Source organism: Budorcas taxicolor, chromosome 17 (assembly GCF_023091745.1).
Source record: "Budorcas taxicolor isolate Tak-1 chromosome 17, Takin1.1, whole genome shotgun sequence".
Lineage (NCBI taxonomy): Eukaryota > Metazoa > Chordata > Mammalia > Artiodactyla > Bovidae > Budorcas > Budorcas taxicolor.
In genome coordinates this window covers 10,029,604-11,183,036 of record NC_068926.1, presented here as the reverse complement: position 1 = coordinate 11,183,036, position 1,153,433 = coordinate 10,029,604, and the positions used below count along the sequence as shown (strand labels likewise).

At 41.6% G+C, this 1,153,433-nt stretch overlaps 4 protein-coding genes and 1 non-coding gene across 6 annotated transcripts; 2 read left to right on the top strand and 3 right to left on the bottom strand.

Annotated features, from left to right (window-relative positions):
• The first annotated feature begins 65,133 nt into the window (after positions 1-65,133).
• TMEM184C (transmembrane protein 184C) lies at positions 65,134-95,421 on the top strand. Its single transcript, XM_052654764.1, has 10 exons — positions 65,134-65,805; positions 73,603-73,733; positions 73,863-73,899; positions 74,597-74,802; positions 88,130-88,204; positions 89,689-89,782; positions 92,368-92,480; positions 93,716-93,815; positions 94,338-94,509; positions 94,732-95,421. The coding sequence occupies exons 1-10, from the start codon at positions 65,587-65,589 to the stop codon at positions 94,995-94,997; spliced, it is 1,413 nt and encodes a 470-aa protein (XP_052510724.1). The 5' UTR covers positions 65,134-65,586; the 3' UTR covers positions 94,998-95,421.
• Positions 95,422-96,709: 1,288 nt separating this feature from the next.
• PRMT9 (protein arginine methyltransferase 9) lies at positions 96,710-133,141 on the bottom strand. 2 transcript variants are annotated; one of them, XM_052654739.1, is made up of 12 exons: positions 132,783-133,141; positions 130,382-130,530; positions 127,980-128,216; positions 127,304-127,471; positions 124,494-124,596; positions 123,381-123,487; positions 117,760-117,952; positions 115,134-115,317; positions 111,438-112,155; positions 104,309-104,462; positions 97,505-97,627; positions 96,710-97,216 (listed from the first exon to the last, which is right to left on the bottom strand). In XM_052654739.1, the coding sequence occupies exons 1-12, from the start codon at positions 133,011-133,013 to the stop codon at positions 97,001-97,003; spliced, it is 2,583 nt and encodes an 860-aa protein (XP_052510699.1). In that variant the 5' UTR covers positions 133,014-133,141; the 3' UTR covers positions 96,710-97,000. The 2 variants fall into 2 exon arrangements, with proteins under 2 accessions (XP_052510699.1, XP_052510700.1); XM_052654740.1 differs by having other exon boundaries at positions 132,825-133,141.
• A 55,178-nt stretch (positions 133,142-188,319) lies between these two features.
• ARHGAP10 (Rho GTPase activating protein 10) lies at positions 188,320-562,216 on the top strand. Its single transcript, XM_052654355.1, has 23 exons — positions 188,320-188,593; positions 282,053-282,148; positions 282,222-282,283; positions 312,240-312,311; positions 327,398-327,499; positions 335,864-335,974; positions 338,593-338,697; positions 347,195-347,324; positions 352,382-352,488; positions 355,214-355,308; positions 388,532-388,613; positions 390,542-390,587; positions 392,663-392,728; positions 417,752-417,826; positions 424,171-424,258; positions 431,159-431,217; positions 442,996-443,101; positions 444,471-444,630; positions 504,457-504,604; positions 536,831-536,990; positions 554,857-555,009; positions 556,296-556,387; positions 561,588-562,216. Exons 1-23 carry the CDS (start codon positions 188,440-188,442, stop codon positions 561,674-561,676), a joined length of 2,358 nt encoding a protein of 785 aa, XP_052510315.1. The 5' UTR covers positions 188,320-188,439; the 3' UTR covers positions 561,677-562,216.
• TRNAC-ACA (transfer RNA cysteine (anticodon ACA)) lies at positions 551,599-551,670 on the bottom strand. Its single transcript has one exon. It is a non-coding gene; the product is annotated as a tRNA-Cys (tRNA).
• Positions 562,217-570,881: 8,665 nt separating the features above from the next.
• Positions 570,882-989,939, bottom strand: NR3C2 (nuclear receptor subfamily 3 group C member 2). Its single transcript, XM_052654629.1, has 8 exons — positions 988,177-989,939; positions 788,154-788,293; positions 707,566-707,682; positions 662,913-663,257; positions 660,484-660,628; positions 616,367-616,497; positions 609,460-609,617; positions 570,882-571,622 (listed from the first exon to the last, which is right to left on the bottom strand). Exons 1-8 carry the CDS (start codon positions 989,937-989,939, stop codon positions 571,467-571,469), a joined length of 2,955 nt encoding a protein of 984 aa, XP_052510589.1. The 3' UTR covers positions 570,882-571,466.
• Positions 989,940-1,153,433: the final 163,494 nt, after the last annotated feature.

The following is a 1,153,433-nucleotide window of genomic DNA, read 5'->3' as shown; positions in this document are numbered from 1 at the left end:
GATTTGAAATATCTCAGCTGGAATGCCATCACCTCCACTAGCTTTGTTCATAGTGATGCTTCCGAAGGCCCACTTGACTTCACATTACAGGATGTCTGGCTCTAAGTGGGTGACCACACCATCATGATTATCTGGGTTGTGAAGATCTTTTTTGTATAGTGCTTCTATGTATTCTTGCCACCTCTTCTTAATATCTTCTGCTTCTGTTAGATCCATACCATTTCTGCCCTTTATTGTGCCCATCTTTGCATGAAATGTTCCCTTGGTATCTTTAATTTTATTGTAGAGATCTCTAGTCTTTCCCATTCTATTGTTTTCCTCTATTTCTTTGCATTGATCACTGAGGAAGGCTTTCTTATCTCTCCTTGCTATTCTTTGGAACTCTGCATTCAGGTGCTTCTATCTTTCCTTTTCTCTTTTGCCTTTAGCTTCTCTTCTTTTCTCAGCTATTAGTAAGGCCTCCTCACACAACCATTTGATCTTTTTGCATTTGTTTTTCTTGGGAATGCTCTTGATCACTACCTCCTGTACAGTGTCACGAACCTCTGTTTCTTTAGGCATATGATTTCCTATTTCTACTCATGAATGTCCTCTGTCTATATTAACAGTAAGAGGCCTGTTTGTACTGTAGGTATAAGAGTGCCCTTTCAAAATCATACCCTCAGGAATTTCCTGGAAAGATACCCATGCAAATGTAATGTGAATGAACTCTTCAGCTCCTCACTGGAGGGACTCAGGGAAGATAGACACACAGGTAGAGTCGGAGGTTCCCATCCACACTCAAGGCTGTCCAGAGATGCCAGGGAAACATAACTGTATGACTTTCTTATAATGAATGTGTATTAATCTGTAAACAGCATACATAAAAAAAGAAAGTTTATCTAATTTTTGGAGATGATAGTGTTAAAGTTTCTTTAGTTTGCCAATTGTGTTAGTCAAGCTTCTTCAGAGAAAGAGAACCAACCGAATATACATATATAGCTACATATAAGAGATTTGGGCTTCCCAGATGGCTCAGTGATAAAGGATCCACCTGTAAAGCAGGAGAGACACAGGTTCGACCCCCTGGGTCAGGAAGATCTCCTGGAGGAGAAAAAGGCAACTCACTCCAGTATTCTTGCCTGGGAAATCCCATGGACAGAGGAGCCTGGTAGGCTACAGTCCACTGGGTCACAAAGAGTCAGACATGACTTAGTAGACATGACTAAACATAAGACATAAGAGATTTATTACAGGAATTAGCTTGCATGGTTGGATGATGCTCTCCTGCATTGGTGAGGGCAATCTTTATTCAGTCTATCAAATGCCAGTCCCCTCTCCCAGAGACATTCTCACAGACACACCCACAAATAACATTTTAGGAATGTCCCTGGTGGTTCAGTGGCTAAGACTTCATGCTCCCAATGCAGGGGACTAGATTCAATCCCTGGTCAGAGAACGAGATCCCACACGCCACAACTGAAGATCTCGCATGCTGCAACAAAGACCAGGCAAAGCCAGATAAAGAAAATAAACATTTTTTTAAACCAGAAATAACATCTTACCAACTATCTGGACTATCCTTAGTCTAAATCAAGTAAAAATAAAAATAGCTCATAAAGTTAATCATCACGGTGATGTAACCAATACTCAAATCAAAACCTTTTCGTGATATGCTTCCTTGGAGAATCTATCAGGGAAAAAAATTTTTCATAAATAATACTGCCCACATAACTATGCCTTAAAGCCTTTATTTTCCAAACATCTCCTACTCCCATAGCCATTCCGTGCTAAAGAGTCTTTCTCAGTCTTCCAAATCTATCAGTCGGGGTGGCTGGTGGAGATAAAGCCCTGAAGTGGTCCAACATGTTTCCCTCCCCTCCCCCTGTGTATCCGTAGAGAATCTATAACATGCTAGACCATTTTCTAACTCCTCCCTCTTCACTGAGGGCTCCATTTCAAAATTTAATCAGGCAGAAGGAGCCTGAGTTGTACTTCCTCCACTGTGGACCCTCCATTTCCCACATTCCACATCATTTTCAGGTATTCAGCAGTTGCATTATGCTGTAAATTGCACAATTCTTTGGGCTTGGTTGCTTGGTGCAGCCACGCACTTGCCATCAGTCCAACATCCCAGGGTCTCTTTCAATCAGAAAGCAGCAAGGTCGTGGGAAATTTGTATTCTACTGAACCATGAATTAATTCAGGCAAAATAATGGCGTAACTTCTGACTATGCTGGGGATCACTCATCATTCCACCAGGTTGTCCCAATACTCCAGGGAATGCTGTGTGGTCACAGCTGAATACTCTCATCTGAAATTTACACTGTATGACTTATGATCTTACAAGCTCTTGACTCTGTGGATTAGACAGTGTGCAACACGTAAAAGGTTGTCATCCTGATTTCAGCTTAAAGGTCACTTCCTCTGAGGGCCCTTTCCTGACCACATAATGTAAATGACTCACCCATTCACTCTACCATTTCACTCTGTTTTAATTTTCTACATAGCACACATGGCTACATGACATTTTTCATGCTCATTTAAGTTGGTCTACCGTTGGCTCCCTTCCACTAGATAAAGGACCTGTTCTATCGTGTTTCAGTTCAGTTCAGTTCAGTTGCTCAGTCGTGTCCAACTCTTTGTGACCCATGAACACCAGCACCCCAGGCCTCCCTGTCCATCACCAACTCCCAGAGTCCACCCAAACCCATATCCATCGAGTCAGGGGTGCCATCCAGCCATCTCATCCTCTGTCCTCCCCTTCTCCTCCTGCCTCCAATCCCTCCCAGCATCAGAGTCTTTTCCAATGAGTCAACTCTTCGTATGAGGTGGCCAAAGTACTGGAGTTTCAGTTTCAGCATCATTCCCTCCAAAGAAATCCCAGGGCTGATCTCCTTTAGGATGGACTGGTTGGATCTCCTTGCAGTCCAAGGGACTCTCAAGAGTCTTCTCCAACACCACAGTTCAAAAGCATCAGTTCTTTGGTGCTCAGCTTTCTTTATAGTTCAACTCTCACATCCATACATGACCACTGGAAAAACCATAGCCTTGACTAGACGGATATTTGTTGGCAAAGTAATGTCTCTGCTTTTAATATGCTATCTAGGTTGGTCATAACTTTTCTTCCAAGGAATAAGCGTCTTTTAATGTCATGGCTGCAATCACCATCTGCAGTGATTTTGGATCCCCCAAAAATAAAGTCTGACACTGTTTCAACTGTTTCCCATCTATTTGCCATGAGTGATGGGACTGGATGCCATAATCTTACTTTCTGAGTGTTGAGCTTTAAGCCAACTTTTTCTCTCTCCTCTTTCACTTTCATCAAGAGGCTCTTCTTCTTTGCTTTCTGCCATAAGGGTGGTGTCATATGCATATCTGAGGTTATTGATATTTCTCCCAGCAATCTTGATTCCAGCTTGTGCTTCTTCCAGCCCAGCGTTTCTCATGATGTACTCTGCATATAAGTTAAATAAGCAGGGTCTATCTTGTTTATTGTAATATTATTCCCAGTGCCTGAGAAATAATTCTGGGCTTCCCAGGTGGCTCAGAGGTAAAGAATCTGCCTGCCAATCCAGGAGACAGGGGTTCAATCCCTGGGTTGGGAAGATTTCCCTGGAGGAGGAAATGACAACCCACTCCAGTATTCTTGCCTGGAGAATCTCGTGGACAGAGGAGCCTGGCAGGTTACAGTCCATGGGGTCGCAAAGAGTCAGACACGACTTCCTGACTGAGCACACAGGCACACTAGAATAATTCTGAATGCACAGAGGAACCCCCAGTATGTATATGTTAAATGAGTTAAACCAAGGTAACAATAAAAATGGCTAGGAGGCTACCTGGAGGATACTTTTAATATAGGATGGTCGGAGAAGGTCTTTCTGGGACAACAACTCTTTAGTTGAAATGTATATAATGACAATTAAATAAGAGTACAGGATTTTGATTATTACATCAGCCTGCATGTTTTTACATTGATATGAGATTGCTCTTGTGAACAAAACCTTTATAACTATTGAAGAGTGACCCAAAAAATTATGAACTTGGCCCAAGAATTCAACAGAACAGGTATAAGACTGAACCTACAGAGTGGGTTTAAAGGAGGTAATGAAAGGGACTTCCCTGGTGGTCCAATGCGTTAAGACTTCATGCTTCCACTGCAAAAGGTACAGGTTCCCTGGTCAGGGAACCAGGATCCCACATACTGGTGACACAGCCAAAAACTTTTAAATAAAAGAGGTAATAAGAGAAATCAGTTCATGGGGTCACAAAGAGTCAGACACAACTTAGTGACTGAACAACAAGAAAAATCATTGTCAGGGCTTCCCAGAACATTTTCCTTTTCAATATTGCAGATTTTTTTTTTCTCTGAAGGTTCATCCATCACTTGATCACCTGAGGGAATGGGATGGCAGAATACCACCTAGAACAAAAATCCACAGTGGAAGACATGATGAGAGAAGTATCCGCCAGAATCCACCGGAATGGAGAGAACACACACTCTTCTGATGCACAGTGGGACAGCCTCGTGGGAACACCATGCACATTCCACCTGGATTCTTTAGGGTTTCACGACTCCGACCTACACTCCTAAGATTTGGCCAGTTGAGGTGCTGGTTGACTGTGGAGACAGAAATCAGACAAAGAAAGGCAAGATGGAAGCCTCGGGATGGCGAATTGCGCCCTTTGTAGCAAAAGGCCCTGTGCACTACAGTTCCTATTTAGAACACATGAGCAGACCACCTCAGCTGACCTAAACCAATGTGGTTGTCTTCAGCTAAAGACAAATAAGTATGAGTGACTAGAGAGAGAGGATTGTGCTAACTATTCTCAAGTCTCCCATGTAGTACAGAAAGGATATGGAAGTTCCAATCGCTCCCAGAGAAGGTCACGGAAGCTCCTTTGGGTACTAGAGAGAGAGCTGTGATGACACTGAAGTCCACAGGGGAGACAGGGGAGGTCAGAGAGCCCAGAGAGGACAAGGCTGGACATTTCAGCAGTGGATACAGCAAGAACAGGTTACTCCCCACAGAGGGGAGGGTGTATCTTGACCGGTGAGCAACAGATATTACATAAGCTCCCTTTTGCACCCAGACACCAACTTGGGCATAAGGAGGAGGAAAGGAAACTCTTCAGAAGAAAAACAACTCTGGTGCATGCGTGCTAGGTCAATTCAGTCATGTCCAACTCTTTGCGATGCTATGGACAGTAGTCTGCCAGGCTCTGCTGTCCAGGGGATTCTCCAGGCAAGACTACGAGTAGGTTGCCATGCCCTCCTCCAGGGGATCTTCCAGACCCAGAGATCAAACCCGAGTCTCCTACATCTCCTGCATTGGCAGGCAGGTACTTTACCACTAGTGCCACCTGGGAAGCCCCAACAACCCTGGTAGGAAGTTGGAATTTTTAATTGTTTGAATATGAGTATATAGACACCCACACAAATGAACCTATTAAACTGGAATAAGCTAAATTACCTGTTAATCGTGAGCTTTAAAAAATGACTTTCTACAATCACCAGAAATTTAACTAGGTGCAGAGGAAGAAGTCAAGTATAGAAACAGAGAAGTTAAACTTATCTTATAGTCACTTTAGATTGATTCCAGCTTTATCGTACTCTGTACACTACAGCACAAGTGTCTGCTTCTAATGTTCCAAACTGAGATACTCAAGAATGCCGAGTTCAACTCACAAATCTCATCAGGTGTCCAAGGATCTCCTTAATCTTTAGTCGTCCTGGAGGCAGAGGTAGGGTACCAATAAGAGAGTAGCTTCCTCTACGTGCTGTAGAGTCAAGGAGAGCAGAGACATGTAGGCATTGCTTCCACACCCACAGTGGCTGTATCATTTATGGGCAGGACACGTGAGGCTGGCAAAATGAAATTCCCGGTAAAGATCGGCAACATTGCTGGTGTAACCTTGAACTGCCCTGGCAGTGACGCCTCCCTCCAAGCCCTGTGTTCATCTCCACACCCCAGTATACACCACTTCTCCCTTCCTCAGCCTCTTCAAATTAAACCTATGTCCTTCTTCTTCTGTTGCCTATTTACTCTTTTCCTAACATAGTAGCTATTAATGACTGGTAGGTAGAGCTGCGACTTTCCTGGTGGTCCAGTGGTTAAGAATCCACCTGATAATTCAGGGGACACAGGTTCGATCTCCGGTCTGGGAAGATTCCACACGCCTAGGGGCAACCAAGCCTGTGCACCATGACTGCTGAAGCCCACAGTAAGAGAGCTCCAGAAGAGCAGCCACTGCGATGAGAAGCGTGTGCATCGCAAGGAAGAGCAGCCCCCACTCGCGGAAACTACAGGAAGCCCAGGCACAGCCACGGAGACCCAGCACAGCCAAAAGCAAACAAATAAATAAAATGTTAAGGTTAGTTTGCTCTGAATAGGGTCAATATGCTGCATTGATGTCAGTGTCATGGTTTCAACATTGTGCTGTAGTTACACAACCTGTTAGCATTGGGGGAGACAGGAGGAAGGATGTAGGAGGTCTCTATTTTTTACAACTGCAAGAGACTCTACAGTTATCTAAAAATAAAAAGTTTAAAAAATAACAAGTTTGAATGTTTATATCTCCTGACATTTATATATTTTTAACAAAAATCATGTCATACTTTACATATCATCTACATTTTTCCATTTAATACATTTTATACCTATTTCCAATCCAGCACTTACAGATATAGCTTACTAATTTAAGTGACTACATAATATTCCACTGTGTGGATTTACTAAAAGTTGGTTAGCTAGCAATTTACTGATGGATATTTAAGTTATTTCTCTTTCTAGAGACTACATATTCTAACGAATCAGAATTTTACATTCCCTTTGAGTTACAAAATCAGAGGCTGGGAAATATGACAATATTCACCCTACTCTAAACTGAAGGCACTTACTTCTATCCTTCTTATGATAATTCCTCTCTTGTCTAGACATCTTCCACAATTATAGAATCATTAATCCTTTTATATCCACATAGTGTCCACATATATATGTATAACTAGCTCAGCTTCTGGCTAGCAGATTGCAACTCAAACTGCTAGATGTCTGGAAAAAAGCACAATAATTAAAACTCAGAACCTGAGCCCTGAGTCACCCTGCATTTGAAGGGGTTTCAGAAAAAAATGAAACCAGGAAAGAACTGATCTTGAAAACTAGGTCTCAAATCTCAGTGTTTCCAACACCCATCCTCCCCAAATAATTATTTAATCTGATTAGCAAGTTTTATATTAACGACATCGTTAAGATCTAAAGAAAAGTAAAAAGGATGTTCTAGGTGGATACACCCATGGATTTCTGGGCAAGAAGAACTCTTGCATTAAAAGGTTAAAGACTCTCTGTGCTTTTAAGAAAGTGTATCTGAGGTGCACTATTCACTCATTCATTCAACAAGTATTTAAGAGCCTAATAGTGTGTCAGGAGAAGACAAAGTCAACTATTGCCCTGGAGGACCTCATCCGCTAGTGGAGGGACAAAAAATTAGACAGACAAGTATAAACAATGTGGCAGAGAGGAATAAGAATAATAAGCACTTTGTACTTGTGTGGCAGCCTGGATGGGAGGGGAGTCGGGGAGAATAGATACATGTATGTGTACGCTGTTCACCTGAAACTGAATCTATCACAACATTGTTAAGTGACTGCCAAAACAAAATAAAAAGTTTAAAAAAATAAGTGCAGTGTAGCATGGGGTTACACAGGAGGGCACCCAAGGCCTCTATGAAGGAAATTAACAATGTTTTTTTTTTTTTTTTTTTAAGGCTAGGCCCTATGGCATGTGAGATCTTAGTTCCCTGAAGAGAAAACAAAGCTGTGATCCCTGCATTAGGAGCATGGAGTCTTTACACTGGACCACCAGAGAAGTCTCAACACAATCTCAAAGTAGGAAAAGGCATCGTTGTTGGGTAGAAAGAGGTCATTCCAGGAAGGGAGGTGCAGGGGCAGCCCCAAAGCAAGCACTGGGTTGAGTATAGCTTGCAAGTGGGGCTGGAACATGGTCAGGGATGGCTCTATGAGCAGTTGCATGATGCCCAAGTAGGCTCCGGAAGCGTGGAGTGACACAACAGGGCGCCCTGCCTGGGGCTGTCACACTGGGCTGTGTGCCTTTCTGAAGAGTCTGACCTTTATTCCTCAACTAAGCCCAATTTAGCCAAGAAGAGCTTTGCTTAGAATGAACGGATGTCCCCGTTCAATCAAACCTATTCCAGTTTATGCCTGTTGTCCCAGGATAATTATTAATTAATAGTGCTCATTTTCACACTCAAATAAATGCGTCCTGCTTAAGATGACAACCCTAGTTACCAGTGTAGTTATGCTAGATCTACTTCCAATGGTACTCAGGTCCCTGAAAATCTGCTTAAGGGGAAAACAGCAGAGAATTTAGAGAAGGAAGGAAGGATAGAGGGAGGAGAGAGAGAGGGAAAGAGAGAAAGGAAAGAAGGGACTAGTTCCCACTCTGAGAGACTGATCAATGCTTAATAGCATCAAAAATCAGATGCAAAGTTTTCCTCAAAGACACACAGTAGCAAGTTTTATGAAGTCTTTTGCATTGAGAGACCCCAAAATATGGATTCTACAAACCTTTTCTTTGTTTTCTTTTTTTTTCATTTGCAAGATTATCTTTTCCTTAAAATGATACTTATTAATTTAGAAAGGAATACATGAACATGATAATAATTATAAAAGTATAAAAGGAAAAATTAAAGTCTATCTTTCCTCTGCAACTCAGGCCCATTACTCAAGTGACACCATATGAATGCATCAGCAGGATAAACCCAATTAGATAAAATAAAAGAAATATTTTTTTATTTTTCTCCTACTGCCTCTTTTGTTGTTGTTTAATCACTAAGTCATGTCCAACCCTTTCATGACCCCATGGACTGTACCCCTCCAGGCTCCTCTGTCCATAGAATTCTCCAGGCAAGAATACTGGAGTGGGTAGCCATTTCCTCCTCCAAGAGATCTTTCTGACCTGGGGACTGAACTCACGTCTCTTGCATTGCAGCTAGATTCTTTACCACTTATCCACCAATGAAGCCCCAGCTGCCCCTTTTTAGGATTAGCTAATTCCTAAGATCGGAGAAGGCAATGGCACCCCACTCCAGTACTCTTGCCTGGAAAATCCCGTGAATGGAGGAGACTGGTGGGCTAAGATAGAAAACAACTGACCTGCAAAGCTCACCTTTCATATGTAAACCAACTAACCTAGAGCCCACACCATCTTTACCTGGCTCTCACACTCAGGGATACTAATCCTTTGCTCTAACACCTGAGAACCAAGTACCAAACAACTTGGAACAGCCCCTAAGTTTCAGAGCTCTCCAAAATGATTCATACTAGGAGTGACATCAGCAAGATGGCCAAATAAGACATCCCCCACTCATACTGCCTCCCTCAAAGACAATGTGGCATTCACCCACAGACAAAAGTGCCTTTGTTGGAACCGTGGGGTTCCACATCACATGCCAAGAGACCCAGGAAAACTCTTGGCCCACCTCCCACTCTGTGCATTGGGTAATAGGCTTGCAGATCTTGGACCTGAAGTGGCCCGTGAACCAGCTCCAACTACTCTCAGCCAAGGACTGGGAGCCCCTGGGGAACACTGTCTTAGATAGTGATGATCCCATGCCATCCACAGATGGCTGGCAGAGTGCTCATGAAAGTCCAAGTTTTCAGCAGAGAAGTTCTAGCACAGCCCCTGAAGGAAAAAAAAAAAAAAAAGACAAATCTATGTCTGGACGCGTGGGAGAGGGTAAGTGGAACAGCCTGGCTTTACCTACACAACTCCTTCCTGAGACAGCAGAGCCTAGGGCCAGCAGAGCCCTTCTCAGCTGTGACTCCTCCCATGGGGGGAGGTGATGGATGGTGCAGGGAAAGGGAACATGTGAGGGAGCACCTGGCTTCTCCAGCTATGCAGGATGCTACCAAAGAGGCCCACTTCCCTCTCACACCAACAGAGTACTGAATCCTCAGAGGCAAGACTGGAGGCAGTAGAGAATGATGGAGAGAGAGGCAGATAAGACTCTCAGAGGGCATGAAAGGGAAGCAGATCCTACTGCACATGTCACAGATTTCCTTCAAACAGCCCGTTCACAAGGCCCAGGGGACAACTTGCCTCAGATGTCCCCAAGTGGCCCTCAGACACCCCCAGCATGCCCCATGCCACACGCTTCACCCACACACACTCCACCCCATGGCCAGCTGCCTTGCATGCTCATAACATGCTGAGCACGTTGTGAGAGTGAGCTTTGGCAGATTCAAATAGATAAAATCAAAATGGAAAAGGAGACATCACAACCAATATAACAGTAATGTGAAGGATCATTACCGATGAATATGAAGAGTTATATACCAAGAACCTGGATAACCTAGAAGAAATGAATGAATTCCCAGAAACATACAACTTACCAAGAATGAAACATGAAGAAATAGAAAATTTGATCAAATCAATTCTGTGTAAGGAGCTTCAATCAATAATCAAAAACCTATTAACAAAGGAAAACTCAGGATCAGATTGTTTCACTGGTGAAATTCTACTAAACATTTAAGGAATCAACACTATTTCTTCTCAAACTCTTCCAAAAAATTTGAAGAGTGGGGAAAACTTCCAAACTGACTTTATGAGGCCAGCAAAACATTGATATCAAAGCCAGACAAGGACACTACAAGAAAAGAAAGGTACAGGTCAATATTCCTGATGACTATAGACACAAAACTTTTCAACAAATAGTAGCAAAATCAATTCACTTAGGCCATGAATCAATGAGCATTCTCCACTCATCATCAATGAGTATCCAGTTGCAATAATGCTCATCAACCTTTGGAGACTTTAACACTTTGTGGAATGACAGTAACATAATGAGAAAGCCTCATCTTCCAGCCAAGATGGGACCAGGCAGAACTACCTAGAAATTGCTCTACAAACCAAAAGAGAAGTAAAATTTGCTTTGGTATATATTTGGACTATGTATGGGATAAAGCATTTTACTTTCTGTCTTCCATTTATTTTTTTGACAACTGAAGAGAAATATGCTTTCATGATATGAAGATGCTCTGTGTTCTTAATCACACCAGTTGTGATTGGAAATAGCTTGCTTCTTAAAGACACTCTTTACAGAGCTTCTGTCTTCCTGTTCTGTTATGGGTATTGCTTTCTGAGCCTCTATAGAACTGCCATCCTGCAGTCACTTTTTTTTAAAAATATAAATTTACTTATTTTAATTGGAGGCTAATTACTTTACAATATTGTATTGGTTTTGCCATACATCAACATGAATCCACCACGGGTGTACACATGTTCCCCATCCTGAACCCCCTCCCACCTCCCTCCCCATCCCATCCTTCTGGGTCATCCCAGTGCACCAGCCCCGAGCATCCTGTGTCATGCATAAAACCTGGACTGGTGATTCGTTTCACATGTGATATTATACATGTTTCAATGACATTCTCCCAAATCATCCCACCCTCTCCCTCTCCCACAGAGTCCATAAGACTGTTTTATACATCTATGTCTCTTTTGCTGTCTCACATACAGGGTTATCATTACCATCTTTCTAAATTCCATATATATGTGTTAGTATACTGTATTGGTGTTTTTCTTTCTGGTTTACTTCACTCTGCACTATAGGCTCCAGTTTCATCCATCTCATTAGAACAGATTCAAATGTATTCTTTTTAATGGCTGAGTAATATTCCATTGTGCATATGTACCACAGCTTTCTTATATTTGTCTGCTGATGGACATCTAAGTTGCTTCCATGTCCTGGCTATTATAAACAGTGCTGCGATGAACATTGGGGTACATGTGTCTCTTTCAATTCTGGTTTCCTTGGTGTGTATGCCCAACAGTGGGATTGTTGGGTGATATGGCAGTTCTATTTCCAGTTTTTTAAGAAATCTCCACACTGTTCTCCATAATGGCTGAACTAGTTTGCATTCCCACCAACAGTGTAAGAGGGTTCCCTTTTCTCCACACCCTCTCCAGCATTTATTGCTTGTAGACTTTTGGATAGCAGCCGTTCTGACTGGCATGAAATGGTACCTCATTGTGGTTTTGATTTGCACTTCTCTGATAATGAGTGATGTTGAGCATCTTTTCATGTGTTTGTTAGTCATCTGTATGTCTTCTTTGGAGAAATGTCTGTTTCGTTCTTTGGCCCATTTTTTGATTGGGTCGTTTATTTTTCTGGAATTGAGCTAGAGGTGTTGCTTGTATATTTTTCAGGTTAGTTGTTTGTCAGTTGCTTCATTTGCATTTCTCCCATTCTGAAGGCTGTCTTTTCGCCTTGCTTATAGTTTCCTTTGTTGTGCAGAAGCTTGTAATTTTAATTAGGTCCCATTTGTTTATTTTTGCTTTTATTCCCAATATTCTGGGAGGTGGGTCATAGAGGATTTTGCTGTGGTTTATGTTGGAGAGTGTTTTGCCTATGTTCTCCTCTAGGAGTTTTATAGTTTCTGGCCTTTAATCCATTTTGAGTTTATTTTTGTATATGGTGTTAGAAAGTGTTCTAGTTTCATTCTTTTACAAGTGGTTGACCAGTTTTCCCAGCACCACTTGTTAAAGAGATTGTCTTTTCTTCATTGTATATTCTTGCCCCCTTTGTCAAATATAAGGTGTCCATAGGTGCATGGATTTATCTCTGGGCTTTCTATTTTGTTCCATTGATCTATATTTCTGTCTTTGTGCCAGTACCATACTGTCTTGATGATTGTGGCTTTGTAGTAGAGCCTGAAATCAGGCTGGTTGATTCCTCCAGTTCCATTCTTCTTTCTCAAGATGCTTTGGCTATTCGAGTTTTTTTTGCGTTTCCATACAACTTGTGAAATTATTTGTTCTAGCTCTATGAAAAATACTGTTGGTAGCTTGATAGGGATTGCATTGAATCTATAGATTGCTTTAAATAGTATACTCATTTTCACTATATCAATTCTTCTAATCCATGAACACAGTGTATTTCTCCATTTATTAGTGTCCTCTTTGATTTCTTTCGCCAGTGTTTTATAGTTTTCTATATATAGGTCTTTTGTTTCTTTAGGTAGATATATTCCTAAGTATTTTATTCTTGTTGCAATGGTCAGTGGAATTGTTTCCTTAATTTCTCTTTCTATTTTCTCATTATTAGAGTATAGGAATGCAAGGGATTTCTGTGTGTTGATTTTATATCCTGCAAATTTACTATATTCATTGATTAGCTCTAGTAATTTTCTGGTGGAGTCTTTAGGGTTTTCTACGTAGAGGATCATGTCATCCTGCAGTCACTTTGCATTGAACTTCTGGCTGGTACTGCCTCTGGATTCAGTGTCATCCTCTTAAGCTTTTTTGTGGGTTTTTTGTTTTGTATTTTTTTCCCCCTGGTGAATATCCTTAGGTAATTTTTTCAGATGGGAGAAAATGTCTTCCTTTTGAAAGTGTTGAAAATGCTTTTTTTTTTTCCTTTAAATGGAAATTATAATTTTGCTGCATAATGAACAAGGTACAAAATCATTTTCTCTTAAAATTTTGAAAGTATTGCTTGTGTCATCAGGATCCACAGATGTTGAAGAGACATTTCAATTTCTATCAATATAATCACTTAGTCGTGTCTGACTCTTTGCAACCCCAAGGACTGTAGCTCACCAGGATCCTCTGTCCACAGGATTCTCCAGGCAGGAATACTGAAGTGGGTAGTCATATCCTTCTCCAGAGGATTTTCCTGTCCCAGGGATTGAACCCAGGTCTCCTGCACTGCGGGCAGATCTTTACTGTCTGAGCCAATAGAGAAGAGACATTTTCTAAAAATCAAATGCTTATTCTTTTGAAGTGTGCTATTCTTTTATTCTCTCTGGTTACATTTGAGATTTTTCTCTTTTTCTTTGGTTTTGAGGCTTCATGGGAATATTTTCATCTGTTCATTTGTTCATTCAGCAAGTTTTTACTGAACAATTGATATAAGTGCAAGTGACATTTGTGAACAAAACAAATTAATGCTCTTTTCTCTTTTGTTTTAGTTTTTATTGTTATTTGCTTAGACCTCTGTGAGCCCTTTCCATTTTAAGATTCTGGGAACTGTATTAATTATTATCATATTTTTATTTTACTCAAGGAAGCAAGGTATAAGGAAAAGATTTCTCATGTTTTTTCATCTTTTTTTCTTTTCAGCTCTAAATTCTAAGAGATTACCTCATTTTATCCTTAAATTATCAAAATTTATCTTTTCCCCCATTAATTTTATAACTCAGCTCATCTGCACAAATTTTTAAAATTTTACCATTCCTTCTTAAATTTCTGTCTATTCTTTCTTGAAATCCACTTTCTCCCTTTATATAGCAGCCTGGTTTTTGATGGACATAATAGTTTCTTAAATATCTCTGAGGATAGTCTTCAGAGTTTTAGAAATTATCTTCTGTTCTCTGAATTATCTCTTTTGTCCAGGATCGATTATTGATTCCACTTTAGTCTTCCATTTCTGTCTGCTTTCCTCCTGTGTCTACTAAGCTGCTATCTGTTCATATCCATCAATGATGGACAATACTAGTTAACACACTATAACTGAGACAGTTTTTCTCTCTAGTTGTGTGGGTTCCTTTCTCCAGTGGGCTCTCCCTTGAAATCTGACAGTGGGTAAGTGGACAGCAGTGTGTTTCCAGGCAGCCGAGAACTCTTTCAAATATTAAATTATGAAGGACTTCTTAGTGCATTCTACCCCCTGGAAAACTTCTTCCTTCTTCCTCTTCCTTCCATTCCCTCTCTTCCTCCTCCTCCTCCTCCTCCTTCCTCCCATCCTCCCTCTCCTTCCTCTCCTTCTTTTTCTTCTTCTTCTCCTCCTCCTATTCTTCATTTTGTTTTGTTTTAGAAGTCGACAATTATCTTAAATCCTGTGCTACTTTTTTGTTCAGAGTAATCTCTCCAGGATCCTCATGCAAGCCCGTTGTTGACTAAAAACAGTTACTGTGGGCCTAAGAGTAAAATGACTGTTCCTCACCACCCCCAATTAGGGGTAGAAGAAGAATACTGGTAGGACCCAGTATATAATTTGCAGGTCTTGGTGCAAAATAAAAATGCAAGATTCTTCATTTTAAAATTAAGAATTTCAAGACGACAACAGAGCATTAACCCAAGTTGAGGCTGCTTCTAAGCACAGGGACTTCGGCACTATACAGATCACATACCCATGGAAATAGCCCTGGCTTCCCATTGGGCATTTCAGCACGTTTTTCTACCAATGAAAGTGAAAGTGAAAGTCACTCAGTCATGTCTGATTCTTTGGAACCCCATGGACTATACAGTCCATAGAATTCTCCAGGCCAGAATACTGGAGTGGGTAGCCTTTTCCTTCTCTGGAGGATCTTCCCAACCCAGGGATCAAACCCAGGTCTCCCGCATTGCAGGCGGATTCTTTACCAGCTGAGTCACAAAGGAAGCCTTTTTCTACTAATGCTGCTGTTAAGTCACTTCAGTTATGTCCAATTCTGTGTGACCCCATAGATGGCAGCCCACCAGGCTCCCCCGTCCCTGGGATTCTCCAGGCAAGAACACTGGAGTAGGTTGCCATTTCCTTCTCCAATGCATGAAAGTGAAAGTGAAGTCGGTCAGTCGTGTCCAACCTTCAGTGACCCCATGGACTGCAGCCTTCCAGGCTCCTCCATCCATGGGATTTTCCAGGGAAGAGTACTGGAGTGGGGTGCCAGTAAATATCCTTAAATTCCTTGCCATACATTCTTATGTTTTTCTACTGCTGTGCTTTTTCCATCAATACTATGCCTTCTGCTTTCTATCAATCTGAAACTCTCCAGATCTTCTGGTTTGCTGCTGATAGTCCTCTTCACCTTCCAGTGATTTTTTTTTTCTTTTGATCCTATTCTTTTATGAGATATATTGTTATTATTTTGAGACTTCGAGAAGAAGAGGAAATAGATGTCTATCTGAGCCAAAATCTGGTTTCTTTTAATCACAAATGTTTAAATAAAATATGTGAGCTGTATGAAAGTGAAAGTGTTAGTGGCTCCGTTCTTCCAACTCTTTGTGACCCCATGGACTGTAGCTCACCAGGCTCCTCTCTCCATGGGATCTTCCAGGTAAGAATACTGGAGCATGTTGCCATTTCCTTCTCCAGGGGGTGTTCTTGACCCAGGGATCAAACCCAGGTCTCCTGCATTGCAGGCAGATTCTTTATCATCTGAGCCACCAGGGAAACCCTGTGAGTAGTATACTGACTTCAAAACAACCCAGTCCACTATAATTTGTTTACCTTCTAGCCCCCAGAGCCTAAGCTAAACACTAAAATAATACATTTCTGGGGCACTTGTGAACTTCTCCTTTAATATTCCACTATATTTCTTATGTGAACTTATTTTAAAAACAAACTTTGGTATCAATTACGTTCTCAGTCTTCAAAGTTAGTGAAGTTTCCCATTGCACAAATGAACATCACTTACCAGGAAAGTCAACTATTTTTAAGGTCTATTTTTCTTGAGCCAAAGGATGTGGTTTATATAGTGAAAGATAAATGAACACTAAATCTGAGGGGGGAGAAAGTAATTTTCTGGTTTAGCTTATTATTTTTTGCTTTCTATCTGTACATCTTCATAAACTCCACCCCCATCAAAAAGACAAAAATTTAGGTGATACTTTATTACCTGGTAGAATTGATGCTTTTGAACTGTGGCATTGGAGAAGACTCCTGAGAGTCCCTTGGACTGCAAGGAGATCCACCCAGTCCGTTCTGAAGGAGATCAGCCCTGGGATTTCTTTGGAAGAAATGATGCTAAAGCTGAAACTCCAGTACTTTGGCCACCTCATGTGAAGAGTTGACTCATTGGAAAAGACTCTGATGCTGGGAGGGATTGGGGGCAGGAGGAGAAGGGGACGACAGAGGATGAGATGGCTGGATGGCATCACTGACTCAATGGACGTGAGTCTGAGTGAACTCTGGGAGTTGGTGATGGACACGGAGGCCTGGCGTGCTGCGATTTATGGGGTGGCAAATAGTCGGACAAGACTGAGCGACTGAACTGAACTGAAAGCCCTTAAGGGAAAAACTTCCCTTATGGCTCAGTAGTAAAGAAGCCATCTGTCAATGCAGGAGATTTAGGTTCGATCCCTGGGTCAGGAAGATCCCCTGGAGAAGGAAATGGCAACCTACTCCAGTATTCTTATCTAGGAGATCCCATGGACAGAGGAGCCTGGTGGGCTACAGTCCATGGGGTAGCAAGAGTCAGATACAACTGAAGCTACTAAAGAACAACAAAGCCCTTAAGGGAGAAGAGACTTTCATTTGTTTCTCTAACATATGCAGCAGTTTTATTGAAATGACTTATTAGAAGGTATTCAGAGTCCTAGGACTTTCTTGTACATGAACATATTTTTTTTCTGAGAATTTTCTTTTGTGAAGGACAACTATATTTAGTCCTCTCTTGCTATACTGTGTCAATTAGTAAGAAGTGGATTTGACTAATGACACATAACATGAGAACCATTATTTAAAGTCACTCCTACTTCGTGACTTTTCAAACAAGCCACTGATTTCCTAAGCTTTTTTCTGGCAAATTCAGAAATGATAATTGACAAGGAAAGCAAGACATAACAGTATTCAGTTTTTTCTAGAAATAACACTGTGTTCAATGGACAGAGCAAGAACGTTCTCTAGTTCAACAGTTTTTAAACTCCTTTACCCACAGAACCCTTTGTTCAAGTGAAGTTATACTAGAAGTGTTCAGATAAATATGTAATGGATAAAAGTTTCTCTTGTATAAATGGAGCCAGAAGGACCAGGATCTCCACTTCTTATATCAGATTATAAGGATAGGAGCTTCACAGAATATTACTAGAAATCTCCTTATCTTCTTTTCTGTTTAATTCAGGAAGTAATTGATAAGTACCAGGAACACAGAGAAAATAGGTACATAAGGGCTAAGAGGTAAAGGAAGACAAAAGTGAATTTTTGAAGGGCTGGAGAGGAGATGGTTATGGCCATCTTCAGTATTTAGAAGATGGAACGTCACAAAATAACCAATCTGTGGCCTCCTGGAAATACCAGGAGAGAGAGTAAAAAGATGAAGAGAAAAGGAAGGATGGCCCTTTTTATACAATGATTTAGAGTAGCAGTTAGTGTTTTTATGGCCCTAACATGGACTCATAGATGAAGCTCTAGAATTTCCTGGGTCAAGTTTGAGGCAATTAGCTACATAGTGCAGGCAAGTTTATACTAAATGACTTAGAGATCTTCAGTTTCCCAAATAAGTAGATAAACAGAAGACTTCAGTCTCCAGTCTCATTAATCTAATACCTTCTGTGAGCACTCAGCATGCATACAAGGCCAAATAAAAGCATTCAAGATAAATAAATCAATAACAATTTATATCTTTTGATCTCTCCAAGGAGAAATGTTTATATGTGGAGAAAAAATAAATAAAATGACATTTAAAGGAAGAAACATCCCTCCACACAAACCCACAGGACATTAAAAAAAAAAAAAAAAGTGAGACACTAAGCCATTCGATGCGTCTTTAGAGTCTTTACCAAAGGGGGGAATTATCTGTCGAAACGCCAAGGCCTATGAGGCAACAGGTCAGCTAAGTTTTTCTGCAGTCCTGCTCCCAAGAAAGCACTTCAGTTTGTTGTCCTAGATAGTTTAATAGTTTAATGTATTAATTCTCATATCTTAGAACTTGCTGAGTCTGATATTGGACAAATAGCCAGTTGGGAACAACTTTAATATCAAAATGTTGCTAAGTGGTATTACAAACATTTTTGTGAGAACTGAATACGGGATATTTCACCCAACAGACACTGTGCCAACCGCTCCAACTTGACTAACTCTTGGTACGAGGGGCTGTCTCTCTCTCAGCTCCTACAGGATACCATAGGCTCAATGGCTTAAAAAAAATAATAATAATAACTATTTCTCATGGTTCTAGAGCTGAGAAGGCTAAGATCAAGGTACTTGCAGACTGGGTGTCTAGTAAGAGTCACTTCCCGGCTTGCTGATGGCCATCTATCTGCTTGCTGTTTCCTCACCTGGTGGAGAGAGAGAGAGAGCCATCCTCCTTTTCTTGTAAATGCATTAATTCCATCACGGGGGCTGGACTCTCCATGCCTCCTCTAAACCTAGTTACCTCCCAATGGTTGTACCTCCAAAGGCCATCACATTGGAGTTTAGGACTTCAACACAGGAATTTGGAGGGCCACACAAACTTTTAGACTTCAGCAGGGGCTCTTAATATTTTAGGGGTCATGCACCCTTTTGGAAGGCCAGTGAAGAGAATTCTTAAATGCATTTTTGAAAACATATGGAATGTATTTCTAGGGAAAATATAAAAGCTCCAACAGACATGCCTGTGTATGTGTATGCACACGTATATCCTCACCTACATATATGACAGTAAACATTACTTGGGGGTAGAATTCTGCTTTAGGGATCAACTCTGCACCCTCTAAAAAGGAAAACAATAGTATAATACATAGAACTATAAGAATACTAATTACATTAAAATACATTTATCAGAATATTTTAAAATAATTTTATTTATGTATTTTTGTCTGTGCCACATGTGGGCTTTCTCTAGTTGCAGCGCTGTGGGCTCCTTGTGGTGGCTTCTCTTGTTGCTGAGCTATGTGGGCTCAGCAGTTGCGGTTCCTGGGCTCTAGAACACACTCTCAATAGTTGTGGTGCACGGGCTTAGCTACTCCAGGGCATGTGGGATCTTCCTGGACCAGGGATTGAATCTCTTTACCCCTGAGCCACCAGGGAAGCCCCAGAATATTTAATTGATTTACAATGTTGTGTTCATTTCAGCTGTACAGCCAAGTGAATGTTATACATATATTTTATATATATATCCACTGTTTTTAAGATTCTTCTCCCATATAGGCCATTGCAGGGTACTGAGTATGATTCTCTGTGCTATGCTGTAGATAACTACTAGTAAGTGGTTAACTATTTTATATATAGTAGTGTATTAGTTATGTATTTTATATATAGTAATGTGTATATGCCAATCCCAGTCTCCGATACTCCAATTAAAATTTTTTAATAATTTTTTTAAAATAAAGATACTCAGAAGAAAAGAATATTTTTTAAAAATGAATTTGTGATATGGCAATATATGTCTTCTGTATTAGCACATTAAATAATAAGATCTAGTGGCAGGTCAAGTAACTATCATTGTTTCAAAGTAGTGATGAGTATAGGTGATAGTTTGAGAGACCTTCCAATAACTGTAATATGACATGAAAATACTCGTGATTTTTACTGATCACAAAACCATAGGTTCTGCTAACCACTGAGGTATGTTGCCTATGTTCATAATTGAAGGAAATGCTAATTGTCCAGTTGGAAGTGAGTGACTATAAAATTGCAGTTTTTTCCCATTCACACACTTAGCCCCCTGGATTCAGAAGTCCACAAGGTTCTCTTTGATTTCAAAAGTTCTACCAGTTTTCTTTAGTTTTACTTGGGGCAGAAAGACCAGGAGGGTGACCATCTCAAAACAGTATAGATGAAACATCAGGAATACACAAATACTACATGAGACATGATATATAATCCTGGTTCTAGAAGCAAAATACCTCAACTCAAATTAAAGCTCTACCGCAGAACAGTGGAGTGAGCTTGGGTAATACCTGATCCTCTCTGAAACTCAGATTATTCACCTAAGATGTAAAGATTCTGTAACACTTGCTTTACCTGAACATAAGGTTGCTGTGAAAAAATAAACAAGATACTGTATCTGAAAATACACTATAAATTATATTGTGTTCTATAAACCTGTTATCATGATAGATATTTAAATACAAAAGCTGGAAAAGTGGTTCCAAAAGTCACAATAATGAGACTTCCCTGGTGGTCCAGTGGCTAAGACTCCAAGCTCCCAATTGATGGGGCCCTGGTTCCATCCCTGGTCAGGGAACTAGATCCCACATGCCGCAACCAAGAGTTTGCTTGTAGCAACTAAAGATCCTGCATGCCACAGTTAAGACCCAGAACAGTCACGTAAATCAATAAAATCAATTTTTTTTAAAGGGCCAGTTAATTTTTTTAAATAGAGATGCAAGACTCAAGACTCAACGGAAGGATCTTGCAGCAAATGATATAAGGCCTGTCTTCCTTAGTGGTTGGTCTCAGGCTGTCCCTGTCATGACTTCATCAATATTTGAGCTAATTCCTTTTGCCCTGTGCTGAAAGCAGACTCAGTTCAATTAGAAGTCTCGAAACTGATGAAAATGGTCCAGAAGTGGAAAATGGGAAGCAATTACTGGCAAATGAATTAAAAAAAAATTTTTTTAATGAATGAACTGGAAAAAAATAACAAAGCGTTCTCCTTTCCTCAGGGCTCACAAGGGGCAACAAGCCTGAATGAAGAATCATGCCCTCAGAAACCCCTCCTCTTTCAGATCCTGCTCATGGCTGTTCAAATGGAGGACGTTCATATCTATCCCACCTCTGCCACCATGTCAAGGGGCTACCACTCCTGGGGTATGGGAAAGAGGGCTGTTGTCACCAGCATCAGATATTCAATTAATAGAAAGGGAAATCTGATCTCTACTGGAAAAGCAGAAAGCAGGCAGAAAGGAAGTAGGGGTGCTTCACGGGCCATTGTGCAACTAATCAACCGAAGCAAACTCCTACATGGGTCAGGCACCCTAGGATGTTCCAAGTGCTGTGCCCAGGAATCAAATGTGCTTTGGCTCAATAATTCACATAACAAATGTGTATCGAGGACCTATGGGCTAGGCACTGTGCAAGGTTCCAACAGTGAGCACCCTGGTTCTCCTGGGGTCCTGGTCTACCAGACTGTGAAGGTGCCCGAGAGTTCATCAGTATGATTAGCAAGAAAGCACAGAGAGGCCACACAGGCCATGACCAAGAGCTCCATTTCCCAAATGATGCTTGGAAACCAGGATACAGTTGGTAGAAGGAGAGAAGAAGGAGAACTAAGATTTATTGAGAAACCGCTCTGTACCTGGCAATCTACTGCAGGCACTTAACATTCATTATCTCAAGACATCCTTAGGAAAGGGGAAGAAAACGGGTCTCTAAGTGCAGAAATGGTTGTTTGCCAGTTAGTACATACCTGGCCTTGGTTTTGAATCCAAGTCTGTCTAATTCTAATGTGTAGGATCTTTTTTGAGTCCATAATGTGTTGCTCACTCTGGGCTGACCTCTTGATCATTCAGAATCAGTTTCCTTATCTGGATATAAAGCTCTTGTGGATCATTTGAGAATACGTACACAAGTGCTCTGTAAACTGTAAAACACTAACCACGTGCTACTGCTGTTGTAATCACATGTCACTGTTAGCATTATCATTATCATCTTCATAAATTTGGTATACAGTAAAACTGAGCTTGCCAGAAATCCTGGGCTCCTAGACAATTCTACAATAGATGGGCCAAGGCAAGAAAGATTATGTCACAATAATGAGGGAAATAATATATGCTGCTTTTTCCTGATAATCACTTTATTATTCAAGGAAATTGGGTCCTTTCTAATAAGGAAAATAATTTGCAAACCAAGTCTCACTTAATACAATATTTAACTTCTAAGAAGTTATGGAAAGCAAAACAAAGTAATAAAATTAATAACATTCTAACTGCAATAAGGAAATCTCTTATTCAACAGTGAAGTGAGGTGTAAGCTTTACCTAAGGAGGCAGAATTTTCTGCAATTCTTGGGCTGAAGTTCTGTGAAAACAGACACTCAATATCTTCTCAACTGAAACTTGCTTTGATTTTGTTTCCCAGAAGATTTCACTGTGCTGGTGTTCACTGATGTGCATTTGCTTGAAATAAAATGGCTTGTTTTGTAAACGTTTTAATAGTTTTTTCCTGTTTACAAAAATAACACTTGCTCATTATTGGGGGGGGCAGGTAAATGTAGATGAAAATTAAAATACCAAAGACAACCATTACTAATACACTGTGTAAACTTTTCAATAAATTCAATATTGTTTTCTGAACTCTGACTGCTTTTGGCAATCAGGCTTCCTTTAGCAAATTTAGCAGCACTGACTTTCTATATATGGGCATAAACATCTCTCCTAATAAAGGGAATTCGTTCCAGTGACCCAACCATTCAGCAGTGTTTAATAATATAGGAGAGCCATGGATCTATTTTTTTAAGTTAATTTTGCATCTAAAATTCAAACTAAAGGAATGTTGTATCAGAAAACACAAAGCATATCTGAGGACCTTGGGGAGAGGCAGGGGAGGATAGAGTCGGTTAAAAGAGGAGGTTCACTTGTCCCGTGGCTACCCCCCCCGGGGTGTGGCTCCCCCCCCGGGGTGTGGCTCCCCCCCCGGGGTGTGGCTCCCCCCCCGGGGTGTGGCTCCCCCCCCGGGGTGTGGCTCCCCCCCAGGGGTGTGGCTCCCCCCCCCGGGATGTGGCTCCCCCCCCCGGGGTGTGGCTCCCCCCCCCGGGGTGTGGCTCCCCCCCCCCGGGGCGTGGCTCCCCCCCCCCGGGGCGTGGCTCCCCCCCCCGGGGCGTGGCTCCCCCCCGGGGCGTGGCTCCCCCCCCCGGGGCGTGGCTCCCCCCCGGGGCGTGGCTCCCACCTTGGGGCGTGGCTCCCCCCCCGGGGCGTGGCTCCCACCTTGGGGCGTGGCTCCACCCCCGGGGAGGTGGCTCCCCCCCCGGGGCGTGGCTCCCACCTTGGGGCGTGGCTCCCCCCCCCGGGGCGTGGCTCCCACCTTGGGGCGTGGCTCCCCCCCCGGGGCGTGGCTCCCACCTTGGGGCGTGGCTCCCCCCCCGGGGCGTGGCTCCCACCTTGGGGCGTGGCTCCCACCTTGGGGCGTGGCTCCCACCTTGGGGCGTGGCTCCCCCCCCGGGGAGGTGGCTCCCCCCCCGGGGCGTGGCTCCCACCTTGGGGCGTGGCTCCCCCCCCGGGGCGTGGCTCCCACCTTGGGGCGTGGCTCCCCCCCCGGGGCGTGGCTCCCACCTTGGGGCGTGGCTCCCCCCCCGGGGCGTGGCTCCCACCTTGGGGCGTGGCTCCCCCCCCGGGGGCGTGGCTCCCCCCCCGGGGCGTGGCTCCCACCTTGGGGCGTGGCTCCCACCCCGGGGCGTGGCTCCCACCTTGGGGCGTGGCTCCCCCCCCGGGGCGTGGCTCCCCCCCCGGGGCGTGGCTCCCCCCCCGGGGCGTGGCTCCCCCCCCGGGGCGTGGCTCCCCCCTCGGGGCGTGGCTCCCCCCCGGGGCGTGGCTCCCACCTTGGGGCCTGGCTCCCCCCCCCGGGGCGTGGCTCCCCCCCGGGGCGTGGCTCCCCCCCCGGGGCGTGGCTCCCCCCCCGGGGCGTGGCTCCCCCCGGGGCGTGGCTCCCACCTTGGGGCGTGGCTCCCCCCGGGGCGTGGCTCCCCCCCCCGGGGCGTGGCTCCCCCCGGGGCGTGGCTCCCACCTTGGGGCGTGGCTCCCCCCCGGGGCGTGGCTCCCACCTTGGGGCGTGGCTCCCCCCCGGGGCGTGGCTCCCCCCCGGGGCGTGGCTCCCACCTTGGGGCGTGGCTCCCACCTTGGGGCGTGGCTCCCACCTTGGGGCGTGGCTCCCCCCCGGGGCGTGGCTCCCCCCCGGGGCGTGGCTCCCACCTTGGGGCGTGGCTCCCCCCACCGGGGCGTGGCCCCCTGGGGACAGCAGGTGGTGCTCTGGACCTGGCTCCTCACCCACCCGACCCCAGCCTCACTGTGGGGCTGCGGAAAGCAGGGGGAAAGCTCTGCCCCTGTCCTTCTGACCTTGCTTATTCTCATTCTGCAACGTAAAACTGGTATTCGGGTCTTCTTGATCCATTGATTTAAATAAAATGTGATTTCTGGAGACTCCAGTGTCCCATTTTTTCTCACCAGTTTACTAATACTGGCATTTCTTTTAAAGACCAGGGCTGAGTCTTCAATAAAGGAAATGACAAGATTGAATTCGCACAGTCTAGCTGAGGTAATGCTGTGACATAATTCACTTTAATCAAATCTAATCAGGTGAGGTGTGAAGCCATTTCAGATGAGGGCAAATTAATCTGGGCAGGAAGAAAGTTGGCGTGAGGACATTCATGAAGAAGACATGATATTTCCTAGAATAAACTGTTTACTTTCCATTGGCTGGGAGCAAATAAAGGTCAGGAGGAACTATTTTTGTCATTGGGTTGCAAACATGGGCAATACCACACACACAGCTTTGAGGGTGTGTATGTGACATTGTCGGCTGGCACACAGGACTTCCCTTGCAGTTTATTCATTCATCAAGAACCCAAGATCCTGGAGCTGCCAGTGATTTTTTAAAATTATAGAGGGTCTTGGGTTATTGTGGTTTAGTCGCCAAGTAGTGTCCTACTCTTTTGTAACATCATGGGCTGTAGCCAGCCAGGCTTCTCTGTCTATGGGATTTCCCAGGCAAGAGAACTAGAGAAGGTTGCCATTTCCTTCTCCAAGGGATCTTCCCAATCCAGGGATCCAGTCCACATTTCCTGAATCTCCTGCATTGGCAGGTGGATTCTTTACCACTGTACCACCACGGAAGCCCATGGGCTTGAAGGGAGGGATAAATTAGGAGGATGGGATTAACCAATACTCACTACTATGTGTGGACCAACTGTATAGCACAAGGACCTCTACTCAATATTATGTAATAATTATAAAGGAAAAAGAATATATATGAATATATATACATATATATAAGTGAATCGTACCTGAAACTTACACAATATTGTAAATCAACCATACTTCAATAAAAAATTTTTAAAAAACAAAATAATTTTAAATAAAAAATAAATTGATAAAATGGGGATAAAAAAAATTAAAAGTCATCTAGCTTTCAAAAGAAAACAGCCAGTTCTCAAAAGATAAATTGCTAAAGACCAAATCTCTAATTAGTAACTAGAATGCAGTTTCACAGTCTTGATTTTATTTTGCTTATAGTCTCTCTTGCTAATTTCAGTGCTGAGCCTTCACACATACTCTAAATAGAATTTACCTACATAAAATGGGCTTCTCTAGTGGCTCAGTTGGTAAAGAATCTGCCTGCAGTACAGGAGACATGGGTTTGATTCCTAGGTTAGGAAGATCCCTTGGAGAAGGGAATGGCTACCCACTCCAGTATTCTTGCCTGGAGAATTCCATGAACAGGGGAGCCTGGTAGGTTACAGTCCATGGGGCTGCAGAGAGTTGGACAAGACTCAGTGACTATTTTTCTTTTTTCTAAAGTAGCTGACCTACATCTGTTTTTACTCAAGATTTTGTTGCCCATTATTTTCTTTACAACAGAAAGTAATTAATGGTGGATATAAAAGAGTGACTTTGATGGCTAATTTTATGTCAACCTGATTGGGCTATAGGGTACCCTGATATTTGGTCAAACAATATTCTGGGGGTTTCTGTGGGAGGGCTGTGGATGAGATGAACATTTAGACCAGTAGGCTGAATAGAATACATGGTCCCCCCTCGTGTGGGTGTCCCTAGTGTGGGTGGGCCTTACCCAATCAGTTGAAGGCCTGAATAGACCGAAAAGACCGACCATACCCCAAGTAAGAAAAGAATCCCTGTCTGGAGCCTTTTAGCGGGGACATTGCCTTTTTTGCTGCCTGTAGACTTCAACTTAAACATCAGCCTGTCTGGTTCTCCAGCCTGTCAGCCCTCAGACTAGAAAACTATGCCATTGGCTCTCCTGGGCCTCCCCATTGTCAACTCACCCTGAAGATCTGGGGATTCATCAGCCTCCATAAACATGTGAACTGATTCCTTATAATAAACACATAAATAATCTGTTTCTCTGGGAAATCCTAAAAAGGAAGCTTTCCTAATATCTAGATGTTGTGTTTCTCTGGTGCCTCAAAACATGCTTTCTAGGTAATTCTGCAAGCTTTTGCCCAGCTTCCATAGAAACCATCTGGTACCACCACACCATAGTTGAGATACATTAATGGACAAAGAAGCGGAATAAATATGAACTTCCAAACGTCACTCCTAACTTGAGTACTACAATATTTTGGCTGTCTTCTGTTGATTAGCTGGGAAATTTGGAGGTTAAGTTTCTGGACTGGTAAAAAATGCTAATATTAGATCAAAAGTCCTCTGGGAAAGCAGGTCAGCTTGTGGGGAGCTGGCCAGGGAAAGACAAAAGAAAAGCCTGACTAAAAATTAGCAATAACTAGCATTTATTTGGTGCCTACTATATGTCACGTGCTTTGCAATCATTCATACATCCAACAGATATTACTGAGCACTTTTTAAATAACTTTTTAAAGTTTTTCTAACTTCTTAATTTTTGGCTGCTCTGGGTCTTCTTTGTTGCATGAGCTTTCTCTAGTTGAGGCAAGGTGGGAGCAGCCGTTCAGTTTGGTGCTCGGGCTTCTCACTGTGGTGGCTTCTTTTTTTGTAGAGCACAAGCTCTAGGTGCATGGGCTCAGTAGTTTTGGCTGGCAGGTTTACTTGCTCTGCAGCATGTGGAATCGTCCAGCAGGGATTGAACCCGTGTGCCCTACACTGACAGGTGGACTCTTAACCACTGGACCTCCAGGGAAGTGCACTGAGCACTTTTTATATGCCAGACGTTGCTCCAGGTGCTGGGGATAGGGCTGTGTAAACACAGACTTGTCTTCCTGCTCTTGCAGATCTTAGAGTTTAGAGAAGGCAGACAGACAAGTAACACATGTTATGGAGAAAAAGGAAGCAGGAAGAAGGGAGAGGTAGTACTAGGTGGAAGGAATTATAATTTTCAATAGTGTCGTCAGAGAAGGCATGACCAAAGCCAAGGTGACATTTGAGAACAGTGCTGAATGAAGAGGTGAGGAAAGAAATGATGCGGGTCTGTAGTAGGCAATAAGTGTCTCTGATAAGACATATTAAGTCAGCATGTGCAAAGGACCTGAGGCAAGGCAGTGTTTGTGTACTCAAAAAACAAGGAAGCCAGGAGGGCTGGAACAGGGTAAACAAGGGAAGAGCAGTAGCAGATAAGGTCACAGAGACAATGGACCAGAGGCTGCAGAGTCTTGAATATCTGTGAGATAGATAGTAACAGTAATGTAAATGGAATAACTGGAATTCAGAGTGGTTTGTAACTTTTTCACAATAACTTAGCTAGTAAACGGTGGAGCTCAGCATAGACTGAAGGTGCATCTGGGTCTAACGCCCTTACTCTTGCCACTTCGTTGTGTTAGCTTTCTCCAGAAAAAGCTTAGAGCCTCTTTAATTGTTTTGTGTATCCCTAGTAAAGTAACTGCAGTAAATGTTTGCCTTTTTTTTTAACTACTCAACATACCACATATCCTTCCTATTTGGAGCCCCAAAGTGTGAGTCTTGGCTTGTCAGAGTAAAACCAAATGACCAGATAGTCCTTTTTCTTAGGCCAAGACAGCTGGACTGAGAGTATGGGACTTGGGCCAACTTGATGCCCCTGCCCTAGACTTTGAATAGTGAAGGAGAAACCCAATATGGGACACAGAGCAATGCAGCGGACACATGTCTGTCAGAGGTGGTGGCAGCAGCAGCACCCTGGCCACAGGTGCCTGCAGGCAGGCCCTTTACTACGCCACTGACTCCTCCCATTTCATCAGCTGCGTTTCATCCCTTTCGTGAACCCAGAGAGATGAAGGAGCACCTTTTTCAGCTCCAATTATGCACTTCCATTGGGAGAAATTATGCAAGACTTTTTGGACTAGAAAATAAATAAGATTATTGTGTATCTTCTTCAGCATACCCTTCCTGATCGTATCTGCCTTTTATTGTTTCTGAGCTATTTTACAATGCTATAATTTGTAGACAGCTGAAAACAATGCAAATGATTCTTGTCCATACAAATGCAAATTAGTTGTGTCAGATAGAAGCAATTGATTATTGCCTGTGGATAGATTCATATTGCATATGCTTTTAATGTTAAAATTCATTTCAGCATTCCTTATGTACCTGTGTAAGTGTATGGTTCTTTGAATTCTCGTTTCAACCAGTTGTAACTTCTTATCAAGTTCCCTTAATAATTAATGAGTTCAATAAAATCTATGTCTTGTTGCATTTATTTAATTCATTTCAGGATTCCTTGTCTGTGTATGTATGTTATACATATATATGTGTGTGTTACTTTGAATTCTTTCAACCTATAACATTCTGCTGGTTCCCTCAACAATTAATGAGTTAAAATCAGTGATGCATATTCATGTTACATTTGTATCAGAGGCATGATTTTGCCACTTAAAAATACTATTCTCTAACAACAGTGAACAGGAAAATCATATCACTGTTCTGTCTTAGCTCAGAACTCTCCCCCACCCCCTGACCTCCACTCATTGCACATAGCTATGTACTTCATAGGACAGGAGACAAAGGTACTGGTTTTAGCTCTGACCTTAACAATTCACTAATTCACATAGCCTCCCTGGACTTAAGTTCCCTCATCTTTGAAATAAAGAGGACAGATTCTGGTTTTAGCTCTGACCTTAACAATTCACTAATTCACATAGCCTCCCTGGACTTAAGTTCCCTCCTCTTTGAAATAAAGAGGACGGATTCGATGTTTTTGAACATCCAGCTCTGCTCTAACTCCTTCTGATTGACTGTGTTACATACCTGTATGCTTTCTTCCCACTGTCCTTTGTGAGTTTCTCGTCCCTTTGCCCGGTTCTGCTGTATTTATTTCTCTTTATTTCACTTTCCACCGCAGCATGCCTTGTTTTCCTTCTTGCACTTTCTCAAGGCTCAGTTCCCCTGTCTTCGCTTCCTGTCTCCCCACTCCCAACACACACACACACACACACACACACACAGAATACAGACCTCTTTGTGGGAACCAAAAGACTACAACAAACTTGTAGTTATTACAGGATTACGTGGAAGAAACGAGTCATCTCCACTCTGCTTTGCCCTAAATCCCCCCAAAGAAACTACCCCAAAACAAAACAAACAAGTACTTCACTAAAAAACAAATTGAACAAACAAACCATTTTGATCTCACTGTTCAGTTAAACCCAGAGGTAGATGAGTAATAGCACCCATAATTAATTTTTTTCTTCTCCACCATTTCCCTTTCCCAGCTGGGTCAGGAGAAAGCTCACCCCCGAGGATCTCTTTGTAGGTGACTCAGGCCCCATATGGCAAAGACTCGGGAGTTCTCGATTCTTTTCCTGCATTTCACACAACAGACCAAGAGTCCTCAAGGTCAACCACCCTCAGGGAATCTGCTCTTACAAAATGCTTTCAGTAGATTTTTCTACCAAGTTCAGTTAAGAATTCAGATGGTATCTTTTATATCTAAAAGAAAAGACACAAGAGGAAAGTCAAAGTGGATTCTCCCACGAGTTGTTTCTAACATTTAATTGCAGGCCAATGTGATGTGATATCTAAGGTTTCTCATAGCTCATAAAATATCACGGAGTGTTTGGAGGTTGGAGGATTTGCACCAAACAAAGAAGGCAAGAGGAACGTCTAGGCCAAGGATATGCATTTGCAAAGCATGGACTCTTCAAGGTTCCCAGTGCTCTGGGCATGCAAGTAAGCAGTTCAGTGTGGCTGCAGCAAGGAGCAGTATGGGGTAGGGGAGAAAGAAAGGGAGATTTGTTGTTATTGTTTAGTCGCTCAATCATGTCTGATTCTTTACTATCCCATGGACTGTAGCCCGCCAGGCTCTTCTGTCCATGGGATTTCCCAGGCAAGAATTCTAGAATGGGTTGCCATTCCCTTCTCCAGACAATCTTCCTGACCCAGGGATTGAACCCACATCTCCTGCATTGGCAGGCAGATTCTTTACCACTGAGCCTTATGAGAAGGTAAGTCTTCAAAGATAAGTGAGAACCAGACTGCAAGGGCCAAACTGCCTCTGCACTGCCAGGGAGCTCACCAAAGGAGACCTCCCTCAGATCAGCTTCTTTATAATCCAACAAAACATGGAGATGTGACTTTGGAAGCTTTCCCTTTCAGGTAATAAAAGTGTTTCCCCATACACAATACCAAGAAGTCATTGGACCCTCATGTTTGCTGAAAAGTACAACTATGAAAAATGATGTGTAGTCGAGAGCTTTGTTTTTCTCCATCAGACACATGGGGGTGATGATCTTTCCCTCCCTAGGCCCCACCCTCCCTCCAGCATCAAGAAGTCATTGAGCAATCATCAGTCGAAGTAAACATGCATAGTTGCAGTAACTCCAAATATTTTATGGAGTGTTCATGACTTGGGAATTTGGGTCAAAGAACATGACCATTCTCCATCAAAGAATTTCAAGTACATGTTCACTTTGATTTTGGCCTCCTGAGGGACACAGGAACAGGTAGTGCTTCAGGCACCTTGTTTAACAGCCTGCACTGGGCTCTCTGCTGTGGCCTGCCTCCCCAGGCCTGGTGAACTTATGATGAGAACAAGGCTGGTAAGAAGAACTGCTGTTTTGAAAAACTCACCCGGTTGCCTGAATCTAAGATCTCCTGCTCCAAGGTGCGACCAGCCTGGAACAAACAATCAAGCAGATCTGCCTTCAGCATGAAGTGAAGTGAAGTCGTTCAGTCGTGTCTGACTCTTTGCAACCGCATGGAGAGTAGCCCACCAGGCTCTGCCATCCATGGGATTTTCCAGGCAAGAATGCTGGAGTGGGCTGCCATTTCCTTCTCCAGGGGATTTTCCCAACCCAGGGACTGAACCCGGGTCTCCTACATTGCATACAGACGCTTTACCATCTGAGCCACCAGGGAAGACTGCTCCCACCTTATTTTTGGCCTTTTTCTTTTCCACTGAGACTCATTGAGTGTCTTAGGCAGGCCAGGCTGCTGTAACCAAATAAGACTGGATGGCTTAACTTTCTCACAGTTCTGGAGGCTGGAAAGCCAGGATCAAGGTGCCAGCAGGGTCACTGTCTGGGGATAGTTCTCTCTCCATGGGCTGCAGACAGCTGCCTCCACTGCATCTTCATATGACCTTTCCTCTGTGCTTGTACAAAGAGCGATTCACTGTTGTTCTCTCTCTCTCCTCTCCCTTTCTCTTTATAAGGACACTAATCCCATCATGAAGGCCTCACCCTCATGACTTTTTCTAATCTTAACTGTCTCCCAACCACCCCATCTCCAAATACCATCACTCTGGAGGTTAAGGCTTTAACATATGAATGGGAAGGACAAACATTTAGACTATAACATTCTGCCCCTGGCCACTCCCCACTAATTCATGACCTTTTCACATGCAAAATGCTTTCATTCTATCCAAAAAATCTTGTCAGTCCTAACTCATTCCAGTATTAACTCTAAAAGTCAAAGGCTCATTTAAACATCATCTAAATCAGATACAGGTGAAGCTTGAGAGATGATTTGTCCTGAGGCCAATTCCTCTTCAGCTATGAACCTACAAAAACAGAAAAATCATGTGCTACCAAGATACAGTGGTAGGACAAACAGAAAACAGAAATCCCATTCTGGGAGGGTGTGCTTAATTGCTCAGTCGTATCCAATTCTTGCATCCCCATAGACTATAGCCTGCCATGCTCCTCTGTCTATGGGATACTCCAGGCGAGAATACTGGAGTGGTTTGTCATTTCCTTCCTCAGGGGATCTTCCCACCCCAGGGATCAAACCCAGGTCTCCTGCATTGCGGTCAGACTCTTTAACGACTGAGCTATGAGGGAAGCCCTCTGGGAGGGAGAGACAGGAAAAAAGGAAAAGGCAGCAGGTCCTAAGCAAGTCCAAAACCCAACAAGGCAGACTCCGTCAGATATTAAAGCTTGAGAAACATCTTCTGTGTTTTGATGCCCTGCCTTCGAGACCTGCTGGGGTTCCAGCTCCAATGCCTTGACAGACAGGAGTTAGTTACACCATCAAGGCTCTAGGAAACTTGGCCCTTAAGTTTCTTCCAGGCAACTCTACTTCTAAGGCACTGTGTGAGACCTTCCTGACCCACAGAAACAGGAGAGGTGGTCCTACCCTTGGTAACTGAGGAAGAAACAGCCTTGCCCCCAGGAGTGGGAGCGCAGTCCTCAAGAACTCAGAATCCCGTTTGGTATCATTCTTCCCTTTCCTTTAGGAACACCACAAGCTCACAGTCATGTAGGTCCATGGTCCTGTCCTGTGGAATCCAAGAAGCCCAAGAGCCTTCCTTCATTTTGTCCCATCCCTGTCCCCTTCCGTTCAACTGCCACTGTCCCTGCTCCTGTAATCCCATAGACTTTCCTCTACTGAGTGATAGGGCAACCACACCCTTGGTGTTCTCTTCAGGACAAGCTTTCTCCCTTTTCAATATGGGCGGGATGAGAATTTTCCAAGTCTTCAAGTTCAGGTCCCTTTTCACTTAACAATTTCTTCCTCGGTTCCTCTCTCTCTTCTCTCTTCCTCTGTCAGAAGGAATCAAGACACTCCTTCAACACTTCGCTTAGACATCTCCTCAGCTAAACGTCCAGTTTCATCAGTCACAAATTCTACCTTCTGCAGAACACCAGAACACTGCTCAGTCAAGTTCTTTGTCACTTTATAACCAAGATCACCTTCCCTCCAGTTTCTAATAATATGTTCCTCATTTCCATCCGAGGTGTCACCAGAATTGCCCTTAATGTCCACATTTCTAGTGTGCACTCCAGCCTACAGCCTTACAGCCTCTGCCCATCACCCAGTTCCACAGTTTTAGGTTTTTCTTACAACAGCACCCCACTTCTCACTACTGGTACCAAAATCTCACTTGGTCTGAGTTCTCCAGAGAAACAGAATAGGATATATATATATACACACACCCTATGTACATATATGCATATATACATATAATAAGGCATTGACTCACAAAATTATGGAGGCTGAGAAGTCTCAAGATCTATAGTCAGCAAACTGTAGGCCCAGGAAAGCCACTAGAGTCCAAGTTCAAAGGCAGGAGAAGACCCATGTCCCAGCTAAAGATAGTCAGGCAGAGAGAATTCTATTTTACTCAGCCTTCTTATTCTATTCAGGCCTTCAGTGGGTTGATGAGGCCATTCACAGGGCGGGTGGGCAGGGGAGAGCAATCTGCCTTACTCAGCCTACTGATTCAAATGTTAATCTGCTTCAGAAACATCCTCACAGACGCACCCCAAAATAATATTTAACCAAATATCTGGGTACGTCACAGTCTGGTCACTTTGACACATCAAACTGACCATTACACCAGGTGGAATCTCCCTTGACCCACTTTCTTGTTTTTTGCTCCAAGTTTAACCCTCAGCTCAGCTTAGCTGTTGATCACAATTTTCTGATTTTGTCCAATAATCAGAATCTTTCTAAGACACTGTTTGATTGCTTTAAAAATTACTACAAAGATATTGGTGAGTGCAAATGACTTAGCAATTGTCCTCACTAGTGCCTTTGACCTGACCTTTAATTAAGGAAGAAAAAAATTTTTATCGTGATAAGATACACAGAGCACAAAATTTGCCATTTTAACCATTTTAAAATGTAGAGTTTAGTGGTATTCAGTACCTCCACAATGTTGCACAACCATTACCACTATCTAGTACCACAACTTTTTCAACACCGGAAAGGAAACCCCATACCTCTTGAGCAGTCAGCCCCCACTCCCCTTCCTCCTCCCCCTCCCCAGTCCCTGGCAACCTCCAAACTGCTTTCTGTGGAGTTGCCTTTTCTGATAGTTCATATAAATGGATGCATACACTATGTGGCCTTTTGTGTCTGGCTTCCCTCCCTTGCTAAGGGAAGGTGAAAAAAAAAAGGAAAGTAGAATATCTTTTGTGATGTTAACACTTTGAAGTATCTTTAAAATCACTTTAACTCCCTATTTAGTTGTTTTACTAAGATTTGGGAAACCCGTCTGTGATGCCTGTGTCCTAGACATTCTGCTTCATGTTATTCATTCTTTCTGGGAGTCGGAGGCATCGGGACAGGGTGGCAAATGTGAAGACACTTCAGGGGGCCCACTCCCCAACCCCAACCCCACCCCATCAGCTTCTTCCGTGCCTGAAAGTGACCAGCAGGACTATGGGGTCAGAAGGTCATTCATCCCTGAGAGCCACAAAAATGTTGTCTCCCGGCACTGTAGTTCCTGAGGAAAATAAAAGCAAGCATGTGTCTGGCAGAAAGGTATACCGTTTATGGGCTTTCTCCACCCCCGGAGCGCACAGCACAACTACGGAGCTGTGGAAGGACCCCAGGTTTGCCGAGATGCTGGTTTCTACCGTGTGGGGGACTGTCTTGCTCAGACAGCCAGTCCAGGCTGCGAGCCTGCTTGTGGGAAAGGAGCAACTCGGCAGGCTTCAGTCAGAAGGGTCAGAAAATGACAGCCAGAAGGGCACAAGGGACCACTGCAAAACAGCTGTGTCCCCTGGTGCTTTTCTTTGTTTTGGCCAAACAGGGCAGCATGCGACCAAGGGTTGAACTCATGTGCCCTGCAGCAGAAGCTCAGTCTTGACCACCGGGCCACTAGGGAAGTCGGTCCAAAATGTCTAAACCTGAGAATTCCCTGACTGTCCAGTGGTTAGAACTCCGCGCTTCCACTCCTAGGGGCCCAGGTTCAATCCCTGATAGGGCTGCAAGGTGCTGGCAAAATTTTAACATAAATAAATATATTTTTTTTTAATGAAAACTTCTAAACTCTGGAGGTCCCCCTTAAGTACTTCAGCCGAGGTACATATTTCATGTGCTGTAGACTCTCCAGGTTTATATGACCTGACGTTCCTAAGTATGTACGTTGAAGCTTCACTTTTCCTTTTCAGCTCTTCCTTTTTTTTTTTTAACCAATCCGCATTTTTATTAATAAACAAACACAAAGAGATTGTAAATATTTTTAGTCTTTCTATCCTGTTACAATTAATATTTTTGCTAAGACTAAAATCTAGAGTCATCCTAAAATGAGTTCGAGTTGTTTTTAGCCTTCTCTTTCAAAATATGGACCACACATCTTCATCATTTTATTCCCTAGTGACCAGCTTAGATTTAATCATATACACAGAGCTTCAGCAACTCGATACACAAATCCACATGAGGGTAAAAGGAAGACTGTATGCTGGACTGGGCACAAAAGCCGTTATATTACTCCCCTTTTCAGAAGCCTCTGAAGTCTACAGCTGAACATGGACTCCGGTTAAAAATCCACAGTGCTTCCTTTTTACATAATAGCATTTGTCTATGCAAGGTCCATTAACCCAAAGTGATCCCTGTTTGAGTCCATATATATTTACATTCAAAAGACTTGACTACAGACAAGGCCACTGGATTTTAACAAACACTCCTGAATTTATCCATACAAATAAATGCTTTCCCCTCAAATAGGTAGCAATATTCCAAGGACTTTGCTATCGCTTGAAGTAGCTTTGGGACTCCAGTTAGGACCTGCCTTTCTCCTCACACTGAGGCTGCCAGCCTCCTGAACAAAGCAAACTTTCCATTCCTACCAGCATTTATCACTCTAGTACTGGCTTTTGACCAGTGAGCAGACAAACCTAAGTTCAGTAACATGAATACTATGCACAACAGATAAACACATGCTATATGTACATATAAATATTAACAAAATGTTAAAATACTAAATCTACCTACTAGAATTTATACTTTTGGTCTCAAAGTCCTGTTTCCAAAGCTAATTTTACACATGTCCATGACTGGATTGCAGAACAGCACATCCTGGAATGTCAGGTACTGTGCAAATTAGTTTAAACAAGTTTTGTATTTGACCCCCTTAGAGATGTTCAATATGTGGATGAATGTGTTCTGCTCTTTGTGTTCCTGTTGATGATGAAAGGCAAGGGGAAGTCATCACACCCTGGGCTCCCACTGTGCACGAAAAACTGAACATGGTACTGATTTAATTCTCTCAACATCTCTGAGCTAAACAGCTCATCCCCATTTATGGATGAAGAAACAGATATGGGAAATTTAAACAACTGGCACACCACTGGCAGGTGGGGGCAATGCATTCAGAATTACCTAATCACTGAGAAAAAAGTCAAAGACTCTTGGAGAATGAAATGCAATTATCTTCCCACAGAGAACCATTTTTTTCCCCAAAAAAACCTGATGTTAGCATATCCCCTAATGATTTTTTTCATTAATCTCAATATTCTTTTGGCCATAATTTTCCCCAAAATGAAAGTGCAATTATCTCCCAATCTGGGAAAATAAAACGTACTATGAATTTTTATCTTGTTATTTATACAGGAGTCTTTGGATACCAGTTAAGTGCTTGAACCAGTTAAGTGTTTGGGTGGGACATAGAAAAATAAAGCAAGCTAAATAAAGAATTGTTTAAATAAATAGATAAAGGGGGAAAAAAAAAACCCTGAACCCTAGTTAAAAGATATTAAGAGACTTAACCACCTATGAGTGTAACGGGTTAAAGATTTAAATTAGAAAATAAATAAATAAAGAGATGACCCTTCAAATAAAACAAAGAGGAAGTTGGGAATCAATGTCAGGGCATTTCAACTGACCTTAGAGACATATTTTACTGGTGACTTTTTTGTTTTTAAAATGTTTCTGATTTTTTTTTTTCATTTGTTAATGACCCCAATTTTCCAGCTTATTCCCCAGTTTATTGTGCCTAGTAAAGCTTGTTCATTTTCAGCTTTATTTTCTTGTTCGGCCCCTAATGACTGACAATTTGAAAGGAAGCAAACTAAAAGAAGGCATTGGACTAAATAACGAAGTGTTTTCGTCATCTTGATGGATGGCAACTCAACTTTAAAATAAATATAAGCTCCAGTTTCCTAATGTTTTCTGAGATTACTTCTGTGAAGATTTCATTGTCATTGCCTTCTGTCTAAAACTAACGCCACCCAAATCCTAAAAGGAGTTAAACCTAAAGTGACTGATGTTTTGACAGTGACATGGCAAAAAAAGTCTTATCCAGAAAAAAAAAAAACTTTTAACTGAATAAATTTGACAAGCAATATTCAGAAATTTAGACTTGTAAATATGTTATCTGAGGAGTTTGCAAAAATCTCAAAATTGCTTGCATAATCCTGGGTTTTTTGTTTTCAGTAAGTCTGCATCTGTTTTATACCACAAGGCTATAACAAAAACCTGTATGCCTTGCTCAGCTTGAGCTGACATCTTACGAAGCACAGCTGAGTACAGAATTTTCCGTCACTTCAAAGGACATACCACAGGGCGCAAAGAAAGAAAAGATTGGGTCCTTCCAGCCAAACGTTGCCCTCTGGCACTCATACTCAACTCCTCGGGGAAATAAGAGGGCAAACTCTGGCCCCTTGCAGCTCTAGGTAGCGTTCCCATAACCCCTGACTCATAAATATTGACATTTGGGAAAAACAAGAGCAGAAAAGAAAAAAGGAGGAGGAGGAGGTGCTTTTTTTTTTTTCTAAGTTGTTTCAAGTTGGAATGTTCATATATTTTCCAAAGCCTGATTTATATCAAAGATATCACTATGATTTTAAATTAGATATACCTTATCTTGGTATCTTAAAAAATAGTCTTATCCATCACCAACTAGAGAAAATAGAAAACAAAACTTTCGACAGAGTTTTGTTTTGTTTTGCTTTGCTTTGTTTGCCATCAGGAAAATAGTTTTAACTAATAAAACTGAGTTGAATGCAATCTTTTCTAAAAAGGGTTATAACAATGTCTCCAGAATTCTTGTTGTTGTTGAATACCACAGTTTTCAATCAGAGTGAATTTGGAATTCTTTATTTTCAGCAAAATCTTTTCTTTTTCATTTTAAGTATTTATCTCTACCCTTCTTTGCTTCAAAAAAACAGAAATAATACGGTTTAAAGAAGAACTCGAGAAATCCTCAGATCACAGACTGCTTCCATTGTGGAACTACAGCGCAACCTGGTGGTGATTAGAGTTATTACCATGGTTTACGCCAGTGAATGGCCAAAATTACGAACAGAAATTTAAAAATACCTTATATCTAGGCTTTTAGAAAATAAACTACCAAGAAAAAGAACAGTGGAATGGCTCTCTTAAATCATAATTATGAGTAGAACTTTTTATTTTTTTAATATAATATACCTTTTAAGTAGTTTATAAGGTTGCAGATGAGTGACCCCAAATTTACCACGCTTTTATGTTTACAATAATACTCATCATTTTTGAAATTATATGACCAACACTTCAGAAGCATTTAAGAGGCTAAATATCTTCAATGAGTGATAAAGGAAAGTAAATTAAATAGTTTATCAGCCTTTTGAGGATTCTTTTCCCCTTTGTGCCTTGGATACAATAAGCGCGTTTAGAAGAAAAAAAAGATGCATTTGTCATAAGACTTTTTCCCCAGCCTTGAAATTTCAGCTAACAAAAATTTGGTTAATTAAGTTCATCTCCATTCTTAAAAAGAACATGTATTTTTGATATTTTTTCCCTAAAAGAGAAGACAGTGTTCCTCACTCCACTTTCACTTCTAGCGACACCACTGAGGCGGGGCCTCATACGCAAAATGGTGACTCAGCATCTGTCCTCTTTTTTGTGTTTAGGGTACTTTATACTCATTCTCTTACCTAATCATGTCAACAACCCTATAAATTAAGGATTGGTGTGCCCATTTTACAGATTAGAAAACTGAGGTGTAGGGATACGAAACAACTTATTCAAAGTCACTCAGCTGGTGAGTGACAGAGGGGCTGGACCCTTCTCCAAAACCCATGCTGAGTCTGGTGGACCGTCAGCCCTCAGTAAATCACTGTTGACAGTGGAAAATGCACTTGTTGCAGGGATAGTACAGGTAAGTTTGGACTGGATCTGAAGTCCTTCGACTCTACGCCCAGTAATTTTTCCATCAAGGTTTAGACATGCTTTGACTTTCTCTTGCTTCTGCATGCAATTATACTCTTCTGAGCCTGCTAAGTGTCCCTTAGTTTCCATAAAAGAACAAAGAAGTAAAATCAGGCAGGAGTCACCTGCACCTCAACCCGAGGCTATGCCACTCATGAGGCACTCTCAGGGCATCTTTACAACTTTTATGCCATAGATCCCTTTGGACATCTGGTGAAGTTTCTAGAACCCATTACAAAAAAAATCTTTTTAAATATATTACAAGGGAGTCAACTTTTTAAAAATAAAGTTTTCAAAATTTTTTTTAAATCTAATTTGCAAATTATGTGCTAATTTATTAATGCATTAAATGAGATGTAGCAGTAGATTTAATAACTATTCTTAAAGCAACAATGAGTATGAATGATATTTTGAGATACCTATAACCCTTATAATGTGACTCCAATATATCTTTGATTTCTATTGTTAACAGAGATACGGTTAATGTTAATATCTGACTTATATCCATAAGTAGTGAAAATACCAAATTTCGGTCACTATGAAATTAATGAAAATAAAAATTTCTTCTCATCAAAGTTCATGGCCCCCTCACCCCCTTAAATTAAAAAATCAATTGAAGTGAATTACTACTAGATAAATCTTTTCAAAACCTAAATTATAAAACAGAATTTAATTCAAAAATGCCCACAGCAAATATATATATCATATACATAAAATCCACTGATTCACACATGAAATATTCACTTCAATATGAATGATCCAATGTGAGGCAAGGCTCTGGTTAGATAGCATCACTGACTCAGCAGACATGAAGCTGAGCAAATTCTGGAGATAGTGGAGAACCGGGAAGCCTGCCATGCTGCAGTCCATGAGGTCACAGAGAGTCAGACATGACTTAGCAACTGAACAACAGCAAAACTCAAAAAATAAGCCTGTGTAACACCTGGTTCCAAATTGGGAAAGGAGTATGTCAAAGCTGTATATCGTCACCCCACTTATTTAACTTCTATGCAGAGGACATCATGTGAAATGCCATGCGGGGGACTGCCCGTGAAGGGTTAAGTCTTGGGAGCTGCTCGGCAGGTATGCAGAGCCTTAGGCATGTTCCTAAGCTCCCTGTCCCGCCACCCTCAAGAATTTTTATAACCCTTAAGGCCCCAAGATGTCTTGTTTCTGCAACATGTAAGATAGATAATCTTATAGTGCTCTGTACACAATGGTAAGGGTCTGGTGATTGTATCCTGAGGTTAAAAAATAATCCTGTGCATGTCTTAAGTCACGTATTTTAGCCTATAAATATTGTAGCCTAATAAAGAAAGGCATCAGCCATTTGTGGTCTGATCCTCTCAACCCCATCTTTTGTCTCTATCTCTTATTTTTCTTAGCGGGGACACTCTGTTCTCTCCCTGTGCAGGTGCAACTCTTGCTTGTGCTGGCCGCGGCAATGCCAGGCTGGATGAAGCACAAGCTGGAATCAAGATTGCCAGGAAGAATATCAATAACCTCAGATATGCAGGTGACACTGCCCTTATGGCAGAAAGTGAAGAAGAGCTAAAGAGTCTCTTGATGAAAGTGAAAGAGGAGAGTGAAAAAGCTGCCTTAAAACTCAACATTCAGAAAACTAAGACCATGGCATCCAGTCTCATCACTTCGTGGCAAATAGGTGGGGAAACAATGGAAACACTGACAGACTTTATTTTCTTGGGCTCCAAAATCACTGCAGATGGTGACTGCAGCCATGAAATTAAAAGACACTTACTCCTTGGAAACAAAGCTATGACCAACCTAGACAGCATATTAAAAAGCAGACATTACTTTGCCAACAAAGGTCTGTATAGTCAAAGCTATGGTTTTTTTCAGTAGTCATGAATGCACGTGAGAGTTGGACTATAAAGAAAGTTGAGCACCAAAGAATTGATGTTTTTGAACTGTGGTGCTGGAAAAGACTCTTGAGAGTCCCTTGGACTGCAAGGAGATCCAACCAGTCCATCCGAAAGGAAATCAGTCCTGAATAGCCATTGGAAGGACTGATGCTGAAACTGAAACTCCAATACTTTGGGCACCTGATGCAAAGAACAGACTCATTGGAAAAGACCCTGATGATGGGAAAGATTGAAGGCAGGAGGAGAAGGGGACGACAGAGGATGAGATGGTTGGATGGACATGAGTTTGAGCGAGCTCTGGGAATTGGTGAAGGACAGGGAAGCCTGGCGTGCTGCAGTCCATGGGGAGGCAGAGTCGGACACGACTGAGTGACTGAACTGGACTGAATTTTATTAGCTTTTTAAATGCGTCCTGTCTGCACCAACAGCCCACACAATGTTAAAAATCATTTTACCTTCCTTGTGTTCGGTAGTTAGAATAAGAAAAAAAGGAGTCCAAAACGGCGGTAGTTAAAAGACAAAGAAAGGGAAAAGCCTGAAAAAATGGAACAAAAGAAAATCGACAGACTAGTGTGAGAACCTCAGGTGAAACAAACATGCCCCCTTCTTGGATAGCCCAATTTGTACAGGGCAGGATCAGTGGGGAGGAGACAAAACGTATAAAAAGAGGAAGCCAAGACTCTCCTTTGGGGTCAGTCCACCCTCATTCCTCGAGGGTGTGCTATCCTTTGTCTGCCAAATAAAACTGAGCTGTAACTGAACTGTAACACTGGTCTGCCATTCCAAATCTTTGCTGCCACGAGACAGAACCAAGGAAATTACACTCTCCTGGCACTTGGCCACCCAGTCCTCCCCTCTCTCTGCCTCCCACATCCAGTTTATTTGATTTACTTAAAAAAAAAATCTAAAATTGGCCCTAGGAGCACACCCTCCCTTATGTGGCCACTAACAAAGGAGGACCTCCAAAAAGAGGAGAGCAGCAAATAACCAGGTCCAGATGACAAGTGAACTCTGAGCCAGACCTTGATTTCAGCCCAGTGAATGCTCAGCAGAGAAACTGACCTACGGAAACCATGAAACCCAGCAGGACCCTGTGGGGTTCCTGTGCACTGAAGTTTTCTATGTCTCCACCACCCCTCTCCCACCCCTGGCCATTTCCTGTGTGTAGGGAATAAATAGGCTTTAGCCTCCCAGACCTTCCCTGAGTGCCAAAGGGCAAGTTCAAACAGCTGCTGATCAGGGAAGAGAGGAGATGCAGAGACAAAGGAGGAGCAGCCAAGAAACATTAGAGCAGCCTCGGGGCAAGGCCCTGGTTCCCTGGCAAGGGATACACAGAACAGTATCTCTGAGCTCTTCTGGAGAACTAAGTGAAAATGAGAGTGAAGTCGCTCAGTCGGGTTAGACTCTCTGTGACCCCATGGACTGTAGCCCACCAGGCTCCTCCACCCACGGGATTCTCCAGGCAAGAATACTGGAGTGGCTTGCCATTTCCTTCTCCAGGGAATCTTCCCAACCCAGAGATCAAACCCAGGTCTCCCGCATTGCAGGCAGACGCTTTAACCTCTGAGACACCAGGGAAGCCCTCTGAAGAACTAAAACCCTCAACAAATGGGAAACGTTAACATGATGACGCATTCTTCATTCCAGACACAAGGTCACAGTTTGATAACCCTGAGAATCACAGAAGCTCATCGGGAGACCATCTGAGCCCACATTAAAGGAGGGCTGCCCCTGCACACACCCTGATCCTTCTCAGCAACCTCCCCTCCTTTTGAACCATATCTATAAAACTCCTCACCAAGCCCCCCCACCCACCTCCATGGTGGGACACATGTATTTATTTGAGGGCGTTAGCCCACTGTGCTCCCCTTTGTCTGGCAAAGCAGTACACCCGTTCTTCTCTACTTCACCCAAAACTCTGGCTCCCAGATCCAATTCAGTGTTGGTGCACAGTGGCTGAGTTTTGACATCAATCATGAGATAATCAGTCTGGATTGTTGTAAGCCACTAAGTTTCCGGTAATTTGTTACCCAGCAACAGAAAACAGATGCAACCACTTGCCCTTCACCTTAAGAGGGATGCCTTGGCATGTCCTAAATGACTAGACCTTAGGAAATACACAAAATGATGACCCAGTCCACATTGGAGGCAGAGTTCTCCTCCCTGCTCAGTACTGGCCCTTGATCATCCCCGGCAGTAAATATGGTCAAAGGTTCTTCTAATTTCTTACATGTAGCAAGAGAATAGTCTGTGTTCCCTCTCAAGTACATTTAGTTTAAAAATAAATATTAGTCACTCAGTCGTGTCTGACATTTTGCGACCCCATAGACTGTAGCCCGCCAGGTTCCTCTGTCCATGGGATTCTCTAGGCAAAAATACTGGAGTGGGCTGCCATTTCCTCCTCCAGGGGACCTTCCCAACTGTACATAAAGGAGACTTCATTAGTGTGCATTAGAGGATACCCCAGGTTAACTGTCATAGAAAACTGTCTCTTGAGCCTTTAAATTCTATACCAATTCTATACCATTTCTACACCTCTGGTTGGCTGACTGTTTGTTTCTTTACTTAGGTTTTAAGGTGGATGACCTGGGGCTATTTGTTTCCATCAACCTAATTGCGAATCTAAAGGCGCAGTTGAAATGTCTATTTTTCTTGCCATCCTCAGAAGAAGACTGCTGCAGATCTACTCTGATTCTCATTCTTTTCAGCTTACAATACGAATAGCTTATTATTTTTTGCAACCTATGTCTTATAATAAAGCAAGTGATAAAGAATTTGCCTGCAGTGCAGGAGATGTGGGTTCAATCCCCGGATCGGGAAGATCCACCGGAGAAGGAAATGGCAACCCACTCCAGTATTTTCGCCTGGGAAATCCCATGGGCAGAGGAGCCTGACAGGCGGCCATCCACTGGGTCACCAAGAGAGCTGAACATGACTTAGCGACTAAACAACAACAACAAATCGAAACGAACACCCACACTCGATAAAAGCATGCCAAGTGCTACTGACGCTCTTTCAGACTTAAGAACCTTCAACTAGAGAGAAAGGTCAAAGCAAAGTGGAACAATGGCTGGGACGTTTATTGTTTCTTTTCCTTCCAGAATCTCAACAACAACTAATATCTATTGAGCATGCTATTATAAGGCACTGTACCAGGCATAATATAAAAAGTCGGTGTATAATACACAGTCCTAGCCTTTTAAAATTTGATTGAGTGTTTAGAATACAAACACAGAATATAACCAACTCTTTATGACAGCATATTCTAACTACTAAATGAAAGATACAGAATAAAGAATAATCAGGAGGCCCAAACCGTCAGGAAAGATACGATAGGGATTTCCCTGGTGGTCCGGGGGTTAGGACTCCACACTTCCAATGCAGTGAGTACAGGTTCAGTCCCTGGCCAGGGAACTAGATGCTATGTGCCAAAAAACATAACGGTGCTCTATACATCTGAATCCCTTTGCTGTGTACTTCAAACTAACAGAACACTCTAAATCAACCACACTCCAACAAGGGTAAAGAGCAGCAGTGTACAGACTGGATAGGAGGTATCAGAGAATCATAAAAGATATTATTCCACTTGTCAGCCAAAGTTAGTCAGTTGATCAAAGAAAGAGATGGAAAATTTTGTTTGAACCAATTTGAGGACTATAACCCAGGAACAGCCTCTGTCCATCAGAGGTCAAAGCAGTTATACAAGTTTTTGAGACAGAGGGCTGTACATTAAAAGATACACTCATCTTTTAAAAAGTTTTTAAAGTTTCCTCAGGAAACTCAAACAAGGGCTCTCTATCAACCTAGAAAGGGTGGGATGGGGAGGGAGATGAGAGGGAGGTTCAAAAAGGAGGGAATATACATATGCCTATGGCTAATTCATGTGATGCTTGACAAAAAACAACAAAATTCTGTAAAGCAATTATCCTTCAATTAATAAATAAATATTCTAAAAAAATGTATTATTCACAGTTTATACAATCTAGTGAACAGTAGGTTATGGGTCATCATGGTCTCTTACAAGATTTAGAAGGAGGTTGTAAGCTAAGGATACATGAATATTCATGAGGGGTGTGGGTGATATATGCATATTCATCAAGGGGCTTAAGCAGAGGAGAATTCGGTATAGAACTAGAGTAACAGGTTGACAGAGTCCAGACGTGGGTTCACTGGAGTCACAAGGGTCAGAAAGGTCAGCAGCATCATTCCTTAGGTCCCAGTTAATCTGGTGGTTGAGTGGTTTGAATTCTGCAAAACAGCTGAAGAAAGTGCTTCTTGCCAATCTCCGCTTTTGGAACAGAATTGAGAGTCTTTTTTTTTTTTTTAATTTTAAAATCTTTAATTCTTACATGTGTTCCCAAACATGAACCCCCCCTCCCACCTCCCTCCCCATAACATCTCTGTGGAGTCTTTACTACTGATATATTGTCTCCTGGGACAGTTGTCTCCCTAGCCTGCTATTAACTGTTTTTATTTTCTTTGGTTCCCTTAAAATCTTTCAATTCCTAAGGTCTATTCTTCTACAATGGCAAGAATTGTCTTAGATCACAAAATGACTTTGGCCTAAAATAGCTTCTCTTATGTTAAGAAAACTATGTCTGGTCCTCCTCCCCCTGACCCCATCCCAGGGACTCCTTGCTCTATCTGCTTACAAGTTCCCCTTGAGCAAAAGTTAAAAAAAAAAAAAAAAAAGTAAGGAGAAAAGCAGCTGAGAGGTAGTAAGTTGTAACACTGATAACTCTTCTTGAAAGTGTTGCCAGTTAAGACTAGAGAAATCCTTTTCTTTCAGTCAGCGCTGAACTGGATGATGTGGCCTCCTCAATAAATATTATTCTACATTACTTACATGTAATACATAATATGAGAATTTCTCAGGTGGCTCAGTGGTAAAGAATTGCCTGCCAATGCAAGAGATGCAGGTTTGATTGCTGGGTCAGGAACACCCCCTGGAGAAGGAAATGGCAACCCACTCCAGGGTTCTTGTCCGAAGAGCTCCATGGACAAAAGCGGGCAATAGTCCATGGGGGTCTCAAAAGAGTTGGACATGACTTCGAAACTAAACAACAATATATAACATATTTGCAATAAATAAATAATATAAATATTAGAAATATGAGTTCATATTAGTAGGCTTCCATAAGACAGTATCTAGCTTTACAATCCGTCTATGGGGAGAAAACAAAAATAAAATCCTGCTCTATCTAACAATTTATAACTGTACACACACACACAAATCTCCTAAAATCAAAATAATCTGATTAAGAAACTATAGCTCCCCCCTTAAAGCTGAAATTTTTTATAAGGCCATTAGTGATGATGACAAAGATATAGCTATTGTAATATACCATGATAGTTCTTTATTAGAGATTTTAAGGGTTAAATATAATTGAAAAAAAAACTAAACCATCACTCCTCATTTTGGTATCATATATTTTTGCATAAAATTTTAACTAGTCTTCAGTTGCAAATTTTGCTCTCACTCTGCTTGATTTCAACCTCTTTTCAGAAAATATATGTCATGTAGTTCTGGGCTCCCTGAGGAAAACCAGTATGGTCAGTTCAGTGTTGCTGTAAACTTCAGATCTAGATATTGTCACCCATTTGCTCTTTTCAAAGACAGGGCACTTATTTCAGGACACCTGTCCTACTGTATTAGCTATTTAAAAAATGCTGGTGACAGTGTAGCTGAAAACTCAAATGGAAAAGAATTGGAGAGGGTCAGCATCTTTCCTTCTGCTGATTTTTAAAAACTGATTCTTGAGAAGACTGTTTCCACGCAGCATGACCAGGCTATAGCACTGCTGATCCTATCATTTGCATGCAGGTCCCTTCGTTATCAATATAGATGGCCACACAGTTCATTCAACCTGTAGTGATGAGAATCAGACATGAAGATGGCTGAAATAATTGGCTCAGATCTGCAGCAGGCCAATTCAGTGGTCACATAAAATTGAGGGCATACTAAAAAATTATAACAAATCACTCTCTGCAGGTAAAAGAGGAGTGATGCTAGTGAAGTATCAGCCCGTTTCCGAAGGACACTAACAGGTAAAATGATGTAAATGGTGCACTTACATAGGAGCAGAATGAAAATAAACAACACTGTTTATTATCAAAGAAATGTAGGCAGACTCATGTCCCAAACATCTGATTTCCAGTTCATTCCCTCTCATAATAAAAAAGTTAGCCAAGCAATGGAAACATTGAGGAGTCAGGAGATATTAAGCTATTATTTCACATCCCTTCCCTGCTGCGGTCCCCAACATTTTTGGCACCAGTGACTGATTTCGTGGAAGACAACTTTTCAGCAGACCAGGGAGGAGGGGCAATGGTTTCAGGATGATTCAAGGGTGTTACCCTTATTGTGCATTCTACTTCTATTATTATTACTTCAGCTCCACCTCAGATCATCAGGCATTAGATCCTAGAAGTTGGAGACTGCAAGTTATGTTACACTGGGTTGGCTGTGTCACTCCAAATCCATCCTCTAACCTTCTTTGCTGCACTCTGTGCCCTGGGAGGCTCATGTGCTTGGATTACATCAACAGGCTCCTTTGTCCTCTGGTTCTCAGTTGGGTTGGGTCAATAAGGGACATGAATGCAAGATCAGGGAAGGCAGGAGGGTGGGGTCCAGCACTAATGGTTTCTGCTCTCCTTTAAGGGACCATCCCTCCACAGACAATCATAACTTTTTTTTTTTTTTAATTCTTAGCAAGATTCTGACATTTTTACTTGAATAAGCACTCCTAGGATTGTTGCAAGCCTTTAGTTAACATCCAGAATTCTGAAAAGGTAATTTTGGCAAGTGTTGGCCAGTGTTTTTATCGCTTTTATGGAGGAGCAGGTTTGGGACAGCCATAACTCTTGTCGTTCAGATGTTAACCTCCTTCTGATGTTGCAGGAAAAAGAGTGAGATGCAAGAGGATGGTCAGATCCCAGGTAATGTCCAAGTCTCTGGGACAGCCCCCAAGTATGGATTTTTGGCTTCGCACAGGGAAGAATTCAACAGCAACCCATAGTAAAGAGAAAGAAGGTTAATTCAGGAAAGAAACACACTCCATAGACAGAGAGTGGGCCATCTTGGAAGGAAAGAGGCCCCAGGGTATGCGGTTGTCAGATTTTATGGACGTGGGTAATTAATTAGGCTAATGAGCGGAAGGAGTATTCTAGCTATTTTGGGGATGGGGTGGGGATTTCCAGGAATTGGGCCACCTACCATGGGATCACTTTATGACCCTTTGTGGTCACTGTCCGTATGGTCAAAGCTATGGTTTTCCCAGTAGTCATATACAGATGTGAGAGTTGGTTCATAAAGAAAGCTGAGCACCAAAGAATTGATGCTTTCAAATTGTGGTGCTATAGAAGACTCTTGAGCATCCCTTAGACTGTAAGAAGATCAAACCAGTCAATCCTAAAGGAAATCAACCCTGAATACTCATTGGAAGGGCTGATGCTGGAGCTCCGATACTCTGGCCACCTGATGTGAAGAGCTGACTCATCGGAAAAGACTCTGATGCTGGGAAAGATTGAAGGCAAAAGGAGAAGAGGGTGACAGAGGATGAGATGGTTAGAGAGCCTTGCTGACTCAAAGGACATGAATTTGAGCAAACTCTAGGAAATAGTAGAGGACAGAGGAGCCTGGCGTGAAACAGTGCGCCGGGTTGCATATGACTTAGCAACTGAACAACTAGAATCATGGCACCTGGGGTGTGTTACAGTGAGTGCATACTGAGGCTCAAGGTCAAGTGGAAGTTGAGCTCACCATCGTGGACCTAATTGGTTCTAATCAGTTTATGTCATGTCCTGGGGCTATGTCATTCTCTTAAAGGTTGTGCCCTGCTCCCTTCCAGTCTCACTAGGACAGCATTTTCGAGATTCATTTAAGGTGGATTCAGAATTTGCTCTTTTTTTTATTCTAAGTAGTATTCCTAGCATATCACAATCATTTATCTATGTATCTGCCAACATGTGTTTCTTTGTGAATATGTCTTCTTTGTTCTTGAATAAAATCCTAATACTTGCTGGGTTATAGTTTTATAAGGAAGTAAAACATAGTAAGTAATTTTAGAAGGAACAACTAGTTTTTCAAAATAATTGAATTATTTTATACTCCAAGTGATATTATGAAAGCCACAGTGATTCACTTCATTATTATCATGTCTTTTTTGGTCAATCTTTTTTTAAGTGATTTATAGTTGATTTACAATGTTGTGTTAGTTTCAGATGTACAGCAAAGTCATAGAGTTAGATACATATATGTATCATATACATATGGCAATACATATCAAACATCTCTCAGAGCTCTTTTTAGACGACCCATTCCTTCCACACAGCCTCCCCGCCTTTGTGTTCCAGTAACTGCATCCTCCTTTTTGCTATTACTGCACCATCTCAAGGGGTTTCTATGCTCCTTGAACAAATCTTTGTAAATAGTCCCTGGAGTGGGAATGGATAAAAAAAAAGATGTGGAACATGTATACAATGGAATAATCCTCAGCTGTAAAAAAAGAAGGGCTTCCCTAGTAGCTCATATGGTAAAGAATCTGCCTGCAATGCAGGAGATCCTGGTTTGATTCCTGGGTCAGGAAGATCTGCTGGAGAAGGGATAGGCTACCTACTCTAGTATTCTTGAGCTTCCCTGGTGTCTCAGCTGGTAAAGAATCCACCTCCAATATGGGAGACCTGGGTTCGATTCCTGGGTTGGAAAGATCCCCTGGAGAAGGGAATGGCAACTAACTCAAGGATTTTGGCCTGGCTTCCCCAGGGGCTCAAGCGGCAAAGAATCTGTCTGCAACACAGGAGACACAGGAGATGTGAGTTTGATCCCCGGGTCAGGAAGATCCCCTGGAGGAGGAAATGGCAACCCACTCCAGTATTCTTGCCTGGAAAATCCCATAGACAGAGGAGCCTGAACGGGTACAGTCCATGGGGTTGCAAAGAGTCAGACATGAGTGAGCACACACTGCTGCTGCTGTTGCTAAGTCACTTCAAGTCGAGTCCGACTCTGTGAGACCCCATAGGCAGCAGCCCACCAGGCTCCCCGTCCCTGAGATTCTCCAGGCAAGAACACTGGAGCGGGTTGCCATTTCCTTCTCCAATGCATGAAAGTGAAAAGTGAAAGGGAAGTTGCTCAGTCGTGTCTGACCCTCATGACCCCATGGACTGCAGCCCACCAGGCTCCTCCATCCATGAAATTTTCCAGGCAAGAGTACTGGAGTGGGGTGCCATCATGCACTAGAGCTATAAAAAAAGAACGAAATAATGCCATTTGCAGCAACATGGACCTAGTGATTGTCACACTGAGTGAAGTAAGTGAGACACAGAAAGACCTTATCATATGATATCGCTTAGATGTGGAATCTACAAAACAGGCTCAAATGACCTTACCTACAAAACAGGAATGGAGTAACAAATGTAGAAAACAAACTTATGGTTACTAAAGGATAAGAGAAGGGGAGGGATACAACAGGAGATTGGGACTGTCATATACACAGTACTATATATGTAACAGATAATATGGACCCCCTGTGTAGCACAAGGAACTCAATACTCTGTAACAGCTTCCATGGGAAAAGAATCTAAAAAAGGGTGAATATATAATATGCATAACTGATTCGCTTTGCTATACACCTGAAACTAACACAACATTGTAAATCAACTATAAAGTGAAAGTGAAGTCGCTCAGTTGTGCCAAACTCTGCGATCCCAGACTGTAACCTACCACGCTCCTCAGTCCATAGGATTTTCCAGGCAAGAGTACTCAAGTGGGTTGCCATTTCCTTCTCCAGAGGATCTTCCCAACCCAGGAATCGAACCCAGGTCTCCCACATAGTCAGACACTTTACCATCTGAGCCACCAGGGACATCCATAAAAATCAACTATACACCAATAAAAAATTTTTTTTAAGTCCCTCCATTGAACACTCGTCAGATTATCTAGTTTGACCAACCATGACTGAATTGCACAATGGTAATCATTATTTAGAATTATTTTGTTATGCCCAAGTCACGAAATCTCCCAATGACCACCAGGGAGCCAATATCTGATCCAAAAGCAAGAGAGTTTTTATTACCAAGCTCAAGCTGGGGCTCCCACCGTTACCGACACAGCGGCTATAGGGAAGAGCTCCGGGTTTTGGATTACATTGCTTATATAGGGAGTATTCACGAAAAAAAAGAATTTCTAGGTAGGGGGACGTCTGATTGGTCACTTTCTTTTGAAGGGTTGTGTGTTGGTTTTTGATTGGCCCCTATTACCTAGGTAGACCACAAGTTCCTGAATGCTAAGTCAGGAGATCCTGGTCTGGGGTCAGATCGGCTCCTGGGTGGTGGGGTGAGGTCAGGGGATTTCCGAAGTCTCTTTTCCCGGAACCTTACAAAATGGAGTTTTTCTGTTAATGAAATGGATAGCTTAGATTCTTCATTTGCCAACTAGTGTTAATTCAAAACAATTGTTTGATGATAATAAAAGGTATGGCTATTTCCCTTTACCTTGTGTATATTTCCTTTGATAAATCTGAGACAAGATTCACGGAATCTATCTTCAATATTATCTCAGACCTTCCTCAGGGGTATGTGGCCTCACTTTTATTAAATGGTTCTAGGTCTAAAAACTGCCTTGGGGAGGGAAAGCAAGTAATTCCATCAGGTCTCCTCAAGTCAGGCTTCCATTCACCAAATGTGTAATTTTGGTGATACAAATCACCTGGTCATCCAGTTTAATCTTTGCTGCTGCTGCTAAGTCCCTACAGTCGTGTCCGACTCTCTGAGCGACCCCATAGATGGCAGCCCACCAGGCTCCCCCATCCCTGAGATTCTCCAGGCAAGAATACTGGAGTGGGTTGCCATTTCCTTCTCCAATGCATGAAAGTGAAAGGTGAAAGTGAAGTCGCTCAGTCATGTCCAATTCTTTGAGACCCCATGGACTGCAGCCTACCAGGCTCCTCCGCCCATGGGATTTTCCAGGCAAGAGTACTGGAGTGGGGTGCCATTGCCTTCTTCAAGTTTCATCTTTCAATTCAGTTCAGTTCAGTCACTCAGTTGTGTCCGACTCTTTGCAACCCCATGAATCGCAGCACGCCAGGCCTCCCTGTCCATCATCAACTCCCAGAGTTCACTCAGACTCACGTCCATCAAGTCTGTGCTGCCATCCAGCCATCTCATCCTCTGTTGTTGCTTTCTCCTCCTGCCCCCAATCCCTCCCAGCATCAGAGTCTTTTCCAATGATTCCACTCTTCACATGAGGTGGCCAAAGTACTGGAGTTTCAGCTTTAGCATCATTCCTTCCAAAGTAATCCCAGGACTGATCTCCTTCAGAATGGACTGGTTGGATCTCCTTGCAGTCCAAGGGACTCTCAAGAGTCTTCTCCAACACCACAGTTCAAAAGCATCAATTCTTCGGCGCTCAGCCTTCTTCACAGTCCAACTCTCACATCCATACATGACCACAGGAAAAACCATAGCCTTGACTAGATGGACCTTAGTCAGCAAAGTAATGTCTCTTCTTTTTAATATGCTATCCAGGTTGGTCATAACTTTTCTTCCAAGGAGTAAGTGTCTTTTAATTTCATGGCTGCAGTCACCATCTGCAGTGATTTTGGAGCCCCAAAAAATAAAGTCTGACACTGTTTCCACTGTTTCTCCATCTATTTCCCATGAAGTGATGGGACCGGATGCCATGATCTTCGTTTTCTGAATGTTGAGCTTTAAGCCAACTTCTTCACTCTCCTCTTTCACTTTCATCAAGAGGCTTTTTAGCTCCTCTTCACTTTCTGCCATAAGGGTGATGTCATCTGCATATCTGAGGTTATTGATATTTCTCCCGGCAATCTTGATTCCAGCTTGTGTTTCTTCCAGCCCAGTGTTTCTCATGATGTACTCTGCATATAAGTTAAATAAGCAGGGTGACAATATACAGCCTGACGTATTCCTTTTCCTATTTGGAACCAGTCTGTTGTTCCATGTCCAGTTCGAACTGTTGCTTCCTGACCTGCATACAGATTTCTCAAGAGGCAGGTCAGGTGGTCTGGTGTTCCCATCTCTCTTAGAATTTTCCACAGTTTATTGTGATCCACATAGTCAAAGGCTTTGACATAGTCAATAAAGCAGAAATAGATGTTTTTTTGGAACTCTCTTGCTCTTTCCATGATCCAGCGGATGTTGGCAATTTGATCTCTGGTTCCTCTGCCTTTTCTAAAACCAGCTTGAAAATCAGGGAGTTCACGGTTCACGTATTGCTGAAGCCTGGCTTGGAGAATTTTGAGCATTACTTTGCTAGCATGTGAGATGAGTGCAATTGTGCAGTAGTTTGAGCATTCTTTGGCATTGCCTTTCTTTGGACTTGGAATGAAAACACCTTTTCCAGTCCTGTGGCCATTACTGAGTTTTCCAAATTTGCTGGCATATTGAGTGCAGCACTCTCACAGCATCATCTTTCAGGGTTTGAAACAGCTCAACTGGAATTCCATCACCTCCACTAGCTTTGTTTGTAGCGATGCTTTCCAAGGCCCACTTGACTTCACATTCCAGGATGTCTGGCTCTAGATGAGTGATCACACCATCGTAATTATCCGGGTCATGAAGACCTTTTTTGTACAGTTCTTCTGTGTATTCTTGTCACCTTTTCTTAATATCTTCTGCTTCTGTTAGGTCCATACCATTTCTGTCCTTTATCGAGCCCATCTTTGCATGAAATGTTCCCTTGGTATCTCTAATTTTCTTGAAGAGATCTCTAGTCTGTCCCATTCTGTAGTTTTCCTCTATTTCTTTGCATTGATCGCTGAAGAAGGCTTTCTTATCTCTTCTTGCTATTCTTTGGAACTCTGCATTCAGATGCTTATATCTTTCCTTTTCTCCTTTGCTTTTTGCCTCTCTTCTTTTCACAGCTATTTGTAAGGCCTCCCCAGACAGCCATTTTGCTTTTTTGCATTTCTTTTCCATGGGAATGGTCTTGATCCCTGTCTCTTGTACAATGTCACGAACTTCATTCCATAGTTCATCAGGCACTCTATCTATCAGATCTAGGCCCTTAAATCTATTTCTCACTTCCACTGTATAATCATAAGGGATTTGATTTAGGTCATACCTGAATGGTCTAGCAGTTTTCCCTACTTTCTTCAGTTTCAGTCTGAATTTGGTAATAAGGAGTTCATGATCTGAGCCACAGTCAGCTCCTGGTCTTGTTTTTGTTGACTGTATAGAGCTTCTCCATCTTTGGCTGCAAAGAATATAATCAATCTGATTTCGGTGTTAACCATCTGGTGATGTCCATGTGTAGAGTCTTCTCTTGTGTTGTTGGAAGAGGGTGTTTGCTATGACCAGTGCATTTTCTTGGCAAAATTCTATTAGTCTTTGCCCTGCTTCATTCTGCATTCCAAGGCCAAATTTGCCTGTTACTCCAGGTGTTTCTCGACTTCCTACTTTTGCATTCCAGTCCCCTAGAATGAAAAGGACATCTTTTTTGGGTGTGAGTTCTAAAAGGTCTTGTAGGTCTTCATAGAACCATTCAGCTTCAGCTTCTTCAGCGTTACTGGTTGCGGCATAGACTTGGATTACCGTGATATTGAATGGTTTGCCTTGGAGACGAACAGAGATCATTCTGTCGTTTTTGAGATTGCATCCAAGTACTGCATTTCGGACTCTTTTGTTGACCATGATGGCTACTCCATTTCTTTTGAGGGATTCCTGCCCACAGTAGTAGATATAATGGTCATCTGAGTTAAATTCACCCATTCCAGTCCATTTTAGTTCACTGGTTCCTAGAATGTCAACGTTCACCCTTGCCATCTCTTGTTTGACCACTTCCAATTTGCCTTGATTCATGGACCTGACATTCCAGGTTCCTATGCAATATTGCTCTTTACAGCATTGGACCTTGCTTCCATCACCAGTCACATCCACAGCTGGGTATTGTTTTTGTTTCATCTTTACTGGGGGACAATTCTCCATGACATTTCTGTATGCTTTTGTTCTGGAATATCTTTTCAAGGATATTCATATAGCAAAGAGGCTTGCACATTAGAAATACTATGGACCTCCACCAGAGTTTCCTCTGGCTTCTCCTTGCCAAAGGATAGTTCACCATATTTCAGGTCCCAATGAAATCTAGCTATATATATATATATATATATATATATATATTTTTTTTTTTTTTTTTTCTTCCCTGGTGGCTCAAACAGTTCAGAATCTAACTGTAATGCCAGAGACCCAGGTTTGGTCCCTGGGATGGGAAGATCCCCCGGAAAAGGGAATGACAACCCACTCCAGTATTCTTGCCTGGAAAATCTCATGGACAGTGGAGACTGGTGGGCTACAGTCTCCTATAAGTCCATGGGGTTGCAAAGAGTCAGACATGACTGAGCGATTAACACTTCTACTTTGGAACAGCCTTGTGAAAGTGAAAGTGAAGTCGCTCAGTCGTATCCGACTCTTTGGGACCCCATGGACTGTAGCCTACCAGGCTCCTCCATCCATGGGATTTTCCAGGCAAGAATACTGGAGTGGGTTGCCATTTCCTTCTCCAGGGGGCCTTTCCCACCCAGGGATTGAAACCGGGTCTCCCACATTGTAGGCAGACGCTTTACTGTCTGAGCCACCAGGGTAGAGATATCTTTCCCTGTTAGGGCAAAGAACACATGTGTTTCCCGACTAGGAGGATAAAGACAATGTCTCTCTCCAGGGCAAAGTTTGACGGGTTTACTTTCAGGTCATTATAAAAGATGAGGGTTTACTAAGCTCCGAGTTCCTCAGCTGCAAACTCTTTCCAGAACAGCATACGTCTGGGTGACTTGGGAGGCAAGAGGAACCAATGAAACACGAAGCTCTGACTGCCTGCTGCGCTGTTCATGGAAAAGTCCTTTGTCTCTGTTCCAGATGTCTCAGGTTTTGTCTGTATCTATGAAACTGTAGCAGGCAGACCTGTTCACTTGCAAATGGGTAGAAATCTCAGACCCTTCACAGTTATTAACAGCCCAAGGACTCCTAACCCGATGACCCAGCATCCTGAAGCCTCGTGTTGCTACATCAGTCACTAATTTTGTGGTCATTTGTTATGGCAGCAACAGAAAATACATCATGGAAGGTATTTTTGTACTAAGTCTTCCTTCCTGGGGGCACTGACCACACACCCAGGGTTCCTGAGAATAAGGAAAATTGAAAAGTTTAGTTCTGGGACGCTTGCTTGATTCTTATACCCTGACTTAGCAAGGATCCTAGGAAGAGTGTTAAGGAAGAAGGGAGAAAACAGACACTGCGCCCCTGTTTTCCTCTCCTCTTCAAGTGAGAAAATTGAAAAGTACAAATCATAAGGTTTACACTCTAGGAATAAAACCAAAAAAAGTCTAGTACTACATCCACAAAGTAAAGAGGATACAAAAATATCAATAGAAGCACCGATTACACAGGCCCTAGCCTGGTGAACTCCACACAGAGCTATGCGTGGAAGAATAAGGGCTTCCCTGGTGGCTCAGACGGTAAAGAATTGACCTGCACGATGGGACACCCAGGTGCAATTCCTGGGTTGGGAAGATCCTCTGGAGAAGGGAATGACTACCCACTCCAGTAAGTCTGGCGGGCTACAGTCCACGGGGTCTCCAAGAGTCGGACACGACTGGGTGACTAATATGCACAGAGTATCACTCTACAGGGCAGGAGAGGAATCAATTCTTACCCCACCCCTATGTTCGACCCACATAAAATCATGCAGAACATGTGCTCACGAGTTTACACAGGGAACCTGAAATACACGAAAAATGTAAGAGGTAAAACTAAAGCTCCACAGAGAGCTCTGCTCACATGTGAAAAAGGAAACTTCTCCCATCCTAGGGCAAAATCCTCCCATGAATACTCCTTACCTCACGAAGAAAGCCTTCTTTCCGTGGGGATCAGCACAGTCGAGCATCTAAAGTACACTAAATGACACAGGGATTTTTGCTTAAATCCTAAAAGAATCTGTCTCCATAAAAAATGTGTTTCTCTAATACACAGAATCTTCTTCCTAACCAAACACACCTTTTCTCCTCCCAAATCTCCTAAATTATCTAGCTGTGAATCTCAAATTATTAAAACTTTTCACACTGCTTTTAGCCTGTGACTTGATATTCAAGTGTCACTTAAACCAGTCTGAAAATAAAAAATCAATTAAAAAAGAAAACTTCCCCATCAGATAGAGCTACTGGAAAGTTCATCTCATGAGTAATAATTTATAGACAAGGTAATGTATTATTTACCAACCAAGTCATTTGCACCATTTACAGCGTCTTCTTTGCTTGAGCAAAAAACAACAACATATACCACACTAAGGATTATCAGGTGGCTTAAATGGCAACGCACTCCAGTATTCTTGCCTGGAGAATCCCATGGACAGAGAAGCCTGGTGGGCTACAGTCCACGGGGTGGCAAAGAGTCGGACACAACTGAGCAACTTCACTTTCACTTTCACTTTAAGACACTTCATCACCTTTCTTGTGAGGTAATTGGAGATCCTGACAGTCATTAATCCTGTAATTCCAGTAACATGCTTTTGAAGAAGACAGCAAATGTGCTATTTAAATATTTCAGTAGTTTAAATAAAGAGCCTTTATAAAGAAAAGCCAACATAAAAGTTAATGTACTGATGGAATAAACCTGGATCAAGAATATGACAATTAGGGACTTCCCTGGCAGTGTAGTAGTTAAGACTCCACACCTGCTATGCAGGGGGCACAGGTTCGATCCCTGATCAGGGAAGTTAGATGCCAAATGCTGGGTGACCATAAAGCAAAACAAAAACAACAACAAATACAAAAATAGAAAGTCAGGAGAGTGATGGGAGAGTTTAAATTTTTGAGAGACATCTGGTCAAACACTATATGAATGTCTACAATTAGGTTGTTTGGACTTTAATTCCTTAATAAATGGAGCTATTAGAAATTTCATTGGCCGTAAGAACACCATGGAAAAAATTACTAAATTCTAAGAGTGCAATGAAACAAGAAGATATAGGGACAAACTGAGGTTTAAAGGACATTTAAACCTGCTCCGTCTAGTCTCAGGCTTCGGGTCAGGGTTAGTTTCTACACAATTACACAAGGTGGGGCCTTTTCATTCATCTGACCTGACTTAGTTTCTACATAATTACACAAGGTGGGGCCTTTTCATTCATCTGACCTGACTCTAAAGAAAAGGACTGTTGGGACTTCCTGGCAGTCCAGGCTTAGAACTTCTACTTTCACTGCAGGGGCCCAGATTCTACCCCTGATTGGGGAACTCACAGCCGCAACTACTTGTGAGATCTTGTGGCTTAAGATCTCACAAGCCACATAGTGTGGCAGAAAAAAAACAACAACCCAAAACCTTGTGTCCTGGATTTACTTAAACACAAAAACAAATCCTAATAACAACAACAACAACAAAAACATGATTTTCAATGTTGATTTGGAGACAGAACTACACAGTTCCCTAAATATTAAGTGTGAGAAAGTCTGCTGAAATTTAAATACACTCCTCGTGAAGATATGGCAGAACTTTATGTTGAGATTCATTCAGCAACTTCATAACAGCCCACTATAAACTTTTTGAAATTTATTCTAAATTAGGAGCTGGAAGACTATTACTATAAAAGGCCAGATAGTAAATATTTCTAAATATTTTCTTTACAACTTTAAAAATGTAAAAGCCAAAAAGAAGTGAGTATATTCACATTATCCAGCCAATCTCCAGATCACTTTACATCTTGCAAAACTGAAATTCTGTCCCCACTGAACTGACAATCCCCCATTTCCCCTGTACACCAATGTATTGGACACTGTTAGTGGATAGGAAGGAGGATTCTCTGATCAAGGTCAAAAGCAGCAGAGAAGGGTCATATCCATACCTCCTCCTCCAGGTATATACACCAGTGTTCACAGCAGCATTACTCAAAATGGGCCAAAAATGGAAAGAACCCCATTGTCCTTTGACAAACGAATGGATATACAAAATGTGGTTTATACATACAGTGCAACACTGCAATAGTGCTCAGCTGCTCAGCCGTGTTCAACTCTTTGAGAACAAAACCAATATTCCATTGTATGTGTAAACCACACTTCATCCATTCATCTGCTAACGGACAATTGGATTCTTTCCACTTTTTGCCGATTTTGAATAATGCGGCTGTGAACATTGGTTTCCACTTCTTGCTTGTTGTGAATAATGCTTCTGTGAACACTGGGGAATCTCATTCAGCCTTAAAAAAGATGGAAATTCTGATAGGTGCTACAACACAGATGAACCCTGAAAACATTATGCTAAGTGAAGTGAGACATAAAAGGACAAATATTCTCTGCCTCCACTTCTATACAGTATTAATACCTAGAGGAGCCAAATTCAAAGAGGGAGGAAGTAGAATAGTGGTCACTTTTAGTAGCATAGGGTCTGGGGCAATGGGGAATGGAGACTTAGTGTTTAATGAGCACAGAACTTCAGCTGCATGATGAAAAAATCCCAGAGGTGGGCAGCAGTGACGGTTGCGCAACAATGTGAATGTACTGATCACCACTGAATTGCAGCCTCTTAAAAAGAGTCAAAATGGTAAATTTTATGTTATGTGTATTTTACCACAATAATAAAAAAAAAAAGAAACGAAATAACTGTTCTAGGTCAGAGTCATACAGAAGCAGACTGCTGGCCACAACTGGGTCGCATGCTATAGTTTGCCCTAAGTCATTGAATGAAATGAAGCCACTCAATGAAATGAACAAAATGACAGAAAATAATTTTTTTAATTATACTTCATTTTTATTTCAACGTGAACATGTTACTATTTCATATTTAATATATTTGTTGTACTTGCCAAAACTTATAAATGCAACTACAATATTTATGGATCAAAAAATACTTGAGTCTCTTTAAGATGAAGTAGAATGTATGTAAAGACAGGGTGTAAAGACAGGGTGATACGCACAAGTATCCACAGCTTTACCTGTTAAGAGATGTAGGGAGGTACAGGAGAGGTAGAGATGAATTAATTATGGTGTCTGCAACAAAGCGTAAAACTTAGCCTGAAAGATGAGGTGGGTAAAGCTGAAACAATGGGTGAAAATACCCAGTCTCAAAGTTCAGATTTCAAAGTCTGGTATTACAGCCTATACCACTTTTACCTTCTTCCCCACTCACCTGGTTGCAGAATAAACCATTTTCCTTCCATCTGGCTGGGGCAGAGGCGTGGGGTTGGGGGAGTGACACATTACAAAATTAAGCATACTGCCGGAGATCTCCCCTGAGCTCCCCCCTGCATTCTTGCAACATTTAAACCTAAAACTCACTCAATTCTTTGACTGGTTGGCACAATCTCAGACTGTGAAGGCAACATATTCCTGAAGGAGAAAAGCCTGAGGCAATCTTTCTAGTCTTCAAGTCAGCTCAAAGCGGGGGGGGGGGGGGGGGGAATCAATAATCACTTTCAGACTAGGTAGAGAGTATATACATACATCGACAAAAGATATTGTTTCAGTTATTGATTCACTGGAACAAATCCAACAAAGAATCCTAAACTCAGTGAGGGAAAACTATTTCATTTTACTCGTGGACTTTTTTTAATTTCATTTTTCTAGAGCAGTTTTAGGTTTACAATAAAATGGAAAGAAACGTACAGAGAGAATTCCCACATCCCCTCCACTCCCACACATGCATGGCCTCCCCCCATCATCAGCATCATTCACCTGAATGGTACATTTTTCATCAAGGACGAATCTAAACTGATACATCATAATCACCCAAAGACCATAGTTAACCATCCAGAGTCCACAGTTTAACTTAGGGTTCACTCTTGGTTTTTGTACATTCTGGGTTTGGACAAAATTATAATGACATATATTCATCATTACCATATCATATAGAATATTTTCACTGCTCTAAAAACCCTCTGGGCTCTGCCTATTCATCTGGCAATTACTGATCCCACCTGACAATTATTCATCTTTTTATTGTTTCCATAGTTTCGCCTTCTCCAAAAAGTCATACACTTGGAATCCTACGGTATGTAGGCTTTTCAGATTGGCTTCTTTTACTTGGAAATATGAATTTAAGATTCCTCCATGTCTTTTCATTGCTTGATAGCTCAATTTTTTTTAGTGCTGAATAATATTCCATTGTCTGAATGTATCACTGTTTATTAACCTGTTTATCTACTGAAAGACATCTTGGTTGCTTCCAAATTTGGGCAATTATGAACAAAGGTGCTATAAACATCCATGTGCAGATTTTTTTTTGTGGACATAAGGTTTCAACTATCTCTGGATAACCAATAAGGAATGTGATTGGTGGATCGTATAGTAAGAGTGTATTTCATTTTGTAAGAAACCACCAAACTGTCTTCCAAAGTAGCTGTACCATTTCTCACTCCTACTAGCAGTGTGTGAGAATTCACAAATTGGTGAAAACCTCAGCAGCGTTCGGTGTTGTCAGTTCCAGATTCCGGCCACTTTAATAGGGATGTGGTGGTATGTCATTGTTGTTTTAACTTGCATTTCTCAGATAACATATGATGTGGAGCATCTTCCCACTATGCTTATTTGACATCTGGATATCTTCTTGGGTGAGTTCTGTTAAGGCGGTTGTCCCATGTTTTAATTAAGCTTTTGTTTCCTTACTGCTGCATTTTAAGAGTTCTTCGTACATTTTTGGATCACAGTCCTTAACAGCTGTGCCTTTTCCAGATTTTTCTCCCAGTCTGTGCCTTTCTCCTAGTTCTCTCGAGCTCATGGGTTCTTCAGGCCAGGAATCAGGGTAAGGTGGAGCTGGAATGGCTTCCTCTGGTCCACAGGTTTAGCACCTCAGCTTGCAAGACGCAAAACGCTGATGGGTGACTCCAGTTCTGGGAGCCAGAATCAGCTTCTCCACTCGTGTGGCAGGCACCTGGGCTGGCTACCTGGAGGGCTGGGCTCAGCTGTGACTGTCACTCAGCATACCTTCAGGGGACCTTCTGATGTGTATTTGGCTCTTCAGAGCACATCAGCCTCTGGCAGTCAGACTTCTGCATGATGGCTGAGAGTTTGGAAAGCAAGTGTTCCAACAGACAAGGTGGAGTGACCTAGCCCCTGAAGTCAAATGGTAACTATGGTCACCTTTCACTATACTCTAGTGGTTCAATCAGCCATGCCCCACCTATATATAAGGGAGGGGATAGAGAGCCTATATCTTTATGGGACAAGTAAAGAAATTGCAGCTACATTTTAAAACCATCACAGACATATTTACATAGAGAAATGGGAGGATACAGGCCAAGGGCTTAACAAGGTACACCTCTCAGAATTCCTCAAAGCGAATTTTGTTAACCTATTATTTTAAGTCAGACTAATCCAAACATACCCTCCCTGGATGGCAAAATTTCACCTGCTTATTCTCATATGACACTGTAACATATCAGCAGAAATTCATTTTCTCTAGGTACACTGCATCAAGAATGACTAACAGCTTGCTTTTGACCCTAGAACCACCTGCTAGTCATAACCATTTACTTTTCAAACACAATCAAGTTCAGATCCACCCTCAAATTTAGGCTAAATCATATCCAGAAAGAATACAGAGAATACCTATACCAAGTCAGGAGAAGAAACTGCCAGCCCACTCCAGTATTCTTGCCTGGAGAATCCCATGGACAGAGGAGCCTGGCGGGCTACAGTGCATGGGGTTGCAAAGAATCGGACATGACTGAGCAACTAAACATAGCAAGTAAAGGAAGGAGAAGAGGATCAGGCCAACACTATGGTTGCTGAAATCAGAGGCCATTCCCTGTCTCACTGATTTCATGGGCCAAGAATAATTTCAGAAGTAAACTAAATGGGAGCAAATAAAGTTACTAACTTCTTATTTTCCAAAGTAAAAATATTTAGAAAGCAACTATTCTATTACTATCCTCACAGGAAAGAAAAATAGAACGAACAATTTCAAAATAAAGCATAATCACTTAGAAAGAATAGATTAAAAACTACATTTTTTTTTTCTCATTTCTCTGCTGACCTGCAGAAACTTCACTGTGGATGAACCTCAGTTCACATACTGGGGTGGGAAACCACTTGTGCATCTGACATTCTGGTCCCTTCCCTCACTCCCTTGCTTTATTCTAATAGTTCTAGAACTTCTGCTTGCTCCTAGAAATTCAATCTAAAAGACAAATAAGGAAATGATTTATAACACACAACAAGTGCTATAAGCATATGGGGAGCAAGGGGGAATCAAGGAAAGTTCCACAAATTATGTGAAAAAGATTTGTCCAAGAGAAAGAATGGGGAAGATTACTATGGATGCCAGTGACTGTAGCTGAAAGGCACAGGGATAATCTATGTATCCAAGGCAACCATACTGTGTACCAAAAAAGTAAGTAGTGATTATACTTGGTTGTAGAGTAAAGGTTACTTTTTTAAATTTTTCTATTTTCTAAAATTTAACAATGGAGCATGCATTAATTTAATGATCAGAAAATTTAAAAATAATGATTTCAATTTTATGTGTTAGCTTAGGAAGAACAAACAAAAGGCCCATTTCCCCTTAAAAAAGCAGTCTGTATTAAAAGAGGCCAGGTTGTAAAAAGGACAGACGACACTAGGGAAGACGACATTCTGTCAGTGCCTGCGTCAGAATCCTAGGCTGGGTATATTCAATACTGTAGGCCTTCTTGTTCATAGATGGTCATTATCAGAAATTCTCAGGTGGTAGGTATGGACAGATCCAATGCTTGAGTCAGATACCAAGGTTAGAATCCTGCCTCTACCACTAACAAGTTCAACGAGTTCCTCAAACTTTATCCTTAAATACTTGAATCTGTTTTCTCGTCTGTGACATGGAAAACTGCCTACCTTTTAGGAATTTTGCACAGATCAACTGATATAATGTAAGAAAAGCGCTTAGTACAGTGCCTGACCCTCACAAAATAACAGCTACAAGACATATTTGTGTATCAATTGAGAAGTAGCTAATTTGTTTGCTCTATTGGCTTACAAAGGCTTTAAGATCCCACCATTGTTTGCCTCAAAGCTTTGAGCACGTAAAACGTCAGTAGTAACGTAAACCTTTCGAAACTTAAATATATGCCAGTTTTTACCAAGTTCCAAATGCGAAAAGATATTCAGTACTGCTTCCAAAGTTAAGCTATCCCTAGAATGTTCTTTCGGAGGATCCCGAAATAACTAAGTGGCTCCACCCCCAGATTTTATCAATTGACACAAAACTAGGCGGACGTTTCCCATTTCCTCTTATTCCAGCGGACTCCCCTATCCACTCCCTGGGAGAATCGCAGATCTTTGGGTCAGAGAAAGGTTCAGCTCTAAGGTAATGGTTTCTTACACAGCCTTTTTTTTTTTTTTTTTTTACACAGCCTTTCTTAAAGCTGGAATACAGTCAGCAGAACAGTGTAGTAGGAGTTCCTCAAATGTTTTCAAAAGACTTGTACAGCTTGCAGAATCGTCCTGGGCCACTGAGCCAGCCGGGGCCAGCTGCACAACTTCCGAATATTTCGACTTCTTCCACCCTGGTACCTAGGTACGTGCCTAGAAGCCCCGCCCCCGAAAAGTGACCAATCACAGAACTAGAAGTGAGCCGGATGGGGCGGGCCTATCTTGCGCAGTGCTCGAATCACCAACCTCAGACAGCGAGGGCGGAAGCGGAAGCCCTGGTTTGGCCTTGGGTTCCGCCTTGGGGGAATGTCCCGAAAGAACAAGTGAAGAAATCCTGAGGCTGGTGGGTTGGCGTTCTCGTCTGTTATCTATCCGCGGAATCATCACTGACGCCTGCAGCCGCCGCAGGGAAGGGACACCACCACCCAAGAAAAGAGCGAGCAGGCCGGCAGCCGCGGGGCAGAAAAGAACTGAGTGCAGGGTCTTTACGGGCTGGTCCCTTTCGGCGCCGCTCCCCTTGAGGCCATGGTGCCGGCGGAGCTCTGGGCAATCCCCAGGTGAGGGCAGCGGCTCTGCCGGGGATTCCACCGCGGAAGAACTGGGTCGATGCTTTGTGGGGAAGAAAGAATGTTGCCCGCACTGCTCCCCGGTAGCCCCGTGAGCGGCCGCGTTTGTGGCAGCAGCAACACTAAGCACAGCGTGGGCCGAGGAGGCGGTTCAAGCTGCTGGTAGAGTCGCTTGTCGGCTCTTTTTCCGTAATATGCGAGACGAAAAAACAGCCCAAGAACAGGGCTCCGCGTTACCATCTACTTCGAGCTTCTTTTCCTTCCTACTCGGAGCTGATTTATGCGGAAACATGCCTTGCACTTGTACCTGGAGGAACTGGAGACAGTGGATTCGACCTTTAGCGGTGGTTCTCTACCTGTTGTCCATAGTGGTTGCGGTTCCCCTCTGCGTGTGGGAACTGCAGAAACTGGAGGTAAGAGGGTCCCGCACCATCAGCCTCCTACCCTTTTTTCTACCATCCTATCCATCTAAGGTAGCCTGTTTTTACCCGGATGCTCCATGCTTGATAGCCTGAAAAAGGTCATATAAGGAACCTATAGCAGAACCGATGTCTGGCTTCTGGTTGTTCATGGTTTTTCAGAGCGTGCTACTGGTGGAGGTAGGACTGAGAAAATAAAATATATTACTATAGCAGCTTCGGAGAGCGCTGTTTTGCAGGCAGTCATCCATTTCCGGAAAGTAGTAACTTTATTACTGAAATCTGATCTGTTCAAATACTGAACTTAATTATATCTACCTTAAGGACCAGGTGTAGAATTTTATTAGCATTTAACTAGCTTCTTGAATTGGAGAAGGCAATGGCAACCCACTCCGGTACTCTTGCCTGGAAAATCCCATGGACGGAGGAGCCTGGTAGGCTGCAGTCCATGGGGTCGCTAAGAGTCGGACACGACTGAGCGACTTCACTTTCACTTTTCACTTTCATGCATTGGAGAAGGAAATGGCATCCCACTCCAGTATTCATGCCTCGAGAATCCCAGGGACGGGGGAGCCTGGTGGGCTGCCATCTATGGGGTCGCGCAGAGTCGGACACGACTGAAGCGACTTAGCAGCAGCTTCCTGAATTAAAGGATTGAGTTGGTTCGACTTTGTTCTTACTTTAAAGTTGAACTCTTAGCCCACAAAGTTTTCAGGGAAAATGCCTTGTATGTTTTTTGATGTCATATTCTTATTATGACATCAGGAAAGTATTATAAGCTGAAAGACCCCAAAGTAAATGCTTAACTAAGCACTTTGTAAAAAAGTTGAACTTTCAAGTTTGACGTTAATAAAACCCAAGGGACTATTATTACTTAGAAACAACTGTTTCACAAGAGTTATGACAAGACTATGGCAATTTGGGGCCTTTTGTGTGGAAATATTTTTATATAATTAAACAAATTGTATTCAATATATGTTTGTTTTCTGTATGTTCACTCAGTTTTTTTGTTCACTTGCCCATACTAGCATAGTCCATATAGTTATTTTTAATGTTACTAGAATATTACACTACATTAAGTATTCTCATCCGTTAGAAATTTAGATTATTTCCATAATTTGTCTACCAAACTTCACATATAGACATCTTAATACTAGTAGAGATTCCTTACTTTAAAGTATTTCTCTAGAGTATTTCTTACTCTGAAATATAGGAACTATTTTAAAGATTAATTCTGTGTATCATAACCTAAGTTAAGACTTCTCTTAGTTGTTGGTGTCAGTGACAAATAGTAGTCAATCTAAGAAAGAGATGGAAAATTTTATTCAAGACAAACTGAGAATTAGAGCCTGGGAGACAGCCTGTCAGAGAGCTCTGAAGCACTGTCCTGAAGAGATACAGGGGAAGCCGGTGTATATGTGATTCTGGCTAAGGAGGCAGATGCAGGCAAGTACTCGGTAAAAGATCGCTAGTCACAAGGAACAGGTGTGAATTTAGTGAGTTTCTAAGTATGAAAAGATGCAAGAATCCAGGTTCATAAAAAATTTCTCCTGAAAACAGCCGACTGTCTGAAGGCCAGTTTTGCCAGTTTTCACAGAGTCTGCCCCGCCCCCCTCACCCCAAATTCCTTCCAGGGTGTATTGTAGGTCAGCGCCCACAGTGGCTAGTGACTGAATTCTCAAACAACTGGATGGGCAGTATTTGTTATTTTACAGTCCTTTCCCTTTCGCTCTTAATTTAGACCAAAGTTTGGGAGGCATTTTGCGACCAATTTGTCCCACGGGACTGGGAATGCTTGTTCTCAGGTCAAATGAGGATTTTCAAGTTAAGCCATTCAATGTACTGTTACTGAACTAAATCCTGTCAATAGTAACCAAAAGCCTCTGGGCCTCTGTCTTGTGTCCAGGAAATGGTTCCCTCTTGTTGCTTCTTCCCACAAGAAAAAGTTACACTGTCACAGTCATGGATCTTATATAACTATATATTGGGTCAATCATTTCAAGTGGCTTAATCATTAGTTTTATCGGAGATTCGGACACATTTGGTAGTGCCAGAACCAATAACCATAAACAGGCATAAATGCAAGTAATATAGTTAGTAACATTACTAAGGTTATAAGTTAAGTATTTAAGTTTGAACTTCGTTACAGCCCAACATCTCCCCATGTCTGACCACTCTTCAGCTCCAGTCACCATCTTTAAGGGGAGTGATAACGTTGGCATTGTACATAAAGCTCAGCAATGGACATGAACTTGGGCAAACTTCAGAAGATGGTGAGAGACAGGGAAGCTTGGTGTGCTGCAGTCCACGGGGTCGCGAAGAGTCAGACACGACTTGGCGACTGAACGAGTACAATAAAGCTCACCAGAGATGTCTGCACTTACAAGTCAGGTGCTGGGTCACCATGACCCCTTTCAGAATTGAGAAAGGAATGCTGTCTTCTAAGTAGAGGCCGGAAGGAGGGAAAGTGATCTTTATGTTTGAGCAAGTACTGCTGCCGCTGGAGAGGTCAGGCTAACACAGTGCAGACCCACATTGCACCCCAGAGGGGCGGGACGCCAGAAGGCAGAGAGAAAGTTCTGTGTGAAAGTGTTTCTTGTTTTGCCTTAAAATGCAAATTTTTATTTCATCATTGATGTCACCTCTACTTTTTCTGTACCAGCTTTGAAGGAATATTTTAATCTACAGTCTCCACTGCTAACACCCTGAGCCAGATTCTCATCCTGTATTGCCTGGACTATCCTGAGCGCACCAGCCAAACTACCTAGTGAAAACATAAGTCACGCTGTGTGTGTCCTCGTGAAGTTTTCCAGTCACTGCTAGTCCCGGATTAAAACCCATTATGTCCTTGACTGTGGCGCCAAGCCCCAGCATGATCTGAACCCACCCCCACCCCATCTCATCTGACTTTCTCTCCTTAGTTCCTGAGCCTCCTCCATCTTGCTTTGCTCAAACGTGTAGGGCATGCTCCCTCCTTAGGGCCTTGGCGTGTCATAATATGCCTTTCCCTAGATAGTATTTTTGTTCCTTTGTGTCCTTGAGGTTTTTACTTCAGTGTCACCCAGCTCCCCTGTTTAAAAATAACAAGCTTCTTTTCCTCAACTCTTCGTATCCTCTTCCCTTCTTTATATTTCTTAGGACTCTCCAGCATCTAACACGATTTATGGTTTACTTGTTTTCTCCTTTTGCCCAGATGTCTGATACTTAATAACTGATTGTTTGAGCCCCAGTGCTGCTGTATTCTGTATGGTTAGAGAGAGAAACATGGCTCCTGCTTTCCTGGAACTTAGTGATAGAGATCAATAAATCAGATCAAACAGATCAATAAATGATGTGAAGTGCTATGAGGAAATTTTAAAAGATCTAAAAAGTGAACAAGTGGGGCAGCATTGTTGCACACCTTCCAAAAACAACTCTACCGGCCTGTGGAAAATTAAGTGGAAGTGGAAAAAAGTTAGAAAGCTCTGCAAGGTGGTTCAGAGGTAGTGGGTGCCCAGGCTATGATGACTTACGGCCCAAGTCAGGATAGCAGAAATAGAGATGGAAAAGTGAATTTTAAGCATCATGGAAATTTAAGAAACAGAGCTTGACAGGGGATGTGATTGGGGAAGAGAGGCAGTGAGAGAAAGGGGGACGTCAAGAACCACTCTGAGGTTTCAGTCTTGAACAACAAGGTAAATGGTGATGCCAGTTCCCAAGGTGGAAACTCAGACTTGAGAGCACTTGAGTTCTGCTTGGGACACACAGTTCAAGGTATGTGAGAGACATTCACATGGGCTCGTCAGATCTGCATGTGCGAAGCTGTTTCAGTCGTGTCTGACTCTGTGCGACCCCATGGGCTGCAGCCTGCCAGGCTCCTCTGTCTGTGGGGGTTCTCCAGGCAAGAATACTGGAGTGGGTTGCCGTGCCCTCCTCCAGAAGGACAAAACAGTGAGAAGTCTGGTGCTGCTGCGCTGTCCATTGGTCTTCACAAGTAAGGGGGTCCTTTGTGAGCCTCGTCCTGGTTTCGACGGAAGCGTCGGTGGTGGTGGTGGTTTAGCTGCTAAGTTGTGTCCAACTCTTGCGATCCCCATGGACTGTAGCCTGCCAGCCTCCTCTGTCCATGGGTTTCTCCAGGCAAGAATACTGGAGTGCATTGACACCTCCTTCTCAGGGGATCTTCCCGACCCAGAGATTGAACCTGGTCTCTTGCATTGCAGGCAGACTCTTTACCGACTGAGCTATGAGGGAAACCCTGGAGGCATCCGGGCAAAAGCTAGAAATAAGTGTGGAGTGAAGAAGTGGTATCAGTATATGAAGACAGGTTTTTGTTCATTTTGTTTGTTTTGAGTATTTTTTTTACTCAGGGGAATGAATGGCACAGTAGATAGAAAGGAGTGTGGATTAAGGGGCAGGCTACTACTGTCCATGGGGTCGAAAAGAGTCGGACACGACTGAGCGACTTCACTCTCACTTTCCCCTGCCATTGTGTTTTGTTGTTAAAATGTTAGAAACACTAACTACAGCATGTCCCTAAGATAAGGTGTAATTTTCTTTAATCTTCTTTAAAGCCCTGAAACAGGAATTATCCCCATTTTACAGATGGGAAAACTGAGACTCATAAGTGGATAAAGTGATACCGTGCTAAGTACTTACTCATCACTCATTCTCATTTACTGGATGAGTTTATGTCTTTAAAATGCTTCACACTGTCCCCAGCACATAGTAGGTACTCAGTAAGCCCCGAATTACCACTGTTGTTTTAAAAATAGCACTGTTGTTATTGCTGTTTATTTGATATTTATTTGCTGTTGTTATTGTTATTGTTATTGTTATAGTGGGGCAGCAGTGTGATAGCGTTTTTGGATAGCATTTTCATTGGGATTAGGTTCACAACTGAGCACATAAAGCAAAGTTATTTGCATCTGATTAAGCACTGGAAAAAGTGGTTGACATGTTTAGAGCCAGTATTGTATGAAAAAAAAATACTTACCTTTTAAACACTACAGTCAGAATGCTCACGCTGTGAGAAGTCAGTGGGGACTGAGGTTGTAGAAAACTGGGGGTTCGGCTAGCCTGTCCCATGCCCATGAGGAATACTCTCAGGACTGGAGCGGCCAGGCCACCCTCTGCCGCCATCTGTGGCACTCTTGCTGGGCTGAGCGTGTATTAACATATATAAAGGTCATGCAAGGAACATGCCCCCGGGACACCGCACTGCCCTGCTAGTCTTGTGTCGCGAGTAGCCACTCTCTGGCAGTGCTCCCTGCTTCTCCCTGAGAAGTGAGCCCAGAAAACACCCTCCTGTGTCCCTCTTCTCTCTGCTCCGAAGGCCGCTGGCTGAGGGACAGCTGACTCACTGCTGGATGCTGGTCTTTAGTGGTTTTTTCTTTCCTCTCTGCTTTCTTCAAATTACCTTAGGAAAAAAATCTACACTACTTGTCTCCTTTTTTCTGAGCCCCAAAGTGGCTGATAAGTTTAATATTATTAATCACATCCTTCTATCAGTGTCTCAAGTGTGAATAATTTATTTAGAGAGAAATGTAAATTAAATGTAATAATCATTAATAATTTGTGCAGATACCTAGAGTAAGATCTTATTTTATAATATTATTTTAGTAGAACATATATCATTTTATTACATTTTATTATAACATTACATAAACATGTATACACATACGATAGGTTCAGTTTCTTAGGCATACAGCTTTTTAAATAGCTCTAAAACCAAAACAGTTATAAGACCAGTGATTCAAATTAGTAGCATTAATGTGGATGGATGATGCTTTTCTAAACCGAAATTACCACTTGCAGTGTAAAACTAGTACTAACTCTCCCATGCAAGATTTCTAAAGTTTGGAATCACCATACTGAAGTGAGTCAGTTCTCCAGTTACTTGTTTTATGATCATTTGAAGAAGAACTTTCTTCTTTACAGCACACTGAGGATGCTTGGCTTTCTTTAGTCATGAGCACATCAGTTTTCTCTCAAGTCTGCCACCAAGTCCTACCTTTTAGCACTAAAGCAGTCATGAAAACAAATGTAGGCGTTAAAAGTACTTGGCAATACTGTTCTCAATGATCACCTTATAATAAAGAAAATCTAGGGTATATTACTATTATTGCCATCATTAAAATGAGTGGTTGTTTAATTGCTAAGTCATATCCAACTCTTTTGTGACCCCATGGACTGTGTAGCTCTCCAGTCCCCTCTGTCCTTGGGATTTCCCAGGCAAGAATACTGGAGTGAGTTGCCATTTCCTTCTCCAGGGTGTCTCCTTGACTCAGGGATCGAACACGAGTCTCCTGCATTGGCAGGCAGATTCTTTACCACTGAGCCACAGGGAAGCCCAGTACTGAATTTTAAATGAAATTGAGCCAAGCAAAAATCTCTGGAAAATTATTGCTCAGACATTCTTTTTAGAATCTGCACCTCTGCATATTCACTTTTGACTTACTGTTTTATTAATTTCCAGCATTCAGCAAGACTTTTTAATCTCCTTTTCAAGTTTTCCATACAGTTGAATGTAGAAATTCATTGTTATAAAAATACATTTGTTCTCTATACTTTTCTACCTCTGTAATCTTTGGCTCTTGATGAAAAAAAAATCTTGTTCAAAACAGCAAAAGATAGAAGTTGTGGACTTCAGTTCTATTTCCATTAACTGTTCAAACTCCTCAAATACTAAAAATAAATTTCCAGCTTTTTTGCTTTAAAAAGCTAGCATTTGCTTTTTTTTTTTTTTTTTAATTAAAAGGATTCACATTCAGGAGTACAAGGAATAAAATTTATTCTGGGGGGCTCCTCAGATAGAACAGGGGTTCAAATAAAATTTTTTTTTACCAGAAAATGAGGGGATTACTTTAGCTCTGCCTTAGGATGAAGCAGTTCAAATGATACTTTTAGACATTGAGCTTTTAAAGGAAAAAAGTATTGATCAGATATTGACCTTAAAAAGAAATTAGATCTTTTGAAAATGTCTTGTCCTGAGTTGATAATATTGTGTATAAGAGACATGCACGTGTGCTTGGTCGTGTCCAGCTCTGCGACCCCATGGACTGTAGCCTGCCAGGCTCCTCTGTCCATGGAATTTTCCAAGCAAGAATACTGGAGTGGGTTGCCATTTCCTCCTCCAGGGGATTCTCCCTATTCAGGCATCAAACCTGCATATCATGCACCTCCTGTATTGGCAGGCAGATTCTTTACCACTGCGCCATGTGGGAAGCCCTGTGTGCTCTTACAGGGGCAATCTGTATTAGCATGGGTCCTCTGGACAGGTCCCTTGGACACTGGCAGTGCTTTAGCCAATGGGAGGATTAAAAGACATGATGCATGTAAAGAACTTAGCAAGGTTATCAGGCAAACAGCACTCAATAAGTGTTCTGTTCATATTTTGAGTAACAGTAAAATTTGCAGAAAACTTTGGTAAATTTTATCCCAACATAAAAGCAGAGGAATAAACCAGAAGAGTTTTAGATTTGACTTCTAGAATATTCTAAAATTTCTGTACATCCTTAATCAGAAAAATATAAAAGACCAGTAACAATCTGAGGGAAATGACGTGGGATTAATATGCTTAATCTATGCAGTGCTATATAACTAAAGACCATATGAGGAAAAATCCACCCCCTCTTTCCATAAAAGCACAAATAGGCTGTTATTGAAGAAGAAATAAAAATACCCACTAGTTATTTGGAAAATACTGAGTCTCAGTAATACATAAATTAAAATTTTAAAAAACACAGAAATCATATTTACCTGTTTAGCTTTAATATCAGAGAATTATACTAATATGTTCTTTGCTTCCTAAAGGTTGGAATACACACCAAGGCTTGGTTTATTGCTGGGATCTTTTTGCTGTTAACTATACCTATCTCGCTTTGGGTGATACTGCAACACTTAGTGCATTATACACAACCTGAACTACAGAAACCCATAATAAGGTAAGTCCTTACATGTTGGTTCTACTAGTGCTGTGTTGGCTAATCTCATAAAATGTAAGTTATATAAAATGTAAAATTTTTTTAATCATGTAAAATGTTTTAAATTTATGTTTTTTGCTTTCTAAATAGGATTCTTTGGATGGTACCCATATACAGTTTGGATAGTGTAAGTATGCTTCATTTTAACTCATTAACTAAAAACTTGTTTTATGATACTAACTATAATTAATGTAATAAAAGTAATGTTATTTGGCAGTAAGGAGTTAGGTTAATAAGTGTTTTTAATGTTAATAAAGAAGATAAAGTATAACCATAGAAAAGGCAGATGTTTTAAAATTTAAAATGAGTTGTTCTTATTCCTCTAAAGATTATAATACTTAAAATTACCTTATCATCCTTTTTATTTATTATAATATTTATTTGGACCAAAACAGAAATCTTCCCCAGTGGATCCTGGTATATGTAATTGTTACAAATAACTGCTTTAATATGGTTAAATATAAAGAAAATGTCTTTAACATCATTTTTCTATGGTCATGTCAAGAAGTTTTGGATTATATTCATATTGAAGAACTCAAGTACATAATATAACTTTTCTCTTCATATTCATTGTTTACCCCCCAACACAAATGTTTTTGTTTACCAATATGCAAGATGTTTATTGCTTTTAAAATTTCATTTCACTGATTGCCTGGTAGCCCTCATAACGATAAAATTTAGTAAGTTTGATATAAGTATGTGACAAGACAACTCAAGTTTTAAAATAGGCCTATTGCGAGTACCATGAATTGCAGTAGTAATTCCTTTTATTGTTTTTAACATCTGTTAAAACAACTGTTTTTAACATCTGTGCTTCTTCATAGTGGATAGCTTTGAAATATCCCAGCATTGCAATATATGTGGATACCTGCAGAGAATGTTATGAAGCTTATGTCATTTACAACTTCATGGGATTCCTTACCAATTATCTAACTAACCGCTATCCGAATCTGGTATTAATCATTGAAGCCAAAGATCAGCAGAAACATTTCCCTCCTTTGTGTTGCTGTCCACCATGGACTATGGGAGAGTAAGTATGTTTGGTTTTAATTCTTTAAGTTTGGTTTTACTTAAACAGATGTAAGTGTCATTTCTCTGCAGTGTGTTAAGTGCTATATGCAGGACAAAAAGTATAACACAGAGTCCCTGCCCTCATGTAGTTCATAGTCAAGTTTGAATACTTAAAAAACACATTTTTATAATCCACACATAAGAGTTAGTTTCTTTTACATTATTTACCGTAAATAGGAAACTGGTAAAGTTGTGGGGGTAAAAAACCTTAGGAATCATTTTATCAACATTCTTTTACGATTGGAAACCAGAGTCTGCAGAGATTAACTTCCTCAAATCACATAGCAAGTTAAAGGCAAAATTGGATCTAAGACTTGAGAAGATAGTGTAGGTGGGGAAACAGCATTGGACATGAAATAAGAGCAACAAATAGCAGTGTTTATTCTAGTTATATGTAAGTTAGTTGGCCTTGTTATTCATTCATGTAGGACAGAAAGGAAATAAAGCCTGCAAAGTTATGTTGAACCTAAGATTTCATTTACTCTATGAATGAACCACTGGATGTTTTTCAGCAGGAAACATTTGAAGACTGGCATTTTAGAAAGATTAATTTTAAAATACTATGCAGGATTCATTAGGAGAAGAGTCCAGAAGGGGAAATAAATTATGTTATTAGAATAGTTTATTTGTGAGATAAGCTGAAAAAGAGGGGTGTGGAATTGAAATTGAAAGGAAAGATAATAAGAGAATCCAATGGAGAATCAACAAGACTTGATTGCTGATAGATGGGGATGTAGATGGGTGGAATGACTTGGAGGATCAGTGTAGATATACGCCCTAGGGTTAGCTACGTTGCCTTTCATGCAATACAGAACCACTTGGAGGACATTGGCACCAAACGTGTCTCTCCTTAACACCCTTGCAGTAACAGGGAGCTGCCTGGCTATTTGAAATAATAAATTCGTGAGATTGTTTATTTGACAAATACATATTGAACACCTAGTATGTGCTAGTAGATAGGTATATCATAATACATGTAACAGATGTAGAACTCATGGAACTTACAGCTTGGTTAGGAATTAAGTGAAGACACAAATATATAGTTAGTTACTTCAGGAAACACTATGAAGGAGAAACAACTGGAGCCTATGAAAGAGGATAGTGAGAATAACGGTTGGGGGGGTGGAAGGATGTTGTACTCAACTCCAAGTACAATAAGAACAAACAGGGGTTTATAACCAAAGAGATTGGGGTGGTCACTGGGTGGAAAATTACTAAGAGGAGACATCAGGTTAGGGGAATTCTCTCTAAATTGCCCTAAAAAGAATGTTACTTAAGGCAGACCAAGAAGACATCAAGAGTGACGGAAGAGGAGCTGGATTTGATACCAAGGGTAATCAGATATTGGGGGGTAGGATGAGATGATGGAGGGGTGGTGGTAATAGGTGTCTTAGCAGGATTTTTGGCTTAGACTGGTTTCCCAGGTCAAGGACAGGGCCTTGCTGATGCCTAGTTGAAAAGAAGGCTAAGAGGAACCCCGTCTAAAGTTTGGTCCAGGAGAGAGATTGTCAAGTGAGAAGCCAATATAGGACGTTAAGCAAAGGGCTGATACCCAAGATTCTTTTTCAGAGATTACTGTACTCTTTGTATGCTGAACTGGAAGTGAGCATAGATGCAAGAGATTGCAGTGGTCTAGTAAATATGATGGTGGTGGTGGAGGTGGCAGTGGCAGCTTGGCTTTGATCAGGGCTCCTCTGTCAATACAGAGCCTGAGATGCTGCCCCAGCTGCTGCTTCAGGCTGGCTCATCCCAGTTAGCAGGTGGCCAGCTAAAACCCAGAGCCTTTTTGAAGGTTTCAAGGCAGTAGACCAAAATTTCCCTTTTCTGTGCTTGTGCAATTTATTTGTTCCTAACTATACAAGTAGTTACATTTATTCTTGTTTACATTTTTCTAAGCATCACTTTTATTCAGGGATAATTTTACATCAAATTTTTAATTTTTATATTTAATCACATTTTCTCTTTTTAAAAAACTATGTTAAAAGTTCCTGAGACTCTTGAGTTCTGACAGCTACTACCTGAATGATATCAGCAGTGTATCCATAACTATAAACCAGGTTTTCTTTCCTTTGAAGACTTTAAACATTACCAAAGCAGTTTGGGGATATGGTTTTAGTAATATGAACCTTCTCATTCTCTGTATATAAATACAGTTTAGGTTACCAGTCTCCTGTTGGATAACTGGTGTTATATGTCTGATCATTAATCAGCCTGTTGCTGTTGAGGATAATTCAGTATGATGCTTTGGTTTTAAGCATCATACTGAATTTAAGATGCAAGTTTCCAGTGTTTAGATGTAAAACTGCATCTGCTTTTTAGACTGTGATTTATGTGACATATGCAGTGAGCACAGTGAGTTTTCTTTTAATGAATGTTAGATTTTATGTATGTGAGTTTATGAGAGGAGGGGAACATTTCACCTAGTGAGTTAATGCTGTTAGGAAACAAATGTTTTCATGAAACAGTACTAACTCTTGCTGTGTATTCCCTTCCACCCTCTTGTTTTTAAAACTGAGTCATAGCCCACCGTGTTGGATTTACCACACTGTGAGAAAATCCGCTGTAGGGTGTATACCTTGGAGTGGGTATGCTGCATCTTTGGCCTTTGTGTGATTTTGTGATAAATTATTTGCTGAAGTGACAGTACCAAGTTACTCTCCCATTACCAGTAGAAAAGATTTTATAGTTACCAGCACTTGATGTTTGCCTGTCAAGAGGTCATCAAGGTTTTTACTGATTAGTAGTGCGATTAAACAAGTTTTCATATGTTTATCAGCCATTTCTGTTTTGCTTCTGAGAAGTGATTATTTCTGTTCCTCATGTTTTAATGGGTTGTCTATCCATAAGGGATCTTTATAGATTAAGATACTAATTATTTAATGCATGTTAAAAATACCGTTTTCTAGTTTTTGGCATGTTTTGGCACTTTTTTGAGGATGTTTATATTGTTGAATATATCAGTCTTATTTCAGGCACTTTTCGTCTGGTTCAAAAAATTCTTCCTGACCCCAGCATTATAAAAACAACTCTCCTGTGCTTTTCTTCTAAACATTTTACTTTTCCATTAAGACTTATAAACGTATATTGATTTCTTTTTCATATGTTATATGAAGTAGGAATGCGGTTTCACTTTATTCGATTGACTTGCCATCCTAGCACCATTCTCTCTCCTGCCTCACTGGTCTATGTTGCCATCTCTGTCATATAAAGGTTCCATATATGTGGGTCTATTTGTGATCTTCCCTTTTTCTGTTTTATTGATTAACTTTTCTATCCCTGGACCATTTCTATACATTGAGTACTATATGTTATTAATAAGTCTTAAATGGGCTATTCTTAACTTGGTGCTTTTATGTATAAATTTCTGATTCAGCTTGTCGGGTTACTTGAAAAACCCTATTGGGACTTCTTGATTGGAATTGAATTCAGTCTTCAATTTATTGAATTCAGTCTTCAATTTATTGACATCTTTATGATTATTTGAATCTTCTTATCTATGAATATGGTCTACTTTCTGCTTACCTAGCTCTTCATTTATCTTTCAGTAAAGTATAATTTTCTCATAAAAGTCTTGTACATCTTTTCTGACTTTTTAAATGTCTTATATTTTATTTCTATTGTAAATGACATTTTTAAAAAATTAGTTTAATTACTACCAGTGTATAGAAAGGCTATTGGTTTTTGCATATGGAGCCTATATCCAAAAACCTTGTTAATTTTTCTTATTCTATAGATCTTAAATTCTCTGTGTAACCAGTCACCTTCAAAAGGATTTGTTTCTAGTTTTTATACGTTTCTCTTCTCACTGTGTTGAGTACCTATAGACTTTCTTGTATCATTCCTGGTTTTAAAGGGAATTCTTATAAAATCTCACATTTGAATATAATGTTTCTAAAGATGTTTTGTAGGTATCCTTTATTAGCTTAAATAAACTCTTTTTTTATCCCTAGTTAAGAGTTTTTAATCATACCTAAGTACTGAATATCATCAAATACTTTTTCTATCCCTGTTGAGATGATCATAATTTTTTGCTTTTGACCTGTTAATATAGTGAATTAGACTAATGACTTTTCTAACATTATAATCCACTTGCATTTGAAAGACAAATTTTAAGTGGTTATGGTATATCATCAACTTTTCTACATTATAAGTTTTGGATTGCTAATATTTTGCTTAGAATATTTACATCTTTGTTCATGAACAAAATGAAGTTATGATTTCCCTTTCTTATACTGTCACTGTCTTCATGTCCAAGTTTTACTGCCTACACAAGAGTTACTGCCTTTACTTACATATTACAGGATGAGATGGGGTATTATATACCTTGAAAGATTTGCCCTGGACTTTTCTTTCTGGGAGGACAAGTATAGAACTATTTAGGCTTCCTGTTGTTTCTAGAACAAAAATTTTCTCAACTACACCATTTAGGAATTAGGCAGACTAAATGAAGTTTTTAAATGTATGGACATATGTTTGAACATAGACTTCATTTTCAAGCAAATGAACATGATCTTGGTTCACGTCCAAGGCAAACCATTCAATATAATAATAATTCAAGTCTATGCCCCTACCACCAATTCCAAAGAAGGTGATCAGTTGATCAGTTGAGAAGTTGATCAGTTCTATGAAGACCTAAAAGACCTCCTAGAACTCACACCAAAAACAGATGTTCTGCTCATCGTTGGGGATTGAAATGCAAAAGTAGGAAGTCAAGAGATACCTGGAGTAATAGGCAAGTTTGGCCTTGGAGAACAAAATGAAGCAGGGCAAAGGCTAACTGAATTCTGCCAAGAGAATGTACTGGCCATAGCAAACACTCTTTTTCAACAACACAAGAGACGATTTACAAAGACATCACCAGATGGTCAATACTGCAATCAAATTGATTACATTCCTTGTGGCCGAAGATGGAGAGGCTGTATACAGTCAGCAAACTGGAGCTGACTGTAGTTCAGATCATCCGCTTCTCATAGCAAACTTCAGGCTTAAACTAAAGAAAGTGGGGAAAACCACTAGGCCAACCAGGTACAACTTAAATCCCCTATGAATATGTAGTAGAGGTTATGAATAGATTCAAGAGATTAGATCTAGTAAACAGTGTGCCTGAAGAACTGGTCAGAGGTCTGTAATATTGTACAAGAGGCAGTGAACAAAACCATCCCAAAGAAAAAGCAAGGCAAAGTGCTTATCTGAGGAGACCTTACAAATAGCTGAAGAAAAAAGCGAATAGCAAGGGAGAAAGGGAAAGGTACATCCAACTAAATACAGAGTGTCAAGGAACAGCATAGAGAGGCAAGAAGGCCTTCTTCAATGAACAGTGCATAAAACTGGAAAAATACAACAGAAAGGAAAGACTAGAGATCTCTTCAGGAAAACTGGAAAATCAAGGGAACATTTTGCCCAAAGATGAGCACAATAAGGGACAAAAATGGTAGAGACCTAGTAGATGCTGAAGAGATCAAGAACTGGAAGGAATACACTTAAGAAATGTACAAAAAAATCTTAATATACTGGATTAATAGGATGGTGTGGTCAGTCACCCAGAGCCAGACATTCTGGAAAGTGAAATCAAGTGTGCAAAAGGAAGCACTGCTTTTATTTTATTTTAATATAAATTTATTTATTTTAACTGGAGGCTAATTACTTTACAATATTGTATTGGTTTTGCCATGCATTGACATGAATCCACCATGGGTGTACATGTGTTCCCCATCCTGAACCTCCCTCCCACTTCCCTCCCCGTATCATCCCTCTGGGTCATCCCAGTGCACCAGATCATGCATGGAACCTGGACTGGCAATTCGTTTCACATATGATAATATACATGTTTCAATGCCATTCTCCCAAATCATCCCACCCTCTTCCTCTCCCACAGAGTCCAAAAGACTGTTCTATACATCTGTGTCTCTTTTGCTGTCTCACATACAGGGCTATCATTACCATCTTTCTAAATTCCATATATATGCATTAATATACTGTATTGGTGTTTTTCTTTCTGGCTTACTTCACTCTGTATAATAGGCTCCAGTTTCATCCATCTCATCAGAACTGATTCAAATGTATTCTTTTTAATGGCTGAGTAATATTTCATTGTGCATATGTACCACAGCTTTCTTATCCATTCATCTGCTGATGGCCATCTAGGTTGCTTCCATGTCCTGGCTATTATAAACAGTGCTGCGATGAACATTGGGGTACACGTGTCTCTTTCAATTCTGGTTTCCTTGGTGTGTATGCCCAGCAGTGGGATTGCTGGGTCATATGGCAGTTCTATTTCCAGTTTTTTAAGGAATCTCCACACTGTTCTCCATAGTGGCTATACTAGTTTGCATTCCCACCAACAGTGTAAGAGGGTTCCCTTTTCTCCACACCCTCTCCAGCATTTATTGCTTGTAGACTTTTGGATAGCAGCCATTCTGACTGGCATGAAATGGTACCTCATTGTGGTTTAGATTTGCGTTTCTCTGATAATGAGTGATGTTGAGCATCTTTTCATATGTTAGTCATCTGTATGTCTTCTTTGGAGAACTGTCTGTTTAGTTCTTTGGCCCACTTTATTTTTCTGGAATTGAGCTGCAGGAGTTGCTTGTATATTTTTGATATTAGTTGTTTGTCAGTTGCTTCATTTGCTGTTATTTTCTCCCATTCTGAAGGCTGTCTTTTCACCTTGCTTATAGTTTCCTTTGTTGTGCAGAAGCTTTTAATTTTAATCAGGTCCCATTTGTTTATTTTTGCTTTTATTTCCAATATTCTGGGAGGTGGGTCATAGAGGATCCTGCTGTGATTTATGTCAGAGAGTGTTCTGCCTACGTTCTCCTCTAGGAGTTTTATAGTTTCTCATCTTATGTTTAGATCTTTAATCCATTTTGAGTTTATTTTTGTGTATGGTGTTAGAAAGTGTTCTAGTTTCATTCTTTAACAAGTGGTTGACCAGTTTTCCCAGTACCACTTGTTAAAGAGATTGTCTTTTCTTCATTGTATATTCTTGCTTCCTTTGTCAAAGATAAAGTGTCCATAGGTGCGTGGGTTTATCTCTGGGCTTTCTATTTTGTTCCATTGATCTATATTTCTGTCTTTGTGCCAGTACCATACTGTCTTGATGTCTGTGGCTTTGTAGTAGAGCCTGAAGTCAGGCAGGTTGATTCCTCCAGTTCCATTCTTCTTTCTCAAGATTGCTTTGGCTATACGAGGTTTTTTGTATTTCCATACAACTTGTGAAATTATTTGTTCTAGCTCTGTGAAAAATACCATTGATAGCTTGATGCTGCTACTAAGTTGCTTCAGTCGTGTCCGACTCTCTGCAACCCCATAGATGGCAGCCCACCAGGCTCCACCGTCCCTGGGATTCTCCAGGCAAGAACACTGGAGTGGATTGCCATTTCCTTCTCCAGTGCATCAAAGTGAAAAGTGAAAGTGAAGTTGCTCTGTCGTGTCCGACTCTTAGCGACCCCGTGGACCGCAGCCTTCCAGGCTCCTCCATCCATGGGATTTTCCAGGCAAGAGTACTGGAGTGGGGTGCCATTGCCTTCTCTGGTAACTTGATAGGGATTGCATTGAATCTATAGATTGCTTTGAGTAGTATACCCATTTTCACTATATTGATTCTTCTGATCCAAGGATTGCAAGCACTGCTTTTAATAAAGCAAATGGATGCTGTGGAATTTTGATAGAACTATTCAAACCCCTAAAGGATGATGCCATCAAGGTGTTGCATTCAATATGTCAGCAAATCTGGACAACCCAGCAGTGGTCACAGGACTAGAAAAGGTCAATCCTCATCCCAGCTCCTAGGAAGAGTAGAACTAAAGAATGTTCTAAACATCAGACAGCTTCGCTCATTTCCCATGCTAGTCGGGGCTTCCCTGGTGGCTCAGCAGTAAAGAACTTGTCTCCAGTGCGGGAGACTTGGGTTTGATCCCTGGATAGGGAAGAGCCCCTGGAGGAGGGCATGGCAACCTACACTAGTACTCCTGCTTAGAGAATCCCATGAACAGAGGAGCCTGGCAGGCTGTAGTCTATAGAGTTGCACAGAGTCAGACATGACTGAAGCGACTAAGCAGCAGCAGCCCATGTTAGTAAGGTCCTGCTTAAAATCTTGCATGCTAGGCATTATGCAAACCAAGAACTTCCAGATGTCCAAGCTGGGTTAGAAAAGGAAAAGAAACCAGAGGTCAAATTGCCATCATTCGCTGGATCATAGAGAAAGCTAGGGAATTTCAGAAGAACATCTACCTCTGTTTCATTGACTGCGCTAAAGCCTTTGACTGTGTGGATTAAAATAAACTGTGGAAAGCCCTTAAGAGAGATGGGAATAGCAGAACATCTTATTTGTCTCCTGAGAAACCTGTATGCAGGTCAAGAAGCAACAGTTAGAACCCTGTATGGAACAACACATAGGTTCAAGATTGAAAAGAGAGTACGAGAGGGCTGTCTGCTGTCACCCTGTTTGTTTAACCTGTACGCTGAGCACATCATGAGAAATGCTGGGCTGGATGAGTTACAAGCTGGTATCCAGATAGGCGGGAGCAACATCAACAACCTCAGATATGTGGATACCACCACTCTAAAGGCTGAAAGAAAAAGGAACTAAAGAGCCTCTTGATGAGGATGAGGGAGGAGAGTGACAGAGCCAGTTTAAAACTAAATATTAAAAAAACTAAGATCATGGCATCCGGTCCCATCACTTCATGGCAAATAGAAGGGGAAAAGGTCGAAGTAGTGACAGGTTTCCTCTTCTTGGGCTCTGGAATCACTGCAGATGGTGACTGCAGCCGTGAAATCAGAAGACAATTGCTTGTTGGCAGGAAAACTGTAACAAACCTACACAGTGTGTTGAAAAGCAGAGATATTACTCTGCTAACCAAGGTCTGTATAGTCTTGGCTATGGCCTTCCCAGTGGTCATGTACAATTGTGAAAGCTGGACTGTGAAGAAGGCAGAATGCCAAAGAATTCATGCCTTGGAACTGTGGTTCTGGAGAAGACTCCTGAAAGTCCCTTGGACAGCAAGGAGATCAATCAATCTTAAAAGAAATCAGCCCTGAATACTCGTTGGAAGGACTGATCCAGAAGCTGAAACTCCGGTGTTTTGGTCATCTGATGCAAACAGCTGACTCATTGGAAAAGATCCTGATGCTGGGAATGATTGAGGGCAGAAGGAGAAGAGGGAGTCAGAGGATGAGATGGCTGGATGGCATCACCAGTGTAATGGACATGAACTTGGGCAAACTTCGGGAGATGGTGAGGGACAGGGAGGCCTGACGTGCTGCAGTCCATGACGTCACAAAGAGTTGTACATGACTGGGCGACTGAACAACAACATATACCATAAATGAAATGACAACCACAAGAAGTCTATTTAAAATCTTATTGCCCCATGAATCGGTTTTCATATTTAACATTTATTTCATCCAGTTTAAGGTTTTTAAACTTCCATTTGGATTTCTGAAGTATATTTTAAAAATTTCCAAATATAAAGATTAAATTTCCTTTTTCATTTTATACATTTGCATTGTAGTCAGAGAATGTACTATGAGACAGTCTTCAAACGTGGTTAAGGTTTATTTCATGCCCACTAGTACATGATCAGTTTTTGTAATGGGTCTCTGTACGCTTGAAGAGAATGTGTATGCTGTGCTAATGAGTGGCTCTGTTATATTTATGTGCATGAGGTCAATCTTATTGTATTATTCAGTTTGTCTACATTTGTGTTGATTTTAGCTACTTGTTCTGTCAGCGAAAGAGATGTTGAAATTCTGTCACGGATAATTTGTCAGTTTTTTGTGTACTTTTGTCAGTTTTTGCTTTATATTTAGATGCTGTTTCTGTTCAGGAGGGCTCACACAATGGCTCAGTGGTAAAGAATACACCTACAATTAGGAGACACAGGAGATTGGGTTCAGTCCCTGCGCTGGGAAGATCCCCTGGGGGAGGAAATGGCTTATCACTCCAGTATTCTTGCCTGGAGAGAGAATCCCATGGACAGAGGAGCCTGGCAGGCTATAGTCCATGGGGTTGCAAAGAGTAGGACATGACTGAGCATGCATGCAAGTTATCTGTTCTGGACCTGTTTTTTGGTGGGGTTTTTTTTTTGGTCTTAAAGTTGCTTTGATATTAACAGATATCTTATCTTTCCTTTGTTTAGTTATTTGCCTGGCTTAACTTTCTCTGCCTTTTATTTTCAGGAGAAGATAGAGAAAATTAGGTGTACAACTTTGAGCGTTTTTAGGTGTATTACTTTTTTGGGGGTGAGCCTACACGGCATAACTCATAGTTTCACTGAGTTAGAGGTTAAAGCATCTGCCTCCAATGCGGGAGACCCAGGTTCGATCCCTGGGTCGGGAAGATCCCCTAGAGAAGGAAATGGCATCCCACTCCAGTATTCTTGCCTGGAGAATCCCATGGACTGAGGAGCCTGGTGGGTTGTAGTCCACAGGGTCTCAAAGAGTCGGACAGTCGGACACGACTGAGTGACTTTACTTACTTACACGGCATGACTCATAGTTTCACTGAGTTAGAGGAGGCTGTGTGGTCCATGTGATCAGTTTGATTAGTTTTCTGTGATTGTGGTTTTCATTCTATCTGCCCTCTGAAGGAAGTGACAAGAGGCTTATGGAAGCTGCCTGATGGTAGAGACTGACTGTGGGGGAAACTGGGTCTTGTTCTGACGGGTGGGGCCATACTCAGTAAATCTTTGATCCAATTTTCTGTTGATGGGCAAGGCTGTGTTCCCTCCCTGTCCTTTGACCTGAGACCAAACTATGGTGGAGGTGATGAAGATAATGGTGACCTCCTTCCAAAGGTCCCCTGCACGCACGGCCGCACTGAGTGCCCCCAACCCTGCAGCCGGCCACCACCCATCCATGCCCACCGGAGACTCCTGGACACTCACTGGCAAGTCTGGGTTAGTATCTCGTGGGGCCGCTGCTCCTTTCTCCTGGGTTCTGCGGCACACAAGGTTTTGTTTGTGGCTCATATCATGAACTCCTTATTGCAAAATTCAGACTTAAATTGAAGAGAGTAGGGAAAACCACTAGGCCATTCAGGTATGACCTAAATCAGATCCCTTACAATTATACAGTGGAAGTGACAAATAGATTCAAGGGATCAGATCTGATAGAGTGCCTGAAGAACTATGGATAGAGGTTCCTGACTTTGTCCAGGAGGCAGTGATCAAGACCATCCCCAAGAAAAAGAAATGAAAAAAGGCAAAGTGGTTGTCTGATGAGGCCTTACAAATAGCTGAGAAAAGAAGAGATGCAGAAGGCAAAGGAGAAAAGGAAAGATATAAACATCTGAATGCAGAGTTCCAAAGAACAGCAAGGAGAGATAAGAAAGCCTTCCTCAGTGATCAGTGCAAAGAAATAGAGGAAAACAATAGAATGGGAAAGACTAGAGATCTCTTCAAGAAAATTAGAGATACCAAGGGAACGTTTCATGCAAAGATGGGCTCAATAAAGGACAGAAATGGTATGGACCTAACGGAAGCAGAAGATACTAAGAAGAGGTGGCAGGAATACATAGAAGAGCTATACAAAAAAGATCTTCATGATCCAGATAACCAGGATGATGTGATCACTCACCTAGAGCCAGACATCCTGGAATGTGAAGTCAAGTGGGCCTTAGGAAGCATCACTACAGACAAAGCTAGTGGAGGTGATGGAATTCCAGTTAAGCTGTTTAAGGCAGAGGAAGTGAAGTCGCTCAGTCGTGTCCGACTCTTTGCTATCCCATGGACTGTAGCCTACCACGCTCCTCCATCTACCGGATTTTCCAGGCAAGAGTACCGGAGTGGGTTGCCATTTCCTTCTCTAGAGGATCTTCCCAACCCAGGGATCGAACCTGGTCTCCCGCATTGTAGGCAGATGCTTTACCATCTGAGCCACCAGGGAAGTCAGGAAATAGAGACCAAATTGCCAGCATCTGTTGGATCATCAAAAAAGCAAGAGTTCCAGAAAAACATCTACTTCTGCTTTATTGACTGCGCCAAAGCCTTTGACTGTGTGGATGACAACAAACTGGAGAATTCTTCAAGAGATGGGAATGCCAAACCACCTTATCTGCCTCCTGAGAAATCTGTATGCAGGTCAAGAAGCAACAGAACCAGACGTGGAACAACAGACTGGTTCCAAATTGGGAAAGGAGTACATCAAGGCTGTATATTGTCACCCTGCTTATTTAATTTACATGCAGAGTACATTATGCGAAATGCCAGGCTGGATAAAACACAAGCTGAAATCAAGATTGCCAGGAGAAATATCAATAACCTCAGATATGCAGATGACACCACCGTTAGTGCAGCTCCTGGACCACCTCCACAGGGGCACTCAGTTGTCAGTGGGAGTGAACTCCCTCGGCACAGAGAAGGCTCTCAGCATGTGGAACCCCCCTCAGTTTTTAATTCAATCCTGGTAACCCCGGGCCTCAAGGTGTGTGTGTCAGACTCATTCTTCTCAGTCTAGATGTCATTCTTAAACTAGGGGACTTATAATACATAGACTTGATAAAGGAGTGTTAAACATTTGCCCTTAGAGCATCTTGGTCTTTTTAAGAAAGTTCCACAAGGCTCTCAGGTAGCTGGCCTTTTTTTTTCTTTGGTAGTAGCTGTTTGGGGACTTTTTTGTTTTGTTTTTCTTAGTGAATTTTCCCCTACATTAAGTGAGCTCAGTGATTAAAAACTGTTTTATGCAGGATCTTTGTTTTGTTTTTTCAGAGTATCTAGTCAGTGATACTGTCTGGAATGATACATATATATAAAGGCCAAGCTTGAAAGGAGACTGAATCCTAAATGTGAATATTATTTTCTCAGTACACTTCCATATATGCAAACCTACATGTAATTTATCTGTTACTTGGTTTTTCTTCCAGAAACACACAGGGACCCACTTCCATTCTTTTTGTTCCTGTTCTGTGCTGCACTACTTGGGAATTTGAAATTAGACATAGAAAGGGAAATCTTTCAGATGTCATTGTTAAATAATTTAAAAAACAGTATTTAAATAATGTGTTTGCTTCCATCCACATTCTTCCCCAGTAGCCATTTAGAATAACTAAATTAAAAGAATTATTCTAAAAAGGAGATGTATGTATATGTATAATTGAATCACTTTGCTGTACAACTGAAACTAACACGACATTGTAAATCAACTATACTACAATAAAAATAATTTTAAAAAATTAAATATAGATATGGCATCATTTGTCAGAATGATTTTAATTTGGGGGCTTTGGAGAAAACCTGATAGTATGAAATGAGTAATTCAAATGCTAAATTATTTTTCTTTGACAGAGTATTGCTGTTTAGATGCAAACTGGGTGTGTTACAATATACAGTTGTCAGACCATTCACCACCATCATTGCTTTGTAAGTACACAGAACTTACATTATTTTGTTTTTTTTAATTCTCATGCTCTTACCTAAGTGAGACAACTGAGTAGAAGGCACATAAAACTTGTTACTTGTTTATAACACATCTAGTCTTAAGTATGTATAAACCCTACTATGTTAGAATAAATAAGGTGACCATAGGAATGGTCCAAGGAATCACCACGTAATTTTTCTAAGTAATATTCCCTGTAGAGATTTCTCGAAAGCGTTTTCAAAATAGTCTTTTTCAAGTATTAATATTCACACAGCTTTACAGAAACATCTAGTATATGAAGTATGCCACTTCAGATTCATTACATGGCTTTATTTTCTTATGAATACTGTATTTTAAAGAAGAAAACATATCTTTCCTTTTTAAAACTTCTGTCAGGTCTTAGCATTTGAGGTAAAATGGGGCGTCATTAAGCTGCCTGGTAACAACTATTCCCTAAGAAGCTAAGAGCCTCAGATAGATTGTGCGTCTCACCTGCTTGTCTTGCTAGCATGCTGTCTGCTCACAAGAATGGGGAGAAAGCTGAGAGAAGCATCCAGCTCTTTATTCTGCTTTTGTGCCAGCAGTTCTTTAGCAGCATTTGCCTTGGAATTAAGATTAATTTAATTTACCTTTTTTTAAGGCTACTTTATTTCTCTGCTGTTTAGAAATTGGATAACCATACAAGTAAATACTTAGATCTGGGTTATCATAAAAGTTGCCTGCAAAACAGTTCGGCAGAAAAAATTATAGTTTAGTTATAAACCTGCATTACATGTTTTTAAAATTAGGCAGCATCATTTTTTTTAATCTAATAATTACCCTTTCTAATTCAATGTTTTTGTCTTTTGGATTTATTTCAGATTGGAGGGATAATCATATGGTAACATCTCTAGAAAAATGTTTTTAATTTTTGAACCACCTCTGTGGCCAAAATCAAGTGATTATCTACAGAAACTTTGAAATAATCATACTTCTAAATTTAAGTATTGGGGCTTCTCTAAGCGGGCCAGTGGTTAAGACTCTGCACTCCTAACTGCAAGAGACATGGGCTCAGTCCCTGGTCAGGAAACTAAGATCCCGCATGCCATGTGGTAGGAGAAGGCAATGGCACCCCACTCCAGGACTCTTGCCTGGAAAATCCCATGGGCGGAGGAGCCTGGTGGGCTGCAGTCCATGGGGTCGCTGAGGGTCGGACACGACTGAGCGACTGCACTTTCACTTTTCCCTTTCATGCACTGGAGAAGGAAATGGCATCCCACTCCAGTGTTCTTTCCTGGAGAATCCCAGGGACAGGGGAGCCTGGTGGGCTGCCATCTGTGGGGTCACACAGGGTTGGACACCACTGAAGCGACTTAGCAGCAGCAGCAGCAGCCATGTGGTACAGCCAAATTAATTAATTAATTAAAGTATTGCTGTCAGTGTTGTATTTTAAAATATATTTTTGACTTAGTTATTCATAAAGTCTCATTTTTACCATCTTTTTTAGAGTCTGTGAGTTACTTGGTATATATGATGAAGGGAACTTTAGCTTTTCAAATGCTTGGACTTACTTGGTTATCATAAACAATATGTCTCAGTTGGTAAGTAAATATTCATCTTAATTGTACTTCATTTACATCTATGACTAAAATTTTCCAGGGAAAGTTTCTTATGGAGTAAAGTTTAATTGTAACTTTAATATTGAATTTGATTTGTAGGAAGAACTTGAAGAAACTTTCATATAAATCTTTATACATATGTAAAGATATAATATGTTAATTATCTTGTGACTTATACATTGAATTGTTTATGTAATGTGGCTCAAGGGCACAGTGTTTTTTCTTTTAAACACCAAAACGTTTTGTATTGGGGTATATATAGTCAGTTAACAATCTTGTGATAGCTTCAGGTGAATAGTGAAGGGACTCAGCCATACATATGCATGTATACATTCTCCCCCAAACTGCACTGAATTGTTGATTGTATTTTTTCGTTGATTCTGGTATTCATTGCATAGTTCTGTGGATATGCCATTAATAAAAGCATAATGCCTCTCCTTAAAAATCCTAGGTATATCCAATAAAAAAATGTCTTACTGGTATATGACAGCATAGGGTTTTAATAAAAGTGGGAGAGTAAAATTCTCTCCTTTATTTGGAATTGAAAATTGAGAATGCCAAGTGTTTTAAAATGTTATAGAAACTGAAATGAAATGAATCCTTTCAACTTAAGAATGTGTACTTTATTGAAAATCTATTAATATAAATATTGAGATTTTTTAAACTGGAGGATAATTGCTTTACAATGTTGTGTTGGTTTCTGCCATACAACAACACGAATCAGCCATAAGTTTTAGATACATACACACACATCTTCCCTCTCTCTAGAGCCTCCCTCCCTCTCCTATCCCACCCCTCTAGGTCATCACAGGACACCATACTGTGCTCCCTGTTACACAGCAGCTTCCCACTGCCTAATTATTTTACACATGATTATGTATACATGTCAGTGCTACTTTCTCAGTTCGTCCTAGCCTCTCCTTCCCCTGCTGTGTCCACAAGTCAGTTCTCGACATCTGAGTCTCCATTCCTTCCCTACAAATAGGTTCATCAGTACTTTTTCTAGATTCCATATATATGCATTAATATACGATATTCATTTTTCTCTGACTTACTTCACTCTGTATAACCGACTCTGGGTTCATTCAGCTCACTACAACTGACTTAAATCCTTTTTTATCGCTGAGTTATGTTCCATTGTATATATGTATCACATCTTTATCCATTTATCTGTCGATGGACGTCTAAGTCGCTTCCATGTCCTGGCTATTGTAACTAGTGCTGCAGTGACCATTGGGATACATGTGTCTTTTTGAATTGTGGTTTTTCTCAGGGTATGCCCAGGAGTGGGATTTGCTGGGTCATGTGGTGGTTTTATTCCTAGTTTGTTAAGCATTCTCTGTACTGTTCTCCATAGTGGCTGTATCAATTTACATTCCCATCAACAGTGCAGTAGGATTCCCATTTCTCCACGTCCTCTCCAGCATATATTGCCTGTAGTTTTTTTGATGATGGCCATTCTGATTGGTGAGAGGTGTGCTGAAAATCTTTAGTGCTTTCTCCAAAATAATAGTTTAGGTACAGTGGCACGCATGTGAGTTATTAGAGATTTATAATAAAAATTAAATGTTTGTGTATTCTAAGCTTTTCCACGTTTGTATTTTCTGGAACCAATAATTCCATTTTGGGGAATGCCTCAAGAAATGGCCAGAAGTACTTTTGCTTTCAGTATGTTTGTATAGAAGGCCTGTTGTTTGCAAAAGCCTGGAAACAGACTTTGGACTGTGATGAGAACTGGTTAAATATTCTGTGTCCTTCCATTGGTCAAAACAGTAGGCAGTTATTTAATCAAATATATGGAAGGGGGTACTTTAAGTGGAAAACCATAAGGCAACAAAATTTTATATTTATGATACCTGTTAAAAACCACATTATGTGTAGAAAGGAATGGTTGGATGATGGGACTGTGAACAACTTTATACTTTGCTGCTTTCATATTCTAAAATATTTTAAATGAGCATTTTATGGTGGGGAAAAGTAAACTTTTAGAAAAATGTTTATGCTGTGCAATGCTAATTACAACTGATTTTTTAAAATAATTGAGCACTTACCTTTAAAAAGTAAATTCAGCAGGATTAACATCCCGCCCTCAAGAAAAATGGTCTCCCTGATTCCTTACTTTCTGATTTCATGGGCATAGTTTTACTGAAATAGTACTTATTTAATGTATTCACTTACAAATAATATATGTACAGTTAGTAGTAAGCTCAACCCTTATAAAATGAATGGTAACTTGTATATAAAAGCTGTTAATAAGCAGACAGATGTTTTTATTTTGCTTAAATGAGAGCCTTTTCTTCCATTCACAGCAGTCACTTCTTACTGTTTTTTGTGGGCCCTGTCAATGAACAATTAAAATCATTTTCAGAGATGATGTTTCACGTCTCTTCTGAGAAGTTTCATATTGGATATTTTCATCCGTAGTAAACTATTTAAAGCCTCTTGTCTATCTAAAAGGAGCATAATAAAGCCTAGAAGATTTTGCCTGAAAACCACTCTTTGCCTTCGGCATCCCTGATGCCGTATTTATCCTTACTGAATATGCTTGGTCGGTTGATTGTTTCCAGTTCGCCATGTACTGTCTCCTGCTCTTTTATAAAGTGCTGAAGGAAGAGCTGAGTCCAATCCAACCTGTTGGCAAATTTCTTTGTGTAAAGCTGGTGGTGTTTGTTTCTTTTTGGTAAGTGTTGCTTTCTCTTGCATGTTGCCATTTTCTAAAGGGCAGTTTAATGAAAATTTGTAAGTCTTAATATGGAAGAGGAATTAAATTGTCTGCTTCCCTTTTAAAAAGTTCATTATTTTAGCCATCCTTGGTTTTTCATAAAGAAATAATCAAATGGCCCCATAACATTTATAAGAAGAAAATAATTTGAGACACTAAATGTCAACACTAAGGGAATCATTAAAATAAATCATGGTTTTTTCATAGTAGTTTGGAAGATAACACATGATATAGAATACTTAATAATGTGAGAAAATGTTCACTAGTATAAATTTTTAAACAGACGACAAAACTGTACATGGTCCCAGTTTAGTAAAGGGGGGGTGGGTGATAGGGGCCTGGAAACAAATATACCAAATATAACAATATACAAATAATACAAAGGGGGGGGAAATCCTTGCAATCCCACCACCCAAAATGAACGACATTGTGGTCCACATCATTTATAAAACCACAGAAAGAGCGTCATACTGTAAAAACTTGTAGAACTCAATGTTTAGTAGACTGTAGTTATAGTTCTTTGTAAATACAGTGAGAATGTAATTTTGTTGTTATTGGGTTTTCTGCTTTTGCCACACACAGTATTCTAATGTATGGATACAATTTTTTAATCAGTTTCTTATTGACATGTAGGTTGTTCCTAATTTATTTTTTTACGATTACAAGTAATATGGAAGTGAATATTCTTGCATATAGATATATGAAAACTTATCTCATTTTAGCTGTTTAACAAGACTGGTTCCAAAAAAAAAAAAAAAAAGATTGGTTCCAAAATGTTCTTTAAAATAATCTAAATAACCAATTAATATGTATATAAATTAACATTTAAGTATCTTTTATTTCATTTTAAATTCCTATTGTGTAAGGTGTTAGGCATGGTCTGTGTATGGGACCAACTTAAAATATAATGACTTGTGCACACTTTCAAAACAAAAAAAGACTATAAACCAAGTACCGAAGTTCTAGGAATACATAATCAAAATTCACATGATGAAACTGTACTGGACGAGTCAGTGTGTAAAGCAAACGTATCTAATACAGTTATACAGTCTCTTCGGGAATATGCTGTAAAGGCAGGGTGGTTGTGGTCCACAGGTTGTGCTGGGGTTTCACTTTTTAAATGGCATATTTTTAAACAACTGCTGGTTTTATGCTTGATATAGATTTGGCGTTTACCTTTTCCTAACATATAGGCAAGCAGTAGTTATTGCTTTGTTGGTAAAAGTTGGCGTTATTTCTGAAAAGCATACATGGGAATGGCAAACGGTAGAAGCTGTGGCCACAGGACTCCAGGTAAGCAGTGCTCTCTGACTCCCAATAGAACTTTGCTGTTTGTTCAGCGTTTTTACGTATTATCTCCTGAGCCTGACAGCATGTGCATATGCAGGCTGAGGGGCTACTGTTCCCTCACTTTACACGTGAGGAAATGGGAACCCCACAGAAATTGGCCATACTTCCTGGTTCTTCTACAAACTAGTAACAGAACCTAGATTTTGTTATTCCTACTCAGTTTCTCTTTTCTGCATTTCTCCTCTAAGTCCTTGGATAGTGGAAGAGAATACATTGTACTTGGCCAAGAAATACTTGTGGTGACTCAAGTAGTACAAAATTGAGTTAAACTTCTGGCATTTTGTGTTTTTATGAAGAGGTCAAAAATCATTATTTTGGAAAATGAAAATATGAGGACAGTCTTGTGAGGGAACAAACAGCTGTTGATACTCAAGTATTTTTGAAGAGAGACATAGTGCTTTTTGCCTGCAAAACTAGATGTAAAATCCAATATGGCTGATGATGATGTTGATGTTGTTGTTGTAGGACTTTATTATCTGTATTGAGATGTTCCTTGCTGCTATCGCTCATCACTACACTTTCTCATATAAACCGTATGTCCAAGAAGCAGAAGAGGGCTCATGCTTTGATTCCTTTCTTGCTATGTGGGACGTTTCAGACATTAGGGATGATATCTCTGAACAAGTAAGGCATGTTGGTAAGTACCAGCCATTTTGTTTATTCGAATAGCCTATTGTAGTTCTCCTGTCCAGTCTGTAGAAGAAGTTTTTGAAAAGATTTTGTGTAAAACAGTACCACAGTAAGGCTCTCCAAATTGGGAGGGGGGAAAAGAGCTTAACGTTTAGCATGGCAACATCATAGTAAATTTAAAAATAACCTAACTTTTGGCTAACTCGGACACTTTTATTCTACTTTAAAGGAAGGACAGTCATGGGACATCCTCGGAAAAAGTTTTTTCCTGAGGATCAAGATCAAAATGAACACACAAGCTTGTTATCCTCATCATCACAAGATGCACTCTCGGTTGCCTCTTCAGTGCCGCCCTCACCTGTGGGCCACTATCAAGGGTTTGGACACACTGTGACCCCCCAGACTACACCGACCACAGCTAACGCACCTGACGACACAGGGAACGATGCTGCAGGAGCGAGAGAAGAGCCGTCAGAGAAGTCCGTGGCCTCCTGAGCAGTGTGCAGAAGCAGACTCTGCTGCTGCCGTGTTACTTCATTACCTGGTGTCCCGTTGCTCAGGATTTTGTGCTTAGGACAAGCCATTAATGATGGAAAATTTGAACACAACGGCGCAAACCAGGTACAACCACCGGATTTATACAACTAGGTTTTGTATATCACAAATAATCAGTCTAAATATCCTAGACTTAGACTTGACTTCTTAACACTACAGAGTATCACATCCTCAAATGGTAGACAATGACTACTAACCATTCCTGACATTACAGTACTTTATCAAGAGGAGGACATTTTAAAAAATCAGTGCTTCCTACCACTGCTGCATGAATACAATGCTCTGGAACTAGCAGAAAGTATAATTCAGAAATGCGAATTAGTGGACCTCAATCATAATCATGTGCCATATATGCTTACCTAACAATTATTTCTCTATTTCTCAAAGAATGTCTTTCAATAAATGAGAATTTATCATTTATTTTCTGCAACCTTTTATGTCTCTTGTGATTAGAGGCACAGCAGAAAAACTTAAGCCCCCAAAATTAAAGGGTTGAAAATCGTATACCTACAGTGAGAGATGCCTGTGTCTGAACATTCCTACTAGGAGAAATGTCTAGGACCTAATCTATTAATCTTAAAATAACTACTGTCTAAAAAATCATTATCTGCACCAAGGCGAACAGATTAATAGGTGATCTAGGACTTGGAGATGAAAAGAATAAACTGGACAAAAGAGTGGAAGAATAAGAAACTTGTGATAGAAACAGAGTCGGCTTTTCTTTAAGGCTACTAAAGGTGTCAGCAAATGTAAATCTGGGCTGAGTAGTCCTAACTGTTTATCAAACCACAGTCACAAGACTTGCAGATACTTTCTGGGAGAAATTTACTACTTAGGTTAGATAGAGTTCCTCTCATTGTTAATCACAACCCCTTGCACCTAACATTTTACACTGAAAATAAATATAGAAAGTGCCAGAGCAGTATGTGGCAAATAGCAAGGGTAAGTATTTATTTCTCAAAATCTATGCTTTATATATTTAAGCGCGTGCGCGCGCGCGCGCGCACACACACACACACACACACACACACACACACAGAGGTACACAGTAATTAGGTACAAAGTTTTTATTGTCTTATAAATGAAATGTTTCTACTGAAAGTAAAGTTGGGCAGTATAATCCTAAAGGCAAGGAGAACAGGCAGTGTGGAGAGAAGTTACATCTTATTTTCTGCATGGCTTACCTACAGAGCACACAGTATATATAAGGCATGATAATCTGTATTAATCTCCCTATTTCAGGTCTGGATTTTTTTCTTTTCTTACTATGTATTCACATCAAAACTTTGAAAAATACTGGTTTAGGTTTAACTTTCTGAATTTATCAGCTTTAAAATTTTTCTTTGCCAAAGGGAGACCAGGAAAATTTTTGTCCTCCTTTTATTCTTTAATTACATTTAGTCTGTAGCTTAAACATCTTATTCAGATTTGCATTCCCAAAACACAAAACTGAGAAGGTGGTTCAGAAGTATTTCAACGTTTACAAGAAGCAAGCTTAGAATTTACAGGTAAACATAAACCCTCAATCTTCAGTGGAAACCAACTTTTTGAGGTATCCTCACCAAAAGTTCAGATTTAAGGAAAATAGCCAAGATGTCTAAAAACTGAATAGGAGACTCAAAATTCCTTATCTTTACAGTTTTAGGGTACAGACTATCAAGTTTGGCGAATTTTAATAAGTAAAAACAAGCAATAAAAAGTTTCTAATTTGAAAAATTAATGACAGCCTTTGCCAGAAAGGAAGTCTACGGCAAGATTTCTATAATAATGCTACTCTTTAGTTAGGGTCTTTAAATACACTTTATTAATGTCAGTGTTTTAAAACTGACCATTTCAAGGACCTAAATACGCCTCCATCTTACGGCTGCGACCCCACTACTAGCTCAGCCTAGAACTGGAAGCCCACTGCTCCACTCCCACATTTCCCATTAGCAACCTGCTCTTCATTGCTTCACGGTGATGCTGACGTTGCTTTTGTGGTGCTGGATGTTGAGTGCAAGTTCGTCTCCCATTTCCACTTGGATGGGATTATCTAAAACAACTGCAGCCTGTTTCCAGTGAGAGGCTTCATTCGAAGTATCTAACCTAATCTCATCGTCGAGGTACATATGATACCAAAATGGAATGGCGGTCACTTGTCCAGATTTACAAATGCGTACCTGTGAAAATTAAGAAATCGCAAGAATTTCATCAGATGGAGTAGACTTGGATAAGTCTTTGTCTTTTTAGTAAGTTTTAGATCCAAATTTTATAAAGAAATACATTTAACCACCCAATTCAGATTAATACCAACCTATTCTAGAAACTGATATTTACGCAAACTCAGGTCTCGATACTGTTTAGAAAGTAACATTTAAATTCAAAGAAAGTGGCTAAAGCTATTTTAAGTATGTAAAGTATTACATAATTTAAGATAGTTCTGAATATGACAAGAATAATCATTTTACCTTTACTTCTCTGTTAGAGGTGTTCAGATAGGGCGTCATTAAGTCTAGTCTTAAGAGTTCCACTGGTTTGCTTAAAGGTACACAAGGCAATGACGACAGGTCCAAAAATACACGTATAGGTACCTAAAGAAAGTATAAAATTTTTGCTTTTAATTCAGTCCTTTTTGTGACCCAAGTTTCTTGCTTTGTACTTAGCTCAATGATATGGTGCTTTTTATATCAATTACCTTACTTAATTGCCACATCAACCTTAAAGCAAAAAAAGACTTCCACAATTCCAGTTTTACAGGAAGAATGAACAAACCAAGTTTTATACTTGTTAAATAATTTTCTATGATTTCAATTACCTGTAGGTTCTTTGCTTGGATAAAAGCAGATTAAACAGCTCCCAAAATTGTTAAACAAGGATGTGCTTATGTGTGAAGATGAACTAATAAGCAAACAGCACAACATTAATTATCGTACTATTTAAGAAAATATGCCAAATTCTACTGAACAATTAATAAATTTCATTTTGAAAATTGTTTATTATCTAGAAGACAGTGGTTCTCAACTTTTCAAATTATGATTAAAAAAAAAAAATCAATCACTTAGTGGCTCAGACAGTAAAGAATCTGCCCACAACGCAGGAGTTCTATCCCTGAGTCAAGATTCCCTAGAGGAGGGAATGGCAACCCACTCCAGTATTCTTGCCTAGAAAATTCTACGGACAGAGAAGTCTGGCAGGCTACAGTCCATGGGGTCACAAATAGTCGGACATGACTGAGCAACTAACACTACGATAAAATCTTGCATCAGTTTTAGTAACAACTGAGAAAGTGCAAGTTGCTCAGTCGTGTCCAACTCTTTGTGACCCTGTGGACTATACAATCCATGGAATTCTCTAGGCCAGAATACTGAGTGGGTTCAGTTCAGTCGCTCAGTCGTGTCCGACTCTGCGACCCCATGAATCGCAGCACGCCAGGCCTCCGTGTCCATCACCATCTCCTGGAGTTCACTCAGGCTCAGGTCCATCGAGTACGTGATGCCATCCAGACATCTCATCCTGGGTCATCCCCTTCTCCTCCTGCCCCCAATCCCTCCCAGCATCAGAGTCTTTTCCAATGAGTCAACTCTTTGCATGAGGTGTCCGAAGTACTGGAGCTTCAGCTTTAGCATCATTCCTTCCAAAGAAATCCCAGGGTTGATCTCCTTCAGAATGGACTGGTTGGATCTCCTTGCAGTCCAAGGGACTCTCAAGAGTCTTCTCCAACACCACAGTTCAAATGCATCAATTCTTCAGCATTCTGCCTTCTTCACAGTCCAGCTCACATCCATACATGACCACAGGAAAAACCATAGCCTTGACTAGACGGACCTTAGTCAGCAAAGTAATGTCTCTGCTTTTGAATATGCTATCTAGGTTGGTCATAACTTTCCTTCCAAGGAGTAAGTGTCTTTTAATTTCATGGCTGCAGTCACCATCTGCAGTGATTTTGGAGCCCAGAAAAATAAAGTCTGACACTGTTTCCATTGTTTCCCCATCTATTTGCCATGAAGTGATGGGACCGGATGCCATGATCTTCGTTTTCTGAATGTTGAGCTTTAAGCCAACTTCTTCACTCTCCTCTTTCACTTTCATCAAGAGGCTTTTTAGCTCCTCTTCACTTTCTGCCATAAGGGTGATGTCATCTGCATATCTGAGGTTATTGATATTTCTCCCGGCAGTCTTGATTCCAGCTTGTGTTTCTTCCAGTCCAGCGCTTCTCATGATGCATATAAGTTAAATAAGCAGGGTGACAATATACAGCCTTGACGTACTCCTTTTCCTATTTGGAACCAGTCTGTTGTTCCATGTCCAGTTCTAACTGTTGCTTCCTGACCTGCATACAGATTTCTCAAGAGGCAGGTCAGGTGGTCCGGTGTTCCCATCTCTCTCAGAATTTTCCACAGTTTATTGTGATCCACACGGTCAAAGGCTCTGACATAGTCAATAAAGCAGAAATAGACGTTTTTCTGGAACTCTTGCTTTTTCCATGATCCAGCAGATGTTGGCAATTTGATCTCTGGTTCCCCTGCCTTTTCTAAAACCAGCTTGAACATCAGGGAATTCACAGTTCACGTATTGCTGAAGCCTGGCTTGGAGAATTTTGAGCATTACTTTGCTAGCAGGTGAGATGAGTGCAATTGTGCAGTAGTTTGAGCATTTTTTGGCATTGCCTTTCTTTGGAATTGGAATGAGAATTGACCTTTTCCAGTCCTGTGGCCACTGCTGAGTTTTCCAAATTTGCTGGCATACTGAGTGCAGCACTTTCACAGCATCATCTTTTAGGATTTGAAATAGTTCAACTGAAATTCCATCATCTCCACTAGCTTTGTTCGTAGTGATGCTAAGGCCCACTTGACTTCACATTCCAAGATGTCTGGCTCTAGATTAATGATCACATCATCATGATTATCTGGGTCGTGAAGATCTTTTTTGTACAGTTCTTCCGTGTATTCTTGCCACCTCTTCTTAATATCTTCTGCTTCTGTTAGGTCCATACCATTTCTGCCCTTTATTGAGCCCATCTTTGCATGAAATGTTCCCTTGGTATCTCTAATTTTCTTGAAGAGATCTCTAGTCTTTCCCATTCTGTTGTTTTCCTCTATTTCTTTGCATTGATCGCTGAAGGGTTTCTTATCTCTTCTTGCTGTTCTTTGGAACTCTGCATTCAGATGCCGGCGGCCGGGAGGAGCAACCTGAGGAGTGGTGGCTGCTCAGCACAGGAGGGCCTAGAGGAGCTATCCCACTGAGTGGGTAGCCTTTCCCTCCTCCAGGGGATCTTCCCAACCCAGGAATCGAACCCAGGTCTCCTGCACTGTAGTTGGATTCTTTACCAGCTGAGCCACAAGGGAAGCCCAAGAATACTGGAGTGGGTAGTCTACCCCTTCTCCAGTGGATCTTCCTGACCCAGGAATCGAACCAGGGTCTCCTGCATTGCAGGCAGATTCTTTACCAACTGAGCTATCAGGGAAGCCCTTAGTAACAATGAAACCTTCCTATTAACTTTTAGCCTTCTCATTTGAAATGGAGAAGGTGATGGCACCCCACTCCAGTCCTCTTGCCTGGAAAATCCCATGGACAGAGGAGCCTGGTAGGCTGCAGTCCATGGGGTCACGAAGAGTCGGGCCTGACTGAGCAACTTCACTTTCATTTTTCACTTTCATGCACTGGAGAAGGAAATGGCAACCCACTCCAGTGTTCTTGCCTGGAGAATCCCAGGGCGGGAGAGCCTGGTGGGCTGCCATCTATGGGGTTGCACAGAGTCGGGCACGACTGAAGCAACTTAGCAGCAGCAGCAGCACTTGAAATAGAAAGGAAACTTGTTTTAAAAGTGCCCTCTTAGGGGTTCCCTGGTGGCTTGGGGTAAGGAATCCACCTGCCAATATAGGGAACACGGGTTCAATCCCTGAGCCGGGAAGACCGCACATGCTGTGGAGCAACTAAGCCTGCGTGCCCCGACCACTGAGCCTCTGCTCTAGAGCCTGTGTGCCACAGCTATTAAGCCTACATGCAGCAGCTGTTGAAATCCAGGCACCCTGGAGCGCATGCTCTGCAACCAGAGAAGCCACCGCAGTGAGAACCCCACACCCTGCAACTACAGAGTAGCCCCCACTCTCTCGCACAGCAGTGAAGACCCAGTGCAGCCAAATAAATAAGAGGGCCCTGTGTGCCTTGAGTAATGTATTAGAGAACAGCTGTTTGCAGGGAAACAGGACACAGATCCACCGACCATCCCTACCCGTGAACACGCACAGCAATCCCAGGCCCTGCCAGGACTGCTGCCCTGTGTCACTCCCATAAGCTGCACGCTAACCCTCACAAGCGGCATCCATCCCTCCTCTGTCCTCACTGCTGCTTCTCCAGCAGCCTACTGGCTTCTCCTGTCCTCATTCCTTCCTAGGTTTCCAATCCAGAGCTCATCACTTTGGGAGTTCTCTAGAACTTCGTTCTCGACTCTATATTCTCTTTCTACACATCCCCAAAGTGATTTCATCCCAGTCTTACGGCTTTAAACATCATCTCTAGGCTAGCTATTTCTCTGAATTCTTATCCCGACTGTCTAATGACCCCATAAAAACACAAGCACAGGCTGACCCTCCTGCTGTTTTCCCCTTATCAGTATACAGTAACTGTCCTTCCAGGCGCTTTCTCATTCCCCAGGTCCAATCTGTGACAAAGCCTACCTTCAGAGTACGCCAGCGGTCTCAACTGTGCACCACGTCCATCGCTACCACTCGCCTCTCTCACGTCTCCCCTGGATTACGGCAGTAACCTCGTGCCTTTGCCTGGTGGCTACCGCAGTCTCCAACACAGCAACCACAGCAAGCCTTTCAAAACAAGTCACACCTTATCCCTCCTCTGGCCAATACCCTCCAGTTTTTCCCCACCCCTTTCACAGTAGAAGCCAAAACCCCACGATCCCTATAGGAGGCTCCACAGGATCTGGCTCCTGACACTCTTCTTAGCACATCCTTCACCTGACTCTTCCCCATGGTTTCTGCCATTTCTGAGAATTCCAATCATGCTCTGGCCTCAGATCTTTGCACTTGCTGATCTTTGGACTTTTATAATGTTTGTTTCCTGATTTCTCTCTGATCTCTGCTGCTGCTAAGTCACTTCAGTCGTGTCCGACTCTGTGCGACCCCATAGACGGCAGCCCTCCAGGCTCCCCCGTCCCTGGGATTCTCCAGGCAAGGACGCTGGAGTGGGTTGCCATTTCCTTCTCCAATGCATCAAAGTGAAAGTGAAGTCGCTCAGTCGTGTCCGACCCTCAGCTACCCCATGGACTGCAGCCTTCCAGGCTCCTTCATCCGTGGGACTTTCCAGGCAAGAGTACTGGAGTGGGGTGCCATTGCTTGAATATCACTAATTATCCATGAGTCCTTTCCTTAGGCATTACATAAATAGAACATCCCATGCTTCCAACTCCATTATCCCCTAACCTCACGTCTCATTACCTATCATACTAATCTTTTCACTCCTTTGTTTATTGTCTCTCTCTCGTTTATTTACAGTCAATTTGAATACTAGCTCCATGAGGGCAGAAACTTCTCTCTTTAATTTCATGACTATATTCCCCAAACCTAAAAGAGCACATGGAGAAGACATTTGTTGAATGAATAGATTTCTGCTGTTTGCTGTATAACTTTTTTACAGCCTCTCATTGTGTATCATTGGTTCACTCGGTTGTCAGTGTAGTAGTCAGCTAATCATCACATCAGACTGGAGAAGGGCATGGCAACCCACTCCAGTTCTTGCCTGGAGAATTCCGTGGACAGAGGAGCTCGGCGGACTACTGTCCATGGGGTCATGGAGTCAGACACGACTGAGTGACTAACACATTCATAGAGTAAGTGGGGCTTTCCAGGTGGCTCAGTGGAAGAGAGTCCACCCGCCAATGCAAGAGATGTGGATTTGATCCTTGGGTCAGGAAGATCCCCTGGTGGCGGAAGTGGCAACCCACTCCAGAACTCTTGGCGGGAAAATCCCATGGACAGAGGAGTCTGATGGGCTCTAGTCCACGGGGTTGCAAAGAATGGGAAAAGCCTGAGTGACTGAGCACACCACAGAGGAGAAGACGAGACAACAGCTCAGAAAATGAGCAAGCGGACTAGGAAAGGCAAAACTGCCCAGCGAGTTCATGGAGCCTCTTGAGATGCCTGGTCATACGCTGAAGTGAGGCCACAGTCAACATGCTCAGCTGCAGGGGTACCGGTGTAGAGAAGGCAGAAAGCTGGGTTTAACCAAGGTGGGACTGCCCCCAGGCCAGCAGAAAAAGGGCAGGGAAAGATACATGAAAAACGTATCGACCGTGGAATATAAGCTGTTCAGGAAAGGAGGATATGAGGTGGGGGGGGCAGGGGGAAAAGACGGCAGGATTAAAATATTGTAGATTGTGATGGAATCAAAGAACTGTTGACGTCAGGATCAAAGAAAAGCTAGACAGACAGTAGAAGGTGGTATTTCTGGACTACAAGCATGTCTTCTGGTAAGTACATTTTCTTTATTAAACTCTCCAAAAAACTGAGACCATTAAATAAACTCGAAAACTTTAGCCTGCTCTGAAAAAAATCATTTCCTCAAAAAAATTATATTTGTTGAGCAAATACTGTTCATGGAAGATCTAATAATGCATATTCAAGAGCTTACTACCACCTACAGGCTCTAGATATCACTCCTTTAATTCAGTACTCAACACCCCACTTCCCAAAGTGCTGTTCTGGCTTACTCAGCAGATTCCACCTCTTTCCAACCCCAAGCCTCTTCCCTAGACATTCCATCTGTTCCACAGTTACAACTGACAAATTCTACTTGCTGCTGGTACTTTTGCCAGCACTATATCCTTGTTTTCCAAACAGTAACTCCCTTTCCTTGCGCTCCTACACTCACTCCTGCTCCCTGCGGTCTGAATGCCCGGAGAGAGCTGCTCCGCCTTCCCCTGCCAGCCTCCAGCCTCAGTGTGATTAAGGGCTCCTGTTAAGAACAGAGGTCTCCTGGTGGCTGCTTTTTTAGACAAGGATCATAATTTTTCCTAAGACTAAACCCGGTACCCTATTTTTCATTTACAACAGTGGTTCAGAACAAGAGTCATAGACTTCTGTCAGGAACAACAGAAATCTTGGCTATACTAACCCCAAGGTTTGATTTTTACCACTAGTAAGTTCCTTGGCTCTAGAAAACTGAGTACCAGAGCAATCCAGTTAAACACAGTGACTATAAACCTAGAGAGAGACTGTGGGTGACAGCCACCGGGCTGAACTTCTGTTCTAAACGCTCACCTGAAACTGGTTAATGAAAGGCGCTATGTTGAAGCCAAGAGTTCGTTCTGTGCCCTGCACGGCACTCTCCTCCAACAGAGTCTGCGATTCCACGAGCAACCCAAACATCAGCACATACTGGGGAAAAATCTTGCCTCCAGACTGTAGCAAACACCTGGAGGAAGGACAAATGCTTTAAAAAGTATCTTGATGCCCTACATTTTATAAATACCAGTAACTAAATCACTGGGGATCTAAGACAGTATACAGTGTAACGGTCTTTAGACTGGTAGTTGGCTGGTAGTTCACAATGGCAGACTGGTAGACCCCCTGAAAAGTAACCAGTGAGCTGGATGAGTACAAGTTTTCAGGTTCAGGAAGAGTCATCAGTGGCTATTAAAACTAGAGGCTGAAAGTTTAATTAGGACAAGGATATTTAAGAGTCTCAAAGTTTCACCCCCATAAAGGACTTATTACAAAGGAAAAATAGCAACTTAAAGAGTGGAAAAAACCTGATGGATACAACTTAAACCAACTGATCTAAATTCATATCCACAGATCTAGGGTAAAGCAACATACATGCCTCCTAACGTGACCAAACTTCTGTGGTCTCTCAGATGAATAGTCCGACTCCAGCAAGAAACACGAGGAACATTCTACAAAATAAAAGGCCTCCACTTTTCGAAACTGTAAATGTCATGAAAGGCTGAGCAACTGTTGCAGAATAAAGGAGACCAAATGCAATATGTGACCCTGGACTGAATTCTGGACCTATGAAGGGCATTCCTGCCACAAATGGTGGAATATCTGAGAAAGACTGTTTCCCCTAGATATCAGTACTATGTCCATAGAGATTTCCTCGTTTTGGTAAGTGTGATGATTACAAAATACACATGGAAGTATTGAGGGGTACAGGAATACGGTATCTGAAGCTTAAAGTGTTCAGAGAGAATACTAAAGCGTATGTGGCAATATAGTAACAATCTGTGACCCTGGATGTAAGGTTCATGTGTGGTTTTTTGTACTATTCTCTAACTTCTCTGTAAGCTTGAAATTATTTCAGAATAAAAAGTTAAAACACTCTGAAAGGAAAAAAAAAAAGGTGATTAAAAATCCAAATACTGTAGAGTAACGTGTATGAATAAAGGGCTAACAAAACACCTCTTCCTATACTTACCTTGGATTCACTTTGTTTCCCTGGAAATTCTATAAAGGTGGAATGTCAGTTGAGTTATCAACAACACTGCTTATGATTTAAAAAAAGAAGTTTTTACATGTTTCTTAATGGGTAGATGCATGTGGACTAAGAAAACTGTGAACTACAGATGCCTGATGGGAAGGACATCACCTCTGGGCTTCCCTGAGTCGGGGGTAACTTGTAACCACGTGTTCCTATGGCTAGAGCTTGGAAGCTATGCCTATGGGAGAAGTTCCCATGTGAAATATGAGGCTCTTAGGCCAAGGCAGTTCCCACATCCACATATACAGTCTTGTTTCCACAGCCCTGAGCTCTGTGGGAGGTGTGAGAGCAGTGCGGGGTGGGGTCCGGGGCAGGTGGTCGGGGGCAGTGGGGGGGGGGGTGGGGAGGGGGTGGTCACCTCCTGCCCTCAAATGAAACAGACATGGAGGATAGTTTAAGGCACTTTAATCATTTGCCACATTTGAAATCAAACATTAAATCCCTCATTCTTACTGAACAATCCAAACTGGTTTCCATTTGAACTTCTAGACAGGCTGCTACTATAGACAGCTGGACTTCATACTATCATATATACCTTTCGTAGTAAGCTTTTACTCTTAAATATTTCTAGTCAGTAAGGATCTATTTAGAAAAATACAAGACAAAGTTTTTGACCAATATATTTCTGCATACCTAAAAAATCAGTTCCTGTAAGTTTCTAAAATTGTTTGCTATGCAGTTTTCCTGAATAGATCATTAAAATCTTGACAAACTATAAAACATCACATTCCTCAAAACCACTTTGGCACTTCGGCTCTTAGTTTAAAATTATTTTAATATGAATTCTATTTTTACTAAACTGATTTATCTCAACCATTTAAAATGATCTAAAACCAGAATATCAACTGAATAACAGTCAAAAGACATGGCAACTAAATGTAATACAGACCCCTTGATTAGAACTTGACTGGGGAGGAAAAAAAAGCAATGGAGTATTACTGGCATAAGCAGGGGAAATTTTAATACAGACTATCTGTTAAATAATAGTATTTGATCCGTGTTAAGCTTCCTGAGTGTGATCATCTTACTATGATATGTAGGGGAAAGCCCGTGTTCTAAGGAGACATGTGCTGAGCTGTTAAAGTTAAGGGGGAAGGTTAGGAGGCCAACAACCATCATATGGTTCAACAGAGAAAACAGTCTTGTGTTTGCTGTTCCTTTTCTTGCAATTTTTCTTATGTTTGAAATTTTTCAAAGTAAAAAACTGACAGAGAAGTTTACAAAAGTTAAACAGGCTGCTCTCATAATAACTTTCCCTAAAGACTAGCTGATAGGAAGTCAAATCATAACTAGGTCATTTCATGAGCAAAGAATCAGCAAAGAGAGAGAGGAATCCTGAGTGTAATGGCATCAGACTGACTGAGACAAGTCTTCATCAGAAATCAGGAAGATCTGTCTTCACTAAATATAAATACATGATCATTTAAGTTGTGATAAGTGTTATGCTCCGAGCCCGCATCTCCGAACCGACCGAGAGAGAAAGCAAGTCCACCACAGTAATGCAAGGGCAAGAAGGGAGTTTATCTCTAGCGCGCTAGGGCCCAAGTCTCATCCCACACAAGGGAATCCGACAAGAGCCCCGAACAAAGGAGTATGGCGGCTTATATACAGGCAGTTCTTTGTCTCAGTTACAGGAGTAGCTGGCGTTACATGATTGGCCAGGCAGGATGAGCGCATATCCTGTCTCTTTCTGGTAAACACGACTCAGGTCCTAGAGCCCAACAGGACCAGGACAGCTCAGCTGGGCCGTCTTGTCGATGACCCAGCTACTCTGCTCCGGAGCTGCCAGTGTGAACCCGCATGAACCCGTCAAAATCACCTGAAAGCTGCAAAATAGACTAACACGTGAGATGCTTAACTCCACCACCGCAATACATCCACCAAATACTTGGTGGCCAGACTTATACTTTGACCTTAAGCCGGTGGTAAATGTACCCTGGAAGAGGGGCAAGCTCCGAAATCATGCATTCTGGGCATGTCCAGGTGCGCCAGGCATAACTTAAAGATCTGTGGTGAGATACAGGGGGGACTCTGTGCTGCCCTAAAAAAAAGAGTGTTGTTTTTATGCTGATCACACAAAAATAGTTTAAAAATCTATGGCCAAAGTAAGAGAGGGACTAGCCCAACGTAAACTAAAACTTGAGGCTCAACAAGGATGGTGTGAGTCTTTGTTTCAACAATCCCCTTGGTTGACCACCCTAATCTCCACCTTGCTGTGACCCCTGCTAATACTTCTACTGATGCTTACCTTGGGCCCAGGTATTATCAATAGACTTATAGCCTTTGTAAAAAAAACGCATAAATACAGTACAGCTGTTTGTGCTTCGACAATATCAAACCGTGTCTCAGGACCGAGAGGAAGATTCCTCTATATGATCTAAGGACAGGGGGGAATGTTAGGAACCAAACAACGGGCTCTAAGACCTGAGTCATGTTTACCAGAAAGAGACAGGATATGTGCTCATCCTGCCTGGCCAATCATGTAACGCCAGCTACTCCTGTAACTGAGACAAAGAACTGCCTGTATATAAGCCGCCATACTCCTTTGTTCGGGGCTCTTGTCGGATTCCCTTGTGTGGGATGAGACTTGGGCCCTAGCGCGCTAGAGATAAACTCCCTTCTTGCCCTTGCATTACCGTGGTGGACTTGCTCTCTCTCTTGGTCGGTTCGGAGATACGGGCTCGGAGCATAACAATAAGTTCTTACATAAATTAGCCTAAAAGTGGTCCCCACTGACCCCAATGCTTTACTCATTTTCATTATTCCTGTCCTACCAACTTTTTTTAGCATTTTAGGTAAAGTCTAGTAGAAACTGAATCTCACACAATTAGTAAAATTACATACATACCTCAAAATCACACAGCTCTTAACAAAATTCCAATCTATGCCTTTACCAAATCATATACAATTTTAACATCTCCCTGAAGAACTGAAAAAACTTACCCATTTCCCTCAAATGGATCAAGTTTAATCCTGACAACTCACGGTACTAAATTTTCTGAACTGAAGTTATCTGCTAATTGTGATCCATTTAAAGGAAACCAGATCTAATTTTTCTTAAGATCACCAAGTCTTAAATGAGATACTAAGCCACAGCGCTGCCCGATGCTTGACTAATTCCCTCCACCCCTATACAGCCACAAGAGGGTAGTGTTCGATGAAATCGGTAAACAAAAAGCACACAGGTTAATAACAGCCAGCCTTCTAGCCATAAAATCTATAGGAGAGAGAAGAGGAGGGAGGGTAATACAGTTAAATCACTTAGGGAGTAACCAGAAGATCAGGCTAAACAAAGTGAAAAATATATCAGTTTTGATACCTAAAAAGAAAGGTTTGCTCATGTACTAAAGCCATGCCAGAGATAAAGACTCCACAAAAGCAAGCATGCAAATTATTCTAAAAGGCCATGTTCACACTATTTTAATCTAAAATCTTGCACAAATCCTTCTTAACTCAGTGTTGCCATTACTAACTGGAATGCGTCTTAGTTATGTGTAGATAAACAGTAACTCCCTGAAGCTCTGCTTGGCTTTACTGACACTGTTTTGTCATCACACCAAGGCAGCTGCCAGACTCCTCAATGGAATCCTCTGCAAAGCCAGTAATATTTCTGAACCATCTGTGCCTTCAAAGAAAAAAATAAAAATTGTTCTAACTCAAAAGTCTAACCATAAATGGCAAAAATTCTGAAGAAACTCTTCACTGTTTCCTTGTGATCCAACACAAAAGTGTTTTAGAACGGGTTTAAATTTAAAAAAAGTTCACCAAGCTTTTAAACTGTCTCCGGTATTTTAATCTAGTGGGACTGAAAAAATAAATAAATAAACATTTTAAAACAGTAACAACAAAGGAACTTAATAGTTTGTGAAATGGCTTGTTTTCTCCTTGACCTTTCTTCGGGAGGGTTGGTATCCAGTGATGGGACAGACGCCTTTTATCCTTATCCTAAAAACAATCTCTCCTCCCAACCCTGAACTTCATTCTCTTTGACCGGTCCTGAGGCCTCTCTGCTGTCAGTAACTAAAGATGATAATGAAAAGCCTGGGGCAGAGTGTGCACACCACTGGCCCCAGGACCAAGGGAAGCCATGTCCACCTCCAGAGGAGCTGGTAAGGAACCTGTGCACAAGCTTAGGCTGAAGGGGCGGAGTGCTGGTTCTCTCCCCTGCTACTCAGGAGGTGTCCCGAGGGAAGAGCGGGAACACTGGCTAACACGCTGATCAAAGGGCTGCGAGCCTTTTTTTAACTGATGTATTCATTCTCAGCTGTGCTGGGTCTGCGGCACAGGCCTCTCTCTAGTTGCAGACAGCGGGGGCTTCTCTTTTTGCCGAGGATGGGCTCTCGGGCTCGCAGGCTCTCGAGTACAGGCTCGGCAGATGTGGTGCGTGGGCCCAGATGCTCTGCTGCATGTGGGGTCTTCCCTGACCAGGGGCTGAACCCGTGTCTCCTGCACTGGCAGGCGGAGTCCTGGCCACTGAGCCACCGGGGAAGCTCGCTCCTAGCACTCAGTTCCCAGAGGTGCCAACCTTCCTGCAACACACTGTCCCCATCCCACGTCTCCCAAAAAGCCGTCCCACCCAAACCACTAGTAGGACCCCTCCCTCTACTGAGAGACACACCGAAGAGGAATTGTAAGCAGCATGTAAGTTGTTTCCCACTAAAATAACTCATCAGTCCATCTATGCGTGGATAAGCAAAATGCAACAACATAATACATACAAAGGAATATTATTCCACCTTAACAAGGACGGAAATTCTTACATCTACTACAATATGGATGAACCTGGAGGATATTATGCTAAGTGAAATAAGACAATCACACACCAAAAACTGCATGATTCCAGTCATATGAGGTAGAGTAGTCGAACTCACAGAAGCAGAGAGTAGAATGGTGGTTGTAAGCAGCTGGGGGGAGGGTGGAATGAAGAATTATTGTTTAATGGGTATAAAGTTTCAGTTTTACAAGATGGAAAGAGTTACGAGAATGACTGCAGCTAATGACTGCACAATATTACTAAAATATTTATAATAATACCATTGAACTTAGAGATGGCTAAGATGAAAAAGTTCATGTTATGTTCATTTTACCACAACTTAAAAAAATCAGAAAAAGAATTAAATCAAAACTAAAAATAAACCATTAGGTAAACAGTACAGTGATTCCACAGTGATTCTGCCAATAAGTCAGACCTCATTTGTGTGACAAATTCAGAGAGCTAAAATGCCTTCAACGGCATCTAGTCCAGCACTCCTCGTTTTATAACTGAAGACAAGAGGTATTAAATGGCGTACAGAAAATTTCACTACTTTAGGAATTCAGGGACAAATTCCAGACTACTAACCCGTTCAGCTCCTTGTTGTACCGTCTGTCTAAAGCACACCTGTTTAACATTTTGAGAGAGAGAGTGTGAGTGGGTATTTCTATGTCTGCATGCATGTCAGACCTCTATATCCCCATAATCTAGGGAATGTACAAGTTTGTTTTAAAGAATAGAAAATGGTAGTGATTTTTACTGGTTACCTCACATGAAAAGGTAAGTGTGGTCAACGAAAGAAAATGTATATGAAACCTAAAATATAGTTCACTATATACGCAAATGCTTTTTTCCTAACAATCTGCCTTCTGCTGCCACAACGTGGTCTGTATTCTCACCAGTGCTCCTATACTGTTTGTATAACACAGAAGTTAAAACCTGTAAATTCAGGGGGGATTCCTTTAGGGGGAAAAAACACAACTCAATAGTAACATGCACAGAAAAAGAAAGACATGAAGTCACAGGTCGTGAAAAGCAAAGCTTCAGGAACACACAGTGATCGTGACTCATTCACGCAGCTACGCCATTAAGGAACTGAAAGAGTTCACATGAAGTCTGAGCTCACACAATCCATAGGTTGTAGTTTGGTGTTTTACCTGGATATTGCAGCCTTTTCCATTATTTCCTGCTGAATGAGTCCAGATGGCTCAATGACATCCAATATAATTATACTCCACAACTTGTCTGATTTTGGCCTTTGCAACACAGCAGATTCGTCTTCCACATGTCTCAACCAAAACTCAAGTGTGTCTTTAGGAAAGTGACTGGCTTCACATATGAGGTCCAGGGTCGCACGATGCTGGTCCTTCTCCACAGAACTGTAAGGTTTGACCCGCCCGAGGGTGCCAGCAATTACAGGGAGAAGAGAGAAGCCCTCAGACACATCTAACACATACAAAGGCTCAGGGGTGCTCTGGTGAGAATTACTCGGTCCATTTTCACAGCTCATCTCGTTATTCTGACACTGAGTGTCCATGGCCTGACCCAGCTTCTCCGGAGTCAGTGAAGACAACACTTTCTCCATTGCCATTTTAAAGCCTTCGTGGTATGGGATGTTATTAAGCAAAGCAATTTCTGTGGATTCCAATACACATATCTGCTCCACAACATCTGGCTTACTGGTCTGAAGGTTGGCCAGAGCACTACAGAGTTCAGCCTCGTTTCCGAAAGACAGCAAGTCTTTATTCCTGGTAAAACTTTTCCCGACCTCCATCTCATGTTCTGAATGATAGACACTGATACTCTGGATTCTTAAGTAACAATCTTGACAAGACACTTCCATCATCACCTGGTCCCCAGGCTTTATCCAGTAGTCTTTGTAAAACAGGAAGAAAGAAAAAGAAAAAAATGTAATCAATGACTATGAGTGTTAAGCCCGAGGATCACACAAACACGTTGGTTCTCCCCCCATTTTTTAACAACTACAGGAAAGACTACATTTATGGACTTAATTACAATTAAGTGAATTAATCTATGTTTTAAAAAAAAACCTAGGGAAACACCTTCAGCTTTACGTAAGGAAAAAGTGAGGTTTGAAGAGCCAATTAACTTACAGCAAAACAGATTCCACAGCTCATTATTTGACCCTAACTAACGAAGAATTGATGCTTTTGAACTGTGGTGTTGGAGAAGACTCTTGAGAGTCCCTTGGACTGCAAGGAGATCCAACCAGTCCATTCTGAAGGAGATCGGCCCTGGGATTTCTTTGGAAGGAATGATGCTGAAGCTGAAACTCCAGTACTTTGGCCACCTCATGCGAAGAGTTGACTCATCTGAAAAGACCCTGATGCTGGGAGGGATTGGGGGCAGCAGGAGAAGGGGACGACAGAGGATGAGATGGCTGGATGGCATCACCAACTCAATGGACTTCAGTTTGGGTGAACTCCAGGAGTTGGTGAGGGACAGCGAGGCCTGGCGTGCTGCAGTTCATGGGGTCGCAAAGAGTCGGACATGACTGAGTGACTGAACTGAACTGAACAGCATTACTGTGCTTTTACTGTAATCACCACATATCATCAATGACCCCAAAATAGAGGGTGGGGGAAGGACTACAAGACACTCCCAATCTTCTTTGTTAATGAAGCCAGAAATAACAAAGATAAATGAAATTCAGAAATCAATACCAAACCTCACTTTAGCTTAAAGGGACATTCTTTTCTCTAGAGAAATTTCTGAAAGAACAAGGCAGCCTTCAATAGCACCTTATCAGTAATATTTCTTAACTGTAAGTATTTAGATACCCTTGAATGTTTAGAAATTTGAAAATGTAAGGAAGGACTAAGTCCTACAATAAAAACTACATCGTGGACTTCCCTGGTGGTACAGTAGTTAGGAATCTGCCTGCCCATGCAGGGGACACAGGTTCGATCCCTGAACCGGGAAGATTGCACATGCCGCCGGCTCTAAAGTCCACCACTACTGAGCCCACACTCTAGAGCCTGTGAACTGCAGCAACTAAGCCCACAGGATGCAACTCCTGAAGCCCGTGCGTCTGGGGCCTGTGCTCCATAACAAAAGCAGCCACTTAAACGAGAAGCCTGGGTGCTGCCAAAAAAGAGTAGCCCCCTCTCACCACAACTAGCAGCGAGGACCCAGTGCCACCAAAAATAAATAAATAGAAGTAATAATAATAGAAAGACTGTATTGTCCATCAGCTTTCACACGTGGCAAAGCTTCAAAGTGTAAACATAGAATTGCTTTTCCTTCTCAGCCATAGAGCCAGCTGAAAATACAAGTTACCTTTCCTGTGTTTACATACTTAAAATATCCTTTCCCTAAGGATTTTTTTAATGCCATCTAAGTTACTGAGAGTTAGAATAAACAAACAAAATGTTTAAATGTTACTTACTCAGTGCTGGTCACCATGGTAGGTATTTTACATGCAGTATGTCCATGAAGTTTCCTAGCACTACAGACTAGGCATCTTACACGTGGTGTGTCTAATAACTCCTACTACAATCCTGCAAAGCAGACAGAACTGGCATCCCCCTCACTTTTCTTTTTCTTTTTTAGCACGACTGCAACACAGCTTACAGGATCCTAGTTCCCTGACCAGGGATTGGAACTGGCGCCCCCACAATGAAAGCTGGGAGTCCTAACCCCTGGACCACCAGGCAATTCCCAGCACCCTTCCGTTTTTATAAATCGCATAACGAAAGTTCTCAGAAATAACCGGCAAGACCAGCGAAGGAGTCAGTATTAGCAAAGATTCGATTTCAAATTTACCCGATTGACTCCAGAACCATACGATAATATACTATACTGATTCCATGACTTAATGGCCTTGCCAAATTAGATCCTTGGTTGAGAGACTATACAGAAGTAAATATTACCTTCCAGTTATAAAACAGTAGAATTTTTCTATGTAACACAGCTGCTGTAAACTATACTGAACCACATCAAATTACTAGTAAAACCTTTCTTTATAGAAAAGTTATCTTTGGGACGTCCCCTGGTGGTCCCGTGGCTAAGACTCCACGCTCCCAATGCAGGGGCCCAGGTTCGATCCCTGTTCAGAGAACCAGATCCCATATGCCACACCTAGGAGATCCCACATGATAAAAAAAAATTTTTTTTTAAATAAGTAAATAAAAAGTATCTTTAACGTAAGACTTCCCTAGGTAAGTCCATGGATTCATGAACTCTAAACTGCAAGATTTTGTATTTATATGAGTGTGCATATTTTTAGGGCCTGGGGCTCCTCAGATGCCATCAGATTCTGTGAGCGATAAGAACTTCTGCTCTGTAAGCAATATTTCTCCACTGTGTTCCAAAAAAGTGGACTAGCATTTCTCTCATCTACTCATAACAAGAATAATCAGAGCTGAAGAAATGATTTAATGATAGATATTTTTGAGTGGTATGCAGCAGATTTGTGTTTTCACCTTTTTTTTTTTAATATTGGAGTATAGTTGATTAACAATGTGTTAGTTTCAAGTGCACAGCAGTTATACATACACACCTATCTGTTCTTTTTCACGTTCTTTCCCCATTTAGGTTATTCCAGAGCATGCAGCAGAGCCCTCTGTGCACTACAGTGGGTCCCTGTCGGTTATCTAGTTTAGAGCAGTCTGTACGTGTCGATTTTAGTCTCTCTTCTTAACCACACATATTACTTAAAACTACTTTTAAAAAACAAACAGAAAATTCTGAAAGATTTAACCAATCTCCCTTGACTGGAAACTTCATATTCAAAGTGAATTTTTGACACTGACTCAAATCCTTAGAGGATTAAGACAACGTTTTTTTTTTTTTTTTTAAAGAAAAACAACAAAAAATTAGACAAGATATACCTGCAAGATCATGAACAGGGTATACAGCCTGTTCCCAGCACGTTTCCTCACTAGGACTTGTGGATAAACTGTGTTCGTCATCAAGCTGGAGTACAAACCAAACCACGATGGCATCAAGCATGCCTTCTTTAATAACGGGGACACCAACCTTCTCAGGTTTTTTAGTTGCAAGGCTTTTTAATTCCTGACCAAAACGTAGAAGGAATAAGAGGATTTTAGACATTTAATACATGCATGCCCCAGTGTCATACCACTTGCCATCAGCCCTGCCCCGAACCCTCAGGGGATCAATATCACAGCATAACTACAACCAAATAAACACACTGAATGGGAAAACGTGATATGCAATATATGGTGGTGAATACCGTGAGTTACTACAATGAGGCAGATACATATTACTGATGTAGAAAAAGTCCATGACATACTGTTGAATGAAGGCAAGTGGTGAAGCAATCAGGATTATTCTATTCTAAAAAATGTGTGTGTGCATTCGTCTGTGTGTGTGTGTGTGTGTGTGTGTGTGTGCACGTGCAGATTAGAAAAGCAAGTCTGAAAAAATATATTTCAAGCTGGTGACCTGGGGAAAGAAGGAGCTAGATTTTAAAAAGCAAGATATATACTTTTTTCTTCTTCCTTTTTAATGTATTACTTGAAAATATTAAACAGGCAGATATTACTTTCAAATTTCGGGTCTTAATAAGGTGGTTTTTTTTGGGCGGGGGGCTGTTGCGGAGAGGAAACATTAAAATATTGGAACACTTGGTGAACACCTGGAGATTCGAGGAGCACGATGCTCTTGGGGACAGCACGGGAGCACTGCTCGCCTTTGCTCACCCCTATGCCTATGCATCTCCTCCATGTGACTGTTCCCAAGATACATCCTTGTCTAATAAGCCTAATAAGTAAAATGTGTAATAAGTAACGCTTAAGAGCCTAATAAGGAAAATGCTTCCCCGATTCTGTGAGCCACTCTAGTAAATCAATAGAACGCAGATCATTGGAACTTAACAATTTATGGACTATCACTTTGTAAAGAATCCACCTGCAATGCAGGAGACCCCGGCTGGGGAGAGGTCAATTCCTGGGTTGGGGAGATCCACCGGAGAAGGGATAAGCTACTCACTCCAGTATTCTTGGGCTTCCCTTGTGGCTCAGCTGGTAAAGAATCCACCTGCTATGTGGGAGACCTGGGTTCGATCCCTGGGTTGGGAAGATCCCCTGGAAAAGGGAAGGACTACCCACTCCGGTATTCTGGCTTAGAGAATTCCATGGACAACAAAGTCCAAGGGGTCACAAAGAGTCAGACCTGACTGACTTTCACTCACTCTGAAGCACAGATGTTAACCTGGGTTTGTGTCTGGAGACTGAGGTGGGATGGGGGGAGGGGTAAGGACTGAGGAAGGGAGGTGTGTAGTCATGCAGGGATGAGGACTTAAAAAGAACAAAAAAAAGTTGTAACACTGTTATATCAGAAAAGAAATACTGGCAAAGCTCAGCCTCAGCAATGCCAAAGTATTAATTTAGTTCCAAATCACCTCAAAACAAAACAAAACAAAAAACCTATTAACAACTAATAGGGGAAAGCTTTTACTAAATTATAAAGATCTTAGGTGAAAACGACACTCACAAAGTCTTCTGTCCCCTGGCAAGTTTCACCTCAAAATCTTAATGTACTTAAGGTTAATATACTTAAACATCTCTGGTGATCCTTACTTAGATCACCAGAGATGATGATCAGAGATTATCACCAGAGAAGGACTCGATGCAACTTTCTCCAGCTCCCTGGGCTCTTTCTTTGCTCAGCACAGGGCCCTCACACACACACAGATACATCAGGATGATACCAGCTTGTCCTGTTTTGCCCAAGACCATTTCTCAGGAGCCGCTCAGTCCTGCGCAAGTCAAGGTGGCTGGTCACCCTAACACACAGACAACCTAGAGATCTGAGTTGTTTCATTTCAAGGAATATTACTAATCTGAGATGAAAAACACAGAGAAAGGCTGGAAGACCTAGGTTATAATCCCTGCCCTTGCATTCGTATCTGGGGAGGGGGGCGGGAATTAACGTAACAGCACAAGGATAATTATAACTGTATTGCAATGCTGTTCTAAGGGCAACCTCAGGACTTCCTTGATGTTACAGTGGATAAGAATCTGCCTGCCAACGCAGGGGAAACGGGTTTGATCCCTGGTCTGGGAAGATCCCACATGCCGCGGGACAGCTAAGCTCTCACGCGGCAACTACTGAGGCCTCCAAGTCCTAGGGCCTGTGTGCTGCAACGAAAGACACGGCAATGAGAAGCCCATGCTCTGCAACAGAGAGCAGCCTCCACTCGCCACAACTAGAAAACGTCCACGCACAGCAACGAAGGCCCAGCACAACCAAAAAATAAACAAAGAAGCGAGCCACCTAAGAATACATGTGAAAGCACCAGGTACGCTGTACAGTCCCAAAAACCTTAGGGATTTTTTTCCTGTGTATTTAAAAGTAAAGCAAATAATCATTTTCCTTACATACAGGAAGTGGAATTCCACGCCTACTCATAAGACTGTCCTATGTATTAACTATTTTAAACAATGCGTGAAATTTAACACTTAAAACCAGTAACTAAATTTTTATTTTTACCTGAAGATTGTTGAAATCTACTGTCATAATTTCAAAGCACTCTGTCAAAGCCAAATATCCTCCAGGAACTCGACTCATCTTTTCGGTTGTATAAGGTTCAATTGTTTCTTCTCCATCTACAGAAGAATATGCTGGGCTCTGAAATTTCACATTGGTTGGCAAACAGATTCCAGCAACGTCCTTAACACCCACCCTGGTGAGGAGAATGAGAGAGGAAAGGGAAAAGGGAAAGGGAAAAAGATGGGTTGGTTTCTGTTTTTTCTTTTTCTTTTTAAAAAATCAAGTAACACCGTCTAATACTGAATCCAGCAAAAATAAGCATAAAAATACAATAAAACATCATAGACAAAGGTTTCTTAAACACACTGACAGACAGAATCACTAACTATAAACAAAAACAAACAGGTGTACATTAAAATTAAGAACTCCACTCATCAAAAGATACCCAGGAAGAATGTTAAAGGCAAGCCACTGAGTAAAAGAGATTTGTAATACATCTACTCAACAAAGGACAAATATCCAAAATATATTTTTTAGTCCCCACAATAAAAGAAATCCAAAAATGGGCCAAAGTTTCGGACACTTCACAAAAGAACAAATAGCCAATATGAAGAGTCAGTCAAGAGGGAAATGAAGTTAAAGCCATGCTACCCGACGAACAAAACGGGGAAAATAAACAGTCCATACCAAGTACTGATAAGAATACAGTCTTATATACTACTGGTAGGAATATAAAATTAAAAAGACCACTTTGGAAGAGTTTCATAGTTCCTATTCAAGCGGAACATGACTATTATTTTAGATTCAGTCTTAATATGGGAACCTCAAGGTGTCTAGCATTTGCAGTTCCAGAAATATGGCTGAGGGACATTCATATATACAACCACCAAAAGAATGTTTAAGAATGTTTACAGCTGTGCTATAAACACAATACTCCCCAAACTGGATATGACCTAAACATCCATCAGCAGCAGAATGGAGGAATGCACTGTGGAGTATTCATACAACAGGCATACTCCACAGCAATGAGAACCAACAAGCTACACACAAGAGCACAGACGTGTGGAAAGAAGGAGGCAAGCATGAGCATTCATACTGTATGATACCATTTGCATGAAATTCAAAACAGGCAAAATAATCTATGGCGTCAGAAGTCAAGACAGTAGATACTCTTGGGGGTGTGGGGCACTGGTAACTGGAAGGGGCTTCTTCCTAAGGACCTGTTGGGGTGGGGGCAGTGTTCTGGACCTTGATCTGAGCACTGGGACACACTGCATCAACTTCATGAATCCATCATAAATGTATGATTTATGTGCTTGCTCTAACAATGTTTGATGTCAGTAAAAATTTACACTGGAAAAAAACACTTCATGAACATTTAAAAAACACCATCTTGTAACAGGAAACACTTCGACCTCCTCTCATACACACTCATTTATTAGCCTATCTGTCTTTACAGGGCTTTAAACAGTCTACTAATAGAAATTATTTTGTTATATTCTAAAAAGATGGATTATCAAATGGAAGTATTAACGAGTTTAACAATAACTAAATGAGAAATCACAAGTTACAGAAACAAAAAGAATGTGACAAGTTCCCTTTCAATTTCTTACCAAACACATGAATATAAACTTACTGTCAAAACTTCAAACAATGTAGTAAAAAGTGAAAGTCCACCTTCACAGCATCCATTTCCGCCCTGTCAGAAGTCTGGTGTCTATTCCCCTCCCACCGTTTTCTTTACGTGTGCACTATCTGTGTATACTGCCTCAGACCCACTGTTCTTATTTTCCTCTGCTCTTAACTCTTTATTTTGAAAATGATTTCAAGTTTATAGAAAGGCTTCCAGTGTCGTCTAAAGAACTCTCACATTCTTTAACCACATTCATCAAGCTTTTAATAGTCTACCACACTATTTTTATCATATTCTCTCTCTCTCCACATATATTCTTTCTTCTGAACCATTTGAGAGAAAACTGCATTCATCATACCCATTTATCCTTTCATAGATATACTTCAGTGTATCTTTATTATAAACGAGGATATTTTCTTAATTATAACAGTTATCAAATGCAGTGTTATTTCATCTTCATATTAGAATATAGTTCATATTCTATATTAACTGAATCAATAAATCAAAACTAACTTCCGCCCACGAGTCCCAATACAGGATCATGATTTCAATTTAGCTGTCCTATCCTTTAATTATCTTCAATCTTTGTCTCTCATGATGCTGACAATTTTATTTTGTTTTGGCCATACCATGTTGCTTGCAGGATCTTAGTTCCATTTATTAATCTATTTGTTATAAATAGGGATTTATGGATTCTTACTTTATTCAATGCAACTGCCGTTATATATCTTGGTGCTGAAACTGTCCAAGATTTGGCCAGCGGGAGACACTTCCAAACATGCTTCTGTGACCTTTAACCACCCACATCATTTTCTTCGGCAGCTCCTTAAATTTCTGCCCCAAGTTATTTCACAGTCATCTTCAGTCTGTTCTGCCCCAGTCTGGGAAGCAGCCATTTCTCCAGAGTTATAGTTCCCCGTGGTGAGGAATGGTATTTAAGAGCCAAGATTTGAGGGCTAGGTATGCTCACTGCTCCTAGAATTATGGCTTGTCTTTTTCACTAACCATCATTAACTCCCTTCCCTCTCTACATGTGCACCTTGACTGTTTCCTTTTGCCACCTGCAAAGTACTGCACCGGGTGAATGTTTTATCAGACTGCAGTAAGTATGCAATTGGTTTTTTGTTTTGGTTTTTCCAATTACAGTGTTATAGTAAGCATCCCTGTACACATGTTTATTATTAGGACAAATTATCAGAAGAAGAAACATCACACGAAAGACTATGCACACCTTTAGTTTTGTTAGATAACGCCAAGCTGAGCTACTAAGATGATGCACCAACAGGGTATGCAGTCTCCCATATCTAAGAGAAAACAGGCTTCCCTGGTGGCTTGGTGGTAAAGAATCCATCTGCCAATGCAGGAGACCCAGGTTCAATGCCTGGGCCAGGAAGATCCCCTGGAGAAGGGAATGGCAACCCACTTCAGTATTCTTGCTGGGAAATCCCACCAACAAGGAACCTGGTGGGCTACAGTTCATGGGGTCTCAAAACAGTCGGACACAACTCAGCAACTAAACAACAACATGAGAAAGTAGGATCTTATCTCTTTTCTGGGCCACACTGTGGGGCTTGCAGGATCTCACTTTCCCGACCAGGGATCAAACCTGGGGCCTTGGCAGTGAAAGTGTGGAGTCCCAACCACTGGGCCACCAGGGAATTCCCCTTATCAATCATTTTTAATGTTTCAGAATGTAAACAGTTAAAAATGTTATCCTATTGATTTAATTTCCATTTCTCTCATTAATAGACAATTGCAAATATGTTTCAGTTCAGTTCAGTCGCTCAGTCATGTCCGACTCTTTGCAAACCCACGGACTGCAGCACGCCAGGCCTCCCTGTCCATCACTGACTCCCGGAGTTCACCCAAACTCATGTCCATTGAGTCTGTGATGCCAGCCAACCATCTCATCCTCTGTCGTCCCCTTCTCCTCCTGCCCTCAATCTTTCCCAGCATCAGGGTCTTTTCCAATGAGTCAGCTCTTCGCATCAGGTGGCCAAAGTATCGGAGTTTCAGCTTCAACATCAGTCCTTCCAATGAACACCCAGGACTCATCTCCTTTAGGATGGACTGGTTGGATCTCCTTGCAGCCCAAAGGACTCTCAAGAGTCTTCTCCAACTTAGCTTTATTCTAAAAGCTGGAAATTTTACCTCAGATTGTCATCTGCCTTTTAACTTTTTACTTTCATCAGATATTCAGTTTTTTTTAATGTGTTAAATTTGTCAATCTTTCGTGGCTTCTGGATCCTCCCTCTGTTTTGCTTGGAAAGCCTTCGCCACTTAATGGATTTTTTTACACTTAGATACTTAATTCATCTTGGAATTGAAAGTAAAGATCTAACTTTAACTATCTGAAGGACCGGGAGGCTGGCGTGCTACAGTCCACAGGGTTGCAAAGAGTCAGACACAACTGAGCAACTAAAGAACAACAGCGGTACCCCAGGGAAGCGCTTCATCTCCGCTTCCTGAATAGTTTATCTTTTCTCCACTCATCTGAAATACCTCACCTGTATCACATACTAAATCCCTATACAGTCAAAGGGTATCTAGAGTCTTTATTGTGTTATACTGATCTATGTTTTCTATTTCTGCATCAATAAATTACTGTTTTTTATTTCTAGTTTTTATAGCTAATAAACCAAGTTTCTTAAACCTTAAAACCTCTAAACTCTGGGAACTGTAACACTAGGAAAGTGACTTTTAAGAAATCATGGAGCGCATCTATTAACATGAAGAGGCTCACTAAAGCTAATATATTTACTGATATTTTAATATATTTACTGCTACTGATCATTTTTACTGAAGCAAAATTAAATTTATACACACACACATTTGCTTACACAGAGCTGCCAACCAACTAGCTCACTCTAATTCAGCCAATCTGCTGGCAAAGGCCACTTTTTCGTTAATGCCTGTGCTCTGCTGCTGCTAAGTCGCTTCAGTCGTGGCCGACTCTGTGCAGCCCCATAGACGGCAGCCCACCAGGCTCCTCCGTCCCTGGGATTATCCAGGCAAGAACACTGGAGTGGGTTGCCATTTCCTTCCCCAATGCATGAAAGTGAAAAGTGAACGTGAAGTCGCTCAGTCACATCGGACTCTTAGCGACCCCATGGACTGCAGCCGACCAGGCTCCTCCGTCCATGGGATTTTCCAGGCAAGAGTGCTGGAGTGGGGTGCCATCGCCTTCTCCGTCCTGTGCCCTACCAATCACTAACTACTTTTATTTATCACCCTGTAGCATGCATTGAGGTGTGTAAGAAGATAAACTATAAAGATGAGCATTAGTTATCTACCAGGGAGGCGTTCAGGATGATTATTTTCTTCTTTCCATCACCAGTATTTCCTGAAATATTTATGTGTTACATTTACTACTACTGAGTTATCAGATGGAGGGCCTCCTTAAGAAGTCCTGAAACAATATGGATCAATACTTTAGCAAAATAAAAAATTCATTAATGTTCAAGAAAAAGAAGTAACCAATAAGTTTTTCTAACTGAAAAAAATTTTCACCTGTATCACACTGCATAAATCCCAGAATCTCAAGGGTACAAAGATTATGAAATTTCATCCCACCTACCAACAAAACATTACAATGTCAAGTTATTAAGAACAGAAAACTGGGAGAAGTAAAATTATTTTCACAAGGAAATTTTTATTTCACTCTAAAATTAGTCTGAATTTAGTATTTTTCTCAGGAATCTATCACACATCAAAAGGATACTATGTTGTATCAAAATTAAATTTTCCACTAGGAAATTGAAAGCTGATTGTTAATCCAAGAGTCTTATTTTTGAAGAAAGTTTTAAAGACACAAAACCAAAAAAAAAAGGCAAAAATTAAATTAAGACTGGATTAAATATCATGAATTTAAAGGTCAGAAGATGATACATTCTCATCCGAATGTCCACTAAATAACCTTTTAAGTACAGGCAACTCCTCAAAATTACTGAAATATTTTTTAATATTTACTATTTAAATAATCACTTACCTATGATGTCTTCTTATCTCTGCACATTCTACTGCCATCCCAAATATAACAGCACTTGCTGGTATAACTTTCCCATATTTTTCACAATTACCGTTTTCACCTTTGGTCTAAAAATATAACAGTGAAAATTATATTCTGCTACACTGATGTCAAAATATTTTTGTCAAAATATGTGTGTATGACGGCAAGCTATGAAAATTTATCAGAAAGCTTAGAAAAACAATAGTTAATGATAAGCAGATTAAGGTTTTTTTTCCTTTAAAAAGTTTATTTCCATTTATATATATGAATGTATATGTATAAGTATACATATATCATATATACGTGCATGTGTGTGTATATATACGTATTAATTTTTTTCTTTTTTTAAGTACTAGTAGGAAGAAAGGGAGGGAGGGAGGTGGGAGCTAGAAGCCTCTAAGTTTGCACACAAGAAAAGATCTTTGAGTATGACTTTAATCAAGAGGCCAAAATCACCATTACCTACTTGAAAAACAAACTGCTCTTCTTTCAACCTTTCATTAGCTATTTTAAGTCCAAATAATTTTCTGTAAGTAGTCGATTCTTATTACATGTTAAAATCCTTTCTTTCATAATACATATATCAATAGATACATGAAAGCTACAGTTTACAGGCCACAAGTAAAGGATTTCAATGTAAAATACAACTTGGCAATTATAAGAGTCAATTATGTCCAGCCTAGGTCCAAGTGGTACCTTAAAATCATAACATACCAGTTAACCCACTACATTCCCTTTTGGTAAACTTGCCAAATATACAATATGAGCAGTGAAGCTGTAAAGCTCAAAATATTTCCATTTCTCAACCTCACTCAAGAATTCCAGTGTCAATCCCTTCATCACATAATCTCAATTCCTAAGAACTCCTTCCTGGAGTATTTTTTGCCTGTATACCCCATTTGGGCACACAAGAATACACTGCACTATGTAATTAAATGTTTTTTGTTCGCACAGATTTCTTGCCAGCTAAATAGTATGTACCTCAATAGTGAGACGCATCTCCTATTGCTTTGCAACTATGCTAGCGGCTCAACGAGCCATCTACTGAAAAATGAATTCTTAATCAAATTTAAGTGTTTTCATGCTGCTTACCTTTGGCTGCAAAAGTAAATGCTCCCATGCATGAATCAAACTCTCCACAATTCCTTCTCCAAATAAACCTGCATCGACAGTTTCTGTTACAACTAGGGACACTCTATAGAATGATTTTTTAAAGATATATGTAAGTAAAATATCATGCTATTTATGTAAAAGATGTCAAAGCTGAGAGAAGGAAGAATATATTATAGACACAGCACAAATATAAAATTTTCTCATACATTTCATGTTTAACATCTACCCTTGAATCCTAAGGAACTCTAATGTTTCTCTAAAGCTCCTCTGTTCTCCACTGGCAGCTTCCTGGCGGGGACAGCAGGGGTCACAGACAACCTTCACTTTACCTGCTGCCTCCTGGGTTATTCTTTCACTGCCTAAACCCTAAGGATTTGTTCATATCCATTACTTTTACCAGTCCCCCTCCTTAACCCTGAGTAACTGAACATCTATCCCCAATATTCTACGAAAATACTTTCTACTATCAGTGACTCCCTACAGACAACAGGTAGTGCAGTGAGAAAGCCTACCCCTCCAAGCCCTCCCTCCACTTCCATTATCCGTGTTTATCTCTTATATGTTCATTGTCCCTCTCCTGTCACCTCTCGTGCTTTACCCACACCTGGAGTTTTCACCAAAGCCTAACCCACAGGGTTCTGGTCTCTGTCCATTCTTTCTAGAAAATCCACTCAAAAATACACCAAAAAAAAATCTCTCCCTTTGTCGAACTTCTTTAGTATTCACTGCCAGTATCATTCATTTCTGTAGTTACAAGAAAAAGATATTCTCAAGAACAATCCTTATTTTCCTATCTTGACTACAGCTGCCTTGATAACAGAAAGCAACTTTAGTATCCTCTACGGTGCCCATGGGCTTCCCAGGTGGCACTAGCGGTTAAGAACCACTTGCCAATGCAGGTTAAAAGTAAGACACGTAGGTTCAATCCCTGGGTTGGGAAGATCCACTGGAGAAGGGAATGGCAACCCACTCCAGTATTCTTGCCTAGAGAATCCCATGGACAGAGGAGTCTGGCAGGCTGTGGTCCATGGGGCCACTTCAGCTGGACACGACTGAAGCACAATATGGCACTGTGCCTAAACCCAGTATTGTATATACATACACAAGTTTTCAGTATTTATGATTGCATGTATTTAGAATGCAAAAAGCATCTCAAATCATCTGATATCTTCAAGTCTCTAGATTTGCCCAAGGTAAAAATAAATCATTATTAATTATTATTATTGGGCTTCACTGGTGGCTCAGCAGTAAAGAATCCGCCTGCAATGCGGGAGACATGATTTCGATCACTGGGTCGGCAGACCCTCTGGAAAAGGAAATGGCAACCCGCTCCAGTATTCTTGCCTTAGAAACCCCAAGGAGAAAGGACCCTAGCAGGCTACAGTCCACAGGGTCGCAAAGAGTTGGACACAACTCAGTGACTTAACAACAACAAATTATTATTATTATAACCATATCTCTTCATCCAAATCCAATACATCCTTTCTATAATACTATGTGTGAGAAAAAAGTGGATTACGGTAATGAAACTTTGATTCACACTATGTACTGAATTGGGTACCGACCAAAAATCACACTGAAGCTCTAACCCCCAGTATGACTGTATTTGGAGATAGATCTTTACGAGGTTAATTAAGGTTCAATGAGGTCATGTCCTAATCCGATGGGACCTGTTTCCTAATAAAAGTGGAAGTGATCACAGCAGTGATCTCTCTCTCCTCGCAGCTACGGAGGAAAGGCCACGTAAGGACACAGCAGGACGGCCATCTGTAAAGCCAGTAAGAGAGCTCCTGCCGGAAACCAAATCTGCCAGCACCCACAATCATGGACTTCCAGCCTCCAGAGCTGTAAGAAGATAAACGTCTGTAGTTCCAGCCACCTAGTCTGTGGTATTTTGTTAACGGCAGCCTGATCAGTCTAAGACAATTGAGGATACTAATTCTATACAATGTATTTAATACCTGCCTAAAGAATCCAACAGGACTTCAGGAAAACAAAGCCAGAGACAACTGAAAAGTGTAACCATCATGCCAATCTAAATATTCTTATACATACACGGAAGAAGACTTTTCAAAATCATAGTCCCATGTATGACAGAGTGTAAACAGGCCCCGTTTCAACGTGAACTGAATCTCAGTGAGATGGAAAGAGAGACGACCCAGGGGAAGTAGTAACACGAGTGCTACACAGAGAAAACTGTGCCTAAGAATGATAGTTTGTTGGACCAGACAATGTTTAAATCCCCTCTAGCTCTAAAATTCCATCCCCTTGTGATATGGATCAAAACGAGTAACACTAAAAAGCTGAGACTTACGACATAATATTCAAAGCAATTGAAGAGGGGAAGTCAAAATACATTGACAGCTGATGCTTCCAAAGCTTTCATTTTAGCCAAGAATATTAACACCGAATGTGATTAAGTCCATCAAGCTTAATCTACTCACGCATTACGTTTACAATTTTTAAACAGCTATGGACCACATAGGAGGTATGATCCATTTTCACAACTAAATACTAGAATGAACAAAGATAAAGTAACCTGCTAAAGCTGAAGTTTATTGATTAAATCCCTTGCTGCATATTTTATTTCTCAAGATCTTTAAATCTTGTCAAGAATATGACCTTATTATGAAAATCCATCTTATGCTGAACTATCCTATATCTGTACCTTTACAATATAAAGGTTTCAGCATTTCTATTTGGACTAGAAGCTAGAAATGTGAATATCTTAATTCTTAAGAAATAAAATAGTGGAGTATAAACAGCAAAATTAGTTCATGGCGTAATACCTTTCAGGAATGTGTTTTGGAATTTTTATGTCAAGCGACTTCATGTGTAAGAGTTTGACCCCTTCTTCCATCTTGTTTGCTGCCACTACATCACAGGCCAGTTCATACATGGTCTTGGATAACTCACAGGCATACACAGAATGTGCTCCAGCTTTCCTAGCAAACATGCTGCAAGGGGAAAAAGTGCTCCATCAAAAAAATAATCTGCTGTTTTCAAATTTCAGTGAAATTATGAAACGTGGGGTTTTCCTTTTATTCTTTACCACCACCATTATTCACTCTGCATTTGGAAAAAAAAATGAGCTAATATTCTCTCCAAGAAACAAATAAGACAATAAATCATAACATCCACCTTATTAAGACAACTGTCATGCAGAATGCTAACAGACTTTTAAAAACTAGACTCAATCAGAATGTTAATGTAAAACCTACTCGTAAAAGCATTATGCAAAATTTCAATAACTCTGAATGTTTCTTGGTGGCTATGTCAAATTCTTAATAAAGTAAAAGTTATAGTGAAAATGACAATAATAATAGTTGCATGAATAATCATAACAAGATTCTGAGAAATAATCTCTATTTTTAAATTTCACTGTCAAAATTTTCCACATTTGATAAAATCTTTAATTTACATTAGTATACATCTATATGTAATTAAAACACAGTTCCAACAAACCTTAGTATTCCAGTTCCTGCTCCAATATCCAAAACACTTTTGGAGCCCGAACACACTGCCTTTTGGATCGCTGCGTTATAAATCGTATTCCTTTTGGTGTCATTAAGCATGATAAAGTGCCAGCGTTCCACCAACCAGTTTGCAACACGATAAAAATTCTCCTTTGCATCACTGAAATCAGGGTTTAGCTTCACTGCTTTATGAAAATACCCAGCTGCTTCATCTCTAAAGCCCATTCTAGAATGAAAAATGACAAATGAAACATTCAACTCTACACCATCAATGCCCTGGTTCATGTCACTCATCTAGCCTGAGAACCCCTCTCCAGCACCCCAAATCCTACCCAACGCGAGTGTCGTCTCCTTGGGAAGCCTTCAGTGAGGACTGTGAGTCTCATTTACTTCTCTCCTTTCTGAATCCCTATTATATTTATGCATTCCAGGACACTAACAAGGAACCTGACTATGAAATACTACTTTACTATCGTGTAGTAGAAGCTCTCCTAGTCATCTTCCATTTAAACAACTTTCTAGAACACCAGGATTCTAAAAACCACTTCCACTGTAAAAGATACTAATGCCTATGGCTAGCAGGTGCCTCTCTACTGTGCTTTCAACTGAGCAGAATGGTCATCAAGAGTTAGCCATATTTGCAGCCAGACCAATTTACACTTGTTACTAAAATTATATATTTTGTTGTACTTGTTACTAAAATTATATATTTTAATTAAAAATAACTGAAACCAAGTGAATATGACTGCAAAAAGAGAGTCATTGTGTCCGAAGGAAAAAACATCAAAGGTGAGTCACCAAAAAATTACTACTGAATTATATGTGAGCAAATCAACAATAAAAGACAGAAGGAAAAACCTATCAAACCACCCTGCTTCTTACACCATCCAAAAACTCCCTGTCTTTGTAAAATAGCTCCCCATCTGTAGACCAATACACTTGTACTGCACAGAGTTAGCTGCTGTGTAGCTCCCAGACCAGATTTCACAATGGCCCATACTCTTCTCAACGAGTGAGTTACCCGACCACGTGCTTGGATTTACCGCAAACTGCTATTCAAACTTCTAAATGTTTACTCACAATTTCTATTTTTATACCTCACTGTTCAGTTCAGTTCAGACGCTCAGTCGTGTCTGACTCTTTGCAACCCCATGAACCGCAGCACGCCAGGCCTCCCTGTCCATCACCAACTCCCAAGTCCACCCAAACCCATGTCCATTGAGTTGGTGATGCCAGCCAACCATCTCATCCTCTGTTGTCCCCTTCTCCTCCTGCCCTCAATCTTTCCCAGCATCAGGGTCTTTTCCAATGAGTCAGCTCTCCGCATCAGGTGGCCAAAGTATTGGAGTTTCTGCTTCAAAATCAGTCCTTCCAATGAACATCCAGGACTCATCTCCTTTAGGATGGACTGGTTGGATCTCCTTGAAGTCCAAGGGACTCTCAAGAGTCTTCTCCAATACCACAGTTCAAAAGCATCAATTCTTCAGCGCTCAGCTTTCTTTATGGTCCAACTCTCACATCCATACGTGACTACTGGAAAAACAGCCTTGACTAGACGGACCTTCGTTGAAAGTAACGTCTCTGCTTTTTAATATGCTATCTAGGTTGGTCATAACTTTCCTTCCAAGGAGTAAGTGTCTTTTAATTTCATCGCTGAAATCACCATCTGCAGTGATTTTGGAGTCCAGAAAAATAAAGTTAGCCACTGTTTCCCCATCTATTTGCCATGAAGTGATGGGACTGGATGCCATGATCTTAGTTTTCTGAATGTTGAGCTGACTGGTAGTTTACACACCACACTAGTGTATGGTCCACATGATGAAGAGAACTGAGTTAGTAGAACCCTTTCATACTCATACTTCCTTGCAAGCACCTCTAAGCATTCCACCAATTTTAAAGAAACGGAATCAGACTATTCATTTATGGCATAAGCAAAAAAACATTCTAGAACCCAAACAGTGAATGGCACTCTTACGAAAGGAAATGGCAAGTTTCCAGGAAGCTCTGGAGAACAGGTTTACAAGAAGTTTCCCCAGCAAGGGACCACAGTGACTTCTCTGCCACCCTGGGAATCAGGCTATGTCCTCTCCAAAAAAGTCTGTATATCTCAGCCCAGGGAAAGGAACTCTTTCATGGATACCTGATCTCAGCCCCAAGGGCAGCAGCTATTACACAGTATATGATGTAAAATTATTATATAATGTATCTACTACTCCTATATGCTTTTGAGTTCTCTTTACTTCTCACTAACCAACTCTCTAGTCTGATCCCTTTAAAGTTAATAATTCTTTGGAGTAAACTTTCCCTGCTCAAATTACTGTACTATACATTTATCTAATCCAGACAGATCCCGAGTAGTTCTGAACTTGTAATACTGAAACCACTGCATACCTGAAGAGATGCTCCCCCATACTGTTGCAAATCACTTCATCATCAGGAAACAGTTCCAAGGCTTGCTCATAGCAGCCAAGTAGGTCTTGTGTTCGACTGAGAGCATCGAGTTCTTCAGCCCATCTGAAGAGCGTATACTGAAAAGTTTCCTTCACAAAAGAGAACATAAATCAGTCAACAACATAAATGATGAAAGAATATTCAACACGGGTTGAAGAGTCCACAGAAAATAAAACTTAATGACAATTGAAAATCGCCTTAAGTCTTATTTGGCTTTAATAGACCCTGTTTGCGGCATAAATGAGTAAATTTTATCACCTACATGGTAGTAAAAGGCAAAATTAAGACAATCTGACCACTCTCCAAACTCTCTCCATACTTGGCCTCCTCATCACATTCTCCACTGACCCCTTTTTTTGAGGATTCCTATGTTTAGGAGTAAGGCCTTGACCCTCTTTTCTTCTCATTCATCCCCAAGGCATCACCTACATGTTGATGGATGCCACATCTACATCTCAAATCAAGACCCTCTCTTTTGAACCTCCGGCCCACAGATACCACTCCCCGGTAGTCATCTCAACCAGGGGCTGCACCCCTACCCAACCTCAAACTCAGCTCAACCCAAACATTTCCTGACCAGTGCTCAGAGAAGAGCACTGAACATCAGTCCTGTTCCTATCCCGACAGAGGCCTCCCAGAGAGAAATTCAACATACAATTTTGAAAAAAATTAAAAATGTTCTAAACTGAACCCATAACATTCTTCTCACAAAGGTTAAGGCACCACCCAACCTCAGGCCATGAAGTCACCTTATAATGCTACCTTAACTCCAAAACAATTAATTTCAAACCCAGCCAATTCTCTCTCATTATCTTTAAATCTATCACCACCTCTCCCCGCACTGTGGCGGCCTTTCACTCATACTTCATGCACCTCTGCACCCAATACAATGTGGGCCTTATGACCACTTGTGCAACAACAGCAATCGCCTTCCCACAGACACCCTCACTCCAGTCGCATCTCCCTCCCAACATTCTCCACACTGCAACCCAGTGCAGACAGAGAAGCCTGCAGTCATTCCAGCTTTATTACTGACAACATTTATATCATCTTCACCTATTTTCCACAAGAGTTAAACCTGAAACAGAATTTTAATAGAATTCACTAGAGAGACGAGGATAGCATGAAGACTCTAGGGTCTGGGAGAAAAAAAAAACACAGATTATACTAAATGGACTGGGGAATTTATAGGTAAGGAGCTTGGTGTGGCTGAAGAGTGAGGATGGGAAGTAGAAGGAAATAAGACTAAAGAAACAGATCTTTCACAGAGGCCCATGAAAAGAAATATGGGGCTTTGTTTTGCAGGAAATAGAGCTAGTTACTTAGGCCTACTAAACATCAGGAATTGAAATACAAACTTTATATGTATTTGTAATACACACTGTCCCTGTTTTACCAGAGGAAACTAAGGAACAAAGCACTGAGGAAAAAAGCACTTGGACGGATCCATTATTTTACATCTGCCTACCTAGAAGAGCAAACTCAATCTCAAGGTAACACTTTCTCCTCCTTGAGGCTAGCTGGTCCTGAAATTTACACTAAGTTTTTGTGAACTACAAATGTCTATATAAAATTGACATCTATTGGGAAGAAGTTGGGGATTCTAGGATCCTATCCAAAATATCAACAGTCTTGAGGTTGAGAAACCTTGCATGAAATAAAGCGAAGTAGCTTCAGGTTGAAAACTGAATGCAAAATTAAGCTAAATCATTTTTCGAAATTTTTCTAAAATAATCTGGGGGGGTGGGGGGGAGGAACGTACAGAACTTCAACAGAGTAACTCTCACAAATAATCTAATTATTGAAACTTAAAAGAATGCATCACCAAATGATTACTTCAGGCTAATTCCAAATTTAATTCAGCATTCTCTCCACCCAAGAGTAGAAAGGAGAGACAAGTGCAAACGTCCTGGGGCAGGAACTTGCTAGAATTAGATACAGGAGATGACTGAAGATCACTGAAGGCCTCGTGCGCAATATAACCTTTGGAATTTGATTGAAGTGAAAGTTTTGAAATAGAGGAATGACACCATCCGGCTTTTGCTATGAAGTGCTCACGTTGGCTGTGTTGCAGAAGACAGTCTAGTCTCCCGAGCCAAAGCGTACTGCAAAAGTCAACAGGAGATGGTTGAGGCTTGAATCAGGGTAGTAAAAAAGAAAGTGGTGAAAAGAAATACGATTCTGGATGTAAATTTCGAGGGTCACCAAACAATATTTTTTAATAGGCTGGTTGTGGTTGCGAATAGAAGAATCAACGGTAAACAGTAAACAATAATAACAACCACCAGGCACTTAGAGACCACACTCCCTCCTCCAACTACCTACGTATTCATTTACTTACACAGAACAGAGGATCGACCTGCGAGAGAAGGGCCCTCCTCACCTTTACATCGTCTTTCAGCTCCGGCGCCAGGCTGAGCACGAGGAGGTAGTGGGCATAGGCGGTGCCGAAGTCCTGGGAACCCAGGCAATGCTCTGCGCTCTGCAAGGACCGCGACACCAGCTCGTCCCGCCCAGGTGCCCCGGCGCCACTCCCGGCGCCCCGGCGGGGCCTGGGCCGCGAGTTCGGCATGACAGAGTCACCGACCGAAACCTGCGCCACTATCACCAAAGGGAAGATGCTCTGGTAAACGGAAGGAGCAAAGAGTCTCGGGGACACCACTTCCACGTAACTAACCGGAGCGCCAGAATCTGCGCAGGTAACCTATTCCCGGGCCACCACAAGCTCGCCCACCTTCGCCAGGCAGAAGCCCCGGAGGGGCGGGTCCCATTGGCTGGCGGCGCACGCTGCGCAAACGTCAGCACGCCCGACGTGAGCACGTCGCCCCCCTCCCCGTTTAGGCGATAAGGCGCGAGGCGTCCATCGCGCGTGCGCTTAGGGGACTTTCGTTAATAACTTCTTTCTTGTTCGGGCGTCTGACGAGAAACAATAATAGCTTTCTCCCTCTTTTCTGACTTCAGGAGTGTGTGACTTCAGCTGGGACACCCAAACTCGGCCGACCCAACCAAGCCGAAGCTGCACCTTCCCGCGAGGGAGGTGATAACGTACGAGGAGAGCGGTCAGGCGTTTATGGTGATGTGTAAGGCATTTGAGTTGTAATCACCAGATCGCGAAGTGGCGAAAGTGAAAAGAACTCGGAAATAGCAAAAGCACCCCAAATGGGGTAGAGGAAATGCTTTCACCGACGTTTTAAAAATCATCCTCACAGAACCTTGTGAAGTGTACCTCTGGATTATTCTCATTTTACAGACTGGGAGGGATATCCTGAGACGGCACTTGCCCAAGAAAATCACACACAGGCAGGGCTCAAATTCGAGTCCCTGGCTTCCTGTTCAGTTTTCTCTAAAACGAACTTAGGATTTATCTCAACTCTTCGGGGTTATCACTGCTGTATACTGAGTACGTTATTACATTTTAAAAGTTTTTCTGCATTCAAGTATGGACCCTAAGGGGTAAATTCAGAACTTTTAAACCGGAGGGCATCAGTTCACTTCAGTTCATTAGCTCAGTCGTGTCCGACTCTGCGACCCTATGGACTGCAGCACGCCAGGCCTCCCTGTCCATCACCAACTCCCGGAGCCTACCCAAACTCAGGTCCATTGAGTTGGTGATGCCATCCAACCATCTCATTCTATGTCGTCCCCTTCTCCTCCTGCCCTCAATCTTTCCCAGCATCAGGGTATTTTCAAATGAGTCAGCTCTCCGCATCAGGTGGCCAAAGTATTAGAATTTCAGCTTCAACATCAGTCCTTCCAATGAACATCCAGGACTGATTTCCTTTAGGATGGACTGTTTGGATCTCCTTGCAGTCCAAGGGACTCTCAAGAGTCTTCTCCAACACCACAGTTCAAAAGCATCAATTCTTTGGCGCTCAGCTTTCTTTATAGTCCAACTTTCACATCCATCCTAAACGGAGGGGGTGATGCATAGGAATTACAGCTGAAAAAAGTCATTCTTTTCCCTAGTTTCATACATGCAGATGGTGAATGATTACTTAAGGAACAAAAAAAGGAAACATTTTGCATGTCAAACTGACAGACTTTGGGGACTCCAGTTCTCAGAAACACATCATTTACTTGCCTTTATGCCTTCTCTTTTGACCTGGTTGTCTGAACCACCCTTCCTCACAGCACACAGGTAAATTCTAATTAATTCTTCAAAATCCGGGTCACTAGATTGTGGCTTGCTGTGGTAGTCAGAAAATTCCTCAAGGACAGGATTATTTTTAATAATTTTTTAACTGTGTACCTGCCAGAGTCTGGCTCAAAGTAAGGAATTAGATTTTTTTTTAATTTTGGTGGAAACTACATCACCCCACTCCTTGGTTTTGCACTTTAAGACTTAACCATTTAAAGTCCTATTTCTCTCTCAATCTCAATTGCTACTTTCTGTACTATATTTAAGATTGAACTGTATTTATTTCAGTATATGGGGGGAATCATCAGTAACTGATCTACAATAAGAATAGACGAGATTTTCTTTTGAACCAAACAGAATTAACTGCCTGGGAAACAGGCTGTTGGATAGCTCTGAGGAACTGTTTCATGGAAACATGGTTTCAGCACAGTTTTATATATTGTCAGAACAAAGAGTATCAAACATGACAGAGCTGCATTCTCTCAGGTTTCAAAAGAGACAGAGCCGCACATACACAGTGAATCAGTACGGCCTTGTGTTCGGGGAAGGGAGCCTTATCATCGATAGAGTACAAATACTGACCATTGACGTTCCAGGAAGAGAGAGGCATTTCTATCTTCAAAATGGACATTTTTCCTCTGGACAATGGCCCCTTTTCTTTAAAGGTTACAGCAAATGTACAATGTATGTTTAAATAGGCCAGAAAGCAGGCTGTTCTGGTTAGCACAAAGTTCTAGTTAAATCATGTATAGGCAAGAAGGACTTCCCCATACCTCAGTATGTGAAAATTTTTTTCCTTCATCACTTCATGCAACTGAAATGCTAAGGGCTCTTTTGTCCCAGTAGGATGTAGTAGAAGATGAAGACTACTAAACTGAAAAAAAAAGTACATTCTAGTCCAAGCTTGGTCCTTCCTGGCCCATTCAAGAACCATTCCTTAAGAGTATTTGAAAAAAGACCTAACAAAGCTGCTTCTACTTTGCACACAAGGTGGACTGGACCATCAAATGAGATGGTATATGTATCAGCATTATGTATATAACATATATGTAATGCTATGCATTATTATTCTTATGTAGACTCATTTAAAACATAGCTGGGTTATTAAAAATTAGATCACTAATACCTTTGAGCATTTGATCAGAAGTCTAGACAACTCATATCTTTTAAGAGACCATTGTAATAGACTACTGGGACCATGCTCTAGAGCCCGTGCTCTGCAACAGGAGAAGCCATCATGATGAGAAGCCCTTGCACCACCACTACAGAGTAACCCCCACTCACCACAGCTAGAGAAAGCCCACTTGCAGCAACAAAGACCCAGCACGGCCAAAAAATTAATTTTTAAAAAGAGTACTTGAAATGATTGCTAAAACTAAGAAAAGTGTCACAGGTAAAAAAAAAAAAGTCAAATGTAATTGGCTGGACTCTCTCTCCAGAAAGCAGAGGGAGACCTCCTAACCATTCTCTTCAGAGATTTTGGTTTGGGGGAATCACTTTAGACTTTATCATTCTGTCAGCTCCATGAGTCCCTGCTTCTGCTGAATTAGGCAGGACTTCATTTCACAGATGATTTTGTACCCCAGGGTACGCTTTCCCATTCCACAGGGCAAGATTTCTTTTCTCTTGTTTTGCCTTGTTTTCGTTTTTTTTTTTTGGTCTGTTTGGCTTGTTAAGATAACCAAACTACTTAAAACATTTAGACCACATGAAACTCAAAGTGGACATATTATTACCAAGTCAATATAGGCTGAGATGGAGGGAAAACTTGACAGAAAGTGAGAAAGGGCAGAAAAGAAAAAAGCCAACTTCAGTTGTTTCGTCATCTCCTATAGTATCAACCTGTGGGCAGTGACTACTGCTAAAAAAAACAAAAAGCTAAGGATGCTTCCTGTCCCTTCTGAAAAACTTCAGATAATTTTCTGAGCTACTAAGACGCTTACTCCTTGGAAGGAAAGTTATGACCAACCTAGATAGCATATTGAAAAGCAGAGACATTACTTTACCAACAAAGGTCCGTCTAGTCAAAGCTATGGTTTTTCCAGTGGTCACGTATGAATGTGAGAGTTGGGCTGTGAAGAAAGCTGAGCACTGAAGAATTGATGCTTTTGAACTGTGGTGTTGGAGAAGACTCTTGAGAGTCCCTTGGACTGCAAGGAGAGCCAACCAGTCCATCCTAAAGGAGATCAGTCCCAGGTGTTCATAGGAAGGACTGATGTTGAAGCTGAAACTCCAATACTTTGGCCACCTCATGCGAAGAGTTGACTCATTGGAAAAGACTCTGATTCTGGCAGAGATTGGAGGCAGGAGGAGAAGGGGACGACAGAGGATGAGATGGCTGGATGGCATCACTGACTCGATGGACATGAGTTTGAGTGAATTCTGGGAGTTGGTGATGGACCGGGAGGCCTGGCGTGCTGCGGACTGATCGACTGAACTAAACTGAACTGAAGTCTAACTTACACTGAATGTTCTAGATAGAGAAATCACAGGTTATTTGCATTTCTTTGTGGTTTATCTTTAACTCAGACACTCTCTTAGACACTAGGGAAAGTCAGTTGAAAGAAATGGAACTGACACAAATAGCATGGGGCATTTGCGCACCACAAGAAACTGAGATAGAAAACATATTTCAAGTACTATTTTTTCTTCCTTTATTACCTCATTCATGAGACTTAAAATTCCTCAAGGCTATATATGTTTATTGAAGGCTAACTATATTTATTGAAATTACTTTTCAGTTGTTTTGAAAGAACTGAAAGAACTATGAAACATAGTTTGAAAGAACTATCTATGTTTGATCACAAAGAACCCTGAAGTATGATGTGAATCATATGCACAATGTACATTTTACTTCTTGGTCCTTAGTCAAAGGTTTCTTTGAAAATATTGAAAGCATCATTCCTTTGTTCACAATAGCCTTCCTCCTCTCCAACCAAAACTGTAATCTTTAACGACTCTTAAGAGTCTGATTCCTTCATTTATATGTTCTTTTTTGCACCCTCTTTTAAGGTTCTAAGAAAAACCTCACTGATGGGGAAAACCACTGCTGACTCAGAAGCAGGTTTAATTGTGGTTATCTTTCACCATGTTCTAGGCAGCTTGTCAACAAACCACATATGCCAAACAAGGAAGCAAAACCAACTGAAGGGCTCTCAGCTTTCCAGTGTGCAGGAGTTGAAGGTTAACAGGGGGAAGAAAGCTCACAGGAACTTCATTAACAAGGGGTTAAACAGTTTACTGGACACAAGGTATCTTGGGTTTATATCTTCAGAGAAGACTCGTATGTTTTTCGCACTATCTTGTATGTTCTATGATTTGGAGTCTTGTTCTCAGCTCTGTGCATTAGGGTCATTTTGGCAGCTTTTAAACAATACCCACACCTGGGCCTCATTTCCAAAGATGCTGATTTAATTGGCCCGGAGTGGAGTCTGGGAATGAGTCTTTTTAAGAGCTCCCTGGAGAGGCTAATGTGCATACCAGGAATGCAGGGTATGGGGCAGGTTGTCTTCTTTTTTTTAAACTGGAGTATAATTGCTTTACAATGTTGTGTTAATTTCTGCTGTAAACTGAAGTGAATCAACTATATATATATATACATATATCTGCTCCCCCTTGAACCTCCCTCCCAACCACCCCCATCCCACACCTCCGAGACAGGGCACCAAACTGAGCTCCTTGTACTGTGCACTGGCTTCCCGAAAGCTATCTGTTTTACATATGGTAGTGTATAGATCGGAGAAGGCAATGAATGGCACCCTGCTCCAGTACTCTTGCCTGGAGAATCCCATGGACGGAGGAGCCTGGTAGGCTGCAATCCACAGGGTTGCGAAGAGTCAGACACAACTGAGTGACTTCGCTTTCACTTTTCACTTTCATGCACTGGAGAAGGAAATGGCAACCCACTCCAGTGTTCTTGCCTGGAGAATCCCAGGGATGGCAGAGCCTGGTGGGCTGCTATCTATGGGATCGCACAGAGTCGGACATGACTGAGGCGACTTAGTGGCAGCAGCAGCAGCAGTGCATAGATGTCAATCTTACTCTCCCAGTTCATCTCAGTCTCCCGTTCCTTGGGGAAGGCTTCTATAGGGTTGCTGGTGTGTTTGAAGTACGTGGTGTAGGCAGTATAGGCATAAAGGCAGTTTGGGGAGTGGGAAATAATTTGTTTATGGCTTAACAAGAATTGTGAAGAGCCAACTAAATTCTTTGGAGTTCAAGTGGTTGTTGTATGATGAAAAACAAAATGTTCATCATATTGAATTATTTGTTGGAGAGAAAATTTTATAATTGAATCAACAAAACACTGCAGCCATAGTACAACTGCTTGGCTATTAAAATATGCATTAATGGATTCTCACTAAATATTCCCAGTTTCTTCCATTTTTTAAAAAGCTTTTACTGTAATTAGGATTCTTATTGCTGTTGTTTACATAACCCTTTCTAATTGCTCCCTGTACATTTCAAAATCTAGAACTCAAAGTTAGATGTAAAACTAACAATGGCAAAACCAATGCTGAGTTGAAAATCTGAGTGTACAGGGGCCTTTAGTAGTGTGACAACAGTGTTCAGAGGCAGTGAAAGAGAAAATCCATGTATCAACCATGCTTGGTTCTAGAGAATCTGCCTGAGTCTCCTGCTGGAAATACCAACCAAAATGTTGGTGCCAAAGATGGATTCCAAGTAATCTGAATAGAGTATGTCCTGACAAAGCATTCAGAAAAATGCTAAAAATCCACTTAGAGGAAAAAATCTAAATGTGGGAGTCACCTCAACTCTTTGCACTCCTCTCCCTCTTCCCCATCAATCATGACTAGTCCAGGTCCCAGCAGGATCAAACTCAGAGGGCTTATCAATTAAACAGAGTTTTATCAAATGACTGTTGACAGAGGTCAGGGAGGTTCAGGGAATCAGCAAAGCTTGTGAGGTGTCCAGAGACCAGCAACGCCTGGAAGCTACTGCTATCCTTTGTCCTGAAGAAGCAGAAGGAGAGGACTACATTACCCAGACCCAGAAAGAGTTGTAAGTATGGAAGAGAGGCCACCTAACCGGAAGTATCGCCGTCAGCAGAGGAGAGAATTCCCTGACCTTTTTCTCCCCCTACCTACCAACCTCTTATTGATGCCTCCTACTAGCAGAACCCAATCCAAAGGGAGCTAGTAAGGAATCTTAGATGACACAGTCCAGAGAGTCAGTCACCCTCCAGGGCACAGAGAAGGACAAAGAAAGGTAGAAAATGGTTCTGTAGCAAATGGAGGATAATCAGTGAAATTACCAAGTTTTACCTCTTGGACTTCCTAAATCAAAAAAAACCTTCCCCCTCCTCTGATTGCTTGCTGCCCTTGCCTGCATTCATCATTTTAACCTTTCCCCTTGTCTGTTATAATGGCCTTTCATCCCCCAGGCTTCGGTCATGCACCTCTTAAATTCATCTTTCATCTTCATTGCTGTAGCTGAAATGATCTAAAAAGCAAATTTCACAATTCATTGGCTCCCCAACACCTAGAGCTGTGTTTAAACTTTTTAAGCAAATAAGTTGTGTAGAGAATCATTCTAAATCCTAATCAAAGGTTTCCCTCAGGAGAGGAAAGGCAAGAGTCATGTTGAGCATGTAACTTTCCACACTGAGATTGTACTAGATTGTACTAAGTGTGGATTGTACATTCCACACTCAGAATGTACTATTTGAGAATACATTAAAGATCTGGGGTTCCTTAGTAGCTAAAAGCCCCAAGAATGTCTACTTATAGTGTCCTCCCTGAGCAAAATAAAATAGTTGACCCAATTAGAGTTTAGACCTGTGGAAGTAAATGAGTTGATAAGGGCACAGTTTCGACTTCTTTTTGTAGCAACCTTGGAGAAGAAAATGGCAACCCAGTCCAGTATTCTCGCCTGGAGAATCCCATGGACGGAAGAGCCTGGGAGGCTACAGTCCACGGGGTCGCAAAGAGTTGAACACGACTGAGCGACTTCACTTCTTCTAGAGCCTGGGAGCTGCAACCACTGACTGAAAGAGAGAAGGCGCCACAGTGAAAAGCCCATGCCCTGCGACTAGAGAGTAGCCTCCGCTTGCCACAACTAGAGAAAAGCCCATGCCGCAAGAAGGCCCAGAGCAGCCCCAAAAAGAGGCCAACCCCAGGTCCCAGGCTAGGCTTTCTGATAGTGGCTTTTTATACCCTTTACATCAGAAGGCTCTCTGTAAGGAGGTGTTTTAGCTCAGTCATTGTCAGGGCACGTAACAGGAGGCTATTGTCTGAATCTGAATCCTAGCCCTGCCATTTACCACTGAGGCATCTTGAACAAGTTAAGTTACTTAACTTCTAGACCTGAATTTCCTTATACATGAAATAAGGATCATCCTGTACCTATCTCTTGGCTTTGTTGTAACGATTAAATAAGTTAATAGTAGTACTAGTAATGTTAGTCTCTAAGTCAGGCCTGACTCTTTGTGACCCCACGGATTGTAGCCCACCAGGCTCCTCTGTCCATGGAATTCTCCAGGCAAGAATACTGGAGTGGATAGCCATTCCCTTGTCCAGGGAAATCTTCCCGACTCAGGGATTGAACCCGAGTCTCCCCATCATGGACAGATTATTTACTCTCCGAGCCACCAGAGAAGCCCATAGTTATAGTACCCAGATCACGTTAAGCCCTCAGTAAGAGTTACGGAGAAGGCAGTGGCAACCCACTCCAGTACTGTTGCCTGGAAAATCCCATGGACAGAGGAGCCTGGTAGGCTGCTGTCCACGGGGTCGCACAGTGTCGGACACGACTGAAGCGACTTAGCAGTTTAGCAGCAAGAGTTACTTGTTCTTACTCCAGCTTCCTCTGAAGGGGAACTCATGGTTCTCAGAAGAGTGAGGCTTCCATCCAAAAGGAGCTGTAGCGCCTGCCAGTTACCTGAGTCTTACTTGGACCTGGAGACCTATAATGGGGGTGGGGGGAGGGGGGAGAAGGGAAAGGAGACAAGAAGTCTTTCCTCCTCTTCCTACTGCCCCCCAAATAAACTGACATCTGCCTTAAGAGCTGTAAGTGCTTAATTCAGTTTTCTCCCACGATTGAGTTTAAGAAAGGAAGCAAATACAGTGTTTTTCTTGGTGCAATATAAAGGATAGATCTTAAATTGTGGTGACAAACCCACAGGTTTTTTAAACTTGGTGGAAAGTAATGATCACAGAAGATTCTGTCTTCTGTGATGGAAAACCTAGTCTTTGTGCAAGGTACTCATTGGATGTGAACCAGATTATTACAGGCTCTGGGGAAATAGTAACTCATCTTGTGATCTGTCTTCAGAGCAGTTGGCTTAAACTATTCAGGACTCATGCTTTCCAAGCCAAAGATACCCTCTCCATCCCCCTTACATGTAAGATTTTGATCAATACCCAACACCTTTAGGTCCGGGAACTATTTTGCCTATGATAGGATAATGGTTAGGAGGCTTCCTATGTGGTGCTAGTGGTAAAGACTCTGCCTGCCAATGCAGGAGACTCAAGAGACTCGAGTTCCATCCCTGGGTCAGGAATATTCCCTGGAGAAGGGAATGGCAATCCAGTCCAGTATTCTTGCCTGTAAAATCCCATGGACAGAGGAGTCATAAAGAGTAGAACACGACTAAGCAACTGAGAAGAGCAGCAGAGGGATAAAGCTTAACTGAGCTGGCCCCATTGAAATAGACGTCAGAACCGAAGCTGTGACACCCAGTTGGCCTCCCACGCCCTCTTCCAAAGCCTAAGGGGCTTTGTTGAGCCCAGTTTGAAGCCACTCCCCTGTAAGGTTAAGTCTAAGCTCCTTAAGTAAGCCCAGGCTACATGAGTTGGCTCCCACTTAACCCCTCTCGCCTCAGTCTCCAACATTTCCTGCTTCACTGTCCTCATTCACGTTTTTGCTAAGGTAGCTCTCCCCCCTTCATATAATGTGTTCCGTCCTAGTATGCTCTGCTCATGCCATATCATCTTTACTTAGTTCAAAATTCTCCACTTCTCCAAATTGCTAATTCAGGCAAAGTATTCTTTCTCTGATTTCTCATAGTCACCTACCCATAACTCAATTTTAGCATATTTGGTTTTGGTTTTAGTCACTAGGTTGTGTCCAGTTCTTCTGCAACCCCATGGACTGTAGCCTTCCAGGCTCCTCTGTCCATGGGATTTTCCAGGCAAGAATACCGTTGCCATTCCCTTCGCCAGGGGCTCTCCCTAGTCTCCTGCGTCTCCTGCATTGGCAGCTGGATTCTTTACCACTGAGCCACCAGGGGAGCCCTAGTTGTATAAATGAAGTGATGTGTTTATCCTCTTGACTAGAAAGTGAGTTCCTGGGACTCGGGAAGTATGCCTTATTCATTCTTTATCTGAAGCATTCTGAATAACAACTAGAATTAATGAAGTCATTAAATGTCTGATGAGGGCTATCCTGGTGGCCCAGTGGCTAAGACTGCACTTCCAATGAGTTGCCAGGACCAGCTGCTACTGCTAAGTTGCTTCAGTCGTGTCCAACTCTGTGCAACCCCATAGATGGCAGCCCACCAGGCTCCCCCGTCCCTGGGATTCTCCAGGCAAGAACACTGGAGTGGGTTGCCATTGACAAAACTGGAATGGCTTCAATGCAGAAACCAAGGGGTTTCCAATGCCCATGGATAAAGATTTGCCCAAGCAGATTCTAGAGGACATGTACATAATTTCAAGAAGTGAGCTGCAAATGCAAGAGAGTTTGGGTCCCGTTAATGTGTACCTTAAAAAGAGAAGTTTCATAAACATTCTTGAAAAACATCTGCTTCTCTTTTCCAGGTACTTGCAACCTCAAATAAAGCAGCACAGAAACACAGCGCAGGAAGAGTTTTCTCTGAAAAGATACCTGGACCAGAAAGTCTTGGTTCTACGCTATCTGCCAGAGACTCACCTAAATCCAATTAGGGTAGCAGCATACAGAATAAATAGAATCCGAGGAATATGAATAAATTATGTTTTCTCAGTATATTGTAATTTACCTTTAAAATGAGAAATTTTTTTGACTCACTGAAAGTGGGAGTTGGACAGTTAGATTTTTTTTTTCCTCATCGCACTGGGTCTTTATTGCTATGTGGACTTTATCTAGTTTCAGTGAACGGGAGCTGCTCTTCCTTGTGGTGTGAGGGCTTCTCATTGTGATGACTTCTCTTGTTGCAGAGCACAGGTTCTAGACCTTGCGCTCAAGAGTCATGGCCCATGGGCTTTTGACTGTGATGTGTGGGATCTTCCCAGACCAGGGATTAAACCCGTGTCCCCTGCATTAGCAGGTGGATTCTTAACCACTGGACCACCAGGGTAGTCCAGAAAGTTAGGATTTATTGATACAGATACAGGGGTGTCTGTATTGAATGCATTCTATATTGTAGGGACTGTTTTAAATAATTTAATGTCTCATCAATCAGCATCTTCCCTCTCTTTTTCTGGGACCTGTGTTAGCTTTCACCAGGTTATTGGGTTTCCCAGGTGGCTCAGTGGTAAAGAATCCGCCTGCCAATCCTGGAGATGCAAGAGTCAGGTTCAGTTCCTCAGTAGAGAAGATCCCCTGGAGGAGGGCATGGCACTCCACTCCAGTATTCTTGCCTGGGGAATTCCATGGACAGAGGAGCCTGGCGGGCTACAGTCCATGGGGTTTCAAAAGACTTGGACACAACTTAGTGACTAAACGACAAGAACAATACAATTCACCACACTTTTCTTCTATTGTCTTGCTTCCCTGGTAGTTCAGCTGGTAAAGAATCCACCTGCAATGTGGGAGACCTGGGTTTAATCCCTGGGTTGGGAAGATCCCCTAGAGAAGGGAAAGGGAATCTTTCCAGTATTATGGCCTGGAGAATTCATGTCACAATGAGTTGGACACAACTGAGCGGCTTTCACTTTCACTTTCTTCTATTGTCTTAAGCCCCGTAGATCCTGTGGGAAAATTGCATGTTCTTTCAAGTTCCCAATCCTTTGGCCACAATTGATTTCTTCAGGCTTGAGGGTATAACCCAAACATTTTCTAATAGGAAGTAAGAATGAAAGGGGAAAAAAGTAGACTCTGATAACCAACTTCTAAGATGTAAAACCTGGGAGTTATCAATGACCATGTTCCTCATTGTATGGAGGAAACTAGGCTACAGTTGCAGGGGACGGAGCTAATAGAATAAAGCTGAATAGGGACAAAGAGGAAGGCATTATGGGTTGGTTGTTCAGTCATTCCTTGGATCCTGTGAATCATGAAGTTTTGCTTTGTGTCTAAGCTAAAGCTGAATTTGTTTCTGTTATTTGTAATGAAATCATGATTCACGCACCTGTGTAATTCCACTTAATCCTAATACCAATACTTTTAAGCAGTGACCATAATTGACATTTTACAAATGAGTCCCAGAGTTAGAGATGGACGTTCTCCCTGGTACCCTATCTTGAAGAAATATTTTACAATAACACCCAACTACATTATTCTCAGACCGTCAGCTCCTTATTGCAAAATTCATGCTTAAGTTGAAGAAAGTAGGGGAAACCACTAGGCTATTCAACAACAACAACATGCATGCTCAATCATGTCCAACTCTTTGCAGCCCCATGGACTATAGCCTGTCAGTCTCCTCTTTCCATGGGATTTTTCCAGCAAGAGTACTGGAATGGGTTGCCATTCAGGTATGACCTAAATCAAATCCCATATGTGATTATACAGTAGAGGTGACAAATAGATTCAAGGGATTAGATCTGGTAGACAGAGTGCCTAAAGAACTATTAGCAGAGGTTCATAACAGTGTACAGGAAGCAGTGACCAAAACCATCCCAAAGAAAAAGTAACGCAAGAAGGTAAAGTGGTTGTCTGAGGAGCCTTTATGAATAGCTGAGAAAATAAGAGAAAGACAAAGGAAAAAGGGAAAGATATACTCCACTGAATAAAGAGTTCCAGAGAATAGCAAGCAGAGATAAGAAGGGCTTCTTAAATAAATGGTGAAAGGAATAGAGGAAAACAATAGCATAGGAATAACTAGAGATCTCTTCAAGAAAATTGGAGATATCAAGGGAATATTTCATGCAAGAATGGGCATGGTAAAGGACAGAAATGGTAAGGACCTAACAGAAGAAGAGATTAAGAAGAGGTGGCAAGAATGTGCAGAGAACTGTACAAAAGAGGTCTTGTCGACTTGAATAACCACGATGGTGTGGTCACTCACCTAGAGCCAGACATTCTGGGATGTGATGTCAAATGGGCCTCAGAAAGCATTACTATAAATAAAGTTAGGGGAGGTGATGGAATTCCAGCTGAGCATTTAAAATCCTAAAAGACAATCCTGTTAAAGTGTTTCACTCAGTATGTCCACAAATATGGAAAACTCAGCAGTGGCCACAGGACTGGAAAAGGTCAGTTTTCATTCCAGTTCCAAAGAGGGGCAATACCAAAGATTGTTCAGACTGCCATACAGTTACACCTATTTCACATGCTAGTAAGATTATGCTCAAAATCCTTCAAGTTAGGCCTCAATAGTACACGAACCAACAACTTCCAGATGTGTAATCTGGGTTTAGAAAAAGGCAGAAGAACAAGAGATTAAATGGCCAATATTTGTTGGATCATGGAGAAAGCAAGGGAATTCCAGAAAAATATCTACTTCTGCTTCATTGGCTATGCTAAAGCCTTTTGACTGTGTGGATCATAGCAAACTGTGGAAAATTCCCAAAGAGATAGGAATACCAGAACACCTAACCTGTCTCCTGAGAAATCTGTATGCAAGTCAAGAAGCAATAATTAGAACCAGACATGGAACTACTGACTGGTTCCAAATTGGGAAAGGAGTATGACAAGGGTATATATTGTCACCCTACTTATTTAACTTCTATGCAGAGCACATCGTGTGAATTGCTGGACTGGATGAATGACAAGCTGGAATCAAGATTGCTGGGAGAAATATCAGTAACCTCAGATTTGCAGATGATACTACTCTAATGGCGAAAAGTGAAGAGGAACTAAAGAGACTTTTGATGAGGGTGAAAGAGGAGAGTGAAACTGCTGATTTGAAACTCAACATTCAATAAACTAAGATCATGGCATGCAGTCCCATAACTTTAAGCAATTAGAAGAGGAAAAAGTAGAAGCAGTGACAGACATTTTTCTTGGGCTCCAAAATCACTGTGGGCAGTGATTATAGCCATGAAACTAAAAGACGCTTGCTCCTTAGAAGGAAAGCTATGACAAACTCAGATAGCATATTATAAATAAAAAGCAGAAACATCACTTTGCTGACAAATGTGCATATAGTCAAAGCTATGGTTTTTCCAGTAGTCATGTATGGATATGAGAGTTGGACCATAAAGAAGGCTGAAAAAAAAAATGTAGTCACTCAGTCATGTCCAACTCTTTGCAGCCCCCTGGACTGTAGCCCACGAGGATCCTCTGTCCATAGAATTCTTTAGGCAAGGATACTGGAATGGACTGCCATTCCCTTCTCCAGGGGATCTTCCTGACCCAGGGATCAACCCCGGGTCTCCTGCATTGCAGGCAGAGTCTCTACTGTCTGAGCCACCAATGAAGGCTGAGTGCCAAAAAATTGATGCTTTCAAATTGTGGTGCTGGAGAAGATGCTTGAGAGCCCCTTGGACTGCAAAGAAATCAAACCAATCAATCCTAAAGGGAATCAATCCTGAATGTTCATTGGAAGGACTAATGATTAAACTGAAGCTGAAGTTCCAATACTTTGGCCACCTGATGTGGAGCCAACACTTTGGAAAAGACCCTGTTGCTGGGAAAGATTGAAGGCAAAAAGAGAAGGGGCAGCAGAGGATGAGATGGTTGGATGGCATAGCCAACTTGATGGACATGAGTTTGAGCAAACTCCAGGAGATGGTGAAGGACAGGGAAGCCTGGCATGCGTCAGTCCCTGGGGTTGAAAAGAGTCAGACACAACTTAGCAACTAAACAACAACAACATTATTCTACCCACCCTGCTTGCCAAGCAATTTTTCAGCTTGCTCTCTTCCAAAGGTACAAACACACTGGGAAACAGTGACTCCAAAATGATCAGATGTTGATTGTCTTGTCAGTAACAGTTCACATTATGAAATAATTTGTTGATATTATTATTTATAAATTAGGTTATTATGAGTTTGGTTAGTATGAATCATTTCTGAGAATTGGACATAATGCTTTAGAGTTTAAGAATCTGAAAAGTTGAGGGTCATATTAGACTAAACCTTCTTAGGGACTGGTTTTGCCTAGAACACTTGTACAAACTCTTTCTAGACATCTTAGCTGCACAGCTGCCATAAACTAAGATTCTTTAAGATGCCAAAGATAGAGGTTCCATCAGCAATTGAGTCCTAGCCACAAAATTGAACTCTCTAGTCAGCTGTATCACAACAAAGATTTTTTTTTAATTATTAGTTTCCTACAGTGCTTTTTGTCTCTAGATTAGCTATTATCAAGGTTTAAAATGGGCTGAGGTGACATCAGTGAAAATAGTAAAATGAGGAACTCCAAATTCCACCCCTCCATAAGAACAAAGAAAACTAGACAAAAGACTGTCAGAATCAACTTTCTTTGAACTCTGGAAATTAGCCAAAGGCCTGCAACAACCTGGCAACAGTATTTTTTCAAGGAAAATAGCTAGTTCTTAGTAAGTACTAATGGGATTCCAGTCCCATCACCCACTCCTTATATCAGTGGTAGCTGGGAAAATAACAGCCTGCATTTCTGGTACCAGAGTGAATAAAGAGTTGTTATTAGTTATTTGTTCTGATCTGCCTGGTGGCTCCCTAGAATGGTGACTCAAAGGCATATATCTATTTTGCCTAACTCCAACTTCCCTGGTGGCTCAGTGGTAAAGAATCCACCTGCCAATGCAGCAGACACAGGCTCGATCCCTGGGCCAGAAAGATCCCTTGGAAAAGAAAATAGCAACCCATTCTAGTATTCTTGCCTGGGAAATCCCACAGACAGAGGAGCCTGGTGGGATACAGTCCATGGGGTCACAAAAGATTCAGACACAACTTAGTGACTAAACAAGAACAACAGCAACTAGCCTAGTAATAAAGCTCCTTCCCAAGGGTATTTGTTGAAAATCCTTGTAGTCTACTGTCTTAGGTTGCTGCTACCAAGGTGATCATTAACAACTGGGGCAAACAGTAGACCAAACAAAAAGCTTGTGAGGAAAATGAGTGTCCTGTAAGGACAAAATCTTGAGAAGGTCAAAGGCCAAATGCATGCATAAGATTGTATGCATGCTCAGGAAGACCTAAAAAAAACTCTGAAACTCTCACCTCCTACTGATTTTACAGCTCTAAGGCTAGTGTTGAAAGTAGGCCACAATAAACACCTATGGGTCCTCTGCAAAGGCTGGAAGATTGTTTGGTTCCAGGTACAGGCATACCTTATTATGTTTCACTTCACTGCACTTTGCAGACATTACATTCTTTGCAAATGGAAGGTTTGTGGCAACCCTCCATCAAGCAAGTCTACCAGCACCATTTTTCCAGTAGCGTTTGCTCATTTCATGTCTCTGTGTGTCAGGAAGATCCCCTGGGGAAGGGAATGGCAACCCACTCCAGTACTCTTCCCTGAGAAATCCCATGGACAGAGGAGCCTGACAGGTTACAGTTCATGGGGTCACAAAGAGTCGGACATGACTGAGCACAAGGCACCCTGATGTCACATTTTAGTAATCTCACCATTTTTCAAACCATCTCATTATTATTATGCTTCTTATAGTGAGCTGTGACCAGTGATCTTTGATGTTACTATTTTAATTGTTTTGGGGCTCCATGAACCAGGCCCATATAAGGCAGAGAACATAATCAATAAATGCTGTGTGTGTTTTGACTGTCCCATCAGCCAGCTGTTCCCTATCTTCCTCCCTTTCCTAGGGCCTCCCTTTTCCCTGAAACACAACAATTTTAAAATTAGGATAGTTAATGATCCTACGATGGCATCTAAGTTTTCAAGTGAAAGGAAGGCTTTGTCACTAAGTCATGTCTGACTTTTTGCAACCCTGTGGACTGTAGCCCGCTAGGCTCCTCTGACCATGGGATTTCCCAGATAAGAATAAGGGATCGGGTTGCCATTCCCTTCTTCAAGGGATCGTCCCAACCCAGGATTGAACACGTGTCTTCTGCAGCTCCTGCCTTGGTAGGCATATTCCGTAGCACTGCACCACCTAGGAAGCTTCACATGTCTCTCAATTTAAATAAAAAATTAGAAATGATTAAGCTTAGTGAGGAAATCATGCCAAGGTGACAGCTAGGCCTCTTGAACCAGTTGCCCAAGTTGTGAATACAAAGGAAAAGTTCTTATAAGGAAATTGAAAGTGCTACTCCGGTGAATACATGAATGATAAGAAAGCAAGACAGCCTTATTGCTGATATGGAGAAAGTTTTAGTGAATCAAACCATCCACAACGTCCCCTTAACCCAAAGCCTAATGCAGAGCACAGCCCTAACTCTTCAGCTCTATGAAGGTTAAGAGAGGCACGGAAGCTGCAGAAGAAAAGTCTGAAGCTAGCCAAGGTTGGTTCATAAGGTTTTAAAAAAGAAGCCATCTCTATAACATAAAAGTGGAAGGTGAAGTAGCAAGGACTGTTCTAGAAGCTATAGCAAGTCATCAAGATCTAAGATAATTAATGAAGGTAGTTACACTAAGTAACAGGCTTTCAATGTAGATGCTGCTGCTAAGTCGCTTCAGTCGTGTCCGACTCTGTGCAACCCCGTAGACAGCAGCCCACCAGGCTTCCCCGTCCCTGGGATTCTCCAGGCAAGAACACCAGAGTGGGTGGCCATTTCCTTCTCCAGTGCATGAAAGTGAAAAGTGAAAGTGAAGTCGCTCAGTCGTGTCTGACTCTAGTGACCCCACAGACTGCAGCCCACCAGGCTCCTCCATCCATGGGATTTTCCAGGCAAAAGTACTGGAGTGGGGTGCCATTGCCGTCTCCCAATGTAGAAGAAAAAACCTTAAATTGGAGGAAGATGCCATCGAGGACTATCACAGCTAGAGAGAAGTCAATGTCTGCCTTCAAAACTTCAAAGGACAGGCTGACTCTTTTGCTGGGGCCAGCACTGCTGGTGACTTTAAGTTGAAGCCAATGCTCACTTACTATTCTGGAACTCCTAGAACCTTTAAGAATAATGTTAAATCTACTCTGCCTGTACTCTGTAAATGGAACAACGAAGCCTGGATGACAGCCTATCTGTTTACAACATGCTTTAATGAATATTTTAAGCCCAATGTTAACAGCTACTGCTCAGAAAAGAGTTTCCTTTGAAAATATTCCATTCATTGACAATGAACCTGGTCATCCAAGAGTCTCTGGTATGGATTTACAATGAGATTAATGTTATTTTCTTTCTTTTTCAACAAATTCCTAAAATTATTTATTTATTCTTATAATTTATTTAAATTTATTTTTATGAGCTTCCCAGGTGGTGCAGTGGTAAAGAATCTGCTTGCCAATGCAGGAGATACAAGAGACTCATGTACGATCCCTGGGTAGGGGAAGTCCCCTAGAGAAGGAAATGGCAACCCACCCCAGTATTTTTGCCTGGGAAATCCCATGGACAGAAGAGCTTTCAGGCTACAGTTCACGGGGTCACTAAGAGTTGGACATGACTGAGCACCACCACCCATTATTTATTTGGCTGTGATGGTTCTTAGTTGGCACTTAGAATCTTTAGTTGTGCCACGTGGGATCTAGTTCCCTGACCAGGGATCAAACCCAGCCTCCCTGCATAAGGAGCAAAACGTCTTAACCACTGGGCCACCAGGGAAGATTAATGTTGATTTCAACAATGTGCTTACTAACACATTTATTCTCCTGTCCACGAATCAAGGATTAATTTTGACTTTTAAGTCTTATTTTAGAAATACATTTTGTAAGGCTATAGCTGTCATAGATACTGATTCTTCTGATTGATCTGGGCAAAGTAAATTGGAAAACTTTAGGAAGGATTCACAGTTCTAGATGCCATTAAGAACATTTGTGATTCATGGGAAGAGGTCTTAATGCCAACATTAACAGGAAGATAAAAGAAGTTGATTCCAATCCTCATGGGTAACTCTGAGGGAATCAGGACTTCAGTGGAGGAAGTAACTGCAAATGTGGTAGAAATAGCAAGAGAACTAGAATTAGAAGTGGAGCCTGAAGATGTGACTGAATACTGCAAACTCACAATAAAACTTTAATGAATGAGGAGTTGCTTCCTAAAGATGTACAAAGAAAGTTTTCTTGAGATGGAGTCTACTCCAAGTGAAAATGTTGTTTGAACAACAAACTATGAGGTTTGTTGAACAACAGGATTTAGAATAGTATATAAACTTCACTGATAAGGCAATAGCAGGGTTTGAGAAGCTCGATTCATTTTTTAAGTTCTGTGGGTAAAATCCTATCAAACAGCGTTACATGCTACAGAGCAATTGTCCATGAAAGGAAGAGTCAATCAATGTAGCAAACTTCATTGTTGCCCCATTTTAAGACTTTGCCACAGCCACCTCAGCCTTCAGCAACCACCTCTCCGAAAGGTCAGCAGCCACCAACAATGAGGTAAGCATATATACCTGCACCAGCGAAACTATTACAGCTTCCTGAAGGCTCAGATGATGGTTAGCATTTTTTAGCAATAAAGGTTTTTAATTAAGGTGTGTACATTTTTGTTTTTTTTAGACGTAATGCTATTGCATAATTAATAAACTACAGGGTAGTGTAAACGTGACTTTTATATGTACTGGAAATCAAAAAGTCTGTGACTAGTTCTTTTGAGATATCTGCTTTATTGCAGTGATCTGGAACCAAAGCTGCAATATCTCTAAGTTGTGTATATATTGAAGGAAGCTCTGCCCAATCATTAGCTGACCACTAAGATAATATAACGGAGACTCCAGGGGCCACATAAAGCAAAGAACAGACTATAGAATTAGTCTGTTTAGAAAAGTCACTAACCAATAGCAACTACAATAAGCAGCAACAGCAAAAAATCCTAGGGAATGGAGAATTAACACAATTATTATCATCCAAAGTCTATAATTTACAGTAAGATTCATTCCTGGTGCTGCACATTCTATAAGTTTTGACTAATGTATAATGACATGTATCTAAAATTACAGTATTGTGCAGAATGGCCCTAAAATTCCTCTGTGCTCTGCCTATTCCAAACTTTCCTCCCTCTAACCCCAGGCAGTTGCTCATCTCTTTATTGTCCCTATAGTTTTGCCTTTTCTAGAAGGCCATATAGTTGAAATCATATAAGATATAGCTATTCCAGATTAGCTTTTCTCACTTAGTAATATGTGATAAAGTTTCCTCTCTGTCTTATCCTGGTTTGATAACTCCTTTTCAGTGCTAAATAATATTCCATTTTCTGGATGTACCAGTTTATTTATTTGTTTACCAACTAAAGGGCATATTGGATGCTCCCAAGTTTTGGCAGTTATGAATAAAGTTGATATAAACATCCATGTGCAGGTTTTGTGTTAACATAAGTGTTTAACTTCTTTGGCTAAATATCAAAAGCATGATTGCTAGATTTTGTGGTAAAATTATGTTTAGTTTTTAAGACACCACCAAATGTTTCCAGAGTGCCTGTACTATTTTTCATTCATGAGAGTAATGTATGGGGCTTTCCAGGTGGCACTCGTGGTAAAGAACCCACCTGCCAATGCAGGAGGCATAAGAGACGTGGGTCAGGAAGATCCCCTGGAGGAAGAAATGGCGACCCACTCCAGTATGCTTGTCAGGATAATCCCATGGATAGAGCATCCTGATGGGCCCATGGGCTTGCGAAGAGCTGGACATGACTGAAGTGACTTAGCACACAGGCAAACAATATATGAGAGTTCTTGTTGCTCCATATCCTGGATAAGTTTTGTTGTTCTCAGTATTTTGAATTTTAATTATTCTAATAGATGTATAGTGATATCTTGTTTTAATTTTCAAGTTCCCAATGAAATATGATGTTGAGCATCTTTTCATATGATTGTTTGGTAACTGTACATCTTCTTTAGTAAGGTATCTCTTCATATCTTTGGCCCATTTATAATCAAGTTTTGTATTGTTGTTGGGTTGTAAGAGTACTTCGTATATTTTGGATAAAAGACCTTTAACAGAGTTGCCTTTTACAAATATTTTCTCCCACTCTATGGCTTGTCTCCTCCTTCTCTTCACAGTATCTTTTGCAGAGGAGAAACTTTCAATTTTAATGAAGGCCAGCTTATCAGTTCTTTCATGGATTTTGCCTTAGGTGTTATATCTAAAAAGTCCTCACCATACCTAAGGTAACACAGATTTTTTCCAGTGTTATCTTCTAGGAGTTTTGCAGTTTTGTGTTTTACTGTTAGGTCTGTGATGTATATACTTAAGTTAATTTCCATAAAATATATAATGTCTGTGTCTAGATTCATATTTTTATATATCGATGTCCAGTTGTTTCAGCACCATCTGTGGAAAAGTTCATCTTTACTCCATTGTGCTGTCTTTGCTTCTTTGTCAAAGACCAGTTGCTTATATTTATATGGATCTAATTCTGAACTCTCTCGGCTCTTCCATCAATCTACACGTCTTTCCTTTTGCCGACACCACACTATCTTGATTACTGTAGTTTATAGTAAGTTTTAAGTTCAGGTTGTGTCAGCCCTCTGATTTTTTTTTCTTTTCCTTCAATATTGTGTTGGCTATTCTGGGTCTTTTATCTGTGTACGTTTATTTACTTAAGTTTCTTAAATTTTATTTCATTTATTTGTTTTGGCTGCACTGGGTCTTTGTTGCTGCAAGCAGGCTTTCTCTAGCTCTGGGGAGCAGGTACCACTCTCTCGCTGTGGTACACGGGCTTCTCATTGTGGTGGCTTCTCTTGTTGCTGAGCACAAGCTCTAGGCACATAGGCGGCCGTGCAGCACACAGGGCTTAGCAGCCCTGCAGCATGTGGAATCTTCCTGCCGCAGAGATCCCCTGCACTGGCAGGAGGATTCTTATCCACCGGACCACCATGGATGGCCTCTGTGTACATTTATAATCAATTGTTGATATCCACAAAGGAACTTCCTAAGGTCTTATTAGGATTGCATTGATTCTATAGATCAATATTGAGTCTTCCTGTCCATGTGTATAGAATATCTCTCCATGTATTTAGGTCTTTGAGTTCTTTCAGCAAAGATTTGTAGTTTTTTTAACTAGATGTTGCACATATTTTGTTAGATTTATACCCAAGTATTTCATTTTAGAGGTATGCTAATGTATGTGCTATTTTTATAAATGTTAAATTCCACTTGTTCATTATTGGTACATATATACTTCTGTATGTTAACCTTATATCCTGCAGCTTTACTACAATTGCTTATTAGTCCCAGAAAGATGTTTTTTGCAATTATTTCAGATCTTCTGTATAAACAATCATGTCATCAGTGAACAAAGAATGTTCTATTTCTTCTTTAAACTCTATAACTCCCAACTCCACTCTCTCCTCAGCTGCTGGCAACCACTGTTCTCTCTCTGCTTCTGAGTTCGGCTGCTCTAAGTACCTCATGGAAGTAGAATCATACAATATTTGTTTTTGCGTGTGTGTCTTTAGCATAATGTCGTCCAGATTAATCCACGTTGTAGGATATGTCAGAATTTTCTTCCCTGTTAGGGCTGAATAATACTCTATTGTATGTATATTTCACATAGAATGTATTCATCCATTACTGGACACTTGGGTTTCTTTCATGTTTTAGCTGTTTTGAATAATGCTGCTATGAAAATGGGTACAAAACATCTCTTTGAGACCCTGCTTGCGGTTCTTCTGCGTACATAACCAGAAATGGAATTGCTGGATCATATGGTAATTCTATTTTTAATTTTGCGGGGAACTACCATATGTTTTCCACAGCAGCTGTACCACTTTACTTTGTCACCAACAGCACCCAAGAGTTCCAATCTCTCCAAATCCTTCCTAGCACTTTTTATTTTCTAGTTTTTTGATAGTAACTGTTCTATCGGAAGGGAAATGGTATCTCATTTTAGTTTTAATTTGCACTTCCCTAATGATTAATGTTGTTGATCTTTTTTTCATGTGCTTATTGGCCATTTATTTATCTTCTTTGGAGAAATATCTATTCAAGTCCTTTGCTGATAATTGTATCAGATTGTTTGGGGGGATTTTTTAATGACTTTTAGGAGTTCTTTATATATTCTGAATATTAATCCCTTACCTGATATATGAGTCCTGGGCTTGAATTCCACATCTACCACTTATTAGTAATCTGAACTCAAGCAGAATTTTGAAACTTGGTTTCCAGATTCCCTGAAGAAGGGAATGGCGACCCACTCCAGTATTCTTGCCTGGAGAATTTCATGGACAAAGAAGCCTGGTGGGCTGTAGTCCATAGGGTCTCAAAGAGTTGGACATGACTGAGCAACTAACACTTTCCTCATCTGACAAATGGATAATATAATAAACCCCACTTTGTGTGTTCTTGTGAGATTAACAATACTATATATAAAGCACCTGGCACACAGAAAGTGATTATTACTTCATATTATTTTAGTGTGCTCTTTTCCCTTTTGAGCTGTTTTAGTTGCATAATTTAGTGGTGTAGGGTGAGATAATTCTAGAGTGGTTTTTATCCCAGTGAAAAATAACGAGACCACTTAGTGCTGTCCCAAGGGATAGAGAGAAGGAATAGGGGATGGGATACAACTTCATGGGATGCTTTATCTAGCTTTTTGATAAAAGAAGAAGAGAAAAAAAAGGACAGAAGAATCAATTATGTTTAATTTTGGTTTAAAAGTTTCCTTCTTGGTCCAACATGTATGGTTTCAAGCCATATGTTTGAGGACACTGACAGAAGGAAGGAGTAGAGATTCCAGACTGTTCTTCACAGCAAATGGAAATATAGTAAGAAGAATAACTTAATAGCAAGTCTTTGTCTTTCTCTATGGCATATTTGTTTTTTGTTGTTTAGTCCCTGAGCCGTGTCTGACTTTTGTGACCGTCATGGACTGCTGCTCTCCAGGCTCCTCAGTCCATGGGATTTCCCAGGCAAGAACACTAGAGTGGGTTGACATTTCCTTCTCCAATGGCATATAATAAATATATTAATATATATGAATCTGAAATTTTATTGGATGTTCAAATGTATAAAACTATCAAATTACCTTTGAGTGTGAATGTGGTACACAAATAAAATTTTAGAAAAATATTAAAAACTATAAATATATATAAACAGAGCTATAACAATTGTCCCTCTGAAAGAGATGATTAAAAAAACAACCTATGGGGTGGGGTGAGGTAGAAAGTGGGAAGGAGTTTCAAGAGGGAGGGGACATACATATACCTTTGGCTGATTCATGTTGATATGTGGCAGAAACCAACACAATATTGTAAAGCAATTATCTGCTATTTTAAAAAAATAATTTTTTTAAGTAAAAATAAAAAAGAAAGTATAGAGCTTTGTTTGATAACCCATCATGTCCATTTTGCTCCTAAAAATAGTAAATATTTTAAAGTATAAAAAGTAATATTTATATTCCATAATGAAATTTTTAGTAAAAATGGATGAAACCAAAGAAATCAGATTATATATACATATATATATATGTATACAGGATATACATGTATACAGGATTAAATGCTGTTACTTAATAATGCATTTAAGTTAACAGTGATAAATTCATTAAATATCACCATGTATAACATATTTTTATGGAAAATAATTGTATTTTCAAAAAAATTGCAAAAACAGTGGCATTGTTTTACTTTTTTTCCCCCTAACTTTTGGCCTTGCTGTGAAGCATGCAGGATCTCAGTTCCCCGACCAAAGATCAAACCCGCACCCCCTACAGTGTAATGGCAAGCGTTTAACCACTGGACTGCCAAGGAAGTCCCTGTTTCACACTTTCAAATCTCATTAATATCTAATATAATCAAACATTCTCATATCTTCCTATTTTATGAATGCAATATGTTGCTTTAGTAGAGTTTTATAAAGAAAACCCAGTCTGACATAAATATGTTGCTATAAAAGTGAAGAGTAATAACATTTTTGTATATTTGAGGATATTTTTCTTTGAAACAGTATTCAACAAGGAATCGTTTCTTAAGGCTAGTTACAGCATGAAGTCTGAAAATAGATCAATGACCTTAAAAAAAAAGTCATCTGGCTAGAACCATTATCATTTCAGAAATAAGCATACTATGTAATTTGAGGTGACTAGCATAGTTATATCTGGATTACTATAATAAATATCTGTCAGAAGCAACAGTCATCATCTCAATAATCATACACATTTACTTTATTCATCAAGAACTTGCACGAATAATTCTTCTGCATCAAAAAACTTACAAATGTCACAAGAGAGGTAAGTAATGGTCTACACAGGAGAAAAGGAAAATTCTGTCAAGGAAAACTGTGAAGAAATTTTTTTCCCCATTACATTTTTTATTGGTATAGTTGATGAAGAAAGCCTGTTTTGCCTTCCTTTTTAGGCTTCCCTGGTTGCTCACATGGTAAAGAATCTGCCAGCAATGCAGGAGACCTGGGTTCAATACCTGGGTCGGGAACCGCTAGAGAAGGGAATGGCAACCCACTCTGGTATTCTTGCCTGTAGAATCCCATGGACAGAGGAGCCTGATGGACTAGAGTCCACGGGGTCACAAAGAGCTGGATGTGTGTGTACTTGAGTGCGTCCGTGTAAAGTGGCTTCCATAGTGTCCGACTCTGTGCGACTTAGGAGCCTGCCAGGCTCCTCTGTCCATGGGATTCTCCAGGCAGGAATACTGGAGTAGGTTGCCATGATGAGCAACTAACAGTTTGGTGCTTAGTCTGAGAAGGAACACAAGAAACTAATTCTTAGGATTAAAAGCTGCTTTCAAAATCTCAAATGTAAGCCACAAACAAGCCTTTTTATATTTATTTTTATTTATTTACTTATTTGGCTGTGCCAGATCTTAGTTACTAACATGAGGGATCTAGTTTCCTGACCAGGATTGAACCTGGGCCCCTTGCACTGGGAACACAGAGTCTTCACCCATGGACCACCAAGGAGGTCCCACAGACAGGCTCTCTGATAGAAGCGTCAAAGCTTAAAGAGAGGAGAAAGACAAGTGTGTATTCTATAAAGTATTTCCAAAAATTCAGCAATGATAAACACACCATTTGTATACTTGAAAATACAGTATTCATGTTTTGAATATTTATCCTGAGAAAAGTATTGACTATTTTGTTCTAAGATTCAGAAATAAAATTTACACATATATATTATGTATCCAGGACTATGGATATATTATGTACATCAGGAATTCTCCATCTGATTAACCTTCTGGACTGTATAAACAATGTCAAACAATGAGAAACCAAACATGACCACAGTTCAGTTCAGTTCAGTTGCTCAGTTGTGTCCGACTCTTTGTGACCCCATGAATCACAGCACACCGGGCTCCCTGTCCATCACCAACTCCCGGAGTTCACTCAGACTCACGTCCATCGAGTTAGTGATTCCATCCAACCATCTCATCCTCTGTCATCCCCTTCTCCTGCCCCCAATCCCTCCCAGCATCAGAGTCTTTTCCAATGAGTCAACTCTTTGCATGAGGTGGGCAAAGTACTGGAGTTTCAGCTTTAGCATCATTCCTTCCAGAGAAATCCCAGGGTTGATCTCCTTCAGAATGGACTGGTTGGATCTCCTCACAGTCCAAGGGACTCTCAAGAGTCTTCTCCAACACCACAGTTCAAAAGCATCAATTCTTCGGCGCTCAGCCTTCTTCACAGTCCAACTCTCACAGCCATACATGACCACTGGAAAAACCATAGCCTTGACTAGATGGACCTTAGTCGGCAAAGCAATGTCTCTGCTTTTCAATATGCTATCCAGGTTGGTCATAACTTCTCTTCCAAGGAGTAAGTGTCTTTTAATTTCATGGCTGCAGTCACCATCTGCAGTGATTTTGGAGCCCCCCAAAATAAAGTCTGACACTGTTTCCACTGTTTCCCCATCTATTTCCCATGAAGTGATGGGACCAGATGCCATGATCTTCGTTTTCTGAATGTTGAGCTTTAAGCCAACTTTTTCACTCTCCTCTTTCACTTTCATCAAGAGGCTTTTTAGTTCCTCTTCACTTTCTGCCATAAGGGTGGTGTCATCTGCATATCTGAGGTTATTGATATTTCTCCCAGCATTCTCAATTCCAGCTTGTGTTTCTTCTAGTCCAGCATTTCTCATGATGTACTCTGCATAGAAGTTAAATGAGCAGGGTGACAATATACAGCCTTGACGTACTCCTTTTCCTATTTGGAACCAGTCTGTTGTTCCATGTCCAGTTCTAACTGTTGCTTCCTGACCTGCATGCAGATTTCTCAAGAGGCAGGTCAGGTGGTCTGGTATGCCCATCTCTCTCAAAATTTTCCACAGTTTATTGTGATACACACAGTCAAAAGCTTTGGCATAGTCAATAAAGCAGAAATAGATGTTTTTCTGGAACTCTCTTGCTTTTTCCATGATCCAGCGGATGTTGGCAATTTGATCTCTGGTTCCTCTGCCTTTTCTAAAACCAACTTGAACATCAGGAAGTTCATGGTTCACATATTGCTGAAGCCTGGCTTGGAGAATTTTGAGCATTACTTTACTAGCAGGTGAGATGAGTGCAATTGTGCAGTAGTTTGAGCATTTTTTGGCATTGCCTTTCTTTGGAATTGGAATGAAAACTGACCTTTTCCAGTCCTGTGGCCACTGCTGAGTTTTCCAAATTTGCTGGCATATTGAGTGCAGCACTTTCACAGCATCATCTTTCAGGGTTTGAAACAGCTCAACTGGAATTCCATCAACTCCATTAGCTTTGTTCATAGTGATGCTCTCTAAGGCCCACTTGACTTTACATTCCAGGATGTCTGCCTAGGTGAGTGATCACACCATCATGATCATCTGGGTCATGAAGATCTTTTTTGTACAGTTCTGTGTATTCTTGCCACCTCTTCTTAATATCTTCTGCTTCTGTTAGGTCCAGACTATTTCTGTCCTTTATCGAGCCCATCTTTGCATGAAATGTTCCCTTGGTATCTCTAATTTTCTTGAAGAGATCTCTATTCTTTCCCATTCTGTTCTTTTCCTCTATTTCTTTGCATTGATCGCTGAAGAAGGCTTTCTTATCTCTTCTTGCTATTCTTTGGAACTCTGCATTCAGATACTTTTATCTTTCCTTTTCTCCTTTGCTTTTCGCTTTTCTTTGCACAGCTATTTGTAAGGCCTCCCCAGACAGCCATTTTGCTTTTTTGCATTTCTTTTCCATGGGGATGGTCTTGATCCCTGTCTCCTGTACAATGTCATGAACCTCATTCCATAGTTCATCAGGCACTCTATCTATCAGATCTAGACCCTTAAATCTATTTCTCACTTCCACTGTATAATCATAAGGGATTTGATTTAGGTCATACCTGAATGGTCTAGCAGTTTTCCCTACTTTCTTCAGTTTCAGTCTGAATTTGGTAATAAGGAGTTCATGGTCTGAGCCACAGTCAGCTCCTGGTCTTGTTTTTGTTGACTGTATAGAGCTTCTCCATCTTTGGCTGCAAAGAATATAATCAATCTGATTTCGGTGTTGACCATCTGGTGATGTCCATGTGTAGAGTCTTCTCTTGTGTTGTTGGAAGAGGGTGTTTGCTATGACCAGTGCATTTTCTTGGCAAAACTCTATTAGTCTTTGCCCTGCTTCATTCTGCATTCCAAGGCCAGATTTGCCTGTTACTCCAGGTGTTTCTTGACTTCCTACTTTTGCATTCCAGTCCCCTATAATGAAAAGGACATCTTTTTGGGGTGTGAGTTCTAAAAGGTCTTGTAGGTCTTTATAGAACTGTTCAGCTTCAGCTTCTTCAGTGTTACTGGTTGGGGCATAGACTTGGATAACCGTGATATTGAATGGTTTGCCTTGGAAACGAACAGAGATCATTTTGTCGTTTTTGAGATTGCATCCAAGTACTGCATTTCAGACTCTTTTGTTGACCATGATGGCTACTCCATTTCTTCTGAGGGATTCCTGCCTGCAGTAGTAGATATAATGGTCATCTGAGTTAAATTCACCCATCCAGTCCATTTCAGTTCGCTGATTCCTAGAATGTCGACGTTCACTCTTGCCCTGTTTGACCACTTCCAATTTGCCTTGATTCATGGACCTGACATTTCAGCTTCCTATGCAATATTGCTCTTTACAGCATTGGACCTTGCTTCTATCACCAGTCACATCCACAGCTGGGTATTGTTTTTGCTTTGGCTAAAAAGAGCACTGAGAAGGAACACTGGAAGAATGAATCACCTATGTCTGTGTTTTCTGCTCAATGCTTTTGATAAGTTCAGTGGACAAATGTATCCAGACAGCCAGGCCCCTCTCACTGGCTCACCACAGTTATACAAGTTGTTGTTGTTCAGTCACTAAGCTGTGTCTGACTCTGGAGTGAAGCATGCCAGGCTTCCCTGTCCTTCGCTATCTCCAGGAGTTTGCTTAGGTTCATTCCTGTTGAGTTGGTGATGCTGTCCAGCCATCTCATCCTCTGTTGCACCCTTCTCCCCCTGCCCTCAATCAGCCTCAGGGTCTTTTCGAACGAGTTGGCACTTTGCATCATGTAGCCAGTGTACTGGAGCTTCAGCATGAGTCCTTCCAATGAATATTCAGGGTTGATTTTCTTTAGGATTGACTGGTTTGATCTCCTTACAGTCCAAGAGACTCTCAAGAGTCTTCTCCAGCACCACAATTCAGAAGCATCTAATTCTTCAGTGCTCAGCCTTCTTTATGGTCCACACTCACATCTGTACATGACTACTGGAAAATACATGACAGTGAAAGTGTCAGTCGCTCAGTCGTGTCCGACTCTTTGCTATCCCAGGGACTGTAGCCCACCAGGCTCCTCTGTCCAGGGCATTCTCCAGGAGTGGGTAGCCATTCCCTTCTTTGGGGGATCCTCCCAACCCAGGGATCAACCCCGGGTCTCCTGTACTGCAGGTGGATTCTTTACCATCTAAGTCACCAGGGAAGCCCAGAAAAGTCATAGCTTTGACTATACAGACCTTTGTTGGCAAGATGATGTCTGCTTTTTAATACGCTATCTAGGTTTGTCATAGCTTTCCTTCCAAGGAGCAAATGTCTTATAATTTCACGGCTGTAGTCACAATCTACAGTGATTTTGGAGTCCAAGAAAATAAAATCTGCCTCCGTTTCCATTTTTTCCCCTTCTATTTGCCATGAAGTGATGGGACTGGATGCCATGATCTTAGTTTTTGAATGTTGAGTTTTAAGCCAGCTTTTTCACCCTCCTCTTTCACCCTCATCAAGAGGCTCTTTAGTTCCTCTTTACTTTCTGCCATTAGAGTGGTATCATCTGCATATTTGAGGTTGTTGATATTTCTGCCAGTAATCTTGATTCCAGCTTGTGCTTCATCCAGTACTACATTCTAAATATTTGAAGAAAGTCTGCAGTTGATGCTTTACTCCTCTCCAGTCTCTATGTCACTCAGGATTGTTTCTTAATATTCTATGTTCCAAAAAAAAGTTCAGGTAAGCGCAAGCTTACTAAATTTCACTTAACCAAATACATTTTAAAATAGAGGAAACACTTCACTTCTCACAACACAAACCTTAGTATTTATATTCACTAAAAATTTTATAATTACCAAACATGAGAACTGGGGATGTGTTTGTTTATTTGGCTGAGAACTACTAAGTTTATTTTCTGAAAGAAAACCAGGCCTGAAGTATCAAGTTACTGGAACATTTGAAACATGTTGAAAAGTTCTTTTCATACTGTTACATTAAAATTTCATGTCTGTCTCACAACTTTAATGGATCTTTAACATATGCATGATTTTGTAGCATCATGCATTGGTCATTTGGAAGACAGTTCACTGAGCTATATAGATCTTCCAAATGTTGGCACACTTCATTACACAACATGGAAAAATCACATTTGCTAATATTGCCACCAATCTCATCAGAATTTTTGTGTTTTGGGAAGCTATCAAACTAACAGATTTTTTCAAAATTCTATTTTTTGCTTGAAAGTTTGAATTTTATCATTGGCAACAAATACTGCCAGTTATTTTCCTGGAAGTATCAGAATTACTGGGCTCATTTCCAAAAAAAATCTGCCCGTTTTCAAGTCTAGGAAACCATAGTTCATCTTTCAGATATTCTTTCAAGGAAAGATGAGATTTCATTTAAAAAATTGACTAGTTTAGCATACAATTTCAAATAATCACATATGATTTCCTCAAGACAACCATTGTATATAAAAGTTAATAATTTGTGAAGTGAAGTGAAGTTGCTCAGTTGTGTCCAACTCTTTGCAGCCCCATGGACTGTAGCCCACTAGGCTCCTAGGCCCATGGGATTTTCTAGGCAAGAGTACTGGAGTGGGTTGCCATTTTCTTCTCCAGGGGATCTTCCCGACCCAGGGATTGAACCCACATCTCCCGCATTGTAGGTAGACGCTTTACCATCTGAGCTACCAGGGAAGCTCAATAATATAATATTATATATTATTAATAATAGAAATAATAAATTGTATCGCTCTGTAAATGACTGCTTAAAGGAAACTGGCTTTTCTTTTTTCTTTCAAGTGTGCAGTGTGGAGAATACAGTAACTTCTAGCAATTGGCACCACAACCTTGATTCATGCTAAGGCACTTAATTTAACCCACCAGTTTTTTGGTACCATCAGTGCAAATGTGAACACACCGAAAAAGTCAAATAATGCTTTAGTATTATTAATAAAATGTTTTGACCTTTTGGATACTCTGAGATATTTTTCAGGGGCCACACATTGAGAACTGATAATCTAGAATGTGAGCTCTGTGAAAACATTGAGTTTATTTTGTTTACTGTTATGTTTTCAACACTGTTGTATCTAGAATAACGCCTGACACACAATAGATGATTAAAAATATTTCCTGAATGTATTAATAAAGCAAGGAAAAATGAGAGATTGATCCTTTGTGAAAAACAGAATAACAAAATATATGTGTATATATTTTACTATATATAGCTCAATAATTAACCAGCACTTGCCACAAAATGACATGGTAATCTAGTTTCATTACTGCCATCTCCTCTGAAGAGTCCACTTACTTCTAAATTATGAACAAAAGAGGCTAAAGCACTTTTGTCAAGAAAGAAATGTAAAGTGTGTCCGAAATGCAGAACAAATGCTATTTTTTTTCTGTAGAAACACAGAGCTGACATGCTGTTAGAGATCATTTAGCCTCATGCTTTCATTTTTACAAATGAGAAAACTAAGCTGTTGGGGTTTAAAGACTGGCCCAAAATCATGCTTAGCGATGAGACTAAAATATAGGCTGTTTCACATTTTCTCTTGCACATAGCAATAATAGGAGTGGGGATGAGAAGCAAGAGAAGAACTTTGGTAAATTTTACGCGTAGGAGACTGGTCAAGCAAGCTCAGAGACAAAAACTCAAAGCACTACACTGGTGAAAGAGGAATGGGAAATTAAAGGGTGAGATAGCTAAATGTACCTCCCATCCAGCATCTTGCTCCTCCCCCAAACAGCTCAGGTCCGAGAGATGCAAGTCCTCACTACCTGAGGACTGTGGGCAAGAAAGGAGTCAGGCTCTCAGAGGTGAGCAAAGAGGGCCCTGGAGCCTTCCTGTAGGGTAAGAGAGACGGGGCCAGAGGCTGGAAAAGCCCCCAAAGAATGTCTTTGGCATTTTTCAGCAGGGAACTATTGGTATTTTGCATGGCATTGTCCTGCGATTGCAGGATATTTACCGTCCTTACCCTCACCCACCAAATCCCTAAGTCCCTGTGACCACTAAAAATGTCCTGCACGTTTCCAAATGCCCACTAGGGGGTTCCTATCACTCCTGATTACCGTTTCCCCCTTTACTTAATAGCAGTCATCACTCTAGAATGAGTGCTCATAGCCCAGGATGAAGAGAACAACTAAGTTTCCAAATAAGATTTTAACATCAAAGCTGAAATAGTAGGCTTTTCTTATACGGCAGGTTTCTTGAAAGAGGAAACGTGTTTTTGAGTTCTACATGAATAAACATTTGAGAGGACTCAGGACGTTTACATCATAAACCAAAGAGGAAGTATGAAGTTGGCTATGGAAAGGAAACAAAAAGAAGAAAATCTGAGGGCAGGTGACTAGAATTTAGAATCTGAGAGGGGCTTCCCTGGTGGCTCAGATGGTAAAGAATCTGCCTGCAAGGCAGGAGTCCCAGGTACAATCCCTGGGTCAGGAAGATCCCCTGGAGAAGGAAATGTCAACCCAGCATTCTTGCCTGAAGAATCCCCATGGACAGAGGAGCCTGATGGGCTACAGTCCATGGGGGTACAACTGAAGCGACTAACACTTACACTTTGGTGCCTAAGAAAAGACTGTTCCCTCTGTCCACTCTCCGCAGTCAACTGAGAAGATGAGAAATCCCCTGCAGGAATACCGAGGGTAGAGAGGATCCTCAGCTTGCTTCTAGCAGACCTCCGTGGGTGACTAAGACACTTCCCAGCACCCTGCAGGACAGTGAGCATCCAGCAGTTTTCTGAGCTCCCCAAAGCACCCAGGAGTGGCTGAGAGAGGGATGGTAGAACAGGAGGGGCCCTGTACTCAGGGCAAACTTGGCAGAGGTGGATGGAGACATGGGGCAGCAAAGCACAGGAGCTGGCGACCAGACCAGGGAATCACCCAGCTCAGCAGATCCTGGACCAGGGGCCTCTGAGGTCAGAACAACATGTAAATCTCTGGAAAAGAGAAGGAAAATGGAGAGGGGGAGAAGCCCTGGATTGACTGAGTTTAATCTGTAAATTGCAAAGTTCACACAAAAGGTTAAGTTTAGGCTTTTAAGTGGAAAGGGGACTCAGCAACTAAGTGCAGTAATAAGGTCACAGTCCAAGAAATTCTCTCTCTCTATTTTCTTTGCCAGTGTGGCATGCGGGGTCTTAATTCCCTAGTCAGGAATGGAACCCATACCCCCTGCAGTTGAAGAGCAGAGCCCTAACCGCTGACATGCCAGTGAAGCGCCCCTCGCCCCCAAGAAATTTATTTTCAATACATTAGTGAATATTCCAGAGACTAGCAAGGAGAGATAAGAAGGCCTTCTTAAATGAACAATGCAAAGATATTGAGGAAAACAATAGAATGAGAATAGTTATCTCTTCAAGAAAACTGGAGATATCAAGGGAACATTTCATGCAAAGATGGGCACAATAAAGGACAGAAACGGCAAGGGCCTAACAGAAGCAAAAGAGATTAAGAAGAGGTGGCAAGAATACACCAAAGAACTGTACAAAAATGTCTTAATGACCTGGATAACCACAATGATGTGGTCACTCACCTAGAGCCGGACATCCTGGGGTGTGAAGTCAAGTTGGCCTTAGGAATCATTCAGTTCAGTTCAGTTCAGTCGCTCAGTCGTGTCCGACTCTTTGCAACCCCATGAATCGCAGCACGCCAGGCCTCCCTGTCCATCACCAACTCCCGGAGTTCACCCAGATTCACATCCATTGAGTCAGTGATGCCATCCAGCCATCTCATCCTCAGTCGTCCCCTTCTTCTCCTGCCCCCAATCCCTCTCAGCATCAAAGTCTTTTCCAATGAGTCAACTCTTTGCATGAGGTGGCTAAAATACTGGAGTTTCAGCTTTAGCATGATTCCTTCCAAAGAAATCCCAGGGCTGATCTCCTTCAGAATGGACTGGTTGGATCTCCTTGCAGTCCAAGGGACTCTCAAGAGTCTTCTCCAACACCACAGTTCAAAAGCATCAATTCTTCGGTGCTCAGCCTTCTACTATGATCAAAGCTAGTGAAGGTGATGGAATTCCAGCTGAGTTATTTAAAATCCTAAAAGATGCTGCTGCTATAGTGCTCCTTGGAAGGAAAGTTATGACAAACCTAGACACTGTATTAAAAGTAGAAACATCACTTTGCTGACAAAGGTCCATATAGTCAAAGCTATGGTTTTTCCAGTAGTCCTGTACAGATGTGAGAGTTGGATCATAAAAAAGGCTGAGCACTGCAGAATTGATGCTTTAGAATTGTGGTGCTGGAGAAGACTCTTGAGAGTCCCTTGGACTGTACAGAGCACAAACAAGTCAATCCTAAAGGAAATCAGTCCTGGGTTTTCACTGAAAGGACTGATGCTGAAGGTGAAGCTCCAATATTTTGGCCACCTGATTCGAAGAGCGTACTTATTGGAAAAGGGGATGCTGGGAAAGATTGAAGGCAAAAGGAGAAGGGAGTGGCAGAGGATGAGATGGTTAGATAGCATCACTGATTCTATCCATTCATGTCCATGCATCAGTGAACATGAATTTGAGCAAAGTCCAGGAGATAGTGGAGGACAGAGGAGCCTAGGGTACTGCAGTCCATGGGATGGCAAAGCATCAGACACAACTTAGCAACTTGACAACAGTAAGCCTTTTTAATTTCAGGATGTATCTAGGGGCCAAATAAGAGTTATTGTTTGTTTAGGGTTGGTTATTTGTGTGGCTTTGATGACTGTATATTGGCAGATGGGTCCTCCTTTTACTCCTCTGTGACTGTAAATATCACTGAAGTAGCCCCTACCTACACAGAGGGTGCAGATCTGTTAATTTTGCCATTATCGATGGATGAGAGACTTGAGCTGGCATTTGTTCATTTTTTAATCAGTGAAATATTTATTCTCTATTTTGTGCAAAGCTTAATTTTAAAATTAAGTGTTGGGACTTCCCTGGCAGTCCAGCGGCTAAGACTCTGAGCTTCCAGTGTCTAGGTTCAGTCCCTGGGCAGGGAATTAGATCCCACACGCCACAGCTAAGAGTTCAAATGTCAGAACAAAATACTTGGCACAGGTAAATTAAACAAGTAAATACCCTTCACATTTTAAAAGCAAATAAAATTAACTGTCATGAAGAAAACAAGCAACTTAGACTTTAGGATAGTTTTCTTGTAACACCCTCCAAAGCATTATAATTCTTAATTGAGAACCATAGTAAATTCAGGGAGAGAAATTCCACCTTAGATCTGACTAAATATCTAGGAGCAAATTGGAGAAAGCAATGGCACCCCACTCCAGTACTCTTGCCTGGAGAATCCCATGGATGGAGGAGCCTGGTGGGCTGCAGTCCGTGGGGTCGCTAAGAGTCAGACACGACTGAGCGACTTCACTTTCACTTTCCACTTTCATGCATTGGAGAAGGAAATGGCAGCCCACTCCACTACTCTCGCCTGGAGAATCCCAGGGACGGGGGAGCCTGGTGGGCTGCCATCTGTGGGGTTGCACAGAGTCGGACACGACTGAAGTGACTTAGCAGCAGCAGCAGCAGCAGCAGCAGCAGCTAGGAGCAAATGATTTTCTCTTTGTTCACACTCTTAGAGAGGTTTTTTTATTGATGTCATTACCATTTTTATTTTTTTATTTGCTAGATACACCCAGGTGGCTCAGCATTAAGGAATCTGCCTGCAATGCAGCAAACGTGGGTTCAGTCCCAGGGTCGGGAAGATCCCCTGGAGAAGGCAATAGCAACCCACTCCAGCATTCTTGCCTGGGAAATCCCATGCACAGAGGACCCTGGTGGGCGACAGTCCATGGCGTTGTGAAGAGTCGGCCATGACTGAGTGACTAAACAACAGCAAAAGCAACGAATGTGCTATACAGACTCAACCCGCCCATGCAGATGAGCAAAACGGGCACCCCTAGCCTACTGCACACATTCACTCCAGCTAAGCCTGGAGCGGATTTCCTTGTTTTGATATAGGTAGAAGCTCATATTCTACATTAGGTAATTTCTACCTCTCTCTCTTTCTCTCCAGAGAACAAGAGAATTTTAGTTTGTTCTCAAAGAATCCCAGATGAAAAAAAAATAAAAAGAAGAAGAAAGCCTTAAGCTTATAAGCACATAATCAGATCTTCCTGCCTTTCATGCAGATGGTTGTTTGGTAAATTTCTGCTTTATGTTCCAAAAGAACAAAGTGGCAATGTTCTCACACAATTCTAGTTTTGCAACAAAGTCTGGTGAAATGTCATGTTCTCAGTATTCAATATGTGGGTTTTTAAGGGCAGTCTCCTTGCCTTAATGTTGAAACCAAGTGTTAAAACAAAGGAATGTGCTGAAGCCAGCCTATTTTTTTGCATACCTGACACCTTTTGTGGTTGACCTTATTACTTAATTCACGAAAAAAATTGCAAGCTTGGCTTTCGGGTCATTTCTGATCGCCTTGTGGTTTCTTCTGCTACTTAGGAACTTCGTAGTCTGCTTTTCACTTGTTTGTTTTCCTTTTCAGTGAAAATGCGTTGGTAATTTGAATAGTACCTATGCTTCAGTTATGTAAAGAAGCAAGAGAGATGACTTCTTAAGCTTCTGAATGGTATCAATGTGTTCTTGGGTGAAGATCTCTGAGGCTGAATAGAATAAAAAAGAAATGCAGTGTTGAATGTAGAATTTCTTTTCCTTTGATTACTTCATTCCATAACTAACAAGACATATGAAACATAAAATTCTAAGAACTAACTTTTAAGCTCAACGTTTAAAAGTCAAACTGTAGATTAGAAACTGGATATTAGTCACCGAGCTTGCCAAGCATCTTACTTCCTGCACTTGTAACTAGTTTTTTCAAACAGGTTAAAAACTGATAAGAAGCTTAGGAAACTCTTATCAGTCATTGCAAAAAAAAAAAAAAAAGTTTAACCTGTTCTAATCTGGCAAGACTTAAAAGGCCTAAATTCCTTAAAGTATTAGGGGATTTATTTATTTATTTTTCTACTTGCTAAGTATGCAGTATAAGAATCATTTTTGTTACCATAAATTCAGATTTAAATATCTTCTTATGTGATATACTGTATGAATGCATCTAGAGGCTATAAACGGAGAAGGCAATGGCACCCCACTCCAGTACTCTTGCCTGGAAAATCCCATGGACGGAGGAGCCTGGTAGACTGCAGACCATGGGGTCGCTAAGAGTCGGAAATGACTGAGCGACTTCACTTTCACTTTTCCCTTTCATGCACTGGAGAAGGCAATGGCAACCCACTCCAGTGTTCTTGCCTGGAGAATCCCAGGGCCGGGGGAGCCTGGTGGGCTGCCGTCTATGGGGTCGCACAGAGTTGGACACGACTGAAGCGACTTAGCAGCAGCAGAGGCTATAAAAGAGATGGTTGCTTAAGCTGATACAGTAGAATGTGCAGGAAGTGCTGATTAGAATTTGCACGTTTGCTCTGAGTTTGTGAATTCCAAGCAGGTTTGCTAACAGGAAGTAGCAGCCCTTCCACGGCTGTGTAGCTCTAGATCACGGCCACCGCCTGTGTCTGTTTCCCATGGATGACGCCCTTTGATATTTTGGTGCATATCCTTAGTGTCTTTTTCTCTCTTCTCATGGACATTTTTTAATTTGCAAAGTTAATCTCAGACTGTACTGTTAGTTCATAATCTTTTTTCATTAATAGTGTGTTACTAATTTAAAAAATACATATATATGGTCAGGGATTTCCTGGTGGTCCTGAGGTTAAGAGTCCACCTTGAAATGTAAGCGACAGAGGTTCGATCCCTAGTCCCACCTGCTGTGGAGCAGCTAACTGAGATCACACCTTGACTACTGAGCTCGGGTGCCACGACGAAAGACCCTGCAGTGGAAGATCCCACATGACGCAGCGGAGACCCCACGTGCCTCAACTACAACCCGGCACAGCCAGATACATAATAGGCAGATAAATTTAAAATTTAAAAGACAAGGTTAGCCATGCCAGCTAACCCATCATTTGCTATAATAAATCTGTATGCAGGTCAGGAAGCAACAGTTGCAACAGTTAGAACTGGACATGGAACAACAGACTGGTTCCAAATAGGAAAAGGAGTCCGTCAAGGCTGTAGGTTGTCACCCTGCTTATTTAACTTCTATGCAGAGTACATCATGAGAAATGCTGGACTGGAAGAAACACAAGCTGGAATCAAGATTGTCGGGAGAAATATCAATAACCTCAAATATGCAGATGACACCACCCTTATGGCAGAAAGTGAAGAGGAACTAAAAAGCCTCTTGATGAAAGTGAAAGAGGAGAGTGAAAAAGTTGGCCTAAAGCTCAACATTTAGAAAATGAAGATCATGGCATCCGGTCCTATCACTTCATGGGAAATAGATGGGGAAACAGTGGAAACAGTGTCAGACTTTACTTTTTTGGGATCCAAAATCACTGCGGATGGTGATTGTAGCAATGATATTAAAAGACGCTTACTCCTTGGAAGAAAAGTTATGACCAACCTAGATAGCATATTGAAAAGCCAAGACATTACTTTGCCGACTAAGGTCCATCTAGTCAAGGCTATGGTTTTTCCAGTGGTCATGTATGGATGTGAGAGTTGGACTGTGAAGAAGGCTGAGCGCCAAAGAATTGATGCTTTTGAACTGTGGTGTTGGAGAAGACTCTTGAGAGTCCCTTGGACTGCAAGGAGATCCAACCAGTCCATTCTGAAGGAGATCAGCCCTGGGATTTCTTTGGAGGGACTGATGCTAAAGCTGAAACTCCAGTACTTTGGCCACCTCATGCGAAGAGTTGACTCATTGGAGAAGACTCTGATGCTGGGAGGGATTGGGGGCAGGAGAAGAAGGGGACGACTGAGGATGAGATGGCTGGATGGCATCACAGACTCGATGGACGTGAGTCTGAGTGAACTCTGGGAGTTGGTGATGGACAGGGAGGCCTGGCGTGCTGCGATTCATGGGGTTGCAAAGAGTCGGACACGACTGAGCGACTGAACTGAACTGAACTGAAATGATTAGGCTACACTTGACCCTTGACTAACACAGATTTGAATGGTGCAGGTTCACTTATATGCAGAATTTTTCAAACAGGAAGGACCACAGTACTACCTGATCCACTGTTGGTTGACTCTGAGAATACCGAACTATGGATATAGAGGAGCCGTGGATGTGGAGGAACCATGTGAGAGGGGGGTCAACAGTAAGTTTTATTCGGATTTTCTACTGCAAGGAGGGTCAGCAACCCTAACCCCATAATTAGTCAAGGTCAACTGTACTTCCCTATTGTTAGCCACTTAAACTATTTCCAATTTTTACCTAGTGTAAATATTGTTGTGACTAGCATTCTTGAACATATATCTTTGGGCATATCCTATTATTTCCTGTAGACAAATTACTAACAGTAATATTGTTGGGTCAAAAGGCAAATAGTTTTAAATAATCACATGTAATATTACCACCCTAAGATAAACCCTGGCAACAGTTTGATGCATATTTATACAGTCTTTTAAAAAATGAATATGTATGTGCAGGAATACATATGTAGTTTCTGAAAAGTTGTTATTGTGTTCTGTATGGGAGGGGACCTACTGAAGAATTTTAAGCAGGGGAAAGATACAACTTGATTTTCTTTTTTTTTTTTTCTTTTGGCCACTCCATGTGGCTTGCAGAATCTTAATTCTCCGACCCTGGATTGAACCCCAGCCCTGGCAGTGAAAGCGCTGAGACCTAACCACTGGACCACCAGGGAATTCCTGGTTTTCTCTTCAGAAGGAGCAATCTGGCTGACCTGTTGAAGACCGACCATCAGCAAGCCAAAGCAGAGGCAGAACACAGGTGGAGTCTGTGGCAGTGACCCCGGAGAGAGGCCGCAGTGGCTTGCAGCAGGGGGCAGCGCTGGGGGAGTGAACGGTGGTCAGATTCTGGATCTCTCTGCAGGAACACAGACGGTACGTGGAGGGCGAGAGAAAGAAAGCAGTGCAGGTTAAACTCCACGTTCTGGTGGTCTGAACACCTGGAAGGATGGTGCAGATGTCGAGTGACAGGGGAAAGGCGTGGGGAGTCCATCTGGAGAGAGTGAGTTTGAGATGCCTAGTACATAGCCAGGTGGAGAGGTCCAGTAGGCTGTTGAGTATGAATCTGCAGTTCCAGGGTGAGCAGGTGCTGAAAATGTATGTTGGGAATCATTGGCACATAAATGATATTAAAAGCCAGGAGAGTGGGTGAGATGACCAAGGGAGGGAGTACAGACCAAGAGAAGAGGAAGTACAGACTGGTGAAGGGGAGCGGGGCAGCATGGGAGCCCTTCTTCTGCACCGGGCACTTCTCTCCATGTTTTGCAGAGATTACAGGGTGACTCGTTTAATCTCAAAAAAATCCTCAGCGAAGGGATATGATTATTATCCCCATTTTACAGAAGAGGAATCTTGAGGTCCAGAAAGATTGAGTCAGTAAATCAATAACTATTTCCTGTTATGAACTGATGAAATAAGTTTTACCTACCTCTTTAAATAATGCAAACATTTTGAAATAAATCATGTGAACTTTTTCTGCACAGGCTGTGTTCATCATGTCTCAAAAATCTTAGCAATTATACATTCCAGTTATACTTTAAAGAATCAGCATGACTAATCTGTTCAAAGGTGCTTTTCTTTCCATTTCTTTCCAGCTGACAACACATTCTAGAGTGGAATATTGAGAGATCGAAAGGAGAGGAAAAAAAAGCTTCTCTTCAAAGAGGAGAATCATTTTTTAGTGTCCAACATTTCTTTCTCTTTTTGTTTTGTTATTAGTTTTTGGCTGCACCTTCTGGCATACAGGATCCTAGTTCTCCCACCAGGCATCAAAGCCACGCCTCCTGCAGTGGAGGAGAGTCCCAACCACTGGACCACCAGCGAAGTCCCAGTGTTCAGTATTTCTTAAGGATATTTTCTTTGTGTTCATGTGTTTCTCCCTCAAGGATCATGCATTCCCTAATTATATTTGAAGATGGGAGAGGCAAGTTGATAAAGGAAAATTGTCATCATTCCTACCACCTCACCTCAACATATTCAGAATATCTCAATGGGACAGTTTCTAAGGCCATTGTTACTTTTAACAGAAATGTGCAAAAGACAGGGAAAAACAAAAGCACTATGGTGGGTTTAATCATTACAGAAGGCTTCCAGAAAATATATTTGAAAATTTCCCCAGCTATCCTGGAGAATCTTACATCTTAAAACAAGGATGCAGATGAACGAACCTGCAGTATGATTTTATACCTTCTCTTCTTCTTTGGGAAAAGGATTATTGTGAATGGGGAGGTGGGCAGAAGAACTTGTAAGATAGCTTTTCAAACAGATCAATTTTAGGCAAAAGACCAAATGGAAATTGTGGACCTGGAAATAAAATTTTCCCTGCCAAAAGTAATTTTTGGGAAAATTTTACATACTTTTGGGGTTCCTGTAAGTCAAGTTGAAGGTGATTGCCTTGAATAATTCCAGTAGGGGGATTTCCCTGGTGGACCCATGGGTAAGACTCTGCACTCCCAGTGCAGGGGGCCTGGGGCCCACCCCTCGTCAGGGAACCAGTCCCCATATGACAGAGCTTAGAGTTCCCGTGCCACAGTTAAGACTGGGCACAGCCAAATAAATGAATACTTACAAACATAACAACTGCAACAAGAAAGAAAGAGCAATATCTTCAAAAAACCAGGAGTGTGAGCAGACGCATTCCTCTACTGTGCCAAAAATATGAGATAATGGATAGATGTGTACATTTATCTAAATACCAGTGAGCAGTATGTTATTTAAGCACGACCCTTAACTAGCAATATCTGAAAAAGCAGATCCAGAATGAGCCTAAGCTCATTTCATCTCTAAAGATGTGAAAAATAGCAGAAAAACAAAAAGGGTCCTTTTAAGGTCATGTTCATAGCAAGAACAAAAACATGAAGACTCTGGGGAAAGATGATGTAATGTGAAAAAGATAACAGAGAAGGAGAACTAACGAAACACTCTTTTCCTCCATTCTTCTCTAATAATTACCTTCAGATGGAAAGAGGAAAACAAGTTATGGCAGGACAGAACCAAAATGCAAGAAAGGTAAGAAATAGGAGATCTTCTTAAAATGTATTTTAATGAGTTTGTTTTTATTCCCAGATAAATTGTATCCTGAGATATTTAGAGAACTTTTAATTGTAATCATGCAACCATGGTTAACAATCTTGGAAAATAATTTCATGAACAGAAAGTCAGCATACGTTCATTAAAAATAAATACTAGGACTTCCCTGATGGTCCACTGGGTAAGAATTGCCGTGCAATGGAGGGAACTCAGGTTCAATCCCTCGCTGGGGAACTACGATTCCACATGCCACAACTAAGAGTTTGCATGTAATTATGGAAGCCCACATGCCACAACTGAGACTCAGGACAACCACATACATAAATAAAATTAAAACAAACAAACAAAAATCAATACTGTCAAACTAAACGTATATTTAGGAACTCACTGCTCAAGAACAAAGATTTGTATTTTTTTCACTTAATATTATATTGGAGCAGTTCTCCAGTATTCCTCATTAAACATTCGTCTGTACTACAGTTCTAAATAGGTACATCAGTTCAGTTCAGTTCAGTTCAGTCGCTCTCTCATGTCCGACTCTTTGTGACTCCATGAATTGCAGCACGCCAGGCCTCCCTGTCCATCACCAACTCCCGGAGTTCACTCAAACTCATGTCCATCGAGCCAGTGATGCCATCTAGCCATCTCATCCTCTGTCATCCCCTTTTCCTCCTGCCCCTAATCCCTCCCAGCATCAGGGTGTTTTCCAATGAGTCAACTCTTCGCATGAGATGGCCAAAGTATTGGAGTTTCAGCTTTAGCATCAGTCTTTCCAATGAACACCCAGGACTGATCTCCTTTAGAATAGCCTAGATGGATCTCTTGTCAGTCCAAGGGACTCTCAAGAGTCTTCTCCAACACCACAGTTCAAAAGCATCAATTCTTTAGTGCTCAGCTTTCTTCACAGTCCAACTCTCACATCCATACATAACTACTGGAAAAACCATAGCCTTGACTAGATGGACCTTTGTTAGCAAAGTAACATCTCTGCTTTTTAATATGCTATGAAGGTTGGTCATAACTTTTCTTCCAAGGAGTAAGAGTCTTTTAATTTCATGGCTGCAATCACCATCTGCAGTGATTTTGGAGCCCCACAAAAATAAAATCAGCCACTGTTTCTACTGTTTCCCCATCTATTTCCCATGAAGTGATGGGACCAGATGCCATGATCTTCATTTTCTGAATGTTGAGCTTTAGGCCAATTTTTTCACTCTCCTCTTTTACTTTCATCAAGAGGCTCTTTAGTTCCTCTTCACATTCTGCCATAAGGGTGGTGTCATCTGCATATCTGAGGTTATTGATATTTCTCTTGGCAGTCTTGATTCCAGCTTGTGCTTCTTCCAGCCCAGCATTTCTCACGATGTACTCTGTATATAAGTTAAATAAGCAGGGTGACAATATACAGCCTTGATGTCCTCCTTTTCCTATTTGAAACCAGTCTGTTGTTCCATGTCCAGTTCTAACTGTTGCTTCCTGACCTGTATATAGGTTTCTCAAGAGGTAGGTCAGGTGGTCTGGTATTCTCATCTCTTTCAGAATTTTCCACAGTTTATTGTGATCCACACAGTCAAAGGCTTTGGCATAGTCAATAAAGCAGAAATAGATGTTCAATTATATGAATATACCTTAAATTATATGACCAATTCCCTGTGGCCCACTGTTTCACATTTTTAGCTTTTAAAAACTGTGCTAGGGCCATGATAATTTTATATAAAACTTTGTAAGTTATTTTTTTAATTTTAGGTCAAATTTCCAGAAGAGGAATAAATGAATCAAAGGGCTTCCTATCAAAGGCCTTGTTTTTATCACCAAAATTTCATCCAGAAAGAAGTACCTATTTATTCTTTCAACAACAATATATGAATGCCTATATTTCCAACCCATAGCATTACTGGAAGATTTTGATAGAAAAAATTTGGGGTTTTTTTCTAATTGTGGCAAAATATACAAACATAAAATTTATCACTGAAACCATTTTTAAGTGTACAACTCAGTAGCATTGAGAGCATTCACAATGTTGCTCAACCATCACCACTATTGCCAGAATTCTGTCATCATCCCAAACACATCTCTGTACCCATTAAATAAAGAAAACTAAATTTTTTGAAAATTGGCCTTCTCTTGCATATATTATTCAATGCTATTAGCGACATTCTTCCCCCTACCTAGGATCTTGGAATTCTTCTGTGTTAGGATAGGACAGGCTATACCATGGTAACAGTCAACTCCCAAATCTTGCTGCTTACCACACAAGAGTTTATTTCTTACTCAAGTTACTTAATCTATGCAAGTCAATGAGTGTATCTGCTTCTCCTGGTCTTTCAGAGGTTCAGGCTAGTGGAGGCCCAGTCATCTCATTTCTTCACATTTTGGAATATGAGGGCTTCGTGGTTAACAAGGCAGAGCAAGAAAGCCTTGCGCCAGGAATTAAATGCTCCAATAGATAACTGGGCTTTCCTGGTGGCCAGTCCTTAAAGGATTTGCCTGCAATGCAGGAGACCAGAATTCTGTCCCCGTGCTGGGAAGATCCCCTGGCAGAGGAAATGGGAACCCACTCCAGTATTCTTGCTGGAAATATCCCATGGACAGAGGAGCCTGGGAGGCTACAGTCCATGGAGTTGCAAAAAGAGTAGGACACAACTGAGCAAGTAAACAACAAACAGTTTTCTATTCTAGCTCAGCCAGATAACCAATTCCAAGTGCCCTACAATTTCCCTGAAGGCCCATTGTCTCCCACTGCCAATGTAGGTAAATACCGTTCTTCCTGGGTTGCAAAAAACAAAACAAAACAAAAAAACCCTGATTTTGGCAACTTAAGCAAAGTACGTGGGGTGCTAAAGGAAGACTGAAGAACCATCCTGGGAGTAAGAAGCTGGGTAGCCTGCCAGGCAGCAGGTCTCTTTCGACACTCTTGCCTGGACAGACAGTAAAGCCGGTCTGTGTTTTACTAGGCTCAAGAGTCAAAGTCCTGGGAAAGAGAGTGTGGTTGGCTGAGGGCAGTCACGTGCCCAGCCTTTGGCAGTGGCAGGCCTGAGAGGAGGGATTAGCAGGAGCCTCCACAGCTCTCTTTGGGTTTCCTGGTATGAAGTAGGCACACGCATTCTACCGAGACACCATGTTTTGTGGGAAAATGATCACCCAGGTGGAAATCAGAGTGCTTTGGGGGAAGTGGGAGTGAAGACAGCCTTCCAGTGTCCACTACCAAGAGCAAAAACGTGATCATATCAGTGGCATCAAAGCCCACAAACACATGAGTCTGCTAAGCTGATATCTGCTGATTTAATATTTTCTATTATTAGATTGATTCCTTCTTTTCCTCTGCAACAAATAGCCCTAAGTGTATATATCTAAAAAAGTTATTTTGAGACTTCTCTGGCAGTCCAGTAGGTTGACTCTTTGCTTCCACTGCAGGGGGCACAGGTTTAATCTCTGGTCAGGGAACCAAGATCCTGCACGCCACATGGCAGAGCCAAAATAAATCTTTTTTCCCCTTGGGACAAGTTGCCAGGTCTGGAATCATTGCATCTGAAGACATGAGTATTTATATGTTCTCATTTTTTATTTCACTGAAGTGCCCATGGACTCTGAGAATATGCCCCTATTCATGGCAGATCAGCTTTCTAGCGACAGAGTAACTGCCTGGTTGAAGGTCACCCTGCAGAAAGCTCTCTCTGGGTCATGCCAGGATCACTTGGGCTAGTGGGGAGAAACATACTCTTTAGAGCTCTTCTTCTTCCTTCCACATTTTTTTTTTATAACCATTATTCTCTGGATAAAAGATACTGCAAGGCCACTGGCTTGGGTCATTTAACCCACATGTTATAGGAAATAGGGCAGCATTTGCCTGAGGGGCCCAAGGGCAGTGGGAGTGCCTCCAGATATTGCATCAGCAAATGCAAGATGGTGTACTCAGCTCCCTTTTCTCCACAGCAGGCCTCTCCAGAAGCTGGGGCAGGGGAAACAATGATTACAAAAGGGCAGGGCTTGCCACCTGGGGAGGGTACTGCCTGTGTGTCTTGACCCGGGTCTCTGAGCCAGCCCAGTTCTTCTAACTCCAATCTTGAAAAGATAATTGTCCCAGATTTCTTCAGAGGATTGTAACTCCCATGTGACAGAATTGGAAAATCTCTCTCCCTTCCCTGCCAGCACACTAATTTCCAATTCCCCCATCCCAGCTTCACTGGGAACATCCATTTCTCAGCCAGACCACCATGCTGCCTGGGCCAAGCAGTGGGGTGCTTTTTTTTGTAATTACTCACGGGTCGGCTTGAGCACGTTAGAGTGTAAGCATCTTGAGACTGGAGGCTGTCTGGCTTTAGTGTTCCTTGCAGGACTCTCCACAGTGCATTGCCCATTCCAGGTGGTTGTTCAGTTTCTCAGTTGTGTCCGACTCTCTGAAACTCCATAGACTGCAGCACCCCAGGCTTCCCTGTCCTTCACTAGCTCCCAGAGTTTGGCTCAAACTCATGCCCACTGAGTCGGCGATGCCATCCATCTCATTCTCTGCCGCCCCCTTCTCCTCCTGCCCTCAGTCTTCCCAAGGAGGAAAGATGCTTTTTCCAAATGCATCGGGGTCTTTTTCCAATGAGTTGGCTCTTCACATCAGGTGGCCAAGGTATTGGTGCTTCAGCTTCAGCATCAGTCCTTGCAATGAATCTTCAGTGTTGATTTCTGTTAGGACTGACTGGTTTGATCTCCTTGCAGTCCAAGGGACTCTCAAGAGTCTTCTCCAGCACCACAGTTCAAATCAATATTTGCTGACTGAATATCCTTAGTTAACTAGAGTCATTCTAGAACTTCCTTGGGATTCCAAACTCTTCCAAGTTATGATGTCTAGGAGTGTTGGGAAAAGTGAGCTCTTCCTAGAAGCAATCAGGGAACCCTGGAGGGGTTCTGAAACCCAAGCTTAATGTTGTTGAGTGAAGAAGAGAGCCTGGTGCAGGAGCTGAGGGGAAGGGCCTTCGCGCCACCTTGGGGCGACTGTAGCTTAGCCCATGGTGCTTCAGCCCCAGGGCCTTTCCTGTGGCCAAAGTATTGGAGCTTCAGCTTCAGCATCAGTCCTTGCAATGAATATTCTGGGTTGATTTCCTTTAGGACTGATTGGTTTGATCTCCTTGCAGTCCACGGGACTCTCAAGGGTCTTCTCCAGCACCACAGTTCAAATCAATATTTGCTGACTGAATATCTTTCCCTGGGGACGCTTCTTCCCTCTGCAGGTCTCATCCATTTCATGTCTATCCATTAACTTCTCACCCCGCAGTTGTCAGCTCAATCGTTAGTTCCTCAGTACCGTCTCAGAATAGGCCAAGTTACCCTGTTTAACACCTGTGCATCTCTTCCTCAGCACTTATCACGATTTTCATGAAGTATTTATATTTGTGTTTGTAATTATTTGATCCATGCTTTCTCTCTGACTGGAGACTGCTGCTCCATGAGGGCATGAATTGTACTTCTTGTGTTCACTGTTGTCTTCCTGGTTCTAGCATATTTCCCAGCATAAAATGGAAGGACAGTTACTACTAGAGGCAGGAGTAACAAGTTTTCTATACCACGTGGGTTTACTAGCTGCAATCCTGGAAGATACAGAGTGTATTAGTCAAGGTTCTCTAGAGAAGCACAATCAACTAATAGAAGATAAAATATATCTATGTCTATATACAGGCTTCCCTGGTGGCTCAGCAGTAAAGAATCTGCCTGCCAGTGCCGGAGTCACCAGTTCCATCCCTGGGTCAGAAAGAGCCCCTGGAGGACAAAATGGCTACGCAGCCCAGTACGCTTGCCTGGAAAATCTCCATGCACAGAGGAGCCTGGAGGGTTACAGTCCATGGGGTTGCAGAGTCAAACAAGACTTAGCCACTAAACAACAACAAATACCTATGTACCAGTAGATATCACTATACTAATATCAGTGTATTCGTATAGATGGGCTTCCCCAGGGGTTCAGTGGTAAAGAATATGCCCTTGTAATGCAGGAGACACAGAAGACATGGGCTTGATTTCTGGGTTGGGAAGATACCCTGGAGGAGGGCATGGCAACCCAGTCCAGTATTCTTGCCTGGAGAATCCCATGGACAGAGGAGCCTGATGGGCCACAGTCCATAAAGTTGCAAAGAGTCAGACACAACTGAAGTGACGGAGCACTGCTCGGTATAGACATAGATGTATATGGAGAAAAGGAGAAGGAGAGGAAGGCACATTGACTGATTGTGATTTACTACAGGAATTGGCTCATGCAGTAATTACGGAGGTCAAGAAATCTCACAATCTGCCATTTGCAGGCTGAAGATCCAGGAAAGCCTCGGTGTGAGCCCCAGTCCAAGTGTGAAGCCAGAGAACAAGGAGCATCAGTGTCCGAGGGCAGTGGGGGATGGAGGTCTCAGCTCGAGAAGGAAGAGAGGGTATTTAGCCTTCCTCTGCCTTTTGTGTTCAGCCCCTCAGTGGGTTGGATGATGCCCACCTGTACTGGTGAGAGCCATCTTTCTCACTCAGTCCACGGATTCAAATGTAATGACACACCCAGAAGTAATGTTTGCCAGCTCTCTGGGAAGCCCTCAGCCCAGTCAAATTGACACACAGGGTAACATCACACAGAGAGCCTGGCTGGACTCTCAGTGGAGCTTGTGCAACGCGCTGCTCTCAGAATAGAATTTCTCAAATTGCATTACCCACATTGCTGGTTCACGAGCTTTCAACAGGGTTCTGTGAAGAAAACAGTTCTTTAAAAAATACAGATGTAATGAAAATACCAAGCACATTTAGACAGCTATTATTCTGTGATAACTTGTCTTTAAGGAAACATACACTCCAAACTGCTAACATTGGTTACGTATGGGAAGGGGTCTTTCACTTTTCCTTCATTATGCTTTATTTATTTATTTTTTTATTGTGGGGAATGCACATTACAAAATTTACCATCTTAGCCATTTTTAAGTGTACATTTCAGGGTACATGTCAATAGATTAAGCATTTCCATATTATTGGGCAACCATTGCCATTATATTTTGTAGATTACTAGTTCACAAAATTTATTGTGTGCTATCCTGATATCCTGGTGAATTAACCCACCCCCAACTCAAAGGGTGGCCTCTGGGTTGTCTGAAGCTACTTGGAATTACTCCCACATTTGCCCCAGTGGTTAGTTGAAGGACAAGCCTCCAGGTTTGCTTTTTTAAAACATTCATTTATCTTTTCCGCTTTGTCAGGTCTGAGCTGTTGGCACACAGGCTCAATAGCTGTGGCGCATGCGCCTAGTTCCGCCTCGCCACCCCCCACCCCCACCCCCGAACCCTTGTGCCCCTGCACGCAAGGCAGACGCTTAACCACTGGACCACCAGCAAGCCTCTTGGCCTACAGGCTTAAGTGAGTGAGGCTTGGCAGGCTCCTAAATTCGTTCGATGTCCAGACTGAAGTAGTTACGATAGGCAGCATCTTTCTAGCACTGGAAGGAATACTATTTTATAGGTAAACCTGGAAACTTTGAGGCGTTTTGGTTCTCATGAAGGAAGCTTTCTGGAGACTGAAGGTAACACCAACAAGGGGGAAGAGCTGAGAGAATCATACAAAAATAAAGTTGGAGTGGTGACAACTTCAGAAGCCTATACCTTACTTCTCCAGGGAGGTTTTCTATGTTATGATCCAATAATTTCTTGTTTATTTTTGCATTTTCCCTCATTAATACCTGTGAGAGAAACCAGCTTGGAATATATAGCTTGGAAGATACTCAGAAGATTAATATTCTGTTTCTTCTCATCCTATCATTTATGTTTTGCCATAGCTATAATCTATGTACCTCACTGACAAAGTGTCAGCCTGAGCCAGAGGCTCCCAGGTTCCTGCTCAAAATTGGTTGTCTCTTTGTAAGAAAATTCAGATTTCATTTAGAGTGGCGGTGTACCTGGACAAAAGACCACACTTTCCATTTTCCCTTGTAGGGAAGTGTGGTCATGTGATTAAGTTCTGGCCTGTGAGATAAAAGCAAAATGTTGTCTAAGACGTGCAGAAAGGCTGAGAAAAGATGCTGATTCAGCTGGGGGAGGTGGGAGGGGTACTTTATCTTTTCCCTTCCTCCTTCACAACAGGAACTCTAGGAGACTGGGGACTATGAAATCAGGTTAGATTATTTACTCATGGATGCAAGAAAGACGTAAATTTCTTATTATTTAAATCACTGTTACTTTGGATTTTCTGTTATAATGTATCTGAACCTAACTGACTCACTGCCTGAAACATATTCAAAGATTCAGGAGAAGCCATATTTGACTTTACAGGTAGCAACTTTGTGACTCATCAGGGGACACTATTGTATGTAGCGGAACCTAGGGAACCTACATAAAAGGAAGGTTTCAAGGAACCTGCATAAAGGGAAGGTTTCATCTGAGTGAACCTCTGTTTTATCTAGACAGAGGAACCTGACCAACTTCCATTGATTCAAATCCTTTACTCAGGACTTCCTGGTGGTCCAGTGGTTAGTCTCCACATTCCCAATGCAGAGGCTAGGTCCCACATGCCTCAACTGAGTTCAGATGCCGCAACGAAAGATCCCGCATGTGGCAACTAAGATGCAGTGCAGTTAAATAAATAAATAAGAAGTGAATAAGACTTCCCTGGTGGCCCAGTGGCTAAGACTCTTTGCTCCCATTGTAGGGGGCCTCGGTTCGATATCTGGTAAGGGAACTAGATCCACACACCACAACTAAAGATCCCACATGTTACAACTTAGACCTAGCATCGTCAAACTAAATAATTTTTTTTTTAAATTAAAAAAAGATAAAAGTCTTAATTCTTCCAAGCACTGAGTGAAGCATAAAAACGCCCAGCTGACATATGTACTTGAGTCTCTCTCGGGCACCTAATGAGTCTGAATTTGAAACTGGTTTTGCCCATCCCAGTCACCACCACCACATGAACTTCTGTCTCTGGTTTTCTTTGCAGTCGATGTTCAGTAGCGTTCATAGCCATCCACCTCACTTATCATGCCAGGAGCCTGGGGCCATCTTTGTCACTTTCTTCCTCATTTCTATATCCAGGCTGCAATCAGGTCCCAGTGTGCTGTGCGCTAAGTCGCTTCAGTTGCGTCCAACTCTTTGCAAGGACTGTAGCCTGCCAGGCTCCTCTGATCCATGGGCTTCTCCGGGCAAGAACACTGGAGTGGGTTGTCATGCCCTGCCCCAGGGGATCTGCCTGACCCTGAGTCTCTAAGGTCTGGTGCATTGGGAGGCGAGTCCTTACCACAAGCGCCACCTGGGAAGCCCTATGAAGTCTCAGAATCTCCCTCTAAAATACATCTTGACCTACTCCTCTCTGTCTCCACTGTCACTTGGGTGACAGCTCTACCATTTCTTGCCCAGACAACTCCAAAAGCCTTCCCTCTGGATTCCCATTCCCCACATAGCACCCGGAGAGGAAACCCAAACCAGATCACTTTACCACCATGCTGAAAACTCTTCATAGGCTCCCATAGCATTAGGATATAATCCCAAATCCTATTGGTGATGAACATAATCAACACACGATCTACAGTAGGAAAAGAAAAGAGTTTTATTTGAGCCAAACTGAAGAGTATAGCCCAGAAGACAGCCTCTCAGATAGCCCTGAAGAACTGCTCCAAAGAAGCATGATGTTCAGCACAGTTTTATGTCTTGTCAGAACAAAGAACATCAAATAAGTCAGGGATACATTCTTTCAAGGTCTCAAGAAAAATGAAACAAACCAGATCAGCACGAACTCAGTGAGTCAGTACAGCCTTGGCCTGGGAAGGGCGTCTTATCATCAAAGGAGTACCAGCACAGGCGTCCCAGAAAGGGAGGTGTTGAATCTCGATTGTTTTTTTTTTTGGCTGTGCCACCCAGGCATGTTGGATCTTAGTTTCTCTGCATCTTTCAGTTGGAAGCACAGTCTTAACCACTGGACCTCCAGGGGAGTCTCCTGAATCTTTAACATGGACATTCTTCACTTCTGGTCAATTCACCCTTTTCTTTAAAAATTCAAGCAGATGTACAATGTACATTTGATAGGCCACAGACAGGCTGTTTTAGCATAAAATTTGAGTCAATTCATGAAAAAGCCAGTATGACTCCCCCATACCTCAGTATGTGGAAATTTCATCACTGTATATGGCCTCTGAGACTTTGCCAGGTCTGATCCCTGCTCACCCTCCAGCACCCAGCATCGTCGTCAGCTAGTTTCTCTCACTTACTGGGCTTGATGCCTGATTTTCTCTTTCAGTCTCCAGAATGTACCAGACTCCCAACCCAGGGGCTTGCACAGGCTGCTTTCCTGCCTGGATTCCTCTGCTCCCATCTGCTATTTTGCAGCCAACCCCTACTGATCCTTCTCTTCACTGTTTAATGACTCCTTCAATAAGACCTTGACCCCACTCCCGACTTATATCCGGACACTTCATATTGAATAATATTACATGTGGTGTTTTGTGGCTGGCTTCTCTCACTTAGCATGGTGTTTTCAAGGCTCATCCTGTTGTAGCATGCCTCAGTACAACACTCCTTTTTATTGTAGATGAATTATTCCATTGTAAACACATGCCTGCTAAGTCGCTTCAGCCATGTCTGACCCTTTACGACCCCATGGGCCATAGCCTGCCAGGCTCCTCTGTTCATGGGCTTCTCCATCAACAATACTGGAGTGGATCTTCCCAACCTAGGTATCGAATCTGTGTCTCTTAGCCTCCTGCATTGGCAAGAGAGTTCTTTACCACTAGCGCCACCTGGAAAGCCCATTTCATTGTATGTCAAAGTGTTTGTGAAAGTGTTAATCGTTCAGTCCATCTCTTTGTGACCCGATGGACTGTGGCCCACCAGGCTCCTCTGTCCATGGAATTTTCCAGGCAAGAATACTAGAGTGGGTAGCCATTCCCTTCTCCAGGGGATCTTCCCCACCCAGGGATGGAACCCAGGTCTCCTGCCTTGCAGGCAGATTCTTTACCATCTGAGCCACCAGGGAAGTCCATTCCATTGTATAGATACAGATTTATCCACTCGTCAGCTGGTGGACATTTGGGTTGAGCCTACTTTTTGCCTATTATGAACACTGTTACCAAGAACAAGCATTTGCGAGGACATATGTTTTCATTTCTCTTGGTTATATGCCGAGGGAGTGGAGTTGCTGACTCAGATGTTTACTGGAGGTGTCAGCAGCCCCTTTTTATGAGGAAAGGTTTAGGATTTTGTCCAGAGGATCCGGTGCCTGTCAGTGTTTGGCTGTTTGGTTAACAGCCAACTGTTTACATCCCTCCTATTCTTGTCTTTCCCTTTTTTATTTGCCTCTTTTCTTTTCTGTAGATTCCAGCTCCCCTGCAGATTGTAGCCAGCACCAGGATTTTCAAGGGGTAAAAGTTGTTTGTAAAACATTTTGAACTCTCTGTAGGATGGACATTAAAGTAATAATGTTTATCTGTTTAATCTGTGGGCTAGCCATTTGCAGGCTGTTTTGTAACAAAAAGAGCTTATTGAGTAGGAGGCTTTTAAAACTAGTTCCTGAGGGTAACACTCCTACAACAAACTGCTCAGAGTCTCAACTACCCAGCTAGCAATCTGCACCTTTTAAAGAACCACTTTGAAGTCCCTTGGTGATATTAACATCACAAGTGAACCTATATATGTAAACATATGTTGTTCCCAAGCTTGTAAAAATGTATACAGAGTTCCTGGTGTGTGCCTGGCAGATAATAATTGTTTAATAAACTGTTGTTGCTGTTGTTTAGTCGCTAAATTGTGTCCAACTCTTGGCGACCCCATGGACTGTAGCCTGTCAGGCTCCTCTGTCTATGGGATTTTCCAGGCAAGAATACTGGAGCGGGTTGCCATTTCTTTCTTCAGGGGCTCTCCCCCACCCAGGGATCTAACCTGGGTCTCCTGCATTGCAGGTGGATTCTGTACCAACTGAGCTACCACGGGCCCCTAATAAACTGTTAGCTGCTATTATGAACAGCTACTCTAATGAACAATCGGTTTGAGGTAAGGATTTCAGTCATTCAGAATGTCTATTAACATTGTGAGGACACAATGAATTGTTTGAAGACACATTGAAAAGTACCCCTTTTCAGGGTGCACTGACAGATTCTCATTTGATCGTCACGCCCATCTGGTGAAAACCACAGAGAACCTGGCAATTGTTCTCAGGTGCTCATTTTTGGTATAATAAAGATCGACTCAATCTACCCTGGCAAATTTAATCTGCTGACTACAGCAGAAACGACTCTACCGTGATCTGACACCCTCTCCCCTACACCAAGTCATTCGGTGTGATTACACAGAAGAGTGTAAGAGCAGCTGCCCGCCCCGCAAGAAAATGCTCCTTGCCCTTAAAAAGCTTTCAGTCTAAGGTGTAGATTTACAGGCATTTTACTTTAGACGAGGGCCGAGAATGGGGGAAAAAAGGAGCCCTGCGTGTGCGTCCATTCACAGTTCAGGGTCCGTCCCGGGAGGATGAAACCTAGAAGTCAAACCTTTTACCCCAGCAAGCCAGACCTCAGAGTCGAGCCGTCCGGCTGCGGAGTATTACAGATGCTCTGAAGACACCCCTTCCTGGTCCCGGTCAAGTTCCCCCGCATCAGGGAGCCGACGGTGAGTCACTCCGAAGAGGGCAGCCAAGAAAAGGGGAGGCGCTCGCGCCTGGGGCTGGAGGTGAGCCGCAGGGCGAAATTATACACCAAGGAAGCCTCGGAAGGAAGAGGAGGGGCCACTGCGCGTGGGGAAGAGAAGGAAAAGAAGGAAGAGCCGTTCGGGGAAGGCACGGAGAGGAGGAAGGAGGAAGGCGGAGGAACAAGACAGGGGCGCGCGCGGGGTGCGGCGGGGCGGGCCTCCGGGAGGGCGTGCGGCGCGGGGCCGGGCGGGGCGGGGCCGCGGCGCCCGAGCTTCGGCGGGGGCTGCCGGGATCCCGGCGCCGCGCTCTCGCTCGCCGCTGCCGTGCTGCCGCGTGCGGCCCGGCTCCCCTCCGCGGGGCATGTGCGCGCTGCTCTCGCCGCACGCCCGGGGCTCCTAGCTTCTCCGGCGCTTGCTACGCTTGCGGCCCCTCACCTCGGCCGGGCGCCCGGCTCGGGCTGTGCGCGCGGACCGCCGCCGTCATGGGGCTGCAGCCCCTGGAGTTCAGCGACTGCTACCTCGACAGCCCGTGGTTCCGGGAGAGGATCCGTGCCCACGAAGCGGAGCTGGAGAGGACCAACAAGTTCATCAAAGAGCTCATCAAGGACGGCAAGAACCTCATCGCCGCGACCAAAAGTAAGCGGGGCCCCGGGGCGAGGCCAGCAGGAGCCTCTGCCAGAGGGACACCGACCCTCCCGTGCCTGGGGCCGGCAGCCGGAGGATCAGGGGATTCATCCGGCTCCGCGAGGCCCCGGGGTCGTTCTTCCTCGGCTCCTCGGGCAGCCGGGGCGAGTCCCTTTCCCGCCCCTGCCCCCGCGCGGCGGCCCGAGCCGGGAGCCATGCGCGTAAGCTTGCCGCCGGCCAGACCCGCAGCTCCGGCCGGGCGCCCTCGGTGCCTGCGTTCTCCGCCGGACCCGTCGGCAGGCAGGTTCTCTTGCCCCCTAGAGCTGCTCTGTCTCGTCTGAAACACATCAATTTCACGGGTCTTGTCTCGTGATCCTTCAGAAGAACTTGCCTGAGGATTCTTTGCAAACCTGCTGAGTTGGTCAGAAGTCCCTTAAGCCGTACCCTTTCTGTGTCTTTTTCGGATCCGCTGCGACAGTCTCGTCCCAGGCGCCTTACTATGCTAAACCCGCAAGTCCACCTGGCGTTGTGCAAATTCCTTCCCTCCTGCTGCGCCGAGGAGGGCTCACAGATTGGAGCTTGTGAGGCTGAGCAGACAGCCTGCCCTCTAGCCCCAGCGAGCCCTGCCTGCAAATAGGGAATTCCACCCCGGCCAAGCTTGCTGCCTTCCAACCCTGTTCGTCTCTATCTTTTGAGCAACTCAGAAGTGGCCACAGGAAAATAAGAGATGTATCCGCATATAGCGTCTGAAGAGAGTCTAGGAGGGAGGTGGCCTGAAATGCATGCTGAAACACTGAGTTGGTGATGCAGCTGGAAATAGGAAAAAATTAGCTTGAGTGAGGAGCCGGGCCTCCTGAGCACACATGTAACCTATACCCCATCCTGAGGATGCCGGTTGAGTGTTGGCTTTTCCCTCTTAAAAAGACCTATCTATGCAGCAGACTGGGAAAAATACCCCATGTCACCGCGTGCCCCCCACCCCAGTTCCCCATTTTGCATTAAGGAAGATGGAAACGTACTGACTGAATTATCTCAGGTACCCAGCCCAGAGCCTGGAACAGTGCAAATTCAGTGAATGAATGAATTGAAAGAAATATGATTTCATGAAAAGAACTCAGTGAGTGAGCCATCTCTAATTTTGGAAGCAAGTCACTCAACTTCTCTAGGTGATGATCAGGGTTCGTTTTGATTCTGTGACCCCTGGTGTTGCAAAATGAGGATTGGGAATCACTTTGGGACATGTGGCTGGTGGGCTATTGCGTTGGTGGCTCTCCAGTGTCTTGGCGTTGTGTGTGTGTTGGGATGGGGATGGGGAGGGGTTGTAAATATGTAGGTGTAAACGGAGAGAGGAGGAGGCGAAAAGGACGTGGGATGTGTGTGTGTGTGTGCGCGTGTGCGCACGCACGCGCGTGCAGTGGACATGAGAAAGACTTTCCTTTTGTAGCTTGGTCCTCACTAGTGTCGCTGGCTGGGGGAGTGTCCTTTCTCACTGACTCTAGCAGCTCCCTCTGGCTCGAGGGGTATGAGGAGGGAGGCTTTGGTGTGGAGAGAGGCAGATGGCAAAGCCAGTTTGGCCACTGGTGGAAAGCTATTTATGTGACTGCATATTCGCTCTTCTGCCAACAGGACACACGCCTGTGTTCCAGCAGCAGCCAGTGCATCTGGGGGCCCAGCTGTCAGCCCTCCTCTTCAGAATGTAGACTTTCTGGCTTTTGCGAATTGACTCCTTACTCCTTTTGATTCTTATCCTTTACTGTAAGAACCATAACTTATGCTTATGCTCTAGAGATCAACCAAAGTTTCTTTTTTCTCCTTTTCCAGAGAAGGACAGGAACACAGCTTTAGCTCACATGCCTTTGGCAAGTTAGGAAGGACCTGGCCTTTGCCCAACTTGCCCCAAAAAGTTCACATGGAGTTCATATCAAGGCTAAGATCGAAAGATGTAAGTTGGGACACCTGAGTGTAATTCGCTTCACTGTTAGGGCCTGGCTGCAGGAAAATTAGGCAGGTCACTTTTGAGTTCTGTTTCTCTTGTTCTTTTTTTAAAAAAATTTAATTTATTTATTATTTATTGTTATTTTTTAACAACTGATTATTGACTTATTAAAAAGGTTGATTTACATGAGTTCCCTTCTAAGAGGCATCAGTAAGATTCTGCAGTGTTCAGCAGTGACTTGATTAGGTAATTAGAAATTACAGTCGAGGTCAATCATTGGCATAATCAGTTGAGCTTTTCTAGAACATCTGAATCAAGAGGTGGAGGAGAGACCTGAGACAGAGGGAGTAGCTACGGAACGGGGAACAGTCAACTAGCTCAGACTGTGTTTTCTGACACTTTAGGGTTTGTTTTGCAAAAATGGCATTTTCAGAATTGTGCCTTCAAGGGGTTTCCGCTTTTAATTGCCCTGTGTGATGCCTCCTGCGTTCACTGCATACTTGTCAGGTTTATGTAACTTTGTTTTTGCTTTTTTTTTTTTTTTAAATGTCTTGGTCGTTTGTGAAGGCGTAATCTCTGAAAATTATGAAAACACCCCTATTACCAATACGTTTCTAAATACAGAGCTGACAACCAAATTGTTACTTCTGTGAAGAATGTATTGAGGCTTTGAATAATCCACAGATTATTAAAGAAGTTGGAGATGAGTTCTGTAGGGCCTGAATGTTTACTCCTGAGTTCAGTTAAGTAGCCAGTCAACAAGTGCTTCGCATCTACAGCTTGAGGATCAGGCTGGAGACACAGAGAGGAAACCAAGCGGAGGCCCTTGTCCCTGAGGTTACTGTCCTGTGGTTAAAGTTCAGCTCAATCTAGGAAATGCATTTGAACTCCTGTACACATTGTGCTTAGTTCTTGAAGAAACAAAGGATACACAGACACACAGGTTAAAAGATTCAGAGGATTCAGTGACAGGTTTTCTAACTTGATCAGAAACAAGAGCACGTTTGCAAGTTAGAGTGGAAGTTTGGGGACTCTGGTGTTTCAAGGAAGGAATAGAACCTGGTCAGATTGGAAACAGCTGGGAAGAAACCAGACCCCTGTGTTTGAGTAGGATGAGGAGACCAGTTCGGCCGGAATGGCAATTTCATTTGAGGGAGTAGATGAGATTGGTGGAAAGGTCAGTTTCAGATGATTGAAGCCGTAAAAGTGGGCTTGGAATGTGGGCTTCATCCTGTGGCGAATCACTGAGGGTTTTGCAGCAGAAGCCTGACATAATGGGAAAGAGCTGCTTTAGAGGGATGGTTTGGTGTCTGTCTACGTATGGGGAGTAATTTTGGAGATAGCAGTGGGGGTGGGGAGGAGCAGAAGAGAGGAGAGTCTGGGATCATTGATTTATGTGATGGATTTGGAGATCTTTCATTGAGTTCAATGGACTCTTTGTTTAGATGGCTTTTTTAGCACTTTTCCTTTTTTTCACTCCTTTCTAGAATAATCAGTGTCTTCTTTCAATACAGTTTAAACTTTCGTAAGCCATTCCTGTGATGTCTGTGTAGTTTCAGATGCTTATGTTTCCTAGTGATGTGTATTTATCAGAAATGGCAATAAACCTTATATGCTTTTGCTGTAAAGTTTATAGTTAGTCATTCTTGAGAGAATATGTTCTGTGCTAGAGGAAAACATGTATGTTTTAAACAGATAGTCCTTACAGTCCTTAAGCACTTACATAGCTGAGTAGCAGGCTCCTTAGTAAACTCAGATTGTCTGGGGGTGTGTGTCTGTGTGTGTGAGCTGGAGGGGCCCTCATTAGCCTTCTCTCATCACAGACCTGGGGAATCGTGTTACTGGTGGCCAGAACTAGAACTCGAGTCTTTCAAGTCTTTGTTTTGGTACTTCTTTTAGTCCTTGATATTTTAATGATTTTTACTTTGATTTTCTTAGGAGCATAAAAGTTCCCCTTTGCTGTCTTTGTGTTTCTTGTTCCAGAGACACGGTTCACGTGGTAATTCCTTTCGGGGAAGTTTGTCAAGTTGCTATTGCATGGAAGCATAGGGAGATTTGGAGGACTTAAAAGAATTTCATTTAGTAAACTTGAGCCTTAGTCTCATTTGTTAAACGGGGTTGTTGCCTATAGCCTTGAGCTTGAACCACACGTGCAAGTGTTTTGAAAACACAAGTGTAAAGCGGTTGTGTAGGTGTTATTGTTTGCCCAGCTAATGTTTTTTCCCTCTGACAATCCAAATTTTGTCCAGATGTCTATGCTGTTTCCCAGATGACTTACAGAAAGGTGTTTAGGGATGATTCTGGTTAGCCTGACTCAGTGGTTCTCAATCCTAATCCTGGTTGACCATTAGGATCACCTAGGGAGCTGTAAACACGCGCGGTCAGGGTTGAGAAGTGCTGAACTCTTAACAACTCAGCATAGTACACCTGTTTTCTGGGCTGGTAATTAGATGAATGAGTGATTGGTATCTCACTTCTGACCAGGGAGACCTGTTAGGAAGTCTGCTGCAGACACTGGGAAAGGTTTTCTTTTTTGAGAGGGGAGACTCGTATGAAGGGTTCTTGCCTTCTGCGATGTGTGTCTGTGTTGCCTGGAGCTGTTCCCGCCATCTCGGGAGGGTGAGTAGAACCAAGATAAGGAGTGGCAACTGAATCTGGAGTTTTGATGCTGTAATGAGAGCCACAGGTGGTCCTGTGCCTGCCTCTCTGGCTCTTCAGTCGCTCGCTCGTGTCAGACCCGTGCGATCACATGGACTGTAGCCCACCAGGCTCCTCTGTCCCTGGGAGTCTCCAGGCAAGAATACTGAAGTGGGTTGCCATTTCCTTCTCCAGGGGATCTTCCCAACCCAGGGATCTAACCTGGGTCTCTTGCACTGCAGGCAGATTCTTTACCGACTAAGCTACAAGGGAAGTCCAACAAAATGGCAAGCCAGTTTCAGTTGGGTTTTCTGCTACGTAACACTCTAACTTTTTTGTGTTTTGGTTTTTTGGGGCTGCTCCTCATGGCTTATGGGCTTCCCTGGTAGCTCAGCTGGTAAAGAATCTGCCTGTAATGCAGGAGATCCCAGTTCAGTTCCTGGGTTGGAAAGAACCCCTGGAGGAGGGCATGGCAACCCAGTCCAGTATTCTTGCCTGGAGACTCCCCATGGACCGAGGAGCCTGGCGGGCTACAGTCCTTGGGGTCGCAGAGTCATATATGACTGAGTGGCTAAGCACAGCAGAGTACATGTCTTGCAGAATTTTAGTTCCCCAACCAGCGATTGGAACTGGATCCTAACTAAGCTTTGAAAGCATGGACTCCTAACCGCTGGACCACCAGGGAATTTCCAACATCCTGATTTTGATGAAGTGGGATAACTGTAAATTGTGGGCTGATGCTCTGATTAAGTGGAATTTAGTGAGGCCCGGAAGTAAAATGCTATTTAAGAAGTTAATAAATATAATTTTACCCTGAACGGAGGATACTCATCTATATTCTTTGCCCCAGAGGAATTACTGTGGCTCCCCTACAGTTCAGGGCATCACTTGGGGGTAAGTCTTAAACTCTCACTTGGGGTTTTACTAGTAACCTGGTCTCTAGTGCTAGGGTAGACTTGCCATGAAAAGAATTCCTATCAGTCTTGACCTGGAATGTGGACCCAGACAGGCTTTAAAGGCTTTCAATAGTTTACTCACTGCAAAGGTGGTTCTTGTCTCCATTTAGAGCAGTTCCTATCAATATTTAGTGCTCTCCACCAGCCGGCCCTGTTTGTGTAGGATGTCCGCCAGGTCAGTGCTCGGGGTCTTCTGCTGGGTCATCTGCTGCTCTGGGTCTTCCTGCCGAACTGCTTTTTCCCTGCCCTCCCATTTGCTGCCTCCTACTGAGCTTTCTTTGACCACCTCCTCTTCACTCTGTTTTTTTGGGGGGCGGGGGGGCGGGGCACCGGAGAGCATCGTTGACTTCCGGAAGAGGGAGAAGGCAGAGGAGGACGTTTTTGTGTTTTAAGTTTTAATATAGCTGGTGAGAGAGTGTGGTATAGGAGATGAAGAGCATGGCCAAGGCGCTGCCACTCATTCACCCTGGGACCTTAGTCATGCCGGTTAGCTTTTCTGTATCTGTGTTGTCATCCATAAAATGGAGATGATGAAACTTTCCCGGGAGTTGGGTGGTTAAGACTCCGTGCTTACACTGCAGGGGGCGCAGGTTCAACCCCTGGTCAGTACACTAAGATCCCACACGCTGCAAGGTATGGCCAGAAAGTGAAAAGAAAAAAGAAAATGGAGAGTGTTTCAAACAAGCACTCGAACGTGAACAATTATGATGTATTGTCTAATTTGCGGGTATACATTTTTTAGTATAAATTGAATTGGAGGCCAATTACTGTACAATATTGTATTGGTTTTGCTATACATCAACATGAATCTGCCACAGGTGTACACATGTTCCCCATCCTGAGCCCCCTTCCAACCTCCCTCCCCATCCCGAGCCCCCTTCCAGCCTCCCTCCCCATCCCATCCTTCTGGGTCATCCCAGTGAACCAGCCCTGAGCATCCTGTGTCATGCATGGAAACTGGACTGGTGATTCGTTTCACATATGATATTATACATGTTTCAATACCATTCTCCCAAATCAACCCACCCTCTCCCACAGAGTCCAAAAGACTGTTCTGTACATCTGTGTCTCTTTTGCTGTCTCGCATACAGGGTTATTGTTAACATCTTTCTAAATTCCATATATATGTGTTAGTATACTGTATTGGTGTTTTTCTTTCTGGCTTACTTCACTCTGTATAATAGGCTCCAGTTTCATCTACCTCATTAGAACTGATTCAAATGGATTCTTTTTAATGGCTGAGTAATACTCCATTGTGTATATGTACCACAGCTTTCTTATCCATTCGTCTGCTGATGGACATCTAGGTTGCTTCCATGTCCTGGCTGTTATAAACAGTGCTGCAATGAACATTGGGGTACACGTGTCTCTTTCACTTCTGGTTTCCTTGGTGTGTATGCCCAGCAGTGGGATTGTTGGGTCATAAGGCAGTTCTATTTCCAGATTTTAAAGGAATCTCCACACTGTTCTCCATAGTGGCTGTACTGGTTTGGATTCCCACCAACAGTGTAAGAGGGTTCCCTTTTCTCCACACCCTCTCCAGCATTTATTGCTTGTAGACTTTTGGATTGCAGCCATTCTGACTGGCGTGAAATGGTACTTCATTGTGGTTTTGATTTGCATTTCTCTGATAATAAGTGATGTTGAGCATCTTTTCATGTGTTTGTTAGCCATCTGTATATCTTCTTTGAAGAAATGTCTATTTAGTTCTTTCGCCCATTTTTTAATTGGGTTGTTTATTTTTCTGGAATTGAGCTGCAGGAGTTGCTTGTATATTTTTGAGATTGATTCTTTGTCAGTTGCTTCATTTGCTATTATTTTCTCCCATTCAGAAGGCTGTCTTTTCACCTTGCTCATAGTTTCCTTTGTTGTGCAGAAGCTTTTAATTTTAATCATGTCCCATTTGTTTATTTTTGCTTTTATTCCCAATATTCTGGGAGGTGGGTCATAGAGGATCCTGCTGTGATTTATGTCTGAGAGTGTTTTGCCTATGTTCTCCTCTAGGAGTTTTATAGTTTCTGGTCTTACATTTAGATCTTTAATCCATTTTGAGTTTATTTTTGTGTATGGTATTAGAAAGTGTTCTAGTTTCATTCTTTTACAAGTGGTTGACCAGTTTTCCCAGCACCACTTGTTAAAAAGATGCCTTTTCTCCACTGGATATTCTTGCCTCCTTTATCAAAGATCAGGTGTCCATAGGAGCGTGGGTGCAGGCACACATTTTAGCATGCAGGCTGTTTTCTTGCCCCACAGAATGGCTGCTCTGGCCCAGAGATGAGTGTCTAATCTTTAGTGCCCGTTCTCCCTAAGAATGTGTTCGTCCAAATCATTGTGACCAGTGGCCAAGAAGAAAGACTTAGTGGTCTAAGGTTGGTAAGGCTTCCAAAGCTTGAATGGAGCTCAGGATGCTAAGAAATCTGGCAGGTTGTGAGTGGATGAATCAAAGCTAAGCGGTGTCTTGGGAGAGTATGTCCCAGAATCTGTTTCTGATTTAGAAAGGCCTGAGGGTGATGTGGAAGGTGTCACTAAGAATGTTGGCGATCTAGCCCAGTTGTCTGCAACTCTCAGGCAGGCAGCCCCAGGCTTGCCATCCAGGGGATTGATAAGACAGAGCCCAAGAGGGCAGGAAGAGCTCTGCTTGAGAAGATAGGATAACATCGTCAGAGGATGGAGCCCGCAGATTCTTGAAAAAATCACAACGGTGTTTTTAGAGGATATTCATCTTAGTGTCTAACATGCAGGAGACCCTAACAATTTAGTGGCTAGTGTTTGTGTTTGCTGTGGGAAATCCACCAGGATTATACAGGGCAGCCAGAGACAGTCTGGAGGAGTTGTTACATAACCTCTTTTCCGCCAAACGATACTCCAAGTCCCCTGGACAGATTGCCAAAGAAGCTGTTTTGAATTCTGACTCCCAATAGCTATTTATCACCTTTTGATTTCATTTTTTGGGGGAGAGGTTGAGAGGCAAGAATTACGAAGGAGATAGAAGTACTGTCTAGTCCTCTAGGTACTGTAAGTTGTGCTTCAATGATTGCTGACTGTGTGTGGTCGTGGCTAGGTCCAAGTGTTTACCTCTGACCGTGGGGCTTCCCTGGTGGCTCAGAGTATAAAGAATCTGCCTGCAATGCAGGAGACCCGGGTTCAATCCCTGGGTCAGGAAGATTCCCCTGGAGAAGGGAATGGCTACCCACTCCAGTATTCTTGCCTAGAGAATTCCACGGATAGAGGAGCCTGGTGGGCTACACCGTCCATAGGGTCACAGAGAGTCAGACATGACTAAGTGACTCACACTGTCACTTAACGTCTGACCGTAGTTAATATCATGTGGTGTCTGTTGTCACTTTTTAAAAGTTTAATGTGAGAAGCGTAGCTGTGAACGCACTGCTCTATGGGGTTCAGTATTATTTTGTACTGCCTTTGATTTTTCTACAACTTGTTTAGAGAACACTTGTCAAGGTGGCTTTCTTCAGGAGTTGTAGGAGAGTGTTTAGATATTTGTAGATTATGATTCTGATTGACTGTCTCGGATGTTTTTTGCTTGGTTCCTTTTTTTTTTTTTTTTTAAGATTGCTTATTTTTGACTGCGCTGGGTCTTTGTTCCTGTAGTTTCTCTATTTCGACGCATGGGGGTTGTGGCGCTGGCTTCTCTTATTGTGGGGCTTAGACTCCAGGCCCGCCAGCTTCCGTAGTTGTGGTTACTAGGTTACTTTAACAGAATTACATATCAGAGACTAACAGGCAGTTTGCAACTTCAATTGAAAACTGTTATTTGAAATGAACGTCATTTAAATTATTTTAACAATGGTAGCTAACCTTTATTAAGCATTTACAGTTTGGTTTCAGTTCAGTCTCTCAGTCGTGTCCGACTCTTTGCGACCCCATGAATCGCAGCATGCCAGGCCTCCCTGTCCATCACCAATCCCGGAGTTCACTCAGACTCATGTCCATCGAGTTGGTGATACCATCCAGCCATCTCATCCTCTGTCTTCCCCTTCTCCTCCTGCCCCCAGTCCCTCCCAGCATCAAAGTCTTTTCCAATGAGTCAACTCTTCGCATGAGGTGGCCAAAATACTGGAGTTTTAGCTTCAGCATCATTCCCTCCAAAGAAATCCCAGGGTTGATCTCCTTCAGAATGGACTGGTTGGATCTCCTTGCAGTCCAAGGGACTCTCAAGAGTCTTCAATACCACAGTTCCAGAGCATCAATGCTTTGGCGCTCAGCTTTCTTCACAGTTCAACTCTCACATCCGTACATGACTATTGGAAAAACCATAGATAGCCTTGACTAGACGGACCTTCGTTGGCAAAGTAATGTCTCTGCTTTTGAATATGCTCTCTAGATTGGTCATCACTTTCCTTCCAAGGAGTAAGCGTCTTTTAATTTCATGGCTACAATCACCATCTGCAGTGATTTTGGAGCCCCCTAAACATGAAGTCTGACACTTTTCCCACTGTTTCCCCATCTATTTCCCATGAAGTGCTGGGACCAGATGCCATGATCTTCATTTTCTGAATGTTGAGCTTTAAGCCAACTTTTTCACTTTCCTCTTTCATTTTATTCAAGAGGCTTTTTAGTTCCTCTTCACTTTCTGCCATAAGGGTAGTGTCATCTGCATATCTGAGGTTATTGATATTTCTCCCGGCAGTCTTGATTCCAGCTTGTGTTTCTTCCAGCCCAGCGTTTCTCATGATGTACTCTGCATATAAGTTAAATAACCAGGGTGACAATATACAGCCTTGACGGACTCCTTTTCCTATTTGGAACCAGTCTGTTGTTCCATGTCCAGTTCTAACTCTTGCTTCCTGACCTGCAAATAGGTTTCTCAAGAGGCAGGTCAGGTGGTCTGGTATTCCCATCTCTCCCAGAATTTTCCACAGTTTATTGTGATCTACACAGTCAAAGGTTTGGCATAGTCAATAAAGCAGAAATAGATGTTTTTCTGGAACTCTCTTGCTGTTTTGATGATCCAGCGGATGTTGGCAATTTGATCTCTGGTTCCTCTGCCTTTTCTAAAACCAGCTTGAACATCTGGAAGTTCACAGTTCACGTATTGCTGAAGCCTGGGTTGGAGAATTTTGAGCATTACTTTACTAGCGTGTAAGATGAGTGCAATTGTGCGGTAGTTTGAGCATTCTTTGGCATTGCCTTTTTTGGGGATTGGAATGAAAACTGACCTTTTCCAGTCCTGTGGCCACTGCTGAGTTTTCCAAATTTGCTGGCATATTGAGTGTGGCACTTTCACAGCATCATCTTTCAGGATTTGAAATAGCTTAACTGAAATTCCATCACCTCCAGTAGCTTTGTTCGTAGTGATGCTTTCTGAGGCCCACTTGACTTCACATTCTAGGATGTCTGGCTCTAGGTGAGTGATCACACCATCGTGATTATCTTGGTTGTGAAGATCTTTTTTGTACAATTGCTCTGTGTATTCTTGCCACCTCTTCTTAATGTCTTCTGCTTCTGTTAGATCCATACCATTTCTGTCCTTTATCGAGCCCATCTTTGCATGAAATGTTCCCTTGGTATCTCTAATTTTCTTGAAGAGATCTCTAGTCTTTCCCATTCTGTTGTTTTCCTCTATTTCTTTGCACTGATCGCTGAGGAAGGCTTTCTTAAACAGTTTGGTTTACTTTGTGGTAAATCCTCTTATTTATTGTGAAAACTTCCTCAATGAGGTATGTTATTTACCCCGTTACAGATTTGGAAACTGAATTTAGCGAGGTTAACAGCTTGTTCCAGTCACACAGTTCGTCAGTGGTGGAGCTGGAATGTGAACCCACATTTGTCGGACTCCAAAACCCTTAACCACAATAGTAAGCTGTCTCTCTAAAGGGGTGTAACTGCGGTCTTCCGTTAGGAGAAGTTACTACAGTAAGATCTGCTTATCTGGCAAGCGTTATACATTTCACGATATAGTTAGGAGACTATGCTTATTAGCTCAGCTCAAGGACCATGATTTAAAATTTAAGGCCACCTGGGATGGCTACTGTAAGTAAAACTGATTGTTAATTTGTGTAGTAAGTGTGGATATTCAGAGATTGGGATGATTTAGGATCAGTTGCTACTTGTAGATGTCTCTCTCCCTGCCTCTTAATCTCATCTCTTCCTTTCTCGTAGTGTCTCTTTTCCTCTCCATTTCTCACCCCAGCTTTTAGGAGAGTAAATTTCAATTTTGTTATGTATATATATACACACATATATATACACGTATATATATGTATGTATATACATATATGGGTTTCCCTGGTAGCTCAGATGGTAAAGAATCCACCTGCAATGTGAGAGACCTGGGTTCAATCGATCCCTGGGTTGGGAAGATCCCCTGGAGGAGGGGATGGCAACCCACTCTAGTATTCTTGCCTGGAGAATCCTCATGGACAGAGGAGCCTGGTGGGCTGCAGACCATGGTGTTGAAAAGAGTCAGACACGACTGAGCAACTAAGCACAGCACACATATATGTATATACATATATGTATTTACGTGTGTGTATATATATTGTTTGGCCACACCACTGGGCTTTGCAGGATCTCAGTTCCCTGACCAGGGATTGCACCCTCAGCAGTGGAAGTGTGGAGTCCTAATCACTGGACTGTCAGGGAAGTCCTTTGTTCTCATATTTTAGTATTAGGCTTTTTCCTAATGTCGAGTCAGTTTAGAACTGTAAAATGATACAGAGAGTCTCATCCTAAACCTCTCTGTGTTTGCCGTTCAGCTTTGAAATAAAAGCTTCCTGTCTGCCTCTTCCCAATGGCACCCTTTCCCTGAAGAGGTGCAACTATCTCAAATCTGGCATACATTATTCCCAGGTATTTTAACTCATTATTGACTGGAGGATTTTTGTGGAAACTAATGCCTGTGGCCATTGATTTGTTACATAAGTGATATTGGTATGTTTCCAATCAATAATGTTCTGGTAACAAAAGATGTATTGATACGTTTCCAGTTAATAATGTGTTAATACATTTGCACACATTCCTAAATAAAAGATAGTATGTTTTGTGTGTTTTTAGCACTGGGTGTTCTTTGGAAGGAATGATGCTAAAGCTGAAACTCCAGTACTTTGGCCACCTCATGTGAAGAGTTGACTCATTGGAAAAGACTCTGATGCTGGGAGGGATTGGGGGCAGGAGGAGAAGGGGACGACAGAGGATGAGATGGCTGGATGGCATCACTGACTCGATGGACATGAGTCTGAGTGAACTCTGGGAGTTGGTGATGGACAGGGAGGCCTGGCGTGCTGCGATTCATGGGGTCGCAGAGTCGGACACGACTGAGCGACTGAACTGAGTTATCATATAATGGATTCATACTACATGTGTTCACGTGTGCTCAGTTGTGACTGCCTCTTTGCAACCCTATGGACTGTAGCCTGTCAGGCTCCTCTGTCCATGGAATTCTCCCAGCAAGAATACTGAAATGAGTTGCTGTTGCCTTCTCCAGGGATCTTCCTGACCCAGGAATTGAACCTGGGTCTTTTTCATCTCCTACATCGGCCGGTGCATTCTCTATCACTGCACCACCCGGGAAGCCCATATAGGTTCTTCTGCAACTTTTTCCCCTTGACATCCTATTTGTGAGATTTATCCACGTGGATACATGTAGCTCCATTTCATTGAGTTTGACCTTTTTCCTACAAGTGGCATTTAAAAAGACTTGGTTAATTGATGTTAATATAGATACTCTAAGGTGTTTTATGATGTACCTTATTTACATGCAGTTTTTGGATTGTGAGACAATATATTTGGAGAATTTATTCAGTATGAAAGCCCTGGTGTTATTTTTATAAACTTTGAAACACTATGTCTGGGGACTTCCTTGGTGGTCTAGTGGTGGGACTCTGTGCTCCTAATGCAGGGGGCCTGGGTTCAATCCCTGGTCAGGGAACTAAGATCCCACATGCCGCAACTAAAGATCTGCATGCTGTGACTAAGACCCAGTGCAGCCAAATACATTAAAACAATCCAAACACTAACTCTAATAACCAGCAGATAACAAATTCATGAATTTTAAAGATATTTAATAAAATGTCTGTTTGATATTTAATGTTACCAGCTTGGCATGGGCAATCAGAACAAATCAGTTTAAATTTCAAGACTGGAAAAAATAACTGGCCTGAGTCACACAAAATCTTCAAGGCCTTTCTGCCTTACTGAAATTAGATTTTCAGTATTAGCATGTTAAAAAAAAAATGGTGATCTTCATAAACACAGTGCTCTTTAAGCACTCTGGAAACTGTCAGTCTGGTTAGGTCAGATGAGCATGATTTTTAAGGCAGGGATTGGTTGGTATTTTGATAGGCCTCTGTGCAAACAGCCTGTTTATTTAATTACCCTAATGTAGGAAATGTAGGGACATAATTTATAGACTTGCTAGGGGGATGTTTTTCTAATTAGAAAGCTTTGACATCCTTCTCTTTAAATAAACAGGCACACTGAAAAAAAAAACCCTGACACTTGACATTTTAAGCACAGACATCTCTTTAAGCCCCGAGATCTGCTGGGATTGCTGCTGCAATGCTGCTGCTAGGCCTGCCTCCCTGGTCAGACTAGAATTTCCTCCCTGCGCTTCCTGAGGAAGATGTTAATCTTGTGCCACTTAATATTTCAACAGGGAGTGTGAGTTTTCTTTCCTTGTTGCCTGGTTCACCCGCAGGCACTGTCTGCCCTTTGCTCCGAGGTTCCATCACCTTCTGGTAGCGGACGAGTCATGATTGGGTATGTGACTGGAGGAAAAATCAGTTTGGCCAGAGTGATGTCACCTCTGGCCTGAATACTGGATATATTTAGGATTCTCATTAAGAATGTGCTTTAAAAAAAATTCTGACTATAAAGTTAGCTCCACCACTGATTAGGTGACCTTGGGCAAGTTAGTGAAACCCTCAGTGGCTAATTTTCTGTTTGTTAGTAAAATGGAGATACCAAGAACTCTACCTCAAGGGATGGTGATATTTAATCCTCATGTTACTTATGAAAGATCTTAGAGCTCTCTCTGGCCTGTGGTAGGTACTGTCATCATCACCATTATCCCCCTGCTCCCCACCATCATTATCATTATTGGAAGATGACTTCCTTTGGCTGAACTTGAATATGGTTGTGGCTTTACCCGTAGTAACAGTGGAGATCGTCTGCGAACACGTGTTCTTTTCTGTCTTTGGGGCTCACGATATTTTGAAATTCAGGGCTGATACAGGCCTCTCATTTATTAAGCAGGAGAAACCTTCTGTAACAGGTTGTTGAAATCCAGCATATTACTGAAGATCTTGGCTTGAAAGTTTTGGAAACAAAGCCAACAAAGTACAAGGGAGCGGAGTGTCATTGACACGTCATTTCTTATATTTGAGAACCTGGCAGATAGTACTTCTATCGCTCTGACAGATAGTTTTGTTTTTCTTTTGTGAAATGCAGGTCAAAGGCAGCCCAGCCAAATGTTAAGGATCATGATGTTTGAAGTCAGATCCATTTACTGTGTGACCTTGGGTGACTTTGCTTGACTTTTTTGTGCCTTAATTTCCTCATCTGTCAAATGTGGATATTAATTTTATCTCCCTAAATGTTGCTAAGATTAAATTAATTATTTGTAAAGTGCTTAAAAAGATGGCCTGGTCTATAGTGAGCCCTATATGTGTTTTCTAAGTCTAGGAAAAAAATTTAAAAATCTCTTTACTATTTAGTTATCACTATAATAATCTCATTTGTCACAGTGGAAGACAGGTGTCATCTGAAGCCACTGAACCCAACCTGTTGTGGGGTTAGTTGCTAGAGGGTTAGGGGCTTCCCTGGTGGTGCAGAGGTTAAAGCGTCTGCCTGCAATGTGGGAGGCCTGAGTTCGATCCCTGGGTCGGGAAGGTCCCCTGGAGAAGGAAATGGCAATCCACTCCAGTATTCTTGCCTGGAGAATCCCATGGATGGAGGAGCCTGGTAGGTTACAGTCCACCGGTTGCAAAGAGTTGGACACGACTGAGCGACTTCACTTTCACTTTCACAGCAATAAGGAGAGCTGGTATATCTATGCAGAAGTTAGCCTTCTCATAGGGGAGATAGATTAATTAAGCAGTGTCATTCACACTGTTGAGTGACAATGGAGAATGGGGGTGCTGTAGCCATAGTTAATAGGACTAACTGGTTGAGGGGGTCAAGGAGGACTTCAAGAAATTAGAAACTTCTCAGAGACTTCCCTAGTGGTCCAGTGGTTAAGACTCTGGTCTTCCACTGCAGGGGGATATGACCTTGGTCCCTGCTTGGAGAGCTAAGATCCTACATATGCAAGGTGCAGCCTATAAAAAAACAAAGAAGTTGGTAACTTCTACGCTGAGACCAGAAGGAGGTCTATGCTGCGGGTAGGGAAGAAGGATGTTCCCCATAGTGAAATGCAGGCGGGTGGCCTGGAGGCAACAGCGAGCACGTAGGTGTGGCTACGGGACCAGCAGGGATGGGGTGGGGCCTGGAGGTGGCGGCGGGGGAGCAGGAAGAGGGGGCTACGGTGCAGGGGCAAGGGCGGGGAGGGTCTGGTGAAGCAGGTTGGGGACTTCAGACCCCTTATCCAAAGGACGGTAGAAAGCTATGGTATGTCACCCCTGTCTTTGAGCAGGGGATCGGCCACATCCGAGTTGTGTCTTAGAAAGGTTTAGGAAGCCTGCAGCCGGGAGAATGGATTTGAGGACCACAGGCCTGGAGGGTGGGCGCTCACTCATTCAGGCCGGAGACTTTGGTGGACGAGCGAGGCTGTTAAGGAGCCAGGATTCTGGGGCTTTGGTGGCCGCTTGGGTCGGGATGCTGAGGAAGGATGCATTAGAGATGACTCCTGGGTGCCTGGCCTGGGCAATGAGGGCCGTGTGCTGAAGTGGGCCAGCCAGAGGAACGGGTTTGGTGGGAACGCGGAGGTGTTCGTGGTTCCGGCTGCGTAGGCGGCGGTGCTTCCGGGTTCTCCTCTGGCTGTGCTTGAGAGGTATTTATTTCTTTTATGAGTGCGTATTGCAGAACATCTACTTCTGCTTTATTGACTACGCCAAAGCCTTGGACTGTGTGGATCACAACGAACCCTGGAAAATTCTTGAAGAGATAGGAATACCAGACCACCTGACCTGCCTCTTGAGAAACCTGTATGCAGGTCAGGAAGCAACAGTTAGAACTGGACATGGCACAACAGACTGGTTTTAAATTGGGAAAGGAGACCAACAAGGCTGTATATTGTCACCCTGCTTAATTAACTTATATGCAGAGCACATCATGAGAAACACTGGGCTGGAGGAAGCACAAGCTGGAATCAAGATTGCTGGGAGAAATATCAATAACCTCAGATATGCAGATAACACCACCCTTATGGCAGAAAGTGAAGAAGAACTAAAGAGCCTCTTGATGAAAGTGAAAGAGGAGAGTGAAAAAATTGGCTTAAAACTCAACATTCAGAAAACGAAGATCATGGCATCTGGTCCCATCACTTCATGGCAGATAGATGGTGAAACAGTGGAAACAGTGTCAGACTTTATTTTTGGGGGTTCCAAAATCACTGCAGATGGTGACTGCAGCCTTGAAGTTAAAAGAGCTTACTCCTTGGAAGAAAGGTTATGACCAACCTAGACAGCATATTAAAAAGCACAGACGTTACTTTGCCAACAAAGGTCCATTTAGTCAAAGCTATGGTTTTTCCAGTAGTCATGTTACAGTTGGGCTATAAGGAAAGCTGAATGCCGAAGAATTGATGCTTTTGAACTGTGGTGTTGGAGAAGACTCTTGAGAGTCCCTTGGACTGCAAGGCGATCCAACCAGTCCATCCTAAAGGAAATCAGTTACGAATATTCATTGGAAGGACTGATATTGAAGCTAAAACTCCAATACTTTGGTCACCTGATGTGAGGAACTGACTCATTGGAGAAGATCCTGATTCTGGGAAACGTTGAAGGCAGGAGAAGGAGGAGATGACAGAGGATGAGATGGCTGGATGGCATCACTGACTCGATGGACATAAGTTTGAGTGAACTCCGGGAGTTGGTGATGGACAGGGAGGCCTGGCGTGCTGCAGCCTGTAGGGTCACAAAGAGTCGGACATGACTGAGCGACTGAACTGATTGCAGAACAGGGGTCACAGCTGAAGAGACTGAAGACGTAGCATCAAAATAGGAAATGACGCTGGCAACTGGATCACCAACCTGCTGGAGCGAAACTGTGGAGGAAGAGGCAGGGTGGCTCAGGGCAGGTCCTGGAGAATGGAACTGAAAAAATTTTTTTGTTTGGCTGTGTTAGGTCTTAGTTGAGGCATGTGGGGTCTAGTTCTCCGACCAGGGATTGAACCCAGGCTCTTTGCATTGGGAGCTTGGAGTCTTAGCCACTGGACCACCAGGGAAGTCCTGAGAATGGAATTTCTAAGGAGTGGGGGGTAGAAGAGGCTGAGAAAGACATTTGAATAGTAGCTATTGAGAGGGAGGCAGCGGGTGGAAAAGGCCAGACAGGATTGCACGAGCAGAAAGATAGTTTCAGAAAGTAGGGACTAGACAGGGCCATGCTGTGGAGATGTCAGGTCCCAGGGCCCCAGGTGACACTGCGTTAGCAAGACAGCGGTCATTGACACTCCTATGTATGAGATGGCTAAGTAACAGTGACTTCAGGATAGCGTGGGGAACTCTGTAATCGCCTGTATGGAAATAGAATCTGAAAAAGAGGAGATACGTGTATAGCTGATTTACTTTTCCGAAACCAGCACAACACTGTAAATCAACTATACTCCAATAAAAACTTTTAAGAAAACAACAGCAATTTTGTTTTAAGTTTACTTTTATTTTTGCTGTGCTGCGTCTTAGTTGCAGCATGCAGGATCTTTTTATTAGTGGCATGTGGGATCTAGTTCCCTGACCAGGGACCGAACCTAGGCCCTCTGAATTTGGAGCGTGGAGTCTTAGCCACTGGACTACCAAGGAAGTTTCAGTGGATGGGATTTGAACATGCCAGCTTAAGTGTCCAACAGAGAAGAGGAGATGGAAGGTTCAGGGGATAATCCAGCCAATACAGTGCTTCTGAACAGTATAGAAGTTGGGATTCAGATTCCGGGTGAAGGGGAGGCGCATCTATTTCAGTAACAGAAGGGGCAGAAATGATGGGTGCAGACCCAGCTCCATTTGTAGCTTTGTGTCAGGACATTGAGGAAATGACGAACTGATGGATTTATGCTCTCTATGAGGTTGACAGCAAGATGGTTTCGGTAATGAACTGTGTTTTAATTTTTCCCCACCACATTCTTTTTCTGCTTAATAGATAATAGACAACTTGTAAAAGTTTTGTCTCTTTCAACTGGATATGATGGAATAAAGTTGTTAAACTGAGGGGAAATGATGAGAGGAGAAAAAAATAGGAATAAAATGTCTGGAAAAACAGTCCTCAAGACACGTGTCTGTTTCAGAGTTCTGCTGGCACCTCAGGTTGAGTACTTCATTCAGACACTGTTTAATTTTTTTAAACACGCTATTGACCTGGGAATTGTTGCAGAAACTAATGCCTGTGGCTGGTGATTTGTTATGTAAGTGACTATTGATATATCTCTGGTCAGTAACGTTCAAGTAACAAAAGATGTATTAATATGTCTCTGGTTAATGAGTTGTTAAGCAGTCAGTGGAGATGCCTTTTTTCTTTTTCACTGAGGACCACTGCTGATGTTTCGATGTGATCGCAGTGGAGTCATGCTGGTTCTCTTTGAATGTCTGCAGAGAAGAAATTTCTCTTGACAACACTGGAGAAGCGATTCTAGGACTTCAGGTTCAGAAGAGAACCTGTAAGAATTAAAGGTTGTAGTCAGTATCAGTGATCGGAACATTTCTTTTCCAGTTAACTGCTTAGTTAGGTTCTAACTAGTTTAAGAAACAATTTATGGCCATCCCCTTCCCTCAGGCCCCTGATGAATAGGCTCTGGGCATCTGGTACCATCAAGGTTGGGAGATGTGGAGACTTTCAGGTTCTTCAGTGTGAGGGCTTCTAGGACTTGGTGAAGTTCATTGCCTGTGTCCCTAGAGCTAGAGTTGGTGGCCTGTTCTTGTGGAAAGCAGTAGGATAGGGTTCTGATTCTTTTTTTTTTCCCCTCTTCTTGACAGTTCAGAATTTTGGCATAAAACATGCTGTGTATCCTCATGTGTTGCCTTCAGTAGCAAGTGAGAGAAATCCAACTAAAACTAGTTGAGGCAAAAAAAGACTTTCTGGGTCATGTGAGCCAAGTCTCGGGAGTGGGGCTGCTTTAGATACATAGGCAGCCAAGGCTTCAAGCAATGTCATCTGGTCTCTCTTTTTGCATCCTAGCACTTGCTGCAGTTGGCTTGATCCCAGTGGGCGCTCTTTCCCTAAAGTGGTGATAGCTTAGGGTTACTTGCTCCTTAAGGTTACTTTTTAAAAGAGCTTTCTTTCTTTGTTGGCTGTGATGAGTCTTCATGGTCGCACGCAGGGTTTCCCTGGGTGAGGCAAGTGCAGGCCACTCTTACTGGAGTGCGCAGGCTTCTTGTGGTGGCTTCTCCTGTTGTGGAGCACAGGCTGTAAGTTCACGGCTTCAGTAGTTGGAGCACGTGGGTTCAGTAGCTATGTTGCATGGGGTTAGCTGCCCTGTGGCATGTGGAATCTTCTGGGACCAGGGACAGAACCAGTGTCCCTTGCATTGCAAGGCGGGGCGAATTCTGAATCACTGGGCCACTAGGGAAGCCCCTGCTTGTCTTTCTCATTGCTCCGGGGGTTCCAGAGAACAATGCCTCCTTTTCCTTAGGGCGGATGTTCTCAAACAGATGATTTTGTGATGCCCTGGAGACGTTTTTGTTATCATAATTGGCATAGATGGCTGCTGGCATCTAATATGTAGAGGCCAACGATGCCCTGAGGCTGGAATAGCCTTTGATGCACAGGGGCTACTGCCCCTGCTCTCCCTGCCCCCGCCCCAAGAGCTTTCTAGCTCAGAACTACTTGCACTGAGGTTGAGAGAGAGACTATGTCTTGTGTCTATCAGGATGCTTTTGGGCATAAAGTTCTGCCAGTCCAACAGGCATAAACTGATCTTGTCCTAGGTGAACCTGAACATGTGGTTGCCCTCCCTGAAGGCCCTGTCTCTCCTGGGTCACTTGTCCAGCCTGGAGCCGTCACTCAGTGTGGGGGGTGGGACACCTTGGCCAGCTTGAATCCCATGCCTACCAGTGGGGAGAAGAAGCAGGCGACCAGTGATGATCTGCTTCATCAGAACGCCATGGGTCCTAACGAGAGATGTGCAGACCGTAGAAAAAAGCTCTGTTCAGTGTGCAAGAGTATATGCATTTTCTAGAAGCTTTCTAAGTTCTTTAAAAAAATTTTATTTTTGTTGTAGTTGATTTACAACGTTGTGTTTCAGGTGTATAGCAAAGTGTTTCAGTTATACGTATATATGTGTGTATATATATATTAGATTCTTTTCTCTTATAGGTTATTACAGAATATGCTATTATAGTAGGTTCTTGTTGGGAACGTGCATCTTGGAAAGTATCTTTACTAAACCTGGTTTTTCTGGGCCTAAGGGTATGTATGGTGATTGCAGCCATGAAATTAAAAGACGCTTACTCCTTGGAAGGAAACTTATGACCAACCTAGATAACATATTAAAAAGCAGAGGTATTACTTTACCAACAAAGGTCCGTCTAATCAAGGCGATGGTTTTTCTAGTGGTCATATATGGACGTGAGAGTTGGACTGTGAAGAAAGCTGAGTGCCTAAGAATTGATGCTTTTGAACTGTGGTGCTGGAGAAGACTCTTGAAAGTCCCTTGGACTGCAAGGAGATCCAGCCAGTCCATCCTAAAGGAGATCAGTCCTGGGTGTTTTTTGGAAGGACTGATGCTGAGGCTGAAACTCCAATACTTTGGCCACCTCGTGCAAAGAGTTGACTCATTGGAAAAGACCCTGATGCTGGGAGGGATTGGGGGCAGGAGGAGAAGGGGATGACAAAGGATGAGATAGCTGTATGGTATCACCAACTTGATGCACATGAGTTTGGGTGAACTCCGGGAGTTGGTGATGGACAGGGAGGCCCGGCGTGATGCGATTCATGGGGTCGCAGAGTCGGACACGACTGAGCAACTGAACTGAATGGAATCGAAGGGTATGTGGCAAACGGCTCTGTGAGATTAGCGAGTCAAGATAAGAGTGGCTTCTCTTTTTTTCCCTATTGCTTGGTTGATTCATTTTAACCAAAATAGAGAAGGATGGGAGAGATGAGAGGGTGGAAACAAAGACTCTGGTCTGTGCAGCTCCTCTGGATACAAAATCAAGGTTGTTGATTCTCTGCTGTGCTGAGTGTCTGTACTGAGCAGCATTTAATCTCTGAGCTCTGGAGTAGCTCAGACACTTGCGGTCATTGTGGGAAAGCTGAAAGTAGTTAACGTTTACAACATCTTGTTAGAGTCCAAGGAAACATTTTCAAGTTAAATAGTGATTTTTCTGGGATTGTTTAGATTTCTGACACTCATAGTGTTCTTGTTTAGTTTTGGAGAAGGTATTGTTAAAAAAAACAACAACAACTGATCTTTGTGCGTGTAATTCATCTGGCAAAAGGATTGAGTAATTTTATGTCCTTTTTTTCCTTTTTAAACAAAATTCTTGAAGAGAAACGAGGGCAGATTTTAAAAACTTCTGATTTTCTGTATTGCTAGCTTAATTTTAATTTTGAAACCATTTGAGAAATCCTGTAAACACCTAGAAAAGTTGTCCAAATCAATTTATTTTCTTTTGAAATTGTGTGATAGTCTCTGGAAATACTTTCCTTGTCTCTGTTTTATTGTGTGTGTTGCTTAGCATCTAAAACAAGACTTTGGAAGTAGGTAAGTGACCTATTTGGACTGTTTTCTTAGTAGTCTGGGGAGTTGAGATGGTTAAATGTTTATGATGTGCACTCTGAAATCTTTTAGAATTGACTGCCGTGTCTTGATGGCTGAAAGGCTTGCAAATTAACCTGGTAAGGAGCAGTCCCGCATCCACACACTGGAAGTATCACTTAACCACAGTTAACAGGTTTTTGTTGCTCTGGGATGGTCCAGTGCCTTTTGACAGTGTCTCCGGGACTGATTTATCTCGACACTCATCAAACAAAACGGTTTTTAAAAGTGCTCCTCTGTCCCTAGACAAAGAGGCAACTTTGTAAAGACCTTCACATTTTGTGACTTGGAAGCTTTCACTTCCAAAAGCTTTAAAGCTGTAAGTAGTTTCGAGTTAAAGGCACTTCCTCAGTGTAATCTCTGGTGAGAGCGTAGCTGGCGGGGGTGGTGGTGGGGAGTGGAGATGACTGGGTTTCATGGTGGGAGCTAGTGCACTGGTGAGCATTTGACCTTTGGAAGGTGTGGGAGGGCACGGTGGAGCAAAGCCTGCTAGACTGTGGCATGGTTAATGCCTGTGAACCCAAACCCAGAGTTTATATTAGGAAGAAAAGATGGAATGGAGTGGAATGAGTGCACATCCAGCTCTGTGGGTTTACATGGTGTGTGTGTGTAATCTAATCACTCTTTAGATGTAACTAAACAAGAGGGATCAGAGATGGTTCCTTTATTCACTCCCAGCCTACTTTTTGTGTGTCGGTGAGTATCCATTAAATTTTTAAAATTGAAATACAGTTGATTTACAGTGTGTTTCAGGTACACAGCAAAGTGATTCAATTATATCAGGTTCTTTTCCATGATGGTTAATTACAGGATGTTGAATACTGTGCAGTAAACCTTTGTTGGTTTTCTATTTTATGTATAGTAGTATGTATCTGTTAACCTCATACTGCTAATTTACGCCATCCCCTTCTTTGGTAACCATAACTTTGGTTTCTGTGTCTGTAAGTCTGTTTCTGTTTTGTAAATAAATTTGTGTCTTTTTGGCTCCATGTTTCTCAGTTTGGCTTTATCTTTTCTCGGTCCGTCCATGTTGCTGCAGATGGCATTCTTTCTTTATTTTTTTTTGCTTCTGAGTGATACTCTGGAGTGTAAATGTGCTGCGTCTTTATCTGTCTGTGTCTGTCGATGGACATTTAGCTTGTTTCCATGTCTTGGCTCCTGTGAATCACGTGTGATAATCCACTTTTATCCACTGCTGCTGCTGTTCAGGTGCTCAGTCGTGTCCCACTCCTCGCTACCCCATCAACTGTATCCTAACAGGCTCCTGTGTCCATGGGAGTTTCCAGGGAAGAATACTGGAGGGGGTTGCTATTTCCTTCTCCAGAGGATCTTCCTGACCCAGGGATTGAATTTGTGTCTCTTGCTTGGGAGACGGATTTTTTTTTACCACTGAGCCACCTGGGAAGCCCTTTGTATATCTTAGTTGGTTAAATGAAGGTGCATATAACGTATCTAACGTTTGAAACAGCAATGGGTAGATTACTACAGTCTCTCAAATTAGAAATATTAGATTTTATTTTCATTTGCCTTATAATCTATTTATAAGTTTAGCTCTTGGTAAACATCTGAGATGTACTAACACAAAGTTTAAGTTTGCTAGAAGTCATGATAATAAGTGGTGGTGGTTGTAGTCTTGGCAGCAGTCAGTAAGGTTTTAAAATTTATTTTTTAACCCCAGTGTAAGGGGACAAACCTTTACGTTAATTAGCATTTGCTTCTCACAACAGTCCTGTTTGGTGGTTTCTCTTACAGTAGATATTATTTTGCAGTACAGGAACCTGGGTTTGGATGTATTAACAAGTTTCTCTCCCCAGGGCCCTAGCCTGGGAAGCCAGGTGACCTCCTCCAGTTTCACACTGTCTCTAAGACCTTTAGTTTTCTAGAAGAGTAAACATTATTGCCGTTGGTATAGTATGTATTTCACATGCCTTATTTGTGGTGTTGTATAAAGACTTGAGGGGGCGTTATATCTGCAAAGCACACTTTAGGAAATTTAAAAATTTCCCATGAAGGTGATAAAAGCTTCCTTTAAGCTATTTAAAGTCACAGGAAAGGAAGTCATTTTCAGATGGTCTGAAATAGTGGCTGTGCGATTCAGTTTGTATTGCATAAAATGAAAAGGATTTTGCCATTGTTTGCTCTTTAGCCAAAGCAGAATCTAGAGAGTAATGCCATTGTTCATGATCCAAAGGGCACGCTGGGTCTGAAAGGTGCTGACAGACGGATGCTGCCATTTCAGCTTCCATGTCTTACCGATGATCAACAGAGCATTTCTCTCCTTAAAGGAAAACACCTTGCTTGTTTTGTGAAATGCATGCTTTGCTGTCAATGCCAGTTTGGACCCTTGTTAATATTTGCTGCTTATCTTACGCTCCCAAACTGTACTGCTATTTAATTTTCTTCACAAATAGCTGTTTCCTTTCTTTCTAGATGCATTTTCTTTTTGGTGATGGTGTTCTGCCCGTGTTTACCCTGAAATAAATTTTCTCCTGGTTCACTGGGGAGGAACTTGCTGCCCAGAAGAGTAAGAATTTTGCCCAAAGCCAGATGGCAAAGCCGGAGACAATGTTGATGAAGACAGCGTAATTGATTTTAAGAGTTTCAGGGTTTGTCTGATCTTCGGTTTAGTAAATCTCAGTTTCCCCGTAGGATGCTGGAGTGCGAGTTCTGCTCTCCTGACTCTTGTGGAGCGGGAAGGACTGCTCAGTCCTCTTCCTCTAAGACTAGGAGACATGACCCACGTGCCCACTCAGATAGTCTGTTGGTTTCATGAAGCTCATTTGTAGTGTTGAGTCTCCATTGAGCTCATTTTTCTACTCTGTGTATTTGCAATATTAGTGAACAAATAGGGAAGAAATCCTATTTAAAGGGTGTTTCCTGCCCCCTTTGGAAACAGATTATTTCCATGATGCTCATGTTGTATTCATGTTCATCAAAAATTTAGATACGGGGACCTCCGTGGTGGTCCAATGGCTAAGACTCCGTGCTCCCATGCGGGGGTCCGGGTTTGATCGCTGTGTGGGGAGCTAGACCCTACATGCTGCAGCTAAGACCCGGTGCCCCCGAAGAAATAAAACAAAAATTAAATCTGGAGGAGAGAAAATACAAGGTCAAGAGGATGGTTACGGCATGCCAGTAAGGTTCCTACTTCGAAGGAGGTTTGGAGTAAAGCCTCTCATCTCTCTTTGTGACCCCATCAACTGCAGCCTACCAGGCTCCCCTGTCCATGGAATTTCCCCTGTCCAAGAATACTGGAGTGGGTTGCCATCTCATCTCTCAGGGTCTCATAAAAGCTCCTGACCTGACTACCACTATCAGGTATTTTGCAAATATTAATTATACTTCGTCTCCTTCTATTGAGATAAGAGATACTGATCCCGATTCTCTGATCTATAGGAGTGCATAAACTACCTTAGTCCCAAGTATTAAGCCTAGTTCAATAATATATGCTGTTTTTAATCTGAGGTTCATAAAGACCTTCAAAAGGAATCCTCAACCTTCCACCATTGAATTATTCCTATGAGTGAGAGCCCTTCCTCTTGACACCTCCTTTGAAGTTGAAGTAGAGAAATTAATGAGTTGGACAGAGATGTAACATTGCATTGTTTTGTGCTTGAGGCTTCCATTCACCTGCTGTGACTGGCTGTAATAAAGCCTAGACATTCCTGAAGATGTCCTGTCACTCACCTTGCTCCTGTTCCAGGCCCTAGTAGATGGTGAGCCCCTTGAGGGCAGTATCTGATTTTGGTCCCCCACTACTGTTGAGAGCTATATCTGGCTCTGAGGTTTTGGATTCATACTTGCTGAGTAGATTTCTGTCTGGCTCCTTGGATATTGGAAGCCTTTGAGGTTCAGAGGTTGGATGATATCAGGAAAGACGCAGAGGAGAAGATGAGAATCCAGGGCCTCTGATGGCAGGCCTGTTCTTGAGCCACAGATGAAAGTAGAAACAGCCTTCTGTAACTTTGGACCAAATGTCACTGTCTCCCATCTCAGCTCCTCCACAGATTCCTGCCAGGATACTTTACCTCTGATGAACACAGTCAAAATCAGAACTCTTCAGGTGGCGAGAGTTAGAAAGTTGTTTTGACCTGAGTTGAACTGATAAATCTTCAGAGTATGAAGACAGGTCTAGGAGGAGTTAGGGCACAGTTTGGGACAGCATTCAAGGTTCCAAACTGCCTCCAGATGGAAAGAAAAGCTCAGAGTGTGGTTAGTGCTTTCTTTCTTTTGGCTGACTTTCTATTGTCATTCCTTAATAGCTGTTTATATTTAAAATGCTGCAAGTTGTATATTGTATACAAGTTATTCTTTAGCCTGTCTCCGTATAGAGATAAGTAGCATTGGTAAATTTTCACTGTTGCACACGAGTGAAGTAGGGTGTTAATGTTTCATTTGTTTCACATCAAGTTAAAAGAGAACACAAATAAAAATAGTGATTTTCCTACACAGTCCAGTTGTACATTCTTTTGTTAGATTTAGCAGAACAAGGTCCCTGAAGGAATGTTAAAATCCGTTCAAAGTGATAGCTTTAAATTCGCAAGCAGTCATGATAAAATACAAGCAGTTATACTATTGAACTGTGATATGAGAAGTCCTTGTTATTTTCAGTAGAGCACAATGTCATATTTTTCCTTACTAATTTTTTTTTTCTTACATAGCGAACTCTTGTGATAAACTTGGTCTGGATGTTCTGTGTTCATGGCATCACTTTCCATTTGATTTCTTCTAGAAAATTAGGGTGCATTCCATTCCTCTAGCTGCTCTGTACTTGGTGATGGCTTAGCGTCGAGACTGGTGTCGAACAGGGGCAGGGCCTCTGGTCTCAGCAGGCAGGAACTCTGGCTGTAGGAAGGGACCCCAGGACAGTGTTATCCAAAAGAGAGAGGGCTCTTTTTGGGAACAGTGACATCACTGGCCTTTTCCTTGGTAAGCTGCTAGTAAAATATTGTAGGGAGTGGCTCTCCTTTTGATCATACAGACAGAGCAGAAAGAGACCGCCCTCTTGTGTGGGTCTCCTGGCCTTATTAAAGAACGGGATATTTTTCTCTGTCTCCGTTAGAAACTAGACTGTCACTGAAGACGGTAGGGCTGTGTGGGGGTGTATATGTAGTATATGGTGAGTTAGCCTCTGTGACTGTTTGCTGTGTATTTTGCCCTTGGTTTATAGTATGTCTTTTTAAAACAATCTCTTTTTTAAATGCATATACAGTGAGTCCAGAAGGGTGGTACTGATGAACCCATTTGCAGGGCAGCAGTGGAGATAGAGAGAACAGACTTGTGGTCACAGTTGGTTAAGGAGATGTTGGGACGAATTGGGAGAATGGCATTGAAACATACACGTTACCGTATGTCAGATGGATGCCCGGATGGTGCAGGGAGCTCAGTGGTGCTCTGTGACAACCTAGATGGGTGGGAGGCTCAAGAGGGAGAGAACGTGTGTATACTTACGGCTGATTCATGTTGATGCATGTCAGAAACCAACACCATATTGGAAAGCAGTTATCTTCCAATTAAAACTTTTCTTTCTTTCTTTTTAAAATTGAAGTATAATTGATAAACAGTGTTCTGTTAGTTTCAGGTATACAGCAAAGTGATTCAGTTACACGTATATAAAATGCTTTTAAAAAAATGCTGTTTTCCAGTATGGTTTACCATAGGATATTGAATACAGTTCTATGTGCTATACAGTAGGACCTTGTTGTGTATCCATCCTGTATGCTGTTGTTGCTGTTCCGTTGCCCAGTTGTGTCTGACTCTCTGCGACCCCGTGGCCTGCAGCACGCCAGGCTTCTGTCCCTCACCATCTCCCGAAGTTTGCCCAGGTTCGTGTCTGTTGCATCAGTGATGCCGTCCAGCCATCTCATCCTCTGACGCCCTCTTCTCCTTCTGCCCTCACTCTTTCCCAGCATCAGGGACTTTTCCAATGAGTCAGCTGTTCTCATCAGATGACCAAAATACTGGAGCTTCATCCTCAGCATCAGTCCTTCCAGCGAGTATTCCGGGTTGATTTCCCTTAAGACTGACTGGTTTGATCTCCTTGCTGTCCAAGGGACTTTCAGGAGTCTCTTCCAGCCCCACTTCGAAGGCAAAGATCCTTTGGCACTTTGCCTTTCACAGCTGTACATGACCACTGGGAAGACCATAGCCTTGACTATACTGACCTCGGTTAGCAGAGTAATGGTCTCTGCTTTTCAACACGCTGTCTAGGTTTGTCATAGCTTTCCTGCCAAGAAGCAGTCATCTTCTGATTTCATGCCTGCAGTCACCATCCTTGGTTATTTTAAAGCCCAAGAAGTGGAAATCTGTCACTATTTCCACTTTTTTTTAAAAATATTTAAAAAAATTTTTATTTTTACTTTATTTTACTTTACAATACTGTATTGGTTTTGCCATAACTATTTCCACTTTTCCCTTCTATTTGCCATGCAGTAGTGGGGCTGGATGCATCGATCTTAGTGTTTTAACATTAAGTTTTAAGCTGGCTCTTTCACCATTCTTCTTCACCCTCATCAAGAGGCTCTTTAGTTCCTCTTCACTTTCTGCCATTTAAGTGGTATCATCAGCATATCTGAAGCTGTTGATGTTTCTCCCACCTGTCTTGATTCTAGCTTGTAACTCATCCAGCCCAGCATTTCTCATGATGTGCTTAGCGTACAGGTTAAACAGACAGGGTGACAGCAGACAGCCATGGCATAGGCCTTTCTTAATCTTGAACCAATCAGTTGTTCCATGCAGGGTTCTAACTGTTGCCTCTTGACAGGCATACAGGTTTCACAGGAGACAGGTAAGATGGTCTGACATTCCCATCTCTTTAAGAGCTTTCCACAGTTTGTTATGATCCATACAAAGGCTTTAAAGTAGTCGATGAAATAGAGGTAGGTGTTTTCCTGGAATTTCCTTGCTTTCTTTACGATCCCACAAATGTTGGCAATTTGATCTTTGGTTCCTCTGCCTTTTCTAAACCCAGCTTGGACATCTGGAAGTTCTTGGTTCGCATAACTCTGAAGCCTCCCATGCAAGATTTTAAGCATGACCTTACTAGCATGGGAGATTAGTGCAATTGTCTGATGGTGAGCAAATTCTTCAGTACTACTGTTTTTGGGAATTGGTATGAGGATTGACTTTTCCAGTCCTTTGACCACTGCTGGGTCTTCCAGATTTGGTGACATATGGAATGTAACACCTTGCTGGCATCATCTTTTGGGGGTTTTAAATAGCTCTACGGGAATTCCATGGCATCCATTAACTTTATTAATAGCAGTGCTACCTTAGACCCACTAGACTTCACGCTCCAGAAGGTCTGGCTCTGGGTGACTGGCCACACCATTGTAATCCAGTTCATTAAGATCTTTTTGGTACAGTTCTTTGTGTCTTCTTTCCATCTCTTCTTGATCTCTTCAGTGTCGACTAGATATCTGCCGTTTCTATACTTTATTGTGCTCGTCTCTGAGTGAAATGTTCCTTGATTTTCCAATTTTCCTGAAGAGATCTCTAGTCTTTCTGCTTCTGTTGATTTCTTCTAGTTTGATGCACTGTTCATTGGAGAAGGCCTTCTCGTCTCTCTGTCCTGTTGTTTGGAAATCTGCGTTTAGGTGAACGTGCCTTTCCCTTTCTCCCTTTCTTTTTGATTCTCTTCTTTTCTTCAGCAATTTGTAAAGCCTCCTCAGATGACCACTTTATCTTCTTCCTTTTCTTTTTCACTTGGGGTGATTTTGTTCTCTGCCTCCTGTTCAGTATTACAGACTTACACCCATAGTTCTTCAGGCACCCGCTGCTAGATACAATTCTTTGAATCTATTCGTTACCTCTTTGTGTGTTCATAGGGGATTTGATTTAAGTCATACGTGATTGACCTAGTGGTTTTCCCCACTGTCTATAGTTTAAGCCTGAATTTTGCTATGAGGAGCTGATGATCTGAGCCATAGTCAACTCCAGGTCTTGTTTTTGCTGACTGTATACAGCTTCTCCGTCTTCGGCCAAAAAGAATGTCATCAGTTTGATTTCGGTATTGACTGTTTGGTGGAGTCCGTGTGTAAAGTCGTCTCTTGTGTTGTTGGAAAAGGGTGTTTGCTATGAGCAGTGCATTCTCTTGGCAGAATTCAGTTAGCCTTTACCGTGCTTCATTTTGTTTTCCAAGGCCAGACTTGCCTGTTAACTCCAGGTATCTCTTGACTTCCTGGTTGTTGCATTCCAATCCCCAGCGATGAATAGAACATCTGTTTTGGTGTTATTTCTAACAGGTCTTCTAGGTCTTCACAGAACAGATCAACGTTAGCTTCTTAAAATGCATGGTAGGGGCAGAAACTTGAATTACTGTGATGTTGGATGGCTTGCCTTGGAAACACACCGAGATCATTCTGTCATTTTTGAGGTTGCACCCAAATACTACATTTCAGACTCTTTTGTTGATTATGAGGACTATTCCGTTTCTTCTATGAGATTCTTGCCCACAGTAGTAGATATAATGGTCATCTGAATTAAATTCACCCTGTCCTGTCCATTTTAGTTCACTGGTTCCTAAGATGTCAATGTTTCTTCTTACTGTCTCCTGCTTGACCGTGTCAAGTTTACCTTGATTCATGGACCTAGCATTCCAGGTTCCTATGTAGTACTCTTCCTTGCATCAGATTTTACTTTCGTCACTAGACACTTCTGTAACCGAACATCGTTTCTGCTTTGATCCAGCCGCTTCTTTCTTTTCTGGGGCTATTGGTAGTCATCCTCCGTTCTTCCCCAGTAGCATATGGGACACCCTCTGACCTGGGGAACTCATCTTTTGATGTCATATCTTTTTGTCCTTTTATACAGTTCATGAGGTTCTCACGGAAGGCATACTGCGGTGGTTTGCTTTTCCCTTCTCCAATGGATCACGTTTTGTCGGAAATCTCCGCTATGACCCGTCTGTCTGGGGTGGCCTTACACGGCATGGCTCATGGCTTCATTGAGTTAAGCAAGCCCCTTTGCTACAACAGGGCAGTGATCTGTGAAGAGGGGATCCATTGTGTATAGAACAGCTTAAATCTGCCAACCGCGAGCTCCCAGTCCATCCTGCCCCCTTTGCAAAAGGAGGGCCCTTGTGCAATGACAGGTCTGTTCTCTGTAATTTCGGTTCATAGGTAGGGTCATCTGTGTCATTCTAGATCCCACATATAAGTGATATTACGGTATTTGTTTCTCTCTTTCTGACTCACTTCACTTAGGATGGTGCTGTCTGGTTCATGCATCATGCTGCAAATGACGCTATTTCGTTCTTGTTCTGAGTGTTCCCTTGTGCGCGCCGCATCTTCTTTACCTGTTCCTCTGTTGATGGACATTTAGGTAGCGTTCAGGTCTTGGCTCTTGAGGACAGGGCTGTTACGAACATAGGGATGCATGTATCTTTTTGAATTAAGAGTTTTGTCTGGATATATGCCCAGGAGTGGGAGTGCCTGATCACACCATCATTCTATTTTTAGTTTTCTGGAAACTTCCATCCTATTTCCCATAGCGGCTGTACCAATTTACTTCCTTCTAACAGTGTAGAAGTGTTCCCTTTTCTACACACCCTCTCCAGCATTTGTTATTTGTAGAGTTTTTAATGGTGGCCATTCTGACCAGTGGAAGGTGGTACCTCGTTGTAGTTTTGAGTTGATTTCGCTGATAATTAGTGATGTTGAGCATCTTTTCCTGTGTCTGTCTGGCCAGACAGACTGCTTGGCTGCTCTTGGATCTGGTGCCAATCCCTGTCTGGCCAGTTGTTAGCTGTCATAGAGAACAGGTTTGCTCAAGACTGCCCGCCTCACCCAGGCCTGGGAGAGGAGGACTGGGCTGGCTAGGGGCTTGCACTGCGCAAGTACAAACCTGGTCCTTGTGCCAGAGCTGGCTTGGTGTTTTGTAATTATTTCTTTATCAGAGGGAGCTGTTTTCCTTCTCACACTATACAGAGTGTGGTGCAGTTACATATGAATAAACTTTGACTAATCTTTTTTTTTTTTTTTGGTATTTTTTTTAACAGCTTTACTGGGACATAAATTCATACACCATATGATTCACTCACTTAAAGTATACACTTCAGGGACTTCCCTGGTGGTCCAGTGATTTGGACTCTGCCCTTCCATTGCAGGGTCACAGGTTCAATCCCTGACTGGGGAACTAAGATCCCACATGCTGTGCAGCTCGGCCAATAAGTAAATAAATGAATACTAAAAGAAAGTGTACAATTCAGTGTTCAGTTTCTATGCTCCCAGATTTGTGTAGCCATCCCACGCCAGTTTTAGAAAACATTCATCGCCCTGAAAAGAAGCCCTGTATCCCTTGGCATAATATTTTTTGATGCTGATAATGGGTATCATGCTTGTTTACTAGCATGCTGTTCTAATGAGGCTGCTGACTTTCCGTATTCTCCCTTCCTCATTCTTCCTCCCTCTTGCTGACTGTTATGTACCATAGTACGTAGCCCTTTCTGTGTGTTTTTACATTTCTTTTCTTTTCTTTTCTTTTTTTTTTTAATATAACCTGGAAAGTCTTTTTTTAAAAACCACTGTTAATTCTGTTATTTTTAATTTTTTGTCTTTGGTGGTGCTGGATCTCCGTTGCTGTGTGCAGGTTTCCTCTAGTTGCAGTGAGCAGAGCTGCTCTTCCTCACGGTACACGGGCTTCTCATCTCGGTAGCTTCTCTTGTGGAGCGCAGGCTCTAGGGCGCGTGTGTCTCAGTAGTTCCGGCACATGGGATCTTCATGGACCAGGGTTTGAACCCATGTCTTCTGCAGTGGGAAGCGGATTCTTTACCACTGAGCCACCAGGGAAGCCCTTTACATTTCTATTTTAATGTTTGTTTTTCTCAGAATGTAAGCTTTATGGAGGCAGGGATTTCTGTCTTGGTTCAGTTCAGTCGCTCAGTCCTGTCCAACTCTCTGCTGCTCCGTGGACTGCAGCACGCTAGGCTTCCCTGTCCGTCATCAACTCCTGGAGCTTGCTCAAACTCATGTTCATTGAGTCGGTGATGCCATCCAACCATCTCATCCTCCTTTGTCCCCTTCTCCTCCCGCCTTCAATCTTTCCCAGCATCAGGGTCTTTTCCAAGGAGTCAGATCTTCGCATCAGGTGGCCACAGTATTGGAGTTTCAGCTTCAGCATCTGTCCTTCCAATGAATATTCAGGACTGGTTTCCTTTAGGATGGACTGGTTGGATCTCCTTGCTGTCCGAGGGACTCTCAAGAGTCTTCTCCAACACCACAGTTCAAAAGCATCAATTCTTCAGCGCTTAGCTTTCTTTATAGTTCAACTCTCACATCCATACATGACTACTGGAAAAACTATAGCCTTGACTAGATGGACCTTTGTTGGCAAAGTAATGTCTCTGCTTTTTAATATGCTTTCTAGATTGGTCATAGCTTTTCTTCCAGCGAGCAAGTGTCTTTTAATTTCTTGGCTGCAATCACTAATCTGCAGTGATTTTGGAGCCCCCCCCAAATAAAGTCTGACACTGTTTCCACTGTTTCCTCATCTATTTGCCATGAAGTGATGGGACCAGATTCTATGATCTTAGTTTTCTGAATGTTGAGTTTTAAGCCATCTTTTTCACTCTCCTCTTTCACTTTCATCAAGAGGCTCTTTAGTTCTTTGCTTACTGTTCTTGCCCACAGGAGTAGATATAATGGTCATCTGAGTTAAATTCACCCATCCCAGTTCATTTCAGTTCACTGTCTCTTAAAATGTTGATGTTTACTCTTGCCATCTCCTGTTTGATCACTTCCAATTTGCCTTGATTCATGGACCTAACATTCCAGATTCCTATGCAATATTGCTATTTACAGCTTTGGGCTTTACTTCCATCATCAGTCACATCCACAGCTGGGTGGTGTTTTTGCTTTGACTCCATCTCTTCATTCTTTCTGGAGTTATTTCTCCACTGATCTCTAGTAGCATATTGGGCATATACTGACCTGGGGAGTTCATCTTTCAGTGTCCTATCTTTTTGCCTTTTCATACTCTTCATGGGGTTTTCAAGGCAAGAATACTAAAGTGGTTTGCCATTTCCCTCTCCAGTGGACCACATTTTGTCAGAACTCTCCACCATGACCCATATGTCTTGGGTGGCCCTACATAGCATGGCTCATAGTTTCATTGAGTTAGACAAGGCTGTGGTCCATGTGATCAGTTTGATTAGTTTTCTGTGATTGTGATTTTCAGTCTGTCTGCCCTCTGATGGATAAGGATAAAAGGCTTACGGAAGCTTCCTGATGGGAGAGACTGACTGAGGGGGGAAACTGGGTCTTGTTCTGGTGGGCGGGGCCATGCTCAGTAAATCTTTAATCCAATTTCCTGTTGATGGGCGGGGCTGTGTTCCCTCCCTGTTTGACTAGGCCAAACTATGTTGGAGGTAACGAAGATAATTGCGACCTCCTTCAAAAGGTCCCATGTCTAGGTCCCATTTTAGATAGTTTTTTGTCTTAAAATATCTAGAATACCATAAGGATTCAGATATTTGCTGAATGAATGATGAGTGATCAGTTTGTTAATTTGTGCTAAGAACTTGCTTGAGAGCTACTGTCTTTATTTTATTCCCATAAGAATTTCAGCTCAGAGGTGAAATAACTTGCCCCAAGTAGGTAACTGGCAGAGCAGATTGGTGAATCAAAGTTTAGCTTATTGCTGTCTAGTGACGATGTAATGTCAGCCACCCTTGGGGCTTCCCAGGTGGCTCAGTGGTAAAGAATATGCCTGCCAGTGCGGGAGATGAAAGAGACAAAGAGACACAGGTTCGATCCCTGGGTCAGGAAGATCCCCTGGAGGAGGGCGTGGCAACCCACTTCAGTATTCTGGCCTGGAGAATTCCATGCACAGAGGAGCCTGGCAGGCTACAGTCCCTGGGGTTGGAAAGAGTCGATCACAGCTGATCACTGCTCATGGACTCCACACACATGCAAGCCAGGCGTATAATTTACATTTTGTTAGTAACATAATTAAACAGTTAAAAGAAACAGGTGAAATGTATAGATTTCATTAATCTAGGACATTCAAAGTATTATCATCTCAACATAAACCTTGTAATCAGTATACAAATTGTCTTCTGCTTTTTTTTCAAAGCAAATCTTTGTAAACCATTGTGTATTTTATGCTAATGGTAACTATCCATGGAGACACATTTCTGGGACTGTTGCACTTGAGTAATAACTTTTCTGTTGGGACCCCAGCTCTAACTGACATGAAATCTCATGGTCCTGCCTCTGTCCCTTGCTGCTTCCCAGTGTTCAAGCTGACAGTCTTTTCCAGTTTGGGAAGATGACAGCAGGACCCACACCTGGCGTTTCTCGAGGCTGACCACATGCAGAAGGTTTGGGTCACATGCTTATTAACTCCTGTGATTTTCAGAAGAACTCAAGGAGGTCAGTGTGTCAGGTTCCAGATTTTGTCCAGTCAGCAGAGATCTTTTACAGATAGTGGTATGGAGACCTAGAGGCTTAACAGCTTGTCTGAATTTACAAGGTTTCCACTTGGCAGGGTCAGGTGTAGAATCCAGCTGACGTGCTGCTTGGGATAGTGCTTCAACATAAAGTCTGTCCCCCAAGTCTATAATTGGCCCAAGGGACTCTCTCTGTCTGAGAAACCCAGAGGTTCTGTGTTGCTGGTTTCAGTCTATGTACATTTGGACCCCTCCCATTTTTTCTCTTAAAAAAAAAAAAATCCTTATTTATTTGACTGTGCCAGGTCTTAGTTGCGGCATGTGGGATCTAGTGCTGTGCATGAGCGCTCAGTCGTATCTGACTTTGCAACCCCGTAGACTGTAGCCCAGGCCAGAATACTGATCAGGGATTGAACCCAGGGTCCCCTGCATTAGGAGCGCAGAGCCTTAACCAGTGGACCTCCAGGGAAGTCTTCTCTTGTTTAAACAGTCCCTCCTTCTCTACTGTAATCCGCTTGTTGGATTTCCTTTTTCAGACTGGGTTCCTGGTAAGGCTTTCTTATTTCCCCAAATTCTCCCCTGGAAGTTCCCTGCCCTGTCCCTTTCATGACAAATAACTTCAAACAGTCTTTTGAGAAAAAGATATGTTAATTGCGGCCTTGACTCTCTGAGGGCCCGTTCATTAGTTGGCAGCACAGAACTAGGTGGAAGAAGGATTGCTCCTTTGTGGCTGGTTCCCTGCCCTCGCTGCTGGAGGGGGCTCTGTGGATGTCTTCTGGGCGGGAGGGGCGAGCCTGCAGCTGTGTGGGCGCTGGGTGGAGTTTTAGGGGTTGAGAGCTGGCAATTCTTGCCAGGCTTGTGGAAACTATGTGGATTGGAACAAAAGGCTGGGTGTGAAGTTAAGAAGCCTGAGCTGCGAGCTGGCCAAGAGCTGCCTGTGGGTGATTGTGTCTGAGAGACAGAGTATCTGACACATTGAGGTTTCCTCTTCCCAGTATCCTGGAGTTAAATTTGTTGAGCACAGTTGAAGTCTTCTCTTGGGTTTTCCCTTTTAATAAGTAGTTTCTTCACTGACCTCAGATGAGTTTTGTGTATGTGGCTGGGGTGGGTGGGGCAATAGCATTTAATTCAAACCACATGAATCTGCAGCCTGACTCAGTAGTTCCTCTCTGATTGAAAACTTGGTGTTTGGATTTATTCCACCTGCTCTTCATCGGAGAAGCAGCAGTCTTTCATGAATGGAAGGAACACTCTGGGGAGGGGGTTAGTCATTGCATCAGACTTTGGAACGAATCCACTATAAAATGGAATTGCATGGATTTCTGGAGCATATAAAAGCAAGCAGCATGAATTGGGAAATTGGTCCATTTAGGATGTGTGGATTAGTTTGTCTTATTGGGCTCTTACTAAGATTTTGTGCTGATTAGTGCTGATTTTAAGCAGTTTCCTAGGACAGAAGGAACAAAGCTGAGTGGGTTCATTTGTAAGTTGCATTTGCTTCAGTCATTTGAGCAGCGGCATCTTTTCTTGGGTCCATTCTCTTGACTCTGAATTTCATGCTGATGCTTAGATTGGAAACTGCCAGATTCTCCCCTTTGAGAAATTCATTCCTTTTGAAATAGAAAATGATACCAATTAATGCAATTATCTTGTAACAAATTACACTTTTTAGCAATGGTGTTTTTTCATTTTCAACTTCATTGAGGTGGACAATATTGAGCAACCAGTCTGACTACATGAATCCACTTATACACAGATTTTTTTCTAATATTTACTACAGTACTGAATGGTCTGTGATTGGTTCTGAATCTAGGGATGCAGAGTCACCTGTGTGGAGACCTGACTAAAGTCACATGAAGGTTTTACCTGCATAGGGGTTGGCATCCCAAATTCCCCATACTGTTCAAGGGTCAACTGTAATTGACAAATAAAATTGTAAGATAGTGAAAGTGTGCAACACAATGATTGATATATGTGCACATTATGAAGGATCCCCCCTGAATTGATACATTTTATTATGTAAAATACAATATTTTAATATATATAACATAATATTTTATATAATATAGTATATCTTATATAATATTTTATATTATATGTATCTGCTTCAAGTGAAGCAGAATGGTAACCTGATAAGTGTGTCAGTTCAGTCTCTCAATCGTGTCTGACTGTGACCCCATGGACTGCAGCACGCCAGGCTTCCTGTCCATCACCAACTCCTGGAGCTTGCTCAAACTCATGTCCATTGAGTCGGTGATGCCATCCAACCATCTCATCCTCTGTCGCCCCCTTCTCCTCCTGCCTTCAGTCTTTTCCAGCATCAGGGTCTTTTCAGACGAGTCAGTTCTTTGCAGCAGGCGGCCAAAGTATTGGAGTTTCAGCTTCAGCATCGGTCCTTCCAATGAAAATGGAAAGGGAATGTCAGTGGGGTTGGTGAGACCGCGCCAAAGATGAATGATTTTTTCACTTCTTCAGTAAGTGAGCTAGGGTGGGGAATAGAGGGTATTGTTACTAATCAAAGAACCGGTCTGTGCTACTCATCTCTTCTCTGTTGGATTCCCTGGGGATGCTAAAGAGTGACAATAGCTTTTAGCAGTGAACCTTGACAGGACACAAGCACAAAGAGAGCAAAATTAGGGTTAAGCTGGTAATGATATTATATAAAAAAGATCCATATGTAAAAGAAGATGCATATAAGGATGTATAAGATTTATTGCAAGATAAGTATTACAGAACAGTGGCTTTCAACCTTCACTGCATTAGAATCAAATGGAAAACTTAAAAAAAAAAAAGCCTGATACCTTAAAACAAACAAACAAACATTGAGCGATTGTATTCAGCTTGTTTTGGGATGAAGGCTGGGCATTTTTGAGAGCCTCCGAGGTGACTGAGCATAGGGTTGAGAATAACTGGCCTGGGGCACGAATGGAAGCCTTATATCGAAAGTGGTTCTTGACATTTAGGGAATCGGAAACACTGAGAATGCAGTTTCCTGGTCTTTGTTCAAGTTCTGTCCTAGGTCTTCTCTGTTTGAGAAACCCTCTGGTAGGTGTAGACTGTTGGGTTATGAGATCACTGGGCACTGAATGGGGCTGGACAGGTTTCACGACAAGTGGGGCATGAACAAGTGTCTGAGTAATGTGTAGAATCCAGCAGAGTGGGTGGGAGAGCGGGAGGTGTGTTTGGGGCATTGAGGGAGTTGGTTTCGGTGGAGGAGTCATGTGAGATGAGGTTGGGAAGGTAGAGGGCCTTCAGCGCTGTTTTCGGCAGCTTAGGTTTTACATTGTTAGGCTTGGGGAGACTTGAGTTTGGAGGGCCTGGCCTGAGCAAGCCAGGTCAGTAAACATGCCCAGAGGGTAGGTGTCCTTGACACAGGAAGTAGTGGTTATATGGTAGGTGACTTGGAAAGGACAGTCTTATTTCACATTAGCTCCCAGGATGCCATAAAATGGTGACACGTGAGCTAAAACTCTCTAAATTTGAAATAAATTAATTCAGCAAGCATTAAAAAAATTTTTTTTTAATGGGAGTATTTTTTAAGTTTTAAAAAAAGTTTTGGCCATGCCACGTGGCATGTAGGATCTTGGTTCTCTGACCAGGAGTCAAATCCGCACCCCCAGCGCTGGAAGTATGGAGTCTTAACCACTGCCCCACCAAGGAAGTCCTTCAACAAGCATTTATTAAGTGCCTGTTGTACAGCAGATATGCTGAAGCACTCTAAGTTGTTTTCTGAAAGCATGCTGGAATGCTCTGTTGGTAGCATATTTATGAATTAATTCCTGCAGACTCATCAGACCCTAGTCCATCAGACCAGGGAGAAAAATAGCAACTGTGACTTTTATTTGTGCAACAGTTCTAATGTCACGGTCATGGCTCATTGGAAATGCTTTACTCAGGACATTTCACAGTGGTTTGAAGATCTTGACACTTACAATTGTGTCAATACAATACAATATAACTAGAAGAAAGCCAGAAGACCGCTGGCCTATTGGGACTGTTTTAAAACTATATTTAGGGCCATGAATCCTTTGAATAGCCAATAAGAGCAAGAGCTGCCTTTCTATAAAAACGCATGGAGACATGTCATCTTGCTTATAATTTTAGGACTTTTAAATGTTCTGAAATTAGTGCATAACCCCTGAAGGTCTCATAGACTCCAAGGTAAGGCTTGGAATAGACTGTGGAGTAACTGATGTCACTTACATCTTAGGGCAGTGGAGAAGTACAACTGTCCCAGTCATTTTCTTTGATTATTTAGCCATAATTCATCACGATCTATGAGTAATTCAATAACTGTTTAAGAAATAGTTTTTTGATGAAGCTGGCATAAGCTACAACTAAGTGTTTCCATAATGGCAACCCACTCCAGTACTCTTGCCTGGAGAATCCCATGGAGGGAGGAGCCTGGTAGGCTACTAGTCCATGGGGTCCCAAAGAGCCGGACACGACTCAGCGACTTCACTTTCACTTTCAGTACTATGATTAAGTGTATGTCAGAACATCGAGGGGGTGTGTGTGTGACTTACGCCACAACCGTTTTCACTGACAGGCTGCCCAGGAACGGGCATGTCTTTTGTTAGGCCTTTCGAAGTAACACACGAGATAAGAGCTAGTCCAGCAATTCCCAGCGTGTTTTCGGGGGTGGGACGGGGGAATGCTAGTGCTGATAGAAAGAAGCTGCTTGAAATCAGCATCTGAAGTAAACAGCGTCCTGTAACTCATGACACGTGGTGTCCTGTCTTGGGGATACGTAGTACATGCGATTATATTAGAAGAAGTCTGGCAGTCAAGAAGCCTGTTTAGTGTGGTTTAAGCTTATTGATTCTTAACTTTATTTTTAGGACCTCTCTTCTCAAACCTGTCTAACTTCTCAAAGATAAATATCGCAGAATATTATTTTAACTTATTATAATTAAAGTTGACTGCATGAAATACACATGAAGCCTTAACGTTGTGTGAGCTGTTTTTTAACCCTACAGGGAAGGAATTATGTAGACACTCTGGATGATAACTTTGTGTCTCTGCAAATCTAGTGTCAGAATTTTGAGTAATGTGAGATGACTGAGACCTGCCTGTCACTACTTTAAAAAAAGCTGTATTTGTTCCTGTAAAGACAGAATATTTCAAGAAATTATCAAGAGTCATGTTAAAGATAAAATGAAAAACTTGACAGTTTTCTCCTTCTAACCTGTGGCTTCTGCTCACCTGGAGTCTTTTCTTTGCCCAGCATGAGTTGCAAATTTGAAAGCAGTCATAATGGGGGTAGGGGAACTGGAGAATAATGTATTTGAATGCTCAAGAGAACTGGTCTTAAATAATTAAGACCAATAAATTAGAGTATTTTATTTATGAAGGAGCCCAGATAAACGATGATAGAATCATGAAGTATATTATTTATGAATATACTGGGGTATGACTCCTCCCCCCAAAATGGTGTAAGTCTTAAGGCACGGAAATTACAGTGTAATTAATGGATAATTCCTTTTTTATTATGGTTTTTCTTAAATGTTTGGCTGTGCAGGGTCTTAGCTGTGTCCTGTGGGATTTTTCCTCGTGGTGCGTGGACTCCATGCCTGTGGCTCTCAGACTTAGTTGCTCCCTGGCACGTGGAATCTTAGTTTCCTGACCAGAGGTTGAACCTGTGCGACCCCTGCATTGGGAGGCGGATTATTGACCACTGGATCAACAGGGAAGTCCCTGGTTATTTCTTCTTAATAGTTTATTTATCAACTATTTCAGGATGATTTTCAAACATCTAATGGATTAGATCACGTATCAAACACTGGATAAACATCTGTAATTGAGCTGCTGAATATTCAGGGAAGGGTAGGATATGGCTCCTACCCCCGAGAGGCTCATAATTTTGGTGGAAGTTGCTTTCTCCATGCAGTTTTCCTCAGGGTGGTGTCTTTTTCCTCTCCAGGCACTCTCTCCTTCAAACCCAACCGACTGTTGCTCCCAACTGTTGCCAGCCTGATTTCAGGCTGAGCAGGTTATATAGAGAGGAGCGTGGCAGTAAGTATTTTGCCTTCTTGTATTGTCCAGCACGTCTTGATGGTTTTCGGTGTCTGGAAACTTTGTGAGCCTATGGCCAAATAATCCTAAAGGTCCTCTATTTTAACATCAGTGCACAGACGTGTCAGTGACCTACCGTGGATTCCTATCACAGCAGTCTCCCTATTTAAGAAAAAGTCTTTCCAGTTTTGGATTTAATGAATTTTGCTTACTAAGTTTTCTCAGGAAGAAGAAACTTGAGCATATTCTCATTATGAAAGTGTTCATTCCAGGAATCTTCTCTGCCAAGTTTTCTGTTTTTTTTCCAAACATACGTTTGCTGTTTTTGAGTTGAAATGGGTGATGGAAACTGTGGAAAATAAAAGAATGAGATGTCAACTTCTATGTGTTGTGAACACTTTGATTTAAATATTGTATCAGTACTTAAGTACTTAAAAATAGGGGAAAGTAAATTATGCAGTGGTGATACCATCATTGCTTTCAGAAACTGCAGAGCAGCTTAAGGTACCACCGATCTGTTTCAATGATGAGGCATTTTTCTCACCAGGATAGTAGTTCTGGTCTCCAGGGGAATTACTCAGTAAATGTGCTTGAGGAAGAAAGGGAAAATGAAAGTTACCCATCATGGCTTGTAATTTTAAAGTTAAGGTAAATCCCTAATTAGAAGTTAAGTATACATTTTATATGGATCTGAGTCTTTATATATGTCCGTATTCTGTATTGTTTTAATCATAAAAGTGAAAATGAAAGCTGCTCAGTCATGTCCGACTCTTTGCGGCCCCATGGAATACAGTCCATGAGACAAACATTAAAAACAAACCATGCATCAAGTCTTTTCTTTTAAATGCAAACCACAGAGCTTTTCTTTATATAGTAAAGTCCCTGTTGGCTGGCACTCTGTTACCCTGGAATTTCCCTGAGTTGAGGTTCTTTCTGTAGTGATGATTAATACTTATAATAATTACCCCGAGGATCCGTGAAAACCTCTTTGAGTCATCAAAGATTAAATTGTATCCAGTCCTAGCTGTCATGTCACACATTTAATGCCTTCTAATGGTTTGAAAATTGAAAATCTGTTTGTGATATTGTTTTCTCCTGTTTGAAATGCCCCATTTGCTCACATAAGAAACCATAGGATGGATGCCTCTGGTGGAACCTGTTTTCCTTCGTTATTCTGGTGAAAAAAAAAAGCAGTGGCTGGAATTAAGAACTGTTCTGAGGTAAGAAAATATGAGGAAATGAGGAACCTGAAGTGCCTCCCACCTTTCCCTGACCGTGGTTTGTGGAGTACAGCTTTGGACTAAGAATGATTGAAATGAAGGGTAGTGAAAAGTCATCCTGTCTTTTGTGCCCACATTCCAGATCACACGGTCCCTAAGAAAGCAGGGAAAAATATTGTGCAGCTTTGATCGTGCGGAGATGGAGGTGCGCAGCAGCAGATACTCTGCCCTCTGCTCACCTCATGCACTGGGCCTCACCCGTGCCACCTCATCAGTCGTGTGATTGGGGCATCTCCCTCAGTTTTGAACTTAACATCAAGCAATAGAATCACGGATGCAGTTGTTGTTGTTGTTTAGTTGCTAAGTTGTATGTGACTCTCTTGTGACCCCATGGACTGTAGCCCGCCAGGCTCGTTTGTCCCAGGCAAGAGACAGAGGTTCTCCAGGCAGGAATACTGGAGTGGGTTGCCATGCCCTCCTCCAAGAGATCTTCCTGACCCAGGGATTGAACCTGTATCTGTTGCATCAAACCTGGGTCTTCCTGCATTGCAGGCAGATTCTTTTCAAGATACTGTACTGCAATATTAAAAATGTTTTCTTTCTTTTTTTTTATGTATTATTTCTGTAAAAAGTATTATACAGCTATTACAGTACCTTACTAAATAGCCTGTTGTGTTAGTTGGGTACGTAGGCTAACTTCAGACTTAAGAACACATTGGACTAATGAACACGCTCTAAGATCAGACCCCATTCATATGTAGGGGACTTACTGTACATGTGAATAATGAAATCATTTTGCTGTATACCTGAAACTAATACAACATTGTTAAAAAAAAAAAAAAAAAGTGGCCAGTATTTATGCAGCACTTTGTGCCAGGCAAAGTGCTCAACTTGAAAAGAGTGGTCTGAGTTTTGACCTGTATTCAGATTCCAACTTTGCTCTGTGACCTTATCCAGGGACTCAGCCTCCCTGAGCCCTGCTGGAGAGCAGTTGCGTTGGCTTACTTGGGCTGCCATAGCGAAGCACCACGGACTGCCTGGCTAAAGAAGCACAGGTTTGTTTTCTCCCAGGTCTGGAGGCTGAAAGTTCAGGATCAAAGTGCCTGCGCAGTTGTCTCTTCTTGGCTCTTGCGTGGCCGCCTTCTCCCCATGTCTTCAAGTCTCTTCTTTTCTGTGTGTCTTAGGGACAGTTGTCTAAAGACCCCAGTCATACTGTTGGGTTAGGGCTCAGCCTGATGATCCTATTTTAACTTAATGTCCTTTAAAAAGCCCCTATCTGCAAATAGACAGTAGTCGCTTTCTGGGGTACCGGGATTTAAGTCATTGGCGTGCATTTTGGGGGACACAATTCAATGGACCACAGCAGCAGTGAAAGTATTTATGTGCGAGTATCGAGGTATTGTTGTGAGGATTAAATGAAACAATATATTCAAAGGCCTGGCCCAGCAGCTTAGCGCCCACTCACTATAAACTTTTTCGCTCGAGGTGGGGGTGCAATCCTGCGTTCTTTAAATTCCATCCAAGTGTGAACCGTACACATTGCTGAGGTTGTGTTTTGAATGCCTCCTGGCTTTTTTTCACTGGATTCTTTTTCTTTTCCCTCCATTCCTGAAGTCAAATTGGTGTTGTGCTCCACAGCTGCTTGCCGTCTCTCCTGTGTTTGTGCGTGTGTTCTGATTCGCTTCAGTCACGTCTGACTTTTTGCAACTCCACGGACTGTAGCCTGCTGGACTCCTCTGTCCATGGAGTTCTCCAGGCAAGGATACTGGAGTGCGTTGCCATGCCCTTCTTCAGGGGATCTTCCCGACCTAGGGGTTGCACCAGCATCTCTCTCAACTCCTGAATTGGCAGACGGGTTCTTCTCCACTAGCACCACCTGGGAAGCCCCTCTGGTCTCTCCTAGGACGTTAGTTCTCTCTACCTAGTTAGTTCTGCTCCCTGTCCACCCGGGCAGCATTGCTTCCACTTTCGCACCAGGCTGGGCTCTTCTTTCCTTGCAAGTTGGCAGGCGTGTCTGAGACTTTTGTGGTACTCAGCACTGGACTTTAGTTCCTTCTCTCCCTGGATTCTTTCACCATTTCCTCCTGGCAATAGTGTGTATCTGCCAGTGGACACTTTTCAGATCTCGTAGTTTGTGTTTTTTGGACCCTAGTCTGATTCCCTCTACCTCACTCGGCTGTATTTTTCACCCCCTCACCTTATTTCTGCACACAGATTGGAAGTTTAAGGCGAGGTGTGGGGTGGAAAGGAAAATGAGCCCCGGGCTCCGGATAACTTACTGGTTTAGTTCAGACCTGTATCCGGTGGCCCGGGCCTCATGGTGAGTGAGCTGTAATCCCTCTGGGAATGTTCCCTTGGAGGATAATGTTTGACCAGGCATTAGCAAACCATCATCATCCCAGGAATTCCAGATAAACACACATGAGTTTAAAATCCCAGGGTATAAATGGTCCCCAAATTTTACAAACCATTTACTTCTAGGAGAGAAAATGTGTTTTATAAATGTCACTTAAAAAGCTTTTGCGGGCATTTTCACTGTTACCTAAAGGGCATTTCCCATGCTGTGCCCCTCTCAAGTTGAGAAGGGTTAGTACTCAGTGTAGTTTTCCAACTGGAGCTTGGTTTCCTGAAAGCTATTCTTGGTGTGGTGTCCAAGTGCAGCTGTTCACATCTCTTAATATTTCACTTTGAGTCTTTGGGTGGGCGGAACTGATTAGAATTCCAAAAGCAATAGACGCAGGCAGTTAGTGGAACTCTCTGGGAATATACTTGGAGAGATTTTTGAGGGAACCCCTACGTTCTGAAATTAGTTACGTGGTCAAAAGAAGACTTTCTGTACAAATTATCTAAGGAAGTGTCTTTTGCATTTTGCCTTGGTTTTCTTCTTAGATTGGTGGGACACTTTTCTTTGTATATTAAGGAACTGTTCATACGTTGTCAAGAAGGTATTCTCTGGGACTTTCCAGTGGTCCACTGGTTAGGATTCTTGTGCACTCACTGCAGGAGGGCACAGGTATTATCCCTGGCCAGGGATCTTAGGTCCCACAAACTGCACAATGTGGCCTCCTGCGCCCAAATAATAAAAAATAAAAGAGTTTGTATTATTAAATAAAAGAAAACATTCCTTGAAATTACTGAGAATAATGTTTCCCTTTCTAAAATAGGCTTATTTATTGTGGGTTGTTGGTGGTGGTTTAGTTGCTAAGTTGTGTCCGACTCTTGCAATTCCATGGACTGTAGCCCACCAGGCTCCTCTGTCCACGGAGTTTCCCCAGCAAGAGAACTGCAATGGATTGCCGTTTCCTTCTCCAGGGGATCTTCCCGACCCGTGAATTGAACCCGAGTCTCCTGCATTGTAGGCAGATTCTTTATCAAGTGAACCACCAGGAAGGAGGGTTATTGTGGGTTAGTATGACCTTGTTTTCATGAATGATCCTGTGTACATACGAAGCATTCTCATTTTTTCTTTTAAATACTTAACAGAGCTTTTATAGTTATTCCATCCCGTTTATCCCAGGTTTGAATTTTGCTCTTTCCCAAGTACTACTTGAGAAGTTATATTTATCGGATGGAAAGTAACTGTGGAGCTGGCTAGTATAAACATCCTTCTGGACCATTATCCAGAATAATAGAGACAGGGCCGCAGAAGGCTTCAGAATGGAGGGCTCCAGCTGGCCAGGGACAGCTTGGGAGGCGGTGTTATTTTTTAAAGTTTGCCTTCGGAATCAACTCAAAACCATATGTGGGCTGGAAGATTACTTTCTGAGTTACAACATAAACTGACATTGTAGTGTTTTCTAGTGTGTGGTTTCCAGGGTTGCTCTGATGTCATCAGTAAGGCTTTAAAAACAGATCTGTTTTTCACAGGCAAAGTTTAGAACAGTGTATTCAGAAGCGTGTGCTCTGTGCAATACAAGCCATCCGTCAAAAGTATTGCATTGGCCAAAAGCTCGTTCAGGTTTTTGGTCCCATCTTACAGAGAAACCTAGATGAACTTTTGGGCCAACCCGGTAGAATGTTGGCGAATCCCTGGGGGCTCATGAGGGGAGAGGGTTCTTGCTTCCCCACCCCAAGTCTTCAGGATCTGAGCACGTTAAGAACCTGGGCAACAATGAAACAGGCACGTTTTAGAGACTGTTGGTAGGATTGAAAGCCCCTTTGTGGGACTGGTTCCTTTTCTCAGTCCTCCAGTCTTTGCTCACTTCTAGAGCGTGGCACGAGATAGGTCTTGAAGCTGTTCATGAAGCAGCCCTTCTGATTAGGAGCACAGGCTGGAGAACCTGCTGGCCGGGTGAGTGCACACCTGCCTCTGCTCTGCGGCCTGGGGCGAGTTGCATACATATCTCCCATAGTTGACTCTCATCACATCTGGTCGATTCTCCATTCCTGACCTAATTTGTCTTGGGTTCTCCACTGAAATCTAAGATCCCCAGGCTAGGCAAGTATTGTCTTCTTCTCAGTGGAATCTCTGTGGCATCATTCGTTTCTGCAGATATCTGAGGTCGTTTGACAAGTTTGGTTTGTGTGGATGGGTCTTCAGTGGAGAACCAGCCCTGGGTCTGTGCTGTAGGGTGTAAAGTATGTCTTTAGGATGAGGGATATTAGGGCGATTTTGAGATTAAAGTTTTCTGGTTTTTTTTTTTTTAAAGCTTTTTCCTTCCAGTGTTCTCTCTTCTATGACATACTTAATTTGTCTTTTTTTTTTTTTTTAAACCTTTAAGGCTCAGCCTCTTTTTTTCCTATGACTTTATTTTGTGGCACAGTGACCATCTGGGACTTTGAGAGCTTGGGGTTTGTGTATATCAGATTGTGTAACATTCGGATAATGCTTTTAGCTAGCTAGCCACTCGTGTGTGTTTTATTTCTTCACTTGGCCTTGTGTGAAGAGGCAGAGGTAAGGTAAACATTTTGGCATTGCCTGAGCCCCAGCAGGACTCGGAGCTGGTGTCAGCTGCAGTCCATGGGATCTTCTCCATGGTGATACTGTGGTTCTTTCCTCCTCGATGGTCCTTAACTGCCCTCTGAGTCCTCATTTCTTCATGGAGGTCAGGTGCAAATCTTCCTTACATCCTCCCAGCCAGTCCTGAGCCCTACAGAAATAGATGGGCCTGCTTTGGGCTGCTCCAACTCCATCTCGGGCCGACAGAGATGGCCTTTCTGCAGAGACTGAACTGGCAGGTGGGAGCTTTCTGGAAGAAAGCACCGCCTGTTGTCTCGGCCTGTGTGAGGGCCAGTGATGGTTAAGACCTTTTCTCAGAGCTGTATCAGGGTTCTGGTCTAAACCTTGTTTTCATGTGAACTGAATCAGCATATTATAATATGGCCTGGCCTAATGGAGAAGAATGATGATTAGCATTGATTTCAGCGATCCCCAGCCTTTTTGGCACCAGGGACCGGTTTGAAGGAAGGCTGTTTTTCCACGGATGGCAGCGGGCTGTCGTTTCAGGGTGATTAAAGTGCATCGCCTTTATTATGCTCGTGTGAAAATCTAATGCCGCTGCTGATCTGATGGGAGGCAGAGCTTAGGTGGTGATGGGAGTGATGGAGAGCAGCTGTAAATACAGGTGAAGCTTTGCTTTCTTCCCTGCTATTCACCTACTGCTTCCTAACAGGCCATAGACTGGTTAACAGTCCACGACCAGGGGACTGAGGACCCCCGGTCAGTTCCCATGGCTTCTGGCTCCTTTCTGTTTGCCCGGGAGGCAGACTGGGAGTATGGGAAGATGACAGGCAGACGTGGGTTTCAATTAAATAGAGGCAAATAATAACTCGTACTGAGCCTGTTTTCTCCCCTGGAGCAGAAGGCTGGTTTCTTATTTTTCTCACGTATACCGTGTAGAAACACCTGGAACATGCAGCCCACCTGGGTAGTGGCAGACAGCGATGCTGGTGGTACTGTGGATGTTGATGGAGGGCTTGCTTTGTACCAGGTATTGTCCTCAGATGTAACATGTTTTATCACTTGAGCGCCACCAAAACCGCACCTCCACTTTGCACATCGAAGCCCTAGGGCACAGAAGATGAATACAGCACATTGGCACTGAGACTCGGATTTATTTCCAGGCCCTCAAAAGTTTGCTCCTGCCGTTGTCCAGGTGAATAACGTCTTTTTTAAGTTTACTTTTGGCTGTCTTTGTTGCAGCAAGTGGGCGTTTTAGTTGTGCCACGTGGGTTTGATTGTCCCACGGCATGTAGGATCTTAGTTCCCCAACCAGGGATCAAACCCGCGTCCCCTGCATTGGAAGGGGAATTCTGGACCACAGAGAAAGTCCCCAGATGTATAACATTTTGATTATTCAGAAGGTTTTTTTTAAAAGTATTTGTCTGCGTTGGGGCTTAGTTCCTGTGTGAGGGATCTATAGCTGTGGCATGCAAACTCCTAGTTGAGGCGTGTGGGATCTAGTTCCCCGACCAGGGATCAAACCTGGGCCCCCTGCTTTGGGAGCGCAGAGTCTTAGCCACTGGACCCCCCAGGGAAGTCCTCGAAGACTTTTGATATTAGAAACTAGAGTGACTTCTCAATTCTCGGTCACCAGATAGCACTTCCTTCGCTGCCACATTCACCTCCTGGAGACCCCCCTGAGGGCCACAGACAGCCCACTGATGAGAAAACAGCCCTGTTGCAGAGCTGACGGATGCAGTTGAAAGGGCTGTCCCTGTTCAACGGGAAGCATTCTCCTCCCCTCAGAGACCGGGGGGTGTGCCCCCTGCCCCGCCATGGATGGCACACAGGCTGGGAACCATTGTCCTTGAACTTTTGATGAGTCTCCAGAGCCTTCTGGCTTCCCTAGGCATCTGTGCTTCATCCAGGATGTCTTGGGGCTCCGCCGCTGCTTGGAGGTGCGGCTTGACAGGGAGCAGCTGGTCCGGGGATGTGCCCGGGGCCTGGACGGTTTCTTATCTCCTGTGAGGCTTGGATGACATGTGGTTCGTTCTGCTCCTGCTCAGCTATGGGGGGACTTTGGCCAGGGCCTGGTGACAGCTCTAGGGTGCCTCCTCTGTGTGTGAGAGCCAGCGTCCTCTCTCTCTTCCAGTGCCTTCCCCAGGCTTTAGGGGAAGATGTTTGGCTGTCTTCATCCCCGGCCAGTCTGGGAAAACGCTGGCTGGGCTTGAATCTGGCAGTGCAAAGCCCTGCAGTGCTCTTGTAAGCTGTCCTAGTCGGTTCTCTTCTTCCAGGCCCAAGTGTGTGTTTATGTCAAACTGTTGGATGGCCTGAGTCTCAACTCCGTATCCGTGTCTGTTCCCACACCATTAGGAAATTGGATTTTCTTGCCTTTGGCCAATTGAATGAAGGGTTGTGTGGCTGGAAAGAGTTGTCTGGCTAGGGTGTGTTGTTCAAACTTGGCCTTGTGCTGAACCTACAGCTTAGAGATGGAACCTTCCTGTCAGACAGGCAGATCTGTGAATCACACTGGCTGGGCTGCAGGGGTGATTCATGAGCCTGTCATCCCCAACTGTGTCTTTACTACACCCCAGGTAGGGACATTTTGCTTCTGTAAACAGTGAATGGGGAGCAACTGGGAGAGTGTTCTCTGCTTTTGATTATCTGAGTGACATACATGAAGTTATACAGTGGAATTCTTGTTCCATAAACAGTACAATAATAGTAATATGATGACCTAAGTTTCTTTCTCTTTTTTTGGCTGTGCTGGGTCTTTGTTGCTGCTCAGGCTTTTCTCTGGTGGTGGTGAGCTGGGGCTGCTCTCGACTTGCGGTGCACAGGCTTCTCATTGTGGTGGGTTCTCTTGTTACAGGGCATAAACTCTACCTATACGGGCTTCCGGAGTTGTGGCGCACGGGCTTAGCTGCTCTGAGGCGTGTGGGGTCTTCCCGACCCAGGGATGTAACCCGCGTCTCCTGTGTCTCCTGCATGGGCAGGCAGATTCTTTACTGCTGAGCCACCGGGGAAGCCCCCTCCGAGGACATGTAAGTGAGGTTAAAAACAACATAGATTTGTAACAGGGAAGACTTGGTTAGAAATGTTTGCTAACATTGGCACCAAGAGGAACACATGGTTTGAAATAGATGGAACTGTTACCTGAGCCTGACTTAGACATGGTATTTTTGTGTGGCTTTCTTTAAACAAAAAAAGATTTATTTGGCTGTTCCAGATCTTAGTTGTGGCATGCAGGATCTCTGGTTTTGGTATATGGGATCCGATTCCCAGACCAGGGATATAACCCTGGCCCCCTGCATTAAGAGTGTGGATTCTTAGCCACCAGACCTCCAGGGAAGTCCGTGTGTGGGTTTGTTAAGCAGAGGGAAGGTGGTGTCATCTGCCAATGACAGATGTTACTGTTATTGATAGGAAATTTCTTTTTTGTTTTTGGTTCCTCGTGTCACTCAGGGTAGCACACCTGTGGAATTCTGGAGAACATTTAGATATGCGTGGCGTTTACGGTGTGCTTTATCCTGGGGCATCACATGCTAGGTCCGCAGGCCCTGGGCTGCTCTCTCGCAGACGTATTAGAGTCAGGCCTGTCTGTTACGAGCTCAGGCAGGGGACTGTGCCCCCTGAGTGATGCTTACTGCAGTCTGTTTTGTCTCTTGAGTCTTTGACAGCCCTTTCCCCCATCTCAGCTTGGGTTCAGATCCTAGAGCAGGGAAGAGAGCTAGTAAATAACGCTATTGCTCTCCTCCAGCCCTCCCAAAGAAACTGGCATGTTGCTCATCGAAATAGCGTTTTCCTACCTGGGTAGAGCATCAGAGTCTTTCAGCACACGTGGTTCCTGGCTGCAGCTTCCAACTTGACTTATTGGCACGTTTTATGACGCCTGTAATCCCTACCCTAGAGGCTGGAGGTGGCGTCATCTTTTGGCTGTGTTGAGCGAGATGACAGAGTCACATGTTAGGATCGCATGTTAGGGTGATCAGGAAAGAGCTGCTGGTGGACGAAGGGCTGGATCTGTGCCTTGAAGGGCAGAGCGGGTTGAGATGTATGGATAGTGGGGAGGAAGTTGTCCTGTGAACATCGGGACAAGAGCCGGAAGGAAGAACAACTGCCAACCTGGAGATGGTGGATAAGTCAGTTTGAGACTTTGAGAGGGTTTCTGTGGGGCAGTGGTTCTTGGTTTCAGTGCATCAGTCCCCTCTGGGCCCCATCCCCAGAGTCTCTGGTTTAGTAGGGTCTGCAGGAGGGCCCGTGAGTTTGCATTTCTACCATCTTTCCAGGTGATGGTGATGCTGTGGCTCCTCCCCAGCATCCGGGGAGATCAGATGCTGCTGGAGGAGTCACCTTCCAGTGGTGGTGATGACTGGGGCTGCATCGCTCCCAACTCCAGGGAGCACCATTCCCATGCTCTGTTCCAGGGTGGCCCTGGGCAGCAACCTTGTTGCGGTCTGGAGCGCCAGCCTAAGTGTAGGTTATGAGAAGCCAGGGGAGGATTATATCAGGATCTTGTTATTGGCATTAGCTTTCTGTTAATTTGGTGGCAGACGGGGAAGTGGCCAGAGATGTGTAGACAAGCTGAAGGGCAGTGCCATGTCCAGTGGGTGGGCCATTTCAGCAGTGGACTTGGGAGGAAGCTCTGGAAGGAAAGAAAGAGGAAGAATGCAAAGGTGACCCAATGTTTCCTTCAGCTTGGGAGCCTGGCAAATGGTGCTCACATTGGCATAAAGGGGGAAACAGAGCCTGGGCTGCTGTGGAGGAAACCTCTCAGCTATTTTAAAACGGAGTTGAAATTGCTCATCTTTTCTTCCAGGAAGATTGTTGTCTATTCAGTTTTCAAAATGAAGGATCTTTGTCATGTTCTGTGACTTCCAATTGTTTTTATCTTTATTGTCTAAGCATTCCATGAGCTAAATATGCAGTCACTTGTCTCCTGGAACAATTTGCTCTTATACCAAGGTTTAAATGGAAAATTGTTTAAAAATGTCTTTGCCATTCCAGTATAATTTTTTTTGATTTTTATACCCTTATAGTCTTGCCTCTGGGGTTCTCTGGTGGCTCAGCTGGTAAAGAATCCTCCCACCAGTGCAGGAGATGCCAGAGACATGGGTTTGATCCCTGGGTTGGGAAGATCCCCTGTAGGAGGGCAGGGCAACCTACTGCAGTGTTCTTGCCTGAGAAATCCCGTGGACAGCAGAGCTTGGCGGGCTATAGTCCATGGGGTTGCAGAGTTGGATACAACTGAGCACGCATGCACACACATAGTCTTGTCTCAAATATAAGTAAAACAGTTGTTAAAAGTCACTTGTGTTATTAGCAATAGAGCCCTGATTACGTTGGGTTGCATTGTATCTGTTTTATTTTTCTGTAAGTTATCAATTTCTTGTGATCCTTGTGATCTTATGATCTTCTGTGATCCTTGTGAACACACAGACATGACGTTACTTTTGGATCTTTCCTTTTTTCAGTCATGTTCCAAATTGGATAATTTTTGGAACATAGTTCAGTTCAGTTGCTCAGTCGTGTCTGGCTCTTTGTGACCCCATGAACTGCAGCACACTAGGCCTCCCTGTCCATCACCAACTCCTGGAGTTCACCCAAACACATGTCCATTGAGTCAGTGATGCCATCCAACCATCTCATCCTCTGTTGTCCCCTTCTCCTCCTGCCTTCAATCCCTTCCAGCATCAGGGTCTTTTCCGAGGAGTCAGTTCTTCGCATCAGGTGGCCAGAGTATTAGGGTTTCAGCATCAGTCCTTCCAGTGAGTATTCAGGATTGATTTCCTTTAGGATGGACTGGTTGGATCTCCTTGCAATTCCAATGGGATTCTCAAAAGTCTCCTCCAACAACACAGTTCAAAAGCATCGATTCTTCGGCACTCAGCTTTCTTTATAGTCCATTTCTCACATCCATATTAGTAAGAGTTTAATTAAAGAAGAATCAGCTGTGAATTCTTAAGTCATGCCTTTGCGCTTGTCCATCCCAGTCTCTCCATGGCTGTGTGTGCGTGGCGGCCATTGTGACCTGCATTCTCCTGCCCCTCCTCTACCCCATGACCTGGTGACCCTGACATTTTGCCTGGAGCCACATGACAGGGAGCGACAGTAGGAAGCCAGATGCTGACCTTGACAAGAAAGGGGTCTGGGGAGCAGGCCTGGAAGTAAAGAGGGCCGTGCTTGGGGCTCTGATGGGGCTGGGGAAAATCAGACTGAAGAGACTGTTGCAGCAGGATTCCCCCCACCTTGTCCACAGAGAGGGATCCAAGAAGGGGAAGTCCCTTACTGGTCATGCGGAGAGAGAAGGCAACATTAGGGTTTGGTGACCAGCCAGCCTTGGCTTCCCTGCTGGTTCAGACAGGAAAGAATTCGACTGCAGTGCAGGAAACATGGGTTCAGTCCCTGGGTTGGGAAGATCCCCCGGAGGAGGGCATGGCAACCCACTCCATATTCTTGCCTGGAGAATCTCCCATGGACAGAGGAGCCTGGTGGGCTATAGTCCATGGGGTCACAAAGAGTCGGACACGACTGAGGCGACTTAGCAAGCATGCATGACAGGCCAGCCCCAGCCCGGAGTGGCTCTGGTGGGACAGCGGCCGCATGTGGACCAGCACAGGTGACAGTCAAGTCAGGCGGTGACAGAGCTGAAGGCGTAGCTGGGTGAACAGATGCCCAGGTGGCATGCTGAAGGCGCAGCTGGGTGAACAGATGCCCAGGGGGCATGCCTGAAGTGCTCCGAGAGGGGGTCCAGGGCTGAGTCAGCAGCCTGGCTTCACCAGGGTGAGTCCCGTCCTCTCCACCTCCGCCTTTGGGAGCTCCGGAGAAAAAGAAAGAGGAAGGGCTCAAGTCTTTGTGTGGTCGTAGGAGCCATTGACCCTGTGGACTGAAGAAATTCCTGAGAGTGACCTGACTTAGGACCCAGCAGCTGCTGGGGCTTGGGTGTGGTGACCGTTTAATCTGCTGACCAAACTGGGACACTGTTAATATTTTCACTGGGACTGGACCTGGTAGGCTGGGATCACTCTAGATGTCAGGGCTATTCAGGTCACACTGACACAGTCAGAGACATGTAGGAACTGCTTCTATAGCTTAAGTACTTCCTTCCCAGGGCCCTGAACTATTTTCATATGTTGGCTTTTTTGTTCTGTCTTAAATAAGGATAGCAGTACTTTATTAGAACTATTTTGCTGTACTAAATATTTTACCAAAAATATTGTAATGACTAGTTGGGTTTTGTTTCCTAAATGTATCACCATTTTATTAATTTTATCATGCTGTTAATCCATTTCAGTTGTTTGCTACTCTGAATGATAGCAAAATAAACAACTCTTTGTATATGTCTGAATATTTCCGTAGAAGTCAAATTCTTAGAACAGCTGGGTCAGATTGTACAGTTCTTGATATGTGTTGCCACTTCTAGGCATTTATGTTAAACCTGGATTTTTCAGTTGAAAAGTTCAGATGGTTGAGCCACCAGGACTTGGAAATACTATGAAATACATGATTTTTTAAAAAAGTCATTAAGTAATTTTTGCCACTTTGTAGTCCAGGGTCACAAGAGAGCTACTAAGGGGTAATTCAGTGAAGAAACAGCTTAAATAAAGAAAATATTTTTGGGAAATTCCCTGTTGGTCCAGTGGTTAGGACCCAGCACTTTCACTACCAGTGCTCAGGTTCAATCTCTGGTTGGTGCTGACTTAAAAAAACAAAAAAGCACAGTGTGAGAGTTGTGTGTGAGTTGTTTTATTTGGGGCAAACATGAGGACTATGGTCCAGGAAACAGCATTTAAGATAGCTCTGAGAAATTGCTCCAGAAAGCTAAGGTCAGTGTAGACGTGATTTTGGTGATGGGGAAGTACATGTATTCAAGCAGGTAATTTTTTTTTTTTGCAGAAGGTTGCTGCTAGTCACGAGGAGCGGTTGTCACCAAGAAGGATTTTAGTGCTTTTCTAGATATGAGGAAATGCAAGAATTGGACTCATAAACTTGTCTCTTGAAGATATCTAGCTCTGCGAAGACCTCTTCTGCCTGTTTTTCCCGGAGCAGAGTGCCTCATTGCTACTCTCTACTCTGAACTCCTCTCAGGTGGTGTTTAAAATCAGCAGCTGCAGGGACTCCTAGTGGTCCAGTGGTTAAGAATCTGCTTTCCAGCGCAAGGGACATACGTTTGATCCCTGGCTGGGGAGCTGAGATTCCACACGCCACAGGGCAGCTAAGCTCCCATGCTACAATGACACCATAGCGAAGGCACAGTGCAAGCTGCCTGCCACTCCCCGCCCTCTCCCCCCACTCAGCCAGCAGTGGCAAGCAGCACATGGTTGCATCCTGACAGAGGTTGACGTGTGTGTATTCAGTCACTCAGTCGTGTCCCTTGGGAATGTAGCCTGCCAGGCTCCTCTGTCCATGGGATTTCCCAGGCAGGCGTACTGGAGTGGGTTGCCATTTCCTTCTCCAGGGGATCTTCTGACACAGCGATCAAAACTGCATCTTCTGCGTCCCCTGCGCCGGCAGGAGGATTCTTGACCGCTGAGTTACCGGGGAAACCCTATAGCAGTAGATGGCAAGTGCCAATTTGTAGTTAACATTGGGGAAATAAGATCCTGCAAACCTAGTGGTGTGGCTGAAGAAAAAGGTGAAAAACACATTCGTGGGGAGGGGCCTGGATAAATTAGGAGTTTGCGATTAACAGATACACATTACTACATATAAAATAAATAAAGAACAAGGGTCTATTATATGGCACAGGGAACTATATTCAGTATCTTAGAATAACCTATAATGGAAAAGAATCTATATATATATAAAGTGAAACTCTTTTACATACACCGAAGCTAACATAGCATTGTAAATCAGCTATGCTTCAAAAATGTTGTTTTGGGGGAAGACATTTCTGTGGACAAACGTTAACATTTGTTTCACGTTGTGAAACAAAATGCCTCCCACTCCCACTTTGATTGCTAACGCAACCTCTTTTCATGGAATGCAACTTGCCGTGGAACAGAAGTCTTAGAGGGACTGGATTATACTGAATTAAACTGTGATGTGTGTGTGTGGGGGTGTGGGCAGAAACATATTATCCGGTGGAAAATCCCTCCTTGCTTTATTGACAGTTGGCACACCGTGGTTGAAAGATCAGGTACTGGCTGTGTTGAGCTCTGTGTCGTTTTCAGGAGGAACGTGATTGTCTGTATCTGCTCAGTGGGTAAACACTCTGCTTGCAATGCAGAAGACAAGGGATGGAGGTGTGATCCCTGGGTCAGAAAGATCCCGTTGGAGGAGGAAATGGCAACTGACTGCAGTATTCTTGCCTGGGAAATCCCATGGACAGAGGACCCTGGCGGGCTGCAGTCCAAAGGGTCAGAAAGAGTTGGATAGACGGAGCACGCACGCGCACACACACGTGATGACAATTTCAGAACATCATGGGGATGCCAGTGACGTTCCCTGTGTGGCACGTGGATCATACCAGCATGAAAGTAGCGCATTTTCAGCAACGGGTTCTTCCATTGTGAATCAGCCACACAGCTGACAAGTCAGCTACTAGTTATAGAATAATGGTGGTCAGCAAAAAAAAACAACAACAACAAACAACCGAGTCTGCCTGACCTCAGCGAGAACTAAAGCTGGAAAGTTGGGTTTGAGAGAACCATGCATGCCAGTCATGGGGTTGGATGAAGTGAAGGCGCTTTGTGGAGGCTGCCTGGTAGCTGGTTCAGTCACTGCTTCTGTCTCTGTGCAGCCCGCCAGCCTGTGTCTGGGGTGCACATTACCGACTATGTTATAGCTTGCTCAGAGGAGTCAGATCAGTTTGCAAACAGGAAAGAAGCAGCGTCTGCAGAGTTCAAATGTGAAGACATCCTGGTTAGTTTGAAAGCATTCCTGAGTTGTTCCCAGCTCAACTAGTCTGTAAAGAGTCAAAAGGCCCAGGAAAGATGTCCTTCAGTTTTAAATATGAGAGACTGTAGTCCATTCCAGAATGATGAAGTGTGCAGGTGATTATGTGCTAACAGTCCGGAAAATAAAATGTTACTGTGTGTGTGACACTCAGATAATACCGCCTAAGTTAAAGGGGTCAAATAACTGAATTTTATTAAAATGACACCACCATTATGGCAGAAAGTAAAGAGGAACTGAAGAACCTCTTGATGAAAGTGAAAGAGGAGAGTGGAAAAGCTGGCTTAAAACTCAACGTTCAAAAGACTAAGATCATGGTATCCGGTCCCATCACTTCATGGCAAATAGATGGGGAAACAATGGAAACAGGGAGAGACTTTATTTTCTTGGGCTCCAAAATCACTGCAGATGGTGACTGCAGCCATGAAAGTGAAAGACGCTTGTTCCTTGAAAGAAAAGCTATGACCAACCTAGATAGCATATTCAAAAGCAGAGGCATTACTTTGCTAACGAAGGTCCGTCTAGTCAGAGCTATGGTTTTTCCAGTAGTCGTGCATATATGTAAGATTTGGACTAGAAAGAAAGCCAAGTGCCGAAGGATTGATGCTTTTGACTTGTGTTGGAGAAGACTCTTGAGAGTCTCTTGGACTGCAAGGAGATCCATCCAGTCCATCCTAAAGGAAATCAGTCCTGAATATTCATTGGAAGGACTGATGCTGAAGCTGTAATACTCTGGCCACCTGATGCAAAGAACCGACTCATTGGAAGAGACCCTGATGCTGGGAAAGATCAAAGACAAGAGAAGGGGGTGACAGAGGATGAGATGGTTATATAGCATCACTGACTCAATGGCCATGAGTTTGGGCAAACTCTGGCAGATAGTGGCCGATAGGGAAGCCTGGCGTGCTGCAGTCTGTGGGGTCACAAAGAGTCAGACACAGTATAACAACAGAACTGCCATTGATGGGCCTTCCCGGTGGCTCAGTGGCAAAGAATCTGCCGGCTACTGCAGGAGATTCGGGTTTGATCCCTGGGTTGGGAAGAACAGCTGGAGAAGGAAGTGGCAACCCACTCCTGTATCCTTGCCTGGGAAATTGCATAGACAGAGGATCCTGGCAGAGTACAGTCCATAGTGTTGCAGAGAGTCAGACACGACTGAGTGGCTGAGCCTGCATGCACTATCATTGCTAACTGTGACTTTGGTCAAGTACTGTGGGCTTTTAGCAGTCACTTCATATAAGGAAGATTGGACTCTGAAATTTTGTTACACTAGGCTTAAAAATATCTATAAAGGCTTGGCTCATAGATGACTGTTAGCTGACACTCATTTACTTAATCCTTTAGGTATGCAAACCACTCCCTATTTTCATAATCTAATCACGGAATACATTTTTTATTTTCAAGGTCCCAAGTTAGTAGTGAGAAACTGAACCTTTGAATTCCCTTTATAGGATAAACTTATTTCTGATCTTCAGAAAATTGAGGTTGGTCTCTTGATGTTTATTGATAAGAATTTTATGGGGGCTGGGTTATTTAAAAATTGTTGGTTTCCAAATTTTCCGTGTGCGAGGTTGATTTTGTTTTTGATGAAAGATAAGGCAGAGGGAGACCCTAGGCAAAGGAGCTGTGACAGTTTAAACTACCTGAGAGTTGGATGTTAGTGAAACTAGGGCTTCTCAAGTGGCGCTAGTGGTAAAGAACCCACCTACCAGTGCAGGAGGCATAAGAGACATTGGTTTGATCTCTGGGTGGGGAAGGTCCCCTGGAGAAGGAAATGGCAACCAACTCCAGTATCTTGCCTGGAGAAACCTGCGGACAGGGAAGCCTGGTGGGGCTGCAGTCCGTGGGGTTGCAAAGAGTTAGACCCGACTGAAGCAGCTGAGCACAGCCTTAAGGTGACTGGAGAGCCTCGAAGCCTTTCTTAAATAGCTGATTTGGATTGATGTTCCTACGAAAAGCAGACCGAGTAGGGTGTTTCAATGTATTTGTTTTATGAATCTGGCAATATCAATGTTAAAGTTGTGTGACCCCCGAATAATTGCGCTGTAGACGTGGGAAATCCAGCACCCCACTGAGGGATCCAGAAAGTGAAACTCTGTCCCTACCTGTGACAGGGAAAAGGGCATCTCAAAATACATAGGAAAGATTTTTTTTCCCTCTTTTTTTCCCATCAGTGCATTTTCCTTAACCTAGATGCTGTCCCATCTGCAGGAACAGAAAGGAGAAAATATTCCATGAAAACGTTTTGGTTTGTGGGATGATAGGAAAAACATTGTAATATTTCAAAAGACAGCTGAGGATAAAGTGGAAACTCTGCTGCAGGTCTGATGAACTGGGTGGCACAAGTTAGTTTTTGTGTTTGAATTCGTTTATAGCAATAATTACTGTCCTTTGATTGTGACTGCGCTGGGTCTTCATTGTGTGCCCCGGCTCAGTAGCTGGGGCAAGTGGGCTCCAGCTGGGACTCACTGCATGTGGGATCTCAGCTCCCCTACCAGGGACTGAACCTGCGTCCCCTGCATTGGAAGGTGGGTTGTTAACCCCTGGATCACCAGGGAAGTCCCGATAACCACTGTCTCTTTACACTTAAGACCGCTTGGAGCTCTTTGGGGGTGCGGATGGCAGAAAGCTGGGATGATAATGGATCTACATTCAGCCCCCATTTCCTTCTCTGCCTACTCTCTTTGCTCAGCTCATTGTGTGTGCTTTGCTCTCCCCACTCTAGTGATGGTTGTCCTCCCCAAGGTCATGCCTCTGATCTCCTTGGACTTGGCGTAAAACGGATACTTTTTACTTCTTATCTTCACCCCTTGGCAGCATGTGCTGTGTTGAAAGTCACTTCTTTGTTCTTGAAGTACTTCCTGCCCTCTTCGGAAGGACCACTTGGTCCTTCTGCAGAGAAGTTTATCTCTTGTTTACTAGTCTTATCGCCCCAACACATACTCCAGGTGGAAGCTAGGAGATTGGCATATACACATATAAGGTGCTGCCAGGCTTTATAAGACAGGAGGCAAACGGGGGGACTAGGTATGAATTCCTGGTAGAAGCAGCATTGACTTTTTTTCCCTCTTGTTTAAGTGGGCTTTGAGAGGCACTCGGCACTGTGGGGGCTCATATTTGAATGAATGAAGGCAGGGTTTAAACAAACAGGTTGGACCTGGGAAGAGTAGTTTCAGTGTAGGAAACAGCATGAGCGAAACAGTCAGGTGAGGGAGACGATGGAGTCTGTGAAGGTGAAAATGAATCACTCTTGGCTGGAGGCGAGGCGCTGGGAGGGGACGGGACAGGGGAAGGGCAAGGCTTCGGTATGCCAGGTAGGGAGTTCTGGGCTGTGCTTGCAAGGCAGTGGGTGGAGTGGAAGGACTCTGAGCCGGAGCGGCTGGAGGCATTGGGCAGATTAATTCTGTAGCAGTGCATTGGAGGGGTTAGGATGAGGAAAACCGCGTTTTGGTTTCTCACCTCTGGGCTCTTCACAGGCGTGTTGCTTCGGAGGGGCAGTCCCAGCCACTGCCTTCCTGCTGCCCCGGCTCAGCCCTCTTGTCCTTTGGCCACTGCACCTGAGCCACCTGGTCCCATGACCACTGACTTCCTGTCACCTTGTGCCAAGCATATCAAGTAATAATGGCCTTCACTCTGATTTGAACACTAATGCAGTAACCTTAGGAGCAGTCTTGGTGCCTGGTGGGAAATACAGCAGGGTGTCGGTGAAAGAGGCTCTGTGATGTAGGAAAGAGCGTGTGAAGGGCGTGGGCCGTGTGAGCTGGGTGCCTTGGATGGGAGTAGGGATAAGGGGCAGAGGGTGAGATCAGGCTTCAGTGTTGGTCTTAACACCCTAATTGGTAAATAAATGGGATTCCCAGGTGGCTCAGGGATGAGGACTCCACCTGCCAATGTAGGAGACACAGGTTCGATCCCTGGGTTGGGAAAATTCCCTGGAGAAAGAAATGGCAACCTACTCCCATATTCTTGCCTGGAGAATCCTATGGACAGAGGAGCCTGGCAGGCTCCTGTCCATGTGGTTGCAAAGAGTTGGACATGTCTGAACACAGATGCATAGACAGGGAACTGATTTTCTTCTCTTCTTCTGCAGGACTCCTTTCCCCACAAACCAAACACACCTTCCCCCAAATGTCATGTTGACATCATAGTAGCTTGGTTTTCCTTTCCTTTAAAAGAGTAAGTACTTCTGAGGGTAAATGGAAGTGTGAAGAAAACATGTAGAAAGCCCTTCATTTTGTCCAAACCTTGGGGTACATGGGGGCCGTTACCAAAGGTGGAGTGGCCTGTGCCTTGGGCTGGGAAGGACAGGTTTTCCCCTCTTCTTCGCCTCCACCAGCCTCTCTCTCCCTGTGTGCCTGGGAGTGTTCTGTGCGCATGACTTGAGCAGTGAGTGGCCAGCAGCCTGCCTACCTTATCTCAGTAAGTGTAATCTATGTTAGGTTTTTCTGCTGGGTAAATATGAGAAAAAAACAAAACAAAATAGTGTCATTCAGAGATATTGGTGAACTGTGATTATAAGGGTTTTGGTGGATTCCTGTGACACCAGGAACGTGAGATACTTAATCTTACGCTCAAGAGAATATTCATGTGTCATTGATATTTATTTCATGCATTGTTGGTATTTATAAGCTATGAAACAACATCTGGAAAATCCCTCAGATGGAATAAAGCTGAAATAGGTTAGAATTTCAGTTACTGTTGTGATCATCAATATGATCCCAATGTCATAAATTGATTTGATTCTTGGAGCAGCAGGTTTGTTCCGCTGCCTGAAATTTTCTCTGATCTGCTGATCTGAGTGCAAAGGGGTGGCTATGCTGGTGAGAGCAGATTTCCCTCTTAGCAGTCCCAGCTGTCTCTGAGGTTGAGCCCTGGAAAAAGAGGCTCCTGGGATAAACATTACCTGTGTTCTATTTGTGGAAGTCAGTTTAACAATAATCTTAATTCAGCTTGGTAAATCTAAGCAGTGTTTTGTTCAGGTATATGTCTGTGTGTGGATTGAATGCCACTCGGTTGCCACATTTTAAGCAAGAGAGTCAGAAATTCCTAATTAGCATAACATCCTAACTCTGAACCTGAGGAGACTCTGGTCCTTTGGACCACTCTGGTGCTTTAGATGAGTGTGTCCGGTACAAAGAGATGAACTGAGTTGCCCAGTGTCATGCAGGTAGGTGGTGTCAGATCTCAGACCTCACATATTTTCACTTCCTAGTTAGGGCTTTCTCCAATAACCTGCTGTTTTCCTTTGTAAAACGGTGATGGGAATCATTTAAAGTCAGAGCATTCCTGTTGGTTCAGGGAGACAGGACCCACATGAAATGTGGGCATCTTATCAGCTCCCCTTGGTAGGGATTTATGAGCTCTTGGATTTGATGCTTTTCTATTAGCAGTTCAGAAGGTGTGTTCTTCATGAGCAGAGAGGGTTTCTTTTTTGTTTGTTTTTAATCCTACTGTCTTAGCTTGGGTTGCTGGAACAAAATGCCATAGGCTGATTGGCTTAAACAACAGACATTTATTTCTCAGTGCTGGAGGCTGGGGAGTCCAAAATTGCAATGCTGGCAGACTTATTCATGGTGAGAACTCTCTTCCTGAGCACTTAAGCTCTGGTGTCTTCCTCTTATAAGGGCACTAATCCCATCAAGGGCCCCACCCTCATGACCTCATCTTAACCTAATGACCTCCTGAAGGCCCTTTCTCCAAATACCATCACTTGGGAGGTTAGGGCTTGACCATATGGATTTAGGATAGACAGAAACATTGGGTCAGTAACATGCAGTAATAAATACTGTTTTTGAAATAAGCTATCTGGTAGAAGATATGTGTTCTAGAGGAGATGCAGTGTACCAGTAATTATCATTCAGACTCATAAGTGTTCAGCAATTAGATACACTATATTTGAAAGTCTTCAGAGATGACTTGATTAATAGTTTGACCTTTTTCTACCTGCTGGTCTAGTTATTGAGCAAATATTTATTTGCACACATTTTGTGATTCAGGGCCTGGGCTGGTTTCTAGGCTGAAGGGATAAGAAAGCTGTAGATAGCTGAGCCCACATTTGGTAGCTGGTATTAAAGGTGTTTACAGAGTTGTTTTCATCCAATCTTCTTTCAAGTAGATTTTATTAAATTGCAATCTTGTCTTGTTTTTTCTGTGTAAAATTGTGAACATACGTATTAATAATATATGAAAGTGAAAATGTTAGTCGCTCAGTTGTGTCTGACCCACCAGGCTCCTGTGTCCATGGAATTCTCCAGGTGAGAATACTGGAATGGTAGCCATCTCCTTCTCCAGGGGGATCATCCCTACATGGGAATCGAACCCAGGTCGCCTGTATTGCAGGCAGATTGTTGACTGAGCCACCAGGGAAGCCCATTATAAGATGTTGATAATATAACAAATACCTAAGTACTCACACTTGGCTTTGCCAGATCTTAATATTTGAAGGAAACATGTCAAAATATTTTTTAATATGAGAAATGAATATCACTTGGAACTCAAGACCCCTGTGTGCCCCTCCCTGTCCTGTGTGTCAGTGTCCTCTTTTAGAAGCAACCACTCTGCTGCATTTGGGGTATATCATTGCTGTGCCTGAATTTATGCTTTTATTATACATATATGAATTTAGGAGCAATATAAAATGCCATTTTAAAAACTTTATGAAAAAGATAGCGAACGTGTAGAAATTTTTCTGTGCTTTGAGAGAGAAATAACCGTAACGTTATTTTTGAGTTTTATTTGTATGAAATATGGCTCTAGTTCTTTTCAGTACGCCTTTGTATGGTTAGTCTGAGTTATAGCAGTCTGTTCTCCTGTTGTCAGATATGTCTGGAATGTTTCCGGATTTTCTGGATTTTAAGCACCGTTGCTGTGGACATTCTTGTTGACGTGCCCTGCTGTTTGCGTGTGCATATTCCTGGGGACGCATGCGAGTGTGGAGTTGCTGAGTGAAGCTTGACTCCAGCTTCGCCAGAGAACATCACCTTGCCGTCCTCAGGAGCCAGTTTACCGTTCCCCTCAGTGCATCTGTGATCCTGTTGAACAGCATCTTCTCCAGGACTTGACATCATCAGATCTGGAACTTTTGCTCATCGGTGGGGTGTAAAGTGATACCGTACTGTTTCTAGCTTTCACACTGCCTTTCCCTGATGGCGGTGAGGCTGATTATCCCCTGTGACGCATCTGTTGACTTTGCAGGCTGCCGCTTCTCTTAATTGTCTGTTCATAAGGCACCCCCTTCCTTTACTGGTGATGGGACTTGGCTGCAGAGAAGCAGATAGACCACAGTCTTTATCGTGACACACGATGATCGTTGGGCTTTCTGTGACTTTGTTGTTCATTCATATTTTTAATGGAATGGATACCTGTGAATGCATCAGTGTGTGAAACATTACCTACAGTTTCCGTCTGCCTGCGTTTCTTCCTGCTCTATTCCTCTGCCTCTCCTTTCCCCCCATTTTTTTTTTTAATATATTATCCTGAGCTTTGTGATTGCTTTTTATCTAATTCTGGGAATGCTGTTTGCTCTGGGCCTTGCTTTTCTCATTCCTTGTTATTAGGATAGTTTATCCTGGCTGTTGCCTTGACTTTGTTTTGGTCCATTCATTTTCACTGTCCTATAACACTCCCCAATGTGACTGTTTTTCTGTCATTTCACCTTTGAGTAGCATTTGAGTTATTTCCAGTTTTGTTGTTATGAACCGTTCTTTTATGATTTTTCATTTATATGAGTCTTGCTGGCTGTGATCAGGAAGGCCTCTTGAATACTATCTGGGATAGAAATGCTGGATTAGATAGTCTAATTCTAACTTGGTTAGCAAATTCCAATTCTCCCCCCTCTAAATTGTACCATTCTTGTTCTCACAAGCAGTGAATAAGGTTGTTCTAGAGCTTCTTCTCAACTTGCAGTTCTTTTGGTGTGTGTAATTCTCTTGAACAGACATCTGTTGGTTTGGTAGAATTGGTAGTAAGATTTGATTTCCTTGTAACACACCAGCTGCTGTGAAGCAGGCAGAGGAGGAACCCATCGACCTCCGTGGCTCACTGCTGGGGTCTCCCATTATTTGTGAAAAGAACCTGAGGTTGGGCGGCCAAGTGGACTTCGGTCATTTGCAGCATTTCTCTTCCTGTCTCATAGGTCTGTTATTTAAAGTGGAAGCAGATTGAATCCCTGCAGTTATTTATTTATGGTTGTGCTGCGCAGTGGCTTTCTCTCCTTGTGGTGCCCGGGCTTCTCGTTGTGGTGGCTTCTCTTGTTGCGGAGCACAGGCTCTAGGGCACAGGCTCAGTGGCTGTGGTGCTTGGACTTCCTTGACCCAAGACATGTGGGATCTTCCCAGACCAGGGATCGAACCTGTGTCCCCTGCATTGGCAGGCGGATGCCTAACCACCGGACCACGAGAGAAGCCCGAGTCCCTGCTGTTTTGTGGTATCTGCTCTGTTTTGTTCATGGTGGATTTTTTCCCTTGTGTGTGTTTTAGTTTTGGATTGTGAGGTCCTTTTTGGTTGAGTTTTCTCTGTGAGAGTCCTAGGAGAGCTAGGACTAAGGTGTATTACAAATATAGAGGAGGGATTTGATTGACAAAATACTTTGCAGTGTTGGGCAAGCTATAATAAACATCCTTTAATGCATAGCTGTGATTGTTTGAAAAGTATGGGAAAATCCCTTGAGTCTGACATTGAGGAAAAGATGATTCCGGACAGTATATTAGGTATATACTGAACTTTCAGCAGAGTCAGAAGCAGGATGCTTGATAGCTTCACACCAGCACAAGAAGAGAGCAGGACCCTTTGGGCCAGGAGTGGGAGCTGTGGTCTTCCTCCCGGTCTGGTTTGTCAGGACTGTCCTGTGGCTGCAGCCTTGGTGAAGGAATGGACCGAAAACTCCTGCCTGCCAGCGTAGAAGTTCAAAGTTTATCCATCTCAGCCCAGACTCTGGGTAGGAGTTCCATGTACTCTGGTCGCTACCTAAAATTAGAAAGCATAGGTGGTTCCCTCACCTCTTAGAGTTCACAGGTATGCTACCCAGGTTTTCTAGGAGTCACCAATTCAGAGAATTAGCATAAAATCCAAGGAATCACCAACTCAGGGATTTAGTCTAAAATCCCTCTGCAGAGGTACCTCCCAGAAACAAACTATGCCTGTTTACACATCTTCTTCCTGAGCAGTAAGCTTCTTGGAATGTAGACACAGGATCCTGTGTACCTGTGTACATCAGTGTGTTTGTGGAATGAATGAATGAGTGAACAAGTGGAAACGTGGACATTATTAAACCTACTTAAGGTTTACCTAGGAGGTAGGTTTTCAGTGTGTTAAAAAATAAAGCTTAGCTACTGTGTGACCCTACAGTCCCACTCCTGGACATGTATCTGGAGAACAACATCTGAAAGGAGGCATGCACCCCATTGTTATTGCAATACTGTTTACAATAGCCAAGACAGGGAAGCAACCTCAAAGTCCATCGAAAGAGGAATGGATTAAGAAGATGTGGTACGTATATACAATGGAATATTACTCAGCCGTTAAAAACACCGAAGTAATGACATTTGCAACTACATGGATGGACCTTGAGACTGTCATACTGAATGAAGTAAGTCAGACAGAGGGGAAATATTGTATGACATGTGGCATCTGAAAAGAAATGATACAAATGAACTTACTTGAAAAATGGAAACAGATTCACAAAGAGATTCACAGACTTAGAGAAGGGATTTATGGTTGCTGGGGGGAAGGGATGGTTAGGGAGTTTGGGATGGACATGTACACACTGCTCTATTTAAAATGGAGAACCAACAAGGAGCTACTGTGTGGCATATGGAGCTCTAGGCTCAGTGTTATGTGGCAGCCTGGACAGGAGGGGAGCATGGTGGAGGATGGATACATGTATATGTATGACTGAGTCCCTTCATTATTCACCTGAAACTGTTTCAACATTGTTAATCAGCTATACTCCAAGAGAAAATAATTTTTATTTTAAATAAAACTTAGAAGGGATGGTATTTTGAGTTTTTTTTTTTTAAACAATTTTAAAATAATTCTTCCATTCTTAGAACTGTCTTCAGATCCCAGAATCAGCAGACATTTATTGAGCATCTGTGCTGCTCTGGGCGTTGTGAAGGATACAAAGATGACAGTGTGCTCTGCCCTTAGGGAGTTATAAGTGTAGGGAGTGACAAGCTTGAACGTAAATTGTTATGTGCCAAGTGCAGAGTAAGTGCTGTAGTAAATTTTTACTGTAGTTTTGGGATGGCAGAGGTTGGCAGTGTTTCATTTCACCTTAGGGATTTGTTCATTCAGTGAACACTTACCGGAGCTTCTCATGTGGTCAGCACTGGGAAGATTACAGGAGTACCTAAGATTTAATGTACTCTCACCCATGTATTAGGTCACAAGCACTTTATAGACAGTTAATGTTTACAGCATAGTTAAATTCTCACAACATCCTCTTGAAGAGGAGCCCATAATTATCCTCATTTTAAAAACTTTTAATTGAAGTTTAGCATATATGGAGATAAATACACCTTTTTTTTTTGGCAGCATGGTACGGCATGCAAGATCTTTGTTTCTGCACCAGGGATTGAACCTGCATCCCCTGCAGTGAAAGCCAGGAGTCTTAACCACTGGACCACTGGGGAAGTCCTGAGAGAAGTATACTTTCATCTGTATACACCTGGATGGGTGTTCATGAATTGTATACATCTGGGTAACCAGCACCTAGAGCGAGAACAAATCACACGTTACAGACACTTCAGAAGCCCCTCTGTGCCTGCTTGCCTTCCAGCAGCAATTTTTCCCTCTTGTATTTTTAAGAAATGAAATCACGTAGTATGTATTCTTTTGTTGTGCTGTTCTAGCGTATGTAATTTTAGATTATATTTTTCCATTTTTGCTGAATATTCCATTAGCCCCACATTCCAGATGGAGGAGACAAGGCTGAGAGGTCAGAGTACCCCCAAGATCATGCGAGTAGCAACCAACGTGTTCCAGTATCATTGTTTTTTGAGACATGAATTTTCGTTTTCCCACTGTTGCATTTCTGTCATGTAAGTTTACCCTGGTAAATTCAGCCCCCGTGAACCGATGCTCCTGATGACTGTGTGGGTTCTTTCCAGCATGTCATCTTTGTGTGTCATGCCTGCTCGGTCGTCTCCAACTCTTTGCGACCCCATGGACTGTAGCCCGCCAGTCCTCTCTGTCCATGGGATTTTCCAGGCAAGAATACTGGAGTGGGTTGCCATTTCCTTCTCCGGGGGATCTTCCTGACCTGGGGATCGAACCCGTGTCTCCTTCATTGCAGGTGGATTCTTTACCACTGAGCCGTTCTTTGGGGAAACCATCATCACTGATACTTAACCATGAAAGGAAGTATGCATTTCAGTGTTTTAAGTATTCAGCCACTTTGCCATTGACAGTCAGGTCCATGTAAGTGCAGAGCTAATAAAGTGCTGATTTCCCCCATGGCCTTCTTTGTGAGGTAGCAGCTGCCAGTCTGGTGGTGTTTGCCGTTTTTGTGGTCTACTTGCCTTCCGAAAGTGCCGTTTAAGAGGATGTAGTGTCCTTGCCTTTTTCCTTTTATCCTAGCTATGTTGTTTTCTTCCTACTCCCATTATTTTCCCTTTAAAACTTATTAGATCATCTCAGTTCTGTTGCAGCCCCTAATTACATTCCTTTGCCTGAGGGCCGGCTCTCCCTTTGGCCTGCTCATGAGACCTTCAGGGGGCTTTCCAGGGGTTATGGGTCTTCAAAGGACATAGAATTTTCTTTCTTTTTCTTTTTTATTGAAGTATAGTACTCATATATATACAGGTATACATACATATATAATATGTACACTGTATTTTGTAGTTTTTCCACTTTAGTACAAGATATTGAGTATAATTCCTTTTCCATACAGTTGGACCTTGTTTATCTGTTTCATATGTATTAGTTTGTATCTTGTTTATCTGTTTTATACATAGTAGTTTGTATCTGCTAATCCTTAACTCCTAATTTATCTCCGCCAACCCTTCCCTCTTCGGTAACTACAAGTTTGTTTTCTGTCTGTGAGTCTGTCTGTTTTGTCAGTAAGTTCATTTGTATCATATTTTAAAATTCCATCTATAATGTCATATGACTTCCTGACTTCACTTCGTATAATAATCTCTGGGTTCCTCAATGTTGCTGCAGATGGCATGATTTCATTCTTCTTTATGGCTGAGTAATATTCCATTGTATTATATATTCATTCATTTGTTGATGGATGTTTAGGTGGCTTCCATGTCCTGGCTGTTGTAAATAGTGGTGCAGTGAACACTGGGGTCAGTATCTTTTCAAATTAAGAGTTTTGTCGGGGTTATATGCCTAGGAGTGGGATTGCCGGATCATGTGGTAACTCTTATTTTTATTTTTTAGGACACCTCCATACTGTTCTCCTTCCTTAGTGGCTGTACCAATTTACATGTCTACCAGCAGTGTAAGAGGGTCCTCCTTTTCTCACCCTTCTCCAGGATTTACTGTGTGTAGATACTTGATGATGGCCATTCTTCCTGGTGTGAGGTGATACTTCTTGTAGTTCTGACTTTCGTTTCTCTTCTAATTAGCGGTGTTGTTTCCTTTCATGTGCTTTTTATAGATATTTCTCTGTGAAGCATTGTTTACTACTACGACCGACAGAGGGAACTTCCGGAGTGTGAGCTCCTGGAAGGTGGGAGCTGGGTGGTAGTCACCGTGGCACCTTGCATGTAGTTGATGCTTGATAAATGACTCGTGGAGGACCTGCTGGAACCCCAGGCTTGTATTCTTTTGGTTGAATGTTATAATGCTGTCCTTTATGTTTTGAGGGAACATGAATAATTTTCTCAGACTTTTCAGTCACAGATAGAATATCAAGAGCTGTTTATTTAAATATTTTTTCTCTATTCTCATAGTAGAGGAGGAGTGATTTAAGAATGCACTAGAAAGCAAATCTACAGTGGTTTTGCTACAATATGGATTTTCCTATATTTTCTCCACTTTTGATGTTTACTGAAGCCCTACCTACTGACTGGCATTCAGTAGACGTACAAAGGTACATATAAATTATTCCATGCCTTTGGGGAACCTACTAGGAGAGACTGACACATATATTAACATAATACATTATGGTAAAATCAATCAGTATAGCTATGAGTAGATTTTGGTGTCTGAACACGGTGGAAGGGGAGACCTCAGCCTAGTGAGTGGCGAGGCTGTCTCAAGGGTCCTCTCGGAAGAGATGCTGCCAGAACAGATTCTTAGGCAATCTGTTTTTACTTAACCTTCCACCCAAACCCTACTCCACCTCTTTCCCCCTCTATTTCAGCAGTGGAGATACTGCCCACGTTTTACCCTCCTTAATGTAAAAACCTCATTCTTGTCTTTTCCTTCACATCATCTGGCTCTTCTCTCACAGGGTTATGCTGATTCTCGCTTTGAAATGAGTTTAGAATGTGGTTTCTGCCTTCTTGTCCTTTCTGTCCTACCATGGATGCTCTGGGTTTGGAAGAGAAGAGAGAGAAATCAGTTGTCATTGTGTTTTAAGCCTCTGACCTGGAGCCTTGCACATCGTGCATCCAAACTTCCGTTGGATCAGAATGAACTGCGTGATCTCTAACTGATCTTGCTTCCTCTTATCTCTTTTCCTTCCCTTTGATTCCATATAGGGCCCTCAAAATTAACATACCCCCCTCCCCAGTATTATTCCTCTGCTTAAAAGTCTTCTGTGACTCCTTCTCACCTTCAAGATGGAAACCCAGTTTCTTGGCCCAGGTCCCTGCCGCTGACCCTGGCTGCATGAGGCGTGCCTCATCCTTCCACTGCCCCATCATGCGGCATAGCAGAGCACACCTCAAGATCTTAGTCATTTCCTGGCCCCATGCATTTACTCTCTTTTTTTTTCTTTTCTGATGTGTCATTTCTGTGTCAGGTATTAAGATCCAGCTCAGCCGTTACCACCCCTGCAAAACCTTCCCTACCTTTCCCAGGAAGAATTAGTCGAACCTCTGCTGGGTTTCCTGATGGCTGTCCAGGCAGTACTCTTGCAGCACTTTCTGCTACCCTCTGTTTCCCTCTGCATTGCCCCCGTTACACTGAGGACCAGGAATTGTGCCTAATTCTTCGGTCCCCTGGTCAGGCTCTTGTTACATGTCAGACAAATAGATCCTCCCTGTAAACACACTTGCCACTTCCCACCTCTTTAGTTTTGCTTGGTGATTTTTTAATGAGGGACACACCCTTTCATCAGCTCTATTTAAATGTAGTGCATTGTTCAAGGGCCATCTTCTCATCCCTTGGCTGTGAAATTTTTCTGTCATTATGGAAGCTCAGAATATTGTCAACTACCTCTGAACTGTGTTTGTTAGCCATCGGCTGTGGCATTTATGAAACATCTTCAATTATTATTGACACTTCTGTTGTGTATGGGTCATCTCTCCCGAGTTAGATCATAAACTCTGAAGGTAAGAGGTGCTCTTATAAATAATTTTGAATCATCTCTGTTGAAAAATAGAATTCCTTAATCAACCCTCATTTGCTGTTTAAAAGTAGGTCTGTTAGTGACACATTCTTTTAGTTACCTTTGAGAATGTCTATTTGCCATTCGTCCCTGAAGGGTACTTTTGTTGGGTATAGCATTTTCAGTTGAAAATTCTTTTGTTTCAGCACTTAAAAAGTGTGCTACTTCCTGTAACTTCCATGGTTTCAGATGGAAAGTTCATTGTCATGTGAATTAGGGTTCCCTTCCTGATAGCGTGTCATTTCTCTCTGGCTGCCTTCCAGACTTTTTGTCCTTAGTTTTCAAATGTTTATGTAGGATGTTACAATATTTTACCATTGACCCCAGCTTCTGCGTAGGTTTCTTTGGGTTTATCCTGATTAAAGAATTTGCCCAGCTTTCTTAAATCTGTATGTCTGTGACTTTCACCAGATTTGGGAGGCTTTCAGTCATCATTTCTTTGAATCCTCTTTCAGCCTCACCCCATTTCTCCTCTCCTCTCTGGGACTCTGATGATACAGGTGGTGGTTAGCTCTTTTGTTGTTCCCTGAGACCGTGTCGGTCCCTGAGACTGTGTTCATCTTTTCAGCATATTTTTGCTGTTTTGCAGATTGTGTTAATCCTATTTGTTTTTTCCTCAAGTTCATAGATTCTATTCGCTTTCATCTCCACTCTACTATTGAGCCTATCCTGTGAGCTTTTACTTCTATTACTATATTTCCCAGTTATATAATCTCTATTTGGTTATGTTTCTTTTTTTTTTTTTGAGGCATTACATTTTTATTGTGGTAAAATACATACAACATTCAATTTACAATTTTAATCTTTTAAAGTTTACAATTTAATCCCATTAATTATATTTACAGTGTAAACATCGTGACCATCTAGTTTTTCATCATCCCAAACAAAAATCTCATCCCCTTTAAGCAGTAATTTCCTGGTCCCTTCTTCCCTCAGCTCCTGGCAACCACTAAGCTGCTTCCTAACTCTATTGTGCCATACAGACTGTTATATCTCAGTATTCAGATTTGCCTGTTCTAGATATTTCATATAAATAGAAATATTTGGCCCTTTGTGCTTAGCTTCCTTCATTTAGCATTACATTCTTAAGCTTATCTATTTGTAATATATATTATTACTTAATCCTTTTATATGACTGAATATTATTCCTTTCTAAGTCACTTCAGTCCAGTCTGACTCTTTGCAACCTATGAACTGTAGCCCTCCAGGCTCCTCTGTCCATAGGATTTTCCAGGCAAGAATACTGGAGTGGGTTGCCATTTCCTTCTCCATTGGTTATGTTTCTATCTCCTGTTTATTTGCCAAGAATTTCTATTATTAAATTTGTTGTAACAGAAGTTGTAACAGACTCCTGAAGCACTTTTATGACTTTTTGGCCTTAAATCCTTATTAGGAGCTTCCAACAGCTCATTTATCTCTGGATTGGCACCAGTGGATTGGCTTTTGTCCTTCAGCTTGTGGTTTTCCTGGTTCTTGGTCTGACGGGTGATTTTCTGTTGTGTCCATCCATTTTGCTTGGACGTAGTCGAATATTCCGGGTCCCACTTTTTACTTTAGCCAGCAGTCACCCTGTTTAGTCTTAGCACATTTGTGGGCTGTGGTTCCAATGATCGGTTAATTTTCAGAGCCTTTTCAGTGTTGATTTAATCTCCTTGGTTGACCAGGTATCACTGGAGCTCCTTGCTCTTACTGGTTGAGGGGGCAGACGGGGTTTTCCTAAATGGGGCCACTGATCATCTGTTGATGGAGGAAGGTAGACTCAGGGGTCTGGGGACTAGAAGCTTCCTTGAAGGTGGTGGATCGCCCCTGCCTGTGGGTGAAGGGGGATAGATAGCTTTTTTTGATCTGGTGACTTGTTGAGGTGAGACATCTGCAGTGCTGCGTGGCCCCTCTGAGGTCTCTGGGGAGGGGAAGTGGGGTGTCTGTGGAGCCAAAGAGGCTTCCTGGGCTGGGCCGTGTGTGGCTGGGTTCGTTGTGTGTCTGCTGTTTTTGTTTCTCTGTCTTGGCTCCCTGAGTTGCTTATTGCTGGTGGGGCTTCAGATGGACCCCCTTTTGGATGGTGTGGGACTTGCCTGATATTGCTGTAGGGACTCCTTCCTTTGGGGTAGGACTGAGCCTCCGTGTGTGGCCTGCTCTTGTTAGAGTCGGGGTTGGGACATGGTGGGTCCGAGTGGCCACCTTCTTCAGTCCTTTGTTGTGTGGCTCCGTGAGTCTTGCAGTCACAAACTGATTTGCTTTCTTCCTGCCACCTTTCAGAGTTCTCCTCTGGCTTTTCTTCTGTTATTTCCAGGGTTTTTATTTTTGTTTATTTATTGGTTGCCCAGGGTCTTCATCGCTGCTTAGGTTTTCTCTCTTCGTGGAGAGTGGGGGGTTACTCACTAGTTGTGGTGTGTGGGCCTCTCTTCAAGGTGGTTGTCTTGTTGTGGACCACAGGCTCTAGGATGTGCATGCTTCAGCAGTTGCAGCTCGTGGGCTCAGCAGTGGTGCGCAGGCTCCGTTTCTCCATGGCTTGTGGGATCTTCAGGACCAGGGATCAAACCCGTGTCTCCTGCATTGGCAGGCAGATTCTAATCCACTGGACCACGAGGGAAGTCCTCTAGGGTTTTCAGGATTTAGCTGGGAGGATCAGGGGAAATAAGTCTATGCTATTTTAATCCCTAAGCATCCATCGTTAAGTGTTGGGTTTTTTCAAAGGAATTAAAAAATATCAGGAAAATTAGCATTGCTTTTCCTGCATTGGCCACAACGTATCATTGAGCGCTCTCATTTTATATTAATAACAGATCAGGAAACTTGAGACCCAGTCAGGTCAGGTGACTGATTTCAGGGGTGCTGTTGCGAGGTAATTGCATAATCCAGATTTGACTCAGGTTCTTAATGAGAAAGCCAGTATGTGTTTCCTTGTAGCAAATCAGAGGGTTGTCTGGAAGAGAAGTGGGCCTTGCGGTGCTACAGGGTTCTGGGCGTCAGAACATTAACCCACCAAAGAATTTATTGCCCAAATGAAAAACCTGCCTGAATACAAGAGGAAAATAATCTAGTCTTACATCACACTGATTGAGGTTGAATGCCGTGCCACATGCTTGTCCCCATTCTAATAGTAATCATTTCTTACAAAGTCTAAGATAAGCATGGGCTTCCCTGGTAGCTCAGCTGGGAAAGAATCCACCTGCAGTGCAGAAGACCCCGGTTTGATTCCTGGGTATACCTTCTGTTTTTACTATAAAACATCTGAGTAACCTTGTAAAATGTTCCTTCTTGCAAAAGAAAAGGCTTTTGCTAGTTATCACCCTTCATAGTCTACTTCAAAGAAAGTGGAGAATGTAACAAAGATCGAAGGTGCTGCCCAAACAAATTAATATAGTTTAGCATTCTGTGTGGCTTGTTAACATGTAATCGCCGTATCCTCCATCGACATTAGATGCTTCTCCTAGTGTTTCCCTGGGAAGCTTTTTCCTGTATGGCAGAGTTGGAGAAATGGGTAAATTCAGACGTTAACTCTTTGGTGGTTTGCAGGTTTTTTTTTTTGAAGTTTTTGAAGTTCTCCAAGGTTTTGCAGATTATAATCTGTATAATACAGGGTCAGAGATGAACTGATGCCGAAACTCTTTGGAGCTCTGAGAAGGGAAGCATTTACTAAGCATTCCCCTAAGACTTTCCCCGAGGGTCCACAAGAATGAGGTACGATAAACAGGATTAAGTGCTGGCTCTGTTTAGTGCTGCTTGGGTAGTAATGACTGTGGAAGCCTGAAGAAAGGGTGACACTCTCTTGGACCCGTGTACTTGTTTCTCTTTTTCTGCTTTTTCCCTCTTTCCTACTCACGGATTTTTGCTGAAAAGGTGAAACCTATGATCCCTACTGAAGAAAGAATTAAACATATTGTGCTTTGTAGAATTTTTCCAATCACTTATCACACTTGCCTCGGCAAGCCATGTGCTAAGATCATTTGCTGGGAATTTGGAGTAAAATTTCATTAAAAATTCCATATACCGTAATCATTAAAAAAAAAAGCCTGTGCAGTATAATGGTTAGGTTTTCAAACCTGCGTCTCTGATCCATGATGCGTGCACTGTATTAATAGTTGAGCTCTGATGCCACTGGTGAGACAGTAGTATGAATGCTACTAGTCCATTGATTGACTTAGAATCAGAAAACGTTAGCCTTGGACAGGGACCCTTTTGGACCACTGTTCTGACCTCCCACCCTCAGCAGTATCTCCATGATACAAAAAAGTGAAGAGATCTCGTAATTGTTTTCAGTGAGGAAGCCCATTGCATTACAGTTGGCAAGTTCTGCTTTATCCTAAACCAGATCTGACTTCCTTTAGCTTCTTCCTATATTGGGTTTTTTAGATCATGTAGGGTGAATCAAAGAATTCTTAATTAACATCCCCCACAATTCAGGAGGGGCCCCCCAGGTGGCTCAATGGTAGAGAATCTACCTGCCAATGCAGGAGACGTGGGTTAAATTCCTGGATTGGGAAGATCCCTGGAGAAGGAAATGGCAACCCCCTCTAATATTCTCGCCTGGGAAATTCCATGGGCAGAGAAGCCTGGCAGGCTGCAGTCCATGGGGTCGCAGAGAGCTGGACGCCACCTAGCACTGAGCACACCTTCACAGTTGCGAAACAGAAGTTGTGATTCTGCCTTTCTAACAGCGAGTCTTAATCAGTGGCGTTTTTGGACTCATCATCCTCTTAACTTTTTTTGGATGTTCAGTTTTGCCAGTGTCCCCTTCAAATATGGTCCAAACAAAGCACAGTGCCCCAAAGTTTTCTTACTGAGGCAGGGGATATGACTTCCTAAAACCTCCCACTCCTGGGCATATGTCCAGAGAAAACTCTTAATTCAGAAAGACACATGCACCCTGGTGTTTATAGCAGTGCTATTTACAATAGCCAAACTAAGTGTCCATTGACAGATACGTGGATAAAGATGTGGTTCATATATACAATGGAGTATTATTCAGCCAAAAAAGAATCAAATCATGCTATTGGCAGCAGTGTGAATGGACCTAGAGATTGTTATACTGAGTGAAGTAAGTCAGAGAAGGAGAAATCTTGCATGGCATGTGGAATCTAAAAAGAAATGATACAAGTGAAGTTACTTCCTGAATCACTTTGCCACGCACCAGAGACTGACATGGCATTATTATAAATCAACCATGCTTCAATTAAAAAAAACAAATCTACTTCCTCTCTCAACTTCCCTTTTTGTTGTGTCACCCAGACAGGATAACTTAGTAATCTTTGATTCATTAACTTTGCTGCAATTTGTTATAGAAAATCCAGCATTATTCCCAAGTTGTCAGTATTGACACTGAAGGTTGAATGGGTGGTCGCTTGCCCAGGGTCACCCAGCTGGTCACCATTGATGTTAGTGCGTGAGCCCCGGTCTGTCTGACAGCAGAAGTCATGCTCCCGGTCACTGTGCTTTCCTGTCACCAAGGAGCTTTGCGACTAGACTTTTTCAAGGAACAACTACCTGTACTTCGTAGACTGTGTCAAATGTTGGGAGGTGGGCATATCTGCTGTCAGTAGTACTTACACAGGCTATCTGAGTGTTTGCGCTGGAAATGCTGCTCATATGATATCTCTTTTGTGGATGCAAAAGAAATGTGTCATTTTGCCGTGCCAGGTTGTCTGCATTCTCCCCTTTCGGGGGGGATAAGGGAGATGTGGCCGTAGGGGGGTGTAGGTTCTCCATTTCTGTATTTCTGCCAATATACGAAAGGGCTCATCCATATACTTACAGAGCTTGACTTTTATGGTTTAAAATAGTGTTGGCCATCAAGTGTAAAAGCTGTGATTTAAAATTTCCTTTCGTCACTGGTGACATTGAACTTGTGTCTGTGTGTTTATTTGTGGATGGGTAATGTCCACCCACACGGGGGAAAGCCATCTGCTCTGCTCAGGCTGCCAACTGGAATGTAAGTCCTTCTGGAAACACTTCACAACGAAACCTAGAAATGAGACTTAATGGGCTAACTAGGCATCCCCAGGCCCGGTCCAGGTCACACGTAAAATAAACTGTCATAGACAGGCACATTGAGATCTCTGCCCATCCTGATGATCAGCTGTCAACCGTTCTTTGGTTTTGTTTGACTTCAGTGTGCTTTTTTTCTGATCATAAAATTAAGTATTGCTAAATGAAGACTATTTTGAAACTAATGAAAATCACTGGTTACGATTTTGGTGGGGGGCTTACCTTCCAAACTGTTTTGTGGGCACGTGGGTACCTTTCTCAGGCTTTAAGCAGCTTCACGGGTGCATGTGTCTTATTCCCTCCTGTAGCCTCCCTCTGTGAGCAGGGCATTTGTGGGAGGTCCCTGTGCGTGGCAGGATGGCCCTAGAGACCTGGCTTGTGTGGGGTCTGCTGCCCGGGGTCCTGGCATGTCTGCTGCCCTCCGTGAGGAAGCCTGAGCCGAGAGGCAGCCTCGCAGGCCTGGCCACCCAGCCTGCACACTGGTGTCCTCACAGCTTTTCCACTGTTTGCTGTTTCCGCCTTCCTGTTGGCTGGGGCTTCCTCCGCAGAGCCCGTTCTCATCCTGGGAAGCTTTCCTCTCCTGGGGGCTGGCCCCAAAACCTTTGCTGAAAATTCCTGACCTCTCCTCAACATTTCAGCACCATCTAGACTCTTTGATCATCTGTGTGTGTGTTGTAAGGGCATTGTGAGGAAAGCATCTCGTGGCCATGCTGTGGTGGCCTCTATAGTTTGTGTTTCCTGCGGTGAGGTAGCACATGGTGTGTGTGTGTTTTCTTTTCCCAGTTTTTTAAAAAGTTTTTGGCTGTACCTGCTGCCGTGCCAACCAGGGATTGAACTCGTGCCCCCTGCATTGGAAGCACAGAGTCTTAACCACTGGACCATCAAGGAAGTCCCAAGGCAGCAGACTGGGATGGCTTAAAACGAAAGCTGGCTCCTGGGTTCAAATCCTGGCTCCATGACTTAACATTCTGTTTTCTTGTGCTTGTCCACAAAATGCCATGGGAAGTGCTTACCAACCTGGATGTAGGGAGGACTGAAGGAGCAAATAACTTGCAAAGTCTTTCCTTGGAGCAGTGACCAGCACATCTGAAGTGCTCAAGAAACACTTGATGGTGAGGCACACACCTAGACCATTTGGGCATGCTGAATTGCAAATGGTTTTCTAGTCAGTGATGGGTGTTGACATTTCTGTATGCTGAGCAGAGTCCCTTACATGAAAATTGCCCATCTTATGGACTGAGGCCCTGCCTGTTACAGTTTTTTCAGTGGGCTGGTTTCTGCCTTAAGGGTCTTTTTTGTGTGTGTGGAATTTTATATGATAACATAGAATAACCTTCAGAATTAATTTTGGCCTTTAAAGATGTGGTGTTTTTTCTGTTTTTTGTCTGTTTGTTTTGTTGATGGTTGTACCATGTGACATTTCAGGGTCTTCTTTCCCCAACCCAAAGATTGAACGCCTACCCCTTGCAGTGTGAGCATGAGTTTTAACTGCTGGACTGCCAGGGAAGTCCCAAAGTGGTGGTTTTTTTAAAAAAATTATTTTTTAAAAAAAAATTGAACTATTCATTTACAGTATTGTATTAGTTTCTGGTATACTGCAAAATAATTCAGTTATATATACATATACATACATTCTTTTTCATAATATTTTATTATAAGATATTGAATATAGTTTCCTGTGCTATCCTGTAGGACCTTGTTGTTTATCAGTTTCATATATAATAGTGTGTATCTCCTAATTCCAAACTCCTGGAGGTTCGTGACATTGTACAGGAGACAGGAATCAAGACCATTCCCAAGAAAAAGAAATGCAAAAAAGCAAAATGGCTCTCTGAGGAGGCCTTACAAATAGCTGTGAAAAGATGGAAAGCAAAGAGCAGAGGACAAAAGGAAAGATAAACCCATTTGAATGCAGAGTTCCAAAGAATAGCAAGGAGAGATAAGAAAGCTTTCCTCAGCAATCAGTGCAAAGAAATAGAGGAAAACAATAGAATGGGAAAGACTAGAGATCTCTTCAAGAAAATTAGAGATACCAAGGGAACATTTCATGCAAAGATGGGCTCAATAAAGGACAGAAATGGTCTGGACCTAACAGAAGCAGAAGATATTAAGAAGAGGTGGCAAGAATACACAGAAGAACTGTACAAAAAAGATCTTCGCAACCAAGATATTCACGATGGTGTGATCGCTGACCTAGAGCCAGACATCCTGGAATGTGAAGTCAAGTGGGCCTTAGGAAGCATCATTACTAACAAAGCTAGTGGAGGTGATGGCATTCCAGTGGAGCTATTTCAAATCCTGAAAGATGATGCTGTGAAAGTGCTGCACTCAATATGTCAGCAAATTTGGAAAACTCAGCAGTGACCACAGGACTAGAAAAGGTCAGTTTTCATTCCAGTCCCAAAGAAAGGCAGTGCCAAAGAATGTTCAAACTACTGCACAATTGCACTCATCTTACACACTAATAAAGTGATGCTTAAAATTCTTCAAGCCAGGCTTCAGCAATACGTGAACCATGAACTTCCAGATGTTCAAACTGATTTTAGAAAAGGCAGAGGAACAAGAGATCAAATTGCCAACATCCGCTGGATTAGCCAAAAAACAAGAGTTCCAGAAAAACATCTATTTCTGCTTTATTGGCTATGCCAAAGCCTTTGACTGTGTGGATCACAATAAACTATGGAAAATTCTGAAAGAGATGGGAATACCAGACCACCTGACCTGCCTCTTGAGAAACCTGTATGCACATCAGGAAGCAACAGTTAGAACTGGACATGGAACAACAGATGGGTCCAAATAGGAAAAGGAGTACGTCAAGGCTGTATATTGTCACCCTGGTTATTTAACTTATATGCAGAGTACATCATGAGAAACGCTGGGCTGGAAGAAACACAAGCTGGAATCAAGATTGGCAGGAGAAATATCAATAACCTCAGATATGCAGATGACACCACCCTTATGGCAGAAAGTGAAGAATTAAAGAGCCTCTTGATGAAAGTGAAAGAGAAGAGTGAAGAAGTTGGCTTAAAGCTCAACATTCAGAAAACTAAGATCATAGCATCTGGTCCCATCACTTCATGGGAAATAGATGGGGAAACAGTGGAAAAAGTGTCAGATTTGATTTTGAGGGGCTCCAAAATCACTTCAGATGGTGACTGCAGCCATGAAATTAAAAGATGCTTACTCCTTGGAAGGAAAGTTATGATCAATCTAGACAGCACATTAAAAAGCAGAGACATTACTTTGCCAACAAAGGTCCATCTAGTCAAAGCTATGGTTTTTTCCAGTGGTCATGTATGGATGTGAGAGTTGGACTGAGAAGAAAGCTGAGTGCCTAAGAATTGATGCTTTTGAACTGTGGTGTTGGAGAAGACTCTTGAGAGTCCCTTGGACTGCAAGGAGATCCAACCAGTCCATCCTAAAGGAGATCAGCCCTGAGTGTTATTGGAAGGACTGACGCTAAAGCTTAAACTCCAATACTTTGGCCACCTGATGCAAAGAGCTGACTCATTGGAAAAGACCCTGATGCTGGAAAAGATTGAGGGCAGGGGGAGAAGGGGACAACAGAGGATGAGATGATTGGATGGCATCATCAACTCGATGGACATGGGTTTGGATGAATTCCAGGAGTTGGTGACGGACAGGGAGGCCTGGTGTGCTGCGGTTCATGGGGTCGCAAAGAGTCAGACACGACTCAGCGACTGAACTGAACTGAATCCTCCCCCATCCCCTTTCCTCTTTGGTAACCATAAGTTTGTTTTCTGTTAGTCTATTTCTGTTTTGTAAATAAGCTCGTTTGCGTAATTTTTTCCAGTTTCCACGTATAAGTGGTCGATGATATTTGTCTGTCTCTGACTTTACTTAGTATGATAATCTCTAGTTGTATCCCTGTTGCTGCAAATGGCGTTATTTCATCGTTTTTTTAATGATTGAGTAATATTCCAGTGTGTGTGTACCACATCTTATTTATCCATTCACTTACTGATGGACATTTAGATGGCTACTTCCGTGTCTTAACTATCATAAATAGTGCTGCTATGAACATGGGGGTGTATGTTTTTCTCTGAATGAAGAGTTTTTTTCCCTGGGTCTGTGTCCAGGAGTGGGTTTGAAGGATCATATGGCACCTCTAGTTTTTAGTTTTTTAAGGAACCTCCGTTCTGTTCTCCGTAGTACCTGCACCAGTTAACATTTCCCCCAGCCGTATAGGAGGATTTCTAAAGCAAATGTTTTGCACTCACTGGCCTTGCATGTGAGTTGTCACTCATGTCCTCTGCCAACTACCGCATAGCGCTTAGTAGGGAGAGAGGCTCCGCCTCTTGAGGAGGTGTCTCCCTGAGGACCTCGGGCTCTCCCTCCTCTCCTGTCCCTGGGCTGGCTAATGTCGCTGGGGAGGGGCCCTAGACAGCTACGTGTGTCAAGTCCTTCCGTGGGAAAGAAATGAGCAGGGCCATTTGGAGTCTCCTGAGAATTTCACTTTGGGAACGAAGATGGGAAAATCAGTGGGAGCAAAGTTGAAAGAACGCATCTGAGCTGATGTGAGGTTGCTGGAAGGGCCCCGGCCTTCCAGGAACGGCCAGGCCTCGGACCCTCTGAGGCAGCAGCAATTCCGACGAGAGGAGTTGTCATGAAATAGAAGAAAACACCCGATTTCAAGTGGGGGGAAAGTAAACACTCCGAGAAGCTGCGTGGTATTAACGGCAGACAGAGGGTCGCAGGGCAGACTGTACTGCAAGTTCTGAGGACAAGTTGTTCACTGTTTTCCCCCTGGCTCTTTGCAGCTATGTTCTCGTGACTTTACTGCTTACATTCAAAGGCCCTAACTTACATAGAGCACAGAACAGATGGAGCCCTCTTTCGAAACACTGCGAGGACTCACCTCATTTTGTTCATGGTACCTCACTGTCTCCCCTGTGGTTTATGATATGAATTTAACTCATTTTTGGGGAACCCTGTTCACCCCCCACACCCCATTCTATGCTGTGTTTTTCTGATGACTTTAATTTTTTTTTTTAAGTTTGTCTTCTGCTGACCTCCACTGAAGTGTGTCTTTTTGACTCTTTGCAGAGTGGATGGTGATCGCCCATCCAGTGGGGGCCGTGGACTCCCTTGGGTGGCGGTCATGCCCTCTTCTTCTTTTATCCCGTCCCCTGGGCCATGCCGAGTGAACAGGCAGTGCAAGTCATTGGGCATTTCTTGTGAAATGCTTAATTTGGGGTACAAATGGGGAGGTTTTAGCCCTTCCTTAGAGTGAGTCATGTTTGATTCAAATAATTTTATTTTAAAGGAAATGAGAAACTTCACTGATGGTCCAGTGGTTCAGGCTCTGGCTTCCAGTTCAGGGCTGTGGGTTCAGTTCCTGGTTGGGGAAATAAGATTTGACATGCTGTATGGCATGGCCAAAAGTTAAAAAAAAAAAAAAACAAAAACATGAACGATATTAAAGGAAATGAGTATTTGTTTGTGAGAAATGAGAGACCTAAACTGCAACTGTTGGCTTTGTTCAGCAGCTGAGTTTCTAGTCCGCGCAATGAAATGGTGACACAGTGGCTGAAGGGTGGGAAAGCTTATATTCTTTCCGTCAGGTGAACACTTTGACATCTAAATCCTGGCTGATATTTATTTTGGACCTTAAGCCTATGCTGTGGTTAACAAGGCAGCTTGTCTTGACATTATCCCCTGTATGTGGTTTTATTTTTCTTTTCTGTCTCCCCTTCCTTAAGATATTTTGGAAACTACTTTGTTTGCCAAGTTACTATATTCAGTTCTGAAATGTTTGAATAATATCATGTTTTGTCATTGAGCTTAAATCCTCGATCTGAGAAAACAGTACTTGCAAAGAGTGTTCTTGTCTTCTGTATATTACCTTGAACCTCAAGGTTACCTGTTTTTCTTAAGAAAAAAATATCATGGTGTATTTGTTTCCTAGGGCTGCTGTAGCAGAAATCCCACAGATGGGGTGGCTGAAGCAATGGCAATATACTGTCGCATAGTCTTGGAGGTCAGAAGTCCAAGATCAAGGTGTCAGCAGAGGTGGCTCATTCCCGGGGCTGAGAGGGAAGAGCCTGGCCCAGGCCTTGCTCCTTGGCGGTAGATGGACCTCGTCTCCCAGCATCTCTTCACCGTGTCTTCTCTCTTTGTATGTTTCTGTGTCTTTTTTTTTTTTTAAAGGACACCCGTCACTGAACCAGGACCCACCATAATGACCTGGGGACCCCCCACATGGTACTATTGGTAAAGGACCTGCCTGCCAGTGAGGAGACTTAAGAAACTCGGGTTCAATCCCTGGGTCAGGAAGATCCCCTGGAGGGGGCATGGCAACCCACTCCAGTGTTCTTGCCTGGAGAATCCCCATGGACAGAGGAGCCTGGTGGGCTACAGTCCATGCGGTCACAAAGAGTTGGACACAACTCAGCGACTAAGCACAGCACAGGCTTAGTTGCCCCGCAGTATGTGGGATCTTTCCAGATCAGGGATCGAACCCATGTCTCCTGCATTGGTGGGCAGATTGTTTACTGCTGAGCCACCAGGGAAGCCCCTCCATACTGGGTCTCGAGTCCTGGTTTATGCATTTGTTCTGAGGCATCTGCGTCTTTGTGGACTCCGCTTGTGTTCCTTTACCCCCAGCATTTGTCAGGTCAGGCCATTCTATTACTAGTGACTTGAGATGGGGTTTACTCCGTGATTAAGAAGAGCTCTACACAGGCTCTCCAGTTGGGTTGGAATTGGAGAGTTAGGGCTAGGAGGGCTTTAACGTAAGTTGCACAGATGGTACTGGCCCTTGAGCTACTCGAAGTATAGCCTGTGATGTGGCCTTCAGGCCATGACTAGCCCCGTAAGGCATTTTGGGCTCGAGAGACATTTGCACCACTTAAAAAATCTATCAGGTGAGTTGTTTTCTTTCTATTTTGACTAATATAGAGAGGCCAGACTGCTATTCTTGTACACGGTGCAGCAGTCAGTTATGTAAATCTGGAAAAACACGAAGGAGAATGAGAAGCCAGTCCACAGTCCTGGAGGAATTTTGTTTCAGTTCCAAGTTCCTTGGATTAACATCAGCATTATTTCCTTGGCATGAATCTGACGTGAAAGAAATGAAGTTCTTAGAGCCTGCACCCTGTTCTTCTCTAAATAAAACGCAGAAGAATTTGGGGACGTGTTTTGATGTGCAAAATGGGTGGTGGCACTTCCCTTGGCAGAGCTGGTGCATATTTGATAATCTGGTGATTTCAGTCTCTACATGCTGAGGAATGTGAGCTTCTAGGTGCAGTTTGTCCATTTGGAAAAAGAGTTTAGAATTTGATATGGCTGGTGAAGCATCCTGAGTTTCAAATTTTGTGAGTGAGAAGGGTACATGTATTGGCTGCTTCATTTTGCATCTTAAACCCAGAATTAGAGAGCAGGCCACGGTTCCTCAAGTGTGCCAGCTAGTGGTTTGGTTGATGGGACGGGAAGTTGTGGAGATAGTCCTGTAGTTACAACTCTATTTCCAGGGCCAGGCTTGTCGCTTCCGGGGCTCTCATGTACCCAGAGGGCTGCCTGGCAGTGGCGTAGAACAATATGAATAGAGAGGTTTCCCTTCCTTCCAAGTGTCTGCATGTGTCTAATAGTTCAGAACTGTTAGGTTCATAGGTGGCTATACGGTAAGAAACAATCTTCTCGTTTGTCAAACCATCAAGGATGAGTGGGGCAGTTCCAGCCAGCATCTGGAGGCTCTCCAGATCTGGATTTAAACTGTGGTTGGGGACTTCTCTGGTGGTCCAGTGGCTAAGGCATTGCACTGCCATTGCAGGGGACCCAGGTTCGATCCCGGGTCCGGGAACTGGATCCTACATGCTACAACTAAAGTGTGGTTGGATCTCTCCATGTGGAGGTCTGCATCTCAGACTGAGTGGGTCTCAAATACAACTCCTCATCTCTCAAACGTCTTCCAACCCCAGGGAGAGTTTTAGTGCCTGTATTTTTCTCTTCCATTTGTCTGCAGATTGAAGACCTAAAAGTTCCACTCTGGGAGACTCTGGAAGTGGCAAGTTCAGTTGAAAGAGTGCAGATCCCTTTGCTTTTTGTACACACACAGGCATCTTATTGGGCTTCCCAGGTGGCTCAGTGGTAAAGAATCCACCTGCCAAGGCAGGGAGACACAAGAGATGTGAGTTCGATCCCTGGGTCGGGAAGATCCCCCTGGAGAAGGAAATGGCAACCCACTGCAGTTTTCTTGCCTGGGAAATGCCATGGGCAGAGGAACCTGGTGGGCTGTAGTCCATGAGGTTGCAAGAGTCAGACATAACTCAGCGACTAAATAAGGCTTTGTCTTATCCAGTAGTATGTGCCAGCCTTGAAGGTGTTGCTGAAGAGTAGTGCTAATTTACTTTCCTTGGGAATTAGCATGCAGGAGAGGATGAGGGACATGGAAGCACACGGTATATGAATTTTCCATTTAGTTCAGCTCAGTTCAGTCACTCAGTCATGTCCGACTCTTTGTGACCCCATAAACCACAGCACGCCAGGCCTCCCTGTCCATTACCAACTCCCGGAGTTTACCCAAACCCATGTCCATTGTGTCGATGATGCCATCCAACCATCTCATCCTCTGTTGTCCCCTTCTCTTCCTGCCCTCAATCTTTCCCAGCATCAGGGTCTTTTTTCAAATGAGTCAGCTCTCCACATCAGGTGGCCAGAGTATTGGAGTTTCAGCTTCAACATCAGTCCCTCCAGTGAACACCCAGGACTAATCTCTATTAGGATGGACTGGTTGGATCTCCTTGCAGTCCAAGGGACTCTCAAGAGTCCTCTCCAACACCACAGTTCAAAAGCATCAGTTCTTCGGTGCTCAGCTTTCTTCACAGTCCAACTCTCACATCCATACATGATCACTGGAAAAACCATAGCCTTGACTAGATGGACCTTTGTTGGCAAAGTAATGTCTCTGCTTTTTAATGTGCTGTCAGGTTGGTCATAACTTTGCTTCCAAGGAGCAAGCGCCTTGTAATTTCATGGCTGCAATCACCATCTGCAGTGATTTTGGAGCCCAGAGAAATAAAGTCAGTCACTGTTTCCACTGTTTCTCCATCTATTTTCCGTGAAGTGATGGGACTGGATGCCATGATCTTAGTCTTCTGAATGTTGAGCTTTCAGTCATCAAGAGGCTCTTTAGTTCTTCTTCACTTTCTGCCATAAAGGTGGTGTCATCTGCATATCTGAGGTTATTGATATTTCTCCTGGCAATTTTGATTCCAGCTTGTGCTTCCTCCAGCCCCGCGTTTCTCATGATGTACTCTGCATATAAGTTAAATAAGCAGGGTGACAATATACAGCCTTGATGTCCTCCTTTTCCTATTTGGAACCAGTCTGTTGTTCCATGTCCAGTTTTAACTGTTGCTTCCTGACCTGCATACAGGTTTCTCAAGAGGCAGGTCAGGTGCTCTGGTATTCCCATCTCTCTCAGAATTTTCCACAGTTTATTTTCCATTTAGTTAGAGGCATCCGAGAGAACTAGTTGAGATCTGTGCAAAGGCCCTGGGAATCGTGTCAAATCTCCCAAAAAGTCAGAACAATGTGATGGAGAAGACATTAGCAGAAGCTTGAGAGACCAAGCTTGATCCTTTGCCTCCAGGACGTAATATGAGCAGTCTAAAGAGGTCTGTGCCCTTGATCAGGTCACTAAGCTATCTCTGAATCTACTTAACCCATTTGTAACATAAGGTAACATCAACACTCACCCTACAGGCTGGTTATAAGAAATAAGTGAAATATTACTTGTAAGTCCATTAGCACCAAGTAGGCACTCAACAAAGGTAGTCGCATCTAGTGGGCCCTTCATTGCCTTCCCCTAGCAGAGGAGTGCTGCCAGCCGTTGTAACAGACTGGTTGAGTTTCATGGGCTATGATAAACCTGTATCTTTGGCACAGAGCATCTTTGCACTTTTGTAATGGACTGTGTAAATGTAGAAAAGTGTCTTACGATTTTGTTATGTCTGAAAAGGCAGCAGAGATCTCTCAGAGTACGAACTACATGGGAGAGTGTGCTGTGCTTAGTCACTCAGTTGTGTCCACTCTTGGCAACGTCATGGACTCTAGCGCACCAGGCTCCTCTGTCCATGGGGATTCTCCAGGCAAGAATACTGGAGTGGGTTGCCATGCCCTCCTCCAGGGGATCTTTGCAAGCAAAGGTTCAAACCCAGGTCTTCCGCATTGCAGGTGGATTTTTTACTGTCTGAGCCACCAGGGATTTAAAATGTACTAAAGAGACTTCCCTCGTGGTCCAGTGGTTAAGAATCCATCTTCCAATGCAGGGGACATGGTCGGGGAGCTAAGACCCCACATGCCTCAGGCAGCAGTGCCTGGGAGCCACGAGGAAGACCTCATGTAGCCAAAAACAAATATTTTAAAGAATGTACTATTTAACAGAAAAGATGATAAATTTGTGATGATTAAATGGAACTGGAGTTTGGTGTGGTAAAATTTTTAAGCAATAAGAAGTTTTTGTAAAGAACTCTATAATAGTGGAAAGAAGTCAGTGGAGGGGAAAAATAATTATATTCTAAAATAAAAATAGATGTAACTATAATACCTAGCTAAGAGAGAAAAGTATGGTATTTACATAGGAAGAAATGTATCATGTTAGCTGTGCAAATATGATTCAGTTCAATTCTGCTGTTATAAATATTTTCAACTAATGAGATTAGGAATTATGAAATAAATGTTGAGAAATGGATGCATTTAAATTATAGCTTTCTGGAAAGTATCTTGCCCTGACATTATGAAAGCATGATTCTTGAAGTATTTTTTGACATGGCAGTTTTGGATAAAATACTCAAAGGAAGAGACTCCAGAGGGGAAAAATAGATTTTATACCAGCATTTACGGTTCTGTGCGCTTCTGTGGTGGCTCAGATGGTCAAGAACCTGCCTGCAGTGCAGGAGACCCGGGTTCAATCCCTGGGTGGGGAAGATCCCCTGGAGAAGGGAATGGCAACCAACTCAACTGTTCTTGCCCGGAGAATTCTTTGGACAGAGGAGCCTGGCAGGCTAGAGTCCATGGGGTCATAAAGAGCCTCTGACACGACTGAGTGACTAACACATGGTTCTATAGGTATAATATAAGCATTTATATGTTGTTTATATATGGAATATATAAATAAGTACATAGATAAACACACAAATGGAACCAATTACATGCCCCTGTTGAGAACTGGCAAACATTAGCAAAATGGAATACGATAAAGTTATTAAAAATGATAAGCCCACACACTCACTATTTGGAAACAGCTGCATGAACTAAAAAGCAAGAACTGTGTGGTCCCTGTTTCAAAGATAGAGGGAAGCACAAGGGTGCCCGCTGCTGCCTCTGGGCCCAGGTAAGCTGAGGCAGGGGGAGAGAGAACCCCGAGAAAATGCTGACTAAATGAGGCAGATTCAGGTAAGCAGTGCTGGGAAGGTCGTGCACTGTGGGACAGAGCGGAGTGTAGGGCACAGGGGCGATGATTTTGGGGAGGGTGGTGCGAGGGGTAGGTTTCTGTGAAGGAGCCAGCCAGACGGGGGTGAGGGCAGGGAAGGAGCCCTTCCAGAATGGGACAGCACTTTGAAGCCTGGTAGTCTGGAGTGAGTTTGGCTTGTGTAAACCAAGGACAGGCTGGCATGGCTGGTCCTAGGGAATAATCATATGTTTGCCTGGATTAACTCTGGAGTGGTCTCGATAGCCAGGGTTTATATTTTTTTTTAGAAGATATATACCTTTATTATTTTATTTATCATGCCCCTTGGCATGTGGCGTATTAGTTCCCTGACCAGGGATCAAACCCGTGTGCTCCCCTGCCGTTGAAACGCATAGCTTAACCACTGGAATACCAGAGAAATCCCCAGGCTTTACATTTTTATGATTTAAACATTTTTATTGTTTAGTTGTGAAATTTTGGTGGAAATACAGAAATATGGGAGCCAGATGTATGCTTTAAAGAAGAATGAGGAAGCAAATATCCGCAGACTCCCCACTAGGTTATGAACTAAAATAACCTTTGAATCCCCTCGCAGCGGTCTGTTACATCCTCTGCCCTTGTCCCAGGTGGTGAACATCGTGTGACTTTTGCGAGAATGATTCACTTACCGTTCTTAATTGTTCTGTAATTTTGTGACCTGTGTGTGCAACCAAAACATAGGGTTTAGTGGAGCTTGCTTTGAACTTTTTGTGAAACAGCCATACTGTGGATTCTTTTGGGACTTCCTTCTTTCTCTCCACGTTGTGAGATTAGTCTGTGTTGATGTGTGAATGTATGTTATAGAAAGTACACATCTGTAAGTGCATGTGTGCTAAAGTTTATCTTAGGGATTTACCTGGAAGGACAGCTTTAGGTTGTAGGTTCTCATCAAACTTGTTAGATAATGCCAGAGTACTTGAAAGGTGATTATATCAATTTTTGGGCCTCCCAGGTGGCTCAGTGATAAAGAATCTGCCTGCCAAGCAGGAGATGTGTATTCTATCCCTGGGTCAGGAAGATCCCCTGGAGAAGGAAATGGCAACCCACTCCAGTATCCTTGCCTGGGAAATCCCATGGACAGAGGAGCCTGGAGGGCTGCAGTCCATGGGGTTACAAAGAGCTGGACACGACTTAGCTACTAAATCACCGCCACCACATACCCATTCTTACCCTTACTGGCAGTAAGTGAAAATTTTTGTTGCTCCGCATACACCAACTCTTGAGGTTGCCAGACTTACTGATTTTTGCCAATCTGATGAGTGTACTGAGCTACGTTGAGGTTTTCTTTTCACTTTTATAATCACTAATGAGTTTGAGCACCTTTTCATGTGGTTTTGGGCCATTTGGATTTCCTTCATTTCATTTTGCAAAGGGCCTATTCAACTGTTTTGCCCAACTTGTTATGGGACTTGCCTTCCTCAGTGATTCATAGCTGCTGTTTATACCTTTGTGGTGTGTGCTTTTTCTTTACTCTTTAATGTCTTTAAAATTTTAATACAGTCAAATTTCATTAACCTTTCTATATTAGTCTGTTTATTACTTACTAACTAATCACCGCCCTGTCTAGTGGCCTAAGCAGCAGTCTTTATTTCAGTTTGGACTCTGCCCATTGGGCAGTGTGATCTCGTCTGGGCTGCCTCCTTTAAGGCGGGAAGCTCTGCTTCTATGGGTGGGATGTCTGACCGATGGGGCAATAAGTGGGGGGGCTGGGCCACACATCTTTTACCATTCAGGAGGCTAGCTGGGGCTTGATCACATGGAGGCCAGAGGCTTTCCATGGACTGGAGCAGGGATGTGCGAAGTTCTGAAGCCGGAGGTTCCGGATTAGCAGTGCCACTTCCATCACATTCTTCTGGGCACAAGACCAGCCCAGATTCAGGGGGCGGGATAGAACTCTCCCTGTTGCCAAAGGAGCTGAAGAGTCCCATTGACAAGAGAAGCCTCCTACAAAGGAGGGCTGGAGAAGGGGACCATGCTTGCAGCCCATCATGTTTTACATGACGGTTGTGCTTTTGTGCTGTACTCCAAGGGTAAGAACTTACGATCCTGTGTCACCTTCTGAAAGGTTTCTGGTTTAGCTTTGCAAGAATGAGGTTTCCGAATCTGTGACAGTGGAGGCTGTTGACAATGAGGGAAGCTATGCATGTCAGGGCAGGGGTTCTAGGGAAAACCTTCTACCTTCTCCACAATTTGCTGTCAACCTGAAACTGCCTTAAAATAGAATCTGTTAAGAAAAAATTAAGAGGCCTTCTCTGGTCGTCTGGTGGTTAAGGATCCACCTGCCAACACAGGGGACACGGGTTCCGTCCCTGGTCTTAGAAGATTCCACATGCCACGGGGCAGCTAAGCCCATGAACCACTGCTAGAGAAAGCCCACATGCCACAGTGAGGACTCAGCGCCGCCAGAAAAAAAATGAGCAACCAGATCATGAGAGCGGCTGGAAGAACTGGTGAGGGTTCTTAGGAAGTTTAAGAAGTGAGCAGCAACAGCTTGTCAAGGAGGGCATTGGGGAACCATTGTGCTTAATGAGTGGAGCTAAAGAGTTGGTTAGAAAGGTTTTCTTCCAATGTAAAAATAAGAAATTTTTTCTTTCACTCCTTGCTTGTTAGCTATAATACGATGACTAAAAAAGAGAAGCTTTTTGCTGCTACCATCTTACACCGTCTTATTAAAAACAGCCCTCAGCGTTCATGCCCAGTGCTTCGATTTCTTGTCCGTATTCATTTTTTGTGTAAGTGCTCTGATCAACAGTTATGGACTGGTGTTTTGCGTTTTCAGCTTTTCTGTTTGCTGGACAGGAAGGTTTACTTTAACCCAGTCTGTCAGTATTCATTGCAGTGAGCCAGGAGCCGTACAGGGTGCAGGCGTCAGGGAGGAACAGCTGTTAAAGTGCTTTAGAAACAGGATTGCACCCTGGCAGGGGCGTGGGTTTTATACAAATGACTTTGGAAGCAATCAGACCTTTGCTGTTGTAGTAGCTGTGTGACCTTAGTGCTAACATCTCCATGGTAAAATGGGAATAACCTTTATTTTGAGTATTGAGTGAGGTTAAAGAAATACGTATCCTGTAGCATGGTGTGTGGCCTGTAACATAACTGTTAGCCTGCTACAGAAGTAGAATTTTCCACTATTTTCTATGAATCATCAATTTAAAAAGAAAAAATAGATGAGGCCCTATAGGTCTTTTGGAGAATGAATTCTTTCTGCCATTTAAGCTTGGTCTTTGGCTTACCTCACCGCTGCTGTTTGCTTTGAAAGCTCTTTGAATCCTCTGGGTTTCTCCAGCCAGAGCTGGAGCATCAGTTCAGGGCGTCTGGTGGGCTGACTGGGCTTTGGGAAGTTTATACTGGAAATCTCGGCACCTATGTGGATATCCCAAGCCTCGGGAGACGCTGTCACGTGTAGTGTGCCCCTCATGATAGCTGGAACTTGAATTGGCCCACCTTCTGACCTGAGTGAGCAGAGATTGGGAGAGTGCTTTTGGGAGCAATATAGGTATTTCTCCAGCAACTGCTCCATCCTAGAACATAGCAGACAAGCTCCCAGGGAGTGCCCAGGTGGGATGCCGGGCCCCTTGGCTGAGGAGCTGGGTTGTGTCTCATCACAGCTCATGTGGAGGAGAGCTCCACAGCTCTGGCATCTGGGGAGGAATCAGTTCATGCTAAACCTCGACTGGAAGCAAGGATGCCCGTGGTCATTCCATCTGTCTTTCCAGGTCTCTCGGCAGCCCAGCGGAAGTTTGCGCACTCCCTCAGAGACTTCAAATTTGAGTTTATTGGAGATGCAGAGACTGACGATGAACGCTGCATAGGTACGTAAAGACGAGGTTTTCGTTGGCTTTCCTTTGCTTTGGCCACAAAATAATGATGCCTTTCTCCTTACAGATGCTTCCTTGCGTGAATTTTCTAATTTTTTGAAGAATCTGGAAGAGCAGAGGGAGATCATGGTGAGTGGTGGGGTGTTCATGAGCACATCCGTCTTTAAATGGGGGGAAATCTGAGTGTAGAAGCTGGTTCTGGAGGAGGTTTTGGTGCATTTATCTGTGGATGGGTAGAACCTGGTAATGCAAACAAGCCTAGGTGAGGTTTGGGGAGCCTGGACTTCTAGTTCCCCAGTGGTGCTGCTCATGGTGAGATCTTGGACAAGTTTCTGAACCTCTCGACCAAGGCCCTGTGTCTTCATCTGTAAAGAGGTGTTTTGAACTGTATCAACACTTCCTAGATTTTTGTTAGCCCTGGAGCAGTTGCATTGAAATCAAGTCTCATGAAGAATCATCTTAACATATCACGAAGACAAAAGCAGGAAACTGACAGAAGGACTTCCCTGCTGGTTTGGTGGTTAAAAATCCATCTGCTAATGCAGGGCACTTGGCTTTGGTCCCTGGTCTGGGAACTAAGATCCCACGTGTCTCGGGGCATCTAAGCCTTTGAGCTGCAGCTGCTGAGCCCACACCACAGCTACTGAGCTTGTGTACCCTAGACCCTGTGTGCTGCAACAAGGGAAACGCCTGCAACGAGAAACCCACATGCTGCAACTAGAGAGTGGCCCCTACTCACCCCAGCTAGAGAAGACTCATGGGCAGCAACAAAGAGCCAGTGCAGTAAAAAAAAAAAACCAACAAAAAGGACAACTTATGGAACGGCAGAGGGATAGCAAGGCAGTGTTGGAACTTGCCTCATTCTGGGGGTTTCTAGGCTGTGTGCAGAGGAAGAGAACTTGAGCTTGCAAGACTTTAAAATCCCACTTTGCCTTGAAATACACTCTCCCAACAGGAGTAGTAATAGCCCCCCTCCGTGGAGTGCCCTCCTTGTGCCCAGGGCTCTGCTGAGTGAACTGTGTGCATGATCTCATTTCACATGAATTCTGAGCGCGTTGAATAGTATTTACCAACATTTCTTAAAAACTTGTATTTGTCTCCTGACATTCATTCACTCAACAGAGATTTACAGCAGAATCCCCATTGGATTATGATACACTGGACCGTCCCTAGGTTTTTCAGGCCTTAAAAAAAAAGACAGTCTATTTTTTCTGTGTTCTCGAGAATGAGTACTTCCTAGAATTGTGTTAAAGTGTAAGTGTATAAGCTGGAGGAGGAAATGGCAACCCACTCCAGTATTCTTGCCTGGAGAATCCCATGGACAGAGGAGCCTGGTGGGCTCCAGTCCTGGGGGTTCCAAAGAGTCAGATGTGACTGGGCGACTGAGTGTGCACACGTAAGTGTTTGAGAGAGTTCAGGTGTGGTGGTCATACTCCTGAACGTGACAGTTGAGAGAATTGACCCTCACCCTGTGCCTGGTGCTGGTCTAGGCTGTGTACCTGCTACTCAGCCCTTTAATTCTCATATCAGCCTTGTGATATAGACCCTGTGATTGCCCCCTGATTCACAGATGAGGAAACAGGTGCAGTGCCTTGCCCAGGATCACATGGCAGCTGAGGGCCAGAGTCAGGTCGGGCTAGAACCAGACGCTCTGATCCGCCTGCCTGCTTCCTAGATGTTGCTGTCACAAGGCCAGCTGCTGGTCGGGATTTCTAGCTGGTAGGATTGTAGTCGGAGAAGGAGGAGCAAGGCACTGATTGTTTTTACCCCAAGTTGCACAACCAAATGTTGTTTATTTTTAAAACCTATTTTTAATTAAAATTTTTTTATTGGTGTATAGTTAATTTACAATATGGTATTAATTTCAAGTGTACATCAAAGTCAATCAGTTATACATACACAAATACATCTACTCTTTTTAAGATTCTTCTCCCATATAGGCCATTACAGAGTGTTGAGTAGAGTTTTCGGTGCTTGCTATACAGGGGGTCCTTATTAGTCTATTTTATATACAGTAGAAAGCACTGATTTTTTTTACTTAAAATAACCAATACCCATGGCCTCTAAAGGGTGTAACGTAATTCACACTGCACCCTAAATTCTGAGATGAGTTGTGTTTGTTTTAAATACTGAAGCAGGCACGTGAAGGTACTGTGCTTGCACTGGGTTCTTTTCTGTCACAAACTGACATATTCAGCTATTATTAATATGCCCCTGTAGTCACTGATTCTTCAGCTCTTTAGAATAGTCTAAATGTCAGAGTGGATAAAAGTAGTGCCGTGAAATCACCCTGTTAGGGCATGAAGTGGGTGTGGGCGTGTGGGTGGGGAAAGCGCATGTTCTTAGTTAATGTTAATAGTATCAGTGTTTTGTTCTCAACCCTCTTTGACCTTTAGTCCTATTTTCCTGAGCATTCTGCATATGTGTTTGATCTGCTTTTATGCTTCAGTTACTCTTGAGAATCTGAGGACACAGAGGCAAACCAGGCAAAGTCCCTGCCCTCAGGGAGGTTATAGTTTGGAAAGGAGAGGTGATAGACAAACTTACTGTCAAGTAGCAGTAAGTGCTACAAAATAAAATTGAGGGAATTACCTGGCAGTCCAGTGTTTAGGACTCTGCTCTCACTGCTGAGAGCCTGGGTTCAATTCCTGGTCTGGGAACTAAGAGCCCACAAGCCACCTGAGGAGGCCAAAGAAAAAAAAGAAAAGAAAAGAAAAACACAATTGAGAAGGGCAAGGAGCCAGGGAGCGGGTCGGGGCACCATTACCTCTAGAGTGGCGTGGGAAGGAAATCTTTGCAGTGGAGAACTATGATGGCATCTTGGTACCTGGGGGAGGAGAAGTTTAGGCAGAATGGTGCTGGAGTTTAACTCTACAGAAACACAGGGTGATATTCTGTAGTTGGTGCTCTGTATTCGTGGAGTTTGCCTTGGCAGATCAAAAGTATTTGAAAAAAAATTCCGGCAAGTTCCAAAAAGTAAAACTTGCATTTTATACATGCTGAAACTCTTTGTCTATCATATACATTGTAGTCACAACTATTTACATAGTATGTTCGTTAGGCCTTATTGTGCTTTCCAGATATTGTGTTTTTATTGCGGGTTTGTGGCGACCTTAAGTTAAGCAAGTCTTTAGGTGCCATCTTCCCAATGACATTGCTCTCTTTTTGACTCGGTCATATTTTGATAGTTCTTGTTAAAGTTCAAACTTTTTCACTGTTAATACATTTGTTGTGGCCGTCTGTGATCAGTGATCTTTGATGGCACTGCGGCAAAGAGATCATGACTCACTGACAGCTCAGATGATGGTTAGCATTTTATAGCAGTAAAATATTTCTAAATTAAGGTATGTATGTTGCTTTTTAAAGATATAATGCTATTGCACACTCAGTGAACTGGTGGCTCAGATGGTAAAGAATCTGCCTATAATGTGGATGACCCAGGTTTGATCCCTGGGTTGGGAAGATTCCTGGAGAAGGAAATGGCAACCTGCCCAAGTATTCTTGCCTGGAGAATCCCATGGATGGAGGAGCCTGGTGGGCTACAGTCCATGGGGTACATGACTGAGCAACTAACACTTTCCCTTCGTATTAAAAACATAGCTGCTTTTATTATGTATTGCAAGTCATCTAGAGATGATTTAAAGTATATAGGAGGATACGTATAGGTTATATGCAAGTATTATGCCATTTTTATGTAAGGGACTTTAGCATCCTTGGATTTTGGTGTCCGTGGCAATCCTTGAACAGTCCCCACTGGATTCTGAGGGACAACCGTATCTCTGGTTTCTGTGCCTTGAGACGAATTGGCTGGAATGTGGTCGTAGCTCCAGGCTGTCTGATAAAGAAAAGTGTGGGTCTCGGAGCTGTTGGGGAGCTGACCTGTTGATTGAATCTTCAGCGGCGCCAGGGGTTGATTGGGCCTCTGTCTCAGGCAGAATGAAGGTGACAGGGCTGGGTTTCCAGTGCAGGGTAGAAGTAAGAACGAGATGGTGTCTGTATAAGGCCATGAACCTCAGAAAAGAATGGGACAGCATGTCACAGCCCCTGTGTGGGGATGGCAGCTCCCAGACGGCAGGAGACAAACCACAGCCAGAAAGCAGTGGAGGGCGGCCGCCACCGACCAGGGAGTGCAGCGGACACCTAGTGCTTCCTTAAAGTTAGTATCTAAACTGTTTAGTTTGGAAAATTGTGAGCATGTGTAGACGGAGAAATAGAATTAAACTACGCATCCTCAGTGCTCGCCTTCAATGGGCATTGCCGCACAGGCAGTCCTGTTTCTCCTGAACTCCTCACCACCCCACCCCATTATTTTGACAGAGAGTCCAGTATTATATTGTTTTATCATAACTCTCAAGGAGAATGCTCTTTTGAACTACAATATCCTTGTCAAAGATGGGCTCAATAAAGGATAGAAATGGTATGGACCTGACAGAAGCAGAAGATATTAAGAAGAGGTGGCAAGAATACACAGAAGAACTGTACAAAAAAGATCTTCACGACCCAGATAATCACGATGGTATGATCACTCACCTAGAGCCAGACGTCCTGGAATGTGAAGTCAAGTGGGCCTTAGGAAGCATCACTATGAACAAAGCTAGTGGAGGTGATGGAATTCCAGTTAAGCTATTTCAAATCCTGAAAGATGATGGTGTGAAAGTGCTGCACTCAATATGTCAGCAAATTTGGAAAAGTCAGCAGTGGCCACAGGACTGGAAAAGGTCAGTTTTCATTCCAGTCCCAAAGAAAGGCAATGCCGAAGAATGTTCAAACTACTGCACAATTGCACTCATCTCACACACTAGTAAAGTGATGCTTAAAATTCTCCAAGCCAGGCTTCAGCAATACATGAACTGTGAACTTCCATATGTTCAAACTGGTTTTAGAAAAGGCAGAGGAACAAGAGATCAAATTGCCAACATCCGCTGGATCATCAAAACAGCAAGAGAGTTCCAGAAAAACATCTATTTCTGCTTTACTGACTATGCCAAAGCCTTTGACTGTGTGGATCACAATAAACTGTGGAAACTTCTGAAAGAGATGGGAATACCAGACCACCTGACCTGCCTCTTGAGAAACCTATTTGCAGGTCAGGAAGCAAGAGTTAGAACTGGACATGGAACAACAGACTGGTTCCAAATAGGAAAAGGAGTATGTCACGGCTGTATATTGTCACCCTGGTTATTTAACTTATATGCAGAGTACATCATGAGAAACGCTGGGCTGGAGGAAGCACAAGCTGGAATCAAGATTGCTGGGAGAAATATCAATAACCTCAGCTATGCAGATGACACCACCCTTATGGCAGAAAGTGAAGAAGAACTAAAGAGCCTCTTGATGAAAGTGAAAGAGGAGTGAAAAAGTTGGCTTAAAGCTCAACATTCAGAAAACGAAGATCATGGCATCCAGTCCCATCACTTCATGGTAAATAGATGGGGAAACAGTGTCCGACTTTATTTTTGGGGGCTACAAAATCACTGCAGATGGTGATTGCAGCCATGAAATTAAAAGATGCTTACTCCTTGGAAGGAAAGTTATGATCAATCTAGATAGCACATTAAAAAGCAGAGACATTACTTTGCCAACAAAGGTCCATCTAGTCAAGGCTATGGTTTTTCCAGTGGTCATGTATGGATGTGAGAGTTGGACTGTGAAGAAGGCTGAGCCCCGAAGAATTGATGCTTTTGAATTGTGGTGTTGGAGAAGACTCTTGAGAGTCCCTTGGACTGCAAGGAGATCCAACCAGTCCATCCTAAAGATCAGTCCTGGGTGTTCATTGGAGGGACTGATGTTGAAGCTGAAACTCCAGTACTTTGGCCACCTGATGTGAAGAACTGCCTCATTTGAAAAGACCCTGATGCTGGGAAAGATTGAGGGCAGGAGGAGAAGTGGTTGACAGAGGAGGAGATGGTTGGATGGCATCACCGACTCAATGGACATGGGTTTGGGTGAACTCCGGGAGTTGGTGATGGACAGGGAGGCCTGGTGTGCTGCGGTTTGTGGAGTCCCAAAGAGTTGGACACGACTCAGCGACTGAACTGAACTGAATCCTTGTCACACCTAAAAATAAACAGTAGTTCTTTGAGATTACAAAAAATTAGGCCATATTCATTTTTACCCATGAGTATCAGGGGAAAATGTAAATACGCCCCTGAGTATTTGCATTTTGTCTCTCCTGTTACCTCCTTCCCGTAACAGTTGGATTTGTTGGAATCTGGATCCAAAGACACTGGATTTGATTGATAAGTTTCTAAGTCCATTTAATATATAGATTTTTCTTCCTCTCTTTCCCTCTTGACTTGAATTCCTGATATTGTTCCATTTGTTAATAGCACTACTACCTGAGTTATCAGTGAGTTATAATAATAAAATGAATAGTGATGAGTGTTAAAAAAATGGCATTTAGCCCATGTTGACATTATTTGGTGTTTCTTTCTAACTTTATAGTCGGTGATTGCTTGTTTCTAAACCATGAACATCGCATGGCATTATTATGGCTACTTTTGTTACATAACCTTTGATCACTTAGTCAACAAACAATCTCTGATGCTTTACCAGAATCCAGCCTGAAACTTTTGAGTAAGAAAAGAGAGGTGCCTCAACAAGTGTCCAATGTGGTCTTGAGTAACTGGTAAAAAGTGAATTAAAATTTATTATAGTAAGTGCTAAACAGAAGTACAGGGTGTGGTTGCCTGGAGAGGCGAATAGTGGAGCCTGTGCTTCCTGGGAAGGGCTTTATGAAAGAAGCTGTGTTTGAACCGGAGTTTGTGGGGTAGAGACTTGGGGGTGGGGTTCTTTGTATAGTTTAACAAACTCATACCCGCAAGCACAGTGACAAGGAAGTTTTTTCAGGAGCTAAAATGGATGCTAGTACTTTCTGAGAATTTTGGAAAACCCTTGTTTTTCTTAAAATTGTTACAAAACAGCAGCATGTTAAAAGTCACATATTTTAAAAAAAGAGCATGGAAAATGACAGCTGTGAAATAGAGGTAGAGATACTCTGAAATTGGTTCCAAGAGTTTAGCAAAATCTTCATGTCACTTAATCTTTAAAAGTGATTAGTCAGTAGATATGTGAAAAGATGCTCCACATCACTAATTATTAGAGAAAGGCAAATCAAAACTGCAGTGAGGCAACATCTCATTCTGAGCAGAATGGCCATCATCAGAATATCTACAAATGAATGTTGGAGAGGGTGTGGAGAAAAAGGAACCATCCTGCATGGTTGGTGAGGATGTAAAATGGTGCAGCCAGTATGGAGAGCAATATGATGGTTCCTCAAAAGAATAAAAATAGAGTTACCATATGATCCGGAGATCCTACTCCTGAGCACATATCTGGACAAAACTATGATTCAGAAAGATATATGAACCTGTATATTCACACAGCACTGTTTGCAGTGGGCAGGACATAGAAGCAACCTAAATGTCCACTGATGGATGAATGGATAAAGAAGATGTGGTGTGTAGACCCCCCCCCCCATACACTGGAATATTACTCAGCCATAAAGAAGAACAAAATAATGCCGTTTGTGGCAACATGGATGGAAATAGAGGGTATCATGCTAAATGAAGTAAGTCAGAAAGAGACAAATACCGTATGATATCACTGATGTGTGAAATCTAAAACAGGGCACAAATGAACCTGTGTGTGACACAGAAGCAGACTCGTGGACATCAGGCTTGTGGTTGCTGAGGGGAGTGGGGGGAGGGATAGGCTGGGAGTTTGGGATTAGCAGATGCAAACTCTTACATATAGACTGCTTAAACAACAAGATCCTACTCTGTAGCACAGGAACTATATTCAATATCCTGAGATAGACCATAATGGAAAAGAATATAAAAAAGAATATGTATGTATAACTGAATTACTTTTCTGTTCAGCAGAAATTAACAGCGTAAACCAATTGTCCTTCAACTTTTAAAACAGTGATGAGTATTTCCTGAAGTCCTAAATTAAATGATGGTACAGCATAATACTAATATATTTACAATTAAGTCATTAATATAATCTGTGTTTTAGAAGGCAAAGACTGGTGCCACATATTTTTAAAAAGCTTTCCATCTCCTAAATAAATGTTAAAATATGTTTCGGGGCTTTAAGGGATAAAGACATGAGCCTGGACACTCAGCAGTCAGGAACACATGCTTCTCTGTTTTGAGGCGCCGGGTGTGTGTGATCACACGCCTCATGTATGCCTCAGTGGGCTGGACACATGTATGTAGTTCGGCAAACACTCTGTGTCAAGGGCCATCAAGACAAAGGCGTAGTTCTGAGCCTTGAGTGGTTAGTGCTGCACTGGGGAGATTGCCTAATGTGTGCATTGTGGAAAGTTATTGGGGAATTCGGGGAAGGCACTTTAGAGACGTTGTTTCTGATCTGAGTTGATATATTGGAGTTAGCCTGGGAATGAAAGATGGAAATGAAGCCCCAGTTTCGTTTCATTTCTTTTTTTTTTTTTTTTTTTAAACATTTACTGATTTGGCTACACTGCGTCTCAGTTGTGGCATACGGGATCTTTAGTTGCTGCATGTGGGATCTAGTTCCCTGACCAAGGATTGAACCTGGTGCGCTGCATTGGGAGCGCAGAGTATTAGCCATTGGACCACCAGGAAAATCCTCAGTTTCTTCCTTAAGGGAAAATGGATTGAATGTGGGGAAGAGGGAAGCTGTGTTTGTATATCCTCCCCCCACCTATGGTGTCCAGCTCTGTAGCTGTTAAAATGAAGTGTTAGAAAGTGTAGAGAATGCCAGTCTAGGAAGTCAGTGGTTCCCTCCATGCGTGAAAGTCAAATTTCTATGAACGGATGTGCCATGTCCTTGAAAAGGCCAATATTGCCCTTTTTCAGGACAGTGTTTCCAAGTGAGTAGTTTTTTCCTGATCACGTTGCCAACTGTTGAGGTGGAGAGCCAAGTCCACGGGATGCCTGTGTCACTTCCGTACATATCCCCTGAGAGAAGTCCTGTGTGGTGTTCCCTTGCCAGAATTCCGGACATGCTCTCCCTGGCGGGGCAGGACATGCCGTACTTATCTGCAGTGGGCAGCTGGCCAGGAATTTAGGGACATTTAAAATAGTGCTGTTGTGTTGATGATGATCTTTTGAAAGCCCTTCATGTTGTATTTACTTCTCCGTGTGAGTCCTGTCATCCTGCCTTTTTAATTTTTGTCCGTTGCTGTAAATCGGGGATTTTTCAGTGATGCTGAGTATCTGGGAGTTCTGGTACATCAGGGCAGTTGCACGAGGCCCAGAGGTGCAGGGAAGCTTGGGGGAGGCGGGTGTGTCTGGAGAGAGAAGCGAGAGCTTGCCCAGTGGTGTCCAGACGTAGGCGGGCATCTTGTCCCTCAGTTGCATCCTTCTCCCTCTTGAGCTGTCTGTGTGTGCACAGAATCTTCAGGCTTTTGAGACCTCTTCCTTTCTGTTTTTTCTTCGGCATGTTTTTCCCCACCAGGGATTTTACTTTTGTGAACACACTGGGCCAGGAAACACTTGCTGGGTGATGGACCCTGAGCTTATGTCCTGATAAAGAAAGCACTAGGTTGAATCCTGAAGACTTTAGTTAATATTGGGTTGGCCAAAAAGTTAGTTTGGGTTTTTCTGTACACTCTTACAGACCCAGTGGACTTTTTGTCTAACCCGGCAGTTTGGATGCTTCCAGGCAAGGCACGCTGGGTGTTTCCTCAACTCATTCTGATATGCCTCACTCCTTTCTCATCATTCTTATATTGTCTCAAGGATCTTCTGGAAGCATTTGCTTATGTGATTTCTGTATCTTTTGGGGGTTTTGACCCTGATTTTTGTTTCAAACTTTCTATGGCAATTTTAAAGTTTCAAAAATGCTTCATGGTGTTATTAAAACAATATATGTGGGTTGTGTGTGTGTCGGTCACTCAGTCGTGTCTGACTCTCTGTGACCCCACGGGCTGCAGCCTGTCAGGCTCCTCTGTCCATGGAATTTTCCAGGCAAGAATACTAGAGTGGGTTGCCATTTCCTTCTCCAGGAGATCATCCTGAGCCAGGAATCAAACCTGGGTCTTCCGTGTTGCAGGCAGACTCTTTACTGATTGAACCACTAGTGAAGCCCATGCGTGCTAACGTGAACTAAGTATCGTTTACCACTGGGGAGAAATTTCCGTGACATTCGGTCTTTACTACACCACTTTAGGTGGTGCTTCTCCAGGCGGGGTCCCTGGACCAGTGGTGGAACTGGGAACTTGCTGGAAACGCAGACTTCTCGGCGCCTCTCCAGACCTATTGAATCAGGAACTCTGGGGTGGGGCACAGCAGGCTGTGTTTTACTAACCCCTTCAGGTTGTTGTGCGGCATTTCTACCTCTGCACCACTGGCCTGGGGTGCTCAGAAATCTCCACTGGCCTTCTTAGTCTGGGAGCTGGATCTGTCTGAAAGTTTCTGCTGTTGTTGAGTCTCTCAGTTGTGTCCCACTCTTTGTGACCCTGTGAACTGCAGCAAGCCAGGCTTCCCTGCCCTTCACTATCTCCTGCAGCTTGCTCAAACTTATGTCCACTGAGTCGGTGGTGCCATCCAACCATCTCATCCTCTGTCACCCCCTTCTCCTCTTGTCTTTGATCTTTCCCCGCATCAGGGTCTTTTCCAGTGAGTCGGCTCTTCACATCAGGTGGCCAAAGTATTGGAGTTTCAGCATCAGCCCTTCCGATGAATATTTAGGGCTGATTTCCTTTATGATTAACTGGTTTGATCTCCTTGCTGTCCATGGGACTCTCCAGAGTCTTCTCCAGCACCACAGTCTGAAAGCTGGAGCCACTGTGAATTGCTTTTTGGTGACTTTGTGCCTCTCAGGAGGTTACAGTAGTGTTTATGACCCTAAGTTTTAACTTGTCATTTCCAAAGTGTTTTGGACTATATCTAGTTTGCTTTAATGGAACGAATTTCTGCTGTTAGAAATTTTATGTTTATTTATTTGCATCAGGTCTTAGTTGCAGCACGCGAGATCTCTGTTGCATCTTGTGGAATCTCCTGTTGAGGCACGTGGGCCTCTTAGTTGTGGTGCAGGGGCTTGGTTGCCCCTCGGCATGTGGGATCTAGCTCCCTGAGCAGGGATCTAACTCAAGTCTCCTGTAGTGCAAGGTGGATTCTTAACCACTGGACCACCAGGAAAGTCCCTTTGCTGCTAGGAATTACAGTGTTCTTTAGTTTGTGTTTAGTAATTGCTTCCGAATTCCTATAAAGACATTACATGCCATTAGAAATACTGCCTTTCATGTCATCTATTTATATTTTATACAGTATATCAAACCTAATTTAATTAGTTCTGTTACAGATAAATGAATCCCTTGGCAGGCACAATTCAGGTGGGAAGGAATCCACCTTCAACTTATTTATGAAAACTTTTCTCAGTTCAGTGTAAAAACTGTCAGTGATCTATATTTATGAAGAAATTTTTCTCATAACTGACCTTTACAACTTGACAACACTGTTTTTCTGGGAAATCTGCTATAATTCAGCCACACGCAGATGTCATGGTGAACCTTGTTCTTCAGGAATGCACCTTTTGAGAGTTGGATTTTTTTCTGACCTAGAATCCTATAGAGCCGGGGTCCCCAACTTCCGGATCTAATGCTGCTGATCTGAGGTGGAGCTGATGTCATAATCAAAACAGGAACAAAGTGTACAATAAATGTAATGCGCTTGAACCATTCTGATACCACCACTGTGACTTGTGTGTGGACATCCCCGGTGGGTGGCCTGGGCTTCTCCCTGGCCCTCTCGCGTGAGGCCTGGCCTCCTGACTCAGTGTTCTCAGTGCTGGTGACTCAGGGTCATCCGTGGCCTTGCAGCCCTGTCATCGTCAGATGCTACTTCCCTTGAAACTTGCAGTTCCTGAATTTCAGCTGTTTGGGCTTCTCCTCTGCTTCTGAGGAATCAGCCAGCTCTTGGGATGAACCAGTTAGTACTGATGTGAAGGAGTAAAAAGCAGGCCTGGACCCTTCCACCTGCCCCCGCCTCCCACAGACACACACAGACACACGCACTCACTACACACATTCTCCCCCAGCAGGACCAGAATGTAACCGGCCTGCTCAGTCAGCCGTCTCATCCACATTAGTGGGAATCCGTTCAGCTGCGGCCACAGTTTCCTGAGGCAAAGACTTCCATTCAGGTCCTGTCATGTAGCACTTCAGCAGTATGGCTTTGGCTCCTAAAACAGAGACGAGGGAGAGCTTAGGGGAAACTTGGGTGTAATCCCATCATTCCAAAAAAGGAAAGGAACAGGAACTGGAAGAAGTGGAATGATTTGACTTGGGCTTCCTGGTGGCTCTGACGGTTAAGAATCCGCCTGTAATGCCGCAGACTCAGGTTCGATCCCTGAGTCAGAAAGGTTCCATTGGAGAAGGGAATGGCAACCCACTCCAGTATTCTTGCCTGGAGAATTCCATGGAATGATTTGACTTATATCACAAAGTAAGTTGGTGACAGAGATACAAAGAGAATCTTTATCCTATCTTCTGGTAGTCCAGTGACAGTATTCCTTGCCTTTAGCTCCTCATGAGATTGAATACCCCCACCTCCACCTTTGAATATGGGTCAGATGTATGTGCATTCTTACAGCTGCTGCCCCTCCCCAGGCAGCAGTCAGGAAGAAACATGAATTTGTTACCTGGCCTGGACAATAGTAACCTCTCACTAGTTTAGTCAACAGACCACTTAAGGACCACTGAAGGAAGAAATATAAATTCTGCGGGTGGTTGGAACACCATTGAGGCCTTCTGGGTGGGTCAGGGAAGTGCCAGTATTATTACCTAAAGATCGGGTGCCATCATTTTGAAAGTAAATCCGAGTACCACAATGGAGCATTCCTTAAAGAAATGATTCAGCTGTGGGACTCTTGATGGCACAGAAGGAAAACAAATACGTGGGGAAAACCAGATATTGGTGACTGAGCTGAAACTGACTGAGAAGAGTTGGACTCTGAAGAATCTTTAGAAATATCTGTGATATATTCTGCCTATTGTTGTTTTAAAAATGTACGCCCAAGAAGGAAACATGAGGGTCTTCCCTGTGGTTCAGTGCTTAAGACTTCCATGTAGAATGTGCAGTTTCGACCCCTGGTTGGGGAACTAAGATCCCATATGCCTCACAGCCAAAAAAACCAAAAACATAAAACAGAAGCAATATTACAACAAACTGAATAGAGACTTCAAAAATGGGCCACATCGAAAAAAATAAAAAAAAAAAAAAAAGATGTATGATAAAAATATATTTGACTCCCAAAGATCATTTTCAGTAAATATGAAAGTTCTTAGCGTTGATAGTCAATGATGTTACTAGCAGCATTTCTTTTAATAGTATAGGAAAATATGGAGTGTCTTAGTTTTAGTGGCTTGTTAGATTCAATGAAACACAGTAGTACGGTTGTGGTGGGGACTGTTAGAGGCCCAGGGGGAGAAGTGGAAGGAATATGGAATTGGGAGCAGAGGCAGACTTGATCTCCCGTTGCAGGAAGTGGAATCACCACTGGGCCTCATTGCTGTGAGGTTCCATTGCTGCATTAGTGTGGAGACCACGGTTCCCACATCTGCCCCAGCCTGTGAATGAGCAGAGCAGAGGTACGAAAGCAGGCTCGTTCCTGGGGACTGGAGTCCTCCGGCAGGCAGCCAGGCCTCGAGGAGTCCTGATGGCCTAGTCGAACTTTCTCTAGAACTGCACTGCAGTCTAACCCCAAGGGCACCCACCCCACGTTCCTTCCTTCCTTGTCTCCTTTCCCTGGGGCCAGACGTTCATGGATATCTAATTACTTCCAGCCTCCCCTGGCTCCTTCCCCCTTTTCTCTCATAGACATTTCTCAAAGACCTTGCCTTTCTAATCCAGTCTTGGTGTCTGCTTTTTAGAGGACCTGGCCTAACACAGACACAGACTGTTCTGAAGGAGAGAGAATGTGTCCATATGTTGCAAGAAGGGGGGCCCCCCTCCAGGACCTGAGAATGGGTTCTTGTTTAACACTCAGAAGTGAATTATTCAAGACACCCATACTGGCAAAGCAAGAGACTTTATTGGCAAGGGGCGCCTGGGTGGAGAGCAGCAGGGTCAAGGAACCCAGAAGGATGGCTCTGCCACGTGGCTCCCAGTCTTGGGGTTTTTAGTGATGGGGTTAGTTTCCAAGTTGTCTCCGGTCGATCATTCTGACTCATCACTCAGGCAAGATGGGTGCCAAAGAGGAGGATTCTGGGAGGACGTGTGGACTGGCATCTCCTGTGTCTTTTTACCTTTCCTGAACTCTTCCAGTTGGTGGGGGCTTGTTAGTTCCACGTTCCTTACCAGGAACTCCTGTTGCAAATGGTCACTATGGTGACTGTGGTGCTTGGCCAGGCTGAGCAGTTTCAGTCAGTGTTTCCCTTAACACACATGGGAAACTCAACTTGGGCATTCATGGTGACTTTATCACCAGCAGCAGGCAATTGATCCAGAAATGCTGTTCTTTATATTATATAATTTTGTGAGAGACTCCTGCTTCATAAGACAAACACATTTGAATGCCATTATGAGCTGGGCAGAGTTCTAGCACCTGAGGATACAGAGAGAACCTAGGCCCTATTCCAGGCTGAGGCGCTTAGTTCGTGGCTACGCAGCAGAGAACGAGTTATCAAGGGCCCTGCTGCTCCAGGCCTCACAGAGGGGGTGGACAGCTCATCTCTTTGTCATTGGTCAAAAGTGTAGGTGTTCTTTTCTGAATAGTTCTCCTTTCTACCTCTGTCTCTCATATTTTCTTTATTCAGCAATTTATTGTCTCATTGTTCATGACGTCCCATTTCTAGCTATGCCACTGAGTTATACTGTTTATCTCAGAAATTAACATTTTCTTATTTACAGTTAAAAAAATCCCCCTACTTTTCTCAAGATACTTTTACAGCTTTGTGACAGGTTTAACTTTCACTCCTGTGGCATTTTATTCCTCCTCATGATGTTCTGCCCAAGTATTTATTTTGTCTAAAAAATAGAAGCCAGGTTTTCGTGGTCCCTCAGGCACAGAGGGAATGAGGCTCAAGGTTAAACATCCACACATCCCTATTAGGTTGTGCTGAGTCATGTCCTGCCCTTTGAGACCCCAGGGGCTACAGCCCGCCAGGCTCCTCTATCCATGGAATTTTCCAGGCAGGGATACTGGAGCGGGTTGCCATTTCCTCCTCCAGGGGCTCTTCCAGACCCAGGGATCGAACACGCATCTCCTGTGTATCCTGCTTTGCAGGCGAATTTTTTACTGCTGCGCGACCGGGGTAGCCCCTTATTAGGTAAAACCCAATAGGAGAAGGCAATGGCACCCCACTCCAGTACTCTTGCCTGGAAAATCCCATGTATGGAGGAGCCTTGGTGGGCTGAAGTCCATGGGGTCACTAAGAGTCGGACACGACTGAGCGACTTCACTTTTCACTTTGATGCATTGGAGAAGGAAATGGCAACCCACTCCAGTGTTCTTGCCTGGAGAATCCCAGGGACGGAGGAGCCTGGTGGGCTGCTGTCTATGGGGTCGCGCAGAGTCAGAGACTGAAGCGACTTAGCGGCAATAGCTAAGCTAAGCTTTTGTTAGAAGATTCTTGATTTTTCCTAAGTATAAAAAGGAAACAAAAAAATAAACACTGAAAAACCTTTCCTGGTGGGCTCTGTTTGACTTAAATAATCTGAATAAAATTGGTACTTTTATTTTGATTAATGCCCTTCAAAATTGATGCTTCCCTCCCCCAACCCCCATGCAGTCCCCAAACAAACCCTAAGATATTTGTTTTTAGAAAATAGGCATTAAGTGCATCTTAAAATTTTGTCAAAGTTGCTCAATTGTGTCCAACTCTTTGCGACCCCATGGACTATGCAGTCCAAGGTATTCTCTAGGCAAGAATACTGGAGTGAGTAGCCTTTCCCTTCTCCAGGGAATCTTCCCAACCCAGGGATTGAAACCAGGTCTCCCCCATTGCAGGCGTATTCTGTACTAACTGAGCTATCAGGGAAGCCCTTTTCGAGGGTGAGGTGGCCAAACATCAGGGGCACTAACTCAGAGCAGAAGTGGTCAGACCTTGAGCTCAAACCCTCTAGCTTTGTTAGGTTTCAAGCTGTTTAGAATTAGGACTGAAAGTTGAAGAACTTTTATTCTTGAATTGTCTGAATAAAAGCACAAGCGTGGTAACTAAAGTCATGCATTTGGAACATATATCAATATTTTACAAATTATGGTTCCTAGGTTTTTAAGTGAAATTGCCATGGCCTGAAAGAATCAGACATTGAAGGACCCATCTCATATTAATTGGCTTCTCATTTTCAGGTGCAAACCCTGCAGAATTAATGTGCAGACCCTCTGCACCGATGTCCCAATTAGAGCTTATTTCACAGGTCCATTAAAATGCTCTCCAATTCTTAGCTGGTGAGTTTGAGCTATTACCACTAGAAAATTTAATTTCATATTTTTCCATTAATTCTTTTTTCTGACCAGGAGGGATTAACTTAGCTTGTACTGTGCTTAGAAATAAAATAACATCCAAGGATTTATTTATTTTGAAGTTAAAATTGCTTCTAGCATGATATACTCTTCCTCTTTTTACGTAATGGTATTAAGTAGGCAGAGAGCAAGTAATGTCCTGTATAGTTGAGAATACACAGGCAACAGAAGAAAATTGTTTTTCCTGTGGTCTAAAAACAGAACTAGATAGCATATAAAAAAGCAGAGATATTACTTTGCCAACAAAGATCCATCTAGTCAAGGCTATGGTTTTCCCAGTGGTCATGTATGAATGTGAGAGTTGGACTGTGAAGAAAGCTGAGCACCGAAGAATTGATGCTTTTGAACTGTGGTGCTGGAGAAGACTCTTGAGAGTCCCTTGGACTGCAAGGCGATCCAACCAGTCCATCCTAAAGGAGATCAGTCCTGGGTGTTCATTGGAGGGACTGATGTTGAAGCTGAAACTCCAAGACTTTGGCCACCTGATGCGAAGAGCTGCCTCATTTGAAAAGACCCTGATGCTGGGAGGGATTGGGGGCAAGAGGAGAAGGGGACGACAGAGGATGAGATGGTTGGATGGCATCACCGACTCAATGCACATGAGTTTGGGTGAACTCCGGGAGTTGGTGATGGACAGGGAGGCCTGGCGTGCTGTGATTCATGGGGTCACAAAGAGTCAGACGTGACTGAGCGACTGAACTGAACTGAACTGAAAAACAGAGCCTAAGTGAGGAAATGCTGGCCTAGTATTTGTCTCTGTGGCAGGACTCTTTCAGCAAAACCAGCTGTGAAACTTTGTCATTTTTTGCCAACATTATAGCCTTAAAAAAAAAAAAAAGGGAAGGAGGACTTTAGTGTTCATTTAAAATTTCCCTTTAAGATTTGAGCCTTGATTGATAGGGGGAAGGTATAGTTCAGAGGGAGAAAGAGCTAGCAAAGGAGCATGTGGATGGGGAGTAATCTAATTAAAAGAGAATTGGTTTAATCAGGAGAAAAATCTTGTTTCGGAATATGGAGAAGGATAGCACTGAAGGCAGTTAGACAAGACGGTTTCAGGTTCTGAACTTTAAAAAAAATATTAGTCTAGATGCTCACTTTCGTGGTCTAGCTTTTCTGAACAGAAAAGAGGTTCGCTGTTTGTTTCTTTGGCTGCCTTGGGTCTTAGCAATGGCACACGGGGTCTTCATTGCATCACGAGCGATCTTCCGGTGCAGCACTTGGACTCTATAGTTGTGGTGTTCGGGCTGAGTAGTTGCGCTGTGCAGCCCTTAGTTGCTCCATGACCTGTGGGGTCTTGGTTCTCTTAGTTCCCTGACCAGGGATTGAACCCGCATCCCCTGCATTGCAAGGTGACTTCTTATCCAGTAGACCACCAGAAAGGGAGTTTATTAAAGAATAGTGCTAGCTTGCAGTATCTTTTTGGGAACTGGGAATGATGCCGAGGGTTGTACCACAGAGCTGGGCTTGAAGAGTGCCGCTGTTTCCACCACGTGTGCACCAGCAAATCCACTGCCCCTGGTGGCTGTTGGTGGAACTGCTGTGCCTGGGAGGGAGGAGTTGCTCCCACCACCGGGACTTGGTTTCTGAAGTACTGTTGCTCAGATGCTCAGTCGTGCCTGACTCTTTGCAACCCCCTGGACTGTAGCCCGCCAGGCTCCTCTGTCCATGGGATTCTCCAGGCAAGAGTACGGGAGTGGGTTGCCATTTCCTCCTTCAGGGGATCTTCCCAACCCAGGGATCGTACTAGTTTCCAAATCAAATTCTTGAGTGGGGGTCACTGACTAGTGGAACTCTGGACAGGTGCCAGGACCTCGCGCAAGATAGCAGGGAAAGCAAGTGTCTGTCATTTTGAGTTTTGTCCTATTTGGGAGGAGAATTTCTCAAATGTAGAAAGGAGGTTTCAAGTATCCAGAAGCCAAAAAGACAGATATCCACGACCTATATGTTTATGCCTGATGGTAATGCAGTACCATTTTCCCATGGAAAGATTATACGAGAAATTTTTGGATAGCTTGAACTTACTTACTTTTAAGTATGCATGTATGTGTCTGCCAGATAATCAGATATGTATTATCATGATTTAGTTGATTAAATGTGTGTCTGTATTTAAAAATTAAATTACCAGTGTATACTTTAGGAATATTTCCCATATTTCATGAAGAAGTTATTCCAGCTCTTGACACCTTTGCCATTAATGTGATTATGGCATTCTAAATGCCATAATGATGCATTCTAAATTTTTCAGCACAGCTTTCCTTGTGGCCACATCAGTCTGAGTTCTTTGAGATACAGACTTCTTTAAAATGTCTTTCTGATGCTTTCACTGGAAATTTTATCTCAAGCTACAAGTCCCCCCTTACAGCACGTTTGGACAGTCTCACTTAAAAAAAATTATTCCTGAGATGTATTTTCATGGCTTTCTGTTTTTAAAAATTTACTTTATTGAGGTGTAGGTGATTTACAATGTTGTGTTCATTTCTGCTTTACAGCAGAGTCATTCAGTTATACATATATGTACATTCATGACTTTCTAAATGTAATCACTTAGCTTGTTCTTCTAGAGTGGTTTTTATGAAATTACTGAGCATCTCCTGAATGATAAATAAATCTCTCCAATTTCTTAGCTTCCCCTTGTGTTTGTAAGTCAAACCTCTTTGTGATCTCTATGCAGCTGAAACTAGGGGTGTTCAGGGCTGTTTTAGGCTAAGAGTCTTGAAACAATTCTTTGTTCATCAAAACGTTGGAAAGTGCACTCCTTCAGGAGGCTAAGAATTCTTATATAGGGCTAAGTCTCTTTTTTCCTGAGGGGAAGTTTGAGAAACATAGTCCTTATGTTCAGATATATATGAGAGTTCCTTGACACCTTTTCTCAAAGGTTCTGTTCAAGGAAAAATAATATGTCTTTGCCAAAAGATTTCTCTGCCGCTGTTCTTGACACTGGAGTTGGAAAATTGAGTTTTTGCTTCAGTCTAATGAAATGGAAGTCTCTGGAAGGTCATGGGAGAAAAATAGTGGAAATTCTCCCTTGCTCTCAGATTATGCATTCCTCTGGGGTCAAGAACACTTGGAATCCAGGCTTAAAATAACGAGAGCCATGGGGAATGGTCATAATTCCTTCTGTTTCATTAGAATCAGTCTGTCCTTGTTAGAGTTGAGTGATTAGGAAGGCAGGGCGTGGTGAGTCTACTGGCTGATTCATTATTTGAGCTGGACTGAGACTTAAAAAAAAAAAAAATTACCAAAGATATCCTGGGATGTAGTTCTGCCTTTGTTGCCTTTTTACTGAATATGGGTTTCTGGTCGTAAACCCTCTTCTCTTTAGAATGTACATCAGAACTTCGCCTTGAGAAGGGATAGTTAGGGAGTTTGGGATAGATATGTACACGCTGCTCTATGTGAAATGGATAACCAACAAGGACTTACTGTTTAGCACATGAAGCTCTGCTCAGTGTTATGTGGTAGCCCAGATGGGAAGGGAGTTTGGGGGAGAATGGATTCATGTATATATATGGCTGGGTCCCTTTGCTGTTTGCCTGAGGCTGTCACAACATTGTTAATTGGCGATACTCCAATAGAAAATAAAAAGTTAAAAAAAAAAATAAACTTCACCTTTGGTGTCATATGTGAGGGAAATTTAAAGAGTGGCAGTGGATCTTCCCCCATAGAGCCTGATCTCTCCAGGTCAGCTACTATTGGCAAGAGAGTCTCAGCTCTGGCTTAAACTGCAGAGGCAGATAAAGATACCACCCTCTCATTCCTTTTTAAAAAATGCTGATTTATTTGGCTGGGCTGGGTCTTAGTTGCAGCACGGGGGCTGTTTAGTCGTGGCATGTGCACTGTTAGCTGTGGCATATAGGATCTCCTTCTCTGACCAGAGATGGAGCCCCGGCTCCCACCCTGCACCGGGAGCCCAGACTCTCAGCTCGGACCACCAGCAAAGTCCCATCTTGCCTTTCCTTTTTAGACGTTTAAGCTCTCAGATCCAAATGGCTTACAAAAAGGGATTTCAGGCTTAACTAGTGAGAAAAAATTTAGCCCTCCGCACTGTTACCTAGTAATCTGGCTCTCCTACTTTGGATTGTGGGGTTCTGATGGAGTCTGTGGTTTGTCATCATAACACAACATTGAGATGTGGTGTGCGGTGCTGCCTCCAGCATCTCATGCTGAATCCCAGGTGATAGAGATGGGGAGGACCTCAGTGGTCTCTTGGCAGAATCTGTGGTAGTGTCTTAGGTCACGGGCCAGCTTGCTTCAGTGAGCACTTGTTGATGGGGAAGGAACCTGGGTGTCACACTACCTTGTTGGGTCCATCGTAGTTCGTATTGAGTTCTTCTTGGGGGCGAACCCAGATCTGCTCTATAGCTTTTCCTTGTTAGACCTGGTTTTGTCCTCTTCAAGCATATCGAAATGATTTTTCCTTCTCTCGTATTGTACCCTTTTAAATATTTGAAACAGCCTACATCTTGTTCCCTCGAAATGTTCTTTTTCTCCCTAATCGCATTAAACACTGTTTCTTTTTTTTTTGTTTTGTTTTGTTTTTGTTTTTTTTGAGTTTCTTTCTTTCTTTTTTTTTTTAATTTTAAAATCTTTAATTCTTACATGTGTTCCCAAACATGAACCCCCCTCCCACCTCCCTCCCCATAACATCTCTGTGGGTCATCCCCATGCACCAGCCCCAAGCATGCTGTATCCTGCGTCAGACATAGACTAGCGATTCAATTCTTACATGATAGTATACATGATAGAATGCCATTCTCCCATATCATCCCACCCTCTCCCTCTCCCTCTGAGACCAAAAGTCCGTTATAGACAGCTGCATCTTTTTTCCTGTCTTGCATACAGGGTCGTCATTGCCATCTTTCTAAATTCCATATATATGTGTTAGTATACTGTATTGGTGTTTTTCTTTCTGGCTTACTTCACTCTGTATAATCGGCTCCAGTTTCGTCCATCTCATCAGAACTGATCCAAATGAATTCTTTTTAACGGCTGAGTAATACTCCATTGTGTATATGTACCACAGCTTTCTTATCCATTCATCTGCTGATGGACATCTAGGTTGTTTCCATGTCCTGGCTATTATAATCAGTGCTGCGATGAACATTGGGGTACATGTGTCTCTTTCAATTCTGGTTTCCTCGGTGTGTATGCCCAGCAGTGGGATTGCTTAGAAATGAAAATGGAGAGATCACAACAGACAACACAGAAATACAAAGGATCATAAGAGACTACTATCAGCAGTTGTATGCCAATAAAATGGACAACGTGGAAGAAATGGACAAATTCTTAGAAAAGTACAATTTTCCAAAACTGAACCAGGAAGAAATAGAAAATCTTAACAGACCCATCACAAGCACGGAAATTGAAACTGTAATCAGAAATCTTCCAGCAAACAAAAGCCCAGGTCCAGACGGCTTCACAGCTGAATTCTACCAAAAATTTCGAGAAGAGCTAACACCTATCCTACTCAAACTCTTCCAGAAAATTGCAGAGGAAGGTAAACTTCCAAACTCATTCTATGAGGCCACCATCACTCTAATACCAAAACCTGACAAAGATGTCACAAAAAAAGAAAACTACAGGCCAATATCACTGATGAACATAGATGCAAAAATCCTCAACAAAATTCTAGCAATCAGAATCCAACAACACATTAAAAAGATCATACACCATGACCAAGTGGGCTTTATCCCAGGGATGCAAGGATTCTTCAATATCCGCAAATCAATCAATGTAATTCACCACATTAACAAATTGAAAAATAAAAACCATATGATTATCTCAATAGATGCAGAGAAGGCCTTTGACAAAATTCAACATCCATTTATGATAAAAACTCTCCAGAAAGCAGGAATAGAAGGAACATACCTCAACATAATAAAAGCTATATATGACAAACCCACAGCAAACATTATCCTCAATGGTGAAAAATTGAAAGCATTTCCCCTAAAGTCAGGAACAAGACAAGGGTGTCCACTTTCACCGCTACTATTCAACATAGTTCTGGAAGTTTTGGCGACAGCAATCAGAGCAGAAAAAGAAATAAAAGGAATCCAAATTGGAAAAGAAGAAGTAAAACTCTCACTGTTTCTTTTTTAACCTGTTTTTCTAAACATTTTTAGCCTGCCCATCTCAGATTCCTACTATGCGCCCATTAGAGAATGTCTCTCTCTCCTTTTTTTAAATTTATTTTTTAATTGAAGGATAATTGCTTTACAGAATTTTGTTGTTTTCTGTCAAATCTCAACATGAATCAGCCAGGTATACATATATCCCCTCCCTTTTGAACCTCCCTCCTACCTCCCTCCCCATCCCACCCCTTTTGGTTGATACAGAGCCCCTGTTTGAATTTCCTGAGACATACAGCAAATCTATTTTACGAGAATGTCTCTCTTCAAATGTGCACCTGCTGTTGAGATAGCTTCTGATCTTACAAGACACAATTGAATGATTATCTTATTTGGATTTGACCAATATATGTAGCCTACATATGTGTTCATTATTCTCTAGGGCATGCTGAACTTTTAGTTCACTCAAACTTTTAGGAGCCACAGCCCCTGTTAAAGTCCACTATTAAATTTACATGAGCTGTTGTTAAGACACCTTTTACACTTGAGCATTTGGCTTTCAAGATTGCCTGCTTGATTGCTTATCTCAGGCAAATACTGCCGCAGCACTTTTGAATCCTTTTCAACTTGAGAGCTTCTTGAGCTGTGATTTCCTTATCCAGCATTCAACCGTCCCTCCCAACTTTGGTGCCCTGCAAGTATGACAAATGGATATTTTAAAAAATGTATAATCAGTTAAGAGTAAGAAGAACAGCTTACGCTCAGGGTGATTCTCTGAGGCAGGGTTGAGTCAACCGGGGTCCATAGGCCCAACACAACTTGCCTCTTGTTTTGTAAATGAAATTTTGTCTGATCACAGCTACACTCGTTCATTCATACACTATGTATGGCCGCGTTTGTACTGCATGGGGCAGAGTTGAATAGTTGCATGGATTATTTACTACCTGACCTTCTATAGAAAGAGTTGTCTGATCCCTGCTCTAAGATGAGACCAGCTGATTTATTAACATACTTTATGTTCTTGTAGATACATTCTGTTTCTAAGCAAGACTATCTCAAACTCTTTCCATGGCTCATTAGCAAGGCTTCTTAGGACATTTTTTTGTGTGTCTGCTTCAAGTATTTTATGTGAAAAATACAGTTTTATATACATGATTATAAAATCACATTCTAAATTTGCTTTCTCTCTTTTTAAATTATCTGATTGATTTTTAATATTTTAGGATTTGAAAACTCTTCTCCATACTGTTACTTCAGCTGTTTCTTTCAAAATTTGGTAATTTCCCCATCAGGAATTGCCTTAGAGTTTTAGGCGCAGTCCCTGGAATTGGTATATGTTTATCTCTAGGGAAGAAGACTCGCTTTGGCATTAGAAAACTTCCATAACATTTCTTACTCACAAATATTATATAGTATTTTTGTGAAATTTTAGAAGGAACAGAGAGATTTCATGGAGTCTCTATCTTTAGAAAAAGAAGAAAACCATCTTTGTTGTTCAACCCACATTGCCTTACTCCGAAGCATTTAGCAGCTACTTTAGGATTTTGTCTTTGAATAGAATTGTTCAGTTCAGAAGTTACATAATCAGGCTTTTTTTTTTTTTTAAGTTTGTTTATTTTTGGCTTTGCTGGATCTTCGTTGCTCCTTGTGGGCTTTCTCTGGCTGTGGTGAGCAGAGGCTCCCCTTCGTTGTGGTGCGTGCACTTCTCTTCTTGCAGAGCATAGGTTCTTGGCTCGTGGGTGTCAGTAGTTGCATCTCGAAGGCTCTAGAGCACAGGCTTAGTTGCTCCATGGTGTGTGGAATCTTCCTGGACCAGGGATCACACCTTTGTCCCTGGCATCGGCAGGTGGATTCTTAACCACTGCACCACCAGGGAAGTTCAGACTTTATTAAAGAAGAAAAATGATAGTGGAGTTTAAGTTAAAAAATTTTAATCAAAACACTTTTATCAAAGAATTGGGTTGTAGTGATGCCTGCCGTAACTACTATTTCTGTTATTTTGGAAATATGCTTGTTGACCTGCCAACATTAAGGTGGAAGCCTCTTATAATTTTTGTCTACACTGGTGCTAGCCCTTGGAAGTTAGATATTGCATCAAATTCTCTTGGTGAGGGATGGATATAAAATTGCTCACGTTGAATCTTTGTGGCATGGTCCTTTTGTGAAGGACTGTGCTTACTCCACAGAGTATGGGGTTTCGGGGTTCTGATTTTAAAGGGTCTTCATGTAGCTATGTTGTCATTGCCATATTTACTATTGACTCCAGTGGTCATGCATGGATGTGAGAGCTGGACTGTGAAGAAGGCTGAGCGCCGAAGAATTGATGCTTTTGAACTGTGGTGTTGGAGAAGACTCTTGAGAGTCCCTTGGCCTGCAAGGAGATCCAGCCAGTCCATTCTGATGGAGATCAGCCCTGGGATTTCTTTGGAGGGAATGATGCTAAAGCTGAAACTCCAGTACTTTGGCCACCTCATGCGAAGAGCAGATTCATTGGAAAAAACTGATGCTGGGAGGGATTGGGGGCAGGAGGAGAAGGAGATGACAGAGGATGAGATGGCTGGATGGCATCACAGACTCGATGGACGTGAGTCTGAGTGAACTCCGGGAGTTGGTGATGGACAGGGAGGCCTGGCGTGCTGTGATTCTTGGGGTCGCAAAGAGTCAGACATGACTGAGCGACTGAACTGAACTGAACAGCATCTCTAGGTCCTGTCCTGGTGACTCCTGGAGCCCGTCAGACCTCTCCAGCCTCCTCCCCTGATTTCTGATTTCTTCAGGGGCTTTAGTGACGCTGAATTGCTGGTGGTTGCATGCTTAGAATCACTGGTTTCCCCTCTTTCTTTTACTCTTATCCTTTGACTGGAGAACTCCCATGCCTGTTTCAGGCTGAGTTCTGTATTATCCCTTCAGGAAGTCCTCTCTCTCTTAAGCATCTGTTCTGGGGCTCACCCACACTGCACACACTGCATTGTATCATCTTATGCTGATGGGCTCTTGGAAATAGTCTTACTAGGATGAACCCAACTGCTCACCTTCTTCATGCCTCACTAGAGACAGTCTCACAAGGCCCAGTGGAGGTCCCATAAACTCCTGCTTGCTTCTCAGCCAGGAAGCCCTGTCCCCACTGTTTGGGGATGATTCCTTCTTTCATGCTCCTCTTTATTCACACTTTTTTCCGCACCCCAAATCTTGATAACTGACCTTGCCTTGTATGGAAAAAATAACTCTCTGGTAGCAAATCCCTCCGCTTCTGTTCATGAAATCTACACACCCATTTGTTTGAGCCATTGCTTGCTCCTTGTATCCTGTCTCCGCCCCCCATTAGAGACTTTGGACCATCTTTTCTGTATTCCTAACAGGGGAACAGAGATGTGCTTTAATCTTTTTAATTTATTTCTTTGGCCGTGCCAGGTCTTAGTTGTAGTGCATGGGACCTTCGCTCTTCGTTGTGACATGCAGTATCTAGTTCCCTGACCAGGGACTGAACCCAGGCCTTCTGCTTTGGGAGTTCAGCGTCTTAACCTCTGCACCACCAGAGAAGCCCCTGCTTTCACCTTTAAAATGTTGATCTTACTAAGAAAACAAACAAACACGCCTTTGCTTTATGTGGTGTTCCCTTTCGGCCATCCTCCTCTCTCATCTCTGTCCTTCTTGGCCATCCTTGTGAAGAAGGGCTGTTCCCACAGATGTCCTTGCTTTTTAATCATAAGCCAGCTCCAGTCTGGGCTTTTCTCTCTCCTTGCTTTGGGTATTGCTAAGGCCTTGTTCCTTATTTAATTTCTCTGCGGCTCACGCAGTTAAAACCCCGTCTTCATCATCAGTGCCCCAGTAGCTTCTTTCCAGCATCCCTTGTCATCTCCTCCTCCTGTTTGTCCCTTCCTAAGCATCCTAAGTGCCTAGCCTGAGACCTCTTGTTTCAACCCTCTACCACATCCTACTTCAGTTCTGTGGCTCCCAATACCGCCTACTTGTAAACGACTCTTGCCAGATGTATGTTTTTGATCTAGATGTCTTTCCTGCACTTTGGACCAATGTCTCTGGCAGCCTCTTTTACTCATCTTTTGATTGTCTCTCAGCATCTCCCATGTAACATCACCCTGTAGTGCTTGCTCCCAATTGCCTTTCCTGAAAAGTTTCCTATTTCAATAAATAAATGAATAATATTGTTTTCCATTCAGTTGCACATGGCAGAAATCTGAGAGTCATCCTGGAAACCCCTACCTTTTCCACATTCAGTCCACCACCAGTTACTTTAATTCTGCCTGTAAATATCTCTGCAGTCTATCTACTTCTCTCTAGTTTGGTTGTCACTGCCTTCAAGCCATCATCTTCTCTTGCCTGTGTTGTTCTGGAAACTTCCTAACAAATCTTTCTCCTTCCAGTTTTCCTCACCTCTAATCCCTCTTTGTCAGAGAGCCGGAAAGAGCCAGAATCTCGTGATTAAGACTTCACCTTCCAATGCTGGTGCTGTGAGTCAATCACTTGCTGGGGAGCTAAGATCTCACAAGCCTCGTGGCCAAAAAACCTAAACATGAAACAGAAGCAATATTGTAGAGAATTCAATAAAGACTTTAAAAGTGGCCCATATTAAAAAAAAAACAAACAGCAACTTAAATCGGAGTCATCTTTGAAAGATCATTGTAGTAATTCTGAGCTTAAGGCCCTTTAGTGAGTTTCTGTTACTCCCAGAATAAAATGACCCTTTCCCTGGACCCGCGGGCACAGCTTGTTCTGGTCCCCTGCCTTCTCTCATCTCTCTCTTCGCTTGGTTGTTCTCTGTGCTTCAGCCTCACTGGTCCTTGCTGTTGCCTGTGATCCTCCGTCCTTTGCCTCTGCTGGCTTCAGGCTGCAGTTCCAGCCTTGTTCTTTGCACCAACTCTGTCTCATCGTTCAGACCTCAAGCTTAAATACCACTTCTTTGAGGAAGCCCTCCCAGAGCTCTTTCTCCCTCTATCTCCTCTGATAGACGTGTCAGCCATTGCCCTACATTTCTCTGTTGAAAGGAATTACTGGAGCTCCTTCTGCACGTTTGCTCATGTGTTCATGTGTCCACTGTCTATCATCTCCCCACCTAGACAGGAAGCTCCACAAGGGCAGGGGCTGCACTTGGGCGGTGTTGTTCATAGTTGTGTCTTTAATACATGGTACTTGGCACTGAGTGCTCAGCACGTATGTGTCTCCTGAGATAGTTTATTGATATGGCAGCTTGGAATGCGGAGGTGCCCATTTGGTACTTGTGTTGCAGTATTGTGTGGTAGTTAAGGCTAGGCTCTGCTCATGCTTGCTTGATTTCGAATCCTTGTTCCTCTGTGAACTCAAGCAGTTATGAGCCCCTGTGATCCCAGCATGGAATTCTGGGCTGACTTCTTTCTTGAGTTGACCAAGCCTCCAAGGATGATGTATCATATTTGGGTTTACTTAGGACCACCAGGAGGCTAGGTCCAGATGTGAAAGCCTAGGAGATGGTATTTGTGCTAAGAGAAGTGAGCCTTAAATTATTTTGAGATGGGACTTCCCTCGTGGTCCAGTGGCTAAGATTCCATGCTCCCATGCGGGGTCTGGGGTTTGATCCCTGGTGAGGGAACTAGATCCCAACTAAGAGTTCATGTGGTACAACTAAGAGCCAGCTCAGCCAGAATAACTCAGTGAATGAGTGAATGGTTTTTGAGCTGCTGTATGTCAGTTGAATCACCTTGAAAATGAATGGCAGAGCCTCTGATCCGCTTTCCCAGTGGACTTGGGGCCTTCCATGTTGTTTAGAGTCATCAGGGTTTCTGGCATGACCTGCTGTTTCCCTGTTCTGTTCTTCGGTTTGGTCTTGTTGTGGATCACGTGGCCTACTAAGTGGACAGGATGAGATCATCATGTTTTAAAGGTGATCCCTTTCCCTTGACTTGCGATTGCTCTTAATTCTGACTGTTGCCTAAACTCTTCAACACCTAAGTAACAAATTGTCAGGGTGGGAGTGAGTGGAGCCCAGTAGCTGGCCTGGGGAAGAAAGTTCAAGCAAGCTCTAGGCATCTCGAGTGTGGACAGGGTCATTTTTTTGAGGATTCTCCAGGGGCTTCCCTAGTGGCTCCGACGGTAAAGAATCTACCTGCAATGCAGGAGATCTGGGTTCGAACTCTGGGTCAGGAAGATCCCCTGGAGAAGGGAATGGCAACCCACTCCAGTATTCTTGTCTTTTTTGATTCCATATATAAGTGATGTGTAGATTCTGTATTAAAATGACTTTCCACTTACACCTCACTGGATGAATGGTCTCTGGGAGAAATCCTTACATAATGAATGCAAAGGAGCCTAGGGGGTTAAATGAAGATTGCTTTCCTATTCTAAGTCACTTTTTTTTTTTCTTTCTGTAATCTTAAGTTTGAATTTCTGGAGACCTTTATTGTAATAGGAGGGGGTGATACATTGTTGTAAAGTGTCTTGAGGTTTTACTGAGATTCTATTCTGGACCTTTCTGGAAATGGTGAGAACACTACTCAGTAGTATATTGTGGTTAAGTACATTCTCCTTAGGTAAATATTCCCTTGTGCATTTTCAGCATTGTTGTAAATTTTTTAAAATTTTTATTGAAATTTAAAAAATTGAAATATTGTTGATATACAGTGATATTATATGTTACAGGTATATAGTATCATAATTACAATTTTAAGGTTATGTTTCATTTATAGTTATTAAACATACTGACTGTATTCCCCCATATTGTATAATATGTCCTTATAGCTTATTTTAAACCTAACAGTTTGTACCTCTTAATCCTCTAAGCCCTTTGTGGCCCTACTCCTTTCCCTCGCCCCACTGGTAACCTCTGGTTTGTTCTTTGTATCTGTGAGTCTGCTTTTTTGTTTATTCACTAGTTTATTGTCATTTTTGATTCCACATATAAGTGTTGTGTAGATTCTGTATTAAAGTGACAAGCCCCAAATCAGCCAATATAAGAATGAGTGCGGTTGTGGGTAGTATTTATGTGTGGTTCCTGTCACCGTGACCTTGCCAACTCCCCTAATATTTGGACGACTGACTGTCCTGAGCTCCAAGTGACTCTGTCTTGCTGGCACAGCCTAAAGAGACATTTTCAGTGATGAAGGGCAGTCTGAGTACATTTAAACTTGCAGCCACAAACCTAGCCCTCTGTGTAATGTAGTCTGTTCACTAATAAAGGAACGTCATTGACTTTGAAATTTCTGAGCAGAGGGATTAAAAAAAAACAAACCCTAAAACAGAAGTGTTCTGTTAATGAATGTGATAGACCCCTTTGTTGTTTGAAGCCAACCCTCTTGCTGTGTCTCTGAAGAAAGGGCTGTGTTGGGGCTGGGTTGCACATTTCCCTGGCGCTTTGCCCCACCTCCTCTTCCCTGAAAATATTTATGGAGATCTGGTGTGTTAATAAATTCAGAAGTGATTTAATGGCCGCATTGGCAGGGTGAGATAAAGCTGTTCAGTATGTTGTTCGTTTTGTTTCTGGGCGGGGTGGAAGAGGGGAATGGAAAGCTCACTTTTTCCCATTTGGAAGCCTAATCCTCTGCTCTTTTGTTATCGCTCTTGTTCTCTAGGCATTAAGTGTCACCGAAACCCTGATCAAACCCTTGGAAAAATTCAGAAAAGAGCAACTCGGAGCTGTCAAGGTCGGTGTCCAATCTGAGCACACTTGTAAACAGCCAGCGTAGACACTTCTGCCGCTGGAGCACGCACTCACTTCATACTCGACAGCCGGGAAGGGGCTGTTGGAGACTAATGTCTGTTGTTGAATGTTTCAAATGTGTTGTATCCCCTTTGGGGGAATCTGAAAGCGAAAACAAAGCAAAAACACCTGGACTAATGGTAAAACCTCTCGTACTCGTCTTTGGCTACACCTTTTCGTATAGAGTTTTTTTTTTTTTTTTTGAAGCAAAAAGCAAAGAAGCTTTTACTTAGTTTTTAAGTAAGGGGCTTAACAACAACAACAAAATGTCACAAGAATATCCTAGTGTTACCCTACTATCTTAAGGAGTCTGTTTTGTCTTTCTCATACACATTAGTCGTGTGTGTGTATGTGTGTGTTGCTCAGTCGTGTCTGACTCTTTGTGACCCCCATGGACTATAGTCCCCCAGGCTCCTCTGTCCATGGAATTCTCCAGGCAAGGATACTGGAGTGGGTTGCCATTTCCTTCTCCATCGTATAGAGTTTTAAAAATACCTTTCACCAAACAGCACATTTACGCTGTGCCAAGCGTCTTATCTCTGTCAAGAGGGCACTGATTTCCGTGCCCGCCTCAGTTGGGTGTCAGAGTGTAGCATCATACGAGGTTTAAGGTTAGAGGTGCTGCTATACCAGCATGCCACTGAAACTAGAAAGAGACTACTCGGTTATTCTGATATACTTCCTGCCGTTTAATACAAATTTCTAGTGCTTCTGTTACGTGCTAATGTTGTTATGGGTGCTGGGGATTTAAAAGTGAGTGAATCACAGACTCAGCTTTCAGAAGCTCTGAGATGTAGCCAGGATTTCTGGGAGTACTGCAGCAACTTTGCCACCGGGAGCCTGGGATGTATTTAGCAACTTGTAAGGTTTGCAAACTGATCTTTGAAATTAGTTCAGAGAAATAATATCCACCAGCCTCTCCTGAAGGTTGTGCATGTACTTGAGGGAGGAAAAAGTAGCATCTCTGTGTTGTTGACCGTTTTTGGCTTGGCCCAAAGAGAAGGGAATAAATAACATCAGTTTAAAGTAGAAAAGAGAGTTTTAATGTTTGTATTGTTTTTTTCCCTCATACCTTGGGGATGTGAGGTTTCTTTTTTTCCCCTTCGTGAACAAACTATTAAAATTCTTTTCTGTAAATAAACATTGTGGTCTCCATGGCCATAGCTATACAAATGGGCCCAGAAAGGGCCAGGTTTTTATGGACTCAGTTCTTCAAGTGACCTGTTAACATACTAGACACTGCTTTTCAGCATAGTTTTCAATGAAGGGCTTTGTGTGTTGAGTGGAGGTCAGTGGGGATACCCCCCAAATCCTCAACCTAGGATTGTTTGCTAAGCTGTGCAAAGCTGCTAACTTGCAGCAGGACTTTGGGGGTCTGGCTTCACATTTCTGTCCTTGGGCAAGTAATTGGCTTTAGTTTCTTACTTGTAAAATGACAGATGAGGGATCTGACTGCTCTGCTTTGCAGTTTAATGATTCTTTTTTCTCCAGTCTTCTTAGACTGTTTTAAGACTTGAATATCTTGGTACTTTCTCTTTGAACATTTCATGGGCAGGCACTGAGTGTAAACGGTGGGTGGTGGAGGACAGATATTATATTATGGAAATGAAAAATGGATGTGACTTTATTAATAAGTGTATTTCCTTTCTATTTATTTACCAATCAGATTTTTAGAAATTTCTAGCCTCAAATTTTCTCTTGATTTCTTCTCCACCACAAACCTGCCCAGCTTCTCATGCTGTGGTCATTCAAGGTGTGGTTGACCCTTGAACAGCTCAGGTGTGGACTGTGTGGTTCTACTTGGATATTTTTCACTAGTAAATACTACAGTATTACAGGATTTGCAGTTGGTTGAATCTGCGAATGTAGAACCTTGTATACTGAGGACCAACTGTAAGTTACATTTGGAATTTTGGCTGCTCCCATGTTGATGTCCTTGACCTCCGAGTTGTTCAAGTCTCAGTTGTATAGTCTGCAAAGCAATTTGCAAAAATAAATTGCCATATTAAATGATTTAATTATTTTAATGCTTTTAGTCTATGTTTTGAGCTATTTAGTGGCCAAAGTCTATCCTGAAGTCCTATTTCTTTCTTTCTTTGTGTTCCTGGCTTCAAGTTTGTGAAGGGTGTACCCTACACTCTTGTTCAGTACAGTGTGTGTGTTGACTGTCAGTGATGGAGGCCCCATCATTGTGAGTCACAGGGAGTAGCCTTTTTTTTTTACTGGCAGTTTTGCTTATTATAGTAAAAAGGGAAGGATAACTTTTTAGGTTATATAGTGACATACACACATCTGTCTTGTTCATCATGTTGTTAAACTTTAAGAGAAAAGACTATGCTTATTTATTTTCTGTTTCCACTTCCCCCCATCTATTTTCCATGAAGTGATGGGGCCAGATGCTGTGATCTTAGTTTTCTGAATGTGGAGTTTTAAGCCAGCTTTTTCACTCTCCTCATTCACTCTCATCAAGAGATTCTTTAGTTTCTTTTCACTTTCTGCCATTAGAGTGCTATCATCTGCATAGCAGAGGTTGTTGATATTTCTCCCCGCAATCTTGATTCCAGCTTGGGATTGATTCATCCAGCCCAGCATTTCACACAATGTGCTCTGCATATAAGTTAAATTAGCAGTGTGACAATATTACGGTTTTAATGTGTTCCTTTCCCAGTTTTGAACCAGGTCGTTGTTCCATGACTGGTTTTAAAGGTTGCTTCTTAACCTGCAAGGTTTCTCAGGAGGCAAGTAAGGTGATGTGATATTCCTATCTCTTCAAGCATTTTCCTCAGTTTGTTTGATCCACACAGTCAAAGGCTTTCACCTAGTCAATGAAGCAGAAGTAGATTGTTTTTTTTTTGAAATTCCCTTGCATTTTCTATGATCTGGCAGATGCTGGCAATTTGATCTCTGGTTCCTCTGCCTTTTCTAAATCCAGCTTTTACATCTGGAAGTTTCCAGTTCATGTTCTATTGAAGCCTAGCTTGAAGGATTTTGAGCATTACCTTGCTAGCATGTGAAATGAACTAAGATTGTGGCATCTGGTCCCATCAGTTCATGGCAAATAGACGGGGAAAAAGTGGAAAAAATGGCAGATTTTATTTTCTTGAACTCCAAAATCACTGTAGATGGTGACTGCAGCCATGAAATTAAAAGATGCTTGCTCCATGGAAGGAAAGCTATGACAAACCTAGACACCCATTTTAAAAAGCTGAGACATCGCTTTGCCGACCATAGTCAAAGCTATGGTTTTTCCAGTAGTCATGTATGAATGTGAGAGTTGGACCCTAAAGAAGGCTGGGTGCTAAAGAATGGATGCTTTTGAATTGTGGTGCTTGAGGAGACTTTTGAGAGTCCCTTGGACAGTAAGGAGCTCAAACCAGTTAATCCTAAAGGAAATCAACCTTGAATATTCATTTGAAGGACTAATGTTGAAGCTCCAATACTTTGGCCACCTGATCCGAAGAGCTGACTCAGTGGAAAAGACCTTAATGCTGAGAAGGAAAGAGGACAAGAGGAGAAGGAGAGGATGAGATGGTTGGATGGCATTACCAACTCAACGAACATGAATCTGAGCAAGCTCGGGGAGATGGTGAAGAACAGGGGAGCCTGGTGTGCTGCAGTTCATGGAGTCGCAGAGTGGGGCACAACTTAGCGACTGAACAACGATTCCTTTGTTTTCTACCAACCTCCACTCTGACTGACTTTAAGTTATCTAATAAATAAACCAATTCTACCCATAATTCTTGGCTTCTCAGGTGGCTTAGTGGTAAAGAATCCGCCGAGCAATACAGGAGATGCAGGAGACGTGGGTTCAATCCCTGGGTCGGGTAGATCCTCTGCAGAAGGAAATGGCAGCCCACTCCAGTATTCTTGCCTGTGAAATCCCATGGACAGTGGAGCCTGGCAAGCTGTAGTTCATGGGGGTCACAAAAGTTTGGACACAAATGAGCGACTAACACTTTGACTTTCACCCTTTATTCTAGAAGAACCAGGCAAGGGTTATATAATCTGGATATTTGATTTTCTCCATCTGTGCTTCCTAAACACCAATCAAGAACAATCACATGTTCTTGTTCCATTGGTTTGTTTACTTAATTGGGATGCTTAAAAAATAACTTTATTCTCTTATCATGAAGATCTTTTAGAAAACTGCTTCAAGGTACTTTCATGTGGGGGAGAAAAAACAAAAGTCTTTAAAAGCTGACTGCAGCAGAAATTTTTGGATATCCTTGTCAAAATGTTCATCTTCTCCTCCCTATCTGGAAAGGCTGCTACCCTTTGACTTTATATGGAAGCTCTTTCAGTTCCCTGTGCTTCCATCTCCAGTTTCCAAAATCCCAATGACATGGGAACTTGTGGTTTTAATGTAATCGAAACTGCCAGGTGGCTTTTATACATAGGATTTTTTAGGAGTCACTGGATCTTTCTTTTTTGCTGTTTTCTCTTCTGTTTGGATATGTTCTCCATCAATTGTGTCTGTTTGGTTTGAGCTTCAGCTTCCATCCTGTAGGTTCTGCCACTTTTTCTCATGTGCTTGCCAGGTTCTTACCTCTGTGTTTCAGTTCAGTTCAGTCGCTCAGTCATGTCTGACTCTTTGCGACTCCATGAATCACAGCAGGCCAGGCCTCGCTGTCCATCACCAACTCCCAGAGTTCACTCAAACTCATGTCCATTGAGTCGATGATGCCATCCAGCCATCTCATCCTCTGTCGTCCCCTTCTCCTCCTGCCCCCAATCCCTCCCAGCATCAGGGTCTTTTCCAATGAGTCAACTCTTCTCATGAGGTGGCCAAAGTACTGGAGTTTCAGCTTCAGCATCAGTCCTTCCAATGAACACCCAGTGCTGATCTCCTTTAGGATGGACTGATTGGATCTCCTCGCAGTCCAAGGGAGACCTCTGTGTAAAGAGACCCAATGCCCACTGCAGGATGCAGGTGGTTCTGTGCTGTGTCCCATCAGTTCGGAGTTTTCCTGTTGGCTTCTCTCAGCTTTACGTCCTCTGAAACTCTTCTCCCTTCCCTAGAAGCTTGTCACTTATTCCCAACTGTCTGCATACACTTTGTTGATAACCGTTGCTCATTAACTGTCGGTTTATCCACAGGAAACTAATACAGGCACCCAGACAGCATCAGAGCCAAGTGCATTGTGTACAAACTCCAAGAAATACTAGAACTTGCTAAGGGTTATGTGGGACAGTATCAGTTGGGAGAACTTAAAGTTGCTCTTTTTCTGAAAGTGGTAGCCTGAAAGTATCAGATGGATACAAGAAAATGCTACGGATAATTTATAGAGCCTGTTCAAACTCTGGGGCTTCCTGGTGGCTCAGTTGGTAAAGAACCTGCCTGCCAATGCAGGAGACCCGTGTTTGATCCCTGGGTCGGGAAGACCCCCTGGAGTAGGAAATGGCGATTCACTCCAATATTCTTTCCTGGAGAATCCCAAGGACAGACGAGCCTGGTGGGCTACAGTCCATGGGGTCGCAAAGAGACAGACTTGACTGAAATGACTTAGCATGAAAAATTTCCTGTTTTATTCGATAGAATAAAAGAATTAACCTCAAGAGTTAAAAAATGTTTATATCATAAATTAAAACTTAGCAGCCCAGCCGTTAGCAGACTCTCACCTCTTTTCAAGGCTGCGTTTAGCGAATAAACGTTGAATAGAAATCGACCTCCTGAGATTCTGTAAATGACTGCAAAATATAGGTAAGAAAGCAAATCTGAATAATTTCTCAATTATATTTGCTAGAGCAGAAAAAGTGTGACTTAATCACATTTCTTCATTTTAGTATTACAATAATAAAACCACTTATTAGGCCTCTTGTATGGCACAGTATGAGATAGGCTGTAAGTATACCTAGGATATACATTAGGTCCCCTACTTATGAACCTTTAAGTTGGAAACTTTCTGAGATGTGAACGTGCGTTCCGTCAGCACGAGGCGTGAGTGCACTTGCAGCGTGCCCTCCATCTCGCATTGCTGACGATCCTTCAGCACTACCATCTCCCACCTCCTCTGTCTGCTCTGGTCTGTAACACTTTTTGCCTGCTCACTCCATGCCAGCCCCCGTATACCAGCCAGGGTCCTATATTTCTGTGCTTTTCAAGATACTGTACTGTAAGATTAAAAATGTTTTCTTTATTTCTGTGTTTGTTTTCTACATATTTTTTGTGTGACAAGTATTACAAACTTAGTACAGTACTGTTTAGCTGATTGTGTTAGTTGGGTATCTAGGCTAACTTTGTTGGACTTAGGGACAAATTGGACTTAGGAGCATGTTCTTGGATAACAGCTCATTTGTTTGTAGGGGACTTACTGTACAACTGTGAATTAAAACACTGTCCAGTCTTCAAGAAATCGGCGAGTCTGTGGGGAAGATGTTAAAAAAATAAATAAAAATGCACTGTGAAAAGTGCCTAGGGCTTCCCTGGTGGCTCAGTGATGGGGAGTCTGCCTGCCAGTGTAGGAGACGTGGGTTTCGATTCCTGGAAGGATCCCATGAGCCACGGAGCAGCCAAGCCCATGGGCCACATGGTTCCACGGAGCAGCCAAGCCCATGGGCCACATGGTTCCACGGAGCAACCAAGCCCATGGGCCACAACTAATGAGCCTGTGCTCTCCAGCCCGGGAGCCAGAACTGCCAAAGCCTGAATGCTCTAGAGCCCACGCTCCACAGCAAGAGAAGCCGCCACAGTCAGAAGCCTGTGCGCCGCAGCTGGACAGTTGCCCCCACTCTTGACAACTAGAGAAAAACCCGTGTAGCGGTGAAGACCCAGAACAACCGAATATAAATCGATGTTAATAAATAAAATGAAAAAAGAAAAAGTGCTCTAACGAGAGAAAGCATCAGTGCTCTGTATGGGTGTCCTGTCATCTCAGTTTTGGGCCTGATTGTCCCTTGTTTTGAGTTGGATTTCTGCCCCTTGAGTATCTCTGTGATTTGGGGCAAGTTACTTAAGGCCTCCAAGCCTCAGTTTCCTGATCTTTAAAATGGGACCCATTACACCTGTCCCCGAAGGTGATTGCAAAGCTTCGGTGCATTTGATGGCATATTTCTGGGGTCTAGGACAGGGCCTGGCATACACACGGTTGCAGTTCTTTTATGATCCCCTTTGTGACTTGCTCTGTATCGGCTTGCTAACGACAACTTCTTAGGTTTTACTCCACTCTTGGCCCACCAGGTTCAAGCACTGTGGCTTGTGACTCCTGCTCAGACAGTGCTCAGGTGATGGGTTGGTGACTGGGGAGCAAGTGCTGAGGAGCCAGCAGGGGCAGCTTTTCAGTGTTGGAGCCCCTGCAACCCTAGGCTTCTGCCTTCCTATGTTCTCTGACCAATGTCCCCTGGGCATCTACCAGGTGCGGGGATAAAGGCTGACTTCCCAGCGCTTTGGAGAGGCTGAAAGAGCTTAAAGGCAGGAGAGGGCGTGCGTTGGATAGGGCGAATGAACGTCAAGGAGGATGGTTGACACTGGTGCAGGAGTTGAGGGAAGGGGCCGTTTCCCCACTGGCGAAGTCAAGGAGTGTTTCATGGAAGAGGTGGCATTTCACCTGGGTTGTAAGGTGTTGGTGGACCAGTGGAGAAGAGTGGGGATTTCAGAACTATGATTGGCCTGGATATGCAGGAGGAAGTGCTCCTGCCAAGTGTGTTGCTTGTGCTAGGAGTTTCATTTCTTGTGAGTGTGGGCACTGCCGTTGTGCTAAGTTGCTTCAGTCGTGTCTGACTCTTTGCGATCCCATGGAGTGTAACCTGCCAGGTTCCTCTGTTCATGGGATTTTCCAGACAAGACTCCTGGAGTGGGTAGTCATTCTCTTGTCCAGAGGATCTTCTGAACCCAGGGATTGAACCCAGCTCTCCTGCTCTGCAGGCGGATTCTTTACCATCTGAACCACCAGGGAAACCCACGTGTGGGCATTATTACCCCCACCTTTTTATTTAAACAAAAAGAGAGTTGGAATCTCTAAGACGGTATTTAAGCTCTTGTCTAGACTAGTTGGGCCTTACTATTTGCTGCTCATAGTCTGAAAATAAATCTTTTCATTTCCTCATCCTAGAAAGTTTGTAAAATACCAAAAATACGTAAAAAGGAAAGTTACCTGGTAATTTAAAAATTTCCCCTTTTTCTAAGACGAAACAAAATATTCTAGTAAATGTGGATAGTTTACAAGTATTTTCAAACTTTTGTGAATTTTCCGTATTCTTTACTAATTTTTCTGTGGAAGTGTAATGTATGCTTTGAGCAAAAAATTGCTTCATAAAGAATATTTTATATGTTAGGAATGTTAACTCCCTTTCTTCCATATTAATTGTATCTTTTCCCTGCCAGTTGTTGGCCTTTTGCCTTATTTATTGTATAGTTTTGATATCTAGAAGTTCTTATGGCTTCTTCCGTTTCTCTTTTCCTCATAAATTCCTTCTCTGTTCTGAGATCTGATGAAAATGCTCTGTTTTGGTTTCATTTTTCACTTGTGACTCTTTCGGTCCATCTGGAATTAATTTTGATTTGAGACATGGTTCTCTTTTTATTTCCAACTACTTAACCAGTTATACCACGCCATTAGTTGAATAATAGTTTTTTATTCCATGATTTGTTTTGACACCTTTAAATATATATACTATATATATGTTTTTGGCTTCCCTGGTGGCTCAAGTTTTGAGGTAAAGAATCTGCCTGCAGTGTGGGAGATCCAGATTTGATCCCTGGGTCAGGAAGATCTCCTGGAGGAGGTCATGACAACCCACTCCAGGATTCTTGCCTGGAGAATCCCATGAACAGAGGAGCCTGGTGGGCTACAGTCCATGGGGTCACAAAGAGTCAGACACGACTGAGTGATTAATGCTTTGACTTTTCTTTTCTTTCATATATATGTTTATTTCTAATAAAACCTGAGTGTTTAAGTTCTGTTTCTTAGCTTTAAAAATTTCTCTTCTATTTACATAGTGTACATCTTATTTGACTGGCTATGCTGTTTCAAGTAACAGCTGTTCTTCACTGTTTTTTATTTTTTGCATGTGTGATTTTGTAACAGATTACAAACTGACTTCCCATGAGCCATCTTTAACTTGTAAACATTTTGTTTGGCTTACTGAAGTTGAATGCTTTTATGAAGACGTATAAAACCTTCCAGAACTAACACCCCCAAAAAGATGTCCTTTTCATCATAGGGGACTGGAATGCAAAAGTAGGAAGTTAAGTAATATCTGGAGTAATAGGCAAATCTGGTCTTGGAGTAGAAAATGAAGCAGGGCAAAGGCTAACAGAGTTTTCCCAAGAGAAGCACTGGTCATAGCAAGCACCCTCTTCCAACAACACAAGAGAAGACTCTACACATGGACATCACTGAAATCAGATTGATTATATTCTTTGTAGCCAAAGATGGAGAAGCTCTATGTAGTTAATGAAAACAAGACTGGGAGCTGACAGTAGCTCAGATCATGAGCTCCTTATTGCCAAATTCAGACTGAAATTGAAGAAAGTGGGGAAAACCACTAGACCATTTAGGTATGACCTAAATCAAATCCCTTATGATTATACAGTGGAAGTGACAAATAGATTCAAGGGATTATATCTGATAGAGTACCTGAAGAACTATGGATGGAGGTTTGTGACAGTGTACGGGAGGCAGTGATCAGGACCATCTCCAAGAAAAAGAAATGCAAAAGGCAAAATGATTGTCTGAGAAGGCCTTACAAATAGCTGAGAAAAGAAGAAAAGTGAAAGGCAAAGGAGAGAAGGAAACACATAAACATCTGAATGCAGAGTTCCAAAGAATAGCAAGGAGAGATAAGAAAGCCTTCCTCAGTGGTCAGTGCAAAGAAATAGAAGAAAACAATAGAATGGAAAAGACTAGAGATCTCTTCAAGAAAATTAGAGAAAAGGGAACATTTCAAGCAAAGATGGGCTCAATAAAGGACAGAAATGGTATGGACCTAACAGAAGCAGACGATATTAAGAGGCGGCAAGAATACATAGAAGAACTATACAAAAAAGATGTTCATGACCCAGATAACCATGATGGTGTGACCACTCACCTAGAGCCAGATGTCCTGGAATGTGAAGTCAAGTGGGCCTTAGGAAACATCACTATGAACAAAGCTAGTGGAGGTGATGGAATTCCAGTTGAGCAATTTCAAATCCTGAAAGATAATGCTGTGAAAATGCTGCACTCAATATGCCAGCAAATTTGGAAAACTCAGCAGTGGCCACAGGACTGGAAAAGGTCAGTTTTCATTCCAGTCCCAAAGAAGGGCAATGCCAAAGGATGTTCAAACTACCACACAATTGCACTCATCTCACACACTAGTAAAGTGATGCTCAAAATTCTCCAAGCCAGGCTTCAATTGTACATGAACTGTGAGCTTCCAGATGTTCAAGCTGGATTTAGAAAAGGCAGAGGAACCAGAGATCAAATTGCCAACATCCCCTGGATCATAGAAAAAGCAAGAGAGTTCCAGAAAAACATCTACGTCTGCTATTTGATTATACCAAAGGCTTTGACTGTGTAGATCACAACAAACTGGAAAATTCTTAAGGAGATGGGAATATCAGACCACCTTACCTGCCTCCTGAGACATCTGTATGCAGGTCAAGAAAAAACAGTTAGAACTGGACATGGAACAACAGACTGGTTCCAAATCAGGAAAGGAGTATGTCAAGGTTGTATATTTTCACCTGCTTATTTAAGTTATGTGCAGAGTACATCATGTGAAATGCCAGGCTGGATGAAGCACAAGCTGGAATCAAGATTGCCGGGAGAAATATCAATAACCTCAGATATGCAGATGATGCCACCCTTATGGCAGAAAGTGAAGAGGAACAGAAGACTCACTTGATGAAAGTGAAAGAGGAGAGTGAAAAAGTTGGCTTAAAACTCAACATGAAAAATACTAGGATCATGCCATCCAGTTCCCATCACTTTGTGGCAAATAGATGGGAAACAGTGGAAACAGTGACAGACTTTATTTTCTTGAGCTCCAAAATCTCTGCAGATGGTGACTGCCGCCATGAAATTAAAAGATGCTTGCTCATTTGAAGAAAAGGTATAACCAACCTAGACAGCTATTAAAAAGCAGAGATGTTACTTTGCTGACAAAAACCTGTCTAGTCAAAGCTATGATTTTTCCAGTAGTCATGTGTGAATCTGAGAGCTGGACCGTAAAGAAAGCTGAGCACCAAAGAATTGATGCTTTTGAACTGTGGTGTTGGAGAAGACTCTTGAGAGTCCCTTGTGCTGCGGGGAGATAAACCAGTCAATCCTAAAGGAAATCAGTCCTGAATAATCATTGGAAGGACTGATATGATTCTCCAGTACTTTGGCCACCTGATGCAAAGAACTGGCTCATTGGAAAAGATCCTGATTTTGGGAAAGATTAAAGGCAGGAGGAGAAGGGGATGACAGAGGATGAGCTGGTTGGATGGCGTCACCGACTTGATGGACATGAGTTTGAACAATCTCTGGGAGTTGGTGAAGGACTGGGAAGCTTGGTATGCTGCAGTCCATGGGGTCGCAAAGAGTTGGACAGGACTGAGCGACTTAACTGACTCATGTTAAACCTAAAACATAGTTTTTTTTTTTTTTTTTGTCACCGTTTAAAAATCTTTGAGTCTTTCAGCTATTCCAGAAAAATCAGTGGAGCGGCCTAAATACTGGGCTTGTAGTTCCACATGGCAGAAGTCTGCTGGGGCTCTGTAACGGATGCCTGCCTCTCTCTGAAATGTAGATGTGGGCTGGCTGGCGAGCCCTTGCCTCCACTTTTCCTTACTGACTTTACTTCCAGCTTGACCCAGACTCACTTGAGTAATGCTGTTTCATAGAACAGTTTTCGTTGTAATAATTTGATCCTTGATAGAGCCTTTTGTCTCATATTACTCTGTTTTAGTTTTTTATTGGCATATGATTCCTTTACAGTGCTTGTTTCTGCTGTACAGCATCATGAATCAGCTGTATGTATACACATATCCCCTCTCTGGTGCCCCTCCCTCCCCTCTCTAGGTCTTCACAGAGCGCCGGGCTGGGCCCCCTGAGTTATACAGCAGCTCCCACAAGCTGTCTGTTTTACATATGGTGGTGTATCTATTTCAGTGCTACTTTCTTACTTTGTACCATCCTCTCCTTCCTTATCTGACTCCATAGGTCTTTTCTCTGTCTGCACCTCTATTCCTGCCTTGCAAATGGGTTCATCAATATTTATTTTTCTAGATTCTATATATATGTGTTAATATGCAATATTTGTTTTCCTGACTTACTTCACTCTGTATCACTTCAACCGACTCAATTTTGTTCCCTTTGATGGCTCATTTATTTTATATTTGGGTGTGTGTATATATACATGTACATATATATATGTATAAATCCGTATGTGTATATGTATCCTATATTGCAATGTTGAAGAAAAGACTCTGTTCTTTATTGAATGCTACTTGAACACAGCCCCTTTTAAAATTCAAAATTAAGTGCCCAAAGTCATATGAGTACAAAGAAACAGAAGATTCTATAGACACTGAGAAAAAAATGCAAGGAGAGAGAATTATCTGAGTCTTCAGATTCAAAAGCAAAACACAGCAGCATTTGTATAGTATCATACCAGAGATGAACAAATGTATTTTCACTCAAATTGGTGGGCGTGATGTTGTTTCTTGGCTAGATTATTTCTTCACAGAGGCTTGATAGCACCATTTTCTTTCATTCCAGACTTAACCCACATTCTCATTTACATACCCCACTATTTCCACATGTACTGGGTGTTTTGACTGCTGACTGTAGCGTCGTTGCTTCCTTTGTCCCCTTCTGTGATTCAGATGAAATCAAAGGAGTAAACACGCTTTCAGTATTCTCTGAATACTAATCTGCAAAGATAGTAGGCATTTTTAACCACATGATGTGTGTTGCCGTGTGCTTGTGGTAAATGCAGCTGTGTTACCTCCATTCCTGTCTGGTTTTAAACCTGAGAAACTGATGCTCAGGAAGGCTGTGACCCCGGGGCAGAGCCACAGGGTCATCGCGGCCACTGGAACCTGCGTCTTCTGACACCTAAGCCAGTGCACACTCTACCGTATGAACTTTTAAAAATAGTGGAGATTTTAAAGCAATGGCCATATGTTCCATTTAGTTTATTTTCTGTTAGTCATTAAAATCGTTCAGGAAGTGCGTCATAATAAAAAGCAGAAAAGAGAGAGTAACCATGTAATATTAATGCCTTAAGTATAAAAAAATAGTTGTAAATTAAACCTAGGGCATAAAGAAAAAAAATGCCTCCCTTTCAGTGAAAGTTTGACCATTTTTATGTGTAGGTGACTTGGAGAAGGAAATGGCAACCCATTCCAGTGTTTTTGCCTGGAGCATCTCAGGAATGGGGGAGCCTGGTGGGCTGCTGTCTGTGGGGTCGGACAGAGTTGGACCCGACTGAAGTGGCTTAGCGTGTATAGGTGAACGGTAGCATTACAGAATCTTAGCATTGGTTCTAAGAATGAGCTAGGACAAAACTGAATTCCTGATTTGTTTTTCTAATATTTTAGGTTTTATGACAGTATTTTTTTTTTTGGCCACACCACACAAGGGCATGTGGGGGCCAGGTGGGGGCCACGTGGGGTGTTCGTTCCCAGACCAGGGATGGAAGCTGCACCCCTGCTGTGGAAGTGTGGAGTCCTACCTAACCACTGGGCCACCAAGGGAGTCCCCTGATCTTTTAAACAGAAAAACTAAGGTTTTATTCTGTTAAGTGTTCTGTTTCTTTTTGGCCCTTGAAGATGTGCGGCTAGTTGGTAATTAAACTTGAAGTAGAAATGGGAAGAAGCATTGATTCTGAGTCTTGTGCCTTCGTTAACGTGGGGGTTAACTTAGCCTTTGGTGGGCGTGATGTTGTTTCTTGCCTAGATTCTTTCTTCACAGAGGCTTGAGAGCACCATTTTGAAGCGGGCAGAGCTTTGTTCCCAGTGTCTCACATGGTTTGTAGTCCCGTGGAGTGAAAAAAATGATGATAAATGCAGAGAAATACAAGTTTTGTGCTTCATTTACCCCTTTTGCTTAATAGGAAGGTCATGCCAGAAAAAGCTGGGACAGTTCCTTATTTTTGACTTTATAAAATAGAAGCTGGGAAATAGGGAAGGGAACGTTCTTTTCTAGGAGGCCTTGGAGAGTCGGGGCGAGTCTGAAGTTAATAGAAACATTTTGACAGGAGGAGAACATCACGTGAGCTCATCAGTGCTCAGAAATGTTTATGAAAAATATACTTACGTGGGCAGGCGGTTTTAGGGGAGCTTGTCTCCGCTGTATTAAGAAAAAAATTGGCTCCTTGTTTTCTCTAAAAGCTACTCTAGCGAAAGGAAAACAAATACTATTTCTTGGCAGTGCCTGAGAAATGTTTGTAATGTTAACCAAAGGATCTCAGTAGAAGTATGTCGGCATTATTTTAGGCCCTGTGGACCTATTGATAAATATTCTAGACAGTGTTACAGAAATCACTGCTGAAATTTGGGTAAGTAGTTGACATTTCTGGTCAGAGGATTTTATTGTTATATTTACACTAGACAATTAGGGAAGCTTTTTTTTTTTCCCCAAGATGTAGTTTTTACCCCCCCCCCCTCCTAATGGCGATTGTAAATAATTTTTAAACGTAGGTCAAAACTTACTCAGTTTTATGTGAATTCCATTTCTATGCCAAAATCTGTAGCAAGTTTGCTTTTTTAAGCTTTAGGGTCGTCTTATGTTTTCATCCTAAATTTTTTTTTTTTAATGGACAAGTGAATGGCATTAATTCCAAACACTGATAGGTAGAAGGGGTTGAAAATAACAGGCTAGAAATAAAGTTCATTAAAGGAAAAAGCGAAAAGGTAAGTGACTCTTCAGTCCTAATGCGGTCTTGATGATTAATAGTGGCCTGGCTGCAGATAGATTTTCCAGGTAACTTTTTCACACGTCATGGTACTTTCTTTTCTTTTTGGATATTTTTCATATTTTGATCTTCCCAGTCGATTGACTATATATGCCTTCCCCCCCCCCGTTTAATCATACTTGTCTATGTTTTTCTTATTTGTAGGAAGAAAAAAAGAAATTTGACAAAGAGACTGAAAGGAACTACAGCCTAATTGATAAACATTTGAATTTGTCAGCAAAAAAGAAAGACTCACATTTACAAGAGGTATTGTTTTTATTTTTCTTTTAATTTGTTTGTAAAATTTAATAATCAGTGCATATCTTTTTTTAAATGAGCTTTTCTTTTGAAAACGTTTCATCTAGGTTTATTAGAGATGGAAAAAATGACTAGGTAGCTCCATGAATTTAAAAAAAAAAGCTCTTTTGGAATAAGACAAAATAAGACCTCATAGAATGATTAATGCAGTGTGGGTTCAAAGTATTAGAAGTTTTGGTTCTGAGTATATTTTCCCAGGAACAACCATTTTAACTAGCATAACTGAGAAAAGATATATTATTTTCAGGAATAGATTATTAACTTTCAAGATGTGTTTTTAACTTTCAAGATGTGTTGAAAAAGTGAATTGAATAAGCTCCTATATCATTTGGCTTTTATGTGAAGGCAGAATTACTCTTACCTAATGCTGAAGATTCAGGAGGTTTTCAGCTTCTTTGGAAAGAGAGCATCTGTTTTACTTGTGTTAATAGACTTGTTTCTTTTGGAGGGAGCCCTATGTAAGGAGAAAGGAATTTATATCTTCTGTCTCGTTTTCGCTTTCTTTTTTTTTTTTTTTCTAAATTCCCTGCCGCTTGTTTTTCCTCACTCACACCCTTGAATGGAAACTCAGTTGTTTACAGTTTGGAACATATGCTTTCCTTAAACATAATGCTGTTTTCAGTTGTAAAGATCTTGATTCATCCCACAGAAGTGTGACTTCTTCCCCGGGCATTTGTTTATTTTTAAACACATAAGGGATCCAGGCGTAAGGTACCACTATAATATACACTTGGTGAAGTATCATCAAAATGACCATGTTGCAGAGTAAACCTGGGTTGTGTTTACATGTTACAGATTTAGTTGCAAACTCTGTGTGTATGTGTGTGGTTATTTTGACATTAACCACAGGGTCACATCTTCTTTCGTCTCTGCAGTGGGATTGGCTGATGTTTACATGGTGTTTGATGGTCTGTGAAAGAGAAAGGCCCTTTTGTACCCTCTAATCCTGACTACAATACTAGCTGAAGGCGGGGCTGCATTCTCTCGTTTTCCGTATCGTATCGAAAGCCATGCAATTGTTACCCGTGCTCCCTCACCTCCTAACCTCTGTCAGTTTTGAAGTGACAGCTGTTGCTCGCAGAGGCTCTCTTTATGCCAGCAGTTTTCCACTTCCTGTTGTACTTGATCTCTGCTTCCAGGTATCCTGATGGGATTTCCATGCCCCAAGTCAATTTCCATCTCTACCTCACTCTCTAATTAGGTATCATTCTACCTGTTGCTAGGGCAAAATCTGCAGCGTCGTCCTTGGCCTTTTCTCTCTCAGCCCGTCTAGACCCTCAGCCTAGGTCTTCTTCAACTTCAGGGTATTCTCAGAACGAGGCCAGTTCTCCTAGCCTGCAAACCTGTCACCCTGGCCCAAGTGGTGGCAGCGGAGTCAGCCTTTGTGCTGCTCTTCTCCAAATGCTCCTTCCTAGAAGCTGCCGTCAGAGGCCCCCAGTGCACCCCGCCTTCTCGCACCCCACATGGCGGCCTCGTTCTGGCTTGGCTCCGTGGCTGAGGGCCTTGGTGCTCATCCTTCTGCGAGATCTGCATGACCCACTCCTACAGACAGTCTTCCAGATAGCCCTCTCTCAGACTTCCCCCGAGTGGAGATGTTTTATCTTGTTTAGGGTGCCTTCCTTACTCTGCCTCTTTTGTTGTTTTTTTCCCTTGCTCTTACAACTATTTGACTCATCACATATTCAGATGTGGTCTTTCCAGGTGGTTCAGTGGGAAAGAATCCACCTGTAAATGCAGAAGGCACGAGAGACTCAGGTTCAGTCCCTGGGTCAGGAAGATCCCCTGGAGTAGGAAGTGGCAACCAGCTCCGATGTTCTTGCCTAGAACATTCCATGGACAGAGGAGCCTGGGGGGCTGCAGTCCACGTGGTTGCAAAGGGTTGGACCCGACTGAGCACACACAGTGTACAGTGTACGTTCGGTTGTTTCACAGCTTCTTTCCATGGGATGGCAGCTCCTTGCAGGCAACAGCCTAGTTCTCTTCAGCACTCTGTCCACAGTGCCTAGAATAAGACCTGTCAGGGAGCAGGCCGTAATAAATATTCGTTGAATGAGCATGTGTGAAGATTATGAGCTAGACCTTCAACAATATCCTCATTCCCAAAGATAATTAAACATTAGATTGGAAATTTGAAGAGACCCTCAAGATGAATCATTTTAGTTTTCACTTAAATTATATATTCTTGGGTCTTCTGTAGTGGTCCATGGTTAAAAGACTCTATGCTTTCCATGCAGGGGGCATGGGTTCGATCCCTGGTTGGGCATCTAAGATTCCCACATCCCCAGTGGCATGATCAAAAGATTAAAAAAAATTACATTTTCTTTCCTGTCTTGATCTGTGTGCTCCTTACAAATATACAGAATCCCACTTGACCGAGCTTTCTGTTGCAAGAGCGAATGCCTTAAGGATGGGGATGCTCCGTAAAGGAAAGGTTAGATGTGGCTTTGGCCACTTCTGGCAGTGGCTAATACATTGCTGATCTTCAGAAAATTGAGTTGAGGTGCTTGAGAGATTAATAAAGGTTGCTGACAGTGGTACTGAACAAAGGCGTATGTCCTTGTTATCAGCTGTTCTTTCCTCTGGTTTCCAGTGAAAATCACAGGAGAAAATTGGGGCAGACAGCAGGCTGGCAATTTTTGTTTATGCGGACCTTTGCCTCTCACTCTGCATTGAACGGACACACTAGCTTCTGCCTCTATCACACCCCCAGATTCTCAATATTACTATTTCTACTAGAACAGTAGTTGGATATTTGAGAAAATTCTTTGACTGCTCATATTTGAAGTATATTTTTGTTTCCAGCTAAAAATTAGCACTTGCCATCTGCCTCTTTAGATTAAATTCACTAGGCAACCTCTGAGGACCTGCTCCCAGGTTATATTCCACATTGTGCCCCCAGTAAAACTTGACTCACAACTCTCACCTTGTGCATTTTTTTTTCAGTTGACACTGAGTAGTCATGTAATTGTATTTCCGTAAGTATGACCAGAGAAATAGATCCCTTGAAGATCTTTGTGTGAGTGATCTATTCCTGTTATGCGTGTTTACAGCAGGCATGGTCAGAAGTGAAATTGATTATCGATTTGAAGTTATCTGTTTAAAAAAAATGACTTTTGCTTGGTATAGTAAAAAGTATAGTCCAGTTGTGTGTTTTTCAGTTGCCACCAAGCAATGAATTCAGTTCTGGCACTCCCTGGAAATAGCGTCAGATCCTGCAGGTTAAGGGCTAGTCCTACAAGACTGCCCTACTAATGACTGGCAGAGGCAAGCTATGCTATGTAGAATGGATAAACGACAAGGCCCTATTCAGTGTCCAGTAATAGACCATAATGGGAAAGAATTTATGTCTGTAACCAAATCACTTTGTTGTACGGCAGAAGCTAACACATTGTAAATCAACTGTACTTCAATTAAAAAGAGAGACTGCCCCACTTCTAACACCAAATCCTGGTGTGCTTCTGATGAACTGACTGCAAAGAAAAGGTTCCTGTGACCCCCCCCCCCCCCCCCCCGCAACTTCCTTGGGTTTGATTGATTTGCTAGGGCAACTCACAGAACTAGGCAACAGTTACTTAAGTTTACCAGCTCATTATAAAAGGTAATTCAGGGGATTCAGATGAGCAGCCAAGAGGAAGAGGCGCACAGGACTGCGTCCAGAAGGGTCCCAAGTGCAGAAACTTCTGACCCTGTGGAGCTGGGCTGTGTCGCTCTGTGGGCCAGTGGATGGATTCACTCATGACCTGAAATGAGTAGTCTGCCAGATATTTCTCCAGTAAAGACGGGTTTATTCAGGATCAGAAGAGAGTTGCTGTTTGGGGCCTTGCAGCCATGGTGAGGCAAGGGCACGTTCCCACCTGAAACATGAAGGAGACCCCCTTGATTGTGAGGGACAGGGAGTCTCTAGTCAACAGGGGCCATGGCTTTTCTTGGGCTGAGTCCTGGCCAGGCGAGAAGAGTCATCTTCCTTCTTTCTCGGGCTCTGTGTCGTCGGAAGCCACGAGCGCTCCCACTCTGGTGACCCAGCTCTGTTTAATTGAGTTTTCTGTTTACTGATTTTTTACATTGCCAGCCTGGAAGCTTATGAACCCCTGTTCAGGAGTTGCTACAGAACTTAATCTGTAGCGCTTCCCACTTCCTGAGGGCCAGTGGGTGGGGCCAAGGTTCTGACCTTCTGATCAGTGCAGCCTTGGGCCCCCCCACAACGCCACCTTATTAGCACAAACAGGAGTGTTCTAACTCGGGGCTCCTTACAAATGACAGCAGACACTTCCCTCAGTCAGGAAATTCCAAGGGTTTTAGGAGATTTGTGCCAGGAACCTGGGACAAAGACCAAATACATTTCTTCTTATACCAATTATATAGTGATTGCCTTTCAGACGGAGTCAAGCCAAAGGACTGTGCTGCTGGGTGTAATTTGGACGTCTGTGGTGGTGGCGTAAATGATGGGTTATCTACAATCCCAGGGATTCTGGTGATAAGGTCTCTCCGTGCCTGGCACAGCAGTTCTGAACACTCAGAACATTAGGAGGCTGTGAATAGAAGCTGAGCAGCAATACAGGAGCACAACCAGGAGAGAGAATCCACTCAAAAAAAAAAAAGAAAAGAAAACGACCTTGTTAAATCTGATCCTGGTGAAATTTTCGTGAAAGGCATTTCCCATTAACAATAACATGAAAGATTCACCCTTAAATCCCCCATAGCTCCATTTTAGTAAATACTCAACACCCTTGCACTGATTTTCCTGGGAGTTGTGCCTGTTAACTGCTTCTGGCTGAGCTCAATCTCTGGTCATTAGAGGCATAAAAAAGTCATGATTTCTATGAGTAGTAGGTAGAAAATTTGGCTTAATAAGAAACATTTTGACTTAGTCACATTGGCTGAACAAGTAGTCACAATCTGAAAGTAGAGTTCTTTTTTCAGTGGGAATTACAAGGATTTCCAGCAAGGAGAGACCATCTCAAAAGTGATCCCAAGAGACTGCTCCGAGGAGGCGGGGAAAGGAGTCAGGATATATAGAAGTTTGTAGCAAGGTGGGGGTGGCGGGAGGCAGTCTGTTAATTAAGGAAAGCCAGATATCTCAAGGAGTTTAGCATTCTTATGTGTATGTTGTTGTTCAGTTGCTAAGTTGTGTCTGACTCTGTGCAACCCCATGGGATGCAGCAAGCCAGGCTTCCCTGTCCTTCACCATCTCCCAGAGCTTGTTCAAACTCTGTCCATTGAGTTGGTGATGCTATCCAACCGGCTTGTTGTCTGACTCCCTACTCCTCCCGCCTTCCATCTTTCCTAGCTTCAGGGTCTTTTCTAATGAATCGACTTTTCACATCAGGTGGCCAAAGTACTGGAGTTTCGGCTTCAGCAGCAGCCCTTCCAATGAATATTCAGGGTTGATTTCCTTTAGGATTGACTGGTTTGATCTCCTTGCAGTCCAAGGGACTCTCAAGAGCCTTCTCCAGCACCACGGATCACATGGACCACAGTCTGGTCTTCTATGTATGGGAAGATGCAAGTGTCTGCACTCATTGAATTAATTCCTTTCCTGTACATCTCAGCTGTCTGGGGCTGAATCCTGCTTCGTGACTGTTCATATCCTTAGTGTTTGCCATGTGTGTGTGTGTTAGTCACTCAGTTGTGTCCAACTCTTTGCGACCCCACGAACTGTGGCCCACCAGGTTCCTCTATCCATGGAATTCTCCAGGCAGGAATACTGGAGTGGGATGCCATTGCCTTCTCCAGGGAATGTTTACCATAACAGGTGGAGAATGTGACAGTGGCTGCCTCCTGGCATCCCCCCAAGCCCCTCAGCACACTTACCTGATGCATAGCTGGTATTGCTTTCCTGGGCTCAGAAATTTACATTTGAAAGGCTGATGTTAACACATACAGCAGAAAGTATTTCATTTCACAGTAAGATGCATTTATTATATTTAAACATTAATTAAAAAATGATATGATGCCAAAAAATTATTACCTGTTACCTTTTTTTCCCAAAACTTAAAATTTTGTTGTGGTAAAATGTAGCAGGTGAAGTGAAAGTCGTTCAGTCATGTCTGACTCTTTGTGACCCCATGGAGTCCATGGAATACTCCAGGCCAGAGGGTGGCCTTTCCCTTGTTCAGGGGATCTTTCCAACCCAGGGATCGAACCTGGGTCTCCTGCATTGCAGGCGGATTCTTTATTAGCTGAGCCACAAGGGAAGCCCAAAATATAGCAAGATACGATTTTAACTATGTTCAAGGAGATAGTTTGTTCAGTGTCATTAAATACAGTCACCCCCACGTTCAAACTCCTAAAGGCTTAGGTACAGAAACTCTATGCTTCCCACTAAACTGTAACTCCCCAGCCCTCTTCCCTCCAGCTCCTAACCACCATTCTACTTCTGTCTCTGTGAATTTCACTCTTCCGGGTACCTCATGGAAGAGCAATCATATGGCACCTGTCCCTTTGTGATTGATTCATTTCATTTAGCATTGTTGACGAGAATAATTGTACAACGTTGTCAGTTGACAGTTGTGAGGAAGTTTTATTTGGGGGATAATGAGGACTATAGCCTGGGAGACAGCATTTCAGATAGCTCTAAGAAACTGCTCCAAAGTGGTGGAGCGAAGGTCAGTATATATGTGATTTTCTTGAAGGGGGTGTGCATGCATTGAAGCATGTGTTTTTTTGTGTGGAAGGTTTCTGGTAGTTTTGTGAGGGTGACTGCTAGTCGCGAGGAGCAGACATCTCCATGAAGGATTTTAGTGCTTTCCTAGATAGGAAGAGATAGAAGAATTGGGCTCATAAAATCAGCTCCTGAAAATATGCAGCTGTCTGAAGACCTGTCCTGCCAGTTTTTCCCAGAGCACAGAGTGCTTCATTTCTGCTCTCCACCCTGAACTCCTTTTCAAGGTGTTTTGAGGGTCAGTGGCTATAGCAGCTCATGATTTAATCCTTGCAGAGGTACAAGGCAAGTGCCAACATGCACTTGACATCTTAATGTCCTCAGGCTTCATCCGTGTTGAGCCAGGTGCCAGAATTCTCTTCCAGTCTGAGGCTGAATAATATTCCATTATCTACGTAGACCAGATTTCGATTAGCCCTCCATCTGTCAGTGGGCACTTTGGTTATTTCTACCGTTTCGCTGCTGTCAATGTGGGTGAGCAAGTGTCTGTGTGCAGCCCTGCTTGCAGTTCTTGTGAGTGTGTACCCCGAAATGGAACTCTTAAGGGCATACGGTCATTCTGTCTTTAATTTTTTTGTAGAGAGTGGCCATACTGTTTTCCATAGCAGCTGCATCATTTTGCGTTCACGTCGGCAGTGTACAAAGCTCGCTTCTCTGCGTCTTCACCAGTATTTTTTGTTTTCTGTTTTGTTCTGGGGATAGGTCTGTTTTGCTATTTTCTGGTTTTTGTTTTGTTTTTGATAAGCGTGAGGTGAGTGTGTACACCACAGTGTAACCGGTGGTTTTGATTTGTAGTTCCCTGATGGTGAGTGATGCTGAGCATCTTTCCATGTGTTTAGATATGGCCTCTTTGGAGAAATGTCCAGGTAAAAACTACAGGGTGCCGTATAGGAACTGTTCTGAGGGCCGGAGTTTTCCCCACTGTTCCTGTGTGGAGCCGTCGCCTCTCCCAGCGCCTTTCTAGTTAGACAAGAGAACCTGGGCCCTCTTTCTGGAGTAGTCTGCCGGCGATCTGGTGCCTGCTCGCCTCCAAGGGCTGGGCGTGCTGTGGGTATAGGAGCGCGGCTCCCTGCAGCTGGGCGTCGAGCCCGGCCTCGCCTGGGAGCTGAGTTCTTGCAGTGGGGCTGTTGCCACTTCTTCACCTGCTGTTTTCACTCAGGAGTGCTGTGGCGACTGGAATTTGTTCAGTCCTCCTTCCCAGGCCACTTCATGCTTAGGCGACTTGTCAGTGGAAACACTGTGTAGTTCAGCGTCTGTGTATGCTTCCAACTTGCGTGTCAGTTGTGGTTGGTGGGAGGGTTTCTTGTGAAGAGCAGGACTGCGTGATGTTCGGTCCTTAGGAGTCAACCTCATCACAGAGATGAGCAGGGGTTGGCAAACTACTTCTGCAGACAGTCAGATACTAATAAGTATTTTAACATTTTTGAAGACCATGAGGTCCCTCTTGGGACAGCTCAGTTCAGCTGTCGTAGCCGGGAAGTCTACATAGAAGATACGGCACAGAGTGGTCATGGCTGTGTCCAGCACAACCTCGTTTAGGAGGACAGGCAGCTGACCATATTCGGCCCATAGATGGGAGCTTTGCAGACCTCGGATAAAGAGTTTCACGTCACACCATCTCCAATCTGACCGCCTCCTTTGTTTTAACACAGGCGGATATCCAAGTGGAACAGAATCGGCAACACTTTTATGAACTGTCTCTTGAATATGTGTGTAAGCTTCAGGAAATCCAAGAAAGGAAGAAGTTTGAATTTGTGGAACCCGTAAGTATAAACAGCAGGTTTCTGTGTGAGTCGAATGTCGTGATCGAGAACAGGAATCTGTTTCTTTCAAGGTCTCATTTACGGTTGCTACAGGCCATGATGCATAAACACGACACAAGATGTCGTAAACTGTACACAGTGCGCCCAGGTCCCCGTGGAGTCAGAATCCCCCCACTGGGTCGCGGTTCTCGGCCCTGTTTGCGCAGCAGTGGAATGAGTATTACCCCTTTTGCTGCATGGCCGCAAGGACACTGTAGTCAGGTGCAACTTCTCCCATCCTAGTTGTGACTCCACCCTTAACAAGAATTCCCATGAAGTTACTGGAATGTGAGTGAGCATGGGGGTGTTTATGGGATAATCTTTATTCTACTTAAGTTTGTTTCTAAGGCAAGTACGTCCATCCAAGCCTTCGTACTTTCAACAATGACAAGTTATTTCTAATACAGTTCACAATACTTATGCAATAGCTCAGTTGGTAAAGAATCTGCCTGCAATGCAGAAGACCCCAGTTCAATTCCTGGGTCAGGAAGAGCCCCTGGAGAAGGGATAGGCTACCCGCTCAGTGTTCCTGGGTTTCCCGTGTGGCTCAGCTGGTAAAGAATCCACCTGCAGTGCGGGAGACCTGGGTTCTGTCCCTGGGTTGGGAAGATCCCCTGGAGAAGGGAAAGGCTACCCACTCCAGTATTCTGGCCTGGAGAATTCGTCCATGGAGTTGCCAAGAATCAGACACTACTGAGTGACTTTCACTTTCATGCAACCTAAATTAAGAACCAGTATGCCGAACATTTGAAACTACTTTGTGAGTTACCCTGACATTCTTTACACTTATTTTAGAAATACGTGATTTTCATTGGGGCTTATGTAGGTGTACTCTGAGAGCTTCACTTATTTTTATGTTAGTATATCTATGAATATATATCTTCTGAATCAGAACAAAGGATATTTCATAGTGTGGGTTTTAGCAAAAAACAAAAACAAAAACAAAAAACAGATATACACTGAGATCCATGATTCTCAAGAGTCACTTTAATATAGGCTATATTGCATGTGGTTAAAAAAAAAAGCTTTACTGAGGTTTAATTCACATGCCATACAGTTTACCTATTGTATGTATGATGTTGAAAAACAAACTGAAGAACCAAGTAAGTGTTAATGAAAATTAGCATTGGTGGAAGCTGTGGTCCAGTGGAGTAATGGAATTACCCTAGGTTAAACAGAGAAAACCTCCTTCGAGCTTTCTTCTTAAGAGCAACCATAATAATGGCCTACTCTTTTTGTGTGTGGACATTTGCAGTGCTCTGTCATTGTTTAGGTCATTCTAAGCACTTTTCTGTGATCATGCATGGATTCCACACAGTACTCTATTAAGGAGATATTTTAATTATGCCACTTAGCAAATGTAGACATCGAAGTGGAGAAATGTCAGTAATTGGCCCCAGTGGGGAATTGACCTCTGCTGGCCACTGGATGTCAGAGTCCCAAATCCCTCAGCACTACCCAATGTGACATTCTGCAGGTGGTGGATCCCTGAACTCTCACCTCCGATCATTCTCATTGTAGATTTGCACAGAGGCGGCTGCCCTCTGGTCAAGAGGGTCGGGGGTTTGTAGGAAGCTCGGGGTTTGATTATGGCTCTGCCTCAGTCACGGAGCATCTTTGTCAACAACAGAGAGGGTGCCCTACACTGGGTGCCCTTTGAAAGAGGTTTTGACTCTGATCTGTGTATTTCACTTTCCTTATAGGTTCTATCGGCCTGTAGGGATGAAGTTTCATTTTAAATGAATATAGGGATTCCCTTGATTAAAAAGGACAAATGGGGGCTTTCCTGGTGGCTCAGTGCTCAGGAATCCACCTGCCAGCGCAGGAGACATGAGTTCGATCCCTGGTCTGGGAAATGCTCCGTGCCACGGAGCAGTGAAGCCCGGGGGCCGCAGCCGTGGAGCCTGTGCTCCAGAGCCCGGGATCCGCAGCTGCTGAGCCCACGTGCTGCCGGTACTGGAGCCCGTGTACTCTAGAGCCTGTGCCCTGCGAGGAGAGGAGCCTGCACCCCACAGCCAGAGAGAGGTCCCCACTCAGTGCGACCAGAGAAAAGCCCCACAGCAGCAAAGAACCGGAAATAAATCAATAAAGATGTTTTTCTTTTTTAAAGAAAAAGGACAAGGGGTGATGTAGAATTCCATTTCTTCTCTACAGCTGTCTAATGGCTCTGCTATTGAGGGGAAAATCGCAGATCCTTCATTCCTTTTTTATAGGGAGCAATTAATGAATAAAATGCAGTTAGATTTAGTTGAATTCTAGTGACTTACTTTGAATTATTTTACATTAGTAGAATCATAATGAGATGTGGGGACATGTGGCTGTTTTATTTTTCCCCTGGGGGGGGCGGTGTGTGTGTAGTCTGTGTGTCTGTCTGTGTGTGCGCGCGTGTGTGTGTACGTGTGTCTGTGTGTGTGTGTGTCTGTGTGCATGTGTGTGTGTCTGTGTGTGTCTGTGTCTGTGTGTGTGTCTGTGTGTGTGTCTGTGTGCATGTGTCTGTGTGTGTGTGTCTCTGTGTGTGTGTATGTGTGTGTATGTGTGTGCATGCACGCGCTAATATTGCCTTTTCTCCTTTCTTTTAGATGCTGTCGTTTTTTCAGGGAATGTTTACTTTCTATCATCAGGGCCATGAACTTGCCAAAGACTTCAATCACTACAAAATGGAACTACAGATCAACATTCAGAATGTAAGGAAATGAAAGCTCTGTCTTTAAAAAAAAAAAAAAGACGTTTGAGAGATGTAGTTTTCTTTGGTGTATGGAAAGCCTTAAGGCTGAGCTGTTGGTACTGGGAAACTGAGGCTATGCTGCCACCTTCTGGTCAGTTCTCAGTATAACAGCTGCTCTCCAGCTAACGGAGGCTCAGGACACTGCCACCTGGCGGCTGCTATTTTTAAAAGACGAATTCATTTTCTATAATTAATTTTCCTCTCTTATTTTCAGTCATGAGCTATGTTGTTATAATAAAATTTCACATATTTTGCCTAATCGCCCCCATTTTCTTGTGATATAATTGACACACAGCACTGTATAAGCGGTACAGCTTAACAACTTACTAATTGCAAGATTATTTCCACTTTAGTTAACATCAGTCCCCTCCTGTAGTTAAATTTTTTTTTCTTGTGACGATAACATTGAATGCCTCCTCTCTTAGCAGCTTTGAAACATGCCGTATGGTGATGTGACCTAGTCATTCCACATTTTGTAAGATGGTTCTAAGGATAACTTTTGTTGTGTAATTCTAAGTTTGATCTGTATAAAAGACAAAACAGTTTTCCAGTTTTGATTTAAGACATTTCAATTGAAATCTAAAATTCTTCTGTTTCCTGTATAACTTATTTGATGTTTATTCCCACATAGGCTCACGGTTCCAGTGGAATTTCTTTCCCGTGTTTTGTGCATGTTCACTAATATACTGGTGTTCATAGTTGCTGTTGGTCCTTTATTGTTTTCCTGGAAGAGGTATACTTTCTGTGAGGTCTTGAATAGAGATTTTTAAAGAACCTAATCTGTTAAATGGGTTTCCCAGGTGGCACCAGTGGTAAGGAGCCTGCCTGCCAGTGCAGGAGACTTAAGAGACTTGAACTTGATCCCTGGGTCAGGAAGATCCCCTGGAGGAGGGCATGGCAACCCACTCCAGGATTCTTGCTTGGAGAATCCCATGGACAGAGGAGCCTGGCGGGCTACAGTTCACGGGGCTGCAGAGAGTTGGACACGATTGAAGCGACTTAGCACAGCACAGCATAATCTTTTGAACAGTATAATATGTGATTTGATGAGAAGGTAGTAGATGTTTACCATTTCAAAACTTTATAGTTGATTTTGGAAGTTGGAAGTCTTTTCCCTGAAAAGCTATTCAAGTTATGTTTAGTATAATTTCAAATGTTGTTGAGAGTATAGTGAGTGAGTCTTGGGACAAACTCCTAGCTCATCCTGAAAGACATACCAGGAGAAAGATGGGAATCTCTGTACTGCTTGCTACCTGACCTTCAGCTTCTTACAATCTTAGAAGTTGAGAGTGAGGGGTTTTTGTGTAGATCTTGTTTCTAGGTTATTTTGGTATAGTTCCCTACACTTGGAAATACAGATAATGAAATCTCTCATGCTTTGTAATTGATGTGTCAGTTTTTGAAGATTGTACATTCTGCTGAGTCATACGACTAATAAGAGTTGAGTCCTCCCTTCACCCCCACCCCCTGCCCCAATATCAGTGACATAACGTGACACAGTTTAAAAATATGTCATGGTGTCTCTGTGTGGGTTAGTCCTAACTTCAAAGCTTCCTCTGTCGGTAGAGCACTTAGTCTAAGGATGCTGTGATGTATCAGAAGACTTCTGCAGACGGCGGAACACAGTGTTGTCAAAAGCACGTTCCATAGTTAGTTTAGAAAATGAGGTGATTATCTTGATTTTTTTGCTTGTTTTTTCTCCACTACCTGACTGTGTAACTGTGTCTGTAGCTCACCTGTCAAGGGCAGGGCTGGCTGGTCTGGATGAGAACCTTTAGGCAGAATTGACCTGTAATTTGTGTAAAAAGAGGAGGCAGGCCCCCTTATTCAAGAATGAAGAATTTCAAGGCGGCCACGGCAGAGCATTAAATCCAGCGCCCAGCCATCTGCGTGTGGGCCTGGGTGACAGCTGAGGCGCCTGCCTGAGGAACCGCGGGCCCTCCGGGTCTGGGGCGAGGTGTGGGGACTCGTCAGCCTCTCCTGGGGGCTCCGGAGGAGCCGTCCCTGTGTTGCTCACTTGTGTGGCCCTCTGGGGTCCGGGGGCTCTAGTTACCTTGTTGCTGTGTAGGTGCTAAGCAGTGTCTGACTCTTTCGCGACCCCATGGCCTACCTTACATACCCCAGAATAGCTGGAGAGAGAGAGGCAGGATTTCAGTGGGCATGAACAGTACTCAGACGTGAACTACTGTGAGCAAAACTTGAAGCCAGGCTACTGGTTGAGATGGTTTGCCTGGCCTGTAGCCTTAGTCTGTTTAGAACTGAGCACACACGCTTGGTCACCTTAGTTTCCCACAAAGAAAGGGGCAGAGAGTAAGTTACTGAGAAGAAGCCCTCGCCCGTGTCCCCGGAGCGTCAGGATCGCCCTCAGTGAGCTGCCCGAGTGCCCCACCGTCCCTGTGAGTCCTCCCCTGCCTTCTGCTCGGGCTCACCTGGGAGCCGCCGTGCTCTGCGCTGGTGCTTCCAGCTCATTCTCTTCCTTCAGCAAGACCAGCGCCCTGGAAACGCATGCCACACGCCGCCTCGCCTGCGGCGCCTCAGTAGGGTACTGGTCTCGGCCGTTTGCTCCATCCTCCGATGATGCCAGCTCGCGGTGTACTGAAGCCTGCACGATACAGAAGTCCCAGCTGGGCGAGGGCACAGGAGGGTGGGGCGGCGCCGGAGAGTGGCACTGGCTGTGCCGCCGCCACGTGGGAAACAGCAGGCTGGTGGGAAGCACTTATGTCACACGAGAGCCCAGCCTGGCGCCCTGTGACTGGAGAGTGGGTGGGGGCACAGGGCAGGGGGGCTCCAGAGGGAGGGCATTTATACGTGGTCATGAGTGATTCGCTTTGGACGACGGAAACCAACGCAAGATCGTAAAGCAGTTATCCTCCAATTAAAAAATAATCCAGCTGTGTGTGCCTCTTTCTGTTGGTTTAAGAATCTGGTTTTGGCTGCTCTGGGACTTCGCGGCTGCACACACACTTTCTCTGCTTGCCGTTCGTGGCCTTCCCGTTGCCGTGATTCGTCTCGTTGTGGGTCCCGGGCTCTGGAACTCGGGCTCAGGAGTTTGGGCGCACAGGCTTGGTTGCCCCATGACGGGTGGGATCTTCGCGGACCAGGAATTGAACCCGTGTCCCCCGCACTGGTAGGCGGATTCTTATCCGCCGGCACCACCAGGGAAGTCCCTGTTTGGTTTTACCTGACCTATGAGCTGTGTTCAGTCTGACTTTCCGCGACCCTGTGAACTGCAGCCCGCCAGGCTCTTCTGTCCGTGGGATTTTCCAGGCAAGGACACTGGAGTGGGTTGCCATTTTCCTTCTCTTGATGTGTAGCGGATTTAAAATGCAGTGTTAGTTTCCGGTGTACAGCAAAGTGATTCATACATAGATACAGGTGCATTCTTGCTCAGATTGTTTTTCTTTATACATTATTACACGACATTGAATATAGTTCCTCACGCTGCACAGTAGGTCCCTGGTGTTCGCCCGTTTCATGTGTGCACGCTAAGACGTTTCAGCCGTGTCATACGCAGCCCATGGATGGTAGCCCACGAGGCTCCTCTGTCCCTGGAACTCCCCGGGCAAGAATACTGCAGTGGGTTGCCATGCCCTCCTCAGTGGACCTTTCTGACCCAGGGACCGAACCCACATCTCTTACGCCTCCTGCTTTGGCTCTTTACCGCGACAGCCGCCTGGGAAGCCCTTTATGCACAGTGATGTGTATAAATTAGGATAAATTCCTAATTTATCCCTCCCCACTTCCTCTTTGGTAAGCATTAGTTTCTTTTCTATGTCTGAGAGTCAGTTTTATAAATAAGTTCATTTGTATTATTTTTCAAGGTTCCATATTTAGGTGATAAGATGACAGTTGTCTTTCTCTGACTGACTTTGTGATACTTTTTATACTGTGTGTGTTTATATATTGAAGGAAGTATACCTAGGTGTTGACACCAAATCTTAAGAGTTAATTGTCTCTGTTCCATAGTGTTAGAGACAGTTTTGGTCAACTTTTAGGTATTTCCCTGTAGTAAAAAGTGGAAAAACAGTTTTATAATCAGAAAAAAAGGAAAAGTTCCTTAAAAGTAGAGCAACCTGTTTTCCCCCTCCTGGTTTCACCTTTTCTGTTGTGAAATGGTTAGGCCTTTTTTTGAGAGAGAGACTCAGTCTTTTTTCCAGGTCCCATAATCTAGAGTAATTGATGGGCAGCAAAAAAGAGCAAGATGGCTTTTAAAAATTACATTTTTTCCAGAAGAATGTAACTTGTGTCAAAATTAAAGGATATTAAAAAAATTAATTAAAAACATTTTCTGATCTCTATCCCCAGAGAGACTAGAATAGAATTCTTCTGGAATAAGTAGAACCCGAGAAATTTTAGGGTTCTGGAGTCCCTAGAAGATACTAAGAACAGTTAATAAGGATTTATGGATATACACACACACACACACGTGTTTGTTACAGTTTTGTGAGAAGAGCAGAACACCAAAACAAACTCTGTGACAAAAAGAGAGAGATTGGAAGTGACTGTGAAACATGGACGAGATGGTTTCTGAGGGGTGAGCCTGTCTGTGGCCGCTTTGTAATCCTGTTTGCTCTTCTCGCCTCCAGACAGCACTGTTTCTGCTCACCTCTCTGTTTATAGGGCCATGATTAGTCTTTATAATCCGCCCCCCCCTCGCAAAAATTGAAAATGTACTTTCTCTTTCGCTCAGATGTAAAATAATACAATTTTAGTTTTATACTGAAGATTCTCTTCTTACCTTTGTTAGAGACTAATTGTCACTATTGAGAGGCTTAATTGCAATTAAAAAATAATAATTATTTTGTTACCACATGCCACGTGTTACCTATGTGCAATTTGTTTACTATACAAATGTGTCGTAACATGTAGTCTTCAGAAATGACCTGTGATGTAGATTTTCAAATTCCCACTTGCACAGGTGAGGAAAAGGGGGAAAAATAACTTTCTCAAGTCATACCGCTTTAAGGCCGGGTGGCATTGGAACTTGGGCAGGCTTATTCCAGGGCCCAAGGTCACTGATTTCAGATTAGAAATAGGTTCACTCCTGGAACATCTGGGGTCAGTGAATACAGGAGTTGGGTAACATCTTGCCGTGGCCATTTGGCTTCCTTGGACCTTAACAGTTCCTGGGTGACCTGGGCGTCCCTTTAGTGGTAAGACCTCAGACTTGAGTATGGGTGGGAAGCCTCAGCTCATGCCTGCCTCTCAGCATTTCTAACCTGCATTCCCCTCTTCCCCGTGGAAGCTGTCCTTCAGGTCTTTAAACCTGATCACCTGTCGGTCTGACGTCCATCCCATGCCCCTCCTTACCTGGCCCTCTTCCCCTTCATAAGGCTCTGGAGGGGGTGAGTTGGGGCTGCGGGGAGGGGTGTGTGTGGAGAGCCCTGCCCCTTCTTTTCTGTTTTATTGTTTGGGGAGGTTACTAAAGCAGGCTGCGGGGGACCTACCCTTGATGTTTTACAGCTCCTTCATGAAGCCCTCCTCACATTTTTAATTATCCTCTGTCTTCTTTTGCTCCCTGGATGAGGTCATAGGGCCAGGATGAGAAAGCTTGAATGAAAAATGGCAATCTGAACTTGAAATCGGTCTTTGCTATCTGCCTGTGTGTGCTATGTGTGTGGTCAGTCGTGTCTGATTTTTTTGCGACCCCAAGGGCTGTATCCCCCCAGGCTCATCTGTCCATAGGATTTCCCAGGCGAGAATACTGGAGTGGGTTACCATTCCCTCCTCTGGGGGATCTTCCCAACCCAGGGACTGAACCCGAGTCTCCTGTGTCTCCTGCATTGGCAGGCGGATTCTTTACCTCTGCTGCCGTCTGGGAAGCCTTGCTGTTTGCCTGTTAAGCTGTATTTCTGGGTCAGACTTGCTGTGAGCAGTGCCTTCTCTCCCCTCCCTGCCAGTTTTGTAAATACGCCGAAGTATTTGAATTCCTGCTTAGTCCCGACTTTGAATCCTCCTCCCCCCAACAGGTAATGTAATAATATATTTATTATGAGACTTAAGACTCACCGGTTTTGAAATGTGCTTTTTTTTTTTTTTTTTTTTAACCAAAGCATGCAAGGAAAGGAAATACAGCAGTGGTGTTTTATAAGCATTAGAGATGCTAGACTCTATCTAGGTTATTGTGAGGATTAAAGCACTGTAAACTGATTTCACAGCCTGGTGTGCTGTAGTCCACGGGGCCACAAAGCATCGGAAACGACTTAGAACTGAACGACCAAAATCTCAGTGTAAACCCTCTCATGTGACCTAGTAACATTTATAGTCTAACATTATTATTATTTGATGATCTCTTCCTGTACACCTGGAATTTAGAACCAGAAATTGCTAGATTCCAGTCACTGCTCGGTTGTTGTTGCTAAGTTGTGTCCAGCTCTTTTGCAACCCCATGGACTAGAGCCCACCAGGCTCCTCTGTCCATGGGATTTCCTAGGCTAGAGCACTGGAGTGGGTTGCCACTTCCTTCTCCAGGGGATCTTCCTGACCCAGGAATCGAACCCACATCTCCTGCATTGCCAGGTGGGTTCTTTCCCATTGAACCTCCAGGGAAGCCCAGCCATTCTGTTATTTGTGCTCTGATTTTTTAAAATGTAAATTTTGCCCTCATACATAATTTACCTAAAGTGATACATTAAAAATACAGCTAACCTTTTCCCTTCCGGGTGCAGAGTCACCAGCCTCGGAGGCAGGAGGGCAGTGAGCGGGGAGGCACAGAGGCAGAATGCAGAGGAGGGGCTGGAAGCTTGAGAAGGTTGGCGACATCAGGTGGATGTGTTTGTTGGGCAAATAAGTAAATGTATCGGGAATCATGAGAGCCAGGTTTCTTACTGTCTGAAAAGAAATGCGCAGAGTTGGAAAGGGGGCTTCCCAGTGGTAAAGAACCTGCATACCAGTGCAGGAGATGCCAGAGACCTGAATTCAGTTCCTGGGTCAGGAAGATGCCCTGGAATAGGAATTGGCAACCCACCCCAATATTCTTGCCTGGAGCATCGCCATGGACATCCCCATGGACAGAGGAGCCTGGCGGGCTGCAGTCCACGGGGTCGCGAAGAGCTGGACACGACTGAGCAAGTGAACACACACACAGGAGAGTGAAACAGGAGGTGGCCAGAAGGGGACCCTGCCCGTCAGATCCAGGACAGTTTGAGCATTAACTTCAATAAGGAGAGTTTGGGATGCAACTCGTTAGGTTAATGGCAGTGTGTGTGTCTGTGCACACACGTGTGTGCTAGCATTTGTGTATATATAGCATGTACATATGTGTGTACATGAGTATGTGTATATATTAGACACACAGAGATGGAAAGAAGTGAGAGATGGGGAGAATCTCTGTAAAGTGACAAAGAAGGTGACTAAAATCAGGGTATAATTAGCTTTAAGATGCGGACCGGAAACCCCAGAGCATAAGAAACGGGAAGGCAAGAGATGGCCACCAAGTGAGTCCCACCCTCTCTGCAGCCCCGCACATTTTTAGAGTGCATAAATGAATTAAAAACAACCTCTCAGCTTGTGTTTAAAATAAGCCTCTGTGGTTAAGTTTCTCCTTTACAATCTTCGTTTATCAGACTTTCCATCCCTCTCCAATAATGGGCCATTCTATCATTTTTCTGCATTTAGAACCCTTGGTAACCCCTTTCATTGTAGGGAGGAGAGAGGAGGAATTTCAATAATAATTTTTCATCTCGGCTCCTCCACAGTTTCACATCAGCAGTTTTTCGGTACTAATACAATTATTTTTGAGTGTAGATGAAAGAAATGTCTGGAAACTTGGTGGTGCTGACTCGTCAGGTTTGCCTGGGTAATTTTGTCACTTCACCTTGCGTGTCCGTTTGCAGTCTAGCCATTTGACAGAGATATTGACATCCCATCTCCAGCGCTTCAGAAATGTGATTTGCCTCTTTAGATATCAAAGACATTATTCGTAGGTGAGGTTTCCCTCCCCCTTCTTTATTCTGTGAAGAAATGTCATTTCCAAGTGCAATTACCACAGCCTGGGAAAAATGACACTGAGTTTTAGTAGTTTGCAAAGTAGAAGTAAGTTTTTCAGATTCTGAATACTTAGTTATATTGCTGGTAATGAGTCAGATTGATTGTTGCAAAGGAAAGACTTCCTTTTATGGCCTATATCTATGTTTTTTAAACCTAAGATTTAATAATATTGTGAGACATGCAGGCATGAATTCTTATGTTGAATAATGGAATTATTCTTGGTGTTAGAAGTCTTCAAAGTAAATAACCTCTAGTAACCTTTGTTTCTATATGTCTATGAACTACTTAACCACTAATTTTTTTTCTTCGCACAATAATCTCAACAAAGAAGAGAAAATGGAAAGGATGGGCACGTTTTGAGAAATTGGTAGAAAAATGCTGCAAATTTAATTATAACTATCCAGAGACTTGAAAATGTACTTAAAAATGAACTTAAGACTTATATGTGTTTCTAAAATCCATTTCAGACACGGAATCGTTTTGAAGGAACAAGGTCAGAAGTGGAAGAGCTTATGAACAAGATCAGACAGAATCCCAAGGACCACAAACGAGCAAGTCAGTTCACAGCGGAAGGCTACCTGTATGTACAGGAGAAAAGTAAGAGACCCCCCCGCGGTGGCGACTAGCTCGTTGAAAATTATTAAAAAGTCGCACTGTCATCAACTCTCTGATATTTTGGGAGCAACTTTTCCTACCCCTTTATTTGCTGTCTGAAGATGTAGGTTGCAGTTTTGGGGGGAAAACACATGCCTTCCCTAGGGAAAGGATGGTGAGATTAGGAACTCTGTGAGCACCCTGCTTTCCAGCCACAACCCACCGATTCTCCATCACACTTTGTTAAAGTTTGCTTGCAAGGGAGGAATGACTTGGTAACATCTGGAAGTGAGGTGGGTATTAGCTTTTTCTTCTTTTCTTCTCATCCTCATCGTTAACACCAAAACCCAGCCACCCACATACTCAAATGCACCTGCACCCCCTTCCCAAAGCCCCGCTCTTCCATGTTGAGGTCAGGAAGGGCGCATGTCTCTCCTGCTTCCACGTCATTTCTTGTATGCTTTGTCTGAGATCGTTTTCTGTCCTTGTTAAAATTATCAGGGCAATTGCATATGACTATGAAAAAAAAAATTCCCAGATGACATGCTAACTTACCTCCCTGAATTTATGGCATTGTTTTTCTCTTAGTGAATGTGCAGTGTGTCAGTCAGTCAGTCAGTTCAGTCACTCAGTCATGTCCAACTCTTTGCAACCCCGTGAATTGCAGCATGCCAGGCCTCCCTATCCATCACCAACTCCCGGAGTTCACTCAGACTCACGTCCATCGGGTCAGTGATGCCATCCAACCATCACCTGCCCCCAATCCTTCCCAGCATCAGGGTCTTTTCCAATGAGTCAACTCTTCGCATGAGGTGGCCAAAGTACTGGAGTTTCAGCTTTAGCATCAGTCCTTCCAATGAACACCCAGGACTGATCTCCTTTTGAATGGACTGGTTGGATCTTCTTGCAGTCCAAGGGACTCTCAAGAGTCTTCTCCAACACCACAGTTCAAAAGCATCAATTCTTCAGTGCTCAGCCTTCTTCACAGTCCAACTCTCACATCCATACATGACTACTGGAAAAACCATAGCCTTGACTAGATCGACCTTTGTTGGCAAAGTAATGTCTCTGCTTTTTAATATGCTGTCTAGGTTGGTCATAACTTTCCTTCCAAGGAGTAAGCGTCTTTTAATGTCATGGCTGCAATCACCATCTGCAGTAATTTTTGAGCCCCCAAAAACGAAGTCTGACACTGTTTCCACTGTTTCCCCATCTATTTTCCATGAAGTGATGGGACTGAATGCCATGATCTTCGTTTTCTGAATGTTGAGCTTTAAGCCGGCTTTTTCACTCCTCTTTCACTTTCATCAAGAGGCTCTTTAGCTCCTCTTCACTTTCTGCCATAAGGGTCGTGTCATCTGCATATCTGAGGTGATTGATATTTCTCCCGGCAATCTTGATTCCAGCTTCTGTTTCTTCCAGCCCAGCGTTTCTCATAATGTACCCTGCATATAAGTTGAATAAGCAGGGTGACAATATACAGCCTTGATGTCCTCCTTTTCCTATTTGGAACCAGTCTGTTGTTCCATGTCCAGTTCTAACTGTTGCTTCCTGACCTGCATACAGGTTTCTCAAGAGGCAGGTCAGGTGCTCTGGTATTCCCGTCTCTTTCCAAATTTTCCACAGTTTATTGTGATCCACGCAGTCAAAGGCTTTAGCATAGTCAATAAAGCAGAAATAGATGTTTTTCTGGAACTCTCTTGCTTTTTCCATGATCCAGCGGATGTTGGCAATTTGACCTCTGGTTCCTCTGCCTTTTCTAAAACCAGCTTGAACATCTGGAAGTTCACAGTTCACATACTGCTGAAGCTTGGCTTGGAGAATTTTGAGCATTACTTTACTAGTGTGTGTGATGAGTGCAATTGTAGAGTACCCTGATTTTGAAATTGAAGCACCCCATGATGCTTTCAGACTTCTGACAGTTTGGTCTTACTTTAATGATGAGGCTGTTGCGCTTTACCTCTTCAACTGTGGAGCCTGATTGCTGGTTAGGAGGAGGAGTAGTGGGCTTGCCAGGTGGTGCTAGTGGTAAAGAATCCTCCTGCCTGTGCAGGAGACAAAAGAGACTGGGCTTCGATTCTTGGATCAGGAGGATCCCCTGGAGGAGGGCATGGCAACCCACTCCAGCGTTCTTTCTGGGATAATCCGATGGCTAGAAGGGCCTGGCGGGCTACAGTGGGTGGGGCTGAAAGTCAGCCATGACTTGGGGACTAAGCATGCACACGCAGAAGGAGTGGTGTGGAGAATCTTCCTTTATTTCCTGTTTCCCTCCGCCCTTGATGTAGTTAGGGTGCTTTAATTTGCCAAGTGTGACTCTTGCAGCAGGATTTCCAAACTGACCAGTTTTGTAGCAGAGAGGCTCAGGGAGCAGCCGCGTGATCCCGGTGCTCCTGTTAAATGCGGTGGGCAGAGTGATGGTTCTTTTTCCATGTGCCCTTCTTTTCTGTGGGCTTAGTCTTAGTGTCTCATGAAGAACAGTTACTGGCATGGCAGAACTGTAAAAATTTGTTTTAATTTTTTTAGTCTCCCCCCCCCCCCCAAAAAAAAACAACTGAGAGGTAATTTATTTTTACAAATTTTGGTTGAATGGCAAAATCATGTCATTTCTAATGGTGCTGTTAGGAACAACAGCTATTGAGCTGTGTATAGAGTGAATATTTCATTAAAAAAATTTTTTTATCAGAGTATAGTTGATCTATAATGTGTTAATTTCTGCTGTACAGCAAAGTGAGTCATTTATACATATATTTGTTTTCTTTTTCATATTCTTTTCCATTGTGATTAATCACAGGACACTGAATATAGTTCCCTGTGCTATACAGTGGATGGACCTTGTTTATCTGTCCTGTGTATTACTAGTTTGCTAATCCCAGGTTCTCAATCCTTTCCTCCCCCTCTAATTTTTTTAATCTTCTTAACAGTCAAGTGAAACAAATCACAAGACTTTTTTTTTAGACTTACAGTTGTTGGTTAACTTACTGACTTTGAGAGAGATGGGGCTGAAATTGGACTGAAAAAACTACAGTGACAGAGCTCTTCACTTACTAGCTGTATGCCAGGCACTGTGCTAAACTCTTGATCCATCTTGTTTTATTTAAAGCACTAAGAACCCCTATGAATTGTAAGGTGCTGTTGTCACCCCGTTTACCAGTGAGAACACTGAAGCACTGAGGGGTTAACAACGCTCCTTTGATCACGCACCTCTTCAATGCTGGAACTGTCCGAGACTCGAGTCTGTGTTGGGCCTCCTGTGTGGCTCAGCTGGTGAAGAATCCACCTGCAATGCGGGAGACCTGGGTTCGATCCCTGGGTTGGGAGGATGGCCTGGAGGAGGGAACGGCTATCCACTCCAGTATTCTGGCCTGGAGAATCCCATGGACAGGGGAGCCTGGCAGGCTGCAGTTCATGGGGTCACAAAGAGTTGGACACGACTGAGCGACTTACACACACACACACACACACACACACACACACGAGTCTGTGTTGCACCCTGTCTGTCATATTGCCTGAAACTTGGACGGTGTGAAAAGCCGTCACTAATCTCTGTGCTTAGGGCTGGTTGAGTGGGGTCCAGTGGAGTCGGGGGGATGGCAGCTTAATCAGTGAAGCACCTTGATACCTGGGCAAGAGATTCTGAGGTTTGGCTTTGCCATTTGGTCTAAGCCTAAGATTTTTTAGATTAAAAAGACAGTAATATACTTATCGTCTCTTGAGGTATTTTTCTTGGTGTTGAATGAAATACCCAAGCAGTATTTTTATGAATCAGAGAACAGAGTACACATGCTTGCTGTTAATCACACACACACACACACACACACACACACACACACGCACACACACACACACACACCCACACCCACACCAGGGGTCCCAAACTCTGGCCCAGCACTGAGGATGTTTTGAGGTGAGATTTATTGTGGTCTAGTAACCCCTTTCTCATCTCCCCTCCACCCAAGGTGATGTAATTCATTTTTCCAGAAGCTAAATGCATTTCTTTTAAATGAGTCCTTTCCCCCCCTCCTAAGTTTGTTCGTTTTGATTTTTAGGTATAAAACTCTATATTTTTAGGCTTTATTTATGTTTTCAGCTGGGATGATGTTGATAATAGGTGTTGACTTTTTAAAAATTTTAATGTCCTTTCTTGATAAAAGAAAAAATTATCAAACTGAATGGGACCTTGCTTTTCCCGACTTGGGACCATTTTCTTTTAAGAGCTCTGATGGTTGTGATACTGACTAAGCAAGAGGTAGAAACTGGTTCCAAAAATGTTCTGGTGCACATGTGGATGTCTCCCTCTTCTGTTCTTCACACGTCGTTTAACTTTAGTCTTCCTTTTGGCTGCTCTGGGTCTTTGTTTTTTTGAGCGGGCTTTCTCTAATGATGGTGAGTGGGGGCTGCTCTTTAGCTGTGGTGCACGTGGACTTAGTTGCCCTGAGGCATGTGGGATCTTCGTTCCTGGACCGGGGATCACGCTCTTGTCCCCTGCATTAGCGGGCAGATTCTTAACTTATGGACCATCAGGGAGGTCTCATACTTCATTTTAAAATTTAACTTTGTCATCGTTAGGAAGGATAGCTGCTTACAAGGTGCTTTAGTGGGCTTAAAGCACTGGATAGATTTATAGTCTACATACTTTTCTGCACTGTGATCCTACAATTCTATTATTTTGAGAGGCCAGAATTGAATCCAAAACCATCACACATATCTGGTGGCATTCTTGGAATTCTCATGAGCTATTCGTACATAGACAAAGACAAAAAGTAGAGTTTACAATTAGGAGATTTTCATGTATGAGACAACAGTCTAGCAGATCATGTGAAAAATATGTCTTTAAATTATTTATTTGTTGCTGAGAACTGTTAGGACCTTTTCTCAAACTGTCTCCATGAGCCCTCGTATTTCCCCTAGCTTTTCCCTTGTCTTAGATGAGCTGTGTTGCTGATTTGTTTCCTTGAGCTGTATTAGTTGCCTTTTCTTGGTTTTTTTCTCTTGAGCAATATAGAGTTCTGCATATCTGTTTGTTTGTAAGGAAACATGTAAAGTTCTGTTTCTTGTTGCAGGGCCTCCTCCATTCGGTTCCAGCTGGGTCAAACACTACTGCATGTATCGGAAGGCAGCCAAGAAGTTCACTATGATCCCGTTTGAGCACAGATCCGGGGGGAAGCTTGTAAGTGTTTCCTTTTTATGCTTTGTACTGTCTGTGAGGTGGTCTTTGAGGGCATCATTTTAATGTTGTTTCCATTCACTAATGATAAATACCTTCCGTTTTGTTTTTAGAATGAGAAGATTGTTTTTTTTTTCTAAATAAAATTGGCCAGAAAATAATTTCTGTATTTTCTGTATTGCTGGCATGTGGTTTTAAGAATATATTTTAAAAATGTTTATTTGGCTGCCCCAGGTCTTAGTCCTGGCATGCGGATCTCTTATGTGCAGGATGTGGGCTCTAGTTCCCTGACCAGGGATTGAACCCAGGCCCCCTGCCTTGGAAATGCGGAGTCTTAGCTACTGGACCACCAAGGATGTCCTGTTGGCATGGATTTTTGTGGTCAGGTGTTTTTTTTTTTTTAAAGAAAGGATTATTTGACGTCCCTGTTACTGGAAGATACAGTTCATACCTTCAGCGTGCTTTCCTGACTCAGGGGGCTGACCGCTCAGGATTTACAGGGGAGGCCTGACGTTGTACATGGTGATGGTGGTTTAGTTGCTAGGTCGTGTCCAACTCTTGCTATCCCCGCCATGGGGATGGCCCTCCAGGTTCCTCTGTCCATGGGACTTCCCAGGCAAGAAGGCTGGAGTGGGGTGTCATTTTCCTCCTCCAGGGGAATCTTCCCAAGCCAGGGATTGAACCCACGTCTCTTTCAGACTCTTCACTGACTGAGCCACGTGCACACATATATCCACGTCGATGGAAAGATCACAGAGTAGGTGGTCTGCAGTGAGGTTGCTGCTCTCCGTTCAGACTTGAACCTTCTCACTTAGACACTCACCATCAGTTTGCACCTCCTGTAGAAATAAACGCCACAGCAACTCGTGATGCAGGAAATGTGTGTGAGAAGCCCGCAGGAGCTGTCTGGGTGGAAAAGGTGGTCTTTGTTTTAAAGCAGAAGCTGTAACTCTTAGCAACAATAATAGTCAACACAGAGCTTCTCTCGCTAACATTGAGTGTAACTGGTGACACGTTTTAAGGTTAATTCATTGCTTGCTGGGTGGATGGGCATAATTTTGCTTCTGTGAATACAGAATTAACCCAAGTTCACTTCTGTTTACACATACTTGGCATCGTCCTGAGAACTATTTAAAGCTGCTTATAATAGAAGCACATTTTTGTGATATGGAAATACACATGGAAGATTGTGGCCCTGGTGAAAAAGAGGAAGCCAGGATGTCACCCCTGGAGGGGGATGGGTTTTGTTGTTTTTGTATGCTTTTTTTTTTTTTTTTAACATCACAGTCATTTATTTTTGTCAAATGTAACTAAAGTTTAATGGATACAATCAGGAATAATTTGTTAAGAACATATCAGACACAGAGAAGGCAAAATTTGTTGTTAAGAGAAGCATCAAACCTAATAAGAGCACAAACTCCAGGGATGATCAGCAACTGTGTGCAACTCATTAACCAAATGCTCATGATTACTTTATACCTCTGAGGAGCACTATATGATCAGAAGTTGTGGTGAGAGGATAAATATGGATTAACTTCTGTATCTCTGTACACTTCTTCCAGGTTTTACAAATTTTATATTTAATGGGAGGATAATTGCTTTACAGTGTTGTGTTGGTTTCTGCCATACATCAACATGAGTCAGCCATAGGTATATATACGAACCCTCCCTCTTGAACACCACCCACCCCCCATACTCTTTAATGACAAACTGAGCATGGGGTTGGAGTGCGAGTTTCCTATCAGAGCCGACTCAAGACCCAAGACACATCTGCTTAGTGGTGTCTTTCTGTTTTAGCCCCAAATGATAAATACATTAAAAATATGATGACTGTGATATTTCAAATGTTTTTACATCTGAATGCTGGTGTAATATTAGAGATCTTCACATTCCAGAAAATACTAAAATATTCCAGAAGTGTTTCTCAGACTCTGTTGAGTTTCTTACTGAGAACCTGTTTTTGCATTCTTCTGTCTCCTGTTTTCTGCTGCTTTTTAAAGCTCTTGGAGAGAGTGGTTAACTGAGATAAAATGGTACCATCTTTAACTGAATACTCAGTAAAGGTAAATTCAGGGTGATTCACTGAAGAAACAGCAAAACACATAGATGTGTTGGGAAGATCCCCGGGAGAAGGAAATGGTAACCCACTCCAGTATTCCTGCCATGCGTGATCCCCTGGACAGAGGAGCCTAGTGGGCTGCAGTCCATGGGGTTGCAAAGACTTGGGCACAGCTGAGCACACACACGCATAAATGGCATGGTTCTAGCTTGAGATGATCACAATGGCTGATCCAAGGTCCTTCGTGTACTTTTAGGTAGATTCCTATGGAATTGAAGTTTCTGTAGGTCAGAAATGGTTACCTGTGGGCTGTTTCATGTGGTATAATGTAATGTGAAAGGCAAACACATTATCATTTTTTTTAACAAGAGGGCAATAAGAATAACAAATGTAGACACGTGGAAACTATATTGTTAACCCACCTTTTAGAATTAGCACTCATAAGGTCTGGTTTAACGTTACTGTAATTGAAGCAGGGTCTAAAAAATCTTAAGAAAAGGTCAGTTACAGAAATGGATACGGTTCTAAATAAACTGGTTCAAAAGAGAATAGGATGGAGGAACCTAGAATCTGAACCTTGCCTCCCCTCCCCCCTTCAAGTATAGGATACTTAACTCTGTGTATGTTCATACTATAGGGTGTGAAAATGCTTAAAATGATTCTTTGCAGGGGGATGGAGAGGTCTTCTTTTTGAAAGAATGTATCAGGAGACATACTGACTCCATCGACAGAAGGTTTTGCTTTGACGTGGAAGCTGCTGACCGGTAAGTTATTGGAATTACTGGACTTCGTGGAAGGAGTCGTCTAAGAAAACGTTCTTTAAAAATAGTTAATTGCAGCTTGGATTTCTGTGGCCTGGGAGGCTGTTATCTTTCCATTCTTCCAAGCTGTGTATTCGCTGTGGGCTGTTCTGTGTTGGTCACTGGGTTTGGCTGTGGAATGAGAGGTTAGTCTTGGCCAAAGTTTGCAGTCACTTTAACTAGTGTTGTCGCTTAAACGGTGACCTTGGGGCGTTTCATTGTTGATCCAAGCCTCCTTTTCTGGCACTAACAGTGTGAGGCGTGAAGATGAGGAAGTAGGCGATAGAGCTGGAAAGAGGTGGTTGTGGCTGTTCACACACAGTAGTATTCATTTTTCTGTGTGGGAATTTTCCATATATATATATATATATATATATGGAAAGGTAATAGAAGGTCACAGGCAAACTCTGTTTATTCAAAGACTAGTTATCATTTTTTTTTTGGTGATATGACTTTCAGTTATTAGAAAAGAATCTTTGCTGGAGGGAAAGAAGTGAAAAAAGAAAAACAAAGCTCATTTGTCAATATTACTACCTGTCTGGCATTTATTTCTGTGTCCTTTCGTAGTACTAAGGAAAATCATGGTGCTCATAGAATATTTCTTTTTTGATGACTGATGGTGTGAAGGTTTCTTGCCAGCCCTAGTTATGGGCAGCAATGGTCTCTAGATAATGATGTTTCATATTTGTATAATAAAAGTTTACAATATGAGATTTTTTAAACACAAGTTCATTTCAGATCAGGACCCAAGAATACAAAAATAATTAATGTTTCCTCTTCCATCAGATGATATAACTGAATCTATGGGATTCATTCAGTAAATGCATTGAAGACCAGGTACATAAAAATGTGTGTTTATGTACCATGATAATATGGTAATACAATGAAAAGGACAAATGGTTTAATAAGCCTTTTGCCAAGATTGTAAAAAAAAAAGAGAATGTCATTGTAAAAGAGGTTAAATTTCAAGCCAGTAAGGATAAGTTAAAAAACTTTAAGAAGAGATTCGGGCTGTATAATACAACTTGAGCATAAATATGTATGTATACGCCCATTGTAAGCATTGACGGAGTTTTCTGTAAGAACTAGACAGTGTTTTGAATTCTTCTCTTCCTTACCTCATTTTATCCTCAGGCCAGCTCTGTCAGGTAGACATTATGCTTCTCATTTTATGAAGAAAAACGGAGCCTTATGTGGTCCTCCTAAGGTCATGTAGCTAGTAAGTGGAAGAGCTGAGATTTGAACTGCTGCATTTGACCCTGGAGTCCAGGCTCTTAACTGCTCTGCTGCAGGCATCAGAGTATAACTGTGTAAGTGTGTTGCCTCTGAAAGAGTTGACAGAGGTGAGTCAGCAGTGATGTCTTTTCAGAACATCTGTCCAATGAGGTTAATCTGCAATTCTTTGAAAGGGTAATTCTAGTACTTGCATTTATTGGTTTAATTTTCTATTATTTTAATTTTGTATTAATTTTTCCCAGTCCTGTGTTTTCTCTAAGACCTTGATCATGCCAAATGCTCTTCTTCATTGAGATCCTTATTACAATAACTATTGAATTGACCAAAAAGTTTGTTTGGGTTTTTCTGCAAGATGTTATGGAAAAACCTGAACAAACTTTTTGACCAACCCAGTACTTTCCACCCCTCACAAAGGACAAGTGATTACTATGGAGTTACTTTCGTAATGATGGTAGTTTGTATGGAGACCCTCAGAACTGGGGAAGACGTTAGAGGTGATCTATTTTAAAGCAGAGACATTACTTTGTCAACAAAGGTCTGTCTAGTCAAGGCTATGGTTTTTCCAGTGGTCATATATGGATGTGAGAGTTGGACTATAAAGAAAGCTGAGCACTGAAGAATTAATGCTTTTGAACTGTGCTATTGGAGAAGACTCTTGAGAGTCCCTTGGACTGCGAGGAGATCCAACTAGTCCATCCTAAAGGAGATCAGTCCTGGGTGTTCACTGGAAGGACTGATATTGAAGCTGAAACTCCAATACTTTGGCCACCTGATGCGAAGAGCTGCCTCATTTGAAAAGACCCTGATGTTGGGAAAGATTGAAGGCAGGAGGAGAAGAGGAAGACAGAGGATGAGATGGTTAGATGGCATCACCGACTCAATGGACATGAGTTTGGGTAAACTCCGGGAGTTGGTGATGGACAGGGAGGCCTGGCGTGCTGCGGTTCATGGGGTCACAAAGAGTAGGACACAATTGAGCAACTGAACTGATTTTAGTGGTTTTCAAACTGCTCTATAGGGATGTCTTTTCAAATAAAAACTTTACACTTAGGCATATATAAGTCAGAAAAAAAGAGAGTTCCCTTATTAAAGTGAGGAGGGGGCCTGAAGGGCTTCCTAGGTGGCATTGGTGGTAAGGAATCCATCTGCCAGTGCAGGAGACATAAGAGATGTGGGTTCAGTCCCTAGACTGGGGAGGTCCCCTGGAGGAGGGCATGGCAGCTCATGCCAGTATTCTTGCCTGGAGAATCCCATGGACAGAGAGGAGCCTGGCAGGCTGCAGTCCATGGGATCACAGAGAGTCGGACATGACTGAAGTGACTTAGCATGCACGCATGCTGGGAACCTGGATCCTTACCCTCTCAGCTGCCTTCTTGAAGAAATCACTGATTTACTTCCACTGATGCCCAGAGCTGCTTTCTGGGAACTGGGGGGAGGCAGACCAGTAATCTAGGTTATGTGATTCAAGAAAGGCATAGAGGATCTAACGTCTATAATGATAACTGAAGGTGTATTTGGAGTCAGCTGGGATTGATTGAGACACATTCCAGGCAGAGTGATTAACATGTGTAAAGTTCTGGGGACAAGAGAGAGCATGGTCCATGTGAGGTCCCCCTGGGGATGGACACCCAGCATCACTGGAGCAGAGAGCCAGGGAGGATGGAGATAAGGCTGGACAGTGGGGGTCAGGGCCTGACCTTGAGGTTTTGAGCTTAATGTATTAAATGGTTTTAAGCAGGGCATTGAGTGATACGTTCATATTTTTCAAAACCCACTGTGGCAGAGTAGAGAAATGGCAGTTTAGGAATGGTTGGAAGGGTTATGAATTGGTGTGGTTGTGGCAGAAATGGAGGCCAGAGTGTCTGTTTGAGGAAGTCTTTTTAGAGAGAAATTTACAGAAACATTGGATATTAGATTCCAGGGTGAAGGAGGAAAAGGTTTCTGGCTTGAGCACCTAGGTGGTGCCGTTTACTACGATGGGAGAAGCAGAAGGCACAAGGATGGAGGAAGCTGGTGCCTTTAGTTGTGGGCCTGTGGGGTTAGCTTGCTGTGGGCCACTCAGTGGTACACGAAGCAGGCAATTAGTTGGGTGTAGCCCTTGGCAGCTTCAGCAGCACCGGACTCGAGCTGACCTTGGATCTCCTGCAACTCTCCATCCCGTGACTGTCACCGCAGGGAACCAGGCTGGTCCTCCCCCAGTTTGGGCAGCCTGTCCGTTTTCAGCCGTTGCACCTTACCGTGCTGTTTCCCACTGTGGCGTTTGTTTCTCCATCCATTCACGTGGTTTCACCCTCAAAGTATCTCTCTCTACAGTCTGTTCTCTTCTTCCTTTTTTCCGTGTTTGGAACCGCATGCAGACTTCTTAAGTTCCTATGGCGGTGTGCCTTCCTTTTACGCTTTCCTTGGTGATGTCAGTGTCACCTCAGGTAATTCGTAGGACTTTGCTGCTTCCTCCTTGGACGCCTCCCCTTCAGTCCTCTGTTGCTCCCCTTCCCTCAGTCATTTCCTGTCATGCCCACTCCTTAGACCTTATCACCAGGATGGGCACCCCGGCCGCCATCTCAATTGTGAGGCTTCCTCCTTCCAACACCGCCTTCTATTCTTCTCTGCTTTCCCTTCCCTAGTAAGTAGCCTTCGCTTGCAATCAACTGATCCTACTTTCCTCAGCCCCTCACACCCTCACTTCTTTCCATGTGTGAATGGAATTTCAGTGTGTGAATTTGTCATTTGTTAAAGTCACTCTTTTCAATACACTCAGCTCCATTGCCCTTCTCTGCCTTGATGAGACTTGTTTGTGCAGCTCCAAATTAAGGAGGCTTCACCTCTGCCTTCTCTCTTCCTGAGAAGGTGTATTCAGTCATGACCACTGGCCTCAGATAGGCCATTAATCCTGACCACAAAGCATCTTCCATTTCTTAGTTCCTTCATTCTCCTGGTTGATGAGTATTTTATATTTTCCCCTCTCTCTAAGCTTCTGGGACTGCCTCCCTTTCCTGATATTTTGTGTTCTGTTTTGCTGTGAACTCTGTGAACTTAGAACTCATTTGAAGAGCTCTTCCACCGAAATGGATGCCCGGCCCTTCGTCAGCGCCAGTGCCCCGCCTTCCCTCTGCTGCCCTGCGGACCGCGTGGCCGGCCTCTGTCCAGCCGTTTCCATCCCCTCTTCGCCTTCCCTCCTTGCTTCTCCAGGATGTCGCAGTTAGTTCTTCCTTTGCTTTCTCATTGACACCTGTTTTGCCCTTTCTACTTTGCCCTTTCATCCATCTTAAAAGAAGAATACCACCACCATCACCAGTGAAAGAACCCTGTCTTCCCTTTAGTCTGCTGCCCATCTTTCATTTCTCATACGCAGCAGAAATTCTTTACGAAGCTCCTGTATTCAGGCCTCCCGCATATTCAGGGCCCCCGTCCCCTTCCTCCTGTCCTTGTCGGGGCCCGGGGCCCCCATCTCCTTCCTCCTGTCCTCGTGGGGCCCCCTCCCGTCGGGCCCTCGCCTCCACCCTCCGCTGCGTGTTCTCTGAAGGTCATCGTGGTCTTGGAGCGCCGCCTCCACCGTCAGTTCTGTCTTCTGTTCTTTCCTGGCGGCAGCGTCTGATGTGGCCGTTCACCTTCCCCTCTGTGATACCCTTGCTCTACTTGGCTCAATAGCCCCACACCTGCTTGCTTTTTCTCCCACCCCACTGGCTTTTCCATTTTTAGCTTCCTTTGCCAGATTTCCGCATTTCCTGGACTTCTTGTTGTTAGAGTGGTCTGGAGCTCAGTACTTTTTTTTTTTTTTTCCCTTTAGAATTTTCTTTTTTATTGAAGCATAAATTTATAATGACTATTTAATTTGATTTACAGTGTTGTGTTACTTTCTGCTGTACAACAAAGTGACTCAGCTGTACGCGTGTGTGTATATGTATACAGTTCCTCTGTCCATGGAATTCTCCAGGCAAGAATACTGGAGAGGGTTATCATTTCCTTCTCCAGGGGACTTTCCCAACCTAGGGGTCGAACCCAGATCCTCCTGCTTTGTAGGCAAATTCTTTGCTATCTGAGCCACTAGGGAAGCCCCATATATATGTATGTATGTATCTCTATCTGTCTCTCTATAAAGATCTTCATGACCCAGATAACCACAATGGTGTGATCACTCACTTAGAGTCAGACATTCTGGAGTGCAAAGTCAAGTGGGCCTTAGGAAGCATCAGTATGAATAAAGCTAGTGGAGGTGATAGAGTTCCAGTTGAGCTATTTCAAATCCTAAAAGATGATGCTGTTAAAGTGCTGCACTCAATATACCAGCAAATTTGGAAAATTCATCAGTGGCCATAGGACTAGAAAAGGTCAGCTTTCATTCTAGTCCCAAAGAACAATGCGAAAGAATGTTCAAACTACCGCACAATTGCACTGATTTCACCTGCTAACAAAGTCTTGTTCAAAATACTCCAATCCTTTAAGCTAGCCTTCAACAGTATGTGAACCGAGAACTTCCAGATGTTCAAGCTGGATTTAGAAAAGGCAGAGGAACCAGAGATTAAATTGCCTTCATCCACTGTATCATGGAAAAAGCAAGAGAATTCCAGAAAAACATCTACTTCTGCTTCATGACTATGCTAAAGCCTTTGACTGTGTGGATCATAATAAACTGTGGAAAATTCTTAAAGAGATGGGAATACCAGACCACCTGACCTGCCTCCTGAGAATCGGTATGCAGGTCAGGAAGCAACAGTCAGATCTGGACATGGAACAACAGACTTGTTCAAAATTGGGAAAGGAGTACATCAAGGCTGTATATTGTCACCCTGCTTATTTAACTTATATGCAGAGTACATCATGAGAAACACTGGGCTGGAGGAAGCACAGGCTGGAATCAAGATCGTGGGGTGAAATATCAGTAACCTCATATATACAGATGACAGCACCCTTATGGCATAAAGAGAAGCGGAATTAAAAGAGGCTCTTGATGGGGTGAAAGAGGAGAGTGAAAAAGCTGGCTTAAAACTCAACATTCAGAAAAGGAATATCATGGCATCTGGTCCCATCACTTCATGGTAAATAGGTGGGGAAACAGTGAAAACCAAAATCACTGTGGACAGAGACTACAGCCATGAAATTAAAAGATGCTTGCTCCTTGGGAGAAAAGCTATGACTAACCTAGATAGTGCATTAAAAAGCAGAGACATTACTTTACCAACAAAGTCCATATAGTTGAAGCAATGATTTCTCCACTAGTCATGTGTGTATATGATATTTGGACTATAAAGAAGGCTGAGCACTGAAGAACTGATGCTTTTGAACTGTGGTGCTGGTGAAGACTCTCTAGAGTCCCTTGACTGCAAGGAGATCAAACCAGTCCATCCTAAAGGAAATCAATCCTGAATATTCATTGGAAGGACTGATGCTGAAGTTCCGATACTTTGGCCACCTGATGCAAAGAGCTGACTCATTGGAAAAGACCCTGATGCTGGGAGGGATTGGGAGCAGGAAAAGGGGACGACAGAGGATGAGATGGTTGGAGAGCATCACTGACTGGATGGACATGAGCTTGAGTAAGCTCCAGGAGGTGGTGAAGGACAGGGAAGCCTGGCATGCTGCAGTCCGTGGGGTTCCAAAGATTCGGACGCAACTGAGCGACTGAACAGCAGCGTATATATTTATATAAGCCCCATATACACATATCTGTATATATTCTTTTTTATATCCTCTTCTGGGTTATCACAGGATATTGAATATAATTCCCTGTTCTATATAGTGGTACTTCATTGTTTCGTCTATCCTATATATATATATATATATCAATACTAGTTTACATCTGCTAATCCCAAGCTCCCCATCCTCCCCTCTGCTTTGGCAGCCACAGGTGTATTCTCTATTTCAGCAAGTCTATTTCCGTCTCATAAATATGTTCACTTGTGTCATATTTTAGATTCCGTGGAGCTCAATCTTTAGATCCCCTGTCTCTAACCATCTTGTCCAGCCCCAGGACTTTACATGCCATCTGTATGTCTGTAAAAACTTCCCGATTTATTGTCTATACCTGAATCTCCTTTGTGAACTCCAGGTTTTTATAGCCATTTTTATAGTTGCTTCTGGGGTGTGTGCTAGGCATTTCAAACAGTGCCAGAGTGGAAGTGATTGACTGGTTTTTGTAAAGTTTCCAAGAATTCATGGGGGAGACAAGGTATATACTCTGTATGGGCCCAGCATTTTATGTAGGTATGATAATGCAGCCTCATTATATAAATACTAATAATATTAAATCTTTTATTTTTTTAAGTAGTGTATTCTCACTGTAGCCTTTTTCTCTAAAGCTTTTGGTTTAACTTAGAAGACCTTCCCGTGTGTATCTCCTGGAGTCTCTGGGGTCATGTGACTCTTCAGTTGTATATAGAGCTCTGTTGCCTTTGACTTGTTCCCTCATTCCTGAGCCTCAGTCTGTTCAGCTTGGATATTACCAGTGGGTAGTGTCTTTGTGGGGCCCTCACTTTCCTTTTACCCACTACTAGTGTGTGGCTGTTGGTCTTCTACTTCTAGAACAAAATCAGAAAGGAGGGAGAGAGAGTCACTACCCTAATTCTGGGGATTTTTAAGGCATAATTTAGCCAAAAGTTGGAATGGGACTGGCTCTTATTTTGTCTCTTTCCCTGATTCGCGGCCAAGCAGACTGTTGGGAATTAGAAGTAATTTGTTCCTTGTCTGTTAGATTAGGAATTCCTTGAGGATAAGAGTCTCATCTCATGAACTGCAGTACCCAGTGCAGTGTTTTATATGTGGTGGGCATTCACCAAATTTGTGCTGGATTAAATGAAACTGAATTGTTGCTTAGCAGGGACAGGACCGGGATTAGATTCGGTCAGGCAACAGTCAGTGAACGGGCTTTTTCTTCTGTTCACGCGGCAGCATTGTGAGTGCCCATGTTTGCATTCTGCTCAAAGAAAATACACTTAACCCGTTTTGGAGTGTGTGGGTATTGCAGATAGGTTTCTAATGGGGTGTGCACCTGTTGTGGACCTTCATACACAGCATTTCACCACTGAGTGCATGTTTCATGTGAAGTTATCTTGTCTTTCCTGGTTTCAGTCTTTGCTAATTTTTTATTCTTTATGTTGGAAAAGCAGTCAGGTTAACACTGTGACAATAGGAAATACTTCATAAACTGCAGGATGGAGCCTGGCCTTGCGTTTGACCTGTGTACATGTAAATCAAGAGCATGCACGTCACTGTCACATGAGTTCAGATCAGATTTGATTGCATGTAACAGAAAAACTCGAAATATAACAACATACATTAAACAGTGTAGAAGATGAGTTTCTTCTCTTTGTTAGTGAGCCTGAAGGTGATCAGGTCAGAGCTGACACACTTCTTGGTGTCAGACATGCCCCCTCGTGTGCATTTACCGTGCTAGTCACCTGAGGGCAAAGATGCCGACTCACATGTACTATGTAGCCTCGTCTCTTGCAGTAGGAATGCTTTCCAGAGGAAGCACAGGCTGGTTTTGCTCATATACCATTGGCCTTGATGGAGTTGTGTGGTTATATCTAGCTGCAAGGGGAGCTGGGAAGTACTGAGACAAGGAAATGTCTGGGAACAAAAGAGAGCAATCCTGGACTTCCGTGGTGGTTCCGTGGTCGAGAATCTACCTTGCAGTGAAGGGAGTGAGTTCGATCCCTGGTCAGAGAGCTAAGATCCCACATGCTGTGTGGTGTGGCAAAGAAAAAGATCAACACTGCATTTGCTGAAAATAAGAAAAATAATTATTTAGAAAGAAAAGAGCAATCCATGTGTTGTTCTAATATTAATACCTGGGAAATCTCTTGCTAAGAGTAAAGGGGAGAATAGCTGGTGGGTTGGTTTCCAACTTGCTGTTATTGCTTAATCAGTGGTTAGGAGGGTGTGTGGTTCATTTTCTTTCCCTCTGTTCACTGAAAGCTTACTTTAACTACTTTAGATAAGAGGTAAGAACACATATGTTAAGAACAATATTAGCAAAGTGAAAAGACAACCCACAGAATGGGAGAAAATTCTTGCAAATGACATATCTGTAAAGCGAGTGGTCCCCACTGGGGGCTGGTTTTGTGGAAGACAATTTTTCTATGAGCTGGGGATTGTGGGGATGATTTCAGGATGATTCATACACATTGCATTTATTGTGCACTTTATTTCTAGTCTAATGCTGCTGCTGATCTGGCAAGGGTACGGGTCCACAGCCCAGAAGTTGGAATCTCCTGCGATAAGAGGCTTATATCCAGAATATATAAAGAACTCCTAACTCAATAATAACAGACAAATAACCCAGTTAAAATGGGTACAAGTCCTAAATGAGACATTTCGTCAAAGAAAATACACAGGTGGTTGATAAGCATGGGCTTCCTTGGTAGCTCAGCTGGTAAAGAATCCACGTGCAATGCAGGAGACCCAGTTCAATTCCTGGGTTGGGAAGATCTGCTGGAGAAGGGATAGGCTACCTACTCCAGTATTATTGGGCTTCCCTTGTGGCTCAGCTGGTAAAGAATTCACCTGCAATGTGGGAGACCTGGGTTCGATCCCTGGGTGGGGAAGATCCCCTGGAGAAGGACAGGCTACTCACTCCAGTATTCTCACCTGGAGAATTCCATGGACTGTATAGTCCACAGGGTCACAGTTGGACATGGCCGAGTGACTTTCATTAATAAGCACATCAAAAGATGCTTAACATCATTAGCTAGTAGGGAACTGCAAACCTAAACCACAGTACGATATCACCCATTAGGGTAACTATAACTGCTGCTGCTGCTGCTGCTAAGTCGCTTCAGTCATGTCCGACTCTGTGCGGCCCCATAGACGGCAGCCCACCAGGCTCCCCCGTCTCTGGGATTCTCCAGGCCAGAACACTGGACTGGGTTGTCATTTCCTTCTCCAATGCATGAAAGGGGAAAGTGAAAGTGAAGTTGTTCAGTCATGTCGGACTCTCAGCCACTCCATGGACTGCAGCCTACCAGGCTCCTCCATCCATGGGATTTTCCAGGCAAGAGTACTGGAGTGGGTTACCATTGCCTTCTCCCAACTATAACTGAAAAGTCAAATAATAACAAGTATTGGTGAGGATGTGGAGAAATAGGAACTCTTACATACTGATGGTGGAAATTTGAAATGGTATAGCTGTTTTGTCACTTCCATTGTATCATCATAAGGGATTTGATTTAGGTTATACCTAAATGGCCTAGTGGTTTTCCCTACTTTCTTCAATTTAACTCTGAATTTTGTAATAAGGAATTCATAATCTGAGCCACAGTCAACTCCTTGTCCTTTTTTTCTTTTTTTTTTTTTGCTGATAGTGTAGAGCTTCTCCATCTTTGGCTGCAAAGAATATAATCAATCTGATTTTGGTATTGACTATCTGGTGATGTCCTCGTGTAGAGTGTCTCTTGTGTTGTTGCAAGAGGGTGTTTGCTATGACCAGTGCATTCTTTTGGCAAAACTCTGTTAGCCTTTGTCCTGCTTCATTTTGTACACCAAGGCCAAGCTTGCCTGTTACTCCAGATAGCTCTTGACTTCCTACTTTTGCATTCCAGTCCCCTATGATGAAAAAGACATGCTTTTTTGTGTGTTACTGCTAGAAGGTCGTGTATGTCTTCATAGAACCCTTCAATTTCGGCTTCTTTGGCATTAGTATTTGCGGCATAGACTTGGATTACTGTGATACTGAATGATTTGCCTTGGAAATGAACGCAGATCATCCTGTCATTTTTGAGATTGAAACCAAGAACTGCATTTTGGACTCTTTTGTTGGCTATGAGGGTTACTCCATTTCTTCTAAGGGGTTCTTGCCCACAATAGTAGATATAATGGTCATCAATTAAATTCATGCTTTCCTGTCCATTTTAGTTCATTGATTCCTAAAATGTCCACGTTCACTTTTGCCATCTCCTGTTTAACCACTTCCAATTTACCTTGATTCATGGACCTAACATTCCAGATTTCTGTGCAATACTGTTCTTTACAGCATCAGACTTTACTTTCACCACCAGTTACATTCACAACTGGGTGGTGTTTCCACTTTGGCTCAGCCTCTTCACTTCTTCTGGAGTCATTTCTATGCTCTTCTCCAGGAGCATATTGGACACCTGCCGACCTGGGAAGTTCATCTTTCAGTGCAGGCACAATGAAGGACAGAAGTGGTACGGACCTAACAGAAACAGAAGTACTGAGAAGAGGTGGCAAGAACACACAAAACTATACAGAAACATCTTAATGATTCGGATAACCAAAATGGTGTGATCACTCACCTAGAGCCAGACATCCTGGAGTGTGAAGTCAGGGGGGCCTTAGGAAGCATCATTGTGAACAAAGCTAGTGGAGGTGATGGAATTCCAGCTGAACTATTTAAAATCCTAAAAGATGATGCTGTTAGTGTGCTGCTCTGAATATGCCAGCAAATTTGGAAGACTTAGCAATGGCCACAGGTCTGGAGAAGGTCAGTTTTCATTCCAATCCCAAAGAAAGGCAATGTCAAAGAATGTTCAAACTATCACACAATTGCACTCATTTCGTGTGCTAGCAAACTAATGCTCACAATCCTTCAGGCTAGGGTTCAACAGTGTGTGAACTGAGAACATCCCAATGTACAAGCTGGATTTAGAAAAGGCAGAGGAGCCAGAGATTATATTGCCAACATCTATTGCATCATAAAAAGGGCTAGGGAATTCCAGAAAAACATCTGCTTCATTGACTGTGCTAAAGCCTTTGACTGCGTGGATCACAAGAAACTGGAAAATTCTTAAAAGAGATGGGAATACCAGATCACCTTAACTGCCTCCTGAGAACCTGTATGCAGGTCAAGAAGCAACAGTTAGAACTGGATATGGAACAACAGACAGGTTCCAAATTGGGAAAGGAGTACATCAAGGCTGTATAGTGTCACCCTGCTTATTTAACTTATATGCAGAGTACATCATGCAAAATGCTGGACTGGATGAAGCACAAACTGGAATCAAGATTGCCGGGAGAGATATAAATAACCTCATGTATGCAGATGATTCTGCTCTTTTAGGGGAAAGAAAAGAGGAACTGAAGAGCCTCTCGTTGAGGTAAAAGAGGAGAGGGAAAAGCTGGCTTAAAACTCAACACTCAAATAATGAAGATCATGGCATTTGGTCCCATCACTTCATGGCAAATAGATGGGGAAGCAATGGAAACAGTGACAGACTTTGTTTTCTTGGGCTCCAAAATCACTGCAGATGGTGACTGCAGCCATGAAATTAAAAGACGCTTGCTCCTTCGAAGAAATGCTATGACCAACCTAGACAGCCTATTAGAAAGCAGAGACATTACTTTGCCTCCAAAGGTCAGTGTAGTCAAAGCTATGGTTTTTCCAGTTGTCGTGTATGGATGTGAGAGCTGGACGATAGAAAAGGCTAAGCCCGAAGAATTGAGGCCTTCAAACTGTGGTGCTGGAGAAGACTCTTGAGAGTCCTTTGGACTGCAAGGAGATCAAACCAATCAATTGTAAAGGAAATCAGTCCTGAATATTCTTTGGAAGGACAGATGGTGAAGCTGAAGATCCAAAACTTTGGCCACCTGATGCTAAGAGCCTGTTGCTGCTGCTGCTGCTGCTGCTGCTGCTAAGTCACTTCAGTCGTGTCTGACTCTGTGCGACCCCATAGACGGCAGCCCACTAGGCTCCTCTGTCTCTGGGATTCTCCAGGCAAGAATACTGGAGTGGGTTGCTATTTCCTTCTCCAGTGCATGAAAGTGAAAAGTGAAAGCGAAGTCGCTCAGTCGTGTCTGACTCTGTGCGACCCCATAGACAGCAGCCCACTAGGCTCCTCTCTCTCTGGGATTCTCCAGGCAAGAACACTGGAGTGGGTTGCCATTTCCTTTTCCAATACATGAAAGTGAAAAGTGAAAGTGAAGTTGCTCAGTCATGCCCAATTCTTAGCGACCCCATGGACTGCAGGCTACCAGGCTCCTCCGTCCATGGGATTTTCCAGGCAAGAGTACTGGAGTGGGGTGCCATTGCCTTCTCCGGCTAAGAGCCTACTAATTGGAAAAGACCCTGATGCTAGGAATGATTGAAGACAGGAGGAAAAGGGGGCGACAGAGGATGAGATGGTTAGATGGCATCACTGACTCAATGGATATGAGCTTGGGCAGCCTCTGGGAGCTGGTGAAGGACAGTGAAGCCTGGTGCGCTGCAGTCCATGGGGTCACCAAGAATCAGGCATGAGTGAGTGAACTGTAGAACAACAACAAATAGCTATTTTGAAACTTATTTGTCAGTTCTTTCAAAAATTAAAGTTACATGACCTGGGAAATTCTGCTCCTAGCAGTATAAAAAAGAGAAATGAAAACCTAATGTCTAACTAAAAACTTGCACATGAATATTCATAGAAACATTATTCAGAATAGCCAAAAAGTAGAAATGATGGAAATATCCATCAACTGATGGATAGATAAAGGTGGTATAGCCCTATGATAAAATATGGTTTGACAGTAAACAGAAATGAAGAGCTAATACATGCTATGTTTTGTTTTTAGACAAATTTAATTTAGAGCCTGAGACTGTCTTTGCTTATATTTTATTTAACACAGGTTCATTGTGGGAATAATTTCACAAGGCAGTAGCATGCGGGATGCATAATGTCTCTTTACACATGCTGTCTCTAATGGTGTACACATTTTCTCTTATCAAGTTAATACAGAAATAACATAATCCAGACCAGTGACAGATTGACTAAACTATCATTCCAGGCAAGGGAGGATGAAGGGAATACATGCAGTTGAGGGGTACTTTTTACAGGTCGGCTCTTGGAATGGGCTTGACCCATTGAGAGCAAATGTGGAAAGTACCTGATTCCTGGGGAACGAAGGTGCTGGTGTGGATGGACAAGATCTTCTTTGTGGGGCTGCGGTTAGGTTTTTGCCTCTGCTGGTAAGAGTCCCCTTCACCACTGCGGGCGTTAATGCCCCAAGGTCTTCAGAAAGCTACTTAGATCAGTGGAGGGTATCCTTGCCCAGACCTCACAAACTGCTTGTTGAATTCGAATCCCCACCATCCCACGGTTCCTTCTTCATGTGTTCTTACTGAAAACCCCCAGCAGTGCCCTTCACTACTTGAACTACTGAGTGCTTTTGGTATCCACAGATGTGGTTGGTTGATGCCCTCCGGATTCACAATTTCACTTTTTTTAAAAATTAAAAGTTTTTTATTGGAGTGTAATTGACTTGCACTCTTGTTAGTTTCTGCTGTGGAGCAAAATGAATCTGTGATACATGTATTACATGCGTCCACTTTTTTAAAGACTCTTTTCCCATATAGGTCATTACAGAGTAGTGAGTAGTGAGTGTTCCCTGCGCTGTACAGGGAAGATTCTTCTTACCTATTTTAATTTAAATTTTCAATTGGAGGATAATTGCTTTACAATGTTGTGTTGGCTTCTGCTGTTTAACAAAGTGAATCAACTCTAAAACCAGAGGTTTTTCCCAGAGCAGTGTATCTCCCAACTTCACCCTTAAACACTTTATTTTTGTCATGAACAAGAAGATTTGAAATTACATCGAACCACTACCATGTGGATGAACCTGGAAAGCAGTCTGCTGAGTGAGACCAGCCAGTCATGGAAGACTGCATACCGGATGGTTCCATTTATATGACATGTCTGCAACAGCGAAATCTGTGTAGGTGGAAAGTAGAACAGTCAGTGTCCAGGGCTGAGTATTTGGAGGGAAATAAAGATTAATGGATAATGGGTGTGGGTTTTTTTTTTTTTAAGGTGGTGATGAAATATTCTAAAATTGATTTTCGTGATTGTCGTACACCTCTGTGACTGTATTAAACGCTATTAAACTGTATGCTCTAGGTAAATCTTATGGCGTGAATTATATCTCAGTTAAAGCTTAAAAAGGAACAATGCTGAAAATGAATACTGTAACTAAAATCAGGCTTTTAAGTGGCTATAAACATTCACTACTTGACGCCCAGCCGCACATCGAGTATCATGGGCTGTGAAATGGTCACGTCACTGATTTTAGGTTGGAGAAGAGCGTTTTGTATAGTTACCTCCCCCATGGCAAGCTCTAGCCTATCAGGAGAGACAGCTTTCCTTCCCGGAGGGTGAAATAGCACCTCCCGCCCACACACAATTTTGTTATATAACGTGCTTTTCATTTTCACTGGCATGCTTGCCATATGCTTCATTGTGCTGTGACCCCATACCCTTGCTTGGCAAATAATTACCATTCCGTGCCATTCTCCCCCACGTCGCATTCAGGCACCACTTAAAGAAAGCACTTGCTGTTTTGCTTTCATTAATCTAGCATTTCAGATATATATATATATATATATGTCACTATATATATATATAAATGGTTTGATGTTGCCTCATTCCTAGTGTATTGCGCCTGAGAGGATGCAGGTAGGATACTTCTTGTTTTTATAATTCACCCACTTATATTTTCATGATGATGATAAGATGAAATCACCCCTGTATCTGAAGCAGTATGCATTTATACCAGAGACTTTATTTAGCATCTGTGTGCATGGCAATGTACTCTTTATCACTTCAAACGAGGGAGTTAAGAAGCCCATGTCATTGGACTGAATAATAACAGAGATGTTTCTGTAGCACATCAATTGGCATAATATTTGCAAGTATTTTTCTAGTGCGTGTCCCTCAGGCAACTAAATAGACTTTGACTGTGTTTGATGCTGAGGATGGGAGGGACAACCAGAGACTAAAAGACCTAACCTTTAGGGAACTCGCAGCCTGGGAGTGTTTGCAAACAAAAAGCAGTTTAGAGCTCTGTCCAAGGTGCTTAGGGAGCTGAGAAGCAGCAGGGAATAGGGCTGTCTGTAAAAGTGTGTACTAGAAAAATTGATTGTTAAAGATTTGGTCAGTTTGGAAACTCGGAGGGAAAGAGACCCAAGATAAAAGGAATCATAGAAATCTTGGGAGAACATGTTAAGATAATCCTTGGAGTCTGAGGTGCTCAACAGTGAGTGACTTTATATCTGGGGACATTTTGATTGTTGCAGATGGAATGAGGAAGGCAGCAGGGGTACAGGCTCTTGCTTCTACTGTTTGGTGAGTGGAGGCCAGTAGTGATCCTAAATGTCCAGCACAGGGCAGCCCTCCCCAAGAAAGCACCGTCTGATCTAGCCTGTCAGTATGGTAACTGTTGAGAAGCCCTGTTTTAAAGCATTTGAAAAGATAACGCCAAGAGTTGGTGGAATTGAATGGACTTGTACTGTTTTCCATTACATATATACAGGAATGTATTTATGAGGTACATTTCAATTAACAAGTGTAACAGCAGCATAATTGGCTATAGTGCAGGGGATAAATAAAGACACAGTGTGCATTTCAGGCATTGTGCATCATTTAGTAATTCTGCTTGGATACCAGCGTAGAGAGAAGAGGAACGGAAGTAACTTTTAAAGAATTTTGGTAGAACTGGTAGAAAATGGAGTGGGCAGAATTATAAGCAGCATTTCTTGTATATAAGCTTCAGTGTTTTTCATAGAATGTAAGATTTTTTTGTTTTTACCCTAAGGATGGTACTGTTAATAGTGGCATGCTGAAAGCCACTTTTTGTACTGGTTCCAATATTTAAATGGAAATCTGAATTGACAGTCATCTGAATTTATTCATGGCAATGCATGCTGAAGGACACTGGAATGTGGATCGTTGAAAAGTTTTTTAGGTTTGTAAATGAAGTTGTAAAGAACAGTTGTATACAGGGGTTTTTGTAGACACATGTTTTCATTTCTCTTGGATAGATATTTCTGAGTGGGATTGCTGGGTCTGTGGGCTGTGTGTGTGTGTATGATTTAAGAAAACTGAGAGTTTCTTCCTACCAGCCATGTATGAGAATTCCAGTTTCTCTATCCTCTTATCAAGCTTTGATTATGTTCATGTTTTTCCTTTAAGCTGGTCATGACTAGTGATGTTGATTGAATGCTGTTCTATATGCTTTCTGGCCATTTATATTTCTAACATTGTGAAGTGCCTATTAAAATCTTTTTTTTTTTCATGTAAAATATGTTGTTCGTCTTCTTGTTATTGAATTGTATGATTTTAAGTTTTCTGGATACTCATCAACCATATTGTGAATATATTAATGTGAATATATTAATGTGAATATATTAATGTGAATATTTTCTGGGCTCTATGATTTGCCTCTTCATTTTAATGAGAGAAAACCTTTGATGAGAAAAGCATTCTTATTTTGATGAAGTTCAATTTATCAGTTTCTCGCTTGGTCTCATCCTTTGGTTTGTCTGTTCTTTCTGCTGGTTCTGTACGACTATTATTACTGTAGCTTTAGAGTAAGTCTTGCCAAGTGGTATGATTCCACTGGTCTTTTCAAATTTGTTTTTGCCATTCCAGATCCTTTCATATAAATGTTGCAATCTGTATATATTTGTAGGAATTATTTTACGTATTCTGGATACTAAGCCTTCATCAGAATCCTTCATCTAAAAACCTACAGGCCAATATTATCAATATGGAACCATAATAATTCACAAGTCTGACTTTCTATTTATTTAGTCTTAAAATTTCAGCAGTGTTTTGTAGTTTTAAATATCAGGTCATGGATATCTTTTATTAAATTTCTGTAAGTATTTTATGCTTCTGGGTGCTATTCTTAAATGCATTTTATTTTTCATTTTATTTTCCCAATATGCTATTAGTATATAAAAATGCAGTTGGTTTTCATGCCCTATGATATTGCTGAGTTGATTTATTGCTTCCTATGGTTTCTTTAAGGATTTTTCTTTTGTGTACAGTGGTATCATGTATGAAAAAGACAGCTTGCTTTTTTTCTTTCCAATGTGAATGTCTTTTATGCCTTTTACTTGTCTGTTTGCACTGCCAAGACCTCCAACAATATGTTGAATAGAAGTGGTGATAATTGGGCATCTTGCCCTGTTCTCATCTTAAAGGTAAAAGCATTCATTATTCACTGTAAAGGATGAAATTTGGTTTAAGGCTGTAGATGCCTTTTATATTGAGGAGATTGTTTTTTTTGGTCTGTTCCTAGTTTTAATCATAAATAGATGTTGACTTTTGAAAAAAATGTCGGTATCTGTTGAAATGATCCTGAAATATTTTTCTCGAATCTGTTAGTAGGTGAATTGCATTCAATTTTCTAAGTTAAACTAACTTTGCATTTCTGAGATCAACTCTACTTGGTAGTGATATATTAACTTCTTTGGATATTGCTAATAATTTTTATGCTAATATTTGGTTGATAAGGAAAATAATAGTGTTAGTTGCTCAGTCATGTCTGATTCTTTGCAACCCTATGGACTGTAGCATGCCGGGCCCCCCACCCCCCAGACTCCGATATCCTATTTTTGTGTGTCATTTTTGATAATTTGTTCTTCAAGGGATTTGTTAATTTCCTGTAAGCTGTTGACTTTATTGGCATGACCTTCTTCATAATATCCACTATTTTCAAAGAGGATCTATAATGATACCTCTTTTTTCATACTAAAGGCTTATTTTTTTCTCAATAAGTCTTGCCTAGAACTTTATTAATTTGTTACTTTTTTCAGATAACCCATATTGTCAATATGTCATTGGTTTTTGCTTCTATTTTTGTTTCCTTTGGATTTTCTTTTTCTTTTAAACATTTAAGATGGAAGCATGACTTTACTGTTTTATTTTGAATACAGACATTTAAATCTAAATTTCCTTCTAAAACTACTTTAGCTTGTATCCCACGAACTTCAGTGTATAGTGTTTTCATTGTAATCCAATTCCAAAGAATTCAAATTTTTTATGTGATTAGAATATAGGCATTGAGTTTTAACTCAGATGTTATTTAGAATGATGTTTTAGAAATTCTCAATGGATGGGGAATTTCTGTGTACATGTTATTTTTTGTTTCTACTTCTCTTTTGGTCTGATAACATAGTCTATTTTATTAATGAGTTGAAGTTTATTAGACTTGTTTCATTGTCTTAAGTGTGGCCTATTAGTAAATGATTCATGTGCATGTGAGAACAGTGATTTTCCTGCTGTTGCTGGGTGTAATGTCCTGTAAATGTCAATTAGATCAAGTTGTTTGTCCTGTTGCTCAAATCTTTGGTACTGTCTTGATTTTTGATAATGTTCTATCAGTGACTAGCGATGTTAAAATTTCTAACTACTATGAGGACTTGCTTGTTTTCCTTTGATTTTGTAATTTTTGTTTCCTATATTGATCACTATTCATGATCTTTTCCTTTGTGCATGCACATTTATGATTGTCTTCTTCAAGTGACCATTTTATCATTATGAAATGTCTGTTCTGGGATAATCTTTGTTGTGGAATCTACCTTGTTTAATGTTAATTATAGCTGCACTAACTTTCTTAGTGTTACTTGGCGTATTTTTTTCATCCTTTTTCTTTTATCCATTTGTGTCTTTATGCTTAATTTTTTTTTTTTTTTTGTAAGCCACATATAATTGAGTCCTGCTCTTAAAAAAGTCCAGGGTATTAGCCTTTGCTTTTTAACCAGAGTTTTAGCTAATGTGTATACAGGGTAGTTATGGATATGCATAGGTTTAAGCCCACCATCTGGGTTTTGTTTTCTGTTTGTCCTTTTTGCTCTTTGTTTTTCTGTTCCTCCTTTGTGGAACTGAGTCATTTTTAGTATTCCGTTTTATCTCCTCTATTATATGATTTTTAGTTATACCTCTTTGTACCTTTATTTGAGTATGAGGTGAATTTTCAAGTTAACCTATTTTTTACCTTTTCATAAGCAGTATAAGAACCTTGCAACAGTAGACTTCTAATGACCACCCTTTTGCCCTCTGTACCCTTGTTTTATATATCTTAATTCTGCAGGTACTCTGAGCCTGGTTGTATGTTACTGCTTTCACTTTATGACATCAATGATCAGTAATCTTTTGAAAAAAATTTAATGTTTCATTTACATATATAAAGGTGTGTGTGTGTGTGTGTGTGTGTGTTTGTCTTTTAGTATCAGTGTATTTATCCATTCTGATTTTCTTCATTCGTTTCTGCAGAACTAAGTTTCTATCTTGTGCTATTTCCTTCAAGTCCCTTAGGGTAATTTAATTTGAACATTACTTATAATGCAGATGTGCTGAAGACTTCTTTAATGTTTTGTTTATCTGAAAGTATCTTTATTTTGCCTTCATTTTTGATGAATGTAGAATTCTGGATTCATCATGTTTTACCCCCAGCACTTCTAAGAAGTCATTTTATTTTCTTTAGCTTCCACTTTTTTTCCCTCATGGCAAGTCATCTTTCTTACTGTTATCTTGTATATTGTCTTTTCCTCTTGCTGCTTTCAAGATTTTCTTTTTAGGACATGCCTAGATGTGTTTTTCTTTGTTTTATCCTGCTTGGTGTTCTTTGAAGTTATTGGATATGGGAGTTGATAATTTTCTCAGTTTTAGAAAATCTTACCCATTAGCTCCTCAAAGACTTCTTCTGCCCCTCTTTCTCTTCCTTCTCTTTCTGGGATTCTGATTGCATTATGTTAGACCATTTGAGACTGATTTCAATTGTACCTGCAGGATTTTCATTTACAAAGGTGGAGAATGGCATTGAAACATGTATACTATCATGTAAGAAACGAAGTGCCAGTCTATGTTCGATACAGGATACAGGATGCTTGGGGCTGGTGCGTGGGGATGATCCAGAGAGATGATATGGGGTGGGAGGTGGGAGGGGGATTCAGGATTGGGAGCTTGTATACACCTGTGGTGGATTCATGTCAATGTATGGCAAAACCAATACAGTATTGTAAAGTAAAATAAAGTAAAAATTAAAAAAAAATAATTTACAAAGGTGGCTGAGGGCTGACATGGAGAGGCTAATGCCACTGAAGAAAATTTTATCCTTACAGTTTCCAAGGGCAGAGAGCAAACATGCTGTGTAGGAGCACATGGGGGAACACCAGGGTTTGGTCAGGAGTCTGGAAGGAGCAAGGGAAAATCCTAGGCCCTCTTTACTGGGGTTTCTAAGGGAAGGGCCAGGCATAAAAGGGAAAAGCGTAGGGTTGGCTGCTTTGAGTTATGTTGGTGGGCTCTAGGCTGTAGGGGTGATTTTCAGTTGTCTGGCCTGGGGGTGACTTAGGGCAAGAGAAATTCTGGCTGGGTGTGTGAGAATTAGGGATATAGACTTGAACTTGTTGCTTTGCCTTTGGAAGTGAACTCTTCACTGCTGCTGCTGCTGGTACTAAGTCGCTTCAGTTGTGTCCGACTCCGTGTGACCCCTGAGATGGTAGCCCACCAGGCTCCCCTGTCCCTGGGATTCTCCAGGCAACACTGGAGTGGGTTGCCATTTCCTTCTCCAATGCATGAAACTACTGTGGTTTTATTTTCTGTTTCTTGCATATCCACGTGTCTCTTTTTGATAGTTTCTATCCCTTTGGCAAAATTCCTATCAATTTATGCATGTTGGCCAGCTTTTTAAAAAAAGAGTTTCATTTATTTATTTATTTAGCTTCATTGCGGCATCAGGGTCTTTAGTTGAGGCATGTGGGATCTTATGTTCCCTGACTAGGAATTGAACTCGGGTCCCCTGCATTGGGAATGCAGAGTCTTGGCCACTGAACTGCCAGGGAAGTCCCTTGGCCACCTTTGACACTGAATCCTTGAACATATTCAGAGTGGTTTTTAGGTTTCAGTTTGACAGTCTCCCCCAGCCCCCACCACCTGAATGCCTGGGCTATTTCTGGGTCTCTTTCTTCATGATTTTGAGTTACTTTTCTTTGCCTCTTTGCATGCCTTGTAGTTTTTTGGTGGAATACCAGAGATTGTGTGTAAGAGAGCAGTAGAGACTAAAGGCAGTACTACCCATCCCTGGTGAAGGGCACACCCGTCCGTCAAGCTACATGTATGTAGGACTGTCAGGGTGGCTGGCAGCTGAGCTGAGATTGGGCATGGTTGTTAGTCACAGGCTTCCTGCGATTTGAGGATGCTGTCAGAAGCCCGTCTGGAAGCTCGCCCGCCCTGTCCCTTCCTCTTACGGCACATACCTCTTAGCTCTGTTCTCCAACCGCCCCTGAGCATCTGGGGACACCCTGTGGGAAGGAGGGAGAAGGTGGACCCACATTCTTCCCTTGTCTGTGTCTTCCAGGGATGGGGTCTTTAACCTCTGGGTTCTAATGCCTAATGATCTGAGGTGGAGCTGATGTAATAATAATAGAAATAAAGTGCACAATAAATGTCAATAAATGGAATGCACTTGAATCATCCTGAAGCCATTGTCTGCCCCCATCCACGGAAAGGTTGTCTTCCATGAAACCGGTCCCTGGTGCCAAAAGAGTTGGGGCCCACTGTTCTAGAGGTTTAAACCATCACACCAGCTCATGCGCTCAGCTTCTTCAGTCGTGTCCAACTCTGTGCCACCCATGGACTGTAGCCCGGCAGGCTCCTCTGTCCATGGGATTCTCTAGGCAAGAACCCTGGAGTGGGTTGCCGTGCCCTCCTCCAGGGGATCTTCCTGACCCAGGAATTGAACCCATGTCTCCCGTCTCTTCTGCGCTGTGGCAGGTTCTTTTCCCACTGAGCCATCTGGGAAGCCCCCCACCAGCTCATACTCTACCTTTAAAACTTTGTTAAAATCCAGTTTTCCTCCTCGTACAGCTTCCTCCTTGTCCTGCTCTTCCCGAAGGATGAGACAGCTGTATGTGTGTGCGCGTGCGTTCTCTCTAGGAAAGGGCGCATTACTTCCTGTGTTTTAGTGTGGTTCTTTTTTTTTTTTTTTGCATCTTCAGTTCTCAGATGTTTATTTAAAAAAACCAAACTACTGTGATTTTGTAGGGATTTTATAGGTTCTACATCTTGTTCAAGTCGTTAAGGTAAAAATGGTGTTTCCTATAACTTCTGGAGTTGGAGTAGAAGCAGCCATTCTCTAATGAGAATGGGTTGAATTCACTTTTACTGGAGAAAACAATCCTACTTGTGACTATATCCCTGCTTATTTGCTCTGTTTGAAACACCTTTTTGGTGGACCAAGGAAAGTTGTCATTAAGTCTTCCCCCTTAGTAAACTCAGGTTACGTGCTTTAACCGTCTCTGGAAAAATTCATAGATTTATATTTACGTTTTTTTCCCCAGCATCTCTTGTGAGAAGCTGATTATGACTGCTACATTTCTAAAACTTTTAAAAGTGTTTTACTTGGCTTTGGCACTTTCCTCTTAGAGTAAAATTTAGTGCAGGACCTGTAATATGCTGGGATTTTTTTTTCCCCCTCTTCCTTTTCAACATTCCTCTTACAAAAGCATTAGAATATTCCTGATTTATTTCCATCATAAGTTTTGGTAGCTGCTGTTTAGTTTTTTTTCCTCTTAAACTCTCCATTTACAATAATATCTCATTAATTGACATCTTATAAATGTGAATCTTTCTCTCCGTGCTTATGTTGTTTTATATTTTCTTAATTTACAGGCTCATTGGTCTATCTTGTAGAATCTAAGAAAAACCCATGTCTTCCGCATGCTTTGACAGAACAATAAAAGTGCAGTTGAAAGAGGATTAATAGATAGAAGGTCAAATGGAGAATATAGATACTAGCTTTGTAAGGCCGTGTCTCATGCATCAGTCTTAGGTTGCGTCTGATACCTGATAGTCCATATTTTTTTTGAATGAATGAATGAAAAGAGATTGTGATGGTAATTTAAGAATAAGAACCTGTTCAACCTGAGTGTTTCTTTCTTCAAGTTTCAGTTCTCAACCTTCGCTGTATAACAATTTTGGTTTTAAGTAAAGACAGACTATCCCAGCCAAGGGCTCTCTTTGGTCTGGTTCAGTTTTCCTTCATGAAGTTTATCCAGTTGCCTTTGTGTTCACCTGGAATCCGCTTTGCCTTGCTGGGCATGGAGTAATCTGCAGACCTTAGCACACTGTCTGGCACACAGTACATACCAAATGTTAATTTGGTTGAATTGATTATCTGATGAAGGAAGAAGAGGAGGCTGTGTCCTCCCCTGAAAACACTGCAGCAACATCTGTTCTAGAAAACCAAGTTAGAACATTCTCAATCCTGGTTTCTGGCTCCAGGGAAGTCACTTTCATTCTTCCCTTAGCCTGTCCATGAAATGAAGAGATAATGGCTGTTTCTGTCTTTGTGTGGGCTTTCCTGGTGTCTCAGATGATGTAGAAGCTGCCTGCAATGCAAGAGACCTGGGTTCGATCCCTGGGTCGGGAAGATCCCCTGGAGATGGGAATGGCCACCCACTCTGGTGTTCTTGCCTGGAGAATTCACTGTTTCTCTCTTTATGTAAATGTGAACAATCCAGCACTTTGTTGTAAAATTTTCTGTTCTTCACTAGCCTCATGGTCACCAAGTTGTTCTATGTGTCCACTAAATGTTATTAAAAAATCATGTTTTATCAGTAAAACATGGCTTTCTTTTGAAAACTGGAGAATTTTTATATTTTGTTTCAATGATGAGATCCTGTTAATACTGTAGTTTAAAATGTGTCCTTAAGTCTCAGTTTTGGTTAATGATTTCATAGCAATGTATTATTACAAATAAAAGGAAGAAACTTGAGAAATTTAAAACGGTTGAAATGTATTTTAGTGCCTGATGTCTTATTTGGAGGTAGAGCTGTAGTGGATGGCTTTGGGCAGCTTGTGTGATAGGATGGGGCTGCTTTCTGTAAGTCTGGTGACTGTTCCCTTTAAGAAGCATGTGACGAGTGTGACGTGTTCTTGGGAATCACTGCAGTGTGATGGATTAATTCTCTGAAGTGGAGTTGTTGTGAGTTACTGTATTATTATTTGTCAAAATGGAAACAAAAATAGAATTCTGTCCTTGTAGGCAATATATCTCTACTTAATCTCTCGTCTTTCAGCAGGTAGGTTGGTTCGTTCTTCGCTGTATTCTGTGACGAGCTAGGGGGCTCAAGTCTGGATCATGCCTTGGAGACAAGGAGTAGAATAGTATTTTCACTTTTATGCCACATTGGATTTCTATCCAGACAGAATGTGGCTGTTTGATCTGAAGCCTGACAATTGCTTTTTTATTTACTTTAGTGTCTGTAATTCTAGTTTCATAACTCTTCATCATTCAACACTCTTGTCGTCACTCCAGGTGATCAGAACCAGTCACTGTCTCTCTTATCTGTTGCTCTTGCACAGTTTGGTTAAGAATATTCAACAGTCTATTGGTAGTGAATGTTATCTCCCCTCACGTCTGAATGGAGAACCTTCAGTTCAGTTCAGTTGCTCAGTCGTGTCCGACTCTTTGTGACCCCATGAATCGCAGCACGCCAGGCCTCCCTGTCCATCACCAACTCCTGGAGTTCACTCAGACTCACATCCATCGAGTCAGTGATGCCATCCAGCCATCTCATCCTCGGTCGTCCCCTTCTCCTCCTGCCCCCAATCCCTCCCAGCATCAGAGTCTTTTCCAATGAGTCAACTCTTCGCATGAGGTGGCCAGAGTACTGGAGTTTCAGCTTTAGCATGATTCCTTCCAAAGAAATCCCAGGGCTGATCTCCTTCAGAATGGACTGGTTGGATCTCCTTGCAGGCCCAGGGACTCTCAAGAGTCTTCTCCAGCACCACAGAACCTTAGGGGAGAGCAAAAAGGAACTAGTAAGTGCAGGAAACCTGATGGCGATGCAAGTCTGGCTTTGAGTGCTTCAAGTGCGAGCGCGTGCTGTGCGTGCATGCTCGGCCTCTCAGTCATGTCTGACTCTCTGAGACCCTAAGGGCGTTAGCCCTCCAGGCTCCTCTGCCCGTGGAGTTTTCCAGGCAGAAATACTGGAGTGGGTTGCCATTTCCTCCTCCAGGAGATCTTTCTGACCCAAAGATTGAACCCGTGTCTCCCGTGTCTCTTGCATTGGCAGGCGGGTTCTTTATCATTGCGCCACCTAGAAAGCCCATTCTAAGTGTTGGTTTGGTTGACTCATGTCCGACTTTTCCCTGCCCATCACCAACTCCTGGAGCTTGCTCACACTCATGTCCATCGAGTCAGTGATGCCGTCCAACCATCTCATCTTCTGGTGTCCCCTTCTCCTCCTGCCTCCAATCTTTCCCAGCACTGGGGTCTTGTCAAATGAGTCAGTTCTTTGCATCAGATGGCCAGAGTATTGGAGTTTCAGCTTTAGCATCAGTCCTTCCAATGAATATTCAGGACTGGTTTCCTTTAGGATGGACTGCTTGGATTTCCTTGCAGTCCAAGGGGACTCTCAAGCATCTTCTCCATCACCACAGTTCAAAAGCATCAATTATTTGGCACTCAGCTTTCTTTATAGTCCAGCTCTCACATCCATACATGACTATTGGAAAAACCATAGCTTTGACTAGACGGACCTTTGTTGGCAAAGTAATGTCTCTGCTTTTTAATAGGCTGTCTAGGTTGGTCATAGCTTTTCTTCCGAGGAGCAAGCATCTTTTAATTTCATGGCTGCAATCACCATCTGCAATGATTTTGGAGCTTGCAAAAATAAACTCAGCCACTGTTTCCACTGTTTCCTCATCTGTTTGCCATGAAGTGATGGGACCAGATGCCATGATCTTAGTTTTCTGAATGTTGAGCTTTCAGCCAACTTTTTCACTCTCCTCTTTCACTTTCATCAACAGGCTCTTTAGTTCCTCTTCACTTTCTGCCATAAGGGTGGTGTCATCTGCATATCTGAGGTTATTGATATTTCTCCTGGCAATCTTGATTCCAGCTTGTGGTTCAAGTATTCTAAGTATCAGTTCAGTTCAGTCGCTCAGTCGTGTCCAGCTCTTTGCTAAGTATAGAGTGTCTTTATTTGCTATGGCTGTTTGGCTTTCACTGAATCCCTTAGCTAGTTCTTAATGGTATATCGTAAATGATCTGTCTTTCATTCTTTATTCTTGGAGTGATAGCTTTCCTACTCATTATTTTGTTGCCCATAGCATATTGAAGAACCTCTTGAGTATTTCTGAGATCCATTCATTTATTTCTCTTTATTTTGGTTATTTCTGTCTTTTCCTCTGAATTGTCTCACACATCTTTTTAACCACCCCTGCTCAGCTTCAGTCCATTTGTCACTGAGCAGCCATTGTTCATGTACACATTTTTTTTTTTAACTTTACCGTAAGGTTTTAAATTGGAATATAGTTGCTTTACAGTGTTGTTCCTTTTTGCTTTAGAACAAGGTGAATCAGCCACCGGTATACATATGTCTTCTTTTCCTTGAATTTCCTTCTCATTTACATCACCACAGAGCCCTGAGTAGAGCTCCGTGTGCTTTACAATAGGTTCTCATTAGTTATCTATTTTATGCATAGTAATGTGTATATGGGGTTTCCCTGGTGGCTTAGATGATGGAGTGTGTATATACCAATCCCAATCTCCTATACGTTTGTTCTCTACATCTGGGCCTCTATTTGTGCTTTGCAAATAAATAAGTTCATACGTGCCATTTTTCTAGATTCCACATACATGTGTTCATAGATAATATTTGCTTTTCTCTTTCTGACTTACTTCACTCTGTGTGTCAGTCTGTAGGACATGGAAGCAACCTGAATGTCCATCAGCAGAAGAAAGGATAACGGAGGATGTGGTGTATATATGCAGTGGAATATTACTCAGCCATTCGAGGGAATGAATCTGTGCCATTTGCAGAGACATGTACATGTTTAATCTGATGATGTTAACCCCATACTGAAAACCTTCAGTGACACGTAGGATTTGTTTATGTTGTTAAGTCACTTTTAGTTCTGTCTGACTCTTTGGGACCCTATGGACTGCAGCATGCCAGGCCTCCTCGTCCCTCACTGTCTCCCGGAGTTTGCCCAAATTCACGTTCACTGAATCGCTGATGCTATCCAACCATCTTATTCTCTGCTGCCCTCTTCTTCTTTTGCTTTCAATCTTTCTCAGCGTCAGAATCTTTTCCCAGTGAGTCAGCTCTTCAAACCAGGTGGCCAAAGTATTGGAGCTTCAGCTTCAGCATCAGTCCTTCCAATGAATATTCAGGATTGATCTCCTTTAGGATTGACTGGTTTGATCTCCTTGCAGTCCAAGGGACTCTCAAGAGTCTTCTCTAGCACCACAGTTCCAAAGCATCAGTTCTTAGGTGTTCAGCCTTCTTTATGGTCCGACTCTCACATCCATCCATGACTACTGGAAAGACCATAGCTTTCCCTATATGGACCTTTGTCGGCAAAGTGATGTCTTTGCTTTTTAGTACTCTCGTCTAGGTTTGTCACAGCTTTCCTTCCAAGGCACAGGCGTCTTCTAATTTCATGGCTACAGTCACCATCTGCAGTGATTTTGGGTATGTAAAGCCTCAGCATGACCCAGGAGGCCCTGTGTGGTGGGACCCCATCTTTCCATGGAGTTGCTCTGCAGCTGGTCTGTGGGACCCGTGATGAGACTGCTCCCAGCTCCTCCAGAGAGTGCTCTGTCCTTGCTGTGTGCCTTCTCAGCCTAGGGAATGCCATGGCCCTCTTGCTTCTATTTGTACATGGCTCGTTTATCCTTAAAGCTTCAGATTAAGTGTCCCTTCCCCAGGGAAGCCTAACCTCCAGGGTTAGGACAGGCTTTCCTTTCTTATGGGGCTTCCCTGGTGGCTCAGATGGTAAAGAATTTGCCTGAAATGCAGGAGACCTGGATTTGATCCCTGGGTCAGGAAGATCTCCTGGAGAAGGAAATACCAACCCACTCCCAGTATTCTTGCCTGAGAATCCCAGTGGACAGAGGAGCCTGGTGGACTATAGTCCATGGTGTTGCAAAGAATTGGACACAACTGAGCAACTAAGACTTTCACTTTCTTTACTTTCTTTCTTACTCCCAGATCACCCTAAAAATCCTGAAGTTGCCCAAAGAGATTGGCAGGTTCCCTGATAAGTCTTCTAGACCACAATGATTTAGCATAATTCTGTTTGGGCACATATCTCCTGATGTCCTTCTTACTTCCTCTTTTCCTCCTAGGGAGCTGGCTTTGCTCATTTACACTCACCTGACTCCCTTGCAACATTCTTTGTGTGTGCTAAGTCGCTTCAGTTGTGTCCGACTCTTTGCAACCCTGTGGACTGTAGCCCACCAGGCTCCTTTGCCCATGGGATTCTCCGGGCAAGGATTCTGGAGTGCGTAGCCATGCCCTCCTCCATGGGATCTCTAGCATTGGCAGACAAATTCTTTACCACTAGCGCCCCCTGGGAAGCCCAGCATTCTGTGTACTTGCAGTTAATTGATTATTTATGATTTATCTTCTGCTTTCTCTGCTAGACAGTGTGCTGAGCCCAGAACCTAGCACGTGGTAAGATATTTAATAATTCCTGACCTCCTGGGACAAGACAAAGCATAATAGCTCACCATGTGGTGGTTGTTGGAAGAACTGAGTGGTTGTAAACCCTGTCTTTGTATCCCATGGTAGACTTTGCCGTTTTTGGCCTGGAGTCTAATTTTCTCTGCTGGTTTTGTCATTCCTGGATTAGAAAATCTGTTAGCTTTCTTTTATGTATTTGATGTAGCTCCTCCCTGTCCATTTTATATTTATTTCTTTTAATGATATAGTAAGTGTTTGAATCCATATACTTTTGGGAGAGGTCTTTAGATATTTTTTCTGCTTTGCAAGAATGGAGCATTCATGTAGACCTGAGACCCCCCGTGTGTAAATATTGTTTTATCACTTAACCGATGTAAAGAAAAACACGCCTGCCATCTGAAGTTTTCCCTCACAATTTTAATTAACTCCCCTGAGCCCAGTGTGGGTTACTAAGAATAAGGGCCAGAATCCCCACGTCCCAGTCGAGGCACTTCTTAAAACAGCCTGGTTTTCTGGGCATCTTGCCTCGATTCTTGCTGCAGAAGGATGCTGTGCATAGCAGAGCGAGAGGAGGTGGGTTCTTGGTTGTGAGCTCCGTAGTGCGAGGGTGATGGCAACCCTGGGCCGTTGCTGAAATGTTTAGGGTAGACCAGTCAAGAGTCATGTTGCTGTTCAGGAGTGCACTTGGGGGTTGAGAATTGATTTTTAATTTTTAGGATTTTTTTTTGACATGGACCATATTTAAAGTCCTTTAAATTTGTTACATATATGTGTGCATGTGTGTATATATATTTGGGGGGCCGTGTGGCATCTGGGATCTTAGTTTCCTGACCAGAGATTGAACCCCCACCTTTGGTATTGGAAGGTGAAGTCTTAACCTCTGGACCACTAGAGACATCTACAAGTTGCTTTTTTCCACAAAACTCGTAGCCTGGAGAAAGTGGTTGAGGAGGCAGACCCATCAATTGTAGAGACTTGGTAGTGAAGTTGAAGCAGATAACTGCTCAGGCTTTGTAGCCATCATGTGGGGAGAAAGCCTAACACCTGTGGGTGTGAATTTTGGGAACACAGTGTATTTGCCTTGGGTGGTATGGTGCTTTTGGAGTATTGCATTCTTTAAGTACTTTATAAAAATTGTAGTGGTTATTGAGTTACATTTGATTCTTGCCACTTGCTTTACTTGTAAAAGATTACCCAACACTTGAAAATGAGGTGAAATACTGTTCCAGGAGTGAAAACTTTAAAAAAATATTGTATATTCAGTATTAAATGGGAATGGATATTTACTTTCCATTTCAACCATCTATTTTCATTTCCAGTTGTGTGTGGTTTGGAGTATTCTACCTTTTTATCCCTTTCCCAAAAGTTTATTTTTAATACTTTTTATCAAACATACAAAATTTGTTTCATTGGAGAAACCACCAAAGTTTAAGAGGAATTATTAATAGCTTTTCTACCTAGCACTCCTTCCCAGCATGAAGAGTTTTCAGGCAGATTGTCTAAGTATCCAAATAATCTGAACTAAGAAAGATCGGCCTTTGGCTCTGAGGACCAACCCAAGGCTCTGAGAAAACACTGAGGAAACCACTCCCCCCCCCCCCCCCCCCCAACCAAATGGTTGACAGTGCTGGGACGGGATGAAAAATGACTTTCTGGTTTCATTCGGCCCATGCCTGGGTAACAGTAAACGCGTGCCAAGTCACTTCAGTCGTGTCCAACTCTGTGACCCCATGGGCCATAGCCTACCAGGCTTTTCTGTCCGTGGGATTTCCCAGGCGAGAGTACTGGAGTGGGTTGCCATTTCCTCCTCCGGGGGGTCTTCCCCACCCAAGGGTTGGACCTGCGTATGACTCCTGCACTGGCAGATGGATTCTTCACCACGAGAGCCACCGGGGCAGCCAAGCGACGTGTGTATCTTTATAAATAAAAATGCAATCCTCACTACCCTCCCACATCCACTGGATGGCTATTTTCAAAGAGCAGGAGAGAGGAAGAAAATTAAGTGTTGGTGAAGATACGGAGAAATTGGAACCCTGTGCAGTGTTAGTAGGAATGCACAATATTAAAAAGAATTAAAAATAAAATTACCATTTGACCCCCCCTCCCGCCTTGTGATACAAAAAGGTTTCTCCCTAATTACAGAACACACCTGTACTCCAAATGTGTGTCTCTAAGCAATTCTCTAATTCTCTGTGGAGAGCAAGTGTCCTAAGATTAAACTCAGCTTTGGCACTAGGTGGAGTTCAGGAAGACCCCACAGATTAAGGCCTCAAGGCTGCCCTCTGCCACTTCAGATGACAATCACCAGTCCAGATTGCCATCTGTGCTTTCGGCTATAAATCAGATGTTCCCATGACCCTGTTCTTGAGTTTGAGAATTTGTTAGAATGGCTCACAGAACTCAGGAAAATAGTTTACTGACTGTTGTTGATTTATCTGTGTGTGTGTGTTCAGTCATGTCTGTCTGTCTGTGACCCCTCAGACTGTCGCCCACCAAGTTCCTCTGTCTGTGGGATTTCCCAGGCAAGAATACTGGAGTGGATTACTATTTCCTCCTCCAGGGGATCTTTCCAGTTTACAATGAAGGATATTTTAATGAGAATAGATGAAAAACTCATAGAGAGATAATGTAGGGCAAAATATGGAGGAAGGGACTTGGAGCTTCCGTTTCTGCTGTTGGGGTACTCTCCCTTCAGTGTCTCCATGGGCTCACCACCCTGCAAAGTCTCTTGAACCCCAGGGATTCTCACGCAGGCTTCATTATGCAGGAACGATTGATTGAATCACTGGCTGTTGGTGTTTGAAGTCTCCCCCCAGTCCCTCCCCATTCTTGGGAGGTGTATGGATGAGATGGAGCTGAAAATTTGAATCCTCTAATCACGTGGTTGGTTCCCCAGGCAACCAGCCCACATCCTGAGGCTTTCCAGGAGCCTCAGCTCATCAGTATACAAAATGACACATCATTTTAAAGACTCCAAGTTTGTCCTTCCTGCTTAGCTCCCTTTCTCTATTCTTCCCTTCCTTCGCACCGTGTGTCATGTGGGATCTTAGTTCCCCAACCTGGGATTGAACCAGTGCCCCTGGCTTCAGAACTTCAGGCTAGTCCCTCTAAGGGTTTTTGCAGCTGTGTGCTGGAAAATGGGGTCAGAAATGAAACATATATTTATTATATCACATCCCACAACTCTACTTCTGAGTATATACCCCAAGTAATTGAAAGCAGGACCTAGTGGCAGCACCGTTCACAGTAACCAGGTGGAAACAAGCCATGCATTCATTGATGGGCGCATGGATAGAAAAATGTGGTATAGTCATACAGTGGAGTAATACTCAGCCTTAAAAGGAGAGGAAATTCTGACACACGCTACAGCATGGATGAAAATGGAGGATACTTTACCAAGCAAGTCACAAAAAGACAAATTCTGTATGAGTCCGCTTGTAAGAGTTGCCTAGAGTAATCAGGTTCCTTGAGACAACAGGTAGAAGGGTGGTTGTCAGGAGCTGGGAGGGAGGGGAGTGGGGACTTGTTGTTTAATGGGTGCAGAATTTTAGTTTTACAAGATGAAGAGTTCTGGAGTCTGGACTCAGTACTGCTGAACCGTGTCGTTAAAAATAGTGTAGATGGAAATGTTATGTTCTGTGTATTTTATCTTGATTGAAAATTTAAAAGAAACAATGCCCACAATGAAACAGTAGAAAGTGGAAACGGAGGTTTGTTTTTTTTAGCAGTCAAGGAATAACCTGATCTGCTCCTGGTGTCTTGCAGGCCTGGTGTCTCCTTGACCATGCAGGCGTTTTCGGAAGAAGAGAGGAAACAGTGGCTGGAAGTTCTGGGTGGAAAAGAAGCTGTAAGATATAACCAGTGGTTGAGTTTTGTTTCAAATCCTTTAGAGTTGACTTCTGTTCATTTTCATGTTATTTTTGCTTTATAGTATATGAAAAAAAGTTCCCTGCTGAAGCTGGTGTCTGAATTCCTCTTGGAAGCATTTGGTAGTCGAGAAATTTGGTTTGAGATAGCAGCGGCACACTCGAGACTGGCATATCGTTATTTTTTATTTTTCTTGACTTTGTCGCTCAGGTTCGCTTTGCTTGAGGAAGTCATCTAAATTCTCAATTTCTTCTTCCCTACCTGTGAAAGTACTTTGGGTGATGAACACAATAAATGCTTGCAATTCATTTTGATCCCAGTGGAGATGAAACGATAAATATGAGGCTGTGCAGGCAATATTACAAGTGACTGCTGTACTTATTTGCTTGATTTAACAATTTCTGGTTTAGCCTAATGAGCCACAGTGTGCAGTGTTAGGTAGCCTTAGCGAATGGGCCTCTGTGTTCAGATTGGTTTGAGGAATAAGTTAAAGGCAGTGATAGCAATCCAGAGGCATGGGACTTCAGTCTGTGTGCCATTTTTCTCAACCACTACCTTCCTCTCAGAGGACTGGTGGCATCTGGGAGTTGAGAACTGGGCAGGTCATATATTGAACGGGGGACTTAGCAAGGATAATTATAGAAAACACCAGAGGACTGATTTAATCAACTCTACTTAAAGTATTATGACTCATAACCAGCTGCCCATGCAGGTACCAGGTGGGCTTATCTGGCAAGCATTTGGCGTTTCAGCAGGATTTAGAAAGATAGAGCCCAGTAGAAGAGGGGTCATATGTAGTAAAAAGAGGTGTCAAAATAGAGCTTGTGAGATGGGCAGAAGATAATGTTATCTGATGGCAGTGGGCAGTCCCTGAGAATATAACAAATAGGGCAAAGAGGATGGGCAGCAGCACACGAAGCAGTCTTGACATGGTGTTTGAAACATGGAAGCCCAAATTACATACTTTAAAAATAGATCCCGTATAAGAAAATGTATCATCCTTGGAGGAAAAAAGCAGTGATCAGGTTTGTGTATCATTTTTTTATACTTGATTTACATTTAGCTTCCGTGATTTTAGTTCTGTTTATTCTTAATGTGTCCTTGAAAGTTTTAGCTAGGAGTCAAGAGTACTTTCAACATTGGTAGCTGCTGAGATCCAAAACAGTTTGTCCTAATCCTCTCTAGTAAAGGCACTGACCTAGACTTGTCCCCCCAGAGATTCAAGAAATGCTTTGGAAAGTGAGTTTGCCTATTTGCATAGCAAAATGGTCAGATGGCTAAGTCAGGAGGAAATAAGTCTATTGCCAAAGGCAGTGTAACCTTGACACACACATCCTCTCCTTTAGAGTAAAAAAAGCCAGGTAATTAATTTGAGATATACAGATAAAGGCAAGCCTGCATAAGAAAATAAATATTCAGCTATGTATTTAGGTAAGGGCGCTGAAGGCATTTCATCATTTTTTCCAGGTGACGTATGTGCCTTGAAGATAATAGGGCAGCATTAGAATTCTCAGAGGCAGCCTGGGATCATCACCTTGATATTTCAGATGTGGTTATTGAGATTATGGCAGGAGTCGTGTCTTTAAGTAAACAGCAGATTTTAGCGATGGTGAATAAATGAGCTTCATCTTCCTAATTAGAATGCAGCAATTTGTTTGAGCATTACAAATTTACGTGAGCTTTCAGTCCTGGCCCTTCGTATTATTTTTGCTACTTTGGCAATGCCTTGGTGAGAGGCCAAGGAGACTCAGAGCTCTCCTTTTTGTTACCTGTCTTTGCCTTGGAGCCCATGATAGTGATTAACCAATGTCAGTGTATTTTTGGACAGTTCCTAGGTGTGCCTTCTACAATAGAATCATTTTTATGGATTTGCTGAAAATACTGTTTCCCCTTTTTCTCTTTTACTAGCTGTTCCCTAGTTTTAATAGAGCCATCATCCCAAGACCAGAAGGAAGTAAGTGCTAATGTGTAAAAATGACTGTTGTCTCCCTTTCTCATGAGTTACTCTGTTTTTATTACTGATGTCAAACTGTTGCTGGGTGCTTGCTCTCTGTACTCTGTCTGTGTTAGTCCGCTAAGTGGTAGGTGTCTTATCCACGAGGACCTCTTCAGACTTTTCTTCACTGCTGAAACTCTCCTTGATCTTTCCCATCTCTGAGCCTTTTTCTTTCTCGTCTTCCTCTACAAAAACCAAAATACTCTATCAGTGACTTTGGTATTTGTTTTTATAGCCATAAACGAATACACAAGAGTTTCAGGCATGCATCTGTAAGCTTCCTAAGTTATAAACTCCAGTGGGTATAAACACCAGTTCCTTGACTCCCAGCCCCTCTCACCTCCACACGTGGTATCCTTTATCCTTCCAGTCCCTCAGGCGTGGGCTGTACAAATAGTTCAGCATTACACCTTAGAAAATAAACAGCAACCAAATGCGCTCAGATATTCTAGGACAGTGATCTTCCCTTGCCTTATATGTACTAGAGGAAAAGGAAATAATCTCTGGCTGTTGTACTCTTGATTTTAACTGAGATAAGAGGAAGATGTGATGAAATTTGCTGGATTCTTTATGAATCTACTTTTCGCATCTTTGGAAGAATGAAGCCACATTTGTCAGATGTCCACAGTTTGGAGACATTGTTAAATGAGCCACAATTTCACAGTGATTATGGTGTGTGTATCACTTAACCTGGCTCTGGAAATTCACCAGGTGCCTTGCAAGGTTGTCAGCCACGGAGGCCCCTGCTTCACTTCCCTCCCTCGTCTTTCTCTTCTGTTGTCCTTTCTCCTCCTCCTTTCCCTTATCCCCTCTTTCTCTCCTCTCTTCCTTTCTTTTCTTGTTTTTACCTGAGAAATGAAAACAACATTTTGGAAAAGCAGTTTTGCTAAGCAGAAAGAAACACATTTTATATAAATGTTGTGAATAGTAGATCCGTAAAAAAGTACACCACTGCCCACTTTTCCTCATTAAAATGCTCTCTAAGCTTAGCTTTAAACCTGCAAAGTTTTTGTTCATAAATTATTCCGTGCTATCCCTTCTGAGAACCAAGGGTTAATATTCCTGCTTCTGAGTTCTAAATACAGAATAAACCATTCGCTTTCCCTGAGTGCATTTTTGAAACAAGAATTGTCTTTTATTAGGGTCCTCAAATACATCAGCCTAATCAATGGCAAAGTATTCATATTAGAAAAAGTATACAATTGTATTTTCAAAATAATCTTTTTTTGCTACATGAATCATCTTTTAAATTCATTATGAAAATAATAAAACATTAAACATTTAGAGCATGGTATAAAATGTGAAAAAAGTTTCTAGCTTATCATTCAAATACTACTTTTAAGAGTGTCTACGAATTTTTTCCTCCTAGGTTAAAAAAGAGTTTTGTGTTATTTCCCCAGCTTGTCAAGTAATTTAAGAACTTTGACTCATGTCCATAATTAAAAAACAAACCTGAGTTGTTGGAATTTGGGCAAAAAACATTAACTATTTCTAAATAGCTTCCTCTGAAGACTAATTGTAATCACTTTCTTTTTCACTATTTAAAACATTATTTTTGTTTACAGCTAGTTTAAATTATAAATTTATTTATATATATTGGTAATGTTAGTCATATATTGGTAATGTTAGTCGTGTCCAACTCTTTGCGACCCCGTGGACTGTAGCTTTCCAGGCTTCACTGTCCATGGGGATTCTCCAGGCAAGAATACTGCAGTAGGTTCCCATGCCCTTCTCCAGGAGATCTTCCCACCCCAGGGATCGAACCCAGGCCTCCTTTCTGTAGGCGGATTCTTGACCGTCTGAGCCACCAAAGAAGCATCTGTTGTTAATGAAGGTCCTGATACTACAAATGCTCCTCTTCTATGAAATTCTGATTTATGTTATTTAAACAGGGAGTGCATGGCCTTTAGTTTTCTTTTTTTGAAGAGGAAAATAAAAAGTATATTGGACCTAAATAATTTTGTCTTATTTTTGTCAGCAAGAAAAATGTGAGTATTTGCACCTTTAATATTTTACAACTGTATTTCTTTTAGGTGCACAGTTGGATAAGATGGGATTCACAATTCTTAGAAAATGCATCCATGCAGTTGAAACACGAGGTAACGTGATTGAATCATTTTATTCATGAGAGGCTATAGGTATGTAAAATCTTAAGGTTGTTTTAAATGCTTTTTGCTTGGTTAAGTAGAATGAAATATTTTAATGCAAAACGCACCTTCTAGGCGGGGTAGGGAAGGAGGGTGGCGGGGGTTCCTTTTTATTTACACGTTTCTTCCTTGTGTTGAAACCTGGTCAGTAGAAGAATCAGCGTGCTGGACTTGGACAGTCAGTCTTAATCACTTCTTGTTTACACGCTAGTAAGGTATTTCCATCTTCACTTGTCTTGTTAGCTTCCAGTTTAAAAATCAGCATCATTGAGATATCTTTTATGTATGGTAAAATTCACTGATTTTAGCTGTAAATTGATAACTTTTGATGAATGTGTTATAGTTGCGTAGCTACCATCACTGACATAGAAGATTTCTATCTCCCCCCAGATTCCTTTGTGCCCCTTCTCAGCCTGCACACCATCCTTGGCCCTTGGCAACTACTGAACTGCTGTTTATCACTTTCGCTCTTTTCATTTTTTTAAAAAGCTTTTTATATGAACGGAATTATGCAGTGTATACTCTTTTGAGTCTGGCTTCTCTTGTTCAGCATAATGCTTTTGAGATTCATCTTTTGGGTGTACTCTTGTGTGCTCTACGTTGCTTCAGTCGTGTCCGACTCTTTGCGGCCCTATGGACTGTGGCCAGCCATGCTCCTCTGTCCATAGGATTCTCCAGGCAAGAATAATGGGGTGGGTTGCCATTTCCTTCTCCAGGGGATCTTCCCGACCCAGGAGTTGAACCCGCACCTCTCGCATCTCCTGCGTTGGCCAGCGGGTTCTTCACCACCAGCAACACCTAGGTGTACACTTGGTGCTTTTGTTTTATTGCTAGGCAGTAGTTCATTTTATGGATATGCTGCAGGTTGCTTATTCATCCACCTGTTGGTAATTTTTGAATTGTTTCCACTTTAAACTTCAGGAAAGATAACCCCTCCCCATTTTGGTTCCCTGACTTAAAAATTCAAGGGTCTTTTCTTTCTAGTCCTTAAGGAGAAACAGGGCCTTGGAGCTTTGCAGCCATTGTGGCAGACTTTGGGGAAACTAAATACAATAAATTTGCAAAACAGGCTATTTCTGGGGGCTGGATTTCTCTTTGTTTAGAGTCTAGTGAAGTATGGATAAGTTGAATATTTAATTCCCTCTCATATATTGTTTATCCCAGTCCTACTCTGAATGACTTAGTGGAATGAAGCATTGCACTCACGTTTTCTGTCAAAACAAGGTCTTTGTTATAAAGCCAGGACTGCCACCTGTGAAATGAGAGTGTTGGCTAACAGATGAATACGAGCTGTTTTATGATTTGGGGATTTGCCCATTGATAATAAAAACCCAAGCCACAGAAAGCTTTTCTTCCATTTTCCCTTACAGTGGCAATTCAAGCGGTGACACATTTTCATTCATTTCAACCTGCAGTGAGGTTGAGCTGACAAATTTCTTCTTTTTCCTAATGCTTCAAAAATTTCCGAAATGGGGATACTGTGATTTTTCATATTTCTCACTTCATCATTCACGTTTTCTTTTTTTCCTGAGCTTCTTAAGAGCCTTTATGGTATCACTTGCATGGTTATTCTTTTTTTAGTAAATACAATTCTTTCCACAAAAGATATAATTTATATCTACTTGTCTCTGCCTGGGCAGATAAAAATCTGTCTAGAATGCTTTCTGATCAGTTTGTAGTTTTTTGGAGTGTCATGTTCGTTGGCCTCCCAGGTGGCGCTGTGGTAAAGAAAGTGACTGCCAGTGCAGAAGAGGCAGAAGTCACGGGATAGATGCCTGGGTGGGGAAGGCCCCCTGGAGGAGGGCGTGTCCGTCCACTCCAGTATTCTTGCCTGGAGAATCCCATGGACAGAAGAGCCTGGCGGGCTACAGTCCATAGGGTCGCACAGAGTTAGATACCACTGAAGCGACTTTGCACACGTGCACATGTTCATTGAATGGAATATGTATAATAGAATCTGCATGTATTGAATGTATTTTATTATAAACATGTACATTTTTTTTATAGAAGAATGAGTCTATATCTTTCAAGTTAGATTTTTCCCATTTACGATGAAAAACAAAAATGCATAGAATATTCTTTTCCAATCTTTTGTCCCTCAAGGTCTTTCATTACTAAAGCCTTTTGTTTTTAATAGACTAATAGGCTAAAAATAGAGTTAAAAGGACCAACTGTCAGATCATGTTACTCAGTGTGATGAAGAACCTTGTGGAATCTCTGAGGCTTTTATCCTAAATTTGGAAGTTCCCTCAGGGAATATTGCTCTGAATGATCTCCCCTAAATCAGCTATCACGGCTATTGATTTTTTTTTGCTACCAATGTTGTTACATCACTTTTTTTCACCAGTCAAGATAAAGCTAGTTTATGTTCCTATAACAGGAAGCTGGAAATTCTCTGCGGGTTAAGACAACAAGATTTATTTTTCACTCAGGTAGTTGGTAGGAGGGCTTTGCCCGTCACTGCTACCTGGCTTCCAGGTTCCTGGTTGCCTTGCCTGGAGGGCTTTGGGCTATCAAGTGAATACTCTGGCTTTGACGTGAGTTTCATTTGCTCACAGCTGATTGGTCAGAAATGACCACATGGCCTCACTCACCCCCAAAGAGTCTACATAGCACACCCCTACCAGGAGCCTGGAAAGCAGGCAGAGAGCCAGGAGTATCTGGTGGTGGCATTAATGCCCACTGTGCGAACTTTGTGGATCTACATGCCTACGGTCCAGAGGCATTTAATGAGATCGGTATGAAGAATTATTTCTGTCCACATTTTTCAGCATTTTAAACAAAGACTATCATTTTCTCCTGGGGATCCTCCTGACCCAAGTATTGAACTCAGGTCTACTGTGTTACTGAAAGATTCTTTACCACCTGAACCACAGGGAAGTGGCATCAACTTTGTGTTGATTTAAATATGTACAAAGCATCAGACAAATGCCTAAAACTTAATGTAGTCCTCAGCCCCCTAAGAAAAGGGAACACTTTTACTGATGCATTTTCAACACGCAGTGGTGTAGGTAACATATGTACTATGTGACACATATGTAGTATACTATATATTGTCCGGGATGGGACTGTTAGCAGTTAGCATTTACTGTCCTTTGGCATCTGGCAAACCCCGTTTCACTGCAGTATCAGCATCAGTTAACAGATCCTACTCTTTGTTTCTGTAGAGTTGTTCATGAAGCTGAGGCACACGAGAGAGTTGGGTCAACGGATCTTCCATCCATTTACTGAGTATTTGTTAATGATCTGGTGCCCGCTCTTAATGGATCCAGGTCATCTGACCACCACTGGGAGCATATTGCTTATGTTTTCCAAGTTGAAGGACTTCCTGAAGCATCTGTTCTCAAACACTGCTGTGCCGTGGAATCACCTGAGATCTTTAAATAATGCTGCTGCCTAGCTCTCACCCCCAGTCAGTCTGATTTCATTGCTGTTGGGTGTGAACTAGGAAGCTGGCGTTTTCAGTGTTTCCCAGGTGATGCTAATATGTAGTAAAATTTAGGAGTCTTAATGGAAGAGTTTCTTATGTACTGGAGCAACGGGATACACAGTTGTTATCTTTATAGTGTCCTGTTACTTGGGGGACTTTCAACTTCCTTTTTAAAATAACCCAACCTAAACCCAGAAAAACAACAGAAAACTTCCAAAGAAAATAGCTCCATGTTTGTTTCCTTCCCTCAGTAACAAGTGATTTTGTCATAGTTAAACTGTGGTTCTCATGTGAAGCCAGTATTTATGGAGCATTCATGGGGTGACTGTAGCCTTGCTCTAGGCTTTTGGGATTCATATTAAAGGTTGGTTACATGTAATGCTCAATCCATGAATGGTAGACAAAGCATAGATTTTTGTAAGTAATTTAAGTATTTCAGGTACTAAAATAAAACTATTACAAGATTGTGTGGATGAAGAGAATTTGAATATACAGATAGATTGCTGAGTGTGTGTCTCTGTGTGTATGTTCAGTTACTAAGTCGTATCCGACTCTTACGATCCCATGGACTGCAGCACGCCAGGCTTTCCTGTCCTTCGTTATCTCCTGGAGTTTGCTCAAATTGATGTCCAACCAGTTTTGATGCTATAAACCATCTCATCCTCTGCCTCCCTCTTTTGCCTTCAGTTTTTCCCAGCATCAGGGTCTTTTCCAGTGATTCAGCTCTTTGCATCAGGTGGCCAAAGTATTGGAACTTTAGCATCAGTCCTTCCAGTGAATATTCAGGATTGAGTTCCTTTAGGATTGACTGGTTTGATTGCCTTGCAGTCTAAGGAACCCTCAAGAGCTTTTTCCAGCATCACAATTTGAAAGCATCAGTTCTTTGGTGCTCAGCTTTCTTAATAGCCCAACTCTCACATCCATACGTGACTACTGGAAAAGCCATAGCTTTGGCTGTATGGACCTTTGTTGGCCAAGTGATGTCTCTGCTTTTTGATATGCTGTCAAGGTTTGTCACGGTCTTCCTTCCAAGGAGCAAGCGTCTTTCAGTTTCGTGGCTGCAGGCACTGTCCACAGTGACTTTGGAGCCCAGGAATGTAAAATCTGTCACTGCTGCTACTTTTTTTCCCTTCTGTTTACCATGAAGTGATGGCACCAGATGTCATGATCTTAATTTTTTGATTGTTGAGTTTTCATCTTAAATGAAGTCTGTGTTTTGGAACAGCCTTCTTTGGATTTAAAGGAGTGGAAAAGTATGTTTTAGCATTTAGAGAGACCTCACCAAAGATGTGGAGACAGAAAATAGCCAAGTGGGAAGGAAGGATGAAGTAGTAGAATAAGAGAAATACTCAGGTGTTTGCATTTTATTGAGAAGAACCTGAGTAAGCACTAGAGGGTGGTGGATAGCAGAATAGCAGGCTTAGAGAGGCAAATATAAAAGCTAGTGTTAGTGACCACATGTGGGATAGAGGGGCTGAAGAGGCACGTGGGAGGGAGGGGTGAGCTCAGGTTACTCTGGGAGAGTTGCTTTCTGTGAGTGATGAGATATATTCCAAAGTGGTGCAACAAAGAGAGGCCTTTCAGAAGGTTACAGGTGGGTACAACTTTTTTTTACCCTTTTGGGCTCTTAGTTTCTAAAAGACTCACTAGGAAGTTCACTCATCCTGTCTACGCCCGCCCCGCCTGTGACGGTCAGAGAGCTAATTTTTCTACGCAGTAGATTTTACTGCGCATTAGGTGGATCTGTTTCCTCTTTCTATCCTTCCCCTGGGTTGTTTTATTTCTTTTTTAAACTTTTTATTTTGCACTGGAGTATAGCCAGTTAACAGTGTTGTGATAGTTTCCAGGTGGACAGCAAAGGGGCTCAGCCATACGTATGCATGTCTATCCATTCTCCCCCAAACTCCCTTCCCATTCAACTTTTGGATTGTTTTAATCCTGAGATGTCCATGTTCCTTCATTTGGCACTTCTGTTGCCTGATATTGTTAATTACATACTTATTTTGTTTCAGCACATGGAGAATAATTTTCTTTTGTAAATAACTTAATAAACTGCCTCCCATGCCCAGTACCTGGCTTGTTTTTTTTGTTTGGAATTGAATGATACCACATTTTTCAGGTGCATGCGCTATAAAATATGCAAAAACAAAGTATAACGCTTGCTGAAAAACTTCTTTAAGTTGCTGTTTTTTAAATTGTCATAATTTAAAACTAAATTCGTATGCCACTTTGGTTTATGAAGTTTCTCTTAAAAAATTCTTCCATATGTGGATAATTTGAATATTCACTTTAATTTCTAGAGCATGGCATTAAGACGTCAGTCTAGGCAAGCTGTCAGTTATCAAATTCAGCTTTGTAACAAGCTGTGAATTCATGGGATAGAAGTAGGAAGCCACATCTAAGATATGACAGTCTTTGAATTGTCTCACGTAAAAGTGAATTTCTCTTCCTTTCGAAAGCAAAGTTTTAGGTCTTTGGAAAAATATCCTGAAGTTGGCTTGAGGACTTTTCTGCTTCCAGAGCACTTGTAGAGCTGTATGGAGCCTTAGGATGGACCTGGTAGAAGATGATGATGTACAATTTCAGTATTAATCTTTGTGGGAGGGAAAATGCCTGAAGTGAACTTGCAACATATTTTACCAGGGTTGCATATTAATCTTATATTGCCAAGGGCCATTTACGTGCAAAATGAAGAAATAAAGGACAGCTGTCCCTGGAAAATTTACAGCAAGTCAACTAGACTTTCTTGCTCACTGTCTCTTTTTTAATCAGAATGGGTGTGAGATGCGTGTGGGTAGAGAGAGAGGACAGTTTTCTGTGGGAGGGAGCTGGAGTCTTGGGGTGTCTGCACAATGCAAATACAGAGCTAAAATACTAACTCCAGACGAGTCAGGACTGACTTTTCATTTTCGCAATTAGTAATCTTAATTGTTTTAAGAACAAGTACGCTTCCAAAGCTATTAGCTTCCAAATGAGTGGTTCTGTAAAATTAATAGGGACAAATGGTTAAACCATCTTGCTCCTGAGTCGGCACGCGAGGTTTTGTGTGTTTGGCTCACGGTTGGATGAGGTCCGTGGGCATTTTCTCGTGAGCCTGTCTTGGCACTTGGAGCATCACGCTGGAGACCAGGGGCTCAGAAGTCAACCCTGATTAGAATCTCTTTCTCCACTTTTCTCTTTAGCTCTGCAGCCCTGTAAGTGAGCTTGTTAACCTGTCTCAGTTTTATCATGAGTATGACAGGCTAACAGGAGCCACTCCCTCGTAGTGCGGTAGTGAAAATTAACAATGGAGATTCTTGGGATATTGGCATACATTGAGCGCTTAGTAAATGTGAGCTGCTTAGAAATAAATCTGTTAATTGACTCCAGTAATCACTAAGTGGTCCCATCATTGATGCAAGGCTCTGGGCACACTAAGGAACTTTGTTTTTTTTGATGGTAATTTATATAGGGAAAGAAATCACCTGAGTTCAGCTTGCCATGGAATGCTGTGTGACTTTTGTAACAAGCAGCAAAATTAACTGGCTTCACTTTCAACCTCTGTCTCTCAGTGCCTTGTAATGGACACTTGAGCAGTTAGATGGCTCGAAGGCAAGGTAGAGACCTTGCATATGGAAAAAGAAGAAGATGGCTTTGGATTATCCCAGCTTTCCAAAAAAGAAAGACAAGAGAGACTGTTCAGGGTAGCCTAACATTGTTATTCAGTTGCTAAGTCATGTCCTACTTGTTTGCGACACCATGGACTGTAGCCCACCAGGCTCCTCTGTCCATGATACTCTCCAGGCAAGAATACTGGAGTGGATTGGCATTTCCTTCTCCAGGGACCTTCCTGACCCAGGAATTGAACCTACGTCTCCTGCATTGGCGGATTTTTTTTTTTTTTTTACTGCTGAGACACCAGGGAAGCCCATACGTGAGAATAAACGCACAGAAATATGGATATAAAATTGTGGTGATTTTTGACTTGTCCCTGATGCCACAGCTGCTCTGAGGTGGTGAGGCAGGTGGCAGCAGAGAGACACCACTAGACCTTTTGCAATAATATTCTGACCTCTGTAGAGGACCAATTAAAAAAAAAAAGAGCCTTCCTGGAACTTGCCCAGTGGCCCAGTGGTTAAGACTCCGAGCTCACATGCAGGGGGCGCAGGTTCACTCCCTAGTGGGGGAACTAAGATCCTGCATGCTGCATAGCACAGCCTAAAAAAAACAAGTGTCTTGAAAATAGCAGCTGCCAACTTTTGCTTTAAATCTAAGTCTCTTTTTTAGTTCATGTAAGTAAAAATTTGTAGCTGCTTAAACTTGAGCTACGTGAGTGCTGAGTTTGAGAAGAAAATGACTCTTACTTAGCAGCCCATCCATTCTGGCTTGCTCTAGTACTTATCCACTCCTGAGTGTGCACGAGTTAGATGGACTTTACTCAGCACTTTTTGGCTATTTCTTAAAAGGAAGGTATCGGGGAGGGGGGGTAGTTAGAGAGATGGTAGAGATATGGTTCCTGTTCTTAATTATCGCCTTTAGTTTAAGGCAGTGAAGGCTCTGAGATTTCATCTAACTTTCATGTGAACAGGTTCCCCTGTAGAGTTTCATGGATGCTGGTAGAAAACTCAAGACTCCTGGATCAGGGATCAAGGACACTTCATTACTCTCAGTAGGCAGCATTCTACATTTTGTGTTGGCGTTCCAAGCCCCAGTTGCCAAGGGCATGGTGCGTACATTGTGCGTTGTGTTGTAGACTAACTCTGAACTTGGGAAACGCGACTGTTTTGAAATGACTGGCATGTGTGCCTGCTGTTTGCTCTAGATGGACACGAGCTCTTATTTTCCAAGGCTGTAAGCAAACCTGTTCTGTGTGTCAGAGGAAGGTGCGGGCACAGTTGGTGTTCGTGCACCCTGGGGTGCTGACGGAGGTGAGTGGGTGGGGATGGCTTGAGAAGATGCTCTGTAGGCAGTGGAGGCCAGCGTGTGGCAGATCCTGGGTGCTGGGCTGCGTATTTGCCTCAGTTGTGCAAACACTGTTGACACAGTGACAGATTGGAGCAGAAGGGGCCAACAGAGGATGAGATGGCTGGATGGCATGACCGACTTGACGGACGTGAGTTTGAGTAAGCTCCGGGAGTTGGTGATGGACAGGGAGGCCTGGTGTGCTGCAGTCCATGGGGTCGCAAAGAGTTGAGCACGACTGAGTGACTGAACTGAACTGAGAGTTGATGTGGGGAGGGGCACAGAAGCAAAGATGGCTGGTTGGATTTTAGAAATAATCCAGGTAAGAGGTGATGCAGGTTTAAACTTTCCATTGGCAAAGGGAACGAGACAATGGATTGGAAGAGGGACTCGAGAAAAATAGGATCTGGTGACCTTTTGGATGTGTTCAGTTCAGTCGCTCGGTCATGTCTGACTCTGCGACCCCATGGACTGCAGCATGCCAGGCTTCCAGGTCCATCACCAACTCCCGGAGCTAGCTCAAACTCAGTGTCCATCAAGTTGGTAATGCATCCAACCATCTCATCCTCTGTCGCCCCCTTCTCCTCCTGCCTTCAATCTTTCCCAGCATCAAGGTCTATTCCAGTGAGTCAGTTCTTCGCATCAGGTGGCCAAAGTATTGGAGCTTCAACTTCAGCATCAGTCCTTCCAATGAATATTCAGGAGTGGGAGGTAAACAAAAGTGAAAAGTAAAACAGGAAAACAAAAACTTGACTCTAAGTTTTCCACCCTGGTAGATGAAGACGTCTTTAGCCAAGACAGAGAATGCAAGAGAAGCAGTAACTTTTGAGGGAATATGAATTGGTTTGGGGCCTCCCAAATTCAAGGTACCTGTGACATTTCCATCAGAAATGGGTTGAAGGCATCCAGACAGCTGCTGCGCATCCATTTTCAGCGAGGCAAAGCTTGGAGAGTCAGAAAGTCATTCAGGTAGATGATGAGGTAAGAAGAAAATGGGGCAAAGGGCAGGCTCTTTGGGTATCTTTGTATTTAGAGGATGAGAAGAAGCAGAAGGATGAAGGAGACATTCAACAAAGGGGTAGGAAGAGAGTCAAGAGAGTGTGATGTGAAGTAAGCCACATTTTTATTTTTTTTTTTAAATAAAATATTTTATTTTTTATTGGAGCACAGTTGCTTTATAATATTGGCTAGTTTCTGCTGTGAAAGTGAAAGTGAAGTCACTCAGTCGTGTCCGACTCTTTGCAACCCCATGGACTGTAGCCTACCGGGCTTCTCCGTCCGTGGGATTTTCCAGGCAAGAGTATTGGAGCGGGTTGCCATTTCCTTCTCCAAGTTTCTGCTCTACAGGAAAGTGAATCAGCTCTACAGTATACATATAATCCCCTCTTTTTAAAATTTCCTTCCCAGTTAGGTCATCACGTAGCACTGAGTAGAGGTCCCTGTGGTATGCAGCAGGTTCTCATCAGTTTTCTATTTTATAGATAGTATCAATAGTGTGTTTGTATCTTTCCCAGTCTCCCAATTCATCCCATCCCCTCTTCCCCCTTGGCATCCATACGTTTGTTCTCTATGTCTGTATCTATTTCTGCTTTGGAAATAAGGTCATCTATACCAGTTTTTTTTTTTTTTTTTTCCAGATTCCACGTATATGTGTTAATGTACAGTATTTGTTTTTGTCACAAGGGGATGTTTGAAAGAGGAGGAAGTCAACAATGTCAGGGGTTCTAGATAGCTCAGGTGTGAGAAGGACCGAGAAACAACCCGTGGAAGTCAAGAAGTTATGAAACCAGAGACGAATGAGGTTGTACTCCTTATGTGTCGTTCTCACAAATCCCCCATAAGACAGTGGTATTTCTCCATTTTACATGATCAGCGGAAGTGCAGAGCCATCATTTGACTTGTATAACCCTCAGAGCTAGGAAACTAGAACTTAAATCCAAGACCAGCTTTTTTTTTTTTTTTAAGAGCTGCTGCTGTTAACCACAGTGAACATGAGGAGATTGGGGATTCCCTAGGCTGATCTTCTGAAGTTGTTGGAGATGAATGAAAAAAGTAGAAGACAGATTTTTTAAATATTTTATTTTATTGGCATATAGTTGATTTATAATGCTGTGTCAGCTTCGTGTATAAGCAGAGTGGTTCAGCTGTACGTCTACATGTATCCATTCTTTTTTAGATTTTTTTTCTCAAATAGGTGATCACAGAATATTGAGTAGAGTTCTTATGCTGTACAGGAGGTTGCTGTTGTTCTTTAGTTGCTAAGTTGTGTCCAACTCTTTGTGACCCCTTGGACTGTAGCCTACCAGGCTCCTCTGTTCATAGAATTTTCCAGGCCAGAATACTGGAGTGGGTTGCCATTTCCTTCTCCAGAGGATCTATCTGACCCAAGGATCGAACCCCTATCTCCTGCACTGGCAGGTGGATTCGTTACCACTGAGGCCCTAGGGAAGCTAATGCAGTAGGTCCTTATTGATTATCTATCTTACATATAGTAGTATGAGTGTGTTCATTCCAACCTCCTGATTTATCCCTCTGCCTTTGGTAACCGTAAGTTTGTGTTTGATATCTGTCAGTTTGTTTCTCTTTTGTAAATATGTTCCTTTGTATCTTTAAAAAAAAATTGGATACCATCTATGAGTGATATCATGATGTTTGTTTTTGTGTGATTCGCTTAGTGTGATAAACTCTAGGTCCGTCCATTCTGCAGCAGATGGCATTCTCATCCTTCGTGTGGCTGAGTAATATTCCGTTGTATATCTGCACCGTATTTTCTTTATCCATTCCCCCGGAGTCCATAAAAGCTGATGGACTTCTAGGTTGCTTCTGCGTCTTGGCTATTGGAAACAGTGCTGCAGTGAGCGCTGGGGTGCATGTATCCTTTCAGATTATGGTTTCTCTGGATATATGCTCAGGAGTGAGATTGCTGGATCACATGGTAGTTATAGTTTCAGTTTTTTAAGAAACCTCCATCGTGGATGCACCAATTTACATTCCCCCTCACAGTGTACAAGGGTTTCCTTTTCTCCACACCTTCTCCAGCATTTATTGTTTGTAGACTTTTTGATGATGGCTATTCTGACTGGTATGAGATAACATCTCATCATAGTTTTGATTTGCCTTTCTCCCTGGTGGCTCAGTGGTAAAGAATCCACCTGCAGGGCAGGAGACACAGGAGACCTGGGTTTGATCCCTGAGTTGGGAAGATTCCTTGGAGAAGGGTATGGCACCTCACTCTGGTACCCTTGCCTGGAAAGTCCCGTGGACAGAGGAGCCTGGTGGGATACAGTCCAAGGGGTTGCAGAAGAGTTGGACGTGACTTAGTGAGTAAACAACAGCAACAGCTACTGATGTTGAGCATCTTTTCACAAGACAGATTTTTAAGGAGCAGAGGGAGTTTGAAACTAGACAGTAGGAAAGGGAAGTGGGGAGAGATTTGAGTACCTCTCTATGAAGTGCTCATCTCGATTTGGGATAAAGCATTCTGAAGTTACACCTGCCCTTTTTCCAGATCAGCTCCATCATGGACCCCTGAGGTACATCGTCAGCCCAAGAAAGATATGTCCCCTTTGCTGAGACTCTCTGCAGTGCCTCAGAAAGTCTCTTAGTGGCAGACTTCGTGTCGGTGTAGAAGCTGCATCTGACAGTGTTTAAAATGCTAATAAACAGCAGTTTACATTTGCTAAGTATTTCATGTATGCTACTACACTCCTTCATCCCTATAGAACTCAGTCGGTAGTTGACCAGATATGTCGTCTTTCTTAGGCTCAGGTGCATAGTTCAGGAGACAAGTTGACAGCAGCAGAGCTGGAATTCAGATCTTGGTCTCTGATCTGATCCTGCTCTGGGATTCTTAGAAATGCTGTGTGGTGTAAAGTAAAGTGAGGGGAAGAGTTGGGTGACGGAGCATCTTAGTGGTGGTAGGGATGCTGAATTCTGCCACAAGGTCCAGAGACTGTGCGATGCTTCTTTGCCCAAGGTTCACACTGTGAGGAGAGACGGAAGGCGCCTTGAATGAATTGACGCTAGATCTCTTAGATCTGGGACAGCTGGACATCTGACCTCTGGGGAGTGTGTGTGACCCTGAGCAGGTTTCCTGGCCACACCTTGTGGCTTGTGTTCTCTTTATGCCCTGATGCGGGATCAAGCCTGTGCCCCCTGCAGTAGAAGCACGTGCTGTGTGCTAAGTTGCTTTAGCCCACTCTGTGCAACTCCGTAGACTGCAGCCCACCAGGCTTCTCTGTCCATGGGATTCTCCAGGCAAGAACACTGGAGTGGGTGGCCATGCCCTCTTCTAGGGGAACTTCCCAACCCAGGAGTTGAACCTGCACTTCTTAGGTCTCCTGTATTGGTAGGTGGATTCTTTACCACTGACACTACTGGTTAGAGTCTGAACCACTGGGCCACCTGGGACACACTGTCCCCCTGCGCATTTCTACTGAAATAAGAAACTTCCTGTTACTTTGCAGCTTTCTCCTGCTCCCTCCAGACATTCTGCCTGCTGGTTTGGGTGGTTGTACAAGGAATGCAACAAGTCTAGGGGTTTTCTTGTCTGAAACAAAAATTCTTTCTCTTGTTCTCATTACAAACTCGAGCTGAGGCCAGCTACTTGGAGTATTGGGAATATTCTGTAGTCCATTTGGGCCCTAATACAAAGTTAGGCCTTAATAAACCAAACACTTTATATTCGAGACTTGGATTTGAGAGGATGAGACTCATGGTCAGACCTCAATGTGCTGCAGAGTCTAGGAATTATCAGCACTTCAAAGAAGTTGGCTTGGACCTGGAATTGGATACTTGGCTTGTAGTGTTTTTTGAACATGTCCCACCCCTGCTGGAATGGGTGTGCCTGTGATGGCTGGCCTCAGGAGTGCCAGGCTGGCAGGGTTCTGAGCTCAGCCTTGGGTTGGTCTGGGTGTGAAAAGAACATGTGAGTGAAATCCTGAGACCTCTCCTCCAGGTGCCTGCGGATAGGGAGGCACCTTGATCCCAGCCTAGAAGTGGATTTATATGGAAAGAGTGTGGGAAAGGCGACATGAAAGCGAAAGCAAGACTTCACAGGAGAGGAAAATGCAGATCAGCTCCTGGCAGGTAGTAGCTGTCTGTAATACTTCTCTATCTGCCGCCCAAATAATTACTGTCCAAGGGAGAAATTCCAAATGTTATTGGTGAACAGGAATTTTATATTTTCCATGAGTCATTCATATTAAATAAACTTTGACTCTCTTCCCAGCATATGCTTTACTTTATGACAGTGGGCTGCAGACTATAAGCCTTCGTTAGGGTGACTATTTATATGCATTGTGCCAAACTATTTTGATATTAATCTTGAATTTTATGTTACAGTAAGAGATTTTTCATGACTGTTATATAAGGCTTATGCAAATGCTTTATAAACATCATCTCTTATTTTCGCAGCAACTCCATCCCATCATTAACCTCATTTTCAGATAAAGAATTTGAAAGAGAGATTGAGTAACTTGCCAGGTTATACAGCTGGGAGAGGGGAGAGCTGGAAGCTTTCAGAATCTCTATAACATTAATTTGTAATAATTTGTATCTGTAACCCTAACAAGTTTGTTTCCCAGATGGTTGTATTTTTTTTTAAATGAGGGAACCAAGATCCAGAATGAATATGTTACTCAGTATCATTTTGAGCTTCTCATCTTTGTAAAGCTGTAGTTAATCCTCTGTCCCAGTGCTTAGGAATGGTCTCCTACCCTGCTTTTTTGCAGTATTTGCTACCTAGTGTTAAAATAATGGATTCGTCTCCTAAAGTTTTAGAATTCTTCAATTTTATACATAGACCATCTTAAATTTATGATGTTGAATATGTATGTTCCTTTGATGGAAGACTGAAGCATTCTTCGTTTTATATGCTTATATTTAAAACTAATTTCATATAGACATGTGTTTTTGACAGAACCTTAAAGTATTATGAATGACACTGTATCTTGGAAGGGTATCTGTGTATGAACTTGTTTATGAAACTGGCTTGAAAAGCGTTTACTATACTTACACAGACATTTAAACATAGTGTTTACTGGGACGTAAATGTATGTAAGAAACACATTGCCAAATTTTTGTAATTCACCTGTGACCCAAAACAACGTTCATGAGCCTTTTCTTTGAATGACTTTAATAACATCTTATTTATTTATTTATTTTTAGAGTTGAAGTATAGTTAATTTATGGTGTTGTATTATTTTAGGTGTACAGCAAAGTGATTTGATCTTTATATATATATATATATATATATATATGTATAGTATATAGGGCTTCCCAGGTGAGTGAGTGGTAAAGAGTCTGCCTGCCAATGCAGGAGATGCAGGAGACATAGGTTTGATCCCTGGGTTGGGAAGATACCCTTGAGGAGGAAATGGCAACCCATTCCAGTATTCTTGCCTGAAAATCCCATGGACAGAGGAGCCTGGTGGACTACAGCTCATTGGGTTGCAAAGAGTCAGACACAGCTGAATGCATACACACACACACACACACACACACACACACACACACACAGAGTTGTGTGTGTATATATATATATATATATATACTGTATACTTATATATATATATATACACATACACATGTAATATGTATATATATACTTTTTCAGATTCTTTTCCACTATAGATTACTAAAAGATATTGAATATAGTTCCCTGTGCGACACAGTAGATCCTTGCTGTTTATTTTATTAATCCTATACTCCTAAATTGTCCCTTCCCCTCCTTTCCCCTTTGGTGACCATACATTTGTTTTCTGTGTCTGTGAATCTGTTTATGTTTTGTAAATAAATTCATTTGTATCACTTTTTTTAGAGTCCACATATAAGCAATATCATACGATATTTGTCTTTGTCTGACTTACTTCACTTAGTATGTGAATCTCTCGGTCCATCCTTGTTGCTGCAAATGATATTATTTCATTCATTTTATAGCTAAATAATATTCCACTGTGTGTGTGTGTGTGTGTGTGTGTGTATCACATCTTCTTTATCCATTCACCTGTTGATGGATACTTAGGTTGCTTCCACATCTTGGCTATGGTAAATATTGTTGCTGTGAACACTGGAGTGCATGTATCTTTTTGAATTAGAGTTTTTCTCTGATATATGTCCAGGAGTGGCACTGCTGGATCATACGGCAACTCTATTTTTAATTTTTTGAGAGATTTCCACACTGTCCTCCATAGTGGCTGCACACATTTGCCTTGCACCAGCAGTGTAGGAGGGTTCCCTGCTCTCTACACCCTCTTCAGTATTTAGTATTTGCAGATGGTTTGATGATGGCCATTTTGATTGGTGGGAGGTGGTGCCTCACTGTAGTTTTGACTTGGATTTCTCTAATAATTTGTGATGTAGCTATCATTCTTAAGCTTTGTTGCTAGGTGTTTCCTCACAAATTTTTCCTAACCATTTCACCTATGGTATTCTTTCCCTTTTATTTTCAAGAATCAAGAAGATATATAAGGTATAAAACATATGCATGAATATTTATCCTTATTCATTACATAGCCCACAGGGAAATTTGTCGTTGCGGTGCTGGTGGGATATGTAAATATATATTTGTATTTATGCATGTCCATACATGTATATGCACCTGAGCCTTGTTAATAATGGCACAGTTTAGACTTTTGATGTGAATGTGAACATGAACATTAATGACCTTTCACCCTTGTTGTCAGCATGCACAAATGCAAATAACTGTTTCACTTCCTTTGTAAATATTGATCAAATATCTCAGTACACGCCAAGCACTCTGCTTGTTACTCTGAATAGGTGAGAACTGAGTGACTGTTACTTTGTAGACCCATGGAACCTGATCTTAGAATCATACACCTGGAAAGGTCTTTTCAATAACTTTTTGCCTGTTAACCATCAAAAGTGTTGATGTTTCAGTTTGAGCCTTACTTCTTTGTACAGTTACATCTATTTTTTCTTTTCTTTAAAATTATTTGTCTGTTTTACATTGGAGTATAGGTGATTTACAGTGTTGTGTTATTTTTTCTCATTATAATCTTTTTCGTCTCTTTCTTTCCATGTCTTTTTACTAGACAGTCATCAAGTTATCAATCACTGGTTCAGTGTATTAGTTGATTCTGTTTCTTTGTTAAAGGTACGCCATGTGCTCTCAGGCACAGCACCTGCTGCTGAAGCCAAATAAGTTCTTTTCAAAGGAAAAGACTTCATGACTGTGTGGGTCCTAAGTTACTCTCTCTTTTAATTTGAATGCCTTTTTAAATTTTACCCTGTGTCTTCACTGTATTCTGCCTCAGTGCCTAAAGTATAGAAAGTCCTCAACAGTGGTTATGAAATTAACAGGAAACTAAATGCGATATAATTTCTGGCCCGTGCGCCTCTCATTTCTTCCCACCTTCTGCTTCTGTTCATTTTATAGTCGTCTGCTCCGTCTGCCTTTCCTGTGTGCGTGCTTTGATTACCTGTTTTCTCTCTTCTGCTTCCATGACTCCAGACTCCACTGTGTTTTCTTCTTACCACGTTGACTTGTCAGGTCACCCCTTCCAGCCTTTACTGCTAACCTCTGTTTTTTAATGGAATTTACCAAGCCTTGAAAGTTTCCCTTTTCCCCTTTTGCATGTAATTTTCTTTGACCTTGACCTTCACTTGACCTTTTTGTCAAGTGAAGCATCTTCTTTTCTCATTTGATTCTCCAGCCCACCTCCAGGGCTGCTGGGTTGCCCTCTGGGGTTCCTGAGTTCCTCGTGAGTGTTTGCTGGAGCTGCCCATTTGGAGAGGGAAGCAGTGAGACGGAGAGGATGATGAAGCCTGGCTCATGCCTGCTGCTTGCCCCTCTCCTTCAGGAAGATGTGGGCAGTGCTCGGCGGCAGCACTGTGTGAGATTGGAGGAGACAGCTGGGGGAAGGAAGACGAGTTTGATTCCACCGGGGCCACTGTGCCCGGGGACAGCTGGCATCAGCTGCTCATCAATGGACTGGAGAGCACTCTCCTTGTCTTTACTACTGGTCAGAACCAATCTGATTTATTAAAAAAAAAAAAAAGCTGTTGGCCTGTAAATACTTTGATGAGATTACAGGTTTTTGTTAAAAGTTAGGAAGGATTATGGTGATGACAGCTGTCAGGGAACTTTGATATGCTGGCAAAGTTGTAATACCTTGGGTTTTTCTTCAGATTTTTTACTGGAGTATAGTTGATTTACAATGTTGTGTTCAATTCGGGTGTATAGCAAAGTGAATCAGTTATGTATATATGTATAGTCATACTTTTTTAGATTCTTTTCCCTTATAGGTCATTATAGAATATTGAGTAGAGTTCTCTGTGGTGCACAGTAGGTCCTTATTATTATTGACAATTATTTATTTTATATATAGTACTATGTATAGGTCAGTCCCAATCTTTCAATTTATCCTTCCTCTCACTTGCCCCTGGTAACCATTAATTTGTTTTCTACACTTATAGCTCTGTTTTGTAAATTCATTTGTACCCTTTTTAAAGATTCCACATGTAAGCAGTATCGTAATGAAATCTGTCTTCTGGCTCACTTCACTCCGTGTGACAGTCTCTAGGTCCATCCCTGTTGCTGCAGATGGCATCATTTTGTCCTTTTTTGTGGCTGAGTAATGTTCCATTGTGTACCACATCTATATTTGTTCCTCTGTTGATGGACATTTAGGTTGCTTCCATGTTTGTCTATTGTAAACAGTGCTTCAGTGAGCATCAGGGTACATGTATCTTTTTGAATTATGATTTTATCGGGATATATGCCTGGAAGTGGGATTGCTGGATCATATGGTAGCTCTAGGTTTCGTTTTTGAAGGAACCTCCATACCGTCTTCCATAGCTGCTATAACAGTTTACATCCCACCAACAGTGTGGGAGGGTTCACTTTTCCCTATACCTTCTCCGGCATTTATTGTTTGTAGATTTTTTTTTTTTTTTGAAGATGGCCATTCTGACAGTGTGAGGTCATACTCATTGTCGTTTTGATTTGCTCTTCTCTAATAATTAGTGAAGTTGGGCATCTTTGCACATGCTTTTTAGCAGTCTGTGTGTCTTCTTTGGAGAAGTGTCTATTTAGATAGTCCATCCATTTTTTGATGCTTTTTTGATATTAAGCTTCATGAGCTGTTTATATATTTTGGAGATTAATCTCTTTTCAGTCACTTCATTTGCAAATATTTAGTTCCATTCTGAGAGTTGTTGTTTTATTTATTAATACCTTGGATATTTGAGTTTTTAGTTCCTAAGTGTAATGTCTGTTTTAGGCCAAGTCCAATCTATATCTGTAATTCTAAATTAATTTCAAGTCAAATCAACCTAGGTATACTATTCTATCCTCAGCTAGTCTATGCAAGGCACTGTGAAAGCTATTGGAAAGAAACACACCAAAAAAACCCCAAACCAAAGCCAGCCTACTATTTTTCCAGGTAATATGTCTCCATATCTGGGGAGAGATGGAGGAACACAGGTCCACGGTTCTTAATCTGAGGATTATGAGGTGGATGTGTTTGAGAAGAGGTGGTATGGGACATGCATTGTCGAGCATATAACATCTTTAGCCAGGTTTGGTGTAGAAACTACTTTTAACATAGTGACGTATAAATGTTCATACTGACCGGGGAAAAAGCAGACCGAAATAACCTGATGTCAGGTCAGGCATTCAGATGTTTGATTTTAGGAATTGTGAATGGGAGCATTTGGGCTTGTTTTAAATGTAGTCAAATGTTAAAAGGAATTAATTATGAGTCAAATTCAGAAAAAGGGAATATCAGAGGGTGTGGAGAAAAAGGAACCCTCGTACACTGTTGTTAGGAGTCTAAATAGGTGCACCCACTATGGAGAACAGTATGGAGGGTCCTTAAAAAAACTGTGACTAAAATTAGAGCTGCCATATGACCCATCAGTCTCATTCCTGGGCATATGTCTAGAAAAGATGAAACTCTAATTCAGAAAAGACGCCTGGACCCCAGTGTTCGTAGCAACACAGTTTATGATGGCTGACACACGGAAGCAGCCCTAGTGCCCGTTGACAGGTGAATGGATAAAGGAGACATGGTTCATATGTAGAGTGGGATATCATTCAGCCATCAAATATGATGCCGTATGATGCCGTCTGCAGCACCGTGGCTAGACCCAGAGATTATCATACTAAGTGAAGCAAGTCAGTCGGAGAAAGACCACTATCATCTAATACCACTTATATATGGAGTCCAAAATATGCAAATGAACTTATTTACAAAACAGAAAAAAATACATAGACATAGAAACAAACTTTATAGTTATCAAAGGAGATGGTGGTGGTAGGGGAGATAAATTAGGAGTTTGGGGTTAACAGATTGCTGTATATAAATTAGATGAGCAACAAGGACCTACCGTATAGAACAGGGAACTATAGTCAATATCTGGTAATAACCTATAATGGAAAATAATCTGAAAAAGAATGTATATACACACACATACATGCATATAACTGAATGGATTTGCTGTATGGTTGAAGCAAACACAACAGTACAAGTGAATTATAATACAATAGAAAAAAAATGATGGAAAAAGAATACGTAAGTTCAAAACATTTGAACATTTTTAATTAAAGGAAATATCACTATGGGATATTTTTTTTCTAGTTTGAAGTTCTGGATGGGACTTTATCTTGCTCACTGTTGACTCTTGGGCAGCTAGAATTTCACCTGCCGTGTATTTGATGAATAAATATTTGGCAGATGAGTCATTAATGAACAGAAAGGGAAGAACTTCCCCCTCAGAGGGGACTTGGGCCTGAGGAGGGGATGAATTTGGTTTATGTGGGTGATACTCAGGGATCCATTTTGATTTAGGTGAATACTCTACAGTAAATTATGGGTTGGTGAGGTGAGGCTCATTATGAAGAGTTATGTGTCTATGCCTTCCATGCTTGTTCAGCTGAGGAATTTGGACTTGATTTGATGACTTACTCTTAAGTGTGGATGGGAAAGACCTAAGATAATCAAAGTCACTTGAAAAGTAAAAAGTAGAAAAAAATGATGGTGTTCAGAATGGATTATGGTTATGTGTGTGTCCCTATTAGGGGTGCTCAGTATACAGTCATCAAATTCAAGGCCATGTTGAAGAAGCAGAGATTAGTCTGAAGTGTGAAGAAAATGCAGACATTGGCCTGTTGAATTCGGAAAGTGACAGGGAAGAAGTTAAAGAAAAATTTCAAAATTCTAATACTTGGTGATGAGAAATAGTGATCCCTTTGTCTGGAAGAGGGAAATTTGGAAAGAAGTTGCAGAGGTTGTAAAAATCCTATGACTTGACATTTGGATCAGTAAAGAGCCTCTTGATGAAAGTGAAAGAGGAGAGTGAAAAAGTTGGCTTAAAGCTCAACACTCAGAAAACTAAGATCATGGCATCCGGTCCCATCACTTCATGGGAAATAGATGGGGAAACAGTGGAAACAGTGTCAGACTTTATTTTGGGGGGCTCCAGAATCACTGCAGATGGTGACTGCAGCCATGAAATTAAAAGACACTTACTCCTTGGAAGGAAAGTTATGACCAACCTAGATAGCATATTCAAAAGCAGAGGCATTACTTTGCCGACTAAGGTCTGTCTAGTCAAGGCTATGGTTTTTCCTGTGGTCATGAGTTGGACTGAGTGCCAAAGAATTGATGCTGTTGACCTGTGGTGTTAGAGAAGACTTTTGAGAGTCCCTTGCACTGCAAGGAGATCCAACCAGTCCATTCTAAAGGAGATCAGTCCTGGGTGTTCATTGGAAGGACTGATGCTAAAGCTGAAACTCCAGTACTTTGGCCACTTCATACAAAGAGTTGACTCATTGGAAAAGACCCTGATGCTGGGAGGGATTGGGGGCAGGAGGAGAAGAGGATGACAGAGGATGAGATGGCTGGATGGCATCACTGACTCGATGCCCATGAGTTTGTGTGAACTCTGGGAGTTGATGATGGATAGGGAGGCCTGGCGTGCTGCAATTCATGGCGTCGCAAAGAGTCAGACACGACTGAGCAACTGAACTGATAGTCTTTAAATTTATTTATACGATGTGTGTTGTACGTCATGCGTGTGCTCATAGGTGTAGTTTTTCTGATTATTTAGTCCAGAGCTTTTAAGGACAGTGTGACAAGAAACAGAAGATTCTGCATGACTGGAGTATACGTGGTCCATGTGCTGTTTCCAAGTTGCTTTTGTACAAGGTTTATTTAAATTTATTTTAAAAAAGTAAAAAAATGTTGAGTAGCATTAATTCCCCCATGCACCTTTCATTATGCCTTAGCAATTAACTCCTTCTCTTGGGTTGATGAATGTGAACTTGATCAATTATCTGATCGTAAATAGCACAGAGTGAAGACTATTGCTGAAGTAACATTCTTACTTCATTTCTCTACGTTTGTCAGGTGCTTCTCAGAGGGGCGTGTTAGTCTGCAGAATATGAGTTGCTCTTTTGGCTTCTGGCTTTGAAACTATTTTAAGTTTCTTAAATAGAGGAGTGTTGAAAAAAAATGCTCTGGTGTTTCAAACTCTCTGGACATAGCCTTCTAGCCTCTAGGAGAAGGAAGGAGTGAGGCCTGGTCTTTTTCCCTCTAGCAGGCTCGAGCTCTGACTTTTGTGTTTTTGGACAGTGTTTCTAACTCTTGGCAGGGCTGACCTGCATTTTTCTCCTCTCTCAGCACTTCCCATCACAAAGGTGCCTCTTGGCTACTCTGATTCTTGAGCCTTCTGAACAGCCGTGTATAGACGGAAGGGCCAGCCTTGGCTGCCCTGGTTCTTTGAGCTCTAGAGAAAATCCAGAAAGAAGATGTGTCTGTTTGCTGGGGCTGCCATACTCAAGGACCACAGACTGGGGGTCTAAGCAACAGAAGTTTCTTTCCTCATAGTTCTTGGGGCTGGGGGTCTGGGACAGCGTGTTGGCTTGCTGGTGTCTCCTGAGAGCCCCTCCTCTGGGCTTGCAGACGGCTGTCTTCTCCCTCCGTTTTCACGTTGTCTTCCTTCTGTGCGTCTGTGGCTTGACCTCTGCTTATAAGGATAAGGTCTTAGTGGATTAGGACCCGCCCTCATGACCTTGTTTTAACTTACCCACCTCTTTTAAAGACTTTAGTTACCAAAACTGTCACATTCTGGGATACTGGGGTTTAGGATTTCAACATATGAATTTTGGGGGACACATAACAGACAAACAGGACATTCAGAAGTTTGAAGCTGAGTGAGGGGACGTAAGGGTTTCCCAGGTGGCTCAGTGTAAAATAATCATCTGCTAGTGTAGGAGATGCAGGAGACTCAGGTTCGATCCCTGGGTTGGCATCCCGGAGGAGGAAATGGTAACCCACTCCAGTATTCTTGCCTGGAGAATCTCAAGGACAGAGGAGCCCAGCGGGCTACAGTTCTTAGGGTTACAACGAGTTGGATATGACTGATCAACTGAGCATGCACACAAGGAGAAATAAAAGCCAAGAAGTGAAACAGAGGGAACAGAAATCCTCGTTTTTGTAAGGAGTAATGAAGCGTAGTGTATGTGGTGTGTTATAATAAGCAGGGCACATGTAGATATCATTTGTGTTCTCCCAGTGAGACAGACTGGGACGTGGGACCCTTTGCTGCAGTGCTTGTACCTGGACAAACTCTCCTTGAGACAAAGAAACATTGTATTTGTCTTTGTCAAATACAAGGAAACTGTTGTTGTTCAGTCACTCAGTCGTGTCCAACTCTTTGTGACACCCTGGACTGCAGCATGCCAGGCTTCCCCGTCCTTCACTGTCTCCAGGAGTTTGCTCAAACTCCTGTCTATCAGCCAGTGATGCCATCCAACCATCTCGTCCTCTGTTGTCCCCTTCTCCTGCCTTCAATCTTCAGGGTCTTTTGCAATGAGTCGGCTCTGTATTAGGTGGCCAAAGTATTGGAGCTTCAGCTCAAAGAAACTGTAAGGGACTAAAAATAACTGCATGCATGCTCAGTTGCTGCAAATCATGGCCAACAAGATACAGAAAGACCAAAAAAAATCCAACTGCCACTTCTGAAGAGCCAGGAAGCAAAAGCACGTGCCCCTCTGCATACATGGCACAAACGGTGGGCAGACTACCTAAGCCACCCCTCCAAGCCAACCTCTGTGTCCGCCCCTACCCTCACCCTGTGTAAGGAGCCAGCTCTCCCCCCACCTTGGGCAGTGAGCTGGGGAACCTGTTATTTGTTCTTGCTCCCCCAAACTACAGCAGGGGCCCCAGTAAAGCCTTGCCTGAATTTCTTTTCTGGCCTTAGTCAATTTCTTTTAATTAAGGAAGGCCAAGAGACCTGGCCTGTATCACCATGCTAGTACATGGGCACAGATACTGTCTTGACCTCAGAGGCAGTGTTGAGACTCAGAGAAGGTTCCTGGCCTGCCCTGGGTCTCAGAACTCAGGAGTGACTGGACTGTGACTTGAATCCAGTTCTTTAGACTCTGGCTGGTACACTTGTCACCGTTCCATACAGGGAGGCCAAAAAAAAAAAGGAAGTTCCCTTGGGTCCCTTGGCCTTTTTGGTGCGGTGTTTTGTTTTGGAAACTCTGCGGATTAGAGTCATGATCTCCTGGCCAGCCAGGCCCGTTCTTGTTAGTTTTACCATTTGTGGTGCAGAAAATAAACACAGTTTCACCTCTTTTAAGAAATAAAGATATTAAGTCACATTTTTTGGAAGTCGTGGTTTTATCATGGAAATTTCAAGCACAGAAAAGGTAGGGGATTCAGTGAACTCGTTCGTTCATTCTTGTGCAGACTCAAATGTTTTCAAGATTTTGCTAGTGTCCTCATCTCTCCCTTCCTCTTCCTTCAAGCAAATCTAAGGTAGATTACTCTTACTCCTTTCAGTATGCAACGTAAACAATAAAGACATTTTCTTACATAACCCTAATGCCATTCCATATTTCCCGATTGGTTAAAAAATGTCCTTTTTCAGTTGGCTTGTTCACATCAGAATTCAAACAATCATATGTCCAACATACTAAGTTACATTTGCTGATATATTTTTTTGCCTTTATTTCTTGTCTGTTGTACTTTGAGGTACTTTGTTTCCAGGTCTCCACAGAGAGAGAGAATGCAGTGATTTCATTTTGATGTATAATTTTGATGTGATCCTCATTTGGAGTTTTAGTGTTTCTCTGGACAATGCATATACTGCCCTTTAGGAAACACAAAAGAAAACAAATTTTGCCTTACTTTTGATTAAGTGATTTCCTTGGTCTTCAAGAATCATCCAAACAATTTCTTTCTATGTACCAGTCAGCACCATATTATTTTTAAAAGGCTAAAACTTGTCAAGAACAATCTCAAGAATACCTAAACATAAGAAGCGTGAAAGATACTGTACATCTTTACAAACTGCATTGGCATATGTGACGACTGCTTAACCAGTGTTTTCTCATTACTGCTTACTCCTTACGCTTTGTCCACATGGAACTTTATTTTTTTCCAGCTGTACCTCTTGAATACCAAGCTGCTAAGACAAGTTGGTAAACACTCTTGTCAAACATTATTTTTATAGGCAACAGGAATGCTTTATTAATGTGAGCTAGCAAGAATTCTGTGTGCAACTGTGTGTTGACAGCTTTTCAGATTTGAATGTCTGTATTTTGCTAACATTTTTTTCTCTTCCAATAGGTATAAATGACCAAGGATTGTATAGAGTTGTGGGGGTGAGTTCAAAGGTCCAGAGACTTCTGAGTATGTTGATGGGTATGCCTCTTTTCTAATCATTTTCCATGCGTTATTTGTTGATGTTCGTTGACTTTACAACTTCATGTTTCGTAGTAACATAACTCAGAAATCCATTCTGTTCTGCTGCCTCCAGGAGTTTTCTCCTGAGCAGAGACTTGGCTCAGATAAGTCGATTAGTGTTTGCTCAGGCCTCTCTTACTAAGAAAGGGAGGAAGAAAAGGAGACAGCTCATGGGTGAATGTCTTCTGCTTGCTTCTCCCAGGGAAGGAAAAGCCAGGCTTCTCATTCTCCTGGCTTCCAAATTGCCTGTGCAGCCTTGACAGTACATTTGGTTGGACAAGACCGCTGGGACTCGTTCGTTCTTCTGGAGCTCCCCAGCTGTCACTCGGCAGCGAGGGTCTGATTCTCAGGGATTCATTGGTATTCACACTGGCTTGTTTGTATCAGGCTCTTCTCCAGAACCATGCCTTCTCCATCTGTGCTGATAACACAGTGTTCTTTGGCATCGCAGACAAGAGGAAGCCAGAAAGTGAATTCATTTCACTACCCCAGACATTATGCGAACGACAAAGTGCTTTTACGTTGCACTCTGCTGTCAGCTCGGTGCCACCTGTAAGAGGCCTCACTGCTTCCTGCACCCCGGCCCTAAGCAGGCTACCTCCTGGGGGGTGACGAGAACTCATCAGGCTTGAGGGCCCATGTGTCAAACCGACCTGTCATTATGACCTTGCTAAATATTAATTAATTTGCTGTCTCACTTTAATCAATATTAACAATACCCTCAGGTGTTCTATCAATGCATTTAAGCCTGTCTGCCTCTTAAAGTGTTGTTGCAAAGGCTCACTTTGAGGAGGCATGAACCGAGCTGCATAAAATCAGCTGGGGTGTTCAGACAGCATTGCTTGTTTGGCTGTGTTTGAATCCAGGATTTAATAAGCAACAACCCTTTTTTTAGATATTAACCGCAGGAAAAATGGCTCGTCATCACTTGGAAGAGCCTTATTAGAATACATTCGCTTTTCATGAGCTGTTTTCATTTTCTGCCTCTCTGGTTTAACTTGGGTGTGCAGTTTTGGCAGTCAGATTTTCCTTTTTACCATTAGTGGGCTCCAAATTAAATAGACTCAGGTTGCCAGTGGTTCAGTAGCAGCTGGCAGAGTTTAATGGGACAACAGCATCTGCTTTTAGTTAATTTTAAAATTAGAAACACTTTTCTCATTTCCAAGATGGTGTTATAGTGATTAGAACTGGAAGACTTTGTTGGTATCAGAAAGGGAGATTTGGCTGAAAGGCCCACTTGGCAGTGAATGGGTCATAAGGATCCTAGGGTTATTATTATCTTCTCGTTCATGTTCAAGGGCAGTTCGAACAAGTGGGTGTCCCTGTGGTTACCCCGAGGTGTTAAGCTGCCTCCAAATTTGTTCTTAATCTCATAAAAGCCCACATGATCATCGGCATCCCTAGACCCGGGTGGTGCTTTGCTGTGCTTGTGGGAAATGCCCCAAGACAGCCCTCAACTTGCAAGGTGTTTAAAATATCTAAACCCTTAAAAATTCATGACCTGGAAAACTGTTTTCACTTTCCGTGAGACTCAGGGTAGAGAAGGCCAGGACACAAGCGTGACACCACCACATTTAAGTTGCTGGCAAAAGAAATGCTGTGTTTTCAGTAATATTATTCTGCCATCAGAGGAAATCAGAAAATTAACACAAGAGAGAGATACTGACTTGTTATTTTTCTTATGACGTAATGCATTTAAGGGAACAGTACTGGATAAATTTATTTTACGTCATCTTTAAAGAATTCCTAGTGTGAATTTTAAGTTGGTCAGTCACAAACTTTGGGTTTGTATTAGCATTAATGTCATTTTTTGTTACTTTATGTTACCAACTCGAACTTTAGTGCTTAGATTCATTCACTGTTTTCAAATGAATTTCAAGATGGCCTTAAGTTGTTTCTTTCCTTTCTTCCTGATTCTGCAAGTGTACAAATTGAATTCATTTATACTTTTTCAGAAAAAGAATTTTAGAATTTTGAATAGTTGTGTACATTCTATCCCATAGATGTTTTTTCTTTCCAACTTTTCCCAACCTCTCTACACTGTTTCAAAGTTATAGGTGTTAAAGAGAAAAAATTGGATGAGTCTGCCAGATTTTTACCTTTGCTCTATTGTACCGATCTGTTGTTCCCTCCTATAACTTATTATGTTAATTTTTCCTGTTTGTGATATTAGGTAGTTATTTTTTAAAAAATATGTATCTATTCATTTAGTTTTAAAAAACCATTTTTTTTAAACTTTGAAATAATCTCAAGCCTACAGAAAAATTGCAACTATTGTACAATGGAGTCCCATGATAACCGTTCCTCAGATTTACTAAGTTTTAACATTTTTAGGCAGTTATTTTTTAAAATTTCTGTTCTTCTAGATAATGTTTATTTCAAATTTGATTGTTTTCAAAGTGTTTTTGTTCACAATGCATTTTTTTCTTTGCAGAAATGAAGAATAGTATAACTAATTAAGAATCTGAGAAAAATTCTAAGTTGTTTTATATTTTCTGACAGGAATTTCTGTAGTTTTTTTTTCCTTTGGCCTGGCTCTTTGTCGTTCTTAAGAACCAGTCATATACTTTGCTATTATTTGTCTATTATTTTCTGCACTTTTTAAATATTCCTGTTACACGTTTGTGATGATTTCTAAGAGAAGGGTGCATGCTTACTGTCTTGCATGTATTTCTCTGCTTGTCTCTCTTGGGTGTGTTTGCACTCTTCACATTTAAGATTGCAACGGAGGGAAATATTTCTCTCTTCTTCCTCCTCCTCTTCCTTCCCCTCCTCCTTTTCCTCTGCATCCGCCTCTCCCCATTCCTGTCTGCCCCCGCCTTCCTCCTCTCTCCACCACCTATGAAATCCTCATGGCAGTTGACCATAGACGGCCCTCTAAACAGACACATTGTTTTACTTCTCCAGGTGAGCTGTGGGGGGTGTGGGGGGGGAGCTGCCTTCCCCCCTGGTGAGGAGAGTTGTTTGTCTTGGCCATTCTCCATCCCCCCCGGCAGAAGGTTGCGGGGGCTGCGGAGTTTTGCAGCAGCCTCCCAGCCTTCCCTCGGACCATGCTTCTTAAGCTTCCACAAACACGTGCCTCAGTGCCTGCCTTCCCCTTACATGTGTTTTTCTTTTCCTTCTTCTTCCTCCTCTGTTTTTCTAATAGAGGGCACACATAGTCTGTTAGAAGTTGTTTTGGTTTGTTTGTTTGTTTTTTTATAAGAAACTTGAGGCAGTTGGGAAGGGCAAGGAGAAACAGCAGATGAGGTGTCTTTGGGTGAGTCATGGTGTTTTAGTAAGTGGGGTGAGAATGTAACAGATGAGTTGCAGTCGCTATTGGGAGGTTGGCACTGAGCTGAGTTCCAGCTGTCCTGTGTGCTTCCTTCTCCACTGTGAAGGGAGAGCGTCAGAGCAGTGCTGGGAAAATTCAGTGGTAGCTTGTGTGTGCGGGTGAATCTTCTGTCTGTTTCTAAATTTAATTTGCAGAAACAGCTGGATGATTTTATTTATTTAAGACACAGAACCACAGAAAGCCAGGAATCAAACGGGTTTAGAGTTGTTTTTACCATAAACCTATTATGTTGTTTACTTTGTTTGTAGGACAACTTTTCACATAGATTGAGGGGAAAAGCAAACTAATGGAGCTGAGAAAGATTCTGGTTTTGGATTATAAAGAATGTTCTCAAAACTCATCCAGTCACTGTGCGTCTTCAAGTACTTTAGGACCCAAGTCAGTATCCAGTAAGATGGCAGCACTTCAGGCTGGGCTGAAAGTTTCCAGTTTCAAAAAGAAAAATGACCACTGGTTATATAATTATGAAACATCTATCCAAATAAAAAGTCAACTCTTTGTGTCTCTGCTCACTAGTGTAGGTTTTAAACTAATCCCTGTGGCGTAATATTCTTGGCCAGAGAAGAAACAGAATTTCTACCTTATTTATAGTAGAGCGTATATTCTAATTGAACCCTCTAAGTGCATTTTTAAGTTTGAATCCCAAATAAGTCACCAACAAATTTATCTAGTTGCAGTGCATCCACAGATTGTCAAGAGCTGCTAGGGATGGATGATTGAGTTATTTGAAAACAGTGAAAATTTAATGGAGGAGTAATACCATGGACACCATGTAGTCATTGGTTTCTATTGTGACAGCTCCTTTTTATTCCAAAAATGCAAAAGGTGGCTTATTTTCCCATAGAAAGACTATGATTCTCAAAATATAGAATAATCGTCAAAAGCTGAAAGTGAAAGATTTCCTTTAGAAGCCTCCTGGATTTTAAAATGGTGATTTGCTGGTAGCAAGTTGATTGAAAATGTTATCTGACTTGTATGAGATTTAAATAATTGATTTAATGAGAGAGAGAATATTCAGTTACTGCAGTAATTGGTTGGCAAAGCCTTTAGAGCAGAATTATTTAGTCCTCGTTATAAAGGATTGCACCTTTAATCAGGGTGCTTAATTTGATTTCTTGAATGTATCTGTGGCTTGTCTGACAAGCGCAGTAACAAATGAGTTCTGAATTGTAGGAACCGATCAAAATGTAATCAGTGTCAATTGCCATTGTTGTAGTTTATTGCAGCTCGCTGTCAGTTGCTGTAATCAAGAGCTGTTGAAGTGCTTTAAGAAGTCTCTAGACTTTTGAGTAATTGACTTTATATATCTGATGTTATGGCTGTGAAATAACCATCACTTCCTGTTTTACTTTGAAAAATTTGAGGATAGCATTGTGTTGTCACGCGTCCTTTTTCTTTCAAGGGGCATGCGTGACTTAATGCACTGTTCCGTTTGAACAGGATTTTCTTTTTTGAGCTTTAATTTGAAAAGAGTATGCCAACAAAGTGTTTCCTTGCATATTTAGACAAATATAGTACAATGAAGGAAAAAACCCCTGAGATGACTAGTTTTGGGGGGAGTCTTAGTTGAAACATTCTGGAATGAGGGAGAAATAAGTCTCTCTCACAAATCTCTTATTTTCTCCTTTGCATGGTCAGAGTGTAGAAACGCAAAGCAGTTTCTGTTGATTGACTGATGTCATTCATCATAACCCATTTACTGCTTCTCTCTTTGGGTAGAGTGCTTATCCTTCTGGTGACTCAGCTGTGGTGATTACCCGCACATTTAATGATTCATGGAAGTCTGTATACAGCCCTGATTGACTTTGATGCTCTCAATAGAGCGTTTATGTCACCTCCATTGTGCACAGGAAGGGCTGAAGTTCAGATAGGTTAGAACTGACTTGGAGTGAGGAAGCTGGTCAGGATTGCAGCGGGACTTAAGCCTAGGTGTGTGATCCCTTGATGCACTGTCTTCCCTGCTGCTGGGGTCACAGCCTTCCAAGGCTCGGAGATGCCACCACACTCAGAATGCTTGCTTTACCCACCATCCTTTTTTTTTTTAAATTTCAGAACTGACTTTTTCCTTTTCAAAATCAACTGTACATTCCGCCCCCTCCTCCCTCTCCTGCCCCTTCTCCTTCAGCTCTTCTTGTTCTTTTTTTAGTGCATGTTTTACGTCTTCTCTAGAGCTTACTAGGTATTTGAAAGGGCATTTGGAAGAGACACATTATTAATTTTAGGACAAAGAATACCAATTTAGCACGAATGTCGAAAATGTTTTGTAGCGGCTTCTAATAAATACCTCCTGGATGAGAGTATGAATTGTAATGTTAATAGGAAAGATTACTCATAAAAGACTTTATAAGTTTATGTGTCATCATATTTCTGTTTCGGTTGATCATGTATGAGTCTTTGGAGAGATAGTATGATGAGTGCAAACCTTAGAAGTGTGGGACCAGACTTGGCTTCCTTCTTCTCCACTGAGCTGTTGATCTTCTCATAGTAATTTTAACATTAAGGGTGCTGTTTCCCCTGTCATAACACAGTGTGATAACAATAATGCCACCCACAGCAAGTTCAAATACATAGGCACTTCGTGTGTCACATGCTGTAAGCCATGGCTGCTGAGTAGTATCTTGTAACAGTAGTAGTAATAGCGATCTATGCTTTGCAGTTGTGAATACTAAAATGCTTTGCAGTTGTGAATACTGAAATGCTCTTTTAAGATCTTCCATACTCCTAGCCCAACCCTTAGCTTTTTACTTTGATCTCCACTACAGAAGATTTTCTGAAGTGCTAGAAATGTCTGAGAATATAGAACATGGCTTGTAATATGATAAGAAATTGTATGTAAAGTTTCTTATAGGAAACCACAGAATTCAATATTTGTGGTTTGGCTGCTTAAGAATCTAAGCATTGTCAGCCAGTCAAGAGGGCCTCTGAATGGCAGGTTTTAATATTTGTTTCTTCCTTTCTTGCTCACTAGATGTGAAGACCTGCAACGAGGTAGACCTGGAGAATTCCATAGATTGGGAAGTGAAGACAATAACAAGTGCCTTGAAACAGTATTTGAGGTGAGCTTCTCTTGGTAGCGGGGGAAGAGCAGACTGGGTGTCTAACACACAGCCGATGCTGACTCTGCATGTGCAACTCAAAAGTCACTTTATATGAAAGTGTAAACTATGAGGTACCCAGTGTGGTGCTCCAGGAGGCGTGGTCCATAGTCAGTGAACATCAGCTGACAGATCAATTGCAACTAAAGGGAACTGGAAGAGACTTGGGTTTTGAAATGCGGATGTGAGTTTTTGGAATTAAATGCTCTGAAACAGTGAGGAAGAAGGCTATTTATTACTTTCATTGAATCTTTTCTTTGTGTTGTAGGCTAAAGTGAAGATATCTTAATTTAAATGTAAACCTTATGAAGTTAAACACTGAAGATAATGACACAAAGATACAGAGCTATTTGAAAAGAAGTTTAATTGATGAGGTGTTTTTTAAAGATGAACTTGGAGTTTCACATATTTGCTATAGAGTTCAAAGAAGGTTCAGCATTTCTATGAGCATTCACCTTTCTTGAAAAAATAAAGGAACTGAATGATCACAAAGCTGGAGGTTAGAGGAAGGACAAGTACATGGAGCAAAGGAATGGGAAATAGTCACAGCTGCACTCCTCGGCTGTGGGTCTGCTGGGGACTTTGATTTTTGTCTGGTAGTCAAATGGTACTGCCTCCCCAGTGCGAGTTCTTTTTAACCAGCACGCAGGATTATTTTTCAGGGAAATGCTATTTGGGTTCCAGCAAGCACATTAGAGTCAACTGTTAGGACATATTTTATATTTTAAAAATTTCAAACAAATAGGCTGGAAGATGAATATGATGACTTCTCATCGCCCCAGTATCCTGCTCCTTCACTTCTCAACGTTCGACACTTCTTGTTTCATCAGTGTCCCTACTGCCACGTTTTGGCAATTATACTTTAGAGATTTTCTAAACCATCATACTGCTGCACTCAGAAATATTTGAGTGTATCTCAGAAAAGATAAGGACTTTAAAAAAGGGACCAAATAGAAAAGACAAACTGTATCATGCGTGTGTGCTCAGTCATGTCCAACTCTTTGCGACCCCTTGGACTGTAGCCCGCCAGGCTCCTCTGTCCGTGGCATTCTCCAGGGAAGCATCCTGGAGTGGGTTGCCATTTCCCTCTTCAGGGATTTCCAGTAATTCCCAAAACGCTGGGACAATGAGAGGGCCTCCCCTGCCCCCAGGTGTCCAAAATGTCTCACGTTGGATGAGAAGCTGACTGATGTAGTGGCTCAATATAATGTGTTGTGTATGGGAATCTTGTCATTTTTATTACTGCTTCCCCAGTGTTAACAGTAGTTAAGGGATTTCCGTAGTGGTCTAGTGTTCAAAAATCCGCCTTTCAGTGCAGGCGACTTGGATTCAATCTCTGGTCAGGGAACTAGGATCCCACATGCTGCAGGGCAACCAAGCCCATGAACAGTGATTACTGAGCCCGTATGCCACAGGAAATAGCCCATGAGCCACAAGGAAGACCCAGAGCAGCCAGAATTAAAACAAAAATAAACCTAAAAAAACCCAATACTTAATTTTTATTTTTTTTATGCCGCATTGCTTGGCTAGACATACAGCAATGATGTGAGTAGCATGAAGATATTTAGATACAAGTTCATTTTTATTGGAAATGAAACACTCTCTATGGGATTTCTAAGCGATCTCATACTACCCCCGCCCCCCAAAATCCCTTCCTTTTTGGAACCCTTTAACTTTCATTCCCTGACAGATGGACAGTGTCCTTTATCACTCCTTCCTGCTTGATCCCGCTTTGAAACAAAACCAGAGCTTTGCGTTTTGATTGTGTCTTCTTTTTCTTTGTTTAGTCTGGTGTAATTCGTGTTGTTTTTCTTCGAGTATAGGGGATGAAGGGGAGAGAGAGGAAGCAAGAGAACAGCTTTTCTTCACTAGTGCTTTTCCGGTTTAGTTCCACTGTCTCCGGCTGTCAGAGAGAGAGAGAGAGAGAGAGAGAAAGAGAAAGAGAGAGTGTGTGTGTGTGTGTGTGTGTGTGTGTGTGTGTGTGTGTGTGTGTTCTGCAGCATCGTACATTGTGTGTAAGATAAAACAGTGGCTGCAAGGGCATGGTGGAAGGATGAGACTGGTGTTAAAGGGGACGGACCTGTAATGGGCAGTAAACAGGCCACAGAGATGTAATGCACAGTATAATGACTGTAGACAACGACAGTGGACTATAATTAGGTAATGTGATAAATACTGCTACATTGGTTATCACGTCACAATATATAAATGATCAAAATAACACACTGTACACTTTCCACGTATCTAATGTTCCAAGTGAAATTTATTCAGTAAAAAATTAAATGTAGGCGGAGCATAGTCTGTAAATATATTTTTGCATCTGTTTTTGCTAAGCAGTTTTATTGAAGTGTAATTGATGTACAGTAAACTGCATATATTCATAGAATATACTTTGACAAGTTTGATGTGCCTGTACATCTGCGAAGCCATCAGCAAAGTCCGGATGGTGAACGTGCCATTAGGGGTTCCTCAAGCTCCTTTCAATTCCCTCTCTCTCACTTTTCTCTTCTCATTCACTCATCCCTGGGTAAACCACTTGGCTTGCTTTCTGTCACTATACATTAATTGACATTTCCTGTAATTTCAAATAAATGGAATTATACAGCATGTACTTTTAAAAATCTGGATTCTTGGACTTCCCTGGTGGTCCAGAGGTTAAGACTCAGCTCTTCCAACATCGGGGGCACTGGTTCCATTCCTGGTCGGGTAACTAGGATCCCACATGTTGCATGGCCAAAAAAGTAAAAAAAAAATAAAATCTGGGTTCTTTCACTTGGTATAATTCGAGATTCACCTATGTTTTGGCAAGCACCAATTGTCCATTCCTTCTTGATGCTAACTGGTGTTGCTTTTTATGGATATACCACAAATTTCTTCTTTTATCCATTTACCTGTTAATAGATACTTGCATTATTTGTTGCTTTTGGCTGTTATAAATACAGCTACTAAACACCTTTGTGTATACATCTTTTGAGTGAACGTAGGCTTCCCAGGTGGCGCCAGTGGTAAAGAATCCTCCTGCCAGTGCAGGGGATACAAGAAACTGGTGTTTGATCCCTGGGTGGGAAGATCTCCTGGAGAAGGAAATGGCAATTCAGTTCAATAGTCTTGCCTGGAAAATTCCAGGCACAGAGGAGCCTGGCAGGCTACAGTCCATGGGGTCACAAAGACTCAGACACCACTGAGCACTGAGGCTTTCATTTCCCTTGGTGAATCCTAAGAGTATAGTGTCTGGGTCTTACGATAGGTATATATTTAACTTCTGGGGAAATGGACAAGCTTCTTTCCAGAGTGGCTATGTTTTTTTACATTCCCACTTATGGTATACAAGAGTTCCATTTCCTTTATATCCTTGCCAAATCTTGTTATTTTGCATACAGATCCTTAGATATCTGCTTTGCAAATGTTTTCTTCCTACCTTTGTGGTTTTTTATTCCCTTCTAAGTGTCCTTTAAAGAGCATTTAAAAATTTTGATGATGTTGCATTTATTTATTAGTAGTTATGGACTGTACTTTTGCCTAATGCAAAGTCACAAAGATTTTGTTTTCTTCCAGAAGTTTTATAGTTTTAAGTTTTACACGTAGGTCTATGATCTATTTTAAGTTAGTTGTTGTATAAGATATAGAGTATGGATCTGAGTTCACTTTTGAGTGTGGATATCCAGTTGCTTCAGTACCATTTGTGGGAAAAAACTATCCTTTCTCTTCTAAATTGTCTACTGAGATGATCTTACAGTTTTTCTTCTTTAGTTTTCTAGAATGGTGGTGGTGGTTGTGAGTTGCATAATTTTATTTTAATATTAAGGCAATTACGTTTCTGTGATGAGCTTTCTTGGCGGTAAAGAGTCTTGTCCGCCGATGCAGGAAATGTGGGTTCAGTCCCTGGGTTGGGAAGATCACCTGAAGGAGGAAATGGCAACCCATTCCAGTATTCTTGCCAGGAAAATCCCACGGACAGTGGAATCTGGCGGGCTACAGTCCATGGGGTCACAAAAGAGTTGGGCATGACTTAGAGACTAAAAAAACAATAATTTCTGTGATAAACCCAACTTAGTCATGATGTATTATCCTTTTATTTATCTTACTGAATTCCAGTTGCTAACACTTTATGTAGAATAGTTGCATCTACATTCATGAGTAATATCATTCTATAGTCTTTTTGTCTTTAATTTTGGTATTAATATAGTATTCCCTCATATTTTCTGGAAGGATTTGCATAGAATTGGTAGTATTTCTTCTTTAATTGTTCGGTAGAATTTATCAGTGAGTCATCTGGGTCTAGAGTTTTCTTATTGGCAGGATGTTTACAAATTTATTTTCTCTAACAGACATGGGATAGCTGTTTCTCAGATTAAGTACTTCCTATGGAGTGAGCTTTGATAGTTTATGTCTTTTAAGACATTTGTCCATTTCATCTAAACTGCTGAGTTCGTGGGCATGAATAGTTTCATAATATTTTATTTTCTTTCTAATACTTTTAGAGCCTGCAGTGATTCTTCAGTCACCTCTGTTATTTGTGATTGGTAATTTGTGTGTTTTCTTTTATTTCCTGATTATTATGGCTAGGCTTCCCAGGTGGCGCTAGTGGTAAAGAACCTGTCTGCCAGTGCAGGACTGAACTGTGGGTTCAGTCCCTGGGTGGGGAAGATCCCCTGGAGAAGGAAATGGCAACCCACTCCAGTATTCTTGCATAGAGAAGCCCATGGATGGAGGAGCTGGTGGGCTGTGGTCCAGGGGGTCACAGAGTCAGACACGACCGAGTGAGCAGCTACAGAGTGCCCAGCTTTATGGATTATTTAGAACCGGTTTTTGTATTCACTTATTTTCTCTGTTGGGTTTTGTTTTCTCTTTGATTGACTTCTGCTCTGATCTTTGTTTCTGTTTTTCTGCTTATTTTCAGTTTAATTTACTTTGGGGTTTTTTTTTTTTTTTTGGCTGTTCAGGGCAGAAAGTTTAAGACTTTTTTCTAACATAAGTACTTAGTGGTATAAAATTTCCCCCAAATACTGTTTTACCAATATCCCTTAAATTCTGATATATCTTATTTTCATTTTAATTCACAGTACTTCCTAGTTTTCCTTTCTTTGAGGTTTTCTAGATATCTCTGTTACTGATGTCTAATTCAGTTTTTAATTGTAAACAGAAATACCCTGTATAAATTGAACCCTTTAAATTTATTGAGGTTTGTTTCATGGTCCAGGATACCTTTATCATGATGAGTCCTCCATACGCACCAGGAAAGAATGTGTTTTCTGTTGATTTTGGATCCAGTGTCATTTAGGTGACAGGCATACCAGTTAAGTGGGCTTCCCTTACAGCTTAGCTGGTAAAGAATCTGCCTGCAATGCAGAAGACCTGGGTTTGATCCCTGGGTTGGGAAGATCCCCTGGAGAAGGGAAAGGCTACCCTCTTCAGTATTCTGGCCTGGAGAATTCCATGGACTGTATAGTCCATGGGGTTGCAAAGAGTCAGACACAACTCAGAGACTCACTTTCACTTTGATATCAATTAGGTACAATTGATGGTTAGTAGCTTTGGTCAAATCTGTATCCTAATTGATTTTGTCCACTTGTTATTTATTATTTTATTTTTGTCTACTTGTTTTTATCAGTTACTGAAACTGAGAGATGTTTAAATCTCTGGTCACACTTGTGGACTTGTCTTTTTCCTCCTTGTAGTTCCATTGGTTTTTGCTTCATGGATTTTGAAGATCCTGTTATTAGACCCATTAACATTTATGATTGTTGGAAATTCCCTGGCAGTCCAGTTAGGAGTCTGTACTGTCATTGCCGAAACTGAGGGTACAATCCCTGGTCGGGGAACTAAGAACCTGCAAGTCATGGGGCCACAGCCAAAATAAATAAATTAATAAATTTTAAAAACTCATTTAGGATTGTTTGAAAAATTAGGATTGTTATGTCTTCTTAACAGAACAATGAACTGACCTCTTTGTCAGGGTGAAATGACCTTCTTTATCCCTGGCATTTTGAATGTCATTGGAATGTGTTTTAAATTTTTTTTCTGTGTATATAAATATATATATATATATCTCTTTAATTTTTTAAAAAACATTTGAAGAGGAATTTCTGGGCTTCATGATCTAAACGTGTTAAGAAGTTTTTATCTTTTATGTTGCCAGATTGCTCTCCAGAAAGTGAGTGCAGATTGATAACTCAACTTAATGTTCTTCAAGTGCTTATAGCATTTGAAGATCTGGTTTTTTAGAATTTAAGAGACATATAAATGTTGATTGAACTGACATTCTGTTGACCACAGTATGAAATCTACTATTTATTTAATCTGCTTTGTAGAAAATTAAAATGAGTTTTTTAAAGTTGTCATCAATTTTATATCTTCATTGTTTCATAGGTATATATCAAAATTGAGTATTATATTTTTATAAGAGATGTGAGAGGAGGGGGCTTGATCTTTAAGTTTGTTTAATCTTCTCCATATATTTTTTGTGGCGTCTTCAGTGAATGCCCGAGGGGTGATTGTCAATATTATGTTTATATTTGGTTGGATAAAATGTTTAACTTTAAATAAGTTAGTCTGTGGAAGGAAGTTTTATATATGAAATCAGATGTTTGTAAAGGTACTTTCCTACATTAAATGTGGAATACTGTGTGCTTAGATCTGATAGGAATTTGTGACTGCTTAAGCTTTTGATAACGCCTGGTGCAGATAACACTTAATAAAGGAATCCATTTGAAAGATGTATCTTTTTTGATATGTAAAAGTATTTCTTGGAGAGTTTTGCACATAAAGAAATGCATGAAATATTGAATATCCTTTTATAAAAAGTGCAAAGAGAGGTGACCTGTTTATCTTTGGTAATTCTGAGCTGTCTTTTCTGTGTAGGAGTCTTCCAGAGCCGCTGATGACCTATGAGTTACATGGAGATTTCATTGTTCCAGCCAGTAAGTATTGTGTCGAGGTGATGGAAAGAATTCTCTGGTTAACTCTGTATACACTAAAATTTCCACTAAATGGAAACCAAACTTTGATTTAAATCTCCCTAATTTAATTTCCATTTAAATTTCCACTAAATCTCATTTCCACTAAAATGAGAGATTTGTTTTTGTTATAATCTGTATTAAAAATGGAAATCACTTTAGGAGGTGTTTGACATTTTCCTCATTTTCATCTTTTAGAAGATGAAAAAAGGAACAATTAATATATGCATTCATACATTCACAGACGTTTATTTACTGCCTACCGTGCACTGGTCTCTGGTAGATAATGAATATATTGAGCTGTGAAAGGATTTCTGCCCCCAGGAGTGATTCTGTAGCAAATATTGGGGTTCACACACTTCTCCCTAAACCATAATATGTATAATAATGTCATGAGCACAATGTGATGGGAATGCAGACATATTTAACTTGCAGAAGGTTGGGGAGATTAGCAGATTTGGAGAGATTAGCAGGTTGGAAATGACTTCACATAGAAAGATATTTAGATGGAAACTGCAGGCAGAAGGAATATTGTGAGCTCATGCCAGAAACCCACACAATATTTGGTAGAGAGTGAATTCTATGTGATAAAACGTTAAATGAAAAAGGCTTATAGTTGGTAGAATTTTAATTTGTGATTGCATTTTTTTGTGAGTCCTAACTCATTTCTTTTTTTCTTTCTATTATACACTCAATTATACTCTGTCATACACACTCAGTTTTTATATTTGATACATGGTGTTTAATCATCATAGTCCTCCTAAATATTCTGGTGTTAGGTATTTAATAGTTAAGGAAAGCAAGGTTGGGATATGTTAAGTACCTTGCCAGGTTATAGAGATCTTTATTTAACATTCAAAACCCCAGTTCTGTTGGCTAAAACCTGCAGTATTGGTTTTCACAGGTGTACTGATGGTAGCTGTAATTGTATTTTCATTTCCGTTTATTTTTTTCCCTTGGATGTATTCCATAGTTTAATCTGTTGAAAACCTGAGAGCAATCCCTTTGGGCCCTATGTTACTGCTGCCCAAACATTGCTTTAAATGTTCTCTCCTTGTGAGGTCCCTGCTCCAGCCAGCATGAAGGTTCCTGGGAGGTCGCAGAAAGGAGTAATGGGTCAATCCAGTTAGATTCTGCATGTAAAACAGGTGTTTGCAAAAGGCAAAAATATGGTTCTATTCACTTGTTTTCACATGGAAGAGGACTATTTTTAAAAAGGGAATCAGTATGATCAAGGAAGTGGGGGAAAGTTTTCTTGGCAAAAACTCAAGCAAACGCTTAGTTGTTTTGAATTCTTCCCTGTGGCATTTCTGGCAAACTGGGGAAAGAGAAATTAAACTCTCGTTGGAGGACAATTGTTTCATGTTGTTTGCCTCTGAGACTGGAAAAAGCAGAAGAGTGCCAGTTTTAATCTAAAATCCTTTGAGAACTGAAGAAAGATAAAGTGATTATGGAATAAAGGTTTCAGTTACCATAAGTTAGTATTGTTATCACGCCTTGTAACTGAAGCCAGTATGTTTGAAATTCTAACATCAATGTATTTTTACCAGATGTAGAGGTAGGAGCTCACAAGTGGTTGCTAAGTCCTAGGAGGTGAGTTTCAAGAGTTGTTGAGGCTGTCCTTTAACACTGTGAAGGAAGAGATTGTGTAAGTACAAAAGATAGCATCACCTTCTAGACCAGTGCCGTATTTTTTTGCTTCCGGACTTTGTGAGGATCTCACACAGCGGGCTCTCAGTTCCTGACCAGTAATCGAACCCATACCCTCTGCTGTGGAAGCTCAAAGTCCTAACCACTGGACTGCCAGAAAAATCCTTCCCTTCATTTTTTTCCTTGTCAGTTTCTTTCCTGTAGAGGTCTGTTGAGAACCTGTGAGTTCATTTCTGGTGTATTTAAGACAAATAGAAATTTTTTCTCTCTGTTGTCATCACAGAAAAGAATTTTTTTTCTTCTTCATTCTTAACAAAACAAAACCTGCTGATCCATGTTGAATGCATCAAGAAATTAAAAAAAAATTTTTTTTCTTAATAAAATTAAGAGCATTTCAGCTGATGGAGTTAACTTAAAATTGCTAAAGAAACTGGAAACCATCTGTGTAGGAAAATCACTCCTGTGTGTCTCCTGCACACACACAATACTTCACTTCTGGTCACCAAATGTGTGGGTTTCCCCACATACCAACCAATTCTGTGATGCCAGCTGAGTGGCCTGCAGCTGGATTCAGTTCTGATTCTGTCTACCTGGAGTTGACCTCTGATCCCGTAAGTTAAGGACTTGGTCCTACAAGACTGCCTTCCCATTAAGATACCAGTCCAAAGTCCCAGGTTATTCCTGGTACTTTTGACAGACCGGCTAGAAGTCCACTTTCTCATAACCCCCGTCCTGGACGTGAGAATTTGTTAGAGTGGTTCATAGAACTTGTGAAAATGCAAGTGTCCATTTATTTACCAGCTTATGGTAATGCATAAAGGATAGGATGATGTAATGCATGTCATAAAGGGTAGGATGAAGGATGCAGGTACATGGTCAGGTTCATAGGGCAAAGTCCAGATGTCTCCTGACTGTAGGAGTGTTAGACCCATGAGGCTGGGATGTGCCACCCTCCTGGCATTTAGATATGTTCATTCACTTGGAAGCTCTCTATACCCTGTGCTAGAGGGACTTTGTATGAAGTCTTCATCCTGTAGGCATGATGGATTATTAACTCCATCTCTTGGCCCTCTCCAGAGAATGGTGGATGGACCTGAAAATTCAAGCTTCTTTCTGGTGACTACCCGCCACCTAGAAGCCCACCAAAAGTCACCTCATTAAAACAAAAGGCATTCTGATTACCCCCAGATTCAGAGGGACTTGGGAGCTTGGTGTTAGATGTTCTTATCACTCAGGAAATTGCAGAGCTCCTAGGAATTCTGTCAGGAACTAGAAATATTAGAACATAAGACTCTCTGAGCACCCCCCAAAGACAAGGGTTTTAGGAGCTCACTGTCAGGAACTCTATCAGGAACTCTCAGGCACAGAGACCAATATATGTATATTTCTTACCATCCGTCTTGTGAGAGAATATAAGGGGATTTTAGTATAGAAATTTGTAAGGCGAAAATACAGTTGGCTTGGTCCTGCTGGAATCAGGAGCTTACCCAGCTGGGGAAGACTGGTAGGCCATTTACCTGGATCTGTTGCTGCACATGGGGTGTATTGCCTTTGAGAAAGTTGTAGTCCTCAGTGTGTGTCTCAGCCTTTCAGGCTCACAGTCTTCGATAGATCATATTGGTAAGAACTGGACCCAGGCTTCAGGGTTGTACTCATGCTAGACTTAATTTGAGAATGAGAACTGAAGCCTGGATGCCTAAGACGGCATCACTCTAAAACTTCCTGTCTCCCAAGTCAGAAATTGTCTTCTTTAGTCCGTGCTCTTCAGTTCAGCATGTGGTGTTCCTGCAGTCAAGGTACCTGGGAAGCAAGACCATAAGTCACCAAGTTCTGGAGTCATTTGTAATGAAAACGATCCCAGGAAAGGCACGAGTGTTTGCCTAGCTAGATTGTTCTATTCTTGTTTCTTGTAGGGGAAACAGGACAAAGTCATGTTGTCTTGGTGAAGAGGGACTCAAATCTGGAAAGTAAAGAAACTGGATGCTTAATGACATCAAGCTCTCTGAGCCTGATGCATTCAATATCTGGTAGATAGGGTCTCCCCTAGAAGAACTGGATTCCTTGATGTCTGTTAATTGAAGCCCTTTGTTCCGTGGAAAGTACTTGAATGGTTACTGCTAATGGTTTCCTAAAATTACAGTATTATTGACTTATGGCATTTAAATATTGAATTTAAGTTTATCTGTCTGTGTATCTTTGATAAGCTCCAGTAAGCCACATTCGTATCTTTTCCAGTCTCCATTAGTTGGGACAGCGACGTAAGCAGATTGACATTAAGTGTTGTAGACGCTGATTTGTAGTTTCACAATTTAAAATGCTTTTGCTATTACAGTAAACTCCTGTCCCTGGCAAATGGCAGGAATTTGGTGTTATGATGAATTCAGTATCTTAGATTTTTTAAAAAAGTTATGTCTTGCCTTCTTTGTTAGTTTATATTAGTTAAAATATAATGAAATGCACGTGGCATAAGCAGCTAAGGACAATTTATCTTAGAAAACTCCTTTTGAGTACCTGAAAGTTATGATTATGTTGTAGCCGCATGAAAATGCCCATCAATATAAAAATGGAACAAAACGGAGAAAAAGTAGTTTCACTTTAAAAACTTTGTATCCACAAAATCTTTTTGGAAGAAGGAAAATCAAACTCAGGAAGAAAATGTGTGTGTGACTTCAAATGAGATGGGTGTGAGCTGGTGGGAGAGGGACTCAGGAAAGGACGTGGAAGGTTTTGATTCTGTTTTTTAAAACTGGTTATAGTATTTTTAGAAATGAAGAACCTTGTCCTTAGAAGGCAGGAAAACTGTTTTCCTATCTTGTATTTCTGAATAAGTGATAAATCAAAAATATTAGAATTAGATTTTCTTTGAAGAAGGTGATTATTGACAAGATACACATATGCATTAGAAGTAGTGTTTCAGTGCAGAGCTTTCAAAAATTTTTAGTTTTTGAAAGTATGAAATTTTTATTGCAGGCAATTTTCCTTTCTTTCCCTGGGAATTTTTGACTGTTTTTGAGAGTCCCTGCTTTAATTTCATTTTTCAAATCAAAGCTGTGAATTGAAAAATGCTGTTATATTTTTATTGCTTTCATTTCCTTCCAGCTTTGATGTAGTAAGGTGTTATCTTGGTTTTAACTCCAGGTTGAAAACTTGATTATAATTTATCACCTAACTCTTTAGAGAGTTGTACTTTTACTTTTGATGACAAATGTAGTCTGTATCTAAGAGTCTTTTATTATTTAATAGTATTTGATTAATACTCCTTTATCCTTTATCACGTGCCTTTTCATTTCTTAGCCTTTTTTACTTCCTCTTGCTTTATCAACAACATGTCCTGTGTTGTAAAATCTCATTCCTCTTCTCAAACAGTACTAATGAAAGTGTCAAGTGGAACAAACTCAACTTTACAAACATTGGAAGCAACCTAAATATTCATGAAATTAATGGTATGCAGTCCATTTAATGACCGAGAGATGTCTGTTATATATTAAATGAAACAGAATATTTGAATATCTCATTGAAAAAAAAGAAGGAAAACCCTGAAAGGATTAAATTTAGAAGTTACTAACACAGCCACTGTGGAGAACAGTATGGAGGGACCTAAAAAAATCTAAAACTAGTTACATATGATCCTGCAATCCCACTCTTGGGCATACAGCTGGAAAAGGTGAAAACTCTTAACTCAGAAACTTGTATGTACACCAGTGTTCCTAGCAGTGTTATTTACTACAGCCAGGACGTGGAAGCAGCCTAAATGTTCATCAAGAGATGAATGGATAAAAATGTGATTTGTGTGTATACACACACATACACACACAATGGAATATTAGCCATAAAAAGAATGAAATAATGCCATTAGTAGTAACATGGATGAACCCAGAGATTATCATACTAAGTGAAGTAAATCAGACAGAGAAAGACAAATACCATCTGATATCACTTCTGTGTGGAATCTAAAAAAAAAAAAATGATACAAATGAACTTATTTACAAAATAGAAACAGACTCAGACATAGAAAACAAATTTATGGTTACCCAAGGGGAAGAGGGGTGAGGTGGGATAAGTTAGGATCTTGGGAGTAACATATACACACTTGTTGTTGTTTAGTCAGTAAGTTGTGTCTGACTCTTTTGTGACCCCGTGGACTGTAGCCTGCCAGGCTCCTCTGTCCATGAGATTCTCCAGGCAAAAATACAGAAATGTGTTGCCATTTCCTTCTCCAGGGACTGTTCCCCCCCGAGGGATAGATCCCGAGTCTCCTGCATTGGCAGGAGGATTCTTGACCACTAAGCCACCAGGGAAGCTCATAAACACACTACTATATCGGGTTGGACACAACTGAGCGACTTCACTTTCACTTTTCACTTTCATGCATTGGAGAAGGAAATGGCAACCCACTCCAGTGTTCTTGCCTGGAGAGTCCCAGGGACGGGGGAGCCTGGTGGGCTGCCGTCCCTGGGGTCGCACAGAGTTGGACACGACTGAAGTGACTTAGCAGCAGCTTATATAAAATAGATTAACAACAAGGACCTACTGTATAGCACAGAGAACTATATTCAGCATCTTGTAATGACCTAAAATGAAAAAGGATCTGAAAAAGAATTTTAAAGATTACGATTTTATCTTAGGGTGAGAGAAGTTTTATGAGTGACTTGGACTTTTCTTTGAAACATAATAGAAATGTGCACAAATAATCACTGTGCAGTTAGTGATTTTCAGTGCAGTGGAGATAGCCATGCAGTTAGCCCTCAGGTCAAGAAACTGAACATCGAGGAATTGCCTGGTTGCCCAGTGGTTAGGACTCTGCTCTCACCACCGAGGTGAAACAGCCACCCCCGGTTAATGTCCCCCATCCCCCATGCTCCTGTCTCCTGACATCGTGGGTGAGGGTTGCTGCATTTGACCTGTATGTGGATGGAATCACACAGGATGTACTGACGTGTCTGGCTTTCTTAAGTTCGTGTAATGAGATGTCTTCCTGTGGAGGGAGTCGGCACATTACTCTCACGGCAGTGCAGCGCGCCATTGTGTGAATATGCCGTCATCCGCCTGTTCCAGTCTTCATGCATACTTGAGTTGCTTCAATTTTGGACTATTCCCTAAAGTGCTGCCGCCAAGAACATTCCACTGTGTGTCCTTTAGTGAGGGGTCCTATGGTGTCTTGGGATCATCGAGAATACGTGTGTTCAGCATCAGTGGATTTTGCCTAACCGTCCTCCACATTGGTTGTGCCATTTGACTATTCCCACCTAGTTCATGCATGACAGTTCCACTTGCTTCGTGTCCTCGTCAAAGCTTATTATTCACTTAAAGCCATCCTGACAGGTGTGTAGGAGGTTTCATTGTGGTGTTAATTTCTATTTTCCTGATAACTAATGAGGTTCAGTGCTTTCTCCATGCATGTATGGGTCATTTAACCATCCTTTTTCATATAGTTTTGCTCTGCGCTTTCCCATTTTTCTTTTGGGTTGTCTCTCTCCTGATTGTAGGAGTTCTGTGTACTCTGATTGCATGTTCTTTATTAACTATATGTATTTCTGATTTTTAGTGATTTTTTTTTTTTACTGAATTTTTACTTTATCTGTTTTCTAAAATTTTAGCAGAACAGACTTTTTTTTTTACAGTGATAAGAAGGTGAAACTATTATTTTGAAAAAGCATATTCCCTAAGTCAAGCAGAGAAAGACAAATACTGCATGATTTCACTTATTTGTGAACTTACACAAAAAACCTTCAGGTTCACAGACACTGAGATCAGATGAGTAGTTGACAGAGGTGGGAGGCAATGGGGTGGGCAAAATGGGTGAAGAGGGATGAAAGGTACAGATTTCCAATTGTAAGATAAATGAGTCATGAGGATGTAATGGCTACAGCTTGATGGCTCTAGGTGATAACACTGTATTGTATGTTTGAAAGTTATAAGAGTAGATCTTAGAAGTTCTCATCATGAGGAAAGATTTTGTAACTATATGTGTTGACAGATGTTAACTTGTTACGGTGATCATTTTTCACTTTGCAGTGTATCCAGATATTGAATTATGGTGTTGTACACCTGAAACTAATATAATGTTACATGCCAATTATTAAACAGTTAAAAAAGTAAAAAAACATACTAAATTTCCCTTTCTTAATCGGCTTTGCCTTTCTTTTCCCGTCTTTGTCCTGTTTCCCACCACCCCCCTGTCCCCACCTTTTTTTCCTTTTTGGCTCAGCCTTTTGGCATACGGCACTTCTCTGACCACAGATCAATCTCGTGCCCCCTGCAGTGGAAAGGCAGAGTCTTAACCACTGGACCACCAGGGAAACCCTCTCCTATTTTGAAGAGTTGGTTGGAACCCCACCCTCCCTGTCCCCTTCAGCACCTCACTGTTTAACCTGCTACTTCCGTTAGGTAGATGTCGCCATCTCTGGGGCTCCTCCTTTGTGTTTCGATTCCCCAGGCTCTCCTTAACTCCCGGTGGTGTGATGGTCCGAGCTGCCCTGTCTTCACAGGTCTCTTCTCCTTTGACTGTGATGACGCTGAACCTCCCTGGTCTTTGGTCTCTCCCTCTTCCTGTGTGTTGCTTGGCTCCCTGCTGGCCTCTCCCCTGTACGTCTTTGGAGCTCTTTTCCCCACCATGTCCTTGGTTGGCCTCTGGAGTAGTTGGCAACACTGGCCACGTGCCAGAGGTCACACACTTTGTTGAGTGTGGCTATCCTTCAGCTCTGAAGCATCTTCCCCTTCACAGATACCTGCTAGAGAGCCAGCCCTTGAATGTCACTTTCTCCATCACTCACCATTGTCTTCCTCCTCAAACGTGCTTTGCCTCTTGGATTCCTGTCTGTCCGTAGAACTGACTCTACTGCCGGATAACCCAGCCGAGGAACGTCTTCATCTCTGCCTCTTCCTCTGACCCACAGCCGAGCTGAGGCTGGATCCTGTGAATTCTGCCTCTTGTGTAATAGCTCTCACATTAGAGGAACACAGACCGCAACAGTCACACAGATGACATCCGTAATGTTTGCTAACAGTTTGAGTGCCTCTCCATGCCAGCCACTGGGGCTCAGCACTTGACATTGGTCACCTCACTGAATCTGAGTGGCCTTCTGAGATAGTGCTGTCCACTTCATTTTGAAGGTGAGGAAACAGGCCTAGAGAGCCTAGGCAACTTGCTTAAGGCCACTTTGCTGTTAGTTGGGAGCAGTGATTCTACTGTCTGACTGCAGACTACTCTTCTTTGCTCTATTTTCTCATTTGTAGTTCAACCCCTTTCCAGACTTCCCTGGTGGTTCAGATGGTAAAGACTCTGCTTGTAACGTGGGAGACCCAGGTTCCATCCCTGGGTCAGGCAGGGAGAAGGATATGGCAACCCACTCCAGTGTTCTTGCCTGGAGAATCCCATGGACAGAGGAGCCTGGCGGGCTATAGTCTATGGGGTTACAAAGAGCTGGACACAACTGAGTGACTGACACGACTGCTTTCCCCATCTGCCTGCCCCTTCCTGCCTCACTACTTCTTGCCCACATAGCATCTCCCTCTTAATTTGTCCTTTTCCCCATTCAAATTCATCCTCCAAAAATTTCAGCTGTATCTTCCCCTCTGCTCATATTCTTTCTTGATTTACTTTCAGTGACTGATTTAGAAACCATCAGTAAAGACAGTTCTTATTAGGGTGTAGTGGATTCACAGTGATGTTAGTTTCATGTGTACAGCAAAGTGAATCAGTTACACACATACAGACACACACACGTATATATATATTTACTCTTTATTAGATTCTTACCCGTATAGGCCATTACAGAGTATTAAGTCGAGTTCCCTGTGCTACAGAGTAGGTTCTTACTAGTTAACTGATTTGTGTATAGTGTGTACATGTCAATCCCAGCCTCCAATTTATCCTCCCTGTTACCTTTGATAACTACACGTTTGTTTTCTACATCTGTCATTCAGTTTTTGTTTTGTAAATAAGTTCATTTGTACCACTTTTAAAAAAGATTGCGCACATGAGCAATATGATATTTGTCTGACTTCACTCAGTGTGACAATCTCTGGGTCCATCTGCGTCACTGCAGGTGGGGTCCATCTGCGTCACTGCAGGTGGCATTATTTTGTTCTTATGGATGAGTAAGATTGGTCTTTGCAGACCAAAGTTTGGTTCTGAACACCTTTCTATAAGTTGAAGCTGCCCTCTGTGAGGAGGCTGTGTGCTTTCTCACACTGTTTGCCGAATGCAGAATGTACCCCTCACCTCCCAGTTCCGCCTGTCCCTGAAACCTTTCCTGTTTTTCAAGCCCCTGCTTCAGTGCTCTCCCTTACGTGAAGCCTTCCTGCGTGTCCCTGCCAGCTCTCTGTGAACTTCCACAGCAGTTTGCAACCTTCCTTCCTGATGTGGTAACCTGAGCAGCTAATTCTCGTTAGCCACTTCTTTGACACCTCTGAAAACTCAAGCATAATTTTCAATATTAAGTGTTTTTTTTTTTTTTTTGATGTGTTCCATAATTTTCCATCAACACAATAAAAAGAATTTGGGCACATTGTTCATAAGAGCCTTGGATGATAAGACCGAAGTCTAAGGTATTAAGGGACTATATTTGTTCCCTTAAGCTGCTGTGACAGAGAACCGCAAACTGAATGGCTTGAAGCAGGAGAGGTTCACTTTGTTACAGCGCAAGAGGTGAGGTCCCAAATCCAGGTGTCAGCGGAGCCTGCTCCCTTGGGAGACTCTAGGGTAGGGTCCTTCCTTGCCTCCTCCGCCTTCCGACGTTTCCTGGCAATTCCCGGTGACCCTTGGCTTGTAGCTTCGTCCATTGACACCTGATGGTCTCTCCTGTGTCTGCCTTCACGGGGGTCGTCTTCCCCCTGGGCCTTTGATTTCTTATAAGGGCAGCAGGCGTCTTGGATTCGGGACTTCCCTGGTGGCTCAACTGGTAAAGAGCCTGCCTGCTAGTGCAGGAGACACAAGAGACTTGGGTTCATCCCCTGGGTTGGGAAGATTCCTTGGAGAAGGAGATGGCAACGTGCTCCAGTATTGTTCCCTGGAAAATTCCACGGACAGAGGAGCCTGGTGGGCAGCACCGCATTTCTCCACTGTTGTCTCATCTTAACTAATGACATCTTCAGTGACCTGTTCTAAATAAGCACTGTGTCAGGCATAGTGTGTGATCCCAATGTTTTGACATCTGGTGTCTGACTGACCCTGGGGAGACTGTCCTTTCCAGGGCTACCCAATTCCTAGAGATATTTAACCTGAGCACACTTTCCGTGTGCGAACTAACCAATCCAGAGCCCACATTCCCTCCCTAACCCCATCTTTCAGGTTCTGACATTCCAGGCCAACATTCTCCTGCCTTAATCACCCCAGGGCCAGGTGCCAGATAATCGGGAACAGTCTTTATATCCCTGAGCCTGTTGAAAGATTTACACCAACCAATCCTAAGCCTGCTTACCCTGCCTTGCCTGTTCCCTTCAGAAAGATACCACAGTAAAGCATCTTGCCCTCACCTCCTGAACGCCCCTGGTGCTTCACCGCGTGGCCCTGCCTGGCATTGCATTTCCCCTTTTTTCTAGGATCTGTGAGGATCAGCTTCTTCCTTCATGGCAGTTTTCATGTCTGTGTGTCTTACCACACCTGATGAAAACGAGATGATACATTTTAAAAACATTCACGTTCTGTGATACCAGGAGTTAGAATTTCAGCAGATCATTTTGGGGGATAAAATTTAATGCATAAAAGGAAAGAAGCCACTTGGTGAGATTTTATTTGCATTCCACTGTGAGGTGGTGACCCATGACTAGAGTCAACAGGTAAGTGAGGAGCAGCCTTGAGGAGCAGCATGCCAGAGAGAGAGGTCATGGTCCCTTTCTGCTTTTAAACACCTGCAGAGGGAAAGGCGTTATTTGCCGCTGCACTGAAATTACATCATAGGGGAGGCACAGAAGATTCATAATAGGGAGAAAGATGGATTTTCTTCTCCTTTGAATGGTGGCAAAATACGTGTAAATTCTGTGCTTGAAGATTTAATGGATGAGCTGTTGCAATTGTTTGTTTTCAGGCCTATATTTCATTCTGAATTCTCTGCTAACTTTTCTCTTTTTCTTTTTTTTTTTTTTTTAAAGAGAGCGGCAGCCCGGAATCTCGTGTTAATGCCATCCATTTCTTGGTACACAAGCTGCCAGAAAAAAATAAAGAAATGTTGGATATTTTGGTGAAACACTTAACGAAGTAAGCCTCTTTTTCTTCCTAACTTGCTTTATTTCCCTCTGGGTGCCATGTGGTGGTGTGGGTCTGTAACGCTTTGAACTGGGGCTGCAGACACGATACCAGGGACCACACCTGCAAGGGCAGGCTGGACGCTTGCCTCGTTGTGTGTGTTTTGGACAAGGGTGATGAAATGTGATGCGTTCATGAAGTCGTGTAATTATTTGCCTAACTTCACTGCCAGCAACTCAGGGTTTGATTAGAAGTAAGAAAAGAGAATCTTAAACATTTCCCTATGCACTGATTCTAGCCTGTTATCAAATTTAGCTTGGTTTCACACCTACCTAACTCTGAGTCTGCATGGATATATCCTTGAAATTTGTTTAATCCAGTAATAGGTAGTTATTTCATTCAATCCATTCCATTTTTTTTTTTCACTCCCTCTTTACAAAGTAAGCAAAAGCTAATAATTCAGTGGGGAAATTAGCTCTTTCTTCATATATAAATGAGTCCTAGGTCACTATAATTGTAGAATTTCAGAGGTGAGAGGAAGCTGAGGAACACTATGTTTTATAACCTGTATTTCACACACACACACAAAATAAACTGAAGGTGAGAAAATATTGTGTGCTTCCAAGGGTTCTGCTGCTGTAGAGCCATTCATTCATGTGGCCTGCCAATATTTTCTGAGTGCCTTACGAGGTGTTAGTTGGACACATAGTTGAACAACATAAAGTCCCTGTCTTTGTGAAGTACCTTCTTGCTGAAAGGGCAAAGATAATGAACAGACTACAAATAAAAATCATGTCAGGTGGTAAGTGGTAAAAAGGCTAAGTAAGAGTGAGGGATAAAGAATATGTATTGGGTTTGGGACTAAAAAGAGTTGTGATGGAGGGTCTTTTCAAGGATAAGACCTTTGAGTTGAGACTTGAATTGGGTGGCAGGGCTGCTGAGAACAGTTGCCCAGGTTGTTGGCTGCACAGTGGAGTATGGGTGTTCTGACCAAGCTCTGTGTGCTTGTGATGATGCTTCTTACAAAGGTGCCAGGTGGTCTGGGAGTCTTTGGAAACAAGTGTATAATGACCAGGGGAAAAAAGGGGTGTTCTTAGCAGAAAAGAACAAACAGTAAATGAAGGCCTTCAGGGACGCAAGCTTAGCATAGACATAGAATTGTTAAGAAGGGTGCTGTGGTTGAACAGAGCATCAAAGAAAAGGAAGGAAGTGGGAAGGCAGGCGGGGTCCCCACCTGTGGTGCCTTGCCAGGCGTGGCCATCACAGTGGCGGACACTGAGTCTGGCTTCTTGCATGTAGGGAAAGGCAGAGTTGCAGACATCCCATGGTCACTGCCCCTTATTTTAACCAGAGACCTTCTTACCCCCTTTCATCTTACTAGTGTTTCAAATCACTCCAAGCAGAACCTCATGACCGTGGCAAATTTAGGAGTGGTGTTTGGACCAACTCTCATGAGGCCGCAGGAAGAGACTGTTGCTGCCCTCATGGATTTGAAGTTTCAGAACATCGTTGTGGAAATTTTAATCGAAAACCATGAAAAGGTAAAAGTGCCTTTTTCCTCCTTTGCTTAGGGTAGTTCCTATTTGGGGCTTATTTCCGTGTGAGGTACGCCTGTCCTCTTAGTTTTTTATGTTATGATTTTATTCTCATGATGGTAAGCCTGGCTCTGAGAAGTCCTCATGGAGTTTGTGTCTTTGGTGGAGTTCCATAAATCTGAAGCTTAGCTAGGCTTCGGTTATTCCACTGGTTTAAGGAAGCAACGTTTACTCCAGATGCAAATAAGGATCGGCCGTGTTGTAGGCTGTTTCTTGCTGCCCTTGCTCCTCTCCTTGGATTTCTCATGCAGGGTCTGTTTTCTGTAACACAGGGAAAACATTTGTTGTCGGTCTGTTTCACACTCCCCCCCAGAAAAACACACACAACTCCCCGCCTCTGCTCACAGCTATGCCAACAATTTCAGGAGATCCACATGCGTTCTTGAACCTGGGGCCTCCAGGTTGAGAATCTCTGGCTTAAAATGAAAAATTTCTTGGGTGGCATATCCTATTGTTTGTTTCTCTGTGTTCAGAGGAACACGTGAGTTTTCAAAATAAATGGACTCTTTCAAGATCTTCTAGGATTTTTTCCTCTCTTCTGTTCATATAGAGCAGGACCTAACTTTCCTCATTCTTCTTTTATTTTTTAAAATAATTTTTATTGAGGCATAATTGCCTTACAGTGTTGGGTTATTTTCTACTCTACAGCTTAATGAATCAGCTGCGACGTGTATCCCCTCTTTTTTGGTTTTCTTTCCCGTGTGGGTCACCACAGAGCACTGTGCAGAGTTGTCTGAACTACACAGTAGGTTCTCACTAGTTACGTATTTTATTCATAGTGTCAGTAGTGAATATATGTCAATCCCAATCTGCCAGTTCACCCCATCCCTCTTCCCCCTTGGTATCCATAAGTTTGTTCTCTACATTTGTGTCTCTATCTTTGCTTTGCAAGTAAATTCATCTATACCATTTTTCTAGATTCTACATATATGTGTCAATATACGATACTTGTTTTTCTCTTTCTGACCTCCTTCACTCTGTATGACAGACTCTGGGTCCACCCATGTCTCTGCAAATGATCCGATTTCGTTCCATTTTATGGCTGAGTAATATTCCATTGTATGTATATACATCTTCTTTATCCGTTCCTCTATTGATAAGTTGCTTCCGTGTCTGACTATTGTGAACCGTGCTGCAGTGAACATTAGGGGGCATAGGTGTTGTCTGAGTTACGGTTCTCTTACTTCTAAGACAGGGAATTGGAAAACGCTTAATGATTGGTCAACAACTTGAATTGCTTACTAAATTTTCTAAAAAATTGCGTTTGCATTATACGTAAGCAAGTATTAGGTGCTGAGAGGCGAAGACAAACATTACAGCCCCAGATGGAAAGTAAGTCACCATCTGGGGGGTTGGAGTCGTGTTTTGGGAACTGTACCCCACAGCTCACATCCCTAACATCCTGTGCAAAGGTGCTTACTTTTCTAATTGTTACCCGTGTCTCTCTTCTAGATCTCTGAGGACAGAGATCTTTTTGCACATTTAGAATAAATCCTGGTACTCCTTAGGCACTCTGTTAATGTTTATTTGATGAATTAATGGATTCAGTAAAATATATAGAGGTCAAAGAAGTGGAAGGAGACAGAGAGAGGTGTAGTCCCTTTGAACAAAGCCTGGGGAGAATGTTCCTTGGATTCTTGCTGTGTCTTCTGCTGGCTGGAGCAATTCTAGCTTATGCGAATATCACTTCCCACTGAAAAGTAAGGCTTGAAACCTAGTTAGAGATTCACTTTATGAGGTGGCAAAAGCAGCTCGCTTATGGGTGTCAGACATTGGTGGGGTTTTTTTTTTTGGTTTTGTTTTTCGGCAGCTAGTGGTGCATTTATGCCTCCTTTTATGGTCCTGTCAAATAGTCATTAAACCTCGTTAGCGTGTACAGTGAGCTATCCAGGAAGACAGCTTCATGGCACAATGGCTACTATTCGTTTTGTGGAAAAGAAATAATTCGACTCTAAGCTTCGAGAAAATGTTTAGGAGCGCAGCTGTCATTAGGTTAAATCCCAATTAGAGAACTTTTATTCAATTTATTTGTGAAAATACCCACTCTGGGTCTTGCTCTTGGATAAAAGGCTCCCCCCGCCTAATGCTGCAGCTTCCCATTTTGTTCTCTTCTTTGGTGCTGGGGAGATAAGTACCTGATTCTGTCCTTCTGGGAAGTAGTGAGGGCTACTTTCACCCTGTTAACAAATCTTATAGGAACTTCCAAGTGGCGTTGTCGAGCCAATTACAGTAGTTACCGCAGATGGGACTGGACCCATGCACAGAGATGGAGCTTTATAGAATTAGGTGGAGGGCTTCTGGTCTGCGCTCTCCCCCTTGCTGTGGCCGAGCTAGGTAGTGCTGTGAACGCACAGCTGATATTGACTGAAGTCCTGAGGCCTCCTACCAAGAGGAGATGAGATACTGAGTTTCAGATTTTTTCCTGAATGTGTGGGCTCACGTCTGGGGCACCCTAAGGGTTGCTTGGGGTGGGGCGGTTCAGTTCAGTTCAGTCGCTCAGTCATGTCTGACTCTTTGCGACCCCATGAACTGCAGCACGCCAGCCCTCCCTATCCATCACCAACTCCCGGAGTCTACCCAGACCTATGTCCATCGAGTCGATGATGCCATCCAACCATCTCATTCCCTGTCGTCCCCTTCTCCTTCTGCCCTCAATCTTTCCCAGCAGCAGGGTCTTTTCAAATGAGTTAGCTCTTCACATGAGGTGGCCAAAGTATTGGAATTTCAGCTTCAACATCAGTCCTTCCAATGAACACTCAGGACTGATCTCCTTTAGGATGGACTGGTTGGATCTCCTTGCAGTCCAAGGGCAGTTAGTTTGGATTAATCAACATTTTTGAGAACTTAATTTCTCCATTCTCTCTTTTTTGCCCCCCACTTCAATTTCACCTTTGTGCACTTTTTAAAAAAAAAACACACGATTTTTTTTAATGTGGACCATTTTTTGAAAGTCTTTATTGAATTTGTTAAGATATTGTTTTATGTTTTGTTTTTTGGGCCCTGAGGCATGTGGCATCTTGTCTCCCTCACCAGGGGTTGAACTGCAGCGCCTCCCATTGAAAGCACGAAGTCCTAACCACTGGACCACCTGGGAAGTCCCATCCTTGGCCACTTTCACTCTCACTCCCAGCTTTTTGTTTCTGTTTGGGCTTCATGTAAGAGTCTGTGCTCTGCTATGGGGAAGAATATTTCTGCCGACAAGGGTGGTTTTGTAGAAACACTTCCTGTGGATGTCTGGCCCCACCTGAGCCATGTGTTTCCTTGACAACTGATCTCCATACACCACCTAAAATAAAGAGGCTGATGTTTGTCTTGAATGTGGTGAAAGAGGGATATGTTGATAGTTCCTTTTAATGTTTGAGAGCAAAGAGGAAAATGAGAAAGGATAGGAAATGTGAGAAAGAATAGTCTCGTGAGGAAGGAAAAATAATTGTAATTCAAAAAAGAGGGGAAACTGGCAGTGAAATGAAACGGCCAAAATGACAGTGGAAAGAAAATGTTTTCTTTTCCTTAGTTACTTATTTTTCTTCCCTAGGAATGTGAAATATGTTAACTCTGACCAGGAAAGTTGCTAAGTCAGAAAAGGAAACTTTCAACATGTAATTAAAGCAAGAGAGCTCCAGATTAATTTTGGAGTTGGAAAAGGACCCCTGGTTAATCTTTGGAGATCACATTTTATCCAAGCCTCTTTGCTGTTTTCATAAAATCCATATGTACTTTATAGGAAACCTAATCCATATGTTTTGGCTTCATTTCCACTCAATACATTAAGATGTTGTTTTAAGAAAAGTGTTCATGGGCCAAAAATATTATCAAGGTCTTTTTTCCTTTGCAAACCAGAAAATTGCATTTCCCAAATGGAAAGGGTACTGTGAAATTCCCAAGGATTTTCAAATAGGGGTTTCACCTTAGAATGTGTGAGTTTTGCATTTGTTTTGTTCTTAAAGTATACAGTTGTTCCCTTGATATCTGTGGGGAGTTGGTTCCAGGATCCCCTGCAGATACCAAAATCCACAGATTTTCTGGTCCCTTATGTAAAATGGCATAGTATTTGCACATATCCTATACACATTTTCCTGTGAGACTTCCCTGGCGGCTCAGATGGTAAAGCATCTGCCTACAATGCGGGAGACCTGGGTTCAATCTCTAGGTTGGAAAGATCTCCTGGAGAAGGAAATGGCAACCCACTCCAGTATTCTAGCCTGGAAAATCCCATGGACGTTGGAGCCTGGTGGGCTATAGTCCATGGGGTCACAAAGAGTTGGACACGACTGAGCAACTTCACTATATACATTTTCATGTATTCTTTACATCATCTCTAGATTACTTGTACTGATAATACCTAATACAATGTAAATTGCTGTGTAAATAGTTGACAGTGTGGGGAAGAGGCAAGTTTTGCTTTTTGGAACTTTCTGGAATTTTTTTCTGAATAGTTTTGATCTGCTGTGGGCTGAATCTGCTAATGGGGAACCCACGGAGGGCCAGCTAGTTGAGGATTAATTCAGTACATCTGTCACGAGCGCCTGCTCTGCGTCAGACACAGTGTGAGATTTGAGAGAAGTGAAGACAGTCCTGTAGGGAAAAGAAGAAATGGAGTGGTGGAGGGTAAGTGTGCTCAGACAGAAGAGGGAAAGCTGCCGGGAGTTTTTGAGCAGAGTTTATGTCCAGCTGCGGGGAATCTGGAAGGCTTCCTGAAAAGGTGACTTGAATAGGTTGTAGCATGGAGTTTGAACAGGTGGAGGTGTTTTAAGGGGACATTTCAGGTATGAGGCATCGTGTAATCAGAGAAGCAGCGAGTCGGTGTGTGTTCTGGGAACGCACCTCTTGTTGGAACACGGGCGAGTGGCACGGGGTGAGATTGGAAAGAGATTCAGACCAGGTGTGGAGAGGTTGAGACTGCCACCACAGGACCTGGGGTTTAATTTTGGAGGTACCAGGGCCTCTCATCGTTTTGAAGTGAGCTGCTTCATCTGGCAGCAAGGTTTGCCATGAAAGAGGAGGCGTGAAGGACCAGGTGAGAGGTCTCATGGAACGCTGGTGAGAATGGGGTGTTTCCAGGGGAGAGCATCAGTTTGTGAGGTGGAAGAGACAAAATCCAGGTGCCGGATTTGTGGGGCGCCTCAGAGGAAGGGGCTATAAGTGATGCTGGATACTCCATCTCAGGAGAATATTGGTGTTATTAATGAAAGAACGGAAAAATGTGTTCGGGGCAGAAGTAAGATTGAGTTTAGTTTATGACATGCAGGATTTTAGTGGTGGTCTGGATATCTAGCAAGATCAGCCCAGCATTGGAAAAGACCCTGATTCTGGGAAAGACTGAAGGCAGGAGGAGAAGGGGGCGGCAGAGGATGAGATGGTTGAATGGCATCACCGACTCAATGGATGTGGGTTTGAGCAAACTCACGAAGGGCAGGGAAGCCTGGCCTGCTGCAGTCCATTGGGTTGCAATGAGTCGGATGCGACTTAGCAACTGAACAGCAAAGCCCGGCAGACAGTTGGGCTTTGTTTTTCAGTGATGCCAGTTGCTCTCAGGAGACAGGCAAGTTTGAGGGCTAATGGAAGACATATTTTCTCCAAGAGTAAGAGGTCTGTTGAGAGCAGCTTCTAAGGCCGTAAGTGCATGAGTGTTCAGGAGTGGGTAGTTAGTCTGGGCCTACTTTCAGTGTTTCCCACGTCACAGAAGAATGTACAGGAGGAAGAGTCAGAGCAGGCTTGCCAGGGAACGGAAGGATGATGTGGGCGCCTTCACCTGCATTGTACGTGGTTTGGTCATCATTCTCATACCTGATCTTCTGTTAGCTCTCAGCTGGGGTGGGGATGATCCTCAGAGGAGCTTAGTTAAACTAAGTGTAAAGAACCCTCTTGAGTTATAGAGTCTATTTCAGTTGAGCATGTTCTGTTATTTTATACATTTTTAATGTCATAAAAGAAATTTATGTTTATAATGTGACTCCCTCCATGCCTCTGCCCTGATCTTTTCCCCTAGGGCCCTTGAACATTCAGAAGAGCCTTTGAGGCTCTTCTGGGGAAAAAAAAAAAGCAAAAATCCTATATCACAGTGGTTTTCTTTTACTGTCTGCTTCATTTTATGTTCCTATTGAAAGCGGCAATTTCTATCAAGTGAGATATATAAAGTTACTCTCAAGAAAATCACTTCACAAAGTATGTGTCATACTGTAGTTATAATCCAAGTTACATTTATCTTGTTAAGGATTTTGGTTGGATTTTCAGTGTGATGGGTTTGCTCTCAAGGCCATTGATTCTGAGGGACAGCAGGTGATGAGGTTTTTTCCTGGTTTTAGCTTGTGTTCAGTACCATTTCTGGGGACCACAGGGAACTGACAAACAATCACGTTTTGTTTACATAAATCTTTTCCTCTATGAGGATTCCTGTAACTTTGCTAAAAGAAGCATTTTTGCCTTTGAAATAGGCTCAGAGTCAGCCTGTGTCTTTTTTTTTTTTTTGATTGTGCTGTGTGGCATGCAAGATCTTAGTTCCCTGACCAGGCATTGAACCTGGACCCTGGCGGTGAAAGCGTGGAGTCCCAGCTACTGGATCACCAGGGAAATCCCTGTGTCTTTTTTTCTTCCTGAGAAAACAAGCTGTTGGAGATGGTCATGCATTGTGGTAAAGGCTGATGTCATGTTCCTGTTCATGACTTTCTTCAGTAGACTTCCTTTATCCTTCTTTTTGTGAACACGGGTTGCAGAGTTCTTGACTAGCCTATATCCCCGTCACAGGAACCTCCCAGGTGGCTTGCGGTAAAGAATTCGCCTGCCAGTGCAGGAGATGCAGGTTCAGTCCCTGGGTCGGGAAGATCCCCTTGAGAAACGGAATGGCAACCCACTCCAGTATTCTTGCCTGGAGAATTCCATGGACAGAGGAGCCGGGCGGGCTATAGGCCATGGGTTGCAAAGAGTTGGACGGGACTGAGTAACAGAGCAGGCTAGCTGTTTATCACAGAGTATTTAGTAGGAATAAAGGTGAGACGGGCACACATGTTTCCCCTCAGGTGTGCAGCGTAATCCCCAGATGTTAAATTATACCACGTGGAGAAGGGTATCCAATGGGGGTGGGGGCAGGGATGATTCACTTCTGCTAACCTTGGGACTGACTGTCTGACCTTGCATCCAGTGGATTTTCCCAAAGCTAGAAGAGTCTGTCTGCGACTGGTGGGATGGATGGCGGGATGGATTCCCTGTTTGGGCCCCACCTGCAGGCCAGCAGCAGCCGTGTGAGTTCTGTTTGGGATACGGGGAGCCCGGCTCCATTCCTGTAGATACAGAAACCACACACCCAGGCTGGGCCGTCTCCTGATCTCGTGTCATCCTTTAACGCCACTGAGACCCAAGTGAGCAGCATGCAAACCATTTTCCACTGAGTATGAGAACCTTCCAGTCTTAGCACACGCTTGTTGTTTAATGGGAGAAAGAGTCTTTTTCAAAAAGAACCCAACCTAAAATGCATCTTGATTTAGCTTTGCTGGCACTGGGTTGCTAGGCAGCACCAGTTTTCATGTGAGAGAAAAGGAAATGTCTGAAACCCCAGCAACAACAATAAAACTCCTAAGTTCCTGAAAGTTGAGTCTGCCTGAGTTTTGATCACTCAGGGTAGAGGTCAAACTCTGTGGCAAGATTATTTTGAGAACTTTTCAAAGGTGTTTTTTTTTTTTTTTTCTTTCTTTCCAGTTTTCATAAATGTTGACCTCCTTGGCATAGCCATGAAAACATACTTTACTGTTGGGTTGTTTTTTTTTTCCTCTCAACAGGGCAATGCATTTTCTGGAGTGTTTGGAAAGAAGCTTTATTATTCTTTTTAATTGGAGGATAATTGCTTTACAATATTGTGTTGGTTTCTGCATATAAATGTATATTCAAGAGAAAAAAGTGTTAGTCGCTGGGTCGTGTCTGACCCTTTGCAACCCCATGGACTGTAGCTCGCCAGGCAACTCTGTCCATGGAATTTTCCAGGCAAGAATACTGAGCAGGTAGCCATTTCCTTCTCCAGGGGATCTTCCCCACCCAGCGATTGAACCCGGGTATCCTCCGTTTCAGGCAGATTCTTTACCATCTGAGCCACCATATATATATAATGTCTTCTTTCTTGAACACCCCCTCCCCACCAGCCCACCCACTAGGTCATCACAGGGCACTGAGCTGAGCTCTCTGTCCTGCACAGCAGCTTTCCACCAGCTCTCTGTTTTGCACATGGTAGTGTATATATGCCAACGTTACTTTCTAAATTCGTCCCACCCTCTCCTTCCCCACTGTGTCCACAAGTTTCTTCTCTGTCTGCGTCTCTATCTCTTCCCAGTAAATAGATTCATCAGTACTGGTTTTCTAGATTCCATATATATGCGTGGATATATGATATTTATTTTTCTCTTTTTGAAGAAAGGAGCCTTAGAAGCACAGGAAACTTGCTTCTTCCTTCCTTTAAGGTGAGTTGGAAAATAATGACGTTGTCTGCTGTCCTTTTCCTTTGGCTCCAGGATGAGGCGTCTCTGCTGTGTTGTAACTGTGTAGATGGTAGGCAGTATTTCCCCAGGAGCCTGTGGAGTGGCTTGATGTGAGAACATTTGCGATAGGGGCCTTTCCTTCTGGAGCATTTTTGTGTCCAGTAGAGACGAGGTGCTGGGACTGTCTCAGGAGGATGGAAGAGCTTCAGCACAGAAGAGGGAGATCGGGGAGATAATTCTCTCTTGTCTAAGAAACAAGTGAGTGGAACTTGCCGGAAGATGAGTTTTTAATTTAGTAGAAGGAAGAACTCCATAGTGTTTTGCGATTTCCTTGTTTATCTCTTTGGGCTGCGCGGGGTCTTTCTCGTTGTGGGGTTTGCTCTGGTTGCAGTGGGCGGGGGCTGCTCTTCGTTGTGATGCGCAGGCTTCTCACTGCGGCAGCGGCTTCTCTTGTGGAAGCACGGGCCCCAGGGTGTGAGAGCTCGGGAGTTACGGCGCTTGGGCTTAGCTGCTCCTCAGCATGCAGGATCTTCCCGGACCAGGGATTGAACCCATGTGCCCCAGAGTGGTGGGCAGATTCTTAACCCTTGGACCGCCAGAGAAGTCCCATAATATTTTTAATGATGAGACTATATTCCTGGTAGAGATGGATGTGAGGAGTGAAGAAAAGCTGGCAGATGGCCGAGGTCTGGCCCAATCTGGAAGTCTTGGCCAGAGACTCTGGAGACGCAGAGCTGCAAAGACCAGTCTCATTGCTTGGAGCTTGGCACTCAGTCAGTATTGAAATAGTTAAAAATAGCAAGAAGGATTCTGATCCTTTTGTTCGCCTCCCTTTTAGGTTGTTTATATTCCCAGCATCATCCAGAAGTCTTGGAAGGGAAGATAAGGATCCAAGAGCTGGGTGTGTGTGGTAGAGCCCTGGAGGAACCACCATCAGTGCCTTTTCTCAGGGGGCAGCAGAGTGTGGGGTGTTCACTGGCTTTTGCGTGGACAAATCTCCCCCCACCCTACTTTAAATTTTCTTTGTAAAATCAAGAAACCAGCTTTCAGAGATGGCTCTTCCGTATCTCTCAAGCTCAAATTTGGTTTGGTTGAGAAGTCATCTCTCTTGTGACCCCATGAACTGTAGCCTGCCAAGCTTCTCTGTCCATGGGATTTTCCAGGAGAGAATACTGGAGCGAGTTGCTGTCCCCTTCTGCAGGGGATCTTCCTGACCCAGGGATTGAACCTGGATCTCCTGCATTGCAGGTGGATTCTTTACCAGCTGAGCCACCAGTGAAATCCCAAGCACAAATGGAGAACAGTAATAATTCCAGTAGGCAGTATTAACAGGGGGGTGATGATGTGCTGGTACCAGGCTCCGCTCCTGACATGACATTTTATTGCTGTAGTCTGCAGACGGGATCACAGAGTGCAGCAGAGTGGGCTCGAGCACAAAGTCCCTTGGGTTGGAATCTTAGCTCCACCAGGTGTGTGACTTTGGGGCCTCGGGGTCCCCCACTGACCCTCATCATCAGTTTTCTCATCTGTGAAAGAAGAAAAGCTCAAGTATCTATCCAGTCAAGACCTATGCAAGGATGTTGGGAGCTGTTTTACAGATGAAGAAAACGAGGCTCAGTAACTTGCTCAAGGGGCTGAGCTGGCGTTTGAACACGGTCTTTCTGCCTCCAAAGCCTGCTCCTAACATCTGTGCTATAGCTGTCTGATGAAGTATGCATAACTCTGTGCATTTTATGTCAAACAGCTGTAGTGACTTATTTGTATTTTTGAACAGACTTCGCATTTTTTAGAACAGTTTTAGGTTTATAACAAAATTGAGAGGAAGGTGCAAAGAGTTCCCATACCCCGTCCCTCCCCGACCCCGTCCCCACACATACACAGCCTTCCCGACGCACACACAGCCTTCCCGATGCACGCACAGCTTGCTCCATCGTCGCCGTCCGCCACCCGAGGGGTCCATCTGTGAGAACTGAGGAACCCACCTGGACACGTCATTATCACCAGAGTTTACTCAGGGTTCATTCGTGGTGTGGTTCCTTCTTCAGTCAGTTCAGACACTCAGTCACGTCCAACTCTTTGTGACCCCATGGACTGCAGCACGCCAGGCCCCCTGTCTATCACCACCTCCTGGAGATTGCTCAAACTTATGTCCATCGAGTCAGTGATGCCATCCAACCATCTTATTCTCTGTCATCCCCTTCTCTTCCCGCCTTCAATCTTTCCCAGCATCAGGATCTTTTCCAATGAGTCTTCTTCACATCAGGTAGCCAAAGTATTGAAGCTTCAGCATCAGTGCTTTCAATGAATATTCACGACTGTACCTTCTTGGGTTTGGCCAAACCAGTTACGAGCTTTATTCATCATAACCATTGGTGTGTTTTCATGGTCCTGGATATCCTGTGCTCAGCCTGTTCATCCCTTCCCTTCCGTCCACCCTCCACCCCCAGCCCAGCCAACACTAATCTTTTATTGTCTTCACAATGCTGCCTTTTTCAGAACGTCATCTAGTTAGACTCATACAGTATGAGCCTTTCCAGATCAGTTTCTCTTAGTACTGTGTGTTTGAGGCTCCCCCAAGTCTTTTCATGGCTTGGTAGCTCATTTCTTTTTAGTGCTGACTTGTTTGTAGTTTGAGAGAACCAGGATAATTGTTCTGTAAATGACTCTTAGGACCAGTGGGTAAGGACTCCTCTTCCCTGACCTCCTTCCCACCCCTAGGATAGCTTTCCTGTGACATACACCCCAGTGGACAGCGTCAGGCCTCTCAGCTTCACTGCTGATAAAAGCTCTAGCTAAGCCCTGGAGGTCATTCTCCTCCTCCTCTTCATCACCATCAAATTGAGAGGAAGGTAACAAAGGTTTCCCGGACCTGTTTCCCAGCCACTACCCCCACGCATGCACAGCCTCCCCCATTATCAACACCTGCCACCCAAGGGGTCCATGGTTAGAACTGCGGAACCCACCTGGACACATCATTATCACCAGAGTTTACTCAGGGTTCACTTGTGACTTATGGGAAACGGCCATGCTGGGATTTGAACTAAGGACTGGCTGGCTCGGAAGGTGGGGCTGTCCCATCTTCTTCTCTGCTGCTGCTCCTCCTGATTTAAATCACTTCCAGTGGAAGGCTTTGTGTTCAGGACTGCTAACGAGCAGGACCATGATATTCTGATGCTCAGAACCAGCAGATCTGGAGTAAATCCCTTTTTACTTATGTCAGCTTGGTGACATTTTAGTTGCAGCCAAGCCATCTTGGGATGGTATGAGAAAATACATAGTGCGAAGTGCTGGCAGTTTGATGAATTCCCAGATCGTTTATTCATTAGCTTTGATTTGGCTCAATTTATGTTTCGGTAATCTCAGGTAGTCCCTGCATGTCCCTGAGTCCAGCTGCTCTTTGGGCCCAGTCCTTATGAAAACAGATCAAGTGGGTCTGGTCAATGGTAGAAACTGGTACTTTGAAGTTACCCAGATCAGAACCTGTTGGTCTCTTCCCAGAATTTTATGACTAGACCTTCTTTAACTTTCTTCTTTAGTTTTCTCATCTTGGACCAAAGTAGAAACCAGAAGTGACTTTCTTCTCAAATCTCACATAAGGTCTTTTTTGCCAGGTAATTGATTTCCTAGGGCTTGCTCTCCAGTATCATGTACCCATTCTTCCTTGCATTCGCCACTGCATATGTCTCCCAGCATGATGGGCCTCTGGTCTACCTTGAGGCAGCCAGTTGGCATCTTAAAGTCTACTCATGTCTCTGACATCCTTTCCTTCTATCTGCTGCTGCTGCTGCTGCTGCTAAGTCACTTCAGTCGTGTCTGACTCTTTGCAACCCCATAGATGACAGTCTACCAGGCTTCCCCGTCCCTGGGATTCTCCAGGCAAGAACACTGGAGTAGGTTGCCATTTCCTTCTCCATTCCCTCTATCTGTTGAAGGCATATTACATTAAGACCCACTTTGAAAATTTAAGGAAAGCTTGGGGTCCTTTTCCCAGAAAGTAGTATAGTATCTATACACGAAAGAGACATATATACAGTTTTAGGAATTTTGGAGACTCCCAGGTCAAGAACCTAGAACCATAGGGAAAGCAAGAGCTACAGTATGATCCCCGAAGAATTCGGGTCCAGAGCATTTCTTCATGTTCAGCCTTTCTCCTCTTTTGCTGGTGATTTACTTTCTCTGCTTCTGCTGAGGAACCAAGGTGGGGGCAGGGTGTGGGTAGGTAAGGATTCATACTCTGTTTCGTCAGTGACACTTGGTGGTTCCTGTCCTCTGCCTGGGGCCAGCCACTGAAGGAACCTTTCTTGAAAATACTGGTTGCTCAGGTGGGCCACAGACAGTAGGGACCCCCAGCGGGAGGCGTTTTGCTCCGGTAATGAGAGACAGCCTCTGCATTATTTTGAGGTATGCTGGTGCTCAGACTTCTGCCACTGGGGCTACAGGGAGCAAATCAGGAGACATCAAAGAAGGCCATTCTGTGCACATCAGGTCTTCCTAGAGCCAGCCCTTTTATCGCATTTGAATTCTTTCACATTTCCTTGAAGTTAAGCCTGCTCTGGAACCCCACTGCTGCATTTAGTCAGTGATAACTGACCGCATGCTGGTGTCTCAGCTTCTGCATCTTCAGAATGGCCAGTAGTGTCATCTTACCCAACTGATAATGAATGGTAGCCAGGAAATGGCTGAATGAAGGGTTGACAGTCTTAGCTCTTGGATCCTGGGGCATAACTATTGTCTTTCTGCCAGACTTCTTGTTCTGATCCTCCTCCAATTTCCCCGGAAACTACAGATCACAGTGGGTAGACTGCTTAAGGAAGCAGGCTGCCATGGCGGGGGGGTCCTCCAAATCGAGGCCTTCCCATTCAGTCTAGCGCCTGCCTCCCTGGGTGTGTCTGGGGTCTTTAAAACCATCCCTGTGCCTGGGGATTTGCTGGAGGGACTCTTGGGACTCAGCTTGTGGTTGTACTCACAGTGTGCAGTAAGGACATACGGTGGAGAAGGTGACACCAGAGGCGTCTGGAAGAATCACGTGGAATCTGCCGTGTGGTCTCACCTCCCAGAGGCGTCCCAGACAGCAGACTTTCCCCCAGCCCTGAAAATGCAGCCACTAGCATAGAATGTGTCTGTTCAGGGAAGCGCCTTAGAGACGCGGGGCCTGTCGGGAGGTAGTCACATCTGCATCCTTTGCCAGGTGGGTACCAAATTCCAGACTCCCAGAAGAAAAGCCAGTGTTCCGCATCACACCTGTATGTGCATATTTATGTGTAAATAGCTGAGGCATGGTGGGCCATCCTGACCATTTTGGAATTTTTTTTCTTTTGGCTGCATCATTTCAGGAATTTGGCGGGGGAGGGGGCGGGGCGGTGCACCACGCAGCTTCTGGGATGTTGGTTGCCCGATCAGGGCTCAAACCTGGGCTCTCAGCAGTAAGAGTGTAGAGCCCTAACTGCTGGACAGCCGGGGAATCCCCTCGGGAATGTTGTATAGCAATGTAGAGAACTGTTAATTTGCCAGGTTTCTAGATGCCAGCCAGAGGCCAGCCTTGCAGACAGGGCTTTCTCAGGATGGCCGGCTCAGCTTTTCTGTTTGCTGGAAATCTTTGACTGGCCACAGTGAGGAACTTGCAGGGCAGCTGTGAGGGTGAATTCCTGTTTCGTCTGTAAGGATATTTTCTGTCATCGGGATTCAGAGCCCTTCCTCTTAAGCGTCTTCCTCATTCAAGCAGGAAGTGCCCTGTGATCAGCCCTGTTGAAAGTGCGGGGTTCGCTTTGCCGAGGAGTGGAGGAAGGGTGTGGTCAGTACGGGGTAAGCTGCGGCTGCTTATGTCACTGGATGAATTTGGCACAGGATGAAATGTCCCTCAAAAATCTCTCTGTTTTAACTTTCCGGTTGGTTGATTTCTCCTTGAGAGTGACCCCAGCAGGCAGGAGCCAGCTTTGTTGGGCGTGTTTGTTTTCACCCTTAAGTTCTATGGAGTCGGGACTTTGGGGCCCCCTCCATGTCCTCAAGGATCAAGGTGCTGCCACGTCTTTCCTGCCTGCCTCCCTCTACATCTGGTCAACGCCCCCTTCTTGTCTCAGCCTGACCTTCCTCAGATATGCTCCTGCCTCTGTTTAATCTTCTGGATTTTTCTCCAAGAAACCTTCTTACTGCAAACTTTGATGAAATCCCTGCAGCCTTTCGTCAGTATTCCTCAGTGAGCTTTCCATCCAGTATTAACACTGTCTTCTTTCTCCCATGACATGTCTCAAGGTCATTGTTTCTTTTCATGCAGATATTTGTAAAATGATTATCTAACTCTTTTGGGGGAGGATATCTTAATCATATCCATATTGTAAGTACCCCCTGATCCATAGTGGGGCTTCCCAGAGGTTGCTAGTGGTAAAGAACCCTCCTGAGAGACATGGGTTCAATCCCTGGGTCAGGAAGATCTCCTGGAGGAGGGCGTGGCAACCCACTCCAGTATTCCTGTCTGGGAAATCCCACGGACAGAGTAGCCTGGCAGGCTCCAGTTTATGGGATTGCACAGAATCTTGGACATGACTGAAGTGACTTAGCACTCACGCACACACTGACCCATAGCAGTTTAGGAGGATGGTTTTTTACTTCTTGACCACGCAGTGGTGAATTCTACTGATCTTGGTGCAGTAGTGTATGTTTCTTTTTACTCTTGAGATACTAGTATCTAGAATTCTGGAGTTAAGCAAAATTTAGTCCCCTAAAGCTTCTTCAAGACCTGGACGTACAGTCCCTAGCCTAGAATCCTCTTCAAAACAATCTGGGGATATGGATGAACTAAGATTGGTCATCAGTTAGTGACTTGGTGTAGCTTGATGAGGTGGACAGAGGAATTTGTTATAGTATTCTTTTTACTTGTGTATACTTGTGTATATATCTGAAATTTGTTGTTGTTCAGTTGCTCAGTCATGTCTGACTCTGTGTGACCCCATGGACTGTAGCACCCTAGGCCTCCCTGTCCTTTTTCATCTCCTGGGGTTTGCTGAGTCTCGTGTCCATTGAGTCAGTGATGCCATACAACCATCTCATCCTCTGTCGTCTCCTTCTCCCCTTGCCTTCAATCTTTCCCAGCATCAGGGTCTTTCTTAATAAGTTGGCTCTTTGCATCAGGTGGCCAGAGTATTAGAGCTTTAGCATCAGAAATGATTGATGATAAAAGTTAAATGATCTGATATTTAGTGCTGACATCATTTCTTTTATTGCAGTTCATTATCCATTCAATCAATTGTTAAGCTGCTGCTTGCCTTGTAGTGTATGGACAGGTGTGCACGTGCACGCGCCACACACACACACACACACACACACACACACACACGAAGGCAGGTCTTGCTTTCCAGAAGTCCAGCATTTTAGTGAGAAAGACAACAGTGAGACTAACTTGGACACAGCTGAAGTCTAGTTCCCGGGCCTCGGGATTGTATGTTTGAGTTTGGATCGATGAGAAGCTAGTTACTTTCTTGGTCCAAAGCCAGGTTGAGACCATTTCTGCACTTGAATTCTTTGTATTGGGCATCCCTTATTGTTTCTCCAGAAGGTATTTACGCCTTCCATTTTCAGCAGCAAGCGAGACCTGTAGGGGCGATAGTGTGTGTAATTATGAAATATAAGGTTCCTTAGCAGACTGGAATGTTCGTAAGAGGCTGGGCTCTGAGGGCTTCTCGAGCCCCTGGTGCTCTAGACACTAGTCTGGCTCTAGGTAGAGCAGAAATCAACCAGCTAATGCTGGAAGGGCAGGGAGTGTAGATTTGTCTGCAGATTATAGACTTGGGCAAGAATCTGAAGCTTGGGGAGTTGAAAGTAACCAACCCAAGGTCACACAGCTTGCTTTATTCATTTACAGCCTGCGTCGTTCCAAAAAGGATTTCAGGCCGTGAAGCCACACAGTTAGAAAGTTCCTTGTGGTCCTTCTACTATCCCAAGAAAAACAAGGCTATATTTTTTTTTCCTTTTTGAGCTTAAATGATGCATAGTGTTTCAGTGAATATTACTGCACGGATAGCTCCAAGTTTAAATTGTGCAAAAGTGCTTATGCATGTCTCTACTGGAACGTGTGGGAGTCAGAAAGGAAGTCTCTGTATTTGGTTTCATAAAGTCATGAGCTTTTCATAGTCGCCTGAGCCACACATGCCAGCGCCTGGTTGTACGCACGAGAAAGTTCTTATTCATCACTGTACAGCTGGTGTGCCGTTTGTCATTGTTATTCCTTATTCTTAATTACCAAAAGTGCACACGGCCTGCAGACTGTCGATCGTGCCAAACTAAACCTCTGAAGTGGTTGGATTAATAGGTTTGGGGGGAGATTTATAATCCTTTGTAAATGATAGTAATTTTGTGTATGTTCATGGAAAGAAACAGCACACATCAGAAAGTCACTCAAAATCTGGATCGAAATCTCAAGTGTATAATTTTCTACATCTACCTCCCATTTTTTTATTTTTTGCTGAATCCACTTTTCTTTTCTTTTTTTTTGTATATTTAAAATGGAATGTATTTACAGGCTGTGCTTTTCTTTGGTAATTTTTTTCCGTCTACCTCAGCAGTAAGTAAAAGTGGAGACATTCTTCCTCCAGGGAAGGCTTCAAACACTTGGTTTTCCTGGAATGTCATTTCTCTTTAGGTGGAAGTGAAGGCAATGACCACTAAGAGGATTAGTTGTCATTTTCAAAACTTAATGAAGGAATTAAGTCATTTGTGATTAATGTGCTTATAAGCTCAGAGTCAGCTGTGCTTATGGACAGATTGATGTGGAAAGGTCCTTGGAGAGAGAGTTGTTTCATGTGTATAACCATTTCATTCCATGATTGCCACAAGACTGTTTCCTGCAGTGTCTAGGGCCACAAGCACATACTCAGCAGTTAAGCTTTTTTGGAAGTCTGCTGTGGCTTTAGCCAAATTCCATGTATCTTAAAAGAAAATTCTTTTAGTTGCCTTTATTATTCAGATGAATTCAACCTTTTGTAAATTATCTCTAATTTTCCATTGTTTCCCATTCTTGGCAGCTTTCCTGTTCATTACTCTAGGTCAGTGATTCTTAGCTACTCTTTTTGTTTTATACTGCTTTGAGACTTTGAAGGGTCACAAACCCACTTTCTGAAAAAATACAGCTGCATATGTGGCATTTGCATGTGACTTTAGGGCATGTACTAACACTGGAGAGACCTCGGTTAAGGAACCCCTGCTCTAGGTGAAATGAACTTGAGTGATATTGAAATAATTTAATAACAGCATGTGACCCCTTTAGGCAATGTGCAGAGTGGAGAAAGTGAAGTTATAGGTTTCCACATGAGATGGTATATTACTTTTTACTAATGTATTTACCTGTATTATTTGTCATCCATTTATTATCTAAAATAGGCATCTCAAACATATGCTTCCTCATGGCATAAAAGTAAAGACTAGTCTTTAAGAGCAAAGACAAGTCTCATAATCTTTCAATACAAATAAAAACAGATTAAAAAGAGAGAAAAACTGTGGTATCAACCAAATGGAGGGAAAGGCCTGCTGCTGCTGCTGCTGCTGCTGCTGCTGCTGCTAAGTCGCGTCAGTTGTGTCTGACTCTGTGCGACCCCATAGACGGCAGCCCACCAGGCTCCCCCGTCCCTGGGATTCTCCAGGCAAGAACACTGGAGTGGGTTGCCATTGCCTTCTCCAATGCATGAAAGTGAAAAGTGAAAGTGAAGTCGCTCAGTCTTGTCCAACTCTTAGCGACCTCATGGACTGCAGCCCACCAGGCTCCTCCGTCCATGGGATTTTCCAGGCAAGAGTACTGGAGTGGGGTGCCATTGCCTTCTCCAGGGAAAGGCCTAGAGACCACCAAATGGAGTTTCCAAACATTGGTGTGGGCCATCTTCATTTTTATCCTAACTTAACCTTCCATGGACCACGGCATGGGGCAGACATGTATGCAGTCGTCAGACACCTCCCTTTGGAGTAAGGGGGTAGATTGTTTGGGCAGCTTTGGGTCAAGATGTGCAATTTCCACAGAGGCTGAAGTTCCTCCTGAGCATCCAGCTCTTCTGCTAGACTAGCTGGGGCTTTGGCAGATCATACTCTCATCTCAGAGATACTCCCGGATCAGTGATCTCCAGCAAGAAACAGAAAGAAAACTTCAGAGGGAAAAGAGCTTCTGCAAAAGGAAGAGCAGGGACCCTGAGAGTGGAGGAGTGTCATTTCCTGCACCTGGAAGTCATCATCTCTTACGTGGTCCACCTCGTGCCTGCAGAATGACAGGAAGTGTTTGACAAACTGGCCACCTAAGTAAGACTGATGCTACTGGTGGGGGCTGAAGGGCCACACCCTCTGCAGGAATCTTGTGCAGCCCAGACGGGGAGTGAACACATACGTGGGCATTTTGGCTAAACCACAAAGGTGAGGTCAGAGGCTACTGCATCCAGTCCTGGCTGAATCCCTGTCCTCTCCATGCCTGTTGTTATGGACTGAAGTGTGTGTGTGTGTGTGAGTCAGTCAGTCATGTCAGACTTTTTGCAACCCCATGGACTGTAGCCCGCCAGGCTCCTCTCTCCTGAATTCTCCAGGTAAGAATACTGGAGTGGGTTGCTGTTACCTTCTCCAGGGGTGTCTTCCTGACGCAAGTGTAGAACCTGGGTCTCCTGCGTTGCAGGTAGATTCCTTACTGTCTGAGCCACCAGGAAATTATATGCCCTCGAAATTCATACATTGAAGTTCTGGCCTCCAGTGTGAATCTGTTAGGCAATGGGGATCTTTAAGGAGATAATTGACATTAAAATGATGTCAAAATGAGGGGGCCCTGGTTCAATAGGACTGCTGTCTTTATAAAAAGAGAAAGAGGCACCCAGGATGTGCGTGTACAGAAGAAAGCAAGCGTGAGGACACAGAAAGAACCACATACAAGCTAAGGAGACAGGCCTTGGAAGAGGCCAGCCCTCCCAGCACCTTAATCTTGGACTTCCAGCCACCAGAACTGCTGTTAAACCACCTAGCTGTGGTGTTCTGTTGTGGCAGCTCTTGCAGAGAAATCCGCCGTTCTCAGGCTGCAGACACCGGGGCAGGCAAAACTAGAGCATGGAAGAAAGACATCCACAACATGGGACAAGAATCGGGTAGATGTCACCCCAAATGTAGTGGTGTGAAGAGAGAGTGTTGATAGAGCTGCCCATTCAGAACATTCGTATAATTGAAATAAACCCAAAATACCCAGTGTGGAGTCTATGTGAATCTGTTGCAGCAAGAGGGGAAGAAATACAAACTGTGGATGAGGGATTTATTTTGATCTAAGGAAGAGCAGTGACTTTACTACAATTTATCTCTCTGGGAGAACTAAATATTCAGTAAAATGGGAGTTCAGAAATAGTGATGAGAATTTTTTCAGAAAACAGACTGACACCTCCAGTGATATTTCAAAACAAATGAACAAATTTAAAATGGAAATGAATAGAATCAAAAGTTAAGAAAGAAGGGATCAACACTGATGATGCAGACCTGTTCAATGAAAGGAGAAAGACAAATGGAAGCAGTCAGAGTGGGAAACAAGGTGGAGATGACCCAGGGTAAGATGTGGTCCCAGAGCTACAGGAACACATGCACAAATAAGAATAATTTTGCTGATAAAAATAAGTGTCTTTTTTTCCTGAATCAAAGTGAAACCTTTATCTGATCAAAGTGTCACTGAATTGGAAGAAACCAATTCTGAATTTTAAGTCATTCAGAATTATTCATATAGAGCTGGAGTATGGCTCAGTTATTGGATTTTGGAGGAAAATTCAAAATTCCAATGGGGATGATACATCTGGTTGCCTCATATTTTTCTGTACCAACTCAGAAGGCAATAAAGCAATGTTTATAAGTCTTGAGTATCTATTTTTGGCAACAAACTAAAAGTATAAATTTCAGAAGGCAGAAAAAATATTGCTTTTTCTGAGCCATATCAGGCTCAATCCAGGAAAATTTTAACATTTATAATTATAGAAGTAAAAAAAATTCTCTGGTCATTTGGAAATTTAGAGACTTTCATGATTCTTGGATCAAAATAGAAATTAAAAAAAATCATACAATGCCTAGAAAACTATTATGAAGACAAGTGCATTAGAACTTGGTGGATAAGGCACAAATTATGTTCTGAGGGAAATTATAACGTTAAATAACTACATACGACAGAAGGAATGAAATATGTCAAAAGCTTCCACTCACCCAGTTCGATTTAGTCACTCAGTCATATCTGACTCTTTGCGACCCAATGGACTGCAGCACGCCAGGCCTCACTGTCCATCTGGAGTTCACTCAAACTCATGTCCATTGATTCGGTAATGCCATCCAACCATCTCATCCTCTGTCATCCCCTTCTCCTTCTGCCCTCAATCTTTTCCCAGCATCAGGGTCTTTTCCAATGAGTCAGCTCTTCACATCAGGTGGCCAAAGTATTGGAGTTTCAGCTTTAGCATCAGTCCTTCCAATGCACATTCAGGACTGATCTCCTTCAGAATGGACTGGTTGGATCTCCTTGCAGTCCAAGGGACTCTCAGGAGTCTTCTCCAGCAGCACAGTTCAAAAGCATCAATTCTTTGGCACTCAGCTTTCTTTATGGTTCAACTCTCATATCCATACATGACTACTGGAAAAACCATAGCTTTCCACTCACCCACCTCCCCCTAAATTTGAAGAAAATAATAAATATAAAAGATAAAATTAATAGAAAAGAAAAAAGTGGCTTTTATAAGTATCTCCTACTTGTGGAGGGATTACGGAGCATGAACTAAAACAGCTAAACCATGGGCCAGGTTAGTCAAGAAAAGAGAGAGCTGCTTGCATGTGCAAGTAGAAACATGTGGAAATGACCACAGCCACACAGTGTACAGAAGTTTGAAGACCTGAATGAAATTAGTGAGCTAATGATAAACTGAGACATTTTTCGATGAGCTACCATACATTCTCTGAGAAGTAGCAGGCTTAGATATTTCCACAGGTGAATGCATTTAAACTTGCAACAAACAGTTATTGGCATTTGAACTGGTCCACAGCATAGTGAAGAAAAACTTCAAATTCTTTCTGTGATGTGAGGAGGGCATTAACAAACCCTGTCAAAGATAAAGTTGTAGATCAATTTTACTTATGAATATTTACTCAGAGATCTTAAATAATACACCAGCAAATAACAGCAGCACTTTAACAGTATAATATTTCAGTCTAAGCTGAGTTCATCCCTGAAATGCAAGGGCGGCTCAATATTGGGGACTACATTAATATAATATAGCATATTGCTAGGGCAAAGGAGAAAATCTTTCAGCAGATGCCTAAAAGTACTTGAAAAAATTTTCATAATTCCTAATAGTTCAGTTCAGTTGCTCAGTCGTGTCTGACTCTTTGCGACCCCATGGACCACAGCACACCAGGCCTTCCTGTTCATCACCAGCTCATGGAGTTTACCTAAACTCATGTCCATTGAGTTGGTGATGCCATCCAACCATCTCATCCTCTGTCGTCCCCTTCTTCTCCTTGCCCTCAATCTTTCCCAGCATCAGGATCTTTTCCAATGAGTCAGCTCTTTGCATCAGGTGGCCAAAGTATTGGAGCTTCAGCTTTAGCATCAGTCCTTCCAGTGAATACCCAGGACTGATCTCCTTTAGGATGGACTGGTTGGATCTCCTTGCAGTCCAAGGGACTCTCAAGAGTCTTCTCCAACACCACAGTTCAAAAGCATCAATTCTTCGGTGCTCAGCCTTCTTTACAGTCCAACTCTCACATCCATACGTGACCACAGGAAAAACCATAGCCTTGACTAGATGGACCTTTGTTGGCAAAGTAATGTCTCTGCTTTTTAATATGCCATCTAGGTTGGTCATAACTTTCTTCCAAGGAGTAAGTGTCTTTTAATTTCATGGCTGCAATCACCATCTGCAGTGATTTTGGAGCCCCCCAAAATAAAGTCTGACACTGTTTCCCCATCTATTTCCCATGAAGTGATGGGACCAGATGCCATGATCTTAGTTTTCTGAATGTTGAGCTTTAAGCCAACTTTTTCACTCCTCTTTCACTTTCATCAAGAGGCTCTTTAGCTCCTCTTCACTTTTTGCCATAAGGGTGGTGTCATCTGCATATCTGAGGTTATTGATATTTCTCCTGGCAATCTTGATTCCAGCTTGTGCTTCCTCCAGCCCAGCGTTTCTCATGATGTATTCTGCATATAAATTAAATAAGCACGGTGACAATAATACAGCCGTGATGTACTCCTTTTCCTGTTTGGAACCAGTCTGTTGTTCCACCTCCAGTTCTAACTGTTGCTTCCTGACCTGCATACAGATTTCTCAAGAGGCAGGTAAGGTGGTCTGGTATTCCCATCTCTTTCAGAATTTTCCACAGTTTATTGTGATCCACACAGTCAAAGGCTTTGGCATTGTCAATAAAGCAGAAATAGATGTTTTTCTGAGTTCAGAAAATGTAGTCCCCAATATTGAGCCACCCTTGCATTTCAGGGATGAACTCTCGCTTTTTCGATGATCCAGTGAATGTTGGCAATTTGATCTCTGGTTCCTTTGCCTTTTCTAAAACCAGCTTGAACATCTGGAACTTCACAGTTCACGTATTGCTGAAGCCTGGCTTGGAGACTTTTGAGCATTACTTTACTAGTGTGTGAGATGAGTGCAATTGTGAAGTAGTTTGAGCATTCTTTGGCATTGCCTTTCTTTGGTACTGGAATGAAAACTGACCTTTTCCAGTCCTGTGGCCACTGCTGAGTTTTCCAAATTTGCTGACATATTGAGTGCAGCACTTTCACAACATCATCTTTTAAGATTTGAAATAGCTCAACTGGAATTCCATTACCTCCACTAGCTTTGTTCGTAGTGATGCATCCTAAGGCCCACTTGAATTCCTAGTAAAACACTTTAATAAAGTAGAAATTTTGGATACTTCCTTAAAATGATATAAAATGTATATTTTAACCCAAAAGGTAGAGTTTTCATCATGAAAATGCTCAAAATGTTGAAATTCTAACTTGACATGCTATTTAATTAACTATTATCCTAGGATTACTAAAGAAGAAAAGAGAAAAAAAAAAAGGAGTTGATATGAAAACTGGAAGGGGAAAATGTTAGATTATTTGCAAATTAGATTGCGTGCATGGGTAGCCCAGGAAAACAAATTGAAGAACTATTAGGTACATCAAATGATTCTTTGAGATGAAGGATTAAAAGTAATCACCCCCTCAATAACTTCCTTATATACAACAAAAATCAGTAAATAGAGTGAGAGAACAGGCTGTATCATTGATGTCCTTGAAAAAGATACATTACCTGAGTGTAAACGTAACTCAAGAAAATATAAAACGCCCAGTTGTAAGCGTAAATCAATAGATGCAGAACACCTACTTGATAACAATTGTAAGGTTCCACTAAGGAATGTGAGAGAAGTACATCTTATTATTATCTTTCAGTTGCTAAGTCATGTCTGACTCTTTTTGACCCCATGGATTGCAGCATGCCAGGCTCTTCTGTCTGGAGTTTGCTAAAATTCATGTGCATTGAGTTGGTGATGCTATCTAACCATCTCGTCCTCTGCTATCTCTCGGAGTTTGCTAAAATTCATGTGCATTGAATTGGTGATGCTATCTAACCATCTCGTCCTCTGCTGTCCCCTTCTCCTTTTGCCTTCAGTCTTTCTCAGCATCAGGACCTTTTCTAATGAGTTGGCTCTTCGCATCAGGTCGCCAAAGTATTGGAGCTTCAGCATCAGTCCTTCCAATGACTATTTAGGGTTGACATAAGTGGTCTCTCTGTGGCTGATGTAAGTGTGAGTTGGCGCAGCCTTTCTGAAATGGTTTGGCAGCATCCAGCAAAGATTAAAATGCACTCCTACTTTGAAGGCAATCTCTGCTACAAAATACTCTACAGATATTCTCTCAAAATTTTGCAAATATGTTGAACATGTTCGCTGCCATGTGTATATCTTAGTGGAAAAAGTCAGAAACAGTCTTCAATGACAGGGGAGAAAATTAAACTACATGCTCCCAAGAAGAAACATGGGTAACTCGTTAAAAAATGAGGTAGATTTGTAAATGCTGATACTGGTTGTGGTGGACACATTCTAAGGTGACCCAGTGTTCAAGGCCCTTGAGCACTGGTGGGACCTGCTTGATTCTAACCAGTTGGACCCAAGCTGATGGATTCTTTCCCAAGAATGTTTGGTTTTATAAGACTCCAGTGGATCAGACTGGAGAGAGGTTCCCCTGCTGGCCTGAAAGAAGCAAATAGCCATGTTGTGAACTGCCTGTGGAGAGGCCCACATGGCAGGGAACTACAGGCAGCCTCCAGCAAGAAGTCAGGACTCAGTCCTCCGACTGCAAGGAAATGAATTCTGCCAGTCACTCAAATGGGCTTGGAGGCAGAGTCATCCCCAGTGGAGCCTCCATAATTCAGGTTGGCGGACCCCTTGATGACAGCCTTGTGAGCTGAGGGCCTGGGCAGGGGCCCCAGTTAAGATGTGCCTGGAAGCCTGACACTTGGAAACTTTGAGATAATTCTTTTCTAGTTCTTGTTATATGTAGCAAAGTTATAAAATGTATATTTAACTTTGTTATATAGCACAGAATTAGAAAACACAAGAATAGTAGCTGTATTATTTTCAGCCTATAAATTCATAGTCTTTTGTTCAGTTCAGTTCAGTTCAGTCGCTCAGTCGTGTCCGACTCTTTGCGACCCCATGAATCGCAGCACGCCAGGCCTCCCTGTCCATCACCAACTCCCGGAGTTCACTCAGAGTCGCGTCCATCAAGTCAGTGATGCCATCCAGCCATCTCATCCTCTGTCGTCCCCTTCTCCTCCTGCCCCCAATCCCTCCCAGCATCAACGTCTTTTGTTAGTAATAGTAAATGAATACACTGAAATCGAATGGTCTCTAAGACTCTGATATCCTGTCTCACTGTGAATTAAAAACAACAACACTCATGCTGTTCACTGATGCAGCTTCCCTTTCATACCCTCATGCACTGCATTCCAGTTACCTGGACTCTTTGGTTTCCTTGGAACACACAAGGTATGTTTCTACGTTAGGGCCTTTGCGCTTATTCCTCCATCTCCAACGTCCAGAGTGTTGCATGTCCCGTAGCAGGCGTTCAGTTCGTATTTGATTGGATAATTAAAAATTGAAGTGATGTACTGTATCTCTATTATGATCCTTTGTGTGTTAAAATACATACATAGAAATGACTCATGTAAGCAGGCATATACGTAGGCAACTTTTAAAATTTTCTTAGGAAAAAAATCAAAGAAACTATTGATAACGATTACCTTGGTGGGGAGAAAGGGACTTTGTATTTTTCCAATGTTCTTTGTCAATATTATCATTACAGTGGTGGGGTGATTATGACTCATTTGTAGTTTTCTTCTTAGACTTAAATAATAAGCCAAGGAAGTCTGCTCAATGGTATGTGGCAGCCTGGCTGGGAAGGAAGTTTGGGGGAGAATGGATCCGTGTACATGTATGGCTGAGTCTCTTCGCTGTTCACTTGAAACTATCATGACATTATTAATCGACTATACCCCAATACAAAATAAAAAGTTTTTAAAAAATTAAAAAAGAGAGAGGGGGGATATATGTGTACATGTGACTGACTCACGTTATACACAGAAGCTAACACAAGATTGTAAAGCAATTATATTCCAATAGAAAGAATGTAGGAAAAAGACTAGCAAGCTAAGTACCACAGACTTAAATTTACATTACAAGGTAAATAAATACACTAGCCCTCAATCTCAGTGCAAGAATATCTGTCGGTTTGACTAATCTATTGGATAAAATTGGAAATCACTAGAGGGATCAGGTTTCAGTTTGAAGAAACTTAAAAAAAAAATAAGTCAGAACCTTTTTTGAGTTTGAGCTCCTTACATTCTTCCATATCCTTTGTGATAAATGGAGCTCTTGTGTGGCTGTCTTGTCCTCAGATGACAAAGACTTGAAGCAGTCGTGAAAGAAATATTGGTATTTATGACCTATTTAGCACATTATATTTATTGTAAAGTGCGTCTGTCTTGAAGTTACTTTGGGGATGGTTATTTTGCTCATCTTATATCTGGGCCTGCACATGATACCAGAATGAAACCTGAAATAAATGTGTCTCTTGGTGGCCTGTCACATTCTTTCTGACTGTTTTTGTAGAGACAGGAGAGCCTGTGTCTCCTTCTGTTAAACCTCAGTGGACTCTGAAATGACTTTGAGCATTAGACTGTGGCAGAAGTGCCTCAGAGCTGTGGCTGGGAGAGACAGAGCCCTTCCTTCCTCTTGCTTACCCGTAAGTCCACTGTATGGAGGACATCCGGCCTCCCTGAGAATGGCGGGCTGCGAGGAGGCTCCTGCTCGCCACAGGCAGAGGCTGTCAAGCTGAGAGAGAGAGAGATGCCCGGCCAGCCCCAGGCCCTCCAGCCTGTCCATCCTAGGCATTATCCCAGACTCCAGCAGACCAAACTGAGGAACCCCACCGACAGCCAAAACTGAGCTTTCAGACTCTGGGCCCAGTCCTGGTCATAGCCATGTCCAGCCCCTTGCCAGATCACTGCAAGGCTGGTTGGGCCTGATGTGCCATGTCCAGATCCCTGGGCCAGAGAATTAGGAGCATAATTAAATAGAGATTGTTGGAAACCATTCACTTTTGCAGAGCCTGTTATGTTGTAATAAATAGGAGTATTCCACTATTTTGGTGAAAATGAATTTTGGTTTAGTGAGTATCTTTCCCTGTTGCCTGCCAGAGCTGTGTGCTTCTACATGGAAAATGGAGGTTTTTTTTTTTTTTTTTTTCTAAGAATTTATTTTTATTGGAGTATAGTTGCTTTACAGTGTCGTGTTAGTTTCTGCTGTATGGCAAAGTGAATCAGTTATATATATGTACATATTTCCTCTCTTTTTTGGATTTCCTTCCTATTTAGGTCACTAAAGATCATTGAATGGAATTCCCTGGGCTATACGCTAGGTTCTTATTAGTTATTCATTTATACATGCTGCTGCTGCTGCTGCTGCTAAGTAGCTTCAGTCGTGTCCGACTCTGTACGACCCCATAGACGGCAGCCCACCAGGCTCCTCTGTCCGTGGGATGTTCCAGGCAGGAACACTGGAGTAGGTTGCCATCGTTTTCTCTGATCCATTTAGACATAGTAGTGTATATATATGTCAATCTCAATCTACGAATGCATCCCACTCCCCATTCCCTTCTTGATATCCATAAGTTTGTTCTGTATGTGTCTTTTTTCTGCTTTGCAAGTAAGTTCATCTGGACCATTCTTCTAAACTAGAGTTCACATATGTGCATTTGTATATAATATTTGTTTTTCTCTTTCTGACTTCACTCAGTATGACAGTCTCTAGCTCAACATTCAGAAAACTAACATCATGGCATCCGGTCCCATCACTTCATGGGAAATAGATGGGGAAACAGTGGAAACTGTGTCAGACTTTATTTTGGGGGGCTCAAAAATCACTGCAGTTGGTGACTGCAGCCATGAAATTAAAAGACGCTTACTCTTTGGAAGGAAAGTTATGACCAACCTAGATAGCATGTTAAAAAGCAGAGACATTACTTTGCCAACAAAGGTCCATCTAGTCAAGGCTATGGTTTTTTCCAGTGGTCATGTATGGATGTGAGAGTTAGACTGTGAAGAAAGTTGAGCGCTTGAAGGACTGATGCTTTTGAAGTGTGGTGTTGGAGAAGACTCTTGAGGGTCCCTTGGACTGCAAGGAGATCCAACCAGTCCATTCTGAAGGAGATCAGCCCTGGGATTTCTTTGGAAGGAATGATGCTAAAGCTGAAACTCCAGTATTTTGGCCACCTCATGCAGAGTTGACTCATTGGACAAGACTGATGCCGGGAGGGATTGGGGGCAGGAGGAGAAGTGGACGACAGAGGATGAGATGGCTGGATGGCATCACCGAGTTGATGGACATGGGTTTGGGTGAACTCCGGGAGTTGGTGATGAACAGGGAGGCCTGGCATGCTGCAATTCATGGGGTCACAAAGAGTCGGACACGACTGAGCAACTGAACTGAACTGGACTGAGATTACCCACATCTCTGTGAATGGCGCTATTTCACTCCCTTTCATGGCTGAGTAATATTCCATTGTATATATGAACCACATCTTCTTAATCCATTCCTCTGCTGATGGATACTTAGGTTGGATGGATACTATGTCCTGGCTGTTGTAAATATTGCTGCAGTGAGCATTGGAGTGCATGTAACCGCTTTTTTTTTTTTTTTTTGCATTTTGCTAAATTTTATTTATTTCTGCCTGTGCTTTTAAAAATTATTTTTATTGAAGGATAATTGCTTTACAGAATTTTGTTGTTTTCTGTCAAACCTCCATATAAATCATCATAGGTATACATATATCCCCTCCTTTTTGAACGTCCCTCCCATCTCTTGCCCAACTGACCCCTCTAGATTGATACAGAGCCCCTGTTTGAGTTTCCTGAGCCATACAGCAAATTCCCCTTGGCTATCTATTTTACATATGGTAATATAAGTTTCCATGTTACTCTTTCCATATATCTCACCCTCTCCTCCCCTCTCCCCATGCCGATGAGTCTATTCTCTCTGTTTCTCCATTGCTGTCCTGTAAATAATTTTTTCCCAAGTTTTATTTATTTATTTTACTTTACAATACTGTATTGGTTTTGGCATACATTGACATGAATCTGCCATGGGTGTACATGTGCTCCCCATCCTGAACCTCCCTCTCACCTCCCTCCCCATCCCATCCCTCTGGGTCATCCCAGTGCACCAGCGCCGAGCACCCTTTCTCATGCATTGAACCTGGACTGGTGATCCGTTTCATATATGATAATTTACATGTTTCAATGCCATTTTCTCATATCACCCTGCTTTTGCCCTCTCCCACAGAGTCCAAAAGACTGTTCTATACTATACATCTGTGTCTCTTTTGCTGTCTCGCATACAGGGTTATCATTACCATCTTTCTAAATTCCGTATATATGTGTTAGTATACTGTACTGGTGTTTTTCTTTCTGGCTTACTTCACTCTGTATGTAGGCTCCAGTTTCATCCACCTCATTAGAACTGATTCAAATGGATTCTTTTTAATGGCTCCATTATGCATATGTACCACAGCTTTCTTATCCATTTGTCTGCCGATGGACATCTAGGTTGCTTCCATGTCCTGGCTATTATAAACAGTGCTGCGATGAACATTGGGGTACATGTGTCTCTTTCAGTTCTGGTTTCCTCGGTGTGTATGCCCAGCAGTGGGATTGCTGGGTCATAAGGCAGTTCTATTTCCAGTTTTTTAAGGAATCTCCACACTGTTCTCCATAGTGGCTGTACTAGTTTATATTCCCACCAACAGTGTAAGAGGGTTCCCTTTTCTCCACACCCTCTCCAGCATTTATTGCTTGTAGACTTTTGGATTGCAGCCATTCTGACTGGCGTAAAATGGTACCTCATTGTGGTTTTGATTTGCACTTCTCTGATAATGAGTGATGTTGAGCATCTTTTCATGTGTTTGTTGGCCATCTGTATGTCTTCTTTGGAGAAATGTCTGTTTGGTTCTTTGGCTCAGTTTTGATTGGGTCATTTATTTTTCTGGAATTGGGGTTCATGAATTGCTTGTATATTTTTGAGATTAGTTGTTTGTCAGTTGCTTCATTTGGTATTATTTTCTCCCATTCTGAAGGCTGTCTTTTCTCCTTGGTTATAGTTTCTTTTGTTATGCAGAAGCTTTTAAGTTTAATTAGGTCCCATTGTTTATTTCTGTTTTTATTTCCAATATTCTGGGAGGTGGGTCATAGAGGATCCTACTGTGGTTTATGTCGGAGAGTGTTTTGCCTATGTTTTCCTCTAGGAGTTTCCTCTAAGTTTCTGGTCTTACTTTTAGATCTTTAATCCATTTTGAGTTTATTTTTGTGTATGGTGTTAGAAAGTGTTCTAGTTTCATTCTTTTACAAGTGGTTGACCAGTTTTCCCAGCACTAGTTAAAGAGATTGTCTTTTCTCCACTGTATATTCTTGCCTCCTTTGTCAAAGATAAGGTGTCCATAGGTGCGTGGATTTATCTCTGGGCTTTCTATTTTGTTCCATTGATCTATATTTCTGTCTTTGTGCCAGTACCATACTGTCTTGATGACTGTGGCTTTGTAGTAGAGCCTGAAGTCAGGCAGGTTGATTCCTCCAGTTTCATTCTTCTTTCTCAAGATTGCTTTGGCTATTCGAGGTTGTTTGTATTTCCATACAAATTGTGAGATTATTTGTTCTAGTTCTTTGAAAAATACCATTGGTAGCTTGATAGGGATTGCATTGAATTTATAGATTGCTTTGGGTAGTATAGTCATTTTCACTGTATAGATTCTTCTGGTCTATCAACATGGTATATTTTTCCATCTGTTTGTGGGATCTTTGATTTCTTTCACCAGTGTTTTATAGTTTTCTATATATAGGTCTTTTGTTTCTTTAGGTAGATATATTCCTAAGTATTTTATTCTTTTCGTTGCAATGGTGAATGGAATTGTTTCCTTAATTTCTCTTTCTGTTTTCTCATTGTTAGTGTATAGGAATGCAAGGGATATATGTGTGTTGATTTTATATCCTGCAGCTTTACTATATTCATTGATTAGCTCTAGTAATTTTCTGATGCAGTCTTTAGGGTTTTCTATGTAGAGGATCATGTCATCTGCAAACAGTGAGAGTTTTACTTCTTCTTTTCCAATCTGGATTCCTTATATTTCTTTTTCTGCTCTGATTGATGTGGCCAAAACTTCCAAAACTATGTTGAATAGTAGTGGTGAGAGTGGGCATCCTTGTCTTGTTCCTGACTTTAGGGGAAATGCTTTCAGTTTTTCACCATTGAGGATAATGTTTGCTATGGGTGTGTCATATATAGCTTTTATCATGTTGAGGTATGTTCCTTCTATTCCTGCTTTCTGGAGGTTTTTTTTTTTTTTTTATCGTAAATTGCTGTTGAATTTTGTCAGAGGCTTTCTCTGCATCTATTGAGATAATCATATGGTTTTTATTTTTCAATTTGTTAATGTGGTGTATTACATTGATTGATTTGCAAATATTGAAGAATCCTTGCAATCCTGGGATAAAGCCCACTTGGTCATGATGTATGAACTTTTTAATGTTGTTGGATTCTGTTTTCTAGAGTTTTGTTAAGGATTTTTGCATCTATGTTCATCAGTGATATTGGCCTGTAGTTTTCTTTTTTTGTGGGATCTTTGTCAGGTTTTGGTATTAGGGTGATGGTGGCTCATAGAATGAGATTAGAAGTTTACCTTCCTCTGCAATTTTCTGGAAGAGTTTGAGTAGGATAGGTGTTAGCTCTTCTCTAAATTTTTGGTAGAATTCAGCTGTGAAGCCATCTGGTCCTGGGCTTTTATTTGTTGGAAGATTTCTGATTACAGTTTCAATGCTTGTGATGGGTCTGTTAAGATTTTCTATTTCTTCCTGGTTCAGTTTTGAAAAGTTGTACTTTTCTAAGAATTTGTCCATTTCTTCCACATTGTCCATTTTATTTGTATATAGTTGCTGATAATACTCTCTTATGATCCTTTGTATTTCTGTGTTGTCTGTTATGATCTCTCCATTTTCATTCCTAATTTTGTTGATTTGATTTTTCTCCCTTTGTTTCTTGATGAGTCTGGCTAATGGTTTGTCAATTTTATTTACCTGCTCAAAGAACCAGCTTTTGGCTTTGTTGATTTTTGCTATGGTCTCTTTTGTTTCTTTTGCATTCATTTCTGCTCTAATTTTTAAGATTTCTTTCCTTCTACTAACCCTGGGGTTCTTCATTTCTTCCTTTTCTAGTTGCTTTAGGTGTAGAATTAGGTTTCTTCCTTGTTCCTTGAGGTAAGCCTGTATTGCTATGAACCTTCCCCTTAGCACTGCTTTTACAGTGTCCCATAGGTTTTGGGTTGTTTTCATTTTCATTCGTTTCTAAGCATATTTTTATTTCTTTTTTTTATTTCTTCTGTGATTTGTTGGTTATTCAGCAGCGTGTTGTTCAGCCTCCATATGTTGGAATTTTTAATAGTTTTTCTCCTGTAATTGACTTCTAATCTTACTGCATTCTGGTCAGAAAAGATGCTTGGAATGATTTCAGTTTTTTTGAATTTACCAAGGCTAGATTTATGATGCAGGATGTGATCTATCCTGGAGAAGGTTCCGTGTGCGCTTGAGAAAAAGGTACAATTCATTGTTTTGGGTTGAAATGTCTTGTAGATATCAATTAGGTCTTACTGGGCTATTGTATCATTTAAAGTTTGTGTTTCCTTGTTAATTTTCTTTTTAGTTGATCTGTCCGTAGGTGTGAGTGGGGTATTAAAGTCTCCCACTATTATTGTGTTATTGTTAATTTCCCCTTTCATACTTGTTAACATTTGTCTTACATATTGTGGTGCTCCTATGTTGGGTGCATATATATTTATAATTGTTATATCTTCTTCTTGGATTGATTCTTTGATCTTTATGTAGTGTCCATCTTTGTCTGTTTTCAAAGCCTTTGTTTTAAAGTCTATTTTATCTGATAGGAGTATTGCTACTCCTGCTTTCTTTTGGTCTCTATGTGCATGGAATATCTTTTTCCAGCCTTCACTTTCAGAATGTATGTGTCCCTTGTTTTGAGGTGGCTCTCTTGTAGGCAGCATATATAAGGGTCTTATTTTTGTATCCATTCAGCCAGTCTTTGTCTTTTGGTTGGGGCATTCAACCTATTAACATTTAAGGTAATTATTGATAAGTGTGATCCCATTGCCATTTACTTTATTGTTTTGGGTTCAAGTTTATACACCCTTTCTGTGTTTCCTGTCTAGAGAAGATCGTTTAGGATTTGTTGGAGAGCTGGTTTAGTGGTGCTGAATCCTCTCAGATTTTGCCTGTCTGTAAAGCTTTTGATTTCTCCTTCAGATTTGAATGATATCCTTGCTGGGTACAGTAATCTGGGCTGTAGGTTATTTTCTTTCATCACTTTAGGCCATTCTTTCAGGCCATTCCTTCCTGGCCTGAAGAGTTTCTGTTGAAAGATCAGCTGTTATCCTTATGGGAATCCCCTTGTGTGTTATTTGTTGTTTTTCCCTTGCTGCTTTTAATATTTGTTCTTAGTGTTTGATCTTTGTTAATTTGATTAATATGTGTCTTTGGGTGTTTCACCTTGGGTTTATCCTGTTTGGGACTCTCTGGGTTTCTTGGAGTTGGGTGATTATTTCCTTCCCCATTTTAGGGAAGTTTTCAATTATTATCTCCTCAAGTATTTTCTCATGGTCTTTCTTTTTGTCTTCTTCTTCTGGGACTCCTATGATTCAAATGTTGGGACATTTAACATTGTCCCAGAGGTCTCTGAGGTTGTCCTCATGTCTTTTAATTCTTTTCTTTTTTTTTCTCTCTTTCATTTATTTCTACCATTCTGTCTTCTACCTCAGTTATGCAATCTTCTGTCTCCCTCATTCTACTGTTGGTTCCCTCCAGAGTGTTTTTTATCTCATTTATTGCATTATTCGAGTGAAAATTGGTCAGTGTGTCCGACTCTTTGCGACCCCATGGACTATACAGTCCATGGAATTCTCCAGGCTAGAATACTGGAGTGGATAGCCTTTCCCTTCCCCAGGGGATCTTCCCAACCCAGGAACTGAACCAGAGTCTCCTGCATTGCAGGCAGATTCTTTGACAGATGAGCTATCAAGGAAGCCTATATTCATTATATATTGACTCTCTTTATTTCTTCTAGGTCCTTGTTAAACCTTTCTTGCATGTTCTCGATCCTTGTCTCCAGGCTATTTATCTGTAACTCCAATTTGTTTTCAAGGTTTTGGATCATTTTCACTATCATTATTCGGAATTCTTTATCAGGTAGATTCTCTATCTCTTCCTCTTTTGTTTGGTTTGGTGGGCATATGTCCTGTTCCTTTACCTGCTGGTATTTCTCTGCCTTTTCATCTTGTTTATATTGCTGTGTTTAGGATGGCCTTTCTGTATTCTGGCAATTTGTGAAGTTCTCTTTATTGTGGAGGTTCCTCGCTGTGGGTGGGGGTGGACAGATGGCTTGTCAAGGTTTCATGGTTAGGGAAGCTTGTGTTGGTGTTCTGGTGGGTGGAGCTGGATTTCTTCTCTCTGGAGTGCGATGAAGTGGCCAGTAATGAGTTTTGAGATGTCAGTGGGTTTGGTGTGACTTTGAGCAGCCTGTATATTGAAGCTCAGGGCTGTATTCCTGTGTTGCTGGAGTATTTGTGGTATGTCTTGCTCTGGATCTTGTTGGCCCTTGGGTGGTGCTTGGTTTCAGTGTAGGTATGGAGGCGTTTGATCAGCTCCTATTGATTAATGTTCCCTGGAGTCAGGAGTTCTCTGGTGTTCTCAGGATTTGGACTGAAGCCTCCTAGCTGGGTTTTCAGTCTTATTCTTACAATAGCCTCAAGATTTCTCCATCTATACAGCACCAATGATAAAACATCTAGGTTAATGATGAAAAGTTTCTCCACAGTGAGGGACACCCGGAGAGGTACACAGAGTTACATGGAGAAGAGAAGAGGGAGGAGGGAGATAGAGGTGACCAGGAGGAGAAGAAGGGGAATCAAAAGGGGAGAGAGCAAGCTAACCAGTGATCACTTATCTATGTGCTCTCCACAGTCTGGACCGCTCAGAGATGTTCACGGAGTTACACAGAGAAGAGAAGAGGGAGGAGGGAGACAGAGGTGACCAGAAGGATAAAAGGGGGAATCAAAAGGAGAGAGACAGATCCAGCCAGCAATCAGTCAGTTCCCTAGGTGTTCTCCACAGCCCAGAACACACAAAGAGATTCACAGAGTTGGGTAGAGAAGAAAAGGGGGAGGGGGGAGATAGAGGTGACCTGGTGGAGAAAAAAGGAGAGTCCAAAAGGGAAGAGAGCAATCAGGCCAGTGATCTCGCTCCCAAGTAAAAATGGGTACTGAAGATTGGGTTCCTAAAGGTACAAAGTTGATAACAAATACCAAAAAGCAAAGATTAAAAATCTAGAATAGAGGTTAGATTCTAAAAAATACAATATTTTAAAAAAAACCAAGTCACAAAAATTATAAAATATATATATATGAAGTTTGCTTCAAAAATAGGGTCTTTTTTTTTGCAAGGTACCTCTTGAGAAATCTGTATGCAGGTAAGGAAGCAACAGTTAGAACTGGACATGGAACAACAGACTGGTTCCAAATAGGAAAAAGAGTACGTCAAGGCTGTATATTGTCACCCTGCTTATTTAACTTCTATGCAGAGTACATCATGAGAAACACTGGACTGGAAGAAGCACAAGCTGGAATCAAGATTGTCGAGAGAAATATCAATAACCTCAGATATGCAGATGACACCACCCTTATGGCAGAAAGTGAAGAGGAACTAAAAAGCCTCTTGATGAAAGTGAAAGAGGAGAGTGAAAAGGTTGGCTTAAAGCTCAACATTCAGAAAACAAAGATCATGGCATCTGGTCCCATCACTTCATGGGAAATAGATGGGGAAACAGTGGAAACAGTGTCAGACTTTATTTTGGGGGGCTCCAAAATCACTGCAGATGGTGATTGCAGCCGTGAAATTAAAAGACACTTACTTCTTGGAAGAAAAGTTATGACCAACCTAGATAGCATATTCAAAAGCAGAGACATTACTTTGCCAACAAAGGTCCATCTAGTCAAGGCTACGTGTTTTCCAGTGGTCATGTATGGCTGTGAGAGTTGGACTGTGAAGAAGGCTGAGTGCCAAAGAATTGATGCTCTTGAACTGTGGTGTTGGAGAAGACTCTTGAGAGTCCCTTGGACTGCAAGGAGATCCAACCAGTCCATTCTGAAGGAGATCAGCCCTGAGATTTCTTTGGAAGGAATGATGCTGAAGCTGAAACTCCAGTACTCTGGCCACCTCATGCGAAGAGTTGACTCATTGGAAAAGACTCTGATGCTGGGAGGGATTGGGGGGCAGGAGGAAAAGGGGACAACAGAGGATGAGATGGCTGGATGTCATCACTGACTCGATGGACATGAGTCTGAGTGAACTCCGGGAGTTGGTGATGGACAGGGAGGCCTAGCATGCTGCGATTCATGGGGTCATAAAGGGGCGGACACAACTGAGCGGCTCAACTGAACTGAACTGAGTAGGTTATAAAAAGGAAAATTAAAGGAGTAGTAGGGGACTTAAAATTTTTATTTAATTTAAAAAATGATAATAGTAAAAATATATCTAGGACTTTCTCTGGAGCTATTGCAGACAGTGTGGCGTCAGTTCCTTTTCAGATAGTTCCTTGGTTCAGCTTGTACTTCTCAAGGTCTATAGGCTCCTTCCTATGTAGTCAGTGCTAACTACAGGATTTTAATCTATTGCACCTGTCGCTTCGAAAGCTATTCCCTCTGTTTATTTTAGCTTCTTCTGTTTGCTGGTCTGAAGTTCAGAGTCTAATTTCCACCCTGACACAAGGAGGGCGGTGGTGGTCACTTTTTTAGGCTCACTTGTTCAGTTGTGCTGTGGGGAGGGAGCAACACCACAAATAAGTATCACTGGCGTGTGCTCACAGTGGTTCAGCCACACTGGGGTTGCCGCCGCTCACGGCGTGTGTGCCTTCCCGGTCTACACTGCTCAGGCTCTATGTTGCTCTGCCAGGAACTGTCTGTCGCTGGCCCTGGGTTGCATGCACTCCTCAGGTCTAAGCCGCTCAGGTTCAGGTTCTCGGGTACTCCACAAAGGCGCAGACTTGATTGGGCCTGCATTTTGTGCCTGTCCCAGGTCCGAGCAGCTTAGGTGACCAGGTGCTTGGTGAGCACAGTCGCCCCCAGTTGAAGGCTGTGACTTGTCGCCTTCCCAGTCCCAGCTGCTCAGTTTTCTGGGTGTACAACGGATGTGCCTTCTCAGGTGTGCCGTGTGTCTCCTCTGGGGAGCTGGTCTCTGGTTGTGACCCTCCCTGCGGATGTCGACCGTCCGGAATCCCAAGAAGTCTTGGGAAGTTAAACTGCAGTCTGCTTGCAGTTTAGTATAGGATGCCTCTCTGGGGCCGTGATTGGCCCCTTCGGCTCTGGCTGCCCTCACCTGCCTGTCTCTGGCGGGAGATGGGCCCGTCCACAGCCAGCTAGCTCTGCTCAGTCCTTTGTTCTGTGAGCGGCCTGGCAGTGTCTTAGGTTAGGGCTTTTCGCAGGATAGTTATCCCACAGTCTGGGTTGCTATCTCCAGCTAGTTCCCTCAGATTGCCTTTGGGGCGTTCAGGCCCAGTCCTTACCCTAAGCGATGGAGCCTGTGCCTCCCTGTCCAGCCCCCGCTTGCTAATGGGGGATGTGAGCATCTGGGCTGCTGCTCCGCTGGAGTTGCTGTTAGGCACATAATCTGTGGGTTTTAATTTCTTATTTATTTTTCCTCCCGGTTATCTTGCCCTCTGAGATTCCAAGGCTCACCACAGACCCGCCGGAGAGAGTGTTTCCTGGTGTTTGGAAACTTCTCCCAGGTTTGGAAACTTCTTTTTTAAGACTCCCTCCCCGGGACGGATCTCCGTCCCTACCTCTTTTGTCTCTCTTTTTATCTTTTATATTTTGTCCTACCTCCTCCTGAAGACAATGGGCTTCCTTTCTGGGTGGCTGATGTCCTCTGCCAGCATTCAGAAGTTGTTTTGTGGAATTTGCTGGGCGTTCAAATGTTATTTCGATGAATTTGTGGGGGAAAAAGTGGTCTCCCTGTCCTATTCCTCCGCCATCTTAGGACCGCCCCCTAACTAAATTCTTCAATACCGTTTTTTCTAGATTCTGTATATATGTGTTAGAATACGATATTTATCTCTTTCTGACTCACTTCACTCTATATAATAGATTCTAGGTTCATCCTCCTCATCAGAACTGACTCAAGTGCATTCCTTTTTATGGCTGAGTAACATTCCGTTGTGTATATGTACCACAGCTGCTTTATCCATCCGTCAGTGGACATCTAAGTTACTTCCATGTTCTAGCTATTGTAAATAGTGCTGCAATGAACAGTGGCATACATGGGTCTCTTTTAGTTTTGGTTTCCTCAGGGTATATAGCTAGGAGTGGGATTGCTGGGTCATATGGTGGTTTTATTCCTAGTTTTTAAAGGAATCTACATACCGTCTTCCATAGTGGCTGTATCAGTTTACATTCCCACCAGTAGTGCAAGAATATTCCCTTTTCTCCACACCCTCTTCAGCATTTGTTTGTAGACTTTTTGATGAGGCCCATTCTTACCAGTGAGAGGTGATACCTCTTTGTAGTTTTGATTTGCATTTCTCTAGTACCATGTACCTTTTTGAATTAAGGTTTTCTCTGGGTATATGCCTGGTAGTGATATTGCTGGGTCATATTATAGTTCTATTTTTAGTCTTTTGCAGAACCTCTGTACTATTCTCCATAGTGGTTACACCAATTTACATTCCCACCAACAGTGTAGGAGGGTTCTGAAAAGGGAATATTTTTAAAGATTATGTGTTTATAGACCAATATGTTGTCTGCATCTTTTCATTCAGTAGAAGTTGTTAAAAATGAAAATGCAGTGCAGGTTCTGCAGGTTATATAGCTTCTTCTCATACCATTCTCCCCGTATTAGCAGCACTTTTAGAGCTCTGGTCCCCTGGCTAAGATGTCCACCTCCTCTGCCCTTCTCTCTTTCATCCTTTCGCCACACATGTACTTGACTTCTCAGTTGAACTCTCAGGTCTTTGGGGGAATAGTAACAGCGGGACTGTAACACATGCATACTTTTGTGTGTGTGTCTGCATATTTTTGTGTACAATGATATAGGAAAATCAGGTTAGAATGCCAACAGGTGCTGTGGCTCTTAGGAAACTTCTAAGAGGCTAATTATTATACTCTTGGGTATGTCTGTGGAAGAATTATAGAGTAAGTATTTCAAGGGCCAAATAAGAGTGACTTTATTGACGATGAATATATTTATGAATGGTAACAGTTTACAAAGCCTTAGCATTTACTTGTTAATATTTGGCCTGTTCTTCTTTGGGAAAGAGAAAATCAGATTAAAAGGAATATTAAGATGGGTCTGGGTCAGCCCTTTGGCATGTTGATATCCATGCACTGCAGATGAAGTCAGAACCCTGAGTGTGGTCAACTTGGAGTACAGAAAGAAAGTTCAAGTCCTTACATGGCACAACCTGTGTTTATCAGGGATTTGGTAAGGTTGCCCTGTCCTGCAGAAAAGGGTGACAGGTCAGCTTGACAGGATGGCTTCTGTACTGAGAAGAGTGAGTCAACTGGCTCAAAGAACTTGGTGAATGAGACTGTCTTAGGGGATAGGCATGTATTTTCTTGCCTACAGATGCATGGGTCAGCTATTTGAGCCCTGTGTGTAGTATTTGAACCTCTTTTGGAATGCCCCAGTCTTATCTTATAAAACTTTTTTGACATGGAACTCAGTATCTCCCAAATTGACCTGCCCAGCAGTTGTGTAACTTCATCAACCCAGAAAGTTGTTTCCCCTCATACTCAGCTGACATGTGCCTTTTTATTTTCTCAGCCCATTAGCCCTGGTTAAACCTCTGGGTCAAGTACAAGGTGAATCCCTCTTCCACATAGGACAAGTTTTAGAATCCGAGAATTGGTACAGTGACCTGTTGAGTTTCTTTCTGGGTCCATCACTTGTATAACTTCAGATTGAATTTCTTACCTTCCTGGTTACATTCTGTAATGTACTTTGTTTAAAAAATTTTTTTAAGTTGTAAAAGTATGTTAACACATTTATAGAAGACTTGGAAAATACAAATCAAGGTTATATATAGTTCCACTACATATTACAGTTATTTTTTAAGTAGGTAAATTAAGATTTTTAATTGGAATTTCAATATGAAACTCTCAGAATTAATAGAATGAATATACAGAGAAGTAGAGGGATATAGTAGACCTGAAAAGCACTGTGAACCAGTCCAACCTAATTTTATGTTGATTTTACATACAGTTTTCTCAAAACAGTTTTCGCATGACCGTAGGATACAAATTCTGTTGGAGTTCCCATAGACTATAAACTAGCAGACACTAGAACATATCCTAGGACATAAAACAAGGTGCAGAAGTTTCATGGTCTAAAGGTGCTGAAATCATACAGAGTTTGTGATCACGGTGGAATTATGTTAGAAATCAATATCAAAAGAACTTGAAAATAACCCACATATTTATACCAAGAGAGATCTTTGACTTAGCCATTGAAAGCCTCAAAAAAGTTAGACTGATTAATGTCGATGTATGGCAAAACCCACCACAATATTGTAAAGTCATTAGACTCCAATTAAAGTAAATTAATTTTTTTTAAGTTAGACTGAAAAAAACAGAGGCTGACTGACTGCAGATAAGAAAGCATTTAAATGAGAAATTAGTGTCAAAATGAGAAATTAAAGATACTTTAAACAAAATCCCATGTATTTGGAAATTAAATGTCCCCTTTTAAATGATGGGTATATCTAAGAAGCCATAACAAGGAAAATTAGAAAATATTTGTAATTGAATAAAAAAATGAAAAGAGAATCTACCAGAATTTGTTGCATGTAACAAGTGATAGAGTATTATTAACTAAGGTACAGGTTACGTTCCAATTTCACAGAATTTTAAGCTAGTATCCATTATTTGCTTTGATGTACTTTATAATAAGAAATATATGTTTGGTTTTCATCCATAGTACCTGGCACACAGCTCCCCAAACACTTGGAATTTCCTGAGTAATAAGAGTGTTAGGAGCATCTTTGTTATATTTTGTTTCTCATCCACAGTTCCTCAAGTTGCCTCAGGGTCATGAAGATGAAATGGGTATCTTTCTTTCATGAGAATTCTCTTTGCACCACGACTGAGCTTATATGATTAGGTGGCTTTTGGAAAGTGCGTAAGTGTGAGCGCAGATTGCCAGAGAGCCAACCATGAATAAAGGATTGGAACTTGCAGTCCCACCCCCTGATTTGTGGGGAGGTGGGAGGGGTTGGAGGTTGAATCAGTCACTAGGGCCCGATAGTGCCTGTGTATTGGAGCCTCCATAAAAACCCAAAAGGAGGGACTTCAGAGAACATTCAGATTGGGGACCCAGAAAGCTTCTGCATGCTATTCTGCCCATCCCCAACTCCCAGAAGGTGGAAGCCCCTTCAGAACCTCCTGCATATATCTCTTCATTTGGCTGTTGATTCATACCCTTAAACGTCCTTTGTGATAAATTGCTGAACTAGTGAGTGTGTGGGTTTCCTGAATTCTCAGAGCCACTCTAGAAGATTAATTGAACCCAAGGAGAGGGGATCTAGGAACCTCTGGTTTATAGCCAGTCTATCAGAACCAGATGTTCTGGTTGCAGAAGTTCAAGCTGGATTTAGAAAAGGCAGAGGAACCAGACATCAAATTGCCAACATCCGCTGGATCATAGAAAAAGCAAGAGAGTTCCAGAAAAACATCTACTTCAGCTTCATTGACTATACTAAAGTCTTTGACTGTGTGGGTCACAACAAACCATGGAAAATTCTTAAAGAGATGGGAATACCAGACCACCTGACCTGCCTCCTGAGAAATCTTTATGCAGGTCAGGAAGCAACAGTTAGAACTGGACATGGAACAACAGACTGGTTCCAAATCAGGAAAGGAGTACGTCAAGGCTGTATATTGTCACCCCACTTGTTTAACTTAATGCAGAGTATATCATGTGAAATTCTGGGCTGGATGAATCACAAGCTGGAATCAAGATTGCTGGGAGAAACAGCAATAACCTCAGATATGCAGATGACACCACCCTATGGCAGAAAGTGAAGAACAGCTAAAGAGCCTCTTGATGAAAGTGAAAGAGGAGAATGAAAAAATTGGCTTAAAATTCAACATTCAGAAAACTAAGATCATGGCATCTGATCCCATCACTTCATGGCAAATAGATGGGGAAGCAATGGAAACAGTGACAGACTTTATTTTCTTGGGTTCCAAAATCACTGCAGATGGTGACTACAGCCATGAAATTAAAAGATGCTTGCTCCTTTAAAGAAAACCAATGACAAAGCTAGACAACATATTAAAAAGCAGAGACATTACTTTGCCAACAAAGGTCCGTCTAGTCAAAGCTATGGTTTTTCCAATCATCATGTGTGGATGTGAGAGTTGGACTATAAAGAAAGCTGAGTGCCAAAGAATTGATGCTTTTGAACTGTGGTGTTGGAGAAGACTCTTGAGAGTCCCTTGGACTGCAAAGAGATCCAACCAGTCAATGCTAAAGGAAATCAGTCCTGAATATTCATTGGAAGGACTGATGCTGAAGCTGAAACTCCAATACTTTAACCACCTGATGTGAAGAGCTGACTCATTGGAAAAGACCCTGATGCTGGGAAAGATTGAAGGCGGGAGGAGAAGGGGACGACAGAGGATGAGATGGTTGGATGGCATCACTGACTCGATGGACATGAGTTTGAGCAAGCTCCGGGTGTTGGTGATGGACAGGGAAGCCTGGCATTCTGCAGTCCATGGGGTCGCAAAGAGTCGGATATGCCTGAGCAACTGAACTGAACAATCAGAACCACAGGTAACAACCTGGACTTGTGATTGGCACCTGAAGTAGGGGTTAGTTTTGTGGGACTGAAATTTCAGCCTGTGGGGGCTGATCCTGTCTTCAGGTAGATAGGGTCAGAATTGTGTCAGATTGTGGGATACCCAGTGAGTGTCAGGAAATTGCTTATTAGTGGGGGGAAACCTTCACTACTTGCTGGAATTGGTGACTGGAATCCTTGCACCCCACCAGGGACACTTCTGTTGCTTACTGTCTCTTACCATGCGACAGCGTGTAATGCCCTCTCCTGGTCCAGTCAGTAAGGAGTACAGTTGGGATGACCATCCCTCCTGTCTAGGTGTATTCTGTGTCATGTAACGCATCTGTGATGTCATCAGCTTGCCAGCCATGCCCTGTGGTAGCCTCATCATGCCCTTATTGTCCACAGAGCTGGCTTTTACCTGGTGGTTGTTGAAGTAGCTAGTCTCTGTACTCTAACTGTGGGACTGCTTTGTAGACATGTAGGTACTGCTCAATAATTTTTCCCTTTAGATCCTGCCTTGCTTGTTGGTTTGTTTCCAAACTGCTGAAAGTTTTGGGCACATTTCTTGCTCAGAAAATTATTCAGTACCTCTCCCGATTTTGTGTTGTCTGCTGATGAAGATGAAGCCATGGATAACAAATATTGAACTAGTGCTCTGAGACAAACCACTAGAAATGTTTCTCTGGGTTTACAGTGGTGGTTCTCAATCCTTAGGGGACATTTAGCAAAGTGTGGAGACATTTTTGATTGTTGCATCTGGGGTGGAATAGAGCCTGGGATGCTGCTAACAGGCACAGAATAGCTGCTACAAAAGTGATCCGGGACTTCCCTGCTTGCCTACTGGTTAAGACTCTGCTTTCAATGCTGGGGGAGCAGGTTCGATCCCTGTTTAGGGAACTAAGATTCCACATGCTGAGTGACCAAGAAGAAGAAAAAAGAGAATGATCAGACCCAAAATATCTGTGTTTCTGAGGGTGAGAAACTCTCTGGACCGATGTAATTTTCCTACAGAGTGTCTGGTGGGGATGATATTTTTAATTTAGTTAAGCACACTTATTATATCAGCATGTAAGATAGAGATTCTCAAAGTGTGAACTGGGGTCCCCCGAGACCCTTTCAGAGGTCTGTGAGGTGACTGCCTTTTTCACTTATTCTTTACAACTGTAGAGTGGAGTTTTCCAGGGGTGATGTGACATCTGGTGTCAAAACAGATTGAATGCAGAAGAGAGATGAGAATCCTGCTGTCTTCATCTAAATCTGACAAGAAATAGACTCACAAAATAGAAAACAATGCCATTTTTTTCACTGCATTATTTTTGTTTTGGAAAATAGTTATTTTTTTGTAAGACAGTATGTAATGATTGTTTAATCAACAAATATGTCTTTGAAAAATTTTAAATTTTAATTCCTATTTCTAACACTGGGAATATCATTAGCGAGAATCCACACAAAGGAAAGTTCTTTGTAACCTAATCATTTTTAAGAGTATAAAGAGGTGCTGAGATTACAGATTTTAAGTGCCTTTGACTGGTCCGTATTTCTTCATTTTCTGTGCAGGGATACCCTATCATGAGCCACAGTTTCTAAGGCCTTGATACAGACTCACAGACTTAAGAGGGTGGGCTTGTGGTTGACAAGGGGAGTTGAAGGGAGGATGAATTGGGAGGCTGGGATTGGCATATGCATACTACTATATATAAGATAGATAACTAACAAGGACCTACTGTTTAGCACAGGGAATTCTCCTCGATACTCTATAATGATCTACATGGGGAAAGAATCTAAAAATGAGTGGATATATGTTTGTAACTGATTCACTTTGCTGTATACCTGAAACTAACACGAGATTGCAAATCAACTATACTCCAATATGAAATAAACATAGGTTTAGAAAGTGAGTTCAAAAAATAGGGAAGAAAAAGAATGTAGATGTACAAAATGTTGATCTGAAAAGCCTGAAAGCCTTGGACGGAAGGAAATTAATTGGCAGCTTCCTAGTTAACCTGCACAGTCCTGGAAATTCTTTCTGCTTTTCCAGCTGCTCGCCATTCCTTTAGAAATCAGTCCAGAGCCAAAGTTGGAATCTCCTTTTTTCAAAATTGTCAGTTTCGGGCCCCTGGTCCCATTCGCATATACCATCTCTTGGTTGCACAGTTAAGGTTGTTGTTATCCAGTCACTAAGTCGTGTCAGACTCCTCGTGACCCCATGGACTGCAGCATGCCAAAAAAAAGGTGGAGTCAAGATTAAATTTTTGAAAATATCTTTGGCCCTTTGATTCCTGGGTTGGAAAGATCCCCTGGAGAAGGGATAGGCTACCTACTCCAGTATTCTGGCCTGGGGAATTCCATGGACCATATAGTCCATGGGGTCGCAAAGAGTTGGTCAGGACTGAGAGACTTTCACTTTCACTTTGGCCCTTTGAGCGGGCTTTCCTTTCAGGCCCTAAAGCGTTGGAAGCATCCTTAACCTCATGCAAAATATTTTGAAATCTGCTCACATGAAAACTAAGTCTGGCATCTGAAGAAGGGATAATACTGTTTCATAGAGTAAAAATGGGGCTTAACTCTTGCACTTTTGCTAGTTTTTGAAATCATGGCTACTCTGGTTAACTAATTCAAAACTTCATAGAGATCTGTGATTTGGTCTAGCTTGGATAGATAAGCTTTCCAGTAATGTTTGCTTTTGCCCTTTCATTCTGCCATGGAGGTGGAGGGAGAATCAAGTTCTGCCATCGTGAAGTGTGGAAGGATAGAGTGATTGAATGGGGCATTGACTTGTGTTAATAGCGTGGTGTTGGAGTTGCTCGAAGTCACTTGGTCTGGTACAACCCTTCAAATCAGGAAACTGAGGCTTAGAAGCCTGAGTTACTCTGCAAGGTCGGAGTTACTTTGCAAGTTGTGACAATCAAATGGCAAGTTATTAACAGTACTTGTCAAATAAGCAAGGTCATCATTTAACCTTTATGGCCTTGGGGCCCTTTATTAGTAGCATGATTACACACAAATTATTTAATTTCTCCAAACATCTGTTTCCTCAGGTATACCATTGAAATCAAAATAGCAACCTTATAGGGTTGTTGATATCTACCTATTTACATAATACCCTTTCTGTTCCAAAACTGTCTTTTGAAAATTTTCAGACCCATTAGCAAGGTTGCAGCAATAGTACAATAAAGGTTTGTAAACCCTGTACAATGTAATTATTATAGCTATTGTTGTGGAACCCTTTGAGACTAAGTTCCCTTACATCATGAACCCTCATTTCTTCAACATTTGTCTTACAAAAACAAGGACAAGTTCAGGAAGTTTCACATGGACACTGTATTGAATATATTGTGATTCTAAGTGTGGCCATAGTCCAGCATGTCAATACAAATTGGGAATTTCTTAGAAATTAGAATTCGGGCCCCCACCCCAGCCTGCGAATTAGAATCTGTGTTTTCACAAGACCTCCAAGTGAGTGAACATGCATCAGTGTTTGAGAAGCACTAATGTATGGGTTATCCATATTCATGCTTCACCAGTCGTCAGATGATAATTTACAGAAAAATTGCCCTCAGTGCAGGATCCAATCCAGTGTCGTGCAGTGTATTTAACAATTGTCATGTCTCTTTCATCTCCTTTCATTTGGAACTGGTTTCTCCGTCTTTGTTTTTCATGATGCTGGTACGTTTTTGTTTTTAAGATTTATTTATTTTTGGCTGTGCTGGGTCTTCACTGCTGGCAGGCTTTCTCTAGTTGCACCGAGTGGGGGCACCTCTCTAGCTGTGATGCGCAGGCTTCCCTTGTGGTGGAGCACGGACTCTAGGCGCACAGGCTTCAGGAGTGGCACCCAAGCTTAGCTGCCACGTGGCATGTGGGATTATCCTGGAGCAGGGATCGAAACCATGTCCCCAGAATTGGCAGGTGGATTTTTAACCACTGGACCATCAGGGAAGCCTGATACTGGTACTTTTCAAAGTATGCGGGCCAGTTATTTTTCAGAATGATCTGTTTTTACTTTTTCTTCACAGTTAGATTCTGGTTATATATTTTGGGGCAATAGACAAATAATGTTGATTGTTCAGAATCCTTCTGCTGGAAAGTCTTGAATGGCTGGGGACTGGAATCACCTGGAGGTTTCTGTAGTAACTCACCTCTAATGCCTGGGCTGGGGTGACCAGAGAGTGGGCTCCTCTGGGTCTGTTGAGCAGAGGACGTGCACACGAGCTTCTTCCTGTATTTTGAGCTTCCTTATAGAGTGTGGCAGTCTCAGGGCTCTGAGCGAGGATTTCAGCCAACAGGGCAGAGACCAAAGGGCCTTTTGTGATTTAGCATCAGAGACCACAGAGCATCACCGAGCATGTGCTGTTGACCGACTCAGTGGGCAGCCTGCCCAGCCTCAAGGGGAGGGGACAGGGACACTGCTTCTTGTTGGGAAGAATGTCGAGGGATTTGTAGCCATGTTTTAAGAGTGGGATGCCATATGTACACCTGTGACTGATTCATGTTGATATATGGCAGAAACCAGCCCAATATTGTGAAGCAGTTATCCTCCAATTTAAAATAAATAAACAACAACAACAACAAAAACTCTTGCTATGGGTGGTGACTGCCAGATTTCTCAATCGTAAATGCATTGATCTCTTTGTAATTGATGATAATTGATCCATTAGGAGATATTCCAGAATAGTTAAGAATCCATTCCCTCCAGCAGGTTTTTACCCTTTTAAGTTAATATTCATTGATGTTAAGATTTATGTTACATAAAAATCTTAAACATAAGGTGCTCATCTCTCAGTAAATAAGCATATACATAATGATAAATTGTTGGAATCTTTTGTGATAAGGATAATCATGCGTGACCCAATTTGACAGGTTCTAAACATATGGTAGCAAATAGATGGCGAAACAGTGGAAACGGTGACAGACTTTATTTTCTTGGGTTCCAAAATCACTGCAGACAATGACTCCAGCCATGAAATGAAAAGACGCTTGCTCCTTGGAAGAAAAGCTATGACAAACCTAGACAGCGTATTAAAAATCAGAGACATTGCTTTGCTGACAAAGATCTGTATAGTCAAAGCTATGGTTTTTCCAGTAGTCATGTATGGATGTGAAAGTTGGACAATAAAAAGGGCTGAGCATCAAAGGATTGATGCTTTCAAACTGTGGTGCTTGGATAGCAAGGACATCCTAAAGGAAATCAACCCTGAGTATTCATTGGAAGGATTGATGCTGAAACTGAAGCTCTAATACTTTGGCTACCTGATGCGAAGCTCCAGTACTTTGGCCACCTGATGCAAAGAGCTGACTCATTGGAAAAGACCCTGATGGTGGGAAAGATGGAAGGCAGGAGAAGAAGGGGACGACAGAGGATGAGATGGTTGGAAGGCATCACTGACTCCATGGACGCGAGTTTGAGCAAACTCTGGGAGTTGATGGTGAAGGACAGGGAATCCTGGCGTGCTGTAGTCTGTGGGGTGTCAAAGAGTTGGACATGACTGAGAGACTGAACAAGTAAACAAAAACATTTCATACTGATGTTAAGTGATACTTGATAATTAGAATATCGACAGCACAACAGGAAAGGGCTCTGCTCTCTTCAGTGTGTGGTTCACTGGCTGTTTTATCCTGACCGTTCTCTCTCCTTCCAGTTAAAGGAATATACTTAACGCATCCTTGCACCCTTTGTCATTATTGGAAACATTTATGTCAAAGCTGGTCCTAGGTGAAGTGAGCTCAGTGGAGGGAAATCTTCCCTTTTTCACTTCAAGCACAGCTACTAAATAAAGATGGAGGATGCACAAGTTCCAAACTGAGCTGGAATCCAAGCATCTAAGCATTAACCTTCTGAGATGTTCCCTGTAAGAAACGGGAACTAGGTAGAGTGGATGCTTTCATCACAGTTAATGTTTAAGAAGATGAATTCTGCATCCGCACTGAAGGAAAGGCTACTTTTGGTCTCCAGTATGTATGCCCTTCATGTAGCCTTGAGTTGGCAAAGATGAAGGTCTAAAACATTGGGTTGTTTGGAATGTTCTTAAAATATGTACGCCTGGTTTCTAAACCCTTAGTTAGAAACACGTTTCACTTGGGAGGTTAAAATCTAGCTGGGCCCTAATGTGTTGAGAAATCGAATCTTGCCCAAAGCTTGTTTCTAACAAATGCATACAGCAGAGGTCACCTCTCAAGTACAGCTAGGGACTGTGTTCTGGTAAACTCTAGGAACCTGGGCTCCACATACAGTTGTCCTGATGGGTTGATTCTTTAAAGAGACAGGTGTTGCATGGGAAGAAAAGGCTTTGAAGAATAGTCATCAGCATTTTAACAGAAATGGTTTTGTGTGTGGGCTGAGGGGTGGTTTCGTCTTTAAAGAGTTTTTTTTTGAGTGTTTATCAGAATTTCTGCAAGGAATATAATGTGTATTAGTTATCACTTCTGTAACGAATAAATTGTAATTTGAAAGAAACTTGCTATTAAAAACTGACAACCTAGTCCCATAAATTTTAGAAGCAGTGATAAAATATAAAGGCTGAAATTACAACTCACCTCTCCCCTTATGCAACTTCTCATAAAATCCCACCATTGATCGCATACAGAACATGGTTTTGCTTTAGGCGTTTTAGGCATTTTATTCTGATAGCTAAAATGGAAAAAAAAAGTGGGTTGCATTATCTCTTAAATATGTGGGCCATGCCTGGAGGCGTGCATATTTGGAAAAAGATTTCAGATGATTCTGTTAAATGTAATCATATGCAGGTCTTCAGGAGATGTTTTCTTCACTGATGAAAATTCACGCGTTTCCTTTTGTAGAATTAGTAGGTCCAGGGCTTATTTTTCTTTTCAGAGAAATGGTCATTGCTGCCTACCCAAATGAGTAGGAGTCCTGACTTACATGCCCAAAGAAAAAAATGTCATTAACCTTGATGAGTCAGTTCTAAATGCATTTACTTATATTCAGTTTAAAGCTGCACAGGTAACATTGAGGACAAGTCCTACTGTTGTCATAGCCAGAGCTAGCCCTGGCTGGCAGAGATCTCTTTTTGCAGATGCTAGGCTTCCTGTGTCCTGATCTTTTGTGCCGCTGTTAGGACCATGTGATTTCTAAGGCAGGCTTGAGTCCTGGAAAGAGGCTAGAGTAACAGAGAAGTAAAAGAACCTCAGGAGAAGTTGTACACCTAAATTGAAGGAGAAGGAAGAGGAAAACAAAGGAATATCATGTGTGGAATACGCTGTATTGTTGACGTGGTGTATGTTTCTTCAGTGTTATTCTAGGCTTCTGTAGGAGAAGTATAAGCTTTCTGTTTGCATGTGAGCAAAGGACATAGTGATCAGAAAAAAATTCTAGCTAACCACTGGCTCTTTATTCAGTTAAGAATATTTGTAGACATTTGGGTTATGAAAGTCAGGTTACAGCTGTGTTTGGGAAAGTGTTTTCTTCTGACTTCAGAAAGTGTATGCTTGCGTTTCCCAAATGTTTGCAGGTGCAGATTGATTTAAAAAAAATGCACTTGGAGTGTTTTTAAAGGTTTGTAAACTAGAAAACAACATGTTAGAACTGGGAATATGTGTTTGCACTGTGAATGTAAGAACGATGCAGTTTTGGCTTAATCAGGAGAGGTTCCCCTCATGAACTGATCAGGGAGAAAGTTATTTGGTGAGCGTATGTGAATTTCTTTAATACCAGTTGGTTCCAGCATGTTATCAGTTTTTATTCTTCTTGCCTCTTTTGGTCTTTGTGGAACACTGGGAAGACCAAAGCACTGATGTTGCATCTGCAGTTTGTGTCACTGAAAAAATATGGGGAGGGAGGTGGGAGGGGGGTTCATGTTTGGGAACACATGTAAGAATTAAAGATTTTAAAATTAAAAAAAAAAAAGCCTATGGTTTGGGTGGGTTGTTTTGGGGTACGTTCCATTTTATAAAGCTTGTTGGTAAAGGTTGTCATTTACTGAAATCTTGAAGGCAAGATCCAGAGTCAGTTATGTATTCTCCTATTTGGAACACAGAGAGCTGCAGAAATCAAAGTATACATTGTCCTAGGACTTGGGAAAAGGTCGGAAAAATGCTACTGGATCGCCAGGGAAGTCCCCACAGTTGGAATCTTAGAAAGAAAAACAGCTCTACCAATTTGATAAATCCCTCCCCACCCCGTAGTGGGGCTTCCCAGGTGGCACTAGTGGTAAAAAACCCACCTTAATCCCCGGGTTGGGAAGATCCCCTGGAGGAGGGCATGGCAGCCCACTCCAGTGTGCTTGTCTGGAGAATCCCACCGACACAGGAGCCTGGTGGGCTACAGTCCATGGGGTCACAAAGAGTCAGACATGACTGAAGTAACAACGCGCATGCAAGGATCCCCCACCCCCACCCTCAGTACACTTTTTGCCTTTCTTTTCTTTTAGGGGAGATTGTAAACCAAAACTGTTGCTCTTCAAACATTCACAGTGAGTCAGGACCACTGTCAGAGCCGGGGTCCAGGGGATGGACGCCCCGGGGCTTGTCGTGTCTCCCGATCCTTCCTCCTGCTCGTTCTTCCTGGACGCCCCCCTCCCGCTCCTCTGTGACAAAACGGAAACAGCCTCGTGCTGGTGGGAGTCAGCAGAAGTGGGAGCAAGCCCCTGCACTGGGCTCCCATGTCAGCCTCCTGGGTCTGTGTGTTGAGGCTTGTGCCCAATAATGCATGTGAAAGCACTTTCAAGAATTTCAGCTACTGAGCAAAAATCTCCCCAGTGAGGAAGTGCATGCATAAAGGATAGTGTGTTGGAAAGAAAGGGTCGGTGCCAGCGTGCTGAGAGCGGGCAGTGAACGCTGAGACCTCCGTCTGGGAATGAGTCTGCTGTTAGCTGGTGGTGTGAATAGAATATGAGGGAATCTTTAGCCACAGGGACTCAGTCTGTTCCACCGAGATGCAGGCGTGAGGGAAGCGATAACTAGGAGCCTTTGCAGCTCGCCGATTCTGAGTTTATTCTCCAACCAGAGTAAAACTCGAAGCCTTAGACTGTTGCGAGGGTCTAGTCTTACTGTCAGTTGCTATTATGAGTGCTAGTTAAATTTTCTGTAAAACGCACATTTAGTCTTGGGGTAATGTTGATTCCAGAACAGACAGTAGGATGTTTTCAGAGCTCTCGGTGTACTGTTCACCCCCCAGCTTAACTCTGCAAGTATGTTGTAGATGGATCGGTCAGGGTTAGAGTCACACCGCCCCTAGGTAACAAGTGTTCGTCTAGAGACACTAGAGACTCTGAACTGAAAGTAGTATTTGGCCATTTTGTAGTTTTGTGTTTTATTTAAAATTTTTTATTTTTTACATGATTGTTTTTTGCTGGGAAAGATTGAGGGCAAGAGGAGAAGGGGTTGACAAAGAATGAGATGATTGGATGGCATCGATGGACATGAGTTTGAGCAAACTCAGAGAAATAGTAGAAGGCAGGGAAGCGTGCTGCAGTTCATGGGGTTGCAAAGAATCGTACACAACTCACCGACCAAACAACAATACAGTTTTCAAAGATGAACCTCCCTTTACAGTTATTACAAAATACTGACTGTATTCCCTATGTTGTACAGCATGTCTTTGTAACTTATTTTACACCTAATATTTTGTACCTCTTAATCCTTTACCCCCGTGTTGCCCCTCCCCCCATTCCCTCTCCCCACTGGGAACCACTGGTTTCTTCCCTGTGAGTCTGCTTCCTTTTTGTTACTTATTTGCCCTAGTCTGTCGTATTTTTTATTTTTTTTTAATTTTCATTGGAGTATAGTTGATTTGCAATGTTGTGTTAGTTTCAGGTATATACCAATGTAGTTTTGTATTAAAAAAAAAGAGATTGGATATCTTATTTGTCCCGCCTTTCTATATTAAAGGCTTACTAAGGAGAAAGTGCGCTGATTTCCAATGTCATCTTCTTGAACCTGTTTACAGATAGATGTAGTTATATGAGATATGGCATCACCAGAAAGGACATAAGATGAATGGGGCCTGATATAACTGGGTTGTGTTGGAGGTGGACGGGCATGGTGATGAAGACCGGCATGCTGGCATCAGGAAATCTGGGCTCAGATCTTTGTGAGTTAAGCATCGGCCACAATGTCAGTCACACTGCAAGTACCCAGTAGTTGCAGCTGTTACTATTCAAGGTGCCAGGAATATACAAACATATTAGTAATCTCCCTGTCACAAGAAAGACCACTGACCTCTTCTAGAGAAAGAGCTTTCTTAAAAAGAATGACCTCATTCCCCTTAACTTCCTTTACCCATGATGGTGGTATTTAGTTGCCAAGTCATGTCCGACTCTGAGTGACCCCATGGACTGTAGCTTCTCAGGCTCTTCTGTCCATGAGATTTCGGCTGAACCAAATGCTCTAGGCTCGAGTTGAATACTAAAGTGACATTTGTGGAAGCCCATTCTTGTTTCCTCTTCTCTGCAAAGTATTTCCGGCAGAGGTCGCCTGGTCGTTTCCACTCAGGCCCCTGGTAGCAGAGCGTGAACGACCCAGGGAGGTATTTACGTGTATGGCTGCATCCCTTGGGTATAAACATCCAGTTTGTTAAGTCTGAGGAATCTGTGACTCTGAGCAGTCGTGCCAGACTTCTGTTTGTGCTAGCACTCTTCGAGTAAGCGCTTCTTTACCTGATAGGCCTACGTGTGGATTTTTGTGTGTGTGTGTGTTTGTTTTTTTTTTTTGTCATTGGATTGTGTGGTTTGAGTTTTTCTTCTGTTGTAAATACATAGGTACTATGGAGAAATTTTCTACCATGGAAAAAACAGATTTTGAGTAGGCTTGATTTGAGTTCATCTTTTGCCCTAGAGCAAAGATGTCATGATGTGGCGAAGTTGGGAGAGTCGCATGATTTTGGAATGAGACTTGGGAGGTAGAGGAATTTGCATCCGTGCAGTGGTTCTGGAATTGGAAAATCAGTGTTAAAGCAGACAAACGTCTTGACTATATAGAACAAGATAAGCTAAATTTTAACTGTTAGAATCAGATTGCCAGGAAAGAAGACAACACTTTAAAGGAAATAATTTACTCTTTCTTCCTCTTTTGAATTTAAAAAGAATATCTTTTAAAACTAAAAAAAAGAGAAAGTATCTTTTAAAATAATTTCTGAAGTTTCAGAGAGAACCATGAGAGCATAGATTTGCAGCCTGAAAAAAAAAAAAAAAGAATTGGGAACTGTGGTCGGTGCATTGGCAAACAAGGTTAAATACACATGAAAGGTAATGTATTCTTGAAATGTCTAGGAGAACAGAACACAATGGTGGTAACTCTGTGTAGATAATCTCCAGATGTACTTTCCTGAATAGATATAGGACAATATAATTGGTGGTTTTTTCCTTAAGAATTAAATTTGTTTGTTTTTTAAATGGGCAACAGGAGCTTTGAAATCAGAGTTGAGAGTTACTATACCAACTCTGCCCTCTGGGCCGACTAGACTATTTAATCTTTGAGCTTTTATCATTTTAAAAAACCATGAGGAGTAATACTTCTCTCAAAGGTCCTTGAGTTCCTTGAGAATGTTAAACTGTTACAGAGAGAGCCTACCACCTAGTAGGTGTTTATTAAATGTGAAATGTATTGAATGATAGAGGAAGTAATTTAAATTTTAAATTTCAGTGCGAAAATACAAAAGTAAATATTTGAAACCATTGTGTGATTCTAAGTGACTTGGCAGTTTTGAGGAGGTGCTGTTCATTGCTTCCTTTTAGTCCGTTGCTTGATGAGCTTTTCTACAAACACTTTCAACTAACTAAACTGAATTTAAGGGATTTTCAATACCTCAAAGAATTAACAACCTCTTAAAATGGCAGTTGAGTAGGGCAATAAGGATCTGCCTTCATTTTTATTATCATTATTTACTGGATGTGATCCCATTATAAAACAGTAGTTACTATTTATTTCTGTTACTTAATGGTGCCAAGTACTGTACCAAATGCTTTATAAATATCTCATTAAATCCCTGTAATAACTTGAGATGTACATATTATGGCTCTTACTATGTAAATGAAAAGATGAGGAAACACTCTTTTAATAATATGTCTAAACCTCAGTAACTGGGAAGACTTAAAAACCAGGATAGTACCTTCTCAGGTTATCATCTGTGTTTTGGAACCCCGCAATCTGATAATGGGCTTCCCAGGTGGCTCAATTGTAATGAGTCTGCCTGCCCAGCAAGAGACATAGGTTTGATCCCTGACTCTGGAAGATCCCTTGGAGAAGGAAATGACCTGGTGTGCTATAGTCCATGGGGTTGCAAAGAGTTGCGCACAACTTAGTGACTAAACCACCACCAGTTCAGTTCAGTCGCTCAGTCTTGTCCAACTCTTTGCCACCCCATGGACTGCAAAATGCCAGACTTTCCTGTCCGTCACCAGCTCCCGGAGCTTGATCAAACTCATGTCCATTGAGTCAGTGATGCCATCCAACCATCTTATCCTCTGTCGTCCCTTTCTCCTTCTGCCTTCAATCTTTCCCAGCATCAGGGTCTTTTCCAAGGAGTCAGTTATTTGCATCAGGTGGCCAAAGTATTGGAGTTTCAGCTTCCGCATCAGTCCTTCCAATGAATATTCAGGACTGATCTCCTTTAGGACTGCCTGGTTGGATCTCCTTGAAGTCCAAGAGACTCTGAAGAGTCTTCTCCAACACCACAGTTCAAAAGCATCAATTCTTCAGCACTCAGATTTCTTTATAGTCCACCTCTCACATCTGTACATGACCACTGAAAAAACCATAGCTTTGACTAGATGGACGTTTGTTGGCAAAGTAATGTGTCTGCTTTTTAATATGCTGTCTAGGTTTGTCATAACTTTCCTTCCAAGGAGTAAGCGTCTTTTAATTTCATGGCTGCAGTCACCATCTGCAGTGATTTCGAAGCCCAAAAAAATAAAGTCTGTCACTGTTTCCATTGTTTCCCCATCTATTTGCCATGAAATGATGGGCCTGGATGCCATGATCTTATGTTAGGTTTGAAGCCAGCTTTTTCACTCTCCTCTTTCACTTTCATGAAGAGGCTCTGCAGTTCCTCTTCATTTTCAGCCATAAGGGTGGTGTCATCTGCATATCTGAGGTTATTGCTATTTCTCCTGGCATTCTTGATTCCAGCTTGTGCTTCACCCAGTCTGGCATTTCCCATGATGTACTCTGCATTAAGTTAAATAAGCAGGGTGACAGTATACAGCCTTGACATACTTCTTTACCAATATTGAACCAGTCCATTGTTCCATGTCTGGTTCTAACTATTGCTTCTTGACCTGCATACAGATTTCTCAAGAGACAGGTCAGGTGGTCTGGTATTCCCATCTCTTTAAGAATTTTCCTCAGTTTGTTGTGATCCACACAGTCAAAGGCTTTGGCATAGACATTAAAGCCAAAGTAGATGTTTTTCTGGAACTTTTCTTGCTTTTTCTATGATCCAGTGATGTTGGCAATTTGATCTCTGGTTCCTCTGCCTTTTCTAAATCCAACTTGAATGTCTGGAAGTTCACAGTTCAGGTACTGTTCATTGAATCCTTGCTTGGAGAATTTTGAGCAAACCACCACCACCACCAATCTGCTAATAGGTTAGCTCTTCGAAAGCTAATTCACGTAGAGTTTATTGAGAGAATGGTGGGTCATTAGAATCTTTGAAACATTTCATGCCTAATTAGGAATTGGGAAGATCCAAGGAATTGATTGCATATGTCCAGGGCTAGTTTTTCTGAAACAACTTTTCTGGTGTTTCAATATAGATTTAGTCCATCCAAGAAAAGTGGAATGACTGTGGAATGACTATCTAAATAATTGTTTCTCAGCCTTGACTACACAAAAGAATCACCTGGGGAGCTTTAAAATGCAAATCACAGAAAAACAGAACCACCCCCACCCCCCTAAAAGCCCAATCCCCATTCTTAGATATACTCCCTCCTTCAGTTTTATAATTGACATATAATGTTGTTTTAGTTGACGGTGTACAGCTAATTTGATAAGAGTATATATTGTGAAAAATTACCCCAGTAAGTGTAGTTACCATCCAACATCACGTCACATAGTTGCACAATTTTTTTTCCTGTGATGGGAACTCTCTTAGTGACTTGCAAGTATATGATATAGTACTGGTAACTATGGTCACTATGCTGGACTTTCCACCACCAGAACCTATTTATTTTATAACTCAAAGAAGTTTGTACATCTTGACTACCTTCACCCATTCCCAGAGCTGCCTCTGGCAGCCACCAATCTGTTCTTTGTTCCTATGAATTTGTTTTTTTCTGAGATTTCTTTCTTTTTAAGATTCCAGTGTAAGTGAGATCATGTGTGTCTTTATCTGTCTGACTTATTTCACTGAGCACAGTGCCCTCATCCACACTGTTGCTTGTAGCAGGGCTTTCTTCTTTTTTATGACTGAGTAGTATTCCCCTTGGAAGTACTGATGCTGAAGCTCCAGTACTTTGGCCACCTGATGCCAAGAACTGACTCGTTAGAAAATACCCCGATGCTGGGAAAGATTGAAGGTGAGAGGAGAAGGGGACGACAGAGGATGAGATGGTTGGATGGTATTGCCGACTCTATAGACATGAGTTTGAGCAAGCTCCGGGAGCTGGTGATGGACAGGGAAGCCTGGCTTGCTGCAGGAAAGGACTGAGCGACTGAGCTAACTGAATATTCTCCTAGATGCTCTGATGTAAACTGAATTGTTTCGTATCATCTGGATGCCCAGCCCAGGGATGTCTCGGATCAGCCCCCCAGGAATCTAGGAGTCACACGCCTGGGCCTCGATTTGCTTGGTCGTCTGGCTCTGCAGGCTGGGACTGCTCTCACACCGCACTCCCCACCCCTCACCCTGTGTGGTGGGGGAGGAAGGGGATGCGAAACAGGGGTCAGCATTCACATCATTCCAATCAGTGCGACCTTCTAGGAAGGTCTGCTTAGAAGGTTATCAGCTCTCCAGCACTGTTTCTTCATATATACCCTTTCCACTGTTTATGCTTTGGGGATACCTGCTCTGTGTTGTTTGATTTCCTGTTCCAGTAACGTCCCAGAGGCAGGTGCCATGTTTGCAAAGATTGAACATAAGACCACAGGCTCTTCCCGACTTTGGTCGCACGCAGGTGCTAGTTTCTTTTCATGGGATCAAGTTTCCCCGTCTTTTCTTCCCTCTTTTACCACGGTCATCCTCTTCACCGCCTAAATTCTCTCCTGTTCCCATCACTCTGCAGCCTTCCTCAATTGCAATGATGACACATGGTGGTAAAGCCAGCTGTGCACAATAGTGTACACAGAAGGGGATTTTTTTAAGGCAGATAAGTAGTTGCTATTTGCCAGAGCACCCTATTGGAGCACAAAGTCTGTGGAAATATGGTATTAGCAGGTTACCAGTTGGAGCACAAAATTAAATTTTCACAAGCAAATATTTGTCCATAGTAATTTAAACCATTTTTTATTCCGTTTACACATGAGGGGGCAGTATGGTACTATAAAGCAAAAGCTCTGTTGAAATTGTTTATTTCTGTTGGTATATGATAGCTTTTAGATGAGACCTTGTAGATTGTGAATATAATTCTGACATGTTGGTTAGCCAGTAAATGTGATACGTATATGTGGTACCCTCACTTGTCTATATAGGTTGTACATCTGTTTTTATTCAGATGCATAAATAATAATGCCCGTGCAACAAGAGGGCTTTCACTCAATGCCTTTTATTGTGAGTTTTATATTTATGGTTTATTTAAAGCTAGCTGACTTTCTCCAAGTATCTACATTTAGAACGTCAGTGCTCTGGAGATACAGTGTCGGTTAGGGTGATGTCTAAATATTTTATATTAGGACTTCATTGAAGGCTGAAAGGACTCCAGTGTTGGGGATGGGAAGCTTCTGAACTCAGGTCTTGGCAGCAATGGAAATTATATTGTAAATCACCTCTATGATATGCTTCCCTTTATGGCACAGTTTGGAGCTTCCCAGGTGGCACTCATGGTAAAGAACCCTCTTGCCAGTGTAGGAGACTAAGAGACATGGGTTTGATCCCTGGGTAGGGAAGATCCCTGGAGGAGGGCAGGGCAACCCACTCCAGTAGTCTGGAGAATCCCAGGGACAGAGGAGCCTGGCGGCTACATATAGTCCATAGGGTCACAAAGAGTCAGACAAACGACTTAGGATGCATGCATTGTGCAGCTTGCGATTCTCAAAGAGAAAAATTTGCTAAGAAAAGAATCAGCACATTTTAATTAATGTTGTTGTTGCTGACAGATGAGTGACACTAGATAATGAAGGTGCTGATATTCTAGGTTTCAAAAATAGAGGGGAAATATTTAAGGGAGGTTGGAGGATATTAAACAAATTGATTAAACATACAGAGCATTTTATGAAAAATGTATGTGGACTCCGAAAGGTAATTTCACAAGCACACGCTATTTTTAAATGTGTAAAAAATATTTGCAGTTGTATGTTTCTGTTTATGTAGTTTGAAAAAAAATTGAAACTAGCATTTTGGCATAAATATAACCCTGTGTGAAATTGAATGGGATATTTGTTTTTAGTGTTTTATCCTGGTTACTTCCTTTGTGGATGAAGAGCTGTGGTATTGTCTACATCTGGTGGAGATAATTAGACTTGTTTAGTTTGGGCATGACTCTATTTTGAAATATAACGATTTGATGTTGCTTTTACTTACTGTTAATGAGAAATTTTATTTTGAAATCTTCTGTTAAAAAATAAATACAAGATTTATGACTTATGCCCAAAATTTAAAGGCACGGATATTTGGCTCCAGCAGCCCATTTTGGATGGACTCCAAATCAAATGTTGTTTGGGATTGGTATACTGTTGCAAAACCCAAGTTTCTGTTCATGGAAAACAATTAATGTCCTTTGTGTTTTGATGGCAGATTTTTAGGACCCCGCCTGATGCCACATTGCCTGAGCCAGGCCCCCTGTCAGCACCCCCAAATGCTCCGCCAAGACAATCGAAGAGGCAGGGCCAGAGGACTAAGAGACCCGTGGCCGTATATAATCTCTGTCTTGAACTGGAAGATGGTAAGATGTTCGTTACATTTTTCTTCTTGCCTTTGTCCCTAGGGCAGGCCATGGTTTCCCATCCTTTGTGTTTTTAGCTTCCTTCTACCCTTAAGATTATAATTTTTTTAGATTAACGGGGAGGGTAAAGCTTTGGTGTCAGGGAGAGCAGGCACAGTTTCAGTTTGTGTTTGTCTTTGTTATGCGTGGTTTTTTTTCTACTTTGAAACAGACAGCTTACATTTCTTTTTTGGGAGGCTTGTGTGACCTCCTGTGAGGTTACATAACCCTGAGACAAATGGAAGAGGAGCTAAAGTGAAAGCAGGTCTTTTGCGAGAGGAGCAGATCCATCTGATGTTCAGTGTGTTGAGATCAAAGGCGCAGGTCAAGGTTGCGCTAGGTCTGTGCTTCTGCACCATCCTTGCCCCAGTTTTCTGACTTTCTCCAGAGGCAGGTGTCTTATCCTGTGGCAGGGGTGGCAAATTGACCACGGTTGGGGCTTGACTGAGTGGACCAAGCTACACTGGGACTCTGATCAGTGGAAGCCCTCACTTTCCATCCAAACCACCCCGTTCCAGCTCAGTGTTGTCCTCTGGTTGCCACCTGTCTCAGTATTGCCACCTGTCTCAAATTGGGATTTTAAACAGTGATCCTTACAAAACAAGGCTGTGAGCTCATTGGACACCCCAGTTGCTGATTGGTAACCATGTGGTCATTGGTGTGGAGAATAGGATTGAAACTACCAAGATTTTATTGGTTTGGAGGTATGAAGTGATTGTCAAAGGGAGGGAAGAAACTAAGATAGAAACAAATCCAGTACCTCCATCATAAGCAGCTGTATAGCTGATATCCAAAGATCCAAGCCAGCAAGTGACATGTGTCTTTAACTCCCACAGGGTCTGTGCAGGACGGCTCAGAATGCCTCCTGTAATAACAGTGAGGGCTAAGGCGTTCCAATATTCTTTTAAAGTATTTAAGACATAACATGCGCGTGATACAAGTGTTAGTTTTACAGTCACATCCACATTTTCCAGAGTAAGGGCATGATTTGTTGTGTATTCCCTTAGTCGTGTCCAGCTCTTTGTGACCCTATGGACTGTAGCCCGCCAGTCTTTCTGTCCATGGGATCCTCCAGGCAAGAATACTGAAGTGGGTAGCCGTCCCTTCTCCAGGAAATCTTCCTGATGCTGGGATCGAACACAGGTCTCCCACATTGCAGGTGGATTATTTACCATCTGAGTCACCGGGGAGGCCCTATGATTTAAGGCAACCTCTGATTTCAGAGCTGCCTTTTAGTCCTTAGTTTCAGCTTCTGAGTCCAGCTAACTTTTTTTTTTTTTCTTTTTCTTTTTTTTTATTGGTTTTGCCATACATTGACATGAATCCACCACGGGTGTACATGCGTTCCCAAACATGAACCCCCCTCCCACCTCCCTCTCCATAACATCTCTCTGGGTCATCACCGTGTACCAGCCCCAAGCATGCTATATCCTGTGTCGGACATAGACTGGCGATTTGATTCTTACATGATAGTATACATGTTACAATGCCATTCTCCCAAATCATCCCACCCTCTCCCTCTCCCTCTGAGTCCAAAAGTCTGTTACACACATCTGTGTCTTTTTTGCTGTCTTGCATACAGGGTTGTCATTGCCATCTTTCTAAATTCCATATATATGTGTTAGTATACTGTATTGGTGTTTTTCTTTCTGGCTTACTTCACTCTGTATATAGGCTCCAGTTTCATCCATCTCATCAGAACTGATTCAAATGTATTCTTTTTAACAGCTGAGTAATACTCCATTGTGTATATGTACCACAGCTTTCTTATCCATTCATCTGCTGATGGACATCTAGGTTGTTTCCATGTCCTGGCTATTATAAACAGTGCTGCGATGAACATTGGGGTACATGTGTCTCTTTCAATTCTGGTTTCCTCGGTGTGTATGCCCAGCAGTGGGATTGCTGGGTCATAAGGCAGTTCTATTTGCAATTTTTTAAGGAATCTCCACACTGTTCTCCAAAGTGGCTGTACTAGTTTGCATTCCCGCCAACAGTGTAGGAGGGTTCCCTTTTCTCCACACCCTCTCCAGCATTTATTGCTTGCAGATTTTTGGATTGCAGACATTCTGACTGGTGTGAAGTGGTACCTCATTGTGGTTTTGATTTGCATTTCTCTAATAATGAGTGATGTTGAGCATCTTTTCATGTGTTTGTTAGCCATCTGTATGTCTTCTTTGGAGAAATTAAGGAAACAATTCCATTCACCATTGCAACGAAAAGAATAAAATACTTAGGAATATATCTACCTAAAGAAACTAAAGACCTATACATAGAAAACTATAAAACACTGGTGAAAGAAATCAAAGAGGACACTAATAGATGGAGAAATATACCATGTTCATGGATCAGAAGAATCAATATAGTGAAAATGAGTATACTACCCAAAGCAATTTACAAATTCAACGCAATCCCTATTAAGCTACCAGCCATATTTTTCACAGAACTAGAACAAATAATTTCAAGATTTGTATGGAAATACAAAAAACCTCGAATAGCCAAAGCAATCTTGACAAAGAAGAATGGAACTGGAGGAATCAACTTGCCTGACTTCAGGCTCTACTACAAAGCCACAGTCATCAAGACAGTATGGTACTGGCACAAAGACAGACATATAGATCAATGGAACAAAATAGAAAGCCCAGAGATAAATCCACACACATATGGACACCTTATCTTTGACAAAGGAGGCAAGAATATACAATGGAGTAAAGACAATCTCTTTAACAAGTGGTGCTGGGAAAACTGGTCAACCGCTTGTAAAAGAATGAAACTAGATCACTTTCTAACACCGCACACAAAAATAAACTCAAAATGGATTAAAGATCTAAATGTAAGACCAGAAACTATAAAACTCCTAGAGGAGAATATAGGCAAAACACTCTCCAACATAAATCCCAGCAGGATCCTCTATGATCCACCTCCCAGAATACTGGAAATAAAAGCAAAAATAAACAAATGGGATCTAATTAAAATTAAAAGCTTCTGCACAACAAAGGAAAACATAAGCAAAGTGAAAAGACAGCCTTCTGAATGGGAGAAAATAATAGCAAATGAAGCAACTGACAAACAACTAATCTCAAAAATATACAAGCAACTTACGCAGCTCAACTCCAGAAAAATAGATGACCCAATCAAAAAATGGGCCAAAGAACTAAATAGTCATTTCTCCAAAGAAGACATACAGATGGCCAGCTAACTTTTTATCCTCTCCTCTTTTCTTTTTCCCTCACATTCACTGTCTCTACAGAGTTGCTAATAAGGAGTAAAGCTGACTGGTTTGAATTGCACCTTGACTTTTATCTCACTTGTCCTCCGGTGGAAGTGTTAAAAGATTAGTGAATGAGGCAAATGTTGGGAAGTAGGTGGGGGAAAGAAATCAAGGTGACATGAAACAGTACCTATGCAGGCTTATCAACTTTGAGCAGAATCGAATTGACTCTCATTTCACGAAAGAAATGACCAAGGAGGGTTTGTTTTCAAGTTGCATCTGCTTGGGGGGCAGCTATTTTTAGCAATTGAATCAGAGTATCCAGTCATGTGAATATAGTTTACTAACCTCTTGATCTTTGGGTTGCTGAGTGATTATTATTAATGGGTAAGAAACTGCCAAAGTGGTATCTAGCATATTGTTTTATGGATATATTCAAAATGGTGTACAATCACAGCTTTTCTGATTTTTTAGGCTACATAATAATTCTTTGAAATTTTTAATTATAAGGAAAAAAGATTGACAGATATTTAATTCCTTTAGTCTGTCTTTATATTCACTACTTATATGATGTTTTAATTTACATTTTGTCTTTTTATAAACTTTATGTTAATTCTTGATTTCAGCCTTTGTGTGTTTTTTTTTCTTTTTGAATGTTGTTACAATCACAAAAGTTTGTGATTTTGGTCATGGAGTGATTTTATCTCACGGGTCATAAGATAAAGCAACTAAAAACTGTTATTTATCTTCTCCCCTCACCCCAACTATTTGTAGCTCAGCTTTAGTGAGACTCAAGTTGTATAAAAAAGGATTATTTCAGAGAGAACAAAGTGGAAGCCATATTCCACATATTCTAAAAAAGGAAATAAATGAAGTGGTGAAAATGCTTTTGAAAGGAAACATACAGAAAAAGGATACTAAAGAGCTTCGTTATTGATTACTTAGCATACTGAAAACTCTACCCTTTGAAAAAAAGAAATCTTTTATCACCAGGACTAAATGTTTTTCAGTAGTCTGAGTCATCTAATTGTCAGGTCTATTTGGAATTTTCAAAAGTTTAATATTTTTATGCATCTTTTCTTATTCATGGTCATTGGGTCACTTCTCATGTTTATCTAGTTTTGCTTAAAGTATGCATTATAGCCACCTTTGGTTGATTTATTTTTCCAAATTATTTGGTTTGAGTCTAATAGAAAATTTAAATGCAAGTGTGTTTCCTCTCTTCCCCCCCTCATTTATTCACTGTAGCACAAGTTAGATTTAATGAAGTCCAGTACAAATTATTTTTATTTAAAGTTAGGTAATTTATTTGCCAAGATTCAAGGAATTAGTTTGGATGACTAGAGATTTTCTTTTTTTTTTTTTTAACTTTTTACTGGAGTATAAGTTGCTTTGCAGTGTTGTGTTCTTTGAGGATTTTCTTAAGCTTTTTTGGTCACAGATTTGGTATTTGAGTGAAGTGGTTTGTAGTCTGTTATTTATTCTTCTGTGAAATTATAATATGTGATGTACGGAACAGCCAACCCTGGAAAACACTTAGAATTAGTTTTAGTTTAGCATGTAGTAAATCAGAAAGTCATGATTACCAGTCAGCAAGCCTGATGGCATGAGCGGAAGTAGGATAGGCTTGAAAAGCGGAGAGGCCTAGCTTCGCCTGTGTGCACTGGGAGAGACACCCTCTGCTGTTACACGTGGTTCTTATGTTTTTTTAATACACGCCCCGCAAATTTAATTAAAGATACTTAGTATCTTTACTTTAGCAAAGGTTTAATTGGCCTTGGCACATTTAGCCATACTGCATAGGCAGGCTCACTATTTTCCTTTGTTAATATGTGATTTAATGGTATTAGACTTGTTATTTGCAGAAAACTTTACAATTTAGTTTCCTAAGGATCTCTGTTGATGATTAATATGAACTGAAATGGATATAGTATCTAGCTAGATTTCTAGAGCAACTGTTAAATCTTTTCTGAAATTCTTATTATTTTGTAGAAGCCATATTGTTCACTTTAATATAGTGTTTTATAGTCTCAAAACTTTAAAGCTGAGTAGCTTTAGCTAAGTCAGTTGTGAAATAGTGAAATGTAAGGTAAGCTGCTCAATGCTAAAAAGTAGATGAAAAAAATCAAAGGCTCCCTTTCATTTTTTTCTCAACTTATGTTCCTGTGTTTTTATTTCCTCAGAAGTGGTAGTAAAGGAACTTTTAAAAAGTTAGTGTATGTTGTATTTTTGATTTCGCCTGCCTGCTCCAAATCTATGTCCTTACTACCTCTTTTTTAATTATACGGATTCCAGATGGACATTATAACTTGACATCTATATACACTAGAGGTTAATCACCACCACAAATCAGTTATCATCCATCACCATACAGTTGACCTTCAACCCTTTCATCCACTTCCCAACCCTCTTTCCCTCTGATAACCAGTAATCTGTTCTCCATATCTGCATATTTGTTTTATTTTGTTTATTTGTTTTGTCTTTTAAGATCCCACATGTGAGTGAAATAATATAGTATTTGTCTTTCTCTCTCTGGCTTACTTCATATAGCAAAATACTTCCAAGGTCCTTTGTTGTCACAGATATCAGGATTCCATTCTTTTTCGTGGCTGAGTTACATATATACGTATGTAATATACATGATACATATATACATATCCATCCATCTGTCAGTGGACACAGGTTGTTTTCCATATCTTGGCTATTATAAATAATGCTGCAGTGAAGATTGGGCTGCATGTGTCTTTTTGAATTAGTGTTTTTGTGTTCTTCAGGTGAATACTCAGAAGTGGAAGAGCTGGGTCACGTGGCAGTTCTGTTCTTCATCTCTTGAGGAACTGTTTTCCCTAATGGCTGTAGCAAGTTACATTCCTACCAGCAGTGCTCCAGGGTTCTCTCTTCTCCAAGGCCTCTCCAGTGTTTTCTTATCTTTGATAATAGTCATTCTGACAGGTGTGTGGTGGTACCTCATTATGCTTTTGATTTGTATTTTCCTCATAATGGATGATGTTGAACATCTTTTCATGTGTCTTTTGGCCCTTTCTATGCCTTCTTTGGGAAGTGTTCGTATTCGCTGCCCGTTTTAAAGTTTTGTTGATTGATTGCCTTGTTTTTGGCTGCCCTAGCTCTTTGTCGGTGCCCATGAGCTCTCTGTCGTTGCTCTGACTCCGGGTTCCTCCCCTCTGTGGTCCGTGGGCTTGTCATCGTGGTGGCGTCTCTGGAGGAGCGTAGGCTCTAGGGCACGTGGGCTGCAGCGGCTGTGGCTCAGGGGCTTGGTCGCCCCACAGCATGCAGGAGCTTCTCAGACCAGGGATCGAGTCTGTGTCCCCTGCATTGCAGGGTGGCTTTAAGCCACCAGACCACCAGGGAAGCCCTCAGCCCATTTTTAACATGGGTGGGTATTTTTAACATGGGTGGGTTTATTTATTTTTTTGTTTTCATTGTTAATTTGTGTGAGTTCTTTATATAGTTTGACATTTTAAAGCCTTATTGTATATGTGCTTTGCTAATATCTCCTTCCATTCTGCAGGTTGGCTTGTCATTTTGTTGATAGTTTCTTTTGCGGTGCAGGATTGATACAGTCTCATTCATTTATTGTGCTTCTGTTTCCCTTGCCTTTGGAGTCAGATCTACAAAAAAATTAGCTATGGCCAATGTCAGTGAGTTTACTGCCTATGTTTCCATCAAGGTATTTTATGGTTTCAGCTCTTACACTCAAGTGTTTAATGCATTTTGAGTTAATTTTTGTGTCTGGTCATTCTTTCGCATGTGGCTGTCTAATTCTCCCAGGGCTGTTTATTGAAGAGACTGTCATTTCTACATTTTATGTCATTTGTTCCATAATTTAATTGTCCATGTGTGTGAAAGTTTATTTCTGGAATCTCAGTTCTGTTTTTTTGACCTGTGTGTCTATTTTTGTTCCAGTACCATACTGTTTGGATTACTATAGCTTTGTAGTATACTTGGAATAAAGGGAGTATAATACCTCCAGCTTTGTTGTTCTTTCTCAAGATTGTTTTGGCTATTTCGGGTCTTTTGTGGTTCCATACAATTTTAAGAATTATTTGTTCCTATTCTTTCCCCTTCCCTTTATTTTGTGGAATTTGCCATTGGCATTTTGATAAGAATTTCATTGAATCTGTAGATAGCATGGATATTTTAGCAATATTTTTCTAATCTGTGAGCATGGAATATCTTTCCATTTATTTGTGTCTCCTTTGATTTCTTTCCAGTGTCTTATAGTTTTCAGTTTACAGGTCTTTTACCTCCTCGGTTAACTTGATTACCAGGTATTTCATTATTTTTGATGCAGTTTTAAATGGGATTGTTTTCTTAATTTCCGTTTCTGGTAGTTTGGTGTCAGTGTATATAAAAGCCACAAAATTCTATATATTGATTTTGTATCTTGCAACTTTAATGAATTCATTTATTCTAATAGTCTTTTTTTTTTTTGATGGAAGCTTTAGAGTTTTCTATATATGGTATTATGTCATCTGTGGATAGTGACAGTTTTGTTTCTTCCTTTCTAGTTTTGATGTCCTTTATTTCTTTTCTTAACATAATTATTGTGACTAGGACTTTCAGTACCGTGTTCAATAAAAGTAAGGTGAGAGTGGGCATCCTTGTCTTGTTCCTAATCTTCAGAAAAAACTTTCAGCTTTTCACTGTTAGAATATGATGTTAGCTGTGGATTTGTTACATACGGCCTCAGTTATGTAAAGGTTCATGGCCCTTTACACGCACTTTGTTGAGAGTTTTTACCATAAATGGATGTTGAATTTTGTGAAATGCTTTTTTGGTCATCTATTGAGATGATCATATGGTTTTTACTCTTTAGCTTTGAATGTGATGTATCTTATTGATTGATTTATGGGTGTTGAACCAATCTTATATCCCAATTGATAATGATGTAAGATCCTTTTAATCTGTTGTTGAATTTCATTTGCTAATATTTTGTTGAGAATTTTTTTCATGTATATTCATCAAGGTATTGGCCCGTAATTTTCTCTTTTTTGTGGTGTTCTTATCTGGTTTTGGCATCAGGGTAATTCCGGCTTCATAAAACGTATATGAAAGATTTCTCTCCTTTCATTTTTTTTTTTTGGAAATGCTTGAGCATGTTGGGTTTTAAATCTTTGAGTGTTTTGTAGAATTTGCTAGTGAAGCCATCTGCCTGGGTTTTTGTTTGTTGAGAGATTTTTGATTACTGTTTCAACCTCCTTACTAGTAATTGATCTAGTTTAGATATTCTCTTTCTTCATGATTTAGTCTTAGAAAATTGCCTGCTTCTAGGAATTGATCCATTTCTTCTAGGTTGTCCACAGTTTGTTAGTGTATAATTGTTTGTAGTAGTTTTTCATGATTCTTTGTGTTTCTCTAGTTGTTACTTCCCATCTTTCATCTCTGATTTTATTTAGTTGAGTCCTCTCTTTTTTTCTTGGTAAGTCTAACTAAAGCCTTGTCAGTTTTTGTCTTTTCAGAAAACCAGCTTGTAGTTTCATTGATCTTTTCTATTGTTTTTTCATCTCTGTTTCGTTATTTTCACTCTATTATTGCCTTCCTTCTACTGATTTTGGACTTTGTTCTTCTTTTTCTAGTTTCTTTACATGTGAAGTTAGGTTGTCTAATTGGAAATTTTCTAATTTCGTAAGGTAGGCCTGTATTGCTGTGAACTTTCTTTGCTGCAACTCATTGATTTTGGCATTGTATTTCTGTTTTTACCTCTAAATATTTTTAAAATCTCCTTTGATTGCTTTGATGCATTGGTTCCTCAGTTAGCCTACTTACCGTCATGATTTTGTGGATTTTACTTTTTTTTTTTCTCTTGTGATTGTTTTCTAGTTTTATACCACTGTGGTTGGAATAAATGCTTGATGTATAATTTCAGTCTTGAAACGAGCAAAATAACATGTAACCTATCTTGGAGAATGTTCCACGTGCACTTTAAAAGAGTGTATATTCTGCTTTTGGATGGAATGTTCTGTATTTGTATTAAGTCCATCTGATCTAATGCATTGTTTAAATTCAGTGTTTCCTTGTTGACTTTCTGTCTGGATGACCTACCCCCTGATGTAAGTGAGGTGTTAAAGTCGCCCACTATAATTGTATTGCCTTTATTAATCTCTTTGCATGTCCATTAATACTGGATTTTGTATATCTTGTGCTCCTCTACTGGGTGCATATACGTTTATAAATCTTATCTCTTTTTGCTGTATTAACATCTTTATCATTATATAATGCCCTTCTTTGTCTTTTATTACAGTCTTTGTTTTAAGGAACGTTTTGTCTGGTATGAGTAGAGTTTTCTCCAGCTTCCTTTTATTTCCATTTGTGTGAAATGTCTTTTTTTATGTCCCTTCACTTTGAGTTTGTATGTGCCCTGTCTTCTGAAGTCTGTCTGCATTCAGCCATTCTCTTGATTGTAAAATTTAGTCCTTTTACATTTAAAGCAATTATTGATAGGAATGTACTTATTGCCTTTATGTTAATTGTTTTCTGGCTGTTATTGTAGTTCTTCTCTGTTCCTTCTCTATTAATAGCTTCTTTTGTCTTGGTGGTTTTGTGTGTGTGTGTGTGTGTGTGGTATATTGACATTTCTTCACCATTTTCTTCTTTGTGTTTACTGTAAGCTTTTTCTCATGGTTTCAATGAGATTCACATACAACATTTTCATAGTAGCCCATTTTAAGTTGATAGCTGCTTAAAGCGTTGGAATGTGTCCAAATTTATCTTTTTACTCCCCAATCACATTTTATACCTTTGAAAAAAAGTTATTTTAGTAACTTTTAATTAATTAATTTATTTTTGGCCACACTGCACATCATGTGGGATCTTAATTCCCTAGCCAGGGATCAAACCCATATTCCCTGCATTGGGACACAGAGTCTTAACCACTGGCCTAGGGAAGTCCCCACATTTTATACTTTTGATGACACATTTTACATCTTTTTATTTTGTGCATCTTGTAACTAATTATTTTAATTTTAGTTAAGTTTACTACTTTTCATGTTTTAACCTTCATATTTGCATTTTAAGTGGCTGGTTCATTATTATATGTTTACTTTTTCCAGTGATCATTTTACTTTTATATGTTATCTCATTATTAGTGCCATTTCTTTTCAGCTTGAAAAACTCATTTTATCATTTCTTACAGGGCTGATTTAGTGGTGATAAACTCCTGTAGCTTTAACTTATCTGGGAAACTCTTAATCTCTACTTCAGTTCTGAATGATAACTTTGTGGGTACAGAATTCTTTTTTCTTTCAGCACTTTGAATATGTTGTATCACTCCCTTATGGCCTAAGTTTCTGCTGAAAAATTTGCTAATAGCCTTATGGGGCTTTGCTTGTATACAACAAATTGTTTTTCTCTTGCTGCTTTTAGAATTCTCTCTTTATCCTAAACTTTTACCATTTTAACTGTATGTCTTCGCGTGTGTCTTTTTGGTTTCATCTTGTTTGGAACTCTTGGGCTTCCTGGACCCTTGAAAAGTCTGTTTCCTTCCACAGATTAGGGAGGTTTTCAACCACTCTTTCTTCAAGTAACTTTTCTGCCCCTTTCTCTCCCTCTTCTCCTCCAGGCACCCCTGTATATGAATATATTCTGCTTGATGTTGTCCCAAAGGTCCCTTAGCTTATCTTCACTTAAATTTTTTTTTTCTTTTTGCTGCTTTGTCTGGGTGAGTCCTATTGGTTTGTCTTCCAGCTTGCTGATTCATTCTCTTGCCTCATTTAGTCTCCTGTTGAATTCCTGCAGTGTATTTTCAGTTCAGTTATAACTTATGTTTGGTACTTTCTTATCTTTAATGTCTCTTTGTTGAAGTTCTCATTGTATTCATCTGTTCTTCTCCCAAGTTCAGTGAGTACCTTCTTGACTATTACTTTGAACTCTTGACAGGTAAATGGCTTATCTTTGCTTTCTTTTGTTCTTTCTCTGAGACTTTGTCTTTTTCTTTAGTTGGAACATATTCCATTGTCTCTTCGTTTTGTCTCATTTTGTGTTTGTTTCTATTATTGACTTTAAAAAAATGCACAATGTGTAAGTTGTGAGTTTTATTTGGGGCAAAATGAGGACTATAGCCTGGTAAACAAAATTTCAGATAGCTCTGAGAAACTGCTCCAAAGAGGTGGCAGGGATGGAGAGGGGAAGGTCAGTATATATGTGATTTCAGTAAAGGGGGAGTACATGCAATCAAGCACATAATCTTCTTTTCAGAAGATTTCTACTAGTCACAAGGAGCCATTGTCACCATGAAGGATTTTAGTGCTTTTCTGGATGTGAGTAGATATAAGAATTGTGCTCATAAGATCAGCTCCTGAGAATATCTAGCTCTTTAAAACCCTGTCCTGTCAGTTTCCCAGAGCACAGAGCGCCTCATTTCTGCTCTCTACACCATGAATTCCTTCCAGGGTGTATTGAAAATCAGCAACTGCAGCAGCTCATGATTTAATCCTTGGAGAGTTGGATGGCAGGTGTCAATTTGTAGTTGACATTATGTATTAGGTAAATCAGTTCTCTCTCCCTGAATTGAAGGAATGGCCTCATTTAGGAGATTCCCTGTGGGGCTCAGAAGTGTTTTCCTGACTGGCCCACCAGAGCTAGGTGCTCAGGGAATATTCATGGTGTGGGCAGCGTGAGCTCTCCTACGGTGGGACTGTGGCCACCGCTGTGGTGTCTAGTGGATGGGGCTGGCCCCTCAATCCTTAGTGCCCTTTCATATAAAGAGAGACTTTTGTTTGTTTTAATGTCCTCGTGTATAAGGAAAGTTCATGAGGCTATATGAAGTATATTCTTCGCTATTTTCTATTCAAGGCAGAAGAAACATTTTAAAAGAAGGTTGGGAGTGAGTGAGAAGATTATCATCTGAATTTTGACTAAGCTCTCCAATTCTTCCTGTATGCTAGCTCTAATTTTAAACAGAACTAGACATTCACAGGACTAGTTTTTATTTGTATCTTCTTGGGTAATTAGGTATTCTATGCCTATCTTCTTTTGTACATGATATAGCAGTTTGTTTGTTTAGACAACATAAAAATATGACTTATAATGAGTTGAAAACAAAATCATCTTGCAAGCCAATTGGCAAGATTTGATATTATTTTAGAGTAGTTCTTACTTCGGTATCGTTAGGTTGGCACTTGCCCACTTGGATCCCCAATGTGCTAACTGCGGCACATTTTGTTGAACATGTATTATAGTCCTACACTGTGGTAGAGAATATGACGACAATGCAGAGCGTTGTAAGCAGAAATGTGAAAACACAACTGTTGAAGGGGAGATGGATTAACAATGAGACGGGACCATTTCTCTCCTTTCTTAAAAGAGGGAACCTCTCCTGATACGCATTAGTCTCTAAAATCAGATTAGAACAAATCTGTCAGTAGGAATCAAGAAGGCTTTTGAAAAACGCTGGGTAATTTAAGCTTAGGTTGCTTGGGCTTGAATCAGCAGTAGGAACTGAAAATAAGTAGTTGCCTGGTAGAGATGTTAAAGCAGGTTTGCAACTTCTGCACTGATCAGATGTGGAAGATGAAAGCAGGTCATTAAAACAGACGTCATCAACAGCAGTTTAGGCTCATAGGTAAATCTATTCCTTGTGTTTATATTTTAGTCTGGTTCTGAGGCTTTTTTTAAATAAAAATATTTAGACGATCTTCTCATCAAAAGGAAGAAATGATCTCATTTTAGTGTCATCAGTACATATTGTTGTGTATAACTGCTTTAGAAAATGGGTTTGGTATAAGTAGTGTATATAAAAACCAGTGGATAGAGAAATATTACATAATGCCTAAAATGTTATCTTCCTAGAGAAAGTATAATGTCGTAAATTATGAACAGTGTATTACAGAACTCAGTTTTCTCCTACTTTGCCTCACAGACATATCCATTCATTCATAGGCTTTTGTAAAGGACAGGCAGCACCCACCACACTCAAAGATGGTTATTTCAGTAGATGTCAAGGATGGAAGGCTGGCAGTCATGGCAGCTATGCACTCCCCAGTCTGAGGCCCAACAGAGTATCTTCAGAGGGATAAATGAGGAGTTTGGGATTGACGTGTACAACTGTTAGAGTTAAAATAATCAACAAGGACCTACTGTATCACACAGGGGACTCTACTCAGTACTCTGTAATAACTTAAATGGAAAAAGAATTTGAAAAAGAATAGATACCTGTGTATGTAGAACTGAATCACTTTGCTGTACACTTAAAACTAACACGGCGTTGTTAAGCATGTGTGCGCTCAGTCGCGTGTGCCTCTTTGTGACCCCGTGGACTGTAGCCCACCAGGCTCCTCTGTCCATGGACTTCTCCAGGCAAGATTACTGGAGCGGGTTGCCATTTCCTTCTCCAGGCAATCTTCCCGACCCAGGATTGAACCTGAGCCTCTTGCATCTCCTGCATTAACAGGCAGATTCATTACCCCTGCGCCACCAGGGAAGTCCATGTATACGGGCTTAATCAGCTGTACTCTGATATTTTTTTAAAAAATGACCGTCACGAAAGCATGCTTTTGTAAGTAAATTGTTACTACCCCATCCTCTCTCAAATTGTACCAGGGTCCTTATGTGAGAGAAGAACCGGTATAAAACCTTGGTTGATGTGGATTTTCAGAGCTATTGGCATTTCCTTGTAGACATATCTGTTCAGTTTGCATAGAAGGATGACCACCCCAAGTAACTGGTCCCAGGTAGGTCTTTGTCTTAGGCTTGGTCATCTTCTCTTGATTCTTACCATTTTTATTTTTTGCATGACCCTTCACGGGTGGACCCTGGATAATAACTTCCCCGAGGATCAAGACCTCTTGTCACCTTCTCAGAGCAAAGTCACAGTTCCGTAGCATGGAATTACCGTGTTGTGAAGTAAAATCTAAGCCCGCGCTTGACTCAGTGACAGCCTGTGTAGCCAGATTATGTCTCACTATTACAGTGATTAGATCAGTGGGTTGGTAAAGGCAGCCGGAATATCAGGGCTGTGACTGAATTGTGGCCTGCCCGTAAATCACGCACGCGGCTTCCTCTGCATGGCCGTCTCCCCAGATGCCTCCCTGAAGCTCAGCCCCCGGCGTATTAGTGACAAAGCACGAGGCAGCTTCTTATATGACTTCCTCTATAATCTTAACTGTGCTTCTGTGTGGGATGAACATTTCCCCCTTTCTCTGGAGGGGGGAAAAAGGCTTATTTAACGCCTTAAAAAAATACATAGTTGCTTCTGTGGTGAAAATAAGTTCATGGCAGGTAACTTGAATTTATAGAAGAGAGAAGAAGTCTTTCAAGCTTGTCTCCCTGTGGTGTGGGTTTTTTTCTTCACTTCTAATAGCTTTTATTTTAATTTCTAGTTCTGAATTCAAGCAGCTGTCACTCTTTATAGCCCCCTTTGAAACACTTACAGCGTAGGAGGTAGCTGGGCTGCCTAAGAAACATCTTTTCAAACCAACCAAAGTATTGTTTATCCTGAATGAAATAGACTTTTTAAGGCTTTCAGGAGTGACTGATTTGAAACATTTCCTTTGGTAGCCAGGAAGATGAAGAGAAATCTTGAAGGGAAAGGTATTATCTCAATGTGGCCGAGTCCAGGTGACTTTGATTGCTCAGAAAACTCTTATGGACCATGATAAAAATTACCAGGCACCCAGGACTGCCCTGATGGTCTAGTGGTTAAGACTGCACTTTGACTGCTGGGTTCCAGGTTCAATTGCTGGTCAGGGAACTAAGATCCCCAAGCTGTGCAGAAGAGCAAAAGAAAAATGTTACCCAGAGTAAAGAGTGCCATATACAATTACTATAACCAAACAAACCTGTGGCCAGTTAATTTGTACTTACTAAATCCTTCCCAGCTATTGAAGAAAAAAAATGACTTGGGGTTGAGTCAGCTGTGGAGACTACTCCTATAACCAGTTGTCTTCACGTCACTTTTAATGAACCCTGGGTCGCAACTTAGCAGCCTGCCTCCTCCTAAATGCTCATTCTACTTCCCATGGCATTCCTGCGTGTCTTCTGAGCCAGTATTTAGAAGCCCAGTGTCACCCTTGGATAGGGGAAAAAACAAAATCTTCAGTGAAGATTTTTACAGTGAATTATACGTCTAATATTTTGTGGCTACTAATATTTGTTCTCTGAACTCAGCAGCATGAGTTTTTGAGCTTGAAATGTGATGATGGTCATGGTTTTATTTTTCTCTTTGGGTGTAAATAGAAATAGTGACTCTTTAATTCTCTGGTTATTATCTTAATTATTTCAAAGGTGGACTCTTAACATTTTTAATACTTACTGTGAGAATAGAATATACAGTTGAGAGGGTAACACTACTGCATAGGTATAGATAGCCTATTATATGCCAGCTACTGTTGTTAGCAATTATTATTGGTATTTTATAATTGAGGAAACTGAGACTCAGAGAAGGTGCAGTAGCTTACTTCAGTCTCCCAGCTGGTGAGGGACAGACCCAAGATTGACCAGTCAGATCTCACAGTCTGGGCTCCTTACCACTCTGCTCAAGTACAAACCCAAGTGCCTCAACACAGCATCTTCTCTTCTCTGGAGTTTTCCACGACCAGTCTTTCCTGAGCTATCATGTGCCTTTCAAGTGCTATGTTGATTTACTTTTTTAGTTTTAAGAATAATTCTTAGTTTTTTCATTAGAAACAGTGGCTTGTTATAAAGAAATCAGAGTGATGGTTGAAAGAGATGGAGAAGAAAGGGCCAGAAAAACATCTACTTCTGCTTTATTGACTATGCCAAAGCCTTTGACTGTGTGGATCACAATAAACTGTGGAAAATTCTGAAAGAGATGGGAATACCAGACCGCCTGACTTGCCTCTTGAGAAACCTGTCTGCAGGTCAGGAAGCAATAGTTAGAACTGGACATGGAACAATGGACTGGTTCCAAATAGGAAAAGGAGTACGTCACAGCTGTATATTGTCACCCTGCTTATTTAACTTACATGCAGGGTACATCATGAGAAACACTGGGCTGGAGGAAGCACAAGCTGGAATCAAGATTGCCGGGAGAAATATCACTAACTTCGGATATGCAGATGACACCACCCTTATGGCAGAAAGTGAAGAGGAACTAAAAAGCCTCTTGATGAAAGTGAAAGAGGAGAGTGAAAAGGTTGGCTTAAAGCTCAACATTCAGAAAACTAAGATCATGGCATCTGGTCTATCACTTCATGGGAAATAGATGGGGAAACAGTGGAAACAGTGTCAGACTTTATTTTTGGGGCTCCAAAATCACTGCAGATAGTGATTGGAGCCATGAAATTAAAAGACACTTACTCCTTGGAAGGAAAGTTATGACCAATCTAGATAGCATATTCAAAAGCAGAGACATTACTTTGCCGACTAAGGTCTGTCTAGTCAAGGCTATGGTTTTTCCAGTAGTCATATATGGATGAGAGAGTTGGACTGTGAAGAAGGCTGAGCACCGAAGAATTGATGCTTTTGAACTGTGGTGTTGGAGAAGACTCTTGAGAGACCCTCGGACTGCAAAGAGATCCAACCAGTCCATTCTGAAGGAGATCAGCCCTGGGATTTCTTTGGAAGGAATGTGCTGAAGCTGAAACTCCAGTACTTTGGCCACCTCATGTGAAGAGTTGACTCATTGGAAAAGACCCTGATGCTGGGAGGAATTGGGGGCAAAAGGAGAAGGGGACGACAGCGGATGAGATGGCTGGATGGCATCACTGACTGGATGGATGTGAGTCTGAGTGAACTCCGGGAGTTGGTGATGGACAGGGAGGCCTGGCATGCTGCAATTCATGGGGTCGCAAAGAGTTGGACATGACTGAGCAACTGAACTGAACTGAAATGAGGATGGTTTTAAACCTAGGATACAATACACTGTTACAAAAACGGACCCCCAAGGAAAAGAGGGATGCTCATTTTTATGGGCAAGGAGGAGGGAAAATAGTAATTTTATTTCAGTATTATATGTGTTTTATCGTGATGCTTGTACCCATTTACCTCAGTGAACCAGTGTCTGGTCTGATGTTAGTTGTAATAAAGTGAAGTCTCCATTCAATTCCAGTACTTCAGTCCCTGCCCCCTAGGTGCATCTGCAAACCAGCTCTGTAGCCACTGCCGTTAACAGGTTGAGCCATGCCTAGTGCCATCTCTCAGTTCTAGAGTTATCTAATATCCACACTGTCACACTTTTTTTTCATTCAGTGCTTCAAAATAGTAAAGCAACATTAATTTCATGTCATTTCAGCCTGAAGTTTCTTAAGTCCTTTGAAAGTTAAAATTCCAAATTGGATTGCTAGCCACTGTTATGAGTCGGGTCGTTCCTTGTGAAACTGCCCTGCTGTTAGTGTCAAAAATGATTGAATAGCAGCCGTTTGACATGGTTCAACCTATAATTTATGTTTTTCTTCTAGAATCTTTCATATATATATATAAAAGCATATATATAGTTGAGTCCTTTATTTAAAAAAAGAACTACAGTATATCTGGTGTTACTTTCATGCCCGTGTAGAGAGCTCTCTCCTTTTATATTGCTGTGTATTATTCCTCATGTTCTCTTGTGTGGGTGTGCTCCTAGAAGTCTTGTGTTGTACAGCCAAACGCAAGCAATGTAGGTCCCTTACTAACCACACACAGGCTCCTCAGCTTCCAAGGATCACACACACACACATAAAAATGTGTCCAGAGAAATAATACACATAGTGTGTTTTTGAGTGGCTAAAGTAAGTTATAAAACAGAATTTCAGAATCACCTCCATTCTCAAAGGAAAACTAAGTGAATAAATGTATAAGCATAGAAATAAACCTGGAAGAATATTAGTCAGCTATGACATAAGTTCTCCTTAGAAAGTGAGAATCTGATTTTCATCTTTAAACGTACCTCTTTCTTTTTCCTTGTCATTACATACGTATATAAAGGCACATATACACATAAAACATGCATACCGATATGTGTACTTAAGTTACAATAGTTTCAGCCTAACTGATGTAAGCTGTGCTTACTGTTTTGTGTCTTGGGTGTAAGTTGAAGATTTTGAAGTAGAAAACATGAAGCAAAGCCCAAGGAGAAGCACATGGAGTCCCACTCGCCTGAGCTGACCTGGAGAGGCTTCCGTGGCCGCACATTGAGAATGGGGAGCCCTCCCTGCTTAGTGTTTTCATGTTGGATTTAGTGCACCCTTCATCTCCCCCTGGGCTGCTCTCACAGTCTCATTGCCCTGGCATTTTGGGGATCAGTGTTACTGGAAATCCCTGGAGAAGGAAATGGCAACCCGCTCCAGTGTTCTTGCCTGGGAAATCCTGTGGATAGAGGACCCTGGCAGGCTACAGTCCATGGGGTCACAGAAGAGTTGGACACAGCGACTGAGCTCAACATATTTGTGGAAACACTTAAGACAGCGATGAGTTTTATTGAATGGCAGCGTTATTTGTGGCTAGGTTTCGGTGTAACCTAACCTGGATTTCAGTCCCTGTCCTCTTCTTGTCTTTTATGACCTAGGCAAATTCCCCTCCAAGCCTCATGAGTTTGGGTTAGTAAACTTTCACATGGCTTTTGCCAAGAACAAATGAGTACTTTGGCCACCTCACGCGAAGAGTTGACTCATTGGAAAAGACTCTGATGCTGGGAGGGATTGGGGGCAGGAGGAGAAGGGGAAGATAAAGGATGAGATGGTTGGATGGCATCACCGACTCAATGGACGTGAGTCTGAGTGAACTCCTGGAGTTGGTGATGGACAGGGAGGCCTGGCATGCTGCAATTCATGGGGTCGCAAAGAGTCAGACACGACTGAGCGACTGGACTGAACTGAACTGAAGCACCCAACATTTAGTACGTACTCAAGAATTTTAGCTTATATTTTCCTGAGGACAAATAGAGGAACTATTTGTACTTTCTATATAACTTTCCAAGAAAATGTAACTTAGTCGTGGGGTTTTGGTTATTTTTGTCCAGCTTAGTAAGGAGACTTATTGGTTGCTACTTAAGGTCTTCATCTGGCAATTGATAATTTATATCGTTCAGGGGAAAAGAATGGAGGGGAGGAGAACAGGTAAATAGCTAGGAATCCAACCACCCTCCTTTCTCAGCTGGACTGGAAGGTGTTCCGAGCATAGTGCTCTAAATTTCCTGAGCTGTCAAAATGTCAGGCTTCCTCAGAAGTTTATGGAAGACAGCTTGATTCAGTATCTGATTACTTTTTGGTTCCTAAGGACAATAGCAGATGGCGGTCATATTTTTTGTTTGTTTATATAGGCAGAAATCTCAATCTGTAAATAATGCTTGAGGACTGTGATTATGATATAAAAATGTTCTCTGCTTTACAGAGTAAAGCAATTTGCTTTGACTTCTGTTGACATTGCAACTGAACTGGTCTTACTCACTTTGTAATTGAATTGCTGCAGACTTCCATTGACCTTTACAAGTAGCAGAGGTGGTTCCTGGAGTGGTAACCTAATGCCTATTAGCTGCTGCTCTAACATTATAATTGGGTCTGTGTTTTATGTCATGTGATTAGAACACAGCTGATTCTCTCATCAGCTTTTCCCAGCTTACACTTTTGGCATATCTTAGCCATTCGGTAGCTTTTCAGGCAAGCATTATGTTCCATTTTTAACATCTTCAGGCAGTAGGAAATAAAATCTGCTTTATAATTGTGTGGAAATTTCATTACATCTTTTCGTGCCTTAATGTGACAGGAGTTTACTTTTATTCAGATTTGCTTTGTGTGTCAGTGGGGAGGATGCGTCTCTATGTGTACTTTTGTGTTTTTTTGACTTTGGGGACTGAGGGTGGGAGGCTATTCTATTAGAGTCACATTTCGCTTTTTTAGACACTATTTCAGATAAAGAAATTATATTGCCAAAGTGCATTTTTCTTAGGTAGACCCTGAGTGTCATTAATTTGCATGTTATTAACTTTGTCATGGTTCCCATTGTGGTTTGTTTTGAGGCCAAGTGAAATGCGAGGAACTGAGACATCTTGCCCCCCACCCAGCATGACATTGCACTGACTTGCAGCAGAGCCAAGAATTGGGGTCACGGGGACTTTAGGAAGCTTTCTTTCCACTTGACAATTAGAACTGGTCTCTCACTGCACCTTTCACTGCTGAGAAGTAAATTAGTGTTCTTTCCTTAACGGACAATTGGCTGGGTTAATTTCTTATAGTCCCCTCCCCTTTCTTTCCCTAATAGGAGACTTAGGATAGATTTTCTAATCGGAGAATCCAGGCTGTTTTCTCATAGTAGTTGTTTACTACCTACTGATCTATGGATAGCAAAGGAGAATTCCCTTTGCATGGGAGGGTTGGATTTGCTCTTTTTAAAGAAATGTACTCCATCATATTAGCCATTATAAAAGTTTAATTTTAAATTCAAACTTTGAGTTTCCTAACCGGTCTTTATTATTCTAATTAAGACAGAAATTGCATGTATGTGCAAGTACACATGGGGTTATGTGCATGTGTGTGTACACTTTTTCAGTTAATTAAAGTTACTGTTTAAGATGTAACTCTTTTGGCCTATGTTTTGAGAAGGATATAAGAATACCTGGCCTGGAAACTATATCAGCTTTAATTTTTGTCCTGCTTTGGACGTCTTTTTCTCTCTGTTGCTCTTACCTGTTTAATGCCACTATTGACGGTGTCTCATAGGCAAGTTCTCTTAATTCCTTGGCCATTTTAGTTGATATGGACTAGCACATGCAAAGCTGTGAAGGCAGCGCTGCGTTTTCTTTGGCTCTTAGGTGTTAATGGAGTCTGGGACCTGATCCTGTCACTTCTCAGCCATACTGCTCACAGACTGCTCTGCTGTACGCTGGTCATTCCGTGTGTGTGCTGCAGCTTTTAGTTCTAGAAGCTCATAGAACCCCATGAGGCTCTGGGTGAGTGTTTAAGTAGGTTATGAGGAAACAAGCCTGTTCACTTTCTTTCACCGCCAAAGAGTGGACCACTTGATAAAACCAGGCCTAGACAGTCCAGTTAGGTAAGACAGGCTGTTCTATGTTATTGGACTGTATGTAGGCTTTTCCCATTTCCCTCAGTCTCACAGTAAATCTGAATATCTGGTCACCCTCGTACCTTCATGTTAGGTTTTATGGTGATGCTAGCGCTAAGGACCAGAGGCAAAGCCAAAATGCTGGACAAAACTGTAACCCCCGCTTTGGAGCCGTAGTTGTGTTCCAGCCACTGCTGTGAAAGTCATGCTCCGTTACTCAGGGTTGGAACCCTTGGATGTTCCATCGTTTACAGCAGTCTCACCCAGTGATTTGAAAGCAAGCAGACATTACGCTGTACTTTCAAGACTTAGGTGGGAAGAGTAAGGCCATGAATGACTCAAGTGTTCTTGAGTGTCCTTGTTAGAAGTGGAGTGCTATCCTAGGTGGGTGAGTATTCTGATCCAGCATGATAATTCTATGAGGTCTCATTCCTCATGAGTTAAGTAGTATACTTTGACTTTTATTAACCACATTTCAGGGCTTCTGTGGTGGCTCAGACGGTGAAGATTCTGCCTGCAATGTGGGAGACCCAGGTTCGATCCCTGGGTCAGGAAGATGTGCTGGAGAAGGAAATGGCAGCCCACTCCAGTACTCTTGCCTGGAGAACTCCGTGGACAGAGGAGCCTGGCAGGCTACAGTCCATGAGGTCCCAAAGAGTTGGACACGACTGAGCCACTAGCACACGTTCACAGCTGCATTTCGGGGACTAGTACTGCTTGGTGCGTGCCGCTCTTCCTTGCACGAAGTCATTAAAGAACCAGCTGTGGCTAAATCCTTTGATGTCTGTCGGCCTTAAAACCCCACTGTCAGTCCACATCCCGTGTGTTATATTGGCCTTATGAAGGTTGATGGGGGCATTGTTTTCCCTTTGACGGTGCTGGGTCTTCACCGCTCTGCGCGGGCTTTCTGTGGTTGCAGCGGCGGGGGCTGCTCCTGTTGCAGTGCCTAGGCTTGTCCCTGCAGGGGCTCCTCTTGTTGCAGAGCGCAGGCTCTGGGTGCGTAGACTTCGTGTTGAGGCACACGGGTTCAGTAGTTGTGGCTCGTGGGCTCCGTAGTTGTATTTATGATGCTCAGGATTGGCTGTTGCGCAGCGTGTGGAAACCTCCCAGACCAGGGCTCAGACCTGTAGCCCCTGCATTGGCAGGCCGACTCCCATCCCCTGCAGCACCACTGAAGTCCTGTTTTCTCTGTACTGTCTCATATAGCTGAAGCTTCACACTGGCTCCTAGACAGATCTAGCTTTATTTTTGGAGGTCACTTCCATACTGGTTCAGCATTAGGTTTTGTTTACAAGGTCAAGTCTACCGCATATTCATTAAAGGGGAAGGTTTGGTTTATTCTGCTTTACACTAGTCAGTGCAGTTTTAGAAACTAGTTTTTGACATGATGAAATACGGCACCTCAGGCTTCTTTTAGCAGAGTAAGAATTATTTAGTCAGAGCATCTGTGAAATGAGTCTGGGAGTACTGATCCTGATACCAGGCACCCCTCTCCTTTTCAGTACACTGTATGTCCCGGGTGACCTTAGGAGGAAAGACCACTGTGGCTCGAAGGAGATTTTATTGATGTCATAATATCTACCACATGATGGAAACTAGGGCAGCATGACTATTTTCTGCTTAGTTCAAAGGTCGTGTTTTGAACAGGCTTATATAAGTTAGCGAAACAAACAAAACTCTCCTCCTGCACCATTTCATCATCCCCTCCCGGTTTCAGCCTCTTCGCATTTAGCTTCATTACAACTGTTAGTCTGTCTGCTCCTGTGACTTGTACCCAGACATGCCTTTCCTTGGGGATAGCCTTTCTCAGTCTCCCGATGCTGCGTGCTCTTCAACTTCAGACACAAAGCCCAAATGTTTGGCACCTGAGTCTTCCTTGGGAGCAGCATCATGAGAACACACCCATCAAATGGACAAAGAAGATGTTGACACTCTGAGCAAGAGATTATTGGTATTATTGGGAGGCCCTGTTTAAAAGGTAGAGAATGCAGAATGACAGGAGGATGAATGCACACGCAAGGGGAGAGCGATTTGAGGGGCCTGTTACCACATCAGCATCTCACCCCCTGCTGCGGAAGGGGTACACCTAGGTTTGGTAGAAGCCTCCCGACAGAGGAGCCTGCCGGGAATACAGTCTGTGGGGTCGCAGAGAGTCAGAATTGACTGAGCATGCACACTCACACGTGCACACTCCAAAGTAAAACAGGTTATTTTAGCCTTGAGATTTATTTCTCTGTTCCTAGGTAGTGAATTTTTATGTGTCTGATTATATTTTCTAGTCAATTTCCATGGTGATTTTGGAGATTTTTTTCCCCCCTAAGGAAGTCGTACGTACCAATCAGTAATAAAAATAGCAGTGAAGAGTATTAGTTTTTTACTTTAAGGGATAGCCTGTGTATATTAATTATAGTATACAAGCAATCCTTGTTGAGTGAGCACAGCAAAATATAAAGTACATCAAGTAGATTTTAATAAATTCTGGTTTTCAGGGTTTACTGTGACTGAATTTAACTTAAATATTCAGTCATGATGACCCTTTCACTAGCAATTTTTAGGAAAACTGCCAATTTAAATATGGCATAGAAAATGTTCTGAATCTTCCTTTTTTCCTAATAAATATTTTAGAGCTCTAAAATTCTTCTTCTTGGTATTATTGTGCCGTGTTTCACAAATTTTGATATGAAATGTCTTTATCATTGAGTCCTAAATCTTTTAAAATTTCGATTATGATTCTCTTTTTAACCATATTTAGTTTAACAGCATATTGAAATCATAAAAAACTATCCTTTTATTAAGTTCTAAGTATTTTACAATTTTGGCATGAGACGAGAGTATGTATAATTTCATCCTTCAAAAACAGTTTGTTCTTATAGAATATTTATTCTCTGTTTCTTTCAAAGTATGTGCATACACATGTATGTATGTATAAAACAGAATGCTTGACATTATTGATTACAGATACCTTAATTTCTCTTTCTTTTTGTCCTTTCTGATAGCACTGCCTGAGAAGAGTATGTTAAAATCTCCAATTACAGTAGTTGGTTTTTTAACTTTTCTGTACAGTTCTATATGTTGCTTGAGGCATATTGTTAGGTATTTATCTTCTTGTTCCATAATCTTATCCCTTTATCGATGTAAAATGACCCTCTTTGTGTTTCATGTAGTTTACTAAGGTCATTAACTTTATTTTGACTTATATTTGTCCAGTATAGCTTTATTTTTTTATTTTCAACTTTTGTCTTTTTGCTTTAAGTGTCTTGTAGTCAACATATTGTTGGATTTAAAAAATACATTGGAGAATCACTGCCTTTTAATTTGTGAGTCTAATCCATTTATATAAAATATACTGCAGTTACCATTATGTTAGGATTTCTGTGATTTTACAGTTTTTACTTAATAATTATTTTTGATACCTTTTGCTTTTTATTTTTTTTCCCTCTCCTCTTTTCTCTCTACTAAAGCAAGTGTTCTTCTGCTGTTTCCACTAATGTATAGTCTGTCTTTGTTTCTAAGGTAGCTGTGAGATTTATGCTCTCATTTATCTATTGGCATCTTAAACTCGATGGCTGAGGTGGTAAAGAATCTGCCCACAATGCAGGAGACCCAGATTCAATCCCTGGGTTGGGAGATCCCCTTCAGAAGGGAATGGCTAGGCACTCCCATATTCTTACCTGGAGAATTCATGGATAGAGGAGCGTGGCAGACTACAGTCCATGGTCTCAAAGAGTTGGGCGTGACTGAACAACTTTCACTTTTCTTAAACTCAACCATGTTTCTTTCTCCATCTCGAATAAGATAAATAACTAATGAACTCTACGTTTCCTTTCTGGGCTGCCCACCCCCATCATGTTGATATGATTCTAGGTTCTGGATCAATTTGGTTATTTTTTCCTTTTTGTCTTTTATCTTAAAGTTTTCAGAAGACAACAGTAGACATTGAAAATCTCATAGCGCTTCGTTTATTTAAACATTAGAAAATTGTCTGTTAAGAGTGTTATCGCTATAGTTTTTTATGTGCTAAATTTTGGGTGTTTGTATGTCTGATATGTTTATTATGCCCTCACATTTGAATGGCAGTTTGAGTATACAGTTGAATGCTCAGAATTCTCCTTCAGTACTTAAAACATATTGCTGTGAATTCAGTTTAACTGTTGAGAACTCTGATGTCATTCTGGGTCTTTTTAAAAAATATCTTCCTCGTCAGGATGCTTTTTATTTTCTTCTCGGTATTTGATATTCTCAGATTCCTCAATAACATATCTTATGAGCACCATTTTCTTTATTTCCCTGATTGGTACTCTGAGTCCTTTATTAAATAGATTGACGTCTATCGAGGTCTTTCAGATTCTTTAATTTTGAGGAATTGGTCATTATTTCTTTAAATATTTCTTCTTCTCAGTGTAGTTCTTTTTCTGGGGTCTGGATGTGGGCAGTTTCACTTCCCTTTTATGTTACGGATCTCTAAATTGCTGAATTTTGTTGAGTTTGCTATCCTAGCTTTCTTGTGTTCTTAGACATTGTAGGTACAAGTCCCTTGTGCAGGAGGGGTGTGTGTGTGTGTGTGCGCCTGTGCTTGGGATGGTTTGGAGTCTCCTTCTCTTCTTTCTCTTCTTTCTTTCTTTTCCATTTCTGGCTTTGCCTTTATCGGGTTCACCGGGCTGAACCAGGTGCTTTGGTTCAGAACCAGCGATTATTCGCGTATATAACTCTCGTTCCGGGGAGGGGAGCAGACAGGCTTACTAAATCCACTTCACAGGCGAGTAGGGCACTTAATCATAGATTTTTGGCCTTCACTTAGTGTGGTGTCTCCCAACTCTTAATTCCACAGCAGGGAGCCTGGTTCTACCCCTGAATCACGCCTGGTGTATTGTAGGTATATTGGTCTAAGGACACCTCAGGATTGAAACGTCTACTGGCTCTGCTGGTTTTGATGCGTCCTGGAGCCAGTAGGCTTCTGGCTTGAGCTCCCACTGATTTCTGAAACAATTTTCTTTTTATTTCTATTCACAGAAATGTGAAGCAAGTTTTCAACTACAAGTTTATTTCTAAAAAATAAAAAAGAAACCATTTCAGTTTTGTTGTTTTGGGGATATGTGGGGAAAAAAATGTGGGTGTCCTTTTAAAATTTCATTGTCTTTTTTACTGAACATTTCCTGACTGATCTTTATTGTTAAAGTGTTACTGTTGCTATAAATACAGTTAGTGTTGCTATAAGTACAGCTACTTTGTTCTCAATAAATCTTTCTTTGGTTCTCTTGACTAGCTGCTCAATTTAGGAGCATCTAAGTTTATTCTGATCTGATGGAAGGGGTGTTTGTGTGCCAGGGGAACTACAGAGGGAATCTACTGTTGTCTTCCAATTAACCAAACATGTAACTGTGGGGTTTGTCAAGAGTTCAACTAATGCATTAGCACTTTTCTTTCTTTCTATTTTGCTTTCTTTCTTTCCTCTTTTCTGTCCATTTTCCTTTTCTTTCTTATTTCTGCTAATTCATCAGCCAGGATGTTTGAGAGGAGGGACATGGACCAGCCTTACTAGTGCAGATAGCCTGTCTCTGAGAAATAACAGAAACCTTCTACAGTTTCAGCCCATGCCCAAACATTCTAGGCTAAGTAGGAAACAGCTGGAAAGAGATTCAAAGGGAACCATCTCTGACTTCTTAACAATTAGGAAGTGTTTTTGAGAGGCGAACAAAGAAGAAATGAATGAAATGGGAAGGATAACTCATTCCCTCCAACAGCGTAACAGCAATTCTGTTTAAGTGAAATTAGCAGAAGATGAGTGGAGAGTTTCACTTTGTCATCATGAGAACAAGAAAGTTCAGTTGACTAGAGTAAAAGTTGATCAGTATATTAAAATATAGGAGATAAACATCCTCTGTGTTTGTTCACTGTAGTAGAATTATAGACTTATTCTTCCCTCTTCCTGCTGAGTTCTCTGCCAGTCATTGAAGATTGTTTTAGTTGCTCCTGAGAACAAAGCACTTCTGCATGTGCTCAGGGTCATTAAGAAATCAGAATAAGTAATGAATCTATTGGGTTGGCCAAAAAGTTTGTTCGAGTTTTTCCAGAAGCCATAACAGAAAAACTCAAATGAACTTTTTGGCCATCCCAGTAGCTGGCATGAAAGGCATGTCCTCGTGAATATTGTTTTTGGTCCATTTTTTAATGCGAGTCAATGTCTAGGGGAAAGTCCTAAATACTTATAACTCTTCTCTCTCTTTACCAGAAGGACAGCAATAACCACCACCACCACCAGTAAGGAGAAGCCTGCTGCTCACACTAAAGTTCCTCCAGGGTTCGCTTCCATTTTTACATCTCCATTGCTCTCTCCGTCCAGTGCCAGGACTTCAACTCCGCCCACATGCCTCTCACATCAACAAACCTGTCCCAGACCTCTCTGCAGGGCTCTGGAGCTGTTTAACCAGAGCCCCTGGATCTGTTCCTCATCCCTCAAACCTAACATGTCCACAGCTGGTTTGATTTATGTCCCACATCCAACTCACTCGCTCCTTGTTTTTCATCCCCTATTTCAGTCAGTAACTCTACGTTCACCCCGTTATCTAAGGCAAGAACTTGAGGGTTGTGTGCTTTGTACTGTATGTCCTCTACATATGAATGAGTTGTGTTCCGAGAACACATTTGTGAGTCCAACAAAGTTAGCCTAGGTATTCAGCTAACACAATCGGCTATATAGTACAGTGATGCAATAGGCTCATCATATCTTTCACACAAATAACACATTAAAAAATAAACACAAAAATAAAAGACTTTTAATCTTACAGTAGAGTACCTTGAAAAGTACAGTAGTACAATACAACCGCTGGCATACAGGGGCTGGCATCAAGAAGAGTTACTGACTGGAGGAGGGAGAGGAGGTGGGAGATGGGAGAGCTGAAGGACTGTCAGCAATCAGAGGGAGCAAGCTGCTCTCTGACTCATGCCTGACGTTGACGGAGCTCACTTTTGCATCTTTGAAAATTTGCAACTTGAAGGGTCGTATGTCTGGGACTTACTGTATGTAAGCAGAACCTCAGCAAATTGAAGAAAGAGGATGACTGATATCTGTGGCTTCAAAGGGGAGAGGACAATCCTCAGAAACTGTCTGCAGATTTTATAACAGGACTACTTTGAGGTTTGTAGGCTTTTTTCCTTGTTAATTCCTGGAGGTGTTGGCTTTGCAGTATCATGATCTCTTCTCTGGCAGTGAGTCCACAGTATTTCCTGAAGCCTCCTGATTTGCCTAGCACTGCCTTGTGGTCTGTTAGGATTACCAATGTGAGAGGCGGTCTCCACCCTCAGAAGATGTGTAACGGTGGTGGGGAGCTAAAATCAGTTCGTGGAAGCGTTGACGGTGCATTGTAGACTTGACTGTGGCTTGCTGTTGTGAGAGGAGGGAACAGGCCAAAAATGTGGTTGGCACGAGCTTATGGAGAAGGTGGGAATTAATCCAGGGTTGATGGTGAGGACGTCATTCTCTCTTCGAGATGCTGGTGGTTCTTTTCTAGTGCCTTTCTCATCTTGGAGTCTGTTGCTAACGAAAGACCTTCAGCAGCATTCTTGTTCACGTACCCAGCTCAGCCTTGTTACTTGTTGGTGACGTGTCTGTCTGGAGATGCCTGTTGACGGGTAGCACCTAAACAAAGAGGTTGTGTGACACTCTGAAGAAATGCAAGGTGAAAAATGATGAGGGTGTCTGACTTTGATTCTCAAGTACAAGTGAGCTTCACAGGATTTAACGTCTTTATTCCCGATATTGTCGAATGTAGAATTTTTTAAAGCGTTATTATTTTCCTCCTGTTAATAGTTACAAAGAAGTCATTTGGTGTTGGTAAACTAAAGTTTTAGAATATTTAAGTTTTCATGCCTGATGTTAATGTTTCCTCAAATTCAGTGATTCTTGAGTAGAAAAGCACTTTCCTAAACAGCGAGAGAGAAGGGAATTTTGAGGAAGCTCTTTGATCGGTTTGTGTACACCTATGCTCTTGTATCAATATTTTTTTTTTCACTTGAGGGTTCAGATTGCCACCATTTGGCAGGAAGGAAGGGAGAAATTCTCTTACTGGCGTGTGATTTAATGTGCTGAGTGACAGTGTGTGCTGTGTCAGTCTGCTTGGGGACAGAATCGGAGGGGCTGGCGATGAGCTAGGGTCTGTGGCTGTGCCAATGTTTTAGGCATGTACTTTTGGAAAGGAACTTGGGACCTTGGGCTCCACTTCCTTAAGCTACTTCTCAGTGTCAGCTTTCTTCTTGTAGGAATGAGGCAGGGAGTAATAGGCCCGCTTGCTGCTTTTGCTGGGTCAGGCCCTGCCCTGGAGACAGGGCCCATGGCCCAGAGAGCAGAGGGCCAGCGTCCAGCCTCCTGCCCCCAGGAAGCTGCTGGCGTGTGACCCACTGTGGAGGTTACCCTGTCCTACTGCAGAACTGGTCCCCGTTTGCACCTTCTAGCCAAACCCCGAGTTGGCAATGGTCATGCCAGAAAACATTTCAGAGTTTGCTTTAGACTCTGTGCTGTGGTTACACAAGAGGCCGTCCTAGTTTTAAAGGGAGTGGTTGCCCAGAATGACTGAGTGTTACCCGGAAGGGCCTGGGAAAAGCTGGAGCTCCAGGTCTCATTTGCAGAGAACTGGATGGATGGAGCTCTCTGGGCACAGAGGGAGGCAGCCTTTGCTGCAGAGTGGACTGTATCCCAGAACGAAAATAAACCCAAAGGAAATCACAGGAATCTAGCAGTGGGTTTCGGTTCATTTGCCTGAAAATGAGCCCTTCTCTTTGGGGCTGAATTATCCCAATTAGCTAAATGTGTTTGTGGTGAAGGGCTGTAGGAAAAGGAAGCTCACTGGAAGAGGAAGCATATGGTATTTATTCTGTTTTTTTTTTTTTTTTTTAATTTATTGGAGTATAGTTGCTTTACATTGCTTACACAGCAGAGCCAGAAGCTGTGCATATATCCCCTCCCCTCTTTTTTTTGATTTTCTTCCCGTCTAGGTCATCACAGAGTGTTGAGTAGGGTTCCCTGGGCTATGCAGGGAACCCTAGTTCTCTTTAATTATCTATTTTATACGCAGTATCAATCATGTACCTAGATCTCCCAGTTCATCCCACTCCCCCTTCCCCCCTCAGTACCCATATGCTTATTCTCTGTGTTCATGCAGCATTCTGGACCGTGTGTTTGTGAATGGGGAGAGAGAACAAGGCTTTTATAGAGAGACTTTGCTCAGGGAGAAGACCTGCCCACAGAGACATGATGTTCACCTCTTGCTCATTGTATCTCCTTCCCCAATCATGCATTTAAAAAAGGAAAAAAGCTCAGAAAACTCCCTCACTGGAGTCTTCTGCACAGGACAGGCATCCCCCTCATTGCTTCCTCAAGGGATCCCTTCTTCCAGCCATCACCATCTCTAATTCCTTCCTGCCTGAATTCTGCTTTTCCAGATGTTTGCTCCTCAGATCCTTTTAGCCTTTGTTGTAAGCTGGGTCAGAGTTAAGTAAAAATTTTTCACCCAGTCAGTTTTCAAGATTCGTATTCTGGGAGTGAGCCCAACCAGAGGCCGGGGATTTCGCTTGTGCTCCATGATGAGTAGAGCTGAAGTCTGTCTAAGATGCTTTTCTGAGAGTGGGTTCCTGGCGTTCATACATCCTCTGTTTCTGGGACTTAGGCCTGAGGAAGAAGGAAGCTTTAATCAGCTGGAGGCGGTCTGTGGCTAGGGTGTGACCTTCCACACTGTGTGTCATCTGCTGCCGTGGCAGTCTGTTGAGCAACTCTTGTGACCCATTATTTATAAAAGTCAAGGCCAGGTCATTGCCATCTTAATAGAAAGTTGTTGCCTCTGGAGGACACCCTCGAGGGGTTACGATTTAATGGGGCCCATGACTGTGGCTGAAGGGGCCAAGCTGTGATGGGGGCTGAGAGTACCACAGAAGTGCAGAGACCAGTTGGGAGAGACAGAAGCGCTTCTGAGCTCCTACCCACCTTCTGCATTTTCCACCCAAGCTCATAATGTGTACAAATGATGCTAGAGGTATTTCACCAAATGGTCCTCTCTGCGTGAGTAAATCATGGAACCCGTTTAAGAAACGCTTCTTCTGTTTGAGTGTAAGGTCACCTCCGGGGACTTCCCTGGTCTGGTGGTTGAGTGGTTAAGAATGTGCCTGCCAGTGCACAAGATACTGGTTTGCTCCCTGGTCCAGAGGATCCCATGTTCCGCAGAGCCACTAAGCCCGAGCATCTCGCCTCTTGAGCCTGTGCTCTGGAGCCCGTGTGCTGTAACTGCTGAAGCACCTGGAGCCAGAGGAGCCACCTCAGTGAGGAGCCCGTGAATGAAGAGGCCCTCTGCTTTCTGCAGCTCGAGAAAGCCTGTGGCAACAAGGACTCAGTGCAGCCAAATAAATAAATAAATCTTAAAAAAAAAAAGTCATCCCCTGCAGTCACTGCCTGGGCCTAGTTCTTGTAGAACATCTTCATGTTCACCAGCAAATGGAAGTTTCTCCTTGTCCACGATTTAATCAGTTGGGCTGTTAAACTGTAATCTAAGATTTCAGCTCAGAAAACAAGGTCCCTTGCAAGTTGTTGAATTTATGTGGTAGTTGGCGATTGGCAGTAGCTTGAAGAGGCATCCCATGGCTGGAAAGAAAGAGGCTGGACCCAGCAGGGCTGATGTACTGTTCTGCATTGCTCTTGAGGTTATCGCTGATTTATGACTGTGTTCCTTAGAGACCAGGAAGTCATTGTGGCCGCCATTAAGGCTTTCATCTTCCATCTTTTTTTCTTGTGGGGAAAACCCTCCTCATTTTGTATTATCTATGATTTATTTTAAGCATCTTTGATTAAAAACAAACAAACAAAAAACAAGAAAATCCCTGAAAACAGGGCACCAAAATACTCTTCAGACTTCATTGTAAACGTAATTTTGGATATAACTGGATCAACTCATCAAGCGAGGCCATGTAGTTATTAGTGGAGTTGTTTTTTCCTCCTCTGAGCGTTTGTTTGAAAAAAGTTATTGCGTTTTTCTCCTCCCTAGGTGACCGTCCCAATCTTCCTAAGGAGAACACCCCTCCCAGCAGCCTGGACTCGCTTTCCTCTCCGTCTCCCATGACTGCCGCTGCCCTTGGGCCCCCTGGACCAGACCGGAACCACCTGCTTACAGACGGGGGCAGCTCTGGGGACTGGGCATCCACTGCGTAAGTGGCTGTGCTGTTCTGTTGGGTGGAGGGGGAGGTGGGTGGTGATTTTTATTTTGAAGTTTTATGTGCTGGGTCAGTCCTATAGCCTTAGGGCTCAGGACCTTTGTGCTCTTAATCTGTTTGGGATGCCACAGAGGAGAGGGTCCATACACCAAAGGGAATAGGGTCTGTGTGTTCCCAGTATGGAAGGGGTGGGTGGATGCTATTTCAAATCTGTTTTAAGTTCAAGTTGTGGACGTCTGGGGTTGCACAAAGGAAGTTTGTTATTGTCCTGTTCGGGAGGTTTCCTCAATAGTTACCACAGACTTTTAGAAAGACAAAAATGCTTGCCTTGTGATCAGTAGACTTTTAAGTTTTCTATAGGATGATATCTTAATGATAGGAATTTTATGAGCTTCATGCTAATGTCTTACTCTGTTTACTCTGTGTGAACATGTATAATTGACAACTGATGGATGAAATATCGGATTTTGTCTTCGCAATTTGGTTGAGTGCCAAGCATATGCAGATGCTCGTGTGTATTAGGGCAAATAATTCCCATACAAACAAAATACCACGCGTGGACCTGGCTTGGCTACTTGAGGGTGTGTCTTTCTGTGTTCCTGAAGTTGTGGAGTAACTGCACCAGTGGTGGTGTGCAGCCTCAGACTTCAAACAGATGCTCAGAGAAGGGAAAATAAAACAACTCCACTAATAATTACATGGCATTACTTGATTAGTCAATCAAATGACATCCAAAACTACATCTGTAATTCAACAGATGAGAGTGTCTGGTATCCTGCCTTTAAAGTGAAAAAAAATTAAAAAAATCAAAGTTGCTTAAAATAAGTCATAGATAATGATGTCATTTGACCCTAGCTGAGCATTCTTGGGACTTTAAATGGAATTGAAAACTGTTCCTCACAGTACTTGGCTTTTTATAGTTACTGCTGGATTCACATGAAATCATTATGAACTTATTAAGTATTAAAAGAGGCAGGGACAAATCTGGTATGTTATCCTGAAATTTGGGGGTGACCTAAAGACTTTGCAAAATCTCACTGAAAATCCAAGTGGAACTCAAAATATGGGTACACGTTCTCCAGAGGAGTTTTTTCCCCCAAAGATTGTCACATATATATGTATTTAAATGCTAAAGACTGTATTATGGATTTAAACTACATGTTACTGAAATGGGCCTATCATTTTTACTGTTCTCTTTTAAAAGTAAGAATAATTTCTCACTTTTGTGCTACAGGCAAAAGTGATAGTGGCTGTATCGGAATCCAGAATCTGTAATGCAGGGCACTCGAGCGGTGGGACTTGGGATGTATTAGTGTGTGTGTGTGTGTGTGTGTGTCTGTGTGTGTGTGTCTGTGTCTGTGTCTGTGTGTGTGTTTCAAAGCACAGACCAAGCTCGCAGTCTTGTCAGTAACTGTCCCAGTCAGTGCACAGCAGTTTAGTCGGTTCTTCGTGGTGGTTCTGTGGAGAAGTGGCATTCTGAGCCACGATTCATAGCACATCCGCTGCTGAAACATGAAAAGCTTGATATTTTTGGTTGTCAATCAAATGCAGAGTGAATCCCCCAGCTTCTTATTCATACAGATTAAAAAAAAAAAAAACACAAAACTTTAGTCTTTATTTATCTGCTTTATGTCTCAGGCCAGGCCCTGCTCAGCATGTGGGATCTTAGTTCCCCAACCTTTGCTCCAAGCATAGAGAGCACAGAGCCTTAACCCCTGGTCCACCAGGGAAGTCCCCATACATGTCTTAAAATGTCACAGAAAGTACTCCAACCTTGAGAGGCCTGAAAAGAACAGGGCAAAGTAAGTAGATGAATCCAGTCTGGAAAGGAGATTTCTGTTACATTGGACACTTCCTGCTATTTGAAGAACTTGATCTTTTTCCCTGGGCGCTGGACAAAACTCATCTCTCTCTTACATTCATAAAATGTTTCCTGTGTATCTTTTAAAGGATTTACTTGTAAGCGTGTTTCAATCTAGATTTCTCATTAAGTTGGGGAGTGCTTCTCATACTTGAGCCCAATGCGGATCCCCTGCAGGGCTTGTGAAGCCCACAGTGCTGGACCCCACCCAAGAGTGACGCTTAGGGTTAGAGGGGAGCCGGAAAACGTGTGTTTCTAATGTATTTCCTGATGGTGTTGGCAAACCCTGATATACCCTCCTGCCTGCCCCTCCCCCCATGGTTCCAGGCACGTGCTGATGTACATCTCTGAGGATTACAGTTCAGAGAAGTGACCATGCAGAGTGCTTCCTTTTTTTTTTCCTTTTCTTTTCTCTTCCTAGGATTGTGTGTTTGCTCTCTTCAAGCAGCTCCTGGGTGCTCACTTATTGAAATGCACTCACTTACTGCAAATTTTGATTCCCTCTGCCTGAAGTGTCTCCGTTCCTTTTTTCTCAAGACAATGCTGACCTGTCTTCAGGGTGTAATTTAGTTTTCACTTTTGGGAAGCCTTCTCGAGTATTCAGAATTATCCCTTTCTCTGTCTGTACCCGATACTTGATGTTAGGAAATGATTCCCTAGTTAATGTCGTTCGGTCGCTAACTCATGTCTGACTCTTTGTGGCACCACGGACGTCATGCACACCAGGCTCCTCTGCCCTCCACTGTCTCCCAGAGTTTGCTCAGACAAATGTCCATTTCTCCTTTTGCCTTCAGTCTTTCCCAGCATCAGGATCTTTTCCAGTGAGTCAGGTTTTCGAATCAGGTGGCCAACTATTGGAGCTTCAGCTTCAGAAACAGTCCTTCCAAAGAATATTCAGGGTTTATTTCCTTAAGGATTGACTGGTTTGATCTCCTTGCAGTTCAAGGGACTCTCAAGGGTCTTCTCTAGCACCGCAATTCAAAAGCATCAATTCTTTAGTGCTCAGCTTTCTTTATGGTCCGTCTCTCACATCCATACATGACTACTGGAAAAACCATAGCTTTGACTATGTAGATCTTTGTTGGCAAAGTGATGTCTCTACTTTTAAATACACTGTCTATGTTTGTCATAGCCTTCCTTCCAAGGATCAAGTGTCTTTTTGTTTCGTGGCTGCAGTCCCCATCAGCAGTGATTTTGGAGCCCTCCAAAATATAGTCTGTCACTGCTTCCACGTTTTCCCCACCTATTTACCATGAAGTGATGGGACCAGATGCCATGACCTTAGTTTTTTTGAATGTTGAGTTTTAAGCCAGCTTTTTCACTTTCCTCTTCTACCCTTATGAAGAGGCTCCTAAGTTCCTCTTCACTTTCTGCCATTAGAGTGGTTTCTGCCATTTTGCACTCTGTACTCTGCATGGAAGTTAAATAAGCAGGGTGATAATATACAGCCTTGTCATTACTGCTTTTCCAGTTTTGAACCAGTCAGTTTTTCCATGTCCAGTTCTAACTGTTGCTTCTTGACCTACATACAAGTTTCTCAGGAGGCAGGTAAAGTGGTCTGGTATTCCCACCTCTTTAAGAATTTTCCACAGTTTATTTTGATCCAGACAGTCAAAGGCTTTTGCATAGTCAATGAAGTAGAAGTAGATATTTCTTTTTGGCAGCTTTCTATTAGGTAACTAATCTCAGCCCTCAACTCAGTCATTCTTGATCTATTAATTATGATACTAAGCAACACTCTTTGTTGGCTGTCCATCTGCCTTGCCTCTAGAAATACCGTGATCTGTTAGAAGAAGCCCCCTCACAGTCCGAATTTCCTGCTTCCATTCTGACATTGTTAGGGAGTTTAAAAATTTAGCTCTTCCCGTCACCTGTCCCCCCAGCTTTCTGGAATCCTATTATCCTTGTTACTGCTATAATATTATGTCCTAGGTCAGCCTCCACTACGAAGGACAGACATACAGAGGTTAATTCTCTGCCCCATTGCTCATTTATTATCGCCTCATATACACTTTTCTTTAGGAAATAGTTAGCTGGTTTTTTTTTTTTTTTCCCCAGTTTTGTTTTATACCAACATGCCCAGTTCTCCACGCCTTTTCATGTCTTCCTGTACAGTCACTGTGGTGGTTCTGGCACCAATGCTTCATTTAACATGGACCATAACTTTTGTTAGAATGACTTTACTGATATATAATTCACCCATTGAAAAGAATTGATTGTGACATCGTCCCAGAGAGGTGTGAGCATAGCCACAATCAATTTTGAAAGGTTTTCATCACCGAAAGGCAAAGCTGAAGCTCCCATAGTTTGGCCACCTGCTGTGGAGAGTCAATTCAGTGGAAAAGACCCTGATGCTGGGAAAGACTGAGGGCAGGAGGAGAAGGCGGTGACAGGATGAGATGGTTGGATGGCTCATTGATCACTGACTCAATGGACATGAGTTTGAGCAAACTCCAGGAGATAGCGGAGGACAGGGAGGCCTGGCGTGCTGCTTTCCATGGGGTCGCAGAGAGTCGGACATGACTGGACAGCAGCAGCAAAGGCCTTTTGAGAACATTGTCACCCCCTGTACCCATTCATTCCTGTGTGGTCAGCCTCTGTTTCTCTTCAACATTCCCCTCATCTGTAGACTAACAGTAATCTACTTTCTGCCTAAATGGATTTGCTTATGAATCCTGTAAATAACATCACACAATCAAAAAAAAAAAAAAAAAAAAAAAGAAAGATGGCTGCATCGTAGAATAGCTGTTCAACTGGGGATGTTGACACCCTGAGGTGTAAGTCAGTCTGTGTTCTGGCAGGCTGGGAGGGCAATAGATGTGGCTCTTCCTTCCACCCACTGTGAGGCTCTTGGTTTGGTTTATCCTGAGTGTAAAAGTGTTCCTGGCACATCTGTCCTCGGAGCTGCCTTGAACTGCATCAGAGGTTCATGCCTCCCCAGACCTGGTGCTTGTTAGTTAAAGTCATCACATGGTAGACTCCCGTGCCCGTTGCAGACTGTGTGTGCACTCACTGGTGACCATCTTTATTCTTGTCAATGAAATAACTTGCTGCTTTTAATGTGGGCCGACAAATAGAAGTTTCCCATAGACAGTTACATGGCATTTGAAATTCCTTGACTTTTGGTTACTTGATTGCTTTTCAGGGAGTTGATAAACTTTGCTGGGAGATTGCAAAGTACCGCTTCAGTTGTATTCGTGTCTACCACAACAGTGATTTGTCTGAATCAGAAAAATAATCCTCTTAAACAATTTTTAACCGGATTTGGTGAAATTGGGTGCACACTTAGAAAGGATCAGGTAGCTGTCTTAGCAGACTTTGTCTCCGCTTCTTCCCTTCCTCTCTCTTTCTTTCCCTTTCTCCCTCCTTCACTCCTTCAGGGAGGGCTTCTTCAACCCCGTTGCTCTTGATTTTACTGCTCTCAACCCTGCCACGGGCAGTCAGTTCACCCTAGAAGTTGATGTCTTAAATTTTTTATCTCTATTACTATGATTGTTTCGAAAGAAAATAGGGAATTTATCCTTTTTTTTTTTTAGTTTTTTTTTTTTTTTAATGTAGACCATTTTTAAAATCTTTATGAAATTTGTTACGGTATTGCTTTTTTTATGTTTTGGAGTTTTGGTCTTGAGGCATGTAGTATCTTCACTCCCCGACCGGGGATGGAACCCATACCCCTGCAAGGCAAAGTGCCAGCCACTGGGCCACCACAGAAGTCCTGGGAATTTATTTTTCAAACGTTCTCCCTCTCTTTCTTTCTTTCTTTGTTTTAGCATATCTGTATTTTGTTAAACTTGACTAAGATGAACACAAAATGGCTTTTATAACAAGGGGAGAAAACCGATGCAGATTTAAAAAAGAGATCAAGAGAGGGTAGTCTTTAACTCTCCCAAATGAATTGCCCATCATAGGAATTTCCAGAATCTTTATTGGCTAATCAGGTGATCATATCCTTATAATGGGAGCACCTTGTCTTCTCTGCTTACCTGAGGGTGGGCCCTCGGTACAGAAAGTGGTGGGCCCCATTGACCGTGGTCTCTAGTAGAGCTCGTGCTGGGGGCAGTAGTGTGTGTGCGAGGATGTACCCCCCGGTGCTATGGGGAGTGAACTGGAAGCCAGTGTCCCGTACCTAAGTGAGCAGCAAAGTCCCCCGTGGGTTCAGAAAGATCGACGTGTCTGATAGCCCGTAAGGAAACACAGGGCAGTGAGCAAGAGGAGAGAGTTGCCTTGCTGCGAGCCCCAGCAGTCTTGTGATGTCTGCTCAGAGGTTGAACCCTTCTGGACCTATGTGGGCTGGGGACTTAGAACGGGACGAGGCTTATGCTTCAGCAGGGGCTGGTGGTGAGAGGCTGCAGGGAAGGTTTGACGCAATAAATCACTTCTTGCATTTCTCAGAAAGAGAAAGATTGTAGAGCATTGACTCGCAAGGGCCACAGACTTTGTTATAGATTCTTTATAAATATTTCATGTTGAGCCTCACATCAAACCTGGTAAGGCAGAGAGATATTCTTTTAAAAAATATATGTATTTGGTTCCTCTGGGTCTTTATTAAGGCAAGTGGGATCTAGTTCCCTGACTAGGGATTGAACCGGGCCCCTGCGTTGGGAGCAAGGAGTCTTAGCCACTGGACCACCAGGGAAGTCCCGATGTATTCATTTTTTGGGAAAAGTCTTTATTGAATTTGTTACAATATTGCTTATGTTTTATGGTTTTTTTCTTTTTTGGCTTGGCAGTGAGGCATTTGGGATATTTGCTTCCCAACCAGTGATCGAACCTGCACCCCCTTCCTTGGAAGGCAAAGTGTTAATTACCAGGGAAGTCCCGATATATTCATTTTTAAACATAGGGAAATGAAGGCACAAAGATGGTCAGAATCTTGCCCCAAGTCACGTGACTAGTAAGGGCAGAGGTTGTTTTCGACCTGATCTGTCTGTCCCTGGGATCTGTGGTTCCCTTGCTTTGTTTTACTGTCAGCATGGAGATTGTCTGTTTGCAGATGGGGCCACCGTCGAGCTGAAGCTTTCCCCTGATTCTGAGACCCGGTGAACTGGCGAAGGGTGGCTGTCTGCTGGCCGCTGCCCTTGTTTTGAAGTGGGAGCACTGACCCAGTGTTAGGTCATGTGGCTGCGGTTTATAATTATCTATGGAGAATAAACACTTGATTGGCACATTCACCATCCAACACCTTTGGCTGAAATCTGGGAGGGGGTAGGGCATTTTCCCCCACCCCACCCCACAGCAGAGTGGGGAGACTTGAAAATTTGATATTTTGCAACAGAGCAGCATCCATAATCTTTTGATGAGTAATATGATATCTGGTAAAGCTCTTGAAGCTAATCTCAGAGCCCACATTCTTGGCCTTCCACCCTCAGTCTCTGCATGTTCATTGGTGGAGAGGGTGGGGTAATATAATAATTTTTGTCTTGTATATTTTCTTGGCTCTTTTCTCTAACTTGGTACAGAAATTATGCTGCCCTGACCTCCTAGCTTCCTCGCAGCCTTCCATACATGTCCCTTGGGTGTTGCTAGGTGTTTCTGGTGTTTGTATTGTGTACTTGGCACTTGCCTGTGGCCTGATTCATTTCTTCCTTTCCAGTGCTGTAACTACAGGTTCTGAAGTTCAGAGGTTTTATGTTCAAGCCAGATTGTTGGTTATTCTTGTAACTTTAAAGCCTCATAACGAAAAGTTGACTTTCCAAAATAAAGACACTTGTCTGAATTTTTATAGTAGCTTCTCTACTACTTAAGGCTCAAAAAAAAAAAAATTGTCTTGAGACTTATTGTGTTTTTCATTTTCATTTTATCAGTTTTTGTTGTAATTGGTCAATGGCTGTTCATGGATTGGTTGGCTGTATCTCAGTACTGAAATGCAGGCAGGGCCTTGTGAGCTTTCTCTGAGTTGGAAGACTGTGGTGTAGACTGGTGAACCACTGACTTTTATCATTTATTTAACTTATCAAATAATTTTTTTTCCTTTAAAAAATTTTTTTAATTGGAGTATAATTGCTCTACAACACTGTGTTGCTTTCTGCAGTACAACAGTGTGAATCAGCTGTATGTATACATGCTGATATACAGCTGATGGGCTACAGTTCATAGGGTCGCAGAGAGCTGGACACGACTGAAGTGACTTAGCCCGCATGCATATACCTCCTCCTTCATGAATGTCCCTCCCACCCCCATCCCCCATTCCGTCTCTCTAGGTCATTACTGAGCACTGAGCTGAGCTCCCCAAAGCACTGATTTTACAGTCAAACAAGCCTAGCTTTGCATTCTTTTCTTGCCACTTAAAACCTTGGAGGCCTTATATAAATTACTCGAGCAAACAGACTTAGCGAGATTATCTGCAAAGCGGGAGTGCGAGCACCTACCCCTCTGAATTGTTGTGAGGTTTCTAGGTGCCAAGTGAAATAAGACCCCACTGCTCCCCTGGGAGCCCTAGGTGGCCACCTGCTTGCATTTTGCTTTCCTCTGAGAACCTAACTTGACTGTCTTAGTTGAACTTGACCCGACTTCTTGGTTCATCAGTTATATAATCTCCCCACCAAATGGCTTAGGAAAAATGACCTCTCTAGTCCTGCAGGAGCCTTTGGCATTGACCCGAAGTTATGTTGTTTCCAGCAGTTACAGTAGTTATTCCAGGAGAACCCAGGGCTCCTTTCCTAACCTTGCTGTACAGGAACCTTCTCTGGAGAAACTTCTGAGAAAATGGCCCTTGGGTATTGCGTGACCAGGGCATGGGGTTCCCATGGCCAGTGAACTCCCTCAGCTGTTCTGAGCAGTTTGGGAAGCTCACCCATCATGACAGGTAACCTGTAAAACAGCTTGGGGAGTAACCAGAGGCTCTTCATAGCAGAGAAGTGGTATGCCCCTTTTAAGCTGTGCTTGGGAGCTCCCCTGTTCTATATGTTCCATTCTTGTGTTGGGTGGCAGCTGTTTTCCACATCCAGATTGAGCTTGTAGAAACATTCTTGTCAGTTGCTCTGCAGGACCATAACTCTGAGACCCCTCCAGCCCCGTAATTCTCTGAAATGCAGCTGCAGCTCCTTTTCCAGTGAGCTATCAAGCCCTGTCCCTGATTCCACAGATCATCTGGAAAGAAGAGAAATGCGATTCAAGGAACACTTTGAGCAAAAGATTGGTTAATCACTCTCAGATAGTTCTTGGAGTTACCACTCTCAGATATTTCTTTCATAGTGAAACCCAAGTAGATGATCCTCCTGGGAGTGAACTTCATAAGATACTGGCTGACTCAATGGTGATGTCCTTTGTTGTTAAGGGAGGAAAGCCACCAGCCACGTTAGCATCCTGCAGGGTGGGGACTGAGTGTTCAGTGGTCGTGTCCAGCCTCAAAGGGTTCTGTCTTACCTGCGTTTGAGAGCTTTCCTCCCATTCCCTTCCTTCTCTCACTGCTCACCTCCCTCCTATAGAAGACGTTTTTTTTCTCAAGGGGGAGCAAGTTCTGGCTTTTAAGTGCTGGCTTGATCTATGGGCTGTCTCCTTCCTGCATGGCAGGTGATCTTGAGTGGTTTGTCAAGAGAGCTGCTGCTGCAGGAGAGGCCTGGGTATTTGCACATCGGCTGCTAACACTCACAGGAGCCCCATGCTGCAAAGCCCAGGAAGATGGAGGAAGGGGAGTGGGCTTCTTGAGCCCTGGGGAGTTTTCCATCAGTGTCTTCATGTCTTCCAACTCCCCACTACCAAATAGATTCACATCTAATCCATCTCATTTAGGGGTCTGCAAACTGCATCCTGCTGCTGCCTGTATTTAATATATAAATAAAGTTTTATGGGAACACAGCCACCCAGACACTGTCATTCTGTCTGTGACTGCTTTTGTGCGGCTGTGATAACACCTGGGTTAAGAGGGTGCAAGACCTACAGCCTGCAAATCCCAAAGCATTTACTGTCTGGCCCTTTGCAGAAAAAGTTTGCCAACTTCAGTCTATCATATAAACAAAACCAATCTTTTTGGAAAAGCCCACATTCCTTAAAAACCAGTTTCAACAATCGTGGTTATTTGCAACCTTTCAGATGGGTGGTCTGGGTGATTTTTAAATAGAACCCTTATGAATTTTTTCTTATTATTCAATTAACCAAAAGTTTTCCTGCAAGTGTGTGATAATTTCAAAAGGCTTTTATTGTTCCAATGATTTAAAAAATTATTTGGGGTTATTCTTTTTAAAACCTATTGTTAAAAATAAACATTTCATTTTGAAATAGTTTTAGATTTATAGAAAATATACAAAGATAGTATAGAGAGTTCCTGAGACCCTTCATTCAGCTTCTCCTACTGTTAACATGTTACACTGAACCACTTTGGTTAAAACTAAGAAATCGGTTGGAATTATCACTCTCAGACAGTTTTACTTTTAACTAAACTTACTTTGGTTAAAATTAAGAAATTCACGTTGGTACAATACATACAGAATGTATTTGTATTTCACTATATATATATATATATATATATTTTAATTCAGTTTATTTGGAAGTTTTCTATATGTTTGAATATTTTTCTAAACTTTAAAATAACTTATGAATGAAAAACTAAAAAAGAAATCATGACAGAATTTAGGGAAATCATAGAAACAAATGTAAGTGAATATATTATGTACTAAAATGTGTGATACAGTTAAAATGGTAAAGAAATATATAAGAAATAAAGAAATAAGTAATAAATATATAAGAAATAAAGAAATATATATATATATTTTTTTAACTCATGTCCTTTTGTTCTAGGAACCAGTCCTAGATCATATATAGTCATATTGCATTTAGCAACTTTTCTTCCCCAATGATGGCATTTCCTTAGTATTTAGAGTTTTCTTTCTTTAACATAGTTCGTTTCTTTAGGTAAAGAAGATGATTCATTAGTGAAGAAACAAGTCTGAAAAGCAGAGGCTAGAATACCTAATGGTCATAAGAAGTGAACTTGGGGCTCCAGTCACTCCCGGATGCTTTCTGCCTGTAATTTTATTCATATCTTACTGCCAGGCAGCCTCTTAACAATTACTGTCACTTTAGCCAAGGAAGCTGAGACCAAGGAGATTGTTAGCCGCCTGTTTGAGTTGTGGCTGACCCTCAGCCAGGGCTGATAATGCCAGCTGTCTCCCAGCCTCCGAGAGAGTGAGAAGTGTCCTCCTCTGTTCCCCACCGGCCTCATTTTTTTTTTTCTTTCTTTTTTTAACAAAAAGAGGAAGAAGCTTAGGGAGATTACGAAATTGCAGATGGGCACCCGGCCAGAGCTGTCTTGGAACCCAGGTGTCTCTGTAGAGGAGCAGCGTGTCATGGTGTGAATAAAATCCTTCAGTTGCCCTGCCTGTGAGCATTTGACTCCATGGTCTTGTCCCCTGGGTACCTCTGCCTCCCCTCTCTCTCTCCATTCAGCTCATGTTTCATTCCAGCCACTCACTGGTAGGGACCTGAGACTCTGAGGCCTTGCAGTCTTGTCAGAACGCAGCTTTGACCCAACATGACCCTGAGTAAGCCACCTTCGCCTTTCTGCTACTGGCTTGTCATGAGTCACGTCGAATGAGCGCAGTTACGTGTGTGCGTTGCAGAGTGCCGACGGCCGGGGTGTAGGGAGGGGTGAGGATCCTGATGAGCGAGGCGTCGACTTGGGGCAGAAGGTCTCTCCGGATGCCCGCGTGACGGCTGCCTCTGTTCTGCGGCACCCTGGGCGCCTCTCCGCATGGCCCTCATCACGCTGCGTCGTCATCATCAGTGTGTCCTTCTCCTCGCACCTGAATGGGTGCTCGTAGAAAACAGATGTCGTAGTTCCCTGGATGTCCCCGGGGCAGGCGTGGGGCCTGGCTGGTAGTTCTCAGATCCCGAGCGATGAGTGAACAGGGTGCATTTTGAGCCCTCCTAGTGGTCAGCGCTGACCTCCCGGCCCACCACTGCGGTTTCTGGTGAGTTCTCAGAGTGCCTCCCCCCACTGCCGTGCCCTCACTTGGAGCCAGCAGGGTGCTGGCTGGGGAGTTCTCCTTCTCGGGCACTTCAGGAAGAGCAGTGGCATTTATTTGAACAGAGATTTCCCATAATATACAGATCGACAATATTTCCTTCTGTCTTCATTAACATTTTCAAACACTATTGCCCAGACAGCTGTTCTAGACTTATGCTGTACGCTTCCTGGACTGGAATGAAAGATCATTTCACTAATGTGTTAGCTTCTGCTCGGAGACCTAGAAAATGAGGTTTTAAAATCTTTCCTTCCAGTGCAAACTTCTGATTTGATGCCGACATGACAAAGGCCATCTTCAGACATCTTGGTGCTTGGGGGATTTAATCACTTTAGAAAAGCAGTCATTTCTTTCCTTGAAATGTATTCTCCCTTGAATGTTACCTTATGCCCTGTGCTCCCAGAGCTTGGAACTGGGTACTTGTACTACCAGCACTGCCCAAGGCCTGACCTGCCTCAGCTGTGCAAGAAATATTTGTTAGAGAGAGACAGGCTCTGGTGACTGGTGCAGCTGTTGTCGAATTTCAGCCGTTAAAAGCCTAAGTCCCCTTCCCTGTTTCTGAAATGTTTGTGCTGTTTTGCTGCCAAAAAGTTTCTTAATATGCACGGTGCGTGGAGTCTGGTATTGGAGATTGGGTCGCTGTTGGAATCCCAAGCAGCATCTACTGCTGATTTGTTACATTTTCAGAAAAATAAACTCTGCAAAGCGTATGCATATACAGCTACGGTCATAATTTTGTGTTCAGGGTTTATTCCTCTGCATGGTGAGAGCTACAGGGTCTTTCCCTGGAGTACAGACCTGTTTTGCCAAAGCAAAGATGTTGATTTTTGTTCCTGGATAGAATTTTCCTATCATTTTCACAAATGTGAGTTCCATTCTCTACCCCCTTCCCCTCCCCAAAGCAGGAGACATCCCTGTCGTCTTTCAGTATCAGAAAGTTTTCCAGCATGAGTTTCTAAGTTAGCAGGGGGAAACCTGTGTTTTTTGGTGAAACCCTTTTGTTTCCATTTCTTCCTTTTCTCTGAGAAGGAAACATTCCTCCTCAAAAGAAGGTTGGCTCTTCTGCCCTGAAAATGGAGAAGAGTGACCACGCTTTCAGTTTTGTGTGAGAAGTTGGGAAGAGAGCAAAGACGCACATTCATCTTTCTCTGTAATTTATTTCTCTTTTGGTAAATGTGGTTTCTGAGCTTTTCAGGAAGAGTTGACTTCTGCCTCCCATTTTTGCAGACCACAACTTGGCTTTCAGGAAACAGGGCACTTGAGGTGCTCTTTTATAATTGGTCAGCGGCTTCTTACTCAATAAAATCAGCGGTTTATGATCACTTCAGTCTGGTTCATCAAAAATCCATTGTTAAAGGGGTAGCAGGAGGAAGGAATTAAATAGTTTTTTTTTTTTTTAAGTGCTGGAACTTTGGGAAGTGAAAAGAGAGAACATTCAAAATATTTCATTATATTCTAGCATATTTGTTTTATTATGTTAGTATTTTTTATTCTTGGATCAGCTGTGAGCTTCGATCTTTCACCTGAGGATATTTTTAACCAGAGTTCTCCTGTGAACCGCAGACTATAAGAAATGACCTGAGTATTTTCTCAGTGCCCTCAGGGATGCTGGCATGAAGAACTGTGACATCGGAAATTTGACTCTGCTTTGCAAGCTCCCACATTGGCCCGCCATGATTCTGAGAATGCTGGCACAGGACATGGGACTCCTGGTCAGAGTTAAAAGACTGTATTCAACACAGATAGAGCAGCCCTCAGGATTCCTTTGAGTCACATTTCTCATAGGGTGATGCCCTGTGGGCCAGATAACACCTGCCTGTGGAGTGCTACAAGAAAGAATCCAGAGCTCTGAAATGATGGTGGTAAAGCCTGTTCTTCACTCCAGGAGAAGACACAAACTTCATCTTCCAAGGCTGTATGTTCCATAAACACCTTTGAAAAGATAACCCAGCCTCTGCTCACTAGAAGTGCATAAACAGCAGAGATTCAGGTAGAACTGTCTCCCAACATGTACGCAGCTAGAGAACTTCTGGACATGCAGGAGAGACGTTCATTCACTAGGTACATGGGTGCCTTAGGGCTTCCTTCTCTCCTAGAGCGCAGGCTGAGAAAAACTGCTAGACCTTTGCTATGGGTACCCTTTCCCAAGTGCTTGAAGTCAAAGTGTTAGTTGCTTCAGTCATGTCCAACTCTTTGCCACCCGATGGACTATAGTCTGTGGGGCTCCTCTGTCCATGGAATTCTCCAGGCAAGAGTACTGGAGTGGGTTGCCATTCCCTTCTCCAGGGGATCTTCCTGACCCAGGGATTAAACCTGGTTTTCCTGCACTGCAGGCAGATTCATTACTGTCTGAGCTGCCAGGACAGACACCACCCTGCCCCAAATGCCTAGGGTTCCTCTAAAATGTTTTAAGTCAAAGAAGAGAAAGAGAATATCAGATATTCTTTCTTAACACATTATCAACTGGAGACATATTAATGTGATTGGTGTTTGTTTCTGTAAAAATCCCCTGGTCCATAATTATTAAAAGTAGTACTTTACTGCTTTTTGATAAGATATAAGTATTATATTTAAAGGTTTAAATACTTAAAAATATTTTTTGATGTTTATTGCCAAAACAAAACCAAACCCAAATTCTGAAAAGTAGTGAAAGCGAAGTCGCTCAGTCATGTTCGACTCTTTGCGACCGCATGGACTGTAGCCTACCACGCTCCTCTGTTCATGGGATTTTCCAGGAGAGAGTACTGAAGTGGGTTGCCATTTCCTTCTCCAGGGGATCTTCCTGACCCAGGGATTGAACCTGGGTCTCCTGCATTGTAGGCAGACGCTTTACCATCTGAGCCACCCAGGAAGTCCCTGAGAAATAGGGAATGGTTTATATAAAAAAGCTCACGTTTACTATTTCTTGTCTTAAAAAGAAAAACTGGGGGAAGATTGTTTTGGAGACACCTGTGAAGCATCTTCTAGCCTCTGCTAGCTGAGGTGAGAAGTCAGGTCTTCAGTCTTGAGTATATTTATGTAACTGCTTCCTGCCTCGTCCCGGCTCCTTCCCAGCAGGAAGGCCGGTGGAAAGTTTCTTGTATCCTTGAGACCACTCGCTATTTCCCGAACTTTGTTTTGCTGGGCCGGTCTCACAGGACTTCATTTCTCCATACGACAATGCTGCCTCCCTCCAGTGGAGGCTGTTCCCAGACTTGTGTCTTCTCACCTCTTACAAATACCCCAGCTTGCAAAGTTCACGCCCACAGAGAAGTCCTCAGCTGAGGCTTCTGAGATGTGGAGAAACCCAGGGACTCACATAAAGAAGGACTTCCCAGGTGGCGCTAGTCATAAAGAATCCCCCTGCCAATGCAGGAGACACAGGAGATGGGGCTTCGATCCCTGGGTTGGGAAGATCCCCTGGAGGAGGAAATGGCAGCCCTTGGGGTCACAGAAAGTCAGACACGACTTAGCTACTGAACATACAGCACACAAATAAAGAAGTTTAGGCTTCAGTGGGAAGTCTGGAAGGCTCCCTTTATGAATCAGTGAGTGTGTGGGATTGCCAGCGCATCTCTGTGTTGATGGATAGCAGAAAAATCACAGAGAACAAACCAAGAAGCAAAAAAGGCTCATGTTGAGGGCTTGACTCTGGACAAGTTGGAGAAGCCAAGCTAGGGATATGCCCTTGCCTTCTGCATCTGCTAATCCAACAATTCTTTCACTTTCTAGAAGGTGTATTTTCCCTTTACAAGAAAACAGTTTTCTTTAAAAAAAAAAAAAAAAAAAGATACGAGGATGAAATAGATAATAGCTATAAAATTTATGACTTTCACTTTGAAAGAGCCTTATAAATATACACATTGTTACTCTGTCTTCATCTCGTGACTGTCCTCCCTTTCAGCGGATGGATGGCCATCATTTTATCGCTTGACTATTTACGACCAGGAAGAGTTGATGGGGGTGGGGTAGTAAACTTCATTCTCTGCCGCCACCACCCCCCGAGCACCTTGAGTGATTGCTGGGAGATAAAATGGCAATTGTTTGGCTAAGTGTGGTCTTAAATTCTCTGTCAGAGCTTCACTCCCGCTGTCCTTTCCTGATTAGTAAGACACCATTAAAGGTTCCTTTTCTGCTAAAGAATGGAGTGACTTTTGCTGTTGGATATACGGACCCCTTTGGGATTTATAGAATGGTATATATTTATAGCTTGGTGTGAAATAGATTTGATGACTTCCAAATGAATGGCTGGATAGGGGGATTGTAAAGAAGTTGTTCAAAGAATAACTTGCCATCTTTTGGCTGTGCTGCATGTGGGGTCTGAGTCCCCTGACCCCTGCATTGGCAGGGTGGAGTCTTAACCACCAGACCGCTGGGGAAGACCCCCAAAGTATAAAGTGTTTAAAACGTGCAGCCCTCCTTTTTTTTTTTTTTTTTCCTTCTGATGAAGAGGATAGGAACCTTTTCTGTACTAAAAGCCTATCAAGTCAGTCATGCAACATTTCATGTACTTGATGGATAAAAGCCAGGGATAGTGTTAGAATATCTGGATTGAGTTCCCAGTTGTGGCTTGAAGACTTCCCGTGCCTAGCACTCTGCCTGGCTTTATGCAATCTACAGAAAGGATTATAAACCTGCTGTTATCCAGAGGCTAAAGAAATCCCTGAAACCATCACAGAACGACCCATGCTCATCTCCCCTCCCGTTTATTGGTGTGATGGGCCTGTGGAGAAGTTCTGTGACTTAGGCCAGAGGAGAAGTAGTTGGTGGAGTGTGGGGCGGGGGGTGGCAGCTGGAGCTGAGCCAGGGGACGGGCTAGACTGGAACAGGCAGAGGAGCGGGAGAGACGGGGGCGGAGGGGAACGTTGGGGGCCAGACCGTGGGCAGAATGGGGCTGCTGGGGGAGCTGCTGGAGGGCAGGTGGGGGAGTGCACCAGTTCTTGGGGGAGGCAGATGGGGTAGACTGGGTCTTACCTGGTTGGCTGATGGAGCTCGCTGCGTGGGAAGCATGGGGCTGGGGGCTTGGCTAGGAGACCACAGCAGCAACGCAGGCACGAGCAGGAAGAATGGGATTGCCTCTTGATATGACGAGAGGGTACAGAAAGGAACAGCCTGGGAGCTTTTGCAGAAAAGATGGACAGAACGTGAGGTGCATTCTCGTCTACAAGAGGAATCAAAGAGAAGGCTCTGGGACGTGGAAGGACAGAAGCTGCTTGTCGAAACTGGTTTTAGCCAAAGAGGGTGAAGTTGAGGTGAAGAGCATCTGGGTGTAGCCATGCTGGATACCCATGTGTTGAAAATGTCCTTGAATGAAACGAGCAGCTTTCAGAGCATTACTTTTAAAGCAAGCTTTGTTGACCATAGTCACAAGCCTCCAGTTTTGAGACCATTGAAGAATAATTTAATTCAGATCCACATATATTTATTGAACTCTCGATGTCTAGAGGCCCCTCCATGAGTCTGTTTACTCATCTGTTTACATTAACTTATTTTCAGAATTGGCAAATACTAGGGAATGTTCAGGTTACCAGGGGTTCGCTATTCCCTGGTTTCTCCCTTAAATGCTAGCTTTTTCGTCTACTCTAAAGGAATCTCAATTCCCAGTGGCATTTTGTTCTGAGTTTCCACATGTATAGGACCAGGTGAAAGAACTTTAGACATGAAAAGGCAACTGTTGAATTTTTAGAGGTATAGGTCATGGACTTAACTATAGATTCTTGTGACTCCTTCTAAGCAGAAAACACGAATACTTTGCAAGTCCAAGCAATTTGTTTTGGCCATTGGATTCTGGTGTTCTAATTAGTGGATCAGTATGATGCTAGGTTGGACAAGACTAGATCATTTCCACAAACCTGGAGAAGCTCAGTAAGACGTCTCTAGTTCTGAGGTGTGGCTCTTGGGGCTACAGACCGGGGAGGGTGGGGAGGATTCTGTCCCTTTGGACCATCCGGAGAGAGAAAGAAGCTCTCATCCTAGCTGTCGAGGAATGGAGCGTCATGTATTTGGTGTCCTATGGCCTTTATACTATTAATTCTGTTCTTCAAACTTCCACCCTTAGCCCAAGCCAGGCCCGATCATCCACAGTCCAGTGGCTTAACCCTCAGTCTCCAACCACACCGAGCTGCAGCCCAGCTGTTACACCTCCTTCACCCAAGCTGTCACCGTTCCCCCTCTCTCTTCCTGCCGCTGTCGTGGACAAGCCACCTGAAAGGTATGTGGTTTTCAGTGTGGTGTAGAGTACTGTGGTGGCGCACAGAGGGGCTTGATCAACCTGAGCGGGTTCTTGTGCTCCCCGCATGGAAAAGGCTTCCCGTCTCCTGGACTCTGTGGACATTTATAACCTTATCTTAAAGGTTCAAGAGCAAGTACATTATTGCGAGACATTTGCCTTATGTGAGACCTGCTTGAACCTACCCTTTCTGGTTCTGATCGTGCATTTATGAAACCATATTGTTTGGAAGAACTCCTTATCCAGAAGGAAATGTTGTTCAGTAGTTCAGTCGTGTCTGACTCTTTGCAACCTCATGGACTGGCAGCATCCCAGCTTCCCTGTCCTCTACTGTCTCTTGGAGCTTGCTCAGACTCATGCGCATTGAGTCGGTGATGCCATCCAACCTTCTCATCTTCTGTCATCCACTTCTCCTCCTGCCTTCAATCTTTCCCAGCACCAGGGACTTTTCCAATGAGTCAGCTGTTTGCATCAGGTATAAATGGGGCACTGGAAACTGTAATTAACATGGCCCTTTTATGCGCTAGTGATGCAGAGGCCAGAGTGCTTTAGCAAAGCCCATCCTCTGGGCCAGCAGACTGGCCATCCCCATCATTGGCCTCCCCTCCTGCCAAGAGATGGGATGCTGCCTTCTGCCCTGGTGTGCAACTGGCTGGCAGCCTGGTTTCCATCCTTCCCCACTGGGTTCTTTTCCCACGAGAACACACAGGATGTTTTGACAAGCAGAGAGAAGTTGAGCCTGATGTGCCTTTTGGGGGCGAGAGTGAGGGGGTCAAACATAGAAGACCCAGGTGAGAACAACAAGCCGTTTCCGGCGGGGGCGTGGAAACAGACTGTCAGTGGAGGATTGTGTCCTCGGCTCATGGCTGGAGCCACTGTGTGCCTCTGCCCTTAACTGACTCGCCCCTGTCTCAAGACACTGGTGCTTTTCCTTAATAAACTGAAATGCATTGGAAATAAACATGCCCCATGGTTCTAGTAACACTGAATGAGAGGAAAGGGCATCCCACTGAGTGCAGAGGAGAATTAGGTGAAGAGGTTCAGGGTAAGCTTTTCAGAGAGGCTCCCTAAAAGGAAGATCTGAATTTGAAACTCGTCAGTTACTTGCAGGCGCTATGGTTTCGCCTGATGTTCACTTTCCCGCTAATCTCTCTTTTGGAAGGCACTGCTGCACGGGTGTCATAGAAATGAGATTTGGGAGATGTGGGTGGGGGAGAGGTGAGGTTTCTCACGCTTCGATCTGTGTGTCTCACGTGTTCCCTCCTCAGCATCATCAGTCGGAAGGCCCGGGCGGTGTACCCCTGTGAAGCAGAACACAGCTCGGAATTGTCCTTCGAAATTGGAGCGATTTTTGAGGACGGTAAGTGTCCCATGGGAGCTTTGCGGGAGGTTGCCTTCTGCCCTCACAGAGGGTCTGCAGCCCAGAGCAGGCGGGCAGTCCCTGGCTGTGGCGTTGTCAGGAACTTGTTGCTTTGGATGGGCGAGGGCCAGCCCACGTGGCTCCCGGGAACTGAACACCAGGGCCTGTACGTGCCCACTTCTGCTTTAATCTTGGTTTTTCTCCAAACTTTGTAACTCTCAAGGTCTTTCATTCAGGACATTTTTGTCCCAATGTAGAGAAGCTGGTGCAGTGTGAAATCAAGAAATGTTTCTAATTTGCACCCCTGTTTTCCTCCCAGAGTCCTCAGCTCTCTTAAATGCTTCATTTGTCAGCCCTGAGTTACAGGCAAGTGCTGTTGTCAGCCGATTTTGGTTTATCATTCCCTTTCATTCTGAGGCTTGACATGATTTTTGCTCATTGGAATTGTCTGAATCTCTCCATGTGGGTATTGACTTTGCATATTGAAACAGGTTATAGATCTTATTTGTGTGTTTAATGGTCACATGTAAGCATTTTAGGAGCTGTGCCCTGTTTCAGATTTCACAAATTCCGCCTGTGGTTCCATGTGTATCTCTTCCCTCCCCCTTGATTTCTTCCTTCCCAGTCCTCCTCATTATGAAACTCATCGGTTGCTATGGAAACAGCGATGCTGTGTGGGGGTGTGGCTGCCCAAAAGAGTTCTGGGGAAGCAGCGAGACCCTTTGATGCTTGGAATGGAATGGTTGATTAGCCAGCATGCTTGGAATATATGGAGTGTATCAACACAGCGCCTGGTGCTATATTGTCAGTGATGTGGCATGGGCCGACGATTGTGTTTTAGAAAGCAAGCTGCCTCATTTAGAGGAGATTTCTGTATCTGTGGGATCCGTACTCTGGAGAGCCAGAGACTGCCGACAGTGTCAGCAAACAAACAACAACAGAAAACCCCACGTGTGACAGAATTAAACTCCGTGGAGAAATTTCGTTCTTAAGAGTAGAAGCTTTTGCCACTGCAACATACACGGCACACGGTTTTGCCAGGAGACGGTGGTCGGTTAGCTGCCCTGCTCCAGGCCTGTCACATATTGACACCCATAGAGCAGAAGGGAGAGCTGAGAGCATTGAAACATGTCATTTAAGAAATGAAAATGAATTCTTTTTTTTTTTCTTTTTGCTGTACCCTCATGTATGGCACTGGAGAAGGCAAAGACACCCCAGTCCAGTACTCTTGCCCGAAAAATCCCATGGACAGAGGAGCATGGTGGGCTGCAGTCCATGGGGTCGTGAAGAGTCAGACATGACTGAGCGACCTCACTTTCGCTTTTCACTTTCATGCATTGGAGAGGGAAATGGCAACCCACTCCAGTGTTCTTGCCTGGAGAGTCCCAGGACGAGGGAGCCTGGTGGGCTGCCGTCTATGGGGTCGCACTGAGTCGGACACGACTGACGCGACTTAGCAGCAGCCGCATGTATGGCATGGAGTTTCCCAGGGGCTCAGATAGTAAAGAATCTGCCTGCAGTGCAGGAGATGTGGGTTCCATCCCTGGGTTGGAAAGATCCCCTGGAGAAGGAAATAGCGACCCACTCTAGTATTCTTGCTTGGAGAATTCCATGGACAGAAGAGCCTGGCAGGCTACAGTCTGTGCGGTTGCAAAAAGTCAGACACTTGGTGAGTCAGCAACAACATGTGCAGCATGTGGGATCTTAGTTCCTCACCAGGGATTGAACCCACCCCTGCTGCAATGGAATCATGGCGGCTTAACCACTGGACCGCTTTTGACGCTGTGTGATTAGATTTGTTTGGGAACCCCTGAACACAGCATGGTTCATGTGATGTTTACGTTGGTGGAAGATGTATCTCTTAGGGTGCCTTTGGCTGCAGGTAACAAAAACTGATAGAGCTGGTGGAAGCAGTCATGAAGATGGGTTCCGTCACGCAGTAAGAAGTCTGCAGGTGGGGAGCTCCAGGGCTGCTTAACCACAGCCACAAGGGTGTCACCAGAGCCCACAGTGTATCCATCTCAGCCTGAATACAGGGGGCCCTGGCTGCTTCCCCAGCGGGGGTGGGAAGGCTGCCCCAGTTCTGGGTATCATGGCCACGCTCAGCCACAGCAGAAAGGGTGTGCCTCATCCTTGTGTTCTGTGTTTTAACTATGAGAAAACCTCTCCCAACTTCCTTCCTGCGTTATCTGTTCTCATGTCTCAACAGCCAGAATGAGGTCAGGTGCTCACCTTAAACCCACTGCTGGCCAGGACTTCAGACCACACTTGGTCCAGAAATTCCTCCTCTCGGCACAAAGATACAGGAAGGGGAAGTCAGAATTTCAATCAAATCTAGTTCTGCCAGCATGGATGATATTGGGAAAGGTCAGCAGATGTCTGATGCAGGAGATTGAAGACCTCCACTTCTAAAGCCCCTTGGTGGCTTGCGGGAGTCCTTCTAAGAAAAATAGTGTGTGCACAGGTGTGTGTGTCTTTCTCTCTCTCTCTATGTGTGTGTGTGTGTGTACACAAACACATCCATGTATACATGTACACACATATATGCACACACACGTGCATCTCAGTGTGTTTTGGGAACAGGAGAGTGATTGAGAGCAGAGAGCTAAGGATTGTCAACCCTGCACTTACCTGCCTGAGGTCAGTTGGCTTTTCCCCTTTCCGTGTGACCTGGACAAGTTCCTTAAGCTCTCTCTGCCTCAGGTCCTCCATCCTGATGCACAAGGATGTTCTCACGGGTGGTGATGTGTCAGGGCAGCATTTGGGGCCCGAGTGCAGCACAGACATCTGAGGAGGCTGTTGCTGACCACAGAGCCTCGCTTGGTGCGCTGTGGACCCGGCTCCAATTTGAGCCAAGGCACAGAGCCCTCAGATGGGGCGGTCTGTGATGCTGGTCTGGATGGCTGGCTGGGGCACCCAGGGAGTATCGGGTGTTCCTCAGGCCTTCCCCCAGGCCAGCTACCCCAGAGGTGCTTACTGATGTGTTGACACCCTCCCTCTCCACGAGCATACTCGCCTGTCATTTGATGTGAACTCCATACCGTGCAGCTCTGCCCCCTCGTTTTGCAGCAGCAAATACACATGGGGACTGTGTTCAGAACCCATGCCCCCAGACTGACTGTTTCTTAAGGAGGTTCTTAAAGGTCACAGACAGTGGAAGACCCTTCGTCTTTGCTGTTCAGTCACTGTCATGTCCCACTCTTCGTGACCCACTCATGGACTACAGCATGCTAGGCCCCTCTGTCCTTCACTATCTCCCGGAGTTTGCGTAAATTCATGTCCACTGAGTCGGTGATGCTCTCTAACCATCTCATCCTCTGCTGCCCTCTTCTCCTGCCCTCAATCTTTCCCAGCCTTGGGGTCTTTTCCAGTGAGTCGGCTTTTTGCATCAGGTGGCTAAAGTCTTGGAGCTTCAACTTCAGTATCAGTCCTTCCAATGAATATTTAGGGTTGATTTCCTTTAGGATGGACTGATTTGATCTCCTTGCAGTCCAAGGGACTCTCAAGAGTCTTCTTCAGCACCATGGTACGAAAACATCAATTCTTCAGTGCGCAGCTTTCCTTATGATCCACCTCTCACATCTGTGCATGACTGCTGGGAAAACCATAGCTTTGACTGTATCGTATGATGTCTTTGCTTTTTAATGTGCTGTCTAGGTTTGCCATAGCTTTCCTTCCAAGGAGCAAGCATCTTTTAATTTCACAGCTGTGGTCACTGTCTGCAGTGATTTTGGAGCCCAAGAAAATAAAATCTGTCACTGCTTCTACTTTTTTCCCATCTATTTGCCATGAAGTGTTGAGACGCCTAATGCTTAAGCTGTTATTCTGGGGCGGTGCTTCCCATATCCCATAGTGGGGGCTGTGTGTGTAAGGCCTCAGGGCAGATGATGTTCTCATGAGACACCCCGCCCCCCTCCCAATACACACATGTACACGTGCGTGCCTGCACACACACACGTACACAAGGCACGTGTAGGGGTTATTTATGAGGCCTCTGACCTGGTCTGAAGCATTGAGAGTGGTCTTGGAGGGCAGGTGGGGTGCCAACATCTGAAGGCTGTCCAGGCGTAAATGGGAGCGGGAGCAGAGGGCCAGCCGTGTAAAGCTCAGACTGTGGGTGGCTTCACAGGCGTGGGTTATGGACTCCATTTGCTGAGTTGCAGTCAGCATTGAAAAATAGGAAACCGTGCATTAAAAAAAAAAAAAGCGCATTGAACATAGTGAGAAGCATTATCCCATGAAGCTTTTGTGTGTTGGGCATATGTCCGCGTGTGCTGGGTTTCAGCTATTCTGATGGCTTGTGGTCACGGCTGCTGTGCTTGGCCAGTTCCTGACCTGGTCTGCTGGGTCGGGACACACCTCCCCTTCCTTCTGTGGACATGGCTCCATGTCTGCTCCTGGTCTGGCCTGAGCTGGGATCGCCCCATGGCTGTGGGGGGACCAGATGCTTCCAGACCCTGGTGATGAGCCTTAGACCCTGTGCTGTCCAGCCTGTGGTCATTGTCCTGCGTATCGTTATGGCTCTTTGTGGAACCTGGAGTCGCCCGACACTGGCTCAGGTGTGGAAGGCCTCCCCCTGCCCTCAGGGACGCCCCACGCAGATGGGGTACCCAGATGATGCTGGTGAGGCCTGGCGACTGCTGAGAATGGCCGAGGAAGACTCCCCAGAGGAGAGGGTGTCTGGGGGTCTCTGAAGAGGAAGAATCCCCCGTGAAGAGGTGGGGGAAGTAGACGTCAGCGGAAAGCACTGCCCACGCAGAGGCCTGGAGACTCACTTGGGGGCTTCTCTGGGCCATTCCCTGTTGGGTGACCTGCTGTGGGCAGAGTCGGGGCGGGTGGGGAGGTGGCCGGGCCAGGTGCCTATGGAAGCTTGGGTTTGTTCCTTCGGAACGTGGAGGGTTGTGCTGTGATCAGCCGGGTGTTCTGGAAAGTTCACTGAGCTCCCTGGTGCACCGTGGTTTAGGAGGAGCCCGACCGGACGCTGAGGGGATGGGTTAGGAGGCTGCCGTAGGGAGGAGGAATGGAGGCTGGGGTGACTGGTGGGAGGGGGGGCCCTGTAGATAACTCTCGTGCAGACTTGTAACCAGACGACCCAGGAGTAGCCCCCGTTGGGTTTGATTGACACACTGCGAGGCAGGGAGTTCACTGGTGGCAAGTACCTGGGGTGTTTTGGTAATGAGTGATGTCTCTTCCTTTGCAGTGCAAACCTCAAGGGAACCTGGCTGGCTGGAAGGGACTTTGAATGGCAAGAGGGGGCTGATTCCACAGAATTACGTCAAGCTGCTGTAGCGCCCGGCCGCAGACCCTGGCCCCAGAGCACCTTCCTGGGAGCGGCGAGCCCCGTCCACCTCCTGGGCGGAACCCACGGCCACCTGGACACTCCAGGGTGGGGAGCGGGGACAGACAGCTCGAGGTGGGGGGTGAACTGTGTTGGGCGGTACGGATCTGAGCAGCGGGAGAAGGCTGTCCAGATGGACAGGAGAGACTCTGCATCTGGCATGCCTTGGGACCTGTGGTTTTAAATTATCTGGTCTCCAGAGCAAGGGGGAGGGCGCCCCACTGGCGGCCCCGTCACGGGACCCCTCCCTCACACCTGGAGATGTGCCCTGAACGCTGGTGTCATTGAGGGATTGCAGCAGGCCGGCACAGGCTGCACAGCAGACCGAGGCTCCTGCCCGGAGGCACGGCCGCCCTCCCCGGGGACCCACGCTCGCTGACTTAGGGCGCCTGCGGGCTCATGACAAGCTTCTCTGGGCTGCTCACCGGTGTGCTGTTTGCCCGACATCCCCTTTCCGCCCCGAGTTTTCTGTACGTGAAATAAAGTCTAATTTACTATGGGATCTGTGTCCTCGCGTGGGGAAGAGGTGGTGGAACTCACTCGCTCTGTATCATCTCCTGGTGTGGCTGGTGGGTGGGCTCGCACTCTCTCCTGGTGTTGGCATGCACGCGCTCACAGGTAGGATGGATTAACCAGCAGCCTGGCTGCTTTGGAATGGGGCGTGTTTCTGGGGACAGGGGTCCCCTCTCTGACAAGTGAGATCCTGGCGGGTCCCTTCCAGCTACCTCAGAGGGCCTTGGGAGACCCCAAACAGGACGGAGCTGGGGCACTTTCCCCAGAGCTTTGTGTGTGAGGGCAACCTCCTGATAAGCTTCTGTGTACAGCCCTGTATCACGACCCCCACCCCCCAGCCTCCCCCTCCCAATCCCATTCCCTCTTTTCTAGACTGCAGTGCCCATCTCTCCATCTGGATTAAGCCGGGCTATAGGGCTGTCTCGGCTCTATGGACCCAGAGCATGCCTGGAGGAACTTCTGCCACATCCCTGCACACAGGGTACTCCAAGTGATGCTTCTGTGGTCTTCCCAGCCTTTGACTCCCAGGCACAGCCTAAACCAACCTCTCCGGGAAGAGGGGACCTCTCTGTCCCCGGACCTTGAGTCCCTGGAGTGTGCAGCTCATTTGTAGGGGCCTCAGGACTGTGAAGCCAGCCCTGCTCCAGGGTCTGCTCGGGGGGCCCAGCATCTCTCTTTTTCCATAGAGGCTTCCTGGTCTGTTACAGTTCTCCCCTCAGATTGTCCCTGGAAGGATGTGTCTGGCACCCTCTTCCCCGGGTGAGATGATCCCAGAGTGCTGGTTATCAGTGTGGAGCTCGCCTCCCCTGGACCATGTAAGATGTCAAGTTTGGGGTCAGGTGTGTGTAGAGAGGCAGGCCCATTGAGAAGCATCCATTTTCTGACTAATGTGTTAAGTCGCTCAGTCATGTCCAACTCTTGGCAACCTCACGGACTGTAGCCCACCAGGCTCTTCTGTCCATGGGGTCATCGAGGAAGAAATACTGGAGTGTGTTGCCATTAGTGCAATATAATTGAAAATGCTGAACTGTGGGCCCACTGGAGAGTATTGGAGCTACCAGGGGCCCAGGGCCCCAGACAATGCCTGGCCCTGGGGCTGTGGGCCAGGCTGGCAAGAGGGTGGGGGTGGCGCCTGTTTTGAGTTCTCCCTTCCTGCTCCTGCCTGCTGGTTAGAGGTACAGGAGAGAAGCTCGGCTGGGAGCAAATGTCCCCATTTCTGTGGGAAAGTGCAAGCTCGTGGGCAGTCAGGGTGAGTGGACTCAGATGAGCACTGGAGCGATTTCCTAGCTGTATTCTTCACTGGAGTCCACCCATCAGCAGTGGACAGAGGACCTACCGAGTTGAGACTGGATGCCTTTGCTCACTGCTGTTGCCCCCAAGCTGCTGTTAGCTCCCAAAGTATATTTCTCACCACTTCCTTGGTCATGGAAATTGCCGTAAGGTCTGGCTACCAGGGTGGGCTTTCCAGATGGCACTAGTGGTAAAGAAACAGACGTGGGCTTGATCCCTGCGGTGGGAAGATTCCCTGGAGGAGGGCATGGCAACACACTCTAGTATTCTTGCTGGAGAATCCCCATGGACAGAGGAGCCTGGTGGGCTGGAGTCCATAGAGTCGCAGAGTCAGACATGACTGAAGTGACTTAGCACACACACTGGCTACCTGTGTGGTTTAGGGCAAGTTAAATAGACTCTGATTCTGTTCCTGCCTCCTCAAAAGCCAAGGATGCTCTGAGATTTGGGGTTGAAGTGATAGTATCTGCTCAGCGGGCAATGCTAGTCCCGGTACTGATGGAGTCACTTGCTTCCGGCCCCCGTTGACATGGGCCACCGTCTGGTCACTGCTGCCCCCCGTACTGATGTTAACTGATATGAGAGTCGCTTGCATCTTTGTTGTCGGGGCATCTGTGCCCTGTAGGATGACAGTGTAACAGTAGTGAAGCCTCAGGATAGCGCTGCCTGCAAGGGTTCCCCCAGCCCTGCAGACTCCTCTCTGGCTGTTCCAGAAGAACAGGGTTACGCCAACGGGGAGCTGGAGTGTCGGGGTGTCTTCCTCTGGGAATAGGTGGTGCCAGGCGGCCCCCGGCCGGGGAGCTTTCCTCTGGGCCTGGCCCAGAGTACGCTTAATAACGGGACCAGGAGGTATTCTCTTCCACCTGCAGATCTCTCCCCAGAAGAGACAGGAGTGTGGTGGTCTGTGGGTGTAGTTCCCTGAGCATCTACTGAAGGCTGGCTGAGCAGCGGCCCTGCCTCCCTCAGGACCCAGGCCCCTCAGCCCACCTAGTTCAGCACCAGCTGCCTCCACCAGCTGTCATCCCGTGTTCTTTCAGAAGCATGATCGGGGGGAGGTGGGCTTTGAGCAAAAGAGGGCACTCAGATTGCTTACTTGCAGTGGAGCTTGCATTCTATGAGGTCACTAAAAGGCTGTCCCTGGGGGTCCCTGCACCCAGAAAGGACAACGCCGGATGAGAACAGAGCCAGGTGGCCTGAGGGGGGGCGGTTATAACCCCCTCTTTCTTTGTAGCAACAGAACCATCTATAGCTGGGGGTGGCGGGGTGGGGGGACACTGGACTGTTTGTGCTGGTGGTGGACATTCAATGCATTCGTACTTTACTGGGCCTGACTCAGCCAGGGGCAGTTATTTTAATGAAGGGTGTCAAGAGCAGAGAGCTTGGTTCAAGTTCAGTAAGCTGGTCACACTCTCCTTTATTATCTTACTTCTGGGGGCTGGTAGGGGGTAAGGGCTGTTAGGAGTTGAATTGTGTACCCCCTTCCAAAATTCATATGCTGAAGTCCTAACCCTGGTACCTGAATGTGACCTCATTGGGCAACAGGATCATGGCAGATGTCATCAACTCAGGTGAGGCTGGTGGGGCTGGACTGGTGTCCTTAGAGAAGGGGGCAATTTGGACAGAGACAAGCATAAGGGAAGACAGTGTCAAGACACACAGGGAGACAGTGGCCACGTACAAGCCAGGAGGAGAGGCCGAATCCTCCCTTAGAGGGACCCAACCCTGATGACCTTGTGATCTCAGACTTCCAGGCTCCCAGATGGGGAGACAAGACATCCCTGTTTTAAGCCCCCCCGTTTGTGGTACCTTGTGACATTTCTAAGAAACAAACATGGTGGCTAAAAGTGCATGTTTTGAGTTAAAAAAATATACATATATACCTATTTTGAAATTCTATTTTCCCTGTTTTGTACCTTGCTGATCTTGAATGTGTTCCCTTGACCTCTTATGTGTCAGTTTGCAGCCATGAAATGGAGAGAGTGGTACCAGCCTCCTTGAAGGACTGTGACAAACGATGATGTGAAGCGTCTGGAGGGCACCCAGCAAGAAACGGGGTTTAGTAAATGCGGAAGATGGGAGAAGGCAACCACAGAGGTACCTGGGGGCTGGTCTCTGCCCCCTTCTCCTCTCACAGCCACACCCTGCTTCCCTCGAGCCTGCACGCTCCAAGGCCATGCCTTGCTCTCTCCCTCTGCCCTACACTGTCCCGCCTTCCCCTGCCTTCCCAAGGGCACTCCATGCCTTTATTTTTAAAGTAATTCATTTGGTTTAGTTGAGGCTGTTATTAGTTGTGGTGTGCAGGCTTAGTTGCTCCAAGGTATGTGGGATATTAGTTCCCCAACCAGGAACTGAACCCATGTTCCCTGCATTGGAAGGCCGATTTTCAACCATTGGACTACCAGGGAAGAATCCCCATTCCGTTTCCCACTGGACCCCTTATCACCTGCTCACTGGTTGTCCCCTCAAGACTCTCACCAGCCTGGGTGGCTCTTTCCCCAGCCAGATGTTCTACGTGACTCTGAATCTTCCAGAGCCACCTGACTTTCTTTCCTCCCTCCTGTGGGAGGAAGTTATTCCAGGAGCGTGTCCTCAAACAGCTTTCTGGCTTGAGCTCTGAGAACGTCTTCTCCGATGCTTGTCAGCACTCTTTATCCTTGACTGGCCTGGGTGGTAATTTATTGCTACCCTGTCTGGGTAAGCTGGCACATTCTCCTGATGCTTTCATGTCTGGCTAAAAGTGTCTCAATCTGCTGAGTAGAATACCTTGGAGAATTCTTTCCTATCAGAAGATCAACTTGATTGGAAAGAAGAGTTTTAATTTTTGCCCACCAAGAGACTTGCACTTTGGACTTAGGCAGTAAGTGCATGGGATTCATTGAGGCTGCTCAATACCATGCGTTATAGTTTCTGGATTTTTCCTTCCTTCGATGGTTTAACAGCTGCAGGTGGAGCAGCTCGGAGTGTGGGCAGAACATGATCTGACTCAGTTCAAGCAAGTTTTCACCACAACCCTCTCTGGATCAGGCTGGACCAGGGCATGAAGATCCAAAGAAATGGGTTTTTCTGGCCATGGAAAACTTGAAAATCCCTGTCTTGGCAACATAAATTCTATGAAAAATACCTAAGTTGTGCATGGCACATCAGTTGAATTATCCCAAATTTCATCCCTCACTGGATGCATGCCCTTTATGGGTAACCCTCCCGTGTGAACTATGGGATTTGACTTCGTAATTTGCTTTGGCCAACGAAACAGAGGCAAACTTGATGCAATTAGAAGCTTGAAAAGTGCTATACATTTCCACTGTCCTAGAGCCTTGCTTATACCATGAAAATATGCCCAGATGGCCTGCTAGAGGAGAGGCTGCATGGAGCAAAACTAGCTCAGACTAGTTGGCTACATGACCAGCCCAACCAAGCCCAGCCTGGCCCAGACCAGCAGCACTTCCCCGCTAGCTAACTTAGGGGAATAATGAATGATGGTTGCTTTAAAGCACTCAGTGTTCGGGTGGTTTGCAGCAAACTGCTACTGTGCTCCTTCATTCACTTCGCTTTGGATTCAGGTTTGGTCTGAGTCCCTTGGCCAGCAAGAGATCAAACCAGTCATTCCTAAAGGGAATCAGTCCTGAATGTCCATTGGAAAAGATCCTGATGCTGGGAAAGATTGAGGGCAAGAGGAGAAGCAGGTGACAGAGGATGGGTGTTGAATGGCATCACCAACTCAATGGACATGAGTTTGAGCAAACTTCGGAAAGTAGTGACGGACAGGGAAACCTGGAGTGCTACAGTCCATGGTGTTGCAATGAGTCGGACACGACTTAGCAACTAACAACAGGTTTGGTCTGTGTTGAATGTTAAAATCCTATTTTACTCTTCTCTTATCCAACATTATTTTTGGAAGCCGCTGCTTCATTTCCAAGAAAATTGCTGCAACAGCAATTGGATGATTTGAAATTAACGTGCTGGAGATACTTGTAATCAAGTCATTTTAGTCTGTGGACATCTGAAGTTTATCAAAAAGCATGTGGAGCTGCCCTGAAGAAGGAAATGGCACCCCACTCCAGTGCTCTTGCCTGAAATCCCATGGATGGAGGAGCCTGGCGTGCTGCAGTCCATAGGGTTGCAAAGAGTCCAGACACAACTGAGAGACACACATGTGAAGCTGACTTTAGAATAAGGGAATGTTGTTTTCTATTTGTTTGAGGGACACTTATAATAAACCCCTAACATCACTACGCATAATTTTTACTGCTTTGGCGTACAGTGGCTGGCTGGCTCGCTCAGCGGCAGAAACTTAGTTCTTAGCTAATGATTCCTAAATGTGCAGGTGGATCCTTTGGGTCTGAGAGCACGTTAAGACCTTCCTAGAAATACAGGAAGGTTCCTGGCTCATTGACCCAGGAACAAGCCTGCTCTATGAAGAAAGAGTACTCACTTTAACCAAAGGTGCACATCCAAGGGGCCCCATGTCTAGCCATGCAGACTCACAGACCATAATGGCTTTTGTTTAAAGTTAGAGGCTCTCTGTGAGAAACCCTGTTCCCTCATAGGTCAGACTGCATACATTCTAAGATGTAAAATTATCTTCGTTTTCAATAAATTTTTACAAACAAACAAATCTGTGCACAAAGCTCAAAAGTTTTTTTCCTGCGCTGTGTCTCATGGCTAATGTTGTGTTTCAGAAATAGATCAGTTGTATTAAAGCAAAGTTGTGTTTAACCATCAGTCTTCTAGTTTGACTGATCCGTCACTTAAATGACACATTAAAAATGACACATGAATTTCTCTTGTGGGAAATACGTGTTTTCTAGTTTTCAGATGAGCTGATAATTCCTGACTGCTCTTTTGCAGTCTGTATTGCTGAATGAGGTCCAGAGGAGCAGCCTGTAAGGAATGTGAGAAGCATTATGACTGATGGCTGTTGGAGTTTCTTGACAGCCCAAGAGGACCTGGGGTGAGAAAAGACTCCACTGTGTGGCGGAGGACCTGGGAATGAGCCGGGGCATCCGGTGTACTCAGGTGAGTCTGTAAACAAGCTTCCATGTGGTTGTGAAGATAAATGAGGCCATGTACGTATCGAATTTAGTGGCTACATCAGCAGTAATTATTGTTCTAAAATTGTCATGGGGTATATTTCCGTGAACCAAATATTAGCACTAAGAAACAAAACATTTAACCAGTCCCCCAAAAGAGTAATTAATATGTGGATAACACAGGGCTTCCTAACATGGGTAGGGCGTGGGCATAGTGATTTCATCTTGGATGTAGGCAGAGGGGCATATGATCCAGATTTAAAAGGCCACAAAATCCATGTATTCCTATAGACGTTCAAATGAACTGTTTCCAAAACAACAGGTGATTAAAGTAAAGGATTTATTGTAATCTGCTTACAGTCCTTTGCAAAGACAGACATATGTTTTTGCATAAAGATATAAATTGCTTCATTTTAAACTAATTTAGTGTGGTTTTTTTAATTATATGAAGAAGTTTCGGTGAATTATGAATTGTACCAAACCAAGATTTTAAAGAGCAATATGGTACAAAAATAAGAGCAGACAGACAATTTGGACTGGGACAGGCATTCAACAGTGGATTTAGAATATGGCTTTGCTGTTTACTCAAGCAAAGTTGCCCGGAGACACACAAAGAGTCAGTAACTTTGTTAATACAAAAAGCTGATGCAGACTGTCTCCATCCCAAACCCGGTTACGCTGAAATTCTGATTTCAGGAAAAGTCAGTCTGAGCTAAAAGCTGCTCTTATGAAGCCATTTCTTTCCCAGAAACCCCCAGTCTGCATGTGGTGTATTTATCGCCTTCCAAGTGTGGCTTTCATATTGCTGTGCATGTAAGTTGACTGTATTGAGAGATCTGCCTATAAATTAAATTCCTGAAATTGCAAATTATGTAAGAAAAAACTCCTCTGTCTGAGTGCAGCTTTCACAGGTTTCCCCTTGCATAAGGCAGGTGCCTTCTGAGAGACAGGGTAATGTTGCCTGCATGGTGAACCCTGGAGAAAAGGGTTGATCCCAGCGCTGCCATCTCCCGGCCTTGGGGTTCCCCAGCTCTAGCTTTTAGGTTTTGGAAAAGAATAAGATTTCACTGAGTACCTGATGATTATCATCACTTTTCCAAGATTAATTTGGCCTCTATTCAAAGTAGTTTATTTAGTGCAATCATATTCAGTTTCCCCAAAGAGATATATATATATATGTTTGTGATTTGGGGCAAGAGAAAAAGCCATAAATTGCCTCAGTGCCAAACAGATTAGTGAATTAAAAATTTTAGTGCCACTGTCTTGCTTTTATGATCTGTAGTGTTTTTTTTTTTTCCAAAACTGTTTACATATAAAATTTTATTTTTAAAACCTACCTTTTAAAAATCTAAAAACCCTCTAATTATCGTGCGGTCTCCACGCTGTTCTGACTGAACTGTGCCCAGGGGCATCTTCCGAGGGCTTCCTGCCATGACCTACGTGTGACCAGTTCCAGGAGTGCAACGCCCCCTTCTGTGACCGGAAGTGAACATTTCACCTTTTGCAGACAGAGAGAGTGCATGGAATTTTTCCCCGCCCCCCTGAAAGCAGAAAATTCAATTTCTAAAATGGGATGAGGATGAGCACTCTGAGCCACAGACTTTCCAGTCTCTCTCCTAAAGTGGATTCTGCTTCTTGAGGGGAAAGAGGCAGCTTTCCTAAAGCCACAGCACTCCTGGGACATCCTCTCACAGGGGTGTCGTCGAAGGACGCCTTCAAGGAGCTGCAGACAGCATGCTGCGCTGTCCCCACTGGAAGGAGGATGGAGCCGAAGCTGGAAAATGCACTCTAGTCCCACGAACACCCCAAGCGGGAGACCAAGGACGAAACGAAAGTACAGAAGAAGTAGAAAGGCTTGGAGACAACCAAGAGGTTTAAGTGTGGTTATTTACAACAGAGACTGTAAAATGGTAAATTAGATATGAAGCTAAAAAAGGCACAGCTTTCCCTTTCTTAAATACACTGTAAACGGTTCATGATGCATGCAGAACATTTCACTTTACAAAAAAAAATTTTTTTTTACCTTGTTGGTTTAGACAAAGATAGTACTTAAATAGTCTCCAGCAAAATAGAATTCTTTCAAAAATACTTTCCCATTCATCCTATTAACCATTAAAGTTTTTTTTTTTTTTGTATGTGTCTCATTTACAAAAGTTCCTTATACCTTATTTTAGGTCCTTCACAATTTATACATACAATAATGTACAGCACAGCAAAAGACTGCAAAAATTATCTGTAAAGCCAACACAATAGATACTAGAAATTGAAACCAAGGCATTTTTCTGAACATCTTATCCATTCTAATTAAATAATAAGTGGAGAGGGTGTGGATACCAGTGATGCAGAAAGACGTGGGTGAAGACGCACCCCGAGGGAGCTGCCAGTCCACTCCACGTGCTCCGTTATTACACAACAGGAATCTGTATATGTTTTTTCTTTTTTGTTTTTTTAAATAACAAAAGAATATTAATGCCCCATATTGACTATACGTTTTTATGTGCAAACCAAGGGTGAGCTTGAAAAAGTTCGTTAGTTCTTGAACCCTTTTAACACAAGCGAACGATCCCAGAAACGACATGGCATAGTTAAAACTTCCATCTGTTAAAATATCAAAATCAGAAAGTTATTGACTAGATATGGCTTTTCATCCAGAGGAACAGGAACATGTTTCTAAGCGCTGGGGGTTGGAGAAGGAAGAACCTTCCAGACTGTGCAGGTCTCACCAAAGCCACGTCACCCTGCCTGCCTGCCTCCCAACCCTTGACATGATTTTCAACTTGAGAAACTGCTGAACAAGTGGGAATAAACCATCATGTGTGTCAAAAATAGGATTTTTCTTGGGTCCTTCGTGGGTGTGGAACAACACGGGGAAACTTAAGGCAAAGTTCTTCTTGTGAGACGTCTCCCGTCACTTCCTGTGAAAGTAAAGGGTCTTGGCATTCCCGGACTCCACCTTGGGCAGCTGGTCACTGATGATCTCCACCAGCATGGCTGGGAACTCCACTTTCAGGGCCTGGGACTCCCGGAAGGTATAGAAACAAAATTCCAACAAGTCGCTCACCAGCTGCAACAGACAGACAGAGGGCCATGATGTCAAAGCCTGATTCCCACTCTGGCCTGCAGCCGGGGCAACGTTCACAAACCTGACCGTGTCTACGAAGCCGCCCAGCTCATGTGGCTAAGTCATCCATCTTGGGGGAGGAAGGAGGATGTACCTGCTGCGTGGAATATGCCTTTTGTGCAAAACAGACTCCAGTGGAGCTCTGTCAGGGTTGACTCCTAAACATTATCAGTGGCTCAGGGCCAGTAAGAGTCCAGAGTGGCTGCAAACATCACTGACTCTCACTTGTAAGTGTGGAGTTGGCTGGGGCAGGTATTAGTACGTGTGTGTAGCTCTGGACCTTGACACTGAGCCTTCCCCAGCCTGTAAGGCCTGACCGGGCCCTGCCAGTGGAGTTGCGGCTGCTGGGGGGTCCAAACTCCCTTCAGGACCCCAGTCCTGAGCTGGGGGCTGAGAAGTCTTTCTTAAGGTGGAATTGACATATAACTTGGTGGGAGTTTAAGGTGTACAAGGGGTAGATTTGACACACTTATAATATTGCAACATGAACACCTCTAATAAGGTACATTGTTACCATTTCTTTTTTATGGTGAGAACTTTTAGATCTCACTTAGCAGCTTTCCAGTGTATAATACAGCATTATTACCATAGCCACCATGCTGTATACTAGATCCCCAGAACTCGTTCCTCTTATAACTGGAAATCTGTACTCTTTGACCGATATCTCATTTCCCCCACCTTCTGGTAACCACCATTCTACTGTCGCTATTCGTTAGCTTTTTAGGTTCCACATGTAAGTGAGGTTGTACAGTATTCGTTAGCTTTTTTAGTTTTCCACATGTGAGTGAGGTTGTACAGGAGTTTTCTAATTTATCTCACCGAGCATAAGCCTCCCTGGGTTTCCCCGGTGGCTTGGATTAGGTAAAGAATCCGCCTGCAATGCCGGAGACCTGGGTTTGATCCCTGGGTCGGGAAGATCCCCTGGAGGAGAGCATGGCAACCCACTCCAGTGTTCTTGCCTGGAGAATCCCCATGGAGAGAGGAGTCTGTGGGCTACAGTCCATGGGGTTGCAAAGAGTCAGACACGACTGAGCAACTAAGCACAGCACAGTCTTCCCTAGATGCGTCCATGTTGTTGCAAATAGTGGCGTCTCCTTGTTTCTCATGGCCAGATAATATTCCTGTGTGTGTATAACACATATTGATGTATTATATATTATAATATTATCTTTATCCATTCATCCATTCTCAGTCACTCTGAGAACACGAAAGCATCAAGGGAAACTGTCTTGCCGCCTGTCCAGCCATCTTCCCTCCTCTGTGACCCAAGGACTTTGCTGTCCTCCTGGACCTGAACTACTCCCAATTCTGTCAGGTGAAAAAAAAGACAAACCCACAAATGCAGTATAGCATTACTGGTTGCTTACTAGGAATATAATTTCAAAGGAGAAAGTATATATTCTAATTTTTCTTGAGTTAATTCCCTATCCTATTATGGGGAAAATGACTTTTGGTCATTTCCCACTGTATTAAAATAGGTAACATTAACATAATGTGTAAAATAACTGCCATCTTAATAAAGTGATTTTCACTCCACTGCGTTGGATGAAACTTGGGCCCTGGCTCGAGCTAGCAATAAATTCCCTTTTTGCGTTTGCATTGCTGTGGATGTCTTGTTCTCTCAGTCCTGGGATTGGGACCTTGGGCATAACACCCCCATGCTTCCAATGCAGGGGGCACGGATTTGATCCCTGGTCAGGGGACTAAGAGCCCACATGCCGTGTGGCACAGCCCTCCAAAAAATGTATCTGCTGCACGCGGTTGCAGGAGTGACTGAATCTGTGAACTGGCATGGAGTAAGCACTGAACAGGTACCAATTCGCAATCATCCTTTCCCTCTTCCCAAACTCCGGAGGCGGTCCTAAGATGGCGGAGGAATAGGACGGGGAGACCACTTTCTCCCCCACAAATTCATCAAAAGAACATTTAAGCGCTGAGTAAATTCCACAAAACAACTTCTGAATGCCAGCAGAGGACATCAGGCACCCAGAAAAGCAGCTCATTGTCTTCGAAAAGAGGTAGGAAAAAATATAAAAGACAAAAAAAGAGGCAAAAGAGGTAGGGATGGAGCTCCGTCCCAGGAAGGGGGTCTTAAAAAGAAGTTTCCAAACACCAGGAAGCACTCTCCCTGCCGAGTCTGTGGCGAGCCTTGGAAGCTCAGAGGGCAACATAACAGGGAGGAAAAATAAATAATTAAACCCCGCAGATTATGAGCCCAACGGTAACTCCCCCAGCGGAGCAGCAGCGCAGACGCCTGCATCCGCCACTAGCAAGCAGGGGCTGGGGCTGCATTGCTTAGAGTAAGGATCGGCCGGAATGCCCCGAGGGTAATCACAGCGAACTAACTTGGGCTAGCAAACCCTCTTCCCAAACTCCTTCCACCATCTTTTCTCTGCAGACTAGGACACAGTTTGCAAGACCTGCTCTGGAGCATCTTTGTCTAACTTGGTTCTCAGGCCCCCCCTTCTATAAAATGTGAGATGTGGGAACTTTACGTTTGGCCTTTCCTGGAAAGAGACTCTTGAACGAGATCTGCAATGGCAAATTGCTTGATTGTTTCAGGTGGTGGGCCAGTGGCTGCGAGAACTAAAAGCCACGCTGGGTCTTGCTCACCATACTTGGTGCCACAGAGAAGTCTCACTGTGGGTGGCAAGGCATGCCTGTCGGTGGCGCCGGCCGAGGGCACCTGGGGCCTAGTTTATGTTCACCCTGGTCTCTCTCTGGCCCTGCTGCTCCTGAGCAGGACAGCAGAGCTCTGCCACACCCGACATGTCTTTGGGGATGGGACGGGCTCACATCCACAGAGAAAGGCTCCCCGTGGCTCAGAGCGTCTGGGGAGGGCTGAGGTCTTACCCACCTCTCATCCATCCATCCCAGCGAGGGCACCTACCCCAGACCAGGCGCTGGGACCCTCAGTGGACACAACAGAGTCCTGTTCTACTGGGAGGAGACATCAGCGCAGAAGGTCAGGTGTGGACGGCGGCCAGAGTGAAAAGGGGACCTTGGTACGTGGCCCAGGGACGGTGGAGTGGGGTCTCTCAGTAGACTCAGAGCAGCAGGAAGCTTGTGGGCGGTACCTGCTGGCCGACAGACTACATTCCTGACGCGTCAGCTGAGGGCCAGGGCCCCTTCGGGGTTTATGTTTGCAAATAGGCAACAGCACTGATGACTTCTGTATGCGATGAGAGACGAGGAAGCAGAGGCAGCCAGTCCATGAACCTGAAGCAGCACGCAGGGGAGTGCCTCTGTGAGTCTGTAAATGGGGACAGGCCCCCTGTCTTTACCAGCCACGTGAGCATCACCTAGGAGATGCGGAGCAACTGGACCAGATGGAGAGACTGCAGGCCCGGGGCTCGGCGGGTGTTCCTGACAGGTTGGTTGGGGGCAAGCGTCCTAGGTGCTACTTGTGACCCTGCATATTATAATGAGGGGCTGGCATTTCCTGCCCACCTCTGGACCATGGGCAAGGAAAGCAGCTTGCTTCCAGGCATGAGCTATACCCAGGGCTTCTGTTCAAAAGAAATGTCAGCTGCCGAGGGAGTGGGGCTCACGTGGGCTAGCCTCTGACCCTGAAAACACCTGGAGGGGGGCCCCCATTAGCACTAACCACTCTTAGGAAAGGGTTCACTGCTTGCTCTTCGGGTGGCCAAGATGTGCAGAAGCCCCCAGGAGCTACCAGAAGGTGCTAGCTGCCTCACATGCCTGCCTGACTCACTGCCCTCGAAGGGCTGCAATGCTCTGAAGACCCCAACCCAGCAGAACCTGGGCTGATGGCTGCAGTTGGTGGGGTCAGGGAACATCTGAGAATAAAAGCCAGGAGCCCCTGGTCCAGGCTGTAGAACCTGCCTGCCAGGCACCTGCTGACCCACAGCGCCCTCCCACAGCCAGAGCACCAGGTGTCCCTGGCCCTTCAAAGATGCTGAGGCGTCTGCTGCTGCAGTAGGTACAAGGAACCATCCCTCCTGGAGAAAAACAAGGCACAGGAAGAGCGAGGCTGCAGATGCTCAGAGCAGGAGGTGGGGACTAGATCCTGAGAGCTAGGGATTCACGTTTTGTAGCATCGGCAGGAGTGCTGACCCAGCAGAATGTACACCAGTTCCTGGACAAACTGCTGTGTCCTGGCAACACATCTACTGGTCATGCTGCACACAAGCACGAGTCTCCTGGGTGTCAGCCCGCACGTGCAGCATGGGGCTTCTCTGTCCGAGCCCAGAGGAGCCAGGAAACTCAGGGACAACGAGGTATGTGTGATGCACGTCCCTCACGAGGCACCGTCCTGTCCTCTGCCCCAGGCACAGACAGTTGGTGGGGGCGGGCAGGCCACAGCCAACAACCTGGAAGGTCAGTAAGTACAAGGCTAGAAGGGGTCACGAAGCCCAGTTATAATCAGCAATGAGAGTCCACACAAACTCTGCCGACCAGAAGGGAATGGCACGGTATATTTAAAGCACTGAAAGGGAAAAATCTACAACCAAGATTATTGTACCCAGCAAGGATCTCATTCAAAATTGATGGAGAAATAAAAAGGGACGTATATAGTCAAGAAATACAAGAGAAGAAAAAGATCTACAAAATCAACCCCAAACAATGAAGAAAATGGCAATAGGAACATACATATCAATAATTACTTCAAATGTAAACAGATTAAATGCTCCAACCAGAAGACACAAACCAGCTGAACAGATACAAAAACAAGACCCATATATGTGCTGTCTACAAGAAACCCCCTTAGAACCTCAAGACACATATAGACTGAAAGTGAGAGGATAGAAAAATATATTCCATGCAAATAGGAAGCAAAAGAAAGCTGGAGTAGCAATCAATCCTCATATCAGACAAAATAGACCTTAAAGAAAATTACAAGAGATAAGGACACTACACAATGATCAAGGGATCAATCCAAGAGGAAGACATAAGAATTGTAAATATCTATGCACCTCAAATAGGAGCACCTCAATACATAAGCACCAGCAGACATAAAAGGAGAAACTTACAGTAACACATTAATAGTAGAAGACTTTAACCCCTCACTCACACCAGTGGACAGATCATCAGAACAGAAAATTAATAAGGAAACACAAGTCTTAAGTGATACATTAGATGAGATGGAACTCATTGATATCTTCAGGACATTCCATCCAAATGTAGAAAAATATACCACCTTCTCAAGTGCACATGGAACATTCTCCAGGATAGACCACATCTTGGGTCACAAGTCAAGCCTCAGGAAATTTAAGAAAATTGAAATCATATCAAGCATCTTCTCTGACCACAATGCTATGAGATTAGATGTCAATTACAAGAAAAAAAAACTTGTAAATACACAAACACATGGAGATTAAATGTTTCTAAGTAACCAACAGGTTACTGAAGAAATCAAAAGGGAAATCAAAAAATTTCTAGAAACAAATGACAATGAAAACACAACTCAAAACCTATGGGATACAGCAAAAGCAGTTTTAAGAGGGAAGTTTATAGCAATATAACCCTACCTCAAGAAACATTGAACAGACAACCTAAATTTATACCTAGAACAACTGGGAAAAAAAAGAATAAAAATCCCCTAAAATTAATAGAAGGAAAGAAATCATAAAGATCAGAGCAGAAATAAATGAAAAAGAAATGGAAGAAACAATAGTAAAGATTAATAAAACTAAAAGCTGGTTCTTTCAGAAGATAAAATTGACAAACCTTTAGCCAGACTCATCAAGAAAAAAAGAACCAAATCAACAAAATTAGAAATGAAAAAGGGGAGGCTAGAACAGACAATGCAGAAATACAAAGGATATTAAGAGGCTATTATGAACAACTATATGGCAACAAAATGGATAACCTGCAAGAAACGGACAGATTCTTTGAAAAGTTCAACCTTCCAAGACTGAACCAAGAAAAAACAGAAATTATGAACAACTCAATTACAAGCATGGAAATTGAAGCTGTGATCAATAATCTCCCAAAAAACAAAAGCCCAGGACCAGATGGCTTCACAGGAGAATTCTATTAAACATTTGCCTATCCTTCTAAAACTCTTTCAAAAAACTGCAGAGGAAGGAACATTTCCAAAACTCATTCTACAAGGCCACCATCACCCTGATGCTAAAACCAGACAAACACAACACAAAAAAAGAAAACTATAGGCTAATATCACTGATGAACATAGATGCAAAAATCCTCAACAAAACTTTAGTAAACAGAATTCAGCAACACATCAAAAAGCTCATACACCATGATCAAGCTGGGTTTATTCCAGGGATGCAAGGATTCTTCAATATATGCAAATCAATCAATATTATACACAATATTAACAAATTGAAAGATAAAAACCACATGATAACCTCATACATGCAGAAAAAGCCTTTGACAAAATTAAGTACCCATTTATGATTAAAACTCTTCAAAAAATGGGCATAGAAGGAACCTACCTCAACACAGTAAAGGCCATATATGATAAGCGTACAGCAAGCATTATTCTCAATGGTGAAACAGTGAAAGCATTCCCCCTAAGATCAGGAAGAAGACAAGGGTGTCCACCTTAACCACTACTAGTGAACATAGTTCTGGAGTCCTCGCTACAGCAATCAGAGAAGAAAAATAAACAAAAGGAATCCAGATCAAAAAAAGAAGAAATAAAGCTCTCACTGTTTGCAGATGACATGATACTGTACGTAGAAAACCCTGAAGATAGTATGACTAGAGCTAATCAGTGAATTTAGCAAAGTTGCAGGATGCAAAATCAATACACAGAAATCACTTGCATTTCTATATACTAACAACGAAAAATCAGAAAGAGAAACTAAGGAATCGATCCCATTCACCACTGCAACAAAAAGAATTAAATATCTAGGAATAAATTTACCTAAGGAGACAAACAAACTACACAGAAAAGTGTAAGACACTAATAAAAGAAATTAAAGACAACAAACAGATGGGGAGATATTCCTTGTTCCTGAGTAGGAAGAATCGATATTGTGAAAATGACTATACTACTGAATGCAATCTACAGATCAAATGCGATCCTTATCAAATTACCAATGGCATTTTTCACAGAACTAGAACAAAAAATTTCACAGTTCATATGGGAACATGAAAGACCCTGAATAGCCAAAGCAGTCTTGAGAAAGAAGAATGGAGCTGGAGGAATCAACCTTCCTGGCTCCAGATTATACTACAAAGCTACAGTCATCAAGACAGTACGGTACTGGCACAAAGACAGAAATATAGACCAATGGAACAAGATAGAAAGCTCAGAAATAAACCCATGCACCTATGGGGTGGGTACCTTATTTTTGACAAAGGAGGCAAGAATATACAATGTGGCAAAGACAGCCTCTTCAATAAATGGTGCTGGGAAACTGGACAGCTACACGTAAAAGAATGAAATTAAAACACTTCCCAATACCAAACACAAAGATATACTCAAAATGGATTAAAGACCTAAATGTAAGACCAGAAACTAAAACCCTTAGAGGAAAACACAGACATAGAAAAACTCGATGACATAAGTCAAAGCAAGATCCCTCTATGACCCACCTCCTAGAGTAATGGAAATAAAAACAAAAGTAAACAAGTGGGACCTGATTAAACTTAAAAGTTTTTGCACAGCAAAGGAAACTATAAGCACAGTGAAAAGACAAACCTCAGAATGGGAAAAAATAATAGCAAATGAAACAACTGACAAAGGATTAACTTTCAAAATATACAAGCAGCTTATGCAACTCAATACCAAAAAAAACCAGCTCAAACAAAAGTGGAACAAGATCTAAACAGACATTTCTCCAAAGACGACATACAGATGGCTGACACACACATGAAAAGATGCTCAACATCGCTCATTATAAGAGAAATCAAAACTACAGTGAGATATCACCTCACACTGGTCAGAATGGCCCTCATCAAAAATCTATAAACAAATAAATGCTGGAGAGGTTGTGGAGAAAAAGGAACGCTCTTGCACTGTTGGTGGGAATGTAAATTGATACAGCCACTATGAAAGACAGTATGGAGATTCCCTAAAAAACTAGAATAAAGCCACCATATGACTTGGCAATCCCATTCCAAGGCATATACCCTGAGGAAACCAGAACTGAAACAGACACATGTGTCCCACTGTTCACTGCAGCACTATTTACAGTAGCTAGAGCATGGAAGCACCTAGATGCCCATCGACAGATGAATGGATAAAGAAGCTGTGGTACATATACACGATGGAATATTACTCTGCCATAAAAAGGAACACATTTGAGTCAGTTCTAATGAGGTGGATGAACCAAGAACCTATTATATGGAGTGAAGTGAGTCAGAAAGAGAAAGATGTCGTATTCTAACACATATATACAGAATCTAGAAAAATGGTACTGAAGAATGTATTTACAGGGCAGCAATGGAGAAACAGAATAAACTTACAGACATGAGGATAGGGGAGGAGAGGGTGAGATGTATGGAAAGAGTAACATGGAAACTTATATCACAATATGGAAAATAGACAGCCAGGGGGAATTTGCTGTATGGCTCAGGAAACTCAAACAGGGGCTCTGTATCAATCTAGAGGGGTGGGATGGGGCGGGAGATGGGAGGGAGGTTCCAAAGGGAGGGGACATATGTATACCTATGGCTGACTCACACTGATGTTTGACAGAAAACAACAAAATTCTGTAAAGCAATTATCCTTCAATTAATAAATAAATAAATTTATTTTTTAAAAAGGGTCCATATTATTAGGAATCAAAGAAAGCCCTCTGTGTTGACTTTTCATTCTGTAAAAAATACATCTGGTTGGGAGCACAGAAGTTTAGCTGCCTGCTCAGCATGACTGACCGAGAGCCCACGTCAGGGCCACAGCTGTCGGGGGAGGGAGGCGCAGAGAAGCCTCGCAAGGTCACAGGGGGACTAGTGGCTCTCTGCTTGCTCGCCTTGGATGCTACCGGGCTTGGTCGGTGCCTCTTCCCCACTCTCTCCAATGAGTCATCATTGCCTGTGGCAGCCTGACAGCTGGGCCCTGCTCCCACCATGAACTGAGGTTATTTGTTGGGCGGCGGTACACAAGGAGGGTCCAGCCCTGCTGGTCTAAGGTTACAACCAGCGAGCAGCGATGCAGCCCCTGAAAGATACAGCTTCTCTGCAGAAGGGTCCCCTGCGTTTTTAACGGCAAATAAATTAGCTGCTGACTCCAGACTTTCACCTAATTAGGATGGAGCTTTTGCTTGAATTGAGCATTGGGTGGGGTGGGGGTGGGGTGGGTGGTTAAGCTTTATTTGCAAAGATCAGAATTCTAGCCAGATATACTGATAGGGGGCAAAAGATACACAGCTTTAGCTCTCAATATTGCAGCAGTAACAGAAACAAGCAGCAACCGTTTACCCTCGTTGTTCCAGCAAGAGCCTTGTGAGTGCTGGACAATGATGCAAGGAGTCTGGCCCTTGTTCAAAACCCCCCAACCTCCACCCAGCATGGGCTAGTGTGGGAGATGCCAGGGTGTGCACAGGTGGGGCCTCTGCAGCTAGGCAGGACTGCTTCTCTCTGGCCGGTGATGTCTTAGCAAAATGAGATGGTAACAAAGCCCCCTCCTACCCTGATTGAGTAGCATTTGCTTCTATATCTAGAAGAAAATATAACCTTTAACAACAAGGTTAGACTCTTTACTCGTGGGTTCCCATGGAAATCCCAGGCCCTGCAGTGGGGCTGCCCTACTGAGTGTTCCTGGCAGGGTCTCCTAGAGGCTGAGTGTAGGAGAGTCCTAAAGGGCCTCCTAGATGCAACTGAGAGAAGAAGCATCAGAAAGAGAGCATCACAGAGTACATCTGCATCATGCATCCTCCTTTTTGTCTCCCCTTTGCAGCAAAGAATTAGTCATCCATTTGTGAACAAAAGCTCCTTTGTGGAACTCTGGGACCCTTGGGAGAAGGCCTGCCCACCTGTACGTCTGGTAGCAGGCAGGCGTATTTTGGCAAGGACTACGAAACCAGTGGAGCAGTGGGCCTGCCTGGAGCCCTCCTGCCATGGTTGAGAAAATACCCGGAGACGGCTGACCTGGCCAGATACCCACCGACAAGGGAGGAACTGCAGAAAACCAGCCTTCCCAAGGGGAAATGCCAGCATACCGCTGGAGCAATAAACACAAGTGAGTTTGTAAGTACTGGAGATGGAAAGAAGTTTACTAGCGTTCCTCCAACCCCTGGCAACACTGCATGGGGTCAAATTATCAGGTGGCAGCGACCTGTCCCTCAGGGGAAAAGGTGAGTGAGCGCCTGGCTACCTTGCTGTTGCAGGTCACAGCTGGAGAAACCTGTTTCTTTATAGTAACACCCAGAGAACTGAGGTGGACCTCCATGACTGGAAGGAGGAGGGAGGAGACTGGGAAAGAGACAGGTAGGAATATCAAAGGACATTAAAGGCACACATTCTTTAAAGTCCACTCATGAGCATCTGTGAATACCACACCTGGAGATCTCCCTAGAGAGTCCACAAGTACCCCCAAATCCCCAAGTGCTAAACTCGCAACTCCCCCAACTCTGTGGCTGGCATCTTGTGCACAGTCCTAAACGTGGTGCGGCAGGAGGAAGCTCCAGTAGACAGGAAGTGTGCTCAGAAAATAGGCCAGGATCTGTGGGCAGGGGAGAACCCGCAAACTTCTCTAGCAGCACCACCTTCTGGAAACAAAAGAACGGTCTAGGAGTCAGCCCGTGGTGCTGTAAGAACAAGACAGAAAAGCTGAAGAATTCTGCCACCATAGGAAGGAAAAGGAGTGGAAAGATGTACCCACACAAAGGCAGACAAATTTCAATAAAGAGCATCAAAGAACATAATATCCCATCTGAAGGCAACCAGCAGTAGTTTAAGGCAGTATCTGCCCTTTCAAGTGCAAAAAAATGCAATGTAGAACTGCAAGAAACATGAAAAATCGAGAAAACGTGTCATCCTAAAAGACAGTAATTCCCTAAAAACTGACATCAAAAGCATGGGCTTTTGCAATCTAGCTAAACTCAAGAATAGCTGTTTTGAACAAACTCAGTGAGCTATAAGAGAACTCAGACAATTTAACAAGATTATGAAAAAATACAGGTTAAAAGTGAGTAATTTACCAAAGAAACATAAATCATAAAAAAAGAATCAAGCAGAAATTCTGGAGCTGAGGAGCTCATGGAATGAAATAAAAAATGCTATAGAGAGCATCAGCAGTTGAGCAGAATTAAGGAAGAAATAACAAGTGAGTCAGAAGATTTCAAATACCCATGTTAAGGGAAAAGAATGAAAAATACTGAAGAAAGCCTATGGGATTGGGATTCCATCAAAAACCTAACATTAGAGAAATCAGGGTTCCAGAAGGAGCAGAGAGGGATATGGGGCAGAAAATTTATTTAAAGAAATAGCTGAGAACTTCCCAAACCTGGAGAGAAAAATGGACGTCCAAGTTCACAAGGTTACTCTAAGACACATTATAATGAACCTGTCAAACATCCAAAATAATGAATTCTAAAAACAGCTGGCAGGGGGGTGGGTGGGAGTAGATAGTAACCTGCAAAGGAAGAAACCCTACAGGTCAGGAGAGAGTGGAATCACATATTCAAACTATTGAGAGAAAAGAACTACCAGCCAAGACCTACCCAGCAAAATTATCTTTCAAATATGCAGGAGGAAAAGACTTTCCAAGACAGACAAAAACTGAGAGAGTTCATCACCACGAGACCCACCCTGCAAGAAATGCTGAAAGGAGGCCTTTAAGCTGAAATGAATAGATGCTAATCAGGGACATGAAAACACATGACTACAGAACACACTGGTAAAAGGTAAATATACAGTCAAATTTAGAAAATTCCAATTCTGTAAGAGGATGGAATGTCAACCACTTTACTATACAGGTCAAAGGAAAAGTAAATATTAAAGTAATTATTATAGTGACTACAATGTGCTAAAGACACAATGTAAGAAGAGGCAGATAATGACATCAAAATATACAAGTGGAGTTAGGCTGCTATGAACTTAAAATGAACTGTTTCATCTATGCAATGTCTTATGTAAGCCTCATGGTAACCACAAACCAGAAAACCTACAGCAGATGCCCAAGAGATAAGAGGGAAACAGCACACCAAAATGGAAAGTTACCGATGTACAAAGACAGGCAGAAACAGAGTGAAAGAAACAATGGAAATACAAAGCAACCAGAAAACAGTGAACAGGAGGGCATTACCAAGTCCTCACATTACCAGTAACAATGCTAAGCATAAATGGACTGAATTTACCATCACAAGACAGAGTGGCTAGATGCGCAAATAATTAAGACCCAGCTATATGCCGCCTACAAGAGGCTCACTTCAGCTTTAAGGCAGCACTCACACAGGCGCAGAGTGAAAGGATGGAAAGAGATGTTCCATGCAAGCAGCATCCAAATGAAAGTGAGAGTAACTATCCTCATAATAGACAAAATAGACTTTAAGTCAAAAATGGTAACAAGAATCAAAGAAGGTCAATATATAATGAGAAAGTGGCAAATTCATCAAGAAGACATAACCATTGTGTATGTATGTACTTACATATGCAATATCAGAGCACCTAAGTATATTAAGCAAATATTAACTTATCTGTTGTGCATATACAACAATCCAATAATAGTAAAGGACTTAAACATCCTACTTTTAGCAATGAAGAGATCATCCAAACTGAAAATCGGTAAGAAAACACTGGACTTGAACCATACACTAATCCAAACAGACCTAAGAGAACACTCCCTCCAACACAGGCAGGATATACATTCATCTCTGGCAGACACGGGACATTCTCCAGGATTGACCATATGATAGTCACAAAACAAGTCTGGGCAAATTTAAGAAGAGCGAAATCATACAAAGAATCATTTCTGACCATGGAGTTATTAAACTAGACATCAGTACAAGGAAAGTCAGAACATCTACAAATCTGTAGACATTAAACAACACATTCCTAACAACAAATGTGTTAAAGAAGAAATTAAAAGGGAAATTAAACTATATCTTGAAGCAAATGAAAATGGAAACAATATACCAAGACCTATGGGATGCTGCAAGAGCAGTTCTGGGAAGACTTTATGGTGATAAATGCATATATTAAGAAGACAGATCTCAAATCAATAACCTAACTTTATACTTCAAGAAAACAGGGGGGAAAAAAAAACAAAGTTCAGCAGAATGACAGAAATGACAAAGATCATAATGGAAATAAATGAAATAGAGCTCAGAAAAACAGTAAGAAAAAAAAAACCCTAATGAAACTAAGAGCTAGTTTTTTGAAACAATAAACTGACAAACTTTAGCTAGAGTTAAAAAAAAAAAAAAGGCTCAAAACCTGAAAGAGGAGACATTACAACTGATACTACAAAAATACAATGGATTGTAAGAGACTACTGTGAAAAACAATATGCTAATGAATGGGATAACTTGAAGGAGACAGATAAATTTCTAGAAATACACAACCTAAATTAACCAATAATAGGTAAAGAGACTGAAACAGTAATCAAAAATCTCCAAATATAGACAACCCTGGACCATATGGTTTCACTTGCAAATTCTACCAAACATTTAAAGATTAATGCCAATCCTCCTCAAACTCTTCCTAAAACTGAAGAAGAGGGAATACTTCCAAATTCCTTTTGCCAGGCCAGCATTACTAACACGAGAGCCAAAGATATTACAAGAAAACGAAACTATGGACCAATATCCCTGATGAATATAGATGCAAAAATTCTCAGCAGAATATTAACAAACAGAATTCAACATAACAGTAAAAGGCGTATCACAATGAACTGGGATTTATCTCTGGGATTAAAGACAGTTCAACATAGACAAATCAATAAATGTGGTCCATCCATCCTAAGTCACTTCAGTCACGTTTGACTCTTTGTGAACCTATGGACTGTAGCCCACCAGGCTGCTCTGTCCATGGGATTCTCCAGGCAAGAATATTTGAGTGGGTTCCCATTTCTCTCTCCAGGGGATCTTCCAAACCCGGGGATCAAACCCACATCTCTTAAGTCTCCTGCACTGGCAGGTTCTTTGCTGCTAGTGCCACCTGGGAAGCCCCTAAATGTAGTACACTACATTAACAGAATTAAAACTTATATAATCATCTCAATAAATGCAGAAAAAGCATCTCATAAAATACAACATCCCTTTGTTAGGTAGTTAGAATAGGAAAAAGGAGTCCAGAATGGCAGTGACTAAAAGACAAAGAAGGGAAAAGCCCATGAAAACAGAACTAGTACAACAAACAGCCCTCCTGGCTAGCCCAATTTACATAGCGCAGACCCAGGGGGAGGAGGAAAAAACATATAAAAAGAGGAGTCAAAATTGAGCTGGGGGCTTCTCTTCCCTTCGAGGTGTTTGGGTTGGCACGCCCTCACACCTTGAGGATGTATTTTCCTTTGCTTTCTAAATAAAACTGAGCTATAACACAGAGCTGTAACACAGGTCTGTCTGAGAAAATTACACAGGGCTGTAACACTGGTCTGTCCATTGCTTCAAATTTTTGTTGCAGCAAGACAGAACCGAGGAAATTACGAACACCCCAACACCTTCATGAAAAGTCTCTCAGCAAACTGTGTATTAAGGGAGAATACCTGGACAAAATAAAGGCCACATATGACAAACTCAGAGCTATTGTTTTACTCAATGGAGAAAGACTGGAAGTTTTTCTTCTATTATCAGGAGCAAGGCAAGAGTGCCCACTCTCACCCCTCTTAATCAGTATAGTACTAGAAATCCTATCCAGAACAATAGTTGCTGATGTTCAATTGCTAAGTCATGTGTGACTCTTTGTGGCCCCTGGACTGCAGCATTCCAGGCTCCCCTGTCCTTCACTATCTCCTGGATTGCTCAAATTCACGTCCATTGACACCAAAAGCATAAGTAAGAAAAGCAAAGTTCAACAAGTACAACTACATCAAGCTGTAAAGCTTCTGCAGAGCAAAAGAAACAATCAAAAGATGAAAAGGCAAATGACAGGACAGGAGACAATATCTTCAAATCATATATAAGATAAAGGATTAATATCCAAAACATATTAAAAATTCATAACTCAATAATAAGCAATTTAATTGAACAATGGGTAGAGGAACTGAATATACTTTGTTTTTCTAAAGAAGACATCCAAATGGCCAAAGGTACAATGAAAAAGATGCTCCACCTCACTAATCAGGGAAATGTAAATCAAAACCACAGTGAGATACCAGCTCCACTGATACCAGATAATGACACCTGTTAGAATCGCTGTCACCAGGAAGAGAAGAGATATGTGTTAATGAGGATGTGAAGAAAATGGGACCCTGCACACTGTTGCTGGTGGGAAGGCAAAGCGGTTCAGCCACTATGCAGAACAGTACAGGGTTCCTCAAAACATTAGAACGACCCTACGATCCAGCACCCCCACTCCTGGTTATGCAGCTGAAGGAAAGGAAAACGGGACATCAGAGAGAGAGATGCCCACTCTTGTGTTTACTGCAGCAATACGCACGGAAATAACCTGAGAGTCAAGAGATGAATGGATGAAGAAGATGTGATACACACACACATATAAGAGATATTTTTCAGCCACGAGAAAGAAGGAGCTGTGCAGCAACTCTGATGGACCGCAAGGGCGTTATGTTAAGTGAGATATGCCAGACAGAGACAAACACTGTACGATCTCATTTATATGTGGGATCTAAAAAAGCCAAACTCTTAAAAACTGAGATTAGAAGACTGGTTACCAGGGGGAAGAGGGACGTCGACAAACAGATGTTGTTTAAGGGTACAAACTTGCAACCAGCAGGTAAGTTCTAGAGATCTGATGCACACCATAGTGATTACAGACAAGAATACTATTTTATAAAGCTGCTACTCAGTTTAAACTCACTATAAAGGTGCTAGTCACTCCACAGTGCCTGACTCTTTGCAACCCCATGGACTGCATGGATTGATTAGATCTTAACTGTTCCTACCACAAAAAAGAAATGGTAATTATGTGACATGATAGAGAGGTTAGCTAACCCTATGGTGGCAATCATTTCACAATATATAAATGTATAAAAGCAGTATGCTCGACATCTTAAACTTTTATAATATTATATGTCAGTTATATCTCAGTAAAAAAGTATTCAAATCCAATAACACATAAAAAAGATCATACACCATAAGCAAGTGGAATTCTTGCCAGGTTCACAAGAATGTCACCATAAGCAAATCGATCAATGTGATACACCACATCAACAGATGACAAAACCACATGTTCATCTCAAAAGGTGCAGAGAAAGCATTTGAAAATATTCGAGGATGCATTCGTGATAAAAACTCTCACCTAGGTGGCTTCAGAAGGAACATATACTCAAGACAATAAAATCTACTTATGACAGATCCACGGCCAATATAATACTCAGTGGCGCTGAAGGTAAAAGCCTTCATGCTAAAATCTGGAACAAGTCGAGGATGCCCACTATCATCTCTTCTATTCAACATAGTACTGCAAGTCCTAGCCACAGCAATCAGGTAAGAAAAAGTAATAAAACGTATCCAAATTGGAAGCAAAGAGGTAAAACTGTCATATGAAGATGATACGATATTACATATAGAAAACCCTTAGGGGCTTCCCAGATTCCACCAAAAACTAGAGCTGATCAAGAAAATCAGCAAAATAGTAGGATACATGATTAACATACAGAAATTTCTTTACACCAACAATGAAATATCATAAAGGGAATGTAAAAATAAAACAATAACTTTTAAAATCACACCACCCGAAATAAATACTCAGAATAAACCTGACCAGGAAGTGAACGACTGATGTGCTGAGACCCATAAAACTGATGCAGGAAGCGGAAGATGATTCAAAGGAATGGAAAGATATGCGGCGCTCCTGGAAAGATATGCGGCGCTCCTGGAAAGCTATGTGACGCTCTTGATTTGGAAGAATTAATATTGTTAAAATGAACATGTTACCCCAAGCAATCTACAGATTTAATGTGATCCCTGACAAATTACCCATGACGTTTTTCACGGAACTAGAATAATCCTAAAATTCATATGGAATCGTAAAAGATCTAGAATTGCCAAAGGAATCCTGAAGAAAAAAAAAAACATTAAAGAGACATAACTGTCCCAGACTTCAGACAATATGACAAGGCTACAGTAATCAAAAAAACGTTGTACTGGCACAAAAACAAACATATGGATTGATGGTACAGAATAGACAGTCCAGAAATGAACACACACCTTTGATCAATTAATCTTCAACGAAGAGAAAAATAGACAATGGGAAAAAGACAGGCTATTCACCAAGTGGATGTGGAAAAGTTGGACTGTTGGATATAAACCAATGAAGTTAGAACACACCCTCCCACCATACACACACAAAAAAACTAAATGGCTTAAGGGCTTAAACCTAAGATCCAACACCATAAAACTCCTAAAAGAGATCATTGGCAAAACGTTTTCTGAAATAAATCATACCGTAGGTCAGTCTCCCAAGGCAACAGAAATAAAAACAAACAAGTGGGATCTAATAAAATGTACAAGATTTGCATAGCAAGTGAGACCATAAACAAAATGGAAAGACAGCCTACAGGATGAGAGAAAATATTTGCACATGATGCAACTGACAAAGAGTTTCATTTCCAAAACATACAAACAGCTCATACAACTAAACAACAAAAAACTAACAACCCAATAAAAAAAAAATGGGCAGAAGGCTTAAATAAATATTTCCCAAAGAAGAAATACAGACAGCCATTAGGCATAAGAAAGCTGTTCAACATCTCTAATTATTGGAGAAATGCAAATCTAGACTACAGTGAGGGGAGTTAATACCTCCTCACACTGGTCACAATGGTGATCACTAAGAAGTCTACAAATAACAAATGCTAGAGAGTGGGTGGAGAAAAGGGAACCCTCCTACAGTACCAGCGGGAATATAAGTTGGTGCAGCCACTGTTGAAAACAGTATGGAGGTTCCTCAGAAAATTAAAAACGGAATTACTGTATGATTCAGCAATCCCACTCCTGGGCATATATTCAGAGAAAACTAGAATTCAAAAAGATAAATATACGCCTATGTTATAGCAGCACTATTCACAATAGCCAAGACATGAAAACAACCTAAATGTTCAACAGAAGAATGGATCAGGAAGACGTGGTGCATGTACACAATGGAATATCAGTCACAAAAAGGACAAAGTGATGTCATCTGCAGCAACGTGGATGCAACTAGAGGTTATCGGACGAAATTAAATCAGAGAGAAAGACAAATACCGTATGATCACTTATGTGTGGAATCTAAACTATGACACGAACGGGCCTATCTGTGAAACAAAAGCAGAGACACAGAGAGCAGACTGATGGTCTCCAAAGGGATGGGGGTTGGGATGGGACTGCAAGCTGGGGTTAGCAGGTGTAAACTTATGTATGTGCCCGTGTGTGTGTAAACAACACGGTCCTACTCTGTAGCACAGGGAATTCTATTTGATATTCTAAGATAAACCATAATGGAAAAGAATAAAAAACAATGTGTGTATATATATATATAGCTGAATCACTCTGTTGTATAGCAGCAATAAACACACACTGTAAATCAACTATACTTTAAAAAAAAAAAAAACAAACCAGGTATGGTCCGAAAAGTATCTAGAAAGGCTATTTTTTAAACACTCACCAAAAGGCATTTCCTGGCCAGTTTACAAGTGAATATACTCAGGATATCAACTAAATTCTCGGCCTACAGGAGGCATTTGGGGAACTTAGCAGGAGGTTCTGGGGTTCTGAGTTACCACTGGCAGGAAAGCTGCCATCTGGAAGAGGGGTATCTGGATTCCCTATTTTAAAAAACTGCCTTCCTCTGCCAAGGGCCAGCCTGCATGGACACAGGCATCTGGGTTCAAGTGTGTCCCAGATGCAGGAGATAAGCCTCTATGCGGCTGCTTGCTCATGTGAGCTCTGCCTGCAAATTCTAGACAAGTGGACCCCCTGTGAGGGTGACTTCAGGCCAAATGGGCACCTCTGGCTCTGCTTCCAGAGGCCCAGCTGCCTGATGAGGGAGAGAGGCAGGGTGGTCCCGCGTGGCCTCAGAGGGCTGGCTCCCGAGTCTAGGCTGGTACGGGCTCAAGCAGCTGGGCCACACCAGGTGACCAGGAGTGGGCTGGCTGCGGGGGTCAGAAGCAGGTCATGAAAAGCCAAGGGCATTTCTGAGCACTCCCCGCTGCTCCCATCCATTAGTATCCGACTGTTATCTGAGGCTACATCTGAATTCACTTCTCATCACCGTTTTTATAATAAATTCAACACCAGGAATCCAACTTTGGTCAGTGATGAATATTCAATCTTCAAAATATGTTATTTGGATGCTGTGCTATAGCATGATGGGTTCAATTTCCTTCTGATTTTTTTTTTTGTCCTTAAATTTATTTAATTTCCACCCTGTTTAACTTTCCTTGCATTACTAGCCTCGTTCTAGATCGCGGCTCCGCCTTCTTGTGAATAAGGTCTATTGTACGTGTGGAAACCACAAAGAAAAATGACACAATGGAAAAGCAGAAAGTAGAGCTTAAAGATAAAGGGGTAATTAGAACATTGCTGAACAAAGGAAATCTAATGAAAGGGTTGTGTGTGAAATGCATTGGCATGTTACTGTATATAGAAGCATGAACTTTTGCTACTTTTGTTTTCAATATTTCCTAGATCCCTCTTGCAAATACAGGCTCCACGGAGCAGTGTAAAAATCTAAACCAATTCATATTTATAAGTTACCAACTTTAATATCTGGTTACATCAAGATGAAGCAGTTAAATCCTTATTTCAGTCTCTGAAAGCAAAGGATCACTGAGTAACAAGAGGCAGACACCACTGGCTAAGGACCAAAGGCCTCTTCTAATCCAAATAGGGACTCTCCAGTAGACACCAAGGTGGCTGAATTTATCCCTTTAATTCTATGAGGCCACTGAATGAATGAGGGGTCGGTAATTACGGCCTCCAGGGTAAATCTGACCTAATAATGGTTCTGTAAGAATTTTTCATTTTGTTTTTTATACTTTTAAACAGTTGGAAAAATAAAACTCTAAAGAATATTTGTGACATGTGAAATTTATATGAGAAAGTTTTACTGGAACCCAGCCATGCTCCTTCATTTAGATATTATCCGTGGCTGACTGGCTGTGGCAAAGGCCACAGGACCCACAAAGCCTGTGACATTTATTACCTGGTCCTTTATGGAAAAAAGTCTGCCGGCTCTGGACTGGAAGGAGCGCCAGGGATTCAGCAATGGCTCTGGGAGAACGGGCTTTGGTTGTTAGTTATATAAATCCAGTATAAGATGTTTCCTGATTTCAGAAATATTAAATGTGGGGGGAAAAGTCTGTGAATCAAGTGATATGGTTCTGGCTGGATCTGGTGTTCCAAGTATTATACAGATTCTCTAAGCCTTTAAGAAATGCTTTAGGAAGAATCCTTGTCCATAAGGGGGCTAAACTAGGCTAAGACAGGGCCCAGCTTAAAGGATTCAGAATTTTTCATTTAAGTGGAGAGCTGCCATCACTCATGTCATGTGGGTTTCACACATTTACAATTGATTCTCATTGTTCTCAGTAGTTATGCCCTATAAAGTCACTGCCAGGAGTGAATCAGTGAATACAGACCCTTTGCTCCCAGGGAAATAGAGGATCAGGTTTCCATGAGCTACTGGTCACAACATTAAACTCTCAATACATAACCTTGTTTTACGTATGTCTCTGTGTGTGCACTCAGTTGTATCTGACCCTTTGAGACCCCATGGACTGTAGCCCATCAGCCTCCTCTGTCCATGGGATTTCCCAGGCAAGAATACTGAAGTGGGTTGCTATTTCCTTCTCCAGGGGATCTTCCCGACCCAGGGATCGAACTTTTGTCTCTTGCATCTCCTGCATTAGCAGGTGGATTCTTTACCACTGCGCCACCCAGGAAGCCATGTAACTGTTTAAAGACAACTTATTCCATGTATATTGCTGATTCCTTGACACTGAACTCATGGTCAAGACCACTATTATAACTCACGCCTGAACAAAGCTTGATGGACACACTTACCATCTCCGTAAGGCATATGGTAGACTCCTTGTACTGAGCGAGACAAGACAGTGTGTGAGCAGTACATCTGGGGGCAACTGTAGACAGCAAGATCACCAACCAAAATGCAAAAAAGCAGTGGCATTACACAGTCCACCTAAAGGACACTCACTCACTGTACCAAGAGCTGAAATAAGAAGGCAGAAAGTCACCTTGTTTGGCCTTGTTGGGAGCATGCTCCTTGGGGGTGACCTGAAGTTTCCACTGCATGTCTGTGAATGACTGTGAAGGTGCCCTGAGAATTACTGATTTGAGGGTTAAAAATACATTTTAATTAGTAGGCAAATTCATAAATACAGAATCTGCAAGTTAGGATGACCGGCTGTGTGTGTGAAACACTATACACTTTCTAGTCCCACGAACTGTGACCTTCATAAATAAAAGTGATCCAATGGCATCCTCCCAGCTTTTAAAATGATCTCAGGTTTTCTGTTTGTTTTACTTTTTGACCATGGCCCTCAGCATGTGGGATCTTCATTCCCTGACCAGGGGTTGAACCTGCACTCCCTGCGTTGGAAGGCAAAGTCTTAACCACTGGACCACCAGTGAAAGTCACTCAATTATGTCCGACTCTTTGCAACCCCATGAATACTGGAGTGGGTAGTCATTCCTTTCTCCAGGGGATCTTCCCAACCCAGGGATCCGTGAGAACCTAAGTCTCTCACACTGCAGGCTGAGGTACCTAAAATGGTCTTAGTTTTAAGGTTCCTTTCCCATGCATTGGTTTCCCTCATTCCCTTCAGTCCTCATGCCCTGCTTTACTGACGTTTTCTGCCTCTCTGACCCTCACTTCTTTCACAGACACACGTGCACAGTTCACCACAGGCTGCAAAATTCTCTTCACACTCAGCATCTCCTCTGATCAACAGGATCTTAAACAGATTCTATTATGCCCGGGACAGGCTGCACTGTTTGTGGAGGCAGTGCCAGAAAACACAGGGCCCCTTGTTCAAAGTTTGCTAAGAATTTCAAGATGGCAACAGTAGACCATTAAGCCAAGATGGAGGCCCTTTTTTGCTTGAGGGCCCCAAAGGGAGGGCGAAGCTACCGGGGGCGGCAGGGCTAAACCAGGTGCAGGGCTGGCTCTGCACTCCTGTCCCCTGGGGGCTTCTCCTCCCTTCTTTCCTGCCTTCTGGGCCTGCCTCTCTCATGAACCAGTGAAAACCCACTTAATCACTCCTTGCCTTCTTTTCTCTATAAAAAGGGTAAAAAAAATTGAGTAAATATTACTATTATTTTCTTTTCATAGAGAAAGGAGTTAAGATGAGGTAATTAAGTGTAAATAGTAATATTTACACATCCTTGCCTCATGGAGTTATTAGAAGGATTTATAGACAGGACTGAGGAAGAAAGGCACTAGGTAAATCCCAGGCATTATAGAATTATTTTATATGTAAGAAGAGGGATTTAGGTCGCCTAAGAGGGGGGGATTTATAGACACAGGTGTTAGACAATGACATAGTTTTCCAAAAAACTTCCCTACGCAGATTTCAGATTACGACAAGATTCCTGCATGTCAGATGTGATTTTCTATGAGGGCATTTTCCCAGACCCTCAGTGGCTCTTTCTAGCTGAGGTTTTTTCCCCCTGAAAGCTTACCCTATAGCATCATAAATCTCATGGGGTCAGGCGGAAATGGAATGCACAATTCCCTAACCTCTCTAAACAAGGCAAGGTCTGCACTTATCCCCAGCATGCCTACAGGATGTTCTTCTCTTATGGAGTTTCAAAACTAGCTGTGAACAAGGGCGCATGTTCTGTGGGTATACTTGGGAAATGTATGAAATGAATAATGAAGCCAAAGAAATGGTTATCATAAGAAAAGTGCTTTTTCCCCCTCTCTTTAAATAAATTGGTATCAGACATAACCTTTAATTCTGCCAGTCAAGGATTAATAAGCAAACTGTCTGTTATCATTATAAATTTATAGGAGAAAGATTTCTGACACCAAGACAAAAAAAAACAAACAAACCATGGAATAGTAGAAAACATCTGCAAACAAGCTGTAACCTAGACTGCTGGGAGAATTATCAATAACCTCAGATATGCAGATGACACCACCCTTATGGCAGAAAGTGAAGAAGAACTAAAGAGCCTCTTGATGAAAGTGAAAGAGGAGAGTGAAAAAGTTGGCTTAAAACAACATTCAGAAAACAAAGATCATGGCATCCAGTCCCATCACTTCATGGCAAATAGATGGAGAAACAAAGAAAACAGCAAGAGACTTTATTTTCTTGGGCTCCAAAGTCACTGCAGGTGGTGACTGCAGCCAAGAAATTAAAAGACACTTGCTCTTTGGAAGGAAAGCTATGACCAACCTAGACAGCATAATAAAAAGCAGAGACATTACTTTGCTAACAAAGGTCTGTCTAGTCAAAGCTATGGCTTTTCCGGTAGTCATGTATGGATATGAGAGTTGGACCATAAAGAAAGCTGAGTGCTGAAGAATTGATGTTTTTGAAATGTGTTGTTGGAGAAGACTCTTGAGAGTCCCTTGGACTGCAAGGAGATCCAACCAGTCCATCCTAAAGGAAATCAGTCCTGAGTATTCATTGAAAGGACTGATGCTGAAGCTGAAACTCCAATACTTTGGCCACCTGATGTGAAGAACTGACTCATTTGAAAAGACCCTTCCCTGGTGGCTCAGAGATTAAAGCATCTGCCTGCAATTCAGGAGACCTGGGTTCAATCCCAGGGTTGGGAAGATCCCCTGGAGAAGGAAATGGCAACCCACTCCAGTATTCTTGCCTGGAAAACCCCACAGACAGAGGAGCCTGGTGGGCTATACTCCATGAGGTCGCAAAGAGTTGGACACGACTGAGTGACGGAGGAGGTGATGCTAGGAAAGACCAAAGGCGGGACGAGAAGGGGATGAAAGAGGATGAGATGGTTGGATGGCATCACTGACTTGATGGACGTAAGCCTGAGTAAACTCAGGGAGTTGGTGATGGGCAGGGAAGCCTGGAGTGCTGCAGTCCATGGGGTTGGACACGACTGAGTGACTGAACTGAACTGATGCACAATATATAAAGAATCCTACAACAGAAAAGCAACCAATTTTTAAAAAATGGGTTAAAAAAATGGGCAATTCACCAAAGAAGACATACAAATGGCCAATAAGCACATGGAAAGATGCTCAATACCACTAACCATTAGGGAAACGCAAACCAATACTACAATGAGATACTACTTGAAAACCTGTTAGGATGACCACTATACAAAAAAAAAAAAGACAACCAACAAATAACAAGTGCTGTTGAGGAAGTACAGAAGCTGGAACCCTGTGCCCAGTTAATGGGAAGATTAAAAACTGCATAACAGTGTGGCAATTCCTCAACAAATTAAACACAGAATCACCATAAGACCAGCAATTCTATTTCTAGGTCTATACCTCCAAAAGAGTATCAAAGAGATACCTGCACACCCATGTCTATAGCGGCATTATTCATAATAGCCAAGAGGTGAAGCAAGTCAAGTCGTCTGTTGGTGGATGAGCGGACAAAATACGGTTTATATACAGAGCACATTATTATTTACCTTAAAATGGAAATTCTGACACATGCTACAATGTGTGTGACCATGGAGGATATAATATTAATACTAGGTGAAATGAACCAGTCTCAGAAAGACCAAGGCTGTATGAGTCCACATAGAAGAGGCACCCAGTCAGGTGCAGAGAGGAAGTGCAACGGTTGTTCTGGGGTGGGGAGGGGAAACAGGAGTTAACAGGTACAGAGCTTCAGTTTTGCAAGATGAAGAGTTCTGGAAATTGGCTGCACAACAACGTGAATGTACTCAGCATTACTCAGCCAAATAGTTAGAAATGGCTAAAGCAGTAAATTTTATGTTGGTGTATTTTACCACAGTTTTAAAGATAGGAATAACCAGCTCTTATATTGAAGATAATTTTCCTCATTTCTCTACAGTCAAGTACAACTGCATCAGAATGTTGCTAGGCGATTGATCGGCAGTTGGTAAGCACTGTCTGAAATAGTCTAAACTTTGCCACTGAAAATATTTAAACATTTCACATCATTAAATTAAAACATTCACACTGTTAAACCATTTCACATTATTTGGAAATAACCAAGATTTTGCATTAAGTTAGCCATTGAAAGCCATGAGCAAACACAAATGACCAAAGGAGATAAAGTTCTGTGACTGCAAGTGGAAATTAACTGTTATTATAAATACGGTGAGATGTGAAAGTGATGGTGAGAAAGGATTCAGGACTAACCTTATGAAAAAAATCATGACTTGAAGCACAAGACCAGCTCCAAAGCATCATGGATGCCTTAGGTGCCAAATTCTCACATGTGTATCTACAGCTCTTCAGGGCCGAACACTCATCCATCCATCTACCCATGTACCTACCTGTGAGTCTGTCCCTCATCTATGTGTATAAATAGTACACATACATGTATATGGTACATTTTATACATATATATGTATATAATACATAATACAGCTTTCGCTAATTGAACATTTTTCAGAGATGGGTCTAGGTCCATAATCGTTTCTTTGGGGGCTTTTTATAAAGTTTGCTAAGCTACTGTGATTTCTTCGCTGTTTTTAAATACGTAGATTCAACCTTTGCAAGTTCTCTCAACCACATTCAGAAACACTTGTCTTACGTCCATGCCATCACATCAGAGAAAGACTCAGAGTCCCGTCTTCTTAAAGCAGTTTTATTAAAGAGCTTTACCGGTGTCACCTCGACCTTTTGCCGAGTTTCCTGGAGTCCCTGTTTGCTCTGTGGTTTCTGAGAGGTGAGTTACTGGAAACCTAGTTGAATCAATCAGCTATTCCTCACAATAACCTTCTTGTTGCTACGGCTACTGAACAGTTTTCAGTCTGTCTGCTGACTGGCCCGTCGGCACCGTCTGTCCCCACCCCGCCGTGTTTGCACAGTGAGGGACACACTCTCTTCTGGCTCCTGTCGGTATCTTTGCCTCCTTATCTCACTTCAGCAGCAGCTCCTGCCCAGACTCTCTGCAGGCGCCCTCCTGGGTTTGGTCCCTTGGTGGGTCTGTTCCTCGGGGTTTGCTTCTGTCCATCACACAGCCACACCGATGCCTGGGCAGCTCCACCGACCCCCGGGCTGCATGGACAGCCATGCGCTGTACCTCCTGAGGCTGCATCAGCACTCATCCTCATCTCCACAGAGCCCTGAGCTCACCTGACATCTCTCCTGGGATTCCTCAGGGCACCTCAACTCAGCACGTCCAAAACATGCCCATCACCTCTCCTCACAAAGCTCCTCCTCCGCATCTCCTCACTCAGTGCTGCTGCCACCCTACAACAACCTACGTCCAAAGCCTGGGTCATCTTAGACCCCCTCCCTCCTCTCTCCACCCCTCTGTCCTATCCACCACCAAGAACCGTCTGTTCCGCTACCTGAATGTGCCCGCGGTGCCCCTGGCCCTGCTCCACCTTAGCGCCCAGCCTCCGTCTCTTACCTGCACCACCAGCTCAGCATCCTTACTGGCCCTCTGCTTCTCCTCCAATAGGTCCTCTAGATCAGCACTGTCAATTCAGCCATCTGCCCTCCCAACGTGATGGTACCTGGCCATGTGTGGCTGCTGAGCCCGTGAAATGTGGGGCTCAATTTTAAGTTAGATTTACGTGTCACTAGCCACTTGTGGCAGAGAAGGCAATGGCACCCCACTCCAGTACTCTTGCCTGGAAAATCCCATGGGTGGAGGAGCCTGGTGGGCTGCAGTCCATGAGGTCGCTGAGGGTTGGACACGACTGAGCGACTTCACTTTCACTTTTCACTTTCATGCATTGGAGAAGGAAATGGCAGCCCACTCCAGTGTTCTTGCCTGGAGAATCCCAGGGATGGTGGAGCCTGGTGGGCTGCCGTCTGTGGGGTCGCACAGAGTCGGACACGACTGAAGCGACTTAGCAGCAGCAGCAGCCACTTGTGGCCAGTGGTTACCAGACTGGAAAGAACAGCTTTAGACTCTACAGATGTGCTCAAAATCCCTTACTAGCTACCTCAAGGTGGTTTACAGATCTTTTCACTGTCCCCATCCTTAATCCTCTCTGCTCCTCTTTGATGCTCTTGGATACAGTGAATTCTCTATTTCTCAAAATCACCATGTGCTGTCTCCCTTGGGATAGCAACTCCTTTGGCTTGGGTTAACTTCCCTCTGTCTGTTTGGCCAACACCCTCTTTGCCTTTGGGACTGAGCTTAGCAGTCACTTCCCTCATCTCATGCCCTGAACCACCTCTACCCTGCCACTTCCCCTTCAGGACACCTACCCTGACACACGTGGGCCTTACCCATCGACCTCAGGCACCCAGCACGCCACATTCTAATGCCCAGTTTACTTGTCTCCTCTCTTCCCTATCAGACTACACACTCTGCGGGCAGGGACTGAGTCCCCCTCGGCTGCTCGTATATCCTCAGGATTAGCACGGCCCCTTGCCCAGTGGAGGCTTCCATACACGTGCCTACCTGTCAATTCCTAGACCTTGGTCTTGGCAAATGATTTTTTGGGATATGACACCAGAAGCACAAGTGGCAGAAGGAAAGTTCAACAAGTAGGACTACATCAAGCGACAGCCTCCGGGGGCATCCAGAGCGGAGCTTGGAGGAATACGACAGTGATCACTGAGCACCAGCACCCTTAACCATGAACATGGCGAACAAAGGAGGTGCAACGGGCAGGGACTCCCTGTGTGTCCGTGGGGACTCGCATCTTCGTGATGCTTCGTGGCCACAGCTACCAGCACATGAGACACACCCATCCTGAGCCCACCCAGACCTCTCCACGTCATACCCGAGGTCATCCTTTCCCTATTAATCCACAATATTGAAAAAAAAAAAACCCAGAACATTCTGACCTATTTTATCCCATTTCCCTCATTTTAATGTTTAAATACATGTGATACATGTTTTTTCAGTCATGCAAACATAAAATAATTTTCTTTGAGGAAAATAAGCACTCATTGGTAGAGTGCACGCAGGGCAATGTAGTCTGAACTCCACTGCACCCTTGAAACAAGAAATCTGTAAAGGCAAACTCCAAAACAGGGCTGCAGAAAGAGGTGCCACGAACCACTAATAACTGTCCTGTTGGTTTCACCGAACAGGCAAAGAATGAGCTCCGCCACGTCAATTCCTCAGTTAATTTGAAATCGTTAGGTCTGGGCCCCTCCCTGGTGCCCTGGAAGATAATGCTTTGCTCACTTCGCTGACTCTGGCATAAACAACCCTGCCTTTATTTAGATTCTTTCTTGGTCATGCTCTCGCCAAAGAAGAAGGCAGTTGTAATATGGCTAACAATTGTATTAAATGGTTGTTTCACCTGGGAGACAGAGTAAGGCTTTAAATCTTGATTGAGCTCTCTTACATACACACACACACACACACACACACACGGCGGAGGGTAGTGATGGTGTTGTCCGTACTTTAGCTTATTATTACACATGTAGTATCATACAGTCTCATTTCCTTGTCACCTGAACAAGGGGCAGAGAGGCAGGTGTCCCCCCAGGAGCCAGGGGCAGTATGGCCAGGCTTCACTTCCTAGCAGCATCCTGACCATACCAGGCCAAGGGTTTCCCTTCAGCAATGCGGATCCTCACAGCAATCCTCCCTTGTCTCCATCACCAGCATCCTTCATCTGGTCAGTGAGTCAGGAAGCATCTCTGGCACATTCAGCATGTTTTAGCAACACCAGCCTCCCCTGGCCCAGGGCAGGACGCACAGAGCACTGCAGCAGTCACGAATGGATCTGGGAGTTGGACCATGACCATGAAGAAGGCTGAGTGCCAAAGAACGGAGGCTTTCAAACTGCGGTGCTGGAGAAGACTCTTTAGAGTTCCCCAGACAGCAAGGAGATCCAACCAGTCCATCCTAAAGGAAATCAACTCCGAATACTCATTGCAAGGACTGAAGCTGAAGCTCCAACACTTTGGCCACCTGAAGTGAGGAGCTGACTCATTGGAAAAGGCTCTGATACTGGGAAAGGTTGAAGGCAGGAGGAGAAGGGGACATCAGAGGATGAGATGTTGGATGGTATCACTGACTCAACTGTCATGAGTTCGAGCAAACTCTGGGAGATACTGAAGGACCAGGAAGCCTGGAGTGCTGCAGTCCATGGGATCGCAGAGAGTCAGACGTGACTTAGTGACTGAACAACATCAGGGCACTGGGAACGGAAGCACCTGGAAAGGCTTCTATGCTGACCTGAGTCTATGGGATTCACCACCGGAAGCCTGCCCCCAGTGCAGAATGGTTTTTCCTGCCCGTGTCCCTGCTGGGTCTTGCCGACTTTAGACTGTTACCCCCTTGAGGGCCCTGCCATATGCTTGTCTGTCTCTGTTTACAGTTAACTAAAACAGCCTGACGGATTTTTTTTGGTGGTGCAGAGACATGGTTTGGGGAAGTGCAAGCCCAATCTGGGAAAGTGGAAGCAAAACGATGAACATTTGTTCGGTGCTTGTTACCCTGGGGCTGTGTCATTTCACACACTTCAAAAATTCCCGTATAGTTAAGATGGGTCTTATTCCCATTTTACAGCGGAAGAAACTGAGGACCAAGAAATGTAAGTGGAGTGCCCGAGAGAAATGCTGGTGGAGGAGCAGAGGCCACGCTCTATTGTTGTCCCCAGCAGTCACTGTTTTGTGGCAGATTCCGATGTGGGCCTCAGAACCTTTCTGAGGGGACACTGACTGCGAAGATGTGGAACAGAACCGGACAGAAAAGTGGCAGGCAGCTCACATGGTGGATCCAGCCAGCTGCGGTCTGGCATGCTTCAGCGTGCGGGAAGCAGCGGGCCTGCACCGCTCTCGAAACCACCTCGAGGGCAGTCACGATGGAAATCGCCACTATCGCTGCCTGACATGAAAGCACCCACTCATTAAAGGAGCAACGGGGCTCTCGAAATAATTTAATGCACATGGCTGCTTGCAGCATCTCTTCTGTTGATGATCATGAAACTGAAATTCACACCCTCTCCACATAAAGAAGGGAGCCTCCCGGCGTGCACGTGGGGTGGGTCCTGTATCGCTGTGTCTGCTGCCATCGTGCCCGTCTCCCCCGTGCAGAAGAGCAGCTTCGCTCTGAGAGCCACCTGGGCTGTGCAGCCTTCCTTCTGCCACCACAGAAAGCAATCACAGGGGAGAGGACCTTCTACTCCCACCCAGGGAGTCGCCAGTGCCCGCCCCGGCAATGTGTAGGTCCTTAGCCCGGTTTACTGTTTAATGATCATTAGCGCAGATGAAAACCTCCCCTCCGCCCTGAAACCAGCTCAGCCTCCGGTGAGGCAGACCCTACATGTGGTTTTGGGAACTGCTAAACATACGTGATGTTTTAGTATAACCCAGGTTCACTGCCTTCAGATGCAACCCCGGGCCTCACAAAACAATGCATTCCAGAAGCTGCCAGGGAAGTGCAAATGCGTCTGAAGAGTCAAAGAGCAGTGCAGCTGCCGTTTGCAGTACTCCTCCTGCTTGTTCTCTGAGCTCCGGAGACGCAGCCCAGCCTGGGACCCAGCGGCAGCCAGCAGTCTGAGGCCCTCCTGCATCTCGAGGGGGTATGGGGAGCATCAGACAGTCAAAGAGGGTTCCAGCTGCCACTGGCTCCCTAAGGACCCCGAGAAGTCACTCTCTGGACCTCTGCCTCATCTTCCATGAAATAAAGATTCTCTGAGACACCCTTACGCCACTTCCAGAAGCCTTCCATGACCCCTGCCCAGCATGACTGGCTCCTAGACCTACCTGACAAGGTTTTCCAGCAACTCAGAATAAACATCCGTGAGCACACAATGCCCAGTGTGCTCATGTCTGCAGAGCTCTCAGCTCCTGCCCTATACGGTGCTGTTAGGTGGTCCTGAGCATGCGGAAAGCTCCCCGAGGCCAGATTTGAGTCTCTTCCTCCACTGCACTGCCTGACGCTTTTAGAAGCTAATGTATTTGTTGAATCAGATGAACCTCTTCCTCTATCAGAGCAAATGGGAATCCTAAGGACAGGAATGGGAATAATGAGAATAATACCCATCTTATAGGGAGTTTTTAGAAGGGCATGAAATAACACAGGTACTGAGGCATCTGAACAGATCCCTCTGCTTCCCCTTTTGAACGGGATGCTCTCCCTTAAGAGCAAGCGGTATACCTAAAGACAGGTATTCTGTCCCCACTTGTACCTCTTGTCCTGGAACACAGGAGGGGCTCACAGACATGTGAATGAATGAGCAGCGTGTGTGCTCTCAAAGATTGCTTTGTCCATAGTTACCTTCTGCTTTGTGGAATGTTCTAGTTGCCTCTTTTAGACTCTAAGCAGTTTGAGGGGTAGGCTGGTGTCCTATAGTTATTTTGTATCCTCTGTAGTCACAACAGTTTTGCTAGGCATGAGGCAACATAGTATGTACACGGAAATAAAGTCGATTACAATACTATGACCTTGATACTACTTAACAGAGAAAGCGTAACATTTTTGCTTCTGAGAAATTCTATTACTATCATCCTTTAATGTTTACTAGCTGTTCATGCACTGGAGAAGGAAATGGCAACCCACTCCAGCATTTTTGCCTTGAGAATCCCAGGGACAGGGGAGCCTGGTGGGCTTCTGTCTATGGGGTCGCACAGAGTCAGACACGACTGAGGCGACTTAGCAGCAGCAGCAGCAGCAGCTGTTCTACCTGATCATAGCATAAATAGGCCTCGATCTCCATGAATGAATAGAAGTTGCCAATAAATTCATGAGAAATGTGCCTTCTTCACTAATAGGAAATTAACTGCCACTCCTAGCAATACCTAGAAAGTGCCTGTGTGTACCCAGTTGTTCAGCCATGTCCAACTCTTTGCAACCACATGGACTGTAGCCCACCAGGCTCCTCTGTCCATGGGATTTTCCAGGCAAGAACAGTGGAGTGGGTTGCCATTTCCAGTATTCCTCCAGGTGATCGTCCAAACCCAGGGAGTGAACCCGCATCTCCGTCTCCTGCACTGCAGGAGATCTTTACCTGCTGAGCCATCAGGGAAGAAAGTGACTAGTAATTCTCAATTCTCTCTGGAAGAATAAGGAATCTGTGTGCTTTACATATAACACCCATTTAGAATGCAAAAACACACCCATCCCTAGAAGCCTGGCCACAGCTGCTTTCTTTGAACCCTTTTTTGGGAGGGAGTCTGGTGTTCGGAGGGCTTGGGATTCATTCAAGCTGCTGACCAGTTCAAATACTTGACTCCCAACCTGATCTTTCAGACACTGTTCCTTCACTCACCCTGGCCCTGTTCTGCCAACACACGTGTGCACCACGTGGGAGAAAACCATATGTCCCGAGCATTGTGTACACGTGTCCCCAGATATGTGTGTCCCGAGGCCAGGCATACTAGGCATGCTATTCAAACAGAACTTGGATTTACAGGCACAAGGTTCTTGTTTGTGTGACTCTCAGGAACACATGCTCTTTTTCCACAAAGTGACCAGAACGAGGCTCTGAGTACAGAGCCAGTCCTCCTGTAGCTCTTTGTTCCCTGGAAGAAAATTCCACAAATGGTGACTCACTAATTTACTCTAATGAAAAAGCTGCAGGCAGTCTCAAGTCTGAGTAAGCGTGAATGTTAGAAAGGTTCCTCCAGACTTACAATGCGTTTTTCAATGTTCTGTCTGGGATGGGAATATATTAATAAATAGAGCGTTGAAGATGCTTCTGTTAAGCTACTTCTAAGGGCAAACATCTCTGTTTAAAATTAAAGGTTTCAGACTTAAAGTGACTCCAGTGGTTCCCCAAAGAATATTCTCCTTCCAGCAAAAGTGGAGTCAGGTGGATTAGATCTACCCTTCCACCAAAAACAACATAAAAATGGTTTTTGAGATACTACGTATCAGTCAATGAAGGACAGTGACCTCTAGAACAAAATAGAAAAGCTTTGTGATGTTGGTATAGACAAAGAATTCTTAGCTACAACACCAAAAACATGATTCATGAAAGAAAAAATAATCAACTGCACTTTCTTAGAACTGAAAATCCCTGCTCTTCAAAAGACATTGATAAGAGAATGAAAAGATAAGCCACAGAGAAAAAATACTTGCAAGTTATATGTCTTACAAAGGAACTGTATCCAGAATATACAAAGAACTCTCAAAACTCAACAATCCAATTACAAGCAAACATCCTAGTTTTTAAAAATGAGAAATAGTTGGACAGATATTTCAGCAAAGAGGACACAGAGATGGTAAAGAAGCATAAGAAAAGACCATTAATCATGAGGGAAATGCAAATTAAAACCATAGGGAGACTCTGGGGCTTCCTTGGTGGCTCAGACAATAAAGAATCTGCTGCAGTGCAGGAGACTCAGGGTTTGATCTCTCTGAGTCAGAAGATCCCCTGGAGAAGGAAATGTCTATCCACTCCAGTATTCTTGCCTGGGAAATCCCATGACAGAGGAGCCTGGCAGGCTACAGTCCATGGGGATGCAAAGAGGTGGACATGACTTAGTGACTAAACCAACCACTATTGTTATCTTCTCAACAACTCTATCCTGGAATAGAAAATGGTAACCCACTGCAGTATTCTTGCCCAGAAAATTCCATGGACAGAGGAGCCTGGAGGGCTACAGTCACAAAGATGGGTCCTAAAGAGTCAGACACACGACTGAGCGACTAACACTTACTTTCCAGGGAGACATCACCACACAGCTATTAGAATGGCTAAAACTAAAAAGACTAATGATACTGCATGTCAGCAAAGATGTGGGGCAATCTGTATTCACACACACTTCTCGAGGGAATGCACAACTATGCAGCCACTTTGGAAAATAGTTACACACCTACCATATGACCCAGGTCTTCCACGGCCGCTAGTTATTCACTCAGGAAAAAGAAAGCAGTGTCCATGTATCGACACACACACGGTGCACAGCTTTGTGTGTGTGCTTAGTCGCTCAGTCGTGTCCGACTCTTTGAAACCCCGTGGACCGTAGCCCGCCAGGCTCCTTTGTCCATGGGGCTTTTCCAGGCAAGAATACTGAAGTGGGTTGCCATGCCCTCCTCCAGGGGGATCTTCCTAACCCAGGGATCGAACCCAGGTCTCCCGCATTGCAGGAGGATTCTTTACTGTCTGAGCCACCAGGGAAGCTTGAGAATACTGGAGTGGGTAGCCTATCTCTTCTTCAGGGGATCATCCCAACTCAGGAATCGAACCAGGGTCTCCTGCATTGCAGGCAGATTCTTTACCAGCTGAGCTACCAAGGAAGCCCAACTTACTCTGAAATTGTCCCTAATTTGGAAACAATCCAAATGTCCATCAATGGGTGACGGGACCACCAAACTGTGGATTATCTTCACAATGGGAGGTCAGTCAGCAATAAGTAGGAATGAAGTACTGCTATATGGCAACAGCGTGGATGAATCCCCAAATAATTATGCCAAGTGAAGGAAGCCAGATACAACAGGCCACATACTATAACACTGTATGATCCCATAACACGTATCACTAACATATGTCCACTAACATGATTCCACTGACATGCATCACCCAACCTACACTGCCGGAAAGCAACCCAGAAAGCAACTGGGGAGGGGCGGCAGCAGGACAGCTGATGGATGGACACCAGAGTCTACTGTAGAGCACAGGGGATGTGCTCAATAGTCTGTGATGAAAGACAGCAGAAAAGAATATATTTATATATGCATAACTGAGGCACTTTGCTGTACGGCAGAAATTAACAACGGTGTAAATCAAGTATACTTCAGTTTTTCAAAAAGGCGCAAGAGAACTTCAGGAGTGATGGGGATGCCTGCTGTCTTGATTTCAATAATTGTTTCATGGGTGTATACATGTCTCAAACATCCCAAATGGTACGCTTTAAGTATGTTCAGCTTATTTTGTATCAATTTCACCATAATAAAAAAATACTAAAAACATATTCCTAGGAAGGACTGATGCCAAAGTTCCATGACTTTGGTCACCTGATATGAAGAGCCGACTCATTGGAAAAGATCTTGATGCTGGGAAGGCAAAAGCAAAAGGGAGGAGCAGAGGATAAGATGGTCAGAGAGCATCACCGACTTGAAGGTCATGAATTTGAGCGAACTCTGGGAGGCAGTGAAGGCCAGAAGAGGCTAGCACGCTGCAGCCCACGGGGTGGCAAAGAGTCAGACATGACTTAGCAACTGAACAACAAGACACTGATTTGCTCTGGGAGGGTCTGGCAGGAAATCATCAATTATGATTTAGACATTTGGCAACTGCTTACTGAGTAGCCACTGGCAATCAGCTCACTGAGCTGGTGCTAAAAACAAGCCAGCAGAGGACGGTTTGACACCTTGACTACCGGTGTGGCCTCTGGGGGTTTTCACCATCCCACTGGGCACTGAGATTCCCAAAGGCGTTGAGATTCTTTAAGGCTGTAGATAAACAAGTTTTAACTTCTGTGGTTAAGTCTCATTATATGCAAAGTACTTCAAAGCGTATCACCTTTTTCATGAGATTACATGGTGCCAATTACACACTCATTTTACAACTGCACTTGTGCCTGCCCAATCATTTGCATGAATAACATAATTCATCAAGAAAGAATCACACCTTCTGCTCCCTGGCCCCCTGCTCCCAGCCCAGGTCTGCTAGGAGAAACAGTGACTGACACTGCCCACCCTGGCAAGCCACCACAGTAACTATCTGCATGAGTTATTTTACAACAGGAGGTCCTGTGGAACACAGAACTAACAAGCTACCACCAACTGGAAGCGTTTGGGAAAGGTCTAAAGGAGATGCCACGTGTCCTAACAACCTTCCAGAATCCTGCTCGCTGGAATCCATCTTGGCTGAATGAGGCGCACGCCACCAGGAAGGACTCTGAGTCAGAATGAAGAATAACTGGCCAGAGACAACCTGGGAACTGACCCCATAACTATAAAACCCGAGACTTCGAGCAACGTGGCAGAACAGTCCTCCTGGCTCCCTAGCCTCCTGCTCTCCACCCAGGTGCCCTTCCCAGTAAAGTCTTTGGCTTTCTCAGCACGCACGTGTCTTTGGATAATTCATTTCTGAGTGTCAGACAAGAGCCCACTCTCGATCCTAGAAGGAAGGAAGGAAGTGTTAGGCGCTCAGTTGTGTCTGAGTCTTTGCAACCCCATGGGCTACAGCCCACCAGGCTCCTCTGTCCATGAGATTTTCTCGGCAGGATACTGGAGTGGGCTGCCATTTCCTTCTCCAGGGGATCTTCCCAACCCAGGGATTGAACCCAGGTCTCCTGCATTGCAGGCAGATTCTTTACTGACTGAGCTGCAAGGGAAGCGCCTTGATCCTGGAAGGGGTCCCCCTTTCTGCAACAGCTCCACTAAGAAAGGCTTTCAACAAAACCAACAGGAGAGAGTAACAGTGCTCCCGATTCCTGGGTGGATGACCCTGCCTCATGCTCTGCTTTCCTTTACTTCCTTTTGTGAGAGTTGTGGACAGCATTGTTGGCTGTGTTCCCCGAAGTCTTGTAGCCCATCATTTATTATCCCTGAGATTCTCCAGTAAGTCATGCTTTGAGGCCACTGATAACTAGCCCAACTATCTATCACTGAATTCACCTTGTGGGAATTTGACTCTTATCATGTGAAATGTTCAGAGAAAATAACGGCCAGCGTGATATGCACTGGGTCTTCAGTGTAAAAACCCTGAAAAGCAACATTCTTTTATCAACCAACCCCACAAGACATTCCAGTGGCATAGACAAATCTCTAAAGGATGAACCATTATTTCAGTAGCAACACAATTATAATATTGGTCATCAAGCCTGTCAACACTGTCCTCAGCAACATAGAAATAGTTGAAAAAGGATTTCTTATCCAAATCACATGGGCTGAACTTGGGCAATAAATGTTCCAAAAGAAAGCAAATATAAAAATGTTAAATTAGCATGACCCTGTACAACATTTTTTGAACCAGAACTGAAGAAACTGCTTGCAAAATGAAATGAGAAGCACATTTTAAGTGACATGACAAACCAAGTTATTCGAATCAGTATTTTGTAGAAAGTGCTAACACCTTGACTACATCTGTAATTCAGTAAATTAGAAACAAGCTCAAGAGTTTACTTTGCATATTTACACAAGACAGGAAAGGTGACTCCTATGAAGAACAGTGAGTATAAGATTCTGAATCTGGCAAAGAATGCGATGATCCCAGCTGGCCCTGGACCACTAATAATGTTTTTGAAAGATTGGGTTATGAGATGAACAGTTGTAGAAGATGGACATTATTTATGCAATGTTAAAGCAAACATTCCCATTAACCAAACATTTCCTAAGTTGCCAGCAGAAATGAGAAACTCGACCTGACACCTGCAGCAAATCTGAGGCCCTTCCTTCTCTGGCCCCGAGCTCAGGGTTTTGCCACGATGGCGCCCATTTCTCTTACACTCTGCTCAGGAGGGGAAAGAGCCACACCTTTCACTTTAAATGAAGTTTGTTTCAAAGGTATTCTGAAAAAAAAATTTTTCTTCCTAATCACTTTTTTTTTTAATTAAAAATGTTGGGATCCTAGTCCCCTGATCAGGAATGGAACGGTATTGGAAGTATAGAGCCTTAATCACTGGATTGACGGGGAAGTCCCCTAATCAGTTTTTAACCTCTCGTTGCCTCCTGTGGATAATATACCCCTGTTCTTCCCAAAGCCTCAAGAACTTTCTCAGCTCTCCGGTTTCCCTGGGTCCAGTGTGTGGCTGACAGATGCCAAGAGGCTCTACTTACGTCATGCATGGAGTCCAGAAGCTTGGTCAGTTGGTAGAACCTCTGCCAGCTCTGCCCAGAGTTGCTGGGGCACTTTGTTACCATCTTTCTCAGCTCCTTGATGTAATTTGTCCTCATTTCTTCAAACGCAGCCTGGCTTTTGAGGCCATCCTTTGGAACTGTGGTGAAGGAATACAGACATGTAAGTTCTCAAAGTGGAAATCAGCTTTAGCATCTTCGTGGTTAAATGGCTTAGGCTATTTTGAGGTCGTGAGGCTCACACTTTGAGACTGACACTGAATCTTGCTTACTGCATTTATGAATATGTGTGTGTGTTCAGTTGTGTCTGACTGTGTGTGACCCCACAGACTGCAGCCTGCCAGGCTCCTCTTCCTTTGTCCATGGGATTTTTCTGGCCAGAATACTGGAATGGGCTGCCAGTTCCTTCTCTGGGGGATCTTCCTGACCCAGGGATTGAACCTGCGTTTCCTGCATCTCCTGTACTGCAGGAGGATTCTTTACCACTGAGCCACTGGGGAATCCCTTATGAGTAAACATGGCAGCTATATAACGGTTAACCTCTGTACACACACATACAAACAACTGGCTTAGCAGGTGTACGTTAGAATGCACTTTGCTTATATTAACTTGCTTCATCTTGACGTCAATCTTATGACACAATCATTATATTATCCTCATTCCACAGATGTGGAAGCTGAAGATTGGAGGTTTAATCACTAGCCTAAGGACACAATAAATACATGGCAGAGAAAGAGTAGAAACCTAGGTCTGCTTCCCATGCCTGTCTCTTAACCACAATGCTACACTATCCTGTGGCCTGTCATCAAAGGTTTTATGAACCCTTACTTGCCAATACCTCTGATGTAGGAAAATATACTTTGATTTTTCAGGACAACTGGAAGAAACACAGACAATCTAAGCTGGAGCTGAAATTAGAAATTCAAGTTCAAATGTCAAAGACACTTGGGGAAACTGGCTGTCTATCAGGGGGAGGACATGCTGCAAAGAAGCACTTCCTATTCTTGTTGCGCTAGGATCACATGACCACTGAGGCACTGTCACGTGACCACCCAGACAGCCTGCTGGCAGGTCTGTGCCCGGATTTGTGTGTGATGGGTAACAGGACAGTGCTCTACATACAAAACAAGATCAAAAACTCCCGAAGTGAAGAAATCACATTCACCTTTATCTTCAATAAGAAAATTAAGAAGTATGTTTTCTGCTTTCCTTGTATACAGCATCCCTGTGTGTATGTGTGTGCGTGCACAGTCGTGTCAGACTTTTGCGACCCCATGGAGTGTAGCCCGCCAGGCTCCTCCGTCCATGGAATTCTCAGGCAGGAATACTGGAGTCGGGTGCCATTTCCTTCTCCAGGGGATCTTCCCAACCCAGGGACTGAACCTGGGTCTCCTGCATTGTAGGCAGATTCTTTACCATCTGAGCCACCAGGGAAGGCCTATAGAGTTGCTGCTGCTGCTGCTGCTAAGTCACTTCAGTCGTGTCCGACTCTGTGTGACCCCATAGACGGCAGCCCTCCAGGCTCCCCCGTCCCTGGGGTTCTCCAGGCAAGCACACTGGAGTGGGTTGCCATTTCCTTCTCCAATGCATGAAAGTGAAAGGTCAAAGTAAAGTTGCTTAGTCGTGTCCGACCCTCAGCGACCCCATGGACTGCAGCCCACTAGGCTCCTCCGTCCATGGGATTTTCCAGGCAAGAGTACTGGAGTGGGGTGCCACTGCCTTCTCCATAGAGTTGCTAGTTTTTTCTAATTAAATGAAAAACATCTCACTGAAAATAATACTTTGAAATTCAGCACCTGTAAGCATAATGAGTGCTTCGGGGACCGGAAAGGAGATGATCTTTCCCAGGACACACGTGAACACGGTTTATGTAGACAGGGAGCAACCTGTGCCTGCATTCTGCGAGGAGATGGAGGGCAGAGCGTAACCTACAGAGGCTCCCTCTGAAAATCTACCTACATGTTTGCTTTTGTTCACTACAGCCAATAAGCACTTATGCTTTAACTCTGACAAATAAAGTCACTGAGGACTTTCATTTTTGGAAGATGAAGATGAGAAAAATTCATCTTGTGATAGTAATAGTCTGAGTATGAAATTGCTCTAACTTTCATTTCTCAATTGCACATGCTATTTGCTCATTTATCGTAAGTGGTAGCAATAAAAATTCACTTGGGTCATCAGCTCTTCAGAACAGCTAAGAATGTTTTTGAGTGTTACATGTAACCCCGGGAGTCAAGAATACCACTGCTCCCAAATAAACCCTGTTGTCCTATATAAAGATATGGATTATCTTGCAAATTAACTTCACACATGATGTTAATGACCTCCTTGAGTTTTAACTGTTGAGGCTTTTGGTTTGTGGTTTATCTTAACTCTATTTTTGAGGGGAAAAAATAAATCCCTTGTAGGCACTGCACACATTCCTGAGGCTGCCACAATACTAGTTGTGGTTTCAAATATTTGACATTCACAATCAGAATTAAATGTCCTTCATTATGTAACAGTTTTTTTCTTTCAAATTAAACCCTTGTTTTAAAAGTATTTAAAAAACATAAAGAAGAATGGTAATAGGTAGAATGTTAACTGTGAAACTATGGATTCACTTTCTACCAAAATTTTATGGTTAACCCAAAACTTTATAGAAGAAACTGAGAGTTTATATATAAAAGCTTTCACAGCCCATTTATTGATACACATTTTTTTTAAGTTTCAAAATGTTATGGAGTAAACCTTTCATTTTTCAATACAGATACTTATGGATATAACACATTTAAAAAATTACCTAAAATTAGAATAGAGTACACTTCATGACTATATTTCAGTGCTATTTGGTGCAACTACTGAGATTAACCAAAAGCTTTCATGTTTCTGACAGTTGTGTTATCAAAAATTCTCAAGAGTATGATCAACTTGTGTCAAATATTACTTGTGTTTTACTGCTGTGACTGAAATATATTGTACCAGTTTCCCAGCCAGATATTTTAGAAGTTGAAACAGACCCACAAATAAAAGAGAACTTAGGCAAAACCTCAAATTTTGGAGGTCTGCCTAGATTCTCTGAATTTACTTATTAAATGCAGCCGGGCTCCTGGAAACCATCCAGAATCCATGGGCTGGAGAAGAGCAAAGAGACAGCTGGGTGGGAAGCTGGTTTGCTTTCCTGTGTGAGCAAAAAGAACATGATCTTGATGTCACAGCTTAACTTTCCTCATATACCGGACATCAGGTGTATAATGTAACCTTCTAAACAAGAAGAAAAATTTTCATACACTCTATCAGAGATTAGCAAGATAAGCTTACTAGAGCCTGAAGTTTTCATGATTTATACAATTCTTTACTTCTGTTCTCCTGGTTTTTTATTTTGCTTTTTCTGCATCAATAAAAATCAGCCTTGAGTGTACTGAATTACCTGGAAGTTAATAAATTAATCTGGGGAGCTAAATGGTATCAGAATTGATTGTAAGGTTGACTGATTAAATGGATGTAAAAGGACAAGACACCAATAACAATTGAGTGGCCAATGTTTACCAAGGATTATTATCATGAACATTTTTAGAAAAAAATTTAAATTCTATCACCCATCTGATATTTTTTTCCGTTTTTCTTTTTTAAAATTTCTTCTAACGGTTAATGATACAGCTTGGAAAGGGGACTAAAATCACTGTTGCTGAATTTAAAGAGTACATTTCCAGGGAGTTTTGTGGCAGTCCAGAGGTTAGGACTCTGCTTTCACAGCTGAGGGTGCAGGTTCAATCCCTGGGCAGGGAACTAAAAGTACACTTCCCAAGTTATGTTCTAGAAAGGATAAGCTGGGAGCCTCAGAACCCTTGAAGAACAATGGAGCAGGGAGAAGAGCTCGCTTCTGCTGAGCCTGTGGACAGAGGATTGCAAACACAAGCTCCTGAATGTGGGCTGAGCATATAGTGAGGAGCGGTGGGTACTGAGGACTGGTGGGGCCTGTGGTAAACTGGGGAGAGCACGGGCTGCCTGTGCAATCAAAGTCCATGAAAGTCAAACACGACAAGAGGCCGAAAGCAACCTGAAAAGCCTTGCCAGCCAAGCGAAACACAGCTGAGACACGGTGAACCCACCGCCCTCCCAGGCTGCTGGTCCATCTCGCTGCTGGAGTGCAGCCCAGCCGGCTCACCCGCCCCCTCCCTGCGGCTGTCCCCTGTTGCCAGCCTGCTTTCCACCCTTGCATCCGGCTGGAAGGGAAGGCCAAAGCCCTGGGTCTGAGTCCTAATTCACCAAGAAGGCTGCACAAGTCACACCTGCACGCCTCTGTTTTGTCCACTTTAGACAAGTTAGCAGTCTTGCAGCGTTAAATCAGATGATGGATGGAAAACCTCTTTGGAAACCGAGAGACACTAGATGTGTGTAGAGCAGATACTGACACATCAGCCCCTGCCTCCCCGCTTCCTGCCCTGCTAGGTGCAGGCTTCACTCTTCCCCAGACCCCATCCCTCCGTGCTGGGATCAGCATCTTTTCTTATCCATTCTATCCAAGATGCTTGGCTGCTCATGCCACTCACTTCCAAATGGCTCTACTGAAAACCCTTCACCGCAGCCACTAACTCCTGGGCCCTGGGGGGAGGGCTGGGCATGTCTCAGATGCTCCTTTCAGCTTCCCAGGAGTCACGCAACAGCCTCTCCTCCTCCGAAGTCGGCGCCACTCGCCCTGGTGTCCTGGCACCCAGAACACTTCTCCTTCTCCTCAGTGGTCACGGCACTCGGTTCTGAGATTTCCTCTCCAGCCTGTCTCCTGCCGCCATCCCAGCCTCACCCTCATCTGATGAGAGCTTCCTCAGATTCCTTCCCCTCTGTTTGGAAAGGCTTGGGCTGCTGTCAGGGGAAGAAGCGTTTAGCATCCCTGCCAAGGCTAACCCTGCCTCCCTCGTCTCTTCTGGCTCCTTCTGCCATCGTGGTCTCTCCTCTCTTGCTTGGCTCCAGATGTCTGAAGCAGCTTCCCATCAATCTGCAAGTCCCTGGCCGGCTGGCACCTGCCTGATGCCACATGGTCAACCCCAGTGGGCTTCTGTCAGCATTCCTGGCTTCTACTGGAAGCTCTGCCACGAGTCACGCCTCTGGGAAGCCTTGGACTCTTGGCCCTCTGCCAGCTCCTCTGCCTCCCTGATGGCTCTCCCCGTCCCTCAGCACTGCGTTCCTCCTTTCCAGCACCTCAGTGGGTCTTCCCACTTCTTCCTGTGCCTCGGCAACCCCACTTGCCATTGGACTTTCCTGTTCAACAAGGATCATGTCAAGCTTATATGTCAATACCCAAATTTGTTTTCTGAGTTCAAGTCCCCCAGTTTCCCCCTCTTTAGGCCTCTCTCTGAGGCCATGCACGCTCAGTCACTCAGTCCTGTCCAACTCTTTGCAACCCCATGGACTGAAGCCCGCCAGGCTCCTCCGTCCATCAGATTCTCCAGGCAAGAAGACTGGAGGGGGCTGCCATCACATCCTGCAGGGGATCTTCCTGACCCAGGGGTGGAACCCACATCTCCTGTATCTCCCGCATTCGCAGGTGGGTTCTTTACCACTCAGCCACCTGGAGAAGTCATTTTACCTCCGTAAAATCCGCTCCAATCCCAACAAGAACGCATTTCTCCTCACAGTATCTCTACCACCTCACAATCATCTCTGCCCTCAAAACCCAGGTTGCTTCTGATCCAGACCATTTTGCGGCCCCTTCTCGTCAAGGCTGACTCTGCAGTGTGTCTCGAATGCATCTGGTGCTGTCAGCAAGCTACCCACCACCATTAAGAAAGTGAAAGTGTAGTCGCTCGGTCATGTCTGACTCTTCGTGACCCCGTGGACTATAGCCCGCCAGACTCCTCTGTCCGTGGGATTTCCCAGGCAAGAATACACCAGTACTCAAGCTGTTATTTCAACAGCCTCACAGCAGGTCTCTGGGCTTCCAGTCTGGCCCAGTTCTCTGTCTGACTTGGCCTCTCTCTCTCCTCATCCCATTCCCTTTCCTTCAGTCTATCTACTGCCAGACACATCTTCATGAAGGACTCCTTGGGCCATGTCAGCCCACTGCCCAGAGCCTTCTGGACCACACTCCCCTGCTTGCCTAATAGACAGCAGACGTCTTCAAGAGGTGGGAATCTTCCGGTTCAATCTACAGGGCAACCATGCCTCCCCAATCCAATAGTACCTGATATGCCTTGAAAAATTAGTGGATACATAAATGAGATAAAAACCAAAAATCATGAACAGGCAAAACAACTTCCCAGAGCTAAGCACTATTATGTGGGTCTGCTTCCCACACCACCATGCTCTCTCATGCTCCCCAGCAGGGAGGTCAGCTCATGCCTCGGACTCAATCCCTCACCTTGGCAAAGCTCTCTGAGATGAAGCTTCATCAAGAGTCCTCCGATGCCAAGAAGTGAGCATGTGCTTCCCTCCTCTGAGTCCCCACGACAAGTCTTTATCATGGCAGACAATCACTTTCCACAGTGTATTAAAATTACCTTGAATTTATCTTATGGGAGATAGTGAAGGACAGGGAAGACTGGCGTGCTGCAGTTTATGGGGTCGCAAAGAATCGGACATCACTCAGCGACTGAACGACAAAAACAAAAACTCCCTGAGGGTTGAGGCTGTGCCTCATTTATTCCGGTAGTTCCTGAACTGCCCAGTCCGACCATACACATAACAGACACTTGACGAATCCTTTGTGGCCAGATGGGTGAAGGGATCAAGGCAGATGCACCACCCAAACTCTGCAAGTAACTTAATTCATCTTGCACCAAAGCCCTCTGCCCACCTCCCCTTCCTTTTTTTTTCTTTTAAATACTGACTACCTGGCCCTAGAAATAGGCTAGTCTCCGAAAGGGAAGATGATGTGACAGTGTAAAAAAGTGCCAGTTGGACATCAATTTACTTGTGCTCAGCAGCAGCAACACTTTCATTACGGTGTATTCCTCGAAGGTGAGCTGCAGCCGGACAAACTGAAGGCTGATCTGGTGCATCCCCTGGCAGAGCTCATACATGGCAGACTGGTGCATCTTCTCTCTGCAAAGGAAAAGCAAAGATGTCTGAGATTGGGAGGTCCAGGACCAGACCCAGACCAGCAGCCCCAGGGAGCCCACAGGGAAACCTGAGTCTGAGTTATGCCTTTGGCTTCAATGCAGAGCAGGCGGGTATTTGCAAGAGAAGTCAGCCGCCTCGCACGGTGACTGGTAAACTGCCTCTCGACCAACCTAGCCAGGCTGTTTATTCGTCCCCTGGGAGAATGTCAGAAGCACCGAAACCAACCTTTTTCAAAGTGTGCCATGACTCCACTTTACATCAAGGGTGATAATGTGTGATGGTGCTGTGTGTGATCCTGAGATCGTCCACGGAGTGGAGACGCTGCTGTGACGTGGGGTGAAGCCCAGAGATTCCAAGCCCTTCCTGTTTGGAAGAGCTGTGTTGGATGCTATGGAAACATGACAAGGATGACCGGTCTCACTTCCACATGGACCTCCATTACCCTCTCACAGAGGTCATGAAATGTGCCTGCTAACGCTTTGCAGCAACACATTTAAGAAGACAAACCAGGCACTTCCTGAAAGTTCAGTGGTTAAGACTTCACATTCCAAGGCAGTGGATGTGGGTACAACCCCTGGTTGGAAAGCTAAGATCCCACATGCCTTGTGGCCAAAAAACCAAAACATAAAATAGAAGCAATACTGTAACAAATTCAATAAAGACTTAAAAAAGAGAAACTGAAATTTGAAAAATGAAGGGAAATCAGACAACATTTAAAAAGATTCCTCAAATGGAACCTCTCTGGTCCAGGAGAAGATGATTTGGGAATCTGTATGAAACATACACATGTCCATTCAACCAACCAACAGAGCCACTCTCTATGCCCAAATCCAGTGTTTCCATAAAAATCCACAAGATATTACAACAGAAGTCATGATTATCTCTTTCCATGAGAAGGCAGGCAGGCATCATTTAATTGCTCAGATGTTTTTCCTCAAAGTGATAAATCCCCTGGGAGGCCCTGGGTAAGTACCAAGTTATGATGACCAGAAAGAAATGAGTGAAAAAGAGTGCCTGGAAAATTCCATGGACGGAGGAGCCTGGTAGGCTGCAGTCCATGGGGTTGCCAAGAGTTGGGCACGACTGGGCGACTTCACTTTCACTTTTCACTTTCATGCATTAGAGAAGGAAATAGCAACCCACTCCAGTGTTCTTGCCTGGAGAATCCCAGGGACAGGGGAGCCTGGTGGGCTGCCGTCTATGGGGTCACACACAGTCGGACACGACTGAAGCGACTTAGCAGCAACAGTGAGAAACAGGCCTGTTGACTCAGGTCATAGACACAGAGGAGTTGATGATGGCTGATCCACTTCTATGAGTGACTGAACGCAGGTGAGTGTGGCAAAGCCACCCTGGGATCCCTCTTCCAGGGTGCACTCTTGGATTCCAATGGCAAAATTCTCTCTAAAAGCCATTTGTAAAAAACTCATCATTTTCTTGGTATTACTGCTGTATGTTTTTCTTTCCCCGTAATAAGCCAGGAGATATTTTTAACCATTAAAAATTAAAACAATTTTTTTTTTAATTTACAAAATTTTGAATTTAATTAAAATTTTAGTAAAAAAATGCAGCATGTTGGATCTTATTTTCCCTACCAGGGATCAAACCTGTGACCCCTGCATTGGGAGCACAGAGTCTTAACCACTGGACTGCCAGGAAATCCTTTTAATTGAAGTATAGTTGATTTACAATGCTGTGCTAATTTCTGTTCTGCAGCAAAGTGATTCAGTTATACATATATATACACACACACACATTCTTTTTCATATTGTTTTCCATTATGGTTCATTGTGGGATATCGAATACAGTTCCCTGTGCTACAGCAGGACCTTGTGGTTTATCCATTCTATGTATCATGCTTTGCATCTGCTAATCCCAAACTTCCAATCCTTCCCCACCCACCCGCCTTGGCAACTACAAGTCTATTCTCTGTATCTGTGAGTCTGTTTTTGTTTCATAGATAGGTTCACTTGGGTCATATTTTAGATTCTGTATATGGGTCATATTTTAGATTCTGTATATAAGTGGTATCACTTGGTATTTGTCTTTTGGGGAGCTATTTCTAATTAAGGAAATATTTTCAAAACACTTGCACACACATCCAAACCCAAACACACAGAGAAAAACAGCGGGAGACTACGGATCCACCATGAAGGATTAAGAATGCAAATATATGCTAATATCTTTGCCATACTTGCTTCAGATCTTTAAAAAGGGAACTCGGCCTAGTTAAGTCCTGCTCTGCCTCCCTCCTTGTCCCATTCATCTTCCTCACTCACGAAAGGAACCACCCACCTTGGGAGATTCCCATTTCCTCTCAGATATGTACACTTTACACACATGTATGTATTCATAAAAACAGCACCCAGTACCACTTTGTTTTATGTAAAGTTAAAATTAGGTATGCACCTCCTTCTGCAACTTATTTTTATTCAATGTTGTGATTCTGCGCTGTATCTGTTTTAATACAGGTAACTCCAAGTGAAGTCATTTTCTCTGCAGCGCCTTTCATTTGTCTGAACACACCACAGTTTGCTAATCCCTTCCACTCCGGATGGACACCGGGGTTGTTTCCGCTTTATGGCTATTACAGATGAGGCCCCAGGGACACCCTTGGGTGTTTCTCTAGGATATAGGATGAAAATAGAACTGCTGAGTCATGGATGTGTGCACAGCTGCTGCTTTCATTCCAACCAGGAGGAGATGAGACGTCCTTTTGTTCCAAGTTCGGCCAACACTCGTCATTAACCCGTTTGAATTGTTTCTGCTACTTGATGAGGGCTGAAAGGTTAGGCCCACTATTGCCTTTATTTGCAGGGTCATGATCACCAGCAGGCTGAACATTTTTCAAATGCTTTTTGACCATCTGAGTTTCTTCTTTTGTGATTTGTCTTTTCATATCTTTAAATACTTTAAGCTTTTTTCCTCCATCACCAATCTTTATTCATAATTTTTTTGCCTTATAATTTTTGTCTGATATTAATATTGTTTCTTCCTTATTCCCTCTGGCTCTTTCTTTTGCTCTCTCTTTAGAATTTGCCTGGGGACGTCTCTAGTGGTCCAGTGGTAAGGACTCTGTGCTCTCACTGCGAGGGCCCAGGCTCCATCCCTGGTCAGGGAACTAGGATTCCACAAGCCACATGGTGCAGTCAAAAGAAAAAAAAAAAAAAAGAATTTGCCTGGAATGCCCTTTAAAAAAATCCCTTGTTTACAAAGTCCCCACATAATTATATTTCACACAAGTTGCTTATAAACAGCAAAAAGCTGAATTTAAAAAGTCTTGAGAGTCTCTGTTTTATAATAGCTTGGTTTAATCTGTTTTCATTTATCATGATTATTGATTTATTTGGAATTTTTTCCTACCATTTTAACTTCCTCTCCTCCTTTCCGTCTTTCTACTTCGTTTCCTTTTATTAAATGGGTCCAGCTTGAAAAAAATTTATTTGCTCATCTACTGGATTTAGAAGGTTCACATTCTAGTTTTACTCTTAAAATAATTAAGTTATGAACGTGCATATTTAAAAATCTAAAGTTAATCAACAGCTTTTCCATGAGGAACAGAAAAAATGTAGAGTACTTTATCTTTGGCTTACTGCTTCCCATTTTCATGATATCGCTCTTCAGTTTTTAAACTTCCACTAGTTTTCAAATTACTGCCGAAGTCTCTCTCTCTCTTATATCCACAGCTCATGTCTGTTTAGAGTTACAAATGTTATTTCCTTGATCACCGCTGTTAACTGCACTTCACTCCTTACTACTGGGTTGGTTCAATTTCTTACTGAAGAATATATATATACACATATATAATTAAATTCTGCAGCAGTCAATCACTGAATACTGAATCTTTCAGTCTTGCTATGCCTGAAAGTGTTTTTTATTTCACCTGCATTCTGGAATGATAGTTTAACATTATAGATTTCTAGTGTGGTAACCTCCTTCGGTACTTTGAAGATAGTATTCCACTACACCTGGATCTTCACCACCACTTCTGGGAAATTTCTTGTTGGTCTAATTGTCTTTCCCTTATAGGGAGAGAACTAGTACTTTCTCTTGGGAGCTTAATAAAAACTTGCTGTTTATTTTGATGCCTGCAGTTTCAATATGAGGAACTGAAGTATACACTTATTTTTACTCCTGTTGCTCAGGATTCAGTGTCCTTATTTGATTTGACGATGCAGTTATTTCTTCAGTTCTGAAATGTTCTTAGACATTGTTTCTTCAAATATCACTCCATCCCCCCGTTTTTCCTTTTTGAACTCCTACTCGTGGGTTAGACCTTCTCACTGAATCTTCTGCATCAACCACCGTTTCATATTTTCTATCTTCTCATCTCTTTGTACTGCGTCCCAGGTGGCTTAGTGGTAAAGAACCTGCCTGCCAATGCAGGACACAAAAGAGATGTGGGTTTGACCCTGGGGTCGGGAAGATCCCCTGGAGGAGGGCATGGCAACCCACTCACATATATATTCTTACCTGGAGAACCCCATGGGCAGAGGGGCCTGGCGGGCTATGGACCATAGGGTCACAAGGAATCGACATAACTGAAGCGATTCAGCACACACATCCGCACGGCATTCTAGGTGGCTTTCTCATCTGTTTTCTAATATTTTTTTAATTTTTTTGTGTAATCTGTTTAATGTCTATGGCGTTTTGATTTCAATGTTTTTCCTGTCTTGGGCTTGCTTGCTGAATTGTGTCTGAGTCTTTGTGACCCCACGGACTGGAGCCTGCCAGGCTGCTCAGTCCCAGGGATTTCCCAGGCAAGAATATTAGAGCACACTGCCATTTCCTCCTTCGGAAATGGCAGGCTAGGTGCCTTGAAACACTTTAGTTTTTCCTCAAACATTTCTGTTATTTTCCATGAGATACTTTGTACTTTATGGTTATTATATCTCCTTTCTCTAAATCATACCTTATCTATTATATCTCTAAATACTTTCAACATGTTTAGTTTATAGTTGGTTTAAAATGTTTTAAATTCATTTTGGGGGGATGCTCATAAACCTGTCCAGCATGTTTTATTAAGGCATATACTGTTTTCTGGGTGATTCCCAGGGGCATTGTCCTGCAGAAGGGACTCTACAGGAAGTTTTAGCATTTATAGCTATCGGGGTACAAGCATTTCACTTGATCTGGACCAGTTTAGATGCTAAATTTTCAGCTTAATTGCTTTTTGCAAGACTCGTGTAGTTTAAATTTGGACTCCACACTTGACGTGATGCAGGATTGAGGCTCTTGCTTCTTTCAGCTTCCTTGCCACGTCCCTGGGCTGGCGGGCTGGCTGGGCTTACTGTCCCTGCTTGTCGACAGTGAAGTGTTTTCAGAGCCTGAGGGCTCCATTTCAGGCCCAGCCTTGTTGGACTGTACATTCTCCTGTCCTGTTCCTGTTGTCTTCTAACACCCATCCCTAAGGCGTTTTTCTACATCCAAAAGTCTGAGGGCCATGTGTAGCTAGCTTTAACTCCAAGCTGAACTACTCTGGCTGTGAATTCTCTGTTCTTACACCTGTTTTTTTTGTTTTTGTTTTTTTTTTTCCCTTTTGAGCTTGGTTATATATTTAAGATCTTTTAAAATACAAAATTCTATGTATTTTGTACACAGAGGGGGGAAAAAAAGGCTCACTTCACTCTCACCATTCCAATTGCTAACTTTAAGCTTCTTAAAGGCAAGATCCATGTCTGACTGACCTTTGTGAAGGTCAAAGAGAGTCAGATAGGCAAGTGCCCTGTGTCCATCTTTACGCAAAAGTGTTTCATGAATGAATGAGAGAGAAGGAAAGCCAAAAGGGAAGAGGACAAGCGAAGACAGCCAAATCAATGACAGACACACAGATGTACATGTGATAGTGATGATTAGAGAAAGGTAACACTGAAAATTCACAGAAAGATTAAGTGGCTAATAAACTAGATACTGCTTTTGTTAAGTTCTTGAAAAGTTTCTAAGAACAAAAGGCGAGATACAGGTTGTAAAACGGGGTGAAGCGGATAGCAAATCTGGATGTCTGTGGAATATAATGCAACACATATTTGATGACACGCAGTTTAAAAAGTGCACTCCTAGGCACTTGATCCCTTCAGCTTCCCTGCGCTGGAGGCAGAAGAGACATCCTTGGCTTTGCCCCAGTAGGGGGTAGGAATGCATGGCCCATGGGCCCCTGAGTGTGCCGGTTTTATGAGCCTGGCATCATGTCACTTCTGAGATCTAGGCTTATCATATGTAAAACTGGGAATTAACACTAAATTCCACTGTGCAGAGTTGTAGGGAGCAACTGTACAGAGTTCTTAAATTATAAAGCCCTCTATGAACATTAGCTTTTGCTGCTGCTGTCATGCGGAGAACAAAATGCTTCTTGAGAGACCAATAATCATTTTGGTTAAAACAGACCAAGAAAAAATCAGATTCTTTAAATTACTTTTCAGGAAAATAAGACTGCATTCTTGTTGTTATTTCTACACACAGCATGGTAAATAAATCAGGAGAAAAACCAGAGAGGATGCAGATTTTCAGGAAGGCAGAGGTGACTTGCCCAGGGTAGAACAGGAGGATGAAAGGTCTCATGCCAAAGTGTTTCTATTATCAGATGTGTTAGTAAAACGTCCACACAGAGTAAAGACTGCTTACAGAGAGACCTCAGATTCTACTTGAAAAACAGATCAGAACGTTAATGTGTAACAACACACCTAAAAAAAGCACTTTTTTTTGTCACCTGTATAGGAAAAGCATCTCTTTAACTCTTTCTTGAGGCATTATTACCTGAATAATCCCCATCGTTTTCAGAGCTATCACTTATGGAATGCCTACCATACCAAAATTTCGTCTTGTTAGTTCTCATAATGCCTTGTGCAGACTCATTCTCATGTTCGTGACAAGGAAATAATTTAGGTACACAATCGAGCCTTGGACTTAAACTCAGGTTTTTTTCTTCAAAACACAGGCCTCTGCATATGAGCCAAGCAATTCCTGAAGGACCGGCCCCCATGATGCAGCAGTGGAAAAGACTCGCAGTGAAGAGCACAGCACTCTGTATCCATGAAACTGGGGGAAATCTGTACTGAACTGGTCACCACAGCAGTGACTGGAATAAGAGATAAAGCCAAAATGATCCTAGATTATGAACAGAGTTCCTCAAAAGACAACTTGAAGAGGCTAATGAGGTGAAATGAAAGTCACTCAGTTGTGTCCAACTCTTTGTGACCCCATGGACTGTCCACGGAATTCTCTAGGCCAGCATACTGGAATTAGTAGCCTTTCCCTTCTCCAGGGGATCTTTCCAACCGAGGGATCGAACCCAGGTCTCCGGCATTGCAGGCGGATTCCTTACCAGCAGAGCCACAAGGGAAGCCCTGAAGAGGCAAGATGTTCTTAAAATAGACCTCCAAGAGATGAACTCCTTTCTGACACACATATCCTCTCCACTCTGTTTAAGTCCATGCCATGAGACGGCGGGAACTGGATTACTTTCAGGCTCCTGACTCAAGAGAACCACCTGAAGCTGTTTTCAGCCAAGTTAACATCCCAGTCGCACTGACTTCACCCTTCTTCACTCTAGTTCCAATTCAGAGACTCTTATGGCTGAGTGATTCAACCACCTCCATCATAAACACGGCTCCCCAGCTAAGCCTGCGCGCCACAACTGCTGAGCCCACGCTCTGCAGTAAGAGAGGCCACCACAATGAGAAGCCCTGGCACCACAGCCAAGAGTCGGCCCCATTCGTCACAACTAGAGAGAGCCGGCATGCAGCAATGAGGACCCAGTGCAGCCACACGTAAACAGAAAGGGGAAAGTCCCTCAGGCCTCTTCCTCTCTCCACGCTGCTGGCGCAGTCATTTACAGCTCTCTCTCAGAGCGTCTCTTTACAACTATAAAGAGGTATTTGGTACCTCAAATGTTTTGCTGTTGCATTTGCTCACTTGTTTATATTTTGCTCCCCATTATGTGGTAAGATTTTGTTTTTCCAATTCCATTACTGCTGCCACTGCATGAAATTGAGTTCTCTAAATGAAGAGTGCTGTGTACTCAATATAGCTTGAAATTTCAAGAAAATAGGCCATCTTAAAAACACATTTTACATCACATCATTTTTTGCACAATTAGATTAAATGCACAGAAATTTAATGTACATCCAAAGAAGTGGAAACAAGGACAATCTTTTCAGCATGATATGGGGATTAATTTTACAACAACATGAAAATTATCTCTGCTACCTGCTTTTATTCATTAGATAATCTTACCTCATCCTGACTAAAAAAAAAAAAAAAAAACACATAAAAATACACAGACTACTTTGGGAAAGAGATGAAATTTGTATAAATTTGTACAAAAAATAAAAGTAAATGCAAAAGTTACCTGTGAACAGTGGGGCTGATATAGAGCCAGTAGGAGATTTTTGATGTAGGAAACAGCCCTGTATTAAGGTGAACATCAGACCCGACAGTCACTGGTCTCTACTTCTAAATGTGGATACAACATCGTTTATAAACATTGTCTCATTTGTAGGAATAGCACAAACTCCAATTTTAAATAAACACAATAACAAAATAGTCACAGAGACCCAGTTTCAATGCAAAGACCTTAGGCTTAAATCCATGAGAATGACAGTTCTAAAATATTCTCAAAGAAACTCTTAAAAAAGAGAAAAAGAAAGAAACATCTCAATTGTCTTATCATTTTCTCAAACTAGGAAACCAATTTTATTCACAGCTATAACTTTATCTGGTCCTTTCTTAGACACCTATTACACTAAACTGAAATCATATGATCATTTGGAAATAGTTTTAAGATACTATATTAAAATAATCTAATGTCTCTAAACTTGATTTACTTGGAACAAAAGTGAAGAATCAAAGAATGAGAAAATACTTTTTTTTTTCTTTTGAAAGAATTCTGAGTAGGATATAGATTTTACTCTCATAGTAAAAGGGGGAATTAGAGGGCCTTCTCTGCTCATCCAGTGGTGAAGAATCTGCCTTCCAGTTCAGGCGACTTGGGTTCAATCCCTGGTCAGTGAACTAAGATCCCACATACCTTGGAGCAACTGAGCTCTCGTGCCACAACTACCGAGCCTGTAAGCTGCAACTGGAGAGGAGTCTGCACGCCACAATGGAAGAGCTCATGTGCCACAACCAGGACCCGATGTAGCCAAATAAATAAATACTTTAAAAAAGAGTGGGATTTAGAAAAAGGCCCATTTAAATCAGACTGGGAAGGGCTTCACAATTTAAATGATTTGCATGGTAGTTGCCTGCTTTTAACTTAGTGGCTAAATGATGTGAACAACTGTGTGTCTACGGGATCCATGTGTTCTTGCCATTATTATATGATAATGGTTTTGCCCTATTTCACATTATGAGAATAGCCCATTTAACCTACTGTCCAATGGCTGTCACAAGGAACACTCTTGTTTTGGTATTCAAGTACTGGTCTACTAAAATATTACTAAAGATGTGCTTGAAAATCTTATTCAATTATCTGGAGTTCCATATTGAACACAGCTGACTTAGGAAATTATTGTCCTAACTAAATACATTCCTGGAATCATATTCATGTTCTGCTCTGACAGAGACAGACAGTTGATAAGCCCAAACCACAAAATAATCCAGGCTACAGGTACCACAGGACTCAGAAGCTCTAAGTTTTAGCCTGAACAGCTACAGGCATTCCTCAAGGAGAATGCAAGCTAACTTCAACTTACAGAATCTCTGCAAGAATTGAAAGCAGGGTCTTGAAGAGATACTGGTACACCCATGTTCATAACAGCACTATTGAAAATACCCAGAAAGTGGAAGCAATCCAATGCGCATCGACAGCTGAATGATAAGAGTGTGCCACACACCTATGCTGAGGTATTATTTAGCCTTAAAAAGGAAGGGTATTCTGACATGTGCTACAACATGGATGAAACTTGACTGCATCATGCAAAGGGAATAAGGCTGTCGCAAAAAGACAAATACTGCATGAGCCCACTTCTCTGAGGTACCTGGAGTAGTCAAATTCAAAGAGATAGGAAGCAGAACGGTTGTCACCAGGGCTGGGAATAGGGGGGATTGGGACTTGTTTATACAACAATGTGTCAATGTATTTAACATCATTGACCTATACAGTTAAAAACGGTTAAGATAATAAATTGTATGGTACAAATATTTTATCACAATTAAAATTGTTAATTAAAAAAGAGAATATTTGCAAATTATGACTTATAAGGGGTTAATGTCCAAAATATATAAATAGTTCATATAATTCAATATCAAAAACAAACAACACAATTAAAAAATGGGCAGAAGACCCAAATAAAAATTTTTCCAAAGGAGACCATCAGGCCATCATGTACAAGAAAAAAATGTTCAACATTGATAATCATCAGAAAAATGCAAATTAAAACTACAATGAGATATCACCTTACACCTGGCAGAAAGGCTATCATGAAAAAGACCACAAATAACAAATGTTGGCGAGGACGCGGGAAAAATGAGAACCCCGGTGGGAATATAAATTGGTGCAGCCACAGTGGAAGACAGATAGAGGTTTCTCAAAAAACTAAAAACAGAACTACCACAAGGCCTGGCAATTCCATCCCTAGGCATATGTATCTGAAGAAAATGAAAAGATTAATTTGAAAAGAAACATGCACCCTCATGTTCACAGAGGCACTGTTTACAACAGTCAAGATATGGAAGCAACTTAAGTGTCCATCAACAGACGAGGGAGTAAAGAAGATGGGGTACGTGTGTATACAATGAAATACTACTCAGCCATATAAAACAATGAAGTTTTGCCATTTGCAACAGCCAATGGTGGACCTGGAAGGTATTATACTTAGCGAAAGAGAGAAGAAAATATACTATATGATACTATTTAAATGTGGAATCTAGAAGAAAACAAATTAGTGAACATAACAAAAAGGAAACAGATTCACAGATATAGAGACTAAGCCAGTGATTACCAGTGGGGAGAGGGAAAGGAGGAGGGGCAGGATACGGTTAGGGGAGTAAGAGGCACAAACTGTATGTATAAAATAGGTAAGGTACAAGGGTACACTGCACAACAGGCAATAAAGCCAGTATTTCATCAAAACTATAAATGCAGTGAAGCCTTTAAAAACTGTCAATCACTGCGCCGTACACTGAACGTTACGTAATACTGTGCATTAACTAAGTGAGTGTGTGCTCCGTCGTGGCCAGCTCTTTGCAACCCCATGGACTGTAGCCTGCCAGGCTCCTCTGTCCATGGGATTTCCCGGGCAAGATTACTAGAGTGGGTTGCTGTTTCCTCCTCCAGGGGATCTTCCTGACCCAGAGATCAAACCATCTTCTGTGTCTCCTGCACTGACAAGCAGATTCTTTACCACTGAGCCACCTGGGAAGCCCACATTATCTATACAATAACAACAAAAAAATCTGCAACTCATCATACTGCTATACTTTGATGGAGATTAGAAATGAAGATCTGTGTTTAATTATGTAACTTCTCTTAATGGTTTAGGCTTTTTATGCATTCTTCTTTTATAATATAGAAATAATTTTCCTCCACTTTTTTACTACCTGCCTTTTGTGTTTTGCTGCATTTTTAGTCTTACTGTATTGGTGTTTTTAGTATACGCTGCACTAAATGCTTTTTGAAAGCAGGAAGAGTGAAAATTCTTTCAAAAGCCATAGTTTTAAAAATTAGAAATGGTTCTCTAAAGGCCTGTCTGCTGTTGTTTTTGTACCCCAAGGAGGAACGGAAAATAGAGCTGCCTTTATCACTCCTTTCTCTTTCCAAGAACTGACAGTTAATACATGTAATTGCTTTACACTGGCTGATTTCATAAATGCCAAAGCGAAGGTCCCAACTCTTCCACCTATGGGAGCCTGTGGATGGTACAGGGACATTTTAAAACTTAATATCCTTTAGCGATATTGCAGCAAACTGTACCTTCGTCACCCAAACACCTTTTCAGTGTGTAAGACATCACTTGACTTAGTAAGAGACTAGAAAACAGTTTTTGAAATATTTCATTTTCACCCTTGACTCCAACTGAATCCTACTGTTTAATCAAACAACAAGCAACTCTCATCACCTGGAAAGTCTGTATCCTTCTTCTGGATACTAAGGCACAAATCATTTTTTTAAAATCTATTTTTAGTTGGAGGATCACTGATTTACAACATTCTGTTGGCTTCTGCCATACAACAGTGTGAATCAGCCGTAAGTGTACATGCGTCCCCTTTCTCTTAAATCCCCCTAACACTTCTCACCCCATCCCACGTCTCTCGGATGTCAGAGAGCACGGGGTTGGGCTCCTTGTGTTATACGGCAACGTTCCCATCAGCTATCTACTTACATATGGCAATGCATATGTTTCAATGCTGCTGTCTCAATTCTTCCTACCCTCTGCATCCCCTGCTGTGTTCAGAGTGTTCTCTATGTCTGTGTCTCTATCCCTGCCCTGCAAACAGGTTCATCGGTACTATTTTTCTAGATTCCATATATATGCACTAGTATGAAATTTGTTTTTCTGACTTACTTCACTCTATATAGCAGGCTTTAGGTTCATTCACCTCATTAGAACTGAGTCAAATGTGTTCCTTTTTATGGCTGAGTAATATTCCATTGTGTATTTGTAACACAGTTTCTTTACCCACTCATCTGTTGATGTTCATCTAGGTTACTTCCATGTCCTGGCTATTGTTAATAGTGCTACTATGAACACTGGGATACATATGTTTTTGTAATTATAGTTTTCTCAGGGTATCTGCCCAGTAGTGGGGTTGTTGGATCATAACGGTAAGTTTATTCCTAGTTTTTAAAGGAATTCAGTTTACATTCCCACCAACAGCGCAAGAGGTTCTCTTCTGTCCACACATTCTCTAGCGTTTATTGCTTGCAGATGTTTTGACGACGTCCCTTCTGACCAGTGTGAGGTAACACTTCACTGTAGTTTTGACTTGCATTTCTCTGATAATGAGCAATGTTGAGCATCTTTTCGTGTGACGGCTGGCCATCTGTACGTCTTTGGAGAAATGCCTGTTTATGTCTGCTGCCACTGTTTGATTGGGTTGTTTTTCTGGTATTGCTGCTTATATATTTTGGAGATGGACTGAAGCACATATCTTTATATGAGTGTGCCTTTATATCTTTTGCACAGTGCACAGGTCCAAAATTACATGAGTGCTAAATAAAAATCTGATAGCTACAGAGAACAGGTGAATCCAACAAATTTCACAGACTTCACTTGCTTCTCAAATATAGATACAAACATAGATACAAAGTCAGTGCTCACTCAGGGCTGAACTCCTTTAAGTCTCTGAAATCTCCAGAAATTTCTTAATAAACTTGTTTGCTAACATACTATTACTTCTATCAATTGCTCCAGCTGTATGCACGCGTGCGTATGTGTGTGCTGAGTGCTATGTTAGAATGCACTCATCAGTAGTGCCAATCCTGCAGCAGAGAGTTAAATAATTTGAGTGGGGTAGTGCACACAGATAATTACAGCAGATCTGAAGGACCAGACCTTATATCTGATACCAAACCACATCATTATGTCTGAATAAATCTAACATCTTGTTACATGGTCAGTCTAACAGATGGTCCCTGTCTCCAGCTTGTTATTTTCCTAAAAACAGCATGCAGAAACAGTTCTTCTTTTTCAAATCTTAATTAGAATAAAAATGACCTCAATTTGAGCATTCAAATGATGCCAGTTTATGGTTTTTATTTTTTTCATAGTCTTACTAGATTTTTCCTTAAGGGACAAACAGAATATATCTGTAGGAGGACCATTTTGCTAGTTGCAGTTTTGATGTCTGTTTGGTTTTACAGTATTGACATCATCTATTAACAGCCAGGGCAGAACTCAGCTGCTCAAGAATTGCTGGAGAATGTTGCTTGTGGTTTCCTTTCCCGGACAGGTGTGCCTAAGGGAGTGGTCTCCCCACTATCTCTATAACATTCACGTATTCCCCATTAATTTTACATGGTGAAAGCCCAGGAACAGTTAAAAGCTAGTTCAGTGTTTTGCTTGTTACCTTAATTGATGTTCCAGAAGGGATGTGTTTCACAGAACTGACCTTGACTTAACCATACAATTTCACTGACTTTAATGGATGTTACACAGATCAAAAGAATATGTGCCCATCAAAAAAATCTAGAAGGGGCCTGGTTATATGATGGTAACTGTAATCGACCACCAATGGTCTTAGAAATCTACAAATGTTTTATTTTTAACCATACATTCTATAATAGTTTTTAGTAAAACATTCTTTTGTGCCTTATATTTTAAAATACTTATGCAGCATCATTTCTTTTGGGTTCAGGACCATGTTTTTTGGTAGAGAAAGAAACATGTAGCCACAATCCACTGTGAAGAGGTCAGATTCTAGAGCAAGTTAATTGCGGGTACCTGCATGACAAAAATGTTTTGGACTGACCAAGTCAATCTTAGTATTCATTGCATTGTGAATTTCCACAGACCAGTTACGATATAATTAATTTAAAAAGTCCTACTGCATAGCACAGGGAACTGTATCCAGTCTCCTAGGATAAACCATCATGGAAAAGAATATAAAAAAGAATGTACATATGTATATAACTGGGTCACTCTGCTATATACCAGATATGAACACAACATTGTAAATCAACTATACCTCAATAAAAAATAAGTAAAAATAAAAAAGTGATTTTGAAGCAACTTTTCATGACATCCTTGTCCCTGAGATGTGTGACTAATACTTCACACTAGAGGAAAGTCAGAAACACAGCAAACCGCAAAATATTTACAAGTATGATGGCTCGCTATCTATTACCTATAAACTTTGGCACAGGAAACAGGTGAACACTGCAGGCACTGCCTTCCTCCTGACATCATAGGGGACCGGAATGCGAAAGTTGGAAGTCAAGAGATATCTGGAGTAACAGGCAAATCTGGCCTTCAAGTACAGAATGAAACAGGGCAAAGGTTAACAGAGTTTTGCCAAGAGAACACACTGGTCATAGCAAATGCCGTCTTCCAACAACACATGAGAAGACTCTACACATGGACATCAGCATATGGTCAACATGGGAATCAGACTGATTATACTCTTTGCAGCCAAAGATCAAGAAGCTCTATGCAGACAGCAGGAAAAAAAGATGGGGAGCTGACTGTGGTTCAGATCATGAATTCCTTATTGCCAAATTCAGATTAAATTGTTTAAGAAAGTAGGGAAAAACACTAGACCATTCAGTTATGACCTAAATCAAATCCCTTACAATTATGCAGTGGAAGTGACAAGTAGAGTCAAGGGATTAGATCTGATAGACAGAGTGCCTGAAGAACTACAGACGGAAGTTCATGACACTGTACAGGAGGCAGTGATCAAGGCCATTCTGAGGAAAACAAATGCAAAAAGCCAAAGTGGTTGTCTGAAGAGGCCTTAAAAATAGCTGAGAAAAGAACAGAAGTTAAAGGCAAAGGAGAAAAGGAAAGATTCGCCCATTTGAATGCAGAGTTTCAAAGAATAGCAAGGAGACACAACACGCCTTCCTCAGTGATCAGTGCAAAGAAACAGAGGAAAAAAAATAGAATGGGAAAGACTAGAGATCTCTTCAAGAAAATTAGAGATACCAGGGGAACATTTCATGCAAAGATGGGCTCGATATAGGACAGAAACAGTATGGACCTAACAGAAGCAGAAGATATTAAGAAGAGGTGGCAAGAATACACAGAACTATACAAAAAGATCTTCATGAACCAGATAACCACATTGGTGTGATCACTCACCAAGAGCCAGATATCCTGGAATGCAAAGTCAAGTGGGCCTTAGGAAGCATCACTACAAACAAAGCTAGTGGAGGTGATGGAATTCCAGTTGAGCTATTTCAAGTCCTAAAAGATGATGCTGTCAAAGTGCTGCACTCCATATGCCTGCAAATTTGGAAAACTCAGCAGTGGCCACAGGACTGGAAAAGGTCAGTTTTCATTCCAGTCTCAAAGAAAGGCAATGCCAAAGAGTATTCAAACTACCACACAACTGCACTCATCTCACACGCTAGTAAATGCTCAAATTTCTCCAAGGTAGGCTTCAACAGTCTGTGAACTGTGAACTTCCTGATGTTCAAGCTGGATTTAGAAAAGGCAGAGGAACCAAGATCAACTTGACAACATCCAATGAATCACTGAAAAAGCAAGAGAATTCCAGAAAAACATCTACTTTTGCTTTTTTGACTACACTAAAGCCTCTGACTGTGTGGATCACAATAAACTGTGGAAAATTCTGAAAGAGATGGGAATATCAGACCACCTTACCTGCCTCCTGAGAAATCTGTATGCAGGTCAGGAAGCAACAGTTAGAATTGGACGTGGAACAACAGACTGGTTCCAAACTGGGAAAGGAGTACATCAAGGCTGTACATTGTCACCTTGTTTATTTAACTTATATGCAGAGTACATCATGTGAAATGCTGGGCTTGATGAAGCCCAAGCTGGAATCAAGGCTGCTGGGAGAAATATCAATAACCTCAGATACACAGATGGCACCACTCGTACGGCAGAAAGCAAACAACTAGAGAGCCTCTTGATGAAAGTGAAAGAGAAGAGTGAAAAAGCTGTTGTAAAACTGAACATTCAAAAAACCAAGAGCATGGCATCTGGTCCCATCACTTCATGGGAAATAGATAGGGAAACAATGAAAGACTTTATTTTGGGAGGCTTCAAAATCACTGCAGATGGTGACTGCAGCCATGAAATTAAAAGATGCTTGCTCCATGGAAGAAAAGCTATGCCAAACCTAGATAGCATATTAAAAAGCAGAGACATTACTTTGCCGACAAAGGTCCATCCAGTGAAAGCTATGTTTTTTTCAGTAGTCGAGTATGGATGTTAGAGTTGTACTATAGAGAAAGCTGAGTGCTGAAAAATTGATGCTTTTGAACTGGATAGTAGAAAAGACTCTTGAGAGTCCCTTGGACTGCAAGGGGATCAAACCAGCCAATCCTAAAGGAAATCATTCCTGAATATTCATTGGAAGGACTGATGCTGAAGTTCCAATACTTTGGCCACCTGATCGATTAATTGACTCATTGGAGAAGACCCTGATGCTGGGAAAGAATGAAGGCAGGAAGACAAGGGGAAGACAGAGGATGAGATGGTTGGATGGCATTACCGACTCGATGTACAGGAGTTTGAGCAAGCCCCAGGAATTGGTGATGGACAGGGAAGCCTGGCATGCTGCAGTCCATAGGGTCACAAAGAGTTGGACACGACGGAGTGTCCAACTGAACTTGGCAAAGGCAAAGAGGTGAACACTGCAGGCAGTGTGTTCCTCCTGACAGCAGCCACTCTACCAGGGGCAGAAAGTGGCCTGATTATTTCCTGGACATTTTAAGAACTAATGAACCAAATATTTTGATTTTTTTTTTTTCTGCACCATGGCACACGTGGGATGTCAGTTCCCTGACCAAGGATCAAACATGTCCCCTGTAGTGGAAGGGTAGAGTCTTAATCACTGGGCTGACAGGGAAGTCCCACAAATGTTTTGATTCTTTTTTTTTTTTTCCTTTTATTTTTTATTTTTATTTAGAGAATACTTTATTAGTTTCTGTAATCAAACCCATGTAGATAAGACCTTACATATTTAATACAGTGTGTTACCCCTGTACAAATGGAAAAAATTATGTTTAACGTTTCTAGACCAATATGGCTGTTAATTTCTGTACAATGCCAACCCAACATGGTACAACTGGGATACTTTTTCCAAAGTTGACAGCACAGCTAAAGTTTCCAAAAATTCAAATTATATATATATGTGTATATATATAGATTTATTTATTTATATAAAAAGACCAATAGCAGTATGTTATGCATCAATAGTAGCAACAGCTTTTCCAAGTTCTGCAGTCATCTGAACAAAATTATAGAGACATCCAGCATGATAACGAAGTGTGTATGTCTTTGACAAAGGAGCAGGCTCTATAGTTCTTGATTAGATAAAATTCTAAGTATAAACGAGAAAGGCAACCCTCACTGAAAATCGTATTCTAGGATTCGGATCCAAGCAGTTGGGTCTCAGAGCCTGCATTCAACTGTTACATTCAGGTTAAAACACCCAACAGTGTGCTTTGAACCTTATGAGACTTCATCAGAGTTAACCATGTTAAGAGTTATCACCAGAATTGCTCTGCACGCAGAATGGATACAAAAGAACAATTATTAAGCCTCATTTTTGTAGGCTGTAGATTTTAATAGCAAAGTTCTGGAAATGCAACTGTATGAAGAGGACAGGTGGTTCAACAGAAGACAGAAAACCTACAGTGAGCTACTGCCTCAAACGGGCATTTCAGGCACATACTTAAAGACACTGCTTCATTTCAATAAATGACCAGCATTTCCTGACTTGCTTGCTAACTACTGAATTTCAAGAAGGTAAACAACATGAATTGCTGAATTTAGAAATGTCACTGGACTATTACTTGAGTAAAGGGTGATAGCAAATCATTTTTTCCTAGTTTGATACAAGTTGTGTATTATACTGCAAATTCTGGAGTCATTTTCTTCCTGGGGCAAAAGCCACAGTCTCCTAGTAACCAGAACCTGTCATGGGTTATAAAGGACTTCACTCTGATGAAGCCCAGGTGTGCAGCTGTGCTTCCAAGGCAATACTTGAGCAGCTCACCATTGCAGAGGTGGCCTTAGCAATGTGTGTGCTAGGATGGGGATGTAGGTGTAGGAGGTGGGGAGCCACTGGATCACAGAGTCCTTCTTCTACCTTCAGAGTCTTGCTTTGGAAAAAGAAAGCAGCTTAACCTCCAGTGCCAACTTAGATGGCATATTCAAAAGCAGAGACATTACTTTCCGACAAAGGTCCATCTAGTCAAGGCTATGGTTTTTCTAGTAGTCATGTATGGATATGAGAGTTGGACTGTGAAGAAAGCTGAGCACCGAAGAATTGATGCTTTTGAACTGTAGTGTTGGAGAAGACTCTTGAAAGTCCCTTGGACTGCAAGGAGATCCAACCAGTCCATCCTAAAGGAGATCAGTCCTGGGTGTTGTTCGGAGGGAATGATGCTAAAGCTGAAACTCCAGTACTTTGGCCACCTCATTCAAAGAGTTAACTCATTGGAAAAGACTCTGATGCTGGGAGGGATTGGGGCAGGAGGAGGAGGGGACAACAGCAGATGAGATGGCTGAATGGCATCACTGACTCGATGGACGTGAATTTGAGTGAATTTCAGGTGTTGGTGATGGACAGGGAGGCCTGGCGTGCTGTGAGTCATGGGGTCGCAAAGAGTTGGACACGACTGAGCGACTGAACTGACTGAACTGAAACCTCCAGGGATCGTTATTACAGACCTGCTTCAACTCATTAACAAAACAGGGACCTAGAAAACATTTTCCATAGTGCCATAATTCTGGGGGAATGGTAGTTTCTTCTGTTTGACTCATTCTAAAAGCCAATAAATCCATTTGCCTAAATTTATTTATGTTTACATTAACTTTTTATTGAAGTATAGTGGATTTACAATGTTGTGTTAGTTTCTGGTGTACAGCAATGTGATTCAGTTATACGTATACATATATCTTTCCCAGATTCTTTTCCCATATAGGTTATTAACGAATACTGAGTAAAGTTCCCTGTGCCATACAGTAGGTCTTTATTGATTATGTATTATATATATATATATTGTGGCATGGTTTTCCCAGGTGGCTCAGTGGTAAAGAATCTGCCTGCCAATGCAAGAGATAAAGGAGACACAAGTTTGATCCCTGGGTGGGAAAGATCCCCTGGAGGAGGAAATGACAACCCACTCTACTATTCTTGCCTGGGAAATCCCATGGACACAGGAGCCTGGTGGGCTGCAGTCCATGGGGTCGCAAAGAGTCAGACCTGACGGACTGAACACACGGGCACACACACAAATATTGTATTGACAGCATGTATCTGTTACTCCCTAATTTCTGATTTACCTCTCTTCTGCCACCCTTCCCCGTTTCTCGTCTTCATCAGTTTCTTTTCTACGTCTGTGAGTCTCTTGCTATTTTGTAAATAAGCTCATTTGTAGCATTTTTTAATAGACTCCACATACGTGTGATATCATATCTTTGTCTTTCTCTGAGTTACTTCACTTCATATGATCATCGCTAGGTCCATCCATATTGCTGCAAATGGCATTATTTCATTCTTTTTTTTATTCTGCCGAAATTAAAAAACAAAAGATGTTCGACTTGGTTAATTTAGCGGAGATTAGCCATGTGTCCTTTCTTATTACCGATTCTGAACATCTGTCACCAGGCAGGCTTTGTTCAGGACACTGTGAACACCTGCATCATTCATGACGGGGTGGGGTCAGCACCACACCCCAGGCCACCCCACCAACAGCACAAATGTCAACACCGGGACACAAACACACACACACACAGACACGGAGTGAAAGGAGCGCGATGCTTATTCAACGGGGAGCCTCAACAGTTCTCTTCTTTTTTAATCTGCTTGTAGAAAGCTGCTAGTCAAGATAGCCAAGGACCATAGCTAACATTTTCTAACCTCTTTCACTCAGAAATTCTTTGAACTTCTGAACTTCCCCTAAATCAAAATGAAGGGCCATGAAATCTCTCTTTACTGACAAACAAATGATTCTTTGGGGTTTTGTGTTCACTGCCTGGGAGCAAAGAGAGTTAAAGCTCATATTTCACGAGTTTAGTGCCCTGGGTTCTCTGGAGGAGGCAAACTTTGAATGAAGTGTCCTGAAAGACAAGGAAAATCAGAGCCTGGGCTGGGTTTAAACATCACCTAGACTTTTGTTCACTCACTCAGTCACGTGTGACTCTTTGTGGCCCCGTGGACTGCAACAAGCCAGGCTCCCCTGTCCTTCACTATCTCCCAGAGTCTGCTCAAACTCACATCCATCGAGTCGATGATGCCGTCCAACCATCTCATCCTCTGTCGCCCCCTTCTACTCCTGCCCTCAATTTTTCCCAGCGCCAAGGTATTTCCCAAGGAGTTGGCTCCTCATATCAGGTAGCCAAAGTATTGCAGCTTCAGTTCTTCCAAGGAATATTCAGGGTTGATTTCCTTTAGGACTGACTGGTTTGATCTCCTTGCTATCCAAGGGACTTTCAAGAGTCTTCTCCAGCATCGGTTCTCAAAGTGTGGTCTGAGGACCCAGGAGTACCCCCAGGACCTTTCACAGGAGTCTGTGAAGTTCCTTCTCTGTGTGTTCCTGTTCTGACTACACAACTGGGTGAAGCCAAATATTTTCCTACACTTTGGCCAAACAACCTATCACAACAGGCTGGATATAAGAAGCAGGTAAGAGGGTGAAATATCTTCCTTTAAGTCAGTTTGAAGGAATTTGCCAAAAGGCAAAAGAGTCCATCTAGTCAAGGCTATGGTTTTTCCTGTGGTCATATATGGATGTGAGAGTTGGACTGTGAAGAAGGCTGAGCGCCAAAGAATTGATGCTTTTGAACTGTGGTGTTGGAGAAGACTCTTGAGAGTCCCTTGGACTGCAAGGAGATCCAACCAGTCCATTCTGAAGGAGATCAGCCCTGGGATTTCTTTGGAAGGACTGATGATAAAGCTGAAACTCCAGTACTTTGGCCACCTCATGTGAAGAGTTGACTCACTGGAAAAGACTTTGATGCTGGGAGGGACTGGGGGCAGGAGGAGAAGGGGACGACAGAAGATGAGATGGCTGGATGGCATCACTGACTCGATGGACGTGAGTCTGAGTGAACTCTGGGAGTTGGTGATGGACAGGGAGGCCTGGCGTGCTGCGATTCAGGGGGTGGCAAAGAGTCAGACACGACTGAGCGACTGAACTGACTAATTTCTTTGGTTTTAGGAAAAAGTTAACTTTCATAAAATATGTACTGCTATATGTTTATGTTGTTATTTATGTAATATGTCCATGTTATTTCAAAGTGAATAAATCAAAATTTTAAAAAACATTTGCTCTAATTTCTGATACAGGTGAACACCAATAGCTATAACTTACATAAACAAAAGGTCTTTGGGGTCCTTGATGATTTTAAGAGCGTAAAGGGAGTCCTGAGAACAAAAAGTGCGTGAGCCACTGATCTGATCCAATTCCCTCCTTTGGTCGATGGGAGAAGAGGGTCTTGTGAAGTAAGTCACTCACCTGACAACATTGTGGGACGTAGCAAAGTCAGGGACTGGGCCCCCCGGTCTGCAACAGTGGAGCTCCTAAATACTGTGGCGATGTCAGAGGACAAGGAAACAGACTTGGAGGACTAAGTCACACTCCAAATCACAGTCCCAGTTTTTCTAAGAATACTTTATTTCCCATTTGTGTTCTTTAGACCTTTGGCATGGTCTCACCTATTTTAGAGAGAAACTCTTATGAAAGATGACACGATTGGTCAGTAAAGTTTCCAAATATACACAGTCTCTGAAACCATCTAATGAAACCAATATTAGCACCAAAAGTCCTGCCTGAGAAATAAAGTTCCATGGTCAAGGAATAAGCCTTGATGTAGCTGAAAAATTCTAAGAGACATCTGGGCTTGAAACATTGAGCCGCTGTCCCCTCTTTGAAAAAACGGTAGTAACTTCCCATGTCATGGCTGTAAAGATAAAATAGGATAACGTGTGGGAGATGGCATGTATTATAGCCTAATGCCTTTAACCAGCTCTCAGCATCAGCTTATCACCCTTCAAACTCACCTTCTAAACTACTTGATTAAGAATAACTTTTGCACTCTAGTGTCCTTGTGAATGGGCAGTGTTATGGGCTGAATGTTTGTGTCCTCCCCCTTCATATGCTGATGATGCTCTAACCCTGAATGTCATGGTATCGGCAGGTGGGGTTCAGGGGAGGTAAGTAAGGTCGGATGAGGTCATGTAGGTAGAGCCCCCAGGATGGGATTAGTGCCCTTCCAAAAAGCAGTGGAGACCCCAGAGCTTCCTCTTTGCACTATATGAGGGCAGTAAGAAGGCTAGGAAGAAGGTCTTTACCAGGCCTGTCCACCCAGACATCCTGATCTTGGACTTTCAGCCTCCAAAACTGTGAGAAAAAAATGCCTGCTGTGTAAACCGTCACATCTTTGTTTTTGTCTTTTTAATAGAAACCTGAGGTGCCAAGACAAAGAGGGATACCATGCCTGTAGCAGGAAGGGAATTATTCGGGTCACCTCTAAGTCCCTCCTCCCTCTTCTCTTCTCCATGTAACTCTGTGAACCTCTCTGGGTGTCCCTCACTGTGGAGAAACTTTTCATCTTTAACCTAGATGTTTTATCAATGGGGCTGTATAGAAGGAGAAGTCTTGAGACTACTGTAAAAATAAGTCTGAAAACCAGAAGCAGGAGGCTTAAGTCCAAATCCTGAGAACATCAGAGAACTCCTGACTTCAGGGAACATTAATTGACAGGAGCTCATCAAACACCTCCATACCTACACTGAAACCAAGCACCACCCAAGGGCCAACAAGTTCCAGAGCAAGACATACCATGCAAATTCTCCAGCAACACAGGAACACAGCCCTGAGCTTCAATATACAGGCAGCTCAAAGGTACTCCAAACCCACTGGCATCTCATAACTCATTACTGGACACTTCATTGCACTCCAGAGGGAAGAAATCCAGCTCCATCCACCAGAACACCGACACAAGCTTCCCTAACCAAGGAACCTTGACAAGTCACCCATCCAACCCCACCCACAGCGAGGAACCTCCACAATAAACAAAACTCCACAAACTGCCAGAAAAAGGAAAGGCCACCCCAAACACAGCAATATAAACAAGATGAAGACACAGAGGAATACCCAGCAGGTAAAGGAACAGGATAAATGCCCACCACACCAAACAAAAGAGGAAAAGATAGGGAATATACCTGATAAAGAATTCCAAATAATGATAGTGAAAATGATCCAAAATCTTGAAATAAAAATGGAATTACAGATAAATAGTTTGGAGACAAGGATTAAGAAGATGCAAGAAAGGTTTAACAAGGACCTAGAAGAAATAAAAAAGAGTCAATATATAATGAATAATGCAATAAATGACATCAAAAACACTCTGGAGGCAACAGATAGTAGAATAACGGAGGTAGAAGATAGAATTAGTGAAATAGAAGACAGAATGGGAGAAATAAATGAATCAGAGAGGAAAAAAGAAAAACGAATTAAAAGAAATGAGGACAATCTCAGAGACCTCCAGGACAATACTAAATGCCCCAACATTCAAATCATAGGAGTCCCAGAAGAAGAAGACAAAAAGAAAGACCATAAGAAAATACTTGAGGAGATAATAATTGAAAACTTCCCTAAAATGGGGAAGGAAATAATCACCCAAGTCCAAGAAACCCAGAGAGTCCCAAACAGGATAAACCCAAGGCAAAACACCCCAAGACACATATTAATCAAATTAACAAAGATCAAACACAAAGAACAAATATTAAAAGCAGCAAGGAAAAAACAACAAATAGTACACAAGGGGATTCCCACAAGGATAACTGCAGATCTTTCAACAGAAACTCTTCAGGCCAGGAGGCAATGGCAAGACATACTTAAAGTGATGAAAGAAAATAACCTACAGCCCAGATTACTGTACCCAGCAAGGATCTCATTCAAATATGAAGGAGAAATCAAAAGCTTTCCAGACAAGCAAAAGCTGAGAGAATTCAGCACCACCAAACCAGCTCTCCAATAAATGCTAAAGGATATTCTCTAGACAGGAAACACAAAAAGGGTGTATAAACTCGAACCCAAAACAATAAAGTAAATGGCAACGGGATCATACTTATCAATAATTACCTTAAATGTAAATGGGTTGAACGCCCCAACCAAAAGACAAAAACCGGCTGAATGGATACAAAAACAAGACCCCTATATATGTTGTCTACAAGACACCAACCTCAAAACAGGGGACACATACAAACTGAAAGTGAAGGGCTGGAAAAAGATATTCCATGCAAATAGAGACAAAAAAAAAAAAAAAAAACAGGAGTAGCAATACTCATATCAGATAAAATAGACTTTAAAACAAAGGCTGTGAAAAGAGACAAAGAAGGCCACTACATAATGATCAAAGGATCAATCCAAGAAGAAGATATAACAATTATAAATATATATGCACCCAATATAGGAGCACCGCAATATGTAAGACAAATGCTAACAAATATGAAAGGGGAAATTAACAATAACACAATAACAGTGGGAGACTTTAATACCCCACTCACACCTATGGATGGATCAACTAAACAGAAAATTAACAAGGAAACACAAACTTTAAATGATTCAATAGACCAGTTAGATCTAATTGATATCTATAGGACATTTCACCCCCAAACAATGAATTTCACCTTTTTCTCAAGTGCACACGGAACCTTCTCCAGGCTAGATCACATCCTGGGCCATAAATCTAGCCTTGGTAAATTCAAAAAATTGAATCATTCCAAGCATCTTTTCTGATCACAATGCAGTAAGATTAGATCTCAATTACAGGAGAAAAACTATTAAAAATTCCAACATATGGGGGCTGAACAACACGCTGCTGAATAACCAACAAATCACAGAAGAAATCAAAAAAGAATTCAAAATATGCCTAGAAACGAATGAAAATGAAAACAACCCAAAACCTATGGGACACTGTAAAAGCAGTGCTAAGGGGAAGGTTCATAACAATACAGGCATACCTCAAGAAACAAAAAAAGAGTCAAATAAATAACCTAACTCTACACCTAAAGCAACTAGAAAAGGAAGAAATGAAGAACCCCAGGGTTAGTAGAAGGAAAGAAATCTTAAAAATTAGGGCAGAAATAAATGCAAAGGAAACAAAAGAGATCATAGCAAAAATCAAGAAAGCCAAAAGCTGGTTCTTTGAAAGGATAAATAAAATTGACAAACCATTAGCCAGACTCATCAAGAAACAAAGGGAGAAAAACCAAATCAATAAAATTAGAAATGAAAATGGAGAGATCATAACAGACAACACAGCAATACAAAGGATCATAAGAGACTACTATCAGCAATTATATGCCAATAAAATGGACAACTTGGAAGAAACGGACAAATTCTTAGAAAAGTACAACTTTCCAAAACTGAACCTGGAAGAAATAGAAAATCTTAATAGACCCATCACAAGCACAGAAATTGAAACTGTAATCAGAAATTCTTCCAGCAAACAAAAGCCCAGGTCCAGACAGCTTCACAGCTGAATTCTACCAAAAATTTAGAGAAGAGCTAACACCTATCCCACTCAAACTCTTCCAGAAAACTGCAGAGGAAGGTAAATTTCCAAATTCATTCTATGAGGCCACCATCACCCTAATACAAAAACCTGACAAAGGTGCCACAAAAAAAAAAGAAAACTACAGGCCAATATCACTGATGAACATAGATGCAAAAATCCTTAACAAAATCCTAGCAATCAGAATCCAACAACACATTAAAAAGATCATACACCATGACCAAGTGGGCTTTATCCCAGGGATGCAAGCATTCTTCAATATCTGCAAATCAATCAATGTAATATATCACATTAACAAATTGAAAAATAAAAACCGTATGATTATCTCAATAGATGCAGAGAAAGCCTCTGACAAAATTCAACATCCATTTATGATAAAAACCCTCCAGAAAGCAGGAATAGAAGAAACATACCTCAACATAATAAAAGCTATATATGACAAACCCACAGCAAACATTATCCTATTTAAGTGAAAAATTGAAAGGATTTCCCCTAAAGTCGGGAACAAGACAAGGGTGCCCACTTTCACCACTACTATTCAACATAGTTTTCAAAGTTTTGGCCACAGCAAACAGAGCAGAAAAAGAAATAAAAGGAATCCAAATTGGAAAAGAAGAAGCAAAACTCTCACTGTTTGCAGATGACATGATCCTCTACACAGAAAACCCTAAAGAGAAATATACCATGTTCATGGATCAGAAGAATCAATATAGTGAAAATGAGTATACTACCCAAAGCAATCTATAGATTCAACGCAATCCCTATCAAGCTACCAATGGTATTTTTCAAAGAACTAGAACAAATAATCTCACAATTTGTATGGAAATACAAACAACCTCGAATAGCCAAAGCAATCTTGAGAAAGAAGAATGGAACTGGAGGAATCAACCTGCCTGACTTCAGGCTCTACTACAAAGCCACAGTCATCAAGACAGTATGGTACTGGCACAAAGACAGAAATATAGATCAATGGATCAAAACAGAAAGCCCAGAGATAAATCCACGCACCTATGGACACCTTATCTTTGACAAAGGAGGCAAGAATATACAATGGAGAAAAGACAATCTCTTTAACAAGTGGTGCTGGGAAAATGGTAAACCACTTGTAAAAGAATGAAACTAGAACACTTTCTAACACCATACAAAAAAATAAACTCAAAATGGATTAAAGATCTAAACGGAAGACCAGAAACGATAAAACTCCTAAAGGAGAACATAGGCAGAACACTCTCTGACATAAATCACAACAGGATCCTCTATGACCCACCTCCCAGAATACTGGAAATAAAAGCAAAAATAAACAAATGGGATCTAATTAAAATTAAAAGCTTCTGCACAACAAAGGAAACTATAAGCAAGGTGAAAAGACAGCCTTCTGAATGGGAGAAAATAATAGCAAATGAAGCAACTGACAAACAACTAATCTCAAAAATATACAAGCAACTCCTGCAGCTCAATTTCAGAAAAATAAACAACCCAATCAAAAAATGGGCCAAAGAACTAAACAGACATTTCTCCAAAGAAGACATACAGATGGCTAACAAACACATGAAAAGATGCTTAACATCACTCATTATCAGATAAATGCAAATCAAAACCACAATGAGGTACCATTTCATGCCAGTCAGAATGGCTGTGATCCAAAAGTCTACAAGCAATAAATGCTGGAGAGATTGTGGAGAAAAGGGAACCCTCTTACACTGTTGGTGGGAATGCAAACTAGTACAGCCACTATGGAGAACAGTGTGGAGATTCCTTAAAAAACTGCAAATAGAACTGCCATATGACCCATCACTCCCACTGCTGGGCATACACACCAAGGAAACCAGAAGCGAAAGAGACACGTGTACCCCAATGTTCATTGCAGCACTGTTTATAATAGCCAGGACATGGAAGCAACCTAGATGTCCTTCAGCAGATGAATGGATAAGAAAGCTGTGGTACATATACACAATGGAGTATTACTCAGCCATTAAAAAGAATCCATTTGAATCAGTTCTAATGAGGTGGATGAAACTGGAGCCTATTATACAGAGTGAAGTAAGCCAGAAAGAAAAACACCAATACAGTATACTAACGCATATATATATGGAATTTAGCAAGACGGTAACGATAGCCCTGTATGTGAGATAGCAAAAGAGACACAGATGTAGAGAACAGTCTTTTGGACTCTGTGGGAGAGGAAGAGGGTGGGATGATTTGGGAGAATGGCATTGAAACATGTATAATATCATATAAAAAACAAATTGCCAGTCCAGGTTCGATGCAGGATATCGGATGCTTGGGGCCGGTGCACTGGGACGACCCAGAGGGATGGTACAGGGAGGGAGGTGAGAGGGGGGTTCAGGATGGGGAACACGTGTATACCTGTGGTGGATTCATGTTGATGTATGGCAAAACCAATACAATACTGTAAAGTAATTATCCTCCAAGTAAAATAAATTTAAATAAAAAAAAAAGAGTTTATAAACCAGTCATTACACTGACTATGGAACAGACAGTATCTTTTCCAAGGTGGATGGACCAAGATGGGCCCAGTTAGAAAAAGCTTGTGACACCTGTAACTTGTATGTTGTCTGAGATGACATTTGTGCTACAGTGCAGGTGCACGTGACCCAGATACATGGCTGAGCTTTAAATAAGGAGGCAGAGGGTCTCCACACATGGGGCTTTTTTTGACTTCTCTTCCTTCCCCACTTGTTTGTTTCAGAAAAGTATCAATCTCAAAACTTAAGACAACTTAAATAACTTCTCCAGAGCCCTCTATAAACAACTGCATTAAATTAGTTTATGACTTTATGGGTGGAAGTGAGGATCTAAAACCAAAATCATCTCTCAGTGTGACACAATAAAAATAGCTAATCACATGGCTTGGGTTTTAAAAGTGTATAAAGACGCAAGTTCAGAAAATACTTTATATATCAAGACAAGATTGTTTTCCTTCAATGACAGGTGCACAATCAAACTAACATCTTTGTATCTTATGACCTGTGTCAAGGGAGGAAGCCTGGAGCCCTCTTTAACTGTGTTAATTAATTAATCCATTCCTTGTCATCTGCCCCATCTTGTAATAGAATCACTGCATCAAAACTTTCTCTTTTATTTTTTCAATAAAGAAATTAATTCTAGTGCTATTATTTTGTGTGGAAAAGGAGAGTATTTTTAGCTAAAGAGACCAGTCCTTGAGCACATTAACTGGAATAAAGGACAACATGCTAATATTAGCCACACTAAGCCTTTTAAACATAACATATGATCTTAAGCTGATTCTGACTTTTATTCAAAATGAAAAATAGCTCCCTCTAGTTAGCCACAGTAAAGCTGGGACATATTTCTTGCATCATCACTACTCTGTGATTTCAATATAGTTAAAAATAGCTTAAACAGTTCATTCCATTTGCAGTCTATTTGTTTTGCTTTAATTTCATACTATACTGACAATTACTCAGCTTCATTAACTACTTAGGAAATTTCTCAAGTACACTACAAGAAACATCAGGCAAGAACTAATAAATTACAGCATGTACTGTTCTTGAAGTCAATCCTGAAAGAGCCTTTTCATGAAATTCACATGCTAAGCCCTTAAAGCACTGTAGGGTCAATCCACATCAGGATTCTTGCTTCTGACCCTTGTATTGGAAAGAAGATTCATGACGAACCTAAACATCACCACTGTGTGTCAATTATATAGAAAGCATTTTGCTAGACGTTAAAGACAAACTTAAAAATAATTCCTGTACTCTAGGAGTTTACAGTATACTTGGAGTAAAAGCGAGTATGTAAAACACAGGAAAAAACTGACAGAAGAAAAGAGGTTTTTGGGAAAAGTCACTCTTGAGTTTGATGGTAAGAGAAGTGATCAGAGGAAGCACCTTCTGGCTTGGGCTTGGGGCAGAGGGGAAAGGAAAACAGGAGCACAGGCATGGCAGTGGCAAGACAGGATGAAGGGATGTGGAAGGGTCATTTGGCTGCTACAGAGTTTCTGTGGGGAAATAATGCTGCACATAGTATTTAAAAACTAACTCCTGTGATTTTATATAGTGCAGTGTGTATATGTCAATCGCAACCTCCCAATTTATCCTCCCTCCTTCCCCTACTCCGATAACCATAGCTACTAAGGACACACTGTATAGTATAGGGAACTGAATTCAATACTCAGTAATGACCTATATGGGAAGAGAATTTTTTTAAAAAAGAATGGATATATGTGTATGCATAACTGATTCACTTTGCTGTATACCTGATACTGATACATTATAAATCAATTACATTCCAATAAAAAATTAAAAAAACACAGAAAAAATAAAATTAATTAGCTCATCAAGCACTTACTAATGCCAGACAGTATCCCAGGTGCTGGCCACGGTGAACTACACAGGTCAGACTCCTCCCCTCCCTGAGCCTACATCATGGTGTCAGGGCACCTGCTCTGAAGAAAATAAACATGGGACATGATGGGAGGGATTAGGCAGGGTGGGTGTCTACCCTAGATCTGGGGGTAAGGCAAAATCTGTCTGAAGAGGAATACTTTGAGCTAAGACAAGGTAAGAAACCACCACCGTCCTTCACAGAGGGGAGAGCAGGCACAGAGGGCCTGAGTCAGGAATGACTTTGGATCTTTCAAAGCACCCAAAGGTCATCGATGGGGCTAACCAAAGGTACTAGCAAATCCTCTGAGAGAGGATTCCTTCAAATTGCCCCTATTTTCAGAACCACTTTTTCATGGTCTTCTATGAGGATGATGGTATGTTAGCTAAGCCATATTCCCTGGGGATATGGCAGGTGGGATTTCTGCCTGACACTGCCCTCATTTTCTCCACAGCTCCACCCACCTGGCACCAGTAACGGAGCCCCATGTTTTGTCCACTGTTGAATTCCCAGTGTCTTGAACAGTGCTCGGTGTATTCAAGTTGCTCAGGAAGTGCTTGTGGAATGAATGCATTGAGTATCAGTGAGAGATAAGATCTCTTCCTCCTTAGAGTGGTCCAAAACGAGAGGCAGGGATAAGGAAAGACAAGACGGGCCAGGAAGTGAATCAGAATGCCTAACTTCAGTTCTAGTTGAGGAATGGATAAAGAAGGTGTGGTGTATTTATACAGTGAAATAATCCTTAGCCATACAAAGGAACAAAGTTGGGTCATTTCTGTAGAGACATGGATGGACCTGGAGACTGTCATACAGACTGAAGTCAGTCAGAAAGAGAAAAGCAAATATCATATATTAACGCATTTATGTGGAACCTGAAAAAATTGGTAGACGACCTTATTTACAAAGTAGAAATAGAAACAGGTGTAGAGAAAAAATACGTATGGATACCAAGGAGGAAAGGTGGAGTGGAATGAATTAGGAGCCTGGGATTGACATACATGCATTATTGATACTATATATAGAACAGGTAACTAACGAGAACCTGCTGTATAGCTCAGGGACCTCTACTCAATGCTCTATGGTGACCTGAACGGGAGGAAAAGAAAATATGGCTTTTTTTTTTTTTTTAAGGAAATTCAAAAAGGAGGGAATATATGTACACGTGAAGCTGATTCCCTGGGCTATACAGCAGAAACTGAAAGAACACTGCAAAGCAACGATATCCCCCAAAAAACTTTAGAAAGTAAAACACAGACTGCTAACCTCAGTGTACTCATCTTTCTCAGGTGAAGGGGGTCCCCGGCCCTTGCACACTCCTCTCAGGAACTTTTCTTTTTCATTGAAGCGGAGTTGATTTATAACGTTGTGTTCCTTTCTGCTATACAGAAGTAATTCAGTCATACACATCTTTCTGTTCTTTTTCATATTCTTTTCCATCGTGGTTTCATACTGTTCTCCATGACAGGATATTGCTTATAATTCCCTGTGATGGACTTTTCTTGATGTGAGCAGCTTACCCATTCCATCAGGAACCTTCCTTCCTTCGCTTCCTCCGCTGAAATACCTGAAAGTAACTTTTGGTTGCAACTCCACCTCTCATTACTCCACTTGTTTGATAAAGGGGAAGAAATATTTTTTTTTATTTTTTTTAAATTTTACTTTACAATACTCCGGGAGTTGGTGATGGACAGGGAGTCCTGGCGTGCTGTGATTCATGGGGTCACAAAGAGTCGGGCACAACTGAGCGACTGAACTGAACTGAATTGTATTGGTTTTGCCATACATTGACATGAATCTGCCACAGGTGTATAGGAGTTCCCAATTCTGAACCCCTCTCCCACCTCCCTCCCCATATCATCTCTCTGGGTCATCCCAGTGCACCAGCACCAAGAATCCTGTATCCTGTATCGAACCTAGACTGATGATTCATTTCTTACATGATAGTATACATTTTCCAATGCCATTCTCCCAAATCATCCCACCCTCTCCCTCTCCCACAGAGTCCAAAAGTCTGTTCTATACATCTGTGTCTCTTTTGCTGTCTCGCATACAGGGTTATCATTACCATCTTTCTAAATACTTTTTAAAAAAGAAGAGAAATAAAGAAGAAATATTGTTTTTTAAAAAAGAATACAGTCCCTTCTGTTTTGGAACTTTACCTACATTTCCTTTGCCCTCATACATAACTGAGTATTTTTTGAAATGGGTATCTTTTATTTGTTGGGTATACAGTTTAATTATTAAAGTAAACCTTATTAACTATATTAACCCATCCTATACAAATGTGGGAGGGGGAAGAACAGTATTTAAATATGTCAAAGACAGAAGTATGTTAGGCCTCCTCCAGCATTTTTTTTTTTTTTTTGCCACACCAATCTTCCTCTGGGATCTTAGTTCCCAGACCAGGGACGACCGTGACCCCTGTAGTGCTAACCACTGACCACCAGAGAAGTCCTCTAACTTAACTATTTCTTGTTTGTTGCTTACAAATAAGACCCCACTACACCCTCCTTGCAGCTCCCTCTGCCTGTCTGCCTTCCAATGGCAAGATGTCCTTTACGCCTTGTTGTTATTGTTTAATCACTCAATTGTGTCCAACTCTTTGCGACCCCATCAACTGCAGCATGCCAGGCTTCTCTGTCCTTCATTATCTCCCTGAGTTTCCTCAAACTCATGTCAGTTGAGTCAGTGATGCCATCCAACCGTCTCATCCTCTGTCACCCCCTCTTCCTCTTGCCCTCAATTTTTCTGAGCATCAGGGTCTTTTCCAATGAGTCAGCTCTTTGTATCAGGTGGCCAAAGTATCAGAGCTTCAGCATCAGTCCTTCCAATGAATATTCAGGGTTGATTTCCTTTAGGATTGATTTGTTTGACCTTCCTGCTGTCCAAAGGGCTTTCAAGAGTCCTATTTCTTCATGGCAAATAGATGGGGAAAATGTGGAAACAGTGTCAGATTTCAATTTCTTGGGCTCCAAAGTAAATGCAAGATCATGACTGCAGCCATGAAATTAAGACTCTTGCTCCTTGGAAGGATAACTATGTCAAACCTTTATGCCCACTTTTGTGCAAAAAAAGCTAGTTCCATTCTGCAATGTTTCTGTCCCTTGAAGACAAGGAATTATCACTTACTATTTGCAAAATTGTTTTTCTTTGTTCAGGAGTCTCGCACTCGACCATCTACAGAGGTTGGGCCTGGGTGAGGAGGGCAGACGGGCATGTGGAGGTGGACATGTGATGAGATGAGCAGCTTTCATACTATCTAAGTGGGGGTCCGAGTCCTGCTTGGCAAGCCAAGCGCTCAGATCATTCTACCGACGGCCTTGGCCCTCCAGCTTCCGGTCCAGGGCCTGGGGCATGGGAGGGGCTGATGGAGACAGAGGACTTTCTTCTTACACAGTTTATTCCCCTATACTGCCCCAGAAATGAAAGGTGAAGAGGGAAGAGATGAGTAAGTGGGGAGGGGAGGGGGAAAAGGAGGTGGTCAGAAGCTAGAAACTACCGCAACTCCACAGTTCAGTGGAATAGAGGGAGGGGAGAAATCAGACCTGAAAGCAGGAGCAAGGCAACCGGGGAGGGGAGGAGAGGCTGGGCATAGAGGGGTAAGCAGAGGGAGCCAGTGCTGGGGGTGTGAGCCAGGCACACCCCACGCCCTGCCCGTCAGTCACCCACCCCAGCCTGGCTGGATCAAGGCCCGGGCACCGAAGTCACCTCCTATGGCTCAAGAATATTGATCAGCCCCTCGGGAAGCAAGGGTGGGGCATGTCTCAGTCTCACTCCAACCCTCCGGGGCCCTGTGGGGACACTGATTCCAGCCTGAACAACCTGGACCGGCCCGCAAGATGCAGCCCCTCTCAGGCAAGCCTCCTGGAGCTTTAGGACTTTAGGTGCAGAGGGATCTTGAAGGGACGGTTCCTTGGGCAGAGCGGCCTGGGGAGAGCCCCTCACTGAAGTCAGCTGGACTATGGCGGCCCTCAGTAGGGATAAAACAAGGGCAGGCAGCCCTCCATGGTCTGAAGCGGCTGATAACTGCCTCCTGCACTTCTCTACTGGCACTGCCATCAGATGAGCAGCTCTGAGCCCAGAGGGCAGGGTGGGCTGAGCTCACAAGCTGGTCAAACAAGGTCCCCCATGTAGCCGCACTCAGCTCTCACTTGAGAGACTCAGAAAGGGGTACGGAGACTTAAACTCTCTCTTACCAACAGTCTCTGAACCCAAACAATTAAAGGTTCAGAGCTACACAGTCAGTGAAAATTCACCCAAAATGCATTTAAAAAAAAAATTGGGCTCTGAAACAATACAAACATGCTTTTTAAATACACTTTTCATTCTCTATTACTCAACCATTAAAAAGAATGAAACAATTTCATTTGTAGCAACATGGATGGGCCTAGAAATTATCATACTAAGTGAGCTAACTTGGACAGAAGGAGACAAATACTACACAATATATATACATGGAATTTAAAGCACTGATTAGACACAGTACAAATAACCTATCTATGAAACAGAAAAAGACTCACAGACATAGAGAATGGACTTGTGATTGCCAAGGGGGAGAGTGAGTGGAGGGATGGATTGGGAGTTTGGGACTAGCAGATACAAACTAGTATATATCAGATGGAGAAACAACCTCCTACTGTATAGCACAGGAATCATATTCAATATCCTATGATAAACTACAATGGGAAACAATATGAAAAAAATAGATCAATATATTTGTATAACTAAGTCACCGTGGTACAGTAGAAATTAACCTAGCACTGTAAATCAACCATACCTCAATAAAATTAATAAATATATATACTTTTAATTATAAAATATTCGGTTCAGTTGCTCAGTGTCCGACTCTGCAACCCCAGGGACCAAAGCATGCCAGGCCTCCCTGTCTATCATCAACTCCCAGAGTTTACCCAAAATCATGTCCATTGAGTCTGTGATGCCATCCAACCATCTCCTCTGTCATCCCCTTCTCCTGCCTTCAGTCTTTCCCAGCTTCAGGGTCTTTTTCAAATGAGTCAATTCTTTGCATCGGGTGGCCAAAGTATTAGAGTTTCAGCTTCAACATCAGTCTTTCCAATGAACACCCAGGACTGATCTCCTTTAGGATGGACTGGCTGGATCTCCTTGCGGTCCAAGGGACTCTCAAGAGTCTTCTCCAACACCACAGTTCAAAAGCATCAATTCTTCGGCGCTCAGCCTTCTTTACAGTCCAACTCTCACATCCATACATGACTACTGGAAAAACCACAGCTTTAAATAGACAGACCTTTGTTGGCAACGTAATGTCTCTGCTTTTTAATATGCTATCTGGGTTGGTCATAACTTTCCTTTCAAACAGTAAGCATCTTTTAATTTCATGGCTGCAATCACCATCTGCAGTGATTTTGAAGCCCCCAAAAGTAAAGTCTGACACTGTTTCCACTGTTTCCCCATCTATTTCCCATGAAGTGATGGGACCAGAAGGCATGATCTTAGTTTTCTGAATGTTGAGCTTTAAGCCAACTTTTTCACTCTCCTCTTGCGCTTTCATCAAGAGGCTCTTTAGTTCTTCTTCACTTTCTGCCATAAGGGTCGTGTCATCTGCATATCTGAAGTTATTGATATTTCTCCTGGCAATCTTGATTTCAGCTTGTGCTTCATCTGGCCCAGTGTTTCTCATGATGTGCTCTGCATATAAGTTAAATAAGCAGGATGACAATATACAGCCTTGACATACTCCTTTCCTGATCTGGAATCAGTCTGTTATTCCATGTCCAGTTTCCAGTTCTAACTGTTGCTTCCTGAGCTGAATACAGATTTCTCAAGAGGCAGGACAGGCGGTCTGGTATGCCCATCTCTTTCAGAATTTTCCACAGTTTATTGTGATCCACACAGTGAAAGGCTTTGGCATAGTCAATAAAGCAGAAATAGATGTTTTTCTGGAATTCTCCTGCTTTTTCGATGATCCAGCAGATGTTGGCAACTTGATCTCTGGTTCCTCTGCCTTTTCTAAAACCAGCTGGAACATTTGGAAGTTCACAGTTCACTTATTGTTGAAGTCTGTCTTGGAGAATTTAAAGCATTGCTTAATTCATGTGTAAGATGAGGGCAATTGTGCGATAGTTTGATCATTCTTTGGCATTGCCTTTCTTTTGGATTGGAATGAAAACTGACCTTTTCCAGTCCTGTGGCCACTGCTGAGTTTTCCAAATTTGCTGACATACTGAGTGCAGCACTTTGACATCATCATCTTTTAGAATTTGAAATAGCTCCACTGGAATTCTATCACCTCGACTAGGTTTGTTTATAGTGATGCTTCCTAAGGCCCACTTGACTTTGCATTCCAGGATATCTGGCTCTAGGTGAGTGATCACACCATTGTGATCATCTGGGTCATGAAGATCTTTTTTGTACAGTTCTTCTGTGTATTCTTGCCACCTCTTCTTAATATCTTCTGCTTCTGTTAGGTCCATACCATTTCTGTCCTTTATTGAGCCCATCTTTGTGTGACATGTTCCCTTGGTATCTCTAATTTTCTTGAAGAGATCTCTAGTCTTTCCTATTCTATTGTTTTCCTCTATTTCTTTGCATTGATCACTGAGGAAGGCTTTCTACTCTCTCCTTGCTATTATTTGGAACTCTGCATTCAAATGGCTATATCTTTCCTTTTCTCCTTTGCTTTTAACTTCTCTTCTTTTCACAGCTATTTATAAGACCTCCTTGACAGCCATTTTGCTTTTTTGCATTTCTTTTTCTTTGGGATGGTCTTGATTCCTGTCTCCTGTACAATGTCACGAACCTCCGTCCATAGTTCATCAGGCACTCTATCTATCAGACCTAGTCCCTTAAATCTATTTCTCACTTCCACTGTATAATCATAAGGGATTTGATTTAGGTCATACTTGAATGGTTTAGTGGTTTTCCTTTGCTTGCTTGCTAAGGCGCTTCAGTCGTGTCCGACTGTGCGACCCCATGGACAGCCACCCACCCTACTTTCTTCAATTTCAGTCTGAATTTGGCAATAAGGAGTTCATTATCTGAGCCACAGTCAGCTCCTGGTCTTATTTTTGCTGACTGTATAGAGCTTCTCCATCTTTGGCTGCAAAGAATATAATCAATCTGATTTTGGTGTTGACCAGATGGTGATGTCCATGTGTAAAGCCTTCTCTTGTGTTGTTGGAAGAGGGTGATTGCTATGACCAGTGCGTTCTCTTTGCCCTGCTTCATTGTGTACTCCAAGGCCAAATTTGCCTGTTACTCCAGGTGTTTCTTGACTTTCCACTTTTGCATTGCAGTCCCCTATAATGAAAAGGACATCTTTTTTGGGTGTTAGTTCTAAAAGGTCTTGTAGGTCTTTATAGACCCTTTCAACTTCAGCTTCTTCAGCATTACTGATCGGGTCATAGACTTGGATTACTGTGATTGAATGATTTGCCTTGGAAACGAACAGAGATCATTCTGTCATTTTTGAGACTGCATCCAAGTACTACATTTTGGACTCTTTTATTGACTATGATGGCTACTCCATTTCTTCTAAGGGATTCTTGCTTACAATAGTAGATATAATGGTCATCTGAGTTAAATTCACCCATTCCGGTCCATTTTAGTTTGCTGATTCCTCAAATGTTGATGTTCACTTTTGCCATCTCCTGTTTGACCACTTCCAATTTGCCCTGATTCATGGATCTAACATTCCAAGTTCCTATGCAATATTGCTCTTTACAGCATCAGACCTTGCTTCTTACACCAGTCACATCCACAACTTGGTGTTGTTTTTGCTTTGGCTCCATCCCTTCATTCTTTCTGGAGTTATTTCTCCTCTCTTCTCCAGTAGCATACTGGGCACCTACCAACCTGGGGAGTTCATCTTTCAGTGTCCTATCTTTCTGACTTTTCATAATGTTCATGGGGTTCTCAAGGCAAGAATACTAAAGTGGTTTGCCATTCCCTTCTCCAGTGGACCACATTTTGTCAGAACTCTCCACCATGACCCATCTGTCTTATTGGCTGGACTTAAAAGAGAACAAAACACTGAACCTTCATTTCAGAAGTTACAAAAATTTGAAGAAATTTCATTACAGGCTTAAATGGGAGTTTTAATATATGTATTGAAATCGATAAGAAATTTGAATACTTGCAGTGATCTGAAGCCATATTTGATAAGCTGTTTCAAGGCAAAATTGAATAATGAATCATTTAATACACATTTGAAAGTTTTGAGTTTATAATAAAAATTCTAGTATTCTAATTTAAAGTATTAACTCATATCTTCACCCCAAAGTTTAATAAAAACTTTAAAATAATATTCTCCTTATTCCCTACTTCGCATCTTTCCTTTAGCTCCAATAACAGCTGAAGGATAAGATCTTTGGGAACTCTCAGAATCATTTCACAGTTGAAAGCAAACACACAATCAACTATTCAAGTTTTCTTCTCCATTTTAAATATAGCTACACCTCTATTGGTGAAAACAAATCATTTCTGCATCACAGTCTTGGTCATAAACTTTAACCTCATAAATAGCAATGATAATTAAAAATCTCTCTTGATGAATAGATTATTTGGTGCATTTGCTCAATACTTCATTTATTCCACAAATATTTATGGAGAACATGCTATGCCTTGGACACAATGCCAAGGGCTGGAAATTAACAAATGATTAAGACAGAGGTTGTGATTTCAAGGAGGAGGTGCTATCAAACAGGGGAGGGATACGGACACTGACAAAGAGCTGCCAACACAGGTAAGAGGTGTCCAAGAAGTTGAGGGTGAGTGGGAGAGCAAGGGTGGGCCCCATCAGTGCATTCTATCCTCAGCTGAATGGCATGCATTACTCCCTGCACAAAAAGGCACCTTGTCTCCTTCTCTTTGGTAAAAGGTATGGGCACTGACTGGGGGGAATGCGGAGGCATGTTCAGAAGTTGTTGGCAGGCCTGGGAGAAGCATGTTCAAGCCTTCCAGCCCCCATTTTACTGGGACTGTGATAGCATTTAGCACTGGTCACCACAGCTCCTTTTCCAAAGTTCTCTCTTTCCCTGGAATCTGTGAGATAACACTCTCGTATCTTTCTTCTTTTAACTCCCACCTCTAAGATGTATTTGAAAATTTCTCGCTCCAGCAGGACCTCTCATTAGGCTTCTGATCTGTACAGTTAACTGACCATTTGGCATCTCCTCTTAGACAATGAGTCAAAGGCAATTCAATCTTAACACATTTAAAACTGGCCTCATGCTCTTCCCTCTCAAACCCTGGTCCTCTAATCCAGCTCTTTAACCCAGTGAGTGGTGCCATGTCTTCCCTGGTACTTATGGCTGAGGCCTGAAAGTCATCTTGCACACCTACTTCCTCTTCCTCCTCTCCAATTTCTATCAGAATCCAACCACCCACAACTCACGCTGATTCTGCCACTGGGCATCTTTGTATGGTATCCAGGTCCATTGTGATGCTGCCTTGCATTCAGTGCTGGTCCCTCAGCCTGAATCAACTCTCCTCCTCCTGTACTTCCTGGCCCTGGATGACACTAGCTTCATCAATCCCAGGGAATCCTTCACTCTCTAGACCAATACCTCTCCTTAACTGCTCTCAAAGTACTCTTCTTCCAGTACTTATCACAATTATGATCTTAGAATTTTTTTATAATGTCTGTTTCTTCCATTAGACTATATATTCCATGAGATAGGGTATATTAATATATTTCACAATTCAAAATCACTGCTTAGAAAATTGATGAGTGTTAGTAAATATCTCCTCAATAAATGCAGGATGAAGGACGCATATACAAACTTCAGCTGTACCCATACTCTGCAACTTATTAATTTCCCTAAAATATATAGGGTCTGTGATAGCACCTTGTGATTGAGTCACCACAACAACTCTATTTGTTGATGGGATTTGACCAAAAGGCTTTATGCCATTTCCAAATGTTTACTGGGAATAGGTTTTCCTCCCAACTGTGAAAAATGCAAAAAAAAATTTTTTTCTGCCTTGCTCTTTCTACTTGAGAGAAAACATAATAAGTCTAGGCTGCAGTTGAGGTCAGAGCTTTTAAGAACAGGGAACAAAATGTTCATTCTAGTAATTATTCAATGTCATATTATTTAATTACTTATAATGTTAGAAGGGAATTTTTTGGTTATTTCCATTTTATTTCTATGAATATTTTCTAGAATAAATAAATGCATAGAGCTTATATGACCTTTTCATCTGTATTCGGTTTCTTGTCTACTTCTAAAAAACCTTCAATGACATTAATTTTATCAGCGTCTGTGAATGGATAAAATGTGGTCAATTCTACTTGGTAAAAATAAAAGAAACAAATATGGTAATTATGTTCTATAAAGTTACAGCAGACACAAAAATAGCTAATACTGAGCTATGTCTCCTTCAAAGGGACATACAGGGTGAGGTTCCTGAGAGCTACCACTCATAACATTTTCATCAACTGATCTACACCTAATCTTGCTTTGTGTGTACTTCTGTTTAAAAGACACCCTATTAACATATATTGTGGATTCATTAATACTGAGCTCATAGCGAACAGTCCCGTTACTCATGCCTGATAGAAGCTTATCGAACATCTTTATTTTTTCCCTAAAAAATACATCACACCCCTCACAGCCTTCTTGCACTTAGGAACACCAGAAAGCACTACAGCATTCTGTTCATGGGTCATCTTAAACAGTGAAATCATCAGAAAAAAGCACAACAATGCAAAAATGGTACTAAATAGACCATGTAAAAGATACTTGTTTACCGTATGAGAACTGAAACAAGGCGGCAGAATCTCAGCTGAAATGCACACGTCAGGCACCTCAAACTTACTGGGTTTACAGATAAATGTGCCAGAAGACCAATGCACAAATACAGAAGCTGAAAATAATGAGATAAAGTCTACACACATACAATGTGGAATATTATCCAGCCGTGAAATGAAATTCTGATACCTGCTACAGTAAGGATGACCCTTGAAAACTTTATGCTAAGTGAAATAAGCCAGACCAAAAAAAAAGGACACATATTACATGGTTCCATTTATATGAAATATCTAGAATAGGCAAGTTATCAGGGCTTTGGGGGAAAGGAGGATGCTGAGTTATTGCTCAACGGGTCTAGAGTTTCTGTTTGAGATGATGAAAAAAGTACTGGAGATGGGTGGTGATGGAGCACAACAAAGTCAATGTAATGAATGCTACTGTTGTACCACGAATGGTTAAAGAGGAACACTTTATATTAAACACACTTTACAATAAAGAATCAAAACAGTCACTGAATAAGATTAAATGGATCATTTGAATCTTCTGTTAAAACCTGAAGGAGACATCTGGATGGAACTAAGAGATTCTAATTTACCCACATGTCCTCTTAAAGCAAAGACCCTCCTTAATATGCTTTCTTTTTTTTTCTTGGCCACACTGAGCAGCTTACAGGATCTCAGTTCCCCAGCCAGGGATCAAACCCGGGCTCCCAGCAGTGGAAGCACAGTGGCCTAACCAGTGGACCCTCGGGGAATCCCAAAATGTTTTCCTTTTGGTTTATAGACCACATTGAAAAACAAGCTTCCTATTTAATAATATCAGCTGATTATTGAGGAAAACAAACAAATTAAAACATGCATGTCAGTTGTTTGGCCTCACTTCATGCTTTTGGTAAAATTTATGTACTCATAGAATTATTTGTTCTGATTGCCAAAAGAAGGGTCACCCCAGGAACCAACAACTGATGCTCCTCATTTATCTTGAACTAAAATTGCCTCTCTGGTCCGCTATATTTGGGTGAAATGATTTTCTCAGGAAAACTACCACCAGTACAGTTTAGGTATTTAGGCACTACGTGTCCACCGTGAATCTTTCATGTCCCTTCTCTCTCTTAGCTCACCAATCTAATTCTCCTCTGCTTCCTCCCCTATTTTCATATCTCTAGAGAGAGCCATCTGTTAGAATATGGCTGTGGTTACTATCATCATTCAAATGTTCCTTTTTATTTTAAGTATTTCTTGACCCAACAATTACAAAGAAGCATGGCTAGATATAAACATAAACGGAATGTGCTAATGTAGAATGCAAACAATATTAAAATGTTAAACTTAACATAGGGAGGAATTCATGGCCAAAGAAAAGTCTATTACAGTTCTTTCAATCTTTTTAAAATGCATGATAAAACTAAAAATGTTTCACTACAGAATAACATTTTGGCTTCTCTTATGATTGCAAAGAAGGGTAATTATGATTGTCATGAAAACACATTGAGCAGCTGTATACTGTTAACAAAAGAATCATTCTATGAACGTGCTCAAAAACTGGCACTTTATACGCTCACATTTCCTAGAAATTAGACAGTCTTCCCAACTGGAGCAGACAGCAAAAGAGATGCCTTTCTATTAATTGTGGCTTTGTACCAATCAAGTTTTGGGAGCCAACTGGATTGTCTTTCTTTGGGACAATTTCTTACATATACTCAGACATGTGCATTATAATTTTATAAAAAGTAATTTTTAAGTTCTCAAATGATAGCTTTTTCTATTTGCTTTTTTTTTTTAATTTTTAAAATTTTTTGGCCTTGCTGCATGGCATGTGGGATCTTAGTTCCCCAGTAAAGGATCAAACCCATACCTACTGCAAAGAAACGTGGGCGTCTTAACCACTAGACCACCAGGAAAGTCCTGATAGCTTTTTAACTCTTGAAAAATATTGGTGGGACTTCCCTACAGTGGATAGGAGTCCGCCTGCCAACGCGGGCGATATGGGTTCGATTCCTGGTCCGGGAAGATTCCACATGCCATGGAGGAGCTAAAGCCCATTTGCCACAATTTCTGAAGCCTGCACTCTAGAGCCTGTGAGTGGCAACTATGGGGCCCATGTGCTACAACTGCTGAAGCCCACACGCCCTGGAACCTAAGCTCTATAACCAGAGGGGCCACCGCAAGAAGCCCACGCACTGCAAACAGAGAAAGTCCACGCGCTGCTCACCACAACTAGAGAAAGCCTGCGTGCAGCAATGAAGACCCAGCACAACCAAAAAAACCACACACACATATCAGTGTATTCTTTCATAAAGGTACATCTGTTTAGAAACCATTTGGAGTCTTTTCTCCTAACTGTTACGGTTGTTTGGACGGATGCGTGTGCTTTCATTTTGAGGCCAAGTAGTGAAATGTTTTCACGTTATCAGGAAAAGAACTGACTGCTTTTGAGTTCACCTTACATGCTGGACCCCCATTCACACACAGCACGAAATAAGTCAGGGTCTTTACAAATGGTATTTTGATAGAGGCTGGATTGTTATCTGTGCCATGTTTGTGTCTGCTCTTTTAAGAACAATGTAGCGTTATGTTCATTTGGATAGGTTGTGATCTGACAACTGATTTCAATAAAACATTTGCTTCACTTAAAAAAAGATCATAAAAAAGCATAATGAATAACTCTTCAGTTTATTTTATGAAGGCTAATGAATAGGTACTTACTCATTAAAGACTAGGTCTGGTGCAAAATAGAGATACTGGCTGTTTGTATGTTTGTATGATCTCCAGCTCAAGGCAAATGACGACAGACACATCCAAGAATACTGGATGAGGGTGATTTGGTCCTCAAGAGGCAGGTTTTTAAATCCTGAAGAACAGAACAATTTACCACAGAACACACTTAGCATTTAAGTACATCCCAGGAAAAAGCTTAAGTCCACCCCCACTGCCCCCTCTCTTCTCATCGACTCAAAGCAATTCCACAGTTCCTTCCAGGGTAGCTATCATGGACCTGGCCTTGTTTAACATTTTATGTTGAATTCACTCTAAATTCTCAAGAAGCATAAACTGCCAGGGCAAAGAAAACTAAGATATCCTGGACGTTTCACTGTGGATGGTGGTCTACCACCCTTCAGCTCAGTTCAGTTCAGTTGCTCAGTCGTGTCCGACGCGAGACAGAAAGAATTTGTGTTAACCTGTGCCATTTGCTTCAGCCTACTCACAACTGATATCTTCAAACCAAATATAATTTAATGACTCTCTACTACTGCATACCTGCAATAGTGGGGGAAGATTTTAGTTTTCATAAAGTGAAGTGAAAGTTAGTCACTCAGTCGAGTATGACTCTGTGACCTCATAGCCTGTAGCCCACCAGGCTCCTCTGTCCATGGAATTCTCCAGGAAAGAATACTGGAGTGGGTTGCCACTTCCTTCTCCAGGGCATCTTCCCAACCCAGGGATCGAACTCAGGTCTCCCACATTGCAGGCAGACTCTTTACTGTCTGAGCCACCAGGGAAGCTTGGTTTCCTGGTTAATTTTCATGAGTTTGCAGAGATTTAAAAAGTCTTATTCCTTGCTTCCCCTAGTCGGGAATAACCAGACTTCTGAGGCAGAATATGCATCCTTGGCAGGGCTTCCTCAATAGCTCCACGGTAAAGAATCTGCCTGCAATGCAGGAGACGCAGGTTCAGGGTCAGGAAGATGCCCTGGAGGAGGAAATGGCAACCGTCTCCAGTATTCTTGCCTGGAGAATCCCAAACACAGAAGAATCTGGCAGGCTACAGTCTATGGGGGTCTAAGAGTCAGACACGACTGAATAACTGAGCACGCATGTCCTCAGGCATCCTTGGCGCTGGTCCTGCCTCACTCAGTCTCCCTTTCTGGGCCTCAAGTCCTTCATTCGTTTCTTTTTCCACCCTCTGTACTCCAAGGGGCACCAGGGCATCCTTCTGTTCATGTAGTTTCACCTGGGCAAGCCTGCCTTCAAAGAACTGGGGCTTCTGATGATCTTTTGTTTTATGGCTGCTGGATGACCACGGGTCATCTAAGAAATGGCTTTGGATTAATGAACTGGGACAATGTGAGTGCAATTCTAAGTGATGTTTCCATAGATTAACAGGGACCTTATTAATAAAATTCTACAGCATAAAAAATGACTAAATTAGGAATTTCAAGGACAATTTAAAGGGTGCTCGAAGTAAGATGGTATTTTCAGCAAGATGCAGAGTCCCCTAAAGCTTACTTGACAGGTCTTTTTTAAAAATTAATATTTACTGGAGCATAATTGATTTACAATATTGTGTTAGTTTTAGGTGTATAGCAAATTGAATCAGTTTATATACAGAATATATAACTTTATATATATACAGTTATAATCAGGATATATATATATATATATATATATATCTCCATTCTTTTTTAGACTCTTTTCCCATAGAGGTCATTACAGAGTATTGAGTAGAGTTCCCTGTGCTATATATATGTTATATATAGATACATATAGTATGTGCGTGCATGCTCAGTTGCTTCATTCATGTCTGACTCTCTGTGACCCTGTGGACCATAGTCCATCAGGCTCCTCCATCCATGGGATTCTTCAGGCAAGAATACTGGAGTGGGTTGCCATGTCCTTCTCCAAAGAATCTTCCCAATTCAGGGACTAAAACCAGGTCTCTTACATCTCCTGCACTGGCAGGTGGGTTCTTTACCACTAGCACCACCTGAAAAGCCCATATATAGTATATATAACTATTTCATGTACAGTAGTGTGTATGTCTTAATTAACCTGGTTTAGGCTTAGATTAGCTCTTGTTATGAGCTGCTAATAATGGGCTTATTTTGGGCTTTGACACCTAGAATGTGTTTTACCTTATTAATATTACTGGGATGAAATGTTCCATTTCAATCCTCAACATAAGAAATGCATACATTATATTAACACTAGAATACTTAACTCTAACTTCTCAAGAGAGATGAGCACACTCACCAGACTTTTTCTACGCACTGAATTTGACATCGAGTTAAAAACAAAAAACTGGGTCTCAGGATTGAGACGAACGCTAACTCAATCGCACCATTGCATATGGCGCACTCTGTGGCCCTGAGGCGCCCAGTCCAGGATGGAGCCCCAGAAAGGAGAGCCCATCCTTACCTGGAAGTACCTTCGCCCACTTCACAACTTGGATCATCTGCTTGCCGGCTAAGCGGTTGAGGGTGGAGAGCAGGTTTTCGGCCGTATCTGGTTTGGAGCCGTCATAGCCTGCATACACAATCTCGGGCTCGATGGTTTCAAGGATCATAGAAGGCGAAGGTGTGAGCGCTCGCGAGATTGTGGAGAGCTGCGGGACCAGCGCCGAGTTGACCGAGGGCTCCTGCGCAGGCGCGATGTATGTAGTGCCTTCCTCCGGGCTCTGCGGGGGCGGGGGTGGGGGTGGAGGCTGCTGCGCCTGTTCCTCGTGAATCCCTTTTAACTTCCCCAACTTCTTGGACTTTCGAGCTGTAAAAACAAAGTGGTAAACAATAAGGGCAAATTAAGATTATGTTTGGCCTGATAAATATGTCAAGTACAGCATTTCCATATGTTACAGATAAATGAATGCTGTTAAGAGTTACAAGAAAAAATTTTTATTTTTTCATTTTGTGTCCATATGAGGGACCATAGTGCTATATGTCAATTAATACCTCAATAAAAATGAAAGGAAATGAAAGTACCAAAAAAGAGAGTTAAATAAAAGGTTATGTTGGGGATACTGTCCATGAGGTAAATTGCAATCAAATATTAACTTATATGGAGAAGGCAATGGCACCCCACTCTAGGACTCTTGCCTGGAAAATCCCATGGACGGAGGAGCCTGGAAGGCTGCAGTCCATGGGGTCGCTGAGGGTCAGACACGACTGAGCGACTTCACTTTCACTTTTCACTTTCATGCACTGGAGAAGGAAATGGCAACCCACTCCAGTGTTCTTGCCTGGAGAATCCCAGGGACGGGGGATCCTGGTGGGCTACTGTCTATGGGGTCACACAGAGTCGGACACGACTGAAGCGACTTAGCAGCAGCAGCAGCATTAACTTATATTGATGAAAATGTATTTTTTCTCTAAAGATGTCTTGTTATATTGGTAAGAACAGTCCTTTTCCAACATTTTTCTGATACCAGGCATTATCCTCTATGCTTTCTATAAATTAACCACTTTAACAACTTAGTTTTATGACTAGGTACTATCACAATTCTCATTTTATAATGAGGAAACTGAGACCAGGAGGGCTGAGAAATCTGTCCAAGATCACACAGCTAGCATATGTAAAATAGATGTAAGAGTTCAGAGGAAGGATAAGTTACTTCAGATGTTATCAAGTTATACATGCCACAACCACATCTTTTATAAATAAAAAATTCCCACCTATTATCCACCAGAGTTGGCAACAAGAGCTAGTCTGACCTGAGTGAACTTACTGTCTGAGCCCTGTCTCTGCTCCCTCTAATTAGCTTTCCCTGGCCCTTGACTTGTTCCCCTTTGGTGCTTCTCTGTCACCTGATCTTCTTGCTGTGGCCTACATGTAACCAACTGCTTACTTGGAGTAGTAATTTTGTGCAAATGCTGTTAGACCAGGATCCCCAGCTATACCGTGAACTGCCGAGACATAAGGGTTGGGTGTTCCTCCTCTTTGACAGCCCCCACGTCACCTTGGTAAATGTTATGCCTGCACAAGTAATTTACACATTTCCACTGAATGAATGGGGTTGCAATCAACCCCAAAGCAAGACAACAGAAGGGAAGAAATGAAGTATCTAGACAATTCCAAATTGGAGTGCTAACTAGTAAATGTACAGGAAATTAATGCTATTAAAAAAGGCAGCTGTGAGTTATACCATTACACAATCTTTAAAAATCTCTATTTTTTTTTTTTACTATAAATAAACAATTCACATATCACATGGTCTATAATTAAAAGAGATCACAAAATACTGTACAGGAATACCACTTTAGCGTTCCAGGAGAATATATGTACAAGAGACCATGTTCTAATTTATCTAGAACAGTCCTGGTTTAGATCAATTTGGTTTATGCTTATTTTCCAGCATGATTATTAGTAAGTGCCCCCTTTTACTCCTAAAAGGTCCACATTTTGGACAACAAATAATGTGTTCATCTTAATTAAAACTAAAGAATCAGTATTAACTTTAAGCAACTGCTTACAAATTTTTTATTGAAGTATAGTTGATTTACAGTGTTGTGTTAATTTCTGCAGTACAGCAAAGTGTCTCAGGTACACACATACATATTTCATATTCTTTTCCATTATGGTTTATCACAGGATATTGAATATATTTCCCTGTGCTATACAGGCCTTTTAGTTATCCATTCTATATATAGTACTTTGCATCCACTAATCCCAAACTCCCCAAACTTCCCTCTCCCCAACCCTGCCCCCTTGGTAACCACACGTCTGTTCTCTATGTGAGTCTGTTTCTGTTTCATAGATACGTTCATTTGTGCTGTATTTTACATTCCACACCTAAGTGGCATCATATGGTATCTGTCTTTCACTCTCTGACTTAGTTTGCTTAGTATGTTAATCCCAAGTTCCATCTATGTTGCTGCAAATAGTATTCTTTTGTTCTTTTTAATGACTGGGTAATATTCCACCATATAGATGTACCACTTCTTCTTTGTCCACTCATCTCTCGATGGACATTTAGGTTGTTTCCATGTCTTGGCTATTGTAAAGGCTGCAACAGCGACTGCTTTTCATTCACATTTCTCTTGATGGCTCAGTCATGCAGAAGAGATCCCTCTTTGCGTGACAAGTGAGTCTTCTCTCTGCTCTCCATGGGGTACTCCAGTTTTGTCCAGGAAAACATACTGATTCAATAACAGAAGTCTATCTTTGTTTGAGCGGATTTTTTTCTTCTGTGATCAATGGGATGTTAATGTGGATTTCCGGTTTTGTATTGAACTTTGCGCTTCCCAGGTGGTGCTAAAGAATCTGCCTGCCAATGCAGAAGACGCAAGAGATGAAGGTTCGATTCCTGGGCTGGGAAGATCTCCTGGAGAAGGAAATGGCAACCCCCTCCAATATTCTTGCCTAAGAAGTCCAAAGGACACAGGAGCCTGGTAGGCTAGAGTTCATAGGGTCGCAAAAGAGTTGGACACAACTTAGCAACTAAACAATAATAGCAACAATGATAGAGATGGTAGAAAAAAGATGGGGGGTGGGGTAGGAGAACTGGAAGGTAGATGAGAGGGTTGTTGGGTGGATAGCAGGTGGGTGGGGTTGATGAAGAGCTTACTAGATAATGGGAAAGATGGGTGAATGAGTGAATAAATGAATAATAGAGAAAGCTCAGAAATGCCAAATGAGTTTCATTTCAATTCAGTTCAGTTGCTCAATCATGTCTGACTCATTGTGACCCCATGGACTGCAGCACGCTAGGTTTCCCTGTCCATCACCATCTCCCAGAGCTTGCTCAAACTCATGTCATCGAGTTAGTGATGCCATCCGACCATTTCATCCTCTGTCATCCCCTTCTCCTCCTGCCTTCAATCCTTCCCAGCATCAGGGTCTTTTCCAATGAGTCAGTTCTTTTCATTCAGCTCCAGCATCAGTCCTTCCAATGAATATTCAGGACTGATTTCCTTTAGGATTGACTAGTTTGATCTCCTTGCAGTCCAGAGGACTCTCAAGAGTCTTCTCCAACACCGCAGTTCAAAAGCATCAATTCTTCAGTGCTCAGCTTTCTTTATGGTCCAACTCTCACATCCAAATGAGTTTAGAGCTCTGGTAATAACTTGCTTTGCAACTGTGAGCTTTTCCGTTTTATTAAGTAATTTATTTTTAAACTCCTGAAGTACCAGACATCTTCAACTTAGTTCTAACATGAATGAGGAACTTACAGGATACAAATTTAACATACAGTAGAGCTTTGCAACCTAGACAGCATATTAAAAAGCTGATACATTACTTTGCCAACGAAGGTCTGTCTAGTCACAGCTATGGTTTTTCCATTAGTCATGTATGGATTTGAGAGCTGGACTATAAAGAAAGCTGAGTGCCAAAGAACTGATGCTTTTGAACTGTGGTGTTGGAAAAGACTCTTAAGAGTCCCTTGGACTGCAAAGAGATCCAACCAGTCCATCCTAAAGGAAATCAGTCCTGAATATTCATTGCAGGACTGATGCTGAAGCTGAAACTCCAGTACTTTGGCCACTTGATGCGAAGAGCTGACTCATTGGAAAAGACCCGGATGCTGGGAAGTATTGAAGGCGAGAGGAGAAGGGGATGACAGAGGATGAGATGGCTGGATGGCATCACCAACTCAACGGACATGAGTTTCAGGAAACTCTGGGAGCTGGTGATGGATAGTAAAGTAATGCTCAAAATTCTCCAAGCCAGGCTTCAGCAATATGTGAACCGTGAACTTCCTGATGTGCAAGCTGGTTTTAGAAACGGCAGAGGAACCAGAGATCAAATTGCCAATGTCCGCAGGATCATGGAAAAAGCAAGAGAGTTCCAGAAAAACATCTATTTCTGTTTTATTGACTATGCCAAAGCCTTTGACTGTGTGGATCACAATAAACTGTGGAAAATCCTGAAAGAGATGGGAATACCAGACCTCCTGACCTGCCTCTTGAGAAATCTGTATGCAGGTCAGGAAGCAACAGTTAGAACTGGACATGGAACAACAGACTGGTTCCAGATCGGGAAAGGAGTACGTCAAGGCTGTATACTGTCACCCTGCCTATTTAACTTCTATGCAGAGTACATCATGAGAAATGCTGGATTGGAAGAAACACAAGCTGGAATCAAGATTGTGGGAGAAATAGCAATAACCTCAGATATGCAGATGACACCACCCTTATGGCAGAAAGTGAAGAGGAACTAAAAAGCCTCTTGAAGAAAGTAAAAGTGGAGAGTGAAAAAGTTGGCTTAAAGCTCAACATTCAGAAAACGAAGATCATGGCATCTGGTCCCATCACTTCATGGGAAATAGATGGGGAAACAGTGGAAACAGTGTCAGACTTTATTTTGGGGGGCTCCCAAATCACTGCAGATGGTGACTGCAGCCATGAAATTAAAACACGCTTACTTCTTGGAAGAAAAGTTATGACCAACCTAGATAGTATATTCAAAAGCAGAGACATTACTTCGCCGACTAAGGTCCATCTAGTCAAGGCTATGGTTTTTCCTGTGGTCATGTATGGATGTGAGAGTTGGACTGTGAAGAAGGCTGAGCACCAAAAAATTGATGCTTTTGAACTTTGGTGTTGGAGAAGACTCTTGAGAGTCCCTTGGACTGCAAGGAGATCCAACCAGTCCATTCTGAAGAAGATCTGCCCTGGGATTTCTTTGGAAGGAATGATGCTAAAGCTGAAACTCCAGTACTCTGGCCACCTCATGTGAAGAGTTGACTCACTGGAAAAGACTCTGATGCTGGGAGGGATTGGGGGCAGGAGGAGAAGGGGATGACAGAGGATGAGATGGCTGGATGGCATCACAGACTTGATGGACGTGAGTCTGAGTGAGCTCTGGGAGTTGGTGATGGACGGGAGCCCTGGCGTGCTGCAATTCATGGGGTCACAAAGAGTCGGACATGACTGAGTGACTGAACTGAACTGAACTGAGGGAGGCCTGGCGAGCTGCAGTCCATGGGGTTGCAAAGAGCTGGACACGACTGAATGACTGAACTGAACTGAGCTGAGACCTATGCCACACCAATTAACTTGATTTTCAAAATAACCATTCATGCTTGTCATTAATACCACTTTCATCACAAAAGCACTTACTGATACAGATAAAAAACAAGTCACTATCCAACCACAGATATATCTGCCACCCATTCATTAAATGTTGAAGCTGGGCTTAAGAGATGAATAAGATGTCATTCCTATCTTTAAGGAGTTTGAAATTAGCAATTAACAGTTTAAAATTTTCAATTATTTCAGATCATTTCATTTCTCATGGACTGTCTCCTTCAATAAAAGAGGCAGGAAAATCTGAGTTTTAGAACTGTCTGAATGAGCAGCAGATGCAGTCTATTTACATATGGTAAAGGAGAGCTGCTGACAAAGTACTGCCCAGCAGTTCTGAGTGTACAGCAGGGAACCAAGATGCTTCTGATGAAGGAATGAGTGAATGAACTGAAGAAAAAATCATCACTAAATGCCTCAAAAACTAGGCCAAACCAAGAAGGAGAAGAGAAGAATCAAACATGCAGATAATCCCAAATGCTGGTCAACTCTGTAAGAGCTTGAGAAAATCCTCGATTGCACAGATTAGCCATTTGAGGAGTCAGATATTTGGAACTAACTGTTTCTGTGTCTATACATAAAGTTCTCTCTAAGCCTCAGCTGATTCATCCAGAAAACGAGAATGACAGTGTTTCTATCCCTGATTTCACAGAGGGCTACATGGATAAGACAACTAAAACAATGCTGAAAATTATTATTAACCTCTGAAAGAGTGCTTCAACATTACTTTCATTCTTTCACATAATTTCACAGATATTAAAACTATTCCAGTTCATTAAAATGTCCTTACTCTTTAGAAGACTACATCTAATGATAGCTAACATTTGATTGACAAGAAATAGCTAAGGGTGGTATTCTCAAATTTTATTAAAAGTTGTATTTGCTTGCAAATTAATTATGAGATTCATACTGGTTTTAGGCCTTCAATCTATAATGCTGCATCTATTTTCATGACTGATTTAAGGTCAATGTTATAAAACATGAAGAATGCTTAATGTTTTCTCTAGCATTTATATACAAGGTTGTGGCCTGAGCAGGACCTATTGAGATAGTCTATAGACTGTTTAGCATTTCAGCTACATTTAATTTTATGTTATGATCTGATATGTGGGACACCTGTAATTGAGTAATTATCTCTATGTCCTTAAATAGTTCAAGAAAATAAATATTTTCAGTGTGTAGATTCTTCAGCCAAGTGTTTCATCCAATATATTTTTCTAAAAGAGTATAGTTACATAATAATATTACTCAAAGTAGCCCTTCTAAAATGCTTGAAAATTTTATACTGTTCTCCAACACATGCTGTGTTCTAAAATTAAAGTTCCTGAAAGTTGTTAATGTCACATATATTCCTATAACATCACTTTCTGTGATGCTTGTGGGTACTCAATAATATGTTTGTTGACTAAATTTATTTCATTTTCACCTTGTAACACATTTGAATAAACTATTACATATATAATGTAATAGTTTACTTCTGTGCAGGAAATGCAGACAAGTTTCTGAGATTTTAGGATAAAATTCCTGAATTATTATTCCTTTTCAATCTATAGAGTTATTACTCTGAAAATCTCACAACTAAAATAATAATGAACTCAATTTACTGAGCACTTATGTACCAAGTACAGTTCAAAACAACTTCTAATGGTCTTAAGCATTCCAATGCAAACCAGGACCTTATGGTTAGGCAATTATTAGTTTCATTTTACAGGTGGAGAAACTGATGCACAGAGATAGTGTTTCTTTAAGATTGCAGGGTTGCTGAACAGCAGAGCTAGGTTTGGAATCTGGTCATAGCTCAGAGCCCACAGTCTTTAAGTTAAAAAAATAATAATTTATTTCTTTTAATTGGAGGCTAATTACTTTACAATACTGTGGTGGTTTTCGCCACACATTGACATGAATCAGCCATGGGGGTCCATGTGTCCCCCTGTCCCAAAACCCCCTCCACGTCCCTCCCCATCCCTCTGGGTTGTCCCAGTGCACTGGGTGCCTGTTTCATGCACAATCAAACTTGGACTGGTCATCTATATCACATGCTGGAGAAGACTCTCGAGAGTCCCTTGGACTGCAAGGAGATCCAACCAGTCCATTCTAAAGGAGATCAGTCCTGGGTGTTCTTTGGAAGGACTGATGCTAAAGCTGAAACTCCAGTACTTTGGCCACCTCATGCGAAGAGTTGAATCATTGGAAAAGACTTTGATGCTGGGAGGGTTTGGGGGCAGGAGCAGCAGGGGACAGAGGATGAGATGGCTGGATGGCATCACCGACTTGATGGACTTGAGTCTGAGTGAACTCTGGGAGTTGGTGATGGACAGGGAGGCCTGGCATGCTGCGATTCATGGGGTTGCAAAGAGTCGGACACGACTGAGCGACTGAACTGAACTGAATATACATGTTTCAGTGCTCTATCATCCCACCCTCACCTTCTCCCACAGAGTCCAAAAGTCTGTTCTTTACATCTGTGTCTCTTTTGCTGTCTTGCATATAGGGTCGTCATTACCATCTTTCTAAATTCCATAATATGTGTTAGTATACTGTATTGGTGTTTTTCTTTCTGACTTACTTCACTCTGAATAATAGGCTCTAGTTTCATCCACCTCAGAACTGACACAAATGCATTCTTTACAGCAGCTGAGTAATACTTCATTGTGTATATGTACCACAGCTTTCTTATCCATTCGCCTGCTGATGGACATCCAGGTTGCTTCCATGTCCTGGTTATTGTAAACAGTGCTGTGATGAACACTGGGGTACATGTGTGTCTTTCAACTCTATAGTTTCCTTGGTGTGTATGCCCAGCAGTGGGATTGCTGGGTCGTATGGCACTTCTATTTCCAGTTTTTTAAGGAATCTCCACACTGTTCTCCATAGTCGCTGTACCAGTTTGCATTCTCATCAACAGTGTAAGAGAGTTCCCTTCTCTCCACACCCTCTCCAGCATTTATTGTTCGTAGATGTTTTGATAGCAGCCATTATGACCAGTGTGAGATGATACCTGACTGTGGTTTTGATTTGCATTTCTCTTATGATGAGTGATGTTGAGCATCTTTTCATGTGTTTGTTTGCCATCTGTGTGTCTTCTTTGGAGAAATGTCTGTTTAGTTCTTTGGCCCATTTTTTGATTGGGTCATTTGTTTTTCTGGCATTGGGCTGCATGAGCTGCTTGTATATTTTTGAGATTAATTTTTTGTCAGTTGCTTTGTTTGCTATTATTTTCTCCCATTTTGAAGGCTGTCTTTTTACCTTGCTTATAGTTTTCTTTGTTGTGCAAAAGCTTTTAAGTTTAATTAGGTCCCATTTGTTTATTTTTGATTTTATTTCCATTACTCTGGGAGGTGGGTCATGGAGGATCTTGCTGTGATTTATGTCAGAGAGTGTTTTGCCTATGTTTTCCACTAGTAGTTTTATAGTTTCTGGTCTTATATTTAGATATTTAATCCATTTTGAGTTTATTTTTGTGTATGGTGTTAGAAAGTGTTCTAATTTCATTCTTTTACAGGTGGCTGACCAGTTTTCCCAGCATAACTTGTTAAAGAGATTGTCTTTTCTCCATTGTATATGTTTGCCTCCTTTGTCAAAGATAAAATGTCCATAGGTGTGTGGATTTATCTCTGGGCTTTCTGCTTTGTTCCATTGATCTATATTTCTGTCTTTGTGCCAGTACTGTCTTTATGACTGCAGCTTTGTAGTATAGCCTGAAGCCAGACAGGTTGATTCCCCCAATTCTGTTCTTTCTCAAGACTGCTTTGGTTATTCAAGGTTTCTTGCATTTATATACAAATTGTGAAATTATTTGTTCTAGTTCTGTGAAAAACACCATTGGTAGCTTGATAGAGATTGCACTGACTCTACAGATTGCTTTGGGTAGTATACTCATTTTCACTATACTGAGTCTTCTGATCCATGAACATGGTATATTTCTCCATCTATTTGTGGGATCTTTGATTTCTTTCATTAGTGTTTTATAGTTTTCTATATATAGGTCTTCTGTCTCTTTAGGTAAATTTATTCCTACATATTTTATTCTTTTCATTGCAATGGTGAATGTGATTGTTTCCTTAATTTCTTGTTCTGTTTTTTCATTGTTAGTGTATAGGTATGCAAGGGATTTCTGTGTATTAATTTTATATGCTGCAATTTTACTATATTCATTGATTAGCTCTAGTAATTTTCTGGTGGAGTCTTTAGGGTTTTCTATGTAGAGGATCATGTCATCTGCAAACAGTGAGAGTTTTACTTCTTTTCCAATCTAGATTCCTTTTATTTCTTTTTATTCTCTGATTTCTGTGGCTAAAACTTCCAAAACTATGTTGAATAGTAGTGGTGAGAGTGGGCACCCTTGTCTTGTTCCTGACTTTAGAGGAAATGCTTTCAATTTTTTGCCACTGAGGATAATGTTTGCTGTGGGTTTATCATATATGGTTTTTATTATGTTGAGGTATGTTCCTTCTATGCCTGATTTCTGGAGAGTTTTTTGTTTAATCATAAATGGATGTTGAATTTTGTCAAAGGTGTTCTCTGCCATCTATTGAGATAATCATATGGCTTTTATCTTTCAATTTGTTAATGTGGTGTATCACATTGATTGGTTTGTAAATACTGAAGAATCCTTGCATCCCTGGGATAAAGCTAGAGCCCACATTCTTAACCTCTATGATAAGCAGTCTCCTAATCCTTTTGTCTTTATCTAAGTTTTTTTCACACTTGAAGATTAGCACCAGCTTCAAATCCAAGTGTATAATTAAGATGTATGCTAATTAAACAGGAAAATTTTGGCCAAAGATACTTAATGAGCATGTTTCTATTATCCAGAGCATCCGTGAACATAAATTTGGGGTCTTATCACTACCTACCACCTTACTAAATTAACATGGAGTTAATGACCTCTGGCCTTGGGAACTCATGTTCCCAGGTGGCCACAGACACACTTCATTTCTTAACTGCCAGCAAGAGTTGCAGGGTGGGTGGGTGGGTATTAATATGTCTGTGAACATCTCTAGTCCCACATGGGCCTAAAGGAATTTTCATTTGTTTATCTGGATGTCACAGTAATGTTATATACTTAGCAATTGCCCCCACTACCAAGTCCTTAATTATTAGCAGCATCTTGGCGGCCACTTTCTCCTGGCATGGCTGGGGGACAGAATGCTATAGACTGCCCATGAACTATTCCCTCAGGAGCTGTGAAATGGAGGCTCTGCTTCTTATCCAGACTGATAAGCACTACAGCAGGCAGGAAGCAGCTGATAGCACCCTATAAAAATTGTGATAAGTTCCCGATGGGGTCTCAAGATGCACAAAGGTCCTGAAACATGCCCTGACTTCCTTTCTGGTTTGCTCTGCCTCCTGAGGCCCACCCGGCCTGCTACACATCCTTTTGACCAACTATTAGTGTGTAGAACAATGGCCGGCTAGGAACGATACAGACAGCTTCTGCATCTCCCAGTAAAATGATGGGATAACGGGGCCATCATGGTACTTTCATCGTGATTTTTGTCAAGTGTGTTCAATTACAGATTCTTTACAGACTTCAAGGTGGGTTGTCAGGACATTTTTTTTTTGGTCCCCCTCCAATCTAATGTAGAATAAAAGACTGATGGGGAGCTTTTTCAATCACAACATTGCACTGGAAACATTTCAAGGGAGAATTGTGTCATTTTAGAAATGCTTCATGTCATGTCTTGAAATTTTAGGTCTTGGCAGTAAATATTAGAGAGGATATATTGAGGTTATATGAAAACATGTATTTTTCTGTTCACAGGCCAAATGTAATTACTCGTTTAAACCCATAGGACAATACCAGCATCCAGCCTGTCTTCTCTCTTTCACTTCTCTCTTTCACAGACCCTGTTTCTTGCTACTTTGCTCCTGATCGTGCTTACCTATTTTCCTCATCCTCTTCATCCATGTGATTTCTCCCTTTCTCCCTTTCTCCCTTGAGTGGAGGAAGATGCTCTGAGTTAAGGGGAAAAAAAACTAGGTATTTTTATGTCATAATATCAAATGAAGGAATGTCATCTTCCTACAGATTTAACTGTTTGGCAGAAAAACTTCTCTGGTTTTTACCAACAGAAAAAAGAGCATCGATGTTTCTCAAAGCCACACACATGAACAGAACTGGTGTGAGGGTCAGGGGCATAAATAAATAAATCATTAGCTGCTCAAGTGATAATAAGGAAGTGGCACTCCAGTTGCTTGTAAATCTCTTTGAGTGGTTAAGGAACCTGAAAACCGAGTGTTCTTAAAAGCATCCCTAGATATGCTCACATTAATATACATAATTTAATAAATCATGTATATCACAGGCATTATTGATTTTTATTAGTATAAAAAACATGCTAAGGCAAACTCAAACCCAACCTTGGACCACCATACACACACATCAGTGGTAACTATGTGAGGTGATGGGCACATTAATTAGCTCAATTGTGGGATTCATTACACAGGTATATTGCTGCCATAATACCACACTGTCCATGTTAAATATATATAACTTTTGTCAATCATAACTTCACTAGATCTGGGGCGGAGACAATCCAGATTAGTGAATCTCCATATGAGTGAGTGAGTGAAATTGCTCAGTCATGTCCAACTCTTTGCAATCTCATGGACTGTAACCTACCAGGCTCCTCCATCTGTGGAATTTTCCAAGCAAGAGTACTGGAGTGGGTTGCCATTTCCTTCTCCAGGGGATCTTCCCAACCCAGGGATCGAACCCAGGTCTCCTGTGTTGCAGGCAGACACTTTACCATCTGAACCACCAGGAAAGCCCAGAAGATACAGGTATATATAGAATCCCCATATTTTACCTTTTATTGTGTATATAAAGATAACCATAGCTAGCTCTAGCTCTAATAAACATAATTTTGTCACTATTGTTGTAGCATACATTTATCCATCACTTCACGAGTAACTAATATTCACCCACTGTGTAGAAAGTGCCCTGGTTTTGTGAGCAATGCGATGATAAATAACCAAAATGACAAAATCTGAGCCCAGACCATCACTTACCATCTTGGGGAAGCTGGATCAATACATAAGAAAGTAATTATGTTTATAAAGCAGGCTATGATAAGTGTGGGGTCAGTGTTCCTGATTATACATGTGTTGAGTCAGACAATGGCAGGGAGATGTTGGTTTGCATTTTATGAGCATTCCTACTTTCCTGCATCCCTCTGTGTTAATTCCCACTGTGCCTTGGTGCGCTTTAGGTGTGATTCACAGGAGGGCCCGCTCCATTCCACGTTAAGCACGGCTGACACACTCTCAGAGGAGAGGTCCTCGGACCAGAAGCCAGATCCGAGTAGAGACGCAAGGAATCTGAGCGAGACTGAGTAAGGGGCCACTGATTTTGCAGACACAGTGACAAGGTTATAGAAAACATATTCTGATACCTTCTCTGCTGAGACAGGGATTCAGATAGGGGCAAAGCCAGCAGCTGCCTGTGTGATACTCCCTGGGCTAGATGGATGATTAACATGATGGTTTTTATGGCATTTATATTTTCTGTGATTATATTCTTTTTTTCTCCTTTAATGCTTAGAAACATTTTTTTAATCTCCCATTTTTCCTTTCACTGCCAGTCAGAATCAGGAATGTCTGCACATGAAAGGATGTGTCGGGGGGTGGGGGGGTGGGGGTGGGTTTCCATCTCTGGCCAGAGTTCTGAAGGTGAGGCAACATATCTCTGAGGCTAGCAAGGCCAGGACTGCATGAAACCAAGCAAATATCTCAGAAGATGAGACAGAAGGTCTGAGAAGTGGCCTCTTGGTGATAAATTTCCAGTACTTTCTTCTGCTGAAACCTTTGCTGGTTTGGTACTAAATTGACAGAGAATGCCACTAGACTGAGTGGCAGGGTGCTGAGCCACTGTAATTCCGAAACTCCTTTGAGCATAGTTTTAAAGAACCGCAGGCAGTAGCGGGGAAGGCAGGTAGCTAGCGCCCCATGGCCAGGTGAGGTGGACAATGGGTTTATTAGACAGAACACCTACCTGGGCCTTGTTACCGCTGTGTTGATATATACCACCAGGAAGTATCAGAAGGGATTGACAAGACGACAAAGTCTCCATGCACAAAAAATTTTGGGTAAAAAATGCTTATGGAAAAACAATGTGAGAAAAGATGGGGATTAAGTTATCCCAGTGGAGAAAGTAAGCTGATTCATGTCAATGTGTGGCAAAACCAATACAGTATTGTAAAGCAAAATAAAGTAAAAATAAAAATTAAAAGAAGAAAAAAGAAATACGAGAAACCAAGCAGCAACTTCAAACACTTGACATTTGCCAAATCATGGTGAGCATCTAATTTCTATTTCTGCTGGGGTCAAGATAAGATCTAAAGGGCTTAAAGGGCAGAAGCAGGGATTTAGATGAGACAGTAGGAGAATTTCCTTCAAGTTTTCTGGAATGTGTTATGGAGAGAGCCTGGAATGCATGACCAGCAAGAACATGTAATATTCTGTTCTAAAAACTCTTAAAGTAACAAACAGGTAGGCAGGTTCCCTACTTGCCTGAGTGCAGCCCTGCCCTGCGGGGGAAGGGTGATAGAATGAGTTATTGAGATGCCGTGGCCCTACAGTGGAAGGAATTACGACCTCCCATGTACCTTCCAGCCTCTGTGTGTCTGAATGGAACTTCTCTGTCTCATATGTGTCTAAAAAACAGGACTAAATCCTTTACACTTGTAAGTGTGGTGAGAGATAATTTTAGAAAGATTTTTCCAAAGTATACTTCCAGGGCAAATACTGTGATCTCTGAACATAGGCTTGGAAGGACATCCAGACCCATGGGAAATCCCCTAAAGTTCTATACACTCCCTTCTACCCTATGTTCACATGCTTCTTCCTTTTTTTTTTTTTTTTCAGTTTTACCATCTAAGGTACAAAACTATTTGCTCAAGTCTGTATTTAAAATGGGCTCTGTGGTTTCTCCTAATCCTGAGATTAACTAATTTTTTTTAAAGTGGGGAGAAGAGTTCATGGTAAAGAGCTCTCATTAATTGAGAATCTGTATGTCTAGGATAAACAGAATCTTTTAAAAATATCTTGCTTAATCCTCATAAGTGCCCTGCGAGGTAGGTACTGTTGTTAGCACCATTGTACACAGGGGTAAGTAGTTTGTACAGGGTCACAAGGATGGTATGTGGTTAGGGTGGCAGGGTAGGAGAAGGTGAGTTATTGTAATGGCATGCTAAGTCGCTTCGGTCGTGCCCGACTGTGTGACCCCATAGACAGCAGCCCACCAGGCTCCCCCATCCCTGGGATTCTCCAGGCAAGAACACTGGAGTGGGTTGCCATTTCCTTCTCCAATGCATGAAAGTGAAAAGTGAAAGTGAAGTCGCTCAGTCGTGTCTGACCCTCAGCGACCCCATGGACTGCAGCCCACCAGGCTCCTCCATCCATGGGATTTTCCAGGCAAGAGTACTGGAGTGGGGTGCCATTGCCTTCTCCATTGTAATGGCATAGGAAACAAGAATAGAGAAATCCCATCACATGTGCAGACAGCATCAACTTGACAGGTCAAAGGGGTGTGAAAAGGACCAAGAGCCCAAGTGACTTTTTAGCTGATCAGTAAGGTAGCCACTGTAGCATTTCTAGTAAAGAGATCAGACTTTTCAGCGGACAGCACAGGACAACCTGTACCAATACGCGGGTGCTTTCTGTCCTAATCCCCTGGGCAGGACAGTCAACTTCTGTGTACTTGGGGGCTGTTGCCATAGCAGATAAGCCTGTCTTTTTGCTTTTGCATCTGGTTTGGACACCTTAACTCTAATGGGAGGAGAAATCAAATGCAGAAATCAAACCAATCCGTATTATAAAAACAGGACCTGTGTGGGAAGGACTTACTACTTCTGATTAAAAATAAAAGTTCCTATGTTCAGGAATACTGAAATGGTTAGTAGAGATGCATTAATCAACGTACAAACCAAAATGTCACCTTTTATAAGGATGAGTTTAGCTAAACTTCACACATCATATTTTATTTCTGCAACATCAAAAAAACAGAATTCTTAGGTAAAACATAAATTTCCTACACTCCACTGCAACTGATATCTGAGTTCTGAGTTTGAACAAATATATTTTTAAAAATCAAATGAGTGTTCTTTAGAAAATACACATTTGTTTCTGTTAATTCTTATTCATTGGGAATAGGGATGCCACACTCAAGACTGAGATATGTGTGTTTTAAAAAAAATAACAACACAAGCGAAAAAGCAAAAAAGAAGAGAGAAAATTTCCCTCTAGCTTTACAATCTACTTAAATTGAGAAAAAGAGCACTCTGATAGCTGTGGCCACCCAGCCAAAGGGCCGTCTCTCAGTTAAAAAGTTAATTCTTTAATAGGTCCAAGAGTTGCCTTCTTGGCATGTGTTTGAGCAGAAAATTTATTACATGAAGTACAAGCTCACTGGGTATGCACGGTAAATGGTCTCATTAAGAATGTTTTATAAAGAAACGTGACTGTTCTAACAAGGTCAAAGGGTGAGCAAGGTATGAGAAAGAGGCAAAAGGCAGTGACCTGGAAACGGACGATGGCACCCAGCTTAATTTACTGTGCTTTCCCCCAGGCCTGGCGTGACACTCCATAAGCTCAGACCTAAAAGAAGTGGTCAGAAACTGGAGCACATGCCATGCAGAAAACCAACACGGATGGTTCCAAGCAAGCCGTCTCACCTGGCAAGTCGGCTAAGCAGATCTACCTTAAGCAAAATTATATATAGGAAAATAAGAGTTTACCCAACAGATATATTAGGAGAGTATTTACACTGGGTAATGCCATTTTCCTATATAAAAATATCAATGGAAGACTCCTCCCATAAGCTCTCAAAGAACATATAAAATATAATGCATGAATGTTTGTCTGCACATCATTTTTAGGTATTTTAAAATTTTTATGTTTTTAATTGGAGAATAGTTGCTTTACTATTGTTTTGGTCTCTGCCACGCAGCAGCATGAATTAGCCACAGGTACAGAAATGTTCCCTCCCTCCTGAGCCTCCCTCCCGTCTCCCACCCCATCTCACCGCTCTAGGTTGTCATAAATTGTCTTGTTTTTCTCTCTCGGCATTTGCTGCTACTTCACTGCAGTGGTTTCCTCACCTTGGTCCCCTTAATTGTAGCCTTACACTTGATCTTACAATTTGGAAGAGTCCAAGAATTCTAATGCAACCAAGGAAGTTGCCTAAATTCAGTTTCAGGATTTTTAAAATAATTAGTATTTGTGTATATGAGACATAACAAACCATGACGTGGAATGAAAAAATATATAGAGGTCAAACAGTTCTATTTCCAGGACCAATTTTTTTTCAAAATATTTCATCCCTCTTAGCTCAATATTCTTACTATAAAATAATTACTAAGAGCCACATTACAATTATTCTTTCAAAGACTATTATTTAACAGCATGTTCTACATAAAAATCACCTTCAGTTTTTAAATCAAATTATAAGTAATGCCTTACCTTATTTAACTGAAAAGTAAACTGATGAATTTTAGTTGAGACTACTAATGCTGAGATTATAACTGAAGATTAAAAATGATTAAAACTGTCTCAGAAGAACAGGTGAAGCAATTGTAAAATGGTAATCCCATGAATTGATACAAAAACACTTTTCACAGCTGGTATAACACAGAAAATATTCTGCATTTCTAAATATTATCCCTCTAGTATTAAGAACATTTTACAAATGCAAGACCAAGCAGGTCAGCAGAGTCAGAAAAAATCCTCATGTTAAACACTAATATAAAAAACAATAAGTAGAATGAGGACATGTTAATGAGTTAACAGGCTGCCACTTAAGTTTGGGGGAAAAATTAAATAGGCCTGAGGAAAAAGAAAACAAACGCCAATGTTGCTAGCTCTTATGCATTTTCAGTAAATATTACTCCACATTCTATTTTCCCCTGACATTATCAGAATGCATTGACTTTAAGAATTAATAGTCGCCAATGATGTGCAGGCTTGGAAAACAATTATTTTTCTAGGCTAGGATCTCTTCAGGATACAGGCAGAATTGGTTTGGAAACTCCCAGACAAAGCTGAGCCAAACCAAATGGCCTTTTGTGAATAAGTGATTCTTTTGCATTCGCTTCTCGCGTTTTCATTCCAGCTTCTCTGTGCACATGGAGCTTGTGCTGGAACATCCAGAGGCCCTTTGATGATGTCTGGTGTTGGCAGGTGCAGGTCACTGCTGGGGAGGAGCCCTCTCAGCTGCCTGGTGTTGAGCAGGGTGGTGCCAGGGTAGGGCCGATGCCCAGGTCTGACCTCTTAGCTCTGTTGAAAAGACACACTGCTCTTTTTTTTTCACTTGGTATTTTGCCACAGTGTAAATTCCAAAGCTTTTGGTGACTCTCTCAAACCTAGCTCAGCAGGCTGAGAAAAAGCATTTTTTAAAAGAATATGCTTTCCATTTAGGTTTCAAAGGACTCTTTAAATTTACAGCATTTAGCTGTGCTTAAAAAAAAAAAAGTCCAAGAATTTAAGTTCTGAATATGAAGCTAACTCGTTAAAAAGAAAGTTTTAGGAGAAGGAAATCTTAAATGTCCTTTCACTTTCAGTGATTTCTTATCTGTATTTTTCCTTCACATATAAGACTGAACGACAGACTGGATGGGAGCAAGTGAGCTCTTCTCCATCAAAGCTGGAAGATGAGCTGTCTTCTGGAGATGATAGAAGTAGTTCAAGAAGGAGGGATAACCGGGCCATTTCTGCAAGTTTTTCCTAAGTCACTGTTAGTCGCTCAGTCGTGTCTGACTCTTTGCGACCCCATGGGCTATGCAGTCCATGAAATTCTCCAGGCCAGAATACTGGAGTGGGTAGCCTTTCCCTTCTCCAGGGGATCTTCCCAACCCAGGGATCAAACTGGTATAGAATCTGCCTGCGATGCGGGAGACCTGGGTTGGGAAGATCCCGTGGAGAAAGGAACAGCCACCCACTCCAGTATTCTGGCCTGGAGAATTCCACGGACTGTATAGCCCATGGGGTTGCAAAGAGTCGGACACAATTGAGCGACTTTCACTTTGACTGTTAGTAATTTTTAAAGTAACATCACATTTACAGTAGAGAGATTTAACAAAGCACTTAGTTGTTTATTCTCACAAATGGATTCCCCTTTTCCTATTAAAATTCTGCTTCTGTTCCAAAGATAGGTTTCCCTTCCTTTAAAACAGTCTGTTAGCATGGTGTGATGTCAGCGCCCCATACGTAGCTCTGGAGAATGGATGCTGCCATTAAGGGATTTCATTAATGGCTTTGCTAGTGTTAGAACAGCCTCCTCTGGAGTCACAGGGTGGCCCATGGCTGTCACCCCGAGCAGATGCCTTGACCAGGAGTCAGTTCTTCACTGCTGACTTGGGTTAAGGCCAGTTTTATGCTAAGATTTTCAAATGGATGATGTGGGTCTAAGTCACATATTACGCAAAACGCAGTTTTTAACCCCATAATGACTTAACTTTTGCAGCTGCCAGAGATGACACAAGCCTGTGGGCTTTCCCAGTGGCTCAGGGGTAAAGGACAGCCTGCCAAGGAAGGAGACATGGGTTCGATCCCTACGGGGGAAGATCCCCTGGAGAAGGAAATGGCAACCCACTCCAGTATTCTTGCCTGGAAATTCCCATGGATAGAGGAGCCTGGCAGGCTACCGTCCATGGGTTCACAGAGTCAGAGATGACTTAGCCACAGACAACAGTGGCAACAAAAAGCTGTGCTATAGATCTGAAAGCTCTACTCCTGCCTTCATCTGGACAGAAGTCACGTTTTCCTTCTTGAAAGATACGGCTGTTTTCTAGGTTAATAGGTACAGATCTCATACTGTTTTTTATAAGCTGAATAATGTGAAGTTTTAAAATGTGATTTATCAAGCCATTTTATTTTATAATAAGCTTTGTCATATATTGAAAATATTTTCTCCCAGCCTATTTTCAAGTTTTGATGGAAAGTTTTAATTTGTATGTACTCAAATCTGTTGATACTTCTCTTTATGGATTCTGGGCTTCACAATGTTTTTTAAAATTAATTAATTTATTTTAATTGGAGTATCATTACAACATTGTGATGGTTTTGGCCATACAGCAACATGAATTGGCCATAGGTATACATGTGTCCCCCATACTGAACCCCCGGCACCTCCCTCTCCACCCAGTCCCTCTATGTTGTCCCAGAGCACAGCTTTGGGTGCCCTGCTTCACGCGTAGAACTCACACTGGCTGCCTATTTTACATATGGTAATGTTCACAAGGAATGTTCAATGCTATTCTCTCAAATCATCCCACCCTCCTCTTCTGAGTCCAAAAGTCTGTTCTTTATGTCTGTGTCTCCTCACAATGTTCTTATCTTCTGTTCTCATAGTTAAACATATATCTCAAATATTCTACTATTAAACTTTTTTTTTGGCATTTAGTTTTTTGAATGTATGATTTATTTATTGTACAGTATTAAATACGATATAATTTATTTTTTCCAGATGGACAGTAACTGAATAAAGTGTACTTTATCCCATATATTATAGAATCATATTTATTATATTTAAAATTCACATGCACTTGGATAAGTTTCTAACTTAATATTCTATTTGACTATTCCTATGCCACTCGGCACGTGACTAAACAGCAACAATAATGAATCACATACCAGAGGATGGTCGTTGATAAATGACCCAGTCATTGCTATGTATCATTCACGCTGTAAATTTCACGACGACATTGAATTCCTGACTATCAAAGCCCTGTGATTTGAATTCAATACATTAAAACACACAGAATGTGAAACATGAGTTGAAGCCTCTGAAGGAAGAGACCTACAGGGACATAAACAGGCAGTCTTTCTAAATGCCAATCAGGGTTTAGAGGAGAAGCTCTTACGGAACTTACAACTGCCCTCACCATTTTGCCTTCGTGGAAAAAGCACATAGCATAAACTAATACTTCTTTTGTACATTCTATACGCATAAATGTGATTAAGAAATCACTAACATGAATTATTTTCAACATTTTCAGCCATAATGTCCATGCTTTTGACTAGTTCACATGTTTAAAAATATTTAATTTTATTTTAAAAATATTTCTTTTTGTTGTTGTTGTTTAGTTGCTAAGTTGTGTCCAACTCTTTCGCAACCCCAAGGACTGTAGCCCACCAGACTCCTCTGTTGATGGGATTTCCCAGGCAAGAATACTGGAGGGGGTTGCCATTTCCTTCTCCAGGGGATCTTCCTGATCTGCTGGGCTGGGTCTTAGCTGATACATGCAGGAGCTTTCCTTGTGGTGCATGGACTCTAGCTATGACATGTAGGCTCCAGAGCACATGCAGTTCAGTGGTTGTCTCATATGGGGGCTTAGTTGCTCCCCACCATGTGGGATCTTAGTTCCTTGACCTGCATCCCCTGCATTACAAAGCAAATTCCTAACCACTGGACCACCAGCAAAGTCCTCAAACAGATTTTTAGGGAACCACTATCAACGAGCATCTTATAGGGAAAACATAAGGCATAAGACAAAAATAGGGAAGAGATTAGAAATTTGGGGAAAAACTCTAAGATATATTACCCAACTACTTGGATAACTTGTAAGGACCAAATACGATTATGCATGTGTGTGTACGAAGTCCTGTCTGACTCTGGAGACTGCCAGGCTCCTCTGCCCATGGAATTCTACAGGCAAGAGTACTGGAGCAGGTTGCCGTTTCCTTCTCCAGGGGATCTTCCCAACTGAGGGACTGAACCTGCATCTCCTGCATTGGTGGGCCAATTCTATACCACTGAGCCACATGGGAAGCCGAATACAATTATACTTTCAACTCTTTATCAATAAATACATTTAAATGTACTTATTTCCCAAAGTTTAAACGTTAAAAGCTATGTATATCTTAAGGGCTTAATCAAAGCAACAGGGCGTAATTGAGAACTTCAACTACCAAAGGATTTTTAAAATGAAGAAAACAGTAGGGCCGGAGATTATGAAAACAAAGATCATCTTATTACTTCTCTGTGGTCCAAGGATGGTCTTTCTTAGAATCACCTGAGGGCTTTTACAAGATGCAAAATCTTGAGCCATCCCAATTCTGCATGTCAGCATGTCTACAAGTGGGGGCTGGGACTCTTCATTTTTAAATACTCCCATGTGAGTATATTTCTGTATTCTGAAAATGAGAACTACCGACCTGAATAAGATTAGAGAAAGACGGAAAAACAGTATCTGCGAAAAGATTCTTTAGAAGAAATACAGAAGGGAGGGAGGAAGGGACGGATACACAGGGAAAAAAATACAGCCTATATCAGAGTTCTCAACCTCATGACTATGCATTCTATGGACCATATAATTCTTTGTTGTTAGGTTCTGTCTTGTGCAAACACAGAATATTTAGCTGCATCCCAGGCCCTCTAATCCCTAGATGCCAGCAGCACCCTCCCACTGCAAATTGTGACAACCAAAAATATTTTCAGACTTTTGCAAACATCCCCCTGGGGGTATAATTGCCCCTGATTAAAAACCACTGGTCTACACTAAGGAAACTGATAAAAACAAGAACAGTAAGCTAGGAAGATAATTAAATCCCTAGACTATATTAAAACAGAAACAAAAACAATCAAGTGAGCACTGAGATGAGAAGCATGCTAATTCATTACACTCCGAAAGTTAGTTTCCTTGATAGCAGAAGTCATAAACCAGAAAGTGAGCTGAAGTTAATTTCAAAACTCCTTTTCAACTTTCAGAATTTGGCATATTTTGCACAAAAGTCTGTATTTCTGATATCTCGAAAAGAAAGGAAAATCTTGCCATATCTGCCGATCTCCCCTATGGCAACAAATAGCTGAAATGGATAGCTGGCCATTCCCTTTGAACGGAGCACTAAAGTTTTCCCCTTGTGCTTTACAGAGGTAAATTCTGCATAAAATTTCTGATGTAGGTTATGGGGTCTGTAAAAGATGAGAACCTATCCATATGGTTAAAAATTACATTTAGTTTCTTAGAAATACAAATTTTATGATCAGCGCCACACTTTTAAACTACAAACGTAATTTGCAAGCAATACAGGCACACAGCTACAGCACGTTGGAAAGGCTCCTGCAGTCTGGTGTAATCACAGCCAACGGGTGTAGGATTCACAGGCACGGCCACACCACTTGCGTGTGTCCACTGACTGACAAGCACACAACCTGTATGTTATCGCACTCGCTTAAAAAATAAATGAGTAATGGCTCAGCGGTTTCAACATTCTTACATTAAAGTTCAAGCTGGGCTTCCTACAATAGGTGTCCTTACTAACCATCCATTAAAAAGAATATGTGTTCCTGGAATCAAACGCCCTCCCCAAACATAATCTTCCTTCAGCTGTGTGGCTGGCACTGTTCCCCATGGATGACTTCCTGCTGACACCACCTGGAGGGTAAAAGGTCAACAACTCCAGGTTTACAGCTTGTTTCTCATCTTGGAAGTTGCACCTTTTCCAGTTGCACCTTACCCAGGAATGGTAGCCCTGTACCCACCAACTTAAGTGCAGGATTAAACACGACTACAGTGTAAAGGGGTTTTCAGCTATAGCCTGCCAAGAGTGACTTCAATCATGGGTGAAGTTTCATGCTGTTCAGTTATGTAGGCACTCGTCTTTCTCAGGAGGAGGGCATGGCAGCCCACTCCAGTATTCTTGCCTGGAGAATCCCATGGACAGAGGAGCCTGGCAGGCTACAGTCCATGGGGTCACACAGAGTCAAACACGACTGAAGCAACTTAGCACGCACACAGCTATCTCAAGAAGGAAAGTCTTATGAATGCTCCCTGATAACACTGTCTTTCTTTAGATGATAGATTTATTTCCCAGAAACGGGGCTAAAAGACTGTCTCTGTATTTACAGCTATGGACACAGCATCGCTCATTTCTACTTTATTCAACTGGCCCCTCAAATATGGGTGGAGCGTTTCTGTTAATCTTGGCTAAGTTCTTGGGGAGACACATTCTTCTCTTCTGAAACCAGCACTTCCCCCTGACGCTGACCTTGTATCACACCTGAATTCATTCCACTGATTTAGTTAATGATCCTTGGAATACACTCCACTAACCTCCTCAGTCAAATCTTCGTCTTAACCTACTCTTCTTGGGTTCGCCTCACTCTTTTTTGTCTTTTCTTTGCATTCCTTCGCATTCTTGTGTTTTCATTTATTTTGGAGGCTCATTCCTCTAGCTCTTTTACCCCTGGTCAATCCATCCTAACTTGCCTTGACTTTGAATTTAGCATGTCACCATGAACCATTGGATCAGAGCTAGAATGCCCACCTTAACAATGACAACAGCTGTCCCCAAATGCCACCCTCCCATGCTCGTGACAAAAACTGTGGTTCAACAAGCATAATCAAGACATCACTTAAAAATTCTCATTAGGGAATAAAGAGATTTGCCAAGACTGTTTCTTATTTAAGAAGTTGCTGAGTTAAGGTATATAAGTCAATATAAGCTCAAGATGTAAATTGCACCTTCCTGGTACAAAAATGGAAAACAATATTTATACAGAACTTTCTTAAAATACCATCCTTGGAATCTTTGTTATAGTTATGAGTTTGTTTTAACATGAAATCCACTGTGCCTTTAATAACTGTATCACCAAACAAGAGTGTTTTTTTTTCCCCCTAAATTCAGCTTATTAATGTATGGCCACCTGATGTGAAGAACTGACTCATTTGAAAAGACCCTGATGCTGGGAAAGACTGAAGGTGGGAGGAGAAGGGGATGACAGAGGATGAAATGGTTGGATGGCATCACTGACTCAATGGACATGAGTTTGAGTAAACTCCGGGAGTTGGTGATGGACAGGGAGGCCTGGTGAGCTGCAGTCCATGGGGTCACAAAGAGTCAGACACGACTGAGCAACTGAATTGAACTGAATGTATGAACAAGGTTTGACTTCCTACTCATATATTCATTCATTCATTCAATAAGCATTTATTAAGAATCTACATGTTAAATGCTCTGGATATGAAGACAAAAGGGTAACTCTGTTTCTGAGAAACTCAAAGACTATTTGGCAAGAAATACCTATAAACAGTAAGTACAATAAAATATATGAAGTGCTACAATAGAAACTCTGGAAGCACAGAGGAGGCACTAATGAATGTGACCTAAATAAGTCATAAAAAGCTTTACAGGAGACATGTTAATACAGTATATACATACAGGGCTTCCCTGGCAGTCCAGTCGCTAAGACTTCATGCTCCCAGTGCAGGGGGCCTGGGTTCAATTCCTGGTTGGGGAACTAGATCCCACATGCACAACTAAAGAACCCAAATGCTGCAGCTAAGACCTGGCACAGTCACATAAATGAGTAAAAATAAAAACTGAAAAACAAATGTATATACATACATAACATCTTAGAACTGGGAGGGGTACAATTTAAGTAGAGGTGGAAGTGATGAATTTTTTGAGTTCAGTCTGGAATGGGTAACAGGGACTATCAGCCCAAGGGAGGGATATGCAGGCCATTTAAGAACTGTGCAGACAAAGGCACAACCAGAAGGCTGTGAACCAGTGATGTGAGTGGCTTTTCAAAAAGGAAGGGAAGTGTCAGGGAGTAAGAAGAGACAGGGATGAGGTGGGTGAGCATGTACAGGGCCAAAATCAGCAAGGCATCCAAAAATTCCAGAGTGATGGGCACATATCTGGAAAAGACAGAAAATCTAATTCATCCATGTCATTTGCAGCACATGGATGAACTTAAAGATAACCATACTAAGTAAAGTAAGTCAGAGGAAAAAGAAATACTGTATATTATTATATGTGGAATCTAAAATATAATACAAATGAATCTATATACAAAACAGAGAGAGACTCATAGACATAGAAAACAAACTTCTGGTTACCTAAGGGGAAAGGGAAGTGGGGAGGAAAAATTAAAAATATGGGACTAACTTAACCGATACAAACCACTGTACATAAAATAAATAAGCCACAAGGGTTCCCTGTATAGCAGAGGGAATTATATTTAATATCTTGTAAAAACCTATTGTAGAAAATAACCTGAAAATCTATATAACTGAATCACTTTGCTGTATACCTGAAGTTAACACAATAATGTAAATCAACTATAATTCAATTTTTTAAAATGTTCTTCCCCTAGAGTAAGGAAACACCCTTTTTCTAACTCATGATGTTACAATCTATCATTTTCACTGACTCTTTGTGTGTGTATATATCTTCCTTAGGAATAGAAGTCTACATATTTATGAATAAGCATGTAACTATATGCACATGGTAAATAAAAAAATAAGATTTAATTACTAAAAAGAGAAAAGATACATGCATAGCAGCACTACTTACCAAGACAGGGAAGCAACCTGAGTTTCCACAGACAGATCAATGGATAAAGAAGATGTGGTACACGTATGCAATGGAATATTACTGAGCCATGAAAAGGAATAAAATAATGCCATTTTCAGCAACATGGGGAGACCCAGAGATCATCATACTGAGTGCAGTCAGATAGAGAAAGACAAACATTACACGGTGTTACTTACATGTGGGATCTAAAAACTAATATAAACAAATGTATATGCAAAACAGAAGCAGACTCACAAGGATAGAAAACAAACTTCTGGTTACCAAAGAGGAATGGGCAGACGGAGGAATAAACTAGGAGGGTGGGATTAACTGATACGCACAACTAGACACAAAAGAGGCAAACAGCAAAGACTTACTGTATAGCACAGGGAACTATAGCCAGCATCTTATAGTATACATCTTACCTATAATGGTTAGAATCTGGGAAAGAGTACATATATCCGAATCTCTTTGCTGTACACTTGAAAGTAACATAATGTTGTAAGTCAAATACACTTCAATAAATATAAAAAATATTCCAAGTTTTGTTGGATATAGACCATAACATAGGTGATGGGCAAAATAATGGTCTCCCAAAGATGTTCACCTCCTCATCCCCAGAACCTGTGAATGTGTTACCTTACAGGCAAAAGGACCCTGCAGGCTTAACGGAACTAAGAATTTTAAGATAAGGTAATTACTCAGAATTGTTGACATGGGCCGAATATAATCACAAGGGTCCTTATAAGTGAGAGGCGGAGGAAGGACAGGCAGAGAAGAAGATGTGACGGCAGAGGCAGAATGCACATAATATGGCTTTAAGGTGGAAGCGGGCCAGGAGCCCAGGAATGTGGGCAGCCTCCAGAAGCTGGAAGAGCCAAGGATACGAATTCTCTCCTTGAGCCTCCACCAAGGAACAGTGGCTGCTGACACACTGATTTTAACTCAATGAGACCCGTTTTGGACCTCTGGCCTTGAGAAATGTAAGGTAACAAATTTGTCTTATTTTAAGCTTGCACTGCTTTGTCACAGCAGCAAGGGGAAACTCATACACCTAGGTGCATAGGTGCTTCCCTCTTAGCATTCCTATGTTTGGTGCAAATGAGAGGCCTTTGCTGGGCCTGAAAAATGGAGCTGAGAAAACCACAAGAAGGAGTTGGCAGAAACTGTCCACAGCACTGAACCAGAAAGAGGAGTCAGGGTGGAGAAGTCACTGACCACGGGTGGGCACAGCAGAACAGGTGGCGGGATGGGTCACACAGGACGACACCCAGAAGTGGCTCAGAACCTTCCAAAGAGCAGGGGAGCAGAGAGGAGCAGAGAGGGATGCGTGTGGGGGGAGTGGAGGCACATCAGCATCGCGTACACTGCTTTATGATGAGTCACGGGATCTCGTTCCTGCTGAATTTCAAATAGCCTAAGGAGCTTTAGATTTCTTTCTTTTTAAATAAGTCAAATATATTGAGAAAAATTGACCTACTGGAAAAGAAAGCCTGTTTGGGAACATAGCAGTTAGTGAGCCTTAGAGTAAATGAATCAAGTAAAGCTAAGCTCTTTTAAGTTTTATTTTGAACCTGTTTTCAATTGCAATAAAAGTCTTGCAATAAAGTCTTTTATATCATATTTTGAGCCTGATAAGAACATTTCTTTAACCACAAAACAGCTGGAAAGCCAACAATAGTGTCATCACTAGTATTATTTGAAAAAGTTTAATGATGTGGCCCAAACCAACTTTACTAAGTAAAGACAGGGACATGGGTCAAGAGGTTACTTACTATGAAGAACAAACATTGGGCAGAGACTTTCCTGAGGGCTCAGAAGACACCAGATACACAGGGGTTTCCTTCTAACCCACTGACCACAAGTGTGAGAGAAGGCCACCATGGTGGGGCCTGAGAACTATGCATGCGGGGGGTAAGCTGCAGCCCCAGCTTCCTTCTCCCCTCTCCTGCATCTCCACAATGGATACAGATGTCTGCACACGTTGAGGGTGTGTCCAGGTGGGAGCACGTGAGAGAAGTGTGGCGACACGGGGTGGCATTTCTAAATTTGTTTCTTCCCTTGTAACAAATCATAAACCTCACCAGGGACCCCTCTGCCCACCTCCATTTCCTTCCTGGGATTATTCTCACCTTCTCTTTCTTACCTTACTTTTCTCTCCCTGATATGGAAAGTCAGAATCACTGTTTTAGTACATTTCTCTCTGGGGATGGTGGTGGGGAGGGCTTCCCAGGTGGTGCGAATGGTGAAGAATCTGCCTGCCTATGCGGGATTCATAAGAGATGAGGGTTCAATCCCTGGCTTGGGAAGATCTTCTGGAGTAGAAAATGGCAACCCGCTTCAGCATTCTTGCCTGGAAAATTCCATGGACAGAGGAGCCTGGTGAGCTACAGTCGATGGTGTCACACAACTGAGCGACTGAACACACACACAGCTCTCTGGGGATAAGGAACCTACCTTCATCTTTGAGTTCTGAACAACCTGCCCCAGGGATGTGTAGCATTTAAATGTGCAGCTTATCAACTAGGTTTAAAGTTACTGCTTGGTAAGGCATAAAACTAGCAAAGTTAGTGGACTAAAAGCTAATGCGGCCCTTTGTAAGTTTTTTTTTGGGGGGGGGGCAAGAAAATTTAAATATACTAACTTAAGATATTTTTAGGGGCCTTCTCCTAGTGAGGAAATATTTACGAGATGCCAGTTAGTGATCTACTTGAGAAAAACAGAAATAAGATTAACTAGGGAAAAAATTAAAGGGTTTAAAAAATGAAACCAATGAAAGGGTTTTCTTATCCTAAGAAAAATGCTCCCAGTGTTATAGCAAGCTCTCGAATAGTCGTTCTCGGCTCCGGGGAGAGGCTGTACGCTGTCTAGAGTTTTATAAAGGAAAGATGCTGCCTCTGCTCCATCTAGATTTACTGCATGAGAGTCTCCAGGCACAGGGCATGGGTGAGTGTGTTTACAATAAAGACCTGACATGCCAGAGGGGGTGCAGAGAAAAGGGAACCCTCTTACACTGCTGGGGGGACTGTGCACTGGTGCAGCCACCGTGGAAACAGTATGGAGCTTTCACAAAAAAAAAATAAAAACAGTTGCCATATGATCCAACAATGCCATTCCTGGGACCGGTTCTATCTAAACCAAAACTATAATTCAAAAAAAAATGCAGCACATTTATGTTCATAGCAGCACTGTTTACAGTAGTCAAGACATGGAAGCAACCTGAATGTCTGACACACGAATGGATGAAGACGATGTGGTACACACACACAATGGAATATTACTCTGCCATAAAGAGAATGAAATAATGCCATTTGTAGCAACATGGATAGACCTACAGATTATCATACTAAGTGAAGTAAGTCAGAAAAAGACTAATACCGTACGATATCACTTATACACAGAATCTAAAATATGGCACAAATGAACTTACCTATAAAACAGAAACAGACTCATAGACACAGAAAACAGACTCGTGGTTGCCAAGGGGCAGGCGGTGCTTGGGGAGGGAAGGATCAAGACTTTGGGGTTAACAGATGCAAACCATTATATATAGAAGAGAAAAACAACAAGGTCCTACTGTACGGCACAGGGAACTATATTCGGCGTGTGTGCTGTGAGCTCAGTCGCTTCAGTCGTGTCCAGCTCTTTGCGACCCCATGGACTGTGGCCCACCAGGCTCCTCTCTCCATGGGATTCTCCAGGCAAGAGTACTGGAGTGGGTTGTCATGCCCTCCTACAAGGTATCTTCCTGTTCCAGGGATTGAACCCATATCTCTTATGTCTCCTGCACTGGCAGCTGGGTTCTTTACCACGAGTGCCACCTTAGCTTCCCAGGTAAAGAAGCTGCCCGCCAATGCAGGAGATGCAAAGGACACAGGTTTGATCCCTGGGTCGGGAAGATCCCCTGGAGGAGGGCATGGCAACCCACTCCAGTATTCTTGCCTGGAGAATCCCATGGACAGAGGAGCCTGGTGGGTTACAGCCCATAGGGTCACAAAGAGTTGGATGTGACTGAGTGCACACACACACACACACACACACACACACACACACAAAGTATATTAATATCCTGTGACAAATCATAATAAAAAAGAATATGAAACAGAATGTATATATGTATATAACTGAATCACTTTGCTATACAGTAGAAACACGACATTGCAGATCAATTATACTTCAATAAAATAAAAAAATAAAACAAAGACTTGAAGATGAGTTGGAGAGGCAGCGAGAACTGAGGAATAGTAGCCCCACAAGACAGCTAATCGTACAGTCCTCCTAATTCCCATCATTCTTATAAGTCACCTTTAGAAACTGGCCTAAAATTTCTCATCTGACTCAACTTTATCTAAAAATATGAGTATTTACAAATGTAAAAAGTGTTTTTACTTTATGGGATTTAAGTTTTGGCTTTAAAAATGTAGCTAATTAACATATGCAAATGTTTCTAACTAATTAACATGAAACTCCTGTCACTTACGTGGCAAATGAAGATGTAACTGTTGGAAGTTTCACTTGTCAATTAGTCTAATTTTAGAATGAAGAACGGCTTGGTTTGAAGATTGATAGACTAAGAAAACTGTGTTAAAAGAAATCTTCAATCATAAATATTTTACAAAACTGCTCATCAAGGTGTCTTTCAGTTTCTCTGGTGGTGCTGAAGTGAGCTCTGAAGAGTTTCCAGGGGAACAGAGAGGTGTTGGGGCGGGTCAAGAACTGAAAGGAGATGTCAGGAGGTCGGCTGGCACCAAATGGCTCCCAAGAGTCACAGCCTATCTTTACAGGTGTTTCTTAGCGTCTGTTACAAGAGATACATCAATTCTTCGGTGCTCAGCTTTCTTCACAGACCAACTCTCTCATCCATACATGACCACTGGAAAAACCATAGCCTTGACTAGATGGACCTTTGTTGGCAAAGTAATGTCTCTGCTTTTTGAATATACTATCTAGGTTGGTCATAACTTTCTTTCCAAGGAGTAAGCATCTTTTAATTTCATGGCTGCAATCACCATCTGCAGTGATTTTGGAGCCCCCCAAAATAAAGTCTGACACTGTTTCCACTGTTTCCACATCTATTTCCCATGAAGTGATGGGACCAGATGCCATGATCTTCGTTTTCTGAATGTTCAGCTTTAAGCCAACTTTTTCGCTCTCCTCTTTCACTTTCATCAAGAGGCTTTTTAGTTCCTCTTCACTTTCTGCCATAAGGGTGGTGTCATCTGCATATCTGAGGTTATTGATATTTCTCCTGGCAATCTTGATTCCAGCTTTGCTTCTTCCAGCCCAGCGTTTCTCATGATGTACTCTGCATAGAAGTTAAATAAGCAGGGTGACAATATACAGCCTTGACATACTCTTTTTCCTATTTGGACTGCAAGGAGAACCAACCAATCCATCCTAAAGGAGATCATTCCTGGGTGTTCTTGGAAGGACTGATGCTAAAGCTGAAACTCCAATACTTTGGCCACCTCATGTGAAGAGTTGACTCACTGGAAAAGACCCTGATGCTGGGAGGGATTGGGGGCAGGAGGAGAAGGGGATGACAGAGCATGAGATGGCTGGATGGCATCACTGACTCGATGGACATGAGTTTGGGTGAACTCCAGGAGATGGTGATGGACAAGGAGGCCTGGCGTGCTGTGATTCATGGGGTCACAAAGAGTCAGACACGACTGAGGAACTGAACTGATTGACTGACAAGAGATATAAAAGATAGACAAGCCTTGCATTCCAAGGACATCGACCAGAACTGCCTCAATCATCCCCAGGCTAGAAATGATTTAAAAATCTCTGTGTGTTTCTGTGTTCAGTCATGTCTGATTCTTTGCGACCCCATGGACGGTAGCCTGCTATGCTCCCCTGTCCATAGGATTCTCCAGGCAAGAATACTGGAGTGGATTGCCATTCCATTCTCCAGGGGATCTTCCAGACTCATGGGTCAAACTTGCATCTCTTGCACCTCCTGCAGGCTGATTCTTTACCACTGGAGCTACCCAGTAAGCCCTAAAAATCCCTAAGATGGCCAGAAACTTTAAGTCATGTTGTATTCAATTTTTGGTAAGAATGGGAACAGTTAATTTTCATAGTCCTAGTTCAGAGCACCAACATCAAATGAAGAATGTTGTCTATGGATGGATGCTGAGGTTGGAATGGAGGTGGTCTGCAGTTAGGGAGAAGCGTGGGTCTTCTGATTTCACGATCCAGAACTGCTCCTTTCCAGATGACATTCCACATAAGTGTCAGTTCATGCCATAGGACCATTTGATCATTTCGATGCACAAAGTATGCAACCAGGATAAATGCCCTCCTTTCCAAATATTGAGGGACAGAGTCAGAGAAAGGCATCCTGACATGCCACTACTTTGAGTGATAGAAGTCAGGAGGCTGACACTACTCTGCAGCAAGGAGAAAGATCTGATGCGGACTATGATCAACACAAAGGGTGCTCTTAAGCACAGCACTGTACATTTCCAATGCTTATCTGGCCCATGATGAGTTTCCTCTTCCTTAGAGATTAGCCTTTTCAAAAAAGGCTGGTGCCTGCCTTCACCTGGCTACACTGGCAACATCATGGGGAACATATGGAATTTAGGAGGCATGCAATGGATATCTGCTGGATGAAGAATCAATGGATGGCTTCAACAGAGATGCACTTTGTTTTGGCTGTGTAGCAAGTGGGATCTTAGTTCCCTGACCAGGGATTGAACCTGTGCCCTGTGCATTGGGAGTATGGAGCTTTTTCCACTGGAGCCAGGGAAGTCCCAGAGGTACACTTTTTGAATCCTATGATCCCCTCCTATACAGGCGAGATTAATTTTAATATAAAAATAATTAAGTGATAGCAGAGTAACTGCTTATCTTCATCACTATTAAACATACTTTACATCATTATGCTCTCAAAACAAATATCATATAAAACCCCTGAAGGAGGAATACAGAACAATTACATTTTGGAGTTTCTTGTTTTCATGACCTGACTCAGCAACTGCCTTTACACTGTTGTTGACAGATCTCCTTTTCAAAATAATGAAGCACCACATTCAGAAGAAACTTTTTATTAGCTCCTCTGGTTCAGGTTTTAAGAGCCTCTTCATCAAAATGTAAATCATTATTTTTTAATTAGCAAGTCTTGGCTCTTCTTCCACCTTCATTCCCCCAATTTAATACAAAGAACTTTTCCTTTCCCTTATTAATCACTGTAATGATTAAGTATTTTATGACTTGATAATAAAAATATTTTTAAAATCTGTTAGAATTGCATTAGCTGTTAAAAGTTATGCTATCTGTCCCAGAAAAATCATCACCTATGATATTAAATATCATACTTACTTATTTCTGAAGACTGGGGGGCTGATTTCTGTTTTTTAATTTATTGAAGTATAGTTGATTGACAGTGTTGTGTTAATTTCTGCTGTATAGCAAAGTGATTCAGTTATATACACATATATACATTCTTTTTCATGTTCTTTTCCATTATGGTTTATCACAAGATATGAAGGATTGTTTTCTAAGAGTTACATATTAAGTAGTTGAATGGCTTTCTGTGTATCTTAGAAGTAAGAACAGAGACTTTACTGGAATATAAGTAGGTGAAGAGGAGAGAAGAGGATATTTATCAAGAGGGAACAAGTTGCAGATCACTGGTCTCTAAGATTTTTCCAATGCAAGAAAAAAGCCTAAGTTATATTCCTTAAAGTGCATACCTGTAAATTGAAAGTAAATAAAATAAATGATTTCAACTTTGAGAAATCAGAGTCTGTGAGGTCGATGATACCTGTAGAATAGGTGGGACTTTACCTGGCATGATATTTCAGCTCTTTCTAATATGACTGAGTGCAGACAACCTATGACACTTGGTTTTATGTGGATTGTCCCTCTTTCCAAATTACCTCTACTCCTACTCTCCCACGAGCCCCGAGCTCACCCAAAATTCTAGAGCCTGGCATTTAGGGGCAGAGAATAGTTCAGATTTTGAGAGGTATTCTATAAGACAATACCCATCTTATACATTGAATGATTAAAAAGAATTAAGATTTGTTTTCCTTATGCTTTTTGTGTTATGTCTTGGTTTGTGCGTTTTCAAAGAAGCCATGTCAAAAAGTCTTAAACTCCAAAATAAAGCCCTAGCAGTTCTGTTCCAAGAAGCATAGAAAGCTATTATTTCCTTTTGTCCATCAGTTTTCTAAAAATGGACACTTTTTACTTTTAAACATATAGATAGCTCAGAATAAATCAGGGTGTTGGAAAAAGTGCTATGGTTTGAGAGATGCTCCACAATGAAGAGATCATTGTAACGGCTGGGAGTCTGTCTTGCATTCACAGTACTCGGATTGCTAGCTACACTTAATGGTTCCTTTTTGAAAAATGGGATCAAAAGGCTCCTTGTCACAGGCTGTCATGCTTTGGACCATAGCGACCTGTAACTGGCCATGCCGGGCTGGGTAAGGTGGGGCAGCAAAGTCAAAGGCAGCCATCTGTCTTCATCTCAACCCAATGAGAAGCTCTATTCTGCATGGTGACCAGGCAGTTGGCTGGGCCTTCTTCGGGGAATTTTGAATACAAGATACTCAGGTGACAATGAAGCTGACAGAGAGAAGGCAGCAAGTAGAAACAGGTGTAGTAAAATTAAAAAAAGCAAACAAGGGAGGGAGGAGAGAGAGTGGCAGAAAGAAGCTGGTAAAAAAAGGGAAAAAAAATCAAAGGGAAAAAGTTCTAAAAACCAGAAACCTATTGTCTCCTAAATGACATCCTCATATTTCCCAAAGATTAAACGTGAAACTAGCAATGTTTTTATAATAAAACTCCGTCATCTGAGGTAACTTGAAAGAGTGTAACAATAATATAAAATACCCTGAACAAAACAAAAACAAAACAAAATCTCCACTATTTTACCAGGGAGTTAGGAAAACAACTGTGTATTACAGAAAATATGGGGGAGTGTGCAGACTGTAGGGCCGCTGCAGACCAGCTTACAGAGACCTGCACGTCTGAGACGCGTCTCGCAAGGACAGTTCTGACTCAGCCCTACCGAAACCACAAACATTAGATACCCTGGACCCCAAAGGTAGACAGGTTAAGCGCTCAGGCCCACTGGCCGGTTAAGTATGACTGGGATGATGACCTACCAGGACAGACTGCAAATGAGAAAGGAAATGAAAGAAAAATGGGCATCTGGGCTTCCCAAGTGGTACTAATGGTAAAGAACCCACCTGCCAATGCAGGAAACACAAGAGACAAGGGTTCAGCTCCTGGGTTCGGGAGATACCCTGGAGAAGGACGTGGCAACCCACTCCAGGGTTCTTGCCTGGAGAATCCCATGGACAGCAGGCTACAGTCCATGGGGTCTCAAGAGAGTCACGCATGATGGAAGTGACTGAGCATGTGTGTATACCCAGTGGAAGGTTTCCAACATCCCTGGATTTTATATTTAAAAAGACCCAAGATAAGCTCAACAAGGCTCAAGTGAGCACCTACAAGTATATATATTCTTGGCAGGGATGAGCATTTATACTGAATGTCTGTATTGCTTCTCTTCTAAGACACGATCAGTGACAAAATAAGACATTAATTTTCCCCCTTTTGCTTAGCTTTGATGTTTTTCTTTCCTTTAAAAAATTTTTATTTTATATTGGATTTCCAATGTTGTGCTAGTTTCAAGTATACAGCAAAGTGATTTAGTTATACATATACAGAAGTCCATTCTTTTTCAGATTTCAATTGAATTAGAGTTTTGAAGGGAACTAATAAAAATTAAATGTACATATTGGTTACAAATTGTAACCAAAACAGTTAAAAGCCTACAAAAAAAAAAGCCTTAGATTTGAAGAAATATAATAAATCTTGAAATGCTGCCTGTTTCAGAACTGATTCTGAACTCTCCTTTGGAAATTTCACAAGGTAAAAATACCAGTTGTTTAATTCAAGTTGTATTATTATGACAATGAATAAGGCTTAACTTATATATGAAGGTTCAGAAACCATACTTTCACTGATTTATAGAAATGTGTCATTTTCCTCTCCACTTTCCTGCTCAGAAGTCCCATTGAAATTCTTACTGTTTACAAGCAAGAGGAACGGAAAGGGGGAAAAAAAAACCCAAGGAATGGTATTTCTTCATAAAACTCGGTACACTTGGGTTTTCTAAACTTCTACAGACTACTGCCTATCCAGCCTCAGGAGACCCTTAAAGATACAAAAATTGTTTTTCTGATTGGATTTCAGATATTAAACCTTCTCTCTCACTGGCATTGATCCTGTGATTTCTCTCCCCAGACCTGCACTGTGTGGGAATTTTGCAGGTGACCAGATGAGCTAGTTGGAGCAAGCTGCTGGCAAATAAAGCCAATTTTCCTCAAGTAAAAAGATCTCTCTCTCAGGACTTCCATGTCAGTCATGGTTCTGTTATTTTTCGCTCTCTGGGTCTTTTGTTTTTCACTCACTTTTCCCTTTCAGTTTTCAAAGCATTTCCCAGTGGAAGACTTACTGATGTCTCTAGGTATTTTTTTTTTCCTCTCTCCTTTTTACCTCCTTCCTGATCATCACTCTGTATGTCGAATTCTTTTACCTCTTCTGCTCAGCAGCACAATTAATCTTGTTTCCCTTCTTTCTAGTTCAAAATTGTGAATGCTATTTTTAAAACATTTTATCTCAGACACATTCATCAGGATTGATAAACTAGAAAAGAGGCAAGAAAAACCTTATCTGTCACTTTACTTCACATATATGAGCACTTTTCGTATCCTTCCATTTCTTCCCAGTCTCCTGACTCATGCAAATCTTTTCCTATAGAGCTGTAATCACATAATAGCAACCTAAATCATTTCGCATACTCATTTTTCATTATTACTTTTGTGCAGAAAGAATTCTATTTTGTTATGAATTTTCATAACCATAATTTTATTGCCTGATTAATATTGCATTATGTGGATGGATTTTAATTTAAATATTTTCCTCTGTCTCTGGTTCCATTCTCATCAGGAATATGAGAGTATCTGTTTCTTTGAATAGTTTCCAGAATTAACCCATGTCTCCCTTCCTTTCTCACCTAGCTGCTTTAACAGCAGCCATAGATCTGCGGTTGCTACTGCTCCGTGTGTCTGAGGGTCTTTTCTCTTTTCACATGACATGCTCCATTCCAAGAGAAAAAGGTGGACCTGAGACAGCAACCCTTTAAAGGGTCCTGCTCAACCACGTAAAATGATGGCTGCAGGTAGCCTTGGAAGTAAATTGAAAACAGAAATGGGACTATTCCGTGATCTGTGAAATTTACATTTTTAAAGCTCCAGGAAGCAAGATTTGAATATTTTAGAGTCTTCATTAAAGGAATATGAAACTGGGCTTTAGCATAGATGATGAAAAATGAATCAGGGTGGTGGCTTGAAAAAGAGGAAAGACAACTGCATTAGAATCCTTAGGTTGCATTTCTCAAGTCTCTGATGATATCATCTTGGATTCCAAGTTCCTCATCTGTGAGTGCAGGACCGGGAGAGGAAAACCTCCAAGATCCCCTCTATCTTCTACAGCCAGAGTACAGTCAAGTTAGAAACACCCAAAGGACTCATTCCTGGTCCGAGGGCCACGGAGCCCTAATGCCGTGCTTTATATATTTTAGGCACAGCTCGAAAACACACATACATCATCCTCTTTAGATCACTAGCAGTAAAAGCAAAGTGATGGATTTCTTAGGAGGAGGCTATGCTAAATAGTAAATTCTCATGGAACCAGAACCACACCTTTTTTACATCTACTCTTAGGAGCTAAAGTATGTGGCCCAGCGTGGGGGCAGAGAAACTGTTATTTTCCTTTCAATTTCTCTGGTGATATTCTTGCATCTTCTGTTCTATTCTCCTTTGCATGAAGCATAAACATCAGCAGGATTTTAAAGAAAAGGGACAGAGCTTGTAATAAGAGGAAGGATGTGGATCCAGAGAAAGGGGAAGAGGCACATTAATGGCTTTGGTTTCTGATAAATATAAACCTACTCTTTCTTCCTCCTTCCTTCCACTTTCTAACAGGGAGGCTGTTTGGGGACACGGTTAGGATTATATGCTAACCAGCTGACAGGATACAGGAAAAAGAAATTCTGAAGTATTTTGAACTGTCAATGTCTTTAGAAGTGTGTTAGAAAGTGTTAGTCGCTCGATCATGTCCGACTCTTTGCGACCCCATGGACTGTAGCCCACCAGCCTCCTCTGTCCATGGAATTCTCTAGGCAAGAATACTGGAGTGGGTAGCCACGCCCTTCCCCAGGGGATCTTTCTGACCCAGGGATAGAACCCCAGTCTCCTGCACTGCAAGCAGATTCTTGCCACCAGGGAAGCCCTGTCTTTAGAAGGGGAATGACTAATTTTGTTCCTGGGGTCACAATCATCCACTAAAGAAAATGTCTTCAAGTATTACATGAGGTTGCATCTGCCTTATCTCAAGAGAGGTAACAGAAAAGAAGGGTGAATAAAGAGAGACCCGGCAGGCCTGCTCTGCTAGGAAAACAGGGGTGGGATTGGAACATGTATGATAGGTTTTTAATTCATTCACATATTTCATTTAAAAAACTGCTTCATACTAAAAGATTAAACTTTTTAATCTATTTTATTATTTATCTATTAAACTTTTAATCTATTTATCTAATTAATACAATTTTATAGTATCTCTTTTAAAATAATAAAATTGTTTGCATTTCTTTTTGCCTACATTGAAACAGAAAGCAAGGCTTCCAAATCAGTAATAAAAGAAAAATGACAATGTATGTTACATCGACTGGATAATTAATAAAAGTTAATTATCTAACCCAGGAACCAGAAGGAGTTATATTATAACTTGAACCTAAAGAAAGTACTACTCTTATGAATATTAATTTCCACTCTACCTATTTTCGACTCACGACTTTCAATGACCTCAGGATTCAAGGTAAGCTTTTTCTCTAAGAAAATGTTTTACCGAAATCCATAAAACCTATCCTGCATGTATACAGAAACCAACAACAAAGTTAGGTGAGCCTGAATTGTGTACTGAGCCAAGCCTCACTTAGAGACCATCACAGACACAAGTAAGAAGCCTGGTGCCACAGCTGCCACTAACAGATAAGCAGGCCTATTTTTAAATGTCAGTCTATAAACAGTGGACCCATGTCATGCAGAAGAATGACGCTGGGGATGAGCTTTTGTGCCAGGAACAGAGATTTCAGTTCTGGCGCTGCCACTCCCTGGGCTGCGGTCTTGGGCCAGCGCTTCAACTTCTGTGAGCCTCCATGAACTCACTTCTTAGGAAGTCCAAAAGGGAGGGGATATGTGTATATTTATAGGGCTGATTCATTTTGCTGTACTGTAAAAACTAACACGACATTGTAAAGCAACTATACTCCAATGAAAATCGATTTTAAAATAAAATGGGCAGATTAACAGTATGATCACATAATGTTATGTGAGGTTTGACACATATAAAGGGCTTAGAAGAATGCTCACAATACAGAACCCTTAAAAGGGCCAGTTAATCATGCATTCACTCAACAAACAACTGCTGAACACCTGCTTTGTGCCAGGCACTGTTCTAGTCACTGGTGATAAAGCAATGAACAGACCAGACCCAAATTCTCCCTCTGATGGAATATATATTCTAGCAGGAAATATCTCACAGTTAAGCAGCTTACAATTATTTACTATTACTGGTAAACCACTGGATTCCAATGCCACCCAGGGGACACTCAGCAAAGTTTGGAAATATTTGTGGTTGTCACACTGAGGGAGCAGAGATAGCTAGACTGGCATCTAATAGGCAGTAATGAAGGATACTGATAAACATCCTACAGCACAGAGATGGGCCCCACAACACAGACCTGTGACAGGCTGTGCTAAGTCGCTCAGCTGTGTCCAACTCTTTGCAACCCCATGGACTGTAGCCTGCTAGGCTCCTCTGTCCATGGGGATTCTCCAGGCAAGAATACTGGAGTGTTCTGCCATGCCCTCCTCCAGGGGATCTTCCTGACCCAGGGATCGAACCCAGGTCCCCTGCACTGAAGGCGAATTCTTTACCACCTGAGCCACCAAGCAAGCCCAAGAATACTGGAGTGGGTAGCCTATCCCTTCTTCAGGGGGTCTTCCCAACCCAGGAATCCAACCGCGGTCTCCTGCATTGCAGGTGGAGGGATCAGGGAAGCCCAACAAAGGTCTATCTGGCCCCAAATGTCAACAGAGCAGAGATTGAGAAACTCTGTTCTAGAGGTCAAATATGGACTCAGTTAATTCTTAACACAGCCCTATAAGATATGGATTGTAAGTATCGCTATTTCATAGCATTTTATGGTAAACAATGGTAATGATATTTTTAAAAAGATTTTTTTGATGTGGACCATTTTTAAAGTCTTTACTGAGTTTGTTACAATACTGCTTCAGTTTCATATTTTGGTTTTTTGGCCCCAAGGCATATAGGATCTTAGCTCCCCAACCAGGGATCTAACCTGCACACCCAGCATTGGAAGGCGAAGTTTAAACCACTGGACCACCAGGGAAGTCCCAGTAATGGTACTTTATATAAAGTGTGATGATACAGTATTTATACTAAAGTGTGTGTGTGTGTGTATGTGTGTATATATATAGCATATGCTAAATCACTTCAGTTGTGTCTGACTCTCTTTGCAACCTTATGGACTACATAGCCTGCCAGGCTCCTCTGTCCATGGGATTCTCCAGACAAGAATACTGGAGAGGGTTGCCATGCCCTCCTCCAGGGGATCCTCCTGACCTAGGGATTGAACTGCATCTCTTATGTCTCCTGCCTCAGCAGGAGGGTTCTTTACCGCTAGTGCCACCTGGGAAGCCCCATATGCATAGATATATAGAATATGTAAATATTAATATATAAGATTTATATACTTATACAAAAATTACATAGGGATACACATACTTCAGCAGTGTGTACACTTAAAACTCAGATGGCAGATTTTACAAAAACTGATTTCGAGTTCATTTTCTGACCCATAGCTGTACCCTGGCGCCATTTAGATTTTAAGTTGCTGATATCTTGCCAGATTTTTGCTCACAGGCTTCAGAAGGAGATCTTTTGCATCACATTTGCATTGATTGGGATGTCAGACAAGAGAGCAGAAACTCAGACCAGGAGTCCAGAGATTCAAGATGTAGCTTCATCATTTCACTGGCTGTGGCATCTTGGGGCACGTTTCTTAATTTCCCTGGACGTCACCGACACGTGGGGCAGTCACGTCCCTCAGATCATGCGTGAAAGTACTATGGAATGTGCCGTGAGTGATCACTCCAGCGACATGTACTGAGTGGTCACTCCACACTGACATTTACTTCTCACTGCAGCCTGGGAGGTAGGCATGCTGATCAAGGCGAGCTGAAGGAAACAGGGGCATGGAAAGGTGGCAGCCTGCCTTTCAGGTTACAGGTCAGCAAGTGGCAGAGCAAGGGGTCTCACCGTGCAATGTGGCTCCAGAGCCTGCCCTCTGGACCAGCGTGGGCTGCTCTGGCTGAGGTCAGGACACCCAGGAGGCTCTCACAGGAGCAGTTCTGGTTGGCTACAGCTCATCCTCCTCTTGATTCCCAAGGGTTGCTCTGCTCTACATGCAGCCACGTTCCTCCCCAGGCCTAACTAGTCAGCCAGTTGGTTCATTCATCAAAGAATGAAGCCTCTTTGTCTTTTTATTTACTGGAATATAATTGCTTTACAATGGTAATTAATATCCCATACAATGGAGTGAATCAGCTGTATGTATCCAAATATCCCCTCCCTCCTGAGCCTCCCGTCCACCATCCTTGCCATCCTACCCATCTGTGTCATCACAGAGCACTGAGTCGAGCTTCCTGTGCTACACAACATGTTCCCACCAGCTACCTATTTTGCACACAATAGTGTATACGTTATTGTTATTGTTCACTCGCCCAGTTGTGTCCGACTCTTTGTGATCCCATGGACTATAGCGTGCCAGGATGTCCTCTCTCTCACCATCTCCCAAAGTTTGCCCAAGTTTATGTCCCTTGCATCGGTGATGCCATCCAGCCGTCTCATCCTCTGATGCCCTCTTCTTCTCTCCTCGATCTTTCACAGCATCTGGGACTTTTCCAGTGAGTCAGCTGTTTGCATCAGGTGACCAAAATACTGGAGCTTCAGCTTCAGCATCAATCTTTCCAATGAGTATTCAGGGTTGATTTCTTTTAAGATTGACTGGTTTGATCTCCTTGCAGTCCAAGGGACTCTCGGGAGTCTTCTCCAGCACCACAGTTGAAAGCATCAATTCTTTGGTGCTCTGCCTTATGGTCCAGCTCTCAGAAACATACATGACCACTGGGAAGACCATAGCCTTGACTATATGGAGATCATGTATATATGTCAATCCTAATCTCCCAATTTGTCCCACCCTCCCCTTTCCCCTGTGTCCACACGACTGTTAAATTCATGTCTGCATCTCTATTCCTGCCCTGCAAACAGGTTCATCTGTACCAAAAAGACGTATGTACCTTGACGTTCACTGCAGCACACATTAAAGCCAGGACATGGAAGCAAGCTAATTGTCCATCAACAGATGAATGGATAAAAAAGACGTGGTACATATACATAATAGGATATTACTCAGCCATAAAAGGGAATAAAATTGGGTCATTTGTTGTGATGTGGATGGACCTAGAGTCTGTCATATAGAGAGAAGTCAGAAGGAGAAAAGCAAATACCATATACTAACGCATATCTACGGAATCTAGAAAACTGTGCTTCTTTTTTGGATTACTTTCCTTTAAGAAGGTAACTGGAGTACACAATAGACACACTAATCCAATACAAAATTCAAAAGCACAGAAGAATAGACAGTGACAATTAATTTTCCTTCCTATCCTTGTCTCCCAGCTGTCCGCTCTTTTCCACTAAGCTAACCACCATTTCTGGCTTCTTGTATATCATTCCAGAAATATGCTATATAATATATATGTATTCTTTTTTGAAAGCAGATATACTACGTGTAATATACAAATCACACTATTTTGCAACCTGATTTTTTCACTAAAGAGTATTTTTGATAATCAGACCATATAGAGCTCCCTTTATTCTTATTTTTTTCTGGAGAGTATTCTGCAGTTTATTTAATCAATTTTGAACAGATAAAAGGCTACTGTATGCCTGATATTTAACAAGGCTACACTGGACATATTATGCATATATCACTTTACATTTCCAGAACATACTTAGGATGAATTCCTAGAAGTGGAATTGGTGAGTCAAAGGGTATGTGCCTTTTTAACATTTAATTGAAATGGCTAAATTGCTCTCCATAGGTGTTATATCAATTTCTACTTCCACCTAAAATGCACGAGATTAACATTTATTTTCACTTTTATTGCTATACTCAAACAATATATTAGAAAAATGTTTTCTCTTTGCCATTTGTAAGAAATCATATCTCACATTTTAAATTTACATTTCTCTTACTGGGTTTAGATTGAGAATCTTTTCATGTGTTTCAAGAACCAACTGCATTTCTTTTATTATTCTTTTACCTATGAATATTTTATTCATATTCTTATTCAGTCTCATTTTTCTAATGAGTTGGTTTCTTTATCTTATGAAATTACAGAAGTGCTTATCTACGTGAGAAATAAACCCTTTGTCTATAAGCTGCAACTACTTTCCCCCAGTTTTTTTTATTTGTTTTTGTGGTGACATTTGGTTTGTAAGTAGGGTTTATTTTCTCAATTCTTTTCTCTTATAGCTTCTGGGTTTATTTCATACTTAAAAAGTATAAAATAATATTCCACTTGCAGAATATTAAAAAATCCTTTAGCACTTCTGTGTTATATTTCAAAGTTTATTATCTTTGGAAGAGCAGAATTTATCTTGGTGGATTGTTAAGAATTCGGATTAACTTTCTTGTTTCCTAGCTGTCACAATAATTCCTATCAACTAATCTATCCTTTCCCCACCGATCTGAAATGCCAACTTTATTATGAGCAAGCTTCTCACATTATTTGAATTCATTTCTTGACTTTCTGCTGAACTGACAATCAATAAAGAAATACATAGACCATTTTAATTACTGCAGCTCTCACATGCTTTACTACGTGGCAGGGCTAGTTGTCCTCATTATATACCCCATTTCCAGAATTTTGCTGGCTGTTCTTTAAGAACTTAGAATCACCAAGTGATATTTTTGTTAGACTTCTGTTATATTCGTAAATTAACTTAGAGAAAACTGACACTTTCAGGATGTTGAATCTTCCCATCCATGGACATTGTATACTTCTGTGATACAAGTCTTTACCTCCCCCACTCTTTTGGTGAATTTCTGTAACACTAAAAAATTTTTTCATACAGCCTTTACTACTTTTACTCCTAGAGTTAGCAATATATTCCTGTCTGCCTAATGTCAACACAAATAGGTCTTATTTCTAAACACACATGGTAAGGAAAACTATTAGCTACAGTTTTGTACCAAATGTCATTCATTTTTGTTTTGGTTTTGTTTATGTACCCAGTTCTTGAAACCTTTGCAAACTCAAGAGTTGAAAACTTCACTATGACCACAGCCACATAACATACTTGTTTTTAACTCCTTCTAAGAAATATTTTTCTCCTAAAATGTTTTAGCATGAATATAGAACTTACTAGATTTTTAAAAATCTTTGCTTCATGTTAGCATAGATTCACCTTCAAAACTGAAGATTCACCTTCAATTTTGGGAGTACGTAGAGTTTAGTAGTGTTACATTACATATTAACAGTTCTTATTAAACTAATACCCACAGACCTTACCTCCTAAATTCATTCCAGCTTGAAGACACTTTTGAAGTCTGCACGCAGGACAATTCTTCCGCCGAATCTTATCAATTATGCAGTCATTTCTTCCCGCACACAAATAGTTGTGTTGCCCTGAATAAAATAATAAAGAATAATTGTTAAAATAAAGACTACTATATTAATATAAAATACTAATATGTATAATCAGATAATGAAACATGCTCTTTCCTGCCTTAAAATCTCTTTGTCAATAAAAGTAGAAGAGAAACATGATCTGTGAATACTACAGGCACAGGAATGGTCAGCTGAATACAGGTGAGACTTCAGGTTGCAGATGATAAGCTTAAAACTATGTTTACTTCCAACAGGTTTCCAAAGAAATAAAGCTGCACTGCCCACTGTTTGACTTTATTGGCATGCGTCCTTTCAGGAGATGGTGCACATTTTATCCAGCCATCACCCAGCACCAAACTAAACAAAGGCCTTGCTTCAGCTTTTTTAAAAAGTGTACTTTATTGAAGTATAGTTGATTTACAATGTTGCGTTAGTTTTAAGTGTACAGCAAAGTGATTCAGCTATAAATCTATATACATTCTTTTCACAATCTTTTCCATTATGGTTTATCACCGGATACTGAACACAGCTCTCTGTGCCCCGCAGTAGACCTTGCTGTTCATCCTTCCTACATATACTAGTTTACACCTGCTCATCCCAAACTCCCAGCTGCTGCTGCTGTTTAAGCTGCTCTGCCTGCTCCCATTTATACATGTTATTCCAATGGGAAGACTTTCAAATCATTTAACTAGAAATGTAGAACAATTTCCTTTTGCAAGTCACACTGGCACCAAAATAATTCAGATGTGGAATATGCTTGGAGGGTGGCATCTACTGGTAAAATGCTAAACTGTACCCTAGCTCTATTATTCATTTACATATCCAAATTAACATACCATATTTACTGAATCTCCACTAGAGATCAGCTCTGTTAGAGGCAGCAACGAAAAAGACCAAAGTCTCCATTCTTGTGACCTTTTAATGAGGGAAAGAGAGTCAACAGACAAAGTAATTAGGGACAATGGTCAACTGCTGGACAGTAACAGGTGCTCAGGAGAAAGAAGGCAAGGGCATAGAATGTGGTAGAGGTGAGTAGAAAGAATGAAGGGAAAACTCCACTGGAAAGCAACCTTAAAATAAAGGTCTGAAGCAGAGGAAGGTGCTAACTGTGTGGACATCCTGGGGAGAAAATACGGTAGGGCAGAGGGAAAAGCAAACGAGGGTTGACAGGGGCCTGAGGGTACCTGGCGTGTTTAAGGAACAGCCAAGTGTGAAAGGTGGACAGGGTCAGTGAACATTATCAGGGGATGAAGGAAAAGAGCTAACCTCAGTCAGCCCATGTAAGGCCTTATCAATCATGTTCAAGACGTGGGCTCAGTGAGATGGGGGAAACCACTGGTTTCCAGGGCTTTGAGATGAAGAGTGACGTGACTCATGGTTAATAGGACCGCTCTGGCCACCGTGTAAGAAACCGACTGAAGTGGACTGAGGACAGGGTCAGAGGGAATGGGTGGCAGGCTGTCCCTATACTTCAGGGGAAGATGATGGGGGAGCAGCGATGAGAAGTGATCAGGTCCAAGGTACACTCCGAAGGCAGAGCTGCTAGAATCTGCTGAGAGATCTGAGAACAAGGGCATCTAAAGAAGCATTAAGACTCTTGGGCTGAACAAACAGAAAAATGGAACTGCTGTAAATTCAAATGAGGCAGACAATTAAGAGCCATGGCTTAGGGGGAACTACTCTGGCTTGGTCTTGGACATGCTAAGCTTGAGACCCCTGAGAGGTATGTCAGTGGAAGTATGGGGCGGGGTAGGGGACAGTTAGATACAGAGACCTGGAGCTCAGGAGCAGTCTGGGCTGCAGATGTAATCAGCTTGTGGTTATTATTTTAAGCCATGAGACTGGATGAGATCATATAGAGACTGGAAAGGGAAGAGGTGTGAGAACTGAGTCATGGGTCTCTGAAAATATGCAGACTAAGCAAACGGAATCTGAGTGATGCTTGTAAAGCAGGAAACAGGCTCCAAAATCCCCCTTCAACCCAGTACCATCACATTCCCTGGGTTGATAATTACTAAGTAAATTACAGGAAGTACTCAATAGATATAATGTGTATTGCTAATGGTATTAAAATAATTTAATCTAGAGCTCATTCTCAGTAACATTATGGTAAATTTTAGTAATGGCGATCTCAAAAAAAGAACAGTAATAGAACAGGGAAATCTATCAAAGGGAAGAAATGAAACTCCATCATTATAATAATCTAATGACTTCTTAAAAAAATGACAGGCTCTCAGTCACTATAGGTAGGTGTAGATAATTACAAAAAGGCAATCAACACCCACAGGAAAGACTAGAACCGATTAGCATAACATTTCACAATGCTGCACAATATCTTAAGAAGTTATCATAAAAATAAAATTTTAAGGCCTATTATGGCACTATTTGTCGTACAACAACCCTACGACATAGGTAAGGCAGTTATTACTGCTATTGTTCACAAGAAGAAACTCATACTAGAACTGTTCAGGTGACCTCCCCAAAAGGTGGAATTGGAAGCAGAATTCGGACAATGCTGCTGTGTCTCAAGGTCAGAGTCTTTTCTAAATGTCGATTTTGAAATATAATTTACTGGTGGTCCAACAGGATGCTGAATGCTCTTTGCAAAGAATAAGCAAAGGGACATTATTTGAATGAGGCATACTTTACTTTATCACCCAGTATTTCCACTGGCAATCAGCATTATGTGCCTGTTTTCATGATGTGAAATTAAAGACAAATTCAGAAATTTCATCTCTAATGTACATTGAGTTGAATAAATGTCAATGTCCAAACAAATAACTAAATGCAACTTTGGTTTCAATTCAACAATTATTTATTGGGAACCTATTATGTGTGCAAGGCCATAAACCATTTGCATCAGGAGCTGGGGTGTTCTATGGTTCCTTCCATTTCTGAGAATCCATGATAAAATATGACAAAGTCTCTTAGCTGTAAGCATACAATAATGCATAAGAAATGGCCACTGTCCAATAAACACACTATTTCTGGGTGTTCAAAAACAGACTTCTAAGAGTTAGGATTATACTACAGGAATTTCTTTTTAATGAACATCTTTTAAAAATTCATGTTACTGTAAGAGCTGCAGAAAATGTCCTTCCATATACACTGAATTATTGTATCTGGTTTCTACCAGTTAGTAGAAACCAGACATTGGTCACAATCACCAATTCATCTCCCATCCAAACAGAATGGGAGAGTTTAAAGGCCAGCTGTGGGGATGTCATACTAGTTTTATCTGTCATTTATATTTTTAAATCTGTAAACATGAAAGATCTGAATCACACCTACACAAATAGGCAATATGTATCCTGTCCATTAATCTATGATAAAATAAACAACCCAAAAACCACAATGAAAATGAGAGAATGCATTTAAAAGACTTAAAAAACTTTTGATCATGTCTTTTAAAAAACACTGTGCTCTCCTGGTATAAAAATAGCTAATCCAGTATAAGTCATAACCCAGGGTTTCAAAGGTAAGTAATTTTCTACTACAACGTTAACATGGGCCAGACAGTGGAGGCTTTGAATGAAACTCATTTTATTCAGCAAGTGATGAGATTCTTGCTTACAAGATGTGAAGTCCAGAGGTGTATTTTAGAAATATGAATCTGAAGTTTATGTCTTTTTTTAAAAATTCTTATTTTTACTTTATTTTACTTTACAATACTTATTGGTTTATGTCTTAAGGAGGTAGAAAAGAAATAGCAGACACTACTACTTTCAACTGGAGGTTCTCTGAGATGGCCTCTATGCAAGTTAATAGCTCTATTTTAGTCAGAACATATAGCCACAGGAATAATCCTATGGATAAAAAATGTTAGTGGTAAAGGAAACAAAGATTTCTCATTCCACTTATATGTCCATTAGAGGAGGAATTTCAGTTTTAGTAGTAGAATAGCTTGAATCAGATAAACCTCCTATAGAGGACAATTATAACTGTCCACAAAAGGGGAGAAAAAAGATGTGAAGGCACTGGGGAGCAACCAAAAGCAAGCAGAAGCTGGGAGAAGACTGACTGGAACAGAGAGAACACCACAGACTGCCTCATGGTTGAATGGATTTTCTTCCTGAGGGTCTTGGACTCATGTCCTTCAGGGGAGGCTAATGGAAGCCAAGCAAAATCCTAAGTCCTAGTTGCCAGAGAAGGCAGAGAACAGGCTTTGGATTGTTGTAAATGTGTGCACCCTTGCTCAGTCACTTCAGTCGTGTCTGACTGTTTGTGACGTATGGACTATAGCCTGCCAGGCTCCCCTGTCCATGGGATTCTCCAGGCAAGAATACTGGAGTGGGTTGCCATTTCCTCCTCCAGGGATCTTCCTGACCCAGGGATCGAACCCACATCTCCTGCGTCTCCTGAATTACAGGCAGACTCTTTCCTGCTGAGTCACCAGGGAAGCCCCTTTGGAACTTTAGGAACAGCCAGAAACTGACAAGGGCTTGCCAGGTGGCTCAGCGGTGAAGAATCTGCTTGCCAAGCAGGAGACGTGGGTTCGATCCCTGGGTCGGGAAGATCCTCTGGAGAAGGAAATGGCAACCCACTCCAGTATTTTTGCCTGGGAAATCCCATGGGCAGAGAAGCCTGGTTGGGCTACAGTCCATGGGGTTGCAAAGAGTCACACATGACTTACCAACCAAACCACAAAAATTGAAGAAGGATAGACAGTCCAGAAAGGAGAGGATATCATGAGGTGTGGATATATTAACTCCTCTCACATTTGCAGCTGACCTCTGAATTGAGCATAAGACTCCAAAGAGTCAAAGGGTGAGAGAATTTAATGCTTTAAACAGTTAAGCAGGGTATTTTAGTTACTATCAATCACGAGAAAGAATTTGAATCTCACTAAATTAGAAGGACTCAATCTTTCCATTTCCTTTGGCTTGCCATTTAAATTCCATTTAAATTTCCTCCTCCTTAGGAGGAAATAATGTATCCCAGGATTAAGGCATTAATTTTAGGGTTAAAGGTATAACAAAAACACATCATCCCTGAAAAATCATACAGCAAAGGCCCCGTAAGTTCAAAATGATCTGTCAGTAATTTCACTACTAGAATAAAACACAATACTCTTCAGAGAAATGTAACAGAACCTGGAGTCTCCAAAACGTCTAGAATACAATAGTAATTACTGGAAAAATGCAAACCAGAGTCAAAAGAAAACTGAGTCAGTAGAAACAGACTCACAGATGATCCAGAGTGTGAAACTAGCAGATAAGGATTTTTAAATTGATATTTTAGACAAGTCAAGAAAATATGAAAAAAAGAAAAAAAAGAAATGGAAACTCTCAGAAGAGATTTGGACACTATAAAAACAAATTGAAATCAAAGAACTGTAAAATATACTATTGAGGACACAACATTTTGGGTTGAAATTGACAATATACTGGACACAAAACTCAGTGAAATTAAAGAAATAGAAATAGAATCATAAAAATTAAAGCACAAAGACAAAAGAATTAAAAGATAAAAGAACAAGGTACTTGTGGCCTATGTGGAGGCATTAAGTAATTTAACATACTTGTAGTAGGAGTCCCAAAAAGAATGGAGAGAATAGGTCAGAAAATAATATATAGAAATTTCCAAATTGACCAAAGCAACAATTTTATCAAATGCCCCAAGAGATAAATACAAAGAAAACCACTAAGGTACAACATAGTTAAACTGCTGAAAACAAATATAAAAAAATTTTAAAGCAGCCAGAACAAAGCAAAAACAAACAAACAAACAAACAAACCCACAATTACCATATGTAAAGGAGAATAAAGGTAAGAGTAAACACTGATTGTTTATAACAATCAAGGCCAGACAACAACATACAATTATTTTCAAATTCAGTAGCACCAGTGAAAACATTCCTCAAAATGAAGGTAAAATAAAGACATTTTTGGATAAACTAAAGTGAAGAGAATTGGCTGATAATAAATCACATTATAAGAAATAAAAAAGAAAGTTCTATACTAAAGGGAAATGATATCAGAGAGAAATGTGAAATCTGGATGTACAGAAAAGAACTAGAAATGACAGACAGCTAAATTTTAGAGAAATTTTCTTTCTTTTCTTAAATTCGAAAGTCAAATGTTTAAAACAAAGTAAATGTGTATTATGGGATTTATAAAATATATATAAGTAAAATATCTAAAAACATAGCACAAAGTATAGGAAAAGATATAAATGAAATTTTACTGTTCTAAATTTCTTACATTGTACTTGAAATGGCATAAATTATTCCGGGTAGACTATGATAAGTTAAGAGTACATCTTGTAATCCCTCAAGCAATGATTTTCTTGCTCTGGGCAAGCAGCATCAGCATTACCTAATAATTTACCAGAAATTACAATCCATAAACCCAATTTCAGACGTGCTAGTTCAGAAATTTTGGAGTGGGACCTAGAAATCTTTGTTTTATGTAACGCTTCCTGTGATTCTGATGTATACTAATGTTTGAGAAATACTACCATAAGCAGCCAGTAGAATAAAAACACGAAGTGTAGTTTAAGGGATGAAAAAGATATGGCATACTAAAAATACTCAATCCAGAAAGGAGAGAAAAGAAAAAACAGAGGAACAAGAAGGAAACGCAAAGAAAGCAAACACTAGGATAAGAGAGAGAAGTTCAAGTACAGAAACAGTTATACTAAACATAAATGGTTCAAACACTCCAGGTAAAAGTCAAAGACGGTAGACTGAAGTTTCTAAAAAAGACAATACTTAAGTGTGTGTTATGATGCATTTTAAATAGAAAGGTACATATAGGGTGAATGTTAAAAAATGGAATATATATATACAATGAAAAACGTAAGCATAAGAAAGCTGATGTGGCTACATTAAAGTCAGACAAAGTAAACTTCAAGAGAAAAGTACCACAAAAGATAAAAACTACCACTCATAGTTATTAAGCTGGGATATAAGCAGCCCTAATATCAATGCACTTAACAACAGAGTTTCAAAATTCATCAGGTGAAGATTGTCAGGATTAAGGCAAATAAAGCTTAGTCCAAAATCATAGTTGGAGATTTAAAAACCCCTCTCTCAGCAATTGATAGAATAACCACTATGTAGAAAATTAGTGAGGATACAGGAGATTTTCAAACATCTTGGATCAATTAACACTTAGGCACATAACTGAACAATACACATGTTCTTTTCAAGTATACATGAAGTATTCACTGAGACAGACATAGTCTGAGCTATAAAACAAATTCAAAATTCTGAAAGGATTGAAATCACGGACAATATATTTGCTGGCCACAAAGGAACCCAATTAGAAATCACACAACAAAATGATATATAGACAAGTCCCATATTTGATAATTAAGCAACATACTTCAGAAAATTAATGGGTCAATGAAGAAATCACAAGTGAAATTAGCAAAGATTTCAAAATGAATGATAGCAAAAACATAAAACTTATTAAATACATTTAAGCAGTCCTTGTAGAATTTTTAGCTTCATATACTTAGTCTAGGAAAGGAGAAGGGTTTAAAATTGATGATTGAAGGTTCTAGCTTAAAAAACTACAACAAGTAAAAACTGAAAGCAAATCAAATAGAAGGAGTGAAATTATAGTGTAGAGATCGATGAGAAAGAAAAAAGCAAGAGAGAAAAATAAACCAAGCTAAAAGTTGGGTTTTGGTACAGATTAATTAGGCATCAGCAGACAGGCTGGGAATTCTGTCCCCTGTGTACCCACCCTGGGCCCCAGGCTGACGGGAATAGCCACCACAGTGAGTGCTGAGAGTCGGGGCAGAGGAGCTGTGGAGTCTGACTTAGGAAACCCACTGCTCCAGCCCAGAGGGGCAACTCACTCTTCACTGCTCAGATTTAGTCCAACGACCCCACTCAAGCACAAGCAAGACTAGAATTGTAACCTTACCTCTTGTCAGAACTCGAAGAGCTAGAAATAAATGAGGAACCTCCCTGCAGACTACCTCCATAAAGGTAGATGAGAACATAAGATTCAACCTTCATATTACTTCCTCTCAGAAGTATTAAACTACTTACATTATTGCTTTCTGAGGGACAGATTTTAATGGATGAAGGTGAGGGCCCTTTCTATAAATAGCTAAACTTTTCAAAACATGATTGAGAAGCTACCAGCAACTAACGTATTTTTTAAGAAAGAAATCAACACCTCTGGCTATTTTAATAAAGAATATAATCCCGTGACCACTCCACCCTAAGCCCCGAAATCCATATCCTATTTTGTCAATATCAGTACCCTAATAATATGTATACATACTCAAGAATCTGTACCCCCCAAAATGGAAGGCAAATAAATTAAAGCTTAGAGGGGGTCATTTTTCCTCATAAAAATTTAGAGAAAGTTTGGTGTAGCTACCTGGTAGCAAGCACTGTAACAGATACACCAAAGGGGAAAAAAATGCATATTTTCACAACATGGAGAGAAATAAAAGCTTAAAATAAATGGGATATGATTGAAAAATTCCAAAATATTCCTTTAAAGTAAAACTTTTACACAAATGGGCTAAGCATCCATCCACAGGCACTAAGGCACTCTAGGAGAAACACTATGGAGTATTGGTCTACAAACTAATTGAGAAAGTAGAGATATGGTACAAACAGTATCCTGCTTGACAAACAGAACTTTTACGTTCATTTGGAATGTTGTATATAGACACAAACCTGCAGTAATGAATATTCACACAAGACCTACTGGCTTATAACGCACTGGTTTACAAAAGACCCATATAATACACAAATCATTTCTGTCCCATCTCCAGCATCATACCTTTCACATATAACAATTCAGAGGGCAAGTCTACACACATAAGAGTTTAGAAAAAGACCTCTGAGGGCTTGCAAGAAGGCAGTAGAGGATTCTGTGAAAGGCAGAAACAGCTTAAAGCAGGGTCAGAATCCCAAGCCAGATACATGTGCCTTCTTGGTGTCCTAAGTCTTAAATACTTTTCCTATAAGGCTCACATCCCCCTCCACTGACATTGGTTAGGTTGCCTTAAATCACAGCCACTGCGGAGTCATTCAGATGTAAAAACATCTTGTTTAAGAAACAACTCTGTCCAGCAGGGCTCAGGGAACTTCAGTCACTCATCCATCTGTTGTACCAGTTCAAGGTACCTCCTGCCTGAAGGAGTGGTTACTTTTAGGAGAAAAGGAAGCCATTCTCGAAAACAGAAGGCTGCGAAGGTTAGAGCAAATTTGGACACGGCACCAGGAAGATTAGTTAGTGCAATATTAATTGACAGGGAAACAAGTACTCATATCAAAGGGGAAATACTTACAGACTTAAAAAACCAAAATCCCAAACAAATCAAAGTTGAGTTCAAAAATTAAAAAAAGTATCAACTTTCCTGTTTTTTCAACTATGATACTGCTTTTAATTGTAGAATAGTTCTGCTTTTTTCAACAATGATACTGCTTTTAACATTGTTTAAATTTTATTCTTTAAAAAATTACCAAACCCAATACAGTGTCTTTTAAAACTGTCAATTACTTTGAAATCAAGAAACAAATTTTTGTTATACTTGGGCTGATCCCCTATGAGAAAATACAGATTGTATAACATAGGGATCTTGTCTCAAAGCATCAATAATGCTAGAATGGAAAAGGCAGAAACATGGAAGGCAGCAAGGAAAAGACACAGGGGGAAGGGATGACTTTGTAACCAGATACACCTGGGTACCAATCCCACCTCAGTCAACAGGGAACTATGAGCTTCTTTGCCAAAAACAGTGGAATGGCTCTGAACCTCAGTTTCCTGATCTATGAAATGGGCACAGTAATGCCTACTTTACAGGTTGTTGTGCTAAGCCACTCAGTTGTGTCCGACTCTTTTGCAACCCCATGGACTGTAACAGCCCATTAGGCTCCTCTGTCCATGGAATTCTCCAGGTAGGAATACTGGAGTAGGTTGCCATTTCCTCCTCTAGGTGATCTCCTGACCCATGGATCAAACCTGTGTCTCTTACCTCTGCAGCACTGGCAGGCACGTTCTCTACCCCCAGCACCACCTGGGAAGCCCTACCAGGCTGTTAAAGTGAAAGTGAAGTCACTCAGTCGTGTCGGACCCTTTGCGACCCCATGGGCTGTAGCCTACCAGGCTCCTCTGTCCATGGAATTTTCCAGGCAAGAGTACTGGAGTGGGTTGCCATTTCCTTCTCCAGAGGATCTCCCTGACCCGGGGATTGAACCTGGGTCTCCTGAATTGCAGGCAGATGCTTTACCATCTGAGCCACCAGGGAAGCCTTGACAACTAGGTTAGATGGATTCAAATTAATATACAGAAACAAGAAGGGCAACGCCTGGCCTGAGGTAAGGACTCAGAATAAAAAGGTGATATTTATCATCCACCATTCATTTGGTTAGCTCAGTCTTTCAAAAAAAAAAAAAAAAATAGTATGAGAAATTCCAAAGGACAAACACAGTCAAATCTTAATTAAATATAAGTAAGAAAAGAATTTCCTGTTGAAAACAAATATGACCACTGAATTAGGAAGGTTTCTAGATGAAAAGTGTCCACTTGAGACAGGACAAATACTACACAGCTCTGATCTCATCTTAACGTTTTCTAAAGGCTGGCAAGGGTGTGAGAATGGAGAACTATATCCTTTAAGGTCAGCACAGGACAAAAAGCTGGACTCTCTGAGCTGTCTGCAACTCAGCTAAGAATTTTAGAGCAGTGCCCCAAACTGTAAGAGCTGTGTAAGATGCTGGAAAGTTATAGCTCCCTTGATTATTGTTCCTCATCTCCCCTGCCTGTTTTCTATTACAACTTAATACTCAAACTCAGTAGGCACACATGTTTGGGGGCAGACGAAAGGTGAATCTGGGCGACTGAACTCCATTCTGCCTGGTAAGGATAGCAAATACTTCAGTTCAGTTGCTCAGTCGTGTCTGACTCTTTGCCACCCCATGGACTGGAGCACAACCCTGTCCATCACCAACTCCCGGAGTTTACTTAAACTCATGTCCACTGAGTTGATGATGCCATCCAACCATCTCATCCTCTGTTGTCTCCTCCTTCTCCTGCCTTCAATCTTTCCCAGCATCAGGGTCTTTTCAAATGAGTCAGCTCTTTGCATCAGGTGGCCTAAGGATTGGAGTTTCAGCTTTAGCAACAGTCCTTCCAATGAATACCCAGGACTGATCTCCTTTAGGATGGACTGGTTGGATCTCCTTGCAGTCCAAGGGACTCTCAAGAGTCTTCTCCAACACCACAGTTCAAAAACATCAATTCTTCTGCACTCAGCTTTCTTTATAGTCCAACTCTCACAACCATACATAACTACTGGAAAAACCATAGCCTTGACTAGATGGACCTTCATTGGCAAAGTAATGTCTCTGCTTTTTAATATTCCTTCCAAGGAGTAAGCATCTTTTAATTTCATGGCTGCAGTCACCATTTGCAGTTATTTTGGAGCCCCCCAAAAATAAAGACCCTTGCAAAGAACAAAAAGAGGTTCTGGGATTGATTGATTTTATTGGAGTATAGTTGATTCCCAATGTTGTGTTGGTTTCAGGTATACAGCAAAATGATTCAGTTATACATACATATATTTATTTCTGAGATTCTTTCCCCTGTAGGTTATTGCAAAATACTGGGTATAGTTCCCTGTACTATACAGTAGGTCCTTGTTAGTTATCTGCTTTATATATAATAGTGTGTATATGTTAATCCCAAACTCCCCTTTGGAGACCATAAGTTTGTTTTCTATGTCTGTGATTTAAAATGAGTTCCCAGACCATAATTTAATTCCATTCAGCAAAGATAGCTAAACCAAGATATAAAGAAGCAACACATGGTCCATTTCTTCCAAGACCTTACTTTCTAAAGGCTGGGAAAATTTAAATGATTAAGAGGAATCATATGGTACTCTTGTGACTTCAAAGGCAGAAAAGATTATACCTGAATGGGGAGATGAGGAAGGTTTATAGAAGGAGAAAGCATCTGACGTAAGCCTTGAAGAATGTTGTGGATCTGAAACACGGAAGAGGACAGACATCAGGCACCCCCAGCAAAGGGTGAGCACAGGGAAGGCAGAGACACAGCTCCATGTTCAGGGAGCAAGTGGTCTGGCGGGTGGATGCCCAGGAGGGCAGGGGTTCAGAGGAGGAGCCAGCGGCATCTACACACGCCGGTGACGAGGGGACGACCCAGGGCTGGCAGTGCCCCTCGGGCTCCTGAGCCCTCTCTTGCCTTCTGGGGTTCAGACCCACACAAGCACCTACCTGTGGAATATCCCACCCGAACGCCCAACACCTTAAGCTTAACAACCCTACCACTCACACAGCCCCCTTCCAGCCTCCTCAAATCCTTATCCTTCAAGCTTCAACCAGTGGTCACAATCAGGACCTGCCTGGGTTACACCCCGCTCCCTGAGATCCTCACAAGATCCCCACGATCCTTCCCTCAAGCTTTCCTTGAATCCTCTCCATGTTCACCAGGACCTCCGCCCCTTTCCTCAGGCTCTTTCGGTTAAACTTCTGGAGTTTGGATTCTTGCTTACTATTTGTATGACCTCAGACGAGTGACTCAACCTTTCTGCCCATCAGTTTCCTCCTCTGTTAAATGGGAAGCATCCAGGTGTCTATCTCATGAGTTTCCCCCAAAGATGAGTACCCCACACGTGGCACTGGGAACTGTCACAGGCCTCCAGTAAGGGTGCCATAACTGGTGGTAGCTGTTCAGTTCAGTTCAGTCGCTCAGTCGTGTCCAACTCTTTGCGACCCCATGAACCGCAGCATGCCAGGCCTCCCTGTCCATCACCAACTCCCGGAGTTCACCCAAACTCATGTCCATCGAGTCAGTGATGCCATCTAGCCACCTCATCCTCAGTCGTCCCCCTCTCCTCCTGCCCCCAATCCCTCCCAGCATCAGAGTCTTTTCCAATGAGTCAACTCTTTGCATGAGGTGGCCAAAGTATTGGAGTTTCAGCTTCAGCATCAGTCCTTCCAAAGAAATCCCAGGGCTGATCTCCTTCAGAATGGACTGGTTGGATCTCCTTGCAGTCCAAGGGACTCTCAAGAGTCTTCTCCAACACCACAGTTCAAAACCATCAATTCTTCTGCGCTCAGCTTTCCTTATAGTCCAACTCTCACATCCATACACGACCACTGGAAACACCATAGCCTTGACTTGATGGACCTTAGTTAGCAAAGTGATGTCTCTGCTTTGAATGTACTGTCCAGGTTGGTCACAGTTGTTATCATTGGACTATTGCTATTGTCACGGGTTACTGCTGTCTTCATCCGTTATTCCATATTATCTTCATCTCAAGGGACTAGTGATGAGTCTACCTGCCTCTACTATTTCCCCCTTTCTAAATCAAAGAAGTCTTAACCTTCAAAAGCTTTCTAAAAAAAAAATGAATTCTTACGCAGACCTCAATTTGTTAAACCCAGAAAAGAAGAGCTACTCTGGTTGAAATGAATGCCAGGGAGGCTCCCTGGTGCTGTCCTCCACTTTGTACCCAGCAGTGATCCAGGAGGCACCCCCTGGACCCCCAGGTCTCCTCTAAGCAGCCACTCAGGGCCATGAGCCCAGTCTGGACAGTGAGCCTTCTGAATCACAAGTCTGATTAGCTCATCCCTCTGATTAAAGGCCTTCTTGGGCCCTTCACTACTTAAATTCTTTAAGTCCAAACTCTTACATATTCAAAGTGACACTGAGCCTCTGGAGCTCGGAGAGGGGAGAGAGGTAGAGAGGCAGGGCTCAAGGGTGTGCTGAGCAAAACTGACTGCCATTTGGGGAAATGCAAGCCTCAGGGGCATCTGATACAGTAACACTGGGTCATTTTCTTCACTGGTGTCTTTACTATTGGTGTTTTCCTATTATTATTGGGATTAATGACAATGTATTTCGAGGCTTAAGAAAGTCGAAAAAGTCAGAGGATGGGTCACTGTGCATATCTGTATTCCACTTCATAGGTACAGACCCATAGGTCAGTCCTGCATCACAAGCACCATCCTTAGAGAGGTCCTAAGGCTGCAGGCATCCTAAGGCTGGCTGACCCAGGCGGACGTTCAGCCCTAGTTTGGGACAGCACCTGTGAATCGTCGTGCCCCTCCCAGCTCTTTCTGACCTCAGGAAGGCGTCCTCTTTTTGCTCTTCTCTGGCTTCACTAATCTCATATTTAGCACCATCTATGCGTACACACACCTCTTTCACGTCCCTAGCAATGTTCTGTGCCTCTAACCACCTCATCTAGGAAATACTCCATCTCCTTTTCTTCCACGTGGGAGCTACTCAAGGCTGATAATCAAGACTGTCCCCTTTCACCAAGTAAAATACTGAAGTTCTCAGGTCAGATTAGATATGGAAAGAACCGTGTTCTAGAAGCTTGAAAAACAACAAAATACCTTTTGGTGGTGGTGGTGTTTAGTCACTCAGTGGTGTCCAACTCTTTATGGCCCCATGGACTGTAGCCCTGCTAGGCTCCTCCATGGGATTCTCCAGGCAAGAATATCATGGTTGCCATGCCCTCCTCCAGGGGATCTTCCCAACCCAGCGATCAAAGCCACGTCTCCTGCTTGGCAGGCAGATTCTTGACCACTGAGCCACCAGCAAAGCCCACGAATACCGTTTAGAATCTTTAAAGAAAGAGGCACGGAGAAGGTGGTTGAACTCAATCTTAGGAGCAGGCATTGCACCAGGCAGAGAATAAAAGTGATTTTCAACTGAACAGGATGTCCCAAATTCCACATCTTGAAAAACAAAATGACTTCTCATCACACTGAATATTGCTATCTGGCCCTGCCTAGCATGCCAGGTCCTCTCCCATCCTCCCAGAAAAGCCATGCCTGGGGATTAGACTGGGCATCCCGGAGGGGATGGCCTCTGCCCCCGCCCCCGGCCCACTGTTTCCTTCCAGGCAGAGGCAGCTCCGTGGGAGCCACACCTAGGGCCCCTCTCTGTTTGCCTTACTCTCTCTGCCTTGACTAGTGCGTCTGAGAAGGTCTGACTTGCCTGCTTCAGCACCATTCTCCTCGTCCGGGAGGACTCCCTCCGGGAGCAGGCACGGCCTCTAATCCTGGGGGCCCTGCCATGACCCAGTGCTGCTGCCTGTCCCTGCATCCAAATCTGGGACACAGGCAGGAGGGCCCTCCCTCGGTTTTCGTTTTTTTCCCGCTCTTACCATTAAGCCATATCCTTCAAGTTATTTACCAAACAACAAAAAAAGTTTCTATTTTCCCTTACCCACCACTTCTTTCATTTTCGGTTTGCTCAGAATCCAGGTGGGGAAAATGCAGGGCTATTTCGCAGGTCCCTTCGAGATGACGAAAGAACCCCAGAGAGAGGCTCTGAGACCCAGATCTCAACCACAGGGACAGATACCCGGGGCCTCCCAGGTGCAAATTCCGCGCCTAGGATTCCACGGGCCCCTCTGCCCACCTCCTGGGAAGCCTGCTTCAGGATCTCTGCCCCTCCCAGATCCACAGCTTCTTAAAAGGCAGGCAACCCGGTGGATGCGATCGCTGCGGGAATCCACATCTTAGGGTGCAAATTCTTGATGACAGTTAAGGCAGATTTTAAACCTTTTTCTGTTGTTTCTGTTTCCCTTTAAAAAAAAAACTGTCAACTACATTTCACCACAGAATCTTGTTTTTCTTTAAAACCTATTTTCATGCTTACTGTGCTATGTGAAATGTAATTTTCTTTTTCACACCTTGAAGCTACCACAGAATTTAACTAAGAGGGACAGTAACATGAAATAGTTTAATATTTATCAGTCTCTGAATGAAATAGTGCTCAATAACTTTGTTATACGCCCGAAGCTGTGAGCAAACCTGATGGTTTTGTTGTTGCTATTTCTCAAAACATAAGAACATCAGCATTTTAATGGCAAACCAAACTTTTAAAGAATCCTTTTCACTGAACTACCCCTGATGGATGCTTCTGAATAATCAGATCTTGAAATGGCAACCCACTCCAGTGTTCTTGCCTGGAGAATCCCGGGGACGGGGGAGCCTGGTGGTCTATGGGATTGCACAGAGTCAGACACAACTGAAGTGACTTAGCAGCAGCATATGCTTTTCCAAACATGTCATGCATTTTCAGCCTCAGAAAGGCACTTTGACCAAATTCCTTTTTAAATGAACTTCTTGCTTAAATCTCCTTTTCACATTTAGAAGTCAGAAAGAGAAAAACAAATATTGTATCTTAAAGCATATATGTGGACTCTAGAAAGATGGTACTGATGAAGCTATTTCAGGGCAGCAATGGAGATGCAGACATAGAGAACAGACTATGGACAAGGGCGGGGGGAGGAAGGAGAGGGTGAGACGAATGGAGAGAGCAGCATGGAAGCATATCCGCTACCATATGTATTTGCTGGATGACTCAGGGAGCTCTAACTGGGGCTCTGTGATAACCTGGAGCGGTGGGAAAGGGTGGAGGAAGGCTCAAGAGGGAGGGGACCTATGCACACCTATGGCTGATTCACACTGATGTATAGCAGAAATCAATACTGTAAAGCAATTATCCTTCAAGTAAAAATGAAAATTAAAAAAACCCTCCTTTTCACGTTCAGAGGTCCATTTGTCGTCCAGCTGGAGGACTTCTTTTTCTTTAAAGCAGTCGACAACTGCCCAGCAACAGCAGCCTGTGTTTGCAGTCACTATTTTGGGCTACATCACATGACACTTACATAACCTTGTTTAACTGCTCTTGAACTGGTTGGAACAACCTGGGAAACAGATTAGGGCAGTCCCAGCAAATTCCCGCAGAGCAGATTCTGATGGGTGAGTTCTTGTCCCCCCCCGCCCCACCCCCATCTTATAATGTTGCCTGGTGAGTCAGAGGGTGTCCAACAAGAACTGGTTACTCATTGTTGGAGCCAGCTAAAACATTTGATAATTAACTTCCTCTGCTCAGTGGAAACCAGTCTGGTCTGCCCATAATAAACCAATGAACAATGATCCCCCACTGCTGAGCTTTATGAGGGAGCCTGGATTAACAGGCTTTAAAATGCCAGAGAAGGGAAAAAAACTCACTTGAGAAGTAAGTACAGGTTGCCTTTGCCACCTTTAAACGCAGATCTTTTGAAGCTGTGATCTGGGGAGTCTAAGATTTTAATTTAGAAGTCAGAATGGACTTATATTTTTTCCCTGTGGTATTATAAGAGCGCTTCCCATGTGGGTCAGCACAAGATTCCCGGATAAACACTTTTCTCAGTGTGAAAGATGTTAGTTTTTCATTAAAAAAAAAAAAAAAAAAAATATATATATATATATATATATATATATATATATATATATATATATAAAACTTCTAATTATCATGATTTAAATTTTAGGCCTGCTGCCTGTTTCAGGAAAAGATAATCAAAGAAAATACTGTACGACAAAAGCCAAGTGCTATATGCTTTTAACCCTGAGAAACATGTTATTATGATGCGTAATAAGAAAAGACAAGTAACTTACTACCATGGAACAAGGAACATTTTTTTTCAGGAGGCATGACTTGCATCCTACACATTTAATAGTAGGAATTTAACCTAGTTGTATTTGACTATGCAAAAACATCTGTTATCTAGATAAACTAATATGCTATTCAGGGAAGTGGGCAGGGAACTAACATTTGTTGAATTCCTATTATGTGACAGGTGCTTTCCCAATCATATAATTTAATCTGTGATTTAAACTCCTATGGGGAGGAGGCCCTGTGAGATTGGTTCTATTATCTCCATTTTGTCACTAGACACACAGAAAGGTTAAGTCATGTGACCAGGGGCTTCCCTGGTTGCCCAGTGGTTATGAATCAGCCTGCCAATGCAGGGGACACCAGTTAGACCCCTGGTCCGGGAAGATGCAAAATGCTGTGGGGTGACTAAGCCTGCGCCCTAGAGCCCATGTTCCACAACAAGAGAGACCACTGCAATGAGAAGCCCACGGACCACAACCAGCAGGTAGCCCCCACTTGCTGCAACTAAAGAAAGCCCACACGCAGCAGCAGTGATCCACCACGGCCAGAACTAATTAATAATAAATAAATAAAAACACGTTAAATCACGTGACTAGCTTGGCTGGGATTCATACTTGGAATTCTTTTGTTACGGCACTTACTCTTTCTATGACTTCATACATATTAGAAGTATCCGCTAGATATTTATACCTAGAGGGTCATACAGAGCAGAAACAGGATCTCTGCAGTGGAAAACACTTAGGCTGCCTTGTAATGTGTACGTCTTCCATGGAAACATCACTAACCACTCTGACAGATGGACAACACACTGCATGAAGACAGGTGTACCTGCAAGCCCAAGCCTCAGCTGAAGGATGGCATACTGCATAATCACCTCTTTCTGCCTGATCCAAACATACCTCTAAACTCAGACTTCAAAGCATCCACGTGCCCAGCCCTGTGGCAGTGAAAACCCCTGTGTGCTAGGTTTTTCGTGATCAGATTTCATTCACTCTGTTGGCTGAGAATAAGAAAGGCAGGGCAGGATGATGAACCCACTCCTAAGAGTGGGCGGCAGCCATGAAATGTGACAGACAGCACGAGACAGAATTGAAGAAGACGACTGCTTGTTGGTATCTCTATGTTCCAAGCTCCCAGGCTGGGAAAGTTATACGCTCTTCTTATTTAATGTTTCTGATAACCTTCCTAACAGGTAATACTATCCTCCTGTCCTGGACAAGGAAATAAGTTAAGCAGCTGTCTTCAGTGCTTCACGTGGCCAGAGGTGATCCCAGGATTCAAACCCAGGTCTTACAAGAACCCGTGCTCATCTGGCAAATCGTGCAGAAGCAATCTGGAAATCTCAACATGCACACAAATATCTCAATTTGCTTTCTGAGAAAGCTTTGTACTTATACATTATAACTTTGTACATTTCCTCATTTGAATAAATTGCTTAAAATAAAAAAAAATTTCCCATTTAGCGGACAGCTTACTCCTTCAGTTCAGTTCAGTCGCTCACCATGTCTGACTCTTTGCGACCCCATGAATCACAGCACGCCAGGCCTCCCTGTCCACCACCTTAGTCCTTACTTACAGCCAAAATTCAGGACAGGAAAGACTGTTAACTGTATTAACAGTTCCTAATGTAGTGATGGGGTTTGGAGTCAGAAACATGTGGCGAAAATCCAGACTCTGTCACTTATCAGCTGTGTAACACTGAGCCAGCCATTCAGCCTTGTATTTTCTCATCCATAAACGGAGAGGAACAAAACTGATCTCCCCGGGGATTATCAAGAATAAATGTGGTGGCGTATTTAAAAAGCCTAGCACCATGCCTGAACAAAGCTTCTGGTCTTCCCCAAGGTCATGCCTTTAGGGATGGAGATCAGGAAGTGGAGTACTGCTCTTGGAGCAGACTGCTGGGTCCAGCTGGTCTCCCCAAACCCTGACTGCAAGACCCGGGGTTAGCCAGCCTCATGGGTTAAGCCTCCCCATCTGTAAAATGGGGGCAGTAACGAAGCCTCTCTCCTCCGGCTGCATTCAGCCCTGTCCTCTCCAAATTTGACTTTGAGCAGCAAGGATCCAGTCCCTCTACTCTAAACCTGGGATCTCGGAGTTAAGCCACTTTTCTTCTAATTATGCTTGTGCTTCAGGTTCGCTTTCTGTTACCTGGGTTTATGCCTCCTCCCGTATGTCCCACTGCCTGTTCTGTAGCCTGCACTGTACCCCCAGCTCTTACACACTCACATTTCTGCAGGGCTTCCCTGGTGGCTGAGGTGATAAAGAATCTGCCTGCAATGAACCTGGGTTCCATCCCTGGGTCAGGACGATCCCCTGGAGAAGGGAATGGCTACCCACTCCAGTATTCTTGCTGGAGAATCCCAGGGACAGAGGAGCCTGATGGGCTACAGCCCGTGGGGTTGCAACGAGTTGGACATGACTCAGTGACTAACACTTTCAAATTCCTATAACCCTGGTTCCCTCTAAAGTCCAGCTGAAGACTGGGGCTCTGACACTTGCCTTTCTCAAATCTACCTGTCCCTTAATGATCCCTAAGACCACCATCGATGTCTCGTCCAGATCACAGGGGCCTCTGAGCTCTGCCTCTGGACTGTGTTTCTCGCAGCACCTGTGCCCAGGCCCCATCATTGTCCTGGGGTGTAGGCATGGTTTCAAAGCCCAGGACTTTCCAGCTTGCTCCATATGTCCTTAGTTAATTTCAAAAGATATATGTACTTCCTCTAATTCTCATCACCATTTCTCTTACACAGAAGAGATAAGACATATATAGAAATATACAACATTTAGTTTATCTTTTTTCTCTCTCAAAAAACAAGAGCTCGTCATGAGGAACGTACCAAAACTGTCATGAGGAAGATACCAAATTGCTTTACTCAGTCATAAAGAGGGTGTACAGATTCACAAGCTGATAGCCATCACTGCAGTCACCTATAAATGAGACACACATTCATCTTAGTAGCCTATGTCACTAGAAACTGTCAGCTGATTTTTAGCTCATTGAGAGAATGTAAAGAGGCCTGGGACGACTGTCTCTATCTCCAGGACTGTCTGGGTCTTCCCCTGATCCTCCAGAACTCCTACTTCCAGGTCTCCTGAAGCTTCAGGTCCTGGGTTGATCCTGCTTAAAGGCGAGAAGTTTCTAACATTTCTGCCCTTCCCTACTCCTACTTCCAATCCATGATGCTGCCCCCCCTGGGTTTGCTCTGAGCTGCACCGTTGTATGTGCGTGCATGCATGCTAAGTTGGTTCAGTCGTGTCCGACTCTTTGTGACCCTGTGGACTGCGGCCCTCCAGGCTCCTCTGTCCATGGGATCCTCCAGGCAAGAACGCTGGAGTGGGTTGCCATGCCCTCCGCCAGGGGGTTCCTGACCCAGGGATTGAACCCATGTCTCTTATGTTTCCTGCACTGGCAGGCAGGTTCTTTACTATTAGGGCCATGTGGGAAGCACTGTTGTATACTGTTCTTAAAGTGGAGCAGGACCCTGTGGGGTTCCTGGACATGGAAGCCTTTCTGACCGCTGTTTCTTGTTTGTTGGGCAAAGACTCCAGCCTCCATGACCTTCCCTGAGTTCTAAAGGATTCAAAAAGTTGCTAATCAGGGAAGGGAGGAGAGGCAGAGACAAAAGAGGAGCATCCTAGAAACAATAGTGCAGCCTTTGGGCAGGGTCTTGGTTCCTCCTCAAGGGATACACATAACAATACCTTTCAGTTCAGTTTAGTCGCTCATTCCTGTCCGACTCTTGGCAACCCCATGGACTGCAGCACACCAGGCCTCTCTGTCCACCAGCAACTTGTGGAGTTTACTCAAACTCACATCCATTGAGTTGGTGATACCATGCAACGATCTCATACTCTGTCGTCCCCTTCTCCTCCCACCTTCAATCTTTACCAGCATCAGGATCCTTCCAGATGAGTCAGCTCTTTGCATCAGGTGGTCAAAGTATTAGAGTTTCAGAATCATCATCAGTCCTTCCAATGAATATTCAGGACTGATTTCCTTTAGGATGGACTGGTTGGATCTCCTTGCAGTCCAAGGGACTCTGAAGAGTCTTCTCCAACCCCACAGTTTAAAAGTATCAAGTGTTCAGCACTCAGCTTTCTTTACAGTCTTAACTCTCATATCCATACATGACTGCTGGAAAAACCATAGCTGACAAAGTCAGATGGACCTTTGTTGGAAAAGTAATGTCTCTGCTTTTTAATATACTGTCTAGCTTGGTCGTAACTTTTCTTCCAAGGAGTAGGCATCTGTTAATTTCATGGCTTCAGTCACCATCTGGAGTGATTTTGGAGCCCCCAAAACTAAAAACCATTAGAGAACTATAACAAGACCTCAAGTAGGCCTTAGGAAGCATCACTACAAACAAAGCCAGTGGAGGTGATGGAAGTCCAATTGAACTATTTCAAATTCTAAAAGATGATGCAATTAAAGTGTTGCACTCAGTATGTCAGCAAAAACAAGACCAGGAGCTGACTGTGGCTCAGACCATGAACTCCTGATTGCCAAATTCAGACTTAAATTGTAGAAAGTAGGGAAACCACTAGACCATTCACGTATAACCTAAATCAAATCCCTTACGATAGCACAGTAGAAGTGACAAATAGATTCAAGGGATCAGATCTGATAGAGTACCTGAAGAACAATAGACAGAGGAGGCAGTGATCAAGACCATTCCAAGAAAAAGAAATGCAAAAAGGCAAAATGATTGTCTGGGGAGGCCTTACAAATAGCTGAGAAAAGAAGAGAAGTGAAAGGCAAAGGAGAAAAGGAAAGATATATCCATTTGAATGCAGAGTTCCCAAGAATAGCAAGGAGAATTAAGAAAGCCTTTCTCAGTGATCAATGCAAAGAAACAGCAGAAAACAATAGAAAAGGAAAGACCAGAGATCTCTTCAAGAAAATCAGAGATACCAAGGGAACATTTTATGCAAAGATGGGCTCAATAAAGGACAGAAATTGTACAGACCTAACAGAAGCAGAAGATATTAAGAAGAGGTGGCAAGAATACATGGAAGAACTGTACAAAAAAGAACTTCATGACCCAGATAACCATGATGGTATGATCACTCACCTAGAGCCAGACATCCTGGAATGCAAAGTCAAGTGGGCCTTAGGAAGCATCACTACGAACAAAGCTAATGGAGATCATGAAATTCCAGTGGAGCCATTTCAAATCCTAAAAGATGATGCTGTGAAAGTGCTGCACTCAATATGCCAGCAAGTTTGGAAAACTCAGCAGTGGCCACAGGACTGGAAAAGGTCAGTTTTCATTCCAATCCCAAAGAAAGGCAATGCCAAAGGATGTTCAAACTACCATACAATTTTCACTCATCTCACATGCTAGCAAAGTAATCCTCAAAATTCTCCAAGCCAGGCTTCAACAGTACATGAACCATGACTTCCAGATGTTCAAGCTGGATTTAGAAAAGGCAGAGGAATCGGAGATCAAATTGCCAACATCTGTTGGATCATCGAAAAAGCAAGAGAGTTCCAGAAAAACATCTACTTCTGCTTTATTGACTACACCAAAGGCTTTGACTGTGTGGATCACAACAAACTGTGGAAAATTCTTCAAGTGATGGGAATACCAGTCTACCTTGCCTGCATCCTGAGAAATCTGTATGCAGATCAAGAAGCAACAGTGAGAATTGGACATGGAACAACAGACTGGTTCAAAATTGGGAATGAGTACGTCAAGGCTGTATATTGTCACCCTGCTTATTTAACTTCTATGCAGAGTACATCATGTGAAATGACGAAACACAAGCTGGAATCAAGAATGCCGGAAGAAATATCAATAACCTCAGATATGCAGATGACACCACCCTTATGGCAGAAAGCGAAAAAGAGCTAAAGAGCCCCTCACACTCCTCTAAAGTGAAAGAGAGTGAAAAAGTTGGCTTACAACTCAGCATTCATGGTATCCAGTCCCATCACTTCATGGCAAATAGATGGAGAAACTATGGAAACAGTGAGAGACTTTATTTTTGGGGGCTCTAAAATCACTGCAGATAGTGACTGCAGCCATGAAATTAAGAGACGCTTGCTCCTGGGAAGAAAAGCTATGACCAACCTAGACAGCATATTAAAAAGTAGAGACATTACTTTGCCAGCAAAGGTCTGTCTAGTCAAGGTTATGGTTTTTCCAGTAGTCATGTATGAATGTGAGAGTTGGACTATAAGAAAGCTGAGTGCTGAAGAATTGATGCTTTTAATCTTTGGGGTTGGAGAAGACTCTTGAGAGTCCCTTGGCCTGCAAGGAGATCCAACCAGTTACTCGTAAAGGAAATCAGTCCTGAATATTCATTGGAAGGACTGATGTGGAAACTGAAACTCCAATATTTTGGCCACCTGATGTGAAGAACTGACTCATTGGAAAAGACCCTGATGCTGGGAAAGATTGAAGGTGGGAGTAGGAGGGAACAACAGAGGATGAGACGGTCGGATGGCATCACCGACTCGATGGCCTTGAGCTTGAGTGAGCTCCAGGAGCCTGGCGTGCTACCATCCATAGGGTTGAAAAAGTAGGACACAACTAAGTGACTGCACTGCACTGAACTCACAGAACTACAGCTGCCAACAAATGTCAGATGCTAGCATTCTTCATTCCAGAGAAGATCAGAGTTTGATAACCTCAAGAAGCTTATCAGGAGACCACTGGAGGCCAAAGGAGAGCAAGTCCTGCACACGCCCTCATCTTATTAGCAAGCCTACCCTTGAACCATTGCTATAAAACTCTTCACCAAGCCCTCCCAGGTTGGGACACACAGTTTTGGAGCCACGAGCCTACTGTGTCCCCTTTTGCCTGGCAAAGCAATAAACCTATTCTTTTCCACATCACCCAAAACCCTGTCTTTAAAATTCAATTCGGCATCTGAGCATAGAGGCTGAGTTTTTTTTTTTGGCATCATTGTCTCACTGGACAAGAGTTTCCCAGGCCTCAGTTTCCCTGCTGGGCCTCATGTCCTAAGTGAGCATGGCCTCTCTGTTTCCCATCCTCTTCTCCTCAGAGGAGGGTCTGGTGGTCAGTCTAGAGGATGGTCCCTTTTTTGCTAGCAGAGAATGAAAGTGGGCACAGAGACGACTGCTTTGGGGGGGATGCCTGACTAATCCTGACTCTCTTAAAAGAATTTTCTCCTGCAGTGTTTGGACCCAAGCCCAGTGCATCGTAGCAAGGTAATTTGCGGGACTTCCCTGGTGGTCCAGTGGTTAAGATTCTGAGCTTCAATACAGGGGGCATGAGTTCAATCCCTGGTCAGGGAAGATCCCATATGCCTTGTGGCCAAAAAAAAAAAAAGGTAATTTGCTTCCCCACTGGTCAGTGTCCCTGTGCATACTCCTAATGGGAGAGAAAGAACTAGGGTCTGAGGCAAGGTTGAGCCCTGGTGGTAGTGCCCATCTGAGCCACTTTCCCCGAGATCTGTCTGTCGTAGCTGTTGTGCCCTTAGTGGTCCCCATTGCTTACTCCTATATCCTACACGTGGCTTAAGCTCCACAAACCATGGGTAAAACTCCGACACTGTCACTGTCTACCTGGATTCTTCCTCTTAAGCCCTACTCGTCCGCTCCGCAATCTCCCAAGCATCACATTATCCGTCGTCCTGGACTGAGCCTGGGAACTGCACACCCCTCCACTCTCAACCTTTTCAATCTGTCCTAAGATGTGTTAGAAGCGCACGGTCATGCTGCGAGGATGAAGAAACCCTAAGCTATAACAAGGGCAAAGCAATCATGATGTGGCCTTGAAGCCTTTATTATCCACAAGTACCAAACACTTATGGTGCTACTACGTTCAGAGTTTTCATACGTAAGTTCCACTGCAGTATCTGTGAATCACTACCATGCTGGTTACGCTGGTCCAGTTATAGCCTTTCTATACCCCTCCTCTTCTCTGCAAAGTGTGGACATGGCATTAGATGGATTCCATGGTCTCTGTCCCTCTCTCTCTCGGCTTCTATGGTCCAAAAGAACAACTGCTGAGGGAAAGACACAATGTCAGCATTGGAATGAATAGGCAGTAGACAGGGCTATGGTGTCACACCCTGTGGCCCGTGTAAATACAGACAGTAGCTGGCAAAGCCGACTAAGAGCAAACTGCTAAAGACAGGAGAGGGAGCTGCAATCAGCATCCTTACCCCACAAAAGAGTCTTAGAATTGCAAAGGAATTAAAAGAATTCAAAAGCAGTCACTATGGCCTTTGATGAGAAAGGCAGTCCAAGATATGGGAAGTTACTTTTATTTTTGGAAAATAACTTCTAAGGAAAGTACTCCAGGAGATAAAATAAAACCAACAAGGTTGTAGACATTTGTGTACAGGTATCTATTCATACATATGTTTTTAAGTAACTGCAACAGGGTTGAAAGTTAAAAAGACATTAAACTTGAAGCACTGTTCTTAAAAAAAAAAAAAAGCTAAACAGTTTTATTAGGTATTCCATGATGAAAAGAAAAATACAGAAATGGAAGGTTCACTTCCCTTTTCTTCCCTGCTTGCTGAAGTCCTAGAATTTTTAAGGAGGCTATTTGTTTACGTATTTATATATACATCTATGTGCTTTAGTTTGTTTATCTTATATTACAATTACAAAAATTGATTAAAAAAAAAGGTTTGAGAAGTCCAGCAGTACTATTTCAAGTTAAAGAAAAATGAGAGATTGTTATACTTGATGAGCTGTGGCTTTGCTGCAAGAATATTAAAGAAAAAGGAGCTGTGGTTAACACCTGAAATCAAGTTCTGTGAGAGAATGTGCCTCTAAGAATCAGGATGGTGATAAACAAAATACAGCTTGTAGGCCAAAAATAGCCTAGTTTTCCCCAGCTCTGAATTCCATCTGTCAAAATAAGGTGGATGGCATTCACCAGATACCAGCAGTGCAAATGTAGCTGGACTGATTCAATCTTTTGGGGGACTTGGTTTCATTATCCATAATAAGAATCAACCATCATCAGTTGGTGAAGAATCCACTTGCAATGCAGGAGACCCTGGTTTGATTCCTAGGTTCGGGAAGATCTACTGGAGAAGGGACAGGCTACCCACTCCAGTATTCCTGGGCTTCCCTGGTGGCTCAGCTGGTAAAGAAACTGCCTGCAATGTGGGAGACATGGGTTCGAACCTTGGGTTGGGAAGATCCCCTGGAGAAGGGAACAGCTACCCACTCCAGGAATCTGGCCTGGAGAATTTCACGGTCTGTATATGGGGTCGCAAAGAGTTGGACATGACTGAGAGACTTTCACTTACATTAAAAAAAAAAATGGAATTCGTATTAATATAAATGTTTATGCAAAGGAGACTCTGGCCATTAATATCAGCTCATTCTTTCTCCTTTTCTAGAGACTAAGGTCAGAACGCTTTCACCCCCTTTCTATACACGACCAACTAACCCTCAACTTTGCCGGAAACCTTCACTGACCTTGGACAGATATACCTCTTCTTTCTAAAACACTCCCACACGTCATTTCAACATCAGTGCAGTTCAGTCACGCAGTCGTGTCCGACTCTTTGCAACCCCGTGAACCGCAGTACGCCAGGCCTCCCTGTCCATCACCAACTCCTGGAGCTTACCCAAACTCATGTCCATCGACTCAGTGATGCCATCCAGCCATCTCATCCTCTGTTGTCCCTTCCTCCTCCTGCCCCCAATCCCTCCCAGCATCAGGGTCTTTTCCAATGAGTCAACTCCTCGCATCAGGTGGCCAAAGTATTGGAGTTTCACCTTCAGCATCAGTCCCTCTAATGAACATCCAGGACTGATCTCCTTTAGGATGGACTGGTTGGATCTCCTTGCAGTCCAAGGAACTCTCAAGAGTATTCTCCAACACCACAGTTCAAAACCATCAATTCTTCAGCACTCAGCTTTCTTCACAGTCCAACTCTCACATCCATACATGACCACTGGAAAAACCATAGCCTTAACTAGATGGACCTTTGTTGGCAAAGTAATGCCTCTGCTTTTTAATATGTTATCTAGGTTGGTCATAACTTTCCTTCTAAGCAGTAAGCGTCTTTTAATTTCATGGCTGCAATCACCATCTGCAGTGATTTGGGAGTCCAGAAAAATAAAGTCTGACACTGTTTCCCATCTATTTCCCATGAAGTGATGGGACCAGATGCCATGATCTTAGTTTTCTAAATGTTGAGCTTTAAGCCAACTTTTTCACTCTTCTCTTTCATTTTCATCAAGAGGCTTTTTAACCTCCAGGACCCAGCTAATCGGCTGATAACTATTATAAGCTGGGCCCTACAGCATATTATTATCTTAATTAAGCTTTGCAAGAACATTGTACACTGTTAAACTTACCTCCCATTTCATGTTGTTCTTATTTCTCTGGCAAGTTCTTACTAGCTGTTGTTGCTTTCCCTACTTAAAGGCTGGGTGTCTGTACATCATTTCTTCACCTCTGTGTGTGTGCTCAGTTGTGTCCAACTTTTTGGGACCCCGTGGGCTGCAGCCTGCCAGCCTCCTCCGTCTATGGGGATTCTCCAGGCAAGAATACTGGAGTGGGTTGCCATTTCCTCCTCTTGGGGATCTTCCCAACCCAGGGATTGAACCTGCGTCTCTTGCATCAGCAGGCGGATTCCTTACCACCAGCACCACCTTTCTGCATACCTGTATCAAAATACCTTCAAGGAGGGAGCGTGCCTATGTATCAAGAGAGGCCAGGGCCAGGGTGCCTAGAACATGTGTGTGGGTCTGTGCTCAGCTGCTCAGTCATACTTGACTCTTTGCAAGACCATGGACTATAGCCTGCCAGGCTCCTCTGTCCATGGAGTTTTTCAGGCAAGAATATTGGAGTGGGTTGCCATTTCTTCTTCCAAGGGAACTTCCTGATCCAGGGATTGAACCCACAATCCTATATCTCCTGCATTGGCAGGTAGATTCTTTACCACTGAGTCACCTGGGAAGCCCCTGCTTAGTACATAAGTAAGTGTTAGTCACTCAGTTGTATCCGACTCTTTGCGACCCCATGGGCTGCAGCCCACCAGGCTCCTCGGTCCATGAGATTTTGCAGGCAAGGATACTGGCGTGGGTTGCCATTTCCTTCTCCAGGGGATCTTCCCAACCCAGGGATCGAACCCAGGTCTCCTGCGCTGCAGGCAGATCCTTTACCGACTGAGCTACAAGGGAAGCCTAGTACATGGGGAGTATTAAATATACATGACAGGAGTTTACATCCTCGCCCTCTTGAGGAGCGTGTGTGGTTCTCTTGTTTAGCAAGGGGCTCATACCTGGGGCAGGAATGCCCCCTCTTCTCAGCTAATGCACCAAGCCTGTGCTATGAACTGCTGTTTCCTCCCAAACCTTGCAACACCCAGGCTGGCAGAGTAGCAGGAGTTAATGTCTAAAACCCTGCCCTGGAGGAGTCATTAGTTATCGTATCACCATATAATAAGGCTAATACACACAAGAAGACAAGAAAATATCTGAAACTGAAGAAGTTCATTTGAATGAAATGAAAAAAAAATTTTTTTAAGTACATTTTGACTATTTTCAGTGGTCTGCAACAAGATGAAAAAAAAAGATTCTCATTTAATCAAAGTTTAATCTTAGGATACAAAATGATTTCTGATAAAACAGAAGTATTTTCTAATTGCTTGGTTTTAGCCTCTCTCTCTTTATATGCATCTACTGTGTGACAGATGTCATCTGTATCAAGCACACAATGGTTGTAAGGAAAAATACCTACTCATAGTACACTTACGATTAAGGCATAAAAGGTGCTATGAATCTCATACCTGTTAGAATGGCTATCATCAAAAAGATCAGAGATAATGAGGAACAGAGAAAAGGGGACCCTTGTGCTCTCTTGATGGGACTGCAATCGGTACAGCCACTATGGAAAACTGTGGAGTTTCCTCAAGAAATTAAACTAGAAGTACGACACGATTAGCGATTCCACTTCCAGGTATTTATCCACAGGAAATGAAATCCCGATCTTGAAGAAATATCTGTCCTCCTATGTTCACTGCAGCATTAGTCACAAGCCAAGGTATGGAAACAACCTAAACACAAGGAATATTATTCAGCCTTATGAAAGAAGGAAATCTGCCATTTTCAACAACATAGATGAACCTAGAGTGCATTGTATCACTGCCATGAGAGAACTATCAGAGAAAGGCAGTTATTACATGGTATCACTTACACATGGAATTACAGAAAAAATAAACTCATAGATACAGAAAGTAGAATGATAGTGGCCAGGGGCTAGGGGCTAGGAAAATAGGGAGAGTCTGGTAAAAGAGTACAAAGGATCAGTTATAAAATGAAGGAGGCCTAAGGATTTAATATATAGTATGGTGACTATAGAGGAGGGCATGGCAACCCACTCCAGTATTCTTGCCTGGAGAATCCCCATGCACAGAAGAGCCTGGTGGGCTACTGTCCATGGGGTCGCAAAGAGCTGCACATGACTGAGCGACTAAGCACATGATGATTATAGCTGATAGGACTGTATTGCATAAATGAAATTTGCTGAGAGCAGAACCTAAGAAAAGAAAAAAAAATTCTTACAAGGGTAAGTATTCAAGGTGATGCAGGCGTCAATTAACTCAGTGGTGGGAGTTCTCTCATAATGTATACATCCAACAAATCATCATGCTGTTCATTTTAAATAATTTTAAATATATTACAAATTCATTTGTCAGCAGTGCCTCAATGAAGCTAAAAAAAAATGTTAGGAGATCACAGAGGAGGAAGAACGTAATGAGAGAAGGAGGGGATACAGCAATATGCGGGCAGAGAGGCTTGATGAAGAGGTCATTTTTTATCTAGACCTTAAAGAAGAAATGCAGTTTCCCCAGGCTGAGAAGGGAGAGGGTGACGCTTTCTTTCAGACAAGATCATATCTCCCTAGACAGGGTCACAGGGGCTTTGCCATGGTCTCACAGCACAGGTACAACGCCCTCTACCCGGGACGTGGAATGAATCAGTAAAATAACCGGATGGTGACATTCAATGACATCACGGGATTAACTTTAACATCAGTATCATAAAGATATCCACAAAATGTGAGTATATGGAGACAATCATATTGCCAAATCCAAGGGAAAACAGAAACTGTCACTGACACGATTCTTAAGTCTAAGGAAGTCAAACAGAAGGTGAGACACCGAACCGCTAAGCTGATAGCATTCCTGGTAGGTCTGGAGATATAGGATAACTTACTGAAGAATCAGTCTTCCACTTTAATATTTACAGTACTCTGAACTGAATATGTTTCTCTCATACGAAATTAAAGCTGAGCATTATTATGCAGCAGTTCTGAAGACTACGGTCTTTCGCATGTAGTCAACCTTTAAGTCAATACAATCTAATGCTTACAGAAGATACGTTTCAGACAGCCATTCTGCCTAAAAATACTCTAAATTATTTAAATTGAATTCTGATTAAAGATAAAATAAAATCTTCTTCAATAGGGCATACAAGGGTCTCAGAATTTTTGCAAATGAGATCTTTGTAATCTGATTCTGTTTCACCCAGTAAAACCATAGAATGAATATGCTATGAAGCCACAGTCACTGACTGTGAAATACTTTTCAACTCACTTAGCCCTCTTGTTCTTGAACTCTTAGAAGGCAGAAGAAAATGGTACAAATGGCTCTCGTTGAAGCTGGAGTCCCAGGTACTACATTCAATTGTTGAATTGAAAGTTTTGTTTCTCATTGAAGAAAATAGAGAGCTTTGGTCTGTTTATTTTAGAAAATGATATCAGTTTAGAGCCGGAGGGAAATAGTTCACTCCAACCGAGGGCTTACCCAAGTCACAGAGATAACGAGATGTGTGTGTGTGTGTCGCTCAGTCGTGTCCAGCTCTTTGTGACCCCATGGACTGTAGCCCGCCAGGCTCCTCTGTCCATGGGATTCTGCAGGCAAGAATACTGGAGTGGGTTGCCATTTCCTCCTCCAGAGCACATTCCTGACCCAGGGATTGAACTCAGGTCTCCCACATTGCAGGGAGATTTTTTACCATCTGTGCCACCTGGGAAACCCACGCTGGACTTACTTGCTTTTTTAAAAAAAAATGACTCAGCTTCCTCCATTGATTTAACTGCATCAGTCTCATTTTATTCACCAGCAAAAAAAAAAAAAGATAGTAACACTACCTTCATAGGGCTGCAATGATATAATGCAAGCACGCGCCTAAGATGCTAGACTTTAAATCCAGAGACCTGAATTTGAAATCAAATTCATCTGGTTACTAGCTATGTGACTTGAAACAAATTACTTCACTCCTTAACGGCTAGTTTCTTTATCTGTACAACTGTAAATATATAATCTACTTTGCTACTGCAAAGGACAGGGGGAAAAAAGGCATATTTAAGGTGTCAAGTCTAGCACTTAGCAATAAGTTTGCAAACAGCATAGCTATTAATATGGATTATAAAGTTGAGGCCAAAACCAACCAAGATCTCCTGGCTTCAGTTCACCAAATTGCCTGGGCTGTTTTTATCCTGCTCTTCTTTTGAGAAGTTAAAAAAAACAAAAACTACCGTGTAATATAAGCATGTACCCACTTCCTACAAGTTGAGTTGTTTTTTCAATCTGAGAAACAAAATAAAACAAAAACGTTTCCCACATGACAGTTTAGGTCAAAATGAATGAATTTGGCTTTATGACTCTTTAGCATGTTAGGTGACAAGAGAAAAATTCCCTGTAACTAAGGAATCAAGGACTCTGCAAAGGGCTCCCTAAACCACATCTAGGAAAGGTGTGGCCCAGCAAGTTGCAAGGAAGCAGCGGCTGGGGGATGGCAGGCCTCGGCCAAGCAGAGAGCAGCTGCTACAGCTGCTACTCAAGGCATGCCAACTGCTGGCATGTGGGAACACAGGGGTGGTGATGCCAGACCATCACTGCTTTGAGAGAGGCTAGGTATCTGGATTTTGCATGAAATTTCCTGATTTTTAAATGCTGGCAACTAACTCAAAAAAAAATTTATATAGGCCAAATCACACCTCGGCAGGCTGGATTTCAGTCACATTCAAGGCAAGCCTTGAAAGGACAGGCATATCCAGGTGTGGGGGCCAGGGCTGCCTGCAGCCTTTAACAACCAGATGGGAGCTTGGAGAGAGGAGTGGATTCTCTGCTGAAGCACTGCAGGGCAGTGGCCTTCTGTACTTGGATTTGTATTTTTCTGGCGAAGAATTCAGAGGAAACCCTGGAAACTGGTATTAGGGTAGATAACACAAACCCTGTTCAGCGTATGAGAAGGGAAAACAGGGTATCTACAACATAGGCCTTATGTCCTTGTTAGCCTTATGTCCTTGGGATCCACTGCTATATGCCTCTGGTGTTTCAAGGAGTACTGGGAAATACATTCAAATCGAATCTCAGTTCTCTGGAAAACCATTTCAGTTCACTAAGCTGCAAATGTTATTAAATGCCCTTGAGCCGTTTATCCCTGGACTGCTGTGTGTTGGTGGTGACTGTGCTTGGCATGCTTCTGGAAGCTGAGCCAGGCCTTCCTTGTGAGAGAGCAAATGCTGTGGATAAACAAGATGGAGGAGGTGGAGGTAATTTATTAACTCAGATCACAGCACTGCCACACGTGACCCAAGATATGCACTTGTAACCTCAGGATCAAAGAAGCTATTGAATCTGTTATTCCTTCAGCCCACTCTGGTAAGTAACATGGGGCTTCAAAAATACAAGAACATCAAGGCAAAAAGGCTTCCTCACTCTCTGTCCTATTAGATAGAGGGTATATGGCACCCCACTCCAGTACTCTTGCCTGGAAAATCCCATGGACGGAGGAGCCTGGAAGGCTGCAGTCCGTGGGGTCGCTGAGGGTCGGACACGACTGAGCGACTTCACTTTCACTTTGATGCATTGGAGAAGGAAATGGCAACCCACTCCAGGGTTCTTGCCTGGAGAATCCCAGGGACAGAGTAGCCTGGTGGGCTGCCGTCTATGGGGTCGCACAGAGTCGGACACGACTGAAGTGATTTAGCAGCAGCAGCATGATTAACCCAACTGGGCCCTGAGCACTGCAAAGATCTAGAGGAGGGGTGGACAAGTCTTCTGTAGAGGGGCCAAACTGTAAACACTTGGCCTTGCGGGACGAAGCCACTGGAGTATGAAAGCACCTATAAAGGATGTAAATGAATCCAATTCAATCACGTAAATGAATGAACATGACTGTGGTTGCAAGACAAATTTTTGTTTGGGGACATCAATGTGTGAATTTCATGTATTCTTAATGTATCACAAAATATTTTTCTTTTAATTCCCTGGTCCTTTCCATTCTTAGCTCAAAGACCATACAGGACCCATTAGTGATCCAGATCTGGCCACTTATCTAGAGGAATGAAACAGAGGAAACGGCATTTTGTGGTCAATTACTGTAAATCGTTTAACTATGACGACAACCCTCTGAAGCACTCTCATTCTATTTTACATAAAGAATGCTAAGCCTTGGCACAGTCAAGGAACTTGCCTAAGTGTATAGGGACACAATTTGAACCCAAACACGCTGGTTGTGGGCTCCATGCTACATGCTGGGGCTACATATGCTCACAGTGGTTCTCAACCCTGGCTGAGCAACCTTCCTGGAGAATTTTCAAAAACACAGATACCCAAATTCCCCCAATGTATTAAATCATTGGATTTAATAGAATCACTAATGGGCGTCAGACATCTTCATTTTTTTTTTTTTTCTTTTTTTAGTTTCCCACTAGTATTTCTGGAATTACAAAGAGGACTACTATCTGCCTAGACACTTGCTTTGTGGCACCAAGTATTATCAAACATGTTCTTACTAATAAAGAGTTTATGTCTAGTATATCTTGAATGGACATCACTGCTTTTTGGATCTGTTACTTAATTCACATTCACAATCATAGGCAAGTGCTTTAAAGGTACAGGCCAGGCTCACAAGAAGCTAAGTCTTAGATTCTTGTGGGCCGGGAGTCTTCTTGCCAAAGAACTATTTGCTGAAAACTACTACCACGGTTGTGGGGATGAACCAAAGCTGAAATAAAACTGGGATGCCTGAAGCATATCAAGAGCAAAAAGCAGCAATACGTCTAGAAAAGGCAATACAAATCATGTAAGAACGTTAAATAATACATTTCAACAGGATAATCGTGTGGACAGATAAACAGATCACAGATAAACGCTTATTTGCATGACAGCCATGGGTTCCCAATGGTCAGAACTTCCTCTTGGACTCTGGGAAGTAATGAAGTCTCTGGCTCAGCAAGAAACACACCTTAAGAAGCTCTTGTGATATCCCTGCTAGATTTAACCCAATGGAAATCACAAAAGAAAGCAGTCATCTCAGGGAATAGATACATAAAGCTTCCAGGACATGCCCCCAAATTCCCTCATGGTCCACAGAGTCCAACCTGGTACCATACACCTCAGAGATTTTCAACCTGCGGTCAGGGCCAGTCATGTCTTCCTGAACTGCCCTTTATCGGAGGTCACTCATGCAATGGACTCTTGGCAATGCACACAAATGACGTGACTGTCCTTACTGAAGCCCTCCTGGGGCGGATCCACACTCATACTGTGATAGAGTTTCTGCCTCCTTCCATCTTTTCTTTCTGATGACTTGTGCTGATATGGCGGCCACTGTCTCTGTTGACACCAGTCAGTCACTCTTTCCTACTAACAAGTCTCTGGCCCCAAATATAGGTTCAGGGCCTTGGGACCCAGAGTAGTTTTAACTTTTTCACCTTCTCACTGGGACTGTGTGAAAGTGAACGTTGCTCAGTCGTGTCTGACTCTTTGCGATCCTATGGACTGTAGAGTCCATGGGATTCTCCAGGCCAGAATACTGGAGTGGGTAGCCTTTCCCTTCTCCCAGGGGATCTTCCCTACCCAGGGACTGAACCCAGGTCTCCCGCATTGCAGGAGGATTCTTTACCAGCTGAGCCAGAAGGGAAGCCTGGGATTGTGTGCTCCCTGCTTATCAAGTACTCAAGAAGCTAAGAGCAATAAACAGAGAAGACAGATTTGGAGAATAACTAAATATCTAAAGGGGAAGACAGATTCCACGTATAATGAGCTATGGCTCTTATAACGAACACCTGTAGCCATCAGCAAGAAACTTCAACAATGGCACCACTGAACAGAAAGGACAATGAAAACCTCTGAAAACGAGAGCAAATCTACCGCAGCTACATGTTTTTCCTGGCTGGGAGGGTTTACTCAGATAAGCAGTTTTGCTGTCTTCTTTTGATTTTTAAGGGGTAAAAGACCCTGATGCTGAAAAAGACTGAAGGCAGGAGAAGAGGAAGACAGAGGATGAGATGGTTGGATGGTATCACCGACTCGATGGACATGAGTTTGAGCAAGCTCTGGGAGTTGGTGATAGATACAGAAGCCTGGTGTGCTGCAGTCCATAGGGTCACAGAGAGTTGGACATGACTGAGTGACTGAACTGAACCCTGTAACTTCAGCAGAGTGGTACAAAAGAAAATATTACCAATATTTGATCTTAACTTCTTAAGGTACTAGGAACCCAATGTGTGAATTTGCTATAAGCTTAAGTACAAAAACAATGGTAAATGTTGTATTGCAATAATGCCTATTACTAATGCCACTGAAAAAATGGAAATGAGAAGATGTTAATGATAAGAGTGCATGGCATCACTGGAAACTGGTATCTTGAAAACAAGATAATATCTTGAGAGTGTGGCTCAAAGAGAATCTTCAGGCAAAAAAGACACAGTAGTACAGTCCATTAGACTAAAGCACAATTGGACAGAATCACAGGAGATGTTCCCATTCTAGCGGATCCAAAAGGTTACAAGATGTAATCACATACTCTCTCATAGGTAACAAGAGTTCATGTTAGTCTACAGTAGTTTTCCTGTTTTATTTTCGTTAAAATGTTGGTGTATTTCCCATGTCATATTTTTCAAGTACACATTTAATACCAACAGGTTTTTTCTCATCCATTTTAAGTGTATGACTCAAATGTTTATTAGTTGATTGATAGACTTGAGCAACCATCACCACAATCCCGTTTTAGAACATTCCCACCACTCCAAAAAGGTGTCCTATGCTCACCTGCCTTTTCATACTGTTCATGGGGTTCTCAAGGCAAGAATACTGAAGTGGCTTGCCATTCCCTTCTCTGCTGGATCATGGAAAAAGCAAGAGAGTTCCAGAAAAACACCTATTTCTGCTTTATTGACTATGCCAAAGCCTTTGACTGTGTGGATCACAATAAACTGTGGAAAATTCTGAAAGAGATGGGAATACCAGACCACCTGACATGCCTCTTGAGAAATCTGTATGCAGGTCAGGAAGCAACAGTTAGAACTGGACATGGAACAACAGACTGGTTCCAAATAGGAAAAGGAGGACGTCAAGGCTGTATATTGTCACCCTGCTTACTTAACTTATATGCAGAGTACATCATTAGAAACGCTGGACTGAAAGAAGCACAAGCTGGAATCAAGATTGCTGGGAGAAATATCAATAACCTCAGATATGCAGATGACACCACCCTTATGGCAGAAAGTGAAGAGGAACTAAAAAGCCTCTTGATGAAAGTGAAAGAGGAGAGTGAAAAAGTTGGCTTAAAGCTCAACATTCAGAAAACGAAGATCATGGCATCCGGTCCCATCACTTCATGGGAAATAGATGGGGAAACAGTGGAAACAGTGTCAGACTTTATTTTCTTTAGGCTCCAAAATCACTGCAGATGGTGACTGCAGCCATGAAATTAAAAGACGCTTGCTCCTTGGAAGAAAAGTTATGACAAACCTAGATAGTATATTCAAAAGCAGAGACATTACTTTGCCGACTAAGGTTTGTCTAGTCAAGGCTATGGCTTTTCCTGTGGTCATGTATGGATGTGAGAGTTGGACTGTGAAGAAGGCTGAGTGCCGAAGAATTGATGCTTCTGAACTGTGGTGCTGGAGAAGACTCTTGAGGGTCCCTTGGACTGCAAGGAGATCCAACCAGTCCATTCTGAAGGAGATCAACCCTGGAGTTTCTTTGGAAGGAATGATGCTAAAGCTGAAACTCCAGTACTTTGGCCACCTCATGCAAAGAGTTGACTCATTGGAAAAGACTCTGATGCTGGGAGGGATTGGGAACAGGAGAAGAAGGGGACGACCGAGGATGAGATGGCTGGATGGCATCACTGACTCGATGGACGTGAGTCTGAGTGAACTCTGGGAGATGGTGATGGACAGGGAGGCCTGGCGTGCTTCGATTCATGGGGTCGCAAAGAGTCGGACACGACTGAGCGACTGAACTGAATTGAACTGATGCTCACTTGCAGTTAATTCTCACCTCTGCTACCCCCATAAATCACTAATCTGTTTTCTGTCTCTTTAGAACTGTCTAAAGCAAGTATAATGGAATCATATAATAGATGGTCTTTTGTTTTTGGTGTTTTTTTACTTAGCACACTTTTGAGGTTCATCTGTGTGGCAGCATGCAAGAGAAGTTAATTTCTTTTTGTTGCTTAAGAGTATTCCATTATATGGATATATCCCACAGTGTGTTCTTCACTGACTGGGTGGTTTCTACACTGGAGGGTTTCTACATTACTGCGGTACTGAATAATGCTCATATGAACATTTGTATATAAAACTGTGTGGGCATAAAATTTCATTTTTCTTAGAAAATTAGGGAGTAGAATTTGGGCGTTCTTTTAAGGTAAGTTTCTGTTTATTTTTCTTTTTTAAGAAACTGGCAAATTGTTTTTCAAACACCATTTTACATTTCTACTACCAATGTATGACCAGGTTCTAGTTTTTATACATCCTCACTAAACTTAATATATCATGTTTCATTTTGCACTTTTATTATAGCCATTCTAGCGTGTGTGAAGTGAACTCTCACGATTCCTTGATGATTAATGATGTTGAACACCTCTCCATGGAATTGTTAACCACCCATGTGTCTTCGTTAATGTATATCCATTCTAAATTTTTGTTCATTAAAAAAAAAAGCTATTTCTCATCTTACAAACAACTAGGGGTAGTTGTTGTAAGTGGGGTTCTAGGTTCCAAGTATTCTCATAACTATACTGAGACATTATTTGCCTTTTTCATTTTCATTCTTTTATGATTATGCAATGAAGTTTTTTAGAGACTTGAAGTACCTACAATTATCTGATAAGGTTCTTAAATACTGTTCCTTTTTTCAACTATACATCTGCGTAAGGCCACATTGCCTCTATATACTGCAAAGAAACAGTGTGGTCATCCAGCTGTCTTCTAGTAAATCAGACAGTAGAGATTTACAAAAATGTAAATCAATGCCATCCTTCTCGCTTTTTCCAGAAGTTATTTTTGATAAAATATATAATTAAATATATAATTAATGTTAATGTGGAATGGGTTTTATTGTTACAAGAATTAATATTTTTGAAATGTCTGCTTTAATTTCTAACATGAAAACTATAAATAGCTATAACTTACATAAACGAAAGCTCTTCCACATTTTTAAGTGTATCAAGGAACTCTGCAACCAAGACTTGAGAATCACTGAGGTATAAAAACCATTAAGTGAAGGACATGCTGGAGTGGGCTGTGATTTTAGCAACTACCAGAAAGCATTTTGGTGAAACCTATAATCAAAGGAAAGTTTCCTCATGGAATCCAGCAGGAGGCGCAGCAGACAAGAAAGGCACAGCTCTGGAGAGGGTGAGTGCTGGGCGGGGGCTGGTGCTAAGGTTCTCTGCTCCGGCCCCTCACCTGGACCAGGGTGGGCGGGATGCGGGGCTGTGGGCAGAGAGCAGTGCCTTGATGGAAAACACACAGAGTGGACTCTGGTTAATCCCAGGTTGTTTACATCTGCTTCTTTACTTCAGATTCAACTAACATTTCTGAAGGCTCCGAGGGTTTTGCCATTACATGCTGAGGAGGAGAATAAAGAAGCTGGCAAACAGCAAAATGCAGATAAAGACTATCTGAAGGTGAGCCCAAATTTCTGATGAGATTACTGTTGAAGCCTGTTAATGTGATGTTGGTCCCATCTACCTCCTGGGACACTGCTGTCAGAAACAGTGGCTGAGGAGTTTGAAAGGTAAAGTGTAAATCTATATTATCATTTGAATCTACCAATCGTATTTTTTTAATACATCTGCTAAATCTCAAACAAGCTTTCCCAACAGTGTAGTAACACTATACAGTCATATGACATAGATGTACAAGTCTGAGTTAAGTCTTTCTCAATCACCGCACTTTATTGTCACACATCCTTAAGTTGGAAGGGGATTATCCGTTTAATAGCTGGTCATTATATGTCATGAAGTATTATAAGTGAAACAGTAAACAGACGATAAAAATTGGAGGAGGAAATTAGATAAGCTTCTTCTAAACAAATTGATGAAAGTTTATCATTTTTCCTCTTAAAAAAAACCTCCAATAACTACAGATTTAAGTCTAATGCAAACCATATATTTATTTGGTTGTAAGGCCACTTTAAAAATAGTATTATAATCTTATACTCTAAAATGGAATAATTATAGTAACCTAACTTACAGATTTGTATGTATGTGAACCTGTTTATGAGGATTAAATGAATTAATATAATATATAAAGAACTAGAACCATGTGTGGCAATCACTAAGCTTACTGGACTATTCAATCACTAATTAAGTAGGCAATCAGTAAGTGTTCACTATTATCATTGTTGTTATTGATACAAAAGAAAACTCACTGATACCAAATAGGATTTTTGTTTATTTAACCTGAGGAACACTGTCATTATATTGTCTTGAAATGAAACAAAACGTCATTGGGATTAGGACGTATCTTATGAAGTGCCATAAGACATCATCTAAAGTGACAGATTTTCTGTTCTTTGTAGTTAATGAGCAATGAGGAGAGCATGAACAATGAAAACTCCCCAATAGATTCTTATTTCTTAGGAAGGTGTCAGGTGCTAAGCACACAAAAGCTTGTTGATTTAGTCAAAGAACTCAGAGCCCACTTTAGCCTACAATGTTCACCTGAAAGAAATTCACTCTGGTTACCCAATGCTACTAACAGCTGGACAAATTCCTATTATCTGAACTGCACAGTAGAAAGTAATATGACACTGTAAAGCAATACTCAAATAAAAACTGAAAAAAATAAAATAAGGAATTAAAAAGTCACAAAAAGACAAAAGATCCTATTACCTTCAATAGCAGCTCTGCTCTCTTTCCCTAAAAAAGGGACAATAATTAAAAAAAAAAATTTAAATAGTTGAAAGAGAAGCAATGTACCTGGTAGGGTAGACTCTGATTTATTGACCACTGAAAGACTGAAAATTTCCAGTGCACTTCTTTTCCAGGACAAATGGCAGCATTTAGGAAATTAAGAAAACATAACAAAGAGCAGTACAATCTAAAATGCAGGACATACCCTCTTACCCTCTGTTTGACTGAGAGTCCTTAATTTAATTCAGATAATTTTATAGCTTGCCATTTGAAACACTCACTAGGAAGAAGCAGAGAAGGTAGAAATTTTGGTATTTCCTTTGCCACAATTCATTAAAGTGTTTACTGATCATGTACGGTGTGTCTACCAGCTTTGTGGATGTTACGGGAATACAAAGATACTTCAGACAGCATGTTACACCTTTGCAGTTCATAGAATAGACTGGCTGTGTCACGATCTACACACAGTCATCATTTGGTACCCACAGGGGACTGGTTCCAGGACTCCCCTCGGCAAACAAAATCCACAGAGGCTCAAGTCCCTTATATAAAGGGGTTTTACTGTACCTCAACATGTGGGAGGGGAAGAAAATAAAAGTGGGTGGGCAGGAAGAAAAAAGGGGGTAAAAATGTACGGTAAATTCATATGGGCATCTGGGTAAAAGGGACTAAAAACAAGTGAACTGGAATTCTTTAGAAAGACTTAAGAAAGCATATTAAAAAGGGAGTAGAAACTGAATAGCTAGAGAAGCCCAAGGCACCCTGGTTCCAGCCCCACTTTCTAACCTGATCGTCCACTCCATACCACTCTATACCAAGACTCCCCGGAAGCAATGTTCCAGAGCTGTGCATTCAGTTCCTAACAGTTCTTACACCCCCTTGCAATTTCTACTGATTCTCTTGCCCCAGTCTCAAATGCATTCCCACTTCCTTGCCTCTATAACTTCCTTGCTTGTATAACTCTTATTATTCTCCAGGGCTCAGCTTTAAGCCTCATAAGGAAGCCCCTACTCTGGTCCTCAATAAACCCTCCCATGTAGCCGTTAGTGTCGTTTTCCCACATCTGTTTTATTCTCCACCTAGACCATAAGACTGCTTGAGCACATGGCCTGTGTATTATGTAAATCTGTGTATTCCCCATAGTGCTTGGCAGGCTTTCAATAAATATCTGGTAGTTGATTAAGGTAGAATCTGGTTTAGGAGCAAAGTCAGACTGTTACTGAGCTATGATAAGCTCTTATTGAAGGAAGGCTCAAAGCAATCAGCATTCGAGAAATACTAGTTGAGCAGTGGTCCACTTAGTTTGGGGACAGGGTGGAGTCTGCCAAGGGATGGAGGAGAAATACTTGGATAAGTGGAGGAGGGAGAGCAGAGACTGTGAAGGAAGAATAATTAAGACTTGGAGACTGATCTCACAGGAAGAACAAAAGCAAGAGGCAAATCCAAACGACTTCAAGATTATTAACCTTGGTGTCTGGAATAATAATGGTGTTATCATTAATAGTAATGTGGAAGTTGGAAAAAAACTGCCACTTTTGCAGGAGAGTTCAGAAGTTAAAATTTCCTCTTATATAAGATGCTTAAGCATCTCTTGATGAAAGTGAAAGAGGAGAGTGAAAAAGTTGGCTTAAAGCTCAACATTCAGAAAACGAAGATCATGGCATCCGGTCCCATCACTTCATGGCAAATAGATGGGGAAACAGTGGAAACAGTGTCAGACTTTATTTTTCTGGGCTCCAAAATCACTGCAGATAGTGACTGCAGCCATGAAATTAAAAGACATTTACTCCTTGGAAGGAAAGTTATGACCAACCTAGATAGCATATTCAAAAGCAGAGGCATTACTTCGCCAACAAAGGTCTGTCTAGTCAAGGCTATGGTTTTTCCAGTAGTTATGTATGGATGTGAGAGTTGGACTGTGAAGAAAGCTGAGCGCCGAAGAATTGATGCTTTTGAACTGTGGTGTTGGAGAAGACTTTTGAGAGTCCCTTGGACTGCAAGGAGATCCAACCAGTCCATTCTAAAGGAGATCAGTCCTGGGTGTTCTTTGGAAGGAACGATGCTAAAGCTGAGACTCCAGTACTTTGGCCACCTCTTGTGAGGAGCTGACTCACTGGAAAAGACTCTGATGATGCGAGGGATTGGGGGCAGGAGGAAAAGGGGATGACAGAGGATGAGATGGCTGGATGGCATCACCGACTTGATGGTTCACTCAGAGTTTGAGTGAACTCTGGGAGTTGGTGATGGACAGGGAGGCCTGGCACGCTGTAATTCGTGGGGTCGCAAAGAGTCGGACACGACTGAGTGACTGAACTGAACTATCTTTCCATAAGATGTTATGAAAAACCTGAATGAACTTTTTGGTCAACCCAATGTATAAGATAGGGAAGTCTGGCATGCTTCAGTCCATGGGGTCACAAAGAGTCGGACACGACTTAGTGGCTGAACAACAACAAATGTATAAGATATATATAAGATGCTTACATGTATAGCTTATGCTTATATATATATATTAGCAACTTATATATATCATAACCATCTGAGAAATATAGGCATAGGAAAATTCTACAAGCACATGAACTTAAAGAAACATAACTGAGAACTGAAACTGGAGAGAGAAATAGTTTTATAAACATACACTGACTGGATTTACCAAAGGGATTAAGTGAAAAAAGGGTAAGACCACAGAGTCAGAACCTCAAGTTAGGTGGGAAGAATATGTATTGGAGAAAGAATGGAACTCCCCCGAAAAAAAGTGGAAGAAAAGGGAACTAGCAGAGACAGCCTGAAAGAGCCTATACTCAAGAAGAAGTAGGTTATCTTGCAATCAATATAACGAACTGTTGCAGTCAAGAAGTTTGACTTGACTATAAGCCAGCCTCCCCGGATGGCTCAGTGGATGAGAATCCATCTGCCGATGCAGGAGATACAGGGTTGATCCCTGGTCTGGGAAGATCCCATGTGGTGCGGAGCACTAAGCTCCTGAGCCTGCGCGACAACTTCTGAGCCTGTGCTCTCGAGTCCATGCCCTGCAACAAGAGGAGGCACCGTGACGAGGAGCCACACACTGCAACCAGGGAGGAGCCCGGCTCGCTGCAACCAGAGGAAAGCATGCGCAGCAGCAGTGACTCTGTATTTATATTCCATAGCTGGAGAACAGTTCAAGCGTTATCACACTTAACGGATTGCAACATATTCCACACTTCAAGCCATAATGTGGCGTGTGGGAAACTACTTCGGTTGGGGAGGTGAACAAAATGGGTCAGTTCCCAATTCTGCCATTTCTTTGAAAACTCTGAAGCTTCTGGAAGTAACAACTTCAATGTCCTCATTTAAAAATGGTAGTAATATTTAAAAGGATTGTTATGAGGAGTAAAAGATAAAATAAGTGAGAGGACCTGGCTAAAGGAAGGAAATTTGTTTATTCCCCTCTCATCTGAGTAAAGTTACTGTCAGAACAAAACAAAAACAAAACAAAATCTCCTAGAGTTGAGGTTCCAGCATCTCATTTTCATTTTAATCAAATTTTTCCTCCTCCTGCTGAATCAAGGCAAAACTGATGAACAATGAGGAACATATTACTAGGAATTAAATATTAAGGAATTATAACTTGAGTAAGAATGTCACGTATAAAATTGGAACTTTAAATCTTCACTGGGAAGACAAGAAACTATGATGATATATAGTATGTTGTTGACAAAACATCTATTGATTTTCTCTCCCATGAAGGGCTTCTCTTCTAAGTGGAATCCAATCTTAACCCACTACCCCAGCTGACACAAGATTCTAGAAAATTCTATCACCAAATACATAGGGTTTCAGTGGACGACAGGAAACGCACTGAGGCTTGACAACCAACAGAAATCTTCTGCTGAATGATCAATAAACAACAGTCTATAAAAATACTATGTGAGTTTCTAGCAAAGCTTGTTCATCTACATATTAGAAAATATGAGTTAATGTTTGCAAATATAATTCACTATGAAACACATCAAATCATGCCTCAAAAAACAGATAGAAAAATATAAACTCCCTCATCTCCAGAACTTTGTTTTCAAAAGTTTATACATAATAATTTTATGAATTCTGTAGGAGTTTTAATTTTTTTCTCTGCTGAAACTGACACAAATATTCATTTAGAAAATATTCATTCCCATCAGCTCCTAATGAATTACATATAATTTGTGAATATTAAAACTTGACTAATTTTGAAATAATTAGAGCTCTTCTGAAAAGAGAATTTCAATATCACTTCTATACTATTAACAGATTGACTCAGTTCCAGAAAAATGCCACTGACATAATGTGAAAAACATTCTTATTAACAAAAATCAACCTCCTGAGGAAATAAAGTGGATGCCAAGAATTTAACAGCAGACTCATCTGGAAGATTATAAACCTAACATTCTTATACTCTTCCTTAAGTCGAACTCAGACATCTGGCATTCTAGTCTATTATTCATTGGGCCATTTTACCTCTTTCAAAAAGGATGTTTATGACTTACTAATAAATGTTCTAGCTTTATACAGAAGTTTACTGAAGTGAGAACATTTTCAGATGTTTGCAATCCATAATGTAAAATAGATTAATAAAATTTAGATACAATGTCTTTATGCTTTCCTAAGATATATCTAATCAAAAATAATATAGAATAAAATTTCCTACAGTATCTAGCACAGAACAGTTACTGAAAGCTTTATCCACATGAATATTAACTTAAGGTTCCAGTTTTATACATGCCATTCTTGCTTAAGTTATCATTCCTTGCAAATTGCACTAAAAGCTTATTCAACATCAGGTCTTTTGCTCCATTCTGTGCTTTGGGTTTAACTGAGCTAAAATTGACTGTTCAGTTCAGTTGCTCAGTCGTGTCCGACTCTTTGCGACTCCATGAACCACAGCACGCCAGGCCTCCCTGTCCATCACCATCTCCCGTAGTTCACTCAGACTCACGTCCATCGAGTTGGTGATACCATCCAGCCATCTCATCCTCTGTCGTCCCCTCCTCCTCCTGCCCCCAATCCCTCCCAGCATCAGAATCTTTTCCAATGAGTCAACACTTCACATGAGGTGGCCAAAGTACTGGAATTTCAGCTTCAGCATCATTCCTTCCAAAGAAATCCCAGGGCTGATCTCCTTTAGAATGGACTAGTTGGATCTCCTTGCAGGCCAAGGGACTCTCAAGAGTCTTCTCCAACACCACAGTTCAAAAGCATCAATTCTTCAGCGCTCAGCCTTCTTCACAGTCCAACTCTCACATCCATTTTTGACTACTGGAAAAACCATAGGCTTGACTAGACGGACCTTAGTTGGCCAAGTAATGTCTCTGCTTTTGAATACGCTATCTAGGTTGGTTATAACTTTTCTTCCAAGGAGTAAGCGTCTTTTAATTTCATGGCTGCAGTCACCATCTGCAGTCAATAAATTTGGGTAAAAAATATACACCCATCAAATCAGATACAGAATATTTTCATTATCCCAGAAAATTCCTCTGCGCCCTCTTCCAGCCAATCCCCACCTACCACTGGGCAGTAACAATTCTGATTTCAATCACCATAGTTGGGTTTTTGCCTTTTTTGAATTTCATATAAATGGAACTGCAGAGTCAATATTCTTTTGTGTCTGACTTCCTCAACATAAATTGTTAAGATTCACCCACAGTGTTGTATATATCACTAGCTCATTCTTTTTCACTGCTGAGTAGTATTTCATTACATGAACATACATAGTCTATCATATTATGAACAAAAATGCTATGAATATTGATGTACATATTTGTATATATATGTGTCTTCATTGCTTTGAATAAATATGGTAGGCATAGGGTACATGTGAATTTTATAGGAATCTAAAACACTGCTTTCTAAATCAGTTATACTATTTTATATTCCCACCAGCAAATATGAAAAGTGAAAGTGAAAGTGTTACTTGCTCAGTCGTGTCCAACTCTTTGTGACCCCATGGACTGTAGCCCACCAAGCTCCTCTCCATGGAATTCTCCAGGCAAGAATACTGGAGTGGGTTGCCATTCCTTTCTCCAGGGGATCTTCCTGACCCAGGGATTGAACCCTGGTCTCCTGCATTGCAGGCAGATTCTTTACCATCTCAGTCACAAGGGTTCCAGCTAATACATGTCCTTGATGATATGTGATGATGTTCATCTTTATCATCAAATCTTATAGGCGTAAAATTGTGACTTGAGGTCTTAATTTTCAATTTGTATTTCTCTGTTAACGATGTTAACATCTTTTCACGTGTTTACTGGCCAGCATCTTTGGTGGGGTGTGTGTTCAGGTCTTTCTGCTAGTATTTTTAACTTTTAATTTTAAAATGCTTTCAGACTTATAAAAATGTTGAAAAAATGCAGTTGGCCCTCCATACCCACGGACTCTACATCTACAGATTCAACTAGCCATAAATCAAAAATACTTGGGGAAAAAATATTTTCAGAAAGTGCCAAGAAACCAAAACTTGAATTTTCCATATGTTTGCAACTATTTACATAGTATTTCCAGTGAATTTACAACTGTTTATATTGTGTCGGGTATTTGAAGTAATCTAGAGATGAATTAAAGCACAGAGAATGTACATCAGTTCAGTTCAGTCACGTTCAACTCTTTGTGACCCCATGAACCACAGCACGCCAGGCCTCTCTGTCCATCACCAACTCCTGGAGTCCACCTAAACCCATGTCCATTGAGTTGGTGATGCCATCCAACCATCTTATCTTCTGTCATCCCCTTCTCCTCCTGCCCTCAATCTTTCCCAGCATCAGGGTATTTTCCAATGAGTCAGTTCTTCACATCAGGTGGCCAAAGTACTGGAGTTTCAGCTTCAACATCAGTCCTTCCAATGAACACCCAGGACTGATCTCCTTTAGAATGGACTGGTTGGATCTCCTTGCAGTCCAAGGGACTCTCAAGAGTCTTCTCCAGCACCACAGTTCAAACGCATCAGTTCTTCGGCGCTCAGCCTTCTTCACAGTCCAACTCTCACATCCATACATAACCACAGGAAAAACCATAGCCTTGACTAGACCGACCTTTGTTGACAAAGTAATGCCGCTGCTTTTGAATATGCTATCTAGGTTGGTCATAACTTTCCTTCCAAGGAGTAAGCGTCTTTTAATGTCATGGCTGCAATCACCATCTGCAGTGATTTTGGAGCCCAGAAAAATAAAGTCTGACACTGTTTCCACTGTTTCCCCATCTATTTGCCATGAAGCGATGGGACTGGATGCCAGGATCTGTAGAGGGTCCTGGAAGCAATCTCCTGCAGATACTGATGGACCACTGTATCCTGCTTTTTATAGCTTCATCCACTAATTTAGCATCTTTAGCTTGCATTAATTATTACTGCAGTGTCAGCTTCCAGGTGGCGCTAGTGGCAAAGAACCCGCTTGCCAATGCAGGAGACATAAGAGATGTGGGTTTGATCCCTGGGTTGGGAAGATCCTTTGGTGGAGGGTATGGCACCTGACTCCAGTACTCTTGCCTGGAGAATCCCCATGGACAGAGGAGCCTGGTGGGCTAGAGTCCACGGGGCGCAAGGAGTCAGACACAACTGAAGCAACTCAGCAGCAGCAACAGCAGCAGTGTCGGCAGTAATAGTGGTGATTCTCTATTTCCCTGTTTTCTTCTACATGAATTAATGGAATTTTACTGTCAAGAAGAATTATTTATTTTACCTCATTTCCATATAGTATATATGGAATATGGATATTTTACTTATGCTATGGGTTATAACCCATTACTATCAGTCATTTTTTCCTCAGGTTGGTAATAATTTGCCACCGGGAGCTCCTACAAATTGGCTCTTGTGTGTTTTTGACATGTTCCCATCACTTTTTTTTTTTTTTTGGATCCCTTCAAACTGTGGTTCTGGAAAAGATTCTTAAGAGTCTCTTGGACAGTAAGGAAATCAAACCAGGCAATCCCAAAGGAAATCAGTCCTGAATATTCACTGGAAGGACTGATGCTGAAGCTCCAATACTTTGGCCACCTGATACAAAGAGTTGACTCATTAGAAAAGGCCTTGATGCTGGGGAAAGATTGAAAGCAGGAGGACAAGGGGACAACAAGGATGAGATGGTTGGATGGCATCTCCGACTCGATGGACAAGAGTTTAAGCAAACTCCAGGAGATGGTGAAGGACAGGGAAGCCTGGCGTGCTGCAGTCCATGGGGTTGCAAAGAGTTGGACATGACTGAGCAACTGAACAACAACAGCATCATATTTTTTTAAAGACTTCCTTACTTCTTAGTAGCTCAGCTGGTAAAGAATCCTGCTGCAATGTGGGAGGCCTGGGTTCGATCCCTGGGTTGGGGAGATCCCCTGGAGAGGGGAAGGCTACCCACTCCAGTACTTTGGCCTGGAGAATTCCATGGGCTGTATAGTTCACGGGGTCACAAAGAGTCGGACAGACTGAATGACTTTCACTTTACTTCACTTACTTTTTAGTGCCACAAAGTGTTCCAGGATTATCTTATGTGCTTTGACCCCAGCCTAAATTCAACCATTCCTCCAAAGATTCTGACCCTTTTGTGGGAGAATGGTATTTATTAGAATCAAGATCTGGATGGTGTGCTCATTGCTACTGGTGTCATTGCTTTGGGCCTTCTCAGGAGATAGAACAAGATAGCATGTATGTGTATATAAAAAAGACAAATATATCTGTATAAAGATTAAAAATCATGAGTTCATACTATTTTCTGTTCCAGTCCAACAGTCTAGGGTTCATCCCTTATTTGCAACCACTTTCATTAATTTCTGGTTTATCCTTCCAGTACAAATACGCAGATACTTTTATAGTAAATCTTGTATTTTCATTTTTCTCAAATAGACAGCATTACTCAGCAGCCACAGCAGCCTATGTAAGGACATGTAGGTTGTTTCCAACATTTTGCTGTAATATGCAAAGTTGCAATTAATTTTTGCATTAAACATTTTTTTCTTAAAATATACATATATCTTATATAAACAAGCCCTCTGTCAGATGTATAAGATGTATGTTGTAAATATTTTCTTCAATCTCTATTTCCTTTGCATTTTCTTAATGGTATCTTTTGATGAACAGAGTTCAAAATTTTGATGAGGCCCCAATTTTTTATGAAAAGACAGTAAAGCAGGAGAGTCTGCAGAGTTACTGAAATCTGAATACCTATTTTTAAAAAGTGGGTCAGCTATACACATTGTAAATATGCAGCTTAAGAAACCTTATATTCAAGCCTATATAATAACAGCATTCAGAGAAACAGAATCTTTCCATTGCAGTCAGACTGCTGGCAGGAGAGAAAGGCAAGGACATAGTCCAAACCTCTGCATAACACCAATAAAAGGGTTGGCAAGCACAGAAGAGATGAACAATTGCAGTGAGAGATCTGAGTACTAAGACAAACATGTGGTCCAGACTCCATGAAAACAGACTCCTGACAAAGAGACAAAGTCTAGGCTGAGAATCTACCTCTCAGCCTTTTGCTGAAAGTAGACCAAATTAAGTTAGATTACAGCCCAGTATACACGCCAGTTCTGGGGCTGGAGGGGATCCCAAGAACCTGATTCTAAAGAAAGAAATGCTATCTGGCCTGTGGCTCTCCTGGCAGAAAGGGATAAGGCCTGGTTAGAGACTACTGACGTTCTCCACTCATAAACGCACGTTGTGACAGGTCACAGACACTCCTATGCTACTCAGGTCTCCCCGTTCTACGATCTACAGCAAAGAGAAAAGACACCAAAGGGAAATAACCAGGGTGACCCCTGGCCACAGGTCCCAACTGAAACAGTCAGAAGAGCAACTAGAGATTATTATACCAAGGGAAGTAAGTCAAAAAGAGCAAGATAAATACCATACGATATCACTTATCTGCGGAATTTAAAATATGCCACAAATGAACTTATCAATGAAACAGAATCAAGGACATACAGAACAGACTGGTGGGTGCCAGGGGGAGGGTGTTGAGAGACAGATGGAATGGAAGGTTGGGGTTAGCAGATGCAAACTTTAATATACAGCATGGATAAACTACGAGCTCCTACTGAAGAGCACAGGGAACCGTATTCAACATCCTGTGATAATGGAAAAGAATATATACATATAATCACTTTGCTACACAGCAAAAATGAACACAGCACCGTAAATCAACTAGACTTCAATGAAAAGAAGCGAACAGAAGAAAGTGGACTTTTCCACAGGCTGTCTGAATCTGAAAAGACCTAGTAGGGGTCACTACTGTTGCCCGCAGAGCCTCCCGCATCTCCTTTCCCCTTCCTACCTCTAAATATGCCCCCTTTCCACCCCTTCCCACACAGAGCTGTACTTCAAGATATCCACCTCCCATCTCAGCCCCAGGAAAACTCTTAATGCTATAGGTTATACCAATTCCCATGTCGAGAATGATTCACCAGTTGAGTGTGCAACTCTAAGGCCAAAGGTTTGCTGAGGACTTTGGGAAAAACAAAGCAGTCTTACTTATTTTCTTAATGAGTTCTATCTCCCTTTGTACAGAAATGAAAAGCACATAGCTCCAGTTGCTTCTGGGGGTAAAACAGCCACTAAGCATCTGCCTGCAATGCAGAAGACCCGGGTTCAATCCCTGGGTCGGGAAGATCCCCCGGAGAAGGAAATGGCAACCCACTCCAGTATTCTTGCCTAGAGAACCCCACGGATCAAGGAGCCTGGTGGGCTACAGTCCACGGGGTTGCAAAGAGTCAGATACGACTGAGTGACTTCACTTCCCTCACTTAGTGGGGAGAACGAAGGGAGGATGATAACATGGATCCTGATCTTGGTACTCTCTATTCACCAATCCTGATGCCTTCCTTTCTTCGGAATTTGCAAGAATGTGAGCAAGTAATATTTTGCATTATCGAAGTCTCTGTGTGTTGGATTTTTGAAAATTAATTACAGCCAAAAGCATTCTAAATAACAGAATATACTACTTCATATCCAATACTTTTGCCTCAGTTAAGGACTTTCTTCCTTCATTTCACTTAAGCTTGCCTGCTCAGTCCTAACCACGCAGTAGGCTGGGACAGCAGTGAGCACAAGTTCCACAGGAAAAATGTGAGAATATAATTATGCTGTAAGTCTTAGTCCTAAATTCAACAGACCAGGTGGTTCCTAGGATCGTAGTAACGTTTTAGCAAAAGTTAAAGAATGAGAAAGATGGGCTCAGCGAATTTTCAACATTTAAATATCAGTTACTGAAAATAAGCTCTTGCAATACAAACTCCAAATAAAAATTCTAAGATGTGAAATTCATAAGTGGGCAGGCATAGTGGTGGTCCTGTGTACATGCTTAAAAAATAAGACACATTTTTATTTTTAGGACCATCTAAAATCTTAGAACCTATTTGTCAAGCTGATTTTCACCCCTTGGTGAGAATTCCAATTCCTAGACAAATTAATCATCTCAGGTATTAGACAGTATTCAGTTAGAAGCACAGTGCCTTGAAGTGACAAGAAACATAATTCTCTATGGCAAGAAAGACCTGGATTCTAGGCCTAGGTAAACTAATAATGATTTTGCACGACTAATTAAAACTTTCTGAACTCAGCTTTTTTGCCCCCTCCCCATCCTAAAAGTAAACAACACTTGCTACAACAACCAATAAATATTCATTTATTATGAGGATAAAATAGCATACTGACAAATCACTTGAAATAAATGGCCCATATTCACTCAATAATTATGAGGCTGACCACCATCCACAAGCAAGGCACCAGAAGCAACCTCCATATGCAAGCTTGGTTTCTGTCATATATGGTGAATCATCTGCATACTGAATACACTGTATCAATAGGTATAGTCCCTCCACATTAGATTTTAGGAAGGTGACGTTATAATGACTTTTAAAACAAGTTGGACAGATCTGCTCTACATGAAAATATTTTCACAGGATATTTAGGCTAAACTACATCTGCTGTTTTGTGAAATGATGAAAATATGTGCAAGACCTTTGGTGTGGTTCCTAAATCACATTTAAAATTATAGCTCCTAGCTTCTAAAATCCTTGGAGAAGGCAATGGCAACCCACTCCAGTACTCTTGCCTAGAGAATCCCATGGACGGAGGAGCCTGGTGGGCTGCAGTCCATGGGGTCGCTAAGGGTCAGACATGACTGAGCGACTTCACTTTCACTTTTCACTTCCATGCATTGGAGAAGGAAACGGCAACCCACTCCAGTGTTCTTGCCTGGAGAATCCCAGGGACAGGGGAGCCTGGTGGGCTGCCATCTATGGGGTCGCACAGAGTTGGACACGACTGAAGTGACTTACCAGCAGCAGCTGCTAAAATCCTAGTTAAATGCTGTTCGGGATGTTAAAATCTATGTAGCTTGTTTGATTCTTGATTTCAACAATTATTAAAAAAAAACCCAAACATTTATTTCCTCTTTGCCAAAAAAAAAACTAAGGAAATTTTCAATGACTATTCTTTTAGTGATAATTACATTTCACAGTTTAAATGACAATTAAATTTTAGTTCTATGTTTAAAAGAATCCTATCTGTTAAAGATACAAATTGAAGAACTTATGGACACCAGGACATGCTTTAAAATAATCCAGAAAGGCAACAAAGGGAATATACTGATAATGGTTGAACCCGTTGGTTCATTACACTATTTTATCTACCTTTGTATATTTAAAAAAATTCTCCATAACAAAGTTAAAAAACATTTATTTTAAAATATGAGGAATTAAGAGCAGAATGGTTCAGTGGATTTTTTAAGACACAATAAAACTGTTCTGAAATTGGATTTTTTTTCCACTTTTAACTGCTTTATTGAGGTACAATTTATATCCATACAATTCACCCACTGTAAGTGCACAGTTCACTGATTTTCATTTAGTTTTTATAGTTGTACAATCATCAGAACAATGATCTAATTTTAAACAAGAGAAATTTTTTTGCTTTTTTAATTTTTAAATTTTTGAGAAAAAATTTTTGAGTATTTTTTTTGTTGTTGCTGAGAAAAAGTTCTACTTGAATGATGGTTGGCGTAACAGCTTAGTTATGCTTTAGAACCCTGCCTATTTTCCTGTTCTTGAGATACTGATGATGATGACGATGAAAGCCACTCAGTCGTGTCTGACTCTTGGCGTGTCTGACTCTATACAGTCCATGGACTTCTCCAGGCCAGAATACTGGAGTGGGTAGCCTTTCCCTTCTCTAGGGGATCTTCCCAACCCAAGGATCAAACCCAGGTCTCCGGCACTGCAGGCGGATTCTTTACCAGCTGAGCCACCAGGGAAGCCCAAGAATACTGGAGTGGGTAGCCTACCCCTTCTCCACCAGATCTTCCCAACCCAGGAATTGAACTGGGGTCTTCTGCATTCCAGGCAGATTCTTTACCAGCTGAGCTTGAAATACTAGTAATCCGATACAAACAGCATTTATCAGCAATTACATTTTGAGACTACGACTACAGCTATCTTTTCCTTCCTCTGTCTTTACTGATATATTTCCTCCTGGCCAAGTTATGAGGAAGAAATACACATTTCTCCCTTTTCTATGTAACTTCTCTGCTGGCAGATGGCCAGGGCCAGTAGCGGTGGGCAAACAAGAGATGTGAACTGACTTCTGTGTTGTAAGGCTAAACCAGGGTTCCCACATCCCCACTTAGATTCTCTTGTGAAGAGCAGAATATAATTTATCTTTCCCACTTCTCAAGAAGCAGGAAAAAACTGAATACGCTAAAGTAGATCTGACTATAATGATACCGTTACTTCTCCACCATCATCCCCACTCAGGTCGTAAAGGATGAGGTAAATTGTCACCTAGGATTAACATTCATTTCTACACAAACAGTTCTGTGTTAGTATCCATTCTAGAAATTGGCATTTGTGCTCTCACTTTCAAATTTCCAGTCTCAACCAAAAAAGAATGGTTGGTTTGTCTAATGAAATCCTATCGGCTTTTTATATAGGTGAAAAGATAACTTATTAATCTTAGCAGTATTAGGACAATTCACTTTGGACATATATTGTTAATATACACAACTAACGATAGATATTCTATAAATAAAAAATAAAATTTCAGAAGACTTTTATTTGAAGGTTTAGGAAACACCATAAATAAAATATGTAAGATTCTACTATGAGTAATAACATGGGCTTCTGAGGTGACTCAGTGGTAAAGAATTTGCCTGCCAAGCAGGAGGTGTGGGTTCTATCCCTTGGTTGGGAAGATCCACTCGAGGAGGAAATGGCAACCTACTCCAGTATTCTTGCCTGGGAAATCCCATGGACAGAGGAGCAAGGCGGGCTATAGTCCATGGGGTTGCAAAGAGTCGGACATGACTTAGCAACTAAACAACAGTAATACTTATGTTTCATTGTTCTGAGCATTTAAGAAAATGAAATTATTTGGGGGAAGTGTGGTACACAGACACTCACAGTCACAATTACAACGCATCGTACATAGAAAAACCATATCATTTATTATCCAAACACTGCTGAGTGTGAAAGGAGATGCTATTAAAAATTACACCAGGAAAACAGGCTTAATTCAAAACTATTCCAGGCAAACTGGGACATACGATCATCCTAGTTATTACCAATTCAACACACAAACATTTAAGATTAATAAGACTCATTTACAGCTCTCAATTCTTTGTGGGTTATAATGAAGTCTTCAGTAGTTATTCTCAAGTTTCTACCTTTGGAAAGCTTAGCCGTCAGAAGTGAAGTGAAAGTCGCTCAGTCATGTCCAACTCTTTGCAACCCCATGGACTATATGGTCCATGGACTTCTCCAGGACATAATACTGGAGTGGGTAGCCTTTCCCTTCTCCAGGGGATCTTCCCAACCCAGGATCGAACCCAGGTCTCCGGCACTGCAGGTGGATTCTTTACCAGCTGAGCCACAAGGGAAGCCCGTAAAAGGAGAAGGTAAAAGGGTTTCTTATTTTTATCTTATCCCTTGATTCTGATATTTTATATCTGTACCATTAACATCTTTATCTTTATATGTCACTGAACTATGAACTTTAATGAACCTTACTGAATATAGTAAAATATAATTTATCAAATGAGAATTATGACAACCACCTAATTGTAATATTTTGAAAACAACATCAAATTCCAGGAAGAATACTTTCACTTCCCAATCGGACAATTTAATTGTTTAAGAAATACTACCCAAACCCAGTAGGACTATAAAATACCAACGACAATTTAGAGATTCAGAATGTATGCCTAAGTTAGAAATCCAACACAAAAAAAGAATGAACTTGGAGGTGTTCCCCACGTTTATCTCATTTGGATAACCCTAGAATTTGAATAACATTTCAATTTCTTTTAAGGTTGCCTCACCCTAAAAGTGTCATAATTAAAATTCTCAGCAGTACTTGTATCCATGAAAGTTAAAATCAAAATACAAAATTAAAAACAGCTGGAATTTATAAACCTAAAGGTTTTTCCACTTTGGTAAAGAGATTATAATGAAGTGTGACACAATTTTATGAACTTATTAGTTCAACTAAGTGAATTTACATTCTGCAGCACTTCAATAACTTTATAAGTTGGAGCACTGCCCAAAAACAAAATGATAATGTTTTTCTTGTTGTTTTTTTATGTAGAAATCAAAATCATTTACATTTAAAAATTCAATTACAAAAGTAAATACATGGCATTAAAAAAATCAAGTTAAGAATACTGATGTGTGAAGCTGATGCATTTTATAGAGTAGAATAGGGTGCTGCATTTCTTTTGTGATGCTGAAATTTTTTCTCATAGATGAGTAATAGCAATGTGAATTTTCCTGTCAAGAAAAAAGCAACACACATGCGAAAACTATTTCCAAATGAATGTCCAAAAGTACTACTATCATTCATTTAAATATTCTTGACAGTAAGATGATAGCGGTTTAGATATGGATTCTGACAGTTTATTCCATCTCTACAAGATATCACAAGGAGAAATTTAGATACAGTCTGAGGATCCCAAATGAGAAACCTCAGTGTCACTTTTTGACTAATATTTAAAAGAGACCATCTGAGGACACCATCGAATATATTTCCTGTTCCCTCACTGATCAAGATAATTACTGCTAGCATTATTTTATATTTCTGTTTAAAATTACACACACTATTTGCAAAAGTATCAACTGTTAGGCATCCTCTCTTGGTATGCCCAGTACATGGGTCAAGATGAGAGAAAGGCAACTACGATTCATTTAAAAAGCTTGGGGCTGGTGCACTGAGACGACCCAGAGGGATGGTACGGGGAGGGAGGAGGGAGTGGGGTTCAGGGTGGGGAACACGTGTATACCTGTGGCGGATTCATGTTGACGTATGGCAAAACCAATACAATATTGTAAAGTAATTAACCTCCAATTAAAATGAATAAATTTAAAAAAAAAAGCCTCTCAGCAGGAAGGGCTACCTAGTCACAGATGGAAACGACACTCAGGATTTACCTTTGTTTCCCAAAGCCAAAACAATGTTTCCCCTCAGCTGAATTTTACTGCTGGACTGATCCTGTAAGTCAAAAGGGAGTTAGTTTCTTAATGTCATCTGTAAGAATGTGAGAAATTGGAGTAAATCCTCTGACTGACGCTGGCAACAAAAAAATGTCATTTTGCGAGACAAAGGAGAAGCCAACACTGAAAAGGAACCGAAGAAAGCCATCAAAAGTGTGAGAACAATTGAAAGATAGTAACAGATATCAACTGCATCAAATGATCGCCATGGAGTACTGAAAGACAGTGCACTGCAGAGACCCTACTCAAGATAGTCAGCTCCCGTTTTTCTACCACAGTTAAAATCTTAAATATTGCACTTTCCAAGATCTGAGACACACGCTCAAAAACTACATATGACTGTGAGGAGACACTGGCGTCTGAGTTTTCAGCCCATTAATTCACTCTCCTGCAACGCACTAGGTTGTCGTTCAGTCACTCAGTCGTCTCCGACTCTTCACGACCCCATGGACTGCAGCACGCCAGGCTTCCCCGTCCATCACCAACTCCCGGAGCTTGCTCAAACTCATGTCCACTGAGTCGGTGATGCCATCCAACCAATGCACTAGATGCTGTGTTACTTACAGAAATAAGAGATGAAACCAGGTGCATCCGTACCCTTCAGGTTACAGTGGGAAGACATACGCAGGCCACTTTCAGATCTGTGATGGGGCGAGCTCAGTGTGACCAGACACCCAGGAGTCAGGGAAGCCTCCCAGAGGCAGCCACCTCTTGTCTGAGAACTGAAGCCCGGGGAGAAGCCGGCTGGCAGGGATCAGAGACAGGGAGGATGAAGGGGTGATCAAACAGAACCGCGCACGCAAAGCCTGCGGGGTGGGACGGGCAGCCAGTCACACCCACAGGAGGGACAGAGGCCTTCAGACTCTGAGCACAGGTATGCAACGGATTCTGAGGCATAAGCAGGAAGCGACCCAGCTACAGAGGGAGGCGGGCTGCGAAGCTCAAGCACAACGCTGAGGAATTCTGAGGACTCTTGCAAAGTCAAGCCACGTAGATGACTGCATGCCAGGCAGGCTCGTCTGCTCTCCCTGTTCCCTGTTCCCTCTGCCCAGTGCCCGCTTCCCACCCAGGGAGCCAAAGGGGTGCTTCTGCCTTGTTACTAAACATAACAGACCTTTCAAACTAAGGCCAGATTCTCAGCCTGGCCAGATGAGTTTGGTCAACACAATTCACGTGCGTGGGACCTGTAGGCCTGCAAGGCACGGGGTCTTTGGTTCGGCCGTGGGTCCCATTTCCTTTAACTGGCTACTGCCACTCCTTATCTACCCACGGCTGAGGACGTCTGAGTCCGCCTCTGGTTTAGACTATTCGGAGCAGCATCACAAGCGAGCCGAGAGTGATCTCCAAGTTCCTCATATGTGAAGAGCACCAGGACCTCCCTGGCGGCCCCGTGGTTAACACTTTGTTTTCCAACGTTAGGGGTGTGTGTTCGATCCCTGGTCAGGGAGCTATGATCTCACATGACTTGGGGCCAAAAAAACCAAAACATAAAACAGAAGCAATATTGCAGCAAATCCAATAAAGACTTAAAAACGTGGTCCACATCAAAAAAATTTTTAAAAAGGAGGGTACCATGACAACTACCCAAATACAGAGGATGGCAACTCGTTAGTTGTCAGGAAGTGCTGCTCAGGTCTTGAGGAGTTCTCTTTCATCGTAGAAAATACATTTTTATTGAAAACATTTTACTAGGTGAAATAATAAGCCTGTCACAAAAGGACAAATCAAATGCCTAGAAACAGAAAGCAGAATGGTGGTTGCCAGGGGTTACGGGGAGGGAGGTGAGGAGTTAGGATTTCTTGGGTAGCGTTTCAGTTGGGAAAGATGAAAAGAGTTCAGGAGATGCAAGGTGGGGATGGCTGCTGAACTGTACACTTAAAATGGTTAAGGTGGTAAATTTCATATTACCTGTATTTTACCACAATTAAAAAAAATAACAGTGATACCTACTTGTCAAACTAGCAATTAAAAGTGAAAAAGTGCAAATAAAAAGTGTGGCAGTATCTGTTGTTGGTGGGGATGAAAGAAGGGTACTCGAATAAACTATGAGTGGACATGTGAATGATTTTAGCTTTTTGGAAAGCAATCTGGCAACATTTCTTAAAATTTAAAATCCTCATTTGACTCAGAAATCTTATTCTGAAAGCCTATCAAATATAAAAAAAATATATAAGGACATCTATAGGAAACATCTTTGTGGAAACATTCTCCCTCCATGTGAGAAGAGAGCACATGTATTTCTTTGCATTCCTGTGGGCCATGCATTCACTGGGCAGGAAAGCACACATCACAACACCAACCGACTCTCATCGAATTCCCTGCCAAGCTCAAAGCATAAATGTTTTCTGTCTTTCTCATTCTTTTCCTTCTAAAATTTTACAGAAAATATTCTCTTACATAAGCAAAAGAAAAGACTACTTGCTAAAAAGCTGTCTAACCAATGCAATTTTATCATCATAATTGACTTCTTAAGGATGAGAAGTTTAAAAGTCTATTACAAAGTAAGAGAAATAGTGAGAACATATAAGAAGCTGAGAAATGAGGGTGCGTGAACCACATTAAGCTTCAAACATTAAATTTTCCAAAATATCATGTCAAATCAAAGATTTTATGTCTCCTCAATGAGACTAAGTTAAGGCAAAAATGAAATACTATTAAAATGATCCTAATAAAAGTAGGAACATTAACTGGTCACAAGAAGGTTACCATATAGGTAGCATGATTTCTCTGGATTTTTATTCATTTAAAATAGGTAGTTGGCTCTTTCTTCCTATACAGTCTTTTTTTTTAAAAATTTTTTATTTTTACTTTATTTTACTTTAAAATACTGTATTGGTTTTGCCATACTTTTGACATGAATCCGCCACGAGTGTACGTGAGTTCCCAAACATGAACCCCCCTCCCACCTCCCACCCCATATCATCTCTCTGGATCATCCCCGTGCACCAGCCCCAAGCATCCTGTATCCTGCATCGAACATAGACTGGCGATTCGTTTCTTACATGATAGTATACATGTCTCAATGCCATTCTCCCAAATCATCCCACCCTCTCTCCCTCTCCCTCTGAGTCCAAAAGTCCGTTATACACAGCTGCGTCTTTTTTCCTGTCTTGCATACAGGGTCGTCATTGCCATCTTTCTAAATTCCATATATATGTGTTAGTATGCTGTATTGGTGTTTTTCTTTCTGGCCGATTATACAGAGTGAAGTAAGCCAGCCTTTTTTTTTTTTATTTTTAAAGAAACTCTGAGAAAGATGATCCCATGATAAATAGAATCTCCTCAAGTACCACTAATCAGCTGATACGATTATAAAAAAAGAAAACTCAGAGCAAAGTTACTTTTACTTCATTTCCCTGCCTCAATGGTTAATTTTAAGAAGGTTTTCTAGTATTCACTTAATGTTCTGAGTTCTGTTTGAGACCAGACCTGTCTCCTTGAATTTCCAAAGGCTCTACCCATCTCCTTACAACACTCAGAAATAGCATATACCAACTGAAGACTCACTGATCATTTCTATCATTTCCATGTCAACAGATACAGACTTCTACAGAGCAGGCTTTCTTGAAACAGAATATCCTTGAACAGTTGAGAAAAGTAATCCTGACCAGTTGTTGCCCTAAATACCATCCCCCAAATCTACAGTGACATATTTACAATTCAAGCCATTCTAACTTCTTACGACGGTGCAGAACACTGGGAAATCTTCGAAAGCAAAAACAGAAAAGTTTCCTGCGGTTTCATCCTTTACAACTGGCACTATGGACGAAGTTCTTAAGGTGGGTTAGTTTCCAGGACAGTCGCTGACATCAGAGAATGAGGTTATAGCACAATAAATTCTTGCTAACATGTACCAGGAGATTGAGCCACATGTAGAAGCAAGAGCTGACAAACCACCAACCTTGACAGATGTTCTGAGATATTGACTCCATGGTTTGAGAGGTCAGCGACACAGGCAGCATCCTCAGCTAACAGAGCTCTCAATCTCCGTTTACCTATTTGTTTCTCAAAGGTCAGCTACAGGTTTAGGCTGAGAACGGTGGGCATCTCAGGCTGTTTTCAGGGAAAACCATTAGAAGTTTATGAAAGCATTTTGGGACAATGGAAATCAACTCCAGCTTAAAAATTTTAACCAAGGAACACCCCTCCTCTTTCCACTTTTCTCCATAAACCATGCTAACAGCGTTAGCTACTTAGTCAGGGCTTTGAGGTCAGAGTTGGGTTTGAGTCTCAGCTTTGTCACTGATGTGGCTCAGGAATAAAGAATCCACCTGGCAACGCAGGAGATGCTAGAGATAACCTTGGGTCAGGAAGATCCCCTGGAGAAGGAAATGGCTACCCACTCCAGTATTCTTGTCTGGAAAATGCCATGGACAGAGGAGCCCGGCAGGGTACAGTCCATGGGGTCGCAAAGAGTCGGACAGGACAGGACAACTGAGCACACACACAGCCTTTGTCACTGATTAGCTGTGCCACTTGCTGAAGCTGCTCAGTGGCAAGTGTCTGCCGGTGTGACGATGTGCACAACACACTGTTATTATCTCAATGGTACACAAACATATGGAGGTGAACCTCCCTGTATATTTCTTCTCAGGAGCAGAGCCTGCAGGATCTTAACTTTGGCTGCCAGTGTATTTTTGTTTCTGGAGATCTAGTCTTGAATGGAGAGAAACTGCCTAGCATTTTCATCAACTTATTGCATTCCTTGCTTTTCCTTCTAAAAGATTTTTAATGGGTACTTCCCCGTTAGATGTACGTGGGCAGAATTTTAGTAAACTTTTGTTTCAAGTTAGGATTTAGGTTACTTCTTTGAGAAATCTAACAGTTTAGGACTTTTGATCTCTGCCCACACCTAGTATCATGCAGCGAATCTCTTCTACAAAACAGTATTACAGCTTTTAATGTCATCAATCACTGACTTGATAATAAAACAGAGCTATTTTAACAATTGGAAAAGCTGCTCACCTTCAGTCTACATCCAATTTCAGTGGCATTTATTCTCACCAGGATTCAGAGCAGCCCCTTTACTGGTTTCAAACACACACGTGCAGGGGTTTTTGGCATCGGACATATAAAATTACGGGCCCCCTGACGTCTAGACACAATTCCGTCAAGTAACCACTTAGGGAGCTCTGCCTACTCTGCAGGATGTGTTCAGTCTGACAAGTAATGAGAGCACTGTGAACAGCTATCATTTCTTTCACGTTGACAATGTGCCAGGCAATCGACATATACCTACCACCTCCCACTGCCAAAACATCACGATATGCAAGGTGCTTCCCCATCTCCATTCTACAGCAAGGAGTCAGGGAGAACTTGCCCAGCATATGGTGAAACTGGACAATGGGGAGTCGAGAGACAGGAATACCCAACTGCCATGCCTACCTCTGTCTTTCACTGGGTGACTGTGGATGCATGATTTAATTCCTCTAATTAACTTCCTCATCAAAACACAAGGATACCACTTCACACCTACAGACACTACAGAAATGAAACCAGAGACTGTCCATTTCAGTGTCCAGATCATAGCTGCATTTAATGCATGTTCACCATGATGAACACCAGAGACAGTGATTGGACTTTGAACACAGATTCCTGAAGTTAGGGTTCCAGCTATAGCATGGGATGTCTACACTGGACTAGAAAATGAGATACCATCAGTGTAATTTCAGTTACACTTAAAATTAAGGAAAAGCAGATGTGAGAAAGACAAAACCTATGCAGACAAAGTAAAATCGTGGTTGACAGGCTGGGGGAGGGGAGCCTGGGGGATGATGGTTTAATGGACTCAGTTTCAGTTTCACAAGACAATGAGAGTTATGAGGATGAGAGGTGGTTACAGCTGCACAAGCACGCCAATGTACTTGCTACCTGAACTGTACATTAAAAAAATGGTAAGATGTACATTTTTATGTTATGTGTGTGTTTTACCACCGTTAAAACCAAAATTAAACAATAAGCTTTATGAGACTGAATCTGGAAGTACGGTCTTTGCTGAAAATTTTATAAGGAAATAGAATTATGATATGTTTTAAATATAACAGATTTGTTTTATTATGAGATCTTAGTAGAATGTTAAACAGTGGGAAGAATATTTATCCTATGATTTACCTGTATAATATGAATATATAAATAAATAAGTAACTGCCTGGGATTAATTTCCAACTGATTTCTTAATTAGCTATTTGATAACAATAAGTGGGTACCTGCAATGTGTTCTAGAAACTTGAAGGTAACAAAATGGTCAGCATTGCCTTATCAGATGTGATGAAAGAAGGCAGAGGGCCCCTTCCGTGATTCTAGACACAGCATTTTCTATTTTAAAAGACCTGGTCTATGGTAGTACCACGACTGCAACACAGGTACACCCCTCCCTGCAGAATGACATTGCTCTTGGTAACTGTTTTTCCCAAAACAAATCTCATAGAACATATAGCAGAATGATGTCATAATGCAATTCGTAAAGGAAAAACTACGTACATGTGAAGAAAGTTTACTAAAATGTTTCAACTTAAATCTTAAACATATTTCAGTACCTGTAAAAGTATTTAATACAGAGTTGATTTTTTAAAAAAATCTTTACTGAAAGCAGTAATCACAAGTATCTAAAATGGATACTTGTGATTATCTAAAACAAGAAGAATTACAAAATTCTTCTTGTAATCCAGCTAGCAACTGATGATTTTCAAAAGATCGTAATCAGATATGTTGATTAACATCTACTGAATACCGTTTTAGATTACTATTCTTTTATAAGCTATAATTTCAGGTCATATTGAATAGTAAAAAAGAAAAAAAGGAGAATTAGTACTTACGTAATGGAAAGTTACACTAAAGACAAGAGAGACGGCCTAGTCTGTTTTATTACATAAATAAAGAAGTATACTTTTTAGTTACATTCCTAACAGTCTTTCCTCACTAGAAGAAAGACAATTTGCTCGATTTTCCAACTAATTTAAAAATCACTTTAATTTCCTGGCTTGTGTGACAAAGGATGTGTAGTGGCTCAATAGAGGTTAATTTTCACTACTAAAATAATTTTTTTTTGTTCCCGTCCTCTCCCTGTGGGTCATGACTGTAAATTATAACTTACTCAGCCTATTAAAGAAAATAGCTATCAGTACCTGAAAACACCAATTTTCTGCCTCGAAAACAGTTTGACAGTGAGAAACTTTATAAAAAGGGAAATCGTTCCTAGTTCCGGTTCCCTAGTGCGCAATTTGTACTGCTTCACCGAAAAAGACAAGGTTAATTCCTAAGGCTTGATATGATTATTTTTACTTTATAGAAATTTTTATATGGTAGAGGATATGACACCACCCTTATGGCAGAAACTGAAGAGGAACTAAAAAGCCTCTTGATGAAAGTAAAAGTGGAGAGTGAAAAAGTTGGTTTAAAGCTCAACATTCAGAAAACGAAGATCATGGCATCCGGTCCCATCACTTCATGGGAAATAGATGCGGAAACAGTGTCAGACTTTATTTTTTTGGGCTCCAAAATCACTGCAGATGGTGACTGCAGCCATGAAATTAAAAGACGCTTACTCCTTGGAAGAAAAGTTATGACCAACCTAGATAGCATATTCAAAAGCAGAGACATTACTTTGCCAACTAAGGTCCATCTAGTCGAGCCTATGGTTTTTCCAGTGGTCATGTATGGATGTGAGAGTTGGACTGTGAAGAAGGCTGAGTGCCGAAGAATTGATGCTTTTGAACTGTGGTGTTGGAGAAGACTCTTGAGAGTCCCTTGGACCGCAAGGAGATCCAACCAGTCCATTCTGAAGGAGACCAACCCTGGGATTTCTTTGGAAGGAATGATGCTAAAGCTGAAGCTCCAGTACTTTGGCCACCTCATGCGAAGAGCTGACTCATTGGAAAAGACTCTGATGCTGGGAGGGATTGGGGGCAGGAGGAGAAGGGGACGACCGAGGATGAGATGGCTGGATGGCATCACTGACTCAATGGACGTGAGTCTGAGTGAACTCCGGGAGTTGGTGATGGACAGGGAGGCCTGGTGTGCTGCGATTCATGGGGTTGCAAAGAGTCGGACATGACTGAGCGACTGAACTGAACTAAGAGGATAAGAACTTGAGAAGGAAATGGCAACCCACTCCAGTGTTCTTGCCTGGAGAATCTCACAGACAGAGGAGCCTGGCGGGCTACAGTCCATGGGGTCATAAGAGTCGGACATGACTTAGCAACTAAACCACCAGCACCAGAGGCTAAGAAGATACACTGCTTAGACTTAAAAAGTGTGGTATCTAGCATTCCATGCCTTTCTGTTAAAAAGAATGGACGGTAGCCCATACCTAGCCCAATACCTAGTTTTAAGTATCCAACAGATGCTGGTTGAATTGAAGGAAAGTGCCTGATTTCTGTCAGAGTTTACACTGTGGGCACATATACGGCATTTTCCTTTCCATTGTCAATGACTGCTTTACCCCACATTGGCCCTGGCCCTGTTGGTTCCCATGCTCTTCATTGTCTACTTCTTTTTTCAGTATTATTTTTTGGATGTGGACCGTTTTTTATTGAATTTGTTACAATAGTGCTTCTGTTTCATGCTTTTTGATTTTTTTGCTCACAAGGCATGTGGGATCTTGGCTCCCCAACTAAGGCTCGAACCCACACCCCCTGCTTTAGAAGGCGAAGTCTTAATCACTAGACCACCACAGAAGTTCCTCCACTGTCTTCTGAGCACCTGCTCCTGGTTTGATTCTTCAAGTTCTGAACCAAGTTCTTCATGTTTCACTGATATCTGACCTTAGTCAGGATTACAGCTCTATTCTGTGAAACGCTAGTTAAATTTGGTGCAGGTCAGCTATTTCAATCTTTGGGTGATGTCATATGAATAATTTGAATTTTAAGTATCACCAGTGATAGTAACTAATGGTCTTCAAATACACCTTAATCAGATGTGTCAGAAGCACATTTAATTTTTAATTGGAGGATAACTGCTTTGCAATGTTGTATTGGCTTCTGCCTATAAAAACAAGGTGAATCAGCCATAAGCATATACACGGCCCTTCGCCTCCCTCCCACTCCACACCCCAGCGCACTCCTCTAGGCCATCACAGAGCAGCAGGCTGAGCTCCCTGCATCACACAGCAACCTCCCGCTAGCCAGCTATTTTACATACGGTCGTATGCATACTGCATTGCTACTTGCTCAGTATGTCCCACCCTCTCCTTCCTCCACTGTGTCAGCAATTAATTTTGAATACTGAAATCAAAGGTTGTTTGAAGGACCTTTTCATCTAGTATCATTTAATGACATTTCAGTAATGGTTTACCCACTATTCTCCTTGAAAAACAGTGATTTTTCTATTCATTTTATTAAAGTGAACTCTAAGGTGAACTGTGGACTCTGTTGATTATGATGTTGCAATGCAGCTCATCTTCAACTCAAAAAAAAAAAGGTGTCATGTATCACTCTGTTAATAATGACTATTAATGTGAGCAGAGGGAGTACATGGGGAATTTCTGTACCTTCCTGTCAATTTTGTTGTAAACTTCAAACTGCTTTTAAAAGAAGTCTCAAAGAAGAATTAACATTCAGGGTAGACACTTTTGGTTAAAATTTTGTTTACTTATAAATATGTATATATATTATGTGCATAATATTTTATATAATATTATATATGTATATAATACATAAAATCACATATTATTTTATATATAAACATACAAAATATAGACCATATTATGTATGTTATATAATTATGTATTATATAATACACAACATTATATACATATTTGTTGTATTGTGATGAAAAATGTTTTTTTAGATCTAAAAAGTTTGTAGTCCCCTGTAGTTATACTGGCAAAGAAATGCACAAATTAACCACAAAAAATAAATAAAATAAAAATGGTGATTTTTATTTTAGATTTCTAATTAATAGCTACTAATAATCTTCATTCCTATTCTCTTTCTGAATGCAACTTCAATTCTTATTGGATAATAAAAAAACAGGACAATTAGTGCTCATGTAATGGCAGCAATATCAAATTGCTGAGCCTGGTTCAACTGGGAAAATGCTTGGTACAGGCCGGATAGAAAACAATCAACCCAGACTAATTCTGTACTGGTTTTCCAATTAAGCTGGTCAGCATGGGTGGGAGGGCAGGAGAAGGCAGCATGTTGTAGAAATCCTGGTGCAATTAATTAAAATAGGAAGAAAGTAAAAAGTAGTTGTGATCTCCAAAATTATTTAAGATGAAGAAAGACTGTGAAAACTCTCTCTGGTCTTTGTCTGATTAGGCAGATTAAATTTAAATCCTGATCTTACAATGAACTAAGAATTTGAAAAAGAATAAATACATGCACAACTGAATCATTTTGCTGTTCGCCTAAAACTAACACAACCTTGTTAATCAACTATGCTAAGTTGCTTCAATCGTGTTGGACCCATGGACTGTAGCCTGCCAGGCTCCTCTGTCCAAGGGATTCTCTAGGCCAGAATACTGGAGTGGGTTGCCATACCCTCCTCCAGGGGATCTTCCTGACCCAGGGATAGAATCTGTGTCTTTTACGTCTTCTGCATCGGCAGGAGGATTCTTTACCGCCAGCACCACTGGATACTCCTACATAAAATAAAAAGTTAAAAAAAACCCTGATCTTAAATACAAAGGTCTCCCCAGTATTACCTTTCAGTCCATGAGCAATATGGACCTGCCTAAGTCTTACCTAAAGTGAAATATGCTTTTCTTTAATTTTTACTGTTCTTCCCCCTTCAAAGCAAATATTTAACATATGCAAAAAGTAGCTGGAATTAAATATTCTATAATTTATTGAGAACCAAAGCATTCTAATGTAATGACTTCAGAAGGGTATACTGATTTTTAAATGCAGTGTTTATAAAGTAACCCTTTATAAACCCTTTACACTAAAGCAGTTTCAATACAGGTGAACTAATTTTTACCCTCCTCACTCTGAGACATGGGTAGGACAGATACTTTCAAGATTTATTTTCTCTTGTTTACAGAAGTAGAAACAGAAGTTCATATTTGCTCAAATCATTCCAGACTCAAGGCAGATTGTCTGACCCCAGGGTCTATTCTCTCTCTCTCCTAACGTTATAACTTAATATAAAGATGACCCTAGAGCCTGTGCTGGTGATGTTTTATCACACAGCTTCTAGACAGGGGAATCTGGCGTGCTGCAGTCCATGGGGTTGCAGAGTCGGACGTGACTTAGCGGCTGAACAACAACTGGAGAACTCTTGCAGGGTTTAAACTTTTGGATAATAGCCAAGGAGCCTTTCACTAAGACATTAAGTGATCATTATGGCTTCTGAGAGGATGGTGTCAATCTCCAAACTTAAGCCCTGGTTATTCCTTCAGAATTGTAGAAGAAAATAAAAGAAGGGATTAGGAAGGAAGAAGTAATTGTGTCCCCCTGCCAGTTATACAGTTTTGACTCCTTTGAAACAAATATAATATTGAGTCTATATATTTGCTTAGATGATAAAGAATCTGCCTGCAATGCAGGAGATCCAGGTTCAATCCCTGGGACGGGAAGATTCCCCTGGAGAAGAAAATGGAAACCCACTGCAGTATTCTTGCACGGCAAACCCTGTGGACAGAGGAGCCTGGTGGGCTACAGTCCATGGGGTCACAAAGAGCTGGACACGGCTGAGCGACAATCATTTTCACTTTCACTCATCTACAGTGCTATGTGTGTGAATTTCAATTAAACTTTCTAAAAGCTTCATCCCATTTATGCCCCCTAATTTGCTACAAGGGGCTTTTCAATTCTTGTTCACATTTATGATGACCCTCTAGAATTTTATTCTTTCATCTTTTATTTCATTTGCTTTATTTTGTGGTCTAGGGCTTCCCTGGTGGCTCAGATGGTAAAGAATCGGCCTGCAATGTGGGAGGCCCAGGTTTGCCCTTACCATTAAAAGAGGAAACAGAACCTCTCTGTGAAGCTGCATCAGGATGTCAAAGGCCAGTGCTTTCACAGAGTCTTTAGCCTGATACTTATAAGGAGAAAATATGTTGGCCAAAATGTTTGTTTGGGTTTTTCTGTAAGATGTTATGAAAAAATCCAAACAAACTTTTTGGCCAACCCAACACACTTCTCACTCTTCTGGAGGGATTGGGCTTTCTTCTATGTGGTGGAAGAGTTCACTGTTAATCAGCAACACAGCATGGACAGGAAGGCGATGCTTCTGTAAATCTAATGTCATAGTCAACACATTCCAAGTGCTGACACTGATGGAAAAGAGCTTCAAATAGGGCCAACCCGAGGGCCACTGGCAACAAGCTGCTTTGCTGAGAGGGGTGAGCTTCATTCCTTGGGGGTGACCTACCCAGAAGTGGATTTGGCCTCAGATATCGGAGGGAGGAGGTAGGTAAGCATGAGAGATTCAGAAAACATGACCATGCGCACAGATGCTTTTGTGATCATTTCAAGTGGTTCTGGAGTCTTCCTGCTGGTGTCCAAGCTTTCCCCCGCCCCTTAGCATGCCTATCACAGGGTGACAGGGTGAGGTGGAGCAGAGCTCTGAACACACCGTGTGCTTGCACGTGTACATGTCACAGATATCTTTCTAAAAAAGATTTTATTGGAGTGGAGTTGCTTTACAACGCTGTGTTAGTATCAGGCGTTCAGCAAAGTAAATCAGTTAAACATACACATCTATCTACTGTTTTTCACAGGTATCTTCTCTCTCCAGAAATCCTAAGTTTCACTCTCTTCCTGACCTAAGAAGTCAGGATGGGCAGTGAACAAAAATACCCAAGGAATAAGGGTAAAAGAAAAAAAAAAAAGTCACTATGCTGAATATGTCTGTCTTTAAAGAGCAAAAAATTAGAGCAAAGCTTTTGGAGACCTGAAACATGGGCATTTTGTTTTGGCTACAGAATTTTTCTGCCTTCCTTATCATTAAGATCTCATGCTCTATTTTCCTGTGATGCCATGAGCTGTTAGAGTCGTCATTTAGTACCTCTGATACAGGCAGCAACAGTGGCACAAGTCCACCCGAAGGTCATCGTACCCTGCAGGGTGGTTTCTCCAGTGCTGAGCACCTTCACCAGGCTTTCAGTCCCACTAGCTTCCCATGTTCTGCACCAAATCCAGCAGTCGCTGACATCTGTCACCTAAAACTAGGCCAATCTGCCAAACTACCCAACACCTAGTTGGGCACTTTCAAATGCACAAGGAAATATCTCCAGGGAAAAATTGAACTGCTTTAGAATTTTGTCTCTGCTTTTCCATACGGACTGCTTTATCTCTTTGGGTGATTCAATGTCAACAGTTTTAAATGCTTCTCATTCTCTCCATTCTCCAAGTGTTTTCTTCCCAAATCGCCATCAGGGACCTCCAACATTGCTCAGAACTAGCCCATCATGAGGTCCTGCCCCTTCTTCCTTCTCACCTCTCCCATCAGGCCTTCTGTTCAGTTGCCCCAATTCCATCCCAAGCCAGGCCCTTTCCACTTTCCATCAGCCACAATCCCATCCCAGTCATCTCTTCCTCCAGGTGGTACCTGCCACGAGCCGCTGCTCAGACACCAAGGGGGCAACCCTGCCTATGCTGCGTTATTGTTGTTCAGCCACTCGGTCATGTCCCGCTCTTTGTGACCCCGTGGACTGCAGCACGCCAGGCTTTCCTGTTCACGATCTCCCAGAGTTTGCTCAAACTTATGTCCAAAGAGTCAACGATACCATCCAACCATCTCATCCTCTGCCACCACCTTCTCTTGCCTTCAGTCTTTCCCAGCATCAGGGTCTTTTCCAGTGAGTCAGCTTTTCACATCAGGTGGCCAAAGTATTGGAGTTTCAGCTTCAGCATCAGTCCTTCCAATGAATATTCAGGGTTGATTTCTCTTAGGATTGACTGGTTTGATCTCCTTGCTGTCCATGGGACTACTGCAATGATTTTTTCGTGATAGAAGACTCACGGGCTTTAAGAAGGTCTAAGACTTCTCATTGCACCATGACAGCCTCCACCTGGCCCCCGTGTCTTCGTTCAGCCACCTTCTCCATTTCTGGGCACTGGCCAGGCCCTCACTGAACTGCCTAACTGAGCAGACTCAGGTTCAAGCCCCCATCTTCCCATTCCTCCACCACTGGCCTCCACTTTAAAGCTTAAATGCCTCCTCATCCTTCCCATCTTCCAGAGCTATGTTTTAGTACTGACTGCAGTCAACTGAGCAATTTTCATTTTCAATGTCAAATCATTCTCAGCAGGAGGGAATCGCAGAAGCAGTATGATCCTAATCACATCCTGAGTTGGGTTCTGCGAGAGCAGCCCTGCATCCTCTGGCTGCTGGGTCTGTCTCTGAGCCGCCAGGCATCAAGTGGACAGCAGGGCTGAAGGGTTCGGGGCTTTCAGCTTTCGGGAAGAAAGGTTCTTCCTGCAGTGGCTCTCTGAGCCTGATAGGCTACATCTAATTTTTATCACACACAGGAAATGAAACACAGGAAGATAAAAATTTTCTATAAAGCTTCAGATTAATATCAAGATGTTAAAGAAGTACTTTAGGGTGGTAATGGTAATGTTTTTTAAAATAGGAAGTTCATCCCTTAAGAAGAAAAATAGAGACTACCCAATTTCTTTCTCATTAGGGCAACAGAAATTCAAATGAGAGTTTCAACTTGGAATGGCTAGGAGTTAATTATTTAGGGTATAGCGAGGTAACTGTTAAATTATAATGTACTCTTCCTAAGTGTTCTAAAGCCAGAAATGTTGCCCTACTTTTCAAGGCGTAAAAATAGTTGGGCTCTGATATGACTCTGTGAGGGGCAGTACAGCTTGTGTGCTAAGTGGACAGAGTCACCATGTCTGGGCTTCCAGGGTTCAAATCCCAGTTCTGCCACTTCATTTGATCTGGGTGACCTCGGACTAACTTACTCGCCTCTCATCTGCCTCAGATGACTGACTGCTAACATGAGGGAGATAATAATCATACCTATTTAATAGGATTATCATGAGGATTAAAATGATAATATGTAATAAAGTTCTTAGCATAATAGGCACAAAAGAAGTTCTCAAATATTTACTACTGTGGCTATTAATTTTAAGAACTGAAGGATCATACCATTAAGCCTTGCTAAAAAATAGTCACTGCCTTCCTTGTCATAAAGATTGCTTAGAGGGCTCAGTTTTAAAGATAGTACCATGCAGAACCCACAAAACTTTCACTCTGAATTTTGACTCTTTCACTCTGGAGGACTCAGCACAGTTCCTGCCTGGATTGAGTAACTGCTCCACAGATAAACAGTGATTATTATAGGAGCAGGAAGTTGACAGAATAAAGCGTGTTCCTAGCAGTGTACCTTAAGATGAACCAAACAATTCCATGAGTACCAATGGGAGAGTTACTTAAAAAAAAAATTCAGGTTATTGCTGTTGTTCAGTCCCGAAGTCGTGTCCAACTCTTTGCAACCCCGTGGACTGCAGCACACCAGGCTTCCCTGTCCTCCACTACCTCCCAGAGTTTGCTCACACTCATGTCCATTGAGTTTGTGATGCTATCTAACCATCTGGTCCTCTGCCACCCTCTTCTCCTTTTGCCTTCAATCTTTCCCAGCATCAGGGTTATAATTCACATGAAAAGTAGAGGGACATTACAACCAAAGCAGCTCATGAAAACTTTCTTCTAAACAAGTGGTTTCCTAATCTAGTCTTTAAGGACATTATAAGTCAGGTGAGTCACCACTGTCTGTGGGCTTGGGATGAGAAAGCTAAGCATGTGGCTGATCTCTGCCAAGGTCAAAGGGCATATCTTCTCTATACTATCCCAATTCTTGGTTCACTCTCCTTTCTCTTGCTCTCATCTTCCCTTTGTCCTGTTTTTCATTTCACTTACAAGAAATTTCATTTTGTCTCATGGAACCCTGTGAGTTGCTTTAGAACTAGATAGATGGGTTGCAAACAAACACAGAGGCATGGGAAATACCCGAAAATTACTGTGCTTCTAATTTAGACTTTTCAAATTTACTATTTGAAGTGTGCCTTCATTTACATTTTTTAAATTTATTCATTTTAAAAAAATTTTTGGCCACAGCACAGGGCATGTGGGATCTTAGTTCCCTAACCAGGGTTCAAATCCATGCTCCCTTCATTGGAAGCTTGCAGTCTTAGCCACTGGACCCCAGGGAAGTCCTTCATTTAAAATTTTAAATAACAAGCTCTTTTTGGAATACCACTTTACTTTTGGTTTACATGTCCCTACTCAAAATCACTTTCAAATAAATCACTTCAACATAGTTTTGATTTCAGAGAAACCATGACAGAAACAAGGGGAATCCTACACACACACACACACACACACACACACACACTTTGGTGATCACTGATCAACAAATTGGCTTGAGTATCTGCTACATATGTGGCATTATTTTTGTCCAGAGTTGGCAAATCAAATTTCCTTGCTACCATGTTTGGTTGTGGGCTTTGGACTGGCTGAGATTCAAAAAGAATCAAGCTTAATGATAAATAAAGAGCAAAAACTGGGATTGAAAGTTCCACAGATGCAAGGATCTGAAGTTCAGCTTAACTTGGAAGAACCAGAGATAAAGTAACTGAAAATTTTCTGTGCACAAGTTGGAGGACATTATTGACATGTGTGACACACACACACACACACACACACACACACACACACACACACACACACTGCCCTAGATTTACGTTGTCTGAGGTTCTAACCTTGCCTTATTCCTTGTCTATTTCTTGGGCAAATGCATCTATTTTCATGGATGAGGATTCTACAAACTTTTATTCTCTATCCTGCCCTACTCCCCAAGCTTCCAAATCACAAATGCAACTTCCGGTTAGACACATCTGAAGGTTTACTGACATTCCAAACTCATTGTCCTGAACAGAATCTCATTCCAACCCCCTTTATTCTGGCAGCGCTTATTTTCCTGAGCAGCTATCACCTTTTCATATGCTACACAAATAACTCATTTATTATGTTTAATCTCTCCCCTGCCTCCCACTGGAATCTAAGCTCCACCGTGGAAACGATCTTGGCCTATTTTGTTTGCTTGATCTTCATCCAAGAAGTTCTTAGGTTTGTCTAGAATCCTGCTGCTGCTAAGTTGCTTCAGTCGTGTCCAACTCTTCTGCAGCTCCATGGACCATAGTCCGCCAGGCTCCTCTGTCCATGGAATTCTCCAGGTGAAAATACTGGAGTGGGTTGCCATGCCCTCCTCCAGGGGATCGTCCCAATCTAGGGATTGGGCCTGAATCTTTTACATCTCCTGCATTGGCAGGTGGGTTCTTTACCACTAGCACCATCTGGGAAGACCTTGTCTAGAATAGTGCCTGCCATTCAGTGAATACAGAATATATATTTGTTGAATGAATGACCTTTGCCTCCCATAACCCCAAAGCTGCTCCCATTCCAGGTCCCCAATCTCAGCAGAGGGCAGAAGCAGTGAAGCTTGGGGAACCATCCCAAAGCTTTGCTTCTTTACCTCCAATACAGACCCACCAGTGTTACTTCCCGACAGTCTGGCACGCTATCCCCTCTTCTCTACCCTTAACACTGTTCTATCTCTTGTCATCTCTCATGAAAATGATTTGAAAGAGCCACTGGAGCTGACCCTGTTTAAATAAGCATACCTCCCTGCAGCCAGATCTTACATGGGAACCTGCGCTCACCACTCTGCTGCGTGGAAACACTGAGAGGGTCTGTTTTTTCCAGGAATAAATGCAGGTCCCTCCTTAGAGTCCAGGACCTCGGTCCAATCCGCACCTTAGTCTCCCCTCCTATCTCCTTGCATCTCACACATTCCCAGGGGTAACACGGAATTGCTTCTGGTGCCCTGTGCAGACAGCCTGTCCTTTCTCCCCCTCAGCACTGCCAATCTCAATCCTTCAAGATTCAGTTTGGGGGTCAACTCTTTAAGAAGCTTCACTGATCTTCCAGGTTGGCCTAAATGTCTTGGCTCTGTGTGTTCCCATGGCAACCAACTGAAAGGATATTAAAAAAAAAAAATCTGGGCAAATACTTGCAATTAACACTAAAGCCTTGGCCTATATGGGAAAATAATCTAGGAAAGAGTGGATATATGTGTCACATTCACTTTGCTGTACACCTGAAACTAACACAACATTGTAAATTGACTCTACTCCAATAAAAATTAAAAACAAACAAAAAACCACTAGAGCCTTGGGCTTAAGTCAGGAGGAAAGAAGTGTCTATAAAAGTCCTAGATATGATCAACCAGGTAGGTATTTATTTAAGTGCTTAAGTAGCTAGAATCGGGTTACCTGGTTCCTAATTTCTGGTGAAAGGAAAAAAAAAGACTTAATCTTTAAAGTGTTTCATGAGAAAACTCTAAGCCAGAACAGTCTCTGGTTTGCAGCCTCTGACAGCAGTTTCACAGGAGGCTCAATGGCCTCTGGTGTACACTAGATTCCCATATGTGGCACACAGAGAAATACATCACACCATGACCTGAGACATCTAATAAAGTATGTGTTATTTCCTGAATTTTATACTGCCAATTATAAGGCAATAGCTGATTACTATGTAATACCATCCTAATCCCATGTCAAACTCAATTTAAGTGCTCTATTTTGCAGGATAATCTCACTGTCAATCAATCGTCCAGCCCCCAAGACCTCACATTTGCTCACTCTCTCACTTGCTGGTCCTTTTGCTCAAGAGTACACAGCCTGACGGGCATAACTTGGGTCCATGAAACAGTGAGACACACTTTCCTCTGGACCTGTTCAGTTTACTCGTCCAAGTTTAGAAAAGTGAAGAAAATTAACTCTCAGTCAACCATTACAGGTCCTTAAAAACATTTTCACCCCAAAGGATATTGTTGATGATACGAAAGATTTCTCATCTATATGCTGTGAAGTACACAGGATGGGGATGAGGAGTACATGTCCAGAGTTGTGTACCTTAAATACTGCAAATCTGAGGACTCCGGAGATAAATCTGCAATTAGGTCTTTCAAAGCCGTGTCATTTCAGGAAATAGATTTATAAGTCTCTTAACTTAAAGGAAAAGGTCTGAGTGTTGAAACAGGCATCATATAATTTGACTGGCCATACCAAGATATGGACTCTTTAGCCTAACAGGTCTGCTTACAAAAATATAAATCCAGCTGACTTCACATAATAATGAGCTCTCTTCTTTTACAACACTGCAACTCTTCAGTGATTTGTGGTGGCTGTGTCTTCCAGACACTATCTGTATACTGAGCATCCAGAAACAAAATTAGGTTATAAAATAGCCTGCTGAATGTAGCCAGCTCTATTCATTGAGGGATCGCAAAGTAAAATACACATGTGATGAAACCAATGGCAATTTACAGTTGAAAAGAGACAAAGACAGTAAAAACTCAAGAGTAGAATTAGAAGTTGCAGATCAGATGTCAAAAGGCCTGTGTACACTCTTGGGCCAAGTTTGCTGCTAATCTACTGATTTGCAGGAAGGAGGAGTCATTTAACCTGGAATGCTCTTATGTCATGCAGGTCCATTCATGTGTACATTCAAACATTCTTTTAGCGGCTAATAAATATCTGCAGTGTCGCTAAGTTCCAGAGATAAGGTCCTTTCCTGTCCTAAAGACATCGAACCTGGACGCTGAAATTTCACTTGGTATCTCTCAAAATTTTCTCTACTGTGCAGCCCTCACAGGTGGCACTGATCCAGTCAGCTCTGAAGGTTCATTACGGGAGTGAATGTTGGTAGTTCAGTCCATGTTGGAAAATGTGGAAAAGTCCCTCGAGGGAAATTTGAAAGACCCTCCATTCCCCCACACTTGACCCTTGGCCTCTACATTCTTTGAGAACTGCTAGTCTGGAAAGATCTTACAATTGCAAAGCCCAGTTCTATGGGCAAAATAAAGTACTATAGGAAAAATGAAGCTGCGATGACAAAAAAATGCAGACCTAACCGTGCAACGTTACTGAATCATTTACGTGGTTCCTGTGTACAGACGTGGCCGAAGAACTTCAGCATTTTGTTTTTAAAGAAGAGTCAAGATCTAACAGTTTGATGATTTATAAAATCTGCAAAAAGATCTTGTTTTCATGCAATTTTTCAAAGCATTAAGTAGGGCAATGTTACCTTTTCCTTGTGTGTATATAAAGAAACTGAGGCCCAGGTAAGCTATATAATTTGCAATAATCTCACATCTAGTGAGTGGCAAATCCGCAAATTAAATCAAGTCTTTTGACCCTAAAGCCAGCTCCACTTTCCACCACTAGGGAGAACCCTGTTTAAAATATATGTGTCGGGGTGGGTAATCATGAGTGTGTGTGTGTATGTGTGCACGCACACTCATTCTTTTTCTTTTGTCAGAAGGGAAAGGTCCTAACAAACATTCAAGGCAAATAAGCAATTCAAATTAAAAAATAAAATGATACATTTCCATTGAAAGGTAAAGTAATATGACTCTGAAGTGACATTATTGGCCCCCAAAAAAGGTATTCCAGATGAGGCTTCTAAGGGTTTTTACATTAAATGTTTATGAATTAAAAAAAAAAAAAACCACATCTATATATCCCACTAGACAGAACACAGAGAACATAATTTACACTTAAATGGTGTGCAGTTCCCCTAGGTAGTCACCACTATACTATCAGACCAAGCTACTGAGAGGCATGTTCTAGCACATAAAGTCTTAATTAAGCCAACAAGCTCAAAACTCACACTGTTGGGTTTTCCCCCGTTCTCTCTCAAGTGGCCCTGGTATTGGCAGTTCCTTTCGACTTTTAACAGACTCCCCTTCTCTCAGCTCCCTCTACGCTCAAGTGCTTAGAACCCTGTTTTTATATTCTAAGGAGGAGCTTAAGGTTAAAACCAGAAAAAAACTAGTAAATATTCAAATATAAAAGCACATATACACACTTGCAAATGTGTGTGTGTACACACACTGGGACAGTTTCTCAGTGATTACACCACTGCCACCACGGTCACCAAGCAGGCATAAAGCACGACACACAGAGTAGGGTTTTCACAAACTTGAGAATTATGAAAAGTGGTAACAACAGATTATGAGATTTAGTTATGAGGCCTTTGGCTGGATCTAGCTTTGGAGTTGTTAAGTCTCTAATATGGGTTTAAGTTTGATCTTATGATTCTGAACAGGTTAGTTGACTGGGTCTGATCCCAAATGTCTTCATCTGTAAAAAGACGAATAAAAATAACACTCATATACCATAGCTTTATGAAAGTAATGCCCTGAGTTAGATATAATATTTTTAAAATAATTTCTTATTAAACCAAAAAACTCCGATTCAAAGATGGTCCTGTTTCTTTCACATGCACCCACGATAAGAGTAAGCAAATACAAATTACAAAGCAAAAACAAGTCATTACTCTCAAGAAGTTTAGTGTTTAAAATATATAGCCTTGTTTCACACAAGTGAGTGATAAATTCTAATTCCCCAGTAAAGAGTAAATATGTTATATTAATAAAAGTTTTGAAAGGCACGCATCTAAGTTCATTATCCATTATTACTGATCGGCATTCCAGTGAAACAAAAGCGTATCCACATTTAGGCTTTTCCACATTTATATGTCCCTCAGTTATAAAAACAATTCTTTCCTTAGCTACTTCTAGAGAAACTACTTAAAGCAACAATAACTAAGCAAAAACACCTAGAAAACCTTTTTGCAGAGAAGGGTAGGCTTTGTAAATAGCCAAAACATGGGCTCTGATATGAAAGCTGACCTGTAGGTAGGGTAATACAGGACACTCTTTCTAAATGTCCTTCTCTCATTGCCTTATTTTTACTTATCACCTTTGTTCACCCATTAGTGAGCCTAGGGGGGGAACCCTTATATTGGAAGGTATATAGTGACATTAGGAAGGTGTCAGAGTCAAACCTTATTTATTTTTCTACTACTGAGTCAATCACAGAGTTAAGAAAGAAGAGGGTGGCAGAAAGACAGTCTTAAAAAATTATATTGATTTCAGTTTTATACATACTTCTTTCCGCTGTTTTCTAGAAATCAGCCTTCTTGTAACAGACCCCACCTTTTTCTCCAGGAAACGCTCATCCCCACGGTTGGTCTAAGTGGTTCAGGTTGGCCAGAACCAGCCTATCAGATCGCTGCCCTCCCCTGCCATGGTGACTGGTTTGGAGGGGGTGTGTGAGTCAAGTCAGACTATGGAGATTCATTTGGGGGTTTTTATAATAACTCCTGGGAACTTCAAACCTCTTTCTAAAGGAGGTCTGGTGGCTGTCTTATCACCATGAGAGAAAATACATGAAAATAGAGCCAGGGCAAAGTCCAGCGATGGAGAGAATGAGACTGCGTGTGAAGGACCCAGAGTAAGACCATGGCTTGCCCAAAGCCACACCCGTAAGAGTGCTTTCCACTTATGTGAGCCAATGAATTTCCATTTGTTCTTAACCCAGTTTCTGTGGAATTTTCTGTCACCTGTAACAAAAGCGCATCTCCTGAGAAATAGATACAGAACTCCTATTATCAATTCAATGCTGGGATTGGGGACTATTAAATAATTAATTGTGTAAATAACATGAATCATGTGCTATCAATTAAATAATGCAGAATCAGTCTCAGAAGCACAGAAATAACTACTCAGTCAGCTTTTTTCATCTGAGAACTAAGGACATTTCCTGTGGTCATCAGCAAAATAAAGATGAAACATTCAAATCATTTATGCTTAAAAGTCTCTAAAGCACCAATTCATCTCTCAGAAAAATATTCTGAGAAATACACCTGCAGATATCTTAAGGCTGAACTCTTTAGTGAGAATAAGTGTCGATAACACAATACTTCTCTTGATAGCAAAAAAATTCTACACTTTGACCACTCTTAGTACTCATCATTAATTAAACCATCTGGCCTAAATATGATGTTAATTAACTGCTTGGAAGTGAGGCTGGAGTAAGGCAGAAACAAACCAAAAGACCATTTCTTTTTAGGAAGTATGATTACTTGTACAGAAGCAAAAGGTATCCTACGTATACTTGACTCTCAGGATAATTTTTCATTTAATAGAGTGGTTTGAAAACTTTCAGTAAGAACAAAGCTAGGACTAAAATGGAGACAGGGAATCTCAAACAGCTATTAAATGACATGATTCTGTAAGGAATACAACTTAAATTATACACATGATCCTGATATGTTTTAACTTGCCACAAACACGTATATTTATATAGAGACACAGACAAGGCAGAAATACTGTTTAAAAAATGCCCTCTCAGGTCATGCAAATTAAATTATGGTGACATACAATTATTTTTCTAAGTCTCAGTGAAAAAAAAAAAAAACTGGGATTAAATCAACAACCAAACAACCAGTGTTTCTGACTGGTTGTTTCCAATTCACAATTTCAAATTTTGGCCATTAAATATTGTTCAGTGAAAAATCTCCAAGTGATTTTTAGGCAAGGTGTTATTATTATTTTTCACTGACAGATTATATCTAAAAACATTTTGATTATTTCTCAATAATGCTATAGAGTTAACTGTGCAAGTAAACTACACACTAGGAAAAAAATGTGTAAAAGGAACACCCACATGAACATTTACCTTCCACTGCTCTTTTGAAGAACACTTTGCAGCTGCCACAGGTTACTACCCCATAATGACATCCTGATGCCTCATCCCCACACACCAAACATATTTTGGAAGGTCTTGAGGATCCAGTGGAAACACTTCGTAAAGTAGAGCTGGGGAAAGAAATCAAGATTTAAGTAACTACACTGCAGTGGCACATTTGACATGCTGTACAGCTCAGCTCAATATCTGTCATTCATCTTGGTTTCATCAATAAATTCAATAAGGTCCCATACCACATAGGAAATGAAGCCAAAACCTTCCTAAGAGGAGTAATGTATCAAGAATCCCCTATAGCAAAGCCTCTTCTCAGTACTAGGAAACCATAAACAATCTCATGTAAACTTTTTCTTCCTTCTCCTAATTTTGAGACTGCGTACCAAAAATATTATTTGCATTCTAGGTGAACAGGGAGGAGAGAAATCTTGAACCAAGTCATCATGAAAGTATTTTTGGCGTCGAAGGACTATTGCAATGCTTCTCAACTCTCTTCACTTGGACTCAGACTGTATCTCAATTATGCCAGGTGAGAAACTCTCCCCTCTCCAAAACATTGCACAAATTAAAATTAATTCTTGTCTCTATTGCCAGCAATTTCACCCTCTAAGCTCCTGCATTTTTTCCATGTTAACTTACCTAGGCATGTTCAATTCAGTTCATTGTGTTTACTGATTTAAAGAGACATGTATGTGTGCTAAGTCACTTCAGCTGTGCCTAATTCTTTACGACCCTGTGGACTGTACAGCCGCCCCCCCTCCCCCCCGGCCCCAGATTCCTCCATCCATGGGATTCTCCAGGCAAGAATACTGGAGTGGTTGCCATGTGCTCCTCCAGAAGATCTTCCTGACCCAGGGACTGAACCCACATCTCTTACGTCTCCTGCGTTGGCAGGCGGGTTCTTTACCACTAGCGCCACCTGGGAAGGGACACAGTCAACACTAAAAACAAGCCACATATGTAACTATCTAAGGTGACTTTCATGGTTACAAACTGAAGGATTCCGTTTTGAGGGATAAATTTAACCCCTGAAGCAACAGTATACATGAAATACTTTTTAAGGAGACTCTTCTCAAGATATATTACATATTCCTGTATTGGTTTATGGTACAATCTGAACAAAACAATTTTAAATTCTAATAAGGTCTCATGGCTCAGTGGCAGATGTGGACCAGGCAGGTAATTTTTTCTTTCCTGGTATACATGCATTTATTGAATATCTACCCACAGGTCCTGCGAAAGGTCCTGAGGAAATAAATGAACTGCCCAGCTCTTGTCATCAAAGCTGGTGAAAGTATTATGGTATATGCTTAGGTGTGGGGTAATATGGCGGCACAGCTTTCCATACCAGTAAGGGTGGGAATACACCAGTCAGAAGGCTTCCCCAAAGCCTTCTGAGTTTTGAAGGATGATTAGACCTTAGCCAGACAAAGAAGGGCAGAGGAGGCAGAATGTGCAATATGAGCTGGAAGGCAAGAGAAATTTGAGCTGGGCATGCTGAGGAAATGTTGGGTAGATTTGTTGTATGTCACTACCATCACCTTGCTATCCAAGCTTTTGTCTCTATGTTAAACAGCAGGAACATGAAAAAAAGACTCCAAGAAAACACATCAAAAGGCTAAAATGGTTAAGTTACCATGATAATTTCTCTATTTTTTGAATTAGCTAAAATGTGGTACTATTGCCTTGATGATTTTTTTAAAAATGATTTTATGTGTTTTAACTACATTCTCATCAAAAACAGATGAAGGAGCAAACTGCCACTGCTCAGGCACTGCAGCATGACGGACTTTTTAGAAAATGACTTCTTAAATCAAGGGCTGAAATGATGTTCTCCAAAGTTGTTTCTCCTTCTGAGAAAAGTGCTCTTTATTATTTTTATTAGTGTCCTTTGACTTCTTTATGACATTCAAAACATTCCATTTCAGCACCAATAAATTCTTTGGCATATTAGCCAGTAAAGCTCAATCCATACTCTGTCTGACTTTCCTATGCTGCACAGGGAAGTACCAGGAAGCCATGAACAATTAGAATATAGCTTAAAAGTCATTACTAGCATGTAAGTGCTTTTCCACAACTGCAAGCATACGTGGGATTTGCACTGAACACTTTCGTGAACTTTGGTCTGGGTCCTCAAACTTAAAAGCCTCTTAACTGTAGTCTTTGGAACTCTCCTCTTCTCTCCAAACACATTTTCTTGGCAACTGCTATGGACTGAACTGTGTTCCCTGCCCACCCCAAATCTGTAAGTTGAAGTCCTGGCCCCTAGGGCATCAGAGGGCAATCTTTTTTTAAAAACTGAAGTACAGTCGGTTTACAATGTTGTGTTAACTTTTGCTGAACACCAAAGAGACTCAGTGATACACGTCTATATATTCTTTTCCACTACGGTTTATCTCAGGATATTGAACACCATTCCCTGTGCTATTCAGAAGGACCTTGCTGGTTTCCACTCTACACGTGATATTGCCATCTGCTAACCCCACACGAACAGTTCATCCTTTTACTGCTGCTGCTGAGTCGCTGCAGTCGTGTCCGACTCTGCGCGACCCCACAGATGGCAGCCCACCAGGCTCCCCCGTCCCTGGGACTCTCCAGGCAAGAACACTGGAGTGGGCTGCCATTGCCTTTTCCAATGCATGAACGTGAAAAGTGAAAGGGAAGTCGCTCAGCTGTGCCCGACTCTTAGCGACTCCATGGACTGCAGCCCATCAGGGTCCTCCATCCACGGGATTTTCCAGGCAAGAGTGCTGGAGTGGGGTGCCGCTGCCTTCTCCTCATCCTTTCCCTAGCCCCCTCAAACCACGAGTCTATCCTCCATGTTTGTGAGCTGGTTTCTGTTTTGTAGATAGGTTCATTTTTTGTCATGCTTTAGGTTACACATATAAGTGGTATCATGTGGTATCTGTCTTTCTCTTTCTGACTTACTTCATTGAGGATGATAATCCCTACTTGCATCCATGTTACCACAACAGCATTAGTTTGTTCTTTTTTATGGCTGAGTAGTATACCACTGCATATATGTACCACAGCTTCTTTATCCATTCATCTCTCAACTGGCATTCAGGTTGCTGCTTCCATGTCTTGGCTTTCATAAGCAGTGCTGCCATGAACATGAGGGTACAAAACACCTTTTGAATTACAGTTTTGTCTGGATTTATGCCCAGGAGTGGGATTGCTAGATTGCATGGTAATCTTATTTTTAGTTTTTCACCTAAAACTAAATCTTATTTGGATTTAGTGCAATCTTATTTGGGAATACGGCCACAGCACACATAGTTGGTTGAGATGGGGTCCTTCTGGAGAAGGTGGGCCCCTAATCCAGTTTGATTGATGTTCTTATTAGAAAGAGGACATTGGGGCACAGACACACACAGGCAGAATGCTATGTGAAGATGAAGGCAGTGATACTCTTGCAAGCCAAGGAAGGCCAACAAACCACCAGAAGCTAGGAGAGAGGGATGAAACAGATTCTCCCCTACAGCCTTCAGAAGGAACCAACTCAACCTACACGTTAAGCATGGCCAAGCCTACAGAACCATGAAAGGCCACATTTCTCTTATTTCAGCTACCCGATGGGGGTGCTTCATTACACAGCCCTAGCAGACCAATACAGCAACTTGGACTCATCCCTGACTCTTTACCTCCGTTTTCTTTCTCAATCTGTTATTTCTCTTTATCTTCAGAAAGCATACATATTTGGATCACTTCCCACAGCTCCTCTGGGACCACTCTAGTCCATGCCACCAACACCTCTTCCTGGGATGTGCAGAAGTCTGCTCACTGATCTTCCTGTCTGTCCTTGTCCCCCTCCTTCTCCTATAGCTGGAATGATTCTTATTTATTTCTTTGCTCATCCAAGGGCTTTCCCTTATACTCGGAGGAAAAGTCAGGGTCAACCTATGACCACAGGGCCCCAGTATGGTTCCTATAACTTTACTAACCTTTCTCACATGCCTGCTGTCCTTCAGGAACACTGGTCTCCTTGCCAGACCTCAAACACACCGGGCATGCACCCACCTCAGGGCCTTTGCACGTGTTGTCCTCTGTTCACCTAGATATGTGTGTCCCCTGCTTCTTCAGGGTTTCATCCAGATGTTATTTCCACAATCAGTCCTTCCCTGACCTCTCTACTGAAAACACTTGTTCTTCTGAACCCCCTTCCTCTTTGGCTTTACTTTCTCCCTAGCACACGTCACCACTGAACATGTTGTCTATTTCCTTTCTTTGGTCTGTTTATTTTCCTCTTTATTTTGCTTCACTCACACAAGAAGGTAAATTCAACAGGGGCCTGGATCTGTGTCTGTGGTTCTCTGCCACTGTGTCCCCAGGGCGTGGCACAGTCCTTGGTACATATAAGGCTCCTGCTTAACACTTGGGATAAATGAGTGGTCTAAGATGACTGGCCTTTTCACAACCATCATCAATTTTGAACTCCTACTGCACTCCTTACATACAAGAATGTGCTTGGTTCTTAACTCTCTCGAGAAAAGTAAATAGTGGAACTGAATTAAGATAAAATCAAAGAGAAGCATCAAAAAGATGCATTATGAATCCTAATTAAAACAATAATTTGGCCAATGACAGAATTAAAGCAAACCTGGGTTATCTTCCCTTCTTGTCTGCTGACATCTCTCAATTACAAGAGGGCCTCCACATACCTCTCGGTGGTGCTCTGCTTCTTCGGTGTCTGTAATAGTCTACTGAGCTCACTCTCTATTTCTGAGGCTCTTTTCTCACTGTCTTGATCACCAGTGTAGATTTTCTTCAGTGTTCTACCTTTGAAGGTGAAGGTAAAGTCACTCAGTCATGTCTGACTCTTTGCAACCCCATAGATTGTAGCCTACCAGACTCCACCATCCATGGGATTTTCCAGGCAAGAATACTGGAGTGGGTTGCCATTTCCTTCTCCAGAGGATCTTCCCAACCCAGGGATCGAACCCGGGTCTCCCACACTGTAGGCAGACGCTCTACCATCTGAGCCATTCTTCTCATTTCTACAGTTTATCTCGATGATCTCATCTACTTATCCCAGCTCAGACAGCTCTCCTAATGAACGAGTCCTGAATTGTTACATTCAACTCCAACTTCTCCCCGATGTGCCAATTTTATGTGTCCACTTCCTTTACAAAACTGCCCTGCCTCTGTCTTCTGGCTTCGAGAAGGATACTGCCATCTGCTAGGCACCCAGGCTGAAACATCCACTATCACATCTACTCAGTTACCAAGACCTGCTGGTCCAGCCTTGACCCACTTCCATCACTTCCCCGCACCCTGTTGGGAAGCCCGCTTCGGACCCTCATCACTTCCTCAGGGTTCTCCCTCAGCCCCAGCCTCCCTTCCAGTTCATTCTGCGGTGGCTGACAAATGACACTTCCTGTTACAGAGCTCTGATTCTTTCCAGGTTAGAAATATTCCATCATGCCTGTGCCCAATACCACCATACACAATAATGCTTGTGTGACTCTGCCTTCTCCTGCAGGTCCTCTCATGCTTGTGCTCACCACACTGCAATCTCCCCATCCACGGGCTTGGGCACCACCATCTGTATTCCCACCCCCAGTCCAACTCCTGGAAAACCCGACCATCCTTCAAGGGTCCCTGATGTTCTCCCGGCAGGACACACCCCTCTCTGTTCTCATGATTTGCTTCTGCATTTTGCTAATCCCCCTGCCTCAGCAGTCATCACTTCTGCCTTGACACTCTTGATTGGAGCACTCATCTTAAACCCTTGAGGGCAAAGACCTTGTCCTCTGCCTCTCTGTGCTCTATGCTGCCATTAGTGTCATGCTGAGACTGCTTATTGAATGAATGAAATCACACCCTTAATCTCATCACAGCAGAACATAAATTTCCAAAAGGAGATTTTTACAGCAGGTAAATTAATGAGGCCAAGGTTATAGGTTCAATTCCCCTATGGTTCATCTAGCTTTGCACAGAGCAGGGAAAAGGGCATCCAGGGAGACAGACTATCCTCAAAAGCTCAGCAAGCCATCCCACAACCAAGTGCATTAACAACACATAAGACAGGCCATAATGGGTAGACGGGTCAGGAAAACTCCTGTCTCCACTGACATCCTATCATGTGATATCTCTGAAACTGAAAGATGGTACATGGTTGGGAGGGTATCCATCCAGTTTTAAGAAATGCATTACCACATTTTGTAAGTGGGGACAGGGAGGAGAGAAAGTTTTTATCAGAACACAAAGCTCACTGAGTGACTCTGAACGTCAGAATTTCTTTATAGTATGCACAAGACGTTAACATCTTATTACAGCTAAACATCTTCATTGGATGTGAGCCCCAAACATACAGGGGTAGAGGCAGGAACAGGGACTTAGCAAGAAAGCCTCCTGTTCTCGGTTCAGCTTAGCCACTAACTGCTAAAACCTTAACAAAGCCGCCTTTCCTCTTCGAGCTATACTTCTCACCATAAAAAAGGTTGAATAGGTGATCTCTAAGATCTTTTTTAAGATATGCTTTTAAGATAAAGATGAGCACAAAAGATAAATGGAACAGCCTGTCATAATAAAGTTTTATCCAAAAAATGGACTTCAAGTTCAAATTATAGACAGTGTCCTATACACAGCCATTCTTTGCTCTGGTTCAGCAGAAAAACGTCTACATGTAAAAACTTACTCTTTCTAGAACAGCTAATCCTATGGCACTTAAAATCTTACTTGCAGCCATATGAGTGCTATGCTGATTTTGCTTGAAATTTCTGCATACATGTATGTACTCAAATGGTACTCCATCTGCTAAAAACCATTTTAATATTAAAGAGTTGGGAAAATTTTCCCAACCCGGTCATTTTTGGTCTTGGTAATCAAAGAAATATTGTTCTCAGAAAGAATTTTATAATCAGACAAAGGTAGTTCATAGGACTTAACACATACGTTAAAGTATCATTAAAGCAGAAATGAGTGAGCGTTGTATTTCCACTTGTAAAGACAAGTGTCTCTCTTTGGGAAATACAAGTAAGATGCAAGTATTTTCAGCACCAAAGAGAACAGTTCTAATGATTCAGTGAAGAGTTGAAGAGGTTAATCAAAGGTTCATGCTGATTTTTGTGACAACTGGAAGGGGCTATACTAACCCATCATTAAAAACACTTACTGGGCTAGCTTTCTTCCCCAAACGGCTGGATGTTTAGGGAGAAGCAATAAGAAGCTGTGCAAGAAAAAGGAACTTTTACTGATCAAAATATAACTGGAGGATCTGGCTGTGAATGCTAATGCACCACGTTCTGCTTTCCCAGGAACCACTGTGTTGTTTCCCCATCTTCAGAACAATTACCGAACAATACTGCAGTGATTGGCCCACTATTCAGTGACCAGAATTCTTCATACAACAAGAACACTCTGTCTCATTTCTGAAGCCCACTCAGTAAGAATTAAGCAAACCTGTCTTTTGTACTTTCATTTAATCAGATAGATGCTTTTACCAACATCCCTAGCTGCTGAAAAGTTTCTTTCCATGTGCAATCAGTTCAAGCATTCATTCAGCAACCTAGAGCAAAGTGAGAATTCGGAGGCATATGCAAATAATACTTCAGGAAACATCCTTCTATTGCTGGTGTCTAAACTGTTCATTAATGGAGCTATTCATTGAAAGCCTGACATGCTCCTCCTTTTTTAGGCACTCGGATGAATGAGAAAATTCCTATTCTCATGGAGTTTTTACCACAGTAGGAGAAAAAGGCAATACAGAAATAAGGAAATAAATTCAGATAGTGGTAAGTGCTTTGAAGAAAATGACAGAGGTCAAGATTGGATGGGGCACTGGAGGGTTAGGATTCTTTAGAAAGGTAGCCTGCGAAGGCTGCTTTGGGGAGACTGAAAGGACACAGGAGCCGACTGTGCAAAGGTGACAAAGAAGGGAAGAGAAAGTGTAAAGTCCCGGAGGGAGGAATGAGCATGACACGGTCCAGAGATGGAAATGTGGCTGCAAGGAGGCAGGGAGACGGGAGGAGGCAGGAGTGGGCCCAGGAGGACAGAGAGGGACCGCACGGGTCTCCAGGGCTGTGACGATGACTCAGGGTGCTATCTTCAGCGCCGTCACGAGGGACGTGAATATTGAGATGTTTTAAGCAGAAGGGTAACATGATCTGAGTGACATTTAAAAATCAGACTTTGGCTGCTGCCTGGAGAATGGAAGACAGGAGTGGGTGATGTTGGAAGCGGGGAGACCAGCTACGACGACTCCAGCAACTATCCAGGCAGGAGATGATAACAGCTTGGATTCAGCTTAACGGAGTGAAGACAGTGAGAAATGGCCTTTTCATTCTTAAAGTAGATGGTACTGACCAGACTTGCAGAAAAATTATATGCTGGTGCTACTTATATTTACATAGTGGAGTGAAGAGCAGTTTTGGTGGTTCAGGGGAGTTTGTTTTGGACCTGACCGCGGTAAAACAGCATCAGTATGTTCTGTTCCTATTTTTGTAAATAATACAATAGCAATAATATAAAATGATAATCTACCCATAGAAAAAACTGGGAGCAAGCATATCCGGTTACTTAACCATTCTGGGCCAGTTCTGTCATTTGATAAGCAGTGATAACAAGTTGTACCTTATAAGGTTCTTATAGATTAAATGACTCAAAACAAACATATATGCGTGTGTGTGTGTGTGTGTGTGTGTGTATACATATTTTTTTAGGAATCCAATTTTTATTGTAAAAAAATACAAAGTATTTTCGTCAAAGTATTTCCTTTTCCATCACAGTTTTTATTACATGATAATGAATATAGTTCTTTGTGCTATACATTAGGACCTTGTTGTTTAGTTTGCACATACTAGTTTGTATCTGCTAATCCCAAACTTCTAATTTATCCTTCCCTCACCCCCTTTCCCCTGGCAATCATACATTTGTTTTACAGGTCTGTGAGTCTACTTCTGTTTCATAAATCAGTTCATCCGTGCCATATGTTAGATTCCACATATACATGCTATCATGTGGTATTTGTTTTCCTCTGATTCACTTCACTTCATATGATAATCTCTAGCTCTATCTATGTTGCTGCAAATGGCATTATTTCATTCTTTTCTATGGCTAAATTAATCAGTATACTCAAGAGCACTTACAACACTGTCACACATTTAGTGGCATTTAAAGTCTGGCCAGTATGAATCGGCATTACAGAGACATTATTACTTTGCCAATAAAGGTCCATCTAGTCAAAGCAATGGTTTTTCCAGTAGTCATGCACGGATGTGAGAGTTGGACTATAAAGAAAGCTGAGCGCCGAAGAATTGATGCTTTCGAACTGTGGTGTTGGGGAAAGACTCTTGAGAGTCCCTTGGCCTGCAAGGAGATCCAACCAGTCCATTCTAAAGGAGAGCAGTCCTGGGTGTTCATTGGAAGGACTGATGTTGAAGCTGAAACTCCAATACTTTGGCCACCTGATGTGAACAGCTGATTCATCTGAAAAGACCCTGATGCTGGGAAAGATTGAGGGCAGGAGGAGAAGGGGACGACAGAGGATGAGATGGTTGGATGGCATCGCTGACTCAATGGAATGAATTTGAGTAATCTCCGGGAGTTAGTGTTGGACAGGGAGGCCTGACATACAGCAGGCCATGGGGTCACAACAGTCGGACACGACTGAGTGACTGAACTAAACTGATTATTGACTGGCACAGTAACAGAGCTACAGACAGTTCTACTCTTCTATATCGTATTTTTCTGTTATGCTGTAAACTTATACAAGCATGCATAACATTGGTTAGCAGCAGGAAAAAAAGGTTTTTAAAAATACAGCATAAGAGAATGGTACAACAATAACCATATTGATTATTTACTGTATAGGCAGTGTCCTGTGTGAATACAGACTCAAGCATCCGTTTAAAAAATTCTGGTTTCTCTCTTCCTGTACATGTAACTGGGAACAGCCCCATAAGGTCATTAGGATAAACAATTATTGAGATTCAAACATATACTTTTATACATAAAGAAAAATAAATTTAAGAATCTGGAGAACACTCAGTATACAAAAAATACATTTCAAAAACAAATCAACTCTTAATAACTAGTTTACTAAAATCCTTATTTTCATCTACACACAAATCAGGCAAAAAACCCACTTTTTTGCTATTTCCTTTTGTTTTTAATAAACATATATTTTGAGTCACAATTTTTAACCTGAGGTATCTCATTGTAGTTTTCCCATTATTTAGGAGGAATGTTTGGGAGTGATTCTTGTGGTCTATTTTCTTTAATGGTTTTATTTTTGACAATAAGATCATTAATGTCTCAGGAGACGATTCATCACTAAATAAGATTCCTTCTCTTAAGATGCTATTCATAGTGTATTCATATCAGTTCAGCCACTCAGTCATGTCTGACTCTTTGCAACCCCATGAACCACAGCACACCAGGCCTCTCTGTCCATCACCAACTCCCGGAGTTCACCCAAACTCATGTTCATTGAGTCAGTGATGCCATCCAACCATCTCATCCTCTGTCGTCCCCTTCTCCTCCTGCCTTCAATCTTTCCCAACATCAGGGTCTTTTCAAAAGAGTCAGCTCTTCACATCAGGTAGCCAAAATATTGGACTTGCAAGCTTCAACATCAATCCTTCCAATGAACACCCAGGGCTGATCTCCTTTAGGATGGACTGGTGGATCTCCCTGCAGTTCAAGGGACTCTCAAGAGTCTTCTCCAACACCACGGTTCAAAAGCATCAATTCTTCTAAGCTCAGCTTTCTTTATAGTCCAACTCTCACAACCATACACAACTACTGGAAAAACCATAGCCTTGACTAGACGGACCTCTGTTGACAAAGTAATGTCTCTGCTTCTTAATGTACCATGAAGTGTACCACAAAGTGTACCATAGACTGGAATTAAATAATTGGTTCACATCTTTCAATCTCAGGTACATAAATAAAATTTACAGATACAGTTACCATACAGCTACCTGATACGGAAACTTCAAGGATATGAATAGTTTGGAAAAGAAAATGTAAAGCACAACAATGGCTGATTAGTCTTTTCAATTTACTTTTGTTTGTTTTCACAACAGTTTACACCATTAGTAACATTCATTACAGTGGCTCTGTTTAATAAGGTAAGTATTTTCTACACACTAAATTTCATTTAAGTGAATGCAATTTTCCCTTAAAAGATTTAATATAATCATCAACAGAGGGTAGCTTCAGCACGGCAGGGAAGTATTTTGGCAGAGATCTAAAAGGAAGGAAAAGGCAAGAATATACTGGATTATAGGAAGCTGAAGCCCACCCTAATACGTGCAAAATTTCATTTTAAAGATAAGAATCTATGCTAGAAGGGCATTCAAGTGACTTTTTATCCTTCAATTATGGCTAAACAAATTCACATTTGATCAAAATATGCAAAATCTATTTTTTGGGAAATAGGGCAAACATTTAAATCTAGCTGAAAATGTATGTTTTAACAAAACAAATGATCAAGTGCAATTACTGGCCACTGTACAGTTAATGAATCATTTTTATTCAAATGATTTTTTTTACTAAACAAAAGCTATGTGAAAGTACTTCTGAGAACACAAAGATAGCAAATGGCTTTTATTCTCAACGAATTTACACTCTAGGTAAGACCTGGAGACTGGTAAATATTAAAGTCACTGTGTAATAGCAGTCATCCATAGCTTAAAAAGGGCTTCCGTGATAGCTCAGTTGGTAAAGAATCTATCTGCAATGCAGGAGACCCTGGTTTGATCCGTGCGTCAGGAAGATCCACTGGAGAAGGGATAGGCTACCCACCCCAGTATTCTTGGGTTTCCCTTGTGGCTCAGCTGGTAAAGAATCCACCTGCAATGTGGGAGACCTTGGTTTGATCCCTGGATTGGGAAGATCTCCTGAAGAAGGGAAAGGCTACCCACTCCAGTATTGTGGCCTAGAGAATTTCACGACTGTCCATGGGGTAGCAAAGAGTCATACATGACTGAGCGACTTTCACTTTTCATGGCTTGAAAAGAAATCATAATCCACAGAGAGTCCAATAACTTGCAGTTGGGTTGAAGGAAAACTTCATGAAGAAACTGGGCAAAGTGAAAATGAGCTAGACCAAGAAAAAAGTCCAGACAAAGACAAATGCACTGGAATCCAGAACTCGAGTTATAGTTATACCCGGACAAATGTGGAGAAAGGCCCAAATCATGAGTCTCTAAGACCAGATTCAGTAGCTAGAGATGATTCTAGGATCATGAATTGAAACACCTGGTAGACAATTAAAATAGTGACATGGAAAATAGAGAGATGGGTACAAAGATCTACCACGCTGACAGACACTAATTGACTGACGACAACTTTAATACGTTCAATACAGACAATGGCAGCAAAAAGGGCTGATAAACTGGAAGAAAACTAAGGACCACTGAATGGAGGAAGCAGTTGAAGAAGAGAAAGATTGGGACGTACTAAAGAGGTAGTGACTTTTTGAGATTGGGAACTCTAGATTTTATTCATGGAACAATGAATGAAGTCACCCAGGCAAAAGGTGAAATTAGGAGAAAAGAAGGTCACAGATGGAAACCTGCAGAAAATACATTTCTGGTTAGGCAGGGAAAGAATTTGCTAACAAACCTGAGGAAGGAAGACCAAAGAGGCAGGAAGGAGAGGATGCAGAGTCTTGGAATCAAAGGCAGGAGATCAAGAAGGGTGGACCAACACTGTTTGATGCCATCAAGGGAACAAGACTAAAGGTGGACAGCTGGGATGTGGTCACTGTTGACCTTAGTGATGGTGGTTTTTCCTGCGTATGTAAGATACACATATAAGCCTTGCGAAAGAGAATCTTCATCTTCTCTGCTAAGAAGTTTCCACATTTAGGGAAACTGTTTTTTTCATAAAACTATTACCTGGTAACTTGAGCACGTAAGAAGTCTCTAAAGCTCTAACACCAAATCATCTCCAGAAACACTTATTGAGCATATATATGCCAATCAGTGGTTGCTAATACAATAACCAAGTATATGTGCTAAAGAATGCGTCCACATTTTATTTTGCCTCTGTAGTCACTGGCATGTGTGTTTATTTACATTATAAGTTAGTAAATGTATTTAGAATCCCTACAGAAGGAATCATGAGCTAATCACACAATCAATGGGTCAGTACTTTATAAAGTATGTTTGAAGGAGATTACCTTCAAATACTTGCTTGAGTGTAAAGTTATTATTTTAAGAAGATTATCACAAACTGCTTGCTTGACTGTTTGTAATGACATGACTTTGCTTTTGAAACATACTATAAACAGAAACAGTCTCGCAGACTTAGAAAACAAACTTATGGTTACCAAAGGGGAGGGATAAATAAGGAGGTTGGAATTAACTATATGCTGTATATATAACAACAGATAACCAACAGGGACCTACTGTATAGCACAGGGAACTATATTCAATATTCTGTAACAATCTATATGGGAAAAGAATCTGAAAGAGGATGAATATATGTTTACATACAACTGAATCCCTTTCTGTACACCTGAAACTGATGCAACACCGTAATTCAACTAGCCTCCAATAAAAACAGAAATTAAACTGAAAAAGTAAACAGAAATAAAAATTGTGAGAAAACGAACACACCATAAGTATTAAACCTGATTTAAGTTTTTTCCCTGAATTACGCTAAGACACGGACTTAGAGGCTGTTGCAGTGGCCTGAGACACTGAGCTCTGATGGGCACTGGGCCGAGCTATGGGTCCTGAGCCTGAGTCAGTTAGAAATTACTGAGTTCAGTATGCTTATCACAGTTGCAAGAAGTTGATGGAAAAACATGCTGCATTGTGGCCTTTCTGAGCAACAGAATATGGCTTCTTTTTATAAATTTAAGTAATGAGTCCAAAACTCCAGCTGCTTTTTCTCTGAGTTGCCTTCAATTCTAGACATAATCATTTTCATCGCCACTGGTATTGCTCTCTGACCGCTGCGAAGTAAGACTCATATGTAAGTTCACAGAGGTTTTGCAAATGGCACCTTGTATGCCACCTGCCTCATACTCAGGATTCTCACATGGGATAGAGAGAGAGCCTTCATTATTTCAACAACTTACATGCGACAGATTTAGAAAAGCTCATTGCAAAATCTATAAATTAACGACAATATTCTAGCACTTTTCCTGACGGGGCACCATGCCGTATTTACTTCAAATCTACTCAATATCTGATTTTGAGCAGCGTTATCACCCTTGAAATATTAAAAATAGCATCTTTTTTACATTTAATTTTTATTTTATATGATTTACAATTTTTGTTTTATTTTGATTTATTTTCAGGTGTAGAGCCAGGTAATCGATTCAGATATACATACTCATATATCCATTCTTCTTCAGACTCTTTTCCCATATAGGTTATTATAGAATATTGAGTAGAGTTCCCTGTGCTATACAGTAGGTCCTTTGTTATTATCTATTTTATAAACAGTAATGTATATATGTTAATCTCCATCTCCTAATTCATCCCTCCTACCCACCTTTCCCCTTTGATAATCATGAGTTCGAAAACAGCATCTTAGTACAACATCAAACGTCTGAAGAAATGCTTTTATCAACTGAATCAAATACATTCCTTCTTTACCATCTCAGTGTCTGAATAATCAATGAGGTATCATCATTTGAGAGTTAAGGGGAAAAAATGAAAAATAAATCCCAAATAATAAGCTTATTTTCTTAGGGTTAATTCTATAATTGTGAAATGACATCACTGCATGCAGATAAGCTTAATACCTGAAATGACCTTTCAATAAAGGTATAAGGAATCTAGCAGGAAAAAAAAAATCCTTCCCATTCATACCTTAGCTTTTAACAGGCAAAAAAATATATCCCTTTTCAAAAAAACACTAATGAATTTTTCTAGTTACGAGGGTTTTCTTCATGGGAGCCTAAGTCTAACCACACAAAAAAAGAGCCACTCTGTCCTCATTCTGCTTGAAGGCAGGGTGACGAGGGGCTGCTCCTGTCTGTAGACAGCACCACAAAGGGAGGTTTGGTCAGAGCTGCAAAATGCTAATCAGGGAAATGACCGACCTCACTGATAAGCTCTGAAAAGAAGGCACGTGTGCACCGACAGCTCAAGAGGAACACACGTACCCTTGAACATGCAGGAATTTTCTGCTGCGCAGGTATTCTTCATTAGCAATGCCCTCGGAAGAAAATGACAGAGGCTTTTAAGTTGGAGCCAGCATAGGGCACTAGTCAGTAGACTTGGTGACTGCGTCTGCAAAGAAATTCAGAGGCGCCCCGTCGACCCCGCCCCCACAGTCTTCAGCACCCAGGGATCAATGCTATACTGTTCCATCAAAAGTTGCCTATGCTCACCTTGAAGTTCCCTACAGAGCTCCCTTTCAAATTTCTCCCACTCAAGCCCAGTTTGCAGGATTAACCCATGTGAAATTGCTGTGCTCCTATGTTTTTTTACCTGCAATTCAGGCATTTCTAACAGTTTCATTTAACACATTTCTGCCACAGGCTTTAATGATAAAACTAGGGTCTATCACAGTACAGCATTTCCAAATCAATAAAATGATCAATTGCTCTTATGTGGGCAACAGCATTCTATTAAGCATGGTGGTCTCAGGTCTTCAAAGCAACACACGCAAGTACTGAAGTGAACTTTAATACTGCTTATTCCAATTCCTTATTGCTTGTTCCACACCCAGACCACTGAGTTTCCTTCCATTATCATATAACCCAGCAATTCTGGCTATAATTTAAAAAAATGTTGTGTCATGCTTTGTTCATTTTTGTTCTGATCAATTTCATCACTTTTACTTTTTTTCAGGTGAAATATAGTTTAAAAAAGTTAACAAATAAAACTGCATGCTCATTTCCTGACCTAACATGAACAGAACAATGACAGAATCCTGTGTACTTTCTTCGGGGATTTATTATTCTTAGGGTTTGACGTTTGGGGCTGTTTCTTTGATTGCCTCCCTCCAAAAACACGTGATGCCCAAGGTTTCAGAAAGGCTGCCTTTTGGCTAGCAAAGATCATACGTACCCATGTGCTGACTCAGTGTTGCTCCACGAGGTACATAAAAATGCATGATTTATTTATTTCATGAGCAACCGTTTTGTTCAGATATCTTGTAAGCTACTTTAATCCTAAGGAAAAAAAAAAAAAGGAAAAAATATCTACCAAATACCCTGCTTGTTCTTCCTTTCCTTTCTAGCTCTGTCTTCTGTCTCACTTCCTCTGCCGAACCCCACTGTCGTACATATTTTGGCTTTGAGAAAAAAGCTACTATCATCATCAGAGATGTAAGTGTATTTGGTCTTCATAGAACAGACGTTAGCACTTCCCCGGTGGCTCAGTGGTAAAGAATCCACCTGCAATGCAGGAGACACGGGTTCAATCCCTGGGTCGGGAAGATCCCCTGGAGAAGGGAATGGCCACCCACTCCAGTATTCTTGCCTGGAGAATCCCAAGGACAAAGGAGTCTTGGGGGGTTACAGTCCACGGGGTCACAAAAGGGTCGGACATGCTTAGCAACTAAACAACAACAATGCAAACACTAAACGTGCTTAAATATTTACATTGAAAGGGTCATTTAGATATTTGCCAGCAGTGAACCCAGCTTTTCGTCCAGCTACCTCACTTATCCTTCTTTCCTCATTACCTCCAGGTGTCTTTCCAAGCCCAGAGGTCATGTGCTGTGAGCAATAAGGTGCTGAACAGCTGATCCGTCCCTTTCATTCACTTGACACCGTTGCTAAGCACCTAGCATATGCCAGCATTGTTCTAAGTCCTTGACCAGTTATCAAAATCCACTAAAATCCCCACAATTTGAAGTCATGTTTGTGGACAGGAATGAGGGTGGTGTGGCCAGGGGAGTGGACAAATCTCTACTGGAAAGCAGAGGAATACTGATATATGTATTAACTTCTGTGTCCATGTGAAATTATTTTCCTCACTCTTACGAAATATATCAAGCTTGCTTGAAAGAGTGCTTCCTCAAACGCAAGAAAAATCAAAATGAAAAGTCTAGATTCAGTTAACTCAGTGTAACTTCTACTTCTTAAAACTGAGATGAGAGATGTGAGATTAAAGAAAGTGCCCCCAAGAGTACTGAATCAGGATTTAAATACCCACTTTCACTGTTTAGTCATGGTGTGTGTGAGAAAATGCCTTTGGAATTTAAGTAAATATGCAAGTCTTTCTTGCTTTCGGTGAAATGTGGCTGTCCTTCAAATAAAAGGTACTCATATTTTTACAGTTGGCATTAATACTCCATTTAATTATCTTCCAAGGTTGTGAAAATCTGTACTTAACGAAAGACAACTGTTAACTTGCACCAAAATAACTTTGATCATTTTCCTGATGTTCTTAAAAGCAATCACAGAAGTATTTCCCAAAAGTTTAAAAAATCAAGTTAGGCTTTTGCTTTGGGAATGGATCTGAGAAAAGATGAAGCAGGGTTTTAAAATGAGGCAAATGGCATTGATATCAAAGCAAATGTGACATTGTTCAGTGGTCAGAAGTAGTTCCACCAGAGCTGGTGAAAAAAATTTCAGAATGCCTAAAAATAGTGATGAAAGGTGGTGATGTTGAGGAAGGGCGTTCCTCTACTTTTAACAGCAACAAGGCAAGAGGCAGTGGACAAGTCGCTTAGATCTATCTTGCTTCAAAAATGTCTTCATATCAACTACTGCTGGAGGAGGAGAAACAGCCGGATGGCCGTGATACCACCCTGATGACTGATCGTCAGAGGTCTGAGGCAATGAGTGGCCTTTCTCTATTACGGGGAATTCCCTAAAATAAGATTTACTAAGCCTCCTATATTTTACCTCAGTGCCATAGAACAAGGATTGCTAGATGTTCCAACTTGATTTCAAGGACACTGCATATACCCTCTTTCAAAACTGGGCCATAAATACCTGTTTGCAATAAAAATTTAAAAATCTGAATCAGCATTCCCTTTCTAGAGCTTGAAACACTCTACCAATCTCTTTGGTAAAGATTAATATAAAATACTTTCGAATAGAGGGAACATAATACAGATGTGTTTGAAAGTGGAAGTGTTAGTTGCTTTGTCAAGTCTGACTCCTTGCAACCCCACAGACTGTAGCCCCCCAGGCTCCTCTGTCCATGGGATTCTCCAGGCAAGAATCCTGGAGTGGGTTGCCATGCCCTTCTCCAGGGGCTCTTCCCCACACAGGGATCGAACCTGGGTCTCCTCCACTGCAGGCAGATTCTTTCCTGTCTGAGCCACTGGGAAGTGCATCACAGTGTTGGGACAGGTAAGCCCTGTGGTGTCAAAGTCTGCCTCACCTAGGGAGCCTCCCCAGCTTCCCCAGGGGCACTGGAGCCCTGCCTGCCCTCCCTCAGCCCAGACCAACAAGCAGCAAAAGACAGGCCAACATGCTCCAGAGGCAGGAGGAGGCCGGTGCACGGGAAAAACGGCAAGTTAATGCAGGTGAGAAAGGCAGGAGAGAAAAGCTCTAAAGAAATAAAAGCATGTAGCATAAACTTTCCAAATACGTTAAGTGTTTGAAGGGAACTACAGTTAAGAACAGATGGACAAGACGGCCAAAGAGACAAGGGGAAATAATGTATTGGAGTTCTAGAAGGGTGGGTATATACAAGTTTAGCCAGGATAGTTACCCAGACGTAGCCTGTATGTCCAAGGAAAATAATGGTAGGAATTGATTTGAGACAGAGGGAAACATAATTCTGAAATATGTGTTCAAGTTCACTGTTTATCTTCTGGGCAGAGAAGACTATTTGTTTATTGAAATAATTATAGCCATACTAAATGGAAAGATCATGATAAAGTGATAATGTAAGAAGTTAAAAGCAGGAAAAAGAATGTGTTAGAAGAATTTTCCACCATGTCTGTAAAATAAGATAATTTTGTGAATTCTAAAATAAAGTTAAAAATTTGGTTCACTTTTATTTTCAAGATTTAAATTATAGAAGCACACAGGAGTTTATGAGGGATTAAAGTTGCTATAAAGTAGATTATGCTAACCTTATATCAAAAACCATATGAAAAATATAAAATACTTAAAGAAGTAATGTATGTATATAAAATGTACTTATGTATGTAAAATTAAAATGAAAATAATTACCATAAGCCATTCATACAACTAATAAGAAAATCTGGATTTTTATAAAAGTCAACAGAATCCAAGCAATTCTGAACAAACTTCTAATTCAATTTATACTCCCTAAAATAGGGGAAAGTATTTCAACAGGCTTACTTAAATAAACCATTATATATTAATAATATAAAATCTGATTGCAATAGACATGGGATAATTTGGTTTGTGGGATTCACAGTCCTACTTGATTATTATCCATAAACTTCTTTTTCCTTAAACAAGTATGAAAATCATCCTAAAATAAACAGTGTAGCGAACTCAATGGAAAATTTTCACCTCAGAACCTTACAATCCTTACTGTAAACATCTGAGGAGAGCCTTAATGTGTTTCACCTGGGAACAGGGAGTGGGGAAGGAAGCGCACGGGAGTGAGGTGCTATTTGGTTGGTGATTTCCTGTTAACCACTGAAATTCTGCATACAGATTAGTAACTGGGGGCTCTGATTAACTTGGATCTATTTAACTGTGTGTTTTGGGGGTGTTTTTAAAATGCACACAACTGTGATGCAATGGGTCCTGTGACGTGCGTTTTATAGATCCAGAAGTTGACCCAGAATCTAGTAACAAGAGACCAAAGATAGGGGAGTTGACACTTATTACTCACAGTTGAAAAAAAATTTAAAGATCTAGTTTTAGAGAGCTAAACAAATAATGGCATTACTGTAACACAAGGACAAGTACTTCCCCTTCCTAACAATAGGTACAGTCCTAGCAAACCTCACCCAAAACCAGAGGAAAGATCACCGTATGGTAACGCTTTTGTGACTGGATGTGTGACGGGATAAAACAGATTAAGATGGACAACCCCCTCTCCCCACAATTAGTAATATAGGCTGTTCCTGAGAAACAAATGCCATTCATTCACAAGGGTACCACAATTTCCTATTATTTGTTCAAGAGAAACAGTGGTAATATTGTAAAGAGTTACTATATTTCTTTTAGGTCATGAAATGATTTACTGCTGAGTTATAACATTAATATCATAACCCAGTGATAAATTTCTCTTTTATAAACAATTTCAAGGATACTGACAGCCATTTTCAACTCTAGTTAAAATAACTAATTACATGTGTTTATACATTATTTCAAGTAAGATAAAGACTGATCATAATTTACGTGTTGATTGACTTGATAATACCATCTAATAAATCTGTTTCACTTGATCTTTAGAAGTAAATATCCAATTTCTAAAAGGAATGAAGATATTCATAAATAATAGTTTTTGGATTGTTCTTTAATAATCAAACATTTTAGGGGAATTAGATACATACTAGAAACTTAAAGATCAGTATTCACCTCACTTTTTGATAAGTATTAGCATAAAATCCTACAAAATGGAATATTTTCATATTAAAAGTTTAAATTTCAGTTCTGAAAGAATTCTAGTCTGTTATAATGTTGTAAAATTAAGCAAAATAATGAATACCCAAAGAACATTTAAAGACTATTAAAACAATATCAATCATCGCTATATGGAAAATAATATGCCCTGGAATCATTGTGGCTATGGGTCGTCCTCATAGGCATATGAGGCATACCACATGATTTTAAATATTACAATAAAGTGTCTAAACATCCTCAAACTAATTGACATCGAGACCATATGTGTTCTTTTATTTAGGCCATAAAGTTCAAGCAAGTAACAGGAAATAAAAGTTTTATAAATGGAGCTGAATTTAGCATAATCCCCACCTTTGGAAGCCTGCTGCCATTCCCGACCACCCCGGCACTCAGGCTACAAATCCTGTGAGCTTTGTGACAGCGGCTTCCCTAGTGACCCAAAGCCTATTGGAAAGGTCAAGACTTGAGAAGGTAGGAAACACCTCTATACCTATAGAACCTCATAAAATAAAAGTCCACAACTTCAGTCATTCTCTTAATTACCTTCCTGGGAGCCCAGGTGCATTTTCTAAAAGGAAACGAAAAAAAAGATTCCTAGCATCTCAGAATGGAACTCTATGCTATGGATAAACATTATGTGGTTAAGGTACTATCTTTAAGGACACGCTCCAAAAGACCTATGGAATCAAGTTTTGAGATATAACTTATTTTATAAGTTGAAAACTGCTTGCATTCAGATTGGCTAAATAATGCATAAAAATTTCAGAAGATCCTCGTCTGATTACAGATGATGTCTTGGGAAGACTGAAAACGCACCCATGAACATAAATAAAAAACATGTTTTTTTTTAAGTTTTGGATAATACCTGGCTCTTCTCCCCTACCACAGCCCAAACACTTCACTTCTCAAGAAAGCTCAGTATTTCTTATGACCTTGTCAGGAAATAACTCCTTAATAAACCTGATACCTATTGAGAACTACACTGAATTTTTAAACATAAAATATATGTATGCACATATATAACACATGTAGATTACCATATTTCATGCTGCCATGTAAACAAATGTATTCTCTAAAGTGAAAACTACTATATATATTTAAAACATTCTGGCTTTATCTTGAATTTTAAACCCAAGTGCTGTCAGATATGCAGATGACAGCACCCTTATGGCAGAAACTGAAGAACTAAAGAGCCTCTTGATCAAAGTGAAAGAGGAGAGTTAAAAAGTTGGCTTAAAGCTCAACATTCAGAAAACAAAGATCATGGCATCTGGCCCCATCACTTCATGGCAAATAGATGGGGAAACAGTGGAAAGAGTGGCTGACTTTATTTTTTGGGACTCCCAAATCACTGCAGATGGTGTCTGCAGCCATGAAATTAACAGACACTTACTCCTTGGAAAGAAAGTTATGACCAACCTAGATGGCATATTAAAAAGCAGAGACATTACTTTGCCAACAAAGGTCCGTCTAGTCAAGGCTATGGTTTTTCCAGTAGTCATGTATGGATGTGAGAGTTGGACTGTGAAGAAAGCTGAGCGCCAAAGAATTGATAATTTTGAACTGTGGTGTTGGAGAAGACTCTTGAGAGTCCCTTGGACTGCAAAGAGATCCAACCAGCCCATCCTAAAGGAGACCAGTCCTGGGTGTTCACTGGAAGGACTGATGTTGAAGCTGAAACTTCAATACTTTGGCCACCTGATGCAGAGTGCTGACTCATTTGAAAAAGACCCTGATGTTGGGAAAGATTGAGGGTAGGAGGAAAAGGCAACGACAGAGGATGAGATGGTTGGATGACATCACCAACTCAACGGACATGAGTTTGAGTAAATCCCGGGAGTTGGTGATGGACAGGGAGGCCTGGCGTGCTGCAGTCCATGGGGTCGCAAACAGTCGGACACAACTGAGCGACTGAACTGAACTGAACTGTCAAAGGGGGGAAAAAAAATCAAGACTGATTTCTTGGCTTGTAAAGTAACTAAATTTTACCCTACCATGTTGGTGGAAATATTTCAGAAATTGCTATGCTAAAACAAAAATTGATTACATTAGACCAAAACTTGGTGGAGAACAGAACACTAAATGAGCACAATCTTTCATTCCTTTTCTTCCTATGACTGGAAGTACTATAATGATCAAGAATGCGCACTGTATGCCAGACTCATGCAAAGAGCAAACAATGCATTCTAAAGACTCGCGACTAACAATCAGCAGATAAAATATGAGTAGCGCCCGGCTCTACATCTTCCAGCTCAGACTATCACCCAGAAAGGGGGCAGAGCATTTACAAAAAGGTCATGTACTTGTTGACAACCATGTACAGAAACGTAAACTGTGTCTGCTTTCCTTGACATAGGATGAACCAAGACTTTAATTGGAGTCGAATCAAGCACTGCCTCCATTACCTATCATCCTCTGTAAAGGAGCAGATTTAGCTGGCTTCAAACTGACAGAAATAGCTTATTTTCACCTTCAAACAATCAGTTTACATCAGAAAAAAATGAAAACTTAGTAACAGGAGATAAGTGTATCCTTTAACAGAATTTCACTGAGTTCCTATAGGAAAATAAATCTGGTTTTCAACAACTGTTCAAAGAAATTTTAAAACATAAGTGTATCCTCATAGTTTTTCTGAAGTGTACTTTTTGCTAACTACTGTAAGAGTTAATATGATCCTACTTCCCCAGAGAAATAAAAATGATGTGTTCTGCGATTTTTCAGTTTATAAATATAGTTATCTGTTCCGCTAGAAGGGTTAACATGGGGAGAAAGTTATGAACAATTCCAAACAGAATGTTGGTTATAGCAAAGAACAATTCAGTGTACTTCGAGATGCCAAGAATGGGAAAAACCGTGCTTTCAGGCCTAGTATATCCAGAAACAAGTAAGTCTGTTTGAGGGTACATGTATGATACTTTCTCTGATAAATCCATTTTAAGGTAAGAGAAACAGATTCATATGCATTAATTCTCCTTTGATGATAATTTTGTGGAGGAGGAAATGGCAACCCACTCCAGGATTCTTGCCTGGAGCATTCCACGGACAGAGGAGCCCAGCGGGCTATAGTCCATGGGACTGCAGAGAGTCAGACACGACCAAGTGACTAACACAGACAGACGCTGATTTTTGATGGTAAAATGTGTTTGAGAGAACGAGTGGAGGCCAGTTGGGAAAACACTGAGCAGAAACGGAGTCCCAGGCCACCCGTGCTCCCGGGGCCCGAGCTGCAGGCACCCCAGGGGCCACCTCCTTGGGAAGGCCACTCAGCCTGACCCTCCCCTCATCTCCACTGACACTTCATCCTCTCCTGCTCCCCAGCTCTCTGAGCCCAAGCTGTCCTGGCTTTGACATTATCTCTGCTTTCCTTTTATCCCTTTGTTTAATTACGATCCTCAAAGGAGAGGAGACAGACGACGACACTACCTAGTTAACCCCATGGGGAAAAAGTGGGGAAAAGATGAGAGAGATTTCATTTTCCTTTATAAAACTAGTGCCCCTCAGTGCATGAAGATGCAGGGATAACTGCTGAACTGCAGTGAACCGTGTGTAAATGAAACAAAAATTTCAATTCAGTCAAACATTACTGAGCACATTCTATAATTCTCTATATTATAATTACTCTGTCTTCTTTCCTTACTTTTTTAAAAATAAACATTTTATTTACATTTGGGTATTTTCTGTCATTACCAAATATTTTAATTTACATTTTCTTCTTCATGATGGAGACAATTCAACTGCAAAACGTTCAAATATTTGTGTATTTTCAACCATCAAAAAGCAGGGTTTCCTCAGTTATTTCCTATACTTTGCACTTTCTCAATGTACTAAGTTCCAATCTTTCCCTTAGACCCACTGCTTCTTTCTGCTTTATGCCTTATGAAGAGATCTGGTTCAATATCAACGTTCTCTGAATTTTCACCTTCTTTGCTCTCTACACCTCTCAATTCAGTCTAACATATTCAACAAGCATCTATGCTACGTTGGGCATGGTGGTAGATATTCTGGGAGATGGAAAAGTGATTGTCTTTTCAAGTAACTAACAGAAGTACAAATATGTGAAAAGGTAATTATATACAATATTTATTAATTCTATATAATTTATAGAAATTGTATCACAAAGTAGGAAGAGATTAATTCATTTAGAAGCAGAAATACCTGAGTGGGCCTTAAAATTAAAGCATACGTTTTCCTTAACTGATCTGAATCTCTCTCTTGGATTATTTGTTTACTACATGGTGTATTCAGACAACAATTAAAAACAGAACCATTTTATGTAACAGGAATATTAGAAGAAAGTGTGTTATTTTCAAAATACCGCAGGCAAGTCTAACATATACCACAGCATAAGAGATGTGCAGTAGAGATACAAGCCTAAAAGTCAAATAGGTTATTCCTTCAACAAACATTCACTGAACAGATGAGCAGGATACAGAGAGGATGGTGACAAAGTCCCTGTAGGGAAGGAGCATGGACACAAAGAGAAAGCCCCAAATTAAACTCTGGGAATGTGCATGCGTGCAGAGAGGTGTAGATACCCAAAGGGACAAAAATATCAAGGAAACTGCCTAAAACTCATTTGGCAAGAGTAAAGAATTCCAGGAGTGGAGATGAAGGAAGGAAAAGAAAAGTCAAGGAAAGACTGGGGTAGGTGAAAGGGCAGAGTAGCAAAGAAGACATACAAGGCAGACGCTGTAAAAGACGGCAGTTAGGGGAAGAGCGGAATTTACAAGACTGAGAAGAGAGACAGAGGGAGGTCTGGAAGGATGAGTGTTAAGGACTCTGTAGGGAATGTGATGGCACCCCGCTCCAGTACTCTTGCCTGGAAAGTCCCATGGATGGAGGGGCCTGGTGGGCTGCAGTCCATGGGGTCGCGAAGAGTCGGACACAACTGAGCGACCTCACTTTCACTTTGCACTTTCATGCATTGGAGAAGGAAATGGCAACCCACTCCAGTGTTCTTGCCTGGAGAATCCCAGGGACGGGGGAGCCTGGAGGGCTGCTGTCTATGGGGTCGCACAGAGTCGGGCACGACTGAAGTGATTTAACAGCAGCAGCAGGGAATGTGAAGAACAGAAAACAACCAAGAAGAGAGAGACAATCTTAGAAGGAAAAGGAAACACAGAGCTGGGAAGGAGAAAAATCACACCTAGCAATCTTTCAGGAAAAAATAGATATTTTATGTGCTGCAAGTGGAAATATATCACACAGGAAAGAAGTAAACGGAGGAAGTAGGTCATTTTGAAGGTAAGAAGGAGCATATGAAGGAAGACAGCTATAAGCGAATAACAATTAAAATAACATTGCTTCAGAATATGGTCAGGTAAGCCAATTTTAGTCATCTAGAAGGATCAGAAAAATACAAACACCATAGGTCACTCTCAATTTTATAGAAATAACATTACAAAATGGGTAAGGCTTTTCAAAAGAATACTAAATTTTAAATAGATGATACCAGCTTTATAAACAGCATTTCCTTTATGTCAAGAGATATTGTTATCAAGAATCCATTAACAAGGGAACACGTGCGTGACCACGACCCCACAGCCCAGGGTGTTCGTCCTCACTGTGACTGATGCTGACAAGCGTTTTGGGATTCCTGAACGACTATCAAGAAATTTTAAGAGTATTAAAAACCTTAACTGCAGATGACCGTCGTTTTTCAGTTGAATTGCATACCTAGTCAGGTTCAGTTCCTTATCTACCTTGTTCTGTAAAGTAACTGGCAAAAGGTACTGTTAATTTCCCTCCATTTTCAGAATATAGAAGAAAAGTGCAAAAAATGATGTCATCTATAGCAATAAAAAACCAGCGACTTACAATTCAATTCTTGGTTAATTCGTAACTGTGGCCAGGACAACAAATAACTTAGTTCATTAATTCATATTTGATTACATCAGTTTCGGGTAAATCATTCTTCAGTGAGTCAGGACGAAAATTCAAAAGCACCATGAGCCTCTTCAGGTCAGTGAGGATGGTTACCAGCCCAGCTCTACCCACGTGAGTAATTATGACTTCCAAGGTGTTCCTGTATCAATCCGATTCATTTTATTGATCTTCTACTACATGAGAAACAACGTTGTAGAAAAGGACGGGGCCACGCAACAGTACAGGGATGGAGCAATACAGGGGCCCCTAGGAGGGCTCAGCGAGGACATACCTCCCTCTGTTGGTTTAGTCGCTAAGTTGTGTCTGACTCTTGCGACCCATGGACTGTAGCCTGCCAGGCTCCTCTGTCCATGGGGATTCTCTAGCCAAGAATACTGGAGTGGGTTGCCATTTCCTTCTCCAGGGGATCTTCCTGACCCAGGGATTGAACCCGGGTCTCCTGTATTACAGGCAGATTCTTTACTGACTGAGCTATGAGCAAAGCCCAAAGATGACTCTCTGTGACCCCATGGACTATACAGTCCGTGGAATTCTCCAGGCCAGAACACTGGAGTGTGTAGCCTTTCCCTTCTTCAAGGGATCTTCCCAACCCAGGTCTCCCCCATTGCAGGTAGATTCTTTACCAGCTGAGCCACAAGGGAAGCCCAAGAATACTGGAGTGGGTAGCCTATCCCTTCTCCAGGGGATCTTCTCGACCTAGGAATCAAACTGGGGTCTCCTGCATTGCAGAAAGATTCTTTACCAACTGAACTATCAAGAACCCATGTTTCCCGCTACTGACCCTTATTTCTCTGGGTTCTTCTTTGCATACACATATCTCCCAGAAGCCTCATGACTTCTTCAGCGTACAGGCTAACTTTCTCATCTTTGGGGCCCCAGCAAAAGGTCTGACGTATCTTGATCCGCAGTACATGTTTCTTTGACATAAAAGCGTGAACGAGTGCAGCAAAGAATCATGAACACTCTTCACATCTTCATGGAAGGACCACGTCTGGGTCCTGCCTAAACGATCATTACTTTTATCTAGAGGAATATTAAATTTGCTTCTTGTTGTAACAACATCAGGTAGGTGAATACGTACATTTAGGTTATTTCCATAAGGATCCCTGCTAGTTTGTCTTGGTGTCCAGAATCTTCCTGCGACTGCTTTTCGACCAGCTAGGAAGGTGAAGGCAGCCATGCCTTTCTGTCTCACGAGCCAAGCTTCATTTGATTCTGACACACAGAGCTCCAGTGAGCGCCTGCTGCCATCAGATGGCACACTAGCCCACCGCTCTGTGATCCCAGCCCAACTGCCTAAACCTTCTGACCTTCAAGGGGAGGAGGAAGGAAATTCACATGTGCTGAACTGAAAAGCACTGAGGGGCTGGAGTCAAAGCGCAGTCTTTTATTTTCATCCGACAAACAAGTTTTTCTGCTATAGACAGTGGTTCTCATTTTATAGATGAAAATCCCAGGCTCAGAAAAACTGAAATATAACTGCTCTGTGGTTACAGAGTAAGTACCTGGAGGAGACAGACTTGAACGCGGGTGGGTAAGACTAAGAAGCCACATCTCTCTTGATATCTCTCTGGACTGCACAACATAGAGCTCATTTCCAAAGTCCAGACTGCTTGATCTCAGCTGTGGCAGCTCTGAGAGCCCTGTTCTAAGGCTGTCGTGTGTTTATTTCATAGTCCCCACAGTGAATTGAGAACGTCAGAAGGGAACAGGGTCCAGGATGTTTCCTGCTCCAAGAAGGTAGTGCTTTTCTCTTTGTTGCAGCCTTTTGCATGGGGCGAATGCATTAAAAAATAAAAAATGCTCAGGGCTTCCTGATCTGTAACTTACATCACAGAAGACAAAGAAAACAAAAACAAAAACAATGGACTCTCCCTGAAGAATGAGGCTGAAGCTGGGCAGATTCTGGGGGTGCGAATAAGAGAAGCAACACATCAGTTTTATAGAGAAGTCAAGAGAGGAAGCACACTTCATCTTCTGGAGTTAAAACCGCCCTCCGTGGCTGCATCCTACAGCGGCTTTCTGTCCCTTACGTGCGGGGATAGGACGAGGCACCAGAGTCCCATATAAACCTCGGCCACAGTCAAACTGAGTGACGGTTAAGAAGTATGATGCTTTCTCATGTAATCTCTATCCATCTACTGCACACATGCGGTATGCTATAAAATACATTTGAACTTATTCCAGAGAACAGATTAACTTGTTAACTCTACTCAAAGAATGATTTTACAGTGTTTAAAAAGAAGATTAAAAGTAAATGAAGTTTTATATATCATTTGTTTCATAATTAATATGACTAAGAGAGTGTGGAAGCAATGGGTTAAATAGGGATACTTGGGAAATTTAAAAGAAATTTATTAGAGTTGATTCCCAATGCTGTGTTAATTTCTGCTGTACAGCAAAGGGATTCAGTTATACATACACATACATTCTTTGTCATGTTCTTTTCCTTTAAGGTTTATCACAGGATATTGAATACAGTCCCCTGTGCTACATAGGGCCTTGTTGCTTATCCATTCTCTATGTAATAGTTTGCATGGGAATTTTTTTCTTTACGTGACACTGCAGGATAAGTCTGGGTAAGTGGCACAAATAATTCTTTTATTTAATTTTTTGCCATCAAACTCTATGAAAGATCACAATGAAGAGGAATGCAATCTTCTTGGGAGATGTTGAACTGTAAGGATATTACAGCGTTAGGCAGACGGTTGATTACAGCTACAGAGTAAATTAGGCATCACTGTTAAAAACCCAGTTACTGTGAATGGCTTTTAAGTCTGTCTGTCTTCTTAAGCACTTCCACTCAACTGCTGGTGAACGTATAGGTCAGTAAAAATCAGGTCGTACCAAAGCTGAGGAAAATAACCTAATTATATGAATCAACTGTTCAGATTCTATAGCAACATAATTTCTCTGTGATTCATTTCTACAAATAACGTCATGGATCTTCCCAATGACCATATGGTCACTGGAAAAAGAACGTTCAGTCAAATCTATTACTTCATGAAATAAAACAGGCTGAAACGTCATTCTTGGGCTCACTGAAGAAATCCTGATGAAGGAGAAACGTACCTCTTTCCTAAATAAATCTGAGAGACAACCACAGGTTATCCAGCTGAGATAAAGAAATCACACAGGGGGAGGTGGGAGGGGGTTCGGGATTGGGAACACACGTACACCCGTGGCGGATGCATGTTGATGTGTGGCAAAACCAATACAATATTGTAAAGTAAAAATAAAATAAGATAAATCACGCAACAGACAAATACATAGTTTTCTCAACAGAGAATAAGCCTTTTCTAGGGGTAAGATGGAATGAGGGCTAGTCTACGTCCAATCACAAAAGCATTTTAATAAATGCAACCTTTTATTTCACAGATACAACATAAATCCACCAATTGAGCTTGGGTGCACCAAAAATCGAGCAACAATTTCTGCTCATCATTACTTCACAACCATGTTCAAAGGGAGTCATGATTTTTGTCTGAATGGCAAAGTTGTTACAGAATCAAGTGCTCTAAACTCCCCTGCCCTCAACCGCATTCTTATTCTGCATCTGTGTTTCCTGCTCACTTGTCGCAGAATACTAATTTCAACTAATTTCAATGAAAGCCCCACATAATGTAGCACTCTCATTTTATTTAAACAAAAACTAGAGATAAGGAGCAAGGCAGGGATGGCCCACCATACTGCTCAAGCCAGCTTTCCATTATTTAACACAATTATTAGCTGTGCATGGTAACCATGTTTTTTTATTTCTCTAATGTTTCTGCATTCCGATCAGAGCTGTTACTACTGTTTCTAACTTTGTACCCTCTTTTGCAAGCTTTCACAAGCCCCTTATTAAAGCACTGGGAAGGCTTCCTATCTGATACCCTGCCAGGCACTGTCCTTTTGGACACAATGCATTCAGGTTATTAGCTTGATGGGCATCATTCAGCAGGCTGTCTTACAATTTCCCTGATGATCATCTAGTAAGACTGAATTGCTGCCTTGCCCATGGCTTTTAGATTTATATAATTAACCAAAATTAGCTTGATGTTTAAAACACAATGCCAGCCTACTCATTTATTTTTGGAGGAACACTGGTGAACACAATGAGTGGGCTGCTTTGGAATTGCCAACTTAAACTCTCAAATTTTTCCTATAAAATTACTATACTTAAAAAATTGAAATTCTATTAAGGCAAATACCATTAAAAGAAAACTATGTGATAAAGTAATCAGGTACCATATTATTTGCATTTCAGTTCTACTATGTTCAACTAAGTTCCAGTATAAAATATTTGACACAGTTCCTTGGATATGTGTTGCAAATATTATTTTTACATAGTAACTCCCAGAAAAGAGTATAACGGCTTTGGTTACACAGCCCTAAAAACACAGCATGCACAAAATGACATGTATACACTCTGTCATTCAGAAGCTATTAATGTCAGACAAAAAAGTTAAGAGCCAACCACGTATTAAACATCGTAATACATAGTCAATAATACCTTAGAGAAGAGCGTGAGTTTTTTTCTAAACTACTTTTGTGCTTCCTGATATTAAATTTACCTTCATAACTGATCCATAAAACATATTTAATTACCTATATTTTCCATAAAGGAACTGAAGAGCAAAAAAATCAAAATTATTTCCATAAGACAAAACTCTCTGTCAATAGCATGAAGAAATGCTGAAATTAAAATCTGATTCTCTTGTTTCTAGTTCCACTAAAGCCAGTAATAGATATGTTAGAATCTGCTGGACCTTACTTTGGGTAACTTGAGAGAAATTTCTCTCTATATGAAAGTTGGTGACAATAATACCTACCTGATAAAAATCTAGTAATACATGAAAATCTTACTAATTATATGACCAGCATGAAGCATGTGTGTGCGTGGTTAGTCGCTCAGCTGTGTCTGACCTTTTGCGACCCCATGGACTGTAGCCCACCAGGCTCTGTTAATGAGATTTCTCAGGCAAGAATACTGGAATGGGTTGCCATTTCCTGTTCCAGGGGATCTTCCCAACCCAGAAATTGAAGCTGTGTCTCCTGTGTCTCTTGCATTGTGGGCAGATTCTTTACTCACTGGGCCACTGAGGAAGCCCCATAACTGGTATAAGATGTGCGCTCTGTGAACGGCAGTTCACACATAATTCATTTACAGCTAGATTTATTCAGCCAGTATTAACTGAGCATGCTGAAGAGCCAGGCATTGTTCTAGGCAGTGCCCACGTGGAGCCATCATCCTAAGCAGGACTTACCGGGAAGATGCGAGCTTGTATTAACAGCATAAATGCCGACAAGTGGCCCCTCAGTCAACTTGGCCTTACCCCTCCATTCACCACAGGGTTGCTGGGTACCAGCCAATGGCTCGAGAGCAGACAGGAGGCTGAAGATTTCAATCTGGGCCGGCTGCTTCACTTTTTTGCTCTTGTTCTCTCAGGCTGCTACTTTCTGCTCTTCCTCCTCTTTTCAGTCTCAACCACCTATGATTTAAACTACAGTGCTTCAAACTGTGCCAAACACAGGAGTTCAGCCAGGAAGGTGGCCGGGAGTAGGGATGGGGAAGCTAGGGGGAAAGGTCTCTCTGCTCTGCCTAAATAAGTGCAGATTTTATCTGCTTTATGGTTTCTACTTAACATACTAGACTTCCGGTGCAAGATTCTGGTATTAATAAATAACTCTGGCACTAAGGGAATACAGGCTTAGGAAAAAGGAAATAGCACTGATTTAAAATATATCCCATTCTTTATCAAGTTGATGTACAGAAAAAAAGAAATGAGTATGGGACAAAGGTTCTAACGCAGTGAAAGAAATTTATGAGACATCAAAACCAAATGGAATAATGGTTCTTGACGGACTCCTGGTTTTGAATAAGTCAGCTGTACGTAATAATTTTGTCATATATTACTACAATACTATGCTACGTTCAAAACATGCTTTTTAAGAGGGGACTACTGAAATACTTAGAAATGAAATGCCATATTATAATTTTATTTCTAATACAGCCAAAAGAGAGCGAGATAAACATGACAATCAACAACTGTTAAACTGTGATGAGTTTGTACTGTATACTTCTCCTTTCTGTACATTTAACATATTTCATTAAAAAGTTTCAAAATATACAGTATGTGCAATGCCTATTGGCATTTATTGACCCTAACAGGCCTTAAACCTCCTTTGAAGACACAAGAGTTAACACTATATACAAGTTGTTAGTCTTGTATGTAAAAGTTATGTAATCCAATTAAAGCATATTTTAAAAATATCAAAATGACTTACCACTATAAAGAATAGATGGTTTACAAATTATATAGAATTATTACCATGTGATGGATCTCTACCATGCTCTGATTTTTTTTTTTTTATGATTATGGATAAACTTAATGGCAAATGTATACTTATGCGGGCTGTAAAACCCTCAGACAACCAGGTATGGTAGGCAGCCCCAATGAGGCCCATCTCCTGGTGGTCAAACATTGTATAATCGTTTCCACTTGAGTCTTGGGATGGACCTGGAGACAACTTCTAACTGTTAGAATACAGCAAAAGCAACGAGACGTCACTTGGGAGACTGGATTATAAAACACTGGGGCCTGTGGACTCCCCTCCCTTGCTCGGTCTTTCCCCTTTGCTGGCTCTGATATAGCGGCCGCCATAGTCCCTTGGACTGCAAGGAGATCCAACCAGTTCATTCTGAAGGAGATCAGCCCTGGGATTTCTTTGGAGGGAATGATGCTAAAGCTGAAACTCTAGTACTTTGGCCACCTCGTGCGAAGAGTTGACTCATTGGAAAAGACTTTGATGCTGGGACGGATTGGGGGCAGGAGGAGAAGGGGACAACCGAGGATGAGATGGCTGGATGGCATCACTGACTCGATGGACGTGAGTCTGAGTGAACTCCGGGAGTTGGTGGTGGACAGGGAGGCCTGGCGTGCTGCGATGCATGGGGTCGCAAAGAGTCGGACATGACTGAGCAACTGTACTGAACTGAACTGATGTTGTAAGTGAGCTGCCCTTGGAGGCTTCCCACAGATTCCCTCAGAACAACAGCTTATGAGGAACTGGGGCCCCCAGTTTAAAAACCTGCCAACCACTAAACGCATTCGGACATGGCTCCTTCCCCAGCCACGCTTTGAGAAGGCTGTAGCCTGTGAGACTCTAGGTTAGTTTGTTTTAGGCCACAGTCATAAAAGTACCGCAGACTGGGTGGCTTAAACAACACTGCGTTTGCTCATAGTTACAAAGGTGGCTGCTGCTGCTAAGTCGCTTCAGTTGTGTCCGACTCTGTGCGACCCCATAGACGGCAGCCCACCAGGCTCCCCCATCCCTGGGATTCTCCAGGCAAGAACACTGGAGTGGGTTGCCATTTCCTTCTCCAGTGCATGAAAGTGAAAAGTGAAAATGAAGTCGCTCAGTCGTGTCCGACTCTTAGCGACCCCATTAACTTCGGCCCACCAGGGTCCTCCATCCATGGGATTTTCCAGGCAAGAGTACTGGAGTGGGGTGCCATGGCCTTCTCCAGTTATGAAGGCTAGGAGTATGCAATCAAGTACGAAGATTCAACTAGGCCTGGTTGAATCTGAGGTCTCTTCTTGGCTTCCATACAGCAGCCTTCTCTCTGTATCTTCACATGGCCTTTTCTCTTTGCATACACATCTGTGTCCAAATTTTCTCCCCTTCATCAGTCATATTGGAATAGAACTCACCCTAATTGCTTCATTTTAAACTTAATTACTCTTTAAAAACCTCATCTCCAAATACAGTCACATTCTGAGGTACTCAGGGTTTGGGCTTCCACATACAAATTTTGAGAGGGACACAATTCAGCCTTCAACAGACCCTAAAGTAAAGGACTTCACTAAGTTATTCTTAGATTCTTGAGCTACAGAAAACATGAGATAATAAACGTTTCAAGCCACAAAGGTTTGGAATGATTTGATATGTGGTGACATGAACAATGTACTAGGTAAAATAGTTATTACCATTCGCCCTCTGGGCCCAGTGAAAAACAGCTTCATTAAAACTTTTCACATGAACGTAAGGCTAACAAACTCCCATTTTTTGTTTCACATTTTCCTGGCTTTAAAGGTAAATGTATTTTAAATGACACATGTCCTTTGAATGCAAAAAACTGCTTACCTAATGTCATGCACAAATCTGGAGCATTTCCATCTGGTAAACACCAATTTCAGATTCAAATTCCTCTCTAAGAGGTTCAAGTTTATTATCACTTCTGGTACTTCCTACACTTACACCATCAAATGCAATATTTTGGAAAAGTTTGAATTTCATCAGTTTCAAGAGAGAAGAGTCATTTTCTATGCTGTGTTTTTGCAAAATATTTTCAGTTTTAGATTTATGATAACCCATTAGAATGTACTGACCAGCAGAATGAGCAATAACATGATTTTTATCATCTCTGTATTATTAATTGCCTTTCAGTCTATTTTGTGTAAAAAACTTCCTTCACTGCTTATCCACTTACAAACCATCTCAAGTAAATTAGTGTTTTTATTGCAAGATGGTACAAATTAACACATCAGGTTTTTACGCTGACATCCACTCTTTATTCTGTTTGTTAATGAAAATGAATGGTCAACATTACTTAAAGGCCAAGAAAACACACTTTTCAATTCAATTTAATTTCCCCCCTGCTAATTGTAAGCCTGTAACTAGATTATGACTTAGAATTTTTTTTTTTTTTTTACTAATGATTTCAAGACAGTCTTTATTCATTTAAACCTTTATGCCAGGAATTTCCAGTCTGCTACAAGGAAAGACTTATGGGTCATATCTTTAATTTAGCCTTTGACAGAGTATTTTCCAAAAATGCTTCTGTGCTTAAGTTCTAGGCAATAAAATCTATCATAGAGGACTGCTTTGTATACTAGTTGTTATATGTATTATTTTCATTGATCTTTTTTTTGAGGGTCTGAAAAGCATTTATTGCTTCTCCTGTGACTACCAATATTTCAGTAGGCTACTAGTCAATGAAACTCAATTCATGTCTACAAGCATCATCCTCTATTTAGTTCTCACCTGTATTTGTAAGGGATTTGACTTAGACCATACCTCAATTATCTAGTGGTTTTCCCTACTTTCTTCAATTTCAGTCTGAATTTTGCAATAAGGACTTCATGATCTGAGTCACAGTCAGCTCCCAGTCTTATATTTTCTGACTATATAGAGCTTCTCCATCTTCAGCTGCAAAGAATATAATCACTCTGATTTTGGTATTGACCATCTGGTGATGTACATGTGTAGAGCTGTCTTTTGTGTTGCTGGAAGATGGTGTTTGCTATGACCACCGCATTCTCTTGGCAAAACTCTGGTTAGCCTTTGCCCTACTTCATTTTGTACTCGAAGGCCAAACTTGCCCATTTTCCAGGTATCTGTTGACTTCCTATTTTTGCTTTCCAGCACCCTATAATGAAAAGGACATCTTTTAGGGGGTTTAGTTCTAGAAGGTCTTGTAGGTCACAATGGAATCATTCAACTTCAGTTTCTTCAGCATTACTGGTTGGGGCATAGACTTGGATTACTGTGATATTGAATGGTTTGCCTTGGAAACAAACAGAGATCATTCTGTCATTTTTGAGATTGCATCCAAGTACTGCATTTCAGGCTCTTCTGTTGACTATGAGGGCTACTCCATTTCTTCTAAGGGATTTTTGCCCACAGTGGTAGATATAATGGTCATCTGAGTGAAATTCACCCATTCCAGTCCATTTTAGTTCGCTGATTCCTAAATTGTCGATGTTCACTCTTGCCATCTCCTGTTTGACTACTTCCAATTTACCTTGATTCATGAACCTAACATTCCAGGTTCCTATGTAAAACTGTTCTTCACAGCATTGGACTATACTTCCATCATCAGTCACATCCATAAAACTGGGCGTTTTCACTTTGGCTCCATCTCATCATTGATTCTGGAGTTATTTCTCCACCTATGGGCACCTACTGACTGGGGCGTTCATCTTTCAGTGTCCTATCTTTTTGCCTTTTCATACTGTTCATAGTATTCTCAAGGCAAGAACACTGAAGTGGTTTGCCATTCCCTTCTCCAGTGGACCACATTTTGTCAGAACTCTCCATCATGACACCATCTTGGGTGGCCCTACAAGGCATGGCTTATAGTTTCACTGACCTAGACAAGGCTGTGATCCATGTGGTCAGTTTGGTTAGTTTTCTGTGACTGTGGTTTTCATTCTGTTTACCCTCTGATGGATAAGGATAAGAGGCCCGTGGAAGCTTCCTGATGAGAGAAACTGACTGTGGGGAAAATTGGGTCTTGTTCTGATGGGCAGGGTATTGTTCAGTACATCTTTAATCCAATTTTCTGCTGATGCTCAGGGCTGTGTTCCCTCCCTGCTGTTTGGCCTGAGGCCAAACTATGGTATGGGCACTGACTGTACTGGCGACTCTCTGCAAAAGGACTTATGCCCACGCTGTTCTGTTCAGTGCCCCTGAGCCTGATGTCCTTCAGCAGTACATGAACTGTGAACTTTCAGATGTTCAAGCTGGACTTAGAAAAGGCAGAGGAACCGGGGATCAAATTTTCAACATCCATTGGATCATAGAAAAAGCAAAAGAATCCCACAAAAAACATCTGCTTTCTTGACTACGCCAAAGCCTTTGACTGTGTGGATCACAACAAACTGGAAAATTCTTAAAGAGATGGGAATACCAGACCACCTGACCTGCCTCCCGAGAAATCTGTATGCAGGCCAAGAAGCAACAGTTAGAACTGGACATGGAACAACAGACTGGTTATAAATCAGGAAAGGAGTATCAAGGCTGTATATTGTCACCCTGCTTATTTAACTTATGTGCAGGGTACATCATGTGAGATGCCAGGCTAGATGAAGCACAAACTGGAATCAAGATTGCAGGGAGAAACATCAATAGCCTCAAATATGCAGATGACACCACCCTTATGGCAGAAAGTAAAGAGAAACTAAAGAGCCTCTTGATGAAAGTGAGAGAGGAGAGCAAAAACAGTTGGCTTAAAACTCAACATTCAAAAAACAAAGATCATGGCATCTGGTCCCATCACTTCATGGCAAATAGATGGGGAAACAATGGAAACAATGACAGACTTTATTTTCTTGGGCTCCAAAATCACTGCTGATAGTGACTGCAGCCATGAAATTAAAAGACACTTGCTCCTTAGAAGAAAAGCTATGACCAACCTAAACAGCATATTAAAAAGCAGAGACATTACTTTGCTGACAAACGTCCATCTAGTGAAAGCTAGGGTTTTCCCAGTAGTCCTGTATGGATGTGAGAGTTGGCCTGTAAGAAAGCTGAGTGTGAAGAACTGATGCTTTTGAACTGCATGTTGGAGAAGACTCCTGAGAGTCCCTTGGACTGCAAGGAGCTCAAACCTTGGAAATCAAGTTTCCCACTGAGCAAACAGTAGCACTGTCAAGCTCAGCTTTACTTTGTAGTATTTACTCCTATGTATCACTTTTCTTTATTTGAAATAGCCTTAATTTTCTTTATATACTTTCCTATTCCCTCCCTTTCTTTCTTCCTTTGATCTTTATTACACTCTATCACCATTATTTCTGGATGTCATTCAAAGCATCGAAAGGGTAAACTTGCTTGATTCATGTAAAACCAGCTGTTACCCTGACATTCCCTGCAAGAGCTGTCACTCTAGCTCTAGATATTCATCTCACAGTTACTTAACTGAAATGCTGTCTGACATGTATTAATGCCCAGTAAATATTTGCTGTTTTATATATCTTTCTTTAAGAAGACTGATGTATAGATATAAAACGCCATGTTAATATTGCTAAAATCCTGATTATAACACACAATGCATTGTAGAAGGATCTAAAACAGAAAATCTAGTATTTTACACATTTTGCTCTACTGATTTGTAAAACTGGAAAGTAAAGACCTATGTATGAAAACACAGCAGTTCTCCTTTCCCTGCCCTACGATAGTTGCTGTCCAAAGAAACCCATTTCAGGTTGGTACCCACGGTCTGAGGCTTCCTTCAGATTGTGGTTTGAATGAGCGTGAAGGATTAGAATATAGAGAATTTGAATAAGGACTTTTCAAGAGTCAAACAGCTGAGTTCTTGAATGTTTTCCCAACCCTGACTCTCACAGGTCTTTAGTCCAGTCAGGGCTGTTGCCAGACTCTAGGCAACGGAACATAATTTTGATATGATAGGTTCAAGTTTATAAAAATAGGATTTGACAGCTAACCTTTTAGAATGTATTTATTTTTATACACTGTTCAACAAGCAATTCAAAGCATATTCACTGCCTTCCAGGCACCAGGGCTGTGACAGGTAAAAGGGATGCAGAGATGATACTGAGTAACAGCTGTACAGAACACTAAAATATATATTGATCGAGAGCTTTTGAAAGAATGCACGATATGAAACAAGGTTAATAATTAACTTAGTGGTTAGAAGACCTTGAAAAAATCTCAACATACGAACATCTGAACTCACAGCAATCATTTCTGTGTTATTTCACTTAGAATTATAGTAAGTAAAAATCTACACTCTTTTCCAACAAATACAATATGTATTTCTAAAAAATATTATTCACTTATAATATGTGTAATACCAGAATATGGGCCATAGAGAAGATCGAATAGAAACATTTTCCCCCCAAAGTTGAGCTAATTTATAACCATTTATTTAGAAGATCAAATTCCTTGCTTGGGTATGTGCAGGGGACTAATTTTGTTAAGAGTTGTTTTCAGGCCATATTCAGGTATCAGAATTCACTGGAGAGAAGGGCATCTTATCAGACTCTGCTATGAACATTTAGGAAATTTAGAGACAAAGACTGCTCAGAAACTCCCAGGCACTGACAGTGCCAGGGGTGCCAAGGCTGGTGTTGGTCCTTTCTCCAATCCATTACTGATCAGAAATGCCTAAAAATAATATATTGGGTTGGCCAAGTTCATTTGGGCTTTTATGTTACATCATACAAAAAAATCAGAACAAACTTTTTGGCCAGCCCAATATAGTCACCTAATATGCTCTCACTCAAATTTTGGGTTTTGTTCTTCCCCTGTAATCATAATTAGTATTGCTCTTCATGCCGCAAAATCTGAGCTACCCGTGAGTGCTTTCTGTGTTTGCCCTAAACCACCTGGAGGCTGGCCTATACGCCCTTATGAGCCAGGAGAATTACTGATAGTTACCAGCACCAGCTCTGTGGGCAAACAGAGCCGGGTTCACCCTGCAGCGTCCCACTAGCCATGGGAGATGGTGAGTTAAACATGTGCTGCCTGTGAGCCATAGTTTCCTCACCCAGAAGATGGGGACAGTGCTTGCTTTACTGGTTTTTAAGAAATTTTACTGGAGTACAGCTGATGTACAATGTTGTGTTAGTGTCAGGGACAGCGAAGTGATTCAGTTGTATATACAGTCCTTCTTCTTTCACATTCTTTTCCCACTTAGGTCATCACAGAGTACTGAGCAGAGTTCCCTGTGCTATACAGTAGGTCCCTGTTGGTTGTCTAATATAGAGTAGTATGTATATGCTCATCTCAAGCTCCTAACAGTCTGGAGGACTAACCGAGACAAACACTTAAGAGTACGACTACAGACACGGTCGGCACTGGCTACTCATCTCCAATTACATGTCCTAAACTTGAACGAGGCTTGCCTAGTACTGCCAGCCTCTAATCAAGTCCAGGTGATTTCCGCTATCCTATACATACAGCTACTCTGTGTTTTCCATACACAACCTGTGCAAAGCTAGTTTTGACAATACTGTATTTAAATTGTCTTGAAATATTTTAAGCCTATCATGACCCGCTCTTTCACAAAATAGCCCTGTTTTCTACTGTAATTTAATGCAAGTACCTCAACAGTGGGTAATCTGAATTTTAATCTAATACTATAGCACTTGTTGGAGGAGGCAATGGCACCCCACTCCAGTACTCTTGCCTGGAAAATCCCATGGATGGAGGAGCCCGGTGGGCTGCAGTCCACGGGGTCACTAGGAGTCGGGCACGACTGAGCGACTTCACTTTCACTTTTCACTTTCATGCACTGGAGAAGGAAATGGCAACCCACTCCAGTGTTCTTGCCTGGAGAGTCCCAGGGACGGGGGAGCCTGGTGGGCTGCTGTCTATGGGGTCGCACAGAGTCGGACACGACTGAAGGGACTTAGCAGCAGCAGCAGCAGCATAACACTTGTACCTTCATCCTAGTTCAAGAATTCCTTTTAGAGTTCCTCACTGACATAAAACCATGTTGCTCTGTAATACTGTTAATCAAATGACAAAGAAATAAGCATTCTCATGTGATCTAAATACTGACAATAGGTAAAATATTCAGAAATCTATTTCAATACATTCATTAGAAAATGAAAACTATAGAAGAGAATGGTAGGATCACCAAATTCTACTTTATTTTAAATATCCCACCAAATGAAAGCTTCTCTTTGAAATAGGTTGTAAGATCTTTTTTTTTTTTCTGGAACCCAGTATTTTTAAAATGCATGGACATAATCAGAAAAAAGTGGATAAAAAATTGTGAGAAAACCAAATGAATTGAGAAGTACATTAAGTATAAAAACAAGCCCTGTGCCCCCACCCCAAGCCACAGCCCTGACTGGAAACTCACAATTAGTCTCCAGCTCTATTTGCTAACTCCCTCCATCCTCACGCTAATTCCTGTACCCTCTACTCCAGGACAGACCTTTCTGATGTTTCCAGCCTTTGAACTGTTTTCCGTATCACGCACTCCATCTAAAATGCCTACTCCTGCCATCTTTGCTCATCAAACATCCTGCCCATCCTGTAAGGCTATGCCCAGATGCCAGCACCTGCAGAGGCCAAGACAGGCAGTATCTCTCTCCCTCCCACCCTTACTGCTGGCACCACCCTGGATTCATCTGACCCCCATCTGTCTTACTCTGTTTGAACCTCAGCTGAATCAAGGACACAAAACAGTCCTCTTAACTAACTCATCCCCACTTCACCACATCCCCCAGCAAAAGCCCCAGCAGAGGCACCCAGAAGGGGTTTGAACAACGGCAGGTGACGTCGCCCTGCCTGCCCAGGTCACTGCTCACCTCCGTGCAGCTCAGAGCACAGACACTGGCGCTGACAAGGAGCTAGCAAAGGTGCACTTTAAGTCTCAGCATCAAGCCACTTCATCCGGAAACGCACCAAGTGTGGAAAACAAGGACTCTCTTGTTCAAGTTAATACTTTTCTTGAAACACAGAGATACTTAATATCAGCTGAGAGGGAGAAAAGGGAAGAATGGAGGGACAGGCAGACCTCAAATGTGTTTAGGAAGGTGGCAAAATATATTAGACTCACATCCTCCTTAAATCCATTATCAAAACAAATATCTCTTATTCTAAAAGATTATTTTGAAGAATGAAAAAGTAATATTTCTACTGTCAACTTATCTATGATACAGCATCGCTTAAAATGTTACCACATTTCTGGGAACTGACCCAAAAAGGTAGTCTTCCTTAAAAGCTATAAAAGAATCTAGATTGGGGGGAAAAAAAAACCAAGTAATATTTTATTTTGTCCCATTATATTCAATAGTAAAAGAGAGTACTAATTAGGATTTTTTGTTTTCTTTTTTCATACCAAGACATTATACCTTTCAGAAACACATCATCACTAAAACCAAATGACTTCATTCTTAAGAAGACTGGATTGTTTTTTAATAATTCATTGTCTTTATGACCTCAATCTGCTCAGTAATGATCTGACCAATTAAAAAAGCATGCCTAAAACATAAAAGGGACATATGAAAAGTGTCTCACAGTATAAACAGGAGGAGGTCTGAATCAGCTATTTCATTTTAGATGCAGGGACAACTGACCAGCAGAATGAGAGCTTATATAGGCTGTTACTGTCCTAAATAAACTGAGTTATATCAAATATACATAAAACATACCTTTGTAGTACTTGCAATTTGGGGTTTGTTTGTATCTTTGCATTGATGTTCTATTGTACTATAGTTCTACAAAATGTGAGGAAAAGTGGATGAAGGGCATTTAGAATCTTTTTATTTATTGATGTATAGTTGATTTACAATATTATATTAGTATCAGGTGTACAGCACTGTGATTCAGTATTTTTATAGATTATACTCCATTAAAAGTTATTATAAGATAACGGGTATAATTCCTTGTGGTATACAATAGAGCTTGTATGTTGCTTATTTCCTAAACAGTAGCTTGTATCTCTTAATTTCATATCCTCCTTGATTTACCCCTTTTCCATTCCTTCTCCCATTTGGTAACCACTAGTCTGTATTCTATATCTGGGAGTCTGCCTCTGTTTTGCATATAAATTTGTTTATTTTTTTAGATTCCACATATAAGTGATATCATACAGTAGCTGTCTTTCTCTGACTTATTTCACTAAGCATAATATTCTCTAGGTCCATCTACATTGCTGAAAATGCAGAATTTCATTCTTTTTTAATGGCTGACCAATATTCCATTGTATACATATACAACACATCTTCTTTATCCACTCATCTGTTCATGGGCGACTGGTTTACTTCCTTCCATATGCTGATTATTATAAATCGTGCTACTATGAACACTGGGGTGCATATATCCTTTCAAGTTAGTGTTTTCACTTTTTCCAGATGTATATCCAGGAGTGAATTGCTGGATCATATGGTAGCTCACTTTGTTGACATAAGTCCATAAGAGTCAAAGCTACGGTTTTTCCAGTAGTCATGTATGGATGCCAGAGTTGGACCATAAAGAAGGCTGAGCACCAAAGGACTGATGCTTTTGAACTGAGGTGCTGGAGAAGACTCTTGAGAGTCCCTTGGATTGCAAGGAGATCAAACCAGTAAATGCTACAGGTAATCAACACTGAATATTCATTAGAAGGATTGATGCTGAATCTGAAGCTCCAATACTTTGGCAACCTGATACCAAGAGCCAACTCACTGGGAAAGACCCTGATGCTTGGAAGGACTGATGGTAGGAGAAGGGGGTGACAGAGGATGAGCTGGCTGGATAGCATCACCAACTCAAAGAACACGAGTCTGAGCAAACTGCAGGAGATGGTGAAGGACAGGGAGGCCTGGCATGCTGCAGTCCATGGGGTCGCAAACAGTCAGACACGAGAGCGACTAAACAACAATGGTAGTTCTATTTTTACTTTTGAGAAGCCTCCATCCTGTTTTCTACGGTGGTTGCATCAATTTACATTCCCACCAACAATGTACAAGGGCTCCCTCTTCTCTACATCCTTGCCTGCATTTGCTATTTGTAGGTTTCTTTTTGATGATGCCCATGCTCACAAGTGTGAGGAGATATCTAGTTTTTTTCGTTCGTATTTCTCTAACCAAGTTGAATAGCTTTTCATGTGCCTGTTGGTCATTCACGTATCTTCTTTGGAAACATGTCTATTCAGATCTTCTTTCCATTTTTTCATTGCTGTTGAAAGTGTTAGCCGCTCAGTAGTGTTCAACTTTGCAACACTATGGATTGTAGCCCATCAGGCTCCTATGTACAAAGAATTCTCCAGGCAAGAATACTGGAGTGGGTTGTCATTCCCTTCTCCAGGGGGTCTTCTCAACCCAGGGATTAAACCTGGGTCTCCTGCATTGCAGGCACATTCTTTAACATCTGAGCCATTTTTCTTTTTTTTTGGGAAATTAAGTAGTCTGAGTTGTTTATATATTTTGGAAATTAATCCTTTGTTGATCAGAACATTTGCAAATATCTTCTCCCATTTTGTACATAGGTTCTCTTTCATTTTGTTAATGATTTACTTTGCTGTGCAAAAGCTTTTAAGTTTAATTAGGTCCTATTTATTTTTGCTTTTATTACTTCTGCCTTAGGAGACAGATGCAAAAAATAATTGCTATGATTTATGTCAAATAAGTGTTCTGCCTACATTCTCTTTTATAAGTTTTATGGTTTTAGGTCTTACATTTAGGTCTTTAATCCACTTTGAGTTAATTTTTGTTTATGGTGTTAGAAAATGTTCTAATTTCATTCTGTTACATGTAGCTGTCCAGTATTCCCAGCACTACTTATTGAAGAGACTATTTTTTCTTCATTGTATACTCTTGCCTCCTCTGTCAATTGACCTAGGTATGTGAGTTTATTTCTGGGCTCTCTGTTCTATTCCACTGATCTATGTGTCTGGTTTTGTGCCAATATAACACTGGTGTTTTGACTACTGTAGCTTTGTAACACAGTCTGAAATCTAGGAGCATGATACCTCCAGCTTTGTCCTTATTTTTCAAGATTTCTTAGGCAATTCAGAGTCTTTTGTGGTTCCATGTGAATTTTAGGCTTACTTATTCTAGTTCTGTGGAAAATGCCATGGGTATTCTAATAGGGACTGCATTAAATCTACAGATTGCTCTGAGTAATATGGCCATTTTAACAATATATATATAATTGAAGCACAGTTAACTTACAATGTTTTAGGCACACAGGTAGGTGATTCAGTTATACGTATACATATATTGTTTTTCGGATTATTTTCCATTATAGGTTACTATAAGATATTGACTATAATTCCCTGTGCTATACAGTAAACCTCTGCTGCTAACTGTGTATCTATCTTTTTAAAATAAAGTAGAAATCTAGCATTCTATTCATACTAAGTCAAACAAGTAGAAACAAAATGTCATAATTTTTTTAGCAGGGAAAAAATTCATAAGTTTTTTAAAATAAATACTTTATATATGTGTGTGTGTATATATATATGTATACAAAGGCATTTCTACTACACTTGATAAAGCCTTGGAAAAAAGCATCAAAAAAAAAAAAAAAAAAGAAGTAATGGAGTAATTCAGTTCAGTTCAGGTCAGTTCAGCCACTCAGTCATGTCCGACTCTTTGCGACCCCATGAATCGCAGCACGCCAGGCCTCCCTGTCCATCACCAACTCCCGGAGTTCACTCAGACTCACGTCCATCGAGTCCGTGATGCCATCCAGTCATCTTATCCTCTGTTGTCCCCTTCTCCTCCTGCCCCCAGTCCCTCCCAGCATCAGAGTCTTTTCAAATGAATCAACTCTTTGCACAAGGTGGCCAAAGTACTGGAGTTTCAGCTTCAGCATCATTCCTTCCAAAGAAATCCCAGGGCTGATCTCCTTCAGAACGGACTGGCTGGATCTCCTTGCAGTCCAAGGGACTCTGAAGAGTCTTCTCCAAATTGGAAAACATAAATTAAATGAAATACAAGCACTGTATATGAATAGAAAAAGTGAAACAAACTTCATAAAAGTAAAAGATCATCATATAGTCCAACTGTTTTTAAACATGGCTGCAAGAGCATGGGATATCTTTCCATTTCTTTGTATCATGTTCAATTCCCTTCATCAATGTTTTACAGTTTGGGGAGTACAGTTCTTTCATCTCTCTGATCAAGTGTATTCTTAGGTATTTTATTCTTTTTGATGAAACTTTTAACAGAATTTTTAACCTTCTCTTTCTAATATTTCATTATTAGTATACAGGAAAGTGACAGATTTCTATATATTAATCTTTTCTCCTGCAACTTTGCTGAATTATTAGTTCTAATAGTTTTTGGGAAGAAGCTTTAGGGTTATCATACACAGTATCATGTCATCTGCAAATAGTGAGCTTTACTTTCTTAAATGCCTTTTATTTATTTTTCTTGTCTGATTACTGTGATTAGGACATCTAATACTATGTTAAATAGAAGTGGCAAGTGTGGGCATCATACAGCTTTTCACTGTATGATGTTAGCTGTGGGCTCCTCATAAATAACTTTTATGATGTTGAGATATGTTCTGTCTTTACCCACTTTGCTGAGATTTTTTTTTTTTTAAATCATGAATGGGTGTTGCTGCTGTGCTGTGCTAGGTCGCTTCAGTCGTGTACGTCGCTTTGCAACCCTACGGGCTTGTAGCCCACCAGGCTACTCTGTCCATGGGATTCTTCTGCTAAGAATACTGGAATGGGTTGCCATGCCCTCCTCCAAGGGATCCTCCTGACCCAGGACTGAGCCTGCATCTCTGAAGTCTCCTGCTTTGGCAGGCAAGCTCTTTACCACTCACACCACTGAAATTTTGTCAAATGCTTTTTCTGAGTCTGTTAAGATGATCCTGGATTTTATCCTTCCTTTTGTCAATGTGAAGTTTCACATTAGTTGATCTGCTAATGTTAAACTGTCCTATGTTCTAGAAAAAGTCCAGCTTATCATGGTGTATGATCTTTTTTATATCATTGGATTTGGTTTGCTACTGTTGTCTTGAGGATTTTTGCATCTATATTCATCAAAGGCATTGGCCTATAATTTTCTTTTTTTGTAATGTCTTTGTCTAGTTTTGGTATCAGGGTTGCAATGGTCTTGTAGAATGAATTTGGGAGTGTTCAGTCCTCTTCAATTTTTTTTGAACAGTTTGAGAAGGATAGGTATTATTTCTTCTTTATATATTTGGTAAAAAGGACCTTTATTAATTTTTACAGCTACATGTGAATCAATAATTACCTCAATAAAAGTGTCAATAAAAATAATCTTTAAAAATTCCAAATATAAAAATGTCAGTGACATTAGGAGCAATGATTATAGCCAGGCTTGCACTTCCAAGTATGTAAATAAGGAAGACATTTTCCTTATTTTACAATATAAGATCAGATAATACTTGAATACACTTGCTTGGACATGCACTCTCCAACACAGTATCCACTTGCCATAATTAAAACAAAAATCCACTGCTCAATAGCACTTACTGAGCCAGTACTCAGTTGTCACATGTTGCCATAACAACACAGAATGAAATGTCCATCCATCAGGACACAAAGTTCTATCAGACAGCATTGTCACACACTCATGTAAAATATTAAAAATAAAAAGTGATTTATGAATGAATGAATCAATGAATCAATGACTTAGCTAATGAACAAACAGACCTATAAAAACATAAATCTCCACATTTCATGTGCTAAAGATTCATAATTGCCTAGTTATCTTTCAACATCTTTTACCCTTAATTATCTATTATCTCTGTTGAATATCTCAACTCAAACCAATTAACAAAAATATCTGTGCCAATCTGAAAAGAGTCCATTTAGTTTCTAATTCACAAAAATATGCAGATAGTGTAACTTAATATTCCTATACTTATATTAAGAAGTTATAGTCTATGTCCACCAGAATAGCTGAAATTAAAAAGTCAGATGACACAAAATGCTGGTGAGGCTGTAAAGAGGAAAAAAAATAACTCTGATGCTGGAGGGAGTGTAAAATGTTATAACCATCTTAGGGAAATGGCTGGCAGTTACTTACAGGACTAAACACTTACCTGCCTTATCACCCAACAATTCCCCTACTAGTTATTTATCCAAGAAAATGAAAATGCGTCTACAGAAAGCCCAATACAGGACACTGACAGAAGCTTCATTTGCAACAGACAGACTGGAAACAGCCTAGGTGTCTATTAACAGAAGAGATAAACTATTGGTATATCTGGACGACGGTGCTGTTTAGTTAAGTCGGGTCTCTCTTTGCGACCCCATGGACTGTGGCCCACCAGGCTCCTCTGTCCATGGGATTTCCCAGGCAAGAATACTGGAGTGGGTTGCCATTTCCCTCTCCAGGGGATCTTCTTGACTCAGGGACTGAACTCACGTCTCCTGCATCGTCAAGGCGGATTCTCTACCACTGAGTCACCTGTGAATCCCTTGGACAATGGCATACTATGTCACCATAAAAAGCCATTTTTTTTTTACACAATATATCTCAAAAACATTATGATAAGTGGACCAAGAACATACTATAGGACTCCACTGATACGAAGTTCTAGAACACACAAAGCTTATCTATGGTGAAACAAAATAAAGCAGAACAAAACTCAGAGCAGGGATTGCCTCTGGAAGAGAACAAGGGGAAAGAGTGACTGAGGCGATGTATGCTGCCTGTTACTTTTAGAATTTCTAGGTGTTCTTTTTAACTGAAACAAAGAACTGGAATAAAAGAAGAATAAATTAATCGCTAATTGAGCTTCCTCTTTACTGGCAATCACACAGCTGGTTTAAAAACCAGTAATAGAGACTTGAGATACTGAGATATGACACGATGATCAAAAGATTTGTGTAGATGTCTTAGAACAAATGTGTCTCTCCTCACCCACTGTCAACTTATCAGAGTTCAGCAAGGCACAGACATTCCAGTTTTTCTGCTGCAAAGAAATTACAAATGCTTTTACAATATGTTACATCTCTCCATGAGGGCTTTCATATTTAGAATTAATCCATAATGACTAAGCAATCTGTATATAATATTGCCATTAATTTAACATTTCTTGCAGGTCTTGGGTAGTCAGTGAAATGACAATAGAAAAATTTTCTCATTCACAAAAGAGTGAAAAAAGTGCAAAGTATTTTTGGTGTCACTGCTGCTGCTGCTAAGTCGCTTCAGTCGTGTCCAACTCTGTGCGACCCCAGAGACGGCAGCCCACCAGGCAACCCCTTCCCTGGGATTCTCCAGGCAAGAACACTGGAGTGGGCTGCCATTTCCTTCTCCACTGGTGTCACTGGCATAATTTAAAATTCTGGTACATACACACTGAAAAGAGAAATAATGTCATTCATTTTCCATCCAATTAATTTGGATTCTTGCTTAACTTTTTTTCAAGTTTTGTTTTAGACCAAATATCCCTGGAATCTGGAATGAAATAAAGTTTTTCTCCACCACTCCCCTCAACTGTAAAAACCAGTAAGAACTCTCTGTATAGCACAGGAAGCTCTGCTCAGTGTTCTGTAATAACCTAATTGGGAAAAGAATTTGAAAAAGAAAAGATGCATGTGTATGTACAACTGAATCACCTTGCTGCGCTCCTGAAACTAACACAACATTAATCAATTATGCTCCAAAATAAAATAAAAATGAAAAAAAACTCCACAGTTTTCTTTTATAGCCATTGAGTAGAGACAGACGCCATAGTCAAAAGAGGCTGGCAGAGGCTGAAGAGCAGCTTTTCCCAAGGGATCTAGGTAGAGTCCCACCTGTTGGCCCCTACTCGCAGGCCTGGGCACACTGGGATGGGTGGTCAGGGGTAAGGTTGCAGATCCGTGCAGAGCCCACTTGATCTTTTTGTCGGGTCTCCCGGTCTTTCTTTAAACATGTTACAACTTCCAAGACTCCTCTGAAAATCTCCAAAATAAAGAAAAGGCTATTTGGAGGAACTTTAGGACAACCTTGATCTATAATCGCCCACATAAGAGCTCCTTGCTAATGGAGCAAAACAGCACATTGTTTATACATGAGCATGTATGCCTCGGAGCTCGGAAAAAGCTGGTGCTTACAGGCGGTTAACTCAATTTGAGGATGTGAAATTAAAGACAAGTTACTACTATGAAAACAGGTGAACATTCTTTTAAGATTATGAATATTTTATAAAAATTCATGGAAGTTATAGATTCAATATGTGTGCTGACTATTCTAGATGCTTTATTTTAACGCTAAGTGAGCGACTGCTCCCAGAGTTCTTAGAGAAGACAGATTTGCAGGAGCTGGAGGGCCAGGGAAGCGGTTCTGAGGATCGACTAAAAGGACAGCAGCTGATTCTATTTTACAATGAAGGCCATGAGAGCCGTCTGGCCCACAGTGCATGCTCTATCACTGCCCCGCATTCGTCTGGGTAGCAATTTACAGTTTAAGGTGCATTTTCACAAACGGAGTTACTGTTCTGCTGCCTATCACCAACTATTCTGGGCAATATCACCTACATTTTCCCCCAAAAGGGGACATAAATTAAGTAAATGTCCAGAAGCAAGAGGTAGAATAGAGACTCAGACATAGAGACTTTTTCTGGATTCTAATGCATTTGACTCAGAATGTTCTTTCTTCTGTTAACTTCTTAAGTCCCTCTTGCTGACATGTTGGGACTTAGGAGAGAAGACGATTCTTTCGATTTTTTTTTTTTAAAGAAACGACTTTTTTTTTCTGTTTGTTTTGGTGATGTCTTGCAACTTGTGGGATCTTAGTTCCCCAACCAGGGACCCAGGGCCTCGGCAATGAGAGGGCAGAGTCCTAATCACTGGACCACCAGGGAATTTCCTTTTTCGGGTTTATTTTTAAGATAGACACCTGGGGCACCTTAGCTTTTCTGCCTGCCAGATTTGTAACTGGGGTGACAAGATGCCACAGGTATCAGGGAGCCTAGATCACAAGAAAATTTTGGGACTCGTGGATGGGTCTCCTCTAATCAGCTGAAATCCTGAAGGCAACGAAAGACTGACTTCCCTTGAGCAAGAGGGAACTCTGCCAGCCTTCGGACTTAAAACTGCAACCTTAGCTATGCCTGGGTTTCCAGTCTGATTTTGGATTTAATAGTCTATGTAATCATACCAGCTAATTCCTTAAAATCAACCAACCAATCAGTACACACACCCACACCCATACCACCCCCCCCCCACCGATCTGTTTCTCTAGAGAACCCTGATGAATACACAAAATGTTTCCCCTCTGCTGAAATGTGAAAATACATGCAAACATAATAAATGTATACCTCATATATATCAATATGTATCTTCCAAGATTAAGAACATTCCCCTACATAAATATGATTCTATTATCACACCTAAGAGAACTGGGTTTAATTCAACAGTATCTAACATATAGTTAATATTACAATTCTCCCAGTTGTCCCCAAAATGTCTTTTGTACTTTGCTTTATTTAGGACCCAACCAAAGACTATTCACTGCATTTGGAAAAAGCCATCTTTTTCAGGAAATAGACTTAGTAAACAGGGTCTAAAATCCGGTCTACAAGCTGTTTTTTACGAGAATTCTACATAAGGTGATGCTGGGCATTCTTTATTGTGTCACGTCAGGAAACATAAAACATATCAGGTTATTTTATCTCTGATGATAAGCATTAACAATTTTAAACAACAAAAAAATCAATACCAAGTATACCGCCCTTCTGGTCCAGATTCTGCTACAATTATTTACCAAATACTTTTAAGGAACTTGCATTTCATACAGCCTACAGAAACAGCAGGCCATGATCCCATGATTAAGATATGGGTATAAGCTAAGTCGCTTTCGTCATGTCCGACTCTGTGACCCCATGGACTGTAGCCCGCCAGGCTCCGCTGTCCATGTGCTTTTCCAGGCAAGAGTACTGGAGTGGCTTGCCATGCCCTCCTCCAGGGGGTGTTCCCCACCCAGGGACCAAACCTGCGTCTCTTACATCTCCCGCGTCGGCAGGCAGGTTCTCGTACCACTAGCGCCACCTGGGAAGCCCCCAAGAAAGGTAAAGAATCTGAAAAAGAATGTGCGTGTCTGTGCATAAGGCATAACTGATTTGCTATCCACCTAAAACTAACACAGCACTGTAAATCAACTATGCCCCCCAAATTAAAATGATCTTCAGACTTTAAAGTAAGAATTTGCAAATAAAGATAATTCACCCCAAAGGCCTTGCTTATTCAATTAATTGTTGGGGATGAACCAGGAGCAAGGTTAGTCTGTCACCCCGCTACTCACTCTAAGAAAACCAGATCCCCTCACTTCCCTTCTTCGGTTTTCTGTACAATCCTTACTTTGTTTTTGTTGTTTGGAATTTTTTTTTCAAAGCTCAAGAACAATTTTATATTCCAGATCTCTTGGGAAATAAAATTCCTAAGTGGAGCTTACTAAATTTTGTAGCGGAAACTAAAGCCCAACCATCTCTTTCTTAGGATGCCAATGGGTTTTCTGTTTGTTTTTCACTTTTTAAAAATAACAACATGACTGTTTCATACTCTGATGCAAGTAAAATGAATTTCTATATTCTACCTTCCTTTCTGCTCATACGTGAAAATCCAGAAGAAATTCAGGAAAAATACTAAGTGAAGTAGAAAATGAAATGACTGTTAAATGAAACATTCTGAGACATAAGCTTCTTGGTTTTAGTGAACTGAAGAGGGTCTGCTGGCCCAGGTATATTTTGTCATCCCTTTCTACACAGCACCTCTACACATGTGTTTCACTTACACACATTTAAATATGAACTTGAAATACAAGTGCCAAGATGAATCAGTGGTGTCTGTCTCTCCCTCTTGTTGGCTGTTACACAGCAATGATGAGACCTCTACCTGGAGGCCTCTCTCCTTATTCATCCTTAACTTTTTACAGTAAGCCAACGAAATATTTGCACTTGCAATTCTTGAGGGAGTATATTCATTTTAACATGGGAAGTTATCCATAATCATTTCCACAACGGGGGGAAGGGAGGGATTTAATATACTTTCAAAACAGAGATAAAATTTCCCAGTTAATTAAAAAAAAAAAACTGAGAGAAAAGAGAACCCATCTGATTTTTTCCAAAGGGATCAAAGTCAAGAAAAGGTAAGTAGAATACTTTTCTTAGCATCATTACCTATACATTTACTGATTACGTTGAAACAAACCGTGTCAATTTGTACAAAATTCTTAACAGCTGTCTTTTGAGACATCATAACTCTTGGTTATAAAGTATTATGCATATTTTATAGCTCAGTGAAACTCCCTTAAAATCAGGGGCTCTGTTGCATTCACTTGTGAATCGACCCCCCCCACCCCGTACCCTCTCTAACTTAGCTAAGAAATTTTCAAATAAATCGATTTATCATTCCTACATCTGAGGACAAGTCTATTATGAATATTCCCTCCAACATATCCTGAACTTTAAATACCAAATTACTATTAACCAGTCACACTTTTTTTTTCTGCTTTGGGAAATCATTTAGGAGTTTATTTTTACACAATAATGATTATGAAATATGACTGAACACAGGGCAATTTGAATCCCCTTGTTGGGGGGACACAATATAACTCATTTTCAACATTTCTCATTTTCTCAGTTCTGGCCTAGAAGTGTGACCTTGTTACTCAGTCATGTCCGACTCTTTGTGACCTCATGGACTTTAGCCCAACCAGGCTCCTCTGTCCCTGGAATTCTCGAGGCAGGAATACTGGAGTGGGTAGCCATTCCCTTCTCCAGGGGAAATTCCCAACCCTGGGACTGAACCCAGGTCTCTTGCACTGCAGGCAGATTCTTTACCATCTGAGCCACCAGGCAAGCCCAATGTTTAAGCCCCCCAAATAAGGAAACACATTAATAAAAGAAGTTTATAGTTTCCAATAAGTTCTAACAAATGGTTTCAGAACACATACCATAGCTTTAAATGCATAATGTCACCCTATAAATATGCTGCAAAGCATTAAAAATAGATCACAGCACATACGCCTTATGGGGCAAATGAAATGATAAAAAAAATTCTGTAGTAGATAAACTCATAAGAGATAATATTTGTTTACAACTATGTGTCCCTTTCAATAAAATGAGTGGATTAAATGTGATAGCTTTTGATATAGTTCTATTCCAAACACAGTAAAAGAGCAAAAATTTTCCTTTTAACAAATATTTTTGTGACAGATTAGGGTTTTTGAACTTAAATTTTTTATATTGCTCCCTCACTAATAAGAAACCAAGTTATGTTTAAACACTAGGAGAATTTATTATTGTATTATATTAGGTTAAAAAATAAGATAAAACTTGGCAAAGCCAAATGACAACTATCTTTGAAGGAATTTTCCTTCTTAAGATAGTTTTTTTCTGTTGAATTCTCTCTTGCAGCATTTTTGACAATTTCAGATCTAACTTATGATTGCAGTTAAAATGTATTTTACTAGAATGCAAAAATTAAATAGCAAGTGAAGAAATTAATCAATTATTCTGTATTATATTTCTATCATACTTTATAATTTTCAACATAATTGCCTGAAGTTTTAACTTACAGATTAACAGGAGGATGAAAAAAGAGACTGGTAGGTAAAGGTTGACAAATGAAGAGACTCAGAATGCAAAACCTATGCATAACAAAGAACAACTACTAAAATACCTTTTACATAAAAATCACCTAAATGGATAAAGAAGAAATGGTACATAAATACAATGAACGGTAACTCATCCATAAAGAAAGAATGAAATAATGCCATTTGGAGCTACATAGATGGACCTATAGATTACCATATTAAGGAAGTAGGTCAGAAAGAGAAAGACAAATATTAATACCATATGAGATCACTTATATTTTGTTGTGGTTTAGTCACTGAGTTGTCTACGACTCTTTGCGACCCCATGGACTGCAGCCCACCAAGTCCTCTGTCTATGGGATTTCCCAGGCAAGAATACTGGAGTGGGTTGCCATTTCCTTCTCCAGGGGATCTTCTTGCCCCAGGGATCAAACCCACGTCTCCTGCATTGGCAGGCAGAGTCATTACTGCTAAGCTACCAGGTGGCTCATCACTTTTACATGGAATCTAAAATATGGCACAAAACAAACCTATCTATGAATGAGAAGCAGACTGACATAAAGAACAAGGACAGGGGGTTGGGGAGGCGGGATCAGGAGTCTGGGACTAGCAATTGCAAGCTACTGTATACAGAACGGATAAACAGCAAGGTCTTGTATAGCACAGGGAAATGTATTCAATATCCTGTGCCAAATCGTAATGGAAAAGAACATGAAAACGAATGTGTGTGTGTGTGCGTATATATATATACGCACGCACACACACATATATGTAAATGTATAACTGAATTATTTTGTTGTACACCAAAAGCTAATACAACACAGTGAATCTACTATACTTCAATTAAAAAAAAAAGATGCAGTGTTTAAAAGATACAGTGTCTAATGGGTACATTGCAGGTTTAAAAGATGAAGAGTTCCGAAGATGGATTGTGGTGACAGAAGCATATTACGAATGTGTTTAATACCACTGAACTGTACATGCAAAAATGGCAAAGATGAGAAATTTTATGTTTGTGTACTTAACCACAATAAAGAAATTTGGGGGAAAGGGTGTAGTGTTTTTATAAGCAGGAACAGACTTCAGAAATCTTCAAACGACCTTGGAAGACCATGGGAATTGTTCAAGTTCACATGTAGCGATGTGGTATGTGAATTTAAATAATCTGACTCCCTACTGATCTCTTATCAGAATGATTATGGAACTCACAGAATGTGTCAAGTGAACACCTAGATGACACTCCTCGACCACCACGGGCATTTAATCAATACAAGTTTAATGGGCCAGAAATGAGCAAACAGAAATATTAGGTTGGCCAAAAAGTTCATTGGGGTTTTTTCCATACATCCTTGGAAAAACCAAACTAACATTTTGGCCAACCCGATACAAAGATTTTGCATGGTGGGGTGGCAGGTGGGGTGGAGGAGAAAATTAGAAAAGGGATCACAGGGCTTATAAAAATACTGTCTTTGCCTCTAAGAACTATAAATAAATGTGATATGATTCACCCACGTTAATAACTGCAATGGTTCTTTTAACAAAAATTGCTTTGAGCTACCTCCTAAAATACCAGCATAGACTTATGCCAGAATTATATTATTTGATTCCCATACATTTTAATCTCTTCTATTGCATAAATCCTCAGTTCCTCTTACTATCTCATTTCATCATACTTGCCTAGCAAAACCCTAACCCTGCTATAATCCAAGTCTCCACCCACCAATTCCACCCCTGCATCCACGCTGCTGAACACGGCTAGATAAAACTCCAAGAAGATGGATCTCATTTTAATCTCAAGATTGACAGATGCATGTGAACCTTCAGTGCAGCCCCCAATCTCCTCAGAGGCCCAGAGCAGTTTCCTGTTCTAGTTGCTCTTACGTAGACATTTACTCACCCTTTCCCTTTAACTGAGAAGACACAGGCATTTGGCAGAGACCTCTTGCAGGTGTCTGCCAGGGCATCTGCCCACCTGCATTCATGGACTCCACATCCCCTCATGTTTCCATAGAGGCCCCAACGATGCTTCTAATGAATGCCGAGTGTCAGTGTCCCCTGGGGTCCCAGCTCCCCGCACCCTCAGGCCTGCTCAGAAATGGATCTGAGCCTCAGTTTGCACCTATAGGTTCACTGCCATTAGCACACAAGGATGCAATTATTTTTCTTTTTAAAGAAACACACTCCGACTCCATTTCCCCAGCCAGCTACCACCAACGTCTCTGCTTGCCTTCACAGCAAAACTAAGGAGAAAAACCCGATGCTCTGGGTCTCCAAGTTCTCTCTTCCCGTATTCTTGTGGCCTCTCTGAACACGACCAGTCATGCTCTCACCATGCTCACCAATGACCCTCACATTCCAGGTCTACTGGAGGATTCTCAGTTCCTACCTTACCCGACCTATAACCTGCAGCATATTTGATCACTCTCTTCTTGAAATGTGCACTCCACCTGCTTTCCCACACCAAGCCCTTTAACTGTCTTTTTTTCCCCCTTATTATTATTTACTTGGATGTACCGGGTCCTAGTTGCAGCACACGGCATCTTTGATCTTCGTTGCAGTGTGTGGGATCTAGTTCCGTGAGCAGGAATCAAACCTGTGCCCTCTCCATTGGGAACGTGGAGTCTGAGCCACTGGATCACCAGGGAAGTCCTCTGTTTGCCTTCTAATGCCAGGCTATGTAGCTTGGGCTACTTCATCAGCTCCCCAGCTCCCCACTCTGTTAGATTACTCCTGACCTTTTCTCTATTCCCTTAGTAACCTCACCCACCTCTACTCTCAGACTTCTATCTTCAAAGCCAATCTCTCTGCAGATCCTGAAATCCAACTGCCCGCTCAATGTACCTACTTAAATGCCTGACAGCTACTTCAAACATACCAAAAAAAAAACAAAAAAACAACACTTTCCCCCTCCAAATCTGCAGCAGCCTTCCCCACTTCAATTAACTGTATCTCTATTCTTCCAGGTGCTGAAGGACAAGCCTCGGAGTCGTGGTCTCTCTCACACCCCATCGTCAGCAAATCCAATCAACTGTACCATCAGAACAGACCTGGAATCTGGTCACTTCTTACCACCTCCATCAATACCACCACGTCCAGATGATCATCCAAGCGATTACTGCAATAGCGTCCTAACAGGTTTTCACACCTCTGTCCTCGTCCCCTAGAATCAGGAGCAGCCAGAGTCTTCCTGTGACACCATCATTCATTTGCTCAGAAGTTCCCAATATTTTCCTACCTTGCCCAATTACCTGTCCAAGAGCCTGTGCATCGGCCCATCACTTAGTCTGCAACAGCCACACTGGTCTCCATCACGAACATGTTGTGTGCCAAGTCACTCCTGCCCAAAGCTTTTGGACTCACTGTTCACTCTGCCTGGAGTGTCCTTCCCTAAAGGTTACATGACTGTCTCCTTCACCTCCTTCGGGAAGTTGCTGCAGTGGCCATTTCTCGATAAAGTCACTAGTGACCACACTTCCTAAAGCAGCACATGGTCACATGTGCACACACACGTGTTTGGCAATCACTACTTTGAACATACCATGTTTTCATTTTTTATTTGGCTTGCCCTCTGCAGTACACTGAGACGGCTTTTCCTGCGTCATGAAACCAAATTATGAAGTTTCAGGAATTCTGCCAATTGGTTGTTACCAGACAGCTATTGTTAAAAACTACTGTCTATCAACTTAGAAATAATTAACTGCATTTAAAAAAGTAATTCTCCAGGCAAGAATACTGGATTCATGGGTTGCCATGTCCTTCTCCAGGGGATCTTTCCAACCCAGGTATCGAACCTGGGAACCTGGGTCTCCTGCACTGCAGGCAGATTCTTTACCACTGAGCCACCAGGGAAGCGCAAAAGAGTAATAAGTACTCAAAACTCATTGCTTCCTAAGCAGTAGATTCTACCTGCTAAATATTTCTGGAATCAAAAAATGTCTTTCCATCATGAGTCCTAGCTATCATCATTTTCCCCCCATACTATATAAGAGCTTTCTACACACACACACACACACATATGTACATATTCACACACGAGCTTCCTACACATACACACACATCTCTCACCCACAAGATATTTATTACAATGTAAAGTTTATGGCCTGTAAGTCTTTAAAATACATTGCTAGACTCAACAATCTGGACCACCCTTTGTGGCTTTAGCCACCACAATCTTTCCCCTGTCCCGATGCAAACAGCTCCTCCCAACTTAACACCACCTTTGTGTACCTAACTCATACATGTCCTTCAGGAGCAGAATTCCTATATGTCCTTGGAGGCTCCAATTAGGAGGCTCCAATTCTTCTAAAGCACTATTTTTGTAGTAGTCTAAGCTTTGTAACTCTGATAAACCAAATGATGTTGATGAGTATTTATTTACCGTATAATTGTCTTTCTAAACTCTTAAGTAATAAGCACAGAAATCTTATCTGTCCTGTTCAAATCTATATTCCCAGGAACTAGCCCACAGTGTGGAACATCACAAATTCTCAATAACAGACTTTCAATCACAAAAATGTAACATTTTTCTGTTACCAAAAATAAAAAATACCTTTCAAGTTTTATGAGCTTCCCTGGTGGCTCAGACAATAAAGAATCCACCTGCAATGCAGGAGATCTGGGTTCAATTCCTGGGTTGGGAAGATCCACCGGAGAAGGAAATAGCTACTCACTCCTGGGTTCTTGCCAGTAGAATTCCACGGAGAGAAGCCTGATGGGCTACAGTCCATGGGGTCACACAGAGTTGGACACGCTTAAGCAACTAACACTTACATACTTTCACTTTCAAGTTATATATTGCTATTTATAAGTAAAACTTCTATATAAAACTTAGAATCAGCTAAATATGGCATAGTTTACAAAGCAAGAATCTTAAAGCTACTAACTTTCCACAAATCATATAATAAGCCACAAAGATAGAAGTGCTAACTTTTCAATGCTTAGTCTACTAAAATGGCTAGCTTTTACTTAAGCACATCTTACACATACACACAGAAAAGAAAAAAAAAAACCTCATTGCTTCCTGATTATTTTACTCCGTTTTCCTCTACGTTCTTTGGGTGGAGATATTACATAACCACGTGCTACTCAGCCCCTTTTCTCAACCTGAAATTCAGTAACATCACATTCACTGCTTGAAACCAGCTACGGTGGGAGTATTTACACCACAGAAATCAGCAAACACTAGAAATCAGGACTTCCTTCACCCCCAGAGAGCCAGCTGTTAAACACTCACCATGATGAGCTCTGCACTAATTGCCTGACTCTGCTACACAACAGTTCAGCAGCTAGCACAGTGCTCCGAACACAGCAGGCATTAAAATACTGAAGGGACACTAGAACGAGCTTCCCTGAAAGTCATTTGCAAAAGTATAAGAAGAAGAAATAAATTGCAAAACTACAATGTATTCTCTCTGACAAGTTACATACAGTTTTATATGTACTCTATTAAATAACATTCCATTAATTCAAACAAATGTCTCATAAAATGATGATTCAACTTAGCTACAGTTGGCATTTTTCTAAACAAATAATCAGACTTTTGAAAGAAATACATTCTTGCCTCAGAGTTTTGTTTAGTTTGCATTTCAGCAAATTTATAAAGAAATTTTTCTATTAAAAAAGCATGTTTAGGTAGATATATTCCTAAGTATTTTATTCTTTTCGTTGCAATGGTGAATGGAATTGTTTCCTTAATTTCTTTTTCTACTTTCTCATTATTAGAGTATAGGAATGCAAGGGATTTCTGTGTGTGTTGATTTTATATCCTGCAGCTTTACTATATTCATTGATTAGCTCTAGTAATTTTCTGGTGGAGTCTTTACGGTTTTCTATGTAGAGGATCATGTCATCTGCAAACAGTGAGTTTTACTTCTTCTTTTCCAATCTGGATTCCTTTTATTTCTTTTTCTGCTCTGATTGCTGTGGCCAAAACTTCCAGAACTATGTTGAATAGTAGTGGTGAGAGTGGGCACCCTTGTCTTGTTCCTGACTTTAGGGGAAATGCTTTCAATTTTTCACCACTGAGGATAATGTTTGCTGTGGGTTTGTCATATATAGCTTTTATTATGTTGAGGTATGTTCCTTCTATTCCTGCTTTCTGGAGAGTTTTTATCATAAATGGATGTTGAATTTTGTCAAAGGCCTTCTCTGCATCTATTGAGATAATATGGCTTTTATTTTTCAATTTGTTAATGTGGTGAATTACATTGATTGATTTGCGGATATTGAAGAACCCTTGCATCCCTGGGATAAAGCCCACTTGGTCATGGTGTATACATGCGTTCCCAAACATGAACCCCCCTCCCACCGCCCTCCCCATAACATCTCTCTGGGTCATCCCCGTGCACCAGACCCAAGCATGCTGTATCCTGCATCGGACATAGACTGGCGATTCGTTTCTTACATGATAGTATACATGTTTCAATGCCATTCTCCCAAATCATCCCACCCTCTCCCTCTCCCTCTGAGTCCAAAAGTCCGCTATACACATCTGTGTCTCTTTTGCTGTCTCGCATACAGGGTCATCATTGCCATCTTTCTAAATTCCATATATATGTGTTAGTATACTGTATTGGTGCTTTTCTCTCTGGCTTACTTCACTCTGTATAATCGGCTCCAGTTTCATCCATCTCATCAGAACTGATTCAAATGTATTCTTTTTAATGGCTGAGTAATACTCCATTGTGTATATGTACCACAGCTTTCTTATCCATTCATCTGCTGATGGACATCTAGGTTGTTTCCATGTCCTGGCTATTATAAACAGTGCTGCGATGAACATTGGGATACACGTGTCTCTTTCAATTCTGGTTTCCTCGGTGTGTACGCCCAGCAGTGGGATTGCTGGGTCATAAGGCAGTTCTATTTCCAGTTTTTTAAGGAACCTTCACACTGTTCTCCATAGTGGCTGTACTGGTTTGCATTCCCACCAACAGTGTAGGAGGGTTCCCTTTTCTCCACACCCTCTCCAGCATTTATTGCTTGCAGACTTTTGGATCGCAGCCATTCTGACTGGTGTGAAATGGTACCTCATTGTGGTTTTGATTTGCATTTCTCTGATAATGAGTGATGTTGAGCATCTTTTCATGTGTTTGTTAGCCATCCGTATGTCTTCTTTGGAGAAATGTCTATTTAGTTCTTTGGCCCATTTTTTGAGTGGGTCGTTTATTTTTCTGGAATTGAGCTGCATAAGTTGCTTGTATATTTTTGAGATTAGTTGTTTGTCAGTTGCTTCATTTGCTATTATTTTCTCCCATTCAGAAGGCTGTCTTTTTACCTTGCTTATAGTTTCCTTTGTTGTGCAGAAGCTTTTAATTTTAATTAGATCTCATTTGTTTATTTTTGCTTTTATTTCCAGAATTCTGGGGGGTGTGGTGGATTCATGTCAATGTATGGCAAAACCAATTCAGTATTGTAAAGTAAAATAAAGTAAAAATAAAAATTAAAAGCATGTTTTTAGTTAAAAATATATAATAATTAAATATTACAGATTTTTTTTAAATGTTGGAATGATTCACCTTTGAGCTACTGACAGCTATAAGCATAGACAATAAGTGCGTCATCAACCCAAAACAAATAAAATTAACACATTTCAAAGGCAAAAAATAGTAAATGGTCCTCTAAATTACCTGTTTAAATGACCTGGGTCTTTCTTTTACTAACAACTGCGAGGAATAAGCCATACCAAATTAAGATAAAATATGATGGATATATTACCAAGAAAAGGGAAAATTTCAGTCTTTAGAAAGTCCTTGGGCTATAGTCCAATGACATTTATCTTGTGATTAGTAAACAGATTTATTATGATCTATTAAAGAAAAAACCTATAAAACACGGTCACTTTTAACATACCCATACTTAGTCCCAAAGAAGTCCAAATGTATAACAAGTCCATTTCACTCAGTGAAAGCTTTGATACATAAAAGTATTTTTAAACCATCCAACATGTTACATTTGCAAGAAAACTGACCTAGAGGACAACAATTAAACACGGGTATGGCTCCTACTAGACTTTGCACTGATTAAAAAATCATTCAATGTACATTTTGCACTAAAAAGAACCAGCAAAACACTTATATAAATCTAGCTAAAAGCTAAAATCCTTTGAAATCTGAGGACAAACCTGGGGTTTATTCTCGGTTTTAGAAATAAGGGAACAATGAACTTAAATGGCATGGCCAAGACTACACCATAAGGTACAAAAATGGGACACAGTTTCAGCCCTGAATTCTCTGCTGTTTCTACTATGCTATGCTGAGTTTTCAACTGTTTTTCATATTCCTGTTTTTAAACTTTATTTGCTTTGACCATCCTTGCTGCAGCCTGGCCTTCCCCTTCTTCTGTGTACTCTGTTTTGCAAAATGGTAAACAAACCCCCAGGCAAGGCAATTTTCTTGCTAAGCTCAATAGTAAAAACTCAGATCCTGAAATTCTATGGCTGGCTTTTTTTTGCTAGCACATTCTTTTAAGGTTGTATGGAAATGGCTAACATACCCTGCATCTTCCATCCTTCCTAGGAGGAAAGCAGGTGACGGAAGGGTCTCACGTACAGAAGCTGCAAATATTCTGAGTTCTACTTGAAAGATGTAGTACTTTGTTATAAGAGCAAATGCCTGGCATCGCAGTTCCAAATCTGACTTAGGAAGCAGACTCTACTGAGAGCAACAGGGCAGATTCAGTTAAAAGTAAGAACTGAAGGAACACGTGGGGAGAAGATCTTCCAAAGAAATCTCACATAGTTTGGGGTAGAGATGAAAGAGCAAGGCTATGGAGGGAGATGAAGCATCCATCTTGCTACATGTCACCAGGAATCAACACGGTTTCAGACTTAAGTGCACAATTTTCAGCATGATATTAAACTTGGCCATTTTTTAGTTCCATAAAAAATATTATGATCCTTTCAGGCTTAAAATATGAGACCATTTTACATTTAAGAGTTTTCTTCAGTATCAGTCATGGAAAAGATGTTATGGGCTCATTACGTACATGGTTTGGGGCTTCCCTGGAGGCTCAGTGATAAAGAATCTGTCTCCCAATGCAGGAGACATGGGTTCAACCCCTGAGTTGGGGAGATCCCCTGGAGAAGAAAATGGCAACCCATTCCAGTATTCTTGCCTGGGAAACCCCCTGACTAAAACAACAATGAACATTGTTCTACATGTTTTCCCACAAATGGCCTATAAAACTGTATTTTACATCTATGTTTAAAATGTATACACTAATGACCCTTGAGTACCTAAAGCCTTTATTCTGTACAATATTTTACAGGAATATACTACTATAAAACTACATGTCCATATATTTTAAACATGATCTTGGGGTTATTAATAATTACTTGCAAACAGTTCTGTAATTTCCTAGAAAGGGCAACTGATTTTAGAGATAATGTCCACATTGGTTCTAAAGCAAAAACATAAGTTTCCGAATTCCTAATAATCCAGGAGATTCTAAAAGAAAAATTAAAATTCAAGCCATCTATTGCCACTCATTTGTAAAAACAATTGCAAATTCTGTACCTATTTCTTTTTTTGGCCATACCAAATGGCATGTAGGATCTCAGTTCTCTATCAGGGATGGAACTTGTCTCCCTGCAGTGGAAGCTCAGAGTCTTAACTACTGGACTGCCAGGGAACTCCCTCTATGCCTATTTCTGACATCAAAATAAATCACAATATTCTCACAACTAAGGAAACAAACATCCAGTAATGACGCAGAATCTTCGGTGCACATGGTAAACACCTTGAGTGCTTTATACAGTGAAAAGGATGCAAAATCTCTATTATGGAAAATTCTAACACTGAAAACAAGCATTCTCCAAATATCCTAACAATAAATGACAATGATGTACTTTTTAATGTGGAAAACTTGATTATCTATAACTCAGACAAGTCAAAGTTTTTAAATAGCCAATGTTTTGACAGGATCAAAGTTGCTGTGACAATTTATTTTTACAAAATGGCTTTGGCAGTATGTCATAGGACCGGAATAGTTAGGGCCGGCGCTGGATCCCCTCCTACATCCTGGCTCACTCTTCACTCACTCTGATCAGCCAGTTACTTACAAAGCCGGACAGGGTCCCCTCGGGGTTGGCTGCGCCCAGCTCCCAGCCACTGTGATGTCTGCTCCACAGGAAGCCACGGCCACCCTGAGGAGCTGACACAGTGCCAAAGCCTGCCTGTCGTGCCGAATGACCTGCGGGATCATCCCCAAGCTACCACGTTTGGGTGTTAGCATTCTCAACTACCCAACACCTAGCTACAATCTGAGATAAAAACAAACTCTTCTGGAAAACTCCGAACCCCTTACTCTATAACTAGTAAGTAATGTTTCTTCACAACGATGCTTTGAGGTTGTAAGATCCCGCAACAGCTCCTGAATATTTATTCTTGGTGCAGCCTCTTATAGGGATGTTTTGCTCTCAGAGAACTCTGAAAAGTAATGCTGATGGTAATGTAAGTTGTACTACATTTATAAAAACAAGTTTATGACACATACCTTCAAAAATTCTCACTCTTTGATCTGGCAAGACCCCTTTTGGGAATTTATCTTCAAGTGTCAGAATTCAGGAAAGACTGAAGTGCAAATGTGCACTTTCCACAAGTTATATGAGGGAAAAAACCAAACGTGAAATTAAATGGTCAAAAAGTGAAAACTTAAGTACGGGATGCACGTGTGCTACATGCTCAGTGGCTAAGTCACGTCCAACTCTGCGACCCTCTGGACTGTGGCCCACCAGGCTCCTCTGTCCACGGGATTCTCCAGGCACGAATACTGCAGTGGGTTGCCATTTCCTCCTCCAGGGGATCTTCCCAACCAGGGATCAAACCAGCGTTTCCAGGACTGGCAGGCAGATTCTAAAGGCTATATTAGTTTTTATTCAAGCACTAAAAATATTTTTAAATTGAAAATGCTTATGATGTGGCAATGGAAAAAAAGTAGAAAATGACTAAATATAAAACTCAATCACAATTAGATTCAATATATATAAGTTAATACACACAAAACACACATACACAGGAAGAAGAGACTGGAAGGAATTTTTAAAATAATTTTAGTGGTTGTTTCTGGTGTGGCTGAATAATATTGGCTTGTTTATCTTTAGTTATCTATCTATATATATAGTATGAGTTACTATATATAACAATTTTCTAAAACTATACTGAATTGAAAAATTTCAAATTATTTGAATTTCTATTGTGTTTATTACCTCTTTAAGAGGGGAAATTACCTTCTGGGAACGTCAATCCATGTAAATGTAGCTTTTAAAAAATATTTATTTTTGTTTGTTTATTTGGTTGCAGCAGATCTCAGTTGGGTCATGCGGAATCTTTCCTTGCAGTGCAGGATTCTCTAGTTGGACCTCAGGCTCAGCAGTTCGGTCGCATGGGCATAGCTGCTGCCCAGCATGTGGGATCTCAGCTCCCCTAGCAGGAAGTCCTGTAAATGTGGCTTGAATTTGCTGTGCACAAACTTCTAAAGGCACTGACTTATTACAAGTGCTAATTCATATGGAATATGAGAGAAAAATATCTTACACATTTTTACAAAAAGGATAGAGTGGAGAAACTGGCATAATTTAACACAAATGTGTTCATTAAAATTTTTAAGAAATAAAAATCAATAGGTATTTGTGAAATTCTCTTTGATTTAAGAAGGATACATTTATAATTATGCTTAGAATTATATAGGTTTTTTTATTTACTGATGTGACTCCAATTTGATATATCTACACTTCACATTAGGAAAATGTTCATTTTTAGTCCTGACATACAACTTAAAAGTCAAATGTTCTCTATCAGCATTTTTAAAAGAAAAATCATAGTCTTATGAACACTTAGGAATTTACTGACCTAAGATACTAGAAATTCAGTTCATATATTAGAAGGATTTTCATGAAAGATCTTTTTCTGAGTGGAAAAAGGAATATTTCAAAATTTTCCACTTATAAAAATTGAGACAGTATCATCTTATCAGTTTTCTTTGTAACTGTGGTAGCCCAACTAAATATAACTAAACAAGGTTGCTTTGTACGTATTTTGAGTAACCCATAAAAAGTTTAGAAGCTAAATAAAAGAAAATACAATGAATGTGGTTATAATAAAGTTGCAGAGAAAGCACAGGGGGGTTTAAGGATGATAAACATATTAATACAAACTAGCAAAAAAAAAAAATTAAGAAACCAGAAAATGATCTTAAAGAGAATGGTATTTAGTTTTAATTTTTCCTTGAAATATACATCATAAATCATTTTGGCATTGTTTTAAATATATGAACAAATGAAGGAGAAGTGTTAAGGTAAAAAAATGAAAAATAATGGACCTATAGGAAAAGTAAAAAAAAATAAAACTATGTCTCATTTTTTTTAAAAGAAAGTCTACAATCCTGAGATTTTTTCTAAACATGATGTAATTTTCAAATGCCTACATTCGTTTTCATTTCACAAATTACTCATTTCAAACCTCTATATGGTTCTACCAAAGATAAACATAAATCCCACTGCAGAATGACAACTAGCTGGTGAGACCAGCATCCTAACAGTCGCATTAATCTTCCTATATGCTCCATTATTAACCAGAGAAGACAGCATACCTCTAAGAAGGACTAGCTCTCTTTAATTGAATAAAGAAACATTCTACGTGCCTTAACAATATGGAAGCCTCTCTTTTTCAAAACCGTTCACAAGCCGGTAAATTAAAGACATAAATACATGGCAAACCTCTGTGGCAAAAGCCAAATGCTATTTCAAAACAGACATGGGCATGAGAGAAAAAGTCAGAACCATGTTACAGGATCAATGATTACAGTGACTTGATGAGCAGAGTGTAAGGTCGTGAGTATAAAAATAAGATTCAGATCACTAGATCATTTGTATAACCATGCATTCACCACGACAGTTCCCTAAAACAAGCATCACGGGGTCTGCCGCTGTGATTAAGCCAGGAGAACGGGGGTGAGCGTACATTCATGGGGAGGGGGCACCACCAGGAGTGCACTTCTTCACACCCAAGTCTCTCCGCTCTGCTGCCAAAGAGCCTGGTAACCCTGAGCAGGCCATCCTGCATCGTGGAATCCTCATCTGTAAATGATGTCTTTCCATGACTAGATATGATGAGCCACCAAATCACAGGAGGTGGGAGAAAAGAAAGCTGACTAACGTTGCACAGCAGTCTTCGTCTATATGTGTGTTCTAACGTCTCTCTTTTCTCTCTCCACTGTATTGTCCCCGCGGTTTGCCTCCCCTGTAAGAGCAGAGATGTTACACCACATCACTGTGCTATAGATCACTGAGAAAGACATGACTGGACTTACAGTCATTATCAGGAAGTTATGACATGCAGAGCACAGTAACTCTGCAAGAAATATGGGTATTCTCTCTCACAGGGGTAGAGGGGGCCGTTTCACACACATGACTGTCATCTACCAAGTGCACTATAGCACAAAAAGGGTAAGATCAAAACAGATGCATTCAATAGGGAGAGAGAACCCAGAATTTCCCTACTGCTGTTAAGTAAGCAAGGGGGTAGTGAATGGCTTCCCCCAATGACTATGTCATCAAAACACCTCCCCCTGCCTATGTAATAATCAGAGTGAGTAACTTTAATATATTCAAAACGAGATTCTTACAGTATAAGATCCTTACAATATAAGATCTAAGATCTTATTTTGTCTGCTAAGTAGGAAATATACATGCATGTGGTACTTTAGCTGCATTGATTCAAATTCTGTAAGCTTTATTTTCCTTTTGCTTCCTGATTATGTAATAATCAGAGTGAGCAACTGATCTCCTTTAATATATTCAAAACAAGATCCTTACAATATAAGATCTTTACAATACAAGATCTAAGATCTTAGTTTGTCTGTTAAGTAGGAAATATACATGCATGTGGTACTTTAGCTGCATCGATTCAGATTCTGTAAGCTTTATTTTCCTCTTGTTCCATGAATCATAGCACTATTAACAAGTCTATGGATGGATTAGTTTGATCCTCCAAAATACACTTAATCTCTAATTTACAATTAAGGTTAGAAATAAACTCCAAACAGCAAGATCACTGAATTCAGACTGTGATAATAACTATATACGTTTCATTTCTAAAAATATGTATTTTTCAAAGCATCTTTATAAGTTTTAGATAAAGCCTCAAGCTTGCCAGTGTTAGGATTGCAAACTGAACAAGTTCTTTAGGGAAAAGAACTAAAGAGAAGGCTGCTGCTGCTATTGCTGCTGCTAAGTCGCTTCAGTTGTGTCCAGCTCTGTGCAACCCCATAGACAGCAGCCCACCAGGCTCCCCGTCCCTGGGATTCTCCAGGCAAGAACACTGGAGTGGGTTGCCATTTCCTTCTCCAACGCATGAAAGTGAAAAGTGAAAGTGAAGTCGCTCAGTCGAGTCCGACTCTTTGCGACCCCATGGACCGCAGCCTTCCAGGCTCCTCCGTCCATGGGATTTTCCAGGCAAGAGTACTGGAGTGAGGTGCCATCACCTTCTCCGAAAGAGAAGGCTACACACAGCTAAAGTTGGTCTAGGTAATAGTGTTTTATTATCATCCATTATTTTCATTGTCTTAGCATGGAAACTGTCAGTCTTTGAGACTTGAGCTTCTCAGGCTTTTTATTTTAGGGCTTGAAAGATTTTGACCCCAACTGTTTGTATAACACACAGATTTAAACAATACATTTAGAACAAGGACTGATAAACTTAACCTTTGGGACAGTGAGGCTTTACCACAACTAACAATATTTACTTTTCACGAAAGGAAATTGTGCCACACTGCTGAGAAAGCGTGTAATGCTTACAACTAAATGTAAATATTTGAATTTTTCTTCTAAATGAATATCTGCTTTGTAAATTAATACAAAGGCAAAAATGACCAGAAGACATAAAAGCTCAGTAATACTAATACTACCAAGAATACATTATACTTATAAAACACAATTAAATAGATCTTAAATCCTATTAAATACTTCTTTAGAGATACACCATGTAAGATAAGTCCATAGCTGAGTAAGAATTATTTTGTCTGATAATCCCAGTTCTAGATTTTCTATGTAAGGAGAAGCTACATATTGCGAAGAAATGAAATTTAAACTGGAAAAAGATGCCAGTAGGGTTAGGACAATGATCTTTAAGAATCAGGGGTCGCTCAGTAAGAATATAAACAAAAAAATCAAATTTCCTCAATTCTAAGTCACTATCAATGGTAAGAGGTAATACTGATTTATCTGGAAAGAAACCTATGCAACATGTTTCTACTGATTGAAAGAAACACCTCAATTTCTGAAAGTTCAAAACTGGATGGGAGAAAAAGAATACTTTAAAAATTAAGGATATGAAGCTAACAGTTGAAAATATGTGAATCTTCAAATTCAAGCTCAATCATGTACAATCCCAACCTAAAAACCACCAACCAAACACACTAATCATGGACATCCTCAGGTCCTCTTCAAGCTCACCCCAGGGGCCCCTTAGGGCAGCAGTCCCCAACTTCTTGGCACCAGGGACTGGTTTTGTGGAAGACGATTTTTCCATGGAGCTGGAGTGGGATGGTTTCGGGATGATTCAAGCACATTACATTTATTGTGCACTTCATTTCTATTATTATTACATTAGCTCCACCTCAGACCCCAGAGGTTGGGGACCCTTGTCTTAAGAGTATCATGGGATCCATCCTGGTGGCTACTACTGTGGCAAAAACATGTCTGCAGCGTGGAGCACCTCCAAACATACAATCATCATGGGTTTTGGAAGGCTTGTTCTTCTCCACAGTCAGTATTCAGCTGACATGTCACTACACTGGAGCTCCCAAGACCCTGCCTATGACACCCTCCTAATGATTTTACCGAAGTGAGTGGAAAGAGTCAAGGGATAGGAGTGAATATGCTTGGTCAGTGGGACAAGGTGGGCAGGCTCTGTTACAGTAGTCAAACAAGACCTGTTGTTTTTGCTAGGGGGTGGGCAACTCAGTATTACTTCTTGGTAATTTCTCTTGATAATGAGGATTTGGTAACGGGATGAAACTCTATGGTCTCATCTCCATGGCACCTGCTGGACTTCACCTTGTTCTCTCCATTCCTTAGGATTGGCCCCTCACATATACACCCTTACCTGCTTACAGCTATACAGCTTAGCAAGACAGACACACGGGAGCCCAACCATTAATGGCAAAGTATTTTCACATCCCTTTCCCCTACAGCCTCTTCCTTCTTGTAGAGGGCTTTCAGTCTCTGCAGTTGCGCTTTCTTGCCTCAATCCTATGCCCCAGCTTGTCCTTTTATAGAGGCAACATTAAGAAACTGTGAAAGGATTAGGTGCTCATCTGTGTCTAACTCTTTGCAACCCCTTGGACTGTAGCCCACCAGGCTCCTCTGTCCATGGGATTCTCCATTCAAGAATACTGGAGTGGGTTGCCATTCCTTCTCCAGGGGATCTTCCTGACCCACGGATCAAACTTAGGTCTCTTGCATTGCAGGCAGATTCGTTCCTGTCTGAGCCATTAGGGAAACCCAAGGCAGAATTGGGATCCATCAACTCTGGGTATTGATTTTAAAACTGGCTTCCTGCCAAGGCTCCACCACTGGTAGCCAGAGCTGCCCTGGCTGTAGAAAGGACTGGAGGGATGAGGAGAGAGGGGGCAGTGGCAGGAGGAATGAACTGCTCTACTTTCCTTTCTTTTGCCTGTAGCAACCCAAGCCTGCACAGGGGGGTGGCGTGAAAGGGCTATAGATGGAAGGTCCTGGTTCCCGCTGTAAAAAAGGGAGGCGAAATTAAAGGCACAAGAGTCAGTGTGTGGGGGGGTGGGGAGGTGTACCTACAGCAAAGAGCAGCGTCTCTGTGACTGCTCCCCACCTGCCCCCTCTGCAGTTTCCTCTGTGTAAGGTGGACACATACATCCACAGGGAGAAAAGGTACAAAGCCAAAACCGGGCCTGGAAGCTAGGTCCAAGCATTTTCCTTGGTCATGCTCTGCCACAGAAACAGAAACGATGGCTAATTTTGCACAATTTAAAGGGAGTGAGAGTAGACCTCCACCTACTGAAAGAGAGAGAATAAAAGAAAAAGGCTTCACCCCGGTAAGAGCAAAGAAGCTATTGGTTCTCAGTTTTCAGGTGTTACCTGCCCAGTCTATCCAGATTCTTAAGTTTGTATTCTTTAGTCTGAATTGTAAAGAGAGTGTTCTCACTGCAGAACTATATTCAATTCTTAATCAGCAAAGGGAAGACCCCAACGACAAGTTCACCGCCACCCAGAGCCAGGCTCTGTGCTGGCTCCAAGAGTTTATCCAAGGCCCTGTGACTGATAAATGGGGGAGTGTAAATTCTAACCCTAAGTTTTCGGATTCCAGATGAATTCTGTTATTTCAGAATCCATGAGAGGCACACCTTCTCAGCCAACCTCCAACCACGCTCCTGCCAGATTTCCTGATGCTACAATTTGTTTTCCCATTCTTCCCTTTTCTACGCTATACTTGTAGAAATTGCAGACCTTTAAATTCACGACAGACTACACACCAGAATGATCTCAGATGAAGGTGTAAAGTACAAACACCTTCTGGGGTCTGGTGGCCCATCAGGCAAATGCGGTCCCTGGACTGAGGGATGATGCTCCAGGGTGTACGGACCTGTGTTACTGGAGAGGCACCAGGCCCTTCCTCTCAGCATCCATGGGCACAGGTCTACAGAACCCTTCCACTGAAAGGACCCTTGGGTGTTGTACATTTACTCCTTTCTCTTTTCTCACATTGCTCTCTTCTCTGTTCCGCCTCCCCTACTGACTGTAATATGATTCACTCTTCGAAAACTCTGTACTATAGAAAATCAATATTCATCTATATATACACAGGTATTTGGGCTTCCCTTGCGGCTCAGCTGGTAAAGAACCCATCTGCAATGCGGGAGACCTGGGTTTGATCCCTGGGTTGGGAAGATCCCCTGGAGAAGGGAAAAGCTACTCACTCCAGTATTCTGGCCGGGAGAATTTCATGGACTACAGTCCATGTGGTCGCAAAGAGTCGGGCATGCCTGAGGGACTTTCACTTTCACACAGCTGTGTATGTTCCATATCAACTATTTTTCAATATACTTAAGTCTCAACTCCTAATTTTATTTGAATTATCTAAAATGGGAATCTTCATTTTCCAAGTTCTTCAAAGAACAACTAGGATTTCTTTCATTAACACTGCTTACAGATTCTATACTTTTTGATTCTTTCTTCTAAAATTTCAAGTTCCTTTTCCCCACTATACCAGTTTGACCTCACAAGAGATTATCTCTGTGAGATGGCACTTCTTTTAAGAAAAAGGAAGGGAGAAAGACAACTTGGCGTTTCCTGAACATCTACCTTGCACCAGGTGGGACCACAAGTAGATTTACATACAACAGCCTCAAGCAACTCCGGGAGAAGCTACAAAAGTTTGTAGGATGTTCTACATTTTACATGCGAGATAACTGAGGTAGAGAAAGCTCAAGGAACTTGGCCAAGGTGGTGGATACTGGGATTGAATTCTGACCAATTCTAAACTCAACAGTTCATTCAGATAAAACTATTGAGTAATTCTTCTATGAAATTAGAATCTGTTAACTGGAAAAAAGTTTTATTTAACTGTTAGCAGCACTTGTTCTTTGGAAGGAATGATGCTAAAGCTGAAACTCCAGTACTCTGGCCACCTCATGCGAAGAGTTGACTCATTGGAAAAGACTCTGATGCTGGGAGGGATTGGGGGCAGGAGGAGAAGGGGACGACCGAGGATGAGATGGCTGGATGGCATCACCGACTCAATGGACGTGAGTCTGAGTGAACTCTGGGAGTTGGTGATGGACAGGGAGGCCTGGCGTGCTGCGGTTCATGGGGTCACAAAGAGTCGGACACGACTGAGCGACTGAACTGAACTGAACTGAACCCTTGAAACCTAAGTCACAGATTTTCACTCTGGGATCACCTGTTACGCTTATATACCTGGCCACTGAGCATCTTTTTTTAAATGTTTAAAATTTATTTATTTGGCTGCATTGGGTCTTAGTTGCCCCCACGGCATGTGGGATCTTAGTTCCCCAACCAGGGATCGAACCCATATCCCCTGCATTGGAAGGCAGATTCTCAACCACAGGACCGCTAGAGAAGTCCCTCTTATCTATTTTTGACTATCCAGGAAGACTGTGTTTCAACAATGTAAACATTTCTACAATACTGGTTTGAGGGTGAGTTTAGGAAATGCGTGACTGAACTGGAAATTCAGCTGAGAGTTTCTAAGGTTAACCTCTCAGAAGAATGGAAAAAAAACGATCATAGCATGCCTCTGAGCACCTACCCGTGCTTTTCAACTTCATAAAGCTTAGCCAATATTAAGTAATTAACCCTGCAATATGCATAAGGTCAAATTCACTCTCAACAGGCATTGATAAACTAGACAAGTTGTGGTTTCAAAATTTTCAGCTCAAAAACATTATGAAATACAGCCTTAGATTCACAACCGGCCCATCTAAGTCCTGATAAAATAAGAAGCTTCACTGACTTATAAACCAGTGTTTCACAAAGATTCCATTCCCTTCCCTCTGATTACACAGCATCCCAGAAAATAACTCATGTGTCACAAGCAGAGGTGATCCAACTTAGACCGCAAAGTATAACTTTTTTATTGTGCTTAATCTTTTTGTACCTTACTAATAGTATTTTTCTTTCTCTGATTCTGGAAATTAAAGATTGAAAATAAGCCACACACTTTTTTTTTTTTTTCCTTTTTAAACTCCAACCGTTAGGTACATACATCCCTTTGTGAGACATACCTGGATACTCCTATTCTCCTATTGGACTCTGTTTTCAGAAGTTCACTCATGGTATATGAATGAGATATACATATTCTCCAAAACTGGCCAATAGAAGTAAATCTAATCTTAGCCTTTGACCCTTATAAGATTTCTCGAAAAGGTGCAAAGGGAAAATAAAAGCTCATCCTACTAGTAGCAAAACTTATACCTAGAAGTGTTTGGAATTTCCTTCTTACAGGAAAAAGGATGGGTTAAAAGACAACAACAAATGATTGACAAAAGAGATTGTCCCATACATGGAAAGAAATCAGTTGAATAAGGGTTTAAAGTCCCCTAAGTCAACAACAAACATTGACAAGAGGGGGCAGCATGGAGATGGTAGCCTGTTTCCACTGGGAATGTTACATTTAAGATCCAAGGGAATTCTCTCATTCAACAAATACACAGACGACAATTAGAAAACATTTACCTATCAGAGGCAAGTCCAGGATGGAAGTTACATAAACGACATTTCTACAAGCTTTCTAAGCAACAGTTTAAACCTAAGCTTTCTCCCACAGTCAGCAAAAGTCCTATGAATCCAATGAAAAACTGCCTTTATCATAAACGCAGAGATACACTTTGATTTTAGAACAAAAGAAGGCAAAAGGTTTTCTAGTAAAAGAGGAATAGTGACTTGCAAAGAGACATAATAATAGCTCTGTATTAGATATACTACAATCTGCATATTAGATTCAGTAACACCTATATTTTAAATATAGTAATACCTATATTGTAGATAATAATGTTTATAAACTAAATGTGTATCATCTGTGTATTTTGATATCCCACACCCAAGTGAACAAAAGGTGTGAGAAAATGAAGCATGACACCTCACAGAGGACATCTGACCTTGTCACATATGAAATACCATTTTTATTACTAAGTAATAAGTTCAACTGTCAACTCTTCCCTTGGGGCTCATCCATTCTTCCTCATATAGCTCCATTTCATGAGGTAGGAGAGCTGGGGTAAGAATTTCTGCTTCACACATTAGTTGTTTAAAAAAAAAAAAAAAAAACCTGAAAGCTCGATGATTTATAAAAGTGTCAGAGAAAATTTAAGAGAACTGTTCTATGAACTTGGGGTTAGAAAGAACTTTGCAAATCTGTCACTAAAACCAGGAATTATGAAGGTTGACAGCTATTATATTTTAGAAAAAATACACTTTAAAAATATCGACAACTTACGAACTTGAAAATAGTAAAAATGCAACATATTGTGATAATTAAATTCCAGACTCTTTCATATCAGATTGAACAAGAAACACAAAGGTTAAAAAAATTATAAAAAGAAACGTTGTGATGATGTCTGTGAACAGACTAAGAAACACTGAATTATATACCTTAAATAGGCAAATCGTATGATATGGAGATTAGATCTCAACAAAACTCTGCAGAGAGAGAAAAGGGAAGGAGAGGAGGGGTGAGGAGGGAGGAAGGCAGAAAAGGAAGGAAGGGGAAAGACGCTTAATAAATCTAGGTAAATAGATAAATCACAGCAAGGAAAAAACCACAAATAAAAACACTTTTTCTTTTGCCCAAGATTACAATATTTATAACGCCTACTGCCACTGGTAAAGTAAATTAATTCAATCTCTTAGAAGGCTACTTTTTAAAATGCTTTATTATTTAAATAATTATAACTTTTAAGGCAGGATTCCGCCGGAAAAGTCTTTTTTTTCTTACAAAAAATGAATATACTCACCTATATGAATATACACACACCTCCCCATTTATCAAGCTTGGAAGACTATACCCAAATACTTGTTAGCAGTAGCTATCACTGAAAGATTTGTTTGCTTTGCTGAATTTTGTCAAAATGCCCTATATTAAAATGACCAGCAGACTGGGGTACAGCAGTATACACTGCATATATGGCTTACATTAACATAGGGAAGATCATTCAAACAGCAATGACAATAGACAGTGATAGATATTATGAAAAATAATAAAATAAATAAAATCTAAAAATACATAATTTTGTAACATTTAAAAAAATGGTCAGCAGACTGTTCTCAGTACACTAATGTCTGGCGTTTGACCTCAGTGAAAACATCACACCTCTATAGTAAGTTGCTACCTGACCTTAAAGCCTTGCTTCTCACATGGGGCTGCCGGTGTCTCAAAGTGGAACATTGAGACAGTCATGGGAGATGGTGGTGTGCCTTCATGGAACACTGATTTTATTCAGTTTCAGAGGAAGTTTTAAATCTTTTCCAAATTAAGGGTTTGTTTTGTATGTGGGTTCCCCCCGCCCCAGAGCTTCCTTCTTGGTATTTTGTGTTGTCTTATTTACTGGACATAAGAATCCAACTAAAATTTATAGAAATTTATTTTTTCATATGACTTTTCTGTATTGCTTGCAAAAAAATAAATCCCAGGGTTTAACAAAACCATTCTAGGCTGTAAACAGCTACAAAGGTTGGTGTTTTGCACCACCAATGGATATCTGATATCTGGTCTCCCATCTTAGTAAAATAACTCTGAGTTTAGCTTAGGCACACTGTTGCTTCCCAAAGGACTCGACTTTCCAGTCTCTTCTGCATCCGATGTGACCATGTGAGTAAGTTGTGGCCAATGAGATACTAGCTGAGCCGCTCATGGAGCTCCTTAAACTCTCCCTAGTGGTAGAAGGAAGCGTTGGGAGGACCACAAGTCTTCGATAACCAAGTACAACCAACATGATCTCTCCAGACGGCCACCCCCGAGATTCTTTTACATGAAAGCAACCTTATTTATACTGCCATTTTTGTGTGCGTAGTCAAACCTAACCCCTGCTGATATAAAATAAGGACAAGCAAGGCAGTATTCATACAAGAGTTGTTCATGTTTGGGAACACATGTAAGAATTAAAGATTTTAAAATTTAAAAAATAAAAAACTTAAAAAAAATAAAATAAAAAAATAAAGTGAAACCGGTATTTTTGCTACAAGAACAGACTGTCCCGGGTCCCCGCCCACTGACCCACTCCTAGGAATGGGCCAAAGGAGTCAGAAAGCTGGCAGGAATGATTTCAGAACTGATTTGAAGACGCCCAGGCTTTGAAACTAGCTTTGAAAAACTGCCTACAAAGCAGTGATTGGCTTCTACTTTTGACTGTCCGCTTTAAACATCAAAAGAATTCTAAATGTGGTTTCACCTGGCACCCTGGCTTGATCATTAGAAAACAGAAATTGTGACGTGGAAACAGAAGAATACACAAAACCGTAACATGTATTTGCAAAACCTGGAAGTCATGCAATGCCATGATTGGTGTGAGCACAGTGATCATACAAGCCTTCCGGAAAATGATGAAGAATACTAGAGACATTTATGGCTAAAATGAGAGAGTTTTGTGTTGTTTTTTAGGGAAAGCCCAAAGCACAGAAAAACGTGCTTAAAGCATCCTTCAAGGATAGTAACAGAATAGACATAAAGGGAGGGTAGTACAACCAAAAGAAACTTTAGAAACTTCGTCATTGATGTGACCATAATTTGTCCTAGATGACAAAGAACAGGTACGACCAACTTAAAAGGAGAAAAAATGACCTATGGTTATCAAACCGAGGTAGAACATTCTTGAACAGGTGTGTTAGTTTGCTAGGGATGTAGTAACAGGAACCGTGAACTGGTCTGCCTTAAACAACACAACTTTACTGTTTCACAGTTCTGGAGGATATACAAATGAGAGCAAGCTTTCATCAGGGCCACAGAAGGGAATCAGTCCCAGCTTCTGGCCTGATCTCAGCTAATTACTGGCTATCTCAAGTGTTCCTGGCCCCTTTTGTATCACTCTGATTTCTGCCTCCATCCTCCCATGGCATTTTCCTGTGAGAGTCTATGTCTCAATTACCCCAGGATATAAGGATGCTGGTCACATTGGATTAGAGGCTCCACCCTACTCCACCTTAACTAACTAAATCTGTGGTGACTACTTCCATGTAAAGCCACATTGTGATGTGCTGCGGGGTTAAGGCTTCAACATGTGGGTTTTAGCAGGACACAATCAGACCTGTAACACTGGTAAGATGCTATGGTCATTCTGATTCATTCCCGGAACAGCTGGATGGAAGTGAGTGGATGAGAATTACTCGAATACTCCTCATTTTAGAAAACCTTGAAGAAAGACTTTGAACGCCTGCTCTACTCATTACAGAGCTGTAACCCTCAGAATGGTTTACTCAGTTTTCAAACCCAGCACTGGAAAAGCTTTTGGCTTTACAGTATCTTAAAAGGTCATGATTTTTTTTTTTTCATAACCAGAAATGCTCCTTCTGAAGATTTAACCCCAAAGAAACCACAAAAAGCAAAGTACGTATATGCACAGAAAGTTCCCTGCAGTGTTACTTGCCGTACTGGAAACATAATGGATGACAACTGTCCAAGACGACTAGGGGAACGGTTAGCAAAGTATAGTACGGTCTAGGTAACACCCTGCAGCTGTGACCGGCTGACACCTGAGCACATCTTCTGTCCCTCCCTTGCCTCAGAGCCTGAGGCAGTTGTTGCTGGCGGAAAATGGGATTTCCTTACATCTTCTGGAATCCTGCACTCCTCAGTGGGATCAGACTCTGTGCTCCTGGGGGTGGTAATGGAAGAGAGGCGCATGACTCTGAGAGCAGTGAGGTCAGGAGGGAGACCTCTGCAAGCCAGAGCAGGCCTCTGGGAGAGGGTGATCCGCTAGCAGAGATGGTCGTCTGATGGATCTACTCGGGCAGAGCTCCAAGATCCAGAGGGCGCAGGCCCGCCGGGATTTCCATGCCCGGTGAAGATGCAGATCCGACAGCTGTTGAAGGGGCATGGTGGCTCGGATGACAGGCCTTTGAGCGGGGAGGGCGTAAGGACCCCTAGCTGGGGTACCTCCACAGGACTATGAGAGGCTCCACACACAAACACCACCGGGTCTCTGCCAGGACCCGAGAGGAGAAAGCAGCAGGCAACAAGCTGATGCGCCTCTCTCCAACCTGTCAGAGCGGAGTCTACACAATTCCAAAGAAACTATGTCCAAGGGTCTTCTGTACCCTAGACTCAGATGAAGAATCCTCTATTTACTGAACCGTTTAAATGGCACAGATGTACATTTAATTATGGGATCTCCCTAGTGGCTCAGGTGGCAAAGAATGTGCCTGTGATGCAAGAGACCCAGGTTCCATCCCAGGGTCGAGAAGATCCCCTGGAGAAGGGAATTGCTACCCACTCCAGTATTCTTGCCTGGAGAACCCCACAGACAGAGGAGCCTGGCGGGCTAGAGTCCATGGGGTCACAAAGAGCCGGACATGACTGAGCGACTAACCCAACTACTACTACAGTAATTATGCCAAGAAGTGTTGTAAAACACCATGGGAAACAAAGGCAGAATAAAAAAATAGGTGAAAGTCTGATGACGTACACACAGGAAAAATGCCTGTGAGGAAATATATCAGAATGCTAACAGCTGCTGTTTCCTCTTTTTCAGTGGCCTGGGAAGAGGGAATATTCTCTTTTTTTTTTCTATAATACAGTTATATTACATTTCAAACGGAAAAACCATTCAAGATACACACACACGATTAGGATACTCTTTCCTTTCAAACTTAAATTTTTGGTTCACCTGGCATTCTGTTGATTATTTTTATGATTTCCAAAGTTCATAGTATCGCTTGTTGATGTAGAAATTATAGCTTAGTGGTTAGTTTGCTGGTTTGGTTAAGTGATTGTTTAAGCAGTACACGGTAAAGTAGAAACATTAAGAAGAAAGGTCTTTTAATTAAGGTTTTATATAAACATGTGAATTTTCAAATATATTTAAGATTTAGGATTTGCTATTGATAACAAGTCTAAACATAATTTATCCGTTTTCATAAAGAATTTAATTTGATCGGAAAAGCTTTGGTTTCAGTACTGGTATATGTTTATGTTTGCTACCTCTGTTTTAAACAATGCAAAGGAAAATCAATGTTAAAAATGCTCTTTCAGACAAGACATACATGGCACATTTCCAACATCAAGTTAACATTTCAGGCCGAAAATAATCAGTATTTTCATGAATACACTTATGATGCAAGGATTTCAGCACACAAAGGGGGAATTCACCTTCTGTTTGTTTGTTTGTTTTTGGTGGGAGAGGAGCCAAAAGAAGGGTGTCTCTCTTGTCAATTTTGAAAAACATCATGGTGGTTCAATGCTCACAAAGACAGAAAACCTGGATGTGTATCTTGGATTTCTAATCAGCTTTGTGACCAGCTATACATTTTCTGAACTTTCCTTCTCTCATTTGTCCCCCATCTTTAGGGTTGGGATAATATAAGAACTGACGTCATTGAGATACTATGAGGATTAAAGACAATATCTAAATCAAATTAAATACAGTATCTTTGTACGTAATGTACATGGGCACACAGTGAGCATCAATATGACTCCACTGTTACTGCTACTTTTAGGAAGAGGACTTGCTCTCAAAAAGGAAAGCTTCTCTTCATTATGGGGAACAGCAGATACTATGAAACTCACAGAAGTCACTTTCCCTTAGAAATTTAGGTTGTTTCTTATAGTATTACTAACTACTTTAGAAGGAAACACACTAAGGTATAAACTCCTTTTTACTGTACTACAGTATTGTCCAATTAATTAAGGAAGAAACCGTAAATGACAAATTAAGCAGATTCTGTGCTCTAAAGTTAAGGCATCTGCTCTACCAAAAATCTTTTAAGTTCAAACAATGCATTTACAGACTAAAAATCAAAAAGAAGCTATCTAAGAGTGAAATGTAATATGATTTTTAGAACAGTGTTGTTTTAAAAAGATCATTTCGATGTTTTTATTTTTAAATAGTGATATGATGGAATTGTCTATAAATTTTCCTTTGCTCATGGTACAAAAACCTTTTTCATGATTTATCTAGGATTGGTTTATTCATGTCAAAATCAGGGGTCAAAACTCAAATGGCTATAGGAGATAGGTAAAATAAAGGGAAAAGGTGTCAGATTGGGGCAGGGCAAGCCTGTTGCTGAATGACAGCAAACCAGCCCCTGATCTTAGCAAGAAGGAGCAACAGGGGCAAATGCGGTGACCTGGTGACACGGGTCCCCTCAGAAGCAGGCAGGTGCGCTGGACAAGGCAGAATTCAACACCAGCAGCACCAGACAGTCTGGTCTCTGCTGTTCCCCCACCCCTGCTGGGAAGAACCGGAAATAACTCAATTTTTAAAAGTTGGGAACTCATTTAATTTCTGCAACACAGAGGCAAAACAAAACACATTGCAGGGCCAAATCTGGTGAGTGTGCCAGTTTTGTGACATCTGCCCTGAGTGTTCCCAATCACCTTAAACATTTCCAGTACATCCTTTTTGGAGTGCTTGAAATAGAAAAATATATACATTTTTAATATTTAAAAGTTGCACTATATGTGTACACATCTCTTTTAAGATAAACACTTTTTTCAAAAAATCTGGAAAAAAATACCTGAAAACGAAAATAATAAATCATGTATTTATAATCTAAATACCCCCAAACAGTGCCTGTTTGCAACACAGTCAAAAGCCAACCAACAAACCAAAGAGCTTCTGAACAGAAAACGTGATCACCTTCACACAGTGGACTTACACAGATATCTTGGATGCCCCCTGCTAATTTTTCTTACTCTGGTTTTACATGTTTTGTAATCAACCTGGGAGGAATGGGCCTGCTGAAGGCAGTCCCACTGATTAACAACAGACTTGACGCTAAAGACTCCAAAACAACAGGAAGAGCCTCAGAGAGTGACAGCCAGCAGCAGTCAGAGTCTGGGATCCTTGGGGAAGGGTCACACTGCCCAACAGGGCCCACAAAGCTCAAAGTTCTGTAACGCATTTTACCAAAGGGACCTGACGGCTCTCCTACAAGCATAATAGTTCAAACCAGTGCTGCAAATACGATACTGATTGTGCATACGCACACGTTGCACACGCACACACTGCCCTGGGGTCTTAGGACACAGGTGCATGATGGTTAGCATTACATGCCAAGAGATTTCTGCTTAACTCAACAAACATTTATAAGAAATCTATCACGTGCAAGGCCCTGGGCCATTATATAAATACTGGATAAGAATTATTTTAAAAGCTGATGTTTCATTATAGGTTAGACTACATCTCTGAAGGACCTCACAATTCCAAAACCGGCCCGTACTTTTCTCCTAAGCAGTTAAACACTCAAACTTTCCAGAAAATCAGATTTAACCTGTAAGAGTTCCTAATGGTAGCGATAAAGAGGTTGGTTTTGTTTTCAATCAGAATCATGACTACAGATATCAGGTTAAATTAAAAAAAATAATGACTCTCTCACGTTTAAGGATTTTAGCTATCACCGGCCGGATCAAAAACCAAGCCTCCTCCCATCAGGCCGTCACTCCAACTTTGCCCTGTAACTACGATCAGACCTTTTCTGTGGCTAGGCCAGATCCTAATGCCGCCTCTGCCACTGCTGACGGCACATTCTGATAGCAGGAGGCGGGGCTAGGCTTTCCCTCTTAGCTAACAGGGTCAGGGGAAGAAGCAGCAGCAATTAACCTCCAGCCTAGAGCGCCCAAAGAACTGTAGCAAACAGGCCCAGCATTGTCTTCCCCTACTCACCGCGAGTTAGCATTTAAGAACTGATGCCCTCCATTTTGCTGTTATTAAGCTACAGTTATTTATTTCTCTGAGATATACAATTTCTAAGCGTGGGAAAAACAAGAGATACCAAAAATGTTGAAAAAATAAAACATTTTTGTGTGTGCTCAGCTGCTTAAGTCGTGTCTCTGACTTTGTGTGATCCTATGGACTGCAGCCTGGCAGGCTCCTCTGGCCACGGGATTTCCCAGGCAAGGATACTGGAGTGGGTTGCCATTTCCTTTTCCAGGGGGTCTTCCTGACTCAGGAATGGAACCTGTGTCTCTTATGACCCCTGCATTGACAGGCATGTTCTTTACCACTAGTGACACCTCAGAAGCCCCTAAAGCATTTCTAAGGGAATTTTTAAAGAAATTATTTCTAAATCTTCACTTCTCAACATTATTTAGTATGCTGTTTCATTTAAACATTTGGGATCTTTTTAACTCCAAAGATTTAGATTTCAAATACATTGAATAAGGTGAGAAAAGCCTGCATGTCTCATATCAGAATAACTCCAAATTTCACTTTTAGAAGCATAAGAACAAAGGTTACAGTTTATACCAAGTAGTTTTTCCTAAAGAGTCAAGCTCTGTGACATAGCAGCTATCAAGGGAAATAATAAAGAAAACTGCAATTCAAATTAGAAAGAGGCTGCTGCTGCTGCTGCTGAGTCACTTCAGTCGTGTCCAACTCTGTGCGACCCCATAGATGGCAGCCCACCAGGCTCCTCTGTCCCTGGGATTCTCCAGGCAAGAATATTGGAGTGGGTTGCCATTTCCTTCTCCAATGCATAAAAGTGAAAAGTGAAAGTGAAGTCGCTCAGTCATGTCAGACTCTTCGCGACCCCATGGACTGTAGCCTACCAGGCTCCTCCGTCCATGGGATTTTCTAGGCAAGAGTACTGGAGTGGGTTGCCATTGCCTTCTCCAAAGCAATGAGGGGAATTTCCTTTTTCTTTTTAAAGTATAGTTGATTTACAATAGTGTATTAGTTTCAGGTGTAGAGCAAAGTGGTTCAGTTCTATATATATATTTTCAGATTATTTTCCTTTCTGGGTTATCATTACAAGATACAGTTCCCTATGCTACGCAGTAAATCCTTCTCACTTATTTATATTATGCACAGTAGTTTGGCCCTGTCAATCCATTGCTCCTAATTTATCCCTAACCCCCCCACCCTTTTCCCTATGGTAACCATAAATTTGGTTTCTATGTTTATGAATCTTTTTGTTTAGCTTATATTATTCATTTGTGTTATTTTTTAGATTCCACATACAAGTGATAAAAATACAGTATCTGTTTTTCTCTGACTTACTTCAGTTAAAGTGAACGTTGCTCAATTGTGTTCGACTCTTTGTGACCCCAATAACTATAAAAAACCATAGAATTTTCCAGGCAAGAATACTGGAGTGGGTAGCCGTTCCCTTCTCCAGGGGATCTTCCCAGCCCAGGGACTGAACCCAGGTCTCCCACATTGCAGGTGGATTCTTTACCAGCTGGGCCAATAGGGAAGCCCTTACTTCACTTAGTAGGCAATTATTCTCTAGGTCCATTGATGTTGCTGTAAATGGCATCATTTTGTTCTTATTAATGGTCGAGCAATATTCCATTATATTGGGTTGGCCAAAAAGTTCATCTGTGTTTTTCCATAAGATGCTATGAGAAAATCCAAATGTACTTTCGTATGTATATATATTCTTAAACCACATCTTCTAAAACCAATCGTCTATCGATGGACCCTTGAGTTGATTCCCTGTCTTGGCTATTGTAAATAGTGTTGCTATGAAGACTGGGGAGCATGTATGTGTTCAAATTAGAGCTTTCATGTTTCCCAAATACATGCCTAGAAGTGGGATTGCTGGATCATATGGCAGCTCTATTTTTAGCTTTGTAAGAAACCTTTTCTATAGTGGCTGCACCAATTCACATCCCCACCAACAGTGGAGGAGGGTCCATTTTAAGAGCAGAAGTTTCAACGAAATAGGATACATTAGCTGAGAAAGTGCAGAAAGAGAAAGGCTTATAAGAAAAGCTATCATCCTCTCTCTCTAACATCATGGCTACCTAAAAGCACCAACTATCAAGAGACTGAACAATTAAACACACATTTAACTTCTTTATTCGGCACTCAAAACATGTGCTGTGATGGGTATCGAGTGGCACAAAGTAAAATAGCTCTGAGAATGCACCTGTACTTCATACCTGATGAGGCTCTGGTTGCTGATCCGTAATAAGCCCCTTATGAGCTAAGCTGTGCTTTCACGATAATCCTTCCCCACATATCCAAACCTGCTGCAGGATTTTTTTAAACTGCTATTAGCAGGGACTAGAACTTCTTATCCCCTGCTATACCTTTACTAGTAACACGTACAATTATCACGCTGTACCATTAAAGAACTGCCAAAAACCTTATTTCTAAATCTCACTGTTTAACAAAGAAATCACAGTACAATTTTCACGGAAATCCTGTTTCAGTCATTTCATCTGTATTTTTACTGTAAATTACTTTGGCTATCAGGTTAATTGACATCTTTCAAAGGCTCTGAGAAAACTTCAAAGAACTTGGAATGAATCCATTACTAATGCCACTACTTAAGATATAAAGTAATCTTTCTGGAGTTTACTGAAGACAAGGGTTGATATTTAGTCCATTCCTGGAACATAAAATAGAACCCAATTTGGAGATTCATGTGGTGGTAGGGGTTTAGTCTCTGTTGTGTCCGACTCTTTGCAACCCCAAGGACTGTAGCCCATCAGGCTCCTCTGTCCATGAGAATTTCCAGGCAAGAAAACTGGCGTGGGTCGCCATTTGCTACTCTAGGGAATCTTCCCCACCTAAGGATTGGACCTGGGTCTCCTGAGCATTGCAGGTAGATTCTTCACTTAACTGAGCCATCAAATCCTGAAACAAAAAATAGAACCCAATTTGGAGATTTATATGATAGTTTGATACAGAATGAAGTTCATCTGACTCCATGTGAAAGTTGCTCAGTGGTGTTCAGCTCTGCGACCCCATGGACTATACAGTCCACGGAATTCTCCAGGCCAGAGTACTGAAGTGGGTAGCCTTTCCCTTCTCCAGGGGATCTTCCCAGCCCAGGGATTGAACCCAGGTCTCCTGCATTGCAGGTGGATTCTTTACCAGCTGAGCCACAAGGGAAGCCCATGGTAATTATTAAAATAAGTATCATGGCTCTTTCCCTAATCAGACTTAGGAAAGATTCCTGAGTAGCTCCATCTCTGGAAACTGTAAAACGGACACATCCACCCCTCCAGCACCTGCAGGATCTAAGGCCAAACAAAGGGCATTTCCAGTCCTTACTGCCATGCTGTTGTCTGTTCATTTGCTAAGTTGTGTCCAACTCTTTGTGACCCCGTGGATTGTACACAGCCGGCCAGGCTCCTCTGTCCATGGGGTTCTCCAGGTAAAAATGTTGAAGCGGGTTGCCATTCCCTTCTCTGGGGGGTCTTCCTGACTCAGGGATCAAACCCACGCCTCCTGCATTGCTCGCAGACTCTTCACCACTGACCCACCGGGGACGCCCCCTTACTGTCATGGCCAAGTACTCATACCCCATCTCCGTCTCTGGTTCTGTTAATCCTTATTATTTTATCTCCAGTTCAATTATTTCACCTTCATCAGTGTCTATGTTACTGAATGACAACTGCTAAGCAACGAGAGACTTTAACTCCTTCACTCTGGACCAAACTCAGCCTCTCTGCATCTCTGTTTCAAGCATCAAGGCAGGAGTGGGGCATTCCAGGGCTGCCTCCTTCCTACCAATACCCATGCTGTTTGGCATGCTTTCGGTCCCTGGGATTTTACCAGGTTCATTTTTGAATTCTCAGCATTTGGGATGGAACTGGATGGTATGAAGCCCTGATTTCTCATTTTGTTCGTAGCCAATTTCCACCAAAAACTAGCGAGTAAACCTTTCTCTCAATGAGAAAATTCTCCCCAAAGAAGAACTTTAGAGATATCTCTGAGAAAAGTTAAAGTCAGATGAGGAAACAAAAGTCCCTGAGTAATATAAACCTCTCCCACACACAAACACACACTCAAAAAAAGAAAAAGAAAATCTAAGAATTATTAGCCTTTGGAGATCAGGACATTCAGAATTGGGGGGGCATTAAATTATGACTTCTACATAGAAAAACAGGTTGCAGGGACTTCCCTGGTGGTCCAGTGGTTAAGAATCTGCCTTCCAAAGCAGGGGACATGGCTTCAATCTCTGGTTGTGGAACTAAGATCCCACGTGTCACGGAGCAGCTAAGCCATGGACCACAACTACCGAGCTTTATGCCACAGCTAGAGAGCCTGTACGCTGCAGCAAGAGGTTCAGACTGCTGCAGCTGAGACCCCACGCAGCCATAAACAAACAAGCAAAGGTCCCCATCAAAGAATCTTAATAGAAAAAGAAAAGCAGGTTGCAGAGTGGTTCCTGGTTGAGCCACAGAACTTACAAGGCTGGTTGCATTCTTGTTTGCAAAGCCTCCACTGAACTGAACTGAAGAGTGATAAGCAAGACTGAAGTTGTTGACAATTCCCGATATAGCTTTAAATTGGTTGCTGAATGCCAACAGAGGCATAAGCTTTATCTAGAGAAAGGACAATAGACTCAAGTTTTATTTAAAACTTCACAAAAGAATAGTTCTAAAGCCCTTATTCTTTTGCCTATACTCCAACAGGGAAAAGAAATTTCCGTCCAATTTCTCTCTTAAGGAAAAGAAATTTCCATCCCATTTCTCCTTAAGGAATGGCTCCTTGCAGGTCAGTATCTTCAGAAATATTAACAACTACAGATTTTAAACTTCCTGAATAATACTCAAATGTGTCCCTTACGTTATGCTCAATTAAAACACAATGCTGGTACTGTAAGTGATGACAAAGTGAGTAACTCAAGAAATCTAAACACAAGAGAGTATGGCTGGAAACAGCTTCGGCTTAAAAGCCGGACACCAGGATGAGAGGTCAGACTCCACTTGGAGCTTCATAGACCCGGCAAGTGACTGAACCTTGGTCATTTATGAAATGGGTATATGCCCCCTCCTCAATGAGAAAACGCACCTATGGTACCTAGCACAGTGCTCTGCACCACATCAGCCTTTGGCGTGCGTTAGACGCCCTCAGCAGAGTCTGCATCTGTCCACCTTCAAAGCCTGAGTTTTTCCACTGCTTCTCCGTTATTAGTCTGAGGTCAGCACTGCTACTCTTGCTCAACATGCTTAGCATTATTAAGAGGTTCAGAAATTCTTAAACCAAATGGTGCAATCTGAAGTCCCTTGAGGACGAACTGGGGTAATACACATGACCAAGATTTGCTTCTCCGCTGGATTTGCATCTGATTCTAAGGGTGGAGAGCAGGACAATTAGCCCAATAAGCTACCTGGTTCTTTAACTTCGTTCCAGGGCCATATAGGATCAGCAATTCTGCCATAACCTGGCAGAAGGTAAACCTTTCCACTGATCAGCAAAAGCTTAAAGACGTATGAATTCAGACTGGTTTTCAGATGCACCAAGTTAAAGACTGAGAAAAGTTGGCATTTCCAAAGCATGTGCCAATGGAGGATTTCCTTTTAATTTTAATTGTTCTTTCCAAAACTTCTAAACATTCAGTGAAATAATCTCGATTTGCTTTGCTTTGTTCTTTGCTTTCAAATACTGTAAATGGCTGGATTCCAGATAGAGTAGTTATCCTCAAATGCCTTCCAATGAGGCCTGCCAGATTCTGTGGTTCAGAAGTAATTTAAAAGCAGAAATGTGTAACAAATGAGACCTAATGGAAAACACTGGATGCTTTATAGTTAGAACAATCCCTTTTTTTTTCTCCAGGGAGCAACAGACAATAGATACACAGACATATGAACACATACACAGAGACATGTAAACAGGCAGAAGAGGAATTAGCATGTGCTTCATTTCTCTTCCCTGCAGACATTAATTGGCAAGAATAAAAAACACATATATGCATTGTTCTGTTTTTCAATGGAAAATGAAACTCATGATGCAACTTTTACCCAAACTCAACAATAATACTTAAGTCAAAACAGAAAACTGAGGATAATGCAAACTTTATCACACAGTTTTCTTTGGAGGGGTATAATGTTTCACAGTTTACAGAAAATTTACTTATAGAAGACAAAGTCTTTCCCTATATAATGAAACAACTTTTAAATTATGACTTGTTCAAAAGAAGAAATGCCCATCTATTTAGTTACATTTGCGTTGCCAGTATTCAAGCAGAGGCTGGGATGCCCCAAAAGTAATGCATGTAGTGGGTAAAGGTTAAACTAAACCTGGAAACCACTAAACTGCGTTCTTCTTGGGTTTGTTCGTTCATTCATCATTTCAAATATATATATTTTTTAATTTACTGAAGCCCAGTTGACTTACAATATGATATTAGTTTCAGGTGTACAACATAGTGACTGATATTTTTATATACTACACAAAGTGACTGTAAAATATATGGACACAAAGTTATAAAGTATTGACCCTATTCTCTGGGTTAGACATCACCTCCCTGTAACTTATTTTATAATTGGTAGTATATGTATCTCACTTCCCCTAACCCAGGGCTAGTAACCACTCCTTCTTCCTCTGTATCTGTGAGTTTGCTTCTGTTTTGTTACATTTGCTTGTTTCATGAATTTCTGGCTAAACGTCGGGTAACTTACTACACCCTTTACAGATAGCAGAGCAAAGGCCAGACCTCGTCCCTCCTGTCTCAGAGCTCAGAGCCCAATAGGGAAGATTAAATACAAGAATTTATTAACAACACAAGGGCCCCCGGGATGTTAATGAGAGCCCTAGGCCTGGGGCAGGGAAAGACTTCTCTACCAAACCCGTCTGAAGACAAACTGGAGTTAACTGCCCAAGACGAGAGAGCAGAATTCTCCAGGCAGAAAACTGTGAGTGAGAAGTGAAGAAACGTCAGGATGGCTGAAATGGGAGGGCGGGTGTCAAAGCCTGGAAAGGGAGGCAGGAAGTGACCTTGATAGACACAATAAAAATGTTTGGGTTTTATCCCAAGAGCAAGGGAAACTATGGAAAGACCTTAAACGGTGAAGGGATGATTAGAATCAGGCAGGAACTCTGGGCAACGTGGTGTCACAGCAGGAACTGCAGCAGGAAGACCAGGTCAGAGGCCATTACGAAAGCCCAGATGGGAAATGATGGTTCTGTGGCCCAAGCAGCTGGCCTTGACGATGAAGGGTGAACAGATTCAAAGACCTTTGGTGGTTGTTACTGTTAATATTATTACTACCTCTGCCACTACGACTAGCATTCCCAAAGCATTTATGCAGCCAATACTTTTTGAGAACCAACGCTGTGTCGGGACACAGCAGTGAGCAACACAGAGGGCCCGTCTTCACTGAGTTTATCATCTAGTGGCACAAAAAATAAACATCACTGCTTCACAGTAATAACAGTCGATAAAGAACTCTCACAGCAGCAGTGGTTTAGAAGGCTTACAACTGGCAGCAACTGCACCATTAAGCCCTTTACACCTATCACGTATTTACTGCTTGCAATTAATTCATGAGTTAGGTCACTCTTTGAGCCTATGAAAAAACAGTCAAGACAGAGCAGCCAGCCCTCAAGCCACACTCTGCCTCTTGGTTGGGGACCTATGTGACATTCCCCTGCCAGCTATATTCGCCATAAACCTGATGTTACAACATGCTTCGTCTGCCCAAAGCTGCACCCACCACGGTGATAACTTATCCTACGTGATCTACATCTGATTCACTGACTGTTCTGTACACTGCACAAAGGCAAGGACTGTATCTGAATCAAGGATTTATATCCTTAGCACTTAAAAAAAACAAAACACAAAAAAACACCTGGGACATAGGAGGTGCTCAGAAACCATTGGTTAAATGAATGAAAGTAAATTTTCCAAATTTAGGAAATTTATTCATGTATAGGCCTAAACTTGTATTTTTACCATTCTAAGAAAACTTTCTGTGTCTGCCTTGATGTACCGTGCAGAATGGATGTAACTGTATCTTCCCAGGGTCATCACTGTGGACTCTAATTTTTGTTCTTGGTTGTAAATGCAGTGATAGCATCAGGAGCTAATGAGGTCTGTAGGGTCGTTTGCCTGGATAACAAATTGCTCCCTAATTGCTGTGCTAAGTGCTTGTATGGGCTTCAGTGTCCTGTCCTACCACTTTCAATCTGTCTGTTCTCATCCCCTAATTTGCTGCTCCTAATACACGATAATCCAAGAAACCTAATACATGTTTACTGGCCTTATCACTAGGACATGGAATATAGTGTAGAGATTTTGTGATATATATTTTAACTATTAGAATGATTTTTCTTCCTTTTTCCTTCTGACTTTTCAACCTTTCTCACGCCCTAAGGTTAACTTGTTACCTGACTTTTTCTGCATTCAAAGCAGTATTACCAAAAACACAAGGAAAACAATTCGAAAGAAAACAGCATAGCTGAACACGTACTGTTAATTTATCCACTTAATTACACAGATGTGGCAACAATTCTGAAAGGCACGAAGGAGATGCTTTCTAACTTGGACCCTGACTTGGATAACACAATGAATTCGGAACATGTCACCTTTTGGTGTAGAAAATTCCATTACATACTGCGCAAAATAAGTCATCATATTCCTGGTATTAAAAAAAGTGTTCTCTCTCACAAAAGCCTTTCCTTTTCACTGATTATTTTGTTTGGCTGTCTCTACAGTTTTTTTTTCTGGTTTCATTACGTCTCACTTGTACTATAACTTGAATCTGAGATATAGCAACATTCCAGGGACAGCTCACGATTTTGCCTGTTGGAAAGGCTGTTAAAGTCAGCTAGAAAGCAGGCTGGAAAAAAAGAAAAAAAGAAACTCAGAGAAGGGAAGGCATATGCAAACGCCTAGCATGTTCTTATGTGGCCCCATAAGTGTGAAAGTCGCTGCGTGCCCGACTCTTTGCGACCCCATGGACTATACACTCCATGGAATTCTCCAGGCCAGAATACTGGAGTGGGAGCCGTCCCCTTCTGCAGGGGATCTATCCAACCCACGGATCGAACCCAGGTCTCCTGCATTGCAGGCAAATTCTTTACCAGCTGAGCCTCCAAGAATACTGGAGTGGGTAGTCTAGCCCTTCTCCAGTGGATCTTCCCCACCCAGGATTTAAACCAGGGTCTCCTGCATTGCAGGCAGATTCTTTACCAGCTGAGCCACCAGGGAAGCCCAAGTGACCCCATAAGGGTTCCTTCAAAACAAACAAAACAAAACAAAACAAGGGTTCATAGATGCTTCCTGGTTTAAACACTGAGCAAAACTTTTTTAAACAAGAATTATTTCCCTTTTATGAAGGCTCTATTGGTTGCTTGGGAAAACAGTTCATAATGACCACTTTTCTTAGTGTTTACAACGCATTTGATTTTTTGCTGTTGATGTTAACGTATGACATGCAATATCCTAATTTCATGACTTTCATGTCCCATTAGACAATTTCTCATTATTTGCTAAATTTCTCTGAGTCCCCAGAATAGTGTAAAGGAAAGGCTGATGGTGTATACTGTTGGTATCAAGTAACACTACAGTGTACTGCTCCCAAGGTGACGTTATGAGACTGAAGGAAAACATTTGCAGGAAGAAGAAAAGATGTATAAACATAAAATTGAGGAAATATGCAAACAAGGGTCCTATTATACAAGTGGCAAAATAAACTCAGCGGCCCCAAATTACAACACAGTTGTTTTTCCTGAAAGACAAGTACCTTATTATAAGTAAAACCAAGAAACACTTGCTTGTTGCTTAGAAAGTGAGCTAGTATTCTGCCAGATGCTCTGTGTTCATCATCATCTTAATACTGACTCATTCTATACACCAGGAAATAGCATTGTGCCCATTTTATGGAGGAGAATACTGAGGCTGAGAAAGATTAAATTGCCCAGGAAATACAACTGCCAAGTAGGGAAGGTCTGTTTGACTCCAAAGTTAGTGCCCTTGTATGCTGACCATTTTGATAGCACTCTGCTCTCACCTCCCACTGCTGAACATGGGAATTTCCAGGAAATTTCAGGTGGTGGGATTGAAACTCTGTGTTCATACCCACAGCATACAAATAAGACTTTAAACACTATATATTTCAATAGAAAAGACCAACTACACACCCCCTACTTAACTTTTCAAATAACTGGCATTAATACTTTAATGGAAAAAAATCAAAGGTTTAGAAATAGCTCTAATAGACTTTTTTTTTTTCATTCTTATATTCAATTTCCAAATTACACCCTTGTTCAGGCCATGCTATTATATTGAGACTACTGGATTCGTTTCCTAAAAGATCTCCTTTTTTTTGTTTTTTTTTTTCATAGCCACCACACTAAAATTCAAATTCAAAACTACTTCTCCTCTGCCTAAATGAGGCAAGAACATTTACATCTAGACAATTTCTGTCAATAAGAACAGCTCATTTTAAACTTAAATTCATCATCAGAACACACTCCTGTCTCCTTGGCATGGGATACAGAGTGCTTATTGGGGGGCACTCGTCACTTATCTGTCTTAAAATGGCTGTGAACTCAAGGGCAAGAAAAAAGGTTTATTAGATCAATAAAGGTTTGCTGACACAAATTAAATTAGCAGCCTTAAGCTTGGCACAAAATATTCTTTTATCATTCTATTTTTTTTCTTGTCTTATTCCTTGGTTTCCATCCTGAGAATTAGAAACCGTGTATACATCTCTGAATGCACAAGTAGTTGGTGTGTTACAGTAGGTGTTCAACTTGAAAAATAATTAATTATAAATATAACGCCCTTACCAGACTCATGTTGTGGTTTGTTTTTTTTTTTCCCCCTGAACATTTAAAAAGTGTTGCAAAGGAAATTAAAATCTCCTGTTTTAACAGCAATTTCATATTCTGGGCCGCTTCGTCTTTCCTACCGGGTAACATTTGTCTGTTTTTCTCACTGGCCAGGAACGTCTACTGCTGCCCTTGCCCGTGGCCGCCCCTCCCTCTGCTTTCTTGGCTGTGCCATGGAGACAAGAGCCCCACACAGGGCCCGCTTGTTAGTGACAAGCTTGGAAGGCTTTCAGCCACCTGAGGGCAAAGTGGCAGGCATTTCCTTCCCAGGGCAGCTAGGAGGTGGTCAGCAGATGCTTGTTGAGTAAATGAGTGAACAAAAGCAAATGAATTGACTCGCAGTGACCAGTTCTGAGTCCGGGTTTCTTCAGTCATAAAAAGGTAATAAAGGCTGCCTATCATATTAGATATTATCATTGATATGACTGCCTCAGGAGGCAAAATTCAGCCTCTGTTCTTTAATTTTTTTAAATTGAGATATAACTGACATGACACTGTATTTGCTTATGTATGATATAACTATTTGACACATGTATACACTGCAAAATGACTGTTAGAATTAAGTTTAAATACATTCATTTTCACATGCAGTTCCAAAATTTTTTTTTCCTGTGTTGAGAACTTTTAAGATGTACTCTTCTAACAACTTTCAAATGTGCAGCACAATATTGTTAACCACAGTCACTAAGCTGTACATTATATCCCAAGAATACTGGAGTAGGTAGCCTGTCCTTTCTCCAGCGGATCTTGCCAACCAGGCGTCAAACCACGATCTCCTGCATTGCAGGCAGATTCTTTACCAAGTGAACTATCAGGGAAGCCCATTACATCCCCAGAATTTATAACTGGATGTCCATACCTTTAAACCACCTTCACCCATTCCCCCCACCCCCGCCTCTGGTAACCAACAATCTACCCTCTGCATCTATGTCGGTCTCCATCCTGGTTTTAAAGCTTTAGCAGCTCAAGTACCATAAGGTATTTCCTCAGTGTCCTATACTCGGAATACCACAAGGATGAATGGTCTTGTTGAAAAAGGAAAGAATTATGGGATTATTAAATGAATAATGGAGGCAGAAGTTATTTATTCTTCCTGCTTTGCTGGAGGGAGGAGGGCTGACGAGAGATCAGACCTGCTTCTTAAACCGAGAATGGATTCTGCAATACTGGTCCTGGGACAACAGAGTCCTACCCATTTTCCAGCAGTAAAACACGTGAAGATATTTTTCTAGATTTCTCTTTCAGTTTTTGGAAGTCATCTTGAGAAAGGGTGATGTGTGGGGTGCTTCTTATGGGATGCTACTTTTTTTTGAGGTCACTTAAGAGTATTTTATTTCTCTTGTCTGTGTTAATTAAAATCATAAATCTTAACTCTACATAGAACTATGAAGATATACATAGTTGTTCATCTGGCCAAAGTGCTGCTTGGCATCTCAGATTCTATTCAGCCAGAGGTGCCAACGACACAGTGACTCATGTAGGCTGCTGCTCAGATGAAATGAAAGGCCTCACCCCAATACTGCATCGCAGATGGTCCCCTCCTGGCATCTCTGGGCAATCAGGAAAGGATGTGAAGCTGTGGCCCTTGATCTCTTATTTGTCTTATTCCTAAAATCAATCAGCCAACTAGCTCCCTTCACAATGAACCCAACAGCAAACAACTATAGACTCTTCCTATTTAAAAATCTTATCTTACTAAATATCTTGGAAATGCCCAGCAAGTATAGATATATAAATAATGGGAATGCTAAACACAAAGCAAATGCCTGAAAAATAAAGATTCTTATATAAATGTGGTTTAAAAACATAGAGCAGCTAACAAGTTACTTAACACATTTTCTGAAATAACATAAAATATAAAGTCAAATGGTGAATGAATAAACATTAATGAGATCCCCAGAGATGACAAAGCAGGTCTTAACATTTTAAAAAACTCCTTAAAAATTTTTTTGCATAGATTTCAGGTAGCAAAAAAGCAAAGTACTCACTATAAGGCATGTATCCATTTTCACAAAAACAGAGAGATCTCTTCTGCTTAAATAAGTGAAATTAATCTCAAAATGCTCCCAAGATATAATTAAACCAGATATTGTATTTATATATATTTATATCATTTATACACTGCTTTATTCCAAAAAATTTTAAGGAGGCTTACAATAAAAATCCTAGTTAAATTAATTACAAAACCTGGTAAAATATACAACTGAAGCACCAATATATTCTTTTAATACAAATCTATCATAATTTTAAATTATGGAAAATATATCAGAGTCAATGCTAAATTTAGTCTGCCAAAATCACCATAAGAAACAGCTTATTTATCAACAGGGGATTTTTAAAATATACCAAAATAAGTATAGATATATCTCCCATACATATGTATATACACACACATATATACATATATTTTAGAATATATAACAACACTGAAAAACTTATATGAGATACAGTAAAGGCAAGTGGTAATGAAAAGACTACAAAAAAATAACCTAAAAAATATAGTTTTTGCTATACAGCAGAAAACTATACTTTTCAGAAAAATGCATACTATTCCTATAGAAAAAGACCATCCCTGCTACTCAAAACCACAGACTTCCTGTAGATGAGTTATAGTAGAGGATTTAGTATCAGCCTCCTTGCTGACTTAACATGTTTTATTAAGATTTTATTGTTTTATAGGACAGAGTTTCACCCTACGTCAACCCATGTACTGTAAATAAGGAACCGTATCCTAGTGATGTTTCACTATACATAAAAGGATTCAACTTAATGGCTCTTTCACTTAAGGATGTAAACCTCTTTTCCCACCCCCCTAAAATTAGTATCACACAGCTTGAAAAATTATTACACAAATCACAACTTATCAGTTATACCTCTGGACATGTAAAATTTATTTTAAACCTACCCAACCATGCAAATAGCCACTCACCCAATGAGGAGAAATAACTGAAAAGAATAAAAAAATGAAATACATTTTTAGAGTATATGTAGAATGTATTACAAAACATATTACATTTTTCTATAGGATGCAAGCACATTCAGTCGTGTCCCACTCTTTTCAACCCCATGTACTGTACGTAGCCCGCCAGGCTCCTCTGTGGAAATTTCCAGGCAAGAATACTGGAGTGGGTTGCCATTTCCTCCTCCAGGGGACCTTCCCCACTCAGAATCAAACCCCTGTCCCCTGCATCAGCAGGTGGCTTCCTTGCCACTGAGCCACCTGGGAAGTCCATTCTATAGGATAAATGATTATAAAGGCATATTGACTTTTCAAACCTATGCTTGGTATTTAAAAAATGTTTAAATCCTGACAAAAAATGATGATAGGAAGCTAATAGTTATAATCAAACAGTTTTTTTTTTTCCCACTGCTTTGGGTATACAAAGTATCTCCAAAAGAAATACAGTTTATGAAGCTGTCTTTAAGGAAAATATCATAAAACTGCACCACACCCAATTAAAAATGATACAGGTTTGCCTCACCAAGGTTAGTTTCACTTTAGCAGCATAAAATTAAATCTTTTGTAGCTAGGATAAACATAAAACAAGAACAAAAACATTCAACTTCAAATTAGCAAAGGAAATGAACTGATTTCATGATTTTATACTGAGTTCACACTATGTTTTTTAAAATACCTTCATCACATAATACCATTAATTATTTCAATGAAGGGGTCAATCAAATAACAGCTTTTAATGGAATTGAGTACAATTAAACTATCACCTGGGGCTTCCCCAGTAGTTCAGTAGTAAAAGAATCCACGTGCAATGCAGGAGACAGGGGTTTGATCCCTGGGTAGGGAAGATCCCCTGGAAAGAAATGGCTATCAACTCCAGTATTCTTGGTGGAGAACCCCATGCACAGAGGAGCCTGGTGGGCTATATATAGTACATGGGGTCTCAAAGAGCTGGACAAGACTCAGCAACTAAACAACAACCAACTATTACCTATTTCAATAACAGAGTGTAACATGTGCTGTTTTGTCAGGAATTGTCTAGACGTCATTGTTCTGCATAGACTGAGTTGTCTCACTGTTCCACTCCCTAAGCAATTTATCAGTAAGATATCTTAATATCAACGTTCTCAAGGTGAGGTCCACAGACCTCTTGGGGTGTGAGGGATGCCAGAGATTAAAGTCCCAAGAAAACTGACAGCATGTTACCTTAGGTTGTTTTACTTTAGGAGCAGAATATTTTCAAAGAAAAGCGTCTCAGACCAAAGTCTCAACCTGCTGATGGGCCCTGCATTTACCGCAATGCTCTCTCTTGATCTGTTTATTTATTTATTTATTTTTTTTAACATTTATAAAGTCTGTTGTTCAATACATCAACATGAATCCGCCACGGGTGTACACGTGTTCCCCATCCTGAAGCCCCCTCCCTCCTCCCTCCCCGTACCATCCCTCTGGGTCATCCCAGTGCAGTGCACCAGCCCCAACCATCCTGTATCCTGCATCAAACCTGGACTGGAGATTCATTTTTTATTTCCTTTGTCCAGAACACCTTCCTCAACTCGCATCCCCATTCTTTCCCAGATCAATAACTGGTGAACTTCCACCCTGGTGTAGAGCCAGAAGAAAGCTTTCCTGCCTTGCCCAGGCAGGGCTCCATCTGGGAGGCCTTCCCACATGGCACCGTTGTAAAGAGTCTGCCTGCCAATGCAGGAGACGTGAGTTCGACCCCTGGGTTGGGAAGATCCCCTGGAGGAGGAAATGGCAACCCATTCCAGTGCTCTTGCCTGAAGAATCTGGTGGACAGAGGAGCCTAGAAGACTACAGTCCATGGTGTCGCAATAGTTGGACGTGACTTAGCGACAGAACTTGCACGAACATGGCTACACCATCTGGGGCAGTACTCCCAAAGCCCCTGATGACCTGCAGCACAGCCCTACAGGCAGCATCCTTCCCAGGGGGGACTGGGACCCTCCCACCTCCCTGCATTCATCCACCGTGAGCTGGCAAACAAGAAACGTGGTACAAAGTTCTCTAAAGCGTGGACATCCACTGTGATCACCGGCAGGAGACCGACAAGCTGCCAATGAATAAAACTAATGGTAAGAAGAACACTTTGAATAGAAGAGGCTTCTTGTCAGAAATCCAAAGAGGAAAAGGAAAGTTTCAGCTTTGGAGATCAAATCCTGGTCCTGCTACCTCACCTGACCAAGTCAGTTCACCTTTTGGAATTCACTTGTATTTCCTTGTTGTTAAAATGGGGACAGGGCAAATTCCCAACACACGGGGTTAAGTGTCTATTACATGACTCGTGTGCACGAGGTTCTGAGAATAGAACCCGACATAAGCTGGTGTTTCCCGAGTGCCCCTGATACCACATAATGTTCACACACAATCCTCAGACACACAGGATAAAACTCTCATCACGCCAGTTAGTAAAAGCATGAAAAGAGACACCTTTTAAAGTATTTTATATATTATACTCATCAAACAATGGAAACTACTGTTGCTATAAGGAAAATATGCTCTCTGTATATGAAAAAATTCTATCCAAAGTACTTAAAATATTGATGAAACTAAACTCTCTCATAAATGTGCAAATGATTTTGCTAAACTGTATTAAATTGTCTGTGTCCTGTATTTACATGTACATTATATAATTCTGAAGAAAACTATATGAACGTAGAAAGAGCACTGTCTCATTTGAAGACAGACACCTGTGAAACAGACACCCTGGGTTAAAAAAATGGATATTTTTTCCCAGTAGTTTCATCCATAAGTAGATCTAGGCTGTAACTTATTGAGCCACAATTTCCTACACGTAAATAGAATACATTGGGAATGTAATATAAACCTATCCATTCTAAATTGGCATTTGCTGAAAGAGATACTTGAGGAGGGCATGGCAATTCACTTTAGCATTCTTGCCTGGAGCATCCCTTGGACAGAGGAGCCTGGCAGGCTACTCTCCATGGGGTCACAGAGTCGGACACAACTGAAGCAACTTAGCATGCATGCAAGAGAGATACTTAGGACCTCTACAGCACTGCAACATTATTTCAAGACAAAAAGACCACTTCTTCAAGTAGAAGACCACTTCTTCCTTGTGTGTATAGGACATATCCCAAGAACAGACATTTATAAAAATGCTGTCGCAGAAAAAAGTCTTGTGACCCTAATTAAATTTCACTTTCCCACAACTTTCTGCTCATGACTTTATAATTCTGGGAGAATCTTAGCTGTAAATCTTTAAAATTATCGTATATAATAAAAGACAAGCCTTTTTACCTACTGACAAAATACCTATGCTTTCAAATGTCATAGCCTTCCTCCTCATCCTCCCCTATAGTGAGAGGACTGAACTCTAAGGTACCTTTCTAAATGACTAGACTGTAAGTATTTTTTATATGGCAGTTATAACATGGAAGGCCCCCACAAGTCATAACTTTATCAAAGTTAAACAAATGTCATGCACATATGGCTCCAAATATAAAGCACTTTTGTAATATCTAGAAAAAAATTAATTTCTCTCTAGATGAACATAGCAAAGTGCTAACAAGATAAACTTTTATGACAAAACTTTTATCAATGGCTTTTTTTTTAAATTTAACATTAATTATCTCTGTTAAACTGCAGCATATTGATGGTTAATTTTTCTCTGTTTATCAAGCCTCATGATATACTTTTGTTTTCAATTCCCACTTAAAATGAAAACAGAATAGCAGTATAACCCACTCAAGTTTCTGGCATGTAAAAATCCAAAGTAAGGCAAAGGCTATGAAGGTGAGGGATGGGTCAAAAAAGGGATAAACAGGGTCCCATGATTAAGAATGCACGTTCCAATGCTGGGGTCCTGGGTTCAGTCCCTGGTCAGAGAACTAAGATCCCACACGTCACGAGGCAACTAATCCCTTGACCCACAAACACAGAGATGCCCATGCAGTGCAATGAAGATCCTGCTTACCACAACCAAGACCCCATGCAGCCAGATAAAGACATAGATAAATAAATATAAAAAAGGGAATAAACACATAGAGGCCAAAAATTCTTACTTCTCGGCTTATAGAGTATTATTATAAGAGAAAACCAAAACCAAGTATCCTGAAATTATGAAAACACACTGAAAGTACTCTCTTTCAAAAGGGCTATATTTATTCAACTATGTGTTCCCAATACAAGGTAAACCCCTTATTAAAATGCCATGCCTCAGTTCTTTGTTTCCTAAATTTAAATTATATGAAACTGCTTAATCACTGAGGTTTCTAAAAGTAGTAGTTTCCAGAATCTCAAGGAAAAAAAAAAAAAAAAAAAGCTTCCATTTTCAAGACACTTATAGCTGTGCTTATCCTAATCCATTAGAGTACTTGGCCAGTAAGTTAATATTTAATTGGCAAGTTCCTTTAAATAGGATAACAGCATATGAACAACAGCATTTCTATAAACTAAGTTTAGTCTAGGAAAATGGGAAGCAGGTACAAAAATGCTAAGTAGAAAAGATAAAATAAGCTAAACCACAACTCACAAAAAAACATAGATTGCAAAAACAATCCAAAATGATACATATGTGATTCACTTGCTGGGTCACGAAAGTAGCCTATTTTTCAAGCTCCATGCCTTTGGACTATCATGCCAGAGGACAGCTACATAAAGGAAAAAGTCAGGCTGGAATGAAAGAATAAATGAACTGCTTTTTCTAGTCTGTAATTTTGGACCAACTTCCTTATACAGTTCTCTCACTTTATTAATCTTCTTTTCTGGACCAGTGAACTCGGCTATCATTCGAAAGGATAAGCCTGTAGAGCAACTGCACTCGCCATCTGACCAAAGGTGTTGAGTTCTCTGGCTTGTCCTCACCATAGCTATTAAAACAAAAAAAAAAAGAAAATCTAATAATTTAATACCTCACAACCAGAATTTATTGCACCACATGGTTCTCACATGGTTCTTCTATTCCCGATAGGAAGTAGGAACTTTATAGCCTCTAATTTCTCACATCCCCTTGGGATATATGTAAGACCTATACCTCCCCTCCCCGCCCAGCATAAGGATTCCAGCTACCTTCAGCTTTCCCACTCGAAAATTGCCAAATACAGCTATCAAACTAGACGAGAAACAAATGAGTACCAATAAAATTCATAGGTGCCAAAATAAATGAATCATCGCTACAGCTTTTCACAGTTGCTCGCGATCCACAGTTCGTTATTATTATTTTTAAAGAGAATACGGTGGTGTTGGTGGAGGTGGAGGAGATCTAAGAGTCAGCTCCTATTTTTTCCCTATGTTTTTGGGGTCCCAGCCCTTTGAGGAATAGCTAGGCACCCACTCCTCTCACACAGGTAACACAGAATGTCAGATATAATTTCAAGAAGTTCATAGAGGCCCCCAATTAACAATTTGTACACTGTAAAAATGGCAGTGACAAATGCATAAGGGGAGCTAAGTTTCTGCACACACACACAACCGACTGGATTACCCTGTGTACTTGGCTACCAGGCCGAGACTGAGCTCCCCGGACAAGGACCGTGGCAGGTAGGTGTGGACGGGAACCTGAGTCCCAGAAGTGCAGCACGGGGCTGGCTTCACAGTGCTCACTCTCACACAGGAAGCACAGGCGGAAAAGCGGAAAGGAAAGGAAGTGCTCAGTGACAGGGACAAGAAGAAATGGAACTTCCTCAGGCAGCCTGTTCAAGCACAGAAATATAGAAAGGATATCACAAGTCATTTAGAAAAATCTTGGCAATACAGAGGCGTTTTTCATCTCCCCCTGCTTGTTCTCATTTTGCTTATTTAGCACCAAGCACTGTGGAGAAGTTTATAAAAATAAAACTAATTATATAATTAACACTATTAATTTATACACACACGCACGTAAGTATACTGTATGCATGTTTTTCTCCACATGACAGTGTGTGCTTTCTTCTTTAAACAAAACCAAAAATAAGCTGTAACTGAAACTGGATCATAGTAACACAGGCCAAGATCTATATGCTATGTAACTGCACTAAGTATGCTCATTGATGTCTTACTGTACGCTATGGGTATTAAAGGATCTTATTGTGAGGCTCATAGGAACGGCAAACAACTCAGCCAAAAGCATCACGAAAACTCTATTGTAATTAGAAGTATGCGTTCTTCAGTAACAAACCCACTTTTCCCTAAAGAACTTTTTAAATGTATAAGTATCTGACATATTAACTAACGATTAATCATTCCTGTTTGGTTTTAGGATGTGTTTGGGCTATAAACAGAATCATGCTTTTGAATCACTGTTTGGTAGAATTGTCTCAGACTCTGGAATATTCCAATCCACACAGTAACTGACTGGGTTTATAAAAGAAATTTTTTTAACAAGTCAAAATGCTATGTGCCAGTTATTTCAATAGGAGTTTTCAGGTAAGTTTTCATTTTAACTATACAATGCTAACATCTTTCATGGGGGCCTTCCCAATGGCTCAGCAGGTAAAGAATCCGCCTGTCATGCAGGAGACACGTGAGATGCGGGTTTGATCCCTGGGGTCAGGAAGATCCCCTGAAGCAGGAAATGGCAACCCACTCTAGTGTTCTTGCCTGGAGAATCCCATGGACAGAGGAGCCTGGTGGGCTACAATCCATACGGTTGCAAAGAGTCAGACATGACTAAGCACTCACACACACAACATCTTTCATGACACAGTACTGAATACAGACTGACAAGAGATTACACTTTAAACCCACAACGTATGGGACTCCCTGGACAATGGAGTACGTGACTTGGGCCACCGCTCTCACCTTTGCAGACAAGCCTCTTAGGATGCCACTCAATCCCTGTTGTGGAATCAGGACCCCAGGATTGCAAATATTATGTACATGTCTTTCTCTCTCTCTGGCACGTAAGCTCCTACAAGGCCGAAGCCATATATTAACTGGTACCTGATAATAAATCTCTGATGATTTTTTTAAAAAATGGAATGTTTGTTTACAGATAACCTGTTGGGGATTTAAAAAATGCAAAGATAATACAGATCAAGACTGAATTTTAAATGAAAAGGAAGACCCTCTAAATTGATAGCCCACATCAGTTACACAGGATCAGTTTCTACGTGAGTTTCTTCTGTAACAGAATTAAAGTGCTAAAACTTCAATCACTTTGAAGAAAAATCCCTACACTACCATATAGTTTTCCTTCTCAAATGTGATACAATTCAACAGTCTGCCCATGACTCAGTAATTATTGTGAACATCACTTATTATACAGAACTCAAGGGGTTTTTCCTGATGGCTCAGATAGTAAGGAATCTGTGTGCAATGCAGGAGACCCAGGTTCAAGTCCTGGGTCGGGATGATTGATCCCTTGGAGTTGGGAATGGCAACCCACTCCAGTATTCTTACCTGGAGAATTCATGAATAGCGGAGCCTGGTGGGCTACAGTCCACAGGGTAGCAAAGAGGTGGACACGACCAAGTGACTTGCACTTTCACTAGGGACACCTTTAAGTACAGACAGCCGTAAGCCAAGAAAGGAGAGGACCACACCGCAACTTGACCCAGCAGCAGCTCTGCAAGCCGCCTACACGGTTCTCCATCCTCCTCAAATATGATACAACTCATGGGAAACCACGGACTCCAGTTTCCATCTCAGCTTTCACGCCTAGTCATCTGAATCTTAGACAAGTTCAATCTCTCTGGTCTACCATCTCTGAAACGATCAAGTTTGTGATAGACTACCCACTGAGGGCTATGGCAGAGCTTGAATGAACACTCGTTCCAGCTTCAAGGCCCTTCCTTCTCCTCCTTCCTTTCAAGGTGCACCCCCCACCTCAAGGCACTAACGTATAGGTAAACGTGCTTTCTGAACCCCAAATGTGGGTACATAATCACACAGCTAGACTAATATTTAAAAGATGGATTTCCTGAAGAATTCAGGGTCCAGGGCATTCCCCAGCATCGCAAGCTGTCTGCACTTCTTCTTTTCATTAAAAGTCCTTCCGAGTCTTTATCTCCACACTGGTCCCTCTTTCATTTCCACTTACTGACAATATCCTATATATCCATCTCAGCTTTCATGAAAGTTTCAGTATACCAGACATTATGCTGTTGAGACTACAGCAGGGAAGAGATGATTACCATTCTCACTGTTATGGAATTTACAAGCTAGACTCCTGAGGGAGAAAGAGGCTTTTTGTTTTTTGAAGTACAGTTGATTTATAGTATTAAACGAGCTTCAGGTGTACAACAGAGTGAGTCAATACTTGCACAGATTATACTCCACTCAAACTTATTAAATAATGGCTATATTCCCTTCCTGTACAACATATCCCCATAGCTGATCCATTTCATATATTGTAGTTTGTAGTTCTTAGTTTCCTACCCCTATGTTGCCCCCCTTTCCCTCTCACCACTGGTGACCCTTGGTTTGACCTGTCAGTGTGCCTGTTTCTTTTGTTCTATTCATTCATTTATTTTTCAGATAAAGGAGACATCTCTCTCACACACAGAGGAAAGAGGTATTTCAAGAAACAATTACTCAAATGAATAATTACAAAGTGGGATAACTGCTGGGGAGTACAAGACTGCATCACCTCCCAGAGAAACCAGATCCAGCAGAGGGGCGGGCCGAGGAGCCTTGGAGACCAGGAAGCATCTCGGAGGAATGTGCGAGTCAGCCAAGGGCTGAAGGAGACCCCTCGGTCCCCACAGCAAGGTTCCCGTGGTGTGTCTCTCTCGCTCCTGTATTTCTTCCTATCGCTTTTCATTCTGCCCACAGCCCCTCTCCCTTCTCACAGCACAGCAGGAGGATAGGTCTACACACAGCCAGACTCAGTCAGGAGACCCAGCTCTGCACCTCACCTGTAAAGCTGACAGATGCCCAAGGGGCTCCTCCAGAGACCCCGGGAATGAGACTGGATGTAAACGACACAGGCCAGAGATCCTGGGGACTCAGGGCTACTTAACTGTGCGTAGGTATCTCTCTCGTTACATTTTTCCTTTCTTTTTTCTTCTGATCTTCTGGTCTCTCCACTATGTTAGCTTTCTCTGAATGAAAAAACATTTGAAATATCTCCAAGTCAACCTCCATCACAACACAACATATCTTCCTTCCAATCACTCACTCACTTTCCAGACCTTTAAAATATGTTCTTTATGCACCGAAGTCACAGGCATGAGAGGACACGATTTGAAAAATGAAGATGTGGCGCTAATCATAATAACTAAAGTTAACTCTTCACATATCTCTATTGGGTTGGCCAAAAAGTTCATTTGGGGTTTTTCCATAAGATGTGATGTTATATTATAGAAAACCCCCAAATGAACTTTTTGGTTAATGTAACATATCGTCTCCTCTATAACTTCAAAGAGGTCAAAATATCCTCCTTCTCAAACTGTGTAATCAATCTCAGGCATCAGTGAAAAAATGGATGCTATATTAGAGGAAAAAAATTCTAAAAGAAAAAAATCTCACATTTCAAAATTAATGTCTAATTAGTTTTACTCAGTCATTACATTCTATTTCAGTTAAACAGCTGTACAGTTAGTCTTGAACCATAAGCTAAGTTAGGTAACTTTTGAGTAACATGACCATTTAATAAGCTGATACCTATTTATTTGTTCATTGGGTCACCATAAAAATGAAACTTTTATAAAACATTAAATATCATTCCCATACCTTTGTTCTTTCCTCTTTCCATGTCTTAGATTTCTTGATTAATAAGACCGAGTAAACACTGAGTCACTAGAGGAACTTCACCAGGCTGCTACCCTCTGGCTTGCTGGAAACGAAGCATGCACTTTTCTCCCGTGATCTGCTTGACTGACACACTGCAGTGGGGAGCACTGAAGCCCGCTGGTTTGGATTAGAGGATTACAGGAATCAATTGAAAAAGAAATATTTAGGGGGAAGTAAGTCTCTTTGCTTCCATGGATGGTAATGTTTCTGGAGCTACAGTGAAACCAGTGTGTCCCTGTAGCTGTTCACTCTAAAGTGTAATGATGCTGAGCTATACTGTGAAATGGGAGAGTGAACGCAGAAATTCCATGAGATGCCTCATTTGTGCTCTTAGCAATAATAATACACACATGTACAAAGGGAAAGATACCCAATTCCATTCAATAAATCTTCCGTACACATACACTAAAGTTTTTCAAAACAATTTCCCTTGTCTTCTCTCTACAGTAATTTCCCAGGTTGACGGGTGGCATCATTATATAGCACATATGAAAGGCTGGCAAAGATCACACAGTGAGGTGCTGGTAATACTGGATGTAAAATGTCACTCTGCTGGGCTCTCCTGCCCAGAGGGTTTTATTTGCACCACGGATCCTTCTGCAGTTTGTTAAAGTCTATGGACCCCCTTCTCAGAATAATGGACTTTTTTTGTTGTTGTTGAGTATATAACTAGATTACATAAAAAAAAAAAGATGGACAGTTACCAAAATATTTTAAAATGTGACAAAGTAATGTGCTGCTATATCAATCTATTAAATAATAAGGGTGGCTCTAATATGCAATTTTAAAGTAGTGACACGCTATTCTGAGATATCGTCAACAACTATAATGTGATAGGAAACTATCTGTGACTTCTTTCAGGGGCAAAGTCACTGGCTGTCAATATAACTATGGTTTATTGCTTGTGTTCGTAATTAACGGAAATGCTCAATTTCGGTTCGCTATTAATGAAAATGAAAGCATAATTATTTTCCCTCACCCAAGCTCACAAACTCTTGGAAAATTCTACCCACTGATGCCACTTGGACCCTTGACAACTGTCACAACAAAGTTCACCAATTTATAGTATGACCACAGGCGTTTCAAAGCATTTCAATACATGACAGAAAAGTTGTCCAAACCGAAAAAAAAAAAAAGCCAGAAAATTCTATTTTTCATAAATTCAAAGTTTTATTTTCTAATCCTCACCAATCTTAATGTTTCTGAACCTTTACATAAATCTCTAAAACAAATTTCAAGAAATATGGAATTTCAGCATACCTGGTGTGCTGAAAACCTAGTTGGATAAATGTACTTGAGTTTCCAAATCAAAGAAAAAGTTAACAGAGCAAGTGTATCTAAACACAAGGACGTTAAATATTATGAAGCAGGATGTATTTGTGTGCCTTTTTCCCAGGTCCCCTCCACTGGTGACCCTCCCACATTGTTTGTACCTTTCCCCAAGACTTCTGTTACACATTCCTTACTCGCCGATTTCAATATTATCCTGTACAACTCTACCAAGATATCCCTGGAGAGAGACCTCACAATAGCCCCAAATTCATTCCTTGTAGATATAGAGACCACAGCTTCTAAACTCAAAATAAGCAGCAGAAGTGTAACTGTGCGGACAACTAGACAGAACACTTGCTATCAGAAGGCTCCTGGATGATTCAATGCACACACATGCAGGTTCTTTTCCCCCCTAAAGGGAATGGGTGACCTTCCTGTACATATACCTGCAAATACACCTGTTGTACATGTTGTACAGTTCAAACCAAAGGAACATCTCTGTTCTTCTTCATCAGTTCACAAGCCCACTCACCTAGAAGGCAAAGATAAGACCTATCAAACCATCAAAAAAATTCTGATTTCCTCTTTCTCCCACATAACTTAAATCCAGAGTGATCATGACCTACCCTAATACCAAAAGCTAAAATTACAACAACAACAAAACTCTCCAAGAACTATAATAGAAATGGAATCTTCTAGAATATCAAATCAGTGAAACGATCATTCTTGGATTTTATTAATAAAACAATAGCTAGATGTACAATTACACTGGCAACACAATTTAATGATGCCAATCTACAAAAAAAAATTCACTCTAATCTCCTGCATTGCAGGCAGGTTTCTCTGCCAGCTGAGCCACAAGGGAAGCCCAAGAATACTGGTGTGGGTAGCCTATCGCTTCTCCAGTGAATCTTCCCAACCCAGGAATTGAACCGGGGTCTCCTGCATTGCAGGTGGATTCTTTACCAACTGAGCTTTCAGGGAAGTCCTAATATTTAATGAAAGGTATTGGTTTTCTACAATGCTGTGCTAACACTGACTTTCCAAGTGGCGCTAGTGCTAAGGCACCCACCTGCCAATGAAGAAGACATAAGAGATGTGAGTTCGATCCCTGGGTTGCGAAGAACTCCGGGAGGTGGGCATGGCAATCCCCTCTAGTGTTCTTGCCTGGAGAATCCCATGGACAGAGGAGCCTGGTGGGCGTTAGTCCTTCGGGTCACAAAGAGTCAGACAGGACTGAAGTGACCTAGCATACACATGCTAATATTGCCTGATCTGTTAGTAAGAAAAAATAGTCCTTAAAAAGTTCATAAAATATGCTACATTCCATGAACCCAGTCTTGAATTTTAAGTGTTCAGTTCAGTACAGTTGCTCACTCAGCTGTGTCCAACTCTTTGCGACCCCATGGACTGCAGCATGCTAGGCCTCCCTGTCCATCACCAACTCCTGGAGCTTACTCAAACTCATGTCCATCAAGTCAGTGATGCCATCCAACCATCTCATCCTCTGTCGTTCCCTTCTCCTCCTGCCTTCGATCTTTCCCAGCATCAGGGTCTTTTCCAATGAGTCCGTTCTTCACATCAGGTGGCCAAACTTCAGCTTCAGCATGAGTCCTTCCAATGAATATTCAGGAATGATTTCCTTTTGGATAGACTGGTTTGATCTCCTTGCAGTCCAAGGGACTCTCAACAGTCTTCACCAACACCACAGTTTGAAAGCATCAATTCTTCAGTGCTCAGCTTTCTTTATAATATAACTCTCACATCCATACACGACTACTGGAAAAAACATAGCCTTGACTAGACAGACCTTTGTAGGAAAAGTAATGTCTTTGCTTTTTAATATGCTGTCTAGGTTGGTCATAGCTTTTCTTCCAAGGAGCAAGTGCCTTTTAATTTCATGGATGCAATCTTCAGTGATTTTGGAGCCCAAGAAAATAAAGTGTGTCACTATTTCCATTGTTTCCCCATCTATTTGCCGTGAAGTGATGGGACTGGATGCCATGACCTTAGTTTTCTGAATGTTGAGTTTTAAGTCAACTTTTTCCTTCTCCTCTTTCACCAAGAGGCTCTTCAGTTCTTCTTCACCTTCTGCCATAAGGGTGGTGTCATCTGCATATCTGAGGTTATTGATATATATCTCCCGGCAATCTTGATTCCAGCTTGTGCTTCACCCATCCCATCATTTCTCATGATGTACTCTGCATATAAATTAAATAAGTAGGGTGAAAATATACAGCCTTGATGTAGTCCTTTCCCAATTTTCAACCAGTCCACTTTCCATGTCCAGTTCTAAACGCTACTTCTTGACCTGCACACAGATTTCTCAGGAAGTAGGTAAGGTGGTCTGGTATTCCCATCTCTTAAAGAATTTTCCAGTTTGTTGTGATCCACACAGTCAAAGGCTCTGGCATAGTCAATAAAGCAGAAGTAGATGTTTTTGTAGAATGCTCTTGTTTTTTCAATAATCCAATGGATGTTGGCAATTTGATCTCTGGTTCCTCTGCCTCTTCCAAATCCATCTTGAATATCTGGAAGTTCACGATTCATGTACTGTTGAAGCCTGGCTTGGAGAATTTTGAGCATTATTTAGCTAGCGTGTGAGATGAGTGCAATTGTGCAGTAGTCTAAACATTTTTTGGCATTGCCTTTCTTTGGGATTGGAATGAAAACTGACCTTTTCCAGTCCTGTGGCCACTGCTGAGGTTTCCAAATTTGCTGGCATGTTGAGTGCAGCACTTTCACAGCATCATCTTCCAGGATTTGAAATAGCTCCACTGGAATTCCATCACCTCCACTAGCTTTGTTCGTAGTGATGCTTCCTATGGCCCACTTGACTTCACATTCCAGGATGTCTGGCTCTAGGTGAGGGATCATACCATTGTGGTTATCTGAGTCATGAAGATGTTTTTTGTATAGCTCTTCTTTGAATTCCTGCCTCCTCTTAAAAGTATCTTCTGCTTCTGTTAGGTCCATACAATTTCTGTCCTTTATTGTGATCATCTTTGCGTGAAATGTTCTCTTAGTATCTCTAATTTTCTTGAAGAGATATCTAGTCTTTCCCATTATACAGTTTTTCTCTATTTCTTGGCCCATGGCATGTGGAATCTTCCCAGACCAAGGTGTGGAACCCACATCCCCTGCACTGGCAGGCAGATTCTTAATCTCTGGACTGCTAGAGATTCTATTAGTTTCCTCCATTTCTTTGCATCGAGCACTGAGGAAGGCTTTCTTAATTCTCCTTGCTTTTCTTTGGAACTCTGCATTCAAATCGGTATATCTTTCCTTTTCTCCTTTGCTGTTAGCTTCTCTTCCTTACTCAGCTATTTGTAAGGCCTCCTCAGACAACCATTTTGCCTTTTTGCATTTCTTTTTCTTGGGGATGGTCTTGATCCGTGCCTTCTATACAATGTCATGAACCTCAGTCCATAGTTCTTCAGGCACTCTGTCTATCAGATCTAATCAGTTGAATCTATTGTCACTTCCACTGTATAATCCTAAAGGATTTGATTTAGGTCATACCTGAATGGTTAAGTGGTTTTCCCTACTTTCCTCAACTTAACTCTGAATTTTGCAATAAGGAGTTCATGATCTGAGCCACAGTCAGCTCCTGGTCTTATTTTTTACTGACTGTATAAAGCTTCCCCATCTTTGGCTGCACAGAATGTAATCAATCTGATTTTGGTGTTGACCATCTGGTGATGTCCATGTGTAGAGCCTTCTCTTGTGTCGTCGGAAGAGGCTGTTTGCTACAACCAGAGCATTCTCTTGGAAAAACTGTTAGCCTTTGGCCTGCTTCATTTTGCACCTCAAGGCCAATCTGCCTGTTCCAGGTTATCTCCTAACTCCTACTTTTGCATTCCAGTCCCCTATAATGAAAAAGATATCTTTTGTAGCTGTTAGTGCTAGAAAGTCTTGTAGGTACTCATGGAACTGTTCAACTTCAGCTTCTTCAGCGTTACTGGTTGGGGCATAGATTTGGGTTACTATGATACTGAACGGTTTGCCTTGGAAATGAACAGAAATCATTCTGTCATTTTTGAGATTGCATCCAAGTACTGCATTTTGGACTCTTTTGTTGACCATGATGTCTACTCCATTTCTTCTAAGGGATCCCTGCCCACAGTAGTAGATGTAATGGTCATCTGAGTTAAATTCAACCCATTCCGGTCCATTTTAGTTCACTGAGTCCTACAATGTCGATGTTCACTCTTGCCATCTCCTGTTTGACCACTTCCAATTTGCCTTGATTCAAGGACCTAAAATTCCAGGTTCCTATGCAATGTTGCTCTTTACAGCATCGGACTTTACTCCCCTCACCAGTCACATCCACAACCAGGCGTTATGTTCACTTTGGCTCTGTCTCTTCATTCTTTCTGGAGTTATTTCTCCACTCTTCTCCAGGAGCGTATTAGGCGCCTTCCGACAGGGAGTGTCCTATCTTTTTGCCTGTTCATGGGGTTCTCAAGGCAAGAATACTGAAGTGGTTTGCCATTCCCTTCTCCAGTGGACCACGTTTTGTCAGAACTCTCCACCGTGACCCAGCTATCTTGGGTGGCCCTACACGACATGGTTCATAGTTTCACTGAGTTAGACAAGGCTGTGGTCCATGTGATCAGTTTGGTTAGTTTTCTGTGACTGTGGTTTTCATTTGGTCTGCCCTCTGATGGAGAAGGATAAGAGGCTTATGGAAGCTTCCTGATGGGAGAGACTGACTATGGGGGAAACTGGGTCTTGTTCTGATGGGCAGGGTCATGTTTAGTAAATCTTTAATTCAATTTTCTCTTGATGGGTGAGGCCTTGTTCCCTCCCTCTTGTTTGACCTGAGACCAAACTATGGTGGAGGTGGTGAAGCTAATGGTGACCTCCTCACAAGGTCCCTTGAATGCACTGACGCACTTAGTGCCCCCAACCCTGCAGGAGGCCACCGCCGACCCATGCCTCTGCTGGAGACTCCTGGACACTCACTGGCAAGTCTGGACATCACCTGAAAAGGGCAAAAAGGTTCCAGCACCTCTACATTTGAGAGTCACTCTGATATATATATATATACATATATATATATATATATATATATATATATATATATATACACATATATATATATATATATACAGACACACACACATTTCAAAAGCTACCTAAAAATTAAAAAGTGATTTTCAATGACTGCAACTGTTTGAGCTGATATGGCAATCCAAATATTAGGCAAACACTTCCAACATACTGCAATTGTTCTGTTGGTCTAGATCTACATACCATCACAATATTAAATCAACAATGCTATCATTTAACTGGAACCTATAAAATATAAAAAGTTCAAAGGCACTCTCCAACTGAAAAAAAAGTTTATTAAAATTCAACTGGGGTTTAATATGAAAAATGTTAATGTTCCAAAAGAATGCTAGCTAAGCAATCATGTATAGATAGATATTAGCCTGAAATTTAAGACACATTGCTGGATTGAATGATGAGACTATCAGCCTGAGTTCTTCAGCTCATTAGCTTAACTGCAATACCAACCTAATATCCATAAAGGCACAAAGGCAGACGTAACGTACCTCGTAAGTGTAGAGAACTACACAAATTTTTCATTATCTACATCACAAGGATTTATGTTCAGTATTACCTTAGTGACAGTGAAGAGGAACCCAGAAAAGCCTTTGAGGAAGAAGCTAACTTAAAAAAAAAAACCAAAACATTAAAACCTGTTTTTCTTATGTTCAGTGCCAACATACTGAAAAACAGAAATACACCCTTCTTTAAAAAAACAGAACCCCAAAAAACAACAAACGGAAAATGACCCAGTAGGTATCCACCCAGTGACACACCAAAGCAACTGGCCATCGTTGTCCCAAACCTGCTCTCCTCCTGTATTTCCTGAGCCGTCTACCCAGACACAAAGCCAGTGCGAGTATCATCTGACCTCCGCTATCAACCACTCACCAAGCCCTGCTGACTCCACGTCACTGGCCCCCAGGCCCTGCCAGGGGGGCGGCCATGCCTCCGCCCAGGTGAGCCCGGGCGCCTCTTCTCCACCCTCCCTCATCACCACTCCCCTCGTTCAGGGCGGCAGCTTCTCTCACCCTCGAGCCTCCGAAGACTTCAGTTTCCCCTTAAGGTCACTTACTGTGGATGGCGGAAGAGCTCTAACTTCTCAGGTGGGGATGTGCTTTTAATATGAAGAAAGGCTTTCAATGGAATTACTACCTCCTCAAAGAGGACAACCCCAGAGAGGGAGCAGAACCCTGGACTGCGCAGCCCCACTCTGGACGGCAGTGGTGGTTTAGCTCCCTGTGGGCCCCCACACCATCTCTGAGACAGCTGTTACATCGCTATTCTTACAGCATCATTATTTTTGATGATAATAATAAGCAACCAATGGTGGAGTATTTTTATTACTCGTAAAATTAACATGGTACTTTAACATACACAATCGCAAAGGGCATCTTTCCCCGGTCCTGGTTACACCGAGGAGAATCAGAATCCTATACATTCTATCAATGATAATGGTTCATTAGCTGTGGGTGAGGAAGGAGGCAGCAGAAGAGATCTGAAGACTTGAATGGGTATGGTAACTGGCATTGGAAAAAAGAGTGTGAGGGAAAGAAAAGACAGGTTTGTTCTCTCCCTCTGTGTTTCTATTTCTGTTTTGCAAATAAGATCATCTATACCACGTTTCCCCGGTGGCTCAGTGGCAGAGAATAGGCCTGCAATACGGGAGACCCGGGTTCGATCCCTGGGTTGGGAAGATCCCCTGGAGGAGGACATGGCAACCCACTCCAGTATTCTTGCCTGGAGAATCCCATGGACAGAGGAGCCTGGAAGGCTGAAGGCCTTAGGGTCGCACAGAGTCAGACATGACTGAAGTGACCTAGCAGGAGCAGCAGTAGCATACCACACTGAATGGTGAGGGGGGAGTGGCATGAATTGGGAGATTGGCACTGACATATATACACTACTGATACTAAGTATCAGTTCAGTTCAGTCCAGTCGCTCAGTCTTGTCTTGACGTTTTGCAAACCCATGGACTGCAGCATACAAGGCCTTCCTGTCCATCACCAACTCCCAGATTCTACTCAAACTCATGTCCATTGAGTTGGTGATGCCATCCAACCATCTCATCCTCTGTCGTCCCCTTCTCCCACCTTCCATCTTTCCAAGTATCAGGGTCTTTTCCAATGAGTCAGTTCTTCCCATCAGGTGGCCAAAGTATTGGAGCTTCAGCTTCAGCATCAGTCCTTCCAACGAATATTAAGGACTCATTTCCTTTAAGATGGACTGCACTCGGCTTTCTTTATAGTCCAACTCTCACATCCATACATGACAATTGGAAAAACAATAGCCTTGACTAGATGAACCTTTGTTGGCAAAGTAACGTCTGCTTTTTAATATGCTATCTAGGTTGGTCATAACTTTTCTTGCAAGGAGCAAGTGTCTTTTAATTTCATGGCTGCAGTCACCATCTGCAGTGATTTTGGAGCCTCCCCAAAATGAAGTCTCTGTTTCCACTGTTTCCCCATTTATTTGCCATGAAGTGATGGGACCAGATGCCATGATCTGAATGTTGAGTTTTAAGCCAACTTTTTCACTCTCCTCTTTCACTTTCATCAAGAGGCTCTTTAATTCCTCTTTGCTTCTGCCATAAGGGTAGTGTCATCTGCATATCTGAGGTTATTGATATTTCTCCCGGCAATCTTGATTCCAGCTTGTGCTTCATCTATCCCAGCATTTCTCATGATGTACTCTGCATATAAGTTAAATAAGCAGGCTGGCAATATACAGCCTTGACAGACTCCTTTCCTGATTTGGAACCAGTCTGTTGTTCCATGTCCAGTTCTAACTGCTCAATATGCTACTGGAGAAATAAGTCCAGAAGGAATGAGGAGACAGAGCCAAAGCAAAAACACCACCCAGCTGTGGATGTGACTAGTGATGGAAGTAAAGTCCATCACTTTACTGTAAACAACAATACTGCCTAGGAACCTGGAATGTTAGGGCTATGAATCAAGGCAAATTAGAAGTGGTCAAACAGGAGATGGCAAGAGTGAACATTGGCATTTTAGGAATCAGAGAACTAAAGTGGACTGCAATGGGTGAATTTAACTCAGATGATCATTATATCTACTACTGTGGGCAAGAATCCCTTAGAAGAAATGGCGTAGTCATCATAGTCAACAAAAGGGTCTGAAATGCGGTATTTGGATGCAATCTCAGAAATGACAGAATGATCTGTGTTTGTTTCCAAGGCAAACCATTCAATATCAGAGTACTCAAAGTCTATGCCCCGACCAGTAATGTTGAAGCTGAAGTTGAATTGTTCTATGAAGACCTGTAAGACCTTCTATAACTAATACCCAAGAAAGACACTAAATATAAAACAGGTAATTAATGAGAACCTATTGTATAGTTCAGGGAACTCTACTCAGTGCTCTGTGATGACCTAATGGAAAGGAAATCCAAAAAGAGAGGGGATATACGTATACTCACAGCTGACTCACTTTAGTGTGCACTAGAAATTAACACAAACTGTAAAGTAACTATACTCCAATAAAAAATTAATAAAGAAAAACAAATTACAGCAGGCCATCACCAGAAAAAAAAATAAAGAAAACATAGGACAATATAAAAGATGTGCTGTGCTGCGCTTAGTCGCTCAGTTGTGTCCCATTCTTTGCGACCCCATGGACTGTAGCCTACCACGCTTCTCTGTCCATGGGGATTCTTTAGGCAACAATACTGAAGTAGGTTTCCCTGCCCTCCTCCAGGTGACCTTCCCAACCCAGGGATCAAACTCAGATTTCTCGCACTGCAGGCAGATTCTTTACCATATGAGTGACCAGGGAAACCCAAGAATACTGGAGTGGGTAGCCTATACGTCCTCCAGGGAACCTTCCCAACCCAGGAATCAAACTGAGATCTCCTGCATTGCAGGCTGATTCTTTACCAGCTGAGCTGCCAGGGAAGCCATATAAAAAATACAAATGACTATTTAGGAGGTATGTCTACAGGAAGAACAGGGGAAGTGGGCATCTCAATTCATAAGTCTCCAGCTTCACTCTGTCTGGGGTGATTTAAGACACAGCCCTGTGCAGACAGTTTTTCCCCCACCATAATCAGGATATCTTCTGGGTATTTCCTTCTCTGCCTTTTCTCAGCATGTTACACGCAGCTTCTCTCTGGGTCTGCGTCTCCTTCACTGCTTGCTGCCATTAACCCCTTTCTGTAAAAATGGAGTCAGCACTTAAGAGTTCCTTGCAAGTCATGGGACTGTTCACATTTGGCAATTACCTGTTATCCAGGGGGGAAAAAAAATAGTTCCCTTAACAGAGTTTGTACAAAAATGATCCAGAATGGATTACAAAAGCAAGTATTGAAACTGTGATTCCGTATGTGGCATTGCATTCCTGAGTTTATGTGGTTTAAAAGTGTTGGCAAAAAATGGACAGAATCTAGAGCTATTTTGTAATTTTGTCTAAGGTGCCCATGATGTGAATTAAAAATAAGTTACAATACAATTTCACACTGAGATTTACAAGCCACCATCTAATGCCCCTCATTTGTATTCACCCGCCATGTTTCACGACTGTAGCATTTGCCCACAGAAATTTAAATGTCCCAAATGGCAGCATTATCAGAAACATACGCTAGTTCTGAAGCATGAAAAATTAAGAGTTGGACTAAAAAAAAAAAAAAAAAGATCGACAGACAGAAGCTAACTGGTAACAGATCCGAAAACTGAGAATTATTTGCTCAGCACAAGTATAATCACCATGATCACCATCCCTCTTAAATCCTTCAGCTTCTCTAAATGTTAAAGCGTTAACTGCCATTTCTCTACCACAAATGGATTGTGCCCACTTGAATGTCAGTAAAGAAATTCTTGTCCAGAGACATCTTTTCCCCGCCTTGGCAGGATCTTACTGAGGAGAACAAGACCAAACAAGCACAGCAATGGAGCAGGAGGAAAGGCGTGGTGAGTTACAGTGCAAAGAGCAACAAGGCATGCCTCTGAGCGCAGGGTTAGCCGTGCTGGCTGTCGGTGTCTCCACGTGCCACACGGAATCAGACGCGACTGACGGCATGGAAGGGTTGGAATCCAGCAGTAGCTTTCTAAATCAGTCACAGCCTACTTTCCCAGAGTCTGAGATGGTGCGGCCAGTCTGTCTGCAGGGAGGCATGCGCTGTGAAGTGTTTTGCTAGCACTGGTGATGGATGGGCAGATCTGTCCCGTGGGGATGGATGGTCAGGGACAGGTGCAAGACAACTGGCCAGACTGGGCCGTGCAGCCTGACCAGACAGCAAAGCAGAGTTCCTGCTCCTTCTGGAAGGAAGACCTGGACCCCACGCACTCCACAACTGACCTGCTCGAACAGGTCAGACAGGAAGCACAGGAGCTGACCTGAGAGTTCAGAGGACAGTTTTTCCATCTACCCAATACTTATTTTCCTATGGTGCCACATATACTTCATTCAAACCAATAATTCAACAGTTAAAAGCAAAAAACAACAACAAACTCTACTAAGCAATGCCAAGGCTGCTACTCAATTTATTTTGCTCAAATTTTTCATGTGAAGGTAATCCTGAAAGCTGTACCGTTAGAAGAGTCAAATAATTAGTCTTGTTATGTAACTTTGTTTCAACATGTATGTACGAGTGTAAGCCTACATGTGAAAGAAAAAGATGTGTATGACTTTGGGTAAAATTACATGGCATGTTTTCAAAAATCAGGAAGTCTAGGTAAGAGTCTCCCTAACTATGTAGTTTTTAAGAAATATAAATGAATGAAGGGAAGCGCATGCTGAAATTTGGGAAAAAACAGACACACTCACAAAGAGCAACCCTACCAATAAGTTATTATTTAGAAAATAAGTTATGAACGTTAAGTTCCCTTCATTACCTTTATTCTTATACTCGTAAGAGGAAAAGGACAGCTGGTAAGAACTTCTCTGGACCTGTCTGCAGAGGGAACTAGATAAACGCCCAAGGACCCACTGGTTTGACAACTTTATAATTCTACAGTTTTATAAATAATATAAATAGAGACAAAAGAGGCTCTCAAAGACACTATTACAGCACAGAATTAAATCCATATAGGCATATAACCTGTCATACAGCAAGTGAAAATTTTATAGCAATAATCTTGTGTAGTAACAGTCCCTTTAAATGCAGTCTCCAACTCACCAGACAGAAAAAAAAAAAAAAAAACGAAGGCAAGAAACATTCAAAGGCGCTCAGAACTTCGGACGGTGCCAAACAAATTTATATGGAACATTTTCCTTAAAATTTTGCTGAAATGAAAACATGATCTAACTTAACCCTCACACACCTGAGAGACAGGTACTATGACAGAGAGAACACAAATGGAGAAACTAAAGATTAGATACATTAATAAGAGCATTGCTTATGGTCCTAAGCTAGTGAGGGACAGCACCCAAAAGGGACAAGATTAAAAGAACGAGGTGGAGAAAGTCAACTTTTCGACTCTTTCCACGAAAATCATTATTTCTATGCCCTTGATTTTTCACTTATTCATTCTGTAAACATTCTAATACTGTTGGTGCCCTGGACAGAAAAGAAATAAGGGGTGAATACTGCTCAGGTACCAAAAATTCACGGTCACAATTTTAACACACTGTATCTAAACCTAGAAGCAAATATACCTGCATCATGCTTTAGCAAATGAAGACTAATCTTTCAGCCATAAGGCATATAAATTAAGATCTAGCCTCTGATAAAGCATAACATTAATATCATACTCCACATTAAAAGGTGTTCTATGGACAAATAAACCAAAGCAGAAAGATGTCTCATTTTCTGAAAATATCCTAGTGAGTTAATGACAATGGCGGAAATAGAATTCTAGGCATGACACTGTGATCTCCTCTTTTCAAAATATGCATATGCGATATTTCCTTTATTTTTATGTCCTGTTAATATATTCTTCAAACAAAAGACCTGGCCTTGACCACGTCTTCTCTGTAATTCTACTCATATCCTTTAAGATGATGTGACTGATAATCTCAGCAATCCCAAAAGCTGAACAGATGTAATCAAACAGTAAAGAAAATTTCTTAACATGTAAGAAAATAACCGAACTCAAGGTTTCAGAAAAACATTTCCTATGGGCAATTAGTAATACAATGTATCTATAAACAATCTAATTTAGAGTATCTTATTTTAAAGACTATATTTTATAATATGTTTATTATATATTTTATAATATTAAGAATGGTTTATTACCAAAAGAAGGTATACAGAAGGAAAAAGCTGATAACTTTTTAATTCTTCAAAATTAGTAACATGTAAACTCAGACACTAACTAGATCAATTCCAAAGAAAGTGATTCAGTTATAGCTGAAGTGATAATAACCAAGATTAAATACTCCAATCCTTCCTCTGATTTCTGAATATGCTTTAGATGGTTTAATCCCTTTAAAGCACTTTTTTCATCCTAATTAGTTAAAAAATATCAGGAGTATAACACTCTCCTGCTACAAGAAGAATTTATATACCACTTGTAATTGAAAGATTTTTCAGCAATACCCAATTATATCTGATTATATATATATATATACACACAGTTGTTACATAATTGGCAAAACTATCCAGAGAAGGTAAATATCTTTCATAAGACATTAGAGTAAACCAGCACTTTATATAAGTTTCCAGTTCCTAAGGAGATTATGTTTTCCTACATAAAGTGATGATTACATAAGGTAAAGATTATGTTCTCCTACATAAAGTAACGCTACTGTTGATTTCCTCCTGAACCAACTTCTATTTGGCCCAAACCGACCTTCTCATGCGGTGCTGCACAATCTTACTAGTTGTAACTACTGTCCTCTACAGTACTTCACTCTCACTCATCATTTTACAACAAACTTTTCCGTATTTTTATCTAGGCACAAACACACTTCCCCCCTGAACATGGTAACTTAGATTTTCAACAAAAATTTGCTGACTTAAACTGAAAGATGATATTTCAAAAATGTTAAAATTGAAGGGTAGTCACACACACAATCTAAGACCAGTTAATACAATGTATTTATGGAAATATCATTGATATCCTCATACTGCAGACAAGAAAATCTCAGAATTGCAGTATTTTAATAAATTATGCCAGGGCCTCAAATTTCAGATATCAAAACCAGGATTCAAGTGCAGGGTCCAGACTCAAAAGTCTCATGGCATGGTGCTCTGAGGGTGCTGCTCAAAATAAGAAATGGTATGCCCCATCTGGAAGGATTAACATGCACTAGAGCTCTTCAAAACTACCAGATACCCCCCATCTGTAAGCCACTTTGCTCACATTCTCTCTATAAATGACGTCAAATGACAAAGGGTTATCATAAACAAAAGGGATTCTAAAATCAGTAGGAAGTAAGGAGATCAGAAAAATTGCTTCAGATTATACATTACAAAATTATACACCTACATTCTATGAATGTGAATTAAATTTTCCCTACATTAGCATACCATGTTCTCGTTATTCACAAATTCCAGTCTATAAAGAAGGCAAAATGATCACAGAGAGTTATCTAGACTCTTCATGTTAGAAGACACATCTAAGATCAACCAGTTCTCCCGATTATTTCACAGATGATAAAACCAGACCCAGAATGAGTCAACTGCCTCAGGGTCATATTATTATTAATAAAGGCCCAGAGAAGACCTGGACCCTTTGAACACCAACCCAATTACTCTGTCCACTGGTTATACTATAATTACACTGGCTGGTATAATTATATACCTCATTTCTAGAGGAACACTGAAAGGAAGAAATACTCATTATATATGTCAATAGCTCAAAGAAACTGGATCCTTATACTTTAGTATAATGATCTAAATTTTCATATGAGAGAGCTGATGCACACATAAACTGATATATTTTGCCTAAACTTTAAATGTATTTTTAATCATTCCAATGAAGACCTCCCTCAAACAGTGTATACTGGGGTATAGAGAAACTTCATCACAGTAACTGAGAGTCTCTTCGTAGAAGCAGTTTCCCTCTCTCAATCATTTATACTCTCTCGGGTCTTCCACAGATTCTAAAAAGATGTCATAAAATCTGATTATCAACATCATATCCTCCACTGTGAACTGTATCTAGAAATAAGACAGATAGCCTCCAATGACATCCTAGTGAAATTTCTCTTTTTTTAAGGAACAAAGACTAATGAGCAAAATGAAAAAAGTAAACATGTTGAATATTTTTATTGTCAGTGAAGTAGGCAAGGACAGTACCTTCACTCTTAGCTTGACTGTTTTCAAAACAATAATCACAATATACATTTAATTTTTACTTAGGTATAGAAGTTTCTATGTGAAAAATCAAGAAAGCTGCAAAATTTTCATTTGACAAGATGACATTTATATCAAAAAAAAAAAGAAGAAGGATATCGACTTCTTTCTGGCACCTTGATTTTAATATCATAGCAAATAATCCTTTCAAAAATACATTCCCAAGCTTTTACTTATATTAAAAACAAAGTTTCAAAAGGGGCACACCCTGTAGTTGAAAGGCAGAACTCCCCACCCTTCACTTCCCTCCACCTCGTTTCAATTCAGCTGCAGCCACACAAATTCCAACACAAGGGAAGGCAACTCGGTAACGTCAGAAATATAGCAGGCCCTTGAAAACGAGAATCGTAAACAAAAAACACTCCAGGACGACACCTAAAGCCAAGATGCCAAGGAAGCAGGGAAACAGCGACGCAGGATCCATTTTTAAAGCGGCATGATGTTCAGCAGTGGTCTGCCTTCAACTCAGCTCACCCCGCTCCACACTTCCCATGTGTCATCAGAGGACACTGTTCCTTTCAAAGTTAAGGGCAATGAAAGGATTCCCCTTGTTTCATCAGAAATCTACCCGACATGAGGAGGAGGAAGGCAAGAGGGAAAAAAAAAAAAAAGGATTGTTTGGGCATTTCCACCGCACCCCCGCCCCCCGCCCCCACCCAAGACCAGACCACAACAAGTATTTTTTCTATCTCCCGATAGATGAAACTCTTCAGTAAAGAAGGGGAAAGTAAATAGGAGGAAGAACTGTAATTCTTGACCTGGTGCCAGTTTACAGTATTTAAAAAAAAGAATCTGCGCCACAGCTTGGCAGCCAGCCATATTTACAGTAAGCTATCTAGTGTTTTGCCCAACGGGAAGAACAAAGGACTCAGTGTGGTGCTGCTGGGTTTGTATGTTTCAAATATTGTGGCGAGAAGGAATGTCTCCCCACATGCAATAGGCCCTCTCCTCTTTACAGCTCTCTCTCCTCAATGACTCTCCAAGTATAGTCACAAGAGCCTCTAAAAGGGCACGAGAAAGCTTCCTGGGCTAAGAGTTTTTGCTGAAACTTTAAAGAACCAATTATTTTATTTGCCAAGATAGCATATCTATTAAATAAAGAGGCTGAACTTTCAAATTTCGAAAGCTTACAAGCACATGATGTTTAACAAGATAGGGGGGCTCTTGTCTTTTGAGAACAGTTAAACATGAAACTTAACTATGATTTTCTTGGTGAGATTGAGTATCTATATTTTCCATTATATTATGACACATGTTTAGCTGATAAAATGAATGGAATGACACCAGGAAAATTACATATAGGGACTCAACATCTATTTTAATAGAGAGCTTTCCTACTTTGTTTCCAGAAGTAAAAATTTAAAGTGACAGTTTTATGACCAGCATAAAAATCAACCACAACAAAAACTCTTCTCCCCCGAAGTGACACTTCTTTTGAAACTATGCCCGAATACAACGTAAGCAAATGAAGATGAAGCCAATTTCTATTTCTTTATGTCTATGGTTACATATTTGCTTGAGCCAAAAAAAATTTATTTTAAATATCAATGTAATGGGACTGCATGTCTGATTTAACTTTTAGTTTCCTTATTGACATTCTAAGTGGAAAAGGAAGACAAGAGAAAGTTGAATAAGTGTAATAGACAGACTATTAGGTAATGCAAACTGCTGAAGAGAAAGCTCAAAGAAGGAATGGGAGCCATGAGTCAGTGGAGCAGGAAGAAGAGGGGTGCAATTTTAGGGTCGGTGTTTGGGAGTTGTAAGAGGGAATCAACCCTCTGGGTATCACCAGCACACAATGAGGTTTCCGAAAGAATCAGCAAAGTCTTCTGGAAGACTGTGAAGCTAGCTCTTCCCAAGAGGAGGGAGAACAGTAGAGAGCCTCTTCTTTAAACACAGCGCTGTTCCCAAAATGAGACAAAGGAGCTCGTGCAGGGACCAAAGAATTTAGAGGAAAAGAAAGCAGATGAAAAAGGGAGAGGAAAAGCCATGGACAGCTGCGAATGATGTGGAGAGAAAAGGTTTTGAGGCAGTGGCCTAAATAATAATGATAATAATCAGTAGAATAGCTGGACGTTAGACATTTGGAAAGAGAGTCTGTATAAACTCTTGCAGCCTGGAAGAGGCTTCTCAGGAGAGTATGAGTAGCTACCAAGAGGAATCACCAGGATACGTCTACAGCAGGGTAGTTTACTGAGATTTTATTTTTGTTCTGTTTCCAGTATTTTGTTTCTTTCCTTGTGGGGACAGATAGGGGAAGGACATTCTCTGGGACACAGGCTGTCGGGCTTCCCAGGGCCCGGGAAAATAGCAGGCCACACGAGATAAATGGGTGCGTGCTGCGATGTAGACTGTGCTGACCTGGCACGGAAATCCTCACGTCACCTTTAAGGGGTGATGTGGATCTGGGGTACGTGAGGGGACTGCATAGACTTACAGCTGGAGGACCTCCCCGTATGTCCTAAGCGGCAAAACCTCTGGGTCTTTCACATCAGCCATGGAGGAAGTTACAGGAATAATACTGAGTAGGAACGAGGAGGATCCAACTTCCTTCCAATCTGGCTTGTTTAGGAGCTCTTGGGAAAGAGAAATGTAACTTTAAGGCAACAATAAGAAAACACTCATACCCATCCTAGTAGCAAAAATTTTAAACTCATTAATGTGGGCAAGAATGTGAAACTGGGAGGACCCTCATGCACAGCTGGTAGGACTATAAATTGTCAGAGACCTTGGCAACAACTAGAATATAATGAAGACAGGCACAGTCCATGCCCTGTCAATTTCTTTACAGGAACAGATCCAGAAAAATGGTTGTGTCTCTGTACACAGAAATGCATAAAAATATTCATTGCATCATGGTTTAAAGAAAAATTACAAGGCATTTTCATCAAAAGGAAACAAAAGAAACAAATTATGTTTATATTAATGGGATATGAAAGAGCAATAAAAACAAATTCACGGGATCAATCTGCACCAGCAAAATCTGAAAAAAAAAAAAAAAGAAGAAGAAGAAGAAAGGAAAAGATGAACAAAACAATGCAAGTTACAAAAAAAAACCTAAAAAATAAATATGGACTTCCCTGGTAGTCCAGAGGTTAAGAATCCGCACTTCCATTGCAGAGGCCATGGGTTTAATCCCTGGTAGCAGATCTAAGATCCTGTATGACCTGAGGTGCAGCCAAAAAAATAACAACAATATATAGTATAATACGAAGAGTAAAAGTTGGAAAATGACATTAGTGGGAGAGTAAGCATCTAATGAAAAAGGATTGGGAATTAAATTTTATTTCATAATTTAATTATCTGTCTAAATTTAACTGTAGAAATCTAGATTTCTCTTTTGGAATATGCATATTATTATTTTTATATAATTTCTATTTAGGAATTCGATGTAAATCAAGTTTTCTTTATGCCAGTCTCAGATAGGGGTGGCCAAGAATTCATCAGGGAATCCAGGCAAGTTTATAGGGTCTCTCCACGTTTGCATGAGGAAGGGAAGGAGTCAATACTGGTAGTGCAAATGGGCAGAGCAGATCCTCCTGCATAAAAGCAACATGCACGGGAAGCTCACCCTCCCACCGGAGACAGGCTGTCTCTACTCTGCAAAACAAGGTCCTGTACCAGTGAAGTACCAGCAGAATGCCTAGGTGCAATCTGTAAAAAGATCTAAGAAACCATCCCTTTGGAACAACTATCTGGGCTTCTATTCAGAAACAAGAGTTGACAAGAGATGACAGGCCAATTCTGAAATAAAAGAAAAACAGAACTGTATAGCATCCTCCCATATTATCTACTAGACAAGCGACTTCAATTTTCTCTGGATGCCAGTGATAAAGAGAAAGATGAGATGCCATGAAGGGTTCAAAGAATAATTGGAAAAAATCTATTTCAAAAGCTTGAGGATATTCAGAAGCAAGATAACATTAAGCTGGGCCTCTGTACTTAAAGTCTTCCTCACAGATGCACACTTATTAAGTCCATATTTCAGAATGAATACACTTTAATACCAACTAATCCTCTCCTTTCACCTAATTTAGAAAACAAAAATTAAAGATTATATGAAAAAGTTCATAAAAATAGATTTAGATGATTTTTATATTATTTGAAAAGGCACATGGGAAATTTAGATATCTTTTTAAAACACAGTGATTTAGGGTAAATATACCACCAGTGCTACTCGGTATACACATAAACTTTTTCCTTTGTTTTTATTGAGATATAATTCATATCCCATATAGCTTGTGTTATTATAGTATGCAATTCAGTGACTTTGAGTATATTCATGAAGTGATACAATCACTGCCTCTAATTAATTCCAAAATATTTTTAGCACTCTCCAAAAAACCCTACACATTAGCAGTCCCTCCCACACAGCCTTCCCCACCCTTCCACTCCCTCTCTGCCATCCATCTGTAGCCCCTGACAACCACGGACCTATGCTCTACGTCTGTGGAACAGACTACTCTGATCACTTCAAATAAATGGAATCACACAATATGCAGCCTTTGTGCCTTGCTTCTTTCATTTGGCATAAAGACTTCAAATTTCACACATGTTGTAGCAGTATTAGTACTTCCATTCCTTTATATGACTCTATAATATTCCACGGTATCACTATACAACATGTGTTTATTCATTTCTCAGCCAATGGACTTCTTGATTATTATGAAATAACACTACTAGGAACACTCACCTGTAAATTTTTGTGTTAACATAAATATTTTCACTTTTCTTGGAATTGCTGGGTCATATGGTAATTCTACGTTTAACCTTTTGAGGACTGCCAGATTTTTTTCAAGAGTTTCACTATTTTCCATTCCTACCAGCAAAGCATGAGAGTTCCAGTTTACCACATCCTCAGCAACACTTGTTATCCTCTGTTTAATTGTAGCTGTCTTAGTGGCCACGAACTGGCAATTACTAACAATATTGAGCATCTTTCAGCACAAAGATTTTTAGAAGAATGATATAGCTTATACTGATTTAACAAGTGCTGTTAACAATAATCGGAGAAGGCAATGGCACCCCACTCCAGTACTCTTGCCTGGAAAATCCTATGGATGGAGGAGCCTGGTAGGCTGCAATCCATGGGGCTGCGAAGAGTCGGACACGACTGAGCAAATTCACTTTCACTTTTCACTTTCATGCACTGGAGAAGGAAATGGCAACCCACTCCAGAGTTCTTGCCTGGAGAATCCCAAGGACGGGAGAGCCTGGCGGGCTGCTGTCTATGGGGTCGCACAGAGTCGGACATGACTGAAGCAACTTAGCAGCAGTAGCAGCAGCAGTTAACAATAATAAATTAGTTAACTCTTACATAATCGTTTCCTTTCATAATTCAGTTCGGTTGCTCAGTCGTATCCGACTCTTCATGACTCCATGAACCTCAGCACGCCAGGCCTCCCTGTCCATCACCAATTCCCAGAGCCTACCCAAACTCATGTCCATCGAGTCAGTGATGCCATGCAACCATCTCATCCTCTGTCATCCCCTTCTCCTTCTGCACTCAATCTTTCCCAGCATCAGGGTCTTTTCCAATGAGTCAGCACTTTGCATCAGGTGGCCAAAAAATTGGAGTTTCAGCTTCAACATCAGTCCTTCCAATGAACACCCAGGACTGATCTCCTTTAGGATGGATTGGTTGGATCTCCTTGCAGTCCAAGGGACTCTCACTCTCAAGAGTCTGCTCCAACACCACAGATCAAAAGCATCAATCCTTTGGTGCTCAGCTTTTTTTATAGTCCAACTCTCACATTCATACATGACCACTGGAAAAACCATAGCCTTGACTAGATGGACCTTTCTTGACAAAGTAATGTCTCTGCTTTTTAATATGCTATCTAGGTTGGTCATAACTTTCCTTCCAAGGAGCAAGTGTCTTTTAATTTCCTGGCTGCAATCACCATCTACAGTGATTTTGGAGCCCAAAAAACTAAAGCCAGCCACTGTTTCCACTGTTTCCTTTCATAATTAGACCTCACTAATATTTACATAGTCAATGAGTATTTTTCGTGAGTAAGGAAACTGTTAGAAGATCAAAAAGTAAATCTTTAAAAAGTACATATACTGATATAAGACTTTAAACATTTATAGACTTATGAAATGTATACATGTATACACTATAACATGCATACACTGTTATTCTTTAGCAAAAATGGTTGATCAAAAGAACACTAATTCTTTATGTAAGAATAAAGTTTGAAAAAAACAGTTTAATATGTTGTATCGCAAAGTAGAAAATGGTTATAAGTAGCTACCCTAGTTGCTCAAATGCCATTTATTATTTCTCTAGAAAAATTATGATTCTAAACAATCATGAAAAGTTTCTTTCACCAGTGTTTTATAGTTTTTCTATATATAGGTCTTTAGTTTCTTTAGGTAGATATATTCCTAAGTATTTTATTCTTTTCGTTGCAATGGTGAATGGAATTGTTCCCTTAATTTCTCTTTCTAGTTTCTCATTATTAGTGTATAGGAATGCAAAGGATTTCTGTGTGTTGATTTTATATCCTGCAACTTTACTATATTCATTGATTAGCTCTAGTAATTTTCTGGTGGAGTCTTTAAATACTTAGGAATATATCTACCTAAAGAAACTAAAGACCTGTATATAGAAAACTATAAAACACTGGCAAAAGAAATCAAAGAGGACACAAACAGATGGAGAAATATACCATGTTCATGGATTGCAAGAATCAATATAGTGAAAATGAGTATACTACCCAAAGCAATCTACAGATTCAATGCAATCCCTATCAAGCTACCAGCGGTATTTGTCACAGAGCAGGAACAAATAATTTCACAGTTTGTATGGAAATACAAAAAACCTCAAATAGCCAAAGCAATCTTGAGAAAGAAGAATGGAACTGGAGGAATCAACCTGCTTGACTTCAGGCTCTACTACAAAGCCACAGTCATCAAGACAGTATGGTACTAGCACAAAGACAGAAATATAGACCAATGGAACAAAACAGAAAGCCCAGAGATAAGTCCACGCACCTATGGACACCTTATCTTTGACAAAGGAGGCAAGAATATACAATGGAGAAAAGACAATCTCTTTAACAAGTGGTGCTGGGAAAACTGGTCAACCACTTGTAAAAGAATGAAACTAGAACACTTTCTAACACCATACACAAAAATAAACTCAAAATGGATTAAAGATCTAAACGGAAGACCAGAAACTATAAAACTCCTAAAGGAGAACATAGGCAGAACACTCTCTGACATAAATCACAGCAGGATCCTCTATGACCCATCTCTCAGGATACTGGAAATAAAAGCAAAAATAAACAAATGGGACCTAATTAAAATTAAAAGCTTCTGCACAACAAAGGAAACTATAAGCAAGGTGAAAAGACAGCCTTCAGATTGGGAGAAAATAATAGCAAATGAAACTACTGACAAACAACTAATCTCAAAAATATACAAGCAACATCTGCAGCTCAATTCCAGAAAAACAAATGGCCCAATCAAAAAATGGGCCAGAGCACTAAACAGACCCTTCTCCAAAGAAGACATACAGATGGCTAACAAACACATAAAAAGATGCTCAACATCACTCATTATCAGAGAAATGCTATTCAAAACCACAATGAGGTACCATTTCACACCAGTCAGAATGGCTGCGATCCAAAAGTCTACAAGCAATAAATGCTGGAGAGGGTGTGGAGAAAAGGGAACCCTCTTACACTGTTGGTGGGAATGCAAACTGGTACACCCACTATGGAGAACAGTGTGGAGATTCCTTAAAAAACTGGAAATAGAACTGCCTTATGACCCAGCAATCCCACTGCTGGGCATACACACTGAGGAAACCAGAAGTGAAAGAGACATGTGTACCCCAATGTTCATCACAGCACTATTTATAATAGCCAGGACATGGAAACAACCTAGATGTCCATCAGCAGATGAATGGATAAGAAAGCTGTGGTACATATACACAATGGAGTATTACTCAGCCATTAAAAAGAATCCATTTGAATCAGTTCTAATGAGGTGGATGAAACTGGAGCCTATTATACAGAGTGAAGTAAGCCAGAAAAAAAAAACCCCACCAATACAGTATACTAACGCATATATATGGAATTTAGAAAGATGGTAATGATAACCCTGTATGCAAGACAGCAAAAGAGACACAGATGTCTAGAACAGTCTTTTGGACTCTGAGGGAGAGGGAGAGGGTAGGATGATTTGGGAGAATGGCATTGAAACGTATAATATCATATATGAAATGAATCACCAGTCCAGGTTTGATGCATGATACAGGATGCTTGGGGCTGGTGCACTGGGATGACCCAGAGGGATGGTACAGGGAGGGAGATGGGAGGGGGGTTCAGGATGGGGAACACATGTATACCCGTGGCGGAGTCATGGTGATATATGGCAAAACCAATACAATATTGTAAAGTAAAAAAAAAGAGAGAAAAGTTTCATTACTTGAAACAGTTTTAAAATTGCTTTGAAATCACTTCTGTGACCTATTTGCTAGACCAAAATAAAACATTAATGTAAACTATATTCAGAAACATTCAGTATGAATTTTAAGTACTAGAAGGTATACTTCCTTATATGACACAATACATTACTGGCCACACTCATGACATTTAAGACCTCTGTACAATAAAAGCTAGGAGGGAGACTGATGTTTAAAGCATGGAAACTAAAATAAAAATGTGATTTTTCAAAATCTAAAATGAGAAGTTGAAAGCTCAAAGTACTGCTGATGGTCAGAAGTAACTCATTCAAGCTATGATATTTAACTCATTCAGGGTATGCTCTCTTGATCATTCAGCAAATGATGCCATAATTTTTCCCAGTGAAAGTACAAACCATTCAGTGAACACTGTTAGTATTCCGTGTATATGTTTCAGGTGTTCAGGTCTAACCACTAAATCCCCCTAATATATCTTGTGTTTCCAGCCTTAATACATCAGTTCATGTAAGTTTCTCTGCCTGGAATTTTCTTTTCTCCAGTCTTTTTCCACACCATTGCCATCTAACTGCATCCAATACAAACTCCATAAAGTTTACATAAAGCTGCTGGTGTAACTATTTCCTCCACTGAACAGTTAGCTATACCAAATATCAGTCAGGGCAATTAAACTCACAGGTAGATAAGAGGAGCTGGGTTTTGGAGAACCAAGGATGACTCCTACATTTCTCATTTGTTTGACTATGTAGGACACATCCCTTTTTCCATAAACATTTATGAAGCTGGAAGCAAGACAAAGAGAACAGCCTCCAAATTAGAGGGCACAAAGGTAGCTGCACAAAGGACCTGGAAAAGGTCCTTTTCCAGACCTCTGAATGAATTCACTATTATGTATTCATTCATTTAGTCAACATTTTTTCCACCTCTTCCTAAATGGACCCTAAGGATAAAGATGGGGCTTCCCTGATTGTCAGTGATTAAAGAATCCACCTACAATGCAGGAGACACAGGAGATGTGGGTTCCATCCCTGAGCTGGGAAAATTCCCTGGAGGAGGAAATGGCAACTCTTTCCAGTATTCTTGCCTGGAAATCCCATGGACAGAGGAGCCTGGTGGGGTACGGTCCATGGGGTTGCAAAGAATCAGACATGACTGAGTGACTGAGCATGCATACATGCAAGGATAATGATAGGAAGATGGAACATATATTTAATAAATATTTAATATCAGCCAAAAACTTACCATGTAACAGTTGCTCCACATCTCCACTATTACAGTTGTACCTTGGAGATACTGTGGGCTCAGTTCAGATAACCCAATAAGTGAGTCATACGAATTTCTGGGTGTCCCAGGGCACATAAAAGTTATGTTTACACTATAGTTTATAAGTGTGCAATAGCATTTTGTCTAAAAATATGTACATTTCTTAATTTTAAAATATTTTACTGCTAAAAAATGCTAACCAACATCTCAGATATCAGAGAGCCATAATCTTTTTGTTAGTGGCAGATTTTGCCTCAGTGTCAATGGCTGCTGATTGATCGGTGTTGTGGCTGCTCAAGGTTGGGGTAGCTGTGACAATTTCTTAAAATATTACAACAATGAAGTCTGCTGGCTTAAATTGACTTTTCCTTTCATGAATGATTTCTTGGTAGCACGCAATGTAGTTTGATAGCGTTTATTCACAGTAGAACTTCTTTCAAAACTGGAATCAAGCCAACATAGTATGTCTGCTATATTTCAGTTAAGAAATGAAATCAATCCTTTCAAACCCTACCACTGTTTTATCAACTAAGTGTATGTAATATTCTAAATTCAGCATTCCCATTTCAACAATCGTCACAGCATCTTCACCAATAATAGACTCCCATTGCAAGAAACCATTTTCTTTACTCATGAATGAGGCAATTCCTCATCCATTAAAGTTTTACCATGAGACACTTTTATTTCTCCTGCTATTTCTATAACATCGGCAGTTTCTTCCTTCACCAAAGTCTTGAACCTCTCAAAGTCATCCATGAGGATTCAGAATGAACTTCTTCCCAACTCCTGTTAATGTTGATATTCTGAACTCTTCACACAAATCACAAACATTCTTAATGGCATCTAGAATGGTGAATTATTTCCAGAAGGTTTTCAACTGATTTTGCCCAGATCCATGAAGGAATCATTATCTATGGCAACAAAACTGCTCCTTGATCCATGGGCTGCAGAACAAAACTCTGTTCAGTTCAGATGCTCAGTCGTGTCTGACTCTTTGCTACCCTATGGATTGCAGCTCACCAGGCCTCCCTGTTCATTACCAACTCCCTGAGCTTACTCAAACTCATGTCCATTGAGTCGCTGATGCCATCCAACCATCTCATCCTCTGTCGTCCCCTTCTCCTCCTGATCTCAATCTTTCCCAGCATCAGGGTCTTTTCAAATGAGTCAGCTGTTCACATCAGGTGGCCAAAGTATTGGAGTTTCAGCTTCAACATCAGTCCTTCCAATGAACACCCAGGACTGATCTCCTTTAGGATGGACTGGTTGGATCTCCTTGCAGTCCAAGGGACTCTCAAGAGTCTTCTCCAACACCACAGTTCATCAGCAGATGAATGGATAAAGCTGTGGTACATATACACAATGCGGTATTACTCAGCCATTAAGAAGAATACATTTGAATCAGTTCTAATGAGGCAGATGAAGCTGGAGCCAATTATACAGAGTGGAGTAAGCCAGAAAGAAAAACACCAATACAGTATACTAATGCATATATATGGAATTTAGAAAGATGGTAACAATAACCCTGTATGCAAGACAGCAAAAGAGACACAGATGTCTAGAACAGTCTTTTGGACTCTGTGGGAGAGGGAGAGGGTGGGATGATTTGGGAGAATGGCATTGAAACATGTATAATATCATATAAGAAATGAATCGCCAGTCCAGGTTCAATGCAGGATACAGGATGCTTGGGGCTGGTGCACTGGGATGACCCAGAGGGATGGTACAGGGAGGGAGGAGGGAGGGGGCTTCAGGACGGGGAACACGTGGACACCTGTGGCGGATTCATGTTGATGTATAGCAAAACCAATATCATATTGTAAAGTAATTAGCCTCCAATTAAAATAAATAAATTTTAATTTTTAAAAAAGCATCAATTCTTCAGCGCTCAGCTTTCTTTATACTCCAACTCTCACATCCATACATGACTACCGGAAAAACCAAAGCTTTGGCTAGACAGACCTTTGTTGGCAAAGTAATGTCTCTACTTTTTAATATGCTGTCTAGGTTGGTCAGAACTTTTCTTCCAAGGAGAAGGCATCTTTTAATTTCATGGCTGCAATCACCATCTGCAGCGATTTTGGAGCCCAAAAAATAAAGTCTCTCACTGTTTCCACTGTTTCTCCATCTGTCTGCCATGAAGTGATGGGACCAGATGCCATGATCTCAGTTTTCTGAACGTTGAGTTTTAAGCCAACTTCTTCACTCTCCTTTTTCACTTTCGTCAAGAGGCTCTTTAGTTCTTCTTCACTTTCTACCGTAAGGGTGGTGTCATCTGCATATCTGAGGTTATTGACATTTCTCCTGGCAATCTTGATTCCAGTTTGTGCTTTATCCAGCCGGGCATTTCTCATGATGTACTCGGCATATAAGTTAAATAAGCAGGGTGAAAATACACAGCGTGGACGGACTCCTTTCCCAAACTGGAACCAGTCTGTTGTTCCATGTCCAGTTCTAACTGTTGCTTCCTGACCTGCGTACAGATTCCTCAGGAGGCAGGTCAGGTGGTCTGGTATTCCCATCTCTTTCAGAATTTTCCACAGTTTGTTGCGGTCCACACAGTCAAAGGCTTTGGCAGAGTCAATAAAGCAGAAGTAGATGTTTTCTGGAACTCTCTTGCTTTTTCGATGATCCAACGGATGTTGGCAATTTGATCTCTGGTTCCTCTGCCTTTTCTAAATGTGTTAGCAGATGTGAAGACATTCATCTTTCCCTACATCTCACCTTCATCACAGTTCTTGGGTAACCAGGTACATTGTCAGTGAGCAGTTATATTGTGAAAACAATCTTTTTCTCCCAGAATTAGGTCTCAACAGTGGGATTAAACACCTCAGTAAACCACGCTGCAAACACATGTGCTGTCATTCAGTCTTTGCTGTTCTATTTATACAGCAAAGGCAGAATAGATTTAGCATAATTCTTAAGGGCTCTAGGATTTTCAGAATGGTCAGTGAACACTGGTTTCAACTAAAATCACCGGAGGCATTAGCTCCTAACAAGAGTCCATATACACTCTGAGGCTTTAAAGCCAGGCACTGACTTCTCCTCTCTAGCTATGAAAGTTCTAGATGGCATCTTCTTCCAAAAGAAGGCTGTTTCATCTCCCCAAATCTGTCTAGTGTAACTACTTTCATTACTTATCTTACTTAGATCTTCCAGATAACTTGCTGCAGCTTCTGTATCAGCACCTCTTGCTTCACCTTGTACTTTTATATTAGAGAAGTGCCTTCCTTCTTTCCTTAAACTTCACAAACCAACCCTGCTGGGCTTCAAACTTTTCCTCTGCACTTCCTCACCTCTCTCAGCTTTCAGAAAATGGAAGAGCATTAGGGCCTTGATCTGAATTAGGCTTTGGTTTCAGGGAATATTGTGGCTCGTCTGCTTTTCCAGCCAAACCATTAGAACTTTCTCCATATCAGCCATAGGGCTGTTTCACTTACTGCATGTGTTCACTGGAGGAGCAACTTTAATTTCCTTCAAGAACTTTACATTCACAACTTGGCTGTTGGGCACAAGAGGCCTAACTTTTGGCTTTCCTTGGATTTTAAAATGCCTTCTTCACTAAGTTTCATTATTTGCAGCTTTTGATTTAAAGCGAGAGATGTGACTCTTCCTTTCACTTGAACACTGAGAGGCCACTGCACAATCATTAATTGGCCTGATTTCAATACTGTTGTATCCTGGGGAACAGACAGGCCTGAGGATTTGAGAGATAGGGGCATGGCTGGTCTGCGGAGTCGTCAGAACACATACAACATTAAGTTCACCATCTCATATATGTGTGGTAGTAACCCTTAGTTACTAGTGATAACTAAGATCGTTGACCCCAGATCACCATAACAAATATAGTGATGAAAAAGTTTGAAATGTGAGAATTACCATATGTGACCCAGAGACAAGGAAGTGAGGAAATGCTGTCGGAAAAATGGTGCTGAAAGACTTCCTCCATGCACGGTGCCACAAACCTTCCATTTGTAAAAAAACACCATAAAAGTGAGCAATAAAAAGAGGTACGCCTATATTTTTAATCTTCACAAAAGACCCTACTGTTTTATCCACTGCAGAGAAAAAACAGCCTTAGAAGTGAAATTGCCCAAACTCATAAAACTAACCAGTACTCCAGCCAAGATCAAAAGACAAATCTGAGGAAAAAACAATCCGTCCAACTCCAAAGTTACTCAGTCTCAGTCCGAAGCAACTCAATTAGTGAGGAATGTATTAAAGTATAAAATACATGTTATATAGATGCAATCATATGCATTTTATAGCACATAAAATTAGTATCCATAATTAACATGATATTATACAATAAATATGCTAGTCTAGTTTTAATATTATAAATTATACCCTAATTTCTTTTATAAAATACTTTATAAAAATTATCAGGTTTTGAAAAATTATAAAAATATGCTATGAATGGCAGTAATTAGTAAAATTTTTAAAACATCATGTATTTATAGGTTACTAACTTCTTACTGCCAATCAAGAGATCTGTTTTGGAAAAAAACAGTCCAATATTAAAATTGAAAGTCACTCCAATACTAAAATAAGGAGATAGTTAGGATCTTGTAACTGAAGTAGGACCACACATAAAGCAGTGAAACAGTATGACCTCTTCTCTCCCAATGAGAAAGACCTGCTCCCAACCCATATCCTTAAAAAAAAATGTAAATGGTAAAGTCTCCATTTCCTCAGAGGCAATATTTTCAAATCTAGCTTGTCACCACAAGATAAAGACAATTTACCCAAAGTGTAAATAAGAAGGCCTATAAATGAGATAATAAGCAAACAGAATATTCTCAGAATTAATCTGTGCCAAGAGTTAAAATATTCACAACTTGATTACTTTAATGCATGATAACATGGGAATAGCATGAACCATCACGCTGCATGTTTCATAATACTGTATAGAAAGTGGCAACATTAATATAAGCTAAAGTAGTCCTTTTCGATGATTTTCTTAGCATTCTCCTTTCTGAGCTGAGCAAACCAAGCCTTAGGCGATCTGGGTGGAGATAAATCTGTATTAAGAGGCACTTTACCTTCATGTAAATCAAGACAGCGTAGCTGTAATTTTGTTATGCTCCAGCATACAGCAGCAGAGAAATCTCGTACAGCTTTGTTTCTTTTAGGATGACTTCATGCTTGAGTCTTTGGTTAACAATTATGGGTTTTCTATATTTTGTATGTGTCTGAAATTAAACATGACAGCTCTGCCGCAATTTTTTGAAGTTTTATAAATGTTAAACAACAGCTGTTTGACTAGGGATTTACCATACCAAAATGTAAACGAACATCACCAGTGCAAAGGGTCTAAGTTTACGACTTTAACGCCATAATCCAAGGACACAGTTTGACTTCACAGGGTCTATAAATAAGCACCTTTTAAAGCTGAATGACAGCAATAAGGAACTACACACTTAGTAAAATGATAGGGTTTTTCTTTTTTTTTTTTTTGTCTTTTAAGAACCATGATTCACTGGCAATTTCTGGGAAGGAAACAAAATAAATTTTATGTAGACTATACTTGTCATCTATTGTTCAACATATTCAAAATAGAATTCAGATGATCACATATGATCATAAATAATACATGTTTTCTATTACCCAAAATATTAAGAATATAAAATCAAAATTTTTTTACCTGTAATAATTGAAGCTAAATTTTTTCACAGTATCATGAGAAATTTGTTTCAAATTTATTTTTTTCTAAATGTTACTGACAAAAAGACATAACATATGACCCCATCAATTGAGTTTTTTAATTCAAATACCTTACATAAAACCTACTAATATTCTGTCCTCCAACCCCACGTGGTTTTGAACTTACTCCTCAAGCCTATACAACTCAATACACATTCTAAACAAATAAACTCCATCTGCTAAAGGTAATTCCCCAAACTGCATACAACAGGTTCATCTTATTCTATCTGGTAAAAACTACAGATTTTTGCTATGCGTAAGTCAATTCTACAGTCAACTATTACCTGTTCTTCCTAAGATGTCCTATAACTGGCTTCAAAAGATGTCATATAAATGGAGAACTGTGAAGTAGTTTAACAATAAAACATTTAATCACACTGTATCGCTTCTTTTCAAAGACATTTCTGAAAATACTGGCAACTAGGCATATTGGTAAGCCCTTTGCAATCTTAGGTCCTATAGTGACTGCAAAGGAAGACCCCATAGTGACCAAGAGTCATCAGGGCAAAAGTCTGTACAACCCTATTCCTGGAAGAATGACCTCCCAGGACAACAGGATGCTGAGGGTAGAAAGCAGATCCTAGATCTTCCTGTGTCTATTTTATCAAAGTGGAGGGTCATGCCTCCGGTTGTTTACAGGTCCATCCGAGTAGCCAGCAGGCCTCTAAGCACCGATACGACTTGGCTGCAGTGGAACCACAAAGATCCTCCTCTAGTTCAGCAACACAGATGGCCAAGGACAGGGGCCCAAGAAAGAAGCCACCACAGAAATGAAAGAACAAATCCTGAGGGAAACAGGCTTATCACATCAGCGTTATGTAATAGGAAGAATCCCGATGCCTCATGCAGCTTGTGCTAAAACGCTTAGTGATCTCACTCTTACCATAACAAATTATCTGCCAGCAAAGACCTTCAAGGTCAAACCCTGGCAACAATTAAAAAATAATGAAAAGCATTTATCCCAAGGCAGAGTTAGAATGTTTTAGTTTGAAGCAATGTGCTGTATATTTTATTAGCTATAACTTGTTTAATTATTCATCACAACTCTGCTTACATTCCATATAGAAACCTCAGGTTGCTCAGATTTCTATCTGAAATCCTGTTTTTCCCCCCCTTATTCAAAGGCAAATGCCTTAAGAGACCAAAATTTCTATGATTTTCAACAGAACACAAAGATCTATTTGTTCAGAATGCGATACTAAATTAAAGCCTGAAAGAAACACATGGAAACAGAGGGGGGAAGAAAGGAGAGAAAAAAAGAGACAAATGCGTCACGTCATCACTGAAAATCACACGAACCTCTCAACCAGACTCTGCCCCAGGGTCCCTCCTTCTGCACCCTGGCTGCGCATGCTCCCAGCCCATCTGCATTCCCCATGCACCCGTGCTCTTCTCAGGGTCCAGGGCCCTCTGCAGCCTCAAAGGCTAACTGAAGCATTGCTAGGAACTTTCCAGAAGCTTCCACATGGCTGCCCATCCGTGATAATGCCACTGTCTCCTTGAGTTGCTTCTGGGCACATTTTGTCCCTAAAGACAGAGCTACTGCCACCAGTTTAATCATCTGCCTATTTCTGATACACAGGTGAGTCAAAAGTGTTCTCTGCTGGAGAAGCAGACAGAGGTATGGAGGTACAGGGCAGGGCGGCAAGGGGGGTGGTGTTCTGCTCTGGTGTCTGCACTCTTGATACCAGTCTAATGCTGCTGCTGCTGCTGCTAAGTCGCTTCAGTCGTGTCCGACTCTGTGCCACCCCAGAGACAGCAAGATTCTCCAGGCAAGAACCCTGGAGTGGGTTGCCATTTCCTTCTCCAATGCATGAAAGTGAAAAGTGAAAGTGAAGTCGCTCAGTCGTGTAGACTCTTCGTGACCCCATGGACTGCAGCCTACCAGGCTCCTCCGTCCATGGGATTTTCCAGGCAAGAGTACTGGAGTGGAGTGCCATTGCCTTCTCCGACCAGTCTGGTGAATGCCTGCGAATTAGGTCCCCTCACTCATGTGACATTGAGGACTCCCCACCTCTCTCTCCATGGCTCTGAACGTGAGCATCTAAGTAGGAGAATTCATGTCTTAACACCGAAACACACAGGGCCACTCCCTGGTGTGGACCCAGGTCTGAGCCCCAGAGGAGTCTCAAAGGGGTGACAGTCTGGACCAACAGCACACCTTGGTTTTCCTTTTCACACAAAGGCCTTAACAAGTAACCTGATGGTAATGCTTCCTAAAAATGGCCACCAGGACTATATACAGTTAATCAACCTCATGTGAGGGGATGTAAAAGCAAGCTAGATTTGGACTCAAACTGAGTAAGGTATCAGCAACAGACTGAGACAGTCAAAGCATCTTTAACTTTGGAGGGATCACAGCGATTCATTCCACTCCCTCATTTTAGAGGCCAGAGGGAGGAAGCCCTCATGCTAAGAATGAAGTAGCTTCCTGAGCAGATATAAGTCAGACATGGGCATTCACACGGTGAGACCCCATGTTCCCCTAATCCTGGGTCTTTAGCATTTTTACTGGGGGCTTCCCAGGTGGCGTGGAGAAGGCAATGGCAACCCATGGGGTCGCTAAGAGTCAGACATGACTGAGCAACTTCCCTTTCACTTTTCACTTTCATGCATTGGAGAAGGAAATGGCAACCCACTCCAGTGTTCTTGCCTGGAGAATCCCAGGGACGGGGGAGCCTGGTGGGCTGCCGTCTATGGGGTGGCACAGAGTCGGACACGACTGAAGCGACTTAGCAGTCCCAGGTGGCGTAGTGGTAAAACATCCACCTGCCAACACAGAAGAGGCAAGGGACATGGGTTTGACTCCTTGTCCGGGAAGATTCTCCAGGAGGAGGAAGTGGCAACGCACTCCAGTATTTCTGCCTGGAGGATCCCAAGGACAGAGGGGCCTGTTGGGCTGCAGTCCACGGGGTCAGCAAGAATTGGACACGACTCCACATGAGCACGAGAATTGCTATTACACTACAGATTGCCGGAATTCGAGAACTTCCTGGGGTCAATTTCCAAAGAAAGGACTCCAGAATGTTAACTTCTTTATTCTAGCATTCTTTAGAGCTTTCCTCTGTTTCTAAAGGAAAGTTTAAATTAAAATGTATTTCCCTCTTAGATGCAGTTTTCCAGGGTTTTGTCTTGACCTCTCTGCCGTGACACTGCTGCACACAGGTGGTGGGGGTCAGTTCTTCCACCTGCCTGTCTAGTCTTCTCTTTCTCTTCAGAGACACAACCTCTGTTACATTCAGAGCAGCAATTCCCAGATAAGAAACTACATATCCCAACCTTTGGTTCAGCTACAGATGGCAGAGACCTAGCTCTGGCCAATGAGATACAAGCAGAAGCTGCCAGTGAGAGCTCCCAAGAAAGTTCTTTAAAAGGGAGCAGACTTGACTGGCTTCTGCCTTTTGCACCTTTCCTTTCAACTTCTTCATTTCTAGGAGGATCCTGGAGGTGTGGCAGCCACTTTGTCACTATGAGGCAACAAGCATGATGATGAAAGCTGGACGACCAAAAGGAGGGCTGAAAAGAAAGTCAGAAAGATCCTCAGATTTGATGACACTATAGGGTCACCTAACCTACCCTGGGCTGCCTTTCTCTAAATCAAAGAAAAAGACGTCTGTTTGATTAAGCCACTGTGGCTTGAGTTTTCAGGTACACACAGGTGAAATGAAAAGATGTCACCATAAACAAGAAAAAAAATCACAATTGTGTATTTTCAATGACATAGTTCAAAAAAAGTTTTTATGTTCGAATGTTTAGACCAACCACTGTTACCGTTAAGTCACTTCAGTCGTGTCCGACTCTGTGCAACCCCATAGACGGCAGCCCATCAGGCTCCCCCGTCCCTGGGATTCTCCAGGCAAGAACACTAGAGTGGGTTGCCATTTCCTTCTCCAGTGCATGAAAGTGAAAAGTGAAAGTGAAGTCGCTAGTCATGTCCGACTCTTCGTGACCCCATGGACTACAGCCCACCAGGCTCCTCCGTCCATGGAATTCTCCAGGGAAGAGTACTGGAGTGGGGTGCCATCGCCTTCTCCGAGACCAACCACTGACTAAGTGCTATCTAACTTACTGGAACGAACATGAAGTTCTCAATGTGTCCCACTGTTAATAATAATACAGTCATCTGAATGCATAAAGTGCTAAATATGGTTGTATCCTGAGAAAAGTCAAGGTAAACCGGGTCAGTAATTTACGGTAATCTCGTAACTTACGGTTATCTCTAAGAATTTTTTACAGTGACACAACATCCCCTATATGAACTGGGGATGCTGTTTTCTCAAAAGGATGTGTTTTTATTCTAAACAGCTGATTTCTCAATGTCTGAATTCTGAAATTTAAAGCAAGCAATATATTCTAGGTGGTGCAAAGAACATCCAAGCAGCCAGTTACCCACATCTTATCAAATACTGTGTAGCCAGAAACACAATCGGAATATGAACATTCCCCTGAACATCCTGCTTCCTGCACTGCATTTTTAATAAACCATTTTCCACGTCCAGATTCCTTCTTGAGACCTCCCCAAAATTCTCAGCTGCTACCACCTCTGCATCTGCCAGACGCATTTTAATTCTTGTCTCACTTGCAAATTCTAATAAGCTGAAAGGAGAAGATGGCTTCGGAAAATAACTTATATGCTACAGTAGTTTACTTCTCAGAATATTAGGCAAGTAAATAAAAGTCCAATACATTAGGGTAAAATGATAAGGTCCTGTAAGGCTACTTCAGCCTTAGACAGTCACTTCTAAATTTTAAATTATACCAATTTTACTCCTCAGAAAGTATACTTGTATCACATCATGACTTCACATAAAAACATACCAAGTGTCAGCCCCTTTTTCAATGTATAAAACCATACAGAAAGTGACAAAATGCCCAGCTATACGTAGGAAAACATTAAAGATTCATTTATCTGGAAATAAGTAATCCTATTATTTAACAATGCGTATCATTTAGTCACATGTGTGCTGTGCCAAGTCGCTTCAGTCATGTTCGACTCTTTGTGACCCTATGAACTGCAGCCCGCTAGGCTCCTCTGTCCATGGGATTCTCCAGGCAAGAACACTGGAGTGGGTTGCCATGCCCTCCTCAGGGATCTTGCTGACCCAGGAATGGAACTCGCATCTCTTATGTCTCCTGCACTGGCAGGCAGGTTCTTTACCACTGGTGCCACCTGGGAAGCCCTTCACTTAGTTGCTGTCTTGCCTAAATATTGTAAGGGGAAGGACCAGGAGGGACAGCTGCAGTCACAGGGCTTGCAGGAGACTCAAAGGAGAAAGTGCAGTTTCTCTGACTCTCTTGAAGCCTGGCCATCCTCAGGCAGAGGACTTGGGTGGCTTATACCTCTGGCAAGCAGGTTGGAAAGCGACATATGGGCTCATAGGCATTGCCTTGGCAGGCACTCTACAGCACCCTGGCTTACAGAGGAAGCTTTGCTCGGCTAAGATCATAACTACGGTATGTTACAGGTCAATAACTTTAAAGACATAGGTTATATCTCAACTGATTTAATGTTCAATGTTGATATCTAGCTTTTATCTAAGAGTTCCACTTTCATCTACCAAAGCAACACATGTGGCTCTTCCTAAGACACCAGGAAAGCCTCTCTCAGCCACACCCCCAGGTCTCTGAAGCCACCCAGCTTGCAATTAAATGCACTGAGGGGCCTGGCCAGATCCTACAGAAAGAGTGGAGCCCCCGGTGAAAAAGAACTCACTGCAGAGAGAACCTGGCTCACCTATACTTGAAAAGAAATGTGGCAGGGGCTTTGCTGTGATTTTACAATGAACAGCTACAGTGGCTCAGCTGCAGGATTCAAAACTGGGTGTTTCCACTGTAAATGCACCATTTTCAGGATATTAATTTTGTAAATGTACCTGTATAGTGTATTCTGAAAATATACTTTTTCAAAGTTTTAGAAATCTTCTTGCCCTTTGCTTTTTTCTTTCCCCATTTATCTCTTTAGTTTTACTTTTGTAAAATATGAGGCCTTCCTCTCTTCCCAATTACAGGAAAAATCCTTCATTTAGAGAGAGTGTCAGTTTAACTTTTAATAAGACGATCTATATAGATAAGAATTTTAAAATCTCGACTGCACAAAAAAGTACATTCTTTGGACTGACAGATAAATATCTTGCATCCTTTATGCATTTTACAGTGATTACATGATATAAATATAATATGAATAATCAAGTCTTAGTTGTATATTATTTCATTTAAATATACAGAAGACATGCTATTGGTTACCAACTATACCAGAACTTTAAGAGCAAAAATATTTAGAGAAAAAAGGGTACAGCTGATGGTAGAAACTTACGTTCACAAACTATTTTTCATGTTTTAAATGAATTAAGAAATTTAAGGGCTTCCCAGGTGGTGCAGTGGTAAAGAATCTGCTTGCCAACACAGGCTACACAGGAGATGTGGGTTTGAACCCTAGGTCAGGTAGATGCCCTGGTGGAGAGCATGGCAACCCACTCCAGTATCCTTGCCAGTAAAAACCCATGGACAGAGGAGCCCAGCAGGCTGCAGTCTATAGGGTTGCAAAGAGTTGAACACAACTGAGAGAATGAGCGCACACACAAGAAATTTAAATGCTAAGCAATATAATCATATTATTAAAGTTTTTTCACCTGAACATGATACGTCATCAGGAAAATGCAAATTAAAAGAAGGAGACAAACTACAGAACTATTAGAAAGGCCAAAATTTAGAACACTGACAACATCAAATGCTGGCAAGAAAGTGGAACAACAGGAACTCTCATTCCCTGCTGATGGTAAATCAAATGGCACATCAACTCTGGGAGAAAAGTTAGGCAGTTTCTTACAAAACTAAACTACTCTAAGCCTATGATTCAGTAATCATACCCTTTAGTACTGACCCAAATGAAAATTTATATCCACAGAAAACCTTTCACAAGAACATTTATAGTATCTTTACTCATAATTGCCGAAACTTGAAAGCAACCAATATGTCCTTCAGTAGGTGAATGAATAAACAGTGGTACATCCTGACAAAAGAATATTACCCAGCACTAAAAAGAAAAGGGGTCGCAAAGAGTCGGACATAACTGAGCAACTGAACTGAAAAATAAAGGAGCTATCAACCCATGAAAAGACATACAGGGACCTCAGGAATGCATATAACTAAGTGAAAGAAGCCAGTCTGAAAAGACAACATACTATACGATTCCAACTATGACATTCTCGGAAAGCCAAGACAATGGAAACAGGAAAAAGATCAGTGGCTGCTGCGGGTGGGCTGATACAGGTGGAACAAAGAGGGTTTTTAGGGCAATTAAAATACTCTGTATGATACTATGACGGTCCCAACACATCATTATACATCTGTCCAAATTCACAGAACATATAACAACAAGAGCGAACCCTAATGGAAACTACCAACTGTGGGTGATAAAGATGTCCGTGTAGGGCTACTCTGGTGGGGGATGTTGGTAATAGAGAAGACCAGGCATGTGAAGAGGAGCAGGGTGTATGGGAAAGCACTGCACCTTCCTTTTAACTTTGCTGTCAATCTAAAACTGCTCTTTTAAAAAGTCTTTAAAAGTTCATCTGTAATGTAACGGCTCCATTTTTAAAATCAGTATCTTTTACATATGCCAGATTATGAATATGTAATGCGACAGTTCACATTGTGTATTCATACTGTTCTTGTTTAGTCGCTAAGCTATATTGGACCCTTTGGGGACCCCGTGGACTGTAGCCTGCCCGCCAGGCTCCTCTATCCACATAATTTCCCAGGCAAGAATACTGGAGTGGGTTGCCATCCCATTCTCCAGGGGATCTTCATGACCCAGGGACCAAGCCCACGTCTCCTGCACTGGCAGGTGGCTCCTTTACCACTAAGCCTCCTGGGAAGTCCTTGTGGATACACAGCTCTGTGCTAAAGGCATAAACTGTGCTAGAAAGGGGGGACACCAGTTGAGTGGTAACATCTGAGAAAAAGGAAAGGAAATGTGATTAGGCATCTTTCAATTATACATTCCTTTAAAAAAAACTGCAGTAAATATGCAAAATGTTGACAAACTGGAAGCATAATTTTGTGAGTGTGTTTCTAGTTTCTTCAGCATGGAAAAAAGTCTTGCGAGTGAATCTGCAATATTCTCAGGTGAAAACATGACCCAATGGCATCTGAGGGCAGGTGAGAAGTGCCAGACTAAAGGAAGGATTCAAAGGTTTGAGGAGAGAGGCAGGCAGGGTATTTAGAAGGATTGAAGAGCAGGGCCAGTCTCACCTGAAAAGAGGACAGAGCAGGATTGTATCGGGAGACAGGAGACTACAGGCCCAGTGTGAATGGGAAACACAGGTCCCATTCAAGCAGATGCTGTTCACCTGGTGATGTGTGACCCCAGAACTTAGAAATGGTTACACCAGCTTACTATGAACCAAGTAGGAAGATGCCTGATTTGCCACATAAAACGCAACCTCAAACACAGAGGAAACCACTAAAATATTGTTAGAAACAACCATCTTGAACTAAGATGTTGACAGCACACAAAAAGCTGTTAGCAAAGACATGCTTACTTAGAAAAGTAAAAGATGATGCCTGCTCGTAATAGTACTTTTAAGAGTGAAGTCAGGAATTTATTTTATCTGGTACACACAGTAATTTGCTATAAAGCTTTATGAAATAGCTAAAGTAATGTTACAGCCAGAAACCAATGGTTGCTAAAATGCATTCAGTTAAAATGGAAAATATAGGGAAATAAAACACTGTAATTGTCTCTCAACCCACATTGTATATTATGTTGCTAAATTATATACTATTATATTTTCTACATTTTAATAAGCTTTCCCATAGAGGAATTGATAACATAAGGAAACCATTCTCTGCTTTTATTTCTGAAGACCTAAATAATATCCCACATGTATTTATAAACCAAACAGGGCCTGGGCCTCTCATTAGATCCCAAAGCTCACAAAATCTATCTCACAAAACCATGGCATATAACAATACATGAAATAGCTAACACAAACGGTTTTCTTATCCTCCTCCTTACTTTTGATTCACAGTTGGGGAGTTACATATGTAAAGTGAGCTATAATAGTTTGCAAGGAAAAAAAATCAAGGTTTTCTTAATTTTAGAAAAAATCTTAATAGCATGTTGTATAATTCATAAAATATTGTCTTTGGCCTTGATAATATTTTAAATTTGTCCATCCACCAGTTAGTTGGTGTCAGGAAACATTTAGTGGGTGTAAGTAAAATGGAGACTTCTCCCCAGAGAAATCAGAGTATTTCATGGCCCTGATCCCAATTTAACAGGATCCTGACAAACCATATACTAATAAGTATTATGTCCAGTACTTAAATAAAAGGTCACATGTCTTCAAGCTATGTGAGAATTTTTAAAATAATAAATTATCACCATTAATAAAATGGTAGAAAACTTTTGGGGAAGTAAAAGAAATTCGCACGTCTCAGGACAGTGAATAATTTTCTAAATGCAAAGTTGATTATAATATCAGGTGCTTGGGTTAAGTAGAGTACCAAATCTGAAATCTGAGGCAATATTCCTAAGGTCCAAAAGGATCTAGTTAGCCAAATATACTGAGTACACAGAGCTCCAAAGATCTGGACAGGACAAATTACAATCATTTACCAAATATTAACAGAGAAACTTCAATCAGAAGAGATGCACTTTGGTAGAAATTTTAAGGAAAACAATTTATAAGTCTTTTCAGGTAATATCATCAACTCCGATTTTCTATGAACACCTTAAAATGTGAAATAGGAAACAAAGTTCTATGCTTACCCCCTTTTAAGGTTCAGATCGCATCGAGTTCATTCTAGGGAACTAATGTGTTTCTGAAATGTTTGCTATCAGCAAGAGGTAGTGTTTTTCCTGTTGACTCTCTCTTAGGGTATTTACAACACACTCTAATTTCCTGCTCCCCTTGTTCTTGCGGCATACCTGGCCACTGTCCCTAGAATTTAGCCCAGCACTTGCTTATGACTCCATGGGTATGTATGATACAGAGAAGACAGGGCTGACAAAATGAGAAGGCAGGTCAAGGAAAACAAAAGCCGACCTTAAAACCTGCTTCTCTTTGCAGAGAAAATGAAGACGGCCCCTGCACAAGGATAACATGCAAATTCATGAAGTGTTTCATATTGTTTAAAAAATGAAAAGAAAAAAAAAATGGTTCTTTTGAAAGAATCTCAAATAAGCACTGACCACATCCAAAACACTGTAAAATTTTATTATGGTATATGAAAAGTAATTTATGAAAATAAAATGCTCTAGAAGAAGCTGCCTTCTGAGACACAGAGAAGAGATAAGATAAAGTCTGCATGCCTGCTCATCCCTTTAACATAATTTAAGGCTTTACCTTCATTTCAAGGTGAGTAGTACTAACACCACAGCATCTTCTATAGGTAATCAGCATCTATTTAACATTCACAACTCTCTCCCATCTTGGTCTCATCTATATCATTCTCTTGTCCCCTCTTTTTAACAGTAGGTACTTGCCGGGTTTATATTTTAAATATAGCAGTGTGTACGTGTCAATCCCAAACTCCCTAATTATCCCTTCACTCTCAGGTAACCATAAACTCATTCTCTTGGTCTGAGTTTATAAAGATATTTCTCAACAGGTAGAGATTCAGGTGCTAATAGTAATAGAAAGATCACTACTAAAATTTATTATTTGAATTTCCTATAAGTGGAATATCCCTGAAGCTGCAATAAACACTGACTTTTTTTTAATATGGAGAAGGTAGACAAAATTAAATTTGCCAGCAATTCACAAATTAATTTCCCTATCTTATGTTCATCAGAGGAATTATGAGGAAAAATGAAATAAATGTGAAAGCACATGACATTTTTTTTTAGTAGTTCAGTTCAGTCGCTCAGTCATGTCCGACTCTTTGCAACCCCATGAATCGTAGCATGCCAGGCCTCCCTGTCCATCACCAAATCCTAGAGTTTACTCAGACTCATGTCCATTGAGTCGGTGATGCCATCCAGCCATCTCACCCTCTGTCGTCCCCTTCTCCTCCTGCCTCGAATCCCTCCCAGCATCAGGGTCTTTTCCAATGAGTCACCTCTTCGCATGAGGTGGCCAAGTAGAGACGTAAGTAAACGTAAAGTACAGTCATTTCTCATTGAATATGATTCAAATAGGTGGGAACCTTATCTTGAGTCAGTGGGTTCTTAATGATGAGGGGATATTCGGATCCCTAGTGAAGCTGGGTGAACGCACATATATCTAGGCTATGCTTCCCAGCACATCTAATCAGAGGGTGTTAGGTTCAGTTCAGTCACTCAGTCGTGTCAGATTCTTTGTGATCCCATGACCCGCAGCACGCCAGGCCTCCCTGTCCATTACCAACTCCTGGAGTTTATCCAAACTCATGTCCGTTGAGTCAATGATGCCGTCTGACCATCTCATCCTCTGTCGTCCCCTTCTCCTCCTGATCTCAATCTTTCCCAGCACCAGGGTCTTTTCTAATGAGTCAGCTCTTCGCATCACGTAGCCGAAGTATTGGAGTTTCAGCTTCAACATCAGTCCTTCCAATGAACACCCAGGACTGATCTCCTTTAGGATGGACTGGATCTCCTTGCAGTCCAAGAGACTCTCAAGGGTCTTCTCTAACACCACAGCTCAAAAGCATCAATTCTGTTAGGTGGTGCCCTGGAATCTGAAGTTTGAAAAGCTGCACAGGTGGTTCTGACACAGCCCTGGTTGATGATGAGGTGTCACCAGTTCAGATGCCTTAGCCGCTGGGTGGGTCACGTCAACCAGAAGGGTCAGTGGTGGGGATGGCAACAAAGTGCAAGATACCACCTACTGAGCTCCGGCTCCCTGGGAATTTGTAGATGTAAGCCTGTATAATCAGGGCTTCCGTTTTACTAAAGAGAAGACAGAATGCAAGACTTTGGTTGAATAATACAATGGAATTCTATTTTCTGTTCAGCAAAACAGAAGCCCTGGCAGGAACAGAGACACAGAGAGAGAGTGGACAGGTGGACTCAGGGTGGTAAAGGGGAGTGGGGACGAATTAAGAGATTAGCAGTGACATATATACGCTACCACGTGTGAAACAGAGAGCTAGTGGGAATGCTGTGTGGAACAGGGAGCTCAGTGCTCTGTGATGACCTCGCGCGGTGGGATGGGGGAAGAGGTGGGAGGGAGACTCAGTAGGAAGGAGATGTATGTTTACTGATAGCGGATTGACTTTTCTGTGCAGGAGAAACTAATACAACACTGTAAAGCAATAAAAATATTTTTTAAACAAAGATTCAGTGGAATGGAAAAGTTTCTTGAATTTTAACCGCTGAAACATGCCAATGATCACACTGAGGCCCTGGCAGTCTGATCTCAGGTTCAGAAGATCCACAGTATTGATTAAGTTTTGGTCCTCAGCTAGAGCGCTCTGAAGGGATGTCATGGCAGGGTGTGGAGGGGAGGAGGCTGGAAAAACACGGCCACGGTACTTTGCAGCTCTTCCCATTAAGCGACTGTGGTCTATTCCCCACCCCTTGAGTCTGGCTGGCTTTGTGACTTATTTTCACCACTAGAACACAGCAAAGTGACACTGTGCATGTTCCAGATCTGGGGCCTCAAGGAGCCTTGCAACCTTGCCCTCTCCCTGCTTTGAATGCTCCTGTTGCCAGGTAAGGATGCCTGGGACAGGAGACAGTGAATGAGAGACCCCCTGCGGAGAAGCTTGCTCAGCACCCAACACCAAGGCCCCCTCACCACATGGGTGCAGTCATTTGAAGCTCTCCAGCCCCAGCCAGGCAAGGCATCAGATGACCACAGCCTCCTGAAGGGGTCCAGCTATGACCAGAAAACTGCCCAGCCAAGTGCAGCCAAAAGGCAGAAATGTGAGCAAGTAGCTATTGCTTTAGCCATGCCACCTTGGGGAGGCTGACTCAGCAGAAATTGAAAACTGATACAGAAGCTGTAGTGAGAACAGAGTGCTGCCATAATAAAACGGGATAAGAAAAATCCATGATCAACACTGGAAACATGTGGAGTCAGTTTTCGGACCGGGTGGTAGACAGAAGCCGGGGACCTAATAAAGAGGTAATTAAAGGTTGGAAAAACAGTGCCCTGTTGTGGCAAAACAACTGATGGCATTTTTGCCTGCGATAATGTGGCAGATAAAAACCTACCTAACGAACTGGTTGATCTGGCCAAGAAGATCTCTAGAAAGAATGCTGAAAACATAGTTTGGTTTCTGTAGCTGATAAAGGACCCTAGTGGGCTGCCGTCTATGGGGTCGCACAGAGTCGGACACGACTGAAGCGACTTAGCAGCAGCAGCAGTTGAGAAAGGCACAGGGGAAAGAAGAGCAGCTAAAATAAGGAATTGTTCAGTTTGCAAGCAGAATGTAAGGGAAAAAGAGCTCGGATTTGGTGGGCTGAAAATAAACCTCTCATCTTGAAAGTTTTCAACGTGGTAGATGACCTCTGTGACTCAGTGTATGTATGTGTGTGTGCACACGCATGCACACGTGGTAGGGCAGAGTGGGCATGTAATACTTAAGAAAACCACATACTTAAGTGTTCACATGTGTATGTAGATGTAAAGGGTTTTTTTTTTTTACTATTTATTTAAAATAGTGCTTCACATTAAACAAATATGAATATACTATGTATAGATTCTAAATTGGCATCAACTTTTTAAGATAAAATGTAAGACTGCAAATAAATTTTATTCTTGTGGCTGGTGGTTTGGGATACACCATTAAATCTTCCAAGATGGGCATATTCCTCTTCCACATGAGGAGTACCAGACGGAAAAGGGGGGCAGCAATGAGATAAGCCACCCAGGCAAGTCCTCACTTCCCGTCTTAGAAACTGGCCATCCGTTTAAAGTTCCCAAGCAACACGGAGCCCCGGAAAGACAACTGGCCCCAAGGGTATACAAAGGATATGACTGTATTCCAACCCTCACAGATCCATTTCTCCAAAGCAAAGGACCCTGGGGCACATGTGTCTTTTTCAATTATGGCTTCCTCAGGGTATGTGCTCAGTAATAGGATTATTGGGTCATATGGTAGTTTCCTTCCTAGGTTGTAAGGAATCTCCATACTGCTGTCTATAGAGGCTGTACCAATCTTACCTTCACACCAACAGTGCAAGAGGGTTCCCTTTTCTCCACACGCTCTCCAGCATTTACTGTCTGTAGATATTTTTTTTTTATGATATGGCCATTCTGATTGGTGTGAGGTGATACTGCATTGTAGTTTTGATTTGCATTTCCCTTATGATGAGCAATTAAATCAACGAAAAGAAAGAAAAGGATGGAAGCAAATGGCAGAAAAGTTACGAAGAGCAGACCTCCGTGATTAAAACTGATGACTGCAAATTTATGTGCCAAAAGCACTCATGCAGAGTGACAGACACCTACTTACAGCGTATTTATTTTCACAGTAACTGAAGGATACTCAGTTAAATTTTCCAGACTCATGCCAAAAGGAAAAGGTATCTAGGATGAGCTAGACAAGATTACAGCCCCCAAACAGGAAGCAGCGAGAGCAGCCCGAGGTCATTTATTTTATGTCAGAGTACCCTAAATGTATCAGTTGGTACTGAGGGCACTGTATTTCGGTACTAGTTTCATTAATTCAACTAAAAGCACTGCCCATGTGCCATGCTAGGTGCCCGGCACAATGTTAATCCTACCCTCAGGGACCTCCACATACGAACAGGTCCAGCAGACATGAGGATAAGGCATCTTACTACCCCTGCGACAGCAACCAAGCTCCCAAGGAGCTCAAAATAAACCATCGCTTGATCATTCATCAAGGAAAGGTTTTTGCTCAGTGCAATCTATTTAAGAAGACAGGAAAACGGGCAATTTATTTTAGACAGACTTCTATTCCAAATGTCTAAAACAAAACAGTGTTGAATTTTAAGCAAACTCTCAGCTCCCTGGAACAATCCCAACGCCAAAGTTGTACTGAACATATCATATGCAATATTTCACGATACATCATATAAATATAAAGCAGCACATGAAATAAATTACATATATAAACAGAGACTAAATTCGTATGTTAGTACTTATGAGTAATATAACTTGAAACGGTTATGCTTTCCCTGGGGCAGAGTTTCTTCATTTTATCCATTAAGAGTTCAAGGCAATTTGAGAAAAATTTATATCCAGCCATTCTGTATACATTTAAATTACCCTCAACGCCGTATAACTAAGCACCTCTAACTAACAAAGGCTTGCGAAAAATAATTGAAGCTTTATTTGAATTTAATTGCACAAAAAGTAAAGAGATCATTTTCCTTCCATAGTCAACTGAGTAAGTTGGTAGAAAGTTTCATTAAACTATAAAGAATAAGCACAATTTTCATACCATGAATTTGATATTTTTCAACCTAAATGATAACACAGGGACAGAAAAATCTAAGTCCCTGGAAACAGGTTCGCATAAAATTACCTCCCTAGAAAACACTGTAGGCACTAAAAGATATTTTTTAATTCATTTAGAAAGTACACAATAGCTCATCTGAGCATATTCCATGAAGTACAACTTGTTCTTGATTAGCTGAAAACTTAATAGACTCTAATAAACTTTGAATAATTTTAAAGCAACTTTTAATCTTTTAATTACCTTTTTAAACTTTTCCTTACAACATAAACGCACTACAAAAAGGAAGTGATTTTCTCCAAGCTTCATGTCGGCATAAAGGACAACTCAACTTAGAGAAGGCGATGAATATTTTCTTCTTAGATGTTAGATATTTAAGAGTTTCTTTTTGAGGGATTCAAAGTTTTTTACGTATTAAATGTAAACACTCATTTACAAATGTCCTCTGGAAGTTCCAATATAAAAATTTTCCACGTGAACCCTGTTTAGGTTTACAGTTTGAACAGCTACTTCGCTATTTTACGTCATGGACTATACACCATGTTACAAAGCCCTGCTTTTCACGGAACAAACCTCCTGGAAGCCACGGTAGGAAACACCAGAGAGGACCAGCTTCCCCCACAACCTCAGTCCTTGATGGGCTGTTCTGAGCACCAGGCTGGGCCCTGTATCCCCCAGGGTCAGGGGGCCCACTCCCAACCCTGGGGAGTCATGCGCTTTCATCACCATCCCTTTCAAGGCAGGACTGTGCAGTGAAAAGGTGGACAGTCCTGGAGCCAGAGTGCCCTGGGTTCTCATCCTGGCCGTGCCACCGAAGAACCACATGGCCTGGGCCTGTCAGGCGACATCAGGGCCATGGATACACAAGCCTCGTTCTCACAGAGGCTACCAAGACATACTGTCACACTGGCAGTCCCATGATGTAACCTTTGACACCATGTCATCTGAGACCAGAACCTAAAGTGTAAGTATACTCCGAATCTGTACACGAGAGACTCACAGCAAGCAAGAAATGGTCTGCGGAGAGACCTGGAACTCCTGATTCATTCATTCAGAAATCTTTACCAAATGCTCCATATGGAACAGCCATCGATCTATAAATGGAGATAGTCTCTGCCCTCATGGGGTTTACATTCTCATAGGGAGATAAGCCGGAAAAGGCAAAGGCACCCCACTAGATGGAGGAGCCTGGTGGGCTGCAGTCCATGGGGTCGCGAAGAGTCAGACATCACTGAACGACTTCAGTTTCACTTTTCACTTTCATGCACTGGAGAAGGAAATGGCAATCCACTCCAGTGGGTTGGATTCTCCAGTGCCTGGAGAATCCCAGGGACGGGGGAGCCTGGTGGGCTGCCGTCCCTGGGGTCACACAGAGCTGGACACAACTGAAGCGACTTAGCAGCAGCAGGGAGATAAGCAGTTAAGAGATTCTCGATGATGACCAAGTATGATAAGCAAAGAAAGACATACCCACCATGGCAGGAGGGAGGGAGGGAGATTCTGAATGTGTGTATTGGATGAGGGTGAGGAGTTCAGGGTGTGTCTGGGGAGCCCCTTATGAAGGGGCCTGTTGAGCCACAGTCTGAAGCAGTCACAGGAGAAGACAGGGGAGAACCTTCTAAGAAGAGAAACAAATGCATGTTTAGGATGGCACAGGCAGGACTCATTATCAACCAACTCCTGCTTATCTCTGCAGGGTCACACTTGCCACACTGTGCAGCTCAAACTCAATGCTTCAGTCTTCCATTCAGAACCACTTTCAGTCCCTTAAAACAGCCCACCTTCTCTTCCCCTTGGCCTCTGTGTACGTGTCCTGGTATGACTACTTTTATTCAGAAGACATACAAGATACTTCCGTGTGATACACAGTGAACATTCACCACACTTGTATGAGCTTCACGACTGTTAAAATGGCACCGTGATATTCCCCTGAATGTCATGCCATCACTTACCATATTATTATTCACTTCCATTTTAATACCTAAGATTGCATTTTTCAAGTGTGGAAGTATCCAAAATGGGGCACAGGTGTCAGGCTCCTGCAGGTGTTTAATCTTAGACCAGGGCAGCAGTCATTGTTACATGTATAGTCATAAGCTTCATGAACAGTAGACGGATGCAATTACTTTCTGGTCTTTGAATTCTTCACAATAAACAGCCAGACTAAATTGTATTTCAGTAATTATTCTGAGAGTTCCAGAATAACATTTACTTCTGCTTTATTGACGATGCCAAAGCCTTTGGGTGGATCACAATAAACTGTGGAAAATTCTGAAAGAGATGGGAATACCAGATCACCTGACCTACCTCCTGAGATATCTGTATGCAGGTCAGGAAGCAACAGTTAGAACTGGACATGGAACAACAAATTGGTTCCAAATTGGGAAAGGAGTATGTTAAGGCTGTATATTGTCACCCTGCATATTTAACTTATATGCAGAGTACATCATGAGAAACTCTGGGCTGGCTGAAGCACAAGCTGGAATCAAGACTGCTGGGAGAAATATCAATAACCTGAGAAATGCAGATGACACCACCCTTATGGCAGAAAGTGAAGAAGAACTAAAGAGCCTCTTGATGAAAGTGTAAGAGGAGAGTGAAAAAGTTGGCTTAAAACTCAACATTCAGAAAATTAAGATCATGGCATCTGGTCCCATCACTTCATGGCAAACAGATGGAGAAGCAACGGAAACAGTGAGAGACTCTATTTTGGGGGGGGCTCCAAAATCACTGCAGATGCTGACTGCAGTCATGAAATTAAAAGATTCTTGCTCCTTGGAAGAAAAGCTATGACAAACCTAGACGGCATATTAAAAAGCAGAGACATTACTTTGCCAACAAAGGTCCATCTAGTCAAGGCTATGGTTTTTCCAGTGGTCATGTATGGATGTGAGAGTTGGACTGTGAAGAAAACTCAGCATCCAAGAATTGATGCTTTTGAACTGTGGTGTTGGAGAAGACTCTTGAGAGTCCCTTGGACTGCCAGGAGATCTAACCAGTCCATCCTAAAGGAGATCAGTCCTGGGTGTTCACTGGAAGGACTGATGCTGAAGCTGAAACTCTAATACTCTGGTCACCTGATGCAAAGAACTGACTCATCTGAAAAGACCCTGAGGCTGAGAAAGATTGAAGGCAGGAGGAGAAGGGGACGACAGAGGATGAGATGGTTGGATGGCATCACCGACTCAATGGACATGAGTTTGAGTAAATCCCGGGAGTTGGTGATGGACAGGGAGGCCTGGCGTGCTGCAGTTCATGGGTTTGCAAAGAGTCGGACACAACTGAGCGACTGAATTGAACTTGAACTGAATTATTCTGAGCCAGGAATAACTTGAGACAGGAGAAAGAGGAGGAGCTAACCAAGGTGAAGCTTGTAATAATAAAACTATCTATCTGACATGGAAAACATCATCAGTAATCTGTATTATAGCAGATGATATATGAACATGAACTATCTTGCCAGGGCATTATTTGCTATATTCAAATCAATAAGCTCTATTCACCAGCTTTCAGGTTTTGTGATAGACATAAATTTCACATGAAGTATCTGGGAACAAAGCACCTCAGAGACTAATACAGCGGCTCTAGACTCACTGGACGTCTCAGGGTTGTTAAACTTGCAGTTAGAAAGTATTTCAATATTTATGCTATTTACATGCACAGACATAAGAATTCGCTATCTAAGTCTGTTTTGAGGTCAGGGAGCTACATCTTCATTCCTATGTCCAGGCAAACAATAGGTAGTCAATAACATTTATTTTACAAAGAAATAAATGCCTTAAGACTGAGACGTAAAAACAACGGGAAAGAAGTTTATGAGGCTTTCTTGATATGGAAATAAGTCCAAAATTTACTGTTGAATTAAAAATGGTAGTTGCAGAAAAAGTAAGTAACTGTTAAATGGACCAACAAATCTCTGAAAGGATATAATACCAAATAGGGGCTCTTCTGATTTTGAGGGTATTTGTTGTTGTTGTTAGTATGGATCAATAAGGAAGTTTCTACTCTATATAATTCCACATTATCTTATATATACATATATAGAGGGCTTCCCTGGTGGCTGAGTGGTAAAATATCTGATGGTCAATGCAGATGTAGGTTTGATCCCTGGGTTGGGAAGACCCCCTGGTGAAGGGAATGGCTACTCACTCCAGTATTCTTGCCTGGGAAATCCAATGGACAGAGGAGCCTGGCTTCAGTCCACAGGATTGCAAAAGAGTCAGACATGACTTCGTGGTTAAACACCACCATACCTATATATATGCTCATAAACGTATATGCATATTTTACAAATGTATTCTATAATTATGCACTTAAAATAGGTTTTTAATCATTTGAGGAATCTAAATGAAAAGATGGGTATTACTCAGTTTAATCACAAAATTAAAATAAAAACAAAAAATAAGAGTATAATATGAAATCCTCACATTTCCTCTCTCATCCTACCATAAAGCTTCGATTGCATGTTTCAATAAATTACTATTTTAGATCCAAATAAGATACTGGCTGCTGAAAAGGAAATAGAAAGAGGTCTCTCTATTTCACTAGCTCTTAATTTTTTATTCATTGTTATGGTCTGCTTTCCATTTACTGGGTAATAATATCATTATTACAGACTAAATCCCATCCTGGCTTTAAAAGGAAATCTTCCATTAGAAAGTAGTCAACTGTTGAAAGGAAGGTGATCAGGCCTAAAGGAAAATAGAAATTTAGGGAGACATTCTATTTTCTCACAACTTGGGAAGAAAATATCTACTTCTAGCAGATTTCAATGCCTGCCCTCTTTACATAATGTTACTCAATTTTATTTAAGAATATTCTTTACAAATTACTCTCACTCTTCAGGAAACACATTTTTTTTTTCTTTTTTACCGAGCCAGATACTGGTGGGAAAATGAGGCCATGAAAATAAGATAACCTTTTTACTAGACCTGATCAGGTGTGTGCATGCTCAGTCGTGTCTGACTCTTTGCAACCCCAAGGACTGCAGCCTGCCAGGCTCCTCAATCCATGGAATTTTCCAGGCAAGAATGCTGGAGCGGGTTGCCATTTCCTTCTCCAAGGGATCTTCCTGACCCAGGGATCAAACCCACATCTCTTGAGTCTCCCGCATTAGCAGGTATATTTTTTATCACTATGCCTCCTGGGAATCCCCTCTAAATAATACAGAGTGGAAAATAAATACCAGTAGAAGCTCAAGATTCTAAAAGTTAGGAGCACATTTCATACTTCCTTTGATAACTAGTTTATGTTTCCAACGAAGGTATATTTTCTAAGTCTTTTCGGAATCCAAATATTTTTACATACTCTTTTATATACTTTCTATTTCTCATATACCAGGGGAACTGTTTACCACGAAGAGACCAGTGATAATTTGTTAAATTTATAAAGTTTCACATTCTTCAACAAACTTACATATTTATTTGTCTACTCTTTTCAGTAAGTAATATCCTCATTTCTTGGATGGACATACAAGAGTGAAAGCAGTTACATATTTTGCTCAGGCTGGGTTAGAATTTAAAATCAATATATCTGACTTCTAAAATCTTCGCCTCTGATGCTTTTGACTTGCAATAATTTTGTAAAGTATAAATTCATGTCTGATTTGTCTTCATTTTATAGCTCAGGCTTAGAAACCTGGTACACTTGCATAAAATAATGGAAAATGCAAGTTTATAAAAATTTATATAAATCAGTGAATCACAAATGATTCACGGATTATTTATCTTAGATAACATTTTTCTTTAGCATACGATTTTAAAGATTTTAAAAATTAAATTCTTCTGAATAAAATTTATGACATATGGAACTTAAATTCACAGAAAGGAATCAGAACTCATTTATTAAATGGTGTACACTAATATTTAACAGTCAAAATTCTGTTCATGGCCAAAGATTATCTCAAGGCTCCCAGAGTCTTCAATTTTTGTTTGGTACAAGGGTGTGTATGTGTGTTGTGGGATGGAGGGAAACGTATGCACACAAAAAAGCAAACAGAAAAGATTTCATATTTCTTGCCACAGCATAAATATGATGCTATTGTAATACTCTTGTTAATTTCAAGGAATCATTTTCTAACACTTATGATCTAGCGGCTCATCTAGAAATTCAAATTCAAACTAATATACATGGATCTTGATGAATTTTTGGAAGGAAAATGATAAAATGATTTTAAAACATAACACCAAAGCATAAAAAAATAATTAAAAAGGAGGAAATATACTTAGGGGCATATTTTCGGTAATGATGGAAGTCTGTGTAATGTTTTTCATTTACATTCACAATTTATTTGTAATATTTGCTTCTCAGAATGTTACCTGAAGGAAAAAATTATAATCAAATTTAGCTGCCTTAAAATAACAAGAAATAAAAGCGTGTATTTAGCAGAAACTCTAAGCTTATAAAACTAAAATGCATGTGAGGAACTAAATGGTTCCAACTTTATATATTGGATCTTTTGGCAAATTATTTCAGTGTACAAAGTCAGTGGACTGTGACATTCCAAATATTTTATATTCTTGAAGATTAATTTCTAATAAGATAGTAATGTTTTAGAAGCTGTCTTCTGCTCATATAATACCCAAACCCAGACCAGACTTATTTTTCTTAAAGAAAATTCAGTACATGGAAATAACAAATCATATTTATGACAATCTGATATGCAATATGCCTCTGACAGAGAGATACACATTCTCACCAACAGCCTATGGGAAGGGCATCACTTACAGCCACCACCTTTCTATATCCAACTCCCGAGCGAAAATACCTTGCAAATCTTTCACCAACTGCACACATGTGCAGCACACAAATCTGTCTCATATTTTCCAACTGGGAGTAGCCAAGAGAGCAGGTTCAGATAGATCTGTCAACCCCCAGAATCATGAACTCTTCTTACAGACATTCATAACACAGGCACAAAAACGTCACTCACTTCTCACTGGTGAGGGACTTCCAGGTTTTATTGCAGTATCAAGACTTAAAATGTTATATTGGTTTCAGGTGTACAACAGAGTGATTTGATATTTTCACACATTACAAAACGATGACCACAGTGTCAGCTTATCACCTGTCACCATACAAAGTTATTACGGTATTACTGACGTTACCCTCTATGCTGTACATTACATCCTCCTAACTAATTTTATTGCTGAAGTCTGTGCCTCTTCATCCCCTTCACCATTTCTCCTATACTACCACCCCCTTCTCCTCTGATAACCGCTAGCTAGTTACTTTATATCGACAATTCTGTTTCTCTTGTTGTTTGTTCATTTCTATTTGCTTTTTGGACTTTTACTAATGATTTTAGTAAAATCATTCATTATTTTTCTCTGAGTCATTTCCCTTATCTTAATACACTGCTGCTGCTAAGTCGCTTCAGTCGTGTCCGACTCTGTGTGACCCCACAGACGGCAGCCCACCAGGCTCCTCCGTCCCTGGGATTCTCCAGGCAAGAACACTGAATACTCTCTAGCTCCATCTATGTTATCACAAATGGCAAGATTTCATTCTTTTTTTATGGCCACATAATATTCCATTGTAAATATATACCACACCATCTTCAAAAGGATTTCACTTTTGGAAGTTGTCAAGTTTTAATAAAATTCCCACTGCAACAAAACATTGACTAGTCCTTGAATGAGTCATAACTAGATTTTATGAGGAGTCTGCCTATTTCCAGCAAGGTTTGTATGCTCTGAATTAATAAACATTTAAGAGCCCTTTGATATTACGAACCATTTTACAAATGCAAGGTCTCTAATGCTAAGTTAGAGAAAGTTTTTAAAGGGAAGTTCTTGCTTCATACAAGCGCAGGCAGCAAGGCGCCTGTGTGCACGAGCACCCACACAGCAGCTGCCTGCCAGGGGCTGAGTGCCCCATCACTGCCAGCAGCTCTTGCTACTATTCTCCAGCTCCGAGGTTTGCAGCCTTCAAAGCCTAAACACAGTAAGAGAAGAGTCACAGCACTGTCCTCACGTGGGTATGCATTCTACACAGGAGAACAAAGCAGTTGTTATTAGGAGCACTAACAGTCACAATACTGATAATGCATTAATGTATCCTTGATAGAAAAGTATGAAAGACAGTAAGAATACACAGAAGGGGAATCTAAGATCAGAATTTGGAATGCTTGTGCCGGGCAGAATGCAGGATCTTAGTTTCCTGACCAGGGACTGAACCCACACCCTCTGCAGTGGAAGCGTAGAGTTCTCACTACTGTACCGCCAGGGAAGTCCCCTGGAATGCCTTCTTGATGGAGAAATGGTATGCTGAGCCCTGACGTCCTATGAGGTATGGGACAAGGCAGCTGTGGGGTTGAGAGGCACGCAGGGAAAACTGGCCCCTGTTGGAAAACTGAGAAGAAATTCAGCCCAGAGACACTTGTGCTGTGAGAGAGAAAGTAAGACAGGAGAAAAGAGAGCTCGACTGGATCTTAAAGGCCATGATAGAAAGTCTGGACTTTTTATCTTAATAGCAATATGATGCCACCAAAAAGGTTGAAAGAGAGATCCTGACCAACAGGATCCTTTCAAATCTTAAATTCTAAGAACATTAAAATAAGACAATTCACTATCAGACAAAATAACTGTTAAGGAAAAACTGTTTTTCAGTTTCTTGACCATCAGGAAACGTGATCTGGAGAACATGAAACAGATACATATCTCAGTGTTGAAATCAGACAGTTGGCAGTTTCAGAGAGATGTGAATTTAAGTTGCATGATTACCGGACTTACATGTTTTAGTCTAAGAAAAAGTGATACCAAGTGGTTAAAAATATGTGTCTTGATAACAGGAACTGTTTGCAGAGTGAACACTGATGTCAGTGCCAAGCACTGTGCTAAGGACCATGTGTGTATTATTCATTGATTCCTCACAATCCCAATGCATTAAGCAGATTCTCACAACTGAAGAAACTGACGCTTACAGAACCTAATGACTTTCCTACGGTCACAGCACTAACAACCATCCAAAGTGCACGCATTCTCAGTCATGACCTCATGGACCATATAGCCCACCAGGCTCCGCTGACGATGGGATTTCCCAGGCAAGAACACTGGAGTGGGTTGCCATCTCCTCCTCCAGTGATCTTCCCAACCCCAGGATTAAATCCACGACTCGTGCACTGGCAGGTGGAGTCTTTACCACGCAGCCACCAGGGAAGCCAAATAGCCATCCAGAACCAAAACGCAAATACAAGTCAGTGCAATTTCAACTCCCAACACCGCACAGCAATCAGAGTCAAAGATGTCTGCTAGGAAGATGATATCTACAATCGAAGAGAAGTATAGCTCATTAGCAACAACAAAAAAAATGCTGTAACATGCAGAGTTCACTCAATTATATTTTATTTAACCAAACAAAGTCTTCAAATCAAAGTATATGGCCATAAACTGTATAGAGGGGTCATAAAAAGCTCTCTTTTCATATAGTTTCCCATATTAAAATGATTTTATCGTGCCTCCCAAACATATAATTAGTTTTGATTGAATGGTTTACTTTTGTGAAACTGTATTGATCCATTCATTAAACAGCTTATTCTGCAAAGAAAACAGTGTTAAAGTCTGCATAAATTACCACTGATAGACAGGATTTCACTAGACTGGCAAGCACGCCAAATATCTTTTTTCATAGTTCTAGAATATGATTTGCAAGCATATGCACATAATGAATCTAAATGAATTGTAAATCACTCAAATCTAACAGAAGTCCCACTTCATTAGGAATACATCCTTCTAAAGACATTAGTTCACCATCGGATTTTTATATTAGTTAGGAGCTCTTTCGACTATTTTAGTATTAAAAAATGCCACACTTCTTTCAACAAAAGAGCAGTATCCTTTGCCCCATTACTGTTTATGACTAGAGGAACGTCCAATCTAGAGTATTAACGTGAATAGCAGGTTGCTTTGTGCTCAGTCGCTCCAGTCACGTCTGACCCTTGGCAACCCTATGGACTGTGTGCAGCCTGCCAGGCTCCTTTGTTCATGGGACTCTCCAGGCAAGCTTACTGGAGGGGGAGGATTCCTCCAGGGGATCTTCCAACCCAGAGATTGAACCCGCATCTCCTGCATTGCAGGCGGATTCCTTACCCACTGATACCCGGCTAGCAAATGGAAATAAAGAGAATTCCAACCACTTGCTGACAGGCCCTCAGCAATGCCTTCCTGAAAATTAAAAGGCAACAATCTTTAGATAAGAAAAAAACTTAGAAGAATCCCGCCCCCCCACCACCTTCCTCCTTTTGCTATTGTGCTGAGTAGCAGGCAAGCCAACATGTGGCCACATTAATATCCTTAGCTAAAAAATAAGAAGGTTCCTTTATTATCAGTCACACATGAACTGGCAGGGACCAAACACCTGAAGGAAAATAATATTTTATGTTTTAACCTAAATATGGAAAGGGGAGGGTGGCAGAGTGCAGGTGGGCCAAACCAGGCCTCAATTAACTACATAATTAAATCAATACTTCTATTAATCACTGCTGGTTATCTGGTGGTTGTAAATCCTTTTATTTCACATAACTATATATACATAGAAGTAGGTTCTGAAAACTCAGAGCACTTGTAGGATTTTTAGCAGAGCTTTATCTTGCTTTTCCTATATTTTAAACTCCTGGAAGATGGATATCATACTCTATCTCTTTATACTCCACAGCATCAAACTCAATAATTAAAACTCAAGTGAAATAACCAAATCATCCATTAAAAGTTTACAATTCAAAGCATATTTTTCTAAATGCGAGATGGTTTGTCTTCGCTTATAAAAGGGCAGTTGTTACTATTTACAACAGCTAAGACATGGAAGCAATCTAAATGTCCACTGGCAGATGAATGTATCAAGAAGAAGTGATACATATATTCAATGGAATACTACTCAGCCATAAAAAAGAATGAAATAATGCCATCTGCAGCAACATGGATAGACCTAAAGATTATCATATTAAGTGAAGTAGATCAAGAGACAAATACCACGTGCTATCACTCATATATGTGGAATCTAAAATATGACAGAAATGAACTTATTTACAAAACAGAAACAGACTCGGAGACACAGGAAACAAATTTACGTTTACAAAAGAAGATGGAGGGAGGCATACATTAGGAGCATGGCATTAGGAGAAACAGATTACACATAAAATAGATAAACAACAAGGTCCTACTGTATAGCACAGGGACCTATACTCTATATTGCGTAATAAACTATAAGGAGAAAAAATATATATAAAACCAAATCACTTTGCTGTACTCCAAAAATTAACACTATAAATCAACTATACTTCAATTGAAAAAAACTTTAAATGAATAAAAGGGAAGCTGTTTTAACTTTCTGATTATAAAAACAACAGACTGGAGCTTCCCTGGTGGCTCAGCGGTAAAGACTCCACCTGACTGTGCAGGAGACAAGGGTTCGATCCCTGGTCCAGGAAGATCCCATGTGCTGTGCAGTAGCCTGGGGTGTGTGCCACAATTACTGAGCCCGTGCTCCAGAGCCCAGGAGCTGCAACTACTGCGCCCATGCGCTGCAGTTACTGAGACGCATGCGCCCGAGAGCCTGTGCTCTGCCGCAGGAGGCGCCGCTGCAGTGAGAGACCCGTGCACTGCAGCTGGGGGGTGGCCCCCCGTGCACTGCAGCTGGGGGGGTGGCCCCCACTTGCGGCAACTACAGGAAAGACCACACAACAGCAGAGGCCCAGCAGAGCCCAAAATAAAAGAGACAAAAAAATTTAAAAAGGGATCACTCTAAAAATAAATAAATAAATAAAATGTACAGGAGCACACTCCTGTCCTATAAAAAAAGAAATAATACCCTAATTATAGATAATAGAGAATATAACAAGTGTTAAGAAAAGTGAAACCATAATATATCAGCACCCAGAGATATAATTACTGTATTTCATCTATGAATAAAACTAAGAATGTTTATTTTACCTATACAGATATATGAAAAGGTCATGCTGTATAGATTATTTTAAACTCTGCTTTTTCATTATTTTCTGTTTTTTTGAAAGTTATTGGAAAATATTTACAGCTATAAAGTCCCAAATAATAGGAATGTACCAAACTTTGTTGACGAATTCCCCTATTAGTTGTTTTCTTGGTCATGCTAATACTGCAATAAATCACTATAAATATTTGTCCACATTTTTCCCTAAGGATAGTTTCCTAGAAGTGGGGATAATGAGTCAAAGGGTAAACAAAGCAAGGCTATTAACATATTGCCAAAGTGCTTTCCAGAAAAGACATCCCAATTTGTAATCTCATTAGAAGCATACGTGTATCACTCATTTCAAAAAATACAATGTAAAATTTTTAGCAATATGGAAAGCAAGCAAAGATGTTTAGTGTCTCAATTTATATTTCCCTAGTAGTGAGATAAAACAACTTTTTGTGTGTTTATTAGCCATTTATATTTTCTCTTTCTGCACAAAAATTGTGTTTTTCCTTAGTATAAGCCATGAACTGTTAAGAACTGTAAAGTACTCAGAGCCTAATTTCAGTAATCCATATGTTGACATCTTCAAGGTAACTGTGCATTTCCAAGTATTCATCTGCTAGCCTTAGTCTTTGTTTCATTGCCACATGTTATTTTTGTCAAAAGTTCTAAACAAAGACTCCAGCATTTAGACCCAATACTTCTCCAGTTATAGTAAGTATATTTTACCTGCTATTTTTATCATTCTGAGAATCACCTACAAATTGCCCCTGATTATTAAGTCAATAAGTCAGTTTCTAGCTTGGTTCTTTGTAAATTAAGATGATAAAATGTTGAAACTAAAAATATATATTAGTAAAATTGAAATTTTGTATGGAAACTTCATATAAAGATGTGATTGTCTAGGTGGTTCTTTCAACTATCATAGCTTTAAATAAGTTCACAGTAAAATATTCTAAGGAAAGTAACTTACTTAGTCCTAAAGTCTGTTTTTAAAAAACAGAAATAGACTGACAAAAAGCACTGAATTAGTTTCAGGTGTAAAATACATTTATACACATTGCAAAATGATCACCAGAATAAATCTAGTTAGCACTCATTACCTTACATAACCATAAAATTCTTGTTCTTATGATGAGAACTTTTAAGATCTACTCTCTTAGCAACTTTCAAATATAACTATAGTGTTATCAACTATAGACACCATGCTATACATTACATCCTCAGAACTCAGTTATTTTATGTCAGGAAGTTTGTGCCGTTTGACCTCTTTCACCCATTTCACCCACTCCCACCCTCCTATAGTCTGTTTTTACCAGTGATTTTCCTTCGGAATTTAAAGAAAACATACTTTCTCTTTGCTAAAAATTCTCCTTTATATAGTAGTGGGTTTAAGAATGATACTTTAATCAATCATAAGAGGATATTATGATTCTAAATAACAGTGTAAATAAAAGCCTTTAAATTATCCTATCTTTTAAAAAACTTGAAGATAAATTCCATAAACTAGCATTTCACGTGTTTTTTAATAAAACTATCAAGTAAAAGTCATATCAAAATGTAGGTACTTTTTGCCAATAGGAATACACATATCAATAATTACTTTAAATGTAAATGAAATAAACACTCCAACCAAAAGACACAGACTGGCTGAACAGATCCAAAAACAAGACCCACATATGCGCTGTCTACAAGAAACCCACTTCAGACCGAGAGACACATCCAGACTGAAAGTGAGAGGATGAGAAAAGACACTCCATGCAAATAGAGACTCAAGGGAAGTCAGAGTAGCAATTCCCCTATCAGACAAAATAGACCTTAAAATAAGGAATACTGCAAAATACGAGAAAGGACAGTACATAATGATCAAGTGCTCAATCCAAGAAGAAGACATAACAACTGTAAATATCTGTGCACCCGACATAGGAGCACCTCAATACACAAGGCAAACACTAACAGACAGAAAAGGGGAAGCGGACAGTAACACAATAATAGCAGGGGATTTTCACACCCCACTTACATCAATGGACAGATAATCAAAACAAAAAATGAATAAAGAAACACAAACCTTAAATGACACATTAGACCAGAGGAACCTAACTGATATTGTCAGGACACTCCACACAAATGCAGAAGAATACATTCTCAGGTGCATGCAGAATAGTTTCCAGGATAGATCACATCTTGGGTCACAAATCAAATCAAGCCTTGGTAAATTTTAAAAACTTGAAATTGTATCAAGCATCTTTTCTGACCACAATCCCATGAGATTAGGTATCAGTTAGATATCAGTTATAGGGGGGAAAAAAACTTAAAAAAAAATCCACAAACACAAGAAGATTAAACAATATATTTATAAATAAACAAAAGGTTATGAAAGGGGACGTCGAAAAACACAAGCAAATGACAATGGAAACACAACTCAAAACCTATGGGATACAGCAGAAGCAGCTCTAAGAGGGATATCTACAGCGATCAAACCCTGTCTCAAGAAACGAGACAGACATCGAGCAGACAACCTAACCTGACACCAAAAGCAGCTGGAAAAAGAACAAAGAAGTCCCAAAGTTAGTAGAAGAAAAGAACTCAGAAAGATCAGATCAGAAATCGATGAAAACGAAATAAAGGGAGAAATAGCAAAGATCAATAAAACTAAAAACTGTGTCTTTGAGAAGACAGGCAAAATTGACAAACCATTTGTCAGACGCTTCAAGACAAAGGGAGAAGACTCAAATCAACAAATGAAATGAAAAGAGATGAAAAGAGAGAGGCCACAACAGACAACATGGAAATACACAAGAGACCATTGCAAGCAACCACATGCCAGTAAAATGGACAGCCTGGAATAAACGGATGGATACTTAGAAAAGTTCAGGCTTCCAAGACTGAACCAGAAAGAAACACAAATAAATCATAGACAAGTCAATCACAGGCACTGAGATCAAAACTGTGATCCAAAATCTCCCGAAAAACAAAACCCAGGCCCAAATGGCTTCACACGTGAGTTGCATCAAATGTTTAGAGAAGAGCTAATATCTACCTTTCTCAAACTCTTCCAAAAAATTTCAGAGGAAGGAATACTTTCAAACTCATTCCACGAGACCACCATCACCAAAATCAGACAAAGAAATCACAGAAAAAGAAAATTACAGACCAATATCCCTGATGAACATAGATGCAAAAATCCTCAACAAAATTCTAGCAAGCAGAATTCAACAACATATAAAAGGATCATATACCATAAACAAGTTGGGTTTATCCAAGGGATGCAAGGATTCTTTAATATATGCAAATCAAACAATGTGATACACCATATTAACCAAATGAAAGCTAAAAATCATATGATAATCTCAACAGATGCAAAAAAGCTTTCAACAAAATTCAACACCTATTTATAATAAAAAAAACTCATCAAAAATGGGCATAGAAGGAACCTATCTCAACATAATAAAGACCATATATGGCAAACATTCTCAATGGTGAAACACTGAAAGCATTTTCTTTAAGATCAGGAACAAGAAAGGGTGTCCACTCTCAGCTCTATTCTTCAACATGGTTTTGGATGTCCTAGCCACGGAAATCAACGAAGATAAAGAAATAAAAGAAATTCAGATCAGAAAAGAAGTAAAACTTTCACTGTGTGCAGATGACATGATAGTATGCATAGAAAACCCTAAAGATGCCCCCAGAAAATTATTAAAGCCAATAAGCAATGAGTGAAGTTACAGGGTATAAAATTAACACACAGAAACCCCTTGCATTCCTGTACACTAACAATGAAAATTCAGAAACAGACATTAGGAAAATAATCCCATTCACCACTGCAACACAAAGAAAAAAATGCCAGAATAAATCTACCTTAACAGACAAAAGTGTGCAGAAAACTGGAAGTCAATGATGAAAGAAATCAATGACACAGACGAAGACATGTACCGTGTTCTTGGATTTCAAAGAGATCAATATTGTGAAAATAACTATACTACCCAAAGCAATCCCTATCAAACTACCAATGGTATTCTTCACAGAACTAGAACAAAAAATTTCACAGTTCGTATGGAAACACAAAAGACCCTGAAGAGCAAAAGCAACCCTGAGAAAGAAAAACAGAGCTGGAGGAATTAACCTTCCTGACTTCAAGGCACACTACAAAACTACAATCATCAAGACACAAGAAATGAAATATAGACCAATGGGACAAGACTGAAAGCCCAGAGATAAGCCAACACACCTATGGGCACCTCATCTTTGACAAAGGATGCAGGAATATACAGTGGAAAAAAGACAGTCTCTTCAATAAGTGATGCTGGGAAAACTAGACAGCTACATGTAAGAGAGTGAAACTAGAATACTTCTTACTGCCATACATAAAGATAAACGCAAAATGGATTAAGGACCTAAATATAAGACCAGAAATTATAAAACTCTTAGAGGAACGCATAGACAGAACACTCTTGGACATAAATCACAGCAAGATCCTCGATGACCCATCTCCCAGAGAAATGGAAATAAAAACAAAAGTAAACAAAGGAGACCTAATTAAACTGGAAAGCTTTTGCACAGCAAAGGAAACCACACACACAGGGGAAAGACAACCCTCAGTCAGGAGAAAACAACTGAAAAGAAGGCAACTCACTAAAGATTACTCTCTAAAATACAGAAGCAGTTCATACAGTTCAATGTCAGAAAAACAAATAGCCCGATCAAAAAATGGGCAGAAGACCTAAACAGACATTTCCCCAAAGAAGACATACAGCTGGCCAATAAACATATGAAAAGATGCTCAACATCGCTCATTACTAGAGAAATGCAAATCAAAACTACAAAACTCACACCAATAAGAATGGCCATTGTCAAAACAAACAAACAAAAAACTACGAACAGCGAATGCTGGAGGGGATGTGGAGAAAACTCCTACTGCAGTGATGGTGGGAATTTAAATTGTTACAGCCACTATGGAGAACAGTAGAGAGATTCTTTAACAAAGTAGGAATAAAACTACCATATGACACAGCAATCTCACTGCTGGGCATATTCCCTGAGAAAACCTGGGCATATTCATGTTTAACTGAAGAAAACATATGTAACCCCAATGTTCATTGCAGCAGGATGTACAATAGCCAGGACATGGAATTAACTTAGATATCCCTCAGCAGATGAACAGATACAGAAATTGTGGTACATATATAAATGGGATATTATTCAGCCAGAAAAAAACAATGAATTTCACTCCATTCTAATGAGGTGGATAAACCTAGAGCCTATTGCACTGAGTGAAGTCAGAGAAAGGAAAACAAATATCATTTATTAACATATACATATGGAATCTAGAAAATGGTATTCATGAACCTATTTTCAGGGAAGGGATGGAGACAGAGATAGAGAAGACTTTTGGACAAGGTGGGGGAAGAAGAGAGTGGGACGAATACAGAATATAGCATCAACATACACACACTACCACGTGTAACACAGACAGCTGGTGAGAAGTGGCTATGAACACAGGGAGCCAAGCACGGTGCTCTGCGACGATCTGAAGTAGGAGGGGAGGGAGGCTCCAGTGGGAAGGGATGTATGTACACCTGCCGTTAAGTCACACTGTTGTGTGGCAGAAACCAGCGCTACACTGTAAAGCAATTTTCCTCTAATTAGAAAACAAAATTTTTTTTAAAATAATAAAAAAGAAAAAAATACCAAAAAAGGAAGTTTAGTACATATATATGATGGAATATTATTCGGTCACAAAAAGAAACAAATTCGAGTCCGTTCTAGTGAAGCTGATGAACCTAGAGCCTGTCACAGAGTGAAGTCAGAAAGAAACAAGTATCGCATATTAATACATACAGATGGAATCTAGAAAAATGGTACCAATAAACCTACTTGCAGGGAAGAAACAGAGATGCAGACAAAGAGAACGGACTTGTCGACACAAGGAGGGAAGGAGAGGGTGGGATGAATTAAGAGAGTAGCATTGAAGCATACACATCACCATATGCAGAACAGATAGCCAGTGGGGATTTGCTGTACGATGCAGGGAGCCGTGCTCTGTGACAACCTAGAGGGGTGGGACGGGGTGGGAGCTTGGAGGGAGTTTCAAGAGGGAGGAGATATTATGGCTGATACATGTTGATGTATGGCAGAAACCAATATAAAACTATAAAGCAACTGCTCTCCAATAAACAATGAAAAATCAGGTACTTTTAAATGGCTACCGTATTGTTAACATAAAGGAAAAGAAAACTCTTTAAAGAACAACTTATATTTATTCATTTCTCAATCTATGGGTTGTCCAGTTCAAAAATCTTGTCAGAGGTCTTAGAAAATATGATAATAATCTTGTATGTGTAAATTTCCTGTTATTATTAAATATAAGAGAATTGCCTCTGGAACTAAGCTCATCTTAAACCAACTGGCTGTTTCTCACCCATGGTTTTCCAAATCAGGTGACCTATGCTTCCAATAAATGAAAGTCCTTAAATGATCTACTAATAAAATTTACACTAAAAGTCCATTGTGAAATTGAGGCCAGGGACAGAGATTGCACCAAGAAGCCAGACCATCCTCTGCAAGATAAATCAGATTCTCTCACATCCTGGAGTTCACAGCATCCCCCACTTTTCTGGAGCAATAACTGGAGTTCACGAGCTTCCAATTTTGAGAGACTTAAATTCAGAAAACTCTTAGTATCACATTGCAGTTTAATTGCAGAAGTTTAAACAAAAATTTAAGATAACAGAAATAAAATTAAAATACGAATGAGTGTCTTGTGACCTTACCTACATGGTTGGAGACCTTTTGCTCTCTCAGAGAAATGATTTTTCTTGCCTATCTGGAAGTAAACGTGACCATTTCAGGCTCTAGGGGAAAACTGACTCCAAGCAGTGAGTACGTACAGGCTGGTCATCCAAGTTTCCTTCTCGCCTATAATAATGGAGGTTGTGCTTCCATCACTTCTGGGTCCACAGACCAGAGTGGTGTCACACACCATTCGGCCAGAAGCAGTGACAAGGTGCGCTCTGCAGCCCACTGCCCGAGTTCCCAGAGATACAAAACAGATACGGCCACCAGAGCCGCAACCCAGCACATTCAATGACGCCCTGGGTAATCTTCAGTCACCAGCTCTCAAGTCAACGTCACCTTGACACAAGGGGCCTGAAGTACAGTTTATCATCACGTCCTAACTACATACTCTTAGTTTTGGCAAGAGCTCAAAGTCTCTCCTTGCGGCTGGCCACGGCAGGTGTCTCTTTTCTATAACTCAAACAAGGAATCAAAGAAATTCGTTAGTTCTAGGTCCTAGAGAGTTTTGTTTAGGGGCACGGTTATCAGTAGCTTCTCATCACGTTTTGTGGTGGTGGTTAATGGGGGGAGGAAATCCAAATACAGAGAAGTAGAAGCAAGAATATAAACATGTAACAAAAGGCTTATAGATCTCCCACCTTTAAGATGTTAACATTCATGAAATCCATCTCAGATCTTTTCCAAACATAAAATGAAAACATTAGAGACAAGAGTGATGTCTCTGCGTGTCCCTCTCCCTCCTGAAGCAAGCACTAATAAAAGGCTGGTTTTTGTCCCGTATGTTTAAACTTCGCTATGAACACGCACATATGAATAATAAATGGTGGACCCTATATGCTTTAAAATTTTTACACAAATGGCTTCGTGTGTACTGCTCTATGACCTACTTTTGTTTTTTCCTTAAAAAAAAAAACCTCGACACAGTGCCATTGAGACCCACCCTCCAATCTTTTGGACAGTGTGGTGCTACTTATGTTGTCTTCAGACACCACCACAACATGAGATGCTTATGGAGGTTACTATCTGCATCCAGATCCAAAATAAGCTCTAAAATGAATGACTAAACAAGCAAAGCTGAGTCTTCAGTGTTGCAGGAATACATAAGCTCTTTCCCCTCACCTTGCCTCCTCTGCAAGCACACAGCAAGAATCCCAAGGCTCTCGCTCTCCAACTCCGCATCTTCCCAAGCAGGAACTGGGGAAGCCACTCACACCAAGGCTCAGTCATACAATTCTAAAACCTCTGCTCATTTTAATTAGGAAGACAGTACAAACAAGAATTTTTTTTTTTTAAAGAGTCTGTCAGAGCGATGTTGTCAGCCCAATTCCACGTTTACTGTGTGATCCAGGTCTCATAGTCTACGCAGCCCGGTAAAAGCATCTCTCGACAGCCACACAGCACACCCATCTCTAGGTGTCGCCACAGAGACCCATGCACAAGGCAGCTGGGAAGGGTCCACAGGCAACACTGAAGGGAGGGTTGACTGCAGGCAGTGTGGACAGGTGGGTGCGGCGATGCCCTTCGTACTGCTAAGGCAGCAATGAATCCCTCATGTTGAACCACTTGATTTCTTGAGACTGGCTTCTTCCTAAAAGTGTAGTTCAACTGAGTTAAATTTCAGAAGGCTCCATTTGTGTTAGAATATCTAAGTGAAATTAAAAAAAAAAAGATCGAGCTGGAATTCTAACTTGCTTCTTGGCTAAGTAGTCACAGTTTGGGGATTCAGATTTAGCCCTTCGACGATAAAATGCAGGCAGTGTCTATCGGTAATTTAAATGGAAGAGAGAAGCAGAAACAAGAGAAGTAGAGAAAGATGGTTTAAAAAGACATGTTCCTTCCTTAGAAAGGAAAAATAGGTTCGTCTGAGAGCCTTGTAACAGCAACGCCAACTGTAGCCTCGAAAACTCAATTGCCAGCTTTTCAGTCTCATGAACACTCTTTTACTTATGGTTTCTAAAAATGAGTCATTTTTCAAATTTGAGTCTGTGACAGAGCTCCCCTCTCTGACCCAGGCCACCCCACTGTGAATATAAGTTGTCTGAATTAGGGGTCATGCCCAAAGAGCTCCAGGTCACCTCTACCCTCCATCTGATGACAAAGTATATTGGGAGAAGAGAGCCCATATTTACATCATTTGTGCTTTTCCAGTCTGTGTTGTCTTAATGTTCATTTCCCAAGTAATTTAAGATAATGATCTAAATCTACGCTGAACTGGGATCATCAAAAGTAGAAGTTTCCTCTATTTCAGCTTCCCACACCCATGCATTATTTTCACAAATATTTGAACCTTCAAACCAAATCAGAAATAAACACAGTCCTGACTTCTGTTTTACCTTGTGTTTATTGGAAAAACTTCTAAATAGCTACGTCGCTGTTGCTCTTGGTAAGTCAGTGAGTAAGTGTTTTGTTCTTAGCTCCTTAAATATGGTAGGAAATTATCTTTATTGCTGTGAAAATTATTTTATAGGATGGTGGTGGCCGTGGAATATTTTCTAGAATAACCACATTTCTGAAAAATAAACTCTTTTGTCTACTACTACATGAAAAGTTTTGAGACTTAAAACAGAAATATTGCAGAAAACACATGTTAGAAAATATTTTTATGAATGTAAGTTAGGTAAGGATTTCCTGGGTAAGGCAGAAAAAGCACAAACCTTGAGAAAAAATGAATTTTGTATCAAAATGTAACGCATTTGCATGAAAAAAGAACGCCATAAGGTCAAGCACAGGTCATTGACGGCAAGTTCGAATTTTCAATTTACATAATCAAAGGGTTAATGTACAGATGAATCACTTTTATAATCAAAATACAGAAGACTAGCCAAAGAAATCTGGGTAAACAGGAAACAAACAGCAATTTACAGAAGAGGAAACTCAGTCCAATATACCTGGGAGAATATGCTAACCTCGCTAGTTACGGGGAGATTCACAAACTACAAATGAGATGCTCTTTCCCGCTCACGATACAAAGTGTCACCAAGGAGGTGAGGAGACCAGGACCCTACACACACTGTTGACAATGTAAGCCAGTATAAGCACACTGCCCCACATCATGAAAGACTTGCAAAATTCAAGACACACACATTCTCCATTACTCAGAAATTCTACTTCCAGCTGTCTATCCGACAGAAATCTCTGCTCATATAAGGAGACATGTCTTTGTAAGGAGACATTTACAAAGCTGGTTTTTGCAGCAGAAACAACCTCAATGCCCAGGAACAGCCAGGTAAGCCACAAGTAATGAAAGTGAAAGAACTAAATCAGATGCATCATCACACATGGAGCTCACAAATTGTTAGATACTGTGCAAGGGCGAGATTCCATTTCTATAAAATTGTTAAATGTATACATATGTATATGTGTAGAGGATAAAAATATGGGCAGACAATACATATGACGTTCTTGACTCAACCGTCTCCGCAAAAGCTCGGGTGAGGGGGAGGGATTCAAATAGGACTTGAACTTCAACTGTGACATTTTGTGTTTAATAATTTAAAGACAGATCTGAACCAATGACAAATGAGCATGTATTAACTCAGTGGTAAAATATGGATATTATTATTGTCCTTGGTGGCCTAATTTTTAAAATAAAGGGAGAAATAAGGCATCAAGTGCAAGTTCCTAATCCCCATGTAGATGAGCTAGGTTTTGGTTCAACTAATTCGCTTCCAGGGAGGTAACTGTAATCTACCTTGACTATTGCCCACCTTAAGTAACTAGGTTCTGAACGTTATGCCACTTCGGAAAAATACACCCCAAAATTACCAGTAGGTCAAACAAACACATTAAGGTCTTTTGGAAGATATAATTTGTCATACGTACTGATGTTAAACATGAAGGATTCTGAAAATTAATTTATGTATAAATTACATTTCCTGTAATTTATCTCATTAAAAATCTAGTTTTTACTACAAAGAAACACTAGTTAACAGTAACAGCTTAATAACTACAAATATAAATCTAGACAAGTCAGTACTTCCATGGGCATTAGAGCCCCCATGAATATAACATCTAGTCAGCAGAACAACTCCAAACCATGACATTATTCATCTCAGGAGTGTTTCAAACAATAAGAATTTCATACTTATACATAAAAGTCAACCTTTAAAATATTTATCAACCGATTAGTCTACCCCTGCCAAATCTATGAGGCTTACAAAGTTCCACAGATCACCTAATCCCAATTAATAAATATAACTTTTCCCGTTCATTCACATTTAACTTTTCTTCATATTGGTAAGCTAAAGGATCATTACATGAGAATAGCGCAACTTTACAAAACTGGAAAGGACAAGAGAAATCAAAATTATCTAAGTCCCTGAAAGAACCATTCTTACACAGTCAAAGGAAATGAAGGGGGTTGAATTTCAGGCCTGATAAAACTGGGACCCTATGATGGAACAAGAGGGAAGATCATTAAGGCAGAGGAGAAATAAATGTGAGGATAATGGATTTTTTTATGCAACGTTTTTATTCTGCCCTAATAGCTCCTAAGCTCCTTTATTAGCTTAGGAAATAAACTGTGTTATGGAAAACTTACTTTATTCATCATGCTTGCTTATTCAGATAATTATAAATGTAACGATTTAATTTACTCTCAAGTAGTTTTAATGGATGTTACAACAAATGGTCCTACAACCTTAGAGGATCTGGAAGCAGGTAAAACCTGCAAGAAACAGCAACATTCTGATGGCCGTGTGCAGGGCCTGTCCACCCCTCTCCCTCCAGTCTTCCTCCCACACCCCCTGGGTCTTCTAAGGCTGGTATGGAGAGCAAGGCACACATATCCATCAAGCACAGGGCAGGAAGAAACAAAATGCCCATCAGTCGGGAACAGTTTACTTCTCTGTGAAAGTGGTAGTGCCATCTGGAGGCAGAGACATCTTGCTCTTATATGTGAGAGATGCACTATACTCTCAAGATCATTCCCGGTGCTCTCTTAGTAATCTTTCTGCTGTAGAAATAATACATTCTTATCGCAAAAAACTGGGTAAATACCAATTAGTGAAACAGAAATTCTATTATTCAGTGATAACACTTCTGATTTTGAGACTTTTCTTTCCACTGAGGATGAAATATACACATTTATGCCCACTGGGAATGAAAATGTGCATGGACACAAATGTGCACAAATTCTGTAAATACAGTTACATATATATTAAATGAAAAAGTTAGATGTTAATGATTTTCCAAGTTATTAAATTTGCTCCATAGAAATGACTGTATGTATTACATGATAATAATAAATTTACCATCATTCTGCTAATCCCCAATTAACTGGGGGGAGGGGAGCTATTAAAACTTGTATAAATTATGCTAAAAGGAGCACCATTATAAACTAATCTTTGTCCATATGTATAATTTCCTGATGATACGGTCCTAGAAATTGGCCTTTCTTAGGTATATAAAAGCAATGACGATAACAACACTAAAGCAAACATACTTATATAGGGCTTGTTCAGTAACACTAAAGCAAACATACTTATTTAGGGCTTGTTCAGTTGCTGAGTCATGTCCGACTCTTTGTGACCTCATGCAGCATGCCAGGCTTCTCTAACCTCCACTATCCCAGAGTTTGCTCAAATTCACGTCCACTGAGTCAGTGATCCTATTTAACCGTCCTCTGCCATTCCTGCCGCCTTCGGCCTTTGATTTTTCCCAGCCTCAGGGTCTTTTCCAATGAGTCAGCTCTCCGCATCAAGTGGCCAAAGTATTGGAGCTTCAGCATCAGTCCTTCCAATGAATATTCGGGGTTGATTTCCTTTAGGATTGACTGGTTTGATCTCCTTGCAGTCCAAGGGACTCTCAAGAGTCTTTTCTAGCACCACAGTTCGAAAGCATAAAAACAGGGCTTACTATAGGCCAAGTACTTTCCTAAGCCCTTTACATATACAAACTGAATGATCCCTTGTAACAATTCCATTTAATAAATTCTATAATTATCTGCATTTTACAGGTGGGAAAACCAAGTTTAAGTAACTTGATCAAGGTTAAGTAATCAAGACCACAGAGCTAGTAAGCTGAGATTCATACAAGGCCTTCTGGCTGAGGAGTTGATGCTGTGGAATTGTATCAAACTGCTTCCCATGGTGTGTGCATGAGTATGTGCGTGCTAAATCACTTCAGTCGTGTCTGACTCTTTGCAACCCTATGGACTGTAGCCCACCGGGTACCTGCTGCCAAATTACTTGTCTCTTCACACTAACTCCCTGTTGACATCCTTCACAGAGGAATCAATTTACCCTACCATCATTTGTTCTCTCTGAAAATCTGACAGATGAAAATCTGACAGATGAAAAATAACTGCTCCTTTCTTTCCCTCTCTCTACTTACTAGCGTGACTAGACAGTTTAGAAGTTCACACACTCCCTGTGTATTTGCGTTTCTATGAGCTGTCTGTTCATGTACTTTGTCTGTTTCTTCCAATCCCTCCTGGAAGTATCCATGGTCTTTTTATTGGCTTGTATTAGTTCTTTTTAAGATTCTTTTTTTATGTGGGTCATTTTGTAAGTCTTTATTGAATTGCTTACAATATTGTTTTCTCTTCTTTTTTTTTTTTGGCCACAAGGCAAGTGGGATTTTAGCTCCCCAACCAGGGTCAAATACCACCCTCTGTATTGAGAGGGGAAGTTTTAATCACTGGATCACCAAGGAAGTCCCTGTATTAGCTCCTAATATAGAGATAATTAACCTAATCACCATTTCTCATTTTTATCTTAATTTTATTTGGTACGTAGGCAATTTGAATTTTTATATAATCAAAATGCTCAGTTTATATGTGTACGCTTTCTTCTATTCCTCTAGTCTATTTTTAAAAATTACATTTATTATCAACACGTTAACCTTGGAAATTCCTCTAAGTCCACAACTGAGAGCTGCTTAGAATAGCAATAATTAAGGCTACATAGATATATAAACTGATTTGTCTAAATTTGTATTTATAAATGACAATTATAAGGAACTGTTAAAGTCAAAAATATCAATTTTTGGTGGGTGGTGGGGGCTGCAATGGGTGAAGGGGGTCAAAAGCTATGTATTTTCAGTTACAAAAGTTATGATATATATAGAAACATACTTACACATCTGAAAATTATAATGCTATGCCAATTATACCTCAATAAAAATATGTATAAAAACATTATTTGTTCAACATGTTTTGTGAAATATAGTCTCAGTCAACAAATAAGACCTGCATACAAACAGCGAAAACCAAAGCACATGTTAAAACCATACCAAGCCCCCCTTAAAAACAGTAATCTACTGGATTAACAGATTATTGCACCAACATTCCTGCATTTTTCAATATAAAAAATGATTCATAAATTATAGTCTATCTTTTTGAGACCTGAAACCTAAAGTCAAACTAAAATCAAACTAAATACACAACTTCTCCCTCCAGGATTCAGATATTTGTTCAAATATTTTTTCTTGAGTGAGGCTCTCTTTCAGAGAACCTGGAAATTATCTAGTGTGTGGTGCTGGCATTAAATCTTCCACAGAGTGGAATTGAGAGAGACTTGATACTATGGATGGTTTTACATAATATGTTTTTATCCTCATGTAGTTTTTAGACTAGACGGCAACATATGCTGACTTATTACAGCAGAATTATCCAATCTGAGGAAAAGTTATAATCTAAGACACTTCTATTCTGGTTACAGCCGCATCAAAATCATCTCAAACGTGAAAATGATCCTTACCTTTAAATACTGGCAGAGTAAAAGCTGTCATGGATCTTCTCCTAGCAGTAATTCAATGTTTAACAGTAACATAAAGTCAGCAGATTTTCATAGTTGATCTCAATCCCTAACAGGATTTCTTGTTTTATTCTGTTGTCCAAAGAAGACAGCAACTATATACCTATCATCAATTTAATGGTTCTCTGATTTGAATAGCATTATTCTAGTGAGTGATTTTAAATGCGTGTGTGTGGTGATGGGGGGCGGGGGGGGGGGGGTGCGGGGCGCAGATTGCGGCAGTTTTACCAATGTCTCAGACTCTCCTTTATACCAGAGTACCATACAATAGGGCATGATCAGCTGTGAGCAGCGTGCCAAGCAAGTTGCTAATAATAATGAAACTGATGTTTATGAACTATTTACTTTTAAAATAGAAACACACGACAGGTCCACAATTCTTCTTACAATATAGCTATGTACTCATTTGCATCCTAATGCTTTCACAGGTGGGAAGAGATGAAAGTTAAAAACCATCCCAGTATATCACCACGCAGCCTGTCTGATCTACGTTACAGCCCACAGTAAGCAACTCTTCGTGAATCATATCTTTATGCCGAGTATTGATTTTTATGAATACCACAAAACAAAAAGCTCATGGAGCTATTTGCTTTGCTTCCCACACACACATACCCACACAATGCTTTTAAATCAAATCTGCCAGGGAGTATGTGATATGTGTGAATATTAATCTTAATTTGTATTGCTCTAAAAAAGCATTGAGAATCACTAAACTATCTTCATAATAATCTTTATTTTTGGAATTCAGAGAAGAATAGATTCTCAGTTAAGGATCTCATGAGGGCACAAAGAAGTGGAAGAATTTCTTCACTCTAAAATAATGTTTTGTGGTTGAATTTATTAAGTCTACATTGCTAATTCTTTTCATGATGGAATCTCTTAGGTCATACTTTCACATGAGCAATTATTTTACACATGGGGTTCCTATTTGTTCCTATTCCTCAATTTCCACTATAATTGAAACTATTAATAATAACAATAATGGTAAGAACTAGGATTTCCATTGAGCACTTGCTGTATGCCAGCACTTTACATGGACTCGTTCAGATATATTTCCCATAGCCACAGTCCTTAATAGTAAGGACTATTATTGTCATCATTTTAAAGATGTAGAAACTCACTGTTAGAGAGGGTAGGTAGGTTGCCCACGGTCCCACACCAAGCAAGTAGAAGTGTGACCTCAAAGCTGGTCTTTCTATCCACCACCATTCTCCTATATATTCAACTCCGACATTTCCTCTCATTTAACGAGATTACTCTGGCTTCTGATCATTTTTCCTAAATGATACTATCTTTACCTGTCAATATCTGCAAGCTTATCGATCCTCATTTTTTTCAACTTGTCAGATGTCAACTAATCAGGTCAACTGATACCTCTGGCCTGTTTATACCAGCCACTTAGGATTCCCTATTTCGTGGGATTCTTTGGCCGAGATAGCCATCTTGCATAAATATTTAGTGCATAAGTTACAACCTGGCACTAATGTTGAACACGCGATTCCAACTGCATTTTCAACTGTACAGGTCCGATTGGTAATTGATCACTACAGTCCTCATTCTGTAGTTACGGAATTATGTTTTAACAATGACCAAGATAAGCAGTTCCTAACCTGCAGTCCATAGGTTCATGAGCTGATCCATCAATCTTCTGAAGCCATATGCAAAGTTATATGTATAAGTAAGTACACACGCACACTGTACTGGTGAACAGGTATAAATCCATTTTATTAGTAATCCTCCCACACTAAAAAAAAAATTATATATATATATATGAAATTTATACCAAGAATGGCAGACGCTCTCAACGAACAAGCCAAAGAAAACACAATATAAGGCACTTCTTAGGTGCTCCTACGTGGGTGATAATAAATAGTTCTGAATGGTCTAGGACTGTATTTATTAATGCAGTCAACATAATAAATTTTTTGGAATTATATTACTGCCGATTTTCCCTCTGTATCAGAGGGTAGGATTGAATCTGTAGTATACTGTTTTTGGAACACATTCTTGTTACTGCTACATTTTCTCATTATCAAAGCATAAGTAAATGTATTCCACGAAAGAGACCATCAGATCTTCTCTCCCTCTAAAAAATAATGCATTGGCCCTTTCCAATCATTATTTTTCTCTCCTCCACAAGTTCTCAACATTACTAAATAGTTCACTTCAATACTAGTAAAGCTTCATCAATGATAAAGCTTAAAGAATCAACCACTGTGCTTAACAGTTCTGTTTCAATAAGAGATCATGAGTAACTGACTACATCGTCAGTTTCTGAAAGCACTGATCTAGAGCACACTTTCTGCTAGCCCAGAACACTCTGGAGACCCATTCTGCTGTGTTCTCAGACCGCAGTGCTGCATGAGGCCAAGCATTTCACTCCGCTGCCCGCACACATGTACACACGCACCACCTCTACTCAAGGCTGGGCACGAAAGCCCAGCCAGGCCAACGAGAATCTATCAAGAAAGGGGCTGTTCCTTTTACCACAATCAGCAACTAACGAAAATGCAACAGCTCCCCAAAACAAAGTTGAATGAAAAGCGAAAAACTCCAATGGATGGAGGAACAAAGGAATTTTCATGACATCATCATCTGAAACCTGGGATCCAGCCAAGCCTGAGGTTTACCCCTTGAACTTCTCCCATTTTGCGAGCCAAGAGATGCTGTTTTGTTTAAATTAGTATGAGATGGTTTCCTGTGCTGTTTACAAACCAAGAGTTCTGACTAATCACATTCAATTCGCTTGTGGCCATCATGTCATTTTATTAATGAAATGAATATTTTCAAAGTGCTCCTTCCCCACGTTCTCAAAACATTACTTGGTATGTCCCGAAAAGGACTCACCACGATCTACTCGGCGATAGGATCTTGGCTGGGTCCAGATAGGGTGTTCCAAAGGCTGAGGAAGTTCCCATTCTTGCTCTGACCATACATACACCCAGGACTCTGCCCTCACAGAATCGCGTGCTTAATAAAGGCCTGTCCAGTGGAAATCGGTCCTGAACACAGCACACACGTGGCACTCCACATATAAGGGTAGAAAAGTCAAGGCTTTGTGTGACGGAGTCCCTCTCCTGCAGGAGTTCCCACACTGGGCCTTCAGGGCACCCGCAATTCTTTCACTGTGTGCTGAACTGCATCACAGCAAGGCACCCCCATTTCTGTTAGGACTAGGTGCTATTTTTGCTGTGATAAAATACATACATTTACTAGCTTGGTCATTTTAATATAAATTTATTTAAATTGGAGGGTAATTACTTTACAATACTGTAGTGGTTTTGCCATACATCAACACGAATCTGCCATGGGTATACACATGTTCCCCATCCTGAACCCCCCTCCACTCTCCCTCCCCGAACCATCCCATTGGGTCATCTCAGTGCACCAGCCCCAAGCATCCAGTATCATGCATCAAACCTAGACTGGCAATTCGTTTCATGTATGATATTACACATGTTTCAATGCCATTCTCCCATATCATCCCACCCTCGCCCTCTCCCACAGAGTCCAAAAGACTGTTCTATACATCTGTGTCTTTTGCTGTCTCACATACAGGGTTATCGTTACCATCTTTCTAAATTCCATATATATGCATTAGTATACTGTATTGGTGCTTTTCTCTCTGGCTTACTTCACTCTGTATAATAGGCTCCAGTTTCATCCACATCATTAGAACTGATTCAAATGGATTCTTTTTAACGGCTGAGTAATACTCCATTGTGTATATGTACCACAGCTTTCTTATCCATTCATCTGCTGATGGACATCTAGGTTGTTTTCATATCCTAGCTATTATAAACAGTGCTGCAGTGAACATTGGGGTACATGTGTCTCTTTCAATTCTGGTTTCCTCGGTGTGTATGCCCAGCAGTGGGATTGCTGGGTCATAAGGCAGTTCTATTTCCAGTTTTTTAAGGAATCTCCACACTGTTCTCCATAGTGGCTGTACCAGTTTGCATTCCCACCAACAGTGTAAGAGGGTTCCCTTTTCTCCACACCCTCTCCAGCATATATTGCTTGTAGACTTTTGGATCGCAGCCATTCTGACTGGCGTGAAATGGTACCTTATTGTGGTTTTGATTTGCATTTCTCTGATAATGAGTGATGTTGAGCATCTTTTCATGTGTTTGTTAGCCATCTGCATGTCTTCTTTGGAGAAATGTCTATTTAGTCCTTTGGCCCATTTTTTGATTGGGTCATTTATTTTTCTGGAATTGAGCTGCCGGAGTTGTTTGTATATTTTTGGGATTAGTTGTTTGTCAGTTGCTTCATTTGCTATTATTTTCCCCCATTCTGAAGGCTGTCTTTTCACCTTGCTTATAGTTTTATTTGTTGTGCAAAAGCTTTTTAAGTATGTTAAGTACATTCACGTAACAATCATTACTACCATCCATCACCAGAACTTTTGCCAAGTAAGTAAAAAAAAGTACATCTATACTTTTTTTCAGATTCTTTCTATTACCGGTTACTACAAGATACTGAATATATAGTAGGTTCTTCTACATAGCAGTTCTTGCTATTTATCTATTTTATACATAGTAGTGTGTATCTGTTGGGGCTTCCTCGGTGGCTAAGCAGTAAAGAATCTGCCTGCAATGCAGGAGACCTGGGTTTGACCCCTGGGTCAGGAAGAGCCCCTGGAGATGGGCATGGCAACCCACTCCAGTATTCCTGTCTGGAGAATCCCATGGACAGAGGAGTCTGGTGGGCTACAGTCCATAGGGTCGCAAACAGTCTGACGTGAATGAAGGGACTTCACACACCATGCATGCATGTGTATCTGTTAATCCCAAACTCCCAATTGAGCCCTCTCTGCCCCCTACCTTTCCCTTCAGTAACTGTAGGTTTGTTTTCTATGTCTGAGTCTATTTGTGTTTTGTAAATAGGTTCATTTGTATCTATGTTTAGATTCCATATATAAGTGATACATGGTATTCATCTTTCTCTGATTTATTTCACTTACTATGATAATCTCTAGGTCCATCCATGTTGCTCCAAACAGCATTATTTCATTTTTTATGGCTGAGTAATATTCCATTGTATATATGTACCACATCTTCTTTATCCATTCATCTGTCAATGGACATTTAGGTTTTGCCATGTCTGGTCTGGGGCTTCCCTGGGTGGTACTAGTGGTAAAGAACCTGCCTGCAAATGCAGGAGATGTAACAGATGCTGGTTCGATGTCTGGGTGGGGAAGATGCCCCGGGGGAGGGCATGACAGCCCACTCCATCATTCTTATCTGGAAAATCCCACGGACAGAGGAGCCTGGTTGGCTACAGTCTATAGGGTCGCAATGAGTCAGACATGACTGAGGTGACTTAGCACGCACGCACACAGGCACATGTTTCGGCTACTGTAAATGGCGCTGTTAGGAACACCGGGCTACACGTATCTTTTTCAGCGAGAGTTTTCTTTGTATACATGCTCAGGAGTGGGATCGCTAGATCTTATGGTAGCTCTATTTTTAGTTTCAGGAAGCTGCATGCTATTCTCTACAGTGGCTGCACTAACCACTAACCTATATGCCCACCAACCCTGGAGGAGGGTTCCTCTCTCTCCATAACCTCTCCAGGCTTTATTATTTATAGACGTCCAAGTAAGTGCTTTCAATGTGAGTTATTGTTATAGACTTCTTGGTGTTCAGTAAACAGACTGGTATTTCATTTAGTTACTTAAGGTAGCACTGCACGCCTCTTTAAAAAATTCTCCATGTTTTTTGACTTGCACAGTCTCTCTTGGGCTAAGGACCAGGGAAGGGCGCCCCCTTTTAAAGCCAAGCCGCTGAAATATCAACACTAAGAATAGTATGACAAGGACACTCTAGTCATTCTTCATTGATTAAGAGCCTTAAATAACTCGGGGTTAGCATGCTCTGCATCAGTTCCATGGCTGGAGGAGACCTACTATGTAGGGACTCTGACACTGTCTTGGAAATGTAGTCATTTTCCCCATTAAATAAAACATTGATTTCTTAACATTTGTTTTATGTCTACTTTCCTTAAAACCCTCATGATACTAAATTTGATTATTTCTGCTAGAGTAGAATTGGCAAGAATCAAATTTCTTAAAAAAGCATATTTCATCAGTGTTATGAAATTTTAGAGGCTAGATCGCATTCGACACTTAGATTTCTATTCTTTACTTCTTCCATCCTCGGGTACTGGCGACAAATTCATCCTTCAAAAAAATAAATGCACAGTTCAGGCAATTATACCCTCTTATAAAAATCTTTGGCTTTTAATGAACATTAGCTCTAAAATTGGGGATCCCCGCCGATGAACTTTCAAGAACCACCCATGGAGCTAAATGTTTCCGAAGTCATGTAAATGCAAGAGCTATCAGCTCCAGATTTTCACCATGAAAAGGTTGCTGTGTCTGTAACTCCTCTTTCCCCCACTTCAGGCCTCTGTCAATTTCTTCAGTTCCTTAAAAAACAGTACTTAGAAGAGGAAAAAAGTGCTGTTTTCACCTGAATCATAGCAACCAAGTCCAAAATACAGGGTATATGTCAACAAAATTATCATATTTCTGCCACATACAGAAACTCAAATGCTTGCAGAGGTCTCAAAGGAATACTTCACATGAACACTTTTACCTCGCCTGAGTCTGAAAATGACAGAGAGATGGAGGAAAAAAACACTTTGTTTTGTACAACCACAAATTCTTCGGTTTACCTTAAAGTTTCCAAGGACAAAAGCCTCTCTGAACACAATTTCCATTTCAAAAAAAATACAGTGAGAATACAAACCAGAGTAAATAAAAGAATATCTGCTCCCATCACATCCCTACACTCCCAAACTTTGCACTTGGAATCTCATCTCAAACTTATCAGAAAAGTATTTTTTAAGTAAATACAAACTGTACCATGTGATTGAGGAAAATCAGCACGTTTCCACTTTTGGAAAGAGCCCTGTGAATTCAAACACCAGTTACTTGAGGACAAAATAAATGGACTTTCCAACAAGCTGAGATTCTTCTGTTCCTTTATATCCTTGTATGCATATCAGAATTCCATATGTCACTATTTCTAATTCATTTACATAACCTGTCACCAGTATGCTTTCCAACTTCGTCAAGCCAGGAGTTGGCTCTTCCTGTCTCCATTCTCCAGGGGTATTTTTCCATAGTCTAATAAAAAAGTATTCTATTTTGGTATGGAAATGATCGGTTTTACCTTCATCCAAGTAAGCAAGGGCATGGCAGCCCACGCCAGTATTCTTGCCTGAAGAATCCCCACGGACAGAGGAGCATGGCGGGCTACATCCACGGGCTGCAAAGAGTCGGACGCGACCGAGTGACTGGTCACAAACAAAGCACCAGTAAGCAAACCGTCTTGTGCTCCTTTGCCCTTAACACTTACGATTATGCAGAAATTCTCTCCTCGTTACTGTAAACTCTGCTTCTCTCTTCCCTAGGATCTTTGGCAATGCACTCTTTGTCAGGCTGTTAACACACATGGCTGGAGAGGAGTAGGTGGAAGAAATAGGCTTTGGGACAGATAATCTGATCTTCAAAGACTTCTTCACATAAACTGACTAATATTTATCCCATGTTCACCACTCCAACAGCTCAGTCTAAATCACCAATATGACCAATATGTCTCTCCTTTGCTTTTCCTGTCTGTCTGATGTGGACCATTTTTAAAGTCTTTATTGAGTCTAACGCTGCTTCTGTTCTACATTTTTTTGTTTTTTTTTTTTTCCTTAGTTCCCCGACCTGGGATCGAACTCTCACTCCCTGCTTTGGAAGGTGAAATCTTAACCATTAGGAAAGGGACCACTAGGAAAGTCCCTCCCTTGCTTTTTAAAATTTCTTTCTGTCACTATTTTCTATCCCCCTTTCCAGATGGACCTTTCTACCCTTTTATGTTATGTCTAGGTTTGACAAAAGAAAAAAAAAAATGTTTACTAGTACTCTATTAAACTAGCAAGCACTTCTTTTTCACCCTCACAGATTTCTGTAGTCAGTTTCCCCCACTGCCAATAAACCCCTCCCAGCAGGCTTTGTTTGCTCTGTGCCCATACCTGTGACCTGGGCTGTTACTTCTTCCTATGACATCTCTCTGTGCGGTGCTGAAGCCACTTCAGTCCTGTCTGCCTCTCTGTGTCCCATGTCCTATAGCCCGCCAGGCTCCTCTATCCATGGGGATTCTCCAGACAAGAATACTGGAGTGGGTTGCTACGCCCTCCTCCAGGGCATCTTCCCGACTCAGGGATCAAACTCGGGTCTCCTGCATTGCAGGTGGATTCTTTACCATCTGAGCCACCAGGGAAGCCCACATCACCTCTCTACTCCTAACCAAAGACCACCAGTCATCAAACTTCAACTGAACTCTCACCTCCTATAGGAGGCTCTCCTCATCAATTACAGCCCACATAAGACACTTCCTTTTCTAATTTTTGGTGACATTTCTTTCTTAAAATTTTTATTTTGCATTAGGGTATAGCTGATTAACCACGTTTGTTAGTTTCAGGTTTACAGCGAAGAGATTCAGTTATCCATATGCATGTATCTATTTTTCAAATTCTTTCCCCAATTACATTATTACAGAGTACTGAGTAGAGTTCTCTGTGTTATACAGTAAGTCCTTGTGGGTCATTTTAAATATAGTACTGCATACATGTCAATTGGGAGTTTGGGATCAATAATGTTTCCTATCTGCGTCACATAACCAAACACATAATTAGGGAAGCACAGGAAGAAGGGCTGCATAAACTCACATGAGTCCTCTCCCCCAACGAGATGGGATTACAGGGGGGATACCTGGTTTGCGTCACATTCTTTTGGTTTGCTCACCCATGTTAAGAACACAGTACATGCTAAATAATTTGAAAGTTGCCCACTACTTTTCTCCACTGCCAACACAGAAATTTTTAAAAGCTACTTTTCCCTTAGTTTTAGGTCTTCTATGGAAAAGCTTATCTTAAAAAGATACTCACAACAGAACTCGAAAAGAAGAAAACCACCCAGTAAAAATGGGCAAAAGAGTTAACAGGCCTGGAAGTAAGGTACGTGCATGGCAAGTAAGCACATGAAAAGATGTTCAGAATCATGTAGACGTTAGAGAAACGCCAATTCAAACCACAGTGAGTCATGGGTACTCTAATAATGTCTAAAATGAAGAAGACCGACTCTCCCAAGTGTTGGCAAGGATGTAATGTAAGCAGAACTCGCCTGCAGCTGGTGGGGATATAACATGGTGCAAACATTTTGGCAAGAAACAGTTTAATACAGTCTTAAAAATTAAAACCCCACTCCAGTACTCTTGCCTGGAAAATCCCATGGATGGAGGAGCTTGGTGGGCTGCAGTCCAGGGGGTCGCGAAGAGTCGGACATGACTGAGCGACTGCACTTTCACTTTTCACTTTCATGCATTGGAGAATGAAATGACAAACCACTCCAGTGTTCTTGCCTGGAGAATCCCAGGGACGGGGGAGCCTGGTGGGCTGCCGTCTATGGGGTGGCACAGAGTTGGACACGACTGAAGCGACTTAGCAGCAGCAGCAGTACTACATGACCTAGGTATTTTTACTTGTAGGTATTTACTGAAGAAAAAAAATGCAGCAAATGTCGCTTCAGAGATTTGTATGTGACCATGTATAGTAGCTTTATTTTTAACAGTCCAAACTAGAATCAACCTAAGTATCTATCAACAGGTGAATGGATGAGCAAATAATTGTGTGGCCATAGATGGAATATCACTCAGCACTGAACAGAATCTAATTACCGGTGCCTGCAACTCTACCAACGACTTTTAAATGCACTATGCTAAATGAAAGGACCAAGAGATTTCTCTTTTTCCAACAAGATTTACTATAAAATAAATACACATGCACATATATTAAAATATGTGTTGAAAAAATAAGCAACAGGATATATTGTACAGCACAGACGAACAGAACCATTAGTTAGTAATAGCTTTAATCAGAGTATTATCTACAAAAATACTGAGTCACTATGTTGTACACCTGAAAATAATGTAACATTGTAAATCAACTATACTTAAATATTTTTTAATGGTACAAAAAACAACAACAAAAAGAAAGAACCAACAATTAAAATGCTGTATAAAGTATGACCCCATTTATATGACAATCTAGAAAAAAATGAACTACAGAGAGGGGCTACATATAAAAATGGCCAGTAGGGCTTGACAGTAAGGAGAGGGCCTGGGCTTTGAGGGGGCAACACAAGGGAATTTCGGAGGGTGATAGAACTATTTTGTATCTTGAGTGGGCGGCGGTTACATGATTCTACATTTGGCATAACTCAAAGAACTGTACACCCAAAAGAGACAATTTTACTGTTCATAAATTAAAGTTAAATAAATGACCTCATAAAGAAGACTAAGAATGTCACCAGAGAGCCTGGAATACATCCTTACCAACTCCTCTATGATGCCGAGATTAGAAAAAATAAGAACAGCATCTGTTGATTATTTTCTGAAAGTCCTTAAAAATATGCTGAGAGAGGTCACAAGAATTTTTGCTAAACCCGGCAGAACTCACTGTTATGTAACAATAATCGTATCCAATCACCCACACTCATCTTGTCACCCCATGCCCCTCTGCTAATCAAGGCATTCAGTCCAGTCCATCGGGGTTTACCGAGCATCCACAGCACCCCTGGCCCTGGTGCAGGTACGGAAAAAGTGAAAGTCGCTCAGTCGCGTCCGACTTTTTGAGACCCCATGGACTATGCAGTCCATGGAATTCTCCAAGCCAGGATACTGGGTAGCTGTTCCCTTCTGGATCAAACCCAGGTCTCCTGCTTTGCAGGCGGGTTCTTTACCAGCTCAGCCACAAGGGAAGCCCAAGCATACTGGAGTGGGTAGCCTATTCCTTCTCCAGCAGATCTTCCTGACCCAGGAATCAAATCAAGGTCTCGTGCCCTGCAGGCAAATTCCTTGCCAACTGGGCTATCAGGAAATCCCAAGTGTGGCAAAGGTATTAGTAAAACAGAGCAGCTAAGGAAGGTCCCTGCTTGCAGGAAGCTGCCATTCTACTTAGAGAAGTGAAATAAATACAGATAATTTCTGAAAGGTGTGTGTTCTGAAGACAACAAAACAGAGTGAGGAAGGAAGCAGGGCTTACCACTTTAAACAGAGTGGTCAGGGAGGGCCTCTTGGAGAGGGTGACATTTGAGCTATTACCTTCTCCAGGGAATCTTTCCAACCCAGGGACCGAAACCGGGTCTTCTGCACTGCTGGCAGATTCCTTACTGTCTAAGCCACCAGAGAAGCCCCTCAGTGACAAGAGAGGGCAGCAAACCCAAATCTGGAGGCAGAGCCTTCTTGCCAGAGGGCCAGTGAGCAGAGGCCCCCAGACGAAAGGGGCTTGGGTGACTGAGCTCCCAGAAAGGTCAGTGTGGGAGATGAGCACGGAGGAAGCATCTTACATCAGGCTGTCAGGGGCCTGGTACCTCAGTGCTTTGCAGACCCTGAGTTAGTCTACTTCAGGCTGCTTCTAGTGAGATGGGGCCTGAGGGCTATACATCTGCCACCCAATCTGATCTATGTAAATGGCAGATAGCCTATTTCTCCCAGACATGTAGTTTTCGTCTTCTCTAGCTCAAGGGTTTGTTTCTTCATCCTCCTTAGCTCTGCAGCCTTAGGCGGATCATGTTTACAAGCTGAGTCTCAGTTTGTAGGTCTGTAAAATGGTGACACCAGATACTATCAACAGCCTCCACCTATCAGTTCAAGCTGGCAGTTAAAATCTGACTCCCTGGCTAACCGTAGTCTCATTCCTATCCTCACCTTCTCTCCAGGACATGGCCCCCATCAAGCACCTTCCCTCCCTCTGACGTTTTCAACCTCAATCTCAGCACAGGTCCACAGCCCACTTCAGACCTTACCTGTCCAGCAAACCCTTATCCTGATCCTTCTGTTTCTTCATGCCACCAACTCTCCCCTCGACCCCTCTGCCTCCACCACCGGAAAGACGCTTCCCAAGAGTGAGCACTGTCCCCTCGCCTCCAGGCTTCTCCTCTTCATCCCTAACTGACTCCTCAGCCAATCAGTCTGAGTCCCAGTCCTGCCTTTCTATAGAATTCCTTTCTGAAAACCCACCAGCCCCAACTACTCAGCCTAATCCCTGGTCATCTCCACCCTCTCTCTGGGCTTTGAAACACCATCTCCCACTGGAAGGAAAGCTGTTACTAACTGCTTTGAATAAGACTGCAAGAGGCATGCAATCTCTCTGGGCCTTAGCTTCATTATTTGTGCCGGTAGAGGGTAGATTAGAGACAGCCTTGGGTCCCTTCTAATTTGGAAATTCTGCGCTGCCATGATTCCTCCTTTTGGTATCCACAATGCAGCACCTGATTATCAAAACAACGCCCATGGCCTTTAGTAGCATCTGTTGCTCATCTCCTCCACGGCGTTCGATTCCTCCGAACTCCTAGCAAAGGCACCTCACACTAGACTGAGTCGTGTACACCTTTGCTCCTTGGATCGCACCAACGCTGCCCCTCAATGGCCATGTCTGTAAGGAGGCCTTGCACACCCCCATACCAGCATTTCCACCTCTGCAAAGAACTCCCCCAGTTAGAGGTGGTCTGGAACATAAAACTCAGGTAACCAAGATAAATTCATCACTTCTCGACCTCTCCATTTCTCTTTAACTGCTCATCATCCTCCACGATGGTCAAGCTCATAACCTGCGAGTTTTCACTGATTTTCCACAAATCCTTCCCCTTGTACTCAAATATCAACTCCTTTACTGAAAGTGTGTGTTAGTTGCTCAGTCGTCTCTGACTCTTTGGGACCCCATGGACTGTAGCCTTCCAGGATCCCCTGTCCATGGAATTCTCCTGGAATGGGTTGCAATGCCCTCCTCCAAGGAATCTTCCCGACCCAAGAATCGAACCCGGTATCCCACCCTGCAGGCAGATTCTCTAACGTCTGAGCCACCAGGGAAGCCTCAACTCCTCTACTATCCATCCTTAATGATTTAGTTCTAATGTCATTCGGCCATACGTAGCACAGCAGAAACCTACAGTGTGGGGGTAGGGGCCCATGGCGGGGCAGCAAGCCCCAGGCAGAGAGTCAGAGTCCCAGCAGGAAGGGGGAAACCCCATGCTCCCTGGTCCAGTGCAGGGCCTCGGAACTCAAGGAGTGTGAGGACATCCCAGTAGGGGGAGTCAAGGCCCGAGTTTAGATGAAGGGCATCCAGGGAGGGCGGAGGGGGTGTGGCCCTGTGACCTTGAACGTGGAGTTAGGCTCCAGTCACAGACAGGAAGGTGTCTATGGGCATGAGGGAATTCCCTGACGAAAGGGGGTGACTCCAGGCCTGAGGAAGTAAAAGGACAAGGCGGGCCTAAAGCAAGGTAGCCCTCAGAGAAGTGATGGGGACGTGGCAAAATGGTCACAGAAACCAGCATGGATGAGTTCCCACTGGCGAAATCAGGAACAAACTGAGTATCAAAAATAAGGGCAGTAAGAGGTTATAATTCACGGCGTAAAAGAAAAAACAGTGATGCCCCAAAGCGAAAGCTGCCATTCGTATCTGACTCTTTGTGACCCCATGGACTATACAGTCCATGGAATTCTCCAGGCCAGAATACTGGAGTGGGTAGCCGTTCCCTTCTCCAGGTGATCTTCCCAACCCAGGGATTGAACCTAGGTCTCCCGCATTGCAGGTGGATTCTTTACCAGCTGAGCCACAAGGGAAGCAACAAAAGAAAGTGAAAGTGAAGTCACTTAGTCGCCTCCGACTCTCTGCGACCCTGTGGACTGTAGCCTACCAGGCTCCTCCGTCCAAGGGATTTTCCAGGCAAGAGTACTGGAGTGGGTTGCCATTTCCTTTTCCAGTGGATCTTCCCAACCCAGGGATCGAACCTGGGTCTCCCGCATTGTAGGCAGCCGCTGTACCGTCTCAGCCACCTATGGCTAATTTAATGAATACAAAAATGCAATGAGGATTGGGATGTGTATACGACTTCAAAGTACTGCTCCTCCAAATAGCTCCTAATTGCAAAGGGCAAAGAGTAACTTGACTGCGGGGAAGCCTGTCAGACAACACCTGGATGGAGCGCTGCAGACGGGCAATAAAGGCACAAAGGGAAATGGCTTGGCACGTGGCAAGGAGGAGAATACAGCCTGCTGTCTGTGGTGCTCCTGCCTAGGGGGCAGCACCAGAACAGAAACCTGGGGAAATAAGGACAAACCCAAACCGAGGGACTTTCTCCTCAAGGGCTGGCCTGTCATCCTCTAAAGTCAGCTCATGAAATCTAGAAAAAGACAGGGAGCTGTCCTAGACTGACAGAGACTAGAGTCCTGACAGCTGAACGCACAAAAATTCTGCACCAGGGTCCTTTCACTGCAAAAGATATTATCGGGACAACCGGCAGAGCCAGAAATCAAGATGTCAGTAACTTTTTCATTTTTAAAGTATCTTTATCTGGCTGCATGGGATCTTGAGTTGCGGCATGCGGGATCTAGTTCTCTCACCAGGGATCGAACCTGGGCCCCCTGCACTGGGAGCTTGGAATCTTAGCCACTGACCACCAGGGAAGTCCCCCAGATATCAGTAACTTAATGTTACTTTCTGGTTTCAGTGGCTGTCTTGTGCTTATGTGAGAGACTATCCTTGTTCATCATTCTTTGTAATGGCCTCCCAATTTTTTTCTGTGTCTGCGACTATTTTAAAAAAACGCCAAAAAATCAACTGCTACAAAGTCTTCTATAGTACATCACATATACCCCTTTCTTCCACCAGCTCCGACATCCTCACTTCAGAGATCCCAGTTCCCATCCTCCAGCACTGTTACAATAACTTCTTAACAAGGCTCCTTACGTTCCAATCCACCCTACAACCGCTGCCTAATTAAGGTTTTTCCCAAGTGCACTTCAGCTCAGGCCATCCCCTGCGCCAACATTTCAGTAACTCCTCATTACCTGCCAAATCAAGTACAAACGTCTTCATGTGACTTTCAAGTTCCACGGGCTTCTAGTTCCAACTGAGCTCTTCCAGGCCGTCTTTCCCTGAGTCCCCCATATCACAGCCAGCCATACAGCTGGGCCACACTCAGGGCTTTCTGCCCATCCTGGCTCTGCTCATATCACTCCCTCCACCAGGAAGTGTCCCCCTGGCTCAATCCCGTGCAAATTTCTCAAGACTAATGATAAATACTAAGTCTCATCCTCCCATCTCCCCATTTTCCAAATCTTGCCCAGATCCTTTCCTGTTGGAACACTCAAAGTTGGTTTTGTCCATTACAAGCCTTATTTCATTCTATTTCAGGTTATGGGTTTTTGTATATTTATTTCAACAATTTTTAAGATATTAAGGTGGAAATACACGTCAATGAAAGTACGCATCACTGATAAACTAAGTCTTGGTCACAGCTGTGAATTCAAGGGGCCAGTCATCAGCTCACATCAGTCCCCCTGGGGTATTAACTTTATAAGTATCCATATTACTTTTTGTTTATCCTTTTCCTTCCTTGGACTAGAGTGTTCTATTTCTTGCATAAATAACAATTTCTCCCTATTTTCTACACAGAAATTTTGGCCTTGGCCATACCACTGACAATCGTAAATCCAGAGGTTTCCAGAGTATTAATTAGGTAACATGTTCACATATATATTTACATTTTAACTTCATCATTGCCTTATTATATAAAAAACAACATAAAACTCTTAAAACTGAAAACAAAGCCTATACTTGACAAGTTTAAAACTCAAATTTTTAAAATTTAAGATTAAGACACTATCCATTTAAACGCACTTATATTTCCTGGATACTAATAACCTTTGGAATGCAGTCCACAAAGACATACAATTTAATGACTATATTTAAACGGATTCAAGAAACCAACATTTTTTTTCTCTCAATCTGAATTTAGTAAATGAAAGAAAACAATAAATTACTTAGCAGCAGAGATGAAATTTTATCAGTTGTATGAAAGTACAGCAACAGTTGAAAGTCTGGGAAGGCAAGCCTTATTTTGGAGAAAAAAATTAACGATATCAGGGGAAGTGAAGTAACACGCCTAAATTACTGGTGATCAATAGAACATCTGCTCTTACTCTAAACATCACAAGGACAGAAAAGATCAGGCACACCCAGAATTTCAATATTGCGAAAGGAATCAAATCCATAAATGATACATATCTAGGTCCCAGATTCAGCATGTCACTGCTCTGTATGAGAACTGCTTGAAGTTGAATAATTTGAGTTTATTTAACTGAAACCAGGGCTTTTATCTTCACTTTACGTATGAAGTAAACAGTTTTAAAATAACAATACTTTAGATGATAAAAGGTGAACACACTGACATAAATCTAGGATACTTGTGAAAAGCAAAATGTAAGGAAGGACACTGCATCGTGATTTGCTTATTAAAGAGGAATAAGGGGGTTTTCCCCAATAAAATGATCGCTACTTCTACCAGAAATACCATAAATGAATGAAAGTGAATGAATCATCAGAAGAAGCAAGTCTCCCTTTAAACCATTTCTAAAAATGCTATTTAGAACACTAACCTGGAGAAATTCTAAGCACACTAGTAATTTCAAAATCAAAACATTATGAGACAAATAAGAAAAAGAAAGTTTTCATGCTTTCATTTCCAAATGACCTAAGTTATTCTGTAATGGATTTATTATAGAAATAAGCACCAATAATTAATCTCTCCCTTCCAAAACCCACCATTTATCATACTTTGCATTACATGAAGATACTTCTATCTCAATGGTTTATTTACAGAAGTTTACTGACAGACATGGCAAACTGCAACAAACTCCTTGAATTCTGAAGCTTTTAGCTCATTATGGAAGATGGGTATTGAAAAACTTCAGGGATCACTGGGAAAAAGAGAAAACCAACCGGAGGTTATCACTGAATTGTTTCCTTCTATCATGCAAAAAAAAAAAGTGCAGTATATATTAAGATAAATTCCTGATTACGTGTCTTGAAACCTATGAGAACGTGCCCTTTGAAACAGTGAACTTTATATTCGAACGTTTAAGTCAATGTTAGCACTGTGTTATGATGCTATCAAAGTGACCATGACCATCGCCATAAACACCCAGTGTTATGTCAACAGACCAACCCCGTTTCCAAAAGGAATATTGCAAATTTAAAAGAACCAGAAACTCATCATGTAAGTGTCAAGTTTTATGAAAGGAAAAGTTCTGATTTGAAAATAAAACAAAACGGCTTTTCCAAGCACAATGATAGGTCACCCTCACTCATCCTTACTTGTAAATGATAAATGGTAATGATATTTTCCTATCTGAACTACGCTGGAAACTACAGAGCTGAACTGGTGATTAAGATAAACTTGAAACCAGACTAGTAAATATGTGAAGGGATGTTTCTATTTTCATTCTTAACATACACGACTCCAAGGAAACTATACAGACACTCAGAAGTGTGGCTGGCGGTCCTTGGAGAGCTTCTCGGTCAACTTACTTTTTCTCAGATGAAGAAACGGAGGCTAAGAGACGCTGCCACTCACCCAAGCTCACAGCTCCGTCTGTGTCCAAGTGGGCAGGGGACCCTCCATCTGTATGACCAAAGCGGGTCCAGTGCCTACCGCAGAGCTTTATGTCAACTTTCGTCATCATATACTGGGATGGCCAAAACGTTAGTTTGGGTTTTTCCTGTAAGATGGTACAAAAACCAGAACAGACTTTTTGGCCAACCCTATCCTTCCCTGTGTGGCACTCAAGACAACCCGCCTTCTGGAAATTCTGAGAGCTGACTCTGGCCACCACTCTCACAGAACACCCACAGGCTGCAGGAGATACACTCTCTGTGATCACTCACTTCAATCAGCTTGAACAATTCACCTGGATGAGAATCACTGTCCTTGCGTGGACGAGGCACCCCTTCTTCAGCATAACATTCAAGTAAGCTAAGGTAAATGACGTAATATCCTCTTTCTGCGTGAACCACCAAAGTTTTATAGGTTAGACCGATAGTTCTCAATTTCTGAGTCTCAGGATGCCTTTCTACTCTTGGAAATGTGTTGAGGTCAAGATCTTTCGTTTATGTATAATCTATCTACTGATATTTACCTTAGTACCGCTTGAAGTGAGTACTTCTTTTAAATCACTTAAAATAAGTCATCACAACTTAACATAAACATGCATATGTGGAAAAAAAACAAAAACAAAAAAACCAACTTGTGTTTCCCAGAACGGAAAACTTCAGGGAGAAGAGTGGTACTATTTTACATTTTTGCAAGTCTATTCTCTCGCCTAATAGAAGACCACCGGAAGTACCTTGTATCTACTTCGGTGGCCAACGTGTGATGATGTGTTTTGGTTCATGGATATGAAGAAAATCTGGCTTTACGCTGGTATGTTGTTGAAAAAAGGAGAAGCATTTTAATGGTCATCTCAGATCAATGGAGATATGACCCTTCAGTACACTGAAAATGGACAGTCAGTGGTTTCTTAAAGTTTAGTTGCCACATGGAATCCGAAACCGTATCAGTGAACTTTTCATGCACTGTTTTAGTAAAACGATTGGTCTATCTTCCATTTTGCATGGCTTGTCTACCAATGCACAATTTTTGAGTTTGTGGCCCTCCTGGATAAAGTCTCAGAAACCCCAAACCATACTTTTGACATTTACTAGAAAACAAGAGTTCAACCTAAAGAATGCTATGAAACTTAGAAGCAGTTACACACTGCCTTGATCCTTTACAATCTTTAATTCATTAATCTGACATTACCTGGAATGGGGTGACATCATCATAAATTATGAAGTAGACAGAAAAGTTGGATTTTGGTCCAAAAAACACAAAACAAGAAGCCAATAATGAAGCTTGGATGAGATTAAATTAAATATTATAAAATGTAGACTAAAATCCAGAAAAAAAGTCTGTATTCCTCTGAGAAGGATCAAAACAAATAGATGTGGATAATATTCACAAGGAAAAGCTGCAGGGAATTAGTAATCTAATCTAATTAGATCAGTAATCTAAAACTTTGAATAATATATTAAAGCTTTGATAGTAAAGTTTGTGGAAAACATTAACTAACAATAGTAGATATGTAAACAAATGAATCCCCTCTAGCTATGTTAACAAGCTTATTAAGAATTTTGGAATGCTCAAGAAAAGACACTAGACAACATCCCAGTTTCCCTCAAAGGCACAGGAGGCTCAAAGTCACTGATTCATAGGAATGTGTAAGGCTATGGGTCCCAAGACCACCAAGAGGGGCATCATGAGTTGAGTCCGGAAATGACAAAACAGTATAAATAGGATACAGAACAAACAGAAGAGAGTTAATGATTTTAGCTAGCATCTGTCTAGTGTTTCTACCAGAAATATCATTATCCAAAGCAACGGTCTTCAAAACTAAAAGAGCATAAATAGAAATGTAGAGTGCCTAGCTATAAAACGGTAGAAATTAATCATAGGAATTTATCAACAACTATTTCCTTACACTTTGTACATTTCTTTAAAAGACTGTATGGAATTTCATCTAATGCACAAAAGAGAACACTAAAAGAAACGGAAACTAAAGGTTATGAACACTCCCATTAAATGCTAAGAGCAACTGCTGAAATGTATATAATACTCTATGATGCATATTGTATTCCAGATGATAGTCAAGGGGCTTCTCATAATTTAACTCATTGTCTTGACTACCCTTGAGATGGGTACTACTGAATTCCCTTTTTATAGATGAGAAGCCTGAAGGCCAGAGAGGTGAAGAGATGTGCATAGGGTCACAAAGCAGTTAAGGGGCAGAGCTGGGGATTTCAACCAGGGTAGCCATGCTCTTAACAACCAGGTTAAACTCCCTCCAACTAACCCACTACAAACATCACTTAATAAAAGTATCTATAGTGTGTGCAAACCATCCTTATCAGAAAGTAAAGCAAAGCACCTGCTGAGCTTGGTTCTGACGAAAGCTATGCCATTTCAGCATTTGTGCAAAGAGTTTAGAATTTAGGAGACAGCAACAGTGTGAATATAGGATTAACCAGTCATGCTACTGAGAACTGTAAGAGCGTGTAAGTCTCCTTTATGGAATGTGTGCTTCCATAAAAGCAAGAGGAGCGAGGTATGAGTCAATGAAGAGGAAAAGAAAGCACAAATGAAAAGTTTTTGCTTTTGCTTCAGTAAAAAACAAAAGGAGAAAACACAGAATGCACGTCAATCTTACGTTTTGTTGATGGGAAAAGACATTTTCACCACCAAACAAGTTTTTAAGGAAAATAGCCACATCTTCCTAGAAGCCTCTGTGAACTATAACTAGGAAATCTATTCTTTATATGTTCAATAAAGGGATCATTGACCACATCCAGGTAATAAAAACAGTACTGAAGCAAAGTCCAACATAAGTATTCACTGTATTACTTAGAACCACCCTTTACAGTCATATCTGAAACCTCTTCCTTGTTTTTTTCTAAATATATACAATATGCTATCTACAAGAAGGAAAGCCAAGAAGCTATTTTACAGTAAGTAAAGTATGTCTCCTTGCAGATCTTAGAAGTTATAAATATACCAATCTGAAACGGCAGTGACATACTTCACTTCCAAAGAGTAGGAAAGCAAAACGGGCCACTTAGTAATTTTAGATGTGCTGAGTCTTTAAACAGCTCTCCAGAGTTAAGGAAATGATTTATTTGTGCTGAAGACCACAACTTACATACGATTAACCAATCTAGAAAAAGATGAAAAGGGTGGGGAGCTTGTGGGTAACAGATCTGGGGTTTCATTTCACTTTTCACAACCAATGAAGTGATTAATAAAGGAAGCTCAGGGGAAAAAAAAAGACTTATGACCACAAAGAAAACAATTTAAAGCAATGTTAGTGGACCAGTATACAGCAAAAGAAAAGAAAAAAAAAAATCCTAGCACTAGTCTGCTAAAGCATACATAATAGCAAGGCATTAGGAAACAAACCTATCTTAAACACCTACTAGCAGCAATGCAGAAGGGGAAGACTTATGCACAACATGTACACATGCTCCTTCCAAATCGATGGAACCATTTGAGACTCTCAAAATGTCTGGTTTCTTTATAGTGAAAGACAGGGGAGCCTGGAGTGCTGCAGTCCATGGTGTCACAGGGAATCAGATACAACTTAGCGACTCAACAACAATACCTTCCTAACACACCAACAAGCTAAAGGGTGAACACACAGTGACCATGCTGAAAAGGAAACAAACAGGAGACTGAAATGTGTCTGAATTTATCAACAGCAAAGATAACGCTAACCTTCAGCATTTCACACAGCCATGGTTTTTCAAAACTGGAGAAAAAGGCCAACTTACCTTGATACGTTTTCTGGAATGTATTCTAGGACCGGATATCCATCACTTCTTCTCGACGACAGGTCACTGTGTGATTTCCACGACTCCACCAAGGTATTGACAGGAGGGAAGGAACTCAGGTGTTGGAAAGATTGGTCTCTAGCTGATCGTGATAAAGATATTGTACCTTGAGCACCAATCCTATAGTGAAAGGACTGTCCACCTGAATTCACGCCAACGATGGCAGATGGGGGGATGCTGGCCTCTGGGTAGAAGCTCCCATCATCCGGTTCTTGTTTTATCCCCATGGGGAACCCGCTGCCTTCACAGTTACCATCAAAGCCCGGCACAGGTGGTCCTAAAATTCCTGATAGAGAATAATAGTCTTTATCATCCATAAAGGAAAAGTATGAGCCATCCATGAACGGAAAGGGGTTGATTGCTGGATTCCCTTTAAAAGAGGTGCCAGAACATGAATGCTTGGTTGACTCTTGTTTTATTGGTACTGAGAAGGGGGAATCAGAATTTATTTTGCTGTTTCCTCCTAGACACGAGCTGCTGAAAGCTCCGTCTGGCTCCGGCTTTATGTACTGGACGATGTTAAGCTGGCCAGCCACACCATGGGAGATGGCGTTCTCTGTCTCCTCAGTCTTAGGAAAGGGGACCTCTTGAGCACCTTTCTCCTGGGTGTCTGGACTGGGAACCACATCTCGGGCTGCGCTGGACCCCACTGGGGTGCCCGAAGCAGTGTAGCTGAAGGCGGTGCTTCCAGGGCTACAGATAGACCCCACAGTACTAGCGGCTGGGCTAGACAGCGTGGATCTGTTGTTTGTGTTGGAAGGGCTGGAAACGGAGCACCTTGAGTTGTTGATGTTTGCAGGGCTGGATACGCAGGATCGCAGAGTGACGTTATTAGGACTGGAGACCGGAGACTTCACGCTGCAGTGACTCGGGGGGCTGGAAATCGGGGATTTCATGCTACTCAATGGACTGGAGAGAGGTGAGCCCACGTTGCTGGCATGCGCTGGGCTGTGTGACCTGGAGCCCCGCGTCTCCACATTGGGGGAGCATGGCAGAGGGGTGCCCTGGGCGATGGGGCTGTGCACTGGGAAACTGCCCAAGCTGGCTGAAGTGGAGGACACACAGCTGATGCTGGCGGGGCTGCAACCCGAGGATGACAGGGTCAGAGGGCTGCAAACTGCCGGGCCCTTCTCGTGCCCTAGGATGGGGCTCTTCACCACATTGCGCATGACCCCGCCATTAACAGAGCCCCCAGAGTCGGGCAGGAAGGACCGCAAGTGCCTGCTCGCACCCCCCAGCGTGGAAGGACGGTGGCCGTTCTCTTTGTAAAATTTCACAAGCTGTTCGACGTTTTGATACATCTTTGCTGGACTGCCGCTTCCCTGTGGGTTCTGCTGATCATAGGCGTAGTCGGCCTCTCTCACGGAATCCATGTACAAGCCCATAGACTCGGCCACCGTGGCCGAAAGTTCCTTTGATTCCAGCTCGGTTTTTATATCAGATGGTAAAATCCCGGACCGGCTGCTGTCTTGCTGGAGGCAAGGGAGTAGTTCGTGTTTTTCTTTGCTGCTTCCTTGAGTACTGCTGTTTGGAATAGCACCGGAGATGCAGCGTACGTCGACGATCTCCATGTAGTTACTCTCATCTGGCTGCTCCGTGGGTCCGGGTCCCAGGGCAGGACGCTCTGCAGGCTGAGAAACTTGACCCCACCGTCTTTCCATTTCTAGACCTTCAGGGAGACTGTGGTAGCCTTTGGTCTCCATAGCTAACATAAAAATTTATATTAAAAAAACGAATTAGAGTCGTGGATAGCACAGTTACTCTAAAAGACATTCTGAAATTGTACTGACTGAGCTATAAGTACATATACTACTGATGATAAGCAATACTTCCAGCTATACTCAAGTTATTACCTTTTTAGGTGCTGATACAACAGAGGCCTGACTATAATTTGTCCAGAAGCCAGAATATAAGAAGCAATAAAACTATTTTCCATCTAAATAAAAGCAACATCTTTGCTATAATAGAGCAAGCAATGAAACTATTTTGCATCTGAGTAACATCTTTACTATACTACAGCCTTCGGAGTTTGGAGGAAATTCTACATATAAAACATCTTTGCTATAATACAGCCTGTAGAGTTTACAAAGAATATTTACAAATGTTAACTTATTTAATATGCAAAGTAATCCTGGGGACTCCTGATGCATCCAAAGAGGAAACTGAGGGTTTAACCAAGTGGGCGACTTGCCCAAGGTCAAAGACACAGTAAGTGACAGTCAGGTTTAAAACTAAATCTAATGCCAAAGTCTTTGGAGTCTTTCCAGCATATGGAAGCTGCTTTTCATAGCTAATATGTGACTTGATTAAAAAACAATGAGGAAATGTAAGTAATGTTACCATTTCCCAATGTAAAGTCATCCCGTGAATGATCACAGGCAAGATAACTTGAGGACTATTTTCAAAACAGTAAGATTTTCATAAAATAGATTTTGGTGGAGATAATTTAATGTCAATTCTGAACAGTGAAGGGTCATATATCCTGATTAATTAAGCTCATCCATAACTCAGAGGCTGAACGACAAGCTGAGAATGTCAGGATTCTAGTCTGTATTTCAGTCCTGGCAAGGACTCTGACATGCGGCCTGACCTAGCGGCAGCTCTGCTGAAAAGACTCCAGACTGCCAGTTTCATGCTCCACAGTTAATGGAGGAAGTTTGAGATGGGTCCTGACAATTTATGTGTTCATTCATTCAACAAATACTCACCAAGTGTGTGTTGTATCCTGGGCCTACAACTAGCCACAGAATCTACAGTGATAAACAAAACAGGCTCAATTCCCATCCTCAAGGAGTCCCCAGGATTGTTTTAGATACTATCTTATCTACTGGCTCTCTCTATAAATTTATTCCACAGATAATCATAACAGGCTATATTTATAGAATTCTTATGCCTGATATGGTTCAATGACCTATTACAAGCCTTTCACAGATATTAGTGTACATACCCTTATAAATTACCCTACAAGATTGGCAAAAGTACTGTCCCAAATGATACAGCTGGGAAAACAGAGGCGGAAGCCACACAGCAGAGCTGGAATTTGATCCCAGGTTTCTACACCAAGGTCTCTCAACCATGGCCCTACTGGGGGCCTGATAATGCTTTGTTGAGATCTCTCCTGCGCATTGTAAGATGTACAGCCATATCCCTGACCCCTACCCACTAGATGCCAGTAGCATTCCTCCTGCCCCGCTGTGACAGCCCCAAATGCCTCCAGACTCGCCAAAAGCCCCTAGGGGCGGGGGGAGGGGGGCCAAAATCACCGCTGGCTTGAGAAGCACCACTCTAAAGAAACATCTCTCAAAGAAAATTAATTCACTCAATAAAATTTCATTTGTGCATTTTCATGCATAGAACTCTTCAAATCTTTAACTATGCATTTTTCAAATCCTTTCAGGTGTATAAACAATCTCTGACCCAAATAAAGGTCCTGACCTAAAAGCTGCAGCTTCTGCAGTGCTGAACACAGATATTACTTTAGACCTCTCAGTCCTTTCCCCTCCTCTGCCACTCACGATCGTCAACCACCCTACCTTCTTCTCATTAAAAAGAGACTAGAAAGACTTTTTGCTCCAGAAATTACATTAACATGGAAAAAATAATATAATGACTCTACTAAATAAATTGGCATCAGATATCACAGGGCTCTCTGGCAAAATTTAATGGCCAAATTGTCCGAAGATCATAATTACTTCTTATTTTTCTGTATTCTACACTAGGCTTTTAAGTTCCCAGAAGGAGGAAACTTTATCAACTTTACCACTGCATCCCAAGATGACAGCATAGTGCAAATAAAAAAATGTTAAACTATTATAAAATAATCAATACCCAGTAATTTGTGAACATTAAAATCTCCCAATTATGTAGCATGCTTTTGCTTAAAGAACATTATTCTATAAATTCCTAATCACAAAACAGTAGAAAGTAAGCCAAGTTATGAAGTTTGAGAAGGTAATCTGATAATTCCAGCAGGAAAAATTAGTGTGGATGAAAGCCAAGAACTGACTATAGTGAAATGGGACCAAAACAGCTAATACTGGCCTTTTGTACCTTACTGAAAAACCATTTAGTAATAGCCATGGGTTGAAAAATACTAGTAAATATGTGCTGCTTCTACTTCTGAGAATATTCAGCCTTCCCCATACCAAACTGGAACAGTACAGATAGATACTTCAGTCCCAAATTCATCAAACCAAAAGAAATGTGTCTATTCCTGTTTAAAACTGAACACCTTCCATGTATCATCCTCCCACACCCCAATCCTATTCCTAAACCCAGATTCCCTGTCTTGGTGAATTGCACCACCGTCTATTCAAATGCCCAGAAATCACCCCTGCCTTGGCACCCTAACTAAAGGTCCCCACAAATTCACCCCTCCCCACTCCCACACCTACAGTCTCCCAGACAACAGGACCACCTGCCTTGAGTCTGAAGGATCACCATCACCTAGACTTCTCTCCAAAAATTCTTTCTCTAAACTGTCTTTAGGAAAGGGTGATCACTCACTGCCTGTTTTGAAGCTTCACGGTGGGAATTCACATGCTAAAACTCTCGAAAGTTCTAAGGTACAGAAACCCATTTCCTTTTTAATTCAGAGTTCCCTAAATAATTTGGCCACCGCACCTTCTTTTTTTTCCACGCAACATCTACTAATATGCTGAGGGACACTTTTCATCACTGTGCCTCAAGCCAGGAGCCGTGTCTTAGATACATAAGGCTATATGAAGATTTGAAGAGAACCTTTACGTGAGTGCGGATAGGCAAGAACCATCTTAAAGCACTCTACAAGGAAGTACCTTATCAGCTAACATCATGCAGCTGATCACAACTTTCCAAGTTCTGTTTGGCTAGCCTTGAACTCTCTTGACAATAACACGAACCAGCCTGCATTTCACCACATTATTGACAAGGCTATCATTAGAGAATTTGCAAAGGCTTTGCTGAAATCTACATTAGCTTTAAGACATTTTGATGTGTCAACCTAATACACCCCTCAACAAAGAATATAAAGGCTGGCAACCAACAAGAAAGAATGGAAGATATCTAGCACCTGCATGGCTTCCACTGGAAATATTTTTAAGGATCAGGCTTTTGAAAATATATGATTATTGAAATATTTTATGCTGAATTCTCCCTATTATCTTTTCCTTTCTTTTTTTTAAATGTATTTATTTTTAATTAAAAGATAAGTGCTTTACAATATTGTGTTGGTTTCTGCCATACATCAACATGAACCAGCCATAAGTATACATATATCCCCTCCCTTCTGAACCTCCCTCCCACCTCCCAACCCTCTAGGTTGCCACAAGAGCCCTGGTTTGAGTTCACTAAGTCACATAGCAAATTCCCACTATGTTACATATGGTAATATGTAAGTTTCCATGCTATTCTGTCCAATATTATCTTAATTGATCTTCTCTATAAAACAAATGGATCAGTTAGGAAGTTATTTCCAGTGTCGTCCAGGAAATCCAGGTTGTCTTTTTGAAACTGGCATAAGGTCCATGGCTTGAGCAGATTTTCAGTCAATCACTAGTGAACACTGAAAATATTAATTGATGAATATGATCCTCATAGAACTTAATATCCAGAGGGTAAAGGTAAACTTTTTGTTACTAAAGTGTAAGATTAAACAGATACTGATATACAAATCTACTTATGTAAAATCAGGCTTGTCTCCCTTAAAATGGAAACTATAACAGATACTCCCCTTCGGGCAAAGACAAAAAACACGATGGTCCTTTAATTTTCAGGCAAATGCCTCCCCTCTTAAAATAAAGGAATTTTCACACAGGGAAAGTAAGGAAAAATATTGACAGTTCTATCTTGTCATAAATATGCTCTTAAACATTATTCTTGCAAAGGGAAAACCTGACTTTAAATTTTTATATTTTACAGACTCTGTTAAATTGCTGTTTCCCATAAGGAAGTAGTTTTTTTTGTTTGTTTCAGGAATATTAACAAAGAATCTTGCAAATTTATATATTTTATCCGAAAACAGTTTCACTTTTACAACCTCCCAAACACAGTTCCATTTTAAATGCATCATTTTCTATAGTTATCTGACCCTAATATTACATCCTCAAGACAGAACCTTAATAATTTTATAATTTGTATTGGTTGCATAGTTGTAAAAGTTCACTGTAACTCTTTTCCTGTCATCCCTATTACTTAACTATAACCATGTTCCTTGTTTTAACAGATGAGATAAATGATAGAAATCAGCCCAAGGTCACCTAAGAGAGCCAGAGAACCAGTTAGAACTGAACACACCTGATTTCTATTCACTCACCTAATTCACTGAGCCACCTGATCGTTCCAAAAGCCCCAAACTAAACTATGTCTCCCTTAAAGGAAAAAGCTCCCCTTTTATTATTTTAAAAAACTTCTTTCCTCAAGCATTTCCATGATAGCCTGTCATGAAATCAAATCTAAAATGAAAACTTTCCAGAACTTCACAGATGGAGAATGCTGTTAGCATTACTATGTAAGTATCATCAATAACAGCACCTAGAGAAATGCCAATTCAAATATTAAAATGCAATTTACTGCCTTTGAAATTCAGTGGTTTCCAAACTTGTCTGGTATCAAAGTTTTCCTAACTTCTATGCTATAACAAATAATTAAACCTTTTGGTGCCGTAAACCATTACGATTTAAACCTGGTCTTCTAAAATTCATTAGGAAGAGCTGTGCACCTAAATTCAGTAGCAGGGCACGGATGTCACCGAAAGAAGCTTCATCCTTTCTCTCCTGCTTTTAGAATTCGAACTGATGCCACAGCAAGCATAATCTCTTTCAGGAGTTTCGTGAATCCTAAGGCACGGGAAATGCACGAATTTCCAGAGCCCCTTTCCTACAGAATCTGTCGGGATTTGTATCTCCTTCAATTGCCCTTTTTCCGCTACACCTCTGGCTGAGATTTGGGTGCTTCCGCAATTTATAAAGGAAAGAAATATTATTCAAACGTTCTTTAAAAATTGTAGAAGAAAAACGACCCGAAATTCATCTTTGGGGAAAGGGAAGGGTGATAGACCTCCCACTGCCAAAGGCGGTAGAAAGCTGCTCGTTAGAGGGCATTTATCCAAAGTGGCCAAACTTTCCCAAAATAGTCCTCTGGCGGCCAAAGGGGGGGAAAGTGGAAAACCAAAACAAAACAACAAGCACACAGCACCCTACTGACAGTGCCTCCGGATTACGCAGCCACTTCTCCCTGCAAAGTGCACGCTCCCGCGCCGCGGCCACACGCAGAGCCGGGCAAGCGGCGCCCAGCCGCGCACCCCTACACACCTGCCTCGGCCGGGGTCCGTCTCTCCGCGTCTACCTGTTGCAGCGCTCGCCAACGCCACGACACCCCTGCTGCGGAGCCCCCCTAAATCCAACCACATCCAGGCCAGCGAGTGCAGCTCTCCCTGCAGCGGGAGAGCCCGAGGCAGCAATGCTCTTGCACCCAGGTGACTGCACGGGTTTCCTCGGAGCAGCCAGAAGTTGGCTTGCGTCTCACCCGTCCAATGACACCCCGGGCGCGGGGGGGGGGGGGGGGTGGAGAGGAGGGGGCAGGGGCAGGGCTAGAGCGGGCGAAGCTGGGAGGGAGAGAGAAGGAGAGGGCGGGCGAAAGCCCGGAGGGGGAGTGGGCCAGCTTCAGGGCCGGCCCTTTTAAAAGCGGGTCACATGTCCAGATAAAAAGTTCAGGTTGCTATCCCGCCCCCTTGGGCCCTTTCCATTGGCCCGGGGGGAAGCAAGGCTCCACGCTGCACGGGTCAGGCGGGCTTCTCATTGGACAATACGGGCTGTCAGTCACCAGGAGGACGACATGACTGATACAAAGTTGCTGCGACACAGCCTGGACTCGGCAGCTCCCTTAAAGCCGCAGAAGCGGAGGCTGCTCCGGGTGCAGGGCAGCGGCTACGCCACTAGGTACTCACGACTCGCTGCCCCCCACGCCCCTCGCTCCACTACCCCAAACTGGCCCACGCCCACCTGGCTCTCCTCCTGGCCTACCCCAGAATGTCTGGAAAGACGCGAAAAGTCTGGGGACGCTGAAGAAGTCGGTTTTTAGAAAGCCAGTCAAGGTGTCCTCCCTGATGCTCTCCACCTGCAGCGCCAGGTGAGCGGCAGCCCTAGCCCAGGCACCGCCCACAGCGTCCGTGCGCAGGGAGGGACCCTCAGTGGGCTTCTCCCGACCCCGGAGGTTCGTTCCCCGCCCCAGTAGTCAGTCTGCAGAGTTACCTCTCAACGCAGCAGCCGCAGCGTCCGCTGCCAGCAAGCAGGAGGATCACGTTCCCACTCGATTTGAATTTCCTTGTTTTAACCGTGCGCGGAAAGCGAGTGATTTCAGTGCAGCCAAAGCCCTTTAAACACGGCGTCTCTCCCACCCTCCTCCCCATCCCTCCACCTCTGGGGTCAAGAGCTGCAGCACTCCTTCCTTATAATTTTGTGGCTGTATTTATTGCTTTCGTATTGGGTTTTTCCAGTAGTTCAATTTGAAAGAAAGCTGACCATCCAGGATAGCCACTTTTTAATAATGGGTGGGAGGGGTGCACATCATTGGGAGAAACAAACAGGAGCGGGGAAGGAAACAAAACTGTTTTCTAAGGATCAAGCGTCTGCAAGAAGAAATTTCGGTTTCCCTCCAGCCGCCTCCACCTCGACTCTCCTCCCGCCCACCCCAAGGCTGTAGTTACTAAGCAAAAGGATGGGCTTCTTAACTTTGATTTCTAAGGACTTTGAGGCTCGGAGTATGAGGCTCCGTTTTATATTCCTGGCTGGTCCAGAGTCAGCACCGGTGACGTACACACCTAAATCTGGTCCCGGGGCCCTTGGCGACCCGCAGCCCGGCGGCGGCAGCTGTGCGTCCTCCCGCCTCACCCGTGCCCCGCACCAGCCAAACTCGGAAGGGGGTTGGGGAGGAAGGGAGTTCACCCTGTGCCCAAAGGCCCCTCCTCTCCTTACAGTTCATTAAGCTTCGGGATTCCAGACCCCGAACCAAGGAAGACTCGAACTCTCAGTCGCTCCAGGTAGGGAACTCCCTGGCCGCGGGAGAGACGGCGGCGGCGCACAAGAACTGGTTGCGACCCTCCGACTCCTGTGCTCAGCAGTCCCCCGCTCGGAGCGGCTCCCGGCGCCCCCGCAACCGGGAGTCCCCGCAAGTCTCCCAACTTTCCCGCGGGGCCCGAGGTCCTGCGCGCTTTCCGGGCCAAGCAAGCAGCCGGGCATCGATAGCTGCCGGGCCCGAGCGCAGACGGCGGTCAGGAAGGAGGGGAGTCCCGGACCTAGCGCTCGGGCAACCGAGGAGAAGACGGCTCCGCCTGCGCTGCCAAATTATTCATTATTAAAGGAATGGACGTGTCTCTTTTACTAAGTTTTTACCACCTTTACGGAGGGCCAGTCTTGCCCTGGATCTCAGTTTCTTGCAAAATCTAGGTTAGAATCTTGCAGGGACTGGCCGCCACGATTGCTCGCTCGCCGCCCAACAACCCTGCCCGGAGGCGGCCGGGTGGGAACCTCGTCTCCTGCCCTCAGCCCACCTCGGCTTGCCAACCCGCGCCCTCTGCGCGGAATATGCCTTCCCCGGGGTCGCCCTGCGCTCCCCGGACCCCTCCCGCCGCTGTCAGCGCCAAGTGACTGTCGCTGCACACTCACCTTTTCTAGGACATGGTGGGGAGGCTGGGGCGCGGGGCGGGGGTTGGGTGGGGGCAACCAGGCTCCCGCCGCCGCCGCCGCCGCCGCCGCTGCCTGCAAGTCCGATATTAGCAGATCGGCGGTAAGGATGGAGAGGAAGAGACTCCCGGCAGTCGTCCTACTGACGGTGGGTAGAGCAATAGAGCCGTAGTGTTGTTACCCGGCAGGAGGAGACGAGGCGGCGGAGCCAAATCGCGCAGAGGGGGACGCGGGCACCCGCCCGCCCCCAGCGGCGGCGGCGGCCGGGCCTTAGGCGGCGGGCCCTCTCGGGGCTGCCGATCTCCCGGGCGGCGGCGGCGGCTGCCCTGGGAGCCGGGAAGTTAGGGGGGTTGACCCCGCGCCGGCCGCCCCGCAGCGGGCTCTCCGCGCCCCCTCCCCAGGCCTGGGGTGACCGGTGACAGCTCGGGCGCCAGAGCGTGTGAGTGTGTGTGTGTGTGTGTGTGTTTTGAGGGGGGTGGCCGCAGGGGAAGCCCTCTGTGCCGCGGCCCCCTCCCCGGGTCACACCCTCCGCAGAAGGAGCAGGCAGCCGAGCGTCCGGCCACCGTCTGGGGGGAAACCGGGCCGGGGGCGCCGGGGCCCCCTCCCCAGCCTGGCCACTGGCTGCGAGGAGGCCGATGGCAAACGGAACCCCAGTGCACGTCACCCCACAGCCCTCCCCACGACTCCCTAAAGTCCAGCCCTGACCTCGCGCCCCCGGCCTCAGGTGCAGTTCCCAGCCGCCGGGAGGGGGGACGCGGGCTAGGGACCGTGCGCGGGGGCCGGGAGGGAAAAGTTTCTTTGCCTGCTCCTCCGCTGCCCACCCGGCGAAGCTGCTCCTCTCTCCACCCCTCGCCTCTTCTCCCGGGCTCGCCGCGCCTCTGCCCCACCCCCACCGTGGCGGGGGGCTCCGAGGAAGGACCGGGTGTCTGCGCGCGGGGGAGACTGGCGAGCAGCGGCGGCCGCCGGCTGTCGCCTCGCTCCGACAGCGCCCCGGCCGCCGCCGCCCGCTCCGCCGAGCGAGCCGAGGACGCGGCCGGGCGCCAGGCGCCCTCCCCCCGCCGCGCGCCGAGCCCCGCGCGCCCCCGCGCCGCCCCGCGCGCCCCCGCGCCCTCCCGCCGCTCCGGCGGACACCTACGCAGACGCGAAAGGGAAAGGGGGGCGCCCGAGCCGGGAGGGCGGACGGCGGCGCCCGGGAGCGCGGCGCGGGGCGGGGGATGGAGCTGCGACCCGCGATCCCGGGCGCCTCTGGCTCCGGCTGCCTTGCGGAGCCGCCTGCGCCTCCTGCCTCTGGATTCTCCCCAAGTCCCACATCTCCGCACCGCCCCCCCCCGCCCCGCTCCCGCCGCAAACCACACAGCTCACCCCCATTAGGGCAAATGTGTGCGCGTGTGTGTATGTGTGCGCGCGCGTGTCCACGAACTCTCACGCGTGGGAGGGACACCAGCCCCAGATCTTGTCTCACCGTTACACTTAGCCTTAGTGGAAGATTTTGGGTAGAGGGGACCCACTGTGAATATCACAACAGGCTCCCCTTGTCGTTTATCACTCAGTTAAACTCCAGAAACTGACCACACTGGTCCCTGTCCCGGCTTTACACTCCTTTTCCTACAGGTTTTATTGACTCCTTCCCCCTGCCCTTTGCTGTGCTCCTTCCCGGTTTTCTTCCTAAGGAACTGTGGAAGTTGGTAATCCCTTCCCACCGCGTTAAACGCGGAACTGCCCTGTTAAAACAATCACAGCCCCACAATCCCACTGCCCCAGTCTAGCTGTCCATTGCGGCGTCACCCACACAGTGTTGGCACTCCCCTGTTCTTAAAGTGGCATTTGGCCTGTGGCGAACCACCTTCTGCTTGTTTCCTTAGGTGCAGAGAAGGTGAAATTCTTAAGGTATTATGTTTAGGTGAAATCAAGAAAATAATTAACAATAAATATTCAGTGAACTTTAAAAAGAACCACCATGTAGAAGTATACTGACTGAAAAAAATGAATTCTGAACTGCATCAAAAATAGGATGGATTGACACTCATGAGTTCATAAAATGGACAGAAGGATGGATAGTTAATGTGATTAAGGCATTATATACTAGTGGTAGAATCTTGGTAGTGGGTTTTTTGTTTTTGAAATTTTTCCTAATGAAATGTTAGAGAAAACGAACCCTCCTTTAAGGTAATCTTTATAATGCAAATTCAGGTTACAAAATTGATAAATCTGGCATTTGATTATTCCTTTCCCCTGTATAAAATGATTTTCATTAAACTTTCTTTACCTAGGTGCTCCTCCACTATTTTAATCAGTAATTTTTTTACGGACAACTTATCAGGCAGCAGATTCTGATGTAAAGTGGGGTTATTGTAACTGCAACATTTTAGAAATCTAGATTTCTTCCTGCCTTTTCTTTCTGTCCAATCTCAAATTTTAATGTTTCATGCTTTAAAGCAGTTTGGTATTATAAAACTGAGACTGAGTTTTTAAGCATTTACGTATATTCTTTTGAAACTTTTGTACACCAAACTCGCTTGTGGGGACATCCATATGCCCATGTATATCAATTTCTCTTATCCTTCAACAAGAGATATTAGGGGATCTTGCCATTACTATTAGGCAAACCTTTATTTTTGGATATTTGAATATTTGCCCAAACTTTTGAACAATTATTTTCTTTTGCTGGCTGTAAGAGGTGGTCTTGTGCCACCCTAGAAGGAAAACAGCTCCAACACAAAATCTTTGGCTCCCTTATCTGAAGAGAAGGTGGCCCTGGTGTTACTGGGAATCACCCCACAAGTGATGTCTCTGAGAGACTCCATCAAAGATGGAGATGCAGGGTTTTTTGGTTATTCAGAATACTCTTGGTTCCAATGCTTGATAATAAAGAGTCCTATCAACTTCGAAAATGTACATCTAGGAAATGTCATTCCTTGCTGATTTTTAAGCTCACAACAAACTTTGTTCTTTTGATCCTTTTAGATATATTTTTCTTTGCAAAAGGATAGAAATGTGTTTTTAAGGAAAATGAATATTAAGGAAGTAAAAGAACAGAAAAGGGCCTTAACTTCATCTCCAGATTATTGGAGACTACTTACAGCTGCCAAATAGTCTGAAACCTTGAAGCAGCATCAGTTCTCTTCCCTTTTGACAGTTGTTCACCCTCATTTCACAGTCCTGTACCTCAGGACACTTTCCTCCTTCAACCCATTAGCGTCAAGCTTCCTGAGGTTTGCTACCTAAAGTGCACGACTCAGCGTTTGCAATTTACATATGTGACATCACATCCTCTATTATATAACTTCAGATACAAAGCCTAATATCATCTAAGTTTGTGTTGGAAAAAAAATCCTCCCTTGCTCTTTATTTCAGCTTTAGCAGAGCAACCCCTTAGATCTCTGATCCAAATCTCACTTCATCCAACAGCTGACACTGGGAGGAGAAAAAAAAAATTCATGGAGTTGTTTAAGCCATGGAATGATAAGCAACCCACCCCCATGAATGTATTTTGAAATGTATTAGATCTCCTTTAAATCTGTATTTACTGGTAGGAAAGTAAAGCCTGTTAAGTAGCATATAATTTAATTGTATTCAATAATCTTAAAAAGTTAAAGGCTAAGCATTTGGACATAGATAACTTCATTAATAAGCCTAGTCATGCTGGCACTTTTTTTTTTCCTTTCAAAAAAGCTAAGCTTTTTTTCCCCCTGTCTGTTACCAGCTGTTAGGAAGAGTTGAGACAGAGTCAGAGAGAGAAAGGCGGGGCTCGGACAGGCGGTTTGGAGAGAAAAGATGGGTAGGGGAATAATATAAAATAGAATTTCTTCTTTGTTTATTGCAAAACACACATGTTACAGTTTATAAACATTGCAAGCAAATAAGAAATTGTGGACCAGAAGAGAAATACAAAACATATCAGAGTTTGTTAATACCCAAAATAGACCCAATTCAAGTTTCTGGTCTACTTGGAATATTTTTATTAGCTTTGCTTATTCATTAATTTCCATATTTGTTTACCTAACTATTCATCTGTCTACCTTAATTTCATTTGCAGTCATTTTAAACAGAAAACACACAAAACTCATCCATCTCAATGACCAGATTTTGAGCTGACAGAGCACCAAACAGAACATGCATCACAATTAGCGTGCCACATTATTAGAGGCAAATCAGATTGCACTGTGCCTACACTGATGTTCTAAATTTAGAAATAATGTACAGTGGTTGAAAAGGGGAGGGGGACTCAGAGCCATGTATTTCAATAAAAGTAAAGATATTTGCAATTCTTTCTCTTCTCTTTTTCTTGGTTTACTGCAGGAAATTCATCACCTTTAAATAACTGTGCTAATCTTACATAAATAACTGCATGGTTTGTGAGCTCATTAGAATTACGCATCCGGCTGCTTTTCTGATATTATAGGCAATAACAACCACAGAAAAGGGAAACAATCCAGTGGGTCAGGTGTGGGAAATATGAGTCTCTGCTGAACTTGATGAAAAACTTATTTAGAATTTCTCATTAGGACTTCACAGGAGCAGTTAGCTTTTCAGTAGTCGGCGCTGTATTTTTAGCAGCATTTTAACAGCTGTCAGTAACAACTAAGACAACATTTTGATCAACACTTCTTTTTTTTTTTGAATTCTAACAAAGATGTTTGCAAAGAAACAAAATGCTTCAAGATTTAAATGTTTAGCTCTGAAAAACAAACCAAAAAAGATACTTTCTTGTAACATAAAATGTTAATGCCTCAAGGGCAGGCAGAAAGGTATCTACCTAAAATGAAGCCCAGTGGATTTTTAAGGTTTAATTTTCTGATGCCTAGGTACATATAATAAGATGATATTAGGCTTGAAAGGTGTGTTCAGTCAGAAACGGAAACCTCAGTATAAAAGAATGTGCAGTGGATCTTGTCAAGTATTTGCAAGTAGGTCAAGAATAGCCATGTGGGCACCTGAAATGAATAAAATCTTGTCCCTAACATTTGAGTTTATAAAGGGAGGTTATCACATGTCAGATATATGACACTGGAAATAGCAGATAGAAAAAGAAAAATGTAAGAGGCTTCATGACAGATGTCATCTTTATTTCTAAAGATAGAGGTAAATTTGCTGTGGGTAATGTATTACAAAGCAAACTTAAACTAAGCTCTGCAAGTGTCAAATTTCCCTTTCACCTGCAGTCTCCCCAAACTGAGTGGTTTCTGTTCTAAGGGAAGGCATGGTATATTACTAAAGCAGCCTACTGAATCATCCTATCCAGGGGGCATCTGCTCATTTCGAGGACCTAATCCATGTTTTGAGTTTGTCCCAACTAAGGCAGCTGAGTATTTCCACTTCATCTAGCTGGCACGGTGGGGAATGAAGGCATTCTTAGATCAAATGATATTTTTATTATTGTTAGGTAGTTAGAATAGGAAATAGGAGTCCAAAATGACGGTGGCTAAAAGACAAGGAAGGGAAAAGCGTGCGAAAATAGAACAAAGGAGGTCAAAGGAAGGTCTGAGGACCTGAGTGAGGGCTTCAGGTACAACAAACAGCACTCCTGGCTAGCCCAGTTTGCATAGGGCAGGCCCAGGGGGAGGGAAAAACATAAAAAGAGGAGCCAAAGGGTTCTCTCTCGCTCCTCCATTCTCTTCTCTTCACGTCTTTGGGCTGGCATGCCCTCACGCTTTGAAGATGGATTCTCCTGCTATCTTCTAAATAAAATAGAGCTGTAACACCGATTTGTCTAAGAGCTATAACACGGTTTGTCCAAGACCCGAGAGCTGTGACACGCCAAGGGCTTTATGTCCGTCGCTCCAAATCTCTGTCCTGACAAGACAGAACCGAGGAGCATGCACTCGCCTGACAATTATATTGCGTTTTTAAAAATCCTAATCCTTGTGGTGGTACCAGTTCACTACCACTTCCTTGCTTGGTAGGACTTTTTTCAACAAAATGTGCAGAAGTCATAAAAATTGAAGTAGATATACTTTCTTCTTGCCCTGCACAAACCCCTGCCAGATGCAAATCTTTTAGTGTTGATCATTTTGCACAGAGCACGACATGGTTTTCTTAGCTCATACATTTTGGACATTAAATACCTATGTGTAAAAATGAAACATGTATCAACATCTTGTATATGGAAGGTACAGGTCACATCAATTATTAATATTTAAACCACAATCTATTTTGAAGTGCCTAGTGCTAATTATAGCTAGACTTTAATATTTTATCAAAGTAAGTGGAAATTTAAGCTAGTTCATTACTTTAAAAAAAAAAAAGCTTTTTAATGACCTTCACTATAAATGTGGTGGAACCATCTCCTCTTAGTAAAACTGTGTAGATTTACAATGCCACTTTTTGCCAGTACAGATTGCTAGCTTACATAAAGGATCAAGTAAGCACCTAAGTAAAGTCTTGGGATTCTTCTAATATATTTATATATGTAAATTTTATGTTGTTTTGATTTTTAAAAGTACATATTTTCATAATAATTATCTATCTCAAAAGAAAAAAAATCCAGGAAAATTATTTTTATCACTACATCAATTCAATATATGCTTTTACTCTGTTCTTTTGTAAATTGTATGGCTCTATTTCTAATTTGAATATGACACGAACTGAAGTTTTGTTGAAAATAAAATTTTTTTTAATTACCTTTATTTGTAAACAAATATTATTGTTAAAATTCAATAAAAACTGCCAAGGAACAAATGGTAAGATCATATACACATATTTTTTTATCTATTTTATGTTACTTCCATGGTACCAGATGATTATACTCCTAGGATACAACTACTAGTATGTTACTAAGCAAACTAGGGGTCCAGTAGGGAAGTCAAGATTATTAATCACAACAATTTCTCACCTACAGGGAGAAATTAAAGCAAACACTAACTTCTACAGATAATTCAAAAAGCCCACAGTAAAAGCAAGAGCTCTGAGGCTCAATCTCCTTGAATGAAATGTCTAATCAGTACCTTTCAGCCTGGAGCTATATTTCATTGCCCTTTTTCACAGATACAGCGAATCAAACAGTACAGTAAAATTCAAAGCCACTTGCAGGGCTTTGAATCCTGGCTCCATCGCTTATTAACCATATGACTCAGGGCAAATTGCTTAGTCTTCCTAAATTTAGTTTCCTTATTTGTAACAAGAGACAACTGATACCATGAATGGATATGAACTTAACACAGTACCTGGATGTGGTAAGTGCTTCCCAAAAGTGTTAAATGTGTACCTCCAGAGTTTTGTCATAGAAAACTCAAAGTTGATTCTTCTGAAGATTGAAAATCTTTCTTACACTTCAAATGAGTTTTGAAGTCCCTCAAGAATCAGAGCTTTAACCTGAGGTCTTCAAGGGCTTCAGACTTCTAAGAATTCTCTTTGCTAGAACAGTAATTCTCAAGTTTTATCATGCATCTGAATCACTGCGAGAGTCTGTTAAAAGTTTTCTAGGCCCCGTGCTTAGAGTTTCCTATTCAGTAGGTATGGGGTGGAACCTTAGAATTTGTATTTCTAACAAGTTCCCAGGTAGATGCTGCTGGTGCTGCTCTAGAAACTACTCTTTGAGAACCAGATATGGTGCTAGTGGTAAAGAACCCACCTGCCAATGCAGGGGACATAAGAGATGCAGGTTTGATCCCTGATGAGGCAGATGCCCTGGAGGAAGGCAAAGCTACCCACTCCAGTATTCTTGCCTGGAGAATCCCATGAACAGAGGAGCCTGGAGGGCTATGATCCATAGATCCACAGGGTCACAGAGTCAGATAAGCCTGAAGCAATTAAGCATGTTGCACACACACCCTAGAATATGGAAAAGAAGCAGTTGCCCCCAGGCTGCTTACTTTGCAAGGCTAAGTTACTGCTGGCAGCAGCTGATGGTGTGGGCAGGGAGGAGAGGGGGGTGGGTCCAAGGGAGAGATGAAAAGCAGGAAGTAGGAGATGAAAGAAAGGAAGTGTCAGTTATTGTTGAAAGGGGCAGGGGTGGGTCTTCACAGTCCGGCATCACTGGAATCCAGAGCCTGGCTAGCTGTTGCTGAGTGAGAACTCTGTCTCCACAGCCCTTGGACTATATGTTGATCTATCATGACCTCCTTTTTTTTTTCTTTTTAATTGGGATATAGTTGCTTTACAATGTGGTGTTGGTTTCTGATGTACAATGAAGTGAATCAGCTATATTTACACACACGTCCCCACCCTCTTGGACCTCCCTTCCACCACGGCCCCATCCCACCCCTCTGGGTCATCACAGAGCACCTAGCTGAGCTCCCTGTGCTTTTCAGCAGCTTCCCACTGGCCATCTATTTTACACGTGACAGTGTATGTGTGCCATTCCCAATCTCTCATTTCATCCCACATCCCCCTTTGCCCTCCATGTCCATGTATTCCTGCCCTGAAAATAGGCTCACCTCTACCAATTTTCTAGGTTCCACATACATGCATTAATATGTGATATTTGTTTTTCTCTTTCTGACTTACTTCACTCTATGACAGACTCTAGGTCTAGCCACATCTCTACAAACGACCAAGTTTCTTTTTTTTTTTTCCTTTTATTGCTGAGTGATGTCCCATTGTATGTGTGCCCCACATCTTCTTTATCCATTCTTCTGCCGATGGACATTTAGGTTGCGTCCATGGTTTGGCTATTGCAAAGAGTGCTACAGTGATTTTTCATGACCTCTAAATTCTTACTCTGAATAAGTATTTGGGAAGTACTTTACCACTTTCAGGCTCTTAAAGTATCTATTAGTTTACTATTGTATTATCTTAAGGCATTAACTTTGGTTATTTGGGAGTGCGAGGGAGGGGAGTCAGGATTGGCAAAGCACGTTCCTTCAATTACCTTTGCACATAGTATACCATGGTCAAGTTCAGATCAGCTTTCTCCCTCTGTTCTGAGTGTGTCATAAAGATGAACCCCTGACTCTTGAGTTAGATTTTAACGGATGCTTTTTCTTTTTTTCAGGTTTCATCAGATCAGAAGGGAACATTAGTTTAATCAGATGTGATTAGCTTTTGACAAAGTCATAGTGGTTGTTCCGAGTTTTGAACCAACAATTATGTGAGGTGATTTCCTGTATTTTTGTCATGGGTCCAGGCTTCCTGGGCTTCCCTGGTGGTTCAAATGATAAAGAATCTGCCTGAAATATAGGAAGACCAGGCTTCAATCTCTGGGTCAGGAAGTTCCCATGGAGAAGAGAACAGCTACCCACTCCAGTATTCTTGCCTGGAGAATCCCATGGACAGAGGAGGCTGGCAGGCTATTCATGGGGTTGCAAAGAGTCAGACATGACTGAGCGACTAACACTTGCCTTACCAGTCTTCCTGCTTACTTCTATAACAGTTTCATTGCTTTATTAAGAAATGATGTCAGCATTGTACGATTTAATTTCCTTAAGAAGAGGTGGCAAGAATACACTGAAGAACTTTACAAAAAAGATTTTCATGACCCAGGTAACCACGATGGTGTGATCACTCACCTAGAGCCAGACATCCTGGAATGTGAAGTCACGTGAGCCTTAGGAAGCATCACTATGAACAAAGCTAGAGGAGGTGATGGAATTCCAGTTCAGCTATTTCAAATCCTAAAAGATAATGCTGTGAAAGTGCTGCACTCCATATGCCAGCAAATTTGGAAAACTCAGCAGTCACCAAAGCACTGGAAAAGGTCAGTTTTCATTCCAATCCCAAAGAAAGGCAATGCCCAAGAATGTTCAAACTACTGCACAATTGAACTCATCTCACACACTAGCAAAGTGATGCTCAAAATTCTCCAAGCCAGGCTTCAACAGTATGTGAACTGTGAACTTCCAGATGTTCAAGCTGGATTTAGAAAAGGCAGAGGAAGCAGAGATCAAATTGCCAACATCCGTTGGATTGTTGAAAAAGCAAGAAAGTTCTAGAAAAACATGTACTTCTGCTTTATTGACGGTGCCAAAGCTTTTGACTGTGTGGATCACAGCAAACTGTGGAAAACTCTTCAAGAGATGAGAATACCAGACCACCTGACCTGCCTCCTGAGAAATCTGTATGCAGGTCAAGAAACAACAGTTAGAACTGGACATGGAACAACAGACTGGTTCCAGATCGGGAAAGGAGTACATCAAGGATGTATATTGTCACCCTGCTTATTTAACTTATATCCAGAGTACATCATGGAGAAGGCAATGGCACCCCACTCCAGTACTCTTGTCTGGAAAATCCCATGGACGGAGGAGCCTGGTAGGCTGCAGTCCATGGGGTCGCCAAGAGTCGGACACGACTGAACGACTTCACTTTCACTTTTCCCTTTCATACACTGGAGAAGAAAATGGCAGCCCACTCCAATGTTCTTGCTTGGAGAATCCCAGGGATGGAGAACCTGGTGAACTGCTGTCTATGGGGTCACACAGAGTCAGACACGACTGAAGCGACTTAGCAGTAGCAGAGTAAATCATGAGAAATGCCGGGCTGGATGAAGCACAAGCTGGAATCAAGAATGCCAAGAGAAATATCAATAACCTCAGATATGGAGATGACACCACCCTTATGGCAGAAAGTGAAGAAGAACTAAAGAGCCTCTTGATGAAAGTGAAAGAGGAGAGCAAAAAAGTTAACTTAAAACTCAACATTCAGAAAACTAAGATCATGACATTTGGTCCCATCACTTCATGGCAAATAGATGGGGAAGCATTGGAAACAGTGAATTTCTTTTCTTGGGCTCCAAAATCACTGCAGATGGTGACTGCAGCCATGAAATTAAAAGACACTTACTCCTTGGAAGAAAAGCTATGACAAACCTAGACAGCATATTAAAAAGCAGAGACACTACTTTGCCAACAATGGTCTGTCTAGTCAAAGCTATGGTTTTTCTAGTGGTCATGTATGGATGAGAGAGTTGGACTGTAAAGAAAACTTAGCACCCAAGAATTGATTCTTTTGAACTGTGGTGCTGGAGAAGACTCTTGAGAGTCCCTTGGACTGCAAGGAGATCCAACCAGTCCATCCTAAAGGAAATCAGTCCTGTTAATATTCACTGGAAGGATTGATGATGAAGCTGAAAAGAAACTCTAATACTTTGGCCACCTGATGCAAGGAGCTGACTCATTTGAAAAGACCCTGATGCTGGGAAAGATTGAAGGTGGGAGGAGAAGGGGATGACATAGGATGAGATGGTTGGATGGCATCACTGACTCGATGGACATGAGTTTGAGTAAGCTTCAGGAGTTAGTGATGGACAGGGAAACCTGGCTTGCTGCAGTCCATGGGGTCACAAAAAGTCAGACATGACTGAGTGACTGAACTGAACTGCAGAAGTTGAAAAATGTAATTCAATCAAGATAGATGAAACCCCCAAATTTAGACAGATGAATTTGAAGAATAATCAAGGAAAGCTGACAGAAAGATAATAAAACTGCATTCCTGGTGTCACTTAAATTGAACTTGATCTTGGGTAAGCGAGACTGTAAAAGCAAGAGTGGAATATAGTCCATGTGAGGAAACTTGTTATATTCAGTTGGCCAAATATAAGGTGGTTGGCCATCTTACAGAAAATCCAGAACGAACTTTTTAACCAATCCAGTACTTCACAATAGACCTTGATTGGAGCATTACTTTATCCATAGGTTGTGAAAACAGTTCAGAAAGAAGGACAAACATCATTAATAGTTCTACAAACTAAGAGATACATGAAGGAAATAGATTTCCTTAACCTGCTAAACAGTGACCTCATAAAAAAGTCAGGTAGCCCATTGAGTTTATTTTATTTTTTGCTAGTGTGAAAATCACTTAGAGTATTTGACTGCTTCTTTAATATTGTTATATTAATACTTAAGTTTAGTATTATAAATCATAACATATTTCATAAGCTTACAAATGTTTCATAAAATATTTCAAGTACACCAAAAATAACAACAGGCTTCAATGTAGCCGCCACTCTCCTTGAGGCGGAAACATTTTGTCATATTTGCTGCAGAAGTATAAAATATTGCATGAGTGTGATACATTCCTATTTCTTGATAGGGGTTATTGTTGAAGGGGAGGGGAGACAAGAATATAGGGGTTGTCTCTTATCAACTGGGAGTAGTACTTCCATTGTTAGAAGCCCCAAGTGTTGCATTTTCAGACACAGATCTTAATGAGGGGGAATTAGTTCTTAATATTTCCAAACAACATCCAAAGAGGGGCTGGTAGATAATCCCAATCCCAACTCATGGTTTTCACTGAGGGCAGGGATTTAAAATTCAGAACCTCCCTGGTGGTCCTGTGGTTAGGAATCTGCCATTGCAGGGTATACAGATTTGATCTTGAGTCTGGGAAGCTTCTCCATGTCAGAAGGCAACCAAGCCTGTGGGCCACAGTTACTAGGACCACACGCCCTAGTGTCCATGATCTGCAACAAAAGAAACCCCTGCAATAAGAAGTCCAAGCACTGCAACTGGAGGAAGCCTTCACGCAGCAACGAATACCCAGAACAGCCAATAGATAAATGAGATAATGAAAGTCAAGCTATTCTCTCAGAGATTCTCAAGAATGAAGATGACTTCAGCACCACGAGAACTGCCCACCTAGGAAACTACAAATCCTTGCAAAGGAGTAATTCAAGTCCAGTTCATTTCAATAGTATTGCTTTTTGGGTCAGTTTCCAATTATATTTTCTCCTAACCCAAATAATTCTAATAGCCTCAGTGAAACCCAGGGCTGATATAAATCATTGCATGCTGATCTTAAGTCATTACCAGAACTTTTCTGATTAGTTCTATTGGCCCATGTTGTATGCACTGTTAAGTCTTTTGACTTGCATCCTAGAGACAAGTGTTCAGTCCAATTTGGACAGGTATCTTAGTCTGTTGGGGCTCCAATAACAAAATACTATAGAATGAGTAATTTATAAACAGCATAAATTTAGATTTCACAATTCTGGAAGTGGATGTCCAAGATCAGGATGCAGTATGGTTGAATAAGGACTCTTCTGAAGAACAGACTTCTTTTATATATATGTGAATAGTGGATTAACAATGTTTGTCAGTTTCAGCTGTACTGCAAAGTGATTCAGTTATACATATGCATGTATCTATTCTTTCTCAAATTCTTTCTCCATTTAGGTTATTACAGAAATTTGAGCAGAATATTCTCATTTGCTCAATATTCGCAGTTGCCGATTATCATCACCTTTGGGGATTAAGGTTTCAACACATGAATCTAGGTGGACAGGAGATTCATCACCTTTGGGGATTAAGGTTTCAACACATGAATCTAGGGGGTTCATGTGTTGTATCATAATATTCGGGGATTAAAGTTTCAAGATATGAATCTAGGGAGACAGGAAATTTCAGATCATAATGAGAGGGCTTAGGAATCAAGTGTTTAGCCATTATCTGGCTCATTCATTTCTCAATATATTGACCTTTACTTTAGAAATAATCTTTGGGTATTTCATATATTCTGATGTCAGGTATACATGAAGCTCCTATAGAAAGACACCCCCACAATACAGTAGCTCAAATAAGAAAGAAATTTAATTCTATCTTACATAAAATTGAGAAAAAATGAATGTGATCTAGGGCAGATAGATGGTTCTGCTGTGTGGTTCTGCACCCATGTCCCTTGAGGCGCCCCAATTCTGCAGAGTGTTGTCCTTATCTATATGGTGGAGGCTGTGTCATTAGAATCATATCCACAGTTTTATATTAAAGAGCAAACATTTGGGGGGCTTCCCTGGTCGCTCAGTGATGAAAATCCGCCTGCCAATGCAGGAGACACAGGCTTGGTGGCTGATTCAGGAGGACCCCACATGCCCCCAAGCACCTTAGCCCATGCACCACAACTATCGAACCTGTGCTCTAGAGCCTGGGAACCACGGCTACTGAAGCCCGTGTACCCTACAGCCTTTGCTCTGCAGTAAGAGAAGCCTCCACAATGAGAAGCCAGCAACTAGAGCATATTCCCCACTTGCCACAGCTGGATGTTTACATCTTGATACCAGAGCAGTTTTCAAGAAGGTTAACTGGTTGTGTTCCCTGCTAAACCTGGAGTTCTACTGAAAGGAGGAAGGGGTAAATAAATACAGGGGACGATGAACAGTCTTTGTTAAGAGATAAACAGTTCCAATGAGCAGAGTAGAAAATCCAAGCCAAGTCTCTTCAGTCATGTCTGATTCTTTGCAACTCTATGGACTGTAGCCCACCAGGCTCCTCTGTCCATGGGATTCTCCAGGCAAGAATACTGAAGTGGGTTGCCACGCCTTCCTCCAGCGAATCTTCCCCACCCAAGGCTCAGGTCTCTTGTGTCTCCTGCATTGGGAGGCCCATTCTTTACCACTAGTACCACCTTGAAAGCCCAAGTAGAAAATGGGATGGGGCTTTAACTGTGGCACAAAGACCTAAGGTTATGGTTAAGGAGGAGTGCAAGAAATGTTGGGTGGGGTCACAGGCTGGGATATAGATGCTGTGATCACCTTTTATACCCTCAAAATCAGTGTTGGGGGGGCATCTTTTGCAATAAACCAAAACAGCAGAACCAGATAACTAGTGAAGATAGGCTCATCTTTCACTGAGCCCCAAGTTAAGTTTGCAAAACCACCTTGATCCAATTAATGATTATTTTTTCAGAGTGGGAGGAAATGTATCCAATATAAATCAATCTCCAAAGAAATCATTGAAGTATAGCAAGAATTTCAGCTGTATAATATAAATCAGCAGAGTATGAGATGCAAATTATACTATTCCATGGAAAGCCAGAAATGCTCAGATTTTAACCTGTGCCTGACAGAGAGAGAGAGAGAGCTAGCATGTAGCCCTTGGTGTGTATGTTCGCACAGGGGCAATCTGCAGGAGATCACAATCTCCTTTAGCCTGCCTGCCAGAACACTACAGAACAAGGTAAAGGGTAGGACTGACGTTCAGTTGGTCAATACCAGGACAACTGGGCTCTTCTCACCACCCTACTTCCTTCTGATTGGCTGATATCCATTGGCAGTGCGACTATACAGGTCATTGCTGTACCATGCTCTGTTGCTCAAAAAACTCTGTGTGACCCTATGGACTATAACCCACCAGGCTCCTCTCTCTATCTGTGGGCTTTTTCAGGCAAGAATCCTGCAGTGGCTGCCAGTTCCACTTGCCGGGGCTCTTCCCTACCCAGAGGTCAAAACCAATCTCCTGCATTGCAGGCAGATTCTTTACCTGCTTCAGTTAGTTCAGTTCAGTCACTCAGTCGTGTCTGACTCTTTGCGACCCCGTGAATCGCAGCACACCAGGCCTCCCTGTCCATCACTAACTCCCAGAGTTCACTCAAACTCATGTCCCTCAAGTCGGCGATGCCACCCAGCCATCTCATCCTCTGTCGTCCCTTTCTCTTCCTGCCCCCAATCCCTCCCAGCATCAGAGTCTTTTCCAATGAGTCAACTCTTCGCATGAGGTGGCCAAAGTACTGGAGCTTCAGCCTCAGCATCAGTCCTTCAAAAGAAATCCCAGGGTTGATCTCCTCTAGATTGGACTGGTTGGATCTCCTTGCAGTCCAAGGGACTCTCAAGAATCTTCTCCAACACCACAGTTCAAAAGCATCAATTCTTCGGCACTCAGCTTTCTTCACAGTCCAACTCTCACATCCATACATGACCACTGGAAAAACCAGAGCCTTGACTAGACGGACCTTTGTTGGCAAAGTAATGTCTCTGCTTTTGAATATGCTATCTAGGTTGGTCATAATTTTCCTTCCAAGGAGTAAGCGTCTTTTAATTTAATGGCTGCAGTCACCATCTGCAGTGATTTTGGAACCCCCAAAAATAAAGTATGACAGTGTTTCCACTGTTTCTCCATCTATTTCCCAAGAAATGATAGGACTGGATACCATGATCTTCGTTTTCTGAATGTTGAGCTTTAAGCCAACTTTTTCACTCTCCTCTTTCACTTTAATCCAGAGGCTTTTTAGTTCCTCTTCACTTTCTGCCATAAGGGTGGTGTCATCTGCATATCTGAGGTTATTGATATTTCTCCTGGCAGTCTTGATTCCAGCTTGTGCTTCTTCTAGCCCAGCATTTCTCATGATGTACTATGCAGATACGTTAAATAAGAAGGGTGACAATATACAGCCTTGATGTACTCCTTTTCCTATTTGGAACCAGTCTGTTGTTCCATGTTCAGTTCTAACTGTTGCTTCCTGACTTGCATATAGGTTTCTCAAGAGGCAGGTCAGGTGGTCTGGTATTCCTGTCTCTTTCAGAATTTTCCACAGTTTATTGTGATCCACACAGTCAACAGCTTTGGCATAGTCAATAAAACAAAAATAGATGTTTTTCTGGAACTCTCTTGCTTTTTCCATGATCCAGCGGATGTTGGCAATTTGATCTCTGGTTCCTCTGCCTTTTCTAAATCCAGCTTGAAACCTGCTTAGCCATCAGGAAAGTCCATACAGGCCATTAAATATTATCAATGTTACCCCTGCTTTCAGGGGTTATTCAAAATTTTATTGAAAGATATTCAGACCACAAAGAGCCAAGGAAGAAGGTTCGTTAAAAAAAAAAAAATCAGTAGTTTTTTCTTCTCCAGTCTCCAATCATTCTGCATTTGAAATAGATAAAATGGAGAAAGAAAAAAATAACACCCTGATCGATTTATCAACTTCTCTTTAAGTGTGAAGGGTCTGCAGAAAGCATACATTTTGCCATTTTGGTTCATATGCTATTCTGAATTTACTGGCCTTCTCAGAATTTTGATGAAAATTTTCTGATTTCCTATACATTCCAAATGCTGTATATCTACTCTGCCTATAGATTGCAAAATATTGAGACAGATTACCAAGGAAGCTGTGAGCTTTCTACCCTGGAGGAATTTCGAAGTAGGATTTCCTCTGAGCTGGAATGGCAAAGGCAGAGGTCTGTAAGTGGGGTGATGGAGTAGGGTTATGCATTGGTTTGTGTAGCCTTTTAAATAAATAATTACTTTGCAAAGAGATCAGGAAAAAAGAAACTCGCAATATAGCCTGATGAATCAGTGGGTGATAAAGTACATTGGAACTTCAAAATCCAGCCTTTTATGTTTTCTTCAGAACTGTTGCCCCTCAGTCAGAAACCAGGTATCACATAAAAGAGGAAATCCAGCCAGCAGTGTTTGTCTTCAAGAGAGGCAGTAAAGAAGAAAGGTTAAAAGCATAGACCCTGGACCCAGACTTAGCCTGGGTTTGAATCCCAACTAGCTGTGGGATTATGGGTAAATTACACAAACTCTGGACTTCAGTTTCATCACCTATAAAATAATACAACTTACCTTATATGGTTGTTATGAGGATTAATAACCTAACTCTTGCTTATAGTAAACAACGAACGTTAGCTAGGATATTTTTACATCCCTTTAATCCTAAACCATATACACCCAGTCACTCTTCTACCCATATTCTTTAGCACTCTCCAAGCTTGGCTTCTGACCTTATTTGATCACTTCTTTTTTGGTATTTTCCTTACTGGGCTATTTGATATTCAGGACTGACTGCTTGAGCTCCTCCATTAACATCCAGGAGGATTTTCTTCTAATGTTTCAAGCTTTGCATCGAAAAACATGTTACTCTTGTGACCTGTAACCTAGTGTCCACACCATAACTTTGACCTTTCCATAAAATTCATTGGGTGTTTTTGCTACTTGAAGAAATAAATTCCCTTAAATGGTGCAGAAGAGACAGTGCTATGAGCTTGCCAAATTCAATTTCATTTGTCTCTTTTCAAGTGGACAGGAAGGCTACATAGCTCAGGCTCCCTTGCACTTAGGTTGGGTCCATATGTCTGGGTCTGCATGCTAGTGTTTTGGTGGAAGTGATGTGCTCATGACACTTCATAACACTCATGAATGATTGTCTCAGCTCTCACTTCCCTTACTGTTAATGCCTGGGAGGTCTCAAGTCTGGGATGGCAACATCACAGAATGGAAGGAGACTAGATCTCTGAATCATCTTGTGGAGGAAAGCTACCAAGGAGAGTTGCCAAACTGCATTGGACTGTAATGTAACTGATAAATATATCTTTATTCTGTGTACTTCATGAGATTTTGATATATTGCCCTGATTAACACAGCTGGTACTGAATAAGAATATTTGTACAGAATATAAGCCTATAGTGAATAGTATTGTAGTAAGTTTGAATGTGTTTGTACCCTAATGGTTCCTATATTCAAGATTACTGAATTCATCACGGAGTTTAGTTAGCTAGCTGAGCAGAATGTTGTAGAGAAAAGAATATGGGTGGGAATCCCACTGTAAGTGTTAGTCGCTCAGTCATGTTTGACTCTTTGCGACCCCATGGACTGTAGCCTGTCAGGCTCCTAAGCCCATGGAATTTTCCAGGCAAGAATACTGGAGTGAGTTGCCATTCCCTTCTCCAGGGTAGCTTCCCAACACAGGGACTGAACCCAGATCTCCTGCATTGCGGGTAGATTCTTTACCATGTGAGCCGCCAGGGAATCCCACTGAACCAGATTCAAATTCTGTCTCAAACACTTATTACCTTGACTATAATGTGTTCTTTCATTGGAATCCAAATGATACTTCCTTTCTAGTAGCATTATGGGGTAAATAAACTAAACCCTATTAGGGAATTGTCTTTCATCCCTTCTCAGTATTCCAATATTTCCAATCCAGTGTTAAGTGGAGTTAATCATAGAGTTTCTGCGATTCTCCATTCTAAGCTGATTTTCATAAATCTGACTTTACAGGAGCAACAAAAGTGGTAACACTTAGGTCCAGACAAAGTATCTATATATTTAAGTGAAAGTGAAAGTCGCTCAGTCATGTCCAACTCTTTGAGACCCCATGGACTACACAGTTCATGGAATTTTCCAGGTCAGAATACTGGAGTGGGTAGCCTTTCCCTTCTCCAGGGGATCTTCCTGACCCAGGAATTGAACCGGGCTCTCCTGCATTGCAGGCAGGTTCTTTACCAACTGAGCAGTCAGGGAAGTCCATCTATATCCTTAATGTGTGCCCAAATAAAAGGAAAGCACTACAGGGTTTTTTTTTGGTGTTGGAAATAGTGCTTAGCAGAGAGCGATTTCCCCTGTATTTGGTGAGTTATTCAGAAAGCCCCCAAGTCAGAGAATGCCTGTGCCATGCTCCATAGTACAATTCTGAAAATACTGTATGTAATCAAAACGGGAATTTCTGAACATGATTACCATAGAATTTATCTTTCCAAACCTCAAACAGCATTTTTTGACCCATGCAATATTGATGAGTTAATTTTCCTTTTCCCCAATCACATCTTAACAATAGGAAAAATATTCTCTAATTCAAATTACTGAGGGTGGACCACTGGTAGAACATACACCAGCAAAGACAGAGATAACTAGCAACCACTTGTTTTTTAACCTGTTTTCACACAAACCCACTTGCACACACAATATAAACAGACTTCCAAGGTACACCCACAAGAGCTGCCATTGTTCCTTGCTGTTTAATAATTTTAAAATTATTTAGAATTTATGGCATATACTTGGCAGCTTTTTAATTAAAAAACAAGCTAACTATAACTTATTATGTTAAAAGACAAATATGGCAAAATTTCACCTTAGACATCATAGACGAGAGTTAACAATTCAACAGGCATTATTACATTGGAACTGTACAAAATTTTGAACCCACATTGCGCAGTAATGTCTTTTAAAAATCAATATTGCAACAAACTAAGCTCTTTGTGGTGCAGCTTGCCTTTTATAAAATTAGTAAGCTTCTCCTTTCAGTTATCAAATAGATGGCCCTGTAAATGGATTGACAAGGCATTGGTAGCTCAGACTTGTCTGCCTTTCTGATCTTAGCTCACAATTTCTTTTCTCTTTATTCTCATCATGTTGTTGTTGTTTAATTGCTAAGCGGTGTCCAACTCCTTTGAACCCCATGGACTGCAGCATGCCAGGCTCCTCTGTGCTCCACAATCTCCTGCAGTTTGCTCAGACTCATGTGCATTGAGTTGGTGATGCTACCTAGCCATCTCATCTTCCCACCCTTTAATTGCCCTCAAATCTCTACCCTAAGATCTCTGCTTCCTCACTACCACTCCCCTAACAGGTAGTTACATTTTTACATAGAATTTGGTTCTAAAGTCAATGATCAAAGTGGAAAATTATATCTCAAAAATCTCTTCATTCACTTGGAAAGTACAACATATATGGCCCTTTTAATGTGCATTCGAAGCTACTATAGCATCCAACTCAGCCAGTTTTTCCTCCAGCGTCGGAACAGATTGCTGTTTTCTCAGCTAAACACCTGATGAAGGAGTTGGCTTGCATTTAAGGGCCGTGTTGTATGAAAAAAAAAAATGTATCTTTAAACACTTGAATCGCACTCAGTATGGTGAGCTGCTCATACTATGAGAGCGATTCAGGAACTGAGACCAACTGAAGGAACATCGGATTCACATCTCCCTTCCTGCGCGCCTCTGGGGCATATGCTCAAGTGGAACGTGGGACAGAATCTCCCACACTATTTACATTCTTCTCTTTCTCTCTTTCTCTTTCTGGCAGAGAAAGTAGAGTTGAGTATGGGTGAGAACATTATATGTAAGGAAAAATTCTGTTTAAAACCACAACTTTTTCTGAGAAGGGCAGCTCATGTTAAAGATTTCAGGGTCTCTGTTGTTCTTGAGCGTCATAGTGAGAATTGCGGGCTCCTTCGTTAAAAGAAGGGGACGGTCTCATGAGTTGTGCTCGTGCAAAGATGGGGGAGATTTAGAGTCTGGGAAATGGAGGCGAGAGAGAACTGATTCGCTCTATATGGTGGCTTTCCAACCTTGGCTCTATGAACACTTTTGGATCAGATAGTTCTCTGTTGCGGGGGGCTTTCCCACACAACGTAGGAGTATGGCTGTATTTAGCAGTGTGGCCTCCTCAACCCACTAGGTGCCTCTAGTAAGCACTCCCTCCACCAAGTAGTGAAAACCAAAAATGTCTCCAGACATTGCCAAATCATCCCTGAGGAGCAAAGCCACCCTTGACTGAGAAATGTGACTCTATATAATAAAATGGGAAGGGTTTGAAATCTTGCCAGGAAGAAGTGAACAGGAAACATGGGTGGTTAGGGGTGGGAGCAGCCTTCTAGATCGTCCAAGACTGGACACTCTATAAGGTGAAACAGCCTTTGAAAAATTCTTAGCTGTCAGATGGTTGAAGCCTGTTAAAAATCAGACATGTCTAAAATCTCTTTTGAATCTGTTTTCTGTTATAGAAACACAACACCCTTCTGTTTCCCCAAACTTTCAGTAAGATGGATCATGAATACCATCACCTTGTGAGGGCAGTTAGCTTGGAGCCCTCAAAGAAAAAATGAGTTCCTTAGCTGGGCTGATGCAGCATAGTGGAACAGGGACAGCTCGTGTGGAAAGGCTACTTAATTCAGAGGAAAAGGCATCTTAGAACCAAGGTAAGTGTATTCACCTGGATTGTGAAAAAAATCTTTGGACTTCCACAAGGAGTGGATTGTTGGTTTGAACCTCTCTCATGTGGAGAAGGAAATGGCAACCCACTCTAGTACCCTTGGCTGGAAAATTCCACAGATGGAGGAGCCTGGTAGGCTACATACAGTCCATGGGGTCGCCAAGAGTCGGACATGACTGAGCGACTTCATTTTCTTTCTTTCTATAGTTCCTTTTGGAGAAGGAAATGGCAACCCACTCCAGTGTTCCTGCCTGGAGAATCCCATGGATGGAGGGGCCTGGTGGGCTACAGTCTATGGGGTGGCACAGAGTCGGACATGACTAAGCAGCTGACACACATGTGGATGCAAAGTGGCAAGGACTTCTCTGTGGCACCATTACTGATACTCTCAAGGCTTACGACCTGTGGGTTCCACCCACTACACGGAGGCACCACCAGCTCTGGCCAAGGTTGGTGTGAGGTGCTCTTCTCCTCTCCTGTGTGTCTCAGAGGATTAGGATTAGAATCCAGGGCCATTCAAAACAGAAGGGGATCACTTCTCATCATGAAGATGGTCTTTAAGATGTTATGTAAATCTGCCCCAGGACACTGCTTATGTCTCTCCTCCCTCATCCTCAAAATCTCAGTCTGTTTGGCTTCTCTTGTACCTGCCCTACCATGATGTCCCATATATTTTTTTCAAATTTTAAATTTTTTGATGCGGACCATTTTTTAAGTCTTTATTGAATTTGTTACAACATTGCTTCTGTTTAATGCTTTGGTTTTTAGGCCAAGAGTCATGTGAGATCTTAGCTTCCAAACCAGGATTTGAACTGGTACCCCTTACATTGGAAGGTGGGGTTTTAACCACTGGAGAATCGGGGAAGTCCCACCATATATTTTTTTTCTAAACAAGTTTCAGTGTAGCTCTTTGTCACCTTCCCAAGTCTATCTCACTATGTAGTTGTGGGTTTGGAAGTGTTCCCCTCCTTGTGGATCTCTCCTTTTAGGATCAAGTCCATCCTGTCAGATATAAACTGTTTTCACCAGATATTCTCCTCTGTATCACGTCCATGCTCTTCTAGTCTCAAGCAGCTCCTCCCTATAGAAAGCCTTTCATTGCCACATTTTCAGGTCTTAATTTGATCTATTGCATTCTACTTCAAAATATCAGTTCAACAATACTATTTCTTATAGTATGAAACTCTGAACCATAGAATTTATCTATATCTCTTTAGTGGCATTTATTATTTTCTACCCACAGTTATTTGCATATATGAAATGGCAACCCACTCCAGTATTCTTGCCTGGAGAATCCCCATGGACGGAGGAGCCTGGTGGGCTACAGTGCATGGGGTCACAAAGAGCCAGACACGACTGAGCGACTTCGCTTTCACTTTCACTTTCCTTTCACTATCTTTATTCCTAGACTAAGAGCTCCTTGAAAACAGCAACCATATCTTAACAGTTGGTTCATAACCACTGTTAAGTAATTGACTTTATTTTTTCCCATTCCCCCTCCCCTCAAATTTAAGGTGGCTTAGAAGGACACAAAATACTGGCTAATAACTTAAATTAGAAGAAAATGAGAAAAAATAAGAGAGGTTTAATAAAAAATCAAGACTAGTAGGTTATAAGTCAATGCTGGCTAAAAAAAAAAAAATTAATTTTCTTTATGTAACACTTGCTAGTGAGTTCAACCTTAGACACAAACTCTATTTGCTTCTTCACTCAAAACTCCCAGTGGTGACGTCCATGCCTTATCCTCCCTATTTACTCCCTATCACCTCTGCCTGCCAGCCACATCTGGCCATGCTTTGTTATGTGCTCCATTAGAAATTGCAATCTTCTTCCACAAGTTAACCTTCCTGACCACAGGGCTGGTACTAGGCATGGGTAATTATTTCAAGCCAAGCCAAATAGAATCCCTCTCTTGGTTTCTGGAGCTGGAACAAGAGGTAAGAGTCTTTTCTCCATGGATGGGAAGGCAGGAATTTGCTGAATCACCACAATCCCTGGGTAGAGAAAGCGGATTTTCAAGAGAAGAAATTAAAGCCAACCTCCTCCAGAAAGAAGCAAAGCTCACAAAGAGAATTCTGATAGCATTTGAACCCCCGGTTCTTGTTTCTGAGACGTCCCCCCTCCCAAAGTTTCCTTCATCGCCTGCCTTCCAAAAAGCATTTGTTAGAGTGTCTTTTGATTTTTATTGGAAAGAGACCAAACCCTTGAGTCTGACAATTCAGCATTTCCAGCACCCAGTCAGCCTTATCTTTTTTCTAAATTCTCAGTTGAAAGCTGCCTTCTTCCAGATGCCAGGCTCTTTCTTCCCTCTGTGGTTTTCCTACAGTTATTTCCTTACCTTGAATGACCTCTTGCCTCCTCACTCTGCAGTACTAATTCAGGTCTCTCTTCCAGGTCCACTTCAAGATCTATCTTCTCCATTAAAACCCTTCTTGATTGATCTTTCCCTTCTCTGAACTATTGTAGCCCTTATTTACCCAGCTTTTGCCATGCTGTCTGAAACATATTTCTCTGCCTTTGTTCTCTCTTGTGTTTGTATCAGAGGATTGTTGGTCTGGTTTATTACTTATGCAGTTGGTGACTCAGCTGGTAAAGAATCTGCCTGCAATGCAGGAGTCCTGGGTTTGATCCCTGGGTCAGAAAGATTCCCTGGAGAAGAGAATGGCTGCTCACTCCAGTATTCTTGCCTGGAGAATTCCAAGGACAGAGGAGCCTAGTGGGCTACAGTCCATGGGGTTTCAAAGAAGTCGGACGTGACTGAGTGACTAGCACATAAACACAAGAAATGCTTCCTTGGTGGCGCCAATGGTGAAGATTCCACCTGCGATGCAGGAGACCCAGGTTTGATCCCTGGGTGGGGAAGATCCCCTGGAGAAGGGAATGGCAACCCACTCCAGGATTCTTGCCTGGAGAATCCCATGGACAGAGGAGTCTGGTGGACTACAGTCCCTGGGGTCACAAAGAGTCAGATACAGCTGAGAGATTAAAACACACACACACACACACATGCACACTCACACACACACACACACAGAAATGCTATCTTCCCCTTTGTTGGCACTTTGATTAGTTTGGGTACGATACTTTGAGGCAAGAATTGAGGGAGCATTGAATTGATCTACAAAAAAAGAAGTGCTAAATATGAGGCTCTAGCAAGGAATTCGGGAAAGGAGAAATGAGGGGCAGAGAGGGAAGACCAGGAGGAAGGGGGCATTAGCAGTGAAGAGAAGGGATCCCTGGGTCAGAAAGATTCCCTGGAGAAGAGAATGGCTGCTCACTCCAGTATTCTTGCCTGGAGAATCCCATGAACAGAGGAGTCTGGTGGACTACAGTCCCTGGGATCACAAAGAGTCAGATACAACTGAGAGATTAAAACACACACACACACACATGCACACTCACACACACACACACACACAGAAATGCTATCTTCCCCTTTGTTGGCACTTTGATTAGTTTGGGTACGATACTTTGGGGCAAGAATTGAGGGAGCATTGAATTGATCTACAAAAAAAGAGTGCTAAATATGAGGCTCTAGCAAGGAATTCGGGAAAGGAGAAATGAGGGGCAGAGAGGGAAGACCAGGAGGAAGGGGGCATTAGCGGTGAAGTGAAGGTTGTGGATTGTCCACTGCGATCATTCTCCGTGATCCTCAGTTGCTCAGGAAGTTAAAATAAACTCATCAAATGCTTAGAGAGCAAGAATAGTTGATGGAAATTAGTGAAGGGATGGGGTTTGGGGTATAGATCGTCAAGGGGTAGGGAACAGAAGCAGAAGCAGAAGTTTTGACATCCAACTTGGTCTGGATTTGGGGGTTCAAGCCAAGGGATAAAAGGTCCCAGCCAACATCGGGCTATGAGTGCTTATTAATTTAGTGTTGAATGTATCAGTCTCGCCTCCCACATTGTGACTGTACATTTCATAGGTAGGGATGGTGCTGTTCCCTGCCTCAGATGCCGTCAGGCTCAGAGACCTGTTTCTGCATCGTTCTGCTCTTCACTTTCCAATGCTTCCTCCACAGCAATGTTGGGCTAATGACTCTTACAGTTTTTCTTTTATCATATTGGCTTCCTGATCTAAGAAAAAAGAAGAAGGAAAAGAAGGAGGAGGAAGGGGATGATCGTCTAGAATTGGTCTCGGCAGCCATTTTCGACTTCTCTGCCGGTGATCCAACTCCTCCCTTATCTGGCCTCATCTGATTTGCCCAAACTCACCTTCTCTTACCCAGCACGATTCTCTTTCTGAGATATGTTGAGGGGTCCTGTGTACTCATATCACATGTCTTTTTTCTTTTTTTTAATGTTGCTGTTCTCACCTACGACACTCTCTACATTCCTACATTTGAGGACCTGCTTGTCTTCAAATTCCAGCACAAGACCCCGTTCCTTCAGGAAACCTGTTATGACTTTCAATCAATCTGCAGTTATCTTTCTTCTCACACTAACTGCATTGATAATTTGGACCATGTCACATAGCACTGATTAATGCTCTAGTGATTGTACGATGGTTAATCGTCTCATAAGCACCTTAAGTATTGAAAGAATGGTTATCATTTTTATACAATGGGTGCTTGAAAAGTGAAAGCCACTCAGTTGTATCTGACTCTTTGTGACCCCATGGACTATACAAGTCCATGGAATTCTCCAGGCAAGAATACTGAAGTGGGTAGCCTATCCCTTCTCCAGGGGATCTTCCTGACCCAGGAATCAAACCAGGATCTCCTGCATTGCAGGTGGATTCTTTACCAACTGAGCTATAAGGGAAGCCCTCAGGTGCTTAGTACTAAATAAGCATTTAAGATATCCCTCCTCTAAGTGGATTCACAAAAGGCAGCAGTTTTATTTGATTTCCTATTCTTTCCCCTGAAGCTCCAATACTTAGGCCACCTGATGCGAAAAGCTGACTCACTGGAAAAAACCTTGATGCTGGGAAAGATTGAAGGCAAAAGGAGAAGGGGGAGGCAGAGGATGAGATGGTTAGACAGCATCACTGACTCAATGGACATGAATTTGAGAAAATTCTGGGACATAGTGGAGGACAGAGGAGCCTGGCGTGCTACAGTCTATGGGATTGCAGAGTCGGACTTAGCAATTGAACAGCAACAAATTCTTCCCCCAGTGTCAGAACGTTGGAAAATAGTAGCTACTCAATGAATACTTGTTTAATGAATGAACAAATATCAAATGCCATTTATCAAATCAAACAAATGCCCATCTTTAAGGCTTCCAGCAGGGAAGACCAGTCTTTTTACTTTGTCTTTCTCATCTAATGTTTAAGGCCTTTTCATAATTCTTTTGAATCTAATAACTTTTTTTTGTTGGATTTCTCAGTCTTTTAGATAATTTCACATGGTGCTACCTTGCTCCTTTACTATGGAATCCATCATTCCGAAAGCACTGCATTTATTTCAAATCACGTTTGTGCCAAATTTAATCTATTTATACGGAAAGCGAAAACGGGGCAGCGATGTAGGTACATGGCTTCCTCCTTCACTCCCAGGCTCTTCTGCACGTATCACAGTATTGAAAAAGTGGGCCTTGGGCATTTATATGCTAAAATGAATCTCTCTAAAGATATATCATTCACAAAGTACATAACTTTTATAAATGGAAACACTCAACATCATAAACATATTATTTATCCCCAAATTAATGAATTAAAATGTGATGCAATTCCCAGAAAATCCCAACAGAGAATTTTTTCTGGTGGAAGTTAGCAGGCTGAATCTAAAATTCAGTTGGTGTAACAGGCTGAGAATAGCAAAGGTGATTTTAAAGAAGAGCAAAGAAAGAGACTAGACCTTTCAGATATCAAGATTTGTTGTAAGACCACAGTAATGAAATCAGAACGATGTTAGTCCAGGAACAGACAAACAGACTAAATGGAACAGAGGGGTCCCCACCTTCCACACACACACACACACACACACACACACACACACACACACACACAGAGAAATGGCATTACAAATTAGTGTGAATATCAGCTTGTAAAACAATGGTGTTGGGACAATTGATGGACCATATGAAACTAGAAGTATATTCACTATATCAAAACTGAAATAAATTCCATGCAGATAAACAGGTCACTATGTAAAAAGCAAAAGCAACAGTACTTTCAAGAAAAATACAGAATATTTTTCAGACATGACATGGGGAGAATTTTTCTAAATAACACAGATAATGCATAGGTCATAAAGGAAAGAAGATAAATAAATTTGACTGTATTCAAATTTGAGGCTTTTTTTTTTTGAGGCTTTTTTTTTTTTTTAAAAAAAAGGTGAAATTAAAAGGCAAGTCACAAACAGGGAAAAGATATTTCAAGTCATGTATCTAACAAAGAATGATATCAGGAATGTACATTTTAAAGCTCAATTAGAGAAAGATCAGGATGGCAAAGAGATAGATAGGAGATTACGGAAAAAAATGGCTACCTAAGATTCACTCTATTAGTATTCAGGGACACACAACATCTAATACAGTTGAGAAGGCACATACTTTGTTTTATTGTAATTCTTCTTTTGGTATATATGTACATATATATGTGTATACACACACACATATGTGTATTTGTGTGTTAGCTGCTCAGTTGTGTCCGACTCTTTGGGACCCCATGGACTGTATGTAGCCCGCCAGGCTCCACTGTCCATGGAATTCTTCAGGCAAGAATACTGGAGTGGCTTGCCATGCCCTCCACCAGGGGATCTTTCCAATCTAGGGATCAAACCTGGGTCTTCTGAATTGCAAGTAGCTTCTTTACTATCTGAGCCACCTGGGAAGCTATATATATATATATATATATTATCTATATATATGAAGCTCTTATGTATGTGAACAAGTATATATATATACAAAGAATATATATACAAAGAATATCAGCAAAATTATAATTATAAAAATTAGGAAAAAAACCCAAAATTTTCATTTATAGGGGAATCAACAAATACATGTGGTATTTTCCAAAAATCAGTTAAAATAAATAGATTAGGGCTATGTGAGTCAAAGTCAATACACTTTAAAAACATAATTTGAAGGGAAAAAAGCAAATTATAGAACATAACACAATACCATTTATCTAAAGTTTAAAAATACACAGAACAATTTTTCCTATTATTCCAAGACCTATGTTGTATAGTGTAGTGGACCAGGTTCCCCATAAGGCAGGTTCTGAGATAGCGATTACCCAGCAGGTGGCTCTTTAGGGAGCACCTTTGGGAACACTTTTTTTTTAAGATTTTTTTTTGATGTGGACCATTTTGAAAGTCTTTATTGAATTTGCTACAATATCATTTTTGTTTTAGGTTTTGGTTTTTTGGCCACAAGGAATGTGGGATCTCCCCAGTCAGAAATCAAACCCGTGTCCCTGCATTGGAAGGGAAAGTCGTAACCACTGGACTGCTAGGGAGGTCCCTGGGAACATCTTTTGGGAAGGAAGTGAGGGATGCAGGCCAGGGCAGAGGGAGGGTTTGGGCATGATGGGGGGGGCCAAGACGGGGTCTTAATAATGGCCTCTGCCAACCCCTCGGAAAGCCTGTGAAGCTGGGATTGCTCCCCAGAATTATCCTGAGTTGGGGTGAGGGCCCTGGCCTTTACACACCTGCAATGACAAGTCCCTGGATGTGGGAAAGGAGCCTGACCTTGGGGTAGGCAGATGTCCTCAGTCTCTATGCAGTGACTAGAATGTTCACATGAATACTCTGATTTTCTTCTCTTAGACGTATAAAACTGTGCAGTCACGTGTCCTTCGACTTGGGCATGTAATGTGGTTTGGCGAATGGAATGTGAGCAGAAGTTGTAAGAGGACAGCTTCTGAGTGGAAACCCCTAAGAGTGCACATGTGATTCTCCCACGTCCCTTCCTCTTCCATTCGATCTGGGACATTCTAGATCTGTGGAAGCCCTTCCACCTGCGTGTCTGGGCTGCTGCCTGTGTGGAGCGGCGCCTTCAGCTGTCATGTGACTGACAGTAGGCATAAATGAAAATATACTCTCTCTGTTCTTAATCAATGACACATTGGGTTTTGTTGTTTTGTTTTTTGTCACTGATGTACAATAACCTAGGTATCCTGACTGATGCTGTCTCTTGATTCCAAGTATGACTCTTGCCGTCTTTGAGCTCTCCTTTGCTTGCCACACGTTTACATAATGGTCTTGCTTGTGTTGTTTCCTAGATCAGGGTTTCACAAAATGAAAGTGTTCTTCAGAAAGCTTGTCATGGTCATGTGAGCTGCTCTCTAAAATCATGGTTTTGATGGTCAGCTAGGTAGGAAACCACACACTTCACCACTCTCAGGGACTTATAATTGCTCATTAGCATATTACATTTCCAGAACAGTCTTTCCATAAAGAAACCTGCTAATGCTAATTTTAATCTTCCATTTCACAAACTCATTTGACTATGGAACCCTAAAAATAAAATCTATTAACATCTGAACACATGTTTGGAAACTCTGCCCTAAGCAATCTTCCTTCTTTCCATGCCAAATTAAACACATCCAGAGGGTCTACTTGAAGAGAAAGGAGCTGGGACTTATGTATAGTGGGTCCAAGAGCTGAAAGCCTTTCTACAAGCCTTTCTCTCTAATAGAGAAAGAGCAAAACTTTCATTTGGCTTCAAGATCAGTCAATACACAGATCATATCTATAGACTAGAAAACACAAATATGTATGTGATATGCAGTCCTTTATCACATAAACCACCTAAGGCTGACAGTATGTTTGTAAAATAATACTCAGACACGTAGAAAGCAGAGCAATACACGTACATAATCACTGTCAAGTGAGTGGGTATGGACAGAACCTTAAGGATGTCTGAGATCACACCATGAGTGAGGGCCAGACTTGGGGTCTACACCCCATGTATTGGATCCAAGAATCAAGGATTCCCTGAGTCGTGGAAGACTCACTCTTTGATCACATTCTGAATCTCTTACCTGAAGTGTGATATCAAAGAACTTGAATCTTAGACACAAACAATTAGAGTGATTAGCATTTCTGTACATTTCCATCATGGTGTCAGAAAACAAAAGAGTATTTGCCAGGTTTCCAATCTGGCAAAGTTCAAAAAATGCCTGCCTGCCTGCCTATCTTGTCAATGCAGCGAATGATAGCTTGTTGGCTGAGAAAATGGCCCACTCAGAATGAGTAGGCAGGGCAGACTGTGCCTTTATAATTTTTTTTTATTTCCTACAGAATTTAAAGAAGTTAAGGAATTACTTCTCTTGAATGAAAACTCTGTATTTTAATAAATTAGAGGGGTTGACAACCTGGAATGGATGGAGCAGAATGTTACATAATTTCTAACCTCCTCTTCTTCCTTTGTATGTGTTCTGAATGGAAAGGAAACTATTTTAGCAGACAGGAAGAACAGACAAAAACTTTAAAAGAAACACCAAATTACCAAAGTCTTGCTTTTGCCTACACACAGATAGACTGAGATAGGATTACAATTCACAATGTAATGATTTAGAGACTCAGAACCCAGATATTTTGAGAGTCGATGGCTCAGCAAAAACACAAATTACTTTCAGACCCAATCTATTATTTATTATTTCAATGTATAAAAAATGCACCCAATGCATCTTTGGGATGAAGAGTTCAAAGTCATTGTGATTGTCTGGTTGGCCTTTCTTTGGCATAGAGAAATCTGCATATTTTATGTCCGCCTGAAGTTGTGTACCATACAAGATTATCATATCATAAAAACCAAAAGTTAACTTTCAAGAGTAAAATTCACAGTATCATCATAAATATACGAATTACTTTTAGTGAAAGTCACTCAGTCGTGTCCGACTCTTTGCGACCCCATGAACTATACAGTCATGGTATTCTCCAGGCCAGAATACTGGAATGGGTAGCCTTTCCCTTTTCCAGGGGATCTTCCCAACCCAGGGATCAAACCCAGGTTTCCCACATTGCAGGCGGATTCTTTACTGTCTGAGCCACCAGGGAAGCTCAATTACTTTTGAGCTACATATAAAATAAAATCCTATCAATAAGAGTTTTAATTAAACAATGAGGGATGGCTGCTGAGCTTTCGAGCAGGCATTATTTTCATCACTATAGTTGATCATTTCTATTGCCTTCAAAGCAAAGTAAAAAAAAAACCCTCCACAGGATAAAAAAGCCTGACCTCCATTATTTGTACACTGAAATAATTAATGCCTTTAGTGTGGTTATCTGTGCTTACATTAAATTACCGTTTCGAACACCTTCTTTCTTCCTTTCTCCAGTGCTCCACCCCAACCCCACAGCTTCCAAAAGTCTTTGGTCTGCTTAGTAGGCCAGTTTTCCAATTTGGTGTACCTACAACGCAAGAAACCTGGGTTCTGTCCCTGGGATGAGAAGATCTCCTGGAGAAGGAAATGGCAACCCACTCTAGTATTCTTATGTGGGAAATCCCATGGACAGAGGAGCCTGGAGGGCTATAGTCCTTGGGGTCACAATCAGACAGGACTGAACAGCTAACATTTTCACTCTCACTTTCCAGTTTGAAAAAAGAGCAAGTGGTTATGCTGAGCTCAAAAGTTTCTCATATCACTTTCGTTGGAGCTGCTGCTGCTGCTGCTAAGTCACTTCAGTCGTGTCCAACTCTGTGCGACCCCAGAGACGGCAGCCCACCAGGCTCCCCCGTCCCTGGGATTCTCCAGACAAGAACACTGGAGTGGGTTGCCATTTCCTTCTCCAATGCATGAAAGTGAAAAGTGAAAGTGAAGTCACTTAGTCGTGTCCGACCCTCAGCGACCCCATGGACTGCAGCCTTCCAGGCTCCTCTGTCCATGGGATTTTCCAGGCAAGAGTACTGGAGTGGGGTGCCATTGCCTTCTCCATTCGTTGGAAATTAGTCACAATTCTTAGAAAATTCACATGGTGATTCTGAGACTCTTCTTTCTAAAAAAATTATAATGATGAAAAATCATGTTTCTTCTTTAAAAATTAATTTCAGTGCTACATTTAATTGAAAAGTATTACTCTGAAATCAATTTCTTGCCTTTCTTTTTTCTGAAAATAGACTGTATGTAAGTAGATAAGGAAAGTTAAAATGTGTTTTAAAAGCTGAATCATAGATAGTTCCCTTCATAAATGTTTAAATCTTGCGTCTGGGTTTTGTCTTCTATTTGAGTTTTCATTGTCTCTTCCATATATAATATTTCATATCTGATGGGGTGTAACTATTTTTGAATATAGTAAAAGTAATCAAAGTTTTACCATGTAATAAATATAGTTTGTTGTTCTCTATTAAAGGTGAGAGTTGAATACATTTACAAATTCATAAATCAGCAGCCAGTTTGGCAAACTTCTTATATTAAATTAGACAGCATTTATTTATTAAGACAACTAGGAGATGAGTGAGATGCTAATTAAAACCCTAGTAAACAGCTACTCTCCATTCCGGATTTATAACTCAGTGTCCATCAAAAAAATCAAATTAAGGACACCATATTGTCTTACATCTGAATATCTCGAAAGAAATCTGACTGTTAAATCTACTATCATTAGATGCTAAATTAGGATATAAAGAATAAGCTTATAAAACAACTGACCAAACAAACGAAAAAAACTCCATAGAGTGAGATTTTTAAAATGACAAGGATATAAGACGGTCTACTTAGAAAAGTACATTTCACTTTTTTGTGCAACAAAAAGCAATACAGCATTTTCAAATTGCAGGTAAATAGACATTTGTGTTGTTATATCACTAGTTCAACATCTCTGTGCAGCACAAGTAGGATGGGTAAAGCTATAGGTACAGAAAAAGATTCTTCAAAATTGAATTCCAGTTCTATCCTGCTCATCACATGAATGTGAATGAAAATAATTCAGAAGCTTAATCTGAACAAACTACTTATCATGGAGCACTTAACGAAATCCTGCTTCCGAACAGCATTTAGGATATAAACTCCAGGATGAAGAATCAGAGATCCCATTACCTGGTACAATGCAGTGTTTTTGGAGCTATGTTCTTTAATCCTTTCCATCTCTAGTTGATAAACATGGTTGGACCAGCTTCCAGGAGGAGGCCGGGTAAGTTTCCATGAGTCTGTCTACTTAAAAATTTCTAGGACCAAAATTCATATTCTATCAGATGATGCTGCTGCTGCCTCTGCCCTGCCTTCAGGAAAGCATAAAACAACTCCACATGTTACTGGGGAATGCTCAAGTCCCAGTGTCTGAGGAAATGGGAGTTTAAAGGACCATGTGTGTATATATATATATATATATTTTTTTTTTTTTTTTGGTCTGAAATTTCAACACTGCATTGTGTGTTTATAAAATGTTATTTAATAAGAGTGAAGAACGCAGTCTGATTCACATGATTAATTTGAGTAACCCTAAGGCAGTAGGATCATTTATGTTTATTGAACTAGCTGCTCAAACACTTTTTGGTGAAGCCAAGCTCTGCGGTGCAGGTCCCTCACAGCAGTCTCCCCGTACCGTCGTTCCTACTCGTCTCTATGCCTGAACATACGAACCTTCAAGGTGCAGACTTTCACAGATGCCAGCATGCTCCTATCCAGACATCGCCGGATCGGTTTTGCAAGACGGAAGATAGAATTGAATCCAACAAGCAACCAGAACCTGTGCCATCGTGGGGCATGAGCGAAGTTGCAGCTTGCCCTCCCTCTCTGATTGCTGACAGTCCTTCAGCTCTCCCATCTCCCACCTCCTCTCCCTCCTCCAGTCAGTAAATCCTCTTGCCTGTTCACTCAATGCCAGTCCCTGTATGCTAGTGGTTATTCTGTACTACTGTACTTTTCAAGGTGCTGCACAGTGAGATGAAAAATGTTCATTTTTGTGGGTTTTTTTGTGTTTTATTTGTGTGAAAAGTATTAGAAACTTATTACAGTACGGTACTATATAGCCAGTTGTGTTGGTTGGGTACCTGGGCTAACTTTGCTGGAGTTACAAACAAATTGGACTTAAGAACATGCTCTCAGAACATAACTTGTTTGTACTTTGGGGACTTCCTGTATCTATGCTCTCAGCAATGTGCTTTGTAGTCTATTCATCAAGAGGTAGAGTCCAATTTTGGGAATTTGCTGTATGGCTAAGAAACTCAAACACGGACTCTGTATCAACCTAGAGGGGTGGGATGGGGAGGGAGATGGGAGGGAGGTTCAAAAGGGAGGGGATATATGTATACCTATGGCTGAGTCATGTTGAGGTTTGACAGAAAACAGCAAAATTCTGTAAAGCAATTATCCTTCAATTAAAAATAAATTAATTGAAAAAAAGAGGTAGAGTCCATATTCCCGCTTCTTTAATTGGCACTGACCTCGTCGAATGTGGCCCAAGCAACGCTGTACCAGTTTCCACCTTGGACTTCAGAAACTTTGTTGACTTGTCTCATTTGGGACCCCTTCCTCCATCCAATAAGCAAGACATGTTTTTATGGGAGTGAGGAACCTCAGAGACCAGAGCTGTGTCAGCCTAGCTCTCCCTGCCAAGGCCCTAGACAGGTGAGACAAGCCATCTAAGATTGATATCTGATTTGAAGCTTCAGATCTGACCCAAAGTTATAGCTGATCAAGAAGCTCAGCTGAGCTCAGCCTAAATCACCGTGAGAAAAATAAATGGCCGGCCAAGACAAATTCGTTGTAAATTGATGAGGACCAATTGTCCTCAATTAGTGCTGTGCCGCCTGAAACTGAAACATAATTCAGGATACAAATACATGGAGCCACATCTCTGTATGGACTGTTATCTTTAAACTATCTTTAGCATTGTGTTTTGGAAAGCCATACGTAAGTCAGACTGATCGCCAGTAACTTTTGGTAATTTCTAAAAATTGCATACCATATAAAAACATTTATATTTATATTTTTTATACTTTCTTCCATTGTGTAGAACTATTACAAAGGTGTTCTTGCTTGATTAAGTAACATGTTCCACAGATTAAATCAAGTTGAAAACAAAACAAAAAAAGATGAAATCAACAAACCCCACAGACCTACTGGAAACCAAATAATAAGGCTAAAGGTGTGTACATAACATTATGAAACGTCATCGGTTCTTCTGTATCTGGGCATTTCAGATCGGTCAAGCACCATTCTATTAAAGCAGAGATATTAAGTCCTCTTCTCCTACCATGTCAAAACTTTCAAATTACTGCAAGTTTATTTCAGCCATTATAGATCAAAGTCCAAATTCATCAGAGTGGGCAAATGGCAGAATTTTAAAGTTAGAAGGCAGTTCAGAGGTTTCTGAGTGTGGTGGTGGAAAAAGCAATAGTATACGAATAACCCTATTCTATTAATGGCTGTGCCACATGGACCTTCTTTAGCCAATAGTTTTTGATCGGAAAATGAAAGTTTTGGTATACCTGACTTCTCTGTGTGAGAGGGCAATTATAATAATTCCTCCTTGAATTCTAAAAGATGGTGAAGAAGAGTTGAATTGCTGAGGAAAACAGAGAGGGTTTTTGAGATGATGAAGGGGAAAAAGAGAGACATCAGATGCCATAGACAGATAAAAGAGGTCTAATGGAGGAATTTGGAGATGCTTCTTTGGGATACTATGAGAGTTTCCCCATAAATACTGTCAATACTTTCAGAGTTAGAGTAAATATTGAGGCAGATTGGGAAGGGGTAGGGAACAGACTGAGAAGTATAACCAAGTGTATCTAGGGGATCTCACATGTATTGGGCTGGCCAAAAATGTCATTTGGGTTTTTTGTTGTTGTTTTTTAACAGCTTACAGAAAACCCAAACAAACTTTTTGGCCAAACCAATACTAGACATGAGGAAAGAAGCTCCCCCCCTAAAGCCCAGTCATGTGTGGGTTACATAAGATTCCTTGCACATCTAAAAATCTCTGGCTAGAAAGGCAGCCCCTGCTTCACAGCATTTATACCAAACAACAGTTCTCTTCATCCTAAATTCTGTAACTCAGAATTCATGATGAGCCATTTGGGACCTGGCTGATGTATATCTCTGTGCTATATATAAAAGATCTGTCAAAGAAATGCATGGCACAAACAAGATCATAAAAATGACACTCAAAATGCTTGAAAGAGCACTTTTCAAACATCCTAAATACTTTAGGAACACAGTCTAATCAATTATCCCCCATAAAACACATTAAAGTCATGACTGGTGGTCTAAAAGGATGTATCTATACGTTTTCTCTAATTCTGTAGCATGATAATTGGAAGACTTTGCCTTTTTAAAGTGTGAATTATTACAAGATTAGGGAAATTGGCTAATAATTTGGCAGGCTGATTAGATGAATTAGTAAATTAACCCAAGCTGTTGTGTACATATGTAAGTCCTCTGAGATGGGAATTTTTAATTGATTCCTCAAGGGTTCTTGTTAAATGGCAAGACAGTTGTTTGACTGTTCAAATAGATGTTTAAAAAAGCAGTCAGTTAACTTCCCTACCAATGGGAATGGACTTTACACAGACGTTACAACCGCTGAATGTCAAAGTTCCACTTGAAACTCAAGGTTGGTTAGTTTCATTTGCTCTTCTGTTCACTTCCCAGCTTCCTATATACCCAAAGTCATTATTGATCAATAATGGAAGGTCGCTCTTGTCAGTGACCCTGGCCCATGCTCCAGTCTCCTGCTCATTTCCCCATATCTTTCCCTCCGTTTTCCACTAGTCCTTCGTGCATCATCTGTCATGTTTTCAATTCCCCTATAAAGCTCTGAACACATTAGGTTTGACTGTACTGGAGTAGAGTGGAGATAGGATGGGATGTGATCCACCCGAGCTGGGCTCGACTTCTGCGACTCTGTGTAATAACTGTGTAGTCTCGGGAAATTTACTCAACCACAGTTCCTGTTTCCTCATTTGGAATCTGAAGGTACCCGTAGCCAATTTGCATGGTTGCTGTGGGAATTCAGGATGATGTAGACAAAGCTCTCAGAAGTTAGCACATAATTAGCAGCTCAAATGATTTTCTCTGCTTGTTTCCTCTCATCGAGACCCATATTGACTCTCAGTGTCACTGCTTCCCCCAGAACACTCTAAAGGTTGCTCCTGGATTTTGGCTTCTTGAAAAGGTCTCCCTGCAGCTTCCTGGCAGTTTTGAGTAGTTTTCATTTAAAATCTCTCCTTATTTGAAGGATATGCTGCCCACTTTTATCTCTTGGTTCCTAACAATAAAAACTTCATATAATTATCCTTTTATTTGATCACAAGGAAGTTGGGTGGCAAGGACAGCCAATATTATCTTGATGAAATATACAGGTGCGTTTTAGTGTTACCTCTGGGCCGTTTCTTGTCAGTCTTCAAGGACTTTGAAACTTGGCTCACAGTTTCTCTCTTCACTCCAGCATCCGCTATCATCTTAAGTGACTTCATGTTATATACTGATGAGCCCTCCAACAGCCTGCCCTCATACTGACAGTCTCCTCCGTTCCGCTTTACCAACCCCATTTGCAGAAGCACACTTTGGACCTTTTAGCACGTGGAACTGCTCCTCTGAAAATCTGAATTTTGAAGTGACTCTGTCTGCCCATAACCTTGTATTCTTTCTCTTCTCCAACTCTTTGACTCCCGCAAAACCTGTTCAGCCTCATCACACAATCCTGCTTCTCAAATCCTTTATAGCCATTCAGTCTATTAATGTCTTACTTCATTTCCCCCATAAACAGCCTGGATTTCAAGTATGTACTCATTCATTCATGCATTCATTTAATTGTTCATCTGCGCATTCGTCCCACATTTACTAAGTGCCTTTTGTGTGTTGGACACTACGGTAGGGCAGGTGATAGACCATTATCCTAGGCCTGGAATGACTCAGGGTAGCCTGGTCTGCCCTCTTGACCACTTTGGATTCTTTATCCTCTGTGCTTTCCTTTGTTTCCACCTGGAAAATACCTGTTTATTATTTTTTATTATTATTGATTGTCTCTGATTTTAGACCTTCCGGTTCCAACTGTGGCTGGATAAAAATCTGTCTCTTGCCTGAGCTGGGCCTTCAGGGAAAATCTAATCCCTCACACCACAGACCCCGATGTGTCTCTGCAGCTGCCATTCCAGAATGTTACTCTTTTCTCAAGCTTTTACCTGGGTGCTCTCTTCCTGGGTGGCTCGGTCTCACTTCACTTAGAAAACAAAGGCTTCCACTTATGAGCTGCCTCAATACCCTCACCCTTCATCCGTTCTTTCTTCACATTCTGTAAAGAAACAAAGGAAACAAGATATGATGTGATTGGCACACTGCTCTTCTCCATAGGCACCTCTGGCTTCCACCTTGATTCCTTAACTTACGTGCTCTTTCAGTCTTCCATTCTTCCTCCCCAAGAAAGATGCTTACCCTCAGCTTACAAACATCCGAAACACGCTTTCTTTGAACTCTGCCTGCTATTCAGGCTTCCATCACAAAATTCCAATAAATTCCATTCCATCTCCACTCACTGCCTTCACTTACCAATCTCTCCTTCACTCCAGGGCAGCATAATATCAACCTCTCAAACTAACCAAGTTGCTGGAACCCCTCAGTGGCCCTTCAGGCCTCTTGTTCCTGGAAATGATTGAACATCGCTTGTGTTTTTTCTGATCCAGTCCACCCCCTGGCCAGAACTTGATAAGAAGCAGCTCCAAGAAAAATCCTGGAACTTTTTTTGCCTTTTTCCCATCCTGATACTTCACCTCCCTGGTTCTGCATTTACCTGTTTGCCCCATTTATCTGTTTGCCCACTTGCTCCATCTTAGATTTCCAAGTGATGTTTATCACTTGAATCTGACCACAAATTTGCATTCTCTGGCAAATCTTCAGAACATGCCCACGAAGTCTGATAGAGCTTCAAGCACTGTAGTCCCACTTGCTGGCTCGTTAGCATACCTGGTTTCTCTGCTGGTCTGATCCCTTCTGTGTGGGTAGGAATCTTAAAGCCTCTCCTCCCTTAATTTTCATGATACTCTCCTCTCCTGATGCTTTTTATACTACCCCAACCACTCTTTCAAGCATCCTGTGAAATCTCTTCTTCCTTTTCATCTCACTCGATACACATTTCTTGGCAGATTTCATCCACTCCCATGGCTTAACCATCATCCCCGTGTTGCCAACTCCCAAATTTATAATTCCAATTTTGAGTTCTGCATATGTAATACAAACGGCACACTGGATAGCTTCTTGAATTTGGACTTCAAATTCAACATATTTAAAAGCACATTCATCATCTTTTCCTTTTACCTTGTATCTTCTCTCATCTTCCCATCTCAGTTAACATTACTTTAAGTTCTATACCTGACAGCTGCTCGAACTTCACGCTTTTGAAATGCCTCCTCTGCTTGGTCTCTTGTGTTTGTTTTCAGGTCAGTTTCTTCTACTGTAGTTTAGGTCAGTTTGCAGTATCTCTTGCAGTATCTGCCTGTCCAGACTTTTCTAACAGTCTGGTAACTAGTCTTCCCCTCACAATTGCTTCTCTTTCTAAGCTGTTTTCCACTTTGCATCAGAGAGCTTGCCTGCTAATGGAGAGTTTTGCTTCTGCCACTCTGCAGCTTTAAAACCTTTTCTGGATTCTGCTGCCTATACGGTAAAAGCTACCCTCTAGTTGGGCACTGACAGTCCTTCATAATCTGACCCACTCCTCAATTTTGGTCTCAATGCTCACCTGGTTGCCTGTTTCTCCTCTGCGCTCTAGTTATGTTTGTCAACGTTAATTCATACAACTGAACCCAAGATTTCACATCTGAAGCTTTGTGTAAGCTTCTTCTTCAATCCAAGGTGACTTTGCTTTCTTTCTTTCCAACTTAATAATTCAATGCTATTCTCTGATATGATTTCTGAGTAGTCTTTCCAAAGGATTTCTGCTGTGTCCCCCGAGCACTTATTTCTCTCCTCAAATGCTGACTCAGGGACCCAGGCTCCTACTCTTTTCAGCTCTGCCATCTCCTGCAGCTCAGTGTTTCACTAGATTTCTGCATCTGATTAGAAGATGAGGAAGGTAAATGGAGGAACACATGTATGAGGGTCTGATGGCATACGTCACTGCGTGGCTGCAGTTAATTGCAATGGAGGCTGTAAACATCTTACTGTGCCCAGGAGGAAAAGGGTAATGGTCCAGTGAGCTACCAGTGAAAGTCTTTCCACACTGGCACATGGGCAATGATTAGTATATACATTTGGAACGTGGATAAATCAACTTGATTATTACAGAATGGCCATTAGCTGTGGTTAAGTCTATGCCAATGAATGACCCTACCATTCAGATTCCTTATTGGTTTCCAACACTGTAATTCAAGAAAAACATTATGCCATATGACCAGTTATACAACTGGTAAGGAAATTGAATTTACAGCTTAGCCAAATATTTTCTTTATTCATATTCATTATATATAATTCTTATTGACATTATAAAAGTTCAGAGATAGACCACTGTCCTAAGAACACTAACAGTGTAATGAAAAGAATTTGATATTTATTCTGCACAGCAATCTACAAATCACTCAGAATTACTTTATGAAGTTGCCATGCTTCAAGGCCTTTCATTTCAGATTCTATCTCTTTAATAATGTGTTTGGGAATGGCAGGCCAGATCCTGTGCAAAGTGTGGTCCTACTGTGTGCAGTATAAAGAGGCTTGGGGGGACTTAAGGTATGACTATACTGCTTCCTGGATGGGTATGACTGATGAGTCTAAGTGGCCTAAATGTCTTCATTTTTAAAATCATGGACTTTTAATGGATAATCTTTTAGGCCTCTTGAAATTTTAACATTTGCTTCCAGGGTCTATTTGAAAGTGCTGGTTAACAGGAGATAGGCTGGTTAATAGACTAATAGAATGACAGTCAATGGGGTGCTTACAATTTCTAAGCAAGTTGTTAAACGAAGTTGTGCTTGATATTAGAATTGTGTTAATCATCCTTAATAGCAGGGGGAAAGTGCTATCTAAAATGTGTATGGTCTGCTCTATTCCTATGCATGTAATCAGACTGTAGCTTTGCAATTCTTTGGCCCATGTGCCAGGCCTGTTCCCCTCTCCACAGCTCATGTGACGTCACATACCTGCGAGGCTGCTAAATGGTCTACCGCTGAGAGCAGCCAATGCCTTTCTTTATCTTAATAGCATCATCTCTCAAGATGCCATGATTTTAGCTGAAATAACTGTTTGCTTACTGACAAAGAGCGCTTTGGAATGGTTTGCCAAGCGTTTGTTCAAGGACCATGCAAATAGTACGAACACCCAACAAAATGCATGGCCTCTCAGTGGGGTGTCCCCTCCCCCAATAGCTTAGAGGTCTTCTCACCATCCTATCCAGTGTCAGGAAATGTAATGGCTTTAATTCCATGTTTGCTCCAGATAACACTCAGGAAATGATAATGAAGTTTCCAGGTTTTCCTTTGTTCCAGAAATTCATGCCAGTGAAGTCAATAGTGTAGACTAGTTTAGCGTCGTGTAGATTAGTGCGATGTCTCAGTAACAGTCGTGCAAATGTAATGACAGAAACAGACTCAGGGACATGAAGGACAAGACTTATGGTTGCCAAGAGTTGGGGGGAGTCTGGGACTAGCAGATGCAAACTAGTATAAACAGGATGGAGCAACAACAAGGTCCTACTGTATAGCACAGGGAACTAGATGCAATATCCTACGATAAGCCGTAATAGAAAAAAATGTAGGACAAGACTCAGCCTGACCATCTATGATCCAGAACCTAAGGTGTCACTCATTAGGTGCCCCAGCATGGTCAACTATTTTAAGCCTCCTATTCCTGACTCATTATTCATGAAATGGGAATAATGCATTCATTTGTTTATTTATTGAGCACCTGCTGTATGCTGGGTGCTGTGTGGGGACTGGGGAAATAGTAGAGAACAAAATCAATTCCCACCTGCATGGAGCATTCATTCAAGTACAGAAAGACGGACAGAAACCACATGCTGTTAGATGACAAAAAGTGCTTTTAGGGAAGAAAATGCAGTTTTATTGGGAGAGTCAAGAATGGTTCTGAATAGGTGACATCTAAATAAAACTTGGAAGAGATGATGGAGACATCAATGTGTCTATCCGGGCAAAGAGTGTTGCAGGAAGAAGGCAGGACACAAATAGGAAGCTTGAGGGGAAAAAAAATAGCCTTTTTCCCACTGTCATTATATGGCTGTTATAAGCATCAAGTGAAACTAATATATGTGATCTGAATATTGTTATGTATTATACCCATCTTCACTGCTGCTACAGCTAGTATTTTTATGGTTTATTGTTGCCACATGAACTATTTATATACATATATAAAGCTATCATTTATTGTCTTCTTGAACTAGCACTGCTAGTGCTGTAAGATTTATTCTTTTCTTCTTTTATTTCTTTTTGAGTGTTGCACTGCTTTTTATTTTATTGAAGTATAGTTGATTTACAACGCTGTGCTAATTTCCGCTGAACAACCAAGTGACTCAGTTATACACATATATGTATGTCTGTGTATATATATTCTTTTTCACATTTTTTCCACTATAGTTTGCCACAGAATATTGCATATAGTCCCTGTGCTATACAGTGGGACATTGTTGTTTATCCATGCTATATACACTAGTTTGCATCTGCTAATCCAAACTGCGAGTCCTTCTCTCCCCCCGCCTCCTGGCCCTTGGCAGCCACACGTCTCTTCTTCTTGTCTGTGAGTCTGTTTCTGTTTTGTAGATATGTTCACTTGTGTCGAAAAGTAAACTGTTTTATGTTTCATAAAAAGAGAGAACTTCTCTGACAGAAAACTTAAAGGACATGTAAAAAGTGCCATAATCTTGAGGTTCACAGTGAAAGCATATTTTACCTTCAAAGAATTTATAAAACACTAGAAGAAGTCTCGGAGAAGTCAATGGCACCCCACTCCAGTACTCTTGCCTGGCAAATCCCATGGGTGGAGGAGCCTGGTGGGCTGCAGTCCATGGGGTCGCTAGGAGTCGGACACGACTGGACGACTTCACTTTCACTTTTCACTTTCATGCATTGGAGAAGGCAATGGCAACCCACTCCAGTGTTCTTGCCTGGAGAATCCCATGGACGGAGGAACCTGGGAGGCTGCAGTCCATGCGGTCACAAAGAGTCGGACATGACTGAATGACTTCACTTTGGTTTTGAAGAAGGAGGGACTTACAGCACCACATGAATATAGCTAAGAACACATTTCTTAATGTTCAATTCAAACACTATTATAGGTATTTTCATGACAAGTTAAGCAACGGGCAAATTTTATAATTTTCTCAGATAAACAAGAATGCAGAGAAGTTGACTCCTTGCTTCTGCTTCTCTAATGTTGGGGAACAGTTGGCTTGAGTATGGAAATACCCTTGACATCTATTTTTGTTTCTATACATACATGGACTTTTCAAAATCGTGTCCAAAGTCATGTCCAACTCTTTGCAACGCCGTGGACTGCAACATACCAAGCTCCTCTGTCCTTCACTATTTCCTGGAGTTTGCTCAAACTCATGTTCATTGCGTTGGTGATGCCATCCCACCATCTCATCTTCTGTCATCCCCTTCTCCTCCTGCCTTCAATCTTTTCCAGCATCAGGGTCTTTTCCAATGAGCTCATCCTAAATGAGGAACTCTTCACATCAGGTGGCCAAAGTATTGGAGCTTCAGCTTCAGCATCGGTCCTTCCAGTAAATATTCAGAGTTGATTTTCCTTAGGATTGACTGGTTTAATCTCCTTGCAGTCCAAGGGGCTCCCAAGAGTCTTCTTCAGCACCCCAATAAACAACTTGGGAAATGAAAAAGAGGACTGAGAGAATGCTTGCCACAGGATACACAATGAGAGAGAAAGTCTATAAGAGGATTAGTTAGCTTTAATTGAAATATCCATTCCTGAGGTAAGGTCACACAGTGTTTACTCTTGCATGTTTATAGATACCACCATCATGAATTTTAAGTACCATTGAAAATTATTAATATATTCCCCAGCTTCTACACTAACCCCCACCATGATCTGAAAATCAGAGCCTCTTTTGTCAGATTTGTGGACAATAAGTTTTAGATCTTTTCATTTACTTATTTATTTAGTCAAGTTCAACATTTACTATGTTTTCTGCACATCTGCTATATAACTTGAGGCCATAGTTTTACACTGTCTTGGAAAAGAAGCAGGCTCTGGAGGTAGAGAGCATTGGACTTAATTGTTTTAACTGGCAAAAAGAAAAGGATTTCTGCCTGAGTTCTCCCAGGTCTCTTTTCTCAAGTTTATGCCAAGTGCTACTCCCATCCCCCTCACCAAAGCGTCCCCAGGAGATTGAGGATTGTTAAACTTGAATGTGTTTAAGGCGCACCTGGAGTGCTTGGTACAAATGTGGAGATCCTGATTCAGCATTTCTGGGGTGCTGTCCAGAGTCTGTGTTTCCAGTAAGGACCCAGGTGCCTCTGCTGCAGATCATTGGTGGATCACACTGTGAGAAACATTGTTTAGCCAAAATTTACTCAAAGGTAAAGAAGTTTTAAAGAAGCTGATTGTTGTACTGAGGGACAAATGGTGATCCAGCTTGAGCAGGAGGCAGGCAGTCCTGGGACACTGGTGAGGGCAGGGAGAAAGGATTTTAACAGAAACATTTTATAGAATTGTTTTTATAGAGAATTTTAATAAACAATTATGAGTTAATCTGGTTAGATGGAGCTATGATGGTATCAGGAAAAATGGATGTTGGTTGATTAGAATTGGAAGAGCCTTGAAGGCAAAGGGAAAATTTCCCCAGAAAGACATGGGGCCCAGAAAATGGACAGTTCCTAAAGAGATTATTCCAGTTACTATAAAACAAACTACACCAAAAGCTTTTTGGCTTAACCAAAAAACAAAAGAACTAATTGAAAAATGGGCAGAAGACCTAAACAGACATTTCTCTGAAGATGACACGCAGATAGCCAAGAGCCACATGAAAAGATGCTCAACATCAATGATTATTAGAGAAATGAAAATCGAAACTACAATGAGGTATCACCTTATATCAGTTAGAATGATCTTCATTAAAAAAAATCTACACATAACAAATGCCAGAGAGGGCGTGGAGAAAGGGAACCCTCCTACACTGTTTGTGGGAATGTAAATTGGTGCAGCCAGTGTAGGAAATAGTATGGAGGTTCCTCAAAACATTAAAAATAGAGTTACCATATCATCCAGAAACCCTGTTCCTTGGCATGTATCCAGGGAAAATCATAATTAGAAAAGATATATGCACCCCTATGTCCATTGCAGCACTATTTACAATAGCCAAGACATGGAAATGATCTAAATGTCTATCGATAGATTGGATAAAGAAGATGTCACATATGGCATGAGGAATACTGAGGTACCATCTTTGGAAAATAAAATCGGTCAGGATCCAGGGAGTTGGGTGGCTGGAAGAATATGAACAAAATGGATAAGTTGGTAGTAGTAAGTTTATTCATCGCAGTACCACACAGTAGTGAAAACGAGCAAGCTACAGCTACACACATTCTTAACGGATGAAGCTTAGAAACACTATGTCATTAAGAGTGCAAGATGCAGAGTACTTATAGTACGCCGCCAGTTTTACAAAGTTCAAAATCACTAAAAGTAAGCAACGCATTTTTTTTCTTGTTTTGGTTTACCTACATCTATGATATGATCCTAAGGAACAAGCAAGCCAATGAGAGAAGGGAAAGCAAAGTTTGGAAGGGTGGTGACTTCTGGGGCATTCTGGGTGCTGAGATGAAGGAATGGAGCACAATACACAGAGGAGTTTCTAGGTCCCAGGGCTGCTCTACTGGTAAGGTGGGGGATGGTGTCATGAGTGTTTATCCCACCCTCCATTCATTTATTGCAACTTTGCTCATGCTGAGTGACTAATTCACTTGTTTATTCAGCAAATATATATTGAGAGCCTTGTATGTGCCTGAGCTGTGCGAGGCAGGGAGAAGAGAGGCAGCAATAAAGTAGTCATGGTTACCATCTCTTTTTTCCAAAGGGGTTTGTGGTGAACAAGTACCCCGTGGAGGAAACAAACAGGGAACAACATATAGTGAGCTAAGTCTTTGCACAGGAGACCAGCAGCTGTGAGCAGCGCATGACTCAGACTAGCAGTCAGGAAAGATTCCGTGGAAGTCATGTATTAGGTTGGCCCAAAAGTTTGTTTGGATTTTTCTGTAAGATATTATGGAAAAACCCAAACAAACTTTCTGGTCACTCAAATAGATAAATGGGATCAATTACTGGAGGAAGGATCCCCCAATATCTACATCTCTCTGTTAAAGATGGTGCTTTTTTCCTAAAAGTAATAGAGTTCTAATCAGATGGCAATATAACCAGATTTGCATATTAGAAAGATAACTTTGTCCAGAGTCTGGTAAATGGTCTGAGGGTGGTGATGATATGGTCACAGAGAGAAAGATGAGTTTGTAGCTTGCTGCAGGGGAGAAAGAATGTGTTGTGAGACAGGGAAGATGTGGTAAATTTCTGTTTTTTTTCCACTTGAGTGTTTCAAACTGTGTCATTAGAGCATGTTTCAGAACAGTCTAGCACTGAAGGAGGGGTGGGAAATATTTTTGTAGCCAATAAAATAGCCTACTCTAGGGGAGTAACATGGCTTCCCAGGTGGCCCTGTGGTACAGAGTCCACCTGCAATGCAGGAGACACAGGACATGTGGGTTTGATCCCTGGCTCTGAAAAATCCCAGGGAATGGCCACCCACTGCAGTATGCCTGCCTGGGGAGTCCCATAGACAGAGGAGCCTGGCAGGCTACAGTCCATGGGCTGCAAAGATTCAGACACAGCTGAGCGACTGAGCGAGATAAGGTCCCTTCCTGGAGAGCAAATAGAACTCACAGAGATGTTTTGAAGTGTCTTCAATGTCTGGATTCTTGCTTTTTCTTTTATTTTCATTGCTATAGTCAGAGGGTAGATCTAGACTTGCTGCTGCTGCTGCTTCTAAGTCGCTTTAGTCGTGTCCTACTCTGTGTGACCCCATAGATGGCAGCCCACCAGGCTTCTCTGTCCCTGGGATTGTCCAGGCAAGAACCCTAGAGTGGGTTGCCATTTCCTTCTCCAATGCATGGGAGTGAAAAGTGAAAGTGAAGGCGCTCAGTCGTATCCAACTCTGTGCGACCCCATAGACGGCAGCCCACCAGGCTCGCCTGTCCATGGGATTTTCCAGGCAAGAGTACTGGAGTCAGGTGCCATAGGAACCCCCTTTTAGAAAAAAAACAAAAGAAGTTACAAACATAAAATTAGAAATTGAAGTTAATTTTTACTGAATGGGCCAAAAAGTTCCTTCAGGTTTTTTTGTAAGCTTTTATGAACAAAATTTTTGGCTAATCCAATATTTAGACTGAGATAAAGGATCAGATATAAAAACCACAAACATTACAAAATCCATTAAGAAACAAAACATTTAAAATAATTCTCTGCATCCCAATCCCACCCCCTCCCCCCGCCCCCACCAGAAACATTTTTTCTTGGCTGCATACTTGTTGATGATCAACTTTTATAAGCTAAGGATTGTGGAACATTTACTAGAGAGAGACTAGAAAGATAAGTCTTTTTTCCAACCTGATGGATTGAAATAAAAAAAAATTAATAGTTTATAAAAGTATTTTTCAGCATCACAGATCCTTATGGGAAATGCCACATAAATTGTTTTCAATTTTAAGTTGTTCTCAAATTTATGAAAAAACTGTCAATTTTTTGTCCCATGAATGATCTGCTTTAGACTTTCTGTGAGCTGGTGCTGAAGGTTTGTGTTATATAAACCTAGGAATTTTGAGAAATTCTACTTTGTACAACTATGATTTAAAAAGAAACAAAGTATTGTGTATCTACTGTTATAATACAGTTAAACAGTTATAATGTATATGCTGCATTCTTGAATAATTCCCTATAGGAGAGGCCATCTATTATGACTAGTTACCAATGAGAACTAAATAATCTACTTCCAACTTTATACACCTGATGGTTGGAAGAATCTTTCACAGACTTTCTACAGGCTCCATATATTTCAAAATGTGTTTTTCTTCCATCACGTGCACCTTTAGATCCTAAGGGCCTCAAGGGATGTTATGTTATAATCTGTTGTCCTGCACCTTCCTGTTGAGTTAGCACTGAGGCAAGAGAGGACTTCTGAAACTGTTTCTGCATAGGGAAAGACATTAACAACTTAAATATACGGGGGCGGGGCGGGGTGGGGGGATGAAAACCACAGAAATATGCCTCACTGAACCTAAAGTAAATTTTTCTTCAATTCAAATTCCCCTACTCTCATTCCCCAAATGCCTACAGTTTCTGTACAGTACAAGAGGAAAGTGACAAGGGAGGGAAGTATGGGTGCATCATGAATTGAATGTGTGTGTCCCTCCAATATTCCTGTGCTGAGGTCCAAATGCCAAATGTGATAAGTAGGAGGAGGGGGCTTTGGAAGTGATTAGCAATAGATTAAGGCATAAAGGTGGTGACCTCAAGGTCAGATTAATTTGTGTCCATGTAAGAACATGGAAAAAGCAAGAGATTTTGAGAAAAACATCTATTTCTGCTTTATTGACTATGCCAAAGCCTTTGACTGTGTGGATCACAATAAACTGTGGAAAATTCTGAAAGAGATGGGAATACCAGACCACCTGACCTGCCTCTTGAGAAACCTATATGCATGTCAGGAAGCAACAATTAGAACTGGACATGGAACAACAGACTGGTTCCAAATAGGAAAAGGAGTACGTCAAGGCTGTATATTGTCACCCTGCTTATTTAACTTCTATGCAGAGGACATCATGAGAAACGCTGGACTGGAAGAAGCACAAGCTGGAATCAAGATTGCCTGGAGAAAGATCAATAACCTCAGATATGCAGATGACACCACCCTTATGGCAGAGAGTGAAGAGGAGCTAAAAAGCCTCTTGATGAAAGTGAAAGAGGAGAGTGAAAAGGTTGGCTTAAAGCTCAACATTCAGAAAACGAAGATCATGACATCCAGTCCCATCACTTCATGGCAAATAGATGGCGAAACAGTGGAAACAGTGGCTGACTATTTCTTTGGGCTCCAAAATCACTGCAGATGGTGACTGCAGCCATGAAATTAAAAGATGCTTACTCCTTGGAAGGAAAGTTATAACCAACCTAGACAGCATATTAAAAAGCAGAGACATTACTTTGCCAACAAAGGTCCGTCTAGTCAAGGCTATGGTTTTTCCAGTGGTCATGTACAGATGTGAGAGTTGGAATATAAGGAAAGCTGAGTGCTGAAGAATTGATGCTTTTGAACTGTGGTATTGGAGAAGACTCTTGAGAGTCCCTTGCACTGCAAGGAGATCCAACCAGTCCATCCCAAAGGAGATCAGTCCTGGGTCTACATTGGTAGGACTGATTTTGAAGCTGAAACTTCAATACTTTGGCCACGTGATGTGAAGAGCTGACTCATTTGAAAAGACCCTGATGCTGGTAAAGATTGAGGGCAGGAGGAGAAGGGGACAATAGAGGATGAGATGGCTGGATGGCGTCACCAAATCAATGGACATGGGTTTGGGTGGACTCCGGGAATTGGTGATGGACAGGGAGGCCTGGCATACTGTGGTTCATGGGGTCACTAAGAATCAGACATGACTTGGCGACTAAACAACAAGAGCAAGAAAATAACTCTCTCCACCTGAGCACACAGGAAGGGCCCCATGAGTGCACAGTGAGCTTCTCCAAGGCAGGAAGAGGCAGGAGAGGTCTCTCACCAGACCTTCATATGCTGACCACCTGGTCTCAGATGTCCAGCCTCTTGAATTATGAGAAAATAGATCTCTTTTGTTGAAGCACCTCCAGTCTATGGTATTTTGTTATGGAAGTCCAAACTGACTGATAGGTAGAAACAGACAGTAGTCTTCACCAATTAATACCTTATTTTTGCAAAAGTTGACAACACGGCATGATTATGCAAAGCTGTTGTCATCTTCATCTCATTTCTGAGGCCCCAGATGAGGTTCTTCAAAGTAAGGGGCCAAAAATGAGGCTTCATTAGCTCCACGGTAAATTCATCTTTGGCCACAACCCCATTCCCACCCTTAATACTTACTGTTCAGATCATGGTATTAACTCTAGTGTAACTTCCCTAGATCAAGTCGCCCTTCTCAACAATCTTGCATAATCACTGCAAGAGTAATCATCTTTCCACATACAACTTTCACCACGACTTTCTCTGCTGAAATCCACTGGACATCTATAAAAGTCTAAACCCCTTAGTCTGACGTTCAAGGTCTCTCCAATCTGGCTGTAGTTTTTACTTAGAAATGTTTTTCCTATGGCTTCCTACACAATGGAGAAAAAAGCAATCATTTATTAGCAGCCTACTTAGTAATAGGCTTTTCCCCAAAACATCAGCCACCTGACACAAAAAGCTGACTCACTGGAATAGACTGTGATGCTGGGAAAGACTGAAGGCAGGAGGAGAAGAGAGCGACGGAGGATGAGATGGTTGGATGGCATCACCGACTCAATGGACATGAGTTTGAGCACTCTCCAGGAGATGGTGAAGGACAGGGAAGCCTCGCATGCTGCAGTCCATGGGGTCGCAAAGAGTTGGACATGACTGAGTGACTGAACAGCAACAACAATGTCAAGTGTTAATATTTTCAGATCTTACAACCGCCTTGCGTGATTCACAAATGAGTGGACAGAGTTCAGAGATGACGGTGGGAATTGGAGGTGGGTCTGTCTGGCTTCAGTTCTGGGGCACTTTCTACTGTATAATGTGCCACCAGCTTAGTCCTTCACCCTCTGTGTGAACTGTATTTAGCTCTTTGGCTGTGCTGGGTCTTTGCTGTGGCACGCGGGCTTCTCTAGTTATGAGGCTCGAGGTGCACAGGTTTAGTTGCCCCGTGGCATGTGGGGTCTTAGCTCCTCGACCAGGGATGACACCTGCTTCCCCTGCATTTGAAGGTGGATTCCTAACCACTGTATCACCAGGGAAGTCCCTCTTTGTGTGAATTTAGGTGTGGTTACAGCCTCCACTTAAATGTCATCCTCTCGTGAAAACTTTTCCAGTTTACTCCCTCCACCATGGGGTCTTCCCTACCCTGACACAGTACGATATTTGGTGTCTGGTTTATTCAGTGGGCATGCATCCTACACAACCTTGCATTTCTAACTTATTTCATCCTTGTGTATTCTGACTCTAACTTGGTTGTGAGCTTTTTGGAGGGAGAGAAAATGATTGACGGTTTTGTGTGCACCTTGTAACACCTGGAAAGACTCCCTCTATCATTTAATGAATAAGTCTAGAATGAGTATATTTTTCTTTAGTGGGACCCCAAGATTAAGGTGAAATAAAGGGGAAGGGTCAGCTGCACTGCCTCTTGCTGTTTCTCTATCCCATTATTAGATTACAAGGGCAGGGAGAGTTGCCACTGGGGTTAGGTTTTAGATTCTTGGCAGAAGTACAGCTGCTGGTTGACAAGACCTCAGAGAGTATGAAAACAGCACAAGCACCAGTTGGCAGTAGCTGACATAAGGATGCTGTTCCCCAAAGAACTACTCTCAGGGGTGACCGACACACCCATCAGCTTTCACAATCATGACAGAAGACAGAAGAGCCTGGTTCCCTGGGGATTCTGAGCACTTCCAAGAAGAAGTTGAAATTTCCTGCATCACCCTGACAGGTGTCCAATGTTCTCTAGTAAAGTTACACATTTACCCTGCTATTGTATTTACTGTTGGTCTTTATTTTTCATAAGGAGTACTAAATTCAATTCTGAAGTTTTACTTCCTGTTTTCAACTTTTTCAACTGCAGAACATCTGAACTATATACAAAAAGTAGAGGGGATACTATAATGAACCACCATGTAATCCTCACAAAGCTTCTGAAATTAACATCTCATGGTCAGCTGTGTTTCATTTCTCCGCTAGTTCTGGATTATTTTGAAGCAAATCCCAGAAATCATATTATTTCATCCTTTACATCTCTTCAAAATATGACAAAGTAAGTCTTTGACAAAAGAAGCTTAATATGGGAAAATTTAGTGATAATACTTTTGACATGACAAATTCTAAAAATTATGACATTTGAATTATATTTGATGTAATTAAAAAAAAACAGGTATACAAAATATCTCTTTATTATAAAAATCCTGAATGTAGAAATCCTGAGTAATGTCAAAGAAGACAAAAATTAGTTTGGTTCTTCCTATTCATTTATTGTAAGCTAACTAGAAGGAATAAGTAAAATATCCAATAGTACAAATGCTGATTTGGTGTCTTAGCTGGAAAATACTTTCAGCTCTGTTTACCTAATTCATGTTCGATCAGTCCAATTTCTTAGCAACACGTTTGTGAAATTTGTTTGATTCCAGAATGGTCACTGGGCCATTGAGATTTCCCCAAGTGCCATCTCTGAAATTTGGATCCAGTTAGAACAACAGAGTCATATGTAATGGGGAAAACAGTGTTGGTGGCAGAAATCACATCGCTCCGCCTATCACCTTGCTCTTGATGTCAGTTTTCCTCTCGCCATGAAAGAGACTGGAGACTCATTTTGACATGCCTCACAAATTTAGAATGCAGGGCAGGTTGAAGAAAGTAAAACATAGACAGTTGTAAAGACATTTAAAGAGCCTATAATGAAACTCATTCAATTTCTTTATCTTTTTAGTTTATGACATCTCATTGTCTCTTAGAAAGGATTCATGTTCTCCTGGTTGCTATGAGGAGACAGATGTGGAATTTTTCATATTCTGGGATTGTGTAGACTTCAGCTGTCATCTCTAGTGAATAAGTCAGCCTACAAGACAGCTCAGTTCAGGCTTTTTGTTATTTTTTATTTTTGTATTAGTGAGAAAAGAAAAAAAGACTGCTGTAGAGAGAAGCCTGGGTTTCTAAACCCAGGTGAGGGGAGGACCCACTGCAGAGGGGTAAATGATGAGAGAAATAGAAGTGCTAGCTGGGAGTGGGAGAAGGCAATGGCACCCCACTGCAGTACTCTTGCCTGGGAAATCCCATGGACGGAGGAACCTGGTAGGCTACAGTCCACGGGGTCGCGAAGAGTCAGACACGAATGAGCGACTTCACTTTCCTGCACTGGAGAAGGAAATGGCAACCCACTCCAGTGTTCTTGCCTGGAGAATCCCAGGGACAGGAGCCTGGTGGGCTGCCATCTATGGGGTCGCACAGACTTGGACACAACTGACGCCACTTAGCAGCTTAGCAGCAGGCTGGGAGAAGGTGGAGGATCTTCTCCGAATCTGAGAAAGGGGGCAAGCTGGTGGTTTGCGAGCATGAAGAGTAGTTGAACTCTCTGTGCTCCCTGGGGAGGTTGGACCATAGGCATTGAGCTCCCACCCTCAGCGAGCATCCATACCCCATCTCAGCTCTGGGGCCACCATGTGGGTTGGGCAGTGAGAAGCCTGCCCAATCTGATGACCAGCGTGGTGGTCACCAGGAAGCTTCTCCAAGTATTCTCAACCAAGTAAGCCTTCCTTGATCTCCACTGAACCTGGATGAAGGGGGTAGGATGATGGAGACCCAGTAATAACCACAACTGATTTTCCAAGAGCCTGTGGTTCAGATTCAATAACATTAAGAAAAATAACAAATGTGGCATTTCTTAAACTTGAGATGTGGAGTAAAACTGACAGCTGCATTTTATACTCTACCTAATTTACTGTTTCAGAGGTTTTGAAAGAATCCTCCTAAATATTAAGGAAAGTTTCTTTCAATGGGATTATAATATCCAGGAGACTGAAGGTTTTGGGGCGTTGTACATTAGGAACTGAATTGTGTTCCTCCCACCAAAAAAAAAAAAAAAAAAATCACATAACCTCTTGATGGCCCTGTTTTAGAAATAGGGCCTTCAAAGAGATAAAGTTAAATGAGGTCATAAGGGTGGGGCCCTCACCCACTAGGACAGATGTCCTTATAAAAGAGCATGTCCCGGCAGTGTGTCCACAGAGGAAAGGTTGTGTCAGGGCACGGCATGGAGGCAGTCAACTGTAATCCAGGCAGAGTGGCTTCAGGAGAAACCCACCCGGCCAAAGCCTCCATCTCAGGCTGCCAGCCCCCAGAACCCCGAGAAAATGAGTCTCTGTTAAGTCACCCCGGATGTGGTATTTTGTTATGGCAGCCCTGGCAAACTAATACACCATATTTAATACTTTGATGTAGAGGTCTTTATTCTCATAGGAAATCTGTATTACGGCCCTCTAGTAAAACTGTCGAACTGTGTGGAGTCGATTTATTCTCTATTGGCTAACATGATTCACATTCTAAAAAGAGCATCACAGAGACATCCTGGATTTCCATTGACGGAATACACACAAAAATTAAGCGTATACGCAGGATGGAAAGGCTCCACTGCTACGACTTAGAACAGGAAGTGCAGGGACTTCCGTGGTGGGCCAGCGGTTAGGACTCCGATTTCCAGTGCAGAGGATGTGAGCTGGACCCCTGGTCAGGGAGCCAAGATCCCGCATGACTCATGACCAGAAAACCAGAACATAAAACAGAAGCAATATTGTAACAAATTCAATAAATACTTTAAAAATCAACACCAGTAGCAAAAGACAAACAGGAAGAACTTTCCCCAGAGATTGTGATAATGCTAGCATCACGTTAACCTTTGTTAATATGGAGGTGCTGAGTCTATGCTAGTGAATCAGGGAGACAGTGTTACATTATAAAAATTACTTTCTTACTGCCATATCTGCCTGTTTGCTGCCATTATAATTCTGCTTAAAATCTTTAAAGACTGAGAGTCAATCTGCTTCTGATTTTATAGGCCTCTAAAATTGCTGGTTAAATTTCCTGGGCCATTGTCAATAAAAAAAAGAGGGAGAGAAGACAGGAAAAATACAGACAATATAGTTTACATATTGCTAAAATATAAGTTCCTAGAAGTCAGGGATTTATCATTATCTCCTTGAGATCATCAAACACTCTCATTTGCACATGGTTGGCATTTATGAGTAGTTCGCTGAATTGCATCTCCAGACAAAGAAAAGCACACAGCTAATATGACTGTAGAATAAAGATGAAATTTTGCATATGCCACGTGAAATCAATTATATCACTTTACAATTATATGTTATTTAGGACTGAAAATATGTAAGTAGGTTTTAACTGAACTAATGTAATGACAAAAATGTAGGTATTTCTGGATTTCTAAATATATCCAAGATCTGTGGTATTAAATATTATGAAAAACTAATTAATTGATTGCCCCAGTTGGTAACTCAGTTCACTTTTTTCAGCTTTATTGTATAATTGACAGGTAAAATTGTAAGATAGCTAAAGTGTACAATGTGATGATTATACATATATATGTATACACACACACACATTGGGCAAAAGGAGTCCTCCCACCAAATTAATTAACATATCCCATCACCTCACATATTTACTTGCATTTTGGTTTACCTTTTGCAAAAATATTTGATATCAAAAACTTTCTTCCTTGTTTAAGAACAAACAGTAGTGAAGATTAATAATATCTAAGTTTCCTAAACATAACAATCTGGTAATGTAACCACCTGATTTATAACTTATCATAGATTAGTATATGTAATTTTACTAGTAGTATATATCATATATTAAAACAAAAAGAAAGCCATTCTTTTTCTTCTTGGTCTGGTAAATTCTTTAAAATTTTTTTTCTAAAATTTTGTGTAAAATTTTTAAAGGTTACTTCCCATTTACAGTTCTCTAGTCTTTCCCATTCTGTTGTTTTCCTCTATTTCTTTGCATTGATCACTGAGGAAGGCTTTCTTATCTCTCCTTGCTATTCTTTGGAACTCTGCATTCAAATGCGTATATCTTTCCTTTCCTCCTTTGCTTTTTGCTTCCCTTCTTTTCACAGCTATTTGTAAGTCCTCCTCAGACAGCCATTTTGCTTTTTTGCATTTCTTTTTCTTGGGGATGGTCTTGATTCCTGTCTCCTGTACAATGTCATGTACCTCCATCCATAGTTCTTCAGGCACTCTGTCTATCAGATCTAGTCCCTTAAATCTATTTCTCACTTCCACTGTATAGTCATAAGGGATTTGATTTTTACAAATATTGGTTACATTCCTCAAGTTTTACAGTATACCCTTAAGCCTATCTTATGCTCAATAATTTGTATTTCCACTCCCCTCTTATTCTGCTCCCCCTGGTAACCAGTAGTTTGTTCTCTGTATCTGTGTGTTTGTTTCTTTTGTGTTATATTCACTAGTTTCTTATATTTTTTAGATTCCACATATAAGTGATATCATACAGTATTCATCTTTCTCTGTTTGACTTAACCTAAAGCCCTCCATATTGTCACCCTGCTTATTTAACTTCTATGCAGAGTACATCATTAGAAACGCTGGACTGGAGGAAACACAAGCTGGAATCAAGGTTGCTGGGAGAAATATCAATAACCTCAGAAATGCAGTTGACACCACACTTATGGCAGAAAGTGAAGAGGAACTAAAAAGCCTCTTGATGAAAGTGAAAGAGGAGAGTGAAAAAGTTGGCTTAAAGCTCAAAATTCAGAAAATGAAGATCATGGCATCTGGTCCCATCAGTTCATGGGAAATAGATGGGGGAACAGTGGAAATAGTGTCAGACTTTATTTTTTGGGGCTCCAAAATCACTGCAGATGGTGACTGCAGCCATGAAATTAAAAGACGCTTACTCCTTGGAAGAAAAGTTATGACCAACTTAGATAGCATATTCAAAAGCAGAGACATTACTTTGCCGACTAAGGTCCGGCTAGTCAAGGCTATGGTTTTCCCTGTGGTCATGTATGGATGTGAGAGTTGGACTGTGAAGAAGGCTGAGTGCCAAAGAATTGCTGCTTTTGAACTGTGGTGTTGGAAAAGACTCTTGAGAGTCCCTTGGACTGCAAGGAGATCCAACCAGTCCATTCTGAAGGAGATCAGCCCTGGGATTTCTTTGGAAGGAATGATGCTAAAGCTGAAACTCCAGTACTTTGGCCACCTCATGCGAAGAGTTGACTCATTGGAAAAGACTCTGATGCTGGGAGGGATTGGGGGCAGGAGGAGAAGGGGACGACAGAGGATGAGATGCTGGATGGCATCACGGACTCGATGGACATGAGTTTGGGTGAGCTCCGGGAGTTGGTGATGGACAGGGAGGCCTGGCGTGCTGCCATTCATGGGGTCGCAAAGAGTCGGACAGGACTGAGTGACTGGACTGAACTGAACTGAAAGCCCTCCAAGTCCATCCATGTTGCTCCAAATGGCAATAGTTTGTTCTTTTTAATGGCTGAGTAGTATTCCAGTGTGTGTGTGTGTGTGTGTGTGTGTGTGTGTGTGTGTGTGTGTGTGTGACATCTCCATCCATCTGTTGATGGACACTTGGGCAGTTTCGATATCTTAGCTGTTACAAATAATACTGCTATGAGCATTGGGGTGCATGTATCTTTTCAAATTAGTGTTTTTGTTTGTTGTCTGGATATAGTCTGAGGAGTAGAATCGCTGGGCCATATAGTAGCTCTATTTTTAGTTGGGAAACCTCTATATTGTTCTCCACAGTGGCTTCACCAATTTACATTCCCACGAACAGTGTACAAGAAAACCATTAATTTTATATCCCAGATAAACATGGGACTCTACCAGAAGTCAGTGAGAACTGATCAAAAATACACAGTTCTGTGTCTGTAGCAAAATCAAACACACAGTAAAATTTTTCTCCATTGATCTATCATGTTGCCTCTCGGCCTCACACCACAAACTGTCCACCATGGTTAAGGTACAGTGGGAACTCAGGGGAAGGAGAGAAGGACCTGGAGACTGGAGAAAACGTGAGTGACGTCACCAGTGCAGCTGTACAAGCCAGTGCGTGTTGTGTTGGCTGAATTGTGGCCGTACTCTGCAGGCTTAGCCGCCCAATCATGATAACAGCAATAATATAAGATAGCTGGAACATAATCTTGCGCTAGGAAGTTTAATTAATTAAGTTTAATCCTATCAAAATCTCAGGGCAAAACAGCTTAGCTCCATTTCTGCCCAGAGGGAAAAGTGTAGCAATGGGGACTTTCTTAACCAAATGATGTAAGAAGTGCTGAAAGAGAACTGTGTCGCTTTGCCAATGTCGTGGTTTGATTTAACCAGTACCTAAAGCAATGGCCAAGGAACTGGGTACTGGCTCTAAATGTGTCAGGACAAGAAGGTATGGGGTACTTAGTATAGAGGGAACTGAGTTTGAAAATAATCTAGGCATGATACAGCATTACACATCCAGGGAGCTACTCAAACAAGGCTTAGAGTTTACTAGAGCCTGGTACATTTCTATTTCTCTTTGAAAAAATAAAACAAAAACAAATAACCCACTGACATGGTGCTTATTTTTTTACTGAGCCCTTTTGATCTAGGTTTTTATCTTTGCAAGAGGCCCCACTAGACATTCTGTTTTAGTTTATAGGACTGTTTGTGGGTGTAAATTTCATGTTCTGGTCTAGAAAATCTCAATTAAGGTTTTTATAAATTGGGTGGTCTTATTCGAAAGGATACTGCCTTTTATCTTTAACAAAATAAATATTCTACTTAAACGAAGTTTGAGATATTTATTATATTTATATACAGCTAGTTTGCTTTCATTTTGTAATTTGCACAGGCTCTAAAGAATAGTAAATTTTGACTTCTAAATCACCCTCAGTTTTAAATTAGGAAGTAAACTGAGAGGATTATTTGCCTTTGGAGGAAGAAAGGAAATCTTTGCCATGATTGTATCTATGAATTACTGTTTTTTAAAATCTCACAGGAATAACAGCATCCAGTTTTAAATTGTTAAGTAAGGACACCCTAAATCATGAACCACTTTTAACAGACAATGTGATCTATGCCATAATTGTGTGTGTGTGAAGTTGCTTCAGTCATGTCTGACTCTGTGACCCTCTGGACTGTAGCCTGCCAGGCTCCTCTGTCCATGGGATTCTCCAGGAAAGAATACTGGAGTGGGTTGCCGTTTCTTTCTCCAGGGGATCTTCCTAACCCAGGGATTGAACCTATGTCTCCTACATTGGCAGGCAGGTTCTTTACCACTAGCACCACCTGGGAAGCTGCATGACATAATTAAAGGCAATAATTTTATTATTCGCTATTAGAGAAAAGTCCACCCTCCTCTTAACGTTCAACATGAATGAGTCAGAACATTTTTTATGTGAAGCCATAACGTCATAACGAGAGAAGTAAGCCATAATGAGAGAAATAATGGGTCTTTGGCTTCTTTTGCATGTGAGCTGAGTATATCTACTTGTTCTAGACTGAAGCAGTATGGTGCAATCACACCCAGTTTGCAAGATTCACTGTTTCTTGAAAGAGCTGGTTTTAGGGCACCTTTCCCTTTAAGGAGTTGTGGCTTTCAGTTAATTGCATGGGTATGGCTTTTCCCACAGGATGCTACATTTTGCATTTTTCTCCTTTGTCCATTAGTGTCTTTCCCATTCCTGGAAGGCTGCCTGGAAAGGAGGGCATTGTAGGAACCACAGCAGCCTGTACTTCCACAGTTTTGTTTCTAAGAAGAAGGTCAAGGTCAGTTTCTGGCTGTAAAATGTAGAAGCTGACCTACAAACCAAGAGGAAGTACCAGCTCTACGATTGGTCCAGGAAACTCTAATCTTAATATTTCAAAGATATGCATGCTTGATCAACTTTTAAACATCACCTAGGTCAAGGAGTGTGTTCTGTGGTGACTACTTTGCATAGTTCTACAGTACTTTCAAAGTACTTTGTACTTTGAAAATGACAGAATCAATGGAAAGAAAAGATTAGAATCATAGAAGCAGGATTTTGTACTGCATCACAGAACATGTTGGTCAGCAGTGGAAGGTGAAAATATGTCCCGCTTTACCTAATAAAGTCTTCAAAATGCAGCATGATTATTTGTTTAAAGAAGCTTTCACATAAGTACAGTAACTTAGGAATGTTCAAAAGATCACTGGTTAGCATTTTTTTTTTTTTTGGCTCTGCCAGTTGCTTTTGCAATTTATTTGCTGCTTCAGCTGTACGTGCTAGAGAATGCATAAATTATGTTATGACTTTTTCCTGGGGAAATAAAGTCATTTTGAGAGTTATAGCATGGCTCTGATAATATCGGTTCAATAGTTACAAGCAACAAAGCACTCTCTCTGTTATATGTAGTCAGATGGTTCATTTATTGCAGAGATTCCCAAACACTTTTGGTTGTGACATGCCCAAATCGCCTAATTTGCATAGCAGACTGGAATCAAGGGGAAGGATGCTCAGGGAGGTAGAGCCGAACACCAGCCTGCTTACCATGAGCTGGAGAACAAAGAGCCTTTTCATTTTTGTACACTTAAATTCCACATGTAGGTACCCTGGTTGATCTATTTAGAGCTACTTTGCTGGCTCATCTGTGCAGTCTAGATGCCCATCACCTACAGCCAATTGTCACATTTTAGAGTTGAACAGAACCTAGGAAAACCTTTGGAGTGACCATCAAATTCACAGATGATACAACCTAGGAAGAAATCACAACATGATAAAGTGGGGCAGGAAGGGGATTTTGGAAACAGAACAAGGTCTGAATCTTGGGGTTTCTGTTTAGTACACCTGTAATCTTAGCCATGCTACTAAGCGCCATGGAATCCCAACTACAAAACAGGAAAATTCTATTTACTTTGCTATAACATTTTAAGATTAGAAATAGTACATGTGTGTCACACACCACATACCTAGCATAGTGTGGCACATAGTTAATTGCTAACTTGCCTAGTGACTTTCCCAGTCTATAGAGCAAGATAGAAAGTCTGAATTAGAATTCTACACCTAGCTCCTAGCTCAGTGCATTCATATATGTGATGTCTTGGATATTTTCAAAATAGTTTGACTTATGTTAAATATGAATATTTGTGTTCCCCTCACCAAATTCAGTTGCTGAAACCTTAACCCTAAAGTGACGATTTTACAAGGTGGGGCCTTTAGGAAGTAATCAAGCTTAGGAAAAGTCATGAGGGGAGAGCCCCTGTGATGAAATTATTGTCCTCATAAGGGGAAGAAAAGGCTTCCCTGGTGACTCAGTGGTAAGAATCATCTGCCAGTGCAGGAGACACAGGTTTGATCCCTGGGTTAGGAAGATCCCCTGGAGAAGGAAATGGCAACCTGCTCCAGTATTACCCTTGCCTGGGAAATCCTGTGAACAGAGGAACCTGGCGGACTGTAGTCCATAGTGTCACAAAGAGTCAGGCATGACTTAGTGACTAAACCACCACCAGCACCGTAAGAGGAAGAAGAGATTGGAATTATCTTCATCATGTGAGGGGGTGCAGTGAGAAGGCAGTCATCTGCAAACCAGAAAGAAGACCCTCACCAGGTACCAAATCTGCTGGCACCTTGGTCTTGGATTTCTCAGCCTCCAGAACTGTGAGCGATAGATGACTGCTGTTTAAGAAACCCAGTTAATGGTGTTTTGTTATAGAAGCCCAACCTGACTAATACATTTTACATCTACATGCTGAAGTTTCCTAATGGTGTTATTACTCACCAATTTAGTGGTTATCAACATCCATCTCGTTGTAGCAGAGGTAGGAGATCTTCCGGTAAGCACCTCCAAAGCCACCAGTATTTGGAGTGCACTTACAGTTTTCGGAGTGTTTTCACAGACTTAGGATCTCTGAGTAACGAATTGCAACTATCCATGTTTTCGCCACCCTTGATACATGGATGAGGCAGCCTCAGTCAAAGAAGCTAAGGATGGTCAAGGCTTATTGCCTCTGCATTACAGGACTCAAAGAGAATCTGCCCCAAGTCCTGTATTTTCACTGCTCTAAATGTTTCCCTGCTGGGTTTTGCAGTTGCCTCTGTAAAAGATAAAGATTTCCCCCATGGACAGAGGAGCCTGGCAGGCTACATACAGTCCATGGGGTCTCAAAGAGTAGGACATGACTTAGCGACAAACAATAACAACTAGATGAAGAGGCTGAGGGTTCAGACTCCTAACTATACACAGCAAATTAGGATTCAAGTGATTGGAGAAGCAGGAATAAGACACACAATGGTGGTGGGGTAGCCAGTTATGATGGCAGCATGACGGAAGCAAGCCCAGGAGGAAGCTGCAGGGCAGGGAACTAAGAAGAGTATGAGCTGAAGGCTTCTCCAGATGTTTTCAAGCCACCCAGGATTATTGTAGTTTGCTAAAAAGAACACTGTGATTTGAGGCCTCTGCAAAGTGGCAAGGTGCCACCTAACAGTATCAGAGCACATGTTAGGCATAGACTAAGTCTTTCTAGTGTTTTGCTAAGTTGAGAGAGTGTTTTACTAAGTATTACTGAGCTCTTCATTAAACTAAAAACTTGAAGTGTTGGATCAAAAAAAAAAAACTTGAAGTGATCAGTTCAACCAATATGTATGATATTTATGACAACCTGAATTGATACATACTAAAATCATCAGGATAACTGACTCCATGTAAAGTTGCTGAGTTTACTTACCTTGTTTTGAAGACAGAGAAGTTATAAAAATATAAGGAATTAAGATTAATATCAAAGAAGATTACAGAAACTGATCCACATATATTAAGCTTTGCAGGGTCTTAGAAAACATGGGCTGAATTTACCAAAAATAGCTATGCCATTAAAAATAGAGGACTGATTCAGTGAAACTTGCCTTCAGCAGGAATTGGTACAGGCCCCATCCCTCTGAAGAGCACTAATTTTTGATTCTTCAGCAAATCACTTGTTCTTTTTAGACAATTTGTTTCTCATTTATGAAAGACTGCACTAGCCTTTGGCTTAGCATTTCATTTAAACTTACTTAATTAAACAATCTAGGTACTAAATGGGTAAATAGTTTCAGTTTATTGGACGTTTACTATATATCAGATATTCTTCTGGATGCTAGCTGTGTGCACACGCATGTGCATTGTCCATGAACTACACTACAGCCAGGCCAGTTAAGCTCAGTTCAGTTCAGTCGCTCAGTCGTGTCCAACTCTTTGTGACCCCATGAATCACAGCATGCCAGGCCTCCCTGTCCATCACCATCTCACGGAGTTCACTCAAACTCACGTCCATCAAATTGGTGATGCCAACCAGCTATCTCATCCTCTGTCATCCCCTTCTCCTCCTGCCCCCAATCGCTCCCAGCATCAGAGTCTTTTCCAATGAGTCAACTGTTCTCATGAGGTGGCCAAAGTACTGGAGTTTCAGCTTCAGCATCATTCCTTCCAAAGAACACCCAGGGCTGATCTCCTCTAGAATGGACTGGTTGGATCTCCTTGCAGTCCAAGGGACTCTCAAGAGTCTTCTCCAACACCACAGTCCAAAAAGCATCAATCCTTTGGAGCTCAGCCTTCTTCACAGTCCAACTCTCACATCCATACATGACTACTGGAAAAACCATAGCCTTGACTAGATGGATCTTTGTTGGCAAACTAATGTCTCTGCTTTTCAATATGCTATCAATATGCCAGCAAATTTGGAAAGCTCAGCAGTGGCCACAGGACTGGAAAAGGTCGGTTTTCATTCCAATCCCAAAGAAAGGCAATGCCAAGAAGGTTCAAACTACCGCACAATTGCACTCATCTCACACGCTAATAAAGTAATGCTCAAAATTCTCCAAGTGAGGCTCTAGCAATACGTGAACCATGAACTTCCAGATGTTCAAGCTGGTTTTAGAAAAGGCAGAGGAACCAGAGATCAAATTGCCAACATCCGCTGGATCATCAAAAAAGCAAGAGAGTTCCAGAAATACATCTATTTCTGCTTTATTGACTATGCCAAAGCCTTTGACTGTGTGGATCACAATAAACTGTGGAAAATTCTGAAAGAGATGGGAATATCAGACCACCTGACCTGCCTCTTGAGAAACCTATATGCAAGTCAGGAAGCAACAGTTAGAACTGAAACAACAGACTGGTTCCAAATAGGAAAAGGAGTACGTCAAGGCTGTATATTGTCACCCTGCTTATTTAACTTATATGTAGAGTACATCATGAGAAATGCTGGGCTGGAGGAAGCACAAGCTAGAATCAAGATTTCTGGGAGAAATATCAATAACCTCAGATATGGAGATGACACCACCCTTATGGCAGAGAGTGAAGAGGAACTAAAAAGCCTCTTGATGAAAGTGAAAGTGGAGAGTGAAAAAGTTGGCTTACAGCTCAACATTCAGAAAACTAAGATCATGGCATCTGGTCCCATCACGTCATGGGAAATAGATGGGGAAACAATGGAAACAGTGTCAGACTGTATTTTTTTGGGCTCCAAAATCACTGCAGATGGTGACTGCAGCCATTAAATTAAAAGACGCTCACTGCAGAAATTAAAAGACGCTCACTCCTTGGAAGAAAAGTTATGACCAACCTAGACAGCCAGGCCAAGTAAGTAATAAAAGTCTCATTTTGTATTAGGCGGAACTGAGATGCAGTTTGTTTGATGATTGGCTTAGATTAGCATCCTGTCTGCTTGTAAATCCTATCCTCTTCAATCTTCATAGACATTCTGATATAAGAGTGTAGAGATATTTGATAGTCAAGCCAGTTTAAAAATACAGTACATTTCACTCATTTGTTCTATAACTACTGATTCAAATTTTATGTTCCAGGTACTATTATAAGAACTGAGACTATGTTGATGAACACAACCAACAGGGGGCCCCTATTTGGGCTTTTACCATTCTGTAGAGGAGTTTTACTTTGCCTATAAAGGTCAGTATAGTCAAAGTTATGGTTTTCCCAGTAGTTATGTATGGACATGAGAGCTGGACAATAAAAAAGGCTGAGTGCTAAAGAATTGATATCTTTGAGCTGTGGTGCTGGAGAAGACTCTTGAGAGTCCCTTGGACTGCAAGGAGGTCAAACCAGTCAACCCTAAAGGAAATCAACCCTGAATATTTATTGGAAGCACTGATGTTGAAGCTGAAACGCCAATACTTTGGCCACCTGATGTGAAGAATCAACTCATTGGAAAAGACCCTGATGCTGGGAAAGATTGAAGGCGGGAGGAAAAGGGGGCAACAGAGGGTGAGATGGTTGGATGGAATCACCGACTCAATGGACATGAGTTTGAGCAATTTCTAGGAGAAGGTGAAGGACAGGGAAGCCTGGCATGCTGCAGTCCTTGGGGTCACAAAGAGTCAGACACAAATTAGCAACTGAACAGCAAGATCATGAGAGTCACAGATACACAGTTTCCAGGAACTGACTTTTTTTTGCTTAACATTTTTAACAATGTTAATAATTAGCAGAAAATTAAACGTCTCAGAGTATTGTTTTACTTTGGGAAGTGTGAACTAATTGAGTTAATAATCAATCATTAATAATAATAACTGATTAATAATAAAAAATTTGACTCCTCTTCATGTTTTCTTTCATTTCAAAATATCCCTTAGTACATTCTACTATTTATTGTCCTTGGTGCAGACTAATGAGATTTGTGGCTGCTAATGTATCCTAGCTCACTCTGTCAACCTCTCTGCCTTATTCATGATGAATTTTGTCGAATCTTGAACTCACTGTGGTTTCTCCCCATTCATTACTAACTCCAACCTGGCTTTGATGCACCTGTTTCTATTTTAAATGAATCTCAAAATGGAAGACAATCATGTTCAATTTCCACTCTTTCTGAGAATGGAAAACTTTCAGTCAAGTGGAGAGCTTCAGTGTAGAATTTTCAATTTCCTTTAAATAGAGCTTAATAAGTAGACTTGCCCAGACGTGCCTGAGAAAGAGTGTGAAAAGATAAAGATCAAACTAAAGGCACTAATGAAGCCAAGAAGAGTTGCCTATTGTTCTAGACTCTTAGATCCTTGCTTCAAAATGAAATGCTTGACTGACAAGGATTTAGGTGCTTGCCTTTCTTGATAAAGGTTAACACAATGAGTTGACATAATCGTGCAAAAGTGCCTTCCTGCAGTGCCAAATGAAACAAGAAATACTCCCTGATCGCCGTTGCACTGACAAATCCAATTCAATAATCTGTAAGATTTTGAAGCTAATCCAAACCACCCCTGAGACTGAGAAACTGAAATCAGCTGAGACCAATGTTGCCTTTTCTTGCTGCTTTCCTGTTTTGACTCTCTTTTGGATATCAGATTGTGGTAGTGTCAATGTTTCGATTATGAACTCAGCTCTTTCTCAGATTTTCATTCTTCTATTTATCTCGTTTTACTTATAGCCTAAGTCCCGTGGGGGTGAGGGTGGTAGGGGAAGCCCCACACTCAGACTGTGCTAAAAGCGAAGGTCATTTAAATAAAACTTTCTGTAGCCCAAGTTCCTGACTTGTAGGTGAGAGGTGATAATGCCACCTTTTCCAAATATAAGAAGTGACTTCAAAGTGTGGAGGCCATTGCCATTACATTAAAATAGGTGACTCACACTGGGTGTACTTCCAGGATGGGGAGTTGGTGCCTCCTGTCTTTCTTTCCATGTTGGCAGCGCAGAGTCCTCCTCCCCACCCTCCCTGACTTCAAAGGAAATGTTATATTCCCGTCTTCTCCGAGTTTCGGATGAGGTGGAATTAAAGAATTTAGGCAGATGAGCTCTCTCCTTTCTAGAAGAAAATGTAATATATTGAAATATATAACCTATACAGAAACTTATCTAGATATCTATATGAGGATTGCTATATAAATCTCATCTACATGTCTTTATATAAAAACATATAAGACACATAGAGAAACTTATTCATATATATATATATGTATATGTGCTAAATCACTTCAGTCATGGCTAACGCTTTGTGACCCTATGTACTGTAGCCCGCCAAGCTCCTCTGTCCATGGGATACTCCAGGCAAGAAAACTGGAGATGGTTGCCATGCCCTTCTCCAGGGGACGTTCCCGAACCAGGGATGAAACCCACATCTCTATGTCTCTTGCATTGGCAGGAGGGTTCTTTACCACTAGCACCACCTGGGAAGCCTATTTATATACGTACTTGAAATTTGGGAAAATAAGGCAGCAATCCAGCTTTATGGCAGAAAGTGAAGAAGATCTAAAGAGCCTGTTTATGAAAGTGAAAGAGGAGAGTGAAAATGTTGGCTTAAAACTCAAAATTCAGAAAACTAAAATTCATGGCATCTGGTCCCATCATTCCATGGCAAATAGATGGAGAAACAATGGAAACAGTGATAGATTTTATTTTGGGAGCTCCCAAATCACCGCAGATGGTGACTGCAGCCATGAAATTAAAAGATGTTTGCTCCTTGGAAGAAAAACTATGACCAACCTGCTAAGTCACTTCAGTCGTGTCCGACTCTGTGTGACCCCATAGACAGCAGCCCACCAGGCTCCTCTGTCCCTGGGATTCTCCAGGCAAGAACACTGGAGTGGGTTGCCATTGCCTTCTCCAATGCATGAAAGTGAAAAGTGAAAGTGAAGTCGCTCAGTCGTGCCCGACTCTTAGCGACCCCATGGACTGCAGCCTACCAGGCTCCTCCATCCATGGGATTTTCCAGACAAGAGTGCTGGAGTGGGGTGCCATTGCCTAGATAGCATATTAAAAAGCAGAGACATTACTTTGCCAACAAAGGTCCATCTAGTCAAAGCTATGGTTTTTCCAGTAGTCATGTATGGATGTGAGAGTTGGACTATAAAGAAAACTTAACGGCAAAGAACTGATGCTTTTGAATTGTGGTGTTGGAGAAGACTCTTGAGAGTCCCTTGGACTGCAAGGAGATCAAACTAGTCCACCCTAAAGGAAATCAGTCCTGAATATTCTTTGGAAAGATTGATGCTGAAGCTGAAACTCCAGTACTTTGGCCACCTGATGCGAAGAACTGACTCATTGGAAATGACCCTGAGGCTGGGAAAGACTGAAGTCAGGAGGAAAAGGGGACGACAAAGGATGAGACGGTTGGATGGCATCACTGACTCAATGGACATGAGTTTGAGTAAGCTGTGGGAGTTGGTGATGGACAGGGAAGCCTAGCTTGCTGCAGTCCATGGGGTCGCAAAGAGTCAGACACAACTGAGTGACTGAACTGAACTGAATCCAGTTTTCATTGTAGAGGAAAGAATGCTTAATTCTCAGTTTGAAAACTTGGATACTTCCCAGTTGTGGGACCTTGATAAGGAACATGAAATCTCTAAACCCAGATTGGTTTCCTCAGTGATACGCTAACTTCTGTCCTACTAACCAGGTTGTAAGGATGAAATAAAGTAATATATGTGAAAATGATTTGAAACCTGTGATACCCTATACAATGGTCAAGTATTATATCACCTGTTTTTACTTGCTTGCACTGGTCACCATCTTAGCTTATGTGTCTTAGAGCCATATATGGATTTCTACAGAATTTATTTTGGAAGCCAGAGGAAAATGTGATTTGATCTATAAAAATACTTCTTTTGTGTATAACATTTACAGCTAAAGAAGTAAAATAATGCATTTCTGTGAATATGTATGGAAGAATGTGTGTAAATGAAGTAGGAAAAAGAAACATTAGCATGATGCCCTACTCAAGGGAGTGATTACACATTTCAGGGTGAAAAGTGCAAGTCGCAGGAGAAGCCTGTTCACAGCTGTGGACTTAAACTGCTATCAGCTCTGCTGTCTTTTATCACCTATTCACTCCTCTGCTGTTCTATGAGAGCTGTGGAGACTCTTGGCATGGACCTGTAGCAAACTGGAATTTGGATCTTTGTTGGCTTAGACTGTAAAGAATCTTCCTACGATGAAGGATACCTGGGTTTGATCCCTGGGTTGGGACGATCCGCTGGAGAAGGGAATGGCAACCACTTCAATATTCTTACATGGAGAATTCCATGGACAGAGGAACCTGGTGGACTGAAGTCCATGGGGTTGCAAAGAGTCAGACATGACTGAGCGACTAACACTTTCACACGCACTTTCTTATCAATATATTGGCAAACTGAAATGACCTCAATGAAACTGAACACTGAGGCAGAGGAACTGATCTGAGCCAATTTGGGTTCACCCCCCAAACATGAGGATTAGTACAAATCTTCATAGCTGTGTTAGTGCACATCACACTTGATTCACTAGTAGACATACAAGGCTGTATCCCCTGGAATCACCATCACACTTTTAGAGTGTTCAGCTTTGCTCCAAAGCATTCACTTCAGCTTGCTTTTTTTCCTTCTTTGGCCCAAGACACCCACGTACGTTTACTTGCACATGTACAGTCTGCACAGTGTGAAGAGCCTGCAGGCTACACTCTCATCTGATGTTTCCTTGTTACACCCAGGCACCATCCACAAAGGCAAGTTCCATGTTCTTCTCCAAGGCCCCGTTCAGAAGGGCCAAATGCCGTTGGCCTCTTAGGTTCTGCTTTGCAAACAGGGCTGCTGGTTGGCACCACATTTATGTGCTGATGTGTTGGCTGGAGTTGCATTTCTCAACCATGATTTCTGGATTTTATACTATGTGTATGGTTAGGACTTGTAGCAAAGAATTATTGGTATTTTTTATAGTTCTGAACTCCTTCCTTCAAAATCCAATTGCATATTAATATTACTCAGGTACTATATGTCTTGGCTTGTCGCATTCTCTGTTCTAAATATTTTGATATATCTTCTATGAAAGGAAGTAGCTAAAACATTTCTGCAATAGCTAAGTGTTGAGAGACCACCGGAATAAATTTGTGGCATTTTCCTGCCAAGCCAAAATGTACCAAGATGTGGCATAGTAAAAGTTTAATTGAGATTGAATGGAGTCATTTTAAAATTAGCAGAACAGCAGCAAGTAATAAAATTGTGGTGACATTTTGGCACATATTCTGGTATTCACATATTCACAAGTCTACCTTTCACTTGCTGAAATGGAAAATGGTGAATATATCTATGTTATACTCATCATGTTTATGTTTCCTAGAACCACAAATTCAGGCCCAAGTATGCTTGGTTAAGTCTTACATCTTGGTGAGAAATAAGTTATATTTTCAAATATTCCCAGGTCAGACATTTTGTATAACATTTATAAAATGAATCTCTATTTCATCTGTGATTAAAATGCAGTGGAAATTTTCAGAAAGGGTACATTCTACCATAACATTTATGGGTAGAATTTCTGGAATGCTGGTACATACCTTAAGAAATATTTCTTACAAACATTTAACATGTATGCATTTAGAAGAATTTTGCTTAGTGGCAGTATCAGATATTAAGAGAAAAAATATACATAGCTGTGGAAAAATCTACCTTGATACAATATTTGCATTCTTAAAAATCTGCATATTTCCAAGAAATGTAATATTTCTAGAGATGCAATATTTTTCTGTTGACTTAATATCAATTTGAGAAATGTTTTATACAGACTTAACTTTCAAGCGACATACAAGTCATTTTTTTCAGAATGTGATAAACCTCTTTTCTTCTTTGTACATTTCCCTTCCAAAAGCCTACAGTGGATACAAATTGCTTTTGTTATGAAAAAGCATATTTAATAGTTGTAAAATTTGATAAAATTTCAAGAAATATCTAACAGAAGACCAGTGCATCTTCATACAATGAGTTAATATCCAACCATTAAAACTCATAAGAGAACATCTATGACATGGAAAATACAAATAATATATGATAAAGGCCTATTGCAAAATGGTCAAAATATATTTTGAAGGAAAACAATGTGTACACATAGATAAAGAAAAACACAGTGAAATATTACCTGTCATTGTCTTTGAGTGGTAGAAATGTGGATGCTTTTGTTCTTTTTGAAACTTTTCTATATTTTCCAAATTTCTCTGAGAATTGTATATGATTTTATAAGCAGGAATACATACACTTTAAAATTAATATGTAGTGCTTATATAGATCTTTTAAAATTCTATGTTTAACAGGCATGACACAAAGAGTACATGAGATCTTTGTTTAGGATCAGCATAAGCAAATGCACAGAAACGTAAAACAGCACATTGCATTTTGTGAATGGCAGATCTGTAGATCTGAAGAGACAGACAGGGCCACAGCATCGAATGCTCTAAATCAAGCTAAGAAATGTAAACTCTCTATAGGGTGACCGTACAGACTGGTTTACCTGAGAGCCCCATCGTAGCCCTATTGTAGAAGCATAATTGTTATTGGCATCCCCCTTTATTATCAAAATTGTTTAGGTTTCAATGCTAAATTATGCAATCAACTTATATAGCTGCTGCTGCTGCTGCTAAGTCCCTTCAGTCGTGTCCGACTCTGTGCGACCCCATAGACGGCTGCCCCTAGGAAGGCTTAAATACCACTGAAGGCTTATTACTAGGAAACTGACACAAACAGATTTACACTTTGGAAAGATATCCTTGGTTACACTGTGAAAATGTATTTTGGGGGGGCATGCAGGTGTGTGAGTGGGGAGATCAAGTAAGATACATAGCAAAGTTAATGGGAATTAAGTAGTAGGGTTAGTGTGGAGGGACAGGAGAGAAAATTCATATGGACGAACAAGTTGAGACATTCATATAAGAGGTGCTTTAAGCAGAGGTATTTATTTTTTCTTTTTAATGTCAGTTGTAGGAAGTTCTAGAATAGCACTGTCCAATAGAACTTTCTGCCTTGATGAAAATATTCTGTATTTGTGCCGTCCAATATGGTAACCGCTAGCCATATGTGGGTAGTGACAAATTTAAACAGTTTTAAATGATATTAAATTTTAAATAATTTACATTTGAAAAGTCCTATGTCTCTCGACTAGACAATGTACTTCTAGTTTTTATCCATAATGAGAGAAAGGCATGGCCTGGAGTGGTATCTTTGTTGGACACAACTGAGTAACTGAACAAAACAACTAGGCATAGGACTTGTCAATGCCTAATTGACCAGTGTCTTGTATAGTTTTTTTTTAATTCATTTTTATCGGAGCATACAATGTTCAGTTAGTTTCCACTGTATGGCAAAATAAATCAGCCATTCATATACATATCCCCTCCCTTTTGGACTTCCTTCGCATTCAGGCTACCACAGTGAATTAAGTAGAGTTTCTTGTGCTATACAATATGCTCTCATTAGCCGTCTATTTTATGCATCATGCAATGTAATTAGTAATGTAATGAGGATGAGATGGTTGGATAGCATCACCGACTCAATGGATATGAGTTTGAGCAGCCTTGGAGATGGTGAAGGACAGGCAAGCCTGGCGTGCTGCCGTCCTTGGGGTCGCAAAGAGTTCACATGACTTAGTGACTGAACAACAACAGTGTAACAATACAATAGAATATATGTGTCAGTCCCAAGAGAAAAGAGAAGGGTACCATCTTTAAGAGATTGGCAGTGAGACTCAGGAGAGCGCTTTGTTTTGGTGGTCAAAAAAATTCAGAGGGTCAAGATGGGAATGATTAACAGTAATCAAAGTTCTTATGCTGTAGGACATTCAGGTAAAATGGAAACATTTTGGAAGGATTGAAGTTAGGAAATTCTAGAGGTAGGGAGACATTTGGAGGTTAATTGAAAAGTCTAGGTCTTGTAGAGTTGATTACTATCTGAAGTAGGATCATGCTGAAGTGAGAGAGTTCAGAAATAAAAGCAGTGGGATTTGAAGCCTAACTCAAGGTGCTGGGAGACAAGGGGGTAGGATTCTAAACTAAACGATGTTGTTGGTAAAAAGGCAAAGTTATGCTTTTCCTCTGAGACAGAAGCTGTAGTCTCTATGAAGGTTGAAACACGAACACTCAGCCCCATCCCACACCCAACCCCTGTGCCCCAATCCTTAAGGAACTGTACAGTAGCCTTCTTGGTGAAGCTACTGTCTTTAGAATTGATGGCGTGTGACAGTAAGGAAGGAAACCTGTTTCATGAATTCGGGGAACTGCTGTTGCTTTTCTTTTCTTCTTTGATGCTATCAGAAAAGAACCTGGAGGTTTGTTTTTCACTTCAGTTGGGCAACTGCAACAAAGGCCCACAGATGAAAGAAAGGTGGAATTCAAGAAAGGAAGAGAGAACCAAAACATCCTCTCTTCATTCCTTCTCTAAATAAAAAAGAAAAAATATTGAAGAAGAACTCAGAAGTTTACTTTAGGGCTGGAAAGATGCAAATAGGTCTATATTTATCTACAAACTGCTCTTAGGGGGGCAACATGATGTGCTGGAGCAAACAACTGAAAAGATTTTCCACCCAGCAGACTTGGGTTCTAATGCTGGTTCTATTGTTAATTAACTCTATGATCTCGGTGTGTACAGCATTGAACTCTTCCAGGTAACAGTTACTCATTAAACTAGATTAGTGTTCAAGTTTATGTTTTTCAATTTTAAAATTCCATTAGTATAAAGACCAAGTTAAAATTATATCTGTGCTAAAGTAAGTCTGGATGTATGAAACTGTGCTAAATTTTATTGATCTGTGTCACAAAATGTCATTCACTGCTTCAATGGACACATTTTAAGTGATTTTAATGGCTGTGTTGGCCCTCCATGTAGGATATCAATGTTAAAATAGATGCTGCTGCTATGCTGTGCTCAGCTGTGTCTGACTCTTGGCAACCCCATGGACTATAGCCCACCAGGTTCCTCTGTCCATGGAATTTTCCAGGCAAGAATACTGTTAAAAATAGATACTACAGAGATAAAGTGAGTTTTGCAAAGTTAACAAAACATAGAATACATAAGGAGTTATTTTCAAATTAGAAAAAAAAGTAATGAGGTTGTGTTTAGGCTGAGAATATGACATTTCAGTTTAAAAAAATATTGAAGGCTTCTTAATGGTGCCCAGAGGGATGGACAGTGTAGTCAGTTAAAGAATGGAATATTAATACTTTTCACGTTTGGTTTCAGTGTTTGTTCAAAAGAAATAAAGAAGGAAAGAGAGAAAGAAGGAAAGACAGAAATGAAGGAGGTAGGGAAGGAGGGGGAGAGAGAGAGAGAAGCGAAAAAAAGAAAGAAAGAAAATGAAATTGGTTGCTTATTGTTGCAAGAAAAATTTGTGTGGTAGAATGTAATAGAATTTCAGTCCTTAATTGTCCAGTAGCTGTGTGGCCTTGGACAAGTAATCATATCTCTGGGACCCCAGTTCCTTGTCAGTAGAATGAGAGGCTGGGGCCAGAACCTTTAAAAAGTCCCTTTCAACCCTATGGTGTTACAACATTGACGCTGTAACTCACACGGCCCAGGACTATTGGTTGGTGTTGTTCAGAAAAGAGCAAAGTGTAGTATTAGAACAAAAGTCTTCTATTTTTTCATTTTCATGCGTATATTCAGTTGCAGGAAATTGCAACAGACTGAGGTGGGGAAAAAAAGTTTTACAGTTAATAATCCAATACTCCAGCTAAGCTGGGGGGTAGCGAGAATCACTGAATCTGCTGAGGGAGGGGTCATGAGGATTCATCTGTTCTATTTTCTCTGCTGCCCAGCCCCCACAACATCAGTTCTAGGAAGACGTGCTCATCTTTATGGAAAAAGACAAGTGAAAGCTTCCATTTCAGAGATGAGTGTGGGGGAGAGCTCAAAAATGCCTTGAGCCACTGAACCTGTTGACATTCATGTATTTTCTACGATTGCTAAGTGTTTAACAAAGATTTATTATGAATAATTAGCTTTTTGTATTCATCTAGTTTGATTATGCCTTTGAAGCACAGAGGTGACTCTGCAATAGCAAGAAAAATATCTTGAAATTATCTTATTTTTTGGAGCGGTTTGGTCAAGAACTTTGCTGTCAGAACCCTTAGGCTTCTCAAGGCACTATCTGAGATTCTGGAATTAGGACTGTCAACCATGTTTGAGATTTCCACAAATCACTTAACTCTGGACTGTCCTTAAAGGCAGAGTGACGGTAACAGGAGTTCACTCTGCTTAGTTTCCCAGGGTGCACATTACTTACTTCTTGGTGTCATGTGAACACAGCTAAAATGATAGAGTGTGATGACTCCTCTTAGAATTGTTGTATTTTTTTCTTTTACTATAGAGATTTGCAAAACCCTTTAAGTGATACAGCCGTCAGGAGAAAAGCAGTGCTTTCTTTTAGTATGAAACCTTGTGGGACCTTAAATATCAGGTTTCAGGAAAAATGGGTTGTTGTTTGTATTGCAACGTTCTTGACCAAGCCTAATGGTGTTAGACTTGGTTCACTCATAACTGCTTTTTATTCTTCTTGCATCTTGCGTTGCAATATAGAACTTTTCCTTTTCTGGCCCAGAAACATTTCAGCATCTTTGACTCTGGCACCATGACTATTCAGTATGGGCATTTCTTTGAAATCAGTGAAACAATCCATATTCGACATTTTCTGACTACTTATTTTCTTCCCGACATTTATTCCGTTACTAAAATGACTTTCCTAAACGTCACTCAAGACAAGGGGTTGCACTTAGTCCTCATCCTCGTGACCACTGTTCCAGTTGGGCTTCGCTGACCAACTCTTCCCTCTTGAAATGTTCCTTCTTTGATACGTCCAACATCATCACTCTGGTTCTTCCTAATTAATTTTTGTTGTTAATTTCCACTTTCTTTCCTCTTCAAACTTGACAATTTTCTCTTGCCTTTTTTTTTTTCCTAGAATGTGAGCTCTTTCATATGGTCTCATCTACTATTTCTAGTCTAATAACTCGAAAACCTAAATCCTTTGCTCTGATTTGTTCTCAGTTTCACTCATGAGTTTCCAGTCTTTTTATATGTTTATAATTTGTGTAATTAGTGCCAGGTAAAGTGGAAGTTAACTGCGTTTCCAGTGAATGAACTGCATTCAAAAGTAACTAGTAGCTCTTAGCTGTGGATGCAGAAATTCACTTTGGAGCAGCTCTTTGCTTTCTTAAGTTATATAAATATAAGGCTAATATTTAATCTAATGGTATCTCTGAGTGATAGCCAAGTTATCTAAGTTAGAGATGTCAAGAGTGCTGTTTCATAGAGAAAAATAGTCTCAGGCATCAATATGGATACAACAGAGTTGGTCAAGAAATTAGCAGATTTAGAATAAATACGTGCCTTTAAAACCACAAAACTTCTTAAAATCGATGCAAGAAAACAAAGCCTGAAGATTCTGTTTTTTAAAAAATGAAATTCCTCTTTTAAAATTGTCTCAGAAAGAAATATCCAGTCCCAGCAATGCTTCAGATATTTAAAAAGAAATATTACCAATGGCCAATTGCCAGGCCATTGCAAAAAAGGATCAAGACATTGATGTCATTCATGAACACACAAGCAAAAATTCCAAACACAATATTGGTGAAGAGAATCTCAGACTCTGTTGAAAGGATGATATTTCACCAGTGTTGCTGGTGTGGCCTGTCGGAGGGTCAAATTCAATACCTTCAATGTACTCATTTCTCGTCTGAGGGCTTTTCTGAAGCTGTAGAAGACCCTCTTTCTCCATGCATGAAGGCCAACAACCAGAGAATTAACACTTTCCAAGAATGATCATTAACACATAATTGATGGGGGGGGGGTTGGTTTATAAATATTCCAGGTTATCCCTCAGGTAGGATGACTCTATGACATGTGTCCACACCATTTCCCTGAGTCTCTTGGTCAGTGTAAGCTCTTGTCACCCACCACGGCGACAGGCTTGATAATCCACCCTCTGTTGGCTCCCTCTCCTTCCCCGTCTCATTTCTCCACCCTCCTTTCAGTTTCCTTCAATGTCCTAGTTAACTACTTGCAATCAAATCCTTGTCTCAGCGCCTGCTTCTCTGGAAACCCAGGCTAAGACAATAACCAAGTTAGACTATGCCAATAATTAAAAGTGATTTTAACACTCAAAAACCATTCCATTTAATCCATTACTTTCACAGAATGGAGAAAAAATACCATAGAATGAAAACACATACAGTAAAATATTTTCTAAAAACTAATACTTGTTTATGGTAATTTTTTTTTATTAACAGACTGGGAATACAAGGGCGTTCCTCAATCTGACAAGTAGTAATGTATAGATTCTTAAAGGAAACATGATAATGAGTCATGAAATGTTGAAACTGATTTTCTTACGATAGGAGACAAAGGTGTCTGCTATCACTACTTCTATTCGACATTGCACTAGAGGTCCTAGACAGTTAAATAAAGCCAAAAAGAAAAATCATAAGGCTTGGTAAGAAGTAACAACTGTCACTGCTACTGCTGCTAAGTCGCTTCAGTCGTGTCCAACTCTGTGCGACCCATAGACGGCAGCCCACCAGGCTCCTCTGTCCCTGGGATTCTCCAGGCAAGAATACCGGAGTGGGTTTCCATTTCCTTCTCCAGTGCATGAAAGTGACAAGTGAAAGTGAAGTCATTCAGTCGTGTCTGACTCCTCATGACCCAATGGACTGTAGCCCACCAGGCTAAAGATGTCAATCCCTCCCAAATTTGTCTGTAGATTAACGCAGGTATTAACACAATGCAATCCTTGTTCAAAAGTAAACAAACAAACAAGCAAACAAACAAAAACCCAAAGTTTGTTTTTTCTTTGTTTTTCCAGATAAATGGGTTGAGTTGATTTTCTACTTTTGTGGAAATGTAAAGGGTCAAGAATAACCAGGATAATCTGAAAAGAAGTATGTAGGACTTACACGATCAGGTATCAAGATGTATTACAAAGCTACAGTAACTGAAATTAGTACTGATGCAAGTATAGATAAAAAGGTGCAGAGTAGAATAAAGATTCCAAAGCTTACTACAATATGTGGTAATTTGATTTATATTAAATGTGCTCCTTGTAGGGTTTTGGGGAAGGGAGAGCAGGGCAGAGATGGGGAAGAAAACCGTTTTAACAAATAGTCCAAGACTGATGGATATCCAAATGGAATAAAAGTAAATATTTATCCTTACTTACTTACTACTGATGCAAGAAAAGTAAGGATGCATAGTTCTGTTCAAGGAATAGAATCTAACTTAAGACCTCCCAGACATGCTCCAGATACTTAATAGTGAAGTATTACCTGTGGCCAGTTTCCAGGCCACTATGAAATAAAGAATTAACAGGCTAACCTCACTTATGAACTAAAGGTAAGAATCCTAAACACCATATTTGCATGAGAACACCACAATACGTCAACCATAGAAAGCATAACATCACATGCAAAAACATCCCAAATAATTTGTAGACCTAAATGAGAAAGTAACCTGATAAAGTTTCTGGAAAGCAACATAGAAAACATTTCAATGGCTAAGATATTCTTGAGTAGACAAAGCTCCCCCCACTGCAGCCCCCTAGCTTTATGGTGATATAATCAGCATTAAAACACTGAGTAAGCTTAAGGGGTTGAATGGACACATTATATACTGCAATAGGATTACCACTGTAGCATTAGGTAATACCTCTATCATTTCTCATCATTACCATTTCTTCTTTGTAGTAACGATACTTAAGATTTACTCTCTTAGCAACCTTCAAGTATATAAGTGTGTTAGTTGCTCATTCGTGTCCGACTCTCTGCAATCCCATGAACTGTAGCCCCCACCAGGCTCCTGTGTCCGTGGAATTCTCCAGGCAAGAATACTGGAGTGGGTTGCCATTCCATTTTCCAGGGGATATTCCCCACGCAGGGATTGAACTGGGGTCTCCTGCACTGTAGGCAGATTCTTTACTATCTGAGCTATAGGGAGGAACCCTTCAAGTATCTAATACAGTAGTATTAACTCTAATCACCATGCTGTTCATTATATCCCCTGAAGTCGTTCATCTTATAAGTTGAGGTTTGTACCCTTTGACTATCTTTCCATTTCCCCCACTCCCCAGTCTCTGGAAACCACCACACTCTGTCTGTATGAGCTTCTGTTTGTAGATAGCTGTCTAATTATTTTTCTTTGTGAGGACACAGAGGCTGGCATCTCCTATGTTGCCATTTTGGTTGGTAAACTCTTCAGAATGGGAGAAAATATTTGCAAACGGCAACCAACAGGGATTAATCTCTAAAATATACAAAGAGCTCCTGTAGCTCAATAAAAAAACAACAACCAAAGAACACAAAAAAACCAATCAAAAAATGGGCAGAAGACCTAAATAGACATTTCTCCAAAGAAGACATATAGATGACCAACAGGCACTTAAAAAGATGCTCAACATTACTAATTATTAGAGACATGTAAATAAAAAATACGAGGTATCACCTCACACTGGTCAGAATGGCCATAACCAAGACAATCTACAAATAATAAATGCTGAAGAGGATGTGAGGAAAAGGGAACGCTCCTACACGGTTGGAGGGAATGTAACTTGGTACATCCACTATGGAGAACACTATGGAGGTTCCTCAAGAAACTGAAAACAGAACTACCGTATTATCCGGCAATCCCACTCCTGGGCACACGCCTGGAGAAAAATAGAGTCAAAAAAAGCTACATACACCCCAGTGTTCACAGTGCAGCACTATTAACAATAGCCAGGAATGGAAGCAACCTAAACGTCCATCAGCAGAGGAATGGATAAAGACGTGGTACATATATACAATGGAATACTACTCCGCCATAAAAGGAATAAAATAGTGCCATTTACGAAGACATGGACAGACCTAGAGACAGTCATAACAGAGTGAAGTAAGTCAGAAAGAGCAAAACAAATATTGTATAATATTGCTTATATGTAGATTCCAGAAAAATTGTATGTGCCGGGCTGTGCTTAGTTGCTCAGTCGTGTCTGACGTTTTGCGACCCTACGGATTGTAGTCGACCTGGCTCCTCTGGCCACGGGGATTCTCCAGGCAAGAATACTGGAGTGGGTTGCCATGCCCTCCTCCAGGGGATCTTCCCGACCCAGATCTCCTGCATTGCAGGTGGATTCTTTACCGGCTGAGCCACCATGGTGTAGATGAACTTATCTAGAAAGCAGAAATAGAGACACAGATGTAGAGAACAAACTTATGGACCCCAAGAGAGCAATGGAGGTAGGATGAACTGAGAGATCGCGATTGATGTATATTCACTACTATGCATAAAATCAGTAACCAATGACAACCTGCTATATAGCACAGGGGGCTCTACTCAGTGCTCTCTGGTGACCTAAATGGGAAGGAAATCCAAAAAAGAGGGGATATATGTATACGTATAACTGATTCCCTTTGCTTTACAGCAGAAACTAACAAGATTGTAAAGCAAATATGTTCCAATAATTTTTTTTTTAATTTATGAATGAGTAAATTTTATATCATAGACTCTCTGCAATGGCCAGAGAGTCAGGTTCAGTGGCCTTACATTCAGGAACAAGCTCCAGGCTGTAGTGCTGCACAGCTTCACTCAGTACAGGCTCTGAAGTTGGCAGGAGATGTTAGGACTAGGACCGCTAGCACCACTGCCGCCTCTGAAGTCTGTCTGTCCCTCTGTCGCCTCCCCAGCCACTGCCTGGCAGCATCAACACACCACCACACTCTTTCATTCACTCTGCCCTTTTCGACCTTCATGCCTTGGTGAGACTCAGGTCATGAGCCCATGACCTTGAGGGAAGCCAGGAAGATAATTTTTAGCTTCTACTTTGTTGTTACTGTTCAGTTGCTAAATCCTGTTTGCCTCTCTGCAACCCCATGAACTGCAGCATGCCAGGCTTCCCTGTCTTCACTATCTCCCGGAGTTTGCTCAAGTTCATGTCCATTGAATCAGTGATGCTATCTAACCATCTCACCCTCTGCCACCCTCTTCTTTTGCCTTCAATCTTTCCCAACATCAGGGTCTTTTCTGATGAGCTTATACTTTGGAGAGGTGAAAATTCTCCAACATGGGAAGGGTGCTCAAAAGTTTCTGGACATCTGTGGAAATGTGACAAGTGTCTACCCATCCCCTACCAGCCATCACTTTCATGCTAACTGCCTGTCTCTGTGCCTCTTATTGATATATGCAACCAAACAGCACCAGGTCTTGCCGGTGAAAGTGAAAGTTGCTCAGTTGTGTCCGACACTTTGTGACCCATGAATTATACAGTCCATGGAATGCTCCAGACCAGAATACTGGAGTGGGTAGCCTTTCCCTTCTCTAGGGCTTCTTCCCAATCCAGGGATTGAACCCAGATCTCCCACATGGCAGGTAGATTCTTTACCAGCTCAGCCACCAGGGAAGCCCGAGAATACTGGAGTGGGTACCCTATCCCTTCTCCAGCGGAGCTTCCCAACTTGGGATCAAAACCAGGTTTCCCACATTGCAGGCAGATTCTTTACCAAGTGAGCCCTCATGCAAGCATATAAATATGGTCCCTCTTCTGAGAGTCCTTGCTCTGCATGAAGCACCTGGACTACTCAGTAACTTCCTGTCTCTGACTTGCTTTAGTACTAATTAGTGGGACCATCCAAGGAGACATTCATTTTGCCTTTTAAATGACATTTCTGATTTTGTTGTTGGTAATGTATTTTACTGTTTGGTCTTCTCTCTTTATTAAAATTTTAGGGATCCTTGGGGGAGGAAGATAATCTTTTCCTTTTCATGGGAATTGGCATATTGCTAGGAACCTAGGAAATACAGAATAAGTACTTGCTTTTTGATTGTTCTATGGTTTGAGCTTTGAGGGATAGAGATCATAGTCAAATTATTTTTAACAATATATTTATGTGCATTTGGCTGTCCCAATCAGGATACAAAGTGGTATACAAATCCCCATTCCTAGTTCATCAGTAGTATATTTGCTATTTCAGTTCAGTTCCGTCGCTCAGTCGTGTCTGACTCTTTGCGACCCCGTGAATCGCAGCACACCGGGCCTCCCTGTCCACCACCAACTCCCGGAGTTCACTCAGACTCACGTCCATCGAGTCAGTGATGCCATCCAGCCATCTCATCCTCGGTCGTCCCCTTCTCCTCCTGCCCCCAATCCCTCCCAGCATCAAAGTCTTTTCCAATGAGTCAACTCTTCACATGAGGTGGCCAAAGTACTGGAGTTTCAGCTTTAGCATCATTCCTTTATTTATTGCTATGCTTTTGAGTTTTCTTTCTCTCCCATTCAAACTTTGTCTTAGATTGCATAAAAGGTAAAATATGGGAAATAACATTGGTATTTATATAAAAGTCCAAAGGGAAATGAACCTTGGATGATACAACATTTAACGTTTTTTTTTTAATGAGTTCTTTCTTATTTCTTTTTTTTATATAAATTTATTTAATTGGAGGTTAATTGCTTTACAATATTGTATTGGTACCAATTCGGGAATATAACCAACAAGACCTTTTTGTGGGGAGAGAATTTACATTGAGTAAGAAATCTGAAGTTGAATAGGTAGGGTATATCAAAGACTTTTCATAGTAAGAATCTATTAGTAACTCTCTCTTGGATTCCTAAAATACAGTCTTCGGAATAAGTCATCAACTGAACAACAAACCCCTGAGATGCTTGACTAATGGACACAAAAGTAACATAAAGGAAAGATGTGCTTGTGCTGACTCCTCTGTGAGGTGCCTTTCCACCAGCTGACGTGGGTGTGCCAAGTGAGCGCTGGCATTTGAAAAACACACAGAGAGAAGATGAGGCAGTGTGGCAAGCCCCAGATAAGCCTTCTGAAATCCATGCCATGAACCCATACTTGCACCCTTAGAATACAACTGAGGCACTCAGGAGAAATGCTAATATTAATAAAATGTATGGAAATCTTGGCAGAGTAAATATAGGACTGCAGGCTTGATGTAAGTCTGGGAAAAGCAACATCATATCCCAGCTTGCAGAGAGGAAGCGAGTAGCTAGTTAAAATTATTTTGATTGACAAAGGAAATCTAAAAGCCATTGTGCTTTTTCTGATACTTAGGCAGTGTGAAGATCCCGTAGATCCCGTGAGCAGAAGTGGGAAGTGGAATCGATCAGAAGTTCAGGGTTCTCCAAGGCTCATGGCACATAAGATGTGTGTGTGTGTGTGCAAATACACATACATATACATACACACCACATATATGTAGTCACCCTCTGTTTCTGTGGGTTTTGCCCCTGAATCTGCAGATGCTGAAACCATGACGCAGAGGCTTGACTACACTACACCATTTTATTTGAGGGATTTGAGCATCCATGGATCTTGTTATTTGCTGAGACTCTGGAACCAGCCTTGTGAATACTGAATACTGAGGAACGACTGTATACAATAAGACTTCAGCATAATATGAGATTTTCAATAATTCTGATCTGTCTTATCAGCATATACTAAGCACTTATTAGGTGTAAAAGAGTGGTCTAAGTCAGGAGCCCCCAACCCCTGGTAGAGGTTCGTGGCCTGTTAGGAACTGGGACACAGCAGGAGGTGAGTGGCGGCGGAGTGGGCGAGGCTTCATCTGTATTTACTGCTGCTCCCCATCACTTGCATTCCTGCCTGATCCCTGCTTGGTGTCAGATCAGCAGTGGCGTGATAAACGCAATGCACTTGAAACATCCCAAAACCGTCCCCCCATGCCGTCTGTGGAAAAACAGTCTCCCACAAAACTGGTCCCTAATGCCAAAACGGCTGTGGACTGCTGGTGAAAGTGATATTAAGGAAGAGGTGCTATCTCTGCTCTGAAGCTGGAAGGGAACCATGCGTCACTGTGATAGAAGCTCCACTGTGGCGGTGACCATTTGTTGCTGTGTTCCCAGCACCTAGAACAGTGCCTGGTGCCTCAAGAAATAAGCGGGGAGTAAGTGAATGTTAGTACTTGAATGAGTTCGTCAGCTCCTCTTGCGAGCGGTATTCAACTTAAAATAGGCAAGTCAGACAGCAAGAACCTAGATTTCCCTAGTGAATGATGATTGTTATGGAAGCATGAGGCTTTGAAACTGGGCAGGCGTGAAGAATGTGTGGTCCCTAGGATGCTCACATGGATGCTCTTTGCTAACCTGGAGGATGGCAAACAGAAAGGGACTGGATAGAAGAGCTATAAAGATCCCAGAAAATAAAATTGCACATTAGTCAGTATAATTCTGGAATTCTAAAGGATCATATGAAGAACACCTTTACTTGCATGAATTAGAAATATAGCTATTTACCAGTAGTGGTAATGGGCAGAGTATGGTTTTAAGTGGTGGAGTTGCAAATAGCTGTGGGCCCTGCAAATAGGGCTACAGCTGCCAACCATAGAAGAGCCTTTATGAGTGCACAGTGTGGAAAGAACAGTTGGTCAGGCAAAGGTTTTTTCAGCCACACCTGTTCACTCAGATAACAATCGCCACAAATGGTGTTATCTCTAACATAAAGATAAATATGTATTTTATATGTCTATGACTATTGCACCACTTGTAAACTTGGTGAGAGTTAGATTGGCTGATTTTGTTCTATTAAAAGAAGAATACGACCTACTATAGATACTGGGTCGAAACTGGCAAATCTAACTTACGTAGAAGGATCTTGAAGTTGAGATGATTCTTTGAGTCATTAGCATGGCTTCATTTATGAGTACAATACTAGTAGAACCTTGATATGAAATGACTCATTAATTATATTGAGTCAGTTATATCATGGGTCAAATCACATCTTCTGAAGTACAACCACTACAGACAGTAAAGTCTGAAACAATGTGATTGGCCCATTAATCATTTACTCACTCAATAATTCATTCACTAGCCCATTCAACCAATGCACATCAGGCGCTTCCTAAACCGGAGGGATTATGGGCCAGACAAAGATGAATAATTCATAGCCTTTGTCCATCGTTATCCTAAGAAAACTAGTTTTATCTAGTGAGATTGGTACTCTAGAAGAATGCTTTTAGTTAATGGAGGCAGCGGGGAGGAGGGGGTGGTCTGAACTAGGAGACTAGCATTGACATACGTACCCTGCCGTGTGTGAAATGGTGAGTGGGAAGCTGCTGTGTGGCACAGGGAGCTTGTCTTGGAGCTCTGCGATGACCTGGAGAGGTGGGATGGGAAGGGCTGCATGTTCACTTATGCCTGGTTAATGTTGTTGCACAGCAGAAACTAACACAACATTGTAAAGCAACTATACTCCGATAAAAAATATGGGTACCTCTTATGAAGTATTTTCATCCTAGTTTCTTCAGAAAACATCTGTGGCATCCTCAAAACAGCTTTTAGAACACCTGTTGGATTTCTAACAAAAATAAAATAAAAGATCAGGAATTAGTGCCCCTGTTACTGTTTCGATAAAAACCTGATTCTGCATCTTCATAATAACTATGAAGTTTAAAAATGTGTAGCCACAGGGTGAAAACGTTTAGAGCTGCCTGTCTCTCAACCCAGACTCAATCCAGGCTATTACCTGTGATTAAAATTTAATATACTTAACTGTGATGATTTAGAAAATGCCTACACCCTACAAAGGATGCTTAAGTGGAGTGTGATTTTCTGGTTAAAGTCACAGATGACATAGAGTTTGCCTGCTGTGAGATTCTCTTCTTATTTAATTATTTTTAAAAATTTGACTGAAGTGCGGTTGATTTACAATGCTGTGGTAGTTTCAGATGTATAGTAAAGTGATTCAATTATATATATATATACACAATTTTTTTTTCTTTCCAGATTCTCTTCCCTTTTTGTGTTTTAGTCACTAAGTCATATCTGACTCTTTGTGATTCCATGACTGTAGCCTTCCAGGCTCCCCTGTCCGTGGGATTTTCCAGGCAAGAATACTGGAGTGGGTTGCCATTTCCTTCTCCAGGGGATCTTCCTGACCCAGGGATTGAACCCATGTCTCCTGCATTGGCAGGTGGATTCTTTACCGTTGAGCCATCTGGGAAGCCCTTTTCCCTTAAAGGTTGTTACAAAATATTGAGCGTAGTTCCCTGTGCTATGTAGTAGGTCCTTATTGGTTATCTACTTTATATATATTAGTCTGCTTATGCTAATCCCAGACTTACAGTTTATCCCTCTTTCTCTCCCCTTTGGTGATCTTAAGTTGTATTCTATGTCTGTGGGTATATTTCATGTTTTGTATTTATGTGCAAATCAAAACTATATGAAGGTATGGCCTCACACTGGTCACAAGGGCCATTATCAATAAGTCTACAAAAACTAAGTGCTGAAAAGGGTGGAGAAAAAACAGAACCTTCCTACACTGTTGGTGGGAATATAAATTGGTACAGTCATTATGGAGACAGAATGGCGGTTCCTTAAAAAACTAAAAATAGTGCTACCATATAATCGTGCAATCCAACTCCTGGGCATATATCTGGAGAAAACAATAATTTGAAAGGTTACATGTACTGCCAGACATGAAAGCAACCTAAATGTCTATCAACAGATGAATGTATAAAGAAGATGTGGAATATATATATATATATTCAGTGGAATATTACCCATAAAAGGGTGAAATACTGTCATTTTCAGCAACATGGATGGATCTAGAGATTATGCTAAGTGAAGTAAGCCAGAGACAACTATCCTATATCACTTATATGTGGAATCTAAAAAAAGATACATAGAAATTATTTAAAACAAATAATTTTTCAAATCTAGAAGGTGGGAATGTCAGTTATCCATTGCTGCATAATGGAATCATCCCTAAACTTTGTTACGGAAAATAATAAATCATTGTACTTATTCGCAGTTTTCTGGGTTAGCCAGTGACTCTTTCATTCTGAGCCAGCTTTGTTCATCTCTTTTGGCAGCTGTCCTGGGGATGGATGCTCTAGGACAGTTTCCCTGTCAGCTGGAAGGTTGGATAGCCTACTCTTTCAGTGGGATGGCTTGCTTTTGTGTCTGAAGGTCTCTCTAGTAGACTGTGGTGGTGGAAAGTTCCCCATTAGCAAGAGAAGGCAAGGCCCTAAGAATAACCCTATTTTCAGTCTCTGCTCACAGCATATTTGGGCTTTCCTGGTGGCTCTGTGGTAAAGAATTCACCTGCTAATGCAGGAGACATGGGTTCAATCCCTGGGTGGGGAAGAAGCCCTGGAGAAGGAAATGGCAAGCCACTCCAGTATTCTTGCCTGGGAAATACCTGGGACAGAGGAGCCTGGTGGGCTACAGGCCGCGGGGTTGCAAAAGAGTTGGACACAACTTAGTGACTAAAGAACACATCATGTTTGCTGGTGGCCTTTTGACCAAACCAAGTGAAAATAAAAACCAAAAACCCAAACCACCCAAGAGTCAAGGAGTGGAGTAAAGATTCTCCTTCTTGTTGGGAGGAATAGAAAAGTCACGAGGTACAGGGGTGTTCTTATAAAAATGTGAGAAAATCATATCTATTCATTTGTAACTTAACATAGAGGGTTCTACAGTAAAAATCTTCACTCTCCTCTGCCAGTAAATGTCAATGAATATATGTAAATGTTAAGTAATCTATAGACTGATTCATGTTCTTGAAGAAAAAGTAAGCAAATACTGATTTAGGAGCTGTTTTTTTTAAAAATGGAATGTCCAATTATAATTAGAGGCTACGAAACACACTTCATCAAGAAAAACACAATAAAACATTTAAAAATTATCAATAGTTTGAGTAGAATAACCAGGGCAAGTTGATTGGGATAAAGAAAAAGCTAAATTTTAGTAATACAACATTGTAAATCAATTATATTTTAGTTTAAAAAAATGATGAAAAGGAAAAGTTAAACTCTCCATTAGCTTTAAGGCTAAGCCTTTTCAGCCCTACTAACCAGGACACTCACCATCTTTAGTCAGTGTAATGAGAACAGGTCTCTCTTGTTTTTTCTTGTCTCTGTTTATTCTCTTTGTTCCACTCTCTATGGGCTATGCCTTCATCCACACTCATTATGTTATGATGAGTCCCAATCTATATCTCCACATTTGATCCTCTTTTGTGTGACAAGACCTATTTAATTGATTGACTCCTTGATTATCTCTATAAGACTGTCCCCATAGGCACTGCAAACTTCTCATGTCCAAATCTTCGCTCATTGCCTTCTGCTAGAACCTCTTTCTCATATTGCCACCTCTGACCTAGTGAGTGGTCACGCCAAAACTTCATTCCATGTCTGAACCAGAGCCTGGAGAATTAGCACAGGCTCTTCCTCCCCTCCCGTCATTGCTGCCTTCTTATCAATCACCAAGTCAGTGGTTTTTGCTCCTTTAATACTTCTGGATTTCACCTTGTCCAGTTCCCCTGCATCCTTCATTCAGACTCCTCAGCTTCTCTCTCTGCTTCAATCCATCTAGAGCGATTGTCTTCAAACATAAACCTTATCACGTCATTCTAAAGCTTCCATTAAACAAATCCTCATGATCTACAGGATATGAGCCACCACCTTATCCTGGCACACGAATATCTTTGTGATCTGACCCTTCTGCTCCCTCCAAGGAAGGCTCTTTCTTGAATGAATCATGACATCTCTCACTTCTTCATCCAAACCGATCCCCTGTCCTTATTGTTCTTCCTGATCCCTTCCCTTCTCTACCCTGGTTAACTCTTACTCATTTTTAAGAATTCAAAAGCCATGTTACCTGGGAAGTATTCATAAGTGAACACTGGGCTTGAGTGGGTAACAAGTACCATCAATCATACCTCATAATTTTTAATAGGGGATTTATTGAGGTCATCTCTGTTGTTGATCTGTGTGATGTTAGCACTTAACCCAGTCACTGACACACAGAAAGTTCTCAAAACTTGAGTGATTGTTGAGACCGAATGTATTGTTTAAATAAATGAGTAAGCTGATGAAAGATGTGAGAGGAGTATACTTATTACAGATAGGGTTGGCCACCTGTCCTGGCTACATCTCCATCAAATTCACACACATTGTGAAGTCATTTATGTATGTCTCAGTGCTGGGAGGAATACACTTGGAGTTTAAGCCAAGACTCAGTTCAGGATAACGTGGGATCAGGTTGAGAATGGAAACAGCCCTGATTCTGAAAATTTAGGGATCATTTATCAATTATTTAATAATTATTAAAGATGTGCCTCAATACAGTTGTAGGGATTAATTTTCTTTCTTGTTTGCTGCAAACTGGTAATCTTTGCATTCTCTCTAAACTCCGATCATCTTTGACCCTTGATATCACTGAATATTTTCCTAGAGATTTCAAGCTAGTTTTAAAATTTGCCTAATTGAAGCAAATTTGGAATGTAAATTTAATGTAAATAATTGTTTTTCAGACCCCAATTTAACTCATTTTGCGATATCTGCTGTTTTAGATTATTCAGATCAATGCTTCTAGCATCTAACCATAGGTAATGGAATTGAAGATGACTAGAAAATTGAAACTGATTCTCTGAATTTATAAGTAGTTGGGTGGTCAAGCAATTGATTTTCCTGGAGTCTCACTTTGGAATATTCTGATTTGATGGAGAAAGTGTTCTTTCTATAGATGGAGTTCTTTTGATTTGCATCTTTATGATACATCAAAAGTGGTGTTAAGAAGATATTTTATTATTGGTGTACATGTGTGTATAAAAGTGGTCTTATATTAATTTACGAATACCTACTCAGTGAAAAAAAGAGCCAGACCATTAGCTTTTTGCCCTGGTGTCTTCCTTTGCCAGACACAATGGGCTCCTAGTCAACTTCCTTATTCTTCCAGGCATCCTATCATTCATCTTGAACCACCAACTGCTTCATTTCCCCCTTTATTTTCAGGCAATTATTTTTCCTTCTATTTAATAAGAAAGTGAAGCTATTAGACCAAACACTTTGGACCTATAGCCATGAAATTGATAAGCTTGTCAGCAACTGTACCCTTTCTTGTCTTTCTTTTCCTCTCACAAATCAGGCAGAGGTTATCCTCTCTGACCTGACCTGGCATCTTTGTCTAGCATCCATCTTTCTACTTCCGCATCAGTACTGAAACGTACTCAAGCCTGGCCCATCTTTCAACCTCACAATCCAGCCCACTCTTTGGACTCTCTCTCTGTCTCCTGCTCCAGAGCCAAATTTCTTGAAAATGTTGTGTATTTTCATTGTCTCCGTTTCCTTCCTCTTCACCCACTTCCTACAACTCATTTCCTTCTGGATTCTGACCCATTTTTCTACATAAACTTGTCAAGTTTACCAGTATCTTTGTCTCTAAATCCAATAGGGTAGTTGAAATCTTTTATTGTCTTGAACACTCAACACTGCTAACCATTCCTGGTCAGCAGAACAACTAGACTAAGCACATGCTTGAAGTTCTTCCCAAATCAAGGGAATATTGAAGAAATTTAGCCTCAATGAACTTACCTAAATTCTTTCATCGGAGAAATTTAGAAACCATTTTAATTTTGATATATGTGTTGAATCATGCTTTATGAGTGGATAAATATATTGCATATAATGAGTTAATTTTAATATGTATATATAAATACATATTTTTAATTTCCTATTGGAGAGAAAATACCATAATCTTTGAGTGTCTCTAAAAGCCCTGATCCAGCTCCCATGTCTTGGAACTCTCAGTTACTTTTGGGACACCACCAACTCCCAGCTTCTCATGCACATCTCTGATTGCAGTCTCTTCCTCTGCAGGGACTTGAAATGCCGGTGTTCTCTGAGGTTCTATCCTAATCCCCCTTCTCTTACTCTGCCCACATTCTCTGGATGAGCATCCATATCCAAGCTTCAGGTTTTGTTTGTGATGTCTCCTATATCTACATCTGGGAGTTAGACCTCTTTCCTAAATTCTTTATCATAATATTATGTATATATATAATATAATATATAATATATAATTATATATATATATATATATATATAATAATTATATACTCAACCACCCAGTGGAAGCCACTGCTCAGATAGATATCTTGGAGATGATTTGAGTTCAGTGAGCCCTCGAATGATCTCAACTCATCTCTCTACAACTTTCTCCTCTCTCAGTGCTCATTGTTTGGGTGAATGATGCTATAGTCCAGACTGGAAACTCAGGATTCTGACCTAACTCCTTCTCCTCCTTCATTGTCACAACTGATCAGCCATCAAGTCCGAGGACTCTGCTTCCGTTTACTCCTTGATTATGCCCATATCTCTCCCTAGCCACTAAAAGAGTGTTCCAGGCCACCATCTTTTCTCTTCCAAATTACCACAATAATCATCTTCTTGGTTTTCCTCCAGTCTATTTTTTTCCAATTTATAACCAGGATGGTTTTTTTAAGCAACGTGACCCTGTTTCTCTCTGTTTAAAATCACTATATTTAAGGTGACTTAGAAACCCTCCCATGAGTATCTCCAGACAATTCAACATTATTCAGCTCTGAAAAGAAATGATGTATCAAGCCATGAAAAGACATGGGAAAACCACCTTATTTTTTTAGGACATTAGTAAGTGACTCAGAGGTTAAAGCATCTGCCTCCAGTGCAGGAGACCTGGGTTAGATCCCTGGGATGGGAAGGTCCCCTGGAGAAGGAAATGGCAACCCACTCCAGTACTCTTGCCTGGAGAATCCCATGGACGGAGGAGCCTGGTAGGACCACAGTCCACGGGGTCACAGAGTCAGACACGACTGAGTGACTTCAGTTTCACTTTCAGTAAGTGACTGAAGTGACTTAGCACACAAGTGAAGTCAATATGAGAATGCTGCATACTGGATATTTCTAAACACATGACATTATAGAAAAGGTGAAGCTATGGAGACAGTAAGAAGATCAGTGTTGGCCAAGGGTTAGGATTGAACAGGCAGAACACAGAGGACTTTTAGGGCAATGAAACTATAATGGTGGATACATGTCTTTATACACTTGTTAAAATCCATAGAAGTATAATACCCAAAGTGAACCTGAATGCAAACTGTGGACTATGGGTGCTAATGTAGGTTCACAGATTGTAACAAATCTCCCTCTTTGGTGCAGGTTGTTGACAGAGGGGGAGGCCTTGCATGTAGGAGGACAGGGGTATACAGGAACTCTGTTTGCTGCTTAATTTTGTTGTGAACTTAAACTGCTCTAAAAAACCGCAAGCCTCCATGGCATGGCTTTTTTATACATTTTCAAAATAATCTCTTCTTCATTCTGCCCTTGGAGCCTTTTCTTTTTAATACGGAACTTTGTTTCTTTGAACTAGCCATGTTCTTGTTTGTTTCTGAGTCATCAGATCTCTTCTAACTTTCCTTCTTTTCTTGAGGTCTTCTTGTCATTCTCCATCATTTATCAAACTTTATTGTTCTTGCATTTTCACTTGTCTGTTTTCTTTGCCAGACTCCAAGTTCTGAGCCCATTTTATTCACTGTAGTGTCTCCAGTGTTGGGCATATAAAACACTAAATGAATGGGGAATATATGGCTGGAACAATTCTATCCCATTCTTACCCAGACCTACCCTGGTTTTGTTTTCAACTGTTCTTAGCTCTTCGTAAGAACGCACTCTAAAAAATAGTAATCACAGGCCTAGATTGCCAGATTTAATAGGGACAATGAAAGGTACAAGGCACTCAGATAAATTTGAATTTTAGGCAAATAATGGATAGTGTTTTAACATAAGTATGTCCCCTGATATGTAATATTTTTATAACATTTAATTTAATATTTATATAACATTTGGGGACATTTGTATTAAAAGTCTATTTGTTGTCTGGAATTCAAATTTAACTGAGCTTCCTGTATTTTATCTGAAAATTCTACTCAGGTCCCAAGAACTGTTTCCTGGTAACTGGAAACATTGGTTTAAATGCAGATAATAGCTTTGGATTACTGCTTCCATGTTGAGTTCTCTTCAGTAAATTTCTGCAAAGAATTTCCTTTTTCTCTTTTCATTTTTCAGTGCTTACAGCAGAGCATTTCTCTCTCTCATAGAGAAAGATTTTGCCATTTACTAGCAGGAAAGAGTTTTGCTTTTAAGCTGTAGCCTTGTATTTTGAAATGGTATTACTATACATGTTATTCACGTATCATCAGTTCAGTTCAATTGCTCAGTCATGTTCAACTCTTTGTGATCCCATGACTGCAGCATGCCAGGCTTCTCTGTCCATCACCAACTCCCAGAGCTTGCTCAAACCATGTCCATGGAGTCAGTGATGCCGTCCAACCGTCTCATCCTCTATTGTCCCCTTCTCTTCCTGCCTTCAATCTTTCCCAGCATCAGGGTCTTTTCCAAAGAGTCAGTTCTTCACATCAGGTGCCCAAAGTTTTGGAGCTTCAGCTTCAGCATCAATCCTTCCAATGAATATTCAGGACTGATTTCCTTTAGGATAGACTGGTTTGATTTCTTTGCAGTCCAAGGGACTTTCAAGAGTTTTTTCCAACACCACAGCTTAAAAGCATCAATTTTTCGGCACTCAGCTTTCTTTATAGTCCAACTCTCACATCCATACGTGATTACATGAGTGGATGGACCTTTGTTGGCAAATTAATGTCTCTAGTTTTTAATATGCTGTTCATAATTCACATACCATAATTCACTCATTTAAAGAATACCATGTAGTATATTCATAGAGCTGTGCAACTGTCTCCATAATCTAATTTTAAAGAGTGCTTCTTATCTTTGGTTAAGTCCTACTGCATGCAGGATCTTAGTTCCCTGACCATGGATAGAACCCATGCCCCCTGTATTAGGAACATGGAGTCTGAACCACCAGGGAAATCCCTGCCATAATCTAATCTTAGAATATTTTCATCACTTCCCAAAAGAAACCTTGTACCTAATAGCAATCATTCCCTTTTGGTCACCTATTCCCAGGCTTAGGCAATAACTAATATGCTTTCTCTCCTTTCAGATTTGGAAATTTTATTTAAATGGGATCATGCCATACGTGGTCTTTTGTGACTGACTTCTTTCCCTTAGTAAAATGCATTCAAGTTTCATCCATGTTATAGCATGTGTCATATTTCACTCCTTTGTACCACCAAATATTGTTCCATTGTGTGGGTATATCACAATTTATTTATCCTCCGATCAGTTGATGGGCAGTTGGGTTATTTTTACTGTCTTTTGTAAGAATAACATTCTAAAATTGACGTCTGTCAATCTTTTGTTTATTGTCTATAGTCAAGTTTTAGGGAAAAAGCATAGGAAGTATTTTGCTTGTCTTCACAGTTATAGTATTTTACTCTGCTTTTGAAATTTCAGTGGATTTCTTGGTCTGTTTTGTTTTTCATTGACTCTTTTCTTTTACATGGGAATTGGTTAAGTTAATTTAAGAGGTATACTAGACCTTGTGATAAGCAACTGCTAGTTCTGTCACGCTGTTCTGAGATGTTGCAGCAATTAAACTTGAGAATTTGTTGCGCAACAGGTCTGTCCCGTGTGATATTTTCCATGACTACAGAGAATATTATAGACTATGGCATCTGGAATTGATCATGGGCTTTGACAGGCACAGATGTGTGAAACTGTGGCGTGAGGCTGGAATTTTTATGTTATGTATTGCTTTTATGAAATATATTTTCTCATGTGACCTGTGGATGGCTATACCCAGGATGGTAAATCAAAATATAAAACCAAAACATATTGAGACAATAAGAATGCTTGAGTCTTCACAGACACAAAAACATTAAAGACAAATAATTTCTTGGTGAAGGTGAGTACATAAGAGTCATAGCGGATCATTGTGCTCTACGAGAATATTAATTCTGCCATGGGGAGTCTTATGGCTTTGCTTACATTAGCTCAAAATGATGGAAGACTAAGAAAATTGTTATTTTTTTCTTGGCCATGCCATGTGGCATGCAGGATATTAGCTCTCCAATCAGGGATTGAACCTGTGTGCCCTGGAGTGGAAGCAGAGTCGTAACAGCTGGACCATTGGGCAAGTCACAGAGGTTTGTAAAATTAAATACAAGCCTCCTGTGCTCATGGCATCAGTGCATAGCTTCCTTTCTTTTTCACTTCCTCTTTCCCTCCCTCCCTTCCTTTCTCTCCTTTTCTTTCCTCTTTCTTAATGATTTCCCCAAAATCACTTGGGTGGAATGAACATTTGGAAATTGCTAAAGGAACCATAATACTTTGCATGTTTTTATGTAAATATTGATGAATACAAAGTAGTGATTTTCAAACTACTTAATACACAGCTTCCAATAGATTAAGGCATCGTTCAAGCTTTATAAAGAGTTGACACTCTAGCAGTCTTTTTTTCCCCCACATTTCATCATTTTGAGACAATGATCAAGGTATGCACTTTAAAAAATTAAAGTGAAAATATATTTATCATATTTTGAGATTTGCTCACCTCCCTTGAAATAATTATATGCATTTCTTAGATCATCACAAAACACTTCTTTTTATACATATACCTTGTTCATACTTGTCTTTTCAAATATTCTTAAAGTTGGTGCTCAGAGACTAAACATCCAAGGAGCATGATCACTATGGTCCACTAAACTGAACATTTGCTCTTTGACTTTCAATTAGGACTCACTACAGTCATCATCTGGAATTCTATATGCTAACATTTTAATGAGTTGAAGATTCCATCTTTCATGTACCACTAAGAAACAAGAAAAAGGTTAATTAATTGAAATAAATTGTAAGGTATATCCTGATTTCAGAGATATAATGATGAGGGGAAATATTCATTCTAGAATTAAAGACAAGTAGTAGCTCTACTGGGCTTCCCAGGTGGCTCAGTGGTAAAGAATCTACCTGTCAATGCAGAAGATGCAAGGGATGTGGGTTTCATACCTGGGTCAGGAAGATCCCCTGCAGAAAGAAATGGCAACCCAATCCAGTACTCCTGTCTGAGAAATCCCATGGACAGAGGAGCCTGGTGGACTAGTCCATGGGGTCGCAAAGATTTGGACGTGACTGAGCTCACACAGTAGCACTATTGGAAGCATACAAATACACTCAGAAGACACACTAAAATATAACAGGTAGTGGTCAATTTCATTTAGTTGGAAAATAATTGATCACTAATATTTGTTTAGTTCTGGGCTCAGTAACTGGGCTGGACAATTTACTGTCTAGAGTTTCTGTTTGGTAACTATCTTCTAGATGTACCACATTATACCAGCTGAAATAGGTGGAGTAGGTAGCTGCCGAGGAAGTGTGGGTTAAATTTTCCTGGAAAAGTCTTTATCCTTACTTATCCTCTTTTTCTTCCTGCTGCCAGGAAACCTTCTGTAAGCATTTTCTTCCACTGGCCTTATGTCCTTTCAACATGTGGCTGTTTCTGGAAGGATGCATTGACTATTTTAATCATTGACTCTCCAGTGTGCAATCATTTGATCATTGATTACATTTTCCCAATGGAATGGCACACTATCATAACTTATGAGGAATCCAAGCTTCAGAGAGTTCATGTAACTTGCCAGGACTGCACAACACAGAGCTGGTTTAACTGGGTTTTCATCTCTGTGCTATTTATTGAATCTGACTGCCCTTCAAGAACACCTCAAATATACACAAATTAAGTCTCCAATCCAGCTGAGATTTTGAAAAGTAAGAGGATAAAGAGATAACGGGGAGGTGAGGTAGTGCCTGAGAAGATCAGTCTGGAGTGTGGATGGAGTGGGGGGTGTTGTTTGGGCAATGAGAAGACAAAGTTTTCTGAAAGGGAAAGCAGAAAGATGCCAGAAATAAACCTGTCAGTTCACAACTCTTGCCCTGTGCTTTTACCAGAAATTACTGATTCCTAGAACTGAGCTTGTTGACCTCATGTATTTGTTAGATTTACTTCAAATCAATATTTTACTGAGATTCCTCAGAAGACTTTAGGACTCACTTAGGAACCCTGGCTTTTTTTTTTTTTTTGTCTTGAACCTAGAGCTGAAATTACTGCATTTTAATCCAATAATGAATGCAAACTTTTTCTGACCAGTATTTGACTTTGGAGGTTCCTTTTATTCACTTTTTATGGTTAGGATGGGAAAACAACTGGGAAATTCTAGTTTGCAAGCATTCGAACACACCCATATCTGCATGACTGAATCTTAACAGTGGTCATAAAGCTCATGGAGAGATAAGAAATACTAATATTATTTTTTCTGGATATCATAGATAATATTTGTTGTCTCTTTGTCCCTCAATAACATTGAAGAGTAAGCTTTCGCTTTTTATAGGAACACAGGACGACATACTTCATTTTGCAGTAGATTCTTGATATGCATAAATGATACTATTGCAAACCCTCAGGCTTAATCTTCAGATTAAATTAACCAGAGTTCCTGGTTGGAAGACATAAGTGGAAAATAAAAGAGCTGTGTTGAAATGTATTCATTCATTTCACAAACATTTACAGAGCTCCTACCATGTATCACTGTATATATACTTTTTAAGGCTATGGATATATAACAGTGCACTAACCAGATATATCTTCTGTCTTTATTCTAGGAGAAGAATAGTCAAGTGGGGTAAGAACAGTTAAGTCCTTGTGGTTTATTGCAGATACAGTAGTCTTTATATCTGCTTTTCCCTTTGCTATGAAAACTTCTCCTGCAGAGTTTACTAACTCCTACTTACTCTTTATGACTCCACTTAAATAGCCCTTCCTCTAGAAGCTTCCTCTGAGCCCTCAAGTTCAACATATCTGCCCTTCTCATGTACTCTCATGAAACCTTGCATTATTTTTAGCTCTTAAGTTACACTATTTCATTTGTACGTATTCTCCACCAGATGATAAACTTGGATTATATTAAGAACTAGGAATTTTTTGTTCATCGTTATAACCCCAGAAACTTGCACGGTGTTTGGCACAAGATGGGAACACAGATTTTCTCGGTGAATAATCGATTTAATGAAATGTCTCACTCTAGCACATCAGTCACTTATAGAGTAGAATTCAAAATCATCTTTCCTTAGATTATTAGATGATTATTTTGGAAGAATCCACAAAGGATGTGAGATCTGTTTACCAAGAGCTGAATGCTTTGAGTTCCTAGTCAGTGTTTCTATGCAGTAAGATTGTTGATAAGATTTTAAAAGGTCCTTGCAGTCTGAGTGTGTGTGTGTGCACGTGTTTGTGTGTGTGTAGATGTTAACTCTGATTTATCACATATTTCTACATGAAACTCCAAAGTATATTTCATATCTCAATACTGAAAATATATAAGAGCTTCAAGGAATAATATGGCATAAAGTTAGTTAATAATCATAGTCATAGCAACATCATTTTAGTTCAGTTGCTCAGTAGTGTCCAACCCTTTGCAACCCCATGGATGGCAGCATGTCAGGCTTCCCTGTCCATCACCAACCCCTGGAGCTTACTGAAACTCACTGTCCATCTGTTGGTGATGCCATCCAACCATATCATCCTCTGTCATTCCCTTTTCCTCTTGTGTTCAATCTTTCCCAGCATCAGGGTCTTTTCCAATGAGTCAGTTCTTTCCGTCAGGTGGTCAAACTAATGGAGTTTCAGTTTCAGCATCAGTCCTTCCAATGAATATTCAGGACTCATTTTCTTTAGGGTTGACTGGTTTGATCTCCTTGCAGTCCAAGAGATTCTCAAGAGTCTTCTCCAACACCGCCGTTCAAAAGCATCAGTTCTTTGGCACTCCGCTTTCTTTATAGTCCAACTCTCACATCCATACATGGATACTAGAAAAGCCATAGCTTTAACTAGACAGACCTCTGTCGGCAAAGTAATGTCTCTGTTTTTTAATATGTTGTTTAGGTTGGTCATAGCTTTTCTTGCAAGGAGAAAACATCTTTTAATTTCATGACTGCAGTCACCATCTGCAGTGATTTTGAAACCCCCCCAAATAAAATCTGTCACTGTTCCCATTATTTCTCCATCTATTTGCCATGAAGTGATGGGACTGGATGCTATGATCTTAATTTTCTGAATGTTGAGCTTTCAGCCAACTTTTTCACTCTCCTCTTTCACTTTCATCAAGAGACTCTTCAGTTCTTCTTCTCTTTCTGCCATAAGGGTGGTATCATCTGCCTATCTGAGGTTATTGATATTTCTTCCAGGAATTTTGGTTCCACCTTGGGGTTCATCCAGCCTGACATTTCACATGATGTACTCTGCATATAAGTTAAATAAGTGGGGTGACAGTATACAGCCTTGATGTACTCCATTCCCAGTTTGGAACCAGTCTGTTGTTCCATGTCCAGTTCTAACTGTTGGTTCTTGACCTGCATACAGATTTCTCAGGAAGCAGGTAAGGTGGTCTGATATTCCCATCTCTTTCAGAATTTTCCATATTTTGTTGTGATCCACACAGTTAAAGGCTTTGGCAAAGCCAGTAAAGCAGAAGGAGACGTTTTTCTGGAATGCTATTCCTTTCTCAGTGATCCAACAGGTGTTGGCAATTTGATCTCTGGTTCCTCTGCCTTTTCTAATCCAGCTTGAACATCTGGAAGTTCACGGTTCAGGTATGTTGAAGCTTGGCTGGGAGAATTTTGACCATTACTTTTCTAGCATGTGAGATAAGTGCAACTGTGCAGTTTGAGCATTCTTTGGCTTTGCCATTCTTTGGGATTGAAATGAATACTGACCTTTTCCAGTCTTGTGGCCACCGCTGAGTTTTCCAAATTTGCTGACATTTAGAATGCAGCACTTTCACAGCATCAACTTTTAGGATCTGAAATAGCTCAACTGGAATTCCATCACCTCCACTAGCTTTGTTCGTAGTGATGGCCCATTTGACTTCACATTCCAGGAAGTCTGGCTCTAGGTGGATGATCACACCATGGTGGTTATCTGGGTCATGAAGATCTTTTTTGTATAGTTCTTCTGTGTATTCTTGCCACCTCTTCTTAATATCTTTTGCTTCTGTTAGATCCATACCATTTCTGCCCTTTATTGTGCCCATCTTTGCATGGAATGTTCCCTTGGTATCTCTAATTTTTTTGAAGAGATCTCTAGTCTTTCCCATTCTATTTTTTCCCTCTATTTCTTTGAATGGATCACTGAGGAAGGCTTTCTTATCTCTCCTTGCTATTCTTTGAAACTCTGCATTCAAATGGGTATATCTTTCCTTTCTCCTTTGCCTTTTGCTTCTCTTTCCTCCTTTGCCTTTTGCTTCTCTTCTTTTCTCAGCTCCTCAGACAACCATTTTGCCTTTTTGCATTTCTTTTTCTTCTCTTGATCAGTGCCTCTTGTACAATGTCATGAACTTCCATCCATAGTTCTTCAGCTGCTCTATCAGAGCTAATCCCTTGAATCTATTTGTCATTTCCACTGTATAAGTGTAAGGGATTTGATGTAGGTCATACCTGAATGGTCTAGTCATTTTCCCTACTTTCTTCAATTTAAATCCAAATTTTGCAATAAGGATTTCATGATCTGAGCCACAGTCAGCTCCCAGTCTTATTTTTGCTGACTGTATATAGCTTCTTCATCTTGGGCTGCAAAGAATATAATCAACCTGATTTTGGTATTGACCATCTGGTGATGTCCATGTGTAGATGTCTTCTCTTGCGTTGTTGGAAGAGGGTGTTTGCTATGACTAGTGCGTTCTCTTGGCAAAACTTTGTTAGCCTTTCACTTTTTACTCCAAGTTCAAATTTGCCTGTTACTCCAGGTATCTCTTGACTTCTTACTTTTGAATTCCACTCCCCTATAATGAAAAGGATATATTTTTGGGGGTGTTAGTTCTAGAAGGTCTTGTAGGTCTTCAAAAAATCATTCAACTTCAGCTTCTTTGGCATTACTGGTTGGGGCAGAGACTTGGATTACCCTGATATTGAATGGTTTGCCTTGGAAACAAACAGAGATCATTCTGTCGTTTTTGAGATTGCATCCAAGTACTGCATTTCAGGCTCTTTTGTTGACCATGATGGCTACTCCATTTCTTCTAAGGGATTCTTGCCCACAGTAGTAGATATAATGGTCATCTGAGTTAAATTCACCCATTCCAGTCCATCTTAGTTCACTGATTCCCAAAATACTGATGTTCTCTCTTGCCATCTCCTGTTTCACCACTTCCAATTTGCCTTGATTCATGGACCTAACATTCCAGGTTCCTATGCAATATTGCTCTTTACAGTATCAGACTTCACTTCCATCACCAGTCACATCTACAACTGGGTGTTGTTTTTGCTTTGGCTCTGTCTCTTCATTCTTTCTGGAGCTATTTCTCCCCTGATCTCCAGTAGCATATTGGGCACCTACCAACCTGGGAAGTTCATCTTTCAGTGTGCTGTCTTTTTGCCTTTTCATACTGTTCATAGGGTTCTCAAGGCAAGAATACTGAAGTGGTTTGCCATTCCCTTCTCCAGTGGACCACATTTTGTCAGACCTCTCCACCATGACCCATTTATCTTGGGTGATCCTACACGGCATGGCTCATATTTTCATTGAGTTAGACAAGTCTGTGGTCCGTGTGATCAGTTTGGTTAGTTTTCTGTGATTGTGGTTTTCATTCTGTTGGCCCTCTGATGGATAATGATAAGAAGCTTATGGAAGCTTCCTGATGGGAGAGACTGACTGAGGGGGAAACTGGGTCTTGTTCTGATGGGTGGGGCCAGAACTGCCCGACCATCAGAATTGCCCGAGCCTGAAGCAGTTTAGTTCAGTAGCTCGCTCCTGTCTGACTCTTTGTGACCCCATGGCTGCAGCAGGCTAGGCCTCCCTGTCCATCACCAACTCCTGGAGTTTACTCAAACTCATGTTCATTGGTTTGGTGATGCCATCCAACCATTTCATCCTCTGTCATCTCCTTCTCCTCTCACTTTCAATCTTTCCTAGCATCAGGGTCTTTTCAAATGAGTCAGTTCTTCACATCAGGTGGCCAAAGTATTGAAGTTTCAGCTTCAGCATCAGTCCTTCTAATTAACACTCAGGATTGATTTCCTTTAGGATGGACTGGTTGGATCTCCTTGCAGTCCAAGGGACTCTCAAAAGTCTTCTCCAACACCACAGTTCAAAAGCATCAATTCTTTGGTGCTCAGCTTTCTTTATAGTCCAGCTCTCACATCCATACATGGCTACTGGAAAAACCATAGCTTTGACTAGATGGACCTTTGTTGGCAAAGTAATGTCTCTGCTTTTTAATATGCTGTCTAGATTGGTCGTAACTTTTCTCCCAAGGAGCAAGTGTATTTAATTTCATGCTCAGTAAATCTTTGATCCAATTTTCTGTTGATGGGCAGGGCTGTATTCCCTCCCTGTTGTTTGATCTGAGGCCAAACTATGGTGGAGGTAATGAAGATAAGGTTCTTCAAAATGCCCCACGCATGCACTGCTGCACTGAGTGCCCAACCCTGAAGCAGGCCCCCACTGACCCACGCCTCTGGTGGAGACTCCTGGTCACCTTTGGCAAGTCTGGGTCAGTTACTTTTGGCGTCACTGCTCCTTTCTCCTGAGTCCTGGTGTACACAAGGTTTTGTTTGTGCCCTCCAAGAGTCTGTTTCCCCAGTCCTATGTAAGTTCTAGCAGCTCTGTGGTGGGGTTAATGGTGACCTCCTCCAAGACGGCTTATGCCATACCCAGCTCTGCTGTATGTATCATAGCAACATACACTTATTATATGCCTGGCAATGTTATAAGCACTTTGAAGCGTTAGTTGCTCAGTTATGTCCGACTCTTTGCAACCCCATGGACTGTATAGCCTGTGTCCATGGGATTTCCCAGACAATGGAGTGGGTAGCCATTCCCTTCTCCAGGGGATCTTCCCAACCTAGGGATCGAACCCAGGTCTCCCACATTTCAGGCAGATTCTTTACTGACTTATCCATCACATACTTGATTTATATATCCACATCCCTGTGAATAAACTGAGTCCAGGGAGGTTACATAACTTGACTACTTAGTGAGTGAATAGTCGACGAGGATGTAAACTCCTAAGTCTGGCTCTAGAGTTCACACTGTAGGTTGGACTCCTTCAATTTGAAAATAAAAATCTATTGATCTGATAAAAAAAAAAACCCAAACAGAACATAATAAAAGAATAAAACTAAAGCTAAAGGAGTGCTACTTAAATTGGACCAAGCAATTCTTTTGATGTGTTAAAATTTGATATATTAAAAACTACCACCGACATCGTTTTCTTTTTTTTGTCAAGGGAATTAATTGCTTATTAGACAGATGGAAGAGTTCAGTTGAGGGGGAAAGCGCTAAAGTTTGTAGCCTGTGTGAGAGAAAGGGCAAGCTTGGCACACAGTGATATGCCAAAAATACTTGCAAAAATATGTCAGAAAGGTAGTAGGCAGGTGACTAGCATCCCAAAGTCCACATGACTGGGGCCAAGATGGGGAATAAAGAGAAGGCAATGAACAGGGAGATGACAGGTGAACAAAAACCTTTTATCTTTTAAAAGATGTCTTGTGCAATGAAATAGAAGCGATGACTCACAGTGCTGTAATTAGATAGGTAGAAGGTTGTAAATCACAGACTATTGGTAGAGTAAAACATTTAAGTGACTTAACCAATTAATATCCAATAGTATTCTTGAGAACAATAATTTTTTATTGATGACCAGCCATTTGATGAACACTTTATAGCATCAGAGTTGATTTATAAATAACTTGTATATGTTGAAGGTTTTTTTTCTATATTCCAGGGCTAGATCAGCTAGTGGGATAAATGAAGGGATATTTGTAAATGCCTCTGGAGTACCTTAGAAACAAATATGCATGATGAATGAAAACCTGGCATAGGCCATATGGTTTTTAATGTAAGGATGATATCTGTTACTGAGAAGTTCTAGAACAAACATTTCTTCTGCCGAAGTATGATATATGCTTTTCTAAAAAACTTTACGTTTGGCAAAACCACCTCTAAAACATAGCAAAGGTTAACGGAAAGATAGAATTGGAGGTCATTCCAAACCTGTACATGTTTATAACTGGCGTGATATGAAAAATAACAGTCCTAATTACTAACAATAATTCAGTTAAAAGGACAATTCAATACTGTTTAAAAATAATACTACATTAAAATTTAAATTCCACCTCTGGGAGGGAACAGATAAAGGTAGCTGGATAGAAGTGAATGTAAGAGAGGGTTAAAGCATCTGAATTATGGAAATAAGGGAAGAGAGATATGTTGCAGGTTGAGGAATAATTTAAGACTTGGTATAAAACGCATGAAAGGAGGAATATCTCCCACCAAGGACTTCAAGATAGTGCTTGTTTCACTGGGCACAGTACTGGGTCTGTGCACCCTGCTGCAGTGAGCTGTGTTATTGTATTGTATTCAGATGCTTTTACTTGATGACACAAAATGTTAACGGGCTGGGGAAATTCATGTATAAGCCAAGGCGACTTCTGTGTAGAAGTTGCTACATTGTAGAGAATCAATTAATTGTAACTTCATTTCTATTATCTATCAATCATTCATCCGTCCATCCATTCATCTACCTACACACACACCAATCCACACAGCCAACTATCCAGCTATTCACCCAGCCATTTATCTATCTACCTCCCTATCTACTTACCTAGTAAGGATGAGGGATTGAGGATGTTCTTGGGATGTTTTCCTCTCAGTACCTGGAAAACTGAACCCCCCTCCTCTCACTGCATCCTAGAAAACTTCCATTTGGGTATTTTACTGCTTGAATCTATTCCTAATGTCTGTGACTCTGCCTCTATTGTTGAATTTGAAGGTTAGAAATCAGGTCAACACTTTGTATTCTAATGTATTTGAACTGGATTTTTTTTTTATTAAAAAAATCAAAGCATCTCCAAATACTCCTGCTTACAATAAAATTAGTGCCTAAAGTTAAAAAAAAAACCTTCATAATACAGAAAATCTGAAATATACATTTATCCTATGAAATTAAAGTAAACACAGCCAGTCTTCTCCTTTGTATTGAACCAAATTGCTGTTAATGCTTTTTCAGTTCCATTTCTGTACTGAATGACTGGGTTATATGAATTTTTATTGCATGCTGCTTCCTTTGCATAGGGAAAGATCATTTTGAGTGAAGAATTACTTCTCTCAATATAGGTTAATTATTTCTGAGGAGTTGGCAGATAAAAAAAAAATTACAGGAATATTATCACTTGTGTTTAGCTTTTTGTGTATTTAACATGTGTAGCTGAAATAATTAAAATGAAAAGAATGCTCTTTTATCTAATGAATTAATGGAACAGGCATCCAGAAATTGTACTGAAAAAGTTCAGCTGAAGCTGCTTAAATCTTCTTCCATAAATCAACTGAGTTGGTTCAGTAATCTCATATCCAATAAGGTAATAATGTCTTCCTTTGCCTCGCTTTTATCTTTTGCATTCAAGTTACATGCACACCCTCGTTTGATATACAACTTTACTTTTAAGTTTATATGAAAGATGCAACATAATTTTATTCTAAATATGAACTTGACAATATGGATTCAAATTTGATTCACTGATGTGCAACCTTGCGTGTGATATCTGAAACCAGAAATTGTCAAATGGTATATCAAAAAGGTAAATTAGCATTTGCTCAGCGCAACCTGACATGACAGATGGGTAGGAGGAGGGCTGTTATCCCTGAGAAGAAACTAAATATATTATAATTTGGATGTATACACAAACTGGATAGAGCTTTTCAGAAAAGAATTTTCTAGGCGAAATCTACTTTCCACACTCAAAATAATTAGCTAAGCCCCCTCCATCACTTGCTTCTTTCTTTGCTTCTATGAATCGCTTTGCAAAGCATCCATGCATGAAAATTACTTTACAGAATTTGTGTTTGTTAAGCACATACTAATTTCAAGACACTGCACCGGGCTCTGTAGAATACATTGGTAGAACATTTCCGTGATAATAATAATATTAGTAGTAGTAATACTAAAAATAATCATATTGATAATGCTCATGGTTGTTGAGGGCTTATGTGCCAGGAAGCTTTGTAAGAGCTTTTCATATATTCTGACTTTCACATACAGATACACTGGCAAACACAGTGATATACACAGAAACATAGAGGTACACATACCACCCAGCAAGTAAAAATAAATGATGACTGAGTGATGTGGGTAATTGTTTGTACAGAACAAGCGTGTTTAGTTGTGTCAGACTGTTTGTCTGACACCCTATGCACTGTAGACTGCCTCCAGAGTAACCCCAAAAGAGTCATATGAAGAAGGGGAGGCTGAGCTTGGACCTGAAATGAGTCAGAGTTGAGTAGACAGCATGGGGAAGAAAAGGCTTTTGGGGGCAAGGGATTGGGGAGGAGCTCTGTGAGTGAAAACTCAGAAGTAGAAAACTGCAGTCTGGATACAGGAACAGAATTTGCATCAGGAAGGAAGTAATTAGTGATAGAGAAGGCGGGGTTAATGTCATGAGTGTGAACCTGAGGGGCTCAGATTTGATACTAGGTAAGTCATGGGGATCCATTAAGGTTTTTGGTTAAGGATGGGGGGTGATTTGAAAGGAATAATTTCAAAAGATTTTCAGGTGAAACTAATGAGACAGTGTTGTTTAGGAATAGACATAAAGCAGTAATGACAGGAGAAGAATTTCATTTGCTATCAGAGGCGAGGAAAGAGGAGTGAATGATGGCTCTGATCTTTGTGGTCTAGAAGTTGGTCAGAAAGAAGACCTGCTTACAGAGGCAGGTGATGATTCAGGCTGCAGAGATGTTAGATGGAGGCAGCTGTGAGATGTCTATGAACAGAGCATTATAGAACATGATGAGAAATTTAGGGGAGAAGTTTTGTTTGAAGGATCATCAGCCTAGGGCTGAGAGCTGCATGGGAGAGATGGACAAATCCTGTTCTCAAGGAGAGAGTGAAAAGTACAGAAGGCTAAGGAGAAAACCTGACCAATGGTGGAGGCAGAAGCAAAACTAGAGAATGGGAGGAGGAATGGTCACAGAGTCAGGGCGGAAACAAAGACAGCAGACAAGCTATGGGGAGGCAGGGAGGAGAGGAGGGCATATTCAGTCATACGTGATGTTGCTTCAAGTGCACAGAGAAAAGGGGCAGAGTAAAGATGAGAGAACTGTAATAACACAGTCACTTTGACATCTGAGAATATAGCTTCACCAAACTGGGAGATTAAGACCTTATTTTAGAACATCTATATCTGTGTCTATATTTTAAAATTTTTATTTTATATTGGAGCATGGTTGACTAACAATGTGTTAGTTTCAGATGGACAGTAAAGTGATTCGGTTACACATGTGCATGCATGTGAAGTTCCTTCAGCTGTGTCTGACCCTTTGCGACCCTATGGAGCCCGCCAGGCTCCTCTGTCATGGGACTCTGCAGACGAGAATACTGGAGTGGGTTGCCAATGCTCTCCTCCAGGGGATCTTCCTGACCCAGGGATCAAACTCATGTCTCCTGCATTGGAAGGCGGAATCTTTACCACTGAGCCACCAGGAAAGCCCTCTAAGTAGGCTAGGGACCTGGAAAAAAAGATATATGTCTTCAGGCTATCAACAGTGATATAAGCAGAAGATGCAGGAGCAGGACAGGGCACTCTTGGGGGTTCTTTATATTATCAAATTAGAGAAACAAAATGCTGTGAGAGGTCGAGGTTATTTAATAATCTGCTACCTAAGGGAGCCAGAGAGTGTATGGAGGCTGGTGTCAAACCATGTATTCAGCTTTTGAGGAAAGCCTTCCAGTTCCAGAGGCTTTTAGTTTTTGTTTGTTGATGTTCTTGAAACTCTTAATAGGAAATATGGCTTGTTTATGACTCTTGGATGTTAACAAATTTAAAAGCACAAAGGTTTTTTTATATACACTAATAATTACATTCAAAGGGATTAAAATTAATTAAATTAAATTTTGATTAAAATTAAAAGAACCAGCATTGCCCAGGGGGGAAAAAAAAAGTGCTCTTAGGAGATAGAGGTTTCATTTCTGTGATATTGGTGATGAACTTACAGTCCTGTCTAATACAGTACTCCCTGGCTCAGCATTAAAGAATCTGCCTGCTAATGCAGGAGCCATGGGTTTAAACCCACGGGAAGGGTCAGGAAGATCTCTTGGAGAAGGAAATGGCAACCCACTTCAGAGGAGCCTAGAGGGCTACAGTCCATAGGGTCGCAGAGTCAGACATGACTTAGTGACCGGAAAAATTCTCTATGACATTAGAGAGTAGCCGAATGTGGTTATTTACTTTTTATTTTTTATTTTTTTTAAGGTTTTTTTTAAATTTTATTTTTACTTTATTTTACTTTACAATACTGTATTGGTTTTGCCATATATTGACATGAATCCGCCATGTGTGTATATGAGCTCCCAATCCTGAATCCCCCTCCCACCTCCCACCCCATATCATCTCTCTGGATCATCCCCGTGCACCAGCCCCAAGCATCCTATATCTTGTATTTACTTTTAAATTCAGTAATTTGATTTATATTCAAACACTTACAAGTTCAGTTCATCAGTCATACTAGCCAAATTCTAAGCTTTTAGTGGACAGTGCAGAGAAAGAACATTCCTATCACCACAGTAAGTTCTGTTAGATAAGAGTGGTATAAGATACAAAACCATCTAAAGCTAGCCTGGTATCATAACCAGATGTGGAGAGCCATATATAGATAATATTTCATTTTAGAGGATACAACAATATTTAAGACTGTGTTTGTGCTTATTAAATCTTGTTGCAATGGGATTTATTTGCTACACAATCTTGGGTTAAATTTTCTTCTATAGTGTAAGTAGCTTTTGCAAATAGCTACAAGCTGTTTTCCAAATAACTGTGAATGGAAGTAAGGGTTAAAAGAAACAGCAAAAAGAGATGTTAGGAGAAGCTTAGAGCATGAATTTCTTGTGACAGGGCAGGCATTACCATGTCTGTGTTTATTCCTCCACCTGACTTCTTTCTGTCCCATACCTAGTTCCTTCCAATTCCTAATAGTACTAAGACACTCTTGGGAGCCCCTTGGATAGCAGGAGATCAAGTTGGTCAGTTCTAAAGGAAATCAACCCTGGATATTCATAGGAAGGACTGATACTGAAACTGAAGCTCCAGTACTTTGGCCACCTGATATGAAAAGCTGATTCCCTGGAAAAGACCCTGATGCTGAGAAGGATTGAAGGCAGGAAGAGAAGGTGTCAATGGAAGATGAGATGGTTGAATGGCATCATTGACTCAATGGACATGAGTTTGAGCAAACTCTAGGAGATAGTGAAGAACAGGGAAGCCTGGCATGCTGCAGTTCATGGAGTCCCAAAGAGTTGGACATGACTGAGCGAATGAACAACAACCAATTCTGAATACTCTGTAAAATGGGTTGCAGCTGAATCTGCCTGTAGGAACCCTGGGCTTGGTCCAGCACATTTTACAGAACAGCTTAGCGGTATAATGGAATTAGGAAGGGGGAGGAAGAAGTGGGGATTCGAGATGTAAGAACAAACTTTCTTTAGTTTTTTTTTTTTTTTAAATTTACAATATTTTATATCCATTCCAGTAATCTTGCCTGGAAAATCCCATGGACAGAGGAGCCTGGTGGGCTACAGTCCCTTGGGTGGCAAAGACTTGGACACAACTCCATGACCAAACAACAAAACAAATATGTTAAAATAATAAGTAAAAATTAACAAAATATAAAGAAATGTATATATATGAAAAATAAGCCAGTGTATACAATTAGAAATTAGTATACAATCCAAACTTTGCTTGAATTATGTAATCACAATTTTATAATTTTTACTCAGTTATTCTTTAATCTTACTTTGATAGTGCTTCTACTAAAATAATTGTAATGAAATTTAATCTAGTTATTTGTTTATTTTTACCACCCATTTTGAAGTAGAGCATTTTCTGTTGGGTAGCAACGGGTGAAGGAGCTCACAGCGGAAGGGGAAAATGAGAAGTGAAAGTGTTAGTCACTTCATCATGTCTGACTCTTTGTGGCCCCATGGACTGAAGCCCACCAGGCTCCTCTGTCCCTGGGATTCTCCAGGCAAGAATACTGGAGTGGGTTGCCATTTCCTTCTCCTTAGCCATCCTACTAGGCATTTAATTGAATATCACTGTGACTTCAACGCATTTCCCTAGTGACAAATGATGTTGAACATCTTTTCATGTATTTCCTTGTAATCTGTATATCTTCTCTGGTGAAGTATCTGTTCCAGTCTTTTGCCCATTTACTTTCAGTGGGTTGTTTACTTTCTTAATATTGAATTTTAAGAGATCTTTTAATATTATGTACGCACAAATTTTTAAAATCAGATGGGTGTCCTGAAAATATTTTCTCCTAGTATATGGCTAAGTCTTTTCATTCTGTTAATAGTGTCTTTTGAAGGTTAGTTCTTAACTGTTATGGAGTCCAATTGTCTTTTTTTCTTTTATGGTTTGTGTTTTACTGTTATACCTAAGAAATCTTTGGGTAACCCCGGATCACAAAGATTTTCTCATTTTCTTCTAAAACTTTCATGATTTTATATATTTCATGTAGGTCCATGACTTATTTTGAGTTAATTTTTCTATAGGGTACAGGTATAGATGAAGACATTTCAAAAATGGATAGCTAGTTGTTCCAGCCCATTTATTGAAAATATGATTCTTTCATCATTGAATAGGTTTTACACTTTTATCAAAGATCAACTGACCTTATATGTGTGGGTCTGTTTTTTGACTTTCTTTTGAGATCCATTGATTTCCATTTCTTTGTTTCTCCAATACCACACTGTCTTGACTACTCTAGCTTTATAAAAAATCTGGAAATAAATTAGTGTTATTTCTCTTTTTAAACATTTATTTTTGCTATTTTATTGCTATTTCATTGCATGTTTTCAAAAAAATTAGAATAAGCTTGATTATTTCCTTAAAACAATTCTGCTGGAAACTATAGGTCATTTTGAGGGAAAACTGACATCTTAATGATACTCATTTTATTACTAAACAGTCATCACATCGAGGAACTAAACATCAGCAGTATATTGGAAAGAAGATATGTTTATTGAAGTATGACTGCTAAATAATTAGGAAATTGTGAACATTTCTGTTTTCCAAGTTTACATATAATATAAATATCAACAAAATAACATGACCTTGTATTGTTGGCTAGGAGAATCAAGAACTATGTGTTCATAAGAAGAGAACAGTGATATCTGCATCTTGCTATAGATTCCCTTCCTAGTGGACTGAAAGATCCATATGTCCTGAGTATAAATTATATACCATACATATTTAGGGGAGCCAGTACATTGTTAAAAAATCATTACTTAAAATATTTTTTTAAAGTGAAATACTCTCTACTCATAAAGGCAAAAACTGGTGCTCTTCTAGGAAATAAATCTAGTTATTATTTTTTTAAGTGCAAAATAGACAAATATTGAGATGATCTTTCATGCAGGTCACTGGCATTGAATATTTCAGTATTTCTAGAGTATTATTGTTTTCCAGTGGCAATTCTATTTGCTGGAATTTTCTATGCATACTTTTTCATTGACAAAGCAAAACACTCTCAGACACAGGGTGGAATTCCTCCACACTGGTAACTTAGAATTTTGTTACCTTTACCTTTGGCCATCAGGCTTCTTCCTGTTGTTCTTGCCCTAAATTCAACTTTCAAAATGCTGCTCCTTGCCAGCTCAGTGTTTTAACCTTCCTCAGCCCATTGGCGGCTTCTTGGCAGAATGTCAAACCTGTCCAGGCAGGACGTCAGGACAGTCCAGATTAAACTAGCTTGATTGAAGAAACACACCAGTGCAAAACAGCAAGATCCTCGTTAATTTTAATTAACAGCTCCAAACAGAGTTGCATAACAAGGTCATTTTCCCTAAATGAATTATTAGATATAATAGAAGAAGTCAACTTCTCCAAGCAGTATTTTTAAACCCCAGGAGTTGGCAAATCTGTCCCAGAGAAAATCTGTCTTTCCAAGGCAGTCCACTCTCGTAAACTTCAGATAGACATTCCCAAAGTCATAATCTTACCTGTTTTTCTCCTCTTTCCCTACGAGTCAAATGACTACAAAGTTCAAAGCCTTTTAGAGGATGCTATGCAGTAATATTTCCTCACCTAGGAGAAAACAATGATTGGAAGAGCCTGAACAGTTTGGAACCATAAGGAGAACAATTTTCCCTTGTAAACTGAGGATATCTTGTGTCTTCCAGAGTATACGAAACAGTGTGTTATCGAGATGTTCATTTGCTTATTTGTTTTATTGACTCTTTTTCTTATTAAAAACTAATTGGGCACATTTTTCATAAATTAGGGTCTCTGGTTTCTTTCAGTTATTTTGTCTTTCGCTTACTTGTGTGTGATGTCTTAATCTTGCCCCAAAGCAATACTGTGTCTATGAAAAGCTTTAATTAATTATGGAATAGGCTTCCCTGGTGACTCAGACAGTAAAGAATCTGCCTGCAATGGGGGAGACTTTAGTTCGATCCCTGGGTCAGGAAGATCCCTGGGTCAGGAAGATCCCCTGGAGGAAGGCATGGCAACCCACCCCTGTATTTTTGCCTAGAGAATTCCGTGGACAGAGAAGCCTGGCAGGCTACAGTATATGGGGTTGCAAAGAGTCGGACATGACTGAGTGACTAACGTTTTCACAGAGAATAGTATTTTTGTAGGCATTTGGGATAGCGCTTTTATTGAAACGCTGTCTAAACACCCATATAAAATTATCAGTAACAAAACGCTAAAAATTTTAACTGAGGCATAGTAAATTGACAGTTTTAAAAACTTTTCTATTAACTATAAGAAAATATTTATAAACCTTCATCATTTGTCTGAAAAAATGTAAATATGCATTAACACTGTTGGCTTCTTTATAATCTGATATCTTAGTGAAGAGATGAAAGTAATATGAAAGAGATGAGAGCTTATCTAGGAAACTCAGATTTGGAGTTACTGTAACAACTCTTGTGAAAAATCAAAACATTGCCAAAAGCAGCTGAAACTGCTGACCTCGCAGCCTGAATCTGAAAGAGGCATGCACTAAGAGCTGCAGGGGCTGAGCTAAACATATGGTATCAGATTACCATTAATCTGGGGAAACAGACCATCAGCAAATTGAGAAAAGAATCTCTTATTTCAGTGACTTATCAAGACTTTGCATTTTCATCCCCACTTTTCCTTTCTCATTTGTCTTCTGGTGTTTGCCTTATCGTCATGTAGGAATACATGGTTTTCATAATGAATGGATTCTCCATTCAAATGTTCATACACATGTTCCCACCAACAACCTGTCAGATTTCAAACTGACACTGACGTATATGTGTATTTTTCTCTATCTGTAGATACAGATACAGCTGTACATCAATAATATTTACTATATAAAATACATATTTATATCATGATATATTGCATATACATGTTCAGTTGTAATATACATTACATATATATATATATATAGAGAGAGAAAGTAGGCAATCTTTTTCTTTTTAATTTATTTTTAACTTATTAAGTAATTTGCTCAAGGTGAATTATAGTAGTATGCAGACTGTAAGGAGATGATATATAGGTTCAGTACAGTTTGGTGATCACAGTTGTTTCACTGTATAAGTTGCTTGAATAAAGCAGTTAATTGTTTTGTTTCTGACCTTTTGACTTCACCAGATGTAACTTTTGAGCTTTTGAGATGCATGGATATGTAAAAATGTAAGGATTTTGTTTCTCTGATTCTGTTATAAGATGATTAAGGAGAAAAGAGGCTGCATTATATTAAGAATAAGATATCCCAATGGTTAATTAATGATTAAAAAAAAAAAAAAAACTAAACCAAACTAACAAATAAATCTGTCTCAAAACATTAAAAAAGTTAATTCAATCAAAGTGAGTTCAATCAGTAGTTCTACAGAAAGTTTCCTTTACATGTGGTATAAAAATATGTATGTGTGTTTTCATTCCCCAACCATCCAAGCATCCAGTATTTACATGTTGTATATCCCTTATCTTATTATGTTGAAACAGACCATTTTGTGTTGTTTCCCCCATCCGACTCTTGAGAATAGGATGTCCCCTCTGGCTTCCGGTGATTAGCTCAGTCCTCAGAGCACCGTAGGAAGACCTTGCAGAACTGGCTGGTGAGCAAAGGGCAAGCAGAATGAAGAGAGCTGTTGAAAGTGGCTGAGAAAGAACATGTTTCTATCACAAGCCACAACCCTTGAGTGATTTGGGGAATGCCAGTGACTGCTCTTGCAGGAGGGCTTTTATACCAACTGCAATGCAGTTCTTTGATATAATTGTCTATGGCTCTAATCTCCCTCCGAATTCTTCTAGACTTATGTATCATTGAATATATATACACATTTTATGTAAGTGTAATTCCCCTTTACTTTTCATTTATTTCTTCTGTCTTTAAAAATACAAAAGCTTTAAGGAGAGACCCTTATAAATTTTATCAGTCTTCTATTTGACTATGTGCCACTACTAAGTGAATATAAATCTTCTGAAGGTTGAGTAAACAGAAAGACCACCAGACTTGTGAAAATTCACTGAAGCCCAGAGAGAAAAAGAGAAAAAGAAAGAGAGGGCAAGGGAGGGGTAAGAGAGGAGAGAGAATATGAATATGGATGTGGGCATCATTATGGAAAAAGAAAATCTGACATCCTATGATTGGAAGTACTGCATTCACATAGAAGACAATTGTTTAATTAATAGAAAATAAATATATTCAGTCATGATTCAGAAACTAAAATCAGAAAACTATGAGGAACATACATGACCCATCCAAGAAATGAACCTATAAAAAAGAACTTTCTACGTGGAGAAAACTAGAAAGAGTGGATCAAAAGCAATAATCAAAGGAAAACTCCATTATGGCAAAAGGATAATCTCATCCTCAAAAGCTAGAACATGCACTGAAATAGGTTATAGACCAACTTTGTGAAAACAAACCACAGCTACATATATTTTTATGAAATCTTTAGAAACCCAGAATCACATAAAAATCAGGAAAAACACATAGAGAAGAAAAATGTTAATGTAGGTTTCTCCAATTCCCCTACAAAGGACATTGATTCTCTTAATTCCTTTGCTATTAAATGTTAGAATATGAAACAATAGAGGTCAAAGGGCAAGATCATGGAGAGGCTGGGGCCAGACTGTCTGGTTTAGAATCCTAGCTTTGCTGAATATTAGTTATTTGAGTTTGAGCCAAGTCCTTATCGTCTTTGTGCCTCATTTTCATCAATAATACAAAAGATAATAAATGCATGCTCTTAGGGTCATTGTTGTAATGGCACCCCACTCCAGTACTCTTGCCTGGAAAATCCCATGGACAGAGGAGCCTGGTAGGCTGCAGTCCATGGGGTTGCGAAGAGTCTGATATGACTGAGCGACTTCACTTTCACTTTTCACTTTCATACATTGGAGAAGGAAATGGCAACCCACTCCAGTGTTCTTGCCTGGAGAGTCCCAGAGACGGGGGAGCCTAGTGGGCTGCTATCTATGGGGCCGCACAGAGTCAGACACTACTGAAGCGACTTAGAAGCAGCAGCAGCAGCAGCAGCATCAGCAGCAAGGTCGTTGTTAGGATTAAGTGAATTAGTATATTTAAAGTAGAAGAGGACCTGAGTCATAGTAAGCAAATCATGTGTTCTTTTTCTTTTTCTTTCCTCCCCACCCCCCTTCGCTTCTCTGAACACTCTTCTCCTCCTCCTTGGTTGCTGTTTTTATTAGAGAGCTTTGAAAGAATTTTATACCCAGTCAAGTTATCAATATGTGAAGGCAACAGAAAGTCATTTTTTGATACACATGGGTTAAAATAGTGTCCAGGCAACTTCAAAAAAATAATCCAAAAACTTGAGTCAAGATGATGCAAACTGTGTCAAAGATCAGAAGGGAAATAGTGTCTGCAAAGGGGCAGGAGTCTAAATTATTAGTAAAAATTACTAGACTAAATTATTAGCCTAATAATTTTTAAAGTACCACATGGATTACACAATTTGGTTTCCATTTAAAACACACAGTTTCTATTGTATAAGACATTAAAAAAAGAAAAATACAGGAATCTTAACTTAAATGATGACCTATAAATCGCTGAGGATTTGAAAGCAAAGGCACAAAGTATTTACTTCTTCAGTGGTAGTTAACAAATAACTACTTTGCCCCTAAGTCTTATGGTTGAAAACTGAAAGTGTTAGTCGTTCAGTCATGTCCAACTATTTGCCACCCTGTGGACTGTAGCCCACCAGGCTCCTCTATCCATGGAATTCTCCAGGCAAGAATACTGTAGTGGGTAGCCAGTCCTTTCTTCAGGGGATCTTCCCAACCCAAGGACTGAACCCAGGTCACCTGCATTGCAGGTGGATTTTTTACCATTGAGCCACCATTTTTATGACTATCTCTGGAAACCTGAAGGTAATATGTAAGGAATAAGCATAGATTTTCTTCTTTCCAAAATAAGGATTGTAAATAGCAGCAACGCCCCACCCCCCCCACCAAATTCCCCAAACCAAACTCAAACTATTCAGCAAAAGTAAATAGGGAAAAATCAGGAATCAAATGTTTTAAGAACAAAATGAAAATACATTCTTATAGAAACATGTCCACGTATTAGTAAGATTATTAAATTTATACTAGTTAAGTATCTTCATGAAAGAGAAAATCCACTGATATGCTACTTATAATTTGCTCACCTAAAACATACATTTGGAAATACAAGCCAAAAGAAGTATATAGAAGTATACTTCTAAATACAGAAGTATATAGAAAAATGTCTAATAATAAGTGACTAAATGTTAACAGTGGTTATATCTGGATGATATTACAGATAATTATTCATGTTCCTTTTTATATATTTTCAAAAATTTTTAGATAAGAAAGAGCAAGGAGAGAATTGCTAAACAAATGTGTAGAAGAGAATGCTTTGAAAAGTACCTTTTATGAATTATTCTTATATTTTTAATAGTAAGTAAATAATGTTTATTGAAACTACATTTCTCTATTATCTTCTCTCCACAAGGCCTATAAGACACTGAACATGACTGAAAAAATAGCAGCCAAATAATCACATTTCTCTCTTATACTCTTAAATTTTAGTATTTATATAAAACTCTATATATTAATATTAGAAACATTTTCACAATTATTACCTTATTTAACTTTCACAATATTTCTCTGAAAAAGGTGATACTACAGTCCTCAATCTATAGGAGAAGGAAGATGAAAACTTAACTACCTAAGGACATACAGATAAAATCCTGAGCTCTTTCTTGTATTCCACCTGTATTGTTTATGCAGGTAGTTGAAGTCCTCTTGAGTTTTTATTAGAATCTCGTATCACATGTTATTACTCTTGTGTATATATATCTAGGAAAGATAGAGTAACATATTAAAAAACTCAATGACTAACACAAAGTTGTGATTCCCAAGAAAAATTCATATTCATTTTGTTTTATTTTACTTTGGGCTACCAGGTTTGAGGCACATAGAATCAACCTATGGTTGTACATTTACACCTATTATCTTTTTCTTTTTAAGGCAATTTGTTTTTACAATAGTTTTAGATTCACAGCAAAATTGAGAAGTAGGTATGACATCTATTGTCTTAACATGTCTCTATAAGCTGTAAGTCACACTGGACTGTTTGCCCTTTTGTGACTGAATTTAACATTCAATTTGTTTGAGACTTTAGGCTCCATGTAAAACTCAGCCGGGTATTAATGGAAGAGTCGCTGGGTATTGAAAGTGAGTGTATTCAGCATTTTGTCTGGGCTAGAAGTCAATCAGACTGCAATCATTCATTAAGACTCCTGCAAGCAACAGCCACTGTGCTCTGCCAACATTCATCAAGTTAAGGGCCAGGAAATGTGAGTGCCAGGGCAGATCTCAGAGAGACAGCACAAAAGTCAGCTCGTCTCAATTACAACACGGCAATGGCCATCTTCCTCAGATCTACACACTCACAAGGAAATCTGAGAGGCGATTCAGACCTTTTCCATTGGGTTCATTCTCAGCAGGCATATCCTATAAGAAACAAACCTGGGTACTTATTTTCTTGTTCTTGATTTTCCCAAGAATGATTGGAACACAGGGCCAATGCCTTGCTGACTTAAGAAATCAAAGAAGCAAGAATGAAGATGAGTCTTGAATATTGGGGTCACATTGAGAGGGGATACTGAAGTGACAACATCCAACAGCTTTTTAGGAAAACAGTTAAAACCTTCGCTCTGCATCTTGCTAACTCTGTACTCCTAGACAAGTTCTTTATTTTTTCTACTTTTAAGAATACTTCTCTGTAAGCTATCTACTCCATGGGGTTGTCATAAGAAATACACAGAAAAATGTAAAGTACTGGGCAAAAGGGTACACAGTAGGTGGTAGCTGTTATGGCAAGGGTAAAATACACTGAGGTTTAGATCCCCTTCATCTGAAATCTGGATGTGGCTAGCTGTATTTTTTAAGAGTCAGAGAGAGAGTTAAACTTTGAAAGCAAATGATGGTGATCAGAGGGAAGTAAGCACGAGAGACTCCTTAGAGACTCTTCAATTCTCCTGGGTCTCATTAGGAAACAAGAGTGATATATGCATCTCACCTAAGCCTAAAGAAATGTTTGAAGCTCATCTGTCAGCATGGTGATATCCCGAACAACTACTGAAAACAAATGGAGCTTTTATAAGTCCGAGATGTTTTGACAATGGAGGAAATGACTAGAAGCAGTCTTAACTTTTTGGAATGCTCTCTCATCTCCATGGTTTCTGTGGCGTGCACGTAAATGCCTAATGTGTTATGAGGTGGATGGATTGTATGAACTCAACTGCTTATTTCCTTTTCCCCACAATTACATGTAAATCTGATGTAGTTACTTGTAGATGAAAATGATATAATGTTGACGTGAAATCTATTATTCACACGGCCACATGCCTCATACCTGTTCACACTGTAATTTACAATGTATCAGCACATGGCCTGCGTCATTCCTGGAACAGTCACGTAGCGGTGAGAATTCGAGTTGAATGCATGGCCTGTTTCTACCTCTGCGTGTGAGGAAAGCCCGCCGTACAAGTCACAGTTGGAGTTTCCTCTTTCACTCAGAAGCCTATGGCATGCAAGCCTGTAATTCTGGAATGCATGACTCCATGGGTGAGGAATTGGAGTCTTGCTTCAAGGACTGGGCTCAGTGTTACTGTACGGCACATGGCCACAGCGTTGCTGGGAAACAAGGGCTTGTTTTCCCGCTGCTGGGATCCCCACTTCTGCTTCCCTAGACGCGTGTTACATAGTTGATCTGTGTGGCGTGTTCTAATTCTGTTTGAGGAGAGCGGCTGCCAGCAACCCAAGCATGGCAAGAGGGGTTTTGGTTATATAGTATATGCCTCTTTTGTTACAAGGTTGAGGAATAGTACACATCTCCCTTTATAAAGATGTGCCATCTGGTTGCTATTGAACCAGTCTTGCTTCACTGCCACCTGTTCAAGAATCTCCAACCGCTGGCCCCTGTCCCATTCTTCAGCGGGTGTCCTAAGTTTCATCTCTGAGGAGTCAGTGTAAAAGTAGCTGAGAGGATAAAGATATGACGTATGTGCCACCAAGGATGGTTTTACTGGAAACGTATTTCAAGTTAGCCTGACAGAGGAAGTTGCTTACTAATTCAACGTGCATGTGACAACTTCGTTTAGGTCATTGGTCATTTCGGCCCCAAAGACACAAATCTAGACCTACTCTCATACACTGTCCTGTGGGGAATTAGAGCTATTTTCACATGATGAGCTTAGCAGAGGTTGTGGTTGGAGGGGGAAAAAAAAAATCTTAGCACGTTATACTACCTAAGAAAAGCACTATCACATAAACAGATATTTTCAAATTGTCTTTTCCTGCTGTTTTGAAAGTATTAGAAGTGTTTTGTTCTACCCTCAGATCGCCATGCTCAGTATAGCGGCACTGTAGGGGGCCTTTCTGCTTCTTTTACTCACTTCTACGCTTTCGCAACCTTCCTTTTAGTGGTTGAAAATTTTCTATCAATACCTTTTAACATGCCAGGTGCAATAAAATTGTTTATGGATTATACATGAAGAATATAACAAATTTAAAATTATTAAGGGCTGAAAAATATTTGATAGCTGGCTTGGGAGTAGGTGGAGTTTAAATAAATTTTTTTAGTCGAAGTATAGTTGATTTACAATATTGTGTTATTTTTGAGTGTATAGCTTCAGACTCCTTTCCATTATAGGTATTACAAGATATTGAGAAGAAGGAAATGGCAATCCACCCCAGTATTCTTGCCTGGGAAATCCCATGGACAGGGGAGCCTAGTGGGCTACAGTCCATGAGGTCACAGAAGAGTCTGACATGACTGAAGAGGCTTAGCACAAGATACTGAATATAGCTCCCTGTGTTACATAGTAAATTCTTGTTGTTTATTTGTAGTAGTGTGTGTCTGTTAATACCATACTCCTAATTTATCCCTCCCCTCTTTGGCCTTGTGGTAACTGTAAGTTTGTTTTCTATGTCTCTGTTTCTCTTTTGTAAATAAGTTGATTTGTATTTTTTTTAATTTCACATATAAGTGATATCATATCAATAATAATATTTGTCTTTGACTTACTTCAGTTAGTATGATAATTTCTAAGTCCGTTCATGTTGCTGAAAATGGCATTATTTCATTTTTTATGGCTGAGTAATAGTTCATTGTGTGTGTGTGTGTGTGTGTGTGTGTGTGTGTGTGTGTGGCTTCTTCATCCATTTATCTGTTGATGGAAAGTTAGGTTGCTTCTAAGCCTTGGCTATTGTGAACAGTGTGGCTATGAACATTGAGGTGCATGTATCTTTTCAAATTAGAGTTTTTGTCTTTTCTGGATATATGCCCAGGAGTGGAATGGCTGTATCATATAGTAACTCTATTTTCAGTTTTTTAGGAACCCCCTTTTTCCGTAGTGGCTGCATCATTTTACACTCCCACCAGCAGCGTAGGAGGGCTCCTTTTCTTTATACTCTCTCCAGCATTTATTATTTGTAAACTGTTTGATGATAGTCATCCTGACTGGTGTGAGATGATACCACATTTTAGATTTGATTTGCATTTCTGTAATAATTTGCATCTCCTCAGGTGCATGTTGGCTATCTGTATATCTTCTTTGGAGAAATGTCTGTTTAGGTCTTCTACCTGGTTTTTTATTTATTTTTTTGTTTGTTTGATATTGAGTTGTATGAGTGGTCTGTATATTTTGGAAATTAAGCCTTTGTCTCTTGCATCACTTGCAAATATTTTCTCCATGTCTGTAGGTTGTCTTTTTGTTCTGCTTACGCTTTCCTCCACTGTGGGAAAGCTTGTATGTTTAAGTCCCATTTGTTTAGTTTTGCTTTTATTTATTTTACCTTGGGAAACTAAGAAAATATTACTATAATATATGCCTGAGAGTGTTTTGCCTACGTTCTCTTCTAGGATTTTTATGGTGTCATGTCTTATATTTAAGTATTTAAGCTATTTTGAGTTTATTTTTGTGTACGGTATGAAGATGTGTTCTAACTTCATTGATTTACATTGATTCTTCTGCTTTCCCAAAGACTGCTTGTTGAAGAGATGATCTTTTCTTCATTGTACATTATTTCTTCCTTTGTTGATGATTAATTGACTTTAGGTGTGTGGATTTGTTTCTGGGCTGGCTAATCTGTTTTGTTGATTTCTATGTCTGTTTTTGTGCCAATACCATGCTATTTTGATTACTGTAGCTTTGTAGTGTTGTCTGAAGTCTCAGAGCATTAGGGCTTCCAGCTTTGTTCTTTTCCCTCAGAACTGCTTTGACAATTCTGGGCCTTTAGTAGTTCCATGCAAATTTTAGGATTATCTGTTCTAGTTCTGTGAAAAATGCCACGAGGTACTTGATAAGGATTGCATTAAATCTGTAGTTTGATTTGTGTAGAATGGCCATTTCAGCAATATTAATTCTTCTAATTCAAGCGCATGGAGTATCTTTCTATTCCTCTGAACCATCTTCTGTTTCCTTTATCAGTGCTTTATAGTTTCCAGCATATACATTTTTCAATTCCCTGGTTCAGAGGAGGAAACGGCAACCCACTCCAGTATTCTTGCCTGGAGAATTCCATGGACAGAGGAGCCTGGTAGGCTACCGTCAATGAGGTCACAAAGAGTCGGACATGGCCCACTAACACTCCCTGGTTTGGTTTATTCCTAGGTATGTTTTGGATGCAATTTAATTGGGATTTTTTTTTTTAAACTTTCTGATATTTCAGTGTTAGTGGAAATAACAGCAACTGATTTCTGTATATTGATCTTGTATCCTGTTATCTTGCTGAATTCATTAATGAGTTCTATTTTAGTGTGTGTGTTCTCTAGGGTTTTCTATATAGAATATCTTGTCTTCTACATACAATGACAATTTTACCTCTTCCCTCAGATTTGGATAGAGGAGGTGGAGTATTGACTTGCAGTGTTTGATGATTTCCAGGGTGTAAATACTCCCTCTGTGGCTGATTTCAAGTTACCATCCCGATGTCACTGAACACAATTGGGAAGAAATGGGTACAAATGAATCTCTGTATGAGCTGGCTTCAACACACCATGGCTGCTAGATGTTAATAGGATTTCAGGAAGAAATTATTCATAGTTTTAAAAAATTGGGGAACATTGGGTGAAGTTAAACATATGTGGGAAATTTTAAAACATTCAAAACATTAATTTACATTTTGAAATCCTAGGACATTTTTTCAGAGAAGGCAATGGCACCCCACTCCAGTACTCTTGCCTGGAAAATCCCATGGATGGAGAAGCCTGGTAGGCTGCAGTCCATGGAGTAGCTGGGAGTCAGACACGACTGAGCGACTTCACTTTCACTTTTCACTTTCATGCATTGGAGAAGGAAATGGCAACCCACTCCACTGTTCTTGCCTGGAGAATCCCAGGGACGGGGGAGCCTGGTGGGCTGCCGTCTCTGGGGTCGCACAGAGTCGGACACGACTGAAGTGACTTAGCAGCAGCAGTAGCAGCAGCAGGACATTTTTTATAAATCATTTGACACCTATTGACATGAGTGGGACACTAGTGTGCTAGGAAACACAATTTAGAAAATGTATAAGCTAAAGCTTTCTCTGTTTTTAGTATTTTAAACTTTGTGGTTCTTTTAAGTTACAAAAGCAATATCAACTCAAATGAATAAATCAGCAATAAAAATATGACATTATATTCTCTCTTTTAATTCCATTTCCCTGAATTACTAAGTGATAAGGGCTTGATGGAATTCTAGTTGAGCTATTTCAAATCCTAAAAGATGATGCTGTGAAAGTGCTGCACTCTATATGCCAGTAAATTTGGAAAACTCAACGGTGGCCACAGGACTGGAAAAGGTCAATTTTCATTCCAATCCTAAAGAAAGGCAATGCCAAAGAATGCTCAAACTACCACACAATTGCACTCATCTCACATGCTAGTAAAGTAATGCTCAAAATTCTCCAAGCCAGGCTTCAACAATATGTGAACTGTGAACTTCCAGATGTTCAAGCTGGTTTTACAAAAGGCAGAGGAACCAGAAATCAAATTGCCAACATCCGCTGGATCATTGAAAAAGCAAGAGAGTTCCAAAAATCATCTATTTCAGCTTTATTGACTATGCCAAAGCCTTTGATTGCGTGGATCACACTAAACTGTGGAAAATTCTGAAAGAGATGGGAATACCAGACCACCCGACCTGCCTCTTGAGAAACCTGTATGCAGGTCAGGAAGCAACAGTTAGAACTAGACTTGGAACAACAGACTGGTTCCAAATAGGAAAAGGAGTACGTTAAGGCTGTATATTGTTACCCTGCTTATTTAACTTCTATGCAGAGTACATCATGAGAAAGGCTGGGCTGGAGGAAGCACAAGCTGGAATCAAGATTGCCGGGAGAAATATCAATCACCTCAGATATGCAGATGACACCACCCTTATGGCAGAAAGTGAAGAGGAACTAAAAAGCCTCTTGATGAAAGTGAAAGAGCAGGGTGAAAAAGTTGGCTTAAAACTCAATATTCAGAAAACTAAGATCATGGCATCTGGTCCCAACACTTCATGGGAAATAGATGGGGAAACAGTGGAAACAGTGTCAGACTTTATTTTTTGGGGCTCCAAAATCACTGCAGATGGTGACTGCAGCCATGAAATTAAAAGATGCTTACTCCTTGGAAGAAAAGCTATGACCAACCTAGACAGCATATTCGAAAGCAGAGACATTACTTTGCCAACAAAGGTCTGTCTAGTCAAGGCTATGGGTTTTTGCAGTAGTTACGTATGGATGTGAGAGTTGGATTATAAAGAAAGCTGAGTGCCGAAGAATTGATGCTTTTGAACTGTGGTGTTGGAGAAGACTCTTGAGTGTCCCTTGGACTGCAAGGAGATCCAACCAGTCCATCCTAAAGGAAATCAGTCCTGAATGTTCATTTGAAGGACTGATGTTGAAGCTGAAATTCTAATACTTTGGCCACCTGATGTGAAGAACTGACTCATTTGGAAAGACCCTGATGCTGGGAAAGATTGAAGGCGAGAGGAGAAGTGGATGATAGAAGATGATATGGTTGGATGGCATCACCAACTCAATGGACATGAGTTTGAGTAGACTCTGGGAGTTGGTGATGGACAGGTGGCCTGGCATGCTGTGGTTCATAGGGTTGCAAAGAGTTGGACACGACTGAGTGACTGAACTGAACTGAACTGAACTGAAGGGCTTAATGTTTGTCATTTTATCCTTTTATCATATAAAATTATACAAATTAGGTCTACATATGTAATAGAAGTTCCCCATTACTTTTATTTAAATTGAGATATAATTGACATGTAGCATTAGTTTCAGGTCATAATTCCATTCTTGTATATATCATACAATGATCACCTGAATAAATTAACATCTGTCACTACTCATGGTTACAATTTATCTTTTAATGAGAACTTTTAAGATCTACTCTCTTAGCAACCTTTAAATATGCATTGTCTTTAAAAAAAAAACACATTATTCTGCCACTTAAAATATTTTAGCTTTCTTATTGTAAATAAAACATAATATTAGCAAACTTCAGAGAACAAGCGAGGGACTTAGTACAGTGGTTCTCAAATTTTAGCATGCATCCTTAAACCTGGAGGGACTGTCAAAGCACAGACTGCTTGGTCCCATATTGAGAATTTCTGATCCAGTCTTCAATCTTAGTCTCTGAGGATTCTGTGTAAAAGTAGCTGAGAGAAGATAAAGGAATGACATATGTGCCAGCAAGGATGGTGTTTATTGGAAACATATTTCAAACTAGAGGAAGTTGGGCTGAGGTCTGAAAATCTGCATTTCTAACAAGTTCCCAGGTGATGCTGACGCTATCTGGGATCACAGTTGGAAAACCTTAAGTTTAGTGAATTATTTATAAGATCAACACCTTATAACCACAATTTAGGTGAAAAATAGAACTTTCCTGTCATAGCCCATTCTAACAAGAGTTCCTATCTCCCTTCTGGTAACCACTATTCTGACTCTGAGGGTAATCACTTCCTTGTGTTGCTCCATGTTTTTTCCCTTATGAATATATTTTTTGAACAAATTGGGATCATCTGTACACACTGTTTGTACATGTCACAACATAGTGTATTCCCATGTCAGCAAATGCTAATCTGTATTATTTTTCACAGTAATGAATTTTATTTTTATGGAGGAGTTTTAAGTTCATATAAAAATTGAGTGGAAAGTACATAAGAATTGCCTTATAACTCCTGCCTCTGCCCTCCTTCCCAAGAACCCCAACTCAGTCACTATCAATATTTCTCACTGGAATGGTACATTTGTTACCAAAGATGAACCTATATTGACACATCATTATCAAATATAGTCCATAATTTCCACTGGGGTTTGCTCTTGATGTTGTACCTTCTATGGCTTTGGACAAATTTATAAAGACATGTATCAGTTCAGTTCAGTCCCTCGGTTGTGTCCGACTCTTTGTGACCCCATGAATCGCAGCACACCAGGCCTCCCTGTCCATCACCAACTCCCGGAGTTCACTCAGACTCGTGTCCATCGAGTCAGTGATGCCATCCAGCCATCTCATCCTCTGCCGTCCCCTTCTCCTCCTGCCCCCAATCCCTCCCAGCATCAGAGTCTTTTCCAATGAGTCAACTCTTCGCATGAGGTGGCCAAAGTACTGGAGTTTCAGCTTCAGCATCATTCCTTCCAAAGAACACCCAGGGCTGATCTCCTTTAGAATGGACTGGTTGGATCTTCTTGCAGTCCAAGGGACTCTCAAGAGTCTTCTCCAACACCACAGTTCAAAAACATCAATTCTTTGGTGCTCAGCCTTCTTCACAGTCCAACTCTCACATCCATACATGACCACAGGAAAAACCATAGCCTTGACTAGACAGACCTTTGTTGGCAAAGTAATGTCTCTGCTTTTGAATATGCTATGTAGGTTGGTCATAACTTTTCTTCCAAGGAGTAAGCGTCTTTTAATTTTATGGCTGCAGTCACCATCTGCAGTGGTTTTGGAGCCCCCCCAAATACAGTCTGACCCTGTTTCCACTGTTTCCCCATCTACTTCCCATGAAGTGATGGGGCCAGATGCCATGATCTTCGTTTTCTGAATGTTGAGCTTTAAGCCAACTTTTTCACTCTCCACTATACCCCATTGTAATTTCATACAGAATAATTTCACTTCCCTAAAAATCCTCTTTGCTCTGCCTACTCTTGCTGGCTTTCCTTTTACCCCTTGGCAATGACTGTTTCTTAATAGTTTGTCTTTTTTGGAATATCATATAGCTGGAATTATGCAGGATGTGGCCTCTTCAGATTGGCTTCTTTCACTTAGTAATGTCTTTAAAATGTAAAATTTCTACATGTCTTTCCCTGCCTGGAGAGCTCATTTATTTTTCAGTGCTGAATAATATTCTATTGTGTGGATGTACCACAACATATTCATCTATTTACCTACTGAAGAACATTTGGTTACTTCTAAGTTTCAGCAATTATGAATAAAGCTGCCATAAACACATGTGGGAATTACTTTTGTGTGTGTGGTGTGTGCAGACATAAATTTTCGCTTTATTTGGCTAGCCACCAAGGAGTGCAATTGCTGAATACTTTGGTAAGATTATGTTTAGTCTTGTAAGAAACTGCCAAAATAACTTTCAAAGTGGCTACACCATTTTGCATTCCAACCAATAATAAGTGAAAGTTCCTATTGCTCCACATCATCACCAGCATTTGACATCTACTGTCAATGTTTTGGGTTTTGGTCATTCTAATAGATGTGTAATGAAGTCTCTGTGATTTAGTTTGCGTTTCCCTGATGACACAGAATATTGAACACCTTTTAGGTGCTTATTTGATATCAGTGTCTCTTCTTTGGTCAGGTGTCTGCCAAGATATTTTGCTCATTTGTAATCAGGTTGTTCTCTTATTGTTGAATTTTAAGAGTGCTCTCTCTATTTTGGATAACAGCCATTTACAAACACTTTTTTTTTCCAGTTTGTGTCTTGTCTTTTCATTCTCTTGACAGTCTTCGACAGGGTAGAAACTGTTAGTTTGTCTAGAGTCCAGTTTATCAATTATTTATTTCACAGATCACATTTTGGTCTTGTCCCTAAAAAGGCATTGCCCTAGGCAAGGTCATCTAGGTTTTCCCGTTTTTTTTCTGGAAGTTTTATACTTTTGCCTTTTACATGTAGGTCTGTGATCCATTTTTCATTCATTTTTGTGAGTAGGTGCCAAGTCTGTATTTAGATTTGCTTTTTTTTTCTTTTTTGCATGAGGATATCTAGTTAGTCCGGCATCATTTGTTGAAAAGACACTATCTTTGCTTCATTACATTGCCTTTGCTCCTTTGTGGAAGAGCAGTTGACTATATTTCTGTCGGTCTATTTATAGGCTTGCTATTCTGTTTCATTGATCTTTTTTGCAAATACCACACTGTCTTGACTAATATAGCTTGAAGTCAGGTAGTGTCAGTCTTCTGCCTTTGTTTTATCCTTTCAATATTGAGTTGAGTATCCTATTTCTCCTCTCAATATAAACTTTAGAATCAGTTCATTAGTATCCAGGAAATAACTTCCTCAATTTTATTTGGAATTGTATTAAATCTAGAAGGCAAATTGAGAATATCTGACATCTTGACAATATGTAGTCTTCCTATCTATGAACATGGAATATCTCATTTATTTAGCTGTTCTTTAATATCTTTTATCAGAATTTTGTAGTTTTCCTGCTATGGATCTGAAACATATTTTGTTAGAATTATACTTAAGTGTTTCATTTTGTGGGATGCTAATTTAAATGGCTCTGTGTTTTTAATTCCAGGTTTTAATAACTTGTTCATTGCTGGTATACAGAAGAGTGACTGTGCTTTGTGTATTAACTTTGTAGCCTGTGAAAATACTATACTCATCTAATTGGTTCCAGATGTTTTCTGTCCATTTTTACAGCTGTTCTATATAGACGATTATGTCATCTGTGAACAAAGATGGTTTTATTTCTTCCTTTCTCACTTTTGTGTTTCCTCCTTCCCAATCTTTGTGTTTGGGAGGGAGGAGATGCTGTGTATATGGTAGATATACACATCCATACACACACACACAGGCTTCCCAGCTGGCTCAGTGGCAAAGAATCTGCCTGCTAACGCAGGAGACACAGAAGATGCGTGTTTGTTTACTGGGTCAGGAAGATTTCCTGGAGGAGGAAATGGCACCCCACTCCAGTATTCTTGCCTGAAATTGGAAAGAGAAGCCTGGTGGGCTACAGAGCATGGGGTCTCAAAGTTTTACATGACTGAGTGACTAAACGACATCAAATAAGTAAATACATATACACACACACATATTTTCTTTTCTTATTGTACTAGATTAGCCATGAATTATGGTATGATATTGAAAAGCAGTAGTCAAAGGGGAAAAACTTGCCCTTTTTCTAACCTTAGTGCAAAAGCTTCAAGTTTCTCACCATTTAATTGTAGTTTTTTTCATAGATATTCTTTATCAAGTTGAGGAATTCTGAGAGATTTTATCATGAATAGGTATAAGATTTAATCATATGCTTTTCCTCCAGCTGTTGATATGATTATATGATTTTTTTTTCTTTACTTGGTTGATGTGGTTATTTAATTTATTTTTAGATGTTGAACCCAGTCTTTCCTTGCTGGGATAAATCTCACTTTACCTACTATCTATAATTTTATCCCAGTTTATCATGGAGGACAATTCTTTTAACACATTGTTGGGTTTGATTTGCTAGCATTTTGTTAAAGGATTTTTGCACGTATGTGCAAAAGACATATCCCGTGAGAGATATTGCTCTCTGGTTTTCTTTTCTTGAATGTCTTTATTTGGTTTTGGTGTTTAGACTAATTCTGACCTCATAGAATGAGTTAGGAACTATTCCCTATGCTTCAATCAGCAAGTTAACTTTCTGGCGTGTGCTCTTTTCCTAACTTGTAGCTGGTCAACTTATCGGGGTGTGCTTACATAGCCTTTCTTCAGTGTATTCATGGAGACTCTTCGTGACCCCATGAATTGTAGCCACCAGGCTTCTCTGTCCATGGGATTTCCCAGGCAAGAATACTGGAGTGCATTGCCATTTCCTTCTCCAAGGGATCTTCCCGACCCAGGGATGGAAACACGTTTCCTGCTGAGGCACCAGGAAAGCCCTACAGAGGGACAGAGAAATAGAGACTTACATCCTGTTCTTATAAGGCTATTAATCCTATCAGATTAGGACCCTCAACCTTATATCTTTAACCTTAATTAATTCCTCACATCTCCATTTGCACATGTAGTCACATTGGGTGTTTGGGCCTCATTGTATGAATTTCACAGGGACACAGTTTAGTCCAGGGTACATTCACTGATTCCTTCTCCAATGCTCTTACTTTCTTTATGGAGATCCAAGTGAATGAATTATATCGTTTTTATTCTCTATGAAGATTTTAACTTTTTTGTGCAAGGCAGATCTATTGGCAACAAATTTTCTCAATATTTGTCTGAGAAAGTCTTTATTTCTCTTTCACTTTTAAAGGATAATTTCACAGGAAAGATCATTTCACAGAAGGCAAATGTCTAGGTTTTTGGTTATTTCCTCTCAAAACTTGAAATATTTCATTTCATCCTCATTTTGCTTGCATGGTTTCTGAGGAGAGCCAAGCCTAAACTCTTACCTTTTCTCCTTTATAAGTTGTGCTTTCCTCTGACTTTCTCCAAAACTTTTCCCTTTATCATTGATTTTCTGTGGTTTAAATATGCTATGCCTCAATGAAGCTTTCTCTGCATGTATCCTGCCTGTAGTTCTCTGAGCATCTTGACTATGTGGGTTGGCATCTGACATTAATTTAGGACAATTCTGAGTCCTTATTATCTCGAGCACTGTTTCTGTTCCTCTCTCCCTTTCTTCTCCAGTATTCCCAACATACATGTCCCACAGGTTGTAGCTGTCCTAGTTTTGGGGTTCCCTCTTCTGTCTTGTTTTTTTCAGCCTTTTATCTCTTTGCTTTCCAGTTTCAAAAGTTTATATTATCATATCTTCAAGCTCAGAGATTTTTTTCCTTAACCATGCTCAGTCTACTAATGAAAGCACTTATAAAAGACGTTCTCCATTTATGTTACTCTGGTTTTAAATTCTAGCATTTCTTTTTGGGATCTTCTGTAGGATTTCCATCTCTCTGCTTGCATTATCTGTTATTACAAGCTGTGTAATTTCCTAATGAAAACCCTTAGCATATTCATCATAGTTAAAAATATATATATTGGTCTGAAGATTTCAACATTCCTGCCATATCTGACTCTGGCACTTGTTCAGTCTCTTAAACTGTACTATTTGCCTTTTAGTAACTTGTAATTGTTTCTTGAAAGTTTGTCATGATGTACTGAGTAAAAAGAACTGTGACAAATAGCCTTTACTGATATAGTACTAAGGTGTTGGGGAGAGAATCCTGTTTTATTATTTATAATTTATATGATTTATATAATTTAAAATCTTATGATTTATAATCATAAATCTTATGATTAGGTCTCAGTCTTTTGGTGAGTCTGTGTCACTGAATGCAAATTTCACTGGAGCTTCTCAGTTGCTTTTCCTCCCTTAGGTGGGACAGGATGACTAGAGGAGGCTAACATTGAGTTTGGTAAACTTCCAGCAGGTTATGCTTGGATGAAATAGTTTCTCCTGAGGGCAGGCCTTGTTAAGAAGAAAAGAATGCTCTGGCATATTTCAAAATTGTTACTGTTATCCTCTTCATGCTGGAAGCACAGTGGGGGATTTTCTCTGATATTCCAAGGACCTTGTTGAGCTCCTGAGAGCAACATTGATGAAAGTGTGGAAGACTCCATGGCTGGTTTCCCTGGAGTTTTCTATTCTCTGCATTGTCTACACTGAACTTCCAACAGTATGTCGTTTATAGCTCAGGTTTTCTTGCTCCAGCACTGGTCTCTCTGGACTTCTCTGCTCATGAGTTTCTGCTCTAGTGGGTTGTGAGTCTCTGTATCTGCTCATCTGTCTCTCCAAATTTGGGGACAGCAGTTTGCCCTGTGACCCCACTTTTCAGTGGCTCTGAGAAGAGTTGTTGATGTTTCAATTTGCTCAGCTTTTTATTTGTTTTTAGGATGGAGTGGTTGCTTTTTTTCTTTTTAAATTTGGCTACATTGGGTCTTAGTTGTGGCCCATGGGATCTTCCTCGCATCATGTAGGATCTTTCACTGCAGTCTGTGGGCTCAGGAATTGCGGCGTACAGACTCTCTAATTGTGGCATGCAGGTTCTATAACACACAGAAGTTGTGGTGTGTGGGCTTAGTTGCCCCAAGGCAAGTGGGATCTTAGTTCCTCAACTGGCTATCAAACCTGTGTCCCCTGGATTGCAAGGCAGATTCTTAAGGACTGGACTGCCAGGGAAGTCTCTGAAATGGTTACTGTAAAATAAGCTCATTATATGCTGAACTGGAAACTGGAATTCTGCTTCATGTTTTTATCACCCAAATATGAATCCATAGGGACTAATTGAGCAAGCTTGCTTAAAAAAAAATTATTTGTCTTTTAAATCCATAGAAAGTATTTGTAGAAGAAGAATCCCAGATATTTCACCTGTTCAGTTCAGTTCAGTCGCTCAGTCGTGTCTGACTCTTTGAGACCCCGTGAATTGCAGCACAGCAGGCCTCCCTGTCCATCACCAACTAGAGGAGTTCACTCAAACTCATGTCCATCAAGTCGGTGATGCCATCCAGCCATCTCATCCTCTGTTGTCCCCTTCTACTCCTGCCCTCAATCCCTCCCAGCATCAGGGTCTTTTCCAATGAGTCAACTCTTCGCATCAGGTGGCCAAAGTATTGGAGTTTCAGCTTTAGCATCAGTCCTTCCAATGAACACCCAGGACTGATCTCCTTTAGAGTTTTCTTAATCTGGATCTTCTTGATTTCATAATGTTGGTGCAGTTTAACATAGTCATCTGCCTCTAGCTGAAAAATAGCACATTGATTTTTCTTGCAAACTGGCAGCTGGATCCACAGCTTTGATCAGACCCACATCTAATAACCTTGGCAAGACTATTAGTGGCTGTGAATTTTTTCAGCAGGAGGCAGATAAAGTCTGATTTTTGTTCTATTTTTTATAACTTTTATTGTGGTATAATTTATATACAATAAATTCACCAATTTAAAATGTAATATTTGATGGGTTTTGATAAATATGTACAGTCAAGAAACTGTCACAATGATGGCACTGAACATTTCTATCACTCCAAAAGTTCCCTATATCTCTTTCCCTATAGCAGTCAACCTCCTCTGCCCATTCACTCTCTCCTGAAAAGCATTCATCCTCATTACTATAGTTTTGCCTTTTACATAATTTCAAATAAACAGACTACTACACTATTAGCCTTCTGTGTCTATATTCTTTCACATTACATGATATGTAGAGATTTACTTCTCTGTGTAGATAAGTAGTTTATTCTTTTATTATTATACTGTAGTGTAGTGTTTCATTGTATGGATTTACCACAATTTGTTAATCTGTTTACCAGTAGATGAATATTTGAGTTTTTTTTTCCAGTTTGGGGCTATAATGAATAAAACTGTGCTGAATGTATCCGTGCCCCAAATAACCGTTTATGCAAGCAGCAGCCCAGCTCCTCTCCTCTGAGTGTGGAGTCCCAACCTGAATCTACTGCTTTTGGTTCACTGCTTAGTGCCTTTGAGCAGCTGTTTTTTGTCTTCTGTCCAGAATTTGTGATTGTCTTCTGGACTGTTATGAATTTAGTTTGCTATTTCTTAAAGTGTTTGTTCTCAGAATGGGGACAGTCCTATTTTACTATTTAATTTTTATTTACAATTGTATTTGTCTAATTACATGGTATTTCATGAAAAGGCAACTCCCACATTTACTATTTAATTGCCTGTGGGTATAGTTTATATTGGAAAAGTAGGATAAATGTTTAATTCTGCCCTTTTATTTATCCAGTTTTCACATGAATTAGCTTCCATTTCTCTGGTGGCTCAGACAGTAAAGAATCTACCTATAATACAGGATACTCAGGTTTGATTCCTGAGTTGGAAAGATCCTGGAGAAGGAAATGGCAACCTCGATCCAGTATTCCTGCCTGGAGAATCCCATGAACAGAGGAGCCTGGTGGGCTACAGTCCATGGGGTCACAAATAGTTGGACGCCACTGAGCAACGAACACTTTCACTTCCACACTTTCTTTCCCAGAAGATAACTAATTAATTTTTTAAAATGTATAATTATGATCAATAACTAATAATCCTGCAAAATAAGAAGCACCAGGCTGGTGAATTCTACCAAAGATTAAGAAAGAAATTTTACCAATTCTCTACAGTCTCAGATGATTGAAGCAGAGAGTATATTTCCAAATATTGTATGAGGCCAGCATTATCCTAACACAAAAATCAGACAAAGACATTACAATAAAACTATAGACAAATGTCTCTCGTGAACATACTCATAAAAATTCTCAACAAAATATTAGCAAGTCAAATCTGACAATGTATAAACAGAACTATACCCCACAACACAGTAAGATTTATCTCAGGGTTCCAAGGCTGTCTCAGAACTTGAAAATCAATTTGTGTAATCCATCACATCATCTGGGTATGGATGAAAAAATAATCACATGATTATATCAACATGCAGAAAATGCATTTGACAAAATCTTAATAGCTGTGAAAAGAAGAGAGGCAAAAAGCAAAGGAGGAAAGGAAAGATATAAGCATCTGAATGCAGAGTTTCAGAGAATAGCAAGAAGAGATAAGAAAGACTTCTTCAGCCATCAATGCAAAGAAAAAGAGGAAAAGAACAGAAAGGGAAATACTAGAGATCTCTTCAAGAACATTAGAGATACCAAGGGAACATTTCATGCAAAGATGGGCTCGATAAAGGACAGAAATGGTATGGACCTAAGAGAAGCAGAAGATATTAAGAAGAGGTGACAAGAATACACAGAAGAACTGTACAAAAAAGATCTTCACGACCCAGATAATCATGATGATGCGATCACTAACCTAGAGCCAGACATCCTGGAATGTGAAGTCAAGTGGGCCTTGGAAAGCATCACTACGAACAAAGCTAGTGGAGGTGATGGAATTCCAGTGGAGCTGTTTCAAATCCTGAAAGATGATGCTGTGAAAGTGCTGCACTCAATATGCCAGTGAATTTGGAAAACTCAGCAGTGGCCACAGGACTGGAAAAGGTCAGTTTTTATTCCAATCCCAAAGAAAGGCAATGCCAAAGAATGCTCAAACTACCACACAATTACACTCATCTCACATGCTAGTAAAGTAATGCTCAAAATTCTCCAAGCCAGGCTTCAGCAATATGTGAACCATGAACTTCCTGATGTCCAAGCTGGTTTTAGAAAAGGCAGAGGAACCAGAGATCAAATTGCCAACATCTGCCCGATCATGGAAAAAGCAAGAGAGTTCCAGAAAAACATCTATTTCTGCTTTATTGACTATGCCAAAGCCTTTGACTGTGTGGATCACAATAAACTGTGGAAAATTCTGAAAGAGATGGGAATACCAGACCACCTGACCTGCCTCTTGAGAAACCTGTATGCAGGTAAGGAAGCACCAGTTAGAATTGGACATGGAACAACAGACTGGTTCCAAATAGGAAAAGGAGTACGTCAAGGCTGTATATTGTCACCCTGCTTATTTAACTTATATGTAGAGTACATCATGAGAAACACTGGACTGGAAGAATCACAAGCTGGAATCAAGATTGCCGGGAAAAATATCAGTAACCTCAGATATGCAGATGACACCACCCTCATGGCAGAAAGTAACGAGGGACTAAAAAGCCTCTTGATGAAAGTGAAAGTGGAGAGTGAAACAGTTGACCTAAAGCTCAACATTCAGAAAATGAAGATCATGGCATCCGGTCCCATCACTTCATGGGAAATAGATGGGGAAACAGTGGAAACAGTGTCAGACTTTATTTTTTGGGGCTACAAAATCACTGCAGATGGTGATTGCAGCCATGAAATTAAAAGATGCTTACTCCTTGGAAGAAAAGTTATGACCAACCTAAATAGTATATTCAAAAGCAGAGACATTACTTTGCCGACTAAGGTCCGTCTAGTCAAGGCTATGGTTTTTCCAGTGGTCATGTATGGATGTGAGAGTTGGACTGTGAAGAAGGCTGAGCGCCAAAGAATTGATGCTTTTGAACTGTGGTGTTGGAGAAGACTCTTGAGAGTCCCTTGGACTGCAAGGAGATCCAACCAGTCCATTCTGAAGGAGATCAACCCTGGGATTTCTTTGGAGGGAATGATGCTAAAGCTGAAACTCCAGTACTTTGGCCACCTCATGCGAAGAGTTCACTCATTGGAAAAGACTCAGATGCTGGGAGGGATTGGGGGCAGGAGAAGGGGACGTTCGAGGATGAGATGGCTGGATGGCATCACTGACTCGATGGACATGAGTCTGAATGAACTCCTCTAGTTGGTGATGGACAGGGAGGCCTGGTGTGCTGCGATTCATGGGGTCGCAAAGAGTTGGACATGACTGAGCGACTGAACTGAACTGAACACTTTTTCATGATAAAAGCGACAAACTAAGGAGAATTTTCTTAACTTGATAAAGAATATCTACAAAAACCTTACAGCTAATGGTGAGAAACCCGAAGCTTTCTCACTAAGATCTGAAACAAGACAAGGATGTTCTCACTTACTATTAGTTTTCAACATGAAACTGCAACTGCTAGCTTATGCCATAAGATAAGTAAAGTATCATTATGAAATCATGCATTTAAATATATTTGTTGAGTTTAGTTGTTTGTAATTCTCCTTCATACTAAAGTACAAAATTTCTCTTTGGATAGTGAACTCTTCTTTGAATTGGCTCCTGAATTTTCTGATATAACCCTGTTTTAAATACTTTTATGCCATCTACTTTGTTGAGGTGTTGTATGCCTATTTTGTTCATTTCCTTTTCCTGACCAGAATGACTAGATTGATAATTGTTTCTAGACCTTTTCAGTGGAGAATTAGGGCACACATATACACACACTATATCTCTCTCTTTAAAAAGCCACATGTAAGAATTAAAGATTTTAAAATTAAAAAAATAAAAAACTATTAAAAAAAAAAGCCTCATATATTTTCAGTGCTTTCTCCAATTAAAAACAGAATGACAGACTTTTAATTTAATCTGGTCTATATTACACTACTGTGTCATTTCTTACAGTCTGAAAATCCTGGAAGGTCATAGGAAATATCCCATAATTACTCATTTATTTTTCTTTCTATATATGTGAATATTAAATAATAATATCATCACTAATTATGATTATTGAAAATAGTTTAAGATTATAAAAAATTAAAAATGCAATCCCATTCTTTCTTTCTCGTTACAATACATCTATATTTTAGATTTTATAATGTTTATTTTAATCTTTATTTAGAGTTAGTTCTGTACATATTTATATATTTACTTCTTGCCACCAATCTTTACATAAATATCTCTGTAAATTTTGGTTGCTTTAAGCTATTTTTCTAGTAAATTACTTAAGAAGAACTCAGAGGAAACAATAAATATTCCCTGAAGACTTGCCTGTTGATAACAACTATGTTCTATTTTTAGAGATCTGTTTTACTGGATAGAAAATACTTTGTTCATGTTTTCTTTCCTTAATACATTAAATATGTTACTTTGGTTTTTTTTTTTAGTATAAAGATATAATGTCAAAAAGTTTGATGGCAGTAGACAGTATATCTTTATATGTCTTTTAAGTCATATTTTTTTTCTCCTGAGCATCAAAGTCTTTTTATTTTCCTTTATTTTCTAATAATTTCACCAGAATGTCCTTGTGTTTGTTTTTCTGATTCTATATACTTAAGTATACTTTATGCTCTATCAATATACAGTTTTAAACAAACATTTAGTATTATTTTAGGAAAATTTTCGTAAACTTAGTTTTGTAATGTTGATTTCCTTTGTTAGGACACCTAATGTAATATTGTATCTTTTTCCCCCCAATCTTTAGTTATGTCACTGTCTGAATTCCTTTTATTTCTTATCTTATATCCTTATAATTAAATAAATTCTTCTTTTAACCATTTTTAAGCAAAATTTCTTGAGTTTATTCACTCTGGTTTTCCTTCTAGAGAGTCTTGATTTCTAAAATGACTTATCTCTTACTTCTAATTCTTGAATTTTTTGTCTCAGATTTTTTATAATTTTGAGTTATAATGTTTTTCATATTTTGTATTTTTCTTAATATATTCTAGCTTGTTTTGAAATAATACTTTATAATTTTTTCTGTCTTTTGTATACGACTTTTTGGTATATTTTTATTATCTGTAGAGATGTCATTCTGGTTCTTATTCTTTTCTCTGTAGTAACTTTGGCGGGGATTTGATTTCAATAGCTTTACATTGATCATTTTAATATAAGTTTAGTCCCTCTGAACTTTTAGGAGCTCGACTCATATGGTCTATGCCTGCGTAAAATGTACTGTTCTTTGTTTTTGTGTGGTGTAAAAATGTGGCATATTGCTAAGATTTTCTGGCTTTATTTACTCTGTCCAATTTTGCCTCTTCTCTTTTCATTGTCACTCTATCCCAGTCCTGCTCAGTTTTCATTTTGCTTCCATCAATTTTTCCTCTTACATGGTCCTGTTCTACAAAAGATTCCTACCAATTCAGTTTCAAGAATTCATAATGGCCGGACATGACTGAAGCGGCTTAGCAGCAGCAGCAGACTTCTCCAAGGAGAAGGCAATGGCACCCCACTCCAGTACTCTTGTCTGGAAAATCCCATGGATGGAGGAGCCTGGTGGGCTGCAGTCGATGAGGTCGCTGAGGGTCGGATATGACTAAGCGACTTCACTTTCACTTTTCACTTTCATGCATTGGAGAAGGAAATGGCAACCCACTCCACTGTTCTTGCCTGGAGAATCCCAGGGACGGGGGACCCTGGTGGGCTGCCGTCTATGGGGTCACACAGAGTCGGACACGACTGAAGTGACTTAGCAGCAGCAGCAGACTTCTCCAAACTCATTAAATCTCACTGTGGTTCTTTGCACTTAAATGCCAGTACAGGGTGCAAAATGCTTCTGAGATGCAGTTACTGTTCTCAAATTGGTCTGCCAAAATTCAAGATGACTATTTCATATTATTCTATTCTTAGGTCAGTCAGATGTACTCTGCTTTCTCTCATAGCAATGTCAACAACATTTTGACCTTGTGGCTATTGGTGGTTTGTCTCTGTTTGTGTTTGGGGGTGTATGGTTTTACCTTGTTACCAGTATTTGTTGTAAATATTATTTTTGCTCTCCAGGTTCTTTGACTTTTCATGCAAGAATTTAGAAAGATATAAAAGCTGTACTACAGATCTAACAGCTGTACTACTGCCATCATCTTGCCAGAATTCACATGTTTTCCTCTCAAAATATAAGGCTATTTTCCATGTTAATGCATATAGATCTAGTATATTCTTTTTATAAGTTAAATAATGCTGTTTTAAATGCAATTTATTCAGCAATTTCCTTTTATAATAAGCTTTGTCATATATATTGAAAATATTTTCTCCCAGTCTATTTTGACAGAAAGTCTTAAATTTTATGTACTCAAATCTGTTGATACTTCTTTTGTGGTTTCTGGGCTTCTCAATGCTCTTAAGTTATCTGCTGTTCTCAGATTTATACAAGTACCTCTTAAATATTCTACTGACATACTTTTTTGGTGATATTTAGTTTTTAAACTGTGTGATTTATTTTTTGTGTGGTATCAAATATGGTATATTTTTATTTTTCCAGATGGATAGTAATTGAATAGTGTATTTTATGCAATATATTATAAAATCATATTTATTATGTTTAAAATTCATCTATACTTGGATAAGTTTCTAACCCAATATTCTCCTCTTTGACTATTCCTATGCCAATATATTCTATTAAGATTATGGTAAGTTGATAGTAATGCATTGTATTTAGTAAGATGAGAATCCTTTGTTTAATTCTCAATTTTAAGTGATTATCAATTTTTGATAATCGCCTTTGTGAATGAAAAAGAAAATATAATTTTTTACTTTACTAAAACTCCTTTATTATAATTTAACTGCAAATGCATTAAAAAATACATATATATATAAATTTTGGGAACACTGACATTTGTATGACTTTATCTTTGCATCCAAGATATGCTACTCCTCCAAAGTTATTCAGGTCTCAATTTTGTAAATATTGTTTTTGCTCTCTAGATTTTACAGTTTTTCTTTGAAGTTTATGGAATATCTTAAATGTTTTTTATGGGCTTGGTCACACAAAAAAATTTACTTTAAAAAACTAGAGATTTTTCACAGCATGTTCTCCAAATATGATCAAATAAAGATAGAAAGCAACAATAAAATATTGTCTAGGAGTTTTCATACACTGCTAGTGAAGATAAAAGGTGACATTACTCTTCAGTCACCAAGTCGTGTCTAATTCTTTGTGGCCCCATGGACTACAGCACGCCAGGCTTCCTTGTCTTTCACTGTCTCCCAGAGTTTGCTCAAATTCACATCCATTAAGTCAGTGATGCTATCTAACCATCTCATCCTCTGCTGCCCTCTTCTCCTTTGGCTTTAATCTTTCCCAGCATCAGGGTCTTTTCCAAGGAGTTGACTCTTCACGTCAAGTAGCCCAAGTATCAACTTTGAAAATTGAAAGACTAAAGCTGAACACTGAATACCCAGCGAAGTTGCCACGAGGTAGATACCCTCTGTACAGATGTATAACAAAATGTAACAGCAAACACAGTGGCATATTATTCATAACATTCTCAAACTGGAAACATCCCTAATATCCTTCAGCTGTAGACTTAGACATAACATCTGATATCTTCAAACAATAGAATCCTACATAGCAGTGAGAAAGAACGAACCATTCATGGATAAGCACAGATGAATATCGTAAAGATGATGTTAAATAAAAGAAATCAGATAAGAAAGAGTACGTACCATTTAATGTCATTTATATAAAGTTAAAAATGAGAAAAACATTTATGGAACTTGGGATAATGGTACCCTTGGGGACATAGCAACTGGGAGGGATTATGATGACTACTGAAGAAATGATGTTTTCTGTTGATCCCTTTATGAAACGTTGTGAAGCTCTACATTTATGATTTATGTACCCTGTTGTACGTGTTACACTCTAATAACAAATGCACTTAAGGATGTGTCCAAGATATATTGTTAATTGTACTTATTTCCTGAATAAGCAATGAAAAATCCACTCCGAAATCCACACAACCAAACACATATCAATTTCAGTACACAAATATATATTTTTCCTCAGATGGAACAGACAGTTTTGTTGTTGTTCACCCAATACTTTTTTTACTGCATTTTTAATCTAAAGAAGTTTTGACAAATGGCTCTAGTAGAATTACAACGTTGAGAAAAGATGAATTTTAATACAGAGGAAGGAAGTGTCTGGTCCTGCCTGCTTCTTTTAAAGCTATCAGGCTGCCCCTGTACCATAGCAGCAGTGTCTCCAAGAGCAGGATGCACTCTGGTGCTCTTTAAGGTTTGAAACCTTAAGTGCCTGCTCTAGTCCATCTCATTGTGCTTAGAAATTTCCTGTAATCTGAATGCTTCTGATCCTGAGATTTTTCTCACATTTGGGGCTCCAAACATCTCTTAAATCTCATAACATTTTTTTGACCAAATTTATACCCTACTAATCTTGTGGCCCAAGGCCCCCTGAATAAAGAGATGCTTCCCTCTCATCATCTACATCTTCATGTAGCCTCTCTCATCATTCTTCATAGCCTTTTGATTGTTCTTGGCCCTGAAAAACGTTCTAGACTGATATGAAGTTCAGTCACTAAGTTGTGTCCAGCTCTTTGTGACTCCATGGACTGCAGCATGCCAGGCTTCCCTGTCCTTCACTATCTCCCAGAGTTTGCTCAAACTCATTTCCATTGGGTTGGTGATGTCATCCAACCATCTCATCCTCTGTCTCTCTCTTCTTCTCTTGCCCTCAATCTTTCCCAGCATCATGGTCTTTTCCAATGAGTTGGTTCTTCACATCAGGTGGCCAAAGTATTGGAGCTTAAGCGTGAGTTCTTCCAGTGAATATTCAGGGTCGATTTCCTTTAGGATTTACTGGTTTGATCTCCTTGAAGTCCAAGAGTCTCTCAAGAGTCTTCTCCAGCACCACATTTCGAAAGCATCAATTCTTCAGTGCTTAGCCTCTTTTATGGTCTAACTCTCACATCTATATGTGACTACTGGAAATTCCATAGCTTTGACTAGATGGATATTTGTTGGCAAAGTGATGACTGAGGGTATAGATTGAAAACAAACAAACAAACAAACAAACAAACTCATTTTAAAATTCAGACTTAAAACTACCAAAATAGTAGAAAGAATTCCTGCATCTTCTTCTTCCAGATTTCCCAATTTGACATTTTACCCCATTTGCTTCATCATTCTCTCTTTCTGACTTCTCGTTATTCGTGGTATTTTTGTTCCATATAGTCATCACAGACACTGAATTAGCAAGTACTGAGCTACCATGGGAAAAACAGTATTAAGCTCCCCTGAGCCTGGAGTCGCAAAGAGTTGGACACGACTGAGCGACTGAGCTGAACTGAACTGAGCTTCTGCTTACAACTTTCGTCAACTGATCTTTACCAAACCTTGTTTAATGTGTATCTATTATGACAGTTTTAAAAACATATATTAATGTCATTGATTCATTAACATTTAATTCATAGGCAATTTCACTGTCACACATGCCTGAAATGGGGGTCATTCGTTTTTTCCACAAAGCACATCACAGCTGGTTTACACTTAGAAACACCACACAACACTTCAGCTCTATTATAGGGGCCTTTTAAACAACAAAATCACCAACAAAATGCACAAAAAATGCAAGCCCTGGCACTAAACTGAATGAAAATGACACTTATTTGCAATCTGAGAGCTACAAGAAGGCAGAGCATCACTCGGTCAACACCCACTGGAAAGTGTGCATTGGATGACTCAAATTTTTCACACTCTGTTCATGTCTATGAATGACTGCAAAAGCACTGCAAGTGCTGATTTTGTGGCTACAAATAACTTTAGTGAGTAAAGAAATTTTCAAGTAATAATGAATGATAATGAAAGTCACTCAGTCGTGTCTGACTCTTTGTGACCCCATGGACTATACAGCTTATGGAATTCTCCAGGCCAGAATACTGGAGTGGGTAGTCTTTCCCTTTTCCAGGGGATCCTCCCAAACCAGGGACTGAACTCAGGTTTCCCTCATTGCAGGCGGATTCTTTACCAACTGAGCCTCAAGGGAAGCCCAAATTTGCAAGTAGGAAGCCCATAAATAATGAGGATCAACTATATATATACATATAGTTGTATATATATATATATATATATACACACACACACATACATACATGGATATATGATGTATAGGTACATGCACACACACATATTTCTGAAACATTTAGAAGTTGTTCATATGATACTCCTTTAGTCCTAAATATTTTAGTGTATATTTACTAAACACAAGGGTGTTGTGTTATATAACCATATTACAATGATCACCACCAAGAAATCAACCTTGATAAAGTGCTGTTATTGCAGCTACAGATTTCATTTATGTTTCGCCGATTATTTCACTAGTGTCCATTCTATTTCAGGATGCAATCCAGAGTTACATGTTGCATTTAGCTGTTATGTCTCTTTAGTTTCCTTTAATGTGTAAGAGTTCCTTGGTCTTTATTTACCTTTTATTGATGCTGCCTTTTTGGTAGTATCAGGGGTTGGAAGTAACAAGGAGAAAGTTGTGAAAGATGTAAATAAAGGGGAATGAGAGAATATTCATTATTAAACATTGTTGGAGTCTCATGATGATATCACAGAGGGAGTGTAGCAATGGTAAATAATAGCTAATGTTTTGCTGCCTATTAGTTTAATCTTATTCTTTCTGAATTGATTCTTTATACAAATGAGGGCACTGAGGTCAGAGAAGTTAAGCATTTATAGAAGGTCACATAAGTAGCAGTGGCGGGATTAGAACTCAAATCAGTTTAATAAGGCATGAGAAACGCTGGACTGGAAGAAACACAAGCTGGAATCAAGATTGCTGGGAAAAATATCAATAACCTCAGATATGCAGATGACACCACCCTTATGGCAGAAAGTGAAGGGGAACTAAAAAGCCTCTTGATGAAAGTGAAAGAGGAGAGTGAAAAAGTTGGCTTAAAGCTCAGCATTCAGAAAACGAAGATTATGGCATCCGGTCCCATCACTTCATGGGAAATAGATGGGGAAACAGTGGAAACAGTGTCAGACTTTATTTTCTTGGGCTCCAAAATCACTGCAGATGGTGACTGCAGCCATGAAATTAAAAGACGCTTACTCCTTGGAAGAAAAGTTATGACAAACCTAGATAGTATATTCAAAAGCAGAGACATTACTTTGCCGACTAAGGTCCGTCTAGTCAAGGCTATGGTTTTTTCCAGTAGTCATGTATGGATGTGAGAGCTGGACTGTGAAGAAGGCTGAGCACCGAAGAATTAATGCTTTTGAACTGTGGTGTTGGAGAAGACTCTTGAGAGTCCCTTGGACTGCAAGGAGATCCAACCAGTCCATTTTGAAGGAGATCGGCCCTGAGATTTCTTTGGAAGGAATGATGCTAAAGCTGAAGTTCCTGTACTTTGGCCACCTCATGCAAAGAGTTGACTCATTGGAAAAGACTCTGATGCTGGGAGGGATTGGGGGCAGGAGGAGAAGGGGACGACAGAGGATGAGATGGCTGGATGGCATCACGGACTCGATGGACATGAGTCTGAGTGAACTCCGGGAGTTGGTGATGGACAGGGAGGCCTGGTGTGCTGCGATGCATGGGGTGGCAAAGAGTCGGACATGACTGAGCGACTGAACTGATTTGAAAGGGACTTCCCTGGTGATCCAGTGGCTAAAACTTCTTGCTCCCAATGTAGAGGGCCTGGGTTTGATCCATGGTCATAGATCTAGACCCTACATGCTACAACTAAGAGTTCACATGCTGCAACTAAACAACAACAACAACAAAAACCCTGCATGCCACAATGAAGATCAGAGATCTTGTGTGCCACAACTAAGACATAGCACAGCTGAATAAATAAGGCACTAAAAAGCAATGCTCTTTTAGATGTACGTCCTAATGTTACTAAGATGGCACCCAATGAAACATCTAAGAATCTCAATGCTACCTAATTGATATACTGCCCTAATTTTTCTCATCCCCTATTGTTAAAAAAATCCACAAAAATAATATGAGAAAAACCATAGTGGGCTTTAACAAAACAATTGTAAATCCAAACAGAACCGATAAAAATTTTCCATTGGAAGGTGGCCTGGAGGCAATCTCATTATCATTTTTCCCATGAGCATCTCCCATGAGGATGCATTTAATTTTATTGTTAAACTTGACTTTTAAGACTTGTAAAAAGCAATATTTACAAGGTTTTTAGCAGAGTCTCCCTTAAGGTAGGAGATATATAGATTAGATTAGTCTGTGTTCTCAGGCATGTTGGAAAGGGAGTTATCTTGGGAGTTAAGTTTGAATTTAGGGACTGTAATCTCAACCCAGGAAAAGTCTGTCTGCTTAACTAGAATACTTGTTTTTGTCCCAGTGGTCTAGTGAATACCCTGGATTGTCAGAAGGCTTTCTAATAGCTGAAACCAACAGTATGTGAGAACACAAGGCTGTAGGTAGGATGCTGGTGGCATTTGAACATCTACATAAGAACTAAACATGAGTCATTTCTGTGATTCTTCTGCCTTTGTTTGGAATCATAGAAGCAAAAACACAGAACTGGAGGGAATATAAGAAATCATCTTGTCTAACTCTAGAATTAGGGGGATTTTCCTATTAAAATGATTTTTAAGCAGCTAACATTTAGTGTGGGTGTGCTAAGTCGCTTCAGTCATGTCCGACTCTGTGCCAATCTATGGATGGTAGCCTTCCAGGCTCTTCTGTCCACAGGATTCTCCAGGCAACAATACTGGAGTGCACTGCCATGCCCTCCTCCAGAGGATCTTCCCAAACATTCCGTGAGCTCTTATGCTCAATATTATGCAAGATATGTTTCATTGTTTAAGTTTCACAATTCTCTGAGGTGGATATTACTATTTACAGTTTCGAGATGGTGAAACTGGGTCTCAGTAACTTGTCCTAGGTCACACAGCTAAGAAGTAATATATTAAAGTCTGAAGTCAGGGCTAACCAAAAAGTCTGTGCTCCTTTCATCCCACCACTGATTTCCTTGGTATAAAGTTTCCATCTTCTCTGAGGAACTTGTTGATATGTTAATAGTTATTAATAACTACTACTGGTCTAAGAAAAACTGTGAATTAGATAAAATCTGCTCTTGGTATCTTTTGGGTCATCATCGTAACCCTTTTACAAGGTTGGCTAATATACCTTGGCCCAGTGCCGGAGGCCAGCGTGAGGAACTCCGCCCATGGCAAAGGTCATGAGGAAGGAGGCTTGGCATACGCAAAGGCGTGATCAAGCCTCAGGAAACCCCCTGTTCCTGAGCATCTAACCCCAAAACCAGAGTCTGTTTTATGCTCTCACCTACACCTCTGACTTTGCGGGGGGCTCTCCCCCATAACCGTTTCTCTCGGAGAAGGAGTAAACGCGCAGCTCCAAGGCAATAAAAATTCCTGGGCGTGACAAGAGTGTTTCAGCTTACGGACTCCTCTGAAGGTGATCTAGCCCGCCTGTATAGGTTCGTCCGGCCACATGTGATTATTTACAGCCTCCCAACCTGAGAGGCACGAGATGTTTTAGACTTACTAAAGGCAAATTCTTTTGGGGAGTTAGAAATTATTAGTATAATGGGTTGGTTAGGAATTATATTGGTGAAGGGTTTTTCATTTGTTGTGTCAATAATTGCTGCTAATTCCCTGCTCTGGGTGGGACAAGGATGTCTCAGGTCAAACCTCTCTGCTGACAGACTAGCTTGTGTGACAGGATTATCCATACTGCTGCCACTACCACATGATTGTTTACTACCTCTCAACCATAAACAGCACAGAGTTTTGGAGTATTTTGAGAGTCTTAATTAGCATAGGGCTTTTTCTTCTTGTTGAGTCAATGATTGCCGCCAGGCCTCCATATCCTTAGGCACCTGGGAATATATTAATCAATGTATTTGGAATATAGCAAAAGGAAATATAGTAGTTTGATCTTAGCAATACTAGACTTTTTGAGTTAATGGATTTTCTCTTTTGTAATAGATCACTGTACTTTGTTATAAATCACTGTGTCCTTGCTATGTAAGAATGTAACTTCATCATATCTTAAGACTAAACAGATCTTAAGGGGAGCATTGGTGAAAGGATTTTCATTTGTTAGGCTGATGTTTGCTGCTAAATCTCCATGTTCCCTACCCTTATAATGAATACAACTAGCATATAGGAAGAAATAAGTATTAACCTTTAAGCATATAGGAGAAATAAGTATTAAACTTTAAGACTAATCATGTTAACCTTGGGTTAAATAAATTTCTTTCTTGATTGTAACTCACTACACCCTCACCCTATAGGAATGTAACTTTATTTGGAGGGTGGTGCCTGGTTTAAGAAAAAACACACTTGGAAAAAATAAGTTTTTTGGTTATCAGAAACAAAGGATCATAAAATGTCAGCAGGTCTCACTCATGGCCAGAAGATGATGTAATATCCCTAAGACCTTTTTTTATACATTTATGTGAAGCACCTGATTTTGATAAAGGTCAGGACTGCTGACTCCCGCGTGACTCTGTATTCATCCCTATGTGTAACAAAAGGTATATAAGCAAACCCCAAAATAAAGAAATCGGATCAGTTTCCGGAAAGACTGATTCCCCCATGTCACTTCTTTCTTGCTCCCGTTTTTCTGGCTGAATTCCCATCTGGAGCATGGATGCTATTCCAGGTAATCCAAGTTATTCAGCCTCTTTTTCTCCACTAATCTTCCTACTACACTATCCATTTCTAATCTCTCTATATCTGTGATTAAATATGTATTTTTCCAAAGACACCGACTCCGTCCCCACCTTCGAATCACCCTGGATCCACCGGGGCTGGACCCCGGCAGCCCAGTGTCTTTAAGATGTTTTTCCTTTGTCTACCACTGGGATTTTCTCAGACCCAAAGATGCCATGGAGAGAGTCAGGTAAGTTAATACTTATGAATGTGAAAATGCGAAATTATTCAATGAGTACCTTTTAGAGAAAATGTGCACTATTTTTTTCTAAGACAGAGTTAATACTTGTGTCGAATTTACTGAAGTGAGATTTTTCTAGCCACTCTATACAAAGTTGAGTGGGATCAAGTCCGTTATGAAGTAGAGAGAAGTACATCTGTAAAAATGTATTATTAATGCCCAGATCTTCTACGTTATCTATTTGATAATCCCTGATAGGTTAGCCACATAGGTACAAGAAATAAAAATGGTGCCTCAGGAGGTGTAAAGAAAGTTTGAGTTCTGACGTAATACAAATAGTTAATTATTATTAGATACAGAGAAGTTTAAGAATGCTTGGTTAAAGGTTTTCATTCTTTTTTGCATAAAAAATTTATAAAGAATATAAAATGTAGTAGCAGAAATAACAGAATCAGAATTAAGTAGTCATGGTAGTATCAAATCAATTTTGAAATCAACTGCTGATCTCTATACCCGCAGCACTTCACTCATTTCTTTGCAGAGAAGTTCAAATGGCTGGAGAGTTTTACAGTGCTCCCACTTTATGACATGCAAACATGGAGAAGTTCTTGCTCCAATCATAATGCCTGGAGATTATTCTGTGTCAAGGCAAAATTCATATCTGAAACCCATGTGTTTAACATCTGCAGAAGGAGGAGAAAAGGAAGGTGTTATCAATAGATTACCAAGCTCTAGATATGATTAATCTTCCATGTGAAATGGAAAATTATTGTTATCAAATATACTTTATATTTAATAGTTTCAAAGAAAAAAAAACATACACCCATACATAGAACTATACTTGTGCATGAATGTCTCTATTATCCAGTGCCAAATTAGGTGGTAAAATATGATGGGAGGAGAGTTAACTAGCTCCAAGGCAGGGCAGTGAAGATAAACTGCTCTCCTTACAAAGGAAAGATAAACAGCTTCTGATCCTCCATATTTAGAGAAATCTAGTTAAATAACTCCTTCCTAAATTTCAGAAGCTGTGATGATCTGCTTCAGTAAAAAGAAACTGTGATATTTGGGGCTACCATCTTTTTAAAGTGACCGTGGTTCACCCTCACCTGCCAGGATTTGTCTGGTGTTTGTGAGGGTCTAGGTGAGCTGATAAAGACACTGCCATTGCACCCTTCCATTCTTTGATGGTTCTGGATACTCTGCAATTCTTCATAAGTAGCCTTTCCTCTGATTACTTCTGATTATTCACTTAGTGGGTGGATGCAAATTTCAGAGACTGCCACTATAATCTCTCTCTTTCCAACCAATGTGAGTAGCTTCATATACTTTCATTAATTACATATTTAGGACCTGTGGAAGTTACAGAAGAATAGGCTTAAAGACCTATTGGACCCACAAGCAGATGATCCTGACCTATAAGTACATTGATTACTTGGCTTCCATAAGCTCTCATTCATATTGGAGGACTGAGATGCTGTTCTACCTTTCCTGAGAAAATCTTGGGATTATTGACTCCCCCATGGCCTTTACCCTGGGAAGTGTCTTTAGATTTCTTTGGCGCAAGAAAAAAGGAATATTGGCTATATATGCCTGAGTGGCACTACAAGGGTGATTCTTCAGAGGAATCTAACCTCCCTTTCAAACAATGTTATAGATATAAAGCTGGAAACTGGGTAGAAAGTGGTTTTCCACTACAGTACTGACATCAGCCTTTTGCTCACCAGATTTCAGTTTCTCTTTGTACACAAATCAAGCAAGACCTTAGTCAGCTGTTCTTATATCTCAGCTCTGCAGACATCATGATCTGTTCACCATCATGAGGTCTCCGCATCTTCAGCACACTAAACATCACTTCAGTTTTGATACCATGATGTTGATGCCATATGCCTTGCCTCTGATAGTTAGGAGTTTCCCACAGGCCTCTGCATCCTGGAGCCCAGCTCTATGGTAGACAACACTCACCACCAAGCTTCTCAAAATTCCCAGTGTCCCCTTAACAACAAAACATTTATCTCTGAGGCCAACTCAAGGATGGACAGACAAGAGCACAGAAACATAGAGGGGAATTTGGTATAAATCGTGGGCAATCAGTGAAGAGAGGATTTAATAAATGGATCTATAAACTTCGTTCTGCTTAAGGAGAAAACGATTAAATACCTGGATTATATCCCTATCTCATGCCATACAAAAATAAATTCCAGATGGAGATGAATTCATATCTTAAATTTGAAGAGCAAACCAAAACCAAGAAAACAAAACAAAAATTTCATGGTCTTAGATTAGGAGAAGACTTCTTAAACAAGAACACACAAAAACAAAAACAAAATGCACTAATGTAAGGGAAATATTGACAAATATTATAACTTAACATTAAAAAATTTAATCCAAGAGACAACCCATAAATTTAGAGGAGATCTTTTTAATATTTTAGCACATGATTTATATCCAGAAAATTCCAAGGCCACCTACCAGTAGGTAAAAAAAAAAATAAAATGATACAAATAGTAGGAATAATAAATTCATAGAATAGGTAATCCAAATGGTAAATGATAATAGCAATTAAAGTAATAATGAGTTACTATTTTGCATGTCAGATTCCCACAAGTCTACGTTCAAATGTTCTTTCGATGAATTTGTGGGGGAGAAAGTGGTCTCCCTGTCCTATTCCTCTGCCATCCTAGGACCGCCCCTCTCCACAACTCTAAATATCTCAAGAGTGAGACAGAGTGTGGGCTAGTAACAGTTATACAGGGCTAGGGGTAAAGTATTAAATAAAGCTGAATGTGTTCCTACCCTACAATGCAGCAGTTTCATTTCCAGGATGATTGTAACTGGAACAACACAGAAAATGTCTTCCTTTTTAGTTTGTCATGATATTCAAAAGTCCTGTAAACAGATTCTTGTCTTTAGATTAAGTTACTGTTTATGAACGTTCATGGCTGAAATGCAAATATCTTTCATTGGAGGAATATGTTAACCAGCAATGTGGATTATTTGATCGGTTTAACTTTTCTCTTTGACAAGAGTCCTAGGGGAGGATCCATGGGAAGGACAAAAAGAAATGTCTTAGAAGTAAAAATGCTGTTGAGAGGGGTTCAAGGAAATGACAACAGGCACACCGTCACTTTTTCTTCCTTGGCCAAGTTTGATTTAGCTGCATCTTCTCAGTTAAGCATTTATTGGGTTTAATGAAACCGTTGGTTTTGTGGGCACATTAGCAGAGAACACTAATGAGGGGCGTCTTTCCCAGTGAACTCAGTAAGCACTTGGAGAGGGAATTGGAAAAAGGACTGTAAAGTGAGAGACCCAGGGATATTACTAAATTGATAAGCATTGTGGATCAAGGTTATAGGAGGAAGGTAAGCTTAGCTATATTTCATGAATGTAACTGGTCTCACTGGCCTTCAGTGGAGAGGTGGCTGAGTTCCTAGCCTTGAACTTGCAGGAGTGAGGGCAAGGGAGACTCCCACTGGTTTCTTAGCAACAGTCTAGAGCCCATGATAGGGGTCACTTTTACTCTCAACTCTCTGGGGGACATGCTGCCTCTTAGAGTAACCAGAAACCACAAGCCCTAATGAGCAGTCAACAATAAGAATACAAACATTGTTGTTGTTCAGTCACTACGTCATGTTCAACTCTTTGTTACCCCATGGACTGAAGCATGCCAGGTTTCTCTGTCCTCTACTATCTTGTTAAGTTTCCTCAAACTCATGCCCATTGAGTCAGTGATGCCATCCAATCATCTCATCCTCTGTCATCTCATTTTCCTCTTGCCCTCAATTTTTCCCAACATCAGGATCTTTTCCAGTGAGTTGGCTCTTCACATCAGGTGGCCAAAGTATTGGAGTTTTGGCATCAATCCTTCCAATGAATATTCATGACTGATTTCCTTCAGGATTGACTGGTTTGATCTCCTTGCTGTTCAAGGGACTCTCGAGTCTTCTCCAGCATCACAGTTTGAAAGCATCAATTCTTCAATGCTCAGCCTTCTTTATGGTCCAACTCTCACATCCACACATGACTACTGGAAGAACTATAGCTTTGACTGTATGGACCTTTGTCAGCAAACTGATGGCTCTGTTTTTAAAAACACTGTCTAGGTTGACATAGCTATTTTCCAAGAAGCAAGCATCTTTAAATTACATGGCTGCAGTCACCATCTGCAGTGATTTTGGAGTCCAAGGAAATAAAGTCTGTCACTCTTTCCACTGTTTCCCCATCTATTTGCCATGAAGTGATGGGGCCAGATGCCATGATCTTAGTTTTCTGAATGTTGAGTTTTAAGCCATCTTTTTCACTCTGCTCTTTCACCTTCATCAAGAGGCTCTTTAGTTCCTGTTCACTTTCTGCTGTTAGAGTGGTATCATCTGCATATCTGAGGTTCATATTTCTCCTGGAGATCTTTATTCCAGCTTGTGATTTATCTAGCCCAGCAATTCATAAACATATGAAACAATAATAATAATAACCATAGTAATATTTCAGTGGGTCCAAAAGCCTGAGAAAAGGTACATGTAAAACAGATCGTATGTCCAGTGAATTAGAACCACTGAAATAGGCAGATGAGTGCTCCAATCAAGATGATAGAATAGAAGCATGTGGAGCTCACCTCCATCCACAAATGCATAGAAAATACTTCTACATGAGGAACAATTCCCACAGACTACCAACTGAACACTGGCAGAAGATCTCAGACAGCCAACATTTCAAGAAAGATCTCCCAGTAACTGGGTAGGATGAATGAAATAGGTAGATTGACAACATGAACAAAAAATAATAAATGTGCCTGAAGAAAGTAAAGTTGACCTGCTACTGCTAAGTCACGTCAGTCGTGTCTGACTCTGTGCGACCCCATAGACGGCAGCCCACCAGGCTCCTCCGACCTTGGGATTCTCCAGGCAAGAATACTGGAGTGGGTTGCCATTTCCTTCTCCAATGCATGAAAGTGGAAAGTGAAAGGGAAGTCGCTCAGTTGTGTCCGACTCCTTGCGACCCCACGGACTGCAGCCTACCAGGCTCCTCTGTCCATGGGATTTTCCAGGCAAGAGTGCTGGAGTGGGGTGCCGTTGTAGAAAAAGAGATCTAAATGAAGTATTAAAGCCAAAACCATACATTTCAAACTAAGTAAATTAGTGGATGGGATATCTGTTGCAGTGAGAATGCAGTAGCTAAAACTAACTTATCTTCCCATAGTAAACAACCAGAAAACAGAATAAAATATATGAACAATAGTCTTCTAACTGCGGGCAACAGGCTGCAGCAGGGAGAAATGCAGATGAAATTGGTGAACCCTTCAATCACCCTGTACTGTTGCCTGTAGGGATTTTCCAGACCACAGCACATGGAGGGCCTTCCAAGCACAACACAGTAATTTCACTGAGTTGGGGAGACAATGATCAGAATACGGGGGGAGGGGGTCAGGGTACCAGAGGAGAAAGAACCAAGCAGAGAAGAGCTCCAGAAATTTGCGTTGAGTCCCCTTGACTCTGTTATACCAATAGAGTGAAACTACATAACAACTCCGAGAACTCACATAGATTTGGAAGATATCTGAGTTCTGACTAGCCAGATTGGACCGTCCTTGTCCAATTCTCAGGGCATTCAGTGAAATCCCAGAAGGATCTTGCATTAATATTGGAAAAAATATAGCTCCAACATAAACATAACTTCATATCTATGCTAAGAATTTTTAAAAATAGTCCTTCAGAGGACCAGGTATGCCAACTAATTTGTAATTTAACTGTAAATCCAAAACAGAGCCCAGCACTCTTGAAGGAACAAAACATACTCCAGTATTTAAATGTAAATTTCACAATATTCAGTATGTAAGAAAATTACTAGATGTGATGAGGCAGAAACAGAGAGACAATTTCATCAATAGAAACACCTTTGAAAATGATAGGAAGGGTAAAAATATAAGACACAGACTTAAAATCAGATGTAGAATTTAAAGGAAATCATGAATAAAATGAGGAGAGAAACAGAAGATATAAAAATGACAAATGATACTTCCGAAAGTGAAAAATACAATATCTGAAACAGAAAATTTACTGAGGAGGATTAAGACAAAGTAGATTTTGTAGAAGAAAATATATGTGATAGACACAATTCAAACTAGGGCAGAAACAGAAATGAGATTTGAAAAAAAAGATGAACAAAGCAGAAACTAGTGAAATAGAAAATGAACAAACAAAACAAGCCAATATCTAGGTCTTTGAGAATATAAGCAAAATTGATAAGCTCTAAATAGACAAATCAAGTAAAGAAAGACAAGATATAAATTACCAACATCAGGGATAGAAGAGAGGAAGTTACTGCAGATTCTACAGATGTTAAAAGGATAATAAGAGATTATGATTATGAACTAAGCAAAATAGATAACCTGAATTTCCTACACTTATTAAAGAAATTGAATTCACCCTATAATTGAATTATGCCCACCTCCTAGACGCCCCCAAATCAAGGTAAAGGTGATTTTACTGCTTAATTTGATCAAATACGTAAGGAAGAAATAATACCAATCCTACACAAACTCTTTCGGGAAATGGAGAGGCCGGAATACTTCTCAACTTTTTTTATGAGTCCGAAAGTTGATGTGACATTGTGAGGAAAACAAGCTAAAGATCAATATCGCTCATAACATAGATATAAAAATCCTTAAAATATATTAGCAAATAAATCAGTAACTATGAAAAAATGATAATACATCATTGAAAAGTGAAAGTCTCACAGTTGTGTCTGACTCTTTGCAACCGCATGGACTGTAGCCCTCCAGTCTCTGTCCATGGAATACTCCAGGCAAGAATACTAGAGTGGGTTACCATTTCCTTCTCTAGGGCATCTTCCTGAGCTAGAGATCGAACCCACGTCTCCTGCACCTCCTGCACTGGAAGGCAGGTTCTTTACCACTGAGCTCCCTAGGAAGCTGGCCAAGGGTATCTACAGATGAGTGAATAATGTGTAGGAGAGGATGGTCACATTAATTCAGATTCAAATTAATGGCTTTGAAGACCATTTGTAAGAAATATTTCAAAACTTATAATAAAAGTATGAAGAGTTGGAAATTGAAAGAAAAAGGACAGAAGGCTTATATAATGGATTCAGAATACATATCATAAAAATAAGCATTTTAGAAGGATATGCAACTAATAGAAACAATAATTGAACAACTAATATAAGAATTTCCTTCCAAGTTGAAGATTTGAATGCCAGTTAGGCTGGACCAGTTAAACTCAGAGATACGTCAAATCAATTATGGTAATAACAAAAGGAAACAAAGAGAACAGAGGGTAAGAAACATATGTAATCCATTCAAATGTCCTAATATTAATGTTATTATAGTCTCAGAGGGAAAGAGGGAAGAGCACCGGACAGAGCAATATTTGACAACTAATAGTGAGTCATTTTTTTCAAAAAAATTGATGAAAGAGATCAACTTACAGTTTAAAGGAACTTAGTGAACCCTATGCAGAGTAAATATAAAGAAAGTCATGACTAGGTACATCATATTCAAGCTGCCAACAAACCAAAAATAATAGGAAACAATCATAAAGTCAACTGGGCAGGTATAAACTGCTTTTAAAAGATGAAAATCAAAGTTGATGGCTAAATTTTCAACAGTATTATAGGAATCACAAAATAATGAAATGACATTCTTTTAAAGTGCTAAAAGATTCTGTCACCTCCTGTCATTTTATTTTGTATTCATTCAAATGTGTTTTTTCTGTGTATATTATAAAACTATATTTTATGATCTCCTACCTAATTAAATACTTGCAAATGACTTAAGGGAAAAAAAATAAATTGCTAAAAGAAAAAAATCCCTGTCCATTGTGAATTCTACATTCAGTTAAAACACCCTTCAAAAGTGAAGTACATACTCAATGGTGAAAAGTTGAAACCTTTTCCTCTAAGATCAGCAAGACAAGAATGCTCCCTCTCTTCACCTTTATTCAACATAGTATTAAAAATCCTAGCCAGAGAAGTTTGGTAAGAAAAGAAAGAAAATTCATTCCAAATCAGAAAAGAAGTAGTAAAACTCACTATTTGCTGATAACATATTGTGTACTTAAATTTAAAGATTTCACCATAACCCTGTTAAAGTGAAGTGAAGTCGCTCAGTCGTGTCTGACTCTTTGCGACCCCATGGATGGTGGCCTACCAGGCTCCTCTGTCCATGGGATTTTCCAGGCAAGAGTACTGAAGTGGGTTGCCATTTCCTCCTCCAGGGGATCTTCCTGACCCAGGGATTGAACTCTGGTCTCCCACATTGTAGGCAGATGCTTTGCCCTCTGAGTCACCAGGGGAAGTAAAGAACAGGAAAGTATAAACCTGTTAGAACCAATAAATAATTCAGTAAAGTTTCAGAATATTAAATTATCATTAAATTCTATAAATCTAAATATTAAACAGAAAATTCAGAAATCAACAATTCATAAGTTTTAAATTGAAAGCAGTTATGTACTCACAATGAAAATTTGCACCATCCCTCCAAAGATGCAAGTCATATTTCTGTCCAGCATATCCGCACTATGTAA

Bases quoted from the DNA above. Each gene is read 5' to 3' on its own strand.
- TMEM184C (XM_052654764.1), top strand. From the start codon at position 65,587: ATGCGAGACGAAAAAACAGCCCAAGAACAGGGCTCCGCGTTACCATCT. The intron at 74,803-88,129 runs GTAAGTATGTTT...TTTCTTTGACAG, and splicing joins CCACCATGGACTATGGGAGA to AGTATTGCTGTTTAGATGCA. The intron at 93,816-94,337 runs GTAAGCAGTGCT...TTGTTGTTGTAG, and splicing joins CTGTGGCCACAGGACTCCAG to GACTTTATTATCTGTATTGA.
- PRMT9 (XM_052654739.1), bottom strand. From the start codon at position 133,013: ATGCCGAACTCGCGGCCCAGGCCCCGCCGGGGCGCCGGGAGTGGCGCC. The intron at 127,472-127,979 runs GTTTGTTGGAAC...TTCCCCTTGCAG, and splicing joins GCAGGAACTGGAATACTAAG to CATGTTTGCTAGGAAAGCTG. The intron at 117,953-123,380 runs GTAAGTGATTAT...TCTCCTCACCAG, and splicing joins GAGATAAGAAGACATCATAG to GGTGGGTGTTAAGGACGTTG.
- ARHGAP10 (XM_052654355.1), top strand. From the start codon at position 188,440: ATGGGGCTGCAGCCCCTGGAGTTCAGCGACTGCTACCTCGACAGCCCG. The intron at 282,284-312,239 runs GTGAGTGGTGGG...CTTGTTCTCTAG, and splicing joins AAGAGCAGAGGGAGATCATG to GCATTAAGTGTCACCGAAAC. The intron at 390,588-392,662 runs GTAAGTGCTAAT...TATTTCTTTTAG, and splicing joins CATCCCAAGACCAGAAGGAA to GTGCACAGTTGGATAAGATG.
- NR3C2 (XM_052654629.1), bottom strand. From the start codon at position 989,939: ATGGAGACCAAAGGCTACCACAGTCTCCCTGAAGGTCTAGAAATGGAA. The intron at 609,618-616,366 runs GTAAATTGATGT...CCTTCACCACAG, and splicing joins GTTGCTGCTGCTGAGCACAA to TTCCAAAGGATGGCCTCAAA. The intron at 571,623-609,459 runs GTAAGTAGAGCC...TGTCTGTTGCAG, and splicing joins TTCTGGACTCCATGCATGAC to CTGGTGAGCGACTTGTTGGA.